Genomic DNA, 1153433 nt, shown 5'->3' with positions numbered 1-1153433 from the left:
TGTATCTTGCAACACTTGATTGTGGCTTCTGCAGATATACCGTATCTGAGAACAGTTCAATCTCCCAGAAGAATGAAGAGTGAATTAAGTCCATGTTGACAATTTGCTAAAACTACGTTGGTATGTCATGCGACATCTTAGTTTCCTTCTGTTGTGCATATTCGTTGTAGATAGAACTAGTGTGAATAAATCTTTAGAGAGCGTGCCACATACTGCACTAAGCCGACCAAACTGAAAGCTCAATCAATTTGCTGTAGCCCCTACATTAGAACCTGTGAACCCAAGACAGAAGTGATTATTTTAAGTTGCTTCTCACCTTACTACATTCCTTCTGAGTTTGTATTTGAGGGGATGTAAACTCTCAACAGTGCAAAAAGTGTGAAACTTAGATGTAGTATTAGACCTAACGCTTTTATATTAAATATATGTGATATATTAAATCTATTGTGGTCTTTCCCAAATTATACCTATTACATCACTTAAAGCCCCTTTTAGACCCTGATGATTTTCATACAGTATTTCAGACCTTGTATTGTCATGTTTACATTACTGCAACTCTTTGCATTCTGGTCTCCCTGCAAATTCATTAAGGGCATTCCAGATTTTTCAAAATGTAGCAGCCCACATATTAACAGATTCAAATATAAGGGATCATATTACTCCAGTTCTTTGCTTCCTCCTTTAGCTTCCTATCCAATGGTGAAATCAGTACAAATTGGCAATAATTGTTCATAAATTATTGTATAACACTTCATTGCCATATATTAGTTTGATTCTGCAGATCTATCCAGCTCAGACCTTGAGATCTACTCACCAGTCTTCTTGAGATGATCTCCCAGCATTCTGTACTTCTCACTGAGATATGAGAGTGGGTGTTCTTGACTGCCAGTCCACTGTTATGGAACTCATTACTAGGGATGTGCAGAGGGACGCCATACGTTGCATTCAAGATACGTATTCGTCGGGTGGCAGATACGTTGTATACATCCGTATGGCGTCCCAATATGGTTATACGTCTAATCCTATTCGTTACCCGGCTAAAATTAAATTTACTACAACCGCCCACCCTTCTGACCACCCCAAGACTTACCAAAACTCCCTGGTGGTCCAGCGGGGGTCCGGGAGCACTCTCACACCCTCAGTACCAGTTCAAAATGGCGTCGATAGCCTTTGACCTGCTATGTCACAGGGGCTATCACCTATGTCACAGGGGCTATCACCTATGTCACAGGGGCCCCTGTGACATGGTAGGGCTATCAGCGCCATTTTGAACTGTTACCGAGGGTGTGAGAGAGCAGGGGTTGGTTCCCTGACCCCCCGCTGGACCACCAGGGAGTTTTGGTAAGTCTTGGGGGGGATCAGGAGGGTGGGGGGGGGGGGTTTGTTTAAATTGGCGGCTGAATAATTCGGCGAAAATTCGTTGTATCCGTGGGAAATCACGATACGTTTCGCTTCCCCACGAATACAACAAATATATTGCCACATCCGTTGCGGATTGCCAATACGTAGGGACCGAATGCACACCCCTACTCATTACTTGTATCTTTGCGAACCATTACAGATAATTAGGTTTTTAAAAAAGTATTAGAAACCTTACTTTGAGATAAGCTTTTTTGCTGGTTAGATTGAATTCATTGTTCCTACCTAGCTTATTGTACTTTCTTACTTTTTCCACCCATTCAGCGACTCACAATCTCTTAAGTAATACAATTCACCCTGATTTTGGGCTTCATCAGAAAAACATATACCTACCTTGTTTTACATCTGATTTTATATGTGTAAAGGCCTCTTGGTTCTAAACCAGTGGTTCACAAACTTGTCTAAACCAGTTCAGTACAGTCTAAACCAGTGGTTCACAAACTTGTCCTGGATGAGCCCCAGCCAGTTGGAATTTCAGGATATCCAAAATGAATATGCATGAGCCAAATTTGCATTCACTGCTTCCGTAGCATGCTAATTTTGTCTCATGCATATTCATTGTGGATATCCTGTAAACCTGACTGGCTAGGGGTTCTCCAGGACAGGTTTGGGAACCACTGGTCTAAACCATTTCATGTTTGGGAGGACACATAATAAGAGTGTGGGTGGTTAATAGAGATGTGAATCGTGTGATCGATCGTCTTAACGATCGATTTTGGCTGGGGGGGGAGGGAATCTGATCGTCGCGGTTTTTTGTTTTTTTTTTAATCGTTTAAATCGTAAATCGGGGGAGGGCGGGAAAACCGGCACACTAAAACAACCCTAAAACCCACCCCAACCCTTTAAAATAAATTCCCCACCCTCCCGAACCCCCCCAAAATGTTTTAAATTACCTGGGGTCCAGTGGGGGGGGGGGGTCCCGGTGTGATCTTCCACTCTCGGGCCACGGCTGCGTTAATAGAAATGGCGCCGGCGCTACCTTTGCCCTGTCATATGACAGGGCAAAGGTAGCACCGGCACCATTTTGGTTCCTGTCCCCCGACGTCACGAGCGCAGGAGATCGCTCCCGGACCCCCGCTGGACCCCCAGGGACTTTTGGCCAGCTTGGGGGGGCCTCCTGACCCCCACAAGACTTGCCAAAAGTCCAGCGGGGGTCCGGGAGTGACCTCCTGCAGTCATTGCCGTATTGCAAAATGGCGCCGGCCATACGGCCATACGGCCATACGGCCGGCGCCATTTTGCAATACGGCAATACGGCCGGCGTCATTTTGCAATACAGCAACGAGTGCAAGAGGTCACTTCCGGACCCCACCTGGACTTTTGGAAAGTCTTGTGGGGGTCAGGAGGCCCCCCAAGCTGGCCAAAAGTCCCTGGGGTTCCAGCTGGGGTTCCAGCGGGGGTCCAGGAGCGATCTCCTGCGCTCATGACGTCGGGGGACAGGACCCAAAATGTCATATGACAGGAACCTGTCATATGACAGGGCAAAGGTAGCGCCATTTCTATTAACGCAGCCGTGTTTGAGATATGGGCCCTTGGAATCTTTATCCGGGACTATCTACCCAAGGGTTACGTATGTTTTATATTTTGATGTATGTTTTCTTATACCCCATCCCAAATCTTGGAAGGTGCAGGCTATAACAATTTTAAGTAAGTAAATAAATAAATAAATACATAAATAAATAAGCAAGCATGAAAGAATATATTCATGCTTTAGCATAAGAACATAAGAAATTGCCATACTGGGTCAGACCAAGGGTCCAACAAGCCCAGCATCCTGTTTCCAACAGTGGCCAATCCAGGTTAGCAAGTACCCAAACACTAAGTAGATCCCATGCTACCTGATGCCAGTAATAGCAGTGGCTGTTGCGCCAGAGGTGGACCCTTGGGCCGAGGTGGGGTTGACACAACCCATAGGGAGGATCCTACGGGTCCCTACCGTCGGCAGGTAGAGTGAGCTGATGGACAGAGGCCGGCTGGCGCTTCACCAATACCAGCCCTTGTTCCCCGCGGGTTGATCCCTTGGGTACCAGGGCCAGCTGGACTTAGGTGGGCTTTCGTATGTTGTCATCGATGGAAGGATCAAGGTCAGCCCAGAGGCAGCAACAGAGGGAGGATACAGTCTGTACTGGACAAGGTAGAGTCCCAGGGACCCAGGCGCCAAAGGAACAAAGTCTGACAGGGGGCGCCCGTGCAAGAGCAGGCCAAAACCTGAATAAGCCATGTCCAGGACAAAGACTAAAGAGGCATCAAGAGGCAAGCTTGAGTCAGGGCTGGCGACAATCTAGAAGCGGTGGCAAACAAAGCTGAAGTCTGAGTGAGGAGATAGGCAAACATAGTCTGGCAATGCAGAGGTCTGGGTCTGGAGAGATGCAATTGAGTAGTCAGGTGATGCAGAGGTCTGGGTCTGGAGAGAGGCAATGGAGTAGTCAAGCGATGCAGCGGTCTGGGACTGGAGAGAGGCAATGGAGTACTCAGGCGATGCAAAGGTCTGGGTCTGGAGAGAGGCAATGGAGTAGTCAGGCGATGCAGAGGTCTGGGTCTGGAGATTGGCAGTGGAGTAGTCAGGCAATGCAGAGGTCTGGGTCTTGGAGAGAGTCAATGGCGTGGTCAGGCAAAGCAGAGTTCCAGACTTGGAGAGAGTCAACGGCCTGGTCAGGCAAAACAGACCAGAGACTCTGACCTCCGCTGAACCTGACGCATCAGAAGAGACACAACAACGCAATGCTGGTCTCTGGGGTAGCCCTCTGGCCACTCGATAGCCCTTTCGTACCTGCCGTATGGGAACGGCAAATGCGTCAGGATGGACAGAGGTCAAAGACAGGTGATAATACTGGAACAAGATGAAAATTCTAAGACATGGTCAGACGAGGACACTTGAAGACATGGTCAGCAAAGATACCTGAAGACATGGTCAGATGAGAACACTTGAAGACAAGGTCAGATGAGGATGCTTGAAGACACGATCAGACAATACTTGAAGACATGGTCGGGCGGAAGACTTGAACCATGGTTGGGCAAAAACATGAGGCAAAAGGCAGGGCTAAGGCAAGGCTCAGGCAGGCTATGGCTCAGCTATGGCTCGGCTATGGCAAGGCTGAGGCAGGGTTGAGGTAAGATGAGGACTCTTGATGAGTGAACAAATGACAGCAAAGTAAAACTCAGGATGGAGTGGAATCTGGCGGGGAAGGCTAACTCACACAGCCAGAGAGGAGACTTCAGTGGCTAGACTGGCCCTCAGGCTATCCACTGATAGCACAATCTGCTGGAGGCTAGGCGAAGCCTGAGCCCAAGACATCAGAGGACAAGGCTTCAAAGAGAGGAGCTGGAAATAGTGAAGGCGGAGCATCTGGAGACTAGACGGCGAGGTCATCTGGAGACATCTGGAGACAAGAACATTGGAGACATCAAAGACAAAGACATCTGAAGGCAGATTCATCTGGGTACTTGCCAGGTTCTTATGGCCTGGATTGGCCACTGTTGAAAACAGGATGCTGGGCTTGATGGACCCTTGGTCTAACCCAGTATGGCATTTTCTTATGTTCTTATGTTCTTATGGGGTATCCAAGACAAGGACATCAGGACCTTGAACCTCCAAGGCACTCAACCAAGAGCAGCGAGGAGGCACTAGAAGCAGGGCCGGTGCAAGGGGATTTGGCGCCCTAGGCGAGCCTTCTTCCTTGCGCCCCCCCCCCCCCCCCCCCCCGGTCTCGGCCCCGACTCCTACCTCATTCTCAATCACGCCCGCTGACTGGGGTTTTCTGGGTCGCGAGCAGATTGGGCACTGCTTGCGGCCCACCAAATCTCCACTCCTCTTTGCCACCACTTGCGGCCCCATATGGCTCGCACCCAGTGGCGCACCAAGGGTCTCCAGCGCCCAGGGGCCAATGCATTTGTGTGCCACAGAAAATCAGTGGCATCTCTAGACAGAAGAATTTGTTTTGGGTGGGGGGGGGGAGCCAAAATGACATTTCTTCATCACACCCACCTCTATAGCATGGATCCTGCTTTAAAATTGGTTATAAAAAAAAGTGTTGTTAAAAAAAGTCCAAAGGGTCCTCTGCATTATTTTAAAAAGCTGGCCAGTTTCACACTTCTAGTAAAACTACTATAAAATTATTTGATAGCCTCATTCAACTAATTCTATATGGATTATGAGAGTGAAGTCTGGAATATATAGGAAGGGACAGAATGTCAATACAAATCCTGCACCTCCAGTTCTGTATCTCTGTGCATCCACTGAAATTCCCCCAAACAATGGAGCTTGGATGTTTCCCTTACAGCTCATCATACTAAAAGATATTTTCAAATTCTGGTGTCACCTCACAGTAACAGCAGCACAAACACCTTCCACTGCCAGACACATTGTGAACTAACATAAAGCACTGCAAAAGAGACACCCAAAATCTATACTGCAATCCCATCATAACATAACAGTAATAACACCAAGGACTCAAACAACAATAACCCTACCTGTGAATAAGCAAGGATAAATATTACACTGGGTCCTAGAATACCAATACACCACCTACTGAGGAAACAAAACAAACCCAATTGCTATAGATCCCTATGCTAGCAGAATCTCTCATCATGGTCACACACACAGAGCAGAGACAGACCTTCACCAAATACAGAATACAAAATAAAGGAGCACAAATTAGAAAAAACTGAAATGGAAACCCCAAGAAGCCAGACTCTGTGTATTAGCAATGGAAAAACAGAACAACCATTCCTCATAAAACAAATAAAATCAAGAAACAAAGCATCAGTTATAATAGTAAAACCATACTAATAAAATATTTTAAAACTACTGATAAATAGAATTTCTATTAATTAAAATCATATACATTTTTTACAATTTCCCAAACACCAATAAAATATTTCAAAACAGTACATATATCAAATAACACACAATAATTAAAACTAATAAGGATTTTAAAAAGCCCCTGCTGTCCATACATGGGAGCTCTTGATTTCCAGTCACCCTGATATTGTCGAGGATTAGGAGGTTATCCTCTCTCTCTCACACATACTCACATGTCCATTCTCTCTCACACATACACTGTCACATACATACACATTCATGCTCTTATACCCAACCATAACCTCTCGCTCTCTCAGACACTGACACACTCTCAGGGTGTAAGACACTCTCTTCCCCCCCCCCCCCCCACTCACACACACTCTTACTCCCCTGGATTTTCTCATACACACTCATGCTCTCACTGGCTCCCTCACATACACACAAACACACACTCCCAGGCAAGCTCCCACTCGTTCTCACACAGACACACACACACAGGCAAGCTCCTAGTCATTCTCACACTGAACCCCAGGCAGGCTCCCATTCATTTTCACACCACTCCCTCTCCATCCCCCAGGCATGCACACATTCATTCTCACACACACAGACCCCCAGGCAGGCACCAATTTATTCTCACACACACACATACACCACAAACAGGCAGGCACATATTCTCACACATACAAACCCCAGGAAGACACCCATACATTCTCATACACAGACACACCCTCAGGCAGGCACCCATGCATTCACACACATACACCGCCAGGCAGACTCCCATTCATACACATGCACACACTAAAGGCAGAGACCCCCCTCTCTTTCTTTTGCCAGCAACCTCAGAGCCTCTCTCATCCCTCTGCTGCCACTGTCACTGCTGCTGTATGGCTATTGCGGAGGTGCTGATTGCTGCTATTGGCACTGAAGCCCATTCTGCTGCCTCCTCTGTGCAGGCCCCATGGGCTTCCAGTTCCTCTATGCTGATCTCGTACATTGTGAGATCCGCATAGAGAAAGTGCTACTCTTGTACATTCCCAAAGATTACATGTTCCAATCAGTAAAAAGTAATTTATTTCTTTTTACATTTGCTGTCTGATCTTAGTTTTCTAATCGGTTGGTCACAGGCTTTTTTTTTCCACCTTCCCTTTCTTATTTTTTTGCCAATTCCTTTTATAACATATTTCTTTTCTCTCCATCTGTCTGCTTCCCTCAAACACACAGTCAGGTTCTCATTCTCACATGCTTTCTCTCTCTCACATACACAGGCATTCTCACATGCTGTCCCTCATACAATTATTTATACACAGTCTCTCTCTTGCACATCCTAACTCTCACTCCCACATGCTGTCTTGCTCAAGCACAGGTTCTCACTGTCACATGTTCTCTCTCATACAATCATTCCTACACACAGGCTCTCACTGTCACATGCTGACTCACACACACACACACAGGCTCTCTCTCACTCCCACATGCTGTCTTGCTCAAGCACAGGCTCTCACTATCACATGCTGTCTCTCACACACACAGAGGCTCTCCCATGCTGTCTCTGCAAACATTCAGGTCTTCACTCACACCCACACACACAGTCTCTCAACTCATCTCATACACGCACACATACACACTGTACAAACCCTCAGTCTCTCTCTCACCTCTGGGCCTCCTCTTCACGGGCCACTGCAGGATGGGCTCTGCAGCGGCCCCGGTCTTCTCGAGCCGCGCTGATCCTCTTCTGCACGCGGCTGATGCTCCTCCTCTTTCCTGCCCGCGCTGCTCCGGCCACATTTTTCTTCCGGGGCCGCGCGGGCAGGAAGGAGGAGAAGTTCCTGCATTGGCTGATGCTCCTCCTCTTTCCTGCCCGCGCGGCCCCGGCAACATTTTTCTTCCGGGGCCGCGCGGGCAGGAAGGAGGAGAAGTTCCTGCATTGGCTGATGCTCCTCCTCTTTCCTGCCCGCGCGGCCCCGGCAACATTTTTCTTCCGGGGCCGCGCGGGTAGGAAGGAGGAGGAGGAGCACCAGCATGTTTAGACGCGACTGTACCACGGTCCTGCCGATCTTCTTGCTGTGTGTATCCGGCACACAGCATAGCAGTAGTTCACCGCTCAGCCGCCATTGGGATGACGTCCACCGGCGGCCATTGGCCATCAGCAACTCGGCGCCCCCTAATGCTCAGCGCCCTAGGCGATCGCCTAGTTCGCCTAGTGCTTCCGCCGGCCCTGACTAGAAGACAGGACATTCGGACACCAGGCCTTCCGGACTTTGGACCTGCAAGGCACTCAATCAAGAGCATCATGAAGGCACCAAAGGACAGAACAACTAGAGGTCTAATAACTAGGACTACTTCAGAGGAAGACATCTGCGAACAGGAGCATCTGAAACAGAGACGTTAGGGGAGATAAGACATCTGGAAGCAAGGAAATCTGTAGACAAAGACATCTGTGGCGAAGACGGGATCTGACAAGAGACTAGGACATGGAACAAAGATGATGACAAAGGATCAGGACCTACAAAGGAAGACAAGAGAATTCCTATAAAGAACAGAATGTCTTGAAGAAGCAAGCGGACTTTGTAGCCCCCTGGACTGAAGAGCTGGAACAACGAGGAGTCCAGGAGCAGGCAGCTCCTTGTGAAGGCAACGAAGGACTGAAGACTGAGCCCTTTTATAGGTCTGAAGAAGAAATACCTCAGGGATCTCAGCAGGAGGAGGCAGGAAGACTGCCCACTGCTGGCCCTTTAAATCTAGAGAAGAGGCGCGGCCCCGAGCCTAAGGAGGCAGGACCAGGGACAGCGGTGTCTATGCCGCAAAAGAAAGAGCAGGAGCGGCACTAGGCCGCAAAACCAGGCCCGGTGTCAGAGGCAGCTTCCTGCCATGTGGAGATAGCGTCGTCAGCCCCGAGGCCGCATGGAGGAAGAAGGACATCGGCGGCTCTTGCGACGAAGGCAGGATGATGGCAGCGGCTCCCAGGCCGCTTTGGAAAGGAGGCTGGTCAGTGTCAGTGGCCTCCAGGCAGCAGGGGAGCATGGCAGCATGACCTGCCATGCAGGGGAATGCCGTGGGCAGTCTCTGGACCGCGAAGGAGCACCATCGGCGGCCTCCTGGCCACAAAGGCTGGAGGGCAGCTGCTCCGGCTGCATAGAGTTGGCATCGGCGGCCTCCAGGCCTCATGAAAGCAGACGGCGGCTCTGGCCACGTGGAAACAGCAGTGACGGGGCAGGCAGGAAGACGTGAGAAGGTGAGAGGCTGCTCACAGGCCAACCGTGAGCAGAATCGCAACATTCTAGTCATTAGTTCAAATTTGATCAAGTTATGATCAGTTTTACCAAGTGGCCCCACCACTGTTACCTCTCTCACCAAATTCTGTGTTTCACTAAGAATTAAGTCTAAACTAGCTCCCTCTTTTGTTGGTTCCTGAACCAATTGCTCCATGAAGCAGTAATTTATTCCATAAAGGATCTTTATGTTTCTAGCATGTCCTGACGTTATGTTTACTCAGTCAATGTTGGGGAAATTAAAATCTCCCATTACTGCACTGCCAAATTGGTTAGCTTCCCTGATTTCTCTTAACATTTTATCGTCTGTCTGACCATTTTGGCCAGGTGGATGGTAGTTTACTCCTATCACTATATTCTTCCCCAACACACATAGTATTTCTACCCATATAGATTCTACTGAACATTTAGTCTCTCTGTATGATCTTTATCTTGTTGGACTCTGTACCCTTCCGGACATATAGTGTCACACCCCCACCAAGTTGATCCTCCCTATCATTGTGATATAATTTGAACCCTGATATAACACTGTCCCATTGGTTATCCTCCATCCACCAGGTCTCTGAAATGCCAATTAAGTCTATCTCATCATTCACTGCTATACACTATAATGCTCCCATCTTACTTCTTAGACTTCTGGCATTGGCATACAGACATTTCAAAGTGCATTTTTTGTTTGTATTAACAACCTGCTTCTCAGTTGATATGGCTAATTTGGAATTCTATAGCTCAGGTGATTCTTTACTTATAGGCACATGGACTATGTTTGCTGTTATTAGAACCTCTCTGTTGGGATTTCCTAGCTCTGCTTTTTCATTAGTATCCTTCAAAGATACATTCCTCTGAACCATGCACTGCTGAGTGACTGTTGGCTTTCCTCCTTGTTCTAGTTTAAAAGCTGCTCTACCTCCTTTTTAAAATTTAGCGCCAATAGCCTGGTTCCATTCTGGTTAAGGTGAAGCCTCTCCTTTGAGAAAAAAGTCTCCCCCTTCCCCAAAAGGTTCCCCAGTTCCTTACAAAACTGAATCCCTCTTCCTTGCACCATCATATCATCCACACATTGAGACTGGAGCTCTGCGTGCCTCTAGGGACCTGCACTTTTAACAGGGAGACTGACACCCTAGAGGTTCTGGATTTCATCTTTCTACCTAAAATCTTAAATTTGGCTTCCAGACCCTCTCCCAAATTTTCCTATGTCATTGGTGCCCACATATACCTCCCCAGCACTGTCTATAATCCTATCTAGGTGACACGTGAGGTCTGCCACCTTCGCACCAGGCAGGCAAGTTACCAGGCGGTCCTCACATCCACCAGCCACCCAGCTATCTACATTTCTAATAATCAAATCAGCAACTATGATGGCTGACCTAACTCTTCCTTCCTGGGCAGAAGCCCTGGGAGACTTGTCCTCAGTGTGAGAGGACGACACTTCACCTGGAGAGCAGGTCCTTGCTACAGGATCAATTCCTGCTACACCAGGGTGATGTTCTCCATCTGGAGACCTTTCTGATCCAAGGCAGCACGGGTGCTGCCAGACTGGATTTGGGACTTGACTACTATGCCCCTGTAGGTCTCATCAATGTACTTCTCTGTCTGGCTCAGCTCCTCCAGATCTGCCACTCTATCCTCCGGAGATTGGACTTGTTCTCAGAGCTAGGAGCTCTTTGTACTGGGTGCACACATACAATCTCTCACCGGTGGGTAAAAAATCATACATGTGACACTCAATGCAAAAGACTAGAAAGACCCCCTCTAGTTGCTGGACTGCTGCCTTGATCTTAATTTTGTTAGAGTTCCTAGTTAAGATTAGGTTGCTAAGCGAATTGGAATCAGAGTACTTTAAATTTATAGGTGTATTCACTAATTAATCTGCTATTGTCCTACAAAGGGATGATTAAACTCTCAATTAGGGCTGGTGCAATAGTCTGATTTAGATACAGCCTGATTGATTTTAATGAGAACGTGCCTCTTGCCTAAAAATCAAGAGCTGAGCTAGGGGTGGATGGGAGTGACAGTAGAATTAACACCCTCTGGCTTGCTTATTATCTCAGACACACACAAACTCTAAAGAATATATCCCATTATTTCACCTCTCTCCAAAAACTTTTTTAAGTCCTAAGATTTCCCAAAGCTATACTTGCTAATCCTCTTCAGCCACCATCAATTTGATCTTCATTGAAAGGTTTGAGATTCACATGCCTAATGGTACACACTTCCAATCTTCTTCTACTGCAAAGGGTGTGGGGCCTCTGGAAGCTAGGGCTGTGGAGTTCAAAGCCTGGATCGCTTGCTGTGACCTCTGGAATCCTTTCCTGGGGGATTCTGGGAACATGTTGGCACCACGACGTAGACTATGTACCCTTTGCCTCAGTTGGTGTTGATGCTACCTGAGGGGGGAACCCCCTGCAGCTCACCAACGTCAGGAGGCAAGGCCGGAGGAAGACGGGGGCCAGCTGGAGCTTCAGCACTACTAGCCCACGTTCCCCATAGGTTGAGTCCTGGGGTACCTAAGACCACAGGTTGGTCTTAGGTGGGCCCCTGTGGAGATGCACCGGAGTATAGTCAGTGTGTTTGAGGGTTTGAGGTAGGCGGCTAGCAGGCGGGGTGATGCCCAGAGCGAGGTTCGATGGCAGGTGGCTGGCAGGAAAGATGAAGACCAGCCTGAGGTCCAAGGGCAGAAGGCTAGCAGGCAAGGTGAAGTCCAGTCCAAGGTCCAGAGGCAGGTGGCTAGCAGACAGGGTGAAGTCCAGTCTGAGGTCCAGTGACAGGCGGAAAGCAGGCAAGGTGAGGGCCAGTCTGAAGGTCAGAAGCCAGAGAGATCCATTCGAGAGGTGAGGGCACGAGGAGCAAGGAACTGGAACAGAAGTACTTCGAGGAAGCAGCGCAGGATCCCGAGAGGAAGCAATGCAGCAGACTTGTTGCCAAGTCGTGTGGGTACAGCCCGGAGGAGACTTAAATAGGCCCGAGTTGATGGCATCATCCTCCGGGGGGTGGGGGGGGCACAGGTTTCCCGCCATTGGCCCTTTAAATCATGGCCGGAGCCACATACACACACACATGTAGGGGAACCCCGGGGGGCCAGAAGCTGGCGACGTTCCATGCGCTGGCTAGGCTGGGGAGGCCCCGGCGTCAGAGTGCGTGAGCGGAGTCAAACAGGGGAGGCAGGCCACTGAAGCCAAGGACCCAGGGACCGGCGGCACGGCAGGGAGGTGTCGCCTAGCAGGAGGAGCTGGCCTAGGGGTTCTGCGGTCAGTGAGTGCAACAGTGCCCCTTCCTCTAGGGCCCCTCCCCGGGGGTTTTGGCTTCCTAGGATGGGAGATATGGAACTGCCTGATCAGGTCCTTATCAAGTATGTTGTCAGTGGGCTCCCAGGAATTCTCTTCTGGGCCAAAGCCTTCCCAGGCTAGCAGGTATTCCCACCTTCGACCTCTTTTCCTTACACCCAGTATGTCGTGTACCTGGTAGGTGGTGTCATTCTATAAGGTTAAAGGTTGAATCTTGGGTAGAGTTCTAGATGGCCATGGCAGCACCAGTGGTTTTAAGAGGGAGGTGTGAAAGGAATTGTGGATCCTTAAGGATGGAGGTAGACGAAGCTGGTAGGTGACAGATCCCAGTCGACAGAGCACTGGGAAGGGTCCAAAATAGCGTGGAGCTAAATGCATGGATGGAAGTTTGAGGCGGATATATCAGGTGCTGAGCCAGACCTTCTCGCCAGGTTTGAACTGTGAAGCCGGTCTCTGGTGGACATCAGTGTTCTTGGCTCTCTGACTGGCCTCCTGGAGGAGAAGTTGTGTGCGCCCCCATAGGAGGTGCAGTTCCCCGGCTGTCAACTGGGCTGCTGAAGAAGGTACCATTAGAGGTATGGGCAGAGGAGGAAGAGGTTGCCTGCCATAGACGAGCTGAAAGGGCGAGGATTTGGTGGTGGAGGAGGAATGAGAGTTCAATGCGAATTCCGGCCAGGGAAGGAGAGACGCCCAGTCATTCTGTCGTATGTTGACATAGCTGAGGGGGAACTGTTTTAGTGTCTCTGCTTGACCATTCGCTACGCTGTCATGAAATCTAGCGTGATGTCGAATTTTTTGCAGAGGGCCCTCAAGTATTTGGCTGTAAATTGGCTCCCACAGTCCGACACCAGGACATCAGGAGGCCATGGAGATGGAAGATGTGCTGGACAAAAAGTTGTACCAACTGCGGAGTGGAGGGAAGACCGAGCAGGGTGACGACGTGCGTCCATGTTTCATATACACTTTACTTAAAGCTTTCAGAGGCAGGATGCTGGACTGTAAGAACCTTTGGTCTAACTCAGTGTATTAGACCTTATGGCTTTGTGTTTACCTGCCAGTGAAGAAGCATGCCTGAGAAACCCCCCAAAACAGTGTAAAGAGCTGGTCCAAGCTGTCTCTACTCTTGATCCACCTTAAGAGAGAACCTTATGGGTATCAGGTAGGGATGTGAATCGTGTCCTCGATCGTCTTAACGATCGATTTCGGCTGGGAGGGGGAGGGAATCGTATTGTTGCCGTTTGGGGGGGTAAAATATCGTGAAAAATCGTTAAAAATTGTTAAAAATTGAAAAATCGAAAAACCGGCACATTAAAACCCCCTAAAACTCACCCCCGACCCTTTAAATTAAATCCCCCACCCTCCCGAACCCCCCCCAAATAACTTAAATAACCTGCGGGTCCAGCGGCGGTCCGGAACGGGCTCCTGCTCCTGAATCTTGTCGTCTTCAGCCGGCGCCATTTTCCAAAATGGCGCCGAAAAATGGCGGCGGCCATAGACGAAAAAGATTGGACGGCAGGAGGTCCTTCCGGACCCCCGCTGGACTTTTGGCAAGTCTCGTGGGGGTCAGGAGGCCCCCCACAAGCTGGCCAAAAGTTCCTGGAGGTCCAGCGGGGGTCAGGGAGCGATTTCCCGCCGCAAATCGTTTTCGTACGGAAAATGGCGCCGGCAGGAGATCGACTGCAGGAGGTCGTTCAGCGAGGCGCCGGAACCCTCGCTGAACGACCTCCTGCAGTCGATCTCCTGCCGGCGCCATTTTCCGTACGAAAACGATTTCGCGGCGGGAAATCGCTCCCTGACCCCCGCTGGACCTCCAGGAACTTTTGGCCAGCTTGTGGGGGGCCTCCTGACCCCCACGAGACTTGCCAAAAGTCCAGCGGGGGTCCGGAAGGACCTCCTGCCGTCCAATCTTTTTCGTCTATGGCCGCCGCCATTTTTCGGCGCCATTTTGGAAAATGGCGCCGGCTGAAGACGACAAGATTCAGGAGCAGGAGCCCGTTCCGGACCGCTGCCGTTCCAGACCGCCGCTGGACCCGCAGGTTATTTAAGTTATTGGGGGGGGGGGGGTTCGGGAGGGGGGGGGATTTAATTTAAAGGGTCGGGGGTGGGTTTTAGGGGGTTTTAGTGTGCCGGCTCACGATTCTAACGATTTATAACGATAAATCGTTAGAATCTGTATTGTATTGTGTTCCATAACGGTTTAAGACGATATTAAAATTATCGGACGATAATTTTAATCGTCCTAAAACGATTCACATCCCTAGTATCAGGTGACTGCCAGAGCAGGATATAACAGTCTATGAGGGGAGCAGGGAGAAGCCTGGGAACTACAGGAGAAGCCAGCTCCTTCCTACAAAATTGTGAGTAAAGAAGGGAAGCAGCCTTGAGAATAGGAATGCTTAAATGTGTTGTGACTATGAACGTTTTCAGGATAATTTTAAAACGAGCGCCCATGCACCCATACACGTGCATATTAGTGTGCGAATTAATATACGCTGCAATTTTAAATCATGAGTGCACTTGTGCATGTATGTTTTAAAGTACACCTCCAGGGTGTAAATATGTGCCTAATCTTAAGAGATTGCTCGAGAAAATGTACTTCAGTATCTTTCCTAGGACTTTGTTGGTTTTTATGCATGTATGTAGGTAGATTTTAACATGCTCAAATGAGGGGCAACCCAATTTTTCCAATTAGTCCACAAGTTTGCCCAGTTAATATTGAGGTCTTCAAGGCCATTCTGGTTCTTCAACCTGCATGCCCCCTAGTTGACCCAGATCCCTCACCCTGTTCTGTAAGTCCTAAAACTCAAGATCTACAGACTTGCTTCTCATCTGGAGCAGCAGTAAAGTTACGTGGATAACAAGTTCATAAGCACTGCGGTCTCCAGTTTCAAAATACAGATTAAATGCGTAACTGTTGGCCCTGTCCCATAATGCCCATGCTCCTCCCATGTCCTGCTACTTTTCCACCCTCTTATTTTTTATGCACACATGGGTATATATGCGCATACTTTGTTGCTTTTTAAAATTCACGTTGCTTGCATGCAGCCCACATACATGCATATGTAGGCATTTTTGCGTGAGCAAGTCTTTTAAAATTGCCCTCAATGAATACTGAGGATTTAAAGCACTGTAAATAAAAGCACCGAAAAAGCCTTGACCACGCAGTGTTTGCCACAATGCTTATAATTATGAATTATTTATTTATTTATTTAACTCTTTTTTTTATACTGACATTCATGGAGCATATCATATCGGTTCACATAGAACAGGGGTATTATAATATTAGAAAGAAGGTTAAATTACATTGAACAGGGGTCATGAGAACTTGGTTAACTGAAAGAAAAGGAAAGGCTTAGAAGGTCGAGTTGAGAAATCAGTAATTAACAATTTAGAATGACGTACTGCATTGCAGATCTAGAAATAATTGATATAGCCAATAATATAAACTTAAACTTAAACATAAACTTAAAATTAAAATTATAACATAAAACATAACATAACTGGCTACTGGCTATAAGGGAGCTAAATTAATTAATAGGGATGAGGATGGGGAAAGGAGAGTAAAAGGGGGAGGGGTAGGTGATAGGGAGGAGTCTTAGGTGAGAATTATATGAAAGGTAGAAGGCGAATGATAGCTAACAAAGGTAGCATATTAAATAGTTTGAATAGTGACTAAATGTTAGCAATATATAGGTGACATGTTTATAATGTACACATTTCTAAAGTGCATATTTATAAAGTACATATTAATGAATTATAATTTAATGTAAAAAATTCTGGTTTTTATTTTAGCATCCTCTATTTCATGATGTGCAAATGTGCAATTGCAAAGTAAGCCAGTACCTCCTGCCAAGTTTGGTTGCATTTACTTGAATAGTATCCAATAGAGATGTGAATCGTTTTCCATATCGTCTTAACGATAGAAATCGTGTGGCAGGGCAAGAAAATCGTGTTAGGCACGATTTTTTAGTTAAAAAATCGTTAAAAATTGTTTTTTCCGATTAGTGCACACTAACTCGAGTTAGTGCGCACTAACGGGAGTTAGTGCGCACTAACTGGGAGTTAGTGCGCACTAACTGAAAATGATACAATTTGACACTTTTCAGGTCAGTTAAGGTCAGTTTAGGAATGAATATGTATTCCTATTGGCTGCCCTCTTATTTATTCATGTTACCAAGCTTCCCACTGACAGTATATGGGGGATGGGAAATGGAAACAGTTGGTAGCTTGACAAAACAAGTAATGTGATCAGTCAATGTGACTAGAACTTGTGCCCTAACCCTGATACCAGGGGTATTGTGATCTTCCTGCACACAGTGCCCTATCCCTATTAATACCAGGAGTGTTGTGATCTTCCTGCACACAGTGCCCTAACCCTGGCACCAGGGGTGTTGTGATCTTCCTGCACACAGTGCCCTATCCCTATTAATACCAGGAGTGTTGTGATCTTCCTGCACACAGTGCCCTATCCCTATTAATACCAGGATTGTTGTGATCTTCCTGCACACAGTGCCCTAACCCTGGCACCAGGGGTGTTGTGATCTTCCTGCACACAGTGCCCTATCCCTATTAATACCAGGAGTGTTGTGATCTTCCTGCACACAGTGCCCTAACCCTGGCACCAGGGGTGTTGTGATCTTCCTGCACACAGTGCCCTATCCCTATTAATACCAGGAGTGTTGTGATCTTCCTGCACACAGTGCCCTAACCCTGGCACCAGGGGTGTTGTGATCTTCCTGCACACAGTGCCCTATCCCTGGCACCAGGGGTGTTGTGATCTTCATGTACACAGTGCCCTATCCCTATTAATACCAGGAGTGTTGTGATCTTCCTGCACACAGTGCCCTATCCCTAATACCAGGGGTGTTGGGATCTTCTTGCACACATCCCGGTATCAGGGATAGGGCACTGCGTGCAGGAAGATCACAACACTCCTGGTATCAGGAATAGGGCACTGTGTGCAGGAAGATCACAACACCCCTGGTATTAGGGATAGGGCACTGCGTGCAGGAAGATCACAACCCTCCTGGTATTAATAGGGATAGGGCACTGCATGCAGGAAGATCACAACACCCCTGGTATCAGGGATAGGGCACTGTGTGCAGGAAGATCACAATACCCCGGAGGAGTGAGGGTCAGGCAGTTCCCCCCTGTCTGTGAAGCCAGCCTCTCACTAGTAATGCAGGGAGGGAGCTGTCTCAGACTTCACCATCCTCCTCCCCCCCTCCCCCACACACCATTCACTAGCTGGGACATGGGGGAAGTCAGGAGTGAGGGTCAGGCAGCTCCCCCCTGTCTGTGAAGCCAGCCTCTCACTAGTAATGCAGGGAGGGAGCTGTCTCAGACTTCACCATCCTCCCCCCTCCCCCTCACCCACACACCATTCACTAGCTGGGACATGGGGGAAGTCAGGAGTGAGGGTCAGGCAGCTCCCCCCTGTCTGTGAAGCCAGCCTCTCACTAGTAATGCAGGGAGGGAGCTGTCTCAGACTTCACCATCCTCCCCCCCCCCCTCACCCACACACCATTCACTAGCTGGGACATGGGGAAGTCAGGAGTGAGGGTCAGGCAGCTCCCCCCTGTCTGTGAAGCCAGCCTCTCACTAGTAATGCAGGGAGGGAGCTGTCTCAGACTTCACCATCCTCCCCCCCCCCCTCACCCACACACCATTCACTAGCTGGGACATGGGGGAAGTCAGGAGTGAGGGTCAGGCAGCTCCCCCCTGTCTGTGAAGCCAGCCTCTCACTAGTAATGCAGGGAGGGAGCTGTCTCAGCCTTCACCATCCTCCCCCCCCCCCCTCACCCACACACCATTCACTAGCTGGGACATGGGGGAAGTCAGGAGTGAGGGTCAGGCAGCTCCCCCCTGTCTGTGAAGCCAGCCTCTCACTAGTAATTCAGGGAGGGAGCTGTCTCAGACTTCACCATCCTCCCCCCCCCCCCCTCACCCACACACCATTCACTAGCTGGGGCATGGGGGAAGTCAGGAGTGAGGGTCAGGCAGCTCCCCCCTGTCTGTGAAGCCAAGCCTCTCACTAGTAATGCAGGGAGGGAGCTGTCTCAGACTTCACCATCCTCCCCCCCCCCCCTCACCCACACACCATTCACTAGCTGGGGCATGGGGGAAGTCAGGAGTGAGGGTCAGGCAGCTCCCCCCTGTCTGTGAAGCCAGCCTCTCACTAGTAATGCAGGGAGGGAGCTGTCTCAGACTTCACCATCCTCCCCCCCCCCTCACCCACACACCATTCACTAGCTGGGACATGGGGGATGTCAGGAGTGAGGGTCAGGCAGCTCCCCCCTGTCTGTGAAGCCAGCCTCTCACTAGTAATGCAGGGAGGGAGCTGTCTCAGACTGGTATCAGGGATAGGGCACTGAGTGCAGGAAGATCACAACACCCCTGGTATCAGGAATAGGGCACAGGTTCTAGTCATATTGACTGATCACATTACTTTTTTTGTCAACTACCAACAGTTTTCATTTCCCATCCCCCCAACCATCACCTCAGTTGGAACCTTGGTAACATCAATAGATAAGAGGGCAGCCAGCCAATAGGAATACATATTCATTCCTAACTGACCTTTACTGACCTGGATAGTGTCAATAATTTGTATCATTTTCTGTTAGTGTTCCTGAGTTTCCATTTCCATTTCCCATCCCCCCAACCATCACCTCAGTGGGAACCTGGTTAACATCAATAGATAAGAGGGCAGCCAGCCAATAGGAACACATATTCATTCCTAACTGACCTTTACTGACCTGGAAAGTGTCAATTTGTATCATTTTCAGTTAGTGCGCACTAACTCGGAGTTAGTGCGCACTAACTCCCGTTAGTGCGCAGTAACACGATTTAACGATTTTTAACGATAAATCGTTAGAATTTCTATTGTATCGTGTTCTATAACGATTTAAGACGATATTAAAATTATCGGACGATAATTTTAATCGTTAAAAAACGATTCACATCCCTAGTATCCAAATACTTTAAGAACAAACAAGCATATATATATGTTTAGTTATGTGGTTTTACAGGACCAGTTTGGGAGAAGTGGTGATGGGATGATCATGTCTATTGAATATAATTACCAAAATCTCAGCAGAGGCCTTTAGGTCTGAAAGTTAACTGGGAAGGTGGAGTACAAGTCTGAAGGTTGGCCTAGAGTGTCTAATTCTCTCCATAATTCCTTTTAACAGCTATCAAAATTAGCAAGGCAGTTGCCCTGGCATCTGGCCTTCCATGTCTCCAAGGATATATTGGACAGTGTTGAGATTAGGGTATGATGAAAGTAAGCAAAGTGACAGGATTAGGCATCATTGTGAAAGTATCTTTGTTTTGGTAAGCTGTGGTCGTAAATTTTAAAAATTACCATGAAAAGTACCTGCACAAATTAGCAGGTGCATATGTGTACGGGTACTTTTCCTGGGGTAATTTTCAAAGTGAAAGTATGTGCATACCTTCACTTTGAAAATAATTGCAAAGTCTGCAGATATAAAGTATCTGCAGACTTTGCATTTATACAGATGGTTTTAAAATGACCCCCTTTGTCGGGAAAATTACATCATGGTCTACATAAGTAGTAGAGAGAGGTGAATTTCTGTTAGGTTACCAACCTGGAATGTTTTTTAACTTGCTTACTTTTCCCATTTGGGAAAAAGTGGAAGATGGAGATCGCCACTAGACCTGACCTGGTACATTTTTTATTTAGAAAATTGCTACTGAGCAGAGCATTATTCAAGTATGAGGTAATAATTTGTTTACTGAATGACTCAGCAAGTTTTTAGAAATCAAAATACAAGGCCATATAGTAGCCTTTATATGTATACTACTTCATTTTTGAAAAATCAAAAAAGGCTAAACTTGGTGTTATTGAGCACCTAAATAAAACATGTATTTTGCTTGTCTAAGACTGTGTGCCTGCTATTTTGTATCAGCAACTAATAAACAAATCTACAAGTGCTAGAGGTACATTATGAGATGCCAAGGAGGATCCTAGTCAGTTCATTTTCCAAATCATTGCATCTAGCCTACAACCAGGAAATACATTTACATTTTGCATGCTCAATAAAGCAAAATCAGCAATCATTAATGAGATTGCTATTATTATTTTGCTTTGCCTATTGACAGAACCGTACAGAAATGACTATGCCAAGCATCTTTAGAAAATTGAAATAAACCCAACTCAATAAAATAATAAGTAGCACTTGGATTGATGTCACTATAATCCTCCGATTAATGTTTGCACTTCCATGTAAGGGACACTAGTTGACAAGGAACAAGGCTGCTGGAAATCTCCATATCAAACAAACTCCAAAGGGAATAGCCAAGTAAACATTGTTAGAATAACCTCTTACCTTTGACAAGCCATTTACGTGCATAAATCCTGATTTTAACCACTTAAACAGTTACATGCAAACTTTTAGACAAGCTGCAGAGAGATATTCCAAGGGGGCAGACTTGGAACGTATGCACATGCTTTTAAATTTTAAAAAGAACACGTGAAAGGTAAACTGCATAGGATGCTCCTTTAGAAGAGGTTGAGCTTTACACAGGTTAATCTGTATGCATACCAGACCAATTATCTGAGCATTTGTAAAGTGAACTTATGCGCTAGTTTGCTTTGAAAATCCTGGTTAATTTCTGGATGTACAAGATACATGCAAACTTTACCATACCTGCACCTGAAAGGGGGCAGCTTTTAAACTGCTGGGGTAATATGCAGGCTTGTGGGTACTTTGTAGCTCCAGCCATGCAAACTAATTTTTAGGTGGAAGATTTGGGCCAGTGGAATTTGCCCCTGATTTATAATATGTGCAAAGACTGCATGGGAAAGTACGGGTGGGGATTTGTGTATGAAAGAGAGGCTGGAAACTAAGCCAGTTATCTTCACACTGGTGATGGGAAAATTAAATGAGATGCTGCTGAAGGAAAGGATAGTGAACTATCTACGATCTGGTGAGTTGCAAGACCCGAGACATCATGGATTCACCAGGGGAAAGTCCTGTCAGACAAATCTGATTTTTTTGATTGGGTGACTAAGAATTGGATTGAGGAAGAGCACTTCATGTGATTTACTTGTATTTCAGCAAAACTTTTGATATGGTCCCTCACAAAAGGCTTGTGAATAAAATGAGAAACTTAAAAGTAACAGCCAAGGTAGTAGCATGGATTAGAAACTAGTTGACCGGAGGAGAGCGGTGACATCACCCGTTAAGATGGCCGACTAAACCCACGGCTCGAGCCTCCCGAACCCACGATCCCTCTTCATCTGTGTCAGTAGCACACAGAGATGCACAAAAAATACATTGCAGCTCCCCGAAAAGTCCAGCATGGAGACGCTGGAAAAAAAATCGGATTTGAACCGGTTTTCATTTGCGTCGGCGGCGGCGATGGCAGCGCTCGGCTCGGCCCCAGAGACAAAATGGCGCCCGGACCGGAGAAAAATGCAGCCGGAGATGCTGCAACAGGAGCGGCTGCTGAGAGTCCTGAAATACCTTCGCGGCAGGACTTCCAACACTGGTTCCAGGAACTAAGAGAGGATATGGCCTGGTTCCAGAGGGAAATTGGTGATATGATAGAAACTGTGCAAGGTGACATTAAGGAACTCAGTGGGAGAGTGGAGGAATTGGAAACGGGCCTGAAGGATCAACAAACAGAGGTCAGTAAAATGAGAGAAGAACAGAAAAAGTTGAAAGAAGCGCAGGAAGATTTAAATTTACAAATGGAAGATATGGAAAACAGATCACGACGTATTAATTTAAGATTCTGTGGTGTGTCCGAATCAGAAGAATACAATGACTGTTTTAAAGTAGTCAGAGACATTTGCAGTCTGTTGCTCTATCCAACAGGCTGTGAGGAAAATCGCAAGGAAGTGGTACTGGAGCGGGTTCATAGAGCCTTGGGGAATCCGCGCAATAACCAGGCAAGGGACATCATAGCCTGCTTCCACAGCTTTATTGTAAAAGAGAGAGTGGCTCAAGCAGCTAGGAAGAGCGGTACTATCATCTGGCAGGGTCATAAAATAGAGGTATTTCAGGATCTTGCCATATCCACCATTAAAAAAAGGAGAGAATTCCGCGATGTCATCCAGGCTCTGCGCTCACACAACATCCGCTACCGGTGGCTGTTTCCTTTTGGCTTGTCTTTCACACTCCATGGGGTCAGCTCGAAGATCTGTCAGGTGTCCAAAGCGGAGGACACCCTGCGAGAGGCCGGACTACTTCTGGAGGGACCTAAGAGACCTGTGCCTATCGATCACCCTGCAGGGACGCATAGAGCGGAGCGGCCTCAATGGAAGAGTGGACAAAGGGAACCAGCATCTATGACGGCATTCGGGAGGGCCAGCTTCAAAATCCCAGGATCCTGCATAAGAAGTCTGCAGGGGACATTCGAAGATCTCACTCTGACCTTAGACTGTGAAGTATATAACATGTCTGGGTCATTATTATGCATAGTGGGTAGTAAGCTCGCTGAACTTTGGCATTCTATATTGATAAACTGGTTGGTGGATGGGGAGGGATCCCTTGTTTATTATAAAGTTGTTGTTTCTACTATGCTTTAAGTCAAGTTGGGGATGGGAGAGGGGGGGGCTCGAGTTGTCTTGCAGGGTGGTGATGTCAATACTCTCCAGGGAGGTAACCACATGGGAGCATGTGGCTTAGGAATGGGAGGGGAGAGGGAGGGGAGGGAGGGTGGGGAAGGAAATTTGCGGAATATGGGAGTGCGTTGGTTGGATTTCATATTGAGAACCTTAGTGGTCCAGATGTATGGATCGGACAACCCTTTGGCTACGGATGGACGGGCCGTCAGGTGGTATTCAGCAAATAGCTGAGTTCTGTCTAGCTCATGGGGACTGTAAAGATTGTCTCTCTTAATGTGAAAGGGCTGCAAACATACCGCAAGTTGCAGGTATTTACATGGGAGATGGTAGGATCTCATGCGGACATAGTTTTTTGTCAGGAAACCCACCTCACTAAATTTTATGAATGGCTACTAGCGTCGAAGGGGTACCCACAAACATTCCATGCGGCAGCCTCTGCTCATCACAAATATTGTGGGGTGGGTACCTTATTCTCTAAACATATGGTAGAGGATGTCCTAACAGTGGTGAGGGATGTGGAAAGCAGATGCATCCTGGTGAAGGTAAAGGTCCATAGTAAAATATACACTTTGTTGAATGTATACGCCCCCAATATGGATCAAGCGGCTTTTTTGAACAAGATCTCCCATATTATAAGTGAATGGGCGGAGGGTCCCTTGATTGTTGGGGGGGATTTCAATCTTACTAGGTATCCATATCTGAATAATACGAGCCCAGGTCATTGTGGCGGCAGGTTACATAGGCAGGCACTCAAGCATCTTATAATGGATAGGGGTTTATCAGATATTTGGTGGTTGCGCAACCCCACAGCCCGTAACTACACATTTTACTCCCATCCACATAAATCATACTCCAGATTAGACTACTTCCTGATAGACAAACAGCTAGTGGGCTCCATTAAGGATGCAGACCTGGGTAATATTACATGGTCCGTCCACGCCCCCATTTGGATAACATTGTATACTGGGGGGACGAAGGAGGGAACTAAATTTTGGCATTTGAACAATAACCTCCTAGATCAGAACTCCTTTGTGACCTATCTGAAAGGGGAAATACAGGCTTATTTAAGTCGCAATGATAACAGGAAGGTGCCAGCTGGGATACTATGGGAGAGCTTAAAGGCTTACATTCGAGGCTTAATAATTGCTCGTGCAGTTAGGTAAAGAAGGACAGAGATAAAGAGCGGGTTGAGCTCTTGGAACAAATCAATCAATTAGAACTCAATCATAAACGCCACCCCGATGAGAGTACATTAGGCTGTCTGAAAGAAGCGAGACAGGCCTTGCAGGATTTAGAGCTCGGTAAAATTGCCTTCCATCTAGAACAGCTAAAACAACAATATTACGAGTTCGGCAACAAAGCCGGTCGCCTTTTGGCAAGATAGTTAAAGGAGAGGGAGGCTCAAACCCAGATCACCAAGATAAGGGACCCTCAGGGACAATTTGTCTACACCCAGTCAGACATAGGGTGCAGATTCACACACTTTTATCGGACACTATATGATTCGGAAACGCAGTGTACCAACCAAGATATTTCATTATATTTAGAGGGAGTGGAGTTGGCAAAACTAACGGATGAGCATCGAGAAAAGCTTAATGTGGATCTAACCAAGGGGGAAATCTTGGGTATTATCAAGGACCTTAAAATAGGGAAATCCCCAGGACTCGATGGATATACAGCCCGGTACTATAAAACATTCAGTGCAGAGTTAGTATCCTCATTAGTGAACATGTATAATTCATTATGCCATGGCAGAGCGATTGCTTCAGTTTCTAACACAGCAGGCATCACTGTGCTAGCGAAACCCGGAAGGGACCACACGCTCTGCGGCTCATATTGGCCGATATCCCTGATCAATATAGACCTTAAGATCTTAGCCAGGGCCCTAGTGGTGCGTCTAGGGAGGGTTGCTCCTCTTTTAGTAGCAGCAGATCAATCTGGGTTTATACCTGGACGTTTGGCTTCAGATAATGTTTGTAGGGTGGTGGAGCTAATGTGGTGGGTGAAGCGTCGGGACATTCCGGTGGTTTTGCTAGCGGTCGATGCCGAAAAGGCATTTGACCATGTGCATTGGCCATATCTATTCCAGGTGTTGGGGACTATGGGATTAGGTGCTTCTTTCATCACTTGGGTGCGGAAACTGTATGATCATCCCCAAGCTAGAATAAAAATTAATGGATCATAATCCGACCCCTTCGAGGTTAAATGTGGTACCTGACAGGGCTGCCCTCTATCTCCACTTTTGTTCGCCCTCTCACTCGAACCATTCGCAGCCAGAGTGCGAAATCTCAATCAGGTTCAGGGAATACGCATTAGGGATCAGGATTACAAGATGACCCTTTTTGCGGATGATTTGCTTTTCACAGTTTCGGACCCGGAATCCTCCTTCTTCTTTATTGGAGGAACTCACTAAATTTGGGCAGTTATCAGGCTTTAAAATCAACGTTGACAAGTCCGAATTACTGAATGTGTCCATGCCCGCAGCGCAGTATGCTCAAGTGGGAGGATCCTCACCCTTCCGCATGGCTAAAAATCATATAAAGTATTTAGGAGTCAAGATTGGAACCAATCTTGATAATTTGTTCCATATGAACTATGACCCACTAATTGCTCAGATACAAGATATGGATAGATGGGACAGAACAGATATTTCATGGTTCGGCAGGATTGCAGTGATTAAAATGAATGTTCTACCCCGCTTTTGTTACTTGTTCCAAACCTTGCCCGCAGAAGTACAAGAGGGTGCTATGCGCGTATGGCAGAGAAAGATTTTCCGATTTATTTGGAAAAGAAAACCTCCCAGGGTGTCTTGACAGGTTCTCTATAAAGATCGGAGTAGGGGTGGCCTTAATATACCAAACCTTTACTGGTACTATTCGGCTATTATACTGGGTGTGATTATCAGCTGGCATGGGAAGGGAGCTGTGAAACCTTGGGTTAATATAGCACAGGCCGTAGCTGGTGAACCACCCCTCGCATACAGGGTATGGAGTAAATCAGGGGGTAAAGCCACTTATAGGCAGCTGACACCCTTCTCGCAGGCAGTATTTAAGGTGTGGCTTAAGTGACGACCCTATTTGGTGGGAGATAAGGGGGTATATCATATGACATCTTTTCTTTATGATCCCGCTTTTCCACCGGGTACAGACGGGGCCTTTATCCGCCGGTGGCAGGAGAAGGGATTGACGCAGATTGGACAGTTCATTTGTAGTGGCCAGTTAATCCCCTATGTGGATCTACAACAGTCCCACGTCCTGAGTCCTATAGACAGGTATACATATTTACAACTTACCCATTACTTTAAAGAGCTAGGGGCGTCATCTGCTCTTCGCACCGAGAAAACACAGTATGAATCCCTTTGTACACAGGGCCTTGGGGTTGAGCTCTCAGAAAATGAGTGGGATATGTGCCATTCACTTACGAGCCGGAGCTCAATTTCAGCTACTATCAAAGAAAATGGCTATAAGTTGCTTTATAGGTGGTATATGTCACCTGAATGCCTGCATAAATTGAATACCAGGGCCAATCCCATGTGTTGGAGGCAGTGCGGGGAGGCAGGCACCTTCTTCCACATGTGGTGGACCTGCCCCAAGGTGGTGGAAACTTTGGACACTATGCTGGGACCATCTGTTTGAGGTATTGGGGGTCCGTGTCTCCCGATCTCCTAAACTATGTTTGTTAAGCATGATTGATGATAGTATAATAGACTCACAGAAACTACTGGTGCTACAATATTTAATAGTGACACGTGAAATTGCATACATGTGGAGGAATATGCATACGCCTAAACTCATGTACATACTTAACCGAGTGGCTAGAGTTCATCGGATGGGGCACCTTACTGCCATCAGACACCAAAGGGTACCGAAGTTCCAGCCGATTTGGAACCCGTATTGTCGCTGGAAAGCTACACATGATGGAGCCACAACCACCACTGGATCCACCACGTAGCAGGGTGCTAGGGGAGAGAAGGGATGGGGAGGGGGGAGGTCGATGGAGAGGTGGGGGGGGGGGGGGGGTGGAGGGGATTTGTTTACAAAGGGGAAAATTGAAAATAAGTGGACAGCAGAGACAAGTTGTAAATTTTTAAGGAAGTTTTATTGTATTACATTGAACTTTTGTACAGGGGTGTGAAATATCACTTTGATGGTTTGTCCCATTGATATACAACCCATGTTTGTACGTTTACAGACAGCTTGTTGATTCCTGGTTGGATGAAAAGGAAAATAAACAATTATTAAAAAAAACAAACAAAAAAAAAAACCTAGTTGACCGATAGGAGACAATGTGTAATGGTAAATGGAAACTACTCTGAAGAGAAAGGATTGGTGTTGGGACAGGTTCTGTTCAATATCTTTGTGAGTGACATTGCAGAAGGGATAGAAGGTAAAGTCTGTCTATTTTTGAATGATAGTAAGATCTGCAATAGACTGGATATGCCTGAAAGAATAGAGAGAATTAAAAGTGATTTAAGAAAGCTTGAAGAGTGGTCAAAGATTTGGCAGCTGGGATTCAATGTCAAGAAATGCAGAGTCATGCATCTGGGATGCAGTAATCCAAAAGAAATGTATGTGATGGGGGGGGGGGGGTGAAATACAGATGTGCATGAACCAGGAGAGGGATCTGTCTGGGGCTCTGAAGATGGTGAAGCAATGTGACAAGGCAATAACAAAAGCCAGAAGAATGCTGGGATGCGTAGAGACAAGAAAAACCAAAGAAAAAGAGATGATAATGCCTTTGTACAGGTGCTTGGTGAAGCTTCACCTGGAGTACTGTGTTCAGTTCTGGAGCCCATATTTCAAAAAGGATAGAAACAGGATGGAGGTGGTCCAGAGAAGGATGACGAAAATGAGGTCTCTATTGGAAGACCTATGAGGAGAGACTGAAGGATCTGAATATGAAAACCCTGGAAGAGGGGAGGTACAGTGGAAATATATATACAGTGATATAGACTTTCAAATACCTAAAAGGTTTTAATGATGTACGGACTTTAAACTTTTTGTTGGCAAGAAAACAATAGAACTAGGGGTCACGAAATTAAACTCCAGGGGGGGAACGAGTCAGAACCAACGTCAGAAAATATTTCTTCATGGAGAGAGTGGTAGAGACATGCAGGGCAAAAAAATTCAGTTTTGTTTTCAGTTCATTTTTGGAAGGTTTTTCCCCCATGAATTTTGGTTCATAGATTGCTTAATTTGTTTCATTTGTGTAAAAGAAAAATCTAAACAATTAAAAAAATCCCCAAAACATCCAAAAAACAAAAACTAGGCCTCACTCCCATCCTCCCGGAAAAATGCCAGGGTCAGGATTCCCCCTGGACCCTGCTTATCCAGTCCGGTGGGGATCTGCTGACTATGACTAGGTTGAAGCCTACTCAAGACGAATGCCTCGGTCTAGGACAGAGCCAGGATTCAGGCCAGATGCCACAGCCTGTCCCGGAGGTTGGGTTCCAATGCCGGGACCTCAATCCAGACTCAGGCCTGATGCCTGACACGACCCAGAGGCTGGGTCCCAATGCAGGGGCCTTGGCCTAGGCCAGGGCCTGGATCCAGGTCTGACACTATGACCCAGCCCAAGGCTGGTTTTCTGATGCCAGGGACTTGGCCTGGACCCAGGACTGACATTGTGACCCACCCCGAAGGATGGTTCTCAATACCTGGGCTTCAGCCTAGGCTGGAACTCGAGCCCAGGCCCGAGTTCCTGGAGACTGTACTGATGCCGGGGCCTCAGTCCAGTCCCAGGCCTGACTCCACAGCCTTGGCCAGGAGACCAGGTCCTGACACAATGCCTCAGAGCCCAGACCTGGGAACGCCTTTTCTCAATCATCTTCTTTCTTTGGTGGTGTCCACTGGGGTCACACCGGAGTTAATTAAAGGCTATAGGGTGGAAATGAGGTAAGCATGCTGGGAGGTAACTTGCAGATATGCAGTTACTAACCTTAGCAAAAGGCATGGAGATTACTACCCTTAACCAACATGCTTTAATGGTTTTATTGTAACTGCAAGATTGTTCCACGTTTAAACGGCAAGGGAAAAAGAGGAATTGGATTCAGACGACAACCGAGGACCCTGACTTCCATAGTCTGGGATTTTGATACGCAGACATAAGGGAAAAAGCACAGGACTGCTTTGATTTTATTTATTTATTTAAAGATTCTTTATATACCGGGGCACGTTAAAAACATCACCTCAGTTCACAATGTAACGTAACATAGCAACAAGCTTTACAATAATTTAATGTAATGCAAACAGAAGAAAACTAAGTCAACTTGAGACAGGTGGTTACATAATTAACTCTTAAGGAGAGTGGATGAAAGAGTTTTTAACTCTTTCATCCACTCTCCTTAAGGAGAGTGGATGAAAGAGTTTTTAACTCTTGGTTTTTAACTTGATGGTCAAGTCCTAATGGAAATGAAGAATGTGTGCATGGGGGTAACTTGCTAGTTTGGCATTTACTACCCTTAACCAAATAAGCCTTGATTCTTTTGATGCAATTCCAACATTATTCTCTGCTTTCTCAGCAGGGGATGGGAAGGAAGGGGAATTGGATTTAGAAAGCAACCAATGGATGGCCGCGGTGGACAAAGGCGTGGAGTGAGCGTCTCGGTCCCAGGCCGATGAGATCTCGCTGAGTCCCGGAGCGCCCGAGACCCCGTCCCCACCTCAGCACGTGGATAGCCACGAAAGGACGCTGGCAACCTCGCGGGGGAACCTCGTAGGGCCTTGCGCCCAGGTAGAGAGAGACCCGGAGGGGACATCATTGCTGGGTATTGGAGCCCGGCCCGACGTTGGCTGAGGAAAGGGACACTGTTGCTGGAGCTGCTAGTGCTGGTGAGTCCTACCAATTAACCTCCTTCCTAGTAAGACCCGAGGTGGTGACTATGGACTCTATTTGGGACGCTTTAGCCGCTATTGAAAATGCTATGATTAACCTTTCTAAAATGTGTGTGGAATCAAACAGATGCACCAAAGAAAATGAAAGGAGAGTTGAGAAGCAAGAGCAGAAAATACAGGAAATTGAAGAAAAAGTTAAAAAGTTAGAAAGTTTTCAATATCATTCTATACAAAGAGAGACAGTGATTGATAAAAAAATAGAAAATATGGAGAACATGATCAGAAGCACTAATATCAGAGTCTTAAATTTTCCTATGATTACTTATATAACACCGATGGAACTGTTTAAAAAATACTTAAATGTTATATTAAAAGTTCCCACAGAGGCAACTCCCTTAATCACTAAAGCATATTACATACCATCAAAAAGGGATGAACAACAGAATCAAGCACAGCAGGCTCAATTGAATATCACAGACATTTTGGAACTTTCACATGAGGATATGGTCTCTGAGAGAGGAACCTTGTTTGTATCTTTCGCTTTTCTTTCTGAGAAGAATAATGTACTGAGGCTATTTTTCCTAAACAGAACTATAGAATTGTATGGCCAAAAAGTTTGGCTTTTCCCTGACATTACGAGGTCTACTCAGGAAAGGAGGAAAAGATTTATACAAATGAGAGAAGAAGTGTTGGCTATTTGTTCTAAGTTTATGCTTCGTTACCCTTGCAAATGCGTAGTCAAGTATATGGACTCCGTATATGCTTTTTTTGAACCTTCACAACTTCGTTTCTTTATTGATTCTCACCAATTATCTGCGACATAGCCAGTAACAGGAGGCACGAAATAGAAGTGTATCGGCATGGGATCGACCACCTTTAATATTTCTTTTTTCATTTTACTTTGATTTTGCTCCTTGAGTTCCTACTCACTCCCCCATATATTTCTTAACTATTTTGATGGTTACTTGTTATATTATGTCTTTGGAATAATTCTCTTATAAGTTTGAATAATATGTAACCACTTTTTCAATCACATGGTGTATTTGTGTATTTGTGTAAAATCCAATAAACAAAAAATTTAAAAAAAAAAGAAAGCAACCAATGAGGTTGCTTATCAGGTCCCTACAGTCTAGGGACCTGATAAGCATGAGGGTAACCTGCACAGAGCAGTAGTTACTACACTTAACAGAAAACATGGAATTACTACCCTTAACCAATGCAACTGAAACATGCAACTGAAACATGCAACTGAAACATCACTCTCTACTTTGACAGGGGAGGTGGAGGGTGGAGGGAAAGAGGAATTTGGATTCAGAGACAATCAACATGAGCCATGGCTTTTTATAGTCTGGGGTATGGGGCGCAGACATTGGAGGAAAAACACAGGATTGCTTCTATGGCCAAGTCTTTAAGCAATGCACATCAAGCAGCACTGTGATAATTGGGGTAACCTGCTCAGCTTTGCAGATACTACCATGAGAAACTTGCTGCACATCCTAGATGGACCATTGTTCCTTTTCTGCCATCATTTCTATGTTTCTATATTTCTAAGAAATCTCATACATAGCTCCCTTCCTCATCCCGGGCCCATCCCTTTTGTCCACAATTATAAGCACATGTTCTGTGAAAGAATATGAAGGCACTTTTTACTCACAAGAATTTACCCAGGTAATTGCTTTGTTACCCAGACATATTCCTTAAAAAGATTTGTTCTTAAAAGGAATAGTTGATTCTTCTGAGGCTACAGACTCTGGATACATGGTGAGTACAGTGGCTTGAATAAAGAGAAAGAAAGATGCTAGTTTTAAGAGAAAAAAAGGATCCATAAATGAAGGGATGAGGAAGGGAGCTATGTATGCGAGGGAGGAGGAATAGCCTAGTGGTTAGAGCACTGGACTATGAACCAGGAGACCAAGGTTCAAGTCCCACTGTCACTCCTTGTGACCTTGGGCAAGTCACTTTACCCTACATTGCCTCAGGTACAAAAAGCTAGATTGTAAGCCCTCTGGGGATAGAGAAATACCTACAGTACCTGAATGTAAACCAGTGTGATATCTCAATTGAGATGAATGTCGGTATATAAAAATAATAAATAAATAAGGTCCATGTCATTGGTGGCTGGTCAATATAGGCCATTAGTGTCCAAACTTAAAGATACTTCAAAAAGGAATTAATTTCTACTATTTTGAAAGTGTTTTCATATTGCTGTTTCTTGCTATTGAGATTTTGCTTTTACTATACTATAAAGGGGTATACATAAGTGAGCTCCAGAATACAAAAGGGAATCCTGGTCCAGGCAGAGACCCATGGAAAAGTGTATATCTAGGCAGGCACAGGAGGACACAGGAAGCCCAGGGAGAGAGAAGGAAGCCTAGAGCAAGAACACACTACTGAACTGCAAGTCATAACATTACTGTTGGGTTGTTGAACTGCAAAGAATAGCAGAGCTGCTTTGTTTATTTTTGTCACTAATAAAGTAGTTGATGCAATGATTTCTACAAGAGTCCAGCCCGAATCTACCCTCTGGTTACTCTGAGACTGCTCATGGTGCTACATATATATTTATTCAATTTATTCATATATATTTATCATATATATTTATCATATATATTATATATATATATATATATATATATATATATATATATATATATATATATATATATATATATATATATATATGTGTGTATGATATATGATATATGATATATCATATCATATATATATGATATATGATATATGATATATGATATATATATGATATATGATATATATATATATATATATATATATATATCATATATATTTATCATATATATTTATCATATCAATTTATTCATATATATTTATCCATTTATTCAATTTCTCCATCCAGCAGCCACTCATCCAGCAGCCACTCATCCAGCATCCAATTCTTCATCCAGCAGCCACTCATCCAGCAGCCACTCATCCAATTCTTCATCCAGCAGACTCTCATCCAGCAGCCACTCATCCAATTCTTCATCTAGCAGACTCTCATCCAGCAGCCATTCATCCCATTCTTCATCCAGCAGCCACTCATCCAGCAGCCACTCATCCAATTCTTCATCCAGCAGACTCTCATCCAGCAGCCACTCATCCAATTCTTCATCCAGCAGCCACTCATCAAATCCCTCCCTTCTATTAAACCAATTCTACTACACTAACAGCTCTCAAACCCATGGGCCTCCCAATTCCAATCCTCCATCACAGGACCTATCCCACAGGAAAACCTTCCTTGATCTCACGCCCACCCACTTACAAATTCCTTATCCCCATCATGATTTCCCCATTTACCCAAACTTTAGGCTTAGCTCTTTTCTCTATGATACTATTCAATGCTCAATCTCTCTCCAAGAAAACACTAATTCTTAATGACATTCTCCTGGACAACAATCCTGACCTCTGCGCTATCACGGAAACATGGCTTAAACAAACGGACACAGCACTAATAAACCAACTTCCAATTCAAAGTTACGATATTTTCTCCATTCCCAGAAAGAAAAAAAGGGGAGGAGGTATCCTCCTAGCAGCCAAAAAAGAGCTAAAAATTACTCAATTCCCAATTAGTTCACCCTCAAAAATCGAAACAGGCCTATTCAAATCAGACCATCTGCAAATTCTTCTAATCTACGCCCCCCCAGGCCTGCTGGAATCCAATGCATCACCCATACTAGAATTAATAGCAACCCACTTAAATCTGGATCGTCCTACCATAATACTGGGTGATTTTAACTTACACGTCGATGACCCCATTCGCTCAACTAATTGCGAAGCTTTCCTAACCGCCATGTCGGCTTTAGGCTTCAAACAAATCATAAACAAACCGACCCATAGAGCAGGCCACACCCTGGACCTTATATTTGTTAACTCAAGCATATCACACTCAACGCCACCCACATGCAAACCAGTCCCCTGGTCAGACCATACTTTAATCTTCTGCCTTTTCGGTGGAACAAACAAGCAAAAAATGTGTCCCACTTCCAGAATTTATATACAGGAAATCCTGCACATCAGATGAATTGCACAATCATCTGGTCCCAGAACTCCCACTCATAGACATCACCTCAGCCAACTCAGCCCTTCACTCTTGGAACAAGATAACAGAAACAGCAGCAAACAAACTCTGTCCACTGGCAACAAAAAAACTCAAACAGAACACTTCCAAAAAACAACCTTGGTTTAACGAAGAACTTCAAAAACGCAAACACTCCCTCCGACAGAAGGAAAGCAAATGGCGGAAGTCACCAACACCGACCTCCCTCTCCGCTTACAAACTCGCACTACACCAATACAAAAACGCCACATTAAAAACTAAAAGGGACTTCTTTGCACAGAAGATCCATCACATTATTTTCGATTCCAAAGCCCTATTTGCCTATGTATCTAACTTAACACAAACCATTACTCCTGACATCCCAGCAAACCTAGCACAAGAAAAAGCTGAGGAATTGGCCCTCTTCTTTAGCAACAAAATCTCCAACCTGATAACACAGCTGAGACTCAACACTTCAGATCCATCAAACCTATACTTCCATCACAACAAAGACACTTCTCTAAAATCCTTCGAACTATTCTCTATATCAGAGATACTCTCTGCATTGAAGAAAATGAAACCCTCATCACACCCATCAGACCACATCCCTTCCAAACTTCTCCTGCTAATATCAGACACCATCTCTACCGCTCTGACAGACATCATTAACTGTTCACTAGCACAAGGAATCTATCCTGACGACCTGAAAATTGCATCCATCAAACCGCTCTTAAAAAAACCTAACTTAAACCCCAATGATCCTACCAATTTCCGTCCTATATCAAATCTCCCGTTCATAGCCAAGGTAATGGAAAAATTGGTTAACTCCAGACTCTCAGACTACCTCGAGGAACATAAAATTCTGTTCCCGACCCAATATGGTTTCAGGAAATCGTTAAGTACAGAATCACTACTAATTTCCCTGACTGACTACCTTATCATGGGCCTGGATAAAAGTCAAGCTTACCTGCTAATCCTCCTGGACCTCTCAGCTGCCTTTGATACGGTTAACCACTCCATCTTACTAATTCAATTAGCAAATATTGGAATAACAGGAACAGCTCTATCGTGGTTCAAATCGTTCTTAGGGAACAGAAAATACAAAGTTAAACTACACAACAAAGAATCTCAGCACTACTCTTCCTCTTCAGGAGTTCCACAGGGCTCCTCCCTCTCACCAACGCTCTTTAATATCTACCTGCTCCCTCTTTGCCAACTTCTAAACAAGTTAAACCTTAAACACTATCTATATGCAGATGACGTCCAGATAGTCATCCCCATCAAAGAATCCTATACTAAAACTCTTGAATTCTGGGAATCTTGTCTTCAAAAAATTGATGGACTCCTCTCCAACCTAAATCTAATACTCAACTCTTCAAAAAGCGAACTCCTCCTAATTTCCACCGAAAACAGTAACACAGACACAAATCCACCACCCAATTTACAAACCCCGCAAGTAAGAAACCTAGGAGCTATCTTCGATAATAAACTAAACCTTAAATCATTCATAAATCAAACTACTAAGGACTGCTTCTATAAACTCCAAGTCTTAAAAAGAATAAGACCACTGTTTCACTTTTAAGACTACAGATCAATTCTTCAATCAATAATATTCGCTAAACTAGATTACTGCAACTCTTTACTATTAGGTCTTCCCTCTTCTCACACTAAACCCCTTCAGATGGTTCAAAACACGGCTGCAAGAATACTAACAAACACTCGGAGAAGAGACCACATATCACCAATTCTCAAAGACTTACATTGGCTGCCAATTCACTACAGAATTATATATAAGTCCATCACCATTATTTACAAAACCATACATCAACACTCTCAGCTCAACCTTCAAATTCCTCTCAAAAAATTTACTTCCAACAGACCAATCAGAGAGTCCTACAAAGAATCCTTACAAGTACCACATTCCAAAACCATGCGACACATAACAACCAGAGACAGGGCTTTTTCCACCGCAGGACCAACACTGTGGAACTCCATCCCACCAGACTTGCGACAGGAACCCTGCCTCCCCACTTTCAGGAAAAGACTCAAAACGTGGCTTTTTATGAAAGCATTTCCTGACCTAAACTGAACCTTAATCAGTCTTTGACCATTCACTCTGACTTTACCTTAATATAGCAATTAACTCCACAGCATTAGGGCAATTCGTTATTACCTCAAATGCATTGATAGGCATATATGTATCATATGTATTTAGTTTAAAACCCCTGCTTCTTTTCTCTGTTCCAAGTTATATTACTCCCTTGTTTTATTGTAACTGCAACCCTTAACTTTCACTTGTATATTGTTTACTATTACTACTACCTTTATAATTTATGTTATTTATTGTTATTTATGACCTCTTGTTACCTCCTCACTTGTTAATTGTAAACCGACATGATGCGATACCCATCGCGAATGCCGGTATAGAAAAAAACTTTAAATAAATAAATATATTGTGCAAAGTCTTCAGCAATTCTTGCTTAGGGCCTGTGATGTGGAGTATAATGTTCAGTTAAAGGATGTGTTAATATGGCATGAAAAGGCACTTTCAGAAATAATAAATATGTTGTCTGCTCCTGTTGAGTTTCTCTGGAGGTCTAGTTATACCTAAATAGCCAGCACATAGCAGGACAGGATATAAAAAGTTTGAACCTCAGGCCACAGCCAGCTTTAGGAGTATGCATCTTGCGTGGTCGCACAGGGTGCCATGCACTAAAAGGCAACAGAGCATCCTCCCAATGCAGCTGTTGTGCTCAGGCTTGTGGACCCTTGGGCCGACGTGAGGATGGAATACCTTGAGGAAGTCCCGTAGGCTCTCACGCCGGGTGGCGAGGTAGAACAAGAGGCGGGACCAGCTGGCCCTTGGCACTGGGGCTGAGGCGAATATCGAGGCGATGAAGCGACGAGGAGAGGCGCTGTGTCTTCACCACTGGTGGTCTGCGGTCCCCCCGGGAGGAGCCCGTAGGAACCCGACCGCTGGGACTTAGGTGGACCTAGGGAGGTCAGAGCAATGGTGCAAAGGCCAACTGGAGCTTCGCCCTGGAAGCCCTCGGTCCCCCCAGGAGGAGCCCGTAGGGACCCGGGCCGCTGGGACTTAGGTGGGCCTTTGGTGACGGAGTCTTGGAGGGGTCCTAGGTCAAGTGCCAGAGGGTCATCGCTCACCAGTCCGAAGTCGTGCACCAGAGAATCGCCGCTTGCCAATCTGAAGTCAGGAACCAGAGAATCACCGCTTGCCAATCTGAAGTCAGGAACCAGAGAATCACCGTAAGCTAATCCAAAGTCAGGAACCAGGAACACCACGACGAAAACAGGAACCAGCGTCCAAGTACAAGGAACTCACCAAGGCAAGAGACTAGACAGCGATGGGACGTTGCCGAGTCAAGGAATGAGCAGAGGAAGCCTCCCTATATACTTCCTCTGCTCTGGATCATTGGAAACAGGTGAGTCTAGTTAAAGGGACCAGGTCCCTTTAAATACAAATGAGTTGATGGTGGCCATCTTGGATCTCATGGCAGCGGCCATCTTGATCTCCCCGGTGGAGGAGAGACACCGCTGAAGGAAGCAGGGCGGCTTCCCCTGCAGCGGACAGCACGGGCCCGAGTCGGAGCCCTCCCCCGGGGCTTTCCTGGCGCTGAGAGTCAGGTAGGGGAACGCGGTCGTGGGGCGCCACGGCCGCGGAGCACAACAGCAGCAGCTAAACCAAAGCAGAGTGCAAATGATTTTCCCTCTAAGCACTTCCAGCATAGCATCTCAATCTGTGCAGCATCCAAAGGCCATGTATAGGACTTCCAGCACCCAGGAGCTCCTCTTATAGGCCCTGCAGTCAGGACTTCCTGGGGCTCTGGCTGATGTCATCACATTCTGTCTAGGTATATAAAGTCCTCTGAAACCAGCCAGCACCTCAGCAACATGTATTCTTGTGCTAGCTGTTGGTGCTACATTACTACTGTTCTTACCTTGCCTTGCCATGTTCCTGCTTTGCCCAGCCTTGCTTCTCTGCCCTGCCTTATTATATTGCCTTAATTAACCTTGCCTTACCCGCCAGTCAGCATTTCCTTGGACTGTTTTTCTCTTGCTGACCCAGACTGTCTCTTGAACCTTGCTTGATCTTCTTCTGCCTCGATCTTTGCCTGGACACTGACCATGCTTGATCTCTGCCTGCCTTAACCTTTGCTTGGACACCTGTTTTGCCTAATCTCTGCTTTCCTTGCATCCTGCCTGAGAAGTCATACTGGCCATTAGAATCTATGAGCCCAACCCAAGGGGGAGGTGGCTGGTCAGACAGAAGACCTTGCCTTGTGATGTGTCAGCTGCCACCTGCTAGGGCCTGATCCGTGTTCGCATGTCTCAGGCTGTGTCAATCTAGCAGCAGCCCTTGGGCTTACAACTCCTGGAGTGTGACAGATTGTTGAGGCCATGAGCTCAGCTGATATGCTTGCACCTCACTTCCCACAAAAATAAACAACTGAAAAAGATATGGCAGTCAAATTATGAATTACAAAATAGCCATATGTTTCAGGAAATAATCGGTTGCCAATTGTAAGACCTCATGTAGTTTAGAGTAGTAATGATCACTTATATATGATTTTTTCATGACAGAATGAATGTCATTGCAAGTGAATTAAATACCCATGATGTTCTCTAATCATTGGTCTAGTATTTTTTCTCTTTTTCTTTTTATAACTTTGCGTTTCTTATTCTTTACGTATTAATATATTTAAGAGATAATAAAGGCACTTATCTTAATTTTTATATGGACACCAGATTATCTTGCAGACGGAACACCCATTTGAGGATGTCTTGCCTTCACCTGGACCTTCACCTAGACAGTGCTCTCCTTTGAACCGCACTGGCTCCCTAGCCTCCCTTCATCCGCTACCCCCTGTTCTACCCTTCCACCTCCCGCCCCTTAGAACGCGTCTATTGTTAGGGTACATATTTGTACACAGCTAATCCAGTTATTACTTGCATTCTGCATGTGTTGTGTTTTTTAGTATTTTAAACTGATTATCTGTCTCCTTCTCCTCTTTTCTCGTTCTTTCCTCCTTTGCCTAGTTGTGTTACTCGCCCTTGCCCACTCCTCCCCTTTTCTAGCCTGCCCCCTCTCCCCTATCCTCGTTCATTGTAATTTCCTTCTTCTAGTTACTTGTAAACCGGTGTGATGTGTCCTAAGAATGCCAGTATATAAAAGTTCATAAATAAGTAAATAAATAAATAAGGCTCATGTTCAAAGAGGAACTTCTTCCTCAGGGGCGCATTGTGGACATATGTTCTGTCTCTTAAATTAAGCTCCAGCTATTCCCTTTCCTCTTTGTGATATGCCAACGATGCGCCCCTGAGGAAGAAGATCCTTTTCGAAACACAAGCCGTGTCAGGCAAAGGCAAGACATCTTCAAACGGGTGTTCCACTGGCATGATAATCTAGTGTCCATATTAAAAGTAAAATTAAGATAAGTGTCTTTATCATTTCTTAAAGATATTAATACATAAAGAATAAGAAAAGCAAAGTTGTAAAAAGAAAAAGAGTAAACGTATTTCGTAAAAAGACCAATGATTAGAAAACATTACGGGTATTTAATTCACTTGCAGTGACATTCATTTTGTTATGAAAAAAATCACATATAAGTGATTATTGGAGAAATTACTTACCTGATAATTTCGTTTTCCTTAGTGTAGACAGATGGACTCAGGACCAATGGGTATAGTGTACTCCTGATAGCAGTTGGAGACAGATCAGATTTCAATCTGACGTCAGTCCTAGTACATATACCCCAGCAGGAAGTGCTGCTATTCAGTATTCTCCTCAAAAAGCAATTGTGGATATATGTGTGACTGAATAACTTGTATAACTTGGATACCTTGATTAACTTTATAACTTGGTTAACTTGATTAACTTGAACTGGTTGAATTGGTTATAGCTGGAGACCGCCAGTGCCCTCAACCAAGAAACATCGACACCTGGTTCGATGGGTGTCCTAATTGGAGGGAAAGCTTGGCTTACCTGTGAATAACTTGCTCTTGGGGATGTCGCCCAAGAATTCCATGAATGACGGCAGTCGTGGTGGGATGCTGAGTCCATCTGTCTACACTAAGGAAAACAAAATTATCAGGTAAGTAATTTCTCCATTTCCTAGCGTGTAGCAGATGGACTCAGGACCAATGGGATGTATAAAAGCTACTCCCAAACCGGGCGGGAGGCTACCCGAGGCCCACTTAATACTGCCCTTGCAAATGCTGTGTCCTCTCGAGCCTGAACATCCAGGCAGTAGAACCTGGAGAAGGTGTGGATGTAGGACCATGTCGCCGCCTGACAGATCTCGGCGGGTGACAGCATCTTGGTTTCCTCCCAGGGCACTTCCTGGGCTCTAGTGGAATGGGCCTTGACTTGCAAAGGTGGCGGCTTGCTTGCTTGCTTCTACGTAGGCTGCCTTGGTAACTTATTTGATCCAGCGGGCTATGTGTTGCGTCTGTCGCTGCTCGATGCCCTCACTCTGCCCTCTCTACCTCTGTGGCGACTCCCTCTGGGTCTGATGGACGTTTGCTGCAGCAGCGTCTCCATGCTGTCTCCCTCCGGCATCCCCAGACCGGCACGAAGCTGCGGATCCGCCATGTTCCTAATGACATAGGGCGCATACATGCGCGCGCTCCCATTGATGTACCAGCAAGGGCGCGAACCTCAGGGGCGTCCCCCGAGATGACATCATCCGCTTTCAATATAAAAGGTCTCAGTATTCGCTAACGATTTGAGTTAGCAAGGATTGATTGCGGGGATTCATCTGGACCCGCTTCTCTCTACGCTACTCTGCCTCCTCGGACTTACCAGGGGTACTGCTCCTCGGGGGTCCACTCTCTTTTCTTTATTTCAGGTTGCAGACAGGAACCGGTACTCGCTCCTCGAGGGCCCATGTTCCTAAACACTCTGAAGATTCTCTACTGTCTAGAAGCTATCGCAGGTACAGACATTTGTGAGTTACTATTTCAGATTGCATATAGGAACCGGTACTCGCTCCTCGAGGGCCCATGTTCCTGAACTCTCTGAAGATTCTCTGCCTGGAAGCTATCGCAGATACAGACATTTGTGAGTTACTATTTCAAATTGCATATAGGAACCGGTACTCGCTCCTCAAGGGCCCATGTTCCTGAACACACTGAAGATTCTCTACTGCCTAGAAGCTATCACAGATACAGACAATTGTGAGTTACCATCGCTCTCTCAGAGCTTTCCCTGGAACCAGGTACTCGCTCCTCGAGGGCCTAACCCTTTCCAGCTATTGAGCTTCCTCAAGACCTTATGTGAGTTATTATCTAAGTACTGGCTATGTATACAGCATACCCTGTCTACTCACTATCTATAGTTTCTCTACAGCTCAGCAACCCTGGGATCGTGGTTCCAGTACCTGAGGGACTTCAGCCCTGCCGGGCATATCAGCTTACTACTGCCACCTCTGGTGGTTCTACTAACCTGTCTAATAAAAGAATTATCTGTGTCTGTCTCCATACCCAAGCCTAGCTGGTGGTCCCTCTCAGGATATTCTCCGGGGGGCGCTGTCATCTGCCATCGGCCCAAGGATCCACCATTCTACATTCTACTACAGCTGAGTGCTCTCTCCAAGCACTCCACTGGAAACAGATTGTTATCTACTCCCTCTACAGGAGCTGAGCATATCAGATGGCTACTCCCTAGCAGATCCATTACAGATTGCTTACTCCGCCCACGGAGCATGACAGTTTGCTAACTCCTCCTTCACAGGAGATGTATTCAACAGATTGCTAACTCCTCCCCTCTGGAGGAGCAGATTCGTAACAGATTGCTAACTCCTCCCCTCTGAAGGAGCGATTTGTAACACTATGGTTGCTTGCGAGGCCACTTCCCCTTGCTTCTTCCCGCTGTGAGGGACGAATAGGTGGTCTGTCTTTCGTACGGATTTCGACCTTTCCAGGTATTGGACTAGGAATCTGCTGATGTTGAGGTGGCGCAGGCGGCGAGATTCTTCTGAATCCTTATGCTCATCTGGCGATCTTAGAGAAATGGTTTGGTTGAGATGGAAGTGAGAAACCACTTTGGGGACCTTGCATAACTGAATGGTTCCCAGAGTGAGTCTGAGGAACAGCTCTCGGCAGGACAGTGCTTGTAGCTCGGAAATACTCCGGGCCAAACAGACTGCCACCAGGAAGGCTGTTTTCAATGTTAATAGCCAGAGGGACAGGCCGCGGAGAGGTCTGAATGAGGCTCCTGCTAAGAAGTCTAGGACCAGGTTGAGGTTCCATAGAGGCACTGGCCACTTTAGGGGTGGTCGGAAGCGGGAGACATCCGGGTGAGAGGCTAGGCTACCGTCCTCACTCTTGGTTCCGTAGCATGACAATGCTGCCACCTGTACCTTGATGGAGTTGAGAGAATGTCCCTTCTGTAGGCCATTCTGTAGGAATTCCAAAATCGTGGGAATTTTGACTGCGTGGGATGATGTCGCAGTCCTCACACCAGGCCTCAAATACTCTCCAAATCCTTATGTATGTTAGGGATGTGGCGAACTTGCGTGTTCGGAGCAGGGTGTCAATTATTACCCCCGAGTATCCACTCTTCCTCAGGGGAGTCCTCTCAATGGCCAGGCCATAAGAGAGAATCGAGCTGGGTCCTATAGAAACATAGAAACATAGAAATGACGGCAGAAGAAGACCAAACGGCCCATCCAGTCTGCCCAGCAAGCTTCACATTTTTTTCTCATACTTATCTGTTTCTCTTAGCTCTTTGGTTCTATTTCCCTTCCACCCCCACCATTAATGTAGAGAGCAGTGATGGAGCTGCAACCAAGTGAAATATCAAGCTTGATTAGTTATGGGTAGTAGGGGAAGTAACCACCGCAATAAGCAAGCTACACCCATGCTTATTTGTTTTACCCAGACTGTGTTATTCAGCCCTTATTGGTTGTTTTTCTTCTCCCCTGCCGTTGAAGCAGGGAGCTATGCTGGATATGCGTGTAGTATCCGTTTTTCTTCTCCCCTGCCGTTGAAGCAGAGAGCTATGCTGGATATGCGTGAAGTATCAGTTTTTCTTCTCCCCTGCCGTTGAAGCAGGATATGATTTGAAAGTGAAGTATCGGGCTTATTTGGTTTGGGGTAGTAACCGCCGTAACAAGCCAGCTACTCCCCGCTTTGTGAGTGCGAATCCTTTTTTCTTCTCCCCTGCTGTTGAAGCAGAGAGCTATGCTGGATATGCGGTGAAGTATCAGTTTTTCTTCTCCCCTGCCGTTGAAGCAGAGAGCTATGCTGGATATGCGTGAAGTATCAGTTTTTCTTCTCCCCTGCCGTTGAAGCAGAGAGCTATGCTGATCCTCGTGGAGGATGGAGGATCGGCCCTTGTTGGAGCAGATTCCTGTTTGGTGGTAGCAGGAGAGGGCTCCCTGTCAGTAGCCTTCTCATGTCTGCGTACCATGGCCTTCGTGGCCAGTCCGGGGCCACTACAAGTACTGGTTCCTTGTGGTATTCTATCTTGTGGATGATTGCGCCCAATAGGGGACCCAGTGGGAAGATGTATAATAGAGTTTCTTGTGGCCAGGTCTGTAACAGGGCATCGATTGCCTGGGACTGAAGTTCCCGTCTGTGACTGAAAAAGCTGGGCACTTGGACGTTGGACCAGTTTGATCTCCTTGTCGGTGTCAGGATGACCTTGTCTTGTTTAGTGTTGAACCGAACTCCCAGGTATTCTAGGGATTGGGAGGGCTGCAAGCAGCTCTTGTTTGTGTTGACCACCCACCCGAGGCTCTCCAGTAGAGTTTTGACTCTGTTGGTTGCCTGGTGACTTTCCTCTGGGGATTTCGCCCTGATCAGTCAATCGTCCAGATAAGGATGTACGAGGATTCCTTCCTTCCTCAGTGTTGCTGCCACTACCACCATGATTTTGGTGAACGTCTGGCATGCTGTAACTAACCCGAAAGGTAGTGCCCAGAACTGGTAGTTGTGGTCCAGGATCGTGAAGTGTAGAAAACGCTGATGCTCTTGATGGACCGGAATGTGCAGGTAGGCTTCCAACAGATCCAGGGATGTAAGGAATTCTCCCAGTTGTATCACCCTTATGACCGAGCATAGGGTTTCCATGCGGAAGCGAGGAATCTTCAGGTGGCGGTTGACCGACTTGAGGTCCAGGATGGGCCGGAATGTCCTTTTTTTCTTGGGAAAAATAAAATAGATGGAATAGTGTCCAGTATTTATTTGTTGTGGGGGCACCAGTGTTATAGCCTCTAAGGCGAGTAATCTGGTCAGTGTAGTTTCCACTGCCATCCTCTTGGAGGGGTCGTGGCAGGGGGATTCCACAAACTTGTCCGGAGGGATGTGATGGAAATCCAGATAATATCCCTCTCGAATGATGGCTAGGACCCACTTGTCTGAAGTTATCTTGACCTATCTTTGGTAGAATAGGGCAAGTCTGGCCCCTATGGCTTCTTCCCTTGGATGGGTCGGCTGATCAGGAGTACACTATACCCATTGGTCCTGAGTCTGTCTGCTACACGCTAGGAAATACTACCTTAAACTATATGAGATCTTACAACTGGCAACCATGTATTTCCTGAGGCATATGGCTACTTTGTAATTCATTGCGCCTCACTTCCTGCACAGTGTGGCAGTGGTGTACTGAGGGTCTCTGGCACCCGAGGGCCAATGCATTTGCGTGCCTCTCCAGCACCCCCCCCAAACCTTCTTGTACTAATTTTTAAGGTCACAGAAAATCAGTGGCGTCTCTAGACAGAAGAATTTGGGGGGGGGGGGGGGGCAAGCAAAAATAACATTTCCTCATCACACCCACCTCCATAGCATGGCCCCCTGCTTTAAAATTGGCTATAAAAAATTCTCAATCAGAAAGTTCCAGTGGTCTTCTCATAACTTTTAAAAAACTGGCTAGTTTCACCCTTCTAGTAAAACTACTATTATAATTATTTGATAGCCTCATTCAACTCATTCTATATGGTTATGAGAGTGAAGTCTGAATGTATACAGGAAAGGACAGAATGTCAATATAAATCCGCATCTCCAGTTCTGTAACACACTGTGCATCCACAGAAATTCCCCCAACAATGAAACTTGGATGTTTCCCTTACAGCTCATCATGCAAAAAAATATTTTCAAATTCTGGTGTCACCTCATAGTAAAAGCAGCACAAACAGTCTTCCAGATACATTGTGAACTAATGCAAAACCCTACAAAAAAGACACTCAAAATCTATACAGCAGTTCTATCATAATTTAACAGTAATAACACCAAGGACTCAAACAAGAACCCTACCTGTGAAAAAGCAGCACTGTAAATATTACACTGGGTCCCAGAATACCAATACAGCACCTACTGGGTAAATGAAACAAACCCAATTGCTATAGATCACTACAGAGACACTACACGCTAGCAGAATCTCTCACCTTGGTTGCACGCATAGACCAGAGACATACCCTCACCAAAAACAGAATACAAGATCACAAATTAGAACCAGCAATATACAGACAAAACTGAAATGGAAATCCAAATAAGACAATAATTAAAACTAATTAGGATTTAAAAATGCCCCTGCTGTTCATACCTGGGAACTCTTGATTTCCAGTCACCCTGAGATTGTCAAGTGGCGAGGGGAGCACACAAACTTTATCCTCTCTCTCACACACACTTGCATGTCCATTCTGTCTCACACATACATTGTCACATACAGACACATACATGCTCTTATACATACCCGCAACCTCTCTCTCCCTCATGCATGCACACACACACACACACACACATAGGCAGGCACCCATTCATTTACACACACATAAAAGACCCCCAGGCAGGATCCCATTCATTCTCACACACTCACGCACAGACCCTCAGGCAGGCTCCTGTTCATTCTCATACATGCACACACAGATCCCATTCATTCTCATACCTCTCCCCCCCTCCAGAACCCAGGCTTGCACACATTCACCCCCCCCCCCCCCCAAGGCAGGCATCCATTCTCACACAGACAGACCCACACCAGGCGGGCACCCATCATTCACACATACACACACCACAGGAAGATTTCTATTCATTCACATGCACACATGGGAGGCAGAACCCCCTCTCTTTCTTTTGCCAGCAGCCTTGAAGCCTCTCTTGTTCCTCTGCTTCCACTGTCACTGCTGCTGTGTGGTTATTGGGGAGAAGTTGATTCCTGCTGCTGGCACTGAAGCCAGTTCTGCTGCCTCCTCTGTGCAGGACCCATGGTATAAAAAATTCACGGGGATAGCAGTTTCTCCATGCTGATCTCATGCATCATGGCCAGCACCAATGTACCCTCTAAGGATTGGGTTGCTGTGAGCAGCATGCACACAAATTTTCTCACATACACACACAGTAACACATTTGCATATTTCACTCTCATACTCTCTCACGCATACATTCTCATTCTCACAAACACACACGCATACATGCTCATTATCTCAAACACACCACACAAACACACACTCACTCTCATGCCTCTCATTCACTCCCCAGACTCTCATGCACATGCACACTCATTCAGTTCCCTCCTCTTCCATACACTCACTCAACTCAATAATTGCAAACCCTTCACTGCCATATACTTTGAGAACACAAATCCTTGCAAAACAAAAAAAGAAGACACTTAGAACCTTGCCATACCGTACCATACTAGTATGACCTCAGGACTCAAACAGCAGTAGACTTATCTATGGAATGGTAGCAATGCAAATATTATACCATGCCCTAGAACGCCTAATACAGAAACAAGCTGTACTGCTATAAAACTGAACAGAAAAACTACATCCCAGCAGAAATACTGCACCTCAGTTACACTCGCAGAATACAGACAGGCCCTTACCTAATACAGAATAAGGAACTTCAAATTAGAAACAGAAACATGCAGGCAAAAATAAAATGGAAAATCCGAAAGAAAAAAATATAAATATGTAATGCACATTGCCAAAGATAACATATGCCAATCACTAAAAATTAAAAAACATTTTTTTTTTACCTTTGCTTTCTCATCTTATTTTTCTAATCAGTTGGTCTCAGGCTTTTTTTCCACATTCTGGGGTAGATTTTCAAATAGCGTACTTTGTTGGCACATCAGGCGCCAACAAAAGTACGCTGGATTTTAGTAGATACGCGCGTAGCCGCGCGTATCTGCTAAAATCCGGGATCGGCGCGCGCAAGGCTATCGATTCCGTATAGCCGGCGCGCGCCGAGCCGCGCAGCCTACCTCCATTCCCTCCGAGGCCGCTCCGAAATCGGAACGGCCTCGGAGGGAACTTTCTTTTGCCCTCCCCTCACCTTCCCCTCCCTTCCCCTACCTAACCCACCCGCCTGGCCCTGTCTAAACCCCCCCTTACCTTTGTCGGGGTATTTACGCCTCCCGGAGGGAGACGAAAATCTCCGTGCGCCAGTGGGCCGCTAGCACGCCGGGACGCGACCTGGGGGCGGGTCCGGAGGGTGCGGCCACGCCCCCGGACCGCCCCAGGCTGTAACCACGCCCCCGGGCCCGCCCCCGAAACGCTACATCCCGCCCCGAAAACGCCGCGCGGATCGGGCCCGCCCCCCCAACACGCCCCTGACACGCCCCCCTCGTGAAACCCCGGGACTTACGCGAGTCCCGGGGTCTGCGCGCGCCGGTAGGCCTATTGAACATAGGCGCACCGGCGCGCAGGGCCCTGCTCGCCTAAATCCGGGCGGATTTAGGTGAGCAGGGCTCTGAAAATCTGCCCCTCTCTTTTTTGGTCACTTCCCAATTCCTTTTTCATAGTCTCTTTTTTTTCTTTCTGTTTCTTCTCTCTCCACTTGTCTTCTTCCTTTACTCCTTCAAATACACAGTCATGCTCTCATTCTCACACACTGGCTGTCTCTCGTACATACACATTAGATATTTCACATACTGTTTCACTCTCTCTCTCACACAGGCTTTCACTCTTACATGCTGTCTCACACACAGGCTCTCACTGTCACACATGCTGTCTCTCTCACACACACAGAATGTGTCACATGCTGACTCTCTGAACATACAGGCTCACACTCTCACACACACACTCTCTCAACTCACTCTCACACACACACAAACATTCTACAGAGCTTCAACATCCCTCTCACCTCTGGGCTTCCTCTTTGCGGGTTGCCATGGGATGGGCTCTGTGGCAGCCCTGATCTTCTTGGGTAGCTGCAAGATGGGATCTGCAGTGGCCATTCTATTGGACCTCCTCTTCTCAGGCCGCTGTGAGGTGGAATCCGCAATGGCCTTGCCACGGACGCTGCTTCTCTTCTGCACGCTGGTCAATGCTCCTCCTTCCTGCCCGCATGGCTCTGGAAAATGTTTTTCTTCCAGGGCTGTGTGGGCAGGAAGGAGATGAAGCACCTGGAGGATGGAAGTATCTCTTTTTCTTTGGACCGTGGTGGGGTAAGGTCTACCACGGTCCTGCCAATCTTCCTGCCATGCACAGCCGTGAGAAAAATTGTCCGCAGCCGCTTATAGAGGGAACAGTGGCCGGCACACAGGATAGGAAGGGTACATTTCTCTGCTCTTCTGCTGATGGGATGAGGTCCACCAGCAGCCACATTGGCTTCCCTATGTCAGCCATCAGCACAACACCTCAGGGGCATTGCCTCCCTCCCCACCACCACCACATACCCTTGGTATGCCACGGCAGTCTGACCTACAGGGTCCAACAGGAACAAGGCCAACTCAAGTATATCACAGGTCTCCTGCAGGACCTTTCCAGCCACTTGGACAACCTACAGATGTCCAGTTTTCCAGTCCTGCCTCCTGCTATGGAGCTGCCCATGCCAGCACCCTGCTCAGCTCCTCCAGGACCTGCTCCTCATCTTTCTAATCTGCTTTGCTACAATGGGGACCCCCCCAGCCTCTCAGGGTTTTCTTAATCAATTCCTCATTCAATTTGTGTTACACAAACCACTAGCTTCACTACAAACCGAGCCAAAGTGACCTTTAATATTTCTCTCTTGTCCAGCCAGGCATTGGCATGGGCGACTCCCATGTGGAAGATGAATGATCTGATTCTTGCTAACCTCGCAGAGTTCCTAGCACAATTAAGATGGGTCTTCAACAAGCCAGACCAATCCTCTCTCAGTCTCTGCTGACTTGCTTCAGTTGTGCCAAGAATAAGATGGTACATAAGAACATAAGAAAATAAGAAATTGCCAAGCTGGGTCAGACCAAGGGTCCATCAAGCCTAGCATCCTGTTTCCAAGAGAGGCCAAACCAGGCCACAAGAACCTGGCAATTACCCAAACACTAAGAAGATCACATGCTACTGATGCAATTAATAGCAGTGGCTATTCCCTAAGTCAACTTGATTAATAGCCGTTAATGGACTTCTCCTCCAAGAACTTATCCAAACCTTTTTTGAACCCAGCTACACTAACTGCACTACCCACATCCTCTGGCAACAATTTCCAGAGCTTCAATGTGCGTTGGTACGGCAATACACGGTTCCAAGGGCAGCTCAAGGCAATCTGCTGCTTGAGGTGAGGGTTGAAATAGTGGTCCCCTCCTTCAAGAAAGCCGGGGTGGGGGGGAGGGGTTGTCCCCATTGGAATCTGGCCCTTTTGGTTATTTGTAATAAGAACATAAGAACATGCCATACTGGGTCAGACCAAAGGTCCATCAAGCCCAGCATCCTGTTTCCAACAGTGGCCAATCCAAGCCATAAGAACCTGGCAAGTACCCAAAAACTAAGTCTATTCCATGTTACCATTACTAATGTCAGTGGCTATTCTCTAAGTGAACTTAATAGCAGGTAATGGACTTCTCCAAGAACTTATCCAATCCTTTTTTAAACACAGCTATACTAACTGCACTGACCACATCCTCTGGTAACAAATTCCAGAGTTTAATTGTGCATTGAGTAAAAAAGAACTTTCTCCAATTAGTTTTAAATGTGCCCCATGCTAACTTCATGGAGTGCCCCCTAGTCTTTCTACTATCCGAAAGAGTAAATAACCTATTCACATCTACCCGTTCTAGACCTCTCATGATTTTAAACACCTCTATCATATCCCCCCTCAGTCGTCTCTTCTCCAAGCTGAAAAGTCCTAACCTCTTTAGTCTTTCCTCGTAGGGAAGTTGTTCCATTCCCCTTATCATTTTGGTAGCCCTTCTCTGTACCTTCTCCATCGCAATTATATCTTTTTTGAGATGCGGTGACCAGAATTGTACACAGTATTCAAGGTGCGGTCTCACCATGGAGCGATACAGAGGCATTATGACATTTTCCGTTTTATTCACCATTCCCTTTCTAATAATTCCCAACATTCTGTTTGCTTTTTTGACTGCCGCAGCACACTGAACCGATGATTTCAATGTGTTATCCACTATGACACCTAGATCTCTTTCTTGGGTTGTAGCTGGGGAACGATGGAGGCAGTGACAGATTTAGGATTTTGCCACCCTAAAGCACTGTTGGTAGTGTCATCCTACCTCCCCACTACCCTCTCCCCAAACAAGGGAAAACAGAACAGAAGGTGTAAGGCACAGTGTTCTTTACTCTGCTCTATCTGTTCCAGGCTCACCTCTTCTTCTCATGTCCCTGAATTGACAAGAGTAGAGAGACTGGATTAGGGAGCAGGGCTTTTCTTTGCTCCCTACTGTGTGTTCTGGCCTCAACCCTCTCCTTCTGTTCGCAGCACAGGATGGCTGGGGGGGGGGCGAGGTGCTGTAATAGGGAACAGAACTGTTTTTCTTTGCTCTTTCCCTTCTAGCCTCTTGTTCTCTGGCCTAGGAGGGGAAAGGCTGCAGCAGGAAGCAGAGGGCTGCTCTCTGCTGAGTGAGATTCAGCAAAGCCGAGAGACAACAAATCTTCAGCTGCCCTATTGTGTCCCCCCAGAATTCTGCCACACTAGGCACAGGCCTAGTGTGCCTATTTGCAAATTCAGACCTGGGGGGTGGAGAAGGGGCATAGAAGGGCAGGATTTAGGAGTTCCAAAAAAGTGACAGATATATTATCACTGACCCTCTTTTCTAGGAACCTGGCAACCCTTCCACACTCCTGGGAACCCTACTTTATTTATATTCCACCTTTCAGCCATTTCAAAGCGAATTGCATTCAGGTACTGTAGATATGTCCCTGTCCCTAGAGAGCTCAAAATCTAAGTTTGTACCTGAGGCAATGGAGGGTGAAGTGACTTGCACAAGATTACAAGTAGCAGCAGTGGGATTTGATCCCTGGCTATCCTGGTTTCCAGCCTGTTACTCCACTACATCCTATCGCCCATCTTTCACCCTTCCCCAGCATCTGCCCTCTGGAGACATGAGAGATCGGTGAATGGTGGGAGTCCGTATGTGTGGCACACTTTTTTAGGACTGAAGCAAGGGTATTAGATATCCTAGATGAACCTTAAAGCCTTTCATTCCCCCTTTCTCTCCCCACACAATTAAAAATTATGCATTCTTTTCCATTTTAAAATGTATCTGCTTCCCCAATGTAAAATGGGAGATTGTATATGGAAAGGGACATTCAAAGTGCAATCTTCTGAAGTAAAAATATAATTTACAATATGTACATTATATTTAGTTACATGCACAGCAGAAAAGACACTTTCAATAATAGTAGTTTAATAGGCTTAATAAACTGCCTTTCTTATAGTAATCAAGGTAGTTTACTGAATCCCATATGGTATTAGGCCTATGGTAAAGTGCACTGGATGTTGACTTGGGCCACAATAAGCCATGAATTAACTGAACTACATTCCAATATAGAAAACCTTCCAAATTCATAACTGCCAGCACTCAAACAGTAACAACTCTACCTCTGAAAAAAGCAGTACTGTAGATATTACACCAGGCCCTAAACACCAATAACCCTCCTATTAGGAAAACAGATTAAACCAGGTTGTTGTAAATCCCTACTCAGAACTACATGCTATCAGAATACCTAACTTCATTCACACATTAGGGATGTGAATCGTTTTTCAACGATTAAAATTATCGTCCGATAATGTTTATATCGTCTTAAATCGTTATAGAACACGATACAATAGAAATTCTAACGATTTATCGTTAAAAATCGTTAAATCGTGTTAGTGCGCACTAACTCGAGTTAGTGCGCACTAACTCCCCGTTAGTGCGCACTAACTCGATTTAGTGCGCACTAACTGAAAATGATACAAATAAACACTTTCCAGGTCACTGAAGGTCAGTTAGGAATGAATATGTGTTCCTATTGGCTGGCTGCCCTCTTATCTATTGATGTTACCAAGGTTACCACTGAGGTGATGGTTGGGGGGATGGGAAATGGAACTGGAAACTAACGAACACCAACAGAAAATGAAACAAAGTGTTCACACTTCCCAGGTCAGTAAAGGTCACTTAGGAATGAATATCTATGTACGTATTCCTATTGGCTGGCTGTGCTCTTATCTATTGATGTTACCAAGGCTAATACTGAGGTAATGGTTGGGGGGATGTGAAATGGAAACAGTTGGAAGCTTGACAAAAAAAGTAATGTAATGATCAGCACTCACGTGACTAGAACTTGTTTGTTTATTATTTTTGTTAGCAGGCACCTGAAATGCTAGTGCATGTTGAATTTGCCAATCACTGTGCATTTTAGAAAGGTGGTCCTGGCTGGAACTGTACACAGTTCAAATATATGTAATTGATTGTTGGTAAGTGTATTTTTTAAGTAGCCACACTGGCACAAGTATGTTTACTTTTCCTCCTACTTAACTCACTAGCTCAGCTTTGTAAGAAGGGCTTCTCTGCTTGTGTGTTGTTTTTGTTTGGTGTGAGGAGAGCAGAAACATCAGATCTTTATTCAATCTACTACAGTCATCTCTTACAGTGCCCTATCCCTATTAATACCAGGAGTGTTGTGATCTTCCTGCACACAGTGCCCTAACCCTGATACCAGTCTGAGACAGCTCCCTCCCTGCATTACTAGTGAGAGGCTGGCTTCACAGACAGGGGGGAGCTGCCTGACCCTCACTCCTGACTTCCCCCATGTCCCAGCTAGTGAATGGTGTGTGGGTGAGGGGGGGGGGGGGAGGATGGTGAAGTCTGAGACAGCTCCCTCCCTGCATTACTAGTGAGAGGCTGGCTTCACAGACAGGGGGGAGCTGCCTGACCCTCACTCCTGACTTCCCCCATGTCCCAGCTAGTGAATGGTGTGTGGGTGAGGGGGGGGGGGGAGGATGGTGAAGTCTGAGACAGCTCCCTCCCTGCATTACTAGTGAGAGGCTGGCTTCACAGACAGGGGGGAGCTGCCTGACCCTCACTCCTGACTTCCCCCAATGTCCCAGCTAGTGAATGGTGTGTGGGTGAGGGGGGGGGGGGGGAGGATGGTGAAGTCTGAGACAGCTCCCTCCCTGCATTACTAGTGAGAGGCTGGCTTCACAGACAGGGGGGAGCTGCCTGACCCTCACTCCTGACTTCCCCATGTCCCAGCTAGTGAATGGTGTGTGGGTGAGGGGGGGGGGGGGGGGGGATGGTGAAGTCTGAGACAGCTCCCTCCCTGCATACTAGTGAGAGGCTGGCTTCACAGACAGGGGGGAGCTGCCTGACCCTCACTCCTCCGGGGGTATTGTGATCTTCCTGCACACAGTGCCCTATCCCTGATACCAGGGGTGTTGTGATCTTCCTGCATGCAGTGCCCTATCCCTATTAATACCAGGAGTGTTGTGATCTTCCTGCATGCAGTGCCCTATCCCTATTAATACCAGGAGTGTTGTGATCTCCTGCATGCAGTGCCCTATCCCTGATACCGGGATGTGTGCAAGAAGATCACAACACCCCCGGTATCAGGAATAGGGCACTGTGTGCAGGAAGATCACAACACCCCCAGTATCAGGAATAGGGCACTGTGTGCAGGAAGATCACAACACCCCTGGTATTAGGGATAGGGCACTGTGTGCAGGAAGATCACAACACTCCTGGTATTAATAGGGATAGGGCACTGTGTGCAGGAAGATCACAATACCCCTGGTATCAGGGTTAGGGCACAAGTTCTAGTCACATTGACTGATCACATTACTTGTTTTGTCAAGCTACCAACTGTTTCCATTTCCCATCCCCCATATACTGTCAGTAGAAACTTGGTAACATGAATAAATAAGAGGGCAGCCAATAGGAATACATATTCATTCCTAAACTGACCTTAACTGACCTGAAAAGTGTCAAATTGTATCATTTTCAGTTAGTGCGCACTAACTCCCAGTTAGTGCGCACTAACTCCCGTTAGTGCGCACTAACTCGAGTTAGTGCGCACTAATCGGAAAAAACGATTTTTAACGATTTTTTAACTAAAAAATCGTGCCTAAGACGATTTTCTTGCCCTGCCACACGATTTCTATCGTTAAGACGATATGGAAAACGATTCACATCCCTATCACACATGCAGAAGAGAGACAGATTCTCACCAAATATAGAATACATACGATAAAGTATAAATAGAAATTTGCACACAAAAACTAAAGTGGAAACCATAACAAGCCAGGCTCTATATACAGTGCAACAATGGAAAAACAGAATCACGAATATTCCTCATAAATAATAGAATCAAGAAATATAAAATACCATATGAAACAAAACCATACTAATACAAAGAATATTTCATATAAAAATTTTTAAAATGTTTACAAACACCAATAAAATATTTCAAATAGCAGGCATATCAAATAAAACCCAATAATTAACGAAATAGGAAAAAAACTATCTTCCTTCTCCATACCTGGGAACTTTTGATTCTAGACACCCTGAGATTGTCATGGATTAGTCAAGGGTGACGGGGGCTGTACAAATATTCTCTTCTCTATTATATGCACACACTCATATTCTCATAAATACACTCTTATATGCTCACTCACAAGCATATGTTCATGCTCACATATATGCTCTTTCACATATGCACTCTTATGCATGTTTCTGTTTCTAATTTGTGGTCTCTTATTTCTATATTAGGTAAAGATCGGTTTCTGTTTTGTCTGTGTGTGTGAGACTGAAATGCAGTATTTCTGCTACTGCTAGTGTGTAGTTTCTCTGTAGTAGTAGTTCAGCTTGTTCTGTTATTCCCATAGGTGATGTATTAATGTTCTAGGGCCTGGTGTAGTATTTGCATTGCTTTTTCATAAGGTTGCTGTTATTTGAATCCTGAGAGTCAGTGCTGTGACTGTATGGCAAGGTTTTAGATGCTTCTTTCTTTGCACAAATAGCAGTGGAGGGTTATTTTTTGCTGAGGTGACACCAGAATTTGACATTTTTTTTTTCATGTTAGTTGTAATGTGAATTGCCCTAGCTCTGCGCTGCACCTGTTCTGATGACTAATTATATTTTATTGTATTTATGAAGATTTCTGGTTTTCTGCAAAGATGGTTCATGAAAGAATACATTAATTTTTGTTTTATTACATGATTGGATCTGATTGTTTTCTATACTTGTGCATTTATAAACTGCAATAAATATAAAATAAATTCTGATTAAGGAATTTTTAATGCTGGTAAGTGCTTGAAATAATTGAGGTAAAATGTTTTAAAGTTTCATACATGACACATAATGGCTGTTGCAAATTACTTAGAAAGCCATTCTAGGGTGCAGTATATGGCATTATTTATCAATAAGAATACAACTAGTAGGTCTCAGACCTGCATGCCTACAGCCCACCCATGTTAACCTTGTGCCCACCCAAAAATAAATTCTGGCTACGCCACTGCCTGATGCTTTATTGTTATTTTATTATTATAATTTGCCAGGGCTCCAGCATGAAGGGAGCCTGAGACTGAGAGCAGCAGTGAGGCAGTGGTGGGAGGTCTCTGCACAGCGCTGCATCCTACTGGCCAAAGCAGGGCAGGTGTGAGGCGAGACAGCGGGAATAATTTCCACTGTCACAGCAATGGGAGGAGAGCACCCAGAGCTATGGGAGCAGACCCATAGAAGGGGCCGCTGCCACTATTGCTGCAGCTACACAGAAAAAAGGTAACAGTAGGAAGAGATGAGAAAAGAATAAGAGATGGGGTGGAAATGGGAGGGGGTGAGAGTAGGAGCAAGAGGTTAAGAGAGAGAAAGAGACTGAGGGCTACAAATGAAAATGGGCATAAGGGACAGAAACGAGAAGGGGTGATGAAGGAGAATGACTGGAGGGAAAAGAGAAGGTGCATGACAATAAAAGATGTGGAAGAATGCAAAGGAGGGACAGTTAAAAGATATGTGATAGACATGAGAAGTGCTGATTGGAAAGAATGGGAAAACTTGTATGGGGAGGAAATGAGAAGGAATGGTTGTGAAGTGAACGGGATGGTTAGGAAAAGAGTCAATGTGGGGATGATTTGGGGGAGGGAAGTTTGAGAGAGCCATAAAGGAGACAGCTTTTGTGGCAAAGGATAGGGAAACCAATAGCTGGAGATAGAGAACTAAAAAGGATCTATAAACAGAGCAGTTAGGGAGGTGAAGGGTTTGGGCAGAGAGAACTGGAGGAGAGAATAAGAAATGAAATCTAGCCACGAATGGATAGAACATAAGAAATAAGATTTGCCATACTGGGTCAGACCAAATGTCCATCAAGCCCAGAATCCTGTATCCAACAGTGGCCAGTCCAGGTCACAAGTATTTATTTATGTGTTTTATATACCATCATCCCATGTGAGAATCAATAGTTCATAACGGTATACAGGTTTGGCATCCATAACTAATGAAAAACTGAGGTAGGCATATGTAAATTTAGAGACAGGGGGTTAAAAGATAGTTTCAATTAGAAAAGACAGCAGGGCAATAGAAGGGCCAAGGGTAGGGGGAATTGGTCAGGGCAGTTCTAGTTATCAGACTTATGACAAATGAGAGTTTATCAGACTCATGGTGAAATGGGGTTTTCTGTCAGAAAGTAGGAATCTGTGATTAGCCAAGTTTTAAAATCACTCTTAAATTTTTTTTAATGCTTGTTATAGCTCGCAGGTTCTCTGGCATGGAGTTCCATAGTGGCAGGATCCCATGGGATAATCAGTGGATTTCCCCAAGTCTGCCTTAATAATGGTTTGTGGACTTTTCCACCACAAACTTCACATTTTAAATCCAGCTACTCTAACATCTTTCACCACATCCTCTGGCAATGAATTCCAGAGCTTAATTATGCACTTCTTGGAATTGAATACCAGCTACCAAATCTTCAATCAATCTTCCATCATTCTTAAATCTCTTTTCATTATCTCTATTTCTTCAGGCATGTTCACTCTATTACAGATATTAGTATCATCCTCAAATAGACAAACTTTAGCTTCTATCCTTCCACAAAGTTGCTCACAAAGATTTTGAACAGAATTGGATCCAAAACCGAACCCTGTGACACTCCACTTAACATGTCTTTTTCTTCAGAAGAAGTTCCATTTACCATTACATTCTGACTCTTATCAGTCAACTAGTTTGTAATCCATGCCACCAACTTGACGCTCACTCCCAAGCTTCTTATTTTATTCATAACCTCCAATGAGGGACCGTATCAAAAGCTTTGCTGAAATCATTGCACTCTTCCTCGTAATCCAGTCACCTAATCAAAAAATCTATCAGATTTGACTGACAGGGTCTTCCCCTGGTGATTCCATGCTGCCTCATGTCCAGCAACCCACTGGATTGTAGATTGTTCACTATCCTTTCTTTCAGCAGAGTCTTCATTAATTTTCCTAGCACCGAGGTAAGGCTAACCATCCTGCAGTTTCTGGCCTCCTCTCTGCTACCACTCATGAAATGGGACCAGCACCACACTTCTCCAATCTCCTGGCACTACTATCGTTTCCAGGGATCTATTGAACAGGTCCTTCAGGGGATCCACCAGCACATCTCTGAGCTCCCTCAGTATCCTGGGGTGAATCTCATTCGACCCCATAGCCTTGTCCACTTTCCCTTTGCCTGGCTCCTCCCATACATTCTGTAAATGGAGTTTCATCTAACTCCATCCCCATCTATGGTCTTGTTAACTAGCAATGGTCCTTCTCCAGGGTCTTGTTTAGTTAATACCGATCTGAAATATTTGTTTAATATTTCTGCCATTTCTTTGTTACTCTCTACACATTGCTTCTTTTCACCTTTCAATTTAACTCTACCACTTCTGACCTTCCTTCCCAGGAGAATTAAGCAATGTTTATTGGAAAACAATAATCCTGCCCACCACAAAAACAGATTCTAAACAGCAGAGATAAAGCAATCTATATTGGGAAAATATAGAATAAAATTACATTAAATTAGATTGTTAGACTTAACCAAAGAAGGAAACCAGGTAAGCAGTGCTAGAACCAGGTGAGCTGAGCTAGAATTTTATGTGTAACTGGACTTTAGTAGTGCTTGGCTTGATTACTCCTCACTGTGCAACTGACTATGCCACACCCAGAAAAAAAACCTAGTATGTAGAGTCCTGTGTTCCTCTTTTAAAAACACACAGGCATTTTTAAAAATGACTATCAAAATATTACCATAACACACTCGAGTAAGAACCTGCAGAAATAATAGTACTATCTATAGGAATCTTTTTTTTCTTTTTTGGTAATATTGTTCAGCCACACACAAGACAGAAGCAAAACAGGAAAATTAAGCAATGTCTATTGGAAAACAATAATCCTGCCCACCACAAGGACAGATTCTAAACAGCAGAGGTAAAGCAAACTATATTGGGAAAATATAGAATAAAGCTATATTAAATTAGATTGTTAGTCTTAGCCAAAGCAGGAAAACAGGTAAGCAGTGCTGGAACCAGATGAGCTGTGATCCCATTTCAAGGTCGTTTATAAATATGTTAAAAAGCAATGGTCCCAGAACAGATTCCCGAGGTACTCCTCTATTCACCTTTCTCCATTGAGAAAACTGAACATTTAGCCCTGCTCTCTTTTTTTCTTTTAAGCAGTTCCAAATCAACAATAGGATATTGCTTCCTATCTCATGACTTTTTAATTTCCTCAGAAGTTTGTTATGATAAACTTTGTCAAATGATTTCTGGAAATCCAGATACACTATATTAACTGGCTCACCTTTACCCATATGTTTATTTATACCTTCAAAAAAATATATTAGATTGGTAAAACAACACTTCCCTTGGCTAAATCCATGTTAGCTTGGTCCCCTTAAACTATGCCTACTTATATTTTCAGTTATTTTGTTCTTTATGATGGTTTCTACCATTTTGCCAGGCACTGACTGTAACGTTTGGCCAGCCGCAGGATGGCCCCCGTGATCAGCCGCATTCACCCCAAGATGCCAGCTCAATTCACAGCTTCCACATCACCATTGCTATGCCACTGCCACTACTGTCCATAAGCACACACACGCACACTTGCATACATTATATTGGCCCCACAGTGGGAAGCTGGAAGTAATGTACTTTGACGATGTCGGCATTCCTAGATTACTTCCACTCACTGAACCCTTCACTCCTTGCCTCAGCAACAGGTCCCCCCTGCCTTGTAGTTCGTGTTACTTTCTATGCCTTGATTCTCATTCCCTTGCTCATTTCCCTGCTTTTGTCTCCCTGTGGTTGGCTTGCTTGTGGTCATGCCTCTGTTGCCCTGCTCCCATAGCCCGCCTTGTCTGTCCAGCCTTTCTTGGTCATGTGTATTCTGTCTCCTTGTTTATCATAGCCTGATTCCTGCCCTTTCCTTGCTACAGACACTGACCATTGCCTTGACTGCTGCCTTCCTTGGACCTTCTTTATGGATACTGACCACTCTCTTACCTGTCGCCTGCCTCTGACCCTTGCTCTGTACCTGGACTATGTTCTGCTCGCTGCCTGTCCCAACCCTTGGCCTGCATCCAGTATCCTCTGATTGCTGTCTGCCCAGACCTTGGCCTGGCTCCGGATCTACTCTTTATCTGAATTGCAGTGAACAGTGCTGGAATAAGTGAAGCTCCAGCCCAGTCCCAGCCCAGGGTACATCCTCCAGCTGGTCGTGTGAGCCTAGACAGTTTCACTCTTACTATGTCCCCGGTGTGAATCTAAATTTGCCCTGCATTTCAATCAGCAAGATTTCAACAGTAGATCATAAGACTCTAATCATAAGACTTAAAGCATGAAGCAAACAGCTCTCTTTTAACACTAATTTAAATTGCTTACATAATATGACACTTGTTTAACTGTTTAACTGGCCTACTTAGAGACCCAAGAACCTCTAAGGACCTAGATTTGTGGACCACTTCTATTTTGATTTCACAGTATACCTTAAGACATTATTGGTTAATAAGACCTGTATGCTTAATGTCCACCCATGTTAATCTTGGGGTCAGTCAAAACACTCAATACTGGCTATGCCACTGTCTTGAAATGGCTTTGAGTAAAAGGGCCCAATTTCTTATATATTTGTGTAAAACTATTATTAACCATGAAGGAATTCCTCCATTCTTCCTATCATAAATATTGCTTCTTAGCTACATATAATTCAAAAAAATAAAGTTCGGTAGGATTAAATTCTTGCTATAATTCAGAGAAAGGCATTTCTGTCTCACTCTCCAAATCACTGTAGCCTGCCATCTTAGATTTCCTTGAATGAGTTCTCTGACCTTTATAATGCCATAACTGAAGTTTTATTTCTCAAATGGACACTTTATTCAGTAGTGCTAATTGGCATTATCTGCACTTGCAGATCAGTAGACAATTCACAGATTTTCTAGCTATTGGCCCAACAGTTAGCAGGAACTGCCACTGTAAATTACATGGTTTAGAAGAGTTCTAGTCTCTTTCTGCAATGCACTTGCTCTTTAATGTTATCCTTCTAGGTTGTCATTGATCTAAAATTCAATTTCTTTTTTTAAATTTCTTTACAGACTCATCCTTCTGTTGCCACTGCTGTAGTTATACTAAACACTGCTGTAGTTATACTAAAACACTTCCAGACTCATTCATTCAATTATCAGACACTACTCACCTTAGCCACCCCTACACCATTCACAATATTACATGCTTTATTTCTCAGACACTTCAAAAAGCCACATCTTACTGCTATCCACCTCACTACCTTTAAAACCTCTTCACAAACATCCCTATTCTGCCCAGTAATCCCACTCAGCCTGCACTTTTCACCAGCCTTATGGTCTCTCCCCCTCTTGCAGGAAATTATTTATAGCCATTCTATACATGTTCTCAGGAGTTTGCTCTGCTCTGTTTAAGATCTTGTAACTCGGGTAGCTCCTTGGATCATGTCTTCTCTCCTTTAATTATCCATGAGAAAATCAATGACTCAGCTTTGTGGACTGATCCCAACTGTTTTGTTCACATTCCAGAGCTAAAGTTTATTTTGGATGTTCTATAGATGAGGAGAGGTTCGCTACCCCATCCCCCTCAACAAGGATATTCTTAAAAAGGGCAATTTATGGGAAGGCTACAATGTAAAAGGGAAAGGCAAGAAAAGAAAAGAATGAATAGGATGAATGGGATAAGCAGCATGGAATCTATCTACCCCTTGGGATCCTGCCAGGTACTTGTGAACTGGCTTGGCCACTGTTGGAAACAGGATACTGGGCTTGATGGACCTTTGGTCTGACCCAGTATGGAAAATCTTATGTTCTTATGGGCAGGTAAAAAAAGATGATGAAAACAAAAGGAAAGGGGAAAAAGAAGACCAAAAAGAATCCAAAGAAAAATTGCATTCGTTTTCGCCGTATTGGCGATCTGCAACGTATACTGCACTATTCATAGTATTCATGGGGAAGCGAAACGTATAGCGATTCCCCACGAAAACACGAATATTCGCCAAATTATACGGCCACCTAAATAAAAATTTAAACCCCCCCCCCCCAGACTTACCAAACTCCCTGGTGGTCCAGCGGGGGGTCCGGCAGCCATCCCATGCACTCACACCCTCGGTGCTGGGTTCACCATGGTGCCAATAGCCTTTGTCACAGGGGCTACCGGTGTCATTGGTCAGCCCCTGTCACATGGCCATCGGCGCCATCTTGTGCTCCTACCATATGACAGGGGCTGACCAATGGCACCGGTAGCCCCTGTGACATAGTATGGGCAAAGGCTATTGGCGCCATTTTGAGGTCCCTGGCATCGGCCGGCCGGAGTGCAGGAGGTCGCTCCGGGGACCCCCGTTGGGGGTTGAGCCTCTGAGCATGAGACAAATACTGCAGATTCTTGTGGTCGGTGTATACAATGATGGATGGGCTCCTCCACCACTGACCGCCACTCCTCGAAAGCTAGTTTTATGGCCAGCAGCTCCTTGTCGCCAATCCCGTAATTCTTCTCGGCGGGCGAAAACTTGCGGGAGAAGTATGAGCAAGGCCAGTCTTGCCGGTTGGGGAGGTTTGGAGCAACACCGCCCCTACCGCGACATCAGAAGCATCCACCTCTTACTATAAATTGGCGTTGAGGATCAGGGTGCCGGAGACAGGTGTCTTGTAGGAAAGCCTCTTTGAGATCCCTGAAGGCCTGAGTAGCAGCGGGAGACCAGTTTCGTGCATCCGCGCCTTCCTTGTGAGGGCCGTCAGAGGGGCTACCAAGCTGGAGTAATGCGGGATAAACTGGCGGTTAGAAATTCGCGAATCCTAAGAACCGCTGAAGCGCTTTCACCCCCGATGGTTGCGGCCAGCCCTTGATGGCGCTCACCTTGTCCGGTTCCATGCGGAAGCCTGTAGAGGAGACAATATATCCGAGGAAGGGCAGAGATTCTTGTTCGAACTGGCACTTCTCTAGTTTAGCGTACAGACGGTTCTCCCTGAGTTTCCGTAGAACTTGCCGCACGTGTTGCCGATGTGTCTCGAGATCCTGGGAATATATCAATACGTCGTCTAGGTATACGATGACGAAAGTGTATAGAAAGTCGCGGAGAACCTCGTTCATCAAATTCTGGAACACGGCTGGGGCGTTACAGAGACCAAACGGCATGACCAGGTACTCGTAATGGCCGTCCCTGGTGTTAAACGCGGTCTTCCACTCGTCCCCCGGGCGTATGCGAACGAGATTGTAATCCCCCCGGAGGTCCAATTTGGTGAACACACGGGCCCCTTGGAGGCGGTCCAGAAGTTCGGGAATCAGTGGCAAACGGGGTAACGGTCCCCGGCGGGTGATCTGATTCAAACCCCGATAATCAATACAGGGACGAAGCAATCCGTCTTTCTTCCCCACGAAAAAAAAACCTGGCCCCGCCGGAGATTTGGAGGGTCTAATGAAACCCCGGTCCAGGTTCTCCTTGATATACGCTGACATAGCCTGGGTTTCGGGGTAAAGACAGGGGGTAGACTCTCCCACGGGGCGGCGTGGATCCTGGCAGCAAGTTTGATTGCGCAATCAAAGGGTTGGTGCTCCGGGAAGCAGTTCCGCCTTTTCCTTGGAGAAGACATCCTGAAAGGCATGGTACTGTGGTGGTACCGTTAACGGGGTGGTGAGGAGCGAGATGGTTTGCAGCGGGCGTGCGGGAAGGCAATGACGGTGGCACGCAGAGCTCCAGGAGGTAATCTGAAGGGTCCTCCAATCGATCACCGGAGAATGTTCCCGAAGCCAGGGTAGACCCAGGATGACTGGGTGGATAGATTTTTCAAGAATAAGAAACGAGATTTCCTCCTGGTGGAGGGCCCCAACCTGGAGCTTCAGGGGACTGGTGCGAGTGGGTATTATACCAGGAAGTGGGTTCCCTTGAATGGAGGAAACCCGCACAGGCGGTTCTTGAGGACGACATCGAGCTGAAGCTGTTGTACCAATTCCTTGAGGACGAAATTCCCTCCGGACCCCGAGTCGAGTAGGGCAAGGGTATCAAAGTCTCCCCCTGGAAGACAGAGTTGTACCGGGGATGGTACATGGGGAGCTGGGCGAATGTTGCCTAGAGTCAACTCCCCGCTGAGCTCTAGGTTCGGGCGTTTCCCGAACTCTCGGTACAGCGAGCCAGGAAGTGGCCCTTGCCCCCGCAGTAAAGACAGAGTCCTTGTGTACGACGGCGCCTCCGTTCCTCGGAAGACAGAGGACCCCGACCCAACTGCATGGGCTCCTCTGTAGGAGAGGCTGAGGCTGCAGGCGGTGAAGATCGAACTCGAGGCGGAGTAATCCTGCGGGTAGTTTGTCCCTGAGTAGGCCGTCGCTCTCGGAATCTGCGTTGAATTCGGCGGTCTACTCGTCCGGCTAGTTCAATGAGCTCTTGTAGGTCATCGGGCAGGTTACGACCTGCGAGCTCGTCCTGGAGATGTGGGGAGAGCCCCTCCAGGAAAATGCCGTGCAGGCTGTCCGCCCCCCACGCCAGTTCCGTGGCCAGAGTCAGGAATTCCATGGCGAACTCTTCTAGTGGCCGGCTCCCTTGCCTCAGCTGGAGTAGTTCGAAGCGGCGGTAGCGGACCGGGAGGGTTCGTCAAAGACTCGGCGAAAGGCTTGGACGAACTGCACCAAGTTGTTGAGCCAGGAATCCTGGCGTTCCCAGAGGGCCGACGCCCACGACAACGGTCTCCCATCCAGGAGAGAGATTATGTATGTCGTCTTGACTCGATCGGACGGGAACTGTGCTGGCAGGAAGATCGAAGCGGATGTAACACTGGTTGAGGAAAACCACGGCATGCCTTCGGATCCCCGGAATACCCTGGAGGGAGCCAGCATCTGTACTGGGGCGGAGACGCCGGCACTAGCCTGGGAAGAGGATGCCCCAGTCCTGGCCGCCGAGGGCCCCCTCCACGCGGTCCACTAGGCGTTGGGACTGTGGACATCAGGGTGCCAAGGCACATCTGTTGCTGCTGTAGTTTTTGGGCAATGTCCGGAATAGCCTTCAGGGCCGGCGAGGTCCGCCGGGTCCATGGCCTTGCAATCTGTTAGCTTCGTGGACCCTTGGGCCGATCGGAACCGGAGAGTGGAGCGCTGTGAAGATTCGCAGCAGCGGTCCCGACCGGGAGGCAGCAGAAGCTGACTCGTGGCTGGCTTGGAGAAGAAGGCACGGAGGGCCCTATGCGACCAAGGGCTCAAGAGAGAAATGAAGAGAAGACTGACCTGGTGGTAGGAGGTCTTCGCCCTGGAAGCCGGTACTCCCCCGAAGGAGCTCGTAAGAGTCCGGCCGCTGGGACTTAGGCGATTCACCCTGGAAGCGGCGTCCCCCCAGGAGGAGCCCGTAGGGACCCGGCTGCTGGGACTTAGGAGGATCCTCGGAGAAGGGGTCGTCGCTCACCAGGCCAGGGTCGAATACCAGAGGATTGCCGTCAGCCAGTCCGGGTCAGAAGCCAGAGAATCACCGTAAGCCAATCTGAGTCAGGAACCAGAGAATCACCGAAAGCCAATCCGAGTCAGGAACCAGAGAATCACCGAAAGCCAATCCGAGTCAGGAACCAGAGAATCAAGAGCGAGCAGGAACGCAGCAACTGAAGCAGGAAGCAGAAGCACCTGGGAACCTCGTTGCAAGGCACTGAGGAGTCCCGGATGCAGGGTTTAAATACCCTGAGGGCGTCTGACGTCATCCAAGGCTGGCCTGCTGGTTTCCTGCTCTGCCCCTTTAAATGAGAGCCCAAGCGTGCGGCGCGTGCCTAGGGGGCGGAGTCAGCCGCGGCAGGACGCCGGCTGCCTCCGTCGGAGCAGAGGCACGGCGGTAGAAAGGGGGGCAGGCCCAGCCGCAAGGTCGTAGAAGCGTCGGGGAGGCGCGGCGAGGGTCCCCGGAGGCCCGAGGAGGACAGGGAGGGCCCGCAGGACAGCGAAGGTAGGCGGCACGGCCGGAGCCGACCCGAGGCCGCAACAAGATAGGAGAGAAGTTGAGGACATATATGGAGTCTTGTGGAAGTCTGCCTCATAGAGGACCTGAATAATTTTCCACAGCATAAGTAAAAATGATTTAACATTTAAGGCAATATTTTTAAATTTGGAGTGCAGGAGAAGAGAGAAGATATTATTAATAATATTTCCTGATCTTCACTGCCCTTCAGATATAAAATTATTTGGCAGCATAGAACCAGAAAGCCTGATCATTGTATTATTTAAAATGAAAATTAACTTTTTTTTTCTAAAAAAAAAGTTATTTCCATATACCATCCTATAATTGCTTTAAAAATTCAGAAGCAAGTGTGCAGTAATGTGAACAAAAAAACTGTGCATTTTTCACTGGAATGTGAAGCATTGCATTTGTCCTGGAAGTGCTGTACAATAATTTCTTGTATGAAAGAATACAAAAAATAAGCGAGACCAAAGCCCTGAAAAATATTTGCTTGAACTATTTACAAGTATAGAATGCATGGAACCATGATGTCAAATAATACCAGCCTCGGTGACAAAGGAACTGTCATTGATTCAACAAAGGCCAAATACAAAAAATGGCACTAAATCAAAGCATCTGGGGTTTTCCAGTTCTGTGGGATTAATGCTTCTTCTCTAACTGCTTATGCAGTGAGTCACTGATCAAATGTCAGCAAACCGCAATCTATTCATTGCTCGCGCTTGTTAATTCCTAATTTGAATACAAGGGCTTTGCCCATAATATTCATATAGTTGCCAAGTAATATTTTGGGATGCCCTCCTTCTTGGCTTTATCTTTTGTGCTTGAATGTCACCAGTGCCATTGCCTTTTCAAGGATGTATTAGCATGTGCATTCAGAAAATGTGATAATCCATCCAATTGTTTGGTAAATATTTCACCAACTGTACTAAAACAGAAACATCAATTGGGGAGTAGGCATACAACTTACAGCTCTTTCTGCATACAAGTAAATAGCTTTCTTCTAGAAGAAAGAAACAATGGGAATAACCTGATGACCTTTATGACAGCAACAAGAAACAGCGCCTACTAAAATGTAATGGTGCTTTGTTGAATCTTAGATTATTATAGGCTTTCTAAACTAGATATGAGCCTGAGGTGATCTTGGATATATGTAATGTACAGTTTATGAGTAAATAGGAAAGACTGGGCAGTGTATAACTTAAAATGACAGCCCTCTTCATAAAGCCACCATTGCCGCCACTATCACCAGATCCATGGAAATACCTGGGAGTCACATAAAAGGAGGAATTTAGGCTTGGGGAAACTGGGTTTGGATGCACTTCTAAGGAAACAAAAGGTTGGTACTGGCCTTTCTGACAGTAACCCACCTCTCATGTCCTACTATCAAGTTAATTTTAACAGTGTTGCTCGTGGAAAAATGCCCACATATTCACGTATGTAGGCCATGCGCAAGCAACACAGATTTTAAAATCTGCAAAATACACACAGATGTACCTGGTCACATGTAAGGAATAAGGGAATGTAAAAGGGCCAAGGAATGGGTTTTCCAGGGTTGAGCCAAGACTTAATGCATGTATCTCCAAATTTTAAAACCTAAAACTGCAGCATGCACAAGCTAGATATCTGTGGAACTTTATTGCGGCTCCTAATGAGGAGCAAGTTTGTAGATGTCGAGTTTTAGGGCTTATAAAACAGGGTGAGGACTAGGCCAACTGTGGTGCATGTAGGATAAAGAACTAGAGAGGTCTGAAAGACCTCACTATTAACTGGACAAACTGGTGGACTAATTGCAAAACTGGGAATGTGCCTCACACAAGCATGTTTTGAAATTCACTGACATACACGCATAAAAGATGGCAAGGTCCTATGTAAGATATGAACGCTAGCTGTGCTTGAGTAAACTCTTAAAATTAGGAGCATTCTTATGTGTGGTTGGTGAATTTTAAAACATATGCATTCATGTGTGCGCACAATTAAAAATGTCAGCATATTCTTGCTCACATTCTGATATGCGCAGGAAGAAAGCTTCATTTCAAAGGCCTTCAGGTGCTGTTACTAGGACCCACAAAATGCTCTCTGTACCAAGAATATGTGTTTAAAATAAATCTTTTACTGTAACACTACAGAATCAAAGCAGATAGTTGTGTGAATCCCAGACTGCTTCTGGAGAACCCAGTGGAAACTCCGACTGAGGAGCCCATGCAGTTGGGCCGAGGGCCACTATCTCCCGAAGAACGCCAAAGACGTTGGAGGGCCGGTTTCTGCTTCTTTTGCGGAAATTTTGGGTACCTCCTGGCTGAGTTCCTGGTGCGGCCATCAAACTCCAGGGCCTTGAGTTCACCGGGGGAGTGACCCTAGGTCTGACTTCACCAATCCCTCCACTGACTTTGCCAGTGATTCTAGTCATATGAGGCCGCGACTTCCTGATGTTGGTGCTAGTAGATTCAGGGGTCGGCGGAAATTTCCTCATGCAGGAGATTGCGGACCAGCTGTCAGTTCCTACTTGGCCTTGTCCAGTCCCGTTTGTACTTTCCTCAATCCATGGGGATCCTCTGCCAGGGAGGATCACACACATGACCGTTCCCCTGGAATGTCACATTGAACCTGGCCATCAAGAAGGAATCTCTTTTTACATCATTCGAAAGGAATTCACCCAGTGGCCCTGGGAATGCCTTGGCAGCAGCAACATAACCAACACTTTAACAGGACATCCTTGTGACTCGACCATTGGGGTCCCTCCTGTCACCAGAAATGCATTCTAGCTACCACAGATACCCCCACCAGCAACAGCTCCGAGGCTCCCGAGGGACTTCCTCCGCAATACGCCCAATACTCTGATGTATTTTCTAAGAAGGCGGCCAATACCTTGCCTCCCCACTGGCAGTCTGACTGCATGATTAACTTGATTCCGGGCTCTACTCCCCCATGTGGGAGAGTGTACCCTCTGTCTGCACCTGAAACTCAAGTTATGGCTGACTATATCCGGGAAAACCTACAGAAGGGCTTCATCCGCTGTTCCAACTCTCCAGCAGGGGTCAGCTTCTTTTTTGTGGGGAAGAAAGTCGGCTCTCTTTGGCCGTGTATTGACTACCAGGGCCTAAATGCCATTACACTCAAGGATCAGTACCCACTGCCTCTGATACCTGAGTTATTCAACCACTTACCGGGGGCCCAGGTCTTCTCTAAGTTGGACCTTCGAGGAGCATATAATCTTGTCAGAATCAAGGAAGGCGACGAATGGAAGATGACTTTCAACACTAGGGACGACCATTATGAATATCTAGTCATGCTGTTTGGCCTCTGTAACGCACCCGCTGTCTTCCAGAGCCTAATGAACAAGATTCTTCATGACCTTCTATACTTTTGCGTAGTCGTACACCTAGACGACATCCTGATCTACTCTAAGAACCTGCAAACACACTGCCAAGATGTCTGCCGAGTGTTGCAACTCCTAAGAGAGAACAACCTGTATGCCAAACTGGAAAAATGCCTTTTTGAGAAGGCTTCTCTGCCCTTTCTGGGATACATAGTGTCCAATCATGGTTTTAGTATGGACCCCACCAAACGTAAGTGTATCCTGAACTGGCCATGAACGATTGGGTTACTTGGCCTCCATCGGTTCTTGGGGTTTGCCAATTACTATCGGAGTTTCATCAGAAATTACTCCTGACTGGCTGCCCCTTTGACCGCCTTGACACGAAAGGGGGCTCCCATGAAGGATTGGCCGGCTGAGGCCAAGGATGCCTTCCAGGCCCTGAAATGTGCCTTCCTACACTGTTCCTGTCTTCACCACCCGGACCCTCGGCTCCCCTTCATTGTAGAAGTGGACACCTCCTCTGAAGGAGTCGGAGCGGTCCTGAGCCAATTTGAGCCAGCTGGGTCCTTGCATCCATGTGCGTTCCTATCTAGAAAATTCACTCTAGCCCAGCGGAACTACAACCATTGGCGACCAAGATCTCCTGGCTGTAAAACTGGCATTTGAAGAATGGCACCAGTGACTGGAGGGTGCTCAGCACATCATAAAGGTCTACACAGACCATAAGAACTTGCAGCATCTGCTGCAAGCTCAACGCCTCAACCCCCGCCAGGCCCGCTGGGCCCTCTTTTTCACACGCTTCAATTTTGAACTACGCTACCGTCCAGCGACCAAAAATCTGCAGGCAGATGCCCTCTCTCATTCATTTTCATCTGAGGAGCAGCCTGAACCGGCGAGACACATAATTGACCCTGCATGGGTTATCATCGCAGTTCCACCAGGGAAGACGGTGGTACCACGCAGACTCCAAGACCAAATTCTGACATGGGGGCATGACTCCCCTTCCGCCGGACACCCGGAGTGGGCAAGGACCTTGGCTCGATTATAGCAGTTCTATTGGTGGCACAGTATGTGCCAAGATGTCAATGCATACTTAGCCTACTGCCCAACTTGCGCCCAGCAAAAGTTGCTTATGGGCAAACCTTGGGGCCTGCTGCAACCTCTTCTACCTCCCAGCGAACCCTGGCCACATCTTTCAACAGACTTCCTTGTGGACCTACTTCCCTCCAGAGGAAATACCATCAATTGGGTCACCGTCGATCGCTTTTCAAAAATGGCCCACTTTGTCACACTGCCTAGCCTTCCTTCGGCTCCCGAACTAAGACAGCTCTTCACGCAGCACATCTTCCAACTCCACGGACTTCTGCAGTACATCACTTCAGATCGTGGTCCTCAATTTACTGCCAAATACTGGCAGAGTCTTTGTAAAAAGTTCCACGTTACCTTGGACTTTACCTCAGCATACCTTGGGGTGATAGTGTCTAATGATCTGAAGTCGGCCCGATCCGCGCGGCGTTTTCGGGGCGGGCCGTAGCGTTTCGGGGGCGGGCCCGGGGGCATGGTTACGGCCCGGGGCGGTCCGGGGGCGTGGCCGCGCCCTCCGGACCTGCCCCAGGTCGCGTCCCGGCACGCTAGCGGCCCGCTGGTGCGCGGGGATTTACGTCTCCCTCCGGGAGGCGTAAATCCCCTGACAAAGGTAAGGGGGGGGGGTTTAGACAGGGCCGGGCGGGGGGGTTAGGTAGGGGAAGGGAGGGGAAGGTGAGGGGAGGGCAAAAGAAAGTTCCCTCCGAGGCCGCTCTGATTTCGGAGCGGCCTCGGAGGGAACGGAGGTAGGCTGTGCGGCTCGGCGCGCGCCGGCTATACGGAATCGATAGCCTTGCGCGCGCCGATCCTGGATTTTAGCGGATACGCGCGGCTACGCTCGTATCTACTAAAATCCAGCGTACTTTGTTGGCGCCTGATGCACCAACAAAAGTACGCCAAATCACGCTATTTGAAAATCTACCCCTTTATGTGTGAAAAAGGGGCCGAAAGTGGGAGTATCTGCTGTCTTGGGAGGGTTCTGCCCAGAGGAGAACTCCTGGGAACCCTCCAACAACATCCTCAACAAGAACTTGATCAGTCAATTCCACAATGACACCTCCCTCCATAGCGATAAAATAACGGGGCTGACTTTTTTCTAAGAACATAAGAAAATGCCATACTGGGTCAGACCAAGGGTCCATCAAGCCCAGCATCCTGTTTCCAACAGTGGCCAATCCAGGCCATAAGAACCTGGCAAGTACCCAAAAACTAAGTCTATTCTATGTTACCATTGCTAATGGCAGTGGCTATTCTCTAAGTGAACTTAATAGCAGGTAATGGACTTATCCTCCAAGAACTTATCCAATCCTTTTTTAAACACCGCTATACTAACTGCACTAACCACATCCTCTGGCAACAAATTCCAGAGTTTAATTGTGCATTGAGTAAAAGAGAACTTTCTCCGATTAGTTTTAAATGTGCCCCATGCTAACTTCATGGAGTGCCCCCTAGTCTTTCTACTATCCGAAAGAGTACATAACCGATTCACATCTACCCTTTCTAGACCTCTCATAATTTTAAACATCTCTATCATATCCCCCCTCAGCCATCTCTTCTCCAAGCTGAAAAGTCCTAACCTCTTTAGTCTTTCCTCATAGGGGAGCTGTTCCATTCCCCTTATCATTTTAGTAGCCCTTCTCTGTACCATCTCCATCGCAATTATATCTTTTTTGAGATTTATTTAATTTTATTTATTTAAAAATATTTTTATACCGTCTTTACAAACGAAATTTGACCAAAACGGTTTACAAAATTAGATTATAAAGAAAAAAAAAACATCAAAAATTAAGTAACTAAAAATAGTATTAAAATAAAATAAAATAAGACCAAAATAACAAATAAAGTAAATTAATAGGAGGAAAAAAATTACAATGTATCTTTATAAACCCTAATCCTTTAAACATAACTAAACTATTTTTTACAAAAACAAGTAAAAAGCCAGAAAAATAAAGGTATGATATCCTAGTGACTATGTTTCGTAAAAACCAAAACCCTAAGGAGTGAGTAGTTAAGCTGTCAATATGAATAGGTGGTATACCTTATTGGGGTTAGGTATTCAAACTATCAAGGTCTCCAAAAGCTATCCTGAATAGGTATGTTTTTACTGCCTTCTTGAATTCTTTATGGCTGGTAATTTGCCTTAAAGTGTTGGGAAGTGAGTTCCACAACAAGGGTCCTGCCACTGAAAAGGCTCTTTCTCTGGTTATATTTAGTCTTGCCAATCTAACTGTAGGAACATCAAGCAGATATTTATTAGCAGATCTAAGATGTCTAACCGGTTTGTATAACCGTAATGAGGTACAGAGCCATGTTGAGTCTGGGTCGTGTATTAAAGAATGAATTAAAGATAGAACTTTGTATTTTACATGAAATTTAATAGGAAGCCAATGTAAATTGGACAAAATGGGAGAAATGTGATGTCTCATAGGCGAACCTGTTAACAATCGGGCCTCAGAATTCTGTATCTGTTGCAACGGTTTTATAGTGGAATCTGGAAGCCCCAAAAATAGGCTATTACAATAGTCTAAACCGGCAAAAATAAGAGAATGAAGGACTGTTTGAAAATCGGTTTTGAAAAGTAAAGGTTTTAATCTTTTTAAGGTATGTAACTTAAAGAAGGAATTCTTTACTAAAAGGGAAACGTGTTGTGTTAAGGATAAATTTGTATCTACTCGTATTCCTAAATTTCGAATGACTTTTTTAACTTCGATTACCTCGTTACCTAATGTAACCGATAGCGGTGGACAATTTGTAGGGTTTCTATCACACTCAAGAAGAGCAATTCTGTTTTTTTAGCATTAAGTTTAAGCCGGCTATGGCTTAACCATTGTTCGATTGTCCTTACATAAAGATTGCACAATGATATAGTCTCGGCCCAAGAAGATTTGTAAGGAACATAGATTTGAATGTCATCCGCATAGATCTTAAATTGAACATCCAATGTAGCTAGAATATGACACAATGGAAGAAGATAGATATTAAACAGAACTGGTGACAGTAAGGACCCTTACGGGACCCCAGTGGTTTGAGTATAGATTTGTGAGGATTTGCCTTTAAAGTTTATTTGACAACGACGATTAACAAGATAGCTACTGAACCAATTTAATAGCGTGGCTTGTATACCGATCGATTGCAATCTGGATAATAGAATCTTGTGATCAAGCGTATCAAACGCTGCTGATATATCCAATAAAATCAAAAGAAAGTCAGTATTAGAATCAAATCCTCTTACATACGTGTCAAAGGAGGAAAGCAGAAGGGTTTCAGTTGAATAGCCTTTCTAAAACCATGTTGATCTGGATGTAATATGTCATGGTCAGATAAATAATCTCTCAGTTGGAAAAGAACAAGTGATTCATAGTTTTTGACAGAGAAGTGAGGGTAGCAATTGGTCTAAAATTTGTAAAATCTAATGATGAGGCGTCCAGAATTGTACATAATATTCAAGGTGCGGTCTCACCATGGAGCAATACAGAGGCATTATGCCATTTTCCGTTTTATTCACCATTCCCTTTCTAATAATTCCCAACATTCTGTTTGCTTTTTTGACTGCCGCAGCACACTAAACCGACGATTTCAATGTGTTATCCACTATGACGCCTAGATCTCTTTCTTGGGTTGTAGCACCTAATGTGGAACCCAACATTGTGTAATTATAGCATGGGTTATTTTTCCCTATATGCATCACCTTGCACTTATCCACATTAAATTTCATCTGCCATTTGGATGCCCAATTTTCCAGTCTCACAAGGTCTTCCTGCAATTTATCACAATCTGCTTGTGATTTAACTACTCTGAACTCTGGACTAGAACGGGTAGATGTGAATCGGTTATTTACTCTTTCGGATAGTAGAAAGACTAGGGGGCACTCCATGAAGTTAGCATGGGGCACATTTAAAACTAATCGGAGAAAGTTCTTTTTTACTCAACGCACAATTAAACTCTGGAATTTGTTGCCAGAGGATGTGGTTAGTGCAGTTAGTATCGCTGTGTTTAAAAAAGGATTGGATAAGTTCTTGGAGGAGAAGTCCATTACCTGCTATTAAGTTCACTTGGAGAATAGCCACTGCCGTTGGCAATGGTAGCATGGAATAGACTTAGTTTTTGGGTACTTGAAGGGTTCTTGTGGCCTGGATTGGCCACTGTTGGAAGCAGGATGCTGGGCTTGATGGACCCTTGGTCTGACCCAGTATGGCATTTTCTTATGTTCTTATGTTCTTAACAATTTTGTGTCATCTGCAAATTTGATTATCTCACTCGTCGTATTTTTTTCCAGATCATTTATAAATATATTGAAAAGTAAGGGTCCCAATACAGATCCCTGAGGCACTCCACTGTCCACTCTCTTCCACTGAGAAAATTGTCCATTTAATCCTACTCTTTGTTTCCTTTCTTTTAGCCAGTTTGCAATCCACGAAAGGACATCGCCACCTATCCCATGACTTTTTACTTTTCATAGAAGCCTCTCATGAGGAAGTTTGTCAAACGCCTTCTGAAAATCCAAGTATACTACATTTACCGGTTCACCTTTACCCACTTGTTTATTAACTCCTTCAAAAAAGTGAAGCAGATTTGTGAGGCAAGACTTGCCCTGAGTAAAGCCATGCTGACTTTGTTCCATTAAACCATGTCTTTCTATATGTTCTGTGATTTTGATGTTTAGAACACTTTCCACTATTTTTCTTGGTACTGAAGTCAGGCTAACCTGTCTATATTTTCCCGGATCACCCCTGGAGCCCTTTTTAAATATTGGGGTTACATTTGCTATCCTCCAGTCTTCAGGTACAATGGATGATTTTAATGATAGGTTACAAATTTTTACTAATAGGTCTGAAATTTCATTTTTTAGTTCCTTCAGCACTCTGGGGTGTATACCATCTGGTCCAGGTGATTTACTACTCTTCAGTTTGTCAATCAGGCCTACCACATCTTCTAGGTTCACCGTGATTTGATTCAGTCCATCTGAATCATTACCCATGAAAACCTTCTACATTACGGGTAGCTCCCCAACATCCTCTTCAGTAAACACCGAAGCAAAGAAATCATTTAATCTTTCCGCGATGGCCTTATCTTCTATAAGTGCCCCTTTAACCCCTCGATCATCTAACGGTCCAACTGACTCCCTCACAGGCTTTCTGCTTCGGATATATTTTAAAAAGTTTTTAATGTGAGTTTTTGCCTCTACAGCCAACTTCTTTTCAAATTCTCTCTTAGCCTGTCTTATCAATGTCTTACATTTAACTTGCCAACGTTTATGCTTTATCCTATTTTCTTCTGTTGGATCCTTCTTCCAATTTTTGAATGAAGATCTTTTGGCTAAGATAGCTTCTTTCACCTCCCCTTTTAACCATGCCGGTAATCGTTTTGCCTTCTTTCCACCTTTCTTAATGTGTGGAATACATCTAGACTGTGCTTCTAGAATGGTATTTTTTTAACAATGACCATGCCTCGTGGACATTTTTTACTTTTGTAGCTGCTCCTTTCAGTTTTTTTCTAAAAAAATTTCTCATTTTATCAAAGTTTCCCTTTTGAAAGTTTAGCACAAAAGTCTTGGATTTGCATACTGTTCCTCTTCTAGTCATTAAATCAAATTTGATCATATTATGATCACTATTGCCAAGCGGCCCCACCACCATTACCTCTCTCACCAAGTCCTGTGCTCCACTGAGAATTAGATCTAAAATGTCTCCCTCCCTTGTCGGTTCCTGAACCAATTGCTCCATAAAGCTATCATTTATTCCATCCAGGAACGTTATCTCTCTAGCGTGTCCCGATGATACATTTACCCAGTCAATATTGGGGTAATTGAAGTCTCCCATTTTTACCGCACTACCAATTTGGTTAGCTTCCCTAATTTCTCTTAGCATTTCACTGTCAGTCTCACCATCTTGACCAGGTGGACGGTAGTATACTCCTATCACTATAGTCTTCCCTGACACACAAGGGATTTCTACCCATAAAGATTCAATTTTGTATTTAGTCTCATGCAGGATGTTTATTCTGTTGGACTCTATGCCATGCCGGACATAAAGCGCCACACCTTCTCCCAGGTGCTCCTCTCTGTCATTGCGATATAATTTGTACCCCGGTATAGCACTGTCCCATTGGTTATCCTCTTTCCACCATGTCTCCGAGATGCCAATTAAGTCTATGTCATCATTCACTGCTATACATTCTAATTCTCCCATCTTACTTCTTAGACTTCTGGCATTAGCATACAAACATTTCAAAGTTTGTTTTTTGTTTGTATTTTCATTCTGCTTTTTAATTGATAGGGATAAGTTAGAATTTTTTAGCTCAGGTGAGTTTTTAGTTACAGGCACTTGGACTATTTTTCTAATTATTGGAACTCACTGTCGGGATGCCCTAATTCTAATGCATCATTAGTAGGGATGTGAATCGTTTTTTGACGATTTAAAATATCGTCCGATATATTTTAAATCGTCAAAAATCGTTAGCGGCGATATTTAATAGGAATTCCCCCGATTTATCCTCAAAAATCGTGAATCAGGGGAAGGGGGAGGGGAAGGGGGAGGGCGGGAAAACCGGCACACTAAAACATCCCTAAAACCCACCCGACCCTTTAAAATAAATCCCCCACCCTCCCGAACCCCCCCAAAATGTCAAATTACCTGGGGTCCAGTGGGGGGACCCCTTTGTGATCTTCCACTCTCGGGCCACGAGTGCGTTGATAGAAAATGGCGCCGGCCATATGGCCATATTCCAAAATGGCGCCGGCTGTACGGCAACACGATTCGAGTGCAGGAGGTCGTTCCCGGACCCCCGCTGGACTTTTGGAAAGTCTAGTGGGGTCAGGAGGCCCCCCCAAGCTGGCCAAAAGTCCCTGGGGGTCCATCGGGGGTCTGGGAGCAATCTTCTACGCTCGTGACGTCGGGGACAGGAACCAAAATGGCGCCGGCGCTACCTTTGCCCTGTCATATGATAGGGCAAAGGTAGCGCCGGCGCCATTTTCTATCAACGCACTCGTGGCCTGAGAGTGGAAGATCACAACGGGACCCCCCCACTGGACCCCAGGTAATTTAAGACATTTGGGGGGGGGGTTCGGGAGGGTGGGGGATTTATTTTAAAGGGTCGGGTGGGTTTTAGGGATGTTTTAGTGTGCCGGTTTTCCCCCCCTCCCCCAATTTACGATTTACACGATATTTATAAAAACAAAACCGCAACGATCCGATTCCCAACCCCCCCCAGCCGAAATCAATTGTTAAGACGATCGATCACACGATTCACATCTCTAATCATTAGTATCCTTTGAAGATACCTCTCTCCGAACCATGCGCTGTTTTATTTGTCTTGGATTGCCTATACATAATCTGTTTTATTTGTCTTGGATTGCCTATACATAATTGCCTATACATAATCTGTTTTGCATGCATTAGCCAATTGTATACATGCAAATCCATGCAAAGCAGCTTATTTCCATAAGGGGAGAAAATATTTGTTTATATCACGTGATATCGTGCAATAGTGCCGTGATTTGTCGATATCACATGCTAAACGGCATTTTACTTTAATGTCATTTACCACACGATATCATCAAATTGCTGTTTAGTGTAAATCTCCCTCAAAGTTAACTGGATAGGTAGCACTGCTTTGATCTGCCCACTTCCTGCTCACAACTTATCCGGCTATCTACTTAGCTGGATAAGTGATTTATCTGGCTATCTACTTATCCAGTTAAGTGGTGGCTGCTTAACATGGACAGATATTTAGCAGCCACCACTTAGCTGGAGAAGTCCATCTTATCAGGCTAAGTAGCATTTCAATCTCAGGCTCCCCAAACCTAACAGGCTAGCTTTTGAATATGACAATTTTGGTCTAAAGTTGGGTGGATAAAGGTGTCCAGATAAGCAGCCACTTAACCAGATATCTTCAAAAGATATCCAGTTAACTGGTGATCCTATATCTAAAAATAAAATAAATCACCATGGGCCCATGGTCCAATTCTCACCCCCCATGTGAAATGTAAAAACCCTCATGCTGGCCCAGATACCCTCCCAAAGCCCTTCAAAACATTCATCATGATGTTGGGTCTCCAGGCTTCTCCCTTTTCAGCCCCAGGGAAAAATTGTCACAAAATAGACAAAAGTTATCAATCTCAACCTTCCCCACCATACTACCCCCAGCTACATTATCATTCATTCTCCACCAACTAATTCCATAGTTTAGTTATATCTTGAGTAAAAAATATTTTTCCTCTTATATTAGAGTTGTGTTCAGGATAAAAATTTGGTTCCAGTTTGTTGATTTATTTTGGGGGTGCCTCAATTTGTTCCATTAGTATAAAACCCCCTACCCCTGTAAGACATCCCACCCACCCAGTACCTTCAAATCTCCCCTTATATGGCCTGAGGATACTTCCAGTGCAGCTTTTAGGAGCTGCATTGAAGGTAAGGTATCAGGGTAACTGTTCAACAAGCCACTCTGGGGGGCTGCCTTGCATCTCTCATGTTGCTTTGGTGTGTTGATGCTTGTTTTTATTTTGTATTTGCTCAACTACCTTCTTTTTATTATTCAGTAAACTTTATTTTTGTTTGGAACCCAACATTTGGAGCGTGGACTGTTAATTTTTTAAGAGTGATCCCTCTTTGGTCCCTAAAGGTTTATCTTATCCCCATCATAGAACCTGTGTCCCTAACCCTGGAATGACTGAAGCAAAGCTCAGCAGGGATCTTGTAAAAGATAGGGGGTTACACACAGAAATATTAGTCATTCCATTTTTAGAGGTCTGAATCTACTCCATTCCTACAGAACAGGTATTGCTCACAGTTCTCATATGCAGATCATTTGGTAATGATTACTGGAAAGAGGAAATCTCACTGGAGGTATAGTATTATCCTCTTAGAGGCCATAGAAGCAGGGCCAACCCAGGAGTGAGGTCAAAGGCTGTAATATTTCATGATACATAGGAGCTAACATTTAGTCTCTTTGACTCTCTTCTTCAGAAATGTTCATGAAATTAAAACTGAGACTATAGGGTATATAACATAGAAACAAGGTAAAGTTGCTAATTAGGGACATTAAGGAACATAATCCTGATAGGACCTTAATATACTAGAGCCTGATTAACTGGATAATGGAGTATCCAGTTTTCATGGGTAATGATTCAGATGGACTGAATCAAATCACGGTGAATCTAGAAGATGTGGTAGGCCTGATTGACAAACTGAAGAGTAGTAAATCACCTGGACCAGATGGTATACACCCCAGAGTTCTGAAAGAACTAAAAAATGAAATTTCAGACCTATTAGTAAAAATTTGTAACTTATCATTAAAATCATCCATTGTACCTGAAGACTGGAGGATAGCAAATGTAACCCCAATATTTAAAAAGGGCTCCAGGGGCGATCCGGGAAACTACAGACCGGTTAGCCTGACTTCAGTGCCAGGAAAAATAGTGGAAAGTGTTCTAAACATCAAAATCACAGAACATATAGAAAGACATGGTTTAATGGAACAAAGTCAGCATGGCTTTACCCAGGGCAAGTCTTGCCTCACAAATCTGCTTCACTTTTTTGAAGGAGTTAATAAACATGTGGATAAAGGTGAACCAGTAGATATAGAATACTTGGATTTTCAGAAGGCGTTTGACAAAGTTCCTCATGAGAGGCTTCTAGGAAAAGTAAAAAGTCATGGGATAGGTGGCGATGTCCTTTCGTGGATTGCAAACTTGCTAAAAGACAGGAAACAGAGAGTAGGATTGAATGGGCAATTTTCTCAGTGGAAGGGAGTGGACAGTGGAGTGCCTCAGGGATCTGTATTGGGACCCTTACTGTTCAATATATTTATAAATGATCTGGAAAGAAATACGACGAGTGAGATAATCAAATTTGCAGATGACACAAAATTGTTCAGAGTAGTTAAATCACAAGCAGATTGTGATAAATTGCAGGAAGACCTTGTGAGACTGGAAAATTGGGCATCCAAATGGCAGATGAAATTTAATGTGGATAAGTGCAAGGTGATGCATATAGGGAAAAATAACCCATGCTATAATTACACAATGTTGGGTTCCATATTAGGTGCTACAACCCAAGAAAGAGATCTAGGTGTCATAGTGGATAACACATTGAAATCGTCGGTGCAGTGTGCTGCGGCAGTCAAAAAAGCAAACAGAATGTTGGGAATTATTAGAAAAGGAATGATGAATAAAACGGAAAATGTCATAATGCCTCTGTATCGCTCCATGGTGAGACCGCACCTTGAATACTGTGTACAATTCTGGTCGCCGCATCTCAAAAAAGATATAATTGCGATGGAGAAGGTACAGAGAAGGGCTACCAAAATGATAAGGGGAATGGAACAACTCCCCTATGAGGAAAGACTAAAGAGGTTAGGACTTTTCAGCTTGGAGAAGAGACGACTGAGGGGTGATATGATAGAGGTGTTTAAAATCATGAGAGGTCTAGAACGGGTAGATGTGAATCGGTTATTTACTCTTTCGGATAGTAGAAAGACTAGGGGGCACTCCATGAAGTTAGCATGGGGCACATTTAAAACTAATCGGAGAAAGTTCTTTTTTACTCAACGCACAATTAAACTCTGGAATTTGTTGCCAGAGAATGTGGTTCGTGCAGTTAGTATAGCTGTGTTTAAAAAAGGATTGGATAAGTTCTTGGAGGAGAAGTCCATTACCTGCTATTAAGTTCACTTAGAGAATAGCCACTGCCATTAGCAATGATAACATGGAATAGACTTAGTTTTTGGGTACTTGCCAGGTTCTTATGGCCTGGATTGGCCACTGTTGGAAACAGGATGCTGGGCTTGATGGACCCTTGGTCTGACCCAGTATGGCAATTTCTTATGTTCTTATGTTCTTATCTGGTTCCAATGTGAAGGGGCTACACATGAGTAGTGTGGAACAAGTTAATTGGGAATGGTTATTCACTCTTTCAGGTAGTATTAGGATCCTGAAGCTTACTGGTCTAGAGTTGAGAAAATAAGGACGGGTCTAGGGTTGAGAAAATAAAGGGTCTTGGGGTGAGAGAATAATCAGATGGATTAAATGGATTAAGTGTCTCTCACCAAGTCTTGCTGAGTATGTTCACATAGTAACCCTGTTGCATAATAATACACCTTCACATGCATAACCCTGTTGCACAAAAATTCAAACAAAAACTAAAACCTGGCTTTTTTTGCAAGCATACACTTAATCCACCCCCCCCCCCCCCCCGCTAACCGCCAACACCTGTACAAGATGTAATTATCTTCACATTTTAAATATAGTTTACCCTTTTTTTTTTAATATATAGTTTACCCCTCTACATATATAATTTACCCTACCCATCTCCTTATCTAGCCAGCCCATAACCTGCAAGCACCCACTTTTCTGCAGTTATCTATGTTCATGATTATTGTATATTGTTTTACCCTTGCTTCCTTCCCTGTCTCTTCCCTCTATAGCCAAAACCGACTGTTTTAATTCTTATGTTTTCTGTAATAGCAAATTCCTTGCTACCATTATGTTTTAATGTAAACCGATGTGATGTATCTTACGAATGTTGGTATAGAAAAACTTTAAATAAATAATACTAAACTAAATCTCAGTTAGATGACTACTACTATATTGGCCGCATGTCTCCAAGGATATAAAGGTGCCCACCCTTAATCTAGGACTAATAATAGTGATTGTGATAGTGCTGAGTCTTCAGGCAAATAGAAAAGCACTGATACAGCTACAGGCCCTGATAATGCTATTCATGGACCCATTGCATCAACCAATAAACCTCAGAAGCTAATGAAAAAATTAATGGATTGTCTAGTACTAGTGGACTCCTGAAGCCAGAAAGGAAATGATTTACTGCTATTTTATGCCAAAAACTCAATTTTTAAATCTCTGGGGTACAAAAAGGGAGTCTGCCATAAAATGGAAGAAAGAGCAAAGTTGCAAAAGGCAATAAATACAAATCTTACAGGGTCATTCATCATTTTGCGCAAAAAGTGTTATGAGAGAGGCTATTCTAGCCAAAAGAACATCTTTCAAAAAATGGAAAATGGATCCAAATGAAGAAAATGGATCCAAATGAAGAAAGCAGGAAACAGCGTAAGCACTGGCAAGTTAGATGCAAGCATTCATAAGGAATGCAAAGACAGATTTTAAAAACAAACTTGTTGAAGAAGCAAAAACTCACAATAACTTTTTTCTGTACATTTAAATTAAAAGGTCTTTAAGGTAGTCAATTGGACCATTAATTGATTAAAGGGTAAAAGGGTATTAAGAGAAGATAAGGCCATAGCAGAGAGATTAAATGAATTTGGTCTTTACTAAGGAAGATGTAAGGCAGATTCCCATGCCAGAAGTGATATTTAAAGATAATAATTCAGAAGAACTGAAACATATCTCAGTAAATCTGGATGATGTTATAAGGCAAATTGGCATATTAAAAAATAGCAAATCACCTGGACCAGATGGTGTACATTCCAGAGTGCTAAAAGAACATAAAAATGAAATTGCAGACCTACTGTTAGAAATCTGTAAACTATCACTAAAATCAGCTACAGCACCTGAAGATTGGAGGGTGGCAACACAACACCAGTTTTGCAAAAGGGTTTCAGGGGTGATCCAGGAAACTACAGACTAGTGAGTCTCATGTCAGTGCAGGGAAAAATGGCTGAAACTATTATAAAGAACACAATTACTGAACATATAAATAAAGTTTAATGGGACAATGGCAAAATATATTTAGCCAAGTGAAGTCTTACCTCACCAATTTGATACATTTTTTTTGAAAGTGTAAATAAATATGGGGCGGATTTTCAGAGCCCTGCTCGCCTAAATCCGCCCAAAACCGGGCGGATTTAGGCGAGCAGGGCGAGCGGGGGCGAGCGGGCCCAGTCGTCGCGGCGTTTCGGGGGCGTCGGCAGCGTTTTGGGGGCGGGTACGGGGCGTGGCTACGGCCCGAGGCGGTCCGGGGGCGTGGCCGCGCCCTCCGTACCCGCCCCCAGGTCGCGGCCCGGCGCGCAAGAGGCCCGCTGGCGCGCGGGGATTTACGCCTCCCTCTGGGAGGCGTAAATCCCCCGACAAAGGTAAGGGAGGGGTTTAGACAGGGCCGGGCGGGTGGGTTAGGTAGGGGAAGGGAGGGGAAGGTGAGGGGAGGGCAAAGGAAAGTTCCCTCCGAGGCCGCTCCGATTTCGGAGCGGCCTTGGAGGGAACGGGGGTAGGCTGCACGGCTCGGCGCGCGCCGGCTATACAAAATCCATAGCCTTGTGCGCGCCGATCCAGGTTTTTAGCAGATACGCGCGGCTCCACGCGTATCTACTAAAATCCAGCGTACTTTTGTTGCGCCTGGTAGCGCAACAAAAGTAGTCTATTCGCGCATCCTTTTAAATCCGCCCCTATGTGGATAAAGGTGAGCCAGTTGATATAGTGTATCTAGATTTTCAGAAGATGTTTGACAAAGTACCTCATGAGAGATTCTTGAAGAAATTAAAAAATTATGGATAGGAGGCAATGTTTTATTGCTGATTAAGAACTGGTTAAAAGACAGAAAACAGAGAATAAGGTTAAATGGTCAATTTTCTCAATGGAAAAAGGTGGAGTTCACCGGGGATCAGTCCTAGAACTACTGCTTTTTAACATATTTATAAATGACCTAGAGATTTGCTGATACAAAATTATTCAAAGTTGTTAAATCATAAGAGGCTGATGACATTTAATGTGCAAAGTGGTGCATATATGGAAAAGCAACCCAAATTATGGCTACACAATGCAAAGTTCCATATTGGGAATCACTACCCAGGAAAATAATCTAGGTGTCATTGTAGATAATATGTTGAAATCCTCTGCTCAGTGTGCAGATGTGGCTAATAAATCAAACAGAATGTTTGAAGGGAGAATAACATAGTACCATAATTCCTCTGTTTTGGTGTATGGTGCAACTACACCTTGATTACTGTGTGCAGTTCTGGTCACAGCATCTATAAAAGATATCCTGCAATTAGGAAGAGAAATTAGAAAAGGGAGACCAAAATGATAAAGGAGATGGAATGATTTCCCTATGAGGAACGGATAAAGAGGTAGGGCTCTTCAGCTTGGAGAAGAGACAAGAGAAGGGAGATATGATAAGAACATAAGAACCATAAGAAAATGCCATACTGGGTCAGACCAAGGGTCCATCAAGCCCAGCATCCTGTTTCCAACAGTGGCCAATCCAGGCCATAAGAACCTGGCAAGTACCCAAAAAACTAAGTCTATTCCATGTAACCATTGCTAATGGCAGTGGCTATTCTCTAAGTGAACTTAATAGCAGGTAATGGACTTCTCCTCCAAGAACTTATCCAATCCTTTTTAAACACAGCTATACTAACTGCACGAACCACATTCTCTGGCAACAAATTCCAGAGTTTAATTGTGCGTTGAGTAAAAAAAGAACTTTTCCTCCGATTAGTTTTAAATGTGCCCCATGCTAACTTCATGGAGTGTCCCCTAGTCTTCTACTATCCGAAAGAGTAAATAACCGATTCACATCTACCCGTTCTAGACCTCTCATGATTTTAAACACCTCTATCATATCCCCCCTCAGTCGTCTCTTCTCCAAGCTGAAAAGTCCCTAACCTCTTTAGTCTTTCCTCATAGGGGAGTTGTTCCATTCCCCTTATCATTTTGGTAGCCCTTCTCTGTACCTTCTCCATCGCAATTATATATCTTTTTTGAGATGCGGCGACCAGAATTGTACACAGTATTCAAGGTGCGGTCCCTCACCATGGAGCGATACAGAGGCATTATGACATTTTCCGTTTTATTCATCATTCCTTTTCTAATAATTCCCAACATTCTGTTGCTTTTTTGACTGCCGCAGCACACTGAACCGACGTTTCAATGTGTTATCCACTATGACACCTAGATCTCTTTCTTGAGGTCTATAAAATGGTCTATAAAATGATGAGTAAAATAGAACATGTAAACATTGAATCAGTGTTTTAGTCCTTTCTAAAATTACAAAGACTAGGGGACCTACAATGAAGTTACTAGGTGAAACATTTAATAGGGATATGCATTCTTTTGAACAAATGTGAAAATCATAATGAATAAGGCCATTTTCAGTTCATACAAATAATGCAAAAACAAATATATACCTTGGATGAAAATACCCAAAATTTGGAAGAATTTTTATATTAGTTCCCAAAATAAAGGGCATCCAGTGGCCCAAGGCACAGGTCAGATGCTTGGGCCAGCAGATGCTGGGTCATATCACCAAGACCTAAGCCTGGGTATAGGCCTTGGTTTGATGCCAGGGTCAGCCCAAATTTGTTCTTGGTCATCAAGGCCCAAGCTTAGGCTATGCCAAGGTTAAGTCTCACACCGAGGCCTGGGCCTGGACGAATGCCTAGGCTTAATGCCAAAGGGCCCAATCCAAGGATGTGTCTCATTGAGAAGGCTCAGACCTAGGCCTGGTCCAATGCTGGGCCTGGCCAAGGCCATGTCCTTTTGCCTAGGCCTGGGCCTGAAGCCATTACCCGGCCAAGGCTTGTTCCCATTGCCAGGGATCAAGCCTAGTTTGGAGGCCCAAGAGCAGGCCTTCTTGTTTCTTCTTCTTTTTTTTTTAATTTGTAATTTTTCAATTTACAAAAACAAAGAAGCAAAGGCAAAAAAGAAAAACAGAACAATTGCAATCATTTAATTAAAGAAACATTAATCAATCTAGATAAATAATAATTTTAGGGGGGGCAGCACATAAGAAATTACTAGAGGAAAAATATCTCTTATTATAAACCAAATGACCTTCAACTTGTTGAACTGCTTCCTTTGCCCTGAAAAAGTTTTTCTAATATTTGGGATCATAAAAGTTAAACATTGTTAGCTAATTAGTGTGGACATTTACAAGGGAATCTTAACTGAAAACTAGCACCAATCAATAACACTCCTTGTCTTCATTTCTGATCCAGCAACTAGAAATGACATTTCCTAGCCAGAAGCACCACAGCAACATTACTGTGGTGCCTTACACCAGTTTCAGACAGTGGCATTTTTCTATATGGCTATGTATTGGTACGGCCGTAAAACAAAATTGCACCATTCACTGGAGAAAAGCACCACAATGTCATATCATTGACTTGTAGCACATCCTCTGACTGGAGAAACATCAGTTTTTAGTTCCTGATTAAGAAAGAAGATGCCTGAAAATTCAGATCCTAGGCCTTCATTGTAAAATGAAACAAATTAACCTATTTTTTTGTTTGTTTTTTAAACTAATAAAACAATTTGAGGCACACTTAAAAATAAATCAACAAACTGGAACCAAATTTTTTATCCTGTACACATAAGAGGAGAAATATTTTTTACTGAACACATAATTAAACTATGTGAATGTGTTGGTGGAGAATGTGGTAAAAGCTGTTAGTGTAGCTGGGTTTTAAAAAAAAGGATTGGACAAATTCCTGGAAGAAAATCCATAAACTATTATTAAGGTGGACTTGGGGAAATCCACTGCCTTATTCTGGGATAAGCAAGCATGGAACTTATCTACCCTTGGGATCCTGCCAGGTAGTTGTGTCCTGGATTGGACATTGTTGGAAACAGAATACTGAGCTTGATGGACCTTTGCCTGAACTCAGAATGGTAATCTTATGCACTTATGTTCTTAAACATATTGATCAACTCATTAAACATAACATGCATTTATTTTATAGCACATTACCTGGTAGTCCTAAATTAGTAATAGAATCATGCACAGAGAAGACAGATCAACTATACACAGTATAGGCACCCACTATTTAATACACTCTAATATCATTTGTAAATATAGACATAAATGGTAAATTTTCGGTCATCTGCTCAGCTATGATATAGCCAACTCTATTGTAGACAGTTAGGTTCAGGCAATTTTCAGCCACAACTAAACTGATTAGTTTGTGACTGAAAATAATCCTAAATTAATTTCATTTATTTTTAATAATATAGCTAGCTATGTCCACTACAGATTATTAAAAATGTACTCTGATAGAGACCCCAGAACCCTATTTCTTAAAGATGCACCCCATAAATCAGTGATCCCATTCCAACCCATCCAATCTCAATCGACAACAAATTAGCCTCCCTAATCTTCTCTCTCTCCCATCCAGTATTAAGCAACATACAGCCCTCCACAGACCAATGATTCCCACTTACTCAACGTCAAAGACTATGCAGACTTGCAATCCCCCTTCCTTTCATTTGATGTTAAACAGCATCCAGATCTTTCCCAGTCCTGCAAACCTTCCGTCACTCCCTTTGAATTCCCCACTCTACAAAAAGAGGTCATAATGCTAAATCAGCAGGAGGATATAGTCTTACTTCCTACCAGCCTGGCCTCCAACAAGGCCTAGGACTGAATGACCACAATAGCAGGATATCACAGACATCATATGGACCTTAATCATTTACAAAGCTGTTAATAATGATGGGGGAAAGTTTTCAGTATTGTGTTGCCACTATAAGTAATCCCAGAGGTATGCTTTGACTTCCTACCCTCATATCCCATGAAGATGGAATAATACTTGGTGTATATGTGTTTGACTCAGCAATGATCATCCTGTTTTATAATTATGGCAGGGTTGATTAGTCTGAAGAAGAATATTCTTTGACCTCATGCTTAATTCAGAAGAATTTACATTGGAGCATACCTTTTTGTCTGGAAGGTTAATAAAAGGAAGAGGGAAAAGAGGAGGCCATTGTGGTTTTCTAAAGAAGGGACTGAAAAGGCAAGGGAAAACAGGTTAGCATTCATAAACTACAAGAGATTACATCTAGAGAAGACAATCAATAAAAATGGAAAAGATAAGAGAAGCTGGAAAGCAGCCAAGAGAACTAAGGCACAAATGAAAGAAAAAATAGCTAATACAGAATAATATGGGACAAGAGTTGTTTTCTTTGTTTGTTTTTTTTAGATATGTTAGTGAAAAAAGGGTAGTAGCAAATTGGGTTTTTCTCTGAGCAAAGAAGGGTATCAGTGGTGTGTCACCAGGGCCACACCTCAGTCCAGTCCCTGTTCAACATTTTATTTATTTATGTATTTATTTATTTTGGACTTTTATATACCGGACATTCATGTGGGAAGATTACATATCATATCGGTTTACAGTGAATCACAAAAAAATTGCAAAGAGCATTACAAAGAACAGGATTACATGGAACTGGGAGCAAGGGATTAACTGGTTATAATATTGGAATCTGTTAAAAGAGTGAGCCCCATTAAGAGTGGGAAGCTCTTAAACATATTCAGTCCAACGAAAAACATAAAACTCTTAACCAATATCCAATCCAATGAAAACATATGAAAGAGATGAAACAATATCCAATCAAGTAGTATCCAGTCCTATGAGAACATATGATAATAAAGGTACAAAGCTGAAGCCTATAAGATAATCAAATAGTACTCTAACAATAACCAAACCAATTAAACATATGAGAAAAAAGAAGTATGATAATAAAAACCTATAAGCTAATCATATAGTGAGAGCAGTTCAATACAATAAAACACTGAGCCTAGTTATACGACATTGCAAAAGGTATATTGGGAAAGGTTTATTTTTTTGCAAATGATACCAAGATCTGTCATAAGGTAGATTGTCCCTGGAAGGTATGAAAATTGAGGAATAGTCTAGAATGTGGCGGCAAAGACTTAATGCTAAAGTTAAAAATGCAGAGTCATGCAAAACCCAAGGGCCTGATTTCAAAAGCATTTACATGCTTAAAACTGGGTTTTAGATGTGTAAATAACACTTTATCTGTGTAAGTGAGCTTTTGAAATTTGCTAAAATAGTTGCCACTGAATATTGAATTGTCAATAGACTTTACCCTCATTAAGTGCAAAGGGAACAGTTCAATATTGGGGGGTGAAATTCTTCTGTGTACAAAACAGAGTGGGATTTAAGGATGATCATATCCAGTGATCTTAAGGTGGCCAAACAGGAAAGGTAGCTGGTGGCAAAAGTCAAAAGGATGTTTGAAAGCGTAGGGAGAATAATAAAGGCTGGAAAATGAAGGCATAGTGCCTTTGTATAATTCCTTGGTGAGACCTCATTTGGAATACTGTGTACAATTCTGAACATTGCACCTTCAAAAGGATGTAGCTATTAAAATTGCCAACAGTCATCAGTATAAAGCATATGAGGACACACATAAAGATCTAAACTTGTATATCCCGGAGGAAAGGACAGATGTGTAAAGACATTTAAATATCTCCAAAGAATTATGCACAGGAACCAGGTCTTTTTCAACAGAAAGAAGGCTCAAGACAAGGGGGGGTGATGGGATGAGGATGAAAGGATGAATCATAGCATAATCTAAGGAAATTTTTCTTTAGAGAAAAAGAAGAGAATGCATGGATCAGCGCCCCTGTGGAGGTTGGTGGAGACAGACAGTATCAGAATTCAAGAAAGCATGGGTCAGGTACACAGGATCTCTAAGGAGAGGAAGGGACCATAAAGTTGAGCAGGAGATATGTCTGGGCAGACAGGATAGGCTATATGGTTTTTATCTGCCATTATGTACTCGTTTCTATGTTTCAGGAGCATAGTAGCATTTGACATTTCTTTGTGTTCAGATGTGTCATTGGGAATTCCATGATTGTTTGCATTTCCCCAGAATATCTAGTATGTCGTAATATATTATGAGATATAGCACATATGACAGATACAAAAAGCCTTATATAAGATAAGTTTTCTTCCTCCATAAGATATAAGTAATTCTAGGCCAGATGCCTACTTGTTCCCTCATTTCAAATCCCCAAACTCCATTTGGATAGTGTGTTTTATATTGTGCAGTTTAGAGATATCGAAACCATGCTAAACTAGGAGAAGTAGACTGGATAATGATGTTTCAGCCATTATAGAAATTTATCCCTGAATGGGATAGGACCCAGATACTGAACTCAAAGCACATAGAAAATAAAATAGAACCCTATCTGCAAACCAGTTCTCCATGGATAGCTTTTACTTCTGAGGTCCAGGGCTCCTTGTAGGGGGAAGCATAGCGTCAAGCCCTTTTGCATTTACCAACATGCTCAGCCCCTTTCCCTCTCTCTGTAAACAACATTGCCAATCGCCAATCTATAGCAGCAATAATCATAAGAACATAAGAACATGCCATACTGGGTCAGACCAAGGGTCCATCAAGCCCAGCATCCTGTTTCCAACAGTGGCCAATCAGGCCATAAGAACTAGGGATGTGAATCGTTTTTGAACAATTAAAATTATCATCCGATAATTTTAAAATCATTCTAAACCGTTAGAGTACACGATACAATACAAATGCCCATGATTTATCGTCAGGAGCATTTATATTGTATCGTTAAATAGGGCACGGGAATTATTTGGGGGAGGGTGGGAAAACCGGCACACCAACACAACCTCTAAACCCCCCCCGACCTTTTAAAACAAATTCCTTACACTCCCCCCCCTCCCGAACCCCCCCAAAATGTTAAATTACCTGGTGCTCCAGTGGGGGGGGGGGGGGGGTCCCCGGTTGCGATCTCCTGCTCTCGGGCCATCGGTGCCATTTTGGCTACCACTGATAAAAGGCCCAAAAAAAAAAAAAACCCCCCACCCCGACCCTTTTCAAATTACCCCTTTGCTTCTCCCACCCTCCCGATCCCCCCAAAAACCTTTTAGATGTACCTGGTGGTCTAGCGGGGGGTCAGGAGCCATCCCTTCAATCGTGCCGGGGCCGGTGCTGGAGGTTTCAAAATGGCGCCGATCGCCTTTGCCCTTACCTTGTCACAGGGTAGCGACCGTCGCTTCCTTGTGACAAGGTAAGGGCAATGGCGATCGACTGCCAGTATGTGCCGATCGCCTTTGCCCTTACCTTGTCACAGGGAGCGACGTCGGGAGGGGTGGGAGAAGCAAAGGGGTAATTTGAAAGGGTCGGGGTGGGGTTTTTTCTCGGGCCATCGGCGCCTTTTTATCAGAGGTAGCCAAAATGGCGCCGATGGCCCGAGAGCGGGAGATCGCGCCAGGGACCCCCCCTCCCCCACTGGACCACCAGGTAATTTAACATTTTTTGGGGGGGGGGGGTCGGTGAGGTTTTGTTTATCTGCTCAGGCCTCACTAAAAATTTAACAATGTGAATTGGAATCGGAATGATTCCAATTCACAATCTCTAACGATCCGATTTTTCCCTCCCACCATTCGAATCTGATCGTTAAGACGATCGGGCACACGATTCACATCTCTAATAAGAACCTGGCAAGTACCCAAAAACTAAGTCTATTCCATGTTACCGTTGCTAGTAATAGCGGTGGTTATTATCTAAGTCAACTTAATTAATAGCAGGTAATAGCCATTTTTAAAGATGGCGCCGGCCATCCAGTGCTCCTACCATGTGACAGGGGCCGGCCAATGGCACGGATACCCTGTCACATGGTAAGGGCAAAGGGCCATCGGCAACCATTTTTATTAGTGGTAGCCGACGGCCCGAGAGCGGGAGATCGCTCCCGGCACCCCCACTGGACCACCAGGTAATTTTAAAATGTTTTTGGGGGAGTCGGGAGGGTGGGGGAGGCTAAGGGGTCAGTTTTAAAGGGTCAGGGTGGGTTTTTTGTTTATCGGATCGGGCGCAGCCGATAAACAAAAAACCAATCGGGCCGGACGATAAAAATTATAAGATTTGAATCAGAACCGGAACCAAACCGATCCGGGTTCCGATTCATATCTCTAGTTCCCAGGGTTTTCTCCTCCTTCCTGGACCACTCATTCTCAGACGTTTACACTTCAGTCTCTGGAATGCCGAGTTCTTTCCAGCAGGAGGAGGTTTACACCTCCAGGGACCCTAGTGCAGTGGTATGCAACACAACTCAGTGCAGAATTCACACACACTTTGGGGTCAATGATACTCACAGGTGGCTATTAGTAGCAGAGGTTAAAGGCACCATTAAATGAAACACGAAGTCCAATGGTAGCATTCAACTGAAAACTCTTTACTGTAATTTAAAAAGGATGATCCAAGGAAGTATGGCAAAAATCATAAATAGCAAAATAAAAATCCTACTCAGGAAAGCAGTGATTTATTTGCCCCTCTCCTTCCTGCAACTGACCCAGTCTTCACAGTCTCCACTGTGCCATAAAGAGCGGGATGATTGTCCTCATAACAATCATAAACGGGGAAACAAAACCCCTGAATTCTCATAAAAACATTCTCCAAACAGACCTTTTCAAATTCAGCAGCTACACCAACTGTTCAATGGCATTGACTTAATACAGTCACCATCCAAAGTCCATAGCAAAGGGAATTGCCTTACTGCAAAAACTGGTCTTAAAAATCCCTTCAAACTTATCCCCAAGAATCCCCACCCTTTGCTGGTTAACTAGGCACAAAGTAAAAATCAGAGTCCAAGCCCTTTAGAAATATGAATTTCCCTGTCCTATTTTTCCTACTGCATAACTTTATGTCCGCTAAGGATGGCGTGTAAGTTTTAAAATAAAAAAAATCAAGGCCAGTCAGCGGGGTTTGAAGGGTCAGGGCTAATAGAGTTAAAGGGAGGCTATCTAGCTAGGGGGGTTAGGAAGTCCTATCCTTTACCGTGGCAAACTGGGAATAAATTGGGGAAATGGGTATTTGTGTCAGCGTGTGTGCCTAGCAAAATCCTCCCACTTAAAAGGTAGAAGCACACATATACGCGCGTACAGCCAATTTTATAACATGCGCGCATATACCCTATCTTAGCCTCTGCTGCACACTGAGCAGAGGATTTCATCATATTATCCATGATGTTATTACAGATACTGCTTGTGGAACCCATACCGCGAGCAGCTTCTCACTTGCCCGACGTCACAGGACATTCTCTCTTTGCAGCCTAGGCCGCCCGGTCCACCGCCGTCCTTTCACCATGCGGCTGAGGGAGCCGCCGTCGGACCTTGCTCCCTGCGTGGCCTGGAGTGCCGCACTGCTGCTACGTTTCCTAGCGGGCCCGCCCTACTACGGGCTCCTGCTTCTTCACAGCTGTGAGCCGCTGCTGACGGCTGCTCCTATGCTACCCCAGATGCCCCAGTAACGGCCGCTGCCACTTTCATGCGACCCAACATCGCTGCTTCCTCCTCTTCATGGCAGGAACGCTACCAACGTGGCCTCCCTGAATGTCATAAGAACATAAGAAATTGCCATGCTGGGTCAGACCAAGGGTCCATCAAGCCCAGCATCCTGTTTCCAAAAGAGGCCAAACCAGGCCACAAGAACCTGGCAATTACCCATACACTATGAAGATCCCATGCTACTGATGCAATTAATAGCATTGGCTATTCCCTAAGTAAAATTGATTAATAGCCATTAATAGACTTCTTCCTCCAAGAATTTATCCAAACCTTTTTTGAACCCAGCTACACTAACTGCACTAACACATCCTCTGGCAACAAATTCCAGAGCTTTATTGTGTGTTGAGTGAAAAAGAATTTTCTCCGATTAGTCTTAAATGTGTTACTTGCTAACTTCATGGAATGTCTCCTAGTCCTTCTATTATTCGAAAGTGTAAATAACCGAGTCACATCTACTCATTCAAGACCTCTCATGATCTTAAAGACCTCTATCATATCCCCCCTCAGCCGTCTCTTCTCCAAGCTGAACAGCCCTAACCTATTCAGCCTTTCCTCATAGGGGAGCTGTTCCATCCCCTTTATCATTTTAGTTGCCCTTCTCTGTACCTTCTCCATCGCAACTATATCTTTTTTGAGATGCGGCGACCAGAATTGTACACAGTATTCAAGGTGCAGTCTCACCATGGAGCGATACAGAGGCATTATGACATTTTCCGTTTTATTAACCATTCCCTTCCTAATAATTCTTAACATTCTGTTTGCTTTTTTGACTGTTGCAGCACACTGAGCCGACGATTTTAAAGTATTATCCACTATGATGCCTAGATCTTTTTCCTGGGTGGTAGCTCCTAATATGGAACCTAACATCGTGTAACTACAGCAAGGGTTATTTTTCCCTATATGCAACACCTTGCACTTGTCCACATTAAATTTCATCTGCCATTTGGATGCCCAATCTTCCAGTCTTGCAAGGTCCTCCTATAATGTATCACAGTCTGCTTGTGATTTAACTACTCTGAATAATTTTGTATCATCCGCAAATTTGATAACCTCACTCGTTGTATTCCTTTCCAGATCATTTATATATATATTGAAAAGCACCGGTCCAAGTACAGATCCCTGAGGCACTCCACTGTTTACCCTTTTCCATTGAGAAAATTGACCATTTAATCCTACTCTCTGTTTCCTGTCTTTTAACCAGTTTGTAATCCACGAAAGGACATCGCCTCCTATCCCATGACTTTTTAGTTTTCGTAGAAGCCTCTCATGAGGGACTTTGTCAAACGCCTTCTGAAAATCCAAATACACTACATCTACCGGTTCACCTTTATCCACATGTTTATTAACTAGGGATGTGGAATCGTGTCCTCGATCGTCTTAACGATCGATTTCGGCTGGGAGGGGGAGGGAATCGTATTGTTGCCGTTTGGGGGGGGTAAAATATCGTGAAAAATCGTTAAAAATCGTTAAAATCGAAAAAATCGAAAAACCGGCACATTAAAACCCCCTAAAACCCACCCCCGACCCTTTAAATTAAATCCCCCACCCTCCCGAACCCCCCCCCAAATAACTTAAATAACCTGCGGGTCCAGCGGCGGTCCGGAACGGCAGCGGTCCGGAACGGGCTCCTGCTCCTGAATCTTGTCGTCTTCAGCCGGCGCCATTTTCCAAAATGGCGCCGAAAAATGGCGGCGGCCATAGACGAAAAAGATTGGACGGCAGGAGGTCCTTCCGGACCCCCGCTGGACTTTTGGCAAGTCTCGTGGGGGTCAGGAGGCCCCCCACAAGCTGGCCAAAAGTTCCTGGAGGTCCAGCGGGGGTCAGGGAGCGATTTCCCGCCGCGAATCGTTTTCGTACGGAAAATGGCGCCGGCAGGAGATCGACTGCAGGAGGTCGTTCAGCGAGGCGCCGGAACCCTCGCTGAACGACCTCCTGCAGTCGATCTCCTGCCGGCGCCATTTTCCGTACGAAAACGATTCGCGGCGGGAAATCGCTCCCTGACCCCCGCTGGACCTCCAGGAACTTTTGGCCAGCTTGTGGGGGGCCTCCTGACCCCCACGAGACTTGCCAAAAGTCCAGCGGGGGTCCGGAAGGACCTCCTGCCGTCCAATCTTTTTCGTCTATGGCCGCCGCCATTTTTCGGCGCCATTTTGGAAAATGGCGCCGGCTGAAGACGACAAGATTCAGGAGCAGGAGCCCGTTCCGGACCGCTGCCGTTCCGGACCGCCGCTGGACCCGCAGGTTATTTAAGTTATTGGGGGGGGGGGGTTCGGGAGGGTGGGGGATTTAATTTAAAGGGTCGGGGTGGGTTTTAGGGGGTTTTAGTGTGCCGGCTCACGATTCTAACGATTTATAACGATAAATCGTTAGAATCTGTATTGTATTGTGTTCCATAACGGTTTAAGACGATATTAAAATTATCGGACGATAATTTTAATCGTCCTAAAACGATTCACATCCCATTATTAACCACTTTAAAAAATGAAAGCAGATTTGTCTCCACCCTCTTGGGCTCCTGTAGGTGCAGGCACACCTCTTCACTTTATTTAAAGGTCCAGCGGCGGGAAAGCCCCACGGCCCCAACCGATGACCTCATCACTCCATGCCTCGTCCAGCCCTATAAAAGAGCTCAGCTTTAACTCCTCAGGGCCTTCAAATCGGGTTTCACGGTTGTCTGTGGCTCTTCTCCGGTCAAGGTCCTCCATGGTCTTCTCTTGTCTAGATGGTTCTTCATCTGATGTTCCTGGTCTTGTTCCTCATTGGAGCTCCTTTGTTGCCTGTTCCTGATGTTCCTTGTTCCTGATGGCCTGGTTTCTCCAGTTCCTGGCTCCAGGTATTCCTCTCTAGCCTCGCCTGCTGGATTCTGCCTCCAGAAGACCATCCTGAGGGTAAATCCGTATTGATCTGGTTCCTGTTCCCGGTCATTGGAGCCCCATTCTTGCTGGATCCTGTTGCTGCGCTGCCCAGATTCTCTTCCGTCCTAACCTTCAGTTCTGTGCTTGTCCTGCGACTAGCCTCTTCAGGTTGTGTAGAGCACGCAGTGGGACAGGGTGGTCCGCAACCAGCCCTAGGGGGGCAGTGTAGGGCACCCTATCTGAATCTTCCAAGTACCCTGAAACCTTGTCTGAGTCTTCCAAGTTCCACGTATGCTTATCTGAGTCTTCCAAGTTCCACGTAACCTCTTCTGAGTCTTCCAAGTTTCTTAGGTCTTTGTCTGAGTCTTCCAAGTATCCTGAAACCTTGTCCAAGTCTTCCAAGTCCCACGTATCCTCGTCTGAGTCTTCCAAGTTCCTGATTTCCATGTTTCATCTTGTTTCTGTCCTCAGCCTCCATCTGGCCTCACTCACTCATCGTTCCCAAGTGGCGGGTCCGGAAGGGCTACTGAGTGGCCTGAGGGCAACTCTTGAGACCAGCATGAAGGTCCAGTGGAGGGCTGAGCCTGCCTTGTTCCAGTTCATGATGCTGATCCAGCCATGTTCCAGCTCCTTGATCCTGATACAGCCTTGTTCCAGCTCCAGCCTATGCCTGAACACTTTCACCTCCCATGGTGTGTGTCTTGGGGCTCCTCCCTGAGCTGCACCATGGCCCAAGGGCTCACAATCACTTTAGAGCAAGCGACCGTATCTCCGCGCTTGCAACAGATGTTGCCTACATCTTTTTCCTGGGTGGTGACTCTTTGCTAAACACTTTCTCCTTCTAGACCCTCCAGCCAGAATGCCACAACATGATTATTTTTATATCCCTGACTTGGAGAATAACTTTGAAATAGCTGCATGCACCCCATATGTTTGTGTATGAGTGCACAAAAATCTACTGTATTTTATAACCTGTGTATACAATGATATACATAGGTTATACAATACATGCAAATGTGCCCTGCAACATGCATGTGCATGTAAAAGAAATGTGTGAATACATATTTCACTTATCTGGATAATTTTCAATCTGTCTGAGTAGTGGCATTTATCTCTCTCTCTGGTTGTATGCAGGAAATACCACAATTCTGGAACTTATCTCAAAGTACAAAAAAGTTATCACAATTTGTGGTAATTTAGCACTTCACATAGGTATTAGCATAAACTGTCATATTTAGTGCATTTTGATAAATCCAGGCCTTAGCTGGATAAGTAGCATTTCAAGGCTTATACAGCTAAGTAGCCACTTTGCAGCTATTTAGCCAGATATATAGGAACTTGTCCAGATAAGTTGCTGCTACTTAACCAGATAAGTCGTAACTTATCTGGTTAAGTAGTAACTTTCAAGATGTAGCTGGATATATCAGAATTTATCTGAATAAGTAGCGCACAACTGCTATACTGGCATATTTTTATGTCTAACTTTAAAAATATATGCATGGAGATTTTACCTGCATAATTTACATGCATTTAGCCTCCGTAAGTTGGGTTTTATGCATGTTAGTTGGGCAATTTTCTAGTTTTACCAATTATTTTCTAGTGAAATTTCCAGTTTTACCAATTATAATACCAGTTTGCCCAGACCATCCATATGTTATCAAGACCCTCCTAGCTCTTCAGCCTCAACTCCCTCCATTTCACTCAGACCCCAACCTAGTTGTATTTCATTTTCAAGATATTTACTGCCACTTACTCCAGTTATAGAGCAGATGTAAATACACATGCGTTAGCGTCAAAATGTACATGCATAAATTGCTTATAAAATAGCAACTTACTTGAGTAAATGTTGGCACTGCCCAGGAATGCCCCAGCCTACCCTTTTTTTACACATGCAAATTTACTCATGTACCCTTACTTACATGTGTATTTTCAGGTTTAGAAAATAGCATATATGTGAGTATATGCTATTTTACTCACCTATTTAGCTGATTTTTAAGCATTGAACTTATGAAAATTGACCTTTCAGTGAATAACTTTTTGCAGAAAATTGTGTTGAGTCCAAAACGTGCATAAATCAAGCCCTTCATGTCTAACTGTTGTAAGTTGGCTGCCAAAAATCATAGGCTAGATGGGAGGGCTACTTTTGAGAACAAGAAATAGTTCAGCCCATCCCCTTCCTGGCAATGTAATACAAAAGAAAAGAAATCTACAAAAAAGTGAACCAGGCAAATTGGAGCTGATCCAAGAAATTTTGATTTTGATTCAAATTCTACTATAGTCAGCTTAAAATCTCAAATAAATACTTCCTATCAGTTAGGTTGTTCAAATCCAAGCCCCAGACCCTAGCTTTAAAAGAAAATACTATTCTTTGTGCTCAACCCTTTTGGATAAGGAGGTACACAATCCCTAGTTTGAACAGGTGCTAGTATGATGATGGGAAGTGGGGGATAGGGGAGAAAATTGAACAAAAGGTGAAAGGGACATTTATGGAATATACTTTGTTTCAATGAATCACTGCAAAATCATCTGGTTGGTATTCTTTCCTCTCTGTCTCTCCAACTCTCATCCTTATGACAAGAAAATCCCTGACCTGCTTCTTTGATCTTGCTGCAGTAGGAATATAATGTTCTGCTCTGTTCTATTTTTAGTACCAGTTATAGCTGACAAGCTTTGAATATGATTTTGAAAGAGATGGAGCGTGTTACTTGAGAGATGTGATGTGAATGATGCATACAGATTTAAACTGAACAACGGAAATTTAGTTTGATTTAGCAATTTTTCAACTAATTGTCAAGTAAAATCAATGCTATTGCATGCTTTGTGTGGAAACACATCAGTATACATTTAAAAAAGATTTAAAAAATGTTTCAGTTCTTCTTGTTGTTTTATAGATAGCAAACATATGTGGATCATTTGCTTGTGACTCTAACTTCCGAAATATGCAATATGGTGGTAACTTTAAAATCTGTGTGATTGCGCCGTTGAATGCACATATTTGTCTGCGCATGTGAAAAGAGGGCATTTTGTATTGTGTGCGCACACTTTGCAAAATGCGTGCATATGGACAAGGTTGATTGTTCGCATTTTGTATCCTTGTACACAAGTACGCGCACAACTGTGCAGACATTCGTGTGTACACTCACACACGCACACTTTCACGAGGGCAAAACTTCCTGTTCTTCCTGGGTCTTCTGCGACACAAGATGCCTCCACCAGTGTGCCAGCCCAATTTTACCACCAGGGACGTCGCCTGCTTGATGTCCCTGTTGGTAGCCAATGAAAAAAGGGTTTTTCCATGCACTGGTGAGAGGCGCAACCTGTGGAGAAATAGGCAGGCCTGAGAGGACCTCCAGGCTGCATTTAATAGAGGAGCCTCCTACCCACGTGGCATAAGCGGTGCATGGGGTGGGCCAGTAGTGGGTAGGGGGTGCATGTGGGGGGGCAGTAGGGGCATATGTGGGGGGCCAGTATGGGCAGAAGATTCATGTAGGGGGGTAGTAGGGGCTGAGGATGGGTAGGGGGTGCATGTGGGGGGCTAGTAGGGGCATGGGATGGGTTGGGGTGCTTGGGGTGGGCATGTAGGGGCAGGGGGTGGGTAGGGGTGTATGTGGGGTGCCAGTATGGGCAGAGGATGCATGTAGGGGGGCAGTAGGAGCAGGGGTTGGGTAGGAGGTACTTGTGGGGGTGTACTAGGGTGCTAGAATTGTCTAAAATATGGCACTTGAGTAAATATAAGCTTGCCTGTATAAGGTAACATATGTTAAAAATATTTTTTTATGTACATATATAACATTATATAGGCAAACATATTTACTCAGGTGGTATATTAGGGCCTGTTGCTTCATACTCCACAAAGATGTCCCCTGTCAGTAAAATGATATGCTCTCACTACCTGCACTGTACAGCTACCTTAGTAGTGACCTAGGGTATTAGGGCCCTTCCTGCAGGCTGCCTGTGCAGGTGCCATCGCATCATGTCTATATACAGTAATGGAGTGCAAAGAACCATGCTACCAACTTCAGATATCAGTTAAGATCCATGATGACATACCATTATGGAAGTCCCTGATAGAGTTATTGGTGCACTCTCATCTTTTTCATCCTATTTCTTCCTGTAGCTTGAGGACCTAAAGAAGAAGGCACAGTGGTTGCGCCTACACAAATGGAGGTGATTGGACCTGCTGCATGCTCAGCAGGCTGGCGCTGGAGGTAGGTTCCTCTCTAGCCATATTCACATGGTCTGTATAGGTCCTGTTTCTATCAGCATACACACATGGCCCTATTGCTCTGCATGACTCTGCCTCTGTTTTCATCTTACCAAAATCCTCATTCATACACACAAATCAAGAATGCTCTCAGGGTCACAGGCAGCGCTGTCATGAGCTATTCATTGAAAGGTGCCCTCTGGACCAGGTGGGATACCTTCTGGTTCTTCAAAAACACTCAAACATTTCATTGCATGCAAATGATATGGACCCTATCCAACACAACTGGTATGTACAGCCTGATGGCCCTAGATGTCTTGCTATTTAGACCACTATCCATCAGTTCAAACCCTGTCACAGAGCCTAACACACAGCCCATTGCACATGCAAGGCAGCATCAAAAAACAGCCAGCTGAAATAGGTATTCTCAATGTCCAAAGATGAGTCTCTTTATTAGGCACCACATATAGGGTGTCATAGCCAAATTCCTATTAGCTTTTCCCTTGCCCTGGACCTTCCCATCTAGAGCAATACTCTCTTGCAGAATAAAAGCCCATGACACACTATTGCTGTTCTCCTCTTCACAGATGACAACACATCACTGGAGGAAATGGAGGAGGAAGAGGAGAAGGAGCAAGTGGAAGAGGAAGTCATCATGGAGGAGGCCGCCAGAGACAACCCAGCTCCAGCCCCAGCTGATGCAGCTGCCCCCTCTGGGGAGGAGCAGGCTGCTCGTCCCCCACCCCAGCCACCAGCAGAAGAGGCACCAGTGGGGGTGGTCCAACCCCTCAGAGGTGCTCCCAGGGCAACTGCTCCCTCCCCCCTCCCCCAAATAGGGCCTTCTTCCCTCTTGGACCAGGGTAGCAGGAATGCTGAGACCCAGTCTGGCCCCCATTTCCCTCGGTTTCTTTCTCAATCAGCTGCTGGCCTGACTGGAGAACCAGGATCAGCATATGGAGCATCCGCTCCAGACGCTGAGCCTGTTTCTCAGGAGCAGTTTGCTCAGGACAAGCAGCTGATGGAGGAACAGATGACAGCAATGGAAGCTTCCATTGCGGGTCTTGCCCAAGACGTCCGGCACCTAGCTGAGGTCCAGCGGCATCACACCATGATTCTGCTGGCCTTGGCTTGGCACATGGACTTTTTTCAGTGAGGCCCCTATATCTGCAGCCTCTGGCTTCCCTATTGCCCCGGCCCCTTTTTCTCTTTTTGTAAATAGTTTTGGTCCCTAGTTTTTCCCATCCCTGTCCTATTTATTTTATTTTATTCTTTCATATTGTAAATAGTTTTTAACAAGTTTTTAAATTCAACTGTCTTCTATTGGCAACTGTGTGTGTGTCCCTCCTTTCTTTGCTAGGCCTTTGTTAATGGTGTTTCACAGGTTGCCAAGGTTTATCTTGCTTGCTCTGAAAAACCCCTCAAGTGTTAACTGTACCTCTGGACTGAGAGTCTCAATTCCTTGGTCTTTTCCAGGAGTCAAGACTCCCAACAGGCTGATGCAATAATCTTGGCACTAATAAAAAGGGCACAAGTTTTCACTGCACGTTTTGTAATGCCAGTATTATTTAGGGTAAACTCCTGATGCAGTAAGCTAATGATATGCTAATGAATCCAGAGTTTATAAATGGTGAGAAATTGAAAACTGCATTTGGCAAAGGGGCAATGACCACTTTTACTAGGGAAGAAGATGGCGACATCCCTGACAGACTAGCTGTGTAAGTGGTGACTGCTGCCTGTTACTCGTCGAAGTCAGTTATTATATGGGTAAATGGGGGCAGTTGGCTGCACTGTGTTAGACTATTTTTCATGTTTCTGTTACTTTTTTGACTCTTTTTAGAATAGCGCTGAAAACTTTACTCCAGCTGTAACCAGGAGTTAACAGTCTCTCTGCATCAAGGAGTAATGCTTAATATCCTCATTGGCATGGGATTTCCCTGCAAGGGCGCTAAGCAATATTGCTGCTTGGAAACAAGTTTTCTGCATGTAAAAATCTTTGCTGCATCGCCATTAACTTTGGCTCACAGAGAATGTGTGTTGAAATGCATGCAGAAAGGTGTGTTTAGCTGAATGTCTTTTGGCATAGGCTTTCAAGTGGGGGTCCTCGCATGTAAAGAAATATAGATCTTACTGACGGTTTTCTAATGTGTCTCGCAATCTCTCTCTCTTATCCCAAGTTGGCAAAGGATCCCCTGGAACACGCAATGGTTGATGTTCTTTTGTCAGGGAAGGAAGATGGGGCATCCAAAGTCTTATTCCCAGGTCTTTTAACCAAATTGTCTTTCCAAAAATATGTCTGAAAAAGAAGATGCTGCAGTGGCTCCTCATCTTTCCTCTGCTTCCTAGGAAGGTTACAGTGAAGCAGGCCTTCCCTCTGCTGATCCAACAGGGAGAGGGTCACCATGCCATATCCACAAGCAATGCCCAGGAGGTCTCACAAACTTCCGACCATGAGAAATCGCAGGAATCCCCAAAAACCTGGGATAGAAACCCAACCAACCAGTGAGAGGACTGGAAGGGCAGATCCCCAACTTTTGCCCAGGGACTGCAGGCAGGTGGTGCAAGTCCCAGGGTAGTGTAGCAGTCTTTGAGTTAACTATTTAAAGAGAAAGAAGGAGGGTAGCTGAGAGGGTTGGGTGTGGTGGTTAGAGAGAGAGGAATTCATACAGCATTAGCTGTAGATGCCTTCATTACACACCAAAGGAGGACAAGAGAAGATCATGCAGTACATTCCCAGGCTACACATCCAATTCCAAGGAGACCGATGAAGACATCAAGCAAACCAGTAACTTTCTGTCCCTCTAAACAGAGAGAAGTGATGTGATGAGGAGACCTGTACCTGAATGTTTAAGGAAGAAGAGAAGAAATTAGATGTGGGTCTTTGTAGCCCCTAAGGAATTGCAACTGTGTAGCTGGGGAGAGGACAGGGAATGAAGACTCTCCTAAATGCACAAACTCATACACAACAAAGATGCCAAAACACTTTTCTGCTTACTAATCCCAGTGATCCTTCACCTCCAGCCTCCTGCAGTGCTCAACCCTCAGTCATTTTAATCTTAGCAGAGCACAATAAGCACTGTAGGGCAAAGGCTAACTGGGAGTTGCTTGAGGTTGCGGATGCAGTGTCACCCAGGTAAGAAGGAAGGTAGATAGAATTTAACTCCCCCTCTCTAGCCTCCCTCCTCCTTTCTGCTCTGGTGATTCTTGTCCTCCATGGCAAGATCTCCCACCCCCTACCACATGATCTCTCTTGGTATTCTCCTTATCCTCATTCTGCTTCCCTCCAAAACCTTCATTCACTACCCCTCTGGGTCAGATGTGTCCATAGGCACCACAGGTTAGTACCAGAAGGCAACTACAAAATGGGACAGACCCAGTGCTCTTTCATCTCTGGGAGTAAGATCCCTCCCCCCCCCCCCCATTATTCTACTTATGTCCACCAATCTTTTCTATATGGCTCTGCTTGCCCTGACCATCCCCTCATTTACTCTCTTGCACCTTCCCCCCTACCTTAGTATGGTCACCAGAGGAAGTGTGGAAGTGTGGGAAGTCAATGAGCTTATGTCTTTTCAGTCTTGGCCATTACACGTCATGGCCTTATCAATTGTCACAACACATAACTCCTCAACTTGGCTCATGTGGCTATCCTGTCTCTAGGTAAGCAGCTCCAACACACTCAGTTCTGCTGTGCCTTCCCTGGGCGGCCAGAACTGATCAGTGTTCTGCTCTGTTTATGCAGGAAAGTAGGAACAGGTTGCCACTCCCATCTCAGCTCCAGTTCTAGGGGAGAGGCAGAACTAGTGTAGACTGCTGGGTCAAGTACACTTCCTTGGGACCCAGAAAGCATCCTTGGGTTGTTTCCCCCAAACTTTCCAATGAAACAAATGTATAGATTTATGTGGCTGAGAGTAGAACTACCCCAGACTCACTGGAGGTAGGGGGATTAGACATAGGAGCCCTGTTAATGAAGGGGGAACAGAGTACATACATTGTAATTAAGGAGTGGGCTTGGGATGTTGGTTCTCCATCAGCACAGCAAAGAGCTGGAGAGAGAGAACCCCATAGTCCTCCACTGTGAGCCTGCAGTGGTCCTTTAGGTACCTGTGCTCATGCAGCATATTCAGAGTGTGAAGAAATTGTTAGGGTACAAATTTAAGATTTGTTTCAAGTCCATGGACTTCAGATTTCACAGAACACACATGCTATATAACACAAACAACTGAATTGAAATAGCTAGCTAACAGGGTCATTTATCAAATTGCTATAAGGTGTTTTCACATCCATTAAGCCCCTTTAATGCCTGCCTGCACAATTTTGCAAAGGGGAGAGAGAAAGAAAGAAAGAAAGAAAGAAAGAAAGAGACTAGCCATAACACCCGCATCCTAGGTAGGTATTTATATCTCTATAGGAGGCCCACCTAATAACTCAAGTGAGGTTTAGGTATTAGTGTAGGGGTTAGGGGCCATTTTGACATTCAAAATGAGACATACGAACAGAACAGTGCTCTCTTGTGAAGATTTGATGACCTTCGGAGTGAGGAAACTCACCCAAAGTTGAGATTTGTGCAATGTTCTCTCAACCTAGCTTGATGTTACCCAGGTAGAGAGATTTAACATATATGTACCTATGATCATTTTGATGATGTTTATGTGATATATTCAGAGTGTCTGCACTCATTTTGTATTAACTCAGAAGTTAGCCAGCTAAATGAATATGTGGGCACTTATCCAGCTAAATTCGAGCTGGGAGTCCCCTATCCCCCAAATGTATCAACAATATATTGAGATTCAGTGGCACCCCTCACCTCTCACCCCAACCCCAAAACCCCAAACCCCCCACCTCCTGACTCCCCTTCCGCACACCCCAAACCTTAAAAAATGGGCCACGTACCTTGCTTTAGTCATTGGGAAAATGGTGCCAACTGAGCCCAGGGCTAGGGGTGCCCGGGCCCCATGTAGAGATTAGGCCCAAGTTTTAAGGTTTGGGGGATGGGAGGGGTGCTTGGAGGTGGAGAGGTGGGGTGAGGGGTGCCACTGGATGCCACTGCATTGTTAATATATTTCAGGGATGGGGAGGGGGAGGTATAGGGGGCTCAATATATCAACAATTGTATGAACCTATTGGAGGGGTGGGAGGAAGTGGGGGGCAGAAACAGCCATTATTTCAATGGAAAGAGGGTGTGGGGACATTGACTTTATTGATAACACAGTTTTGGGGTGGGGGCCTCAGTGTATAAAGACTTTATTAATTTTTTGAAATACTTTTCGATGTTGGAGCCACCTCAGGTGGCAGCCTCAAACTGAACAGGGGTTCAGTCTGATACACTGTCTTTTTCCTCAGCACATTTTTTGTTGGCAGTGGCCATTTAAGGCGATGGTGATCCTTTGAGGTTGGGACTGCCATTGTGCCTAAAGGGCCACTAGCTACCATACAGCTGCAATACTTTTTCGGGGAAGGGACCTCCCCCCACACACACACACACAGTAGTGGGAGCCTCCCTGCAAAAAGATATTGCGGCTTAGTGCCTCTAGGTGTAAGTTAGCCGCTAACTTCGATATTAGCTAGATAAGTGCTGGCTAAGTCTCATTAGGCCGAAGACCTATCCTAAAATTAGCAGGCTATAGTACAGCTGCACTATTGAACATACTTCCAAAGTTAGCCGGAAAAGTTTATCTGACTAATGTTCCTATCCAAATTGTGTCTGAATATGAACCTCAGCAATATCTCCAAAGATTAAATACACAGGAGCCTGTTTTCTTTCAATGGAAAGGAGGATCTAGAATGATGAGCGATAGGATAAGGTTGAAAGGTGGTAAAATCAGAAATAATCTAAGGTGATATTTCCATATGGAGAGAGTAATAGATGAAATGGCATCCCAGTGGAAATGGTGGAGTTGGGGCCAGTGTTGGAGTTCAAGAAATCATGAAACAAGCATAGTTAATCTCTGAGAGAGTGGAAGGGATTGTAAAGTTAAGTGGGAGTTGTGGATGAGTAGACTGGATTAGCGGTATGGTCTTTAACCTCTGTCATATCTATGTTACTATCTAGAAAGGCAAATAAACTGCAACTTCATTTCAGAGAATTTTTAAAAATAATTTTAGATGTTTTAGCTCTATTTTACAATATATCTAAAACAAGAGTTTGGCTACAATGAACTGCTGCTTTAATTGTTAGTAGCAGTAGGCATGTATGGTTGGCAGCTTGTTTGATGGTGTAAGTTACTGTGACTATAGCTGATCATCAGTAACACCTTTGTAAAATCACCCTGGGACTCACAACAGTGGTTGTGGGCAATTATCTTTCTGTAAATGTGCTCAGTTGGGGATTTTGTACTATATAACTTATTAATACATTAGAAAATGGAAAGGTAGTAACTTTCACCAAGATTCAGCAGGATATTATTGCCTACAAAATCTGGCTGCCAAAATAGGAATTTAAAAATTAACCATTTAAACTCATTTTTTTTTATATTTTTAATTTTTATTTACGTAATGCATCTACACATCATATTACAGAAATAATAAAGTAGGAAACGAAGGCCATTGAGGAGATGGTGAGAGAGAGCACTGCAGGAAGGGAAGTGCTGGGTCAGAAAACCTTAATGGAGATTCCAACCCAGATGGAGAAACCTAAGGGGCGGATTTTAAAAGGGTTACGTGCGTAGGGATGGGGGGCGGGTTAGTTAGGGGAAGGGAGGGGAAGGTGGGGGGGGGTGGAAGGAAAGTTCTCTCCGAGGCTGCTCCGATTTCGGAGCTGCCTTGGAGGGAACGGAGGAAGGCTGAGCGGCTCGGTGTATGCAAGTTGCACAGTTGCGCGCGCTTGTTATAAAATCGGGTATAGATTTGTGCGCGCTGGGTTGCACGCACAAATCTACGCCCATGCTTAGTTTTTAAAATCTGGCCCTATATGCTTAAAGTTTTAAAAATACCAGTAGAAGGATTGCAGGTTATATCTAGAGTTTACTACCTACTGGGAAAGAAGGAAAATCTGAGAGTAATCAAGATCAAGGAAAAGATCATGAATTAAATCTGACACATATTAGAACTGTCTATGGAATCTGAAATTCAAAATAGAATGACTTTATTTATATCATGCACATTTATACCCAGATATTTCTCGTATAACCCTGGAAAATGTTTTAACCATGTGACCAGATGTAATTGCAAGAGGGGCCAGTTTCAATCTCAGATATCCCTGTAAATGTATGATAAGACATCAGAACTCTAGATATATTTTTCTTGAGCCTTATCAACTACAAAGGATTTCAGTGCATGATGTTTTTGTGTGTGAGAGAGAGAGAGAGAGAGACTTCCTATAATGCCTATGCCCTAGACATATTTGTATCCCTATGGGAGGGCCACCTAGTAACTCGAGGTGGGGATTAGGTATGAGCGTCGGGGGTTGGGGGCCACTTTCGCATTCCACATGAGATGTACGGAAAGAACAGTGGTCTCTAGTGAAGATTTGCTGGCCGTCGGAGTGAGGAAACTCACTCCAAGAGGAGATTTGGGCAACGTTCTCTCCACCTAGCTTGATGGACACTCTACCTGGGCAACAACAAGCTAGGTGGAGAGAACGTTGCCCAAATCTCTTCTTGGAGTGAGTTTCCTCACTCCGACAGCCAGCAAATCTTCACTAGAGACCACTGTTCTTTCCGTACGTCTCATGTGGAATGCGAAAGTGGCCCCCAACCCCCGACGCTCATACCTAATCCCCACCTCGAGTTACTAGGTGGCCCTCCCATAGGGATACAAATACTTGTCTAGGGCATAAGCATTATAGGAAGTCTCTCTCTCTCTCTCTCTCTCTCTCTCTCTCTCTCTCTCTCTCTCTCTCTCTCTCTCTCTCTCTCTCAAAATTTATCACACACTATATATTTAATTCTTAAAAAAATGCTTATAATAGACCCCCCATGGATTTCTTGGAAATAGTAGATGTGATTGAATATTTCTTGTTTAAATTTTGTAATGTATCTATGAATTGTACAATGTTTAGAGTTGTAAATGTTGAAAATGAATAAATAGTAAATTATAAAAAAAGAAATAATAAAGTAACAATCAAAAACAAAAGCTGTAAATTGTTTTATAATTGTTTTCATGTTCCCGTGAGGTCCTTGAGATCTAGTCAAGGCCCATTGGATGTTCCCTCCACAAGGATAGCACATCTTGAAGAGATGAGAGAGTGTGCAATCTTTTCCGTTGGACCTCTCTTTTTGAACACCTTCCCAAAGGAATTAAGAACCCTCTATGGAAAGAAATTTTTCAAAAAAGCCCTTAAAACACATCTTTTTTAGATGACTTTTTTGAAATCTGACTTGCAGCACAATATAATTTAGTGTTTTAATTGTGAGTTGTTCATGCTAATTATGTTTTACTATGTACTGTTATGTTTGTGCTTTTATGTTATGTTTTATGTTTTGTTTTTATATATTATGAATGTTATGATATACCCCACCCTGAATATAGGAAGTGCAGGTAACAAATGTTTTAAAACAAATAAAAATAAATAGATAAATAATGCTGATAGTGTCCTTGGCAATGGACATTGTCAGATAATTACCCTTAACATATTGTTAGATGCTCTCTTCTTTGGCTACAGACTTTTGTCAGCTTAGACAATTATTTCATGATAATACCTACTGCTCTGGGCATGACTGCTTAACTATAAAACTTATTTTCACTTTCCACTTGCAAAACACAACCTGCATTTTCTTTCCTTTATTTCACAGTTAACTGTGTTATGAAAGTGATGATGTATAGCTTGCCATAACATAACGTTTTCATGGTTTTGTTTTTTCATTTTACTGCTCTCATATAGAAAGGATTTCTCTTTTGCCTTTGGCTCATTACCTGTATTTCAGCAACATTTGAGGGCAGCAGCAAATATTAATCACATGAAATACCATTTTCTAGATAGTGTCTACAATCAGCTACTGGCTACATTAATTGCTCTGAAATATACAGCAGTATATTATGCCATAGGGCGTTCATGACACTTTTAGTGTCTTAGGCTGCTGTTGCCTCTTTTGCTGATTCCTTGCCAGAAAGTTTTATAAAACTTGGATGAAAACCTCCATAGTTTGAATCAAAAATAGGAAGTAATGCTTCCCCTACTGACTTTATTGGAAACACATGAAACAAATTACCTGAATGAAATAAAAGAGCTTCTGATTCAAACTGCACAAAACAAGAAACAGAACAAAAAATTTGAATTTAATTGAAAGATTTTTCTGTGCACACCACCTAAATAAAATACTCAATACAATGAAAACTGGTTGCCTTGCTAATTTAATTCCTATGATATCACCAACTGTTATCTTGTAGATAGAAAGATTAAGGGAGTCATTTTCTATAGCTTTCGCACACGATAGCTAGATCGGGGCGGAGTCGGCACCGGAAGGGGAAGAGTTGGGGCTGCATCGGGGTGGATGCGGTGAAGACATCGCTGACGGCAAAAAGTTAAGGCCCCTTTATCACCGCCAGTAATGCGCCAAATAGCACCACCTTTCAAGATGGCGCTATTGGTTTGCGAAAGCCAGCAGCGATAGCAGCGTGGTGGTGCGATCGCTGCTGGCTTTCGCAGGCCCGCCCCCCAGTACCGCGCGATTCACTAAGGCCTGCGATTTTAGAAAATCCAGGCCTAAGTCTGTCATGACTTTTATTGTTTCAAGTATTTTTGTTGTATTTATGAAAACAGTGCAACAATAAATAGTATATCTGACAAGAATACAATTGAATGTCAACAGGTATCTGACATTTTCAGAAGATTCTAGGGGAGCTAAGAGAGATTCTGGCAGGTCCACTGAAGGACCTGTTCAATATTGTTATGGTTCTGATGGTGGACCCCTTGCCTGAGGTGGATTTGGTGCCACCTGTGGGAGAAACCCCCCACAGGTCTCCACCATCAGAAGGTGAGGCCGAGATGAAGCAGAGACCCTGCAGGAGCTTTACCACTACCAGCCCATGTTCCCCTCAGGTTGAGCTCTTGGGTACCAGCGCCTGCTGGACTTACGTGAGGTCTCTGACTGAAGAGGAGAGGGTGTTGGATGGAAACCAGGAACAGTTCTGGAGATGGCAAGAAGGCAGAAGCATAGAAGAGGACGAGGCCCAGGACAGGCAGCAGAGTATATAGAAGGATTACCAGGCATGAGTCGGGGCAGGCGGTGGTTCGGGTAATTGAGATTCCAGAAGTAGGTTGGGACAGGTGGCAGTCTTCGTAAGTGACATTCTAGGCATAGGTTAAGTTCCAGATAATGTCAGAAGTCAGAAGCTCAGGATATATCCTCCATGGAGGAACAGGATACAGGACCTAGAAAGCAAGAAGCCAAGGCAAAGTTTGTGAGCCAGACCTTGTTTTAAATAGGAAAAGGACAAGTGGAGTCAGCAGGAGGGGCCGCAGCAATTTCCTGCTGCGGTCCCTTTAATTTCAGCAGAGAGATGCACATACGGACCTAGAGAGGCCCAGCAGGGGAAGGGCCCGCGCTGGGAGCGAATAGCATGTCAGAGGAGAGGCCTACCTATGCAGCAGCAGGGGCAGTCAAGAAGAGGAGCCCCAGGAGCGGCTGGCTGCCACAGCCAGTATGCCGGAGCCCGAGGAAGCAGCACCATGGTGGTGAGTGGCGGCTGCCGGTTGCAGGAAGCCGCGGCCGGCGGCCATAACAAATATATTCTTGGAAATGGTAATGTGGTCCCTCATCATAAAAGTGGCAAAAGAGATAAGGTTAGAAATTACAGGTCAATTATCCTTATCTTGATGCTGGGAAAATTAATGGAGACTCTGCTGAAGGAAAGGATAGTGAACCATCTACAATGCATTGGACTGGATCTGAGGCAGCATAGTTTTATCAGAGGAAGATCATATCAAGAGAATCTTATTTTCAGTTCGGTGACAAGAGAATTAGATCAAGAACATGTGCTGAATGTGGTTTGCCTGGATGTCATAGAAATAGAAACATGATGGCAGAAAAAGGCCACATGGCCTATCTAGATTTCCTGTCTCTACAATACTTACCCCTTCCTCAGAGATCCCTTGTGCTTGCCCCATGCTTGCTTAAAATCAGGTACTGACTTGTTTCTACTACCTCTACTAAGAGGCTGTTCTATGCATCTGCTAGGGATGTGCATTCATTTATAAAAGAAAATGCCCAATCCATGATAAATGACTCTAATTTGTTTCATTTGTAGACCCACGAATAAGAATGGGCACTTCCCACAAATGAAACATTACCTACAGAAAGCATTGGCTGCATTCAATTGCATTCTAAAGAATAGACCCTGTCTGAGGTTGGTCAAGTGGGAATTTCCATAGCAACCAGGCTTTGTGCCTATGACTCATGTATGAGTTCAGAGAGCAACCGGGATCTGTTGACAAGGAAACCAGACTGACAACGTAAGGGAATATATCAGAGTGAAGTAATTTACTAAATCAGCAAATCACTGCTCTGTCTGTTCTTCTTATAGTATGTACTAAGGATGTGAATCGTTTTTTGACGATTTAAAATATCATCCGATATATTTTAAATCGTCAAAAATCGTTAGAGGTGATATACAATAGGAATTCCCCTGATTTATCGTCAAAAATCGTAAATCGGGGGAAGGGGGAGGGCGGGAAAACCGGCACACTAAAACAACCCTAAAACCCCACCCTCCCGAACCCCCCCCCCAAAAATGTCTTAAATTACCTGGGGTCCACTGGGGGGGGGGGTCCCGGTATGATCTTCCACTCTCGGGCCACGGGTGCGTTAATAGAAATGGCGCCGGCGCTACCTTTGCCCTGTCATATGACAGGGCAAAGGTAGCGCCAGCGCCATTTTGGTTCCTGTCCCCTGATGTCACGAGCGCAGGAGATCGCTCCCGGACCCCCGCTGGACCCCCAGGGACTTTTGGCCAGCTTGGGGGGGCCTCCTGACCCCCACAAGACTTGCCAAAAGTCCAGCGGGGGTCCGGGAGCGACCTCCTGCACTCGAATCGTATTGCCGTATTGCAAAATGGCGCCAGCCATACGGCATACGGCCGGCGCCATTTTGCAATACGGCAATATGGCCATACGGCCGGCGCCATTTTGCAATACGGCAATACGATTCGAGTGCAGGAGGTCGCTCCCGGACATCTTGCATTTTTCCTTAATATAATTATCTGGTCCCCCAATCAAAGAAATTGATCAAATTGAGAAGATTTACCTCAGGTACAACCATGCTGCCTTGAACCTTGTAATCCATTGGAATCCAAAAACTGTACTATCTTCTGTTTAGTCAGCAATTCCATTAATTTGCTCACCACAGTGGTCAGACTAACCAGTCAGTAGTTCTTAGCCTTCTCCTTACTTCCACTTTTATGAATAGGAACCACATCCACCCTTTTCCAGTCCTCCGGAACTTCTCCTGACTCTAAAGAAGCATTGAAAAAGTCAGCCAGCGGAACTTCCAGGACATCTCTAAGTTTTCTTTGTATCTTGGATATATCTCACCTGGCCCCCATCACCTTATTCAATTTCAGGTTAATTTTAAAACAAGCGTGTGTGCATCCATACACGACTGTATCAGCATGCGAGCAGAGATACGCTTGAATTTTAGTTCAAATCTTTTTATTCATTTTTCAAAAACATTTACAGAGTAGCCCAAGATGGTTCATGGTTTCTGCACCCCATTCTGGGACATTAATAATACAGTATTTGACGTAGACATAGACAATATTAAGAAAACAGGCAATACCTTCGAGTTAAATCCCTCCCTCCTCAACCCTACCCCACTTTCATTTGCTTTCCCTACAGAGTTCAGGAAAGTAAACTATGACAAATCATTTAATATCAAACTACAAATTATATGCAGCAAGAACTTTAAAAAGGCATCCCAAATTTTCAAAAACAATTTCTGCTTTTTAGATACATTTACTCGCTCAATATACTTTTTCATACAGCAAATAGTACATAACACATTCCTAATTTATGTTATTGTAGGTGAATCTGGTGTTAACCAATTTTGTAAAACAACTTTTTTCACTAGCAATAACAATTTCCATGCCTGCCCATAATTTATCATACTTAGCTGGAAAAACAATATTTTGTAGTTTATCAAAAAGGTAAACCAAGGCCTGCAAAGGCATTCACATTTGGGTAACCCTAAAAATATAGGAGCGGATTTTAAAAGAGTTACGCGTGTAACCCTTAAAAAAAACCCCTATTTTGCATAGGCTCGGCGGTGCGCGCAAGCCCCGGGACACGCGTATGTCCCGGGGCTTGCAAAAAGGGGCGGGGCATGGGTGGTCCAGGGGCAGGGCGGGGCATGGCCTAAGCCTCCAGGCACAGCGGCCATTTGCTGCTGTGCCCGGGATCGCGGGCCGGCTGTTGGCTGGCGCACATAAGTTACTTCAACAAAGGTAAGGGGGGTTCTAGGTAGGGCTGGGGGGCAGTTTAGGTAGGGGAAGGGAGGGGAAGGTGTGGGGGGCCGGAGGGAACGGAGGCAGGCTGCGCGGCTTGGCGCACGCAAGTTGCACAATTGTGCACCCCCCTTGTGCATGCCGATCCTGGATTATATAACATGCGCGTGACTGCACACGCATGTTATAAAATCGGGCGTAGATTTGTTCGTGCCGGATTGTGCGAACAAATCTGCGCCCGTGCGCAGGTTTTAAAATCTGCCCCATTTTGTTGGACCTTTGACCAAAAGTGTTTTATATAAGGGCATGACTAAAATTGATGACCTATTGTATATGATTTAAAATATGACAAAAAAAGAAATCTGGGAATAACTCAATATCAAGAAAATAACTAGTTATAATTAGGCTCTTTGCTGCAAGAAATCACTGTAAGTGAGATTGCTCTATTATGGAATTTAACTATTAAAATTTCAAACTTTATTCATTGTAATAATTACTTAGAAAACATTTTTAGAAAAAAATTTTTTATAATAGAGGGAAGACCTCAGTATTGGCAAAAGATCCGTATGTCTCAGAAACTTCTTATGAGCCAGTTGTTTCAATCAATTGTCTTTTTTCATTAAAAATACTTAAAGTTCTTTTCTATTAATTACTGCTAATCTTGAAAGTGTCTGATAATTTCTTCCTTCACACAGCTGTTAATTTTAATGTTTGCAGTTGATATAAACTTTTCATGTGGCAATGTCTTCAATTGTTAGAAGCCTTTACCATGAATGAAGCTTTCACCACAGCAAATTATCTATTATTCAATTTACTTAAGCCCTTCTTTAGTTCCATACAGGAAAACTTCACGCCGTTCCAAACTTCCCTTTCTTTAACATTGGTAATAATTTCACCTGTCTCTACTTTTTTCAATAACACATCCAAAAATGATATTTCCAAAAAATCTCGATGCATCACAAACTGGATCAATACCTGTGATGAGAAAATACAGTTTGTAATGCATCTAGATTTTTTGGAAATATCATTTTTGGATGTGTTATTGAAGAAAGCAGAGACAGGTGAAATTATTACCAGTGGGGTAGATTTTTAAAAACAGCGCGATCGCGTACTTTTGTTTGCGCAGCAGGCGCAAACAAAAGTACGCTGCATTTTATAAGATACGCGCATAGCCGCGCGTATCCTCTAAAATCCTGGATCGGCGCGGGCAAGGCTGCCGATTTTGGGCAGCCGGCGCTCGCCGAGCCGCGCAGCCTGCCTCCGTTCCCTCCGAGGCCGCTCCGAAATCGGAGCGGCCTCGGAGGGCCTCACCTTCCCCTCCCTTCCTCTACCTAACCCACCCCCCCCCCCCCGGCCCTATCTAAACCGCCCCTTACCTTTGTCCATAGATTTACGCCTGCGAGAAGCAGACATAAATCTACGCGCGCCAGCGGACTGCTGACGCGCCGTCTTCCGACCCGGGGGCTGGTCCGGAGGCCTGGACCATGCCCCCGGGCCGGCACCACACCCCCGGTCTGCCTCCGAAACGCCGCGTCCTGCCCCCGAAACGTCGCATCATCGGGTCCCGCCCCCGACACGCCCCCTTCGACAAACCCCGGGACCTACGCGCGTCCCAGGGCTCTGCGCGCACCGGCGGCCTATGGAAAATAGGCACGCCGGCACGCAAGGCCCTGCTCGCGTAAATCCGGGCGGATTTACGCGAGCAGGGCTTTTAAAATCCGCCTGAGTGTGTTTAAGAAACCTACTGACCATAATACAATGTTGGACTTTGAAAGTGCACATCCGTTGCCATTAAAGAACATCCTTGCCACTCTCCATACCTTTGCCTGCAGCCCAGTCTATGGCACAGATGGTTCGCCGTCTCTGGAATCAGGTCAAAGAGAGACTGGGTCAGGCTGCCGAGAAAGCCAAACACTTCACTGATGCTCACAGTCACACTGCACCTCTTTTCCGGCCAGGCCAGAATGTTTGGCTCAGCACGAAACACATTAAGTTACGTCTACCCTCACAACATTTGGCACCCAGGTTCATTGGACCATTTCCAATCATCAGACGCATAGGAGCGGTGACATATCAGCTGCAGCTCCCCATCTCCATGGGAATCCACAACATATCCCATGTCTCCTTATTGAATCCATTGGTCTTGAACTGGCCTTCTCAAAGGTCTCCTGCTCCTTCCCAGCTCACTGCTGAGCCCAAAGACATCCTCAAGGTAAAGGAGGTTCTCGACGTCCGGCGAAAGAGAGGTCATTGGGAATACCTCCTGTCATGGGAGGGCTTCGGTCCGGAAGAGAACTCCTGGGAGCCCTCCCACCACATATATGGCAAAGACCTCCTCACGGAGTTCCACAGGACCCATCCTGACAAGCCCAGGCAGGTAAGGGGGAGGCCTAGAAGGGGGGGTACTGTTGCCGGCCCTACTCAACTTCCACGGAGTTCCACAGGACCCATCCTGACAAGCCCAGGCAGGTAAGGGGGAGGCCTAGAAGGGGGGGTACTGTTGCCGGCCCTGCTCACCTTCCACAATCTTCCGGCCCTGCCCTTCCTTCCACAAGCTCTGGGCTTACTTCCTCTGTGGCTGCAGCCAATTCGCAGCATCTCTGGCTCCCCTGCTCACCGTCTCCGATGCCGGCCTCACAGCGGAGATTTATAGTCGGCAAAAAATTAAGCCGATTCAAAATTCAAGCTGATACTTTTCCATCTATGTGAAATAGAATCATAGTCTCATTTACATTGCCCGATCAACATTAATGCAGTTGTGATTATGATTTCTTACTCCAAAGCTTTATAGAGAAACCATTGAAAACCACCTTGCAAATGGCACTTCATAAGTTGCCAAACAATTAAAGTTGGAATTTTTTAAGGCTCATCAAGCTGCTGAAGAATTACTTCTTTGAATGCTTGATGAACAGGCATTAATAGCTGAGCAGATTGAAAAAAATTACAAAAAAGCAGAAAAAACTGCTTTTCTGTACTTTTTTAAAAGTTAAAGAAAAAAACAATCCACTGCCGGCCGCTTTGAAGACCCGCACCGGGTCTTCCGGTCTGCCGGTTATGAACACCGACGCCGATAAACCAGCCGGTTTTGAAAACTGACGCTGAGTTTATCGGCGTCGGTGTTCATAACCGGCAGACTGCCGGTAACCATGGGGTCGCGTTAGCAAGGAGGTGCTAAGGTCGCACAAGCGACCCTAGCGCCTCCTTTCTAGTGCAAACCCCTAATTTGTTTATTGCATGGCGCCCCTTTTGCGGGCACCATGCACGCATTAAGAAAGCGAGCGCTGAAAAGTCAGTGCCCGCTTTCTGCATTTAATATTGCATCGGCCCCAAAGAAAGGTAGGGCAATGGATTTAGAGAGTGGGGAGGAGAGGGTAAGGGTAAGGGAGGTTAGGTAGGGGGGTAGGGAAGTTCCCTCCCTGTCCGCTCCTTAATTGGAGCAGACTGGGAGGGAACTGGGAAAAGGGACCATCGCGTCACTGCATATAAATTAAAAATTTACCCCCCCCCCCCATGTGAGCGAGTTCCTGGCCGCACGCACATGCGTGTGCGAATGTTAAAATCTGCTGCGCGCCCCTCGTATTTTATAACATGCGCGCCGACGCACACATGTTATAAAATAGCCACGTCCATTTGCGCATGCTGGAAAGTGCGTGCGCATGGACAGACGTGCCTAATTTACCCCATAATTTGTACCCTGGTATCACAGGTCCCATTGGTTATCCTCCTTCCACCAGGTTTCTGAGATGCCAGTTATATCCACCTCTTTATTCAGTGCTACACATCTGGTTTTGTGCAGAACATTTTTCCTGTTTGACTGTAGGCTTTAACATATAGTGCCACCCCTCTGCCAATTGGATCCATCCTATATTTGTGATATAATTTGTACCCTGTATCACAGTGTCCCATTGGTTGCCCTCTTTCCACCAGGTCTTTGAGATGCAATTATATCCACCTCTTCATTCAGTGCTCCCATCCTATTTTTTAGATTTCTAACATTTGTATTCAACATTTCAAAATATGTTTTATCAACCTATTATCAACCTAATTGGAATCTTTCTGCTCTGTCTGCTCTTTACAAAAAGGCACCTGGCCTGGACTACTTTAGCATTTATTGTAACCTCTCTATCAAGCTGCCCTAATTTCCCTGTTTGTTAGTATCCTTCAAAGATACATCATTCCAAACCATGCGCTTCTGAGAGACTACCAGCTGTCCCCCATCATCTAGATAATTAGTTGCTCTATATTCTTTTTAAAGGTTACTGCCAACAGCCTGGTTCCACTCTGGCTAAGATGGAGCCCATCCCATTGGATAAGCTCCCTTTTCCCCAGAATGTTGTCCAGTTTGTAACAAATCTAAAACCCTCTTCCCTGTACTATCATCTTATTCATGCATTCAGACTCTAGAACTCAGCCTGCCTCTGGGTGTCCTGTGCATTTCTGAGAATGTAACCATGGAGGCTATGGATTTCAGTTTCCTGCCCAACAACCTAAATTTAGCATCCAAAACCTCCCTCCTGCATCTGTCTATATCATTGGTACCTACATGTACCACGACTGTTGACTCCTCCCCATCAATTTCTGAAATCCTATCTAAGTGGCATATGAGGTCCGCTACTTTGCACTAGACAGGCAAGATACCAAGTGATCCTCACACCCACCAGCCACCCAACTATATACATTTCTACATATCTAATAAAGACTTGCTTATCAAATAAACCTAAATGCTCATCCTGGTCAGGGATTGTGAACCAGATGATCTCTTCCTTACCTGCCTATGCTTCCTTCCATGCATTTCTCAAAACCCACACATGAGAATTCATTGTATGAACATACTAAGCATCAAACATAACACTACCAGCCACCGAACAAAATAGCACCATTGACAAAATCCAAGAAGAAAAAAAATTATCTTGCAATTACATGGATAAATAGCTGGTGCAAAAGCCCTTACACAGGTCAGATGACATATGTGCGAGCAATATTCTGAATGCACTTTTGAAATATATCTATGAAATGCCACTTTTCTACACACATGGACATAGCCAGTGACCAGAAGTTCACAAGCTCTTTGTATAGTTTGAAAATCTGTTATAGCCAGATTGCATGCAAGTATGTACCATAATCCCTATTGTACCCTTGCACAATCTAATTTTTTGAAAATTGTTTCCTATATGATAATCTGTGATTTTCCTAACTAGCCAACATAGGTCAACAACTTGTTGCCAGAAACCACAAGATGTCACTGTGACAGCATAGAAATCCAACAGGTTATGCATTATCTGGCAGTCAGGGTTCTCTCAAGTCATTTGAAACAGAAGGAAGTGCAGATGTGGCGATTTTGATATGTTTCCATTGACAAATAGAGAGTTTGCATAGACAGAGCAGATTTTGCATTCAGGCAAATATTTACTGAGCAAGATATGGAACATAAAGCAATAGCACAAATCTAGTACTTACAAATGAAAACTCAGGAAAGAGAAGGACAGAGAACTGACCACGAGTTGTGCACCATTCCACTGAATGCAAAAGATACAGGTAATCAGAAGGCATAATGAGACATTACCACACTAAGGGGCCAATGCAATAAGACCCGCGCTGAAATCAGTGCAACATTTTTGTGCGTATTTTTTTAGAACATGTGGCAAAAGCAGGCGCCAGCACGGGAAGCAATAAAGGAATGGAATGCAAATTAGACAAGCACAAATGCGTGTAAGAACAAATATGCGCGCCAATACCCAAATAAAAACTCAAATGCAGAAAACTGCAGGAAAAACCCGCACTAAAATAGGCACAATTAAAAAAATGTTGCAGACTTGTGAGGGTATTTCTAACTTATTGCTGATTACAATGGACCTACGTTATTAGAAAATAAATTGTTTCAGCTCCTACTGGCCCTTTTATTCCAATTCTGGCATTAGTGTGATTGTATATCTATGCAACCTTTTCCTCGCTGGCCACTCAGCATGAATCAGCCCTGCCAGGAGAGAGCAGGAACCAGGACGGATGGACCAGAAATCTCTGGGAGCTATAGACAAGGTCCAATACTGCCCAGAGCCACAGCCTTTCGCTTAACTCCTGCCCTTACCCAGGCACTTAAACATCTGATTAAAAAACCCCACACTAACCGATCTTCCTACTAGTGCAGCTCCCTAAATAGCCTGTGAATAAATAATTACCTCCATTACATGCCATTTGCATGCCCTTGCTCAAAACCTGCTGCAGCTTATTGCGCTTGTATATGTGTGCATGCACTTTTTCTGTGCTAAATGCTTATTACATATGCGCGTACAGTTCGAGTAGTAAACCATGCATAATTACCCATGTAAAATCCCGTGGGGGGTTTTGTGCTGCTTATTACATCGGCCCATAAGTATAGTGCGAAATCACACTCCATTTCTAATTCTCCCCACCGTTTCTCTGCAAATTGTGCCATCAACAGTTTCAAAAGTTATCTGTCCACCTCTGATGTAACACAATTCTTTATTATGAGTTTTCTTAAATCATTAATTGACAGAGACATTAAGAAATGCCCCTTTTTGAGGAGTAGCTATGGTTTGATTGTGGAGGAGGGGAGAGGATATGAATTTTTAGCTAGCAGCAGAAAGCAGTGGGAACAGGATTCCCTATTATGCTTTAGCCTATAGTTTTATTCAGTGCTGGTGCAAGGGTATCCAGCCGCCCTAGGCAGTGACATCATCATGATATCATTCTCTTTCTCTCTCTCTCTCTCCAATTCACAAAGCTCGCATCTCCAGAGCCCAATCTCGCCCACCTTCACACTCCAGCACGCAACTCCTTCGCTTTCAAACATACCGCCCTCACGTTGCGCCACAACGCTCTGCACACTTCTGGTGCCCTAGGCAGCCGCCTAGTCTGCCAAATTCCTCCTGCCGGCCCTAGCTTTATTATGTACATAAATAGGAAGGCATGGATTGGTTAGGTGCAGAAGTGAACCAAATGGATCTTGCAGAAATCCAGATGTTTTGTTGAGATTCACAGCAAAAATCCATTGGATTCTTTATTTTAAATAGATGGACCAATGGAAATCTTTTTGCTATGCTGATATATTTCAGCTAATCTGCCCTTAATTGTGCTACTTCTTGCTCCATTTGAAAAAGATTTGCAGATAAATCAGAGGTCTGTAAATCTTGCTGAAAATCAGTAGCATCCTAAACACTATTTTCCTGAGATTTGCTATCCTTGTAAATAATTAGTATTACTGCAATTATCCAGCATATAACTTTATTTTGCCTATGCTGTAAAAAAGCAGGTCATTCCTATCTTTAAATGTTAATGAGTAAACACAGACTGATTCCTTTGCATGTCATACTGTTGTTATTCAAGCACACTCAAAGTTCAAGTTAGGAAAGTCCCTCGTTGTTTGGTGATCTTCAAAGGCTTGCCCGAGAAGTCATGTGAGCAATGACAGTGCAGCTTGGTGATTAATTCCTGTTAGCTCTGCAATCATCTGGATCACGATCCCTGACCAATGAAAGCACTCCAAGGTTCAGGTAGTTTTTGATGTGTTGAGAAGGAAAATATGCCAGGAATGTTATTTGCGTAACTGTGCCTTTGGTTCATAAAACATGCCTGGGCAGGTTGGAGACCTATGTTACATGGAGGAATCAAAGGAAATCCATAATAAATCTTGTCACAGTTTTCACGCTATTAATGTCTAATATGTGAATGTAATAACATAACTTTATACACATAAATATATCAACTCTTCACTTCTACATTGTTTCTATTTCAGTCACTTCGCTAGATTCATACCTATGAAAGAAAGGAAAAAGGTTTCAACTGGGGTTAGAAAATAGAATAATAGCAGAGCTCACCTTTAGTTAGGGACTGCTGCATATACAACTATTACACATTACAATGATCAGAGGAATGTTAAACAAGTTATGTGAAATTTTCTGTTTATTAACAATACATATTTAATAGGTCAATATTCTAAAGACACTATCAGCATCACACATTTTTATCATATAAACAATTTTTTCACAAATTGACATTTATCTTACCCCATACAGAATCAAATTTTCAGCCCCATAAATATTATCGCACAATACACCATATATGCAATACCCACCATTCATACTTTATTCCACACATACTCATTCACACTTCATACCTAAACATATATATAAAATCCACCTGACAAAGGGACAATAATTCCCTAGAACATAGGGAATTTAAGGAGCCTGGGAGTTTAAGGAGCTTTATTGAGGAGTTGACTTTCTGACTTAAAACCATTTTGATGATTTGTTAAATATCTTGAACTCATTATTTTTGGGTAATTCTGGGAAGTTAATTGACAGTAGTGCCTTCAGTAGAACAATGGAATGTTTTTTAATATGTTCTATTGCTGTCTATTGCTGTCTTCCATGTCCTCCCACTTCTATTTTGATGAATACATATTCCCATTATTTTGGGTCATGTTATTTCTTGGTTTTTCTTGGTTAGGTATGATATTTTTCCCTACCCATCTTTTTGCTGTTTTGTTTCCCATTTTTTTCCTCTCCATCGATCTGCTGGTCTTCAACCCTTCCTTTCTGCTTATCATACCAATAGCAACAGTCTCTTCTTAGTTTCAGCCTCTTTAATGGCTGTTCACATCCCATTAAAAGGAAGAAGATCTTCTCATATCTTAAATGTATTTATTTATTTATTTATTTGTTGAGTTTTATATACCATCATTCGGTGCAGCCATCATAACGGATTACAAGATTCAAATAGAATACAGATAATTAAAACATTGCTGATCATTGCAAAAAAATATCTGAAGTCAGATGTCATCATGCTCCAGGAAACTCATCTGTCTCATTTAGAGTCTTTGAAACTATCTCAAGGATAGATTGGTAATGTGGTTCATGCTTCCACAGTAAAGGAGTTGCTATCTTGTTTCACAGATCTTTGATGCTCAGATTGTGTCTTGAATGGCTGAAGCTGATGGCAGATGGGTCTCTGCCACAGTTCTCATTGATAGTGAGTCATTTTTCTTTTCAACCTTATGCTGCTACTATGGATGACCCAGTAGGGATGTGCAGACCAAAAGATTATGTTCATAAGTCCATAAGTCGAAAGGGGGGGTCATTTGCGGTCAATATGGACATATGGAGAATTCCATAAGTTGAGTCTATGTCCATATGTGCAAATAAAATTTAAACCCCTCACCCTCCTTAATCCCCCCCCACAAGACTTACCAAAACTCCCTGGTGGTCCAGCGGGGTCAGGACGCCATTTCTGAACTCCTTTGCAAGGAGCACGTGACATCGGCGTCACGTCGGAATGACGCGGTGTCACGTGATTCCCGCGGGTTCGCTCTGGGACCCTCGTTCGACCCAAAAGGAACTTTTGGCCAGCTTGGGGGGGCCTCCTGACACCCCCAAGCTGGCCAAAAGTTCCTTTTGGGTCGAATGAGGGTCCCGGAGCGAACCCGCGGGGAATCACGTGACGTTGGCGCCACGTCGGAGTGACACGGCGTCACGTGATTCCCCGTGCATTCGCTCCGGGACCCTCGCTCCACCAAAAGGAACTTTTGGCCAGCTTGGGGGGGCCTCCTGACACCCCCAAGCTGGCCAAAAGTTCCTTTTGGGTCGAACGAGGGTCCCGGAGCAAACGCGCGGGGAATCACGTGACGCCACGTCACTCCGACGTGGCGCCGACGTCACGTTGCTCCTCGCAAAGGAGTTCAGAATGGCGTCCTGACTCCTCGCTGGACCACCAGGGAGTTGTGGTAAGTCTTTGGGGGGGGATTAAGGAAGGTGAGGGGTTTAAATTTTTATTTTGGATCAACAATCGCGATTTCCAACGTATTCAACATAGCTATGTTGAATAAGTTGGAAATCCGATCGTTTTCGCCTCATCACTTTTTTAAGTTAAAAAAAAAAAAGTAGCGTTTTACATTTAAGTTCAAAACGAATGCACACCCCTATGACCCAGCCTTTTTCCATGAAATCTCATCTCATCTTCTAACACAGTATGCTAGCAAATTGATTATTAGTGGAGATTTCAATCAACCTTTGGACTCTTTCTCGGACAAACAATCAAAGTGCAAGATTTCTGTTTCAAAATCCCAAAAAACTATTGCAGAATTGATGGTGACCTATAACTTGGGTGATCCCTGGTGGCTTTTCCATCCTACAGACAAGGAATATGCTTTTTTTTCCTTTCCTCATTGATCTTACTCAAGAATTGATTATTTTCTAGTTTCCATAGAAGTTATTTCTGATGTCATACCAGGCTTCCATTTGTCCAATCTTGGTATCTGATCAGACAGCAATTTTCCTCCAGGTGCCACTATCCTCAGTGTCTCCGGTGAATCAGAAATGGTGATTTAACACTTCCCTGTTAGAAAATCCAGAGATCTTACCCCACTTTCAGCAATTTACTGTGGACTTCTTTATGCACAATGTTGCCTACTCTTTGGGAAGCCTTTAACGCTACAATTTGCAGAGAGCCTGTTATATCCTGCTACCTCCTGACATATCTCCATAAACAACACTGGAGCCTGTGACATCCCAGTGACTAATGACATGTCCCCAGAAACAGTATTGGGGCCTGTCACATCATGCTGCTTCCTGACATGTCTCTATCAACCACACTGGTGTCTGATTCATCTTACTTTTTCATGACAAATTCCCAGTAACAACACTGGTGCCTGTCACATCCTACTGCATACTGTCAAGTCCTTATAAACAACACTGGGGCCTGTCACATCTTGCTGCAACCTGACACAACCCCAACCACAACACTGGGGCCTGTCATATCCTGCTGCCTCACGAGAAATCCTCATTAAAAACACTAGGGCCTGTCATATCCGCTGCATCTTGACAGGTACCTATCAACAACACTGTCAATTTATTTATTTATTTATTTAAAATAGTTTCTATACCGTCGTTAAGCTAAGTACCATCACAACAGTTTACAGTAAGGCACGTAATTAATGTTGATAAATATAATGGAAAATGGAGGTAATCCAATAACTATTATATCACATTTGGATCCATTTAAATCAACTACTTTATTAACCATTTACAATGGACCTATGTGAAACATTAAAACACATACCATACATCCAACTCTTTTGCTACTCACACATACATTCTCATTCTACTCATACATGCTTTACCCCCACATTACCATTCTCACATCCATACTAAACCATACATTATATATTCATAAAAATAAGGCTTTCACATATTCCCATATGAGGTACAATACCTTATAGCTTCCACTTAATGCTGTATGGCCTAATATATTGAATCAATATATTTATACAGACAAATCTTCCCTTATTTTAAATCCAAACCGGCAGATCTTACAAACCAAGACCAGTCTTTCTTTACTGTTACAGTAAAGAAAGACTGGTCTTGGTTTGGATTACCTCCATTGGTCTTGGTTTGGATTACCTTCATTTTTTGTGATATAATTTCCTGAGGTTTGGAGGATATGCACAGTGTTTTTTACCTGATAAATATATGGCATCATGTAATCTAAACAGGTGCCATAAAGGTTCGGTTACATAAAATTATAATAAATACTATTTGGTGAATGTGATAAATCTTGTCCTTTTATACCTGTAACATTTTTAAATACAAGTATAGTTTTATAACTGTATCTTTCCTTTAGCGGTGAGATAAAATAAAAAATACGCACATAGGGGCGGATTTTCAGAGCCCTGCTCGCGTAAATCCGCCCAAAACCGGGCGGATTTACGCGAGCAGGGCCCTGCGCGCCGGGAAGCCTATTTTACATAGGCCTACCGGCGCGCGCAGAGCCCCGGGACTCGCGTAAGTCCCGGGGTTTTCGGAGGGGGGTGTGTCAGGGGGGCGGGCCCGGTCGTCGCGGCATTTCGGGGGCGTGTCGGCAGCGTTTTGGGGGCGGGTACGGGGCGTGGCTACGGCCCGGGGCGGTCCGGGGGCGTGGCCGCGCCCTCCGTACCCGCCCCCAGGTCGCGGCCCGGCGCGCAGGAGGCCCGCTGGCGCGCGGGGATTTACGTCTCCCTCCGGGAGGCGTAAATCCCCCGACAAAGGTAAGGGGGGGTTTAGACAGGGCCGGGCGGGTGGGTTAGGTAGGGGAAGGGAGGGGAAGGTGAGGGGAGGGCAAAGGAAAGTTCCCTCCGAGGCAGCTCCGATTTTGGAGCGGCCTTGGAGGGAACGGGGTAGGCAGCGCGGCTCGGCGCGCGCCGGCTATACAAAATCAATAGCCTTGCGCGCGCCGATCCAGGGATTTTAGTGGATACGCGCGGCTCCACGCGTATCTACTAAAATCAGGCGTACTTTTGCTTGAGTCTGATGCGCAAGCAAAAGTAGGCCTATTCGCGCTTTTTGAAAATCTACCCCATATTGTGTTAAGTGCTGTGTGTGGATGTTCTACTGTCTGCACCCTACTCCTTTCTGTATTCTATTCTATTCTCCATTCTCTTTGTGATAAGCTTGTTTAAAGAGCCAGGTTTTTAAACTTTTTAAAAAAGTTTTGATGTCTCTTTGTAATCTGATCTCTAGAGGCATGGTGTTCCATAGTATAGGACCTGCTAATGATAGTGCCCTTTCTCTCACTTGGGTTAGTCTAGCTGTTTTGATGGAAGGGACAGTTAGGAGTGCTTTGTTGGCTGATCTCAGGTTTCTATGAGGGACATGTACACCTAGTGCTGTGTACACCTAGTGCTGTGTTCAGCCATTCTGCTTTTTTGTTATGTATTAATTTGTGTATAGTGCATAGTGTTTTGTACTATATTCTGTGCTCAATGGGTAACCAGTGTAATTCAGCTAGGGTTTCGGGAATGTGGTCTCTTTTTCTTTTACCCGTCAAACTTCTTGCTGCGGTATTTTGTAGTATTTGTAGTGGTCTTAGCATTGTGTATGGTAATCCTAGTAGTAGGGCATTACAGTAATCAGTGCTAGCAAATATTAAAGCTTGTAACACTGATCGAAAGTTAGTAGTTGTTAGTAATGGTTTTAGTCTCCTGAGAATCATGAGTTTGGCGTTTCCTTCCTTTACCTTTAAAGATATATGTTGTTTCATGCTTAGTTCCATGTCATTATTACTTTGAGGTTCCATGCTTTCTCTGCTAATTCTATTTTCTGGTTGTTTTTGAGCGTAATTGGGTTTTGAATGATCTCTATATTCTTTTGTTCTAAATGTAGGAATTCTGTTTTTTCGATGTTAATAACTAGTTCCATTTGGTTTAGTAGCTGTTTGATAATATCTAGGTACATGTTAGCTAGGTTTAATGTTTTTTCGATTGTGTAGTCAATGGGTAGGATTAATTGAATGTCATCAGCATATATGTAATGTATGATGCCCAGACCTGCCAGAAGGTGACATAAAGGCAGCAGGTATATGTTAAAGAGTGTTGCGGACAAGGCTGATTCTTGTGGTACTCCTGTTTGAAGGTATATTTTTTCTGATATTACGTCTTTGATCTGTACTTGAAAGTATTTGTTGTTTAAATATGATCTGAACTAGTTGATTGTTTTGTTGTGTAATCCTATTTCTTCTAGTCTTTTTAAAATATGTCATGATTTACTGTGTCAAAGGCTGATCACAGGTCTAGCATCACTAGAATGTAATGTTTTCCACTATTGAAACCTCTCATGATATTGTCTGTTAGTGAAAGCAGCTTGTCACATCTGCTGCATTCTAACATGTCCAGAACAACAATACTGGAGCCTGTTACATCCTGCTGCCTCTTGACATGTCCCCAACTATAATACTGGGGTCTATCATGTTCTGTTGCCTCCTGACACATCCCTATTAACAACAACACTGGGGCTTGTCACATCATGCTGCCTCATGATACATCCTCATAAACATCACTGGGACATGACTCAGCTTACTTCTTCCTGATACATCCCCATCAAAAACACTGGGGCCTGTCAAATCCTGCTGTCTCCTGACATGTCCCATCAACAAAACAGAGGTCTATCACATCTTGCTGCCTCCTGAGACATCCAAAACAACACTGAGGCATCACTTCTCCTGCTTCTTCCTATCATGTCCCCCTGAAACAACATTGGGGCCTGACTCATCTTACTTCCTCCTGCCATGTCTGTAACAACACTAGGGTTTCACTCCTTCTGCTTTTTCCTAAGACATCACCTACAATAACAGTGGGGCTTCACTCCTCCTGCTTTCTCCTAACATGTCCCCAGCAAAAACACTGGGCTCTGTCTTAGCTTACTTCCTCCTGACACATCACTATCAACAATATTGGGGCCTGTAACATCTTGCTGCCTCCTGACATGTCCCAATCGACAACATTAGGGCCTGACTCAGCTTACTTCTTCCTGAGATGTCCTCAACAACAGTACTAGGGCCTATAACATCCTTGTACCTCATGACATGTCCCTGTCTCCTGATACATCCCCATGAACAACACTGGGGCTTGACTCAGCTTAAATCCTCCTAACATGTCTCCAACTACAACACTAGGGCTTGTCACATCCTGCTGCCTCCTTACATATCCCAACATCACCACTGGCTCTTCACTCCTCCTTTTTCCACCTAACATGTCCCCAACAACAACACTGGGCCTGACAGCCTGCTTCCTCCTGCCATGTCCTCAACAACAAGGCTGATGCTTCATTCTTCCTGCTTCCTCCTAATACATATCTAAAAACAATACTGAGGCCTGAATGAGTCTGCTTCCTCCTGCCATGTCCCCAACAAAAATTATGTTCCTATGACTGCTATTCCCAGATCACCACCACTAAGGCATAACTCCACTGCTTTCTTCTTCCTACTTTTCCACAAATTCCACCACTGAGACATGACTCCACAGAGTTCCTCTGCCTCCTTTTTACCAAAAACCAGCACTGAGGCATAACTTCATTGAGTTCCTCTACCTCCTTTTCCGTAAACATCACCACTGGGCATGACTCAGAGAAGATCCTCTGCCTCCTTTACTCTAAACTCCACCACTGAGGCCTAACATATCCTGCATATGCCTGTCTTGCTTCAACCATAACCACCATGGCCTGACACTTCCAACTGCAGCATGCTGTGTGCTAACCATAATCACTGTAGCCCAATACATCCAGCTGTAGCATGCCATGTTCTAATCATAACCACTGTGGCCTGGCACTTCCAGCCGTAGTGTATCCCCACTCTAGTGTGCTGGTATAGCATGGGTGAGACCATCAATTTATTTATACTCTTTGGGGCAGATACCCTGACTAGCTCTTGCACCTCCTTTACTCCCCAAGGTGTGGGTTCACAGGACTGTGGGAAGAAAGGAGTCCTTTTAGATCCTGATGTGACAGGGGTGGTTTCTTTACACATTTCCTTGTGGATACAGCGAGTACAGAAATAAATACTCTGGAGCCACTTGGTTGGTGTCCAAAATAAAAGGCTTTACTGTTAAGCCTTGATGGTGATAATCACAAAATTCAAACTACAGCACCACATAAATCATTCTTCAATTCCTTTACAGTCTCTTCCCTCTATCTGTGCAGATTCACTTATATCAGGCAGAGAAACAATCCACTCTCTTGGTTTAAACTGAAGTGGAGCTCCCAGAGGGGCAGGGTCTTTAGGATGGTCAAATCCCCTTCCGAGCTGATAAAAATAGCAAAGTCTATGGCACAGAGAGTAAATCCTCTCTTTCTCTCCCCAGGGTGGTGAAGATCGGAATGGTGTCCTCAGTGATGTTGTTTCCTTTACTCACAGTTAGCAGATCTTCAGAATCTCCTTGATCTTACACAGTCTGTTTAGTACGCTCTCTGGATTCTTGATGTATGGGACCCTCTTTGAAACAAGCAATTCTCTTGCTTCTAGCAGGAAGGAAGGGACAGCCAAAAGCCTTCCTCTTGGATCTTCTAACAAAAGTGTTCTTCCCCAAAAAGAAACAGAAACTTACAGCAGAATCCCCTCCTCACAGCAGGTCACCACCACATCAAGGGTGTATCTTCCCTATCCCGAGGCAGTTCACATGCAAGGTTCCCCAATCCCTATGTGTAAGACAGGCCCAAGTGTCCAGTGAGGTTCCTAAATAAATGTATCAATATTCCCCTAAATTAGACTTGGAAGGAACTCAACCAGATAGGTTGTGTACTGGAAGAGGAAATCCCTCCCAACCCTGGTCAGAACCAACAGCCTGGGTTAGCCTGCCTTTACTTGACTGGGCCTGTAGAACAACAAAAGTTAACTCCTGACACCTCTGCACTCTGTGCTAACCTAAATGGACTGCCTCCCAAGCTGTAGAAAGGGTTCAGTTATATATTGTTTCAAGTGGGCTGGCCATTTCAGACCCCGCAGAAGGAGGGGCTGTATTTGAATGGATCCTACCTTTACTCTAACCTATTCTCTCTCTCTCTCTCTCTCTCTCTCTCTCTACCTACAAAGCGCTCAACCAGGTCCTACTGGTGATGTGATTGGAGAGTCCGTCACACCAGCATGCCATATTCCACCTCCACTATGGTCTAATGTATCCTGTATAAGCAGGGCCAGTGGAAGCATTAGGCAGACTAGGTTGCCACCTAGAGTGCTACAGGTTTGGGGGTGGCAAATGCTTAGCCTTTTCTTCTTCTCACCTGTGCGGACCGAAAGTGGTGGATCCATGCAGGCAGGAAGGAGAGGCAATGCAGTCACAGCCAGAAGCAGAAGGAAGATCAGTTCCTCTCCTGGGTCATCGCAGGAAGAGGCAACATTGACATTTGAGCGCACATGGAGCAGCAACAGTGCTGCCCCCCCCCCCCCTTCCCACCACAGGCACAGGAAGCTGAGTTGTACCAGTCCCCACAGCCTCAAGGAAAATGAAGAATCCTCATCTGTCATGGGGGCTGATAGAGGAAGCTGCTGTTGTGTTTCTGATGGGGAGTGGGGTAGGAAGTGAAAGTGTGTTTTTGCATCTATGTGTGTATGAAAGCATGTCTGTATGGGTCTCTGTCTGACTGTCTGGGAGAGTCTGTGTTTGTGTGTTAGAGCATCTCTGTCTGTGTGTGTCTGGGAGAGTCTGTGTGTGTCTGTTAGAGCAGCATTTCTCAACCGGTGTGTCGCGACACACCAGTGTGTCGCCAAACACCGGCAGATGTGCCACATCTCCCGGTGTCCCACTGCCCCATTGTACTTTCCTTCACCCCTTTTCCAGCCCCCATGGGCCAACTGGAAGCCTCCTTTATTCTTACCCCACTGCCCAATGGGAAGCCTCCTTCATTCTGCCTGCCCCCGCATAGGCCAATGGAAAACCTCTTCCCTTCTACCTGCCAGTGGGAGTAGGAAGAAGGGAGGAAGCCTTTGATTGGCCAGTGAGGCAGGCATCGCATAGCCCGGGGGTGGGGTGGGGTGGGAGGAATGGCAGTGACGAAGCAAGGCCGCCACGGGAGCTCAGCCCCGTGGCAGCGAAAAGGAAAACCCAACTCCTACGAAGCAAGGCTGCCATGGGAGCCAATCCCTGATGTGGTGAAGAGGAAACCTGACCCCAACCAAGCAAGGGAGCCCATCCCCGTGGCGGCAAAGAGGAAACCCGACTCTGACCGAGGCCACCATGGGAGCCCATACCTGTGGCGGTGAAAAAAGAAGGCCCGCCGGAGTAAAGCCGCGGCGGGACTGGAGCCCATCCCTGCAGTGAAGGAAGAAATTTTGGTGAGAGTTTTGTGTGTGGGTGTGAATGAGTGCCTGGGTGAGTTGTGTCTGAGGGTGTGAATGGGTGCCTAAGTGAAAGCTTGTGTCTGTGGGTGTGAATGGATGCATGGGTGAGAGCTTGTGCCTGTGGGTATGAATGGGTGAGAGCTTGTGTGTGTGAGTGCCTGGGTGAGAGCTTGTGTGTGTGGGTGTGAATGGGTGCCAGGGTGAGAGCCGGTGTGAATGGGTGCTTGGGTGAGAGCTTGTGTGTGTGGGTGTGAATGGAAGCATGGGTGAGTTTGTGGGTGTGAATCGGTGCCTGGGTGAGAGCTGGTGTGAATGGGTGCAAGAGCATTTGTGTGTGATTGAGAGCTTGTATATGTGTGTGATTGAGAGAGAGACTGGTCAGGAAGATGACTTGTGTGAGAGAGACCGAGACTGAGCATGGGGTCTAATTGTTTTTTTTTTTAATTTTATTTTTATTCAATTTCAAATACATTTAAGTAAACATCCTTACTTCCAGAAAAACTGAGATTCACATAGAGTATATCTTTTTTCAATTACAGAATCAAAAAGGAAAGATTTAACAATATCATAAATTAAGCATACAATTTTTCCATTATTATTTGTGATAAATTTCTAATTCTATGTGCCCCCACTATAAAGGTAATGAAGAATTGAGGTGAGACTAAGGAAAACAAATGGGAGAACATATAAAATAATTATATAATATAGGCTGCGTGTCCAAGTTTACTTAACTAGGTGTCTTCGGGTTTAGATGTTAATTACAGACTAAGGTATAGTTATATTCCTAGCATTTATAAAGGATTTTAATTGCTCTGGAATGAAAAAGATAAAGGATTCATCCTTCGATCTAATCATGCACTTACATGGGTATCTTAGTTGGAAAATATAACCCAAGGTTGTTACTTGTGGTTTTAACTTTAAAAATTCTCTACGTCTCTCCTGGGTGACTCGAGTAAAGTCAGGATATATCCTGACTTGCTGAGAAAGAAAACTTACTGAGATGTTTTTAAAGTATCTCTGCATAATCAGGCTTAAATCAGCCTCATTAAAGAAAGTTACCAACAAGGTTCCACGTTCGAGAACTTCCTCAATTGAATTTTCAAGAAACTGCTTTAAGTTTTCTAAGGCCTCTGACTGAATTTGATTAGTCCTAGTGTTTATCAATACAGGCAAGAAATTCAATTTATTTACTACAGGAATATTTCTTTCTTCAAATTTCAATACTTCCAACATATATTTTTTTAAAGTCAAAAGAAGATCCTGTCCTAAAACTTTAGGGAAATTAAGCATTCGTAAATTCAGTCTCCTGTTTTAATTCTCAAGTTGTTCTATTCTCCTATTCATATAGTTATAGTCCTTTATTACTTTCAAAACACAGTCAGAGCTCCTAGCCACCAAAACTTCCACTTTCCCAATCTGTTGCTTCATCTCAAGGGGTTGTTTCTCCACCTTTTCTTCCAGTAATTCCACTTTTTCTTTTAGGAATTTTAACTCTGCCCCTTGTTTCTTATGGCATTGGCCTAGGCCAACCATTAAGTCCCACAACGCTTCAAGCATTACCACTTCAGGTTTAGCAGGAATATGAAGAGACTCACCCAATTCCATTTGGGCAGAATCTACTCTCTCCGTTGCTGTCCCAGAGATTTCGGCAGTCTCAGCCGGTGCTCCGTGCTCGCCGTCCGGTGTCGAAGTCAGAAACCCCGTCTCTGCTCTTCCTCCATTCAGCTCCTCCAAGCGCGGCTGTATACCACCAGATCCGGGCAAGTCCTCCCTCTGGCCCCCACCATCCGGAACTGCTCGGCCGACGTCATCTTTCGGCGTCCCGGGCGAGGGAGAGGAGCCAGTCAATCCCGGGGCCTGATGTGGTTGAAGGCACGGAGGACTCAAGATTACCTCCCCAAGTGATTCTCTCGCTCCCTCGAGGGAAATCGCAGCGGGGTTTTCACTTTCCTCTTGACTTGGAAGTGATCGGTAGGCTGTTATCAGTTTCTGGTTTGAGGGCATGGCTGCTTCGGAGGGGTATAAGCGCACCTTGCCCTTTCTTTTAGAAGGCATCTTCAAGAAAAATGTCCCCAGAATGAGAGCATTCCTCCGATCAGACTCACGCAGCGGCCATCTTGCTCACCTCCCAGAAAAACCTTTAGATCTAATTCACAGGGGAGCACAGGACTTGGTGAGAGAGGTAACAGTGGTAGGGCCGCTTGGCAATAGTGATCATATTATGATCAAATTTGAATTAATGACTGGAATGGGGACAGTAAACAAATCCTCGGCTCTCGTGCTAAACTTTCAAAAGGGAAACTTTGATAAAATGAGAAAAATAATTAGAAAAAAACTGAAAGGAGCAGCTACAAAAGTAAAAAGTGTGCAAGAGGCGTGATTATTGTTAAAAAATATCATCATAGAAGCACAGTCCAGATGTATTCCACACATTAAGAAAGGTGGAAAGAAGGCAAAATGATGACTGGCATGGTTAAAAGGGGAGGTGAAAGAAGCTATTTTAGTCAAAAGATCTTCATTCAAAAATTGGAAGAAGGATCCAAAGAAGAAAATAGGATAATGCATAAATGTTTGCAAGTTAAATGTAAGACATTGATAAGACAGGCTAAGAGAGAATTTGAAAAGAAGTTGGCCGAAGAGGCAAAAACTCACATTAAAAACTTTTTTAAATATATGCGAAGCAGAAAGCCTGTGAGGGAGTCAGTTGAACTGTTAGATGATCGAGGGGTTAAAGGGGCACTTAGAGAAGATAAGGCCATTGTGGAAAGATTAAATGGAGAGGTACCCATACTGGAGAAGGTTTTCATGGGTAATGATTCAGATGGACTGAACCAAATCACGGTGAACCTAGAAGATGTGGTAGACCTGATTGACAAACTGAAGAGTAGTAAATCACCTGGACCAGATGGTATACACCTCAGAGTACTGAGGAACTAAAAAATGAAATTTCAGACCTATTAGTAACAATTTGTACCTTTTATTAAAATTATCCTTTGTACCTGAAGACTGGAGGATAGCTAATGTAAACCCAATATTTAAAAAAGGCTCCAAGGGCAATCCGGGAAACTACAGACCAGTTAGCCTGACTTCAGTGCCAGGAAAAATAGTGGAAAGTGTTCTAAACATCAACATCACAGATCATATAGAAAGACATGGTTTAATGGAACAAAGTCAGCATGGCTTTATCCAAGGCAAGTCTTCCTCACAAATCTGCTTCACTTTTTTGAAGGAGTTAATAAACATGTGGATAAAGGTGAACCGGTAGATGTAGTGTACTTGGATTTTCAGAAGGCGTTTGACAAAGTTCCTCATGAGAGGCTTCTAGCAAAAGTAAAACGTCATGGGATAGGGGGTGATGTCCTTTCGTGGATTACAAACTGGCTAAAAGACAGGAAACAGAGAGTAGGATTAAATGGACAATTTTCTCAGTGGAAGGGAGTGGGCAGTGGGGTGTAGAGATGTGCATCCGTTTTCCACGTATTTGTAATCCGCAACTTATTTTTTGCTATCTGTTAAATACGTGGGGAGGCGAAACGCATCGCGACTCCCCACGTATTAAACAGATTTCTGTTTAATTCAGCCTAAATAAAAATTTAACCCCCCCCACCCTCCTGACCCCCCCAAGATTCACCAAAACTCCCTGGTGGTCCAGCGGTGGGGTCCGGGAACTCACTCAGACCCTCGGTGATAGTTTCATCATGGCGCCGATAGCCTTTGTCACAGGGGCTACCGGTGCCATTGGTCAGCCCCTGTCACATGGCCATCGGCGCCATCTTGTGCTCCTACCATTTGACAGGGGCTGACCAATGGCACCGGTAGCCCCTGTGACATAATATGGGCAAAGGCTATCGGCGCCATTTTGAGTCCTGGCATCGGACGGCAGGTCGCTCCGGGAACCCCGTTGTACCCACAGGGACTTTTGGCCAGCTTGGGGGGGCCTCCTGACCCCCACAAGACTTGCCAAAAGTCCAGCGGGGGTCCAGGAGCGACCTCCTTTCACGCCGTCCGTCCGATCCCAATACTCAAAATAGCGCCGATCGCTGCCATTTTGAGACTCAAAATCGCCGTCCCGCCAATACTCAAAATGGCGCCGATCGCCGTCATAGTGAGGGCAAAGGCAATCGGCGCCACTTTGAGACTCAAAATCGACGTCCCGCCAATACTCAAAATGGCGCCGATCGCCGTCATAGTGAGGGCAAAGGCGATCGGCGCCATTTTGAGTATTGGTGGGACAGCGATTTTGAGTCTCAAAATGGCGCCGATCGCCTTTGCCCTCACTATGACGGCGATCGGCGCCATTTTAAATATTGGCGGGACGGTGATTTTGAGTCTCAAAATGGCGGTGATCAGCGCCATTTGAGTATTGGGATCGGACGTATGGCGTGAAAGGAGGTCGCTCCCGGACCCCCGCTGGACTTTTGGCAAGTCTTGTGGGGGTCAGGAGGCCCCCCAAGCTGGCCAAAAGTCCCTGTGGGTCCAACGGGGGTCCCGGAGCGACCTGCCGTCTGACGCCAGGACTCAAAATGGCGCCGATAGCCTTTGCCCATACTATGTCACAGGGGCTACTGGTGCCATTGGTCAGCCCCTGTCACATGGTAGGAGCACAAGATGGCGCCAATGGCCATGTGACAGGGGCTGACCAATGGCACCGGTAGCCCCTGTGACAAAGGCTATCGGCGTTATGATGAAACTAGCACCAAGGGTCTGAGTGAGTTCCCGGACCCCACCGCTGGACCACCAGGGAGTTTTGGTAAGTCTTGGGGGGGTCAGGAGGGTGGGGGATTGTAGTTAATTTAGTAGTACTGTATTTACAGATCGACAACTTATTGAATTCTCCATACTTCCGCATGAAACGGAATTGACCCCCCACGAATACAGATCACGTATGCAACGAAAACCTTTTGCCTGCACATCGCTAGTAGGGTGCCTCAGGGATCTGTATTTGGACCCTTACTTTTCAATATATTTATAAATGATCTGGAAAGAAATACAATGAGTGAGGTAATCAAATTTGCAGATGATACAAAATTGTTCAGAGTAGTTAAATCACTAGAAGATTGTGATAAATTGCAGGAAGACCTTGTGAGACTGGAAAATTGGGCATCAAAATGGCAGATGAAATTTAATGTGGATAAGTGCAAGGTGATGCATATAGGGAAAAATAACCCATGCCATAGTTACACAATGTTAGGTTCCATATTAGATGCTACTGCCCAAGAAAGAGATCTAGGCGTCATAGTGGATAACACATTGAAATCGTCGGTTCAGTGTGCTGCGGCAGTCAAAAAAGCAAACAGAATGTTTGGAATTATTAGAAAGGGAATGGTGAATAAAACGGAAAATGTCATAATGCCTCTGCATTGCTCTATGGTGAGACCGCACCTTGAATACTGTGTACAATTCTGGTCTCCGCATCTCAAAAAAGATATAATTGCGATGGAGAAGGTACAGAGAAGGGTGACCAAAATGATAAGGGGAATGGAACAGCTCCCCTATGAGGAAAGACTAAGGAGGTTAGGCCTTTTCAGCTTGGAGAAGAGACGGCTGAGGGGGGATATGATAGAGGTGTTTAAAATCATGAGAGGTCTAGAACGGGTAGATGTGAATCGGTTATTTACACTTTCGGTAAATAGAAAGACTAGGGGGCACTCCATGAAGTTAGCATGTGGCACATTTAAAACTAATTGGAAAAAAGTTCTTTTTTACTCAACGCACAATTAAACTCTGAAATTTGTTGCCAGATGATGTGGTTAGTGCAGTTAGTATAGCTGTGTTTAAAAAGGGATTGGATAAGTTCTTGGAGGAGAAGTCCATTACCTGCTATTTATTAAGTTGACTTAGATATTAGCCACTGCGTCTGCTATTACTAGCAACGGTAACATGGGATAGACTTAGTTTTTGGGTACTTGCCAGGTTCTTATGGCCTGGATTGGCCACTGTTGGAAACGGGATGCTGGGCTTGATGGACCCTTGGTCTGACCCAGTATGGCATGTTCTTATGTGCACATATGCGCATATATGGGCTGCCTCGAATTTATTTTAAAGTTACTATCTTAAAGTTCATTTACATTTGTAAAACCTATTGGCAATTCAATGGCATATAGTGTAGCAATTTTCAAAAGCCTATTGTGTAAAGTGTATTTGCACATGAAAAACCAGTTTTAAGCATGTAAATGCTTTTGAAAATTACCCCCAGTGTGTGTGCATTTGGGTGCAAAAGTATGATCACCTAACATAGAAACATAGAAATGACGGCAGAAGAAGACCAAACGGCCCATCCAGTCTGCCCAGCAAGCTTACCAATTTTTTTTTTTATTTCTCTCATACTTCTGTTATTCTTGGCTCTTAGTAACCTTTTGGTTCTATTTCCCTTCCACCTGCACCATTAATGTAGAGAGCAGTGTTGGAACTACATCCAAATGAATATCTACTATAGTTAGGGGTAGTAACCGCCGCAACAAGCAAGCCACACCCATGCCTTTGTATACCCACACTATGTAACTCAGTCCTTGTTGGTTATTGTCTGTATACAGATCCACCCATCCATGTTCCCCCCGCTGCTGAAGCAGAAAGCCATGCTGGACGCGTGTTGAAAGTGAAGTATCAGACTTTCTTCCCTGCCTTAGAAGCAGAGAGCTATGTTGGATATGCGTGAAGTATCAGACTTCCTCCCCTGCCGTAGAAGCAGAGAGCTCTGTTGGATATGCATTGAAAGTGAAGTATCAGACTTTCTCCCCTGACATAGAAGCAGAGAGCTATGTTGGATTTGCTTGAAGTATCATAATTCTCCCCTGCCGTTGAAGCAGAGAGCTATGCTGGATGTGTGTTGAAAGTGAAGTATCAGACTTTCTCCCCTGCCGTAGAAGCAGAGAGCTATGTTGGATATGCGTGAAGTATCAGACTTTCTCCCCTGCCATAGAAGCAGAGAGCTATGCTGGATTTGCTTGAAGTATCAGACTTCTTCCCTGCCGTTGAAGCAGAGAGCTATGCTGGATGTGTTGAAAGTGAAGTATCAGACTTCTCCCCTGCTGTTGAAGCAGAGAGCTATGCTGGATGTGTGTTGAAAGTGAAGTATCAGACTTTCTCCCCTGCCGTAGAAGCAGAGAGCTATGTTGGATTTGCTTGAAGTATCAGACTTCTCCCCTGCCGTTGAAGCAGAGAGCTATGCTGGATATGCATTGAAAGTAAAGTATCTGGCTTATTTAGTCTGGGGTAGTAACCACCATAACAAGCAAGCTACTCCCCGCTTTTTTGTGAATGCAAACCCTTTTTTTCCACACTTCCTTTTGCCGTTGAAGCTTAGAGCAATGTTGGAGTCGCATTAACTGTGTGTATGTTTATTGAATAAGGGTATAATCTCCAGGCAGTAGCCGTCATTCCTGTGAGCCACCCACTCTTCATTCATGTCCTCTAGACTTGATGGATCCACAGTGTTTATCCCATGCTCCTTTGAAGTCCTTCACAGTTCTGGTCTTCACTAGGGATGTGAATCGTTTTTTGATGATTTAAAACAATCGTCAGATATATTTTAAATCGTCAAAAATCGTTAGAGCCGCGATACAATAGCAATTCCCCCGATTTATCATCAAAAAATTGTAAATCGGGGGAGGGGGGAGGGCGGGAAAACCGGCACACCAAAACAACCCTAAAACCCACCCCAACCCTTTAAAACAAATCCCCCACCCTCCCGAACCCCCCCAAAATGTTTTAAATTACCTGGGGTCCAGTGGGGGGGTTCCAGCGCGATCTCCCGCTCTCGGGCCATGGCTGCGTTAATAGAAATGACGCCGGTGGCCCTTTGCCCTTACCATATGACAGGGCAAAGGTAGCGCCGGTGCCATTTTGAATATTGGCAATACGGCCCGAGTGCAGGAGGTCGCTCCCGGACCCCCGCTGGACCCCCAGGGACTTTTGGCAAGTCTTGTGGGGGTCAGGAGGCCCCCCCAAGCTGGCCAAAAGTCCCTGGGGGTCCAGCGGGGGTCCGGGAGCGATCTCCTGCACTCGTGACGTCAGGTGACAGGAACCAAAATGGCACCGGCGCTACCTTTGCCCTGTCATATGGTAAGGGCAAAGGGCCACCGGCGGCATTTCTATTAACGCAGCCGTGGCCCGAGAGTGGGAGATCGCGCCGGGACCCCCCCCCCACTGGACCCCAGGTAATTTAAAACATTTTGGGGGGGGTTCCAGAGGGTGGGGGATTTGTTTTAAAGGGTCGGGGTGAGTTTTAGGGTTGTTTTGGTGTGCCGGTTTTCCTGCCCTCCCCCGATTTACGATTTTTTAACAAAAAAAACCATGACGATCAGATTTCCCTCCCCCCCCAGCCAAAATCAATCGTTAAGACGATCGATCACACGATTCACATCCCTAGTCTTCACCACTTCCTCCGGAAGGGCATTCCAGGCATCCACCACCCTCTCCATGAAGAAATACTTCCTGACATTGGTTCTGATTCTTCCTCCTTGGAGCTTCAACCTCTGGTCAAATTGTTTCAATGGTCTCAATATTCAAAGCAATCTACCACAACATTTAGACTTTCCCATTTTATGGCATTTTTCCCTTTTGTTAAAAAAAATATACATACTTGTTTCCTCATTTTGGAGGTGATTTCAAACTTCACAAACTGGAACAGAGACTGCTTGTACTTTTAGCTGTGAGCTTTGCACCAATTCCCAAAGTAAAAGTATGCATTTACTTGTCACTGTTGCAAAGTATGTATGGTCACTTGCAGCCATTTTTTCTGCAGGTAGGATTTCGCTGGAAAGATTTGAACATTCAATCTACACACATATCACCCGGAAATAACCCAGCAAACATGTAGCTGCACTGAGAGAAAACAAGTTTCAGACAACCAATAAATGTGGGAAAAATGATTTTTATCCATGTAAATAGCTTTGAAGATTTCCTTTTCCTCTTCAATGCTGTCATCCTTTTCATGAACTTTTGGGCTGTGCACATTGCATTAGTTTTCAGGTCATTTGTCCTCTATGAAGCAGAGTAGGGAAGTAATGATGCCCCCCCCCCCCCCAGCTGGGGGAAAACAGTGTGATTTCAGCTCAGAAGCAAAGAGAGAATTTGATTTACATAGATTCCAGCATTATGATGAAAAATATTGACAGTTTTCCAGCGGCAGTACATATTTTAACTTATAACACTATGTGGATTCCAGCAAATCCCACCATTGCTACTCATCACTAATATCATATCATCATCATTTCCTTTCAGAGTTTGTGAACCACTAAATCACGCATTTGACACTTCTCTACAGCACAAGTTCACTGCCACTTTAAATTAAAGCTGATATATTATGTACTCTCATTGCTTTACATCATTTTTATTTATTTCACCAAGCCTCTTCTTTTAAAAGCCACAAGAATGACCCATGGGAAATTCAAAATATTGACATTGATTTATAGGCTTTTGTTGGGAAAGGGGCCTTCCTATTTCCAGGAGAAGTTGATTAAGTACTGCCCTACCCATTCCATTGTGCTCTTCTCAAGATAATCAATTAACCCTCCCCTAGGCAAATGCTATTCCTATGAAAAGGACAGGAAAGTCTGTTTTATCTGTGGTAGCTCCTAGCCTTTGGAACAGTCTGCCACATAAGATCATACTATTGAAAGATTATCCAGTCTTCTGGAAAAAAAATAAAAGCTTGGTTACTTTGGCTGTCTTTTTGTTAATTTAGATTTATTATTTGATGATCTTTATATCTTGTGTGGATTTGGTTGCAGACCAATTCAAATGGCTGTCATAAATTTAACATTTTTTTTTGCATGTTACTTGTACATTCATCAAGTTAGCATCTGCTTTTTGTTTATGTCTTTTCCATTCATTGGCAGAATTCATTGCTTCAGGAATCAGCAATTCGTTGCTTCAGGAATCATAGACCATCATTAAACCAAAGGGTATTTCTAGGAGGTCTGGTTGGATTGGGTTTGAAAGTGGCTAGCAAGTCAATGGCTATAGTGGTTGGGTTTTTTTTTCTTCATTTCATTAATTTGCAGTTTCTCAGATAATTCTTGTAGGCTTTAGGGTAATGCGTAGCTGCATTTATTTTTGGAGGGCCAGTTTTATAAATGTAAGGGATAAATAAATAGGTAAATAATGAATTCTTCATTTCTTTATTGGAAAATATATTCCACTACCTCTGAAATGGTTGCTATTTTTAATAGGTTAAGAAGTTTGCTGATGCTGTCACTAGTGACTAGAGACATATTCCTGGTAGGAGATTTGGATCAGGAATATGAAGGGTTTTGACTCTGGTAGTGTAAGGGAAGTACTTAGCGTGAGTCTGACTGCTCTGGCTGAGGATGTATTCAGAAGCTAGGCCTTCATGGATTCAGAATTCTCACTCTAGCATATATCACATGACTGTAACAACTGTGAGAATATAAGAGGTAAACAACAGAAACATAGAATCACAAAAGAAAACTCAGTTGTTTGGGGAAACTGCCCATATTTCTCAAAACACAGTTTCAGATGAACAGACGGAAAGGGAAAGAAGATTTTGCAGTCATGAACAATTGGAAGCAAAAGAGCTGTGCTGCTGTTCTGGGTCTTTGTGACAATAGAAAGGGGAAAGTAAGTATGGCATTGCTTTATTATTATAACTATTGCCTTTGCTCTCTCTGTATGTGTATAATACCTTTGCTACATAGCCGTCTGCTAGACATATAATAAAACACTGCTATTATGAAATCTAAGTGTGCTGATAGGGGCAAAAGCTGGATGGCACAATTGTGAAAAATTGTTACCACCAGGCCCCGAGCCTAGGAGGGTGCTCTAGATCCCCCAGACCACCATGGTGACTTTTTAAGGTAAGAGGATCCGGGATTGGGGGGAAGGGGGGGGGGGGTCAACTAGACCACTGGAGAGTCTTTTGTATGTAGGGAACTGGGGAGCCCACTAGACCACCAGAGAGTCTGTTGTGTTTAAGAGGTGGGATCAGGGGTGGGAGTCCTATACCTGGGGGTATAGTTCAGTGGGATTTGCTTGAGAAAGATGTGATTTTAGTTGAAAGAGAAGGTTATTGGCATGCAATAATACATTATTTTTTCACCTTTCCTCCTTCTGGGCCACCTTGACAGGCAGCAGGAGAGTTGGTTGGTAGAGGTAAACCCAGACTACCAAGGTGAAATTTAACATTTAGGAGAGGGGTTGCTCTAGAGCCACTGTGGGCCTTTTAAGAAAATGGCAGCCCCAAGCAAAAGGAGCCACCATTACACGCATTTATCCCTTTTCCTTACAGTATTTTTTCTTGTGGAATTTTATTGTGAGAAAAAATACCACAGGAAACTATCACAGTATTTACCGTGATAATGCCCCTCCCCCTAAGCAGTGTTTTACTGCAGCCCGTTGTTACGAGCGCGGCCTCCGGCAGCTGTTACGAACTGAGGGTTTGAAGGCCTTCAGCTATTGTTACGAGCGTGGAGGCGCGGTCATTTCTAAAGCAGGTGATGTGAGCCCTTGGTCCACAGCATGACTCAGGGAAGAGCCCCAAGACACACTGTGGGAGGTGAGCAAGTATGAGCATGAATACGAGGAGCAGGACAAGGCTGAAGCGAAGACAAGGACTGAGGTCTGACCCTCTACCGGACCTGCACGCCCCAGGATGACCAACAACACAATGTTGATCAATGAACAGTCCTCCAACCGTTCCAAGCCCTTTCGGACCTGCCGCTGGGTAACGGCAAAAGGCGGCAGGCCGGACAGAGGACGAGGGCAGACGGAGTCCTTAGAACATAGAAGACTTTGGTCGAAGACTCAGGCGAGGACACTAGATGAAGACTCAGGCGAGGACACTGTAGACAAAGACTGAAGTGAGGACACTGTAGACAAAGACTGAAGTGAGGATACTGTAGACATAGGCTCAAGGCATAGGACCAAAGTGCTGGGTCGAGACTGAGATGCAGTGCGCCCTACATAGTCCACCTGCGGGACTGGTCGCGGACCACGCTGGGCTCGAAGCAGACTCTAGGAGAGTTAGTGGAAGCTGGTACTGGAGCATGACGAAGATACTGAAGAGGCCTACACCGGGGCGTGCCCTACACAGTCCACCCGCGGGACTGGTTGCGGACCACTCTGATGCGGAGCAGGTTCGAACAGAGTCTTGACACGGACGGACACGAAATGCAAGAGGATCCGAAGACCGGGACAAGATTCAAGCACAGGATTCAAGATTCTCAAGGATTAAAAACTTAGGACTGAAGCAGAAGCCTTCCGGAGGATTGCACTGCGGAGATGAAGATGGCCTATGTACCGTGAGGCACCCTACACAGCCCGCCCATGGGACTGGTCACAGACCATGACAATGGCACGCCACAAAAGTGGACATCAAGGAACCAGGCCATGGAGGCAGAGGCAAGGGCATCAAGAAGGACAACGGACATCAGGAGGTACAAACGAAGAACATCAGGAACATGAAGACATCTGATGACACGGACGAAGGACATCAGGAACCTGAAGACATCTGGAGGCACGGACGAAGGACATCAGGAACATGAAGACAGCCGGAGACCTGGACGAAGAACATCAGGAACATGAAGACATCTGAAGACACGGACGAAGGACATCAGGAACATGAAGATAACTGAAGACCTGGACGAAGGACATCAGGAACATGAAGACGAAGCCGTCAAAGCAGGAAAAGACCACAGAGGATCTGGACCGGAGAGAAGACACAACCAACAGTGAAAACTGATCCGAAGGCCCTCTTATAGAGCAGAAGCAGGAAGTTGTCATCAAGTGGAGCCCGAGGCATATCCGGCCACGGGCCCTTTAAATGCAGTGAAGAGGCGTGCACTGGCACCTAAGAGGAAGTAGGAAGAAGAGACAGGACCCTGGACAGCGGCGCCCAGCCGCATGGAGGAAACAGCGCAGGGAGGAGCAGGCAGGCTTCAGGACGGCCTCCTGCCGTCCGACGAAGACCCGAGCGATGACGTTGAGGCTCCCTGCAACTGAGGCAGGCCAGCAGCAGCTCCAGGCCGCACAAGGAGCTGGAGGGCATCGGCAGCAGTGGCCCTAGGCTGCATTGGATGTCGGCAGCATGGCAGTTCAGCCCGTGACTGCTGCGAGGCGGGTCCAGCGCTGGCGGCTGCTTGAAGAGGTGAGAGGCCTGCTCGTGGAGGGTAGCTCCATGGGCAGGAATCATAACACCCATTGAGGTCTTTCACAGACAGCAATGGCATAAGAACATAAGAACATGCCATACTGGGTCAGACCAAGGGTCCATCAAGCCCAGCATCCTGTTTCCAACAGTGGCCAATCCAGGCCATAAGAACCTGGCAAGTACCCAAAAACTAAGTCTATCCCATGTTACCGTTGCTAGTAATAGCAGTGGCTATTTTCTAAGTCAACACAATTAATAGCAGGTAATGGACTTCTCCTCAAAGAACTTATCCAATCCTTTTTTAAACACAGCTATACTAACTGCACTAACCACATCCTCTGGCAAAACAAAAACAACATTCATAATAAACTAATAAAAAACAATCCATTAATGACAGATACAATAATTTAAAATAATTTACTCCTCCACTACCTTCCACTACCTTCCCTTCTCACACCCACAACCTGGGTGTTCTTATTGACAACCAACTCACTTTCAAACCCTTTATTAAATCTATCCTAAGAGACTGCTATTTCAAGTTACAAACGATTATAAAACTCAGACCTTTACTACATTTTTCTGATTTTCGCACTGTACTTCAGTCTATTATTTTTTCTAAAATAGACTACTGTAACGCTCTCCTCCTCGGCCTCCCCTCCACATATATTAAACCATTACAACTCCTACAAAAAGCAGCTGCACGTATTCTTTCAAACTCCAAAATAAGAGACCACATTACACCAACGCTTATCGAACTTCATTTGCTACCAATACAATCACGAATACTTTTCAAAGCACTTTCCCTCATCCATAAAAGCCTTATAAATGAAAACCTCCACTGGATCAACCCTCCTCTCCTTCCTCGCACGTCCACAAGACCCACCCGTCCTGCCCTCCAAGGAACACTCTACACGCCCTCAATCAAATCCACCAAACTTACCTCCACTATGAATAGAGCTTTTTCCCTTGCTGGCCCTACCCTATGGAACTCCCTACCTCCAGATTTGCGCACAGAGACCTCCACGCCCAAATTAAAAAAAAAACTAAAAACTTGGTTGTTCCTTCAGGCCTACCCCTCACACTCCTCCCTCTCCACGAAGAATACCTAAAATCTGTGTAATCGAATCAATGAATACTTATAACAGTTTCAGTCTCTCCACTCCTGACCTCTTTTTCTTCAATTTCAGGTACTTCCCCTGATTACCTTTATATTATTGACCTCTCCTTTCCATGTACATTGTATTATTGACTGCTACTTTTTCCTATTTTTACCACTGTTAACAATTTCACCACTACTTTATTCCTCTGCTTTCTACCCTTCCTTCCTCTGATGAATCCCCTTTACTCGCGTACCTCTTTCACAGAATTGTGTTTGTTCTATTTTCTGTAATTTCTCCCTAGATCCTCTCCTCACGAACTTTATGTAACCAACATGTCAGCTCAGACTTTTTCGTTTTATCTCTTTGCAATTGATCCACTATCGTTGCTTTGGAATTATCAAGAGCTTCTGTACCTTGTAGTATAGTCCCTTGTATCTTGTATTATAGTATTTCAGCATGATACCATGTTTTTAATATATATTTATTTCTGTTCCTCGTCTCATATAGTTGTTACTGTTCCATGTAACCTCTTATTTAACATATAGTTGTTTTACTGTTCCTCGTCACATATAGTTGTTAATATTCCATGTAAGGGCTATGCCTAAAAGTTCCTAGTTATATGTAAACCGATACGATGTGCAAACGGCTATTGATATAGAAGAAATTCTAAATAAATAAATAAACAAACAAACAAATAAATAAATAAATAAATAGATGAAATAATTAAACTAAATCAAAATAGTAAAAATAAAATTAAGGCCTATCAATTACAGCAGCTATGGCATGCCATGCTCTAACCATTACTAATGAGGCTTATCTCTTACAGATGTGACATGCCATGTTCCTATCATTGACACTGAGGTCTGTCACTTATAGGTATGACATGCCATGTTCAAACTATGACCAAGGAAGCCTGTCACTTTCAGTAGTTACAGCATTCCATTTTCCAACTATTACCAATTAGGCCTCTCACTTACTGTTGTTATTGGAGTTAGCAGTCTGCTAGGGAGTTAGCAATCTGTAGTTATTTAGGAGAGTTGTTGGTGGATCCTTGGACCAGTGGCAGATGACCACGCCCCAGGGGGAAGATCCCGAGAAGGACCACCGGTCAGGCTCAGAGTTAGGAGACAGAAACACACTAGTTCTTTTATTAGACAGTATACTGAACCACCAGAGGTGGCAGTAGTGAGCTGGAATGCCCGGCTGGGCTGTAGACCCTCAGATACTGGTATAGCAATCCCTGGAGGCTGAGCTGTAGAGAAACTGAAATATAGAGAGTAGGCAGGGTGTGCAGAGTTCATGTACCGAACCTGATGGTAACACTCACACAATGTCTCATAGAAGCCCAGGAGCTGGAATGTATAGGCACTCGAGGAGCGAGTACCTGGTTCCAGGGAAAGCTCTGAGAGAGCAATGGTAACTCACTGATGTAGTTGGCAGTGATGACTTCCAGGCAGAAGAGAATACGGAGCAAGTCTGGGAACGAGGGCCCTCGAGGAGCGAATACCGGTTCCAGACTGTCACCTGAAAAACAAAGGAGAGAGCGAGGCCCCCGAGGAGTGGGTACCCCTGGTAAGTCTGAGGAGGCAGAGTAGCTTAGGTAGTGTAACCCTTGCTAACTCAATCTGTTAGCAAATTCTAAGACCTTACATATCCGTCACGGGTGACGTTATTTCAGGGGGACACCCCTGAGGTTCGCGCCATCGCCGGTACTTCAGTCGGGGCCACGCCGCGCGCGCTCCTAGGCCTCCAGGAAACATGGCGGGTTGCAGCATCTAGCCAGTCCAGGATCGCCGGGGGACTTCGGCAGAAGGACGCCGCGGCAGCCAATCGTCCCGCGGGCGAAGAGGGAGGCGCCAAAGAGGTAAGGAGGGCGGAGAGAGGGCATCGGAAACCGATGGACACAACACCTACTGCTATGGCATGCCATGTTCCAAAACTACCTAATTCCATGTTCCAACCGTTAGCAATGAGGCCTGTCACTTACAGCTGCTACAGCATGCCATGTTGCAACCACTACCAATGAGGCCTGTCACTTACAGCTGCTACGGCATGCCATGTTCCAACCATTACCAATGAATCTCATCTCTTTCAGGTATGACATGCCATATTCCAGCCATTAGCACTGAAGCCTATCACTTACTGATATGGCATGCATGTTCCCACCATTACCAATGAGGCCTGTGTCTTACAGCAGCTATTGCAATGCCATGTTCCAACCATTAACACTGAAGCCTGACAATTACTGCTAGGGCATGCCATGTTCCAATTATTACCAATCAAGTCTTTTCAATTACAGGTACAGGATGCCATGTTCCAACCATTACCAATGAGGCCTGTCTCATCTATGGCATATCATGTTCCAACCATTACCAATGAGTCCTATCACTTACAGCTATGGCAATGCCATGTTCCAACCATTAGCAACGAGGCCTGTCACGTACAGCTATGACATGCCCTGTTCCAACCATTACCAAGGAGGCTTGTCATTTTCAGCAGTTACAGCATTTCATTTTCCAACCATTAACAATTATGCTTCTCACATACAGATATGGCCTGTCACTTACTGCAGGTACAGCATGCCATGTTCCAACCATTACCAAGGAGGCCTGTTACTTTCAGCAGTTGTGGCATTCCATTTTCTAAAAATTAACAATTAGGCCTCCCACTTATAGATATGGCATGCCATGTTCCAACCATTACCATTGTGGCCTGTCACCTACAGCAATGGCATGCCATGCTCCAAATATTATCACTGAGGTCTCTCACTTAAAAGTTCGGCATGCCATGTTCTAACCATTACCAATAAGGCCTGTCAATTATGGCAGCTATGGCATGCCACTTTCCAACTTACAGCTATGGCTGTAAGTTGGAAAGTGGCATGTTCCAACCATTAACACTGAAGCTTGACAATTACTGCTAGGGCATGCCATGTTCCAACCACTACCAATGAGGCCTGTCACTTGCAGATTAGGCATGCCAAGTTCCAACCATTATCAATGAGACTTGTCACTTACAGCTATGTCATGCCATGTTCCAACCATCAATACAGAGGCTGTCACATACAGCTATGACATGCAATGTTCCAACCATTATTACAGAAGCCTGTCAACTATTGCTACGGCATTCCACGTTCCAAACATTAGCAAAGAGGGCTGTCTTTTAAACCTACAGTATGCCATGATCCAACCATTAGCACTCATGCCTGTCACTTAAAGTTAAGACATGTCTTGTTCCAACCATTACCAAGGAGGCCTGTCACTTTCTATCTGGGTAACATCAAGCTAGGCTGAGAGAACATTGCACAAATCTCATCTTTGAATGAGTTTTCCTCACTCCAAGTCCTCACAAGACAGTACTGCTCTGTTTGTACGTCTCACTTTGAATGTCAAAGTGGCCCCTAACCCCCGACACTAATACCTAAACCTCACCTCAGGTTACTAGGTGGGCCTCCCATTGAGATATAAATGACTATCTAGGGTGAGGGCATTATGGCTAGGTGTGCTCTCTCTCTCTCTCTCTCTCTCTCTCTCCCCTCCAGGAGCTTCAAAACTACTACAACAGGCAATTGAGAACACATCACAAAATGACTTAACACAAGCTATAGCACGGCTTAACATTACTGAAAAAGGTGTAGCTAAAATCAGCATTAAAGCCATGTGATAGGGCTTTGCAAAACAGTAAAGCCAATCCTAACTCCTCTTTTTCGGATTTGCATCACACAATACATTATGGTGCTATTGCATGCGATAACAGCGCTTTTCGCATGGGATAAGCCCTTAACACATGCAAAAACTCCTTATAGCATTTTGATAAATGACCCCCTAAGGTTGTACAGATAATAGTAAACATTAGAATATAAATAACAATAACAACTTGTGACCTATCGCCGTGCAATAGGGATAAGGCATCGAACATGTGTATCAAGCAGTATACTACAGACAGAGATGGTGAATCTGCCTGGTTTCACAGGTGGGTTTCACATGTACAAAGGGCTCAGTCCTGATAAGAATTCCCTGTGTATAACAGCAAATATGATCAAGTGCAACATTAATAATTCAGAACACAATGTAAAAATGCCCACTCCTTCTGAGTAGCGAGCCCCATACTATTAATCCCAGGTTAGGGACCTAAAATACGTAAAGGCCTTCCCTCCCTCCCTTCCCCCCCCCCCCTTCCCCTCCCTCCCCCTTGGGTACTCCGGCACTGTTCTGTTTGTTGACTTAGGTTGCGGAGGCAGTATAACTAGACCGCAGTGGGACCATGGACTAGTGAATGAAGAGTCCATACTGTCAAGTGAGGTTGTAGTCCCCTTATCAATCTGGAGGCAGAGGCAAGATTTTAGGTTGTATATAGGATAAAAAAGGGGACCACACCTGTTCAATGTCCACCTTGGTTTGATGCTGATGTTGGTGAAGATAGAGTTCATGGGTACAAAGGTGAAGCATTTGTTTAACCAGTGATCCCAATCTGGGGCCTTGGTGTCCAACTATTTTGTTAAAAGTGCTTTCTTCTCACTATTGCGGCTTTTGCAAGAAAATACCTCATAAACTGTAATTTTGGACCCTGCATCATGTCCCAGACTGAATCCCAAACAGTCATAATCCTGGGTCCAGTGGGATTGCCCTTTGCCATATGCACGTACAAAATATTTGAATTTCTGACCAAAAGGTAAGAATGCAGGGGCAGTCCCAAAACACATGAGAGTAAGATGCCGGGGTCGCCCCACATTTTGCGCATAAAGGAGAAGCACAAAGGTTGGCTCTAAACACTTGGACTGGAGGTATAAACCCCTGCCATAGAAATTTATACTGAGTTTCCCACAGATCCTCATTGGTGGTAATAAAGGAAAGTTGGGAAAAACATTTCAAAAAATCCTCATAAGATATAGTAAATTCACTCTAATTCTTCCATTAATTATATAAGAGTTGCAGCTGGGTGCCAATAGAGTAAGTTCCTATTTCTTTATAAAAGACAGAAATGCTTGGTCTTCTGGCACCTTTGCTAGTAATTAGGCATTGCAAGGTCGCCATGGACTTGACCCTCTGCCAATTGTTACAATATGTCTGCATAAAATGACGTATCTGGAAAAAGGCGTAGAAATACGAATGAGGAATACAGAATTGCTGTTGAAGCTCAGAGAAGCTGTATAGTATGCCAGAGAGTGGGTGTATCAGTTGATGTAAGTGTTTAAGACCCCCGGCGTGCCATCGGCGGAACGGGGCCTCACCGGTACCTGGTGGGAAATATGGGTTGTTAATCAGGTGTAACATAGGTGTGACCCCTTGCGGTTGCTGGCTCCTTTTACAGAGCTGCACCCATGTTTTCCTACACATAATCATCAGGAGGTGACCCCTTAGATGAGGCTGTAAGTCTGACGCCTTCATATGTAACAGGGCGTTCAGTGAGGGTACTCCATACCAAGCTTTTAATAACTGGTGTGGGATATAGTGGGAGGATTCATATATCCAGTCTCTTATAAACCGTAAAATGCAGGTCACATTATATTTCTCCAATTCCGGACAACCCAGACCCCCACTCTGGCTAGGTTGTTGCAACACTGTCAAGGGAATGCGATCCTTCCCCCCACCCCCCCCCCATAAAAACTTTCAGAGAGTTTGAACATCTTGTGTAGATAGCCTAATGGGAAGCATTTGTAGGACTTATAACCATTTAGGCAAAATTACCATCTGGTATAAGTGGACCCGACCCTAGGGGTGTGCATTCGTTCCCTATGAATTGGGAATCCGCAACGTATAGGGCCTTATTCATTGTATTCATGGGGAAGCAAAACATATTGCGATTCCCCATGAATACAACGAATATTCGCCGAATTATTCGGCAGCCTAAAGGAGCAAATGTAAACAAACCACCCACCCTCCTGACCCCCCGAAGACTTATCAAACCTCCCTGGTGGTCCAGCGGGGGGTCCAGGAGCCATCCCCTGCACTCATACCATCAGCTGCCGTTTCAAAATGGAGCCGATAGCCTTTGACCTACTATGTCACAGGGGCTACCAGTGCCATTGGTCAGCCCCTGTCACATGGCCATCGGCACCATCTTGTGCTCCTACCATGTGACAGGGGCTGACCAATGGCACCAGTAGCCACTGTGACATAGTAAGGGCAAAGCCTATCGGCACCATTTTGATTACTGGCGATGGCCCGAGTGCAGGAGATCACTCCAGGACCCCCGCTGGACCACCAGGGACTTTTGGCAAGTCTTGGGGGACCCTCCTGACCCTCGCAAGACTTGCCAAAAGTCCAGCGGGGGTCCGGGAGCAACCTCTTGCACTCCGGCCATCGAATGCCAGTATTCAAAATGGCGCCAATCGCCTTTGCCCTCACTATATCACGGGGGCTGACTGTCGGGGTAGCCGGAACTTCCCCTGCGATGACATAGGGGCTCTGGAACTTTAATAACTGGGAAGCAGAGAAATTATTAAAGACATACAGTTCTAACACAAGTCTCTCTCAAACATGCCTCGAGTTCATGTCCAATCAGGCAGACAGTACTTGTCCATCCAGTTTAGATTGTAAGAACTTCTGGGCATCATCAGGGACCTTAAAGATGTAGGTTTTATCATCCTGCCAGATTTTCAGCGTTGCAGGAAACTGCAGGGTAAATCTTATCTTATTGTCAAATAGCTTGGAGCATATTGGTGAAAATTTTCTGCGCTGCTGCGAGACTTGAGCTGAGTAGTCTTGTGTAATCCTGATCCGGTGACCTATATAGTTTATCTCCAGGTTTTTTCTGTATGCCAACCAGATTATCTGCTTGACCGCTGAGTTTAAGAATTTTGCGATTGCAATTCGTGGGCGCAAATCTGATGGCCGTTTGGTCCCCAATCTGTGCGCCCTTTCAACCTTAAGGTCTCCCCGCAAATCCGCCAGGCCCACAGCCTCTGGGAGCCACTCCTCTAGAAACGCTGCCAGACCTTTATCGTCTACCGCTTCAGGCAGCCCCAGGAACCTTAAGTTTTCTCTCCGCAGATGATTCTCTAGGTCGTCTAATTTTTGCTGGCATTCCTGAAGTGCTACCACTTGAACGCTGACTTTAACACTGTTGTCTGTCAGCCCCTCCTCCACCCCAGCGAGTCTCCCAATAGCTCAATTCTTGGGCCGAGTTCCAATATCGACGATTTTACCTCAACCAGCTGCTGGGTGATCCCAGCCAGTTTAGTATCCTGCGTGCTCTCTATCGTAGCTTGCAGGACTTCCACTGTGAGCGGAGTATTTACCACAGGCCCTGACTATCCCATTCCGGACACCATCTTGGGATCCACGGCCTTCCCCTTTCCCTTTTATTTGTCTCTTTTTCCTCCTCAGGAGGCCATCGGTTGTGGCAATTTATTCATAAAATTGACTATCAACATGAGCTAGTGACGTTCTGACGGTGAGTCCTCCATATTGCCATTAACGAGGGTCAATGAAGGTAGATTGACGTCTGTGGCACCCGGAGCTGAGGGAGAACACGTCTTCCCTAGCACATCACCTCACGTTACCCCCCGTGGCATCTTAAAGGACCAGTCATGATGCCCTAGAGGAGCCTGAACATCTATCTCCATTTACTAAGACAAATCATGTAGGGGTGTCTGCTGCTTCACTAGCCTCTGCAGCATTAGGTAGTTCGACTTCCAGCAGGTATCCACATCTATAATGAAACACTTGTGAGGCATCTCTAATTCCTCCTGTCTTTCACAGAGAAGGTCACCTGCCTTCACACTTCAGTGGAACTGTCCAGCTATTTTTCTACACTTCTCTACTAAGCCATGCAGGTAAGCATGGTCTGGATCCCTGGATCTCAGCCCCAGGGCCACCTTCACTGCTAGGTGCAGGGTGTGAGCGAAGCATCATACACACTGATATCCACCGTCAGATACTGCCTTGACTATATTAGAACCATTGTCGGTGATAAAGAACCCTGCTTTGAGATTTATGGCTCCCTGATCCAGCTGCCAGCCCTCCAGAATTTCTCTAATCACTGCTAAAATATTGGCAGAGTTATGGGAATCATCCACCAGGTGAGTGTGCAGCAAAGCCCACCTGCATTCTGTTGCTCCAATCTCTGTGGAGCTTCTGTCTGCCCCTACCTTGGCCAAGTCCCATCAGTGTGCTATCAGAGAGAGGAAGGAGTGTGAGGTGCTTGTGGATGTCCATATGTCACTTTTGAAATGCACACTGCTCACCTGTGCTTTTACCAGCAGCGCCTGCACACGGCTACAGCAATGTTTGTACAAACTGAGGATGACCTTTATGCCTAAAGTGGTCCTGAGGGCATTTTATAGTTTGGTGCTAGAAGCTGCAGCAAATGCCTGAGACCCACATTCTCATTGACTTGCAAGGGCTGATCATCTAAAGTGATCATCTCACCAATAGTCCTTGTCAACACTTTGGATGCTGCTTACCTCTTTCCCCATGACAGTGCCACCAAACACCACCCCGTTTCTTCCATTGTGGACTGTTTCTTAGATATAGTTGGGGGACTGCTGCTGCCGGTCTGCCATCTGATTGGTAGAAGGAGCTGAAATCTTGAAAGCAGCTTGAGGAACACTCGTCCCCTTTTCAAAGACTAGTGTCCTCTGTCTTGCAGAAGGGGTCCCCTGATTACTACTACTACCATCCTCAAGTGCATATTGAAGGGGATGCTGCTTCTTCAGATGATGCTCCATTGCAGTATTGCTTAAGTGGCCCAGTTGCTTCCCTTGGCTGATATCCTTTGCGCAATAGTTACAACATGCAAAGTGTGGGTCCTCCCTCATTTCAAAATGGCTCCAAATCACAGATTTCTTTCATGATCCCTTGTCTCTTTCTGCACCCTTGAGAGTGGATGATGCTTCTGGCACTGAAGTAAAGGTGGTCACAGATGGATCCTGAGGAATTGCAGCAGAAGATTCACTCATCCTCTGTTCCTGCACTGTCAGTGTGGCCTGTTCTCCCTCACCAACATGACCGCCTGCCTCTATCTCCTCTATCAGTGAAGTAGAAGCTAGCACAGTACTGACTATACCTCCTACTACAGAGTCTTCAGCTAATATCTCTCCCATCTCTGCTTCAGGAAATCCTTTGAAAGGAGATTCATCAAGCTCTGATTCAGAAGACGATGACAAAACTCATCTTATAACCTCTGCTGAACTAAGGGTTTGCGCTAGTGGTTTAGGTTTCATGAGATCTACTTGTACTTATAAAGGCACTAGTGATTGTTCTCTGCTGCTACTAGTACCTTTATTACCTTCCCTTTCCCTCTCCTCTGACATAGCAAGATCTGGCTGAGACACTGATGGAACAACTGGCATATCATCCCCAAATCTTAACTTCTTGTGGCTTGATGTGCCTGTCTCTCCTGCTGATGTTTAGGATTTGAAAAAAATCTCTCTTTATCTTACTTGGGGAACTCACTTTTATCTGTTTAGCAAATCCCCTGCCAACAAGTGCAGACTTCCCTTATCCTTTGCCTGTCATAATGGATTTTTTTAATCTGCTGCAAGTGCTGCACAAAAGATGTTTTCAATTAATCTTTATTTCTGAAAATTTGGTGGATGGATTTGGGACACACTGATGACACTAATGTGACTAACTACTGTGATCCTTCTGAGTGTAAGGTTGAACAAAACACTGAAAGAATATTCTACAATAGAGCAACTATTTTAGTATTTTGCTGTACTGATTACATTGCACACAGATGCACACACACAGAAAAAGCAAAGAATGGTATAATGCTCTCCTATGTTTGTGAGTACTGATAAAACAGCAGTGAACTAGTAAATGCAGTAACAAAATAAATTAATCCACAAAGTGGCTGGCTGTATTTGTGGTGGTAACTGGCACAGATCAACTGCACTTTTTGTGGATGCACTGACTATCTAACAGATATAGGCACAGACACAGAGTTAAAATAGCCTCTCTATCTGGGTTATTTTCTAAGGGGCAGATTTAAAAAAGTACGCGTGCGCGTACTTTTGTTCGCGCACCCGGCACAAACAAGAGTACGCTGGATTTTAAATGATACACGCGGGCAGGCATAACTTTTATAATAAAGGTAGGGGGCGGGTTTAGATAGGGCTGGGGGGTGGGTTAGGTAGGGGAAGGGAGGGTAAGTGGGGGGAGGTGGAAGGAAAGTTCCCTCCGAGACTGTTCCGATTTCTGAGTAGCCTCGGAGGGAATGGGCAGCGCGCGCAAGGTGCACAAATGTTCACCCCCTTGCGCGTACTCACCCCGGATTTTAAAAGATACGCACGACTAGTGAGTATCTATTAAAATCCGGCATACTCTTGTTTGCACCGGGTGCACGAACAAAATCTGCCCCTAAGTGGTACCCTCCGATGACATCAGGCTGACCAGCCCTCTTAAGCCAGGGCCTCTCAGTGCTACCTCACCTCAGCAACAGGTCTCCTGCCTTATCAGTTCATGTTGTCCTTGAGTTCCTGGTTCTTGTGTCCTGCATTCCTGAGTCTTCATCCAGCTTGTCTCTCCAGCTTTGCCTTGTCCAGCCTTGCCTCATCCAGCTTTCTCTCTCCAGCCTTGCCTCATCCTGCCTTGCCTCTTCCAACCTTGTCTCTCCAGCCTTGTATCATCCAATCTTCCTTGTCCAGCCTTCCTTTGTATTGCCCGTAACTTCCAGTGTTCCATGTGTCCTTATCCACCCTTGGTCTGACTCCTGGATCTGACCTCTTTCCTGGACCTGACCATGATTGCCCTTTACCCTTGACCTGATCTCTTGCCTTGCCCTGTCACCATCTCCATTAGTATGCTGCCTGCCCTGACCCCAGCCCAAGGGCTCAACTTGTGGGGGAGATGGCTGGCATAAGTGAAGCTCCAGTCTGTACGACTAGAGGGCACATTTTCTAGCTGCTGATGTAGGCCTGATAGGTTTGTCTATGAGGCTACGCTAACTATGTCGCAGCACAAAGGGTTCACACCAATGCCACCCTTCACAGATTGCTAAAGCCATGAGCTTGCAGGACTCACTTCAGACCTCTGCTATAGCCATCCTAGTGCATCAGCTTTAGCAGCAGCAGGATCAGCTGAATACCTTGACCAGGTATCTCCATGGTATGGCTGTCTGGACTGCTCCAGCTTCTGCTCCAGCACCCATAATATGGCCTTCTAGTCCCATCCTTCACTTGCCTTGACCACCGAGGTACAATGGAGATCCAGTGAAATTAGAGGCTTCCTAAATCAATGTCATATTCAGTTTGACTTACAATCACCTTTGTTGCTCATTGATTGAGTCAAGGTGGCCCTGCCCTGGCAAGGGCCTTGCCTCTCTGGGAAAGAGCTGACCCACTCATGGGAGTCTTCAACTGCTTCTTGCAAGAATTCTGGCAGATCTTTGACAAGCCTGGTTGCAGAACTTGCAAGGCATCTGAACTCCTGTAGATCAGATAAGGTTCTCGGTCTGTGGGGTAGTACGCAGTGCACTTCTGCATCCTGCCATCTGAACTTCAGTGGGGCAGTAACGGACTGACTGCAATCTTCAGGCAAGGGCTCTCAGAGCACATAAAGTATGAGCTGATTGCCAGGGATCTGCTGGAGACATTGGAAGTCCTAATCAGTTTAGTCATTCGGCTAGACCTATGGATCCAAGAATGGATTCGGGAAAGGGACTTCACCCGCCATCCCATCTATCTCGCCCCAAATTTCCAGCAATTAGTGATTTTCCATTTACCTTCTGAACTAAGACCATCACAAGTAGAGGCCATGCAGGTTGACTGCTTTAAACTGTCTGTGGAGGAAAAGCAAAGGGCCCATAATCTAAATCTGTGCTTGGGTTGAGCCATATCTAGGCATTTCAAAACTCACTGCCCGAATAAGCTGAGAAAGTGAAGGACCTAGGCCTGGTGGGAAAGGCCGCCCTAGGTCATCACTGCACTTCTCCACTACTCCTCATACCCATATGTCTCATTCTTGGGAACGTTCTCGTGGATACTCTTACCTTCTTGGATTCCAGCGCTGGCAGCAGCTTCATCCATAAGGCTTTGGTCCATCACTGCTGGATATCGATAGTTATGAGAGCCACCGTACCCCTCGCAATGCACACAGAGATTATGCATGGTGAGAAAATCAGGGGTAGATTTTATAAATCTGCGCCCGCGCATACTTTTGTTCACCACCAGGCGCAAACAAGAGTATGCGGGATTTTAATGGATATGCTCGTAGCCGCGCGTATCCATTAAAATCCGGGGTTGGTGCGCGCAAGGCTGCCCAAAATCAGCAGCCTGTGCGTGCCGAGCTGCGCAGCCTGCCTCCATTCCCTCTGAGGCCGCTCCGAAATTGAAGCGGCCTCGGAGGGAACTTTCCTTCTGCCTCCCCCCACCTTCCCCTCCCTTCCCCTACCTAACCCACCCCCCCAGCCCTATCTAACCCCCCCCCACCTCTTGTACAAGTTACGCCTGCCCGAAGCAGGCGTAACATGCGCGCGCCGGGCCGGCCGCCGTTACGCTATTCCCAGGCCCGGGAGCCGTTTCGGCCCCTGAAACACCCCCGGGCCGGAACCATGCCCACGGCCCCCCCCCCCAAATGACTCGCCGCCGAGTCATGCCCACGGCCCCGCCCCCGACACGCCTCCCCCAGGAAAGCACCGGGACTTGCGCGCATCCCAGGGCTTGCCGCGCCGCCGAGCCTACTCAACATAGGCTCGGCACGCACAGGGGGTACTTCAGCCAGGTTTTCGGGGGGGTATGCGCATATCTTACGTGCGTACCCCTTTGAAAATCTGGCCCTCAGTCTTTATGTGTTACCCAAAATAGTCAATGCAATCATCTTTGGCCTACTGTGATTCATGCTACATCAGCCCCACATTGAGTAGGCCATATTACAGATCGCCAAATGGAGCTCTGGCTTTCATGAGTGATGTCTTGTCAAAATTTCACATCACCACTCAATGTGTGACAGTTACTACCCTTATCAGAAGCATGGGGATTACTACTCTCAACCAATAAGCCTTGATATTTTTTATGCAACTGCAACATCACTCTCTGCTTTGACGGCGAGGGGAAAAAAAGGGGAATTGGATTCAGATGACAACCAACATGAGCCCCGACTGACGGTCTAGGGGTACTGATGCACAGACATAAGGGAAAAAGCATAGGACTGCTTCTTCGGCCAAATACAAAAGCAAAGCAAGTCAAGATTGCCAGAATTTTCTGGAAGGTTCCTCGCCCAATAAAAATATTGCTACCAGTAATTTTCTATGGGTTTGAGAGTTACTTCTTTGTTTTTGATTGCAAATATTTCTACCCTTATCATAAGGATTGGGGGTAACTGCATGGACTACCCTTAAGAGAGACCTGGGAAAACCTACACAGCATGGTAAGGATTACCATGAGAAGCTTGCTGGGCAGAATGGGTGGATCATTTGGTTATTTTCTGCTGTCATTATTATGTTACTATGTTACTATGTAAGAGCAATGGGGCAGTAGGACTCCTGCCTGCTGTTTGCTGAACACATCTGCAAACTCTATGTATCATGGCGGCAGACCCGAAAGCTCTGCGGTAACAGTCCAAGCCAAGGGAATCCCCAGAGGCAAGGTCCTGACGTCTGGGCCTCAGCTTAGGTTGGAGCCCCAGCCCAGGCCCAATGCCACAACCCGAGCTGGAGGCTGGGTCACGATGCTGGGCCACAACCTTGGCCAGAGCCTGAGCCCATACCTAGGCCCAGGCCTTTTACTGTGACCCAACCCGGATGCCAGGTCTCTTCACCACGGCCTCGGCCCAGGGTTAGGCCCAGGCCTGGGAGCTCCTCTTCTTGGATCCTCTTTTTTCTTCAGTGCTTCACAGTCGAATGCCAGCGTCTGCTGGAATCATACTGGAGTCAATTAACTCTGGCGCATTCACCCCAGCGGACGGCACCAATTTGATATACAGCAATGCTATACAATTTTGTACATAAAAATGGTGCTGTCCAGACCCAGCCTCCGGGACAGGCTGTGGCGTCGGGCCTAGGTCCAGGCTTCAGCCTAGGCCGAGGCATCAACCTTAATAGGCCGACACTGTGGCATTCTACCATAGCCTCAACCTACGTAATTCCGAGGCTTTGGCCTTGTCCTAGCTGGTGGATCCCCACTGGACTGGGTAAGTGGGTCTGGGGGTGGGGGGGGGGGGGGGGGGGATCCTGGCCCAACATTTTTCTGGGAGGGTGGGAGTAAGGCCTAGTTTTTGTTTTTTGGCCATTTTTGGGGTTATTGTTTTAATGGTTTTTTGGGGTTTTTTTTACACAAATGAAACAAATTATGCAGTCCATGAACTAAAATTCATGGGAAAAAAAACTACCGAAAATAAAAACACATTTTTCCCCCTGCACATCCCTAGTAAGTACTTAGTAACCTGCTATACCGATCACAAAAATGTAGAACTCCTAGGATAAGCACAGAGGCTGAATCCCCCGCAAGCCTGCTGGTCATTCTTTTTGAATCAGTTTGACTTCCAGTTGTGGTACTGTCCCACGAGAGAAGAACTAATGAGCTGATGCCCTCTCATGCTTCTTTGATACTTTCAGGAGTCTCTATGGCATATCATCAACCCTGCGAAGATTGTCGCATTCACAGTCCCTCCTGGAAAGACCATGGTTCCCCAGAATCTATGTCAAAAGATTCTTCAGTGTGCTCATGACTCCTGCCTAGCGGAGCACCCATGTATCATCCAAACCTTGGAACTAATCTCCTGAAACTACTGGTAGCCCCAGATGAAGACCGACATAAAGAGTTACGTGGCATCCTGTCACATATGCGCCATGAATAAAAGTTTGCAAGCTCAACCTTGGCGTTTGTTATAGCTGCTGCAAACCCCCAATGAACCCTGGACCCACTTGGTCATTGACTTCGTCGCTGACCTTCCCCTCTCTGGTGGCAACACCACCACATGGGTGGTAGTGGATCGATTTCTAAGGTGGTGCATTTCACGCCCCTTCCCATCAGTGCCAGAACTGGCTAAACTCATTTGTCCAGCATATATTCCATCTGCACGGACTCTCTATTCACATTCTCTCAGACTGGTGATACAATTCGGAGACCACGTCTGGAAAGGTTTGTGCAGAAAGTTTGGAATTACAGTGGATTTCACTTCAGTTTACCACCCTCATACAAAATGAGTGAGTAAATCAGAGTCTTAAAGCCTTTCTATGAGCCTATGTGAACCAATGGCAGGATAACTGGGCCTCCCTTTTCCCATGGGCCAAATTCTGCAATAATAGCCGCTTAAACAGTTCCACTACCTCATCACCCTTTTATTTAGTGTTCGGACATCGTCTCTGTACACCAAGATCTGTTCCAATTTCAGTCATTTGCCCGGCAGCTAACCTGATGGGGCATGAACTCCTGGAACGCTGGCAGAAGACACACCCCTTCCTAGAGCAAGCAGCAGAGCGGTTTAAAAATGAAGCAGACAAGAAACGTCGCCCAGCCCCTGAACTTCACCTGGGAAGCCTGATTTGGCTAGGCAGTAAAAACCTGTGGTTGACAATGACCTCACTGAAATTTGCTCTGTGATTTTTGGATCCATTCCCCATTGAACGACACTCGGTCCAGTAGCCTACAAACTCAAATTACCGCCATCTCTGCGCATCTCTGATGTCTTTCACATATCTCTCTTAAAACCTGCAATTCTTTCTTGGCTAGTCTGACCACTTCTCCAGGTCACTGAAGTCTCTACAGAAGAGGACACTCAAATTGAAGTCCAGAAGGTCTTGGATTCCTGAAGGTTCCGAAATCAATTACTGTATCTAATATCATGTAAAAACTATGGAGCTGAGGAGAATTTTTGGGAGCCAGCCTCCAACCTCCAAGCCCCCATCTAGTATACAAGTTCCACCAGAGATTCCCAGAGAAACCCAAGATCAGAAGATGGGGTAGAAGCTTTGGAGGGGGATACTGTTACATTCAGTGGCTCACTTACCCCCACAAGCTGCCTCACTTACCCCAAACGTGGTCGAACCTATCCTACAGTCAGCACAGCTTCCTGCTCTGAACGCCGTCCAGCATAACCTGAGACACCACCAGCTGCCATTCCCGCCATTATCCCTTAGGCGCACTTGTGCACATATGCGCACATTGGGGTAGATTTTAAAACATTACACGCATGCAACGCAGAACGCACACATGGACGCGCAATTTTATAACATGTGTGCGCACCAAGGGGGGTTGGTGCGCACAAGGGAGGGGGACACAGATCTGCAAGTACGAGCAGCAATGCAACGGGGCCTTCCCCAGTTGCCTCCCAGTCTGCTCCAATTAAGGAGCGGACTGGGAGGGAACTTCCCAATCCCCTAGCCTAACCTCCCTTCCCCTTCCCCTATCCTGTCCTCCCCCTATCCCTATCCTAAATACCCCCAAATTTGTTATCCTACCTTTTGCTCCTGCTTCCAAGCAGGAGCAAGTTGCATGCGCGACAAATGCCCGCTGTGCTGGGCACCTCTATCCCCGCCCCACCTTACCCCCGGACCGCCCTGTCCCATGCCCCAGACTGCCCCTTTGGTTAGCCCCAGGACTTACACACATCCCGGGGGTTTACGAGCGTGGCCGGGCCCTTTGAAAATTGGCCCACTGCGCACGTAAATCCCCGGGTTTTACGCGTGTAAGCTTTGAAAATATGGCCGATTATATAGGTCCTGTAGTGGGAAACATTGAGCAGTGCCCTTTGATAACATTAGGCTGACTGGCCTACTTAAGCAAGAACCTTGCAGTGCTATCTCACCTCAGCAACAGGTTTCCTACCTTAGCAGTACGTACTTCCTTTGAGTTCCTGGTTCCTTTGTCCTGCATTCCTGATTCTTCATCCAGTCTGTCTCATCCAACCTTCCTTGTCCAGCCTTATCTTGTATTGCCCGTCTCATCCAATGTCTTCCATGTGTCCTCATCCACCCTTCAGGATCTGACTCTTGGCTGGACCTGACCATAAATGCCCTCCGCCTGGACTTCACCTCTTGCCTGGACCTGACTATGATTGTTTGCCTGATTTGACCTCTTGCTTGGACCTGACCACCCTCATCTGCCACCTGCTCCAACCTTGGCCTGTCTCTGATTCCGTTAGTCTGCTGCCTTCCCTGACCTCGGCATGCCATAGGACTCTTTCTCTAGCCATCAACCAAGGGACCTGCCTGCCATCTGCCAGAACCCAAGGGCTCAACCTGTGGAAATGGCAGCTGGCATAGATGAAACTCCAGTCTGTCCTGCTACAGGGTGTGTTTGCCAGCTGCTGACATAGGCCTTGTAGGTTCACAGCATAATTGGATCACACCCATGGCACCCTTCACATTATGCATGCTCATCTCTTTTAAAATTTACCTTTACATTTTCTGGCTCACCTTAATCTACATGTTTATTCATGCCTTTAAAAAAATATAGCAAATTGGTGAGGGAAGACTTCCCTTAGCTAAATCGATGGTGACTTTGTCCTTTTAAACTATGTCTATCTATGTAGTAATTTTGTTCTTTATTATACTTTAACCATTTTAAACCATCGGTCTGTAGTTTTCCTGTAGGATCACCTCTGGAGCTCTTTTTAACTATCGGGGTTATATTGCCCACCCTCCAATCTTCAGGTACAATAGATGATTTTAATGATAAGTTACAAATTAGGTTAAGGCGGGGCATGCTCGTCTTGTGCCGCCGCAGTTAACAGGAGTGGAGCGATCGGGAAGCGGGAGGGGTATCGCGAGAGGAGGGGGGGGGGTTGAAGAGGGGTTAGTGGAAGCCCGGGAGCGGGGCCCAATGGCAGGGTAGCATTTTGAAATGCTCCCCTGCGATTGGATGCCACCTCACAACCCAGCGTTGAGCCGTTTTTTGCGCCTCAGACGGTCCGGGCAGGCTGAGGAAGCGGCGGCATTTTCGATCTGGCGTTTTTTCCCCGGAGTGGAAGTTCAATTTTATCAGGTTGGGGTTATTTCATTTTACTTTATTCAGATTCCTTTCCCATTTGCTTTTGTCTAGCCTATTTCAGGCTAGCTTTTTTGCAATGAGCAAGCGTTTTAAGGCTCGGGCCCCTCGGAGCAGCTCCCTTCGCCTAGATGAGGGCGCCCCCCCCCCCCCCCCCCCGGGCCTTTTTCCTATGTCTCTGCCACTGGAATCTTTTTGCCCCGCCGAGTCAGCTCGCCCTGGCAGTCTGTTTTGCGCAGCGCCAGTTGCTCTGCACGGGCAGCCACCCCTGCTCCCCAAGCCCATCCCTCTGCCAAGCCAGCGGTTCCCCTTTGCTCTTCCACCCCCCCCCCCCCCTGTGATTTGGGTGGATTCGGGTGAGAGCGGGCCAGAGTCAGCTAACATCGATCCAGCCCCTTCTCCCGCCACCCCTTCCCCAGGGCTTGCCCCCCTACCCCTCCCATCCTTCCTTTCAAAGTGTCCGAGGCTCAACTCCATCACCAGGAGTCCCCTGTGCTATTCCCAGACAGCGTTGGTTTTCCCTTAGCATTGCCTGCGGTCCCACCTCCTGAGGTCAGGGGCCCCCTCCCCCACGATCCAAGTCAGCCCCAGCCAGCCGTGCTCCCGGTTCAGCCCCACATCACAGGGTTAAGGCCCCAGCGCCCAGCCCATCACTGGCATTAGGGGGTTCCCTGCCCCCCCTGTCCTTGCCCCATGCCCCAGCCCCCCAACCGGTCCCTGCCCATGCGCGCGGCAGGGGAGCAGCGTTATCCCGGTCCAGCAGCGCCACCCCTGCCCCCCCCAAGTCAGTGTTTTCGCCGGCAGGCTCCGTGCCTAGGAAGCGATCCAGTGCTTCAGCAAGTGAGCAGCTCCTGCGTTTAGCTAGAAAGGTTCAATGCGCCATCAAGGCAGGCGTCCCAAGGGAGCAGGGGTCTCCTTCAAGTATCCAAAGTTTAGATCCTAAGCTTGCATCAGGCAGATTGGATGCAGGCAGAGTCGCATTTGGGGGCTGGCCAATGCCGAAGGTTCCCACTTTTGATAGGGATTTCCATGAGGCAGAGGTGGGTTTGCCTCAGCGCAGTTGGGGCAATTCGGGAGCTGGGAGCTTGATGGCACCCAGTTCTTGGTCTAGCGGTCACCAGGCTGCAGTAGGAACAAGTGTTAGGGATCGGTCAGGGAATACTCTGTGGAGGCAGTCTTGTTTTTCAGAGACAGCAGAGGAAGAGTTGCCTGAGACGTCTCGGCAGGAAGCATGGAGGGAACAGGAGCATAATCCAGACGGTCGATACAGAGAGGGAAGCTACTCATCATTTGGGGGTCAGCCAGTTCCTGGTCAAGGAGTACGAGCGGATGTGATGGGTGCAGGTGAGCATGATCGCAGTTTGGCTCATGCAAAGCTTAAGAGCAAGAAGCGTAAACGTGTAGTGCATGATACTAGTTCCTCATCCAATTCATCTTCAAGTACCTCTAGTTCTTCCGATCCAGGGCCTGTTTCTAGAGCTATCCTGGAGGGGGGACAGAATCATGAGGCAAGTTTAGGAGCAGTGGCACCCTTATCTGAATTATGGGAGGACGTTCCCAGGAGGATTAGAAAGCATATTTGTAAGAGAAAGTATGTTGATATTTTCTGCCTCCTGGAAGGGAAAAACAGATCCAAAAAAGGTAAAAGGAAGAGTAAAAAGAGGAGCAGAAAAGTTGGGCCTAGGGTTCCAAAAATATACTTAACTGGATGAGAGGTTTTTTAAGGGCTTGCCAGTGTGGTTGGGGCATCAGGATCCGTCTCAGTACGGTGGTCTACTAGCGTATGCCGACAACATTGTCGGGGCGTTTAAGGATTATGAAGGTTGGGCATGGCTCAACTATGATGAAAAATTCCGGGATAAGATGGCGGGTTGCTGACATCTTTCTTGGGGCAGTCATGACATACATTTGTGGCTTACACAAATGACATCCAAAGGGGGGAGGTCTAGCAAAGGTTCTTGTGGCCTGGTTTTGGCCTCTGTTGGAAACAGGATGCTGGGCTTGATGGACCCTTGGTCTGACCCAGCATGGCAATTTCTTATGTTCTTATGACTTGCTGCGGTAGGTAGTGGGGAGTGCGACGAGTGCAGGGGGAGAGAGTGGGGATTTGATTTTCCTTACGTGCCTCCAGGCACATTGGCCAAAACAGGGAGCAGGAACCAAAGCAGCCAGTAGGGGATCGGATGTTTGTTGGCGTTTCAATAAAGTCGCCTACCTCTTCCCGGACTGCAAATTTCCGGCATGTGTGTGAAGTTTGTAGAGCACCCAACAAACAAAATGTTCCCGGAGCGCAGTTAGCGCAGTCCAAAAAGGAGAAAAATGAGGATATTTTAAAGTGAAAAGCTGAGTCACCCATTGTTTTATGGGAGTTATATGTGGGTGGCTTCAGTGTTATCCCCAATAGAGCGGCTGCTATGATAGTTTTAGGTAGGGGATTTAGGGAGGGATTTGTTATACCGTAACAGGGCCCAGGGGAAGGAGGCCAGTGGCAGGAATGCAAATCAGCATCCAGATATGCCGAGGTTTGCTTGAGCTAAATTAGCATCTGAAGTGCAGTGTGGGCAGATTACAGGGCCATTTCAGAGTAGACCATTTGTTAAGATGCATTTATCGCCATTAGCAGTTATCCCTAAAAAGGCGCCGGTAAGTTCAGACTCATCTTCAACTTGTCGTCCCCTATAGGTGTGTCAGTCAATGACTTTATTCCTGACAGTGTGGGTTCAGTGCAGTATGCTTCCTTGATAAGGCAGTGCAGTTAGTTCGGGAGGCGGTAGAGGTGCGCTTATGGCAAAGGCAGATATAGAATCAGCTTTTAGATTGTTGCCTAGTCACCCTTCATGTTTTCATTTGTTAGGTGTTCAATTCAATGGGTACTATTTTGTGGACCGTTGTTTGCCTATGGGCTGTGCGGTTTCGTGTGCCTTCTTTGAGGCATTTAGTTCTTTTCTCCAGTGGGTTGTAGAGCAGAGAACATGGTGTGGCAGCTTGCTCCATTATTTGGACGATTTTCTGTTTGTCGGCCCTAACCTGTCTGGGTCCTGCCAGAACCAATTAGACAGTTTCTTAAAAGTGGCCTTCGAGTTGTGGGTCCCCATAGCACAAGATAAGACGGAAGGGCCAGTGACTCATATTACTTTTTTGGGCATCAAGTTGGACTCTGTTGCCATGATTTCATGTCTCCCAGAGGATAAGGTAGATAAGTTAAGGGGATTGGTCCATTTGGTTCAGAAGTCTAAAAAGGTGACATTGCGCTAGATGCAATCGCTCATCGGATCCCTTAATTTTGCATGCAGGGTGATTCCCATGGGTCGTGCTTTTATTCGCAGTGGGAGTGCGCGCTGGGCATCATTTCATTAGGGTATCTAGGTGGGTGAAGGACGAGTTAGGAGTGTGGGCAGTGTTCTTAGCGTTGTTTAATGGGACATGTATAATGCAGGAGGCCGAAGTGTCGAATCAGGCTTTAGAATTGTTCTCTGATGCGGCGGGTTCTTGCGGCTTTGGTCTATATTTTCAGGGGCAGTTGTGTGCTGAGGCTTGGCCAGCATCATGGGTGAGAAATGGCATTACTAGGAATATAAAAAACTAGGAATATAACATTTTTAGAATTGTTCCCCATTGTGGTAGCACTAGTCATTTGGGGTAGTAGACTGGCCAATAAACGAGTTGTATTTTGGTGTGACAACCTGGGGTTGTGCAGGTGATAAATAGGCAGTCTGCCAAATGCAACAAGGTATCTTTGTTATTGCGTGAATTGATTTTTCGCTGCCTTAGCTAGAATGTAAAGGTGACAGCAAGGCATGTACCTGGGATGAGAAATATAATCGCAGATGCCCTTTCTCGTTTCAAGTGGCAGGTCTTCAGAGAAGCGGCGCCTCAGGCGGAGTTGGAGGGAGTGCCTTTTCCGGAGCATCCGTGGACACTTGGCCTGCGTAGCATGGTCCTTGATTCACCAGTCAATAGCCCCGGCCACTTGGGCATCTTACTCCGGAGGATGTGGGGTCATGTCACATTATTTGTATACATTGGGATGATGGGGTGGCCCAGTAGGAGAGTCCAGTTTGGTGCACTTCATTTTGTGGGCGAAAGAGAATGGTTATTCCTTGGCATCGGTGAGGTCTCAGATAGCGGGCTTCGCATTCTTTAAGAAGATAAGGGGATGGGGTAGTCCATTAGCAAGTTTATGGTGAAAAGATTCTTAGGGGGGTGGGGGCAGGGAAAGGGCGGAGCAGACAGACAAACGTTTACCCATACGCTATGAAGACCTCATTGAGATAGTCGGTCATCTCCCCAAGGTCTGCTAGTCCAACTATGAAGTAATCCTATTTAGCACAGCGTATATAATGGCTTTCTTTGGAGCTTTGCGTGTGCATGAGTTGGTGGCTAGTTCAAAGTTAAATGTGCAGGGCACAGGTATACGGGCTGATCTGCTTTGGGTTTACGAGGAAAAAGTTAAATTTTGTATACACCGTTCCAAAGTTGACCAGATGGGTAAGGGACATATGATAACATTAATTCCAGCTAGGGATGGGGCTGTTTGTCCAGTCAGATGTATTCGGAATTATGTGGCAGTCAGGCCTAGGAGGCAAGATTTGTTCTTAATACATGAAAATGGTGAACCGTTAACGGTCTTTCAGTTTTCTACTGTCTTGAAGAGGGTAGTTCAAGCGCTGGGATGGGATGTCACGCGTTTTACGTCTCACTCGTTTAGAATTGGAGCGGCTACTTCAGCTGCAGAGTTGGGTTTCTCAGATCAAGCAATCCAGGCCATTAGTAGATGGCGATCCAGAGCTTTCACTTCATATGTGAGAAAATAATTGGGGGTTTCAGTTCAAGTGCGTAAGTTTAATTGATTTTCTTGTTTTGCAGAGTCACGGGGGGTTTCCGTTGTTCAAAAATATGCCTGGGTCATGGGCCATTCTTTCGTGCATTGGGCGCATCGTCAGGCAGTAACGAGACCATATGGTGAACATCTTACATTGAAAGACAGAGGATGGAGGGTCCAGTGGATTAGCAAACGAGGAATGAAATGGAGTCAATTGCTATCCTTTTTGCAAGAGCGTATATGTGAAAAGGGTGGTCCGCAGTGTCTACTTATTCACCTTGGGGGAAATGATATAGGGGATTGGTCATGAAGAGAGTTAGTGGCAATAATGAAGAAGGACTTGGGAAAAATTTTAAACAAGATGCCATTTACGAGGGTAGGGTGGTCGGACATTATAGTTCGATACCGCCATAAAAATGATCCTTTATGGAAAAAGGGGGTCCCAAAACTAAATAAGCAAATTGGAAAATGGACGCTGCAGCAAGGAGGCTTTTGGATGAGACACCAGTGGTCCTGGAGGGGTTTGGAAGGTTTTTTCCGTGCAGACCATGTACATCTTTCAGATGTGGGAATTGATTTGTACAACAATGCCTTGCAGGAAGGATTGGAGCAAGTGATTTGTTAATAAGGCCAGCAGTTTGTGGGGGAACATGGCCAATCAAGTTGGACATGTTCAGTGGCAGTAAACCCGAGCCCAATGTAGTTAAATGTTGTTTAATTGCTGTAAAGGGGGATTCGGGGGAGGGTGTGTGTGTGGAATCTCGTGTAGTTTGGGGGATGCTACACGAGAGGGCCTATGAGCAAGAGGGGGGGCCGATGCTCAAGGCCGCGTGCTTACTTTCGCTGGGGCAAGGAGAGGTAAGATGTGACATTGGGCAATGATTAGCACTTCCACTGGGGGCGTGGTGGGGGGCTAGAGGTCTTTGGGGGGGGGGGTGGGGTTATTTGGAATCTTTTGGATCATTGTTAATACTTGAGGGCTCGGGTTGTGACGTATAAATAAACTGCGGCCTTTTTAATAACCCAATTCAAAGTGTTCTGTCAGTTGTGAAAAGGTTGGAGGGGGTTTAGTTATCAGGGCATGTGGTAAGAGCGTCTCCAATATCCATGTTAGTTAAGGCGGGGCATGCTCATCCTGCGCCGCCGCGCATAACAGAAGTGGAGCAATCAGGAAGCGGAAGGGGTATCGCGGGGGGGGGGGGGGGTTTGAAGAGGGGTTAGTGGAAGCCCGGGAGCGGGGCCCAATGGCAGGGTAGCATTTTGAAATGCTCCCCTGCGACTGGATGCCGCCTCACAACCCAGCGTTGAGCCATTTTTTGCGCCTCAGACGGTCCGGGCAGGCTGAGGCAGCGGCAGCATTTTTTATTCCCTCCCTCCCTCCCTTTGGGTGCTGCGAATGTTTATTTAAAGCAGTGTTTAAAGATCTATGTTTAAGTATAAACAGTGTTAATGTGTTGAATTTGAATTTTGTCGCAGATGGAGGCGGTAAACCCGAGCCCAATGTGGTTAAATGTTGTTTAATTGTTGTAAAGGGGGATTTGGGGGGGGGGGGGGTGGAATCTTGTGTAGTTGGGGGGCTGGTACACGAGAGGGCCTATGAGCAAGAGGGGGGCCGATGCTCAAGGCCTCATGCTTACTTTCGCTGGGACGAGGTGAGGTAAGACGAGACATTGGATAATGATTAGCCCTTCCACTGGGGGCGTGGTGGGGGGCTAGAGGTCTTTGGGGGGGTTAGGTTTATTTGGAATCTTTTGGATCATTGTTAGTACTTGAGGGCTTGGGTTGTGATGTATAAATAAACTGCGGCCTTTTTAATAACCCAATTCAAAGTGTTCTGTCATTTGTGAAAAGGTGGGAGTTATCAGGGCATGCGGTAAGAGCGTCTCCAATCTCCATGTTACTGTAATAAATCTGAAATTTCATTTTTTAGTTCTTTCAGAACCCTGAAGTGTGTTCTATCTGGCCCAAATGATTTGCAACTCTTCAGTTTGTCAATCTACTCTACTATATCTACCAGGTTCACTGTGATTTAATTATTTTTTTTTTTATTTCAAATTTTTATATACCGGCATTCGAGACAGCAGTCACATCATGCTGGTTCACATAAAACAGGGGTGCATAGAAAACATAACTATAACAAAGGTGCTGAAAAGGCAGTTACATATAACAAGGTGATAAGAACTTGGATGAGAAGGAAGAGAAAGGATAGGTTATTAAATTACATATGTAAAACAATAGAATGGATAACCAAGGTGTAGTTGGAGATTAGTAGACTATGTTGGCGTCCGGGAAGGCTTGTAAGAATATCCAGATCTTTAGTCTTTTTTTGAAGGTTGAGATGCAAGGTTCTGTTCTGAGATTTGAGGGGATGGAGTTCCATAACGGAGGGATGGCTGTAGAGAAAGCCCGGTCTCTTAGTGTGCAGTGTCTGGTAGATTTGGACGGTGGTACCTGTAGCGATCCCTTGTATGCATCTCTTGTCGGTCTTGATGAGTTGTGTAGTCGGAGGGGGATCTGTAGGTCTATGGGAGCCAGTTGGTGGGTGATTTTGTATGTGGTGAGAATGGCCTTGTATATTATTCTAAAGTGTATAGGTAGCCAATGGAGGCTCTTTAGTATGGGGGTTATGTGGTCCCTTCTCCTGGTATTTGTCAGAATTCGTGCAGCTGCATTTTGCACCATCTGGAGTGGTTTAGTGTATGAAGCGGGAAGGCCGAGTAGGATGGTGTTACAATAGTCTAATTTTGAAAAAATAATTGCTTGTAGAATGGTTCTAAAATCTTGGGCATGGAAAAGAGGTCTAATTCTTTTCAGCACTTGTAGTTTGTAGAAACAGTCTTTGGTGGTTTTGTTAATAGTGGCTTGAAATTCAGGCGATTATCAATTAGGACTCCTAGGTCTCTCACTTGTGAGATTTTTGGCGTGGCTTGTTGTGCAGAGGTGATGGTGTTATTTCTGAGGCGATGAGCAGGAGTTCAGTTTTGCCGGAGTTTAATACCAAATTTAAGCTGGTGAGGAGGAGTTTAATTTTTTGAAGGCATGTATCCCAGTAAGCCAGAGTTTTTGCGAAGGAATCCTTAATGGGTATCAGGACCTGGATATCGTCTGCGTAAAGGTAGTGTTTGAGGTTGAGGTCGGTGAGAAGTTGGCATAATGGTATAAGGTAAATGTTAAATAAAGTAGGAGACAGGGAGGACCCCTGTGGGACTCCTACTGACGACGGATGTTGAGAGGATTCTTTGTTCTGTATCTTGACCTTGTATCCTCTATTGCTGAGAAATGATATGAACCAAGATAGTGCTGTGCCTGAGATGCCTATGGAGGCTAACTGGTTAATGAGTAAGGCATGATTGACGGTGTCAAAGGCTGAAGAAAGGTCCAGTAGGATCAGTAAGAAGGCTTGCCCTTTATCGAGGCCCAGGATGAGGTGATCCGTTAAGGAAATGAGGAGGACTCCGTGGTTAGTGTTTGCGGAAACCGTATTGTGATGGGAATAGGAGGTTGTTTTCTTCAATGTAGTTTGAGAGTCGGGTGTTCACCAGTTTCTCCATAATCTTAGCTATGAAGGGGAGGTTGGCGATAGGTCTGTAGTTGTTTGGGTCATTAGGATCTAGATTAGGTTCAGTTCATCTGAATCATCACCCTTGAAAACCATTTCCGGAACAGGGTATCTGTCCAACATCCTCATTAGTAAACACCGAAGCAAAGAATTAATGTAGTCTTTCCCTAATGCACCTTTAAAACCCCTCGATCATCTTACTGCCTCACAGGCTTCCTGCTTTGGATATATTTTAAAAAGTTTTTATTATGAGTTTTTGCCTCTATGGACGACTTTTTAAATCGTGTTAGGGCCCTAACGCCTGTGATAATGCCATAATGCATGCGATAATAATGCATTGCTAGATGCATATGCAAATTCCAAAATTTAGTCAAGTGGGTGGAATTTATGAAAATGAGGGGTGCTTTATGTTGTGTGTGATAGCGGAATGCATGCTATCCTGGGATTTAACTACACCTTTTTCCTGGTTTTATGCTGTGTGTTAGTACTGAAACTGCATTTGAATACATTTTGTAAGTGCTGTTTTGGGATGAGCAGGGAGGAGGGAGAGGAGGGAGGGGAGGGGAGGAGAGAAAGCCTCTGGGGAGGCATCCATATTAGTCAACTTTTATACCACTGTAAGAGGGGGCATTCTGAACTCGAGATGAGGTTTTGGTGGTGGCTAAGTTTTTGGAAGGCTGTTTTACATTCACAGTCAGAGGTACGAACAGCACTGTTACCATCAGTAAAGATTTATGTGATTTGGAGTGATGAAAGGTTTAAAAAGATGAGATTTGTACAATGTACTCTTGACCTAGCTGATGCACTCTCTACCTAGTGGCTATCAAGCTAGGTTAAGAGTACAATGTACAAAACTCATCTTTGTGTATCTTTCATCACTCCAAATCACATACAATCTTTATTGGTTCCTGTGCTGTTTGTATCTCTGACTGTGCATGTAAATGTGCCCCACAAAACCTAGCCCACCACCAAAACCTCACCCCAACTTACTAGTTGCCTTTCTTACAGTGGTATAAATAGTTACTAGAATATTAGAAAAAAGTCTCTATCTCTCTCTCTTTATATATCTCTCTCTCTTACCAGGGGACTAAAATAGCTATACAATATCAGGAAAATTATCCTAACCACCCCCTTTTTTTTTATCACAGGTGCTATATTTATAGCAAAATGATGAATCTATGCCTAAGTGTGCAGTTTCTGCTGAAAACATTACCCACAGAGAAAACAGGCACAAATCTCTACAATTAATTTCCCAGGGGCAATAATCCAAACAAAACTACCCTTGTGGTTTAGTTTTTAATATTGTGCAAATCCCATGGGGACTAATATATACATATATATTTCCCCCAGGACTAATATATACATATATATTTTGTGCCAGACTATTGTGTACTATAAAATCTTTTCTTCCACCTAGATGGCCATAGTAGGTTCTAATTGAGAGGTATGGATTTCTATGTGCAGCTCCATGGGATTTTGGGGCCCACTATCTCTTGTTCATGCCATAGGTTCATTTGCCTTGTTGATCGTGACACAGAGCCTTACAGTGTCCGTTTTGAAATCTGTTTTCATTCTGCTGTGATTTTGTTTGGATAGGAACTTTGTTTTTTAAATCATTAACCTCAGACCTGAATCAGTAGCAAATTTATATTTTTTTTCCAGCATAGGCTGTTTTTATCAAAGGAAATGTCCTCACAGTCGGGATTTACTGTTTTCATGTTTTATCTGCACAGTACATTCCATTAAGAGGAGAATGTAATGGCAAAGCCCTTAGAACTGCATTCTTTCAGAATGACTGTTCAGAGTATTATCTCAAGAAAAAAAACAGGCTGATAAAATACTTTTTTGAAATATTTATTCATACCACCTTTCAGTTGTTAAATACTTTAGCCTGTAGGAATTTTATGGACATTATTTTTTCATTCCTGCACCGATAAATTGTGGAGAAGAAAAGCAGGGAATCTAAAACAAGCTTCTACTATTTAAAATGATGAGGCCGATATTCAAAAGAAACTTGGTTAAGTCTGACTTAAGCAGCTAAGTAGCAGCTACTGGATATTCAGTGGCTGCCACTTAGCCAGTTAAGCCACTTAACTGGCTAACGGGCCGATACAGTACGCACTGTTAACCCGCCATTGGACTCGCGTTTTCGACGCGCTAGCATTACCCCTTATTCATTAAGGGGCCGAAAACGCGCGTCCAGCCCGCTGAACCTAATAGTACCCGCAACATGCAAATGCATGTTAATTAGGTATTCCCATGCGATTCAGAAAACAAAATGTGCAGCCAAGCCGCTCAATTTTGCCAGCGTCCGGTTTCCGAGCCTATGGCTGTCAGCGGGCTTGAGAACCGACGCAGACAAAATTGAGCGTCGGCTGTCAAACCCGCTGACAGCTGCTGCTCTGGTCCAAAAGGATATGCTAGGGATGTGCTAGTGTCCCTAGTGCCTCCTTTTGCCTGTTTTTACCTCCAGCCTCATTTGAATAGAGAATCGCGCGCACAGGAGAGTGGCTTGTGCTTGCGCCGGGAGATTGGGCGTTCGCCCACTCTCCCGCGGACTTTACTGTATCGGCCCGTAAGTTATTAGCCAGCTAACTCAGGGTTTGGCAATGGGTGTGACAAGGCAGTGCTATTTAGCTGGATAAGTTATCTGGCTAAGTAGTGATATTCAGCCTTAGCCGGTTAAGTTATTCAGCTAAGGCCTGGACCACTAAGCCGCGATATATATTTGTGGGATAGGTACCACTAACCCGATGGAGGTGTTGCTGCGATAGTGGGGCCCTTCCCCCAAAAAAATATCATGGATATATGGCTCATTCTTCAGTCTCACAGCCAAACAACATGAAACAAAAGAACACAGCAAGCGGCCCTTTAATATAAGAATATAGAATATAAGATATGCCATAATGAGTGTTATAATCTGGTATGGTTGTGGACCCTGGATCATAGTGAGAGCTGACTCCACCCACAGGGAGGAGCTCTGTGGGGACTCACTACGATAGGCGTGGCCTCAGCTGAGACGGACACAGATGTGAGGGACTTTATTATACTGGAAACGTGGGTAATACCCACAGTGTGGAGAGAAAACACAGTCTAGAGTAGTAAGGCTGCTCAATTATGATATCCCTGGTAGTGGCCCACAGAGCAGGATATGCCAGGAAACTCCTCTCTCCATGACACCTCTCAGGGTAGATCCGGTAGTGGCCCGCAGCATGGGGTATGCCAAGTATCAACGAGTCGTAGTTCAGAGAGGTGCAGGAGATCAGCAGAGCAAAGTAGATGATGGTACTTACTCCGTAGTGTAGAAAGGTAGCTGAGATGAGCACGGTAGTGGCCCAAGGCATGGGGTAGACCGGCGGTTCCGTCAGCAAGATGGTGGAAGCGAGAATAGCACTCACAAGGCTGAACAGGCAGGATCCCGAACATAGATAATCTGGAATCTCCAGGTATGAAGGCCCTCCGAGGAGCGAATAGCCAAAACGTAACAAGGCCCCCAAAGAGTGGGTACCTAAGGTGTTCTAAGTCCAGAAGTTCAGGAAACAGCTCAAGTAGTGAAGCGAAGCGTCTCCAAAGGGAGTGGAATAAGCAGGAAGGAAGTCCTTGCTAACTCGTAGAAAGCATAGGCTGGATGGGTTAAATACTTCTGGTGGGTGACATCATGCGGAGGGAACACCCCCGAGGTTCCCGCCATGACATGAATAAGAAAGGGCCTGGCGCGCGTGTGCCCTAGGTAATCCCTGATTCAAGATGGCAGACGGGATCGCCCACGCCGTCCCGGGGACGCCAGGGAAGGCGGCATTTGCAGGCTGAGGCTGCCATGGCTCTGAGAATCGCTGGTGCAGGGAAAAGAGAGGTGAGCAGCAAAGGTCGCAGCCATCTGCGACTGACGAGCGCAAGAGGACCTCCCTTCTTAGGGTCCCTCCCAGGGGGTTTCGCTTCCTTGGGTGAGTTAGATGAAATTGTCGAATAAGATCCTTGTCAAGGATGTTATTAGCAAGTTCACAGCTGTTTTCTTCCGGCCCATATCCTTCCCAGGATAATAGGTATTCCCAATGCTTTCCACATTCGCGTACATCCAAGATCTCATCTACTTGGTATGTAATATCCTCTTTAGCAGAAAGAGGCTGTGGATCCAGAGTCTTTTTTGAAAACTCGGAGAGGATGAGTGGCTTCAAGAGAGATATGTGGAAGGAGTTGTGTATCTTCATGGAAGTGGATAATTGCAAGCTGGAAGTCCTCTATCATATTCCCCCTCAGTCGTCTCTTCTCCAAACTGAACATCCCTAATTTCTTTAGCCTCTCCTCATAGGGGATCCATGCCATGACCCTTATCATTTTGGTTGCCCTTCTCTGTACTTTATCCAGTGCAACTATATTGTTTTTGAGATGCAATGAAAAGAATTACACACAGTATTCAAGGTGCGGTGTCACCATGGAGCAATACAGAGTCATTATGACATCTACCGTTTTATTTGCCATTCCCTTCCTAATAATTCCTAACACTCTGTTTGTTTTTTGACCACCACAGCACACTGAGCCGATAATTTCAATGTATTATCCGTTATGATGCCTAGAACTCTTTCCTGGGTGGTAAATCCTAAGATAGAACCTAACATTGTGTAACTACAGCAAGGGTTATTTTTCACTATATGCAACACCTTGCACTTGTCCACATTAAATTTCATCTGCCAGTTGGAAGCCCAATCTTCCAGTCTCACAAGGTCCTCCTGCAATTCATCACAATCTGCTTGAAATTTAACTACTCTGCATAATTTTGTGGTATCTGCAAATTTGATCACCTCACTCAATGTACCCCTTTCCAGGTCATTTATAAATATATTTAAAAAGCACTGGTCCAAGTACAGATCCCTGAGGCACTCCACTGTTTACCTTTTTCCACCGTAAAAACAGACCATTTAATTCTTGTAGAGTATGGAGGCAAGGAACACACTTGAGGCAGCTTTCATCACAGGCAGGAAGAGAAGGGAAGGCTGAGCCCTCACGAGGCTCTTCCTTTTATTGTACATTCATACAAAGGCAGATGATGTGTCATTACATGATTGGCTACTTTCCCATAGCAACAGACGAGTCCCTACACTATTGGCTTTGGCTCAGGGGGTGTGCACGGATCATCTCATTGGCTGCTGAAATCTATACCTCCTGACTTTGTCCTGCCTCTGACTAGGGAACACCCAGCCCTACTTTCAGGCTATCAGGAATAATTATAAGCCAGAGAAATACATGAAGTCAGGTATCCTCTCCTTGGCAGAGACTTAAGCACAAGTGATGCTTTTATTCAGGCAAATGTCAGGGAGAAGGGAAGTTAGTGTTTAAACCCTGATGAAGTGGCTTGCTGGCAAGCGCATATTTCCCACATCTCACCCTTTCTGTTTTTGTTTAGGTAGCTCAATAAAGCTTTAGACCCTTACTGAAATCTGTTATGTCTTGGTATGGGCTGGAAATAGGGGAAGGGGGATTATGGAGAGAAGAAAGCTAATTCGACGTGGTGTGCCAGCTGCCGATGAGCTCCTGAATCTCTATATCACCCAGAGCTGGTGCAGGTGGTGTGCCAACGCTGCAGGGCTCAGGATTCCCTATTAGGCATCTTACAAGACATCTTTGTATTCGGGCTGAGAGCAAGGTTTCAATATGGATATGAGGTTTGGGTATGCACTGAATACAGCATCACAGGCAAATAATTAAGATAATTACAGTAATTATAATAGAAATCACCCCTTTGAGACCAGAAATATCAGGGAGCCAGGACCATAGCCAGTCCCATGGAGAAGTTGGTATTCTGTCTGAAAGTGGTGCATCAGCAACCATGGTTTCTATCTGCTCTATGGTATGTGTGAGGTTTGCTTTATAAACTGATATGTACACACAGCAATGAGATCCAATTAATGCACAAACACCACCCTTTAAGGCTAAAATGGTTTCTAAGGTATAGCTGTTCTGTAATGCTACTTCTCTAATCTGAGAAACTTCTGTTGTGAGTAGTTTTAATGCATGGACTGTCTGATTAAATATGGCAGTCGTCCAGTTAGCTAGGACGTGTAAGTCTCTGTAATTCATAGCTGTCCCCATTGGGGGAAACAGGCTTCTAGCTATCTGAGTTTCTGTATACTTTTCTATGGGATTATTTATCGCCTCCCTTTTGTTACGGAGCCTTGCTTTGGGTAAATTTTTGACTGCATAGTATGAGGGGAGGATGTAGCCTAAAGTGCATCTGTCTCTCCATCTTGGGGAAATGTACATATATGCTCTACACCCACATAACATCCATATGTTTCCTAACAGATAGTGGACATGTCATTGGTTATCATTTGGGCTATATAACTACAAAGGGTAAATCCTTCATACCCTCTATACTTTCTGTACCTGCTTGGGTCTCCCACTGCACATCCTGAAATCTGCCAATTGCATACATATGTGTGGTATAATTATGTAAGTGTTCAGTGATTAATACAAATGTTCGGTTACAATATGGATATTTCCCACCTGAATTCCCTTTCCCATCCCCTGTATCATAGTCCCAACAAAGAGCGGCAGTCTCTTGAATACGGCTACCAATGTGTAGTATGGTATTATAACTGGAGAGTTAATGAAAACACCTCTCTGTAAAGGATAATTAGTCCATACTGTAAGGTTAAATGGTATAGCATGCATCAGTCATTCTCCGCGGGCTTGGGTTGGCATGTGTGCGCAGATCCAACAGTCTGTTCGATTCAACAGGTGTGAAAAGTTCTGTGCATAAGGATGAGGGTACAGAACACAATTGTTAATGAGTTGGCATTCAGACAAGAAAAAGCGGCTAATAAGTTCTCTGGAGTTTTCTCAAGGCCTTGCTGTTCTAAGAGTTGTGCAGATTGGTTGGATAGGGCCTTGATCTGTCCCCAGGTCATGTGGTGCTGCTTTTTGCAAGGAGTCTGGTCTCTGTCCTTCTGAGGGCTGTGGAGGCTCAGGGAGAAGTTTGGGATCGGGTCCTGTAGACCTGGACACCTTTCCATCTCTCCACGGCTTGATACCTGTGGAAGCAAGCAGAGAAACATATCCTCGTTCCCCATTTTAAGGGAACGGGACCGTACCAGACATTAAATATTCTATACAAAACTGATGGCTGTGGGTGACTAACCCTAGTCCCATAATGATTACTCATGGCTGTGTTCTTATGTGAACCTGATATGTTTAGATGATTTAAAGTAAACAATACTTTGTTCAGGGGGAAAATCCAGGGGCAATCCCCCCTTTTCTTTTTGTTTGGTCCAGAGCTCTTAAGCGTATGATTGGCTCTCTCCACAATGGCTTGCCCTGTGGTGTTGTAGGGGATGCCAAATAAGTATTTAATGTTCAATTATTGACGAAATTCATGCAAAGGAATGGCTGCAGTGAATAGAGCCATTTTTCAGAAGACAGGGTAGTCCCATTATCAAGAATGTTTTTATGCAGTGATCAATTTTCATTCAGGAAAATAGCAATAAATGTAAATTAATCATTTAAAGGAAAAGTCATTTGCTGTAAGCTGAATCAAATGACAAGTATGTCAGACACTATATTAAACATATGTTACACAAGACTGACACATATTCATATTCATTCATCCTGCAAATATTCATTCATAGTCTTCTTGGCATCAAGACAGACAACAGATAACACATAATATGAGCTAAAAATCTTATCAAAAAGTTATCAAAAACAAAATTAGATCAAGGATCAAAAATCAAAAGTCAAAAGGTGTTAGAAAAATGTTAAAATAAACTGCAAAGTGTTCACCTTCACATCTCCTCATGGCAGGAAGGCTGTAAATCTGGAAAATATTAAAAACTGGCATACAGCAAAAAATTACTAAGGTAAGGATTAAAGTGAAATTCTTACTTTTTTAACCTTGAAGAAATCAATTCTATTATTCAATTTAATAAAATCAATTTGGATTTGCAAGAAAAGGTTTGGGAGGGATTGCTTTAGATGTAGCAACCTCTGTCAGTAAAAATTTTAAGGTTCAGAATTCTGTATAAATTTTGTGAAAAGAAAATAAAACTGAAGTGTCCTTAATACAGAAGGGCTGTAGGCCTGAAAAACAAAAACTATTTTACAACAGAATTATTAAAACAATAATATAATATAACTTGTAGAATAACATAGCGCCTCCTAGTGGAGACACCATCATTACTTTATAGAATGCAACTATTGTGCCAAGTTGCAATCAATAATACTCTGAGCTTACTTTCAATGTGGAATATCAGAATAGAATTTCTCTATAATTATTAGAATAGGAAATTAAACACGCTGTTTGCTCTGCTCTGTCTGCTGCACGCTAAAGTGACTGTAACTACTATTAATCTGTCTGAGTTATAACATATATAAACTAGAGAGAGAAACTGCAGTACTAAGTCCAGTTTTTTTTCTTTTCAAAAGTTCTCCCTCCCTCCCCCATGAGTGGCAAGCAAGAGTTACAGTAAAGGGGGGGAGGAGCAGTGTTTCTCAAAAGAAAAGAACTGCACCCAAGGAGTTAATCCTTCAGTCAATAGGAACTTAAAGATAGCATTGTTTAACAATTGATAACATCGACCACAGACAATGGCTTGGCAAGGATTTGCTGATTCCTTGCAGACAGATACTATTTTTCTCCTATAGGGAAAATTGCAATAAGAATCTGTGAGCTGGCAATTCAAGCAATTGCTTTAAACTTAAATCTCAGAGAAATGGAGTCATTTTAAATGTGAGCCAAATTAATTTTGCAAGAAGTGAACTTTTCACATGAAATTCACACAGCAATTGTTCAAATTTCAGTACAGTTTTAACATAAGGCTGTGCATACACTTTGTGGGGGAAAATACTCTCAAAGTAGCTGATTTGTTGTAACTGAATTCAAAGACTAATAGAAACCATTTTTTCCAAATCAGTACTGTTTGTTAAGAGAAACCATTTTTTTTTCATAGTGATATTTTCTTTGCTTGTAACGCAGGAGTCTAATTAAATCCTTTTTTTCATATTGATATTTTCTTTGCTTGTAACGCAGGAGTGCAGCTGCCTGGCCCAAGGTCTTATACGCTGATTTCTTTGAAGACCTGGGGGCATAGCCACTGCTCATGGCATTCCGGGCTGCACTCAACTCTATTGCTGCCACACCCAGCTCTTTAATCCCTTTTGTAATAGGAGAGGTTTGAATCCCTTTCAATAATTCCTCTCTTGTGAGATTTCCATGTTCTAGATGAAATCCCATGCTGACCGCGGCACATAAATTGTTACCGGGAGCAGAGGTTTGAGATGGTAATTTACCTGGACAAATTGGTGATGCAGAATTAATGACTGTCTTAGGCAATGGCAAATGAGGGTACAGGGAGTGGTTGGTGGGGGAAGGGGGTTGCAGGCAAGATGGAGGAAGGCTAGTTTTTCTGACCTCAGTGTTCTCAGTTTCCTGGGGCCTTTTCTCTGAGGTGGACGCAGAGGAAGCCACAGGAGCCATGTGAGTGTGTGTCCCCAGATGTTCTATTTCATTTTCTGTCCCCCTTTGTTCATGGTTCTTTTCTGTGATGGGGAAGGCTTGAAGTCCTTCTAATAATTCTTCTCCTGTAAAGTTTTCTTTCTGCGGTTTCTGCTGAAATTCAATGCTAATCGCCCCACCCAGGCCAGGCTGTGGCTCAATTGTTCTCAAGGGTTGCTTTTCTAAAGAAATGGGGAAGGTGTGAATGGGCTTGGGTGTGGGTATGGAGAGCTGATACAAAGAATTTGCTGTCTCTGAGGGAGACTGAGCATAAGATGGGGGAAGGGTATTCTGATTGAGTCTGCCTGCTTCTAAAAGCACATGGTTTGAAACTGCTGTCTTTAAACTTTTTTTTCTATGTGTTCGATGGCCTCTGTACATTTTTGCCAGATTAATCTTTGCTTTATGGGAGCTCTGGGAGCCATATGAAGACAATTGCCGATTGAAATCCATTCCTGGGTATTTACAGTTCCCGCCTCCATTGAATACCAAGGGCAACGGCAAGCTATTTCACTTATTAATTTTTCTAAGTCCCCCAGGCTGATTTGCGCTATTTTTCTTCTGGTGATGAAATAATGATTATTGATGATTTGCTGCAGCTCCCTGGCATGTAGCCTCTGCTGTACAGTCAAATCATTGCCCATGCTCACGAGTGTGGGGAACAAACTTGCTGAGAAATACTTTAAAAATTACTAAGAAGTACTTTTTTTTTTTTTTTAAATTATTACGATTGCAAATCTGTTGAACGGTACGTACCTTAAGCTATGACCAGCCGAAATGAGCATGGAGTTTATCATCACGTCGCGGGGATCACCAGATGTAGAGTATGGAGGCAAGGAACACACTTGAGGCAGCTTTCATCACAGGCAGGAAGAGAAGGGAAGGCTGAGCCCTCACGAGGCTCTTCCTTTTATTGTACATTCATACAAAGGCAGATGATGTGTCATTACATGATTGGCTACTTTCCCATAGCAACAGACGAGTCCCTACACTATTGGCTTTGGCTCAGGGGGTGTGCACGGATCATCTCATTGGCTGCTGAAATCTATACCTCCTGACTTTGTCCTGCCTCTGACTAGGGAACACCCAGCCCTACTTTCAGGCTATCAGGAATAATTATAAGCCAGAGAAATACATGAAGTCAGGTATCCTCTCCTTGGCAGAGACTTAAGCACAAGTGATGCTTTTATTCAGGCAAATGTCAGGGAGAAGGGAAGTTAGTGTTTAAACCCTGATGAAGTGGCTTGCTGGCAAGCGCATATTTCCCACAAATTCTACTCTCTGTTTCCTGTCTTTCAACAAGTTTACAATTCAAAAAATGATATCGCTTCTTATCCCATGACTTTATAGTTTTCTTAGAAGCTTCTCATGTGGCACTTTGTTGAACACCTTCTAAAAAAACAAATACACCACACCTACTGGCTCAAATTTTTCCACATGTTTATTCAGCTCTTCAAAAAAAATGTAGGAGATTTGTGAGTCAAGACTTCCTTTGGGTAAATTCATTCTGGCTGTGCACCATTAAACCATGTCTATCTAAAATCTAAAACAAGAAGCTTAGGAGTGAGTGCTGAGGTGGTGACCTGGATTAAAAACTGGTTGACGGACAGAAAACAATGCGTGATGGTAAATGGAACTTTCTCTGAAGAGAGAGTGGTTTTAAGTGGTGTACTGCAAGGATCGGTGTTGGGACCGGTCCTGTTCAATATCTTTGTGAGCGACATTGCGGACGGGATAGAAGGTAAGGTTTGTCTTTTTGCGGATGACACTAAGATCTGCAACAGTGGACATGCCGGAAGGAGTGGAGAGAATGAGACGGGATTTAAGGAAACTGGAACAGTGGTCGAAGATATGGCAGCTGAGATTCAATGCCAAGAAGTGCAAAGTCATGCATATGGGGAGTGGAAATCTGAATGAACTATATTCGATGGGGGGGGAAAGGCTGATGTGCACGGAGCAGGAGAGAGACCTTGGGGTGATAGTGTCTAATGATATGAAGTCTGCAAAACAATGCGACAAGGTGATAGCAAAAGCCAGAAGAATGCTGGGATGCATAGAGAGAGGAATATCGAGTAAGAAAAGGGAAGTGATTATCCCCTTGTACAGATCCTTGGTGAGGCCACACCTGGAGTACTGTGTTCAGTTCTGGAGACCGTATCTACAAAGAGACAAGGACAAGATGGAAGCGGTACAGAGAAGGGTGACTAGGAAGGTGGAGGGTCTTCATAGGATGACATACGAGGAGAGATTGAAGAATCTAAATATGTACTCCCTGGAGGAAAGGAGGAGCAGGGGTGATATGATTCAGACTTTCAGATACTTGAAAAACTTTAATGATCCAAAGACGACGACAATCCTTTTTACGTCAGAAAAAAATCAGCAGAACCAGAGGTCATGAGCTGAGGCTCCAGAGAGGAAGACTAAGAACCAATGTCAGGAAGTATTTCTTCACGGAAAGGGTGGTGGATGCCTGGAATGCCCTTCCGGAGGAAGTGGTGAAGTCTAAAACTGTGAACAACTTCAAAGGGGCATGGGATAAACACTGTGGATCCATCAAGTCTAGAGGGCGTGAATAAAGTGGAGGCATTCAAACACTGCACGGAGCGGCAGTAGCCACAGCGGCATTCAAACACTGCACGGAGCGGCAGTAGCCACAGAGGCATTCACGGAGCGGGATGCCAGTGGCCAGTAGTTGGTGTTCCACCTTCACGGAGCGGAAGGATGGAGGGCTGCTATTTCCAAAAAAAAAATAAAACAAAACAAAAAATAAAAACAGGGGTGGGTAAGAGTATGGGGCAAGGGGGTGGCCTGCTTGTTACAGCGTTTGCTACCCCTAATTGAGCTGGATGTCACTTGGATGGAGATACAGAGCTGCTCTCTAAATTGGGTGGAGGGGAATTAGGGCTGGAGGGTACTGGAAGCCAACAGGTGGGAGAGAGAAAAAGGGAAAAAAAATGGATAAAGTGCGTAGCTTGCTGGGCAGACTTGATGGGCCGTTTGGTCTTCTTCTGCCTTCATTTCTATGTTTCTATGTTTCTATGTAAAATGTTTTGTGATTTTATTCTTTACTAGCTGTACCCGGCCACGCGTTGCTGTGGCTCAGTCTGCTTAAATGGAAAAGAAAGAAAAGAGAAAGTGCACGTTTCGAATATGGTTAATTTCACAATGCTTGTGGGTATACAATATTTTTGGTTGTTCCATTGTCTGTGCAGATATAGAGATTGTCTGGTTTGCCGACTCTAGAACACGCAATATATAATTGTCCATGTGAGAAGCAATCCGTGTCTAGATGTAAACCGCATAGTTCTAGAAATGAAAAAAGAAAAAACATAAACTATACTCACTAAATGAATGGTATGGTAAACGACACAGCTCAATTCAACGCAATGTCACATGAAATAATTAAATCAAAATGAAAATATATCAAAATCTATATGAAAATTCAATTTAACAATGCAATCGGAAACATTGAAATGGAATCGTAAAATATTTAGTCCAAGCCATTAAGCCTGTTAAAAAGGGCGAGATTTTGTCCCTCTCCTCCTACGTCTTTGCTCTGCTCCGCTCCCTCCCCCCCCCAGCACGACAAAGGGCCAGAGGCGGCAGTGGTGGTAGGAGCTGCAGCGGTGGCCGAGGGGGATCTCACGAGGCGTAATAGTCCTGCCATCCCAACTCCCTCCCCCCTTCCCCGGTGGCGGAGGGACAGGCTCAGACCCCTTTCACTCTATACTTACAGGCCCCAACTCCTTTGCTCTCCCATTCCCCTCTACACTGAACCCCTTCCACTGTAACCTATAAGTGGAGAGCTGGGGGCGGGGGTAGAGAATCTCTCTCTCATACAGCCCCCTACATAGGCTTCTCTCTCTCTCTCTCTCGCACATACACTCTCCCTCTGTCCCTCACACACACATCCAATCCCTTCACACACATACACTCCCTCACGTAGTCTCCCTCTTCTCTGGCACTCACACTCGCCTTCAGGCACATTACCACATTCTCTCTCACACAGTTAAAACGGGCGGATTTTTGTCCCCTCCCCACCTAAGTCTTTGCTCTGCACTCGCAAGAGCTTGCAAAGTTCCCACGCCAGTTTGTCTGGGAGAGAGAGGAAAACACTCCATCCCCCCCTCGCAAAGGGCAGGCGGCAGGCACTGCAACAGATTTGGGACATGTTGCCTAGCTTACTTTGCTCTTTCTGGCAGACCTGTGCCTTTAAGAAATCCGATCGGGGGCTTGAGAGGGAGGAGGGAGCAGGGCTCTGGCTTTCACTTTCGTCACGGTGCTTTGCTGGGAGTGGGGGTGGAGCGATGCCCATGTAAACTCTTCCTGTGGCGCTGAGACCCACGGGCGGGCTGACAGCACTGCCTTCCCCCTCCCCCCCCCCCCCGCAGTTGGGATATTTACTTGGCTTCTCCTTATCTGTGGGACTCAGGGGGCGGGGAGGAGGGAGAGCTGTTCTCTGTTCAGCTCTTTGCGCTTTGGCTGCTGCAGGCTGCAGCTGCTTGTGATCTCTTCACAGCTGCTTTCTACTACTGCATTTGCTCTGCTCCGGCCGTCCCAACTCTCCCTCCCCCCTTGCCCTGGTACGGACTGGCTCGGCGCTCTTCTACCCTTTCCCCTTCCTCCTCCTGTGTGTTCGTCCCTCATCCCTCTCCTCCCCCCTTCCCCCAGGGGAACAGGCTGAGCTGTTTCTCGAGCGGCGACTCATCTGCCCTTTCCTCCTCCCTCTGTGACACCCAGCACGTAGCACAGAGCTCAAATGTCTGCACATGTATGGTAGAACTGCTCTCTACTGCGCATTTGCGGGCCGTGGGTCAGAGCCCATTTATATTGTAGACAGCGTGTTGCTTGTACGTCCAACATATGGTGCTGTTTTTTCCAAAAAAGCATGTTTTTACCTGTCCAGGTGTGACATCTATATAAAAACACACGCGTATTTGAATGCAACGTTGTGTCAAAATTTCAAAGCAATCGGTGAAGAACTTCGGAGATTCAAGATTTTGAGGCAAACAGACATTTACATTTTTATTTATATAGATAATAGTTTCCATCCACGGTTTTCCTGGCACTGAAGTTAGGCTCACTGGTCTATAGTTTCTCAGATAACCCCTGGAACCCTTTTTAAATATCGGGGTTACTTTGGCCACCTTCCAGTCTTCAGGTACAATGAATTATTTTAATGATAGGTTACAAATTAATTGAAATAGGTTGAAATTTTATTTTTTAGTTCTTTCAGAACCCTGGGGTGCATACCATCTGGTCCAAGTGATTTACTACTCTTCAGTTTGCCAATCTAGCCTACCAAATCTTCCTGGTTCACAGTTATTTAGTTCAGTTCATCTGAATCATCATTCTTGAAAACAGTCTCTGGAATGGGTGTCTCTACAATATCCTCCTCAGTAAACACTGAACAAAGAAATTGTTTAATCTTTCTGCCATGGCCTAATCTTCCTAAGTGCCCCTTTAAACCCCTCGATCATCTAACGGTCAACTGACTCTCTCACAAGCTTTCTGCTTCAAATTTATTTTAAAAAGTTTTTATTATGAGTTTTTGCCTCTATGGCCAACTTCTTTTCAGATTATTTCTAAGCCTTTCTTATCAATGTCTTACATTTAACTTGCCAGTGCTTATGCTTTATTTTTTTTTTTCTTCTGATGGATTCTTCTCCCATTTTTTAAATGAAAATCTTTTGGCTAAAATAGCCTCTTTCACCTTACTTTTTAGACATGCCGGCAATTGTTTGACCTTTCTTCCACCTTTCTTAATATATCTGGACTGCACTTCTAAGATGGTATTTTTTAACAATGTCCATACCTGTTGCACGCTCTTAACCTTTTGTAGCTCACCTTTCAGTTTTTAACTATTTTTCTCATTTTATCAAAGTTTCCCCTTTTGAAAGTTTAGTGCTAGAGCCATGGATTTACTTCCTGCCCCATTCTAGTCATTAATTCAAATTTGATCATATTATTTCCTATTGCCTCCCCCCACACGCCCCTTTACCTCTTTCATACAATTTCACCACACCAAATCCTGCACTCCACTGAGAATTAGATCTAAAATTGCTCCCTCTCTTGTTGATTCCTAAACCAATTGCTCCACACAACTGTCATTTATTCCATCCAGGAACTTTATCTATCTAGCATGTCCTGATGTTTCACCTACCCAGTCAATAATGGGGTAATTAAAATTCTCCATTATTACTGCACTACCAATTTGCTTAGCTTCCCTAATTTCTCTTAGCATTTCACTGTCCGTCTCATCATTTTGGCCAGGTGGATTGAATATACTCCTATCACTATACTCTTCCCCAACATACAAGGTTTGATTATGCATTTAGTCTCTTGCAGGATCTTTATCCTGTTGTACTCTATGCCATCCTGACATAAAGTGCCACCCTGCCACCAAGTTGCTCTCTCTATCATTGCAATATAATTTGTACTCTGGTATAGCACTATCCCATTGGTTATCCTCAGGGCCAGTGCTAGCGTTTTTGCTGCCCTGTGTTCAAAAGCACAGTCTTCTGAAGCAATAATAACAGCACGCATATTATATTCACATGCACGCTTATGGTGCAAACCAGAAAACTCTGCAAAAAAAAAGACACTTAGAACTCCTATGGAATTAGACTTTTTGTAATGCGCATATTGAGTGTGAGCTTAGCCCTTGGAAAGCCAGGAATAAGCAGAATTATCATTATAATATAGTTAATCTCACATCCAAAAAGAACAATATTATCTATGAAAGGCAACACCCTCACATATTACACAAACATAGAAACATAGAAATGACGGCAGAAGAAGACCAAACGGCCCATCCAGTCTGCCCAGCAAGCATTAGCACTTTTTTTTTCTCACATAATTATCTGTTTCTCTTGGCTCTTATTAACCTTTTTTTATTCTATTTCCCTTCCACCCATGCCATTAATGTAGATGTTGGAACTGCATCTAAGTGAAATAGCTTAATTTAGTTAGGGATATTAACCACTGCAATAAGCAAGCCACACCCATGCTTATCTGTTTATTCAGACTATGTAATTTAGTCCTTGTTGATTGTTGCCTGAATATAGATCCACCTTTCTTCATTCCCCCCTGCCATTGAAGCAGAGAGCCATGCTGGATATGCATTGAAAGTGAAATGTCAGACTTGTTCCCCTGCCTTGAAGCAGAGGGCTATGCTGGATATGCGTGAATTGTCAAAGTTTCCTCTCCTGCCGTTGAAGCAGAGAGCTATGCTGGATATGTGTGAAGTGTCAAACTTCCTCCCCTGCCATTGAAGCAGAGAGTTATGCTGGATTTGCGTTAAAAGTGAAGTATCAGGTCTTTTTTTGGTTTGGGGTAGTAACCACCGTAACAAGCAAGCTACTCCCCTGCTTTTATGTGGTTGCAAATCCTTTTTTCCACATTTCCTCTTGCCGTTGAAGCATAGAGCTATGTTGGAGTCGCATTATTGAATAAGGATATTCATCTCCAGGTAGTAGCCATCATTCCCTCAAGCCACCCCCATGCCTCTTCTCTTCATTCACATCCTCTAGACTTTATGGATCCACAGTATTTATCCCATGCCCCTTTGAAATCCTTCACAGTTTTGGTCTTCACCACTTCTTCCGGAAGGGCGTTCCAGGTATCCACCACCCTCTGAGTGAAGAAATACTTCCTGACATTGGTTCTGAGTCTTCCTCCCTGGAGTTTTAAATCATGATGCCTGGTTCTGTTGATTTTTCTGCAACGGAAAAGGTTTGTCGTTGTCTTTGGATCGTTGAAATTGCCTAATTCGTAATAAACGAATGCACATCTTTATTGGTTATCCTCTTTCCACCATGTCTCTGAGATGTCAATTAAGTCTAAGTCATCATTCACTGCTGTACCCTCTAATTCTCCCATCTTACTTCTTAGACTTCTGTCATTAGCATACAGACATTTCAAGTGTGCTTTTAATTTGTATTTACATTCTGCTTTTCAGTTGACCAGGATGAATTGGAATTTTTTTAGCTCAGGTGAGCTTTTAATTATAGGCACTTGGATTTTGTTATTAGTGGAACCTCTCTGTGGGGATGCCCTAACTCTAATGCTTCATTAGTATCCTTTGAAGGTATCTCCCTCTGAACCATGCACTGCTGAGTGACTGTTGGTTTTCCCCTTTGTTCTAGTTTAAAAGCTGCTCTTTCTCTTTTTTAAGGGTTAGTGCCAGCAGTTTGGTTCCACCCTAGTTAAGGTGAAGCCCATTCCTTCAGAAAAGACTCCCCCTTTCCCAAAAGGTTCCCCATTTCCTTACAAACTGAATCCCTCTTCCTTACACCATCCTCTCATCCTCACATTGAGACTCTGGATCTCTACCTGCCTCTGGAGCAACAAATCTGTATGTTAGAAAAGTAAAGAAAAGTTCAAGGAAAAAGAAACCAGTTTGTTTCTCAAAGGAGGTGGCAGCAAAAATAAAGGCAAAAAGATCAGTGTTCAGGAAGTATAAAGGACCACAAAAAGAGGAACTTAGGAAACAATGCCTGGTGAAAATGAGAGAGATGAAGAAAAAAATCAGAAAAGCAAAAGGTCAAGCAGAAGAAAGGATTGCCTAAGTGATTAACAGAGGTAACAAAACATTTTTCAGATATATAAGAGAAAGAAGGAAAGACCGAAGTGGTATAGTGAAATTGAAAGGTGACGAGGTGCAATGTGCAGAGACAAACAAGGAAATAGCAGAAATATTAAACAAATACTTCACTTCTGCAGTCACTAAAGACGACCTGGAGAAGGACCTTTGCTGGTTGACAAGACAATAGAAGGGAAAGTGCTAGATACAACTCCTTTTAAAGAAGACTATATGGGAAGAGCTAGGAAAACTGAATGTGGACAAGTCCATGGGGCCAGATGAGGATACTATGAGAAATCAGAGATGTCCTGGCAGGTACACTAAATGACCTGTTCAATAGATCCCTGTAAATTTGAGTGATGCTGTGAGATTGGAGAAGAGTGGTTGTGGTCCCACATCATAAGAATGGTAGCAGAAAGGAGACTGGAAACTATGGGCCAGTTAGCCTCACTTCGGTGGTGGAAAAATTAATGAATACACTGCTGAAAGAAAGGATACTGAACTATTTACAATCTGGTAAGTTGCTGGACCCAAGACAGCATGGATTCACCAGAGGAAGATTCTGTCATACAAATCTGATTGATTTTTTTGATTGGGTGGCCAGAAAATTCGATCAAGGAGTCGCACTTGATGTCTTCTATTTGAATTTCAGCAAAGTGTTTGATACTGTTCCATATAGGAGGCTTGTGAACAAAATGAGAAGCTTCGGAGTGGGTGCCAAGGTGGTAAAGTGGATTACAAACTGGTTGACTGATAGGAGTAGCGTGTAATGGTAAATCTAACCTACTCTGAAGCGAAAGCTGTGTTAAATGGAGTGCCACAGTGATCAATATTGGGACCGGTTCTGTTCAATATCTTTGTAAGCGACATTGCGGAAGGGATAGAAGGTAAAGTTTGCCTATTTGTGGATGTTAGTAAGATCTGCAACAAAGTTGACAAGCCTGAAGGAGTAGAGAGAATGAAAAGTGATTTACGAAGGCTTGAAGAGTGGTTAAAGATTTGGCAGCTGGGATTCAATGGCAAGAAGAGCAGAGTCATGCATCTGGGATGCAGTAATCCAAAAGATTGATATGAGATGGAGGGGAAGGTTTATGTGTACGGACCAAGAGTGGGATCTTGGGATGATAATTTCTGGCAATCTGAAGATGGTGAAGCAATGTGACAAGGTGATAGCTAAAGCCAGAAGAATGCTGGACTGCATAGAGAGAGGAATAAGCAGTAAGAAAATGGAGGTGGTGATGCCCTTGTATAGGCCTTGGTGAGGCCTCACCTAGAGTATTGTGTTCAGTTCTGGAGCCCTTATCTCAAAAGGGATAGAGATAGGATGGAGGCGGTCCAGAGATGACTACCAAAATAGTTGGTGTCAGTATCAGAAAACCAATGAGGAGAGACTGAAAGATATGAATATGTATACCCTGGAAGAGAGGAGGCACAGGGTGATGTGATACAGAGCTTCAGATTTCTAAAAGGTTTTAATGATGTGCAAATGTCAAAACTTTTCCATTGGAAAGAAATCAGTAGAACTAGGGGTCACAACATGGAACTCCAGGGAGAACGACTCAGAACCAGCATCAGAAAATATTTCTTCATGGAGAGGGTAGTAGATGCCTGGAATGCCCTTCTGGAGGAGGTGGTGAAAACCAAACAGTGAAAGAAAGGATGGAAATGAAGAAAAGAGTGGATGGGGTAACTTGATGGTGTGGCGGTTATTACCCTTAACCAATAAGCCTTGATACTGTTGTTGCAACTCTATCCTTGCTTTCTGCTTCAAAGGCAAGGAGAAAAGGGGAATTGGATTTGTTCAGTGTTACGTCTCTTGCTAAGGAGCTAGCAATCTGTTACGTTCTCCTCCTCCAGAGGGGAGGAGTTAGCTATCTTGCTATCTTATCGCTCACCCTGCCAGGAGGGCAGAGTTAGCAAACTGTTCTGCTTTTCTCCTGAAAGGGGGAGGAGTAGCAATCTGTCATGATCTGCTCCTCCAGAGGGAAGGAGCTAGCTATCTGTAGTGCTTACCCCGCCAGGAGAGCGGACTTAGTAATCTGTAGCGAATTGCTGTTAGATGCTCCTGTAAGGGAAGGATGTAGTAATCTGTTAAGGATCAACTCCCCTGGATAGAGGAGTTGGTAGTCTGTTCAATGATACTCTTCTGAGGAGAGGAGCTAACAATAGGTATAATGTACTTTGCTACTGAGATAGCAATCTATCATGCCTCCGCTACTGAGTAGCAATCTGTTATATATATATAGGCTGCTGACAAGTCCCGTAGAAAGAGAAGTTAGATATCTATATAATACCTCCGTAAGCGGTGTTAGTGGTCATTAGTGGTTGGCTCCCACAGAGTGACAGTAGTGTAAAGAATGACCACTTGGAAGAAATGGTGAATCCCTGGGCCGATGGCAGATGACAGCGCCCCCAGGAGGAGATCCTGAGAGGAACCACCAGATAGGCTAGAATATGAAATAAACACAAATAGTTCTTTATTAAGCTGGAAGCTGGCCCACCAGTGGTGGCAGTAGTGAGTCGATGTGTCCGGCAGGGCTGAAGTCCTTCTGATACTGGAATATTATCTCTGGGTTGCTGAGCTGTAGAGAGAGACTAGAAGTAGTGAGTAGACAGGGTATACTGGATATAAGATGGTACATTCACAATAGTAGATGTCTGCAATGGTGTCTATGCCACAGAGAGTCTTCAGTACATTCAGGAACAGGAGCCGTAGGTGAGCACTGGTTCCTATAAACAGTCTGTAAAAAGAACTCACAATAGCTGTATATGAAATGGCTTCTAAAATAGAAGAGAGTCTGTAAAGGATTCTAGGAACATGGGCCCTCATGGAGCGAGTACCGGTTCCTATCTGCAATCTTGCCAATATAACTTTCGATCTCTGTACCTGTGATAACGTCTTGGACGGAAGGGAGTCTTCAGAGCTGTAGGAATGTAGGCCCTCGTGGAGTGAGTACCGATTCCTACCTACAAGAGAACTCACTGTGTTCATGTCTGCGATCGTTTCCAGGCAATGAAGAGTCTTCTGAGTATTCTGGCAATCTGAAATCAAGAAGAGAGAGTGGAGCCCCCGGGGAGCGGGTACTCCTGGTAAGTTTGAAAAGGCCAAGCAGCGGAGAAGGATTCCCCTCGCTGACTTGGATCGTTGTTGCAAGTATCGTGGACTGCCGAAGCAAGTCCTGATGGAGTTCCTTGCTAACTCGTTGGAGGTTAGCAAACAAAGACCTTTTAAAGTGAGAATAAATGAGGTCACTATGGGGGGACGCCCCTGAGGTTCGCACCTTTGCTGGTACAGTCTGGAGCGTGCGCGCGCGCCCTTACATCATCGGGAACATGGCGGATCCGTAGCGTCAAGCCAGCCCGGGGACGCTGGGACCAAGAGGCAGGGAGAAGCCGCGGCTACAGCTGTCCATCAGAGCCAAAGGGAGTCGCTCCCAAGGTAGAGAGGGCGAGAAGAGGCACGAACGCAACATTCAGCAACCAAGGGCCCTGACTTTTACATTCTGGGGAAACAAGTATGGGGGTAACTTGCTGATTTAATAGTTTTGAAAAACCTGATATCTTTTGTATTGTCGAGAGCTGGCTATTGGATTCTGATAGAATAGTTTTGAATCAATTATGTCCAATTGGATACCCTTGTTTTTCCCAACCATGTGTAAAAGGTCGTGGAGGAGGGTTGTTCATTATTTTCAATGAATCGTTGAATTTGAAGTTTCAAAATCTTAGAGGTGCATCATCTCAGGAATTGCTATTGGTTCACTCACTTAATTTTTCTATATGACTTGTATATTGCCCTCCGAGGCTTACATTCAAATTTATCTTTGCTTTTTGAACAGCTGTTGTTAGTCCCTATTAATTTAAATAACATGATATTGCTAGGTGATTTCAATCTACCCTTTAACCATTTGTTAGAAGATAATCAAGTACAGGTTTTCAATGATATCTTAATGTCACTAGGCTGGTATCAGATTATACACTCCTCAACCCATTGATTAGGTAATATTCTTGATCTGATTTATGTGAATGATTGTTCTAACATTCAGATAATAGATTCTCCTACTGTTATGGATGTTCCATGGTCAGATCATTCTCTAATTAGCTTTTCTATGGTTTGTTCTATTGAGAAAATCAATGATTCAAGTAATGACTGTAGTTTTCCTTAAAGATCTTTTATAGATGTAGGAAAACGTAAAGAATTATTAATGTCAATCCCAGATCCATCAGATGCTATCAATCTCAGTAGTTATTTGAATGATTGGTCGTCACATTTAATTGACTCTCTTGATACTATTGCACCTATGAAATACTTTGCATTAGTAAGGAAAAGAACATATCATCCGTGGTTTACTCTGTCTCTCACGGTAACTAGACAATCTTTAAGGAAAAGTGAGCATAAATGGAGAAAACATCACTCCGCTGAAAATGTAGTGTCATATAGATCCCAATTGGTAAAATATCAGACGGAGACCTTGAGAGCTAAAAAATAATTTTACTCAAAAAAGATTAAGGAGTTAGCTAATAGTACCAAAGCATTGTTTCACTTGGTTCATAATTTAACTAAAGATAGGCAGTTAAAAGGTAGTGTTAATAATCAGATATCACTTGACTCCTTTGTCCAATTTTCTTCTATGAAATTAGAAAATTTGTCATTACTTTTCACAAATGTGACACCTTGGTTTTCTGAAGATATTTCATTTTCTGGTTCAATTTGGTCTAATTTTGAGACAGTTTCATTGTTAGACATCGCCAATATTGTTTCTCGTTTAAACAATACTATCTGTCCTTTATTGAATGTCTCTACTATTACCTTTAGAGAGATGTTTGAAGTCATCAAAAGTTTAACCTCTCATATAATGAACTCTTCTCTTGTGACTGGAGCAATGCCTGATTTATTAAAAACTGCGATGGTAAAACCATTGTTAAAAAAATCAAATTTAGATGCTAATAATCCAGCCAATTACAGACCGATTTCTTCTCTTCCGCTTATTGCAAAAATTATTGAAGGTGCTGTTCTCAAACAACTGGCAGAATTTCTTGAAAATAATGAAGTATTAAATCCTCATCAATTCGGTTTTCGACGAGGCTTAAGTACTGAGCTTCTTCTTATATCATTGATCGATTCTATTAAAAATAGATTAGATCAGGGACAACAGTTTCTTTTGGTATCATTAGATATTTCTTCTGCTTTTGATTCTATTGATCATGAGATTTTATTATACCGCCTTCGTGAACACGGTATAACAGTGTAGTTTTTCTTGGTTTAAGAGCTATCTCACTGACTGGAACCAAGTATTTAGGCCGAATCAACAATCATCTGCCCCACAACATTTAAAAACAGGGGTCCCACAAGAGTCGGCTTTGTCGGCCACATTATTCAATGTATATCTTGCCCCTATCACAAAGCTGTGGCCATTATCACGGACAGATATAAACTCTACGCCGACGATATACAGTTCTATATCAAGGTGCAGAAGTCTTGGCAAGAAACTGTAGATCTGCTTCAATTGTATATTAATTAGGATGTGAATCATGTGCCCGATCGTCTTAACGATCCAAATCATCTGGCAGGAGAAAAAAATCGTGTTTGGCACGATTTTTTTATTTAAAAAATTGGTTTTTCCGATTAGTGCGCACTAACCGGGAGTTAGTGCGCACTAACAGAAAATGATACAATTTGACACTTTTCAGGTCAGTTAAGGTCAGTTTAGGAATGAATATGTATTCCTATTGGCTGCCCTCTTATTTATTCATGTTACCAAGGTTCCCACTGACAATATATGGGGGATGGGAAATGGAAACAGTTGGTAGCTTGACAAAAAAAGTAATGTGATCAGTCAATGTGACTAGAACTTGTGCCCTAGCCCTGATACTGGGAGTGTTGTGATCTTCCTGCATGCAGTGCCATATCCCTGATACTGGGAGTGTTGTGATCTTCCTGCACGCAGTGCCCTATCCCTGATACCAGGGGTGTTGTGATCTTCCTGCATGCAGTGCCCTATCCCTAATACCAGGTGTGTTGTGATCTTCCTGTACCCAGTGCCCTATCCCTGATACCGGGAGTGTTGTGATCTTCCTGCACTCAGTGCCATATCCCTGATACCAGGGGTGTTGTGATCTTCCTGCATGCAGTGCCCTATCCCTAATACCAGGGGTGTTGTGATCTTCCTGTACACAGTGCCATATCCCTGAGACTGGGAGTGTTGTGATCTTCCTGCACACAGTGCCCTAACCCTGATCCCGGGGGTGTTGTGATCTTCCTGCACACAGTGCCCTAACCCTGATACCGGGAGTGTTGTGATCTTCCTGCACACAGTGCATACATAGTAAGGGCCGTCGGTTGCCAGTAATCAAAATGGCGCCGATAGCTTTTGCCCTTACTATGTCACAGGGGCTACCGGTGCCATTGGTCAACCCTGTCACACAGAACTCCACCATATACAGTTCTTTGGATTTCTGCATTTGAAATTTTCAAAAAGCCCATTTACACATATAAAACCAGATTTTATGAATATATATAAATGGCTTTGAACATCAGGCCCTATGATTTTAGATATCCTTCAACATGGAACGGCAGTTACTCTCCTTAATAGAAGAAATGGCGTGACCTGCATGGAGAAGCAATTACTACCTTGAGCAACTTGCTGGGCAGATTGGATGGATCATTTGGTCTTTATCTGCTGTCATTACTATGTTACTATGTAATAGTTAGAAGTGAAAAAACTTCCTAGAATTTCAAACAAGAAAAACAGTAATTAGTACCGTGGAACTTTAGACCAATTCTTATATTTTAACCAGGAGCATGTTGCAGGAAAATATCAGCCTGGGGGATTTTTTCAAACCTGGCATACATAGTAAGGGCCGTCGGTTGCCAGTAATCAAAATGGCGCCGATAGCTTTTGCCCTTACTATGTCACAGGGGCTACCGGTGCCATTGGTCAACCCTGTCACATGGTAGGAGCACAAGATAGCGCCTATGGCCATTTGACAGGGGCTGACCAATGGCACCGGTAGCCCCTGTGACATAGTAGGTCAAAGGCTATCGGTGCCATTTTGAAACCGGCAGCCGAGGATGTGAGTGCAGGGGGATGGCTCCCGGACCCCCTGCTGGACCACCAGGGAGTTTTGGTAAGTCTTGGGGGGGTCAGGAGGGTGGAGGGCTGTAGTTAATTTAATTTTAGCGGGGAAACGAATAGGAATTAATGGATAAACGTATCGGGGGGCCCCATTGCCGAATGCAATGTATCTGCCCCCCAACGAATATGAATCCTGAATGCAATGTATGGCGTCCCTCTGCACATTCCTACATCATAGTGTAAAGTTCTTGCTTGCTGCCAGCCCTTCCTCGTTCTGCAGCAGCCTCCTCTCTTTCCACTCCTACTCTGAGACTTGCTGGATCCAAAGCTAACTGCTCCTCTCCCCAACATTGCACAAGTACTTCCTCCTGACTCATTCTCTCCCTTCCTGTGTCTGTAGCTTGCCTCCACTTCTTCGCCATCCTTCCACCACTCCAGTGCATTCCCATTGTCTGTATGATACACATTCTGCTGCTTTTATAGTTCCCTGGGCTTGACTCTGCCTTCCTACTCCAGGGGAAATGGGACCAAAAGTGATCCATACTTTTCCCTGGGCTTATAAAAAGAAAAACTTAAACCCTAGCCAAGACAAGGGAGAACCACTAACCCCACTCCAGATGGGAATCCTACTATCTCTTGTGGAGCCAGTGCATCCAGGGCTGGTGCAAGGGTAATTTATAATAGATTTTACATGAAAAAGAACATCCAAAGTACAGTCTTCTATGGTAAAAATATCACATACAAAATCTATATTATTTACTTGCACTCCGAAATCGGAGCGGCCTGGGAGGAACCAGGAAAGGAAAGGCCGTGGGCATCGGCCGCGCGCACTGGCACGCACATGTTATAAAATCATGCATCCATGTGCACTCGCCAGGTAAATTATATCTGGCCAAGTTACCTATACGGCCACCTTTCAATATTGGGCCCTTAATGATTTAAAAAGTCACATACATTTGTTCTAATAATTTCCAAAGACCAAAAAATATTTTAAAACTGCAGACACATTAAATAACACCCATAATAATTAAATAATTAACAAATCTGCAGCTCTCCATGCTATTAAATAAATAAATAAATACCGACATCTTTTGATTTCCCAGAGATTGCTGTGGATTTGGGTGAAGAGAACCATACAATTTTTATACTCTCTCTCACTCTCTCTCTCATACACATGCAGGCTCTCACACACGCATTCAGGCTCTTTTGCTTTTTCATACATACATGCAGGCTCACGCAAGCAGGCTCTAACTCTCATACACACACGCAGGATCTCTCGACATACACATCCAAAGCCTCTCATGCACACATGCAGGTCCATTTTCTATCTCGCATCCACATACAGCCCTCATACACATGCAGGCACACGCTCTCATTCATACACAGGTATTCTCATGCACATATATAGGCTCTCCTCTTTCATACACACATGCAGACTCTCTCATAAACATGCAGGTGCTCTCTCATACATATGCAGGTGCTCTCTCCCATGCACACATGCAAGCTCTCTTTCTCTCATACTCACACACACACCTCTCTCAGGCACCCTCCTTTCTTCTGGGCCTTGGCCATGCCAGCAATGCTCCATATTTACTGCCAGAAGGGAAGAAGTAGCTCTGCTATCACCAAATGATTCTTTCTGATGACCCTGGGCCGTAGGCCTTATGGTCATGGCCAATTGAGCTCCATTGTGACCCCGTCAAGATCCCCTGTTGCAGCTCTCAGTCACAGCAACCCCTGACTGGGCCCCCCTACCTGCTCCACTGCCTCTCTTCACTGTGACTCAGCACGGCATGCTCCGCTCCTCAGCCGGCCTCTAACGGCCTGCCACAAGGCTGCCAACGCCATCCTCCTCACTTCAGCGGGGCTCTCCCTAGACAGGTGCACGGGAGGCCCCGCCCTTTAAAGGGACAGGATTGGGAAATTCAAGTCCAGCCCCAGAAGATGGCATCATCCAGCAGGGGTATTTAAACCCCACAGCTCCCTCTGAACATTGCCTTTGCAACAGGACTTCTCTGCTTGAGTACTAGCTGCTACAGACGTCCTACATTCCTGCCTTGTTCGAGTTCCAGCTTCCATTCCTGCCTTGTTCCAGTTCCAGCCTCCGTTCCTGCCTTGCTCCAGTTCCTGCCTCATCTGTGCTCCTGCCTCCATTCCTTGCCTTGATCTCCAGGTTTGACCTCAGCTTGTCTTCTCGTCTCTGCTTGTCTGCTGCCCGTCTTCACCCTTGGCCTGTTTCACCATTCTGCTTCTTTGCTGCCTGCCCTGGATCTTCTGCCTGGACTTTGGTTCTGCTCTTCGCTGCCTGCCCAGACCCGGACTGCTAACCTTGTCTTTGTCACGTTCCTCACCAGCACCACCTCCTGGAGACGAGTTCCATTGGGGGCAATCCCTCGGTGGATATCTACCACTCGCTCCGGTTCAAGGGTCCACAACTATAACAGTTTGCAAAGGCCATGGACCTGGTGGACTTGTCTGGCCTCCAGGCTATTCCGGGCCTGGCCCAACAAATGCAGCATCAGCAGCAGTGTCTGGATGTTTTGTCCGCTACGGTGGAATGCCTGGCCAATCGCCTAGAGTCCGCATCTGGGTCCGGGGCTGCTGCCCCCCTCCCGTGGTTCCAGTTGCTCTGCCACCCTTGACTCACATGCCTGCTCCACCTCGGTTTGCTGGGGAGCCAAAGCAGTGCAGAGGATTTCTGAATCACTGCTTCATCAGATTCTCGCTCCAGGCCCAGCAGTTCCCAACAGATCAAATCAAGACGTCATTCATCTTATCCTTACTGGACGGCAAGGCCCTGGCCTGGGCGTCCCCGCTGTGGGAGCGCGGGGATCCCATTCTCAGAGACCTGGCCCATTTCATCCAAACCTTCCGCCATGTATTTGATGAGCCGGGTCATCAGTTCACTGCCGCTTCTGAACTGTTTCAACTCTGCCAAGGTTCACACCCACTGGCCGAGTTTGCTGTAGAATTCCGTACCTTGGCGTTTGAACTGGGTTGGCATGAGGACAGCCTACGCGGTATCTTCCTCGAGGGGTTGTCCACTCGTATCAAGGATGAGCTGGCCGCTCGAGACCTCCCAGACGAACTCGAGGCTGTCATTGATCTGGCTGGTCGGATCGATCGGCGTTTGCAGCAGCGTGCAAAGGAACTGAAGCCAGTTCACCGCACGGTTCCTTTGGCTCCTTCCTTCTCTCGCCCATTGGTCTCCCCAGCAACATCTGGGGCTTCGCTGGAAAACGGGGAGGAGCCCATGCAACTGGGCCATAGTTGCCTGACTGCAGAGGAAAAACAACACCGCAGAACACTTGGACTATGTCTCTACTACGGTGGTAAGTGTCATTTGTTGGCCCAATGCTCTGAACATCCGGGAAACTCCTGGGTCTAGGTGTCACTGGGGAGCTGACCCTAGGCTGCATCAATGCTGCTCCTCAATGTACCATTCCTGTCACGCTCCAGTTCTCTGAGGGGTCGTTCCCGACTCTGGCCTTCAATGATTCTGGGGCTGGAGGAAACTTCATCCTAGCTGAATTGGTACACCAACACCAACTTCCAGTGCTTCGCCACAACCCACCGTTGCTCATCTCATCCATCCAAAGGGAACCACTCCCTGACTGAGTCACCTCCTGCACAGCCCCGGTGACCCTCCATACCGGAGATATCCTTCCTCATCCTGGAAAAAGCTGTCCACCTAATTGTACTGGACCATCCTTGGTTGCAGAAACACTCACCCACCATTGACTGGAGGACTCTCCAAATTTCGGCTTGGGGACCTGAATGTTTTGCAACTTGCCTACATCAGAAGCCGCAATCGCAAGTCCAACTTGCTACTACTAGGGATGTGCAGCCAAAAAAGTTTCGTTGCATTCGTGATACGTATTCATCGGGAATCATTTCCGTTGCATTCGGATGAATGGCGCCCCGATTGATATATGAATTCGTTTTCCGGTTCCCATTAAAGTCAATGGGGGAAGGATTTCCAGCCTATTTTTGGCTGCAGAATTGGGGTTTTATTATCAATTGTGATGAAACTTCTGGGGAGCAATCATCACAACAACAAAAGAGCTCCAAGGTACCTAGACTGTGGCAAAGTGGAACCAAAGTGGCATGAATAGCCTAAAGCACTGTAAAGGTGCAAAGGGGTACCAGAAGTGGCAAGAGTGCAGCGAGAGTGTGAAAAACACACCACAGCTTCAATAGAGAGCACCGATAAAAGATGCATGAACCCTCAAAGGCACCATGACAGGCAAAGCGGCAAAACAAGTGGCATTGACATCCTACAGCACAATGAAGGGGGAACATAGCAAGCAGAAAGACTAGCACCAACACACTGAGGAACCATGATAGTGGCAATAACACCACAAGGAGTTGAGTGAGCCATCTGGTGATTGGCAGCAAGGCAGAGTGGCAGAAAGTTGATAGGGGCAAGACAGGCTGGCAGAGCCGAGGTAGTCAGTTCCCTGTGGTTTGATAAGGGAAAGACAAGGAGGCAAGACAAGACAAGGCTCAGCATGTGGCGGGACTGTCAACTGTGCATACTGTGCACCCGACTCTTCTTGAAACAGGGACCAGGGAGTCTAACACGAGTGCTAGGACCTGAAACATGATGAACTATGCCTGGGTGGAGTGGAGCATCTGCGGGTGCCGATTTTGGTGGTAGTAGCAAATATTCAAACAAGAGCCCCAGGGAGAGTTCCCTTTCCTATGAGCAGGAAAGGGCTCCCTAGAATGGGTTCGCCCCTAGAGTGGGGTGTTTCCATTGGCGTCCAGTGAGCTTCGCTGGTCTTTTAAAATCCGGTGGATGTAGCTGATATACAAATGAGAGTTTTCAAGGCCGAGACAGAGGAGGATGAATGTGAACAGCGATGCAACATGGGTCAGAGGAGGGTAGAAACAGGCAGGCTACACCCGGGGAGAGTTCCCTTTCCTTTGCGCAGAAAGGGCTCCCTAGAATGGGTTCGCCCCTAAAGTGGGGGGTTTCCATTGGGGTCCAGTGGGCTCTCGCTGGTCTTTTAAAATCAGGCTGGCTGCACCCGGGATTCCCAGGGACTGTAATGTGAGAATATCCTTGACAAAAGACAGGTAGGCCGGAAAGCAGTCAGAGTACAGCTTGGCATAAAGAGGCTGATTTCAAAATGGAACAGCGGTTCAACATGGGTCAGAGGGTAGAAACAGGCAGGCTACACCCGGGGAGAGTTTCCTTTCCTACGAGCAGGAAAGGACTCCCTAGAATGGGTTCGCCCCTAAACAGCGGTTCAACATGGGACAGAGGGCAGATACAGGCAGGCTACACACGGGACCCCGAGGGACTGTAGTGTGAGAATATCCTTGACAAAAGACAGGTAGGCCGGAAAGCAGTCAGAGTACTGCTTGGCATAGAAAGAGGCTGATTTCAAAATGGAACAGCGGTTCAACATGGGTCAGAAGGTAGAAGAAACAGGCAGGCTACACCCGGGGAGAGTTTCCTTTCCTACGAGCAGGAAAGGGCTCCCTAGAATGGGTTCACCCCTAAACAGCGGTTAAACATGGGACGGAGGGGAGAAACAGGCAGGCTACACCCGGGGAGAGTTCCCTTTCCTAAGAGCAGGAAAGGACTTCCTTGGAATGGGTTGGCCCCTAGAGTGGAGCAAGAGCCTTCAAAGCGTGGCGATAGGGAGCAGGGTGCCATTTGAACAGCGGTTAAACATGGGTCAACAGGTCCTAAGAGATAGGCTGCAACACCGGGGAGATTTCGCTTTCCTAAGAGCAGGAAAGGACTTCCTTGGAATGGGTTGGCCCCTAGAGTGGAGCATGAGCCTTCAAAGCGTGGCGACAGGGAGCAGGGTGCCTTGTGAACAGCGGTTAAACATGGGTCAACAGGTTCTAAGAGATAGGCTGCAATACCGGGGAGAGTTCCATTTCCTAAAAGCAGGAAAGGACTTCCTTGGAATGGGTTGGCCCCTAGAGTGGAGCATGAGCCTTCAAAGCGTGGCGACAGGGAGCAGGGTGCCATGTGAACAGCAGTTAAACATGGGTCAACAGGTCCTAAGAGATAGGCTGCAACACCGGGGAGAGTTCCCTTTCCTAAGAGCAGGAAAGGGCTTCTTTGGAATGGGTTGGCCCCTAGAGTGGAGCACGAGCCTTCAAAGCATAGTGACAGGGAGCAGGGTGCCATGTGAACAGTGGTTAAACATGGGTCAACAGGTCCTAAGAGATAGGGTGCAACACCGGGGAGACTTCCCTTTCCTAAGAGCAGGAAAGGGCTTCCTTGGAATGGGTTGGCCCCTAGAGTGGAGCACGAGCCTTCAAAGCGTGGCGACAGGGAGCAGGGTGCCATGTGAACAGCGGTTAAACAGGGGTCAACAGGTCGTAAGAGATAGGCTGCAACACCGGGGAGAGTTTCCTTTCCTAAGACCAGGAAAGGGCTTCCTTGGAATGGATTGCCCACTAGAGTGTATAATGGTACAAATTGTTCGGATTTAATCATTTGCAAACAGATCATGACTTCATAAGCAAGATGAAGGAAGTTCTCTTCTCTGCCCTGAAACTAAAGAAAACTCTTTGTTTTATTTAAGGATCCATGCTGTGAAGGATTACTAGTTTTAATTGCCAGAGACTGAGGTTTCCCTTTGCAGCGAGGGTTCAGCCGTTAGGACTGGACATAAGGCCTGGACAAACAAGCACAGCATTCCAGGTCAGAGGTGAAACACTTGTAGGAACATAAGGCCTGGACAGACAGGCAGAGCAATTGAGGTCAAACACTTGTAGGAACATAAGGCCTGGACGGACAGGCAGAGCAATCGAGGTCAAACACTTGTAGGAACATAAGGCCTGGACGAACAGGCAAAGCAGTCGAGGACAGAAGTCAATCCCACCTAGGGACATAAGGCCTGGACTGACAGGCAGAGCAATCAAGGTCAAACACTTGTAGGAACATAAGGCCTGGACGGACAGGCAGAGCAATGAGGCCAAACACTTGTAGGAACATAAGGCCTGGACGGACAGGCAGAGCAATCGAGGTCAATCACTTGTAGGAACATAAGGCCTGGACGGACAGGCAGAGCAATCGAGGTCAAACACTTGTAGGAACATAAGGCCTGGACAGTTGACAGGCACAGCATTTGAGGTCAAGCCCTTGTAGGGACGTACGGCATGGGCAATGGATGGTCAGGCACAGCGTTTGAGGTCAGGTACATGTGCTGCAGTGCTTATATTATCTGGAGCTTAGGAGGCAGTTGGAGCTGCTGAAAGGCTTTGAATTGCTTTTATTCATCTTGCCATTCACAGGGAAAATTTGGAAACCCAAGCAAAGGCAGGTTTACTTTCAAAAACACTAGCATTTCCACCAACTCTGGTGCCAGCCTTGAGCGGTGAGGGCTCATGATATCCCCTGTCATTGAAAAGGCACGTTCACTGGACACACTGGTTGGTGGACATGACAGATATCGCTGAGCCACTTTGGCTAGGTGTGGCCAGACAGTGGACTTGTGTGCCCAATATACCAGCGGATCTGTCTGCATGTTCTCTATCGACTCTGAGAGATACCGTGTCACTGACAGCTGTGCTGGTGTCTCCTTTGCTTGGGCGGGCTGAGAGTCACTTATGCCAGCTGCTTTCTCTCTCGCCCGTTGCACAACTGATGAATCTTTATGGGCAACATGCCTTGGGCATTCTGACGTGGAGGAGGAGGTACTATCTGTCGCTGACACAGTACTGCTCCTGCTTGGGCTAGCAGCACAACTCTCTGAAGTGCCTGCTGTTTCCACCTCTGCTTCAAGCCTAATCTGTCTCTGCCTATGGCGCTCCTGTTCACGGACTTTTGCTAACAGCAGCTCCTTCACAAATGAGAGACAATTGGACTGTAGGGCGAGTTTCCCTTTCACACAGGGATCACAGACTGAGGCGAGCATGTATGTGCGGTCGTCTGTTAAAGGTCTTAATCTGTCTTTCACCTGCTGCTGCAAAATGTCCAGACACTGCAGCACCTCAACTGCCATTCCCTCTTCCCGTTTAAAGGCCTCCAAGTGTTCACCAGGAAATTAACTATAGGGATGATGTCAGCCAAGGTGGCACTTCTGGAACTCAGCTCCTCTTTGACATCTTGAAGGGCTGCAGGAACTTTACCAGCTGACTCATGACTAACCAATCATGATGCCCTAGGGGATTCTGCACACCTATGTCCATTGTACCAGAATGTTCATGAAGGGGTGTCTGCAGCTCCAGTAATCTCTCCAGCATCATAAAGGTGGAATTCCACCGGGTGGCAAGTCTTGAATGAGACGCTTGTGAGGCATATCCAAATCAGTCTGCTTTTTGTCGGAGAACCTGCCCTGCCTTGACACTTCTGTGGAAGTGTGCTGCTATGTTCCTGCACTTCTGTATTAACATATGCAGGTATTCATTCTCTTTGTCATTGGACTCCAAGCCCAAAGCTGACTTCACTACTAGGTGCAGAGTGTGTGCAAAACATCGGATGTTCTTAAAGCGCCTGTCGGTTATTGCCTTAACTACGTTTGCACCATTGTCTGTGACAAAGAACCCTGCCTGCTTTTTCCTGTCTCGCTGGTGTAATTGCCAGCCTTCCAGCATCTGTCTGATGCATGCTAGAATATTGGCTGCGGTATGGGCCTGGTCCGTCAGGTGGGTGTGCAGTAAAGCCCACCTCCACCCTGATATTTCTCAGTAATAGAGCTGCTGGCTGCTCTGCCTCAGACATGTCCCACCAGTGTGCTGTCAGAGAGACATAAGAGTGTGCAGTATTCATGGCGGTCCAGATATCGCAGGTGAAATGCACTCTTCTTTCTGCCTTAGCTAGCAGCGCTTGCATGCGACTGTGACACTGCTTGTACAGGCTGGGGATGACCTTTCTACTAAATGTGGTTCTGGAGGGGATTTGTAATTTGGAAGTACAACCTTCAAAAAACGCTTGAAACCCACATTCTCCACTAACTGCAAGGGCTGGTCATCAAGGGCAATCATTTCCCCAATGGTCCTGGTTACAACTTTGGAGGCTGCCTGCCTCCTACCGTGGGATAGCATTACCGCACTCCACCCCATTTCGTCCATGGTGGGTTGTCGCTTCTGCCACATGTCAGGGGGTTGCTGGCCTGCCACCTGACTGCTAGAAGGGGATGAGGGCATGGGCTGACTCTGCTGCTTTTACCACTGCACACTGGTTGGAAGGGGTCCCCCGACAGGTACTGCCACCATCCCCAGATGGCAGTAATCTTGTTGGGTGTTGCCATTATATGATGGTTCATGCCAAAATTAGATAGATGTCCCATTTGCTTGCCTCTGCTAATATCCCTGGCACAGTAATTACACCAAGCATAATGCCGGTCTTCCGTCACTTTAAAGTAGCTCTAGATCGCAGATGTCTTTCGTGATCCTCCCCTCTCTAAAGCCTTGGGGGTGGATGCTGGCACTGGAGCTGAGGTAGTGGGTGCACCCTGAGAAGCAATGCCAGGGGGGGCCTCAGCCGTGCTGATTGCTCTTCCTCCTCCTCCTTATCACTTTCATTTCTCCCCTGCTGCACATTTGTGGAGGCTAAGACAGGACTAACTGATCCTACCGAAGATTCGTCAGCAATTACTTCTTCCGTTCTGATGAGAATCCACACAAGAAGATTCTTCATCTGAATCAGAAGCAAACAGTGACTGCGCTACCTTGTCAAAGCTAAGTGTTAGTCGAGACTTCAGTCCCCCTGCTGCTTTTGGGTGTCTACATTTTGACTGGCATGACTCTGCCTCCCCTTCCCTCACCTCCATAAATACAGGGCCAGAAACAGTGTTGGTGATGGCGATGCATCATGGTCAGATTTAATTTTTTTCGGCATGGAACTGCCAGCCCCTACAAAGAGTTTAGATTGCGACAGGTGCCCTTTTAGCTGCACTGGTAGTGTTGCACTAGTGTCTTTTGAGGTGCCTCCTCTGCCAGTCCCAATCACTCGACTACATCTCTCTTTCCCTGACATTATGGATTTAATGTCACTGAGTAGTACCGCTACCCACTGTCACGGTGGCTGGCTGTGCACTGATGTGTGTGGTGTGCACACAGACGCTGCTTGCTTGTAAGCACAAAAGAGGCACACTCCCTGGGCACTTGACTGCACAGACCCACTCAATAATAAGGTTCAGTCTGTTAAAAACCCACTGCCCACTATCACGGTGCCTGGCTGTGCACTAATATGTGTGTGGTGTGCACACAGACGCTGCTTGCTTGTAAGCACAAAAGAGGCACACCCTGGGCACTGATGCACAGACCCACTCAATAATAAGTTCAGTCTGTTAAAACTGCCCACTGCCCACTATCACGGTGCCTGGCTGTGCACTAATGTGTGTGGTGTGCACACAGACGCTGCTTGCTTGTAAGCACAAAAGAGGCACACTCCCTGGGCACTGACTGCACAGACCCACTCAATAATAAGTCAGTCTGTTAAAACTGCCCACTGTCCACTATCACGGTGCCTGGCTGTGCACTAATATGTGTGGTGTGCACACAGACGCTGCTTGATTGTAAGCACAAAAGGCACACTCCCTGGGCACCTTGATGCACAGACCCACTCAATAATAAGGTTCAGTCTGTTAAAAATACCCACTGTCCACTATCATGGTGCCTGGCTGTGCACTAATGTGTGTGGTGTGCACACAGACGCTGCTTGCTTGTAAGCACAAAGGCACACTCCCTGGGCACTTGACTGCACAGACCCACTCAATAATAAGTTCAGTCTGTTAAAAACTCCACTGTCCACTACGTGCCTGGCTGTGCACTAATATGTGTGGTGGTGCACACAGACGCTGCTTGCTTGTAAGCACAAAAGAGGCACACTCCCTGGGCACTTGACTGCACAGACCCACTCAATAATAAGGTTCAGTCTGTTAAAACTGCCACTGCCCACTATCATGGTGCCTGGCTGTGACTAATATGTGTGGTGTGCACACAGACGCTGCTTGCTTGTAAGCACAAAAGAGGCACACTCCCTGGGCACCTTGACTGCACAGACCCACTCAATAATAAGGTTCAGTCTGTTAAAACTGCCCACTGCCCACTATCACGGTGCCTGGCTGGACTAATATGTGTGGTGTGCACACAGACGCTGCTTGATTGTAAGCACAAAAGAGGCACACTCCCTGGGCACCTGATGCACAGACCCACTCAATAATAAGTTCAGTCTGTTAAAAATACCCACTGTCCACTATCACGGTGCCTGGCTGTGCACTAAATGTGTGGTGTGCACACAGACACTGCTTGCTTGTAAGCACAAAGAGGCACACTCCCTGGGCACTGATGCACAGACCCACTCAATAATAAGCTCAGTCTGTTAAAACTACCCACTGTCCACTATCACGGTGCCTGGCTGTGCACTAATATGTGTGGTGTGCACACAGACACTGCTTGCTTGTAAGCACAAAAGAGGCACACTCCCTGGGCACTTGACTGCACAGACCCACTCAATAATAAGGTTCAGTCTGTTAAAACTGCCCACTGTCCACTATCACGGTGCCTGGCTGTGCACTAATATGTGTGGTGTGCACACAGACGCTGCTTGCTTGTAAGCACAAAAAGAGGCACACTCCCTGGGGCACCTGACTGCACAGACCCACTCAATAATAAGGTTCAGTCTGTTAAAACTGCCCACTGCCCACTATCATGGTGCCTGGCTGTGGGACTAATATGTGTGGTGTGCAACCAGACGCTGCTTGCTTGTAAGCACAAAAGAGGCACACTCCCTGGGCACTTGACTGCACAGACCCACTCAAGAATAAGGTTCAGTCTGTTAAAAACTGCCCACTGTCCACTATCACGGTGCCTGGCTGTGCACTAATATGTGTGGTGTGCACACAGACGCTGCTTGATTGTAAGCACAAAAGAGGCACACTCCATGGGCACCTGAATGCACAGACCCACTCAATAATAAAGCTCAGTCTGTTAAAAATACCCACTGTCCACTATCATGGTGCTGGCTGTTGCACTAATGTGTGTGGTGTGCACACAGACGCTGCTTGCTTATAAGCACAAAAGAGGCACACACTCCCTGGGCACTTGACTGCACAGACCCACTCAAATAAGGTTCAGTATGTTTAAAACTGCCCACTGTCCACTTATTCACGGTGCCTGGCTGGGCACTAATATGTGTGGTGTGCACAACAGACGCTGCTTGCTTGTAAGCACAAAAGAGGCACACTCCCTGGGCACCTGACTGCATAGACCCACTCAATAATAAGGTTCAGTCTGTTAAAACTGCCCACTGGCCCACTATCATGGTGCTGGCTGTGCCTAATATGGTGTGGTGTGCACACAGACGATGCTTGCTTGTAAGCACAAAAGAGGCACACTCCCTGGGCACCTGAACTGCACAGACCCACTCAATAATAAGGTTCAGTCTGTTAAAACTGCCCACTGCCCACTATCATGGTGCCCTGGCTGTGCACTAATATGTGTGGTGTGTACACAGAGACGCTGCTTGCTTGTAAGCACAAAGGGGCACACTCCCTGGGAACTTGACTGCACAGATCCACCCAATAGTTAGGTTCAGTCTGTTAAACTGCCCAGTAAAGCCCAGTGCACAGAGAGACTAAGTGATTTGAATTAAAAAAATCAGTTTTAAAAAGCTGGAATTTTTGTCACTCCAGAAAAATGGATGAAATTGAAAATAATATATCTCTCCAAGCCAGCCCCAACACCCTAAATGGTGGTCAGTGGTAGCTGACCTAGCACAGCTTCTCTTCTCATTCAGAGATTCACCAAATAAACAGCTTGAAAGAAACAGGACTAAGCTGGCCCTGGCACTGCAGCAAAACAAAAGAATAATTAGCTTTTTCTTTTCTTAACTAGCTTAACTAGCCTATCTCTCAGTACAGCCTTCTCTTACACCCAGCCCATCTCCCCACAGCATCACTGGAAAATAGTGCGTGGCTCCTCGTGCTGATGTTTATATAGTGCTGGCTCATCAGTAATATCGACAGAGAGAGCACTGATTGACATCGCGATTGGCTGCATTCAGTGCATGTCACAAAATTTCAGCACGGATACACTGCATTCTGGGATCCATGCCGACCTGTCCCGACCCTTTCCTGTGAGTCACTGTGACTCACAGGAAAAGGGTCAGACAGGTCGGCATGGATACCACAATGTAGGGTATGGGCGCTGCCATTTTGTGAAAATCATAGGTAGCTAGTAGCTAATGGGGGCGAAGAAAAGCGTGCGCCGTGGGGGCGCACCGAATTACACGGATAATAAGTTAAATACGTATGGAGGTTGTGATGCATTTCACCTCCCACGTATTTAACGGATATGACAAAATACGTTGTGGATCACCAATACGTCGAAAACGAATGCACACCCATAGCTACTATCACCATTCATCTGCCTCCACAGTACGCTGACTTTTCTGATGTAATCTCCAAGGAAGAGGCAGAGACCCTTTCCAGCGCATCGTCCCTTTGATTGCGCCATTGATCTGTTGCCTGATACTGTTCCACCCTGGGACGGATATATTCCGCTGGATCTTACCAGAGACTCAAGCCATGTCCAAGTACATAAAAGAAATCTGGACTGGGGGTTCATTCGTCCTTCATCTTCTCCAGCCGGTTGCAGGGGATTTTTTGTATCCAAGAAGGATGGCTCTTTAAGACCCTGCATAGATTACAGGGGTCTCAACGCTATCACCCGCAAGGATCGCTGTCCTCTCCACCTGATTCCAGAGCTCTTGGACCGCCTCCATGGAGCCAGAGTATTTACCATGCTGGGACCTGCATGGCGCCTACAACCTGGTCCGAAATAAATCCTGGAGACAATGGAAGACCGCGTTTAACATGTGCGATGGTCATTACGAGTATCTCGTGATGCCATTCGGACTGTGCAATGCACCCGCAGTCTTTCAGAATTTAATGAATGAAGTGTTTCGGGAAATGCTTCATAAGGAGTAATTGTCTACCTTGATGACGTCTTAATCTACTCCAAGGACTTAACTACCCATCACTCTGACGTCCGTCGGGTTCTCCAGTGCCTAAGAGAGAACCACTTATTTGCAAACCTGAGAAGTGCCTTTTGGAGCAGCAATCACTACCCTTCTTGGGTTTTATTGTCTCCACCACCAGCTTCCGAATGGACCCGGATAAGCTAGTCAGCATCCGGGAGTGGCCACAACCGGTGAGACACCGCTCATTACAACGCTTTCTTGGCTTCGCCACCTTTTACATGAACTTCATTCCACACTACTCTCATATTGTGGCAGCGATTACGGCTCTCACCAAGAAATGTGCTGACCCTAGACACTGGTCCAGTGAGGCTGTTCAAGCTTTCAAGAAACTCAAGGCAGCATTTCTGCAAGAACACATGTCTCCATCACCCAAATCCTACTCGACCATTCATTGTAGAGGTGGACACCCTCCGATTTCGCAGTAGGGGGCAGTTCTTAGTCAGCACTCTACCCAAGGGACTCTACTTCCCTGTTCCTATTTCTCTCGCAAGTTTTTCTCCGGCGGAGAAAAACAATGGAATTGGCAACAAGGAATTGCTGGTGATAAAGATGGCTTTTGAAGAATGAAGGCAATGGGCTGGAGGGGCCGCAATACCCCATCACGGTCTACACTGACCCACAAAAACTTGGAATATCTCACGCAAGGAACAGCGTCTGAAACCCATACCAAGCCCACTGGTTCCTTGTTCTTCAGCCGTTTTTGATTTTATACTACTCTACTGTCCTGCAACAAAAATTCTCAAGCAGATGCTCTCTCCAGACTGCATGAGTCTGAGGACATGCAAGATCCACCCAGCTACATTCTGGGCCCAGCTAAGGTTCTATTAGCCATCACGGATACTGGGCCGCCAGGGAAGATGGTGGTCCCATTCCGTCTCCACTCCAAAGTGTTATCTTGGGCACAAGGCTCCCTCACCATGGGGCACCCAGGGACGGCACGAACCCTAGAACTGTTATCCCGCTACTACTGGTGGCCTCACATGCTCAGCAGAAGCCGCTACCTGGCTGGCCATGAGGGCTCCTTCAACCCCTACAACCACGAGAACCTTGGACTCCTATATCCACGGATTTTGTGGTAGACCTACCCATTTCTTCAGGGAACCAAGTAATATGGGTCATGGTTGACAGGTTCCCCAAAATGGTGCACTTCATCCCATTGCCCAAGCTGCCATCAGCTCCCGAGCTAGCGCAACTGTTCACTCTACATGTGTTTCGGCTACATGGCCTGCCGCTGCACATAACATCAGACCGGGATCCTCAATTCACAGCTAAATATGGGGGACACCTATGTAAAAATTTCGGAGTACAGTTGGACTTCACCACAGCCTTCCCCTTAGGGGAATGGACAAGGCAGAACTAGTCAACAGGGGCTTAAAAGCGTTCATCTGCTCATTTGTGAGCTGTTGCCAAGACGATTGTGCTACACTTTTGCCATGGGCGGAATTTTCACACAATTCCCACATGAATTCTGCTACCGGGAACTCTCCCTTCCAAATTGTGTATGGCAAGCTTCCAAGGCCTCCACTTCCATTGCCACTCTCTGTAACCTCCCCGGCGGCTCAGCTTACGGCTGAACAGCTACATAACTTATGGGAATCTACCAATTCCAATTTACTACAAGCTGCCAACTCTGCCAAACGGATGGCGGATATAACACCGTCGACCTGCTCTGCTGTTGAACACAGGAGACCGGGTTTATCTTAGTACCCACCACATCCGCCTGAGGATCCCTTCTAAGAGACTCGCTCCCAGGTACTGCTGCGGCTCTTGGTCATGGCAACCCGCTTCTTGTTCCACTGCCTCTCTTCGCCAAGGCTCAGCGCAATGCTCCGCTCCGCAGCCGGCCTCCCATGGCCTGCGCATGGCTGCCAATGCCATCCTCCTCTTTTCAGCGGGGCTCTCCCTAGTAGAGATTGAATCGTGTCCTCGATCGTCTTAACGATCGATTTCGGCTGGGAGGGGGAGGGAATCGTATTGTTGCCGTTTGGGGGGTAAAATATCGTGAAAAATCGTGTGAAAAATCGAAAAAATCGTAAAATCGCAAAACCGGCACATTAAAACCCCCTAAAACCCACCCCGACCCTTTAAATTAAATCTCCCACCCTTCCGAACCCCCCCCAAATGGCGCCGGCCATACGCGTATGGCCGGCGCCATTTTCCGTACGGAAAACGATTCGCGGCGGGAAATCGCTCCCTGACCCCCGCTGGACCTCCAGGAACTTTTGGCCAGCTTGGGGGGGGGCCTCCTGACCCCCACAAGACTTGCCAAAAGTCCAGTGGGGGTCCGGAAGGACCTCCTGCCGTCCAATCGTGTTCGTCTATGGCCGCCGCCATTTTTCGGCGCCATTTTGGAAAATGGCGCCGGCTGAAGACAACAAGATTCAGTAGCAGGAGCCCGTTCCGGACCGCTGCCGTTCCGGACCGCCGCTGGACCCCCAGGTTATTTAAGTCATTTGGGGGGGGTTCGGGAGGGTGGGAGATTTAATTTAAAGGGTCGGGGGTGGGTTTTAGGGGGTTTTAGTGTGCCGGCTCACGATTCTAACGATTTATAACGATAAATCGTTAGAATCTCTATTGTATTGTGTTCCATAACGGTTTAAGACGATATTAAAATTATCGGACGATAATTTTAATCGTCCTAAAACGATTCACATCCCTACTCCCTAGGCACGCATGCATGGGAGGCCCCGCCCTTTAAAGGGAGAGGAGAGGAAAGTCAAGTCCGGCCCTGGAAAATGACATCATCCAGCAAAGGTATTTAAACCCCACAGCTCCCTCTGAACATTGCAACTAGCACTCAAGCACTCTCTGCTTGAGTGCTAGTTGCTACAGACATCCTCCATTCCTGCCTTGTTCCAGTTCCAGCTTCCGTTCCTGCCTTGTTCCAGTTGCAGCCTCCGTTCCTGCCTTGCTCCAGTTCCTGCCTCGTCCCTGCTCCTGCCTCCATTCCTCAGCTTGAACTTGAGGTTTGACCTCGGCTTGTCTTCTTGACTCTGCTGGTCTGCTGCCCGTCTTGACCCTTGGCCTGTTTCACTGTTTCCACTTATTTGCTGCCTGCCCCGGATCTTCTGCCTGGACTCTGGTTCCGCTCTTCACTGCCTGCCCAAACCCGGACTGCTAACCTTGTCTTCGTCACGTTCCTCACCAGCACCACCTCCTGGAGACGAGTTCCATTGGGGGCAATCCCTCGGTGGATATCTACCACTTGCACCGGCTCAAGGGTCCACAACCGTAACACCACCGTCAGGGTCCATCAGATTGGGCTCCGTCACAGCCTCACCAAGACCTCTGACAGGCTGCAACAGGTTGGGCTCCATCGTGGCCCCATCTGAGACCTCCCTCGGCCTGCGATGGATTGGGTTTTGTCATGACCCCTCCAAAGACCTTGTTTCCGCAGCAACCCCTCTCAACAGGAACTGAGATGAAGACCATGTGACCAGTGCGATCGGCCTACCAGGGGATGCCCAATCTCACGATAGGCCAATCCGCCCTGATTTTCACAATTTCTTGTAAAAATATCAGAATGTTTCTGAGGAATATTTCTTTGCACAATATTGGGTCCATATTTAGCTTGTGAGCTATCCATCTGAATGCCAATATTTGGATATTCAGCTAAAATTTAGCTGGATAAGGAGGAGCTTCTGGAGTTAAGTTAGCTGGATAACTTATCTGGCTAACTCAAGTCATGCTCTAGAGCTGGGGTGCTGAAACTGGTCCTTGGGGGGTCCATCAGCCAGTCAGGTTTTTAATCAGATCTCTAATGAATATGCATGAGATTTATTTATATGCACTACCTCCTTTGTATTTGTGAGGCAAGTCTTGCCTCACAAATCACAAATCACAAATCACAAATCTGCTTCACTTTTTTGAAGGAGTTAATAAACATGTGGATAAAGGTGAACCGGTAGATATATTATACTTGGATTTTCAGAAGGCGTTTGACAAAGTTCCACATGAGAGGCTTCTAGGAAAAGTAAAAAGTCATGGGATAGGTGGTGATGTCCTTTCGTGGATTGCAAACTGGCTAAAAGACAGGAAACAGAGAGTAGGATTAAATGGACAATTTTCTCAGTGGAAGGGAGTGGGCAGAAGAGTGCCTCAGGGATCTGTATTGGGACCCTTACTTTTCAATATATTTATAAATGATCTAGAAAGAAATACGGCGAGTGAGATAATCAAATTTGCAGATGACACAAAATTGGTCAGAGTAGTAGGAGAGCAGAGACAAGATTCCAACGAGCAGAGCAGGGATCCGTAGAACAGTAACAACAGGTCCGGAGTACTGGAGCAAGCACCAGCCTAGGAACCAGGGAACTCGTTGCCAAGTCAGCTAGTGGTGGAGAGAGGTAGTCCTTAAATATCCCGGGCCGGTGATGTCATCAGCCAGGGACAAGCCTGAAGTTCCCGCCATTGCCCTTTAAAGGGAAGACAGATGGCACGCTGCACGCCTAGGGAGGACCAAGATCGAACACTGGTCGCGGCATCCCAGCCACCCGTGAAGCACAGGAAGCCAGGAGAAAATGCGGCGGCAGTGACTGGCTGCATGCAGCCACGAGAGCACCGGAGTAAAGGGCCAAGCATGACATGAGGTTGATTGAGCCCGGCCGCGGGTGGATGCGTCCAGGTGAAGTGTAACACAGTGTGGTTGTTTCATATTGAACCGTGAATGTTTTTTGAAACAGGATTGTCCTTACTGCTTTCAACATTTTTTTAACGGCATTTGAAAAACATGGATAAAAATTGTACATTTCTGTTTTCATCTGACATATTATAGAAAGGATCAGGCAGCCCTTTTTTGACTCTTAGTGGGCTCATTGTGGCTTTAAATTGCTCCAGCTTGCTGACACCCATTTTTCTACCATGTATAAGGGTAAACAGTGCCTGTTGATCATTTGGTATTTGCTATCTCTCCTAGTAATTATTATTTGATTGTCCTGAGATAATATTTTTGGATCTCTTTTTGGGGTCTTTTTTTTAATGATATCATTCTCTGAATTAGCATGGATATCAGTTAATATATCAGGTTTTAATCTATCAGCTGTTAAGACAAGAATTTTGATTTTTGAAAGTTATCTGGGGGGAGCAGATACTGTATAGTGTACCAGCTGTTTTCTAGTCTTAAACATATTTTAGCTTCAAAACTAGAGTTTCTGGATGTTTAGATGATGGTTTTACAAAGTCTGCAGAGTAGCTGAAAAATGTAAGCAGGGATTCTTAAACATGGAGTGGAAACACAATAGTACTTCACTGGCAATAGAAAAAATCTGCATGATGCAAAACAGCCTACCTTCAAACATTTTCCTGGACAGGAAAAATAGCATTGTAAAAATGAAGGAGTCTGGAATGGTTGCGAGAGATAGGAGCTGTGCTGTTTTAGTCTCATCTCAGCTAGGTCTCACAGCAACAATTTATTACTACAAGCTTTAATGGTATTCACCTCCATGTGTTTAGCAATACCCACTTAATCACAGAGTTGCACAAGGAGAAGGTCTTCCTAAAGGATAACCTCTTTTATGTTAAACAATCTCAGTATAGAAAAACAGCAGAATTCTCTAAAATAAGTACCATTAAAGGAGTCAATGTTAGAGACCTGAACGGGTTCTATAAATGTGGTACTGAAATATAGAGCAATTTGTCTACAGGTTACCTGTTTAATCTGGCTCAGTTAAGTAATGAAACATCATTACTATTATAACATCTGCTTGCCCAATCATGTTCACTGAGTTGGTAGCTTTAATGCAGTCCTAGTGCAGAGATTCTTAGCTCTAGTCCTTGAGGGCTATAGAGAAATCCAGTTTTCAAGATAAAACATTATGTAAATTAATCTTAATTAGATACTATGGATGCAAACTCACCTGATGAAGTGCTCATGCATATATCCTGGAAACCAATCAGTAGGCAGCCTTGCAGAGAATTAGCCCTTGTTTTAATGAATCAGTTTTCAGAACCGAAATTACTGTCTTTGTTGAGGTTAAAGCTAAGCATTGTTAGCCTAAGCTGAGACATTAAAGCTTGAAGAGTTATAGAACAATTGTACTCTTTCATCAGAAAATGGCTGAGATTAGGGATGTGCATTTGTTTGAAATGAAAATGAAAAAGATGATGAATGAACCCATTTTTGCTGCATTTCAAACAAACCAAATTATTTTTTCCCGAAACAAAACATTTGTGAATTTTTCATTTTGGGAAATAGCATGCCTTATTAGCAAATAGACTAGAGTGTACTATTAACAAAACGGGGCTCTGGTGGATCAGGCCTCAACCTAGTACTCTCACCGGAGCGTAGTCTGTCACTGAGGCCCAAGGCCTAGGCCCAATATCAAGGTCTAGTCAAGACCATGTCCCAAGGGCCCGGCTGAGGCGTTCCCATCACTGAGGCCCAGGCCTAAACCTAGGGATTAGGACCTCACTTTGTCTGCTTCCATCTAATGTCATCTTCAAATGATGTCACCTTCTGTAAGGACACATCTCAGTAACATCACTGTGACATCTTCCTCCTCAGTGGACAGTGCCATATTGATGTACGGCCATTGAAATCTATGGTTGTATATCAAAATGTTGCTTTCCACTCTGGAGAAAGGTGCCACAGTGCTGCTATCTGCTCTGCAGGAAAGTGTATCGTTTTCAGTGGCAATGGGACCCAGCCTTGGACAGGTCCTGGCATTGGGCCTGGCCTGGGCCTAGGCCTCAGTGACAGGACCCAGCCTCGGGCCTAGGCTTAGGACTTGGTTCTGTGCCTGAGCCTAGTCCTATGGCTTGGGACCTTGGCAATGGGGACCCAGTCTCTTCCAGGCCCCAGTGTCAGGGCCTAGTGATAGCATTGAGCCTGGGCCTGGTGACAGCATTGTGCCTGGACCTAGGCCCAGGCCTTGGTGATGGCAGCTGGCATCACGCTTAGGCGCCAGTGATGGGACCTAGGCTTAGATTGGGCCCTGGTACCAGTCCTAGGCCTCAGTTGTGAGACTTGGCCTCAGGGTCAATCCCTAAGTCTGGACCCCAGTCCAAGTCTGTTTTTTTTAATTGAAGTCAATAGGTCCCAAGAATTGCTTCACTCATTGATGAATACATTTTTTTTGTTTATTATGAACCAAATAAAGGTTGATGACCTATGAAATGAATGAAGAAATTGAAATAAATATTTTGCCTCTGCACAACCATAGCTGAAATACATTTTGGAGGGTGGAGGCAGTCAAAAGGAATCTTGCATTTACATAGAAACATAGAAACATAGAAATGACGGCAGAAGAAGACCAAATGGCCCATCCAGTCTGCCCAGCAAGCTTCCCCTCATTTTTTCTCTCATACTTATCTCTTAGCTCTTGGTTCTAATTCCCTTCCCCCCCGCCATTAATGTAGAGAGCGGTGATGGAGCTGCATCCAAGTGAAATATCTAGCTTGATTAGTTAGAGGTAGTAGGGGTAAGTAAACCGCCGCAATAAGCAAGCTACACCCATGCTTATTTGTTTTTACCCAGGTATATGTTATACAGCCCATATTGGTTGTTTATCTTCTCCCCTGCCGGTGAAGAAGGGAGCTATGCTGGATATGCGTGATGGTATCAGTTTTTTTCTTCTCCCCTGCCGTTGAGCAGAGAGCTATGCGGGATATGCATCGCAAGTGAAGTATCAGGCACATTTGGTTGGGGTAATAACCGCCGTACAAGCCAGCTACTCCCCGCTTTGTGAAGTGTGAATCCTTTTTTCTTCTCCCCTTGCGTTGAAGTTTATGCTGGATTTTGCATGACAGTATCAGTTTTTCTTTTCCCCTGCCGTTGAAGCAGAGAGCTATGCTGGAAATTCGTGATGTATCAGTCTTTCTCCTCCCATGCCGTTGAAGCAGAGAGCCATGCTGGATATGCGTCGAGAGTGAAGTATCAGGTACATTTTGGTTTGGGGTAGTAACCGCCGTAACAAGCCAGCTACTCCCCGCTTTGTGAGTGCGAACCCTTTTTTTCTCTCCCCTGCCGTTTAAGCAAGAGCTCTGCTGGATGTGTGAAGTAACAGTTTTTCTTCTCCCCTTGCTGTTGAAGCAGAGAACTATGCTGGATATGCATTGAAAGTGAAGTATAAGAATGGAGTGATCAAGCTAGTTGAAAGGCAGTCAGGAATAGAGGAAGGTGGAGGTAGTAATTTGGATATTTGGTTTGGGGTAGTAACCGCCGTAACAAGCCAGCTACTCCCGTCTTTGTGAGTGCAAATCCTTTTTTTCCACATTTCCTCTTGCTGTTGAAGCTTAGAGTGATGTTGGAGTCACAGTAACCATGTGTATGTTTATTGAATAAGGGTATTGTCTCCAGGCAGTAGCAATCATTCTGGCGAGGTCACCTACTCTTCATTGGCGGCCCTCTTGACTTTATGGATCCACAGTGTTTATCCCACGCCCCTTTGAAGTCCTTCACAGTTCTGGTCTTCACCACTTCCTCCGGAAGGGCATTCCAGGCATCCACCACCCTCTCCGTGAAGAAATACTTCCTGACATTGGTTCTGAATCTTCCTCCCTGGAGCTTCAAATCGTGACCCCTGGTTCTGCGGATTTTTTTCTTATGGTAAAGGTTTGTCGTTGTCTTTGGATCATTAAAACCTTTCAAGTATCTGGAAGTCTGTATCATATCACCTCTGCTCCTCCTTTCCTCCAGGGTGTACATATTTAGATTCTTCAATCTCTCCTCGTACATCATGCGATGAAGATCCTCCACCTTCCTGGTCGCCCTTCTCTGTACCGCTTCCATCTTATTTATTTATTTATTTATTTATTTACTTATTTATGAAACTTGATTTTTCACTTATACCAGTTGTCACAAGGTAGATTACAAAGCTAATTACAATTACAAATGGATCTTAATTTACAAGAATCACATAATTATAATCATAAAAGCAAATTGAAAGGAGTTGAAAGAAGTAGAGTGTTTATAGTTGCTAGGCTTGTGGCAGAATACATCTGATGGTCAGTTGATTTGTTGGTAAGTATTGGGTGGTAGAATGAAATAGGAATAAGTATAGAGGGACCAGTGCAGGCATCAGTAGAAGGAGGGATAAGATGTATTAGATAAAGAAGTTAGAATAAAGCCCTTCGGTAGATGAGTATCTCTTGATAGGATAGAAGTCTTGCAATGAGGAAGTATGTTACAGAGGCGTGTGAGGGCCAGGGTAAATAGCCATGCCTTAACTTTCTTTCTGATGTTAAGGCAGCTTTTTTGAATTCAAACTTTTTATTAAACAAAAATACCCAGCAAAACAAAAGATAACCACAGCATAATGGGGCGGATTTTCAGAGCCCTGCTCGCGTAAATCCGCCCAAAACCGGGCGGATTTACGCGAGCAGGGCCCTGCGCGCCGGAAGCCTATTTTACATAGGCCTCCCGGCACGCGCAGAGCCCGGGACTCGCGTAAGTCCCCGGGGTTCTCGGAGGGGGGCGTGTCGGGGGGCGGGCCCGGTCGTCGCGGCGTTCCGGGGGCGTGTCGGCAGCGTTTTGGGGGCGGGTACGGGGGCGTGGCTACGGCCCGGGGCGTGGCCGCGCCCTCCGTACCCGCCCCCAGGTCGCGGCCCGGCGCGCAGCAGGCCCGCTGGCGCGCGGGGATTTACGTCTCCCTCCGGGAGGCGTAAATCCCCCGACAAAGGTAAGGGGGGGTGTAGACAGGGCCGGGTGGGTGGGTTAGGTAGGGGAAGGGAGGGTAAGGTGAGGGAGGGCAAAGGAAAGTTCCCTCCGAGGCCGCTCCGATTTCGGAGCGGCCTTGGAGGAACGGGGGGAGGCAGCGCGGCTCGGCGCGCGCAGGCTATACAAAATCGATAGCCTTGCGCGCCGATCCAGGATTTTAGGGGCGGATTTAAGAGCCCTGCTCGCGTAAATCCGCCCGGATTTACGCGAGCAGGGCCCTGCGCGCCGGTAAGCCTATTTTACATAGGCCTACCGGCGCGCGCAGACCCCGGGACTCGCGTACGTCCCGGGGTTTTCGGAGGGGGCGTGTCGGGGGCGGGCCCCGGTCGTCGCGGCGTTTCGGGGGCGTGTCGGGAGCGTTTTGGGGGCGGGTACGGAGGCGTGGCTACGGCCCGGGGCGGTCCGGGGGCGTGGCCGCGCCCTCCGTACCCGCCCCCAGGTCGTGGCCCGGCACGCAGGAGGCCCGCTGGCGCGCGGGGATTTACGTCTCCCTCCGGGAGGCGTAAATCCCCCGACAAAGGTAAGGGGGGGGGTTTAGACAGGGCCGGGCGGGTGGGTTAGGTAGGGGAAGGGAGGGGAAGGTGAGGGGAGGGCAAAGGAAAGTTCCCTCCGAGGCCGCTCCGATTTCGGAGCGGCCTCGGAGGAACGGGTTAGGCAGCGCGGCTCGGCGCGCGCCGGCTATACAAAATCAATAGCCTTGCGCGCGCCGATCCAGGGATTTTAGTGGATACGCGCGGCTCCGCGCGTATCTACTAAAATCCAGCGTACTTTTGCTTGAGTCTGATGCGCAAGCAAAAGTAGGCTGATCGCGCTTCTTTTAAAATCTACCCAATGGGAATATATGATCAAAAACAGTCTTCAGGATGAGCAAGATACATAATTATCCACTGGGGCCACACATTTTTACATATTGCATTAAAGAGTCACTATGTTTAGCAGCCATCAACTCATACTTGTGAAAGGATAAAAACTGTATTCTACCCACAAATTATCCAATATAGTATTAATTTTCTAAAACAAAAGAATCAAATGAAGAGCAAGAAAGAGCATAAAATCAAATAACTTAAATTCCCATTTAGAGAGAATACAGATGGCAGCACTAATGATTTCAAAAGTACCTCCTTAAATATCAAAAGCCATGTTCGTATGTAAAATAGCACAGACTTGATTCCAAACCAATGGCCAATAATTAGATAGATTCCCACAATAAAATAATATATGAGCAGAGATAAGTACCCATCTATCTATTTTATAAGACCAACACTGAATATTCCCTTCAGCAAGAAAGGTAGCTTGTTTTTTAGGCAAAGGGATATTGGTAGTTTGTTCCAAAGTTTGGGGCATGACAGCTGAATACCTGGAGTCATGTACAAGTAAGTTTAGTAGCTGCCAAGGAAAGAAAGAAAGAAGGGCCATTTCCGAAGACTGAAAGTTTCTTGTGGGCATGTAGGGAATAGAAGTGTGGAGAAATATTCAAGGGCCAATTTGTTCACACATTTGAAGACTAGGCAGAGAGTTTTGAACTGTATCCTGTATTCGACTGGTAACCAATGCATCTTCTTCAGGTTAGGCCTTATGTAGTCTGTTGCTTCGGCCCTGTTTGACTGATATGCTCTGTATGAGTTGGAGGTATTTGAGGTTGTGTTGTGAAAGGCCAGTAAAGAGAGAATTGCAGTAGTCCACGTGACTGGTAATTAATGCTTGTATAATGGTTGTGAGGTTGTCTTTCTTGAAGAAGTTGCACAGTATGTGAATTTGGTACAGATACATGAAAGAGGTTCTCACCACTTTTGGAATATGGGATTCCATGGTAAGGTTGTGGTCTAGGTGAAACTCTAGTCTCCATTCTGCACCATCAGATTGTAAGGGAGTTCCTGAGAGGGGGGTAGTGATAATAAAGAGTGGTTTTGTCATCTTTGCTAGAAGAATTTAGATTTAGTGGGTTAAGTTTAAGTTTGTGCTTGTTGAGCCATTGTGCTACTGCTGTTAGATGCTGGTTGAGATTAGCAGCTGAAAAGGTTTGGTCTGAGCCTATTTTCATGCAGAGTTTAATGTTATCTGCAAAAAGATGGCTTTTGATGTTGAAGGATTGGATAAGATTACAGATTGGATGAATGTATGCAGTATGTTGACTAGGGTCAGTGATACCACCTAGCCCTGGGCTACTCCACAGATGAGGTCTTTAGTAGAGGAAGATATGTTAGCCCATGAAACAGAGTGAGATCTGTTTTCCAGGAAGGTTTCAAACCATTTTGTTTTCAATGCTAAGGTCCATTAGATTTGTGTCAGGAACTAGTGATAGAATGTGTCTAAGGCAGCAGAAAGATCTAGTCAAACTAGGATGGCTTTGCTGCCTTGGTCAGCATTTAGATGAATATTAGAGATGTGAATTTGTTTGAAACAAATGAGTAAAATGCAACAAATTACATCAATTTTCTTTCATTTCTAGACCCCATAACAAATGGAGAGTGCCCACAAATTTAAGCAAAAATTTTTGTTTCAATTATATTTCCCATTGAAATCTATGCCACATTGAAAAGTGCTGGAGCGAGAATGATAACTATAGTAACTATTAACTAACCATTGCCTGTGTGAGATATCAGCCAGGCCAGAGCCAAGGCAAGAGAAATAGGCAAGTAGACAGGACAGAGGACCAATCGAGCTGGAATTTTGATCAAGTGACACTGATTTTTATCCCAATGAAATATCGTTTGGGCATATGCTAAAAAAGCCCTTACATTCTCTCTGTTATATTTTGCAGGGAAATTTGCCTTTTCAGAAGCTCTCTTAAGAGTCAAAGAAAAGCTTTCAATATGAAGAAGAAGAATTTTGACATTGGAAAAGAGCTTTTTATTATCTTCACTGCTGCATTCACAGGGTTTTCAGTGTGAAAAAGAAACAGAGACAACTGTTCACTTGGGCAGGGCAGTGAACTGGAGATACAGAAGTAGTAATTTTTTTTTTTTATGTCTGTCTGTCTGACTCTACATAGTGCACTGCACTGGTTATCTGCAGGTAGGCTGCAATAAAGAAAAGCACAGCCATGCCAGCCTTGTCAGTTTATTCTCTTTTTGACAGTTTTTATGTATGTTTTTATGTATGTTGTTTTGTGTGTGTGTGTGTGTGTGTGTGTGTGTGTGTGTGCAAAACAAGTCAGCAGTGCACACACAAGCATGGTGTATGTGTGTATGTATGTATGGCGAGACATTTTTGCACTCACTGAGAGGGATAGCCCTAGATAGAAAAAAAACAGCTTTTAACCTCATTAACTAACTTTCTTTTCTTTCTTTTTAACCAGTGTCTTGCTTTATGAAATGCCAAAGTCTCTTGTTCTATATGTTTATCTTATTAGATTGTTTGCTCTGTTGAGCAGAGACTGTCTTTTTTGTGTGCTTGTACAGCATTGCATATGTAGTGCTATGGAAATGTTAAGTAGTAGTAGTAGAAGAGTAAGTGTGTGCCACTAGCAGGCACTAACTCTGCTTGTCAAGTTGGAAGTGCCTGCTAAGTACTGAAATGAACTCAGTCTGTTAACTTGCTTGAGTGTGTGTCACAGAAAAATATTCAGTCAGTATTATAGTGATGCTGGTGAGTGATGCAGTATCAATAAAGCATATTGGACATCAAAACCCACATTAGCATCTTCCAATTCCATCATGCTTCTGTAAGGAAACAGGAGGGATGGGAATGGCAGCAGGCAGAAAAATAGCAGGGATAGAGGATTGAGTGTTCTGCAGAACCAGCCCAGCCTGTCAGAAATGCTAGCAGTAGCAGCAGTGAGAAAAAAAAAGAAGTCCTGCACCTGAATTTTAAAAAGAGACATTTTTAACTGCCGAAAGCCAGGAGTGGAAGCTGGCTCAAGCTTTAAAAAATTAAAATTGGGAGATCATGTGCCACCTTTTGCTTCTCTCCCTCTTGCTTTGGAACAGGAGTGAAAGGTAGGAGAGCCAACTGAGGCTGGCATTAGCAAGACAGGGGCATAGATAGGGACAGCAGAAGTGCAATGCCCAAAACCAGCAGCACAATCTTCCATAATTACTGCTTCTTAGACAATGGAGGCAGTATATTAAAAAATTGATTCTGAGGAAAAATCATGACTGAGATTCCCTGAATGAGAAGATATTGGAGATCTAGTAGCCAAAGAGAATTTGGAAGCTCTAGTCTGTAGCATCTTAGCCTCCAGTGAGGAGCTGGAGAAAGTAGATGATACTGATGATATTGAGAGCAATATCCAAGAAGAGCAGTCTGTACAGTTAGAGAGCATGAGCAATGCCCCTGGCCTTTTTCCTCACAATCTATCCTCAACCTCAATTCCAGTGCCAGTAGCAGCAGTAGCCACCAAAGATGCAGAGAGGCAATCGAGAAAGACATCTGTTATATGCAGGCATTTTAAAGTGAGGAAGGACCCACATTTGCTCAGTATTATCACTGCAATAAGGCCATCAGCTGAGGAAAGGGACTGGGGCATCAGACAAACATTTGTATGACACATCACCTACAGAAACATCAACACTAACTTTAGAATCTGGAGTAGGCAGCAGTAGAGATGTGCATTTGTTTATCACGAATTAGGCAATTTCAACAACATTTCCTAATTTGTAGTGGTTCGGGAGACCTGAACCATGAAACGGATTTTCCCTGAACTTCGGGGAAAATTTGTTTTTCGGGTTAGTGCGGGGGGGGGGGGGGGGGGGGGGGGGGAGGAGCACATTTATTTAAAAAAAAAAAAAACCCACCAAAACCCTTCAAATTTACTGTATTACAATCCCCCAACCATTCCAACTCCTCCCCAAGACTTACTAAAAGCCCTGGTGGTCCAGCGGGGTCCCGCGATGATATCTCCCTCTGGGCCATCGGGCTGTCGGGCCTGCTATGAATCAAAATGGCGCCGATGGCCTTTTGCCCTTACGATGTCACAGGGGCTACCGGTGCCATTGGTCGGCCCCTGTCACATGGTAGGAGCAATGGACGGCCGGCGCCATCTTGTGCTCCTACCATGTGACAGGGGCCGATCAATGGCACCGGTAGCCCCTGTGACATAGTAAGGGCAAAGGCTATCAGCACCATTTTGAATACTGGCAGCCAACGGCCCGAGTGCAGGAGATCGCTCCAGGACCCCTGCTGGACCACCAGGGACTTTTGGCATCTGGCAATGAGGGATGCCCTGGGACTGGGGCCCAAGAACCACCGGATTCCAATCCTGAAGGATATGATAGAGAGGTGCAGAAAAACAGTGGCGCATTTTCATTGTAGCATGAAGGGTAAGCAGTTGCTCTGTGGGAAGCAGGAAGAATTTGGGGTGATTTATGATATTGGCATCCAGTGGAATTCCATCTATCTCATGCTGCAGAGTTTAGTGGAGCAGCAGATACCATTTATGGCCTGTCTCTGGAAATGGAGATAGATATTATTATGCACATTGATTGCAGATGGCTGTGACCACTATTACTTACCTCCTTCTTTGCTTCTCTGTCTCCATGGGGTAGACTGGCAGCGTCCGCTAGCTACCAAAGACCTGCCTGCTGCTCCCAGGCCTCCCGGGTCGGCATGGACGCTGCCGACTGCCATTTTGCCATGATTCCCCCTAGGCACGCGCGTGCACACACAGGCCAGTCTTATCCACGTCATGGCGGGATCCTCGGGGGGTGTCCCCTCCCGATGATGTCATTCCCCGTGGATATTTAAACCTGCTGGCCTGACCTAAGAATGACCTGGCAAAGAAACCCATCCTTGCTAACTCCACCTCGCTTCCTGAGGACCCTGCGTTCCAGTTCCTGATTCCAGTGTGGACGTCTCAGGTACCCGCTCCTCGGGGGCCTCTCTCTCGTCCTGGCTATCCGCTCCTCGGAGGGCCTATCACCTGGAATCCTGCCTGCTCCATTACCTGGAGCCTCCCTGGAACCAACGCTGCTCTCTTGTGAGTACTCCACTCTGTGGACCACTTCTGGTCTACCAAGGGCCTCCTTGGTGTACCCCACGCTGCGGGCCATTACCATCTTATGGAGAACTCCTTCAGAGACACCCACTCTGCGAGCCTGAACCATCCTATCGAGGACCTCACTGGCACACCCCACCTTGTGGACCGCAACCGGCACTACCAACGACCCTCACCGGTGTACCCCGCTCTGTGGGCCAATATCATCTCTACCAAGGGCCTCATCTATGCACTTCGCTTTGCGGACCACTGTCATCTCCACTGAGGATCCCACCAGCGTACTCTGCTCTGCAGGTCAGTACCATCTCTAACAAGGACATTCCTGGTATACTCCACTCTGTGGGCCACTACCATCTCAACAGGAGACCTCTCCAGAGTACATACTCCACGGACCACCATCAACGCTATGGAGGTATTCTTTCTGGGTAAATCTCATTCCACTGACCCTGTGTCTCCGGATCTGTGTGACCTCCTCTCTGTCACCCCTGCTCCACAGGTAGTGCTTCTATCTCTTCAATAAAGACTCTCTACTGCTCTTGTGTCTAACCTCAGCTGAGACCTAGCCTGCCAACAGTGAGGCTCACGGGGCTCCTCCTTGTGGGTGGCACCACTTCTCACTGTGGCCCAGGGTTCACATACCAACTGATCTTTCAGAATCCTAACAGATGTAGCTCACTCTTGGGCTATCATGTTAAGAACATAAGAACATAAGAAATTGCCATGATGGGTCAGACCAAGGGTCCATCAAGCCCAGCATCCTGTCCAACAGAGGCCAAACCAGGCCACAAGAACCTGGCAAGTACCCAAACACCAAGAAGATCCCATGCTACTGATGCCAGTCATACCAGAGGCCATTCCCTAAGTCAACTTGATTAATAGCAGTTAATGGACTTATCCTCCAAGAACTTATCCAAACCTTTTTTAAACCCATTTACACTAACTGCACTAACCACATCCTTTGGCAACAAATTAATTGTGTTTTGAGTGAAAAAGAACTTTCTATGATTAGTTTTAAATGTGCTACTTGCTAACTTCATGAAATGCTCCCTAGTCCTTCTATTGGGTGGCCCATGGAAACGAAGCCTGCCTCCAATGCACTGGTTTTGGAGGTGGGCTACTTTTCCATAGAGCAAAAGTACACAATAAGCAACCAGATGTCCGATATTATGAAAATGTATTGTGTCGAAATGAATAAATGCAAATGAGCCCGACTCCAGCTGAGTTTCGCCCTCTTTCAATAGGGCTGCATCAGGGGCTAAAAACATACAATAAATAACAATAAATAATATGAAAATGAATAAAACTCATAAAAACATATAATAAACAAACATTTAAAATGAACATATAAATGATACACTTAAAATGGTATCATGGATATATGCAGTGTGAACATAAAAACATGAAAGATGTAAAATGTATATATCAGTTAAGAATGTAAAACTTAAGCAGTAAGATTTGCAATCACCAGCTAAAAAATATGGGCCAGATTTTCAAAAGCATTTACTCGAGCAAAACTGGTTTTTGCTCGAGTAAATACACTTTACTCAAGTAAGTGGGCTTTTCAAAATTGCTACAATATATGCCATTGAATTGTCCATAAGATTTACTCAAGTAAGTGCACTTTACTCGAGTAAATAGCTTTTGAAAATTGCTACGATAGTATGTCACATTTACGGGGCGGATTTTCAGAGCCCTGCTCGCGTAAATCCGCCCAAAACCGGGCGGGTTTACGCGAGCAGGGCCCTGCGCGCCGTTAAGCCTATTTTACATAGGCCTACCGGCGCGCGCAGAGCCCCGGGACTCGCGTAAGTCCCGGGGTTTTCGGAGGGGGCGTGTCGGGGGGCGTGTCGGGGGCGGGCCCGAACCGCGCGGCGTTTTCGGGGCATGTCGGGAGCATTCTGGGGGCGGGCCCGGGGGCGTGGCTACGGCCCAGGGCGGCCCGGGGGCGTGGCCGTGCCCTCCGGACCCACCCCCAGGTCGCGTCCCGGCGCGCAGGAGGCCCGCTGGCGCGCGGGGATTTACGTCTCCCTCCGGGAGGCGTAAATCCCCCGACAAAGGTAAGGGGGGGGTTTAGACAGGGCCGGGCAGGTGGGTTAGGTAGGGGAAGGGAGGGGAAGGTGAGGGGAGGGCAAAGGAAAGTTCCCTCCGAGGCCGCTCCGATTTCGGAGCGGCCTTGGAGGGAACGGGGGTAGGCTGCGTGGCTCGGCGCGCGCCGGCTATACAAAATCCATAGCCTTGCGCGCGCCAATCCAGGTTTTTAGCCGATACGCGCGGCTCCGCGCGTATCTACTAAAATCCAGCGTACTTTTGTTTGCGCCTGGAGCGCAAACAAAAGTAGGCTATTCACGCTCCTTTTAAAATCCGCCCCTACATGCGTAACTCCTTTGAAAATTACCCCCTATGTGAACAGGACTTAAAAAGTGAATATTGCCTTTAACACTATATACTGTTAACACGAGTGCCATTGGTTACATAAATAGGTAAAAATGCCATCATTTAAATGAGAACATAGATATAATAAAATGATAAGCTCACCACGTCTGTGAGATGTGTTTAAAAAAAGAAAAAAGAAAAATGAGAGAACAGAGGGAAAGAAGAAAAAAATGCAGTGTGAATAGTGAAATGAGTGAAAAGTTTATGAATGCTTACTATTTGCATGTATAAATATTATATCCTCATCAAAGTGTTGTAAATATGAGTTATGGGCGATGCCTATGAGATTAATATAAAAATATAAGGTCAATTGGAGAAACCAATATGGATATTACATTAAATCTCATCTGTGATTAAACATGCCATAACAGACACAAAACATTTTACATCTTTCATGTTTTTATGTTCACACCGCATATGTTACCATTTTAAGTGTATCATTTTATATGTTCATTTCAAATGTTTGTTTATTATATGTTTTTATGAGTTTTATTCATTTTCATATTATTTATTGTTATTTATTGTATGTTTTTAGCCCCTGATGCAGCCCTATTGAAAGAGGGCGAAACTCGGCTGGAGTCAGGCTCATTTGCATTTATTCGTTTCGACACAATAAATTTTCATAATATCGGACATCTGGTTGCTTATTGTGTACTTTTGCTCTCACGGCTTTATTAAGCAACCTTCCTTGCTGCTTTATCAGTCCCTACTTTTCCATAGGCCACCCTGTATTATCCGAAAGTATAAATAACCAATTCACATCTACTCATTCATGACCTCTCATGATTTTGGATAGTGAAGAGGCAATGATACAAGTCCAGAAACCCTTAAAGAATATCACAGGGGATCTGAGTTCCAGATGTGCCACCCTGGGCAGGTCATCCCCATTAGTAAATCTTCTGGAGGAAAAGTTAGAGTTTTCATGAGCAAGAGAGAATGAAAGCAGAGATGTTACAGTATGTGAACTCCTTAAGCAGCAGATGCAAGAGAGATTGAAACCTCTGATAGAAAATAATTCTTTCATTTTACCAAGGCTTGTAATACATGCATGAAAGGAAGTCTCTCCCTCCAGTCCTAGTGCGTCACTTACATGAAAGAGATCCTGGCAACTAGGGTGTATGAACAGGGGCAAAGGAGGCAGATGTACTGTGAGGATGTAGCAATGAAAAGAGTGGCCACACGCAGATTAGATTGAGCATGAGCTTCACCCTGTCAGCTTCCACTTCCTCCCCACCTCAATACTCCAAAGCCATGTTGCCCCCACAGCACACCCTCTCCTAATGAAAATCATAGATAAAGCAGCTGGCAGCAGAGACCTTCAGTCCACCTCAGCAAAGGAGATGCCAGCAAAAAAATCTGTCACATGCTATTAGAGACCATCGAAAAATTGTTCTTCTTTAAAATTTCCATGTGAGTGGCACAATGACTGAAAGCATTTTGGGGGTCTTGCTGCCATTCTGTCTAGCTGACATGCTCCAGAGTCTATTCCTTGGATGTTTTGATACATCCATGTTTTGATGCATCCACGTTGTTTGCTGCTTGGATCACAGCATAGTTCTCCCACCCTACTTTCTTGCTATACTGGTGTATGTTGTCCCTAAAACAAAAAGTGATAAAAGAAAAAAATACTAGTTTCTCTTCTCATATGACCTCTTTTTTGGTTCTCCACTTTACTGTTTTGTTCTACTCCTCTAGGACCCCAGCCTAGTTCTCACACCTTGTGGTTTTCTTGGTTATACTGAAATGTTTTGTACGAAAGATAAAATATAAAAAATACAAGTTTCTCCATCCACTCCACCTCTATTCTGGTTGCGTGCTTTGCTGTTTAAGTCTGTCACTCTTAATGCCCACTTGCTTTATGCTCTCTTATGGTGCCTTGGAGAATACTTGCCATTATAGGTTCTATTTTGCTACTTTACAGTTCCTTTGGGAATATTCTTGCCTTTGGTTCTCTTTGGCTCTCTCGTTATCTTTGGGCAGTTGAAATCTCATTCTGTTTTCTATACTTGCACTCTACATCTTGGGGGTTTTGATGCCTCTGTGCTGTTTGCAATTCCTTTTACTCAATGCCTTTTGGGTTTTGATGCCTTTGTGCTGTTTGTGATACCCCATACTCTGCACCTGAGTAGTTATGCCTTTGTGCTGTTTGAAATACTCCTTACCTCCAGCATGGCAATTTTGATGCCTTTATACTGTTTGCAATTCCCATGATTCTCCACACCTTGGGAGTTTTGATGCCTCTTTGTGGTTTGTGATAACTCACATTTTATGCCTTGGGGGCTTTGATGCCCCTCTGTCTTTCTGTCTCTCTCTGTATGTTGTTGTCTTGTCTTCTAATCTGCACCTACTATTAACTTCAGAGGCAGATTGCAGTGAACACCAGCCTGAACCTTGTCTGTTATTTTTGTGTCTTGGAATTTGTGTTTGTCCATAGGAGTCAGCACATATAGCAGTGTGTGAGAGACATTTTTGCACACACTGTGAGCGTTGCATTATTGACTCTTGGTCAAGCCCTGGCAATCCAATGCATTGCATACTTGCTAAACTAGTCAAGGATAATTGGGCCATTCATGCAACTGCTGGTACTTCTCTGCCCCTCTTGCTGTTTTGAGATTTAGATGCCATTCTTCCTGCCTCAACCTTCATGTACATATTGAATCCTTGCTGTCATTCTTCTTGCTGCAATATTTTTAACTTACTGTTTGTAATTTTAATTATCAGCACCAGTTTTGCTGCTGCTTCTGCTGCTTCAAGGCTCTCTTGCTACCATAGATTATTCCCCCTTCTGCTTTGGCTGTCTTTGATGTTTCCAAATTCCTTTCCTTTACAATACTTGCCAACTCTTGGTCTTGCTGTGGCAATTCAATGTTTTAGACAGACCTTACCCAGTTATCTTTAATGTCTTCATACCCTCTTGTACTTCTTCAAACTCCTCCCTTTCCTTATGGTTTTTACTGACTATTGGTCTCATATGGTTTTCAGCCTCTGATACCACAGCAAAAGAAAGGGGTAGCACCCCAACCCAGGACTGTGCTCCTCCATTATTCATGCTTCAAAAGAAACGGAGGTATAATTTACTAAAACTACTAGTGGATGAAGAGGATTTAGCACCTCTAATCAGTAGTGTCTTAGCCTCCAGTGAGTAGGCATAGGAAGCAGATGATACTGCAGGGCTGAGATTAGACACGGCAAAGGGGAAGTAAACTCCAAGCCTTTACAGCCAGCTCCTTCCCCTAATAATTCCATATTAAAATACTTGAGTCCTCCTCCAAGGATTTTCACTGGTTTCTTCCTGTCTAGGGCTTTATACCACTTTGTTGGTGTTCTTTATCCTTTATTCAGAGCCTTGGTTGTTCTTGCCACTGTGGGTGACTGCTTTGTGCTTCTCATTGTACTTTGGAGTATTTATGCTCCATTATGGTTCTACTGCTTTGACCCTCTATCACTGCCTTAGGAGTTTTCCTAACACTTTTGGTACTTTCTTCCCCTATCATGGTGCCATGAGTTGTTCATGTCACACCTTGCACCACTTTTCCCCTCTCTTGCTGTCTTGGGAGGTTCAAGCTATTGCTGTTGGTGCCATTTGCAGTTTTGGGGTTTTCTGGCCACTCTTGATACTGCTTTGCTCCTCTTACGTGGTCCATGACCAGCCCCACAGGTGGGCTGTGTAGGGTGCCTCGTGGCACAAGGTCTGCCTTCTCGTCTGCAGCACAAGCCTCCGGAGGGTAATCCTTGCATGAAGCCAAATTTTGTCTTGGTCCTGTGCCTTGAATCCTTGCCTGAAACCAAGTCCGGTCTTGGTCCTGTGTCCTGAACTTTGCCGGCCCTCAGATTTCCTTGTGTCTGCTCCGTCCATGTATTAGATGCTGCTGGAACCTGCACCGCACCAGCGTGGTCCAGGACCAGCCACAAGCAGCTGTGTAGGGCACACCCGGTGCAAGCCTCTACAGTATCTGGGACATGTTCCTCGCACTTGCTTCACTTCTTGTCTGGAGTCTGCCCCGCATCCAGCGTGGTCCATGACCAGTCCCGTGGGTGGGCTGTGTAGGGCGCGCTGCGTCGCAGCCTCAACCTAGTACTTGATCCTGACTCCTTGACTCCTGAACCTTGATCCTGAGTCTTCGTCCAAGTATCCATGTCTTGCCTGGCCTCTGTCCGGCCTGCCGCTTCTTGCCATTACCCAGCGGCAGGTCTGAAAGGGCTTGGAATGGTCAGAGGACCATTCATTGACCACCATTGCGTTGTTGGTCTTTTTGTAGCGTGCAGGTCTGGTGGAGGGTCAGTACCTTCAGTCAGCCTTGTCTTCGTTCTAGCCTTGCTCCTGTCCTGGATAATCCATGCCTTGTCTTCGCTCCAGCCTTGTTCCTGTTCCATCCGTGCTGGTACCAGTTCACCTCCCGTGGTGTGTCTTGGGGCTCCTCCATGAGTCATGCCATGGCTCAAGGGCTCACATTCCTCTCCAGATGGATCGTGCTTACAAGCACCTAACCGGGCCTGAGGGTGCCCTCCACAACACATTCTGTCATTGTACTGCTGCTCATATGCTCACACAGTGAGTGCCCCCGCTCCAGTACTGCCACATCATTATCTAAAAAGTTTCTGCTTGCTGCCAGCTCTTTCCTAGCCTGCAACAGCACTCTCTGTTTCACTTTTCCATTCCCACCGCAACCCTTCTTGTCACCCTCACTCCAGGAGATTCACTGGTTCCACAGCCAGACGACCCTTTCAGGAGGAAAGTTCAACCTAGAGATGCCTCCCCAACACTACACAGGCACTTCCTCTTGGCTCACCCCATCGGTTTTTATGACTGTAGCTTGCCTACTCTTCTCCACACCACCACTACCACCACCATTCCAATGCATTCTCGAGTGCTACAAAGTCTACTGTTTTTAGGGATCCCCAGGCTCTGCACTGTCTGCTTACTCTAAAGGAGGAGAGGGGAGGGGAGACCTGACTAATCTATATTGTTCCTCTAGGGCTTAAAAAGAAAAATGAAGCCCTGGCTGAAACTGGAGAGACCTATAAGACCCAAAGCAACACAGCTCCAAAATCCTGCTTTCCCATGTAGAGCTAGTATAGCCAGGCTGGTACAAGATTATTAGGTGTCATAGATAAAGCTTACAGCCTTGCAACCCCCAGCCCCTCCCTCCTCACACACAAATTAAAATTAGGCATTTACAATATTTTTATATTAAAAAGTCCAATCAAAGTACAGTCTTTTGAGGTAAAAGTATCATTAACAGCATGTATATCATATGTACATACAGTGCTGTGGTACTAAACCAGAAAATAAAAAATAAAGAGATATCTGGATCCCATATTGCATTAATCCTATTGTAAGTTGTAACACATATTTGGTGTGGATTTTGTTCTCAGAATATAGTAAAACTCTAATACCAAAACAGCAATAACAGCCATCATTCAAACAGTGACAACCAGGGGCGGTTCTATAATGAAGCAAGGTGCAGAATTTTGAGGTGGCAAAAAATACCTTTCCCAGAATGCCACTGTGACATCCGCCTCACCCTGCCTGCCTCTACCACGGCTGCTGACCCAGGCCAGCAGCGGCAGAAAAGAGGAGGTCACTGCCGTGGGTCACCGCCCCAGAGGCCAGGCTGGCAGCTTAAGGGAGGAGGGACACCACCACCACTGGAGGCCAGGCCAGCAGCATGTGGAAGAGGGATGTTGCCGCCACCGGAGGCAAGGCTGGCAGCGCGTGGAGGAAGGGTGCCGATGCCGCCGGAGGCCAGGCATCGGCACCCTTCCTCCACGCGCATCCCTCCTCCATTGGCACGTGGAGGAGGGATGCCAATGCTGCTGGAGGCCAGTCTGGCGGCACATGGAGGACGGATGCCGATGCCAGGCTGGCGGCGGCTGAAGGGAGGAGGGGTGAGGGGTGGAGGGCAAGGGGGTGCCATCTCATTCCTCACCTCAGGCAGCAGATTGCCTTGAGCTGCCCCTGGTGACAACCTACTTATGAAAAGGCAATGCTACAATATTACACCAGACCCTAGAACACCAATTTGGAAACCAGAACAAGCTAAGCTACTATAGATTCCTACACAGAAACTACATGCCAGCAGAATACCTCACCTCTGTCATACATGGAAAACACAGATCAACCCTCACCAAATATAGAATAAAGAGACCATAAGGTATAAATAGAAATGTGCAGATAAAAATTGAATTGGAAACTGCAACAAGCTAGATCCTGTCTACAATGCAATATGGAAAAAGAGAAACATTACTATTCCTCATAAAATATCAAACAATGAAATCAAGAAATATGTCAGCAATAGTAAAGCCATACATATAGAAAAGGATACATATTACAAAACAGCTGAATTTCCAATAATTAAATTCATAAAACGTTTACATATTTCCCAAAAACCAATAAAATATTTTAGAACAGCAGACACATCAAATAACACCCAATAATAAAAAATACGAATTACTAAATCCCCTGCCTTCTATACTTTCCATTCATCCTGAGATTGTTCTGGATTAGCAGGGGTAAGGGAGTGCACAAACTTTCTTTTCCCTCACACACATGCTGACACACATACGTGCTCCCGTGCATCTGCTGACACATTCACACACACACACACACACACACACACACGCCCCCTCGCAACCAGTGGCACCTGCACATACCCATATACACTCCCTTGTGCCCACTGACATCTTTACATACACACATGTTTCCCTCTGTCATTGATACCAATACACACACACACACACACACACGTAAACTTGCACCCACTGACACTACACACAAGCTCCCTTGTGCCCACTGACACCTATACACACGCGTGCCCTTGCACAACACCTACACACACACACACTCCCTTGCACCCACTGATACATACACATACAGGCATTTTTGCACCCACTGACACCTAGACACACACACATACACACACACACACACACACACATGCTCCCTTGCTCCCACAGACACCTACACATACAGGCATTCTTGCACCCACTGACTCCTACACATACACAAACCCTTGCACCCACTGACACATGGAGGGAACACTGGATGGCCGGCGCCATCTTTAAAAATGGCGTGGGCCATCCAGTGCTCCAACCATGTGACAGGGGCCGGCCAATAGCATGGATACCCTGTCACATGGTAAGGGCAAAGGCCATCGGCGCCATTTTTATTAGTGGCAGCCGACGACCCGAGAGTGGGAGATCGCTCCCGTTACCCCCACTGGACCACCAGGTACCTGTAAAAAGTTTTTTGGGAGGTCGGGAGGGTGGGGGAAGCTAAGGGATTAGTTTTGAAGGGTCGGGGTAGGTTTTTTGTTTATCGGCTCGGGCGCAGCCGATAAACAAAACCGCGATCGGACCGGACAAAAAAAAAACCCACGATGTGAATCGATTACGGTTCTGATTCACATCTCTAATTTCTGTTGTCTCTCCATCTGCCTGATGCATCAAAAGTAAGCAGTGCATTGCAGACAAATTTGAAGAGAAGCACATACTTGCCAGCTTTCTAACAGTATTTTTGTGTGTGTAAAAGGAATCAGTCAGCAGTGCATACAAATGCACTGTATATGTGTGTGTGTGTGACATAGATATTTTTGTACTATGAGGAAAAGCCCTAGAAAGAAAGAGACTGATAGGGAGATTTATGAAACTAAGATAAGTATATAATGTACATTAAACAGTGTTCATCATGCAATAAATGCTGTATATTGAGCGATATAGCCCTATCATGGTGATATTGTGTGATGTTTGCAATATTGCATGATGTTGGGGCCTGAAACCCACCCCTATTACAATGAGCTGATTTGCATGGCATTTGCGGGCATGAATTTTGCAAATCCATGCAAAGCAACTCATACATAACTAATTCTATATAAATAAAATAACTTGACTGACTTGAAAAGTTTTCAGCTACATTACTTTATCTACACCTTTGCCAGAAATGCTATTTTACCATGGGAGCACCAAGCCACTAAGACAGGTTACAATACTTCCATGGTAGAATTAAAGGGCCATTTGGCTCGACATGACACCCTCTAAAAGTTTAGAAAATGTCACTGGGGGTCTTGGTAGACTTCCCTGCCCATTCTGTAGCCAAGATTCAAGGTGGTCCCCCTGAAAAAGTTTAAAATAGAAATATTCCATCATAGGGTGATGACTCACTCCTGCCCAAACCTCTCCCAAATTAAGAAAACCCTACAAGTCCATTACCTTCCCCCACCCCCAAGAGCTGCCCCTGATCCACTCTTTCCATATACAGTATGAACTGGTAGGACCTCCCACCTCCCCCCCCCCCCCAATTACTTAATGGGCTAGTAAACCTCCACTCAGGACCCACAGACCCCCTAACACCCCTTAACTTTAAAATACTCATTGGTGACCTATAAGAGAGCTCAGGATATGCCAGGTTGGCACCATTTTCCAAAATGGCATTGATTGGCCTTTGCCACTGTCATGTGAAAAATAGCACTTGATAAATCTCCCTATCAATCTATCTTTTAGGAGGGTCCTGAGTGGGGGCCACTAGCCCACCAGGTAAATTTTGCAGGTTTGAGGGCCTGCTGGCCTATACTGTAAATGGAAAGGGAGGTGGGCAGGTAATGGACTGAGGGGGGCATTTAATTGGGGAGGGGTTTGGGCAGGGGGGTGGGTTATCACTGTCTAGTAGATTATTTCTATTTTTAAACTTTTTTGGGAAGGGCTGCCTTAAAAGTTGGCCCTGGAGTAGGTGGGTTGGGGGAGGGGTCTAGTAAGACACAGGAGACATTGTTAAAAGCTTAGGTGGGGCTTGTTGGGGTACATGAACCTTTAATGGGATAGTGGCCCCATGTATTGGGCTATCATCATGCATTTAAAAGCCCCTGTCAAGTTCTTTTGTCTTATTAACTTTTTATATGAGACAAAAGAACACGGTGATACTGTGGTAATATTTTGTTGATGGGCAAATATCATGAAACTGCCCTCCCCCAGCAATATTGGGCCTCTTTTGTGATACAATATCACAGTTTTTGTGTATAATATTTTTTATTGGAGCAACCTGAATACAATCATCAAGACAATGCGGTACATATTGCATATTTCAAGTACAACCCCAATCTGGATTTTCCATTTTCTGAAAATGCTTAATTTGAGGTCCCCCTCCCCACCCCCTCCCCCTCCCCTAGAGAACCATAAAAAATTCATACAACTGAAAAGGGATATCAGATGCTAAACGACCACACAACATATGATTGACAGTGTTCTACTCGGCACAGGCTAGAGCATGTCCCCCGCTCAGAAGAGTCCTTGAAAAGGTCCAAAATACACGCTCCCCCTCACCAACAACTCAGTCTTAGATCAACTCGCAGTCACAAGGCCTCCAAGGGGGCTACTTTACGCACTGTTGGTGAAAGATTCCGATAGTATGGAAGCCATAGTTCACTAAAGTACCGTTTCCGCTTGGCTGTATAGCACTTGTACATGGAGCCATACTCCAGCTGATAAAGCTCCGTCAGCGCTGAGATCCACATGGCCTGGGTGGGAGGTGCCAAATCGAGCCATTTGAGCATAATACACTTTCTAGCAATCAAACAGGCCTTGGAAATAAGCCCTATATTGTCCACATTTAAACTTTGTTCGCCAACATCATTATTCAAAAGGCAAAAAGAAGGCGCCCATTTGACCTCCGTATGAAGAATCGAAGATAAACATCCTCGTATGGAGTCCCAAAAGGTTTGTATACAAGGACAGCTCCACAAGCAATGGTACAATGTCGCCGACAATTCAGGACATTTGAGGCATGCTGCCGAAGGTGCACAACCTATGCGATGTGCTCTGGCAGGAGAACAGATGGTACGATGGAAAATCCTCTGCTGTAACTCTCGGAGACCCACATTGTTCGTTATGGTAAAAATAGCAGCATAGGAGTTCTTAAGCATACAGGGTTGCAAATCCTCACCACAGTCCCGGGACCACTTAACAGATAGGTCGGAATAGATCCGATACGATTGCACAGTGACATAAAAGGAATAGAGACAGGACAAGGATCCCTTCCGCATTTGAAAACATGACATCAAATCATCATACTTAGAATTACTCACCCTTCCCTCTTGGCCCCGGAGCAACACACGAGATCTAGCTCGCAACTGCCCATATAAAAGAAAATGGTCAGGTCGAAAGCCCAGGTGAGTTTGACAGTGAGTAAAGGAATACAGGTGACCTGTGTTCGGATCCAGTAAGGCACCCAGGGGCAAAGTATCAGGGAGTGTAGGTGGGTATTGGGAAATGTTGGCAGAGAGGGAGGCTAATAAGGGGTCCCTCATAGGAAATTGGGGAGAAACCTCTACAGAGAGATTGAGCATTTTGCACATAATTCTCCACACTTTCCGCATTGTTTGAACTAATACAAAGTGTGTGGAGAGCCGGTGGGTGAGAGGAAGTGCGGTATGCAGAAGAAAACCTGGAGCATATGGTGTACACAGCGTGCATATTAAGGAGTAATCAGTATATTCCGAAGACCCAAAAAACCAATCTCCGAGAAAACGAAGATTAGCCGCCAAAGTGTACAAATGAAAATTAGGCAACCCATAGCCCCCCTGTGATACAGGCGCCATCAAAGTAGTTAGAGACAATCTCGGCCTCCTCCCCCTCCACAAGAATCGGCGAAGTTCAGAGTGAAGCAATCGCCGATCCCTCAAGAGAAGCAGAAACGGCAACATTAACAATTTATATAATAATAAAGGTGCAATCACCATTTTAACTACGGCAATTCGCCCTGAATAGAAAGGGGAAGAGGTTGCCACCCCTGCATTTTGTGAGTCATTTTGGCAATAGTGGGGGGTATATTGAGTGCATACCATTTAGCCGGGTTAGCGTGGATGGTAATACCCAGATATTTTATCGTACTCGCTGCCCATTTCACCGGGAAATTATCCCACATGTCCCTGAGACCACCCGACAAATCAAGCGCCTCTGTCTTATCCAGGTTCAATTTAAAGCCCGATATGAGTTGGTAGACTTGAAAAATCGCCACCGCAGCTGGAAGAGCTACACGGGCATTGGATAACAATAGGAGGATATCGTCAGCAAATAAAAGGGTGAGATAAGAAGCCGCCCCCACAGGAATACCAGTAACTTCAGGGGTGAGTTTTAATTTACACACAAGGGGCTCCACTGTTAGAATGAATAAGAGCGGGGACAGGGGGCAGCCTTGTCGAGTGCCACGTTGAAGCCTAAATTCTTCCGATAGTGCCCCATTAACCAAGATGCGGGCTGTGGGGTTGGTATATAATAAGGTAATATAATCATAAATTCTTCCCACGAACCCCAGTTTAGTCAATACCCGTTTCAGAAAGGGCCATGCCACCCTGTCAAATGCCTTTTCGGCATCGCATGTTACCAACAAAGGGTCACAAATCTTAGATACAGAACAAAGCTCCAGGGCAGCAAGTACTTTATGTATGTTGACTGTAGAGCGTCGGCCAGATACAAATCCCACCTGGTCTGGGGAGACCAGGGAGGGCATAATGAATTTTAAACGGATAGCTAAAATTTTTGCAAAAATTTTGATGTCTAAATTGAGGAGGGATATCGGCCTATATGATGAGGGAAGCAACGGATCCCTGCCAGCCTTAGGAAGGACCACAATAGTAGCTGCTCTCATAGACGTAGGCATCTCCTGATTATCTGTCATCCGCTCAAACACTGATTGAAGAAGGGGACTAACCTCCACTTTTAAAGCCTTATAAAAAACTGAAGTCAGACCATCCGGTCCCGGGGCTTTTTGATGAGGAAGCGAGTGTATCGCATCCTGCACCTCCCCCTCCGCAATAGGGCGTTGCAGAGCCTGAAGCTGTGGGGGGGATAGGCTAGGCAAAGGCAGATCTTGCAAAAAACGGAGAATCTTTTCCTCATCTACAGGATCAGCAGCATATAAAGACCTGTAATAGTCTGAAAAAATATGTGCAATATCCCCAGTGTTGGATTTTATCTCCCCTTGCGGGTTTTGAAGGTTAGGAATAAACTTTGAGGCCTCCTGTGCTCTTAAAAGGCGGGCCAAGAGACGGCCAGTCTTATTTCCATATTTGAAAAAATTAAATTGGCGATGGCGTAGTGCATGTGCCGCTCTTAAATGTAATAAGTCATTTAGGGCCACCTGAATTTCCTTAAACTGGGCAGCTATAGTGGGATCCCCCGAAATAGACAAGCGTCTCTTGACACTTCTTAGTTTCTTTTCCAGGCTGACTATCTCATTATTTAGTTTTTTCTTTTTATAACTAGTATAGCTTAAAATATCGCCCCTCAGGACCGCTTTCGCGGTTTCCCATAGCAGAACCGGCTGATCCCAATGCTGGGCATTATTTGCCATAAAAGTCTGCCATTTCTCTTTCAGAAACTGTGGGAATTCCGGATCCTTAGCCAAAGAGGCAGGAAGTCGCCATTGCCCCCCCACTCCCGGGCTACTCACTTGAAGGGACCCCGACACAGGACAATGGTCCGATATCACCAGTGCTTCGATTTCAGATTTGATAAATTTAGGAAAGAGAGATTCCGAAACCAGCAGGTAATCGATCCTAGATTGCGCCGGGTGCGCCTTCGCCACATGGGTAAATTCCCGAACCCCGGGGTGTAACACACGCCATAAATCCATAAGACCTAGGTGGTTGCAAAGAAATACCGGTCCTTTTCTAAGACTACTTTGATGCCCCCCTCTGGCTGGTTGCCTATCCAACTCCAGATCAATGGCAAAATTGAAGTCACCCCCCAAGACCATAGGACAGTCCCCGAGTTTGGCCAGATGAGATAGTAGGGTAGTGTAGAAGGTATGATCATAAACATTTGGGGCATAAATAGAGGCAAGAAGTATAGGGGAGCCCATCAAGCACCCCTTCACCAACACATAACGACCCTGAGGATCCTCTATACAATCCAATTTGGTAAAGGGAACAGACTGATGGATCATAATAGCAACCCCCCGGCTCTTCGAAGACCCCGTGGCATAATAGAGTTGGGAAACCCACTTCTTTTTCAATTTCAGTATTTCTGGAGACAGCATATGAGTCTCTTGTAAAAATGTGATTTTAGCACCTAGTTTGGTTAACCGGGCAAAAACTTTTTCACGCTTTATGGGGGTACCCAATCCCGCCACATTCCATGTAACAACATTTACCGCCATATGAAAAAGCACAAAGGATCACGAGGAGGAGGCAACTCCAAGAGCTCTAGAGGGATCCAAAAGACAACCCTCTGTTCCCCCAGGGGAACAGCACCCAGATGTCCCAACTGTTCCCGTGCGAGTAGAAATTGTACCCAGACCATCAACCATATATGTATCCCAAATGTCCTCAAGAAACATAGATTCTCTATTCTAGTACCCCACCATCCCCCTCCCCCCCCTTGAACACTCAAATAAGCTGGGCCCATCAGGAACCATAGCCAGGTTCCCAACATAACGACCCGCATCACTCACACACCCCACGTTAGTAAACCTGAATAATATCAGGGAAGAGACCACGTAGGTTCTTTCTTGTAATGTGTTCAGCTGCCTCTCCAGCCCTAAGGTACGGAAAAAAGGCAGGTTGTACCCCTACATTAATACACAACGAGCCCACAATAGGCCAGTACACATCAGATTATAACAGAAACATAAGAAACAGAAAGCAGAACTTGTAACAGCAAACTGTAACCAAAAAACCCACTACCGATAGGCAGAATTCAACGGCGAAAACAAAGGAGAATACCAAGGTCCGCTGGGGACCGGCATACAAACTCCCTTCGCTGTCTCGGGATGATTCGAGTCAGTGATCCTGCACGAAACAAAATGCTTGATCTGTCCGTTGTTGACGACGGCATTTGGTCTGTTGTCATGGTTAATGTTGTTTTGGCTGTTTCGTGCATGAGTAGGTAAGGAACCAGGTAATTGTGACTTAGCAATACACTACGACCTCCGTCGCAGCAAACAACTCAGTCCCTTGACTTCATGCAACACAATACACAACGGCGATTCCATTCGTTCCGCAACAGCAATTCTGTACAACTTGATCCCCAACTTAGGACACTGCTGCGTGAGGGCCCGATCCTGTGAGGCCGTTAACAAACTCCCGTGCTTCCGCCGCAGAGTTAAACACTTTGGTTTGTCCCTGGTGCATAATCTTAAGCGTGGCAGGAAACATGAGCGCAAATTTTATCTGTTTATTTACCAGTTCGGAGCAAACAGCATGGAAAGTTTTGCGCTGCAGCGTCACTCGAGAGGAAAAATCTTGAAATACCAAAATCCGGTGCGACTCATAAGAGAACTCACGTACCTTCCGAAAATGTTGAAGCACAAGGGATCGATGCACAAAATGCAAAAAGCGAGCTATTACCACCCTGGGCCGTCGATCCGTTTCGGCCTCCCCTCTCCGGCCCAGATGGTGCGCTCTCTCAAAAAGCCCTCCGGAGGGCGAGGCCAAGGTAGGGACAAGCCCCAGCAGCCATGCCTCCAGGATCCGCAGAAGATCTACCTCCGGTATCGCCTCTGGGAACCCGATAAACCGTAAGTTATTTCTTCGTGACCGGTTCTCCAGATCATCGATTCGGTCCTCGCTCGCTGCTGCTTGTTTAGTCAGCTCCTCTACCCGCTTTTCCAGTGCGGTGATGTCGTCTTCGGCTAGGCCCACGCGACCTTCCAATTTTTCGGCGCGGGCATCAAATTCCGTCAAGGAGGCCCTCACATCAGCAATTTGGTCGGATAGTTGATGTAAACGGACATCCAAAGCGTTGACCACTGCATGCGATATTTTTTCTTCCAAGGTTTCGCCATCTGCAGCGGGGGTCGCCGACACAGCCGCGGCCATTTTGTTACCAGGAGCTAGCATTATAGGTTTGTCCTTACGGAGAGTCCGGGTAGCCATATACCCACTGCAAAGGCAAAGAATGGCATAGCTCAGATCACGCCGCACCTAAGGGTGGGTTTGACAGCCAGTCAGAGAGTCATTAGGGCTGGATGGAGGTGGATAAAGCCAGAGAGGCAGCCGGAGCGTGGAGGAACGCGTCCTACCAGGCCCACCACATCACGTGATCTCATATCACAGTTTTTTAATCTAGGCCTCTGTTTGGCAAGTTGGCAGTGCATACAATGCACTGAAGTGAACTCAATCTGTGAACTTTATTGAGTGTGTGAAAGACACACTCATTCAGTGGTACTAGATGGTACTAGTAGGTGCTATTACAGTATCAATAAAATGTATTGTGATATCAATACTCCCAATAGTTATTTCAAATTCTGATATTCTATCATGCCACTGCAAGGAAAGAGGAGATGCAGGTGCAGGTGCAGAATATTAAGTGTTGCTGCAGAGCCAGCCCAGCCTGTGAGAACTACAAGCAGTATAGGTAGGAACAAGAAAAAAGGCAGTCCATCCCTAAACTTAAAACAGCCGCAGAAAGCCAGATGTGGGAGCCAACTCAAACTATTTAAAATAGAAATTTGAAGACTATATGCCACTGCTGACCATTGGGAGAAGGTGGAAGATCCATCCATGGCTAATTTGAGCAGGGTAGAAGCATAGACAAGGACATCAGAAGTGCAACACCCAAAACCAGCAGCATGTTCCTCCAGGATTACTGTTTCTGATGTAATGGAGGCAGTATTGTCAAAAGCTGATTCTGAGGAAGAACCATGATTAGGATTCTCTGAATCAGAATATATTGAAGAGTTAGTAGCAGAAGAGAATTAGGTTGTTTTACTCAGTATTGTCTTAACTTCTTGTGAGGAGGCAGGAGAGGTAGTTGATACTGACAGTGGACATTGTTAAATAATACCATCTTAGCAGTGTATTCCATGCATTAAGAAAGGTGGGAAGGAAGGCCAAATGATTGCCAGCATGGTTTAAAAGTGAGGTGAAAGAGGCTATTCTAGCCAAAAGATCTTCATTCAAAAACTGGAAGAAGGATCCATCAGAAGAAAATAGGATAAAACATAAGTATTGGCAAGTTAAGTGTAAGACATTGATAAGACAGGCTAAGAGTAAATTTGAAAAGAAGTTGGCCACAGAGGCAAAAACTCATAATAAAAACTTTTTAAAATATATGCAAAGCAGAATACCTGCAAGGGAGTCAGTTGGACCATTAGATGATCAAAGAGTTAGAGGGGCACTTAGGAAAGATAAGGCCATTGCGGAAAGACTAAACAAATTCTTTGCTTCGGTGTTTACTGAAGAGGATGTTGGGAAGATAACTATTTCTATTTACAGTTTTCACGGGTGACGATTCAGATGAACTGAACAAAAGCACTATGAACCTGAAAGATGTAGTAGGCCAGACTGACAAACTGGACCAGGTGCTATACACCCAGAGCTCTGAAAGAACTAAAAAATGAAATTACAGACTTCTTATAATTAATTTGAAACCTATCATTAAATTTATCTGCTGAACCTGTAGACAGGAAGGTGGCCAATGTACTCCCAATATTTGAAAAGGACTCCAGGGGTAATCTAGGAAATTATGGACTGGTGAACCTGACTGCTGGGAAAAATCATGGAAACTGTTATAAAGAATCAAATCACAAAACATTTAGATAGACATGGTTTAATGGGACACAGCCAGCATGGATTCATCCAAGGTAAGTCTTGCTCACAAATCTCCTACATTTTTTTGAAGGGGTAAATAAATATGGACCAAGTGAACCAGTAGATGTGGTATATTTGGATTTTCAGAAGATGTTCGACAAATACTCTCATGAGAGGCTTCTATGAAAGCTAAAAAGTCATGGGCTAGGAGGCTATGTCCTTTTATGGATTGCAGACTGGTTAATAGACAGGAAACAGAGAGTAGGATTAAATGGTCTTTTCACAGTGGAAAAAGATAAATAGTGGAGTGCGTCAGGAATCTGTAGTTGGACTGTTGCTTTTTAATATAAATAATTTGGAAAGGAGTTTGATGAGTGAGGTGATCAAATTTGCTAATGATACATAATTATGCAGAGTAGTTAAATCTCAAGCAAATTTTGATAAATTGCAGGAGGACCTTGTGAGACTGGAAAATTGGGCTTCCAAATGGCAGAGTAAATTTAATGTGGACAAGTGCAAGGTGATGCTCATAGGGAAAAATATCCCTTGCTGTGGTTACATGATGTTAGGTTTCCACTCAGGAAAGAGATCTAAGTGTCATAGTGGATGATACATTGAAATTGTCTGCTCAGTGTGCTGTGGAAGTCAAAAAAGCAATGTTAGAAATTATTAGGAAGGGAATGGCTAATAAAACAGTAGATGTCATAATGCCTCTATATTGCTCCATGGTGAAACCACACCTTGAATACTGTGTGCAATTCTGGTCACTGCATCAAAAAAAGTCCACTGTCAGTATCAGCTGTCAGTTGCACTGGAGAAAGCTTGCCTTCTGGTAAACCACAATCTCACCTCTTTTGCAGAAGATGCATCAAGGTGAATGAAGTTAGAAAAAAGTCCCTGCCTCTGAATTACTTTCAATTTTCCAACAATGTAGAGAATCATAGACAGTTATTTCTTATTCAAAGGAAGGAGTTTTTTTTACCAAGTGTTTAAAAGGATCTTTGAATAGACTCAAGGAATTGTTTGCTATATTACAGCTCTTGATCAATGATCCAGTTAATGATAGTCAGAAATCTAGTTTTAGTCCTCAAGTCTTTATGAGTTATAATGTTTCTAAAGTTGCCAAAGTAGCTGCTGAGCTAAAAGCCCAGGGTGGGACTTTAGCTGGCAGCTTTTCATTAGTAGATCCTTCAGTAGACATAGTTTGCCTTCTCTTGTCTATGTTATCATCTGAGGTCAATTTAGGTGGGGGCGTCCCTGATTGAGGACGTCTTTTGTCAGTTAAAAGAATTCTCATTGCATATTTGATCCATGTTCCTTTCCACTTTTATACATTTTATGAGCCAATTTTGTTGCAAGTGCCGGCCGCGGCAAGCCCACGGCCTGGCCCTCTCACCTTCCATTGTCAAATCCAGCGTCTAGTTCCACATCTCTGGTGGTGGTGGGCCGGTGGCTCCATCCTCGGGCCACCTCCGGTGCTCCAGCTACTGCAATAGACCTTTGTGCTCTGCGACGGGTCTCTCCGCATGGCCTGCGGAGAGGCGTTGCCAGTAAGCGCCGCGCCCCTCCCTAGGCACGCGCACATGCATCACTGCTGCTTATGAAGGTTCCATGGCAGGAACTTGGCCACGACCCCGGATGATGATGTTGCTGAAGCTCCGGTATATAAGGCCAGGCTCAGCTCCTGATAGTCGCCTTTGCAACAGGTCCCCACGCTGGTTGTGTACTTCGTTGCCTTCTGGTGATTCTTCTGAGTTCCTGGTTCCTGATCCCTGCGAGTTCCTGTTCCTGTTCTCCTTCGATCCTGCATTCCTGCATTCCTGATTTCTTGCCTTCCTTCGGATTGACTTCCTGGACACAACCTCTGCTTCATCTGACCATGCCATTGATCTTCTCCTGGACCCAACCTCTGCTTCATCTGACCACGCCATTGATCTCCTGGACCAGACCTCCACTTCCTCTGACCACACCATTGATCTTCTCCTGGACCCGACCTCTGCTTCATCTGACCACACCATTGATCTCCTGAACCTGACCTCTGCTTCATGTGACATGCCATTGATCTTCTCCTGGACCCGACCTCTGCTTCATCTGACCACGCTATTGATCTCCTAGCCCAGATCTCTGCTTTGCTTGACTACGCTACTGATCTTCTCCTAGCCCAGACCTCTGCTTTGTCTGACTACGCTACTGATCTTCTCCTAGCTCAGACTTCAGCCTTGCCTTGCCTTGCCACTGCTCCTTGATTGCCACCGGCCCTGACTACAGCTTGCTCTACGATGCCTCTACAGTCTATGTCCTGGACTTGGCCTACTCAGGCTTTGGCCTGTTCTTGCTCGGGTGCCCCCTGTCTGACTTTGGTTCTATTGTCACCCGGGTCTCCAGGATTCTGCGTCATCCAGTACGGACTTCCAACTTTGTTGATGCTGCCTCTGGGATGACCTCTCTACTTCTCCATCGACAACTAAATATGGAGACCCACCTAAGCCCAGCCGGCCCCAGTACCCAAAGGCTCAACCCACAGGGAACGAGGGCTGGTATTGATGAAGTGCCAGCTGGTCTCCGTCCATCAGCCCACTCCGCTTGCCAACAGTGGGGACTCGTAGGATCCTTCCTACGGGTAGCATCATCCCCACCTCGGCCCAAGGGTCCACCTCCGGCACAACACATTTTTGGGGGGTTTTACTGCTCTTGTTAGTTTATTTCTTTCAGAAGCCAAAGTTCCTTCACTACTAAAAAGAGCAGTTGTCCATCCAGTTTATAAGAAGGGTACTTTGTCTTTGCAGGACCCCACCAGTTTTCAATTGATTACAAACGTAGGCCTGGATTTTCTAAAATCGCAGGCCTTTGAGAATCTCGTGGTACCAGGGGGCGGGGGGCCTGCGAAAGCCAGCAGCGATCGCACCACCGAGGTGTTATTGCTACTGGCTTTCACAAATCAGTAGCACCACCGTGAAAGGTGGTGCTATTGGGCGCGTAACTGGCAGCGATAAGGGTTCTTACCTTTTCGCCGCCAGTGATGTCTCTGCCACGTCTGCCCTGGTGCCGCCCCAACTCCTCCCCTTTTGGTGCTGACGCCGCCCCGACTCCGCCCTGATCTAGGTATCGCACGTGAAAAGGGACTTTTCGCATGCGATGTCAATAGAAAATGACCCCCTTAGTTAGTTTGGGTAAGTTTCATAGGAAAAAAACCCCAATCTGTTTATTAGTTTAATTCGTTTTCATTTGCCATTAAAGTCAATGGGGGAAGTATTTGCAGCCTATTTTTGGCTGCAGAATTGGGGTTTTCTTATCAATTTGAATGAAACTTCTGGGAAGCAATCATCAGAAGGTCAAAAGAGCTCCAAGGTACTTAGATTGTGGCAAAGTGGCATGAATAGCCTAAGGCTCTGTAAAGGGGCAAAGGCGTACCAGGAGTGGCAAGAGTGCTTTAACAGAGGTGCAAAGCAGCAGCGAGAGTGTAAAAAACACACCCCAGCTTCAAAAGAGAGCACCGATAACAATTGCATGAACCCTTGAAGGCAGCACGAGAGGCAAACTGGAAGACAAGTGGTATCAACATCCTACAGCACAATGAAGGGGGAAGATAGCAAGCAGAAAGGGTGTCAGAAAAAAACACAAGGCGCCGATAAAGGGACAAGCAGCAAAGAAAGACTAGCACCAACACACTGAGGAGCCATGATAGTGACAAGAACACCACAAGGAGTAGAGTTGTCTGGTGTATGGTAGCAAGGCAGAGTGGCAGAAAGTTGATAGGGGCAAGACAGGCTGGCAGAGCATAGGTAGTCTAGTCCCTGTAGTTTTGATAGGGGCAACACAGGCTGGCAGAGCGGAGGTAGGCTAGTCCTTGTGGTTTTGATAGGGGCAAGACAGGCTGGCAGAGCTGAGGTAGTCTGGTCCCTGTGGTTTTGATAGAGGCAAGGCAGGCTAGCAGAGCTGAGGTAGGCAGGTCGCTGTGGTATTGATAGGGGCAAGACAGGCTGGCAGAGCTGAGGTAGTCTAGTCCCTGTGGTTTTGATAGCGGCAAGACAGGCTGGCAGAGCGGAGGTAGGCTAGTCCTTGTGGTTTTGATAGTGGCAAGACAGGCTGGCAGAGCATAGGTAGTCTAGTCCCTGTAGTTTTGATAGGGGCAACACAGGCTGGCAGAGCGGAGGTAGGCTAGTCCTTGTGGTTTTGATAGGGGCAAGACAGGCTGGCAGAGCTGAGGTAGTCTGGTCCCTGTGGTTTTGATAGAGGCAAGGCAGGCTAGCAGAGCTGAGGTAGGCAGGTCGCTGTGGTATTGATAGGGGCAAGACAGGCTGGCAGAGCTGAGGTAGTCTAGTCCCTGTGGTTTTGATAGCGGCAAGACAGGCTGGCAGAGCGGAGGAAGTCAGGTTGCTGTGGTTTGATAGGGGAAAGACAAGGAGGCAAGACAAGATGAGGCTCAGCCCACGGATGGTGTTAGGCCGGTAGTAGTGGCCCCCGGCGCGCCGGGACCAGGTCTTCTCAGAGTTGGGTTGTTTGTGAAGGCAGTCGAAAGTGAGTGGTAAACTCCATCTATGGCTAAATACCTGCACTACTTGTTGACTTTTAGCTCAATAAAAAAAAAAGTGCAGAAAAAAAAAGCCTGGCTGCCTGGCAGGCACAGCAGCAAAAAAGAACAAATATCTTTTTCAGCAATAGAAAATGAATTGTACCAAGCTAGCAATAGCAATTGAATAAAGATTTGAGACTCTCTGAGAGAGCTCAAACAGTAAACAACCTTCTCAGACAGAACCCAAGAAGAAAGTGCAAAACTACAGACACACAGTGCAGTGCCTTGCTGCACACTACAACTGAGATTCCTCTATGTGCACAAAAAAAAATTTAAACTACTGGGGATTTGGATTAAAAGAACACTGCTGTACCAATATATGTGAGTGTGGAACACTACACACCCACACAGTGCAGTGCTGTACACTACAACTGAGACTGCTCTGTATGCACAAAAACTGAAACTCCAGATAAAACGCTGGAAGACTCAGCCTGACTAGCTATACTCCTGCTGTACGTCTGCAAGCCCAATTCCTATAGAACTCGCTGAGATGCTGCTGGTTTTTTGAAAATACCAACTGCCACTGCAACTCTCCCACCCACACCACCCAAACCTGCCAGCAACCTACCTCGGTGGGGGGGGGGGGGTAAGATCAGCAGCAAAATGCCACTGCTGGAAGCTTGTCTCAGTGGGAGAGACAGAGAGAGAGTCTGAGTTCAATAAAAAAAATGTGCTATAAGCCTGGCTACCTGGCAGGCACAGTAGCAAAAAAGAACAAATACTCTTTTCAGCAAAAGAAAATTAATTGTAGCAAACTAACAAAATAGCGAGGCACCGGAACCCTCGCTGAACGACCTCCTGCAGTCGATCTCCTGCCGGCGCCATTTTCCGTACGAAAACGATTCGCGGCGGGAAATCGCTCCCTGACCCCCGCTGGACCTCCAGGAACTTTTGGCCAGCTTGTGGGGGGCCTCCTGACCCCCACGAGACTTGCCAAAAGTCCAGCGGGGGTCCGGAAGGACCTCCTGCCGTCCAATCTTTTTCGTCTATGGCCGCCGCCATTTTTCGGCGCCATTTTCCAAAATGGCGCCGGCTGAAGACGACAAGATTCAGGAGCAGGAGCCCGTTCCGGACCGCCGCTGGACCCGCAGGTTATTTAAGTTATTTGGGGGGGGGTTCGGGAGGGTGGGGGATTTAATTTAAAGGGTCGGGGGGGGGTTTTAGGGGGGTTTAATGTGCCGGTTTTTTCGATTTTTCGATTTTTAACGATTTTACGATTTTCACGATATTTTACCCCCCCAAACGGCAACAATACGATTCCCTCCCCCTCCCAGCCGAAATCGATCGTTAAGACGATCGAGGACACGATTCACATCCCTAATTCATACCATCTACCTAAAACCACTCACCTACTCTTTCACACTTATCCCAATCGTATACCTGCCACACACTCTTTCAAACCTTGCATAAAAACAAAGGCAGTGTTCAATAAATACAACAGTAAACAATGTGTAGATATTATCACACAAAATCACCCCTCATGTAAAACAAACACAGTATTCAATGTGTAGCTGTAATTACACAAAATATTATTCCCACTGTTCAAAATCTTTATCCACATAGCTTAAGGATTATAATTCTTATACTATGAATACTGTCCTGTTCATCATCACAGACACTGTCTTGCCTTCTTTATCAATAGGGCTCATGAATTTTTATGAAAAAACTAGGGATGTGGGTTCATTTTGAACAAATTAGGCAATTTCAATGAAATTGCCTAATTTGTCCTTTTCCGGGAAACCCGAAAAATAACATAATTTTTCCGAAAATTCAGAAAAAATCATTTTTCGGGTTAGTGCGCGCTAACTCCCCTAGCGCACACTAACGTTTAAATGTCAGGGTGCACTAACCCAAAATTTTGGGTTCCCCGAAAAAAAAAAAGCCTGAACCACAGGAAAAATGAAATTAACTGCGGCAGGCCGAAACCGAAGCACGAACTGAGAGGTTCGGGCTTCACATATCTCTAGAAAAAACTGTATATACTGTCCTGTTCATTGTCAATAGCACTGTTACCTTCTTTCTCAGCAGGACTCAAGGATTATTCTTATTCTGAACAAACTGTCACATTCTCTGTCCCGTCTGTTGTCACTTGTAATATTCAAATTCCATAATTGCACCGTTCAGGCCTAATTTTCTCTTTTTCTGTGAATGTTTACAAATTGTCATATATATTCATTGTGCACTGCCATTTTAATCTTTGATCTTTCAATCTTTTAATCTTTTGCTGCTCCAATACTCCACCACCGGAGCTAAGCCTCAAAACTCCTGGACAGACCTGTTTCTTCTCACAGCACCTCGATACCAACCTCAATCAAACTTGTTTTGCATTTATGATTTTTTTTTTTTTATTTCTCAAGTTTTCAAATTTACAATCAAGAATAACTTGATTACAATTCTGGCCATTTCATACATAAACAAGGTCTTAAGATAACTTTTATAAGTAAACCTTTCATATACCATCTAAGTCCTCAACAAATGGGAGAATTGAATAGAAATATTATAAAGGCATAACAATTAAAAAAAAAAAAAAATCAGCAGGAAATAACAGACGGCCTAGCTAGGTTAGCCAATTTTCCAAAATTTTTTAGAGCTATTTGTTATCCTACTAAGGGGTTGTTGTCTCCAAATTTTGCTCACTTTGTTTATCTATTACTAGCCGTTAAGCCCGTAAAAACGGGCTACATTTAAAAAAAAAATTTCGGTCCATTTCCTTCCCACTCCCTCCCCCTCATTCTCCCTCCTCCCTCTAGTCTCCCTCCCTCTCCCCTTCCCCCTCCCCCTCTATTCTCCCTCCCTCCCCCCTCTTCCTCCCTCTCCCCCCTCCCCTTCCTTCCTCTCCCCCCTCTCCCCTTCCTTCCCCCTCCTCCCTCTCCCCCCCTCACTCTCTCCTTCCCCCCTCCCCTTCCCCTCACTCTCTCCTCCCCTCACTCTCTCCTCCCTCTCCTCAGTCACTCTCCCTCTCTCAATCCCCTCCCCTTTCAGATCATCCACAACCGGCAGACGGAAGATCTCCGGGGGGGGGGGGGTCCCTCCCGCACGCGCGGCGCCGCTACTGCTCGTCGTCGCTGCCGCCGCTACTGCTCCTCCCACTCCTGCTTCTCACCGCCGCCACTCCTGCTCCTCGCTGCCGCCGCTCCTGCTTCTCACCGTTGCCACTCCTGCGGCCCCAGCGCCATTTTTTTTTTCGCGCACGCTCGGCTCTGACCGACGTGCTCGCCCGCGCATGCGTGGAAGAGCTGCTCTCTACTGCGCATTTGCGGGCCGTCGGTCAGAGCCCATTTATAAGGTAGATAAATTTATTCAAATGCGAGAGTTGGAAGAAACAATACTTAACACTTTGATATACAATACAACATTTGCATGGAAATTTTAGGTTATATAAAGCACCCATTTGTAATAATTTTAGCTTTAATATAAGAAATTCTTTTCTCCTCCTTTGAGTTTCCTTAGTAACATCTGGAAACATTCTTACTGCATTTGACAAAATTTCTCCTTAATGTTCCTGAAAAACAATTTTTGAACCCACTCTATCTGAATTCAGTAAGAAAGAAATTACCATTGTGGCTTGTTGAACCTCTTCTAAACTAGTGGATTCAAGCATTTCAGTAACATTTAATGGCATTATTGATTGATAAGGTTGCTCTTTTTCAGATGTTATTTTCCATGATAGTATATAATAAACTTGAGTTAGGAGGTAAAACTTGTAAAATTTTAAGAAATTCTAAAGCAAATTTATTTCACTTTTCTTTTGCAGATAAATTTGATACTTTGGGAAAATTTACCAATCTTAGGGGGTCATTTATCAAAATGCACTAAGGCGTTTTTTGCATGCGTTAGGGCTTATCGCATGTGAAAACGCCTTTAACGCATGCGATAGCACCATATTGTGAGAGAGAGATAGAGAGAGAGAGAGAGAGACTAGCTGTAATGTCCTCTCCACTTTGACATTCAACGTCAGATGTACGAATAGAACAGTGGTCTCTTGTGAAGATTTGATGACCTACAGAGAGATGAAACTCACCCAAAGATGAGATTTGTGCAATGTTCTCTCCAACTAGCTTGATGTTACCCAGGTAGAGAGTCCATCAAGTGGCCCCTAACCCCCTACACTAACACTTAAACCTCACCTCGAGTGGGCCTCCCCTAGGGATACAAATACCTCGAGTGGGCCTCCCCTAGGGATACAAATACCTATCTAGGGAGAGAACATTATGGCCAGTCTCTCTCTCACTCACACACATTAAAAATGGTCCCCCAGTGGTTGTATGCAGGAAATACAACAGGTCTGGCATGTATCATAAAAATGTTATCACGCTTTGTGCTAACCTAGCTCTTCACATAGGGGCCTGATTTTAAAAAGCATTTACTCGAGTAAAACAGGGTTTTACTCGAGTAAATGCACTTTACTTGAGTAAGTGGGCTTTTGAAAATTGCTATAATATATGCCATTGAATTGTCCATAGGATTTACTTGTGTAAGTGCACTTTACTCCAGTAAATGGCTTTTGAAAATTGCTACAATAGTAGTTACATTTACATGTGTAACTCCTTTTGAAAATTACCCCATAGGTATTAGTGCAAATTGCATTAAACTGTCTATTTGCATAAAACATAACCCTTTTGCTATCACATGCGATACTTATCGCATTTTGATAAATCCAGGCCTTAGATTTCTACTTCTAAGTTGGTTTTCCAAATTTTTCATCCTACTAGTCAAGAACTGATTTTCTTTCATTATTAATTCATTCTGATTTCTTAACTTTTTCAGTTCCTCGAATTTCTCTCAATAACCTGATCTCTCTTTAAATCATCACAAATTATCTTATTAACTTTAAGTTCCATTTTTTCTATATTTTTAACTATAGGTTTTAATTGTAATGAAACATTTTTTATTTAGAACAACTAATGTTTCCCATATAACTTCCAATGAAAATGTATGTGGTCTTACAATTGGTATTATTTCAGATTCTTACCTATTTAACATAGATTCCTGAGTCAACAACATCCCCTCTTTAACATTCCCCTCTGGTACAGTAGACATTCTAGTTTGCTCTGCTCCTGGAACCCCAGTTGTTCCCAGTCCACCTTCTGTGTCGTCACTTTTCCCTAAAGGTGACAAGGTGTCCTCAATAGGTTCAGTTCTTGATGTAGCAGGATTCCCAGGGGGTGCTCTATTATCTGGGGACACCGAGATCTCTAAGTCACAAAGGATTGCAGTGCCTTCCTGCAAGCCTTCAAGCGACATCTCACCCAGTCTTATGGCGCTCTTTCTGATCTGGGCATCCATAGGGCCCAACATCGGACTAGCTAAAGTACCCTCAATAGCAAACCTCTCTCTTGCCCTTTGTTTCCGAGCCGAGAGAGGCATAATTTAATAAAAGTCTAGAAGCAATAAGAAGGTACTTAGCTGAGTTGGTCGTCTTTCTTCATTGTCCCAAATGGAGACTGTGATGTCAAAAGACTTTTCCTGAAATAATCAACTTAATCCTTGCGAATCAATGCGAATCCATGCGAAGACAGGCAAAGCCCGGCAAGCCACGCGCCCCTTAGGCGCGCGCGGCTTTGGCGGAGAGCCGGCATCAGCTGCGAGCTGCAGGCAGCCCAATCTTTTGAGGCCACTTCCAGGGTCCTGCCCTCTGCGTCACAAATTAGTCTCGGTTGGAAATCGCCGTCGGGGCAATGAGGCCCCTCTTACCCCCAGTTCTCTTAGCAAGAAGGTAATTAGGACAGCCCTTACTCCTATCAATCCCAAGAGGAGATTCAGCAGCCTGATTTTATGAGGCCACTTCCAGGTTCCTGCCCTCTGTGTCGCAAATTAGTCTCAGCTGGAAATTGCCATCGGGGCACTGAAGCACCTCTTACCCCCGGTTCTCTTAGCAAGAAGGTAATTAGGACAGCCCTCTCAATCCCAAGAGGAGATTCAGCAGCTCGATCTGATGAGGCCACTTCCGGGGTTCTGCCCTCTGCGTCGCAAATTAGTCTCAGCTGGAAATCGCCGTTGGGGCACTGAGGCACCTCTTACCCTCGGTTCTCTTAGCAAGAAGGTAATTAGGACAGCCCTTACTCCTCTCAATCCCAAGAGGAGTTTCAGCAGCCCGATCTTATGAGGCCACTTCCAGGGTCCTTCCCTCTGCGTCGCAAATTAATCTCAGCTGGAAATCGCTATCGGGGCACTGAGGCCCCTCTTACCCCCGGTTCTCTTAGCAAGAAGGTAATTAGGACAGCCCTTACTCAATCCCTGCATTTATGATCTTCTAATGCATTAAGACTGTGCCCAACAACCCAACGCTACAGTGTTTCGGCAGCCCACAGCTGCCTGCATCAGGGGATCACAGAAGCTGTTCTCCAATTACTGCTGCATTAGCCTGCATCATTCACTACTTCCACTTTGGGCAGCTGACTCATAGTGCATTTCAGGGGGCAATCAAGTCTTCATTCTGCTTTGAACTTCAAGGAGACAGCACAACTACAAATTCTTGGGGAGAGCTAAGGAAAAAGCTTAACTTAGCTAGCTAATCTGGGGGAGGGTCTGTTCAAAATCAATAGCAGATACAGTGTCTAGTGAACAGCCCTGGCCAAGTGTTAACTGTTTAACTCTTCCCACCCTGCCCCTCTACCCACCCACCCATGAATTTGTTTTTCTGATATAGAATGCCAGAATACATAATTGGAACAAGATAATTTGGAAATTTGGTCATTCCTCAGGTATTATCCATCAAATAAATTTACCAAAATGAGGACTATCCATTGTAACTATTGTGGAGCCTTTATTTTGAGGGAAATCATCTGGAAACTTTGGGCTTGCCCCATCTGTTCAGAACTCTCTTCCTGGAAAAAGGAGCTGGCTGAAGATAAAGCTGAATTAGCTGCAATAATGAAAGTTTCACCCACTTTACAGTATTCAGGAATTAATTCCCCATTAACACAGAAAAACCAAAAGTCAAGGAAAAAGGGGGTTACAGTGGGCTCAGGTAGGATAAGACCTGTGACCCACAGACACCCATTCTTCACAACTGTGCAGCCCACATGTCTACCCCCCTACACACACACTCACACACAGGGCATTAAGAACCCAAAAAACAACGGGATTACAGTGGGCTTTGGTAAAGTAAGACCTGTGATGCGGAGACACATGCTCTTTCAAGTGACACAAGTACAAAATGCCTTCTCTGTATTAGAAAGAGTTTGAAGTGGTATCTGAAAAGAAAAAAAGAAACCCAATGCATACAGAAATTCCTTAATACAATCAATAACCAAAGGAAAAACCTCATTGTGCTGGGTGACTCTGTCATACGAGGCACTAATTTGGGAACTATTTTCGAGGGAAACACTACAGTTAAAAGCCTTTCAGGATCATCGGCCAGCAGAAATGCTATTCAGATAGTCAAAGCGATCAAAGAAGAAAGCAAAGACTCTAAAGTTGATATTATCATTCATCTGGAAACCAACGACCTTGCTAGAAACAGCATCCAAGTGGTACTGTTACGCTCGGGCTGTGTTCTGTTGTTGTGAACACCACCCAAAAGGGTGGCTCCAGGTGGAGAGAGACAGGGATGGCTGGAAACAGTGTCTGGGTCCAAGCTGGGTCAGGGCAGGCAGCAGGTAGCAGTGTCAGAGTCCAGGCTGGGTCAGGGCAGGCGGCAGATAACAGTGTCAGAGTCCAGGCTGGGTCAGGGCAGGAGGCAGATAACAGTGTCAGAGTCCAGGCTGGGTCAGGGCAGGAGGCAGATAACAGTGTCAGAGTCCAGGCTGGGTCAGGGCAGGCGGCAGATAACAGTGTCAGAGTCCAGGCTGGGTCAGGGTACCTAGTAGTAAGACAAAGAGCCCGAAGGCCACACACACACGTACGGCAGAGCAGAGAGCCCGAAGGCCACACACACACACACACATGGCAGGGCAGAGGGCCCGTAGGCCACACACGGACACAGGGCAGAGAGCCCGAAGGCCTCACACACACACACGGCAGGGCAGAGAGCCCGTAGGCCACACACGGACACAGGGCAGAGGGCCCGAGGACCGCACACGCAGTAAGCAAGGCAAGGCAGGGCGGAAGGCCCAAAGACCATACACAACACAAGGTAAGGCAAAGCAGGGTAGAAGGCCCAAAGGCACACACAGCGCAAGACAAGGCAAAGCAGGGTAGAAGGCCCGAAGGCACACACAGCGCAAGGCAAGGCAAAGCAAGGTAGAAGGCCCAAAGGCCGTGCAAGGCAAGGCAAGGAAGAAGGCCCGAAGGCCGCGCAAGGCAAGGCTAAGCAAAGCAGGGTCCAAGGACCACATGCACAGCAAGCTAGGAAGGCTAGAGCAGGGAGCCCAGGCGAGCTCGATGCCGAAGCACTGAGGGAACTGTCAGGCAGGGTTATAAAGGGAAGACTAGAACATAGAGTGAACAAGGGAGATGGACTGGGTCTTTCAGGAGAGCCAGCTCTAGAGGGACCCCTGGTGGTGAGGCGGTTGCACAGCAGCCATAGCCGTAACAGGTACAGAGAGATTTCCAGTCTCTAGCGAAACAGATTAGTCACATGGTGACAACCATTGCCTTTTCAGAAGTGTTACCTATTCATGGAATGGGGAAGGAGAGGATAAGCCATATTGATAACTTCAATGTATGGCTCAAATCCTGGTGTAAGGAACAAAGTTTTGGATATACTGGGGGCTAGGGCCGTGTATGGATCAGTAAAAAGCTCTTTGTCAAAGATGGCTTACATCTGTATGTGAAGAACGGCGGGGGCTCTCAAAGAGACCTCATAATGGATGTCAACAATTTAAGCTGACGTAAAAGCTTATAATGGCTCAAGCTTTTCTTTGCTTGTAATCATCGGTCTCTATGAGCATGTGATGCTACTGTAATAGGTAGCTATCTCACGGCACGGTCAGTCTCTATTAGTACTCTGATATAGAGTCTCTTAATATACTTCACTTGCGATTTTCGTGTCCGTAGACAAACCAGTGTTGTTAGAACAAGTGTAATCCGACGCTGTTCCGACACGGCGTGTTTCGGAGGAAACCCTCCTTCCTCAGGGGCTCGGATGTCACTAATGCCGGTTTTTCACATTGCTGCAATAAAGTAAATATAGACAAGACAGTGCCAAGATACCCGCAAGTTTTAGGCTAGCATAAAGATGGAAGAGAACACTTACTTTGTGCAAGGAAAGTTATGCGGCTGTATTATAGCGTCTCAAATGGTTCTGTAAAGCAAAGTGTACAAGTAGATAAAATATCCACTTTATGTTGAAATGAACAAAGAAATACCTTGTCCCCATAGAGTACTAACTTCCAGTGATGCTGAACTAGCATTCATGGAGCCGTGCAAGACGTCTGTCAGCGGCCGGCGCGATGAAAACGCTGGCTTTTAAAGGGGAAAAGGGCGCCAAAACAGTGTCTAAGTCCTGAAATGGGCATATACGTCACTCACGGGCGCCATTTTAGATCTGAACTATCCAAAAAAGGGAAGTGACGCCATCTTACAAATTTCTCAACTTCAAGATGCCCCCATATCTATCCATATATGGGCTTATGCGTCACTCAAGACGCCATCTTGGCTGGAGAGGAATCGGTAATAACAAAAGGTCCCAAGAAGATACAGTTAAATCAAAGTGTACCACTCGATCCTTTCATTTAGACCATGTGGTTCCACAGAATTTAGGCGGTATATCCACTGTTGTTCTTTCAAATTTAAGATTGAAATTCTGTCCCCACCTCGCCATGATTGTACAACCTGCTCTATAATTAACCATTTAAGCTGTTCAAACGTATGTTGATGAGTAACACAGTGTTGCACCATGGGAGCCTTGAGGTCCTGGTTCTTGATCTGACTTTTATGTTCAATGAGACGTATTCTGATTTTACGCTTGGTCCGACCTACATATATTTTGTTGCAAGGGCATATCAGTCCATATATGACAAAATCTGAATTACAATGGACAAGGTGTCGCCGTGTGATTCGCACCTGCGTGCTAATGTCTAACCATTGAGTGCCCGTGATCGCCTGAAAACAAAAACTGCAATTGCCACATTGTATCTTGCCAGGAGGACCTGTGGTTTGATCAAGCTGTTGAGTAGCCCGAACCACATGTTGTTTAATATTAGTGCCCCGGCTGTATGCAAACATCGGCTGGTTGCAAAAGATGGGGTGGGGACTTAGGACATGCCAATTGCGTTGTATGGATTGTCTGATTCGTTGGGTGAGATCGGTGTGTTCCAACACACACACTAATTGTGACGTCTGTGTCTTACTCTTATAGTGTAACAGGGATTCCCGTGGGGAGAATTTGGCTCTTTTGTATGCTCTCTTAATTGTAGTGCTTGGATATCCCCTGTCTCGGAATCTATCACTGAGGATGGCACTTTGTTGTGTGAAATCTTGTTGATCAGAGCATATCCTGCGAATGCGGAAAAACTGTCCTACTGGAAGGCCTTCTTTAAACCTTCTAGGGTGATGACTCTCAAATTTTAGAAGGTTGTTGCGGTCAGTAGGTTTTCTGAAAAGAGTTGTTTGAATGGTACCTGCTTTTTTTGAAATCAGAATATCAAGAAAAGATAGTTGGTCTCTATCAAAAACCATGGTAAATTTAAGGTGTGTGCTGACTGTATTAAGCCATAAGAGAAACTCGGTCAATTGATGTACAGTGTCATTCCAGATGAAGAATATGTCGTCTATATATCTTGACCATTGGGTAATGGATTTGAAAAATGGGGAGGGATATATTACTGTTTCTTCAAATTGAGAAACAAATAGATTGGCAATATCCGGGGCCACAGGGGACCCCATAGCAACCCCATGTATCTGTAAAAAATATTCCTGTTGGTATGCAAAATAATTTTTAAACAGTACAAATTCCAATAAGGACACTAAAAATTCCGTAGGTATACGTTGTGGACGTATGCGATTGTTAAAAATATTCTTACCCAGTTCTAACGCTTCTTCTTGTGGTACGTTGGTGTAAGAAAAGCTTGAGCCATTATAAGCTTTTACGTCAGCTTAAATTGTTGACATCCATTATGAGGTCTCTTTGAGAGCCCCCGCCGTTCTTCTTATATGGGATTCCTCATTCGTTGTTGAAATCATTTGTATCCTGACCAGTGGATTCTTTTATTTGTTGTATTACATCTGTATGTGGCAGGTAAAAGGATCCTAAGAGATAAATTCAAATCCTATGTCATAAAGCATTTAAGATAGATGCCTGGGTTGGCAGAAGGAATTTAGAATGTCATCCCCCAAATACAAATGCAATGGAAAAGGGTGAAGTGGATAACAAAAGTCAGCTAAATAAGTCACAAAAGGAGTCCAAGAAAAGCAGTAACCTGAATGAGAATAGCTGGAAAGCTATGATCACAAATGCTCATAGTTTGGGCAATAAAACCCCAGAGCTGCAAGCCCTAATTTTATTTATTTATTTATTTATTTATTTATTTGAAACTTTTATATACCGACATTTGTGGGAAACATCATACCGGTTTACATTCGAACTAAAAAGGTGGAAAGTACATAAAACAGGAAATGGGGGAGGGGCATAGAACAGCTAGAGGCCGAGAGGTAGCCAGAAACATAACAAAGAGGAGAGAAATGCAAATAACAATGCAAAATAACAAGTAATGTACTGCAATTAACATGAAGGAGTAACAAAAACTTTATACAAGCTTTTATACAGTTCACCAAGGCGGATTAGCAAGAAAATGGGGGTGGTAAGTGACTAGTCTGGGTAAGCCTGCTTAAAGAGCCATGTCTTCAATTTCTTTTTTAATTTGGTGGTACAGGGCTCAAGACGAAGAAAGGAGGGAAGTGAGTTCCATTGAGTGGGACCAGCAATGGAGATGGCACGATCTCTAGTGGAGGAGAGGTGTGCCTTTTTAAGAGAGGGTACAATGAGGGTTCCTTTCTTAGCTCTGGTGGGTCGGTTAGAACAAGTGAGACAGAAGGGTTTGTCGAACCAGTTAGAATTGTGGCAATGGATGGCTTTGTGAATGATGGATAGAGTTTTATAGAGGATACGTGAGGGGATGGGAGCCAATGGAGGTCCTTAAGGATGGGGGTGATATGGGCAGATTTCCGGGCGTTTGTGATGGCCCTCGCTATTGCGTTCTGGAGCATTTGAAGTGGTTTTATTGAGGAGTAGGGAAGTCCTAGCAGGAGGGAGTTGCAATAATCTAGTTTGGAGGAGAGGGTGGCCTGAATGACAGTGTAGAAGTCCTGAGGGTGGAGTAGGGATTTGAGTTTTTTTATGACCTTGAGCTTGTAGAAGCCCTCTTTGAGGGTAGAATTAATATATTTCTTTATGTTCAATTGCTGGTCAAGGAGTACCCCGAGGTCTCTTACCAAAGGATGAGAGGATATAGCACTGTAGGCAGGATCCGAGGTGATTGAAAGTTTAGGGGTTTGGTGTTGGGATATAAGGAGCAGTTCAGTTTTGGCGGGGTTTAAGGCAAGGTGGAGGTTTGTGAGTAAATTGTTGATGGAAGCAAGGCACGTGTCCCAGAGCTTCAGAGCCTCAGATAATGAATCATGGATGGGAATGATGTTTTGGACATCTTCAGCATAAAGGTAGAACTTAAGGCCGAGGTCCGATAGGAGATGACAGAGGGGTGTGAGGTAGATGTTAAATAGGGTGGAGGAGAGGGAGGAACCCTGTGGGACACCATGGGAGAAGGAGTAAAGAGTAGATACTGAATTACCTATTTTAACAGATAACTTTCTGTTGGATAAATAGGATTTGAACCACAGGAGGGCTAAGCCTGAAATGCCTATTTCCGTTAGATGGGTGAGGAGAAAGTCATGATTGATTGTGTCAAATGCAGCAGATATATCCAGTAGGGCCAGAAGGTAGCAATGACCTTGATCCATACTTATGATGAGGTGATCAGAGAGGGTGAGTAAGAGGGTTTCTGTGTTGATGTGCTTGCGAAAACCAAACTGGGATGGATGGAGGATATTGTTGTTTCAAGATAGTCGGTGAGTTGTGAATTAACTATCTTTTCCATAATTTTAGAGATAAAGGGAAGGTTTGAAATGGGTAGGAAGTTCAAAGGGTCATTTGGGTCTAGCGATGGTTTTTTGAGAAGGGGTTTAACCACTGCTTGTTTGAGAGGGTCTGGGACTATGCCAGAAAAGAGCGAGGAATTAATGATATTAGCTAGAGGTTTGACGATAGTGTTGGGTATGGAAAGGAGGGTTTTAGTGGGGATGTTGTCAGTAGTGTGGCTAGCAGGTGTGATTTTTTTAAAGAATTGATTCGATTTCCTTGGTAGAGGTTAGGTCGAGGGAGTCAAGGGTGGCAGTAATTGGGCTAGGGCAAGGGTAGGTGGAGGGTGAGGAGTTTGAGAATCTAAGGAGGATATTAGCGATTTTCTTATGGAAGAACAGAGCTAGTTCTTTACATTTAGCTGAAGCTTCATTGTCCAGGATGGGGGGCAGGGTAGACTTGGTGAGGTCAGCAATGTAAGAAAAGAGGGCCTTAGGGTTGTACATGTACGCATGTATTTTGGACGTATAAAAATCATGTTTAACTTTGAGCTTGGAGAGTCTGTAATGGTGAAGGGCAGATTTGAAGCTAGAAGCATGTTGCGGAGAGGGGTCTTTATGCCATACTCTCTCTCTCTGTCTGAGTTTGTTTTTCAATATTTTTAGTTCAGAGGTGTACCATGGATGGGGGTTTTTAGAGGAAGATTGCAACTCACATCTGGAGATAGGACATAGTTTATTAGTGATATCGAGAGTGAGGTTGCTCCAGGAGGCCAGGGCTGCATCAGGGTTGGAGCAGTCAAGATCGGATAGGGCGATGGATAGAGCTGATGTTAGGTCCTCACTGGCACAGGGTTTTCTGAATATGATAATTGTGCATTGTGTCAGGTTCCGTGTGGTTGGGGCATTTATGGAGAGTAGCGTTTCAATGAGGAAGTGGTCTGACCAGGGGAACGGGATACAAGAGGGTGTATTGGGAGAGTGAATACATGAATTAATGAAGATGAGGTCTAAAGAGTGCCCAGCTTTGTGGGTGGGGGCAGAGATAATCTGATTAAAGCCTATGGCTTGGAGGGAGTTGAGAAAGGTTTTGCAGGGAGGTAAGGGGGGAAGAGTCTACGTGGAGATTGAAGTCTCCTAGAACAATAGCTGGGATTTCAATGTTAATGTTGTTAGAGATAAATTCAATTATAGGGGAGGGATTGAGTTCTAGGGAGCCTGGGGGGGGGGGGGGGGGGCATAGATAAGGCAGATTTGAAGCTCAGGGGATTTGAATAAGCCAATTTCCAGTTTGGGGGCGTGTCAATGTGAACAGGCTTTAGGTTTAGGTGCTTTTTGACTGCCAGGAGGAGGCCACCTCCTCTTTTTTTAGGTCTTGGAATGGAGAAAATCTCATAAGATTGGGTAGGAATTTGATTGAGGAGGACGATGTCAGTATCCTTGAGCCATGTTTCTGTGATGGCACAGATCTCAGGCTTACAGTTGATAAGGAGATCATTGAGGATAGGAGTTTTTTTGGAGAGGGATTGCACATTGAATAGGATTATTGAGAGGGTAGTGAGTCCTAAAAATTGTGTCAAGGGGGTGATGAGGATGGGGAGAAGTGACTTGCGAAGGGGAGGAGATTTGTGGTGGTATGGGATTGGGAGTTTGTTGTGTGGGTGGTGAATGTGGGGGATAGGGTGGGATGCCATTGAAAGACCAGATAGGGATGGAGAAGGGTATGATAGTGGGTTTACCGGGGTGCAGGTCGGCGATATGAGGAGAGGTAGGAGGAGACCAGTTTAAGAGTAATAGCCGTACAGATGAAACAGAGCGGTGCAATACAATACAGATTATAGTGCCAGTAGCCAGTGAAAACAGTGGAAGCACGGCAGCTGAGGTAATTAAGATAGGCTATATTTGTTATAGGCTATAATTGTTATAGGCAGAAGAGGCCGCCGCAAGATTGGATCAAGGTGGTTCACTCTAGTGTTCGAGCAGCTGAGTTGTAGAGGGAAGGGATCCCCTAGAGAAGAGCTGGGTCAGTTATTAGATGGTAAAAACAATGTAATGATGGGACGCGCTAAGGGGCATGCCCCTTTGTTGCGCTCCTTAGGCACGCGATGCAGGTGCACGGTGCCGGAGGCGCACTCAGGCTTCTTGGTGAAAGCGGACTTGGACATTGTTGCTGTCACGGAGATGTGGTTCACGGAATCTCATGATTGGGATATGGCCATACTGGGCTATAACTTGTTAAGGAAGGACAGAGAAGACAGAAAAGGGGGAGGAGTGGCTCTTTATGTCAAAAACAATATCCAAGCATCTGAGCTGCAAGGAAGATGGGGCAAAGAAGAAGCATTATGGGCCATCCTAAAAAAAAGATGATGGGACATCCATTTTTATTGGAGTGGTTTTCAGGCCTCCAAATCAAATGGAAGAACTTGACAGAGATCTGGTTGAAGACATCCAAAAGATGGGAAAGAAGGGAGAAGTGGTGATTGTTGGAGATTTTAATCTGCCAGATGTAGACTGGAGAATCCCTTCTTCAGAATCTAACAGTAGTAGAGAGATAGTGGATGCCCGGCAAGGGGCTTTGTTCAAACAAATGGTAATGGAACCCATGAGGGAGAGAGCTATACTCGATTTAGTGCTCACTAATGGAGAAAATGTCTCTAATGCCTGTGTGGGATCCCACCTCAGCACCAGTAATCATCAAATGATATGGTTTCATATTACAAATAGAATACGGAGAAGTTGCAAGAAGACCTGAGTTTTGCAGTTCAAAAACACAGACTTTGTTGAAATGGGGAAGTACCTGGAGAAAGAACTAGAAGACTGGGAAAAAATGAGAGATGTGGAACAAGAGTGGGCCAAACTAAAAAGAGCAATTACCAAGGCAACTAATCTATGTGTTAGTAAAGTAAAGAAAAGCAAGAGAAAATTGAAACCTATCTGGTTCTCAAAGGAGATAGCTGATAAAAATAAAAGCTAAAAGAACAGCGTTTAAGAAATATAAAGGATCCCAAAGAGAGGATCACAGGAAAGAATATCTGGTGGAACTGAGGGAGATGAAGAAAGTAAATAAGAAAGCAAAAAGTCAAGCGGTAGAAAGGATTGCCAAAGAGGTAAAGCGAGGTGACAAAACATTTTTTTCAGATACATCAAAGAAAGGAGAAAAGTCCAAAGTGGTATAGTGAAATTGAAAGGTGAAAAGGATCAATGTGTGGAGAGAGACGAAGAAATAGTAGAAATATTAAATGAATACTTCAGCTTGGTGTTCACTAAAGAAGACCCTGGAGAAGGACCGTCGCTAGTTAACAAGAAACTGAAGGGGAGTGGAGTAGAAGAAACTCCGTTTGTAGAAGAGAATGTATGGTAAGAGCTAGGAAAACTGAAAGTGGACAAAGCCATAGGGCCTAATGAGGTTTATCCCAGGATACTGAATGAGCTCAGAGATGTGCTGGCGGGTCCGCTGCATGACCTGTTCAATAGATCTCAAGAAACAGGAGTGGTGCCGAGCAATTGGAGAAGAGCGGTGGTGGGCCCGCTTCACAAGAGTGGGAGCAGAGAGGAGGCTGGAAACTACAGGCTGGTTAGCCTCACCTCGGTGGTGGGAAAAGTAATGGAGTCACTGCTGAAAGAAAGAATAGTGAACATCTACAGTCAGAATTGCTGGACCAGAGGCAGCATGGATTCACCAGGGGAAGGTCTTGTCAGACAAATCTGATTGACTTTTTTGATTGGGTGACTAGGGAATTGGATTGAGGAAGAGCGCTCAATGTCATCTACTTGGATTTCAGCAAAGCTTTTGATACGGTCCCGCACAGGAGGCTTGTGAATAAAATGAGAAGCTTAGGAGTGAGTGCCAAGGTGGTAGCCTGGATTGCAAACTGGTTGACGGACAGAAGACAATGTGTGATGGTAAATGAACACTCTGAAGAGAGAACGGTGTTAAGCGCAGTGCCGCAAGGATTGGTGTTGGGACCAGTCCTGTTCAAAATCTTTGTGAGCGACATTGCGTTTGGGATAGAAGGTAAGGTTTGTCTTTTTGCAGATGATACTAAGATCTGCAACAGAGTAGACACGCCGGAAGGAGTGGAGAGAATGAGATGGGATTTAAGGAAGCTGGAAGAGTGGTCGAAATTATTGCAGCTGAGATCCAATGCCAAGAAGTGCAGAGTCATGCATATGGGGTGTGGAAATCCGAAAGAACTGTATTTGATGGGGGTGAAGGGCTGATGTGCACGGAGCAGGAGAGAGACCTTGGGGTGATAGTGTCTAACAATCTGAAGTCGGTGAAACAATGTGATAAGGCGATAGCTAAAGCCAGAAGAATTCTGGGCTGCATAGAGAGAGGAATTTCTAGTAAGAGAAAGGAAGCAATGATCCCCTTGTATAGGGCCTTGGTGAGGCCTCACCTGGAGTACTGTGTTCAGTTCTGGAGACCATATCTCCAGAGTGACAGAGACAGGATGGATGCGGTCCAGAGAACGGCAACCATAAAGGTGGTCTTCATAAAATGACTTATGAGGAGAGACTGAAGAACCTAAATATATATCCTGGTGGAGAGGAGGAGCAGGGGTGATATGATTTGGACTTTCAGATACTTGAAAGATTTTAATGATCCATGGTCAACAACAAACCTTTTCTGTTGGAAAAAAAATCAGTAGAACTAGTGGTCACGATTTGAAACTCCAGGGAGGAAGACTCAGAACCAATGTCAGGAAGTATTTCTTCACGGAGAGTGTGGTGGATGCCTGGAATACCATTCTGGAGGAAGTATTGAAGAGTATCCCATGCCCCTTTGAAATCCTTCACAGTTTTAAACACTGGATCCATAAAGGCTAGAGGATGGGAATGAAGAGTAGAGCCATGGGGATGACTTGCTGGAATGGTGGCTACTACCTGGTGATTACTAGCCTTACTCAATAAGCCTTCACACGGTTAATGCAACTCCAACATTGCTCTCTGCTTCAATGGCAAGGAGAAATGTGGAAAAGAGGATTTGTATTCAGTCAACAAATAAGTGTGGGGGTAGCTTGCTTATTGTGGCGGTTACTACCCTAAACCAATTAAGCCTGATACTTCACTTTGAATGCATATACAGCATTGCTCTCTGCTTCAACGGCAGGGGGAAATGTGGAAAAGAGGATTTACATTCAGACAACATCCAACAAGGCATTGATCTGTGCAGTCGGGGTAAACAAGCATCGGGGTAACTTGCTTAATGTGGTGGTTATTACCCTTAACCATTAAGCCTTACGATTCACCTTTGATGCAATTCCAACATTACTCTCTGCATCAACAGCAGGGGGTGGCAGGAAATTAGAATCAAACAATTACCAACAAGGACCCTGAACTTGGTGGTCGTTAAAACAGATAAGTATGGGAAAATAAGTGTGGGAGCTCTAAATGGGCCGTTTGGTTTTTTTCTGCCGTCATTTCTATGTATCTATGTATGTATAAGAACATAAGAACTTGCCATACCTGGTCAGACCAAGGGTCCATCAAGCCCAGCATCCTGTCTCCAACAGTGGCCAGTCCAGGCCATAAGAAGCTGGCAAGAACCAAAAACTAAATCTATCCCATGTTACTGTTGCTAGTAATAGCAGTGGCTATTTTCTATTTATTGTACATAAATATATAGTATGTCAATCTTGAAGCTGCATTTTCCTCAGTATTTGAATAGTTAAACATGATGTGTGGTTTTAGATATTTTTCTGATTAGTCTTTAGAACAGCTGATAGCATATGGAGAAGAACTGTGGCTGCATTAGCTAAACCAAGCAACTAAGCTGCATAGTAAATTGATCAAGAAGCTTGATATGCATCATGACAAATATACTTTTGTTTCTAAAGTCAGCATGTACAATTTGGTTCCATTTTGCATTTAAATGAATTATTGTTGTAACAGAGTTACAATATGGAATTCTTTCTAAAACAGAAATTAAACATTCATGTGCTGTATATGTAAGGCACAAATTAATTGTGTTCTCTCTTTTCTTTTAAAGCCTTACATCTGATATTTCTTTCCCACCACAGAAGCCAACTTTTGAAAATGATTAGGGGTGCTGAACTCCAGAGAGGAGCATCTAATGTGGCTGATTCGTGTGGCCAAAACAAAAGCTAGAGAAAACGCAAGGTCCCACCAATCATTCCTCTTACCAATCTCAGCTGATCCCCACCAGTCTCCTCCCTGCTGCTCCATTCCCCCTCAACAGCCTATTCATTTCCCCCACCTCACCTGTAATCACCACTCTCTCTCTCAATTCCCTCTTTTTAATCTCATTCTCCTAATTGCCTCTTCCTCCTCTTCCCATCTTTTCTCCCTTCCCTCTTTACTCCCTCTGTACTCTTAATTCTGCTCCTCCTGCATGGGCATGCTTTGGATTCTATATTTGTGGAGGAGGGGTCCAATACCCCTCTTCCTGCTCCATTTCCTACATTTCCTTAGCCTGCTCTTCTCCCCATTTCACTTCACTGATTCCCACCCCTCATCAGCATAATAGCCTTCCCTTCATTGCAGGCTCAGCTCCCCTTTCAATTTGTGATTCCCCCTCCTCTACAAGCTTAGATCACTTCCATGCTCTGCACTGTCTGAGTCCAGACACTTTTTTTTCCCTGAACTGCTCCTGTCTCCCCACCCCTTTCAACATATCTGGCACTCACAGATTCCAGGCCAGAGCCAGTCCCATGCCTACAAAATCCACATAAGACACTTCACCACCTGCATGTGCTGAGCCCTATCAGATCAGTAGTCAGTATTAGGGATGTGAATCGTTTTTTGACGATTTAAAATATCGTCCGATATATTTTAAATCATCAAAAATCGTTAGAGGCGATATACACTAGGAATTTCCCCGATTTATCGTCAAAAATCGTAAATCGGTGGAAGGGGGAGGGGAAGGGGGAGGGCGGGAAAACCGGCACACTAAAACAACCCTAAAACCCACCCCGACCCTTTAAAATAAATCCACCTCCCTCCCGAACCCCCCCAAAATGTCTTAAATTACCTGGGGTCCAGTGGGGGGGTCCCGGTGTGATCTTCCACTCTGAATAGATCTGAATTACCTTTTCAGGGAGATCTAACAAATTTTCTTCAAAACTCTGCTTCGCAAGTAATAGATTGGGGTACTTTATTAGTAACGTTTGCTAATTCCTTGTACCTAAATAGGGCCATCAAAAAATATTTTAGTAAGCAGCCTATTAACCTTTATGACAAAGCTGTTAAGATCTTCCCAGACCTCGCTTTAACCACGCAGAGTTGGAGAAAGGGCTTTTTAGCCCTTTGACAGGAGTAGATTACATTGGGTTTTTCTTTTATCTTACGTTTTCCGTGTAAGTGTCTGGTAAAAAAAACAAGAGAATATCTTTATTTTCTTTGTGCCTGAGCAATTGAAGAATTTTGTGGAACAAAGGAAACTAGTCACTTCATCCCCATCTTCTAGTTAATAAAATTAAAGCTGTGCAGTTTGTTGTATGTTAGGTCTTTTCTTATTTAAAAAAATTAATAGATATATCTCACTTTAATTTACCGCTTCAGTATTATTGCTATATTGTTATACTTGTTACAAAATTACCATTGGTCATATGAATAAGAGTGGAATGACAGTATGAGATATTTTCCTTTTTTGTTTATGTTAACATTAATATTTGGGAAATGTCAAAACCGCAATATTTCCTTATAAACAGTTGTTTGTGTGTAATAATGAAAACCAATAAAGAAATAATAATAAAAAAAAGAGTTGCCACCCTGGAAAAATATCTAGGCATCATAGTGGATAATACATTGAAATCAATGGCTCAGAGTTGTATGGCAGTCAAAAAAGCAAACAGAATTATTAGGAATTATTAGGAAGGGAATGGTGACTAAAATGAAACTATCATAATGCCTCTGTATCCCACCATGGTAAAACTGTACCCTGAGTATTGAGTACAATTCTGGTCACTGCATCTAAAAAAAGATAGAGTTGCCCTGGAAAAGGTACAGTGAAGGGCGACTAAAATGATAAAGGGGATGGAACAGCTCCCCTATGAGGAAAGGCTAAAGAGGTTAGGGCTATTCAACTTGGCGAAGAGACAGCTGAGGGGGGATATGAAATGATCTTTAAAAACATGAGAGGTCTAGAATGGGTAGATTTGATTCAGTTATTTAATCTTTCAGATAATAGAAGGACCAGGGGGCACTCAATGAAGTTAGCAAGTAGCACATTTAAAACAAATTGGAGAATTTTGTTTTCACTCAACGCACAACTAAGCTCTGGAATTTGTTGCCAGAGGATGTGGTTAGTATAGTTAGTGTAACTGAGTTTAAAAAAAGGTTTGGATAAGTTCTTGGAGGAGAAGTTCATTAACTGCTATTAATCAAGTTGACATAGGTATCAGAGATGTGAATCGGAACCGGAATCGGTTCTGGTTTCAGATTCGTGGACCATCGGGAAATTATTTTTCCTGTGGTCCAATCATTGTTTATTTTTTTTATCGGCTGTGCCGAGCCAATAACCCAAAAACACAGCCCAACCCTTTAAAATTAGTTCTTTAGTATCCCCCCACCCTCCGGACCCCTCCAAACCCCCCCCCCCCCAAATTTGTAAGTACCTGGTGGTCCAGTGGGTATCCCGGGAGCGTTCTCCCGCTCTCGGGCCGTCGGCTGCCAGTAAACAAAATGGCACCGATGGCCCTTTGCCCTTAGCATGTGACAGGGTATCCGTACCATTGGACAATGGACAGCCGGCGCATTCTTTAAAAATGGCGCAGGCCATCCAGTGCTCCTACCATATGACAGGGGCTGGCCAATGGCACGGATCCCTGTCACATGCTAAGGGCAAAGGGCCATCGGCGCCATTTTCTTTACTGGCAGCCGACGGCCTGAGAGCGGGAGAACGCTCCCGGGACCCTCACTGGACCACCAGGTACTTAAACATTTTGGGGGTGGTTGGAGGGGTCCTGAGGGTGGGGGGATACTAAAGAACTAATTTTAAAGGGTTGGGCTGTGTTTTTGTGCTACTTTTAAGTGCTCTTTCTCCCCCCCCCCCCCATAACGATAAGAGAACTCACAAAATTAATTTTGGGGTTTCTTATCGCTATCGGGGACCCCCCAATATCTGATGAGATTGAAAATATCGTCCTCTGTTTTCAATCATCAGATAAACGATTCACATCCCTAATAGGTATTAAAAATTGCTATTACTGGCATCAGTAGCATGGGATCTACTGTTTGGGTACTTTCCAGGTACTTGTAGCCTGGATTGGCCACTGTTGGAAACAGGATACTGGGCTTGATGGACACTTGGTCTGACCCAGTATGGCAATTTCTATGTTCTTATGTTCTCCAGGATATAGCCAAGATACTGGACCTCTTGCGCATCTAGCACACTCTTCTTGGGATTAACCATCAGCCCTGATTTATTCACTCACTAATACAACCTGGAGTTGGCTATGATGGGTCTTCCAATTGTGGCTGTAGATCACAATGTCATCTAGGAAGGCGGCTGCATACCCTTGATGTGGGGGGAGCAGGTGTTTGACCAATCATTGAAATGTGGCAGGGGTGACATGAAGGCCAAATAGAAGTACCATGATCTGGAACAGCCCCATGGGTGAAGAGAATGCAATATTTTCTTTCGCTAAGGGCATGAAAGGCACCTGCCAATACCCTTTGGTAAGATCATGGGTAGAGATGAAATGGGATGAATCCAGACACTCAGTGAGTTTATCCAGTTGTTGCATCAGATAAGTGTTGAGTTTTGAGACTTCATTAACCTTTTTGAAGTCAGTACAGAACCTGTCATCTGGCTTCAGCACGAATACGATGGGTGAGGATCAGTCACTGTTGGTCTCCTTTATTACGCTGACTTGCAGCATTTCCTTCACTTCAGCCTCGATGATGCAGTCCCTGGCCTTGGGGATCCAATAAGGTAATTGGCAAACCACTACTCCAGGAAACGTAATAATATCATGTTGTACCAGCTGAATGTGACCAGGCAGGTTTGAGAAGATCTCTTTGTTTTTCTCTACCAACTGCTTCAAGTACTACCTCTAGATACCTGGTGGCATAGTCCAGTATGACGAGGATGCATTTATTTCCTTGAATCATTCTTTTTAGTGGCTCCACAAGATCATCACTCTTTCAAAGGGGGTCTCAATGATAGGCATTGGTATGAGAGGTGCCACTCGTACCCTGGCAGGCTTTGTGAGCTGGCAGGTATGGCAGGACTGACAATTTAACTGGACCTGTTTATGAAGGCCTGGCCAATAGAATTGAGCCGGTATCTTTTCCCAGGTCTTTTCCTCTTCCAGGTGACCCCCCCAGAAGATGACTGTGAGCTAAATGCATGACCTGTTGATGTAGGGTTTGGTAACCAGGAGTTGTTCTATTACCTCCCCTTCCACACTTTCCTTTGTGTATCTGTACAACAGATCTTTTTTCATCTCATAATAGGGAGGGACAGGGTCTGCACTCTGGGCCCCAGGGACTACCTTCCCATCCAGCCATTGTATATGCTTATGAGTGCACTTAAAGGATTCATCCTCCCTCTGATTTCACAATAAGTTCCCTGGATCTCCCTGATCCCACTCCAATGACCTGGTAGGACATTCTTGGCAGGTAGTTGTTCTCCATCCGACTCTGACTCCCTTCCTGGCTGTTTCTAAGTTAGCAGCATAGGTGTATTTGTCCTGTCGGTATTGTCTCCAGGTCTTAGGAGTCTTACATGCTTTATGAAAAAGATCAGGGTCCTCTAATGGAAAGAGCTTGGGAATTCCAACTCCTCAGGGTCATGATTAGATGAACTTGCCGTAAGCTGAGTTAAAATAGACCTGAAATTTGGATAGTCCCATCCAATAATCACAGGGTATGGGAGCCAAGGGAGTACCCCACTTCCACCATTTCTTGACTGGCTGAGGTCTTCAGGTACACCCGGCTGGTGAGGTATGGTCAATGGTCCCCATGAATACATGCCTGGGTCACTACTTTATCATAGTCAATTTAGATTCACATTTTCACACTCCCGGAGTTGACTAGCACATGGGATCACAAACGTAGAAACTTCCTGGCTAGAGATATTTATAAAGTTACAACAGTGTGGAGTGACCGCATTAATGTCCATCATCTCATCTTCCCTGCAGGGACAGTCTCTTGCAAAATGGCCTCTTTTGTCACAATGGAAGCATGGCAGTCTGATGATGGATTGCAGGTGGAATGAACTGCCCAGCTATACCTGCTCTTCTGACAGTGGAGACATCTGAGTCTTAGGACTCCAACAATCCCTATCCAGGTTGAGGAGTTTTTCTCGAGGACATGGTAGTTTGAACATGGTTTGAGCCAGATGATAGTCCTCTGCCAATTCTATGACATTTTCAACTGTGAGATTTCAGTGCCAGCAAACCCACTGCTTCATGAGTGGGTCAAGGCTGTCCTGGAAATGTTGCACAATACCACTCTGGTTTTCCCTTCCAGGCACAGTCACTTCCAGGTGATGTCCTTAAGCTGGTGGAACAAATTCTTAGGGTTATCTTCCACCTGTAGAGTTTCATGTTGAAATCGCTGTTGGTATGCCCTTGGGGTGAGCCCTGCTTGCCTTAGAATCACTGCCTTGACTCCTCCTGGTGACTGTCCCGTCTGGATTAGCTGTTTGATAAGCATCTTGACTTAGTCTGATAAGTAAATTCCCCAGATATGTAGCCCACTTGTCTTCTGGCCCGCCAGTCTTGTGGTGTGCTCAAAGTTTTTCAAAATGCTATCTGGATCTTTGCCCATGTTCATTTTGAGGAGTATTGGTGTCACTGGAGGCAGAAAGGTCACTGCTGTTTATACAGCTTGGGCTATCTGCATTAAGGCTGTATGCTGCTGCATCCCTTGCTCTTGCAATGCCTTCTGTGGGTTAATTTGTATTTGCAGGGCATTTTGCAACTGCTGTTGGCCGGTTGCCAGGATTTGGATTACCTGCTCCATCTTTTTTGATAATTAAGCAGCCTCAATTTTACACACCTCTCCGGGTATTGGATAGCAGGGGGGAACATTTTATAAAATCCCTGCTGGCCTGTCTGGTCCTTACTTATTCCTTGACTCATGACTATTAAGGTGGGTATAGCCCCCTTGGCCTGTTGCACAAGATAGGGAGTAGCTGCGAGGCCCCAGGAAAAGAAGAAAATAAAATCTGCATGGATTTATTTTTTTCTTGCTGTAGCTGTGGGTTCTTGATGTGCTTCCCATTTAACCAAGCGTCTCACTGCTACCAGTATATGTGGTAGCTCGAGTGGTCAGTAGATTAGATATAGTCAGAGGAAATCACAATTAGACTCTGACTGTTCTTCAAAACTTTTTATTTACAGTGGTAGTAAACTCAAACAAAATGGCAGCAAACAACAGCAAAACACTTCAGCTGTTCCCCTGTTAGGCTCAGGTGCTTCATAGTCTTACACAGAGAAAATCTTCACACACAGAAATGTCTTTAACCAATAGGGATGTGCATCTGTTTTCAACGAATGTGCAATCCGCAACTAATAGGTCCCTATTCGTTGCATTTGTGGGTCCGTGAAATGCATGGCGAACCCCCACGAATGCAACATATTATTAGTTTCATTCTTTTGGTTCCTGATGTTTTAGTGGCCGTTTGAAATAGAAGGCTATGTGAGAGTATCCACCAGGGGCAGATTGGCCTATTGGGGGATTGGGCTTCCCCCGGTGGGCCGGACTAGCTGATCACGTGGCCTCCTCTGCTCCTGCTCACATTTTAGGATGCTGGGCCGAAGAAAAGTAGACCGGTGCAGCCAGCCGCTGCCGGAGAAATGAAGACTGCAGCCAGCCGCCGCCGGAGAGCAAGCCGTGGGGCTGAAGAAAAGAAGATGGGCGCTGTCAGCCGCTGCCGGAGAAATGAAGACCGGTGCAGCCAGCCGCCGCCGGAGAGCAGGTTGGTGGGGCCGAAGAAAAGAAGATGGGCACAGCCAGCCGCCGCCAGAGAAATGAAGACCGGTGCAGCCAGCTGCTTCCAGAGAGTAGGCTGGCGGGGCCGAAGAAAAGAAGATCGGCACTGCCAGCCACGCCCGAGACCATGCCGGTGGGGCTGAAGAAAAGAAGATGGGTGCTACCAGCCGCCACCGGAGAAATGAAGACCGGTGCAGCCATCCACCACCGGAGAGCAGGCCGGTGGTACTGAAGAAAAGATGGGTGCTGCTAGCCACCGCCAGAGACGAGCTATTCAGCTGGGGGCCTTTGTGTATATGTATTTGAGATCGGAAGGGTGCTTCTGTATATGTTTATGTGAGAAAGGAATGGTGCCTCTGTGTATGTGTGTATGTGGTGTGTATGTGAGAAAGGAATGGTGCTTCGTGTATGTGAAATAGGGAGGGTGCTTCTGTATGTGTGTGGTGTATATGTGAGTCAGGGAGGGTGCTGTGTGTGTCAATGTGTGTGTGTGTGCGAGAGAGAGATGGAGCATGTTTTTGGCTGGCTTGTGGCTGTGAGAGAGGGCATGTGTGTGATTGAGCCTGTTTGTGAGATAGAACATGTGTGTGATTGAGAGCTTGTGTGTAAGTGAAATAGAGAGAGCTTGTGTGTGATTGAAAGCCTGTGTGTAAGTAAGAGAGAGCGAGAACATTGTGTGATTGAGAGAGACTGGCCAGAGAGGTGACGTGTGTATGTGTGAGAAAGACTGATCAGGGAGATCACTGGTGTGTGTGTATGAGAGAGAAAAAGAGACTGGTTGGGGAGATAATTGGTGTGCAAGAGACAGAAACTGGTCCTGAGGGTGTGACTGGTGTGTGTGTGTGAGAGTCAGAAGAGACTGGTTGTGATCCCTAAGGAAGAGGACCGTGAGGACAGCTTCAGCAGCTACTGCTGCTTCTGGTGTGGCCTGCAAGGGAAAGGAGTAGGAGAACTGCTGGAGAGGGTAAGTAAAGGTGGCTTTTTAAGTTCATTTTTCTTGATTGACTACCATTTTAATTATTGGGTTGTATGTGATGTGTCTGCTGTTTGAAATATTTTATTGGTGTTTGGTAAAGCTTTCAAAATTTGCATGAGTCTTTAATTATTGGATATTCTATTCATCAGCTGTTTTGAAATTATTTTATTAGTATGATTTTACTATTATGATTAATGATTTATATATCTTGATTTTATTGATTGTTTGATGAGGAATGGTAAAATTTTTGTTTTTCCATTTTTGCACTGTATAGAGTCTGGCGTGATGCATTTTACAGTTCAATTTTTGTCTACACATTTCTATTTATACTTTATGTGGCTTTATTCTGTATGTGGTTAAGGTTTGTGTTCTGCATGCAAAGACTAAGATGAAGCATTCTTTTAATATGTGGTTTCTCTGTAGGGATCTGTAGTAGCTTGGCCTGTTCTGTTTTCCTGATAGGAGGTGTATTGATATTTTAGATTCTGGTGCAATATTTGTGGTATGCATGCCACTTTGGTGCCACTTTGCCACAGTCTAAGTACTTTGGAGTTCTTTTCCCCTTCTGATGATTGCTGCCCAGAAGTTTCATCAGAATTGATAAGAAAACCGCAATTCTGCAGCCAAAAATAGGCTGCAAATACTTCCCCATTGACTTTAATGGCAAAACAAATGAAACTAATGAACAAATTGGTTTTCCCCCCTATGAAACTAATAAAACAAATTTGGGTCCCAGCGAAACGGAAACAGAAATGAAACAAATGTTTTCCTTCTGTACATCCCTATTAACCAACCTTTAGATGTAAGTGGTTTTAGCATATGCTGGAACTCCATCATCTCCCCAGGGCCCAATCAACCCTTCCAGGGCCTGAGGTTTTATCCTCTAGGGAAGGGCTCTTCCCTTTACCCAGGATTCCCTGCTGTTCTCTATCTTAAGGGGGACCAGGCGGGAAAGCTGAACTGTCATAGCTCCAGGAAGTATATATGATGAAGCTTTTCCTGAACAGACCAGAGCCCTTGGAAATTGATCCCTGCTACATGGGCTCCCCACTCTAGTTTAGATACATCTGTGATTAGGACAAAATTGAACTAAAGGAATTTGGAAAGGTATACCTCTCGGCATTTGGGATTGAATCCACCTCCTGGGCAAAGTCCCTGAGCAGTTTTGTGTAATGTGGATGATGTCTCAAAGAGCTTTAGTGTCAAATTCACTATGATTGGAGGATCCATCAGGATATTCTTATGTAGAGACGTGCCAAGGAAGTAACATGCTCCAGTGATACCACGAAACCCAACAATCTCAAAATTTATTTATGTATTTATTTAAAAACTTTTCTATACCGGCACTAAGTTAGGTACCATCATAACGGTTTACAATAAGGCACAAATATTAATATTGGAACAGATTATGAATTCTATCATTATACATTTTCCAAGACTTTACGGTAACAAAGTAGTTATAAAAACTCATAATTGGATGTGTTATGTTATGACCCATGCTGATACATGATGACTCTCTTGAACCATCTCCACTTTGGATATAAATGTGATAGCCTTCTGATGTGGGAGGAAGGCTCCCACCTGAGTTATATCTAACAGTGCTCCAATAAATTCCAACTGAGATGACAATTTCAAGAGACTTGGGGTAGCTGATAAACTTTAGCATCTCCAAAACCTGGATGGTTTTGTACATTGATTCTGTTGCATCTTCCTGAGATGTGCTCATGACCAGCCAATCATCCAGGTAGAAAAACACACGTAGCCCTAGTTTGCATAGGTGCACTGCCACTATGGTGAAACATTTTGCGAAGATATGTGGGTCTGATGCTAGGCCAAAGGGAAGCATGCGATACTGGAGATGTCAGTTCCCTACTCAAACTGGATATATTTTCTGTGACCTGGAAATATCTCTTTGTGAATGTAAGCATCCCTCAGACTGAGAGAACATAGCCATTCCTCTTTTTTGAGAAAGGGAATTAAGGTACCCAGGGAAACCATATCAAATGTTTTTCTTTTTATGAATTTGTTCAAGACCCTTAGGTCTAGGATGGAATGGAGACCTCCTGTTTTCTTGGAGTAAAATCCTTGCCCTCTTTCCCCTGGTGGAATGAACTTGACCACATTTGTCTCTAAAAGGATGGAGAGCTCCTTCTGCAGCAGTTCCTGAGATGACCCCCAAGCGAGGTCTGATGGTCAGTTTGGGTTAAATCCAATAGGTTTAACTTGCATCTTTTTCTTATTTTGCTGATGACCCATGTATCAAAATTTACATTGGGCCTGCCTTCTCCCTATTGGTAATCTCTCTGGCTAAGGTACTGGGATCTGGTCTATGTTTTCAGTGATCCAATCAAAACCCTGTCCCAGGTTTTGACTGGGGTACTGGCTGTAACTTAGAGGGTCTCTGATGCCTTGGGAGGGCATGAGGGTCCTATTGATGACAAGACTGAGGGGGTGAAGGAAAACGTCTCCTTGACTGATAGAAGTGTTGCCTCAGCCCTATATTTGGATACTTCCTAAGTGAGGAGATTGGGTCTAGAGAGGCTGTGGAGAGTTATTGAAATGTTGCATAGTGTTCTCTGATCTGGGCCACAGCTTCTTTAACCCTCTATGAAGAGATTTTCTCAAGTGCATGGCATGTCAGTAAGTCTTTCCTGGTTGTCAAATCCAAAATCTGAGGCCTACAGCCAGGTGAATTTTACAGGTGCCAATCGCCACAGCAGAGACTTTCAATGTCATTTCGAAAATATCAAAGATCAATCTGACCATATGTTTATCATACTTTATTCACTTGTTCACTAGTGACTGGAAGCCATCATGTGGTTTTGGAAGAAGCTCCGCTGCTGCTTCCTACATCTGCTTCAGCAAATCCCCCATATATTGGCCCATAAAGAGCTAGTAAGAGGTTTTGCAATCATTGGGGCGGATTTTAAAAGGGCCGCGCGCGCCGGCGCACCTATTTTGCATAGGCCGCCGGCGCGCATAAAGCCCCGGGACGCGTGTAAGTCCCCGGGCTTTCGAAAAGGGGCGGGAGGGGGCGTGTCCGGGGCGTCCCCGAAACAACGCGGCGTTTCGGGGGCATGCCGCGGTGTTTCAGGGGTGGGCCCGGGGGCGTGGCGCTGGCCCTGGGGCATGGTCGAGGCCTCCGAACCAGCCCCCAGGACCAGAGGACGGAGCGGGGCTGCCGGCGATGCGCGCAAAGTTACGCCTGCTTTCAGCAGGCGTAACTTTGCCGACAAAGGTAAGGGGGGGTTTAGATAGGGCCAGGGGGGTGGGTTAGGTAGGGGAAGGAAGGGGAAGGTGGGGGGAGGGCGAAGAAAAGTTCCCTCCGAGGCCGCTCCGAAATCGGAGCGGCCTCGGAGGGAACAGGCAGTGCGCGCTGGGCTCGGCGCATGCGCAGGTTGCACAAATGTGCACCCCCTTGTGCGCACCGACCCCGGATTTTATAAGATACGCGCGGCTACGCGTGTATCTTATAAAATCCAGCGTACTTTTGTTCGCGCCTGCTGCGTGAACAAAAGTACGTGCTCGCGTATCTTTTGAAGATCTACCTCATTGAGCATAGCTCCCTGGAGAACTTCTCTCCCAAGAGTGTCCAAAGTCGTAGTATCCTTCCCTGAGGGCACTGAGATATGAGTTCTGGTCCTTTTCGGCCTCTTAAGAGTGGATTCAACTACCAGAGACTGGTGTGACAACTGCTGTTTTTCAAATTTGTGAGCCTTCTGGACAAGATATATTGTGTCTGTCTTCTTATTAATGGAAACAACAGAGAGGGGATTCTCCTACATTCTCATCCTCATCCTCATTCTTATTCTCATCTTCGCACCTCCTGAAGAATTTTATGGCCTGTACTGCCACAATTTCCTTAGGAAGTTCCATGAACTGGAAGATGTCCAACATCTTGTTCCTGGTTTCAACCTCTTTCTGTAAAGAAAATGGAATGGCTTTAGCTATTCTCTTAATAAACCCAATGAAGGAGCAGTTCTCCAGTGGGGATTTTCTCTTTTCCTATCGAGGAGAAAGTCCCCCCAGGTTTGAGGTGAGACCTGTTGATTCCTCTCCTTCAGAAAACTCTCCATATTTCTTTCCATACACCAAGAAATACTCTGAGTCTGAGCTCAACTGGTATGCTAGGGTGAGGAACCAAATTGCCTGGTCAGCATATAAGACCTCAGAGTGGGGAGCACTTGTCTGTTTGGGCTGAGATCTCAAGAAGTTCTGGCATATTAGGGAAGCTTCCTCTCTGATGGGCTGTAAATCACCAGGAGAGCAGCTGATATAGCATTGATTCCCCTCCATGAATCTACATTAGTACCAATATTGATACAGAGTAGGGATGTGAATCGTTTTAGGACGATTAAAATTATCGTCCGATAATTTTAATATCGTCTTAAACCGTTATGGAACACAATACAATACAGATTCTAACGATTTATCGTTATAAATCGTTAGAATCATGAGCCGGCACACTAAAACCCCCTAAAACCCACCCCCGACCCTTTAAATTAAATCCCCCACCCTCCCGAACCCCCCCCCCCAAATAACTTAAATAACCTGCGGGTCCAGCGGCGGTCCGGAACGGCAGCGGTCCGGAACGGGCTCCTGCTCCTGAATCTTGTCGTCTTCAGCCGGCGCCATTTTCCAAAATGGCGCCGAAAAATGGCGGCGGCCATAGACGAAAAAGATTGGACGGCAGGAGGTCCTTCCGGACCCCCGCTGGACTTTTGGCAAGTCTCGTGGGGGTCAGGAGGCCCCCCACAAGCTGGCCAAAAGTTCCTGGAGGTCCAGCGGGGGTCAGGGGGCGATTTCCCGCCGCGAATCGTTTTCGTACGGAAAATGGCGCCGGCCATACGCGTATGGCCGGCGCCATTTTCCGGCGCCGGCAGGAGATCGACTGCAGGAGGTCGTTCAGCGAGGCGCCGGAACCCCCGCTGAACGACCTCCTGCAGTCGATCTCCTGCCGGCGCCATTTTCCGTATTAATGAAAACCAATGCCAATGCATTTTTGTTTTAACTCAAAGCTTGGCATCAGAGCTCTTCCATCCTTGTAGCACAAAACTGGTTGAACTCTAGGCCTTCTTTGGATGGGAGGAAAGTCTTTCTCCTGGGCCCTTTCTGGTGCTCAATGTTGAAGGGGCTTGATGATCTCTCAGTGCCAGTGACCACCAGGATAATATGCAACTCCCGGGTGCATCAATGATGGTTCCAATGGGCTGGATTTAGGCTGCCTAAAATGCTTTTCTATGAGGTCAAATCATTACCTAAACCCCCTAGGGGCCATAGTTGTGCAGAGACAACATCATATGTTGTGACACAGTTGTCATGAGAATTCTTGATAGACATGACCTTGGCACACAGGAAGCACTATTTAAAGCCACTAATCAACTTATCAATCTTAAATAATGGCACAGGCCTTCCATTGCTCCTACCATGTGACAGTGGCTGGCCAATCGCACCGATAGCCCCTGTCACATGGTAAGGGCAAAGGGCCATCGACGCCATTTTGATTAGTGGCAGTCGATGGCCCGAGAGGGGGAGATCGCTCCCGGGACCCCCGCTGGACCACCAGGGACTTTAGGCAAGTTTTGGGGGGGTTGGGAGAGTGGGGGATTGTAATTAATTAAATCTGAAGGGTTGGGGTAGGTTTGATTTTTTGGTTTTTTTATGTGCCCTTTCTCCCCCCCTGAAAATGATAAGAAAACCACACGAAATTTTGTGGGTTTGCCTATCATTTCGGGGACCCCCAAACCACGACAAAATAGGAAATATCGTCTATATTTCCTCTTTCAGCGCAAACGAATGTACATCCCTACTAAGCAATCCCAATAATTAGTAAAATTCATATAGTAAAAAGTCTTACATCAGAAATTACAATTAAACTATTAATGACTGCTCAAGTTTTAGGGGCACACTTCTACTGACTGTATTCATTAGGATTTTTTGGTGGCCTTAATTTTTGAAGATGTGGTCAATAAAAACGGTTTACTGCATCTCAGGCTGTGACAAGGGATAGGTTCTGCCTTTGGGAGGCATCGTGCCCAGCAGCAATTTAATGGGACAGTTGAACTTATGTAACAGAGGCAAAATGTCTGCTTTCTGTTTTGAGAATACATCACTAAATTCCGCGTACTGCGGAGGCAGACCAGGAAGTGTAGTGGACTTCAAAACAGGGATCACAGGAGACACCAGTTGGAGACAGGTAGCTTGGCATTTCGGACCCCACCATACCAGCTGCAGGGATTGCCAGTCAAACTGGGGTTCATGAGTCTGGAGCCAGGGCAACCCCAGAATTACCAGATGCGTTGAGCGTTTCAACACATAGAAGGATGTTTCTTCTTTATGGAGTGTGCCCACTGACATGTGAATAGGCACAGTCTGATGGGTAATGAGACCGGGAAGATGTTCTCCTTGAATGGAAGCGATACGGAGACTCACCTCTAATAGTTGAAGAGGTATTCCCAAGATTTTGACAATATCGTCCATAATGAAACTGCCACTCTCACCAGTATCAATACGGGCAGTGGTGGCGAATGTGTGGGTCTTAATACCCAGAGATACTGGAAGCAGGAGTTGAGGGCCAGAAACAGTTGCACCCAAGCTCGGGACCCCTGCCAGGCTCAGGCATTGCAGTTTCCTGGATGAACCGGGCAGCACTGCAGACTCCAGAAGTGCCACAGTAAAGGCAAAGCCCTTCTTTTCTATGGTGGAGATGTTCAGTGGGAGACAGCCATCCCCGATTCACCTCCATGGGTTCCACCGTGGAGGAAGGTAGTGGTGTGATGTTCCTTGCAGGGGTGCATGGTAGGGATGTGCAGACAAAAAGTTTTCGTTGATAAGTTGATAAGTTGAAGTTGAGGGTCGATTTCGTTCAATATGGACATATGGAGAATTCCATAAGTTGAGGGTCTGTCCATACGTTCACTGGTTCCCTAAATAAAAATTTAAACCCCTCACCCTCCTTAATCCCCCCCAAGACTTACCAAAACTCCCTGGTGGTCCAGCGTGGAGTTAGGAAGCCATCCCTGCACTCGTCTGCGATTTCCTCATGGCGCCGATAGCCTGTGTCACAGGGTCTGCCATGCCATTGGTCAGCCCCTGTCACATGGTCACCGGCGCCATCTTGTACTCCTACCACGTGACAGGTAGGTCATGTGGCAGGAGGTCGCTCCCGGACCCCTGTTGGACCCAAACGGAACTTTTGGCCAGCTTGGGGGGCCTCCTGACCCCCCCAAGCTGGCCAAAAGCTCCGGTTGGGTCCAACGGGGGTCCAGGAGCGGAGGCCCGGAGGAGCACGTGACGTCCGCGTCACTCCGACGTGACGCCGACGTCACGTGCTCCTCGCAAAGGAATACAGGGATGGCTTCCTGACTCCCCGCTGGACCACCAGGGAGTTTTGGTAAGTCTTGGGGCGGTCAGGAGGGTGGGGGGTTTAAGTGTTTATTTAGGTTCAACGTATTCAACATAGCTGTGTTGAATACGTTGGAACTCGCGATGCGTTTCTCCTCAAACCTTTTTTTTCTCTTTTAAAAATATAAGTTGCGTTTTACATATGCGTTCAAAACGAATGCACACCCCTAGTGCATGGTACACTTGCAGGCCGTACTGGAGAAGGGTGTGGAGCCTTTACTTCTAGGTGCCTTTGCCGGAGGCAATGATCGATCCTTCCGGCAAGTGAGATCTGGTCCTCGAGAGACGTGGGAGTCTCACGGACAGAAAGATCATCTTTTAGAGCAGACGAGAGTCCATCTAGGAAGATGGCTTGTAGGCAATTCTCTTGCCACTCAAGTTCTGTGGCTAAGGTTCGGAACTCCCCTGTGTATTCGGAGAGGGTCCTTGATCCTTGACGGAGATGGAGTAGATTGTGACCGACAATAGCCATCCAAGCAGGATCTCCAAAGGTCTGCTTGAAGAGAGTAATGAAGTCAGACATCTTGGAGAGGATGGGATCAGAACGTATCAATAAGGGAGAGGCCCATGCCAGGGCCTTCCCTTCCAACCAGGACAGGATGAAGGTGACCTTCACGATCTTCTTCAAAACAAGGAAGGCTGGAGAGCGAATTGCATAAAGCACTGATTAAGAAAGCCACGACAGGAGCGTGGATCTCCATTGTATCTAGGGGGTGCAGGGAGTGACAGATTTGCTCTAGGAAGCATAGTGGCCAGGAGGCCCACAGGGCTGGCCATAGCATTCTCTTGTAGCTGAGAGAGTAGCTCCTCCACTGAAGAAGCCAGCGTCTCCAAAGTTTGATGATGTTGCATTACGGTAGCAGCCAGTCCTGGTAGGGCCCTGGAGGCAGGAGACTCCGCAGAGTCCATGGCCTTGGCAACCTGTTGCGCTCGGGGGTGGACCTCTGTCCTGTGGCAGTACAGGGACTGGCCACAGAGGGTGGAGCACGGAAGGAGACAGAGGCAGTGTAGATCTTCAACACTGGAAGCGGCCCATAGGGATCTGGGCTGCTGGGACTTAAGTGGTCCTCGCTGGGTCTCCTGGGAGAGTCAGAGTCTGGTGTGCCCACAGACACTGGGAGAGCGCTATCGGGTTCGAAGCTGGAAACAGGTTGGAGGAGAGTGAACCAGAATAGAGTTGGTGAGGACAAGGCTAGGGACAGAGCCAGAATCAAGCAAGGTCAGGCGAGCAGGGTCAAAGTCCAAGAATCAGTCCAAGGAGTGGTCAACGAAGCAAGGGTCAAGATCCAGAGGTCAGGCAAGGTTGAAGAGCAGGCTTAGGTCTATGGCAGGAGGCAAGCAGGCAGGCGGGTCAGGAACAAGCTGAGGTCTTTGGCAGGCAGCAGGCAGGAGCAAGCTGAGGTCTTTTGCAGGTGGCAGGTAGGCAGGCAGGTCAGGAACAAGCTGAGATCTTTGGCAGGTGGAAGGTGGCAGGTGGAAGGCAGGCAGGCAGGCAGGTCAGGAACAAGCTGAGGTCTTTGGTAGGCGGCAGGCAGGCAGGTCAGGAGCAAGCTGGGGTCTTTACCAGAAAGTCAGTCCGAGGTAAGACCAGGGAGACAAACAATGAACACAGGAACAAGCAGGGCTAGGAAGCAGGTACAAGCAGGAACGGAACTGGAACAGAAGGATCCTGGAACGAGACTAGGAACAAGCAAGCAGGAACACGAACAAGGACAATCTCAGGAACAAACTGACCCGATTGCCAAAGCAAGGAAGTGAGACCAGGAGATTCCTTATAATATGAGTTCAATCAGGGTGTGCCGCGGAACTAGGCCCCGCCATGGAACCTACATCAGGGTGGCTGGTCCGCGCACGTGTAGGGGCGTGGCTAGCTGCTGAGACGCCGAGGCCTGGCATGAGGCTCGGGGCGCGACTGAAGACCCGGCGACCGCCGCCGTGGGATGCCGGGGCCTAGCTGGACTTGCAAGGGTCACGACGGAGACAGGACCGGGACCCACTGTGTGACCCCGAAGGTGAGCAGTCCCGTTATGATGGATTTATAATGATGAATTCGAATGACGGTATATAAAACTCAATAAATAAATAAATAATGCCCTCTTTTTCTGCCTTGACTCTGTCCTGGCTACTACCTCACATAGGAATTTCATGGTTGCTATACTTACTAGTCTCACTGCAGCACTTTTCAATGGGCTATAGACTTGAATGGGAAACATAAACAAATGAAGCTAAAAGTTTTTTAAATTCATGGACACCCTCTGCTCATTTCAGATGTCCACATATAAAACAAACATGGTCTAATTTGTTGCATTTTACCCATTTATTTCAAACCAATGCATATTCCTAATGACAAGGAATGCTTGTGAAATAAGCAGAGTGATGATACTGGGATAATTCGAAATTCTTCCAGGACATATTTGCCAGAGAAGAAATCAACTCCCATTAGAAACATAGGTAGGAACCTTTCATTATCAGTTTTTATTTATTTTTCCTAGGAATTTCAAAGAATAAAAAGGAAATCAGTGGAAAATGACTTTTCTACTGATTTTTTTCCTGTGCATTATATCAGACTCATTTTTCTATTGTTTTGTTATAACATTGAAATTATTAAGTAGAATAAAATAAAAACTGGAAACAAAATTCCCTAAATATAGGATATACCATGATGGGTAAATAAGATTCTATCAAGCCCAGCAGCCTGTCTCTGATGGTGGCTAATTTGAGTTGCAGGTATCCAGTAGATCCCAACAAGTATTTTTCCTGTTGTGCACTTCCATAAGAACATAAGAAAATGCCATACTGGGTCAGACCAAGGGTCCATCAAGCCCAGCATCCTGTTTCCAACAGTGGCCAATCCAGGCCATAAGAACCTGGCAAGTACCCAAAAACTAAGTCTATTCCATGTAACCATTGCTAATGGCAGTGGCTATTCTCTAAGTGAACTTAATAGCAGGTAATGGACTTCTCCTCCAAGAACTTATCCAATCCTTTTTTAAACACAGCTATACTAACTGCACTGACCACGGATGACCACATCCTCTGGTAACAAATTCCAGAGTTTAATTGTGCGTTGAGTAAAAAAGAACATTCTCCGATTAGTTTTAAATGTGCCCCATGCTAACTTCATGAAGTGCCCCCTAGTCTTTCTACTATCCGAAAGAGTAAATAACCTATTCACATCTACCCGTTCTAGACCTCTCATAATTTTAAACACCTCTATCATATCCCCCCTCAGTCGTCTCTTCTCCAAGCTGAAAAGTCCTAACCTCTTTAGTCTTTCCTCGTAGGGAAGTTGTTCCATTCCCCTTATCATTTTGGTAGCCCTTCTCTGTACCTTCTCCATCGCAATTATATCTTTTTTGAGATGCGGCGACCAGAATTGTACACAGTATTCAAGGTGCGGTCTCACCATGGAGCGATACAGAGGCATTATGACATTTTCCGTTTTATTCACCATTCCCTTTCTAATAATTCCCAACATTCTGTTTGCTTTTTTGACTGCCGCAGCACACTGAACCGACGATTTCAATGTGTTATCCACTATGACACCTAGATCTCTTTCTTGGGTTGTAGCACCTAGTATGGAACCCAACATTGTGTAATTATAGCATGGGTTATTTTTCCCTATATTCATCATCTTGCACTTATCCACATGAAATTTCATCTGCCGTTTGGATTCCCAATTTTCCAGTCTCACAAGGTCTTCCTGCAATTTATCACAATCTGCTAGTGATTTAACTACTCTGAACAATTTTGTGTCATCTGCAAATTTGATTATCTCACTCACCATATTTCTTTCCAGATCATTTATAAATATATTGAAAAGTAAGTGTCCCAATACAGATCCCTGAGGCACTCCACTGTCCACTCCCTTCCACTGAGAAAATTGTCCATTTAATCCTACTCTCTGTTTCCTGTCTTTTAGCCAGTTTGCAATCCATGAAAGGACATCGCCACCTATCCCATGACTTTTTACTATTCTTGAAGCCTTTCATGAGGAACTTTGTCAAATGCCTTCTGAAAATCCAAGTATACTATATCTACCGGTTCACCTTTATCCACATGTTTATTAACTCCTTCAAAAAAGTGAAGCAGATTTGTGAGGCAAGATTTGCCTTGGGTAAAGCCATGCTGACTTTGTTCCATTAAACCATGTCTTTCTATATGTTCTGTGATTTTGATGTTTAGAACACTTTCCACTATTTTTCCTGGCACTGAAGTCAGGCTAACCGGTCTGTAGTTTCCCGGATCACCCCTGGAGCCCTTTTTAAATATTGGGGTTACATTTGCTATCCTCCAGTCTTCAGGTACAATGGATGATTTTAATGATAAGTTACAAATTTTTACTAATAGGTCTGAAATTTCATTTTTTAGTTCCTTCAGAACTCTGGGGTGTATACCATCCGGTCCGGGTGATTTACTACTCTTCAGTTTGTCAATCAGGCCTACCAAATCTTCTAGGTTCACCGTGATTTGATTCAGTCCATCTGAATCATTACCCATGAAAACCTTCTCCATTACGGGTACCTCCCCAACATCCTCTTCAGTAAACACCGAAGCAAAGAAATCATTTCATCTTTCCGCGATGGCCTTAGCTTCTCTAAATGCCCCTTTAACCCCTCAATCATCTAACGGTCCAACTGACTCCCTCACAGGCTTTCTGCTTCGGATATATTTAAAAAAGTTTTTACTGTGAGTTTTTGCCTCTACAGCCAACTTCTTGTCAAATTCTCTCTTAGCCTGTCTTAACAATGTCTTACATTTAACTTGCCAATGTTTATGCTTTACCCTATTTTCTTCTGTTGGATCCTTCTTCCAATTTTTTGAATGAAAATCTTTGGCTAAAATAGCTTCTTTCACCTCCCCTTTTAACCATGCCGGTAATCGTTTTGCCTTCTTTCCACCTTTCTTAATGTGTGGAATACATCTGGACTGTGCTTCTAGAATGGTATTTTTTAACAATGACCACGCCTCTTGGACATTGTTTACTTTTGTAGCTGCTCCTTTCAGTTTTTTTCTAACAATTTTTCTCATTTTATCAAAGTTTTCCTTTTGAAAGTTTAGCACAAGAGCTGTGGATTTGCACACTGTTCCTCTTTCAGTCATTAAATCAAATTTGATCATATTATGATCACTATTGCCAAGCGGCCCCACCACCTTTACCTCTCTCACCAAGTCCTGTGCTCCACTGAGAATTAGATCTAAAATTGCTCCCTCTCTCGTCGGTTCCTGAACCAATTGCTCCATAAAGCTATCATTTATTCCATCCAGGAACGTTATCTCTCTAGTGTGACTCGATGATACATTTACCCAGTCAATATTGGGGTAATTGAAGTTTCCCATTATTACCGCACTACCAATTTGGTTAGCTTCCCTAATTTCTCTTAGCATTTCACTGTCCATCTCACCATCTTGACCAGGTGGATGGTAGTATACCCCTATCACTATAGTCTTCCCTGACACACAAGGGATTTCTACCCATAAAGATTCAATTTTGTATTTAGTCTCATGCAGGATGTTTATCCTGTTGGACTCTATGCCATCCCGGACATAAAGCGCCACACCTCCTCCCGAGTGCTCCTCTCTGTCATTGCGATATAATTTGTACCCCAGTATAGCACTGTCCCATTGGTTATCCTCTTTCCATCTCTTATCCATCTCTGAGATGCCAATTAAGTCTATGTCATCATTCACTGCTATACATTCTAATTCTCCCATCTTACTTCTTAGACTTCTGGCATTAGCATACAAACATTTCAAAGTTTGTTTTTTGTTTGTATTTTCATTCTGCTTTTTAATTGATAGGGATAAGTTAGAATTTTTTAGCTCAGGTGAGTTTTTAGTTACAGGCACTTGGACTGCTTTTCTAATTATTGGAACCTCACTGTCGGGATGCCCTAATTCTAATGCATCATTAGTATCCTTTAAGGATACCTCTCTCCGAACCATGCGCTGCTGAGCGATTATCGGCTTTCCCCTTTGTTCTAGTTTAAAAGCTGCTCTATCTCCTTTTTAAAGTTTAGCGCCAGCAGTCTGGTTCCACCCTGGTTAAGGTGGAGCCCATCCCTTCGGAAGAGACTCCCCCTTCCCCAAAAGGTTCCCCAGTTCCTAAGAAAACTGAATCCCTCTTCCTTGCACCATCGTCTCATCCACGCATTGAGCCTCCGGAGCTCTGCCTGCCTCTGGTGACCTGCGCGTGGAACAGGGAGCATTTCAGAGAATGCTACCCTGGAGGTTCTGGATTTAAGCTTTCTACCTAAGAGCCTAAATTTGGATTCCAGAACCTCCCTCCCACATTTTCCTATGTCTTTGGTGCCCACATGTACCACGACAGCCGGCTCCTCCCCAGCACTGTCTAAAATCCTATCTAGGTGACGCGTGATGTCCGCCACCTTCGCACCAGGTAGGCATGTTACCAGGCGATCCTCACGCCCACCAGCCACCCAGCTATCTACATTCCTAATAATTGAATCACCAACTATGACGGCCGACCTAACCCTTCCCTCCTGGGCAGTAGGCCTTGGGGAGATATCCTCAGTGCGAAAGGACAATGCATCACATGGAGAGCGGATCCTTGCTACAAGATCCTTTCCTGCTGCACCTGGTTGGTGCTCTCCCATCACGAGACCTTCTTCCTCCAAGGCAGCACCAGGGCTGCCAGGGATAGCAATAGTTTTCCCAAGTCTACTTGGTTAATAATTGTTTATGGACTTTTCCTCCAGAAATTTGTGTAAACCAATTTTAAACTCTATTATGCTAGCAACCTTGACTACATCCTCCAGCAATAGATTCCATAGCTTGACTGTGAACAAAATGAAATAATACTTTCTATGATTTGTTTTAAATCTGCTGTTAGTTTCATGGTGTGTCCTCTTGTTTTAGTATGATTTGAAAGGGTAAATAATTATCCCCTATTTACCTAGGCCACCTCACTAATAATTTATATAAACTTTTATCATATCCCCTCTTAGGGGGTCATTCTCTAACGCTATCTCACGCGAAAAGGTGGCGGACCTCACACGTCACCAGGGGCCAATACTGCGGACACATCTCTGGCGGCAAAAGGTAAGATTTATGGTGTAGTTATTTGGTGCAAAAGCCAGCAGCGATCGCACTGCGGAGGTGCGATCGCTGCCAGCAATCGCAGGACTGCCCTCCCGCCACCCATTACCACCTGCAAACTTAGAGAATCCAGGCCTTAGTTGTCTCTTCCAAACTGAAGAGCCCTAACCTGTTCAGCTTGTGTTCATAAGGTAGCTGTTCCATCCCCTTAATTATTGTATTGCCCTTCTCTGTACCTTTATAGTTCCATTATGTCTTTTTTCAGATGGAATGCCAGAACTGCACACAATACTCAAGGTGCTGTCATAGCTTAGATCTACACAAGGGCAATATAATATTCCCTATTTTATTCTCCATTCCTTTCTAAATAATTCCCAACATTTCTATTTGCTTTTTTGACTGCTGTGACACACCAAGCTGTGGATGTCAAATTATTGTTCATAAGGACATTAAGGTCCTTTTCTTGGGTGTTGATTCCTAATACAGCAATATGTACCTTTAGGTGGAATTATTTTTCCTTCTGTGCACCACTTTTCACTTTTCCGCCTTAAATTTCATCTCCCATGGTCTTTCTGCATTTCTTCACAATCCGCTTCTGTTTTTAACAACTTTGAATATAGAAACATGGAAATGATGGCACAGGGGTGTGTATCAAGATGGCACCCTAAGCAGACGCACAAATTGTGGTTCCTGCTTGCTTTCTCTAATTTCTCTTAAGTGTGACTTTTTTCCTAACTCTGAATATGGGGAAAAGGAAAGGTGTTGTAAGGTCTTTCCCAAGTGCAGGAGCTCCCCGGCAGACCACTATAGAAACATATAGAAATGACGGCAGAAGAAGACCAAACGGCCCATCCAGTCTGCCCAGCAAGCTTCACACATTTTTTCCTCTCATACTGAGTTTTTGCTTGCTGGATACCAACTTGGCTCAATCTGGGGCTTCCTGCCTGTCGGCTGCCAAGACTTCTCTCAGCCCGGTTGAGCAGTCCACACCTAGGCCCCCTGGAGATCCCGCCCATGCAATGGCTGAGATGACAGGGCTGCAATGAAGTCCTGACGCTGCCCTAATGGCATTGAGCGGTAGCTGCAGTACAGCTGTTTGCGACAAGACACAGCAGGAAGCTGCAGGGATGGTCAACTCTCTTCAGGAGCCTGGGAGGTTGAACAAAGACAATGTTGGTGTGTGGGTGCCAGGTGTGATCTCTTTGGCGTTTGGCACCATCGGAGCCGATTCACAGGAGGTCCAATCTGCTATTAACCTACTCCAGATCAGATCTGCAGTTATTAACCCAAGGCCTGGATTTTCTAAGTTCGCAGAACTTAGAAAATCCAGCAGTAGCGGGGGGCGGGCCTGCGAAAGCCGGCAGCGATTGCACCACCGCGGTGCTATCGCTGCCGGCTTTTGCAAACCAATAGCTCCACTGTGAAAGGTGGTGCTATTGGCCTCATTACTGATGGCGATAAGGCTCCTTACCTTTTCACCGTCAGCGATGTCTTCGTGGCATCCACCCCAGTGCCGCCCCGACTCCTCCCCTTCCGGTGCGGACCCCGCCCAGAACCTGCCCCGATCTAGGTATCACACGCAAAAAGTCCCTTTTCGTGTGCGCTACCTTTGGAAAATGAACCCCCAAATTTGGTGATTCTTGATAGCTTATGGGGTGTTATGTCCTCTATCAAACAGTCTGTATCATCATTGGTATCTGTCACATTGGACATTCATTCAAAAATTGTGAATCAAGATCATCACTTGCAGCAGTGTGAACTTAGGATATCCAATCTTGAAGATTTTGCTCTAAAGCTAAAGTCATACAAGCTAAGCAAATTTATAATTCCTTGTCAGTATCTCGTAGAATTGAGAATTTGGAAAATGTCTCAAAAGTTTTAAATCTGCGGATAGTAAACTTTCCTCAGATACCACTGTTTTCTCCTTTGGAAATACTTTATATGAAAGATATTCTGCAAATTCCAGAATCTGCTTTTCCTCCAATTCAGAAGATTTTTTATTTACCTCTGTCTAAGAAGACCTCAGACAGAGATCACCAGGATAGAGTTCAACAAGACACTTTGCCTACTATATCTGATTTTCTTGAAAATTCTAATGCTCAATCCTATTCTTGGGTTCCTTTATTAGTATCATTTGTGTTTTTGCAAGGCAGAATAATATTCTTCATTTGTTTTTTTTCTATCGGGATGTTTTGTTTAAGGGAGAGAAAGTCTGGATTTTTCCAGATTTAGCTAAATCTACATTGGAAAGAAGGAGGAAGATTCTTTCTCTGCGACCTGAAGTTATTTCTTTGGGGGCTTCCTGTATTATTAGGCATCCATGTAATATTGAATTCAGTGAGTTATATTTTTTTTACCCCAAACAGCTGAAAGATTTCATCGATGCCCAACTTAATATGCCTCCTTCTTCCTCTTAATAGTTGGTCTATTTAGAGAAAGTAGTTCTGCTTAGGACATCTGTCAGTATTTTGTTATGTTTTCATAATGCATGGTCTGGTGCTATGCCCATATTCTAAATCTCCCCGGTATATGGTGATACACATTGAGGATATTGTATTTCTGGCTTATTAATCTTTTATTTTTTGTAATTACACAATATCTTTATTTTCTTTATTGAATATATTTATATTTGAATTACATTTAAATTTCAATAAAAATAAAGTAAAAAAAAAAAAGAAATGACAGCAGAAAAGAACCTAATGGTCCATCCAGTCTGCCCAGTAAGCTCATAATAGCATCTGCCATGTCGGGCAGGTTTCCCCCATGCTTAACAGATTCCCAGTTTGTAAAAGTTAATACTAATTTGCTGTCATTTGTAAATTTCATCACCTTACTCCTTGATCCCTTTTCCAGATCATTAATGAATATGTTAAACAGCTTAGATTCCAGTACAGATCCCTGGGGCACTCCAGTACTGATCTTTCTCCCTTTGGAAACTTGATATTTAGTCCTATTTTCTTTTTCCTGTCTTTGAACTAGTTACTAGAGATGTGCATTTATTTGTTCTTTTCAAAACAAAATGATAGAAAAAAATAATAATATTTTGTGTTTTTAAATCTATCATTTTAGAGCGCACTATTTCTGAATAGTGTGCACTCTTTCCAAAATGTAAAAACACCAAAACAACTGGGAAAATAATAAAAATGAAAATTGACCCCTGAATGACATGGCATTCCACAAAACAACATTTTTTGGCCTGCACACCTCTACTAGTTCCCAATTCATTATAGGAAATTGCCTTATATCCCATGACTTTTCAATTTCTTATGGAGTCTCTCTCATGAGAGACTTTGTCAAATGCCTTCTGAAAATCCAAATCAACTAACTCACCTTTATGCACATGTTTATTAACTTATTCCAAAAAAATATAATCAATTGGTAAGGCAAGACTTCCCTTCGTTGAAACAGTGTTGACTCTTCTCCTATTAAGCCATGTCTATCTATATGGCAGGCAATTTCATTTTTAAGAATAGCTTCTACCATTTTGCCTGGCACCATCACCACTAGTCTATAGTTGTTCAGGTCACCCCAGACCCATTTTGAAAATCAGCCTTAGTTGGACACCCTCCAGTCTTCAGGAACAGTGGTACTCCACATGACTCCTATTTTGAGGAGTGAGATGGTAGGAGTCCATGGTGAGTACATTTTTTTCTTGGCAAGGACACATTATCCACCTCATCCCTGTGCAACCTTTACACTCTCCTCTCCACTGCCCTGCTGCTGCTTCCTGGGCCCTGATTAGTGCTGAAGACTCCTTCTATCCCCTTTCCTAGTCAGGGAAGAAGATGGGATAGAAGGTGATGGCCTTTTGTGGATTGCAAATTGGTTAAAAGACAGGAAACAGAGAGTAGGATTAAATGGTCAGTTTTCACAGTGGAAAAAGGTAAACAGTGGAGTACCTCAGGGATCTTCCTGGACCTGTTCTTTTTATATATTTTATAAATGATCTGGAAAGGGGTACAACAAGTGAGGTGATCAAATTTGCGAATGACACAAAATTATGCAGAGTACTTAAATCGCAAGCTGATTGTGATAAATTGCAGGAGGATCTTGTGAGACTGGAAAATTGGGCTTCCAAATGGCAGATGAAATTTAACGTGGACAAGTGCAAAGTGATGCATATAGGGAAAAATAACCCTTGCTGTAGTTATACAATGTTAGGTTGTATCTTAGGAGTTACCACCCAGGAAAGAGATCTAGGCATCATAGTGGATAATACATTGAAATCGTCGGCTCAGTGTGCTGTAGGGATATGCAATCATTTTCAACGAATGGGCAATCCGCAACACAAAAGTCCCTGTTCGTTTGATTTGTGGGTTCACGAAATACATGACGATCCCCCCTGAATAAAACATATCATATTAGTTTAATTCTTTTGGTTCACAGTGATTTCATAGCAGCCATTTGAAATAGGAGAAGTCCATGTGGGAGTATCCATAGCAGCAACAAGCCCTTTCCTGTGAGTCAGAAGTGACCTCACAGCCCTGTCATAGAGTGGGTCAGACAGATTGGCAAGGAGACCAGAATCCCAATGTATCAGAACTAAGCATTTTTCTAATGCAGCCAATCACCGCTCTTACTCAGTGCTCTGTGATGCTGTTCCTGTTGACGCAGTACTATTTATAGTCATGTCATGTGCCGGCCACGCACTTTCTTTTAGGGTTTTGCCTGAAAAGGTCGTTGCTTTTGAGCTCTCTCCGAGTGTCTCAAATCTGTATTCAATTGCTAGCTACTTTGATAGAATTTTCCATTGAAAAATATATTTGTTCGTTTTTGCTGCTGTGACAGCCAGTCTTTTTTTGACTGCATTTTTTTTTTATTGAACTCAGACTGTCTCTCTGTCTCTCCCACTGAGACAAGCTGCCAGCAGTGGCATTTTGCTGCTGATCTAGGTAGGTTGCAGGCACAGTCAGGGTTTGGGTGATGTGGGTGGGAGATAGTGTGAGTTGGTATTTTCAAACAAGTAGCAGCATCACTAGGAATTGTACTTGCTCAGGCTTCCAGTCTTTTCTCTGCAGTTTCATTTTTTGTGCACATACAGCAGTCTCAGTTGTAGTGTTACAGCAAGGCACTGCACTGTGTGTCTGTGTAGTTTTCGGTACAGCAGTGTTCTTTTAATCCAAATCCCCAGTAGGCATCTGGAGATTAAATTTATTTTTTGTGCACATGCAGCAGTCTCAGTTGTAGTGTTACAGCAAGGCACTACACTGTGTGTCTGTGTAGTTTTCCAGACTCATATATATTGGTACAGTGGTGTGTTATGGTTTTGAGGTTTTGGAGTGGATTCTTGGGTACTACGGTGATGGCCACTCCCACAGGGAGGAGCCCCATGAGGAACCACAGTACTAGGCTAGATTCTATACATGCAGACATTGAGAATTCGTATTTATTATACAGCTTGGTGGTACTGCCCAGGGGTGGCAGCAGTGAGGTAACCTAGTAGAATTAGTCCAGGGGACCTCAGAAGAGGAGAACAGTCCCATGTTCATGTAGATGGTAGTTAGTGCAGGGTAGTAGAGGAAGTCCCGGATGCAGACTCCCAGCACTGAAGCTGAAGATGAGACAGACTAGCAATGTTAGTTACTCACTGAAGTAGATAGCTGTATTGATGAAAATCCTGGCAGGCAGAAGTGGTTGAACTATAGTCACCAAGGTAGGGAGAGCAGGCCCTCGAGGAGAGAGTACCCGATATCCCAGATAGGTACCTGAAAGAAAGCATAAGGGCCCCCGAAGAGCGGGTACCCAGGTTAGTGATGAATTACCCCGAAGGGCAGAGAGAGCTTCCAGTGGCAGCAAGGAAGTGGCAGAGTAGCTTAGACCAGAGGCATTCCAATCCATTCACGATCCTTTCACGATCCTTGCTAACTCAGATTGTTAGCAAACAAAGGGCAGGCTAAATACCCGGATGGCGTGAAGTCACTCAGAGGGGACGCTCCCGAGGTTCCTGCCATGATGTGGATAAAGACATGGGTGGTGTGCTCGTGCATACACTAGGAGGCTCTCAGGAGAAACATGGCGAACACCATAGACGTTGCCGTTCCGGGGACGCCAGAGAGATCGCCATGAGGTCACGGCAGCACTCATCTTCCCAAGGCTTGAGGAGAGAGAAGGAAGAAAGGTGAGGCACAGAGGTCGAAGCCGTCTGAGACTGACGGATGCAACAGTTCCCCCCTTCAAAGGGCCCTCTCCAGACCCCCTACCTGGTCTTGATTTTGAGGATGTGATCAATGAAATTGACAAAGCATCTCTTTGTCCATGATATTTGTTACGGCTGTGGCTGCTGTGCAACCGCCTCACCACCAGGGGTCCCTCTAGAGCTGGCTTTCCTGACAGGCCCAGTCCATCTCCTCTGTCCACTCTATGCTCTGGGTGTGCCCTTATAACCCTGCCTGACAGTTGCCTCGGTGCTTCGGCATCGAGCTCACCTGGGCTCCCTGCTCTAGCCTGCCTTGCGTGGCCTTCGGGCCTTCTACCTTGTCTTGCCCGGCCTTCGGGCCTTTCCTTTCCTTGCCTTGCGTGGCCTTCGGGCCTTTCCTTTCCTTGCCTTGCGTGGCCTTCGGGCCTTTCCTTGCCTTGCCTTGCGTGGCCTTCGGGCCTTCCTTGCCTTGCCTTGCGCGGCCTTTGGGCCTTCTGTCTTGCCTTGCCTTGCGTGGCCTTCGGGCCTTCTGTCTTGCCTTGCCTTGCGTGGCCTTCGGGCCTTCTGTCTTACCTTGCCTTGCGTGGCCTTCGGGCCTTCTGTCTTGCCTTGCCTTGCGTGGCCTTCGGGCCTTCTGTCTTGCCTTGCCCTTGCGCGGCCTTTGGGCCTTCTGTCTTGCCTTGCGCGGCCTCCGGGCCTTCTGTCTTGCCTTGCCTTGCGCGGCCTCCGGGCCTTCTGTCTTGCCTTGTCTAGCCTTGTCTTGGTGGCCTTCGGGCCTTCGGTCTTGCCTTGCCTTGCCTTGCGCGGCCTTCGGGCCTTCTACCTTGTCTTGTCTTGCCTTGCCCTGCGCGGCCTTCGGGCCTTCTACCTTGTGCTGTGTATGGTCTTTGGACCTTCTGCCCTGCCCTGCCTTGCTTACTGTGCATGCGGTCCTACGGGCCCTCTGCTCTATTGTCTGTGTGTGTTTGGCCTACGGGCTCTCTGCCCTGCTTACTGTGTGCGGCCTACGGGCCTTCTGTGTGTGTGTGGCCCTACGGGCCTACTGACCTGCCTTGCCCCGCTTACTGTGTGTGGCCTACGGGCCTTCTGTGTGTGTGTGTGGGCCCACGGGCCTACTGACCTGCCTTGCCCCGCTTACGGTGTGTGGCCTACGGGCCTTCTGTGTGTGTGTGTGGCCTACGGGCCTACTGACCTGCCTTGCCCCGCTTACGGTGTGTGGCCTACGGGCCTTCTGTGTGTGTGTGTGGCCTACGGGCCTTCTGACCTGCCTTGCTCTGCCGCCTGCCCTGACCCAGCCTAGACCCAGACACTGCTTCTTGCTGTCTGCCCTGACCCCAGCCACGGTTTCCAGCCATCCCTGTCTCTCTCCACCTGGAGCCACCCCTTTGGGTGGTGTTCACTACCCCTGAACTCAGCCCAAGCGTAACAGTATGCCGAAGCCATAAATTTCCAGGGGAAGAGATAGCTCTGTGTGCTAAACCGGTGAGTCAACCTTTTTTTTCCCTATTACAAGATGCCTCCTTCAAAGTTTTATACCTGCAATTCCTGTCAGACCTTGAATTACCTAAGCTATCAGAACTGCCTAGCCTGTCAACTTGCTGGTCAGGAACACTGGTTGTGCAGTAACTGCAATAAGAGAAATGTCTCTGTTTATCAAGAGTGTTTAAACTGTTCTACTCCACAGCCAGGATGGTGGAAATGTTCATGTCTTCCGTGCCTTTTGCCTCCAGGCGAACCCTGCCCCCGCTGCAAAGCTAACGGGCCATCTGTTTCTCCCAAAAGCTCAGCTAGTTCTACTACCGGGCGTTCAGCTTCTGGCCCAGTTAGCAACATTATTTCATGTAGCAGTTTGTGGATTAAGCATTCTAGCACTTCATCTCTGGACACTTTTGAAAAAACTTGCTACCAGGAAACAAGTATTAATTCTGAAAATCTTAGAACTCACCGGGTTAAGAAGCCTTCTATAACTTCCACGCTAGAGCCTCAGAAACGAAAGCTGAGAGAAGTAATTAACTCTAGCAGAGCTCTGCTTCCCACAGCTGCACTTAAGACACTAACGAGCACCTTCCCTAGACGTCCTAGAACTGCCTGTGCCCTCTCTAAGCAGCTCCTCCAGAAACAAAAGCAGGAGCTTCTGGCTCAAAGTATCAAGCCCACGGCAGTACAATCTTTGTCCTCCCTGCGCCTTAATTCTAACCTTGTTGCTCTGCCTTCCAAGCGTGCTGCATTACCCCATGAGAGGCCTGAACCTGTTCCATCACCCCGCGAGGGGTCTGAATCTGTTTCATCACCCCGAGAGGGTCCCAAGTCTGTTTCATCACCCCGAGAGGGGCCTGAACCTGTTTCATCACCCCGAGAGGGGCCTGAACCTGTTTCATCACCCCAAGAGGGGTCCAACTCTGCTGCATCACCCTGCGAGGGGTCCAAGCCTGTCTCATCACCCCGCGAGGGGTCCAAGCCTGTTTCATCACCCCGAGAGGGGCCTGAACCTGTTTCATCGCCCCAAGAAGGATCCAAGCCTGCTGCCTCACCCCAAGAGGGGTCCAACTCTGCTGCATCACCCTGCGAGGGGTCCAAGCCTGTCTCATCACCCCGCGAGGGGTCCAAGCCTGTTTCATCACCCCGAGAGGGGCCTGAACCTGTTTCATCGCCCCAAGAGGGATCCAAGCCTGCTGTCTCACCCCAAGAGGGGGCCAAGCCTGCTTCATCGCCCCGAGAGGGGTCCGAACCTGCTACAACGCCCGGAGAGGTGTTCGAGCCTGCTTCATCGCCTCGAGTGGAGTCCGAGCCCGCTGCTTCACCCCCGGAGGGGCTCGAATCGGTCCTGCTGCTGGCCCCGGAAGGATCTGAACCGGCCCTACTGACAGACTGTGTCTCTCAGCCGTCTGAAAACTGCTGAACGATTTTGCTGCTGCCCCCTGGAGGGGTCTGAACCGGTCCTGCTTCCGCCCCCGGAGGGGCTCGAACCGGCCTTGCTGCCGTCCTCGGAGGGGTCCGAACCGGTCCTGCTGCCGCCCCTGGAGGGGTCTGCACCGGTCCTGCTTCCGCCCACCGGAGGGGCTCGAACCGGCCTTGCTGCCGTCCTCGGAGGAGTCCGAACCGGTTTTGCTGCTGCCCCCTGGAGGGGTCTGAACCGGTCCTGCTTCCGCCCCCGGAGGGGCTCAAACCGGCCTTGCTGCCGTCCTCGGAGGAGTCCGAACCGGTCCTGCTGTCGTTCCCGGAGGGGTCCGAACCGGTCTTACTGACAGACTTTTTGATTCAGCCATCTGAGCCTACTGAACCGGTCCTGCTGCCGTCCCCGGAGGGGTCCGAACCGGTCCTACTGACAGACTTTCTGACTCAGCCATCCGAGCCTACTGAACCGGCCCTGTTGCAGTCCCCGGAGGGGTCCAAACCGGCCCTGTTGCAGTCCCCGGAGGGGTCCGAACCGGTCCTGCCAACAGACTTTGTTATTCAACCATCTGAGCCTGCTGTACCGATCCAGCTGCCGACTCGGGAGAAGTCTGTGCCGGCCCTGATGCCGACCCTGGAAGGGTCCGGACCGTCCCTGCTGTCGTCACAGGAGGGGTTAGCACCTGCCTTGTCGTCTCAAGAGGGGTTATGGACTATTTCACTGCCCCAGGTGGGGTTTGTGTTCCCCTTGTCACCCCAGAAGGGGTTATGGACTGTTTTGTTGCCTCAGGAAGGAATGGAACCTGCCACCTTGCCCCAGAAGAGGTCTAACTCTGCCGCCTTGTCCCAGGAGGGGTTATGGACTGCCTTGCTGCCTCAGAAAGGAGTTGAACCTGCCGCATCGCCCCCGGAGGGGTCTGACTTTATTATTGAGTACTCCCTGCAAAAATGGGACCCTGGAGGATGGGGAGGCCTTGAGGGGGGGGTACTGTTACGGCTGTGGCTGCTGTGCAACCGCCTCACCACCAGGGGTCCCTCTAGAGCTGGCTTTCCTGACAGGCCCAGTCCATCTCCTCTGTCCACTCTATGCTCTGGGTGTGCCCTTATAACCCTGCCTGACAGTTGCCTCGGGTGCTTCGGCATCGAGCTCACCTGGGCTCCCTGCTCTAGCCTGCCTTGCGTGGCCTTCGGGCCTTCTACCTTGTCTTGCCCGGCCTTCGGGCCTTTCCTTTCCTTGCGTGGCCTTCGGGCCTTTCCTTTCCTTGCCTTGCGTGGCCTTCGGGCCTTTCCTTGCCTTGCCTTGCGTGGCCTTCGGGCCTTTCCTTGCCTTGCCTTGCCTTGCCTTGCGCGGCCTTTGGGCCTTCTGTCTTGCCTTGCCTTGCGTGGCCTTCGGGCCTTCTGTCTTGCCTTGCCTTGCGTGGCCTTCGGGCCTTCTGTCTTACCTTGCCTTGCGTGGCCTTCGGGCCTTCTGTCTTGCCTTGCCTTGCGTGGCCTTCGGGCCTTCTGTCTTGCCTTGCCTTGCGCGGCCTTTGGGCCTTCTGTCTTGCCTTGCCTTGCGCGGCCTTTGGGCCTTCTGTCTTGCCTTGCCTTGCGCGGCCTTTGGGCCTTCTGTCTTGCCTTGCCTTGCGCGGCCCCCGGGCCTTCTGTCTTGCCTTGCCTTGCGCGGCCTCCGGGCCTTCTGTCTTGCCTTGTCTAGCCTTGTCTTGGTGGCCTTCGGGCCTTCGGTCTTGCCTTGCCTTGCCTTGCGCGGCCTTCGGGCCTTCTACCTTGTCTTGTCTTGCCTTGCCCTGCGCGGCCTTCGGGCCTTCTACCTTGTGCTGTGTATGGTCTTTGGACCTTCTGCCCTGCCCTGCCTTGCTTACTGTGCATGCGGTCCTACGGGCCCTCTGCTCTATTGTCTGTGTGTGTTTGGCCTACGGGCTCTCTGCCCTGCTTACTGTGTGCGGCCTACGGGCCTTCTGTGTGTGTGTGGCCTACGGGCCTACTGACCTGCCTTGCCCCGCTTACTGTGTGTGGCCTACGGGCCTTCTGTGTGTGTGTGTGGCCCACGGGCCTACTGACCTGCCTTGCCCCGCTTACGGTGTGTGGCCTACGGGCCTTCTGTGTGTGTGTGTGGCCTACGGGCCTACTGACCTGCCTTGCCCCGCTTACGGTGTGTGGCCTACGGGCCTTCTGTGTGTGTGTGTGGCCTACGGGCCTTCTGACCTGCCTTGCTCTGCCGCCTGCCCTGACCCAGCCTAGACCCAGACACTGCTTCTTGCTGTCTGCCCTGACCCAGCCACGGTTTCCAGCCATCCCTGTCTCTCTCCACCTGGAGCCACCCCTTTGGGTGGTGTTCACTACCCCTGAACTCAGCCCAAGCGTAACAATATTAGCCAAAGGTTCCCATGAGTTTTCTTCTGGTCCGTATCCCTCCCATGACAGGAGGTATTCTCAAACTCTGTCTCTCTTTCTTACATCAAGGATGGCATCAACCTTGTACTCGATGTCTTCTTCTGCATCAACAGGAGTAGGTTCAGGTGTCTTGGTGGAAAGCTCGCTAAGAACTAGCGATTTCAGCAGCGAAACATGGAATGCATTATGAATCTTCATAGCTGGAGGAAGTTTCAGACTATAGGTGAGTGAGCCTAATCGTCGGAGAATAGGAAAGGGTACGACAAAGTTTGGAGCAAATCGAGCAGATGGAAGCTTGAGTCTTAGATGTTTGGTAGTCAGCCAGACTTTATCACTAGGCTGGAATTCAGGAGCCTTACTACGGTGAGCATCATAGCCTTTCTTAGCTCTTTGTCCTGCTTTTTGGAGCATCTCTTTAGTCTTACTCTAGAGTGTTGTATATCTTTGGCAGTAGATTGAGCTGCCAGGGATGACACAGAAAGTGGAAGTGGTAAAGGTGGTAAGGGTTGTCATCCATAGACCACTTCAAAAGGTATAGATCCAGTAGATGATGCTGGATGCGAATTGATGGCGAATTCAGCCCAGGGCAACAGTTCAGCCCAGTCATTCTGTCATGAACCAACATAGGCGTGGAGGAACTGTTTGAGAGTTCTATTAATTCTCTCAGTTTGGCCATTCGACTGAGGATGGTACGCAGAGGTGAAATCAAGTCTGATGTTGAATTTCTTTCACAAGGCTTTCCAGAAATTTGCTGTAAATTGAGCTCCTCTGTCAGAAACAATATGTTTAGGCATGCCGTGTAGGCGAAAGATGTGACTGTTGAATAGTTTAGCAAGTTCCATGGCTGAAGGCAAGCCAGGGAGAGCCACGAAGTGAGCCATCTTCGAAAATTGATCCACTGTAAACCAGATGGTATTGTTACCTCCAGAAAGTGGCAAGTCCAGCACAAAATCTGTTGCAATGTGGGTCCAGGGCTCATCTGGTACTGGCAAGGGTTGAAGCAGGCCCCAAGGACGTTTGGGCGGAGGTTTCTGTCTGGCACAATTGGAGCAGGAAGCTACGTACGCAAGAGTGCCTTCCTTCATGGTGGGCCACCAATAGTACTTTTGTAGCTTAGCCAGTGTTCGCCATTGACCAGGGTGTCCAGCCAGTTTTGAATCGTGAGCCCATGCTAGCAATTTCTTTCTTAGATTGCAGGGTACAATGGTCTTGCCCAGAGGTACTGGATGTGTAGCTGTCAGAATAACTCTCTTCGGGTTGAGGATATGCTGGGGTTCATCAGGTACGTCTTCAGAGAGAAAAGAGTGAGATAATGCATCTGCTCTGACATTCTTATCACCAGGGCGATATTTCAGCGCAAAGTCAAATCTGTTGAAGAACAGGGACCAGCTTGCCTGTCTATGGTTAAGGTGTTGAAGTACTTGAGATTTTTGTGATCAGTGTAAAAAGTGATTTGATGTTGTGCACCTTCAAGCCAGGGGTGCCATTCTTCAAATGTCATTTTTATTGCCAGCAATTCTTTAATCCCCAATGCCGTAGTTCTTCTCTGCTGGCGAAAAGCATCAGGAAAAGAATGAGCAGGGGTGCAAGATCTTAGAGTCACTGGTCTGGCTTAGCACGTCTCCTACACCTATGTCAGAGGCATCGACTTCCACAATGAAGGGTCATGTAGGGTCCAGATGGCGGAGACATGGTTTGCTTGAGAAGGCGTCTTTTAACTTCTGAAATGCTGTCACAGCTTCCGTAGACCAAGTGGCAATGTTGGCTCCCTTCTTAGTCATTGCTGTTAATGGAACAGTCAATGAAGAGTAATCTTTGATGAAGGTCCTGTAGTAGTTGGTAAATCCCAAAAATCATCTTAGAGCTTTTAGACCAGTGAGTTGTGTCCATTTTTAAATACTCTCAAGCTTCTGAGCATCCATCTGGAAACCTTTGTTTGAGACAATGTACCCTAAGAAGGGCACAGATTCCTTGTGGAATTCACATTTAGTCAACTTGCCATAAAAGCAGTTTTCTCGAAGTCTCTGCAGAACACTTTTGACATCTTCCTGATGGGATTGCAGGTCCTAGGATAATATCAAGATGTCTTCTAAGTAGACAATGACACATTGGTAGAGTAGATCATGCAGAATATCGTTCATCATGTTTTGGAAGACAGCCGGGGTGTTGCACAAGCCGAAGGGTATCACCAGGTATTCAAAGTGCCCATCCCGGGTATTAAAAGCCATCTTCCATTCATCGCCAGAGCGGATGCGAACTAAGTTATACGCTCCTTTGAGGTCAAGCTTGGAGAATATCTTGGCTCCCTGTAACCTGTCGAATAGCTCCGATATGAGTGGTAAGGGATAGCAATCTTTTACAGTGATCTCATTCAGACCTCTGAAATCAATGCATGGATGTAATGTTCCGTCCTTCTTCCCCATGAAGAAGAAGCCTGCGCTGGCAGGAGACTTGGAATGTCTTATGAAGCCTTTCTGGAGATTCTCCTGGATGCACTCTGACATCACTTTATTCTCTACAACAGAGAGAGGGTAAACCCTTCCTTTGGGTGGTTCCATATTAGGCTTCAAATTGATGGCGCAGTCTTAGGATCTGTGTGGAGGTAATACATCAGCGGCTTCTTTTGAAAACACATCTTGGAAAGATGCATATTGAGGCAGCAACCCAGGCAACAATGGGGTAGTTGGAATGCATTGTATTGGAGAGACTTCCGTCAAGCATTTGCCATAGCAATCTGGACCCCAACGTGAAAGCTCCAAAGTGGCCCAGTTGAATTGTGGCATATATTTCTGCAGCCATGGTAGCCCAAGTACCAAAGGGTGCATGGCCTTCTCTAGCACAAAGAAGGAAATAGTCTCTGTATAAAGAGCACCAGTATGTAAGCTCACTGGTTCTATAAGCAGGGTTACTTCACCCGGTAAGGGCTCTCCATGAATAGAGGACAAAAGTAGAGGAGACGTCATGGTAGTGGTGGGGATCCGCAAATATTCCACTAGATGTTTCAAAATGAAATTTCCCCCTGCCCCAGAATCCACTAAGGCAAGGGTCTGGTATTCTAGAGGTCTGCAGATTAAAGATACTGGAAGAGAGAGTGGAGGAGAGGGTGCAGTTAGACCTAAGAAGAGTCCTCCCACAGGACTTAGGTCTCGGAGTCATCTCTCTTTAGAAGTCAAATGACTACGGCCCAATTGCATTGGTTCTTCTTTGCCCGCAACAGGACCTGGAGGTATAGGCCTGGGTACAGACTTGACTCCAGTCTCTCCCTGAGTTGGTCTTCTGGGGTTCTTGACCTCTTGAACCTTGTCATGAAGTCGGCGATCAATCCTTGTTGTCGACTTCATCAGTTCTGCTAAGATTCAAGGCATCTCTCGAGCCGCCAGCTCATCTTTCAACTGGGAGTTCAGTCCTTTGAAGAAGTGGGTATTCAGGCATCTAGGGTCCCAATGTAATTCAGAAGCCAACGTCTTGAATTCAATGGCGAAGTCTGGTAAAGGTTTATTCCCTTGTTTTAGATGAACCAAGGTTGATCCTGCTGTCGAGTACTGGGCAGGGTCATCGAATACTGATTTGAACAGTTCAAGAAACCCGGCAAGATCATTCAGGATAGGGTCTTGTGCTCCCACAGCGGTGAGGCCCAAGTCAGCGCTCTTCTGTCCAGATATGAAAGGATATAGGTGGTCTTGGCATACGCTGTAGGAAAATGGTTAGATTGCAGAGAAAAGTGCATGCAACACTGATTGATAAATCCTCTACATTTCCAAACTTCACCCGAGAAGCGTGTTGGAGCAGATAGAGGCACTGTAGTCTGGACCGTTACTTCTGGCTAGAGATGTGAATCGTGTCCTCGATCGTCTTAACGATCGATTTCGGCTGGGAGGGGGAGGGAATCGTATTGTTGCCGTTTGGGTGTGTAAACTATCGTGAAAAATCGTTAAAATTGTGAGCCGGCACACTAAACCCCCCTAAAACCCACCCCGACCCTTTAAATTAAATCCCCCACCCTCCCGAACCCCCCCCCCCAAATGCTTTAAATTACCTGGGGATCCGGCGGTGGTCCAGAACGGCGGCGGTCCGGAACGGCCCCCTCAATAGAATCGTGTTGTCTTCAGCCGGCGCCATTTTTCAAAATGGCCGCCGCAAAATGGCGGCGGCCATAGACAAAAATGATTCGACGGAGGAGGTCGTTCCGGACCCCCGCTGGACTTTTGGCAAGTCTTGTGGGGGTCAGAAGGCCCCCCCCAAGCTGGCCAAAAGTTTCCTGGGAGTCCAGCGGGGTTCCGGGAGCGATTTCTTGCCGCGAATCGTTTTCGTACGGAAAATGGCGCCGGCAGGAGATCGAGTGCAGGAGGTTGTTCAGCGGCGGTCCGGAACCCCCGCTGAATGACCTCCTGCAGTCGATCTCCTGCCGGCGCCATTTTCCGTACGAAAACGATTCGCGGCAAGAAATCGCTCCCGGAACCCCGCTGGACTCCCAGGAAACTTTTGGCCAGCTTGGGGGGGCCTCCTGACCCCCACAAGACTTGCCAAAAGTCCAGCGGGGGTCCGGAACGACCTCCTCCGTCAAATCGTTTTTGTCTATGGCCGCCGCCATTTTGCGGTGGCCATTTTGAAAAATGGCGCCGGCTGAAGACAACACGATTCTATTGAGGGGGCCGTTCCGGACCGCTGCCGTTCTGGACCACCGCCGGATCCCCAGGTAATTTAAAGCATTGGGGGGGGGGGTTCGGGAGGGTGGGGGATTTAATTTAAAGGGTCGGGGGTGGGTTTTAGGGGGTTTTAGTGTGCCGGTTTTCCTGCCCTCCCCCTTCCCCCGATTTACGATTTTTTAACGATAAATCGGGGGAATTGGTATTGTATCGTGGCCCTAACAATTTTTTGACGATTTAAAATATATCGGACGATATTTTAAATCGTCAAAAAACGATTCACATCCCTACTTCTGGCGGTGTAACTTCTTTACCTGCGGTAGTCGGTGTATTCATCTGTGCGTGTAACAGGTTAAGTGCAACAGTCAAGTTGTCTAACAAATTCTGGTGTCTGGAGATTCACTGAGCCAGGCTCGGAATGGCCTGCAAAGCGGTGAGCTGAGCCGAATCCATGGAGTTAGCAATCTGTTATGGTTTTGAGGTGTTGGAGTGCATTCTTGGGTACTACGGTGATGGCCACTCCCACAGGGAGGAGCCCCATGAGGAACCACAGTACTAGGCTAGACTCTATACATGCAGACATAGAGAATTTATATTTATTATACAGCTTGGTGGTACTGTCCAGGGGTGGCAGCAGTGAGGTAACCTAGTAGAATTAGTCCAGGGGTCCTCAGGAGAGGAGATCAGTCCCACGTTTGTGCAGATGGTAGGCAGCGCAGGGTAGTAGAGGAAGTCCCGGATGCAGACTCCCAGCGCTGAAGCTGAAGATGAGACAGACTGACAATGTTAGTTACTCACTGAAGTAGATAGCTGTATTGATGAAACTCCTGGCAGGCAGAAGTAGTTGAACTGTAGGCACCAAGGTAGGGAGAGTAGGCCCTCGAGGAGCGAGTACCCAATATCCAAGATAGGTACCTGAAAGGAAGCATAAGGGCCCCCGAGGAGGGGGTACCCAGGTTAGTGATGAATTATCCGGAAGGGCACAGAGAGCTTCCAGCGGCAGCAAGGAAGCGGCAGAGTAGCTTAGACCAGAGGCATTCCAATCCATTCACGATCCTTTCATGATCCTTGCTAACTCAGATTGTTAGCAAACGAAGGGCAGGCTAAATACCCGGATGGCGTTATGTCATCCGGAGGGGACACCCCCCGAGGTTCCCGCCATGATGTAGATAAAGACGTGGGTGGCGTGCGCACACGCACCCTAGGAAGCTCTTAGGAGAAACATGGCAAACACCATAGCCGTTGCCGTTCCGGGGATGCTGGAGAGAGTGGCATGAGGAGAGAGAAGGAAGAAAGGTGAGGTACAGAGGTCGAAGCCGTCTGAGACTGACGGACGCAACAGGGTGTTCTTTTAATCCAAATCCCCAGTAGGCATCTGGAGTTTAAATGTCTTTTTGTACACATACAGCAGTCTCAGTTGCAGTGTTACAGCAAGACACTGCACTGTATGTCTGTGTAGTTTTCCAGACTCACATATATTGGTACAGCGGTGTTCTTTTAATCCAAATCCCTAGTAGGCCTCTGGAGTTAACATTTTTTTGTGCACATACAGCAGTCTCAGTTGCAGTGTTACAGCAAGGCATTGCACTGTGTGTCTGTGTGTAGTTTGCAGACGCACATATATTGGTACAGAGTTGTTCATTCACCAATAATTAAATAATTCTTTTAATTGAAATCCCTAGTAGGCAGTGGCATTAAATCCATGATGTCAGGGAAAGGTAGACGAGTGATTGGGACTGGCAGAGGAGACACTTCAAAAAGCAGTGCCAGTCCCCCATTAAAGTTAAAAAGGGAGCTGTTCCAATATAAAATCTCTGGAGGGGCAGGCAGTTCCATCCGGAAAAAACTGAAATTTAAAGATGATGCACCGCCACCACCTGTTTCTGACCCTGTTGTTTTGGAGGTGAGTGAAGAGGAGGCTGAGTCATGCAAGACAAAAGGGTGAGACCCAAAAGCAGCAGTGCGACAGCAGACTCTACTTAGCACTGACAATATAGCACAGACACTGTATGCTTCTGATTCTGATGAAGAATCATCTTGTGTGGGATTTTCATAATCAGAAATGGAAGAAGTAATAGCTGAAGAAGGTTTAGGATGATTAGTTAGTTCTGTCTTAGCCTCCACTTCAGTGCTGCAGGGGAGAGATGAAAATGATGATGAGGAGGAGGAAGAGCAGTCAGCACAGGCACAGAGTGTGACTGATGCCCCTGGCATTACTTCTCAGGGTGCACCCACTATTTCAACTCCAGTGCCAGCATCTACCCTGAAGGCTATAGAGAAGGGATCATGAAAGAAATCTATGATCTAGAGCCACTTTAAAGTGATGGAGGACCCGGATTTTGCTCAGTGTAATTACTGTGCCAGGGCTATTAGCAGAGGCAAGCAAATGGGACATCTAACTAATTTTAGCAAAACCCAACAGTACTGCCGCCTGGGGATGGTGGCAGTACCAGTCAGGGGACCCCTTTTTCCAGGCAGCTTAAAGTAGTTGAAAAGGAGCAGAGTCATCCCACGCCCTCAGCCCCTTCTAGCGGTCAGGTGGCAGGCCAGCAGCCCCCTGCCATGTGTCAGAAGCGACAACCCACCATGTAGGAAATGGGGTGGTGTTCGGTAATGCTATCCCGGGGAAAGAGGCAGGCAGCCTCAAAAGGTGTAACCAGGAACATCGGGGAAATGATTGCCCTTGATGAACAGCCCTTGCCGGTAGTGGAGAATGTGGGTTTCAAGCATTTGCTGAAGGTCTTAGTTCCAAATTACAAAGTCCCCTCCAAAACCACATTTAGCAGAAAGGTCATCCCTAGCCTGTACAACCAGTGTTGCAGTCGCATCCAAGCGCAGCTAGTTAAGCAGAGGGGAGTGTGCATTTCACCTGCGATATCTGAACCGCCATGAATGCTGCACACTCTTTCCTCTCCCCGACAGCACACTGGTGGGACCTGGCTGAGGCAGGGTCAGGCAGCAGCTCTATTAGTGAACAATATCAGGGTGGAGGTGGGCTTTACTGCACACCCACCTGACGGACAAGGCTGATACCTCAGCCAATACTCTGGCATGCATCAAACAGATGCCGGTGGGCTGGCAGCTATAACAGCGAGACAGGAATCTTCAGTCAGGGTTCTTTGTCACAGACAATGGTGCAAACATGGTAAAGGCAATATGTGATGGGTGCTTTCAGAACATCCGATGTTTTGCACACACTCTGTACCTGGTAGTGAAGTCAGCTCTGGGGCTGGAGTCCAATCACCAAGAGAATGAATACCTGCATATGTTAATACACAAGTGCAGGAACATAGCAGTGCACTTCCACAGACGTGTGAAGGCGGGACAGTTTCTCCGACAAAAGCAGACTGATTTGGAGATGCTTCACAAGCGTCTCATTCAAGACATTGGCACCCGGTGGAATTCCACCTATATGATGCTGCAGAGGTTAGTGGAGCAGCAGACATCCCTTCATGAACTTTCTGTGGCAATGGACATAGGTGTGCAGCGTCCTCTAGGGCATCATGATTGGTTAGTCATGCATCAGCTGGTAAAAATCCTGCAGCCCTTCAAGGATGCCATGGAGGAGCTGAGTTCCAGAAGTGCCACCTTGGCTGACATCATCCCTATAGTTAATTTTCTGGAGGAAACGTTGGAGGGCTTTAAACAGGAAGAGGGAATGACAGCAGAAGTGCTGCATTCTCTGGACTTTTTCCAGAAGCAGATGCAAGAGAGATTAAGAACTTTAACAAAAGACCACACATACATGCTCGCCACAGTCTGTGATCCCTGTGTGAAAGGGAAACTTGCCCTACAGTCCAATTGTCTCACATTTGTGAAGGACCTACTGTTAGTAAAAGTCCATGAACAGGAGAGCCATAGCCTGAGACAGATTAGCCATGAAGCAGAGGAGGAAACTGCGAGCAATTCAAGAGTCCAAGCCCAAGCAGGAGCAGCACTCTGTCAGTGACAGCTAGTATTTCCTCCTCCACTTCAGTACACCAAAGCCATGTTGCTCCTAAAAAAAGCATCTGTTCTGGAACGGAATAGAGAGAAAGCAGCTGGCAAGAAGGACTCTCAGCCCACCCAAACAAAGGCGATACCAGCACAAATGTCAGTGACACGGTATCTCACATAGAGGACATGCACAGATCCACTGGCTTATTGGGCACAAAAGTCCACTGTCTGGCCACACCTATCCAAAGTGGCTCAGCGATATCTGTTATGTCCAGCAACCAGTGTGCCCAGTGAATGTGTATTTTCAATGACAGGGGATATCATGAGCCCTCACCGCTCAAGGCTGGCACTAGAGTTGATGGAAATGCCAGTGTTTTTGAAAATAAATATGCCTTTGCTTGGGTTTCCAAATTTTCCCTGTGAATGGCAAGATGCATAAAAGCAATTTAAAGCCTTGCAGCAGCTCCAATTGCCTCATATGCTCCAGATAATATCAGCACATGTACCTGACCTCAACTGCTGTGCCTGTCTGTCCACTGTCCAGCCCTTATATCACTACAAGGGTCTGACCTTAAACGCTGTGCTTGCCTGTCCAGCCCTTACATCACTACAAGGTCCTGACCTCAAATGCTGTGCCTGCTCATTCAGACCTTACGTCACTACAAGGGCCTGAACTCAAATGCTGTGCCTGTCTGACCAGCCCTTATGTCACTAAAAGGTCCTGACTTCAAATGCTGTGCCTGCTCATTCAGACCTTACGTCACCACAAGGGCCTGACCCCAAACGCTGTGCCTGTCTGTCTAGCCCTTACATCACTACAAGGGCCTGACCTCAAATGCTGAGCCTGTCTGTGCAGCCCTAAACATCACTACAAGGGCCTGACCTCAAACACTGTGCCTGTCTGTCCAGCCCTTATATCACTACAAGGGTCTGACCTTAAATGCTGTGCCTGCCTGTTCAGTCCTTATGTCACTACAAGGGCCTGACCTAAACGCTGTGCCTGCCCGTCCAGCCCATACATCACTACAAGGGCCTGACCTTAAACGCTGTACCTGCCTGTCCAGCCCTTACATCACTACAAGGTCCTGACCTCAAATGCTGTGCCTGCTCATTCAGACCTTACGTCACTACAAGGGCCTGACCCCAAACGCTGTGCCTGTCTGTCTAGCCCTTACATCACTACAAAGGCCTGACCTCAAATGCTGAGCCTGTCTGTGCAGCCCTAAACATCACTACAAGTGCCTGTCCTGAAACGCTGTGCCTGCCCATCCAGCCCTTATGTCACTACAAGGGCCTGACCTCAAACACCGTGTCTGTCTGTCCACTGTCCAGCCCTTATGTCACTACAAGGGCCTGACCTCAAATGTTGTGCTTGTCTGCCCAGCCCTTAAGTCACTACAAGGGCCTGACCTCAAACACTGTGCCTGTCTAAGTTTAGTTCTAGTATTTCTAATTTCAGTTTCATGTATTTGTGCATCGCTTCTTTACAGAATATTCTTTTTCCTGTTTTGCAATATTTGGAATGTAAGAACATAAAAAGCTGACTTAAGATGTTTGTTTGGAGCTTGCATATTTCATATGCTCAATAGTTTTCATGACCTTCATGATATGGGCCATTTTCCCTAAATCTTTCTTAGATGCCAACATTAATGTTTCTAGTACTATAGAAAACTGGTGGTAGTTGCACTCTAGTTCATCCTCTGTTTTCCCATAATTTACAGAGGCACTGTGTAGGGTAAAAAGTCAACATAGGTTGATATTGTAGATTTGGACTTGAGTAGCAGTTTTCTTATTTCTAGAGCTCTTCAAGTTCCTTTGTTATCAGCTGAAGTGCATAAGCAGTTAATAGCTTCTGGATATTCACTAGATGCCAATGGACCCACCACACTTTTGGGGCCAACCCATTTCAGGGAGCCCTTTCCTGTGCAAGGGAAAGGGAACTGTCACCGGGTGTAGTCAGCCTATCTCTTAGTGCCCGCTGACCCATGTTGAACCAGAACTGCTGTTCACATGGAAACCTCCTCCACATCGACTCGCCACACTTTGAAGGCTCGTGCTGCATTCTAGGGGCCAACCCATTCTAGGGAGCCCATTCTTGCGCAAAGGTAAGGGAACTCTTCCTGGGTGTAGCCAGCCTATCTCTTAGTACCCGTTGACCCATGTTGAACCAGAACTGCTGTTCACTTGGAAATCTGCATGTCACCACTCTTTGAAGGCTCGTGCTCTACTCTAGGGGCCAACCCATTCTAGGGAGCCCTTTCCTGTGTAAAGGAAAAGGAACTCTCTGCGGGTGTAGCCAGCCTATCTCCTAGTACCCGTTGACCCATGCTGAACCAGATCTGCTGTTCACACGGAAACCTCCTCCACGTTGACTTGCCACACTTGCCAAGGCTCTTTCCCCACTCTCAGGGCAAAGCCATTTCAGGGAGCCCTTTCCTGCGCAAAGGAAAGGGAACTCTCCCTGGGTGTAGCCAGCCTATCTCTTAGTGCCCGCCGACCCATGTTGAACCAGAACCACTGTTCACATGGAAACCTCCTCTACATCGACTTGCCACACTTTGAAGGCTCGTGCTCCACTCTAGGGGCCAACCCATTTTAGGGAGCCTTTCCTGCGCATAGGAAAGGGAACTCTCCCCAGGTATAACCTATCTCTTAACACCCGCTGACCCATGTTGAACCGCTGTTCACATGGAAACCTCCTCCACCTCAGCCTTTGTATAATCTGCTACGTCCACCGGATTTTAAAAGACCAGCGAGAGCTCACTAGATGCCAACAGAACCACCACACTCTAGGGGTGAACCCATTCTCGGGAGACCTTTCCTGCACAAAGGAATGGGAACTCTCCCCAGGGCCAGCCTGTCTTGCCCCTAACAGAACCACATAGACCTGACTACCCTAGCTCTGCCAGCTTGTCTTGTCCCTATCAAAACCACAGGGACCAGATTACCTCCACTCTGCCAGCCTGTCTTGCCCCTATCAATTTTCTGCCACTCTGCCTTGCTGCAATACACCAGATGACTCACTCCTTGTGGTGTTCTTGCCACTATCATGGTTCCTCAGTGTGTTGGTGCTAGTCCCTTTATCAGCACCTTGTGGTTTTTTCTGACATTCTATCTGCTTGCTATGTCCTCCCTTCATTATGCTGGAGGATGATGATGCCACTTGTCTTGCCACTTTGGCTGTTGTGCTGCCTTTGAGGGTTCATGCATCTGTTATCGGTGCTCTCTTTTGAAGCTGTAGTGTGTTTTTGACACTCTTGCTGCTGCTTTGCATGTCTGTTAAAGCACCCTTTGCCCCTTTATAGTGCCTTAGGCTATTCATGCCATTTTGGTGCCACTTTTCCACAGTTTAAGTACCTTGGAGCTCTTTTCTCATTCTGATGATTGCTCCCCAGAAGTTTCATCAGAATTGATAAGAAAACCATAGTTCTTCAGCCAAAAATAAGCTGCAAATACTTCCCCCGTTGACTTTAATGAGAAAACGAAAAACAAATGAAACTATTAAACAAATTGGGTCCCCCCCCCCCCCCCCCTTGAAACTAATGAAACAAATTTTGGTCCTGGCGAAACGAAAAATGACACGAAACAAATTTTTCCTTCTGCCCATCCCTAGTGTGCTGTGGCAATCAAAAAAGCAAAAAGAATGTTAGGAATCATTAAGAAGGGAATGGAAATTAAAATGGAGGATGTCATAATGCCTCTGTATTGCTCCATGGTGAGACCACACCTTGAATACTGTGTGCAGGACCAGTCACCGCATATCAAAAAAGATATAGCTGCACTGGAGAAAGTGCAGAGAAGGGCGACCAAAATGATAAGAGGCATGGAATGGCTGTCCAATGAGGAAATGCTAAAGAAGTTAGGGCTTTTCACTTTAAAGAAGAGACAGCTGAGGGGGGATATGATAGAAGTCTACAAAATCATGAAAGGACTTGAACAAATAAATGGAAATCAGTTATTTCTCAGGGGGCACTCCATGAAGTTAGCAAGTAGCTCATTTAAAATAAATCAAAGAAAATTCTTTTTCACTCAGTGCATAATTAAGCTCTGGAACTCATTGCCAGAGGATGTGGTTACAGCAGTTAGTGTAAATGGGCTTAAAAAGGTTTGGATAAGTTCCTAGAGGCTAAATCCATAAACTATAATGATGGTAATTAATAAGCAATAGTAGCTTATGATCTATCTAATATTTGGGTACTTGCCAGGTACCTGAGATGGATTGGCCACTGTTGGAAACAGGATTCTGGACTTGATGGTCTCACCCAGTATGGCATATCTTTTGTTATATTCTTCTGCTTCCTGCTTCTTCCTGGACAGTGCCACCTCCAGCTTTTGGCTTCCAGATGAATGAATTTTCAAAATCCTATATATGACTATGGTAGCCATAGGTTTCTCGTAAGGCTTCATTGCAATTTATACTCATCTCAGCAGTGCAAATTCTAGATTCATATTAGGGAGAGAGTTGCATGTAGACCTAGGTTCAAATATACTGTCTACCATTCAGTGTATGATCTTAAGCAAATTATTTAACTCCCCTGTGCTCAAGTTCAGACTGCAGTGTCATTTTGTTGTAATGGTTTTGTAATGATGTAGATCATCATGTACAGCACTTGAGCACAATCATGATGCTACATAAGGGCTAAATATAGATGTTATTTACTGGAGTACTAATACCTTTTTTTAATTTATTAGTAGCGTTTAGCTGAATTTTGAACGTCAAAGAACAGGTAAAGCGTGAGAGATCCTATCATACCTTTTTTGTTTTAAAGTTATTGTTTGGAACTGAAATTTTTTTATTTGTAGGGCAGTTCCAATAAAGGGACAGCTTCAATATGAAAACAATCTCTAATTATTTTATTTAAGCAGGTTAACCATTTTTTATCTGACATTAGTGAATAAAGATGTACAGGAATTTGCTTCATGTGACATGCCTTGTAAACCTTTGTGTCACCAATTGTAACAGAATTTGTTCTCTAGAAATATTGTGAGATTATATTATGGCCAATGATACACAAATTTCACAATTAAAAGAGAGGGTGAATTGGACTTTTAAGACTAACTAGTACCATGACTTGAGGCCTCTTTCAGCAACATTGTCTTGCATTTTAATGAGAAATATATCTTATTTCCCAGAATAATACACCAAACGCATTTTCCTGGGAGATTCATCTGTCTTTATTAAACGCTCCACAGAGAATTCATACATGTTTACCAGCTAGTATCAACATACATACAGAAGGATACCCATACAAACACAAGCTTCGGTCCTTGATTGTCTCTCTAAACTGTCTACTCAGGGGCACAGGAAGCACACTTACTACTCCAGTCTCTTGCCTCCTCTATGAGGTCCTCTCAGAAATATTACAAGCTTTGCCTAAATAATGGAGTCCAGCTTAGTACAGATATATATATATCCCTGCCTGTGTAACTTACAGGGATCAACAAATTTTTATTCTATATTTCCTGGAAACTTATGGGAGTATAATATAAAAAAAAAAATCTTTGTAAACTGGGTTGAAGAAATATCTTCACATTTCAGGGAGCTCATTCCAACATGGCACACATTTTCAATGCTCAGTTTGCATAAATTATGTTTTTAATTCTTGGATTCTATAAACTTAAGTAGTACCTAATTAAAGGTTGCCATCACAATGTCTTCCTTAAACATAGCATGTGATCAGGCTTTGAAAAAAAAAAAGATGCTGAAAATTCCAGTACAGCAAACATGTAGTATATTATTCTTTACTTTTTGCAGGATATCTTACATGTACATCTAGTTTTCTTATCTAATCTGATGTTGTAAACAAAATAAGAGAAAATTAGAATGTTTCTATTCCTAAAATAAATTAACTTTCCAAATTGGTTTCTAAAAGGCAGAGAAAAATCTCTGTCTTTCTTAACATAAATTCATCTCCCAGGAATTTATGGATAAAAATCCAACAACACTGATTTTGTTGATCATAATCCTAAATCTAACCCTATAAAAGGAAGATTCATTCAATGGTGTGGTTTTCACTCCTGCAAACTGAATGTGGCCATGCAGAAATACTATATGCTGCAGTCTGAAAATCCTTTCCAATGAGATCACTGTTCAAGGAAATTAATATTGATAATTTCCAAAATTATTTCTGAATGCATTTCCTAGCAAATAATTGTACTAAATAATATTAATAATTGTATTAAAGTGCCAGAATGCCCCCTTTTCTTTTCTATTTGTGAATAAGAGTTACCATAAAGTAACACTTTCATCATCATTTTGTGGTACAATTCTCTGTAATTACAGGAAATGAAAATTAAAAGAGTTGATTTTCTTAATGAACAGGTCCACGTTTGCATTTGAATTTTTATTTTATTTTTATTTTATTTTTTTTTTTTTTGGGGGGGGAGAGTTTCACTATGACATGCTGACAGATTTTGTACATTCCTCTGTTTTTAATTTTATTTATGATCCTGAAAGAATATCATTTTTTCTTGTTGGCAAACAACATTTCAAGCTTACTTGCATTAATTCTACCACCTGCTAATGTGTTATTTTTATACATTTTTCTGTTTGAAAAAGGACAGAGAATTCTCAAGACTGCTAATTATAGTGTATATTTTATTCATATTTTTTGGTAAACTTGTTTTGTCAATGGGTAGCCACAATCTGAGAACTGCAGTTACTTAAATAATGAGTGCAAGGAATTTCTGTACTCCATAATAGAATATAATTAATTAAGGATGTTTGTCTTTTGAAATATTAGCAAACCATTACTATTTATTAGAACTGGCTGCAAAGAGATTGACCTTTTGTCAGAAAAATCTGCCAATGTTGAACTGCAATTACTATCTGAATAATTTTAACATCTTGAACTATGCTCATCAGTTTCCCATAGCCAGCAGCATTTTTCTGCTTTTTATCAGAATGTAAAAGCCTGTAGAAAAGTTAAATAAAACACTCAAAACACCAACTAGTCTTGAATGAAACAAATCAGAGATGAGGAGAAACATGAATGTGGGAATTTATCAATCAAAAGAGAGGCAACAGTCTTTTGCTAATGGAGATCAAAACCTTAGTAGGTAGGTAAGTATGTGTGTGGGCAGAGCCTATATATTTAGACAACCAGATGGTAATAAAAGTGTTCCGAGCTGGTACCATGTTCTATATTCTACTAATGAAAACAGAACCTTGAAAAATGTAAGGTTTCAAAGGCTGACATTTTGTTTGCGGCACATTATCTGAGCCGTATAGGGTAGTGTTACATCTTATCTAAATTATATGTTTCTGAAGTGGAAAAACAGCCTGAAATAATTACTTATTGCTTAATATTTGGGATAATAAAATCTTTAGTTTGTCAGTACCTTGTGACTTTCAACTGTGCATTTGATGAACAATTTCAATTTATAGATACATTCTTTCTTCTGAACAATAAATTATTCTTTTTAAAAAACAAAAAGGGATAAAAAGGATACAATTTTTTTAAAGAAAAGGTAAAACTTTTTTTTAGTATTTATCCTAAAATAATATGAAAAATCTTTCCATTGATTGGATACCTAATTATAAATAATAAAAGATAATATATTATTTACAGTGTTATACAATAAGTTGAGAGAGTAATATTGACGTATAACTCATAAAAGACAGTAAGTGGATAAGAAAGACATCCAGGAAATGTACAATATGTATTTACAAAATAATCTCACAAACTTGCAAACCTTGGGCTCATGATGTATGGCCTTTTCAGTGTCTGCATATCTCTGCAGCTTTTTTCATACATATTTTCATGTTGAAAGCCAATATAGTCAATGTGGCAAAAGCAAGCCTTGCTTGTGTTCACCAGTCTGAGATCTGCCCTTTTTTTTAAAACTAAAATCAGCATCTCTATTCAGAGCAATCATTGGTAATCCAGATCCAGTGCCAAGGTAGTCCACAAAAGGAGCATAACATTGTCATCATGGTTAGACAGAAAGACAAGAACAGAAAGTGTACAGTTTCATTCAGCAAAGCTATTCAGAGTCAGTTTAATAGAACTACCTCACTGGACCAAACACAACCAGGTGAGGGGGAGGGTAGCACAATCAAAATGCAACTTAGGGACCTGATTTACTAAGGCTTTTTCCCCCATTCTGTGTCCATGGGAAATATGCTTTGTAAATAAAGCCCTTGATTGCACATTTTCTATTGCAAATACCTGAAAAGAATCAATCCTCCAATGCTATATTTACCATAAGCATACTGTTACAAGAAGGTGCAAAACCAAGACCAGTTAACATAATTAAGATAACATGCAAGAAGTAGAATATTAGTGAATGATACTGTGAATAAAATTAGTGTGAATGCTAGAGACACAGAGAGTCATGGGAAAGTTGAGGTTACAAGTCTCCAGAAACCAGCTGGGTCAGTGCCAGCAGGTTGGTAGTGGCTGGGTTCTGTCCAGCAAGGTGATAAGGAAAAAGCAAAGGGGAGATTAAAAAAGCAGCACCTAAAACCACCATAAACCATGGAGTAGCTGGGCTGGTGTCAGCAGGCTACAACAACCCAGAAATCAATCACATCAGGTCGGCAGCTGGTAATAATCCAACAAGGCAAAGAGGACCTAGGAGGCTGGATGTTCAAATGGACAACGGCCTCACAAGTTTTGTAGGTTTAGAGGCTGATATTCAGAGTTATTTAGCTGGATCACTAGGGACTTAACTGGCTAAGTAACAGTGACTCAATATTCAGTCCCGTTCAGCAGCCTCCATTAGCTGGATGAATACTTATTTGAATAAGTAGTTAACCAGTTAGGTGGTGGGTGGGATGTGGACATAACGGGGAAGAGTTACTTATCCGGCTAACTTAAGGCTTGATTCACTAAAGATTTTCTCTCATTCTGTGTCTATGGGAAAAGACCTTGACGAATCAAGCCTTTAGCCAGATAAAACTTGCTCAATAGCAGGTCTAAAATTAGCCAGATAAAACTTGTCCAGCTAACTTTAAACTTATCTGGATATAATCAATGACTTAGCCATGGATAAGTTTTATCCGGCTAACTTACATATCTGGATATCTTTCAATATCGACCTCTTAGATTATGAAGCTTGGTAGTAAGACATTTGGGGGTGGTTGATAGGAATTAGATTAAATATGGGATATTATATGCTCACCTATCCAGAATGGAAGAGAACCACTAAGTAAGACAGACAGATGTTGATAAGGAGTGATATCCAACAAGCTGGCAGCTGGGATATCCTTAGTATTGTGGACAGGAATAATAGACTGGGTGGGTCAACTGATCTTATTCTGTCATCATTAGTTACTATATAATCAATTTATTTTTTATTTTTTGAAAGGGAAGGATAGGAAATGTAGGTTCACATACAAACATGGTCATAAATCCATAGCTAGGCTATGCTCCCTGAATTTATCCATCAATTAATTTAATTTGCATAAGAAAGATATCGTGTGTACACCATTGTCCTCTCTCTTTTTTGCCTACTCTGTGCCCCAACCAATAACTTTTTTTTTAAATATATCTCTTGAGAAAAGAGAAACAGACATTGGTAACTTCTCATTCTTAGTACTAAATAGACTTACTTGACAAACACTTCAGAGACTTTGCTGAGTAGCCACAGCAGAATATTTTTCTAAAGTGATTGTATTCCAGAAACAGATTTAACCAAGTCTCATTTTCTTAAAAATAAAAGAAGGAAGAAAAGGCAGAAAGAAAACATGAAAAAATGGATTTTGTTTTGCTTTTCATGCGAGAAGATAAAGATGCCTAAAGAAATCATGACGCTGTTTTGACTCAACTACAATCCAAAGAAAAATAGGAGAGGGTGTACTATAAAAGTACCCTGGACATTTGATGACTGGAAGAAACTGTGAACAAAAAGGGATGATTTCTGCTTGTAAAGGTGCAATATTTCCAACGTTGAAACAACACTATCAAAACCACTGACAATCACAGATTCTCTTTTTAGCACTGGTCACATGCACATTCCTAACAAATACTCATGCACATTGAGGGCCTAATGCAGACGTGCTTGTATACATATAGGGGCTTATCAAATAAATATTTTTTAATCAAAATAGGTTACACAACTGCTACCTTAGCAATTCTACAGCTGTGTTTTTCTATAAAAATTACAATATTTTTAAACTGTCCTTTAAAAAGATTCCATGTTACAAGAACTTTCTCTGTACACAGGAAATTATTAACTGTGCACACCACAGAGCAGTCCCATTTTGCTTTTTATTTTTTTGTTTTTTTAAATGTAACCATGCCTTTTTTGAAATGAAGAAAACATCACACAGTCAAAAATAAACAAAAATATACTAGAGGTCAAAAATGATTGCACCTTTATTATTTGTTGTCTTTGTTGCTGCCTACGTCTCTTGCCTATTTGGTTACAAAGACCTTCTACATAGTGTTTTCTGTAGTTAATGGCAATGACTGAAATCTGGCACTGTACTTTTGTGCCTCCAGCCATCTGGAACCTATTTTCAGTGGATAACACGGGTATGAACAGGTTTAGTCAACTGACAGGGGCAAGAGGTCTCCCTGGGTATCAAGATTTTATCCTGGGTGGGTGCTGGGACAAGCTCATAATTTTATCAGTTGCATTACAAAATGGAACTCTCAGAAGGAGACAAATAATATCTGAGAGTGGGCACCTGCCACTTCCTCATTCATCCCAACAGATAATTAAAGCATTAGACTTCTGAATAATATCCCCCCTCCCCAAAATAAAAATGAGAGCTCATAATAGGAGAAAGCTGAATTCTGAATAATAACTTTATCACAGTATTACTTTTATTCCTAATATTTATTTAACATTACTTAATGCAGTTTTGTTAACCTGCTGTTATTAATAGTAGCATGCTGTCGAATCTACTATTATTTTCAAGTGCCCAGTAAAGCAAACCTTTGGCTGACAGAGAGCAGGCAAACCTCAGTTCATATACGAAAAGCAAATAAAAACCTCCTACAGAAGAAAATGGTATTTGCTATGGGAACTGCATTATAGGGCGGCTGGGACAGAAAGAGGTTACCACTACAAGCAAACAGAGGGACTGCTGCAATTCTTGGAAATCATACATCCAGTCAACACCATTAACGTGATGCACAAGAAGCCAGAAAACTGAAGACTGGAGGTTCTGCAAATATATTGTGGGACAGCAATCACTGGAACTGTACAAAACTTGCTCTCAACATAATGTAACATAAAGGCACCATTGATATCTTTCTCATCTTGAAATACTGTAAAAAATTGCTACATATGGCACATAACACATTTGTACATACATATATTTAATTTATAAAAGGTTTTTTTTTTCAGTTATCTACTTGCTGCACTGCTAAAATAAAATAAATTGTTTAATTTAAGGTGGAATACTTCATTATATAAAATAAAGTTTTACAGACTATGTGTTTGTTTATGTTTTATACAGCAATAGGGTCTTGATTAGCTATTACACTGGACAGCCTTGCTTGCAATTCTTCCTGTGTGGAGAACCGGCTAGTTGGGTTAGTCCTGTTGTCAGATAGTCGGTATGCAGTGGCTGACTCCAGGCTGGTAGCCAGGGGGTTCTGTATGCTCAGGAAAGGTGTATCCTCACCTATTCTTTCATCTTCTGTTTCACTCTCAGAGCTACTGCTCTCAGAGCTTGTGTCAGTGTCCATTTCCAATCTATTGGAAATATGACCATTGGGCTTTGTTCTTTTTGCCCTCCGGCTGCTGACTAGTTTCTTTGCGGGCTCCTGTGAAGGCTCATATTCTTGTGTTGTCTCATACTCCTCATCCTCCACTATCCTCAGAGGGCTGGGTGGAAGGCTGCTGCTGTCATGCCCAGGGTTGTGGTGGTAGGAGTTATACTGCTGGTTATGGAAGTCATATCTCTTGTCTCGTAATCGAGGAGGTGTTACCAGAAGCAGAGGCCGCTCCTCTTCGATGAAGGGGCTGACAGCCATAGAAGGAACTGAAACTGTCAAACTTGATACTGGGGGAGACATTTCTGAAGGTGGGGACTTCGGCGAATACAGAGACTGGAAATCCACTGGCGACATACGAGCTGGCGTGGTCATAGCTGAGACATACCTGAGCAAGCATATGAAAAGAGACCTATAAATACAGAGAATGAATACAACTATTTTCATAAAACATCATATGTAAGTGGTATGCTAAGGAAAACAGTTTCTTATCACCAATCAAAAGGCCAAATGTTCTAAAGAGTTTTTTTTCCCATTTTGAGGGTAAATTTCAAAGCTATTTCCACAGCTTTGAAAAATGGAGCTTTTTAAAAACTATCCTCCTTGCATTTGGGCAAAGTTATGTGCATTGTGCATTACATGCACTGAGCAGAGACTCTCTCAAGGACAGAAGGAGTTTGCACTTACATACATACTTTTTGGAAGTTCTTGGAAAAACTACCCAGAGTAATTAGCAGGTATAAATGTATGCAGGCAGTTTTCCTGGGATTATTTTCTAAGGGTAAGTATGTGTGTACTTTCCCTTTGAAAATATGTGCAAAATTCACACGTAAAAAGTGCCCTCCAGTTTTATATGAATACATACAGTTATAAAATTATTCCCCTGTGTCTATGGGGAAAATATGCAGTACAACTGGCCCCCTAGAGCTAATTGGTAGAGCTTAGGATGGATCAAGGTTGTATTCTTTGCTCTGCTCAACCCTCAGTGGGAAAATCTCCTGCCAGGGTCTAGGGAGCGTGCAGCAGAACACAGGAAGCAGGTAGTCCTTCCAAACGAGGTAGGAAAAGGGTGATCAGGCGGGATATCTCTAAACAGAAATTTGAGGAGGTGTTGGGGGGGGGGGGGGGGTGGAAGCCAAAATGACATTTATACACATCACACCTCTCTACCCCTGCCATTAAATTGGCTATAAAAGATACAATAAAAAAAAACCCCAAGGTCCTTCTGAGCAATCTGAAAACAGCCTGGCCAATTTCAATCTTCCAGTAAAATAATTATTAAAATTATTTAAAAGCCACAATCAACCAATTCTTCTAAATGGATATGAGAGTGAAGAAGGGATATAAGAAGGGACAATCTCAATATACATCCTGCACCTCCAATTCTGTAACACAATCTGCATGCACAGAAAATCCCACAATGATGGACCTAGGCCATTGACCCTAACAACTCACCATACAAAAAGAAACTTAGAACCTATATAGCAAACCTGTCATACTGCAACAGTATTAACTCCAAGGACTCAAACTGTAACAATCCTATCTATGAAGAGGCAGCACTAGAAATATTGCAGCAGGCCCTATAATACCAATATACCTATGAGGAAATCAGAATAATTCAGACTGTTCTAGATCCCTACACAGAAACTACATGCTAGAACAGGGGTGGGCAAATCCGGTCCTCGAGGGCCACAAACCAGTCGGGTTTTCAGGATATCCTTAATGAATATGCATGAGAGAGACCTGCATACACACTGCCTCAGTTGTATGCAAATCTATTTCATGTATATATATATATATATATATGTATATATATATATATATATATACATATATATATATATATATGTATGTATATATATATATATATACATACACACACACATTCATATTCAGTGGAACTTTGTCCCTCACATTCACATACACACATGGGCACATTATCTCTCTCTCACACATACATACAGGCTCTCTCTCTCTCTCACACACACACACACACACAATGCACACAGGCAGGCTCCCTCTCGCTCTCTCTTATACACACACACACACACAAATGCATATAGGTAGGCTCCCTCTGACAGACACAGAGGCAGACAGACAGGATCCCTCTCACATACACACACACACACATGTATGCAGGCTCTCTCTCACTCACATACACACACAAACACACACACTCAGGCAGATTTCCTCTCAAAAAGGAATGCAGGTAGGCTCCCTCTCTCATGCATGCAGGCACACAGGCAGGCTCCCTTTCTCTAACACAGAGGCTGGGCCAACAGAATGGGATTTGTCAGCAGCTCCACCTGGCTATTCCCTCTTTCTTTAGCTACCGATGACATGGGATCTATTGGCAGCTCCACTGGGACCTCTCCATTTTCTGCCACTGTTCCTCTTTATTTGTCAGCCCCAGAAATATATTCAAAACTCATGGGACTGGCACATCCTCTATGCTGATCTCATTCATCTCAAGATTAGTTTACTGGATATGTCAACCCCATGAGTTTTGAATACACCCACAGGCTAGTAAATGAGGAGGAGCAGCAAAATGGCTCTCTTTCTGCCACATGTTGGATCTGGGTCTGGGTGGTATGCAGGCTGAGATGTGGCATGTGCGACATCATGAGGAAGTAGTACAGCTGCCCAGGCCCGCATCTTAGAGAGAACAGTGTTAGCACTAAGGTGCCCCTCCATTTTTGGGGGTGGAACCTCCACCCTTTGCTACCTTGTAGCAACACCTATGGCAATCAGTTATATGCCCTCCTATCCTCATGGGTAACCCCTATCACTTACCCTGGTAGTACTTAGAAAATGATCTTGTAGCAAGCACCTGCACTCCAGGTGAGGCATTATCCTCTCACACCAAGGATGTATCTCCCAGGGCTACTGCCCAGGAGGGAAGGATTATGTTGGCTGTCATACTTGGTGATTCAATTATTAGGAATGTAGATACCTGGGTGGTCAGTGGGCGTGAGGATTGCCTGGTAACATGCCTACCTGGTGCGAAGGTGGTGGACCTCATGCATCACCTAGATAGGATTTTAAATAGTGCTAGGGAGCAGCCAGCTGTCATGGTACATATAGGCACCAATGACACAGGAAAATGTGGGAGGGAGGTTCTGGAAGTCAAATTTAGGCTCTTATGTAGAAAGTGGAAATCCAGAACCTCCAGGGTAGCATTTTCTGAAATGTTCCCTGTTCCATGTGCAGGTCCCCAGAGGCAGACGAGCTCTGGAGTCTCAATGCATGGATGAGACGATGGTACAAGGAAGAGCGATTCAGTTTTCTAAGGAACTGGGAAATATTTTGAGGAAGAGGAAGCATTTTCCAAAGGGATGGGCTCCACCTTAACTAGGGTGGAACCAGGCTGCTCTCACTAACCTTTAAAAAGGAGGAAGAACAGCTTTTAAATTAGAACAAAGGAGAAAGTCAACAGTCACTCAGCAGCTCATGGTTCGGAGGTATCTTCAAGAATACTAATGAAGCATTAGTGTTATAGCATCCCAACAGGGAGGTTCCAATAATAAGAAAAGTAATCCATGTGCCTATAAGTAAAGAATCACCTGAGCTAAAAGATTCCAAATTATCCATGTCAACTGAAAATAGAATGTTAATACAAACAAAAAATTCACTTTGAAATGTTTGATTGCTAATGCCAAAAGTCTAAGAAGTAAGATGGGAGAGTTAGAGTATATAGCAATGAATGCTGACATAGACTTAATTGGCATCTCAGAGTCATGATGGAAGGAGGATAACCAATGGGACAGTGCTATACCAGGGTACAAATTATATCGCAGTTATACAGTGGAGCAACTTGGTGGCAGGGTCTGGTATGGCATAGAGTCCAATAGGATAAAGATCGTGCAAGACACTAAGGGGTAGATTTTAAAACATGCGCATATGTGTCCATGTGTGTGTGGTTCCCGGTGTGTGCACATGGATGCGCTGATTTTATAACAAGTGCATGTTGCTGTGCAAATGTTATAAAATGTGATACTCGCGCGCACATGTGTGTCCGATTTTATATCGGCGCGCTCATGTATGGACGGTCATGACTCGCGTACGCAAGGGGGGCGATTTTCTAAAAAATCGTGCGATGATGCAATCGGACCATTCCCTTTTCCTGCCATCTACCATTCCTCCCTTTTCCCCTCTCCTCTCCGACACATAACTCCCCCCAACTAACCTATTTTTTTGTTTGGTTTTGAACTTACTTTCTCTCCTGAGTGAGTAATGTCTACTGTCCCTGCCGGCCTCCACCATGACCTCGCCCCGCCCAGACCCCGCCAGATAGGAGTATATTACTGTCCACCTGGCCAGAATGATGAGATGGCCAATGAAATGGCAAGATAAATTAGGGAAGTTAACCAAATTGGTAATGCATTATTAATGGCAGATTTCAATTACCTCAATATTGACTGGGTTAATGTAATATCAGGACATGCTAGAGAGAGTTAGTTCCTTGATGGAATAAATGACAGTTTTTATGGAGCAATTGGTTCAGGAACCGATGAGAGAGGAAGCAATTTTAGATCTAATTCTCAGTGAAGAACAGGATTTGGTGAGATAGGTAACAATGGTGGTACCGCGGCTTACCAATAGTGATCATAACATGATCAAATTTGAATTAATGACTGGAAGGGGGACAGTAAGTAAATCCACAACTCTAGCACTAAATTTTCAAAAGGGAATTTTCAAAAACATGGAAAAGGAGAAAAATAGTTAACAAAAAAAGCTTAAAGCAGCTAGAAAGGTTAGAGTGTGCAACAGGTGTGGACATTGTTAAAAAATACCATGTTAGAAGTGCAGTCCAGATGTATTCCATGTATTAAGAAAGGTGGAATGAAGGCCAAATGATTGCTGGCATGGTTAAAAATGAGCTGAAAGAGGCTACTTTAGCCAAAAGATCTTCATTCACAAATTGGAAGAAGGATCCATCAGAAGAAAATAAGATAAAGCATAAGCATTAGCAAGTTAAATGTAAGACATTGATAAGACAAGCTAAGAAAGAATTTGAAAAGAAGTTGGCCGTAGAGGCAAAAACTCATGCATTTAAAAAATATATATATCTGAAGCAGAAAGCCTGTTAGGGAGTCAGTTGGACCATTAGATGGTCGAGGGGTTAAAGAGGTACTTAGGGAAGATAAGGCCATTCCAGTAAGACTATACAAATTCTTTGCTTCGGTATTTACTAATGAAGATCTTGGGGAGATACCTGTTCCAGAGATGGTTTTCAAGGGTGATGATTCAGATGAACTGAACCAAATCACAGTGAACCTGGAAGAAACAGTAGGCCAGATTGATAAACAAGAGTAATAAGTCACCTGGACCAGATGGCATACACCCCAGGGCTGTGAAAGAACTAAAAAATGATATTTCAGACCTATTACAATTAATTTGTAATCTATCATTAAAATCATCCTTTGTACCTGAAGACTAGCAGGTAGCCAATATAACCCCATATTTAAAAAGGGCTCCAGGATTAATCCAGAAAACTATAAACCGGTGAGCCTGACTTCAGTGCTGAGAAAAATTGTGGAAACTATTATAAAGAAGAAAATCATAGAACATTTAGATAGGCATGGTTTAATGGGACACAACCAGCATGGATTTACCCAAGGGCAGTCTTGCCTCACAAATCTCCTACATTTTTTTGAAGGGGCGAATAAACATGTGAACAAAGGTGAACCGATAGATATGGTGTATTTGGATTTTTAGAAGGTGTTCGACAAAGTGCCTCAAGAGAGACTTCTAAGAAAACTAAAAAGTCATGGGATAGGAGGGGATGCCCTTTGGTGGCTTGCAAACTAGTTAAAAGACAGGATTAAATGATTTGTTTTCACAGTTGAAAAAGGTAAACAGTGAAGTGCCTCAGGGATCTGTACTTGGACTGGTGTTTTTTTACTATATTTATAAATGATCTGGAAAAGGATATGATGAGTGAGGTGATTAAATTTTTGCATGACACAAAATTATGCAGAGTAATTATATCTCAAGGAGATTGTGATAAACTGCAGGAGGACCTTGTGAGACTGGAAGATTGGACGTCCAAATGGCAGATGAAATTTAATGTGGACAAGTACAAGGTGATATATACAGTGAAAAATATCCTTTGCTATAGTTACACAATGTTAGGTTCCATATTAGGAGTTATCAACCAGGAAAGAGATCTGGGCATCATAGTGAATAATACATTGAAATCATCAGCTCAGTGTGTTGTGGTGGTCACAAAAGCAAACAGAATGTTAGGAATTATTAGAAAGGGAATGGCGAACAAAACAGTGGATGTCATAATGCCTCTGTACCGCATCTCAAAAAAGATATGGTTGCACTAAAGAAGGTACAGAGAAGGACAACCAAAATGATAAAGGCATGGAACGGCTCCCCTATGAGGAAAGGCTTAAGAGGTTAGCGATATTCAGTTTGGAGAAGAGACGGCTGAGGATACAAAATCATGAAAGGACTTGAACAGATAAATATAAACCAAGTATTTACTCTCTCAGACAATAGAAGGACTGGGAGCACACCATGAAGTTAGAAAGTAGCTCATTTAAAACAAATCATAGAAAATTATTTTTCACTCAATGCATAATTAAGCTTTGAAATTTATTACCTGAGGATTCTTAGTGGAATGCAAGATTTGGTGAAAGAAGTAATGGTGGTGGGGCCACTTGGCAACAGTGATCATAACATGATCAAATTTAAACTAATAACTGGAAGGGGGACAATAAGTAAATCTGCAGCTCTAACACTAAATTTTAAAAAGGGAAACTTTGATAAAATGAGGAAAATAGTTAGAAAAAAACTGAAAGGTGCAGCTGCAAAGGTTAAAAGTGTTCAACAGGCTTGGACATTGTTTAAAAATACAATCCTAGAGGCGCAGTCCATATGTATTCCGCGCATTAAGAAAGGTGAAAGGAAGGCAAAATGATTACCGGCATGGTTAAAAGGTGAGGTGAAAGAGGCTATTTTAGCCAAAAAAACATCCTTCAAAAACTGGAAGAAGGATCCATCTGAAGAAAATAGGATAAAACATAAGCATTGTCAAGGTAAGTGTAAAACATTGATAAGACAGGCGAAGAGTGAATTTGAAATGAAGTTGGCAATAGAGGCAAAAACTCATAATAAAAACTTTTTTAAATATATCCAAAGCAAGAAACCTGTGAGGGAGTCGGTTGGACCATTAGATGACAGAGGGTTTAAAGGGGCTCTTAGGGAAGATAAGGCCATTGCAGAAAGACTAAATGAATTCTTTGCCTCCGTGTTTACTAATGAGGATGTTGGGGAGATACCAGTTCCAGAGATGGTTTTCAGGGGTGATGACTCAGATGAACTGAATGAAATCACTGTGAACCTGGAAGATGTAGTAGGCCAGATTGACAAACTAAAGAGTAGCAAATCACCTGGACCGGATGGTATGCATCCTAGGGTTCTGAAGGAACTAAAAAATGAAATTTCTGATCTATTAGTTAAAAATTGTAACCTAATATAAAAATTATCCATTGTACCTGAAGACTGTAGGGTAGCCAATGTAACCCCAATATTTAAAAAAGGATCCAGGGGCGATCCGGGTAACTATAGACCAGTGAGCCTGACTTCAATGCCGGGAAAAATAGTGGAAACTATTCTCAAGATCAAAATTGTAGAGCATATAGAAAGACATAATTTAATGGGACCCAGTCAACATGGATTTACCCAAGGGAAGTCTTGCCTAACAAATCTTCATTTTTTTGAAGGGGTTAATAAACATGAGGATAAAGGTGAACCGGTAGATGTAGTGTATTTGGATTTTCAGAAGGCGTTTGACAAAGTCCCTCGAGAGGCTTCTACGAAAACTAAAAAGTCATGGGATAGGAGGCGATGTCCTTTCGTGGATTACAAACTGGTTAAAAGACAGGAAACAGAGAGTAGGATTAAATGGTCAATTTTCTCAGTGGAAAAAGGTAAACAGTGGAGTGCCTCAGGGATCTGTACTTGGACTGGTGCTTTTCAATATATATATAAATGATCTGGAAAGGAATACGATGAGTGAGGTTATCAAATTTGTGGATGATACAAAATTATTCAGAGTAGTTAAATCACAAGCGGATTGTGATACATTACAGGAGGACCTTGCAAGACTGGAAGATTGGGCATCCAAATGGCAGATGAAATTTAATGTGGACAAGTGCAAGGTGTTGCATATAGGGAAAAATAACCCTTGCTGTAGTTACACGATGTTAGGTTCCATATTAGGAGCTACCACCCAGGAAAAAGATCTAGGCATCATAGTGGATAATACTTTAAAATCGTCAGTGTGCTGCAGCAGTCAAAAAAGCAATAGAATGTTAGGAATTATTAGGAAGGGAATGGTTAATAAAACGGAAAATGTCATAATGCCTCTGTATCACTCCATGGTGAGACCGCACCTTGAATACTGTGTACAATTCTGGTCGCCGCATCTCAAAAAAGATATAGTTGCGATGGAGAAGGTACAGAGAAGGGCAACCAAAATGATAAAGGAGATGGAACAGCTCTCCTATGAGGAAAGGCTGAAGAGGTTAGGGCTGTTCAGCTTGGAGAAGAGACGGCTGAGGGGGGATATGATAGAGGTCTTTACGATCATGAGATCATAAAGACCTCTATCATATCCCCCCTCAGCCGTTATTGTAAATAACCGAGTAGATGTGACTCGGTTATTTACACTTTCGAATAATAGAAGGACAAGGGGGCATTCCATGAAGTTAGCAAGTAACACATTTAAGACTAATCGGAGAAAATTCTTTTTCACTCAATGCACAATAAAACTCTGGAATTTGTTGCCAGAGGAGGTGGTTAGTGCAGTTAGTGTAGCTGGGTTCAAAAAAGGTTTGGATAAGTTCTTGGAGGAGAAGTCCATTAATGGCTATTAATCAATTATACTTAGGGAATAGCCACTGCTATTAATTGCATCAGTAGCATGGGTTCTTCTTAGTGTTTGGGTAATTGCCAGGTTCTTGTGGCCTGGTTTTGGCCTCTGTTGGAAACAGGATGCTGGGCTTGATGGACCCTTGGTCTGACCCAGCATGGCAATTTCTTATGTTAGGATGTGGTTATGGTAGTTAGTGTAACTGGGTTTAAAAAAAGGTTTGGCTAAATTCCTAGAGGAGAAGTCCATAAACTGCTAATAATCAATAAGGAATAGTAACTTGGGATCTAATTTAATGTTTGAGTACTTGCCAGGTACTTGTGACTTGGATTGGCCAATGTTGGACACAGGATGCTGGGCTTGATGGACCCTTGGTCTGACCCAGCATGGCAATTTCTTATGTTCTTATGAATAAACAACTATGTACAGCAGCATTTACTCACATATATGGCCACATGTAAATTTACAATAGTATCTTATAACCCACACATATCATATACGCACGTATTATAAAATACATGTATATTTACCAAGGAGCATACTCGTGTATGTGTACTTATGTGCAAATACATGCCTTGCATTGAACGAGAGTATTTCAATGCATTGAACGTGCATATTTTGGACTTACTTGTGTAAAACTTGATTTATGTGCATATGTCAGTACATTTTAAAACATGCACATTATTGAAATTACCAATTTACCAATTACTCCAGCAGTTCATCCAGTTTACACCCCTAGACTGCCCCTTTTTTATGCACATATGTGTGTGAAATATAAAGTATGCACAAACTTCGACTTTTATAAAAAAGCAATTATGTGAATACAGGCTACTTAGCACGTATATGTTAATTTTTATGCATGTAACCCTTGGTAAATTACTTATGTGTGTATAGTTTCATGAAAAATTAGTGCAGATAGCAGGTGTGTGTGTATGTATGGTCGATTTAATAGGATAAATTTCAAATTAGACTTATGGGCATAAGACCATTTTGAAACTGGTGTAACTTATAGGCATATTTGCCAGCTAACTTATTTGTGTTGTGACAAAATTACCCCCCTAGTTTGAATGATAGGATGAACGGTATAGGCCAATCCAATTAGGGTAGGGTAGGGACTGCTTGGTTAAAATTATTATTTTGGCAATAGATTTTTCCACCAATCTTTCTTACAGTATTTTAGCCTAGAACCTTTGCAGTTTTCCATTTGTGCTAAAAGAACCTGGGAAATACAAATTTCCAAAATGGCCTCATACCAATGAGTGGGTATTTTGGGAGTGAAAGAAAACAGGCTGACAACTAGCCTCTTCCACCATGTGGTCAAATATTTTTGACAATTTTTAAAAACTATATTGATATATGACTACCATCACATTATAAATCCCATTCAGGGCAATATTAGGCCATAATGTAGTTTGGCTACTTAGATGGATAAACTTAGGTTAGCTTGCATATTCAGCTGCGCCGCTAAATATACACAGCTGACCTAAAGTTAACCAAGTAAGTTAATCCATCTAACTTTAGGATAGCCCTATGGCCTGACCAGACTAACCTGACTAACTGAATATCCAAGTTATTTAAGAGGATAACTAATTATCTGGCTAAGGGATGACCACTCAGCAGGCCGATTATGCAGCTGTCACCAGGTAGCCGAGTAAATCCTAACTTATCCAGCTAAGTGGGGCTGAATATTGCCCTCATTCATATTACAGGAAATGTTGATTGTTATTTTTCAAAACCAGCATTTTAATTGTGTACTAAATACAATTTTATCAGATGGGTTAATTTACAAAAGACATACTCTCCATATATATACAAGGTATTTTAGTTCTCTCTTATTGAGATGCTGTTCATATTCTGTTTTGAGAGATATTTTCATATTCCACAATATTGGATAAATAAGCTTACCTTTCACTGTGAGGTGAATCTCTGTAGGAATCAGGAGTATCTCTTGCATGCCTGAGGAAACTGTTGCATTCTCGAGGACCACCCATTCCATTAAGGCGTCCTCTGGGCCCAGCTGGGCTGGTATGTCTGCTGTTCTCTACAGATGAAGTCACTAGGACTGAGTGGCTTTCTGAGATAATGCTTTCAGTCTGACCATTGCTCCAGCTAGAAAATAGCAGTTGAAAAGAGTCAGTTATCTTTTATTAAAACAAAGCAAACAAATTTGGCACAGTGAAATGACAGGGTGCAGATGTCATTTGTGAAGAGTCAACAATAGAGTTACTTACACCTCTTGAAGCGCAATAACTCTATTATAATATTATCATGGTTTCTCCTGCCATGCTGCCTCACCGTGCTCTGCTTCTAGTTGCAATGACTTCTTTCTGACAGCAGAAGCCTCCAGAGAGAGCTCTGCTCCTAGCTATCTGAGCCATCTCCTCACTGGCCAGCTGACTCAGCAGTTCCTGAATTACTTAATCCAGCTTTACCAGTACATTAATGTCTCTTCATGGAGTCACCCTTGGCTGTCTGGCCTGGCTGTTCTACCTTGCTCCATGCCTTGTGGCCTCCAGGCCTTCTGTTACCTTATACCTTGCTCTGTGGCCTATTCAGGCCTTTCCTTGCCTTGTGGTCTCTGGGCCTCCTCTCACCTTGTGGCCTATCCAGGCCACTCCTTGCCTACTGCCCTTCAGATCTTATGCCTAGTGGCATACGGGCCTTCTGCCCTGTCCAGTCTAGACCCTAGCTTCTATTGCCTGCCTTGCCATTGCCTTTTCTTGCACCAGTCTACATCCAGTCACAGTCCCCACTAGGTATCCTACCCAGCATGTGTCTGTATCCAGTCCCAGTTCCTACTTAGTATCCTGTCCAGTCTGCCCAGGCAGCCCAGTCTTATCCAGCCTGTTCCAGTATCCAGTCCTCAGCTTCTTGCCTGTTCCAGTACCCAGACCTGTATTTCCAGTCTGTCTCTGACCACAAAGTCCAGCCTGTGCCTGACTTCAGTTCCAGGTTGTGCGTGCCCTGCCTTGCCCAGCCTGTCCAGTCTTGTCCAGCTTCATCCAGCTATTCCAAGCTTCTTCAAATCTGTCTAGCCTCAATCAGCCTCCCAGATTTACATCATGTTGTTCAGCTGCCGAAGCCAAGCCCTACCAGCCCCCAGATTCCAAGGGCTTAACCTGTGGGGGAGGGGCTAGCTAGGCAAAAGATAAATCCCAGTCCAGCCCAGTGGTCCTGTACAGCTCCTGAGGTGGTGTTCTCCAATCCCACCCAGAAAACTATCTATCTATCTATCTATCTATCTATCTATCTATCTATCTATATATATATGTATCAAGCTCCTTGTCTTTCCCCCCAAGCCCAGTTCCCCTCTTCTTCCTTTCTCTATTTCTCCCCTCAGCTCGCAACCTTGGAGTCATCTTTGTTTCCTTTCTCTCCTTCTCTACACATATCCAAAACCCTTCTAAAATGTGCTGTTACTTTTTCTATAACATCATCAAAATTTGTCCCTTCCTTTCTGAACACATCACCAGAGCCCTTATCCACTCTCTCATCACCTCCCACTTAGACTATTGCAACCTGCTCTTCACAGGCCTCCCAGTGATCCATCTCTTACCACTATAATTCACTCAAAATTCAGCTTCATGACGCCTGTCACTACACCCATATAACCTCTCTTCTCAAGTCACTACATTGCCTCCCTATCCGTTCCTGCATAAGACTCAAGCTCCACTTGCTCACCTACAAGAGCCTTCACTCTGCACCTCCTCACTACCTCTCCTCATCTTTTTCTACACTCCTCCTTGTGCACTCCTCTCATCAGGGAAGGAGTCATTCTGATCTACGCTCTTCTCTTCTACCACCAATTCCCCTCCGTGCTTTCCACCCGGCTGCACCTTATGCTAAGAATAGACATCCTGAGCTGGTGCAGTATGCTCCCTCTCTTGCCTTATTTAAAACCTTTCTAAAAACCCATCTTTTTGAGGCTGCTTTTAAATCTTAACCCCTGATTATCCCCCTTACAATTTCATTAACTTTTAACCATTTTCTTAATAAATGAATTTCCCAAAGTCACTTATGCCTTTATGTTTGTCTCGATAGGATTGTAAGCTTTACTGAGCATGGACTGTCTCTTATATATTTTTGTACAGTGCTGCATATGTTGAGTGGCGCTATTGAAGTAAGTAGTAGTAGTAGTAGCAGGACTGGGTGAATGTTCAAAAACCCACTCAGCAGGTAGGATAACTTTGTAATTTTCTTGAGCCAATTTCTGAGCCAAACCTAAGCATCTACGGGGGGCCCACAATAACGCCATAACGCATGCAATAAATAACGCATCGCAAGATGTGTATGCAAATTTGAAAAATTTAGTTAAATGGGAGGAATTTGGGCAGAGTAAATGAAAATGAGGGGTGCCTAATCCGTGTGATAACGTAATGCATGCTATCATGTGATTTAACACTGGAAATAACTACACCTTTTTTCCTACGTTATGCCTGCAATAGCTGTGCATTACAGCTGCAGCAGGATTTATCGCAAATCCCGTTTTAGGCATGGAGAGGGGAGAGAAGTGGAGGGGATAGAGAGAAAGAGCCTTTGGGGAGGCACACATATTAATCAACTTTTTATACCACTGTAAGAGGGGGCATTCTGAACTCAGGGTGAGGTTTTGGTAGTAGCCTAGGTTTTCGGGGTAGTTTTACATGCACAGTCAGAGGGACAAACAGCACAGTTACCATCAGTGAAGATTTTATGTGATTTGGAGTGATGAAAGGTATAAAAAGATGAGATTTGTACAATGTACTCTCTGACTGTGCATGTAAAACTGCCCCTCAAACACCACCAAAACCTCACCCTGAGTTACTTGTTGATCCAGAGGGTGGTTACTAAAATGGTATAAATAGTGGAATAAATAGTTTACTTATATTTATTTATTTATTTATCTATTTATCTAATTAATTAATTAATTAAAGATTTTATATATCGACAACCGTTTGCACATCATATCGGTTTACATATAACTTGGAACTATGATAGCATGAGTATCATTTAGGCATGGCCTTTACAAAGAACAAGGAAAACATGAAAACAGTTAAAGAATAAACGAGGGTGCAGCTTAACTGGGAAAGGGGGAATAATACTTATAAACAGAGAGACTATATACAAGATTTGGGTACATGTTCATTGTAAACAAAGAGCTTTGGGGGGGGAGGAAAGGGGGGAAGATTGCATAAACTAAGGTGATACTAATTAATTGAGAGAAATTTACATAAGGTACAAAATATAAACAACAAATATCCAAAAATTCGGAGAAATTGGAAAGTCGGGAGAGACTTCGGCAGCTCTTCGGTGTTATCCATCATTATGCAGCGAGTTATTTAGCAATTAGTCACAGAGGGAGTAGATATAAACGGGTAGGCTTGTAGGAAAAGCCAGGTTTTAAGATTTTTTTTTGAATTTGGGTGTAGAGGTTTCAGTGCGTAGGTCTGGGGGCATGGAATTCCACGAGAGAAAAAAAAATATAAGGGCCTTAAAGAGTCTCTTTCTCTCTCTCTCTCTTTCAGCCTGAAATTGTGTGCAGGCACTATAATTGCAAATTTTATAGCAAAATGATAAATCTAGGTCTAGGTTTGAAGCTGAAATTTACATAACACTAGTCACACAAAATTTATCAGGTTGGATTTTGGCTTGCTATTTGTGAAACTAGAATTTTCCAGCTAAATTTAACTGGTTAGCACTGCAAACACAGGCAACAAGCTAAATCTAAAACCTGCCCTAGAAACGCGTCTGAGTTTGCCCTGTTTTTGCCAAGCAAAATTTGTTCGTTTTGTGAATGTAGCAGGACAAATTTAGTCAGTCAGCTGGTTAGCTGATTAATTCTTTTGAAAATGCATTCCCCATATTTTAACAACTGAAAGGAAGAAGGAAATAAAGTGATAGAAATATAGAATCATGACAGCAGAAAAAGACCATTATGGCCTTTCTAATCTGCCAATCCACACCATCTATTCAGCTTTATAATCTCTACCATTCCCTCAGAGATTCTTGGTGCTTATCATATGCTTTCTTCAATTCATATATTGTCCTCATCTCCACCACCTCCATAGGAGGTTTTTCCATGTATCTATCACCCTTTTTGTAAAGATTAATATTTCCTTAAATTACCCTCTTTCACCCTCTTCCAATGACCCCTCATTCCAAAGTCTCCTTTCTTTTGAAAAAGGGCTAACGTGTGCATGAAAACTTTGGAGGAATTTACATGTCGCTAATATCTCCCTTATCTTACCTTTCCAATTAGGTATGAGCGTCGGGGGTTGGGGGCCACTTTCGCATTCCACATGAGACGTACGGAAAGAACAGTGGTCTCTAGTGAAGATTTGCTGGCCGTCGGAGTGAGGAAACTCACTCCAAGAGGAGATTTGGGCAACGTTCTCTCCACCTAGCTTGATGGACACTCTACCTGGGCAACAACACCTAGCTTGATGGACACTCTGCCCAGGTAGAGTGTCCATCAAGCTAGGTGGAGAGAACGTTGCTCAAATCTCCTCTTGGAGTGAGTTTCCTCACTCCGACGGCCAGCAAATCTTCACTAGAGACCACTGTTCTTTCCGTACGTCTCATGTGGAATGTGAAAGTGGCCCCCAACCCCCGACGCTCATACCTAATTCCCACCTCGAGTTACTAGGTGGCCCTCCCATAGGAATACAAATACTTGTCTAGGGCATAGGCATTATAGGAAGGCTCGCTCTCTCTCTCTCTCCCTCCCTCCCTCCCCCCGGGGCCTGCAACAGGCTGTCCGGACATATCGTGGACCGCAATAACCCTTTACTGGCCCGTAACGCAAATCAAAGGGTTGTAGTTATTAGGGATGTGAATCGTGTCCTCGATCGTCTTAACGATCGATTTCGGCTGGGAGGGGGAGGGAATCGTATTGTTGCCATTTGGGGGGGTAAAATATCGTGAAAAATCGTGAAAAATCGAAAAATCGCAAAACCGGCACATTAAACCCCCTAAAACCCCCCCCCCGACCCTTTAAATTAAATCCCCCCACCCTCCCGAACCCCCCCCAAATGACTTAAATAACCTGCGGGTCCAGCGGCGGTCCGGAACGGCAGCGGTCCGGAACGGGCTCCTGCTCCTGAATCTTGTTGTCTTCAGCCGGCGCCATTTTCCAAAATGGCGCCGAAAAATGGCGGCGGCCATAGACGACACGATTGGACGGCAGGAGGGTCCTTCCGGACCCCCGCTGGACTTTTGGCAAGTCTCGTGGGGGTCAGGAGGCCCCCCACAAGCTGGCCAAAAGTTCCTGGAGGTCCAGCGGGGGTCAGGGAGTGATTTCCCGCCGCGAATCGTTTTTGTACGGAAAATGGCGCCGGCAGGAGATCGACTGCAGGAGGTCGTTCAAGCGAGGGTTTCCGGCGCCTCGCTGAACAACCTCCTGCAGTCGATCTCCTGCCGGCGCCATTTTCCGTACGGAAAACGATTCGCGGCGGGAAATTGCTCCCTGACCCCCGCTGGACCTCCAGGAACTTTTGGCCAGCTTGTGGGGGGCCTCCTGACCCCCACGAGACTTGCCAAAAGTCCAGCGGGGGTCCGGAAGGACCTCCTGCCGTCCAATCGTGTTCGTCTATGGCCGCCGCCATTTTTCGGCACCATTTTGGAAAATGGCGCCGGCTGAAGACAACAAGATTCAGGAGCAGGAGCCCGTTCCGGACCGCTGCCGTTCCGGACCGCCGCTGGACCCGCAGGTTATTTAAGTCATTTGGGGGGGGTTCGGGACGGTGGGGGATTTAATTTAAAGTGTCGGGGGTGGGTTTTAGGGGGTTTTAGTGTGCCGGCTCACGATTCTAACGATTTTATAACGATAAATCGTTAGAATCTCTATTGTATTGTGTTCCATAACGGTTTAAGACGATATTAAAATTATCGGACGATAATTTTAATCGTCCTAAAACGATTCACATCCCTAGTAGTTATTAGCTGCGATAGCAGCCGCACACAATAAACTGGTTCCCGCTTTACATATGCTCTGCCCCAACTCCGCCCTCTGAATACCAAATTACTAATTTGCATATCGTGTTAACGGCTGTTAGCGCGATTTGCGAATTTATCACACGTGGTAAACTGCTTGGAAAATGAGGCCCTAAGTTTGTACCTGAGGCAATGGAGGGTAAAGTGACTTGCCCAAGGTCACAAGGAGTGACAGCAGGACTTGAACCCTGGTCTCCTGGTTCACAGTCCACTGCTCTAACTACTAGGCTATTTCTCCTCCCTATATACAGTTGATATTGCTTCAGTATAGGTTTTCATTGACAATTCAATAGGTAACAAGCAGCTATGAAAGCATCAAAATGTAAATTTTCCAATCTATTTCCCCAGATAAAATGCATGGAAATGAGCTTTTAGAAAATTCCCTGGCCTCTGTGCAAGTAAAAGTGCATATGTAGGACCTCTACATACATACTTTGACCCACAGCAGGGAGAGCTGGTCCCCGTGCTGGGTTTGGGGAGGAGTGGGCACTTATGAATATACTTTTGAATTTTCAAATGTACGAGTATAATTTTTCACAGAAACACAAACTGCACAAATTAGCAGGTGTAAATGTGTGCAAGTATTTTTTCAGAGATATTTTTGAAAGGGAAAGAATGTGTGCACTTTCACTTTGAAAATTAATATCAGGCCCGCAAATAAAAAAGTATTTGCAAAGTTTGCACCAATATGAGCAACTGCTAAATTAATTCCCCCCCCTCCCCCAAAATACTTATTTTCTAAGCAATATAGTAAGAAGATCTGGTTTTCCAAATGTAAGTTACATGCAGGAAGAAAGTTTCTTTCATTCTCATACCTGTGGCTTGGCGTCTGCGTAACAGTTGTAGAGTGATGAGTTGTTGAAGTATAGTGACTTGTGGAGAATGACGTCTCTGTTTCTCTTTCAATGACATGCTCACTGGATATTATATTTTTAGACACATACTGCTGGATGAACACAGACAGACACACTTCACATTCTGAGAAATATATGTATTTGTTCATGCATACACAGGTTTCTGAGAAAAGTTCAAATTTGCATGACTCACAAGCCAGGGAAACCCAACTAGTCTCATTTGTCTTGGTGGAGGTATCGGGGAACTGGTGATTCCAAATATGCATGCAAGTATTTTCAGAAGCAGAAAATGTGCATATTTTATAAAATACCTGCTTCCGTGTTTACATAAGAACAAAAGAAGTACCATGCTGGTTTAGACCAAAGGTCCATTGAGCCCAGCATCCAATAATGGCCAACCCCTAAACGTAGATTCAATTTCTTACCGCTGACTCCCAATGACAAGTGGTGCGTATCTCTGAGTCACCTAGTTAATAACTATTTATGGACTTTTCTTCAATTAATTTTTCCAAATGCTTTTCAAACCCAGCTGTGCTAGCTATCTTGACTATATCTGCTGACAACAAATTCCTAGGCTTGTATGTTGAGTGGAAAAATACCTTTTCCAATTTGTTTTAAATCTGCTACCTCTAAGTTAAAAGGAGTGTCTCCTAGTCCTAGTGTTACTTGAAAGGATAAATAACCATTTCCTATTTACCTGTTCTACTCCACTCATGATTTTGTAGTCCTCAATCAGATCCCCTTCTTCAAGCTAAACAGCCTTAACCCGATTAGCCTTTCTTCATCAGGGAGCAGTTCCAACCTCTTAATCATTTTTGTTGCCCTTCTCTGTACCTCCTCTTACACTACCACATCCTTTTTGAGATGGGAGTGACCAGAATTGCACACAATACTCGAGGTATGGCTGAATCATTGATATATATATATATAAAGGCATTATGATGGTCTCTGTTTTATTCTCCATTCCTTTTCAAATAACTCCTAGCATTTTCTTTGCTTTTTTTGCCTGCTGCCACACGCTGAGTTGAGGATTTCAATATACTGTTGACAATGATTACCCCTAATGCATCAAGAATCTAAAATTGGGATTATTTTTTTCTTTCTGCATCTTGTTGCACTTGTCCATATTAGATTTCATCTGCCATTTAGATTCCCAGTTCTCCAGTTTTGCAAGGTCTTTCTGTAGTTCCTCACAATCTGCCAGTGTTTAATTCTGAGTTACTATTTGCACATTGTTATAGTTATATTATCTTTATATTAACTGTCTGTACAAGCTAGTAGAGCTCTGAGCTCTACTGAGCTTGTGCAGGAGTTTCCACGTGGACATTGCCTCAGATTCTCCTCAGTCTGTTTTTGCTGGAGCTTCTCATGATCAGATTTCTTGATTTCTCCATTATATTCTCTTTAGTGGAAAAAAAAGAGAAGACTTTTCCTTGCCATCTTAGCAACTAGAGATGTGAATCGGAACCGGAATCGGTTCGGATTCTGGTTCCGATTCACATGTGGGTTTTTTTTCATTGGGCCCGATCGCGGTTTTGTTTATCGGCTGCCCCCGAGCCGATAAACAAAAAACCCACCCCAACCCTTTAAAACGAATCCCATTGCTTCCCCCACCCTCCTGATCCCCTCAAAAACATTTTAAAGTTACCTGGTGGTCCAGTGGGGGTCCCAGGAGCGATCTCCCGCTCTTGGGCCATCGGCTGCCACTAATAAAAATGGCACCGATGGCCTTTGCCCTTACCATGTGAAAGGGTATCCGTGCCATTAGCCGGCCCCTGTTACATGGAGGGAGCACTGGATGGCCGGCGCGATCTATAAATGGCGCGGGCCATCCAGTGCTGCTACCATGTGACAGGGGCTGGCCAATGGCACGGATACCCTGTCACATGGTAAGGGCAAAGGGCCATCGGCGCCATTTTGATTAGTGGCAGCCAACGGCCCGGGAGAGGGAGATCACTCCCGGGATCCCCACTGGACCACCAGGTACCTGTAAAATGTTTTTGGGGGGGTCGGGAGGGTGGGGGAAGCAAAGGGATTAGTTTTAAAGGGTCGGGGTGGATTTAGGGGTTATTTTTGTGTGCCATTTTTCCCGCCCTCCTCCAAAACGATAAGAGAACCCGCACGATCAATATCGTGGGGTTTTCCTATCGTGTCGGGGGAGCCCCCGATTTCTGACGATTTTGAAAATATCAGCGATATTTTCAATCATCCGAAGCCCAATTCACATCCCTATTAGCAACCCCAAACATCACTTTTCAGTGCTACTAAAAAAAAAGAATAAACTCTCAGAATGCCAAAAAAATTAGATAGTGGCTTCAAGGCCTGTTGCTGAGGCTGACTCATGTTGAAAACAGATGGACATGACTTGTGCTACCAATGCCTTGGTCTGGACCATGATCAGCCAAATTTTGCTGCCCTGCTCCTGGAGATCCAGGGCAGCAAAAATAACCTCATTAAGGGCCAGAAGCAAGAGAAGGTCTGCCTCAAGGAGTCTCAGTTCTTCTGCAACATCAGAAAGCAATGGGTCCAGAGCCGAATCCTCAGGTAGGGATGACCCTGACTGGGTAGCTCGGTATGCATCAAATCTGTAGTGACCACCGTTGCTGGACCTGAAAATGGCACCAGCAAAACCAAGGCACTGAAACTCCTTGATGCGTTTGATGCAATAGGCTCCTGTAGTGTCTAAAAAACTAAAATCATCAATTCTGCACTGAGAGAGATTAGCAGATGCACCGATGACATCAAGGCATTCGAAGTAGGATGCACCAAAAGCTCAAAAACAAACAGATGCTACACTGATGCAGATTTGCTCGACACATGAGGCATTGGCGAACTCCTCAATGTACAAAGCATTGACGCACTCATCGATGTATGAAGCACTGACATGCCCAAAGTGCCCTGCATCTAGATTTCCCAATGAGGGATCAAATCCTTCTCAGATGTCACCAGACTCCTCTTCTAAAATGTCCAAGGAAGATGAATACAAACTGCCAGTACTATCAACTCAATCAAGAGAGAGATAAACACATGAGATCTTGAGAACAGCACTGCCAAGACAGCTATATGCAGCTTATGATTCCCTGACAGAAACTCAACTTCATATGCCTCCTCCAATTACCACAGCCCTACCACTGATACCTCAACTCTAGTTTGGAGTGCTCACACTAGACAATTCAGGACACAGAGTCTCTGGTCAGTCCAGGAAACACAGTTTCAAATCAATCTGCTAGAACTCAGAGTGATGCATTGTGCCCTTCAAGCATTCCATCATATCCTGAAGGGGAAAAATATAATGATTCAAATGGACAATCAAATAGCCATGCTCTACATGAGCAAACAAGAGGGAACTGGGTCCTGGACTCTTTGCCAGGAAGCCTTATACATATGGTACTAGGTAATTCAATAAAGAAGTGATTCTCCAGGCATCTTATTTGCCAGGAATTCAGGATACAATCTTAGAAAGACTCAGCAGAATATTCTGGCCACAGGAATGGTTGTTAAACTTCCAGAGGAAGTGGTGAAGACCAAAACTGTGAAGGATTTCAAAGGGTCGTGGGATAAACACTGTGGATTAGGGATGTGCAGCCAGAAAGTATTCGTTGGATTCAGGATACGTATTCGTCGTGGCCCAGATACGTTGCATTCGTTCAGTGGCACCCCCGATACGTTGATACGTGCATTCATTTTCCAGTTCCCATTAAAATCAATGGGGGAAGTATTTGCAGCATATTTTTGGCTGCAGAATTGGGGGTTTTATTATCAATTTTGATGAAACCTTTTGGGGAGCAATCATCAGAACAACAAAACAGCTCCAAGGTACTTTAGACTGTGGCAAAGTGGGCACCAAAGTGGCATTAAATAGCTAAGGTACTTTAAAGGGGCAAAGGGGGGGTACCAGGAGTGGCAAGAAGAGTGCTTTAATATAGGCATAAAGCAGTAGTGAGAGTGTCAAAAACACACCACAGCTTCAAAAGAGAGCACCGATAACAGATGAATGAACCCTTGAAGGCAGCACGACAGGCAAAGCGGCAAGACAAGTGGCATCGACATCCTACAGCACAATGAAGGAGGAACATAGTAAGCAGAAATACAGGCACCAACACACTGAGCAACCATGATAGTGGCCAGAACATTACAAGAAGTTGAGTGAGTCATCTGGCAGCAAGGCACAGAGGCAGAGGGTAGATACAGGCTGGCTACACTCAGGGAGAGTTCCCTTTCCTTTGAGCCGGGAAGGGCTCCCCGGAATGGGCTGGCCTCTAGAGTGCAGCACGAGCCTTCAAAGCATGGTGACCTAGAGCAGGGTCTCACTGTGAGAATGGTCTCACTGTGTTGTGTTTGCCACAGTCTAAGTACCTTGGAGATCTTTTCTTGTTCTGAACATGGGTCAACAGGTGGAAAGAGATAGGCTGCAACAACGGGGAGAGTTCACGTTCCTTTGAGCAGGAAAGGCTCCCTGGAATGGATTGGCCCTTAGAGTGTATAATGGTAAAAATTGTTAGTATTTAAGCATTTGCAAACAGATCATGACTTCATAAGCAAGACAGAGGAAGTTCTCTTCTCTGCCCTGAAACTAAAGAAAACTGTTCGTTTTATTTAAGGATCCATGCCATGAATGATTACTAGTTTGAATTGCCAGAGACTGACGTTTCCCTTTGCAATGAGGGTTCAGCCATTAGGACTGGACATAAGGCCTGGACGGACAGGCACAGCAGACTAGGACAGAGATGAATCCCACCTAGGGACATAAGCCCTGGACGGACAGACACAGCAGTCGAGGACAGAGGTGAATCCCACCTAGGGACATAAGCCCTGGACGGACAGGCACAGCAGTTGAGGACAGAGGTCAAGCCCACATAGGGACATAAGGCCTGGACGGACAGGCACAGCATTCAAGAACAGAGGTCAATCCCACGTAGGGACATAAGGTCTGGACGGACAGGCACAGCAGTCGAGGACAGAGGTCAAGCCCACATAGGGACATAAGGCCTGGACGGACAGGCACAGCAATACAGGACAGAGTCAATCCCACCTAGGGATATAAGGACTGGACAGACAGGCTCAGCATTCAAGAACAGAGGTCAATCCCACGTAGGGACATAAGGTCTGGACGGACAGGCACAGCAGTCGAGGACAGAGGTCAAGCCCACATAGGGACATAAGGCCTGGACGGACAGGCACAGCAATACAGGACAGAGTCAATCCCACCTAGGGACATAAGGACTGGACAGACAGGCACAGCATTCGAGAACAGAGGTCAATCCCACGTAGGGACATAAGGTCTGGATGGACAGGCACAGCAGTCGAGGACAGAGGTCAAGCCCACATAGGGACATAAGGCCTGGACAGACAGGCACAGCAGTCGAAGACAGAAGTGAATCCCACTTAGGGACATAAGGCCTGGACGAACAGACACAGCATCAAGGACAGAGGTCAAGCCCACATACGGACATAAGGCCTGGACAGACAGGAACAGCAATTTTTTTTTTAATTTATTTATATACCGCTTTTCACACTTTTCTAGCACTTCATAGTGAATTTCACTCAGGTACTGTAGGTATTTCCCTATCCCCAGAGGGCTTACAATCTAAGTCAAACCCTTGTAGGGACATAAGGCCTAGACAGACAGGCACAGCATTTGAGGACAGAAGTGAATCCCACCTAAGGACATAAGGCCTGGACGAACAGGCACAGCAGTCAAGGACAGAGGTGAATCCCACCTAGGGACATAAAGCCTGGACGAACAGGCACAGCAGTTGAGGACAGAGGTGAATCCCACCTAGAGACATAAGGCATGGACAAACAGGCACAGCAGTCGAGGACAGAGGTCAAGCCCACGTAGGGACATAAGGCCTAGACGGACAGACACAGAAGTCAAGAACAGAGATGAATCCCACCTAGGGACATAAGGCCTGGACAAACAGGCACAGCAGTCGAGGGCAGAGGTCAAACCCTTATAGGGACATAAGGCCTGGATGAACAGACACAGCAATAGAGGACAGAGTCAATCCCACCTAGGGACATAAGGCCTGGATGGACAGGCACAGCAATACAGGACAGAGTCAATCCCACCTAGGGACATAAGGCCTGGATGGACAGGCACAGCAGTCGAGGACAGAGGTCAAGCCCACGTAGGGACATAAGGCCTGGATGGACAGACACAGCAGTCGAGAACAAAGGTGAATCCCACCTAGGGACATAAGGCCTGGACAAACAGGCACAGCAGTCGAGGACAGAGGTCAAACCCTTGTAGGGACATAAGGTCTGGATGAAGAGGCAAAGCAATCGAGGTCAAACCCTTGTAAGGATATAAGGCCTGGATGAACAGGCAAAGTATTCGAGGACAGAGGTCAAGCCCACATAGGGACATAAGGCCTGGATGGACAGGCACAGCAGTCGAAGACAGAAGTGAATCCCACCTAGGGACATAAGGCCTGGACGAACAGGAACAGCAGTCGAGGACAGAGGTCAAGCCCTCGTAGGGACATACGGCCTGGACGAACAGGCACAGCAGTCGAGGACAGAGGTCAAGCCCACATAGGGACATAAGGCCTGGATTGACAGGCACAGCAGTCGAAGACAGAAGTGAATCCCACCTAGGGACATAAGGCCTGGACGAACAGGAACAGCAGTCGAGGACAGAGGTCAAGCCCTTGTAGGGACATAAGGCCTGGACAGACAGGCACAGAAATCAAGGACAGAGTCAATCTGACCTAGGGACATAAGGCCTGGATGGACAGGCACAGTAGTTAAGGACAGAGGTGAAACCCTTGTAGGGACATAAGGCCTGGACAGTGGATGGACAGGCACAGCATTTCAGATCAGGTCCTTGTAGGGATGTACGTACTGGTCAGTGGATGGTCAGGCACAGCGTTTCAGGTCAGTACATGTGCTGCAGTGCTTATATTATCTGGAGCATAGGAGGCAGTTGGAGCTGCTGCAAGGCTTTCAAATGCTTTTATTCATCTTGCCATTCACAAGGAAAATTTGGGAACCCAAGCAAAGGCAGGTTTACTTTCAAAAACTAGCATTTCCATCAACTCTGGTGCCAGCCTTGAGCGGTGAGGGCTCATGATATCACCTGTCATTGAAAAGACACATTCACTGGGCACACTGGTTGGTGGACATGACAGATATTGCTGAGCCACTTTAGCTAGGTGTGGCCAGACAGTGGACTTGTGTGCCCAATATGCCAGCGGATCTGTCTGCATTTTCTCTATCGGCTCTGAGAGATACCGTGTCACTGACAGCTGTGCTGGTGTCTCCTTTGCTTGGGCGGGCTCAGAGTCACTCATGCCAGCTGCTATCTCTCTCGCCCGTTGCACAACTGATGAATCTTTATGGGCAACATACCTTGGGCGTTCTGACGTGGAGGAGGAGGTACTATCTGTCACTGACACAGGGCTGCTCCTGCTTGGGCAAGCAGCACAACTCTGACATGCCTGCTGTTTCCACCTCTGCTTCAAGCCTAATCTGGTTCCGCCTATGGCGCTCCTGTTCACGGACTTTTGGTAACAGCAGGTCCTTCAACAATAAGAGACAATCGTACTGTAGGGCGAGTTTCCCTTTCATGCGGGGAACACAGACTGTGGTGAGTATGTATGTGTTCTGTTCTGTTAAAGGCCTTAATCTCTCTTCCACCTGCTGCTGCAAAATGTCCAGACAATGCAGCACCTCAATTACTTCTTCCTGTTTAAAGGCCTCCAAATGTTCATCCAGAAAATTAACTATAGAGATGATGTCAGCCAAGGTGGCACTTCTGGAACTTAGCTCCTCCGTGACATCCTTGAAGGGCTGCAGGATTTTTACCAGCTGACTCATGACTAACCAATCATGATGCCCTAGGGACTAACCAATCATGATGCCCTAGGGGATTCTGCACACCTATGTCCATTGTACCAGAAAGTTCATGAAGGGGTGTCTGCAGCTCCACTAACTTCTCCAGCATCATAAAGGTAGAATTCCACTGGGTCTCCAAATCAGTCTGCTTTTGTCGGAGAACCTGCCCCGCCTTCAAACTTCTGTGGAAGTGCGCAGCTATGTTCCTGCACTTCTGTATTAACCTATGCAGGTATTCATTCTCTTTGTCAATGGAATCCAATCTCAGAGCTGACTTCACTACCAGGTGCAGAGTGTGTGCAAAACATCGGATGTTCTTAAAGTGCCCGTCGTTTATTGCCTTAACCATGTTTGCACCATTGTCTGTGACAAAGAACCCTGCCTGAGGATTCCTGTCTCGCTGGTGTAGTTGCCAGCCCTCCAGCATCTGTCTGATGCATGCTAGAATATTGGCTGCGGTATGGGCCTTGTCCGTCAGGTGGGTGTGCAGTAAAGCCCACCTCCACCCTGATACTTGTTCAGTAATAGAGCTGCTGCTTTCCCCTGCCTCAGCCAGGTCCCACCAGTGTGCTGTCAGGGAGAGGTAAGAGTGTGCAGCATTCATGGTGGTCCAGATATCACAGGTGAAATGCACTCTCCCCTCTGCCTTAGCTAGCAGCGCTTGCATGCGACTGCGACACTGCTTGTACAGGCTGGGGATTACCTTTCTGCTAAATGTGGTTCTGGAGGGGACTTTGTAATTTGGAACTACGACCTTCAGAAAACACTTGAAACCCACATTCTCCACTAACTGCAAGGGCTAGTCATCAAGAGCAATCATTTCCCCAATGCTCCTGGTTACAACTTTTGAGGCTGCCTGCCTCCTACCCCGGGATAGCGTTACCGCACTCCACCCCATTTCCTCCATGGTGGGTTGTCGCTTCTGCCACATGTCAGGGGGTTGCTGGCCTGCCACCTGACTGCTAGAAAGGGATGAGGGTGTGGGCTGACTCTGCTGCTTTTGAACCACTTTATGCTGCTTGGAAGGGGTCCCCTGACTGCTACTGTCACCATCCCCAGATGGCAGTACTCTTGTTGGGTGTTGCCTCTTCATATGATGCGTCATGCCAAAATTAGATAGATGTCCCATTTGCTTGCCTCTGCTAATATCCCTGCCACAGTAATTACACCAAGCAAAACGGGGGTCATCCGTCACTTTAAAGTGGCTCCAGATCGCAGATGTCTTTCGTGATCCTCCCTTCTCTAAAGTCTTGGGGGTGGAAGCTGGCACTGGAGCTGAAGTAGTGGGTGCACCCTGAGAAGCAATGCCAGGGGCCTCAGTCACCCTCTGTGCCTGCGCTGACTGCTCTTCCTCCTCCTCCTCATCAGCTTCATCTCTCCCCTGTTGCACTGAAGTGGAGGCTAAGACAGGACTAACTGATGCTCCTAAAGCTTCGTCAGCTATTACTTCTTCTGTTTCTGATGAGAATCCCACACAAGATGATTCTTCATCTGAATCAGAAGCAAACAGTGACTGTGCTACATTGTCAACACTAAGTGTTAGTCAAGACTTCTGTCCCCCTGCTGCTTTTGGGTGTCAACATTTTATCTGGCATGACTCAGTCTCACCTTCCCTCACCTCCAAAACTACAGGGTCATAAACAGGTGGTGGCAATGGCGATGCATTATGGTCAGATTTCATTTTTTTTCTGGATGGAACTGCCTACCCTCCAAAGAGTTTAGATTGTGACAGGTCCCTTTTTAACTTTAATGGGGGAGTGGCACTAGTGCCTTTTGAAGTGCCTCCTCTGCCAGTCCCAATCACTCGACTACATCTAGCTTTCCCTGACATTATGGATTTAATGTCACTGCCTAGTGCCTACTGGCTGCCCACTGTTACAGTGCCTTGCTATGCACTAATGTAATGTGTGTGGTGCACACACACACACAGCTTGCGTGTGAGCACAAAAGAGGAAAACTGGGGATTTCACTGCACAGACTGTCCCAATAATAAAGTTCAGTCTGTTAAACTGTCCTCTGCCCACTTTCATAGTGCCTTGCTATGCACTAATGTAATGTGTGTGGTGTGCACACACACGCAGCTTGCATGTGAGCACAAAAGAGGCAGACTGGGGATTTCATTGCACAGCTGTCCCAATAAAAAGTTACAGTCTGCTAAATTGCCAGCCCCCTGAAGCCCAGTGCATAAGAAGAGACATGAGTTGAATTATACAAACTCAGTTTAAAAAAAGCTGGAATTGGGATTTGGCACAAGCAGGAACATCGATGAATAATAATTTTGCAATGGAAATTCTAGCAAACTAGCTAAAAATGGAAATATATCTCTCCCAGCCACAACAACACCCAAGCTTGCAAGCTTAGCCCAGAGGGTGAAATTAAACAAAATGGCACTGCTAGCAGCTTCTCTCCCTGGCACATAGAGATCGTCTCAGATCACCTAAATAAACTGCTGAAAAAACAAACAGGGCTATTTTGCACTGCAGCAAAATAAAGACATAGCTTTTCCTCTTAAGTAACTAGCCTAGCTAACAATTGGATAGAGATTTCTGAACTCAGACTAGCTCAGAGTGCAGCCACCTTTTGCAGAGACCTCCCCAGACCACCCCTGCAAAGAAAGTGCACGGCACGCCTCTTGCTTAAGTATATATAGTGCTGGGTCATCAGGAAAATCTTCACCGAGCACTGAATGACAGCGTGATTGGCTGCATTCAGTGCATTTCACAAACTGTTATTGCTGATATGCTGCATTCCGGTATCTGTGCCAACCTGTCCGACCCACTCTGACAGGGCTGTGAGGTCACTGATGACTCACAGGAAAGGGCTGGTTTTTGGCTCTGGATACACCCAAATTGCGTCCTCCGATTGCAAATGGGGGCGAAGAAAAGTGCGCGCGCATGCCGTGCGCCGTGCAATGGATGAAACGGATGATATGTTATATTCGTGGGGAGTCGCGATACGTTTCGCTTCCCCGCGAATATAACGAATAGGGACATATACGTTGCGGATTGCCAATACGTGAAAAATGAATGCAACCCCTTACTGTGGATCCATAAAGTCTAGAAGAATGTGAATGAAAAGAGGGTGGCTTGCGGGAAAGACTCTAATTCCTGGAAATAATACCCTTATTCATAGCTATACACACGGTTAATGTGACTACGACCAGTGCTCTATGCTTCAACGGCAAGAGGAAATGTGTATAAAAGGATTTGCATTCACAAAAAAGCGGGGAGTAGTTGCTTGTTACAGCGGTTACTACCCAAACCAAACAAGCCTGATACTTCACTTTCAATGCTTATCCAGTATAATCTCTCTGCTTCAACGGCAGGGGTGAATGAAAGAAAAGATGATTTTATATCAGACAACCACCAACAAGGACTGAATTACAGTCTGGGTAACAAATAAGCATGGCGTATTTTGCTTGTCATGACAGTTACTACCCCGAATCAATTAAGCCTGATACTTCACTTTCAACACATATCCAGAGTAGCTCACTGCTTCAACGGCAGGGAGAATGAAGAAAGGTGGATTTATATTCAGATAACAACCAACAAGGACTAAATTGCACAGGCTGGGTAAACAAATAAGTGTGGGAGTAGCTTGCTTATTGCGGCGGTTACTACCCCTAAACAATTAAGCTAGATACTTCACTTAGAAGCAGTTCCTGCACTGCTCTCTATATTAATGGCGAGGGTGGAAGGGAAATAGAACCAAAAGGTTACTAAATGCCAAGAGCAACAGATAAGTATGAGAGGGGAGAAAAAAAAAGTGTGTAAGCTTGCTGGGCAGACTGGATGGGCCATTTGGTCTTCTTCTGCCGTCATTTCTATGTTTCTATGTTTCTATGAAATGTTGCCAACTGACTCTTTGAACTATGGGATCGCCCTTGGATCGTCCGCTTCATGACAGAGCAGAATCGGAAATGAAATCAGTTTTGTTCCTTCCAACCCAGTCTCCTCTGCAAAGCTTTTGTAATCCCTTTGAACACAGGCCTCATGTACGCTTTTCCTCCTACTCATATCCCAAACAGTACAGAAAGTGATGAGATGTTGCTCAACCTGGTATGCCGCTCACCACATAGATCCCTTTAATTGACAGCCAAGGCACTTATTATTTTATCTTCATTCATTAGCACAGTCTGGATTTGTGGTTGCTTCAGTGCGAGTACATCTAAGTGCTATTGCAGCATATCACTCCACAGAGAATGAAAAACAAATTTCCACTCATCCATTAATTGTGAAATTCATGAAGGGCCTCCTACATCTTCACTCACCAACTAAAGGAGCGCTGGTGCCCTGAGATATGAATATAGTTCTAATTCACCTGATGCAACCTCCATTTGAACCCCCAGACTCAGCTCCACTGAAATAGCTTAACTGGAAAGTTCTCTTCTTAGTGACAATCACTTCAATTTGGTGAATAAGCAAATTTTTTTCACGATAAGGTGGTGCTTCAGAACCCCATCCCAAGTTCTTACGAAAAGTAGTTTCTGTGTTTCATTTAAACCAATTGATAATACTTTCTACATTCGTTCCAAAAACCTCACTCCCACAAGGGAGAAAGTAATCTTCATACACTGGACTGAAAAAGAGCCCTAGTGTATTAAAAGCAATGTATGCAACCCAATAAGAAAGCATCAAAGCTTTTCATTTCATACGATCCCAAAAGACTTGGAACAAGAGTGAGAAACAGAACACTTTCTAATTGGATTACAAAATGTATTCAGCATTGCTATGCAGTCAGAGCTCACCAGGTTTGAACAACAGCTTCATCTGTTGCAAACCGTAAAGAGGTTCTGATTGAAGACACTGCAAAGCAGCTACCTGGTCATCGGTGCATGCTTTCATCTCTCATTACTGCCTGGATTCTCTGGCTTCCACAGCCATTGTGGTGGGAAAAGCTGTGCTGCACTAACTCATGCAGAAGTAGTCCACTACCCATGGTGGAGTCCAGGTGGCTTGATACCAATATTCTGCTGCAACTCTTAGCTTGGGACTCCCCACAGTTTATGGCTAATTCAGCCCTGCTTACTGACGGAAAAAGCAAGCATGCTTTCCATAAACAGTGTTTTCCATAGACAGTAGGATGAACTAGCCCTGCCTTCCTCCCTGGACAGCATACAATTCTATAAGCTTTGCTAACTGAATGAGGAAACACCTGTATGGGAACTTCCACATATGCTCAGTAGTGCTCAAAGTTCTATTAGCTTGGAGAGATAGTTCTATTTGGTGTCACCGGGTGACGTCACTGAATGGCTAATTCATCCTGCTATCTAGGGAAAACACCATTTACAGTAAGCAAACTTGCTATATGTTTTCCTGCATTACAAATTTACATGTGCAGTGAAACATATGTGCCTACTTTTCAGGACAGAAATATGCTGTATTTTATAAACAGTGCAGCTCTGCCACACTGTTTACAAAATAACTAGCAAAAATCTCCATGGGCCCATTTATACTGTGTGCCTCATGTGTACTGTTTGAAAGTTGGCTCCCTTTGCCACAGTACACCATTTGCATGGTTAAGTGGATGCACAGAGCTTTATGCTAGTATTTTATAAACTGTGTGGCAGGAGCTGCAATATATTTCTGTCCCAAAAGTATGCAAGCATGTTGTAGTATGAGCATGTATTTGTAACTCAGGAATACATATACTTTCTCTTCCCATTTAAAAAATACAAATGTATATTTTAGGCATGAAATAATTATAACATTGCACATGTAATAACCCAAAATTAAACATGGAGGCAGCTATTTTATAAAGCATGCATGTACACTGTTCTGAAAATACTTAACATGGAATCACCAGTTCACTAATATATCTACCAGTTCACCCAGACATTTACCAGTTTATTTAGACCCTCCAGCAAATCACCCTGGACCCCTACCAGTTCACCCACCAAAACACTGCAGACAAATACTAATACAATTTCAATTGTGTGAGTCAATTAGCACGTGTAAACATTTTCAAACAAGTTTGATAATAAATGTGCATATACGTCTTACAAATAGCAACTTGTGCACATACTTCTAAATGCTACTTACATACACATATACTATTTTTAAGTATGCATTTTCATATAGCTCTCTGAAAATTCACTCAAATAGGTATCCATATACCCATGTTCATATATTTCTGTAATATTTGTAGAATATATTGTTATTACATAGAAAATTCAGTTTGGAATTAATATACATTAAGAACATAAGAACATAAAATGTCATACTGGGTCAGACCAAAGGTCCATCAAGCCCAGTATCCTGTTTCCAACAGTCGCCAATTCAAGTCAGAAGTACCTGGAAGGATCCCAAGGGGTAGATAGATTTCAAACTGCTTATCCTAAGAATAAGCAGTGGATATCTGCAACTCCACCTTAATGATGATTTATGGATTTTTCCTCCAGGGACTTTTTCAAACCTTTTTTAAATGCAGCTACATTAATAGCTTTCACCACATCCTCTGACAACAAATTCCAGAGTTTAATTATGCATTGAGTAAAAAAATATTTTCTTTTATTAGTTTTAAATGTATTACCTAGCAATTTCATTGTGTGTCCCCTAGTCTTTGTACTTTTTCAAAGAGTAAACAACTGATTAATGTTTACTCGTTCCATTCCACTCATTATTTTATAAACCTCTATCATATTTCCCCTTAGTCATCTCTTCTCCAAACTGAGGAGTCCTTACCTCTTCAGCTTTTCCTCATAGGGGAATCGTTCCATCACCTTTATCATTTTGGTCGCCTTTCTCTGTACCTTTTCTAATTCTATATCTTTTTTGAAATATGGTGACCAGAATTGCACACAATACTCAAGATGCGGTCGCACCATGTAGCAAAACAGAAGCATTATTATATTCTCTATTTTATTCTTCATTCCTTCCCTAATAATCCCTAGTATTATATTTGCTTTCTTGGCTGCTACTGCACACTAAGCAGAAGATTTCAATGTATTATCAACAATGACACCTAGATCCTTTTCCGGAATGGTGACTCCTAATGTGGAACCTTGTATTGTGTAGCTACAATTTGGGTTAGTCTTCCCTAAGTGCATCATTTTGCACTTGGTCACATTAAATTTCATTTGCCATTTGCATGCACGATCTCCCGTTTTGGAAGGTCCTCTTGAAATTTCTCACAATCCTCTTGTGATTTAACAACTTTGAATAATTTTGTATCATCAACAAATTTGATCACCTTACTTTCTATTCTCATTTCCAGTCATTTATAAATATAGTAAAAAGCAGTGGTCCCAGAACAGATCCCTGGGGCACTCCACTAGTCACCTTTCTCCTTTGGGAAATTCATGACATGGTCTATGCATTTGCTTTAACTAATATGTTAAATAAAACATAAAATATTACATTTAGAAACATAGACATATGATGGCAGAAAAAGATCATTGAGGCCTATCTAGACTGCCTATCCACATCAGCTTTGCATTCCTACCACTCCCACAGAGATCCTCTGTATTTATCCAATGCTTTCTTGAATTCAGATATCATCCTTGTAATTTTCTATCACCTCCATAGGAATACTGTTCCATGCATTCACCACCATTTCTGTAAATAAATACTTTCTTAGAATAATCCTGGGTCTACTCCTCATCCCCATGACCCCTCATTCTGGAAAGGAATATGACGAGTGAGGTTATCAAATTTGCAGATAATACAAAATTATTCAGAGTAGTTAAATCACAAGCGGAGGACCTTGCAAGACTGGAAGATTGGGCATCCAAATGGCAGATGAAATTTAAGAACATAAGAACATAAGAAAATGCCATACTGGGTCAGACCAAGGGTCCATCAAGCCCAGCATCCTGTTTCCAACAGTGGCCAATCCAGGCCATAAGAACCTGGCAATTACCCAAAAACTAAGTCTGTTCCATGTTACCATTGCTAATGGCAGTGGCTATTCTCTAAGTGAACTTAATAGCAGGTAATGGACTTCTCCTCCAAGAACTTATCCAATCCTTTTTTAAACACAGCTATACTGACTGCACTAACCACATCCTCTGGCAACAAATTCCAGAGTTTAATTGTGCGTTGAGTAAAAAAGAACTTTCTCCGATTAGTTTTAAATGTGCCCCATGCTAACTTCATGGAGTGCCCCCTAGTCTTTCTACTATCCGAAAGAGTAAATAACCGATTCACATTTACCCGTTCTAGACCTCTCATGATTTTAAACACCTCTATCATATCCCCCCTCAGTCGTCTCTTTCTCCAAGCTGAAAAGTCCTAACCTCTTTAGTCTTTCCTCATAGGGGAGCTGTTTCCATTCCCCTTATCATTTGGTAGCCCTTCTCTGTACCTTCTCCATCGCAATTATATCTTTTTGAGATGTGGTGACCAGAATTGTACACAGTATTCAAGGTGCGGTCTCATCATGGAGCGATACAGAGGCATTATGACATTTTCCGTTTTATTCACCATTCCCTTTCTAATAATTCCCAACATTCTGTTTGCTTTTTTGACTGCCGCAGCCACTGTACCGACGATTTCAACGTGTTATCCAATATGACACCTAGATCTCTTTCTTGGGTTGTAGCACCTAATATGGAACCCAACATTGTGTAATTATAGCATGGGTTATTTTCCCCTATATGCATCACTTTGCACTTATCCAGATTAAATTTCATCTGCCATTTGGATGCCCAATTTTCCAGTCTCACAAGGTCTTCCTGCAATTTATCACAATCTGCTTGTGATTTAACTACTCTGAATAATTTTGTGTCATCTGCAAATTTGATTATCTCACTCATCGTATTTCTTTCCAGATCATTTATAAATATATTGAAAAGTAAGGGTGCCAATACAGATCCCTGAGGCACTCCACTGTCCACTCCCTTCCACTCAGAAAATTGCCCATTTAATCCTACTCTCTGTTTCCTCTCTTTTAGCCAGTTTGCAATCCACGAAAGGACATCGCCACCTATCCCATGACTTTTTACTTTTCCTAGAAGCCTCTCATGAGGAACTTTGTCAAACGCCTTCTGAAAATCCAATGTGGACAAGTGCAAGGTGTTGCATATAGGGAAAAATAACCCTTGCTGCAGTTACACGATGTTAGGTCCATATTAGGAGCTACCACCCAGGAAAAAGATCTAGGCATCATAGTGGATAGTACTTTAAAATCGTCAGGTCAGTGTGCTGCAGCAGTCAAAAAAGCACAGAATGTTAGGAATTATTAGTAAGGGAATGGTTAATAAAAAGGAAAATGTCATAATGCCTCCTATATTGTTCCATGGTGAGACCGCACCTTGAATACTGTGTACAATTCTGGTCGCCGCATCTCAAAATAATATAGTTGCGATGGAGAAGGTACAGAGAAGGGCAACCAAAATGATAAAGGGGATGGAACAGCTCCCCTATGAGGAAAGGCTGAAGAGGTTAGGCTGTTCAGCTTAGAGAAGAGACGGCTGAGGGGGGATATGATAGAGGTCTTTAAGATCATGAGAGGTCTTGAACGAGTAGATGTGAATCGGTTATTTACACTTTAGAATAATAGAAGGACTAGGGGGCATTCTATGAAGTTACAAGTAGCACATTTAAGACTAATCGGAGAAAATTCTTTTTCATTCAACGCACAATAAAGCTCTGGAATTTGTTGCCAGAGGATGTGGTTAATGCAGTTAGTGTTGCTGGGTTCAAAAAAGGTTTGGATAAGTTCTTGGAGGAGAAGCCAATTAACGGCTATTAATCAAGTTTACTTAGGGAATAGCCACTGCTATTAATTGCATCAGTAGCATGGGATTTTCTTAGTGTTTGGGTAATTGCCAGGTTCTTGTCGCCTGGTTTGGCCTCTGTTGGAAACAGGATGCTGGGCTTGATGGACCCTTGGTCTGTCCCAGCATGGCAATTTCTTATGTTCTTACCCTTTCTATTGAAAGTGGCTCACCTCTTCTGTATGGAAATCTTGTCAGTATTTAAATGTCTCTAACATATCTCCCCTATCTTGCCTTTCCACAACAGTATAAATGTTTATATCTTTAAGTCTGGTCCATATGCTTTAGAGTGAAGACCACTGACCATTTTAGTAGCCACCCTCTGGATCAACTCCAACTGGTTTATGTTCTTTTGAAGATTTGGTCTCCAGAATTGTACATAGTAATCCAAATGAGATCTCACCAGAGACCTATACAAGGTCCCTGCGGACCATTCCTCTCCCTATGCAGCCAAGGATCTTTCTGGTTTTTGCAGTCACATTATCCAAATTCTAAACTCAAGTTTCTAGTAATAATAATATATTCTACAGATACTACATAAATATATGAACACGGGTATATGGATGGGCATGTTTGGCCACCTTAAGATCATCAGATACAATCACCCCAGATCCCACTCTTCTTTTGGACTTAGAATAATTTCACCCCCAATACTGTACCTCTCCCTTGGGTTTTTGCATCCTAAATGCATAATTCTGCATTTTTTAGCATTATGGGCCTTATTTTCCAGACGGATTGCACGCGATACCAAGATGGGGGCAGAGTCGGCCCCGGAAGAGGAGGAGTCGGGGCGTCACTGGGGCCGACTCCACGAAGACGCTGCGGACGACAAAAAGGTAAGGCCCTTTTCGTGTCCTAGTTCGCGCCCAATAGCTACACCTTCTATGGTGGCGCTATTGGGTGCGAAACCGGCAGCGATCGCACCGCAGCGGTGCGATCGCTGCCGGCTAGCGCAGGACCGCCCCCCGTTTCGGCCCCCCACCCCTCATTACCTAAAGTATCGCAGGCCTGCGATACTTTAGAAAATGAGGCCCTATATCTTAGCTCCAGATCCTAGACCATTCATTGAGCTTTGCTAGATCTCTTCCCATGTTTTTTATACCTTCCTAGCTATGTACCCTGCTGCAGATTTTGGTATCAGTAGCTAGAAGTCAAAGCTTTTCCAATAATTCTACCACAAAATCGCTCATGAAAATGTTGTTACATATTTAATTATTCTCTGATCAGATCAGTAGACTTTGGTCACTCATTACTGCACCATACACAGATTCCTTTTAACTAAATATCTGTATACAAACATACAACTATATCTCTTTCTGTATATTATACAAAAACCTTTGTCATGACGATTCAGTGTATGGTAGAGCCATGAGTTGTGGATCTGCATTATAATATATAGATTATTATTGTCAATTGATATGTTTCATTATGATCATGAGTAAGAGAGGTGTGTCTACGTTTGCTTATCCAAATACATTTCTATTACACAGTACAAGTCTTAGTATTACATTTCTCTGGTGCACGGGAACCCCAGTGTAATATGTTTTCTTTTTATTCTCATATCTAAACTGGATAGTAAAACCTACATTCACCAGCTGAACATTTTCTGGAGGCGGATTTGGATGGTGTGGCCCATTAGCCATGTTCACCATGTTGTTCCGTTCAGAGCGAAGACTCTGCCTAAGACGATCATGTAACTTTTTTCGCTGTTTCCTGCAGGTGAAAAATGAAAAACAAAAATTCAACAGTCAAACAAGAATCACATACCCTAAATAAATTAAGTCATTGTTTGATCACATTAATCTTTCTTCTGTTATTGTTTGAGAGACTGTAGAGTGATTTGAAATCATAGGGTTATTGTATATAATAATAATCACACTAAAGGTTGGCATTGGTGTCATGTGATCAGAGATTTAGACCCATCTGCCTCAACAAATAGACTTGCAGTCCCCACATGAATACTGAGTAATCAGTGGTTCTCTTCTGCACAACGGAAACAATCACTTTTCAAGGAGGAAAGCTGTAATGAAATACATTGTGTGCTCTCTGCTCTTAGCACAGAAAGATGCAACTTGGCTCACTTCTTGAGTCTTCTTAGCCTAGACCAGGGATTCTCAACCTTGTCCTTGGGCCACACCTGGTTTTCAGGATATCCTCAGTGAATATGCATGAGACAGATTTGTGAACAATGGAAGTAGAGCAAGCAAATCTATCTCATGCATATTCATTGTGGATATCCTGAAAACCTGCCCGGCTAGGTGTGTCCTGAGGATTGGATTGAGAACCCTTAGTCTAGACCATACTAAGTTCTAAAAATGATCTGCTATAACCTGATGTCAGAGCAAAGCATAGCTGATTTGCCTTAATGCAGATTTATGCATTGGCAATTGTATACAAGATGTTTTCTTGGCTTATGGTTGTGTATACAAAATGTATTAATATGTAGTTTGTAACAGCAAATATGTCTTGAATGCAATATAAGCCAGTTAAAATCAGTGAACTATGAAGTAAAACAAGTTTATGTAACTTAAAAGCAAGTTTATGTAACTTAAAAGTAAGTTTATGTAACGTAAAAGCATATATAAAAGGTAACCACATGCATGTAAAAAGTCATACTTAATATAATAAGGAAGAAAGAAAATTCTGAAAAATAGAGAAGTATTTATTCTCATCACTGTAGTGTATGTGTTAAAGCACTTTTCTTAAAATACAATAATTTGCACATTAGGTCCACACTTTTTTCTACATTGCATTAATGAGTCTTTGGAGAAAACAGTTTTGAATTAAAGATTCAGTGGCAGATATCATCACCTTAATCAGCACTCTTGTTTGTCAAACCACCCACATATTGCCTCCTCTTTCATTGCTTTTTTTTTTTTTTAAGTAATATCCTCGGTTACCCAAAATTATTTTTCAAGTGTCAAAAAGTTTTTCAAAGTCTTTCAGTAAGTACTAAGTGTTGTTGATCCTGCCCGTGGCAGGCGCGGGCGTCCCCCTACCTCCTTGAACACAGCAGGCTGCCGCGATGCCATGCTGGCTCCTGCTCTGCGCAGGCAGGCTTAGCCCCGATGTTCTCAAATCTTTGCAGTTGGAGCCGCTGCTGGGTGTCCCTTGAACTACAGGGAAGCCGTCTTCTCCACCAATTGCCTGACTCTTTCGTTTTTGCGGCAGGGAGCCACTTCTTCATCGGCCTCCCATGGGGCAGGGACACTCCAACATGTCTGCTGCTTCCGGACTTCGGTCATAGTGTATGTGCGTACCTCTCTTCAACATTTAAAGGTGTCAGCGGCTGGGAAAAGCCCCGCGGCCCTCATCGATGACATCATCAACCTGTTCCGCTTCAGCCCTATAAAAGGGCCTTGCTGCTGTTCCTCAGTGCCTTTGGATTCGGGTTTTGCACAGAGTCTGTCATCTTCCTTCTGATCCAGGAGTTCCGTGGTCTTCCCGTGCCCTGATGAATCTTCATTCCATGTTCTTCGTGTTCCTGAACTTCGTCTCCTTGGTCTTCCTGATCTCGTTCCTTGTCGGAGCTCCTTTGTCGCCTGTCTTTTGTTCCTGATGTCCTGATGTCTCAAGTCCTGAGGTGCCATGTTCCATGTTCCTGATGTCCGATGTTCCTGTCTTGACTTCCTCCGTCTCATCTTCAGCTCTTCATCCAGTTCCCAGGTCCCTTGTCTGTCCACCTCTCTTGGCGTGCCAAGTCGTGGTCCGTTACCAGCCCCTGGGAGGCTGTGTAGGGTGCTTCGTGGTACAAGGCCTTCTTCTCATCTGCAGTGCAAGCCTCCGGGAGACTTCTGTTTTTAATGCCTTTCTTCTGAGTATCCTGAGTCTTGAATCTTGTCCTGATCTACAGAGTTCCCTTGTATCTGCTCCCGTCCATGCCTAAGATGCTGCCAGAACCTGCTCCGCTCCAGCGTGGTCTGTGACCAGCCACAGGCGGCTGTGTAGGGCGCACCCCGGGACAGGTCTCTACTGAATCTTCGTCATGTTCCAGTCTCAAGTTCCATGTCTTCGCCTGGAGTCTGCTTCACGTTCAGCATGATACGCGACCAGCCATGGGCGGCTGTGTAGGTCATGCTGTGATGCAGTTCTCACCCAGTACTTTCGCCTGACTCTTGAATCCTTGCCTGAAACTTCCGAGCAACTTGAATCCTTGTCCGAGTCTTCAGAGTATCCTGAGTACTTGTCTGAGTATCCCAAGTCTTCAGAGTATCCCGAGTCCTTGTCTGAGTATTCAAGTCTTCGTCCGAGTCTCCTGAGTATCCAAGTCTACGTCTGAACCCTCTGAGTATTCTGAGTTTTCGTTTGAGTCTTCATGTTCCTGCCCTCAGCCTCCATCTGGCCTCACACACTCGTCATTCCCAAGCAGCGGGTCCGGAAGGGCTATCGAGTGGCTGGAGGGCTACTCTCGAGATCAGCATTGCGCTGCCGGGTCTCATTGGTGCATGTAGGTCCAGCAGAGGGCTGAGCCTGCCTTGTTCCTGTTCTGGATAATTCTCACCTTGTCTTCAGTCCAGCCTTGCGCCTGCTCCTCCCATGCTCGTACCTGCTCATCTCTCACGGTGTGTCTTGGGGCTCCTCTCTGAGCTGCACCGTGATCCAAGGGCTCATATTCCACCTTAGATGGGACTGCACCTCCGAGCTCCTAACAGGGCCTGAGGGCGTGCTCCACAACACTAAGGGGCAGATAACCACCGAAAAGCTGCCCCAAGCTTCCCCTGTGCACGCCGAGCCTATCTTGCATAGGCTCGGCGGCACGCATAAGCCCCGGGATGCGCGTATGTCCCAGGGCTTGTAAAAAGGGGCGGGGTGTGGGCAGTCTGGAGTGGTCCAGGGGTGGGGAGGGGGTGTGGCCTGAGCCTCCAGGCACAGTGGCCATTTGCCGCTGTCCTGGGATCGCGGGCCAGCCAGCGGCCAGCGCGCACATAAGCTATGCCTGCCGGGAGGTAGGCGTAACTTCTTCATTAAAGTTATGGGGGAGTTTTTAGATAGGGCTAGGGGGCGGGTTAGGTAGGGGAAGAGAGGGGAAGGTGTGGGGGGCAGAGGGGGCGGAGCCAGGCTGTGCGGCTCAGTGCACGCAAGTTGCACAATTGTGCACCCCCTTGTGTGCACCAACCCTGGATTTTATAACATGCGCGCGGCTGCGCACACATGTTATAAAATCGGGCGTAGATTTGTTTGCACTGGGTTTGCACGAACAAAATCTGTACCCGCGTGCAGGTTTTAAAATCTGCCCCTAAGCATATACATGTCTTGTATCAATGGCTTGTATTAAATATCTAAGGAGTTTATTAAGTAAATCCATTGTACTCATACCTGAAATTATCAACTGCATTTTAGAAGGATTAACAAGGGTAATTATTTTGAGATTTCTAGACTTTAAAATACACTCTGTATTATTGGGGCAGTTTTCATACTGACCAGGGAGCCTACAGGGCCACATAAACATTCTTCTTACAGGCCTGCAGACCTTTTTCAAAGAGAAATCGCAAGCCCTATACTTCAATCTTTTTTCTAACTTTCCCAGCTCTATGTACCCATATATCTTTTAAAGATATCCAGATAAGTAGCAAGTTATCGGACCACATAAGGCTGAATAACTTTAGACCTGCTCAGAAGCAGTTCTAAAGTTATCCAGCTAACAGGGTCATTCATCAAAATGCATTATGGCATTAACGCATGCATTAACGTATTAACACCATAACGAATGCAATAATAGCACTATCGAACGGTGCAAATGCACATTTTGGGAAGGGGCGGGATTAGGGAAGAGTTGGGGCGGGATTTATGAAATTGAGGGGCAATATCACACTGTGCGATAGCATAATTCATGCTATCACATGATTTTGACACCAGAAATAACTACACCTTTTTTTCCTGGGGTTAAGCTGTGCAATATGACCAAACCGACCATAACGCAATTTATGATAAATTTTTGAATTGCATTTCTGGGCTGGGGGGGGGGGGGGGGGGTTGAGAGAGAGAGAGAGAGAGAGAGTCTGGGGTGGCCTTCATAGTATGCAACTATTTATATCTCTATATTAGCTAATAGCTCGAGGTGAGTTATCCGTCTAAATGGCTTTTGAATATCTACCCCAATTATTTCTAAAAAAAAAAAAAAGTTTGTTCTAACTGCCAACTGAATTGAGATTTCCTGTTTTTATTCTGTTTTGTTATTTCCAAGGAGCTGTTAGTTGTTAAAGATGCTAAAATCTTCCAGGTTGTGCACTGCCATGTGGAGGAGTTGGGTTTCATTCCTGTAGCTCGTCAGGATAGCAGAGGTAGGTGCTGCCGTAAAGGCAGAGTCCACAGTGCTTGGGAGATTTAATCCACTTATTACATGACACTGACACTATTGGGTGGGATTCATGATGCTCATGTACCAAGATCTGACATGAGCTGCAGTCTCTGTTCCCAACTAAGGACTGTTTCTGCAATGCCTGAGGTACAGAGGAATAGGGGTGAGGGAATACAATTGGGGGGAAGTTCCAGGTAACTGTGAATGAAGACTCATGATACCATACCCCTACCCGGGACAGGGCCTAATTGAACAGGAAGCCAAAAAAACAAAACAAAACATTTTTAAAAGGTTTTACTACTTAATTCTTACCACCACTCTGAATCTTAGTAAAACAGGATGTACAGAAACTAAAAGACTGGAAACATTGGATCTTTCAGGCTGATGTACTAAGCAGCAAGGTTTTCACAAAAGAAGGCTTTGTGGGGAAAAACAGCGCAAACACCCAGAAATAAGAAAAAATGTAAACACTTTAAGATATTTATCACGCAAAGCTCTCTTTTGTAAAAAAAACAAATCACAAAAGTGGGCTTCATAATAATAACCTTTTGTGATAGCAAAGTTGCTTACCTGTAAAAGGTATTCTCTGAGGACAGCAGGATGTCAGTTCTCGCACATGAGTGACATCATTAAATGGAGCCTGGTTTGTAAATTTGATTTATAACTTTCTAGAAACTTTGAGCATGCCCTACTGTCATACTGCCCTGCATCTATGTGAGGTCCCATCAGTCTAATAATTCAGCTTAAACTCCAAGGCGATGTGGGCAAGTTTTGTGAGGACTGACATCCTGCTGTCCTCGGAGAACAGCTGTTACAGGTAAGCAATTCTGCTTTCTCTGAGGACTATCAGGATGGCAGTCCTACCACATGGGGAATTCCTAGCTAAAGACTGTCCTGAATGAAAAAGGGAAAAACCCGAAAGAGTTTCAATGGACAAAAACCACTTTTGATGGCAATAAGTTATTTTTGTATTTATTTTTATCTGTATACAGGGACTGCTACTAAAATAATGGACCTTAAGGGGGATGGGTATTGGGTTCTACGCCTCAAAGAGACCCCTCAGCACAGACTGGCCAAACTTACTTTCACATTGGGAGTCCTTGTCCAAGCAATTGTGCGATGCGAATGTGTGGAGAGAATTCCATGTTGCAGGCTTGCAAATTTCCTCTGTAGAGGCTGATCTTAAGTGGGCTACCAACGCTACCAATGCTCTAACACTGTTAACTTGACCCACCAGATATAAGTCTGCCTGGGCATAATAAAGAAACAGGCAATTAGAAAAGGTGTGTTTGGCAATGGCAATTCCAGATTTTTGCTGTTAAAAGAAACAAAAATCTGGGTGGACTTTCCAAGGGTTTAGGTCTGCTCCAGATAGAAGGCCAAGGCTCTCTTGCAGTCAAACTGTGTAGCGCTTGTGCACCTTTTGGCATGTGGCATGGCAAGAAAATTGGAAGGACAATTGATTGGTTAGGGTGGGAGAAACTTAGGAGAAATATGCACAGAACACCCTGTTGTGAAAAAAATCTTAGTATAGGTGGATAAGTTACAAGGACCTAAAAACTCACTGACTTTGTGGGTGAAATAGCCATCAAAAGTAGGACCTTCCATAGAAACACAGAAACATGACGGTCAGAAAAAAAGCCATATGGCCCATCCAGTCTGTCAATCCATCCAATTATTTAGCATCACTTCCTTAGAGATCCTCTGTATTTATCCCATGCTTCTCAAAGAATTCAGATACTGTTTTTGTCTGAACCATCTCCACTGGGAGGCTGTTCCACACTCTTTGTAAAGAAATATTTCCTAAGATTACTCCTGAGTCTATCCCCTTTTAACCTCATCTCATGCACTTCATTCTAGAGCCTCCTTTCCATTTAAAAAGGCTCACTTTCTGTGCATGCAAACCTTTGAGACATTTGAATGTTTTCATCATATCTCCCCTATCTCACCTTTTCTCTAAGGTATGCATGTTTAGATCTTTAAGTCTATCCCCATATGTTTTAGAACGAAGAACACTGACCATTTTAGTAACCACATTCTGGACTGACTCCATCCTGCTTATATTCTTTTGAAGGTGCGGTCTCCAGAATTGTACACAGTATTCCAAGTGAGGTCTCAACAGGGACCTATACAGGGGCGATATCATTTACCTTTCTCTGCTGAACATTCCTCTCCCTATGCAGCCAAGATTCTTTCTGGCTTTTACCATCAATTTATCCACTTGTTTCCCACCTTAAGATCATCAGATACAATTACTCCCAGATCTCGCTCTTCTTTTTGTGCATAGAAGACTTTCACTTCCAATACTGTACCTTTCATTTGGGTTTTTGCATTCTAAATGCATTACTCTACATTTTATTAGCATTAAATCTTAGCTGCCAGACCTTAGACCATTCCTCAAGCTTTGCTAGATCCCTCCTCATGTTTTCCATTCTTTCCTAGCTGTCCAACCTGTTACAGGTTTTAGTATCATCGGCAAAAAGACAAAGCTTTCCCTGACAGCCCTTCCATTCTATTGCTCACAAAGTACTTCAGCCCACAAGAGTTTATATGCTCAAAGGGAGCTTTCATCAGCTGGGTCAATATCACATTGAAGTTCCCATGACACAGCGGAGGTTTGATGGGAGGCTTCACTTGAAGCAAACCCTGCATAAAATGGACAAATAAAAACTGTACAGAGATGGATTTACCTTCTATGTTGTGATGGTAAATGCCAATGACAGTAAAGTGAACCCTAATTGAGTTGGTATTGAGATCTGACTCAGAGAGATGTAGAATGTAAACAAGCAGTTTTTGTGTTGAGTAGGAGAAAAGATCTAGGGCCTTCACCTTACTCCAAAAAGCAAACCTCCTCTATTTAAACCCATAGACTTTCTAGTAGAGTCCTTCCTGGATGCCAGTAGAGACATATATGCTGGAAGATCCAGGGGTTGCAAAGCTACCCTTTCAACATCCAGGCTGTGAAGGCCAAGAACCCAATGTCAGGATGGTGCAACAGCCCCTGATGTTGAGTGATAAGGATTGGGGAATCCCCTTTCTTGATTGGGATCTTGACAGGCATCTCCCTGAAGAGTGGAAAGTAAATATGTCTCAGCAAAAAGGAGCCATGAGAATAATAGTCCCTATGTCTCTTCTGAGTTTTAGCAAGCTCTTTGACATCAGACGAGTTGGAGAACATGTATTTCAGGGCAAAGGTATCCAAGACTAGCCTGCCTTGAGTCCATTTTCTGGAGCAGAAGAGTGCAAACAAATCCACCACAGGTGTGCCCCACTCACAAAATATATGGTTTGCAACCTCTTGTCCAGGGACTAGTCATATGATTTGAGAATTAGGGATGTGAATCGTTTTTCAACGATTAAAATTATCGTCCGATAATATTTATATCGTCTTAAATCGTTATAGAACACGATACAATAGAAATTCTAACGATTTATCGTTAAAAATCGTTAAATCGTGTTAGTGCGCACTAACTCGAGTTAGTGCGCACTAACTCCCCGTTAGTGCGCACTAACTCGATTTAGTGCGCACTAACTGAAAATGATACAAATAAACACTTTCCAGGTCACTGAAGGTCAGTTAGGAATGAATATGTGTTCCTATTGGCTGGCTGCCCTCTTATCTATTGATATTACCAAGGTTACCACTGAGGTGATGGTTGGGGGGATGGGAAATGGAACTGGAAACTAACGAACACCAACAGAAAATGAAACAAAGTGTTCACACTTCCCAGGTCAGTAAAGGTCACTTAGGAATGAATATGTATGTATGTATTCCTATTGGCTGGCTGTGCTCTTATCTATTGATGTTACCAATATGGTTGGGGGGATGTGAAATGGAAACAGTTGGAAGCTTGACAAAAAAAGTAATGTAATGATCAGCACTCACGTGACTAGAACTTGTTTGTTTATTATTTTTGTTAGCAGGCACCTGAAATGCTAGTGCATGTTGAATTTGCCAATCACTGTGCATTTTAGAAAGGTGGTCCTGGCTGGAACTGTACACAGTTCAAATATATGTAATTGATTGTTGGTAAGTGTATTTTTTAAGTAGCCACACTGGCACCAGTATGTTTACTTTTCCTCCTACTTAACTCACTAGCTCAGCTTTGTAAGAAGGGCTTCTCTGCTTGTGTGTTGTTTTTGTTTGGTGTGAGGAGAGCAGAAACATCAGATCTTTATTCAATCTACTACAGTCATCTCTTACAGTGCCCTATCCCTATTAATACCAGGAGTGTTGTGATCTTCCTGCACACAGTGCCCTAACCCTGATACCAGTCTGAGACAGCTCCCTCCCTGCATTACTAGTGAGAGGCTGGCTTCACAGACAGGGGGGAGCTGCCTGACCCTCACTCCTGACTTCCCCCCATGTCCCAGCTAGTGAATGGTGTGTGGGTGAGGGGGGGGGGGGGGGTGGTGAAGTCTGAGACAGCTCCCTCCCTGCATTACTAGTGAGAGGCTGGCTTCACAGACAGGGGGGAGCTGCCTGACCCTCACTCCTGACTTCCCCCATGTCCCAGCTAGTGAATGGTGTGTGGGTGAGGGGGGGGGAGGATGGTGAAGTCTGAGACAGCTCCCTCCCTGCATTACTAGTGAGAGGCTGGCTTCGCAGACAGGGGGGAGCTGCCTGACCCTCACTCCTGACTTCCCCCATGTCCCAGCTAGTGAATGGTGTGTGGGTAAGGGGGGGGGGGGAGGATGGTGAAGTCTGAGACAGCTCCCTCCCTGCATTACTAGTGAGAGGCTGGCTTCACAGACAGGGGGGAGCTGCCTGACCCTCACTCCTCCGGGGTATTGTGATCTTCCTGCACACAGTGCCCTATCCCTGATACCAGGGGTGTTGTGATCTTCCTGCATGCAGTGCCCTATCCCTATTAATACCAGGAGTGTTGTGATCTTCCTGCATGCAGTGCCCTATCCCTATTAATACCAGGAGTGTTGTGATCTTCCTGCATGCAGTGCCCTATCCCTGATATCGGGATGTGTGCAAGAAGATCACAACACCCCCGGTATCAGGAATAGGGCACTGTGTGCAGGAAGATCACAACACCCCCAGTATCAGGAATAGGGCACTGTGTGCAGGAAGATCACAACACCCCTGGTATTAGGGATAGGGCACTGTGTGCAGGAAGATCACAACACTCCTGGTATTAATAGGGATAGGGCACTGTGTGCAGGAAGATCACAATACCCCTGGTATCAGGGTTAGGGCACAAGTTCTAGTCACATTGACTGATCACATTACTTGTTTTGTCAAGCTACCAACTGTTTCCATTTCCCATCCCCCATATACTGTCAGTAGGAAACTTGGTAACATGAATAAATAAGAGGGCAGCCAATAGGAATACATATTCATTCCTAAACTGACCTTAACTGACCTGAAAAGTGTCAAATTGTATCATTTTCAGTTAGTGCGCACTAACTCCCAGTTAGTGCGCACTAATCGGAAAAAAACGATTTTTAACGATTTTTTAACTAAAAAATCGTGCCTAAGACGATTTTCTTGCCCTGCCACACAATTTCTATCGTTAAGACGATATGGAAAACGATTCACATCCCTATTGAGAATCCAACACAATCTGTCTGTCAGGACATTCTCTGGCCCTGAGAACCATTCCCTGAGAAATGGCTCAGGCTCATATATGGACAGTTTCTTGTTTTATAAGGTATGATCCTGTTCCTCCCAAATTGTTGATTTAGAACATTGCTGATTGATTGTCGGTTTAGATATGTATTACATTGTTGATCAACCAATCTCTAAAAACCCTAGGAGTGTATCAAACATAACTCCAGGAAGTTTATCTATGAAACATTTCCTGAGATTATCAAAAGCCCTGGGTGCAGAATGCCTCTACATGGGCTCCCCAGCTCAGGTTGGATGTATCCATGGATAAGACAATTTGAACTGATGAAATTTGACCTTTTGCCAAATTCTAATGGTTCAGTCACCAGAATAGTGGTTCTTCAGAGGCTGGGTCTGAAAGATCTTGCATGGCCTAAGTCCACTGCACTCTGAGGGTCCACTGGCTCATCTCATGTAAATATATGCCAAGAGAATAAGATGGACCATTGATATCATGAGGTCAAACAATCTCAACACATCCCATGTTGATGCTGCTGACTCATTATTATCCTCTCCACCATGGATATCAATATTATAATCCTGTCCTGTGGGAGGAAGGCTCTTGCCTGAGTCAAATTTAGCAGGGCTCCTATAAATTCCACATGAGATGATGGGCTCAAGTGGGATTTCAGAGAGTTGACGACGAACCATAGTAAATCAAACATCCAGCTGGTTTGCTTATTGATTCTATACCACCACCTTGAGACATGCTTTTGACTAGCAAATCATCAGATAAGGAAACAAATACAATCCAAATCTGCATAGAAGCACTATCATCACAATGCCAGACATTTTGTGAATACGTGTGGTGAGGATGCTAGGCCTAAGGGCAGTAAATGATACTGGAGATGGTGTTCCCCTACTACTGACCTAATTTCTGTGACCTGCAAATATCTCTAGGTAAATATAAGTATCCTTTAGATCCAGGGAGTATAGCCAATCTTTTTTGAAGAAAGGAATCAAGAGGGAAACCGTTTTTAGACATTTGGTCTGAGATCTGAAGTCAATAGTTAGATGAGTCTGTGAATGCCAATACCCATTGCAGAGATTCTAAAATCCATCTTAAAAACATCAAAAGTTGAAGAGATCACATTTTCCACATTTTATATCCTTGTCCACCAATAATTCTAGGTTTTCTTATTGCATTTGAGGAAGCAGCATAGCTAGATCCCTCCCTTACTTTGAAGTGTCTCTCATGTACTGGCTCATAAAGATTTACTAGGACACTATGCAGGCATTATCTCCCTGAAACACTTTTCCTCCAAGAGAGTCCAAGGTATGAAATCCTTCCCCAGAGGCTCTGAGGAATGGGTTCAAGATCTCTTAGCCTTCTTGAAAGTGAATTTGACTACCATAAACTGGCATAGAAGCTGCTGCTTCTCAAATCCTGGAGCCTTTTGGAAATGATATAATTACACACACTTTCTTATTCACTGGAGTCACAGAGCGGGGGTTCTTCCTTATCTAAATGTCCTGAAGGATTTCATGGATGAGGACTGCCACTATGTCCTTGGGGGTCCCAGATTCATCCTTCTATGCCAGTGTAAATGAAATGACATCCAGCACACTCTTTCTTGTTGAGGAGAGGGGTCAGAGGGGAGACTCATTGACTCCTCTTGATCCGAGAAGTCCTTGGATCCATAGCTGCAATACCAGGAATACTCCATCTGTGCCTCACTGATAGACTGAGGGGGCATGGACTCAGATCTTACCTAGCTAGCACTCAAGGTCTCAGAAAGGGGTGCACTTGGCTGGGTCAGCCTAGAACCCAATGAACTCCTGTGCTTTGGAGAAGTTTCTACAGCTAAAGGGCTGGACATAATTATTAGTTCTCAATGCCAATTCCTCTCCAGGAAGTGGCATCTAAATTGAGGCATCAGGTAGCAGCATGGATTCCAGTATTGGCTGGACATTCATCTACATGGACACTGACTTTCTCAATGCTGATGAATTAATGCACTGCATCTTTTGGTAGCTCCTCAAAACTTGTTGGTGCTAAAATGGCTTGAGAGATAGGAGGAAAGGCCATGTTTTCCTGAGATATCAGAGGTGTATCAGTGGCTGACAATTAGGCTTTTGCAGACTGGTGTGCAGTACTGTATAGACGATATGCTTTCCTAACTGTGAAGAGTCTTCAGGTGAGTCAAGGCAGGTGTCAGAATGTACCTGGTCCCAGCATCATGCATCAACAGCGACTGATGCTTTTTGGTTCTCATCTAATGTATTTCACCAGTGCTCCTCAATCTTGGAACTGCACTCTTTGGTGGGGAGGGGGAAATAGATGATGGCTTGTCCCTTTGGTCTTGTTTGGTGCTCAATGTCAAGTGGGATCAATGACTTTTGATGTTGATGCACCACCAGTGGTTGATACAGCTCCTGGGACCCTCAATGTTGATGCCTCCAATACTGATGCTGATGGACTAGGCTTAAAAAACCCAAAGTGCTTTTCTTTAAGCTCATGTTGGAATTGACACTCTCTTGAAGATCAGCCCCTAAGCAGAGGACATATTTATCACAGGGGTCTGTGAAAGGCATGATCCTCTCTCACAGGGAACACTTATTGAAGCTGCTGGCCTTCTCTTTAGGAGCATCAGGTGGAAAAATAAAGCAGTGAAATTAAATGACTTGATGCTGAATCAAAAAACATGGCCAGTGCTGACTTAAAGCACCAGTGGTGGTGCACCATGCAGCAACCAAAAAGTAAAGGAAAAAAAAAAAGGGTAACTGAAGAGATTAATAAAAGCCTGCAGAGACCCACAAGATGAATCCAGCACACTTAGGAAGCATACATTCTTTTTCTTAGCAGCAGGACAATCAAGAACAGTGCTCTATGAAAATGATTAGATTGAAGCAGGCCCCTGCATAGATGTGTGGCAGTATTACATACTGTATATACCCAGTAGGATATGATTAAAATCTCTATAAACTTTCAAATCAAATTTCCATCTGACAATGTCACCAATGTGTGAAGAGTGCCATGTTGCTGGTCCTTGGAAGAAAGTCCACTACACATGAAAGTTTATTTAAAGCCCACATTAATGAGCAACTGTGACATGTAAAGTAGTTTATTAATGTGTAGATTTGTGAAAATGTGCATGAAAATAGGTTTCGCAGATCCATTTTCTCAAAAAAGTTAACTATGCCACAATAAGGTATAGTTATCTTTGCGGCCAGGCTAAGGAGCAGTGGTTAAAGGAGCCATGTGGCACATCTGAAGTCCACGAACTTATTTCTAAAAATCGCTGTTGATTCATATGGATCTCATACCCTAGACTCCCAACTCCCTTGTGCCTTGTAAATGTACATTATTAAGCCCTACCCCTTCAAGCTCCACCCTCTTGTCCCCCAAAATAAGTGAAAGCATCAATTTAAGGCCCCCATCCTCACTTCTTGGCACCTCATAGATAGGATGGTCTTTTGCTTGCTTCAGCCCTGCCAGCACCATCTTGGAAAATGGCACCAGCTGACCTGTTGGGGGCAAAGGAGTGCACCGGGGCATGAAGGGGCATGGCTTAAAAAAAGATACCTTTTTTTATAGTTATGGCCCACGAGTGAGTCAGAGGTTGTGGTCTGGGGTGCGGAGGGAGTGTCCAGATGGACCACCAGGGATTTTTGGCAACATATGGGGAGGGGCTTTAGACAGACCACATGACCCCCTTTAGCACCTTGGCAACCCTCAGGATATCGGGAAGTCCAAGGTTCCTGGCCATGGCAATGCACAAAATATTTCATGTGAGGGTTTACTATGGATGCAAATGAATTTAGAGTTCAAAAGCATCCTTAGCAAACTTTTGTAAAAACGGGCCTCTAATCAACGGAAAATATCACAAGTTAGAGCATCAGCTCCTAAATCTGTTATGACCAAAGCATTACCAAAAGCACTAACAATTGTTATGCTCTGGTTTGGGTATGTATACCTTTATTAAATAATATTATTTCACTAGCACCAATAGGAAAAAAGGTGCTTGAAAACACTATGTGGCATTATATTTTTATTGGGCATAAAATAAGTAGGAACTCTGTGTGCCTCATTTACTAACTTTTTTCCTCATAGACACATAAAGGGAAAAATGGCTCAGTAAATCAGACCCTTTTTATCTCACTGCAGCCTCTACATTGAGTAAGTGTGATTTGCCAATGAAATTGGAATGACTGTTCCTTATTATTTGGGCCTTTCAGTAATCATGAAGATATATATTGAAAACAAGAAAAAGCAGTTTACTTGGTTTTGCAGTAGGCCACAACACACATGATGCCAACTACAAGGAGAGCAATGCAGATGCCAGTTATGGTCAAAACCCTTTTCTGGTATAATTCTTCAGCTTCTAGAAATGGGAAAAAGAGAAATAGATTATAAAATGGAGGCACAGCATAAAGAAAAGCATCTCAAGTTACATAAATCATGCTACATATTACAAAAACAAAATCACAGTACAAACAGGATAACTAAACATATCTAGAAGTTATTTCCAGCTAATCATGCTGAATTCAATATTTTATCTCAATATTAACAAAATAGTGCTATGTAGAAAACTAATGGCAAGAAACATTCACTATTGATAGCTATAAACATGATTAACAAGGATTCTATCAAAATGTTTATGTTATTGAAACACAAATTCAAGAACTATAATAATTAGGAAAAATACTCATTCTTTTTTGTAGTTCATGCAAAGACAGCTGGAATAAAGATCAAATGTCAGTCCAAAGGGACTTATCTAAATCTCTGTGCCTGCCCACCCTGCACTGTGTATATAATATATAGTAGGGGTGTGCATTCGGATTGACCGCATTAGTAAAACGCAACTCATATTTTTTTTTTACTTAAAAAATTGATTCGACATAAACGATCGGATTTCCCACATATCGAACATAGATATGTTCGATATGTGGGAAATCGCGATTGTTGAGCCAAAATAAAAATATAAACCCCCTCACCCTCCTTAATCCCCCCCCCCCCGACTTACCACAACTCCCTGGTGATGGAGCGAGGAGTGAGGACGCCATTTCTGCAATCCTTGGCGAGAAGCATGTGACGTCGGCAGCACGTCGAGTGACGCCGGCGTCACGTGATTCCCGGCTCGTTCGCGCCGGACGGCTCGTTCGGCCCAAAAAGAACTTTTGGCCCCCCCAAGCTGGCCAAAAGTTCTTTTTGGGCCGAACGAGCCGTCCGGCGCGAACGAGCCGGGAATCACGTGACGCCGCGTCACTCGACGTGCCACCGACGTCACATGCTTCTCGCCAAGGATTGCAGAAATGACGTCCTCACTCCTCGCTCGATCACCAGGGAGTTGTGGTAAGTCTGGGGGGGGGATTAAGGAGGGTGAGGGGGTTTAATTTTTTTTTTGCACATATGTACATATACCCAACTCATTGGATTTTTTTTATGTCCATATTGGCCGCAAGTGGGACCCCCTTTCGGACATAAAAAATATGAACATAAAATTTTGCTCTGCACATCCCTAATATATAGGACTTGGTTAACTAAGCTTGTTTCCCCATATCCATAGACACAGAATGGGGGAATTGTTCCAGTAAATCAGGCCCACCATGGAAATAAGTATTACATGACTTTAGTTCTCTCTGCTCATGGTTGAGGGGAACGGCTAGCTCTTAAGAGAAATGGATCAAGAAGGAAATATGAAAATCTTCCACTCCAGAAGTGACAGCATATAGTAAGCCATACCACACTGACTGTCATTCAATGAACTTCTGCACCTAACTGTAGTAGCGGGAATAATGCAACCTGATAAATGTGGCCCAGTTTTTCAGTCCCTAATAAGACCTGATGATACTATTGGCCTGTAGTATATATGCCAAAACAGAACACAATCCATACTGTTTACCACCCTACATGAAATAACAGTCAGATGCAATGTGTTTTTTTCCCATTTTATGTTGATAGGAAAAATACTTAGCACAACTGCCTATAAGAATAGTAAATTGGAAGAGCCAACAAGAGAAGTTGACAGCATGGACCCTGTTTCTGTTTGGACACAGGTTTTACAGGTAGACTTGTCTCTAGCAACTTTATTGGAATTTGAGAGCTAGACCAGAAGCAAACGATTAGTTATAGCAGGTGGGTAATAAGAATAAATGCTTCCAATATCAGAACTGAGAGGATTTTTCTATTAAAAATAATGAGGCTTATAATATGAATAGCAGGATTATATCAATTGAAGCTGGCAGGGCTAGATGTCACTGTTAACTCCTAAAGGATCTTAACTCCTATTTTCATGTTATATGCCACTTGCTAAAATGTACTTTATGAAACAGCTACAGACACAACATTCGAAAAGATTTGGGCAGGGGTTTTCTAGGGATTGTGGGTTTTCTGTATATTGTGGTCCCAAGGATGATTCTTGCTCTTATAGAAATAGTGGCATTTTACTCAAAAAGTAAAAACATTTATTTATGCTTTTTTTAAATTCCCTGAGATTTTGCAGCTTTTGTTGGAATCTAAACACAGGATATCCTGAAAATCCAACCGACTTAGGGCAGGATTCATCATTCCTCGCGGAAGAATGAATCCTGCAAAAAAAAGAGGGTGGGGGGTGCGATTTCGCTGGCCGTGGTGCCGCCGGCTGCAGCCTTTCGCAGCAAATAGCAACACCGTAAAAGGTGTCGCTATTCGCCATGCTACTGCTGGTGATAATGTTCCTCACATTATTGCCGGCAACGGTGCTGCGACCGACTCCTCCCCCTCCCCGGCCCAACTCCTTCCCTCCCCAACTCCTCCCCTCCAGCTAATTTAAATCCTATCGCACGTGAAAAGGCCCTTTTCACGTGCGATAAAGCTTTAGTAAATAACCCCCTTAGTGTGCTCTGAGGTCTGGGTTGAGAACCCATAATGTCATCAAATGATGATATTATGACATTGCTTATTGTCTACAATATAAACAATTTTTTTTTTTTTAACTTTTAGGTTGTTCTGTTTTCAGTTACCATATATGAACCAAAGACAAGAGCTCATATGGTAATTGAAGCCAATTGTTCAAAACATTTATTGCAGTCTTCTTTATCAAAACGTCCAACTGGCCAATCTGGCCAATTTGGATTTTTTCATTGAATAAAGACCAAAATGCATCTAAGCACACAACTAGATTAACTTTGTACCTTAGGGTTTCATAAAAAATAATGAGGTCAATATTAAAAAGCCATTTAGATGGATAGCTCACAAGGTATCAATCTCAATGGAAAATGTGGCATATTCAGCCGCTTATTTGTCTAAATTATAGCCGGATAAATATTTATCTGGCTATAATTTAGATGGATAAAAAAGGGGCATGTTGGGGACGTTCCAGGGAGGGGCTGAGATATCCGGCTAACCTAGCCAAATATCAGGTATATCTGGCTAGGATAGCCATATAACTTTAGAATTGCTTCTGAGCAGGTCTAAAGTTATCTGGCCTTATGTGGCTGAATTATGGATATCTTCAAAGATATCCAGTTAATTAGAGATCTGTAAAAGGAAAAAAAATATATATATGTAAAAGGGCCTGTGGCTTGTTTCTTTTGATCCCATGCTGAAAGTATAAATGAGGCCTGGTTGGCCACCATCTGCCCATCCCCCCAAACCCAATAAAGAATATTTAAATGGCTGGGCCCGCCAACCCCGTTAGCTACTGGAAAGTGCATAAACTCATCCAGAGAAAGTTTTGCCTGCTCTATCAAAGGTGTAATTTATGTAGGCAAACTTTTGTGCATATTTTTCAAAATCAAAAAGCATGCATACGAGTCCCAATTCCACCATCCGGAATTCCTCTCCCTAGTGCATGTTCAAGTACGCACCAAATCAGGATATGCACGTACGTTTACATGCACTGAGTTCCACTCACTTATGCACAAAGAAATATAGCTTTATGTGCAGAAATGGCTTTGAAACTTCAGGCCTGTGAATACTACTGATAACTTCTCCCCTCAGAAAAGAGCAATGAGAATACATCCTACATGTAACACTGTGGGGTTGATTTTCAAAGGGGTACGTGAGTAAGATACGTGCGTACCCCCCGAAAACCTACCCCAAACCCCCCCTGCGCGTGCCGAGCCTATTTTGCATAGGCTCAGCGGTGCACGCAAGCCCCGGAATGCGTGTAAGTCCCTGGGCTTGCAAAAAGGGGTGGTCGGGGGTGTGGCCAGGGGGCACGGTTAGGGATCGGGGGCGTGTCCGGGGGCATCGCTGAGGTAGATTTTAAAAACATACGCGCAAGGGGGTGCACAAGGGGGTGCACAAGGGGGTGCACATTTGTGCAACTTGCACGCGCCAAGCCCTGCACGCACTGCCCGTTCCCTCCGAGGCCGCTCCGATTTTTCTACCCCCCCCCCCCGCACCTTCCCTTCCCTTCCCCTAGCTAACCCACTCCCCCGGGCCATATCTAGATCCCCCCCCCTACCTTTATCGGAGAAGTTACTACTGCCTCCGGGCAGTAGTAACTTACGCGCGCCGGCGCGGCAGGCCCCGACACAGGCCGCTGTGTCGGGGCACTCGGCCACACCCCCGGACTGCCCACACGCCCCTGGACACGCCCCCGATCCCTAACCGCGCCCCCTGGCCACGCACACAACCGCCCCTTTTTGCAAGCCCCGGGACATATGCGCGTCCCGGGGCTTGCGCGCGCTGCCGAGCCTATGCAAAATAGGCTCGGGGCTTGCGCGTGCTGCCGAGCCTATGCAAAATAGGCTCGGCGCGCGCAGGGGGGTTTGGGGAAGGTTTTCGGGGGTACACGCGTATCTTATGTGCGTACCCCTTTGAAAATCTACCCCTGTGTATTGTATTCATGCCATATACTTCATAATGTATACAAAGATTATACTGTTTTTTTTCCAATTTTTATAAAGTATCATTGGCAAGAAACACAGCCTTGAAGTTCCATTATGCACATTCTCCGTAGTGGCAGTGATTAACAGCTCCTAGCAGTCTCATAGTCCTTCACAGTCTAAAACTGAAGGACTTCAAAGGGGCGTGGGATAAACACTGTGGGTCCATCAAGTCTAGAGGACGTGAATAAAGAGGAGGCAGCAAAACACTGCACGGAGCGGCAGTAGCCACAGAGGCATTCACGGAGCGGGATGCCAGTCGCGAGTGGTTGGTGTTCCACCTTCACGGAGCAGAAGGATGGAGGGCTGCCATCTCAAAAAAACCAAAAAAAAAACAGGGGTGGGTAAGAGTATGGGGCAAGGGTGTGGCCTGCTTGTTGCAGCGGTTGCTACCCCTAATTGAGCTGGATGTTCACTTGGATGCAGATCCGGCGCTGCTCTCTACATTGGTGGTGGGGTGGAGGGGATTTAGGGCTGGAGGGTACTGGAAGCCAATAGTAACAGGTGGGTGAGAGAAAAAGATTTAAAAAATTAAATAAATAAATAAATAAATAAATAAATAAATAAATAAATAAATAAATAAAGTGCGTAGCTTGCTGGGCAGACTGGATGGGCCGTTCGGTCTTCTTCTGCCATCATTTCTATGTTTCTATGTACTGAATGAATTCTCTGCTATTTATTGTGCAGGTCCCCTTGAACCAGAAGAGGCCAACATAGGGGGTCATTTTCAAAATTATTTGGATAGGTGCAAAGTCCATGGGTGCTCTTCCCTGTGGACTTTGCACTGATTCTCAAAAGGGAATATTACCAAGAGAAAAATTATCCACAGAGGTTTGCACCTGTTTTTTCTACTGATACTCTTCCCATCAAAAATACAAAACTATGCTCATTGTTACCTCCCCCGAACCAACCCTGCCTCTTACCCCACCTACTTTTCTCATGGGTACTGGTAAGCAGTTTGTTTATCCCCATGTATACTTTTATCCATGTATATGATAGGAAATTTTCAGATAGCTTATTTAACCTAGTACATTTTTTTAATTGCCAATGAATAATATTTTCAAATAATAAAGCATGTTTTAATTACAGCAAAAAATGGCTTGGAAGCAACAATAATTATTCTTGCATGACAGTTTTCAAATGGAACATATGTGTGCATGTTCCTTTTGACTATTAAATATAAGATCCACAGGCTCATAGGTGGAAAGTTTGAATATTGCCCCCAAAATGCATATATACTTTTATGTATGCTTGTATTATACAGAGTATCTTCTCAGTTCTGATAGCATTTAGCATTTAAGTGCCTAGTTTATACTAAAAATTGTCACAAATCCCAGTATTCTGATGGTAGAACCATCATTTGTGACATTCATTTTCTGTTCTCAGTCTCAGCATCCCTCTTTATCCCTTTCTTCCGTAAACCATTTACTGTACTCTTTTCTGATCACAGTATAGCACTCACCCATCGCTTTTCCTGACCGGAAACATCATCTACTTGAGTCAGAGCTTTTTAATTCCAGCTGTTGCTATGGCTTTTTCTTAATGTTTCATCTAAGTTTCCTCCTCTCTAACTTCACTCATGCACAATTCACAATAACATGGGAAGGAGAAATGTGCAGAGTTGTGTGGAGATAGAGGAAACAGAGATGGCCACATGTTGAAGAGATGCATGGGCAATGCTAAGGAAATTGTGAAGGAAGCTCATATTCAAGCAGAAGATTATTCAGTACATAGAAAGCAACAAGTTTCATTTCTGAGGAAGAAAGGGATCAGAAAAACAGTATAGCAAATGGGAAGGCAGGGAGGGGAGAATCTAAGAGATAGGTAGAGAGGGAAAAGAATAGCATATTATGGGTTTTCAAAATAACACACTATTAAGGTTGTGGTGAAATACTGGAAAATAAATATTTCTTCATTGTGTGATGTCTTATATAGAGTTTCCAAAAAAGAACTGTTTCTTTATAATCCCCTGTAATCTATGTGGTGTGCTATTGTGAAGTACACAGATTTATATTCCTACCATTAATGAGATTTATCAATGACACCTTAAATCAGCAGTCTTTACAGGAAAAAGCTCAGATTAAATCTTGTTGAACTTGAAAACTTCAGCTTGGCTTGTAAATCTTATTAATGAAATAAGGTAGAGATACCCAGTGCAATTAAACAAAAAATAAAATATAGTTACCAAAACAAGCAATAATATTAATTAGTGGTGCACTTTATCTTAGAAATTCTGTCTAGTTATATACACATAACCAAATGCAACAACAGGTACAGCCAAAGGGCAGTCTTGCTGAAAATCTTCCTGAACTCAGGCTCAAAATATTTTATCTGCCTACAGAAATCATTAGTGCAAGTTATATATGGCTTTGGGTAATGCACATATTCCAGTGTGTCACCCTTGGCAAAAAATGATTCGATCTACTTTGAAAATTGCCTAAGAAAACAATCTACACAAATCTGTCCCTTCTTTTTTCTAGCTAAATACATGTGGATACTTTTGAAAATGTAAAAGTAGGCGCATATGTGCAAGCCCATCCCCAGCCCTGTCCTTGGGAATGCGGCTTTAACCAGCACATAGGGTGGCCGCATTTTCAAAGACCCCATGGAAAAGACTCTAAAATTTTCCTCATGAAAATCTTCAACATAATTGGAAAAACAATTTTTGTGTACACCTAAAAAGGAATATTAGTAAAGGACAGCTACAGGCAGGGTCATTTTCAAAGGCATTTCTGCAGGTGAAATGATGCTTGTAGAAATAGTCCTTTACAAAATTGCTCCCCCCATATGTAGGTAAAGTAGGCATGTATGTCATGTTTGCATGGAAATATACCCCGACTGAGCTGAGTGGAGGAAATCCTTCTCCACACAAATTAGCAGGTGTGATTTTGTGAGGGAAGTTTACATATGTCTATAAGTTTGCTTTGAAAACTGGTATAAGCTGCTATGCATGTATTTGCCAACAAATTTATGCAGGCTGTCACAATATTACCGCCTAAGCCTAGCTAAACCATCAATACTATCTACATGTGTTAAAATGTCAAGTTGCCTAGTCTTTCCTCTCTTCCTTCCACTGCCAGTCTTATTCCTGATTCTCCTTAATTTGGCCCGCACTATATGCTTTCTATGTGTATATTTCTTTGAAATAGTAGGTGTGGTCAAGTCCTGGTTTATAAAAATCTCCTTGTGGCCACTACAGTCATTTGTGCCTTGCTCATAACACTGATGTTCCAGGGCGATGCCAGCACAGACTCTTGCCACAATACAGCACCACTCATTTGGTTAGATCCATACTTTGTCCATAATGTCAGGAATGGTTAGTGGAACTTTCAAAAACATTGGGGGAGGGGGTGGGAGAAGGGTATAATTTCATTTTGGGGTGTTTCATTTTGTTTTGTTTGTTTTCAAAACAACTAAAATTTTAAAAAAAAATCCCTCCCCCCAAGCATAGTGGAAGCGCACTCCAGTGCCTTTTTGGCATAAAGCATTGATGGGGCAAAAACAACTAGGGATTGCTCTTACCCTATGAAGCCCTACAGATGGGGCAAGAAGTGGGGAGTATCTCAGTGGTGGGAGCATGGGGAGAAGATCCGGAGAGCTCCAGATTGTAAAGTTAGGGCACGGATCAGTCAGCTTTATTTTTGTTTGGTTTTGTGGCAGGAGTGAGGGGTAATCTTTTTAAAAACAAAATGCAACCAAAATTTCATTAAAAAAAAACAAAAAAAAACAAGAATATGAAATAAGTAACTATTTCTTCCCAATGAAAGCACAACCCAAGTAAAAACAGAAAACATGATACTATTTATTCCAATTGCAAAAGAATTACTATTAAAAGTGATAATAAGTTGCTTAAAAATATTGATACGACCAAAATAGAATTCCCTTCTTTGTTTCAATGAAAAGAAAGAAAAAACCCACAGTCTATAAAAATTGTAAAAAGTGTATATATATTTTGTAAATGTATTAATATGCTTTTCTACAACATGTTCACATAATCATAGTGAGTCGGGAGCATACCATGATGGGAAAAGAGTTTTTCAGAATCCGTGGTGAACTGGTCCATACCTTATTGCTAAATCTATTCTCTCTTAAACTGTCTCCAATGAGACATAATTAAATCCACTGGCAGAGCAGTCATTGGACATCGTGCCCCAGACAAGGGTTACCTTGGTTGCCCTTCTTCTTTCTCAGGCTTAAAGGAACAGACATGAAGATTTACTCAAAAGGGGACAATGGTGCCCTCTCTAGCTTGGCACCTGGGGGCAGTCGTCATTCTTGCTCACCCTTTGAGATAGCCCTTTCCACTGCGGTGTATGGGGCTGTGAACATTATTTGGATGTAAGGTATTAATTTTCTAAATTCAAATAAGTCCTGCAGCAGCTGCTGTGTTTGAATTTAATAGGAATTAGAGGCTAATTTTGCACTCTACATTTATAGTGCCAATTTGTTTTTTGGCTCTCCCTTCTCCTTTTGGGCTTTCAGTTCAACTGGATTAGCATTCTGTCAGAGCCATACTACTGTGAGCCTTCACATGCAGCTATCTGGGTTCCTACTCTCCCCTATTTGTAACCCCATCCCAAATGTCCAGTCATTTCGCTGTGACTCCCTTTTGGAACTTGGCAAAAGTGCACTCTTAGCTCATGGGTGTCACTATTGTGCAATAGCTCAGATTCCCTTATCCACAACTCCTTTTTTATTAAGATTCATCCTAACTGTAAATCATCCAGTTACAAAAGATTGCAAATAAGCTGTGTAATTTTGTAACATTGCAAGCAATGTATACAGCAAATCCCTCATGTAAGTGTGATATCAATTTTGAAAGAGAATGTACATTTTTAAAATTATCCCATCAAAAGCACCCAAGCAAGATACACTTTCAATCTGGAGCTTATAAATTTCCTGTGCAAACTTATGTACATATTTTATAAAACCAACAAGTATGAGTGTAATGGAAAACTCAGCTTCACTCCAGGAATGCCTGGGCACAGTCTAAGTAAACTTACTTGTAAACATGACCTAAGGGGCAGATTTTCAAAGCCCTACGCGTGTAAATCCAGGAGGATTTATGCGCGTATGGGGGTTACGCGCGCCGGGCCTATTTTCAAAAAGCTTGGCGGCATGCGTAAAGCCCCAGGAAGCGTGTAAGTCCCGGGGCTTGAAAAAATGGGCAGTCCGGGGATGGCGTGGGTGGGGCGGTCAGGGGACGGGGTGTGGCGTGGCCAGAGGCCTCTCCATGGCCGCAGTCTGGCAGTCTGGCCGGCAGTCTGGCAGGTGTAACTTGTGAAATAAAGGTACGGGGTTTGGTTTTTTTTCGGGCTGGGGCGCGGGACAGGTAGGAGAAGGGAGGGGAAGGTGGGGGGGGGGAATGGGGAAAGCCAGCTGGTCTCCCTGAGGGCTTGGCGCGCGCAAGGTGCACTAGTGTGCACCCTCTTGTGTGCGCCGACCCCTGATTTTATAATATGCGCATGGCTGCGCACGCATGTTATAAGATTGGGCGTATATTTTGCGCACCGGGTAGCGCGCACAAATGTAGGCCGCACGCTTACCTTTTAAAATCTGCCCTTATGCATGTAAGTTTACCCACATCAGGCAGGAAATTTTATAAAACCTCCATTTCTGTACATAGAAAGGTATTATTTATTCATGGAAATGCAGTGGGAAAAAGCCTTTAAATCTTGATCATACAATTATTATTTTTATCAGGTTTATTTATTTCTATGACAAAGTGCACCTTATCAGAAAAGTTAAGAGTTGCTACAAGCCAAACTCATAATCATCAAAACATAATTAACAGGTCAATGAGCATTTTCAAACAAAATTAATAACATTTTATTATTAACAGAGGGAAAGAAGAAGTCAGTTTGAGGAAATAGAGCACTGCACTAATTAAACCAAACAAACAAAATCTGAGAATTGAAAGTCAAAGGAAAACAAAACAAAGACAACGGAGAGAGACAGAAAGAGCAAGAGAGGAGAAAAAGAAGGGTGAAGTACAGGAAAAGAGGTTAAGAGTTGAGGAGTCAACTGTAGGCCTGGCACAGCATGCTTGATACTGGAAAAAACAGAGTGAAGAAATGCTTGAAAAAAAGGTTGAAGCAGAGTTTGAAGGGATTTCCCATACAGCATAACTCCTATCCTAATTCATTAGAGAATTTCTAGAACAGATTTAGCAGGAAGTTGGTAACTGCTGTGTTACTAAATGTTCAAGACACTTCACAGGGATAGTTGTGTTAACCAGCTATTTCACTCAAGCAGAAGCAAAGTCAAAACATTGACATTGTGAGTTTTCATTTTTGTGTATTTATGATTAAAATATTTTTGAATATATAATGTTTGTTTGCTTGTTTTACACAACTACTATATGTACTATGTTTCATTGTGTATTTGTGATGCAGGCTAGGGTATTTGTCCTGAAAAAAAACATACACTGGCATCTACTATTAATGGAAGATGGTGGACAGACCGAAAGCAGGGATGATGAAGAGCAGATGGAAGGAAATGGAATCTCTGCTTTTGGTCACTTGCAGCATACATACTTGAGATAATGTTCGTTGTGCATGTAAACGTGTGGAAAAACTAGGCATGATTGCAGGAAAGCATGATCCAGTTGATTTAAGAATATAATGTTTTTTACCCCATAATCATTATGGATATATGACAGACTCAGATTAGATTAAGCCTTCTTTCTAATTTCTATAATGAATGTAGTACTGTGAATCTATGTATAAAACAGCACTGCACTCCATATCATCATAACTTTGATCTTCCTTTATCTCAGACTTGCCTAGTTTTCATATGAAAATATACATTTATAGAGATTACTTTACACTACTTTTAGGCCCTGCTCCAAATATGTGAGGTTCTCTGATGTATATATTTATTTGTACAGAAGACTGAGCAATTGATGTACATTCAAGTGTATGATGTACATGTAAATTAAACAAGGAAGATCAGTTGTAATTTTTCAGAATCTATTAACATTTGTATTTAATTATACTAAATTAGCACAGGTAGAAAATCTATAGAAACCTGTTGAGCTACTCATTTCAAATTACATTTTGGTGTAGCAATTACAACACTTTAAGGGAGCTCATTTTGTCTTTCAGAATAGGGAGCCAGCAGGATCTTGCTTCGTGCCCATGTTTTATTCTTATTGAAATTCTATGTATTATGCAAAGCAAGTTATGGTAATTTTACTTCAGTGTTAACTAAAAAGAGCCAGTTACTGTTAAAAGAATCAGTTCAAAGCTTGCAAGAAACGCCTATAAATGCAGGCCTCCTGTACAGAACATTCAATATTAGAGCAGAGGAACTATTAGATTGCTCGATAAATCAACTTGCAGGTTTTTGGAACTAATCCTTTCTCTTTTGATTTTTCTTGAGTCTATTTTGTTTGTCCCATTTATGGAATTTTTCTTAGATATGATACCTTTTATTGGACTAACAAAAATGTTTTTAAAATACATGATTTTTCCCTCTGAGTCTCTTCATATTTTACGCTTTTTAAAAATGCAAATTGTATACTTTTCATTATAGTCACGTTACCTATATATATAAATATTTGTTTTATTGCTTTTTCTGAGCATATTAATCATATGATCATGCTATATTTATATTTTCCATGTATCAACAGTGGTTTTGATTTATTTAACTTCTTAAGAGGAGCTTCCAAAAATCTGAAATAACTAAAAGATCATCAGGAGTGAAACAAAAATAAAAAAAAGTAGTTTTAATGATTTTATTTGTTGTGACTGTTGATTACAAAGCTAGTTATGCTATGATAATATATTCCTTTCTTTAATGTTACCATGTCTTTTGCAGTAAAATCAATATGACAAAATAACAGAAAATTGCATTTTAATGTTAAAAAAAAATAACACCAATAAAAATCTATATATCCTCTCTAACAAGTAGACACAGATGGGCAGATTTTAAAAGGCCTGCACGCGCCGGCGCGCCTATTTTGCATAGGCCGCCGGCGCGCGTAAAGCCCCAGGACGCGCGTAAGTCCCGGAGCTTTGGAAAAGGGGCGGGGAGGGGGCGGGGAGGGGGCGGGGAGGGGGCGTGCTGCAGCGTTTCGGGGGCGGGCCCAGGGCGTGGTCAAGGCCTCCGGACCAGCCCCCGAGACCAGAACACGGAGCGGGGCTGCTGGCCGGCACGCGCAAAGTTAGGGGGGGTTTAGATAGGGCCGGGGGGTGGGTTAGATAGGGGAAGGGAGGGGAAGGTGGGGGGAAATCGGAGCGGCCTTGGCGGGAACAGGCAGCGCGCGCTGGGCTCGGCGCGCGCAGGTTGCACAAATGTGCACCCCTTGTGCGCGCTGACCCCAGATTTTATAAGATACGCGCGGCTACGTGCGTATCTTATAAAATCCAGCGTACTTTTGTTCGCGCCTGGTACGTGAACAAAAGTACGCAATTGCGTATTTTTTAAAGATCTACCCCAGAATGTGAAAAAACCTTAGGCCCTATGACTAAGTTTAGTTTATGGTTAACTTCAACTCACAAAATATTGTAAAGACTAACACATTGGGCTAGATTTTAAAAGCCCTGCACGCGTAAATCCTCCCGGATTTACGTGCGCAGGGCACTTGCGCGCCGGCGTGCCTATTTTGCATAGGCTGCCGGCGCGCGCAAAGCCTCGGGACGTGCATAAGTCCCGGGGCTTCGTGAAAGGGCCGGGAGGGGGTGTGTCCGGGGGCGTATCCGGGGTCAGGGGGCGGTCCGGGGGCAAGGCAACGGTTCGGGGGCCGGCCGGGAGGGCAGTCCCGAGTCCCCCAGCACTGCGGCCTGTGCTGGGGGATGCGAGGTGGCGCGCATAGGTTATGCCTGCTTGAAGCAGGCATAACTTGCCCAACAAAGGTAGGGGGGGAAGGTGGGGGGATGCGGAAGGAAAGTTCTCTCTGAGGCCGCTCCGATTTCGGAGCGGCCTCGGAGGGAACGGAGGCAGGCTGCACGGCTCGATGCGCGCAGGCTGCCGATTTTGCACAGCCTTGCGCGCGCCGACCCCGGATTTTATAAGATACACGTGGCTACGTGCGTATCTTATAAAATACGGCGTACTTTTGTTCGCTCCGGTTGCGCGAACAAAAGTACGTGCACGCGTACTTTTTAAAGATCTACCTCAGCGTTCATATGCCTATAAACTATGTGAGATCTATAAACTAATAATAAAATGCTATGGAAAAAACATTTTTCCATGCTTACGGGAGAAACATTTTTCTAAATCAGTGCGATGCCTAATAGCAGTTGTTAATTTATATCTGTATTATGCTCATGTACCGTAAGATTACTAAAGGGTCTATGGACATTCATAATATAAAGATTGATTTTCTGTTCTTGGCAGTTTTAGTGAAAATGTTTTAAAAGGAGGACAGCAGAGTTTCTGACCTGTAGCAACAGTTCACCTGTTACATGTATCATGTGGCTGTGCATGACAACAAATAGAACAAACTTTCCAGAGCTTTCAGCTAAAGCCTAAAAGTGTTTATTATGCATGGGACTTCACCTGCTACTGTGGCTGCACCACTTCTATCACTTCCTGTTTTAGACAAGCCTGTGGAATGAAGGAGGGTTTGAGTAACTGGTGAACTGCTGCCTTCAGAGAACACGTGGCATGGGTAACCCATTTTGTATTCTCTAAACACAAACAGGTTCACCAAAGAAGAGTGATTTCCTAGTTAAGGGTTGTCTTCAATGGAAAAAAATGGCAAAACATGATGTTAATCTCCAATGGATGGAAACATGTTTTTATGGGGGGGGGGGGGGATACCTTTTCTCTATTGTGTTATTTTATTTAGATTTGTTTTTAAAACAAAGACAACATGGAAGGCAATCCAAAATCATCAAAATAGACCCTACTAGAGAGAGAGTTGGGTTCTTTCCTTTGAAAAGGACATGGAGTCCAAAATTGCTATCCCAATGGGAGGTTTTGTCCAGGCAATAATGAAATATGACTTTGAGAATTGAATTTGATGTCACACCCTTGCAAATCTCTATAAGGGAGGTAGAACAGAATGGCAACTGATGCCATGGCCCTAAATGGTGGGCGTTAACATTACTCTTAAAGTCAATCTTTTCTGAGCATAAGAAAAGGTGATGCGGTCAACTACCCCACTGGAAATGGTTTATTTTGATACCTCATTGCTAAGCCAATTAAGACATAAGAAACAAAAAGTTTAGTTGACTATTTAAGGATTTTAGTCCACTCAATATAGAAGCTGACAGCTCTTTTGCTACCCAAAGCCTATAGGAGAGTTGTTTCACCTTTATGATGGATGGGCCCTGCCACCAACTCCTTTGAGATATCAAGATATTTCAGAAGACAAAATAAAGGTGCTCTGAATGTTTCTGTAACCTCTAAATTGAAAGGTATGGCCTAAAACAGGAACAGTCCTCTGGTGAAGAATATACTTTCTCCTGTCATGAGACAGCTCCAAAGGAGATCTGTAATCCCCCTTCAGGGCAACTATTCAGAGTCTCAGGACTCCTCAGACTCCAAATCCTTTATATACTGAGGAGCTAAGGAGTACTGAGAAAGTGCCGACCTGGAAATCAATGGGCCTGTTTTTGGACAGGATCTTCCTAGGACTGGTCTGGGAGAGAAACCTGCCCAGGCTCCTGGGCATGTGTCACTCCCTCAAATCTCATTTCAGCCAACTTAGAAAAATGCTTGGGGAGCTGTCAATATCAGCACCAGAATATTTAGTATCAAAGCAGAAACATCTACTAGAGCACTGCTTGACATATCCATTGGGCTCAAGAGAAATTCAATGCTGATTATACATTAAGTATTAGTGAAATTCTCCTTTCCAGCACTAAGTTAAACAAAGTAGATGGTAATGATGGGATAGACTTCATAGGAGACTATACATCTGGAATGTTCTTGTAGAAGGATAACTCAAAGGCTTCACGTTGGCCCGGGAGACTAGTGTAGAATGGTCTTTCTGCAGGAGGCTGAGTTAACTGTCAAGCATGCTTGCATCAGAATGAGTGGAACTTCCATCATGTCCAGGATCTCAGAGTCATGCATCTAGGATCTGACAGGGAGATTCCTCAAGACTTGGAACTTGTTGCCTTTTGTTCACAGTGCAAGTCTTTTTAGCTCTTGCTTATACTTGAGTAGGAAGATCAGTCCTTGACTCAACTCTTGGGCCCTATGCTTGGAGCAAGTTGCCACAAGGGCTGTGGAGTTCTTTAGTGAGGCCTTGCCACAAGTGCAATTGTGATCAACTTATCAGGCCATGGGTCAAGGCTTTGAGGTCAACCTCTTGGACACAGGCTTAACTTTGCCAGTAAAATAGCCTCTGAACCTGTCCTGATACCTAGGAAACTTTCTGAAACAGATTTCACAACTATCTGTGTCAAGGTTCCTCTCATACTCAAAGCAGATGTAGCACAATAAAAGTGAATTTTAAAAGCCCAGTACACACATCCAATTAAGGGATGTGCACACAAATCGGGCTTACACATGCCCACCCAATTTTCAAAACTCGGAGATGCAATATACATCTCAGGCTGCATTGCAAATCTCATTGTGTTTCAAAAGGGGTGGGGCTTGGGTGTGATCTGGGCAGAACATGGAAATTCCAGAGCAGGGCCAAGAGATGTGCACGTATCTACCTATTACCCTGGGTGTGCGGGCCAGGTCCACTGCCATGTACATTTACTTCTGCTATGGAAGAGGTGTGTAAGTCAGAAAAAAAAACAGCTGTTTCGGAGGGTTTTAAAGGTTCTAGAGCAGTGGTTCCTCAACCCTGTCCTGGGGACCCCACCAGCCAGTCGGGTTTTCAAGAGATCCACAATGAATATGCATGGAGAGAACATTTGCATGCACTGCCTCCATAACATGCAAATTTTCTCTCATGATATTCACTGTGGGTATCCTGAAAACCCGACTGGCTGGTGGGGTCCCCAGGACAGGGTTGAGAACCACTGTTCTAGAGTAACTGAGGGCAGTGCAGGCTATTAAACCAGGGGGGTTTGGAAGACTTAGATCATAACTGGAGACGGTTGTGAAAAAATGGTGAAATGGCAATGGCATGGATGTGCGACCCTTTTAAAATTCCCTGATTTTATGCAGTAGAAGCAGCATTTTACATGCCTGGGTGCAAATTGGTTGTGAAGAATAGGACATTCCAAATCAAACTGGATAATCATACTTCTGACACCTTCCCAATCGATACAGGTGTCCCCCAAGGTTCAGCACTCTCGGCCACACTATTCAAAATCTATTTGCTGCCTATATGTGCATTACTAGCAAATCTAGGAATCAACTTCTTCCTAAATGCAGAGATGACAAACAATTCTACATCCCTTTTGAAAAAACATTTGAAAAAATGGTGTCGTCTCTGTCAACACATGTGAAGGCCACACAGCAAAATCTATTTCAACTGAAATTAACTCTAAACCCCCAAAAAACAGAAATTGTATGTTTAAGGAGAGATAAACGATGATCAAACTGCCAACCCTAGACCTAGGAACTATTAACATTACTCCCTCAGAACAAGTATGAGACCTAGGAATTCAGATCAATGAGAACTTCAATATGAAAAAGCATATAAACAAATTAATCAAAACAGGATACTCCAAGCTGAGAATAATTACATCAGCTGAAATCACTGCTAAGAATACAGGACTTCCGCATCGTCCTACAAACACTTATATTCTCAAACTTGGACTACTGCAATTCCCTATTACTAGGCCTTCCCTTGTCTACTAAAACCACTACAGCTACTTCAAAATGCCTCTGCGAGACTCTTACTAGGGACAAGGAAATTTGAACACATCACCCCCTCGCTGATAGCACTGCACTGGTTTCCTGTACAAGCCAGAATTCACTATAAAGTTTTAACTCTAATTTTCAACATCATCAACATTATTAACCCATGTTTATCAGGAGTGACACTTCAACATTACACACCACAGTGAGCCCTAAGATCACAGGACAAATGACTTCTTATGGTGCCTTCCACTAGGAACACATACCTAATGCAAATAAGAAAACAAATGTTTTCCATAGCGGGACCCAAATTGTGGAACTCTCTTCCAGAGTCATTACATCAGATAAAAGAAAGAAAGAGTTTCAAGAAAGAACTGAAAACATAGCTCTTTAGAAATGCATATGATTTAATGTAAAATACCAGTATGCTGATAATTTCAATGTCAGTACCAGAGATAATGGTAATGGAGTGAGCAATAAGTGATGAACGATTTAAAGTGTATTGTTAGCAGATTTAGAATTTGTATTTACTATTGTGTTGACCTAAAAATACATGAATATGATCTAGATTATATATTTGCTACTGTGATGTCTTAGAATATGTATGAATATGAACTAGAATATGTATGTTATAGTGCTAATCTAGAATGTGAATGTTGACACACAGTATATGATTGTTGACCAAGAACATGAATGCTGATAATATAAACCATTGTGATAATCTTCTGGAACGACGGTATATAAAACACTGAAACAAACAAACAAATAAATAAATAAATTAGAGATCTTGGCCTTTACCAGAAAGCTCTGGAAAGTTTGTTCTGCTCAGCACTATGAATGGTCATGTAAACCATATGTGTGACTTGTAAGTCTGCTGGTCTTCTGATAAAATCACAATTGTGTTTGCAATCCCAAGTATTTAATTACTGTTATATTATATTTTATTATTTTTCCTATTTGAAATATTATTGGTTGTTTTTGTTATAAATTTATTCATTTGATGGTGATTTTACTGTTTTGCACTACTTTACTGATTCTTGTTTTTATATAGGGAGCCCCAGATCGACAAGGTTATAATAACGTGGCTGAGCCACCACTCCAATCCTGTCAAGCTCGCGACCTTGTCACCTTTTCTCTTCCCATTGGGTTAATGAGGCTGGTGGGAAGACATTTGTGGTGTTTGGGTGGATTACCTAATCAATCAGGTCTCTTCATGGGACTGTCCTCACATTGGCAGGCTCTGAGGACTTCAGTCACCCACTGGAGCAGCTTGATGTTGGGCGTTTTCATTACCATTCCTACTCTCCTATCCATTTGTAAAATGAAATATGTGGTAGGGGAAGGATGGGTTGTTTTGCTTGTTGCAGCTAAGGGGATTCATGGAATTCTAGACCTCCAGGTATCATTCTATCTCATATTATGTCAGAGTTGGCTCCATGGGAATCAAGACTATTAGCAATACCATCATGAAGTGTTGAGGCTTTCTGGAGCTTAGCACTGCTCACTCAGCAGCAGCCTTAGGTACCTGTACAGCCTAGTGTTATTGCAGGTTGTGAATACAGCTGGAAGTAATCCACAAGGTACAATTACCTCATCACAACCAGATCATCACCAACTGTTCAGGTAACCTAGTTTGGCAGTAGACCACACCTTGAATACTGTGTTCAATTCTGGTCGCCGCATCAAAAAAAAGATATAGTTGCGATGGAGAAGGTACAGAGAAGGGCAACCAAAATGATAAAGGAGATGGAACAGCTCCCCTATGAGGAAAGGCTGAAGAGGTTAGGGCTGTTCAGCTTAGAGAAGAGACGGCTGAGGGGGGATATGATAGAGGTCTTTAAGATCATGAGAGGTCTTGAATGAGTAGATGTGACTCGGTTATTTACACTTTCGAATAATAGAAGGACTAGGGGGCATTCCATTAAGTTAGCAAGTAGCACATTTAAGACTAATCGGAGAAAATTCTTTTTCACTCAACGCATGATAATGCTCTGGAATTTGTTGCCAGAGGATGTGGTTAGTGCAGTTAGTGTAGCTGGGTTCAAAAAAGGTTTGGATAAGTTCTTGGAAGAGAAGTCCATTAACAGCTATTAATCAAGTTTACTTAGGGAATAGCCACTGCTATTAATTGTATCAGTAGCATGGGATCTTCTTAGTATTTGGATAATTGCCAGGTCCTTGTGGCCTGGTTTGGCCTCTGTTGGAAACAGGATGCTGGGCTTGATGGACCCTTGGTCTGACCCAGCATGGCAATTTCTTATGTTCTTATGAGCTTTAGCTTTGGGCTTGTAGTCCTATGTGTATGTCCCGGGGCTCGAAAAAAGGGGCGGGGTATGGGCGGTCCAGGGTGGGACAGGGGCATGGCCAGAGGTCTTCAAAGGCCCGCTAGGCTGGGGGATCACACGCCGGCACTTGGCTGGCACGCGCAACTACCCAGAGGCAGGCATATCTTAAATAAAGGTAGGGGGGGGGATTTAGGTAGGGCTGGGGGGCGGGTTGGATAGGGGAAGGGAGGGGAAGGTTGGGGGGCGAAAGAAAAGCTCCCAAAATCGGAGCGGCCTTGGAGGGAATGGGGAAAGCCATCGGGGCTCCACGCGGCTGCACATGCATGTTATAAAATCGGCAGAGATTTGTGCGTGCCAGGTTGGAAAACCTGGCCCTGTATGCATTTCATACTAACCTTTAACTTGTTGTAATACTGTATGCTGTTAATAAAGCTGTAGCCCTATTTTGCCAGTATTTCTTAAGATCTACTGACCTTCTCTATGGTACATGGAAATGAAAACATATGGAAAATGTAAGTAGTTGATAGTCTTATGTAATTGATAAGATTCATACAGACTCTATGATTGGGTATGGAAGTCAGTCTGCCCTGGAACAAGACTTCTTCATACTACAGTGTGAATCCAACCTCTTTCCTAATGCCACTTAATTCAAAGCTCTCACTACCACTGACACAAAGAACAATTTTAAGGAGTTTTGAAACTTAGGGGTACATTTTAATACCTACGCTCAGGTGTCCATGTGCGCACACTACCCGGCGCCCACACATGGATGCCCGATTTTATAATATGCTCGCACTGGTGTGCGCATGTTATAAAATTGGGGGTCGGCCACGCAAAGGGGTGCACACTAGTGCATCTTGCACGCACCAATGCCCACAGCCTTCCCCCGATCCCTCCCAGGCCGCTCCAATTTTGGAGCAGCCTCGGAGGGAACTTCCTAACTCCATAACCTAACCTCCCTTCCCCCTTCCCCTAACCCTTCCGCCCCCTAGCCCTATCCTAACCCCCTCCCCTTCCTTTGTTCTGGGCAGGCACAAGTTGCACGCGCCAGCAGCCTGCTGGCACACGATCCTCCAACATAGCGGCAAATGGCCGCTGTGTTGGAGGCCTCTGGCCCTGCCCTGCCCCACTCCCTCCCTGACTTAGACATGTCCCGGGGCTTTACGTACGTCGCTGGGCCTTTATAAAATAGGCCCAGTGCACATAACCCTCCCTATGCGTGTAAATCCTATGGATTTACGTGCGTAGGGCTTTGAAAATATGTCCCTTAATATTTATACAGAAAACCCTTTGTAGATTATTTAACCTCCATTTATTCTGCAACATTCAATCACATATAATTTATTTAGCATTACCACTGACTACTCAGGGTGGGCAAGTACACATAATAATAATAATAATAATAATAATAATAATAACAGGTGGGAGAGAAAAAAAAGGGGAAAAAAATGGATAAAGTGCGCAGCTTGCTGGGCAGACTAGATAGGCCATTTGGTCTTCTTCTGCCGTCATTTCTATGTTTCTATGTTAATAATAATAATAAAACAAGCCTTCTTCTGTATTATATATAGAATAGATTGTGATTTTACTAAGCAAGAAAGCCCGTGGAAATGTTACACAAAACAAAGTATCAAAAGATAATGCAAGTTTTGTCTTTCTAGAACATGCTGAACACTTTATTGCCATTTATGTTGCAAAAGTTAAAAGAATATAAGTTTCTATCTAACTTTGGATATGTTGATTTTAAAATTATGATGGCTATTATGGTAGATACATTTTACAGGCTTATTTCATAATTCAGCATTAGATGAAGAAATGTAACTTGGTAAAATAATATTGCAATAGTGTAAATGTGTGATATGCCCTGATGGTTATGCAAAGCAGCTGGGAGATATATGAAAAAATGTCTGCTACGTTCATTTACTATCCCAGTAAGTTCATCATAGATAGAAAGAAGACAAAGAATGCTGTTATAGCTGTATGATCCCTTCTAAAGCATAAGGAAATTGGTTAGGAATTGAAGGAAAAAAAGGTTTTAAGCTTTTAGGCTTTAAAATCTGCAGGCTAAAAGGAATGATTGGTCCATACCCATAAATCCAATCCCAAGATGCTCTGCCAATGCAGAAAGTTGACAAAAAAAGAAAGAAAAAGGGAAAAAGTTTAAGAAAAGAGCAATACACTGTACTCAAAAACAAATTACACATGAATATGGCTAGTCTGTGTTTGCACACGGAAACAGGACATGTGGCATACAGTTAAAGGAGCAGTGCTCAAATAAGCTTCAATCGGCTCAAATGGAAATGTTGACTAGATTTGTCTTTATGCTTTGAAAGCCAAGGTACAAACTTTTAACCCTTAAAGAAATGGCTGAGATTTAAGGCATTTAACCCCAGAATGCCACATATAATGGTTTACTTTAATAGTTCATATTAGTTTCCCAGATAGCTCTACACAAGCTACAATACAGCATTTTTATTACTTTAACTGTAATATTTTAATTTATTTTACTTTCCCATTTTTAAAGTGTAAACACATTTCTATTAGGGTGCAAATTTATTATATGCCACGTGCAAATGGACTAATAATCTGGATATACTTAGTCCAAGGCACATTTTTTCATGCTACAAATAAAAACGTTAAAAACAGAAGACATTTGGGCCAACTCTTGGGATATTCATAATTTCTTTTGTATATCTTTGAGTTTCACATCCTAGAGGCTAATGTGACTAATTAATCAATGACCCCAGCAGAGGATTTTATTGTTAGACAAATATCCTTGACCTGTTATTTGTCCTCCGTCAATTTCAAGGTCATTCAAAAAGCCCCAAAACAATTACTCTGACATTGGAGTTCTCTATTGAGAAGACTACTGCTTTTAGAGAATAGAATTACAAAACACACTAAAAAAAGAAACCCATGTCTTTTGTTTGTTTTTCTTTATCTTTTAACTGCCACATCTGCTGTGAAGTTCCAGTGGCTGATTGATACAAACATTCCATTTTCTAGTATAAAATATTTCTAATACACTTTTAAAATATTAACATACTTTTATTTCTACAAGCTAAATCTCTCTCACATAATATACAAATTAAAAGCTAACATTTTATTTTTAGAACTCATAACTAATGAAACATGAGTCCCGTTATACAACTGAAATAGAAAAGGTACTGAATTTTATTAATCAGGCTTACAGCAGAATTTTATTCTAGTGGGACTTGCATGTCTCTTCCTCATGAGCAAAATTTAATATAGATTGGTTTTCACTTGCTGAATGTTAACTTTGAAGCCTGGTTTGGGGGCAGGGAGGAGAGAGAACATAATTTTCTAAAGTAGGTACTCTGTTACAGGTATGTTAAAGGGGCTAGTAAAGTTAAGTATTGTATACATCTCCAATTAGTAATACTTTAAGGGTTAACCCAAATGAAATCCATTCAGATTTATTTTTTCCAAAAGAGCCATTTTACATGAACACTGCTAATGAGAGATATTAGTTGCATAGAAAGCTTGGTTAAGTCTTCAATAAGATTAGCGACATGCCCATGCATATGTATTACTAAATTTGTGCTATTTTATATGTAGGATTGCTAGTCTAAGATATGAATTCATTTCACTGGATATCATTCATATCAGGCAACTTCCATTTCAAATAATTTTGTGGGAAATTGGTTCTTGCAATGGCTTATATATTCTGGTCACAAGACCTAACTGGTAAACATGCTGAATAAACATGCATTGTTTGTTCTAGGCCTAGGCTAATTTATCTTTACTATTCATAGTTACATGTTTTCTTTTGTTATGATTAAAGGAAGCAACGTACACCCAACACTTTTTATTCAATCCAATGCTGGCTGTCATTTAATCCAATGTTAGCTCCTGTTTGTTATCTTTCATATGTTTTCCTCTAAAATTCTTTGAAATGCTGTTTTATCAGTGAGAGTGCTGCCAATGAAACAGTTTTCCTTATTACTTAGCAATTTCATTTTAGACAGCATAACAAAACAAATTGCTTTAAACTAGGAAGAAATGTGCGTTATGGGCCTATTCCTGATCGGGATATTGGACTCTGCAAGATGATGTCATCTGTACAATCCATGAATCCTCTCTGATTGGTTAGTTTGGGATTTATGTGCACACAATATACCTTAGGCAGTCCAATATTTCTGTCTGAATCAGACATGATACAGGCTTATATAGTGGGTGGTTTCTAGTGAATAAATGGATTCATAAAATTTGATTTGGGCCCATTATAAACCAGTTTATAATAAAAAATGATAAATTAAAATATTAACTTATGCTGTTTATTTCAAGAATTTAAATCAGACTCTAGGTTATAAGGGGAGTTTTTTTTTCTAAATGTTATAAGCAATATATGCATTTCTAGAAATAAACTACTACAAACTGTGAAGTTCAAAACTCACAGTATGTTACAAATAACTAAGAAGTTAGCCCCCTGTAATTTTTGTAGTGACTTGTAATAGATACTCTTCTTGGAGATATTCAGAGGTAAGTCAGAATGTAACATATCATTGCTCATGTAATTATAATGTGTCTATCATTTTTACTATTTCTAATACTACCTCTTATTATACGGAAAGAGTTATTTTAATACAGAACTCTTATGACATATAGGAAACCAGTGTTTATATATATTTGTAGGCTAAGTACACTTTCAATATATTATATTCTTTTTATTTCTCCTAAGTTCCCATCCACTACAGATATGCATGTAAGATTATATGTAATCAAATTTATGTTTGAAATACTTAATCTTTTGTAATCATTACTTCTGTTCCTTCTCTGTATAATGCATTATTGCATTTCCAATTATACTGCCACAATATTAATGATAGTAAATTTAATGCATATATGTTCTTTATACTATCTGAACTATTTAAATTTGTAAGTATATATTACAATGTATAGGAAATTACAAAATATGCAGTACATTATCAACTACACTATCCTAGCACTAGGACATGTATTTCTCTATATTATTGATACTTCTAGACAACAGAAAACTCCTGTTTTGTTTAATACTATTGACACTTCTTGGTTAATACAACTTTTCCTGTTGCATAAACTACTAGGTTTTTCCTTCCTAGATATGAATGCATCATACTAGATGCTATCCAAATTAAACATGCTAGTTTGTTGAAAATTATCACTTTCTATAAAACACATTTATCATTTTAAAATAATCAGTTTATGTTGGCTAAGCAATACAAATAATCTTTTGAGAAAAGCAAGTTTGTTTACCATAAATAGTAGACTGCAGGATGAAATAGCCATGACATGTATGTGACGTTATCTGGTGGCTTCAAACAGACCTCTCTTTCTTAGCTAGTAGAGCTTTTGCTCTGCTATATGTGTGTGTGGGAATTCTCACTTGGATGTTGCTTCATGTGCTCCTTCAGTCAGTTTTAGAGCTAAGTCTAGTTAGGTATTAACTCTCCAAGGAGGTGGGCAGGAATTTAGCATGGCTGTCTATGGAGATCACCATTAATGGCAAGCAACCTTGCTTTCTCTGTTGACAAGCAGGGCTGAATTAGCCATAGCATGTGAGGAGTCCCAAGGTGAAGGCTGCAGTAAAACATTTACTGAATAAGCAACTTGGACCCCATCATGGAGAGTGGATTACTGCAAAACTGCTTGTGCGAATTTACTGTCACTCTTTGAGAGATTGTCCAGACAATAATGGGAAACTGCTTTGCAAATTTCTTCAAGTAGAATGGCTCATAGATGAGCCACTGATGCAGCCATGGCTCTAACTTGATGAATCTTGATGGTGTCTGTAATTTGTAGGCTTGGTAGCATGTGTGGGATGCAGTCTCTAACCAGCTGAACAATGTATATTTGACTACTGCTGTGTCCAGGCTGTTGGGATCATAAGAGATGAATAGTTGAGAAGTTTGACAATGAGGCTGAGTTCTTCTCTTATAGTAAGCTGAGGAATTTTTAAAGCCTAAGATATAAAGGGATTTCTTGCCTTCATGTGTGTGTGGCCTCAAGAAGAATGTAGGTAACATGATAGATTTATTAATATGAAAAGTTGATACTACCATTGGTAGAAACTTTGGGCAAATGTGGAGCAGTATCCTATTGTTGCAAATTTGTGTAAAAGGCTTGCTGACTCTTCTGACTAATGTACTCTTCTGGCTGATGTTCCTGCTACCAGGAATCATATTTTCCAAGTTAGAAACTTAAGAGAAGCCAACACCAATGATTCATTTGGTGGCTTCATCAATTGTTCCAGAATCACATTTAGATCCAAGGAAACAGCTGGTTTTATGACTGGAGGCTTAGTATGCCAATAAGCCTGTCATGAATTTGAATATTAACAGATGAGTTGAGATAGGTTTACCTTCAATTTGAGCATGGTAAGCCACTATCGCACTGAGATGTACTCTGACTGATGAGATGTTGAGACCGAAACAGACAAAATGAGCAAATAGATCAGTAGCACTTTGGGTTCACAATCACATACAAATGGATTCAAGATATTGTGTTGACACAGTAAGAAGACCCTTTTCCATTTAAAACTGTAGGCTGTTCTAGTTGATGGTTTTCTGGCAGATAGTAAGATGTCCTCATCTTCCTTGGGTAATGAAAATTTGGTGTTTATTGAGCACTCAACATCCAAGCTGTCAAGGCCAGATGAAATAGAGGATTCTTCTTGAGTTAATAAAGATGGGTCTGATCTGAAAGGGATCAGAGGATTGTTAGACAGCTGTACCAGATATGCAAACCAAATGTATCTGGGCCATTCTGGAGCTATAAGGATCAGACAGACTAGGTCTTTGAGCATCTTTTACACCACTCTGCCTATCAGCAGTAGTGGTGGAAAGCATAAATGAAATCTGCATTCCAGCTGAGCAAATAAACATCCTTAGTGGGTCTGGACTTGTTGTGAAGAATGGAGCAAAAACATTCATGTTTTCTGTTTTGCTCTGAAGTAGTTTGATGGCTGAAAATTCCCACTGATTGAACAATCTATTGGGTAGTGATTGCTGTAGAAACCATCCGTGAGGCCAAAACCTCTGCTGAGGCAATCTGCCAACATGTTCCAAATCCCTGGAAAATACATTGCTTGCCATATGGCTTGATGTCTGCATGCCCTTTCTCATATCTTTATTACTTCTTGGCATAAGGTCCATTAACCTATGTCCCTTGTTTGTTCACATAGTACATGGCTACAGTTTGAATGAGAATGCTTTTTCCTTGAAGGAAGCAAGTGGAAGTTGTTAGAGCATATCTGATTACTCTCAGTTCTAGGAGGTTTACTTGAAATTGCCTTTCTATGAATGATCATGTTCCTTGAGTTCGAAAGGGCCCCATTGGACCCTCCAACCTTTTGTGGAGATATCCATTGCTTATGTAACTTGGCAAGGAAGTAGACAGAGGGGGTGCTCCCTCCTGAACAATATAGGGCTGTTTTTGTCAGCACAGATCCCATTTCATTTCTTGTGAAATTCTCATTTCAGTTGTCAGGGACCAGTTGTCAGCTGGTCCTATTGGGAGTGGAGATCCCACCGCAAGAGTCATATGTGAAGGCAGGTTAGTGAAACTATGTGAATCACAGCTACCATGTGACCCAGAGCAACCCTCAACTCTCTGGTTGTCAACTGATCTGTGCTCAACAGTCTGTATGCAAGGGACCTGAGAGTATTTGGGTGGTCTGATGGGCTTTCAGTTGAAATGTGCTACTGTTAGACTGGTATGAAAAATAGCAACTGTTTCTAATGCTGAAGTTTCTATCAACCTATTTTGAATTTGCCCATGCTTGCTAAGGTGTTAGAGAAAAGTGTTCTGTTGCAATTAGAAGAGTACATGTTTGATTATGATGTTCTGGATAGTAACCAATTTGGTTTCAGAAAGGTTCACAATACAGAATTATTGTTACTTTCTCTGTCAGACACAATATAGTACATCTTATACCAAAGCAGAAATGGAGAATTAGTGCAGTTAGATATTTCAGCTGCCTTTGATAGTGTGGTTCATAGCATTCTTATTTCTCATTTGAATATCATTGGGATTTCTGAAACTGTTTTGAAGTGGTTTGAATTATTCTTGCAGGACAGAAAACAGTGCATTCAATTAGGTGAACAATTATCTTCCTGTAGGACTTTGCTCTCTGGAGTACCCCAGGGCTCGGTGCTGCCTTTGGTCCTGTTCAACCTTTATTTAGCCCCATTGTTGTTCATTCTTAAGGATCTCAATGTATCATATTTTATATATATGCAGATGATATTAAGCTGTTTATTCCCCATGATTAAGGATTAACTGAATTATTTCTCAGAAATTGTATAGCTAAACTTAAGTTATAGTTGACTTTAAATGAATTATCTTTAAATGTCTCAAAGACTAAACTTCTTTGGATTGGAAAACTCTGTTCTGGTGTTTATCCTTTCAAAGTTTTTGCTGAGAATCTTTTTATGCCTGTTCTATCGGAGGGACGTAGCACAGGAGTTATGTTTGATTCTGAATTGATATTTAAGCTGCATATATGTAAGTGGGCAAGGGTGTTTTTATACAAACAAACATATGCTCAGATGTATCCTACCAATGCAAGTGTTCAGATCAATTCTACAATATTTAGTATTGGGTCACCTGGATTATTGTAGTAATCATTGTGTCAGTTTACCTGACAAACTATTACATGTCTTACAACTTCTGCTACATTCTGATGCTCGCTTGTTGATGGCTCTGCCCAAATGAGAACATGTTTCTCCAACTTTCCAATAATTACATTGGCTTCCTATTAAGTGGCTATCTAAATTTAAGCTCCTAGTATTAATCAATAAATTGCTTTACGCTGAATATTCATGTAGTGTGAGGAAAAATATAGAATGTGGCAAGTTCCCTCTTGAGGTCTTCTGCTTATAGATATGAAAGAACCAATGTTGGTTTTTAAGTTTTGTTTATGGTGAGTGTCTGATTATTCTGGGATTTTTATGGCTGATTTATGGTATTTTGTTTATTTATGATTGTCATTTTGTACTCCGGACTGGACAGAGTATTTTCTTTGGAAGTTGTGATTATAACATTTTTAATAAAAGAAAGAAAGAAAGAAAGAAAAACTTTCTCGTTTAAAGAATGTATCCATGCTCCAATGAATTTGATGTTCTGGAAGGGAATTAAAGTAGACTTCTCAAAATTCACCAGGAACCTAAGCAATTGTAGCAGTTATTCTGAATTTTGCAGAACACACCTTCCTTGGAGTTCACTGTCACAAGCTAGTCTTCCAGGTTAGGGTAGACTTAGATCCCTGAAACTACAGATGCTCTGCTCTACATCCAGGCACTTGGTGAAGACTATTGATGCTGATGAAAAGCCAAAGGGAAGCATTCTGTACTGATAGTGGGATAAATTCACCATAAAGCGCAGGTAATGCCAGTGGGAGGGATGGATGGGATTATGAGTGTAAGCATTCTTTAGATCCAGACTGCACATCCATTCCCCCTTCTGAATGAAGAGGATTACATGGAGTGAATTCATTCTGAAATGTTTTTGGAGTACATGTTTTCTCAGGCTTCTTAAATCCAGGATAGGCCTCAGTCCTTCAGATTTCTTGGGGATAAGGAAGTAGCAGGAGTAGAACTCCTGGCCATGATGATGGGGGAGGATCTGGTTCTATCACCTGTTGCTTGAGGAGTGACTCCACCACCAGGTGGTGTTGTATCAAATGAGACAGATTTGGATTGAAAACTAAGCAATGAGGAAACATGGGAAGCCGGGAGTAATGCAAGCATCATTCAGACTCCAAAATCTTGAGAACCCAGTGAACTTTTGTGATTTTGTGCCACTCCTCCATATTCTGTTGGAGTCTGTCACTTATGGGTGACGATGGTTGCTGGGTATGAAACGTGGTCAAAAACCTGGTCCAGGCTTTGGCTGGACTTCTTGCATTGTATATGGTTGATGGTGTTCACATGGGCAGAAGTTGTTGTTGTTGCCGAAGCAGAGGCAGCATCCAATTTCAATGAAATTGTTGGAAGGGACATCTCTGGAAATAAAATCTTTTAAAACTGTAGTAAGGATGCCTTGCAGAAGACTGTTGTTCCTGTCCCACCGAACCACCACATACTGTTCCTTTATTTGAGCAACCATTTGTCTAAACATTTCTCTGAAAAGGTGATCACCCAGGCATGGGATATCTGCCACTTGTCATGGTCATCATTCCTTAGGTTACTGGCTAATAATCAAGCCATATAGCATGCTCCAATAGACCCTGTCAAAGTGTGTGCCATGATATCAAATGTTTCATAGATGGATCAAATAAGAAGGTGTATATACTCTTCTGCATCTAAAAGTGGCTGAGGGTATACAGCTCCACCTTCACCAGGTGGAAGAAAAGGTTTCACTTTTTGTATACACACATATATATTTTACATGAGCCATGTAAAATTCATGCATTAAGCTTAGAGCTTTGGAAAATCTTTTAACCAAAATTATCTAGTAGCCTGGGATACTTCCCTGGTGGTGTATTCAAGAATATGTCATGATTTGAACCACCAGCCTTTGAGGAGTTGGACTAGAGCTCTAGGACGAGAGCTATTGAAGCCAAGGGGAATTAGGAAAGCATGGTACTGTTAAATTCCAGGAGTTGTGGGCATTGGCTAATAGGTAAACCCACCTTTTCCTTGAAGAGCTGGGTCTACAAACAGGGCTGCATTTTGGACTGTGTTCAGGCTGAATTGGGTCTCTTCTCTTGCTTCCCTAGTAAGGGAAATCATTCTTGGAAGTCTTTGGTTGTCTTGTCTTGCCATCTGTAAGCCAGTGGATATATGCTGTATTCTGTTTTCTCATTAAACCTTATTTTAAGTGCAGTTCCTATGCTGTATTTGCCTACACCTTAACAGATTGTGCCAGCCCCCTGAGTGACCCAACAGCCTCAGCTGTTTTTTTTTTTCTTTTTTGACATCCCTGACTGGGCAGCATTAAGTAGATAGAGGCAGAAAGGGAAGAAAGTTTATTTGGTAAGAGCTAAGTAGAGCTAGGTATTTTTTCTTCTTCTTTTTACTTATTGTCTGTGCAGGCAGCAATATGCTGCTGGAGAGTGGACCACACCCTTAACCAGCTGGATTGGGAAAGTTTTATTGGGGTGTATCAAGAAAAAGACTTTAAAACTGTTCAGAAGCAGCCAGATTTAAAGGTTTCTCCTTTATCTGGTCCTTCACGATTCTGGCAATGTCTATGCTGGAAGCTCACCAACAACAAATCCAGTATCTAGTACAGAAAGTGCAAACTATCCAGGTCCAATCTGAGGAATTTATAAAATCATAGCAGCAGAAGTGCAGGAGCTAGAGAAAGTGCATACTCAATGGAGGTAATTTTTAAAGGAGTTGGGTGTATAAATGTAACATACTGTCATAGCAATTTTCAAAAGCCATTTACTCAAGTAAAGTGCACTTATGTGAGTAAATGCTATGGACAATTCATGAGAAAATGCACTGTGGGAATCCTGGGATAGTCTGTAGGAGACTGGGGGTGGAAATAGTGTCAGGGAATGGTGTCAATTGAGGTTTGAACTCCAGGCCTTTGAAGTAGTAGGCTGGAGCTCTAGGGAGAAAGCTATCAAATCCATGGAGAATTGGAGAAGCATAGTACTGTTAACTTCCAGTGGTTCTGAGCTGGGTTATAATCAGCCAGACACCCATTGGCTAATAGGTAGACCCACTCTTTCCTCCCAGCTGTTCAAAGGCTCAAACCAGCTGAGAGTTACTTGCTGGCACAATGTTTTCAAGCATGGAGAGCTGAGTCTCCAAACAGAACTGCATTTTGAACTGTACTCAGGCTCTTCTCCTGTTTCCCCAGTAAGGGAAGAAAAATTCTTGGAGCTCTTTGGTAGTCTTGCCTTGAAGTCTGTGAGCCATGGGATTTGATTTGATTTTATGTATGTACCTATTTATTTAAAATATTTATTAACCTCAACTATCGACACATTTACAGATATATGGGGTGGGGTATAGGCTGTATTCTGTTTTCTCATTAAATCTTATTTCATACACAGGTCCTGTGTTGTATTTGCCTAGACACTAACAGTATATCCATGTATATCCATGTTTTCTTTTGCTCTTTTAAGAGCTGATTCCATCACAAATGAATAGTGGGGGGATTGTACCATTCCCAACAACAAGGGCACACAAAATAGGATTTTCCCACATTTTGGCTTGCAATTCTTGACGGATAACATGAATTTGGATTGTTGCTGGCTCCACCAATGTTTCCAGAATTTGAAGGAGGCCAAAGACATTTGCACGAGGATTGTTTTTCCTATGCACATTAACTCTGAGTGCTTTTCCCAGCTTGTCCAGAATTCGAGGGTAAGAAAGGTCCTCTAGTGGAAACTAGTGTTTTGGTGGTTCTGGAATGCAGTCAGAAAGGATCCCTGATGATTTCTCTTCAGGACCTAAAGGACTGGGAACACTGATTCAGGTCCACAAATGAAGAAGATGACTGAGGAAAGGTCCTCAGTTGTCTTAGAAGGTTATACTCTGGCTGGACATCCTCTGACTAGTTGGACTCTGCTACAAGCAAATGGCATCGACTAGAACCTCCTTGTGGGGGTTCTAATGGAATATCTACATGAACTGAGGATATTGGGACTCCTATTCATGAAAGTAAATTTGATATTTGGAAAGAAGAAACTACAAAATATCCTCTTTATCCTTACCCACCACAGAGGTAAACAAATCTTTCAACTGCTATCTGGTCAAAAGGCTGAGATACCCTTTCTCTGAGCATGGATGGTGAAACATCCTCTTCTGATACCAGAATGTTATCTTGCACATCTTCTGGGTTCTACAAAATTTGAATTTGAGGTCAATTGGATGTGAGCGGTACCAGAGAACAAATGGGATTTGGAGTCTCTAGGTGTAAGGGCCTTGGTAACTGGTGGGGCTAGGGGTGATATATCCCCTTCTGCCCATGTCAAAATTCTGTATAGGTTTGCATACAGCTGCACTGGAAGCACTGTAGTACAATGCATTGACAATGGTGCAACTTGCCATGATGGTAAAGGTGCCAGTGTCTTGTGCTGCAAGGGTGCCATGAATTTATGCAACAATGGTGTCATGAACATTTGCTTTGAAGGTGCCAGGGCCTTGTGTATCGATGGCATCGATGGTACCGAAGCATTGTGTATTGATGGTGCCCATGCACCCTACATTGACAGTGCTGTGTACTATGCATCAATTGCTCTGATGCACCTGAGACTTGACTGCTCTTGTGGCTCTGTAGATTGATGCCCCAAGGATTTGGTCTCTTCCACTGATGGGGGAGATAATTTTGAGGAGCTCCTGCTCAACTGAATTCCTGGGGAGGCAGATGAGGCTGTACTTCAGGAGGAGGACCAACTGCAGCTTCTGAGAGATTTATGTTGTCCTCCATTTTCCAGGCCTTTGATCTTTGGGTATACAGGAACATCCATCTACAATGGGAACAGTTGGTCTGGTTGTGGCCCAGTCCCAGGCAGCAGTACCAGAGTTCATGTCCATTGGTAATAGACATATTTCTACCATAAATATAATCCTTTAACCCACTCACTGTAGATTTCTTCTTATCGGACGTGAAAGGTTTCTTTTGGGTAGCACTAAAAAGTGCTGTTTAGGGGCAACTTTGAAGAAAAAAATTAATAAGATTTTCACAGAAAAACAGCGGGAGACTCTGTACCGCTGCTTGGAAAAAAAAGACTGAGGGGACTCATGAGGCAACACCCAAGTGGGAATTCCTGCACATGCTCAGTAGAGCAAAAGCTCTACTGGCTAAGACAGAGTACCACTGAATGATGACACCCACATGTCAATGGCTAATTTAGCCTTGCTGGTCAATGGAGAAAATTCATTATAGTTTTACAACAGGGATTTACTTTCTTATATTTTATATGACTTCACTTGAACTATTTTACACACATTTAAGCACAGAGCATAATGTCGTTTCATTTATTTTTGCTTTTACAAAAACAAATCCTGAATAAAAGGAAACAATTTCATCTGCTAAAAAAATTGTCTTGTGCACTATATATCCCTTTTAAATTTAAGAAGTATTTCTATAGCCTATCCATTTTAATGTAGAAACTCTGATTAAGAAAACCAAAGGTCTCTATTTTTATTATCATAGTTCAACTCTGCAAATCACCTAGATTTCATATACATAGTACTGTAAATATTCATGTGTTTATAGCTAAGAAAACTGAAAACGTTGCTCCCTTAATCATTGTGGCCTCAATTCTGAAAAATTCCCGAGCTGTGCAAATAACTAAACATCTGAAAATGTTTGGAAATACAGCACCTTTTTTTAAAGCAAAACATTTTGGACCAGTTTAGGGGATATTGAGATTTATTCCTATATGTAATATTTTGCAAAAGTCAGAATTTCACAGAATTGGGCCATTATGACTAAACATGTTAAAGTTGGACAGGTACTTGGGACAATGCACTAAGAATGCACTGTGGGAAAATACATAGACATGCATCCTAATATTTAGCAGATTTTTATGTAAAATTGCCTCTTGTTAAATACTTTGATACTATATTTCTGAGGCCACATTTTACAATCAACTAAATGTGGTCTAAAATATTTGCCAGCCCCAGTGAATGATCCACCAAGAAATTACATACTAATTTGCATGAAACATTCAGTGTTAACAGCAGTCTGGCAAACCAGAGACAGACATCAACAGAATATATACAATAATAAATACACAGAGTATATCTATGAATTTGTATTCTGTCCCATCAGTTAAGGATGGGTTTTGATCTAAAGTCTAAATCTATTTATATAACATTGCCATTTAAAATAATTGTAGCTTCACAGATAATATCTAAGGCTGTAAGCTTGTTTCTTTTGCTAGGGAAGTGATTATTTTTATCAGCATCCATTAATTAGCATACTTTTTGACATATTTATTATATATTTGATGAGGTTAATTATTTTTATTAAGACATTTGTAATTTTTGTTGTTGTACCCTATGATTTTATTTCTACTTTTAATAGTAGTTAGTTGTCTCTGGAACTCAAAAGCATGTCATTGTTTCAGGCAGTTTTCCAAGTTTAATGAAATGTTTACTTTCAAATGCCCCCATTTTTAAATTGCACTAAATATTATAAAAGAGAGGCAGGTTAGTTATTAGAATACTTATATAGGTATGATCTTTTGAGAGTTTCACTCTGCTTTCCATGATTTTACATAATCCTAATGACTATATCTTGTCTTTTTCTCACAATCAGCTGTTATAAAAGTAGCCTTAATAATGTTACAGTAAAAATTCTTCCTAGTGTTTTCAAAGCTATTTAAGGAAATGGTACAGAGGTTCAATTGTTTACATTTGCCTTGATTTATTTGACCTATTATACTTGACAACTACAAACAAAATGCATCATGCATCACCATTCCATTTCCTTTTTCATCTTTCTAAGATTGAGGTGAAATTTATTTTTCTTATTAAGATTTTGGGAGTTATTTACTAAGAGGTACATATTCAGTTGCTGTGTGGCTCTGCTAGTTAGCCGGATAAACTTATCCGGCTAACTAATGCCATATATTCAGCGGTGCAGCAACGTTGCTGAATATTCCCAGGTATCCTATATTTAGCCAGATAAGTTTATCCATCTAACTTTCAGACAGTTTGATGGAACGACCAGAGTTAGCTGGAGAATTTTTCTGGCTTACTCAGCTCCCTCCCAGAATGCCTCTGGCCTGCTCCTCCCTAAATAGTTATCCAGCTAGAACTGAGCCAGTTAAGTAACCACATTTTCATTTAGCCATATAACTTCTTAGTTATCTGGCTAAATGCGTTTGAATATGGACCTCCACATTTTTTCCCCATAGACATAGAATGAGGAAAAGGCCTTAGTAACTCAATCCCTAACATGCAAACCCTATGCTGTTCCTGCTGAAAAGGCTAAAGAAGTTATTGCCTTCTCTCTCTGAATTTCAAATTCACTACTCTCTATGTGTTTTGCTGTTAAGAAATGTTGAAATGGTTTAGTTCTCATTTAATACAGATGGCACAATGTTTGCATCATAATGCCACTGCTTTGTCTCAGCATCAATATTTATCTGACTATATATCAACACCTTACATGCCCTATACACTCCAATGGCAATGACAGTCAATATTATTGTTATTATTCTCATGCTATAGGCAGAGACAAACAGTATTAGGACCTATTAAAGAAAACATCTAGGTGAATTCTGAGGAAAGATGCAGCAACAAGAAAGCAGCACTAACTGAGCATGCTCCTATTCAGGCAGAGACAGAAAGGAAGTGGACGTACTGTAGAAGCTGGCCATTACGTAGTTTTGGCAGCGATCACCAGTAAACTCATTTGGGCACCTGAGAGGAAAGACAAAAAAATAGTAGAGAAAACAGAGAAAAGAGAAGAGTTGAGTATATGCCCAGAAAGAAGGTCCTTTCAGTGTAAACTTACTGAGCTTGGTGAGTTCACCTCCAAGGACGGCAACCCATCTGTACATGCCAACATGGCCTGTGGTATTGAAGCCACATAAATTTATTATTTTGACCAAATAGAACTCAGTTTTGAGGCAAGAGGATGCACAGTTTCCAATTCTCCTTGTTTCTTGTTAATATCTATTTGATGTAGGCAGTAGAGAAAATATCTCCCTATGTCATCTATCAAGCTTTGTATTCCTTTAGCATGAAGTTCATCCAGTTGCTGATATAGATTTGCTCTGGTCTAGATCAAATGACAAAATATATAATAGCTTAAAACATTATTAGGGGTTAAATTTGAATACAGAATACTCTTTAGACAGATGGAACAAGTCTTAAAATAATTAATTGTAATCTTTAATGAATGCTGCACAAGGCCATTAATAAGGCACAACAAAGAATAGTTGCAGTCTGAATTGTGAAGACACCAAGTCACATAGCATTTTGGTTGCTGTAGTTGGGGGAAGAGAAAGCAAAGATCAGATTATTTTGACATACTTCCTGTGCTTACGAATCTCAAGGGAACAGTGTCAGTACATCTTGCTCCAGTGAATCCGTGTTGACACCTAAAGGGCAAAAATGTGATGAGCAACAGAGCACAAAACTGATGAATATCAAGACTGGCATTTGTTCTATCAGCAACCAAGAGGATTCCTCCAAATGACCTCGAGGGAAAAAACAAGTGAAAAATACCCTTTGGGTACATATGAAAGGTGTGACAAATAAAAGCCACACCTACTAGGTTTTTTAAAAATTTGGGTTGAAATAAAAAAAGAAAAAAATCACTTTTGAATATATCAAATGTTATCTGCTAAAAAGACAAGTCATCTTATTGCAAACAGACATTTACTGTACTGGGTACATGTGCTTCACTTCACAAAAGAATATTCTTCACAAAAGCCTATTTATGTGCATGAAGTCCATTTACACATATAAAACATTTTGAAAATTCAGTGAAATTTCAAAGGAGTTACGTACGTAAAATAGCAATTTTCAAAAGCCCATTTATACATATAAAAATCAAAATCTATGCACATAAATCCTTTTGAAAATCCCTCCAGTGCGTTTTGGCTCTATTTCAGCAATTATATACAATACTAAAAAAGAAAAAAATATATTATCAACTTCATTGTTTAATGTTTCCTCATTCTTGGCTCATAGATATTTGTTAAACAATACAGGAACAATCCACCAAGTATTATTGAATATAGTGGGATCTGTTTTGACAAGATATTTCACTATGCCTAAAAGAAAACCAATCTTTGCAAATTGGCTGGTATAGTTATTGAGCAGTGTCATTAGAAGCCAACTACTTAAAAAAGAAACAGGAAATTTGGTCTCTGCAGTACTATATATACTATATACTATATATATATACTATATATATGCAAAATGCTATGCTCTTCCAAGCAAGCAAAATCTTTGAGGCTGAGGGAGTGGGTCCACTGCTATTTAGATCACAGCTATTGGGACATATGGAATATCAAATATGAGTAGATAAACTCTGTCTTGTGAAATAATGCATAATATCTCATGTGTGCACAAACATAGTATTTATGTACTATATTGGCTATTGGCATTTTCAGTTTGTAAACAGGTATCACAAAGAGAACCACTGTATTAATATTATTCTGAAAAGAACAACAGTATTTTTTTTTTAGTTTGTACTGCTGATAACTAAACAGCAAAGCACATTAGTCATTTTATTCCAAACTTTGGCCAGGCTTCATCATTCTGTGCGGAATGATGAAGCCTGCACTACAGGGGGGCGAAGCAGGGGGCAGTTGGGAGATAGCCTACAGCTGGCCACACCACAGCGGTGTGGTTTCACCAGCCACTCTGTGGCTGACTGCAGGCTATCACGGGCATAGCGCTACCATAAAAGGTGGTGCTATTTTCCGTGCTACTACCGGGGATAATGCTTGAAACATTATCGCCGGCAGCGGTGCCGCTGCCGATTTCCATAATTCTCTCCCTAACTCCACCCTGACTCCTCCCCTCCCCCTAATTTAAATCTTACTGCCGTGATAACGCCCTATCATGGCTTGGAAAATAACCCCCTTTGTTATTCTTTGCCTTTTTATGATACATGAGGATAGAGGCAAATTCTTCAATCACAAGAGTGTTAAACTGTAAAGCCAAGTAATGTCCAGCAATATCTCAGTACTTGCATTAAATTAGTTAGACCCCCAAAGCAGAAGACAATGCCGGCATTGAACTATAATATTGCATAGCTGTTTGTATTGTGAGGTACAGAACCATAGGATAAGTATTGTTCAGCTCATTTGGTAATGCAAAGATATGCCATACAGAAGTTCTTATACTGCTCTATTGTAATTAAAAGAAAAATGAAGAGAAGACAGAAGTTAGACCAGAATCAAGACTCTCATTTAATCATATCCTATATTAATATATAACACACATAATGTAGCCCATTTTCAATTGTTTCAACTTGAACAAGGTATCTTGGGATGTGTATTATGAATAATGAGCAATAGCTCTATTCCAGACACCTATTGAACCAATGCAATGACAGAGCTTTGAATGTCCATTTTTATAATCCAACATTTCAACTTTTACCCATGTGAATTAAGCAAGCCTACAATGAAAAATACTGCTGTGAAAACAGCTAATTCAGTGATATGATCACAATTCACAGATCTCACAACCACTCACATCACACTTTTAGTGAATTTAAAACAAATAATAGGCACATTTAAAAATTCTAAAGTTATTAGTGTAGTAGAAAAAGCAGTCTTAAGTTCAGAGGAAACACCTGTAAAGATATCTATCCTGGTGTGCAGTGTTTGGAGACGTTAAACCTTGTTGGAGAATTAATTAACTATACTCCATTAGTAAAGGCATTTTCTACAAGCTGAATATTTCTGAACTGTCACAGAAGATAAAACCTGGATAGAGTAAATATCTTTTGTCAAGTCTGAGTACCTTTACATGGTGACCTTGTTGTATAACATCTAGACCAAATCTCAGCAAAGATAAAAGGAGCAAAATTTATACTGGTCCCACATTGTTCAGGATAAAAACTTGCCCATCATTAGCCTTAGCACTAGGGCTAATGATCGTAGTAACAATAATGCAAAATCTTTAGATCAAGACAACCCTGGTGCAACTATAGGCTAAGGTGACCCTGTTCATAGACTCACTGCAGCAGAAGTCAGAATGCAGAAATGAATTACAAAATTAAGAGATTTACCTAACGTTTGGAGACCCCTGAAGATAAAAAGAAGATAATGTGCTGCTATTTTTATGCCCAAACCCCTGTATTTAAATCTGGAAAGTATGCAAAGAGTTTCTGCCTAAACTGGAAGAGGAGAGAAATATTATCAGAAGAAAAAAAACAATAAAAGCAATTTATGCAAATTTAAGAACTCTGGATAAATCAAAGAAAAGAAGTACCTAACTGATGACATTTTAAAATAATTAAGTGATGATGGAGAAAGTGATATAGCTAAAGAAAGGAGATCCAGAGAGAAGAAACAGAAGAGATGCACTGGAACAACTGACACAACTGATGACACAGGGGGGGGGGGGGGTACAACACAGTTGGATAAATGTAATGTAAGACAAGTCAGGAAGCAGAGTGAAGAGGAATAGCAGGACAGTGACCAGGAGATGAAGAAGCTGGCAGTTGAGCTCTTGATTTATGTAGAGATGGATATATTTGCTGGGGTCCAGGAGAAGGAAAGACTACATATGTTAAATCTGAAACCCAAAATAAAAGGAACAATAAATAAGCTCAAGAAAGCTATAACCTGTACAGAGGGACTATTGATACACAGAAATAAATTGGATACAATATTGTGCAGCAAAAATCATTATTGAGAGAGTTTTACCAACAAAGACTCAAGGCCAAAAGAAAAGGAGAAAGGTATCAACCCCTGCTTGGAAACAATGTGTAGAACAAAAAATGAAATCACTGCATGCAGAGATGCCACTTATAGATGAGTTATGAAGATGGATAATTTGTCAACCCTAACATCAAGACCCAGTGAGGAATATTAAAGGAAGATTGTCTCTTACCACTTGTTTTTTTTTGGCACTTAGGGGTGACAAGGCAGTAGCAGAAAGATTAATATGGAAACTTTGTGCACATGCTGGCTCACGCCCAGAAATGCGGACATTTTATAACATTCACGCATATATGCGCATATGATATTAAATCGACTGTACATACCTCATGCGTGTAATTTTATATGGACATGTGCAAGTGTGCACAAATGCTGGCTCTACCACGTAAATGGGATTTTATTTGATATGCACGCCAAAGCAATTACATTTCCCCAGTATGTTTCCAGTTCACCCAGGTAAAGGATAGGACATCCTAACCCCCCAAGTTAATATGCCTTAACACTTAAAATATGCCTAAACACTTAAAAGCCCGCTAATTAGCATGGTTTTGTTTGTTTCATTACTTACATGTCATCCATAGCAGAAATAGTTATGTGGTAGGGGACGCCAGTGTGCTTGTAAATACTTATGCACACATTTCATGTTACATAACCCTGACTGACTATGTCTCACTCGTGCCCTGCTCAGACCGCGCCCACTCTTTTTTTGCCTTTCCCATTTATGTGCATACCGGGACTATGCATCCTACTCAGGTACTTCTTAAAATACACACGGCGTGAGCCATGATACTCTCATATCTCCCGGCTTTGGCAAGTTTAGGGCTTTTAAAATTGCTTTCAAATGAATTCTTTGCTTTGGTCTTCACTGAGGAAGATCTAATAGAGATATCCATGCCAGAAATTATATTCTAAAGTGACAATTCAGAGGAACTGAAACAAAGCTCAGTGTAAGAATGTAATAGGGCAAACTGACAAAACTAAAGAGTAGCACATCACCTGGACCAGATGGTATACATCCTAGAGTGCTGAAAGAAATGAAAAATAAAATTGCAAACCTGCTATTGGTAATTTGTAAACTATCATTAACATCATCTATGGTACCTAAAGACTGGTGGATTGCCAATGTAACACCAATTTTTAAAAAGGGATCAAAAAATGATCCATGAAACAACAGAGCATTTACAGGCAAAATGGTAAAAATTATCATAAGGAACAAAATTACTGAACATATAAATAGGCATAGTTTAATGTGACTAAGCTAACATGAATTTAGTCAAGGGAAGTCTTGCCTCATCAATCTGCTATATTTTTTGAGGGCGTAAATAAACATGTGGATAAAGGTAAACCAGTTGATATACTGAGTCTGGATTTCCAGAAAGCATCTGACAAAGTCCCAAATGAGAGACTTCTTAGGAAAATAAAAAGTCATGGGATAGGGGACAGTGTCTTACTGTGGATTGGAAACTGGTTAAAAGGAAAAAAACAGGAAGTAGGGCTAAATAAATTTTCTCAGTGGAGAAAGGTAAAATTCCCCAGGGATCTGTTTTGGGACCACTGCTTTTTAATATACTTATAAATGATCTGGCAATGGGAACAACGAGTGCGGCGATCAAATTTTCCGATGACACAAAATTATTCAAAGTTGATATATCACAAGAGGATTGTAAGAAATTGCAAGAGAAACTTGAAAAAAACTGGGATACTGGGCATGCAAATAGCAAATGAAATTTAATGTGGACAAGGGCAAAGTGATGCACTTAGGGATGAGTAACCCAAAATGCAAAATGAGTAACCTAAAATGCAAAGCTCCATATTAGGAGTCACTACTCAGGAAAAGGATCTAGGTGTCAACATTGAAAATATGTTGAAATCTTCTGCTCAGTGTGCAGCAGTAGCCAAGAAGCAAACAGAATGCTAGAGATTATTAGGAAAGGAATGGAGAATAAAACAGATAATATCATAATGCCTCTGTATCGCTCCATGGTGTGATCTCATCTTGAATATTGTGTGCAGTTCTGGCTACCACATTTCAAAAAAGATATAATAGAATTAGAAAATGTACTGAGAAGGGCGACAAAGATGATAAAGGGGATGGAACGATTCCCATATGAAGAAAGCCTAAAGAGGTTAGAACTCTTCAGCTTGGAGAAAAGATGGCTGAGGGGAGGTATTATAGAGGTCTATAAAATTAGTGGAGTGGAATGAGTAAATGTGAATCAGTTTACTGTTTCAAAAAGTAAAAAGATTAAAAGACACACAATGAAGTTACTAAGTTGTACATTTACTAAGTTGTACATTTAAAACTAATAAGAGAAAATATTTTTTTTTACTAAATGCATAATTAAATTTTAGAATTCATTGCAAGAGAATGTGGTGAAAGCTGTTAGTATAGCTATGTTAAGAAAAGGTTTGAGCACATTTCTGGAGGAAAGATCCATAAGCCATTATTAAGGTGGAGTTGCAGAAACCCACTGCTTATCCCTGGGATAAGCAGCATTGAATCTATCTACCCTTTGGGATCTTGCCAGGTACCTGTGGATTGGCCATTGTTGTAAACAATGATGGACCTTTCATCTGCTCAATATGTTAAATCTTATGTTCTTATAAATAAGAAGGCATGGAAAGAATGAAAATTCATCTAAGAAAGCTTGAGAAGTGGTCAAAGGTTTGGCAGTTGGGATTCAATACCAAGAAGTGCAGAGTCATATATCTGGGGTTCAGGAATCAAAAAGAAATATATGTAATGTGGGGGGGGGGGGGGGGGGGGGGGTGAGAGAGTAATGTGCACGGACCGGGAAGGAGAACTCGGGGTGACAATGTCAGATGATGTGAAAGCACTAAATCAATGTGAGAAGGTGGTTGCTAAGGTCAGAAGAATGCTGGGCTACATCGAAAGAAGCATAACCACCAGGAAAAAGGAGGTGATACTGCCCTTGTCCAAGTCATTGGTGAGGCCTCATCTGGAGTACTGTGTTCATTTCTGGAGACCGAATTTTAAAAAGAAAGAGAAAGGATCAAAGCAGTCTAAAGAACAGCAATCTAAATCACGTGTGGTCTGCATCAAAAGCCATATGAGATGAGACTGAGGAATCTAAATATGTATACCTTGGTGGAGAGAGAGAGAGGACAGGGGGGATATGATACAGAAATTTAAATACTTGAAGGGTATTAATGATGCATGTGAATCGAGCATTTTCCAGTAGAAGGAAAGCTGTATATCTAGTGGTCATAATATGAAATATTTCTTCATGGAAAGGGTGGTGGATGCATGGAATGTCCTCCAGCTAGAAGTAGTAACACAAGAACTGTAATGGAATTCAAAAGAGTGGGGATAAACACAGAGGATCCCTAGTGGCTAAAAGATGGAAATGAAGATAAGGGATAACCCGCACTGGAGTGGCAGTTACTACTTTTAAAGAATAAAAATAAATACATTAAAATTAAATAAACTTGCTGGGCAGACTGGATGGACCACTTGGGTCTTTTTCTGCCATCGTTTACTATTTTGCTATGTTACTATACTCATAAACAACTTCGGCTATGGATTCTGCTCTAATCCACAAATAACATTGCACTTACTATAAGGTGAATTTTAAAAGGCCAATGCATGCATTAATTAGGGGATGAACAAATATGTTGGGCCATCGCGCACCAAGTGTTTTTAAAAGCCAGCTGGATACACATGTACTTGCCACTGACCCCACAAGTGAAACTTTTAAAAAAGGGATGGAGTGCGGGCGTGGTCTGGGTGGGGCATGGGCATACTGGAATTATAACCTAAAATCTGCGCATAAATATTTACTCACAGTGGTGTGCACTGTGGAGGAAGAAACAGAAATTGTCCCAATTGTAAGAAGATGCATGGGTCAGTTAAAAAGAGATTCTAGCCACATACCTATATTGGTTGCCTATACCAATTATATCCTATGATCCTCAGAAAGAGGCTCTCTTTGGCACATTGCAGGTATTAAGAAGAGCATGTTAATCTTGGGCAACCTGAGGACATAATGCTGGGGAAAGTTTGGTATGCCCTGAAAGCTATTACTAGCAATGGTAACAGGAATAGACTTAGGGCCTCATTTTCCAAGCTGCTCGCATGTGAAAAGTCCCTTATCACGTGCGATACCAGGATGGGGGCGGAGTCGGGGTGGAGTCGACCCCGGAAGAGGAGGAGTCGAGGCGTCACCGGTGCCGACTCTGCGCCGACGCCGCGGACAGCGAAAAGGTAGGTGCCTTTTCGCTGCCTATTTTGCTCCCAATAGCTACACCTCCTATGGTGACGCTATTGGGAGCGAAACCGGCAGCGATCGCACCGCGACGGTGCGATCGCTGCCGGCTAGCGCAGGCCCACCCCTCGTTTCGGTCCCCCGCCTCTCATCTTCTAAAGTATCGCAGGCCTGCGATACTTTAGAAAATGAGGCCCTTAGTTTTTTGGGTACTTGCCAGGTTCTTATGGCCTGGATTGGCCACTGTTGGAAACAGAATGCTGGGCTTAATGGATCCTTGGTGTGACCCAGTATGGCAATTTCTTATGTTCTTAATAGCTCAGTCAATAAGTGAGGTAAAAAACCAAATTAAGGAGAACAATAACCTGATTGGAACTTTTAATTTGAAAATACAAGATCAAGAGGAACGTTTACAAATAATGGAGTCCATGCAACAAAATCTTGTAAAATCAGAAATGGCAACGGAAAAAATAATTGAGAAAATTGATAATAACCTAAGGATGATGAATCTGCGAGTGATAAATTTTCCTGTGGTCAGGTTGATTTCATCTGCTGAATTATTTAACACATACATGAAGGAAATACTGAAGATACCAGAGACAGTGTTACCTGTATGCACTAGAGCATGCTACCTTCCCCAGCCGGGTCGAGAGGTTGAAGGAGAGAACATACCCTCTATGAACAATATCCGAAATATTAGAATTATCAATAGGAACAGAAATAAAGGAAAGAAAAGCTATGTTAATAACGTTTGCGTTTATATCAGATCGAAACTATGTTTTGAAAATGTTTTTGAGAAATAGACAAGCTCTATTTTATGGGGCGAAGCTGTCGATATATCCTGACATAATTAAAATAATGCAGCAACGCAGGAAAGAATTTCTTGCCATGAAAGAAAGGGTTATTAGTATGGGAGCTCGATACGTCTTAAAATTTCCCTGCAAATGCTGCGTTAGATATCAGGGAAATAATTATGTGTTTTTCGATCCGATGCAATTGAAAGATTTCCTGTTGGGTCATCCCCATGAAGTTCCCGCAATGGTATCGACTTAAAAGATATAGTGTAGCTCCCCTATCTTAATTTAGTATATGGAAAAATTGTTTGTTATTTGCTCTATTCTCTCTTGCCCCTGTAATTCCTATATTTAGGTGCATAGTATGGAGATATTTTTTTCTTGGGCAGTGATGTCATATATATATATATATATATATATATATATATATATATATGAGTTTTTCTTTTTTTTTTCTCTCTTTGCATATGTACTGAATTTCATTTGAAATATTTCATGTAAAAATTTGTGAAATTTGAAAAAAAAAAAAAAAAAGAAGAGCATTAGCAGTAAAATTGAGAGATTGTGATCCTTCCCAACATTCCCAGGCTTATGAGTGAGGTTCATTCCTATCAAGGAATGTGCAAAACAAATCAATTTGGAAATACAGCCACCAAGAGATAAAATGTCTTGCTTACATTATTTATTTTTATAATATAGCTAAAGTATAATAGATTGATATTGGTTACTGCATAGCAAGAGTATTAGTACAGCCAACTGTTTGGTAAGAGTAAGTTAACATTATTATATTCACAGAGGTTGATATCGAAACTGGCCTACTCATTCTCCCTTTTTGCCTCCTCCCTTAACCCTATCACTTTTTCTCCATTTGGATTAGTGACCCACCATTGTATAGTCCCTTTCCTCACTGGTGAGAAACACTGACTTAAAAAAAAAAAAAAAAAGAAACCCCAGAATATTTCTTGCATGGGTTCTGTAACAGTTTTTAAATTGAAATTGTGGTATTTTTAAAACAACTTTAATTTAAAAATATAGTCAGGTGTAGTGTAGGAATAATGGTGGCAGGTGTTTCCTGCTGAAAATGTGGATTAACAACTTTTGATTCCACTATAAGCGCTCAACCCTTGGAGCAGAACTTAACAGGAAGGAAATGCTTTCCCTTTAAGTATTATTGTAAAAATAATGTGAGACTGACTGGGATGGAACATATAGGGAGGGTAAATTTCAAAATTGTGCATAATTCAGCAAATAATGCATAATTAGGTATGCATAAAGTTATGTCTCTGTTTTATAAACTGTGGAGCAGGAGCTGCTCAGTTTCTAAAATACTGCATATCTCTGACCAGTTAAAAACATGTGCATGTTTCAGTATATGCACATTTATTTTATGCATGACCTCAAGCTATTTAACCCATAGATGCTATTAGCACATAGAAGCTACAGTTTTATGGATTAGTGTATATGCTAAAAGTATTATTGAGGCTATTTTTTAATGTGTATGCTAAAAAATATGGTGCATTGCACTGTAAGTGATGTTTTAGTTTGTAATTTAAATGTTTTAGCACATGTATGCTAAAAATGTTTTAGCATGAATCTTAGTGCATGTGCCTCATAACATGATCATGAAATAATATGGTACCCAATAAGTCACTAGTGCTTGCGCTGAAAGAGCCATGCACAATTGTTTTCTTTTTTTAGTTCTCTAATTTCATGTTGGTTCTATTTGATTCTGTGACATTCTAATGCTCTGTAGTATCATAGGACTACAGTCATAGAGGACAGCTTTCAAAGAACTATGAGCATCCCAATTTACGCATGTATATGGGTGCCCAGATATCTACTATAGTATTTTATAAGCTGTGCATAACAGGTCCGTTTATAAATTTAGTGTATGTCCACCATGTGCAAATATGAGCAATGCATTGACGACATCTTTTTTTACCTATTTTATAAACATACGTGTATATATTATGCAGGAAAAAATATAACTTGTTTGCATACGCATAAGTATGTATAATTTTAAATATATACACATACTTAAAATCACCATTTTGCTGATACCTCTACCAGTTCACTCATTCCATCTCCAGTTCATTGAGATCCTCCTAGTACTTCACCCTGAACACCCCCCAATTTGCCCAGACCTCCCACCCAACAATTCCAGAAAAAAGACAAGTCTGATATCAATTATACTAATTAGCAGATGTAAAATTGTACAAATAAGTTGTCTAATATATTTATGCATATCTCTTATAAAACAGCAATTTATACACATACCTCTTGGCTCTGCCTAGAAAGACCCTAGACTGCCCCTTTTTTGTACAGGTAAATATACTTGCCAAACTGAAAATACGTGTGCACTTTTAATGTTTATAAAATCACATGGATGCGAGTAGAAGCTACTTACACTCCTATATGCTATTTTTTTGCATGCAACTCCTTTGAAAAATGATCTTCTAAGTATCAGAGGTTGATGATCAGTACTTTAACTTCTTAAGTATTAGAGCGAAACTACCCTTGTGCTGGATCTTCATCTAATCTACATCCACTGACTGTTTTACTCTTCATCTGAACTGTATCCAGCTACAAAATTTAGACAGAAAATGCCAATAGCCATCAGTACTTTATGAGGATGCTGTTTCACTACTGTTCTACACCAAAATTGTTCTGCTAGCACTGAAAGAGTCTATGGATTCTGTTAAATCACATTAATGAAATGTGCCTGAACAGGGATAAAAGCAATATTTGTGGGCCTGGAGCTCAATGTAGACCCAGGCCCGGTCAGCACCATTTTCAAAATGCGCTGACCAGACCTTGCCCCCTCTTGTGTCATTTTGGAAATGGTGCTGACTGGGCTCAGAGATACTGGGTGCCCTGGAAGATTGCTTTTCTCCCTGTTTTGAGATAATGAGATTTGGGGGAGGTGGAAGAGTGCTACTAGACCACCACCATTATTTTGTAACTTTTGGGGGTGGAGACTTTCAGGAGGGCCGCATCAGCCTATTTCTATATTGGAAAAGGGATCAGGGGAAGACTATATGGGAGGGGGGTTTCGAGCATTAAGGAACTGGGTGGAAAGGGAGAGCATCATCATGCAGATACTGATTTTTTTTTTTTGTGGCAGCCTCGGAGTGAGTGGGGGGGGGAGGGTCAGTAAGACTCCCGGTGATTTTTAGCTTCTTTCTAAGGAGTGTCATGTTGGGTCGCAGGGCCCTTTAAATCTACCACGGGAGGACTGAGACTTGCATTAGGGTCTCAGTGCTCCCACGATAGATTAAATAATTTATTAAAAGAGTATAGATAAAATAACGTGGCTGACAAAATTCTAACTCAGCCGCATTATTTTATTTACATAGGATTAGGTATGGATGAGCTGCTTTGTATGGATGTACAAACTTTAAGCAGGCAAATGTCATGCAAAACAGCTCATTGTAATAGGGGCAGTAATCTGGGCAAAAATAGGTGTGATTTCGGTAATATTGCGCAATATCACTGTGATAGGGCTATATCGCGTAATATACATAGTTTATCGCATGACATAATGTTGTTTAACACATGCTTTAACCCTCCTGCAGTTTGATAAATCTCTCTCATAGCCAGACAAATGCACTGAAAATGGACATCATTAATGATCAGGTCCAGGTCCTTGGCTCAAAGGGTCATTTGGCAGGGAGGGAGGGAGAAAGCTGCTACACTTGCAGTTTTATTTCCTTCACCCCTACAGCATGGAAATATATAGTACAGTGACAGGCAATGCATATAATGTTAAACTGGTGAGATTCTTCCTTCTACATGGAAGGATGTTACCTTTTTTAAAAAAATGATCAAAGAGGTCTCCTGGAACCTAGGTGATGTCCTGTGCCACAAATTACCAAGTTTAAAAAAGAGATGGAAAATAATTTCCAAATGCAAAAACATAACCATTCACAACATGATGCAGACTAAAATGAATGAAAATCTCTTACTTGCACAGGTATTTTGAGCTGCTTGTAATACCATTGAGTATGTAGCATTCCCCTCCATTGACACAGTAGTTTTTCTCACTCTCTGTACATCGTATGAGGTGTCCTGTCCCGATTGGAGGCGGACTAACTGCTGCAAAAAAGAAATAAAAGGATACAGGTGACTTTTCAAAGGAATTACATATGTAAATATAACATACTACTATAGCCATTTTCCAAAGCCATTTACGTGCGCAAAGTGCTCTTATGTGACTAAATCCTACAGACAATTCACAACTCAATGGCATAAATTGTAGCAATTTTTAAAAGCCCACTTACATGGGTAAAATGCATTTGCTTATGTAAAACCCAGTTTTACATGTGCAAATGTTTTTGAAAATCAGGCCCAAAGTGTATAATGAGTGCATTTGGGATTTTAATGTTATTTCCTTTCATATTTCAATACGCATAAGACTTTTAAACTGGAGTTTAGTAGAGCAAGAGTTGAACTGAGCTCCCATGTCAGATCGGGGAGAAACAGATTTAAAAAAAAAAAAAAACTTCATGAGAAATATGATTTCTCACTTTTTTCAAATTCAGAGATAACATTTAGTGCTACACAGTGCTGTTATACATAGTTTGGATACTTTTCAGGCCACTTGCAAAGGTGGGTACGTTTAAATGGGGGTTTTGCATACATTTTCAAAGTACAAGTATACCTTCACTTTGAAAATTGTCTCGGTTAAAAGCACCAGCACAGATTGGCGCCTGCTTTTTGTGTCAGTGCTTTTTCTGTAGAAAACAGTGTGTGTAGTTTTGAAAATGTAAAACCGTATGCTGTTGCCTCCCTCAGTCAAACTATGCTCCCAAATCTGCCTATTTCTTGCCTGGATAAATGTACATGCATTGTTGATCCCCGCATGTAGCTTTTCTTGAGGAAAGACTCCCTTTTTTAATTATTTACAATCTTTTAAAATTAGCAAATAAAATAGTAATTTTGCATTAAGCATTGCAGAAAGATGTTGTATTTAACTTTGTCCAAACACCACACGAGCTAGTACTGCACTTTAAACAGTTAATGTGAATAACAAGAAGTGCAGACCAAATTTTGTAGATCCAAAAGTTCATTTAATATGTAGTCATACGTCAACTCCACTGTTCTGTTAAATGTATTATTCCGATACAAAGTAGGGGTCCCCCAACACGGACCCCGTGTTTCGCCCACTGGCTGCATTGGGAGGGACAACTCCGTGAAATCAAGTGTTCTGTAACAATAGATATAAATACATTCAAACACGGATCAACAACAACAAAGGGTAAACACCGACATACAGATAGGGGTAGATTTTTTAAAAAAGTGCGATCGCGTACTTTTGTTGGCGCACCAGGCGCCAACAAAAGTACGCTGGATTTTATAAGATACGCGCGTAGCCGTGCGTATCTTATAAAATCCTGGATCAGCGCGCGCAAGGCTGCCGATTTTGACCTCGGAGGGAACTTTCTTTCGCCCTCCCCTCACCTTCCCCTCACCTTCCCCTCCCTTCCCCTACCTAACCCACCCCCCCGGCCCTATCTAAACCCCCCCTACCTTTATCCATGGATTTATGCCTCCCGGAGGGACGTAAATCCACGCGCGCCAACGGGCTTGCTGGCGTGCCGAGACCCGACCCGGGGGCGGTTCCGGGGGGCGCGGCCACGCCCACGGAACGCCCCGGGCCGAAACCACGCCCCGGGCCCGCCCCTGAAACGCCGCATCCCGCCCTCAAAACACCATGTCGATCGGCCCCGCCCCCGACACGCCCCCTAAAAAAATCCCGGTGCGCGCAGAGCCCCGGGACGCGCGGTGCGCGCATCCCGGGGCTCTGCGCGCACCGACGGCCTATGCAAAATAGGCGCGCCGGCGCGTGAGGGCCCTGCTCGCGTAAATCCGGGCGGATTTACGCGAGCAGGTCTTTTAAAATCCACCCGACAGCTTGTATAATTGTCTCGCGGAAAAGTCAAACAATCAAAGACTGAATAGAATATACCTTCTCAATATGTGGAAACAAAGTTACAGGGAGTGCACTAAAGTTACAGTGCAACCAAATTTTAAACACCACGAACATTTTGGCGTGGATAAGGACAACCAATCACAGCATGAGAATGGGTAGCCAATCAGAGCAAGGCAGGTAAGTACATAGAACAGGAGAGACTCTCAGGTGAAGAGACTCCACTCGAGGTCACAATTAAGACCATTTGGAGCTACCGTGTCCAAAAGATAGATCCACCTTTGTTCCCTTCTAATCAAAATGTCAGAAAAATTTCCTCCCCGCACAGGAGGACAAACCACATCCACAACAAAAAACTTTAGATCTGTTACTGCATATTGTACCCAATGCTCTACTAGCAGTGCATTCTCCCGTAGGTTATTAATATTCGACCTATGTTCAATTATACGCGTTTTGATCATTCTCAGTGTCTTACCCACGTATAATTTATTGCATGGGCAACTGATAATGTAAACCACCCCAGCAGAATTGCAGTCAGAAGAACTCCGTAGAGTAAAGGTTCTTTGTGTGGTTGGATGAGTAAAGTTGGAAATAGCCATTGTTAGAGAACACACTGAGCAGTGGCCACACGGTCTGTGGCCACCTCCATCAACAGGCGCTTCAGAGTTATGTACAGTGGGAACCAGCATGTCTTTTAAATTTCTGCCCCTACTTTTGCAAAAGTACTGATAGGAACACTCTTTTGAATTTCGATAGTTGTCACCCCCGCTTTCTTAAGCAGAATATCCCTACAGGTCAGTTCCTTAGGTTGCGCCGTCTATGTTCTATGAAGGAGGAGTATGACTCCCAAGCTAAGCAGATAATGGCTCAGTTTGCCGTGAGAGGGTACCCCCGTAGAATTTTGAAACAGGCATATAAGCGGGCTTTGTTTGTAAATAGAGATCTTTTGTTCCTACCCAAAAATCAGTGTGAAGATGACTCGGTGAATTGTATTCTCCCTTTCTCTGTTAAAAGTAAGGTTATTTCCAACATGATTCGCAAACATTGGGTGGCGTTGTCCCTGAATCGTCTTTTTAACTCTTCCCTTCAGTTCACGTATCATAGGGGTAGACATTTAAAAGACATGCTGGTTCACACTGTACATAACTCTGAAGCGCCTGTTGATGGAGGTGGCCACAGACCGTGTGGCCACCACTCAGTGTGTTCTCTAACAATGGCTATTTCCAACTTTACTCATCCAACCACACAAAGAACCTTTACGGAGTTCTTCTGACTGCAATTCTGCTGGGGTGGTTTACATTATCAGTTGCCCATGCAATAAATTATATGTGGGTAAGACACTGAGAATGATCAAAATGCGTATCATCGAATATAGGTCGAATATTAATAACCTACGGGAGAACGCACCGCTAGTAGAACATTGGGTACAATATTCTCAAGCAGTAACAGATCTAAAGTTTTTTGTTGTGGATGTGGTTTGTCCTCCGGTGGGGGGAGGAAATTTTTCTGACATTTTGATTAGAAGGGAACAAAGGTGGATCTATCTTTTGGACACGGTAGCTCCAAATGGTCTTAATTGCGACCTAAAATGGAGTCTCTTCACCTGAGAGTATCCCCTGTTCTCTGTACTTACCTGCCTTGCTCTGATTGGCTACCCAGTCTCATGCTGTGATTGGTTGTCCTTATCCACATCAAAATGTTCAAGGCGTTTAAATTTTGGTTGCACTGTAACTTTAGTGCACTCCCTATAACTTTGTTTCCAAATATTGAGAAGGTATGTTCTATTCAGTCTTTGATTGTTTGACTTTTCCGCGAGACAATTATACAAGCTATCTGTATGTCGGTGTTTACCCTTTGTTGTTGTTGATCCGTGGTTGAATGTATTTATATCTATTGTTACAGAACACTTGATTTCACGGTGTTGTCCCTCCCGATGCAGCCATAGGGAGAAACACGGGGTCCGTGTTGGGGGACCTCTACTTTGTATCAGAATAATACATTTAACAGAAAAGTGGAGTTGCTGTATGACTACATATTAAATTAACTTTTGGATCTACAAAATTTGGTCTGCACTTCTCGTTATTCATAGTATTTAACTTTGTACCATGTAGAGGTTATGTCAGCTTCTGTTCCCTTAGAGATTCATTAAAACATATTGACCAAGGGGCTTAAACCTTTGCACACAAATTGTAATATGCAAATTAAGTAACAGGTAGATCAAAATCACAGCTACAGTATTGCTTCTAAAGCATTTAATGTATTTAGTTTGCAAATTACTTTGTAATGCATAGAACTATGTACACTATGTTCAATGTGCTATAGAAGATCAATTGTTTAAAGCCATTTACCCGGGTAAATTCGGTGACTGAAAATCACCCAGTATGGCATTTGCAAAAGTTTGGACACAAGTCCAATTGATTCAATAATATCTTTTTTTTTAAGTTGTTAAAGCCTAAAACATTCATTGATTCATTAAGCCTTCTGTTAATCAGGTGAAGACAATTCCACATTAAACAATCACTCTGATTGTTGTTCTATTTTCAACAATAGGCTCCTCTAAGCAGCTGTCTGAACATTTGAAAATGAAGATAATTCACTCTTACAAAGCAGGGAATGGCTATAAAAAAATTCTCTAAATTCTTCCACCTAACAATTTTAACTGTCAGAAGAGTTAAGACATGGAAGTTACATGGAACTGTTAAAGTCAGGGTAAGATCTAGAATACCAAGAAAAATCTCTGCTAGAACTGCCTGAAAACTGATCAGATCTCCAAAAAGCCTACTGAAAAGTTTAGCTGCCACACAAGTAGCTGTCCACAGGTCTACAGTACAGTGTTTCTTGCACAACATTGACATGCATGAGAGGGTTGACAGAAGAAAACATTTTCTATGACCTCATCACAAAAGTCATCATCTAAACTCTAAAGTATACAAACAAAAACTTTGATAAGGCAGTTAGTGTAACTGAGTTTAAAAAAGTTTGGATAAGTTCCTAGAGGAAAAATCCATAAACTACTATTACTTAATAAGCAAACGTAGCTTGAGATCTATTTAATGTTTGGGTACTTGCCAGGTTCTTATGGCCTGGATTGGCCAGTACTGTTGGAAATAGGATGCTGGGCTTGATGGACCCTTAGTCTGAGCCAGTATGGCATGTTCTTATGTTAATGTGGTTTGGACTGTTCAACCACAAACACATAAAGTACATTTGGAGATAAAAGGGAGAAGGCATTTGAAGAAAATAATATCTTGCCAATCGTTAAGCATGGGGGTTGATCTAATGGTTTTGGATTGTGTGGCAGCCAGCCAGTGGCACAGGAAATATTGTATGGTTGTGTAACCCCCTTTTTGGGAGTGGTTATTCCCTTAAGGGGTAATTTTCAAAAGGAGTTAAGCGCATAAATGTAACTACTATTGTAGCAATTTTCAAAAGCTATTTATTTGACTAAAGTGCACTTATACGAGCAAATCCTATGGACAATTCAATGGCAGATATTGTAGTAATTTTCAAAAGCCCAGTTACTCAAGTAAAGTGCATTTGCATGTGTAAAACACAGTTTTACTCAAGTAAATGCTTTTTAAAATCAGGCCCTTAAGGCACACTCTTCATGGCTACTCCGGCTAGTACTCCTCCCAGATCCTGAGCTCTCTATCGTAGAAGTGAATTCTTTCTATGGGGAGAGCCTCTTATCTATGGCTCAGAGAGTGGTGTATGATCCTGTGTGGATTATAGCTGCGGCAACTCTGGGAGGGAGCCTCTGTGAACAAACAGGCAGGACCAGGCACTGGATGTTAAATAACAGTTTTACTGATTAGTTAAAGGCAACTAAAAGTCCATTTGTAAATGAGCGTGCAGTTTCAGATGTTTCCTTTTATAGTTAGGTGCTTCATTCTGGGTAGGTGTCCATTTCTTCAGAAAACTGGTAGAGCTTCCCATGGTGGTGGTAACTATCTACTAAAAGCTCTCCCAGTGGCTTAACTAGGATTCCTGTCATGGGTCCCCTCTTAGCATAGCAAAAACCTTCCTACCTTGATCCTCATATTCTCACCGATCACCCAGCCCCGCACCCTGGTCACATGGATGGAGATCTGGATGGGGTCTACAGGTCCTTTTAGATGTTCTGAAAAGGATGACACCTTGGGTTGAAAAGTCTGAGGTTCAGAAGCCTGCTAGTCCAGCCTGGCTCCCAGTGAAGAGAAGTGGCTCAAAACCCTCCTCACAAAACAAAAGAGAAAATACTTTTCCTAATCAAAAAAATCTTCCAAGACTGATGTTTTACTGCTTGCCACAATCATGAAGTGAATAGGCTCACTGGTCTTCAGCCCCTGTTCCAGCCAAGGATGACCTTTACCAGAGGTGCAGAGTTTAAATATAGTCCCTTCCAAAAATAAGATTATTCTACCTTCCATCATCTCACACAGCCAAGTCTGTCACAGGTGCTTGCTTCATTCAGGGAGTGAATGGGCTCACTGGTCTTCAGTCCTGGAGTGGAAGTCCCACAGAAGTTCCATTAGAAAGAGCTCCTTCCTGTAACTAAACTCCTAGAGAATTTCTGGCAGGATGTACACAGAGAAGTTCCCCCTCCAAATCCAAAAACCTGATGAGGCAGGGTGGCTTTACCAGGGAGGGAAAAATAAATATCTTTACTACTTGATGTCTGCACTGAAAATGAAACTAATCACAACTAAATCTACAAAATAACTGGTTATAAAGCAAAGAGCAACCAATCCTGGCTCTCCTGGGTGGGAGGAGGGTGAGAGGGGATGGATGGCTCACAAGGTGTTAAATCTACAGGAATGAAACTAAGGACTTTAGTGGCAGACAGAGGGTCCTGCCACAGGTGGAAGAAAGAATGGATTCAACTCAGTACTAAAATTTCCTAGAAGATGTCTCACAGTCAATGAAGAAACTGAAGCTGAAAAGAAGTTAGATATTTCAGGAAGACAATAATCCAAAACATGAAGTTTTTATATGAAAGAAAGATGAAGATTTTGGAATGGCCTTCACAGTTCCCAGTCTTCAATATTATTGAAAATCTGGTATAGGACCTACCATTTCCTGCAAAGGCTGCCCAGATTGGCAACATCTGTGTCAGCTTCCTGGATCTGCAACAGTGACTGGGACGCTGCCCTGATGTCAGGAGGAAGTGCTAAGGATTCCCTCAAAAAGAGGTGCCCAGCGGCATGCTGATGGTGCGTGTTGCCAAAGCCACGTGCCAAAGGGGTGCGTCCCTTTGTTCCGATTTGGCTCCTTTTTGACTGCCTTCCTTTGAGTCTTACTTTTCTCAAATTATTTTCCTTAAACTAATATGAGTAAGAGAGGAGGCCGTGTTCGATCTGACCCGTTTTTTCAAATCTTCAACAGTGGGCTATTTCTCAGATGATGACAGGAATTCCAGGGCCATCAAGATTTAGCTCACATTCCCTCATTGCTGGCTGAACATATGAAGCACTGCTGGGCCAGCTAAAGAAAGACACCTCCATGAGTCCTAAGCATCATCCTCCTCCCTCTGCACCGGTATTTTCAGAGGCCCCCTTGTTGTCTGGAAGCCCTGTGAGACATACTTTGACTGAAATATCTTCTCATTTTCTTGTCGATACAATTCTCCAGAGGCCAACTAATATCCTTCTTGAAGATGTTTGGTGTGCCATAGTCCTTTTGGAAAAGGCAGTAGATAAATGATGGATGATTTTTATTCCTTTATGACTTCCTTAAAGGGGCCAAGATTCTGCCTAACATCTATCGGAGAACATGAAAAAAGATTAACAACTTTGGAAGCTCATGATCTACTTATACAAGAGTTTAAAATGACTTCTATTTAAGACAGTTCTAGTGTGTCTTCAACTGTCTGAAAACAGATGGAGATCTTTGAATCTCCGCCTGTTACATTTTCCTTATATGCCCTTGATTTCTGCACATTAGTGAGCTTATTGTCAAATATTTCAAAGATGTGTTATGTATTTCTGAATAACATATGCCCTCTTTGTTTGAAGTTTACTATGTTTTTCCCAAGAGGATTTGTGGAGTTAGATCCTGAGGAAACTTCTATGACATAAGATGTGAAGTACATAAAATAAATTAACAATAACAGATTTCATATATTAGTCAGTTTGTTGAGCTTTTTCAAACTCTCGTTAAATTTGTTCCTCATGTATCCAACAGTATCTCTTGTCCTTCTTGTTATTATAGATCTTTACATTCTGATGTTTTTAAGTTAGGTTGTATGCATGTATGAATAGCCATGTTTTTAGCTACATTTAAATCTCTTTTTGTCTGGTATCAAATGTAGCATCTCAGGAAATTCCAAAGTTTTGGATCTGCTATGGAAAATATACGATCTCTTACATGCTAACACCGGTTAGCCTCACTTCGGTGGTGGGAAAAGTAATGGAGTCACTGCTGAAAGAGAGAATAGTGAACTATCTACAGTCCGGGGAATTGATGGACCAGAGGCAACATGGATTCACCAGGGGAAGATCCTGTCAGACAAATCTGATTAACTTTTTTGACTGGGTAACCAAGGAATTGGATCGAGGAAGAGCGCTTGATATCATATACTTGGATTTCAGCAAAGCTTTTGATACGGTTCCGCACAGGAGACTGGTGAATAAAACGAGAAGCTTAGGAGTGAGGGCCGAGGTGGTGACCTGGATTGCAAATTGGCTGACGGACAGGTGATGGTAAATGGAACCTTCTCTGAAAGAGCGGTTTTAAGTGGTGTACCGCAAGGATCGGTGTTGGGACTGGTCCTGTTCAATATCTTTGTGAGCGACATTGCGGACGGGATAGAAGGTAAGGTTTGTCTTTTTGCGGATGACACGAAGATCAGCAACAGAGTGGACACGCCGGAAGGAGTGGAGAGAATGAGACGGGATCTAAGGAAACTGGAAGAGTGGTCGAAGATATGGCAGCTCAGATTCAATGCCAAGAAGTGCAAAGTCATGCATATGGGGAGTGGAAACCCGAATGAACTGTATTCAATGGGGGGGGAAAAGCTGATGTGCACGGAGCAGGAGAGGGACCTTGGGGTGATAGTGTCTAATGATATGAAGTCTGCGAAACAATGCGACAAGGCGATAGCAAAAGCCAGAAGAATGCTGGGCTGCATAGAGAGAGGAATATCGAGTAAGAAAAGGGAAGTGATTATTCCCTTGTACAGGTCCTTGGTGAGGCCTCACCTGGAGTACTGTGTTCAGTTCTGGAGACCGTATCTACAAAAAGACAAAGACAAGATGGAAGCGGTACAGAGAAGGGCGACCAGGAAGGTGGAGGATCTTCATCGCATGACGTACGAGGAGAGATTGAAGAATCTAAATATGTACACCCTGGAGGAAAGGAGGAGCAGAGGTGATATGATACAGACTTTCAGATACTTGAAAGGTTTTAATGATCCAAAGACAACGACAAACCTGTTCCGTAGGAAAAAAATCAGCAGAACCAGGGGTCACGATTTGAAGCTCCAGGGAGGAAGATTCAGAACCAATGTCAGGAAGTATTTCTTCACGGAGAGGGTGGTGGACGCCTGGAATGCCCTTCCGGAGGATGTGGTGAAGACCAGAACTGTGAAGGACTTCAAAGGGGCGTGGGATAAACACTGTGGATCCATAAAGTCAAGAGGCCGCCAATGAAGAGTGGGTGACTCACCAGAATGACAGCTACTGCCTGGAGACAATACCCTTATTCAATAAACATATACATGCTTACTGTGACTCCAACATCGCTCTAAGCTTCAACAGCAAGAGGAAATGTGGAAAAATGGATTTACACTCACAAAGAGGGGAGTAGCTGGCTTGTTACGGCGGTTACTACCCCAAACCAAATAAGCCTGATACTTCACCTTCGATGCATATACAGCATGGTTCTCTGCTTCAACGACAGGGGAGAAGAAAAAAGGGTTCGCACTCACAAAGCGGGGAGTAGCTGGCTTGTTACGGCGGTTACTACCCCAAACCAAATGTGTCTGATACTTCACTTTCGATGCATATCCAGCATGGCTCTCTGCTTCAACGGCATGGGAGAAGACTGATACATCACGCATTTCCAGCATAGCTCCCTGCTTCAACAGCAGGGGAGAAGAAAAACAACCAATAAGGACTGTATAACATAGTCTGGGTAAAACAAATAAGCATGGGTGTAGCTTGCTTATTGCGGCGGTTACTACCCCTACTACCCCTAACTAATCAAGCTAGATATTTCAATGGTGGGGGTGGAAGGTAAATAGAACCAAGAGCTAAGAGAAACAGATAAGTATGAGAGAAAAAATGTGTGAAGCTTGCTGGGCAGACTGGATGGGCCGTTTGGTCTTCTTCTGCCGTCATTTCTATGTTTCTATGTTTCTAAGCCTGATACTTCACTTTCAATACCAGTGGCGTAGCCAGAAATGAATTTTTGGCTGGGCCCAAGGTTAACATGGGTGGGCACTAAACAAAGTCTGCATTATGGAACATATAACAACTCTATCTATGAAAAGGCAACACTACAAATATTAAATCAGGTCCTAAACACTAATACACCTCCTATTAGGAAAACAGAACAAGCCAAGCTGCTATAGCAGTTGAAAAGCGCCTCACCATCAGGCGCCAGCGAGCGGGGAGGCCACCCTCCATCCTGGGCCCCTGCAAGAAGTGAACACCATCTTAAATAATAAAAAAGAAACGGAACTATCATCAGGAGGTGAGGGGAAATGGGTGACTGCGCTGTGTGACCATGCCCCTCCCCTGACGTCACTGTGAGCTCCGGCGGCAGTTGAAAAGCGCCTTACCATCAGGCGCCAGCGAGCGGGGAGGCCACCCTCCATCCTGGGCCCCCGCAAGAAGTGAACACCATCTTAAATAATAAAAAAGAAACGGAACTATCATCAGGAGGTGAGGGGAAATGGGTGACTGCGCTGGGTGACCATGCCCCTCCCCCGACGTCACTGTGAGCTCCGGCGGCAGTTGAATAGCGCCTCACCATCAGGCGCCAGCGAGCGGGGAGGCCACCCTCCATCCTGGGCCCCCGCAAGAAGTGAACACCATCTTAAATAATAAAAAAGAAACGGAACTATCATCAGGAGGTGAGGGGAAATGGGTGACTGCGCTGTGTGACCATGCCCCTCCCCCGACGTCAACTCTTTGTGCTTCATTTACTATTTTTTCTTTTACGTTTTCTGTTAAGTAACCTTTTTTCAAGTTCCTACCTTATGCATTTGTTAACAATTTTATTATAAATGTTCTCTGTATTTGACCATGGAAATATTTTTTCCTGCTTTTTCTGTTTTATGTAAACCGGTATGATTTGCATTTTAATGTAAGAATGTCGGTATATAAAAATTATAAATAAATAAATAAATAAATAAATATAGAGCCCCACACAGAAATAACTGTAAAACTATATTAATAAATGTTTCAAAACAGCTGATGAACAGAATAACATCCAACAAAACTCATAAAAATTATTAAAAATTGTCCAAATATCAATAAAATATTTCAAAACAGCAGACACATCACATAATACTCGATAATTAAAATGGCAGTCAATCAAGAAAAATAAAAACTTAAAATGCCACCTTTACTTACCCTCTCCAGCAACTCTCATACTCCTTTCCCTTGAAAGCACATACCCGGAGCAGCAGCGGCTGCTGAAGCTCTGTCCTTACAGCCCACAAGTCACACACACAGGGCCGGTGCAAGAGTATTTGGCACCCTAGGCGAACCTTCAGAAATGCAACCCCTCCCCAGGATTACGTATTGGCAGCAGCTCCGGCACAGCGCCCCCTCCTTTGGTATTGGATTTGTCGCAGGACCTCTTGTACTGGTGGGAGTTTGCAACCTCCCAAAATTGTGGCGCCCTAGGCCACCGCCTAGTTTGCCTAATGGAAGCACTGGCCCTGCGTGCATGCGCACACACACACATACCAATTAAACCCTACGATCAGTCTCTGTCTCTCACACACCCCAGTCACCTCCCTGCCCAGTCTCTGTCTCTCACACACACCCCAGTCACCTCCCTGCTCAGACTCTGTCTCTCACACACACCCCAGTCACCTCCCTGCCCAGTCTCTGTCTCTCACACACACCCCAGTCACCTCCCTGCTCAGACTCTGTCTCTCACACACACCCCAGTCACTTCCCTGCTCAGACTCTGGCTCTCACACACACCCCAGTCACCTCCTTGTCCAGTCTCTGTCTCTCACACACACCCCAGTCACCCCCCTGCCCAGTCTCTGTCTCTCACACCCCCCCAGTCACCTCCCTGCTCAGACTCTGTCTCTCACACACACCCCAGTCACCTCCCTGCCCAGTCTCTGTCTCACACACCCCCCAGTCACCTCCCTGCCCAGTCTCTCACACACACACCCCAGTCACCTCCCTGCCCAGTCTTTGTCTCTCACACACCTCCCAGTCACCTCCCTGCTCAGACTCTGTCTCTCACACACACCCGTCACCTCCCTGCCCAGTCTGTCTCTCACACACCCCAGTCACCTCCCTGCCCAGTCTCTGTCTCTCACACACACCCCAGTCACCTCCCTGCCCAGTCTTTGTCTCTCACACACCCCCGTCACCTCCCTGCCCAGTCTCTGTCTCTCACACACCCCCTAGTCACCTCCCTGCTCAGACTGTCTCTCACACACACCCCAGTCACCTCCCTGCCCAGTCTCTGTCTCTCACACCCACCCAGTCACCTCTCTGCCCAGTCTCTGTCTCTCACACACACTTTGCTTAGAGCCCCAATGCTGTGTTCCCCTTTCATTTTGCAGTGGCAGATTTCCTACTGCTGCCACTGACTTCTCAGCCGCACTGATGCAGCAAACATTTATTTTAGAAAAATATGCCACAGCACTCAAACCTTTCTTCTGACTGTCAGGATATCCCTAGGCTCCCGCGGCCCATCTGCCTGCTTTTACGGCCGCTGGGAGCTCCAATTGCCCTATCTGAAATCAGCAAGGCTGAGTACCACTTTTACTTTAAATGCGGTTTTGCTGTGCTCACTGTGGGAAGGAGGAAACTCAACGGAGCAACCGGCCTCTGCATGCTCGCTTTGGGGACTCCCTACTCTATCGCGGTTCCTGGCGCGGCTGGCCTCTTTTCTTTGTGGCTCTCCGTATTTCCGCACTTGCAGCCCGTGGCTTGAACACTGCCTCTCCTCCCAGCCCGATGCCCCCCTTCTTCCTGCCCCACCGGCCAATCAGAGGCTTTCTCCTCCCATTGGCAGGGAGGAGGCTTCCGATTGGCCCGCAGGGGCAAGAAGAACTGAGGAGGCTTCCAATTGGCCCGGGGGCAGGAAGAAGAAAGGTGGTTTCCCATTGGCCCGCGGGGGGCAAGAAGAACTGAGGAGGCTTCCAATTGGCCCGGGGGCAGGAAGAAGGGAGGAGGTTTCCCATTGGCCCACGGGGGCAAGAAGAACTGAGGAGGCTTCCAATTGGCCCGGGGGCAGGAAGGAGGAGGTTTCCCATTGGCCCGCGGGGGCAAGAAGAACTGAGGAGACTTCCAATTGGCCCAGGGGCAGCAAGAAGGGAGGAGGTTTCCCATTGGCCCGTGGGGGCAGGAAGAAGGTAAAGGGAAGTATTACTGAGGCTGTGGGACACCGGGAGCCACAACACACCAGCTGGTTTTATTAATTTTTTTTCTCCCTTGGGTGCCTGCTGATGCTGCCTGCTTTTTATTGGCTGCAGTGTCTTGCAAACAAATTTGGGTGGGCCTGAATGGAAAGTGGGTGGCCCACCCGTAGCTACGCCACTGTTCAATACATATCCAGAGAAGCTCCCTGCTTCAATGGCAGGGGGAAATGAAGAAAAGTGGATTTACATTCAGATAACAACCAACCTAACTAATTAAGCTATTTCACTTAGATGCAGTTCCTACACTGCTCTCTACATTAATGATGGGGGTGGAAGGGAAATAGAATAAAAAAGGTTACTAAGAGCCAAGAGAAACAGATAAGTATGTGAGAGAAAAAAAAAGTGTGAAAGCTTGCTGGGCAGACTGGATGGGCCTTTTGGTCTTCTTCTGCCGTCATTTCTATGTTTCTATGTTTCTATGTTTCTATGCTTCAGGTGTGTGCTCCTTATTGTGGGGACAATCAGCAATTCTTTATTTTGAAATCTTAGTGCTCACTGCTGTGTGTATGGTTGTAATGACATGCCTATCATACAATGATATTCGAGTGAAGGATTTTGACTATTAACATTAATACTTTAAAATAGATTTGGGATTGTACTGGTAGCCAGTGCAGTGAGCTCAGTGAGGGTATAATGTGATCGAATTTCCTAGTTCCTAACAAAAGTCTTGCAGCAGCATTTTGTAGTACTTGTAATGGTTTAAGAGATATGCGGGAAGACTGAGCATTAAGGAGTTACAGTAGTCTAGGTTTGAGAAAATTAGAGTTTGCAATACAGTTCAGAAGTCTTCGAGAGTTAATAAAGGTTTCAACCAATGTAATATATGCAGCTTGGCATAACCTGTCTTGATTAATTTATTGATATGCTTTTTCATAGTAAGGATCTCATCTAGCTGGATATCTAAATCCTAAACTTGGTTTGAGGGAGTAATTTGAAAATTACCCAGGTCTAGAGTCAGTGGTTTAACTATTGAAGAGTTTCTACTTAACCAAATGATTTTAGCCTTTTTAGGGTTTAATATTAGTTTAAGTTTCGATAGTTTCTGCTGTATTGCTTTCATATAAGTTGAAAGTGTTGATGCTTGTCTTCAAATGTTTTAGAGAATGGAATGTAAAACTGTATGTCTTCAGCATACATGAAGAATGTAGTTCCTAAATCCACCAGTAGTTTGCACAGTGGAAGCATATAGATATTGGAAAGAGTTGCAGAGAGCCCGGGAGAGGGCTCTGATTCGGGCCGTCACTCCTGCGCCGCCTCCGGTGCTGCTCGCTGCAGGGGGAGCCATCCTGATCCCCCCTTGCAGCGTCCAGCAGCATCTCTCCTCCACGGGGGGAAATCCAAGATGGCCGTCGCCATCCTTAGGCACGAGGCCACACCTCCTCTACAGATTTAAAGGGACCTAATCCCTTTAACTGGCTTCACCTGTTCCTGATCAGCCTAGGCAGGTGAAGTATAAAGAGAAGCTTCCTCTGCTCCTTCACTGACTTGGAAACGTCCTCTAGCACTGTCTAGTCTGCTTGCTTCGGTGAGTTCCTTGAGCTTTGGATCCTGTTCCTGTTTCATCATGGTGTTCCCGGTTCCTGACTTCGGATTGGCTTTCGGTGATTCTCTGGCGTACGACTTCGGATTGGCAAGTGGTGATTCTCTGGTGTGTGACTTCGGACTGGCAAGTGGTGATCCTTCGGTGTGTCACCTCGGACTGGTGAGTGACGACCCTCTGGCACTCGACCTAGAACTCCTTCTAGACTACCATCTCCAAGGGCCCGCCTAAATCCCAGCGGCCCGGGTCCCTATGGGCTCCTCCTGGGGGGACCGTGGGCTTCCAGGGCGAAGCTCCAGTCAGCCCTTGCACCGACACCCTGACCTCTCAAAAGTCCACCTAAGTCCCAGCGGTCTGGGTCCCTACAGGCTCCTCCTGGGGGGACCACAGACTTCCAGTGGTGAAGACACAGCTCCTCTTCTCGTCTCTTCATCCGCCTCCGCAGTCGCCTCAGTCTCCAGTGCCAAGGGTCAGCTGGTCTCGTCATCTGCTCTGCCTCGCCACCCGATGAGAGAACCTATGGATCCTCTGAAAGGTATAACATCCTCTCGTTGGCCAAGGGTCCACAAGCCTGAGCATAACATTGGGAAATGGGCATTTCCGCAATTGTTTCTCTAATTTTCTAAGGTTCTGTTTAGTGCATCTTAAATCATTATTGTACCAGGGCTTCTTTTGTTTAGAGGTATTCTTTTCTTTATTAATGGTTTTCAACTGGACCAGACAGGTTTTCAGTTATGTCATTGACCAGCTGATCCCAGGAATCAAATGCTGAGCAGGTATTTGATTGATGTAGTTCAAGGGGCTTATTTTCTAATGATTCTGCAAGTACCTCCATGTCTATCTTTTTCCTGAAGGTAAAAGTATGATTATTATCTATGCTTTGATGGGTTCAATTGAGGAAGGTTATTTCTGCCTTTATTAATTGGTGATCAGACCAGGGCAGTCTGTTGTGAGAGGTTTTGATTAAACAGTTACTGGTGTTGGCAAATATTAGGTTTGGAATATGTCCCGCTTTATGAATAGCTTTAGTAACAAATTGGGACCATCCCAAAGCTTCCATTATCTCTAGAAACATTTCACAAGCTGCGGTTCTCAGTGTTTTATCTACATGGAGGTTAAAGTTTCCTACAATTAAGGTAGAATCTGGTGATGGAAACACCTTAGCGAATACTTCAATCAGTGATGAGCAGTCCTTTTGTACTAAACCTGGAGAACAATAGACCAATCATATGTTTAGTTGTGGAGATTTTAGAATTGCCACTTCGTAGGGAGGATAAATCTCTACTTTGTAAGGTACTAGCTTAAGTTCCTTTTTTACAAATTATTAATAAACCCCCACCTTTTCGTTTGGTCTAGGAAAATGAAATGCCTCATAGTTAGGGTGGGACATTTGGTTTAAGAGTACATTATCTTTGCCAGTCAGCCAGGTTTCAGAGATGCAAAATATAGGGGGGTGTAAGTCTTCTAGCAGGTCATTAATCAAATGAATTTATTTGGATAGAGACTGAACATTTAATAATAAAATCTAAGGAGTGAATTTTCAAAGGAGTTACACCCGTAAAAGCATATATCATAGCAATTTTCAAATCCTGAAAACCCTTTTGAAAATTCAGCCCTATGGAATAAATTTTCAAAGGAGTTGCGCGCATAAAAGTAGCAATCTTCAAAAGCATATTTATTTATTTATTTATTTAACTATTCTCTATACCGTTATTCCAATAAACATCATAGTGGTTTACATAAAAACTGAGGAAAATACAATGAACAGGGAGAGGGAAGACTGGGTTTACATATTTACACATGTAAACCCAGTTTTATCCATGGAAATCCTTTTGAAAATTACCGTCTTATTCTTTTTGAACTATAATTTAGAAGGCACAGAGGATACCTAATCCACTTTCCCAGGATAACAATTATAACATTTTGTGTGACCATCTAGACATAGGGAGAGTAATTTTCAAAGGGATCTCTGCAGGTTAAGTTTTATCCACAGAAATGACCCTTTAGATAATATTGCAAACAAATACATGTGAAATTACATAATATACTCTGTATCTGTGTCCTTTTATGTGCATAAGGGAGAGATATTCCAGGGGTAGATTCTGAGCAGGGCTAGAACTTATGCACATAGGGCAGGATTTTCAAAGCCCTACACGTGTAAATCCATAGGATTTACGTGCGTAGGGGGGTTACATGTGCCAGGCCTATTTTATAAAGGCCCGACAACATATGTAAAGCCCCGGGATGTGTCTAAGTCCCAGGGCAGGGTGGGGCCAGAGGCCTCCGGTACAGCGGCCATTTGCTGCTATGTTGGAGGATCGCTTGCTGGCAGGCTGCTGGCAGGCGCAAGAGGTAGTATAAAGGATGGGGGGAGAGTTAGAATAGGGCTAGGGGGTGGGAAGGTTAGGGGAAGGGGTAGGAAGGATAGAATAGGGGGAAGGGAACAGGGGAAGGCCGTGGGTGTCGGCGCGCGCAAGATGCACTAGTGTGCACCCCTTGCATGTGCTGACCCCCAGTTTTATAACGTGCGCACCTGCGTGCGCATGTTATAAAATTGGGCGTCCATGTGCACATGCCGGATAGCGCACACACATGTACGCCCGCGCACTTCTTTTAAAAGCTACCCCATACTGTTTAATTTTAATAAACATGCATGTAAATGGTTTCAACAAAACTGTGTGCAGCAAATAGCAATGAGTGTTTGTGTTTATGCAGTTTTGTTGGAACAAATTTAAAGTAGATTTATACACGCAAGTTCTCTTTCAAAATTGGTGTAACTCATGCACATATATGCTGGCTACTTATGAATAATATTACAAAATAATCACCTACAGGGACAATATTCAAAGGATTTACGGGTGTATTTTAAAAGCCCTACATGTGCCAAAGTCGGGAGTTACACATATTTATTTATTTAAATTATTTTCTATACCGTCGCTAAGTTATATACCATCGCAACGGTTTACATGCAGGCACATATTTAATGTAGGTAAAAGTGTACTATAGTACATTCTAACAGGTGCCGTCAAAGGTTCGGTTACAATATATCATTAGACAAAATAATTTTTAGAGAAGTGGGTCATGACCGAGTGGACTGAAAGTACTTTTACGGGTAAATTTATCATACATAGTGTTATCAATATGCTAGTTGTGATGTGGGGTTCATAGACTACTCTACTGTATCGTCCTAAGTACTGTGTGTCGGTGCTTATCTGCTTATTCCTGAATAGTTTCTATTCTCCCGTCTCCTTGTAAAATGCCTGTTTAAAAAGCCATGTTTTTAAACTTTTCTTAAATGCTTTGAGATCACTTTGTAATCTGATCTCTGGAGGCATTGTGTTCCAAATTGTGGGTCCTGCTAATGAAAAGGCCCTTTCCCTCACTTGGGTTAGTCTTGCTGTTTTAACTGAAGGGATGGTTAGGAGTGCTTTATTTGCTGATCGAAGATTTCTGTGTGGGACGTGTACCCGTAATGCTGTGTTTAGCCAGTCTGATTTCTCATCATGAATTAGTTTATGGATGGTACATATGTATCAGCCCAGCGGGTGCCGCATGGATTTTAAGAAGCATCCGGTACTTGAGTAAAATTTATTTTCATAGAAGGGGTGTGGTCTGGTCTGGTCTGGTCTCGTAGGGCATGGGTGGGGCATGGGATTTTCAGGAAAGATGAATAAAACCAGCACATATTTATTTCATTTCATAAAATGTATTAATCACTTCACACTGGCAGCTAAGGTGCTGTACAATAAAACATTCATAAAAGGTACATTGATACAAAACATACTTAACTAAAATAAACAGGTTATATACAAAAATATGTACTATGCTCTGTAGACATGCTACTGATTCTGACATTGAATTATAGATTGAGTTGAAGTAAATTCAATCAGTCAAAATTTACCTAAAAGCCTGCTGCATAAGAAAATCCTTAAATGCTGTTCTAAATGATTTACAACAAAGATTCAGGCTTAGGTCAATAGGAAGAGAGGTCTACAATGAAGGTGCTGTTACAGAAAACACAACTCTTTTGTAGATGACAGGTGAACAGTTCTAATAGAAAGTACGTCAAGCATCCCCTGCTGGGATGAATGCAGTTGATGAGACAGATGGTATACTTTCAACAGTGTATTAGCCCAAGGACATGTATCTGAGTTTAACAGTTTAATCTTCATCCTACCAACATATTTTAGATCATAATCTTACCAACTGGGGTCCAAATGGACCACATGCAGTTTTGTTGATTGACCTTGAAAATCATTGTCATTGAACATGCCTTATTATTTATTTCAATATGGAAAACACAAAAAGAAAGTTGTGACCAATTTTTCTTAATATTATTAACATGACTTGAGAGAAATCTGTTCATTTCTTATTCACAAATTGTAAACAAAATGAATAAAATTGGCTTAGACATGAAATTTTGCATTGCATTTTGAAGACAAAATACAATAAAAAAAAATAGTGTTGTTCAGTGTTTGTGAATGTTTCTAAACTCCCTGCTATGAATCTATGTAGGTTTAGATGCATTCATCACAACAGTTTTTTTGTGTACTGTGGTCACAACAGATAGGTTTTCTGCAAGAACTGCATATTTAATGAACTTTCTTATCAACCTCAATCATTGAAAATGCAAAGAATCAGAAGTTATACACTTTTAAATGTGCTTAACTGAAAGTCGCAAAATCTGGGGTCTTTTTGGACACTTAAATAATAAATAGCTGCAGTAGGAAGAATAAAGTAGAATAGTTTAGAATATGATTTGAATCAGACTTACCGTAGGCTAAGTGACAAATTCCTAAAATAGCGGCTGAAAATAATTTCTGGTGTTTATATAGCGGAAGCACATTAGAGTGTGGGGTCCAATTGGACCCCAGTTGGTAGGATGAAGGTTAAATATGGTCATGCCCACTTTGTAGGCATTTCACTGCTCAACTGGAAGCCATTTCAAACTTACAAGTAGAGGAGTTATATGTTGATGACACATTTTACCTGATATCAAATGGTCAGCTGCATTTACCAACAATTGTAAAGGATGTAAAGTGGTACATGGTAAGCCTAGGTAAAGACTTTACAATATCAACATAACTTTACTTCTGCTATGGATGGCGTGTAAGTCATGAAACAAAAAAAAACTAAGTTAGACAGTGGGGTTTTAAGGATCAGGACTAACAGGATAAAAGGGAGACAAGTTAGCTAGGAGGTTTAGGAAGTCCTCTCCTTTACTGGGATGAAGAGGGGAAACAGGTCATTTCATCAGTGCACGTATCTACTAAAATTTCCCCCGCTTATATGATTGAGGCATTTGGACAGAGAGGACAGGAAAGGGGGAGGGGTAGCACTTTATGTCAGAAGCAATATCCAAGCAATTGAAATGCAGGGGTCATGGGGTAGAGAAGAAGCATTATGGGCTAGCCTAAAAAAAGATGAGGCATCCATTTACATCGGTGTGTTCTATAGGCCAATTCAGACAGAAGAGCTGGACAGAGATCTGATCAGAGACATTGAAAGATGGGAAAGAAGGGAAAAGTGTTGCTTGGAGATTTTAATCTGATGGATGTAGACTGGATTATCCCTTCTGCAGAAACTACGAGAAGCAGAGAGATTCTGGATGCCCTCCAAGGGGCTATGCTCAAACAAATGGTACTGGATTCCTTGAGGGACGGTGTAATCCTGGACCTAGTGCTCACAAATGGGGATAATGTCTATAATAGCCAGAAAGATGCCCACCTGAGTACAAGTGATCATCAGATGGTATGGTTTGATATTGCGAATAAGTTACAAAGAAGTCACACAAAGACCTGAGTTTTGAATTTCAAATATATGGACTTTTAAAAAATGAGGATGTACCTGGAGGAAGAACTAGAAGTCTGGGAGAAAATGGGCGAGGTGTAACTGTTGCGCTCCCGGTCGCGGCTTCTGTGACCAGTCTCTTACCTCCGCTGCCAGTCCCGATGGGCAGATGCCCTCCTCAGCGCCATTCCAGGCTTGCACAGGCCTTTCCCCGCTGCGGCGTCTCCAAGAGGGAGATGCCGCCGAGCTCTCTGGGTTGGCCCCGCCCACAGCAACAAACCATTGTGTTAGAAAAACAAAAGTTCAAGAAAAAAGAAACAAATTTGGTTCTCAAAGGAGGTGATTGCAAAAATAAAGGAAAAAGACCGGTGTTCAAGTAGTATAAGGGTTCCCAAAAGAAGGAACACAGGGATCAATACCTAGTGAAATGAGGGAGACATAGAAAGAAATCAGAAAAGCAAAAGTTCAAGTGGGAGAAAGGATTGCCCATGAGATAAGGAGAGGTGACAAAACATTTTTCAGATATATAAGAGAAAGAATGAAAGCATAAAGTGGTATAGTGAAAATGAAAGGTGATGAGGAGCAATGTGCCAAGACAGACAAGGAAATTGCAGAAATATTAAACAAATTCTTCAGTTCTCTGTTCACAAAAGAATACCCTGGAGAAGAACCATTGCAGGTTGACAAGTCTGTAGAAGGGAATGGGCTAAATATAACTCCTTTTACAGAAGAGTATGTATGGGAAGAGCTAGGAAAACTGAATGTGGACAAGTCCATGGGGCCAGATGAGGTACATCCCAGGATAAATGATAACTCAGAGATGTCCTGACGGGTCCGCTAAATGACCTGTTCAGTAGATCCCTGGAAACAGGAGTGGTGCCATGAGATTGGAGAAGAGTGGTGGTGGTCCTGCTTCATAAGAGTGGTAGCAGAGAAGAGGCTGGATACTACAGGCCAGTTAGCCTCACTTCAGTGGTGGGAAAATTAATGGAGATGCTGCTAAAAAAAGATTATTGAACTCTCTACACTCCGGTAAGTTGCTGGACCCGAGGCAGCATGGATTCACCAGGGAAAGGGCCTGTCAGACAAATCTGATTGATTTTTTTTGATTGGGTGAATAAAGAATTGGATTGAGGAAGAGCGCTTGATGTCAGCTATTTGGATTTCAGCAAAGCTTTTGATACTGTTCCACATAGGAGGCTTGTGAACAAAATGAGAAGTTTCGGAGTGAGTGCCAAGGTGATGGAATGGATTACAAACTGGTTGACTAATAGGAGTAAGCGTTTAATGGTAAATGGAACCTACTCAGAAGAGAGAGCCGTTTTTAAGTGGAGTGCCACAGGGATTGGTATTGGGACAGGTGCTGTTCAATATCCTTGTGAGCAATGTTGTAGAAGGGATAGAAGATAAAGTTTGTCTATTTGCAAATTATACCAAGATCTGCAACAGGGTGGACATGCCAGAAGGAGTAGAGAGAATGAAGATTGATTTATGAAGGTTTGAAGAGTGGTCAAAGATTTGGCAGATGGGATCCAATGCCAAGAAGTGCAGATAATCCAAAAGAGCAGTATGAGATGGGGGGAAAGGCTAATGTACATGGACCAAGAGCAGGATCTTGGGAAGATAGTTTCAGGTGATCTGAAGATGGCAGAATGTGACAAGGCGATAACTAAACCAGAAGAATGCTGGGCTGCATTGAGAGAGGAATAACCAGTAAGAAAATGGAGGTGGTAATGCCCTTCTACAGGTCCTTGGTGAGGCCTCACCTGGAGTATTGTGTTCAGTTTTGAAGCCCTTATCTCAAAGGGGTTAGAGATAGGATGGGAAGTGGTCCAGAGAAGGGCTATCAAAATGGTATGGGGTCAGTATCAGAAAACCTATAAGGAGAGACTGAAGGATATGAATACATATAACCTCAATAACCTATATCAAACAGTATGCAAATGTAAGCCATAAATAAGAACAAAATATTTAAATTATTTAATTAATGAGTTAATCCTTTTATTTACCATTTCTGCAATACAAATATCATTCAATAATAATACAATACAATGTCAATAACAAAATACAAATATAACCTACTCGCCAAAGCCATTCACTCTCCACACCTCCCATCAAAAACACACATCTCACATATTTTTAATAATTCAATACCCCATAAAGACAATCCAAAAATGATGAATCCAAAAGAGGAAAAAAATCATGATTACTTAACTTATATTTTATGTACATAGTGATAAACACATCAACGAAGAAGTCCCCGGGTTCAATATTGCTAAATGCCAAAGGTAGTATCTTAAAGAAATGTTCCACTGGTTGGATTTCAAATGTTGTCCAATCTATAAAGTTTGCAGAGATTATGGACTCCCAAACAAGACTCTAAAATGGTATCCAAATGCCAAACAGGCACACACCCTTTCACTGTACAGAAAACTCTCGGTGCCGGCTCAAAATCACCATGTCAGCCGGTAAACATGTGGACAAAGGTGAACCGGTAGATGTGGTGTATTTGGATTTTCAGAAGGTGTTCAACAAAGTCCCGCATGAAAGGCTTCTAAGGAGGACTGCAAGTTGGTTAAAAGATAGGAAATAGAGAGTAGGATTAAATGGTCAGTTTTCACAGTAGAAAAAGGTAAACAGTGGAGTGCCTCAGGAATCTGTACTTGGACCAGTGCTTTTTAATATATTTATAAATGTTCAGGAAAGGGGTACAATGAGTATGGTGATCAAATATGAGGATGACACAAAATTATGCAGAGTAGTTAAATCTCAAGTGGATTGTGATGAATTTCAGGAGGATCTTGCGAGACTGGAAGATTGGGCTTCCAATGGCTAAAGAAATTAGGGCTGTTCAGTTTGGAAAAGAGACAACTGAGAGGGGATATGATAGAAGTCTACAAAATCATGAAAGGACTTGAACAAGTTAATGCAAATCTGTTATTTACTCTCTCAGATAATAGAAGGACTAGGGGGCACTCCATGAAGTTAGCAAGTAGTTCATTTAAAATAAATCGAAGAAAATTCTTTGTCACTCAGCGCATAGTTAAAGCTCTGGAATTCATTGCCAGAGGATGTGGTTACAGCAGTTAGTATAACTGGGTTTAAAAAAGGTTTGGATAAGTTCTTAGAGGATAAATCCATTAACTGCTATGATGGTAATTAATAAGCAATAGTAGCTTGTGATCTGTCTAATGTTTGGGTACTTGCCAGCACTTGTGATGGACTGGCCACTGTTGGAAACAGGATACTGGGGTTGATGGACCTTTGGTCTGACCCAGTATGGCATATCTTATGAGGATGCCTCAGAACCAACGTCAGAAAATATTTCTTCACAGAGAGGGTTGTGGATGCCTGGAATGCCCTTCCAGAGGAGGTAGTGAAAACCAAAACAGCGAAAGTATTCAAAAGGGCATGGAATAAATACTGTGGATCCCTAAGGGTTAAAGGATGGTAATGAAGAAAAGAGTGCATGGAGTAACTTGATTGTGCGGCAGTTATTACCCTTAACCAATAAGCTTTGATACTGTTAATGCAAATCCATCATTGCTCTCTGCTTCAATGGCAGGGGGAAAAGGGGAATTGGATTCGTTCAGCAATCGAGGGCCCCGACTTTTATGGTCTGGGGAAAGAAGTATGGGGGTAACCTGATGATACGGCGGTTACTACCCTTAACAAATAAGACTGCTACTTTGATGCAACTCAAACATTGCTCTGTGCTTCAACAGCAAGGCATAACAGGGAATTGGATTCAACAGCAATCAATGAAGGCTAGTGTGGAAAACAGATAAGTACGGGTGGGAAACATATAAGCATGGGGTAACCTACATGGCACAGTACAAACTACCATAAGGGGGCAGACTGGATGGACCATTTGGTCCTTTTTTGCTGTCATTTCTATGTTTCTATGTATTTGTATGCACATGCGCATGTCAATGTAAAATTGTGTGCACATGTACGCGGGTATAGCAGATTTTATAACAGGCATACATATATGCGTGTATGTTATAAAATTGCCACGTCCATGTGTGCGAGCTGGCAAAACCCTCACATGTGCTTCCATGTGCAGGTCTTAAAATTCACCTTTTAATGTCGATAAATGTACACTTACCAGAGTAAAAACATGCTTTGAAAAATTATCCTGATGCGTATACTGATAAAAGTAACTGCACTATGTCATGGTACATTTACTTTTTCACTCAGGAAAAAAAAGGGCAGTTAATGTGTGAAGAACAAGCAGACTTGCAATAAACTGCATTTATTTTTCCCTCAGACAGAAGACTAAGAAAACAAACACAAAATAATAAATAAATAAAATATAAAGCAGCAATGGAGCTTCTTCATCTTGACCTTAGAATTTAGGTTAAGAAAATGCTACTTTAGCCCAGAGGTATAACAAAATTGTACAGTGTACACTTGAAGCATTCTAAAATCATTTAAGAATAAGATGGATTTTCTCTACAAAACAGTGAAGTTGCTGTTGCTGTAGGGAACTGTCTTTTATGAATTTCCTTGTTTGTCTGTCAGATCTTTATGGGGAAAGGGAAGGAAGCCTACTTTCCTGAGCTCTCTCCTGTGAAATGTGGACTCATGAATGACTTTGTAATCTATGACGTGTACTGTGTGAATTCACTTGGGACATTATCATCACTGTTGGTGCCAGCTTTTGACCCTAACTTATCTGCCAGTTTAGGCAGCCTATTACCTGAAATAATGTTTGAGTATTGTGAAGTCTGGCTACACCCGAGTCCTGGGATGGAATTGTGCTCGCTGGATCCTTGGATACTAGCTTTATGAGTGTGTCTGTTAGGAGTGGCTTCTGGAGGAACTATGGTTGTGCAACTTGAGCCAGAGTCGGAAGGTGTCTGTAGAGGGATCCCAACCCGGAATGTAGTGTAAGAGACTGCAGTAGTTGTGTCTAACTTGGTTGTGACTATAAATTCAGATACCTTTCCAATTTCTGCTCTGGAAAACTTTTCTTCTGGTAGAACTGGCATTTTAGGAGCAAGGGAAACAGCACCCTAAAGATATAAATATGGTTACCTTACGGTTGATGATTACTCATTCAGAGAAAACAGTCTTGGTTGGATTGAAAGCTGCTGGGAAGAATATTTCTGACATAAAAATGGAAATTTCGGCCTACATTAAAAATGTTTAGGACACTGTAAAGCGGGTTTATAAAAATTAAGCTTTCAAGTTACCTGTGTGCTTTTGTGGAAGGACAATATGATATTATGGCATAGCAATGAGAATTTAGAAAATAGAGTGAAAAACAAGAATTTAAGATTAACTAATTTTTCTAAGCTGAACACTGTTTCCCCTGAGATCTGTTCTATTGATATCTACTAGAATCACTTAAAATATTCCTGATCAGTGAAGTAGAGAAGGAAAGAGTAATCAGGGAGGGGATTCTAGCTTCCCATTATCCCAACTAAGGCTAGTCAAGGTAGAATTTCAAATGGACATTGGACAAAGAGTTTATTCTTAATCATATTTCCAATAGAAAGATACATGTTTTCTATCTCTTGGGATGAAAGTATTTTCAGATGTAGCCTGAACCACATAGGTCTGTAGAGAAAGATTCCTATCTATAAGAGATGAAATATTGAGGATGGGAACTATGTTTTCACTTCTCTTTCCTACTAAATCTCATATTATTTATAGGAATGTTAGCTTTTTTTGATCCAGGACAACTTTAGAATTTTATTAAGACCCATAAGGTGGATCTATGCTTAGAGGAAGAAAATGCAGCTATGGAAAACCTTAAAAAATACTGTGTATCTTGGCTTGAACTGTATTCTCAAATTGCTAGAAGATGGATTAAATCAGGATTTTGTAGCATATAAAGAATTTATTCTGACAGGATATAAAAGATGTGAACATAAGAACATAAGAAAATGCCATACTGGGTCAGACCAAGGGTCCATCAAGCCCAGCATCCTGTTTCCAACAGTGGCCAATCCAGGCCATAAGAACCTGGCAAGTACCCAAAAACTAAGTCCATTCCATGTAACCATTGCTAATGGCAGTGGCTATTCTCTAAGTGAACTTAATAGCAGGTAATGGACTTCTCCTCCAAGAACTTATCCAATCCTTTTTTAAACACAGCTATACTAACTGCACTAACCACATTCGCTGGCAACAAATTCCAGAGTTTAATTGTGCGTTGAGTAAAAAAGAACTTTCTCCGATTAGTTTTAAATGTGCCCCATGCTAACTTCATGGAGTGCCCCCTAGTCTTTCTACTATCCGAAAGAGTAAATAACCGATTCACATCTACCCGTTCTAGACCTCTCATGATTTTAAACACCTCTATCATATCCCCCCTCAGTCGTCTCTTCTCCAAGCTGAAAAGTCCTAACCTCTTTAGTCTTTCCTCATAGGGGAGCTGTTCCATTCCCCTTATCATTTTGGTAGCCCTTCTCTGAACCTTTTCCATCGCAATTATATCTTTTTTGAGATGCGGCGACCAGAATTGTACACAGTATTCAAGATGTGGTCTCACCATGGAGCGATACAGAGGCATTATGACATTTTCCGTTTTATTCACCATTCCTTTTCTAATAATTCCCAACATTCTGTTTGCTTTTTTGACTGCTGCAGCACACTGCACCGACGATTTCAGTGTGTTATCCACTATTTATTTATTTATTTATTTATTTAAAGTTTCTTTTATACCGATGACCGTTTACACATCGCATCGGTTTACAGTTAAAAAGGAACAAATGGGCAGAACCCTTACATATAACATTGAAAAAACAGGTTAACTTTTGGGCAGGGCCCTTACATGTAACTGAGAACAAGGTGGTTAAAAGTGGGATAGGGTATAGAGCTGACTATGCCGCGAGCGTCCGTGATATCAATAAATAGATACAGCAAAATCAGCAAAATCACAACTATTTACAAAAGCTAATTACATAAGTAGCCGAGTCAAAGTACAAAATCGATGGGCATGAGACGTATTCCGAGAAATAGATTCCTAGTCATGTAGCAAATTCTTAGCTACTCAATTTTTAGTTAAACAGTGGGGGTTTATGTAATGGCAGGTGATGTGTGGTAAGCTTGATGGGCATGAGACGTATTCCGAGAAATAGATTCCTAGTCATGTAGCAAATTCTTAGTTACTCAATTTTTAGTTAAACAGTGGGGGTTTATGTAATGGCAGGTGATGTGTGGTAAGCTTGCTGGAAGAGCCATGTTTTCAGTTTTTTCTTGAAAGTGGGTGTGTATGTTTCCAGGCGTATATCGGGAGGCAGGGAGTTCCATATGGAGGGGCCAGCGAGAGAGAAAGCTCTGCTTATGGTAGATGATAATTTGAAAGATTTGATGGGTTGGGCACGTAGGGTTCCTTGGAGGGCTGTACGTGTGGGTCTATTCGAGGTACGGGGGAGGAGTGGGGGGTTAATCCAATTGAGGTTAGAGTTCAACAGACTTTTGTGGATGATGGAAAGGGCTTTATAGAGAATTCGGGAGTGTATAGGGAGCCAATGAAGTTCGATAAGTGTGGGGGTGATGTGATCTCTTTTTTTTGAATTTGATAGTATCCTAGCGGCAGCGTTTTGTAGTAGTTGTAAGGGTTTGGTATAGGTGGCGGGAATGCCTAGAAAGAGTGCATTACTATGACACCTAGATCTCTTTCTTGGGTTGTAGCACCTAATATGGAACCCAACATTGTGTAATTATAGCATGGGTTATTTTTCCCTATATGCATCACCTTGCACTTATCCACATTAAATTTCATCTGCCATGTGGATGCCCAATTTTCCAGTCTCACAAGGTCTTCCTGCAATTTATCACAATCTGCTTGTGATTTAACTACTCTGAACAATTTTGTGTCATCTGCAAATTTGATTATCTCACTCGTCGTATTTCTTTCCAAATCATTTATAAATATATTGAACAGTAAGGGTCCCAATACAGATCCCTGAGGCACTCCACTGTCCACTCCCTTCCACTGAGAAAATTGCCCATTTAATCCTACTCTCTGTTTCCTGTCTTTTAGCCAGTTTGCAATCCACGAAAGGACATCGCCACCTATCCCATGACTTTTTACTTTTCCTAGAAGCCTCTCATGAGGAACTTTGTCAAACGCCTTCTGAAAATCCAAGTATACTATATCTACCGGTTCACCCTTATCCACATGTTTATTAACTCCTTCAAAAAAGTGAAGCAGATTTGTGAGGCAAGACTTGCCCTGGGTAAAGCCATGCTGACTTTGTTCCATTAAACCATGTCTTTCTATATGTTCTGTGATTTTGATGTTTAGAACACTTTCCATTATTTTTCCTGGCACTGAAGTCAGGCTAACCGGTCTGTAGTTTCCCGGATCGCCCCTGGAGCCCTTTTTAAATATTGGGGTTACATTTGCTATCCTCCAGTCTTCAGGTACAATGGATGATTTTAATGATAAGTTGCAAATTTTTACTAATAGGTCTGAAATTTCATTTTTTAGTTCCTTCAGAACTCTGGGGTGTATACCATCCGGTCCATGTGGTTCTGATTTACTATAATTTTCAGAGTTTAATGTGTGCCTTGCTCTGCAATTGATTTGTGGAGGAAAGATAATGAAAGAGCATGCTAGTTTATCTGTTTAGAAAAGAAGGTATTGTTGTTTTGAGACATTATTTGTATTAGTAACAATAAGAGTTTATAAAATACATTATGCAAGGAGAAAACCTGTGGTTTAGAAAATCTCTTTTTTTGCTTGATAAGACCCATCTCTGTTTAAGAGCCAGTGTGTGGTGAGATATTTCAAAATTAAATTTTGTCAGCAGTAATACTGGATAGACCATATAGAAAAAGATTTCTGCTGTCATATTTCTATGTTTTTAATAATTAATTAAAATACTTCCAAGTCAATGTTTTTACATAGTTTAACTTTCTCCTGTACAATTTTCATTCCACCAGGAGCGGTCATGTTGGGAAAAATGTCAAAGATTATACATCAAGATCTGATTTGTTTATGTAATGTATGATGCCAATTTTTATTTGATAACCAATATTGTACTCAACAGAGTTCAGTATGGAATATAATTTCTACCTGTCTTGTTAACAAAGCTGCACCAGAGATGCAGGGAATTGCAAATAAGCTTTTTAAACACATTTAAAAGTATCTTAAAGGTTATATTTTAATGTATTTATTTAGAGACATATAACCTGCTTATCCAGCAATTTCAAAGCGAGTAAATACATAACATTACTACTTTGTAACATGTACTGCTCAAATATGATAAAATAATCATAGGTCATAGATTTATTTTAAGATATCTTACATAAAGCATGATTCTAACAAATAATGCTGACACCCAAAAATGTTTACGTTGTATCAGACTGTAACTTAAATATAAACCCAGGAATATCCACAATAAAGGGCATTTACGAGTCTTAGAACCTGATTTACACATTCTGAGGTGAATTTTAAAAGCCCGACACACACACATTGATTAGGGGATGTGTGAAGATGTTGGGCTCGTGTGCGTTGAGTGGATTTTAAAAGCCAGCAAGATATATGTGTATCTCCTGCAGCATGATCATCTCGAAATTTTTCAAAAAGAGGCTGGATGTGGGCACGGTCTGGGCGGTGCATGGGTGTTTTGGGGTATGAACCTAAGATTTGCACATAAATACTGATGCAATCCAATGCATGCTGAGGTTCCCTGCTGTTTAACTTTATTTCTGTTATGGATGACATGTAAGTTAAAAAATAAAGAAAACTATGCAGATCTGTGGAGTTTTAAGGGTCGGGCTAACAGGAGTCAGTGAAGGCTATTAAGGATTTGGAGGACCTATCTTTTAACTGAGTGAACAGGGGATGAACTGGTAAAACTGGGAATAGTGGCAGCACATGCACTTTTAAAATCCCCCAATTTACACGGTAGAAGCAGGATTTACGCACACATGCGCATGTCTACTTAACATTTGGTACACATGTGCATGCAGCCAAGCTATTTTATAACACACACACATATATGTGTGCATATATTATAAAATGGTCATGTTCCTGGGCGTAGTCCGATGTATGCACGAAAATGTGTGCATGCACATGTCTTTGAAATTTACCGCCTGAGTGTCTGTGGGAAAAAAGCTTATTAAATCAGTCCCTTAATCAGTAAAGATCGTCTCTGATCTCTGCTGTCCAATAGTTTGCTTCATTGCAGTTATTTGCTATTCTCTCAAGAAATATCTGCCCAGTGTATTATCTCACAATTAAATATATCCTATATTTCTTGCAAATAAAATGGAAAAGCTTTAAAAGGCAGTGAAATACTGGTACTGGACTATTAGAATATAAGACAAGTCATGCTGGGTCAGACCAATGATCCAACAAGCCCAGCATCCTCTCTCCTAAAGGTGCCAATCTGGATATAGCAGAGTTGCTTGCCTGTAATAGGTGTTCTCCAAGGACAGCAGGATGTTAATCTTCACACTTGGGTGACATCATCAGATGGAGCCCCGATGCAGAAAACTTGTGTCAGTTTCTAGAACTTTGACTAGGCATACTGAGCAAGTTACCTCCATGCTTATTTGCTTTCTCAGACTGAGCAATGTTGGAGTTGCATCAAAAGTATCAGGCTTATTGGTTAAGGGTAGTTTATTTTCCCAGACATGTCCTTGTTGGCTGCTGTCTGAATCTAATTCCCCTTTTCCTCTTTTGCCCCTGCCATTGAAGCAGAGAGCAATGATGAAGTTGTATCAACAGTATGAAGGCTTATTGGTTAAAGGTAGTAAACGCCACACCAGCAAGTTACCCCATGCACTCTTTTCTTCATTCTCAACCTCTAGCATTTAGGGATCCACAGTATTTATGTCATGTCCCTTTGAAATATTTTACTGTTTTTATCTTCACTACCTTCTCTGGAAGGGCATTTCAGGCATCCACCACCCTCTCCATGAAGACATATTTCCTGACATTGATTCTGAGCTGCCCTCCCTGGAGTTTCATTTTGTGACCCCTAGTTCTTCTGATTTCTTTCTAATGGAAAAGGTTTGTCATTGATTGTGCATCATTACAACATTTCAGGTATCTGAAGGTCTGTATCATATCTCCCCTACACCTCCTCTCCTCCAGGGTATACATATTTAGGTCCTTCAACCTCTCCTCATAAGTCATTTGATGGAGACCACCCACCATTTTGGTCACCCTTCTCTGGACCGACGACATCCTGTCTCTGTCACTTTTGAGATATGGTCTCCAGAACTGAACACAGTACTCCAGGTGAGGCCTCACCAATGACCTGTACAAGGGGATTATTACCTCCTTTTTCTAACTGGTTATTCCTTTCTCAATGCAGCCCAGCATTCTTCTGGCTTTAGCTATCGCCTTGTCACATTGTTTTGCCATCTTAGGATCGCTAGACACTATCACCCTAAGGTCACTCTCTTGTTCCGTGCACAACAGCCCTTCACCCCCCATCTCATACAACTCCTTTGGATTACCACACCCCAGATGCATGAATCTGCATTTCTTGGTATTGAATCCCAGTTGCCATATTTTTGACCACTGTTCAAGCTTCCTTATATCAAGTCTCTCTCTACTCCTTCCGGCTTGTCCCCTCTGTTTCAGATCTTAGTATCATCCACTTAGACAAAATTTACCTTCTATCCCTTCCACAATGCCGCTCACAAAGATATTGAACAGAACCCGTCCCAAGACCAATCCCTGTGGCACTCCACTTAACACTGTTTTCTCTTCAGAGTAGGTTCCATTTATCATCACACGCTGTCTTTCATCCATCAACCAGTTTGTGATCATGTCACCACCTTGGTGCTCACTCCTATGCTTCTCATTTTATTCATGTGTCTTGTATGTGGGACCATATCAAAAGTTTTACTAAAATCCAAGTAAATCACATTGAGCGCTCTTCCCTGATCCAATTCTCTAGTCATCCAATCAAAAAAAATCAATCAGATTAGTCTGACAGGACCTTCCCCTGTTGAATCCATGTTGCCTCAGATCAAGCAACCCACTGGATTATAGATAGTTCACTATCCTTTCCTTCAGCAGAGTCTCCACTAATTTTCCCAGCACTGAGGTTGAGGCTAACCAGCCTGTAGTTTCCAGCCTCTTCTCTGCTCCCAGTCTTGTGAAGTAGGACCAACACTGCTCTTCAATCACTCGGTACCACTCCCGTTTCCAGGGATCTATTGAACAGGTCATGCAGTGAACCTACCAGCACATCTCTGCGCTTCCTCAGTATCCTGGGATGGACCTCATTAGGCCTCATGGACTTGTCCACTTTCAGTTTTCCTAGCTCTTCCCATACATCTTCTTCTGTAAATGGATTTCAACTACTCCACCCTCATCCACAGTCTTGTTAACTAGCAATGGCCCTTCTCCAGGGTCTTCTTTAGTGATCACCGAACTGAAGTATTTGTTTAATATTTCTGCCATTTCTTCGTCTCTCTCCATTGATCCTTGTCACCTTTCAATTTCACTATACCTCTTTAAACCTGTCTCCTTTCTCTGATGTATCATGGCATAGCCGGCTATATTCAGCCCTTATCCGGCTAAATTCTAGCCAGATAATTAGTTACCTGGCTAGAATTTAACCAGATTAAAAAAGGGGCATTTTAAGGGCGTTCCGGAGAGGGGCTGAGAAATCCTACTAACCTAGCCAAATATCAGATATATCCGGCTAGGTTGGCCGGATAACTTTAGACCTGCTTCAGAGCAGGTCTAAAGTTATGCGGCCATTTGTGGCTGGATTACACGCTACTTAGCCACTTACATTTAAAAGATATGCAGCTAAGTAGCGTTGTCCTCACTTAAAATTTAGTATTGGAATCTCCTTCCTCCTCTATATAAATCTTACTCTTCTAACCCACCCCCACCCTACCCCCGCAAGCGCAGATACATCATCTTTTAAAACATTAAAGTTGTGCCGGCATTAAACCCATCCTGATTATTACATAAATATACGATCAAACCGCCTCCCACCCCCTTTCCCCCCAGCACAAGGATGAATTGGCTACCTGCCCCCTACACCCCATCCCCCAGAGTCCCCCATCTCCCCATAACCTTTTTTATGTGAGGGATGCCTCTTATAGAGGCAGTGCTGGAAGCATAAACATTAGCTTAAGCTTCCAGTGCTGCCTCAATCAGAACAGGGCTGGAGGTGCCGGGAGTGGGACAGAAGTTCCCTCGCTCCCGGCTCGCATAAAAAAAGGTTATGGGGGAGATGGGGTCCGGGGGATAGGGAATTGGGGGGGAGGGGGGCTGGTGGTTCAATTCATCCTTATGCTGGGGGGAAGAGGGGGAGGGGGCCAGATCATATATTTATGTAATAATCGGGATGGTTTAATGCCAGTGCACCTTTAATGTTATAGCAGAGGTGTATGTGTGTATAGGGGGAGTGGGGGAGGTTAGAAGAGTAAAAGTTAATTGGAGGAGGAAGCGGATTCTGATTCTAAATGTTATGTGAGGACAACATTACTTAGCCATGTATCTTTTAAAGATACATGGCTAAGTTGAGTGTTATCCATCCACACATGGCCGAATAACTTGAAAACATAAGCAGCTACATTCATGTTTTGTTTTTAAGTTATTTGGCTATGTGTAGCCAGATAACATTAAGCAAGTATATTCAACAGGACATTTATCCCGCTGAATATACAGGACAAGTTATCCAGCTAACTTTATCTGGATAACTTGCCCACTAACTGCCCTATTGATTATTGGCCTCATGCCTTTTATATAATACAAGCCGTTAAGCCCGTTAAAACGGGCTACATCCCTCTGTCTCTCACCTCCCCCTCATTCTCTCTCCCCTCACTCTTCACCACCCCCTCCCCACCCTCCCTCTCCTCTCACTCAGTCCCTCCCTCCCACTCAGTCTCACTCACTCCCTCCCCCCTCTCTCCCTCCCTCTCACTCACTGTCCCACTCCCTCCCTCTCTCTCCCCCCTCCCTCTCTCTCCCTCAGTCCCACTCCCTCCCTCAGTCCCACTCACTCCCTCAGTCCCACTCACTCCCTCTCACTCAGTTCCCCCTCCCTCTCATTCAGTCCCACTCCCTCCCCCTCACTCAATCCCTCCCACTCAGTCCCTCCCACTCAGTCCCTCCCTCTCACTCAGTCCCTCCCCCCAGTCCCTCCCCCTCACTCAATCCCTCCCTCCCACTCAGCCCCTCCCTCCCCCCAGTCCCTCCCCCCAGTCCCTCCCCCTCACTCAATCCCTCCCTCCCACTCAGTCCCTCCCTCTCACTCAGTCACTCCCTCCCCCCTCTCTCCCTCTCACTCACTCAGTCCCACTCACTCTCCCTCAGTCCCACTCCCTCCCCTCTCTCTCCCAGTCCCACTCCCTCCCTCAGTCCCACTCCCTCCCCCCCAGTCCCTCCCCCTCGCTCAATCCCTCCCTCCCTCTCACTCTCTCTCTCCGTCCCTCCCTCCCACTCAGTCCGTCCCTCCCTCTCTCTCTCTTCTCCCTCCCTCGGTACTGGCCGCTACCGCCGCCCGCTACCGCCGCCGCCGTCCGCTACCGCCGCCGCTGCCGCTCGCTACCGCCGCCGCCGCCACCGCTCGCTACCACTGGACGCTGCCATTTTTTTTCTTAGCGTCAGACCGACGTGCTCGCCCGCACATGCGCGGTAGAGCTGGTCTCTACTGCGCATTTGCGGCACGTCGGTCAAGCTTCGTTTATAGGTATTGATGGAGTGCACGAGTAGAGACTACTTATGCTCATATATGCAAATGTATACAATCATAAATGTGAATTTTCAAAGAGTTGCACATGTAAAAATCAGCAAATGCATGCGCAAAACGCATATGTTCGCCTAAATTAGATTTTATAATCCGCAAATATATATGCGCAAGTAACAGTACCTTTGCTCTTATAAAAAAGGGGTGGATCAGGGATGTTACAGGGCGAGACCAACATTTACGCATATAAATTGCTATTTTATAACCTATGAAAGTGACGCAAGGAGGTCTGCTACTTGTGTATATTTACTTCTGCTGTTTATCTGGCGTGAGAATAAAAGTCCTCGTGGCCAAATACTGACTGAGGGAGCTGAGTAAACTGGAGGGAGTTCAGGGTGAAGAAGAACCAGGAGGGTCTTGGTGCCTAGAGATACATTGGGCAAACTGGCAGACTAATTGCTAAAACTGGTAGTTTCCTTCACATGCATATGTTTCAAAATGTGATGACTTATATGCATAAATGCCCACAAGTGCTATGGAATACACATGACTGAAATCCCCACGTGTAAATCATTAAAATTATGAGCACAAATACTTGCATATAGGAGATCTGTATCACTTATTAGGTTTTGTTTTGACTTCTCCAGGTAAGTGGTGGCTTTGCTGCCACTTAGATAAATCTCAAAAACTGCTACGTCTGACTAAGTAATATAGTTGGATAAGTGTTAAAATGCTACTTATTTTTCTATGTTGAAAAAAAAATGCCGTGTATCCTTTAGATATGCGAGCATGTTGTTAGGTTGATTTAAGCCTATTTTATAAAGTATGCCAGCATTTGCGTGTAGGATATAAAATACATGCGCATGAGCACACGCCCTTGTGTACATGCGTATATGGGTGTGCACGTGCATGTTTTAAAGTTATCCTCATAATGTTTAGAAAATTATCCTTTAACATTCTGGAAAAATTCCCCAAAGCTGAGTGCAGACATCATCAGAAAAACATATGTTTTCCTTAACAAAATATTTTCATACTGGAGCTAAAAGAAAGTCAAAAACAAATTACTGATATGCTCAGTTTGAAACTGATTTTGACATTTTTCAGCTCCAACACGAAAATATTTTGTTAAGAAAAACATGCTTTTCTGATAATGTCTTAATCAGCTTTGGGGAATTCTTCTGGACTGTTAATTTGTAAAGAAAACAAACAGGTAAATTTGCAATAAGGCACCTCAGAGGCAAAATATACATCCACTTTTCAGCTATAATTAAATATTTTGTTGGTTTTAGGAAAAGTTTTAAAGTTTTTACTGGCCGTTTTGAAATAATCATTTTTATTAGTATGGTTCACTCTTATGAGTGATATTTTATCTTTCTTGATTTTGTTTTATAAACATTGCTGATGTTTCTGTTTTTCCATATAGATGCTGGCTTGTGGTTTCCAGTTTAGTTTTGTTCTACCAGTTTCTATTTATACTTCTTGGTCTCTTTAATTTGTATTTGGTGAGGGTCTATCTGTGTTCTGCATTTGTGATTGAGGTGACATATAGAGGTATCACAAAGTTTAATTGTAGGGATTTTTAGCAGCTTGGCTTGTTCTGTTTTCCTAATAAGCGACGTATTGTCATTTTTGAGTTTGGTGTATTATTTGCAGTGTTGCCATTTCAAAGGTAGTTTTGTTATTGTTTGAGTGCTTACAGTTTGTGCTGTTTTGGTATGAGAGTTTTACTATATTGTATTTCTGCTTACTCATGGCTTTCTGAGGGCCAAGCCTACACCCAACACACTTTACAATAGGCCTAGTACCATATAGATTCCAAGTGTCCTTTTTTGCATGTTTTTCTGGTTTTGCATCACAGCATGTAAATATAAAGGGGAATTTTAAAAGCTCTACGTGCGCCAAAGCCAGGAGATACACAAGTCTCTTGGACCCCCACGCTCCATGTGAATTCTAAGAAGCATCGAGTATGTCCATAAATCCGGTACATGCACAAATCAAAAAGTTAAAAAAAGGGCGGGGTGTGGGTGAGCATAGGGGGACATAGGTATTACAGGAAGGTCACTTGAAATGTGCACGTCTTTACATGCACAAGCGTGTGCTGGGGTCCCCTACCACGTAATTTTACTTTTGCTATGGATGGCATATAAGTGCTAAAATTAAAAAATCAGGGCTAGTCAGTGGGGTTTCAAGGGTCAGGGCTAATAGGATAAAAGGAAGACTATCTAGCTAGGTGGGTTAGGAAGTTCTATCCTTTACCAGGGCGAATTGGGAACAAACTGAGGAAATGGGTATTTGCATTGCTGCGTGTGCATTGCGAAATACCCCCACTTACACTCTGGAAGCGGCATTTGCACGCATATGTGTGCATCCATATAAAACTGTGTGCATATGTGTGCATATACTGCCAATTTTATAACATACATGCATATACAAGCATATGGTATAAAATGGCTACATCTACTTGAATGAGCTGGCATACGCACATTCATGTACGCCCGCGCAGCTGTTTAAAAGTTACCATCATAATATACATGCTGTATCTGATGATTTTCATCTCAGAAGAGTGTACTTTGAATGCCCTTTTTCATATCAAATCTACTGTTTTGGGTGGGGGAAATGGTTAAGAAATTTTAAAAGAAATGCATAATTTTTTATTGTGTGTGGGGAAAGCCAGAGAGGGGAAATGGAGAAAGGTTGTAAGGTTCACCCAGGTCATCTAATACACTTATACCGGCCTTAAGAGTGTGCCATACACAAACTTCCAGTATTCACTCATCTCCCACATCCCCAGGTTGCAGGGTTTCTGGGAGTGTGGCAGGGTTTATCTGCCACTCCTCTGGGAATCCTGAAACCTGCCCCCTCTTCCCCAGTACTTTTAGGGAGGGGGCAGCATCTCATTCCTCGCCTCAAGCAGCAGATTGCCTTGAGCCACCCCTGCTCTTCAGAGGCAAAAATTGATCTTTTTAAAGGCATGCTTCCATCATTTGGAAACCTTATCATTTCAAAAATATGCAGTACAAGATGGTAGTTGAAAACTGAATTCCTGCTCTCTCAGACAAATGTATTGTTTGGCAGTTGTATTGCCAACATATCTTCCAAGTCTATAGTGCTTTTCTGATTAAGGGGGTCATTTATCAAAATGCAATAAGGTGTTTTCGCATGCGTTAAGGGCTTATTGCATGCGATGGGCCCTTAACGCATGCGATTTGGGCAAGGTTCTCTCAACCTAGCTTGATGTTACCCAGGTAGAGAGTCCCTCAAGCTAGGTAGAGAGAACCTTGCCCAAATCTCATCTTGGAGTGAGTTTCCTCACTCCGAAGGCCATCAAATCTTCACAAGAGACCACTGTTCTGTTTGTAGGAGTCACGTAGAATGTCAAAGTGGCCCCTAACCCCCTACACTCTTACCTAAACCCCACCTCGAGTTACTAGGTGGGCCTACCATAGGGATACAAATACCTACCTATGGGCCATGACATTATGGCCAGGCACACACTCACTCTCTCTCCCTCTCCCTCTCCCTCCCCCCCCCCCCCCCCCCTCATGTGTCTAGGACCATTAACCAATGGTCCCCTGATGGTTGAATGAAGGAAATACAACAGGTCTGGCACTTATCACAGAATCTGAAAATGGTATCACATTTTGCACTAACTTAGCTCTTCGCACAGGTAATTAGCGCAAATTGCTCTAAATGCTATATTAGCATAAAACACGCTCCTTTTGCTATCACATGAGGTACTCACCGCATTTTGATAAATCCAGGCTAAGTTTGTTTCAGCAGCCACTACTAACCATCCTCTCCTCCCAGAACTTCACTACCTAGAGTGATATTAATCTAAATGATTGCACAGTATATTCACTTGTTTCCTTTCTGGATAAGACTGAATAATTTTATTGGATATTAAATCAAATTACTGATTTTGGATTGGAATAAACTCTAAGTACGGACTAAGTAATTCACAAAATACATTAGAATAAACACAAGCTGCAGGGATGGTTGATGCACTCTTTCTTTCTGAATATATGTATGCATGTGCATAGCTATAGATTTTTTTTCTTTCACTTGGAGGAAAGTAAGAGAAAATCCTTAATAGATCTTGAAAACTAGAGAGAAAAGATCTCACTATGATTACCATGCATTCCTTAACCAATTCAACTAAAGTCTTACTTTCCCAGTGCTATGATCCCCTTGTGTGAAATGCTTGTATGTGTGGATAATATATAATGTATATTTTCTGTTATTACTGAGAGAAATATTAGAAATGCCATATAAGAATTATAAAATAATTTTAAAAACAAGACAAAAGAAACTATACAGCACAAAGATAAAATGTAAAATGAGGCTTCTTTGGAATATATAAGATTGCATATAAACATATATGAGGTGAAAAACTCCCAAGTGCCTGGTTTTACAGGTGACCAAAATTTCATGCCTAGTGCCTGCCTGGCTGCCTTGAGGATAATCCATTTGCCATATGTTTCTCCAGGCTGCCAGAGGAAAAGATGTTAGAACAGCCCTTGATGAGCTGTGCTCAGGATCAAGTTATATTGGCGCAACATGGAGCTTTGGCAAGGAAAATATGCAGCTGTAGCTCATTGCTATGCTGGGAGCAGGGGCGGCTCAAGGCAATCTGCTGCCTGAGATGAAGGATGAGATGGTGCTCCCTCCCCACCCCCACCCCCTCCCCCTCCCATTCCCTGCCCCTCCCCACCCATTCCCCTTTCCCTCCCACTCCCTGCCCCCTCCCCCCTCTGCCCCCCATAGGCTTCCTCTGGCACCCACACGAAAGCACCCTCACACATGCTCTCTCTCACACCGCCCCAAGCACCCTCACACATCCTCTCTCACCCCTCCTCCAGGCTCGCAGTCTCTCTCAAACACACACACACACACACACACACACATGCAAGCTGCCTCTTTCTCACATGGGGCCTCATCCCGTTCTTCAGCTGCCGCCAGCCTGAGCTCCAGCGGTGGGCCCCAGCTGTTCTCCAATCTTCGGCTGCTGCTGACCTGAGCTGAGGCAGCCGCATCAGGGGCAGTCAGGGTGAGGCAGATGCCACAGTGGTGCTCTGAGAAGGGCATTTTTTGCTGCCTCAGAATTCTGCTGTCTGAAGCGGCCAACTCACCCTGCCTCGTTATAGAACTGTCCCTGGCTGGGAGGTTAAGACAGCAGCATGGTAAATGGGACCACTGAAAAATTGTGCCAGTGCTGCAGCTGCAAGATCTGCTATGCCACTAGAAGACTGATGACACCAGTGAAGCCATAGCACTTGCTTGGCCATTGGGAGACTGATGACACTAAGAAGACTATCATGTTCACCAGGAGGCTGAGATGCCAGTGCCATCATAGGATCTGCTGCGTTAATAAGAGGCTGATGAAGCTGCCGAAGCCATGCAACCCTCAAGGTTGCTCAAAGACTGATGATACCAATCATTCATGGAACCCACCAATCTACTGGGAGGTTAACACACTGGTGCTGGTCCTACCAAGAGGATTAGATCCAGAGGCAGAGTTCCAAACTACACTAATGGTAGACATGGGAGAAAACTGCAGTGATGTGAAGCTGGAGATAGAAGAGACTGGAGAAGGAAGGAAGAAATGAGAGGGAGATAATATATATAATGCACTTAAGAGGAAGTAGTGTCTGTCTGCAGTAGAGAACTAGTAGGCTCATTTATATACTTCTCCCACCAGCCCAAGCAGAGGACACTGTGAACCATCTAAGCTCAGCTACCACAGCCCAGACACCTTCTAGTAGCATTAAACAGAAAGGCTCATTTGAATACTTCTCCCAACAGTCTAGAGAACACTGTAAGCCTTCTAGGTTTGTTTTCACAATCTCTGCATGCTTTTTCTTTGTATAGGATCATCTGCATATTTTTCCCAGCCACCCAAGCAGAATACACCATCAGCAGTCTAAGTTTCCATATCCCCCTAACAGCAGAGGATCAGAAGGTGTATGCCAAAATACTAATTCTAATATATTTCCAGCAACAACTTTATTTGGTACAACAGGGAATTAGTTCAAAACAAAAATCAATAAGCTGTGTAACTGGGTAGTTATAAGTAGACTAAATGTACTTTCTGAAAGATCCCTGATAGACAAATATAAAATAAATCAGTAGATTAAAAGAACTTTACATGTATATATATATATATATATATATATATATATATATATATATATTGTGCTTAGGAGTAAGTGGTGTCTGTTTGTCTGCATTTGATAATTGGAAGACTCATTTGCATGTTTCTCCCAGCAGGCTCAGCAAAAGACTCCAGAGGACACTGTGGGGTAAATATTCAGCTGCTGAGCAACTTAACCAGGTTATTCAGCAGCGCAGCCGTGCCACTGAATATATTCGGCTAACTTCAGATCTCCCTGTGGTGCGTCTAGAGTTAGCCAGTTAACTTAACCGACTATCTCTGCTTTTCCCCAGAACGCCTACCTTCCACCCCATTAACATCCCAACTTACCCGACTAAATTCTAGCCAGATAATTCGTTATCTGGCTAGAATTTTGCTGGATAAGCCTTTTAAATATGCAGCTAAGCCATTTAGATGGATAACTTTCCCATTATCCATCTAAATGGATTTGAATATCTACCCTGTGAGCTTCCACAGTTTCTACTCTTTCTGTTAGTAGAGAACTGGAAGACTCTTTGCATACTTCTCTCAGAGGACAATGCAAGTCATCTAGACTTAGCTTCCACAGCGCCTGCACTCATTCCAGTAGTGGAAAACTAGAATGCTTATTTGCATAATTATTCCAGTAGAGAACACTGCAAAACATCTATTTTTCAACTTTTAAAGCCCCTGTATATTTTCTAGCAGTAGAGAACCTGAAAGCTTAACTGCATAGTAGGGATGTGAATCAGGCTTCGGACGATTGAAAATATCGTCGATATTTTCAAAATCGTCAGAAAGCGGGGGCTCCCCGAAACGATAGGAAAACCCCACGATATTGATTGTGGGGGTTCTCTTATCGTTTTGGGGGATGGCAGGAAAAACGGCACACAAAAATAACCCCTAAACCCACCCCGACCCTTTAAAACTAATCCCTTTGCTTCCCCCACCCTCCCGACCCCCCAAAAAACATTTTACAGGTACCTGGTGGTCCAGTGGGGGTCCCGGGAGCGATCTCCTGCTCCCGGGCCGTAGGCTGCCACTAATCAAAATGGCGCCGATGGCCCTTTGCCCTTACCATGTGACAGGATATCCGTGCCATTGGCTGGTCCCTGTCACATGGTAGGAGCACTGGATGGCCAGTGCAATTTTTAAAGATGGCGCTGGCCATCCAGTGCTCCTTCCATGTGACAGGGGCCGGCCAATGGCACGGATACCCTGTCACATGGTAAGGGTAAAGGCCATCGGCGCCATTTTTATTAGTGGCAGCCAACGGCCCGGGAGCGGGAGATCACTCCCGGACCCCCACTGGACCACCAGGTACCTGTAAAATGTTTTTGGGGGGTCGTGAGGGTGGGGGAAGCAAAGGGATTAGTTTTAAAGGGTCAGGGTGGGTTTTTTGTTTATCGGCTCGGGCGCAGCCGATAAACAAAACCGCGATCGGGCCCGATGAAAAAAACCCCACATGTGAATCGGAACCGGAATCCGAACCGATTCCGGTTCCGATTCACATCTCTACTGCATAGTTCTTTTCAGCAGAAGACCTCACAAACCATTTAGGCTCAGTCTTTACAGCCTCTGCACTCTTTCCAGAAATAGAAAACTATAAGGCTCATTTGATTGTTTCTCTTAGCAGCTATAACAGAGGATATTATGAGCCATCTAGGTTTTCACTTTCATAGTACCTATATGCTTTCTAGCAATAAAGGACCTGAAGACGTATTGGCATTTTTCTCCTGCAGCCTAGCAGAGAACTCTAGAAAATACTGGGCCTCATTTTCTAAAGTATCGCAGGCCTGCGATACTTTAGAAAATTGCGCTAATGGGGGGCGGGGGGTCGAAGCGGGGAGGGGGGCAGTCCTGTGCTAGCCAGCAGCGATCGCACCGCCACAGTGCGATCGCTGCTGGTTTCACACCCAATAGCGCCACCATAGAAGGTGTAGCTATTGGGCGTGAAGTAGGACGCGAAAAGGCCCTTACCTTTTCGCCGTCTTCGCGGAGTTGGCCCCGGTGACGCCCCGACTCCTCCTCTTCCGGGGCCGACTCCGCCCCGATTTAGGTAACGCAGGTGTGCGCTACCTTCGCAAGCTATTGCAGGCTTGCGCTGTTAGCACAAGCCTGCGATAGCCTTGGAAAATAAGGCCCATTGTGAGCCATCTAGGCTCAACTTCTACAGTTCCTTGCTTGCTTTCCTGTAATAGCAAACTGGATGGTTCCTTTGCATACTTCTCCCAGCAACCCCAGCAGTAGACTCCAGATAACATTGCAAGCTGTCTATGCTCAGCTTCTACAGCCCTTGCACTAATTCTAGTTGTAAAAACCTAGAAGGCTCCTACTTTTCCCAGCAGCCCGAGCAGAGGACACCATGCTTCTACTTCCCCCTATCATTTAGCAGCAGATGATGAGAAGGCATGTGCCAAAACTCTGCTTAGAATTTTCAAAACAGATTTATTTATTTGCTACAATAACAGAGAATTAGTTCAAAACAAGAGTTAATAATGTGTGATATCGGATAATTATATGCAAATTAAATGTAGTCTGAAAGACTTTTATAAAGCAATAGATTAAAAGTACTTTAGATTGGTTTGCACATCCCTACTCCCTTAGAAATTTTAAATCACTAATAACTGAACAAAATTAAGATGCAGCAATTGTTCTTCTGCGAGAGGGGCTTACTAGTTTTTTGCACTGTGGGCCACATATTATCTTAAATTAGTGAGAGGTTGTATGTGTGCGCTTGGTGCAAAGAGATCCAAGCACTCAAAGAATGAGTCCAATTTCTGGAGGCTTAGAGTGACTGGGGCATGGGCTGTTGGGGGCAAGCTTTGCTGAGGCTGCAGGGAGGTGAGGACAGGTTGTGCAGGGGCTTGATGAAAGAGGGCAAGCTGTGCTGAGGCTGGAAGGGGGTGGGCAATAAATAGGAGCGCTTGTGAAATTTCCAAGGGTGGCTGTGCTATTGCTGTGTGTGTCTGGGGTGAAGGAGGGGGGGGGGGGTGCGCAGACTGTGCTGCCCCTGAGGCTGTCGGGGGCAGGGGGAGGTCAGGCTGTGGTAGGGTTTAGTAGACTGTACTGGTGCTCCTCGCAGTAGGACAGGCTATGCTAGAGTTTGGGGGGGGGGGTGTGCAATTTATAGGGGTCTCTGGGGATTTTCCACTGCGGTCAGTTAGTTCCATAAATTATGGGGCTCCTTTAGCACAGATCATATCAGCTTGTGTACATTTTTAACAAACTCATTTCAAGCGGAATCCTCTCCTCCCATACATGGAGGACATTTTTCATTTGTATCAAATGGAATTTATAAATTCCCTGTGCCCTTTCATGGTTTACTAATAGGCTAAAGTTAATAAACCAGAAATGCAAGTCTTTGTAAACTGGATATCTCACATACTTCATTCTGAGCACATTCTTTTTTCCCTGCTTAACTGAATGAATGTAGCACAAGTCAGAAATATCCTATCTCTAGCACAAACATTTAAGCGATAATGAAATACAATGCACTTCCAAAAGCACTGTTCATAGCGTAAGAGGATTTTGTAAACCATATTCCAATCATAAAGTTTGTGCTATATGGGCCGGATATTAAAAGGGTTACCCGCATAAGGTACATGCGTAACCCTTTTAAAACGCCCCTGCGCGTGCCGAGCCTATTTTGCATAGGCTCGGCGGCGCGCCTTTTTTATAGGCTCGGCGGCAGGCGCAAGCCCCGGGGTTTGCAAAAAGGGGCGGTCGGGGGCCAGGCCAGGGGGCGTGGTGTCGGCTCGGGGGCATGTTCAGAGGCGTGTGGGCGGTCCAGGGGCGTGGTGAGTGCCCCGACACAGAGGCCTGGGTCGGGGCCTGCGGCGCCAGCAGACAGCTGGTGCGCGTAAGTTACTACTGCCCAGAGGCAGTAGTAACTTTTCAAATAAAGGTGTGTGTGCGGGGGTCTAGATAGGGCTGGGGGGGTGGGTAGGTAGGGGAAGGGAGGGGAAGATGCGGGGGGGGGGAGGGGTGAGGGTGGAAGGAAAGTTCCCTCCGAGGCCGCTCCGATTTCACATATCCTGATTCTATCACGTAAGTCAGAGTATTTTATAATGGGCCTGCATCCACACCATTGCCATTTTATTTATTTACGCGCACATCTCCCTTGGTCACACCACAAAATGCAAATTCTCCGCCCAGACCACATCTAGATCACGCCCCTTTTTGAAATCAAGTGAGATGTATGTGCGGCAGGAGATAAGCGCCCCTGGGGGTGGCTTTTAAAATTCACTGGACGCGCATATGCGTGTATCCCAATTTTAGTGCACGCAGGGGGGTAGACTTTTAAAAACAGCGCGATCGCGTACTTTTGTTTGCACAGCAGGCGCAAACAAAAGTACACTGGATTTTATAAGATACGCGCATAGCCGCGCGTATCCTCTAAAATCCTGGATCGGCGCGCGCAAGGCTGCCAATTTTAGGCATCCGGCGCACGCCGAGCCGCGCAGCCTGCCTCCGTTCCCTCCCCTCACCTTCCCCTCCCTTCCTCTACCTAACCCACCCCTCCGGCCCTATCTAAACCCCCCCTTACCTTTGTCCGTAGATTTACGCCTGCGAGAAGCAGACGTAAATCTACGCGCGCCAGCGGACTGCTGGCGCGCCGTCCTCCGACCCAGGGGCTGGTCCGGAGGCCTGGACCATGCCCCCGGGCCGGCGCCACGTCCCCGGTCCCGCCCCCGAAACGCAGCATCATCGGGTCCTGCCCCCCCCGACACGCCCCCGACATGCCCCCTTCCAAAAACCCCGGGACCTGCGCGCGCCGGCGGCCTATGGAAAATAGGCGCGCTGGCACGCAAGGCCCTGCTCGCGTAAATCCGGGCGGATTTACGCGAGCAGGGCTTTTAAAATCCGCCCGAGGGCTTTTAAAATTCACCTTTATATGTTCCTGGAATTTGATATATATATAATATAGATATATATAGATATAGATGCATACACCGACATACACACATATACATTCGCTTTACAATCAGGGGACCTTTCTTAAACAGCTTTCTTATAAATCAGAATTTTATTTTATTCATGCTTCATTCAAGCATAATCTGACAATAAAAAACTCCAATGTTTACTGGTTTTGTACTGTGAACATATATCTTCTAAAAATGCAAAGTCCCCACTGTTGTATTTACATAAAACCTGGTGGTCTCCTAACTTTCAAGCCGATACAGTTCGCAGGATAGCGGGCGAGCGCCCGTTCTCCCGGCACGCGCACAGGCCAGTGTCCGAGCACGCGATTCAGTAAACTAAAATATTTAAATTAGGGCCAGCGGTAAAAAGAGGCACTAGGGATACTAGTGTGTCCCTAGCGCCTCTTTTTGGCCAGGAGCGGCGGCTCAATTTTGCCGGCATCGGTTCTCGAGCCCACTGTCACCCACGGGTTCAGAAACCGGCAAAATTGAGCGTCCGGTTTTCAACCTGCGAGCCGATTTCAAATTTTATTTTATTTTTTTAACTTTCTGGACCTCTGACTTAATATCGCCATGATATCAAGTTGGAAGGTGCACAGAAAAGCAGTTTTTACTGCTTTTCTGTGCCCGGAGAAATTAACGCCTACCTTTGGGTAGGCGCTAATTTCTGAAAGTAAAATGTGCGGCTTGGCTGCACATTTTGCTTTCTGAATTGCACGGGAATACCTAATAGGGCCATCAACATGCATTTGCATGTTGTGTGTGCTATTAGATTTGGGGGGGGGGGGGGGGGGGGGGGGGTTGGACGCGCGTTTTCGACACGCAATTACCCCTTACTGAATAAGGGGTAAAGCTAGCATGTTGAAAATGCGCGTCCAATCGCGGGTTAACAGTGCGCTCCACTGGAGTGCACTGTACTGTATCAGCCTGTTTATAAATTAACAGCTGTCCCTGTGCTAGGTCTACAAAATCTGCATAGTATTAAAGCAGTAAAGCCCATGCTGTACTATTACAATGTCTGCAGACATCATACTACCAAAGGGCACAATCCATCCTCATGGAATGGCAGGTGTGGTGCTAGTAAAGAAGAAATAAAGCTCCAGCCTTAGTGCTGAAAATAATCCTAATTCTGCTGCGAAGCAAAGTTCAAGTAAAGCAGAATCAGTACCTGAAGTGCAATTAAAAAACTCTAACTATTTCTAGAAAAGCAAAGATGATTTAGTTGGGATGTGCATTTGTTTCAAAGAAATGAGATGGATGCTAAAAATGCAACGTCACTTTGGAACCTGTCTCGAGTGGCTGGCACTGCAAAATTTAAAGAGACCCAGACAGGGCAGGAGCCAGTGGGCATCATTCCTGACTTTTAGGAACACTGGACCTTCACAGATGTGAGTGGGGTCAAGATGGTCTCCAGCAAGTTTTGGAAGGAAGGCATGTCAGAAGGCCACAAGATATTTTGCCATAGGAAGGAAAAGGAGCAGAGGGGCTTGTGGAGGCCTCATTTGGGCCCAACCTAGGCCCCAAGGCTTCTGTTGGAGTAGAACGGGGGTTGAAGGGCCTCAAGAAGCCCCCCTTTGATTTTGTATTTTTGGTTTTGGTTTTTAGCTTTAATGGGGGGATATTTTGGTTTGCAAAATGAACACAAGAAAAAATATTAAACAAACAACTTAACAAAAAAGTTAAAGAAAACCCCAAAATGGAAAAAATAACCAAACTTAAAATCTTAGGCTTGTACATCCCTAATTTGAAGGGACAATAATTAATAAATACTGTATTGTGATAGAATATTATCTCAAGAAATGCCAGCATCACATTTGCAGAGGATAATGGAAAAGATGATCTGTGATTATTTAATAAGTCGAATAATTATTATAGAGTCTGGTACTCCCAAACCTGTGAATTCTGTTGCCTAGAAACAAACATTTAAAAAAGGGGTGAATTTTAAAAATATTATGCATTTAAAAATTAGCATAGATGCACATAAGTAGCCTTTAATCGTATATTCTGTAATGTAAAAAACTCAAAAATGCGTGTTTTCACTTTTGCACACGTATATATACATGTGTAATAAAGCAGCAATATAGGGGCATTCCAGAGCGGGGCCAACATCTATGTGAGTAAATTGCCATTTTAAAAGGCACGCATGTAGATTTGCCAACTTACTCGCTGACAGTGAATTTTTAAAGGAATTACACATGTAAATTTGAAATACTATCATACCAATTTTCAAAAGCCATTTACCTGCATAAGTACATGGGTAAAACCTATGGACCAATGGTTTATATTGCAGCAATTTTCAAAAGTCCACTTACCATGGTAAAGTGATTTACACAGGTAAAACACAGTTTTAAGATTGTAAATGTCTTTGAAAATCAGGACCATAATTTTACATGTGCTAATTATCTGGTGTAAGTGATATCAAACGTGTTTATAGTACAGACTGACTCAATGGGAGTTCTGGGTGAACTGGGGGAGTTCAGGCTGAAGAACCAGGCTGATTGGACTGATGGACTAATCAATAAAACTGTAAATTTCCGTGCCACACGCATTTGTTATAATACACTGATTTGCACAAGTAAGTCCTACTTTATATTCACATGTAATATATACGCTTATATATTTTTAAAATAGGTAGGAAAAGTACTCACATTCAATGCATTGAAATATATTCTTTCAATGCACTGCATATATTCACGCCTAAGGCTATATACACTAGGGGTGTGCATTCGTTTTGAACTTAAATGAAAAACGCAACTTATTTTTTTTTTTAACTTAAAAAAATGATGAGGCGTAAACGATCGGATTTCCAACTTATTCAACATAGCTATGTTGAATACGTTGGAAATCGCGATTGTTGATCTAAATAAAAATTTAAACCCCTCACCCTCCTTAATCCCCCCCCCCCCCAAGACTTACCAAAACTCCCCAAGCTGGCCAAAAGTTCCGTGAGGGTCCCGGGAGCGGACCCGAGGGGAATCACGTGACGTCCGCGTCACTCCGTCGTGACGCCGACGTCACGTGGTCCATCGCGGTTCCGCTCCCGGAACCCTCTTTGGGCCCAAAAGGAACTTTTGGCCAGCTTGGGGGGGTCAGGAGGCCCCCCCAAGCTGGCCAAAAGTTCAGTTTGTTCAAAACGAGGGCTCCGGGAGCGAAATCCTCGATGGACCACGTGACGTCGGCGTCACGACGGAGTGATGCGGACGTCACGTGATTCCCCTCGGGTCCGCTCCCGGACCCCTCGTTGGGCCCAAAAGGAACTTTTGGCCAGCTTGGGGGGGCCTCCTGACCCCCCCAAGCTGGCCAAAAGTTCAGTTTGTTCAAAACGAGGGCTCCGGGAGCGAAATCCCGGTGGACCACGTGACGGCCGCGTCATCGACGTGACGCGGCCGTCACGTGCTCCTCGCAAAACCACTGGGAGGAATGGCTTCCTGACTCCCCGCTGGACCACCAGGGAATTTTGGTAAGTTTTGGGGGGGATTAAGGAGGGTGAGGGGTTTAAATTTTTATTTAAATTTTTATTTGCACATATGGACATAGACTCAACTTATGGAATTCTCCATATGTCCATATTGACCGCAAATGAGCCCCCCATTCGACTTATGGACTTATGAACATAAACTTTCGGGCTGCACATCCCTAATATACACTAGAGATGTGAATCGGAACCGGTATCGGTTCAGATTCCAGTTCCGATTCACATCGTGAAATTTTTATCTTGCAGTCCGATTGGGTTTTTTTTTTTTATCGGCTGCGCCCGAGCCGATAACCAAAAAATACAGCCGACTCTTTAAAATGAGTTTGTTAGTATCCCCCCACCCTCCGGACCTCCCCAAAAATTTTTTTAAATACCTGGTGGTCCAGCGGGGGTCCCAGGAGCATTCTCCCGCGCTTGGGCCGTCGGCTGCAAGTAAACAAAATGGCGCCGATGGCCCTTAGCATGTGACAGGGTATCCGTGCCATTGGCCGGTCCCTGTCACATGGTAGGAGCAATGGACGGCCGGCGCTATCTTTAAAAATGGCGGGGAAGATTGACCTTCAAGACCCAGGTAGTGCAGTGAACTCCTATTCTCCTGCTTATTGTTGACTCCTTTCTGTGATGCTGCTGCAGAGAACAGGCAGGACACAGTTTGGGATGTTGAAATAAAATTTACTTTGATTTTCCTTCAGAATAAATAAAGTCCATTCAATTATCCATAACTTTTCCAAGTACATCTGTGTCAGACTAGTTTCTTTTTCTGAATTTCTTTCCCCTCTCTATCTCTGTGTATGTGTCCTCAGTACATGATCCTGGGCTAGAGCTTAGCCCTCAGGGAGTGAGAGAATAATATATCCCTGATAGACAGGGAAATTCCTATGTGTGAGGAGGATCCCCTTAGTCTCACAATCATACCGGAGGTCTATTGCTGGAAGAAAAGCAGGCTACTACAGGCCAGCAATATGTGAGGAGGGATGGTACAAAGCTGAGACAAGAAGCAGGCCAGGACCGGAGCAAGATCAGAAGTCAGGAATGCAGGAACATAATCAGGTAATAGATTAGCAAACTGATGGTGCTTCAGGTGGGCAGACACCAAGTGAGCTGTTGGACCAGCAAAGGTGTGGCAAGTTGGGCTTCCCAATATACAGCTATTAGGGTCATACTTTATGCTGATCCAATAGAGAGCCTCCAGAGGCGGGTCTTACCTACTATTACTTTGCCTGATATTTACCAGAGAATTCTTGCTACTTCACAGTGCCTGTAACTCTTGTCTTCATCACCTGGGGCTGTGGATTTGAATCTCACTACCTCTAACACATACACGCATATATAGTGCCGTGTGCAGTTGTTTGAAAGTTATCCTCCCTGTGACATTGGTATTCTCTTTCTGTGCTAACATTCATATATAATGTACCTCCACTAACAAATTACAAACTGATAGCATTGCCTGCGATGCATAATGGGACGAAGTTTCTTAAAACCTAAAGTGATGACTGCTCTTTTCCCCATTTTACTGATAGAGATATATATAATTTTTTTGACACTGAAAAATCATCAAAATACCTAGAAAGCTAAATAAAACAAAGGGTAAGAAGTTTTATTTTTATTATCTGTCAGTTTGAGACCAGCTTATAGCAGATACTTGTAATTTACATTGTAACACAGTACCAAAATTCTGTTATCAACTTCTCTCTTACTATTACATCTCATAAGCCATAACAGCATTTGTTACTGTAAGTTGTGGCACTGTAAATACACAGCTACATTAGCAAACAAAAGTCAGTCTCCATGCACTTTCATCAACCCCATTATCTCCAACTTCCCCACTTGGTCACACTGAATTCTCCTCCTCTAACAATGACTTCTGCAGCTGCAGATTAAGCAGAGCCCTATCACAGGATTTCCTCTGCAAACTGCATAGCAAAAGTATTTGGACTCTGGATAGCCTTATCAAGCAAACTTATGTCTTCCTTGGCAGTGGCAGACTGGCAGGTATGGCACATTTTCCTGTAAAAATCATTCAAATGCTAGAATTCTATAATTGTAGATTCTCAGACTAAAGTTATCCATCTTCTCCCAATGCAGGGAGGGTAACTTTCAAAACTGCTCACGTGCTATGATTTATGCATATATATAGATAGATTCACACAAATTTTGTACAGGTTATAAAGTGTGGACGAATGTCAGCATATGTAAAAACCGCGAGCCGTTCAAGTTTGGACTTATTGGGAAAAGTAGTAGCACTTATCCGGATAAGTCTGAAAAGTGTTACTTATTTATCTAATTAGCAATTTTTGGACTTATCCAGGTATTGATAGCTGGATAAGTCTTAAAAAAGCGCTACTTATCCAGATAAGTTCAAATCTGTCATCGAAGTAGCAGCAAATGTGCTACTTCGCCGGATAAGTCAGAATTTATCCTGTGTGTGCAGATGATATAATCAAATTATAAAGGGGTACGCACTACGCAGCAGGGCTGGATTTAAGATGATAGTATATACTCACATACATGCTATTTTATGTGTTCAAGTGCTAATTTTTAAGCATGTAACATTTGAAAATTCAACTTCAAATATCTAGGGCAGTCCAAAAGTAATAGATGGAGGTGGCAACAGTTTTATGAAATTTCACTATAATGTGCACAATTCAGAGCTGTAGATTTTCAAATGGATCTGTCTGCTTTCCAGTTTCTAAAGGGAATTTCTGTTCATCATGCAGGTTGCTGTTTTTCTGATAACATTTAACACTGTAGGTCACACAGGAAACTTCATTTTTTAACTCAGGAGAACAGAATACAATCTTGGGTTTGCTAATGAGAAAAAAATACATTTTACATAATTGAAAAAGATTTGTATAAGCCATTTTTTTCTACACTCCCTCTCCCCTCCTCCTACAGTGTTACAGCATTGCTTTTGTATGAAATTGGCAATCTTTATACAACTATAGTAAAACATTAAGAGGCCAATTCAATGCCATTTGGCTGGCTACATTTGGAATTAATCGAACAAATGTTAGAATTTGTAAATCCTCCAGTGCTGACTGGCTCCTAGTTATCTGGTTAACTTATTATCTAGCTAACTCAGGGGTGGGATAGGAGTGTTCTAGGGTAGAGTCAGCTGTAAGGCTATGTTAGCTAGATAAATGTTGATTTTCAGCGTTATCCAGTTAACATAGTTAAATAATTTTAGGATAGCCAAAGTGCTGTCCAGGGTGGGATAGGAGTGTTCTAGGGTAGAGTCAGCTGTAAGGCTATGTTAGCTAGATAAATGTTGATTTTCAGCGTTATCCAGTTAACATAGTTAAATAATTTTAGGATAGCCAAAGTGCTGTCCTAAAGTTACCCAAAAAAAGGATCTGACTAGCATTAAGATAGCTGGGGATATCTGCAGTGTGCCCATAAGAACATAAGAAATTGCCATGCTGGTTCAGACCAAGGGTCCATCAAGCCCAGCATCCTGTTTCCAACACCATGGAGCGATACAGAGGCATTATGACATTTTCCATTTTATTAACCATTCCCTTCCTAATAATTCCTAACATTCTGTTTGCTTTTTTGACTGCCTGCAGCATACTGAGCCGACGGTTTCAAAGTATTATCCACTATGATGCCTGCAAAGTTAGTCAGAAAAGGTTATTGGACTAACTTTGCTAGCCAGATAGTGGTTGAAAATGGACCCCATAAGATCAAATAAGCCTTTAATTGTAAAAAGATATGTACATGTATAAGGAAGTCCAAATTGGCCACAGTGATCTCAAAAGGCCTGGTGTGCCAGAAGTACAAGGTCTGTGGTCTCATCAGACTTTGCCTGTTAATATAGTTAGCATAAGTAGGAGAGTTTACAAAGATGTGATAATCCCCTATGGAAGGTGTCATTGGTCTAATAAAACTCCTGCACCTATGTGATGCCAGAGAAGATTGAGACTGGAGTCTAGTGAAGTCTGAGTTTGAAAAATCCAGTGTGCCAGCCACAGTCTGAGGGTGCCAACTCCCCACAGAGTGGTACTAATGGAGTCTTTCCTTTCACATGGAAAGTTACCCAGAGTGGGACCTTCTCACAACCGAGGAGTCTGGACAATGTCTGTCCAGTGAAGGGACTGAGACCCAAAGGAGGAGTACCCAGTACTTTCAGGAAGGAAAATAGGTCCTAGGGTTTAACAGGAAGAACCCCAAGGGATCTGAAAAGAAGAGGTTATCAGAAAGCAGATGGGTTAGAAAGTCCTCATCTGTCTTAGGAGAAGTTTGGAGAAGTGATTTTATCCCCCTGGGAGTTTTGATTAACGAAAAAAAAAAAAAAAAGGTGCCCATCTGAGAAAGGAGTCCTAAGTAGTTCATGGTTGCAGAGAAAGAAAAGTTGAGGAGAAAGCTGCATTCACAGCAGGTACCTAGAAGGGCTAAAGGGAGGAGAGTTTCTCTTTGGTAGAACAGATCTGTTTTGGGAGGGTAGATGTTATTGTTGCTGAAAGTGAGTGTGTTGGTCTTGTGTTGCTGTTTGGTATACTAACCATTAGTGTATCATTATTTTAAACTTTATTTTTATGTCTTCTGTCTAGTGGCAAGAAGACAATGTTTTTGAACAAAAGTTTGGAGCCAAAATGGTGTTTTGTGTGCTTAGACTGGATTGATGAGCAGCAGAGCCCCAATGAGGAGAAACCCTAAAAGCTTTGACCCCACCCCCCTACTGGAACCCTGGGAGGTCATGGGGCTTGTGCTAGGCCATGAGCCATTAAGTTCATACCAGATTGGGTCATACATATCAGCCAGAGGTAAGATATAGAAAAGGCCACTCTCTAAGTGCAACAATACATGTCAGGGCAGGCTGTTTTACAACATTAAACCTAGAAACATAGAAATAGGACTGCAGAAAAAGACCATATGACCTATGTTTTGGGAAGTGCTCTGGCGTGGTTTCAATCTTATTTGTCTGATCAACTTCAACATGTAGCCTTTAACCATAATTGCTCTGCATGGGTCCCACTAACAACCAATGACCCAAAGGGCTCTGCATTGTCTGCAACACTTTTTAATAAATACATGACTCCTAATCGCAGACTTCTTGCTGGGTTTACTGTGGGATGCCAGTTGTATGTGGATCACATACACTTTTTTTTTTTTAGCTCTGCAGAGGTATCCTGGGATGATACAGTTCAGATGATATTGTGCTGTGTCTCCCATTAGACAGTGGCATTAATTTCAATAAGTTGGCCCTTAATTTAGAAAAAAACTGAGGTGTTTATTCGACACGCACGTATCTCCCGGCTTTGGCGCGTTTAGGGCTTTTAAAATCGACCTTTAAGTGCCCACAGCCGGAAGAGAAAAGTGGGCATCATCATCTTCGACTCAGTGTGCAGCGGAGGTCAAAAAAAGCAAGCAGGAATTATTAGGAAAGAAATGGAGAATACATTGGAGAATCTCACAATTCCTCTGTTTTGCTCTATGGTGAAGCTGTACCTAGAGAACTGTGTGTAGTTCTGGTTGCCACATCTCAAAAAAGATATAGCTGAGCTCAGGGGCAGCTCAAGGTAATATGCTGCCTGAGGCGAGGAATGAGATGGTGCTCCCCCCCTCCCCTCCTCCCCACGCCCTAGGACATGGCATAGGGGAAATCACTGGAGTCTGGCCCTTTTGGTGATTGGAAATGCTGCAGTAAGGAGAAAGCAGGGTCAGAGTTCTCCGAAGAATAGTAGATAGATTATCAGTGATAATACTTCTAGGAAACTAGCAACCCTGCCACACTCCCTGGAACACACTACCACTTGCCTCCTACCTTTCTCCAGCATTTTCCCCCTGAAGAAATGGGAAATAGGTGAATGGTGGGGTCTGTGTGGCGCACTCTCTCCAGGTCGGTACAGGGTATTAGGTGTCCTAGGCAAACTTTATCCCTTGCTCCCTCTCCTTCTCAGCCTTCACCTCACACAATTAAAATGTATGCATTTAAAATAACAGATTTTACATGGAAAAGTACATTTATAGTCTTCTGAGGTAAAAGTATCACAACCACCTTTACATTATTTTTGCATTCACTATTATGGTGCAAACTAGAAAACCCTGCTTAAAGACACCTGGAACTCATATTGTATTAGACCTATTGTAAAGCATGTTTGATGTGGGCTTGGCCACATTCCAATCTTCAGGTACAATAGTTGGTTTTAATGATAGGTTACAAATTACTAGTAATAGATCTGTGCCTTGGTGCACGTTGGATCGTGCAAGTATTCACATCTCAGGTTCAAGCCCTGAAACGCCCATACCTTGCCCAGACCACACCCACACCCCACCCCCTTTGTGAAACCTTTCGAGATGTGCACACTGCAGAGATACACGTGCATCTCGGTGGCTTTTAAAATCCGTTTGGCGTGGGCAAGCCCAACATATTTGTGCATTCTCTAATTAATGTGCGCATCTGGCTTTTAAAATTCATCTTTAAATGTTCCTTTAACTACATGATCATCTAACAATCCAAATGACTCCTTCACAGGCTTCCTGCTGCGGACATATTTTTAAAAGGTTTTATTATGTTTTCACTTCTATGGCCAACTTCTTTTCAAATTCTGTTTATGCCTACCTTATCAATGTTTTACATGTAACTTGCCAGCACTTATGCTGATTCCTATTTTCTTCAGTTGGATCCTTTTTCCAATTTTTGAAAGAAGTTCTTTTGGCTAAAATAGCCTCTTTCACCTCATCTTTTAACCATACTGGCTGTTGTCTGGCCTTCCTTCAGCCTTTTCTTTTCTTTTTTTGAATAATGTTTTATTTCAGAGACAACAAATATAAGCAATACACAACAGTAAGTATATAGCAATAAGGACGAAAGTTCCAACATTCTAAATACATCTGCTCTCAGTTTCCAAGGTGGTATTTTTAAACAATGTCCATATCTCATGTGAACTCTAACTTTGTAGCTGCATCTTTTAGTTTTTTTCCTAACTATTCTCCTCATTTTATCAGTCTCTCCTTTGAAATTTAAAGTATGCACATATCCTGCCAGCTTTTAAAATCATCTCGTCGTTTTGGCATGCATCAGGTTTTTAAAATCACCTTTTAAAATTAACCATTTTTAAAAATGTTTTATTTCTTTCCTGATTTTTACATAACTCCAAATTAGTGTTTGAAAGCTTCTTCAGATGTTCTGGAAATTAGGTGGAATATAAATTGCTCTAATAATAAATAAATACCTTCCTTTTTCCATTAATATAAAACTAAATAAACTGGGTTCTATGCTGACTCCATATCAGAACTGCATGTACATTACACTAATGTGCAGTATATTTACAGTTTTAAATAACGGATGGAACAAAATCTTTATTAAAGCTATAGTTAAGAAAAATCTTCCAAGGTCAGCCAAGTATTGCGTAACTCAGGGAAAGCAGAAATAATCTTGACTTTGCCTTCCTTCAGGATATTTTTTGCTTTCTCATCAGAATGTGCTTGAAACTAGACACCTAGATCAATCCTGTGCACCCTAAACCTGGGCCAGAAATAGAATGTGAAACTCAATGACAAGATCATGATAATGCTACACTGACATGGACAATAGTTTGCAGGATTCTATTTCAAGTGATCTTGTTATTCCATTCCTTAATATTTTATTGCCGCCTCCCCAGTAAGACTTCACAGTTTCAAAAGGAGTAATATGCTCCCTATACTAATTAACAATGTTTACTTTTAAATTATTTTTTAAATTCTCCACGTCAGCTCCCCTGAATACTGGGAGTTTGCTCTGTTCAGAATAGTATCACAAATTACCTACTCACCATATCACACTGCTTAATATTGGCTATTACATTATAAGTAACATCTCACATACAACTCAGTGTCTGAGGTAGTAAGATCAACTTTTCAACATGCTAGTCTAACTAACCAAACAGAGCATCAATGGCAGTAGTACTCTGTTCCTGTGACACTCAGTATAAGTGGCCATTTTATTCTCCAGTGCTAGATATATACGTCAAGTTATGAAACTACAATATCTGAAAGGTAACCACAAAAAAAAAAATGAGCTGTCCTGAACCAGCACAGTCAATGAATAGGTTAGAAGTGAGTTTGGGTTGATGTAAAAAGACAGAATGGTAGTTATTTATTGGGCACTGGATAAGACCTCTTTAATAAGAACTGTCACAAAGTACTCTGCCTGCTGCCTCTGGGTATAGCTGCAAATTAATTGTGTGTAAGGCATTGTAGCAAGTCTACAAATGCCCCTAGTTTGTGGTAGTGTATCTGAGCCTGAGGGTATAGTAGAAGAGAGGCCTGCATGGATAGCATCTTACTTTGGGAAAGCAGTTCCTATTAGGGATGTGAATCATTTTTCAACGATTAAAATTATTGTCCGATAATGTTTATATCGTCTTAAATCGTTATAGAACACGATACAATAGAAATTCTAACGATTTATCGTTAAAAATCGTTAAATCGTGTTAGTGCGCACTAACTCGATTTAGTGCGCACTAACTGAAAATGATACAAATAAACACTTTCCAGGTCACTGAAGGTCAGTTAGGAATGAATATGTGTTCCTATTGGCTGGCTGCCCTCTTATCTATTGATGTTACCAAGGTTACCACTGAGGTGATGGTTGGGGGGATGGGAAATGGAACTGGAAACTAACGAACACCAACAGAAAATGAAACAAAGTGTTCACACTTCCCAGGTCAGTAAAGGTCACTTAGGAATGAATATGTATGTATGTATTCCTATTGGCTGGCTGTGCTCTTATCTATTGATGTTACCAAGGCTAACACTGAGGTAATGGTTGGAGGGATGTGAAATGGAAACAGTTGGAAGCTTGACAAAAAAAGTAATGTAATGATCAGCACTCACGTGACTAGAACTTGTTTGTTTATTATTTTTGTTAGCAGGCACCTGAAATGCTAGTGCATGTTGAATTTGCCAATCACTGTGCATTTTAGAAAGGTGGTCCTGGCTGGAACTGTACACAGTTCAAATATATGTAATTGATTGTTGGTAAGTGTATTTTTTAAGTAGCCACACTGGCACCAGTATGTTTACTTTTCCTCCTACTTAACTCACTAGCTCAGCTTTGTAAGAAGGGCTTCTCTGCTTGTGTGTTGTTTTTGTTTGGTGTGAGGAGAGCAGAAACATCAGATCTTTATTCAATCTACTACAGTCATCTCTTACAGTGCCCTATCCCTATTAATACCAGGAGTGTTGTGATCTTCCTGCACACAGTGCCCTAACCCTGATACCAGTCTGAGACAGCTCCCTCCCTGCATTACTAGTGAGAGGCTGGCTTCACAGACAGGGGGGAGCTGCCTGACCCTCACTCCTGACTTCCCCCATGTCCCAGCTAGTGAATGGTGTGTGGGTGAGGGGGGGGGGGAGGAGGATGGTGAAGTCTGAGACAGCTCCCTCCCTGCATTACTAGTGAGAGGCTGGCTTCACAGACAGGGGGGAGCTGCCTGACCCTCACTCCTGACTTCCCCCATGTCCCAGCTAGTGAATGGTGTGTGGGTGAGGGGGGGGGGGGGATGGTGAAGTCTGAGACAGCTCCCTCCCTGCATTACTAGTGAGAGGCTGGCTTCACAGACAGGGGGGAGCTGCCTGACCCTCACTCCTGACTTCCCCCATGTCCCAGCTAGTGAATGGTGTGTGGGTGAGGGGGGGGGGGGAGGGAGGAGGATGGTGAAGTCTGAGACAGCTCCCTCCCTGCATTACTAGTGAGAGGCTGGCTTCACAGACAGGGGGGAGCTGCCTGACCCTCACTCAAGCAGAGAAGCCCTTCTTACAAAGCTGAGCTAGTGAGTTAAGTAGGAGGAAAAGTAAACATACTTGTGCCAGTGTGGTTACTTAAAAAATACACTTACCAACAATCAATTACATATATTTGAACTGTGTACAGTTCCAGCCAGGACCACCTTTCTAAAATGCACAGTGATTGGCAAATTCAACATGCACTAGCATTTCAGGTGCCTGCTAACAAAAATAATAAACAAAGAAGTTCTAGTCACGTGAGTGCTGATCATCACATGTCAAGCTTCCAACTGTTTCCATTTCACATCCCCCCAACCATTACCTCAGTGGTAACCTTGGTAACATCAATAGATAAGAGCACAGCCAGCCAATAGGAATACATATTCATTCCTAAGTGACCTTTACTGACCTGGGAAGTGTGAACACTTTGTTTCATTTTCTGTTGGTGTTCATGAGTTTCCAGTTCCATTTCCCATCCCCCCAACCATCACCTCAGTGGAAACCTTGGTAACATCAATAGATAAGAGGGCTGCCAGCCAATAGGAACACATATTCATTCCTAACTGACCTTCAGTGACCTGGAAAGTGTCTATTTGTATCATTTTGAGTTAGTGCGCACTAACTCGAGTTAGTGCGCACTAACGGGGAGTTAGTGCGCACTAATCGGAAAAAACGATTTTTAACGATTTTTCAATGAAATAATCGTGCCAAACACGATTTTCTTCTCCTGCCACATGATTTCTATCGTTAAGACGATATGGAAAACGATTCACATCCCTAGTTCCTATTCCATGAAAAAAAAGGATCTCTTACACAGAAGCTGTGCTTCTGGGCACACTGCTTTGCAGTCAAGGCATTGTCATGTCAGACTACCCGGTAAGTAGCTGCCATGGAATCAAGCTGCACAATTTTACAGTTCAAATAGTGACACATTGAGCCATCAGGAAAGCACACCAGTGATGAACTTGGTCTGCCTTGGAAAACCACAAGGTGTGAATTGGATGCAGCTATGTTGAAAGGGATACTCCTAACTTGGAGGCTTACAGGGTTCTGGCTACTATTACTAGGGGTGTGCATTCGTTTTGAACTTAAATGTAAAACGCAACTTATTTTTGTTTTTTAACTTAAAAAAGTGATGAGGCGAAAACGATCGTATTTCCAACTTATTCAACATAGCTATGTTGAATACGTTGGAAATCCCGATTGTTGATCCTAAATAAAAATTTAAACCCCTCACCCTCCTTAATCCCCCCCCCCAAGACTTACCAAAACTCCCTGGTGGTCCAGCAGGGAGTCAGGACGCCATTTCTGAACTCCTTTCGGGTGCAACGAGGGTCCCGGAGCGAACGCGCGGGGAATCACGTGACGCCGCGTCACTCTGACGTGACGCCGACGTCACGTGCTCCTCGCAAAGGAGTTCAGAAATGGCGTCCTGACTCCCCGCTGGACCACCAGGGAGTTTTGGTAAGTCTTGGGGGGGGATTAAGGAGGGTGAGGGGTTTAAATTTTTATTTGCACGTATGGACATAGACTCAACTTATGGAATTCTCCATATGTCCATATTGACCGAAATTGACCCCCCCCTTTCGACTTATGGACTTATGAACATAAACTTTTGGTCTGCACATCCCTAACTATTACTACTATGATGGGCCAGCAGACCTGAAGATTTTAGACTGCCTAGTAGGGATGTGAATTGGGCTTCGGATGATTGAAAATATCTTCGATATTTTCAAAATCGTCAGAAATCGGGGGCTCTCCCAAAACGATAGGAAAACCCCACGATATTGATCGTGGGGCTTCCCTTATCGTTTTGGGGGAGGGCGGGAAAAATGGCACACAAAAATAACCCCTAAACCCACCCCGACCCTTTAAAAGTAACCCCTTAGGTTTCCCCCACCCTCCCGACCCCCCCAAAACCTTTTTACAGGTACCTGGAGGTCCAGTGGGGGTCCCGGGAGCGATCTCCCGCTCCGGGCCGTCCTCCAGCTACCAGGCCGTCCTCCGGCTACCAGGCCGTCCTTTGCCCTTACCTTGTGACAGGGTATCCGTGCCATTGGCCGGATCCTGTCACATGGTAGGAGCACTGGATGGCCGGCGCCATCTTGTGCTCCTACCATGTGACAGGGGCTGACCAATGGCACCGGTAGCCCCTGTGACATAGTAAGGGCAAGGCTATCGGCGCCATTTTGGCTCCTAGCACCCGACGGCACGAGTGCAGGAGATCGCTCCCGGACCCCCGCTGGACTCCCAGGGACTTTTGGCCAGCTTGGGGGGCCTCCTGACCCCCACAAGACTTGCCAAAAGTCCAGCGGTGGTCTGGGAGTGACCTCCTGCACTCAGGCCGTATTGCCAGTATTTAAAATGGCGCCGGCGCTAGCCTTTGCCCTCATATGTCACATAGTGAGGGCAAAGGTAGCACCGGCGCCATTTTGAATAATGGCAAATTGGCCCGAGTGCAGGAGGTCGCTCCCGGACCCCTGCTGGACTTTTGGCAAGTCTTGTGGGGGTCAGGAGGCCCCCCAAGCTGGGCAAAAGTCCCTGGGAGTCCAGCGGGGGTCCGGGAGCGATCTCCTGCACTCGTGCCGTCGGGTGCTAGGAGCCAAAATGGTGCCGATAGCCTTGCCCTTACTATGTCACAGGGGCTACCGGTGCCATTGGTCAGCCCCTGTCACATGGTAGGAGCACAAGATGACGCCGGCCATCCAGTGCTCCTACCATGTGACAGGATCCGGCCAATGGCACGGATACCCTGTCACAAGGTAAGGGCAAAGGACGGCCCGGTAGCCGGAGGACGGCCCGGAGCGGGAGATCGCTCCCGGGACCCCCACTGGACCACCAGGTACCTGTAAAAAGTTTTGGGGGGGTCAGGAGGGTGGGGGAAGCTTAGGGGTTACTTTTAAAGGGTCGGGGTGGGTTTTTTGTTTATCGGCTGGGCAACCGATAAACAAAACGCGAACGGGCCCGATGGGAAAAAAACCCACATGTGAATCTGAACCGGAATCCGAACCGATTCAGGTTCCGAATCACATCTCTACTGCCTAGCTTACCAAGAGCAGCGAGTTTTACCTTGATAGATGCTTGGCTTGGGTGCAAAATGGTTATTTGTAAATAAAACTGTGGCCTTTTAAAATCACTCAAGACTTGCTAACTGAATCAGGGACAGGGGTCCTGGAAGATAGCGGACATGCCTGCTCATGTTATGTAATAGAGCAAGGAATGGAAAACTAAAGACAAAGAGTGATTTTGTGGTGAGGTGAAAAAAAGTTTCACAAACAAGGCAGGTTCAGCAAATGATTTGAGGCTAGAGTATAAATTGCTTGGGGACTAAAGTGAGTATAGTGTAATAATGTGAACAGTTTACTAAAGTCCTACCAGGTGAATTTTCAAATGCTGCAAGCTTAAAAATTAGCACATAAAATAGCACATACACGAATACATGCTATTTTCAAAACTGTAACTTACATGCATACATCAGAGTCCGTGACAAACTGCACATGTGAGAAAGGGTCATGTCAGTGGAGTAGTTCCAGGGCAGGCCCAACATTTATGCAAATAAGTTGCTATTCTAAAACCTGGCAAAGTGACGTGCATATGTCTTTTACATGTGTATATTCACTTCTGCTCAATATTTGGTATGATTGCAAACCATTAAAGTGAAAAAATGACTGGGTAGGGGTTCTGGGTGAAATAGGGGAACTTCAGGATAAAGAGCCAAGAGGGTCTTCACGTGCTGCAGATGGACTGGGTGAACTGGTAGACTAATTGGTAAACCTGGTTATTTCATTGCTGCACACATGTTAGAAAATCCCCTGACTTACGCATGTAAAAGCCAAATTTTGGGGCAAGGGGAGGGGGGGCGGGTTGAAAAGCATCTAATTAATGGGAGTAAAATCTACTCACATATCCTTTTAAAACTGGAAGTACAAATACGTGGGCATATGATTTGCATACACTTATCTAGCTACTTAGATGGACAAATTTGAACTTATTTGGATAAGTAGCAGCACTTATTTGGCTATATTCCGATTTATCTGGCTAAGTAGCAACAGGCCTCTATGGTCAGATAAGTCTAAAAAGTGCTACTTGTCCCTCTGAGTAGTGATTTTTGGCTTATCCAGCTACATGCCACTGCTTATTCAGATAAATCAGCATTTATCCAGATAAGTCCAAACTTGCATAGCTTGTGGTTTTTACATATATGAGCATTTGTGCACTCATATGTACTCGTATTTTACAACCTGTGCATAGCTTTTCCTGGCTTGTTACAAAATACAGTAGTACCTTTGCATGCGCCCATATACACGTGTAAATACGAACAGTTTAGAAAGCTATCCTCTATGGGAGCAATTTTTAAAGTACTCCTTCTGGCTCACAGGCCCACACCACAAAAGAGTTTCCCTTTACAGCTCTGAAAATAACTTCAACAATTTGTTGTCAATGTAAATGTCTTTGTATTTGTAGTTTATGTAGCTGTCAGTTCCATTCCTAATAGCCAGGCCGACCCAATTTGTGATAATTACAGCTGCAGGATTAGAACAGCAAGCAACAGGAAATGTTTCAGTTACAATTCCTGCAGAAGCTCCATCAGAAGACATTGTCAGGTGTGTATCTGTCTGTTTTCATGTTCAGTCTTGTCAAGATAAGATGTCCTCTGAATGTCTTCAGTATCCTAAAAATGTTTAATGGTAACTGCCATTGGTGACTGACTGAAATGAATCTCATTTCTAATTTTCATGTCCTTAACAAGTTACAGTCCCTGACACGCATTCCCACATTAATACTGTATAGGATGGCACTCCTCTGTGATATTTAATAAAAAGTAATTCTGGTTTTCCAAATATCTCTATTCCTGGACTCTTAATTACATCAAAACAATCAGAAAGGGGGCCAGATAATAGAGGAGAGAGAGAAGAATGTGCACAAAGGTAGGTGAGATACTGAATGGAGTAAAGAGAGACTGGAACAAAGGGAGGAAGAAAAGGAAACTGAAAGGAAAGGAGGAGAGAAAACAAAATAAGTAAGAGAAAGAGAAAAGCAAAGGGGGGGGAGGAGAAAACTGAAACGCAGAAAGACAGGAAGAACAAAAGAATTCGCCAAGTACACACTGACAAAAATATTTTTTTAAAGTTCAAAGATTTTTGATAAATGCATTTCTATCTTTGGCACTTCAGGCACTGCAAATATGCCAAGCAATCTTGAAACACTGCTGCAGAATTTTCTAATCCTTGCCATGGCATCTAAAGCTGAGCTGCAATAGAAAACAGGGGACTTTGAATGAGATAATCTTATACTACCACTCCACTTAAACAAAGAAAATGTTTTAAAATATCTAAGGTCAATAACTCCCACTCATAGATATCCTTTTACAGCATGACATTCCTGCTGTTGAGCGTAGCTGGTAGAAAAATCAGAGTAAAACTCATTGCATGGACATGAGTATCTGTGTCCTTAAATTTGTAAAAACTACTGGCAGATTAGTCATCCTAAATGACACTGGTACAGGGTTTGCTAGGCTGTCATTCTTCCTGTGAAATTCACAAATAAAATGAAACCAGATTGGAGTTTCATATCACATCTGCTTGACTTTTCTTCTTCCCACCTTTTTTTCCCAAAATAAAAATAGATGCTAACATTTCTCCTGAGGCTGACTGAGAGCAAAATCAAGAGGAACAGTATGAAATCCACAGCTTCAGTGTAAGTGGCTCGTTTCTTACAGCTTCATGAGCTACTCCCATCACCCAGCCATCATTTGATAAGGCCTGTTTGCTGCACTCTGATTCAAGAAAGATAATTATCTCAATTGGCAAACAACAGCAATGATTAAATTGTTTACTAATAGCAAAATGGCTATTGAGTATGCCTGCTTCAAAGTGGGACAATGTAGGACATATAAATAGAGCAAAGGTGATTTGCTAAATGGTTAGCAGGACAGGTTTTGAGATATCTATCCCATTCTCTCCAATTCTGCCTTTGCCAAATATTATGATAGCATTAGAAAAACACCATAGCATACTTAACTGTAGCTCCTCAAAATGAGTGCAAAACAAAATGAATAAAATGCTCAAACTATTAAATAAAAAGAAACACAAGTCCTGATACATTGTATCTAGCTGTAATGAGCTCAAACAGCATAGCCCAAAATATTGAATAACCTTGAAGAATAAAATAAAATACTGTTTTTTTCTTTTTTTACTTAGCATCTTTTGTTTCATTCAGAAACTAAGCAGTCAGTGCCAGACAAAATAGTAAAAAAAATAAATCAATAAATAGTAATTAAGCAGAGTGTTTAATGTCCTTGAGCAGGCTTTAAAAGGAAATAAAGAGTTACAAATTATTAAAGGAAAAAAAGGGGGCTTGAAGTGCACAACTGGAAACTTGAAGTAATATGTTATCCATCATTATTAAAAAATGCTAGAAAAATTATGACCTGATATTAGGGAAAAATAATCCTATTATCGAATACCGAACATATGTGGCCATTCTATAACTTGTGCACATACATGACCACACATTATAAAAACGCCTGGAAGCGCGAACATATGCACACAATTTTAAGTGTGCGTGCACCCAGACACGTAAAAACTGGATTTCTACCGCGCAAGTCAGGTTATTTTTAAACCAGTGCACATCCATGCCATAACCAGTTTCACAAGTTCGTCCAGTGTTGAGCTAGGTCCTCCAAACCTCCATCGGCCATCCAGTGCTCCTACCATGTGACAGGGGCTGGCCAGTGGCACGGATACCCTGTCACATGGTAAGGGCAAAGGGCCATTGGCGCTATTTTTATTAGCGCAGCCGATGGCCCGAGACCGGGAGATCGCTCCCAGGACTTCCGCTAGATCATCAGGTATTTGTAAAAAGTTTTGGGGGTGTTTGGGAGGGTGGGGGAAGCTAAGGGGTCAGTTTTAAAGGGTCAGGGTGGGTTTTTTGTTTATCGGCTCGGGTGCAGCCGATAAACAAAAATGCAATCGGGCCTCACTAAAAAAAAATTAACGATCTGAATCGGAATTGGAACTGATTCCGGTTCCGATTCACATCTCTAGTTTATACTGATATGATATACAGCCCTCTAACACAGGCAAAAGAAATGGATAGAACAAATTAGCTGGAGGATAGACACAAAATTGCTATGAAAGTGAATTGCTATAAGGTGCTATCGTTAGGTAATTTTAATTTGTTGGATGCTGATTGGGGCTTCCTGGCTGTGGTGTCATTTAGAAGCAGGGAGCCCTGGATTTTCTGTAGGAAGGACTCTTCTGTCAACTGGTGATGGGAGGGGGCAATTTTGGACCCGGTGCTTTTAAATGGGGAAAGTGTTTCTGATGCCATAGTTGACGATCGTGTGGAACCCAGTAATCTCTGAATGGCGCGGCTCATTATTAGAAACCAGTCAGTGATGCCAAAGTTGACGATCGTGTGGAACCCAGTAATCTCTGAATGGCGCGGCTCATTATTAGAAACCAGTCAGTGATGCCATAGTTGACGATCGTGGGGAACCCAGTAATCTCTGAATGGCGCGGCTCATTATTAGAAACCAGTCAGTGATGCCATAGTTGACGATCGTGTGGAACCCAGTAATCTCTGAATGGCGCGGCTCATTATTAGAAACCAGTCAGTGATGCCATAGTTGACGATCGTGTGGAACCCAGTAATCTCTGAATGGCGCGGCTCATTATTAGAAACCAGTCAGTGATGCCATAGTTGACGATCGTGTGGAACCCAGTAATCTCTGAATGGCGCGGCTCATTATTAGAAACCAGTCAGTGATGCCATAGTTGACGATCGTGTGGAACCCAGTAATCTCCGAATGGCGCGGCTCATTATTAGAAACCAGTCAGTGAAGGTTAATTCAAAGGGGAAGGTTCTAGACCTTAGGGAAAACTAATTTTGTTAAAATGGAGGAGTACCTCAAGGTGTTGTTTAGAAGGATGGTAAAATCTACAGAGCAGTGGGCAAAGTTAAAAGGAGATACTTTTAGGGCATAAAGAGGAAGACGGGCAACTATACCTGGAAAAACTAAAAGAAGATAAGAGAGTAGTAAGGAAAGTGAAGATGCAAATGGAAGGAAAATAGCAAATACAATAAAATGGGGGGGGGGGGGAGACTTTTTTAGATATGTAAGTGATAGGAGGAAGTACAAAGGTGTCATTGTGAGATTGAGAGGTAAAGGTGAGAAACACATAGAGCCCGATATTCAGAGAAAATTTAGTTTGATAAGTCACTTAACTTGGCCCACAGGACCGTATTAAACTTAACCAGATAAACTTATTCAGCAGCGCTACCACACCACTGAATATCCTGGCTAACTTGCTGAGTTGCACAGTGGCTCAGTAAGGACCCTGTGGAAGCTGCTGAGGAAAGAGTGGAATTGTTTAACAAATATTTTTGTTTGGTGTTCACTGAGGAATGGCCATGAGTAGAAGAACCACAGAAGACAGACATAAATAGGATTGGAAGCAAGGTAAACCTCAAATGATTGTGAGCGGCTAGCTAAACTAAACTAAGTAGCTTTGCTGCTTCTTAGCCAGATAATTCACAGCTTATCCAAATAAGTGAAATATGTATTTGCATGTTTTTACATGCACGTGCATGCTGCAGGGTACCTGTATGTGAATTTTATAACCTGTGTATATCAAGTTAGAAAATACAAATACTTTTGCACATCTATATACACGCATATATGGGGGTGCACACAGCGGTTTGAAAATTATCCTCCCTGTTTCTATGTAATGGATCCCATTGATTTTTCAATCATCATATGAGCTCACTGCCAATTTGTAGGTAGGACACCACAGATAAGATAAATGAATTTAAATAAGAACCCAAATTACAATTCTCTAGCTCTCTCCTATGACAAAATCCTGCAGTGCTTTACTGATTCAATCCACAGGCAAAATCTTTGAAGATCAGCTTCTGCAGGTTTTCACTTGCCAAGACCCTTCAGGCACTCTTTCCTCCTCTTTTGCAACCTAGAGACAATTCAACATTGCGCCTTCCCCTCCATTGCTTTTTCAGCCTGTACAGTTGCTGTCTCTGTACATTATGCTTGCTGGACTGGCAGGGAGGAATTAATATCATCTAAAGCAGTGGTTCTCAACCTTTTTTCTGTCGGGACACACCTGACAGATGGTTCTCACATGCGTGACACACTGACCCATGATCGTCACAGGGCTAGATGAAAATGTACAGTTTGCATCCACGGGAACCCCCCTGATCCACAATAATGGATGTAAAGCAGAATTATGACATTCCCCGTTCAACTCACTCTACAAAAAAGATATTCTGGTTCTGGTGTCATCTCAGTAACAGCAACTCAAACTCCTTCTACTTTCAGGCTCAATAGCCCTACTTATGAAAAGACAGCAGTTTACCACCAATGCATGTCCTCTTGAGAAAACGCAACAAATAAGACTGATAAACACTTACATGCTAGTAAAATATCTCTGTAACAGACACAGAACCGACCTAACATACTCCCAGGATCTGTAGTAATGCACATAAACTAATCCACACACAGTTACACCTGTATTATGGAATACACTCAAACAGGAGCAACCCTATCTATGAAAAGGCAACACTACAAATATTAAATCAGGCCCTAAAAACCAATACACCTCTTATTAGGAAAACAGAACTAGCAAGCAGCTATAGATCCCCACACGAAATAATTGTAAAACTATACTAATAAGCAGAATAATGTTTCACAACAACTATGAACAGAATAACATCCAACAATTAAAAACTCATAAAAACTATTAAAAATTCTCCAAACACCAATAAAATATTTCAAAAAAAGCAGACACATCAGATAATATTAAATAATTAAAATAGCAGTCAATCAAGAAAAATAAACTTAAAAAGCCACCTTTACTTACCCCCTCCAGCAGCTTTCCTACTCCTCTTCCATGCAGGGCTGTAGCACACACCAGAAGCAGCAGTAGTGGCTAAGCTCTATACTCATGGTCCTCTTCCTTAGGGCCCATGTCTCTCACACACACACACCCCATACCAGTCATGCCCCCATGACCAGTTTCTGTCTCTCACACACCAATCATCTCCCAATCTTGACAAACACACCAGTCACCTTCCTGAACAGTTTCTCTCATGCCATACACACACACACAGGCTTCCCACTCCGTGTTCCACTTACATATATGGGCTTCTCACTCTCATAATCACTTTCTCTTTCTCACATACACTCACCAGTCTCTCACTCCCATGCTTGTTCTCTCCACATGCACAGGCTTCTCATTCCCATAATCACTTTCTTTCTCTCCCACATACACACACACCAGTCATCTGATCTCTCTCATGCATACACACACAGGCTTCCCACTCCCATGTTCTCTTTCAGATATACAGGCTTCTCACTCCCATGCTGTATCTCACACACTCCAGCTTTCTCACTCCCTTGCTCACTCTTCACATGTACAGGCTTTCTTATTCCATAATCACTTTTCTTTCTCTCTCTCACATACACGCAAACACACACCAGTCACCTGATCTCTCTCATGCATATACACATACACTAGGCTTCCCACTCTCATGTTCTCTTTCAGATATACAGGCTTCTCACTCCCATGCTGTCTCACACACACACAGGTTTCTCACTCCCATGCCCACTCTTCACCTGCACAGGCTTCTCATTCCCATAATCACTTTCTCTCTCTCTCTCTCACACACACCCGTCACCCTGATCTCTCTCATGCATACACACACACACAGGCTTCCCACTTCATGTTCTGTCTTACATACACAGGCTTATCCCTCCCATGCTGTGTCTCACACACACCCAGGTTTTCACTCCCATGCTCACTCTCTTCACATGCACAGGCTTCTCATTCCCATAATCACTTTCTCTGTTACACACCACACACCCAGTCTCTCTCTCATTTCCATGCTCGCTCTCCACGTGCACAGGCTTCTCATCCCTGAATCACATTCTCTCTCTCGCATTCACATACATACCAGTCACACCGTCACCTTACAACAGTCTCTCTCATATACATGCACACACACAGGCTTCCCACTCCATGCTCTCTCTCACATAATCAGGCTTCTCACTCCCATGCTTTCTTTCACATAACATCCCTACAACACCAGGCTTCTTACTCCCATGCTTCTCACATACCCAGATTTCTCACTTCCATGCTTTTTCTCTCTCTCTCTCTCTCACACACACACATCCCTGACTGTCTCACACTCTCACATACACATCAGTCATCTCCTTGAGCAGTCACTTTCATTGTCTCTCACATATACACATACATCAGCTCTCTGACCAGTTTCTCTCAATCACACACATACTCTCGATCAAATACATTCTCTCACTTACACACAGGCTCTCAATCACACACATTCTCTCACTTACACACAGGCTGGCTGGCTGCTTCTCTCCTTTCTGTCACTCACTTCCTCTCCCCCCCCCCCAGCACAAACGGTAGCTGCTCCTCCAGCCCCCGCAGGCCAAGAAGGAAGAATTCCATCGATCGCGGGCTCATGCTGCTCTCTCCTTTCCCTTCCGCTTTCTCCCCAGAGCAGGAAGATCAGCTGCCTCTCCTGCTGCCACCGGCCTCCTGCTATCTTCGGGCGTCCGAACTTCCTGTCGGGGGGGGGGTAGCGGAAGCGCAGCGCACAACGTCCGCTTCCTCCCTCCCCCCCCCCGTAGGAAGATCGGCCCGACGCCCGAAGATAGCAGGAGGCCGGTGGCAGCAGGAGAGGCAGCTGATCTTCCTGCTTTGGGGGAGAAAGCGGAAGCTGTGCGCGACGCTTCCGCTCCCCCACCCCAAGCAGGAAGATCGACGGACCATACGGCCCGACGCCCGAAGATAGCAGGAGAACGGGTGGCAGCAGGAGAGGCAGCTGATCTTCCTGCATTGGGGGGAGGAAGCGGAAGCTGCACGCGGCGCTTCCGCTCCCCCCCCCCGAACAGGAAGACCGGTTGGCCATACGGCCGCAGCAGCGCTTCCCCATGTGTGCCGTGATGGCGCGCGAGGCGTGGGTTCTCTTGCGGCACGGCCTTTCTTCTTCCCGCGCACCACTTCCTGTTCCGGGTCCGGGGGGGGGGGGAATGCAGGCGCGGGAAGAAGAAAAGGCCAGCCGCGGATGCCACAGCTTTTTTTTTTTTTTGCACCGCTGCCGTTCCCGCTGGGCTTGAACGTGCTGATAGCCCGGCGGCAACGGCAGCAGGGAAGAACGAGCAGCGGGAGGGACCGGGAGCCACGCGACACACCTGCCGGTGCTTGGCGACACACTAGTGTGTCGCGACGCACCGGTTGAGAACCGCTGATCTAAAGGACAGTGTTTCTTAACAATGGCTCCTTAGACTGCAAAAATGTTACTGCAGACCTAAATTGGTCCAAGGACCAGTGGTTGAAAAACACTGCTATAAAGATCCTCATATGTCTCTAACTGGCACACACCAAAACTGCACACAAATTGGGGTGCATGGAATTAAGGTAAAGTCATCTCTCAAGCATATGATAATTTGCAATGAGTGTCTGTTTAATTGTGACTGCTATATTGTTTTTATCATGTATTTTATTTTGTAAACTGCATCAGACAAATCTGTAGATTGCAGTATATACAATTTTTAAAATAAATAAGTTATATTTACCCCAAGGTTAACCTGAAACCTGTCTTTCTTGTGAACCTTGTTATTATGAAGTGCGTACTAGATGTATATATAGGGAGACTAATTTTAAAACATTTGCTAGTGTGCCCATATACTCAGCTATATGAGCATGTGCATGCATGCACACATATTTTATTTCATGCCTGCAAATCTGCAACACTATATAAATATACATAAATCTACCTAACAGTTTGCGTATCAAAACATATCGGCATGTATTTTAAACATAGCCACATACATTTTTGACTTAAATGACTAAGGGCCTCATTTTCTAAAGTATTGCAGGCCTGCGATACTTTAGGGAATGAGAGGCAGGGGGCCGAAACGGGGGGAGGGCCTGCGCTAGCTGGCAGCGATCGCACCGTCGCGGTGCGATCGCTGCCGGTTTCGCACCCAATAGCGTCACCATAGAAGGTGTAGCTATTGGGTGCGAACTCGGACGTGAAAAGGCCTTACCTTTTTGTCGTCTGAAGCATCTTCACGAAGTCGGCCCGGTGACGCCCGACTCCTCCAGTTCCGGGGCCGACTCCGCCCCCATTTTGGTATTGCACGTGATAAGGGACATTTCACGTGCGAAACGTCCCTTATCGCGTGCGATCCGGGTGGAAAATGAGGCCCTAAGTGACAACAAATATCCAGCTAAGTAGTGCTGTGGCAACTTATCTGGCTAAGTCGAACTGTTTAAGGCTCATCTGGCTGCATAAGATAGCAGGATAAGTAAAAGAAAATTGCTACATAGGTGGATAAGTAAGATAGACAGATAACTTATACACGTTTTAAGAATTATCACACCACATAGCCAGATAAGTCAGAAATTATCCGAATAAGTGGCAGAAATCTGCTTTGTGCACGTTTGTGCTCCCAATTCTAATCATTTACACAAGGAAATTCAACTTGCATATTTTCCTTAGCACTTGCTGGCTTTCATATGTGCAAATTATCAATTTTATAATATGCACACTTGAATATTACCAGTTAAACCAATAAGTCCACCAGTTTTGCCCAGTCTATCTCTAGATCATCAAGACCCCCATAGTTAATCAGCCTTCATTTCCCTCAGCTTATCCAGACTCCTCACTCAGACAGTATTTAGCTATACGAATTAATTTCTGACTTATACCTGAAATGAACAGGTGAAAATATGTGCAGGTAACAGCCATACGTGCGTTGCATTTGCAGGTTATAAAATAGCACCCGATACATGTAATTGCTGGCCCTGCCCCAGAATTTCCCTGGCCCGACCCTTTTTCATACAAGCAAATTTCTTCACGCACTATTACTTGCGCATATATGTTTGAAGTTTATAAATAGCAGTTATGCGAATATGTGCCGTTTTTATGTGTATGTGCTCATTTTTATGCATGCAACTCTTTCAAAATTCATCTTTCGATGAGGTATATGGGTTATGTTCGACAAGGCCTCCATAAGAACTGTAATTATTTCTTTCACATAGAAAATCCATCTATCTCCTGAATATTACTTAAAGAAAGAAAAGTCCTCTTGTGGCAGATTTATGCATTACAACTCTATATTTACCTACATAGGATGACTGAAATAGGTGCTATCGCATGCTTATCCTGAGTTTAGCACACATCCAGCTGATCTAAGACAGCTTGAGAGTGTCTTTTTAATTATGAATTCTTTAGTGGCAGTCTAATTTTAAAAATATTTTATATTATTATAAATATTCCAGTGGGACTGTCTTAATTGCTGGTCTCATGTCACTAATATTTTTTAAAATTGCCAATTCTAGTTAAAAAAAAGAATCCTCGCCTATTGAAAGATTTTTTTTCTACATTCATGCCAATAAACTATCTGAATTATTTGTGCAGAGACTTTTTAGGAGCAGGTATGTGAAAAGGGACTGTGACATAAAGAAGCATAAAAGAGAACGATATAAACTGTGTTAACATAGTCCAGCAAATACACTAAAAATGAAGCAATGAGGAAACTGCTTGTGGTACTATGCTTAGCAGTAAAGCATATTCGACTTTCAGACCTCATCTAAAAAAGGACAACAATCCATTTAAAGAAGTACTTTAGATAATGAGATGTCAAGAAACTGTCCCCTACATATTCATTTTGCTTTGAAAATGACAAGCTATAAGAAGCTGTAGGCATGAGAACTGAGCAGAAAACATAAAGAAATCCTTAGATTACTCAGATTTTACCCCCTTTCACCCTTATGCATGACCCCTCATTCTAGAACCTCCTTTCTGATCAACAGACCTGTCCCTGGGCATTTAATCCTTGGAGATATTTAAATGTCTTCTGTTTATCTCCCTTTTCCCTCCTTTGCTCCAGGTATAAACATTAAGGGGCGGATTTTAAAAAAGCGCGCGAATAGCCTACTTTTGTTTGCGCTCCAGGCGCAAACAAAAGTACGCTGGATTTTAGTAGATACGCGCGGAGCCGCGCGTATCTGCTAAAATCCTGGATCGGCGCGCGCAAGGCTATCAATTACGTATAGCCTGCGTGCGCCGAGCCGCGCAGCCTACCCCCGTTCCCTCCAAGGCCGCTCCGAAATCGGAGCGGCCTCGGAGGGAACTTTCCTTTGTCCTCCCCCTCACCTTCCCCTCCCTTCCCCTACCTAACCCACCCGCCCGGCCCTGTCTAAACCCCCCCCTTACCTTTGTCGGGGGATTTACGCCTCCCGGAGGGAGGCGTAAATCCCCACGCGCCAGCGGGCCTCCCGTGCGCGCCGGCCCGCGACCTGGGGGCGGGTATGGAGGGCGCGGCCACGCCCCCGGACCGCCCGGGGCCGTAGCCACGCCCCCATACCCGCCCAAAACGCTGCCGACACGCCCCCGAAACGCCGCGACGACCAGGCCCGCCCCCGACACACCCACGGACACGCCCCCCTCGGAGAAACCCCGGGACTTACGCAAGTCCCGGGGCTCTGCGCGCGCCGGGAGGCCTATGTAAAATAGGTTTCCCGGCGCGCAGGGCCCTGCTCGCGTAAAATCCGCCCGGTTTTGGGCGGATTTACGCGAGCAGGGCTCTGAAAAATCCGCCCCACAGAGTGGTGATCAGGGGTCTTCGCAAGACTTTGCAACTACTCACATAAGTTTGAAAATTGCCCTTCTATTTGTGGGCATCATCTATGTTTCTAAAGTTTTAAAAACAAATCCTCTCCGCCTCGTGTTTCTGGAATTCTTTAGCATGAAACCCGTTTGTTTTGAAAGCATTGCTAAGTATGGTTCTTGTTTTATTCATATTCTTTCTAGGACTTGCAGATCATCAGCACAGATGAAAATCAAGTCTTTGTGGCCGTCCAAGAATTGGTACCAGATGGATACTTACAACCTGTACCAGTCTGACCCGCAGGGCGTTGTACTACTCCATAGTACTGGAGAATGTCAGGAGTGCAAAGCAGCCAGAGGAAAATGTCCTCATAGATATTTTGGAGTACTGTAATATTCATAATGCTTTCTGGGGAGGGGGCGGAGAGAGGGCAGGGGGTGGGGGCAGGGTCAGGGGGTATTTTGTGTGAATTTATCTCTTCTAAACAACTGCAAGCATGAATTCCAAGAAATTTGCTTGTTTTCTTAGTGGTCATTTTTCATTTCTCTTTAGATGTGTGTATGTATATATATAGAGAGAGAGAGAGAGATGAGAGAGATGTAAGTGTGTGGGTCTTTCTGTAGTTCTCTCAGCCTCTCTTCATTCTATATACTAATACCCAGCATTTTTCTTTCTGGAAATGTACACATAGGGGCGGATTTTCAGAGCCCTGCTCGCGTAAATCCGCCCAAAACCGGGCGGATTTACGCGAGCAGGGCCCTGCGCGCCGGTAAGCCTATTTTACATAGGCCTACCGGAAGCGCGCAGACCCCGGACTCGCGTACTCCCGGGGTTTTCGGAGGGGGGGCGGTGTCGGGGGCGGGGCCCGTCGTCGCGGCGTTTCGGGGGCGTGTCGGCAGCGTTTGGGGGCGGGTACGGGGCGTGGCTATGGTCCCGGGGCGTGGCCGCGCCCTCCATACCCGCCCCCAGGTCGCGGCCCGGCGCGCAGCAGGCCCGCTGGCGCGCGGGGATTTACGTCTCCCTCCGGGAGGCGTAAATCCCCCGACAAAGGTAAGGGGGGGGTGTAGACAGGGCCGGGTGGGTGGGTTAGGTAGGGGAAGGGAGGGTAAGGTGAGGGGAGGGCAAAGGAAAGTTCCCTCCGAGGCCGCTCCGATTTCGGAGCGGCCTTGGAGGGAACGGGGGGAGGCAGTGCGGCTCGGCGCGCGCAGGCTATACAAAATCGATAGCCTTGCGCGCGCCGATCCAGGATTTTAGTGGATACGCGCGGGCTCCGCGCGTATCTACTAAAATCCAGCGTACTTTGCTTGAGTCTGATGCGCAAGCAAAAGTAGGCTGATCGCGCTTCTTTTAAAATCTACCCCATAGGGTTGGTAGGCAGGAAATGCGCAGTAAGTCAGACTTGCATAGTTGTGGCAACAGATTCAGCAGCAAGAATGACTGAGGCCTGGGCAGCCGCCACCACCAGGGCTACAGCAAAGGCAGATCTCGTCCGGAGCTCTGGCAGTCAGCAGCAGCTGTAGGGGCTTGATGCTTCTCTGGCACAGACTCCAGGGCAGAGCTGCAACATTGGACATATTACCCATGGTGGTGGCAGCAAGAATGCCAGAAATCATGCAGCCTACATGTGCCTCCTTTGTACAGACCACCAAGTCAAAAACGGCAAGTGCCAGGGGCTAGGAGGAGGAAGAGGACTGTGAAAGGAATGGGCTGGGGAAGAGAGCTTGATGGGAGATCAAAAGATCAGTAGGAAAGGGCTGTGGGGAGAAAGGAAGAGGACGGAAAGAAGAATGGAAGAGAAAGTGGTTTGTATTGGCTGGGAAAGAAGAGAGATTGATGGGGAAAGCTTGAGGGGAGCGGAGCGAGTGATTCACATGGACTGGAGGGAAGACAGAGGTTGTTGGAGACAAGGTGGGGAAAGAGAGAGAGTGACAGGAATGGACTGGGGGATAGAGAAAGTAATAGATACAGGCTGGGGCAGTAGGGAAAATGATGGAGAGAGGCTGTGGGAGGGGAGAGAGAGTGATCAGGATGATCTGCAGAACTTGGAGACTGAAAAGGGATCTGAGCATCCAAAAAAGTTGGAAACTCTAGCATAAGATTGAGTTGGCTGGTGTGCCTGGGGCTGAGAAAGGGGAGGAGAGTCAGAGGGGAAGGCGGTGAGAAAGGAGATTGTAAACATTTTACATTTCACTGCTTCCTGCTATAAGAGGTTCTCCTGCCCAAATAGCCAGGATCATTGACTGATGCCAACGTGCCCCAGATGGGGGCCAGCAACAGAGAACAACTGTGGGGAAGGGCTGGAGAAGTAGAGAGGGACACCAGCGGGGAGAGAAGAGAACGAAAGAACCTGCACTGAGCAGCAAAGATACTCCTTTCACCACAAATGGTTTTGCGGGCTTCAGCTAGGATGCCATCTTATATTCTTAACACAGTAGTACAAGTTTAATCTACTTAGGGCAGGGGTGGGCAAGTCCGGTCCTCGAGGGCTGCAAACCAGTCGGGTTTTCAGGATACCCCTAATGAATATGCATGAAATAGATTTGCATACAACTGAGGCAGTGTGTATGCAGGTCTCTCATGCATATTCATTAGGGATATCCTGAAAACCCGACTGGTTTGCAGCCCTCGAGGACCGGAATTGCCCACCCCTGCCCTTAGGGGCTAATTTGGTAAGGCAGAATATCAAATGCCTACACATAAAATAATATGTAATATATACAATTCCTGTAAATAGTTTCTGTGGCCTTTCAGGGCTCTGCCTTCTGTGAAAACACGCGCCGTCCCTCATAGAGGCCTTACTGATAACTATTGTTTCACGAGCCCCCCCCCCCCCTCCTGCCCTACACAAACTCACCTCCTCCATTCAGCCCTTTATTTAATTTCATAAAGGATGGTGAAGGAGAGGGAAAGTGGTGGTCATGCTAGATTGTTCTCTAAGCTGTGTTTTTAGTACTCTGACCCCCATCACCTTGGGCCTCATCTGGTCTCCGGGGTTTGGATTACTTGAAAGTAATCCAATACCTGTCATGCCTTGTTTTCTAATATATATATAACCACGATCTCGTTGTATTATTACTAAAATAAACTTCCTTCCTTTTCCATGCAAAAAAAAAAAAAAGTTTAACCTGTGCAATCAAAATAAACATTTTTGAAAGCCTACAGCGTCGCTGGGTCATTCCTGTCAAAGAATGGACAAAACAGGGACCACGCAGTTTGATGTAAGCTGTCGAAAAAATACTGCAGATTTTATGAAGGTATTTGACAGTAGAGATCTTATCGAAAAGATGTCCTCATACGATAGTAAACTTAATATTCTGAGGCTGCATAAATGAATAAAGATAATTCATCATGTCAGGCAGTGCGACCTGGCACTGAGGCAACACTTTGGGGCGGATTTTCAGAGCCCTGCTCGCGTAAATCCGCCCAAAACCGGGCGGATTTACGCGAGCAGGGCCCTGCGCGCCGGTGAGCCTATTTTACATTGGCTCACCGGCGCGCGCAGAACCCCGGGACTCGCGTAAGTCCCGGGGTTTTCGGAGTGGGCGTGTCGGGGGCGGGGCCGGAGCGCGCGGCGTTGCGGGGGGCGTGTCGGCAGCGTTTTTGGGGGCGGGTACGGGGGCGTGGCTACGGCCCGGGGGCGTGGCCGCACCCTCCGTACCCGCCCCCAGGTACGGAGGGAGGGAGGCGTAAATCTACCCCATTAAGGGGTAGATTTTCAGACGAGCGCGAATAGCGCGAATAGCCTACTTTTGTTTGCGCTCCAGGCGCAAACAAAAGTACGCTGGATTTTAGTAGATACGCGCGTATCGGCTAAAATCCTGGATCGGCGCGCGCAAGGCTATCGATTTCGTATAGCCTGCGCGCGCCGAGCCGCGCAGCCTACCCCCGTTCCCTCCTAGGCCGCTCCGAAATCGGAGCGGCCTAGAAGGGAACTTTCCTTTGCCCTCCCCTCACCTTCCCCTCCCTTCCCCTACCTAACCCACCCACCCGGCCCTGTCTAAACCCCCATCCTACCTTTGTCGGGGGATTTACGCCTCCCGGAGGGAGGCGTAAATCCCCGCGCGCGAGCGGGACTCCTGCGCGCCGGGCCGCGACCTGGGGGCGGGTACGGAGGGCGCGGCCACGCCCCCGGACCGCCCCGGGCCGTAGCCACGCCCCCATACCCGCCCCCCAAAACGCTGCCGACACGCCCCCGCAACGCCGCACGCTCCGGCCCCGCCCCCCGGCACGCCCTCCCGACACGCCCACTCCGAACACCCCGGGACTTACGCGAGTCCCGGGGTTCTGCGCGCGCCGGTGCGCCTATGTAAAATAGGCTCACCGGCGCGCAGGGCCCTGCTCGCGTAAATCCGCCCGGTTTTGGGCGGATTTACGCGAGCAGGGCTCTGAAAATCCGCCCCTAAAAGTACACGAAGATTTTCGGTTTCATGCGTACATTTACCTGCACAAAAAAAGGGATGGACTAGGAGAATTCTGGGATGGGACCATGAGGAACGAGTGTAACTTGCTATTTTATAAGAGATTTACATGAATACATTAAGGCAATTTATTCATGCAATTTTACACCTGCTAAATATCTAGAGCAATTGATACTCTATTTTCCACTATTTTCCACTATTCAGACTTGTATGCAGATTCCACTCAACTAATAAATCCCATATTTTTTATTGCCTGGTTTTCCTGAATAGATATTTCCCATGGTCTTCTTTCTAATCTCATATTGAGTGAATGGACTTCTTTATTGTTTAAATTTAGTAAATAAATGAGAAATCTCTCATGATTGCAAAAGAAGACTGGAGACCTCATTTGTTGACATGCATACTTTGGCCATGACCAGTATCGCCAGTTCATTCACAAGTTTTCACAGTCTTCAACTAGGTCCTCCAAACCCCCCTGGTTCTTTAGCCTGCACCACCACAGTTAACCCAGACCCCGTAATTCAGCTGTTTTATTTTTATTTTTTAACTCACACTTCCTCCATAGCAGAAGTAAAGTTAAGCTGGACACGCACAAAGGTGCGTTAAGTAGTTGTGTGCACTTCTTTTGGCCCTGCCTCAGAACGCCCACGCCTTTGTTCTCTGATGCGAGATATGTGCACACTGACACATGCGTGTGCATCCCCCCCCCCCCCCCCCCCCCCCCCCCCCCCCCCACACACACACACACACTTTATAAAATTAGGTGGACATCTACATGTCCTACATGCGTGCACATCTCTCGATTTTGGTGTGCCCCCGGTTTTTTAAAATTCACTTCAAAGTGTGCAGTTGCCCGCTGCATCCGCATAAGGCCAGAAAACTGCTGCGAGTTAATTAACTTCACATGCTAATTTATTTTTAAAATAAAGTCTGTGGTGAATGTGAGGATATTTTTTGTTGACAAAAAAAGAAACCGAAATTTTTCACTTATGTCATCTTTTGCTGGAGTCAAAGATTTAACATCCAGGCATTCTTTTCAAAGCCTATTCACATCTCTTTTAATTATCTAATACTACCTGCTAATTGCAAGAGTACTATTTTTATTTAATTTCACACTCAGGCTGCTGACCAGTCTGTAATACATGTAAATGAAGAACAATCTTCTTCAGTAAGAGCATTTAAAGCAATAATGCATGTAAGAGCATGGTTTCATATTTTCCCTTTTATTATTCAAATTGTCTCAGTATGTGCAGTCTTATATATTACCCAGTTTGTTCAACCAGTTTTCCCTTATCCTCTGTAACTACTTTTAATAATTAAATTATCAGCAGTCATTGCATAAAGGACATGCCAGTAAATGCTAGAAACATGACTTTCACAGCTCTATAGCATTAAGGAAAAATAAAAGCTTGCATACTCGTACACTGACCTTGAAATCAAGGGAAGCTTCTGCACTATTATTGATTCCCTCGCCAGATCAGTGCTGTAGGCTGGGATTCAGCTTATACTGCACCTTTGGGACTTAGATCCAATTGGACTCATCAGCTACGAGGGAAAGAGCCCTCAGATAAGCACTTACCACTCTCCCCAAAGACAGTCAAGGTCAGGAGTCCGGAAGCAACAACAGTACAGTAATCAATTGTGTGTATGAATGTGAAGGAACATAGCTTGACATTCTTATCACAAGGTCAAATGGAATGAGGCTAGCTCCATTCATTCCTTTTAGTCTGCTCCCAGTAGATGATTCAGCTTTAGATTTTTCATCTAAGTGTAACCCCCTGTTTGTTTAGTAGACTGAATAAAGAGGCCACACAATTCTCACGGATAGCTCGTCAAAGTGTCGAACCTCTAATTCTTTCTGCCATCTCCCAATAGTAGTTGTTGGGATGCCGGTGTTGCACTGGAAGGGAGGAGGTATAAATCTCCGAGGCCCTTAGTGCAGTCGAGGGGGCGGGGGATTCCAAAACAAGGCTGATCACTCTCAAACACTTTTCAATCAGTACAGAGGGAACTCACATAGGAAAACAGTCTCATTGAGTTATATCACTTGGAGAAACACAGCCAGCAGTCCAATGGTGGTGTTCAACAAAAACATGTTTACTTTAACTTAAAAAAACAAATCCATGCCAAAATGGAAAAAATCATTAACATAAAAAGCAAAATAACAACTCCAAGGGCTGCAGTTTCTTTGTCCATAGTGCTTCTCCTCTGATCTGAACCAATGACCAATTGCCCTCCTCTTCAAGGGGAGGAAAATTCTCCTCTCTCACAATCATAAACAAGTATTAAAAATGGAAAAACCGAGGATCACGTGATGTGGTGAGCGAGGTCGGACGTGTCTGATCCTGCTCCGGACGACTCATCCTACTCCCGACCTCTAAAGCCTGCTCAAATTTGCAAGAATACCGCACAAAACCGGCTCCAGATTTTCATATGTCCATCACCTCCTTTATGGCAAAATCGCCGTCGAACATGGCACCAAAATTGGCGAAAAGGGATAAAGAAAAGCCAAAGGAGACAGATCCCAAAATGGCACCGGGACCAGCAGACGCGGTAAGCGGTGAAAATACTCAGGCAAATACTTTATCCCCTGCTACTGCGACGACAATTAAGGATGCGGTGATCACAGCACTGGAGGGCAAACTTAGTGGGATATCTGACCAAATCGCTGAACTGCATGACACGTTCCAAGAATATGCCCCACGCTTGACTCAAGTTGAAGAACGGACAGCCTCACTGGAAGACGTGGTCTTGGAGCTGCAAGGGAAGGTGTCCATCCTGGAAAATAAGCTCCAGGCACAAACGGAGAAATCGGACGACCTCGAGAACCGGGCCAGGAGATCGAATATCCGTTTTCTAGGCATACCGGAGACCTTGGATGATAACTTACTGCGCCCCACGTTGCTAAAATGGCTGCCAGAGGCTTTAGGTCTGCCGGACCTAAACGGGCTCCTGGAAATTGAGAGGGTACACCGTATAGGGGCATGCGGACCAGGCCTCAAATGCCCACAAGTAGTTATAGCTAAAATCTTAAATTTTCATCATAAGGAGCTCCTGATGCAGGCAGCCGGAAATGTGAGGGCCTGAAGTTTCAGGGAGTCTCTGTTCACCTGGCGCCAGATTACTCTGCAAAAGTGACTGCTCTGCGGTGGGCATATGCACCTATCTGTGGTACCCTCATTGAAAAACATATTCGATTTGCAATGCAATTCCCAGCAAAACTGTGCATTAATCATGATGGCAAGTGGAAAATCTACGACAGTGTGGCTGAGGCAGCTCAGTTCCTAGACTTTTTATATAAGTGACTTATTCTGGATGCTTGAATGTTTGGGTATTCTTACTCTTTCACATTTTCTGTTCCGGAAGGGAGGGAGTAGGCTCTGAGGCGGAAGAGCACACATGTATAATCTCTAATCCAGTACAATGAATCTGGATAAACTTGAGGGTAGTAAAAGGGGCAAAGAGGGTCAGATGGGGGGGGGGGGGTATTATTGGATGTGTGGGATATTTCTTTTTGTATATTTGCTATTTTTCTGTCATGAGTGTGCAGGACACGGGACGCCAGTAGTGGTCTTGAGGGTCTGGTTAGGCTGGGAGCCAGCCCTCTGTTATTTCTCTCTTTCAAACAACCATTCTCTTTTAGTACAGTGGAATTATGGGGAGTAAATGCAGGATAATTTCATGGAACATAGATGGGTTGGGTACCCCTGTTAAGAGGAAAAAAGTTTTTCAACATTTGCAATGCTTGCAAGTCAGCATAGCCTGCCTGCAGGAAACTCACCTCTCTGAGTTGGAAAGCAAAAAATTATGTAGAGAGTGGGCTTCCACATGCTACTTTTCTGCGGCCAGAGGGAAGAAGGGTGGGGGTAGCAATTTTTGATTCACAAAACACTCCCTTTACACTGCAACAGGAATTCAGTGATCCCGACGGTAGATTCATTTTGGTAACGGGAACTCTAGTGGGAAAAGAGGTGACCATTAGGGGTGTGCATTCGTTTTTGCCGTATTGGCGATCCGCAACGTATATTGCACTATTCGTAGTATTCGTGGGGAAGCGAAACGTATCGTGATTTCCCCACGAATACACAAATCTTCGCCAAATTATACGGCCACCTAAATAAAAATTTAAACAAACCCCCCACCCTCCTGAACCCCCCCAAGACTTACCAAAACTCCCTTGTGGTCCAGCGGGGGGTCCGGGAGCCATCCCCTGCCCTCACACCCTCGGTGCTGGTTTCATCATGGTGCCAATAGCCTTTGTCACGGGGCTACCAGTGCCATTGGTAAGCTCCTGTCACATGGCCATCGGCACCATCTTGTGCTCCTACCATGTGACAGGGGCTGACCAATGGCACCGGTAGCCCCTGTGACATAGTATGGGCAATGGCTATCGGTGCCATTTTGAGTACTGGCATCGGACAACCGGAGTGCAGGAGGTTGCTCCGGGACCCCGTTGGACCCCCAGGGACTTTTGGCCAGCTTGGGGGGGCCTCCTGACCCCCACAAGACTTGCCAAAAGTCCAGCGGGGGTCCGGGAGCGACCTCCTGCACGCCGTCCGTCCGATGCCAGTACTCAAAATGGCATCGATCGCCTTTGCCCTCATTATGTCACAGGTACCGACGGTCGGCCCCTGTGACATAGTGAGGGCAAAAGCGATCGGCGCCATTTTGAATACTGGCAGCACTCTGAAGGTCATCAATTCTTCACAAGAGAGCACTGTTCTGTTCGTATGGCTCACTCTGAATGTCAAAGTGGCCCCTAACCCCTACACTAATACCTAAACCTCATATAGAGGTATAAATATCTACCTAGTATGAGGGCATTATGGCTACTCTCTCTCTCCCCAGTGGTTGTAGGTAGGAATTTAACCATAAAACATGCCCTTTTCCTATTGCATGTGATATTTAGTGCATTCTGATAAATCCAGGCTTTAGTGTGCATGAGTTTTGGGGCTTATATGTTCAGTTACAAACATATATAATACAGCCAGTTATTGTGTAAGCATTATTTCACAATTCCTTTGACCTGCTTTCTACTATCCCAATCTTTAACACACATCTATTTTGTGTGTATATATATATAAAATGCACTTAGCTCTCTGAAAATGGTGTCTGTATATTGGAAACTGTACTGCTGCAGCTCTGGCCATAAAGGGACTCTAAGTGACCAGAGACATATCAGGGCCGATAAAATGGAGGCAAAGTACCTTCCTAGGCCTTGAGGCTGGAGGCCACAGAGAGGCTTAGGAATGCCAGGTCATAAATGAGTAGGAGGATCAGAATGGTATAAGTGCTTAGATTGGGCTAAGTGAAAGAATAGAGTGCTGGGGGTTAAGTAGGGACACGGTGTGTCAGCTAGCTATATAGAACATTGGTTTTCTGATTATGGTAAAGAATGCCTTGAAAAAAGAACACTAAACTCATAATGCTTGGATCTGCAATGGGATACAAATCAGGTTATTAGTCATCGAAAGTACCACGATGCTAACACCTTGTCCCTCTATAGTTATTATAAATAAGCACTAAAATCTGTAATTGTGCTTTGTCTGGAAAAAGACTGGTAACAAAGATTTTTCAGAATGTGAGGATATTGTTTTTACCTACAGCAATTTGGATATGTACATTCCTATACACAGCACACCAGGTTGTAGACAAAAATTGAGATAGGGTCTCTCAGAACTGTTTGTCATTTCTTCTTCTTCAATAAATGTTGAAATGTTTAATTTAACTGGAGCTCCTGTGTGGCCTGTTTATTTATGGCAGCTTGGGGAGGGATTCTTGTGATAGTGTCTGAATACTTCCCACCTGTTGATGCTAATGGAATTGTCAGAATAGATACATCAGACTTACATGATTTCAAATCACCTCATTTATAAAGGAATGCATGGGACATTAAGTTATATATACAAAGTAGCCCTTCTGATTACCAGACCATATTTTATGAGCTGTTTCCAAGAGGATGTTTCATCTGGCAAGAAGACTTTCAAAAGTGAGGGCAGACAGAATGTAGATCCACAGGAGCCAATTGTTGAAAATGATTGGGGGTGCTGAACTGAACACAAATTACAGTGCCCCCAGCCAAAAAAATAAAAACAGGATACAGCAAAGAGCAGAACAGGAATATTCTCAATTACCCTTGAAAACTGATATGCAGTGGTTAATACAAACCAAAATATTCTTTGAAATGTCTGTATACAAATGCTAGAAGTCTTAAAAAATAAGATTGGAGAGTTAGAATGCATAGCATTGAATGAAGAGTTAGATATAATTGGCATCTCAGGGACCTAGTGGAAGGAAGGTAACCAGTGGGACACTGTGATACCAGGGTACAAATTATATCACAATGACAGGATGGATCAAATCGGTGGGGGCTGGTGCTATATGTTAAAGAGAGCATTGAGTCAAACATGATAAAATTCTGCAGGAAATAAAATGCACTGTAGAATCTTTATGGATAGAAATTTCATGTGAGAATAGGAATAGAATAACATTGGAGGTGAATACCATCCATCTGGCCAGAATAAACAGACAGAAGATGAAATGCTAAAAGAAATTATGGAATCTAACAAAATTATCAATAATGGGAGATTTTAATTACCTCAATACTGACTGAGAAAATATCACATCAGGACATGCTAAGGAGGTAAAGTTTCTAGATGAAATTCAGTAAATGACTGCTTCATGGAGCAGCTGCCAGCTGGTACAAGAATTGACAATAGGGGGTACTATTTTAGACCTAATTCTTATTGAAACTCATGATCATAACTAGGGATGTACAAGAGAAAATAATTTCTAGTTGTTTTGTTTATGGGAGGTTCTTCACAGCATAATTTCAACATTGTGCCGTATAAAATTGTTTGATTATTAATTTAAACACATATTTGTGTTCATGTGATAGGGGTCATGTGCTACGTATATGGTAATTGCTATGTGGCACATATGGCATAGCACTTTTGTATGAATCATATGATTCAACCACATATAAGACAATATTTATGGATTTTGGAAGATAGATCTAGTTTTAAATAGTCATTGGTATGTGTGTGAGATATGTATGCATTGATAAGTTATGGTTTTGCCTACTGTTATATCTAATCTGGCAAAGATTTTTCAAATGTATGTATTTAACTATATTGTCAAATATTTTGCCATTTATTCAATACATAGCTAGCTGGTTAATATAATTTTAGGACTGTAAACATTTTTTAAAAATGTTATAATTTTTCTATTATTCTAAATAAAGTTTTGATGTAAATAAGAGTATGTCTTTCAGTTGGTACATGAGTTCTGGTTTACCTTAGGGAATATTAACAGAGCACTTTCAGAAACGTTTGTCCAGTATTTTGACTATATATATATATATATATATATATATATATATATATATATATATATATATATATATATATGTAAGGATGTGCTAAAAGGGGTGTCCCTTACTAACTGCATGAATGTCTTCACACAAGAGCATGATGTAGTGAAGAGAGTGCAGTGGTTATCAGACACTCCCCAATGGCAGGAGAAAGAACAGCTCTATAAAACTTAGGTGCTCATTTTAGCATCCTGTTTTCTATCTCCTATCCAGTGGCTTTCCTAAAGTATTTGGCACCCAGGATGGATACTTCTTTGCCACCCCTCTCCAATATATAATTTTAAATTTCCTAAACACCAATAAAATATTTCAAAACAGCAGACACATCAAATAACATCCAACTAATAAGAATTTAAAAAATCTCCTGCTCTCCATATCTGTTACCTTGAGATTGTCATGAACTGGGGGTATACGCACACACACAGAGACACAAACAAAATATACTCCCTCTGCCTCACACACACACACATACATGCTTGTTGAGAGACAGAGGGAGCTTGAGTGTTTGTGTGTAAGACAGACACACACGTTTCCTCTGTCTTTTTCTCTCTCTCTCTCTCTCACACACACACACACACACGCTTCCTCTGTATCTCTCACACACAATTTCTGTCTCACACACACAGATACAGAACATATGCTTCCTCTCTCTCACCCCAACCCTTGCAGGCACACAGGCACCCTCCAATACACACTCAAAGCCATCCTCTCACACATATGCACCCATAGGCACCTTCTCATAAATATACATAGGCACATCACTCTTTTATACACTCTTTTATACACTCACACTCTCATACACAAACACCCTCTGATGTACACACCCACACAAACACCCTCCTACACACACACACAGGCACCCCTCTCCTACACACACACAGGCACCCTCTCATTCAACACACAGGCATTGTATCATACACACATACACATACATACACCCTCTTATACACTGGTACTTACTCTCACAGGGCCAGTCTCTCGCTCTTTCACACACATTTTAGAGCTCTTCTTCGGCCGCTGGCTGCACAGCAGGGCCTCTTCTTATGCTGCCAGCTCTGGGAACCACTGGCGGCACTGCAGGGCCTCATTTTCAACTACTGCTGACCTTTTCTTCCACAGGACCTCGCTTTTGCTGGCAGGGAGTAGGAACCCCACCAGCACATCACTTCTCTGTGCCGCCCCGGGACCTTCCTACTGGCAGTAATGGCACCCCTCCCCCTGTTGTCACCCGGGGCAGACCACCCCCCTCGCCCCCCCCCCCTTAGTACGCCACTGCTCCTTTCCTAGGAAGGTGGCCGAGACTCAAAGTTTGAGATCCTTGGCCTTCAGGATTTCAGACATTTTCTTGGGTTCAGGAGGATTTTAAGAATGAGAGGACCAGAAGTGATTAGTTGTGATTGGGGAGTTAGTCTCATACTCTTTTTACTACACTGAAAAATTGCTTTGTCTGTTTTAAGAAGTGGATTTTCAGGCTGGAGACAGGGGAAGGACTACCAGGCTTATATATCAGCTACATAGTTGCTGCTTTACAGTCAGCAGAAGCTCATCTCTAATTGTTTGGGAGAAGTGTCCAGTTCTATACGCTGGCAGACAGAGATCTGCACGCTATTGAGCAGCTATCGATACTGGGAAAATCACAGGCCTGGGAGAATCTCTAAGGAGTAAGGAATACATTGTATGGGAGTCTGGAGGAGAGGATTCCCTAGGGTATCATATTTCTGTGGTTGTGCAGCTATTGTGTTTGGATTATGATTTCTCTATGGATAGCACTAGACCAAAGTGTATTTGATGCTAATTATTCATTTGCATCAAATATTGCAGTCAACTGGTTTCAGTTGGAACAATCTTAGCCTTGTGTGGTTGTGTTTTTGGTTTTTTGTTTTTTGTACTGGGAAGTACCAGAAAATATCTCTCATTAGTAAAGGCCTAGACATACTTTTCTACCCCTCACCTCTCATCAGAAAAGGACTCTAGGAGTATGAGGTTCTAACTGACCGATCAACTCCCCTGAGTCAGATGTAGAAGCAGACTGGGAATTACATCTATCTATCTATGTAGATAGATACATAGATCTATATATAGAGAGATAGAATAAAAGAAGCAAGATTCAGAAGACAAATGTATGCAAATGTAATGTACTTTGTGCCAGCAAGAAAAAAATGCTTTCATAAATAAAGCTGAATACAACACAGATTGTGCATGAATGCTAGATGAGTTAAAAATAAATAAGAAAAAAGCATAAACTTTTCTGAATGGATTTTATATTTTTCACATCCTGGAATCAATATTATTATTATTATTATTTTATTATACGACTGCATCTGCAGCAGAAATACAGTACCCAGCATGACATACCATATATAGATGCCTCTGTATTCATTAGAAAAAAACCACAGATTATTCATTTGCAACTACATTAATCACTAAGCAAAGCAAACTGCATAACTAATCAGAATCTGGGTCTTTACAACTGCTCTAATTTAATAATTCAATTTTTGTATCATCATGGACAAGTAGGGACACTCAATCACTGTCACCTATTGCACAGAAAGAAAAGAAATGGTTTCATTTGTAATGATCACTTAATTAAAGGCAGAACTGTGTTTGCACAATACAGCTGAAGCTCCATTTGTGCTAACACTCTAACATGGAAAGAGCTCACTGCTGCCCTCTATAAAATAGTGTCATCGGTAGTGGTATACAGGCCAACAAATGTTTTGTGTCATGTCGTGTCATTTGGGGGTTGATTTTCATTTTCGTTTAGGTTTGCTCTTTTTGTGTATTTGTTTACATTTTGGAAAGAGTGAGCACTCTTTCCAAATAGTGTGCACTAAAATGATAGAAGAAAATACAAAACTTTGTGGGGTTTTTTTTTACTATCGTTTTGTTTTGAAAATTACATTATCTGTGTCATTTTAAACAAATTAACATCATTATTCACAAATGAGGGAAAAAAATGCATCTGCATCTGAAAATTTAATCAGGACTGACAATGAAACCAAAACACTAATAGGATTTGGATTTAGCACCTTTTAGACATGAAATACCCTATTGAAAAGAAGCTTCCAGGTCAGTTCAGTATTAGAGGTAAATTTTCAAAGACTTGGGCCTGATAGTAAATCTATGGGAAAAAAGTAAGCTTTTTTTTCCCATAGACACAGAATGGAGAGAAAGTCCCAGGAAATTAGACCCGAAGTCACCTGTTACATGGGAAAAAGATACAATTTATGCTTTCTGCTAATTTTCTTTCCTTGAGTCCTGATGGAGGAATTTGTTCCTCCTACCAGCAGATGGAGGCAGAGTACAAGACGCTTTACCCTGACATCTCTCCCTATATAGGCTGGTACAGCAAGGAAGGAGTCAGTAGTTTCTTGCCAAGCTGGTGCATACATTCTTTGAGGTTTTTCAGATTTCCTGTTTTTTCCTCTCTCTTTTTTTTTTAATTCAAAACAGAAAACAAAGAAATGATTTGGATACTAGCACAAAAAACCAAGGGACCCCTCCTAGTCAAGCATTTTCTGTTCTTCTTTCCCCTAGCTACATTTCTCCTCTGGTGCTGATTCACTCTTCCCTTCCCTTCTTTTGTTTTTGAAATCCAAATGAAAGAAGTCTTCTAAATAATTGAAAATACTCCTGTGGTAAGCATTGTTTCTATTTTTTCTCATCTGGTCCTTCCAGGCCCTACTACTGCTATACATTTCCACTCCTCTCTCTCCTCGGGACTGGTTTGTCAGGAGTCAAGGAAAGAAAATTAGCAGGTAAGCATTAATTGAACCTTCCTCTTTGTCCTGCCAGACTAGTCTTGACAGTGGGATGTAGCCGATCTGTACTTATCCTATGTGAGAGATACCCAGAGCTGCTTCCAGGACTCCTGTGGTGAATTTTGTTTCTTCTTTTTCTTGAAGGTGTAACCCATAATATTCCATGAATGTATGCACTGAAGCCCATGAGACTGCTTTACAAATGTTGATTGGAACTACTGCGTATATTCAGCCCAGGTCAATGCTTGTGCCCTTGTACAGTGAGCTCTCAACTTTTGTGGAACTGTTTTACCATTTATTATGTAGGCTGTCACTATGGCCTCCTTAATCCATCTTACAATGGATGCTTTGAAAGCTGCTTCTCCTTTCTGACTTTTTGCGAACAGAATAAATAGCTGATTTGATTTTCTAAAGTCATTGGTAACCTTTAAATATCTCAGAACATCTAGAAACTCAACTCTTTTCTTTTCGTGGCGAGATTTCACTTTCCTAAAACCTGGCAATGAAATTGTTTGGTTGAGATGGCATTCCAAAATGACCTTAGGGAGCAATGAAGGGAATAGCCTGATAATTAATTTTTCCTTTGAAAAAGACAGATATGGAGCCCTACATGAGACGGTTGGCAATTCTGAAATTTGCTGAGCAAATTACTACCAAAAAGTCTATCTTCAGCATATGCAACCCATCCCCATACAAGACTTTGGATACATTAAGGTAGATTTTAAGATCCGTGCATGGGTGTCCATGTGCATCGGGTTGCCGGCACATGCACATGGACATGCCGATTTTATAACATGCACGCGTCAATGCGCGCATGTTATAAAATACGCTACCCACATGCACATAAGCGCATGATTTTATATCAGCACGTGCATGTGTGTGCAAATGCCATCTCGCGCGCGTGAGGGGATTTCAGTAGTTGCGCATGGCGACGTGATAGGCCCTTTTCCCCGTTTCCTCCCAGTCCGCTCAAGTAAAGGAGGGGATTTCCTAAACCCCCTATTTAACCTGCCTCCCTTTTACCCTATCCTCCCCTACCTCTAAAACCCCGTTGACTACCCTAACATTTTTTATTTTTTATTTTTATTTAATACTTACCCGTGGTCCTTAGCAGCAGCAGGTCACACGTGTCCGTCGTTCCCGGCGTGCGCTTCAGTGGGACTGTGCCTTAATGGCGCTATCCCGACCCGCCCATGCCCTGGCCCAGCCACGCATATCTCCCCTTTTCGCCGCACATAGGCCTTTGAAAATCGATTGGTGTTCTAGGCAAACCTTTGGTCATGTACTCCCCACCCCCAACGTACCTATCTGTGGCAGCTCCAGCACAGTCCTACCAGCAGAAATGGCTCCAGCACAGTGCTCCCTTTGGTGATGTTGGCTCTATCATAACACCCCTTTGGGGCTTGTGCTGGTGGAATTTTGCTGCACTCAAAATTTTTGTTTCTCTAAGCAACCACCTAGTTTGCCTACTGGAAGCACCGGCCCTGTCCTCCACACCCAAGTAGTGTGAGCAGCCAGCAGCAGCCTTAGAGCAGAGCTCCTCAGAAGTGAGACCAACAGCTGCACTTTGATTGTCTCGCACACAGATCCCAGTTTGGAAAAGACTGCAATACAGGAAAGGGGAGGCACAAAGAGGATGAGAGGATAAAGACAGGGACCTGTGCTACTGTTATCAGGAAAGGAAATTGGGCAGAGCAGATGAGCCTTGTGGTCCTTCCGTGTCATCATATTTTATGTTTCAACAGATATAAAAATTACTCATTATAAAATCTCATCACATGTTGATTCGGTAGGTTCAGATGTATAGTGGCTATCAAAAGGATACACCCCCGTGAACATTTGCCATGTTTTGTTGTTTCAGGCATCATAATTTGCATTTATTTAAATGAGGAGTAGTTTTCCATTCATCAACACACCACACCTTCCAGGGCCAAAACTGTTTCAGGGACAAAGCATATACAGTACTTATCCAGAAAACAAAACTGAAATCCAGCAATTGGATGTCTCCAGCCCACTCAGCTGTGAGTGATATGGGACAGGTCTCCACCAATTTTACACACCTAGGTTTGTCAATATTAGATCATTCTTCTTTACAAAATTATTCAAACTCTGGCATTTTCCTTGGGGAGTGCTATACTATACTTCAAATCATGCCACAGGTTTTTGATTGGATTAAGGTAGGGGTTCTGACTGGGTCACTCCAGGGCATTTAGCGTTTTCTTCCTTAGGCACTCCAGTGTAGATTTGGCTGTGTGCTTTGGGTCATTATTACACTAAAAAGTGAACTTTTCATCCCAGTTTCAGCTTTTTTGTAGATGGTAAGGACTTTTCTGTACTTTTCTCCATTCACTGTTCTTTCCCTACTATTAATCCAGCTCCTGCATGTGAGAAACATCTTCATAATATGATGATGCTGCCACCACCAAGCTTCACAGTAGGGGTGGTGCTCGCTGGGTGATGTGCTTTGTTTGATTTGTGCCAAATGTAACACTTTGCATTCAAGCTAAAAAGTTCTATTTTAGTTTTGTCAGATCACAAAAACCTTTTACTACATAGCTACAATTTCCCCTATATGTTCCTTTGCATAGTTCAACATGGGATTCAAAGTATCTGAATCTGATATTTTCTATTGTAAATGTAACATGCTTTCAACTCTCTTGTTTGAAAAGTGTGCCATAAATAAAAGATGACATGACTTGACTTAGCGCCATACACCTTCCTCTCCTTAATAATCATTTTGCCCGATCTTGGAGGGATATTCAAGGACATATACCAATCACCTGATCTGTGCCTTTACACAACTTTGTCCCGGAGTTCTTTTGACAGATCCTTGGTGCTCATGCTTTGAAATGCACTACCCAGCAGGCAGAACCAACAGGCACTGCTGGTGAAGTAGTACAATTTAACACAGATGGGGGTGAATTCACTTGATATGTGCTTTTGAAGCTGACTGGTTACAGCAGAGCTTTAAGTATTTATCATTGTTATAGAAGTATAGGGACAGTACCTTTCAAACCAGCACGTGGGCGCACATTTGCACACATACGTCGGCCCAAGCCCAGGGACGCCTCCATTTTATAACATATGTGCACATATGTGCGTGTGTTATAAAACAGCCTGGCCATGCACACATCTGTTCCTAATTTCAAGTGGGCGTGCAATCTGTGTGTAAACCTCACTCCTAGGGCCTGATTTTAAAAAGCATTTACATGGATAAAGCTGTGTTTTACTCAAGTAAATGCACTTTACTCAAGTGGGCTTTTGAAGATTGCTACAATATATGCCATTGAATTTCCATAGGCTTTACCCATATAAGTGGACTTTACGTGCATACATGTTTTTTGAAAATTGCTACGATAGCTTGTTACATTTATGCACGTAACTCCTTTGAAAATTCACCAGCTACCACTTAGAATGGGGGATTTTAAAAGGGGTGCATGCCGATGGTCTTCCCAGTTTCACCAGTTCACCCAGTTAAAGATAGGTCCTGCAAACCCCCCTAGTTTAATAGCCTTCACTCTCCCCATTTAGCCCCACCCCTTAAAACCTGGGAGATCTGCCTATTTTTCTTTTATTTTTTAACTTACATGTCATCCATAGCAGAAGTAAAGGAACACGTATTTATGTGCACATCCCTGGTTCACTCCCTGAAATGCCCCCGCCACACCCAGACCACTCCCATCCCCCCTTTTTGAAACCTTTGGAGATGTGAGTTCTGCAGGAGAGACATGCATATCTGGATGGATTTTACAATCTGCTCGGCATGTAGAAGCCCGAATTATTCACGCATCCCCTAATTAATGCATGCGCCAGGCTTTTAAAATTCATCTCAGACTATGTAAACACTTATCCAACTAAGATATTCCATGTTTTTATTCCTACTTCATTTTCTACAGAATCCTGGAATACATTTTTCACTTGGCAGTTGTGGGGTAGGATGAATGGATATATGGAACAAACAGTGGTTTAATGCACTTTACTTCCAGACTATAGCGCAACAAAAAGTGAAAATCTTAGAAGAAGGGTACGGACTTTGTGTGCATTGTATTTTCAAGTGATAGTCATGTGATATTCTAATAAATGGGAAAACAATTATCACACCACTACATACTATTGTTATGTGCAATCCGAAACAGGACAAGATATAGTTTAAAAATTGATTATGGGTTATTCTATTATGCATACTGTATACATTCCCTTCTTATAGGTCTATTTTCAATTGTTTTACTGCAGCAAAATATGTAAGTTATAACAAATATATTGAATACACCCCCAGCTTAAATCTTTGGGAGATACTTTTGTGTATGAATAGGGAAGAAAATGAAAACATGGAAAGTACGACACCACAGTCCTGTCTCAAAACATATATATCCTAGCCCAGGGGATGGAAGTGAGGAGGTAAAAAAAGAATGGATCACCAGTTTCAAATTTCATGCTCTGACACAATTTAATGCTGCTGATCATTTGTAATTGTCCACTTCATTTGGGATAATTATGTGATGGGATGTCCAAATTAGGTCCACATCGAATGAGTGTGTTCTAAAACCAACTTAAAAGTTGAATTTTTAAAATTTTCTGTGTGTAAAGCTTAGCATAAATGTGCAAAAGTAGTTGCTACTCGCGCAGTCTGTATTTTTAAAAGTCACAAATATGCGTGTATTTTTACTTTTTTTGTGCACATATTCATGTGTAAAAAAAGTTACAAACAAATGTTGCTATTTTAAATGACATATGCATTCATTTTCCAACTTGCTGGCATATCTTTACACCTACTCATTATCTGACATAATTATTGTGTAGTACTGACAGGGTGGGAGGTCTGAGTGAATTGTTGAGGCTGAAGACATGGAGAAGGACTGGGTGAATTGGTGACTAATTGTTAGACTGGTTAAATTCCTCAAAACGCGCATGTTTTAAAATTGGCCAATTTATGCATGTACATTGGGACTAACTTGAGAAAGTCCTAGTTTACTTTCACATGTAAAATATATAGGTGTATATTTTTAAAATAGAAGGATAAAGCATGTGTGTTCAATGCATTGCATGTATTTGTGCATTGGCTTACATATGTAATGTGAGAAACATACCTGTAGTTTATAATATGCACGTATGTGATATGGTCATGTTATAAAACACTATGGTAAAACTATGTGTAGCCACGTACATGCGTATATGCCGCAGCATGCAGTTCTTTGAAAGTTGTCTTCTATATGGCAAGCTCTAAAGTTGTCTCTTTCAGAAAATTTGAGAAACACATTTTTATATGTGCAATACCAATGAACCCCACCAATAGATGGCAAAATAACTGTTAACTGAATGTGCTGTGTATGGGTCAATGGGAATATCCTGGATAAAGTAACTAATATTATGGTTCCTTTAAAAGCAAAGATGATCCTCTGTGAGGAGTGTTCAAGAGGGTATATAATCTTCTTCAAGGTTTGGTGGAGAGGGGAGATTGAAGAGACTCTAGCATGGTTTAGAAGTCTAGAGGTGCTGGTGTGGTGCTGGTGTGGCCCAAGGGCCCCTCCTTTTAGGAGTGGGACCTGCATGCACCATCTGCCTGAAGGGGAGATGCCTGAAGCTGAAGAGAGATTCTTCTCATGAAGGATTACCTTGGGAACCCGGTCTGGGTTTTCCCATGGGAGAAGGGACCAGGAGGACTTTGCCCCTTCCAGAAGGGAAGTATATAAAAGAGCAGAGGAACAAACTTCTAAGAAGGAGTTTATCAGGATGCCGGGGATATCCCTGAGCATTGCCTGGAAACTGAGGTACTTGACCTGGGGATAGCAGTACTCTTATTGGCTAACATTCTGAGTTTTGGTCTCATTCTGCGAGCAGATGTGGTTGTTTTTGGAGAAGTTTGAAGTATCCTACTGATGGGGGGTGGGATGTTGTTTTTACTGTGTTTGTGGGATCTGACAGAAATGTAGGCAACATATTTCTAGTTGACTTGGAAAGAGGAAAGATTGGAACATCCTCTGCAGCTGGTATAATTTGTGGATAACTGTGTAAATGATTGTTTGAAGCTGTATTTTGACTGTGAAGCCTGTGAATTCAGATTAATTCAGTCATATTTTCCTAGCCTCTTTAACTTTGTAAATAGGTCCCAGAAATAAAAATTTAAAGGTAAATTTTAAGGGTTGCGCGTGTAAAAAGGAGCACATGCATGCACAAACAGTGCATATTTGTGCAACTGCTATTTTCTAAACCTCAGTCATACAAGCACAAGTAATGGTGCATGAATAAATTTGCTAAGGAACGTTCCAGGTACTATTTAAAAAACTTTGAATGCTACTCACATACAGCTGTTAACTGTGCATATTTACTCCTGCTAATTATCAATAATAAAAAGGTGAGCTAATTATCAGGTGTAAGTCAGAATATAATTCTTTATTAGGGATGTGCAGCAGGGACGGATTCGTCCCATTCGGTATTCGTATTCTTGGGGAGCCAAATCCGTTGCATCCGTTCTCAGGGGACCCCGATCCGTTCATTAGTTACGTATATATTCGTTTCCCAAAAAACCCCCCATCCCAACCCTTTAAATTTAATTAACTACAACCCCCTACCCTCCTGACCCCCCAAGACTTGCCAAAAGTCCCTGGTGGTCCAGCGGGGGTCCTGGAGCGATCTCCTGCACTCGGGCCCTTGGCTACCAGTATTCAAAATAGTGCCGGTAGCCTTTGCCCTTACTATGTCACAGGGGCTACTAGTGCCATTGGTCGGCCCCTGTCACATGGTAGGAGCACAAGATGGCGCCGGCCATCCATTGCTCCTAATTTCCTTCATATGCACATGTTATAAAATTTGATCATTTCTATGCATAAAAGCCAACAAGTGCTAAGGAAAATACGCAAGTTACATGATTAAAATTACAGCACAAATATGCACACATAGCAGATGTCCACCACTTATCTGAATAAGTCTTAAAAAGTGCTACATAGCTGAATAGGGCCATTCATCAAAATGTGTTACAGTGTTAACATCCATGATAATGAGTTAATGCATGCGTTAATGCCATAACACATGTGATAGTTATGGTATCGCATGGCGCAAATGGAATGTTTTCATAGGGGTAGGATGGGGGGGGGGGGGGAATTAAGGAAAATGAGGTGCATCATCACAGTGGGCAATAGTGTAATGCATGCTATTGCAAGCTTTTAATCCCGGAAATAACTACACATTTTTTCCTGGGTTTAAGCTGTACAATATGCCCAAAATGGCCATAATGCAATTTGCGCTAAAGATTGCAAATTTAATTTTGGGCATTGAGGGGTTTGGGGAGAGGAGAGTGGAATGGAGTGAGGAGTGAGAGAGAAAGAGAGAAGAAGAGCCTCTGGGGTGGCACACATACTAGTCACCTATTTATTACTGCTATAGGAGGGCCAGCTAATAACTCGCGGTGAGGTTTTGGTGATAGTGTAGGGTTTTGGGGCCAGTTTTACATGCAGAGTGAGACAAAATGAACAGCACAAGTAGACACTCAGTTAAGATTTAACATCATTTGGAGTGAGGAAAGGCACACAAAGATGAGCATTTCTACAATGTTCTCTCACCCTAGCTTGATAGATTCTCTACAAGGGTTCTATCAAGCGAGGGCGAGAGAAACATTGAAGAAATCTCATCTTTGTGTGCCTTTCCTCACTCCAAATGATTGTCAAATCTTCACTGAGGTCTACTGTACTGTTTGTACATCTCACGCTGGATATAAAACTGGCCCCCAAACCCTTCACCACCCCCAAAACCTTCACCTCGAGTTACTAGCTGGCCCTCCTATAAATAGGAATAATCAACTAGTTATTAGTGTGTGGGCACCAATGGAATTACCTACTTCTAGGAGTTGCTATCTCAAACAAATTGATAATTTGAAGTTTATGGAATTTTTACATCATTTGAATATGCATATAATTTCAAAAAAAAAATTTTTTGTAAAAATTTTTTAATGAAAGGAAGTAGACCTCAGCACCGGCTCAATCATTCTGTTAACAAACAGTGATTAAATGATTGCAAAGCCGAGTTGGTACAATCACAGGTCTACTACCTCAATTTTATTCTAAATTCATTGAAAATGTGTATTTTTCTAAAATTTGTAAATTCTACATTTATTGAAAATAAATTTTCTTTAAAATTTGTAACTTTAAGACTCTTAATTTCTAATATTATGACTCCATCAAAGCCTAATAATAGTTTTCCAGATAAACGTTTTTATAAATCAATGCAGTAATTGAGATGAATTTTTTTTGTTTTTAACTTAAATGTAAAGCCTTCCGGCTTCCATTCTTCTGCTCAAAATTAGCTGCAGTGATGTTCTCCAAATGAGCAACTTTTAATTTCCAATGTTGTGAATCAATGCAGTAGTGGAAATGTATTTTTAGCTTGTATTTAGAGCCTGCCGGCTTCTATTCTTCCGCTCAAAACCAACTGCAGTGATGTTCAATAGTGCCACCCAACAGAATACAGACAGTAACCTGTTCAAAAGGGGCAATATAGCCTCTCGTATCCCGACTTGCACGTTCCAACAGTTTCTAATGATTTAAACCAAATGTCTTATTGGCTGATAAAAACTTATCTTCAAAATTTTTAGCCGATGGTATTCTCGGCCGTGAGCCGCTCCAACTTCTCGAATTGAAGCTGCTATAACCGCTTCCAATTTCTTTGCGGAAGCCGCCAGATCTAAATTTATAAGTAAAATACTCACTTATATTGGACAAGAGCGTCTCAATAGTCGGGTCTGTCATGAAATATTTAACATGACGCCCTCTATTAAGTAACAAACTTTCTTCAAATTGACCAATCATTGAACACCCCTTCACCTCTCTGCGTACTGACGTCACTCAAAACAACTAACTTTATCGATCACTGTATGTGACACTGATTCCAATTCAATTGTTTCTTTCTCAACATAACACCGTCTTATCTGATCCGAAAGATTCAACATAATGAAATGGATTAATATCATATAGTGATCAAAGTATTCCATTCTATATTGCTATTTAAACCTGTAGGTTCTTCCGATTTTAATTTGTAAATCCATTGCTGTTCTTTTTTGTACAAAATCTTTTCACGGTTCCCACCTCTACTGTCTACTGAAACATGATCAATTGCGAACCATCGTAAATCCTGAAGTTGATGTTTGGCTGATATACAATGAGCGACTATTGGTGCTGTTTCTTTTTTATTTCTAATACAGCTTTTATGTTCTCCTATACGTAGCCGCAATGAGCGTGCAATTTGTCCGACATAGATCTTGTCGCAAGGACATTTAATTATATATACAACATGCGTGGTCTGACAATTGGTGAATGTTCGTAATTTGTATGTAATGTTGGTGGCTGTGCATTTAAACATCTTTAGTTCCAATGTCTGATTGCATATTTTGCAATGGCCACACTTATAATGTCCATGCAATGATGATCCATCAATGGTTGTGTTCTTATTACTTTGAATTGAAGGTAGAGTGGAAGGACTCAAAATTTCTTTAAAATTTTTACTCCTGGAAAAAGCCATCCTGAAATCTAGTTCTTCCATCCCTGGTATCATTTGGATCAAATGCCAATGTTGACGCATGCTCCTGATGATTTTCCGCGACATCGGAGAATATTTTGAGACACATGTAATTGTTTGTGTACTGTCTTGTTTGATACTCGGATTCAACAGTGCTTCTCTATCATAATATAAAGCACGTTTAAATGCAGTATTAACACACTTTTTTGGATAACCCCGTTGTTTGAAAGCCACATCCACTAATTGACACTTTTCGCCAATTGGTATTAAAAGATGTTCAAGCCTTGGAAGATAGAAATGACAAATTTAGTTGTAATTTGAGTAAAGAAGAACGTAACACTCTCTTCTCTTTATCCAAAAGGCGTGATGTAATAATCAGAGAGGCCGATAAAGGAGGGTCTATTGTCCTGATGAATAGAACTGATTATATTGCAGAAATTAATAGACAAATTCAGGATGATACCAGTTACCTTAAATTGTCATCTAACCCCACTAAACAACTGCAGAAACAAATATCATTGATTACGAATAAAGCGAAAGCAATGGGCTATTTGACCAACAAAGAATTTACATTTTTGAATCCAAAGGAACCGAGAATTCCCACCATTTATGTCTTACCGAAGGTGCATAAGACTTTGATTAAACCTCCGGGGAGGCCGATTATTTCGGCTAATGATTCTCTGTTAGAACCTTTATCAGTTTTTACAGATCATTTTCTTAGAGAATTTGTGCCATTATCTCCATCGTACATTAGAGATACTACACATTTTTTACAGATGTTGGAACCCTTTTTGGAACATGTGCAGGACAAATTGTTAGTGACACTTGACATCAAATCACTTTATACTTCAATCCCTCAAGATGCTGCATTACAGACTATCAAATTCTTCTTGAACAAAAGACAACGTCCACATCGGATTCCAACTGAATTTATTATGCAATTGGCAACCTTAGCTTTGAAGAAAAATTATTTTGTTTTTCAGAATCAATTTTTCCAGCAGACATCTGGAACAGCAATGGGAGCCACTATGGCCCCATCACTAGCACATTTATTCATGACAGAGTTCGAAACAACATGGGTGGAAAATTCTCCATTTTTTTCAAAAATTGTGTTATATAAATGATTCATCGATGATATATTCATCATTTGGAATGGTAATGAACAAGAGTTGTTGCTCTTTGAGAAGTGGATTAATTCATGTGATGAAAATATACAATTTATGATGGCATACAGTAATAAAGAAATTTCATTTTGGATGTTTAAATTGGAGAAGAATTGTCTTCAGGAGAGTTATCACAACCGTTTTTAAGAAACCTATGGATCGTAACACGATGTTACATTACAACAGTGCACATCCTGTCCCTTTAAAGAATAGCCTGCCCTTTTCGCAGTTTTTTACGGTACAAAAGGAATTGTTCCAATAATCAATTATTCAAAACACAATCTAATACTTTAACAGAAGCTTTCAAACAACGGGGTTATCCAAAAAAGTGTGTTAATACTGCATTTTAAACGTGCTTTATATTATGATAGAGAAGCACTGTTGAATCCGAGTATCAAACAAGACAGTACACAACAATTACATGTGTCTCAAAATATTCTCCGATGTCGCGGAAAATCATCAGGAGCATGCGTCAACATTGGCATTTGATCCAAATGATACCAGGGATGGAAGAACTAGATTTCAGGATGGCTTTTTCCAGGAGTAAAAATTTTAAAGAAATTTTGAGTCCTTCCACTCTACCTTCAATTCAAAGTAATAAGAACACAACCATTGATGGATCATCATTGCATGGACATTATAAGTATGGCCATTGCAAAATATGCAATCAGACATTGGAACTAAAGATGTTTAAATGCACAGCCACCAACATTACATACAAATTACGAACATTCACCAATTGTCAGACCACGCATGTTGTATATATAATTAAATGTCCTTGCGACAAGATCTATGTCGGACAAACTGCACGCTCATTGCGGCTACGTATAGGAGAACATAAAAAGCTGTATTAGAATAAAAAAGAAACAGCACCAATAGTCGCTCATTGTATATCAGCCAAACATCAACTTCAGGATTTACGATGGTTCGCAATTGATCATGTTTCAGTAGACAGTAGAGGTGGGAACCGTGAAAAGATTTTGTACAAAAAAGAACAGCAATGGATTTACAAATTAAAATCGGAAGAACCTACAGGTTTAAATAGCAATATAGAATGGAATACTTTGATCACTATATGATATTAATCCATTTCATTATGTTGAATCTTTCGGATCAGATAAGACGGTGTTATTTGAGAAAGAAACAATTGAATTGGAATCAGTGTCACATACAGTGATCGATAAAGTTAGTTTGTTTTGAGTGACGTCAGTACGCAGAGAGGTGAAGGGGTGTTCAATGATTGGTCAATTTGAAGAAAGTTTGTTACTTAAATAGAGGCGTCATGTTTAAATATTTCATGACAGACCCGACTATTGAGACGCTCTTGTCCAATATAAGTGAGTATTTTACTTATAAATTTAGATCTGGCGGCTTCCGCAAAGAAATTGGAAGCGGTTATAGCAGCTTCAATTCGAGAAGTTGGAGCGGCTCACGGCCGAGAATACCATCGGCTAAAAATTTTGAAGATAAGTTTTTATCAGCCAATAAGACATTTGGTTTAAATCATTAGAAACTGTTGGAACGTGCAAGTCGGGATACGAGAGGCTATATTGCCCCTTTTGAACAGGTTACTGTCTGTATTCTGTTGGGTGGCACTATTGAACATCCACTGCAGTTGGTTTTGAGCGGAAGAATAGAAGCCGGCAGGCTCTCTAAATACAAGCTAAAAATACATTTCCACTACTGCATTGATTCACAACATTGGAAATTAAAAGTTGCTCATTTGGAGACATCACTGCAGCTAATTTGAGCAGAAGAATGGAAGCCGGAAGGCTTTACATTTAAGTTAAAAACAAAAAAATTCATCTCAATTACTGCATTGATTTATAAAAACGTTTATCTGGAAAACTATTATTAGGCTTTGATGGAGTCATAATATTAGAAATTAAGAGTCTTAAAGTTACAAATTTTAAAGAAAATTTATTTTCAATAAATGTAGAATTTACAAATTTTAGGAAAAATACACATTTTCAATGAATTTAGAATAAAATTGAGGTAGTAGACCTGTGATTGTACCAACTCGGCTTTGCAATCATTTAATCACTGTTTGTTAACAGAATGATTGAGCCGGTGCTGAGGTCTACTTCCTTTCATTAAAAAATTTTTACAAAAAATTTTTTTTTGAAATTATATGCATATTCAAATGATGTAAAATTCCATAAACCTTCAAATTATCAATTTGTTTGAGATAGCAACTCCTAGAAGTAGGTAATTCCATTGGTGCCCACACCACTAATAACTAGTTGATTATTCCTGTTTTTCATATTATCCTAGTATTATTCCCTCAATTTTTGTTTGAGCCTCCTATAAATAGTTCACTTCTATAAAGACCTTATAAAGAGTGTCTCTCTCTCTCTCTCTCTCTCCCACCCTCTCTCCCATACAAGCACATGTTCAAAAGTTATCCTCTTAAAGGTGAATTTTAAAAGCTCAGCATGCACTGAAATTAGGGGATGTGTGAAGAAGTCAGGCTAATGCACACCAACCTTATTTTAAACAGTGCCCATTTATGCATGTAAATGCTGTGCCAGACACATCGAAAAAGGGGCAGGGCCTGAGTGAGTTCTGGGCAAGGCCCAGGCATTTTGGGACTGGCCATGAGATGCACGTATAAATACTTATGTCCCCTGGCACATGCTGAGGTCACCTGCCGCATAACTTTACTTCTGCTATGGATGACGTGTAAGTCAAAAAATAAAAAATGGAGACATTTCTGAGGGGTCTGGGGTAACTGGAGAGAGTGTAGACTATTAAAATGGTGGTGGGGGGGGATTGGAGGAGCTAGCTCTTAACTGGGGTACTGGTGGATGAGCAAACTGGGAATGGCATTGGCGTCCACCCCTTTTAAAATCCCCAGACTTAAGGGTTAGAAGTGGGATTTGCATGCCCATGCATGTGCTCACTTAAAATTTGGCACATATGTGCATGCGGCCAGGCTATTTTATAACATGTACATATACACACACAAGTTATAAAATAGCTGCTTCCCTAGGCGTGGGTCAACTCTCGTGTGCAAATGTGCACCAGTTTGAAAGTTACTGTCCCTATGTTTTGAAGTATACACATTAGTGTGCATTTTACTTGGGATATACAGTGACTTCAAGCAACCCTTATAGAGACATAGACAGAAGGGCAGGTTTTACAGAGGGGAGACCTCAGGAGTTTGTTTTCCTGTCCCAGCACAAGAAGATTATACATCGCATTGCCTCTAGCCTGGATCCACTATACAATCTGCTTGACCCACTATGCTAAAACTGAAAGACTGGCACTCACTCAGCTCTTACAAGTGTTAGAGCCTCTCAACATTTTACATGCCCCATCTGGAGGTTACATTTGGAATACTGAAGTTTGCACACTTCAGTCTGGGACCTCCTAACGCATCTGACTTGTACAGTATTGCTGCAGTATGAACATAAAGTAAGATGATTATTCATTAAAATATTATGCTTAAGGGCACCATATTCTCATATTCTGAATGACTCACTCGTCCACATAGAAGTGTCAATAGTTCATTTTATACATTTTATAAATAAATAAAATAAAGCCAAACTATGAAACATAGCCATTGAGTTCATATCTCAGCTTGTGCAACAGCACTGACTCAAACAGATATATAATCTATTTCCTTCACACATTTACTCCAATCTATTTTGCTCAATAAAATAAATTGAAATTGAAATGAAAAGCAATGATACAAAGGTGACATATACTTATTCTACAGGCAAGGTTATAAATAGTATCCAAGAGGAATCTCAGTCCTACCTAAAATCAATTTCTTAATAACAAAGTACCGCAATAACAATTAACGAATTTGCCTACAATTCATTCACCAAGATGGACAACCTGCTTCTACCGGTTTCCTTGCTGTGTCATCCCTCACCCTCAAAATCTACTTGTTATCCACTGAGTCTTATACAGTGGGGATGTTTGTTGCAGCAGAGCCAGCCAAATAAGCAGATTTTGGTACTGCTGCCCAAACTTGATTTTTGCTAAGAGGCTGAATGAAACTTACTCATGATCCATTAGGCAGCTGGCAAGAATCCAAGCTGCTAGTAAATAGCTTCACATAACAGATCTTCAGGATCAATGCCAACAGCCAGCTGTGCAATGCAGAATTCTGTTACACATTGTGTTATGCAGTGCTGTCTCAATCTGCCCAAATCTTTCGTAGCCAGTGCCGGCATTTGGATAGAGCGCACATGGCGGTCGTACAGGGTGCTGCCAGCATCGCCTGTTAACTCCGAAGAAAATGAAGAGCTGGCAGGGAGCTGTTTTTGCTCAGGGCATCATTTGCTCTATAGCCAGTCCTATCCGGAGCAAGCATGGGTTCTGCAGGAAAGGGCAAGAGGTGTCTAGGGAAAGCTGCATGCAGCATTTGGATTTCATTGTTTGATGGCTGAAATTTTTCTATGTTGGAAAATTAGGGGGACATTTTCAAACAAACTGAGTAGATACAAACTGCATGGGCTCTTTTAATGCTCGTATTTTCTGCAGCCTTTGACCTGATTTATTAAAGCTTTACTCCCATTCTATTTCTATAGGAAAAATGCTTAGCAAATGAGGCCCTTTGAAAGAGAAAGTACCAGTATCATTTCTCTTTGAAAATTAACAATTGCAAAGCGTGTGCACTAAAACTGTCCACGTATTTTGAAGCTGCTGTTTTGCAGGCAGCAGAGGTTGACAAGATAATGCTCATAAAGGCAAACTTTAAAAGCCCTGTACACACCAAAAGCGGGGAGAATATGCGCATAAGTCAGGCCAGTGCATGCTGAGTGGATTTTAAGGGCCGCCCACGGACGCATTTATCTCCCACCGCGTGCACATGGAAAAATTTTGCAAAAAGAGGTGGGAAGTGGGCATGGTCTGGGTGGGCATGGGTATGTTGGCAGAAGGCCCAAATATGTGTAAATACGTGCATGCACAGGCGCGCACCAGGGTCCCCTGCTGCATAACTTTACTACTGCTATGGACGGCATGTAAATAATAAAACAACAAAATCTATGCATGTCAGCAGGGTTTTAAGGGTTGGGGGCTAACAGGGGAAAAATGAGGCTATTAAATTGGGGGGCTTGCAAGTCCTATCCCTAAACTAGGTGAACTGGGAATGAACTGGGAAAACGGCAAATAACATCGGCGCACGTCTCTTATAAAATTCTCCCACTTACATGGTAGACATGGCATTTGTGAGCACGTGTTCATTCACTTAAAATTGCACACACATGTATGCACATCCAGGCAATTTTAAAATGTGTGCATATAGTTGTGCAGGTTATAAAATGGACACAACTCTGTTTGCGAGCCGGCAAATGTGCGCACATGTGTGCCCGCACACCTGTTTAAAAGTTGCCATCATAGAATTAATATTCATGGACCGTTTCCTCTCCTGGCCTAAACGTGCTCACAGGAACACTTCCTTTTTTCTGTGGCTAAAGGTACAAACTCTGTGGAAAACACATGTACGCTTAGTCATGTTTAAGAAGGGTAGTTTCCGGTCAGACCATTTTACTGGATAAATATTTATCTGGGGAAATGCCTTTAAAATTTTCTTCTAATATGCTTTATAGAGAACTGGATGAACAGGTTTATTTATTTAGAAAGAAATTGATACATATTCACATGCCTGAACTTCTAAACCAGGCATCATCTTCTGAATATCTGGAAGAAGAATATTTTAAAGAAATAGTTCGATATATCCATAAAGAACATAAGAAGTTGCTGTATTGGGTCAGACAAAGGTTCCACCAAGCTCAACAACGAGTCTCCAGCAGTGGCTAAGCCAGGTCACAAATACCTGGCAGAACTGACAGGAGCAGAACTGTGAATACTTCTGCTGTTGCCCCTGGATCTGGACTGAGAACAAGTATTTCACAGAGGCCACCAAGATTTGAACCAGTGATCTACAGGTAAAAAGGCTCTATAAAGCTGTGGCCACTGGCCGCTGCCCTGACACATCCAGGCCTCTGACAAACCTGGGAGTTGCTCCAAGTAAAACAGTAGAGATCTCTCCTATTGTTCAGCAAATGGTTAGCAGTTTGTACTTTAGATAATCAGAGAGCAGGCCACAGTATACTATAATGCTCAACACAAGGATATGTGCTATGTGATGATGTCAAGATATCTATTTTGCTTGGCTTGTTTAAAACAGCATTTTTTATAGCAGTCAATGCAATTGTGTGGACCAATTATAAAATACTGATTGGCGTTTATTTTAAAAACAAATAAGATAAATTAATAACATGGTATTTAACATTGATCACCTACCACATTTTGAACTTACGCACTAATACAAACACAGAATCATCATGAAAGCCATTAGCCATCTAACACAAATGAGTTCAAATCAAATAGTTTTCTCTACATTTAATTAAAAAAATTATGTATTTCATGTCTAAATTCCAAAGTCAAGAAAATGAAAATTCTATGAACTCTACAATTTCCTGCAATAAAACTGGATTATCTTCAAGCTGAAAATCTAGTCTGCTCAAGAAACAGACATTTGAAAATGAACCACTGAAGCTAAAGATCTTATCGCACTGGGAAATATTTAAAAATCTTATAATTTAGTTAAACATATATTACTAAAACCTCTCCAAATAGCATGTTCACATCTTCCAGTACTACTGGAGGGCTGCTTGTACAGATGTTCTTAGTCATATCAAACCCTTGTCAAGATACTATCTTGTTTTCCCTGGAATCAAAATGCTTTCTTGGGAGACATCTGTGAAACAGGGCACATGTTATGTTTTAAGCTTAGGGTTTGATGACCCCACAAAGATGACTATAGCTCAAATTATAAATACAATCTAAGTAATAAGGACTGTGGTGTTCACAGATATTTATCAGACTGATGAACAGTTAACCACACAGAAATGCTTTCAGGATGCATAGATTTCTATGGTAGCTGAAACAGGACAATCTGCTTACATTTTGTCAGTCAGGTTTTTAACCAATGTTTCAAATACACTTCAGATATAACAAAATTATATCATCTTACAAAGTACAATGTAGTTTCTTTAGAATGCAGTTGAAGTTTTTATTATGACTGTTTTGAATGTGCCCCATTTTGTACCGTGGATAAGGCAGGTAACAAATACTTTTAAATAAATAAATTATGGGCTCTATGCATTAAGCATTATTCCCATAGACACCAAGGGGCCTATCCAATAAAAAAACTAGTGCTACAAAGGTTTAATGTGCTATGTAATAAATTTTACCAAGGGCAGCTAAAGATTGTCCACCATAGAATGGCTTTGATACTAATGTGGCAAATTTAACTCCATAAAATTACCCATGCAATCATGCCTGAATCGAAAGGCCTGGTTAGCAGGGGGAATTTTTTCCAGCCTAGCACTTCCTGTGACAAATATAAATGGGCCGGCGTGCCCCAATGCTCCCACCTCACTCTCCCTACCTCCCAGAGTTACTAGAAAGGTTTCAATGGCCCAATAGCTCCCCCTTCCTCCCTTTTTGCACGAAAGTCCCACCCCTATGCCTACCACTTCCAGAAGTGACCAAAGTGAGATAGAACAAGAGAAAGAAAATGTCCCTCCTGCCCCGCTCCTGGCATCTTAAAAAATGGCACTTGCTAAACTCTTGCCATACTTTGCACCACAGTGCGCATAAAGACAGTAACTTTCAAATGGGCATGTGGGCGTACATATATGCGTGTGTGAAAGTGCAAGCCCAGAGACACGGCAATATTATAACATCCGCAAACATACATGCATATGTTATAAAATAGCTTGGGCGTGTGTTTGTGTGCGCCAAATTTTGCAAGTGGTTGTACATAGCCTCGCAAAGTCAGATTTGAGCTGCACAAGTGAGGGAAATTTATGACAGGCACACCATGACCAGTTTCACAAGTTCGTCCACCAATTCCCCCAGTCTACAGCTAGGTCCTCCAAACCCTCATTGTTGTTTAGTCTGTACTCCCCCCGGTTACCCAAGACCCCTTAAACCGCTCAGGGATGCCTGTATTTTTTTTTAACTTACACCTCCTCCACAGCAGAAGTAATGTTACATGGCACTGGACATGGGTGCACACACAGACGTGTAAGTACTTGCGCACACATCTCTTGGCCCAATGCCCACTCATACCACACCCCTTTTTTTTTCCAATGCGAGATTTACACTCATCGGAACATACACGCTCATCCCCCCACTTTATAATATCAAGTGGACATGCCCATGTGCTAGATGCGTACCCATCTCTAGTTTTTGACATGCAGCTCTCTTTTAAAATTCACCTCTTTGGAGGTAATTTTCAAAAGAAAATGTAAATGCAACATACTGTCATACCAATTTTCAAAAGCCCATTTATTCATGTTAGGTGCACTTAAGATGGGTGAAACCTATTGACAATTCAATAGTATTTATTAGAGACATTCGTTTTCAGTTTTTATTTTATTCTGCTTGGGAATCTCAATGTTATAACAAAAGATGTCAGTAAAAAAATGACTGATAAAACAGAGAAGAAAAATCAGTGGAAAAGTTACTTTTGTATTTATTTATTTTATTTTTTGTTCTAACATTGAAATTCTCAGGCAAAATAAAATAAAAATTGAAAACAAAGTTCCCTACATATATTTTAGGATCTTTAGAATTGTCAATAGGTTTTACCCATGATAAATGAACATAAAGGTGACTTTTCAAAAGTTGTGCACATAAAAATTTGCACTTGCGTGTATACAATAGCATTCATGCAAGTATATGTTATTTTTAAACCCGCAACATACAAGTGTAAATCAGGGTATGGGAGTAAATTTGTGCATGTAAACAAGGCACAGGCCAGGGGTGCTCCGAGCAGGGTCAACATTTGCGCGAGTATATTGTTATTTTATAATCTGCCAAAGAGACACGCGCAAATCTTTTTTCTTGCGTAAATTTACACAGCGCAAAAATGCCTTCTTTGCATGCTTGTGCAAATATAAAAAAATGATTAACTCTGCTAAGAAATCCTTTTACGCAAATAAAATTCAGTCTGTTAATGGTAACCCTGCTGTTCTCTTCAACATCATCAAATCCTTAACAAATCCGAAACTAAATACCTTTGGCAATATCGATAACACGTTTTGTAACAAGATTGCACACAGAAAGTTAAATTCCTGTAAATTACACTAGTAAAATTTCTATCAGCATAAATAAAGTTAGACGTAAACTGCGAGTATTCGAGATATGTGCTACTTATCTGGATAAATTCAGATTTGAATATTGATCCCTGGGTTATTACACTTGCATTTTTTGTAAATGGTTAGAGAAAGTGTGCATGTTCCTGCATTACAAATGTACACGTTTACTGAAACAAACCTACATACGTTTGGGGCAGAAATAAGTGGCATTTTATAAACCGAAAGTTACCGTCCCTGAGAAGACTCTTAGAGGATAACTTTCAGACAGCTGCGCGTATGCCTGCATATCAGCTGAAAGTGTATTTAGATGTGTGTGCCCTGCCCTGCAGTGCCCTGGCCCGCCCTTTTTTTCACGTCTAAATTTACCCACAGACTCTTACATGAGTATTTTGAGGTTTCTAAAATAGCATATATGCAAATACAGGCTATTTTACATGCATATAAGCTGCTTTTTGCTCTCATAACTTTTGAAAATTCTCCTTTTTGGGTACGCACATTTCCATATACACTTTCAGTCGATTGGCTTGTAAATAATATTTTAACACTATAGTACAATAAAAATGAAATCCATTGTGGTTTGGTTGCACTGAAGTATACTTCCACCCAGTAAAGCTGCGTGGCTTCCTGCCTGCCAGAAAAAGTTAATTTTAGCAGTAATAAGCTCAAGGCATGATGAGAGAGAGGCTAAAATGGTTGTAATCCCTACTGGCTTCATTTCTATACAGATGAGATTTTCCTTCCAGCCCTTTTGGTCACCCTTAAATATATTGCATGATTTTGCCATCAGAAGAATACAGAAATGGAAGAGAGGATTCAAATTCAGCAGGAGAGAGAAATTATTTAGTGGTTAAAGCATGGGATTTGCAATCATGAGCAAAGATTTTTGGTAGTAATTCTAGCATTTCCAGTGCCTTTGAGAGTGTATTTGATACTCACTTGTATTCAACCATACACTGAAAGTTTGTAAAGTGAACAAAAAGTTATTTGTCAAAGGATCAAAAAGCGATGTCACTAAAAAGCTTGGCTGCCCCATGCCAGTTATCTCCAAGGTAACTATTCTGACACCAACTGCTTAAAAACCAATGAGTCAGAAGGATCATGATGCCCTGCTTTCACGCTCTGTATCTCTCCATTCTGCTCAACCAGCCTTTGAGGTTTCTAGCCACCCTTTCAGATTCTCTTATTTGTATATCCCTGTATGCTTTGGAGAAAATGTTGTAACTGCATTAGGGTAAAGTCTACTAGAGATGTGAATCGGAACCGGAATCTGATCGGTTCTGCTTCCGATCAAATCTTAAAATTTTTATCGTCCGGCCCGATTGGGTTTTTGTTTATCGGCTGCGCTCGATCCGAGCATGCAGTTTTCCCATACTAGTCTTATGCATGTATGAAATAACGTGGTCAGCGCGGGAAAAGCACATGCATAAACCGGCATCCGCCAGTACAGCTGCCTCGTGATCAGAGACAGAAAACTAAGGAGTTAGACATTGCTCTACCCACCTTCAGTCCCACTCCCGGACTATTAACTTCTTCCCTGTTTTAAAAAAAGGGAAGTCTTTCACCTGAAGAATCACTCGCGGGTCACCACATTAATGTGGGTTTCAGCGCAGGTTTCTGCGTGATTTATTACATAGAGTCTTGATCGAGCTTATTTCACATTTTACTTTTACGTGGATTTTCTGTGCGTATCTCATTTGCATACCCGTCCTTTATTACATCCCACAGAGGCGCCTGCTTTTGCCGCATGTGCTAAAAAATATGGGGTAGATTTTAAAAGCTTGCACGTGTGCATCCATGTGCGAGCGCTACCCGGCGCGCACACATGGACAACTGATGCGTGCATGTTATAAAATCAGGGGTCGGTGTGTGCAAGGGGAGTGCACACGTGCACACTTGTGCGGCCTTCCTCAGTTCCCTCCCAGTCCACTCCAATTTCGGAGTGGACTGGGAGGGAACTTCACAACCCCCCTACACTAACCTCCCTTCCCCTTCCCTTAACTTACCTGTCCCCTAGCCCTAACCTAGCCCCCCCAAAAAATCTTTATTTTACCTTTTGCGCCTGCCTCAGGGCAGGTGAGGTTGCACATGCCGACACATTGCTGGCATGCGATCCCCCCGCACAGCGGCCATGCCCCACCCCGCCCCCTCACTGCCCCGCCCCTTTCCCGAAGCCCTGGGACTTACACGTGTCCCGGGGCTTTACGCACGTGGCTGGGCCTTTGAAAATAGGCCCGTGCACGTAAGTTCAACTACACACGTAAATCCCCGGGATTTACACGCGTAGGTCTTTTAAAATGTACCCATAAACACGTAAACAAGTAGCAATGATTTCACTGTGGGTCTTATTACATAGTGCATAAGTATCTGGATAGTCTTCACTATAAACAGCAGAATTTGTCAATCTGATTATACTATTTATATCAGATTACTATCATACAAATTATTTCCTTACTGAACATGGATCTACTACATAGCAGGTACATTCCACATATAAAACATCAATGAGAGGGCTTTTCTGTGGAGTTTACACTCTCACTCATCACTGCTTTCCCACATTTAGCTAATAACAAGTCTAGGGACAATGATTGGTAATTGATCCTTTATAATATATGCAAATTGGGATTAGCCCTTGCTGTCCATTTAATTGTTAAGGTCAGTTTTACCCTAGATAAGTAAATCCTAGCATTGATTCTTCCTCTGTCAAATGAAGTCAATTTGAACATTCATTCCTGAGGTAAATACAATAAATTCTGCTGCATGGCATAGGACTGGCTGCTCATGATGGGGGTCAGCCACTCAGGGGTTGATTGTTTTCCTATATTAATTCTTCATGCTGTTTATGGCAGAGTATTTTAAAACTGAACAAATAATAGTGAAGGGCATCTTGTTGGAGCCTGAGAAAAAGTCATATTCTTATGGCTGTACATTCAGTTATCTTGTTAACTTTAAAATAGCTGGCTATACTCTATAGTGCAGCTACACTATTGAATATTCCTCCAAAGTCAGCTGGATAAGTTTATTCGGCTAACTTTGGTATAACAATAATAAGCAATATGTGAAATAAATTAGACTTGCTTTGATTTCCCTGGCACTTTTATGCAAGCAGCATACCAAAACTATTTCTGGATATCTGTTTTTGGTGTCTATTCTGTGTTACATATTTTAAAGAGGTGAAGAGTCAGCGGTTTTACTATTCAATTACAGTTGGGTGGACTGAGGAACAAGGAAATAACTGAATTGCCTAAGGTCTCAAAGAGAATCAATAAGAGAACAGGATTTTAGCTCAGAAATCTACTGTATAAACCAGGGGTGGGCAGTTCCGGTCCTCGAGGGCCACAAACCAGTCTGGTTTTCAGGATATCCCTAATGAATATGCATGAGAGAGATTTGCATGCACTCTGCCTCAGTTGTATGCAAATCTATGTCATGCATATTCATTAGGATATCCTAAAACCTCGACAGGTTTGTGGCACTCGAGGACTGGAATTGTCCACCCCTTGTATAAACTGTCCTATCTGCTCCCTCTACTGCAATATTACAGATACTACTTGATTTTGCTTCCATACCTCTAAGCATCCTCTGAGCTTGCTCTATTCCAAGACAGATTATAGCTCCACTATCTCCAATGGTGAGCTCCTCCCCTCCTTTTTTTGTAGAAATATTTTTTTGTGTTATGCCTAAATCTGTCCTTTTCAGCTTCATATCCATGGTCTTTGCTCTCAGGAAATTAAGTCTGAAAGCGTATCAAAGGTGTCAATTCTCCTCCCTGTGAGTGGTTTGCCCTTTAATGGATTGGCAATTATAGCCTCAAAAGGTCATTCTGCCAGAATTGTGAATCATAAGTCTCTATCCAGACCCTGCCCCCATTTGTCTGGAGTGTTAGATATTAGAGATGTGAATTGGAACCGGAATCGGTTCAGATTCCGGTCCCGATTCACATGTGTTTTTTTTTTCATCGGGCCCGATCGCGGTTTTGTTTATCGGCTGCGCCCGAGCCGATAAACAAAAAACCCACCCTGACCCTTTAAAACTAATACCTTATCCTCTCCCACCCTCCCAACCCCCCAAAAATCTTTTTACAGGTACTTGGTGGTCCAGTGGGGGTCCCTGGAGCGATCTCCCGCTCCCGGGTCGTTGGCTGCCACTAATCAAAATGGTGCCGATGGCCCTTTGCCCTTACCATGTGACAGGGTATCCGTGCCATTGGCCGGACCCTGTCACATGGTAGGAGCACTGGATGGCCCGTGCCATCTTGTGCTCCTACCATGTGACAGGGGCTGACCAATGGCACCGGTAGCTCCTGCAACATAGTAAGGGCAAAGGCTATCGGCGCCATTTTGATTACTGGCAGCCGATGGCCCGAGTGCAGGAGATTGCTCCCGGACCCCCGCTGGACCACCAGGGGCTTTTGGCAAGTCTTGGGGGACCCTCCTGACCCCTACAAGACTTCCCAAAAGTCCAGCGGGGGTCCGGGAGCAACCTCCTGCATTTGGACCGTCGGCTGCCAGTATTCAAAATGGCGCCGATAGCCTTTGCCCTTACTATGTTGCAGGAGCTACCGGTGCCATTGGTCAGCCCCTGTCACATGGTAGGAGCACAAGATGGCGCCGGAGCTACCTTTGCCCTCACTATGTCATTCGGGCGACCGGATGCAACAGGAGGTCAAAGAAGGGGGCTTCAGCTGGAGTGGGCCCCTCATAAAGTGACCTACTAAAAGCTGCAACAGCTCAATGGTACACACTCATAGCACTGAGATGGACACTGACTGAGCTGGTTTGAAGCCCAGATTCGGAAAGCTGCCACAAGTAATCCAGCAGTTGGGGAAAGGGGGCATGTTGATGGATCTAAGCCATGCCCTGCACTCCAGAGAATCTTCTCCACTTCAAACTGCCGGACTTCCTGGTGGAAGGTTTCCTGGAAGCCACCAACACCTGGGAGACACTGTCCGAGAGGGCCAAGGGCTGAAGGACTAAGCGCTCAACATCCAAGCCATTAGGGCCAATGCCTGGAGGTTCGAATGGCGCAGGGTGCCCTGATTCTGCGAGATGAGATTGGGCGCCGTCCCCAGCTGGATGAGGGCCCTGACTAACAGGTCCTCCATGAGAAGGAACCAGACCTGTTGAGGCCAAAAGGGTGCCTGTTGAAGCCTTAGCAGCATTTTCAAGAGGAGTGGGATAGGAGGTACATATATAGCAGACCCTCCCCCAGAGGAGGGAAAAGGCATCGTAGGCTAGATGTCCGCCACCCTCCGAATGATAGGGAGCAGAACCTGCTCACCTTGTGATTGTGCGGGGAGAAGAAGAGGTCTACATCTGGTGTACCCCACCGGAGAAACAGTTCGGCCTCTACCTCCAGGTTGAAGGACCACTCGTGTGGCTGGAAGGAGCGACTCAGCCGGTCCACCAGCACGTTCAGAGTCCCAGGCAGGTAAGTCGCTCGCAGTGACATCCCCTGTGACAGGGCCCAAGTCCACACCTGCACTGCCTCGTGACAGAGGAGGAACGAGCCCTTGCCTCCCTGTTTGTTGATATACCACATCGCACCTCATGCTTGCCAGTCTCCAAGCCCAGCAGAACGATGGCTGAGAGCACCTCCTGTTGCTGCTGAAGTAGACCCTCTGTGAGGTCCTGCATTTGTTTCCAGAGGCTCTGGTTGTACTGAGTCATGTGTAACTAGCAGAAGGCAATACGGGCGACCAGCATAGTGCCCTGGAAGACCTTCCTGCCTAAGGCATCTAGCTCGCAAATTTCACATACTGGGGGGAGGGGAGGGGAGCAAAAGCATGGGTACAGGAGCACCCGGCTTTCTTCAACGTGAACTCCACAACCACCAACTGGTGGGGGAGGTGCCGCTTCTTGAACCCCACTGCTTGCTGACCAAATAGGTGGCATCTGCCTTCCTATTGACAGGGGAGACAGAGATCAGATGATCCCATATCTAAAGGAGGAGGTCCTTGATGATATTGTGGATGGGAACCGCCATGATCTCCTTAGGAGCGTCAATCATCTGGAGTATTTCCAGCATCTTGTGTCACGCATCCTCCTCCGTGAGCAATTGGAAGGTGATAGCCTTGGCCATGGCCCTGACAAACCCTGTGAAGGACAGATCCTCAGGGGGCTACTGACACCTTTCCTTGGGGGGAGAGGGCTCTGAGAGGGGATCAATCTAGCAGTCAGAGGAAGACTCCATGGAATCATCCCCCCAAGGGTCGCAAGGCCCTTCCTCTTCACTAGGGCCAATGCGACAGGACCAAGGCCCATGAGGGATATCAGTCCTGGGCTCCGACAGGAGTACTTAAGGGCACCATAGAAATCGATGGCTCCCCTGGCATCGAGGGGGCTTGAGGGACCCGGTAAGGGCATGAGGAACAGAGGCCTCAGGAGCACCGGCCATATCTTCCTCCTCGGAGGACCCGATGATTGGGATCTCTCCGGTGGAAGGCATTGGTGGCTGTTGGGGGATCAAAGGCTCCCTCAGGTACTGGATGTGTCAGTAGGGCACCTAAAAGGATGTCCAGACGCTCCAGAAGGGGTGCTAGGATTGACAGCGGAGGCTCAGGCACTGGCATGGGGGCTGGTGTCATGGGCGGCTCGACAATCTGAAGTGCCCTGAGCACCGCTGTCTGAACCCTGCAGTCCAGCTCATTCTGAAAGTCCTGTGAGGCCAGGACTGAGGGAGGGGGATGAGGCATCACCGGCTCTTCCTTGGGTCTATGAGCTGGCACAGTGCCCAGCACCAACATTGGTGGGGAATGCCTGGGACTCCCAGGGGCATCAGAGGATGGGGCCTTTGATGGTCGGGGTCACTTCAGTAGTGATATGGCCTCCACCAGTACCATGCCAGAACCTGAACCGTGTGCTGACAGTGACCAGTGGCAATGCTTGCATGGTGCTTGGCCCTGTCTTTTCCTGGTGCTGAGGAGGCAGCCCCATGTCTGGGATACCGGTGAGATCATGGAGGATCTGTAACTGTCCCCACGATCCTTAGAAGAGATGGAGAGAGGAACAGTGAGAGGGAGCATATCAAGGGGCTCTCTGCGACCTCTCGATGTAGAGGAGTGGATGGAGCAAACTTGAATGAACCGAAAAGTTTTTCCATCTTATCAAGACATGCTCGATGGCCTTTGAGGGTCATCTGGTCAGACAGACGACACCCATGGATGTTGTGCGAGGCCCCCAGGCAGAGGATGCAAACCTCATGTGGATTCATGATGGATATGGTCTGCAGGCACTGGGGGCACCGTCAAAAACCGGATGATACCATAAAAGCCACCCAGCATGGCGTCGATGGATGATCGGTGGTCACTGCGGGATGAAGAGTCAGGAATTGACCACAAAAGAGGAAATAAAACCTAATTTAACCTACGATGTCAAGGAGGCACCGTCAGTGAAGGGGGACCAGACGATGAAAATCCAGGAAAAACACGATACTTTTGAGAAAAGAAAAAGAATGGAGCTGCACAAATTGTGAGGCAACTACGAGGCAACTGCAGAAAAGAGAGACTGAAGGGGGACCTTGTGTGGACGCGCGGATAGTGGCATACTGGGCATGCTCAGTGTGCTTGTCAAAGCTTCTAGAAACTTTGACAAAGGTTTTCCTTGCCGGGCTCCACTGGATGATGTCACCCACATGTGAGGACTACTATCCTGCTTGTTCTAGGAGAAAATGGAGAAAGTTTAGGAAGGAGTGAGAAGAGGGGAGGACAGAGCCTATAGAGGAAAAGAGAGGGGATGAAGGGGAAAAAAACCTAAGGGACAGGGATGGGGGAAAACTGAGGAGGTGTGATAAGGGGGGGGGGGGAAATATCTAGAGGGAGGGAGGGAAGGGGATGAAAAGAGAAAAAAGAGCCAGATAGTGAGGGGAAGGGGAAAAACGAGCTGAGGGTAGTGAGATTGCGGGTCATCTGGCAGACTGGTAGCCTAAGCAGAGAAGAGGCTGTGGGCTGCCAGCAGACCCCATCTCACCAATAGCCAAAGTGGAGTGGAGGCCACCTTGTTATCCTGACCCAATGGAGGCCAAAGTAAAGAGGTGGGCCCAAGGCTGCCAGGGAAGCAAGTAAAAGAAAAGCAGGTAAAGCCCCTGTGTGTGACAGAGCATGTGTGTGTATGTATGTTTGAGAGGGAGCATGTACGTGTGTGTGTATGAGAAAGCAAGTGCATATGTGTGTGTGTGTGAGAGAGACAAAAGGAAAATATGACAGAGGTAGTATGAAATGTGTGGAAATATATGAGTGAGAAAGATCATCTGTCTGTGTGTGAGAGGGAGCATGTGTATATGTGTGTGTGTCTGTGTGTGTCTGTGTGTGTCTGTGTGCAGATGCATGTGGGAGAGAGGAACTGTGTGTGCATTTGAGAGAGGAAGCATGAGTGTGTGAGTATGAGTATAAGTGAGAGAAAAAAAGTGTGGGTGCATATATGAGAAAGCAAGAGGAGAAAGTTTGTGTGCCCTCCCCCCCCCCCCCCCCCCCCTCCACACACACACAAATTCATAACATTCTCAAGGTGACTGGAAACCAAAATTTCCCCAGGTAAAAAGAGCGGGATACTTTATTTTTATCCTTATTAGTTTTAATTATTGGGTGTTATTTGATAACTGCACCTTTTCAAATATTTTACTGATTTTGGGGAAATTTAAAAAACAATTTACATGAGTTTTGAATTATGGGATGTTTATTCTTCAGCTGTCTTGAAATATTTATTTTCATTATTAAATTGGTTTTGCTATTATGACTGATGTTTTATATTTCTTGATTTTATTATTTTATGATGAATGGTAATGTTTCTATTGTTGCATTGTATACAGAGTATACCTTGTTGCAGTTTCCAGTTCAGTTTTTGTCTGCAAATTTTTTCTTTATACTTTATAGTCACTGTTTATTCTTTCATGGACTTTTTATTTAGTGATGGATTGCCTGTGTTCTGCATGTGTGACTGAGGTGAGGTATTCTGCTAGCAGGTAGCTTATATGTAGGGAATTTAAGAACATAAGAACATGCCATACTGGGTCAGACCAAGGGTCCATCAAGCCCAGCATCCTGTATCCAACAGTGGTCAATCCAGGCCATAAGAACCTGGCAAGTACCCAAAAATGAAGTCTATTCCATGTTACTGTTACTAGTAATAGCAGTGGCTATTTTCTAAGTCAACTTAATTAATAGCAGGTAATGGACTTCTCCTTGAAGAACTTATCCAATTCTTTTTTAAACACAGCTACACTAACTGCACTAACCACATCCTCTGGCAACAAATTCCAGAGCTTAATTGTGCGGAGTGAAAAAGAACTTTCTCCGATTAGTTTTAAATGTGCCAATTGCTAACTTCATGAAGTGCCCCCTAGTCTTTCTATTATCCAAAAGAGTAAATAACTGATTCACATCTACCTGTTCTAGACCTCTTTCCTCATAGGGGAGCTGTTCCATTCCCCTTATCATTTTGGTCACCCATCTCTGTACCTATTCTATCGCAACTATTTATTTATTTATTTATTTTTAACTTTTATATACCGACATTCTTGCATTAAATGCAAATCATGCCGGTTTACAGTGAAACAGAAAAAGCAGGAAAAAATTCCTTAGTCGAATACAATGAAACAGCTTAGTTAACAAAGGAAACATAAATATAAATTTTTACATATACACAAAGGTTTGCACGAAGGGGTGCACAAAAGAGAGAGCCCCTTTGAGCCTGGTGTTGAGGCTGTCTTAACTGTCCAATGTTAGTGACATCATGGGGGGGCGGGTCTAATGATCGCAGCACTTACATCGCTGCTTCTTTCCAGTTCCAGGTGAAGATCAAGCTGTTTCCTTCACTTCCCCTCCCATGACTGTGGGGTGAGAAGCGCTGCAGGGTGCCCCTTGATGTTATCTGGCTTCCCACACGCGACGCCTGGTGTTGAGGCTGTCTTAACTGTATCTTTTTTGAGATGTGGCGACCAGAATTGTACACAGTATTCAAGGTGCGGTCTCACCATGGAGCGATACAGAGGCATTATGACATTTTCCGTTTTATTCATCATTCCCTTTCTAATAATTCCCAACATTCTGTTTGCTTTTTTGACTGCCGCAGCACACTGAACCGACAATTTCAATGTGTTTTCCACTATGACGCCTAGATCTCTTTCTTGGGTTGTAGCACCTAATATGGAACCCAACATTGTGTAATTATAGCATGGGTTATTTTTCCCTATATGCATCACCAGCACTTATCCACATTAAATGTCATCTGCCATTTCGATGCCCAATTTTCCAGTCTCACAAGGTCTTCCTGCAATTTATCACAATCTGCTTGTGATTTAACTACTCTGCACAATTTTGAATCATCTGCAAATTTGATTACCTCACTCGTCGTATTTCTTCCCAGATCATTTATAAATATACAAGCCGTTAAGCCCGTTAAAACGGGCTACATCCCTCTGTCTCTCACCTCCCCCTCTTTCTCTCTCCCCTCACTCTTCACCACCCCCTCCCTCACCCACTCCTCCCCACCCTCCCTCTCCTATCACTCAGTCCCTCCCTCCCACTCAGTCTCACTCACTCCCTCCCCCCCTCTCTCCCTCCCCTCTCACTCACTCAGTCCCACTCACTCTCACTCAGTCCCCACTCCCTCCGTCCCTCTCCCTCAGTCCCACTCCCTCCCTCAGTCCCCCCCCCCCTTCACTCAATCCCTCCCCTCCCACTCAGTCACTCACCATCCCCCCCTCCCTCTCACTCACTCAGTCCCACTCACTCTCCCTCAGTCCCACTCCCTCCCTCTATCTCCCAGTCCCACTCCCTCCCTCAGTCCCCCCTCTCCCTCTCACTCCAGTCCCTCCCCCTAACTCAATCCCTCCCCCTCACTCAATCCCTCCCTCTCACTCAGTCACTCCCTCCCACTCTCTCTCTCCGTCCCTCCCTCCCACTCAGTCCGTCCCTCCCTCTCTCTTCTCCCTCCCTCGCTACCGCCCGCTACCGCCGTCGCCCACCGCCGCCGCTCGCTACCGCCGTCGCCACCGCCGCCGCTCGCTACCGCCGTCGCCGCTACCGCCGTCGCCGCCCGCTGCCGGTACCGCCGCTGCTGCCACTGGACGTCGCCATTTTTTTTTCTTTCTGAAGCTGCCTCAGAGCGACGTGCTCGCCCGCACATGCGCGGTAGAGCTGGTCTCTACTGCGCATTTGCGGGCCGTCGGTCACAGGCCATTTATAAGGTAGATTGAAAAGTAAGGGTCCCAATACAGATCCCTGAGGCACTCCACTGCCCATTCTCTTCCACTGAGAAAATTATCCATTTAATCCTATGTTTCCTGTCTTTTAGCCAGTTTGTAATCCATGAAAGGACATCACCACCTATCCCATGACTTGTTACTTTTCCTAGAAGCCTCTCATGAGGAACTTTGTCAAATGCATTCTGAAAATCCAAGTACACTACATCTACCGGTTCACCTTTTATCCACATGTTTATTTGTGAGGCAAGACTTGCCTTGGGTAAAGCCATGCTGACTTTGTTCCATTAAACCATGTCTTTCTATATGTTCTGTGATTTTGATATTTAGAACACTTTCCACTATTTTTCCTGGCACTGAAGTCAGGCTAACCGGTCTGTAGTTTCCCAAATCGCCCCTGGAGCCCTTTTTAAATATTGGGGTTAAATTAGCTATCCTCCAATCTTCAGGTACAATGGATGATTTTAATGATAAGTTACACATTTTTACTAATAGGTCTGAGATTTCATTTTTTAGTTCTTCAGAACTCTGGGGTGTATACCATCTGGTCCAGGTGATTTACTATTCTTCAGTTTGTCAATCAGGCTGTTAGATCCTTCTTCCAATTGTTGAATGAAGATCTTTTTGGCTAAAATAGCTTCTTTCCCCTCCCCTTTTAACCATGCTGGTAATCGTTTTGCCTTCTTCCCACCTTTCTTAATGTGTGGAATACATTTGGACTGTGCTTCTAGGATGATTATTTTTTAACAATGACCACGCCTCTTGCACAATTTTAACCTTTGTAGCTGCTCCTTTCAGTTTTTTTCTATTTTTCTAATTTTATCAAAGTTTCCCTTTTGAAAGTTTAGCACGAGAGCCATGGATTTGCTTACTGTCCCCCTTCCAGTCATTAATTCAAATTTGATCATATTATGATCACTATTGCCAAGCGGTCCCACCACCGTTACCTTTCTCACCAATTCCTGTGCTCCACTGAGAATTAGATCTAAATTTGCTCCTTCTCTTGTGGGTTCCTGGACCAATTGCTCCATAAAAATGTCATTTATTCCATCCAGGAACTTTATATCTCTAGCATTTACCAATGATACATTTACCCAGTCAAGATTGGGGTAATTGAAATCTCCCATTATTACCACACTATCAATTTGATTAGCTTTCCTAATTTCTCTGTCCGTCTCACCATCTTGACCAGGTGGACGGTCAGGGTAGTATACTCCTATCACTATAGCTTTCCCTGACACACAAGGGATTTCTACCCATAAAGATTCAATTGTGCATTTAGTCTCATGCAGGATGTTTATCCTGTTGGACTCTATGCCATTTGTTGCCAGAGGATGTGGTTAGTGCATTTAGTGAAGCTGGGTTCAAAAAAGGTTTGGATAAGTTCTTGGAGGAGAAGTCCATTAACTGCTATTAATCAAGTTTACTTAGGGAATAGCTACTGCTATTAATTGCATCATTAGCATGGGATCTTCTTGGTGTTTGGGTACTTGCCAGGTTCTTGTGACCTGGTTTGGCCTCTGTTGGAAACAGGATGCTGGGCTTGATGGACCCTTGGTCTGACCCAGAATGGCAATTTCTTATGTTCTTATGATGAACAGCAGCCTGGCTTGTTGTGAGGGTGGGTTATTAAATTTTGCCTATGACATCTAATACCCTTGCAGTAATCATGGGTTTCAGAGGAGAGGGGAATGGACCCAGATAGGGAGGAATGTCAGATTTTAAAGTCTAGATTACTGGAGAGAGATGAATGAACTGGGGGATATGGAGCGGGGGGGAGGGGCAGCACAGTAATTGTTTACACAGGGCAGCAAAAAAGCTAGCACCAACCCTCGGTACCAGTCTTCAGGTATCTGCAACTACAGGGTACTTTTTTCTTCAGGGAAAGAAGAAGGCAACTATGGAAACAAACTGAAATTTTTTGAATGTAACAAAGCCTTAAGCATGGATTTTCAAAGGCCCGCACACATAAAAACCGGGGTTTACACCCGTGGCTGGGCTTTATGCACACCGCGCGCATTTTAAAATGGGCCCGGCCATGCATGTAAACCCTGGTATGCGCACAAGTGCCAGGCCTCTCTAAAGGGGTGGGCCTGAGGCAGGGTCTGGGTGGGGAGAGGCAGGGCAGGGGGCAGGCCTGGACAGCACCATTCTATGTTGTCCTGAGAAAGTGCATGCCAGCAGTCGGCCGGCACGCAGGGGGCAGGCCGACTGTTTCATTACTTCTTGCTCCAGAGGAGCAAGAAGTAATGAAACAAAAAAAGTAAGTAGATAGGAAGGGGTTAGGGGTCAGGGAGGAGAGGGGAAGAGGGAGGAAGGTTAGGTAAGGGATAGGAAATTTCCCTCCCAGTCCGCGCACATGTTATAAAATCAGCGTGCACCGGGAACCATGCACACATGGACAGCCAAGTGCTGTTTTTAAAATCGACCCCTATATTTCTAGAATGTATCAGACACTGTTGGATGAAAGATATACAGATGAAAGATACAAAACTCTCTGGGTAAGGGACTTAGGGAGAGATCTGGATGAAGAGTAGTGGGATAATATAATCTGAGGCTATGCCAGGGTAACTCACTGTACGACGACTAGGGGAATTCTTATAAAATACTGTATCGCTGGTACCATTCTCCTCTCAGATTACATAGGATGGGACTGCGTGACACAAACAGATACTGGAGAAGTTGTGGAAAGGTGGGTTCCATGTTTTATACGTGGTGGACACGCTTCCTGATCAAGTGCATTGGAAGAAAGTGATATCTTGGATTCATGCAATTACAGAGGTGTTACTTATTCAAGATACAGAGACAATTTTATTGGGTCATTTCCGAGGATCACTTCCTCTCATAGGGGTGGAATACTCTTGGTGAATCACTTATGAAATTTAGCTCAGCTTTGGAGATTGCCGCTGACTCCATCCTTTACAATGTGGATCCAAACAGTTTGGAAAGTTTTCCTATGGAACGTATGTTTATGTGAGAGACAATTGCCAAAATGTTTTGAAGATCTGGGATCCTTTCTTGAAATCTGTTGGTAAAAATTAGGGAGGGAGGCAATGAACTCCAAAAGCTGAGATCTGGGTGTTCATCGCTTAGTCACTACAGATAGGGGCAAGGAAAATGTACATGCCATTGTTCATTTTTTAGATTCACTGAGGTTGATGAGAGGAACATTCAAGTTCATGACAGCCATAGTTATCTTATTGTTTAATTTTTCACTTTGATTCTGTTATATAAGAATTGTTCAGTTTTCAAGTTGCTTCATTTCATTCTTGCTCTAAATGAAAATTGTAATACTCCCTTTTTGGAATTTGTGTGCTTATGTATTAAATTGTATTGATGTGGTCTTCAATAAATAAAGATTGTTAAAATAAAAAAAAATGCATTTAGTGTAAGACACTCACACAGGATGGTATATTTTTGCCAAACTACAGTTTTTAAATTAAAAAGTGCATTACTTGAATCAGGTAGCTAAAAGATATATTACAATAAAATAAGCCACATCTAGTGAGTTATTTTTTTCCACCTGATTGATGACAGAATTGCTATGTCTACATTTTCTTGTTTTATTGTTTAACTGATTATCTACTCGGGTGAAACCTTTTCCTTTCCATTAATATGTGAGCCGACAGATTTCTTCTCCATCCCTGCCCCCATCAATTTGGGACATGAGTTAATGAATTAACTCCAAGGGATGCTGCCATGTTTTCACATTAAGTATTCATTGCACGCTTGCTTCTAAGTGGTGAGTCAGCAGCAGAGCAGACATTATAAATCTATGGATATTAAAAACGACAGCAGTTCACCAACCTAGTGCATTATATCAAGGGACAAATGTAACAAAGTAAGCCAGTTTTGGGTGGGTGGAAGCTTACTCCTTCAGTCAGCCAAAGCAAAAGAGCACACAAGAAGTAAAATAATGGTTATTAAAATTTTAACAAGGAAGTGAGTGGGATGAAAGAAAGAGGGACAAGTCTAGGATGATTTATTTTACAAGTAAACTATTTTTTTCTATTTTCTTCCTAGAAGAAATAATCTTTTTTATAAAATGGGAGTAAACCTTGTTTCGATAATAAAGTCTTGGATAATATTTGAGAAAGTGCTAATATTACAATTTAGATATAGTTAAAAATGCTAATTACCATATTAACATGTTCTATTCTTTAACCCTCATTGGATTTGATAAAGTAAAACAGCACAGCATGTTTCAGCTAGGACTAGGTCACCTAATTGTTCGTATGAGCCGAAGGAAAAGAAATATGTGACAAAATCACTCCCTAAAAATACAATGGGGTGGATTTTAAAAGCCCTGTGCGCGTAAATCCGGCTGGATTTACGCGCGCAGGGCCCTCGCGCGCCGGTGCGCCTATTTTGCATAGGCCGCCGGGGCGCACAGAGTCCCAAGTCGCGCGTAAGTCCCGGGGCTTTTTAGAAGGGGCGTGTTGGGGGCGTTGCGGAATGACGCGGCATTTCGGGGGTGTGTCGTGGCATTTCGGGGGCGGGCCCAGAGGCGTGGCGCCGGCCCGGGGGCGTGGTTGAGGCCTCTGGACCAGCCCCCGGGTCGGGTGATGGCGCGCCAGCAGTCCGCTGGTGCGCGCAGATTTACGTCTGCTTTCAGCAGGCGTAAATCTGCCAACAAAGGTAAGGGGGGGTTTAGATAGGGCTGGGGGGTGGGTTAGGTAGGGGAAGGGAGGAAAAGGTGGGGGGAGGGTTAAGGAAAGGTCCCTCCGAGGCCGCTCCGAAATCGGAGCGGCCTCGGAGGGAACAGGCAGCTTGCGCTGGGCTCGGCGCGTGCAGGTTGCACAAATGTGCACCCCCTTGCACGCGCCGACCCCAGATTTTATAAGATACGCGCGTATCTTATAAAATCCAGCGTACTTTTGTTCGCGCCTGGTGCGCGAACAAAAGTACGCGCGCGCGTATGTTTTTAAGATCTATCCCAATGTGAGCTGCATGGCTGCATCTGGGATCACTGCTGCCCTGGCACTGAGAGCTTTCAGTGGTGAATATGAATGACACGTGTGGGAGAGAACAACCCTTTTGTTGAGCAATTCATGGGTATAGCAGAGGGTGTTAATGGCCTATCTTTGGTTACTCTACTTCCTACATGTCTTGAATTCCTTTTTTTCAAAGGTTCTTAATATTTTTTATCCATCCTGAGTATCTCCAAAATAGACCCCTTTATGACAGTAGCTATTTGTAGAGATGTGAATCGTTTTCCATATCGTCTTAACGATAGAAATCGTGTGGCAGGGCAAGAAAATCGTGTTAGGCACGATTTTTTAGTTAAAAAATCGTTAAAAATCGTTTTTTCCGATTAGTGCGCACTAACTCCCGTTAGTGCGTACTAACTGGGAGTTAGTGCGCACTAACTGAAAATGATACAATTTGACACTTTTCAGGTCAGTTAAGGTCAGTTTAGGAATGAATATGTATTCCTATTGGCTGCCCTCTTATTTATTCATGTTACCAAGCTTCCCACTGACAGTATATGGGGGATGGGAAATGGAAACAGTTGGTAGCTTGACAAAACAAGTAATGTGATCAGTTAATGTGACTAGAACTTGTGCCCTAACCCTGATACCAGGGGTATTGTGATCTTCCTGCACACAGTGCCCTAACCCTGGCACCAGGGGTGTTGTGATCTTCCTGCACACAGTGCCCTATCCCTATCAATACCAGGAGTGTTGTGATCTTCCTGCACACAGTGCCCTAACCCTGGCACCAGGGGTGTTGTGATCTTCCTGCACACAGTGCCCTATCCCTATTAATACCAGGAGTGTTGTGATCTTCCTGCACACAGTGCCCTAACCCTGGCACCAGGGGTGTTGTGATCTTCCTGCACACAGTGCCCTATCCCTATTAATACCAGAAGTGTTGTGATCTTCCTGCACACAGTGCCCTAACCCTGGCACCAGGGGTGTTGTGATCTTCCTGCACACAGTGCCCTATTCCTGATACCGGGGGTGTTGGGATCTTCTTGCACACATCCCGGTATCAGGGATAGGGCACTGCGTGCAGGAAGATCACAACACTCCTGGTATCAGGAATAGGGCACTGTGTGCAGGAAGATCACAACACCCCTGGTATTAGGGATAGGGCACTGCGTGCAGGAAGATCACAACACCCCTGGTTTCAGGGATAGGGCACTGTGTGCAGGAAGATCACAATACCCCGGAGGAGTGAGGGTCAGGCAGCTCCCCCCTGTCTGTGAAGCCAGCCTCTCACTAGTAATGCAGGGAGGGAGCTGTCTCAGACTTCACCATCCTCCCCCCCCCCCCTCACCCACACACCATTCACTAGCTGGGACATGGGGGAAGTCAGGAGTGAGGGTCAGGCAGCTCCCCCCTGTCTGTGAAGCCAGCCTCTCACTAGTAATGCAGCGAGGGAGCTGTCTCAGACTTCACCATCCTCCCCCCCCCCCTCACCCACACACCATTCACTAGCTGGGACATGGGGGAAGTCAGGAGTGAGGGTCAGGCAGCTCCCCCCTGTCTGTGAAGCCAGCCTCTCACTAGTAATGCAGGGAGGGAGCTGTCTCAGACTTCACCATCCTCTCCCCCCCCCCCCTCACCCACACACCATTCACTAGCTGGGACATGGGGAAAGTCAGGAGTGAGGGTCAGGCAGCTCCCCCCTGTCTGTGAAGCCAGCCTCTCACTAGTAATGCAGGGAGGGAGCTGTCTCAGACTTCACCATCCTCCCCCCCCCCCCCTCACCCACACACCATTCACTAGCTGGGACATGGGGGAAGTCAGGAGTGAGGGTCAGGCAGCTCCCCCCTGTCTGTGAAGCCAGCCTCTCACTAGTAATGCAGGGAGGGAGCTGTCTCAGACTTCACCATCCTCCCCCCCCCCTCACCCACACACCATTCACTAGCTGGGAAATGGGGGAAGTCAGGAGTGAGGGTCAGGCAGCTCCCCTCTGTCTGTGAAGCCAGCCTCTCACTAGTAATGCAGGGAGGGAGCTGTCTCAGACTTCACCATCCTCCCCCCCCCCTCACCCACACACCATTCACTAGCTGGGACATGGGGGAAGTCAGGAGTGAGGGTCAGGCAGCTCCCCCCTGTCTGTGAAGCCAGCCTCTCACTAGTAATGCAGGGAGGAAGCTGTCTCAGACTTCACCATCCTCCCCCCCCTCACCCACACACCATTCACTAGCTGGGACATGGGGGAAGTCAGGAGTGAGGGTCAGGCAGCTCCCCCCTGTCTGTGAAGCCAGCCTCTCACTAGTAATGCAGGGAGGGAGCTGTCTCAGACTTCACCATCCTCTCCCCCCCCCCCCTCACCCACACACCATTCACTAGCTGGGACATGGGGAAAGTCAGGAGTGAGGGTCAGGCAGCTCCCCCCTGTCTGTGAAGCCAGCCTCTCACTAGTAATGCAGGGAGGGAGCTGTCTCAGACTTCACCATCCTCCCCCCCCCTCACCCACACACCATTCACTAGCTGGGACATGGGGGAAGTCAGGAGTGAGGGTCAGGCAGCTCCCCCCTGTCTGTGAAGCCAGCCTCTCACTAGTAATGCAGGGAGGGAGCTGTCTCAGACTGGTATCAGGGATAGGGCACTGAGTGCAGGAAGATCACAACACCCCTGGTATCAGGAATAGGGCAGAGGTTCTAGTCATATTGACTGATCACATTACTTTTTTTGTCAACTACCAACAGTTTTCATTTCCCATCCCCCCAACCATCACTTCAGTTGGAACCTTGGTAACATCAATAGATAAGAGGGCAGCCAGCCAATAGGAATACATATTCATTCCTAACTGACCTTTACTGACCTGGATAGTGTCAATAATTTGTATCATTTTCTGTTAGTGTTCCTGAGTTTCCATTTCCATTTCCCATCCCCCCAACCATCACCTCAGTGGGAACCTGGTTAACATCAATAAATAAGAGGGCAGCCAGCCAATAGGAACACATATTCATTCCTAACTGACCTTTACTGACCTGGAAAGTGTCAATTTGTATCATTTTCAGTTAGTGCGCACTAACTCGAGTTAGTGCGCACTAACACGATTTAACGATTTTTAACGATAAATCGTTAGAATTTCTATTGTATCGTGTTCTATAACGATTTAAGACGATATTACAATTATCGGACGATAATTTTAATCGTTAAAAAACGATTCACATCCCTAGCTATTTGGTTCACAAAATGAACTCCTTCCCACCCAAAAATCAATAGATAATAGCAAGAAACAACTAAGGAAAAAACTCCAACCAAGATACATACTGGTTTCCATTGAATAAAATTACACATTGCCTGCTCTATTCTGCAGCAATCTTTCTCTCTCTTCAGGATCATAGAAATGTTTTTAATGTACCTGGCAAGCCCTGCATTTTGACCCCTGCAGATTTATTTTAACAGGGCAAAACTGCCATGTGCTTGGTGGAAACAAAAAATTAATCTGATAGTTCAGAGATATGTTTGGCTCTTCTAGAGAGCGGTGATGTTTGATTTACTCTTTTCTTCATCATGTAGCACTTTTGACTCAGACTTTCATTGGTCAAGCTATCACGCACTTCAGATGACTCTGGTGCCTTAAAACTGTTGATTATGCACTATGGGCCAGATTTTATAACATGCGCGTGGGTGTAGATTTGTTTGCGCAACCCGGCACAAACAAATCTACGCCCTATTTTATAACATGTGCATGCTGGGTAGCGGGGATGGTGTGAGTGAGGTGTGAGTGTGGTTGTCTGGCCATGGGTTGGGGAGGGTGGGGCTCAGGTTGGGGACAGCAAACTCAAGGATAAAATGTGATGGGAAGGAAATGCACCAGCTGTTTTCTAGTTGGCTATTACTGCCTTGGATTGCTATTATAATGTTATGTTGCTGTTTTCTGCTGTTATGGGCCTGCTTCTGTTCTGTATGAGCTATGGACGGCCTGGTTGTGTTTTCTTGCCAATAAAAATTATTTTGAAAAAAAACCCCCAAATCATTTTATTATATATATTTTTAAAATAAAATTTGCATAGAAGTCTTTTTAGTCAGTTTGTAACTTCTTTCTGACGCTTGATAATAAGTTTTATATTCCCAACTAAGGCAGATTAGTGATATTATAGTTTCATTGTACTTAATGGATTGTCAATACAAAAAGTGAAACACAAACAAATTCAAAACCAAATTTGGTCTGCAGCAAAAGGCATGTAAGTACTAAATTTATTGCAAGGTGTCAGCAAGTCTGTTGGTGTGTCCTGCAAATCCAAGCATAGACCCGGTCAGTTCAATCATTTAGCTTGAAAAACAAAACACATACATTTTTTTCCAGATTTTTAGATATATATTAAGAAAAGGGGGGTGGATAACAATCCCAGATCAAAATGTTCTAAATCAAAATTTTTAGAAAAGCCTAACACAGCCGGTGTTTTGCAACCAGTGCTTCCTCAGTGGCTAAACCATGGATAATTGAAAGTACAAATTGGACAGTTGTCTGTAAAATAATGCAAGCAAATGATTAACATTTATTCATAACTATGTATGCTAAAAAATCTATTTATCTGTGGCCAAAATATAGCATTCTTCATTTGGACCATTAGTCTCAATTGTTCAAAATGGAGAACTGAAGGAAAAAGACATCTTTTTTAAATATCAAACAAACATCATCAATGATGTAACTATGACCGCAAACCAGCTGCAAAGATAAGGCAGATGACGACATCAGATCTTGACCTAAAAGGACACTTAGATCAAGTTCAGAGTTGAGATCCCCAGATGCCACAATCATAAATTTGTAAATCCAAAATTGTTCTAAGCGCAACAGACTAAGGTTTAGATTACCCCATGCCAATTAGCAACAAGCCAGTCAATCATACAAAGCGCAGGTCAGTAAAGGCAAGATTCATCTCATCACAGTGAGTCACTAAACGAGCAATAGGATGATGATATATCTGGACTGATGCTCCTTCATTCTTGTCTTCACCATCCACATGGTCTTACAACATATACCTTTTCACATGGGCATTCAATGAGGTAGATTTCCACTGCCGATATACTTGAGGTGGCATGTCTGAGGGTAATGATATAATTTGCTGAAAGGACAATCAACTCTGAACTTGATATAAGTGTCTTTTTAGGTTAAGATCTAATGTATCACACTATTCACGTCATTATCTACCTTTTCTTTGCAGGTGGTTTGTGGATATAGTTACATCAATGATAACGTTTGTCTGACATTTAAGAGATTTTTTTTTCTTTCAGTTCTCCATTTTGAACAATTCAGACTCAAGGTCTGAATGAAAATTGCTAAATTTTGGCCACAGGTAAGTAGATTTTTTAACATACATGTTTATGAATAAATATTAATCATTTGCTTGCATTATTTTGCAGATAACAGTCCGGTTTGTGCTTTCAAGTATCCCTGGTTTAGCACCTGAGGAAGCATCAGTTGCAAAACACTGGCCATGTTCGGCTTTTCTAAAAACATTGATCTAAACAATTTTGATCTAGGACTGTTGTCCACCCCTCTTTTTTTAATATGCATCTAAAAATCTGAAAAAAAAATGTGTGTGTTTTGTTTTTCAAGTTGAATGATCGAACTGGCCATACTTGGATTTGCAGGACACACCAAAAGGCTTGCAGGCACCTTGTAACAAATATAGTACTTAAATTGTTTCGCTTGGGCTGAGTTCAGGGGTAGTGAACACCACCCAAAAGGGTGGCTCCAGGTGGAGAGAGACAGGGATGGCTGGAAACCGTGTCTGGGTCCCGGCTGGGTCAGGGCAGACAGCAAGTAGCAGTGTCTGGGTCTAGGCTGGGTCAGGGCAGGCGGCAGTTAGCAGGGTCTGGGTCCAGGCTGGGTCAGGGCAGGAGGCAGATAGCAGTGTCTAGGTTCAGGCTGGGTCAGGGCAGGCGGCAGATAGCAGTGTCTAGGTTCAGGCTGGATCAGGGCAGGCGGCAGATAGCAGTGTCTAGGTTCAGGCTGGGTCAGGGCAGGAGGCAGAGCAAGGCAGGTCAGAAGGCCCGTAGGCCACACACACACACAGAAGGCCCGTAGGCCAGACACCGTAAGCGGGGCAAGGCAGGTCAGAAGGCCCGTAGGCCATACACACACAGAAGGCCCGTAGGCCACACACCGTAAGCGGGGCAAGGCAGGTCAGAAGGCCCGTAGGCCACACACACACAGAAGGCCCGTAGGCCACATACCGTAAGCGGGGCAAGGCAGGTCAGAAGGCCCGTAGGCCATACCCACACAGAAGGCCCGTAGGCCACACACAGTAAGTAGGGCAGAGAGCCCGTAGGCCAAACACACACAGACAGTAGAGCAGAGGGCCCGTAGGACCGCACGCACAGTAAGCAAGGCAGGGCAGGGCAGAAGGTCCGAAGACCATACACAGCACAAGGTAGAAGGCCCGAAGGCCGCGCAAGGCAAGGCAAGACAAGACAAGACAAGACAAGGTAGAAGGCCCGAAGGCCGCGCAAGGCAAGGCAAGGCAAGACAGAAGGCCCGAAGGCCACGCAAGGCAAGGCAAGACAAGGTAGAAGGCCCGAAGGCCACGCAAGGCAAGGCAAGACAAGGTAGAAGGCCCGAAGGCCGCGCAAGGCAAGGCAAGACAGAAGGCCCGAAGGCCACGCAAGGCAAGGCAAGGTAGAAGGCCCGAAGGCCACGCAAGGCAAGGCAAGACAGAAGGCCCGAAGGCCACGCAAGGCAAGGCAAGACAAGACAAGGTAGAAGGCCCGAAGGCCGCGCAAGGCAAGGCAAGACAGAAGGCCCGAAGGCCACGCAAGGCAAGGCAAGGCAAGACAAGGTAGAAGGCCCGAAGGCCACGCAAGGCAAGGCAAGGCAAGGCAAGACAAGGTGGAAGGCCCGAAGGCCACGCCAGGCAAGGCAAGGCAAGACAAGGTAGAAGGCCCGAAGGCCACGCAATGCAAGGCAAGGCAAGACAGAAGGTAGAAGGCCCGAAGGCCGCGCAAGGCAAGGCAAGGCAAGGCAAGACAGAAGGCCCGAAGGCAACGCAAGGCAAGGCAAGGCAAGGCAAGACAGAAGGCCCGAAGGCCGCGCAAGGCAAGGCAAGGCAAGGCAAGACAGAAGGCCCGAAGGCCACGCAAGGCAGGGCAATACAGAAGGCCCGAAGGCCACGCAAGGCAAGGCAAGGCAAGATCAAAGGACCACACGCACAGCAAGCAAGGAAGGCTAGAGCAGGGAGCCCAGGCGAGCTCGATGCCGAAGCCCTGAGAGAACTGTCAGGCAGGGTTATAAGGGAAAGCCCAGAACATAGAGAGGAGAAGGGAGATAGACTGGGCCTGTCAGGAGAGCCAGCTCTAGAGGGACCCCTGGTGGTGAGGCGGTTGCACAGCAGCCATAGCCGTAACAGTACCCCCCCTCAAGGCCTCCCCCTCCTCCTGGATCCCACTTTTGCAGGAGGTACTCAATAATAACGTGAGACCACTCCGGGGGCGATGCGGCAGGTTCAACTCCCTCCCGAGGCAGCAAGGCAGTCCATAACCCTTCCTGGAGTAATAAGGCGGATGCAACCCCAACCTGGGGCAGCAACATAGTCCATAACCCCTCCTGGGACAAAGCGGCAGAGTTAGACCCCTCCTGGGGTAGCAGAGGCGGTGCAGATTTCCATAACCCCTCCTGGGGTGACAAGGGGAACATAAACCCCACCTGGGGCAGAGAAATAGTCCGTAATCCCTCCTGGGACGACAGCAGGACTGGTCCGGACCCCTCCAGGATCGGCATCAGGGCCGGCACAGACTCCTCCAGGGTCGGCGACCGTAGGACCAGTACGGGCCCCTCCCGAGTCGGCAGCTGGATCGGTACAGCAGGCTCAGATGGTTGAGTAACAAAGTCTGTTGGCAGGCCCGGTTCGGACCCCTCCGGGGACTGCAGCAGGGCCGGTTCGGACCCCTCCGGGGACTGCAGCAGGGCCGGTTCGGACCCCTCCGGGGACGGCAGCAGGGCCGGTTTGGACCCCTCCGGGGATGGCAGCAGGACCAGTTCAGCAAGCTCGGATGGCTGAGTCAGAAAGTCTGTCAGTAGGACCGGTTCGGACCCCTCCGGGGACGGCAGCAGGACCGGTTCAGTAGACTCAGATGGCTGAGTCAGAAAGTCTGTCAGTAGGACCGGTTCGGACCCCTCCGGGGACGGCAGCAGGGCCGGTTCGAGCCCCTCTGGGAGTGGCAGCAGGACCGGTTCGAGCCCCTCCGGGGGCGGCAGCAGGACTGGTTCAGTAGACTCAGATGGCTGAGTCAGAAAGTCTGTCAGTAGGACCGGTTCGGACCCCTCCGGGAACGACAGCAGGACCAGTTCGGACTCCTCTGAGGATGTCAGCAAGGCCGGTTCGAGCCCCTCCGGCTCGAACCGGGGGCGGCAGCAGGACCGGTTCGGACCCCTCCAGGGGCAGCAGCAAAACCGGTTCGGACCCCTCCAGGGGCGGCAGCAAGGCCGGTTCGGCAGTGTCAGACGGCTGAGAAACACAGTCTGTCAGTAGGACCAGTTCAGACTCCTCCAGGGGCGGCAGCAAGACCGGTTCGGACCCCTCCGGGAGCGGCAGCAAGACCGGTTCGGCAGTTTCAGACGGCTGAGAGACACAGTCTGTCAGTAGGACCGGTTCAGATCCTTCCGGGGCCAGCAGCAGGACCGGTTCGAGCCCCTCCGGGGGTGAAGCAGCGGGCTCGGACTCCACTCGAGGCAATGCAGCGGGCTCGGAACCCTCTCGGGATGATGCAACAGGTTCAGGCCCCTCTCGGGGTGATGCAGCAGGCTTGGGCCCCTCTTGGGGTGATGCAACAGGTCGGACCCCTCTCGGGGTGATGCAACAGGTTCAGGCCCCTCTCGGGGTGATGAAACAGGCTTGGGCCCCTCTCGGGGTGATGTAACAGGTTCAGGCCCCTCTCGGGGTGATGAAACAGGCTTGGACCCCTCTCGGGGTGATGCCACAGGTTCAGACCCCTCGCGGGGTGATGCCACAGACTTGGATCCCTTGCGGGGAGATGCAGCAGAGTTGGACCCCTCTTGGAGTGGTGCAGCAGGCTCAGGCCCCTCTTGGGGTAATGCAGCAGTCTTGGAACCCGCTCGGGATGATGCAACAGGTTCAGGCCCCTCATGGGGTAATGCAGCATGCTTGGATGGCAGAGCAACAAGGTTAGAATTAAGGCGCAGGGAGGACAAAGATTGTACTGCCGTGGGCTTGATGCCTTGAGTCAGAAGCTCCTGCTTTTGTTTCTGGAGGAGCTGCTTAGAGAGGGCACAGGCAGTTCTAGGACGTCTAGGGAAGGTGCTCGTTAGTGTCTTAACTGCAGCTGTGGGAAGCAGAGCTCTGCTAGAGTTAATTACTTCTCTCAGCTTTCGTTTCTGAGGCTCTAGCGTGGAAGTTATAGAAGGCTTCTTAAGCCGGTGAGTTCTAAGATTTTCAGAATTAATACTTGTTTCCTGGTAGCAAGTTTTTTCCAAAGTGTCCAGAGATGAAGTGCTAGAATGCTTAATCCATAAACTGTTACATGAAATAATGTTGCTAACTGAGCCAGAAGCTGAACGCCCGGTAGTAGAACTAGCTGAGCTTTTGGGAGAAACAGATGGCCCGTTAGCTTTGCAGCGGGGGCAGGGTTCGCCTGGAGGCAAAAGGCACGGAAGACATGAACATTTCCACCATCCTGGCTGTGGAGTAGAACAGTTTAAACACTCTTGATAGACAGAGACATTTCTCTTATTGCAGGTACTGCACGACCAGTGTTCCTGACCAGCAAGTTGACAGGCTAGACAGTTCTGATAGCTTAGATAATTCAAGGTCTGACAGGAATTGCAGGTATAAAACTTTGAAGGAGGCATCTTGTAATAGGGAAAAAAAGTTGACTCACCGGATTAGCACACAGACCTATCTCTTCCCCTGGAAATTTGATGGCTTCGGCATACTGTTACGCTTGGGCTGAGTTCAGGGGTAGTGAACACCACCCAAAAGGGTGGCTCCAGGTGGAGAGAGACAGGGATGGCTGGAAACCGTGTCTGGGTCCCGGCTGGGTCAGGGCAGACAGCAAGTAGCAGTGTCTGGGTCTAGGCTGGGTCAGGGCAGGCGGCAGATAGCAGTGTCTAGGTTCAGGCTGGATCAGGGTAGGCGGCAGATAGCAGTGTCTAGGTTCAGGCTGGGTCAGGGCAGGAGGCAGAGCAAGGCAGGTCAGAAGGCCCGTAGGCCACACACACACACAGAAGGCCCGTAGGCCAGACACCGTAAGCGGGGCAAGGCAGGTCAGAAGGCCCGTAGGCCATATACACACACAGAAGGCCCGTAGGCCACACACCGTAAGCGGGGCAAGGCAGGTCAGAAGGCCCGTAGGCCACACACACACAGAAGGCCCATAGGCCACACACCATAAGCGGGGCAAGGCAGGTCAGAAGGCCCGTAGGCCACACCCACACAGAAGGCCCGTAGGCCACACACAGTAAGCAGGGCAGAGAGCCCGTAGGCCAAACACACACAGACAGTAGAGCAGAGGGCCCGTAGGACCGCACGCACAGTAAGCAAGGCAGGGCAGGGCAGAAGGTCCGAAGACCATACACAGCACAAGGTAGAAGGCCCGAAGGCCGCGCAAGGCAAGGCAAGACAAGACAAGACAAGGTAGAAGGCCCGAAGGCCGCGCAAGGCAAGGCAAGGCAAGACAGAAGGCCCGAAGGCCACGCAAGGCAAGGCAAGACAAGGTAGAAGGCCCGAAGGCCGCACAAGGCAAGGCAAGGCAAGACAGAAGGCCTGAAGGCCACGCAAGGCAGGGCGAGGCAAGACAAGGTAGAAGGCCCGAAGGCCATGCAAGGCAAGGCAAGGCAAGGCAAGACAAGGTGGAAGCCCCGAAGGCCACGCCAGGCAAGGCAAGGCAAGGCAAGACAGAAGGCCCGAAGGCCACGCAAGGCAAGGCAAGGCAAGGCAAGACAGAAGGCCCGAAGGCCGCGCAAGGCAAGGCAAGGCAAGGCAAGACAGAAGGCCCGAAGGCCACGCAAGGCAGGGCAATACAGAAGGCCCGAAAGCCACGCAAGGCAAGGCAAGATCAAAGGACCACACGCACAGCAAGCAAGGAAGGCTAGAGCAGGGAGCCCAGGCGAGCTCGATGCCAAAGCCCTGAGAGAACTGTCAGGCAGGGTTATAAGGGAAAGCCCAGAACATAGAGAGGAGAAGGGAGATAGACTGGGCCTGTCAGGAGAGCCAGCTCTAGAGGGACCCCTGGTGGTGAGGCGGTTGCACAGCAGCTATAGCCGTAACATAAATGCCTTATGCTACTGATCAAATTTGTTTTTGAATTTGTTTGTGTTTCCCTTTTTGAATCGATAATTACTGATTCTGGGTTACAGTTGGCTCTTTTTATGGTTTTGACATAATGGATTGTGCCATATTGCCGAAATCTGCCTTTCCCATATAGTAATGACTCAATAGATCATTGTCTATGTATAACAAGTCTTTACAAGAGTGATAGTTGAGGATTAGAAACAAAACGTACAAATAAATTAGAAACCCTCATTTTTTTTCTTTCCTTTCTTCTCACTGAAGCATTCATCTAACTGCTGATGAGCTTCATTGTTTTCCAAATTAAAAAATAAAAACTGGCAAAGATAACAGAGTATGAATAAACTACAGAATAGCAGCTACTGCTTCCCAATGACAACTGTCCATGAAATATTCCCACTGCACCATAGTCTACTTATCACCATAATCTATCAATATTCATTAAAAAAATATGAGCAAAGAATAGTTACACACCAGAAACAGGATATTACACACAGCTCATGATATGTTGCAAGATTATTTCATTCATGACTAAGCTGTTTTTGAGTAAGTGGGTCTTACTGTATGCTCTCCAACACATCCCCTCATACCTATTATTCTTTACTTCAACACAAATGTAAATCAGTCTGGTAAATATATAGACAATAACTTTTAAAGAGGCATGTGGGTGTTTGTCAACCTGCGCCAAGAGGTGCTTCCATTTTATAACATACGCACGTTTATGCGAGTATGTTATAAAATAGCTTGGATGCAGATATGTGTGCGCACAATTTTAAATGGACGCGTGCATGTGCATGTAAATGTCATTTCTACCACGCAAGAGGGGGAATTTTAAAAGGGACGTGCACTGACACCATGCGCCATTTTCCCAGTTTGTTCTCAGTTTACCCAGTTTAGGGATAGGCCTTTTAAATCCCCCTAATTTAATAGCCACTCTTCCCCCATTAGCCCAGACCTTTAAAACCCCGCTGCCTAGTCTATATTTTTTTGTTTAACCATTCATAGCAGAAGTAAATTTATGTGGCAGGGGATCCCAGTGCATGTAAGAATGCATAAGTATTTACATGCACATCTCTTGGCCAGGCCCCGACATGCCCATGCCGCACCAAGATCACACACACACTCTGCCCTTTTTTTAGAAATTGTACTTGTGCATGCAGTGGGAGATACATGCATCTTTTAAATCCACTTAGCCATGAGGGCCCAATTAATGCGTATGTATCCCGGTTTTGACGTGCGCAGGACTTTTAAATTCACTTGAAAGTCTACTTGTTACAGATTATAAATGTTGAACAAAACAGAGGTACTGCTGCTTTAACTCTTTGCTAACCTAAAGTAGGAAATAATAACTCCGGACTAGAATGCTGTTCATCATACCACATAGTCTTGTTTTCAAGTTATGTACAAAATTGTTCAGGAAGCACTCATTGCATGAATTGCCATGGCATAGATATTGATTTTTAGGTTGGGACAATTCTCGAGAGAACGTCAAATTCCATACACCATGTTACTTTATGGACATTTGCGCAATGAACTATATCTCTCTGTGCACCACTCTGTTGTCTATAGAGTAAAACCATTTTCCCTTCTTTTCTCAATTTTTGGAAATCTTTTATACAATCCAAGTATTAAAAATGTACTGTCTGCCTATTTATACCAGAGATGACCGCATGTATGATCTCAAGACATTAAAGTGAATAACTAAACAAAAAAACAGCCAAGACCTTATTTGTAGGGAAGATATGAAATAAGTGCAAATTCTGCATTAAGATTTAAATAATCAAATGGATAATTTCCACATTTGCTTATCCACAGACAAGACCTATTTATAACTCTGCTATAACAATAGCTGCCATCTCTTCATCACAACAATATTGTATTTCAGAGTAGCTTTCCAATTAATGTTTGTCACTACTGTTGCATGCAATTGCAAACATTCCTTCTTTGTAGTTTTCAATTCGACCCCCTGCCCACCCCTCATATCATCCACTGAAGCCTCAGGGTTTCATAGTTATGGAAGGAGTACAAGAAAATGTCTTAAAAACATACATATAGAAATACACTGCTGATGATTTGAGGCTCTGCTTAGTTTCTTCTGCTTTAGGGCAGACAGACAATTTCCGTTGCATCTGCTTCCTGGATGCTAAATGGAAGATGATTTTGCAGCCTACAGATTCTAAAAAATTGTGAAAGATTTCCAGTTGCCTCTGTTGATATCAAGGTTAATTTATTTTTCACTGATAAATTTGTGGTTACTCAAGCCACCAAGTTAAATAAAAATATGAATACAGAATGTTCTTGATTAATGTTTATTTTAATTATAGCTATATATTCTATGTATTACTATTGCCAGAAAAGACTCTATAAGGAGCTTTAGTGAGGAAAGGGCAGGATAAATTTATGAATGCCCGGGCTCAAATATCATTAAAAAAAATAAAAACATCTAAATAAATAAATAAATATGGGAATAGTGAACTTCATATTTCTTCAATTTTCAAAACTATATAAACTAATTCCGTGGGTATTTTTTCCTACAGACTTTGCACCAATTCACAATGGGAAAGTATGATGGTAACTTTCAAAAGGGTACATGGGCACACACTGATGCATGTGCTTCGGCGTGCACCCAGGGACATGGTGATTTTATAACATACACACATTTAAATGTATATGTTATAAAATAGCCTTGGCACAAGTATGTATGCTCCTAATTTTGCAAGTAGGTGCACCCAATGCATAAATCGGGTTTCAGCCACATACATCATGGAATTTTATAACCGTTGCATGTCCATGCCAAGACAGAGTTTCATCAGTTTGTCCACCAGTTCACCCAGTGTATAGCCAGGTCCTCCAAACTCCCCGGTTTAATAGTCTGCACTCCCCACAAACCCTGTAAACCCAGCAGGCACGTCAGTATTTGCGCACACATATCTTGACCCTGCCCTGGAATGCCCATAACCTACCCACACCACACCCCTTTTTTATTCTGTGTGAGATGTGCATGCAGTGGGATATACACGCACATATAAGCAGCTTTTAAAAGGCATGGGAATATGTAAGCCCAAATGCACGTGCATCTCCCAATTTTGGAGCACGATGAGCTTTTAAAATTCACCTTTTTGTGTGTAATTTCCCTGTGAAAACTACAAAGGAAAAAATAACTGCACAGATTTGCACCTCCTTTTTCTGCACATATTTTTTCCCCGAAAATCAATGTGCATAGTTTTGAAAATCCCAAACTTCATACATTGTTGTCTCCCCACCTCTAAAAGTAGGCATGTTGATGACCAAGCATATCATTACCCACACACAGGGTGGGTATTTTTCACTGCCCTTTTACCTGGGTAAACAGCCATTTATATGGATAAATGGTTTTTGAAAATTGCCCTCTATATGCTTACTTTTCACTGGCACATTTCATAGTACAGTGGATTGCAGCAATCTTACCTACACAGCTATCATTTGTTGTCAAAAATAAGGCATCCAAGAAACTTTCAACATAAAGACATAGCAAAGCATTAATCGAGATCTGCTCCAGTATTTTAGGGATATGTTCATTGCAAAATCTGGAACAGTTCTATATTAAGCAAAACGTTTAGCATATGTCTTCTTCAGCTCCAGATGTTGAAACCTATAACTTCAATAATATTTTACCACCATTTCCAAAACATGCAATATCATGGATGCCACGCAACACTCCACATAAACAATAAGCTTCACATTAAAAGTATTATTCAATTGCTCTCTTAGAGGTAGATCTTAAAAACATATGCTTATGTGAACAAAAGTACATCGGATTTTATAAGATACGCGCGTAGCCACGCGTATCTTATAAAATCCGGGGTCGGCGTGCGCAAGGCTGCACAAAATCGGCAGCCTGCGCACGCCGAGCCACGCAGCCTGCCTCCGGAACGGAGGCAGGCTGCGCGTCCCCCCACCTTCCCCTCCCTTCCCCTATCTACTCCACCCCCCAGCCCTACCTAAATTCCCCCCCCCCTACCTATATAAACTAATTCCGTGGGTATTTTTTCCTACAGACTTTGCACCAATTCACAATGGGAAAGTATGATGGTAACTTTCAAAAGGGTACATGGGCACACACTGATGCATGTGCTTCGGCGTGCACCCAGGGACATGGTGATTTTATAACATACACACATTTAAATGTATATGTTATAAAATAGCCTTGGCACAAGTATGTATGCTTGAAGCAGGCGTAACTTGCGCGCGCCACCTCGGCATCCCCTGGCACAGGTCGCAGTGCCGGGGGACTCGGGACCACCCTCCCAGCCCACCCCCGAACCGTCGCCACGCCCCTGGACCCACCCCGGACCGCCCCCTGGAACGCCCCCACCCCTTTTATGAAGCCCCGGAACTTACGCACGTCCTGGGGCTTTGCGCGCACCGGCGGCTTATGCAAAATAGGCGTGCCGATGCGCAAGTACCCTGCGCGCGTAAATCCGGGAGGATTTACGCATGCAGGGCTAGCGCAGGGCTTTTAAAATCTAGCCCTTAGTTAAATAATCTTCCAAGCCTTCGAGTAAGTATTATTATTTTACAGATTGTTCTGAATTTGCCTATGTGCTTTGCCAAGCAGCTGAATAACTAGCTAATTTAATTTCTATCAACAATTTGCCACTCTACTTTCACATTTATATTTTGGGGAACATTTTTACAATCATTTATGGCCCTAGAATCCTGTTTTCTGCACATAAAGGGACACTCTAAATTGAATCAGGTCTCATGCACCTAAAAGTGAACACGTATCCCAGTTTCATGCATATGTGCACTGAGGAGAAGTGTTCCAGGGGTTGGAATAGAGTCGGGTCAGCACTTACGTGCACTCTTTTTGATTTTAACAAAGATTATAACTGTCTATTAGAGAAATAATAAAGGCTATGAAACATTATGGGACAAATGTTCAAAAGCACCCAAATGACCAACTCCAAAGTTAGCCAGGTATATCCTTCAGGATAAAAATATCACCCTAAAAAGCAGTTAGATTTAGCTGCCTAGATTCACTAGCTGGTAAAAAAAATATCTGGACAGAAAAATGGTGCCCACTGAGGCATCATGGAGCGGGCATCTACCTATCTATTTACTTATTTATTTACTTATTTATTTGAACTATTTATATTCTGCTGATCCACTAATCTCAGTGGAATACAACCAACATACATAACAATCAATATAAAACTAAAACAACATAAACAGCAGTATGAACATCATGAAACAAAATATTTAAAATTAATAAATACAAAAGCATAGTAATAAATACAAAAATAAAAACAAAAGTAATTGCCTAACATACAACAAACACAAAACCTTTAAATAGAGCTGTAAACAAACTTAGGGGGTCATTTATCAAAGTGCTATATGGCATTTTGAGAGAGAGAGAGAGAGAGAGTGAGTGAGAGAGAGAGAGAGAGAGAGAGAGAGAGAGAGAGAGCGCACCTAGCTATAAGGAGCTCATACTATGTAGATATTTATACCTCTATATGAGGCCCACCAAGTTACTCGAGGTGAGGTTTAGGTAGGAGTGTAGGGGTTAGGGGCCAGTTTGTGCTAATAACTATGTAAAGCTCTAAGATAGTGCACTATGCGATAAACAGTCTATAAGAACATAAGAACTTGCCATTCTGGGTCAGACCAAGGGTCCATCAAGCACAGCATCCTGTTTCCAACAGAGGCCAAACCAGGCCACAAGAACCTGGCAATTACCCAAACTCTAAGAAGATCCCATGCTACTGATGCATTTAATAGCAGTGGCTATTCCCTAAGTAAACTTGATTAATAGCCGTTAATGGACTTCTTCTCCAAGAACTTATCCAAACCTTGAACCCAGCTACACTAACAGCACTAACCACATCCTCTGGCAACAAATTCCAGAGCTTTATTGTGCGTTGAGTGAAAAAGAATTTTCTCCGATTAGTCTTAAATGTGTTACTTGCTAACTTCATGGAATGCCCCCTAGTCGTTCTATTATATGAAAGTGTAAATAACCAATTCACATCTACTCGTTCAAGACCTCTCATGATTTTAAAGACCTCTATCATATCCCCCCTCAGCTGTCTCTTCTTCAAGCTGAACAGCCCTAACCTCTTCAGTCTTTCCTCATAGGGGAGCTGTTCCATCCCCTTTATCATTTTGGTTGCCCTTCTCAGTACCTTATCCATCGCAACTATATCTTTTTTGAGATGCGGCGACCAGAATTGTACACAGTCTCACCATGGAGCGATATAGAGGCATTATGACATTTTCTGTTCTATTAACCATTCCCTTCCTAATAATTCCTAACATTCTGTTTGCTTTTTTGACTGCTGCAGCACACTGAGCAGACAATTTTAAAGTATTATCCACCATAAAACATGCCCCTTTTCTTATCGCATGTGATATTTAGTGCATTTTGATAAATCCAGGCCTTAGTTAGGAGATGCCAAGGAAATAAAAAGTTTTAAGGAGTTTCCTGAACCAAAGTAGATTATTCCCAGCTTTGATCTCTTCTGGAAGGCTATTCCAAAGAGCTGGGGCAGCTACACTGAAAATTCGCTTCCAGAAAACTACTAATTGAGCTTGGATAAGAGGAGGAATTTCTAGAAGATGCTGTGAAGAAGAACGAAGACAGTGAGAGGGACAAAATCTATATACAGAAGAAACAATGTTAGGGGATGCAAGGCCATGAAAAGCCTTAAACACCAAATGGTCAATTTTCTAAAGCTTGTGCGCAGCAAAACCTGGAGATATGCTCGTGACTTGGACCCGCACGTGCTGCGCAGATTTTAAAAGGCCTGTGGCCGCGCATGTATCTCCTGGTACATGCATAAAAAAGTTTTCAGGAAAAGGGGTGGGGCACAGTCTGGACAGGAAGTGGGCAGGTCATGGGCGTGCCGGGCCTGCACCATGAAGTCAGCGTGTAAGTGGTTAACTACACAAGCATGCGTCGGAGTCCCCTACCGTGTAACTTTACTTCTGCTATAGACGGCACGAAAGTAGTGTAACAAAAAAAGGAGGCTAGTCAGTGGGGTTTTAAGACTCTTGGCTAATAGGGTAAAAGGGAGGCAAGTTAGCTAGGGGGTTTAGGAAGTTCTCTCCTTTACTGGGGTGAACTGGGAGTGAACTGGAAAACTACCTATTGTGTCACTGCAAAATTCCCCCCACTTATGTGCTCAAGACTGCATTTGTGTGGATAGCCAATTTTATAACATGCATGCATAAATACGCGCATGTTATAAAATCAGCATGGCCATATGTGTGCACTGGCAAATGCGCACACATGTGCGCATGCGTGCGGGTCTTAAAGTTTACTTCCAAGGTAAGAACTTTGAACTGCAGCCGCCAAATGACTGGGAGCCAATGGAGATTAGCCAAAATTCAGAGAATTGTCATGCAACAAAGAACCTGAAATGAGCAGCAGAATTCTGAATGAGTTGAAGGGCCTGCAAATGAGAATTAGGCAGGCCCAAAAATAGACCATTACAATAAACCAGGGAGAATAAGATGAAAGATTACATAACAGTATTAAAGTCAGAATAACATAGAAAATGCTTAAGAACATAAGAACATAAGAAAATGCCATACTGGGTCAGACCAAGGGTCCATCAAGCCCAGCATCCTGTTTCCAACAGTGGCCAATCCAGGCCATAAGAACCTGGCAAGTACCCAAAACTAAGTCTATTCCATGTAACCATTGCTCATGGCAGTGGCTATTCTCTAAGTGAACTTAATAGCAGGTAATGGACTTCTCCTCCAAGAACTTATCCAATCCTTTTTTAAACACAGCTATACTAACTGCACGAACCACATTCTCTGGCAACAAATTCCAGAGTTTAATTGTGCGTTGAGTAAAAAAGAACTTTCTCCGATTAGTTTTAAATGTGCCCCATGCTAACTTCATGGAGTGTCCCCTAGTCTTTCTACTATCCGAAAGAGTAAATAACCGATTCACATCTATCCGTTCTAGACCTCTCATGATTTTAAACACCTCTATCATATCCCCTCTCAGTCGTCTCTTCTCCAAGCTGAAAAGTCCTAACCTCTTTAGTCTTTCCTCATAGGGGAGTTGTTCCATTCCCCTTATCATTTTGGTAGCCCTTCTCTGTACCTTCTCCATCGCAATTATATCTTTTTTGAGATGCGGCGACCAGAATTGTACACAGTATTCAAGGTGCGGTCTCACCATGGAGCGATACAGAGGCATTATGACATTTTCTGTTTTATTCATCATTCCTTTTCTAATAATTCCCAACATTCTGTTTGCTTTTTTGACTGCCACAGCACACTGAACCGACAATTTCAATGTGTTATCCACTATGACACCTAGAGCTCTTTCTTGGGTTGTAGCACCTAATATGGAACCCAACATCGTGTAATTATAGCATGGGTTATTTTTCCCTATATGCATCACCTTGCACTTATCCACATTAAATTTCATCTGCCATTTGGATGCCCAATTTTCCAGTCTCACATGCAATTTATCACAATCTGCTTGTGATTTAACTACTCTGAACAATTTTATGTCATCTGCAAATTTGATTATCTCACTCGTCGTATTTCTTTCCAGATCATTTATAAATATATTGAACAGTAAGGGTCCCAATACAGATCCCTGAGGCACTCCACTGTCCACTCCCTTCCACTGAGAAAATTGCCCATTTAATCCTTCAACTTGAAATATGACGATTGGATCAAAGCATTAATGTGTTGGTGCACAGACTAAGAGGAATCAATAGGACCCCCAGATCACAAGCTTTAAGCTGAAATGTTATAAAAACCTGTCAAATGAGAATTGTGTAGAGGCATTGTCAAGTGCAACTTTAAATAGAAGAAAAATTTCAGTATTTCTGACATTAAGAGCAAGCATATTATCAGACAACCAATCCTTAAACTTGGTCAAACAAACCGAAAACTTAATTAGTGCAAGATCAAAAGCAGAAGAAACAGGAAAAAAACCTGAATATCATCTGCAAATAATTTAAAAAAACATCATAAACATGAAGAACAGAAAAGAACAATATAGATATTAAAGAAAATAGATGATAATGAAGAGCGCCTATTGATAAAGATTGTGAGGAAGAGAAGGCCTCTCCAATTGTAACACGAAAAGTGAGTGAAGAGAAGAGAATCAAGAATAAAATGTAGACGCTATGCCCACTGCTCCCAAATACCCAAGCAATAGTTTATGATAGTGTCAAAGGCTGATGATATATCTAGTAGAATAAGAAAATATTTGACAATAGAAACAAAGCTCAGGTGAATAGTATCAAAACTTGCTAAAAATGATTCCATACTGTGAAAGGCTTGAAAATCCAAACTGCACACTATTAAAAAGTTATTGACATCCAAATATTCTTGCAACTGACTGAGGACTATTTTTTTCATAAACCTTGGACAGAAGAGCTATAAAAGAGATAGAACAATGATAAGTAAATCTAAGGGGGGGGGGTGTCTAAATTAGCTCTCTAAGTAAAAGGTGGACCATATCCATTTTCAATGAAGATTGCATCAAGCTCTCGGCAAATGAAGCATTAACCAGATTAGTAATAAAAAGATCCACATCAGCACACAGGACTTTAATCAAAGCATAGTAACACAAATTAAATACACAAAAATTATCTTTCATTTGACTTAATATGGAGATTACTTCAGAACATATCATGTAGTAGAATTGAACCCTTTCCACAAATGAAAAGCAGGATATGATATGTCGGCCAGTAGACTAAGCAGGGGAAAAGACATGACAGCCTAAGCTGTTTTCTTCAAAAACGATAGTGTAAAGGACTCACAAAGTGTCTATGAAGCAACTAAAGGATTTTGAGTAGGAGGTAACAACACTGAATGAACAGCCCTAAATCGTTCACAAGGATGTGAGGACGCAGAAGTGATCTGAGTGGAAAACCAAGAGCATTTAATCTAGTAGTCTATAGCATCTTTAAGGCTGCTAGCTTGAAATGATAGATGACAAGATTATCAGTGGATTTATTCCTATGCCATTGGCATTCAGCCGCTTGAAAACCATGCTTCAAAGCCCCAAGGGAAGAAACAGACCAAGGGGCAGTTCTGTGGTCCAAACAAGTAGCAGCTTCATTGAGTCGTCTGAATGTAGAGAATTCTGCCAGATGTCCAGTAAACTGTTAATATCATGTGCTGGAGAATAAAGCAGTCCAGGAAGACAGTGAACAGTGCTGAACACACAACCGATCAGTGTCAGTGGGAGGCCTTCTAAAAATTCTTTGAGAGTCAACAAAGATGCAGTAGGAATCAGCAGATAACCAATTACTGCAAACAGTAACAAAATCCAGGGTGTGCCTGTACTTGTGAGTATGAGAGTGAATCATCGGAGTCCAACCAAGAGACTGCAAAAATGATAAAAATTTCCTGCATATAGATGAAGGTGGGCTAATGTCAACCTGAAGGCTGCATTTATGTAAAATTATAACATTCCTAACATCTGCTTTAGCCAACAAAAGGCTATCAATAAAGACAGAAAGATTAGATGATAAACAACCAAATAAACCAAACAGAGACCCCAGTTAGCCAACCAGTGCTGATTTTCAGTGCTAGCCAGCTGAAAGGCCAATGTACTATGCTGCGAAAATAATTTTCACATGGAAAATTGTGAAAAACACCAAAATGTAGAGATTCTGTGCTAACATTTGCAAGAAAACCCATTTTACCCAAAACTTCACCAAAACTGTGCCAACCTGACCTTGCCCCAGTCATGTGACTGGGGCAAGGTCCGAAAATTGGACCCAGGCCATGTGGGGGAGATCTGATTCAACTGAACCGGGTGTAAGGGTGCGTCCCACCCCTACTGCAGCACAGCTGTCTTAAATTTAAGGTTCAGGGGTTGCGGGTGAGGTGAGAGTGCCAGAGGGGTCGTCGATGGGGGGTCCTGAATTCTAATTTATTTATTTTTTTGCTCTTGGGGGTGGAGGTGTGAGGGGCTTGGACATTATTATTGATGAGGGGAGTGGAGAGTGGGTATGGGAAGAGGGGACAAAAGTGCAATACTTTATCTTTGGTTTTGCTGGGGGGCCCTAGCCACGCACTTGTACAGACTTTTTTTTTTTTTATTTGCTCTCGGGGCCACACAGGAGCCCTTTAAGGTGATGGCGGTCCTGTGAGGTTAAGGCTGCTATCATCTTAAAGGGCCACTGTGTGTGCTTTTTTGGCCTGCGGTCTTTGGCCACAATACAAAAGAACGTACCAGAGAGCCGCAATATTTTTCGGGGGAGGGGCACCACTATCACGGTGACACCCCCTGCAATAGTGGGAACCCTCCTGCGATAAAACAATGTAACTTAGTGAATGTAAGCCTAATTTTGGTATCAGCTGATGTTCTAAGCAAGTTTTGCTTTTAATTTCATCATCTCTTCCTCCTCCCATCATTTTTTCTGCTTCAGACAGTGTAATTATTGCAGATTATCTGTTTCATGTTCCTCCTGGAATAGTGATACTAATTAATTGAGCTAAGGACAGGCAGCCCAATTTGCTCTCTTTTATTATTCTGCTAATTACTCTAAAGAAAGTGAAGACATTGATCATAACGATGGGCTTTGTATTTCAGAGTTTATGGTGACAATGGACACTAGCCTTCATTCAAAAAATGATTTTATGTGATGTTTGAGCTGACCACTTGACAGGATCTTTTATATATTGTTCATATATTTTCTTATCTTTGACTAAAACATGGAGTGAGAACAACGAAGACATTTTTGTCTATAGACCATATTTATCAGACTAGAAAATGCACCAAGTTTTTGACATGAACATTTTTGGAAAATATTTTCCTACAGCATGTGCTGCCAACGTCAGGGAGCTGCTATGGTTTGGAAGAGAGACAGACACTGCAGTCTACTCCAAATATAAATTAAAAGATTACCTTTCAGATCAAGCCCAGATCAGAATAGCCTTGATTAATTAATGTGTTTAGTTTGGACCTGAACTTCAATCCCAGCAGAGTCTTACATAATCATCTCAAATACAGATATATATATATATATATATTTATTTATTTTTTAACATGAAATGGGTTAGGGTAGGCTACTCTGTCTAAGTGTGGAAAGAAGGGATAAAGTAATAGACCTCCCAATTAGTATGGGGTCAGTTTGCAGGAAAATTAACTGAGTGATTTAACCTGGTTATCTTTAGCTGGATCTTAAGCCAAAAGTAACCAGTTAGTTTTTGCTCTGACTATCTGGGTAAATCGGAAAATCATTGCATGGTCAAGTTTGAGTCCCTTAGCTCTGAAAATCTGTACTCACCAGTTAAATCAAAAACCTGCCCCAGAGAATACTGTTGAAGCAAGAGGGTAGGTGATCTAAGAACGCCGTGTGGGCAAATAGTGGATTAGACACCAAATATTGTCCAAAATTCTTTATTTGAATGGAGACACAAGATTCATACTATCGCCCACCCCTTTTTTAATCAGCTAAATTTGTGCACCATGTAATTTTAAGATGCACAAATTTAGACAGGGACCAATGCAATAAGGTGAGCTCAGCCTAGCACGCGGGTTTACACTCGTGTTTTGGATGCACTAGACTAGCGCAGGATATAGTAAGGATATTAATGCATCCAAAACGTGCGTACTAACAAACATGAACCCGGTAGCACCCATCAGATGTTAATTGCACGCAGACGAGAACATTAGCTATTACCCTCGAAGCAGTAAAGTGCTGAGTACCCAACGAACACTTTTTATTGTGGCAAATTTAACCCCAGCCTCGGATGTGAAGTCAACTTGCAGTCAAGGGCTCATGAGAAACATTAAAAAATAGATTATCTGTGCTGTTATAAGTGGCTCCTCCACCTTAGTATCATTGTGACACTTTAATTTACTACTTTTGGTGGAAAAAAATAATTGTACATTTTCACTTCATTAAAAAATAAGCACTTTTCTTATTGCCACATAATTTGGACGTCCATAGCATGGGGCGCATAATATTTTGCTGAGGTTCCTGACGTGAATTATAGCAAGAAAAGAAGTGGGATCAAAACAGACACTCGTATTGAGCGCCCGTTGCAATTCGGCACCCAATGCAATAAACTACTGAGCACTACAGATGCTCAATTCTCCATTAGTGTGCCCTTTTTAACACCGTCTCTCATTTAAATATTGCATTGGGCATCCAGGGGATGTGGCTGCGTGCACATTAGGAAAACAGTTGCTCAATTAGAGTACCTGTTTTCAGTACACGCCTTATTACATCGGCTTCTCAGAGGGTCAAATGTTTAACCAGATTTATCCTGCTAACTTTCAAAGTTAACAGGATAAATCTTTTGATCATTGCCCTCTATGCTGATAACCCTAAAGCTGCAATGCAACAAGCAGAAACTGGAGTAGTAGACCTAACATAGTGAATGATGGCAGATAAAGACCAAAAAGGTCCATCCAGTCTGCAAGTTTTGTTTTGTTTTTTAAATTAGGGTAGTAGCAGCTCCTGCTCTGTGCATGCTACCCTCAAGTCATTTAGCTACTCGTACAAACATTCTCTGGCAGGTAATCCACAAGTAAACACAGCACCAACAGCAACTCTAGTCTTCCTCCATGGGACGTGGGGTGCTTTCCTTCCTTAGCTAGACCTGGCTCGTCACCAGTGTCTCTCTGTGGCCTCATAAGACCAGGCAGACTGGCAGTTCTCTTCAGCTCTGTCAGACCCCTGGGCATTTTAGCATCTCTATGCATAAATCTCTTTGTCCTCTGGCACTGGATGAGGAACACCTCTATGCTTGAAGTGTGCACCTGCTCCTTCAGCTGCCAGTAACATCACCCTCCCAATGGAGCATCAAGGAGTCGCTGACTCGCTACTGCTGCCACAGAGGTGAAAGAAGGCAAAGGAGAGGAACAGTGGAAAAGACTATTGGGGCATAAGACAGAAGGCAATTTTAGATAATTTTTTTAAAGTGAGTTTTAGAGTCTGATAAATAAAGTAGCTAGAAGAACTGTATCTGTATGCTGAATTTCTATCAAGGTCTAAAAACATTGACACGCCCTCTCCCGTCTTGGCTCAGCCACCCTAAACATAAGCACACAAGAATTTAACTAGTGGCAAAATATTTATGTATTAAAAGTATTTATTGTCCACTTATACCAGAACAATTGTGCTAAGTGGATTATATTTTAAAACACCGATATTTAAATAAAAAATAAAATACAATGATAAAAACAAAACTATCACCACCAACAACAATATATAACACAACACGTATCAGGTCATTATAGCAAAACCATCTTTCTGTCAAACTAAATACTGTCAAAAGCTTCTTGGAACAAGACCTGCAGCTTTTATTATCACAACAAACATTATTACAACAGTTCAAATGTTAATACAAATTACATATATTGAACAATAGTCAACTCATAAAGCCCATCAAAGGCCCCTAGATCAGCCACAATCCCTCTTATGATCTTCATTATCTTGATGGCTACTATCTGAAGTATGTCACCTTGGGCTACTAGCCCTAAGTGGTGCCTATTGCCAAACTCAGCCATCCAATTAGTCAGTGATGATCTGGTCATAATAAAGTAACTGTAACCAGGGCCGGAGGAACCACTAGGAGAGCTAGGCCTGTGCCTAGGGTGCCGCGGTAGGTGGCAGAATTTTGAAAGGGCAAAAAGTGCCCTTTCAAAATTCTGCCAGCCCCCGCCTCACCATGCCACCCTCCTGACACCCCCCTTGTGGTCCAGTGGAGGGCCCGGGAGTGATCTGCTGCTCCCGGGGCCTTGACTGCCACTAACCAAAATGGCGCCGGTGGCCTTTAGCCCGTACCATGTGACAGGGGCCAACCAATGGCACCGGTAGCCCCTGTCACGTGGTAGGGGCTAAAGGCCACCGGCGCCATTTTGCTTAATGGCAGCCAAGGCCCCGGGAGCGGAAGATTGCTCCCGTGCCCCCACCTGGACCACCAGGCATTTTGTAAGTTTTCTTTTGGGGGAGAGGAGTCAGGGCTGCGACTGGGGGCGGGGCTGGGGCGGCACGACAGGGGGGTGGCACAAAGCTGAAGGTGCCTAGGGCTCCCAATCCCCTTGCACTGGACCTTACTGTAACTATACCCTGTGGATTACCTCCAGCCATACTCTATATATAGGTATGCAAGCCCCTGCCACCCGCTGGAATACTTCACCCCTGTGTGCATAAATGCACAGTCACAGGGACAGTAACTTTAAAGCAAGAATATATGCACGTATGTGGGTGTGAGCCCACATACACATAAATGTTATATTATCCATGCAAAGGCACATACATTTGAACCCTGGTTTCTCTGGTTCACAGGCCACTGGAGTACTTGTCCACTCCTCTGGTATTCAAAAAGTGCAAACTGTACTATCAGAGAAAAAAAATCACTGTCACTGCTGTTAGCTTTTAACTGGCACTGCCCTTTGCTCTGCTCCAGTGAAAAGATAAAATATAGCAGCACCTCTCTCTCTCACACTAACATTGGGTACGATGCAATATAAATCGCAGAAAATGGGCGCTGAAAAGTCAGCGCCCGCTTTCCTAACATGCACATAGCGCCCGCAAGGGGGGCGTCATGCAATATCCAAATTAGGGGGTCGCGCTAGCAAGGAGGCGCTAGGGTTGCTTATGTGAACTGGCTGTCTGCAAAGGTTTTTTGGGGGTTTTTTTTTACTTAAAAAAAGTACAGAAAAGCAGTTTTTTCTTTTACCTGTTCTTCTTTTACCTGCGCTCAGCTATATATGTACATCTGAGACGCACATTTACTTTTTGCATGCAGAGTGAATAATAGGCTCATTCACATACATTTGCATGTGATGAGTGCTATTACATTCACTCCGCGTCAAACGTGGGTTAAATAGGCGCTAATCCCCTTATTGCATTAGGGGGTGGATCAGCGCCTATTTAACCCACGTCGGAGTGCGGGTTATACAGTGCATTCGGCTGAGTGCACTGTATTGCATTGCATCGGCCCCAATGAGAGCAGTGCACTGTGACTGCAGCAGTAAAGATGACAAAAAACATTCTTTGTGAATGCCAAAACTCCTCTCTCTCTCCCCTTCGTTTAAGAACCGTTTTTTTTTACTCTGAGAGCTTCTGAAAAGATGTCATTATCGTTTAATCCAGCTACCAGCTACAGGTTAGTTAAATAAAATATGCTTCCTTTATACTTGCCTACTTCTCCTGCCTTGGCTCCAGCCTGGCTGCTACCTCATATAGGCATTGGTTGGTTGCTATAGTTACCAGTCTTACAGCGGCATTTTTCGAATGGCCATGGAATTGAATAGAAAACGTAAATGAATGAGAAAAAAATTTTTGTTTAAATTCATGGACATACTCCATTTGTTTTGGAGGACAACGAATGAAATGAAAATGTTCTCATTCATTGCATTTCCCAGTCATTTCAAACAAATACACATCCTTAATCTATACTAGTTTTGGGAATATAACTTTAAAAAATGTAGCAGAGAACTCTGAAAGTCCTGGTTTCTTTTCCAGAATATAAAATGTTTGTCAGGCAATGCCAATAAAACCGCAAACTTGGTAATACTGTATATAATTCTATCACCAATATACATATATAGGCTGATTCACTAAAGTGCGCTACTGCATTAACATATGAATAGGTTCCATTAGAAATAATGGAAGCTCCAGTAACTAATGTGCATTTTTACACATAGGGATGGTAAACTTTGAAACAGCAGCGTGAATGTAAATGTATGCACCGTATGCTGGCTTGTATTATAAATATAATATATGCATGTATATGCACACATGGTATAAAATAGGCTGTACACACGTACATGAACATGCAGGTTTACATGGATGCATACACCCCACTGACTAGCCTGTTTTTATTTTTGTTTTAGGACTTATACACCATCCATAGCAGAAGTAAAGTTACATGGTAGAGGACCTTGGCACGCGCTTGTGCATGTAAGCATTTATGTGCTGGTTTCATTCATAATTCCTAGAACACCCATGCCCCACCCAGACCATGCCCATTCCCCGCCCTTTTCCGGAAAATAATTTTGTGCACATACCGGGAGATACATGTATACGTGGGTGCCTTTTAAAAGCCACCCAGCACGCATTGATCCAACTTCTGCATGTATCTTCTGGCTTTGGCACACACTGAGCTTTTAAAATTCATCCCTAATATGGTACTGCACTTTAGTGAATCAACCTCAAAATGTTTTAATGCTGTATCTATGTATTTATTTTTGTTTACTCTATTGCCTCTACGTTCTGAGTCTGGTGTGTTGGAGGGAGGGGTATTGGCCAGGAAAGCTGTTGTATTCATTCCATGACTTACTCCCAATAATCTATTTTTACCTTGAAAAATGAATTTTGTAGCTATGACTCACTTATGCTTAAAATTTAAATTTGAATAATCAACAATAATAGAAGCAAAAACCCTCTCCAAATTACACTACAATGGTTACAAGGATGATGTCCTATAATTTGATCCACGTCAATATCGCAATGTATTGTTTCATCCGAAAAGTCAGAATGTACGATGAGATCCCTGAGGTTTTTGCCCCGTTTAAAAGCAAACCTGGGAGTTTCATGGAGCACTGAATGTAAACTCACAACATGCCAATACTTCTTAATGATGTTCTGTACTTTATGGATTTGAGAAGAGAACGGGAGTACACAGGTGATACGGGTCGAATCTTGCTGCTTGTTTCCAGGAAGAAAAAGTTTAGATTTAGATCTTATACGAACTGTCAATCCAAAGGTGTAATCTATGGTTTATGGTGTCCGTGTCCCCTTCTCTACATTGGGAAAACTAGCCGCAGTTTAAAAGTACGAATGATAGAACATAGGAGTGCTATTGTACGTCAGCGCATTGAGGCGCCTGTAGTGCAACATTGTCTACAGTTGAATCATTCTTTTGAAGCACTGCAATTCGCGGCTATTGAGAAATTAGACCCAAGTAATAGAGGTGGAGATTTTGACAATTTCTTGTTAAGGAGAGAACAGAAATGGATACATTACTTCGACACGGTGGCCCCTAGGGGCCTCAACCGTGAGATTGATTGGTCCGTGTTTTAGTGCTTTGTATGATGGGAATTGTAGTCATTCTCAAAACTTTTTAGTTTTGTTTCCGGTTCCGCTTGGTTTATAATGACCACAGATTCATTTGATTAGTCCATAAACGCCGAGGCGCCATTTTTGAATGTGCAGGAAGAGGCAGTTTTTCTGTTCGGGTGAGTGTTATGCATTTTGATCAGTGCGATTGTTTAAATATGACAATGCTTTTCTTCGTTGTTTGTGAGTTTGTAATTACCCATACATTTTTATCTTTCGTTTAAGGGTTGAAGAACATTTGCTTGATATTTAGATCTTCGTTTTTGATCTCCTGAAGAAGATTGCTTGTGCAATCGAAACATGTCGAGACAGTTCTAAAGGACAGCTTTAAATGTGATGACGGTGTTTCACACTGTATGAGCCCTGTGGGCCGTGTTAAATTAAGCTAAGTATATGTCTCTTCGACTTCTGCATATTAGATAGTGGGAGAAAGTGGGAATTTTAGCATTTGGGGTAGTTTGTAATGTGGGAAACATAGTTGATCTTTAGATTTTCTAGTGGTGTATTATCACAGTGTTTGAGATTTCTAATTTAAAATATTACTAAAGTAAAATTTTTTTCATAAAAAATTTTGTTATAACTTTACAGCAGGATGACAATAAATGATTATGACTAACTAACTGCTTCACTGACCGATTGCGGCTTGCGGCCCATTGAGTGGCGAGAGGCTGCAAAGAGAGATCTTGAGGCAATCATTGATGATATTCTCATCTGCTGTTATATAAATTATTTATATTTATTACTTTTGTTTTATAAGGTACATATTGGATTTATATCCTTTTTCCTCTTCTTTTCATTTTTGAAAATAAAATTTAAATTTTACAGGATTATTTGGATAGCTCATCATAAACCTCTGAGTACAGACAAAGCGGTCAAGTAAATCTTACCACTACCCTAAAAACTTTATTCTGGGTTTCTCCTAAAGTATACCATAAAAATGTGAATTCTCTCTAGCTAAATAGAAGCTGATATCTTCAGTAAATGTGAAACAAACTGTAAGAACACACAAGCTAGTATTGTCCAACAATGCACACTCTGAAATCCCATTACTTTTTTTTGAATGACATGTCTGTGTAGATACAATAACAACATACTAGTGGTACAAATCTATCCTGAAATTTTATAGCCAGGTTCTACTTGTACAATAGAATTAATAGATTATTTGGCTGAAATTCAGCCGTGGAACAGCTAGTTAAGGCCTAGATTTATCAATCTGTGGTAAATATCACATGCGATAGGAAAAGGGGTGGTAATAGCCTATTTATCGCAATGTGCGTTATCTTAGTGCTTCGCATAGGTATTACCACAAAGTAGGATAACTTTTCGCACTTTGCGGTAATACCTACATACCGTAATTGCATTTCCTACCTGCAAAGTGCTCATTTCACCACTGGGGGGGGGGGGGGAGTGAGAGAGAGAGGGAGGCCCTTCCCCAGCCTAAAAATGCCCAAAACGGAATTTGTGAACAAATTGCATTATGGGCATATTGCACAGCTTGACACAATTGAAAAAGGAGTAGTTATTTTCAGCATTAAAACTGTGCGATATCGTGCAGTTACGGAAATCCCACCCCAACTCCTCCCCAATCCCTCCCCTTTTAAAAATGTGCATCGCACCATGCGTTATAGTGCTTATCACATGCATTCATGCATTTTTCGCAAGCGAAAACGTCATAATGCATGTGAAAATGCCTTACCGCAATTTTATAATGACCCTGTAAGTTAGCCAGATATAGTTATCCAGCTAACTTAACAGGGATATTCAGTGACACGGCGCATTGCTGCATATACATGGCTATCTTAAACTTAGCTGGATAGTATATCTGGCCAACATTAGGACAGCCCTATGGTGTGACCAGAATTAGCCTCATTGCTTAAGTGGCTAACTCTGAAACATTATGCGGCCAACTGTGGCCTACCCTAAAATGACTCCCGCCCACCCCGGACCACCCCAACTTATGCGGCTAAATTCTAGCCATATAAGTCATTATATGGTTACAATTTAGCCACATATGTCTTTGAATATAGCTGGCTAGACATTTAGATGAATAACTTTTCAGTTATCTGTCTAAATGGCTTTTGAATATCAACCTCTAGGATTTTATCTATAAAGATTTGTAATCATGATGGCTAGTTAAGGGCATGTAATGATTTAAAGTAACGTTTCAATGAATACTGTACAGAACATTTTTAAAAACCCTATAAAGTCAATATTTAGTGAGCTGGTGAAAGGCAAAGATATCCAAGTAAATTTATGTCCCGAATATTCAATGGGACGTATACATACATATCTCTCGCTAAATATACTCAATTAAAATTGTGCACATAGCTTTATATAGGTAAAGTTAAGACTGTGATATTTCCAACCAGATTTGTACACATAATGTTACCTGGATAGCACTGAATATGCATCATTCACACCAGTTAAAGTTAAGCCCCACACCCTTTATGCTTTTTTCTGTGCAGGTATATTTTGTGCACCCAAAAAAACTGTGACCACAAAATGTATGTGTTCAGCGGAGGTATAATTTTAAACCTTGACTTTTGTGCACATAACTCCAAAATTACACACACGAAAGCTTTTGAATACTAATCTCTATATATTACAAATCAGAAATTGTATCAATCATAGTACTGCGTATTTCTGTGTGGTAATGGCACAGCTTTCAAAAATGTATGGTTAAAAAGCAATAAGCTGCATAGTGAGATAACATTTACTACATTAATTGTACAATGGGTGTTTACTAAAAGTTATTTTTTTCACATTAGTTAGGGGCCAAGAAAGAAGTTTCAGTTCAGGTTCAGAGTCTAGTCCAGCTAAGTAGAATTTTGAGATTTGAATTCCAATTTAAATCTCTTTTGAAATTCAAATTTAGAATTACCTGTTGTTGTAGGATTGTTGGACATTTCAGTGTCTTTCAGGTTACCAACTACAAAAAAACCACAAGTTACTTATTAGTTCCTGCATCTTCATTTGGCTACTGTTCTTGAAAATTGTCAGCAGGAGGCTAATTAATGGATTGTAAAAATATTTATTACATTTTCTATAACTCAACTTTATACACATTCTGAAATCCACAAGCCACATTTCCACTATAAAAAAAACCTTTAGAGCTTTCCCAGTTATTTCTCCACACTTTACAAAGTTTGCAGGGGTTGAGAAAGGGCTACTTTTGCTCTCTAAGCTCAATTCTTTCTTCTCTGGTCTCCAAGGGCAGGTCTAAGCAAAGATGGAAAACTCATTATAATGATTTTCTTTGGCTTTTACTCTTGCTGCTTTCTATCACAAATAATTGTATTGCCTCCTCAATCATGTGTGCATTAATGACCAAATTAAAAAAAAAACAACCCCGTGCGTAAAAAACGGGGGTTGCACGTGTGTCCAGGCCTTGTGCGGGCTACGCACATTTAAAAGAGGCCCAGCCGCGCGCATAACTCCCTCTGTGAAGGAGTTGTCCCGGGGTGGGGAGGTGCAGGCCTTGAAGTAAATTGCGAAATACAAGCTAAAAAATAATTTAAAAAAGGGTTTTAGTGGGTGGGGAGGAGAGGGGAAGGGGAGGGGAGGTTAGGGAAGGGAAGGGGTAGGAAAGTTCCCTCCCAGTCCGCTCTTTAATTGGAGCGAACTGGGAGGGAACTGGGGAAGGCCCCGATGTGTCACCATGCGAAAGTAGCCAAATTCGACCCCCCCCCCCCTCCCTTGCATGCGCTGCCCCTGATTTTGTAACATGTGCACACGTGCGCAAGGGGGTGCACAATTGTGCACCTTGCGCGTGCCGAGCCACACTGCCTTCCCTTCCCCCTAGCCTGACCTTCCCACCCCTTCCCCTAACCTTTCTCCCCCAACCCCCTCCTTGACCTTCATTGTACCTTTTACGTCTGCCTCTGGGCAGGCTCCAGTTGTGCGCACCGGCCAACTGCAAGCGCGCGATCCCCAGCACAGTGGCAAATATGGCCACTGTGCTGGGAGCCCGACCATGCCCCCACCCCCAGACCGCCCACACCCCGCCCCTTTTGTAAAGCCCCAGGACTTACACGTGTCCCGGGGCTTTGCGCGCGTCACCGGGTCTTTTTAAAATAGGCCCAGTGCGCGTAAGGCTGGTTACGCTCGTAAATCCTCCGAATTTACGCACGTAATATTTTTTAAGTCTGGCCCTGTATGTTTACTAACTCAAGGTTCCATCTACTCTAAACTTAACCCAAATTATTGAATGTGTAAAGGTTACTACATATCCTGGAGAATCTAGCTGAAGGATTCATTAGGGGGAGCCAGTTTTGCCACATAGTTAAAAAAGAACAAGTGCACTTTGCTGAAAAAAAACAAGTTCAAAACACATGGGATTTGAACTACTTTTATTAGAAAGTATTTATACATAGAAAACACTTAAAAAAATACTTTTCTGAGTGTAATGTAGGAAAAAATTGTCATACGTCTCACAGTTAACTAAAAAAAGGACTGACAATCGATGACAAAAGCCAGTACTTCGTCATTTCAAATTTCACATTTTGAATACTATCCAGACTCGCTAGAGGCAGTCAATCAGAGGTGACAGAAACCGCAGGGCGCAAGCAGTGGAGTAGTCAGAATTGTGTTTTTGGAGGGGCCCAAGGTTAACATGGGTGAGCATTGTCAGCATTGTCATAATACATATTTTCATTGAATCGCTCCAGAGTTCCCAATATTTCTTCCACAGTGAATATTAAAAGCAACACTTTCATGTAAGGATGTTCATGTATGTCTCTTTCTGCTCTTTTTTTTAGGTTTTGCTGTGCAATTTTTCTACTCATGTGGATGAGCCTAATAGAAAAATATCACAAGAAGATTCGCTATACAGAACTTCCCAAAACAAATGATTACACCTCAGTGAGTTAATGGTTTGGCAAAAAGTGTTCTATAAAGCAAATTTTGAACACGGTTTATCACACATTAAAAATTCATAAGTGGCTTCGCATGATTTTGCATCACAGCAGCTAGGCTATAAATCTAAAATTGTGCATGCATAGAAATATGCGGAAAATTTTTACGATTTGAAAGCTTAAAATAATCTTGCTAAGTTGGTGCTAAAATGGAACACAGCACACAGTATTAAACATTTGGATTCTCATGCCAAAAGGTCAGACTTTGCAAAATTTATCTTGCAATAGTAAGTGACTCACAGATAGACTCCTTCGCTTCCTAGGAAGAGGTATTGCAAAATCTTTGTTTTCAAATTTAACATTTTGAATACTATCCAGACTCGCTAGAGGCAGTCAATCAGAGGTGACAGAAACCGCAGGGCACAAGCAGTGGAGTAGTCAGAATTGGGTTTTTGGAGGGGCCCAAGGTTAACATGGGTGAGCAGTAGCCATAGAGGTCCGAACCCTACTAGTTGTACTCTTATCAATAAATAATGCCTTAGAGATAGATTTTAAGAGCCGCATGAGGGCGCACATGGACGTGGAAATTTTAAAACATATGAGTATATATGTGCATTTTAAAATCAGCTATTCATGCATACATATGCACACAATTTCATACTGACACGGGCATGTGCACGTAAATGCTGCCTTGCTCGCGTAAGTGGAAGGATTTTACTAGATACACGCGCCAATGCTAGAGCCCATTTTCCCAGTTCATTCCCAGTTTGCCCAGTTAACCAACTGGCCAACCTAACCCCCTGTTACTTTGCTTACCTTTTACCCTGTTAGGCCAGATCCCCTAAACCTCACTAACAGTGACATTCATCAAATCGCATTACAATCTTATCGTGGGCCATAATGCCATAATGCATGAGATTAATAATGCATCACAAGATGTATATGCAAATTCTAAAAATGTAGTCAAAAGTGAGGAGTTTAGACAGAGTTTATGAAAATGAGGGGTGTTTAACATTGCGTGTGATAGCAGCTAGGTAGAGAGTGCATCAAACTAGGTCGAGAATGCAATGTACAAATCTCATCTTTGTGTACCTTTCCTCATTCCAAATCACATTAAATCTTCACTGATGTGTACTGTGCTGTTCATACCTCTGATTGTGCATGTAAAACTGCCTCCCCCCCAAACCCTAGACCACCACCAAAACCTCACCTCAAGTTACTAGTTGACCTTCCTACTGTGGTATAAATAATTTACTTATATAAGAGCCTTATAAACAGTCTCTCTGTCTCTCTCTACATGGAAATGCCTGTCTGGGCACTCCTCAGCTTACGATGAGAAATATTGCAGGCGTGATAAATTTAATGTGCATTGTGGTATCTCAAAGATTTCCCTAACCATGCCCCCTTTTTTTTTTTTTTATCACGGGCGTTATTCATGCAAAATTTATAGCTAAATGATTAATCTAGGTTTTGGTAGTCTATATCCTTTTAATTTATTACTTATACGCCATTCATAGCAGAAGTAAAGTTACACAGTAGGGCACCCCAGGTATGTACAGAAATCATGCTTCAGCCCTGGCCCGCCCATGCCCCACCAATACCATGCCCCTGCCTCGCCCTTTTTTCAAAAAACATTTTTGTGCACGTAACACAAGAAGCACGTGTTGTTGCAGGCCTTTTAAAATCTGTGTGGCGCGTGTGTGTCCAAGACACGTGCATATCTCCCGGTTTTGGTGTGCACAAGCCTTTTAAAATTGACCAGTTAACGTGTACCTGACAATGGATGTCTAAATAGCCTGCAACATCTGTCATGCATCATGAGTAAAGCTTTAAAATATTTCAAACACTTACCCACTAAACCATTTATGCACTTATGGAAACCAGTTATATTTAAAGGTGTCTCAAGAAACAGTACCCCACAACTTAATTTAAAGGTGACCAGACACAAGTGTATTATAAAGACAATAATTTCAATACACATGATGATATTCTACAAAGTATAGGTAAAACGCCACCTGGTGTTATGACAAAAGAATTATTATAATTTAGCATATATCCTTCAACTTCAAATAGAATAGCAGTACTTTTTTCTTTAAATTCTAATACTAATAAAAAAAATAAATATTTCAAAACAGCTGACAAACAGAACATCCAATAATTTAAAACTGATACAATATTTTTAAATTTTCCCAAGCACCAATATAATATTTTAAAACAGCACACACCAAATAACACCCAATAATTAAAACTAATAAGGATTCATAAATTCTCCTGCTCTCCATACCTGGGTACACTCTCAGGCTCATATACATGCACATGCATTCTCTTTCAGGCTCACATATATGTTCATTCACACACTCATATGATCTCTCCCATGCTCACTGCTGTATAACACTTACTTCTCCTAGTCCCCAGCAGTCTTGATCAGCAGCCCCCCTCCCCTCCCTTCCCAGTCCACGTCCTGCTTTCCAGCTCCCTCCCCTTTCAGCCAGTCTCTTCAGTGTAATAATGCAAAAACAGAAACATCATTCCTTATAAATAAAATAAAAAAATATTAACAATCATAAGAGTAAATCATAACAATAAAAATATTTCAAAACAAATGAATAAAATACCTAATAAATAAAAATGAGGTTAAAAAATTACTTTAAACATTTCCCAAAAATTATTTAAATATTTCAAAACAGCAGGCATGTCAAGTAACACCTAATAATTAAAACTAATAAGGATAAAAAATTCCCCCCACTACATACCCGAGAACCTTTGATTTCCAGTATCCCTGAGATTGTCAAAGATTAGTGGAAGGCTCACAAAAACTTTCCCTGCTCTCTCACATACATACATACATATATATATATACTGTATATATGTGACACAAGAATATCACTCTGCTACACTTTCTTCTTCTCCATCCCTCTTCCTTCCCCTCCCACTCACTCATTTCTCAGTCACTCATCCCCCCTTCCCCTTCCCTCTCAGTCACTCAACAACCTTCCCCCACTCTCACCTCCTTTCCCTCCTACTCACTATCTTCCTTCTCTAGTTCTCAGTCAGTCAAACCCCCTTCCCTCACTGTCACCCCTATCCTCCTATTGCCTTCCCCCTTCCCACTCAGGCCACTCAATCCTCCTTCCCTTCCCTCTCACTCCCTCCCTCCCCCCTCTTCCCTCTCAGTCACTCACCCCCTTCATTCTCCCTCCCACTCCCTCCCCTTCCCTCTCAGTGAATCACCCCCCCCCCCCTTTCCTATCCCTCATTCTTATCCCCTCCCCTTCTTTCTCAGTCACAATGCTATTTGACTCACCTCTTCTGCAAGGTGGTCCTCCTTCCTACCGGTGAGGTGTAAGAAGCCTGCTAGAAGGACACCATTGGGCATCAAGTGCTGCTGTGCTGGGGGCTTCAAATCGCTGGCTGGGGGTTGGGAACCCCATCAGCGTGTCACAATCCAGCACCATGCAAGGCCTCTAATCGTTGGTTGGGGTTGGGACCCCCCGCCAGCACATCACAACCCAGTGCTACCACACAGAGACTCTGATTGCTGGTGGGGGATGGAAACCCTGACAGCGTTGCACAATACAGCATCTACTATTTGTGGCTGGGAAAAAAAAGTTGAGGCTTTGTCTGCATGCCACTTTTCAACTCAAAACCTTATTGGCCTGCCCCTTAATCCATCCCTGCTTGACTCCCAGTTAGGTGGCCCTGAGCCACACCCACCCATAGCTACACCACTAGGCACGTTCCACCTATCAAGCCCCCCAAAGAATGCGAGTAAGAAAAAAAAAAGGCCAAAAATAAGCTACCTGCAAGTTCCAAAAAAAAAAAAAGTGATTCCCAAAAAAATAAGCCCAAAATTGTGGTAAATAAGTGAGGTTGGCAGCACTGGGGGGAGCTGACATAGAGTGAAGTCCTGGGGTAAACCTTGAGAGGAGAGGGGAAATCAGAAAAGTAGAAGAACTACAATTCCCAAAAGACTTATGAACTCTAGAGGGGAAGGTTCCTAGAGCGGGTTATATTAACTTTCTAAAACATCTATTATAAAACAATAGCGGGCGGATTTTAAAAGTCCTGCTCGCGTAAATCTGCCCGGATTTACGTGAGCAGGGCCTTGCGCGCCGGCGCGCCTATTTTCCATAGGCCGCCGGCGCGCGCAGAGCCCCGGGATGCGCGTAGGTCCCGGGGTTTTTCGAAAGGGGCGTGTCGGGGGCGGGACCGGATGACGCGGCATTTCAGGGGCGGGACCGAGGGCGTGGTTTCGGCCTGGGGTGTTTCGGGGGCGTGGCCGCACCCTCCGGAACCGCCCCCGGGTCGTGTCTCGGCGCGCCAGCAACCTGCTGGCGCGCGTGGATTTACATCTCCCTCCGGGAGGCGTAAATCCATGGATAAAGGTAGGTGGGGTTTAGATAGTGCCGGGGGGGTGGGTTAGGTAGGGGAAGGGAGGGGAAGGTGAGGGGAGGGCGAAAGAAAGTTCCCTCCGAGGCCGCTCCGATTTCGGACTGGCCTCAGAGGGAACGGAGACAGGCTGCGCGGCTCGGCGTGCGCCGGCTGCCCAAAATCAGCAGCCTTGCGCGCGCCGATCCAGGATTTTAGAAGATACGCGCGGCTACGCGCGTATCTTATAAAATCCAGCATACTTTTGTTTGCGCCTGGTGCGCAAACAAAAGTACGCGAACGCGCTTTTTAAAAAAATCTACCCCTAGATGTTTTAGAAAGTTAATATAACCCATTTCAGCTAAACTACATCTGAAAAGAGAGGAGAGGCAACCTTGGTGTTTAAGTAAGCCAACATTGCTTACATACAGGTCGATACTGTAACGTGCGGTTGAAGATTTCCCGTCTGTAACGTGCTGGGAGCGCACAATTCGGATGCGTAAGGCGACCCAGCGATACAATCTCCAGTTTCACGTGTCCTTAGCGCTTCTTAAAACAGACGCATAACCCTTTCCGCACGCAGCATGTATATGATATGTAAATGAACGAATTAGCTGTATAATGAAGGAATTAGCTATTACCCTCCGATACTGTGACGAGCGCTCAGATTATCTCCTTTGTAACCCGCTATTTTGCCGCGTCCTTAACCTGTTAGTTTACCGCCTACCCTCTACTTGGTGTTAGTGTGGTGTTAGAAAATTAAAACGGGAATAAAGTGTAAAAATTGGGGGCGATTTCGGCGCTCAAGGCCCCGTCCGGTCTCCGGTGTAGCCCCAGTCCTGTCCCCTCCTCCTGAAGCAAAAAAAAAAAAAAAAAAACCCGAAAAAGTAGCAAGGCTCGGGCCTGCTACGGTAGTCCCTTCTCCCTTCTCCTCTCCTCCCATGCATTCATCCAGGCAGAGGGAACCGGAGGCCGCTTTCGCCGCCGGCTCCCTCTGCCTGGATGAATGCAAGGCCTCTGCCGGCAGTGAATGAATGCCCGTGCGATTTCGGCGCTCAAGGCATGAGCGCCGAAATCGCACGGGCATTGTTTCTGTTTATCCCAGTCTAATCGGTTGCCCATTCAGGAGCCAAAGCTACTTTCATTATGACTAGGGTTCAGTGGTCTTTTTCTGATTTAAAAAAAAAAAAAAGGCTGGAGATCAACTTATTTGTTAGAAAGAGGTTTTCCTATAAAGGAATTTGATGCATGAATGAATGCCCGTGCGATTTCGGCGCTCAAGGCATGAGCGCCGAAATCGCACGGGCATTCATTCACTGCCGGCGGGGGCCGTGCATTCATCCAGGCAGAGGGAGCCGGAGGCCGCTTTCGCCGCCGGCTCCCTCTGCCTGGATGAATGCACGGCCTCCGCCGGCAGTGAATGAATGCCCGTGCGATTTCGGCGTTCAAGGCGTGACGTCACGTCATGTGACTGCCTTGAGCGCCGAAATCGCACGGGCATTCATTCACTGCCGGCGGGGGCCATGCATTCATCCAGGCAGAGGGAGCCGGAGGCCGCTTTCGCCGCCGCCTCCCTCTGCCTGGATGAATGCACGCCCACCCGGCCACCTTGAGTGCCGAAATCGGGAGGAGAGGAGAAGGGAGAAGGGACTATCATAGCAGGCCCGAGCCTTGCTACTTTTTCGTTTTTTGGTTTTTTTTGCCTCGGGAGGAGGAGACAGACTGGGGCTGCACCAGAGACCGGACGGGGCCAGGGCAGGTGAGCGGGGGCTGGGGGAAAGTTTGCCGAGCATCGGGGAACATAACTGTCCACTTCCTGGTACCTGTCATTTCAAATGTCATTTGAAATGACAGATACCAGCGCGGCCGTGAAGCGTTAGGCCCGCGAACCCAGGATACTGTATAGGCGCTCTATACAGTAAAATGGGTTGCGTGGGCCTAACGCTTGCCTAAGGCTTCGCAGCCGCGGCATGCATTTGCATGCAATTAGAAGAGAGTATCGAGCGCTAGGTGAAGAGAACTGTGCGTGCGGGGAACGAGGGTGCGCCTGGCAATGCCGCACTCTTTCTACCGCGGCCTTAGAGTATCGACCTGTTACTTGGCAGCTATTACAATTTACGAATGAAGATTGCAAGAGAATGCATTGATGCTGCTTGGGTATATATAGTAGGGTGCACTATTTTTTCAGATAGTCTAGATTGTTTATTAATATCTTTGCATTCTGGTAAACAACTAGAGTTACATTAGAAGGGCATTAACTTATGAGTACCCTGATACCAATATACCCTAAGGAGTAGCCTCTGAAGGACAATCATCTTTTTTTTCCACCCTACTACATATTCCTTCCTGTGTGATAGTGACACGGCAAACTATATTACTAATTCAAATCTGATTGGGACATTTAATGTAAATATTGAAAATCATGAGGAAAGAATAACAAAAGTTGAGACTTTACAACAAAACTTTGTAAAGTCAGATACTGCACTAGAGAAAAGAATGGAAAGAGTGGAAAATACCTTAAGAATATTAAACCTAAGGATAATAAACTTTCAGGTTATTAAAAGAATTTCACCTGTAGAATTATTCAAAACGTACATGAAGCAGATCTTGAAAATCCCTGAATAGGCGCTATCTGTTTGTACTAAGGTATACTACCTACCCCAAGCGGGAGGTGAGGGTGATGAAGAGAGGCAGACCTTATCTATGGACATTTCAGAATTACTTGAGTTATCTTTAGACTCAGAAGTTAAAGAAGGAAATTATTGCTTGTAAAAATTGCATTTCTGTCAGACTGCAACAATGTATTGAAAATGTTCCTTAGAAATAGGTTAGCCTCCTTTTATGGAGCCCATGTTTGGGTATATCCGGATGTAGTGAAAATAACATAACAGCGCAGAAAATCATTTCTTGTTATGCGAGAAAGGGTTCTTGGTTTAGGAGCCCATACGTTTTGAAATACCCCAGCAAATGTTGTGTTAGGTATTGAATAACAACTACGTATATTTTGAGCCACAGCAGCTCAGGTTCTTCCTGATTGGTCACTCTCATAGTACTCCCAGAGAGGGATCGACATAAATGTAGTAAGGTTGCTCTCCCACTGGATACTTTTGTATAGAGGAAATAGAATATTCGTTCATTTATCTTATGCCCCCTCCTTATATTTAGGTATATATACTTAATGCTATATGTTTAAAAGTTAGATGGGAATATGTATATTGAGAACCTATTATTTAGGTATATGTACCGTGTTCTAATTGGATGTATTATATATAATTATGTGAAATTTGAAAAAAAAAGAAAAAAAAAAGAAATAAATTATTAATGAAGACCTAGAATAAGCTTGCCCCAGTGTGCTGCTCCTAAGAGACCGTTTTTTTCTTTGGGAGCTATATAGATTGATTTTTAAACAAAGTATTTATGGTTCTGTTTCATGTGAAACCTATGCACAAATAATACAGATCATAAGACTACCGCAACAAAGTCACAGAAGCAGGTCCAGCGTGACCAGGTGGTCACCTAGGGCGGCGTCAGCATGTACGCCATTTTCAAAATGTGAAAAGAAAGAGGAGGGGGAGGTTGAGAGAGAGAGAGAACACTATAAGAGGGTGACCATAACTAAATATCTACCACTGTCAGCAGGCACATTCAACTCAGTGGGATGAGGGGGTGGTGTTACATTGCTCTACTTAGGGCGCTATAGACCCTTGCACTGGCCTTGCACAGAATCATTAATTTCGCAAATATAAATTTAAAACTTGAATAAATTATACAGAAATTTATTCACAAAAGTTTCTCTATGTCTGGCATGAGCTCTCAGATTTGTGGGGTGACTATCAGTTATTTTGATATACTGGAGCCAAAAAAGAGCTCAAGCTACTTTACTTTATGGCAATCACCAATTATGACCTAGAGTCTATACCTAATATCTGAGTCTATATCATAGATCATAGATCATAAAATCAGAATCAGGTTAGCGTCCTTCCACTGCCAAGGTTTGAAGAAATCTCTTAGGTAAGTCCTTAAATTATCAATTTTATTACCTTGCAAGTAGCTGAATTTCCAAAGGGAATGAGGGAACGAGGGTCAGCAGAGGTGAACAAGCTTGTCTCCGTTCCTGGCCAGCCTCGCCTCCCGATGGTGGGGACCTGTAGGGCCCAACTCTTCAGGTAGCAACAACCTCACCTCAGGCCAAGGGTCCACAATTCCTTACAGAACTAGAGCAGGAAACCAGGAAGCACAGGCAGGACTGGGTCAGGAGCCAAGAACCAGAGCAGGAAACCAGGAAGCACAGGCAGGACTGGATCAGGAGCCAAGAACTAGAGCAGGAAACCAGGAAGCATAGGCAGAACTAGATCAGGAGCCAAAAACCCAGAGCACAGGACCACAGCCAGGCAACAAGCTATAGAGGGAATTCAGTGTGGGCTGCTAACCGAAAAAGGTGTGGCATGGATTTCCTTGTATAAAACTGTCTATTAGGATCATACCCAATGCTGGTTCAATAGGGAGCCCCCGGAAGGCCGGTCTCCCTAACATTGCTTCATTTGATATTTACCAGAGGGTATTCATTACTTCAGAATCTGTCTCAGCTCTGTTGCCAAATCCCCTGCTCCTAAACTCTTGAAGCTGTGATTTTGAATGTCACTGATGCAGTAATAATGGTATTTGAATCTTGGTTCTCAGTCTGTTGCTTTAACCACTAGGCTACTTTTCTGCTAAGGGAGAAGATATTAGGGATGTGAATCGGGCTTTGGATGATTGAAAATATTGTCAATATTTTCAAAATCATCAGAAATTGGGGGCTCCCCCGAAACGATAGGAAAACCCCACGATATTGATCGTGGGGGTTTTCTTATCATTTTGGGGGAGGGCGGGAAAAACGGCAGACAAAAATAACCCTTAAACCCACCCTGACCCTTTAAAACTAATCCGTTTGCTTCCCCCACCCTCCCGACCCCACAAAAAACATTTTACAGGTACCTGGTGGTCCAGTGGGGATCCCGGGAGCGATCTCCCGCTCTCGGGCCGTCGGCTGCCTCTAATCAAAATGACGCCGATGGCCCTTTGCCCTTACCATGTGACAGGGTATCCGTGCCATTAGTCAGCCCCTGTCACATAGTAGGAGCACTGGATGGCCCGCGCCATTTTTAAAGATGGCGTCAGCCATCCAGTGCTCCCTCCATGTGACAGGGGCTGGCCAATGGCACGGATACCCCGTCACATGGTAAGGGCAAAGGCCATCGCACCATTTTGATTAGTGGCAGCCGACGGCCCGAGAGCGGGAGATCGCTCCTGGGACCCCCACTGGACCACCAGGTACCTGTAAAATGTTTTTTTGGGGGGTTGGGAGGGTGGGGGAAGCAAAGGGATTCGTTTTAAGGGGTCGGGGTGGGTTTTTTGTTTATCGGCTCGGGCGCAGCCGATAAACAAAACCGTGATCGGGCCCGATGAAAAAAACCCCACATGTGAATCGGAACCGGAATCCGAACCGATTCCGGTTCCGATTCACATCTCTAGAAGATATCCCTAGGTGATTACTTAGATAATATTATAATCATATGTAACCCCTTAGTGGATTAAGACCCAAATAATGGACCTAGAGGTACAAAGAAATTAAATAGATCCTAGTTGCATCAGTTCTCCACAAATAGCTTTTCACTTCTGAGCTCCAGGTGTCCCCGTAGAGGGGAGCATAGCTTCAAGGACCTTTTGCATTAACGAAAGTATACAACTCTTTTCCAGGCCCTCTAAACAGCACTGATAATCTCTAAAATCTATAGTAGCAATGATTACACTGAGAGGGAATGTGTTTTCCAAATCCTTTACTAACAGTTGAAAAATTGAATGAAGATTCTTTACAGCACTTTTGGCTCAATTTTAAAAGGGCAACGTGCGTAAATTACGGGAGCGAGTTACATGTGTGGCTGGGCCCAAAGAAAAAGCGGGCCGAGGGCATGGTCTGGGCAGGGATGGGTGGAGCGGGGCTGGGACAACGCTATTCAACGCTGTCCCAGGGAAGTGCACACTGGCAGCTGGCTGGCACACGGAGATTACTTCTATTCCAGAGTAGCAGTAAGTACCAAAATAAAAAATTTGGGACACTTAGGTTAGGTTTAGGGGGAGGGGAGGACAGGGGAAGAGGGAGGAAGGTTAAGTAGGGGGGTAGGGAAGTTCCCACCCAGTCCGCTCCTTACGCGCGCATATTATAAAATCCGGGGTCGGCGCGCACAAGGGGGTGCACACTTGTGCACCTTGCGCACGCCGAGACCTAGGGGAGCCCCGATGGTTTTCCCTGAAATTGGAGCAGCCTCGGAGGGAACTTTCCTTCCGCCCCCCCCCCCACCTTCCCCTTCCTTCCCCTACCTAACTTGCCGTGCAGCCCTACCTAACCCCCCCATACCTTTGTTCTTCAAGTTGTGCCTGCCCAAGCCGGATTTACGCGCGCAGTGCTTTTAAAATCTGCCCCTAAGTTTCTAAGTGTCTGAATGTGCCGGTTTTAACATTTATACGGATAACTTTAAGTGGCTTTTGAATATCGACCTCCCAATGTTTATTTACAATTCAGAAGTACTATGAGAAATCACTTTATCACTGTAGGTAAAAGTGAAAGTAGATTGGATGAGTTTACTAAGCCCTCTTGCACAATGTTGCTTCTTTTTCAGCATTATTTAGTTATTTATTTAGTTAGTTATTTATTTATTTGAGTTTTATATACCGTCATTCAGTAAAGCCATCATAACGGTTTACAAAATTTAAATTGTAACTCTTTTAACAATTGTGCAAAAGTATAACAATGTGCATATTAAACAGAGGTTAAACATTTCAAGTCCAGAAAGTATTATTAAGTGGGAAGAGGTTTGTTTGTGCTGGTTGGAGAGAAGTTATTTTGAGGTTTTTGGATGAAAGTTTGATTGGGAGTTAGGATGTTCAGAAGTATGAAGGTCACTGTAGAATTTGCGGAACAGCAATGTTTTTAAGTCTTTTTTTAATGTTTCCATGCTGGCTTAACCCTAACAAATGAAACTACTTTCACAGGCTGACAGCAGTTTATTATATTTTTTTTCTCTCGACAAAGAAAGCTTTTAACAATCCCCTTTTTATTGATTGCTATGAGTGACATTGCCAGGTAGACAAGGGCTGGAAGGGAAGCATCCTCTGAAGTGAAGTCCTTTAGCGATATGTATTGGTTTTAATCAGGGGTCATGTAACCACAGTACATGTGTTTATCACTCCTTGCTCTATTCTGCATGGCTGTGCAGAGATGCTACTAAGTCAAAGTACTGGCATTCCTGAAAGATTCACTTATTAAAGGTTTGTGGGGGGAGGGAAGCGGGAATTTCTCCTGTTTTCAAAGGGAGTTTTGTAAAATTATTTCAAATAGGCAGACGTGACAGGCCGGGGGGGGGGGGGGGGGGGGACTGTAGGAAAATATCAGACCGGGGGATATTTTTCGAAACCAGTCCATTCCGTACCTGACTCCCTCGTGCACTTTTCCTGCAGTACATGTGTCAACAGCTCTCAAAAACACACCAAGTCAACCTTGGAACCTGGCAGAATTGAGCCAAAATATCTAAAAAAAAACCCCTTCATCTTTCCTAAATAACTAAGGAGTTGAACGCATTCTAGACTATGGATGAGCAGAGCTGCAACCCCCATGCCATCCATGCAAATCGGTTGAAACCCCCCGCCCCAAGTCTGCTTCTATCTCTTATATCCTGGATTCCTGGTGTGGCTGACCAATCAGCTTTTGATTCAAAGTTGCAAATAATGAGACAACCACACTGCCAGTCAGACACATGCACATTTTCAGTCACACAAACAGATTTTTAAATTGCAGAAACTTTATTGTCACATAAACACTGACACACACAAAGACACACACTCTCTCAGACTTTCTCACATGCACACTCTCTCAAACACAAAGACACACCCTCACACTAAGAGAGTATGTATGTGTGTATTGCAGAGAGAAAGACATCCACATACTCACTTTCACTCAGACACAAACAAAAAGTGTGTCTAGATGTGTATCTCTCTCTCTGACACGGACACACACACACACACACACACACACTCTCTCTCACTCTCTCTCACACATGCTACTGTTGTGCTGCTGCTTATGTGCTCACACAGTGAGTGCCCCCAGCCTAGCACTGCCACATCATGGTGTAAAGTTCTTGCTTGTTGCCAGCTCTTCCCCATTCTGTGGCAGTCCCCTCTTTTTTCCACAGCCAGATTCTTCTGTCAGATATCAGTGCTGTCATCTCAGTCAGAACTCTCTCCAACATTGCCAGGCACTTCCTCTTGTCTGACCCCCTTCTTTCCTGTGCTTTAAGCTTGCCTCCAGTTCAGTCCCATTGACTGCAAGCTACACAGTCTGCTGCTTTTATGGTTCCCTAGGCTCTGCTTTACCTACCTACTCCAGGGGAGGGGGGGACCAGAAGTGACCCACACTGTTCCCTGGGATTATAAAAAGAGAAAATTAAGTTCTGGCTAAGACTGGAGAGAGCTACTAACCCAAAGCAACACAGCTCCAGATGGAATCCTGATTTCTGTTGTGCAGCCATGGCAAGTTCAAGGGTATTAGGGTGACATAGATGTTACAGCCTTGCACATACTCCTAGCCCTAACCTCCCCACAAATAATTAAACATTATGGGGTAGAGTTTAAAAGCTCTGAACGCGTAAATCCTGTTGGATTTACGCGCGCAGGGCACTCGCGTGCTGGCGCGCCTATTTTGCATAAGCCGCTGGTGCGCGCAAAGCCCCAGGACGCACGTAAGTCCCAAGGCTTGCTAAAATGGGCAGTCCAGGGGCATGTCTGCAGGCCAGGGGCGTGTCCGGAGGGGCGTGTCTGGGGTCCCGGGTGGTCCGGGGGCGTGGCCGAGTGCCTCGACACAGCGGCCTGAGTCGGGGCCTGGCCAGCTGGCGCATGCAAGTTACGCCTGCCAGCAACAGGCGTAACTACATCAAACAAGGTAGGGGGGATTTAGGTAGGGGCCGTGGGGGGGGGGGGGGTTTAGAAAGGGGAAGGGAGGGAAAGGTGGGGGGGACAAAAAAAAAGTTCCCTCTGAGGCCGCTCTGATTTCTGAGCGGCCTCAGATGGAACAGAGGCAGACTGCCGATCTTGCGCATCCTTGTGTGCGCCGACCCCGGATTTTAAAAGATACGCGTGGCTTCGCGCATATCTTTTAAAATCTGGCGTACTTTTGTTCGTGCCGGTTGTGCGAACAAAAGTACACACTCGCTGTTTTTTAAAATGTACCCCTATGCATTTATAGTAACAGATTTTACATGAAAAAAAAAAACCATTCAGTCTTCTAAGGTTAAAATATCACTTACAGCTTATATATTATTTACATGCACTGCTGTAGTACCAATCACAAATCTCTGCAAAAAAGACACCTGCAGCCATAAGGTATTAGGACTATTGTAAAGTGTGTCGGCCCTCAGAAAGCTTTGAGTAAACTGAATTACAATATAGTAAATCTCCCATATGAAAACTGCGCTAACTGCCAGCACTCAAACAGTAACAACCCTACCTATGAATAAGCAATACTGCAAATATTATACCAGGCCTTAAAATGTCAATACACATGCTATTAGGAAAGCTGAACAAGACACATTGTTTTATTGATATTTTATTGATGTTTGGAAAATTTATATAGCTAATGTTATATGTTTTTAATCATTGGATGTTCTAGTCATCAGCTGCTTTGAAATATTTTTTCTTTTTATGAGTATAGTTTTACTATTATGATATGGTTTATATTTCTTGATTTTATTGTTTGATGTTTAATGAGAAATAGTGATGTTTTCGTTTTATTTCAGTATTTGTCTTCAAGTTACTCATGCAGAACACAGACAAACCCACACCAAAATACAGAATAAAGAGACAAAGTAAAAATAAAAATATGCAGACAAAAACTGAAATGGAAATAATAACAAGCCAGACTCCATATGTAGTGCAACAATGGGAAAACAAAAACATCACCATGTCTCATTAAACATCAAACAATAAAATCAAGAAATATAAACCATCATAATAGTAAAACTATACTCATAACAAGAATAAATATTTCAAAGCAGCTGATGACTAGAATATTCAATGATTAAAAACACATAACATTTTCTTTATAAATTTTCTAAACATCAATAAAATATTTCAAAACATCAGACATATCAAATAACACCCAATAATTAAAATTAAAGCAAAAAAAAAAAAATCTCCTGCTCTCCATGCTTGGGTATGCACAAACTTTCTCCTCTCTTATATATATACACATTATAACACACATGTTCATTCTCACACAAACTCCCTTATATTCTCTCTCAAATACCTGCTAACTGGTTTGCTTTTGCTCACACATATACTCACTGGTTCACACTCACACACATGCTTACTTGCTCACACATGCTCATTTATTTGCTCGTTCTCTCTCGCTCACACATGCTCACTCGGTCTGCTCACATAGAAACACAGAAACATAGAAATGATGGCAGAAGAAGACCAAATGGCCCATCCAGTCTGCCCAGCAAGTTTTGCACTTTTTTTTTCTCATTCTTATCTGTTACACTTGGCTCTTAGTAACCTTTTGATTCTATTTCCCTTCCACCCCCACCATTAATGTAGAGAGCAGTGTTGGAACTGCCTCTAAGTGAAATATCTAGCTTAATTAGTTAGGGGTAGTAACCGCCGCAATAAGCAAGCTATACCCATGCGTATTTGTTTACCCAGACTGAATAATTCAGACCTTGTTGGTTGTTGTCTGTATATAGATCTACTTTTCTTCATTCCCCCTGCCGTTGAAGCAGAGACTTATGCTGAATATGCATTGAAAGTGAAGTATCTGACTTTCTCCCCTCTGTTGAAGCACAGAGCTATGCTAGATATGTGTGAAGTATCAGTCTTTCTCCCCTGCCATAGAAGCAGAGAGTTATGCTGGATATGCATTGAAAGTGAACTATGAGACTTTCTCCCCTGCCGTGGAAGCAGAGAGCTATGCTGGATATGCGTGATGTATCAGTCTTTCTCCCCTGCCGTTGAAGCAGAGAGCTATGCTGGATAATCATTTAAAGTGAAGTACCAGGCTTATTTGGTTTGGGGTAGTAACCGCCGTAACAAGCAAGCTACTCCCCGCTTTTTTTGTGAATGCAAATCTTTTTTCACGTTTCCTCTTGCCGTTGAAGCTTAGAGCAATGTTGGAGACGCATTAACCGTGTGTATGTTTATTGAATAAGGGTATTATCTCCAGGCAGTAGCGTCATTCCCATGAGCCACCCACTCTTCATTCACGTCCTCTAGACTTTATGGATCCACAGTGTTTATCCCACGCCCCTTTGAAGTCCTTCACAGATCTGGTCTTCACCACTTCTTCCAGAAGGGCATTCCAGGCATCCACCACCCTCTCCGTGAAGAAATACTTCCTGACATTGGTTCTGAGTCCTCCTCCCTGGAGCTTCAAATCGTGACCTCTGGTTCCGCTGATTTTTTTCCGACGGAAAAGGTTTGTCATTGTCTTTGGAACATTAAAACCTTTCAAGTATCTGAAAGTCTGTATCATGTTACCTCTTCTCCTCCTTTCCTCCAGGGTGTACATATTTAGATTCTTCAATCTCTCCTTATAAGTCATTCGATGAAGACCATTCACCCTTTTGGTTGCCCTTCTCTGGACCGCCTCCATCTTGTCTCTGTCTCTTCGGAGATACGGTCTCCAGAACTGAACACAGTACTCCAGGTGAGGCCTCACCAAGGACCTGTATAAGGGGATTATCACTTCCCTTTTCTTACTCGATATTCCTCTCTCTATGCAGCCCAGCATTCTGCTGGCTTTAGCTATCGCCTTGTCACATTGTTTCACCGACTTCAGATCATTAGACACTATCACCCCAAGGTCTCTCTCCTGCTCCGTGCACATCAGCCTTTCTCCCCCCATCGAATACAGTTCATTCAGATTTCCACTCCCCATACATGATTTCCACTCACACACATGCTCTGGAAACGACAGCAAGGTTGACTGCATTATGCAGTACAACAATGGAAAAACAGAAACATCATTCCTCACAAAACATTAAGCAATAAAATCATGAGATATAAAACATGATTTATAACCATAAAATCATACTAATAAAAACAATAAATATGTCAAACAACCGGGAAGCTGAGGAAAGAAAGTACTGATTGGAATGCCCGGCCCACCAGGGGATGCCCAATCTGCCCCTGCTAACAGACTCTGAAAGCAATGAAACAGGAGACAAGAAGTGTTGAATATTTTAGAGAATGTTAAACGATACAAGTGTTATAAGAACCAGGGAACAATGGCAGGGAATGGGGGAGGGGACCACTGTCACTGGATAAAATACAAGATCATCCTCACATTTACCAGTAAACTGTTTTAATGCTTACTCCAAAAATGATTCCCTGTACAGGTTTCACATTCATTTCTTTCATGTAACAGATTCCATTTTTTATAGATTTTTCAAAGGGCACACATACAAATAAATAAATGTGCATATTACAGCTGTCTCTGCAAATTTTATATCCTGCTGTGAATGAATATACAGGAGAAAGTCCCAAAAACCTTAAAGGACTGGGTCCAGAGATCTGGCCCATTCCACCTTAAGCCTAATGCAGCAGGGAATCCTGGTCCAGGCAGAGGTCCCTGGGAAGGTGTATAACTAGCCAGGCCTAGGAGGGAACAGGAGAGCCAGGAGGAGGAGAGAGAGAATACTGCTGAACTGTAAGTTGTAATACTACATTTGTGCTGTTGAACTGTGAAGAATAGCAGAGCTGCTTTTGTTTGTTTTCTTTACACTAATAAAGAAGTTTATCCAAGATTTCTGCTAGAGTCCAGCCTTAATCTGTCCTCTGGCTACCCTAAGGTCTCTCACGATGCCATACCTGCTTCCATAGGTTTTATTCATAGTTAATCTAATCAGTGGTTCACAGATTTGTGCAAATGTCCTGCACTTTCCCAAAAGATCAATCTGTGATCATTTCCATGAACTCAGATACCCATATGCCTTAAATTTTGATCATTAAAGGAAACTTTCATACATTTCAGAGAACTGTCCAATCAGTAGAAATAGCAAGGACATTATGACACAAATATGTATACTGTTATTATAGATTTCAATCTACTAGTAAATGAAATGAATGATCTGAAACAGAATGTGCTTCAATGTACCACTACTTTCTTCAGATGTTTTATTATTATTTCATTTTCATTTGTTCTGCAATGCAGGTTCTTGTCTGAAGAGTTACCATGCTGGATTGCATCAATCTAAATATGTATGGTACACAACATAGCAACTCTAATACATCCCTGACAAAAGCAACCTCTCCAAGATCTCAGTAGCATTTAGCAAACAGCCCAAAAGGTTAACACAATTCCAGTCACTATTTTTCCACAATGAAACCCATTAGCAGTTGCTTCCCTGAAAGAAGTGCTTGCTGACAGCTTGGAGTATAATTCATCTTAACCACACAACTCTGGTACACTGTCAGATTTTAGGCAGACAGAACAAGATTCAGCCATTCGAGGATTGCTTTTAACCCAGCTAGCACATAAAAAAAAACAAACCCCTTAAAAATGGCAATTTACTATTGCAACAAACTGCAACTTTTAGCTTTCCTTATGTTCTAGTTAGGTTAAAAGTGCTTAAGAACATGTCCACCTTCCTGCTCTTCATTGTCCTTGAACAAAGGCTAAAAGGAGCACAGTTGTGTTTTGACCTCATTTAGACAATAAAAAAAATGTCCCTGGGCTAAAGTTCCTGCACTGATACCATAACATGGATTGGCTGGCCTTTCTGCTCCCCTCATCCTTCCACCTGGCTCCCCCTTAACTCTATCCCATGGGGGCTGGGAGATGGGGCATAAAATGTTACAAGAGGCAGGGGCAGATGAAGATCCACAACACTGCCTTTTTTTTCGTGTGGAATAGAAAGAAACCTTGTTAGCAGTGATCCTACATGACAGGAAGATTTCCTACTCTGATGCATATGAAGAGCGTAGTCAGGCAATGACAGACATCCCGTGAATAGGTGAAAAGGTTGAGGGAGGGGGAGTAGATTGGTTTTGGCAGCCAGGGCCCAGGCATCCAAAACAGCTGACACCGGGTACAGAGACTGTGTCCCAGGGACAGTTATTCCTATGACTGGGGAGTAGGGGTGTAATACATTCGTTTTTAAACAAAATGAAAAAATGTGACAAAACATGTTTTGTTTAAAAACAAAATGATCACCAGAAAAAATTTTTTTTCTTTTTTGAAAAATGAAAAAAACCTGACAGATGCAAAATCCCCCCTCCCCCCCCCCCCTATTTTTCCCTGCCTCCTCTTTACCTTTGCACTCCCTCATCGAGAATACGATTACCTCTTTTTGGGGGTTTTCTGAAGTAGAAAGAGGTAGAAGTGATCTCCGGTCGTTCCTGCCCTGCTGGCAGCTGGTTCAAAAGTAGCGTTGGCTGAGTGGCTTGTCATCAGGCTGGTGCCATTTGGATTTAAGGTCCCATGGGATCATATCCCACAAAGCTACCACCCTGGATGGCGCTTTATTTTAGTGACCTGCAAGATTTGCATGAGGAAACACAGGTCCTTGGATTCTCCAGATTACTGCAGAATAATAATCCCAGTCCAAGCTACATCAACCCTTAATTGCGTCAGGGATGTCACACGACAAGACACCCCCTGACACAGTAAGGGGTTGATGGAGTATGAACTGTAGTAAATTAAGCTAAGTACTTTTGCGATTTCCAACAGTATGATGACTGATTATTATTGACTTTTGCGATTTCCAACAGTATGGTGACTGAATATTATTGACTCTGGTATATTTTTAAGAGCATATAAAAATTATTTCCCAAGAATCGGACCTTTGATGATAATTTATTGCCTAAGGTGCTGAGAGATTTCCAGTGGCAGTGTTTATTAATGACTTTTAACATATTTATTGTTTTTTAAGGGATACATTGCACATTGGTTTATTTTTTACTTTAATAATATCATCATGGGCTACAGATACCTGCTTGAAGAAACATGATACACAGGTTAGCAAACATGCGTAGACACCATACTGAGGGGCACATAAGGACTATAATCCTTGGTTAGGGATGAATTATAATGAGAAATTCAGGGATGAAATGGAGAATAGGCTTATGCCCTAAAGAAAGCAAGATATAGAGCTTTTGCTTAGGAGGGAGCAAAACAAGCACAGTCTTTTTGACCCATGGATGATGCTGTAAGCACAAGTAGCACTGTATGTCATCAGGCAATTTCAATAATATCTGCTGGCACTTTAGCTGTTCCTTATGCTTCTTCCACAACTGTAAATTCATTCACATTTGCTCAGTGCAGGCAGTCAATCACTCTGCTTTTAAGAGCATTCAGAAGGCAAAAACACAAGATTTTGGCCCGGGTGAAATGACCTAATATTATGGAGGAGAGCCCTTTTACCAGTGCAGATCGAAAGCACGGCCTGCTGGTTAGCAAGCTACCCCCAAAACAGTGAGATTTCCAAAATATAGGAGGGTTTCACTAAGAAGTTCAGGATCTCATATCAGGAACTTGCTCAGTTCCCACTGTCCAAAAATTCTACCTCAGCACTCTAGCTTTCTGGGGTGCAATAGCAGAAGCCAGAGGTGGAAATAAAGCTAGCCCAGATCACAGGATCTGTGCCAATATTTTTTTCTTGTTGTTATTGTTAGTACTGCAGCTACTAGGAAGAGAGTGATGACATCACAGCTGCCAAATTAATCATTTCCAAGACAGAGATTTTAGACCAGTCCTGGATTTCTGACAGCACAGTTCTGATGCATTACTGGACTTGCAACATTGATTACAATAGTTAAAATCAGGGACTACAAATACCACACTACTCTGGAATGTAAATTCAAAACCACTGGATGTTTGGCAGCTCTGTGATACTTTCTTGAGCATAATGTTTGAGGTAGGTGTCTGGTTCACCTTCCCATTCCCCAACCCAGCACTGAATTTACATATTTTGTTTAACCTGCAAATGGCTCAAATGGACTGCAGTTGCCTAACATGTTAAAAGATTACCAACTAGCTTCATATTTTCAGGACAAGCTGATTCAGTTCTGGTTTTACTTCCATGTATGCATGGAAATGTGGGTCTGATTTCCAATGAAAGCAGAAAAAATACACCCACACATTCAGTGGGATAAACAGAAAACTGGCTCTGCCTTCCTGAAAAAAAATGCACCAAATGCACCAAAATGAAAAATTACCTTTTTTGCCAAATGTATCTCATAGATTTTAATTATAGATATCTTGAAAACCAGACCTAGTTGATTCTCAAGGACTGACCGGGTCATTAATCAAAATAAGTTATGGTGTTAATACACGTGTTAATGCCTTAACGCGAGTGAAAAGAATTGCAACGTATGGCGCAAATGAAAATTTTTGGGAGGGGTGGGATCAGGGAGGAGTTGGGGTGGGATTTAGTTAAATGGGCAATATCGCACAGTTTTAACACCAGAAATAACTACCTTTTTCCTGACATTAGGTTGTGCAATATGCCCATAAAATAATTCATGATACATTTTTTAGAATTGTGTTTTGGAGGGGAGAGAGAGAGAGAACCTCTAATGAGGGCCTCCCTGTGTGTACATATTTATATCTCTATAGGAGGGCCATCTAATAGTTTGAGGTGCAGTGTTGGTGGTGGTTTAGGGTTTAGGGGCCAGTTTTGCATGTAGAATGAGTCTTAATAGGGTCCCATCAAGCTAGGGTGAGAGAACATAGTACAAATTTCATTTTTGTAAGACTTTCCTCACTCCAAATGACGTCAAATCTTCACCAAGATGTACTGTGCTGTTCGTATGTTATCACTCTACATGCAAAACTACCACCAACACCTCACCTTGACCTATTAGATGGCCCTCCTATAGAGATATAAATACTTAACTACTATGCAGACCTTTTAATCTTTCACTCTCTTTCTCTCTCAAAATAGGGATTTTATCACAGGGTGTGCTAAGTTTACCACACCACATGATCCCCTTTTTGATGAATCTAGGGGTGAGTGTGGTAACTACAGCACTCTCCTATAGATTGCCACTATAGCTATCAGAACTTCAGAAGCATCATCTCAGGTTTCCGCAGCAGCTCTACTCTCCAAGCCTGCACATGAATGTGAGACAGAGAGTAAACTACACTGTTCATAACTTCTAGCTCCTCTTTGATCCAAAACCAGCCAGGGATGTAAAACAGATTGCTGTTGGAGATCATGATTATATAAAAAAGTCATAAAGAACATAAGGATAGAACAAGCCATAACTAGTCTTTTATTTACAGCATTCACTACCCATTCTTCACAGGATGGCATTTTATTTTAAATATCCTTTATGTCTCAGCTTGAACAGTCCTGCATTGAAATGGCTAATTATAGCTAATCAGTAGTTATAATTCTTGGTTCAATTAAAGCACACTCTGTTCTAAACATAGGTTTCTCAGGCAGCACCAAGAAAAGGCAATATTTAGACAACAGTTGTCTCTGTCTTCCTGCATTACTCATTGAAAATAAATTGGATTCCCCTTATATCTTTATAGGGGAAAATTCATCCTAGCATATCTAGGGTAGTAATGATAACATAAAATACCTGAAACCCTGATGTGGCGAGAACTGCACTTTTACTACTACTACTACTATTACTACTACTTAATATTTCTATAGCACTACATGACATACACAGAGCTGTACAAACATACAAAAAGACAGTCCCTTCTCTATAGAGCTTACAATCTAATAAAACATACAGGACAAGAGACTTGGTTAAAAGAAAAGAAAGTTAGTCAAGACTAAAAGCAGACAATCAGGCATAAGATTTAAAAGTGGTTTAAAAAAGGTGGGTCTTCAGATGGGATTTAAATATGGCAGGAGAGGGAGCATGACACACCAGTTCAGTTTAAAGAGCTATATCTGTTTTTATTTCATGAGTTATAAACAACTATCACTCCCTGATGGTGGACTTCATAAGCTGGCAACTTACAGGCCGATGGAATATCTGGGCACGGAAAATGGGCATTCATGAGTGAGTGCCCGCTCTCCTAATGCAAACCAGTGCACCTCACTGGGTCACCTGATGTAATATTTAAATGGGCTGATGCAGTAAAAAGGAGGCACTAGGGGAAATTACGCACCCCTAGTGCCTCCTCGGCAGTGGGCACCCAGAAGAGGTGGCTATCAGCGGGTTAGGGAAAACGGGCACTCAATTTTGCAGCATTCATTTTCCTAGCTGAGCACAGCTATGGGTTAAGAAAATGGACACTCGTTAACTGAGCGTCCCTTTTCGTAACCTAACTTCCGGCACAATTTTTTTTATTTTGTTTGTTTTTGTTTCTTTTTTAAGGTTTTTCCTTTTTTGGTTCCTCTGACTTAATATCGCTCCGACAAATAATTCAGAGGAACTACAGAAAAACAGTATTTTCTGCTTTTCTGTAAACTTTTTGGGCTTCTCAAGAATTAACCCCTGCTCTGGGGCAGGCAATGATTTTTAAAGGTAAACATGTGCTCGTCAGGTGCACAATTTTTGTTTTGCATTCGGGGGGAATAGCTAATAGTCTCATCAATATGAATTTACATGTGATGAGCGCTATTAGCTATGCGCTCTGGGCCAGATTTTAAAAGCCCTGCGCGCGTAAATCCGGCCAGATTTACGCGTGCAGGGCACTCGCGCGCCGGCGCACCTATTTTGCATAGGCTGCCGGCACGCGCGTAAGTCCCGGGGCTTCATAAAAGGGGCGGGGAGGGGGCGTGTCCCGGGGTGTGTCTGGGATCAGGGGGCGGTTCAGGGCGGGACCGGGGGCATGGCGCCGGCCCGGCGGCATGATCGAGGCCTCCGGACCAGCCCCCGGGTCGGGTGATGGCGCGCCAGCAGCCCGCTAGCACGCGCAGATTTACGCCTGCTTTCAGCAGGCGTAAATCTGCCAACAAAAGTAGGGGGGGGTTTAGATAGGGCCGGGGGGGGGGGGTGGGTTAGGTAGGGGAAGGGAGGGGAAGGTGTGGTGGGGTGGAAAGAAAGTTCCCTCCGAGGCCGCTCCGATTTTGGAGCGGCCTCGGAGGGAACAGGCAGCGCGCCGGCTCGGCGCGCACAAGTTGCACAAATGTGCACCCCCCTTGCGCGCGCCGACCCCGGATTTTTATAAGATACGCGCGGCTACGCGTGTATCTTATAAAATCCAGCATACTTTTGTTCGCGCCTGGTGCGTGAACAAAAATACGCGCTCGCGCAAATGTATAAAATCTACCCCTTTATTGGATGCGCGTTTTGGATACACTAACCCCTGTTTTGCATTGGGGGTTATAGACGCGCATCCAAAACACGCATCCAATTACATGTTGAGCCTTGTGCTGCAGCCAGTGCATGGAATTGCATCGGGCTATGAGTATTTCAAAGCAAGTGAAACAAAATAAATGTATGCACTACATAGCCCCCCCCCCCACCATGTGATATATTCCTTGTATTCCCTATAAACTTTTCATTTAAGCCAGCCCGATCCAATCCTAAAGCACTTTGAGAGTGATTTGTATGATCTAACAGCAGCAGAAGAATATACCAGACATGATTTAAGTAAAATTGAGAAATGGTCAGCAGTTGAACTTTAATATTAAAAAAATGCAAATGTGCATTTTTAGAGTAATTTTCAGCAGCCCATAGAGGGCTAACGTCTGTGGGTACAAAGACCCTGCAGACATTAGCCAGAATTTTCCAAATGGATTTATGTGCTTTGAAAATTCCTGGGTTGTGCCAGTATGTGTGCCAACATCCATGCAGAAAGTTAGGCCTGCTACAGAGTAGGTGTAACGTTCTGTGTGTACATTTATGCACAAACTTGTGAAAATGTAAAGTATGCACATAAATGCTTTCCCCACCCTAACTCTGCCGGCACCCCCTTCTACACCAGAATGCCTCCGGCAGGTGTGGGAAAACGTACATGTGAAATGGTGTATGGAATGGACTTTGCCTTGCACTCTACCACAGTTCATTTTCAGAAGGTGATTTATGCACCTAAACTGGGGTTTAGGTGCATAAAAAGTTTTGAAAATTATCCTCTTTGAGGGAAGTTTTTAAAGATTTTTAGAAAGGCATAAAAAGCCCCTATTGAAAATCGCCACCCCCCGCCCAGTGCAGATCATACTACCCACATGGTTACGTTCACTCCTCGCACACAAGTTTTGTCTCCTGATCTCCTTCTGTCCCTTTATGCCTGCACTGCACCTAGCACAAGTACATTTACCCATGGGAGGAGAGGGTGCGGACAATTTTCATTAGGGATTTTTATCTTGTGTAGAAAGCTTTGAAAATTGCCCTCAACATGCATATCTTAGCTGCAGACCATTCCTCATTTGTTCTCCCTCAGGCATGTCTGCTCAGAATGAAAGCCCCTTAAGTACTTTCTGTGGATACATTTTCACCTGCTTCAAAGCGGGTGCACATCTATGCATGCACATTGCAATCACTTTCCACTGGGATTTTCAAAGAGAAACCTGTGTGGATATTCCCTTTGGAAATAAGCTTGCAGTCCTGTGGATACAATGTATGCATGGTTTCGTTTATAAAGAACCCTCATGAAGAGCAATTTTCAAAGCTTTTCCCAGAGGTAAACCGCTGTTTATATGTCAGAAAAGCCTCCTGAAAATTGCACAACCCCCTCCTCAAGTGAAAGCACCCTTGCTGTTCACAGCTTGGTAGTAAGAATTAGAAGAGGGACCAGGGTGTTGGCTTAAGTATTGGTCCTGTAAGGAGTAAAGTTGAAAATGGCAAGGCCTGAAATGGGCTCCACTGAAAGAGATGGAGGAGGTCAGTGCTGTAACAGATTTTGAGCATTTTCGAGAAAGACAGGTTGGGCGTACTTTTCAGAAAACTGGCCTGAAAACGCGCCTAAGTGACACCAATTTTCACACGTAAATCAAAACAACTCTACACGAGTTACACCTGCTTTTTGATGCAAACAGAATTTCCTTGAAAACTTAGGCACATACTGCCAGATTTTATAAAGTATGCACTTAAACCCAAACCTCTCCCCAACTCTAGCCCCAAGAACCCCACCATTTAATCCTAGTAAACTTGTGCGTGAATATGACATCCTCACATCAGTTTACCTACATACTGGGCAGGCAAGTTAATAAAGGGTCATTTCTGTGCCTGTGCATAAATCACTGCTTCAAGTGCAGAGGACACTTTGAAAATGACCCTCTTAGAGAGTAGTGGTAGGAAACAGGTTGAAATGTCAGATAAAATGCATGGAGAATGGGGGTTTGTGTTGGGATGCATATGAGAATTTATAGGCGCATCTTACTCAAAGAAAATAAATCTTACTGGGCAGAATGAATGGGCCACTTTGATCTTTATCTGCTGTCATTTACTATGTTCCTATGCAACTATGAACTTGTGGTTGGACGGGAGAGTGAAGGGGTACTGGGATGAACTAAAACAAGGGATCAGCTACCCAGAAGGGTAGAGTACGATAGAGGAACGTGACAAAAGCTGTCTTGTCTTGCACATGTAGTGATATTCTACAGGTGGTCACATGTTGTGGTTGGCAGCTGCCCAGTAATAACGGAGCAGGCTGGATGAATTGATTGGGCCTTTTTCTGCCATCATCAATAATGTTACTGTTACTATGTTAAATAGTCAAAGAAGTCCTATTACTTCCATAATGTATTGGACAGAAGTTTAAAGAAAATAGAAAAAAAAACCCAAGTGGTCAAAAGTCTTACTCAAAAAAATTAGAAAAGATTAAATATATTACACTGTGGAATACATATAAAAAGTATTTTATACCCTCATTCCATCTTTATGGCCATCATTAATAGATGGCTCTTGAGCCAGCTACCAGGTTTTGCATTACAGGAAACTAAAAATTAGTCACTGCAAAATGCAGCAGAGGAAATGTGTAATTGGCAATGATCATTTAATAAATGCATATACAGAATGAATCAATTGTCAATGCTGCTTTAAATCTGCATGATAATCTCAAATTAAAGTTTAATTGTATAACAGCTATCAAAATTGCCATAATAATTAATAGAAAAGGGTTGATGACTGCCTCGTAACAGTCTTTAAAAAATAAAATTCTGAAATTTCAGGCAGCAACATCATTACAACACAGACTAAAGGTCAACAGCGTCTAGTATATTACACTAATATGCCACACTCTGCACCCTTCAAGTGGTTGAAACAACTTTTGAGAAAGAAATGCTCTCTTTATGATTTGAGGTGTGAGCTCCAGTTCATTTATTCCTGCTTGGCCATTTGTATGCTGCACTTACATGTGGTTCGCAGAACTCTGCTCTTAGCTCAGAACTGCAAGGAATCTGAGAACTGATGAATAAAGGGAAAGATGTGTCTGGTTGCCTACAACCATAATGGCTGAAAAATTCCACAGATGAAAAAAATATTTATTTAGAAGTAAGTTTTTGTCCAGAGAGTACCATGTTCCTCACTTGGACAAAAGGAATGAAATCTTTGTAAGTAATGGACTAAAAAGAAAGATGTTACCGTACATGAAATTTCTAGATCACATCTTCTAATGTCTTATGAAAAAAGAACCTTTGCAATCACAAAAGTTAATTCATATCCTTCAACAATTTTTTTTAAATTTTTGCCCAATGAAGCCATTATCACCTACAAACTTTTAATATACTCTTATTTTTATTTTTATTACTGTGTTTAAATATTTATTTTATTTGTATGTTCAGCATAATATTCTATGTATATTTTTATGCCACCTAAACCAATTGATTTGTTATGAGCACTCTCTAAGAATTTTAAATAAATAAATACAAAGATTCCAAGATTTTTGTAGGACACTAGTACAGCTACTAGAAGCCTGCATTGCATACTATACTGACAATCAAACTTCAGACACCGCCAAAAAATACCGAATTACATAAATTCTACTTCCTCAGAAGATAGAAGAAAGGTGATAAAGATTGCAGCTTATAGAAATTTTATTTTTAACAACTTTTTCAAACCTCTCTGTGGCTCCCACTGTCAAACACATCTGGATGAAAGCTGGAAGAGGAGTCTTCTCCAAAACTCCACCAATTTTATCCTGATCCAGCTCAATCAGACCAGGCCTGGAAACTGGCACTATCAGCCTTCATTCTCAACTACACAGAGGGACGGTAACTTTCAAACTGATGTGAGTGCGTAAATGTGTGCATGTTTGCCAGCGCATGCACATGAGCGTGCCAATTTTATAACACGCGTGCATTTATGCATGTGTGTTATAAAATCGGCTACCCGCATGCACATGCGAGCACAATTTTATCTCGATGCGTGCATGTGCGCGCAAATCCCGTCTCGAGCGTGTAAGGGGTAATTTTAGTAGGTATGCGCAGTGATGCAATAGTCCTATTTCTCAGTTCCCTCCCTGTTCACCTCAGTAAAGGAACAGACCATAAACCCCCTACCTAACTTGCCTCCCTTTTACCCAACTAGCATCGACCCCCTAAAACCCCGCTGACTATCCTTTTTTTTTTTTTTAAACTTTTTAAACGCTGTCCATAGCAGAAGCAAGTTATGCAGTTGTGGGATCCCTGCGCACACTAGTGTGCCTAACCCACATCATGAGTGCAGCCGCAGACCACCCATGCCCTGCCCACATTCTGCCCAGACCTCACCCCCCCTCCCATCCCTTTTTCGCCAAATCTTTTTTATCCAAGTACCAGGAGATGCATGCGAGGCTGAGGGCAGGGCCAGCATGCCCATTAGGTGAACTTCGGCGGTCACCTAGGGCGCCAAGCTGTAGGGGGCACCAAAGAGCAGCCACGTGGTGCAGCAAGTGGGGCCTATCCCGCTCACTGCAAACAGAAATAGAAACCGTGTGCTTCTCAGGGCTTACGGCCCTGAGAAGCACACATTGTCACGCCCCCCCCCCCCCACCTGTTTCGTCGCCGACTGTTTCTATTTCTCTTTGCTGCGAGTGGGATAGGCCCCACTTGCAGCACAATGTGACAGCTCTTTGGCGTTCCCTATGGCTCAGTGGCCTGAGACGCACACAATTGGTGCCAACACAGGTGGGGGGGGGGCACGACCAGGGGGGGGGGCGGCAGCGCAAGGGTCGCCTAGGGCACCCAATACCCTTGCACCAGCCCTGGCTGCGGGCCTCTTAAAATCCACGTGGCCCATGAACATCCCAGTCACATGCGTATCTACCAGATTTGCTGCGCGTAGGGTTTTTAAAATTCACCCTTAATTGTTTTCTACTGATTTCTATCCCTTCCTATACTTACTTTTGTCCAGCCATTGCAGCAATAGTCCTTGAATGGGGGCCATGCAACAGATAAGGTTGCCACCGACTCCAGATTTTCAGGACAGGTTAATCCAGTCATGGTTTTACCGCATTGCTTGCTGGGACTTATTCTGATTTACTTATTGCATTCCCTCAGAAAATCAAGACTACCTGTGTGCCAGGGAGTAAAACCAGGACTGCATCAACCTGTCCTGAAAATCTGGAGCCAGTTGGCAACCCTAGCACCAGGGCGTCTTCTGGAATTCTGCAATCATGATCCTTAAATCTAGGTATTTGGTTCCACCCTTGAGCAAGGACCATGCCTTCCTCAGCTATGAGCGCCGTCTCCATAGCATCCTCCGCCCCAGCCCAGGGCTACAAAAATGTTGGCAAAGTGGTTGATATGAAATGTTGGATATCTTAGTGAAAATGCAGGCAACCACATGGCTGGATTTGTCTAGCAGGCCAAGACTGTAGAATCTATTAGCAGTTGAGTCCATCTGGCAAGCAACAACTACTGTAATAACCAGAAGTCCCAGCATAAATGCAGGCATTCACATAGCCAGATCAGTTTGCAGGTTACACAAGGGGCCTAAGATTTGTGACTGAGGGTCGCTATTTATATCAGGATAGAATCATATTAATGGCTGGGTTGTCTGACAGGGTATAGGAGGCTGGATATTAGGGCAACAACTACACTAGTACTAATGGCTATGTAGGCTATTATTGAGCTTTGTGGTTAAACATGGAATATTATATGCTCATCTACCTAAGATTCAGGCTGATGCAATATCGTTGCTTTAGGCAGCTTGTCTGTCTCCATGCATAAATGTTATGTTGAATTATTATTGTATCACCCTTTTGTTTTATCTTTTATTCTAATCATCATGCCTGCCTGCTTCATTGAACTCTATTACTGCTTCCACTCCCTTTGCTTGTCTTCTGAATCCCTCTCTCTCTACCAATTTTGATGCTGATGGAGCATGCTACATTAACCTGTTATGATGTAACACACTCTGATCTCTCCCATTGGAAGAGCACAATGATGATGATGGTGATGATACTTATTGAGCCCAACATAGTAGCAGTGTTGGTATGGCTTGAAAACTGAACTGGGACCCTTCTGTATGGTGGCACTCTGCCCATCAATTCTATCCTGAAGCCAGCAGGCAGCATCCCTCGAAGCATCCACTGTTGGAGCCTGCCACACTACTTCTAAGATATGCTCAAGCACCAATGGTTGCTAACAAATAGAATATTTGTGGAATTAATTCTAGTTTTGTGATTATTTTACTGTTCATACGTTAGACTAAACAAATCTCCTACCATAGAAGCTACAAGAGAGTTTTAGAAACAGCAATCATTCTGAAAAATAAATATTCATTGAATTGGCTCACTGTATCCCCCTTTCTCTCAAGGAAAATACAATATTCACTTAAAGAGAGAAAATATAGAAAAGTATGACAGCTATGGATCAGAAATGACTTTCTAATTTGTTCCCTCCCTGATGCAATATCATACAGCCTGCATGATATCTTTTACCTTCACATCCTCATAACTAATGTTCTTCCCTGCTTATCCTAGGCTTATTTAAATGTTGTTACTGTTATTGCCTTCATCATCTTTACTGGGAGACTACTCCATACACCCACCATCTATAAGTTCTTCCAGCCCCTAACCTCTTTTAGTCTAATATTATGACCTCTTGTGTTAAACCTTTCTTTCTCACTGAAAAGGCTTACTTCTTGTGCATTATTTATGCCTCTGAGGAATTTGAATGTCATATCATATTTCTCTTCTGCTTCTCCTCTTGTAGTTTAAGTATGTCTAGGATTTCTAATTTTAGGTGTTTGTCACCTAAAATTAGAAATAAATGTGTTTATTTTCTAGCTAATTAGTTCTTTGATGGTACATAAAACCAGTGTTTATCAGAGTTTTCATGGTGCCTGGGTACCTTTCTTCATTGAATCAAATACATACAGGTGAATTTTAAAAGCCCTGTGCACGCCAAAACTGGGAGATATGCTATGCTCACAAAACTCCTCTCAAAAAAGGGGTGAGGTGTGGGCGTTCCTGGATTTCTCAATGAAACCAACGCATAAAGACTTACGCGCCAAGCATACACCAGGGTCCCCTACTTCGTAACTTTACTTCTGCTATGGATGGCGTGTAAGTCCTAAAACGAAAAGAAGTAAAGAGGTGAATGGAGTTTTAAGGATCGGAGTTAACAGGATAAAAGGGAGGCTATTTAACTAGGGTTTTAGGAATTCCCTATCCCTTACCTGGGCGAACTGGGAACGAACTGGGAAAATGTCCAATTGCACTGGCATGCATCCCTTATAAAATTACTCCACTTACGCACTAGAGGTGGCATTTGTGTGCACATGCACGCATCCATTATAAACTTGTGTGCACATGTACGTGCATTCAGCCTATTTTATACCTGCACACATATACATGTGAATGTTATACAATAAGAACATATGAAATTGCCATACTGGGTCATCAAGCCCAGCATCCTGTCTCCAACAGTGGCCAATCCAGGCGAAAAGTACCTGGCAAGTACCCAAAAACTAAGTATATCCCATGATACTGATGCTAGTAATAGAAGTGACTATTTTCTAAGTCAACTTGATTAATAGCAGGTAATGGACTTCTCCTCCAAGAACGTGTCTAAACCTTTTTTAAACCCAGCTACACTAACTGCACTAACCACATTCCTTGGCAACAAATTCCAGAGTTTAATTGTGCGTTGAGTGAAAAGAATTTTCTCCGATTAGCTTTAAATGTGCTCCATGCTAACTTTATGGAGTGCCCCCTAGTCCTTCTATTATCCAAAAGAGTAAATAACTGATTCACATTTACCCGATCTAGACCTCTCATGATTTTAAAGAACTCTATCATATCCCCCTTCAGCCGTCTCTTTTCTAAGCTGAACAGCCCTAACCTCTTTATTCATAGGGGAGCAGTTCCATCCCCTTTATCATTTTGTTCATCCTTCTCTGTACCTTCTACCTCGCACGTCCTTTTGTGCGAGCCTACATACGCGCATACATGTGCGCCCATATGTTGCAATTAAAATTTACCTTATATATTTCTATAACACAAATGTACTGCCATAGCAAAACAATACTTACATGCACATAGCCCACAACTTAGCACACTGTCTCCGCACCAATCTTTGTGCAGCTAAGGAGCCATCAGCCAGGAAACAGCATAAAAGCAGAACGAAGGATTCAAGTCAGGCAAGGGGATAAATGAGAGAATACTAGGCAGTGGTGTTTTCCAATGTTTATCCAATAAACATCAATTTATTTATTTATTTATTTTTGCTTCAGGGGTGTTGTAACTGTGTTTATCAGTTAAAAACCTAAAACCAGAAGCCCTAAATAAATGATAGATACCTGTATTTAGAATAGCCTCCTTGTAGATGTGATGGAGACACACTTTAATAAGAATTTGATAACCTTGGGGAATATTTTATTTACCTGTTTTCTGTTCAGTACATTTGATCATGCCTTTTAGATTTTCTATGCAAGCAATTTTTACACTAAAAGGGAATCGTCTTCTTTTTTATCTTTTTTTTATTGGTGGCTTTGAAAAATAGATTGCATGCACTAACATATTGATTGCCTCTTTAATCTTGAAATATTGCTTTTCTTAGCACACTACTGAATGCATCTATAGCAATATATCACCAAAATTACATGGTTGAAGGATCTACAAATTGAGAATATTGTTATTGATAAGCTGCAGGAATCTATTAATAACTGCACTGCAGCTCTCTTGTAAGCAAAGGAATGGTCTTTCCCTAGGTTCAGTTTGATGGAGATTCATCTAGAAATAATTATAGTCCTAATAGTATCCAGAAAATGCTTTAGCATGCAGTTTTAGAGACCAGTCTCAGCTTGACCATCTTTTGGGAGTTTCAGAGGATCAGAGTTAGAGAGGAAATAAACTTTTCCATGTATATTCTTTTTCCTTTAGCAGAAGAAATTGACAGTAATACTATTGACCTTTTGAATACCATCTCGTCAGAGCTCTGCACTGGCGCCAAAACAATAGCTCATGCTATCAATAAATTCATGGGATTAACAACATATTGCCTGTAGAGATTCTACATAATTGCCTCATCTGGGTAATATTTTTATGACCCCATGGCACTCTACGCAGTCTTTGGCTTGCCAGAGGACAGATTCAGTTTGGACTCTGGCTATCCTTTTGCAATTTTTTAATAATTACAATAAAAAATTAACAAAAACAGAAGCTTGCTGTGCTGGAAACAGAAAATCAGCAGTTTACACACATGAAAATCAGCAGTTTACACACATAAGTCATTTAGCAAAGTTCCTACTTTCTCCTGGTCTCGTCTGGGACCTCTCTTAACCTTCTCTCCAAGGAAAATCCCTGCAACCAGGTTCACTTGTGGGCTGTCTTAAGGTGGACCAGACTAAAATTTTGGTTCTGGGCTTTTAAAGAGTTTCTAACATGTACTCCTTTACATACCCTCCCCCTCAGCTCAACCTTGTGAGGTCGAGCGTCTGCCTCTACCAGGGCTAACTCCCAAGAAAGTAAATCACCATTCCTATTTTTCCTTTCTCACACTGAACAGGGCCATTTCTTTTCCTAGCAGAGTAGCATCAGTATGGGGCCCATTAGGTCAGAGTGTAACTTCCCTTCTCACATCTGTTCATGTCTCCAGTCAAACTCAAGGGACCAACCTTTGGGTGATCCTTCCTCAGCCTTTTTAGGGAATCAATTAAGGGTTCCCAGGACACTCATGGTTCCCTCTTACATGTCACCATGCAATGTTGAAATAGTACAGTCCCTGGCAGTCTTCAGACACTGGGACCTCTCAGATTTTCTATGCCGGTGCTGCCTCTATGGTGTGAACGTCTTTGACTCTGTGTGGTATATGTTCCCAATGTTCCATAGAGAGGTTTCCAGAGGTGATGACCCCAGGCAGTATGGTCTGGCCTGGCTGGCCATATGTTGGCCCCACAGAGTCTCAAACTGTGGATAACTGCATCCCAGAACAATGGGGTATGGAAGCTCAGGAAGTATTCCCACTTCTATATAGACTTGCCTACCAAGGTAGTCAATAGGATCTGACTGGTTGGGTACTGTTGCTGGTTACCATGTATACAGGTGATTGTCACCTTCTTCCTGTAATTGATATAGATCCCCTGGGCTATCTCCTTACTAAAGAGTTTTTCCACAGTCTAGTCTACTAGAGCATGGGTAAGGACCTCATCCAGTTCAACTGGGATCACAAAGTTCCTACGTTCCGAATAAAGAATATCAGTGAAGTTACAAGTGTGGCGCTTTGCTCAATTGAACTCTCACTCTAGATTCTCAAGCCAAGGACAATCCTCAACAGCATTGTCTTTCACTGCATAATAGGAGCATGCCTGCAGAGACCTGATCTTTAACTGATCTTTAACTTCAACACTTCCTATAAAGGGTTCTTCATTTTTTCTTTATCATGGGGCAAACGTCCTCCTCATATCCATTCTCTGTACAAAGAGAGCAAAAAGAGAAAATACTTACCCACTTCCAACTTTTCCCTACCGACCCGGTGGTCATCCCCCTTCTGGAAGTTTCCTTTGCCAGTATGAACCTTAAAATTTAGTGCTGGCTAGATCACAAGGTTGACCTCCATAGGTTTGCTCCCTGCATAGTGACAAGTCTTTGGCCAAATGACCTTTCTTCCCACAGTTAAAATAAACTGGTGGACCTGGAGTCCGTGACCAGAGTACAGAACCAGAGCTATTCTGCTTTGAGGATCCTTGTTGGGATCTTGTACTCTCACTCTGTGTGGGTTGCACATTTAACTTCTGTATTAGTTCTGGCATCAACTGGCTTGATGGAAGGTATCCACCATTTCCAATGCTTTTTCCAGGGTAAGCCTTGGCTGTCAACCCACCTAATTCTGTAAGGCCTAGTCCAGCCTATCCAGTAGCTGTGCCAGAAGAAACTGGTTGGCTACTTTGTGGCTTGTTTTCACCTCTGGCTGTAGCAACTTCCATCCAGCATCCTTTAGGTGATGAAAAAGACTCTGTGGGCTTTCCCTAGGTTCTAGGGTGCCATATTGGAACTGGTGACAGTATCTTTCCATAGTGTAACCCACCCTGTGCAGGATGGCAGTTTTAACTTCCAAATAGCTGGCTGTCCTGCTTGTGTTGGCAGCCTGAAAAGCTGCTTGCTTTCTGCTTGTAAGCAGATTCACCATACAGGTGATCCAGGGAGCTTCTGGCCAGTCGCCATGCTGTTGGTCCTATCAAAGTTCCTTAAGAAAACATCTGGGTCTTCACCTGACTTCATTTTAAACAACATTGGAGGCACTGGGGTTGTGTGGGTTGTGGTGGCCTGTATTGCTTGAGCTAACTGGTTAAACTGTTCATGTAGGTCTTGAGCCACTCTCTGGAGCTGCTGTTGCCCTTCAGCAAGAGTCTGCACTAATTGCTACATGTAAGTTAATAAGCCTTGGTACTACAGAGACTTTGTTGCAATTCCTTACTTTATTAAAAAGAAAACAAAATCCTAACCTGTCTGCCTTTAACTGAAATTGTTTTTCCTGCCTATCCAGGTGGGGCTACCCCTCTTGGCCTGCTGAATTTTTCCCCATTGCTGCAGCTGCAGAAAACAACTCTTTTTTCCTGCATGCTTCCCTGGCTTCTGCTGTTGCTTAGGCTAGGATTCCTTAGCACAAGTTCCTTCCCTGTGCAAGGCTCAGAGCAGTCAGGAAAAGAAACATGTTCTCTCCTTTCTTCTCTTTTCTGGTGTGGGTCTCTGCGTGTTTAGTCACTTAGTGCAGATACCTTCATTTTGACACCAAATGTGACACCGTGAACAATTTTTGGCTTCCCAGAGGACAGATTCAGTCTGGACTCTGGCTATCCTTTTGCACTTTTTTTTATTAATTACAATAAAAATTAGCATAACACAAGTCTACTTACTTCAACAATGCTGGAAACAGAAAATTTTATGTATTTATTTATTTTAAATTTTTGTATAGCAAGTCTAGAGACTAATCAAAGCGGTGTATACACAGATATATAAGATATACATGAATCATGATTAAAATAAATAAATAAACAAATAAGTAAATAATTGGCTGCTTGCACACATTTGTCATTTAGCAAAGTTCCTATTTTCTCCTGGTCTCATCTGGGGCTTCCTATCCTCTCTGGGACCTGCCTTCTTAACCTTTTTCCAGGGAATATGCCTTGCAACAAGAATTAACTTGTGGGCTGTCTTAAAGTGGACCAGACTAAATGCCTGGTCCTGGACTTTCAAGGAGGATTAATATGCACTCCTTTACAGTCCCATTATTTGTATTCAAAGAGAAGACCAATTTTAAAGGCTAAAAGTTGATAAATATTAAATTTCAGACAAAGCCATTTAAATCCAAACATTCCACTTTGCACTTTTCATCTGACATATACGATAATATAGAACATTTCAAAATATCTAGCAGATTCACAATTACATCCAATTCTAAATATAAACCAAGTTATCAAATACAATTTTGTATCTTCTCTGCAATAGCACAAAAGATTAAAAAAACAGAGAAGTCTAGAAGAATATAGAACATTTTTTTATTAGACGTATCAAGATATTGCATATTTAGAGCCCAGCTTTCAAACTTTACACCCATAAGTGGACACTCGGAGTTGCACAGGAGTTGCACAGTTGCACAGTTTGTAGTTCAGCTCTGAAAGTATGTGTTTATTTTTCGGTATGCATGAATATTTCCAATGCAATTAAAGTACTTATTTTACCTATTTTATAAACATATATATGTATAATATAGGAATGAAAAAAAGATAACATAAATGCATAATAACCCCGAGGTACATATTGTATAAAGTATGCACATTTAAGAAGTGAATTTTAAAGCCTTACGTGCATCAAAATCAGGAGATACGCGCACCCACCGAATTTAAAAGATGCCCAGATGCACATGTTTCTCCCACTGCGCACACATTTCAAACGTTTTCAAAAAGGGGCAGAAAGTAAAAACATAACAGCCCAAGGGTTCATCAAGCCCAGTAACCTGTCTCCAACAGTGGCCAATCCAAGTCACAAGTGTTGCACCTGGTTGCAGACGGCTGTGACCTTTGCTGCTCACCTCTTTTTGCCCTGCAGTTCCAAGTCTAGGGAGGATGGCCACGTTGGCTTCTGCACGCCGTCCTCCATGGTGTTCTTGGGACAGCGCTGGCACTCCGGGCAGCCATCTTACTTTTGGGGTGACCTAGGGCATGCACACGCACCTGCCCCCATCTTAACCATGGCATGGTGGGAACCTCGGGGGCATCCCCACCGCATGACGTCACTGCATACGTATATATAATCTCATCAGGCCAGCATACCATCGAGTTAGCAAGGATTCCTGTCCAGCTCAATTCCACCATTCTGGGACTTCGCTTTGCTGTCCTGTCTGAGTGATCTAGGTACCCGCTCCTCGGGGGCCTTGCCGCACTCAGGGCTATCCACTCCTCGGAGAGCCATCTCTACTTGCTCACTTCTCTAACCGAGTCTCTTCCTATTTCCACAGACGACCCTTCAGTGCTCCTGTACCTCGTGTCTCCACGGTGCCTACCACTACAGCTGGCTACTCTGTTCAGAGTGAGTACTGAATCTGCTCTACAACTTCCTCCTTCTTCTCTGTGTGGATTCTTGGCTTACCCCGCTCTGCGGACCACTACCAGATTCACACTGTCTTAGGCAAACGTCTACCACCAGCCTCCGGCCTACGCCGCTCTGCGGACCACTACCAGAGACAGCCTGCACAAGTCTCTATGAGAGAAGGTATTTCCCGGGTTACCTCATGCTGTGGACCACTACTGGGACAACCTACACAAGCTTCATCTAGAGGAAGTATTCCCTGGCTTACCCCGAGCTGCGGGCCACTACTGGAGAGACCAGCTTACAGGTCATCTACTCTGGACTGAGTCTATTAACCCGCTCCTTGGGTTATCTTGCTGTATAGTAAACTACTGCCTCTGGTGTCCATCACTGCTGAGACCCCACCTGTCGTGGTGAGTCCCCACAGGGCTCCTCCCTGTGGGTGGAGTCAGATCTTGCCACTGCCCAAGGGCCCACTAACTAGTTCTAAACACACAGAATGTAACAACAAGTACCTGGGAAATACCCAAACATGAAATAAATCTCATGCTACTAATTCTGGCAACAATCAAAGGCTATTTCCTATTGATTAATAGCAGTTTATGGACTTCTCCTCCATGAACTTATCCAATTCTTTTTTAAAACCTGACTATACTAGCTGCCTTAACCACATCCTCTGGCAATAAATTCCAGAGCTTAATTGTGCGTTGAGTGAAAAATAATTTTCTCCGATTTGTGCTATCTGCTAACTTCATGGAGTGCCCCAAGTCCTTGTATTATCTGAAAGGGTAAATAACCATTTCACATTTACGCTATCAAGTCCTTTTATGATTTTGTAGACCTCTATTATATCCCCTCTCTCTCAGCCGTCTCTTCTCCAAGCTGAACAGCATGTGGGCATGGTCTGAGAGGGACATGGGCATTTTGGGGTTTGACCAAGAAATGTGCATGTAAATACTTATGCATCTGGGTGCATGCCCAGATCCCTGCCATATAAGTTTACTTCTGCTAGGGACAAGGTGTAAGTTAAAAAATAAAAAGAAACAGCCATTTCTCAGGGTTTTAAAGGGTCTGGGGTAACTGGGGGAGAGCACTGACCATTAAACTAGGGGTCTTTGGAGGATTAAGCTGTTAACTGAGCAAACCGGTGGCTGAACTAGTGAAACTGGCAATGGCGTGGATACTCGCTCCTTTTAAAATTCCCCATGTGGTAGAAGCGGGATTTACTCTCACAGGCACCCATCCACTTAAAACTGGGAGCACATATATGTGTGATTAGGCTATTTTATAACATGTTCGCATGCTCTCATGCAAGTTAGAAAATGGCCATGTATATGGGTGAGTGCTGACACATTTATGCCAAAGAGCCCCTAAACGCCAGTTTGAATATTACCATCCCTGTGCGTATATGCTAATTTTCCACTACTAACCCCTTTGAAAATGTTCTCATGATTAATCATAAAACTCTAACAAAGATATACACTATAATGGTAACTATAATGCCTGGGCACACATGTACGCGTGTATGGCGGCTCACATCCAGAGACATGGCCATTTTATAACATGCACACGTGTATGCACACATGGTATAAAATAGACTGAAAGTGCATACATGTGCACATGTGCATGCATATGCCGCCTCTACCACGTAAGTGGGAGGACTACTTTAATAGAAACTTGCACTGACACAACTTCCAGTTAAACCACTTCGTTCCCAGTTTGCCCAGGTAAGGGAAAGAGCTTCCTAACCCCCCTTTTTAAATAGCCTTCCTTTTTCCCTCTTAACCTTGACCCTTCAAACTCTGCTGACCTGGCTATATTTTTTATTTTAGGACTTACATCCCATCCATAGCAGAAGTAAAGTTACATGGTAGGGGCCTCCGGCACACTTTCTCATTAAAAATCAATCAAGGTCTTATCTAAATCATACTATTGTACTAGCCCTTATTGAAAGTTTAATCATCCCCTTGTAGGATACTAGCTGATAAATTAGTAAATTCACCTGTAAATTTAAAGTACTCTCATTCCAACTCCCTTAGTCTCCTAAACTTAACTAGGAACTCAATAAAACTAAGATGAAGGCAGCAGTCCAGCATCAAGAGGGGGGCTTTCCAGTCTTTTGCATTGAGTGTCACATGTATGATTTTTTACCCTCTGGTGAGAGATTGTATGTGTCCACTCGGTGCAAAGAGCTCCTGGCTCTCAGGGAACGAGTCTGATCTCTGGAGGTTAGAGTAGCAGACTTGGAGGAGCTGAGGCAGACAGAGAGGTACATTGATGAGACCTTCAGGGACATAGTAGCCAAGTCCCAAATCCAGTCTGTCAGCCCCAGTGCTGCCTTGGATCAGAAAGATCTCCCAGTAGGAGAACATCACCCTGGTGTAGCAGGAAGTGATTCTGTAGCAAGGACCTGTTCTCCGGGTGATGTACTGTCCTCTCGCACTGAGGACAAGTCTCCCAGGGCTCCCTTCCCAGGGAGGGAAGGGTTAGGCCAGCCATCATAGTTGGTGATTCGATTATTAGAAATGTAGATAGCAGGGTGGCTGGTGGATGTGAGGACCGCCTTGTAACTTGCCTGCCTGGTGCGAAGGTGGCAGACCTCATGCATCACCTAGATAGGATTATAGACAGTGCTGGGGAGGAGCCGGCTGTCATGGTACATGTGGGCACCAACGACATAGGAAAATGTGGGCAAGAGGTTCTGGAAGCCAAATTTAAGATTTTAGGTAGGAAGCTGAAATCCAGAAATTCTCTGAAATGCTTCCTGTTCCACGTGCAGGTCCCCAGAGGCAGGCAGAGCTCCAGAGTTTCAATGCATGGATGAGACGATGGTGCAGGGAAGAGGGATTCAGCTTTGTAAGGAACTGGGGAAACTTTTAGGGAAAGGGGAAACTTTTACGAAAGGATGGGCTCCACCTTAACCAAAGTGGAACCAAGCTGCTGGCACTAACTTTCAAAAAGGAGATAGAGCAGCTTTTAAACTAGAACAAGGGGGAAAACCCTCATTCACTCAGCAGTGCATGGTTCGGAGAAATGTATCCTCGAAGGATATTAATGAAACAGGAGAGTTACTAATGAAACAGGAGTTACTAATGAAACAGGAGAGTTAGGGCATCCCAACAGAGAGGTTCTATTAAAAGCAAACATAGTCCATGTGTCTATATGTAAAAAATCACAGAAGCTAATGATTTCCACATTATCCCTAACAACTGAAAAGCAGGTTGTTAAAACAAACAAAAAACACACTTTGAAATGTCTGTATGCCAATGCCAGAAGTCTAAGAAGTAAGATGGGAGAGTTAGAATGTATAGCAGCAAATGATGAGATTGACATAATTGGCATCACAGAGACTTGGTGGAAGGAGGATAACCAATGAAACAGTGCTATATCAGGGTACAAATTATATCGCAATGATAGGGAGGATCAACTTGGTGGGGGTGTGGCACTTTATGTCAGGGAGGGTATAGAGTCCAACAGGATAAAGATCATACAAGAGACTAAATGCTCAGTAGAATCTATATGGTTATGTGGTAACTCAGCCCAAGGTAAAAGGGATGCCCAGTCATCATGTCTTTGATTCATATAGCATCATAAGAAGGTCTTAAAAGACTGGTTGGTGCGTTCAGTTAATCCGTTGGACTGAGGATGATAGGCTGATGAAAATTCTAACTTAATCTGAAATTTCTTGCACAAGCTTCTCCAAAATTTTGGCTTAAATTACACCCCTCTGTCTGACACAATACTAGAAGGTAAACCATGAATACGGAAAATGTGTCGTACGAAGAGTTGGGCCAATTCTGGGGCAGAGGGTAGTCCAGGAAGTAGGATAAAATGGATCATTCTAGAAAATCGATCAATAAACCACCCAAATTACCGTATTCCCCTCAGATGGAGGAAGATCGGTTATAAAGTCCGTGGTGATCTTTGACCAGGGTTTCTTTGGAATTGTAAGAGGCTGCAATAGTCCAGCCGGGCATTGTCGCAGAATCTTTTGGGCAGCGCATGTAGAACAGGAGTCCACGTAACTCTTCACATCAGATCTCCTTCATGGCCACCAATAAGAACAGGAGGCAAGGTTTCCAGTTCTACTAATGCCAGGATGTCCCGCGTACTGGGAGTCGTGAGCCCATTGAAGAACTTTTTGTCTAAGTCGCTTAGGTATTAACGTTTTCTCCACCGGAACCGTAAAAGTGGCTGCCAGCATTATCTTAGCTGGATCAATTATATGGCGACATGGTTCCAGAGTATCCTCTGGAATGAAACTTTGAGACAATGCATCTGCTCTGACATTCTTCTTTGCGGCCCGAAAATGTATCTTGAAGTCAAACCGACTGAAAAACAATGCCCAACGAGCTTGTCTGGGATTTAAACATTGAGCCTGTGATAGGTAGGTGAGATTCTTGTGATCTGTGTAGATATTGACAGTATATTTGGCCCCCTCTAGAAGATGTCTCCATTCCTCCAGTGCTACCTTGATTGCCAATAATTTCTTTTCTCCTATGGCATATTCCTAAGCGTCGGGCCTGTGAGGTGATTGATAAATTAACACCTTCATTTCTTACAATCGGTGGAACTAATAGTTTATTACTACACTAAATTACTATAATTTCTGTTTTTGATAGAAGGGCTGAAGTAAGTTTTGCAACAGAAGAAAAAAAAAAAGGTAAGGGGGAAAGGGTGGGGGAGGTAGGGGAAGGGAAGGGAAGGTGGGGTGGGGGGGGTAGGGAACGGGGGAAGGCAGTGCGGCTCAGCGCACGCAAGGTGCACAATTGTGCACCCCCTTGCGCATGCCGAACCACAATTTTATAACAAGCGCGCATGTTATAAAATCATATGTCCATGTGTGCATGCTGGGTAACGAGCGCACATGGATGCGCTCGCACAGGTTTTAAAATCTACCCCTTAGTGAAAGCTTATTGTGCATAAGCCATTGCTTAATAGTGACCAGGCATAGCTAAATCATCGTGGTGGTATGAAGTGGCCATTGGAATGTAGACTTGTATGTCTTCTGCATAGATTTGATATCCCTCGCAGAGGAAGGCCAACAGCTGGCAGATGGGCACCAGATAGATATTAAATCTATCTAAATGCCAGAGTTCTAACGGGTAAAAGAAAATCTGATCACATTACACCCGTTCTCAACCAATTACAGTGGCTCCCAATTGAAAAAAGAATAGAATCCAAAGTTCTCTCAATACTCCACAGAGCAATCTATAAAGCCGACTACACTGCCTTTGATGACATCATTCACATACATTGCTCTCAACGGACAACAAGAACAACTAGTAAACTTCAACTAGTGATTCACTCACTTCCACATGCCAAACTATCCTCTATAGATGTGAATCGTGTGAGTGATCGTCTTAACGATCGATTTTGGCTGGGGGGGGAGGGAATCTGATCGTCGCGGTTTTGTTTTTTTAAAAATCGTTTAAATCGTAAATCGGGGGAGGGCGGGAAAACCGGCACACTAAAACAACCCTAAAACCCACCCTGACCCTTTAAAATAAATCCCCCACCCTCCCGAACCCCCCCAAAATGTTTTAAATTACCTGGGGTCCAGTGGGGGGGTCCCGGTGTGATCTTCCACTCTCGGGCCACGGCTGCGTTAATAGAAATGGCGCCGGCGCTACCTTTGCCCTATTATATGACAGGGCAAAGGTAGCGCCGGTGCCATTTTGGTTCCTGTCCCCCGACGTCACGAGCGCAGGAGATCGCTCCCGGACCCCCGCTGGACCCCCAGGGACTTTTGGCCAGCTTGGGGGGGCCTCCTGACCCCCACAAGACTTGCCAAAAGTCCAGCGGGGGTCCGGGAGCGACCTCCTGCACTCGGGTCGTATTGCCGTATTGCAAAATGGCGTCGGCCGTATGGCCGTATTGCCGTATTGCAAAATGGCCGTATGGCCGTATGGCCGGCGCCATTTTGCAATACGGCAATACGACCCGAGTGCAGGAGGTCGCTCCCGGACCCCCGCTGGACTTTTGGCAAATCTTGTGGGGGTCAGGAGGCCCCCCCAAGCTGGCCAAAAGACCCTGGGGGTCCAGCGGGGGTCCGGGAGCGATCTCCTGCGCTCGTGACGTCGGGGGACAGGAACCAAAATGGCACCGGCGCTACCTTTGCCCTGTCATATGACAGGGCAAAGGTAGCGCCGGCACCATTTCTATTAACGCAGCCGTGGCCCGAGAGTGGAAGATCACACTGGGACCCCCCCACTGGACCCCAGGTAATTTAAAACATTTTGGGGGGGGTTCGGGAGGGTGGGGGATTTATTTTAAAGGGTCAGGGTGGGTTTTAGGGTTGTTTTAGTGTGCCGGTTTTCCCGCCCTCCCCCTTCCCCTCCCCCTCCCCGATTTACGATTTTTGACGATAAATTGGGGGAATTCCTATTGTATCGTGCCTCTAACGATTTTTGATGATTTAAAATATATCGGACAATTTTTTAAATCGTCAAAAAACTATTCACATCCCTACTATCCTCCACCAGAAACAGAGCCTTCTCCATCATTGGCCCAAAGTTATGGAATTCATTACCTCATTTCCTTACCGCTCAGGAAAACTTAAAATCCTTCAAAAAAGACCTAAAGTCCTGGCTACTCAGCCAAACTCTTAAGGACAGCACTCAATGACTTTAAATTATAATCCCATAGCCTGCTAACATTCACTATCCCCCTTGGACAATCTCTCCTGATTCAAGCTACAGATGCCTCCTTTTATGATGAACTCAGATATCTCTGTTTATCTATTCAGTGTACCTACCCTGTGTATATCTTGTTCTGTTCTTACTTCTATTTTATGTCATTTCTCATTATTGTTAAATTTAAATTTCAAAAATCTTTCAATGTAACAAGTTGTTTTGAATGTAAACCAGAGTGAAGGCAACTCTGCTATACCTCGGTATATAAAAAAATGCTAAATAAAATTAAAAAAAAATAATAGTGCTGATAACACTGAGCTTGTTGCTATCAGCCAGGTAAGACTGGAACTACTTCTAGACAATGCCGGCCATGCCTATTTCTCTCAGCCAATATAAAATAATTTTATGGCTGACAGTGTCGAAGGCTAAGGATATGTCTAGCATAATCAAGGCATAGCCTGGATATGATTCCATCCCCTTCCAAATGGATTCACATAGGGAAAGTAATAAAATTTCTGAGCTTAAAGAATGTCAAAAACCAAACTGAAATTGGTTGAGGTTCTCATGAGCCTCAACAAATTCAGCCATTTGCTTAAGTACCGTGGATTCAATGATTTTTGTGACAAACCCAGAGAATGAGATTGGTCTATAATAGCCATCTCAGCTGGGCCATGGTTAGGCTTCTTTAGCAGTAGTCGCAGAGAAGCCCATATCAGATAATCTGAAAGAAAGCCCTCAGTCAGTGGAAAGCTAGAAATGGGGCAATAGAATGTCTAAAGAGCACTCATATATACCCTACAAAAGAAGAATATGATAAAACTATTCTGAGGTATAAATAATTCCCAACGGATAATGAAAAGGAAATTTTAGAACAAGATGAGGTTAAAGGAAAGAGTGGTAGATAAATGCAAGAACCTCTCAGTGGAGGTGATGGTGGCCAAAAATGTAAACACATTCAAGAAAGCACAGGACAGGCACAGAGGATGCTTGTATGCAAAGAACTGAGGGGAAAGCCTGAGATCAGGTAGGCTCTAAAGTATTGCATCAATAATGGGCAGAGTAAATGGTCTCATGGTCCTTATCTGCCACCATTTCTATGTTTGTGTGTCATTTAATACAGTCTGGCACATAATCCAGAAGATGGGGCAATAATGATAATGTACTATGCTATATATAAGGGGTTAGCTTACCCCAGTCACCACTTATTTTTCCCTTGTTTAAACGTAAGGGGAACTTTGGTACTTTTCAGATTAACTCTAAGACAGTAACTTTAAAACCAGCGTGTGGGCTCAGACTTGCACGTGTGCGTCGACCCGCACCCAGGGACACGGCTATTTTATAACTTGCGCACGTATATGCATGCATGTTATAAAGTGTCCTGGCTACGCACAGATGTGTGCCAAATTTTAAGTGGGCACACGTATGGGTGCACAAATCCTGCTTCTAGAGATAAATCGTGGGACTTTAAAAGGGTTGCGCACCCACACGTTCCCAGTTTACCAGTTTGTCCACCAGTTCGCCTGGTTGACAGATAGGTCCCCCTGGTTTGATAGCCTACAATCCCCCAGTTTTCCCAGACCCTTTAAATCCCTTAAAAATGGCTTTATCCCATTATTTTTTAACTTATACATCATCCATAGCAGAAGTAAAGTTAAATGGCAGGAGACTTTGGTGCCTGCATAAATATTTACGTGCACAACTCCTGGCCAGGCCTACACCTTGCCCCTTTTTGGAAACTGGAGATGTGTGTGCCGCGGCATTTACACAATCTGGATGCTTCTTAAAATACGGTCAGTGCGCGCGAGCCCAACTTCTTCGCACATCCCCCAATTGAAGGGTGTGCTGGGCTTTTAAGATTCACCTTTAACATTTTCCTTTACCCAGGGTTTAGGAATTGGTCATTTTATTGGGAGAAAACCTTTAACCACCAATTTTCTACCCACCCAAAGGACTAGAGAATTTTTCTGTTACAAGGAAGGGACACTGACTCAGTGGTAGGAGAAGGACAAGATACTTGGATTTTTGTTTTACTGGGTCTAGATAGTTTGAAGTTTTTTACAATTTGTACTTTGATCAACTTTTTCCTGCATTACAGTAAATATTTTTGTTGAGCACCACTCCAAGGGTACTGTCCAGTCTGGTTCCTTCCAGTCTGCTGAAACATCTGTCAAGACATCTGAGAGTGACTGCAGAGAATGTGAGAGACTGTTGAAGGTTCCCCATCCCTATGTGTCCAGATCCCCGGAGGCTTGATCTACTCCCTGCCGGAAGAACCCTGACATCCCAGTGGCCAAGAGATTGTATAGATGAAGGTAAGAATCAGAGGTCTGGGAAGAATATTGTGTGCTCCTGCATTCCAAATCCACAAACAGGGGTTATATATATTATATCTGAGTGAAATGGTTGCAGATGTGAGATTAAAAATATACATGTCACTGACAGGTTGCTATATGGGCAAACAATGCAAATAATAAAGTATACTGTATTAATAGAATATTATCGACACAATCAATATTTTTTGGCTATAAAAATAATATTAGAAATAAAATTAATATATTTCTACAAAAAAGGCCCATTCATATATTCATTTCCAAAACAAGATACTCTATAGCCTGATTTACATCTTGATTTATTGCATGAGGTCATAAAAAGCAAACAAAAAACATCTTACAACACTTTTGTCACAGATAGACTTCCAACCAAAACATAGTAACTGAATTGAGGGGTAGATGAAAAATGTACAGATAAACTGTGGTTTGCCATCAAATTTATCATGTATCTACCAGAACTTAAATCAATGTTTCCCAACCCTCTCCTGGAGACACACTAAACAGTCAGGTTTTCAGGATATCCACAATGAATATGAATTAGATGATTTTCATACATTGGACACTTAGTTTATGTAAATCTATTTCATGCATATTCATTGTGGAAATCCTGAAAACCTGAGTGGATAGACTTATTTATTTATTTATTTATTTATTTATTTATTTTATAACTTTTCTATACCGAAGTTCAAATAACAGAGTTAATTATCACTCCGGTTTACATTGCAGCCATAGAAAAACAGTGACAAAGTTGTCTTACATAGAACAGGGACTTGCCTCCAGGAGAGGGTTAGGAAACACTATCTTACTCACAAACATCATTTGTTGGTTGCATAGACCAATTTGAGTGGAGGAGTAGCCTAGTGGTTAGAGCAGTGGGCTATGAACCATGAGACCAGCATTCAAATCCCACTACCCCTCCTTATGATCTTGGGCAAGTCACTTTACCCTCCATTGTCGCAAGGACAAACTTAGGGGGTTATTTTCTAAGCACTTATCGCATGCATTAGAGCCTAATACATATAAAAAAGCCCATATCGCATGCGAAAAAGGTCTTTTTGCAGTGGTAACATTAAAATTAGGGGGAGGGGAGGAGTCAGGGTGGAGTTAGGGAGGAGTTGGTGGCGGCACCACTGCCGGCGATAATGTTTCGAACCTTATCGCCGGCAGTAGCGCAGGGAATAGCAACACTTTTTACGGTGGCACTATGCCTGCGATAGCCTGCAGCCGACCGCACCATGGCAGGCAAAATTGTACCACGGTGGTGTGATCGGCTGTGGGCTATCGCCCGCCCGCCCCTTCACCTCCCCCGCCCCCTTTAGCTCAGGCTTCATCATTCCGCACTGAATGAGGAATCCTGGCCTTAGATTGTAAGCCCTCTGAAGACGGGGAAATACCTACAGTACCTGAATGTAATCTGCTTTGAAGTGCTGAAAAAAGCAGAATATAAAAATCTAAAATAAATTTGTGAAATCAAAGTAATTTTTCCTTTGAAAATGTAATACAAATCCCTGTGCTGAAGTTTCAACCTGCATATTTTCTCTCTTACAGATAATTTCAAAAGTCAAGAAATGAAGATGGAGTCCTAAAATGTAACAATTTTGCTTTTAAACTGAGACCACACAATTAAAATTGTATGAAAATCCTTTAAAATCTTTGTCTGTGAGCAATCCTCACAGTACTGTACTGCATGTCCTTCACAAAAATATCTTCCCCATAGGAGACTTTTTACTACCTTCTGTTTTGAGTTTTCCAAAACACAGTTTGAGTGGCCTAAGCCAAGGTACTGCTTGCTACAGAGCACTATTGCATGTTACTTCCTCTGAAGCAGATGCCTCACTGCATCAATATTGATTCAGAATTAGGTTTCTACAACAAATCTATTGCATTGCCATTAGCAAGAGTACAAATTAGCCAACAAGCACAAAAACAAAAGAACTGTATCATTCATATCTTTCCAGCTGCACACTGAAATGTGGTTTTGCTCTATTCTGGCCCTAATACAAGCCGTATGCTATATTCTCTTCTAACCTTTTTTCTTTACTCCCTGATGATTTTTCACACAAGCATTCTATTATAAAAGGCCCACACTACTTAGACAAATAACCCATTAATGTAGATGCATAGCTCGAGGTACTAAGCGTTCAATTACTCTTCTTCACTTTCATTTATTTTATTTATTTAAAAAGAAAAGGTAGTCCGGATATATCCGATGTGCAGGGTGGATAATTAAGTCTAGGTTTCAAGTTTTGTGTCAGATGAGATTGTTTGAAGCCAGAAGAAAATATGGTAGCATATCATTAACTCTACTCATGGCACGCCAAGAACTAAACACAAATTTAAGGTTTCCAGACACAGCTCCTTGGTTAGGCACACTAGACATTGGGAATATTTTAAAACAAAAAAAACTTGTTGCAGAGTTAAAAGGCCATACATCCTGGTTTTACTCCTCCTTTGTCTGTGGGAAAGATGCTTAACACACCTGACCCACAATAACCAATCACTACCCAGAGCATGAAATTCCTGAATTCATGTAAAACCCATCTTTTTCTGTGGCCATAGTGAGTCATGGCTTGATCCTATTGTTTCTCAAGTATGCTGCAATCTCTTTCTAAACCTCACAAAGAGACTGAGTCACTAAAGGCCACTATCACTTAGTGTGCAGGCTCAATAGCGAACTAACCACTAACAATTTAGCACTATCTGGAATGAGAGAGCTGTGCCAGCAGGAAGGTAGTCCAATCCTTCTTGATTATAGACATTTCAGAAGGGTGTGAGGGGGTGAAGGTATTAGCATAGTCCCCTGGAGAGGCCTTTTTTGTGTTGTGAGGGTAAGAGGGGAGGTTTTGAGTTCTATAGGAGGTTTCTGCTGTTTCAGGGGAAAGTGGGTAGGAGGGATTCCCTGATCTAACCAGCCAGTTTGGGCCTGTTAGTATGGCAAATTTTGATATGCACAGCATGCACGTGCTAAAAGACCCATTTTTCCTTTAATGTATTTCCAATGGGCATAGCATTACATTAGTGACTGGATGTATATTGTGTTATAGTGTGCATGCTAAAAAAAATGTGTGGATTTTAGTGACTCAGCCCCATCTTTGTGTTTTTTCAAGGGTTCTTTAATCTAGGTGTATATAATCCCTCTTCTAACTTCATGAGGCCTTATTTCCCAAAAGACTCTTTAATCTGCCCCAGTTTCTCAGATCATGTTCCTCAGATGTGTCTTTCCTTTCACCAATGTAATTCTATACATAGGACAAAGTACCTAAACAGAAGTGATACCCCACAAAAATCTTAAATTCTAGTTAAAAGTGACATAGTTCAATGTCAATCAGAGTACCCTTATTAAGTGCTAATAATATGCAATTCCTCAGCATTCTAATCACACACATATGCATCTACAAAACAACAAGAAGTCCCACCCAAAGCCAAAGAAGCCTACTTCCCAAGACACATGTGTGGATCAAAAAAAAACTTCATCACTGCCAGAGTCCTCATGTCCCATCTGACATGGCCTGAACATTTAGTAAAGATACCAAATAAAAGAGTTAGTAAGCTAAAAAGAAAATATATATTATGGTGTGTCTTACTAACAATGAACATCTATTTTAGCCAATACATATGTTCTAATTGCCATCTGACATCTGACAAAGCATAGAATTTCCTAAAAGAACTTAGTATACGGCATTGCTCTGACAGCAGTATCCTTACATAAATTGCATCATTTTCATAGACACATTTTCCGACATAAGCTTCAGTGGTAAAGACATGAAGTGAAACTGGCTCATCACAATCCATACTAGGTGATTGGGGAAACTATGAAATGACTATTGCAGTAGACTACGGTAGACTATGAGCAGGCAACTCCAGCCCTGGAATGCCATAGAGAGGTCTCATTTTCAGGTATACACAATGAATATGCATAAGATATATTTGCATGCACTGCCTCTCTTGTATGCAGATATCATACATATTCATTGTGGATATCCTGAAAACCAGACTGGTTTGTGGCTGTCGAGGGCCAGAGTTCTGGCACTTCATGGAGCAGACTCTTGAAAAATGAAAACTCTTCTTTTAAAAAGATTAAGGGCCTGATTCAGTACGGCTTTTCTCCCATTCTGTATCTATGAGAACAAAACAGTAGTAACTCAGGCTCTAACATTCTCTTTTACTAAAACAACAAACCATGGCACTGCAGTTGATTCTGAGAATTGTTCCTGTACCAGAGTATCAGGAGCTTTCCATAATCAGTTTAAAGTTCTAATTTGTCATGATTTAGCAGCAAAAAGGAAAGTGAAAGCAGCTTGGGACTCTGCATGGAAGTGCAGAAAGAAAAGAGATTGTATTAAACACACGTGTTTACCATGCAATACACGTACATACATATAGATTAATTCATACAGGATATATGCAGGCATGGGCAGATCTTTTCTCCAGCAAAATAGACAGTAAATGTTTATAACTCTTGTAATAATAAATGAACCTTGCTCAATATTGTCCAGTTTCAAATTCTGCAGTGGAGAAGGCAATCATTCATCACTGTGAAAAGAAGAATCCCTGATATCATAATTTCAACTCCCTTCCACTAATTAAATTTAAGTAATAGTAACAGAAGATGCAGTTGAGCTGAGTCTCAAAGAAGAACACACAATTACTTGAATTACATTCCTCCCACTTTCCCTCTCCTAGTCACCAGGAAAAAAATCAATTAGCCCTTAACAGACCTTGACCTTGAAGGATGTCTCACAAAACAGAATACACTGAAAATGCTGAGGAAATCAAAAGGGAAGGATCCTGAGATCCACTGAATGGTTCAGAAATGGTATATCACTTAACTAAACGCATATTGCGATGACTTCTTAGTGCTCATCTGGCCAAAACCATCTGTAGCAAAAGTTTATAATTGGTCTGATACAGGATATTATCCCATAATGTTCCATTTCCACACTGCGGTAACAGATAGCCACAATATTTTCAATCTGAACTCTATATTCTTATTAAATTATATACAACCACCAAGAGAGAAAGTAATGCTAGACCTGGCATCAAAATTCAGAGCTCGTTTGTTCAGTTGATCATTTGTGGTTTCTTGCCTAATTGCTTTGTTGTCTTGTGTTGATTGTACATTGTGAGCAGAATGCCTGACTTTTCTTCTGTTTGCCAAAAATGCAGGGCCATGGAAAAGCTTCCATGCTTTCCCTAAATAGATTACCTACCTAAAACTGGGAGAAGGAAGTTAATGAGCTGCAAACATTATAAACCAATATAGCCAGTCTTGTCCCTATATTCATTTCATGTTTTTTTCTCTTGTCTTTTTAAAGACTTTAACATAAAAAGTACAATAAGAGAGAATCATGCTTTTATTTTCTTTTTGGAAAATGAATTATTTTCTAGAACAAGCATAAATATGCCCAAGAGACTTGAAAGCCAAAAACCTAAAGAAATATAGGATGCTCCTAAATAAGGTGCTGCAATCTCACACTATTTTGCCTCTCTGACATTGGTCATTGTCCTTCAGCAGTCAGGCCCACACCCTCAATTCCAAAGAGATTCAGACGCTGCCATTGGTTGCTTATACTGCTCCATTTATGCCATGCTGGCAAGTAATAAATCTGTGCCATCCTATGCAACTAAAACTAAACCATTTCTGACTCACTGTCTTTTACATTATTCAAAGAAATTGGCACAATTATTGAACATACAATAATTGCAGAACAGCAAGGACAACAATTATTATTTTTCTTACTGTTCTTCAATTATTGTATGCTGAAAAAGTATGCTGTTATCAGCAGTGAGACTAGTTGGAAAACAGGATGCACAGAAAAATATATACATATCTATATATATGTAAATCTATACATGTATATGCATCCTGTTTATCAAATAGTCTTATTGTTGATAATGGCTTGCTTCAGAAACATTATTTTCATTGGTTCCATTCTGGTTGGTAAAAGAAAAAATCTGATCTACTGGGGTGAACTTTCTCTCCTCATCATCCTTCCTTCTTTCCCATCCCTCACCAATATCCTGGATTTGCTTTCCATAGACAAAGCATCTCAGCTGGAATTTACTTCTCTGTCATTTTAGATGGTGGAGGAGGGGGCAGGTTAAGCTGCAGAGACGTCTGTCATACCTTTAATGGTACCTGTGGGAATGAGTGATGGTAAAAGCAGTGTCTGCGAATGGGACTTCCTACTCCCCACACTAATTAAGCAAGGAAAATGAAAATAATTCTATATTTCTGTCTTCATCATAAGTGTCAGAACGAGCTGAAGGCCTTGATGACATATGCATTTCACCCCTAACAATAACTTACATAGATAAACCAAGCTCTTTTGCACATCTTTTGCAGTGCAAAACACTTGTCTATTTATCAGCCTTTGTTTTAAATAGCATGTACACAAAGCTTTCCACACACATGTACCTTAATGCAATGTAGACTACCTGCAAGCACTTCCTAACTCACTGACACCTCTGAAAGAGAAAAAGAAATCTTTTTACAGATTCTGCACGTTCCCATTTTTTTTTTTACCAACTAACCAATATTTTTTCAACTACAGACAGGAAGAAACAGGCATGTCTTATTCTAAATGAGCCCCTTTATTATAACTGTAGTGCTACAGCAGAATTTAACTACTGGAGATCCACTGATGAAAATATGCACTAAAGTGCCTGCTCAGAGCCCACATGTTGTTTCTGTATTTAGAAGTGCAAACACATTTCACAGGTTGTTAACCTGTCTGCATACAGGCAGCAGAAAGTGGCATGTGTCAGATAATGTATTCCTATAAGAGGGATATCTACATTAGCTAGCATGGAATCTGCTTAAATCCTTCACCATCACAGGTATTGCTAAACCTCATTTATGAAGCTGCACTTTCATGCAGATCAATTCCATGCCCTGACTGAAAGTGGGATAAGGGGAGATAACTTGCACTAGCACAACATTCAACACTTGAATTTTGAACAGAAATTGCAGGGATTCAGAAATTCTTCATAAAGCAAGAAGAGCAGTTTAAACAAAAGCTATGCCATTTGCTTGGGTTTGGTAGCAATGATTTTTACTAGGTATAAACTAAACTTACAGGAATACACAACTAGGAACTGATGATTATGATGGAAGGGCATTAGGGCAGGGAGAGTGGGAGAGAAAGGGGATCAGCATAAGATTAATGTAGAAAAGGGTAATTCTACATACAGTAAAATATATATAACATTTTGGGAGAGTGAAACCACCGAGGAAGACACATTGCTACTGTTAACAGTCATACCTTCAATTTTATTCTTTAAGAATGAAAATCCTATATTTATTGCCTTTTTAAATCCTTCATCCACGAAAGAGCTCAAGGCAGTGAGTAGATGGCTGCATCCATGCGTAAGGAGAAAGAAGTAAGGCCTGTCACTGACTCCTCCCTAAATCCCCAAACATAGTCCGGGAATGCTTTTTTCCTCAATATAGTGATCTACAAAACACTAATCTAGTAACATTATTAGTCTTACCATACTAGGGTACATTTTTAACTCTCTTGGTTTAGTTCCAAGAAACATGCAATAAGTACAGAAGAGAAGAGACAAATTGATTAACATATATCAAGAAAAATAAAAACTGTCTTTTCACTTACAGAGTTTTGTAGCAGTCTGGAGGTTAGTCTCAGTAGACTGTTGTTGAGATGCTGTCGTGGACTCACTCACCTCAGCCTCCAAGGTGGGTGAAGGTAATGAAGGGGTTGCCGAGGGCAGCAAGGTTAAGGCAAGAATACGATTATATGGAGATGGCTGTACATAAGATTCCAAAGGTGTCAGCGAATGGTTAGCTTGCATTGTAATTTGGAACTTGGCTTCAGTGCTAGATGATGGAAAATGAGAAGCATGCACCGCAGAAGGGATCCAAGTAGATGGGGTAGATGAATCCGTATAAATGATGAGGCCTGGGCCCCTCCGTCCAGGGACAAGGTGAGTAGGGGAGTCGTATTCAAATATTTTGTCCACAAATACCCACTTGAGGCCAGCAATGCAGAGGCAAAGGCTGACTAGGCAAGCCACGATGGGAACAATACAGATCTTTTCAGAATTAAGGCAGCTCCTCAGCTTCTCTGCTTCCAGGCATACACAGCAGGTACCAGCAAGGCCTGCCATTCCCTGATCTCTTCTGTCTTCAGATTCGGCAGCTGGCATACTTTCTTCAGCTGGGAGTCCATCGGGTGAAGGACCTATGCTTAGGTGGGCGGAGGGGCCGAGAAAACTCTCAGCAGTTCCCTCGGACATCTTGGATGCAGGAATTTCAAGCAGTTCACTTCCGAAAGGCCTTAGCCCTAACACTGCCCACTTCCATGACAACAAACATCACAAAATGATGCTGCATCTTACAGTGCAAATCAATAAGTAGTCCAAGTCAAGACTAGCATCAAAAGTGGAAAGGATAATAAAAAGAAATACTTAAAAAAAAAAAACTTTTGTTAAATAAGAAATAAAGTGTCTAGTGATAATTTGGCTCCTGTTTCTTGACCCTCATATATATAGAGATAAATGTTTCTTTTCTCCAAATGCTTCTCAAATCACCCAAACTCATCCAGAGAGAGAGAGAGGGAGTACAATAAATGTCAAATCAACCAATGGTTGCTTGATTAAGTGAACCAGTAGCCTAAAGTGAAAGACTGGTTTCTCACCTGACACATCTGAGGCTGGGATCTGCTTAGATGAAGAAAACAATTGTCATGCGGTAACAGCAACAGCAGCGACAAGAACACCACCGGCAAGAGAAGCAGCAGCAGGAGCAGTGACAGCAGCACCAGCATCCTGTTGTGTTAAAGCAACGGCTGAAAGAGGCTGAATCATTACAGAGCAGCAGGTGCCTGCTCTCCTCTGAGCATCCCTGCAAGCAGTATCATTACCCAGAGATATCCGAGAGGACGAAGAGCGCTAGAACGGCAGTAACTCCCTTTTCTCTCACCATCCCCCCTCCTGTATCATTTTCGAGCACTCCACTTTCTTTCCTTCATCCTCCTTTCCTCTCCCTCTCTCTCATCCATACACAAGCTCTCTCACTTTCTCCACCCTCTGTAGGGTTGGTCTGAGTGAAATCGGCATACCCAGCAACACAGAACTGCCAGTGACTTCCTACTTTATCCAATTAGAAAGAATAAAAGCCATCAAATCAAAAGGAGGCAGGCAGGCAGCAGTTATAGCCATTCGCTCCCTCTTTCCTCCTCTGTGGGCTTGGAAGAAGGCAGCAATCGATTGCAGCAGTCCAACAAGACCAGGACAGGGAGGAGGTGTAGGTAGTAGCCTTATGGGCTAGACCTGAGGCTTAGAAAGTCTGATATCTGATACCTCCCAAGAGAAAAGGGCTTTTTAACTGCAGTTTCTTCCTCTCTGCTGCCTAGAGATGGCAATCCTATTAGCTTAATAAGTTTAATTCTTCAGGGGAGAGGGGGAATGTTCTGCCAGATTTTGGACTAACAAAATAAAACCTTTAGAAAACTTACAATTGTCAGCAACTGAGGAAGGCAGAATTTAATTTATTTAAAATGCAGATTAAAAAATAATTTAAACAAATGTCATGTGATAACTGGGTTTTTTAAATTACAAAGTTGCCATTTTCAAAGACAATTTTTAGACAGAATTATCTAAAATTATATAGGCACATAATGGGACAAGTTTAAAAATTACATGCATCTATACAGAATCAAAGGGAATAGATATCATATGATTCTTCCATCTCTGTATATTCTGTGCCTATCTAAGACTTACTATAAATAATACATGTGCCCTAACCAATCAACCCCACTGGAGCTCTATCTGCGTGGAGTACTTCTGCTAAACTCCACTTCATCATGGGTAGAATTTCTTTTCAGGAATGTGACAGTATCACAGTGTATATGATGCTTTGAGAGGAGAATTTTCAAATGATTTCACCCATCTCTTCAAATCAGTTGCCAGGGTAAAATGGGAGTGGGGGGCTGAAAAGTGTGGGTAAAAGTACCCATGCCAAAATGGGGATGGGTTCAGGGGTGGAGGTGAGGGTGGATCCAGGCAATAACACACAGGGATTTCCTTTTCAAATCCCTGCACATGGTTTAAGATGCAGACGTTGTCCCTGCTGCAAAGCAGGTGCGATGTCAGTAGGTAATAATGGACCCACAGTATGATCAGCCCCTGCCTTTTGAAAGGAGTTTCCCTTTGAAAAAGTGCTTGCAGGCCCGTGCAAGATTTCAAAATGCCCTCCTAAATGCAATCTATTACTAGACAATAATATCATCCTTTCCAGTTGCTTTCTGACCAGCTCCATTCCCATCTCACCCCACTCCCCAGTAAATGTCATAATGGGGAGTTCTATTAATCTGGGCTAGGTTAATAACTCCTGATGATCTTCTATTTCAAGCTATTAGTGTAGCATGAAAGGAGTTTATACCAACAGATATATTTTTGTGCATCCCCTCTCCTGCTCTCAGTTGTTAGAGCCATGCAATCAACTGAAGGTTGTCACTTCCAGGCACCAGATCAAATGTATGTAGATTTGAAACAAAGCTTTTGATCCATTCAGAGAAAAATTACAGAATACATACCCTAAAAAAGGAAACAGAAAGTATGGGCAGCATTGGGGGTAGGACGGCAGCACAGTGGGACCATCCTTACTTCTTGCCCTTATTCAGAGCTCTTAAGAAGTACTTTGCAAGAATTGCCTCTTCTGTGGTTCTTCCCCATCTGGGCCAGCAGAAAGCAGAGTTGCTTACCTGTAACAGGCGTTCTCACAGGACCGCAGGATGTTAGTCCTCACATATGGGTGACATCATCAGGATGGAGCCCAATCACGGAACACTTTTGTCAAAGTTTCTAGAACTTTGACTGGCACCTACTGGGCATGCCCAGTATGGCACTAACCCTGCAGCCAGCAGGGGTCCTCCTTCAGTCTCGTGTATAGCAAAAAGTACTTGCGAAAAAGCGAACCCAACTCCGCGGGGTGGCGGGCGGGTTTCGTGAGGACTAACATCCTGCTGTCCTGTGAGAACACCTGTTACAGGTAAGCAACTTTGCTTTCTCACAGGACAAGCAGGATGGTAGTCCTTACATATGGGTGAGTAGCGAGCTGAGGATGCCCGAGCAAAGCACCAAATGCACTCAAAGACGTGCAAAAAGCACAACAACAGGGGTGGATTTGGGAGGAGGGCATCCTGAAAACCCAGAACGGGTCGCTGGTAGGACATTGGGTATTAAGCTGAGAATAGGTTGTGCAGAACAGACTGGCCAAAAACGGAATCTTGCTGGCCAGCCTTATCTAAGTAATAATGGGCTGCAAAGGTATGGAGAGAAATCCAGGTCGCAGCCTTACAAATATCAACAAGTGGCACCGACTGAAGTTGAGCCACAGAGGTTGCAATGGCCCTAACAGAGTGTGCTTTCACACGGTGTTGTAACGGAATGCCTGCTTGCTGGTAGCAAAAGGAGATACAGTCCACCAACCAGGACGAAAGGGTCTGTTTTTCCACTGGATTTCCCAATTTCATGTTATCAAAAGAAACAAATAATTGAGTGGACTTTCTGTGGGTTGACGTGCGCTCCAGATAAAAGTCTAGGGCACGTTTGCAGTCCAGGGAATGTAGAGCCTTTTCTTCTGGGTTTGAATGGGGCCTTGGGAAGAAAGTAGGTAAGATGATGGATCCATTAAAATGAAATTCCGACACTACCTTATGTTAAAACATAGGGTGCGTATGGAGGACCACTCTGTCATGTAGAATTTTAGTGTAAGGCGGGTAGATAACTAATGCCTGTAACTCACTAACTCAACGAGTGGATGTTATAGCGAGAAGAAAAATTACTTTCCAGGTGAGATAGCGAAGCTCACAGGAGTGGAGAGGCTCAAACGGAGGTTTCATGAGCCGCCCTAAGACCACGTTAAGGTCCCAAGTGGGAGCCGGAGGGCACAATGGAGGTTTCAGGTGGAGCAACCCTCTCATGAAGCATGTGACTAAGGGCTGTGTCAAAATAGAGACATCTATTCTGTTGTGGAAGGCGGCTACTGCACTGACATGCACTCTTATAGAGGAAGTTTTTAGACCTGATTCTGACAGATGCAGGGATTGTCCAGAAACATCTCAGCGGAACAAGTGAAGGGGTCTATGGTCATGGACGTGCACCAGACCGTAAACCTTTTCCACTTAAAACGATAAGAGTGTCTCGTGGAAGGCTTTCGTGAAGCTACTAGGACTCGGGATACGGACTCCGAAAGGTTAAGGGGTTGAAGTATTAACCTTTCAACATCCAGGCCGTCAGCAACAAAGTCTGGAAGTTGGGGTGGCGCAGGCACCTGTTGCTCTGAGTTATCAGAAGCAGATCCTTCCCTAGAGGGATGCGCCGGTGAACTGATAGATCCTTGAGAATTGAGAACCAGACTTGGCGTGGCCAGTGAGGGGCTATCAGAATCATTAAGCCCTTGTCCCTTCGTAACTTCACAAGAGTCTTTGATATGAGTGGAAGTGGGGGGTATGCATAGAGGAGACCGCTGGACCACGAGAGGGCGAAAGCATCTCTCGGCTGTGAGTGGCAGCTGCGAGTGAGCGAGCAGAAGTTCCCTACTTTGCGGTTGTGGAAGGACGCAAAGAGGTCTATGTGTGGATACCCCCAATGTTGGAAGATTGTGTCTGCTACTGCAGGGTTGAGAGACCATTCATGCGGATGGAAGGTCCGGCTGAACCTGTCTGCCAGAACATTGTCCACGCCCGCCAAGTAGGTTGCTCTGAGGTACATTGAGTGGGAAAGAGCCCACTCCCATATCTGTGCAGCTTCTTGACACAGAAGGTAGGAGCCCATTCCCCTTTGTTTGTTGATGTACCACATTGCTACCTGGTTGTCGGTTTGAATCAGGATGGTCTTGTTTGAAAGGCAATCCTGAAAGACTCTGAGGGCATATCTGATCGCTCGAAGCTCCAAGAAATTTACCTGATGTTTGGATTCCTCTGGAGACCAGGGACCCTGAGTCTGTAGGTCGTTGACATGAGCACCCCAACCTAGATTGGAGGCGTCTGACGTTAGGACAATTTGAGGCTCTGGAACCTGAAAGGGAAGGCCTTGAAAGAGCTTGGGGAGCTGCATCCACTAGGCCAGCGATAGGTGGAGCTGCTTGGTAATGTGGACAATACTGGACATTGGCTGGTAAGCCTGAGTCCGCTGGGATTTTAGAGTCCACTGCATGACTCTCATGGCGAGGCATGTCATTGGAGTGACATGCACAGCGGACACCATGTGACCCAGAAAAATGAGAAAAGGATGAGCTGTTGAATAACACCGATTCTGGAGGCATTGTGCGAGGGATATGAGAGTACAAGCTCGGTCCTGAGGGAGGAATGCTCTTGCCTGCATGGTGTCCAGGTCGGTTCCTATGTAGGATAGGATTTGAGATGGAACTAGGCTGGGCTTGGGGTAGTTGATCAGGAACCCGAGAAACAGCAATGTATGGATAGTGAGACATAAGGAGGCTGATGCATCCATCTGAGTCGGAGCCCTTATCAGCCAATCGTCGAGATAAGGGTAGACATGGACACCCTGACATCTCAGGTAGGCACTTGGTGAAGACTCGAGGAGTGGATGATAGACCAAATGGCAGTACCTGGTACTGAAAATGCCGGAGGCCGACCAGGAAACGAAGGAATTTGTGGTGGGACAGAGTGATTGAGATGTGTGTATACTTGTCCTGAAGATCTAGACAGCAAAGCCAATCTCCTCTTTGTAGAAGAGGCAGTAGAGAACCCAAGGTCACCATCCTGAACTTCTCCCTCTGTAGATATTTGTTTAAGGCAGGCAGGTCCAGTATTGGATGAATGCCACCTGACTTTTTTGAGATGAGGAAATACCTACAATAGAACCTCTGACCTTGCTGTGAGAGGGGCACTGGTTCTATGGCCTGGGATTTCAGGAGGGTTGATACCTCCTCTTCCAGAAGAGAGGAGTGGTCGGATGAACCCCACATCGGCCAAGGTGGGGAGTCTGCTGGTACCGATAGGAAGTTGAGGTGGTAGCCTTGGGTCAGTACAGCAAGTACCCACTGGTCTGAAGTGATTGTGTGCCATATGTTGATGTAATGGCACAGTCGACCGTCGACTGGTACGGACGGTGGAGGAGGTTGGCTTATGCTCTCCAGCGAGGAGTCAAAATCCAGCAGCTGGGCCTGGTTGAGGGGCTGGCTGGGTCTTTTGAGGTCGGGCTTGCCTGGGCTGACCCTTCTGGTAGGGTCTGGAAGGACCCTTCTGGTAAGGTCTGGAAGGACGACCTCAAGCCACAGAGATAATATCTCTGTGGCTTGAAAGACGGTCGCTTAGAGTCCCTTCAGAATGTCCTCTTAGAAGTAGACGGGAAATCAGAGGGAACTGTTTCCTGGATTTTGTCCCCGAAGAGATTATCTCCGGTGCAGGGTAGGTCTGCTAACCGGTCCTGTACCTCTAGTCGTAGGTCTGAGGACTTCAGCCAGGCCCACCTTCTTGCACTAATCCCCGCTGCAGACGCTCTGGAGGCAGTGTCAAAAATAACATAGGCAGTGCGGACCTCGTGCTTGCCAGCATCTAGGCCTTTTTGAGCCAGATCATTGAGTGGATCCTGGAATTGTTCTGGTAAAGATTCAGAGAAATCTTGGATCTTCCTGAACAGGTCCCTGTTATACTAGGTCATGTATAACTGGTAGGAAGCAATGTGAGAAATGAGCATTGAGCCATGGAAGACATGCCTACCAAAAGCATCCAGGGACCTCTGTTCTTTCCCTGGAGGTATGGAGGAATGAGGTTTAGAATGCAGTGCCTTCTTCTGGGCTGACTCCACAACCACAGAATGGTAATCCAGCTGTGTTCTTTGAAAGCCAGGAGCTGCATGGACAAGGTAGGTGGCATCTGTCTTCCGGTTGACAGGTGGTACCGAGCCTGGGTGCTCCCAATTCCTTTTCAGCAGGTCAATAAGGATTTCATGAATATGAATAGACATGATTTCCTTTGGGACATCAAGAAACTGGAGTTCTTCCAGCATCTTGTGCCTCGAGTCCTCTTCTGTCTGAAGCTGAAATGGAATCATTTCAGACATTTTCTTTATGAAATTAATAAAGGAGAGATCCTCTGGAGGAGAACGTCATCTTTCCTCAGGGGGAGAGGGCTCTGAAGGCAAACCATTAGAATTCTGGGAAGAGTCATCGGTCCAAGGATCGTAAGTTTGATCCCCAGATCCCATAGGATCACCAGAGGGAAGAAATGGCATTAGTCCTGAAGGATCAGGTCTAGGCATCGATGGTACTAGAAGAGGCATTGATGGCATCAATGGTGGCACCAACGGCATCGATGGTGGCACCAATGGAGGATGATGCGGTATCGATGGCAGTAAAGGCACCAATGGAACCGGTGACATGAACAGGTGAGTCGGTGGAAAGATTCCAGGCGGTGGTATGGGTATCTGTGTTTCTTCATCTTCCGATGACAAAGGTATCGGTGTAGAAGGCAGTGGACATACCGGTACTCTCGGTTCCACCGGTGGAAGAGCACTGATCAGCATATCCAGTCTGCCTAGAAGCAGTGCAAGCACCGTGGGCATCGGGTCGGTGACTGGGGCTGGCATCAATGTTGGTGCCAATGGAAGTTGGAAGCCCTGAAGTGCCTTACTGATGGCCTCTTGGATCATCTGATCCAATTCCTCATGGAAGCCTGGGGCGTGGAACCCCAGCACCGGAGTAGGAGGCAGCACTGGTGTAGCCAGAGGGTCCACTGGTGAAACTGGAGTTGCGGCTCCCTGCACTGATGAAGGTGGGAAATGCCTCAGTGACCCAGTTGCAGAGGAGGATGGGGGCCTTCTCTGGACAGGATTTCTTTGTCGGTGTCTCTGTCGACGCCGATGCCTAGGGCTTGCCTAAATCAGCAGACTGAGCCTTCCGATGCCGGTGTCGACACTTTTCATGATGTTCTCCTCGATCCTTCTCCTGAGGCGATGAGGAAGAAGTCGACACCTTTGGAGTAGTCCATGCCAGTCGGGCAGCACCAGTGTCCCGCTGCTGGTGAGAGGTTGATGGCACCGGCTCAGACGCAGTCGAAACAGTCGATGGAGTCGGGGGTTTTGAATGAAAAAGAAACTCCATCTTCTCTAAGTGGGCTTTACGGCCCTTCGGCGTCATTTGGGCACATTTGGTACAAGTTAGGATGTCATGGTCGGACTCCAAGCACAATACACAAATTCTAAGTGGGTCTGTGATGGACATTGTCTGAGGACAATTGGGGCACTGACGAAAACCCGACACCATAGCTTCGACAAAAATTTAGCCATGGTGCGGTCAATGGCCAGTAGGCCCCCAAAGGGAAAACTCAACGGGAATCGACTGCAAACGAGGGTAAAGCCTTACCTTTTGACCACGGAGTACGGATATTGATAGGGGAATCCCTATGGAGTAGAATTTTTTTGAAAATTTTGAAAGAACTTCCGTGAGGAAAATTCCTGTCAGGAATCTCTAGAGAGCTCCTTAACCCACGTGGCTACTGCTGTGCGGGAAAAAAAAAGACTGAAGGGGGACCCCCTGCTGGATGCAGGGTTAGTGCCATGCTAGGCATGGCCAGTAGGTACCAGTCAGAGTTCTAGAAACTTTGACAAAAGTGTTCCATGATTGGGCTCCATCCTGATGATGTCACCCATATGTGAGGACTACCATCCTGCTTGTCCTGTGAGAAAGATCACTCTAGGTGGCAGTGGGAGGACAGGAAATATACCTATGATGCAACTATTAACTTGAAGCTTCTAACCTTTGTTTTATTTATTTGTTTACATTTGATTTCTCGCTCTTGCAATGAAGCCCAGAGCACAATGCATTTCGCAAACAGTAATGCCTGTTGGTCATGACTACTCAAGATTTTGAAAAAAATAAAATCTCTACTGTATCAATCAAGTTTCTTTATGAGTGGTTTTAAGTAATAAACCAAAACACCATTAATGAAGAAGATAAAGTGAGGTTTTTAAGAAAAACAAATAAATAAGAATTATCATATTTTGCTTATTTTGTATTATCTGCACTGGCTTCCAGGGGAGACCAGAACAAAGTTCAGTTTTGACTGATTTTTAAGTGTTTATACCAGGGTCATTCTAAATACTTAGTAGATCTGTTGACTCGCTATGAGCCTATCAGAGCATTCCACTCTTCCCAACACTTCATGCTGTCGGTGCTTTACTTGTCAGATGCCAAATTATTTGTTACCTAATATATGTCCTTTGTGGTTTTGATCCACTACTCTGGAACTTAACTCCATCTGAGCTAATGATAGAAACATTATTTATGATTCAGAAAACAAATAAAGGCCTGGTTTTTCAACTAGGCTTCTCCTGAATTTTAAATAGTAGATGGTGGTTATGACCAATATATGCCCTGTCAAGGAGATTGAGGAAAGAGTAATAATCAGGGAATGTTTTAATTTAATGTTTTATGATGATGATTTCATTGACAATGTTTATTGAACTTGTTTTATGCATAGTCATGCATATCTTGCCTTGATGTTCTTGGACAGAAGGGGGGGGGGGTGAGTAATAAAATGTTAAGAAATAAATACAAATAATCTACATATTGGCCCAATGAGTGAATTAAAAAGACTATAACAAATTAATGAACTTTTTAAACCGACATAAATCTTTTAAGAAATTTTGGAAAGTGTATCCAATCAGTAAATTTTGCTATATAAATTTCTCTGTTCAATCACATTATAAGCACCATTCATGATTTCATGAACCTCTACCATATTCTCTCTCAAACATCTGTTTTCGAAACTAAAGTCTTAGAGGATAATTTTCAAACAACTGTGCAGCAGCATATGGCTACACACAGATTTATGATAACATTTTATAACCCTCTCATATCAGATATGCATGTATTATAAAATACACCTATCTTTATCCCACAACATATTCGTGAATGTATACTTTTGTGCAAATACATTCAATGCATTTAAAAGTGAGCATTTCAATGCATTGAGCGCATGTAGTTTTCCTACCTATTTAAAAAATATATGCATGTATATTTTATGTGCAAAAATAAAGTAGGACTTTATGTCTACCAAGTTCCAGTAACCCTGTTCTATGTAACTTTATCTTTATTTCTTACCTCTCCTCTCATCTCTATCAGTAGCATCCTTGCTACAATTAATGTTTAAAGTTTTATTAATACTCCTGTTTGATGTGAACCAATATGATATGAAATGTGTCATGAATGTCGGTACAGAAAAGAATCAATGAAATAAATAAATAAATAAATAAATAAATAAATAAATGTGCCTAAGATGGTATATTTTAATTCATGCACACATAATTGAAATTGCCATTTTTACCAATTACTCCACCAATTCACCTAGTACTTCTCCAGTGCATCGAGACCCTCAGGATTCTTCAGCCTGAACTCTCCACATTTCACCAAGACTTCCCACCCAGCCAATAATGCACAAGAAAAATGTTTAAAATCACTTACCCAAGATAATAAGCAAATGTAAAATTACTCAAGTAACTTGGAAAATCTAGGCATGTGTCTTTTAAAATGGCTACTTATACGTGTAAATGCTGGCCCGGATCCAGAATGCCCCTAGACTGCCCCCTTTTTAAGCATGTACATGTCAATGAAAATTCACCCTTAATCTGTTAAGCCTTTCTTGATTCCAACACCTTTATCATTTGTGTTCTCCTTCCCTGTATCTTTTTCTAGCTCTGCTATACCATTTATGAGATGGGGCAAACAGCACACAATATTCATTATGATGTTTTCAGTTTTATTCTCTATTCCCTTCCAAACAATTCCTAACATTCCTTTTATGACTGCTGCTACATGCTGAGCTGAGGATTTAACTTTATTGTTCACAATAACTCCAAAGTCCTTTTCCTGATTGGCAGCTGCTAACATGGAATTCAGCATAGTGCCTATATAGTTAGGGTTATTATTTTCTCTAACTGCATGCATGGAAATCTAGTATTCTCACTAGATTCTGTGACTGGCAGAAGTATCAGCCATGGGGCTAACTGAAATCAAGCGATTTTATTAGAATTTCAGTCTGTTACAAATAAATGGCTCACCTGTTACAGTTGGCTAAATGGATAGAAAAAATCAATGCAAAAATGTACCCTTTAAAAAAACAGATAACCTTCCAATGAGTAACCTGTTCATCCGATATAGTCCTTTCAACCTTTGCCAACAAAAGGGATACTTAATGATGGAAGAAATAGGAGACTACAGAATGAATGCCATGTTACTGTGTTATTGTAAGGTTATGATCTTGAGATTGAAAATCTATTACAAGGTGGTTCCCACACCTTTCCACATTATTCTTTCACACAACTTAAAAACATTCAATAACTCAGCTTCAGAATGACATCACCTGGCAGAAATCCTTCACCCTCTACCCCACCACACACATACATGTACATACAGTGAAACCAGAAGGAAGAATGCAGTCTTTCCGTGTGAACTAAGTTTTCACAATAAAATAACTTCCAGCTCTGCAATAGCTTCATGAGCCTCACATGCAAACCACACACCAATTCTAGTACCTAGTCATAAGGAAACACCTCAAAGTTTGGATTTGATTAGTATCATCATGAATCAGGCTGTTTATTTAATGAGACTGTCTGGTTCAGCCTGTCTGTGAATAAACCAATTAATCTTAACAGTGCTGAAAACACACACCTAGATAAATTTCATTGTTGTTTGCATATAAACAGCATAATAGTGCAAATGTACTGCCCAATTCCCATAACTACAAAAGCCACAGAAAACTGCAATATAAATTACATATCACAGACACTGCTGAAGGCCTAAACACATCTATCCTAAAATATTTTTTAACAAGACCTAATAAACAAGTAAATCACTAATTTTGGTTATTGTTGTTTCTCCTGTCTTCTTTCTTTCCATTTCTGAGTGTTGAGGGTTAGGTGATCATGGCCTCACTATTGTGTCTGTGACTTATTTTGGCAGAGTTCTGCAGAAGTTTGTAGCCTTTAACATTTACTTTCCTAGGGGTCTCCCATCCAAGTGTAACCCTAATTAGCTGCTGGAATGTAACAAGCAGAGAGGATAGCTTTCAAATGTAGCAGCATATGTGCATGTAGATGGCTGTGAGCAAATATACGCAATTATTTTATAATCCGCATGTATGACGTGTGCATTTTATAAAATATGTGTATCTCTACCCTGCAACATACATGCATATGTATGCCTACGTGCAAATACATGCAATGCACTGAAACCACATATATCGATGCAATGAATGTGCATACTTTTCCTATTTATTTTAAAAATATATGCGCATATATTATACTTGCAAATGGAAAGTAGGATTTTCTCATAAGTCCTGATTTATACACATAAGTTGGCCAAATTTAAAACATGCATACATAAATTAAATTAACCAGTTTGCCAATTAGTCCATCAGTTCACCCAGTCCTTATTCAGGGCATTGAGACCTTCCTGGTTCTTCAGCCAGAACTCTCCCAGTTCACCCTGACCTCCCACCCAATCAGTACTACACAATAAACACAATAAACTATTCTCAAGATCAAAATCGTAGAGCATATAGAAAGGCATGGTTTAATGGAACACAGTCAACATGGATTTACCCAAGGGAAATCTTGCCTAACAAATCTGCTTCATTTTTTTGAAGGGGTTAATAAACATGTGGATAAAAGTGAACCGGTAGATGAAGTGTATTTGGATTTTCAAAAGGCGTTTGACAAAGTCCCTCATGAGAGGCTTCTAAGAAAACTAAAAAGCCATGGGATAGGAGGCGATGTCCTTTCGTGGATTAGAAACTGGTTAACAGACAGGAAACAGAGAGTAGGATTAAATGGTCAACGTTCTCAGTGGAAAAGGGTAAACAGTGGAGTGCCTCAGGGATCTGTACTTGGACCGGTGCTTTTCAATATATATATATAAATGATCTGCAAAGGAATACGACGAATGAGGTTATCAAATTTGCGGATGATACAAAATTATTCAGAGTAGTTAAATCACAAGCGGACTGTGATACATTACAGGAGGACCTTGCAAGACTGGAAGATTGGGCATCCAAATGGCAGATGAAATTTAATGTGGACAAGTGCAATGTGTTGCATATAGGGAAAAATAACCCTTGCTGTAGTTACACGATGTTAGGTTCCATGTTAGGAGGTACCACCCAGGAAAAAGATCTAGACATCATAGTGGATAATACTTTAAAATTGTTGGCTCAGTGTGCTGCAGCAGTCAAAAAACCAAACAGAATTTTAGGAATTATTAGGAAGGGAATGGTTAATAAAACGGAAAATGTCATAATGCCTCTATATCGCTCCATGGTGAGACTGCACCTTGAATAATGTGTACAATTCTGGTCGCCGCATCTCAAAAAAGATATTGTTGCGATGGAGAAGGTACAGAGAAGGGCAACCAAAATGATAAAGGGGATGGAACAGCTCCCCTATGAGGAAAGGCTGAAGAGGTTAGGGCTGTTCAGCTTGGCGAAGAGATGGCTGAGGGGGGATATGATAGAGGTCTTTAAGATCATGAGAGGTCTTAAACGAGTAGATGTGACTCAGTTATTTACACTTTCGAATAATAGAAGGAATAGGGGGCATTCCATGAAGTTAGCAAGTAGCACATTTAAGACTAATCGGAGAAAATTCTTTTTCACTCAACGCACAATAAAGCTCTGGAATTTGTTGCCAGAGGATGTGGTTAGTGCAGTTAGTGTAGCTGGGTTCAAAAAAGGTTTGGATAAGTTCTTGGAGGAGAAGTCCATTACCGACTATTAATCAAGTTTACTTAGGGAATAGCAATTGCTATTAATTGCATCAGTAGCATTGGATCTTCTTAGTGTTTGGGTAATTGCCAGGTTCTTGTGGCCTGGTTTGGCCTCTGTTGGAAACGGGATGCTGGGCTTGATGGACCCTTGGTCTGACCCAGAATGGCAATTTCTTATGTTCTTATGTTCTTATAATAACCAGATGCAAGTAGGTAACCAAATGTAAGCATGTAAGTGTCTTTAAAAATAGCAACTTACAAGCATGTTGACCCCGCTCTAGAATACTCCTAGACCACCCCTTTTTTACATGCATAAAAGGGAAAATACACATTATTATTATTATTATTATTTATCGGTTTTTATATACCGATGTTCCATATAGAATATCAGATTGGTTTATATTGTAGCTGTGTTCAAACAGTTTAGGTCTTCTTGTTGCAGATTATAACTTCATCAAGTTCTTATTTAACATTGCGTTTGTAAGTGTGTTCAAGACGTAGAGGTCTTCTTGTTTTGCCTTATAACATCAGTAAAATTCTATTAAACATTGTAATTAGCTCTTATTTCACATCATAATTAGTTCTTATTTAGCATTGTTATTTCTTATTTAGTATTGTAACTTTAAACTTACTTATTTCTTACAATGAAAACAGTCAAGATATTACATTTTGTGGGGTGTTTTATTGTATGGTAGCATGAAAGTTGAGTTGTAGCTGTATGATGTCCTCAGAATGGTTATTTTACACATGTATTTTCAACTTTTATAAAATACAGAATATACAAGTAGAGGCTACCTATGTGCATATATGCTAATTTTTATGCATGTAAAGTTTTGAAAATTCACTCCTTAGGCTTTCCTGGGCCAGTGTTGCCCAGGAGCAATTTTGGTAGGTTAGAATATCTTGCTAATTGTTTAGCAGCAATAAAAGGCATGTTCATAATTATGGCATAAAAGGGTTTTAATATTTAAACCCCCAACACCCAACATTTAAACCCCCAACACTCCAGACAGGGAAAGCTTGAGCTTCTTAGAGTTTGGAAGCTAAGCAAGGTCAGACCTAACTAGTACCTGGATTGGGGACCAACTGGGTGCTGTAGGCTACAGAAGACACTAGCAAGCCGCTACAGTATTAAGCAATAAAAAAGATCACAGGCACTGTAATAGGGCTATGACCATCAAACACTTCACACTTAGAAGTGGATTGAAAAAAGGTAAGAAAAACACATAGAGGTCCACATTCAAATGGATTGTCCAATAGCACTGAGAACATAGTTGGACAAACCATGTGTTTTTCTTTATTTATGAATTGGATTTATATTCTGCCTATTTGAATACAAGATTCATTCAAAGCCAGTTACAATGTATTAAAAATTTAACTAACAAGCAAGTCATTACAGTTTCAAATTACTAAGATATAAACAGTTTTGAGTAGCAGCAATCTCACACTAAAATTTGTCCAATTTAAGGTGTGCTTCCTGGCCAAAATCTTAATAGATCAACAATCACAACTAAGCTCTAACAGCTTGAAAAATTCCATAGCAAAACTCTGCATTGTAGCATGTTTTAGGAAATTTGAGGTGAAAAGCTACTGGAGATTCCCATTGTGAATTTAGTTGCTTTGTTTTGTATGTTAATAACACTGGCAGCCAATGTAGCTTGTATAGAACAGAGGTGATGTGATCATGTAGTTTGCATCATTCTGTCAGACATAAAGAAGAGTTTTGTATTTTTTGGAGTTTGTGGAGGGCCTTATCTGTTAAACCCTTGTACAGTGCATTGCTCCGGTTGTGTGGTTACTGTGGTATAAACCACTGTGTAGATTTGACTTCTTAATGAATGGGTGCAATCTTCGTAAGTTACATAATTGAAAATGGCAGTGTTTTACTGTTGCTTGGATTTGTGGCAACATGGTGAGTTCTGAGTCCACAGCTTTTTACCTGGGTTTTTAGAAAGAATTTATAGGTTCTGAATGGAATTTCAGGTCATGAACTTGATTGTCCTTGATCTATATCCATAGTATCTCCATTTTCTTAGGATTTAAATAGAGATTATTGTTTTTCATCGAGCTTCAACACATGTGCTTAGTATTTTTATAGCTGTTGATGGGTTCAGATCCATTGGTAGTACAAGCTAAACATCATCTTTGTAGATGTAAGCCTTTAAATCAAAGGTTCAAATCAGCTATCCAGTGGTTTCAGGTATAGTTTATTTGAAAAGGTTTTTTTTTTATATTAGAGCTCATAACATCGCAGTGGTTTACAGGTATATATTAAAGAGTACTGGCAAAAATATAGAGCCTTGAGGGACCCTGAGATCCAGTTTGGTGATGTATTGCCTGTCTGACAAGGAGTTGAACCAGGTTAGGTCCTTGCCACTACCATCTCTGCTAGTCATGATATCATGATATTGTGATATAATTGTATCAAAGGCTGCAGAGAAATCCAGTAACAGTAGAACTGCCATCTGGTGTCTGTCACAGTATTTCAGAAGATCATCCAACAAGTACTCTTTTTGTTCCATGGCGTTTTTTGTATTTGGATTGATATCGGTCCAGTCATTTTTTTTCTCTTACCCATTCATTTAGCTACATTATTACTGATTGTTCTAAAAGTTTCCCTAGGAAAGGGATATTCAATATTGGGCAGTAGTTGAATTTCCTGCCACTTTCCTGCAGATTTATCTGGGTAAGTTTTTAGCTGGATAAAATGTACTTGGATAAATCAGAGGCATCCCAGGGGTGTGCCAGATTGGGATTAATTTAGCCCGATATTGCCAATATTCAGCTTTACCCAGGTAAGTCTGGTTATGCCAGACAGCAATCCTAAAGTTATCCAGATAGCTTTGTCCAGATAATGTGGACTTTATCTGGCTAAATTCAGCAGAATGCATAACCGGCTGCATTCTGCTGAATAGGTGAGTAAAGTTATACAGGTAACTATCTGAATAAGCTTCTCCCTCGTCAGCTCTCTGAATTTAGACCTCATCATGTTTAAAAATAATCTTTCTTTTTAAAACAACTCTGTCTACTCCCTACTTCTGTTTTCAATCCAATATGCCAAGGGCCTTTAAAGTGCTAGTATGATTATAGTGCTTGTATGAAGCATTCCTATGCTCTCTTCTTTTTTTTTTGGTATGCTGTACATGGGAAAACCATTGTCTGGCATGGATGAAAGCACTTCATGGCAAGGCAATGGAAACCAGATACTTCTTAATGTAGCAAAAAGAGTTATAATACTGAAGCTTCGATTCTGAGAAATTCAGAAGTCCCAAAATATGATGCACTTGGGCAAATCTCCAGGGAACTGAGCTGAATATCATCTGAATCAGCTTGAATATCCTATTTCTGCAGCATGAAAAATATTGTCACAGGCCAAACACTTGAAGATAGAAGCCATTTGACCATTTACAGGGCTAGAAATGTAATTCAGATTGATATTATAAATGATATGCTACAGAGAACAGAAGAGTGCATGAATGCAGAACAACATAACCAATATGATGAATTTTATATAGCATCAGTCACACAGATATCAAAGTGATTAAAAGTATACATATATAGGTGAATTTTCAAAGGAGTGCACGTTTAAATGTAACATACTATTGTAGCAATTTTCAAAAGCCCATTTACCTGAATAAAGTGCACTTGTGCACAAAACCTATTGTCAATTCAACAGCATATATTATAGCAGTTTTCAAAATCTCACTTACAAGGGCAAAGAGCATTTATACATGTAAATCCAAGTTTTAAGCGTGTAAATCCTTTTGAAAATGTTGTGCACAAGATGAACATTGGGCAATCAAATGTATATAATAGCTTGTTGATGCTTTGAATTCATAAAGGTTTCTCCTTTTTCATATCTATAGTCATAACCATAGGTGAATAATGCTTTAAATGCTCAGTATCTTTACTAGTAATTAACATTGTTAGATTGAAGGAATAAACTAATTGCACCATGTTTCTCCTCTTCTAAATACCATACCTGCTTCATTTTTCTTTAGTACTAAAGACTAAAACTGCAGATCAGATGAGAGCACACAGCATGAAGAGATGATTCTCACTTACTTACTCTGCTTCAGAAGTTTATATATATTGCCTGTAATCTTGGCAAGTCATGATATCAAGAAGAAGCAAAATATGGGCATTTTTCCTAATAGCAGGGATATCACTCTATTAAATTAAAAAGAAAAGCAATTACAGGGTCAAAATATTGGTTCATCTGCTGAGTCTATCATGTAATATAGTCCCCACAAAATCCTCAGGCTTATATGACAGAAACACAATGCTGAGTCATACTAAAGAAACCTATGAACCAAATTAGGCAGCGAAGGTTTTTTATGACTAATGAGCTATTCAGTCACTCATTCAGCTGTGACTGCTACATTGAATGAGCTGCAGGATAAGGAATTTTCATAGAATATGAAAACACTGATATAATAAAATGGTCACATGCTCTGTAAAAGGAAACCAATTCAGTCACTGACTGCTTCACTCTGGCCCACTACCAAGTTATGAGCTGTATGACCAGATCTGCTAAATGTGACCCCCAGGAGAAACCCTACATATTTCTGTCCTACGTTCTTCAAAACAGGACTTATTAAGAAGCCTAGTAATGCTCTAAATAAATTAGTATGAATGAACCAGTTAGTATCTCTTAAGTTTTACATATATATATTTATTTTTACATACAGACATTCAATCTGACATATTACATCAGTTTACATTCACATATTTCCCTATCCCCAGAGGGCTTACAATCTAAGTTCATACTTGAGGCAATAGAGGGTAAAGTGACTTGCCCATGGTCACAAGGAGTGACAGCAGGACTTGAACCATGGTCTCCTGGTTCATAGCCCTCTGCTCTAACCACGAGGCTACTCCTGCACTCACGTATGCTCTGTGTATGTGTGTATGTATATATATATATATATATATATATATATGTGAGAAATATATATATATATTTACTACGTATGTGATAAATAGTAAATATATATATATATTTACTATTTCTCACATACACAGTTAATGTGGTGCTCAAGGTCAAATGTCTTCTTGTCACTCTATTAGCTTTACGATATGCCCTATTCAGTCTCTGCTAAATGATAAATAGTATTTTGAGATAAAGTTATAATCCTATCATTTCACCCATCCTATAAAATAGAGAGCTTAAAAGCAGCTATACTGTATGTTCTGGTGCCTAAAAATAAGGATCTAAATATACAATATTCTATGCATCTCTGACTTAACAAGCACTAAAGATATCCCAGCTCTCCCATTAGGGTTAGACATTATCTCATGAATAAAACATTAAGCAAGGCTCTAATCAGTAATAATTATTACTCACAGCTGTTTCCGCACCTTCCATCCCCCAACCTCTTTCCCTCCAATAAAAAGAAACGAATAAAAAATAGTCTGTGAATTCATGTAGTTACAGGAAGTTAAATGTATTATTTATAGGGCTGCAGAGGCTGAATACTTTGGCCATGCTGCTTACTGTAGCAATGATCTATCCAGACAATGAGAACAGGAAGCTTGCCAGTGCATTAGGAGATGAGAGATTTGAACCTTACCAAATAGCCCAGCAAAGCAAAAAATCATCATTTAAAAAAAAAAAAATAAAAAATAGCTGTAGGTATGGAGGCTAATCTGACTTCACTTCAAGCACAGTGAGGTGCACTTGGAAGCTAAAACACTAAAAATAATTGCAGTTATTGTTAATCCCTTTCCATAATCTTAATAGTATGTTTTAATTTGAGCTATTTATTTATTTATTTTCAAATCTCTTTTTTATGCCATTTTCTCTCCTCAAGTTCATAGAAGAAGAAGAGACAAACATGCACTGCAGGTTACACTATTGAATTTAGTGATCACACTGCATCAAAATATAATCAATAATACAATCCAGAATAAGCCAAAGAAAGAAATGTTGAAGGAAAATTGTTTTAAAACACTGATCCCATTATCTGATTGATGTATATTATAATAACAAAATATAAGCACAAGTTAATCAGATCAGAGTCTAAAGGCTGTCGATTTTAAAAGGTGTGCGCGAGTGTCCATGTGCACGTGGTTCCTGGTACACACATATGGATGCACTGATTTTATAACATTCATGTGCCGGCGTGTGCGTGTTATAAGATCTGATGGCCGCGCGCACATGTGCGTCTGTTTTTAAAAGCCACATGCGCATGTGCGGGCGGCCTGCAACTCACGTACACAGGGGGGAAATTTTTCAAAGCAACGTGCGGCGATGCAATCAATCCTCTCCTAGTTCCCTCCCAGTGACCTTATCTACACCTAACTCTATCCTTCCTTTCTCTTCCCCTCTTCTCCCCGCCCCCTAAACCTACCCTAACTATCCCTACATTTTTTATTTTAAACTTAATGCTTCTCTGGAGCAGATGTAATCTGCGTTCGCCGGCTTGCTGCCGACGTGCACTTTTCGGGACAGCGGCTAATGGTGCTGTCCTGGCCTGTCCCCGCCCCTTCCCACCCAGACCATGCCCCCCAGGCTGCCCCTTTTCCCTCAGCCGGCACTTCTGCACATAACGTGGTTTACTTGTGTGGCTGGGCCCATTGTAAAATGCACGCGGCGCACGCAAGTCCCACCCATGTGTGTAAATCCCAAAATTCACGTGCATAGCCCTTTGAAAATTTACTTGTAAGAGTGACTAATTCCTGGATAAGTTGTTTTATGTTTTAAAACTTTAGGAGCCTCAAAGTATCATTGTTTAGAGCAGGGGTGGGCAATTTCAGTCCTCGAGGGCCACAAACCTGTCGAGGTTTTTGGATATCCTAATGAATATGCATGACATAGATTTGCATACAACTGAGGCAGAGTGCATGCAAATCTCTCTCATGCATATTCATTAGGGATATCCTGAAAACCAGACTGGGTTGTGGCCCTCGAGGACCGGAAGTGCCCACCCCTGGTTTAGAGCAAATAATAAAACTAAGCAATTTTACCTTAAATGAATCAGTTCAATTACACACACACACACACACACACACACACACAAACACACATGCGCACACAAATGTATTCACTTGAGCAGGTATTTTTTTCTCAAAGATTTTTTAGCAAACATATCTGTGAAGTTCATATCTACAAGATAACTCTGACTTTCATTTTCTCCTCTAGAAAATATCTGATCCAATTTTTTGATTGGAATTTTTTGTAAATTCCTACAGAGTTGAGAAACTGAACTGTGAAATGAAGAATGTTGGAGCTGTCTTGGACAAGCAAATCTATCATGGAAATGTATCATATCTATCAAAATTTCTAGCCTTCTCTTGCACCCATTTCTTACTCTAATAGCTGCAACCTGTTAACGATAGCGCATTAGTCATAGAGTAGTGCTTTGTGGCAGCTTTGAGACCCAACAGCAATCTGTTCTTTTCCTGTTGCTCATGTGTAATGGAGATCAAGGCAGGAAGAGATGTAGCAACCCATCTAAAGGTGACTCCATCTGCCCCAAGCGGTCATCAATTAAAGGCAACCTCATTAGCAATACTTTGTCCTTTGACAGATCTTTCCTAGAGGGACCCTTCAGCACCAACATGAGGAACAGCGCCCAGCTGAAAGGGCTAGATCCTCTAACAATTAGTGGGAATAATCAGGAAAGAAAAGGCTATTCATTTGCTAATGTTACATCCACTTCCACAAAATAATACAAATATTAATTTTTAAGAAAATATATGTAGCCATCATCAGGACTTCCAACAGCAACTAGCATTTACAACTATTAAAATGCAAGTGAAAAGAATGAAAATGCTGATGTTTTAATATATTGCAATCTGTGGATTTCCATTTGTGTTAAGTACCATTGAACTCCTGAACCCTTCTCTGATCTGCAGTTAAAAAAATACAAAGACCTTAGGCAAAATGAGTATCCATTAACAGCAAGATTCTTTGTGGCGCTAATTGAATAGCTTGGCAATGATGATCATAGGGGAAAATGATCGCAGCTGAATATGTTTATGCAATGCATGTGTTTGTTGTCTGTTCAGTAAAGCTGTTTTGCCATGCTAATGTAAAGATATGATAACAAACTGCTTGCAGACCTCTATCATAATCTATTTTCAAATGCCAAACATGAATTGAGTTCAAATAGGTATTAAACACCGTTCATAGAACAAGATGTGCTAAGTAATATGTTAAAGTTGTTTCTATATATTAGCTACAATTTCATTACAGAATAAAAATAAAGCAAACTGTATAATCTGACCATGTGGTCTGTTATTTCACAGAGATGTGAATCAGAACCGGAACCGATTCCGATTCAAATCTTATAATTTTTATCGTCCGGCCCGACTGGTTTGTTGTTTATCGGCTGTGCATGATCCGATAAACAAAAAACCCACCCTGACCCTTTAAAACTGACCCCTTAGCCTCCCCCACCCTCCTGACCCCCCGAAAAACGTTTTAAAATTACCTGGTGGTCCAGGGAGGGTGCGGGGAGCGATCTCCCGCTCTCGGGCCGTCGGCTGCGCTAATAAAAATGGCGCCGATGGCCCTTTGCCCTTACCATGTGACAGGGTATCCGTGCCATTGGCCGGCCCCTGTCACATGGTAGGAGCACTGGATGGCTGGCGCCATCTTTAAAAATAGTGCGGGCCATGGCCGGCACCATCGCTCCCGGCGCCCCCACTGGACCACCAGGTAATTTTAAAATGTTTTTTTGGGGGGTCGGGAGGGTGGGGGAGGCTAAGGGGTCAGTTTTAAAGGGTCGGCCCGAGAGTGGGCAATCAGTCCCGGGGTTTCCACTGGACCACCAGGTGATTTTAAAACGTTTTTGTGGGGGGGGGGGGGGGGGGGGGGTTGGGAGGGTGGGGGAGGGTAAGGGATTAGTTTTAAAGAGTCGGGGTGAGTTTAGGGGTTGTTTTAGTGTGCCAGTTTTCCCGTCCCCCCCCCCCCCAATAACTCCCGTTAGTGGACACAAACCCGATTAACAATTTTTCACGATAAATCAGGGGAATTTCTATTGTATCGCACTCTTTAACGATTTTTGACGATTTAAAAAATATCGGACGATATTTTAAATCAAAAAACGATTCACATCCCATATTTCATCCAATCCCCAATTTAATTGTACTCTGTTCTTAGAATCTTTGAAAGCTAGTGAAGATATATCACCTGCCAACCTCTTTGCTGATTTTCCTTCCAACATCTATAACAGGACTAGTATAGCTATCTTTGTTTTGCCATGTATGTAAGGAATATTCCATGAAGGTTTTTCTAACCATACAGGTGGACAATGCCCATGCCCATGCTAGTAAAGACACATGAACCGTCATGCATATCTGTCTGCAAGTTAAAAAATGTCCATGTATCTGGGCGCATGCTCATGCACACGTGCCAGTGTGTGTCTGCGTGCCAGTTTGAAAGTTACTGTCCCTGTATTTACTAATTTTTATCCATATGTTTACAGAAAATCCATTGATTTAAAAAGAAATCAGATTTTATTTTTATCTTTAGTGATTTCTGTAAAACTGTTAGAGCTCGCTGTACAGTTGATGGAAAAATGATGCAATCCTAAATTAAAATGTCTGTTTCAAGTACTTTGAAAAGCAAATAAATACCTCCAAATCTACAAAAAAGGAATTATTTGGCTTCTAAAGAGTGCCTTCTTTAAAAATTGTAATTGTATTACTTTTACTAACAACAACAAGGAAATACTCTGACTTGTCAATATGGATTTTTTTGTTTTAAATGTAAAATGTAAATGAACGCCTAATGATCTTAGTAGAAAGAAACAGTATATCTTTTTTATTAAGCTGCACTAATTTCTGGAATTTGCACAGACAATAAAAATGGATTTTGTCTAAACATCATGGAAATCTGGTTAGAGTTGTGTGCTCTCCACTGGTGAGGATTTTTCTTGCCCCTTTAGATGTTTGAAATAGAGTTACTGCTAAAGCATACCTTTCACAGAGCCCAGAAACACACAGTGCAGAATTCTACACTTCATGCTACAGGAGGCAGCTGTTGCACTAAGTAAGAAGAAGGGAGGCCTTGTAGGGGAGAATTTGAATCATTCTAATCAGCTCTACCTACTTACAAAAAAATAATTGCTGAGTCCATGCAGCTCTGAGTATATAGTAACTGATCAATCAGACAAGTAAATGGACTTAGGAACCCCATTTTTCCCTCTTGTCCTCTTCCTTTATTAATGTTTCTACTTTATTCCCATTGCTGTGGGAGTCTCAGTTTAGTGGACACTTGGGCCGACCTGCTGGAGACTAGGAAGAGATGGACAATGTCTCTGATGAACAGCGGGCCAGGAGGCAGATGTTCAGGCGGGACGTAGATGCTCTTAACCCTGGAAGCTGGTGCTCCCCCGGGAGAAGCCCGGAGGAGCCCAACCGCTGGGACTTAGGTGGCTTCACCCTTGGAAGCCGAAGCCCCCCCCCCCCCCTGGGAGGAGCCCGTAGGGGCCCGGCCGGCGGGTTGTGGATCAGTACAGGTAACTGGAACCAGACTAGGACAGTAATGATACTGTAACTGGGTACGAGTTCTGGAACCAGGCTGGAACTGTAGCAGGACTCGGGTACTGGAACCAGGCAGGAACTGTAGCAAGCAGGCAGGAACCAAGCAGGTACTATAGCAAGCAGGCAGGAACTGAGCAGGTACTGAAGCAGGAACGGAGCGACGTAGCCAAGCGGGTCACTCTGGGGCGCAACGCAACAGGAAACCAGGATGCTAACCCGTTGCAAGGCAAGGGCTGGATGGCTGCGGCCGGCTTATCAAGGCCGCGGCGTCTGATGTCAGGATTTGAGCGGAGTCTGTACTGGTGGGAAATGGGCTACAAAGCCGCCCAAGTGGCGCGCGCACACGCGCGCCTAGGAACAGGGCATCCACCGGAACCTTCCCAGCGGCGCTGCCCCAGCGGGGGTGCCGCCAAACAGGCCGCAGGCCAGGTCTCTGGAGGTGGGAGCAGGTCTGGGAATCAAGAGGTAAGGGCCTGGCCGCGGTGCTCGCGGCCAGGACCACAACACCCATACCTAAAATCTTTAGAGGCCTTCATGGATCTATCATCTGAACTGCCTTAAGATATGGTAATAACAATTTCCCCTCACTGTTAAGATAATTGGATCAATACTAATGTTGTTCTTCTAAAACAGGATGCAAATTCATTATTTTCAGTTTCTTTTAATATAATCTCAGGTTTGCTTTCTTGCTTTGCAAAGTTATAACCTAAATAGAACAAAGATAATTTGACTTGGTGGGTCACCTCTATGCAGAGGGCATCCAATGGCTTGGTCCTGTGGGTTAAGGCATACATGTTGAAGTTAATTTGCTAAACAGCTGTTTAAATAAGATTATCAAGTGGTTACTGTACTAGCAAACTTATGTTGAATAGAGAGAAAGCCCAGGTCTTGAGATTAGATAGTGTGAATTTGCCAGCTTCTATTCTTACTTCTATGGTATAGGGTGAAATTATCCTCCTTCTAAGTTAGAGTCCTATATTTCAGAAGTAGCCTGCCACAGTTTTTTGAAGCTTCAAGTTGTAAAAGCAATTCCGTCCTTTTCTTGAGCCACAAGCTTTCAAGTCTGTGGTGCATTACCTGGCAACGTCAATTGCTGACTCCTGTAATGTTCAGTATGTTGGTCTGCCTATCAGACTTATCAATAAACTAAAGATGATTCAGAACATCACTGCTAAGGTGAGTCTAGGAGAGAATGCATTGTTCCACACCTTCGAAAGAATATAAACAGGATGGAGTCGGTCCAGAGGGTGGCTACTAAAATGGTCAGTGGTCTTCATTCTAAAGCATACGTGAATAGACTTAAAGATCTAAACAAGTATACCCTAGAAGAAAGGCAAGATAGGCGAGATAGGGTAGATATGAAATAGACATTTAAATATCTCAGAGATTTCCATGCACAAGAGGCAAACCTCTTTCAATGGAAAGGAGGCTCTAGAATGAGGGGTCATGGGATGAGAGTGAAAGGGAGTAGACTCTGGAAATATTTCTTTACAGAGAGGGTGGTAGATGCATAGGACAGCCTACTAGTGGAAGTGGTAAAGACAAAAAACAGTATCCGAATTCAAGAAAGCATGGGATAAATACAGGGGGATCCCTAAGGAAGTGATGGGAATTATAAAACTAAATTAACTGGGTGGATGCACAGACTAGTTGCGCCATATGGTCTTTTTCTGCTGTCATGTTTCTATGTTTCATAGTCTACATTGGCTTCCTGGAGTAACCAGACTAAATTTAAGATTCTAGCTCTGACCTTTTGCATTTAATTGGGTAATGATCCATCATGCCTAGATGTGATTAAGGCCTGAGCAAATTTTGAAATCAAGCCAGGGGGCCCTTCTCTCTGTCTCATTGGTGCAAGAGCTGCATGGAGATTGCAACATGGCTTTCTCTGCAGCAAACCCTTGCTGTGGAACAATCTTCTGATAGATGTCGGGCAAGAGGTGAATTATCTCAGATTTTGGAAGAGGTTTAGATCTTGGATTTTTCCACTGGATTAGCTGGTAGCAATGATACTCGGATAACATTGTTTCTGGCTTTTGGGGAATAGAAGGAAGATGGGTTATAGCAATTTGGTTTGAGAGCCATGAGCTTGACAGATAGCTCAGAATGATTTTGTTTTTAGAAAAGATAAGCGCCATCATGTCATTGTGAACTTTGCAAGTTTGTCTTAGTGGTGTTATGTTATATTGGTGATGCTTATTGTCTATTATGTTCCTATTTTGTTGAGTGTGTAGTGTGTGTATTTGTATTTATGTGATTTTGAATTTGTATTGTGCAACCTTTGTGATTTTATACACTACTGTGGGTGATGAATTTTAACCAGGGAAGCAGTATTTATGCTCCTGCAAATAAATAAATAAATAAATATTTCCGTTTTCAATGAACAAGGCCACTAAGGGTTTTCATTGTGGCTCATTTTCCATTTCTCCTATTTAATGTTACCAATAAAGCCAACATTAGCATAGTAACATAGTAATTGATAGCATATAAAGACCCAAACAGTCCATGCAGTGTGCCCAGCAAGTTGTTTAGGGTAGTAAATGTCACTCCGTGCAGGTTACCCCCATGCACAAATGTTATACTTATAATAATGCAAGTTACACACAAGGGGGTTCAGTGACCTCATGCAGAAGCTGTCACTGTGAACATTTGTAGAGCTCTACTCTCCAAAAACCTTGCAATACACTTCTGCAAACCATCCTAAAGGAATTTCATTAGATATACCACTGGATATTAGCTTTATAAATCAGTTTCTAGTTCATTCTGTCATCTCATAAAGTGAACGGATTTTAAAACACACACATATGGATATTCAAGAAATTACTTATTTAAGCTCATTAATGGATTAAATCAGAGGAGTTACCTATTGAAAATTGCCCTAAAAACATCATTCAAATATGCAAAAAATCCTAACTCAAATATATTTTGATGCTGTCAGCATGTCTTCAGGCAACTTTTTTCACTCTCTATTTCTCTCTCTATAGCTTTCCTGACAATTGTGTTGCAGATGTAACTGCTTTTACTATAAAATCATATAAGCTTATTTTAGGTCACATGTGACTGCAATGCGGAGCAAAAATATGTCCTCAGCAATACCTTTTGTTTCTAGCTTAATAATTTAAGAGCCTACTTTGGTTTGAAAGTCAATAAAATATCTTAACCTCACATGTACACGGAACACTGACTCTTTACATATGACATAACTGAAAAAAAATTATTTTTCTAGGCAATGATAACCTCCTGTTGCTTCTGAAATATCTCTTGTTATATTTGTCTTTGAAAGGGAACTCATTCTCAGGCCACAGAACCAAAATGCAATGAGATCCTCCATCTCTAGGGGCAGGCTGGGCCTGAGCACACAGTGAAGGTAGGGCATTTAGGCCTGTTTAAAGAGGGAAGTTGTCTGCCACTAATGTTGTAGCCCTTACTAGCAAATGAATAGTGCTAAAGGTGTGCGTTGGAGAAGGAGGCACCTCTCCAGTCTCAAGCCGGTAAAGGTTCCCTCTGCCACTGGGTCAAGCCATCTGGGGAAGGGGGCATAACAGAAACTGCCAAGGGGGAATATGTGGAAAGAAGAGACAAAAACAGGATTCAGAATGCCCTATCTTAAAAATAGACATCTAGCCCAAATATGTTATTATTATTAATAATAATAAGAGGAAGAAATGAAAGAAAAGTGTGCAATCATTCAGTGTGTTTTATCACTGCACTTATCAGTCTTGTGACCTATGATTTCTCTTTATCTTATTTGCTCCTTACAAATCTAGAGTCTCTTCTCTTACAGTCATTGAGCCCTGGACAATTTGCCTCTATGATTGTTGGTAAACCAAGATCCCAACCATACCTCAAGTCAGTGTGACTTCATATATCTATTTACAGCTATCAAAAATCACATTCACAGAAGTGTAAGTTAACAGAGATCTAAAGTAGTATTATACTTTTTCTCCAGCTGAAATTTCTTCTTATCCATGCATGACTCTTTTCATTTTGATGATAACAATAAAGTTGCATCTTCAACACACAGTTCCAGACAGGAACAACCCAGTGCACAACTCATGATGCCAAGAGTTTGCTTTAAATGTCTAAAAACTATTGCAGAGAACTGAGTTGTCAGTCCTATCCCCAACAAACTGTCATTAGCTACAGTACATACAGGAAGGAAAAAGGGGTTCGGGGGTATAGCTTAATTTTTATTTCTACCAGGCAAGAAAGCAGGCTGGAGGATTCAACACTCTATAGTCAGTTTGGAAATGTCTTTACACATTTTTAAATAGTTTCTTTCCTTAGAGCTTTGACTAGGAAAAGAACTGGTTCATGCTTTACAAAATAATACTGGTGAGTTCCATTGTTAAATATATGACTGATCAGGAGGATTTTATGAGTGAGATAGTCAAATGAATAAGGCATGCAAAGCATATTAAACTAAATTTTTCTGAAAATGAATAAATATTTCTACATATGTAATCTGTTATAATGTTTCAAATACACTAAAATTCAATTACAGCAAGATTCATAGTATTGTACAGACCCTTAGGTCTCCACTATCCAGGTGGTCTCCAGCTTAAACTCTAAGCAAGTTTGCAGTAGTTTACAGACAATTCCCACAGGAACCTCCACTGAGACTTGGCTGGATTGGTCAGCACCAGGATAAGTGTGGCATTCTTTCAGTTACAGCTCTACTGGTCGGAGAGTTTTCTCACACTAGACTGTCGACCTGGAGCTAAGAGAAGACACTTTGCCCTAGAAAGTCACCCACCAGGTCTGGAAGCAATTGTTTTGGAAGAGTAGAAGAGGAGTTTTGGAGAAGAGCTGTTGTTTTTTCCTGTGAGTTTGTTTGTGGAAGCCTGCTCCCGCCTGAGGTCAGGATAAGGTGCAGCTGAGGAAGGACTTTTTTAAAGAGAGTTTTGTTTCTGTTGTTTTAGAAGGAATTTTTACCCCCAGTTCCTGCCCACTGAGAAGGAGCAGAGATTTTGGATTTCTGAATACTTTTGGGGCTTCTTATTACCAGGAGTCCAGATTTCACCATCAGAAAAAGAGGAGATCCCAGCCCCCACTAGGAACCCACTCTCTAACCCAGTGTTTCCCAACCCTCTCCTGGAGGCACACCTAACCAGTCAGGTTTTCAGAATATCCATAATGAATATGCATGAGAGAGATTTGCATACATTGGAGACCCAGGGTATGCAAATCAATCTCATGCATATTTATTGCGGCAATCCTGAAAACCTGACCGGCTAGGTGTGCCTCCAGGAGAGGGTTGGGAAACACTGCTCTAACCCATAGGAGTGCTGGTTCTTTACCTAGTACCTGCCATGCTAAAGGACACTGACTCAGCTTACAGAGTTGAGAAAGAAACACCATTGGATTGTTTGTTATTATGTGAAGATAACCTGGAGAATTTTTGTTGCAAATTTGACAACAAACAGAAGTTTGTGTGTTTTTGTTTTAAATAGTCAGAAAGGCAGGCAATAAACAGAAGTTTGCATGTTTTTGTTTTAAATAGGTTGTCAGAAATAGAGATGTGAATCGTGTGCCAGACCGTCTTAACGATCAGATTCGGCTGGGGGGGGGGGGGGAAATCTGATCGTTAAGATATGTGAATTGGAATAGTTTCCAATTCCAATTCACATCGCTAATTTGTTTTTTTTAGGGAGGCCCGCGCCGCTAAAAAAAAAACCAACCACCCGACCCTTTAAATCGACCCCACCCTCCCGACCCCCCCAAAACCTTTTAAAATTACCTGGTGGTCCAGGGGGGCCTCGGGGGGCCTCGGGGAGAGATCCAGGGGGGCCTCGGGGAGAGGAGAGATCCAGGGGGGCCTCGGGGAGAGATTTCCCGTTCACAGGCATCAGCTGTTCTAAAACAAATGGCGCCGATGCCCCTTTGCCCTTACCATGTGACAGGGTATCCGTGCCATTGGCCGGCCCCTGTCACATGGTAGGAGCACTGGATGGCCGGCACCATCTTTACTCATCAGCCCCTATTATAGAGTATAGTATAATAGGGGCTGATGAGTAAAGATGGCCGGCGCCATCTTTAAAGATGGCGCCGGCCATCCAGTGCTCCTACCATGTGACAGGGGCCGGCCAATGGCACGGATACCCTGTCACATGGTAAGGGCAAAGGGGCATCGGCACCATTTTTTTTTTAGAACAGCTGATGCCTGGGAATGGGAAATCTCTCCCCAAGACCCCCCTGGATCTCTCCTCTCCCCGAGGCCCTCCTGGATCTCCAGGTAATTTTAAAAGGTTTTGGGGGGGTCAGGAGGGTGGGGTCGATTTAAAGGGTCGGGTGGGGGTTTTTTTTAGCGGCGCGGGCCTCCCTAAAAAAAAAAGGATCGGGAGGGTGGGGTAGTCAATTTAAAGGGAGGGTGGGTTTTTTTTTTTTTATCGGGCCATCGGCACCATTTTAATTAGTGGCAACCAAAATGGCGCCGATGGCCCGAGAGCGGGAGATCGCGCTGGGACCCCCCCCCCCTCACTGGACCACCCGGTAATTTAACATTTTGGGGGGTTTCAGGAGGGTGGGGGAGGGTAAGGAATTGGTTTTAAAGGGTTGGGGTGGGTTTAGGGGTTGTTTTGGTGTGCCGGTTTTCCCGCCCTCCCCCAAATAATTCCCGTGCCCTATTTAACGATACAATACAAATGCCCCTGATGATAAATCGGGGGCATTTGTATTGTATCGTGCACTCTAATGATTTAGGACGATTTTAAAATTATCTGACGATAATTTTAATAGTTCAAAAACGATTCACATCCCTAGTCAGAAAGTCAGGCAACAAACAGAAGTTTGTGTGTTTTGTTTTAAATAGTCAGAAAGTCAGGCAACAAACAGAAGTTTGTGTGTTTGTGTGGGAGGGAGGTTCTGGAAGCCATTTTTAGGCTCTTAGGTAGAAAGCTGAAATCCAGAATCTCCAGGGTAGCATTCTCTGAAATGCTCCCTGTTCCACACGCAGATCCCCAGAGGCAGACAGAGCTCCAGATTCTCAGTGCTTGGATGAGATGATGGTGAAAGGAAGAGGGATTCAGTTTTGTAAGGTACTGGGGAACTGTTTGGGGAAGGGGGAGTCTTTTCCGAAGGTTGGGCTCCACCTTAACCAGGGTGGAACCAGGCTGCTGGCACTAACCTTTAAAAAGGAGATAGAACAGCTTTTAAAGTAGAACAAAGGGGAAAGCCGAGTCACACAGCAGCACATGGTTCAGAGGGAAGTATCTTCAAAGAATACTAATGAAGCATTAGAGTTAGGGTATCCCAACAGAGATGTTCCAATAATAACAAAAGTAGTTCAAATGCCTATAATTAAAAACTCACCTGAGCTAAAAGATTCCAATTTATCCCTGTCAACTGAAAAGCAGAATGTAAATCCAAACAAAAAAACACACTTTGAAATGTTTGTATGCTAATGCCAGAAGTCTATGAAATATGATGGGAGAATTAGAGTGTATATCAGTGAATGATGACATAGACTTAATTAGTATCTCAAAGACATGGTGGAAAGAAGATAATCAATGGGATAGTGCTATACCGGGGTACAAATTATATCGCAATGACAGAGAGGAGCATCTTGGTGGCAGGGTGGCGCTTTATGTCTGGGATAGCATAGAGTCCAACAGGATAAAGATCCTGCATGAGACTAAATGCACAATCAAATCTTTATGGGTAGAAATCCCTTGTGTGTTAGGGAAGAGAATAGTGATAGGAGTATACTACCGTCCACCTGGCCAAAATGGTGAGATGGACAGTGAAAAGTTAAGAGAAATTAGAGAAGCTAACCAAATTGGTAGTGTGGTAATAATGGGAAATTTCAATAAGCAATATTGACCAGGTAAGTGAAACATCAGCGCATGCTAGAGAGATAAAGCACCTGGATGGAATAAAATACAATTTTATGAAGCAATTGGTTCAGGAACCAATAAGATAGGGAGCAATTTCCGATCTAATTCTTAGTGAAACACAGGATTTGGTGAGAAAGGTAACTGTGTGGGGCCACTTGGCAATAGTGATCATAATGCGGCAGATTTTCAAAGGGTTACGTGCGTAAGATACGTGAGTAACCCCCAAAAAGCTGCCCCTTCCACCCCCTGTGCATGCTGAGCCTATCTTGCATGGGCTCAGCGGCGCGCACAAGCCCCGGGATGCACATAAGTCCCGGGGCTTTCCTGGGGGGGGGCGTGTCAGGGGGCATGTCGCGGCAAGCGCATCATCGGGGGCATTCTGGGGGCGTTCCAGGGGCATGGCCATGGCCTACAGACCAGCCCCTGGACAGGAACATGTCATGCCGGCTGGCTGCCGGCGTGCGCAAGTTACGCCTCCATTGGGCAGGCGTAACTTGTAAAATAAAAGTGGGGGGAATTAGTTAGAGCTGGGGGGTGGGTTAGATAGGGGAAGGGAGGGGAAGGTGGGGGGGCCGAAAGGAAAGTTCCCTCCAAGGCCGCTCCGATTTTGGAGTGGCCTTGGAGGGAAAGGAGGATGGCTGAGCGGCTCGGCGCACGCAGGCTGCCGATTTTGCGCTGCCTTGTGCGCGCCGACCCTGTATTTTATAACATGCATGTGGCAGCGCGCATGTTATAAAATCGGGAGTAGATTTGTTCGTGCCGGGTTGCGTGAACAAATCTACTCCCGTGCGCACCTTTTAAAATCTACCCCAATATGATCAAATTTGAATTAATGACTGGAAGGGGATTCAGTAAGTAAATCCATGGCTCTAGCACTAAACTTTCAAAAGAGAAACTTTGATAAAATGAGAAAAATAGAAAAAAACTGAAAGGTGTAGCTACAAAGGTATAAATTGTGCAACAGGCATGGACATTGTTACAAAATACCATCCTAGAAGCACAGATCAGATGTATTCTGTGCATTAAGAAAGTTGGAAGGAAGGCAAAACAATTACAGTCATGGTTAAAAGGTGAGGTGAAAGAGGCTATTTTAGCCAAAAGATTTTCATTCAAAAATTGGAAGAAGGATCCATCAGAAGAAAATAGGATAAAGCATAAGCATTGGCAAGTTAAATTAAGACATTGATAAGACAGGCTAAGAAAGAATTTGAAAATAAGTTGGCCTTAGAGCAAAAAATCACAATAAAATCTTTTTTAAAATATATCAGAAGCAGAAAGCCTGTGCGATAGTCGGTTGGACCATTGGTTGATCCAGGGGTTAAAGGGCACTTAGAAGATAAGGCCATCATGGAAAGATTAATTGATTTCTTTGCTTCGGTATTTACTGAAGAGGATGTTGGACACCCAGACAAGATTTTCATGGGTGATGATTCAGATTAACTGAACCAAATGATGGTGGACCTGGAAGATGTGGTAGGTCTGATTGACAAACTGAAGAGTAGTAAATCATGTGGACCGGATGATATACACCCTAGAGTTTTGAAAGAACTAAAACATGAAATTTCAGATCTATTTCAATTAATTTGTAATCTATCATTAAAATCATCCGATATACCTGAAGATTGGAAGATGGCCAATGTAACCCCTATATTTAAAAAGGGATCCAGAGGTGATCCAGGAAACTATAGACCAGTGAGCCTGACTTCAGTGCCAGGAAAAACTGTGGAAATTGTTATAAAGAATAAAATCACAAAACATTTAGAAAGACCTTATTTGATTGGACACAGCCAACATGGATCTACCTAAGAGAAGTCTTGCCTCACAAATCTCCTACATTTTTTTGAATGGGTGAATAAACATGCAGACAAAGGTGAACCAGTAGATGTGGTGTATTAGGATTTTTAGAAGGCATTCGACAAAGTCTTGCATGAGTTGCTTCTAAGAAAATTTAAAAGTCAATGGATAGGAGGCGATGTCCTTTTGTGGACTGCAAGTTGGTTAAAAGACAGGAAACAGAGAGTAGGATTAAATGGTCAGTTTTCACAGTGGAAAAAGATAAACAGTGGATTGCTTCAGGGATCTGTACTTGGACCAGTACATTTTAATATATTTATAAATTTGAGGATGACACAAAATTATGCAGAGTAGTTAAATCTCAAGCAGATTGTGATAAATTGCAGAAGGACCTTGCGAGACTGGAAGACTGGGCTTCCAAATGTCAGATGAAATTTAATGTGGATAAGTGCAAAGTGATGCATATAGGGAAAAATAACCCTTGCTGTAGTACACAATGTCCATCTTAGGAGTTACCACCCAGGAAAGAGATCTAGGTGTCATAGTGGATAATACATTGAAATCGTTGGCTCAGTGTGCTGTGGCAATCAAAAAAGCAAACAGAATGTTAGGACTTATTAGGAAGGGAATGGCAAATAAAATGGAGAATGTCATAATGCCTCTGTATCGCTGCATGGTGAGACCACAACTTGAATACTGAGTGGAATTCTGGTCACCGCATCTTAAAAATGCTACACCCACCGGCCACATCAACCCGCAGCTGGCACAACTCACCCCATGCTTTGCTTTGTTCCTCGCTCCTGGTGTTCTCACAGCCACAGCTAGCCACTGCCGCCGTGCCCGCCGGGGCTCCGGGACTGCACATGGCAGCTAGGATGCCACCGACCGGCACTCCGACTCAGGCTCTCCCTAGGCACGTGCGCGCACCGCCAGCCCTCCTTTTAAAGGGCCAATTGCGGGAACTTCTGGGTCATCCCCAGTTGATGACATCAGACTCCATTTAAGGATGGCCTTTCTCCCCCACTAACTGACCTGGCAATGAGTTCCCTGGTTCCTGCTTCGGTGGTTCTGCCTTAGCATTCCTGACCTGCTGTTCCTGCTCTACGGGTTCCTGCTCAGCATCCCGCTCATCGGAATCCTGCTACTGCACTCCTGCTCCACGGAGCCTGCCTTGCGCTTCTACTCCACGGGATCCTGCTACTGCGCTCCTGCTCCAAGGGACCTGCCTCAAGTGCTTCTACGTCACGGGATCCTGCTACTGCGCTCCTGCTCCACGGGACCTGCCTCAAGTGCTTCTACATCACGGGATCCTGCTACTGTGCTCCTGCTCCACGGGACCTGCCTCAGCACTTCTACATCACGGGATCCTGCTACTGCACTCCTGCTCCATGGGACCAGCCTCCAGCGCTTCTACATCACGGGATCCTGCTACTGCACTCCTGCTCCATGGGACCAGCCTCCAGCGCTTCTATATCACGGGATCCTGCTACTGCGCCCCTGCTCCACAGGGCCTGCCTCAGCGCTTCTACTCCATGAGGTCTTGCTACAGCGCTCCTTCTCCACGGAGACTCCCTCAACGCTCTACTCTACATGATCCTGCTTCTGCGCTCCTGCCCCACGGGGTCTGCCTCAGCGCGTCTGCATCACGAGTTCCTGCTACAGTGCTCCTGCGTCACGGAGAGTACTTCAGCACTCTAGCCCCCCGGGGACGGCTGCAGTGCCCCTGTTCCACAGTGCATGTTTCACTCTCTCCTCGAAGGCACCCCGACCTCTGACTGGACTTGACCTACACTTCTTGCCGCCTGCCCTTGACCTCAGACCGGACCTGACCTCCCTGCTTCTCCCTGTCTTCATCTGGCCGCCTCTCTGGGACCAGCCATGCAGAGGCCTACCTAAGACCAGCCGGCCCCGGCACCCAAGGGCTCAACCTGCGGGGAACGTAGGCTGGTATTTGCGAAGTTCCTGTTAGCCTCTGCTTCCCGGCCAGCCTTGCCTCCTAATGGTGGGGACCTATGGGGCTCAACCCCCACAGTTAGCGTCAACCCCATCTTGGGTCAAGGGTACACAATTCCGAACAAGAAAGGATATAACTGCACTAGAGAAAATGCAGAGAAGGGCGACCAATATAATAAGGGGCATAGAACAGCTGCCCTATCAGGAAAGGCTAAAGAATTTAGGGCTGCTCAGTTTGGGGATATGATAGAAGCCTACAAATCAGATATTTACTCTCTCAGATAATAGAAGGACCAGGAAGCACTCCATGAAGTTAGCAAGTAGCTCATTTAAAACAAATTGAAGAAAATTATTTTTCACTCCGCACATAATTAAGCTCTGGAATTCATTGCCAGAGAATGTGGTTACAGCAGTTATTGTAACTGGGTTTAAAAAAGGTTTGGATAAGTTCCTAGAGGAAAAATCCATAAACTGTTATTACAGTAATTAATAAGCAATAGTAGCTCGTGATTTATCTAATATTTAGGTACTTGCCAGGTACTTGTGACTTGGATTGGCCACTATTGGAAATAGGATATGGGACTTGATGGTCCCTTGGTCTGAACCAACATGGCATATCTTATGTTCCTATGTTCTTATGTTATTATGACTTTAAATATTTTTGGTTGCAGTAATTTTTTGTTATACTCGCCACCAGAATGTTTAGCATCTTTCGCCAGAGTCAGAGGAATCAGATTAGTAAAGTACGAATGAGAGTGCAACCAGAGTGAGAGACTGGGTTTTGGTCCCCACCCCTGTGAACCTCAGAGTTTTATCTTCCTCCCCATTGGAAAGAAATTCGGCACCCCAGGGCCAAGTGAACTGTGTTGGAGTGAGAAGAGGAAGATCTGGTAGAAAAAATGGCAATGGGGGCAACAGTGTTTCCCGGTATTCTGGGAGGACTCCAAACGGGGTTACAGTATCACAACTGCTCTGTCACATGGTTTATGACATCTTCAAAGCAATTTCATCATTAGCATGGGACAGATTCTTCCTTTCTGAGACCAGGATATGCTGTTACAATTTAATTATTACTGTTCAAATTATAGTGGTAAGAACCTGGGCCAAGTTCATAGGAGCTGCACCTAAAGTGGTACTGTACTCCCAGCATCTCCTTTCTCCTACTGTCACCCCCATCCCACCCACCTTCCTTCCTATGCCATTGTTGCAATGTTGCCATGGCAAGAAAATTCATACCAAGCTAGACGCTGGGGTGGCACATGCTTGGCTGTGTTGGAGGTCCCAGAGGTCACATGGCTATGCTGAGTTCAGCCACATAGGACAGACGATCACCCTTGCTAGGAACATTGTGAAAAACTGGGGAACAGCTAGTTTTACTGCAGACAGTCAGATGCTCTTAGAGTTCTTTATTGAGGTCCAGCTATAAGTTAAATATTTGAGAGAACTTTTTTATTAATAAACCTGTGGTCTAAATTTATCCAAATACAGTGTCACATGATTTTATTTTTAGGTTGCGAGGTTAGAAAGGGAGAAAGGGTGTGCTGGGTTTGTCATGCATATAGGGAAAAATAACCCATGCTATAATTACACAATGTTGGGTTCCATATTAGGTGCTACAACCCAAGAAAGAGATCTAGGTGTCATAGTGGATAACACATTGAAAACATCGGTTCAGTGTGCTGCGGCAGTCAAAAAAGCAAACAGAATGTTGGGAATTATTAGAAAGGGAATGGTGAATAAAACAGAAAATGTCATAATGCCTCTGTATCGCTCCATGGTGAGACCGCACCTTGAATACTGTGTACAATTCTGGTCGCCGCATCTCAAAAAAGATATAAATGCGATGGAGAAGGTACAGAGAAGGGCGACCAAAATGATAAGGGGAATGGAACAGCTCCCCTATGAGGAAAGGCTAAAGAGGTTAGGACTTTTCAGCTTGGAGAAGAGAGGACTGAGGGGGGATATGATAGAGATGTTTAAAATCATGAGAGGTCTAGGACAGGTAGATGTGAATCGGTTATTTACTCTTTCGGATAGTAGAAAGACTAGGGGTCACTCCATGAAGTTAGCATGGGGCACATTGAAAACTAATCGAAGAAAGTTCTTTTTTACTCAACGCACAATTAAACTCTGGAATTTGTTGCCAGAGGATGTGGTTAGTGCAGTTAGTATAGCTGTGTTTAAAAAAGGATTGGATAAGTTCTTGGAGGAGAAGTCCATTACCTGCTATTAAGTTCACTTAGAGAATAGCCACTGCCATTAGCAATGGTAACATGGAATAGACTTAGGGCTTGATTTTAAAAAGCATTTACTCACTTAAAACTGGATTTTACACGAGTAAATGCACTTTACTCGTGTAAGTGGGTTTTTGAAAATTGCTACAATATATGCCATGAATTGTCCATAGGATTTGCTCACGTAAGTGTCCTTTACTCAAGTAAATGGCTTTTGAAAATTGCTACAATAGCAGTTACATTTATACGTGTAAATCCTTATGAAAATTACCCCCTTAGTTTTTGGGTACTTGCCAGGTTCTTATGGCCTGGATTGGCCACTGTTGGAAACAGGATGCTGGGCTTGATGGACCCTTGGTCTGATCCAGTATGGCATTTTCTTATATTCTTATGCTCTTATGCCTGCCAATGTTATAGGATCTTAAAACCACATAAGAGAATGTGTAGTTAAATACATATTTTTAGAAACCAGTATGAGTAGTAAAACTGGAAAGACTTCTTGGACTGAGGATTTTAAAAAGTTGCTGTTAAAATGAATATAAACAAAAAGTTAACTTTCATTTCTCAAAGTAGCTGAAGTCTGAACATCATATATTGAACGATACACTCACTAAATAAATTATCATGATGGACCTGCTGTCTATTCAAGCTTCTCTGCATATGGAAAATTAATATCAAAAGTGCTCAAATTTAAGAAGTGAGGATGTTATGGAGGGAAATAGGACGTATCCAGTGTTATTTACCATTTTATTTGAATCAAAATGCTTTCCCCTTGAAGGTCATGCTCCATCTTACCATCTACCTACACAGCAATAACATGGAGGCAATATTTTATTAGGAAACAGTGTCTGTCAGCAAAAAAAAGAAATGCTAAGCATTTATAGATTCATGTGTGTACATATTCATGGCATAAGAACATAAGTAAATGCCATACTGGGTCAGACCAAGGGTCTGACCCAGTATGGCATTTTTTCCAACAGTGGCAAAACAAGATGAAGAAAAATAGGAAAGGGGAGGGAAAGTCTAGTTAGAATAAATCCAGGGTCAATATTCCCATTATAACATATTCACATTTACCATCTACACCATAATTATAACAGGTTTGCAGTTTTTTTTATTTTTTAAGTAAATATGTCAAAAGCAGGATATATTCAAACATCATACATTATAAGTGAATGAAAATTAATTCTTTTTCTTGAAATCATTAGAGGCTAGATTCCCTTACGGCAACACTGCCAGCAAATCATTTTCATCTAATTCAGTTGTCTGTTAAACAACATGATCATGATTCTCCCTTTTACCCCAAATTTGCATTAAAAACATAAGAACATAAGAAATTGCCATGCTGAATCAGACCAAGGGTCCCTCAAGCCCAGCATCCTGTCTCCAACAGTGGCCAATCTATGCCATAAGAACCTGGCAAGTACACAAAAATTAAGTCTATCCCAAGCTACTGATACTAGTAATAGCAGTGGCTATTTTCTAAATCAACTTAATTAATAGCCGTTAATGGACTTCTCCTCCAAGAACTTATCCAATCTTTTTTTAAACCCAGCTACACTAACTGCACTAGCCACATCCCCTGGCAACAATTGTGCGTTGAGTGAAAAAGAACTTTCTCCGATTAGTTTTAAATGTGCCACATGCTAACTTCATGGAGTGCCTTCTAGTCCTTCTATTATCCAAAAGAGGAAATAACTGATTCACATTTACCCATTCTAGACTTCTCATGATTTTAAACACCTCTATCTTATCCCCCTTCAGCTGTCTCTTCTCCAGGCTGAACAGCCCTAACCTCTTCAGCCTTTCCTCATAGGGGAGCTGTTCCATCCCCTTTATCATTTTGGTCACCCTTCTCTGTACCTTCTCCATCACAACTATATCTTTTTTGAGATGCAGTGACCAAAATTCCATACAGTATTCAAGGTGCGGTCTCACCATGGAGTTATACAGAGGCATTATGACATTTTCCGTTTTATTCACATTCTGTTTGCTTTTTTGACTGCCACAGCACACTGAACCGACAATTTCAAAGTGTTATCTACTATGATGCCTCGATCTCTTTCTTGGGTGGTAGCTCCTAATATGGAACTTAACATTGTGTAACTATAGCATGGGTTATTTTTCCTTATATGCAACAACTTGCACTTATCCACATTAAATTTCATCTGCCATTTTGATGCCCAATTTTCCAGTTTCACAAGGTCTTCCTGAAATTTATCATAATCCACTTGTGATTTAAGTACTCTGAATAATTTTGTATCATCTGCAAATTTGATTACCTCACTCGTCGTATTCCTTTCCAGATCATTTATAAATATATTAAAAAGTACGGGTCCCAATACAGATCCCTGAGGCACTCCATTGCCCACTCCCTTCCACTGAGAAAATTGTCCATTTAATCCTACTCTCTGTTTCCTGTCTTTTAGCCAGTTTGTAATCCACGAAAGGACATTGCCTCCTATCCCATGACTTTTTACTTTTCCTAGAAGACTCTCATGAGGAACTTTGTCAACACCTTCTGAAAATCCAAATACACTACATTTACCGGTTCACCTTCAGAACCCCTTCAAAAAAGTCAAGCAGATTTGTGAGGCAAGACTTGCCTTGCATAAAGCCATGCTGACTTTGTTCCATTAAACTGTCTTTCTATATGTTCTGTGATTTTGATATTTAGAACACTTTCCACTATTTTTCCTGGCACTGAAGACAGGCTAACTGGTCTGTAGTTTCCTGGATCGCTCCTGGAGCCCTTTTTAAATATTGGGGTTACATTAGCTACCCTCCAGTTTTCAGGTACAACGGATGATTTTAATGAAAGGTTACAAAATTTTACTACTAGATCTGAAATTTCATTTTTGAGTTCCTTCAGAACCCTGGGGTGTATACCATCCGGTCCAGGTGATTTACTACTCTTCAGTTTGTCAATCAGGTCTACCACATCTTCTAGGTTCACCGTGATTTGGTTCAGACCATCTGAATTATTACCCATGAAAACCTTCTCTGGAACGGGTATCTCCCCAACATCCTCCTCAGTAAACACCGAAGCAAAGAAATTGTTTAATCTTTCTGCAATGGCCTTATCTTCTCTAAGTGCCTGTTTAACACCTCGGTCATCTAATGGTCCAACTGACTCTCTCACAGGCTTTCTGCTTTGGATATATTTTAAAAAGTTTTTACTGTGAGTTTTTGCCTCTACGGCCAACTTCTTTTCAAATTTCATTCCATTGCTGAGGAGATATTAATGCTTAAAGCCACTCCCACCATTATATAGCTAAGTAAAATGGGAAAGCTGCTATAATAAGCCTTATCAAAACCCCATGTAGACATCACATAGATATAAGAAAGGTATTTTGAATTATCTGAGAATGAAAGCAGGAGTTTCAAAAATGTAACTATGCCCTCAGTTCTGTCTAATGGGGTAGCAATGACCTTTTCATGATGGGTTTCCATTTGCTTAAAGAAACTTGTGACAAATTGAACAGGTATAGAAAGATGCAATTCATTCAGCATTCAAGCTGGTCATCTGTGTACCCTTTTAAACATTATTTTAATGTTCCATATTCATAATCATAGTTTGAATTCTGAATCTTGGTTATTAATTGTATGGTACTGAATTAATTTTATATCGCTTTGATTTTATGGAAAGAAGGTATATCAAGTCTGAAATAAACAAAAGTAAACTGAATAATATTTACTCAGATAATTAAAATATAAATATTACTCTTAAGATGTCCCCTGAACTTGCTTTTCCTCTGTGATGCAGGACTTTTATCTGAGTTCTCTTTCTGTGTTCTGCTATCTTGGACTGCAATGACATGTGATTGCAGTAAAGTTTTATCATTTGCCAGACTGTCTTCTGTAATGCTTGCAACCTCTCAAGGTCAAAATGCAAATGAGTCTGTAGCTTGGCAGAGCTCTGGCTATTCAACATTATTAGTACAAAGGCAACCTTACAGAGAATAAATTACTTTTTTGTCTTGAAATTAAAGGTCAAAAAGCTGACCGTGTAATTCCAGACCACTAGGGATAGGACTGACATTTTTTTTTACAACTCTCATCCTAAAAAACTGAAAGATTGGTAGTCGATTTTAAGACTGACAATCCAGAGCTAAAAAATCCAACATGTTTTGGAATTTAGGATAAATTAATACTAAAAGTACAGAACTAGTCATTCTTGTTCTTGATGACCTGGATTTACGAGGTCAGCTTAAATGCAAAAAAGTGGTGAACAAAAGCCAGCTCACACCACTGTAATATAATACCTGCATTACTGATTGTTGCCTACTGGTCAGTGAACATGCCTGATGCACGCTTATTATTTCTTGTCAAGCTGGTAGTGTATATTGCTTCAGTCTAACTAAAAAAGTATTAGTACTTCAAAGATATAATGGACAAAAAACAGTTGACAATCAACCTGTATGCCTTATGCATTATTTTGTAAATTATTTTAAGTATTTCTCTGCAAGTCATGTGAACTCTTGAGGAAGCTATGTTTGAAAAAGTGTCACAAATAACCTCACATGGGGGCTTGAGCCTACCACGGGTTTTTACTCTGATTGTAGTGCAGTTTTTTCAGCACTAATCTGACTCTGGCATGTAATATGGGTGTTAATGCTGAAAAAACTTGCACTAAGAAATTTGTGATATGCTTAGCACGGGTCATGCAAATCATATGTAAAAGAAGTTATTAGCTATTATAGGGCAATATAGACTTCTGCTTTAGCAGGGAGACATTTTAATGCATGTTTTATGTAGGAAATTTAATGCCAGGGTCAGAGCAGGAATAAATCTTAAGTCACATTTCTGGTGACTATAAGACTGGCTATCCAAATAGCTGCAGCAATCTGTGGAGTGTGTGGCTAATAATATTTTAAAATAAATAAATGACTTTTTAGTCTATTATGTTGCTGGGTATAAGTGCTTCTCTGTGTCCAGCAATTGATTATGTACTTTCTTTTTTGATTATTTGGTACATTTTGCAAATGAGCCAATTTGAGTGGCAGAAGCAAAGAGGAGAGAGAAAGAAGACACTTTAAAGCCGAAGAAGAAAGAAAGGTCCAAGAGGAACAGGCTGTCTGCTCGCAGAAGGGCATGCAGTAGCAGATATTTCACCTGAGGACAGCACTGCTGGGGTTACCGGAGACAGATGTGCTGGGGATGTATAGACTAAGGGGCGGATTTTAAAAGGCGCGCGAATAGCCTACTTTTGTTTGCGCTCCAGGCGCAAACAAAAGTACGCTGGATTTTAGTAGATACGCGCGGAGCCGCGCGTATCTGCTAAAAACCTGGATCGGCGTGCGCAAGGCTATGGATTTTGCATAGCCGGCGCGCGCCGAGCCGCGCAGCCTACCCCCATTCCCTCCAAGGCCGCGCCGAAATCGGAGCGGCCTCGGAGGGAACTTTCCTTTGCCCTCCCCTCACCTTCCCCTCCCTTCCCCTACCTAACCCACCCGCCCGGCCCTGTCTAAACCCCCCCTTACCTTTGTCGGGGGATTTACGCCTCCCGGAGGGAGGCGTAAATCCCCGCGCGCCAGCGGGCCTCCTGCGCGCCGGGCCGCGACCTGGGGGCGGGTACGGAGGGCGCGGCCACGCCCCCGGACCGCCCCGGGCCGTAGCCACGCCCCCGTACCTGCCCCCCAAACGCTGCCGACACGCCCCCGAAACGCCGCGACGACCGGGCCCGCCCCCCAATACGCCCCCGACACGCCCCCCTCGGAGAACCCCGGGACTTACGCGAGTCCCGGGGCTCTGCGCTCGCCGGGAGGCCTATGTAAAATAGGCTTCCCGGCGCGCAGGGCCCTGCTCGCGTAAATCCGCCTGGTTTTGGGCGGATTTACGTGAGCAGGGCTCTGAAAATCCGCCCCTAAGTTCCTGGGCAATTCTTTCTCTCCATAACAAAATCAAAGACAATATTGATCCTCTAACTGATCATGCACAAGCCAATCCAGGCTCAAGAACTTATGAATAAGCCATACTGGATTAAACCAAGTATCCATCAAGCCCAGCATCCTGTTTCCAGCAGTGGCCAATCCAGGAAAGTACCCAAATATTAAATAAATCCCATGCTACCAATGCTGGTACTAAGCAGTGGATATTCCCAGGGATGGTAACTTTCAAATGGGTGCAAGGGCGCACATGTATAAGTGTGCATTGGCGTGTGCTCAGAGACACAGCAATTTTATAACAAAGGCGAACAATAGTCAACTTGATTAATAGCAGTTTATGGAGTTCTCCATTTACTTGTCCAAACCTTTTTTAAATCCAGCTACACTAGCTTCCTTTACCACATCCTCTGGCAATGTATTCCAGAACTTAATTTTGTGTTGTATAAAAAATAATTTTCTCCAATCTGTTTTAAATGTGCAACTTACTAACTTCATGAAGTACCTCCTAGTCCTATTATCTGAAATAGTAAAAAACCGATTCATATTTACTAAGTCTAGACCTCTCATGATTTTATAGACCTCTATCATATCCCCCCTCAGCTGTCTCTTCTCCTAGATGAGCATCCCTAACCTCTTCAGTCTTTCCTCATAGGGGAGCCGTTCCATACCCTTTATCATTTTGGTCATCCTTTTCTGTACCTTTTCTAGTGCAACTATATCTTTTGAGATGTGGTGACCAAAAATGAACACAGTACTCAAGGTGCAGTCTCACCATGGAGAGATAAAAAGGTATTATTACATTTTTCATTTTATTCACATTTGTTTCCTAATAATTCCTACCTTCTGTTTGCTTTTTTGACTGCTGCAGCACACACTGAGCTAATGATTTCAATGTTTTGTTTACTATGATGACTAGAACTTGCCTCCTAATATGAAACCTAACATCGTTTAACTACAGCGTGAGTTATTTTTCCCCATGTGCATCACTTTGCACTTGTCCACATTAAATTTCATTTATTTATTTTAAAATATTATTAGCCATACACTCCACAGATTGCTGCAGCTATTTGGATGGCCAGTCTTATAGTCTTGCAAGGTGCTCCTGCAATTTATCACATTTTGCTTGTGATTTAACAACTCTGATGTTAGGTTCCATATTAGGAGTTACCACCCAGGCAAAAGTGCAGCTGAACCCTTCAGTTTTTTCTATTTTTCTCATTTTCTCAGTCTCCCTTTTGAAAGTTTAGTGCTAGACCTGTAGATTTACTTACTGTCTCCCTTCCTTTCATTACATCAAATTTGATCATGTTATGATCACTGTTGCTAAGTGACCCCCACACCATTACTTCTCGCACCAAATCCTGCATTCTGCTAAGAAATAGATCCAAAATGGCTCCCTTTCTCATTGGTTCTTGAACCAATTACTCCATGAAGCAGTAATTTATTCCATTCAGGAACCTTATCTCTCTAGCAGGTCCGGATGTTACATTTACCCAGTCAATACTGGGGTAATTAAAATTTCCCATTATTACTACACTGCCAAATTTGTCAACTTGCCTAATTTCTCTTAGCATTTCATTGCCCTTTTGATAATTTTGACTAGATAGATGGTAGAATACCCCTATCGCCATACTCTTCCCCAACACACCTGGAATTTCTACCCAAAAAGAGTTTACTGTGCATCTATTTATTTATTTATTTATGTATGTATTTATTTAATACTTTTATATACCAACATTCGTATGATACATCACATCGGTTTACAGTTAAACTAAGGAAGGAAGAGAGAGAAATTACATCATAACAGATTGAGAAACTGTATTTTAACAATAGCAACAAGTAGCGACTCTATATATTTAGAAGCGAAAAGAAGTTAGGAACTAGAGATGTGAATCGTGTCCTCGATCGTCTTAACGATCGATTTCGGCTGGGAGGGGGAGGGAATCGTATTGTTGCCGTTTGGGGGGGTAAAATATCGTGAAAAATCGTGAAAAATCGTAAAAAATCGAAAAAACGTAAAATCGCAAAACCGGCACATTAAAACCCCCTAAAACCCACCCCTGACCCTTTAAAGTAAATCCCCCACCCTCCCGAACCCCCCCCCCCCAAATGACTTAAATAACCTGCGGGTCCAGCGGCGGTCCGGAACGGCAGCGGTCCGGAACGGGCTCCTGCTACTGAATCTTGTTGGCTTCGGCCGGCGCCATTTTCCAAAATGGCGCCGAAAAATGGCGGCAGCCATAGACGAACACGATTGGACGGCAGGAGGTCCTTCCGGACCCCCGCTGGACTTTTGGCAAGTCTTGTGGGGGTCAGGAGGCCCCCCCCAAGCTGGCCAAAAGTTCCTGGAGGTCCAGCGGGGGTCAGGGAGCGATTTCCCGCCGCGAATCGTTTTTGTACGGAAAATGGCGCCGGCAGGAGATCGACTGCAGGAGGTCGTTCAGCGAGGCGCCGGAACCCTCGCTGAACGACCTCCTGCAGTCGATCTCCTGCCGGCGCCATTTTCCGTACGAAAACGATTCGCGGCGGGAAATCGCTCCCTGACCCCCGCTGGACCTCCAGGAACTTTTGGCCAGCTTGGGGGGGGCCTCCTGACCCCCACAAGACTTGCCAAAAGTCCAGCGGGGGTCCGGAAGGACCTCCTGCCGTCCAATCGTGTTCGTCTATGGCCGCCGCCATTTTTCGGCGCCATTTTGGAAAATGGCGCCAGCCGAAGACAACAAGATTCAGTAGCAGGAGCCCGTTCCGGACCGCTGCCGTTCCGGACCGCCGCTGGACCCGCAGGTTATTTAAGTCATTTGGGGGGGGGGTTCGGGAGGGTGGGGATTTAATTTAAAGGGTCGGGGGTGGGTTTTAGGGGGTTTTAGTGTGCCGGCTCACGATTCTAACGATTTATAACGATAAATTGTTAGAATCTCTATTGTATTGTGTTCCATAACGGTTTAAGACGATATTAAAATTATCGGACGATAATTTTAATCGTCCTAAAACGATTCACATCCCTATTAGGAACGTAATTGACCAGCAGGGGATTTCAAGAACTTTATCTTGTTGGACTCTATGCCATCCAGAACATAAAGTGCCACCCCCCACCTCAAGTTGATCTACCCTATCACTGCAATATAATTTTCACTCTGGTATAGCACTGTCCGATTTGTTATCCTCCTTGATCAAACTTCTCGCTACCTTGCCACTGGCTTATTTCAGAATACAGTGGTTGTGGTGGCTGGCATGGGCCAGTCATTGTGTTCAAGTCATTTCGGCCAGGTACTGAGGGCTTTGATGAAACATGTCAAGATGTACAACAGGTACCCAAGTGGCTTACAGAGTGGCAGGCGATGAAGCATGTTTTTTATCAATATAACTGGCATGCCAAATTTAATGGGTGCAATTTTCTCTCTCCTCCTCGCATAGGAGAGAAATGGCATTCTGTAGCAGGAAGCATTTTCACTGAATGTGCAAGTTCTGTGTAATGCACACATGTGGATCCTCACTGTTGTCTTCAAACTCTCTGGAAGCAGCTAGGACTCTATACCTGTGCAAGCAGCACTGGCTCAAAATTTCACCGATGGGAAACACAGCGAAGGCTTATTGCTCGGTAAGTTTGAAACGGAGGTCAAAGCAAATCAAAAGCTAAAATATCAAAATGTAAGCTCCCTAGGGTGGATACTGAAAACAGAATAGTATACATTTTCTGGTGCATGGTGCCAAAATATGCTATACAAATGTTAGTTGTCTGGGGTGGGTAAATGTAGCTGATATGCTCACCTGTGGCTGATGGAGACAGTACAGCAAGAGAGAATGAGCTCTATCTCAGGATCATAACAGATTATTTTGGAGATGTTTCAACACATGAGGGAGGAATGAGTTGAAAGGGGCAGGGAGTGTTGTATGGAAGAGATAGTGTTCCATTTGTCTCTTATCGGATTGGTGAAAACCCCAAAGAAGATGAATGCCAGGAGATATACACACTGTGGCCATCTGCTTGTTTTTTAATTAATATGTTCAAATTTTAAAAGTGTTTTTAATATGCTGATGGTCCATCCACCTGCTAAAAAAGAAAGGAAAGAAAAACAAAAGTGAGAAATGCAACTTGGGGGAATGAGATTCACCATTCAGCGCCTAGTAGTGAACAGAAATGTTGGATAGCAAATACTTACGGGAAGAGAAGAGACCAGTGTAAGTAACATGAAGAGTGATGGCTCAAATGAGGTATCCATGGGGCTTACACAGAACCATACCATTGTAAAATAGAGCCATCATGCAGTCCCAAGAAGACAATGCAGTGGGGAAACCCTTAATGGCAATTGTGCAGATCACACTATGGTTGACATCCAATTGTATCCAGACACCTGTACATCGGCATCCTTGACACCAGCACAGTCACTCCAGTTTACCACTGGCAGTTCACAGCTAAGATCCGGAAGTTGCTTTGTGTTAGTGTTCTTAGGGGAATTGGATCCTGAGGCTGTCATTTGTGGTCCATCATGGGTTGGGTTGGGATCAGAGACTGTCAATGGTGGTCCGGGTTGGCAATTGACTGCAGATGTTTTGCTGTTCCCATGGGAGGTGGTTCGTGAGGCAGTGCTCCCTGCTGGTCAGATATAGTAATTGGTGGTCTGGCGTGGGCTGGGTGGAGCTCAGATGCAGTCACTGATGGTCCAGCATGGAAACTGACAGCGGTTGTAGCACTTTTTCCATGGTAGGTGGTTTGTGTCCCCTGTTGGGGTGGAATAGTCATTAGTAGTCCAGCGTGGGATAAGTAGGGTTCAGAGACTATCACTGGTGGTCCTGCATGGCAGATGACTGCAGGATAATCATTGGTGGTCCAACATGAGCCTAAAAACAAAAGTGGACAATATAAAAGGATCCAGTTTCAACTTTGGCATCAGCTGCATATCGGGAGGGGGGGGGGAAGGGGAATGTTCATGCCCAAGAAACCTGATGGAAAGCTATGTTCCAGCAACCAAATGCAGAAGAGAACTGAGAAAAAGTTATCAGTGGTCCAGCATGGCAGTTGAATGCAAGATAGTCATTGATGGTCCGATGTGAGGCTGGGATGGGTACAAATGGAGTCACTGGTATTCCAGCATAGGGTCGCATCCAGATTAAATCAGGAACAGTGCAGCATGATGGGAACTTGCCTTGTGGAAATGGTCACTGTACATGGCTCCCATCTCTGGCAATGCATGGGGGGACTCCTGCATGCCATGTTTTAAAGTTTAACTATGAGCTTGACTTCTGGGGAACATGAGCCCGATAATATGGGTAAAGATCCTGTTCATATCCCATATAGACAAGTCAAGCCCTCATAGGGCTTGACTTGTCTATATGGGATATGAACATATATCATATGAAGCTCTAACTTGATCCGCCAAAACATGAACATATATCATATGAAGCTCTAACTTGATCCGCCAAAACATTGACTGCAGCAGTGCTCTTTCATGCAGATACTCTGGACTCTCTCCATATCTGACACATTTCCTTCCTCATGTGTTCTATCTCAGTATGGATAGCCATCCATCTCACCATCCCACTGGTCTTGACGAGTTCCTACCTATCAATCAGTTCTGCTCCAAGCTGCTCTGCCATCACATTAATGCCAGACAGTAGTGTTCCTGTTGATTGGACAATTTCATGATCTGGAGACCCACATCAATCACAGTGGCACCTGTAGAAACACCGTCCATGCTGGTGCCAGGTGTTGGTGGTACATCCTGGATATCTGTCATGGATGAGTCTGGACATATGAAGTGGAGATCAACTGTCTGACTGTCTTCTTGTGTATCAGGTGCTGGTGCTGGTGTGACACTTGGCAGCTGCATACTGATGGTGGGTTGCTCTGCTGTTCCCATCTGAGGTGGATCCAGAGGTGCTGGCTGGTTTTCTTCAGCCTTGACCCTCTGTGATCATCGGTTGATGATCACTGGGGAAAATAGCAAAAGACATATCAGAGCCAATTACCATTACATCTTTCTGATCCTCTCAGCCAGTCGTACTCACCTGCTCCTTCTGCAGCATCTGTACCAGTGCTGCCAGTATGAGTAACAGGAAAAGTGTCCTGCTGAAGAGTCTCCCGGACCAGATCCTCCACTAGCATCAGTTGCATTTCGCATGGTGAGCTTCTTAATGAGGCCCACAGCACTTGGACCTCTCAATGAGTGCCTTTTTGGCCTTGACAACTGCCCTAGTGTTCTGCTATTGATGCTTCAGCTGATCCACTGTCCTTGTTGTCACTTTCAGAATGCTGACATTCTTGGTGGTGCTCTGCCAGATCTTCTTCTTGTTCTTCTAGGATGCCTTCTAACTGAAGCATGCTGTGCTTCTTGCAGACCCAACCGCACCAGAAGATCCTTCTCTTCCTCCTTGAAGTGCACATTGTGTTGATGCCACTTCTCCAGTTGCTGGCTACTGGTTGCTGCCTGCTCATCACTCACAGATGATGACTGGTATGGGTGCCTATATCCCTGAGCTACTCCTATTTCCTGCTCCCATCTCCCCCTCACCCTTTCCCCTCCACCTATCTTCTTTTCTTCTCCCCTCTTACTGATATCTTTACTTCATTCATGCCACACTTCTCCTGCCCTATCTCCTCTCCCTAGCTACATTCCACACAGAGCTGGTGCAAGGGCAGTAGGCGCCATGGGCATCTTCTGCCTTGTGCCTGCCCCCCCCCCCCCCCAGGTCGCCCTGCCCCCGCTGGTCTTGGCCCCAACTCCTATCTCATTCACACCACCGACTGTGTGCTTCTCAGGGCCATGAGCAGAGCATGCTGCTCGCGGCTTGATGAATCTTTCAACCAGTTTATTATGAAAAATCATTGTTAAAATTGTATGCCAGTTTTGGCACAGGTTTTTATTATTTTTCTCAATATAATGGGATCTGACTGGTAAAAATGTGTAAAAATATTCAATGAAACTGAAAAACAGCAAAATCTAAGGTAGCAACCATACTGGTCTTGAAGAAAACTGAATTATTTACAGATTATAATTACATTTTATTGTACCAATGAAAGAATAATCCAAAAATGAGCTTTTATGACCACACAGGTTTCTTCTTCAGATATTTCATGCGATATATTAATTGATGCTAATCTATTTGCCAGTTGCAACTGGCAAATAGATTAGCATCAATTAATATACATTTAATTGGTAGAAGTTTTAGAATTATCATACAATGATATATTGCATGAAATATCTGAAGAAGAAACCTGTTTGGTCATAAAAGCTCATTTTTTGATTATTCTTTCATTGGTACAATAAAATGTAATCATAATCTGTAAATAATTCAGTTTTCTTCAAGACCAGTATGGTTGCTACCTTAGATTTTGCTGTTTTTCAGTTTCATTGAATATTTTTACACATTTTTATCAGTCAGATCCCATTATATTGAGAAAAATAATAAAAACCTGGTTTTTAGAAACCCATGTGCTACCTAAACTTTCACTTATTCTCATGTTGAGCCAACCAAAGGAATCATACCCTACAAAAATGCTTACCGCAACTTTGTTTTTCACAACAAAGTTTAATTGCAATTTTGTTGCTGAAACAAACAGAAAATGGCAAAGCAATCTATTTTCTGGCATCTGAAAACTTTTCTTCATATAAAGTGCCACAGAACTGACAGAATTAACTAATTTTTTTGCATTTTGCATGGAAATCTCCCAAGTAAAACTAATAGCAAACATGTTTGCAAATTTATGATTGTTGAAGAATGTTTGCAATACAAATTGCAAAATAAAAATGTTACTTTATACACTTTCGGGCGGATTTTAAATGCCCTGCTCGCGTAAATCCGCCCGGATTTACACGAGCAGGGCCCTCGCACGCCGGCGCGCCTATTTTGCATAGGCCGCCGGCGCGCGCAGAGCCCCGGGACCCGCGCAAGTCAAGGGGTTTTTAAGGGGCGTGTCGGGGCGTGTCAGGGGCGGGGCTGAATGATGCAGCGTTTCGGGGGCGGGATGCGGCGTTTCGGGGGTGGGACCGGGGGCGTGGGGCCAGCCCGGGGGCGTGGTCGAGGCCTCCGGACCAGCCCCCGGGTCAGATGACAGCGCGCCAGCAGTCCGCTGGTGCGCGTAGATTTATGTCTGCTTCTAGCAGGCGTAAATCGAGAGACAAAGGTAAGGGGGGGGGGGTTTAGATAGGGCCGGGGGGGTGGGTTAGGTAGGGGAAGGGAGGGGAAGGTGAGGGGAGGGCAAAAGAAAGTTCCCTCCGAGGCCGCTCCGATTTTAGAGCAGCCTTGGAGGGAATGGAGGCAGGCTGCGCGGCTCGGCGCATGCAGGCTGCCCAAAATTGGCAGCCTTGCGCGCTCCAATCCAGGATTTTATAAGATACGCGCGGCTATGCGCGTATCTTATAAAATCCAGCGTACTTTTGTTTGCGCCTGCTGCGCGAATAAAAGTACGCGATCGCGCTCTTTTTTAAAATCTACCCCTTTAAGCATAGGTGCATTGAGTATGACTGTATGATGTAATTTGTGAGATTATAATCAAGATGGCCAAATAAGATCTGGTGAACATAAGGCAATTTGTGACATGTTTGCCTTTTGCCAAGAGAATTTCTAAGAAGAATTTATTTTTCTTTTTGTTTTATACCCAGCAGTTTCTTTAAGCTTCCTTGGGCATTTGGCTCAATGGAAACTGGCTTCTTCTGGTCTATGGCACATGAGGTCCATAATCAGTCACTTTCTGGATATCAATTCAATTTTGCAGCTGCACTATAGAATATAGCTGGCTATCTTAAGGTGCTCAAGTATTCATTTAGCTGGCTAAATGCCTCTGTATATGGACCTCCATAAGTCTTCATTCACAATTATCTGAGGATTGTCCCCAATTTATAACCCTTCTCTCTAACTGCCAGAGAACATTTTACAGATGACTTAAAAGTTACATTTATAAGGAATAGAAGGTTAGTATTTCTGCTTCCTACACAAAGAGGTAGATCTTCAAAACATACGCGCGCGCGTACTTTTGTTCGCGCCACCGTCGCGAACAAAAGTACACCAGATTTTATAAGATACGTGCGTAGCCATGCATATCTTATAAAATCCGGGGTTGGTGCGTGCAAGGCTGCGCAAAATCGGCAGCCTGTGCGCGCCGAGCCGCACAGCCTGCCTCCGTTCCCTCCGCATCCCCCCACCTTCCCCTCCCTTCCCCTCCCTTCCCCTATCTACCCCACCCCCCAGCCCTACCTAAATCCCCCCCCACCTTTGTTGGGCAAGTTACGCCTGCTTGAAGCAGGCGTAACTTTTGCGCGCGCCGCCCCGGCGTCCCCCGGCACAGGCCGCAGTGCCGGGGGACTCGGAACCGCCCTCCCGGCCCGCCCCTGAATCATCGCCATGCTCCCGGACCTGCCCCAGACCGCCCCCTGCCCCCAGACATGCCCCCAGACACGCCCCTCCCGCCCCTTTTACGAAGCCCCAGGACTTACGCGCATCCCGGGGCTTTGTGCGCGCCGGCGGCCTATGTAAAATAGGCGCGCCGGCGCACAGGGGTTTAAAAGTCCCAGGGCTCTCTTTACTCTCCCAGGCCTCTAACTCTCTCTTGCACTAAACTTCAGCCTTGAGGGTCACACTCACTCTGCTCATTACTCAGAGCTCACTTGAATAAATGCACAGAGTCCAAGGCTAGTGTTCAAATAATGAAAAGGTTTACTTAAGCTTGAAAAAATATCCAATGATTCCTAAAATCATGAATAAAATAGGAAAATATAAACCAAGAAAATATTGGTTTCTCTGTCCATAGTGTCTCTTTCTCTCAGCTGTGTCCTGGTTCAAAATGCCTTCTCCAATAAGAGTAGGCATATTCTCCTCCAACTCTAATATAAACCAGGAATGGTGGAAAAACTTTCCTAGCTTCAAAAATAGAAAGAATCTCCAAATTACTTCTCAGACTTTTGAAAAACTTCAATCTCTCAAAAATTCCACTATGCCACCTTGCTGTTAATTGGGCGCAAGATGCAAAAACAGGGATACAGCCCTTCCTTCCAGAGGGTCCTCCCGCTCAGTCAGGGGCTAATCCAAAATGTCAAAAATCATCTCAATCTTCAAAAACTATTAGTCTACAAAACTTCTCGACTAGGCCTTGAGGACCTCCTCAAAGTCTTCTCCTACAAAGATCTCAACTCTCTCAAAGTCTCCTTCCTTCTTCTAACTTTGGGCCCCCAACCCTCTGATTACTGCACGTGCTCAGTGGCAAAATATACCACTGAGACCCATCCCAAAAAGAGGATGGCCCAAAAGCTGGGGAGGTGCAGGATATGCAAAAAGCCTTTCTGAAAAATCCCAAGATGACCACATGGAAAATATTTGTGCAGGTTCTAATCCCTGCTACAGTTGTAAAGTACAGAAGGGTATAGCTTTACTTTTAAAATCAATATTTGGGGCAGCGTGATCACTCACTGGCAGGCACTGCCATATGTGAGTCCTGGGGGTGTAAGAAAGGGAGTCCCAGCCACCCTAAGCTAGCAGTATGTGCGGCCCCTAATCGAGACTGTTGCTCCAATAGCTGAGCTATATGGGAGGACTGGGGTAGAAAAAAAAATCTTGTGAAGGCTCATGCCACCATGGGCCCAAAAGGGGCCAGTTCCAATTGTGCTGGAACCACAAAGTAGCAAGAAGAAATTATTCTTTCTACATGTATCTGTTTAATGGTCAAATATCCTGGTTAGATAGATAGCTTTCGATGAGATAACCAGCTAACTGCAAACTAACAAAATGGTTAGCTTCTAGACCTCAGCGCTTAATATATGGCTTATAGTGTAGGCCATGCATCATTTTGATGGCTCTCCTATGAATTGACTCAACCTTATTAATATCCTTTTACAGATGTAGTTTCCATGTTTGGAGATAGTACACCCAAGAGATCTGTTTACTGCTAATATTATTTCCCTCTTCCTACTAGTGATACTTCTCTTTATATATCCAAGTGTACTATAAGCTTTCCCAAATGCTTTGTCATGATAACTGGCTACCTTGAAGTCATCAGAAATGATGACCCATAATTATTTTCCGGTTTAGTGATTGCTAGTCCTTCTCCTCTGAAATGGAAATTGTCCCTTGGATTTCTGTACCCTAAATGCATGATTCTGCATTCTTTTTGGATTAAAGAATAGTTGTCATAATCTTCTACTCATTTTTTAAAGTATACTTTCCTATCCCCTCTGTTACACATTTGCATATTGGGCATAATTTTTTTCTAGCCCTTCTGCTGACTTCTATTACACCCACCTGGTCTCTTTCTACTCTTTCATCAGAGTGGACTCCTTTAACCATCACCATCCTCTGAGTCCTTTTACTTAAACAACTTCTCAATCAGTTTTTCAATATTTTTCCAACTCACAAACTGCTTGCTGGCCAGTGCTCTGTGTAAAGAATGTGATGAGCAGGGGCTTTTCACTTTTCTTTGCCCAAGGACCTTCACAAATTTCAAACCATCAGCTCTGAGCAGGGACTACCACCAAGCTCCCAGGCCTTACATTTGACTATCTTTGAAAGGTTAGAGCAAAATAAGTTGTGGATCTTTTTTCTCAGGTAAGAAAAATGTTTAACTTCTACTCTTTAAACTGGCAATTAATTCCCTTGTCTATATTTCATCTGAACACTGTTCACATTTTTATTGCTTCCAACAACAACTGAAAATATGCTTACACTCTTTCATATTCCCATTCAGCTACACTATATTCTCTCAGTGTTAAAAGAAAAAGGAAGATACATTTTAGCTCTTCACTTTCAGAAACTCTGATATCAAATGCCCCAGCAGGGAAGAATTAAATCCATGCCAAGTAGACTCCACCCCACCCCGGGATATAAATGAATTATTGTAAATTGCTAGATATTTCTGATACAATGCATCTGTTCATTGCTGAAGCAATCACCACATTAAATAATTTCATTCCTCACACTTGAAAAATATGCATAGCTAAAGCTAATGTTAATACCAAATGTTCTCTGCCAGCAGTATGCAAGCATTATAAAGCCTCCCATTTAGTTCTTTCTGAGACAGTGTCAGCTCCTTCCTACTTTAACGTAACTCAAAACTACAGCAAATGTTTTGGCCCTTTGATATCTTTTGGCAGCACAGCATACATTAAATATGCTAGATTGATTATCTGTAAGGAAAATGTTAACGTATAAAAATAAATTGTTTGTAACTTGTTAATGCAACCCAGGGTTTTAGGGCTGACCCAACACAATACCATTTTGTTTTGTTTTTTTGTGAAGTAGGGATAGACAGGATGGGTAACTTGTTTGGATAAAACTCATAATTTTACTCAAATTCGGGAAAGAAGGATTTATTAGAGAATAACTTAAATTCAGATTATTCAATATGCATTATGCAACCTATTCTCACTTGATAGAGGGTCCCTTGTTAAAGAGGTTGAAAGACAACCAGGAGTCAACTGAATCCAACTTTCTAATTGCCTAATAGCTAACTTCTGTGATAATTCAAAAGAGGTTTCCAAAGAACCAGACACTGTACATCTGCAGCCAGTTCTGCAATAAAGTAAAAAAACTGAATTCCTCCTTGATCCCAAATGTAGCACTCAGCTTTAGTCCTTGGATCAATATGTTTCCCTACTGAGGATAACTTTCAAACAACTCAGTGCAGTCTCATATACACGCATAAATGGCTGCACGGAGATCTACAATAGTATTCTAGAACCTGTGCATATCAGATATGTTTGTATTATAAAATATGCATGTGTATCCCCCAACATATGTGTGTATGTGTGCTTATACATGAATATATATACTGCATTGCAAGCAAGTATTTCAGTACATTGAACTTGCATACTTTCCCTTCCAATTTAAAAAATATACACACATATATTTTAAGTGCAAATAAAAAGTAGGACTTAAGTACTTAAGTACATACTGGGTCAGACCAAAGGTCCATCAAGCAGAGTATCTGTTTCCAACAGTAGCCAATCCAGGTCACAAGTACCTGGCAGGATCTGAAGGGGTAGATACTGATAGATTCCATGTTGCTTCTTTCAGGGATAATTTGCATGCAGAACTCGGAATATTTTAACACATGTGTGTCTAATTGAAATTGCCAGTTTTCTGATTCCTCTACCTGTTGGCCCAGTCTTTCTCCAGGTCATCAAGACCCTCCTGGTTCTTCAGCCTGAACTCCCCCCAGTTCACCCAAACCTCTCACCCAGTCAGTATTATACAATAAAAAGTTTCATATCAATTACACAAAATAATTTGGTGTAAAATGTTGCAAGTACCTTGCCAAATGTATGCGCATAAGCGTCAGATAAAATAGCAATTAAAGCACATAACTGTTGGCCCCATCCCAGAATGACCTAGGCTGCCCTTTTATTTCATGCATATATGTGTAAATGAAACCTAAACTGAACTTAATTTTGATGTTTATAAAATAATGATTATGGGGTAATCTTAAAAACATGCGCGCGCTACCCGGTGCGCACACATGGACATGCAATTTTATAATATGCGCGCACCGGTGCACATGTTATAAAATCGGTGGGCACAAGGGGGTGCATATTTGTACGCCCGCGGCCTTCTACAGTTCCCTCCCAGTCCGCTGCAATTTAGGAACGGCCTAGGAGGGAACTTCTCCTCTGTCTGTACTAACCTTCCTAACCCTTTCCCTAACCTTCCTGCCTCCTAGCCCTATCCTAGCCCCCCCCAAATCCTTGTCTTACCATTTGCTCCTGCCTCGGGGCAGGAATAAGTTGCACTCGCCGGCACCTTGCCGGCATGCGATCCACCAGCACAGCGGCAAATGGCCACTGTGCCGGGCGCCTCTAGCCATGCCCTGCCCCCGCCCCTTTCCTGAGGCCCCAGGACTTACACGCGTCCCGGGGATTTACGGGCGTGGCCGGGCCTTTGAAAATTGGCCTGGCGCGTGTAAGCCCGGCCACGCGCGTAAATCCCCAGGATTTACGAGCATATGGTTTTGAAAATTTACCCCTATATGAGTACAGGCTACTTATACACATATATGCTAATTTTTATGTAATAACTTTTTGAAAATTCACCCCACTGTGCCTTGACATCATCATAGCCATTATCCTCAGCTTTATAATCCAATTCCATTCCCTTTTGATGCAACTCAGATTTAATCCAAATAAGCCTCTACATATTCTGTAGCATAAGCAAGTGAAAAGCATATTAAGGAAGGACATTTTTAAAACTGGAAGTGTGACTTCTTTAAAAAGTGAAACCCTTTTTTCCCCCAAAATTTGCAAAAAGAAAAGACATCAGGTATAACAACACACAAGAAGAAAAGGAAGTCTGGGAGCAAGAAGAAACAAGACAGTGACTATTTTGAATAATCTAGGTAGCCTTGATACTTGAATATGCAGTACTTTCATCTTCTTCGGTATTTTCACATTATTAGTACTGCAAATGAAAGCTTTGCATTAGCAGATCAATTAAGGGAAACAGTTGATCAGATGACCAAGTAAGGAAAACAAAGATAGTAACTTTGAAACAGCCACGCAGGCGCACATGTACACACGTATGCCAGCTCACGCCAAAAGACACGGCTATATTATAATATGCGCACATATACTCCTGGGGGAATTCTGCACAAAAAAATTAACAATTCTGCGCACAAAAACTTAAAATTCTGCAAACTTTATATTGGTTAAAATAACACAATTTACATGACAGTTTAAGTAATTACATTTTAAATTAATACAGAAAAAAGATATTACTTAGAGATGCAGAATTTTAAATATTTTGAGCAGAATTTCCCTAGAATTCACTGTAAGAGTGTCCCTTCTACTCGCTCTCCCTACTCCCCTGGCCACTTTGCCCTCTCAGGTCCCAGCTCTTCCCTCTGCCAGTGTCTCTCCCCTCCACCTCTAGGCTCAACCCACTTCCACTATCGCCAGTCCCAGAGTTTGACCCCATTCACAGTTCTGCCCCTCACACAGGCTCCCTCTGCCCCTCTCTCTCTCACACATACATGCTCCCTCTCTCTAGTGCACATACATTACCCCTCATACATGCCCCCTCACTCTCTCTCACACACACATCCCCTCATACAGGGTACCTCTCTCTTGCATACACACCCACACAAGCTCCCTTTCTCTCTCACACATACACCCTCACACAGGCTACCTATGTAGCTCTCTCATGCACCCCGTCATTCAGGCTCTGTCTCACACATACACAATCCCTTCACACAGGCTGGCACCCTCACATACACACGATCCCTTTTCCATACACACCAGGCTCCCAATCTCTCACACACATACACTCTCCTTCACAATCTCCTCATATAGGCTCCCTCTCTCTCTCTGGCACCCACAAACAAGCATCCCCCCTCACCTCCCATGCTCTCTCTCACTCCCTCCTGCTTTCTCTCACACCCTCCCCTCCCCTCTCCCTGCTGTCTCACCCTCCCCTCCCCCACACCCCTCCCCCTGCTCTCTCACCCTCCCCTCTCTCACATCCCTCTCCCTCTCCTATCACACATACACATTCACTCTCACCGGGACCTTCATCTTCGCCACGAGCGGAGCACACTCCGTTCACGGCACGCCGGGGCCTTCATCTTTGCGCGCTCTGTTCGCGGCATGCTAGGATCTCCTCTACCATTTTCTGCACAGAATTGCCAAATTCTGCGAAGAAAATGGCAATTCTGCGCAGGGCAGGAATTCTGTGCTCCGCAGTAGTGCAGAATTCCCCCAGGACTAATATGCGTGCATGGTATAAAATAAGCTGTACGCGCATACATGTGCACACAAATTTATATGGATGCGCACATGTGTATGCAAAGGCTGCCTCTACCACGCAAGTGGAGGGATTTTAGCAGCCATACGTGCCAACGTAATTACCAGTTTCCCCAGTTTGTTCCCAGTTAGCCTGGGTAAAGAATAGGACTTCCTAACACGCCCCCCCATCCCAATAACTAGCCTATCTTTTACCCTGTTAGCCCCAACCCTTTAAAACCCCACTAATCTTTTTAGGTTTTTTTGTTTCATGACTTACTTGCCAACCATAGCAGAAGTAAAGTTACTTGGTTCAGAATGCTCATGACCTGCCCAGACCACACCCATGCTCCTTCCCTTTTTTGCATATCTCCTGGCTTTGGCACACTTAGGGCTTTTAAAATTCACCTTAAATGCCTTTACATCCATTCTAGAACCTAATGTGAACTTATTAAGCATCTTCAGCTTAAGAAGCCTTTTCCAAGTGGGCTTCTGCATCTACACAGGAGCTCCAAATTGAATGTAGAAGACTTGTTTTCTTAAACTACTACAATACATATTTCTAATAACAAAAAGTCAGATATTTCAATGTGCAATAGGTGAACAATCCTTTTCAGATACAGAAACACAGGTTCTCACTAATTTGCTGAGCACTGTTCTATGATCTAAATGCAAAATTTGTTGGAAGCAGCAAAGACTATTTATGATGCTAACAAATTTTTGTATTTAATTTCACTCAATGAGAGCAAAGCTCCTTTTCAGATTGCTATTTTTATTTCTGTTCTCTCATGTTGGGTATATGCTTTTCCAGTTTCTATTGCTTGTTGCTTGTGTATCTGCGAATGATTGAGATTATCTTGTTTCACCTTGATATCTCTCTTCAATAGGATTGCCCGGCTCTGCTCTTTATATGACTGGGTGAAGTAGGTCTTATTTTATCCCACTGTGTACAGGGACATAAAGTTCTGACTTCCCCACTGAGTTCCCTAAGAAACCAGAACTACATCACCATACATGCAAGGGAATAAAACCAGGACTGAATTAGTCTGTCCTGAAATAAAATGGAGCCAGTGACAATCCATGCATGTCATTCTTTGCAGCAAAACAAAACAAAAAAACCCCAACTACTTTATACCAGGGTTTCCCCAAACCAGTTCTGGTAACTCCACAACGAATATGCATGAGATACATGTGCATTCACTGGAGAGTCAATATATACATATGCATCTCATGCATATTCATTTTGGGGTCACCAGGACAGGTCTGGGAAATCCTGCTCTACATGCTCTGTCAATGAGTTCCAGGAGGAGGGCTGACCCGGTCCTGGTTTTACTTCACCGCATCTATGAACATGTGGTCCTGTCTTTCTTAGAGAAATTGGAACTGCAGGGACAATGGGATAAAACCTGAACTAGCTCTTCCCATTGGAAACCATACTCTGCTGCAGATCTCTTCCATTCAATCCAGCAAGCACGACAAACAACCTGAAAAACTGTTAAGCTAGAATGGTACTAATTTTATTTTGGGCTCAATTTAATAAGCATTGAGATAGCCAAAGGTGCTGAAGATTTTTGCTTGCTCATAAAATTAGTAGCTTGCATTCCTCGATAATTGACCTTCTTGAAGATGCACTTGCACACACCTCCAGCCCTATGCATCCATTTACAGCTGTAATATAGCTGCTCCTACAACCTGGGTATATTATTTGAGATAATGGCTACATTATATCATCTTATATAGACATCAGATTGTACATGTCTGTGTTATTTTTATAATTATGTATGTTTTACTGTACCCCACCCTGAACCTTTTAGGAGGGGCGGGTAATAAATACCTTGAAATAAACCAAAATAAATAAAATGTTTTCTTTTAACACAAATGTGAAAATATTTTCCTTTCCCATCTTAAGCACTCAATAATACACAAGTATGTCTATCACTGGACCTGGTGGATTTTCTGAATTACTTCCTACTCAGCACTGTCAGAAAGAAAAGAGTTGTAAGTGTCAGGGACTCTTTTCAGACTGCTGCAGTCCTGAGAGCAGAAGAAAAATGACTTCCTTTCCTTAACTACTCAGATGAATGTAAGGACGACCTCTGTGGCTCTTGCTAATGATAGCAGGAAGGGTTCCAATTACTGGCATTTGTTCGATTTATTTCCTCAAGTCCTGAGGGAAACTTCTTATCAGTAAGAAATATGATAAAATATTTAATATTTTCTAATAATTAAATTGAAACATGTTCCCACTAATAGGAAAACAGCCTTCAAAATTATTGATGAATGGTGATACACATGGCTGCAGGTAATGCATTCACAGTTGTTAAAAAGTATTTTAAAAAGTCCAAATAACGATGGGTATGGAGCGTGATTCATTTTTTAAAGCACCACAAATCCCTTAAAGCTTATCTTCCAGACACTTTCATTAGCCATATTGTTTTTCTAAACTTTTTTTTTTTTTTTTTGTATTACATCAAATGTACTTGAAAGCCTCAGCTTCCTGATTCAAGAATTTTTTTGTTTTCTATACTTCACTGATTTCACCTTCCAGTTGACATATGGCATTTATGGCACCAAAAACAACATAATCATGAAACACAAGATTTTAACAGCACGCTTTGATGCTCCCTACAATTAATACAACCAGCAGGGGCATAGCCAGAGTCCATCTTGACTGTGTACTGGGAATTCATTTTAGATAATTCTCCTGGATGTTACAAGCTGAAAAGATACCAAGGGAGGAGCCTCTGTGCTTGTGCATGCGGTGCAAGCCAGCACCTTTCCCCAGAGACAGTCTGTTATAGTTCAATCCATGGCTCATAATGCTTCCTCACTTTCATGGGGAGGCTGAGTCCAATGCTAATTATTATTATTATTTTAAAATTACAGTTCATTGTGTGGCTGGCCCCATAGCATCCTGTTAATGCCACTCTGCTGGAGGCTTGGGCTCAATATTCACACGCAGCTCCTGTTCTCGCACACTGCAGTGTGCTCAGACACCCACCACAGGAACTGAGAGTCAGTCATTGCTCAAGAGCACCATTTACAGGCTGGTTCATGAGCACACCTGTGATGAGGTCCATGTCTTTTCACATGAGGACAGTCGCTGCAAAGGCCAGGCTGAACGGGAAGAGGGAGAAGACATATTTTAAAACAGTGACAAATTCCTGGGTACTCTTCATAAAAAGCCTTTGGCACCATAACCCGAGTTGGGACTGGTTATGCTTGAACTAGAAGACAAAAGGAGCAGGAGGACTCTGCTGAATGCAAAATTTAGTTTTAGCTCTGTGCATTTTAAAATATGGAGTCCTGCTTTCTCTGTCACTTAATAAAGCTGCTCTGCAGGTGCCAGGATAGAACTAAAAAATATAAAAAGTAAAATAAACCTCTCTAAAACAGGATCCTGCTGTTTCATAACCACCAAGTTCCAGAGATTATCAAAAGGATGAGAGTCTAGTTCATTTCTGGCAAATGAAAAAGAAAAAGAAAAAGGAGAAACTTAGTAGAGACAAGGACTGAAAAGTAATTTTCAGGGAAAACAGACTTTTACTGACAAGAATTGTCAAGCCAAAAGTATGATGCTGCCTCGGTAAAAAGTATATATATTTCATGAATGCAGAAAATTTAGCACAGGATACTTGCTATTCATGAAAAAAAAGAGGTCACACTTGTAGGGAGTGCTAGACCGATGTAAAAAATGATACATAAATCCAATTATCTTCATTGCCTGTAGTAATTTAAAGAAAATCTGTACTCATACAGAGGGTTATTTCTAAAGGGACTTCTGCAGGTAAAGAAATGCCTTACACACAAAAATGGCTCCTTGGAAAATTGTGCCAACACGTGTTAAATCATGCATATATATGCGGCATGCTGGGTGAGAGGCATTCAAAGGGATGGAAGCAGAGTTGGGTGCATACTTTTGGATTTTAAAAACCGCACATAAATTTTCTCGGCTAAATTATGTATGCAAAATAGCAAGTGTAATTGTTTGCATAGCTTTTTCAGGATAATTTTCAAAGTAAACTTATACACATAAGACCACTTTGAAAATTGGTCTAACTTATGCATATATTTTCCAGCTAACCCTTGCTCAATGTTATAAAAGTTACCCCAAGTGAAATAGGGTTGCCAACTAGCTAGTATTTTGCTGACCTAGTTGATTCTCTTGAAGGTAAGCTGGTAACCAGCAGATACAGAAAACCAGCTAATAGAAGTGCTTCTTTTCTGTCGATCAATGGCCTCCTGGCCAACAAAAAACTCCCCTAAACCACCTCACCTTTGCAGGCCTTTTTTCAGCTGTCTGCTGATCCTGAGGCTGGATTGTGGTGGCAGCAGCAGCATCAGCACCTCAGTGTTAAGGCCAGGCCAGAGACTGAGTCAGCCTATGCTCTGCTCTGTACCCTGCTGCCTCCTGGCTACCATAACTAACTTTCTCGAAACAGTGTACTGCATGAAGCTTTTTTACAAACCATATTACTCACTGAGCATAGCAATAAGCTGCTCTGCATGCATTTGCATGTGATGAAGCTCATTACCATGCCTGATTTTTGGGCAAGGAAATAGTACACTTTGCAATCATAAATTTTGCATGTTATTTCCAAATAGCACGTGATAACGCATGCTTACCACATGCAAATGCATGATAGCAGCTTAGTAAATAGGCACCTAAGCAAGTAGTATACTGTCACTTAAAGAATAGAAACTCAATCCCTGGAAAATTTTATTCAGACTGCCTGTCTCATAGTAGAAGGTTCTCCATTTAGTTCTGTTCCTGTTCACAGAGGGGCGGATTTTAAAAGCCCTGCGCGCGTAAATCCTTCCGGACACGCGTAAGTCCCGGGGCTTTCGAAAAGGGGCGGGAGGGGGCGTGTCCGGGGGCGTTTCGGGGATGGGCCCGGGGGCGTGGTGCCGGCCCGGGGGCGTGGTCGAGGCTTCCGGACCAGCCCCCGCGTCTTTTCGGGGGCGTGCCGCGGCAATTCGGGGATGGGCCCGGGGGCGTGGTGCCGGCCCGGGGGCGTGGTCGATGCTTACGGACCAGCCCCCGGGACCGGAACACGAGCGGGGCTGCCGGCCGGCACGCGCAAAGTTACGCCTGCTTTCAGCAGGCGTAACTTTGCCGACAAAGGTGGGGGTGGTGGGTTAGGTAGGGGAAGGGAGGGGAAGGTGGGGGAGGGTGAAGGAAAGTTCCCTCCTAGGCCGCTCCGAAATCGGAGCGGCCTCGGAGGGAACAGGCAGCGCCGCTGGGCTCGGCGCGCACAGGTTGCACAAATGTGCACCCCCTTGCACGCGCCGACCCCGGATTTTATAAGATACACGCGGCTACGTGCGTATCTTATAAAATCCAGCGTACTTTTGTTCGCGCCTGGTGCGCGAACAAAAGTACGCGATCGCGTATTTTTTAAAGATCTACCCCAATGACAGTAACTTTCAAACCGCTGCGCAGGCACACATCTGCGCACATGCGTCAGCCTGCACCCAGGGACACGGCTATTTTATAACTTGTGTGCATGTATGTGCGCATGTTATAAAAAAGCCTGGCTGCGCACACGTGTGCCAAATTTTAAGAGGACATGTGCATGGGCAAGCAAATGCCACATCTACCGTGTAAATCACAGAATTTTAAAAAAGGCATGCGTCAACACCTTATACAGTTTTACTAGTTTTTTCCCAGTTCACCAACTCCAGCCCCTGGTTTGATAGCCTTCACTCTCCCCAGTTAGCCCCCAACCCTTAAAAGGCTGCAGATCTGCCTACTTTTCTTTATTTTTTAACTTACATGTCATCCATAGCAGAAGTACAGAAGTGGCGCACACCAGATCGTGTAAGTATTTAGGCACATATCTTAGGTTCACATCCCGAAATGCCATGCTCTGCTCACACCATGCCCAGACCCTGCCTCAATGTGCGCATTGTGAAGATAGGCACATATCTGGCCAGCTTTTAAAATCCACGGCGCACAAGTCCAACTTGTTCATGTATCCCCTAATATGCGCGCCGGGCTTTTTAAATTCACCTTATATTGTTTAGCTGTAGTCCAAGTCACTATAATAACTTCTATTTGCATTGACCAACCTGAAATCCCTTCCTCATTCTGATACTGAGTCCAGATGCTGACAGCACTTAAAAGAAAACAAATCTACCTTTAGTACAGACCATTTGCCTAATATAAAAATAACAAAAGGCTTGATTCACTAAGGGTTTTCTCCCATTCTCTGTCTAAGTGAAAATACCTTGATGAAAAGGCCCTTATTTTAAAAACTATTACATTATCCAGGCACAGGAGCGATCCATGCCACAATCAAACCCTACCACTTATGTATATATAATGTTCATAATATGGTTTGGAATGGGGTTCCTCTACCCATCAACCAGGAACCAAACTACTTCGCTTTCTGAAAAAAAGCCAAGGCTTGGCTATTCAACCATGCCTTTCCCCAGCCAGCTCATCTGCATACTTTACCCAGCAGCTCCAGGAGAGGACACCAGAGGTCACAGTGAGTTATCCAGGTTTCAGATTCCACAGCCCCAGCTTCCAGAGACCCCCACACTCCTTGCAGCAGAAGAGGACCAAAATGCACACGCACCCGAAAACCCCTTACTAAAACTTTACTACAGATTCGGTACAGAAGAAATTTATTTCAAAACAAGAGTCAATAAGGTGGGTAACTAGGTAGTTGTAAGTAGATTAAATGTAGTGTATTGAAGGTCACTGACAGTCAAATATAAAATAAATCAATAGACTAAAAGTACTATAGATTAGTTTTATATCCCAACTCTCTTAGAAATTTTAAACTCGATAACAAATCAACAAAATTAAGATGCAGATAATAGTCCAGCAGCGAGAGGGTCACTATTTAGCCTTTTGCACTGAGTGTCACATGTATGATGATCTAACAGCTGGCAAGAGCTTGTATGTGTGCACTAGATGCAAAGAGCTCCTAGTCCTCAGAGAACGAATCCAATCTCTGGAAGCTGGAGTCTAGAGGAGCTAAAAGAAACATACAGAGGAGAGCTTTAGGGACATGTTAGAGTAGTCCCATCTCCAATCTAGCAGCCCCTGTGCTGCTTTGAAGGAGAAAGGTCACCTGGAAGGACAGCTTCACCTTGGTGAGGCAAGAAAAAGTCCTGTAACTAGGGCCAGCCCTAAATGTGATGAAGTACCATCTTACACCGAGGATTTGCCTCAGGAGCACAAGCCCAGGAGGGAAAGGTTGGATTGACATTGTAGTTGGAGATTCAATTATTTAAAAAGTAGATAGCTGGGTGGCTGGTGGATGTGAGGATCACTTGGAAACTTGCCTGGCTGGTACAAAGTGGCAGACCTCACATATCACATAGTATTTTAGATATTGTCAGGGAGGAGCCGGCTGTCTTGGTACATGTGGGTACCAAAATGACATAGGAAAGTGTAGGAGGGAAGTTCTGGAAGCCAAATTTAGGCTTTTAGCTAGAAAGTTGAAATTGAGAACCTCCAGGGTAGCATTCTAAGAAATGTTTCCCATTCCACGTGCAGGACCCCAGAGGCAGGCAGAACTCCAGTCTGAATGCATGGATAAGACCATGGTACAGGGAAGAGGACTTTAGTTTGTTAGGAACTGGGCATAGTTTTGGGGAAGGGTGGGTCTTTTCTGAAAGGATGGATTCCACCTTAACCAGAGTGGAACCAGGCTGCTGGCACTAACTTTTAAAAAGTAGATGGCATAGCTTTAAAATTAGATGACAGGGGAAAGTCAACAGTCGCTCTGGTGCATACTTTGGAATGATGTATCTTTGAAGGATACTAACAGAATAGAGAATTAGGGCATCCCAGTCGAGAGGTTGCAATAAATGTCAAAGTGGACCAGGCATCTTTAAATAAAGTACAGAAAGATTCCAAATCAGCCCAGTCAATTGATAAGCAGGTTGTTAATACAAACAAAAAAAATAATTTAAATTGTCTGTATACAAATACTAGAAGTCTAAAAAATAAGATGGGAGAGTTAGAGTGTATAGCACTGGATGAAGAGATAGATATAACTGTCATCACAGAGACCTTGTGAAGGAGGATAACCAATGGGACACTGTGATACCAGGGTACAAATTATATAAAAATGATAGGATGGATCAAATTGGTGGAGGGGTGGCACTACATACTAACACCTAGATACATCAAATTGCTATAATTTCGCATGGATAATGCCCACAATAAGAAAAAGGGGTGTGTTTATGATAATTTTAGAATTACCATATCACGTGCTTTGCATAGGTAGTGTAGGATCTAGGCATTATCGTTGATAATATGATGAAATCTTCTGCTGAGCAGCAGCAGCCAAGAAGGCAACTAGAATGCTAGGAATTATTAGGAAAGGAATGGAAAATAAAATAGAGAATATCATAATGCCTGTGTATCGTTCCATGGTACAAATTCATTTTGAATATTGTATACAGTTCTGGTCACCACATCTCAAAAAAGATATAGGAGAATTAGAAAAGGTACAGAGAAGGGTGACCAAAATGATAACGAGGATGAAACAATTCCCTATGAGGAAAGGCTAAAGATTTTAGGACTCCAGCTTGGAGAAGAGGCAGCTGAGGAGAGATAAGATAAAGGTCTATAAAATAATGAGTGGTGTGGAAAAAGTAAACATGAATCAATTGTTTAACTTTCAAAAAGTGTAAAGATTAGGGGACACACAATGAGTTTACTAAGTTATTCATTTAAAACTAATAAGAGAAAATATTTTTTTATCCAACACATAATTAAATTTTGGAATTCATTGCCAGAGGATGTGGTGAAAGATGTTAGCATAGCTGCATTTAAAAAAGACTGAACAAGTTCCTGCAGGAAAAGTCCATAAACCATTATTAAGGTGCAGTTGCAGAAATCCACTACTTATCCCTGGGATATGCCGCATGGAATCTATCTATCTTTTGGGATCCTGCCAGGTATTTGTGAGCTGGATTGGCTTCTGCTGGAAACCTTTGGTGTAACTCAGTATAGCAATCTAATGTTATGTCAATTTCCCATACTTGGTCCTTATGCCATACAATGGCACTCAGTGTTAAATATATTTATTCATAAGAACATAAGAACTTGCCATGTTGGGTCAGACCAAGGGTCCATCAAGCCCAGCATCCTGTTTCCAACAGAGGCCAAACCAGGCCACAAGAACCTGGCAATTACCCAAAAACATTAAGAAGATCCCATGCCACTGATGCAATTAATAGCAGTGACTATTCCCTAAGTAAATTTGATTAATAGCCGTTAATGGACTTCTCCTCCAAGAACTTATCCAAACCTTTTTTGAACCCAGCTGCACTAAATGCACTAACCACATCCTCTGGCAACAAATTCCAGAGCTTTATTGTGCGTTGAGTGAAAAATAATTTTCTCCGATTAGTCTTAAATGTGCTACTTGCTAACTTCATGGAATGCCCTCTAGTCCTTCTATTATACGAAAGTGTAAATAACCGATTCACATCTACCCGTTCAACTCCTCTCATGATCTTAAAGACCTCTATCATATCCCCCCTCAGCCGTCTCTTCCCTCTTCAGCCTTTCCTCATAGGGGAGCTGTTCCATCCCCTTTATCATTTTGGTTGCCCTTCTCTGTACCTTCTCCATCACAACTTTATCTTTTTTGAGATGCGGCAACCAGAATTGTACACAGTATTCCAGGTGCGGTCTCACCATGGAGCGATATAGAGGCATTATGACTTTTCTGTTTTATTAACCATTCCCTTCCCTTCCTAATAATTCCTAACATTCTGTTTACTTTTTTTACTGCTGCAGCACACTGAGCCGACAATTTTAAAGTATTACCCACTATGATGCCTATATCTTTTGGCAAATAAATAAATAGCAAAACTCTGAAAGGTATCCTTACAATCAGAAAGTTAATCACTTTTCACCCTCTAAGGTAGCTGTGCCCTTTAGTTCAAGAACCTTAGGAGTCAAAGCCCTGGACAAAACCACCCCCCATTTTAATCCTGTGGGAGATGGTAGTGGATGCATTGAATGCCCTCCCGGAATTTGTGGTGAAGATAAGAACGGCGAAGGAATTCAAAAGGACACGAGATAAACACTGCAGACCACTACAGGTTAGAGGATGGAAATAAGAAAATGGTGTAACCTATATTAACTTTACTTGTAACACTTCTGCATGGGGCTAAACTGCACAGAGCAGCAGTTACCACCCAAACAAATTGCTCGGCAGACTGGATGGACTTTTGGTCTTTATCTGCCGTCATTTACTATGTTACTATGCCGTCCTTCTGAAAGCTGAACTCTCATGCTAGCCTGCAATACAGCAAACCAACATATATCTTATGATGTTGCTTTTCGAATATAGATTGTCATTAGAGCAGGTCGATTCTTCCTATCTGGCAGGCAGATATCTGGTGGTACAATTCTATTATGATTTCTGAAATTAAAATAATAATTTGAAATCATCTAAGGAGGTAATGTTGCTAGAAACATTTTTCTTTTGTGGCGGGTGGTAGGAGAGAAGGAATCACTAGAGCTTTTTTCTTATTCTATGTGAAAAAAGATTAGTGAATCATGCTTAATATTGTTTGCCTAACAACCTGTCATAAATCTTACTCCTGCCTGTGAGAGAGATGCCCTGGATAAAGAAACATTTAAAGAAAAATTCTTCTGAAAGGTAACCAGGCAACTAGGCAACTGGACAAAACCTAAAACAGCCAAACTTTTTGCAGTGGTATAGTAACTGGTAAATCAAATGCTGTGTAGAGATAAAATGTAATGCTCACAGCCCCCAGTTTTTTTTAATTGTTTAGGTATCAAGAAACATAAAACTGCAATTAAGTTCTCAGTGTGAAAATACAGTCTGAGAGTTCATTTATCCACCAGTATCCTCTGGCTATGTAATTGACTACAGTAGTCAGTGCCAAGTCCAACACTATGCATGAACTGAGTCAGCAATTAACCGGGACCCTACAGCAGGGGTTGGGGGCAGCGGGCCACACTGTAAAAATAATCACACCTACCATAACAATATTAACAATTATTTAACTGGTGTAATGTAAGAAAAAGGGCATTGCATTAAAATTCACAACAGAGCCTGTCAGCAATATAATAATGGTATACAAAGTTATTGTGTTTTTATGTTATTTATTATTATTATGTTAATGGGTTGGTTTATGTCTATATACATGCAATATATCAAATCCAATAAAAGAACAGCCTGTTTTTTACAGAAATATATGCCAGCTAAACCGACTTCTTGAGAAAACCGACATGAATGGAATAATCTGTGTGAATATTTCTATCCAGTGCTCTTGGTGGGGATGACTGGCACTCTTCTATGGCCATGCAATACTTAGTGGAAAACTTGATTGCAACGTTACATTAGCCTGACTATATTCAGTTAAATTATGCATCACATCTGTGCTTTAGGGTTGATTTTATTTTAATCAGTAAGTCATCCTTCCTGACTGAAACTTCTATTTCATTCTGTTTCAAAAGCGCATTTCAGATTCTTTGGGCCCCCTTTTCTTGCTTGATGCCTATGACAAATACCTTTGTGGCATGCACCAAACAAAATGGTCCATCATGAGCACATGGAGCCCAGTCAGTCCAGAAACAACACAGATGCTAACATACTTTTCACACCCCAATATGTCGACATAGAGGGGGGTCTTTGTTGAATAAATTCATTTATAAGTAGCATCCCAGGGTGTTTATATGAACACTTACAAAAACATCCTTGGCAACAAACAAGATCACAGTAAAGAACTTAACAGAGGGGCGGATTTTAAGAGCCCTGCGCGCCGGTGCGCCTATGTTCAATAGGCCTACCGGCGCGCGCAGAGCCCCGGGACTCGCGTAAGTCCCGGGGTTTTCCGAGGGGGGCGTGCCGGGGGCGGGGCCGAGCGGTGCGCCATTTTCGGGGCGGGACACGGCATTTCAGGGGCGGGCCCGGGGGCGTGGCCCGGGGGCGTGGCCACGCCCTCCGGAACCGCCCCCGGGTTGCGGAGGGATTTACGGCTCCCAGAGGGAGAAGTAAATCCCCCAACAAAGGTAGGGGGGGGTTTAGACAGGGCCGGGGGGGTGGGTTAGGTAGAGGAAGGGAGGGGAAGGTGAGGGGAGGGCGTTAGCGAATTCCCTCCGAGGCCGCTCCGATTTCGGAGCGGCCTTGGAGGGAACGGAGGTAGGCTGCGCGACTCGGCACGCGCCGGCTACACAAAATCGGTAGCCTTGCGAGGGCCGATCCAGGATTTTAGCGGCTACGCGCGTATCTACTAAAATCCCGCGTACTTTTGTTTGCGCCTGATGCGCCTACAAAAGTACGCGAGGGCGCCCTTTTTGTAAATCTACCCCAGAGTGTCTTATATTCCCGAAACTATTATTGAATGTTGTAAAACTGGCATTTGCAGGTCTTTTTTTAATAATATAAAACTTAATGCTTAGTAGATCTTCAATCTGTGAAAACTGCAAAACTGCAGGGCATAAAGATTAGAAAAGAAAGCACCAAAAAAAATAAAAGTCACCCTGACCTTCACTGAAATTGCCAGCAGATACTTCACAACAGAATAAGTAAAAGAAATTAATAGGATCACAACCCCCTCCGCCTGTACACAATGTACATCAGCACTAGGTTCCAGAAAAAAAAAAGACAAATTCATCCTAAACAGATATTCTGAGAACTGCAAGAACAGATTTTATTTTTTTTATTATTTTAAGGATGATCTTGCTATTTTGTGCCCATGATGGGATAAATCATTTTATGACCGGGATTCCTATGTTTCAATGTTGGCTTGTTAAAAAAAAAAACAACTCTTAATTAATTAAAAGTACAGACTGCATTAACTTACCAGGCAGACTTCCAAAATGTTCCTGGTTTCTAAACAAATCTGCATGGAAAGCAAAGAGCTTCCTCATTAGCACCCACATATTGCTCACAAAATTCTGGAACTTTTCAGCAGTCTGTACTATATCACCATAATTCACTATTTGGATTATTTTGCCCTAGGCTGTTTTACAAGGCAAAAAAAAAAAAAAAAAGAAAATGGCTGTTTGAAGAGTTGTTTATGTATATTAGTTACAACTAGGTGCAAATACAATAACAGTGCTCTGAAAAAGAAAGCTAAAGGCAGTCTGCAGTGTGGTTTGCTTTTGTTTACATGTAACAGCTCAGCCATTGGCAGTAATACAGACAAGCCATGGAAGATAATATGGGCATCCAGGACATCACTCGCTCACATCCGCCCCTTTTCACACATTAAATAAATGCTACAGACGACATGTTTTGGGTAAACTGGGCCGCAGCTTTAATAAACCTGGAGGTCCGAGCCATTGCATAAACATTACAACTTTAACAATAACACCAACCAATCGTCCGCCACTCCTCGAGCAAGACGATCTTCGCCAGCCACACGGCTCGATCCTCGGCCCTCACCGGATTCAGACCCCCACCACCTGCCAGCAAAGAGTCAACCCGGTGGGCCCCCGCCGCCGACTAGCAAGGAGCCAGGCCAGGGGACTCCCGCCGCCAGCCAGCAAGGAATCCGCAACTGACAACTACCCCAGTTGTCCTCCATTCTTACATTGCCACATAATTCCATCTTATTAGTTCCTTATACAAAGCTGTATCGGCTCGGGCCATCTGCCAGCTGCGACAAAACAACAATTACAAGCCAAAAGAGAAAGGGCGGGTGGGAGGGGAAAGAACAACCGGCCAGCTCTCAGGGCAGTCGCGGCGAAGTGAAAGACTGACGCCGCGCTGCCCCGAGACTCCGCCTACCCCCAGCCCCCTTCGTGCTCACCTGCCAATCGCTGCAGGCCAGCACAGCATCTGTTCCCTAGCCCCAACCTAGCTCGTGCCTGTAAGGCGACACACTTCTCACTCCTTGTACTTCCCCCCCCCTTCTGACCTTAACCTGACCTAACTGATCCTACCCAAAGGCTCTCAACCCCAGAACCCGGGACTGTTCCCCAAGCGAGCCTAGGCCCACATTATCCTGGCCAGCCGGTCACAGGGACCAGCTGACCTTCCAGTCTCAATGCAGCCACCCTGCAAATGTTTATCCTGTGATACTGCTACTTAAACATTTTTTAAAAAAGGGAAATAACCTTGAAACCTGCTCACAAATGTCATAGGAATGCCGGTTTCTGACAACTGTAATCAACAGTATGACAAAATAGACAGTTTTGCAAGCATGCCCACAAAAGTGCACTGACAATATTTAATTGGCAAGGCGGCTTCATATATTTCTTCCACCTAAAATCCTAAGAATAATTTGGTTAACATCTGAAAATCAATCATTATTTACTTGAGATACAGTCCAGTATAGTTATTTTTTGTATAATTTATGTGATCTACAGAACCTATGTGACAGATTTAAGTTTTGGGCCAAAATAGCGCAAAGCAAAGCATGCAAATGGCCTGCAGGATTTTGACATGGAACATCTTTCACCCTAAGGATTTAGTTTCTTTCATCATTTGGAAAGAAAAAAAAATCCATTAACATGGGCATGCAGCACTTCCTCGGAGCCCCTCCCATACTCCCTCCTTCCAATAACACACAACACATACAAAGACTGGATTTGAAAAGGCCGCAGTTTATGTTTAACAATTGATGTCATCAATCTGAGCCCAACCTACATCTGAACAATACGTATGCCCATAACGCCCCACTAAGGCCATGGGGCAGTCTACCATCACATCCCAGCAGTACACTATCAACAGCCTCAATTGAGGCTTCTGACGCTTCTCCAGAGGTCAACTGTCATATGCCAAGCCCTCCACGAAGTGCAGTCAATGAGTTCATCATCCTGACATTGCCATGTGCAGCAACACTCAACACTCAAGCTATACTCGAAGCATTAATCACCAAGTGCGCAAGACATAAAAATCTAAGCTTAGGTTTCTTACCACTGTGAAAAACTCAACAATTAACAATTCACGTAATAGAACAGAACTGAAAAAGGGGGAGGGAGGAAAGGAGAGAGAGTGATGCTCACGATCAGAAGGAAGTGGGGGCTCAACAAGGCAGTTTTTAATGATGAGGTGGATCCCACCCACTCCTACCCCCAACTGGCATTCCCTACAGGTCCCGACCAGCCAGAGGTCACTCTTCTCCATGTCCCCCACTTCCTGGCTCTCTGGAACTTTAACTACCTTGCTTCTAACAAATAAAATTATGCAGTCAAAAACTTCAACAAAAGCATTGTATTTTATCCCCAAAAGTGTTATGTTTTAGAACTAGAAAAAAGCTCCAAAAAGCTATTTGTAATAATTTTGCTGGCATGATTTATTCCATTTAATTTTTTCCCTTTCAGAAATTGCAGGAGATAAATTCCTCAGATAAAAATTTAAAAACTATAGAATTAAACTGACTTGAAGGTCTTTTGCACATTTTATTTTGCAGATATTTAACTGTTCCTAGACATGTTTACTCCACAAAAGCAAACTAACTTGAAGATGCATCAAGTTGTGGTAGTACTCTAACACATTAAACAGCATATATCGCACGAGACACACTATATAATCACATGATAGAGCATTGCACAATATTCGTGATATTATGCATATCTACACCTTTCTATCCTCCCCTATTACAATGACCTTCTTTGTATGTGAGTTGCATGCTTGAATAATTCAATTGCATGCAAAGAAGGTCATTTATAGACCATCTTTTCGGTCATACTGACCGAAAAGATGGTCAGCCGTGATAAATGCCTACACCTATTTAAAAAATGATAAATCTGAGGTAGAAGGCCCAGCACCCTAATTCAGGTTCTGAGACTCCCATCTCACATTTAAAATGCAGATTGAAAAAAAATGCCACGGCTCGATAAAAGGTTAAACGGGGGTCAGTGCTAAACCCCCCCCCCCCCATTTCAACCTGAGGCCACCACTTGAGGCAGCCCCAAATCCCCCAAACTAAAAAAATGTAGAAAATGTAGCTGCATGGCAACTACCCTGGCTCCCCACCCCCCATATAGGGTTACCAACTGTCATGATTTTTTCTGGACTGTACAGAATTTCGAGATAATATATGAAAAAAGAGGAAGGGCTAGAACATTTGCAAATGTCCTGATTTTATCCCTCCAGGCACAGGTTAGCATTTAAGCTTTTCTTGCTTTTATACAATACACTGTGTACATTGGAGCTATGTTATATTCTTATTTGGTATGCATAAGAATATAAGAACATAAAAACAGAAGAAACTGCCATACTGGGTAGGACCATGGGTCCATCAAGCCCAGCATCCTGTTTCCAACAGAGGCCAATCCAGGCCATAAGAACTGGCAAGTACCCAAAAACTAAGTAGATGCCCTGCTACTGATGCCTGTAATAGCAGTGACTATCCCCTAATACCCAAATTTTAAAAGCCCAGCGCATGTAAAAATCGGGGATATGCACGTGGCTGGGCCTTGCACGCGCCGAGCACATTTAAAAAATGGCCCAGCCACGCATGAATCTCCAAATATGCGCAGAAGTGCCAGGCTTGATCAAAGGGGCTGGCTTGGGGGGGGGGGGGATATCTGGGTGAGGATGGGCATGGCAGGGCGGGACAGAGGCTGGCCAGGACAGCAGCCATTAGGCCCTGTCCCAGGGAAGTGCATGCCAGCATTTGGCCGGCATGTGAAACTTACTTCATCTATTCAGATGAAGTAAGTTTCGAAAAAACAAAAAAAAAAGGTAGGGAAAAGGGTTTTAGGGGTCTGGGAGAAGAGGGGAAAAGGGAGGCAGAGTAGCAAGGGGTTCCTCCTAGTCCGCTCCTTAATTGGAGAGGACTGGGAGGGAACTGGTAAAGGCCTACTCACATCGCTGGGTGTATTTTTTTTTTTAATTCCCCCCTTGTGCGCATTAGATGACAACTGCCCGCACATGCACGCGTCCATATTAAAATCTGCCGCACATGCACGCGCAGGAATAGTATTTATAACTTGTGCACACATGCACATAATGCACCATCCCATAATGCCCATTTTTACATGCAAATTTTAGACTTTTATAAAATATGGAGTATGTGAGTAGAGGCTGTTTACTCACATATGTGCTAATTTTAACAGGCATAACTTTAGGAAAATTCACCTCTGAGGCTCCAAAGGGGTAGACTCAGGAGTATCATCAGAAAATATTTCACAGGAATGGTGGTGGTTACTAGGGATGTGAATCGTTTTTTGACGATTTAAAATATCGTCCGATATATTTTAAATCATCAAAAAATTGTTAGGGCCACGATACAATACCAATTCCCCCGATTTATCGTTAAAAAATCGTAAATCGGGGGAAGGGGGAGGGCAGGAAAACCGGCACACTAAAACCCCCTAAAACCCACCCCGACCCTTTAAATTAAATCCCCCACCCTCCCGAACCCCCCCCCCCCATGCTTTAAATTACCTGGGGATCCGGCGGTGGTCCAGAACAGTGGCGGTCCGGAACGGCCCCCTCAATAGAATCGTGTTGTCTTCAGCCGGCGCCATTTTTCAAAATGGCCGCCGCAAAATGGCGGCGGCCATAGACAAAAATGATTCGACGGAGGAGGTCGTTCAGGACCCCCGCTGGACTTTTGGCAAGTCTTGTGGGGGTCAGGAGGCCCCCCCAAGCTGGCCAAAAGTTTCCTGGGAGTCCAGCGGGGTTCCGGGAGCGATTTCTTGCCGCGAATCGTTTTCGTACGGAAAATGGCGCCGGCAGGAGATCGACTGCAGGAGGTCGTTCAGCGGGGGTTCCAGACCGCCGCTGAACGACCTCCTGCACTCGATCTCCTGCCGGCGCCATTTTCCGTACGAAAACGATTCGCGGCAAGAAATCGCTCCCGGAACCCCGCTGGACTCCCAGGAAACTTTTGGCCAGCTTGGGGGGGCCTCCTGACCCCCACAAGACTTGCCAAAAGTCCAGCGGGGGTCCGGAACGACCTCCTCCGTCGAATCATTTTTGTCTATGGCCGCCGCCATTTTGCGGCGGCCATTTTGAAAAATGGCGCCGGCTGAAGACAACACGATTCTATTGAGGGGGCCGTTCCGGACCGCCGCCATTCTGGACCACCGCCGGATCCCCAGGTAATTTAAAGCATTTGGGGGGGGGGGGGGTTCGGGAGGGTGGGGGATTTAATTTAAAGGGTCGGGGTGGGTTTTAGGGGGGTTTAGTGTGCCGGCTCACGATTTTAACGATTTTTCACAATAGTTTACACACCCAAACGGCAACAATACGATTCCCTCCCCCTCCCAGCCGAAATCGATCGTTAAGACGATCGAGGACACGATTCACATCTCTAGTGGTTACAGGGAACAACCTCCCAGATGCAAAAACAATAAGAAAGCAGGGAACAAGTACAGAGAATCTTAATGGCAATGAAGTGAGGAGAAAGTCAGAGATCAACTGGGGTCTATGGTACTATAGCAGGAAGTAAACTGGGCAGACTAGATGGGTTCTTATCTGCTATTCTTTATTTTTTTAACTGGTATTTAAATTATCACACCAAATCAATTAATACCAGGCATGGATGCGCGTGCGCACTTTATAAGATCTACCCCTTAGTGTGTAAAGTTACTGAACAATCCTCCTAATTTTGCCATTCCTGTCATTATTAGCCTAGCTAAATCACAGCACAGCAGTATATGCAGATATGTTTCTTTATTATGCTGCCATCTGGGGTCATTTTGTGTTATTGCATAGTTTAGATTCTTTGCATGTTATAGAATTCATTTTTCTGATTGGTAATTGTTTGAATGTTTCTGAACACCTTATTGGATCTTTCTTGTTTTGCTTTGTCTCTCTATCTGTGTTCTCTCCCCTACCTTCATTGGTTTCTTGCTCCAAGGAATGCCTGGGACTGTTCATTTCCTACTGTTAGAATAAGCTCTTGGAAAGCTGACAGCTCTTCCTGAGTCATCTTCTACAGACTCCTTAAAGCATCGCTTTTTCACCTATTTATTCATTTTCTGCTACTATTCACTAGTATCTATAGTTTCTATCACAGTTGCAGTTGTCTTTCCTCTCAGTATTGGACATCCAGAAACTCAAAGGCTGAACTGGACTCTGCTATCTAAGGCCTGGATTCTCTAAGGTCACAGAACTTAGAGAATCCTGCGGTAACGGGGGGTGGGGGGGGGCGGGCCTGCGAATGCCGGCAGCCATCGCACCACTGCGGTGTGCTGACTGCCGGATTTCGCACCAAATAACTACACCATAAAAGGTGAGTTATTCGGCGTGAAACTGGCAGCGATAAGGGTCCTTACCTTTCGCCGCCAGCATTGTCTTTGCAGAGTTGGCCCCGGTGCCGCCCTGACTCCTCCTCTTCTGGGGCCAACTCCGCCCCCATTTAGTGATCGCACTTTTTGCGTGCAATCGCTTTTGAAAATGACCCCCTAAGTGGCTGTCCTTGATGCCTTGACATCCATAGTGAGTTTGAACTGTTCAACTTTACAATATATGTTATTTGGTATTCAAGAACTGAGTTCTCTGCTCCTTGGAAAGGAAAAAGTTTTAACTGACTGCAGAGGCACTCAAGCTAAAAGTCTGAGAGCTGACCATTTTCAAAACTCTATACTAGCATCATATTGCTACATGTAAAATTATATATATATATATATATATATATAAAGAGTGAAAGAGATATGAATAAAACAAGAACACTTTTTGTGCTAAAAGTGGTGTTGAATATAAAACTAAAAAATAACATAACAGACAAAAAGGTTGCAAAACTTCCATTTGATTAAGTTCCTGTTTCATGTTTCATATCAAAAATTGAATTGAAAGGACAGAAACTGGTTTAAACATTTCCACTGAAAAGCAAAAATAAAATCCATTTTCTTACTGGGCTTGATGGTAACGTTGAACCTGATGCTGTCATTCCCAAGTTTGTTGAACACCATGCATTTGTATTCCCCACCATCCATCCATGATGCTTTGTTAATATGAAGCTCTGAAGATTTCCTATGGAATCAAGAACAACATATAATGTGCATCTTCCTAAAAACAAACATAAAAATATCTTCATTTATATCTGGCGAACCTAATAGATCTGAAAGATGCCAAACCATAAACCAAAGTTATTAATTTATCCACAGCACTGGCAATGACAGTACAACTTCCCTACATTGTGCTGCTAAAAACTGTCAAGCATGCAAGAATTTACAATTAATTCTAATTCCATGCCTGTACAATCCAATCCTTCCTATTGAGGCTGCCAACAATGAGATCAATTCGTGGTATGTGGCACTATGTCAATTTACTGTACCATCAATTCATCCTGGTAATCTCTCTCATCTAACCTTTTTTCCTTCTATAATTAAAGGAAAAGTTACTATTTTATTATAGCATGAGCCACAATATGGTCTTTGGTAGGTAGTAGGGGTGAAAAATGATGTCGGCACCTGTGACCAGTGTATTATGAGAGTTAAGAATGACAAGCTCATCTAAAAAAAGGCCAAATACAAAGCAACATAGGAAATAAGGTTCAGAAAGTTGAACATTCAGTCTTCCACTCTCTATTTCCCAGCACAAATATTCAGCTAGATAGAAATAATAGCAGAGAAGAAACTAGAATAACAATTGCAATGCAATTTAGAAATGTATTTATATCATTCAAGATGAAGCTTTCAAAGCTACATTGACCAGCAAAGGAATAGGCAAGGGCCTGCACATAAAGAAACCTAAGGAAAAACTAAATCTCTGTACAGAGAGGGAGAGAAGAGTGGATCAAGGTACCATGGTCACTTTTCTGGTTCTTATTTTTGTTGCTTTGGACCAAAAAAAAGTGTCAGGCTATTTATTTCTTTATTTAAAATATATGGGACACACCATATCACTGGAGGTGCTCAGGGCATGGAAGAACAAAATTTAAGATAACCCATCCGGTAATGAAATAGTAATTTAAAAATCACATGTCAAGAACCAAATCTAACAAACAAGCTAAATACCAATATCTCATATAATTCCACTCTACTCCTCAGATAGTCCTGCGGGTTTTCTGAAGTCAGTATAAAAGCTTTCTGAGAATTATACTAACTCTAGATTTAACATGTCTCTTTATCAAATCTGCTTCAAGAAAGTCACAAGAGAAGAGATTTTGTGGACAATTTTCCAGTCTGCTGTTGCTACTAGTGGGAGGAGAAATAGTAATTGGCACACATGCAGGTATTGAATGTCTGTGGGTTGTTTTATGGAGTGCAGATGAAGTAGGAATGGCATCAGAACTGCATATTTTGCAGATGAAAATGGATAGGTGCTGTGGACAGCTCCCTACCCTGCCCTGCCCTGTCCCCTTCCCATATGGGTCTTCACAGCAATGCTACAAAACCCTTTTCATTTCTTGTAATACTCCTATATCTTCTGTCTCTTCACTCTCCCTGCCTTGTCTCAGTCAGTTCTAACTCTTCTGGGGTTAAGGCAACTATTCCATACAAAATGCTAATTTCTCAGGCTGCTGAAGAGCAGTTGGGTAAGAAGGCTTCCACCCAGACCAGCATTCCTAAATTTTGAAGAGTCTAAGAGGAGAGAGGATGAATAATTAACTGCCAAAAATAAACAAAGGCTATGATGGCCTCAAACCATTACATGTCTAGCCCAAGGGAAGATGTGCTTCCCTTTCAAGTTAGCCTCCTTAAAGGACTGACAGAATCTGTACCTTTAAGGGGATGACAGATGGGACAAGACTTTTCCAGCTAGGGTTGGGAGCCTGAGCCAAAAGTGAGGGGTACAGGCACCTGTGGCTATGTCTCTGGGATGAAGAGCTGTGATATACTGTGTTTGGTGTACAGTGAATGAAAAGATTATTGGATAAAATTGACAAAATTGTTCTTTAATTTTGTTCCAATAAAGTAACAAGGAAGAACAACAGGAACAATTTTGTGGAGGATTATTTTGTAAAGTGTGAGTGCAAGCAATAAATGGTAAAATACAGTAGATTGTCTGGAGCTGTTTAAGTCCACATCAGATCATGCTGCCAATTGTTGACTTCCTGTCAATTTATTATGTACATGAGACAAGGGCATGTCAGGCTGAAAAAAAAAATTAAAATATATATACTGACCCATCTGTGGCTATACACAGTGAGATAATTATTGAACTGCTGTGTGGCTTGGCTCATGAGCCAGATAAACCTAACTGGCTAAACTAGTCTGTATATTGAGTAGCACAGCTGTGCCACTGAAAATACCCATCTATCCTAAAGTTAGCAGGATATGTTTATCTGGCTAACTTTAGGACAATTCTATGGGCTGACCGAAGTTAGCCATCACTCCACCTGCCACTCATCCGTTTGTTCCATTTTGGTTTTGTTTTACTGTATTGTATGCTATCTTTAGTTGTTTATTGCTGTTTGATTGTATTTTATGTGTGTATTTTCTGTTACCCAGATTTGTGGATCAGCACACTAGAAATTTTATAGATAAATAAAGCCTTATTTGGATAAGTACTTATTTGGCTAAGCGGTGCCACTGATCCAAGGCAGATATTCAGCCACCGCCACTTAGCCGGATAAGTCCATACTTATCTGGTTAAGTCACGTTGAATATCGCCCTCATCATGTTCAAACAGTAAGAGCAATAATAATTAAACTGACAGGATGTATCCATGTACAACTACAATACCTCAAGGCTTGTCCTAGTTGACTTAAGCTGTCTGCAATAAAAACAGGAGTTGATTCAATTGAAAGATGTATTGTCTATGATTCAAAAAACCTCCCCTACTGTACAGCATCTACAATATCTGCCTCCACTCCCACAGAGGATTCGGAAACTCAGGAATTAATTAATTACAGTGGGCTCTGGGATGGTATGACCTCTGACACAGAGACATCCACTCTCCTAAATGATATCCATACAAAATGCCTTTTCTGCATTGGACAATGATGATGCCTCAGAAATGGAAACTAAAGTGGTATCTGAATAGACAGACACTCATCGCATACAGAAACCCCCAAATACTTTAAATCATCATAGTAGAAAGCCCCTTCTGCTGAGATACAATGTCAGCAGAGTCCCACAGAAATAGCAAAATACAACCAAACATCCCAACAGAAAGCTCCTTATGAGGGAAGATTCAATCATTAAAGGCACTAACCTGAGGACTCATTTTGAAAGACTAATAATACTTAAATGTCTTCCAGGATCCTCTCCTGGCAGAAGTGTGAACCAGATTGTCAGTACCATTAAGGAAAAAAGTAAAGACTATATAATCAGTGTAATCATTCATCTGAGGACCAGTGATCTTGCTAGAAACAACATCCAAGCATTACAGAGAGATTTTCAGACTCTGGGGAAACAGCATGTATAACACTTCACCGACTATGGTAGCCACGCTATGGCTGATGCCCTCCTTATCTCCTTCAGGCTTGGGCCTCCCACCATGCCATCTCATCACTGCTGCACCACCGACCAAACTGCACATGCACTTCCACCTCTTTTAAGGCATCCAGTGGGAAATCCAACCTCGGCGTACCCTGATGATGTTTATGGAATGGGATATTTTAAGGCACGCCTTGCACTATGCCGATACCTCAGCAACAAGTCTTCTGCACTGGTCGCCTGGTTCTCATGGCTCTTGTATTCTTGCCTGCCTTGTCATGGTCTTTGTGTCTGTCTGCCTTGCCATGGTCCTTGTGTCTCCTACCTGCCTCCTGGTATTCCTTGGTTCCCTACCTAGTCTTCCTGTTCCTGCCATCCACTCCATAAACACCTTTCTTGGACTGCCTCCTTGTTGCTGACCCACGCTGCCATTGGACGTTGCCTTCCTTGATCGCTACCTGCTATGTGTTGTGGGAGCACTGGGAAGCGGTCCTATTTCCTGGGAGATGAAGTGTACCCTTCGGCCATGATGCGACCGGAGAGGAGCTCCATGGGAGCACCGTGGCAGGTGAAACCTACCCCAGCACGGGCCAGCAGGCTGGAGATAAGGAGCCCTAGCCTCTGCCGAACCTGACGCATCAGAGAGACCCAGCAATGCAATGTTGGTCTCTGAAGTAGCCCTTTGGCCACTCGATAGCCCTTTCGGACCTGAGTGGAGAAAGAACACAATTGGTCCACTCTTAAACATAGAAGAAGAAAAGGTGCCAGGACTAGCAGCAAGCTGAGAAAAAAAAAAACTGGAAAGCGATGTGCACAAATGGTTGTAGTCTCAGCTGCAAAGTTCCATATTTATTTATTTTTGTATTTATGTATAGAATTTTAATACTGCAAATTACACTAAAGTGTTCTAAGTGGCATACAGCTTTGCATAAACAACATCAGTTAAATGCCTAGATTCCAGAGGGGTGGAACCCCTGTTGGTTGTGCAAGAGGTTGGACAATGCCAGGACTTAAGGCAACTTCTCAAGAAGAGGATTCAATACTACAGTCCAAAAGAGATAATTCGCCAGTATGCTGTACATGTGTATCCCATTGGTCCTCTGATAGTTCCTGGTGCAGGAAAAGAACTAAAAGTCTTTCCTTTTTTTTCCACATTGGCTATAAGAGGCACCCTCCTTTGGCTCTCGGCTTCAGCTGCTCATTTATATGTTGAGCCGGATCCAGCTGATGATGTCACGATGGGCGGGGAAGGGGGCTTGCAGGCCCTTATGGTGGAGGCAGACTTGGATATTATTGCTGTTTTAGAGACATGGTTCTTTGAATCTCATGAATAGAATATGGCCATCTCAGGCTATAGCTTGTTGAGAAGGACAAAGAGGACTGAAAAGGGGAAAGCAGAGTTGCTTACCTGTAACAAGTGCTCTCCTAGGACAGCAGGATGTTAGTCCTCACAGATGGGTGACATCATCAGATGGAGCCCAGCACGGAAAACTTTTGTCAAAGTTTCTAGAGACTTTGACTGGCACACTGAGCATACCCAGAATGCCACTATCTGCGTGGCCATGCGGGGTCCCTGTTCAGTCTTGTATCTTAGCAAAAAGATGAGCGAAAAATAAAATAACAAACCAATATCAAACCCAGCTCCGTGGGGTGGCTGGCGGGTTTCCTGAGGACTAACATCCTGCTGTTCTAGGAGAACACCTGTTACAGGTAAGCAACTCTGCTTTCTCCTAGGGCAAGCAGGATGGTAGTCCTCACAGATGGGTGAATACCAAGCTGCATGCTGCCCCTGGCAATAACAGGACCAACAGCACTAAACCCCATGCCAACAGGCACAACAACAGAAGAGCTGTGGGATGTAATAGGAGGCAGAAAGAACCAGATACTGGGCCCTAGGTGGGGAGAGTTGGGTTCTTATGCCTGGAACAGATTACAAAGGACAGACTGGCCAAAGGTACTATCTTGTCGACCGTCCTTGTCCAAACAGTAATGGGCAGCGATCATATGCAGGGAGTTCCACGTCGCAGTCTTGCAGATCTTAGTGATGGGGACCGCACAAAAGTGTGCCAGTGACGCTGCCATGGCTCTGACTGAGTGCACCTTGATGTGGCTTCTAAGCGGAAGGCCTGCCTGCTCATAGCAGAAGGATATATAGTCCACCAAACAGTTAGACAGGGTCTGCTTGCCCACCGCAACACCCAGTCTGTTTTTGTCAAAGGAGACAAAAGGTTGCGTGGACTGCCTGTGGGCTGCAGTGCGCTAAAGATAAAAGGCAAGGGCATGCTTGCAGTCCAGGCTGTGTGGAGCACGTTCACCCTGGTGGGAATGGAGCTTCGGAAAGAAGGTAGGCAAAATGATGGACCGATTGAGATGGAAATCAGTCACCACCTTAGGCAGGAACTTAGGGTGTGTGCGTAGGACCACCCAGTCATGAAAGAACTTCGTATAGGGTGGATATGTCACTAACGCCTGAAGCTCACTGACCCTGTGAGCGGAGGTGACCGCAACCAGGAAAATGACTTTCCGGGTGAGATGTTTAAGCTTTAGGAATGCATAGGCTCGAAAGGAGACTGCATGAGCAGCGCTAGCATCACGATGAGGTCCCAGGACACAACAGTAAGATGCAGAGGGGATTTAGTTGAAACAGGCCCCTCATGAAGTGGCCCACCAAGGGTTGCACAGAAATTGGTGCACCATTTATCCCCCAGTGATATGCACTGATCGCACTCAGGTGGCTCGGATAGAGGTCTGTAGCCCAGACTCCGAGAAGGACAAGTAGTCCAATAGTCGTGGCGTGGGACACGAGAAAGGGTCTAGGCCTTTCATCTCATACCAGACGGCGAACTTCCTCCACTTCAATAGGTAAGACTTCCTGGTGGAAGGCTTTTGGGAAGCCACCAGTACCTGCGACACATTATCAGAGAGGTTGAGGGACTGTAAGACTACCCTTTCAACATCCATGCAGTGAGGGCTAGCGACCGTTCATGTGGCACAATCTGCCCTCATCCTGCGTGATCAGGTCGGTGAAGGTGCCCAGACATATAGGCTCCTGTATCGACAGGTCTCACAGGATCGGGAACCAAACCTGCCGTGGCCAATTTGGGATGACCAGGATCATGGTGCCTCTGTCCTGCTGGAGCTTCATGAGCATTTTCCCCACCAGCGGGAGGGGAGGATACACATACAGGAGGCCCTTGCCCCAAAACTGGGTGAAGGCATCCAAGGCTGGTTCCCCGTCCTCCCTGTACAGGGAGCAGTAGTGGGGCACTTTAAAATTCCAGGGGGAAGCAAAGAGATCCACATCTGGATTGCCCCACAGGTGGAGAGTCTGTCCGCAACTGTCAGGTAGAGCGACCACTTGTGGGGGTGGAAAGCCTGACTCAGGTGGTCCACCATTACATTGTCTGTCCCTGCAAGGTAAACTGCTCGTAAAAGCATGCCCATCGACAGGGCCCAGGCCCAAATCTGCACTGTCTCCTAGCAAAGCAGGAAGTAGCCCATCCTTCCCTGCTTGTTTATGTACCACATTGCAACTTGGTTGTGGATCAAGACCACTTTGTGGGCCACTTTGTGGGCCAAGCAATTCTGAAATGCTGAGAGGGCATACCGGATTGCTCACAGCTCCAGGAAGTTTATTTGACATCATGCTTCCTGTTCTGACCATAAGCCCTGCATGTGGAGACTGTCCACATATGCTCCCTAGTCCATAGTGGAGGCATTGGTGACCAATGCCACTTGGGGAGATGCTGTTTGGAAGGGAAGACCTCTTTTCAAGTTGGTCAGCTTCTCCCACCTGGAGAGAGAGGCCCAGAGTAGTGAGGTAACTTGTACCAGTGCTGAGAGGGCCTGGGTGGCTTGGAGCCACTGAGAGCAGTGTCCATTGTGCAACAGGCATGGCTAGTCGGGCAAGTGGGATGACATGTACGGAGGTTGCCATGTGTCCCAGGAAGCGGAGTATCACCGTGGCAGAGACTTTCCAACTCTGATGGACAGAGTATGCTAGTGATGCCAGGGCCTGGGCATGGTACCGGGGAAGAAACTCTAGCAAGGGTCATATCCAGCAGAACTCCGATAAATGGCAGCTGCTGGGATGGGCTGGGCTGAGATGAGATTTGGGGGAGATTGATTATGAACGCCAGTGACTAGAGCACCTTGGCTATGAGGCAAAGGGAGCATAGAGCACCCTCCTGCGTGGTGCTCCTGATGTTGAATGGTAGCACTTGGTATTGGAAGTGCTTGTGCCCTACGAGGAAGCCCTACGAGGAAGCGGAGACACTTCATGTGAGGTGGGAATATGGCTATATGGGTATAAGCATCCTTCAGATTGAGAGAGCAGAGCAAATCTCCTTCGCAAAGGAGAGGGATCAGGGTGCCCAAGGAGACTATCTTGAAGTGTTCTCAGTGCAAGAACCTGTTTAAGGCTCTGAGATTGAGAATGGGCTGCCCGTTTTCTTTGGTATCAGAAAATACCTTGGGTAGAACCCCCGACCCTACTGAGAGCGGGGCAAGGGTTCGACCACTCCGGCCTTCAACAAGGCTGAGATTTCAGACTCGTGGGCTGCCTGATGTCCCTAGGGGTCCCACGTTAAAAGTGGCAGGAATTCTGCCTGGACTGTTTTGAAGTTCAGGCAGTAACTGTATTTCACAATGGCCAGAACCCACCGGTCTGTGGTGATGGGGGCCCAGTGGTCTGCAAACAGACACAGTCGGCCCCTAGTTCTAATGCTTGATGCCCTGGAATGTGTAGCCGGAGGATAGTACCTTCTCTGGAGGTAGAAGGGCTTGTGAGGTCCTGGTCGTGGAGGCCTGTGCCCAGAAGACTGTGGCTTGGAGGCGCTGGTGAAAACTGCTGCAAGGTTTTGTGGTGGTCCTTGAGCTGATCTACTGTGTCCTTGACCTTGTCACTGAATAGATTCATTCTGGTACAGGGCACATCCACCAACTTCTCCTGGACCTCTGGGAGAAGGTCAGAGGCTCGAAGCCAGGCTATGCCATGGGCTAGTGCCCACGGCCAACACCCTGGCCGATGTCTCAAACAAGTCATAGGTTGTCCTCACCTCATGCTTTCCGGCTTCCAGGCCTTTCTGAACCACTGCCTCTAGTTCCTCCTGTTGATGCTGAGGGAAGTTCTCAGCCAACTCTTGAAACTGTTTCCATAGGTTCTTGTTGTACTGGGATATATACAACTGGTAGGAGGCAATATGGGCAATGAGCATTGCTCCTTGAAAAACTCTCCTACCCGGAGCATCCAGGGCTCTGTGTTCTCAGCCCGGAGTGTCGGATGAATGGCTGCGGGATCTCTTTGCCTTTTTAAGGGCAGACTCAACAACCACAGACTGGTGGGGGAGCTTTTGGAAGCCCAGGGCATGTTGGACCAGATAGAGGGCATCTGTCTTCCAGGAAACTGGAGGGACAGATCCCAGATGCTCCCAGATCCTGTAGAGTTCTAAAAGAATCTCATGGATTGGGATAGCCACCACCTCCTTCGGTACATCCACAAACTGGAGAACTCCAGCGTTTTGAGGCAGGCATCCTCCTCAGTGAGGAGTTGGAAAGGGCTGGCCTCTGCCATCGCACTAACAAAGCCTGCAAAGGAGAGGTCTTCTGGGGGAGAGTGACATCTCTCCTCTGGTGGAGAAGGCTCAGAGGGCAAATTGCCAGAGTCCTCGGAAGAGGTCTCAGATGAATCATCTGGCCAGGGATCGTATGGTGCATCCTCCTCACCTACATCCTCAAAAGGATGGTTAGGGAGACCAACATCCATTCCCCTTGGTAGTGGCATCGAGGATTGTCTGAGCAAACTCATTGCTGGAGGCCTCAGGGGCATCAATGGCGCTGGAGGCACAGAGGGCACCGAGGGAACCAGCAACCCTGGCACTCCCGATGGCCCAGAAATGAGCTTGGGAAGTAGAGGCACCTTTGCTGGCCTCGGGCGCAGTTGCGCTTCTTCCTCCTCGGAGGATCTGAGGACTGGAATCACTCCGAGGGTGAGCTCGGTGGCCAATGAGGAATTGAGGGGGTCCTGGTGATCAGCTGTGTTGGTAGGATGCCCAACAGGATGTCAAGACACTCCAGCAGGGGTGCTAGTAGCGCAGGCACTTGTTTTGGCGCCAGTACAGGGGCCGATGCCGGGGGTTGTTCAACACTCCGGAGGGTACAGAGTACCACGTGTTGCACCCTGCTGTCCAATTCCTCTTGAAAATCCAGCGATGAAAGCGTGGATGACGGAGGAGGAGGCAGACGAGGTGTCACCGGAGCCTCCATGGGATGCCGAGGAGGCTCGGTGCTCAGCACCGAAATTGGTAGGGAATGCCTGGGACTCCCAGGCCTGGAAGAAGATGGGGCCTCTTCTCCATGGGGTCACTTCTGGGGAGGCTTAGCATGGGCAAGTGCTCCCCCGGCATTGGCACCGGTGCCATGCGATCACGACTGCCAGTGCCGATGATGGTGTTTCCCTTTGTGCTTGGCCCAGTCCTTCTCCAGTGCCCAGGAAGGCAACGATCCGGATGCCTTGGAACAGTCAGACAATGGAGACGGCTGATCCCCCGAGCCTTTTTCCTCGAGGGGGGATTGGGTGGGATGTGGAAAGTGACACCGAGTCAGAGGGGTCCCCGCGACCCTTAGGTGTCAAGGTCCCCGATGTCTGAGTCGATGAAACCGACTTTTTGGCACAAAAATGCTGCTCCATTTTGTCCAGTTAGGAACAATGGCCCTTAGGAGTGATGTGAGCACAGTCGGGGCACCCGCGGACATCGTGGGAAGCTTCCAGACAAAGGATGCAGACCTCGTGCGGATCTGTGATGGACATGATCTGTGGGCTCTGGGGGCATTTCCGAAAACTAGTCGATGCCATAAAAAGAAGCCAGCGAGCAGTTAATGGTTGGTGGCCACTGGGAGATGACACGCTCGGGAATTGACCACAAAGAACGGGAGAAAAAACGAACCTACTAAGATGCTCAGGGAAACGACAGCAGGAGGGACTCCATGCGGAGGAGAATGGAAGAAAAATTACGATAAAAGTGTATTTGGAAAAAATTTTAGAGAGAGCTCCTAGACCGCGATGGCAACTGCTTTGCGGGAAAAATGAGACTGAAGAGGGAGCCCACATGGCCGCATAGATAGTGGCATGCTGGGCATGCTCAGTGTGCCAGTCAAAGTTTCTAGAAACTTTGTCAAAAGTTTTCCATGCTGGGCTCCATATGATGATGTCACCTATCTGTGAGGACTACCATCCTGCTTGTTCTAGGAAAAGGAGTAACTCCTTATATCAAAAACAATATCCTAGTAACTGAAATACATGTGGTGTGGGGAAAGGAGAAAGCACTGTGCGCTCTCTATAAAAAAAGATGTCACAGTGTCTTGCAGATAGGACAAATACTGTTGTCATGAAAAGGCCTAAACAGAAATTTCATGACTAAATGCTTCTTTAAAAGTTTGACCACATTCAATTGTCCTAATCTGGGTGACTGATTGATGACAGTAAGTGGTGGTAAATGGAACCTGCTCTGACGTGAAAAGATTAATAAGTGGAGTACCTCAAGAATCAGTTCTGGAGCTGGTTCTGTTCAATATCTTTGTGAGAACCATAGCAGAATAATTTGTCTTTTTGTGGATGACACTAAGATATGCAACAGAGTGGATATGCCTGAAGGAGTAGAGAGAATAAAAAATGATCTAAGTATTTTTTTTATTTTATTTTAAGTTTTTCTATACCGGCATTCGCAATGGGTATCGCATCATGTCGGTTTACAATTAACAAGTGGAAAGGTAACAAGAGGTCATAAATAACAATAAATAACAAATTAAAAAGGTAGTAGTAATAGTAACAATATACAAGTGAAAGTTAAGGGTTGCAGTTACAATAAAACAAGGTAGTAATATAACTTGGAACAGAGAAAAGAAGCAGGGGTTTTTAACTAGATACATATGATACATATATGCCTATCAATGCATTTGAGGTAATAACGAATTGCCCTAATGCTGTGGAGTTAGTGATTAGTCAAAGACTAATCACTAACTCCACAGTTTACGTCAGGAAATGCTTTCATAAAAAGCCATGTTTTGAGTCTTTTCCTGAAAGTGGGGAGGCAGGGTTCCTGTCGCAAATCTGGTGGGATGGAGTTCCACAGTGATGGTCCTGCGGTGGAGAAAGCCCTGTCTCTGGCTGTTATGTGTCGCATGGTTTTGGAATGTGGAATTTGTAAGGATTCTTTGTAGGACTCTCTGATTGGTCTATTGGAAGTTAATTTTTTGAGAGGAATTTGAAGGTTGAGCTGAGAGTGTTGATGTATGGTTTTGTAAATAATGGTTATGGACTTATAAATAATTCTGTAGTGAATTGGCAGCCAATGTAAGTCTTTGAGAATTGGTGATATGTGACCTCTTCTCCGGGTGTTTGTTAATATTCTTGCAGCCGTATTTTGAGCCATCTGAAGGGGGTTTAGTGTGAGAAGAGGGAAGACCTAATAGTAAAGAGTTGCAGTAATCTAGTTTTGCGAATATTATTGATTGAAGAATTGATCTGTAGTCTTGAAAGTGAAACAGAGGTCTTATTCTTTTTAAGACTTGGAGTTTATAGAAACAGTCCTTAGTAGTTTGATTTATGAATGATTTAAGGTTAAGCTTATTATCAAAGATAGCTCCTAGGTTTCTTACTTGTGGGGTTTGTAAATTCGGTGGTGGATTTGTGTTTGTATTACTGTTTTCAGTGGAAATTAGGAGGAGTTCGCTTTTTGAAGAGTTTAGTATTAGATTTAGGTTGGAGAGGAGTCCGTCAATTTTTTGAAGACAAGATTCCCAGAATTCAAGAGTTTTAGTATAGGATTCTTTGATGGGGATGACTATCTGGACGTCATCTGCATATAGATAGTGTTTAAGGTTTAACTTGTTTAGAAGTTGGCAAAGAGGGAGAAGGTAGATATTAAAGAGCGTTGGTGAGAGGGAGGAGCCCTGTGGAACTCCTGAAGAGGAAGCGTAGTGCTGAGATTCTTTGTTGTGTAGTTTAACTTTGTATTTTCTGTTCCCTAAGTACGATTTGAACCACGATAGAGCTGTTCCTGTTATTCCAATATTTGCTAATTGAATTAGTAAGATGGAGTGGTTAACCGTATCAAAGGCAGCTGAGAGGTCCAGGAGGATTAGCAAGTAAGCTTGACCTTTGTCCAGGCCCATGATAAGGTAGTCAGTCAGGGAGATTAGTAGTGATTCTGTACTTAAAGATTTCCTGAAACCATATTGGGTTGGGAACAGAATTTTATGTTCTTCGAGGTAGTCTGATAGTCTGGAGTTAACCAATTTTTCCATTACCTTGGCTATGAACGCGAGATTTGATATAGGACGGAAATTGGTGGGATCATTGGGGTTTAAGTTAGGTTTTTTTAAGAGCGGTTTGATGGATGCAATTTTCAGGTCGTCAGGATAGATTCCTTGTGCTAGTGAACAGTTAATGATGTCTGTCAGAGCGGTAGAGATGGTGTCTGGTATTAGCAGGAGAAGTCTGGATGGGATGTAGTCTGATGGGTGTGATGAGGGTTTCATTTTCTTCAATGCAGAGAGTATCTCTGATATAGAGAATAGTTCGAAGGATTGTAGAGAAGTGTCTTTGTTGTGATGGAAGTATAGGTTTGATGGATCTGAAGTATTGGGTCTCAGCTGTGTTATCAGGTTGGAGATTTTGTTGCTAAAGTAGAGGGCCAGTTCCTCAGCTTTTTCTTGTGCTAGGTTTGCCGGGATGTTAGGAGTAATGGTTTGTGTTAAGTTAGAAACATAGGCAAATAGGGCTTTGGAATCGAAAATAATGTGGTGGATCTAGTATAGAGAACATAAAGGATCTCTACTAAAAGGAATGTTCCATTGAGTATGGGAGGAACAGTTAGTTTCAGAGTTGGGTTAGCTCTCCCATGTGAGGGTTGTAAATGTGTTCAGTTCTGGAGACCATATCTCAAAAGGGATAGAGACAGGATGGAAGCATTCCAGCAAAAGGTGACTACAATGCTGTGGGGGAGGCACCAAGCTCTGGAATTTGTTGCCAGAGGATGTGGTTAGTGCAGTTAGTGTTGCTGGATTTAAAAAAGGTTTGGATAAGTTCTTGGAGGAGAAGTCCATTAACTTCTATTAAGTTGACTTAGAGAATAGCTAAGGCTATTACTGGCATCAGTAGCATAGATCTACTTAGTGTTTGCCAGGTACTTGTAGCCTGGATTAGCCAATGTTGGAAACTGGATGCTGGGCTTGCTAGCCCCTTGGTCTGACCCAGTATGGCAATTTCTTATGTTCTTAAATATTTCTTCATGAAAAGAGTGGTGAATGCATGGAATGCCCTGTTCAAAGAGGTAGTAAAGACAAGAATGATTAATGAATTCAAAAGGGCAAGGGAGAAACACAGATGATCCCTAATGGTTGAAGGACAGAAATGAAAAGGGATAATCAGTGTTAATTGAGGTAACTGCAGAGAGTGGAAGTTACTACCCTAAAATAAAAAAAAAATTGCTGGACACACTGGAAGACTGGATGGTCTATTGGATCTTTATCTGCCATCATTTATTATGTTATTATAGGCAACTGCTTCCAGTGCCATATTTTCATTGGCACCAGAGCACGGCCACTATGCTGATGATTTGGGCCTGTAGCTGCATCCCTGTCCTCCATAAAGCTCCACAGCAGCAGCAACTTCAGCATGAGGCATGCAAGCCCTCGTGCACTCAAAGACCCTTGGACCCCTGTCCCTTGCACAGGTTTCCATGGTAATAAGGAAGTCCTATTATGGGAGAGGGCAAAGTAGCTCAGGACGTCTGAGCATACAAGGGCTTGCAGGACCCACACTGAATCTGCTGAAGTTGATGCTGCTATGCGGCAGGCACTTGCTGTAGGCACTCCAAGGTGAAGGGGAGGGGTTACTAGGAGAAGGGAGGATCTGACACACACATACACACATATAAGAACATAAGAACATAAGAAAATGCCATACTGGGTCAGACCAAAGGTCCATCAAGCCCAGCATCCTGTTTCCAACAGTGGCCAATCCAGGCCATAAGAACCTGGCAAGTACCCAAAAACTAAGTCCATGTAACCATTGCTAATGGCAGTGGCTATTCTCTAAGTGAACTTAATAGCAGGTAATGGACTTCTCCTCCAAGAACTTATCCAATCCTTTTTTAAACACAGCTATACTAACTGCACGAACCACATTCTCTGGCAACAAATTCCAGAGTTTAATTGTGCGTGGAGTAAAAAAGAACTTTCCCCGATTAGTTTTAAATGTGCCCCATGCTAACTTCATGGAGTGTCCCCTAGTCCTTCTACTATCCGAAAGAGTAAATAACCGATTCACATCAACATTCATACTCTCTGTGTCTCACACACACAAGCACATACATACTCATGCTCTCTATTTTTCATACACACTCATGCACATGAGTGTTCATGCTGTCTTTCACACATATGCACACTTATGCTTTCAGTCTCTCACACAAACATAGAAACATAGAAACGACGGCAGAAGAAGACCAAACGGCCCATCCAGTCTGCCCAGCAAGCTTTCACACTTTTTTTTTCTCATACTTATCTGTTACTCTTGGCCCCCATCAGCAACCCCATGGTTCCAGTTTCCCTTCATCCCCCGCCATCGATGTAGAGAGCAGCGCTGGAGCTGCATCCAAGCGAAGCATCCAGCTCAATTGGTCAGGGGTAGCAACTGCTGCAAAAAAAGCAAGTTACTCCCACGCTTATTTGTTTACCCAGTCTGTTCCATTCAATCCTTGTTGTTGTCTGTTCTTTATTTCTCCTGCCGTTGAAGCAGTGCGTTGCGCTGGATATGTATTCCCAGTGAAGTATCAGGTTTAATTGATTCAGGGTAGTAACTGCTCTAACAAGCAAGCTACTCCCATAATTATTTGTTTGCCCAGACTATGTAATTCATTCCTTGTTGGTTGTTGCCTGAATATAAATCCTCTTTTCCTCTTTCCCCCCTGCCATTGAAGCAGAGAGCTATGTTGGATATGCACTGAAAGTGAAGTATCAGACTTATTTGGTTTGGGGTAGTAACCGCCGCAACAAGCAAGCTACTCCCTGTTTTTTTTTTGTGAATGCAAATCCTTTTTTTTCCACATTTCCTCTTGCCATTAAAGCATAGAGCAATGCTGGAGTTGCATTGACAGTGAGTATGTTTATTGAATAAGGGTATTAATCTCCAGGTAGTAGCTGTAATTCCCGCAAACTACCCCCATGCCTCTTCTCTTCATTCACATCCTTTAGACTTTATGGATCCACAGTATTTATCCCACGCCCCTTTGAAGTCTTTCACAGTTTTGGTCTTCACCACTTCCTCTGAAAGGGTGTTCCAGGCATCCATCACTCTCTCCGTGAAGAAATACTTCCTGACATTGGTTCTGAGTCTTCCTCCCTGGAGTTTCAAATTGTGACCCCTGGTTCGGCTGATTTTTTTCCAATGGAAAAGGTTTGTCATTGTCTTTAGATTATTAAAACCTTTCAAGTATCTGAAAGTCTGTATCATATCACCTCTGCTCCTCCTTTCCTCCAGGGTGTACATATTTAGATTCTTCAATCTCTCCTCGTAAGTCATTGGATGAAGACCCTCCACCTTTTTGGTCACCCTTCTCTGGACCACTTCCATCCTGTCTCTGTCCCTTCGGAGATACGGTCTCCAGAACTGAGCACAGTACTCTAGGTGAGGCCTCCCAAGGATCTGTACAAGGAGATAATCACTTCCCTTTTCTTTCTCGATATTCCTCCCTCTATGCAGCCCAGCATCCTTCTGGCTTTAGCTATTGCCTTGTCACATTGTTTTGCCGACTTCAGATCGTTAGACACTATCACCCCAAGGTCTCTCTCCTGCTCCGTGCACACCAGCCCTTCCCCCCCGCCCCCTATCGAATACTGTTCTTTCGGATTTCCACACCCCATATGCATGACTCTGCACTTCTTGGCATTGAATCTCAGCTGCCATATCTTCGACCACTCTTCCAGCTTCCTTAAATCCTATCTCATTCTCTCCACTCCTTCTGGCGTGTACACTCTGTTGCAGATCTTAGTGTTATCTGCAAAAAGACAAACCTTACCTTCTATCCCGTCCGCAATGTCGCTCACAAAGATATTGAACAGGACCGGTCCCAACATTGATCCTTGTGGCACATATACATTCATGTTCTCTGTCTCACACACACACACATACAAATAAATATATATATCTATCTATATATATCTATATATATATACACACATATGCCAACTCTGTCTCTCTCACAGATACACATGCTCCTTCACATGCTCTCTCTCTCTCTCTCTCGCTCTCTCTCTGGAAAACAGAGGCAACAACAGCCTCCTCTGTGGGCCCATGCAGCACCTTTCTTTTGCATACGCATGCACACACACACACACACACACCATATGCTCGCTATCTCTCTCATACACATGCTCACACACACATGCTCTGTTTCCTCTCTCTCTCACACACACCCCACACACACAGACACAGACACACACACATGCTCTATCTCCCTCACACACACACACACGCAGACACACACACATGCTTTCTATCTTTCTCACACCTGCTCTGCCTCTCTCTCTCACTCACACACATACACAAATACACCCCCCACACACACACACACACACACACACACACATCCTCTCTCTCACTCTCTATTTCCCCAGAATGTGCAGGGTGCAGGCAGGAGAAGCCTTCTTTCAACAGTCCATCAGCCTCACTGATACAAGAGCCTCTTCCTTCATTCACCTTGGTCCAGCAGACAAAGCAGTCTCCTCCTTTCCCCACGTGGGATGGCCAACACAATTGCAGCCTCCTTGGGCCATGTGGGTACTGCCAACACAGCTGCCCTGCAGCCTTCTCTCCTGGCACAGGCCATGCTGACACAACTGCACTACAGCTTCCTCCTTTCCCAGAATAAGCTTGGTGACACAGCTGCAACCTCCTCCTTTCCCTGTGTGGATCTTGCAATCTCCTCCATAACGGGAGACTTAGGGCACTGACATTTGGACTCAGAGCATGGGCCCCATGTACCTGATTCTAATAATGCCCCTGGAAGACCCAGAACAAAACCTTAACGCATATCAACTGATAATGGTATAATGGTGGAGAAGGATCTACCAGAGGTTACACTATAAAGGTGATGAGAGAGAAGAAAAGAACCAAGATAAAATGGAATCCTGAAATCCAAGTGAGGATAGAATATCAAGGATCATCGATGGAGAAGGCAGCAAATAGGTCAAGGAGCACGAAATAATAAGTAAAAGCCCTGGCTTAATCAAAAAGAGGCCACTGAAGATTTTTGCAAGGGCTGTATCCATGCAATGTAGAGGGCAGAAGTCAGATGGAAGAAATTCAAGGCAGCAGATCTGAATGGCATGTTGGATGGTGCTTGGCAGGGCAGGTAGGGTCTAGTGAAGGGGTTTTATCACAATATATTTGTAAGCAGTGGGAACAGCTGCAGCGACATGAGAGATCGAGAATGTTACTGTAGGGAAGAAAGAACTCGGTAGAGCTTGGTAGAAATGGGAATAAATAGAGATTGTCAAAGAAGATAATATGGTCCATTTCCTGCTCAGTGATTTCAGAAAAGAAGAAAGAGTGGCAGAGTTTAAAGGAAGGGAAGAACAATGAAGTGAGGGAAGTAAAGCAGGTTTGCTGCAGAACTGAAAAGTAATCTTGTGAACCTTATCATGGAAAAGTTTAGCCATAGTCTGGGCAAAAATAATCTTAGGAATTATTTGGAGAGAAATGGAGAATAAAACAGAGAGTGTCATGATGCCTTTGAAACACTCCTTGACTATTGTGCACAGTTCTGGTCACCCCCATCTGAAAAAAGACATAGCAGAACAAGAAAAAGTGCAGAAAAGGACAACAAATATTCTAAAGGGGATGCATAGTCTCCCTTATGAAGGGAGGTGCTAAAGCTAAACAGGTTAGTGCTTTTCAGCTTTCAAAAGAGACATTCAAAATAAGAGGTTTTTAAAATTATGAGTGGCAAGGAACAGGTAGATAGGGAACAATTACTTACCCTTTCAAATAATACAAAAATAAGAGGACACGCCATGAAACTAGCAACCAACTGATTTAAAACACATCATAGGAAGTATTTTTTTACTCAGTGCACAATCAAGGTGCGGAATTTGTTGCAGAGGATGTAAATGCAGATGTAACAATGGCTTTGCACCATTATCAAGCATTCCCCCTTTTTCATCTGCAGGGTATTTTGCATTTTTTTATCCTCCCCAGTCTATTGGCCAAATATGTACCACATTCTCTTGCAGTACTCAGGAAGAGAGTTTTGGGCCAAAGAGAAGCTGTTGGGGTTTTTTTTTTTTAGGGGAAAAGGACACCGATTCAGATTAAAAAATGGACAAGGAATCAGTGATTATTTTGTTTTTCTTGATGATTTTTGAAGCCCTGCATGAATATTCTTCTTTAATTCAAAAGAATGTTAAAAACATGGTTTTTGTCCCAATTTTCTAACAGCTTGTTGTAATAGATGGATAGGAGACTTATGGGTGGGGTATGGGTCCTGTTTTCTTTTATTATTATTTGTTTTAAATTATTTTTAGTTGCATTTTGTTTGTTTCATTATGTGATGCATGTTATATTGTGATATGTATTACTGCTGTACATCACTTTGGCAATTTTCTTTTAATCAGTGAAGCGATTCATAAGTACTATTAAATAAATAAAGAAAGTTGCTATAAACTCTTATTTTGAATACCATTCCCAGTCTGCTCCCTGATGTTTTCTTATCTTTTCTTAGAACATCTGCCTGAAGAGAGTTCCTCCTTAAGTGATTAGCTTGAGGAGCATTGAGAGTGAGGAGTGACAGACTGTATGAGATACCTACCACCGGCACAGTGGGCCCAAGAGGTTTTGATCCTCCTCCCCACTGGTGGAACCCCTGGTACCCGGGGTCAAAATTCAGGATGTGTGAGAGAAGGAGAGGACCAGGATGGTGAGAAGGGCCCTGGGCATTGCTGTAACCTCTGAGATTTGGAAAAGTTCCTGGAGGAAGCACCCATAAACAATTATTAGACTCGGGAAAGTCATTGCTTATCCCTAGGAGTAATAGGAAATAGATCCCTGAACTGTGGCCACCAGCCACTGTCAAGAGACAGAATGCTAGGCATGATGGCTCTTGGTCTGACCCAGCATGGCATATCATGTTCCTATGTTCTTGAATGAAGAAGGGGGTTGGAAGGGGAGGTAGTTTGAGGAAGGAGGTAAGTGTGTTGAAGAGACACTGGGGTTCAGAGGAAAATCTGTTTGTCAGATGAATGCAGTGTGTTTGCTTAGCAAATCAAATAGTAGCCTGGAAGCAGGTAAAAAGTACAAGTCAGTATGGGAACTGGATTTTAGCCAGAGATGCTCTGCAGAGTGGGTGTAGGAATGTAGAAAGGAAATTCTGGTGGTAAGCCAAGGTTGGGGTTTGATATACCACACAGTATGTGGGCGAGGTTGGGCAAGTGTCCAAAGCAGAGGAGAGTACAGTGTTGTTAAAAAAAACCCAAAAACTACTCATCTATGACAAGCTTACATTCAGTGCCCCATATCACAGTGCTTCTATAAGTAGCCACACACTGTAGTGTAGCATCCAGGTAAGTGGGCAAATAATAGAGAAATGTTTATAAAGCAGGAAAACAATGCTGAGACTCAGCTGGTGGGCCTCTTGTGCCAGTGAATTGTTTTATTTCATCTGTAGCCTCACTTCCAGGTACAACTTTAAGCTGTGGGGCACACTCAATGCCAGGGTTTAGTCCTAACTCTGTCCTGTAAGGGTGTGAATCCTCCAGCAAGAGGAAGGATTACCTTTAGAGCCCAAGTCATTTTAATGATATAGCACCAAGGAGACACATGACACAAAGTATTGGTGTTCCAAAAATACAAATCTTTACTAAAAGTGTTCATGTCAGAAAATGGAAATTGGAACAATCTTTCAGTATTGAAAATCCTAAAGCAGGTACTGAGATATCGTAAAAGGGTTAATACTGTTTGCTGATACACCTTCCTGGGATCTCCTCACTCCTTTTCCTGGGGTTTAAGGCTCCTTTGGACAGATGCAGGGCTCTCTGACTCCCTAGGACAATTTCTGGTATTGTGATTCTCCAAAGCTTGAATCTTCTGCTCAACTTTCTCCTTTTTTTCTTCTGGATCACTGAATCAAAGCACCAGTTGGGCTCATCTTTTCTCCTCTCTCTCTTCTTTCTACACTGCTGGTTACCTATAGACATTCATTTCTTGCTCCTCCTGTGAAGATCTGTTTTCACACTCAGAACTCAAATCTGGTTCCTCATAGAAAGACAAACCTGGCAGGATGGGAGATTTTCTCCCTCAGAGCAGGATACTCTCAGTCTCCATGTCACAGCTGATCCCGTGGGAACCATACTGAAGTATCAGAAGCACCACCGCCACCACAGGGACTTTTCTGAATGGCTCTCTATACCCACTGGAGGCACTGGGGCAGAAAGCATGTTTCCTTCTTCCCCAAACTCCCAACTTCCACAGAGAGATGAGAGACTGGACAGCTTTCTCAATCAGCACCAAACCTTCTAACCAGAATATTTTTGGACTTCATTGACCAACACCCTGGACTGCACCATTGTGGCCATTCCAAGAGGGAAGTGCCATAGCAGTCCACTTAGTACCCTGACAACCACAGTATGCTCTCCTCTGGGAGGAGACAGACTTTAGTAAAGGGACCACAGGCTCCTTTACATATCCATCAAAGAAAAGTGAAAGTCACACAGAGGAGAAATGGTGAAAGTGGAAAATCTCTCTCACTCAATCTCTCTCTCTCAGCAGGAGTTATCAATTTTCTTCCCACTTACATATTCAAGTAATTCCAAAAGCCATCAAGATGTTTGACATTGAAAGACAGTGTGTGGGCTAGTGGCTAGAATAATTGATGGGGAACTAGGAGACCTGGGTTCATATGCTACAACCACCCCTAATACTCATTGTAACCTTAGGCAAATCACTATTACACTGTGCCTGATATAACCACTAAAACTTTAAGCTCTGAAGCAGGAACTCATCATACCGCTATGTAATTTGTTGTAAAGCATGTCAAAATAATATTTCAAAAGAAATAAAAAATATCCAGCACTGTTTGGGCACATACTGTAAACTATTCTAAGGCTGCTAATGTGCTAACATTTAAACACATATAGGCTCTCAAAGTGCCCACACAAAGATACCACTGAAGTTCTATTTACTGGGGATGTAGGGAGGTAGTGGAAGCTACTACTACTATTACTTAACACTTCTATTGTGCTACTCGACGCATGCAGAGCTGTACAAAAACATGTAAGAGACAGTCCTTTCTCAACAGAGCTTACAATCAAAACAAGCATACAAGGTAAAAGAGACTTTGGGAATTTAATTTATTGAGAAGATAGTTAAAAAATAATGAGGATATAGGCAGGATAATCAGAGGTTAAGATTTAAAAGCAGCATCAAAAAGACAAGGTTTAAATAAGGGAAGAGAGGGAGCATGATGTACCAGCTCAGGATGTCTATTCCAAGCCTATGGTGCAGCCAGGTGGAACGTCCGGAATCAGGAATTGGCGGGTAGAGGAGAAGGGCAAAGATGGGAGTAACTTGCATGATGAGCAGAGTGCACAAGGAGGGATATAGAGAGAGATAAGAGAGGAGAGATAGTGAGTAGTTACAGAATGAAAGCTCTTGTAGGTGAGTAGGTTGCAAAATTGCAACCTAGGTCCTAGTTGCTGCCATTAGAAGTCAGCTATTGATGACCCACTCTAAGGGAAGCAGTAGGGGAAGGGGACCCCCTTTGCCTATTAGGCTAGTGTAGTCTTTTGGACCTAAAGTACATTCAATTATTAATATGTGTTAAATGGCTATATTAAATCATTACTATTAATGCCAAAAAAAACATAATGCACAAAAAAAAATTTATGAGCTGCAACAAATGCACATACATACAAAACAGCTCATTAAATATTTAAATTGTTTATTGCAAAGTGCATTAAGGCATGCAATTTGGGAAAATCCTAAAAATTAAACTATAAAAGGTTAACAACTTTAACGTTTGCCTAGAGCATCAGCAGGCTAATGTGCCTGCTAATGTCCTGGATAAGTACTTATCTGGCTAAGTAGCGGCAAACCCAGATACCTGGATAAGTACTGACTTATCTGGCTAAGCAACAGCAGCTCGCAACTGATAGCTGGATAGATCGGTACTTAATCGGATAAATGGCTGGGGCTGCCGCCACTTAACTGGATAAGTCAATACTTATCCACAAAGTGTATTGGCCAATATTTTTAATTTCTTTTCTGTTTTTTTAACCTATTTTAAATGCCAGCACAGTAGTGCTGGAAACTTAATTCCATCTCTGACCTGGAATTACATTTCCAATGCACTGCTCTGCGTTCTTTATGGGGGGGGGTGATTTTTTGAGTTTCATTTGCATGAGATTTCCATATGAGGGCACTAAGTATTACTCTCATTTTAGAACACATCAGCAGTAAAGTTTATTCACTCACAAAAAGTGTGCTGAATTGCAGGCAATGCAATGTGTTGACCAGGAACACACCTTTCTGCGTAGGGCCTTTAGTGTTTTCACTTCCCCATCTTCCAAAAGAATCTGTTACAGGGTAGCAGAGGGCTGTTCTCTGCTGAATGAACTTTAGAAGAGCTGGAAGGTGGCAAATCTTAGCCCCTAAATATTTGCTGCCCTAGGCACAAACAGAATGGATGCCTATTGTCAAATTCTGGGCTGAATACATGCAAAGCAGCTTATGCATAGGCAATCCTATGGTAATAAAATAACGCGGCTGGCTTTGAGGGAGGTACAGTTATTTTCCAGAGGGAGCACTGGGCTGCTAACACAGGTCCCCAATAGTCCTGTGGGAAAATTAAAGGGCCAAGGTGCCCAAAACATCCCTACCTCTCAAACAAGCAAAAAATGATCCTGGAGGTCATTGGAGACCCTAACTCGCCCTGCCCCTGCCGCCTTATGAGGTTACTCTGGCCCCCAAAATAAATAAAAAGTAATGAGGCTAATTGCACAGCGACGGCCCATTCCTTTCCCCACCTCCTGCCCTTAAACCAAAAAATTGGCCCCTTAGACACAAGATTTCCACCCCTTATTAAGGCCTATCCCTTCCCCCCATTTCAAAGAAAGTTAACTTCCTGGGGTCTTGTGGTCCCCCACAAACCCTATCTCCCACCCCAAACCCCACAAAATAACCCTGGTGGTCTGGGGGGGGGGGGGGCACATGGCCTAGATACAATCTATGGACCTTGCTGCCTTCATGTGACAGAGGCAAAATCAGGTCAACACCATTTTGAAAAATGGCATTGACTGGCCCGGAACTAGTAGAACCCCACTGGCTATCAAAATTTCATTTTAGAGGTGGGTGGGAATAGGTGATTTGGGCCTGCCTGCCCCCCAGACCACCAAGGTCATCTTTTGGGGGTGGGGAGTTGGGTTTTCAGGGGAACCACTAGACCACTTTTTTTGGAGGAGGGGAAGGGATGGGCCTTATGGGGGAGGAATCTTGTGGCTATGGGGTACTTTTTTTGGTTTAAAGGGAGGGATGGGGAATGGAGTGGGCCTTCACTGTGGCCAGATGCACCATAGAAGGAGGCCGGGGGGCTAGGTGGGGGTCTCCAATGTTCTTCAAGGGGGTGATTTTTTGGGCCTTGGATCTTTTAAGCATTGGCCGCAGAACCCACGAGGGAGGAAGTGGTACTCGACTTAGCACTCACCAATGGAGATAATGTCTCTAATGTCCGGGTGGGTGCCCATTTCAGCACCAGTGATCATCAAACAGTATGGTTTGATATCGCAAATAGGACTTCAAACATATGGACTGTTGAAATGGGGAAGTACCTGGAGGTAGAACTAGAAGACTTGGAGAAAACGAGAAATGTGGAACAACAGCGGCCCAAACTAAATGGAGAAATTACAAAAGCAACTAATCTATATGTTAGAAAAATAAACAAAAGCAAGAGAAACAAGAAACCTATCTGGTTCTCAAAGGAAGTGGCTGATAAAATAAAAGCAAAAAGAACAGCGTTCAAGAAATATAAAAGATCCCAAAAAGAGGAACATAAGGAAGAATATCTGGTGAAACTGAGGGAGATGAAGAAAGTAATCAAGAAAGCAAAAAGTCAGGCAGAATAAAGGAATGCCAAAGAGGTAGAGAGGTGACAAAACATTTTTCAGATACATCAGTGAAAGGAGAAAGGTCCGAAGTAGTATAATGAATTTGAAAGGAGAAAAAGATCAATGTGTGGAGAGAGATGAAAAAAAAGCAGAAATATTAAACAAATACTTCAGTTCGGTATTCACTAAAGAAGACCCTGGAGAAGGACTGTTGCTAGTTAACAAGGCATTGGACGGGGGTGGAATAGATGAAACTGTTTACAGAAGAGGATGTATGGGAAGAGCTAGGAAAACTGAAAGTGGACAAAGCCATGGGGCCTGATAAGGTTCATCCCAGAATACTGAGGGAGTTCAGAGATGTGTTGGCAGGTCTGCTGCATGACCTGTTCAGAAGATCCCTGGAAACAGAAATGGTGCCGAGTGATAGGAGAAGAGCGTTGGTGGTCCTGCTTCACAAGAGTGGGAGCAGAGAGGAGGCTGTAAACTACAGGCTGGTTAGCCTCACCTCGATGATGGGAAACGTAATGGAGACTCTGCTGAAGGAAAGGATAGTGAACTATCTACAGTCCAGAGGATTTCTGGACCCGAGGCAGCATTGATTCACCGGGGGAAGGTCCTGTCAGACAAATCGGATTGGTTTTTTGATTCAGTGACTAAAGAACTGGATCAAGGAAGAGTGCTTGATGCAATCTATTTGGATTTCAGCAAAGCTTTTGATACAGTCCCGCAGAGGTGGCTTGTGAATAAAATGAGAAGCTTAGGAATGAGCACCAAAGTGGTAGAGTGAATTACAAATTAGTTGATGGATAGAAGACATCATGTGATGGTAAATGGAACCTAGTCTGAAGAGAGAACAGTGTTAGGTGGAATGCCGCAAGGATTGGTGTTGGGACAAGTCCTGTTCAACATCTTTGTGAGTGACATTGCGGAAGGGAGAGAAGGTAAAATTTGTCTTTTTGCAGATGATACTAAGATCTGCAACAGAGTGGACATGCCAAAAGGAGTAAAGAGAATGAGACGTGATTTAAGGAAGCTTGAATGGTGGTCGAAGATATGGCAGCTGGGATTCAATGCCAAGTAGTGCAGAGATATGCATCTGGGGTGTGTAATCCAAAAGAGCTGTATGTTATGGGGGTGAAGAGCTGTTGTGCACGGAGCAAGAGAGGGACCTTGGGGTGATAGTGTCTAGCGATCTGAAGACGGTGAAGCAATGTGACAAGGTGATAGTTAAAGCCAGAAGAATGCTGGTCTGCAAAGAGAGAGAGGAATAACCAGTAAGAAAAAGAAGGTGATAATCCCCTTGTACAGGTCCTTGGTGAGGCCTCACCTGGAGTGTTCAGTTCTGGAGACCATATCTCAAAAAGGACAGAGACAGGATGGAGGCGGTCCAGAGAAGAGCAACAAAAATTGGTAGAGGGTCTCCATCAAATGACTTACGAGGAGAGGTTGAAGGACCTAAATATGTACACTCTGGAGAAGAGAAGGTGCAGGGGAGATATGGTATAGACATTCAGATACCTGAAAGGTTTTAATGATGTACAATTGACAAACCTTTTCCATTGGACAGAAAACAGTAGAACTAGGGGTCAAGTAATGAAATTCCAGGGAGGATGACTCAGAACCAACTTCAGGAAATATTTCTTCATGGAGGGTGGTGGATGCCTGGAATGCCCTTCCAGAGGCGGTGGGAAGACAAAAAACGGTGAAAGATTTCAAAGGGGCATGGGATAAACACTAAGGGGCAGATTTTAAATGCTCTGTGTGTGTAAATCCGGCCGGATTTACGCGCGCAGGGCCCTCGCGCGCCGGCACGCCTATTTTGCATAGGCCGCCGGTGCGCGCAGAGCCCCGGGATGCGTAAGTCCCGGGGCTTCGTAAAAGGGGCGGGGAGGGGGGGAGGGGGCGGGGAGGGGCGGGGAGGGGGCGTTCCTGAAATGACACAGCGTTTCGGGGGCGTGCCGCAGCGTTTCGGGGGCGGGCCCGGGGGCGTGGCGCTGGCCCGGGGGGCATGGTCGAGGCCTCCGGACCAGCCCCCGGGTCGGGTGATGGCATGCCAGCAGCCCACTGGCGAGCGCAGATTTACGTCTGCTTTTAGCAGGCGTAAATCTGCCAACAAAGGTAAGGGGGGGTTAGATAGGGGCGGGGGGGGGGAGGGCGAAGGAAAGTTCCCTCCGAGGCCGTTCCTAAATTGGAGCGGCCTCGGAGGGAACAGGCAGCGCGCGCTGGGCTCGGCGCGCGCAGATTGAACAAATGTGCACCCCCTTGCGCGTGCCGACCCCGTATTTTATAAGATGCGCGCGGCTACACGCGTATCTTATAAAATCCAGCGTACTTTTGTTCGCGCCTGGTGCGCGAACAAAAGTACGCGATCGCGCAATTTTTTAAAATCTACCCCTAAGGATCCCTAAAGGCTAGAGGACAGAAATGAGGAAAAAAGTGCATGGGGGTAACTTGCTGGTGTAGAAGTTACTACCCTTAACCCACATGCCTTCATACTGTTGATGCAATTCATTATTGCTCTCTGCTTTTACAGCAGGGGGAAAAGAGGAAAAGGGGAATTAGTTTCGGACAGCAACCAACAAGAACATGAATTTTACAGTCTGGGAAAACAAATAAGCATGGGGGTAACTTGCTGATGCATCTGTTACTACTCTTAACCAATAAGCCTTATATTTGTGATGTAACTCCAACATTACTCTCTGCTTCAACGGCAGGAGATAACAGGGAATTGGACTCAGACAGCAACGAACAAGGGCCCTGACTTTAACGGTTTGGGAAACTAAGAATGGGGGTAAAATGTACGGCACCACAGTTGCCATCCCCTTGTGATACCATTATGAGGGAGACCTGTATGGATGGTTGGTGCTACCATAAGCTTGCTGGTTAGAATGGATGGACCATTTGGTCCTTTTCTGCCATCATTTCTATGTTTCTATGTATTGCTCAGGAATGCCCCCATACCACTGTGCACATTTTTTTTTGCACCTTTGTGATGTTATTAAAATATCATGCCGCAGTACTGCCATGATAGTTTCTTGGGAAGGGGCCAATTATCACAGGGACATCCACCCCCAGAGAGAAATTTTACCCCTCCCACAACAAAGTATTGCGGCATAGTAAATCTCCCTATTAGACTGTGAACCCTCTTGGGACAGGGAAATAACCTACAGTACTTGAATGTGATCCACTTTGAAATGTGGCTGAAAGGTGGAATATAAAATTGAATAAATAATATAAAATGCATTACTGCACATTTACCAGCTACATTAAAACTGCTTTCGTTGTGGTACTCACTAAAGGTTTTACACATTTTTAAAAGGCTTTAATATATGGGCCCTTTTATTAGCCTCCAGTTTTGCACCATTCTTGAGACACACACACCTCCCATATCTCCATAAATGTAACCTATTGACACTCTTGGCCGATAATCAGCCAAGAACCTGAACCTTCTGCATTTTTTTCCTTTTCAGTGACTCTGCACTCCTTTTGCACTTCTGCTATTTATGCTTGGTTGTATTTTAAATGTAAAATGCATTCCTACATTTAAAACATTTTAGAATGCCAAACCTTTTGAACTTTTTATCTTTCCATGCATAGATTTTAATATGAATAGAGATTTACTCTCGTCACTGTTTTGAGAAAACTGTGATTATTCATAGCTGCCGGACACCGTTCTATACAAACCTAATGCTCCACTACTGAAATGCAGAAGGCCCATCTCTTAACTGTCTGGATTAATGCAGCCAGTGAGATTATACTACTGTGCATACTAATGGCCCTGCCTTACTGTGTCAGCTGTATAAATAACAGCCTCTTTAAGTAGCAGCATAATCTTTTAAATATGCATTAATTCCAGGCCAGCTCACTGAATAGTGATTGCATCAGTGCTTTCATTTTTTAGTCTGTCGTTTCCACAGTACTATTAATCTCATTTCTTTCCTGCAGTGTTTCCTTGCAAAACTTCTATCATAGATGTATGCAGTATTTTGTATACTTTCTGACACCTAGTTTTAGGGTCACCTGGATAAGCTGAGCAAATCTTGATTTTACCCTACTGTATCTCAGTTTTCTTAGAGACATTGAAATTACCAGTCCATAGATGCAATGGGGCATAACTAGCACTAGCTCTGACTGTCTGGATAACATGGAATCAGTAACCCTATAAATTAGACCATAATAACATAAGAAGTGCCTTGATGGGTCAGACCAATGTCCATCAAGCCCAGCATCTGACAGTGGCCGGTTGGGGTCATAAGGAACTGGCTGATGCCAAATAATTGATCTAATTCACTCCCATGGATAAACAATGGCTTTCCCAAGACTACCTGGCAAATAACTGATTATGGGCTTTTCCTTCAGGAATTTGTCCAATCCTCTTTTGCACCCTTTTGCATTAATTGCCTTGACTACGTCCTCTAGCAACAGATTATATAGCTTGATTGTGCGCTGAGAGAAAAAATACTTCCTATGATTTGTTTTAAATCTGCAGGTTGTTAGTTTCATGAAGTGTCCTTTAGTCCTAGTGTTTGAAAGGGTAACTAACCATTTCCTATTTACCCACTCCATCCCACTCATGATTTTATAAATCTGAATCATATTATCTCTTCTCCAAGCTAAAGATCCTTAATCTGTATAGACTTTCTCCATAAAGGAGCTGTTTCTCTTTATCTTTTTTTGCCCTTCTCTGTACCTTTTCTATGTCTCCTATGTCTTTTTGAGATGGGGGAACCATATCTACACAAAAGATACAATTACACCATGGACTGATATAGAGGCATTATGATATTCTCAGCTTTATTCTCTACTCCTTTCCAAATAATTGCTAACATTGTATTTGCCACACTCTGAGCTGAAAATTTTAAGGTGTTGCTACAAGGACTCTAAGTTCCTTTTCCTGGGTGGTGACTACTAACATGGAACCCAGCATCATGGTCTCACAAGATCCTTCTGGAGTTCTTCACAATCTACTGCTCTTTTAACAACTCAAAACAACTTTGTATCATCTGTTGCTGTTTCTTTCTCCAGAACATTTATATATGAATATGATAAGTAGCACAGGCCCCAATACAGAGTCCCCTGGGGCACTCAGCTAAAAACCTATCTCCATTTGGAAAACTGACCATTTAGTCTTACCTTCTGTTTCCTGTCTTTTATTCATTTACCAATCCACAACAGGACAATGCTTCCAATTCCATGACCTCCAAATTTCCTGAAGAGTCTCTCATGAGGGACTTTGTCAAATGCCTTCGTAATATCTCAACTAGTTCATCTTTATCCACATGTTTATTTTACACCTTCAAAAAAAAGTCTAGTAAGTTGGTAAGAGAAAAGACTTCCCTTTGCTTAAATCATGTTAACTCTCCTCTTTTAAACCATATCTATCTATATGGTCAGTAATTTTGTATTTAAGAATACCTTCTACCTGGCACTGACATCAGGCTCACTGGTCTATCGTTTGTTGGATCATCCCTGGATCACTTTTAAATAGTTTGTGTCATGGAGGAGTAAGATGGAAGCATGAGTGTGGACATGTCTGGCTGCTGAGCACTCCCTTGTTTCCTCTGAGTTTCCTTCTTTGAGATGTCATCTAAGCATAAGGGAAAGGTGAGGGTTTTCCCTTCTGAGCTTTCTCATCTTTTTGGCCAGTGGCCCATTACAGCAATTACAGAGCAAGAGGTTGTTGTCCCCACTGTGAACAGTGGGTGAAGGAGTGCCGCTTCACTAGGGGAGGAAGTTTCCCTCAATCCCCTTGGACCAGCATCATTTGCCAGCTGAGAGATACTTTCTATCTGCGAAGCCTGTGGATGACATCATGGAAGAAGCTGCGATGGAGGGGGCCTGCGGGGTTTCGGTGTCACTTCAGTGGCTCTTTCCATTGCTTATGAAAGTTGAAGGGAGTGATGACTATGACCTGCAGTCGCCTTCTTCTGTGTTAGCTGATAGAAGCAATTTGGAGACAGATTTGGGATCTTCTCTGTTGCGGTTAAGCATTCCCTTCCTTTGGTGAATCCTCTTCGACATCAGCTAAGCCTGCAGTGGTGACTCTATACTCTATTTGGGAACTTATGGCTGGTTTTAGTAGGTTCATTACTGCAATGCTAAGATTGATTTCCTGTTAGCTAAATTTGATCCTATGGTGAAGAAGCATGAGGATAAAATTTTGCAAGTTAATAGGAAGATTCATTCGGTGGAAGGATATCCAGAATTGTAATGCTACTACGGTGAATGATCAGAATGCCCTGTCCAGGAACACTGAGCTATTAGAAAAAAGTATAGACATCTGAACTTTCTTATGTAAAATTTTCCCAAAGTGATGGATGAAATGCCCTATAGTACTTTAAAGGAATACTTCCTGGAAGTATTGTAAATTGGACCTGACCAAATTCTTTCTATTAATAAGTTGTATTTTTTACGTGTGTTAGCTCAATCAAACTGCCTAGCCCTCCACAGAATAACATGACAAATATTTTGGAGAGTTCTGGTCCAGATGTTATATAGCAATATACCTTATTAGTATATTTTGTTATTGAGTAAGACTGTAGTAAAATAATGAGGTTATATAATGAGGAATCTGTTCTATGGTCAAGTTGTAAGGATTTTTCCTGATATAGCTAAAATAACACAGGAAAGAAGGAAAAGTTTTCTTGCTTTAAGGCAGGAAGATATTGTCTTGGGTATTTATTTTAATCTGCGTTATCCTTGTAAATATGTTATAAAATACAATAACGATTGTTATATTTTTTTATTCCTGAGCAATTGAAGTCTTTTCAGGACTCCAAAAAAATCAGTGATATCTTCTTTATGTTGCATTTGACAGACCATGGGTCACCCCCGAGAACTGCTGCTCTTAACTCCAGTGCTGAGCCTCCAACAGGGACCCCGACACCAGACAGAACCTCTCCAACAAAGACACTGTAGACCACCCCATCTGTGCGGACCTGATGCGATGCCTTGCAGGATGCCACTGGCCACCAAACATGGCCACCCTTAGGCACGCGCACTCTCGATCCATTCACATTTATAGGGCACATGGTGGGAAATCCCTAGCTGCGTCCTCAGATGACGTCAGGAATCCTGGCCTTTAAAAGGCCAAATCACACTGCAGTCCTCGCCTCAGCAACAGGTCCCCTACCATTGTGTAGTGCAAGTTACTTCAGTGTTTTTCCTCAGTTCTCGGTCTTCTCTGTGTCGTCAGTTCTGATCTTCATCCTGGCCTTCAGTCCTCATGGTTTTTGTCTTGTTCTTCAGCCCTTGTGGTGAGTCTTCAGTTCTGTCATCCTTCTGTGTGCCTTGCCTCCTGTGGTGCTCCTCGTTTTCCTACCCTGCCCATCCATCTCACATTTTCCTGGGGCAGAACTTCAGCTTGAAGCTTGGCTTGTTTCCTGGACTCTCTTGCCACTGACCACTGCCTGACACCTGGACCTTCTCTTAACTGCTGCCTGCCACTGATCACCACCTGATCTTCAGACCTTTCATGATTGCCTCCTGCCCTAACCCTGACTTGCTTTCAATCTTGCCTCCTTCCATTGCTTCATCTACAGATCTTTAGGATTTCAACAGAGGCCTCCGCCTAAGAGCTGCCGGCCCCGGCACCCAGGAGCTCAACCTAACGGGAAGATGGGCTGGTATAGACAAAGCTCCAGTTGGGTCTATGCCTCATCTGACTCCACCAGCCAACGATGGGAACCTGCAGGGCTCCTCCCTGCAGGTTGTGCCAACTCCACCTTGGTCCAAGGGTCCATGCCTTCAGCACTTTATCTCCCAGTTAGGCTTAGATTAATCCATCATGATGATGTAATTTTTCCATGCTATGCTGTTTCTTTTACATGCTTTCATTAGGTCTCCTTGAATTTCTGCTCCTCCTAACAAGCTGTATGGGATAGTTATGGGAATCTGTATTAATGTTTATGTTTCATGTACACTATTTCTCATATTGATTCCCAAATGTTTCTATGTACAAGGTGTTTTTACTTTGTATATTGTTTAAAATTAATTAAATTAAAAAAAAATTGGTGTCATATTGGCCAACCTCCAGTCTTCAGATATTATAGCTGTTTTAAATGATATATTGCAGATCACCAGAAACAGGTCTGCAATTTCAAGTGTGAGTTCCTTCAGAACTCTGGAGTGAATACTATATGGTCCCGGTGTTTTGTTATTCTTTGAGTCTGTCAATCTGATTTATTACATCCTTCACATTAATTTCATTTAATCAGTCAGAGTCATTACCATCAAAATATGTTTCTGGTGTGGGTGTGACACCAACACCCTCCTCAGCAAAGACAGAGGCAAAAATTAATTTAGTTTTTCTGCTGTTTCCTTGTCCTTCCTGAGCACCCCTTACTCACTACCTTTAATATGTAAGTTCATATGTCTCTATACTGACAAAGGCAACAATGTATATTGGTTCAGAAAAGAGTATTTGGACAACTGTCTAAATCTACCACACTTTGTAGTTTGCATATTTGATGTATTGTAACACTAAGCAGAGCAAACTGTCACATTAGGCACATATGATAAGCTGCTTCTATCCACTAATTATTGTATTATATAGAAGATACAGGGCTGGATGCAAAGCAGCCATTAATAGCATGGTCTCATGCCCTGGCCCTGTCTTCTGCTCCCCCCAACTTGAATTTTGTGTAAACTGTATTCCAGCAGATAATATTACTACTGAAGCTTAGGAGCCCCACAGGGATTGCCTGAGGAAGAGAAATTGCAGCTAGAGGTGGAAAGGCGGACACTGATTGGTTATGGCAGCATACATGGTAAACGTCTTCATGGCCATTTTCAGATTAAGGGTCAGATCCTGGTGAAAATATATCCATATCTCGCATGATGTGCCTGTATGCACTCTTCTGCTGCCACGACATTGGCCTGACATTAATTTCAATAGCAGTTCAACATCATGGTCACGGGTCACAGCAATGAGCGATGATGGAGACAAGATCTACCACTGCAACATGGCCAACAGATGGAGATAGGAAATGCTATGAAAACTATGCACTGCATAAACACACCATGAGAACAATCAGGTAGAGGACAGAAGCTCACACCATTCAGGTGTGGACAACAATCAGGTAGAGGACAGAACCATTCACTGGGAAAACTGTCTCTTCGAAATTAAACATCTCCTGGCTAACCTAAACCTAGTTTTAAACTCCTCTAAAACAGAACTGCTTCTCATCTCCCCAGATAATAATGCCATCTCTAATCCTCCAACTATCCCAACTACTACACAGGTGAGAGATCTAGGAGTATTAATTGATAACCGGATGAACCTTAAAGCTTACATCAACAGAACCACCAAGGACTGTTTCCACAAACTCCAAGTTCTGAAAAGAATTAGACCACTCTTCCACACTCAGGACTTCAGAACCATTCTACAAGCTATCATTTTTTCTAAGATCGATTACTGTAACTCTATCCTTCTGGGCCTACCTTCCTCCTATACTAGACCCCTCCAGATGTTACAAAACGCTGCGGCAAGATTACTGACAAACTCCAGGAGGAGGGACCATATATCTCCAATCCTAAAAGATCTCCACTGGTTGCCTGTTCACTTTAGAATCCTCTACAAATCTCTTTCCATAATATACAAAACCATCCATCAACACACCCCACTCGACTTACAAGTCCCATTCCAAATTTATAACTCCTCCAGACCAACAAGAGACACACTCAGAGGATCTCTTCAAGTGCCCCCAGCCAAAACTACCAAACACATTACCTTGAGAGATCGGGCCTTTTCAACAGCCGGCCCCCTTCTATGGAACTCCATCCCACCGGACCTTAGACAGGAGCCCAGCCTCCCAACCTTCAGGAAGAGACTTAAGACCTGGCTGTTTAAAAAAGCTTTCCCGGACACCGATTAATTCTATTCAGCCAGATTCTACCACTTCCACATGTAAAAATGTTATTACTAATGTAAATACCTATACCTAATGTTATTCTCTTTCTTTTCTTCTCTCCTCCCAGTTCTATTACCTTGTTATTTGTAACTGCTTCCTTCTACACAAATAGGTTATTGAATTGTTTACTGTACACCCCTGTTATATGTAAACCGGCATGATGTGTTTGCAACATGAATGCCGGTATATAAACATTTTAAATAAATAAAAATAAAATAAATTGCAGCAGCAATGAGAATGGTGGCCCACTATCATGCAGGATCAGGATCTGACAGTAAGACCTAAGGACAGTTTGGATGAGATGGCCTTTGAGCATCTGGTGAGATCTTTTCAGTGAGGGTCCACAGTATAGAAATGTTGGTGGTGGGGATCTTGGAGGGATGCAATCCACAGAAGAGGACTGAGCTATATGAGGATATGCAGATGTTTATCCGGAGTAGAGGAGAGACATTTTTGGAGTACCATGAGGCCTTTTGACACTGGAGTTGGAATTTCTAACCATCAAATTCAACATAGCTCCACTGACCCTGACCAGTGACAGCAACAATCATGGAAATTGTTTAAAGAATAAAATCACAGAACATATAGATATACATGGTTTAATGGGACACAGTAGGCATGGATTTACTCAAGGGAAGTATTTCCTCACAAATATGCTACATTTTTTTGAAGGGGTTATAAACATGTGGATAAAGGTGAGCTGGTAATGTAGTATATTTGGAGTTTCTGAAGATATCTGACAAAGTACCTTATGAGAGGCTTCTAATAAAATTAAAAAGTCATGGGAAAGGAGGCAATGAATTTTTATGGATTTCAAACTGGTTATAAGACAGGAAAAAGAGAGTAGGATTAAATGTTCAGTTTTCTCACTGGAGAGAGGCAAACAGTGGAGTGCGCCAGGGATCTCTTTTTAAACCGGTGGTTTTCAATATATATATATATATATATATATATATATATATATATATATATATATATATATATATATAAAATGATCTGGAAAGGAGCACAATGAATGAAGTGATCAAATTTGCAGATGACGCAAAATTATTCATAGCAGTTAAATCACAAGTGGATACTGATAAATTGCAGGAGGACCTTATGAGACTGGAAGATTGGGTATCCAAATGGCAGATGAAATTTAATGTGGACAAGTGCAAGGTGATGCATATAGGGAAAAATAACCAGTGTTATAGTTACACAATGTTAGGTTTCATGTTAGGAGTTACCACTCAGAAAAAAGAGCTAAGCTTCACAGCAGACAATAAATTGACATAGTCAGCTCAGTGTGCTACAGCGATCAAAAAAGCAAACAGAATGTTAGGAATTGTTAGGAAGGGAATGGTGACTAAAACAGAGAATGTCATAATGCTTCTATATCACTCCATAGTGCTTGAGTACTGTGTTCACTTCTGGTCACCACATATCAAAAATTATATAGATTCACTGGAGAAGGAACAGAGAAGGGCGATCAAAATGATAAAGGGGATGGAATGGCTCCCCTTTGAGGAAAGGCTAAAGAGGTTTGGGGCTGTTCAGTCTGGAGAAAAGAAGGCTGAGGGGGATATGATGGAGGTCTACAAAATCATGAGAGGACTAGAATGGGTAAATATGAATTGGTTGTTTACTCTTTCAGATAATAGAAGAATTAGGGGGCACTCCATGAAGTTAGCAATTAGCACATTTAAAACAAATTAAGCTCTGAAATTTGTTGCCAAAGGATGTGGTTAATGTAGTTAGTTTAGATGGGTTTAAGAAAGGTTTGGACAAGTTCCTGGAGCAGAAGTCTATAAACTGCAATTAGTCAAGCTGACTCAGGGAATAACCATGGCTTAAGAACACAAGAATATAAGAAATTGCCATACTGGGTCAGACCAAGGGTCCATCAAGCCCAGCATCCTGTTTCCAACAGAGGCCAAACCAGGTCACAAGAACCTGGCAATTACCCAAACACTAAGAAGATCGCATGCTACTGATGCAATTAATAAAAGTGGCTATTCCCTAAGTAAACTTGATTAATAGCAGTTAATGGACTTCTCCAAGAACGTATCCAAATCTCTTTTGAACTCAGCTACACTAACTGCACTAACCACATCCTCTGGCAACAAATTCCAGAACTTAATTGTGCGTTGAGTGAAAAATAATTTTCTCCAATTAGTCTTAAATGTGCTACTTGCTAACTTCATGGAATGCCCCCTAGTCCTTCTATTATTTGAAAGGGTAAATAACCGAGTCATATCAACTCCTTCAAGACCTCTCATGATTTTAAAGACCTCTATCATATCCCCCCTCAGCTGTCTCTTCTCCAAGCTGAACAGCCCTAACCTCTTCAGTCTTTCCTCATAGGGGAGCTGTTCCATCCCCTTTATCATTTTGGTTGCTCTTCTCTGTACCTTCTCCATTGCAACTATATCTTTTTTGAGATGCGGTGACCAGAACTGTACACAGTATTCAAAGTGCGGTCTCACCATGGAGCGATACAGAGGCATTATGACATTTTCTGTTTTATTAACCATTCCCTTCCTAATAAGTCCTAACATTCTGTTTGCTTTTTTGACTGCTGCAGCACACTGAGCCAATGATTTTAAAGTATTATCCACTATGATGCCTAGATCTTTTTCCTGGGTGGTAGCTCCTAATATGGAACCTAACATTGTGTAACTACAGCAAGTAGTACAGTAGTAGACCAGATTGACAAACTAAAGAGTAGCAAATCACCTGGCCTACTACATCTTTGTAAGACATATTAATTTCATTATTTATTGCCTGTTAGAATGTAAACCGGAGTGATAAGTAACTCTGTTACCTCAACCTCGGTATAAAAAAGTTATAAATAAATAAATAAATAAATCTTCCAGGTTCACAGTGATTTTGTTCGGCATTAGTAGCATGGGAATATTATTTAGTGTGTTTGTGCTTTTAATAATCAGTAAGGTAGGGAATAACTAAAGTTAGACTGTATTTTTAGTCAGTCTGTAAGGCAGCTAATAAGCAGAAGTTAGAGTGCTTATATATTAAAAAAAAAAATAAATAAAGGTAGCCAGAAGCTAGAAATAAGCTAGGAGCAGTGTATACCTAAATAAAAAGGTTGAAAAGTTCAGCACTCACCTTGGAAAGGTGTTAAGGTAGTGTGATTTGGTTTGATTAGGTACCAACATTTGTTAATCAAGAGAGCAATGAGTCATTCGGGCTGACTAACTGAAGTTAAACTGTTTGTATTTCCCAACCCTTCCACCCCACACTCACCCATTCCTAGCTCATGCTTTAATTTATAGGCAAGTGCCACTTTCACACAAAAAAACCAAAAAAACAAAAAAAACCTTATTGAGAATTTGATCATTCCCCTGTAGGACACTACCAGACATATAGTGAATTCACTAATACATTTAAAGGACGTTAATTAGACATTTTCCTACTCCCATAACAACCTAAAACTTAACTAGGAACTGAACAAATGTGAGATGAAGGCAGCAGTCCAGCAGCAAGAGGGGGCTTCCCAGTCTTTTGCATCGAGTGTAACATGTATGATTTTTTACCCGCCGGTGAGAAATTGAACACATCTAAGCAATGCAAAGAGCTCCTGTCTCTCAGAGAACGAGTCCAATCTCTGGAGACTAGAGTGGCAGACCTGGAGGAGCTGAGGCAAACAGAGAGGTATATAGATGAGACCTTCAGGAACATAGTAGCCAAGTCCCAACTTCAGACTGGCAGCCCTGGTGATGCCTTGGAGGAAGAAGTTCTCATGATCGAAGAGCATCAACCTGGTACAGCAGGAAAGGATCCTGTAGCAAGGACCTGCTCTCCAGGTGGTGCATTGTCCTTTCCCACCAAGGATGTGTCTCCAAGGCCTACTGCCCAGGAGGGAAGGGTTAGATCGCCCATCATAGTTGGTGATTCGATTATTAGGAATGTAGACAGTTGGATGGCTGGTGGGTGTGAAGATCGCCTGGTAACATGCCTATCTGGTGCAAAGGTGGCAGACCTCATGCGTCACCTAGATAGGATTTTAGACAGTGCTGGAGAGAATCCGGCTGTCATGGTACATGTGGGCATCAACGACATAGGAAAATGTGGGAGGGAGGTTCTGGAAGCCAAAATTTGGCTCTCAGGTAGAAAGCTTAAATGCAGAACCTCCAGGGTAGCAATCTCTGAAATGCTCCCTGTTCCATGCGCAGGTCCCCAGAGGCAGGCAGAGCTCCAGAGTCTCAATGCGTGGATGAGACGATGGTGCAAGGAAGAGGGATTCACTTTTGTAAGGAACTGGGGAACCTTTTGGAGAAGGGAGAGTCTCTTCCGAAGGGATGGACTCCACCTTAACCAGGGTGGAATTAGAATGCTGGTGCTAACCTTTAAAAAGGAGATAGAGCATCTTTGAAACTAGAACAAAGGAGAAAGCCGACAGTCACTCAGCAGCGCATGGTTCGGAGGGAGGTATCTTCAAAGGATACTAATGATGCATTAGAAATATGGCATCCTGACAGTGAGGTTCCAATAATAAGAAAAGTAGTCCAAGTGCCTGTAACTAAAAACTCACCTGAGCTAAAAAATTCTAACTTATCCCTATCAATTAAAAAGCAGAATGAAAATACAAACAAAAAACAAACTTTGAAATGTTTGTATGCTAATGCCAGAAGTCTAAGAAGTAAGATGGGAGAATTAGATTGTATAACAGTGAATGATGACATAGACTTAATTGGCATCTCAGAGACATGGTATAAGGAGGATAACAAATGGGACAGTGCTATACCAGGGCACAAATTATATCACAATGACAGAGAGGAGCACCCGGGAGGCGGTGTGGCACTTTATGTCCGGGATGGCATAGGCTCCAACAGGATAAGCATCCTGCATGAGACTAAATGCACAATCAAATCTTTATGGGTAGAAATCCCTTCTTTATTGGGGAAGACTATAGTGATAGAAGTATACTACCGTCCACCTGGCCAAGATGGTGAGATGGACAGTGAAATGCTAAGAGAAATTAGGAAAGCTAACCAAATTGGTAGTGCGGTAATAATGGGAGATTTCAATTACCCCAATATAGACTGGGTAAATGTATCATCGGGTCATGCTAGAGAGATAACGTTCCTGGATGGAATAAATGATAGCTTTATGGAGCAATTGGTTCAAGGGAAGTATTTCCTCACAAATATGCTACATTTTTTTGAAGGGGTTATAAACATGTGGATAAAGGTGAGCTGGTAATGTAGTATATTTGGAGTTTCTGAAGATATCTGACAAAGTACCTTATGAGAGGCTTCTAATAAAATTAAAAAGTCATGGGAAAGGAGGCAATGAATTTTTATGGATTTCAAACTGGTTATAAGACAGGAAAAAGAGAGTAGGATTAAATGTTCAGTTTTCTCACTGGAGAGAGGCAAACAGTGGAGTGCGCCAGGGATCTCTTTTTAAACCGGTGGTTTTCAATATATATATATATATATATATATATATATATATATATATATATATATATATATATATATATATATATATATATAAAATGATCTGGAAAGGAGCACAATGAATGAAGTGATCAAATTTGCAGATGACAGGACAGGGAGCAATTTTAGATCTAATTCTCAGTGGAGCACAGGATTTAGTGAGAGAGGTAACGGTGGTGGGGTTGCTTGGCAATAGTGATCAAAATATGATCAAATTTGAATTAATGACTGGAAGGGGGACAGTAAGCAAATCCATGGCTCTCGTGCTAAACTTTCAAAAGGGAAACTTTGATAAAATGAGAAAAATAGAAAAAACTGAAAGGAGAAACTACAAAAGTAAAAAGTGTGGAAGAGGCGTGGTCATTGTTAAAAAATACCATCCTAGAAGCACAATCCAGATGTATTCCACACATAAAGAAAGGTGGAAAGAAGGCAAAACGATCACTAGCATGGTTAAAAGGGGAGGTGAAAGAAGATATTTTAGCCAAAAGATCTTCATTCAAAAATTGGAAGAAGGATCCAACAGAAGAAAATAGGATAAGGCATAAACGTTGGCAAGTTAAATGTAAGACATAGATAAAACAGGCTAAGAGAGAATTTGAGAAGAAGTTGGCCATAGAGGCAAAAACTCACAGTATAAACTTTTTTAAGTATATCCGAAGCAGAAAGCCTGTGAGGGAGTCGGTTGGATCGTTAGATGATCAGGAGGTTAAAGGGCAACTAGAGAAAATAAGGCCATTGCGGAAAGATTAAATTATTTTTTTGCTTCAGGGTTTACTGAAGAGGATGTTGGGGAGATACCCGTATCAGAGAAGGTTTTCATGGGTAATGATTCAGATGGACTGAACCAAATCACAGTGAACCTAGAAGATGTGGTAGGCCTGATTGACAAACTGAAAAGTAGTAAATCACCTGGAATGGATGGTATACACCCCAGGGTTCCAAAGGACTAAAAAATGAAATTTCAGATCTATTAGTAAAAATTTGTAACCTATCATTAAAATCATCCATTGTACCTGAAGACTGGAGGGTGGCTAATATAACCCCAATATTTCAAAAGGGCTCGAGAGGTGATCCGGGAAACTACAGACCAGTTAGCTTGACTTCAGTGCCAGGAAAAATAGTGGAAAGTTTTCTAAATATCAAAATCACAGAACATATAGAAAGTCATTGTTTAATGGAACAAAGTCAGCATGGCTTTACCCAAACAAGTCTTGCCTCACAAATCTGCTTTACTTTTTTGAAGGAGTTAATAAACATGTAGATAAAGGTGAACCGGTAGATGTAGTATATTTGGATTTTCAGAAGGTGTTTGATAAAGTGTCTCATGAGAGGCTTCTAGGAAAAGAAAAAAGTCATGGGATAGGTGGCGATGACCTTTCATGGATTACAAACTGGCTAAAAGACAGGAAACGGAGAGTAGCATTAAATGGACAATTTTCTCAGTGGAAGGGAGTGGGCAGTGGAATGCCTCAGAGATCTGTATTGGGACCCGTACTTTTCAATATATTTATAAATGATCTGGAAAGAAATATAACAAGTGAGGTAATCAAATTTGCAGATGATGCAAAATTGTTCAGAGTAGTTAAATCACAAGCAGATTGTGATAAATTGCAGGAAGACCATATGAGACTGGAAAATTGGGCATCCAAATGGCAGATGAAATTGAATGTGCATAAGTGCAAGGTGATGCATATAGGGAAAAATAACCCATGCTATAGTTACACAATGTTAGGTTCCATATTAGGAGCTACCACCCAAGATCTAGGCGTCATAGTGGATAACACATTGAAATCATCGGTTCAGTGAGCTGCGACAGTCAAAAAAGCAAACAGAATGTTAGGAATTATTAGGAAGGGAATGGTTAATAGATCAGAAATAATGCCTCTTTAGCGCTCCATGATGAGACCGCACCTTGAATACTGAGTACAATTCTGGTCACCGCATCTCAAAAAAAGATATAGTTGTGATGGAGAAGGTACAGAGAAGAGCGACCAAAATGATAAAGGGAATGAAACAGCTCCCCTATGAGGAAAGACTAAAGAGATTAGGACTTTTCAGCTTGGAGAAGAGACGGCTGAGGGGGGATATGATAGAGATGTTTAAAATCATGAGAGGTCTAGAACGGGTTAATGTGTATCAGTTATTTACTCTTTTGTATAATAGAAAGACTAGGGGGTACTCCATGAAGTTAGCATGTGGCACTTTTAAAACGAATTGGAGAAAGTTCTTTTTCACTCAACGCACAATTAAACTCTGGAATTTGTTGCCAGAGGATGTGGTTAGTGCAGTTAGTGTAGCTGTGCTTAAAAAAGGATTGGATAAGTTCTTGGAGGAGAAGTAAATTAGCTGCTGTTAATTAAGTTGACTTAGAAAATAGCCACTGCTATTAATAGCAACAGTAGCGTGGAATAGACTTAGTTTTTGGGTACTTGCCAAGTTCTTATGACCTGGATTGGCCACTGTTGGAAACAGGATCCTGGGCTTGATGGACCCTTGGTCTGATCCAGTATAGCATGTTCATATGTTCTTATGTTCTTAACACATCATGGGCATTGAACATATAACCTGCATCCACAGGAACCCCCCTCCATAAACAATGAATGCAGAGCAGAACTAGGATATTTGAAATATAACTCGCTATATAAAAAAGATATTCTGATTCTGGTGCTATCTCAGTAGCAGAATCACAAACTCCCTTAGGTGCATTGTAAAATACAAAACCTGGGGAAAAATAACACTCAGCACCTATGTAGCAAACCTTCCATACCACTGCAACATTAATTCCAAGAACTCAAACAGCAATAGCCTTCCTATATAAAGGCAGCAGTGTAGCATCAATGCATGTCCTATTGAGAATGAGAAAATGCAACAAAAAAAGATTGATACAAATCCCTACCTACTAGTAAAATACCTCAACTCAGTCACCCATACAGATCTGACCTTCACCAAATACAGCATAAAAGACCACAAATTACAAATGTGGAGACAAAATCTGGAATGGAAAACTCCAGAAAGGCACTCTGCATGCAGTGCAAAACTGGAGAGCTAGAAACAGAAATACATTTCCTCCTGCACTAAGCAAAGTAATGCACAATCCCAAAACTGGCTCTTGCACCTCATCACTCCCCTTCCATGTCACCATCATCCTTCAGTTTTCCCAATTACTCCCTTTCAATCATCCCCTCACACTCATATCCCTGCCCAGTATTCATGACCCCCCACATCCTCTTCCCTGTGCTCCCTCTCTTCCCTGCTTGACTATCCCTCCCTGCCCAGCTACCCCGACCCCCTGCTTCCTATCCCTTCCTGCTCAGCAGCCCCCACCCTCCCTCTCTGTTCCACCTTCATCTTCCCTGCATCACCAACCTCCTTTCCTGTAATCTCCAACAGGGTGAAGAGGTCAGCAGCAGCATCACTCCCAGACTCAGCAGGGGAAGATAAAGTTTGCTTCCCATCAGGCCCAGAACAGCAGGAGCTGGCAATGTATCGTTCTGATCCGGGTGAAGGAGAAAACAGTCTCCCACTGGGCCAGAAAGAAGAGAAGGAAGTGAGAGTAACAGGCCCAATGTAAGAGAAGCCAACCAACTTTCACCCGGGCTGATAAGGAGGCAGCCATCTGCTGGCCCTGCGACACAGATCCCAGGACCTTGCGACACACCAGTGTGTCCAGACACACCTATTGAGAACCACTGGCTTAGAGGATAGCTATAGTGACTCTTGTAGTTCTTCTGAACCTGATTCCACTTTGGAAATCACCCAAGCCAAACAGACAAACAGCACAGGTAAGGAAATGAGGAGGGGCTTCCCAGAGTTGACGATCCTTCATACAACTGTTAGAGGTAGTTGCAAATTTGCAAAATCATTCCAGAGAAAGATTAGGAAGCAAAAATATCTCAATAATTTCAAGCTTCTAGAAGGGACCATAAAGAAGACAGATAAGGTACCCAGCAAGGACAGGAAGATCTCCAAATATATTGTTAACTGGATTAGGGCATTTCTTTCTATGATGAGTGGTAGAGCAAAATGATCCATCACAATAAGCTGCTATGATTATGTACACTGATATTATTTTACAAATGTAAATGAACTATGAAGGTTGTGCCTGGCTCAACATGACTAGCATTTCCAGGGTAAAATGGAAGAAAGCAGGCACCTATGACACCTGAATGTAACTTGCCTTAAGCTAACAATTAAAAGACAGAAGCTAAATCCAATGTCGTGAAGTATGCAGGCTCACGCCTAGCTAAAATTAATAACAAAGAAAGTGCACGGTGGAAATACATTAAATCAACTTTTCTGAAATGCCAGCACAGTCACAGCACATGTACAAGACAATGCGGTGTTGCAGAATGTGTGCCGGTATTTTAGCAGCTCATCCTGCAATATCCAGAATTGCAAGTTTATGCACGCTTGTGCTGTTTGGGGTAGATTTTCAAAAACGGCGCGTTGGCGTACTTTTGTTGGCGCTTCAGGCGCAAACTAAAGTACGCGGGATTTTAGTAGATACGCGCGTAGCCGCGCGTATCCGCTAAAATCCTGGATCGGCGCGCGCAAGACTACCGATTTCGTGTAGCCGGCGCGCGCCGAGCCGCACAGCCTACCTCCGTTCCCTCCAAGGCCGCTCCGAAATCGGAGCGGCCTCGGAGGGAATTCGCTAACGCCCTCCCCTCACCTTCCCCTCCCTTCCTCTACCTAACCCACCCCCCCGGCCCTGTCGAAACCCCCCCCCTACCTTTGTTGGGGGATTTACGCCTCCCAGAGGGAGAAGTAAATCCCCGCGTGACAGTGGGCCGCTGGCGCGCCTAGACGCAACCCGGGGGCGGTTCCGGAGGGCGCGGCCACGCCCCCAGACTGCCCCGGGCCGAAACCACACCCCCAGGCCCGCCCCTGAAACGCTGCGTCCCGCCCCGAAAACGGCGCACCGCTCGGCCCCGCCCCCGACACGCCCCCCTCGGAAAACCCCGGGACTTACGCGAGTCCCGGGGCTCTTAAAATCCGCCCCTTTGTGCAGTCACCCAGTAAACCAATGCCTCAAGAAATTTTCAAAAAAGCTCCATCCCAGCCCAAATAACGAAATGGTTGCAAATGAAGCAGTAGAGCAAATGGTTCTCTGATATTTAAAATACCCTAAGAAGTGAGCCACCATGACCTTGATGGCAGAGTTTTAGGATTCCTTATGCAGATCTCTTTCAATTTGGATTCATAAGGAATGCTACTTCAGTGGTGCGACTGCTTGGAGTAGTAAAGGAAAAGCTTGAAGCAAAAAACAGAATAGGTTGAATGGCAGGTTCCTTTCAGAAGCTCCCATTCAAGCAATAATACTATCACTATGGGCAAAAAAATACATTTGCCATATCACCTTTTTGGAATTATTACCTATTGCTGGGGCCTTAGTCATTTGGGGTCTGCACTCAAAGAACAAGATGATTTTCTGGTTTGGCAAAAAAATTATGGTGGAGGTTTTTCTTTGCAGTTTGAAGACTGCCTATTTGAGTAAGCATGTGTGCTTTGTTTTTTTCCTCTGTTTAGAGCTCTGTTTGATTTGATAATATCTAGAAAGGTTAACATAAGAATTGGGATGGGTAATTTTATGAAGATAAAACGAGCTTAAAAAAACCAATCTATGTCATTTATTTGATGATTGTTGAGATTGAAAATGTTATCAAGTTAGATGGATGTAACTGGTATTAAGTCAGCTGAATATTTTAATTTTTAAATTATTGATTGATTATGATTAATGTTAGGATGAAATTATTTTGTGTATTTATTTAATTTCTAATGTATTAGATTTCTTATACCTGCTCTTTTTCTGTTGTTGTATTGTTGTTATTTGTTTTTATTTTCTAATCTGCCTAGAACGACTGGCTTTGATACAGGCAGAATATAAAATAAATAATTAAATAATTAAATAATAACAGAAAAAATGGTGGTTAATTATATTGTGCTTGCGAAAGGGGTGGGATTATTTAATGGAACAATGTCATCTCACCCATCAGCAGTGGCCTTTTTTAATTGAAAGTTTGGGGTTGGGGAGATCCTTCCAGAAGTTGCCAGCATGGCAATTTCTTATGTTCTTATGTTCTTATGATGAGGAAGACTCTAGAATGTTGGGCCAGAAAATGAGGTCCCAGTCAGGGCAGAAAGCATCCCTTAACACCCAGGCTGCTGGATATATGGCAAGTTATGTCTGAAATTGGGGACCCTGTATTTGAAACCTGTTTTTTCTGAGTCACTATCATCTTCTTTGGTGTTTTTTTGATAAGCAGGTTCATAACTGCTTCAAGAAAGGGTAGAGAGAACAATGATTTGTTATTCCTCAATATCAGATTCAAGATGGCCTGATGTAAATGCATACACTCACATCAAAGGGTGACCAGCTTGGAAAAGGAGAACTGTTGATCTTATGCTCTCTGTAGGTGCTCTAGTCACATGCTAAGTACAAATCACAAGAGTGTACCTGGCAGAATGGTTGAGATGGTGCTGGTAAACTGCTGGGTTGAGCTATATCACTACGGGGCAGTCTAGCTTACATGGTGGGACGCCAAATTGTGGTGATACAACAGTAGCCTGGCTGCTTCCTATAGTAGGCAATTCCAATGCAGAGCTCAGATGGCCTAGCAGTCCTGTTGTAGGAGGTTAAACTGATGATGTGATGATGTGAATGATTGGTGAGAGTTTTATGGCTCAGGTATAATTAATATGTAATAAATATTATATTGTTTTTTACATTTTCTGTTCCTGTATTTGTGATGATATTTTGCTGTTGAAACCCATTTTAGAAGTTTACTGGAACTGCAAGATATAAAATTGCTAAATTTAATTAAGCTGAAGCCTTTGCATTAACACAGTTCATACAAAAACATCAAACAATATACCAAAAACATAAGAACATAAGACTTGCCAATTGGGTCGGACAAAGATCCATCAAGCCCACTATCCTTTCTAACAGTGGTCAATCCAGATAACAAGTAAAGCGCAGATCCCAAAGAATGGATCCAGTCCTTTTTATTCATAACCAGAAATAAGCTGTGATTTTGCCAAGTCCATAAGGCTAATAATGGTTTATGGACTTTTCCTTCAGGAACTTGACCAAATCATTTTTGAACCCAGCCACACTAACTGCTTTCACCACATCCTCTAGCAACAAATTCCATAGTTTAATTGTGCACTGAGTGAAAAAATACTTTCTCTGATTTGTTTTAAATGTGCTACTGTAATGCCATGGGAGCAGTCTTCGGCTTTAGAAGAATGCTGAGAGAACAAGCAGGCTGAACTGCAGCCTTGCTCTAGAGCAGACCTGAGCAAGGGGTGGCCCGCGGGCTGAATCCGGCCCGCCTACGGTCTGAATCCGGCCCGCCCACTGCTGAGAGCAGACGGGGAATGAGGCACTGCTGCCTTCCCTTGCAGAGGGAAGGCAGCAGTTCATTCTCCGCTCCCTCGCTCCCCGATTGGCCGGCCAATCGGGGAGCGAGGGAGCGGAGAATGAACTGGTTTTTGTTTTTTTTTACAGCGTCCGGGGGGGGAGGAGAGAGTGACTCGAGCGAAGGCATGCTGTCCGATTGGCCGGTGCTGGGCGAGCCTTGCCCAGCACCGGCCAATCGGGCAGCGTGCCTTCGCTCGAGTTTCTTTCCTACATATGTCACGGAGTTTTTTGCCGGTCCGCGGCGCGCGCTCCCGGTCTCTCCCGCTGCCGTTGCCGCTGGGCTGTCAGCACGTTCAAGCCCAGTGGAAACGGCAGCGGTGTTGGAAGAAGCTGTGGCACCCGCGGCTGGGCCTTTTCTTCTTCCCGCGCCTGCCCCCCCCCTCCCGTGACCCGAAACAGGAAGTGATACACGGAGCGGTGCGCGGGAAGGAGAAAGAGCCGTGCCGCGTCGGCTGCAGCATCGGCCCCCGAGCAATTGAACCAGCCGGCAATCGAGAAGAGTCAGCAGCATGAGCCTCCCGCGGCCGAAGGGATTCTTCTTTCTTGGCCTGCGGGGGCTCATGCTGCTGACTCCTTTCTCGATTGCCGGCTGGTTCAATTTCTCGGGGCCCGAAGCTGCAGCCGACGCGGCACGGCTCTTTCTCCTTCCCGTGCACCGCTCCGTGTATCACTTCCTGTTTCGGGTCACGGGAGGGGGAGGGGGAGGGGGGAGGGGGGGGCAGGCGCGGGAAGAAGAAAAGGCCAGCCACGGGTGCCACAACTTCTTCCAACACCGCTGCCGTTCCCACTGGGCTTGCTGACAGCCCAGCGGCAACGGCAGCGGGAGAGACCGGGAGCGCGCGCCGCGGACCGGCAAAAAACTCCGTGACATATGTAGGGGGAAGAGGAACTGAGTAAGAGAGAGTGAGAAGCAGCCGGCCAGCCTGTGTGTGATTGAGTGGTCAGAGAGCTGATGTGTGTGTGTATGTGAGAGACAATGAAAGTGATTGCTCAGGGAGATGACTGATGTTTATGTGAGAGTATGAGGCATTAGTCAGGGAGGTGACTGATGTGTGTGTGTGTGTGAGAGAAAAAGCATGGAAGTGAGAAGTCTGGGTATGTGGGAAAGCATGAGCATAAGAAGCCTGGAGTTGTGGGAGTGAGAAACCTGGGTGAGTGTGCATGCATGAGAGAGAGAGACTGCTTGGTAAGGTGACTGTGTGTGTGAGAGAAAAAGACTGGTGTGTGTGAATGTGAGAGAATGTGATTCAGGGAATGAGAAGCCTGTGCACGTGGAGAGTGAGCATGGAAGAGAGAGACTGGTGTGTGTGTAACAGAGAGAAAGTGATTATGGGAATGAGAAGCCTGTGCATGTGAAGAGAGTGAGCATGAGAGTGAGAAACCTGGGTGTGTGTGAGACACAGCATGGGAGGGAGAAGCCTGTATATCTGAAAGAGAACTTGGGAGTGGGAAGCCTGTGTGTGTGTGTATGCATGAGTGAGATCAGGTGACTGGTGTGTGTGTGTGTGTGAGAGAGAGAGAGAAAAAGTGATTATGGGAATGAGAAGCCTGTGCATGTGAAGAGTGAGCATGGGAGTGAGAAACCCGGGTGTGTGTGAGACACATCATGGGAGGGAGAAGCCGGTATATCTGAAAGAAAACATGGGAGTGAGAGACTGGTGTGTGTGTGTGTGAGAGAGAGAAAGAAAGTGATTTTGGGAATGAGAAGCCTGTGCATGTGGAGAGAACAAGCATGGGAGTGAGAGACTGGTGAGTGAGTGTGTGTGTGTGTGAGAGAGAGAGACAGAGAACGTGATTATGAGAGTGAGAAGACCATATATGCAAGTAGAACACGGGAGTGGGAAGTGTGTGTGTGTGTGTGTGTGTGTGTGTGTGTGTGTATGGCATGAGAGAAACTGTTCAGGAAGGTGACTGGTGTGTGTGTGCCAAAGACTGTTTGGGAGATGATTGGTGTGTGAGAGACAGAAACTGGTCATGGGGGCATGACTGGTATGGTGTGTGTGTGAGAGACATGGGCACTAAGGAAGAGGACCATAAGTATAGAGCTTAGCTTCTACTGCTGCTTCTGGTGTGTGCCATGGCCTGCAGGGAAGGGGAGTAGGAGAGCTGCTGGAGGGGGTAAGTAAAGGTGGCTTTAAGTTTATTTTTCTTGACTGCCATTTTAATTGTGTGATGTCTGCTTTTTTGAAATATTTTATTGGTGTTTGGAGAATGTTTAATAGTTTTTATGGGTTTTTAATTGTTGGATGTTATTCTGTTCATAGCTGTTTAGAAACATTTATTCTGCTTATTAGTATAGTTTTACAATTATTTCTGTTTGGGGATCTATAGCTGTTTGTTAGTTCTGTTTTCCTAATAAGAGGTGTATTGGTGTTTAGGGTCTGATGTAATATTTGTAGTGTTGCCTTTTCATAGATAGGGTTGCTCCTGTTTGAGTGTATTCCATAATACAGGTGTAACTGTGTGCAGATTAGTTTATGTGCATTACTACAGATCCTGGGAGTATGTTAGGTCGGTTCTGTGTCTGTTACCGAGATGAGATATTTTGCTAGCATGTAAGCGTTTGTATCGGTCTTATCTGTTGTGTTTTCTCAGAGGACATACATTGGTGGTAAACTGCTGTCTTTTCATAAGTAGGGCTATTGAGAACTGAGTTAATTATATTAGTCCGGCCCTCTAAAACCATCCCAATTTCTCATGCGGCCCCATGGGAAAATTAATTGCCCACCCCTGCTCTAGAGAATACTTTATTTACAGTAAAACAACAAAACAGCAGAAGCAACCTGATTATCTCAGGGCTTAATAAGAACTTAAATAGTCACAGTCTCTGCATAGTTTCTCTCTTCTCCTCTTCCTCCCCAGGGCCTGCCTATTCCCTCCTGTGCCTGCCCTCTGCAAGGCAATGCCCTGCTGGATGAGGCTCTCCTAGTTCATGGCCTTAAATTGGATCCGGCTAAATGCCTGGTCCTGATCTTTTAAGGGGGGGTCCTGATATACACTTCTATACATACCCTTCCCTTCAGGTTGACTTTCCCAGGTTGAGTACCTGTCCCTGCTAAGGCTACCTTCCAGGGGAGGGACAAGTCCTCCTGAGTCTCTTTGACTACTTGAATCATCATATCTTTCATCAAAATAGAGAAGGAAAAAGGGTTATGGCTCAGGGGCTGGATTTTTGTCTACCTTATGTTCCCGGGCAAACTTACTTCGCCAATTACCCTCAATACCCTCTTACAACCCTACTAAGAAACTAGCAAGAACCTAGTAAGAACTTTGGTACCTTCATTAATCTTCTCCCATTCCCCCCACCCCATTTCCCTCCTCCCTTACTCTCTCTTCTTCAGCCCTTCTCCCTTATCATCTTAATCCATTTAACCCCTACAATTACTGCTTGAGACCTATTTGCCTTCCTCCTGCCCTACTCCCTTCTTAATCTATATATATCAAAGGTTTATCGGTTGACAGTTTCTTGCCTAAGTTCATTTAGCTTAATTACACCTAAGTTTTAATCTTGGTGTTTCTACCAGTTTCCTCCCACATCCAAGTTATGTTTCTCCCTGTTCAATGTAACTTTATCTTCTTTTCTTCATATTTTTAATTATCCTATCCGAGGTCCATGTAAACTGATGTGATATGTTTATATGAATGTCGGTATAAAAAAGTTCTTAAATAAATTAAATAAATAAATAAATAAATGACCTATCTTCTCCTTGGGTACTCTCCTCTACCCCAGGGCCTCTAATTGCTGGAAACCAATGCACTTTTTTCCCCCAGTGTTACCATCATGGTTTGAGCATTTTAGATTTCCTGACAAAAAGTCTGGCTCTTCCAATGGGACAGCTTTAGGGAAAGATGCCTCACTGTGGTCTGAGTTGGTCAGATTAGTCATAAGCTGACCCTAGAGAGTCTCAAACTCTGGATAATCACATCCTAGAATAATGTGATATAGGAGTCTGGGAAGTACTCCTACTTCTGTGCTGACCGTTTGGGTACTATCCTGGTACTATGTCTACATGTGAGGGTTACCATCTTCTCATAATCGTACTAACGTCTCATGACTAGCTGCCTCTGGATGAGAGTCTTTACGCTTCCTGAATCTACCAGGGACTGTGTGGGGAGCCATCTAGTTCTATCAGAACCACAAAAGTGGAGAACCCTGAGCAGGAGCTTACCACAAAGTTGCAAAAATGTGAGGTCATCCCATTAACATCTATAGGTTCACCTCTTCTCCCTAGGACAGTCACGGCAAAGTAATTTCTCTCTCCACAGCTGAAACAGGGCAGCAGAACTGGGCCCTATGACCAGCACCTCGCTTTGGGACTGTGGCATCCTGGTCCCAGTAGTGGCAGTTTCTCAGGCACCTGGAGTGCTTTGGTATCAACTGTGCTTGATGGAAGGTATCAGCCACTTCTAAGCCTGTCTCTAGGGTGATCTTCGGGTACTGGCAAACCCATTGTTGCATAGGCTGCTCCAGTAAAATCAGTTTGGCTACTTCAATACCTGTCTTCCCTTCAGGCTGTAGCCATTTCCAGCCTACACCTTTTAGCCAATAAAAAAGACTTTGTGGACTCTCCCCGGGTTGAAGAGCTTCCCACTGAAACTGTTGTGGTGAGTGGGGTGTATCCATCTCTCTTAGCTCTGCATAGCTGGCCCTTCCATCAAAGTTTACAGCTTGGAAAGCAGCCTGGCTGTGCCTGTCAGTAAATTCCCTAGATACGTGGTCCACGTGAACTCTATTCTTTCTGCTAGTGGGACAATTTGTTCAAAACTGACTAAGAAGCAGTCTAGATTCTCGCCCAGATTCATTTTAAATACTGCAAGAGACAGTGGGGTAGGCCATGCTGTAGTAACTTGCATAGCTTGTGCTAATTGGGCAAACTGCTCTTCTAGTGCTTGCTGCTGGTTCTGTACAACTGCTTGCAACTGCTGTTGTCCCTCTGTGAGCACCTGGAGTAAATGCTCCATGCTGATAAATAATAATTTCTTTATAGCCTAAACCCTTCTACCTTTAAAGGAGAAGATTTGCTTTATCGAACTCATGGAGGGAAGAGAATAATTTTCTCTTTCATATTAGCCTGCTGTCCTCAACTTCTATGCTGCCCGTACAATCAGACCCCAGACAGAAAAAAAATTATTTTTTTTCTTTTGGTGTGTGTCTCCGGTCTGTGGTGGCGCTTAGACCAGAAATCCCACTGCTGCCACTATATGTAATGCTGTGCGAGCAGTCTTCAACTTTAGAGGAATGCTGAAGGACAGAGCAGTCTAGACTCCAGCCTTTCTCCACAGAATACTTTATTTACAGTGAAAGAACAAAAACAACAAAGACTTCAGTGGCTTAATCAGGATTTACAACAGTTACTCCCTGTTCCCTCCAGGTCATGCACTTATTCCTCTCCTCAGGGCAACACCCTGCCAGCTGAGGTTCCCCTGGTTCATGGCCTTAAGGTAGACCAGGCTAAATGCCTGGTCCTGATCTTTTAAGGGGGTCCTGATATATACTGTTTTACAGTTACCTATTAGCTTAATAGAGTTGAACCTAGTCCTAGTACTATTTGAAAGGTTAAATCACCATTCCCTATGTACCTGTTCCACCCCACTCAACATTTTATAGACCTCTATCATATCCCTTCTCAGTCATCTCTTCTCCAGGCTGAAGAACCCTAACTTGTTTAGCCTTTCCTAATCAAAGGGATGGAATAGCTCTCCTAAAAGGATTGGCCACTGTTGAAGGCAAGAGGCTGGACTTAGTAACATGTTAATGGTCCACCCACTCTACCAAGTAAGGTGTTTAGGATTTGACCCAGTATGGCATTTTTTATGTTTTATGTTGTTGGTGTATTGTTTGAAGTTTTGGTATGTCATGAGGGTGGTGAGTGGGGAACATGGGTAAGATAGGGCTTGAGTAGTCATGGCTGCCTGTTATTCTCTTTTCTTTTTCTGATAAAACTAAAACATTATTCAGGCAGTCAACATATAAAAATATACATGTAATTACCAATGCAAGTTTTATGAACCGTACTATAATGATAAAAGAGAATAATAAAATAGGCTTGAAGAGACCTGTAAGAATGCAAGAGAAAAGATGAATGATTTTAGAAATGTTCATAGTACGGGTTATAAATTTTGGAAATAAATAAATAGATCTAGGGAGGACATGCTTGAACCTGTGCAATAGTTCAAATTTTGGTTTTCTAGCATTTTACCCATCTGCTTCCTAGCAGTATGGATCTGTACAAGTCCAGGAATGGAGTTTAAGGCCAATTGAAAGCCGCTTACCTTTCACGTGACAGTGCAATACATCGCTCACTGGCTCTGTTCAGATCCAACCAGTGGCTTTCTTCAAAAAACTCAACATGAAGCCTTTCACTGTCAGGTCTAAAGCAGTTTATGCCAATAAATTACTATTTAGTTCTAGACTGAATTTATCATTTTTTCATCTTTATTTTAAAAGTTGCAGGTTTATAAATGAAGCAAATGTTTAATTACAACCTGTAAGGCAGATATGAAGGATGTGGTTTCAAAAATACAAAAGCTTAGCCTAGTTCCATTATTTATCACCTTTGATCATTCATAGCACTCAGTTATCGCCCTGTTTATGTGATGATATTATGAGCAATTTTATTTCCTTGTTGCAGTTCTTTTTCCCCTTCCTCCCACTCTGTCCATTTCCAGCATGCATCAGTTTTGACTAGGGATGTGCAGACAAAAAGTTTTCGTTGATAAGTTGATAAGTTGAAGTTGAGGGTCGATTTCGTTCAATATGGACATATGGAGAATTCCATAAGTTGAGGGTCTGTCCATACGTTCACCGGTTCCCTAAATAAAAATTTAAACCCCTCACCCTCCTTAATCCCCCCCCAAGACTTACCAAAACTCCCTGGTGGTCCAGCAGGGAGTTAGGAAGCCATCCCTGCACTCATCTGCGATTTCCTCATGGCGCCGATAGCCTGTGTCACAGGGGCTGCCGTGCCATTGGTCAGCCCCTGTCACATGGTCACTGGCGCCATCTTGTACTCCTACCACGTGACAGGTAGGTCATGTGGCAGGAGGTCGCTCCGGAACCCCCGTTGGACCCAACCGGAACTTTTGGCCAGCTTGGGGGGGCCTCCTGACCCCCCCCCCAAGCTGGCCAAAAGTTCCGGTTGGGTCCAGCGGGGGTCAGGGAGCGGAGGCGCGGAGGAGCACGTGACGTCGGCGTCACTCGACGTGACGCCGACTTCACGTGCTCCTCGCAAAGGAATACAGGGATGGCTTCCTGACTCCCCGCTGGACCACCAGGGAGTTTTGGTAAGTCTTGGGGGGGTCAGGAGGGTGGGAGGTTTAAGTGTTTATTTAGGTTCAACGTATTCAACATAGCTATGTTGAATACGTTGGAACTCGCGATGCGTTTCTCCTCAAACCTTTTTTTTCTCTTTTAAAAATATAAGTTGCGTTTTACATATGCGTTCAAAACGAATGCACACCCCTAGTTTTGACTTACTTTGTTTTCTTCCGTATCTTTACGTTGTCAGGTTTATTCTTTCCGTTGATTTCTTTTTCATCTTTGTACCATTTGAATTTTAGGGAGGGCTGTTCAGAACTGGCTTCACATTTCAGCACAAGCTTCTTCCCCACAAACACCTCCTGGTCTTTAATCTCCTTCAGTCTTGGGGGTGCAGCTAAAAGGAAAGAGAAATTTGGTTATGATTAGACAGTTTTGGGACAAAACATATCCATCTTTTTCATGTACGTCGGGGCAGTACTAAAAGCGCAAATACTCCAGTCGAGTCACAGTAACAGCTGAGCTACAGTAAGAACACACAAACCTATACTGTGCTGGATGAAAAAACAATACATTTTATATTGATACGTTAAACTAGTGAAACCTTTCTTCCCCACTACCAGCTTTATGTGCGAGATATAGAACACATATATTCTATGTGGTTAGTTATAATTTCCCCCTTCTCAGCACGTGTCCAGTGACTCCCATAGCAGTTCATGGCTCGTGAAGCGTTCTTGGATACTGTTTATAGAAAGGCAATCTACAACATCCATAATTTCTCTCTGGAGCCTGGTATTTGCTGCCCTAACCTTGCTGCAAGAGAGGCTTGGCTATATTTCAGAATTTGGAAAAAAGTTATCTGTTGCAGAGTAGTCTGTACACTGGGGGGCGGATTTTAAGAGCCCTGCTCGCCTAAATCCGCCTAAATCTGGGCGGATTTGGTGAGCAGGGCCCTGCGCGCCGGTGCGCCTATTTTACATAGGCCTACCGGCGCGCGCAGAGCCCCTGGATTCGCGTAAGTCCCGGGGTTTTCAGAGGGGAGCATGTCGGGGGCATGTCAGAGGGCGGGCCCGATCCACGGGGTGTGTCGGGAGCATTTCGGGGGCGGGCCCAGGGGCGTGGTTACAGCCCGGGGCAGACCGGGGGCGTGGCCGCGCCCTCCGGACCTGCCCACAGGTCGCGTCCCGGCGCGCTAGCGGCCCGCTGGCGCGCGGGGATTTACGTCTCCCTCCGGGAGGCGTAAATCCCCCGACAAAGGTAAGGGGGGGTTTAGACAGGGCCGGGCGGGTGGGTTAGGTAGGGGAAGGGAGGGGAAGGTGAGGGGAGGGCAAAAGAAAGTTCCCTCCGAGGCCGCTCCGATTTCGGAGCGGCCTCGGAGGGAACGGAGGTAGGCTGCGCGGCTCGGCGCGCGCCGGCTATACAGAATCGATAGCCTTGCATGCGCCGATCCCGGATTTTAGCGGCTACGCGCGTATCTACTAAAATCCAGCGTACTTTTGTTGGCGCCTGATGTGCCAACAAAAGTACGCCAAATCGCGCTATTTAAAAATCTACCCCTGAGGCAGGAGGTGGAATTTCAGCAGGGTTTTCTTTGAGGCTTGAAGCACTTCAAATCACAGGGGGTCATTATTAAAACCATTTATATGCATAACACAGGTTTATATAAAGTGCTCGTTATAAAATTGTATAGAGATTGGCTTTGGGGAGATCCTGCCAAATTTAATGATAAGGAAGACCCTAGCAGGATGGGCCAGGAAATTCAGTCCTAGTCAGGGCAGAAAGCATCCTGTAATGCACAGGCTCCTGTTAGAATATGGCATGTTACAACTGAAATCGGGGGGGGGGCTCAGTATTTGAAACCTGTTTGTTCCTATTAGTTTTCACTATAACTTTCTGTGCTGGCTTTCTGATTAGCAGACTCATTCCTGCCTCAAGTGATAGTAGAGAGAATAGTGGTTTGTTGAATTCCAAATGTCCTGCTGAACATGTAATGCACAGCTGCCCGATTTCATGCATACTTTTATGCACACAAAACAAATAAGCATTCCATGGGTGGAGCTGGGATTTATGCATATACCTTTGATTTTCAGAATGGTAATTTTACAATAGCCTGAATTTTCAAAGCATACTTATGCACATAAAGTCCTTTCTGAAAATTTGTGGGCTCCCGCGGTATGCGCATACTTACATGAGCAGAAAGTTCTGTATTAATATTTATGCCCATGTTTTTGAAAATGTTTCCAAGTCCCAGCTCCAGCCCCTGGAATGCTTCTTGATAGTATAGATAAAAGAATGCATTAAATATGTGACTTAATGCCACCCTTTCCTTCCCTCTTCTTCCTCCTCCCTCCCTCTGTTCTTCAGCCCATTCCTCTTATCCCTCTCTCCTCACTGCTACCCGCTATCCTTTAGGGCCCCCGCTTATGCCCTATTCAATTCTCAGGTTCATAGTGATACCCTTTTTGACGCCTTATTTCATGTAACGCCTATCACCACTATTTTGCGGTTCTATTTATATTAGATATTTGTCGACTTGCTACCTATTACCACTGTTTGCTGTTCTGTTATTTATATTTCTTTTTATATTGTTATTTATATTTGTTATTTATATTTGCTGTTCTATTTATACTTGTTATCTATAATGTTATTTGACGACTTGTTTTAATGTACCGCCATAACCGCGATTGTTCTGTTTCAATGGAAACCGATATGATTTGATATTTTTTTCAAGAATGTCGGTATATAAAAACTCTAAATAAATAAATTAATTAAATGGGGTTTTGCATGTACTTTGATAATGCACAACTCCCTAAATGATTTTCAAAGCTCCACTTACATGCATAAAACATGATTTTATGCACGTAAGTTGCTTTGAAAATTGAGCCCATAAAGTATGCACATAAACTAACTGGCACCAGTTATATCCCGCAAAGAGAAAGAGTTTTATGCAAGTTAATATGGGTGTGATTTTAGGAATAATTTTCAAAGCACACTTATGCATGTAAGTTGGTTTTGAAAACTGGTGCAACTTATGCATGTAGCCGCCACGATGTTGCACAATTACCCTCAAAATGCATTATCTACAAATGCCATTTTACATAGAAACATGATGGCAGAAAAAATATTATTTGGCCCATTTAGTCTGCCCATCCATCCATTTTATCTAGCCTTACAATTCCCCTCACTCCTTCAGAGATTCCCTGTATTTATCCCATGCTTTCTTGAATTCAGAGACCATTTTTGTCTCCATCACCTCCACTGGGAGGCCATTCCATGCATCCACTACCCTCATTGTAAAGAAACATTTCCTAAGATTACTCCTGAGTCTACCCCTTTCACCATCTTCCTGTGACCCCTCGTTCTAAAGCCTCCTTTCCATTGAAAAAGTCTCACCTCCTGTGCATGGAAATTTTTCAGAGATATTTGACTATCTCTATATCTCCCCTATCTCACTTTTTCTCTAGGGTATACATGTTTAGATCTTTAAGTCTATCCCTATAAGCTTTAGAATAAAGACCCCTGATCATTTTAGTAGCCACCAATTCCATCCTGTTTATATCCTTTCGAAAGTGCGGTCTACAGAATGGTACACAGTATTCCAAGTGAGGTCTCACCAAGGACCTAAACAGGGGCAATATCACCTTCCTTTTTCTGCTGACCATTCCTCTCCCTATGCACTCAATTATTTTTCTGGCTTTTTCCATCTTTATCCATGTTTGCCCACCTTATGATCATTAGATACAAATTCCTCCAGATCCCACTCTTCTTTCATTTTTATAATTTCACCTCCAATACTGTACCTCTCCCTTGGGATTTTGCATCCTAAATGCATTAATCTGCATTTTGTTTGCATTAAATCTTAGCTGCCAGTCTCCAGATCACTCCTTGAGCTTTCCTAGATCACTCATCATGTTTTCTACACATGTCTGGCTGCCTACCCTTTTGCAGATTTTAGTATCATTGGCAAAAAGACAAACCATTCTTGACAATCCTTCAGCTATGTTGCTCACAAAAATGTTAAAAAGAACTGATCCCAGGACTGATTCCTGTAATGGCCCCCTCCTCAGATAACACACTCCATTTACCACTACCCTTTGTCTCCTCCTACTGAGTCAGTTTCTAACCCAGTCAGTCACTCCAGGATCCATACCAAGGGCGCTCAATTTATTTATTAGACTCCTATGCGGAACTATGCCAAAGGCCTTACTGTAATCCAAGTACACTACGTCTAGCCCCCTCCCTCGATCCAAATTTCTGGTCCCTCATTCAAAGAAACTGATCAGATTTATCTGACAAGATTTACCTGTAGTAAAACCATGCTGTCTCAGATCATGCAATCCACTGGATTCCAGAAACTGCACTATCCTCTGTTTTAGCAGCGATTCCATTAATTTTCTCACAACAGAGGTTAGGCTAGCCGGCCTGTACTTCCCAGCCTCCTCCTTACTTCTACTTTTATGAATAGGAACCACATACAGTCCTCTCCAGTCCTCTAGAACCACTCCCGAGGCTAACAAAGCCTTGAAAAGGTCAACCAGCAGAGCTGCCAGGAGTTCTCTAAGTTCCCTCAAATGTATCCCATCTGGACCCATCGCTGTATTTACTTTAAGTTTAGTTAGCTCCTTATGAACACACTGTACTAGAAATAGTTTTACCTCACTTCCAGTCTTATTTGTATTCATTTTATATCGTCCTGCTCAAGGCCCATCCACAGTGAACATCATTCAGAAATATTCGTTAAGCAATTTTGCTTTTTGGTCATCAGCCTCTAAATATTCCTCCCCTTCATGTCTGAGTCTCACAATGGCACTAACAAATCTAAAAAAAAGTTCTTGTCCCCCCATTTTACCATATTTGTTATTTTTTCTTCCATTTGAATTTTTTCATTCCTGACTACTTTCCCCAGCTTCTCTTAGCTTTTCCAAATATTGTTAGCCTGCCTTCCACTTTCTGTGAACTCTTTAAGGTAATGAATGCTAAGCATTTCTCCCTTACCTTTTTTCAGCTACTTCTTTAGAAAACCACAGTGGCCTCTATTTTCTCTTTCCTAACAAACAGGTTAGTTGCCCTCATAATATCTCCTTTTAATTTTGTCCACTGCTCTTCTACTTCCCCTAGATTTTCTCAACCAACTAACAACTCCTCGAAGTACTCCTCCATTTTAAGAAACATAGTTTTCCTGAAGCCTAGGTTGCTTGCCTTTGAATGAACCATCATCTCTTGAGCTCTAATACAGAACTGCACCATCTGGTGATCACTGGATCTCAGATGATCAGAGACACTATCTCTGTTGGTAAGCACCAACTCCATTATCACACCTTCCCATGTGGGTTCCAATACCATTTAACAGAACAATTATCCTTGCAGATAATCCAAGATTTTCCTCCTTCTAGAAGACACTGCAGCTGGGATGTTCTAATAAACATCCAGCAGATTGAAATCCCCAACAATAGCACCGCCCCTTTCATAGCAATTTTATTCATTACTTTCTCAAGATTTAAACCTCATACATTTCTTTTCTTTGTTTTTAGGATTAACACCACAATTGTTTTTAAAAGTTAAAAGAAGAAAGCATGCATTATTATCAAGACCCATTCAATTTTGCTTTTTTCAATTACTTTTATAATATTTCATTTAAATTTAGCAGTATGTATTTTGTTCTCAAATGTATCTGTATTTATTTTGCTCTCAGAGTTGTGCCTGTAAAAAACTAGATGAATAACCAAAATCAAAACCAGAGCCTGAAAAAAAATATCTGTGGCTACAGTGAATAGAAGCTGAACTGACTCTAGTGGACAAACTTGCATACCCAAGAGGTGTGTAAAACATACTGCAAAGACTTAAAAGAAAAATGCTTTCCTATTTGCAAGATCAGCAGAGTTGTCTTGTCAATGCATTCACAGCTACAGCAACTCAAGAGGTCTTTGTTCTGTTATCAAGGCAGTGGTTCAAAAGAATTTTCAAATCAGAGATGCTGCTGAACAAAGAAAGTTTCCCCAATCACTTCAACAAACAGCCATACCCTGTGTGATCCCCTTCACCCCATCCTGCAAATGGTCTTCACATAGATTGTACCTCATACTGTCACAACTGAAAAGGAATTGGAATCCCTCAGTCTGTGAGAGGCCTGAGTGTCCACTCAGAGGCCTCAGTGTCCACTTGGAAAGAAGTACACTCATGCACACACAAATCAGAGATAGCCAAGATAGAAAAGGGAAAGAAACATTTTTTTTTAAATATTAAGCCAGATGCAGCGTCTTTCCTAAATTCAAAGTATTGCTGAATTTTAAATTAATTTTAAAGTCTTAAAACATATTCTGTGTTTTAAACAACAGTAAAACCCTGTCTGTTGTACTCTCTTTTCAATGGACAAAGAGAATGGGTTTGAAGAGTGCAAGGTAGCATATAGTAACAGCAAAAAAAAAAAAAAGACTACATTTCTACATTTTCTCTGATATATGCAATTAACAAAGGCAATTGGGACTGATGACACCTCTCCAGTGACACCCTCCACCCCCACCCAGCTCCCAATAAATCTCACAGAGAGAAGAACACAGAAGTAACAAAAGGCTGCAGCTTATTAAAATCCATTTAAGCTACATGTTAAAACAATCTGAGCCCAACATGATTTCCCAAATGGCCATGACCTTGTCCCCCCATCCTTGCTGGCAGTCCAAGACTATACCCCCAAGGCCCAGCGATATCATCCTTCTGCCCTCAGGGGCTCCCAACACTAAACCGGCAACTCTACCACCCGCCAGGTTCTCTCTGCTACATCCCAGCACGAGTACCCTCTCTACCGGGTCAGTGTCCTCACTCTCCCCATGATTCAAGTGCATCGGCATACCGGCCCAGCTGCACTTCTTCCTCATTCATACTCCTTGCATCACTCCAACATTAACATTTCAAATACATACCATAACCAGGGCTTGGCACAACACCAACAAGAACCATAACAAATAATGCAAGGGAGGGAAGGAGGGAGGGAGATCCTGCCAGCAAAAACTGAGCAGGGCACTTTCCTGCTCTCAGCTTAAAATCTAAGCCCATCACAGTCCCCTGCAATCTGTCCCCATGGGAGGGTGGGGGGTGAGGGACCTACCAGATTCCAAATGAAAACTTAAAAAAATAAACCTCACGAGGAGAGCTCAGCATAGGGGTAAGCAAAGGCAGGTAGAGGAGGGGACCCAGCCATTAAATCAGCTAACCCACCCCATCCCACCCCACCGACTGTTGGTAAGGGCGGAAAACAGTAAGAGGGGTGGGGGTGGGAGGAGGTGCCAAGCCCCCAACCATGTTACAACAAAGGGACAGGACTTTGCTCGCCCAGCCTAACATTTCTATTGCAGCCCTTACAAATTTTAGAAACTCTAGCCATCACATTTATTTAACAGAAAAGAGACAATTGCAGCAGTACCAATAAAATAAGTGAGAGAAGAATGTGGTACTAGGCAAGGACATTAAGGAGCCCCTAAGTGACTGAACAATAGAGAAAAATAACAAATGCCAGCAACTGCTACCTATAAATCTGAACTACAGAACTCCGTTATTTTACATTGACATGAGATGCAAATGATCAAGGTGCCAACTATCTGGTAGCATTTACGAGCTTCACTGCATTCTGCAGTTTTCCAGTCTGCCACTCACCCAAAATATACTGGCACAAAATCTGAATGAATGATAAATGAACCAAAATCACCTAATTTCTTGCAATGATCTGTGCATGTTAATTTGCTGATTACTGTGTCATGCTCTCTTGCCACATAAAATATTGTTACATATTGTTCAAGTCAGGAAATAAACTTTATTACACATCCTCTGCAAAGATACAACGATAGCGTACAACATAAGATATGTTATCTTGGTTTTGACAATGCAAAGCTTTCTCATATCAACACCCCATGCTTGATTGCGCACAATATTGTTAATCTGCTCTGAGCCTCAACACGTTGAACAGGAAATCTGCAAAATATTATCATGTCGCAGCAAGCTTTCCAGCAAGATGCCCTAAAAGTTCCAACAGGTCTAAATGCAGGGAAGAATTAGGCATGCCTGCTACTGTACTTGCTTAACTGGCCATGTGGAAATTCATGATTGGCAGTGATGAGGTTAGTTAGTTAGTGCAGGGCTCAGGAATAACTTCAATCTGGCCTGGAGGCTGAAAACTGTTCTTTGCTATACACCCCGAGCGTGACAGCAGAGCACAGGGTGCATTTCCATCCCAAACATACAGATTGAGTCCACACACGCAATGGATTGCAGTCAGGCTCTGGCTTGCATATTACATGCTCAGTTTCTGTGGGCTGACAAAACAGTTTTGTTCCAGCAAGCAAAGGCAATGTGAAAGACACATGAGAGTGTGATTTTAGGAGCTGCAGACTCTAAAGGGCAACTCTGAGAACTTCTTCACATATTAACTGCAATAGGTGTTTATCAATTAAGATGGAGACTGCTGAAATTAGCATCTGCCTCCTAATCCCCTGAGAATCAAAGCCCTTCTCCCTTTGACTCTCCAACAGTATCCAATTACTCAAGACCTGTGCAGCATACATTACAGTCTGTTACCTGATTTGTCTCCAATTTTCAGAAAGGGCAACCAAAAGTTATTAGTTTGTTCATGAGTGATCAAAGATCTTAGCAAGTATTAAAAGAAATCATTACACAAATGCCAATATTTCAATATCATATTGAGACTCTCTTTTTTATATTCATCAACATTTATATAAGACTTGCAAGTAAGAAAACACAAAGTAGAAACAGAAAAATATCAAATAAATTAATTACAAAAAATCATATTACTAGGTTGTGTCAAGTCCACATAATCATGAAAAAGGTAAGATATATTGCCTAAATAAGCCATGTAATATATGTATCATTGATCCAAATCCCATATATACATATTCTATACGAAAATGTAACAGTTATACAATTTTATCTTTCAAGAAATTTTCCAAATGAGAAGGGTCAATAAAAGTACAATTATTCCCTTGAAAGCTAATTATGCATTTGTATGGGAATAAAAAAAAAAAAAAGATGCAGTCAAAGCAAGTACCTGAGCTTTCTTTTTCTTCCTCCTAAATTGTGTATCATATGATATGTCAGGAAATATTATCACTCTCTGACAGTAAAATGAAATAATTTAAATTTGAAATATAGCCACAAAAGCTAGTTTTTATTTCTCTCAGAGAAAAAGGAAACAAGCATGTTTTCCCTGATCATAATTGCATTTTGTCAAAACTCCAAAAGTTGAAATAACCAGACTAACCATAGTGAGGACAGTATCTTTCCTCTATATTTTTATTACATACGCTCAACGGGATGTAATATAGCTTACATATCTCAACAGTATCTTCTACCCTCAAAGATACAACAGTCTGGTCTTGGGGAAAGCTCAAAATATGCAAGTTCATGATCCTAACCTAATTCTCTAAAGCTTCTGTTTTAGAATGTAGAACCAAACCATCCTTAATGTGGGCCCAAACTGGCTCCTTGCAAGAGAGAAACTTGGGAGCATATCTGATCTTTCATGTCTCCAATTCTTTTAGCATGTTCTGTAAATTTGGAAGCTGCTGCTTTAGTAAAGGAACATAACAGAGAAATGGTGTTATATTCAATAGTGCAAGTGCACTATTGAATATAGCCTTCTAACTTTAGGTCAGCTCTGGCCCGACCAGGCTAGGTCATCCGGATAACTCCGAATATCAGAACTAACCCCTAGATTCATCAAAATGCTGAGAATAAAAGAGAGTGAACGATAAAGAGAGACATACTATAAAGCCTTCATAGTAGTCAAGTATTTATATGCCTATAGGAGGGCCAGCTAATAGCTTAAGGTAAGGTGTTGGTGGTGGTTTAGTGGCCAGGTTAACATGCAGACTAAGATGTACAAACAGCACAGTACACCTCGGTGAAAATTTGATGTCATTTAGCCAGCTTATGAGTTAGCTGGCTAAATGCTTTTGAATATGGACCTCAAGTAGACTAGGTGGAATCAATGGTTCTTATCTGCTGATAGCTTCCATATTTCTATATATTAGGAGGCCAATATTTAAATGTGACTTATCTGGATAAGTACTACTTATCCAGCTAAGTGGCACTGCTGAATATCCAACTATGGTCAGTGGATGCCACTTAGCTGGACAAGTGACTTATCTGGCTATCTATTTAGTTGGATAACTCAGGAGCAGGGAATGGGCAGATCAGAGAGCAGTCGAATGGGCTGGATAAGTTAACTGACAAACTTGATATTTAGAGTTAGCCAGTTAAATTATCCAGCCAACTCTGGTTGGACCATAGGGTAGCCAGTTTAACTTATCTGGCTAACTTTAAGATTGTCAGGTATATTCAGCAGCATGGCTGCACAGCTGAATATATAGCGCTAGTTAGCTGAATAAGTTTATATGGCTAACTAAAACAGCTGCGTGGTGGCCGAATATGGACCTCTTTAAGACCTAGTGGAAACACAGGCACTCTCATATCCGGGTCTGTCTGACAGGTTATGTAGGAGATCAGATTTGGACAATGATCATGCTAGTATTATTGGCTATTTAGATTACAGAATTTTGTGATTAGACATGAGAAAAGTGAGCTGTAGGAGGGTTACTGTATATTTATGTTTTTATGTACCCAATATAGTGAAGAATTAAGTAGGAAGACAAAAAGACTGTCCTGGATAATAAGAGGTATCTTGTAGGTAGTAACACTAGCTGATAGCTGGGATGTATCCTTATCAATCAGTGAAGGCAGAATAACTGAGCAGACTGGTCTTTTCCTGCCATCATCTACTGTTATGGGTTTTGATCTTTGCTCTGGTCTTCTTAAAATGAGTTCAGGAGAAGGAAGGATCAAGGGTTGTATCAAGATATACTGTCTTTGTTCCACACCAACTGATACTCTATGTTGAAAATGAAATGTACTGCTGGTTTATGTACAAATGTTAAAGCAGATAATATACAAAGACTTCAGAAACAGGGGATTGAAAAGAAATATAAATATATGCAGAACCACAGCATGGTAATTCAATCAGTTTAAACACTTGTATTTAATCTAATTAGTATCCACTTGCATCATTCAAGCTTGCTTTATGTTTGAGATTTGAAATTATTTCATTTTAGCAACAAATCTCTTAGAGACCAAGTTGTATGTTTTAATTTATACTAAATTTCAATACTGAGGGAAAAGAATAATTATCTTTTTGGCTGCCTACAATCTGCATTTTTTACGTACTTTCTTCATAAGTTTTCTGAAGAAACAGGATTCAGTAAAAATACATAGGTTTCAGTGTCTTAAGTTGTATGATAATGTCTGTAAAACAAGATGCCATTATTTTAACATATTTCTCAGATATTTATTTAATATAACAATAAATTCCAATGAACTCAATGGAAAAACTGGAAAAAAAAAAAAACAACCCCAAATGAAAATAATTTATTATTCCTCACACCTTGGTCATGGCATTCCAGCTAGCTACAGAGTATTTCTACGCTAAAGATTCAATTTAAAGGACAAACATTCAACAGTGAAAAATGTTTGCTTAGATACACAGAGATAAAAAAGTAGGAATAAGAAGGCAATGCAGCATATTAGTGCACCAACTTTTCCCTCTTGGTGACCTTGGCTTGAGTCCCCCAAAGAAATTATGTTGATGGGCCCAGTCCTGACTCCCATGAACACTTTAACATATTTAGCCAATGTTTGGTAATCTCTCTAAAAGGCAGCATAACTGAATTGTATGAGTAGTAATGCAGAACCATAGGCAGAGTTGTGTTCTGAAGCTTGCACAACATTTTTCTGTACTATGCCTTTCACTAGCTGGGACCACTAATGTCTCACCCCTCCACCTTCACCCCCATCACTGCCACAAGTGCTTGAAGCTTAGAATATTTTCAAGGTTTATATGGTTGTGTATATGGCATTCTAAGAATTAGTAGCATCAATGGTGCATGAAAAGAATTAGCCAAGAATCACTGGGTAGCTATATGGGGGGGGGGGGGTGTTTCTAGAGAGTCATATTCTCAGAAATGCTCCATGTTCCAAGTGCAGGACTTCAGGCAGGCTGAGCTCCAGAGTCTTAATGGATAGATGAGATGATGGTGCAGGGAAGAGGGTTTCAGATTTGTTAGGAACATACTGGGGGAAAGGAAGCCTATTCCAATGGGCTGGTCTCTGATTTAGCCACAGTGAACAAAGCAGTTGGCACTATAACCTTTAAAAAAGAGCTAGAGCAGATTTTAAACTAGGTGATGGATGGAAAAGCCAAATGTCTCTCAGCAGTGCATGGTTTGGAGAGAGGTATCTTCAAAGGATAGTTACAAAACAGGGACATTAAGGCATCCCAATAGAGATTGCCTTTAAATCCCAATAGAGGTGCTTTAAATAAGCAACAGACAGAGCAGAAAGATTCCAAATTACCACTGTCAACTGATAAGTAGGTAATTAATAGAAAAAAAAAAACAAAACAAGCACAGTCCAGATGTATTCCACACATTAAGAAAGGTGGAAAGAAGGCAAAATGATTATCGGCATGGTTAAAAGGGGAGGTGAAATAAGCTATCCTTCAACAATTGGAAGAAGGATCCAACAGAAGAAAATAGGATAATGCATAAACATTGGCAAGTTAAATGTAAGACATTGATAAGACAAGCTAAGAGAGAATTTGAAAAGAAGTTGGCCGTAGAGGCAAAAACTCACAGTAAAACCTTTTTAAAATATATCCGAAGCAGAAAGCCTGTGAGGGAGTCAGTTGGACCGTTAGATGATCGAAGGGTTAAAGGGGCACTTAGAGAAGATAAGGCCATCGCGGAAAGATTAAATTATTTCTTTGCTTCGGTGTTTACTGAAGAGGATATTGGGGAGGTACCCGTAGTGGAGAAGGTTTTCATGGGCAATGATTCAGATGGACTGAATCAAATCACAGTGAACTTAGAAGATATGGCAGACCTGATTGACAAACTGAAGAGTAGTAAATCACCTGGACCGGATGGTATACACCCCAGAGTTCTGAAGGAACCAAAAAATGAAATTTCAGACCTATTAGTAAAAATTTGTAAACTATCATTAAAATCATCCATTGTACCTGAAGACTGGAGGATAGCTAATGTAACCCCAATATTTAAAAAGGGCCCCAGGGGCGATCCGGGAAACTACAGACCAGTTAGCCTGACTTCAGTGCCAGGAAAAATAGTGGAAAATGTTCTAAACATCAAAATCACAGAACATATAGAAAGACATGGTTTAATGGAACAAAGTCAGCATGGCTTTACCCAAAGCAAGTCTTGCCTCACAAATCTGCTTCACTTTTTTGAAGGAGTTAATAAACATGTGGATAAAGGTGAACCAGTAGATGTAGTATACTTGGATTTTCAGAAGGCGTTTGACAAAGTTCCTCATGAGAGGCTTCTAGGAAAAGTAAAAAGTCATGGGATTGGTGGCAATGTCCTTTCGTGGATTGCAAACTGGCTAAAAGACAGGAAACAAGAGAGTAGGATTAAATGGACAATTTTGTCAGTGGAAGGGAGTGGGCAGTGGAGTGCCTCAGGGATCTGTATTGGGACCCTTACTTTTCAATATATTTATAAATAATCTGGAAAGAAATAGGACGAGTGAGATAATCAAATTTGCAGATGATACAAAATTGTTCAGAGTAGTTAAATCACAAGCAGATTGTGATAAATTGCAGGAAGACCTTGTGAGACTGGAAAATTGGGCATCAAAATGGTAGATGAAATTTAATGTGGATAAGTGCAAGGTGATGCATATAGGGAAAAATAACCCATGCTATAGTTACACAATGTTAGGTTCCATATTAGGTGCTACAACCCAAGAAAGAGATCTAGGCGTCATAGTGGATAACACATTGAAATCGTCGGTTCAGTGTGCTTTGGCAGTCAAAAAAGGAAACAATGTTGGGAAATATTAGAAAGGGAATGGTGAATAAAACGGAAAATGTCATAATGCCTCTGTATCGCTCCATGGTGAGACCGCACCTTGAATACTGTCTACAATTCTGGTCGCCACATCTCAAAAAAGATAATTGCGATGGAGAAGGTACAGAGAAGGGCTACCAAAATGATAAGGGGAATGGAACAGCTCCCCTATGAGGAAAGACTAAAGAGGTTAGGACTTTTCAGCTTGGAGAAGAGACGGCTGAGGGGGGATATGATAGAGATGTTTAAAATCATGAGAGGTCTAGAATGGGTAGATGTGAATCTGTTATTTACTCTTTCAGATAATAGAAAGACTAGGGGGCACTCCATGAAGTCAGCATGTAGCACATTTAAAACTAATTGGAGAAAGTTCTTTTTTATTCAACGCACAATTAAACTCTGGAATTTGTTGCCAGAGGATGTGGTTAGTGCAGTTAGTAGTATAGGTGTGTTTAAAAAAGGATTGGATAAGTTCTTGGATGAGAAGTCCATTACCTCTGTTAATTAAGTTGACTTAGAAAATAGCCACTGCTATTACTAGCAATGGTAACATGGAATAGACTTAGTTTTTGGGTATTTTTCAGGTTCTTATGGCCTGGATTGGCCACTGTTGGAAACAGGATGCTGGGCTTGATGGACCCTTGGTCTGACCCAGTATGGCATGTTCTTATGTTCTTAAATACTACAAGTCTAAAATATAAGATGGAAGAGTTAGAATGTATAGCACTAAATGAAGAAGTAGATATAATTGGTGGAAGGAGGATACTGGGACACTGTGATAGTAGAGTACAAATTATATTGCAATGATACAGTACGATGGATCAAATGGTAAAGGATTGCAACTATATGTTAAAGGGGTATAGAGTCAAACAGGATAAAAGTTATGCAGCAAACAAAATGCTGCAGAATCTTTATGGACAGAAATTCCATGTGAGAAAAGAAATAGAATAGCAGTGGGGGTGTACTATCATCCACCTGGCTAGAATGAACAGATAGATGATCAAATGCTAACAGAAATTAGGGAAGCTAACACAAATAACAGCATATTAATAATGGCTGATTTCAATTACCCCAGTATTGACTGGGTAAATGTCACATCAGGACATGTTAAGAAGGTAAAGCTTCTAGATGAACTAAAAGACTGCTTCATGGAGCAGCTGGTACAAAACTGACAAGAGGGGAGCTATTTTAGACCTTAGTGGCATGCATGATTTGGTGCAAGTGATAACAGTGTTGGGGCCACTTGACATTAGTGATCATAACATGATCAATATTGACTTGATTATTGGAGGGAGGACATTAAAAACTATACATAGCATAATCACTCTGACAATCACAACAATAATCGTAAAAAATTAAACTGGTAAAATCGATGATTGGGACAATTATCGGCCAATATCCAAATTGTCTTTCATTGCTAATATCCTAGAAAAAGCAGTATTATCACAATTAGAGAACCACCTAGAAGACAATAATATACTATACCCAAGCCAATTTGGTTTCAGAAAAAAATCACTCAACAGAAACCCTACTCATTTCACTATCAGACACTGTACTTCAGGGATTTGACAAAAATGAATCCTATACACTGGTGCTAATTGATCTAACAGCAGCTTTTGACACAGTTGACCATACCCTACTGTGCCATCAGCCGAGAAAAATCGGAATTGAAGGAAGTGTTAACAAATGTTTCCCCTTCCTTCCTAGAAGATAGAACATTCCAAGTCAAAATGGGAAATCCAATTTCTGACACCTTCACAAATTGAAGGTGTCAGAAATTCACATAGATACAGGTGTCCTGCAGGGTTCAGCACGCTCAGTTACGCTATTCAAAATTATTTGCTACTCTTATGTACATTGCTAGCAAATCTTGGACTCAACTTCTTCCTTTATGCAGGCGGCATACAATTCTATATTCCTCTCGACAAAACATTGGAAAAAACTGTGTCAACCCTGTCAACAACAAAAACTTTCTCAACTGAAACTAATGCTTAACCCCTGCAAAAAAACGAAATTGAGTGACTACGAAGAGAAACAATAATCAAACAGCCAAAAATAGACCTGGGTTATTAGAGACCTAGGAATGCAGATCGATGAGAACTTCACAATGAAAAAACATAAACAAATTATTGAAAACAGGATACGCCAAGCTAACAATATTACAACAGCTGAAACCACTACTAACAACTTAGGACTTCTGCACTGTATTATAAACACTAATATTCTCAAACTTAGATACTGCAACTCCCTTTTATTTTATTTATTTATTTTTATATACTGGTGTTCGATTTTACATATCACATCGGTTTACATTTAAACAAAATTTGCAGGAACTCATGCGTTACCTTTTACTAGGACTTCCTGCAGGATTACTAAAACCACTACAAGTACTACAAAATGCTTCTGCTAGACTCTTACTAGGGACAAGGACATTTGATCCCATCACCCCTTCGCTGATAGCACTGCACTGGCTTTCGATACAATCCAGAATTCATTACAAAGTATTAACTCTAATGTTTAATAGCATCAACATTAATCCAAGCGTATTAGGAGTGACACTTCAACCATACACACCACAACGAGCACTAAGATCACAAAATAAAGGACTGCTAAAGCTACCCACAACATGGAACACACAACTAACACAAATAAGAGACCAAATGTTTTCCATATGAGGCACTAAATTGTGGAACTTACTTCCAGAGTCACTACGTATGATAACAGAAAGAAAGAGTTTAAAACATGGATCTTTAAAAATGATTATGATTTAACATAAAATACCAATAAGCTGATAACTTCACTGTCAGGATCAGAGATTTTCCTAATAGAATGAGCAGTAAGTATAAAGCTATATAAAGTGTAATGTAAGAAAAATTAGAACTTGTACACAATGTTATGTTGACCTAGAAAACAAAGAAATTAATATGACCTACAATCCCTTTACTGATGTATTGTTGACCTATAATATGAATGTTAACCCATACTGTGAAAATTGAACGAGGATATGATAATTGATTTGTAAACCACTGTGATCTTCTTTTGGAACGACAACATATAAAACACCAAAACAAATAAAATAAATAAGGAAATCTCTGCAAAAGCATTTAACTTTAAAAAAAGAGATACATTATTAAAAGAGAAAAATGATTAGAAAAAAATGAAAGGAGCAAATGCAAAGGTTACGAGTTTACCTTAGGCATGGACGTTATTTAAAAATACCATCTTGGAAACCCCATGCTTTAAAAAAGGTGGAAGGAAGGGCAAACAGCTGCCAGCATGGTTAAAAGGTGAGGTGAGAGAGGATATTCTAGCCAATAGTACATCTTTTAAAAAATGCAAAAAGAATGGATCAGAATTAAAAAACAGGAAACACAATAATCACTGGCAAATTAGATGCAAAGTATTGCTAAAGAAATCAAAGGCAGAATTTGAAAACAAACTTGCCGTGGAATCAAAAACTCATAATAAAAACATTTTCAGGTACATTCAAGGCAAAAAGCCTGCGAGAGAGTCAATTGGACCTTTAGATGATTGAGAGGTAAGAGGGGCACTAAGGGTGGACACGGCCATAGCAGAGAGATTAAATGAAATCTTTGCTTTGTCCTTTACTGAAGAAGACCTAAGGCAAATACTCATGCCATAAATGATATCTGAAGGTGATGATTCAGAGAAACTGAAACAAATCTCAGTGAATCTTGAAGATGTAAATGGGCAAATTGATAAACTAAAGAATAAAAAATCATCTGATCCAAATGGTATACCTCCCAGAATGCTGAAAGAACTGAAAAATGACATTACAGGCCTACTATAAACTATAACGAAAATCAGCTCAGGTTAGAGACTGGAGGGTGGCCAACTTAACACCAGTTTCTTATAAAAGGTTCCAGGGCTTATCCAGAAACATGCAGTCTGGTGAGTCTGACATCAGTGCTGGGAAAAATTATTGAAACTAGTATAAAGATCACAATTACTGAACATATAGTCATAATTTAAAAGTGAATTTTAAATGAGATATTCGCACAAAGAGGATCACATACACATGTATGTGGCCCGTGTTCATGTACTATGTATTTTATAAGGGGTTCACATATGCATCTATGTGTGTGCACAAGCAAACTAGCAGGTGTAAAAAAGGGCCTGTCCAGGGGCGTTCCTAGGTGGGGCCAACATTAATGCCTATAAGTTGCTATTTTAGAACCAGTCAAAGGGACGCATATAATTCTGTTTCTTATGTATATTTACACCTGCTAATTATCGGGCATAAGTGAGAATAAAAGTGTGAGGGATGTGGATAAAAAGGGGGCAGTTCAGGCTGAAGAATTAAGAAAGTATCAATGACCAAGAAATGGACTGGGCAAACTGGTGGCCAAATTGGTAAAACTGGTAATTTCCTTTACATGCATGTTTTAAAATGCACAGACTTGCACATGTAAAAGCCAACAAGTGCTAAGGAAAAAATGCTGTCAATTCTCCACACATAAATGTTAAAAATTAGACACACAAATACCTTACCTCTCAATCATCTAAAATACCTTACAAATACCTTACCTCTCAATCATCTAAAGCAGATGCACACCACTTAGCTAGATAACTCTTAAAAAGTGCTAAATAAGATAACCAGGAAAGTCTTCAAACGTTAGTTATCCAGCTATCTTACTTATCCAGCTAAGTAGCACTTCTGGCTATCTTATTTAGCTGGATAAGTCTTAAACAGGGCTTCTTTGCCAGATAAGTAGTGTTTTTCTTTTAGACCTATCTAAGTGACAACTTTGCAGTCACTTAGACGGATAAGTCAAAACGTATCCAGCTTTATTGAACCTACATATCACATATCTTTTAGATACATGAGTATTGTACTGTAGATTTTTATATATTTTGCATCGTGAACACATATGTGTGTATCTAGATTTTCAGAGAGATTCCTGAGGGAATTACAAAGTAATGGGTTAAAAGACAATGTACTATTGTGGATTGAGAACTGATTAAAAGATAGAAAACAAGTGGAGTTAAATGGTCATTTTTCTCAATAGAGAAATGTGAATATGGAGTGCCCCAAAGATCTGTATTGGGACCTCTGCTTTTTAACATATTTATAAATGATCTTGAGATGAGGGAAAAATGAGTGAGGTGATAAAATTTGCTGATTTTACAAAATTTTTCAAAGTTGCTAAATCCCAAGAGGATTGTGAGAAATTGCAGGAGGACCTTGTGAGACTAGGAATCAAAATGGCAGAAGTTATTTAATGTGGACAAGTTAACAGTGATGCACATATGGAAGAGCAACCCAAATAATAACTACACAGTGCAATGTTCCATATTGGGAGTCACCAGCCAGGAAAAGGATATAGGCATCATCGTAGATAATATGTTGATATCTGTTCCGTCTGCAGTGGTGGCCAAAAAAAGAAATGAATGCTAGAAATTATTAAGAAAGGAATGGGCAATTAAACAGAGAATATCACAAGGCATCTGTATTGCTTCATGGTGAGACTACACTTTGGGGCAGATTTTAAAAGGGTTACGCACATAAGTTATGCGCGTAACCCTTTCAAAACCTATTTTGCATAGGCTCGGCGGCGCGAGCAAGCCCCAGGACGCGCGTAAGTCCCGGGGCTTTCCTGGGGGGGCGTGCCAGGGGTTTGTCGGGGGCATGTCGCAGCGGCGCGTCATTTGGGGGCATTCCGGAGGCGTAGCTGTGGGCATGGTTCCGGCCTGGGGGTGTTTCGGGGGCGTGGCCGAGGCCTTCGAAATCGCTCCCGGGCCGGGGAATCGCATCGTGGCGGCCGGCCAGGGCAGGCGTAACTTTTGTGATAAAGGTAGGGGGGGTGTAGATAGGGCTGGGGGGGTGGGTTAGGTAGGGGAAGGGAGGGGAAGGTGAGGGGAGGCCGAAGAAAAGTTCCCTCTGGTTTCGGAGCGGCCTCGGAGGGAACGGGCAGCGCACGCAGGGCTCGGCGCGCGCAAGGTGCACAAATGTGCACCCCTGCGTGCACCGACCCCGGATTTTATAAGATACGTGCGGCTACGCGCGTATCTTATAAAATCCAACGTACTTTTGTTTGCGTTTGGTGCGCGAACAAAAGTACGTGCAGGCGTAGTTTTATAAAATCTACCCCTTTGAGTTTTGTGTGCAGTTGTGGTCAAAGACACAGAAGAATTAGAAAAGGTATGGAGAACAGCAATTAAAATGATAAAAGGGATGGAATGATTCCCCCATGAGGAAAGGCTAAAGAGGTTAGGGCTCTTCAGGTTGGAGAAGAGATGGCTGGGGTAATAATAGAAGTCTATAAAATAAAGAGTGGAGTGGAATGGGTAAACATTAATCAATTGTTTATGTTTTCAAATGTTCAAAAATTAAGGGATACATAATAAATTTATTAGGTAATACATTTAAGACAAATAGGAAACATGTTTTTTTACTCAATGTGTAATTAAACTCTGGAATTCATTGGCAGATGATGTGGTAAAAGATGTTAGTGTAGCTGGGTTTAAAACATGTTTGGACAAGTTCCTGGAAGAAAAGTCCATAAACCATTATTAAGCTGGATTGGGGAAATCTACTGCTTATCTCTGGGATACACAGCATGGAATTTACCAACCTTTTGGGATCCTGCCAGTTACTTGTGACTTGTATTGCCCACTGTTGGAAACAGAATACTGGGTTTGATGGACCTTTGGTCTGACTTAGTATGGAAAATTTTATGTTTTTATGTTCTTATTAAACTATGGAATTTGTTGCCAAGAAATGTGGTCAAGGATAATGGTATAACTGAGTTTATAAAAGCTTTGGACAAGTTTCTGGAGGATAGGTTCATTAACAATTATTAGCTAGTTAGATACAGGGATTGCCACCTCTTACCTCTGGGGAAAGAGTAATAGGGAATGGATCTCCTTATGAGCACCTGGTGGATTCTGTCAGATGACCTAGATTGGCCACTCTCAGACACATTTGCTAATTCATTCATGTTGAAGATGTTTCATAGCAAAAAAGTTTATTTTTGGAACATCACAAGCATGTGGAAATTGTTCATGGTAAACTAAATTCTAGTGCCTTAGACCCTGAAGGAAATATCATGGGTGCTACTAGGGCCCCCAAAATAGCATGCCGACATAGTGGCCAATTTTGAAAAGACGTTTGATTACAATTCTCCTCTTTACAGTTTTCTTGTTACATGGCTCTGATACATCGATAATGTCTTCTTGATATGGTCTGGTACTGATATTCAGTTCTATATGTTTCTAGACTTGTTAAATTCTTTTGATACCATCCTCCGTTTTCAAGCACACATTTCATTTTTAGATTTATCCATTACAATTAACTTCCATCTTTCAAAAATGTTACTTCATTTTACCAGCTATCATCCGAGAACTCGTCGTGAGAACATATCAGTGGGACAATTTTTCCATCTGAGACTACTGTGCTCTTCAAGAGACGATTTTTTTGATTCAAGCTTGATCCATGATGGCACGCTTTGAATCACGAGGCTATCCACACAGGGGCAGATTTTAAAAAACTACACTCGCACGTACTTTTGTTTCGCGACGGTGCAAACAAGAGTACGCCGGATTTTAATAGATATGGCTCGTATCTTTTAAAATCTGGGGTCGGCGCGTGCAAGGCTGCGCAAAATTGGCAGCCTGCGCGCGCCGAGCCGTGCAGCCTGCCTTCGTTCTCTCCACCCCCTCCAGCCCTATCTAACCCCCCCCTCCACCTTTGTTTGAAAAGTTACGCCTGCCCAGGTGGGCTGCTGGCGCGCCATCACCCGACCCGGGGGCTGATCCGGAGGCCTCAGCCATGCTCCTGGAACGCCCCTGGGCTGGCACCACGCCCCCGGAATGCTCCCGAATGTCGAGCCGCTCCCGACACGCCCCCCCCCTAGCAAAGCCCCGGGACTTATGCGAGTCCCGGGGCTTGCGCGCGCCGCTGAGCCTATTCAACATAGGCTTGGCGCGCACAAGGGGAGATTGGGGCAGGTTTTCGGGGGGTACGCGCATATCTTACGCATGTACCCCTTTGAAAATCTGCCCCATAGACTTTTGAAACATGCTTTGAAGCGTGTTCTATACAGTCATCGTGAATTTCTTCTTTTACCACAGAACCATCCTACTTCATCTGAACTCACGTGTCCTTCCTTTTTCTCCTAGCACAGGTCGTGTGTGCATAATTATCCAACAATTTTGGCATATTCTCTCCCCACACCCTTTGTTCCAGGAACTTCCACGCTTTGCATTCACCCGTGCTCGTAACAGAGATATTTTGGTTTCTTCTGATCTCAATCCCACATATCATGCCATTTCTCCCCCGTTCGGTCATACCCCGTGTGGTTCATGTTCCGCCTGCCCACTGTCACATAACATACAGAACTTCATTCACCCTGTTTCCAAACGATCTTATCCGATCCACCATTCCTCCACTTGTAACACTACTAGGGTTGTGTATATCATCACATGTCCATGTTCACTATTATATGTAGGAAAGACTACGCAAGCTTTGAAAACTCGTATTTTTTAACACATGAGCTGCATACAGAATTCCCGGGAGGAAGCTCCTCTGGTTCCACAATGGCTAGAATTCCATCATCGACCAGATCAATTTCAATTTTTTGTGATTGAGGTCCCCACCCCACGTGCATATGGAGGCAATTTCTACACGTGGTTTTTAAGACGGGAACAATGGTGGATCTTCACACTTAACACATCTTATTCCGCTGGATTAAATCGGGAGATTCAATGGTCTGCTTTTTTCTGATTGGTTTTAGTTCTTTTCAGATTGGCTTTAGTTTTGAATTTTTTCATTGACAATCCCTGTTTCTTTGACACTGATGTTTTCTTGTGTGAGGCATAACTTCTTCTAGCTCCATTTTTCTCTCTATTTCCTTTTCCTTCCTTTATTCTTTCCTCCTTCCCTTGGGATTTCTCTCCCTCTTTTTCTGCCCTTCTGTTCTCTTCCTTCCCCCTTCCCCTTTTCTCTTCCCTTCTCTTCCCCTTCCCCCCCCCCCCCCCCTTTTCCCTTCTCCCTTCTCCCTCCTCCCTCTTATCTCACGATCTCCTATCATTTATAGATTTTTCTTGTCCCCTTGTAGTCTCGAACATGATTGGCTTGGCTTCCCCAGGATAAAAAATACCGGGGGACTAGATTTAACTATAAAAAAATTCTTCTTCCAAAACATTTTTTTCTCCAATTTTTGTCTGATTTCTCTGGTCTTTTCCGGCCCACATTTAGCTTTAATTCTCCACAATTTATTATAGGTGTTTTTCTCCTTTGATTTTTTAATGTTATTTTTCATTCCCTTTAACTCCCTCACATCTTCTCGCGTGATTTTGCATTCCCCTCCCCTTTAAAATGTCGGTGTGCCGGTGCAGCCGCAGCCCTGTGGAGCCACCATTGTACTGTTCTCACCCGGTCAGAATGTCTCTTCCTTAGTTATGTATCCTACAGAAGATTTGTTGTTACCTTCCTGCAGATGTTTGAGTTTTCTGCTTTTATTCAGGATATCTTCGCTAGCATCCCTTGCACCTCGGGTCTAGTTTGAAAAATAGCTTTCAGGAGATGCTGCTGAAGTCCCTTTAAACAGTTGTAAGGTATTAGTCTCCTTTACCCAAGTCTATAGTTGCCATTGTTCATCCAATTAAGATCTTTAGCACTAATTTGGTATTTTCATGCATTTTCTTTTTCTTTTTTAGCTCATCTGAATTCCCTCCGCAGGGTTCTTTAACATATTCATCACACCTAGATCACAGGCCTTACCGGTATTGTTCCTTGTTCTCTGTTATAGGTGTTGTCATTCATTTTAATCTGGGGTTTACTTAGGTTTCCCTTCCTTTTTTTCTTTTTCTCCCCCTCCCTTCTGATTTATACCTGTAATACCCTAATTTATAACACTTTCCCGTCCCCGTGACTTGCTGTTGACCATATGAAGATTTTAATTTATTTCTCTGAATAACTGGCATTGTATCAATTACACTTATGTCTGTGATTACATTTATATTATTTACAATTATGTTTGTCATACAATTTTTTTTTTTTTGCATAGTAATGTTTATTTAGGTGTTTGACCAAATATGTAACAACAGTCATATTGAATTACAATAGAGGGTAACACACAACAGTATACACATGCATCAAAGAAACATACAAAATTTGAATGCATATATCTGCCATTCCTGCAGCTATCAACATGACAGTAACGTATCTACTTAGGAACATAACACCCCATTTCTTAAGGAGGGGTAGGCCCCGCCTCCTCAACTATGATCTCCCCCCTCCCTCCCCCCCCTTCCCACCCACCCAGGCGACATAATGTCCAAATAGTTAGGGTATGCACATAGGAACACAGAGAACCAAGAGTCAAATATGAGAGTTGAAATATGAGAGTTCAAATATGAGAGTTCAAAGCCAGGTGTGACATAAGATGACAAATGCAGAAGGGTGTCGGGCGTGACTTGCAAAAATATACGCCAGTGGGAACCAGGACTGTGCCCATCCGACTCCCGAGTTAGAAGAAAATAAACCCCGTAGATCTCAGTAAGGACACACTCGAGAGTCAGAGTCCATTAACAATCCAGAAGTCAATGACATGCGGGGCATCACAGCCAAAGTGCCCACGGTTGGAGAGCAAGAGAACTGCCAGTAACAAGAAGCCCTCACGCAGTCGATGAAGGATGAGGCAGAGAGAACTGTTTTGGGACCAATTGTCGTTGAAGCGTTTCCGGTAACAGGGTGAGGTAAGGATCCCAAATCTCTTTGAATAAGGACAGACGTTTAGAGGCAAGTGTGTAGGCCAACAAATGCTCCAGATGTACTAGATGGTGGAGTTTCTGGGTCCATACGGCGAATAAATCCGGAAAGGAGACCGTCCATGAGGATAGTATTGCCGACTTAGCCATCAAAGCTAATTTGTCAAGCAGCAAGCGTTGTGGCACAGACAACCAGTCAACATGAGAGTCATAAAGTCCGAGTAGCCAAATTTCAGGTACTAACAGTATATCTGAGTTCCAAAGGACCAGAACCTTTGAACATAAGGGCAAAACCAGAAGCAGTGCAATAAATCCGGTGTGAGGTGCGAGCAGCATAGACAGCCAGCGTGTGGTACAAGTCCCATCCAAGTCATCAAGGTAGAACGGAGATTCTGGTCCAGAACGGATTCCGGGAAGCCGAGCAACCACAGGTTAGACCTCCTTGAACGATTCTCCAAATCATCAGTTTTATCTTTTTGTTCCGCCAATTCTTTCTCCAGTACATGGACGCGATTTGTGAGGGCAAGTACATCATCTTCCAAAACTCCCATGCGGCCTTCAACCTGGTCGAGCCTGGGAGCAAATTCTGATAAAGCGGATTGCATCGACGTCAACTGCTCAGAAAGCCCGGTAAATTTGCTTTCCAACGCCTGCAATATCGCCTCTTGTAGCTCCAGTGTGGTGGGATGCGCCGGCTGCGCACTGGGGCTTCGTTCCCCGCTACTCGCGTTCCCCGTGTCCACCGCCATCTTGGCTCCAAGGCCTCCCGGCTTTTCCTTCTCTTTTCTTGTTGTTTTCGGCGGCATAGTCACTGGCGACTTATGCATATAATTGGTAATCGACATAAGCTACCAGTTTATTTATTATTTATTATTTATTTTATTTACAGTTCTTATATACCGCACAATGGGTAGGGAACTATCCGTCTAGGCGGTTTACATATTAATACATACACAAATAATATTATACTAACAATACGTTGACAAATAGATCATAAACATATGCAATCATATTAAACCAGTTGGAGCAAGAAGTCCGGCAGAAATGGTACAGGAGGACGGATGGAATGGGATTAGAGGGGTCCTATCCCCGGAGCGGTGCCAGATGCGTCCGGCCCCGTTCACCACATCACGTGGTCTCTCTGTCATACAATTTTTATGTCGTCTCATCTATATGTATTATGAATGTTTTATGACTATATTTTCTTGTGTTGGTGTCCTTGTTGTTTTTATGGTTCCTCATTACAGCATTGTTTGATCTTTTTTTTTTCATTTGTTATTAGTTTTACCTCTGGGCTTCTGTCCTGACCGATGCAGCCCATGTGGTGAAACAAGGTCCGTGTCGGGGGACCAAAAAAATATTTCTACACGCAACTGTGAGTAAATGATGGATATGTTGATTTAATCTCTCTTTAAGTTTCAATTATTGAGTCATATAAGAAAAGGTTCCATAAACTTGACCTATACCACCATCTGCTCTAGGGATGTAGAATCTCTTCATATGCTGGTTCTTATAGAGTACCTGATGGCTTTTTTGTTCTTACACTCAATTCTACAAGATATTTATGGGGCCAGTTTATAAGTCCAAAATTGTATGAGTGCAGGAATTGCAAGCTGATTAATAGCTTGTATCTTACTCCGTTCTGTTAAGGCACTTTTCAATATCAGCTTCAGTTTCCTATGGTTCTCTAAGTATTCTATGTCCAGTTATTCCACCTTACTCTACTTCTAGATATTTATGTAAACCTTTCTGTTCTAGTTTCTTTATATTGCAATCTTCAGTCAAGGATATGTTTTTGTTTTTGCTTAATTTTCCTCGAAGGAAGATCACTTTAGCACATTTGTCCAGGCCAAATTCATCCTGATGTCTTCTGAGAAACTTCACTAATCTGAGTTGTTCTGCTAAACTTACTTCTTCAGTATGCCATGTTTATTATCCTTTTTCCATCTTATCATTCAGTATGCCATGTTCATTATACAGTTATCCCCGTCTTTACAGTATCCTTCGTATACTATATTTTTCATTGTTAGTCCTGTATTTTATTCTTTGTGTATACCAGCATACATTATGTCCTATTATCCCATTATCTTATAGACCTTATGTATTAACTTCCCTGTATTTTACTAGCTATAATCCATGCACCCTTGTACATTGATTGTTCGGTTTCTTGACCCCTTGTATATCAGTATACATTATCCCTTGACTTTCATGCTCAGGATACCTTGTATATAACAGTTACTCCTTTGTTTATATGATATTATCACTTGACTCCATGTACATAGTGTTTTTGTTCCACTTTTGCCCCTCGTTCATCACCTTTATATTTTGTAATTCATTAAGTTCTCTGTAAACCGATATGATGTACCCACGAATACCGGTATAAAAAAGCCTTTAAATAAATAAAAATAAATAAATAAATAAATATCCTTTTCCCCATTAGAAATCCTCACCAGGGTTGAGAAGGATGAATTAAGACACAGCACTGGTACACAGTGAGCCCCCTCGCTGTCAGACAGTCCCAGTAGGGGGGTTACACATATTGTTGAATAAATAAAAGCAAGAAATCTAAGGTGAAGAGTATACTATTTTCAAACCAGACTTTGCAATTGGAATACCAATAGATTTGACATTGAACAAAAGAGCACAGTCACTCAGATAGATTGCAGATGGTCATTAGAGAAAACCTATTGTATCATGATGAAATAAACATAACCCAGATAATGCAGCAGTGACATAAGTATGGATCACTCCACCTACTCTCCTGCTCCTTTGACAGTATGAAGGTGACATGGTGCAGAATACTGAATGACAATATAAAGTGCTTGCCAGAAATTTTTAAGTGGCTATTCAACACTTGTGCCAAATTACACCTGTCAGTACCACAGCTGTACCTGACTCCATTGACATCTCATTCACACATGCATTCTCCAAAGTCCCATTTATGTTCCACATTGATGTACACAATTAATGTTAATGTCAAAATATTTAAATATAAGCATTATTTAAACAAGTGTTTTACTAAAAAGAATTTAGAGTCATGAGAGATTCCTTGCTGCTTTACTTTTTCAGCTTGTGTAGGGCCTTTCCTTGATGTTCAGACATGATATTCACCTGAGGGTGTTATTTTAAATTGGAAGATCTGAAATGCCTGAGTTCATTTCTGAGTTATGACAAATTGTATGTTTGTCTTTTTCCTATGCATTCTAACCATATTTATTTTACAGTGGATTTAATTATTAGTGTTTGATAACATTTATTCTTTTTATCTATCAGAGGAAGACAATTCTAGAATGCATGTCAGCAGACAGGATTCCAGATCAACCAATAGTTTTGATTGAGGGGGCTAGCAGAAAATCACTCATGCATCTTCTTGTGTGCCAACACACAATCCATTTGGAAAGACTTGTAGTTTTGTAAAACTTGAATATACACACAAAAAAAATCAATTACCTCTCTCATCTTATTCATCTTATTAATTTCCTATATTCTTAAAAAAAAAGCCCCATTTCTAATCTTCCTCTCTTTTTAAACTACCAAGGAAACCTCCAACTTCTTGCTACCCCTATTCTTCCTCCTTTCAAAACCCTCTGGGATATGCATCGATTCTCTCACTTTTCTAATTCCAGAGTTTAGCTCTATCACTAGTTTACAAATTGTTTGCTTTTCTTTTCCTCCACAGCTCCCCATTTGATTGAATTGACAAACTGTGCAAAGGGATTTGGATAAAGCATTTCGGACAACTAAATACTATTCATACAACTCAAAAACAAAAGGTACCATCCCTGATCTATTTTATGAGGATTTGAAACTTGAGATAATCATACTTCTTTCTCCTATTTTGCACACTGCTGCAATTTTCAAGAGAAGTCATCAGTTTTAGATCAATGTCATGCCAATCTGTACACCAGTGACCAGGGGATGTTCTTATCTCTAAATCAGCCAATAAGTAGAATTCTCAATTCTGAGGCTTGCTATTGGATTACATTTTTTGCACATATCTCACCTCATGCAAAGAGGAAAAATGCCAAAATGATAAGATAATTTTAGAAAACTGATGTATTCACTATCGGGCAGATTTTAAATGCCCGGCATGCATAAATTCTGGCCTTTACGCACATGGCTGGGACATATGCGCGCCGGGCCAATTTTCCAAGAGGTCCAGCCACGCGCGTAAAGGCCGGTACGTGCTCAAGTGCCGGCCCCCTTGGAAGGGGCGGGCCGAGACAGTGCCATTGTTCGCTGTTCCGGAGCCTCGCACACTGGCCAGCTGCTGGCGCATGCAACTTACTTCAGCTCAGGAGCTGAAGTAAGTTGCTGAAAAAGGTAAAAAAAAAACAAAACAAAACATGGATTTAGGGAGTGGGGAAGAGAGGGGAAGGGTAGGGAAGGTGAGGTAGGGGGGTCGGAAAGGCCATGATGCGTCGCTGCGTGGATATTGCATAATTGCCCTCCTTGCGCATGCCGTACACACATGCGCGTACAGATTATAAAATACAGCACGGATGTGCGTGCGGCCCCCGGATTTTATAACATGCACGCGTGCGTCCATGTGTGCACACACATGGACGTGCGCACGCTTCTTTAAAAACCTACTCCTATTTTAATAAGAACAGTGAACTGACTTTTTTTCTTTCTTTTAAAAAAGTTGTAAAGAATTAGCAGTAGGAGGACACTTTACCAACCAAAGCATCCAGACAAAAGTTGCTATAGATAAACATTTGTATAAAATATTCACAGCTATTTGAAAAACTGTAAAGCTTTTAAGCATTTTGCATCATTGATCTACTAATGGAGAACAATTTCAGTGCTATAGATTTTGGTTCCTAGCTAACTGGAATCACAATCTTTTCTCCTCTGTTTCTTTAAAGTGCCCCAAGATGTGGTGATTTCATGAAAACTTGCAATAGAGTTTGTAAAAATCTAAAGAAGTCTCATGAAAAGTATAGAAAATTCTGAAAAAAAAACCCCAAAGCAAAACAAAACCCAAATCAGTGGATTATTATTAATATATGTGTCATTCTATAGATATGCAAAAAATGTAGACTTTTTATTTTGCAGAAAATTTACAAGATGCTAGTTCTGATATATTTTTTATTTTGGTGCAAAATGTTCACATGGTAGAGAATACTGCCACCTGATAGAACTCTAAATTTCTGTAAAAAAACCTATACAACCTGTGTGTTAAAAGTTAAAATGAGTAATTTTATTACCTGCCATAACTGCTGTAAATAAGCTATTATATATACTTGTTTTTTAAATGTTAATTAAGTTATCTTTTATAACCTGCCATAATTGCTGTAAATAAGCCACCATATTTATCCTCCACATAATCTATACATTCTTCATTAACCGCTGTAATTTTTGCGACAATGCTTAACCCTTGTTAATTAGTCTCTCATGTAAATACTGCTACGTTCCTCTACCTTCTCAGCTGCTATCTTTCTTCCTTTACCTTCTCCCCCTCTCTCCCCCCCCTCCTTTTTCGTTCCTGCTCCATCCCCCATCCCCTGTTTTTTGTAATTTCCTCCTTTCTCAAGTTTATTGTAAACCGGCGTGATGTGCTCGCACGAACACCGGTATATTAAAAGCTGTTAAATAAATAAATAAATAAATAAAATCTTCTCCCCTTTTGGAAACTATTCATTCCATGTGGTATACAAGCAGCCTGATCATGATCTGGAACTACATCTTCCCTCTTCACTCCCTTTAAGCAGGAAAATATCCACACAACTTAATTAATTTGCCTGAATTACTTTAATTAAAACAGTAGTGTACAGGAATGGACTAAGATTTCTTACTTTCTATCATTATGGGTACTGAGTAATATAACACAGTGCCATATTAGATGAGGGCAAAAACAGACCCACTGGTCCATACAACCTAACCAGTTATCCCTATCCATACCGTCCAAGATAAATCTCAGCTGCCAATCATACAGCATAACCACCTGTATAATAATATCACCCCTTATCCAAGATGGTTTTTGTCATCTTCTTCCATTGTACTTCACCCTCCTGGGCAGCTGAGCATGCAAGATCCCCTTTATAGTTTACAACCAGTACCCCTCCCCTCCCATTTCCAACCACAAGATCCTACAGTAAGAGAAATAGCCACCAACACCAATGAGGCTGTTACCTGAATATACAGCCTTTTCGGTCCTTGTGGCCTTTCCACCACCACTAATCCACAGCACTAATCCAGTCAACAGGAAGAATGAGTAGCCCTCACACACACCCACCCACCAGAAGCACCTGGCATTCCACTAGGACTTCTAGTTTTAACTGTAGCCGAAGACTGCCAGACAGACTCATAATTATTTCTATCATTTCAGCCTGCCAGATAGCGCTAACTATGTCAATGCCTGCACTTCCACTAAGACATTTAATTCTGGTTATTACTGTACTTTCAGAAGCACAATTAGCATTTGTAAAGGACAGGAGAGAAGGCTATGCTTGATAGGAAGAGAATGATGCAAATAGGAAGGCTAAATTTACAAAAAGTGTGCAAGCAAATATAAGTGGGAGAATGGGCTCACACACATGCATATGCATTTTTTAATCAGCATGCGTATTCGTGTGCAGGTTATAAAATGTGCATATCTTTTCATAAAAACATATGTGCGGATGTTTACATTGCACAGGTACAAGCATGTGTTGCTTGAAATCATACATGCATGCATTTGCACTAAACTATTACTATTGTAAGTTTTTTCCACAGCTGCAAACTTCTGGTTCTTCTGGGATGGGCTCATTCCAACATGGCTCCCCTGCATGGCAGCCCAATTTTACCACCAGGGATGTCTATAGACTGGGTAGGGGTGGTTTGGGGCACAATTGGGGGAGGGGTGTTGCAGGCAATAGGGATATAACCCTATGATGGGGTACATAAAATGATTGGGAGGGGGGGGGAGGGAATTCCCTCTTGCTTAAGGGCCATCCCTTCCATCTTTTGTGTGGGTTCTTCAAAGTAGATCATGCAGCTGGTGAAGTCAACCTGATGGGGACAGCAGGCTTTCACCACAATCCTCCTTTGCGATTCAATGTATGGACAGGGAATACGTCCCTTCACTCCCCTCCATAATCTTTGACTACATCCATATAATCAGGCTGGTGTAATAATGAGCACTGACACATTGTATCAATTTAAAAAAAACAAACTTTATTTTCTGTTATATCCAGCCAGCCAAGAACTATCTGCATTGATGAAAAAGTATTCACATTACAGACCAAGTAAGAAAAATCATGGACTTCCATACAGTGAATAATTACAATTACTGCTGATCTCAAGTGTTTACCATGTTAACCTCTTCCTTCAGCCCTGTGGGAGGGCTGTTGTTTTCCAGCATATACATATACCAAAATTTGCATTTACTGGGCACAAAAATGCATTAGCTCAAAGTCCCATGACAATAAAATATACCATCACTTTTACCAGAGCACTGTTCACACCCCACAACAGTCCTAGAGCCATTTATACAAAACTCCCTAATACCATCCTTCCAGGCTGGTTTTCCCCAGACATAGCACCAGTAAAGACTTCTCGAAACAATACCTCAGTACAATTTCCACTCTCTTGAAGACAGTTCCTTCCTTCTCGGAGCATGCCATCCTGCTCTGCACCTTTTGGGGTAAATTCTCAGGAGGAGGACACCATTTTACACTCTGGCCACTGGCCGCTTTACCACTATGATAAACTCCTCTGGGGGAAGATGACACTTCTCCTTTCCATCTCTGTCAAGTTCTCAAGTCCCCAAACATAAGGAATATTACAGGGCAGCTCCTCACTGGGATAACTCACCCTACTCCTGCACTTTTCCTTTTGATGGATGGTATTGGGGTGGGAAAAACCCCACTCCTTGCCACTCTGGTGCTTCTTGGCCTCCGGTCCAACCCTGAATGTGAACGGACATCTCCTCCAACTCTTCTTGGCCTCAGACCTTTCCCTTTTAGGAGGAGAGCCCTTGCAGGATCCCAATCCTCTTGGAGGGTCCCCAGGCCTCACAGCCCATAGGGCAGATACTCCAGTGTGGTCAAATGCCTGGAGATTCCTACTTCCCATCTTATATGAGAGAAGGTAGAGGAGGAAAGAACAAAAACCTGCCAAATCCTTACTCTTTTTTTTTTTTTTTAATTTTATTTTTATTCAATTTCAACTACATTTAAGTAATACAATCTTACTTCCAGAAAAAAAACTGGGATACACATAGCATATATCCTTTAACAAATGCTAATACATAACAGGAAATCAAATAATATCAAGAATAACATACATGTCTTTTCATTATCCCATATATATATCTTAATCTATGTGTCCCCACTATAAAGGTAATGATTGAGGTGAGACAAAGGAATACCACTGGGAGTAATTATATAATATCAATACGGGCGACCGTATGACATAGTGAGGGCAAAGGTAGTGCCGGCGCCATTTTGAAGATTTGCAATACGGCCCGCATGCAGGAGGTCGCTCCCGGACCCCAGCTGGACTTTTGGCAAGTCTTGTGGGGGTCAGGAGGCCCCCCCCCCAAGCTGGCCAAAAGTCCCTGGGGGTCCAGCGGGGGTCCGGGGCGATCTCCAGCAGGCGTGACGTCAGGAGCCAGGAAACAAAATGGCGTTGGCGCTACCTTTGCCCTGTCACATGATAAGGGCAAAGGGCCACTGGCGCCATTTCTCAACGCAGCCGTGGCCAGAGAGAGAGAGGGAGATCGCGTCGGGAGCCCCCAATGGACCCCAGGTAATTTAAAACATTTTGAGGGGGTTCAGGAGGGTGGGGGATTTCTTTTTAAGGTTCGGGGTGGGTTTTAGGGTTTTTTTGGTGTGCCGGTTTTCCCGCCCTCCCCCGATTTACAATTTTTAATGATTTTTTAAAACAAAAAAACCCGACGATAAGATTTCCCTCCCCCCCAGCCAAAATCGATCGTTAAGACGATCGATCACATGATTCACACCTCTACTCTTTTTTTGCCCTCCGCACTCCACCTTTACCAGAATCCGTGCAGGACCGGAAAGGAAGTTGGGGCCTTGCCACCTCTGGTTATTGATTTGTTATGGCTGTGATGAGAATAAAACAGAGGTGGGAGGTAGAGAAATAGCAGCAGAGCTTGTTCTTGCCTGCTGCCTTGGACTCCATCCTAGAGCCTATCAACTACTCAGCACATATGGGAAAGATGCAGTTTGTGTAAGATAAGGAAAGGTGATTCTGAGAACCAGGAGATCCTGGTTGCTCTTGGGAGACGAGGAGAAAGGGCTGTAGACCCAGTGCCTCCAGGTCAAATCCAGAGAGTTCCCAGGTATGGGTATAGTCCTTTTAGGACACCATCCTGCAAACACTCAATCACCCCCACACTGACATGCATGAAGGTATCCATGTAAATCTGTTAATTATTCTCATTCCTCCACTCAAGGAACCTTACAGCTGCCTGTGTGTACCTTATATTTAAGAGGGTGTACAATGCATATCTACTTCCACTGAATGAACTTCCTATAGGGGACACAACACTGCAGAGAGATTTGTCAACATTAACCTCTTGGCTCAGAGCTTCCCAAACAATGGGCTGGAGTCACTAAAGCTTCACTGGAAGGGTGGAAAGAGGGAGAACCTCAGCTTCCGATGTTAGAAGTCATAAAACAGTAGCAAGATTAGTATTAGAAATTAGCAGGTGTTTTGTGAACAAGTACACACTCACAGGCCCTTGCATGGATTTCAGTGTTACCAGGAAGCCCTTCATGGAGAGGGATAGGGGTCAATGCAGAGTCTGTGAACTTGCAGACTGTTGCTGTTTTCAAGTACTAATCCTGCAGGCACTTGCAGATCACTGTCAGGCTTATGACCACCCATGAAGGGAGAGGGAGGTTCAGTGTGCTAGGGCTGCTGGAGGTCACCATGTTTACTCTCTCCTCACCTACTACATATCCTCCTAATGCTATATAAATGGGTGAAAAACTGCCTGCCATCCCTTCTCAACAGATGTTATGCATCTTCGTCCTGGGGCTACAGGAGAAGCTTGCAGCTGTCCATGGAAAGGAGCTTTTTTTGTAGAAGGGGTGATTTGAATGAAGGGATCATAGGCTGGAGAGGTTGAGGATTATATCAGCAGTGGAGGGTGTGAGAAGGGATATGAAAGTAAGACTGCATAGGTGACAGGACCTAGGGGCTTGATTGGGAACAAATGGGGGATGTGAAAGAAGGGTTGGAGGGGAGGGAAAAGGTAACAGTATAGAGGTGTTGGTTGGAGCTTTGTCAGACCCAGGTATGCTCATTCTTACCTCCCAGTATAGCCCACTATATCTCAGTAACTACCCTCCCCCCCCAGTATGGGCTGGTCTGCTACTCTCTAGTCTGCTGCAACATTTACCCACCCACCCAGAGAAGCCAGCCTGCTAAACACCAAGTGGCGAAACAACATGAAAGTTTGAAGCTGTGTATGTAAATGAGCAGTAGTAAATATAATTGCGTATTTTTTATGACATTCATGCATAAGACACTTTTAAAATAGCTCATTACACAGGTACATGCAAACCATGCCTCAACACACCCTACTGTTCACACATACTTTTACTCATCATATATATGTGAATGTGACCCCTTTATAAAATGCGGATTGCACACAGATGCATCATATACATGCATAAATGCACATTTTTGCAGGTGTGAAAATTCCCAATACCAAGCAATCTCAAACAGGGTTATTTTTCTGCCAATTAGTAGCAGCACCTTTTTACCCTTGTAACAGTCCCTGGGAAGTGACAGTAGGTGAGGAGCTGGATTAAAAAGCAGAGCAGGTTTCTCTGCTTTGATTTGTCCAATCCAGCATTGGACACCCCTTCTGTCCTCTGCCATTAGCTGGGGGGGAGAAAATAGAGCAGAAAGCAAGAGACCTCTTCTCTGCTGAATGAAATCCAGGTTACTGGTCAATGAACCAAGGGCTCAAGCCATTTCAGGTGGAATATAAACACCTAATAAATAAATAATAAATTTCATATTCTCCCATTTAGCTCATTATTTACAGAAGTCTCTTACAGGTAGCCCCTTCTTCAGTAAGGCACAAACTGACCAGATCATCTGTATTCAGCAGGCATTTGATATGTGATTTAATTTTAGTGCAGCTGTGGCTAAGAATATCTACAGTACTACAGGGAGATCATTGACATAAATGTTAAGATGTTCCTACCTTAAACTGTCTGCGGGCTGTTTATCTTTACCTTACAGTTCACAGGAATGACAAAGTGGACCAGCAATCTGACAACTTGCTTAATGTTCTGCAATCTTTTGCTGCGGCACTGGCAATGTGCATGACAATAGTGCAGAAAGGGCCATGCCGTGGGTGTGATATGTGGAAGTGTTACATTAACTTGCCACATTAGTATGCCCAGCTCCATGCTTCTGTTTAGTGCTGACATGAGTGACTGAAATGAGTGTCTTTGGAAAATGAAAAGCACACATTCTGCTTGAAACAGGTCCAGTACTTAACAAAAAAGATTTACACTGGCCTCTCCTTTTTCTCCCCACCCTCTCCTTTCCCAGGAGAAATCCTCCTATTGATTAGAAAGTGAGAATTGCATGCTAAAAATTTGATATCCCTATTGAGTTCCCTAAGAAAGACAAGACTACAAGTCCATGCAAGCAGTGGGGACAAAACCAGGACTGGAGCCAGTTGGCAACCCTGCTCCTGAAAAGTATTATAGGTATTTTTAAATACATCAAACAGATTTTTACTTACACAACTGAGAATAAATTCAATTTATTTTATAGATAACTTTTTTATTTTTTTTTAACCAGGGCACTATTCCAGGAAAAGATAATTTAATTGATTCGTGAGCTGAGCTTAACAAAGACAAAAAAAAAAATTCTTAGAAGCTAAGTATCTATTTTCTTTTTTGTTTTCTAAACTGTTCGATAAGAAACCTTTTACGCTCAGAGGGCAGTTCAGACTTTTCTGGTAACAGTTATAATAGACCTAGTAGCTTGCTGAGGCAGGAAGCTATGCATTCTGATTGGCTGCTGCAGGGTATTAGTGAGCAACATCTTCTGCTGACAATCCACATACCATAGGAATGCTTTATTCCTGGGTGTGCATGACACTCAGCTGGGGAAAGGAAATCTGGTTTGTTTTGCTGTAAACTGGATTATTTAAAACTTTTGCTTACTTTGCTTCTTTAATAATTGTTTTCCCCCTAAATGGACTAATAGGGGGGAGGGGGGAAATAATATGGGCCTTTTTAAGCGAGCAACTCTTTTAAAATTCACCCCAATATGTGCAGGTTATAAAATATGAGTACATATGCGTGCAAATATGCTCAAGTATGTATAAATTAAGAGCTGCTCATGTTTGGACTTATCTGGATCAATTCCAGTTTATCCATCTAACTAGTGCTTGTAGATTTGGAGCTCTATCTGACTTAGCTAGATATATTGCAGTTTAAGACTTGTCTGGATATCTTACTTAGTACCTTATTCACAAGGAGGTAGATTTTAAAAGCCTTATATGTGTATAAGTGAGCTGCATGAATTGTAAATATTGAGAGAGAGCGAAAACCTTTCTTTATAAGGCTCACTCAGCCTGACCTCCATATATGGACCATTGTAAGAGGGGCACTTAGATTTGAGGTGAGTTTTCAGGAGGTGGATTGGGTTTTCGAGGGTGGTGTTCAGAAACATTCAGAGGTATTTCTTGTAAAACTGACATCATTAAATTTTAGACCTTATAAGTGATGAGAAGGAGTTGATTTGTACAATGCAGCTAGTAGAGATTGCAGTGTACAAATCAACTCCTCTTGTTAGAATTTTTATCACTTACAAGGTCTAAAATTCTTCATTGATGTCAAATTTACAAGGAATGCCTCTGAATGTTTCTGGATCACCACCCCGCAAACCTCAACCCACCTCAAGAAAACTCACCCCAAATCAAAGTGCCCCCCTTACATTGGTCCATATATTGAGTGTCAGGCTGAGCACTATAAAGGGCCCAACTTGAAGTAACTTGCACGAGCCAGCAACTGGCCAGCACGCGAGGCTCCGGGACAGCTAGGAATGGCACCATCACAGCCCACTCCCAACCTGCCCCCTAGACCACCCATCCCCACCCCCCAGCCTGCCCATTTGTCAGGGCCCAACACTTATGCGTATATGGCCACTTACACACCGTGGCTGGGCCCTTTTTAAAATGCACGCAGTGCGCACAGGGCCCAGCCATGCCCATACATAGCCATTTCTATGTGCATGGCCAATTTTAAATCCATCTGTTTATGAACAAGTATTTCCTCAAGGCCAACACTAAAACAGTTCATAGATCCATATTCAGCACATTGGGGAGTTTTGGCCAAAGTTAATTGTATAACTTTACCCAAATAACTTAGAGCTTAAGCATCTATATTTTGAATATAGTCAGTTAAGTCAAAATAAAATAAATGGAAGGCAAATAGTGCTGTTTCCCCAGCCCTTTAGCCCCCCCCCCAAATAATTTACATAAATGTGATCCCCCCTCAAAACCCCCTATCCTCCAAAATTAATTTTTTAAAAGTTTCATGCAGTAGAGGCCTATGGTCTCCCACCCAACATATTTAAATTGGCTTTGGGCTCTCTCATACCAACACCCCATCCCACCCTCCTTTCCCAACTGGAATCTTCACAACCAGCCTCCCAACTCCACCCATCCATTCCTGAAACCTTCCGAAACCTACAAGGCCAGTTAGTGCAGTAGAGTCGTACTGCTCCGGCCTCATCCCATGTTGCTCTGCCAAGGGTGCACCAGAACCTCATTTCCTACCAACCTAATTTGGAGGGCCTAATTTAAAATTAGCCCACAGGACCGATGACACCCCAGAATCCTCCTCCATCTGCCCACCTGTGGAATGAATGTAGAAGCCAAGAGCACCCCTCCCATTTGCCAGAGGTCTCTCATGCCTCAAAAATTCCCTAGCCAAGCTGGGAGGGCCTAGGATTATAATCCTCCTGGTTTGGCGCCTAGCACTGCTCTGACAGTCAACTAGGATTACCATAAACCCATGCCTCTTGATTTGGCTAGGGAATTTTTTAGATTTGGGAAGCTTCTGGTGGGTGAAATGGGGGAGTCAGGGCCATCTAGCGCTGATTTTCAGTGCTAACTAGCTACATTAGAGTGTCTACGGTCTGAATGGCCTGGTTCTAGGGGACTATGTTTTAACTGCTTAGAATTATGCTGATTCTAGCCACCTAAGTTAGATGCTGTCTTTTTTCAAAAATCGGCCTGTAAGCGTTGTATTCCATAAACGGAGAATGGAAGAACAGACATACATTACCTAATGAAAAATGAAAAAATGCTGATGAACAGAGACTTAATGAGGTCCATATTCAAAAGCCATTTAGATGGATAAGTAATAATTATCCATCTAAATGGTTTACTCATCTGTATTCAGCATTTATCTGGCTAAATTCTAGGCAGCTAAAAAGTTAGGTGGCTAGAATTTAGCTGGATAAGTTAGTGGCGGTCCAAGGGCGTAACTGGAAGGAGTTAGCCAGATGACTTAGCTGGCTATTCTGGCCAAGTCAACGAACTGTCCTAAAGATAACCAACTATATTCAATAGTGTGACTGCACTGTTGAATATTCCTCTAAAGTTTGCCAGCTATAGAGGCAGTAATATGCCACTTTGCAAAATAATAACCATGATACCAAGACTACAGATAAAATGGCTCTGGATCCTGTTCTTCAAGCAGATGCTATATGGGCATGGAAAATGAGAGCCAAGCATATATATATATATATATATATATATATATATATATATATAAACTCATATGAGGGAAGGGGGGGGGGTTTAAACTGTATGGGGATTTTTATGTATGATGGGTTTTTATTGGAAGGGGCAGTATTGATATGTTGATATGTAGTTCTAGATTTTTTTTATTGTTTGATAAGTTTATTATGCTGTGAATTACCATAGATTCTTGTGGAGGAAGGCAGTATACAAAAATGCAATATAATGTGATTTAATGGTCTCCAACTTCAGTCTTTGTTAAATACCATCAAGTGGTTCTTTATAAACCAAATTATTTATATATACATATACATGTGGCTTTTTTTCAGGGGGCATTTGCACTAAAATTAGTGTGCACTCTTTTGATTTAGTGTGCACTAAAAATTAATGAAATGAAAAAACCTCCGAAAACAGGAATTATTGATGAATGACACAAGGGAAAAGGAAATTTTTTTGGCTGCACATCCCTACTAAATGCCATCACCTTTTTCCTCCTCCTGCTTGATTTGCCATGTGATCCCTCAAGAAAAAACATACATCCTGCATGTATGTACGGGCATCTTTTTTTCCCTGAAAGAAAGCACTGTATTTTCTGTCTATCGTCATTGTGAATATGCTGAGAAACAAAATAGGATGTTGGGGAAGACTGAAAATAAACAAATAGGTAAAATGAGAAAAAAAAGTTGTTTTAAAATGGATAAAAGCATAGAGACACCGCAGAAGATGGCATATATGGTCTGGATGTCCAATCTAGTCTGCCCAAGTAGTTTGCTTTACAATGCCATAGACCATGATTGATCTCTGGCTTCACTTTCACTTTTTTGCAGGCAAGTATCCTCTGTTTATTCCATGCCTTCTTCTTGTTGCCTTTGCTTAAATCACTTCTAAAGGAAGACTGTTCAATGTATCCAATCCCTTTTCCGTGAAGAAATATTTTCTAATGTTCTTGAATGTACCCAATTATTAATGCTTCATATCATTATCTCTTGTTCTAGAGCGTTGTTTCCACTGAAAAGTGTTTGCTTCTTGCGAGCAATAATTTTATCTGGAAAGTGATTAATAAATGCTAACAAATAAATAAATACATTATTTATATCTTTTTGAAGTATATAGACATCTCTATCATATCTGTTCTCCTCATACTTAGAAGTCTATATTCAATAAGCTGGTGAGCAGGTAATTTATCCAAATTTTATCCAGATATCCAGCTACTTATCCAGATATTTTTTCTCCTGAATATCTGGGTAAAGTTATTCGAACAAAGTTATCTGGATACCTTTAGGCCTGTTGTTTGTGCTGACTGACTTGTCCACTCAAATTAAAGTGGATAGCATTGCCATGGCTCCAACCACATTCCTTTTTTGTCTGGGTAACTTTGTATGGACAAAGTTACCCAGACAAAGGGCCTCATTTTCCAAGCCGCTCGCACGCGATAAGGGACCTTTCGCACGCAAAAAGTCCCTTATCGCGTGCGATACCAGGATGGGGGCGGAGTCGACCCCAGAAGAAGAGGAGTCAGGGCGTCACCGGGGCCGACTCTGCGCCGACACCGCGGACAGCAAAAAGGTAGGTGCCTTTTCGCTGCCTATTTCATTCCCAATAGCTACACCTCCTATGGTGGCGCAATTGGGTGTTAGACCGGCAGCGATCGCACCGCGACAGTGCGATTGCTGCCGGCTAGCACAGGCCCGCCCCACGTTTCAGCCCCTCATCTTCTAAAGTATCGCAGGCCTCCTGCGATACTTTAGAAAATGAGGTCCCAAGTGATTAGACTTTAAAAGGGTGAAATGTATGTGACCAATGGCCAATTTTCCCCACATCAATCTTTTGAATATAGACCTCTGTGGTCCTTATGTCTCCTCTCATAGGATGTTTCGTGCAGACTCTGCACCATTTTAGTAGTTCTCTAGACTGCTTGTACTGTATAGGGATGTGAATCGTGTCCTCGATCGTCTTAACGATCGATTTCGGCTGGGAGGGGGAGGGAATCGTATTGTTGCCGTTTGGGGGGGTAAAATATCGTGAAAAATCGTTAAAAATCGTTAAAAATCGAAAAATCGAAAAACCGGCACATTAAAACCCCCTAAAACCCACCCCCGACCCTTTAAATTAAATCCCCCACCCAAATAACTTAAATAACCTGCGGGTCCAGCAGCGGTCCGGAACGGCAGCGGTCCGGAACGGGCTCCTGCTCCTGAATCTTGTCGTCTTCAGCCGGCGCCATTTTCCAAAATGGCGCCGAAAAATGGCGGCGGCCATAGACGAAAAAGATTGGACGGCAGGAGGTCCTTCCGGACCCCCGCTGGACTTTTGGCAAGTCTCGTGGGGGTCAGGAGGCCCCCCACAAGCTGGCCAAAAGTTCCTGGAGGTCCAGCGGGGGTCAGGGAGCGATTTCCCGCCGCGAATCGTTTTCGTACGGAAAATGGCGCCGGCAGGAGATCGACTGCAGGAGGTCATTCAGCGAGGCGCCGGAACCCTCGCTGAACGACCTCCTGCAGTCGATCTCCTGCCGGCGCCATTTTCCGTACGAAAACGATTCGCGGCGGGAAATCGCTCCCTGACCCCCGCTGGACCTCCAGGAACTTTTGGCCAGCTTGTGGGGGGCCTCCTGACCCCCACGAGACTTGCCAAAAGTCCAGCGGGGGTCCGGAAGGACCCCCGCTGGACTTTTGGCAAGTCCAATCTTTTTCGTCTATGGCCGTCTATGGCCGTCCAATCTTTTTCGTCTATGGCCGCCGCCATTTTTCGGCGCCATTTTGGAAAATGGCGCCGGCTGAAGACGACAAGATTCAGGAGCAGGAGCCCGTTCCGGACCGCTGCCGTTCCAGACCGCCGCTGGACCCGCAGGTTATTTAAGTTATTGGGGGGGGGGGGTGGGGGATTTAATTTAAAGGGTCGGGGGTGGGTTTTAGGGGGTTTTAGTGTGCCGGCTCACGATTCTAACGATTTATAACGATAAATCGTTAGAATCTGTATTGTATTGTGTTCCATAACGGTTTAAGACGATATTAAAATTATCGGACGATAATTTTAATCGTCCTAAAACAATTCACATCCCTAGTACTGTATATCAATTTGAAGCTACATCCTTCAGAACTGAATATGATACACCAGATGGGGCTCTCACTAATAATGTCTACAAGAGTATTATCACCACCTATTGACTATGCCTTTCCTTATGTACCCTAGCATTTTTCTTGCCACAGTTTTTTTATTTTGAAATCATGAGAAGATTACCCCTTGGTTTCTCTCCTGCTTGGTACATAGCAATACCTTAGTCCCCATCAAGCACCGTTATCTTGCATTTCTGCACCCACAATGCATGAGAGTGAAGTTTTTTGCATTGAAAATTAACTGCCAAGCTTTTGACCACTCCTCAAGCTTTCTTAGCTGATTTCTCAATATTTCAGTCTCATATATAATGCATATTTACCATCAAAGTCATCTCATATTTTAGCTCAAAATACCGGTTAAATATAGTGTCACTACACATTTATACATAGGCTGCAAAAAACAAAAAAAAAACTTACAACTAAATTATAAAAGCATAATACTTAACAGGTATTAGTGTTCCTGCTCAGTGTCTTGCTAAAGAAAGAATGCCTCGGTGGATTAGGGACTAAGTAGACTTCTGTAGTTTCAAAAAACTCATTGCAATCAACTACTTTCACATTCCCCTTACTTACAAACAATAGTATAAAAATACTAAACTCTTATGTAAAATTATAACTATGTAGTAGTGATACAGATAATAATATCCATCCATCAATATTTCAAAGAATACAGCTCCAGCAGTGGGTGTTTGTAGATATGTTGTTCCCTTCTTTAGTTCACTGAGGTATGTAGAGCATTGTTCACCTTGAGGAAGGGTGTTGCTTGCTTTCCTTCGCAACTGGCTTATGTTAGCCACAGGCAAGAAAAAAAGGTCAGCTAAAATTACTAATGAATAGCTATGTTCTTTGGCATAATTACTTTGGTTTGCAAAGAGATTTAATAGTAAACATATAATCATACTAGCTGAACCAGGACTCAGTACTAAAATGTATTTCCAGGTAAGCATCACAGTTAAACACTTTAAAACTGTTACATTTTGGGGGCATGAACCATGCTAAATAATTATGATCCATATGCTAGACATATTAGGAAATGACAGAAGGGGGTCTGGTGACTGGGCAATTAAGTGACTGGGCAATTAAGCTCTTTGTATATCAAGCAGTTCAGAAAGGATTGTACCTTATCTGGTAGTCTCAGCTCCATCTGAAGTTGAGTCTGGGCAAAGGACAAAAATGAATATGCCAGCATTGTAAAACCCTTCTGTAAAATCTGAACTAGGTAACCAACAATGAAGCCATGTGCATTCAAATCCTGTCACCTTCTTCTGGCTGCTTGACTGATATATGTGCAATCCTAAATGGCATAAGAAAATATGAACATAAGAATTGTCATGCTGGATCAGAGCAAGATTAACCGAGGTATGTCTCTGACAGTGGCCAATCCAGATCACACGTACCTGGTAAATCCTATAAAGTAAATCTAATTCTTGGTTTTCACTGCCAGGGATAGCAATAGCTTTCTTTAGTTTATCTGGCTAATAATGTGCTATGGACTTTTCCTCCAGGAACTTGTCCAAGCCTTTTGTAAACCCCACTGCCATGATCATGTCTTCCCCATAGCTTGATAGTGCATTAAGTGAAAAAGTACTTTCTATGATCTGTTTTGAATCTGCTGGTTGATAGTTTCATGAAATGACAATGTCTCCTTGTTTTAGTATTAATTGAAGGGGTAAATAACCATCCTTTATTTACCCCTTCCACCCCATTCATGATTCTATCAGTCCCCTCTCAGCCATCTTTTTTCCAAGTGGAAGAGCCCTAGCCTGCATAGCCTCTCATCATAGGAGAGATGTTTCATGCCCTTTATCATTTCCCTTTATCATAGGGAAATTATTTTTCCCTATGTGCATCATTTTGCACTTTTCCACATTAAATTTAATCTGCCATTCAATTGCCCAGACTCACAAGATACGGCTGCAATTCCTCGCAATCTGTTGCTGTTTTAACAACTTTGAATAATTTTGTGTCATCTGCAAATTTGATCACCTCACTTGTCATTCCCTTTTCCAGATCATTTATGAATATCTTAAGCGCTACAGCACAAATCCCAATACCGATCTCTATGGTACTCCACTAACAACCTTTTTCCATTTGGAAAACTGATCATTTAGTCCTACCCTCTGTTTCCAGCCTTTTAACCAGTATGCAATCCACAACAGAACATTGTCTCCTACCCCTTGACTTTGTAATTTCCTGAAGAGTCTCTTATGGAAGACTTTGTTAAATGCCTTCTGAAAATCTAAATTTATGATATCAACCTGCTCACTCTATCTTCATGTTTATTTACACCTTCAAAAAATTCTAAATGATTGGTAAGACAAGATTTTCCCTTGCTAAAACCATGTCGCCTCTTCTACAGTAAGCTATATCTATATGGCTAGTGATTTTGTTTTAAAGAATGGCTTCCATCATTTTGCCCAGCATCAACATCAGGCTAATTTGTCTATAGTTTCCTGAATCATCCTGGGAACCATTTTTAAAAATCAGCATCACATTGTCCAACTTTCAGTCTTCAGAAATCATGGCTGTTTTAAATGTTAGGTTACAGATTAATAGTAATAGGTTAGTGATTTCATGATTTAGTTCTTTTAGAACTCTGGGGTGGATGCCATCCGGTTCCGGTGATTTGTTACTTTTTAATTTATAAATCTGATTTATTACATCTTCCATCGTAACAAATATTTGTTTTAGTTCCTCAGAATCTCTACATGAAAGAATGTTTCAGGTATGGCTATGTTCCCAACATCCTCCTCCATAAAGACTGAAGAAAAGAATTCAGTCAGTTTTTCTGCTATTTCCTTGTCCTCCTTGAGCAGCCCTTTTGCCCCTCAGTCATCTGGCAGCCCAGCAGACTCTTTCACAGACTTTTTGCTTCAAATGTACTTGAAAAAGTTTTTATTATTAGTTTTTGCCTCACTGCCAAACTTTTTATCAAAGCCTATCTAGGCCTGTCTATCTACTGTTTTACATCTAACTTGCCAGTGCTTATGCTCTTGCCTATTTTCTTCATTTGGGTCTGTTTTAACTGTCTCATTTGCCATTAAACCACATTGGCTTTTGTTTGGTTTTCATTGAACCCTATTTAATGAGAGGAATATATTTTATTTGGGCTTCCAAAATAGAATTTTTAAACAATGTCCATGCCTCATGTAAACTTATAACCCTTGCAACCTTTCCTTTTAGTTTTTTTTTCTAATTTCCTCATTCTATTAAAGTTATATGTTACAGTAGTAGTTTTACTTAATGTCCTCCCTTCAGTGATTATGTCAAATTTGAATGCATTATGATTACTATTGCTTGGCGGATCTACCACAATAACTGCTTTCAGAAGTTCCACTAGACTCAAGAGAGTACAGAATGTCATTCCTTTCTGGGATGAAGGCAAGGAACATTTTCTTTATTGATGATCTGCCTATGTGCTTGGTTGTAGACTAAACAGCAGCTCAGAAAGTAGAATGCCATGATGAGGATATCATCCCAAGTATGGCAATTCAAATAGTCTCTGCATCTTGATGATTACCAAGACTTTGTAGAACACTTTGGAGGCCAAAGGCAGACTAAAGGTCAGTGCTCTCTACTGGAAAAGATGGTTGAAGAGACAGGGGAGGTAGATAGAAAAGCAAAGGTTCAAACAGAAGAGAGCATTTCTGAAATCAATAAAAGAAGGATGATAAAGGGTGAAAGTACAATGTATGAAGAGGAAGACCTTCAAAAGACAGAAATTTTAAATGTTTCTTTGATTAGTATAGAAGAAGAAGAAAAAGATGGCAGATTTAAGAAGGGAAATGGCATTGATAAATATGAAATTATTACAATCCACATTATAGAGGAGGAAGCATGAAGTACTTATACAATTGAGAGTACAGAAGGCCACTGAAAGAGCTCAAGAATGTACTGATTGCATATCTTGCAACTTTGTTCAACTTGTCCTTGAAGTTGTGGGAGGATCTGAGTGAGTGGAACACCTTGAAACAAGTAGATTACAGTCCACCAGATGACATGGTTTCACAAAGGGAAGATCCTGTCAGACAAACCTGATTGCATTTTTTTATGAGGTGACAATAGTGGTGGATCAGGAATGCGCAGTACATGTTGCCTATCTGGACTTCAAAAAGGCTTTTGATACTGTTCTATATAGCAGAGTGATAAGAAAGTTGAATGATGTAAGAATAGGATAGGAAGTTGTAAATTGGGTAAAGAAATTGTTGTCTGGCAGGATGTAGAGTGATGTTCAATCAAGTTCACTCTAATAAAGGTAACATGACTAATAGGGTACCCCAGGGCTCGATACTAAGACTGGTTCTTTTCAGTAGAAGCATTTAACTAAGACTGCCTCTGTTCTTATGAAACCTGTTTAATTTACCAGGGTCCTTTGTAATTACCCTTACGTTTCTGAGTAGGTCCATTTATTTCTAAGAAGATCATCAATAACTCGATGGAAGAAAAGCCGCCTGCCACCTTTTCACTGTGCAGAACAGAGGTTCCAAAGAACTACCTGGGTGAGACTCCAGTGCCTCCTTACTAAAGGACACAGCAAACTTCTTACTTAGGGAGCTCATGGCAAAATCCTTGAAAAACTGGAAAGTATCTGCAGGCTTTAAGCCTGAATTATCAAATCAGACTTATTCACATAAGTCCACTTTGAAAATTCGTGAGTTGTGTCGGTACATGCATAGACATGCGTAGGATGTTATGCCTGATGAGGAGTAGGTGCACGTGTAAACATATATGGACATACTTTCAAAAATCAAAAGCTTTCCCACCCCAATGCCACTCTATGGAACATCTACAGCAAATGCAAGGAACAGTCACAGTACATGAGCAATTCAGTTATGCATGCACTTTTTCCCACACAACCCGCCAGATAATTTTCAAAATCTGATTTACACCCAGAACCATAGTTTATATGTATAAATCCTTTTGAAAATTAACCCCACAATGCCAGGTTCTATCCAGGCCTCACAGTTGCCTTTTTAGTGATTTACCTTTTTCTTCCCCGTCACAAAATAAAGTAGAATGAATCAGGTTCAGGCATTTGGTGCAAGGTATTTGCACACTATCTCCTTTTCTGACTTTTCTGTTTGCCATCATTCTGACATCATCTCAGAGCTAAGATATCTACAATAGGCTTACATGCATGGAAGAAAGTCAAAGATAGTCCAAGCCTTGAGGCAGGTGCAACCTGGGCAGTCCTGAGACCATGCTTATGCCCCAGGTGACTCAAGACTAGAATAATTATTCTTTTGGTATAGGCTTTTTGGAAAAAGAGGAAAAGAAGAAATTTCGCTAGTCTGACTGAGTAATCACTAGAGTCCCGGCACCAACTGCTGGGCTCTGCAAGCTTGAACTGGGTAGTGAACGTTCTAAGAACAGACTCTACTCCCCGAACGTAACTTCTCAAGCTTCCCAGTAAGAATATTAAAAAAAACATAGGATGCATATTTGTAGGTAGGCACTGTCACTTGATGTTTTGCAGGCATATTGAAAATCTACAAAAAAACCACTGCTGGGGCCATATCCATATGAGTCCACAAACAAATTGGTGTAATATAAGTAAAATAGCAGCAGTATAAACAGAGGGCCAGCTTAGTGGTTGTGACAGTTTTGCCTACTCAATTCCTGGGATCAGGTCTATTACGTGGCAGACCCACAGCCCGGCCCCCTCACCTCTCTCTGTTGAATCCAGTGCTTGGTTCCTCATCCCTGGCGGCGGTGGGCCGCTGGCTCCATCCTCGGGCCGCCCCCAGTGCCTCAGCTTCAGCTACAGACTCCTGTGCTCCACGTCGGGCCTCTCTGCATGGCCCGCGGAGAGACACCACCGTCCTGCGCCCCTCCCTAGGCGCGCATGCATCACTAACTCTTAAAAAGGGCCCGCAGCGGGAACTTGGCTGTGGCCCCAGATGATGACGTCGCTGAAGCTCTGGTACTTAAGGCCGGGCTCGGCTTCCGATGATCGCCTTTGCAACATAAGAACATAAGAAAATGCCATACTGGGTCAGACCAAGGGTCCATCAAGCCCAGCATCCTGTTTCCAACAGTGGCCAATCCAGGCCATAAGAACCTGGCAAGTACCCAAAAACTAAGTCTATTCCATGTAACCATTGCTAATGGCAGTGGCTATTCTCTAAGTGAACTTAATAGCAGGTAATGGACTTCTCCTCCAAGAACTTATCCAATCCTTTTTTAAACACAGCTATACTAACTGCACTAACCACATCCTCTGGCAACAAATTCCAGAGTTTAATTGTGCGTTGAGTAAAAAAGAACTTTCTCCGATTAGTTTTAAATGTGCCCCATGCTAACTTCATGGAGTGCCCCCTAGTCTTTCTACAGATCCCCACGCTGGTCGTGTACTCGTGCCTCCTGGTGGTTCTCCTGAGTTCCTGGTTCCTGATCCTCGCAAGTTCCTGTTCTTGTTCTCCTTCGTTCCTGCGTTCCTAATTCCTAACCCTTCTTTGGATTGCCTTCTCGGACATGACCTCTGCATTGCCTGACTATGCCGTTGACTCTTTCTAAGCCTGGACCTCTGCATTGCCTGAATATGCTACTGACTCTCTCCAAGCCCTGACCTCTGCATCGCCTGACTACGCTATTGACTCTCTCCAAGCCCTGACCTCTGCATTGCCTGACTACGCTATTGATTCTCTCCTAGCCCAGACCTTAGCCTTGCCTTGCCACCGCTCCTTGATTTCCACCGACCCTGACTCAGTCTACGTCCTGGACTTGGCCTATTCAGGCTTCGGCCTGTTCTTGCTCGAGTGCTCCCTGTCTGACTTTTGTTCTATTGGTGCCCGGGTCTCCGGGACTCTGCCTTGTCCAGTACAGACTTCTCTATCCTACTGTTGCTGCCTCTGGGCTGACCTCTCTGCCTTTCCATCGACGACGACATATGGAGGCCCACCTAAGCCCAGCCGGCCCCGGTACCCAAAGGCTCAACCCGCGGGGAACGAGGGCTGGTATTGGTGAAGGGCCAGCCAGCTTCCGTCCTTCAGCCCACTCCACCTGCCGATGGTGGGGACCCGTAGGATCCCTCCTATGGGTAGCATCAACCCCACCTCGGCCCAAGGGTCCACCTCCGGCGCAACAGGTCTCCCATCTTTTGAGTGGATGAGGCTGGATGTACTGCAGAGATAACATTCACCACCACTGGGGGAGGGAATCCCAGTCATTGTGCAACATAGACACTAAGTGGCCAGTTTTAGAATCCATGATTGCAGGTTTCCAGAAGAAGCTTTGGTACTTGACCCCAGCTGAGGATTGTCACTGCAATGATTAGGCTGTGTGGGAAAGAATATAAATAAGGGGAAAATCCCTGGACAGTCATTAATGAAGGACCATGGCACCAACAGATGCCAATTTAAATTGAGTTGGAAACCCAAAGTTCTGAGGCAAAAACCAAACTTATAAGTAGGAGAGAGGAGAAGGGAAGTCAGTTGATTCTTCAGTCCTGGGAACTCTACTGCAACCTATGCTGCCAGAACTGTGCTGCTGTAGTCCTGCCCAGTGGTACACCAGATTTAGGTGGAACATCATCAGGAGGAGGAGGTGGGTATTAGACAAGAAATAATGTCACACTCTTCTCATCTTTTATCTGCTGGTCATTTTCACTGCTCAAGAGCCAGTACCCTACCCATTAATTTTGACTGTTGAGGAGAATAACAGAATCTGTCCTTGCCAGTCCTAAATGTTACCACTATTTTCAAGTAAGTTCTCTTATCTTATCATGCTTTGTTCTCACCTCCATTCCACTAATGGTCACAACTTCTGACAAGAGTGAATTTTAGTTAATGTGCTGCCTCTCTAAGAGCAAACCATCTGCATGGAATGTGTTGAAAACACCAGATAATGGGGTCTATGTGTGCTATATAATCTGTTCTTGCTGCATATAATTTAAGGGGAGGTATTACATTTATTTATTTATAAAATTTATATTTTGCTAATCCACAAATCTCAACAGAGTGCGAGCATATATACCTTATAAATAAATGTCAATACACAAGACAAAAAATATATGCTAACAAGAGCATAACAAACAAGGATAGAATCAATTAAATAAAAGAAACTGGGGTAGATTTTCAAAAAGCGCGCCTTCGCGTACTTTTGTTGGCGCATCAGGTGCAAACAAAAGTACGCTGGATTTTAGTAGATACGCGCGTAGCCGCTAAAATCCTGGATCGGCGCGCGCAAAGCTGCCGATTTCGTGTAGCTGGCGTGCGCCGAGCCGCGCAGCCTGCCGCCGTTCCCTCCGAGGCCGCTCCGAAATCGGAGCGGCCTCGTAGGGAACTCACTTTCGCCCTCCCCTCACCTTCCCCTCCTTTCCTCTATCTAACCCACCCTCCCGGCCCTATCTAGACCCCCCCCACCTTTGTCGGGGGATTTACGCCTCCCGGAGGGAGAAGTAAATCCCCGCGCGCCAGCGGGCCGCTAGCGCGCCGAGACGCGACCTGGGGGCGGTTCCGGAGGGCGCAGCCACGCCCCCGGACAGCCCCGGTCCGAAACCACGGCCCCGGGCCCGCCCCCGAAATGCTGCATCTGGCCCCCAGAACGCCATGCCAATCCGACACCCCCCCTCGAAAAACCCCGGGACTTACGCGAGTCCCGGGGCTCTGCGCGCGCCGGTAGGCCTATGGAACATAGGCGCACCGGCGCGCAAGGCCCTGCTCGCGTAAATCCGGGCGGATTTACACGAGCAGGGCTTTTAAAATCCGCCCCAGTGGGTCTACCACAATAGTGCCAGCTTACTCCAGCTTTCTGATAGTCATTCTGATTCACAGCAGAAACTTGCATTTATGCATTGACATTTGTGTTGGCAGTCCTTGTTTCCAAACAAGTTAGATCAATCAGATTTGGTTGATCTTCAAATGACTGAGAAGCCCAATTCTTGATATACCAATACATATTCTGTGGCATCGAGGGTATACTGTTTTTTATGGGAATGGAATCCAGAGCACTTCTCCTTTCTCTGCTACCCCTATTTGACCTTTGGTGTCAGGTGGTGTCAATCTGGGTGGTTAACAGCTTTCTTATCCCCTTGTTATTAATGTCAATGCCATTGTATTGACGTTAACAACAACCTTGAGCATATCTTAATGCCATTTCCTTTGGCTGCCTTTTAAGGACTGGCTAACCGAGAATTGGTTAAAAAAGAATCTAACAAGGGAGTCAGTTTTCAAATGTCTGGATACAATAGCCCATCCATCAGAGTTGATTTCTCATGAGTGAAACTTCAGTGATGATGGATACAGCTTCAGGGAGTGCTCCTACTGGTCCAGTGATCCTCCCATTTAATCCACAGGATTTCATACAAATACTGCTGATGGAAGCACTCAAGGCTCTTAATGTGGTATCAGCAGACAGTCTGGGTTTCACTGCAATAAAGAAGGGTATTTAGCACAACAGCCTTATAAACCAGCTTCCAAAAGTCTTTGTTTTCAAAGACGCATTGTTGCAACTTGAAGAAGATGGAAATGATGCAACTGATCCAGCTCTGAACTTCTTTACTGGTGCTAGTTCACTGGGAAAACTGACTTGCAAGGTACAAGAAGTACTCCATCTATATCAAAGCTTCCCTTTCTATGTAGATGGTGCAAGAGATATTAGCTAGACTGAGGGCTGGACAGTGATAAAGGGCCTTCATTTAGGAAAAATGTAAGACCAGCTAAGTCACATTTACAGAGTGTTGAAGAGATCTAAAACTAATCAAGGCAGAGGTGGTTTTTGTTACTCTTTTTTAATTTTATTTAGATTTGAATTGTATTTATTTAATATTATAGGTACATGTATTGCTTTATTGATTGCATAACACTTTGATTGGTCTTATGACCGTAAGGCAGTATATAAATAATTTCAAATTAACTAATTAATTAATAAAACTTGCAGATCCCTTGAAGAATGAGCCACCATGCAGCAGTTGTCCACAAACTGAAAGTCAGGATGCTTTGAAGATGAGTTTTGTCTTTGCCCCAGTAAGGTAGATGGTGAACACGGTAGGGGCAACCACACAACTTGATTTTTACCCGGGTTCAGATGCAAAAAGCATCAATCTCAGATCTTTCACTCAGGATGGTAGTGGTCATATCATCATGTAGGATTCTCAGCATGGAGACAACTTCATCAGGCAACCAAGGCACTGGAAGACAATCCACCCAGCTTTACTATTTAAGAACTCAAATGCCTTGGTCAAATCACTGAAGGTGAGGGCCAATTCCTGATTTTTTTCTTGAATCCACTTAGCAACAAAGACCATATCCAGAGTGCCTAGGGATGCTTGGAAGCCACACTGGTTTTCTCAGAGAATTTCCTCAGCAACAGGATGAAAGCAGTTCAGGATGATGTAGGCCAAGATTATACCCATGTTGGACAGGAAAGAAATTCCCACAGTCTGATGTGTCCCCTTCTCATTGATTGTCATGAAGATTATGTTCCTAAGATCACATGTGATGTCCTCTTCTTCCCAGCAGTATTTATTACTCAGCTGTGCTAGCACAATGTTGGTTGTTTTTTGATAATTCAGTGTGTACCAGATCTCTTGCTTTTGTTCTGATTTTTCTAAAATTTCAGAAAATCCCACCACTTTAGTTTATTAATCTGATAATTTGATGAATATGGGAAAGGCAGTGTGATTAATAAAACTAATCGTTTGATACATAGTGTTATAGAGTGTCACATTCTACCCCTGTAAGTAGTTTGCCCTTCACTTGCATGGCAGGAATGGCCTCATCTGATCTGAGTACCCTCAGTATGTGTCAGAGATCTCAACCAGACCTTGCCCCTACAGTGATGTCAGTGCAATGTCAATAAATTAAGGTAGTATAGCCCCATTGGGAGGGGTTGTGAGGATGTATAAAAATACTGCACTCATGTAATGCAACGGGCAGAAGGATCGAAGATCTGGAGTTCTGCAGGGTATCCATCTCCACACGAGTGGCAGCATTGCGCCTATCCCTCTGCACAGAAGGATCTGGGAGATAAAAAGAAGTGTACCTGCTCATTGAAGGTGTTGGGACCTGAGGAGAGGTTGGCCAGGCCATGCTAAAAGGAAGGAGTCCAGGAGGGAGAGATCCTGGGATTCCAGAATGAGAAGAAGTGTTGTCATGGAGACAATCTGAGTCTGAGGAGCCCAAGGAAGAGGGGACATTTTCAGAGTCAGAGGGAAGAGTGTACTGAGGAGGCCTAAGGAGGAAACAGCTTACCCTGGGAAAGTCCATAGAGGTGCTGTCTGATCTAATAGAATCAGCCAAAGACTCAACTAAGAGGCGGAAGTAAGAGAAAAAGAACTGAGAAGATCTGTTACTCAAAAGATACTGGAAGATCCTAGGGATGAACATTCCTCTCCCTATGCACCCAAGCAGGTTTCTGACTTTTGCTGTCACCTTATCCACCTGTTTGGCCACCTTAAGATAATAAGATAAAATAAAGTTGACTATGCTAAATGAAAGCAAATATAATCCATTATTTATAAAAAATAATAATAGCTACTTCCACCATTCTCAATATGAGATAATTGGGTTAGTATCTATGATCAATATGTACATATGTATGATCCTTGAACACTGTGAGCAGTTCTGGTTGCCCAATCTAAAAAAAGACCAAAATAATGAAAGGGACAGAATGGCTCCTCTATGAGGTGAGGCTAAACAGGTTAGCACTCCTCAGCCTGGAGAACAGATAGCTGAGAGGAGATATGACAGAGGTCTATAAACCTATGAGTGTAATGAGTAAGCAGGGAACAATAATTTACTTTTTCAAATAATATTAGTAGTGGATGCTCCATGAAGTCAATAGGTAGCACAATTAAGACAAATCAAAGAAATTATTTTCTCACTTAATTACCAGAGGACATGGTGAAAGTTGTTAGCATTACAAAAAGGGTTTGTACAAGTTAATGAAGGAAAAGTCCATAAACATTATTGACCATATAGACTTGAGAAAGCCACTGCTTATTCCTGGTTATGAGCAAGAAGGATTTGATCTATTTTTTTGGGATCCTGACAGGTATTTGTGAACTTGATTGGCCACTGTTGGACACAGGATGCTGGGCTTTATGACCTTTGGTCTAACCCAGTATGGCATTTCTTATATTCTTATCCCTGTCAGAAAGGGAAAAAAGTGATCCAACAACATTTAAATATTGGAAATGCTTGTACTAAAAGGATATCATGGTGTCAGGAGTGTGTAATCCACCTTCAAAAGTTTATAACAATAGGAACAGGGACTAAGGTTACAAACTCTTGGAGGGGGTTTACACACGCCTGACAACATGATGTCCTTTCAATATAAACTTTTGCAGTATTCAAGTGTTGTTAAACTGCTCTTTTTTTCTCCTGCTTATGTCTGTGGTGTTTGCTCCCTTTTATGAACTCTCCTGTCAAATCCCAGGGAAGCAAAATATTAGCCGGTCTGTGCAATGGATATAAACTATGCTGATGATATCCAGTTTTTCATTTGCGTGCACCCCTCATGGCCTGCAACAGTAAATCTAGTAAATCTGTGTGTAACCTCCATCAAGTGATGGCTATTTTTCAATAAACTGTTGCTAAATTTATCAAAAACTCAATGTCTGTTGATTCATCGACACTTGTCAAAAATCCATCATGATTCCATCACGATAAACAATATCTCTTTTTCACTAACACTTGTTTATGCAACTTGGGTGTCTTATTTGACCCTTCTTTTATCTTTTCATCCTTTTATCAAAAACAGAATTAGTGCAGGTTTTTTCAAACTTTGCATGCTTTGTGGCCTTAAACACTTGCTAGAGAAAGCAGACTTTCGAACAGTGGTACAGGCATCCATCCTACCTTTGGTAGATCATTGAAACTCCACTCTTTTTGTCTTACTGCTGCAATGCTTAGATACCTCCAATTGCTGTTAAATGTCACTGCACAACTTATCACTGGCACTAAGAAGCATGAACACATCACTCCAGTGCTCTCCAAATTACACTGACCGCTGATTGCGGAACGCATTCTTTATTTATGTATGTATGTATTTATTTATTTATTTATTTATTTATTTAAAGTCTTTTCTATACCGTCGCTAAGATATATACCATCGCAACGGTTTACATGTAGGCCCATAAGTAATGTTGGAGTAAGCATACTATAGTACATTCTAACAGATGCCATTAAGTTTTGGTTACATTAAATCATCAAAATACGCATAAATGTTTAGTGATGTAGGTTCTGGCCAGGTGTACTTTACAGGTAAAAAAATCTCATTTCCTGTGTTTTATTATTACGTTCGTTGTATGCTAAATTTGATAAAATATTGTAATGCACATTTTTGAGAATAGTGCTATGTGCCGGTGCTCTTCTGTTTATTCCAGTATATTTTCTATTCTCTGGTCTCTTTATAAAAGGCATTAAGTATAAGATTGTAACTATCACATTTAACCTTGTCTCTTCCGATGCTTCATGATGGAGCAATGCTCTTTAACGGCTTTACTGTCCCTCCCGTCAGTTTTGATCTGCTCAGCAAGGCCTTTTAGACGTACCCTCACCATTGCCCGCCAGACTTAGTGTTACCAGAGACTGTGCTTTCTCTGTGGCCACCCCAGTCATCTAGAACTCTTCCTGAAGCTCTACGTTTGGCAGACAGCACTAAGACCTTTAAGACTCTGCTAAAAACATGGCCATTCAGACAGGCATTCTATAAAGTCCGCAGAAGTTTCCTGTTTGTGTGTTTTCTATTGCTGCTGTGAATTCTGATTCCGGTTTGTCTCGTTTTGAAATGTTATGATTGTTTTTATGTACAGTGCCCAGGATATGAGCGATTAACAAATTCAAATAAAAGATAAAGGTAAAAATAACAGAAGATAGCATCAACTGAAGAGTGAACTCAGGGAAGAAAACTTTTAAAATTAGGGACATAGTTAGAAACAACAAGGTATCTACCTTTTATTCCACCAGAAAAAGACTAAAACCATAAATAAAATAAAGCAGGGGCAAAAAGGAAAAGAGACCCAGGAACAAGAGCAAAAGAGGAAACAGAACCATAAATCAGACACGTTCTTAATAATATTAATCTAGCTAGACATAGGGTTTTAAAAGCATGGCGTGCTGCACATCTATTTCCTGCTGAACTGATGAGAAATGGCCTCTGAACTACTGCATGATAGAAATGGTGAGATGTACTGCTTAGAGAGGTTTTCAGACACAAATCCGCCATGAAATGAAAGAGAATCCCAGAGACGCTTTAGTGTGCAGTTTCTCAAGCAAGCTGTAAAACAAATACAGGAAGAGAGAAACTCTACACCTGCTAAGCTACAGATTACTGCGGCTCTGTTCATTGATCCAGGGAAATTTTCCATGTCTACTGAAGTGAGATCCTTAAAGTGTTCTAACAGAATTAAACTTCAAAAAGGTTATTCCAACCAAAGAAGTTAATATGTGAATGAAAAAAATGTAATTTGGTTGATAAGGCTTTAGTTAGTGAAGCAGCTCTGTGATCACACAGCAGTGTTACCCAAATGTTTTGCCATCCAGCTGTTCATACATTTCATTGCAGTGTGTCCCAAGGGGTAGATCCTTAAGATCTCTGGCATGTAAAGAAACCACAAATTGAAAGTGATTTTAAAAAAGAGGAAAAATAATTGCATATCTTTTTTTATACTCCTTCCCTCGCTGAAGAATTCTCTGATGTAACACCTATGCGTAAGAACTCAAAGGTCAAGGAGCATGTCCAAGACAGCACCTCAGCCTGCTGCAGATGTGGGTGTCATGTGGGTAATGTGTACCTCTTGAAGCATGAGACAGCACTGCATTGCTGTAACTTCTACTATAAACAGCCAAGGAAGGGCAAGAGGTGATATTTTTTTGTCTTGCTCCACCCGAGAAAATAAAAAGAATTGTGCAATGATTGTTTAATCTATTATGCTATACTATATAGCAAATCTTTAAAAGCATTAGACATACAAAGTCAGCAAAGGCAGCTCAATCGATTAACCATTAAGATAAAGAGAAACATCATTACTTGCTTCACTTGGTTTTGCTTCTGAAAGGGCAGTATAGCGGTAGTTAAGGTTCTCACTTAAAGTCTGCAGAAACCAAAATAGGTAGGATCCCCATCACCTGTTCACTTTACGCAGAGTGATCCATTGTGCAAATGGTCAAGATAGGGAAGGGGGAAGGGAAGAAGGAAAAAAGAGTAGTTGCTTTTTAGGGCATCCCGACAGTGAGGTTCCAATAATTAGAAAAGTAGTCCAAGTGCCTGTAACTAAAAACTCACCTGAGCTAAAAAATTCTAACTTATCCCTATCAATTAAAAAGCAGAATAAAAATACAAACAAAAAACAAACTTTGAAATGTTTGTATGCTAATGCCAGAAGTCTAAGAAGTAAGATGGGAGAATTAGAATGTATAGCAGTAAATGATGACATAGACTTAATTGGCATCTCAGAGACATGGTGGAAAGAGGATAACCAATGGGACAGTGCTATACCGGGGTACAAATTATATCGCAATGACAGAGAGGAGCAGTCGGGAGGAGGTGTGGCGCTTTATGTCCGGGATGGCATAGAGTCCAACAGGATAAACATCCTGCATGAGACTAAATACAAAATTGAATCTTTACAGGTAGAAATCCCTTGTGTATCAGGGAAGACTACAGTGATAGGGGTATACTACCGTCCACCTGGTCAAGATGGTGAGATGGACAGTGAAATGCTAAGAGAAATTAGGGAACCTAACCAAATTGGTAGTGCAGTAATAATGGGAGACTTCAATTACCCCAATATAGACTGGGTAAATGTATCATCGGGTCACGCTAGAGAGATAACGTTCCTGGATGGAATAAATGATAGCTTTATGGAGCAATTGGTTCAGGAACCGACGAGAGAGGGAGCAATTTTAGATCTAATTCTCAGTGGAGCACAGGACTTGGTGAGAGAGGTAATGGTGGTGGGGCCGCTTGGCAATAGTGATCATAATATGATCAAATTTGATTTAATGACTGGAAAAGGAACAGTGTGCAAATCCAAGGCTCTCGTGCTAAACTTTCAAAAGGGAAACTTTGATAAAATGAGAAAAATTGTTAGAAAAAAAACTGAAAGGAGCAGCTACAAAAGTAAAAAATGTCCAAGAAGCGTGGTCATTGTTAAAAAATACCATTCTAGAAGCACAGTCCAGATGTATTCCACACATTAAGAAAGATGGAAAGAAGGCAAAATGATTACCGGCATGGTTAAAAGGGGAGGTGAAAGAAGCTATTTTAGCCAAAAGATCTTCATTCAAAAATTGGAAGAAGGATCCAACAGAAGAAAATAGGATAAAGCATAAACATTGGCAAGTTAAATGTAAGACATTGATAAGACAGGCTAAGAGAGAATTTGAAAAGAAGTTGGCTGTAGAGGCAAAAACTCACAGTAAAAACTTTTTTAAATATATCCGAAGCAGAAAGCCTGTGAGGGAGTCAGTTGGACCGTTAGATGATCGAGGGGTTAAAGGGGCACTTAGAGAAGATAAGGCCATCGCGGAAAGATTAAATGATTTCTTTGCTTCGGTCTTTACTGAAGAGGATGTTGGGGAGGTACCCGTAATGGAGAAGTTTTTCATGGGTAATGATTCAGATGGACTGAATCAAATCACGGTGAACCTAGAAGATGTGGTAGGCCTGATTGACAAACTGAAGAGTAGTAAATCACCTGGACCGGATAGTATACACCCCAGAGTTCTGAAGGAACTAAAAAATGAAATTTCAGACCTATTAGTAAAAATTTGTAACTTATCATTAAAATCATCCATTGTACCTGAAGACTGGAGGATAGCAAATGTAACCCCAATATTTAAAAAGGGCTCCAGGGGCGATCCGGGAAACTACAGACCGGTTAGCCTGACTTCAGTGCCAGGAAAAATAGTGGAAAGTGTTCTAAACATCAAAATCACAGAACATATAGAAAGACATGGTTTAATGGAACAAAGTCAGCATGGCTTTACCCAGGGCAAGTCTTGCCTCACAAATCTGCTTCACTTTTTTGAAGGAGTTAATAAACATGTGGATAAAGGTGAACCGGTAGATATAGTATACTTGGATTTCAGAAGGCGTTTGACAAAGTTCCTCATGAGAGGCTTCTAGGAAAAGTAAAAAGTCATGGGATAGGTGGCGATGTCCTTTCGTGGATTGCAAACTGGCTAAAAGACAGGAAACAGAGAGTAGGATTAAATGGGCAATTTTCTCAGTGGAAGGGAGTGGACAGTGGAGTGCCTCAGGGATCTGTACTGGGACCCTTACTGTTCAATATATTTATAAATGATCTGGAAAGAAATACGACGAGTGAGATAATCAAATTTGCAGATGACACAAAATTGTTCAGAGTAGTTAAATCACAAGCAGATTGTGATAAATTGCAGGAAGACCTTGTGAGACTGGAAAATTGGGCATCCAAATGGCAGATGAATTTTAATGTGGATAAGTGCAAGGTGATGCATATAGGGAAAAATAACCCATGCTATAATTACACGATGTTGGGTTCCATATTAGGTGCTACAACCCAAGAAAGAGATCTAGGTGTCATAGTGGATAACACATTGAAATCGTCGGTTCAGTGTGCTGCGGCAGTCAAAAAAGCAAACAGAATGTTGGGAATTATTAGAAAAGGAATGATGAATAAAACGGAAAATGTCATAATGCCTCTGTATCGCTCCATGGTGAGACCGCACCTTGAATACTGTGTACAATTCTGGTCGCCGCATCTCAAAAAAGATATAATTGCGATGGAGAAGGTACAGAGAAGGGCTACCAAAATGATAAGGGGAATGGAACAACTCCCCTATGAGGAAAGACTAAAGAGGTTAGGACTTTTCAGCTTGGAGAAGAGACGACTGAGGGGGGATATGATAGAGGTGTTTAAAATCATGAGAGGTCTTGAACGGGTAGATGTGAATCGGTTATTTACTCTTTCGGATAGTAGAAAGACTAGGGGACACTCCATGAAGTTAGCATGGGGCACATTTAAAACTAATCGGAGAAAGTTCTTTTTTACTCAACGCACAATTAAACTCTGGAATTTGTTGCCAGAGAATGTGGTTCGTGCAGTTAGTATAGCTGTGTTTAAAAAAGGATTGGATAAGTTCTTGGAGGAGAAGTCCATTACCTGCTATTAAGTTCACTTAGAGAATAGCCACTGCCATTAGCAATGGTTACATGGAATAGACTTAGTTTTTGGGTACTTGCCAGGTTCTTATGGCCTGGATTGGCCACTGTTGGAAACAGGATGCTGGGCTTGATGGACCCTTGGTCTGACCCAGTATGGCATTTTCTTATGTTCTTATGTTCTTAACTGTGAAAATTAATATCAGCATGCAATAGGGATGTGAATCGTTTTTTGACGATTTAAAATATTGTCCGATATATTTTAAATCGTCAAAAATCGTTAGGGCCACGATACAATACCAATTCCCCCGATTTATCGTCAAAAAATTGTAAATCGGGGAAGGGGGAGGGCAGGAAAACCGGCACACTAAAACACCCTAAAACCCCCCCCCGACCCTTTAAATTAAATCCCCCACCCTCCCGAACCCCCCCCCCCCCAAATGCCTTAAATTACCTGGGGGTCCAGCGGCGGTCCGGAGCTAAATTCGGGGAAGGGGGAGGGCAGGAAAACCGGTCGTTCAGCCGGACCCCGGCTGAACGACCTCCTGCAGTCGATCTCCTGCCGGCGCCATTTCCGTACGGAAAACGATTCGCGGCAGGAAATCGCTCCCGGACCCCCGCTGGACCCCCAGGGACTTTTGGCCAGCTTGGGGGGGCCTCCTGACCCCCACAAGACTTGCCAAAAGTCCAGCGGGGGTCCAGAACGACCTCCTGCAGTCGAATCGTGTTGGTCTATGGCCGCCGCCATTTTGCAAAATGGTGGCGCAGAATGGCGCCGGCTGAAGACAACACGATTCAATTGCAGGAGACCGTTCCGGACCGCCGCTGGACCCCCAGGTAATTTAAGGCATTTGGGGGGGGGGTTCGGGAGGGTGGGGGATTTAATTTAAAGGGTCGGGGTGGGTTTTAGTGTGCCGGTTTTCCTGCCCTCCCCCTTCCCCCGATTTAGCTATGGACCGCCGCTGGACCCCCAGGTAATTTAAGGCATTTGGGGGGGGTTCGGGAGGGTGGGGGATTTAATTTAAAGGGTCGGGGGTGGGTTTTAGGGGGGTTTAGTGTGCTGGTTCACGATTTTAACGATTTTCACGATACTCTAAACACCCAAACGGCGACGATACGATTCCCTCCCCCTCCCAGCCGAAATCGATCGTTAAGACGATCGAGGACACGATTCACATCTCTAGCATGCAATGCTGTTGTTAATTGCAATGCTGATATGGTTCTTTCTGTTCTCCAAAAACACCAACCATGATCATTGGGTTCTACTGCATACAACTGTCAGCCAATAGGAAATCTCTAACAATATGTACTTCCAATGTCATTTTGAGGTATTTCAGTTGGGTCTCAAAAAGCATTTTACGCTTTTCAAAGTACTTTTAAGTCACTAGAAATAAAGCTATAAAAAGTATAGAATACTAAATTCCAGTTTAAAGCAAAAGAAAGCAAACTATGAGGTCATTTTCCAAGGAGTTACCGCGGGAGATAATTCCGCAAATCGCGCTAACAGCCATTAACGAGATTTGCGAATGTTTAATTTTGTATTCAGGGGGCGGAGTTGGGGCGGAGCATATGTTAAGTAGGAAAGAGTTATTGTGTGCCGCGAAACAGCCGCAGTGTTAACATGGCTCCTAAGGCGGCCAATAGCTACACCTCTTTCATTTGCGGTACGTAGAGAGAGAGAGAGAGGGAGAGTGAGGAAACTCACTCCAAGATGAGATTTGGACAATGTCTCTCCACCTAGCTTGTTGTTGCCCAGGTAGAGTGTCCATCAAGCTAGGTGGAGAGAACATTGCCCAAATCTCACCTTGGGAGTGAGTTTCCTCACTCCGAAGGCCATCAAATCTTCACAAGAGACCACTGTTCTGTTCGTACGTCTCATGTTGAATGTGAAAGTGGCCCCCAACCCCCTACACTCATACCTAATCCCCACCTCGAGTTACTAGGTGGGCCTCCCATAGAAGGTGTAGTTATTGGGCGCGATGCCGACTAGCGCAGGACCGCCCCCCCCCCCCCCCCCCCCTGTTTCGGCCCCCTGCCCCTCATTACCACATGTTTCTAAAGTACCGCAGGCCTGCGATACTTTAGAAAATGAGGCCCTATGTAACATTTTCTTAAACAGCTACAGTATCCTGAGAAAGCACTATAAAAAAAACATTTATATTCACTTCAACTTAATTTTTACCACTTTCCATTTTATTAACATATTGGGGTAGATTTTAAACACTTGCGCGATCGCATACTTTTGTTCGCACTCCAGGCGCGAACAAAAGTACACTGGATTTTATAAGATACGTGCGTAGCCACGTGTATCTTATAAAATCTGGGGTCGGCGTGCGCAAGGGGGTGCACATTTGTGCAACCTGCACGCGCCGAGCCCAGCGCGCGCTGCCTGTTCCCTCCAAGGCCGCTCCGATTTCGGAGCGGCCTCGGAGGGAACTTTCCTTCGCCCTCCCCCCACCTTCCCCTACCTAACCCAGCCCCCCGGCCCTATCTAAACCCCCCCCCCCTACCTTTGTTGGCAAAGTTACGCCTGCTGAAAGCAGGCGTAACTTTGCGCGCGCCGGCCAGCAGCCCCGCTCCGTGTTCCGGTCCCGGGGGCTGGTCCGGAGGCCACGGCCACGCCCCCGGAACACCCCCGTGCCGAAACCACGCCCGCGTCGCCGCCCCCGAAACGCCGCGTCACGCGCGTCGTCACCCCAAAACGCCGCATCGCTCCGGCCACGCCCACGACACGCCCCTGACATGCCCCTTTTAGAAAGCCCCGAGACTTACGCGCGTCCAGGGGCTTTACGCGCGCCAGCGGCCTATGCAAAATAGGCGTGCCGGCGCACGAGGGCCCTGCACGCGTAAATCCGCCCAGATTTACGCGCGCAGGGCATTTAAAATCCGCCCCATTATTGGTAATGCCATGACAGGAGCTTTTGCCTTAAAGGAAAACTCTCTCTTCCTACTCTTAGTTCACTCCTGATGTTGCATCACACTGTGGCATTGCAGTTATTTCCACAGCAGCAGGTAAGGATATCACAAGCTGAAAATTATGAAGATTATGACAGTAAATAGTAGACAGCGACCATGTAAAACCAATAGAGTCTATGTTCATGCAAATTCACTTTGTGGAATGTAATGAGAAAAAATAAAATACACAAAATAGATAAATAGGAACCAAACTGTCCCAATATTAGTAACTGTTTATCTCACAAAGGCATCAACAGCTCGCAATCAGTGCTCAGGGAACAGGTTGAAATTGATTGAAACTATGGGCCTAATTTACTAAATCTTTTCTCCTATTATTTATCTATGTGAAAAATGTTTAGTAAATACGTCCTTATATAGGGGTAGATTTTATAACATACGCGTGGGAGTACATGTGCGCGCGCTACCCGGCGCGTGCACAAGGACACCTGATTTTATAACTTGCGCATGCAGGCGCATGCAAGTTATAAAATCAGGGTCAGGGCACGCAAGTGGGTGCACAATTGTGTACCTTGCGCTCGCCGAGCTGAGCTGCCTTCCTCCGTTCCCTTGTCCATAACCTAACCTTCCCACCCCTTCCCCTAACCTTTCCCCCCAGCCCTACTCTAACCCCTCACCTAACCTTTGTCTTACCTTTTGCACCTGCCTCCTGGCAGGCGCAAGTTGCGAGCACCGGCCAACTGCCGGCACGCGATCCCCAGCACAGCGGCAAATATGGCGCATCCCGGGGCTTTACATGCATTGCCGGGCCTTTTTAAAATACGCCCGGCGCGCGTAGGCCTTTGAAAATCTGCCCCATAAGATATAAGAACATGCCATACTGGGTCAGACCAAGGGTCCATCAAGCCCAGCATCCTGTCTCCAACAGTGGCTAATCCAGGCCATAAGAACCTGGCAAGTACCCAAAAACTAAGTCTATCCCATGCTACTGATGCTAGTAATAGCAGTGGCTATTTTCTAAGTCAACTTGATAAATAGCAGGTAATGGACTTTTCCTCCAAGAACTTATCCAAATCTTTTTTAAACCCAGCTACACTAACTGCACTAACCACATCACCTGGTAACACATTCCAGAGTTTAATTGTGCGTTGACTGAAAAATAACTTTCTCCGATTAGTTTTAAATGCGCTACATGCTAACTTCATGGAGTGCCCCCTAGGCCTTCTATTATCCAAAAGAGTAAATAACCTATTCACATTTACCCGTTCTAGACCTTTCATGATTTTAAAGACCTCTATCATATCCCCCCTCAGCCGTCTCTTCTCCAAGCTGAACAGTCCTAACCTCTTTAGCCTTTCCTCATAGGGGAGCTGTTCCATCCCCTTTATTATTTTGGTTACCCTTCTCTGTCCAGGAAAATTAAGAAAAAAAAAATTCGAAGTAATACAACTTTGTTTGGGGTACATAGATATTAAAGACCGAATTTTCAATGGCCTGCACAGGTAAAATCCAGGGGATATGTGCATGGCCAGACCGTGCTCACACCGAGTCCATTTTAGAAACAGCCCGGCCTCGCGCGTATCTCCCGGTACCTGCAGAAGTGCCGGGCCAGTGAGAAGGGGCGGGGTGGGAGATGGGGCAAGGGCCGACCGGGACAGCGGCCCGGTTCTTAATTGGAGCAGACTGGAAGGGAACAGGGGGAGGCCTACTCACATTGCTGCACATTGGTTTTTAAAATTCCCCCCCCCCCCGACGTGTGTGGGAGTCCCAACCCGTCCGCAAATGTGTGCGCGGGAACCGAATTTTATAACATGCACATGGCGACATGCGCGTGTTATAAAATTGCTGTGTCCAGGTGCACGTGCCAGGATCTGCACGCACATGGACACCTGTTTGCTTGGTTTAAAACCGAGCCCTAAGAGTTTTGTGTATTGTAAATAGCATAAAGTGTACACCTCTTGTCAAACTTGTTTTGACAAGTGGCTCAGCCAATCAGTATTCCCTTCCAGGTTAAGCCTCCATGCACTGACCCTCCTCTCAGGCAATCAATATTCACTTCTAGTCCAAACCTACTCCATTTCCCTGCCCCTTTGTTGACATCTGCCATAGCCACACACACACCACATCTCTTTTGTCCCTTTTTGATGACACCACCGGAAACACCCTCTTCTGTCTCTTTTTGATGATGTAGACCAGAACTGGAAATACATTTTTCAAGATGGCGGCATGTGCCTGGAGACAAGAAATAGTGTACATCCAAAATGGCAGCTGTTGTTATCGGGACCTAGAAATGACTTCATGGCTGTGCATGGAGGGGTTTATATTTTACAAAACAAAAGAGCAACACCTCCCAAAACCAACCCAAAAATATTTGAGATGCAGGGACCCAATAGGCCAAAAAATATAAATATATAAAAAGGTTTTATTATATCACTATCAATAAAGGAAAGGATGGTATCAGAGTATGAGGTTTACAAATTTTAATCCCGCAATGGGCTTCAAACAGTATCAGTGTATTAAACACTTTAAATTCAAATCATATACCATCACTCTTCCAGTTACTTAAGTCAAAAAAATTTGTATTCAAAAAATACAAATTCACTTATCAGAGAAATCACTTAATAAAAATTTTGCAATATACCAATCCCTTATGGCATCCGAGGGAAACTTAACTTATTTAATTCAATTGTTTCTCTAAAAATATACAGTCTACCGACTCGGTATTTGACAACATAATCACACCAGTTTAACTTAAGATAAATTATTACTAAGATAGTTTTACCTATCCAAAAAATGTTCTAATACTGTACTTAGCTGAACAACTGCATCAGCTTGTTTGGGTGGAAAAAAACACCAATTCAAATCCACCGACTCAATTCACCAATTCAACATGGTCATGTTTTGGCATATACAAATGCCTTCTTTAGGAGTTCATTAAAGTATTATCTACAATTAAAACAAACATGGTGGGTGGGGGGTATGTTTCCCTTTCAATAAGAAGCAGTAATGGCTTGGTTTGAGTGTATTTGTTATTTGGAGCTAAGTGTCCCTTTAAATAGTGATATGTGTGTGTGATTTTACTTTATTGTATTTTACGTTTTTTTTTTATTTCAGCATTTTTTAAAATTTTAGATAATAATTTAATTGCAAGTTTTTGAAGTGATTTCTCTGATAAGTGATCTTGTAATTTTTGAATAAAATTTTTTTTGACTTGAATAATTGGAAGATTGACGGTATATGATTTGAATTTAAGGTGTTTTATACACTGATACTGTTTGAAGCTCATTGCGGGCAAGAGACAGTAGATTAAAATTTGTACTCCTCATTCTCTGATACCGTCCTTTCTTTATTAATAGTGATATAATACAACTTTTTTATATATTTATATTTTTTTACTATTGGGTCACTGCATCTCAAATATTTTTTGGTTTGTTCATTATATTTTTTGGGAATCCTGCAGGTTTTTTTATTTTGTTTTTTTTGAAGCAGAGAGAAAAATCATTCTAGATTTTTTTTTCTACAAACAGGTAGACAGAAAGCTGTCGTTTTCATAATCATTCCAGACATCAAAAAGGGACAATAAGGGGTGTGGTTTGGGTGGGACTAAGATAGATGTCAACAAAGGAGAGGAGAAAGGGATGAGGCTTGGACTGGAAGTGAATGTTGATTGGCTAAGAGGAAGATCAGTAGGAGGGGCTTAACCTAGAAGAGAACAATGACTAGCTGAGCCACCTGTAAATCACCTGTCAAAACTATACTACTACTGTACTAGCCAGAATAACTAAAATGACTGTCAGATAATCCCCAGCTTCACTACTTAAGGATGGTAACTTTAAAATGAGCAGGCCGGGGCTCATACACATACATATGGTTGTGCGAGTGCACATATGCTGGAATTTTAAATTGTGTGTGCAGATGCACACATATCATTTAAAATACACCTAGCGTATGTATGTGTGCCCCTAATTTTGTGGTTACTTGAACAAAGGTATTTTGCATATCTTCTTTGTTGGCTTTAACGCATGTAGGTAAGCAGATTTTAAAACATGCTCATAAGAAGGACATTCCCAGTTTTACCAGTTTGCTCAGTCAGTTTCAGGTTCATCCAGACCCTCTGGTTCTTCAGCCTGCACTTTCCCCCGTTGACCTAGACCCCTCACCCAGTCATTTTAGGCCCAAACCGAGATTTGATTTATGCAGACTTATACCTCATCAAGAGCAGAAGTAAACATGCATGGCTAACAGCCAAATTTAAAATATGGATTTACATGCATGTATTTTGGCCCTGCCCCAGAATACCCCTGACATGCCCCAACCCTGCACCTTTTTTTTTTACTCACACACGTGTTGCACACATGCAGCCCATATACATGCATATATGGGCCTTCTAATGCAAGCAACACTTTTAAAATTCACCCCTTAGGATTCAATTTTTTGATCATTTGTTATCGTAATTGGCACACGATGAATCAATTGTATGAAATGTGATACTTTTGTACACCTTATATTTCAATTATGTTTTTATGTCAACAATAAAACGTTCTATTCAATGCTAAAAGTAGTGAAGTTGGGGAGTAGCTGACAGTTATTTTAGTTATTCTAGCCAGAACAGTAGTAGTATAAACTGTACATTTCTTGATGAGGGATCTCACAGACATCAATTGGAGCTCTCACAGAGACTGGAGCCCACATTTTTATCATTACTAACCTCTCTCTTTTCAGTGCACAATTTAAGAAAAATACATGTTTGCAACAAACTTCCGCATCTTAAGCTGTTCAAGAACCATGTACATCTTGTTTTCATAAACATGGTACTTGAGTTACATGATCTTTTCTTCACACCCAATTGAAAAAAAGAAAAGGTTAAAGAAACCCATTTATTTAGGAGATTAGCACTGCCTCTTCCTCCTGCAGACACTGCTGTCATAATTAAACCTAATTCCTTCTGTCCATTTCCTGTCGGCAGTAGCTCCAACAGCTGTGTCTGTTCATAGGGTATGCTGGGCATCTGTATAGCCCACATGCCTGATGCTAATCTGTATTCTGCTTGCATTAGTGCTCTGAACAGTGCACTCACAGAGGCTGGATGTCCTGGCAGGTAGAGAAGACTAGGATGGATTGAGCAAGCTCAGCTTGTTCATTGGTGGCCTTGTGCTGTCAGATATTTTCTGTCTCCCAGATTTAATGTATATACTTTTTATCTGGCTTAAGAGAGCACTTAAGCAGATTTCCAACCTGACTCAAATTCAATGTTCTTTTTGCTATTGTCTGATATGGATGTGTGCAGGCTGCTTGTAAAACAATGAACACCCCCATTTTGTAACCTTTTTGAAGTAGAAACTATAATAATTTTTATGTCCAGCTTTCATTTTAGTTACTTTAATATTAATATGCAATCATGATCTTAAATCATGTCCTTCTACAACAAAATTACTCAGAATGTTAGGCAGGAAATTGACAGACTCTCTCTTTTTACAGATTTTGCTTTTAGAATGATCTCATGTTTTGTTGTGAAGCTTTGGCTTCCCACATGGAACAGGGCACTAAGGGGGAAGAGGAAGAAGAAATAAAGGGGCACAGAACAGATACAAGCACAGCAAGTTTACAAGAAGGAAAAGCCATATAAACATACATTACATTTACACATAACACTCCTTTTAAAATTGCCTCATATATCTGTACCTGAGGCAACGGAGGGTGAAGTGACATGCTAGAGGTCACAAGGATCTGAAGCAAGCCTTGAAAGTACAGCATATTTGAAGCAACAGGCCAGAGGAATCTTCGCAGCCTCTCTGAGTCTGTATATGCATTTAATGTTGGACTTCTACTGTGCAGATTCACTGTATTTTTTCAGCGGGGGTTAATTTAATTCTCATGTGGCTTGCTTTCAAGGCACCTGCATCTATACAAGAGATGGTGCCCAAGCAATCAGCTGACATTAGAGCTGCGGGTCCAAAACTGAAATACTGTAAAAGGGAAATGGTGAATGAATACTGAAAATACTAGCAGCAGTCAGTACGGGAATCAGTGCCACTACCACAGCTATTCCAGTGAAGTCATGAAAGAGACTCTGTATCCCAGCTCCTGACAACACAGTAATTTCATAAGCCCACTTTTCTTCTTTCAGACAGTAGGCTAAAAATCACTGTAAATCACAGTTTTCCATGAACTACCAAGAATGAATATATTCAAAATGGTCAGACAGATGATGGTCAGACAGATGATGAAATACTTAGAGAAATCAGGGAAGCCAAACAATTTGGTAGTGCAATAATAATGGGAGATTTCAATTACCAATAAGTCCAGCGTGCAAGAAGCAATAGCAAAGTCCATCAATAACTTTATAACAGATTTTTATTAGAACCAAGATATCAACTGTTATTCATGGCAACTCCATATACCTTCAAAGATGCAAGTGCAAGAGTCCCCCGACACGGTCCGTGTTTCGCGGTCGCTGCATCGGGAGGGACCCACAGAAATAATTTCATCTACAACATATAAAGAGTAATAAACGATGAACCGAGGAAATGTGGCCATTACAAGTTAATACAGGGTATAAAAAGGCATACCTTATGTGTTCATCCTGGAGCGCATCGGCTCGTACAATAGGTGACTAATTTAAAGAAGCAATTTGGCGCCAAAGACAGGAGATATCGCGATAGTATCAGGAACAATCGCGATAGAATCAGAAATCAATATCTTGATCATTTGGAAAGGGACAGATATTCAATTCTTGATGTTTTTTGACTGGTTAAATTCCCTTAACCCACACATTCAATTTAACTGCTGTATTCACCCCCATAAAATTGCATTTCTTGACATTGTCATTTCTGTAGAAGAGGATCAATATACGACCACCCTATTTAGAAAGGAAACTGATAGGAACACGTTACTAGCATATTCTAGCTGTCACCCTAAACCTCTGAAGGATAACATCCCCACGGGACAATTTTTAAGATTAAAGCGTTTGTGCTCATCCCGTACTGATTTTTTGGCACAATCGAAGCTGATGTCTCAGCGGTTTGTGGATAGAGGATATCCTCTCCGCGTGGTGAAAAAGGCTTTTAAAAGAGCCTTGTACACCAATCGTGACTGGTTGTTCCTCCCCCCTGCGGCTGATGAGAATCAATGCTTCAATTGTATTTTACCTTTTTCTACTGCTAGCAAAGATATTGCAGCAATGATTCGTAGACATTGGAATAATCTGTCCCTATCCTCGCTTTTTCATGGATCGCTGCGGTTTACTTTTCGGCGAGGGACTAATCTCCGGGACCAGCTAGTACATGCCAGTTTCAACAGACCCACAATGGAGAATAGGGAGGGCCAACATGGCCCGTGTGGCCACTGCACTATGTGCAGCCACACTTCTTTGTCAGACTCTTTTATCCATCCTAACACGGGGATTCGGTTTAAGCTACGGAATAGTTCGAATTGTACTACTCGGGGTGTGGTATATGCTATACAGTGCCCCTGCCCTTTATTATATGTGGGTAAGACCTCGAGGATGGTCAAAACCCGTATAATAGAACATTGTTCGAACATTCGTCTTCTTAGGATGGACGAACCCCTTGTCACGCACTGGACTCAACATCATCACTGTATTGCTGATTTAAGATTTTCAGTTCTGGAGGTTGTGACACCCCCGTTTCGGGGAGGGGACTATTCTGAAATCCTAGGAAGACGGGAACAAAAATGGATTTTCAAACTGTCTTCTGTCCACCCAACAGGTCTCAATAAAGATATTGAGTGGTTTTTATTTAGCTGAATTGTTCACAGTGGGGGCGTGGTTTTCATGTTGATTTCTGATTCTATCGCGATTGTTCCTGATACTATCGCGATATCTCCTGTCTTTGGCGCCAAATTGCTTCTTTAAATTAGTCACCTATTGTACGAGCCGATGCGCTCCAGGATGAACACATAAGGTATGCCTTTTTATACCCTGTATTAACTTGTAATGGCCACATTTCCTCGGTTCATCGTTTATTACTCTTTATATGTTGTAGATGAAATTATTTCTGTGGGTCCCTCCCGATGCAGCGACCGCGAAACACGGACCGTGTCGGGGGACTCTTGCACTTGCATCTTTGAAGGTATATGGAGTTGCCATGAATAACAGTTGATATCTTGGTTCTAATAAAAATCTGTTATAAAGTTATTGATGGACTTTGCTATTGCTTCTTGCACGCTGGACTTATTGATTTGATTGTTGTGCAAGCTACCCCTGCTTCATGTTTCTGTTTGGTAGATTTCAATTACCCCAATATTGACTGGGTAAATGTAACATCAGGACTTGCTAGAGACAAAGTTCCTGGTTGTAATAAATGACTGCTTCATGGAGCAATTGGTTCAGGAACCAACAAGAGAGGGAGCTATTTTAGATTTAATTCTTAGTGGAACACAGGATTTGGTGAGAGAGGTAACGGTGGTGGGGCCACTTGGCAACAGTGATCATAACATGATCAAATTTAAACTAATAACTGGAAGGGGGACAGTAAGTAAATCTGCAGCTCTAACACTAAATTTTCAAAAGGGAAACCTTGAAAAAATGAGGAAAATAGAAAAAAACTGAAAGTTGCAGCTGCAAAGGTTAAAAGTGTTTAAAAATACAATCTTAGAGGCGCAGTCCATATGTATTCCACACATTAAGAAAGGTGGAAGGAAGGCAAAATGATTACCGTCATGGTTAAAAGGTGAGGAGAAAGAGGATATTTTAGCCAAAAAAACATCCTTCAAAAATTGGAAGAAGGATCCATCTGAAGAAAATAGGATAAAACATAAGCATTGTCAAGTTAAGTGTAAAACATTGATAAGACAGGCGAAGAGAGAATTTGAATTGAAGTTGGCCATAGAGGCAAAAACTCATAGTAAAAACTTTTTAAAATATATCCGAAGCAAGAAACCTGTGAGGGAGTCGGTTGGACCATTAGATGACAGAGGGGTAAAAGGGGCTCTTAGGGAAGATAAGGCCATTGCAGAAAGACTAAATTAATTCTTTGCTTCCATGTTTCCTAATGAGGATGCTGGGTAGATACCAGTTCTGGAGATGGTTTTCAGGGGTGATGAGTCAGACAAACTGAACGAAATCACTGTGAACCTGGAAGATGTAGTAGGCCAGATTGACAAACTAAAGAGTAGCAAATCACCTGTACCGGATGGTATGCATCCTAGGGTACTGAAGGAACTAAAAAATGAAATTTCTGATCTATCTGTAATCTATCATTAAAATCATCCATTGTACCTGAAGACTGGAGGGTAGCCAATGTAACCCCAATGTTTAAAAAAGGCTCCAGGGGCGATCCGGGTAACTATAGACCAGTGAGTCTGACTTCAGTGCCGGGAAAAATAGTGGAAACTATTCTCAAGATCAAAATCGTTGAGCATAGAAAGACATGGTTTAATGGAACACAGTCAACATGGATTTACCCAAGGGAAGTTTTGCCTAACAAATCTGCTTCATTTTTCTGAAGGGGTTACATGTGGATAAAGGAGAACCAGTAGATATAGTGTATTTGGATTTTCAGAAGGCATTTGACAAAGTCCCTCATGAGAGGCTTCTAAGAAAACTAAAAAGTCATGGGATAGGAGGCGATGTCCTTTCGTGGATTACAAACTGGTTAAAAGACAGGAAACAGAGAGTAGGATTAAATGGTCAATTTTTTTCAGTGGAAAAGGGTAAACCGTGGAGTGCCTCAGGGATCTGTACTTGGACCGGTGCTTTTCAATATATATATATATATATATATATATATAAATGATCTGGAAAGGAATACAATGAGTGAGGTTATCACATTTGCGGATGATACAAAATTTTTCAGAGTCGTTAAATCACAAGCAGATTGTGATACATTACAGGAAGACCTTGCAAGACTGGAAGATTGGGCATCCAAATGGCAGATGAAATTTAATGTGGACAATTGCAAGGTGTTGCATATAGGGAAAAATAACCCTTGCTATAGTTACACAATGTTAGGTTCCATATTAGGAGCTACCACCCAGGAAAAAGATCTAGGCATTATAGTGGATAATACTTTAAAATAGTCAGATCAGGGTGCTGCAGCAGTCAAAAAAGCAAACAAAATGTTAGGAATTATTAGGAAGGAGATGGTTAATAAGACGGAAAATGTCATAATGCCTCTATATTGCTCCATGGTGAGACCGCACCTGGAATATTGTGTACAATTCTGGTTGCCAGATCTCAAAAAAGATATAGTTGCGATGGAGAAGGTACGAAGAAGGGCAACCAAAATGATAAAGGGGATGGAACAGCTCCCCTATGAGGAAAGGCTGAAGAGGTTAGGGCTGTTCAGCTTGGAGAAGAGACGGCTGAGGGGGGATATGATAGAGGTCTTTAAGATCATGAGAGGTCTTGAACGAGTAGATGTGAATTGGTTATTTACACTTTCGAATAATAGAAGGACTAAGGGACATTCCATGAACTTAGAAAGTAGCACATTTAAGACTAATTGGAGAAAATTCTTTTTCACTCAACGCAAAATAAAGCTCTGGAATTTGTTGCCAGAGGATGTGGTTAGTGCAGTTAGTGTAGCTGGGTTCAAAAAAGGTTTGGATAAGTTCTTGGAGGAGAAGTCCATTAACGGCTATTAATCAAATTTACTTAGGGAATAGTCACTGCTATTAATTGCATCAGTGGCATGGGATCTTCTTAGTGTTTGGTGTAATTGCCAGGTTCTTGTGGCCTGGTTTGGCCTCTGTTGGAAACAGGATGCTGGGCTTGATGGACCCTTGGTCTGACCCATCATGGCAATTTCTTATGTTCTTATATTGCATACAGTGTCTTTGTTCAACATGTAAGGATATCACTAATGTGCTCCTTACTCTATCCATCAGAGTCTTCTCACAGACACTGAATTTGTGATGGCACAGAGAGCAAGAGCAAGTAGCTTTCCCTGGCACTCCCCAGTGGGAGATGCTAGGCTACCTGGATGTGCTTACATTTACTATTTTGCTAGGTCTTTCAGAAAATATGTATTTAGCAAAACTATGAGCCACTTTGGCTTGTGTTCTGTCCCTTCAGTATTCCAACCTGTGAGGGTGGCTAAGTCTCAACATTGAAGCCCTCAGGTCCTCTAGGAGTTCTACGCTTTCAGTCTTCTGTCCTGAAAGAGCAGCTGGTGGACCCAAGCGTGGAGTTCCCAGGCCCCAGGGCATGGAGATTTTCTTGGAATCCAAGTAGAACTTTCAAAGTGGAAAGGACCAAGAGATGATCCAAAGTTAGTCCTATACTCCTCAAAATCTTTGGGGGGATTACCTAAGTATTCTGAAGAATGGATTTATGGTAGGAGTCAACTTGAGTTCTGCCAGACTGAAATTTGCAGAGCTGATGTTAAAAGAATCTACGAGAGATGTATCTGATTCTAATTGAGATACAAAATTCACTTGACGAAACCTACAAAACAACAGCAAACCATCTCACATCAACCAAGCAGCTATTAAACAAAATGAAACTGGTAATAAACATCGAGAAGATGTAAATTATAACCCTGGATAGAAAAAGCAGGCCATCAGCTCCACCACCCCTCAAATTACAAAATCACCTAGACACAATCTCCCCCATCACACATGCACTCAACCTTGGAGTCATCATCGACAGTGAACTATCCCTTAAAAATCACATAGCAAAAAAATAAGAGAAGGATACCACAAACTACGCATGTATCTTATAAAATCCCGCGTACTTTTGTTCACGCCTGGTGCGCGAACAAAAGTACGCGCGCTGGTAGATTTGTAAAATCTACCCCAGCATGTTTATAAAATTGTTAACTTAATGGAACCATGTAAACCGTTGTGATGGCAATACCAAACGACGGTATATAAAACTCTGCAAATAAATAAATAAATCTGAAGTTGAATTATTATTATTTATTTATTTATAGATTTTTCTATACCGGGGTACGTAAATAACATCACCTCGGTTTACATTCAAACAGTAATTCAGCATTGCGCTTTACAATATAACAAGGAAACTAAACGAAAAACAATACAGTATATAACTTTATATTAATAGAATATCAGCAATATATGAGAGATTGTGGCAGTTAGGAAGAGTAGTTGAGGATTCAGATCATTGATAGTAGGCTTTTTTAAATAGCCAGGTTTTAAGGTTTTTTTTTAATTTTTTGTAACAGAGTTCCTGGCGTAATTCAGAGGGCATGGTGTTCCATATTGTTGATCCAGCAATGATGAAAGATCGATCTTTTGTGCTAGAGAGTTTAGTCAGATTGGGTGCTGGGATATTTAGTTTGGCTAAATTCTGGAATCTCGTTGGGCGGGAAGATGTTTTGAATTGTAGTTCATCTGTAAACCAGAGCATTTCTCTGTTTTGAATGGCTTTGTGTATCAGCGACATAGATTTATAAATTATCCTGTAAGCCACAGGAAGCCAGTGCAAAGACTGAAGAGCTGGAGTGATGTGATCATGGCGGCTTGTGTCTGTGATAATGCGGGCAGCTGCATTTTGCAGCATTTGCAAAGGTTGAATGGTGGCTTTGGGTAGACCCAGTAACAGAGCATTGCAGTAATCAATCTTTGATAAAATAGTTGCTTGTAAAACTGTGCGGAAATCATATTGGTATAATAGAGATTTAATCCGTTTAAGCGTAAATAGCTTAAAGAAACCATTTTTTACCGTATCCGCGATGAATTTTTTAAATGTGAGATTGCTGTCAATGATGATACCAAGGCTGCGTACTTGTTGTGAAATAGTGGAGTTGTTTTGAGCAATATCAGAGTTGATCAGTATTGTATTTTTTGGAGGTGAAATTATGATAAGTTCAGTTTTATTGGTATTTATAGCCAATTGGTTGTCTGTGAGGATAGTTTTAATTTCTAATAAAGCTACCTTCCAGGTATTCAGTGCATTTGTGATTGTGCTGGTTATAGGTATGAGTATTTGAACATCATCTGCGTAGATGAAGTGTTGAAGACCCAATTTAGAGAGTAGCCGGCATAGCGGTGTAAGGTAAACATTGAACAATGTGGAGGAGAGAGAAGATCCTTGGGGGACTCCTTGAGAGAGGTTTCTTGGCTTGGATTCACTTCGTCCACATCTAACGCTGTATGTTCTATTACTCAGGAATGACTGAAACCATAGTAAAGCCGATCCCGAGATACCTATTTCAGAAAGACGGGTAATAAGAGTGTTGTGGTTTACTGTGTCGAAAGCCGCTGATATATCAAGAAGGGCGATGAGGTATGATTTGCCAGCATCTAAAGCTTTTAGTAGCACCTCAGAAAGAGATATCAAAAGTGTTTCCGTGCTGTGGTACTTTCTGAACCCATATTGAGATGGAAAGAGTATTTGATGATCATCTAAATAATCAGATAGTTGTTTGTTGATGACTCTTTCCATAATCTTTGAGAGGAAGGGAAGGTTTGATACTGGACGAAAGTTTGCTGGATCAGATGAATCTAGGTTAGATTTTTTTATCATTGGAGTAATGATAGCATGTTTAAGTATAGAAGGAACTATGCCTGTGGTGATGGATTTGTTAAGAATCTTTGCAATAGGTTTTGCTATTGTAGAATGTATTGTGAGAAGAGTCTTAGTAGGTAATATGTCGGTGGGGTGGAAAGCTGGTTTCATTTTCTTTAGAATTGACAACTTCAATACCAGTAGTAATCTCAAGATTAGATAGCTTTGTTTCAAATTTATCTTGAGTGGCTGATGTAGCTTGGTTGGTGTGTAAAGGAGCAGGAAATGAATTAAATTGCGTTAAAATAGAATGTATTTTGTTATAAAAGAATGTAGCTATTTCCTCACATTTTGAATCATCATTGTTGTTTAGATTGTTGTGAGTTGGAGCAGTAACAAGGCTTTTGACATATTGGAAAAGTGCTTGAGGGTTGAATTGATATTGATGAATTCTGGAAGCATAAAAATCTTTTTTTGTTTTGTCGGTGGCTTGGCGATATTTGTGTAGTAATGATTTGAATTTTAATAAAGTCGTGGAATTTTGGTTTCTGCGCCATTCTTTTTCTGTCTTACGTAGCTCCGTTTTCATAGCTTTAAGTTCGGGAGTATACCAAGGTTTTTTCCTTATTATTTTTTCGGAATTGATTTCCTTGGATTGAATAGGACAGAGTTTCTCTGCTATGTTACTAGTAATTTTAAACCAAGAAGAGGTAGCTGTTTCAGCGTCTGTGAGATCTAAATTTTTGAGATCTTCTGATATCACATTATTAATTTCATCTGTTTGACCTTGTTTTCGGAAGTAGATGGTTTTTTTGCTGTGAACATTAGATGGTAATTGTTTTATTGTACAGCAGGTGTCTATCCGAAAGTGGTCCGACCAAGGAATGGGAGTGCAGAGGGGAGGTTTTGTATCAATATGGGAGTTAGTAAACATGACATCAAGGGTATGACCAGCTTTATGAGTCGGGTTAGTCACAGCTTGTTGAAAGCCTAGAGCATTAAGAGAGGTCAGTAAAGTTTCACAGGCTGGGGTTAGAGGGATGCGATCAAAGTGTAGGTTCAAATCCCCCAGAATAATTGTTGGGAGGTGAATATCAAGGTTTTTGATAATAAATTCAGTTAGTAGAGATGGGTTATTCTCAAGTATGCTGGGGGGGGAGTAGATCAGGCAGAATTGAAGATCCTTAGATTTGAAAAGGCCAGTCTCCATTTTGGAGGAAGGGGAAGTAGTTTGAACTGTAAGGTTAAATTTCTTTTTGGCAGCCAGGAGAATACCTCCACCTTTCTTTTTGATCCTTGGAATGGAGAAAACATTGTAAGTGTCAGTGGGAAGTTGATTTATTATGGCTGTGTCAGTGTCTTTTAGCCATGATTCAGTGATCGCACATATATCTGGCTTTTCATCTGTGAGGATATCGTTTAGTAGGGTGATCTTTTTTAGAAGAGATTGTGTATTTAATAGAAGGATGGAGAAAGTTATTAGACCTAACATTTGAGTGATAGGTGCTACCATAATAGGTGTTAATGTTGATTAGTAGGAACTTCCAGTTTATTGCCCGGAAGGAGTCTGTTTCCTGCTTGAAGTTAGGGGAAGTACTTATGGAGGGTCCTGTTTAACAGTAACTACTGCCAGTGAGTGCAGATTTACCAATAACTGTACCTGTTATTTACTGGAACTGTATTTCTGTATTAAAGTGCACTATTCCAAAGTGCACATGCTGTGAATTTTCATCTGAAATCAAGTTAACCAGTAAAAGGATTTATTTTTGAAAAACAGCTCAGTGTATGTAGTTCTTTAATTTTACTGAAAGACAGCAGAGATCTCCAAACAATCTAATGGCCTTGAAAGATTCTACTTTTGCCTCTGTCAGGAAAAGAACCTGGGAGCCTGGGTCAGGACTCCCCAGTGAGCCCCTGCAGCTGGTGAAACATGAGTTATACATGTATTGTGCCATAAAAAATAATAGTGCTTACCCAGAGGACCTCCCCTCCTATCCAGTCCACTCATCACAAATCATTGACAAAATGTGTTTTCAGATTATCATATGTACAGAAAGGAATATTATTTTTAAGATTTCATCTATTGTATGCACATTGCTTGCATTCACACATAACATGGATAGCTTGTAAACCTAGGACCAGTTCTTGAGGTGTGTGAGCGTGCAAGGGCCAGGACATGTCATGAGGCCAACCCCGAACACTAAATATACATTGTTGTTTATGCCTGAGCCCTGGGAAACCAAGTTCAGGCTCAATGTATTTAACGTGCAGTGGTGGAAATGTGTCCGCAGGTGCTAGTGGTATGATCTTCCCCTTCACAGAATCAAAATGTCTCCAAAACCTGAAATGAGTAACCTTGCAACAAAAGATCTGGCTGAAACCCTAACTTGACCCCCCTTCCCGACGGATGCACCATGAGTGAAGCTGATCATAAGCCACCACTGCTGCAGCTCTCCAATGGCTCCCCAAAGGCCACTACTCACCACCTGCTGTTTCCATGGGGTCACCTTTTTCCCTCTCGGGGAGCAGCGCTCCCACCTGCTCATGTCCTGGAAGCAACGGAGGATAAGGGTATGTTTTTCTGCTGCAGAGCTCTGTTGGGTGGATGCTGGACCTCCTTTCTAATAAAAAGGCGCCTCATCACATTTGATTCATTCCTAGATTTGCATGAACCACTTCTAAAACACCAGATCCAACTAAAACTGTGAAGCAGTGGAAGTCTGGTGTGACATTAACTGCTGCAGCTGGAATTAGCTCTCTTAATATTGTATTAGAATTTAGACAGGCAAGAGAATGATTACTCTAAAACTGCAAATTGTTTATTTGATAGGGACAGCTTTAAAGCCATTACCCAATTTTTGTATGTGAAGGCACTGTGCAGTTCTACATTTTCTAATAAAGGCAGTGAAATTTGAAAAACCAATAGATTGTGTATGTTTTTGGGGGATGGGGAGGGTCTCAACATGAGAGTAGAAGTGGAAGCAAGAAAAGGAAATTCAAAAGCATGGAGCAATTTTCTTTGGGGTGAATGTTGGGGGTGAAAACATTTCTTGACCTTGCACACAGGGTGCTGTTTTCTCTTTGGCCCTGGAAGGTTGAAGGACAAAGTTGCCAACCTAACATCACATATCAGGAGTACATGAAAAATAGAAGTTGGAAAACCAAGATGATCAGTATGCTCCTGTGGAACATGCTGAAGCCACTTGATAATTATTTGATTGCATATGGAGTCAGAGTGACTTGCCAGGTGCAAATACATAGGCACACAACTCCCCTTACATTCAGTCAGGCCACCACCTTGTGATTTAGGTTCCAAATCCCTTATTAAGCCATTTCCAAAGCTGTCACCCCCTTGAACACTCACACAAAAACAGACAGAGAGCACCGAGAAATCTCAAATCCCCACACTCCCACGAAGCTACAGCTAAAGCTCAACAGCTGTGCACAGTTGGCACTGCTGTGAAAGGAAAATCATGGGGACGTTTAAGCAGTGTGCTCTGTGGCTATCACCATCAATCATATCCAGGGAATCTCCATGTTCTAGCAGAAACATCAGATATTCCAAAAAGCAGTGACCTTTGTTGCTCCTTACAAGAAATTGAGAGGTACTGGTAGGAAAAAAAAAAGACCTGTCTGCATAACTCCTTCAATTAGAATCATCAAAAGTCACATACACTTCAGACTGATGGGGTTTGTATTCGATCTCAATGTCTCTCTCCCCCCCCCCCCCCCCCAAAAAAAAATAAAATAAAATAAAATAAAATAAAGGCAGCTTCTGATCCACAACTGGCTAAGTACATTCTGAAACTACTTTTTAACATTTTCTAGTATTTTAGGGAGGCTGCATAAACATTTTAAATGAATTCTTAAGGGAACATTTCAATTTCACTAACTGGAAATGTTGGCAAAGTTGAAACTTGCCTTAAGGGTACTGTATAAAATGCACAGAACTAAATATTCTCAAAAGTAAAAATATTCTTCTAAATAAAAAGTTATTTTCTCCTTAACAGTTCAAGCTTGGCACATTTCAGTTCCCTCTTCAACAGCAGCTCCCACAAACCCTGCTACTCTTACAGAGATTCCATGATAGGTGTTTGGATATGGTTTTTCCTTCCTCTACACCTGAGCTGCCAGTTCAGTCAGAACCTGCCTGAATCTTGCTCACTGCCATTTATGACAGGGGTTGTACAAAACTGAGGCACTGTGGGCCTTCATTCAGAACTGCCAGGGTTTTTTCCTCTTCAGCCTCACACTGCTCCATCTACAAGCCAGTCATCCCAAAAATAGAACTCAGTAAGGGGAGGGCTCCCTTTGGCACCCTGAATCTCACTGCTGTGATCATCAATAGGTTTAATCAACAACCAAGTACATGGCCAAACTTGGGAACTCTACAGGTTTCATCCAGCGACTCCAATATTTTGTACTGTTTGCCAGGTCTCCAGAGAAATACTGAAATCTCCTGGTGCTGGCTGAATCATTGAGAAGCAGGAGAAGGAACATCCACCCATGCTAAATAGAGGGCATCAGTTCACATAGGTAAAAAGAAAGAACATTGGCCTATGCAGGCCAGAAGGAGAAGATGACATCAGCCTGGGCAGGTCAGAAGAAGGAGGTAGCAGTGGTGGTGACAGTGGCAGCTGAACAGTTAAGTTGTTAGAGGCTGGAGGCAGCCCTGGATTTGTCAATAGGCACTCATTATGAAGACAGTACATGTAAATCTATCTCATGCATATTCATTAGGGATTCCTGAAAACTTGACTGTTTTGAGGCCCTTGAAGACCAAAGTTGTCCGCCCCTGCAGTAGATCACCTTACACACAGAATGTTTGGGACCAAGACCATTCCAGATAATGGATTTTTCTGGATAACAGAAGTTACTCCCATAGTCCTCACCCCTATTTGACCCTCCCAAATATCCAACAGCATAACCCAGCACACACCTGCTCATCCTGCCACTAGCACCTCTCCTTCCCATGTAATTGACACTCAGATCAGCTATTTAATCTCATGGTGCTCCACAGATTAATCAAGGGGGATGGGGGAGTCCAAAGAAAAATACCCCCAGTGATTTGCACTTTCTTTTTCTGTAGATACATTTTTTGGCCACAATGCGCATAGCATTGGAAATGCAAAAATACGCATGTTGTTGCCTCCTCCAGCCTAGCCCCTTCCCTGGAACATCTCCTTGACAATGCAAGAAAAAATCCGTGCATTGTGGAATGCGTGTACTCTTTACTCATGTATAGGGTGTTCAATTATTTTTTTCATTCTACCTGAGTATAATCATAAGAACATAAGAAAATGCCATACTGGGTCAGACCAAGGGTCCATCAAGCCCACCATCCTGTTTCCAACAGTGGCCAATCCAGGCCATAAGAACCTGGCAAGTAACCAAAAACTAAGTCTATTCCATGTAACCATTGCTAATGGCAGTGGCTATTCTCTAAGTGAACTTAATAGCAGGTAATGGACTTCTCCTCCAAGAACTTATCCAATCCTTTTTTAAACACAGCTATATTAACTGCACTAACCACATCCTCCGGCAACAAATTCCAGAGTCTAATCACCATTTACACAGGTAAATGTTTTTTGAAAGTTTCTCTTCCTATGAAAATGAAAACTCCTCATCAGGAGATGCCATCTCCAGTCACAGAAAAGTATCTCTAGATGTATGGGATGTCTACCTTCTGTCTCTATTTATCGCTGTAACCCTCCCTTTGTCGAGGGTGACTAGTGATTGCAGGGGAGGTAATAGCCTGCCTGCAGCCTGGGGAAGGGTCCCACTAGGGAATAGCAGAATGCTATGGGGCTGAAGTGGAGTCTCGCAGAAAAACAACTGTCCACACCCAGAGCTTGTATTCCAAACAGGAAAAAGAATACAATTTCCAAAAATGAAAAGGTAGTCCTAAGGTAAATGTTCAGAAAAAAGTGGAAAAATGCAGTATTGATAGTCCACCATTCCCAGTACTCTCACAATTCTTCTGTCACATCACAAAATTCCACAATGGTTCCTCACAAGTCTCTCCAGTTCTCTTCATTTCAATCCACACTCCTCCCTCACAATCTCTTACTGAAGCCCCAGACTTCCTTCAGATCCCCAGAGAGGAAATTTGTAAGCAAAACTCAGACTTTTCTTTCAAGTGCCTCTCAAACTGTGACTTCCCCAAGCAGAAGAGATGCCCCCCTTGACTGAGGGTTCCTTATCCTCCTATTTGGTTCCTGCCATACCAGAGTAGCCTCCCTTTGCCCACTCCAGCAGAATTCTTCAGGCTGTCTCCCTTGTGCACTTTTTATAATCCAATCCCAACCCATCCCTTTTTGAGGGAAGGGACCTCCTATCCATCACTACTTTACTCCCACCTCCTAAACTTCCACTGAACCTCCCTCTATTGGAAACTCCACCTTTCTAGTGAACCTAGACAAGGGTTACACCTCCTATGGCAAAAAGTATGGTGATCAACAGTTGATAGGGATTATGATGGCTAGGCCTAAGATACAGAATTGTATTCTGAAAATAGCTTCCTTGTTCAGTTATTGAGATATTTATGGATAAGGATTACTGCTTTGCAAAGTGTGCAGTTGAGTTGAAAGGGAGGGAGGGATAAGACTGTTGTTGTTTTTTTTTAGTGGGAGATAGCTCAGTGAGAGAAAAATAGAAAATGTTTATAGGGTATGGTATGTAAAAGTTAACTTTATATACTATGCTGTTTGTTATTAAAAAGATTTAAATATAAAGGCCCTATTTTAAAAAGATTTCCTCTTATTCATCTGTGCCAAGGGCAAAACACTTTTGAAACGAGAACTCTCAGTAGCATAATTAACCAATAATATGTTAATGGTGAGGACAAATACATCCAGACTTTTCTAAACATCAGTAATCTACTTGATAATATATTGTACCACTCACATGAACCATCAAATGAGGTGAAATGTTTCTAGTTCACATGACCAAAGTTTAAATCAAGAGAGTGCCTATTACCAACCTCCCAGGCCTCTGCAGCTGAGAGGAAGCACTTTGACATGCCAGAGTCACTAATATGCACTGGCATGAAACAGGGACAGTAGTACACTGGCAGGCAAATCTTTAGTGGAGCCACTGTGGAATATGTACATTATTTCAAGGCTTGATTCCCATATTTTTCGATATACAAGTATGGCACGCCTTCAGTTATTTTTTCAACTGTGCAAATGATAGATCTGACCTCAACCTTGTTTCATGTAAGAAAACAAACAGCAGACAGAATTCTTCCATAGTCAATATTTGCTTGAAGTTTAGTAAGTTTTCTTGCTAATTGTGAAAGTCTTTGCAAGTCTTTGTATCCTCACAGTGTTTGCTTTAAAATTCAACCACTGATATCAGCACATGCATTTCATTCTTATTTGCATTCCAAAGACTATTGGACCATTTCCTGTTGCTCTAATGGTCAAAGGTGATTAGAAAAGGAAATAAACTATCTGCTACCAGAAACAATAAATACATTAATAAAAACCTAGGAATGATGACAAAATATTAAACCATCTAAAACATAACTAGAACTGACAATATCCCTGTATACGTTATTAGTAATAGAATTTCTTCTTCAAAAGAACACATCATCCATGGAATGACACTGCACAGCAGCAAAGTACAAAGAGCAAAGAAGGTGAATCTTCTTTACTGCTGTGTATTCAGTTTCACAATGTTAATTTACAAAATAGGGAAATAAAAAAAAAAAAAAAGAGAGAAAACAACCCTGGAAGCATTCCTGTAATATTGCTGAGTTGTCTGATATTTTATTTCCTTTTGCAAATCTCATCAATGGAAGCAGCAAGAGGTCCATATTCAAAAGCATTTAGCCGGCTTACTCAGAAGTAAGCCGGCTAAATGAATATTTAGTCACTTAGGGCCTCATTTTCTAAAGTATCGCAGGCCTGCGATACTTTAGAAAATCGCGCTAACGGGGGGGGCGGGGCAGAAGCGGGGGGGCTGTCCGGCAGCGATCGCACCGCCGCGGTGCGATCGCTGCCGGCATCGCGCCCAATAACTACACCATAGAAGGTGTAGTTATTGGGCGCGAAATAGAGAGCGAAAAGGGCCTTACCTTTTCGCTTGGCGCGCTGTCCTCGCGAAGTCGACCCCGGTGACGCCCCCGACTCCTCCTCTTCCGGGGCCGACTCCGCCCTGATTTCAGTAGCGCAGACCTGCGCTACTTTCGCTAGCTATCGCAGGCTTGCGCTAACAGCGCAAGCCTGCGATAGCTTTGGAAAATGAGGCCCTTATTTGGCTAATTTTTAGCCAGCTTATAAGATAGCTGGCTAGATTTTAGCCCTCAAAGAGGGTCATTTATCAAATCATGTTAGGCCCTAATACCTGTGATAATGCGGTTTGGGGAAAGAGCGTGAGAGACTGAGAGCACTTCTATGGAGGTTCACTTATATCTGAACTTTTTATACCACTGTAAGAGAGGGGATGTGGAGAGAGTGCCTCCATAGAGGCTCACAAAAAAGTTAGCTGTTTGTGGGGTGAGCTGGGTTTTAGGGGGCAATTTTACATGCACAATCATACGTACGAACAGCACACTTACTATCAGTGAAGATTTAATGTAATTTGGAATGATGAAAGGTGAAAGAATAGTAGTTTTGTAGCATGTTCTACCTAGCTTGATGCACTCTCTCTACCTAGCTGCATGGAACAAATCTACTATAGTTAGCTGGCTAACTTGAAAGATAATAGGAACATAAGAACATAAGATATGCCATACTGGGTCAGACCAAGAGTCCATCAAGCCCAGTATCCTGTTTCCAACAGTGGCCAATCCAAGTCACAAGTACCTGGCAATTACCCAAACATTAGATAAATCACAAGTTACTATTTCTTAATTAATTACCATCATAGCAGTTTATGGATTTATCCTCTAGGAACTTATCCAAACCTTTTTTAAACCCAGTTACACTAACTGCTGTAACCGCATCCTCTGGCAATGAATTCCAGAGCTTAACTATGCACTTAGTGAAAAAGAATTTTCTTCAATTTGTTTTAAATGAGCTACTTGCTAACTTCATGGAGTGCCCCCGGTCCTTCTATTATCTGAGAGAGTAAATAACCTTGTAATAACTTGTTCAAGTCCTTTCATGATTTTGTAGACTTCTATCATATCCTCCCTCAGTCGTCTCTTCTCCAAACTGAACAGCCCTAACTTCTTTAGCTTTTCCTCATAGGGCTGCCGTTCTTTGCCCCTTATATTTTGATCGCCCTTCTCTGCACTTTCTCCAGTGCAGCTATATGCTTTTTGAGATGCAATGACCAGAAATGCACACAGTATTCAAGGTATGGTCTCACCTTGGAGCGATACAGAGGCATTATGAGATCCTCCATTTTATTTTCCTTTCCCTTTTTAATAATTCCTACAATTTCAATGTATTATCCACTATGACACCTAGATCTCTTTCCTGGGTGGTAACTCCTAAGATAGAACCTAACATTGTGTAACTACAGCAAGGGTTATTTTTCCTTATATGCATCACTTTGCACTTGTTCACATTAAATTTAATCTGCCATTTGGAAGTCCAATCATCCAATCTTGCAAGGTCCTCCTGTAATTCATTGCAGTCTGCTTGAGATTTAACTACTCTGCATAATTTTGTGTTATCTGCAAATTTGATCACCTCACTCATTGTACCCCTTTCCAGATCATTTATAAATATATTAAAAAGTACCAGTCCAAGTACAGATCCCTGAGGCACTCCACTGTTTACCTTTTTCCACTGTGAAAACTGACGATTTAATTCTACTCACTGTTTTCTGTCTTTTAATCAACTTGAAATTCTCAAAAGGACATCACCTCCTATCCAATGACTTTTTAGTTTTCTTAGAAGCCTCTCATGCTATATTCAATGCTGTGACTGCACTATTGAATATACCTCCAAAGTAAGCCAGACAAGTTTATCTGGCTAACTTTGCTATCCAGACTGTGTCTGAACATGGATCTCCAAAGGACTAGGCAACACTGTATTGGTATAGGGCAGTGTTTCCCAAGCAGTATGCCATGGCACAGTGGTGTGCCTTCAGATCTGATCAGATATGCCATGGAAAAGTCACCACTGTCTGATGCTCAGATCCAAGCCAGTGCCTTGCAGCAAGAGACACTAGCTGTAGCTCTTAAACTTGTGTCATCATACATACCACTTCTTCCTAGTTACATGAGCCTGGGAAAGTGGTAATTAACAGGCATCTTGCAGGGCATGGGTAGCTGGGTCCTACATTGAACAGCACACACATTGCACACAGCATCTCCTCATCTTCCCCATTTTTGAGTTCTTCCAGCCTCTGCCTTATCCCCAGGCTTATTGAGACAGGGAAAGTATGCACTGAGCACTGGATGTGAGTGTTTGGAGCAGCATCAAGATCCATCAAAGTCCAGTGAAGGAGCTTTGGTAGCCACATGCAATAGCCATTGTAACTAACTGAGCCAGCTGTCTGTACACACTATCTCCCTTTCCCTGCACTTGCACATAGAAAGAGCATTTGTGCTTCGCCTATTCTTTCTCTTTTAAAATTTGGAAGAGAGACTGGTGGGGCTTTCAGTTCTTCCCTAACTCTTTTTTTTGGACTTATGAGTCCATGTCCGCACTGCTGCTCTGCAGAGGATGGTGTGACAATAACATTTTTTTTTTAATGTAGATGTCTCATAAGTGCAAAAACATTGGTATGGGGATACAGAACTGTCCATCTCCACTCCCAAGTTTCAGTTTGGACCAGTTTCACATCCCCACCACCAGCCCCATTCAATCCATCCAGTTGAAACACCAAAGACAGTAGTATTCCACTATCCAAACACATCTTCAAAAAAGTTAATTAGCAGAATTTTGCAGCATACTTCATTAAAGCGATGGTAGCAGAAGAGCTAACAAAGAAATCTACAGCTTGTCAAAGTGGTACAACATACAGCCAGAAAATGCATCCCATGAGGCTGTAGAACAAACTACATACAAGTACTTATGTCCAATCAGTGGTCGCTAAATATGACAACTACAATAAAATGTACAAAATCAGTCTTTTTTCAGATGATACTACCACATCAGGAGAAAAGCTTGCTGCTAGATTGCAGAAGAACAATGTAAATCATTGCAGTTACTGATCAAAAACACAAATATGGCCAACAATAGTAAGAAAACTTGGTGCACAATGAAGAAACTAAGCTACGATCTATAGACGTCAGAATGATACTACAGCGTAACAGCTAACCAGGTAAAACTAGGGATGTGCAGCCTCAACATTTTCAGTTTGATATTTTTTTTCATTTCAGGGTTTGTTTGTTTTTTTTCATTTGTATTTCGTTCATGTAAAGCTTATTTGTCTGCAGATGGCCACCAAGGATCCCATCCTATGGCAGCTGAAGAAGAGATCCGGCAGTGGCTGAAGACAAGGCCATATGTGTATATGTGTGAGAAGGCATGTGTGTGTGAGACACTGTGAGCCTGTATGTGTGTGTGTGTGAGAGAGTGGGTGCCTGTGTGTATGTGAGGAAGCCCATTATGGAAAGCATGGGAGAGCGAGAGCCTGTGTTTGTGTGTGTGTGTGTGAGAGAGAGAACGAGAGCCTGTGAGGGAAAACATATGAGAGTTACAATTTGCGTATATGAGACAGAGACAGCATGTGAGAGTGGAAGCCTTGGTATGAGAGAACATGTGAGACCAAGAGCGTGTGTGTATGAGAGTCTGTGAGAAAGTGTATGCGAGAGCCTGTATGCTTATGTGTGTGTGTGCGCATATGTATGTATGTGAGAGTGAATGTATGTGTGTGTGTGTGAGGGAGCCTGAGAGAGAAAGCATGTGACAGCCGTGTTTGTGTGTGTGTGTGTGTGTGTGTGCGCGCGCGCATATGTATGTATGTATGTGCATATGTGTGTATTTGTGAGGAAGGAAGAGAATAAGATAGAAGGACAAAGAAGAAGATAGAAGGAGAGAGAAGAAACTGAAAGAAAATAGACCCTGAAAAAGGAACTAGAAAAAGACCAACAAGGGGAGAAGTGGAAAAAAGAGACCAGGATCAACTGGTTAGAAAAATTTAAAAAATCAAAGAAACATAAAAAAACATATTTTGAGTTTTATTGATTGGAATATGCCTTCTTTGGGAATGTACATTTCTTATATTTTTGTATTTTGCTCTTTCTTTAGAGTTCCAATGTTCAGAGTCTGTTTTCTCAGGCCTTCTATTTTGGTTTTCTCTGCATGTTTCTATTTCTAATTTGTAGTCCCTTATTCTATATTAGGTAACGGTTAATCTGAGTTCTGCATGTATGACTGAGGTGCAGTATTTCTGCTAGTGTGTATTTACTCTATAGGGATTTGTAGCAGTCTGGTTTGTTCCTTTACCCAGTAGGTAGTGTATTAGTGTTTTGGGATTAGTGTAATATTTACATTGCTACATTTTCATAGGCAAGGTGCTGTTTGAGTCCTAAGAGATAGGAATTACTGACAGTACCTGAATGTAAACCGGTGTGATATCTCGATTGAGATCGAATGTCGGTATATAAAAATAATAAATAAAATGGTACAGCAAGATCCTAGGTGTCTTTTTTTTTTTTTTGCAGGGATTTATGTTACTTAACAAAATGTTTAGCAGTGGAGGGATTTTGTTTTGCTGCGATGACACCACAATTTGATTATATATATTTTTTTTTTTGCATGCTGGGTTGTATTGTGAGCTCTCCTAGTTCTGCCATGTACCTGTTCTTAAGATTATTGCTATTTTATCGTAGTTATGATGTGTTTTTAATGATGACCTTCAAGGGGGACCCCCCCCCAGCTCATCATTAATGACAATAATGTGGCCCCAGCACAAAAAGGTTTGCTCACCCCTGGACCAGATAGTCTGTATGGTCTTTTTCTGCCATCATATTTGCATGTTTGGTCCAATAACTGGGCTAATTTGCAAATTTTAATTATTCAGAACCAGACCAATCTGTGGCCCTCGCAGACGTTAGTTCACAGTACAATCAACAAAATTTACTTGAATTTTTTTTTAAATAAATGCAACTATCACATATTAATGAATGGAAGAAATATTTATTCTCTTTAATTGTAATATTTACTGAAGTCATATGTGCTGTAAAACTTGCTCTCATTTCACATTCAGTCACCTAGCTACAACAAAGGGTCGTATTAATACCTCAGGGCAGAATTGTACATTTTCCTATCTACTACAATATTTTTCTCAGAAACAGATAGGAGGAATTATTTTTCCTCTGAATGCTCTGGATTAAGCTTATTAGCCACAACTCCTGTTTTGGTCAGACATGTCCTCTAGATAGTGTAATGTGAGTCTCTACTGCATGCCCAGGGGGTACTCCACTGGTGTTAGGATGTTAACCAGCAACACTGTTCAACTTATTTGTGAATTTACTTAGCATAGTAGATCACTGATGTCATTAGGGAGCCTGCTGTCAGCTTCTGTCAACTCGTAGTACCAATTTTGTCAGTTTTTCCACCACCTGTACTTTTGTGCTTCATATATGTCCCTACTGAATAGAGGGAATTCTACAGTTTGGACATGCCAGAGAAAACTGTTTTGTTGCAGTTCATTTAGGGGTGAGGATCAGAGCTCATTTATGAACTCTCAGTGAAAAGGAAATCATGGTAACAATATTAAATGTATTATCTACAATATTAGCGACTGGTCTTTGGTGCCTTTTCTTGACAGGAACAGAAAAAGAGATGAATCCTGGAAATGGTTTTCCTGCAAATGCAAAGTGGATATAGACATTTTAAAAATTTGCTAGAATTCCCTTGACTCTTGGGAATTACACAACATAAAAACTTATGATATTTGAAACTTTCCAAACTGAGAAAAAGTATGTTCACTAATTTGATAACTTTAAATAATCAACAATTACAAAAAAATATTTAATTACAAAACCAGGACAAAATCTGCCCAGTCAATGTAAGTTAGCAACAGTTGTCAACTAGCACATCTTTTCCTCTGTCTACACAGTTTCTCCTGTCATTGCCAGAACACACAGTCCTGGGGTTAGAAAGGAAGTACGGTTTATTGAGTCAGGCAAGAGCCAGATCCTGCACAACAGTTCTGAATAAGAGTATATGACCAGGGAAAGCTGCTGATCTCTAGTGAAAGGATGATGACTATTGTAAAATGATGCTGATACTGTACCCTGCTGGCCAAGACCATACTACAGCTAACAGTGACTAAAGGGACATGCACATTTTTTCTGCTTTTGTTTGTAAGATACTTAAGAAAATATAAAAGGTGAATTTAGCAGATCCTTTATAGCTTTAAACGGGGGGGGGGGGGGGGGGGATGACTAAGAGGAGAGGAGGGGTGCAGTGCAGAACAACATAAATGTAGTACAACAAAGTAAAATAGATGGATTTCAACAATCTATTTTAAAAAAGTGCAATGTTGCAGTGCACTGTGTCAGCTCTTAATGCTACTGCATTCATAAATAGTATAGGGTATGTTAATATCATAAACTTTACTGCTAAGAAAGGTAGACGCTCTCCTACACTGTCACTCAGACTGGACCAACAGGCTAATTCAGTATCTCTTTTATAGTGATAACATGCAGCATCAAGTATTATACTCACAGTGGCAAAAAGAAAAAGAAATAATAAAACACATGAGCAGGTGTTTGAACCAGGAAATTATAAGGCATATTCACATCGTTACTAAAATGATGCTGACTGACAGTAACAGCCGGATACAGCATGAATAATACTGGCAGAATCTGGAGAGAACTGAGCTTAATGCAACTGAAGAAGGTGTACTTTGGAACTGTGGACTGTAAAATAAAGAAAAGGAGATAAAGGAATTGTCAGCAAATAACAAGTGAATGGACTAAGCATTACATTAGCTCTCATCTCATTACCATAAAGTGGAGGAGTAGCCTAGTGGCTAGAGAAGCAGGTTGCAAACTAGGGAACCAGGATTCAATACCTACTGCTGCTCCTTGTGACCTTGTCACTTTGCCCTCTATTGCCTCAAGCGCAAACTTAGGGCCTCATGTGTCTATAGGGATAAATGTTTAGCACATTGGGCTCTTAGACTGTAAGCCCTCTGTGGCAGGGAAATAGCTACTACCGTACTTGTAGTGCAACTTGCCTTGAGCTCAATAGGGGATACTGGAAACTTGATTGGCTCACATTGGCTCTTCCTAAAACATTACATATACACAGCTGAGTGACACTACCAAGGGGATGTGGAAATAATGGGGGTCCCTGCACCTCATGAAATGGAACACTATTGTTATATGGCTTTTGAGCATAGTGGATACTCTTTAGGGTCAGCAGGCTGTGTCTATGGAAGGAGAAACAAAACAAGCAGCAAGAAAATTTAGCACATCTTCAGTCTGAGAGCAGTTCAGAATTATATTTTGGACACTTACACTACAAAAATACATATAATGAGAGTTCCATTTAAGGACTAATAAATCTTGAAGCCATGCCATCTTAGAATCAGAAACTAGTACACTGACAAAACACTTTACCCATCTGCTAAGAACAAATACAGACCAGAAGCAGTCAATTTTGATATTTTCAGCTAAAAAAGATAAAAGGAAGTGACTTTAAAAATCACTCATTTTCTTTTGGATACTTGAATATCATCCCCTCACCTCCACTACCTATTAATTTTCCTACAGAATGTGGTAAGCATGAGAGATCTCTACCATATGCTTGCATTACTCTCTTTATTACTACAGTTTAATATTGCATTGAGCTGTCATTTTATTTTAGTTACTGCCCCCACAGTTTAAATTATCATAAATATGACCAGCAAATATATTTTTAAATATACATTACAGAAAGGTATTTAATTCTGTCCATGTTGAGGGTAACGTATGTGGCAGTTATGTGCATAAATTACATCAATTTTCAAAGAAAGTTTATATCCCTAAGTTTACTTTGAAAATTATGTGAAAGTTTGTGCAGAATCTCACCTGCACAAAGTTACACCTACTGTTTCCAATGTGTAACTTGTGCATGTGAATTAAATGCATGCTTTTGAAATCAAATGTATGCCTTCAACTCTGCCCCCTCCCAAATGCCTCTTTTTTGTACATAAAAGTATGCATGAAATCAGACTGCACACATAAACCTGGAACTGTTTTATAACGTCATTTGCATGCATAAGCCTGTGTTTTATGCACATGAATGGCTCTGAAAATTCACCTCTTTACAATTAGGGTGCCTTCTATGCCTAATTCACTTATTTTACATAACAGAAATATCATTAATTATACACTTAGTAAGTAGAGAATGCATATACAATGGAGGTGTTTACAATGATGCTAGCTGTGTTTAAGTTAATTTTAGAATAGCCAATCAATGGATGTACCTAATACCAAAGGATTATTTCTCTATTTAGTTTAACAATTCAGTGGATTCCCCCCCCCCCCCCCAATACATATATAAATAGCTAGAATTTACAGTCACCATCAAACAATCACTTTTTTGGTTATAATGTGTTATTCCATCTGTCTCGGATATATGTAGACCTGGAAAAGATATTGCATTTTCAATTTAATGCTATTATTAATTAAAAAAAAAAAAAAAAACTTCCCTTATGGCAAAATTTGGTTCTATGAGCAAATAAATAAACCGACAGTAATCTTCACAGACGCATAAACTGAAAAACTCAACCAAGCAGGACGGTGTCTTTATGCAAGATGTGATTCCTGGTACTGAAACATCAGCTGACTTCATTGAATTTGAGGAATTCAAAGTATCGGATTGAAATTCTGTTATAAAACAATGGTGTCAAATAAGCACTCATTCATAGAAGCTTATTTTCTCTTTGCTCACTAGAGGGCAGATTGGTAATACGGTTACACCTCAAGAAATTGTAAGGAAGGGACAGCACCCAGAAGATCCCAATCTACACTCCAGTGCTGCAACAGATCAGATTCCTTAACATCGGCACCCCCGGCCGGCACTAGCAATCCCTATGTCTCTTTTCTTACATAAAAACGTGTCCTAGGCAGCATAGTTCCTTATAATCGTTTTCTAGGACCCTGTTGCTGCTGCCAGCACCTGGGAACTGCCCTCAAGTGAGGATTTATAGCCAAAGTACTGGCCATCCAGATTCTCAACGCGCTGCAGTCGTTTAAAAACTTTCTTCTTAGTGTAATTTTAAAGAAAATGAACCACAAGACGAGGGCCCAGATAATTCTTGCTTGCAATGTGAAAGCACAGCGCCGAAGTGGCGGTAAACCCCCCGCGTGCCGCGCTGCCGGTGCCTGTTGCTTGCGCAGCGTGCGGCGATGGAGCGGGAGCTCCCGTGGCTCTTACCTGGGGCGGGCTCTGCACCAGCCTCCGGAGCGGGCCGCTTTCCAGCCCCCGTTTTCTGCTTTCCTTTCCCTTTTTTCCCTTTCCCGTCTTTTTTCTTCTCGGACATCTTGCGTTTTTTCTCCGCCCTACCTTCCCCTTGCTTTATTCCGGACTCTTTAAAATATAAAACACAATGAAAAGTCTTGTGATCCGGGGCAAATGCTTTTCTGGTGCTCTCCTTATTTCTTGGCTAAATCTTAAGAAGCAATTTTTGTTGTTTTGCCCACTGACTCCGGAAGAGACTGGACCCTTGCAGCCTGCAACTCACATCCACTCACAGGCAAAAGGTGAGTGGGGAGCTCCTTTCTTCTGTCAGTTCCAAAAGGCAGAGTTCATCCCAAGAGGGCTCAAAAACGTGAATAAAATTAATACAATTTAAAAAAAAAGACTAATGGTAAGAAAAAGTCTGCAACAAGTCAGCTGCCAAAACTTTCCTTAAGTTTAGTTGCCAGTTTGTCCTCTTCCAGAAAAGCAAAAAAAAAAAAAAAAAATTGGAAAAAAAATAAAGTTCTGTCCTGTGCTCACTAGGTAAAGCAGCAGCAGAGAAAAATAAAGTGACAGCTTTTCTTGCCCTTTACTGTTTGCTCATATATACTTGCACAAGTTAGTTAGCTTTTTACAAAACTTCTCTTCTTTGCCCTTTTGATCGCTGACTCTTGGAAAGTTTGCTGCCAGTGCTGAGGGCTTTGCTCAGACTGAAGAACACTTTCTTCCATTCCCTCAGAGTTTTTAAAACTCTTTCCCTTCTAACCCTTCCCCTTTCTCCCCCCATCCCTCCTGTTTCAAATGTATCATGCACGCCGGGGTGGGGCAAGCACTGCCTCTATCCCAGCCCCAGTGACAGCAGCAGCGGCGCGCTCGGCAGACACAAAAGGAGTGGCAGCGCTACAGCAAGTGCAGGTGACGTTCCTCCAGAGGTCGCTAAACTTTCCTTTCACTGAGGGGAAATCAAATGCCGTGAAAAGACTCGAGCAGGCAGGCGTGTGCTTTGACACCAAAAGAAAAGAGGTTTTGTTGTTGTTGTTTTTTTTTTACATTTCTCCTTGCCCCCACCCCCTATCCTTCCACACACAAAAGAAATCGGAGTTGTTCAAACGTTTGCAGTGTATTAACACAAAATTTCCCTGACACCCTTCTCCTCATGAGAGGTGACTGATCTCCAAACTGTGCCTGTGACACCCAGACAGGCCTTGTTTGCTAAGCATTTTGTTCTATGTGCACATAATGGAGGAGAGTGGGGGTGGGGTAAGGCCAAGAATTTAAGTTTTGAAGAAATATGTATATATAATGATTGGTTGTTTGTCAGAAACTAAACTTCTCATGGATAATTTGTCACCTCAAGGTTTTGATGGTGGTGGTGGTGGTGGGGGTGCGTTGTTTAACTCTGGAATTCCAGTTTCTTTTTTACTCTGTGCCTGGGTGGGCCCCTAACTTCCTGTGTACTGTTCATTTTCATATAAGATTTAAAAAGTGCAACAAAAAAGTCAGGTTTTGTGTACAAATTTATTTAGGGTTTAGGTAACCTTACAGAGTGAGAAGAACTACTCAACTACTTAAAATTAAAGTTTAATCCTTTACTATATATATCTTTACCATTGCCAATTTAATATCTTTCACTTTTAATTTGGGATATTGTGCTATGCTAAGAGTTGAAAACAGAACAGCTGCCAATTTTTGTTCAGTCTGCTTTCTTTCATTCTCCAGCTCTCAAATATGTCCCTGATTTTCAGGGACATCCTTGGGATTTTTTTTAAATTTAGTGTTCCCATTAACCTTGCTCTATCTAGTATAAAGACTTAACAATTTAAAGACTATTTTTCAAAGGCTTTCTTTCTATGCTTTTGTAAAAAAATAAAAAATAAAACTTAAAGGATATAGGGATCCAAATGTTTCATTTGTTATGGTTCTGGGTCTGGTGAGGCACTAAGAATGGGAAAACACAGACTTTCAGGATGCTGTATTAAAACGTTTACTCACGAAGGCCTTGGGTGATGGTCAACTCCTGGCTGAGCTACTCTGCCTGGCAGTATTCTGACACATGACCCCCAGGGTGGGGTCACCAGCAATGAAAAATATTTTTTCACAAAAGAAAAATGTCCCAACCCTAACCCCACACTTGGACAAGCAGAAGCGGCTGTACCCCAGAACCAGCAAAACCAGGGACCAAGCAGCAACAACGTTTTCTCTTTCTCTGAGGAGCGAAGAAAAAAAAAGAAAAAACTACCAAACAATAATTCAATCTGTGCCAAGGTGCAGTTACTCTCAGGGACAAGAAAACTCACAGTTCACATGATAATAAAGTTCACCTTCTGGTGTGGAATGGGAAAATAAGTCAATGGTCCGAGGTATATTTATCAAGCAAGCATCACCTAGATATGATTTTAGACAGTGCTGGGGAGGAGCCGGCTGTCGTGGTACATGTGGGCACCAACGACATAGGAAAATGTGGGAGGGAGGTTCTGGAAGCCAAATTGAGGCTCTTAGGTAGAAAACTTAAATCCAGAACCTCCAGGGTAGCATTCTCTGAAATGCTCCCTTTTCCATGTGCAGGTCACCAGAGGCAGGCAGAGCACCGTAGTCTCAATGCGTGGATGAGACGATGGTGCAAGGAAGAGGGATTCAGTTTTGTTAGGAACTGGGGAACCTTTTGGGGAAGGGGGAGTCTCTTCCAAAGGGATGGGCTCCACCTTAACCAGGGTGGAACCAGACTGCTGGCGCTAACCTTTAAAAAGGAGATAGAGCAGCTTTTAAACTAGAACAAAGGGGAAAGACGACAGTCACTCAGCAGTGCATGGTTCGGAGAGAGGTATCCTCAAAGGATTCTAATAATGCATTAGAATTAGGTTATCCCGACAGTGAGGTTCCAATAATAAGAAAAGTAGTCCAAGTGCCGGTAACTAAAAACTCACCTGAGCTAAAAAATTTTAACTTATCCCTATCAATTAAAAAGCAGAATGAAAATACAAACAAAAAACAAACTTTGAAATGTTTGTATGCTAATGCCAGAAGTCTAAGAAGTAAGATGGGAAAATTAGAATGTATAGCAGTGAATGATGACATAGACTTAATTGGCATCTCAGAGACATGGCGGAAGGAGGACAACCAATGGGACAGTGCTATACCGGGGTAAAAATTATATCGCAATGACAGAGAGGAGCACCTGGGAGGTGTGGTGGCGCTTTATGTCCGGGATGGCATAGAGTTCAACAGGATAAACATCCTGCATGAGACTAAATACAAAATTGAATCTTTATGGGTAGAAATCCCTTGTGTGTCGGGGAAGACTATAGTGATAGTATACTACTGTCCACCTGGTCAAGATGGTGAGACTGACAGTGAAATGCTAAGAGAAATTAGGGAAGCTAACCAAATTGGTAGTGCGGAAATAATGGGAGACTTCAATTACCCCAATATTGACTGGGCAAATGTATTATTGGGGCATGCTAGAGAGATAAAGTTCCTGGATGGAATAAATTGGTTCAGGAATCGATGAAGGAGGGAGCAATTTTAGATCTAATTCTCAGTGGAGAACAGGATTTGGTGAGAGAGAGGTAACGGTGGTGGGGCCGCTTGATTTAATGAATGGAAGGGGGACAGTAAGCAAATCCACGGCTCTCGTGCTAAACTTTCAAAAGGGAAACTTTGATAAAATGAGAAAAATAGAAAAAACTGAAAGGAGCAGCTACAAAAGTAAAAAGTGTGCAAGAGGCGTGGTCATTGTTAAAAAAATACCATCCTAGAAGCACAATCCAGATGTATTCCTCACATTAAGAAAGGTGGAAAATAGGATAATGCATAAACGTGGCAAGTTAAATATAAGACATTGATAAGACAGGTTAAGAGAGAATTTGAAAAGAAGTTGCCCGTAGAGACAAAAAGTCACAGTAAAAACATTTTTAAATATATCCGAAGCAGAAAGCCTGTGAGGGAGTCAGTTGGACCGTTAGGTGATCGAGGGGTTAAAGGAGCACTTAGAGAAGATAAAGCCATCACGGAAAGATTAAATGATTTCTTTTCTTCGGTGTTTACTGAAGAGGATGTTGGGGAGGTACCCGTACTGGAGAAGGTTTTCATGGGTAATGATTCAGATGGACAGAATCAAATCACGGTGAACCTAGAAGATGTGGTAGACCTGATTGACAAACTGAAGAGTAGTAAATCACCTGGACTGGATGGTATACACCCCAGAGTTCTGAAGGAACTAAAAAATGAAATTTCAGACCTGTTAGTAAAAATTTGTAACCTGTCATTAAAATCATCCATTGTACCTGAAGACTGGAGGATAGCTAATGAAACCCCCATATTTAAAAAGGGCTCCAGGGGTGATCCAGGAAACTACAGACCGGTTAGCCTGACTTCAGTGCCAGGAAAAATAGTGGAAAGTGTTCTAAACATCAAAATCACAGAACATATAGAAAGACATGGTTTAATGGAACAAAGTCAGCATGGCTTTACCCAAGGCAAGTCTTGCCTCACAGATCTGCTTCACATTTTTGAAGGAGTTAATAAACATGTGGATAAAGGTGAACCTGTAGATGTAGTGTACTTGGATTTTCAGAAGGCATTTGACAAAGTTCCTCATGAGAGGCTTCTAGGAAAAATAAAAAGTCATGGGATAGGTGGTGATGTCCTTTCGCGGATTACAAACTGGCTAAAAGACAGGAAACACAACAGAGAGTAGGATTAAATGGACAATTTTCTCAGGGGAAGGGTGTGGGCAGTGGAGTGCCTCAGGGATCTGTATTGGGACCCTTTCTTTTCAATATATTTATAAATGATCTGGAAAGAAATACGACAAGTGAGGTAATCAAATTTGCAGATGATACAAAATTGTTCAGAGTAGTTAAATCACAAGCAGATTGTGATAAATTGCAGGAAGACCTTGTGAGGCTGGAAAATTTGGCATCAAAATGGCAGATGAAATTTAATGTGGACAATTGCAAGGTGATGCATATAGGGAACAATAACCCATGCTATAGTTAGTGCTACTACCCAAGAAAGAGATCTAGGCGTCATAGTGGATAACACATTGAAATCGTCGGTTCAGTGTGCTGCGGCAGTCAAAAAATCAAACAGAATGTTGGGAATTATTAGAAAGGGAATGGTGAATAAAAAGGAAAATGTCATAATGCCTCTGTATTGCTCCATGCTGAGACCACACCTTGAATACTGTGTACAATTCTGGTCGCCGCATCTCAAAAAAGATATAATTGTGATGGAGAAGGTACAGAGAAGGGCGACCAAAATGATAAAGGGAATGGAACAGCTCCCCTATGAGGAAAGACTAAAGAGGTTAGGACTTTTCAGCTTGGAGAATAGACAGCTGAGGGGGGATATGATAGAGGTGTTTAAAATAATGAGAGGTTTAGAACGGGTAGATGTGAATTGGTTTTTTACTCTTTCGGATAATAGAAAGACTAGGGGGCACTCCATGAAGTTAGCATGTGGCACATTTAAAACTAATCGGAGAAAGTTCTTTTTCACTCAATGCACAATTAAGCTCTGGAATTTGTTGCCAGTTCGGGCAGCTAATGTGTCTTGGTTTAAACTAGTTCGGGCAGCTAATGTATCTGGGTTTAAACTAGTTTTGGATACGTTTTTGAAGTAGACGTCCATTCACTACTATTAATCAAGTTGACTTAGGGAATAGCCACTGCTATTTTTTACATCAGTAGCATGGGACTTAGTGTTTGGGTACTTGCCGGGTACTTGAGCCTGAATTGGCTACTGTTGGAAACCGGATGCTGGGCTTGATGGACCCTTGGTCTGACCCAGTATGGCAATTTCTTATGTCCTTATGTTCATGAGCCATTTCAACAGAGCATAGTCAGTTATCAGGCAGATGCACCTACCTAGGGAATAATATTTTAGTGTTTACATGGATCACTTGATAGCCAAACATTCCTTTTTGATTGCTGATGTCTGCTTATGCTTGAGTAATTTTCTGCTAAGCTACAGTCTGGAGTGCTTTGTGCCTTGGCGCTTTTGATAGTAAACTGCCTCAAGCCCTACTCCAGAGATGTCTATAGAATGAACTCTTGGGAGAAGACTACTCCTTTTAATAGGAAGTCCCAATAGAGGGCAGCCTTTAAAGCTAAACAGGTTTTCTCAGCTTCTGCTCTCCACTGTTACTGATTTGTAGTCCTCTTCTTTGAAAGTTTCAAAAGGGAGGTTGCTAATCTGCCAGATATGGATTGGAAAATCCCTTCTTCAGAATCTACAAGAAGCAGAGAGCTAATGGATGCCTTTCAAGAGGCTCTGCTCAAACAAATGGTAATGGAATCCATGAGAGAGGGTGTGATACTCAACCTAGTGCTCACTAATGGGGATAATGTCTCTAATGTCCAGAAAGGTGCCCACCTAATCACCAGTGATCATCAGACGGTATGGTTTGATATTGTGAACAGGATACAGAGAAGTCACACAAAGACCTGAGGTTTGAATTTCAGAAATACGGACTTTCACAAAATGGAGATAAACCTGGAAGAAGAACTTATCTTCTATCTGTCTATCTATCCATTCATTCATTCATTTTTTATATATATTTACTTTCATATTTATTTACTATTTAAAATCACTTATATCCTGCACCACTTCTGTGCGACCTGGAGGCCGCCGTCATTGCCAAATTCGCAGCAAGGCCACCGCCAAAGCTTCTCCCTGTGCAGCCTGGAAACTGCTGCAGCACCGTCCTTTCCGTGGCCAGGAGGCCGCCACCGTCATCTTCTTCCGTGGCCAGGAGGCTGCCCCGGAGCTCCTCTTCATGCGGCCTGGGAGCCGCCATCTTCTTCTTTCTTCGCGGTAGGGAGCCACCGACATCAGGGCCTTCCTCCACAGCATGGACACCGTTGTCCAAGGTCCTGCCTCCTCCTAGGCGTGCAGCCGCGCCTCTCTGCTCCATTTAAAGGGCCAGCGGTGGCAGTCCTGCAGGGCTCCTCCTGCTGACGTTCCCGAGGCGTTTCCTCTTCAGCCCTATAAAGAGGGCCTTCCTTTAGTCCGTCTTCGCCTTCACAAGGAGCTGCCTGCTCCTGGATTCTCCGCTGTTCCAGCTCTTCATCCAGGAGCCTCCAACATCCCTCCTCGCTTCTTCAAGGCACTCTGTTTCTTCATTGGAATCCCCTTGCTTCCTTCGTGGTTCCTGATCCTTTCGTCTTCAACCTCGTTCCATGTCCTGGTCTCTCGAAGGATCCTGTGTCTTCGTCTGTCTTGTTTTCCAGATGTTCCTGTCTTCTGATGTCCTGTCTTCGGATGTTCCTAGTCCTGATGTCCCCGGTCCAGAAGTACCTGATGTTCCATGCTTCATGTTCCAGACATTCCTGATGTCCTCATCTCCAGAGGTCCCTGATGTCCAGATGCCTTAGATGTCCAGATGCACTGATGTCCTGGTGTCTAGAGGTACCAGTGTCCAGTCATATCCATTGTCCTATGTTCTGAGTCCCAATCCTGATGTCCTATGTTCCAGTCCTAATCCTGATGTAACCGCTAGTTCCTAGCCCCGGGTTCAGCTTTGCCTCGCCCCGGACCTCGCCTCCAGCCGATCTTCCTAGGAGTAAATCCGTATCGATCCGGTGCACGTTTCCAGTGACTGAAGTCCTCTTCTGGTTGGATCCTTCCTCGAGCACTGCCCAGATTCCTCCTTCATCCTGAGCCTCAGTCCTGCGCATGTCCCTTTTTCCACATGGTCTGTGACCAGCCTCTTCAGGTTGTGTAGGGCGCACAGTGGAACAGGGTGGTCCGTGACCAGCCCACGTCGGCTGTGTAGGGTGCCCTGAGGGGCAGTGCCAGTCTAAGTCTCCGAGTATCCTGAGTCCTTATCCTAGTCTTGTCCAAGTTCCAAGAGTCCTCGTCTCATCCGAGTTCCAAGTTCTGAGTTCCAAGTCTTCGTCTGAGTATCCGGAGTCCTCGCCTGACTTTCCTGAGTCCACATCTGATCTCTATCCACGTCTGAGCATCCTGCATCCAAGTTCCAAGCATCCTCGTCTCATCCGAGTTCCAAGTGCCCTTGTCTCGTCCGAGTTCCAAGTTCTAAGAGTCCTCGTTTCGTCTGAGTTCCAAGTAACTCATCTTGTTCAAGTCTTCAAGCCTTGTCCAAGTCTCTGAGTTCCTGTCTTGTTCCAAGTTCCAGTACCATTGCCTGTCCTCAACCTCTGTCCATCCTGTCCATCTGCTGTTCCCAAGCGGCAGGTCCGAAAGGGCTATTGAGTGGCCGGAGGGCTACCCCAGAGACCAGCATTGCGTTTCTGGGTCTCTTCCGGTGCTTACAGGTTCGGCAGAGGTCATTGCTCCGGTGGTCAGCCTGTCCGCCCATGCCTGGACACGTCTTGCCTGCCTCGGCGCGTCTACAGAGCACTCTACAGTTGCGCCGTGGTCCAAGGGCACACCAATCTCCCCGGAATCGGGACCGCTCCCTAGCGCTCCCTCAACACAAACAACCTTAACTCCGCACTTGGGCAAGCAGAACTGTGAACCCAGGGTCCAAGTAGTAACAAAGCTGGGGAGTGAAACAGTGATGTGCACGGACCAAGTAAGAGACCTTGGGGTAATAGTATCTAGCGATCTGAAGACGGCGAAGTAATGTGACAAGGTTATAGCTAAAGCCAGAATAATTCTGGGCTGCGTACAGAGAGGAATAATCTGCGGGAAAAAAGAGATGCTAATGCCCTTGTACAGGTTCTTGGTGAGGCCTCACCTCGAGTACTGTGTTTAGTTCTGGACACCGTATCTCAAAAAGGATGAGGCAGTTCAGATAAGGATGACCAAAATGGTGTAGAGTCTATATCAGAATACCTATGAGGAGAGGCTGAAGTATCTAAATATGTATATCCTGGAAGAGAGGAGGTGCAGGGGAGATGTGATACAGATCTTCAGATACCTGAAAGGTTTTAATGTGCACAAACTTTGAACCTTTTCCATCGGAAGCAGTAGAACTAGGGGTCACGAAATGAAACTCCAGGGGGCACAACTCAGAACCAAATTCAGGAAATACTTCTTCACAGAGAGGGTGATGGATGCTTGGAATGCTCTTTTGGAGGAGGTGGTGAAGAAGAAAGCAGTCAAATCAAAGGGGCATGGGATAAACACTGTGGATCCCTAAAGGCTTGGGGACAGAAATGAAGAAAAGAGTGCACAGGGGTAACCTGCACAGAGCAGCAGTTATTACCCTTAATAGAAGGCATGGGGATTACTAGCCTTGATGCTTTTGATGCAACTGCAACATCACTCTTCGCTTCGGGGGGGTTGTAAATATTACTATCCTTATCATAAGGCTTGGGGGTAACTGCACAGAGCAGCAATTAATACCCTTAAGAGGAACATGGGGGTATCCTGCATGGAGCAGAAGATGCTATCATAAAAAGCTTGCTGGGCAGATGAATGGACCATCTGGTCCTTTTATGCTGACATTACTATGTTTCTATGTTAAAATGTGGAATAAAATGCCTATAGGACCCCACAATTCCCCAAAAGGGTCTTAGTTGTTTCTTAGTCCAAGAGCAAACATAATCCTGAATGCTAGTACCTGTCAAGAAGGAGACAAACAGTACCACACTCACCTATTTGACCCAAGTATTACACCTCCATCTGGGCTATCCTGCATTTCTTAGCATTCACTATTAAGTCTGTAGTCCACAATGACTTCAGTACGGCCTCTACCGGGGTTAGGTTACAGTCCCAGTCTGGGGAATGGATGACTACATCATCTAGGTACTCTGCAATGTATTCCCAATGCAGTCTTAACACTATATCAACCAATATTTGAAAGCAGACAGCAGTGCAAGTAAACTGGTACAAACCCTTGCAAGTAAACTGGTACAAACCCTTGAAGTGGCAAAAGTGGTCTTTTCTTTAGATGCTTCTTCTAAGGATATATGCCAGTATCCCATGGTAAGTTTAAGGGTAATGAAATACTGGGCACCCCTTAGCTGTTCTGTAAGTTCATCTACGTATTGGGATACTACTTTCAGTTTCCTAAAATCTATGCAGGATTAGAGTGTGCCACTAACGGGATCTAGCATAACAGAGCTACACCAAGGGTTGCTGGACTCCTCTATGACACTTAATTGAAGCATTTATTCTATTTGCATATAGACTTCTTGTTGCTTCGTCTTGGGCAACCTATATAAGCTCAAACTATTTTTCCAGGTTGTGTTATTATATTGTGGGTGACTAGTTGTGTCTTCCTGGGGAAAGAGAAAACACATCCTGTGCCTGGCTTAACACTCACAACATTTGCTGTCTCTGCTGTAGTGTTAGCTCCTCAACTATAGAGATGCCTAGACTTGGTTGCATCTCTGTAACTTGGGACCTCATTTTCCTCTTGGGGTGGCTCTAAGGTGGCTAAGGCTTGGCATTCTACCCATGGCTTTAGCAAGTTGTCATGATATACTTGGCATTGCCCACCCCCTGTTTTGAACTTCATAGTCTAAGGGAATCAGATGTGTAGTTACTTTACCTAGACTCTTCCACTTTGCTAGGAAGCAGTTTGGAGATGTGGGAACTAGGATTATCACCTTGTCCCCTAAATGGAATTCTCACTTGTGTGACTTGTTGTTGTTTATCCTGGGCCTTTCTTAAGGTCTCCCTGGCTACTCTAGTGGCTTCCTTTATGTTACTCTGCAGAACACTTAGATAGGACAGTACATCTTGGATTTGTGACCTTCCTGTTGTACTCACTAGTATGGCTTTGAAACTTGCTCCCCCACCCCATGTACAAGAACCCATGAGAAGATATCTCATATCACTCAAGGCTAGGGCTTCCCAAATTCATCCTGGGGACCTCACAACCAATCAGCTTTTCAGGACATTCACAATGAATATGCATAAGATACATTTGCATACATTGGAGACTTTCTATATGCAAATGTATGTATCGTATTTATTTTATTTATTTCACAAACTTATAGTCCGCAATTCGCAGAGCATTAATGCGGATTACAACCAAGATATACAGTAAAACATGCAGTACAATAAAATGCACAAACAGTCAAATAAAACAGAATTTAACAAACGTTAATTAACAGCTTCAGAGAACAAATAGGTTTTCAATGCCTTTCGAAACAGCATTTAATCAGTAATGATATGAAGTTTGTTTGGTATTTTATTCCACAATTCAGGGCCCAGGACAAAAAAACTTTAGAATGAGTACCAGTTAACCTAACAGATGTATGAGATGGTACTTTTCACAAGTGCTGAGAAACAGAATATAGTGGGCGAACAGGTATATAAGGGATTATATAGTTCTTTAAACAAAAGGAATCAGCATACAGAGATTTATGTACCAAAGACAGTATCTTGAACTTCACGTTCTGCTTTATTGGAAGCCTTTGTAATTTTACTAAATAAGGAGAAAAACTATCACCATATTTTAAGGAAAAAAACTGTCAGACTGCATCATTCTGGGCAAGCTGTAAAATATGCATAAGGAATTTAGGTAATCCTCCATACAATGAATTACAGTAATCCAATTGAGCACAAACTATGGATTGAATGACAAATATAAATTCAGGCAAAGAAAGGCATTGCTTCAATGGACGATATAATCGCTGTTTAAAAAATGTGACCCAAAATGCATTTTTCACTTGTGCCATCAAAGTTAATTTGCACCCCTAAGTTTCTAGCCTCTGCACATAATTGTAACATATTCATTGCAGATATCCTGAAAACACAACTGACTGTGATGTCTCCAAGACAATTTTGGGAGCTCTGTTCAAAGGATATATACTTAATTCATTTCCTCTCTAGCATTAATACTTGAAACGTATGTTTACCAAAAGTCCTATATACTGTAACAGTTTGACTAAATTTGGAGGGTCTTATTCTATCCATTTTTTTAAAATTAGCCAGTCACATTGACTAATTAGAAGTCATGTGAGATGAGGAACTGCCTCAGCAGAATTTTCCATCCACATGAATGGTCTTTAAATCGGGACGTTGCATCCAGACTTTTCCAATGCTGGGGCAATCCAATAATCAACCTGTTTGCCACAAAGAACAACCATCAAACGCAGAAATTTTGCTCCATCTACCAGAGCAAACTTAGTCATGCTCCGGATGCTATTCTCATCCCATGGACGGGGGGCTTACTCTATGCTTACCCTCCCATTCCACTAATATCAAGAACAATTCAGTAATTCAAAAATGCATCTGAGACACAGCGGATATGATCCTCATAGCTCCATCATGGCCAAGGCAACTATGGTTTGCGTATCTCATGCGACTATCCATTCGCCCACCAATTCCACTGGAAAACCATCCACGTCTGTTAACACAGGAGGGAGGGTCCCTCCTTCATCCAATGCGTCGTTCCCTTCACCTAATGGCATGGAGGTTGAATGGCAAGTATTAAACCACCTGGGACTTCCATATCAACTAGAGGACATTCTCATTGCATCCATAAAACCTTCAACCAGGTGCAACTATGTCCATTATAAATTATTATATATGGCGTTGACGGCCCTTTGCCCTTACTATGTCACAGGGGCTGCCGCCACCATTGGTTGACCCCAGTGACATAGTGAGGGCAAAGGGCCATTGGCGCCATTTTGACTACTGACAGCCGACAGCCCAAGTCCAGGAGATTGCTCCCAGACCGCTCCTGGACCCCCGCTGGACCACCAGGGACTTTTGGCAGGTCTTGGGGGGGTCAGGAGGGTGGGGGGTTTTGTTAGATTTTTACTTTTTTATTAAAGATTTGTCTGCGAGCCCTGGGCCCCCGCTGGACCACCAGGGACTTTTGGCAGGTCTTTGGGGGGTCAGGAGGGTGGGAAGTTGTAGTAAATTAATTTGGCAGATCTTGGGGGGGTATCAGGAGAGTAGGGGGTTGTAGTAAATTAATTTGGCAGGTCTTGGGGGGGTCAGGAGGGTGGGGGGTTGTAGTTAGTATGGCTCTCACGGAATTACATTTTAAAATGTGTGGCGTTCATGGATCTCTCAGCCAAAAAGGTTCCCGACCCCTGCTATAAGTGATGAAAAGAAGTTGATTTGTACAATGCAGCTAGCCATAGGCACCACTGAATATCCGGTTAAGTTAGCCGGATATGGGTATCCAGCTAACATATTCAGCCACTTTGCGGCTGAATATTTACCCCAATGTCTGATGATCAGCTGGGCTCCAACAAGATCCTCTGCAGGTATTAGAGTCATTATCACCATTTTTAAGAGTACTCTCCCCTCCCTCTTAATACCATTTGTTTGAGGAGTGCTCCTAGAAAGGACTCTGGGGTCTCTCTCTACTTCTAAATGCTCTGCAGATGAGATCAGTCCTCACCCAGCAGATTGAAATCTCCCAACGTAATACCTTCTCCTTCATTGCAGTCTTATGTACAGTATGTCTCTGATAAAATCTCCATCCAACTCTTCTGCCTGTGTTAAAAGTCTGTAAATTACTCCAGTATAGATGTAAGTGCTAACTCCTCTTTCTAAAACCAACGCCAGTGCTTTCTCTTTACACATTACCCCTTTTATTTCAGTAGCTTTAACATTATATTGTACATAAATTACTAATAATCCTTGCCTTTAATTTTACTAACCCTGTCCTTCTTGAAGCAATCATAGCCCGATATGATTATCCCCATACATTTATGCTCATAGCCTAGATATCACTTCTTCTCTTGTTTTGACACGGCAGCTCTTCTTTTCTGCTCCCTTTGTCCTCCCTGTTGTGTAACATTAACACTGTGAAGTACTGACTTTTGCACATTCCTCCTCTCACATCATTATTTTTTTTTACCAAGGGGACAGCCCAATCCATGCAGTTTCTATTCACCACCTCCCTCATCTAGTTTAAACTCCTGTCAATTTATGATCTGAACCTTTCACTTATGATATTGTTTCCCTCTGAAACAGATGCAGGCCATCGCTATAGTACAGTTTTTTTTTAATCCCTCTATTTAGCGCCCCAGCCTCAGATATAACTATACCCCGTATCATTAATCCAGCTCTTCAGTCCTGCGTTGAAGATTCTGATGTTATTGCAAATTCTGTGAAAGCAGGTCTGTGAGATACAGGTCTTATCCTGTCATAATCCATCTACTATTCTACTCCTTGCCCTTCGGATCTTTTGGGAGAGCGGAGATGGATTTGTATCAGCACAGAAATCAATTCTCCTGGCATCCTGGATGCGCCTATTATAGAAATACAGTGCTGATATGGAAGTAGACACTGATTCTTAGTGCTCATGTTCAAAATGATAGCATATATAAACATTGATTCCAGTACTTTCCAGGGGTTAGGGCACAGGGAGAGCAGAGGCATGATTTAAAGAGGGGAGGATGGGAAGGGAAAAAGGCAAGGCTATAAGAAAGCAGAGGTATGCAAGGAGGTTGGAAATGATAAGCACAAGGGGGAAATAAAAACAGAGAAATGTGACCACAGAAAATGACCTATCTAGTCTGCCCATCCACCTAACTAACTGAGAGGCTGATATAATAAAGTGCACCCAGCCTAGCGCATAGGTTTACCTCAGTTGGTCATGCGTTTCGGATGTACTAGAATAACACCTGATGCAATAAGGGGATTAGTGTGTCCAAAACGCAAACCCAGACAAACGTAGCTAATAGTGATCATCACATGTAAATTCCATGTAGATGATGCTATTAGCTATTACCCCTTGATGTAGTAAATCCCCCGGGCAACCAAGGCATACCTTTTTAACCTTGCAAATTTAAATCCACCCCTGGAGCTGGAATTAAGTCATTCGCAAGTCATGGGCATATGAAAAAAATCAAAAATACTGTTATTTGTGGTTCCTCCACAGAGAAGGAACCACAGAGAACAGTAGATCTACTAAAAAAAACTACTAAATTTCTGGACACACAATATACATTCTCTAGGCCGATTTCACCCCTTGCTATGCCACGTGTATATCGTGCATCCAGAAAAGTTTCTTTTTTATAATGGACACATTTCTTTAATTCTTTAGTTGACAGTGTTCTCTGTGGTTCATATTGAGCGCCCATAGCAATAAGCGTACAGCTCCATCTCATGGGCACTAGGGACGCACAATTTCTCCCTAGCGCATCCCTTGTAATGCACCAGGTCATTTAAACATTTCATCAGGCACACAGGAGAGGTGGCTATGGGCGAGTTAAAAAAAATTGACGCCTTGTTTGGATGCATCGGCCTGTGGGTCATTGATCAAATTGCGTTAGGGCGGCGGGCCTTATGGTGCGATAATAGGCTCTAATGTCATGTGCATTATATCGCATATATCATGCGATATACATATTTTGAATGTTTCCACCCTCCTAAATGCATTAATCTGCATATTTTAGCATTAAATCTTAGCTGCCAGACCTTAGACCATGCCTCAGGCTTTGCTAGATCCCTTCTCATGTTTTCCACTCCTTCCTGGCTGTCCACCATTTACAGATTTTGATATCACTGGCACAAAAGGGGTGGGGGAAGAAAATATGAGGAAGGAATTGTAGACAAGGAATAGTATAGGAAGGATGCAGACCAGAGAAGTGAGGATTTATTTTGTTGTTGGCCGTCTTTTTGCTAAAATAAAGTGTAAGGTCTGAGTCCTTGTGAGGAGGATGATCCTTTCTTTGCTTTTTGGCTGAGCTAGAGATGTGTAACAAAGGGACGGGGGTTATTGTCCTGCTACTTGATCCCACTCGGGACATGGAACAGTTTGGATGATAACTAAACCAGGAGCATTAAACTTCCTGTAAAATAAATAAATAAACAGAAATAACAGTGATTACAAGTAAAAGGAGAAGGGTAATAGAATGCAAGAAATACATTTTGCTGAGTTGCCAACTCTTCCTGTTTGTCCAAAGCTACAACTATTTTTCCGCTTACTCCCTTCTGAAAAGTTCCCTTGTCTGAGTGAGGTGAGTAGTACTAAATATAGGGATATCACATTGGGAGCACTGTCCCTCCTTCCTCGCTTCCCCCCTTATTCTTCCTGGGCCAAACATAGGTGCTCCCCCAAAAAAATACAGTGTTTAATATTAATAAATTGATTAATAGTTTCATAATCCAGAATTTTAGAATATGATGACTTGTAACTTTGGTGACCCCAACATCCCATGACAAAATTTTTGAATTTAGCACTGGAGGAGAGTGCAAAAGACCTTATGTACTCTGGCCATTTCAAATAATTTAGCATTTCTAAACACCTTTTCTATTTTTGATGTTATTTTCTTTACAGCTTATGCCTTAAAGGATAACATCTCAACCACTACGCACTAACAAAGTAGGAAATGTTAATTCAATATACCTCTCTGTTGGCCAAGCCATTAATATGTGAATTCAAAACCTAGAAATGACCGAATGCTTCTCTCCATCAGCTGTCACCTGTCAGCCCTAATTTGTATTGTGCCTTTATAGCCATAGGGCCGGATTTTCAGAGAATTTACGCTCGTAGGGGGGGTTACGTGCGCCGGGCCTATTTTAAAAAGGCCCGGCGCCAAGCGTAAAGCCACGGAATGCGTGTAAGTCCCGGGGCTTGCAAAAAGGGGCGGTCCTGTGGCAGGGCGTGGGCAGTCCGCGGGTGGGGCCAGAGGCCTCCGACACAGTGGCCATTACCGCTGTGTCGGAGGATCGCATGCCGGCAGACTGCCCGGAGGCAGGCGCAAAAGGTAAGATAAAAGTCGTGGGCGGGGGGTTAGAGTAGGGCTGGGGGGGAAAAGGTCAGGGGAAGGGGTGGGAAGGTCAGGCTAGGGGGGGAGGGAACGGGGGAAGGCAGCGCGGCTTGCGCACGCCGCCCCCCTATTTTATAACATGCGGGCTCTTTCCTCCCAGTTATTAGACTCAACATTAACTATGGAATATGTTTATCATTACTTTATTTGTTAATTGTTCTTAATTGGTTCTTAATTTATTCTTAATTGATATTTTTTATGTACACCTGAATTCTTATTGACTGTAAAGCTTGTTGCTGATTTATTGTTTATTGTAAACCGAGGTGATGTTATTAACGTGCCGCGGTATATAAAAAAAATCACGAAATAAATAAATAAATAAATGTCACATTACATATAAATAGTGCTGCCATCCTGAACTCTACGCCCTGATGTTTCCAGCTCTCATCTCAAAGCTTTCTGCTGGACAAGAAGGCCAGACTGCATGTGTAGGCTAGAATCATGTATCGTAACAACATGTAGTTAGGTTGACAACACTGGAGCTGTGTAGTAAGAAACTCTTTTAGCTGCCTTTCATTTTTTCAGTGATTGTGAAGTAGTCCCATCATGTGCCAACACAATTCAATATATACATGATCCCACTGGGAAAAATCATCAGAGATTATCAGATCACTTACTATTTATATGCTAACAACATTCAACTACTGGTCCCCTTAGCCCATACCCCAACAAAGTTATCATTAACCTGTAAATGACCTCTGATTGGCTACACCAAAATAAATTGAGACTAAAGGGTGAAGTTTAAAAGACTGACATGCACATTAATTAGGGGATGTGCGACTATGTCAGGCTCAAACATGCCAAGCAGATTTTAAAAGCCACCCAGATGCGTGCGTAATTGCCGCTGCACACACAACTCAGAGCTTCTCAAAAAAAGGGACTGGACGGGGGCATGATCTAGACAGGGCACGGGTAGTATACGAGTGCTTCAGGACTCTAATCAGAAACTTTGTGGAAATACTGACACGATCTAATGCTTGTCAGGGTCTCTTACTACGTAACATTACTACTGCTCTGGATATCGTGTAAGTAAAAATAAAATAACCAGCATATACGCGTGTATGTTATAAAATAGCTCTGTTCCTGGATGCGGGTTGATGAATATGCGCACATGTGCACCTGAGTGCTGCTTTGAAAGTTACCGTCCCTGTCTACAAAAGACAGAAGTACTGTGGACAGGGAAAAAAGACCCTGGCAAATGGAACTTCGAGGTGATCCTCAAAGGCACAGCTCTTCCTTTCAGCTGTCATATAAAAAGGTGAATTTTAAAGCTGGGCATGCACCAAAATTAGGAGATGGGCGTGCATCTGGCATTTTCTAAGGTGCCCAGATAGGCACACAAGTGCTGATGTGCAGCATCTTGTATCAGCCATAAAAGGGACGTAGTGTGGGTGGGGCATGGGAATTCTGGGGCAGAGCCTAAAAATGTGCGCGCCAGTACCTATACGCTTGGTTGCACACTCAGGTTCAGTGTTATGTAACTTTACTTCTGCTATGGATGCCATGTAAGTTAAAAAAGAGAGAAAACTAGGCAGATCTGCGGGACTTTAAGTGTCAAGGCTGTCTAGGGGGAGTGAAGGCTATGAAATCGGGGGTTTCATAGCCTTCACCCCTTTTTTAGAACTTTTCATTTATGCACGCAGCAGCAAGTAAGTCTGTTATCAAACCGGCTTTTAAAATCTGCTTGGAGCATGCCGGCCTGACATATTTGCAGATCCTCTAATCTCAGTGCATGTCGGGCTTTTTAAATTCATCCTAATGTGTGTATTTTGGACTTTTCTAAAATATGGAATATGCAAGTAGAGGCAACGTGTATATGCTAATTTTTAAATGTGAAAGTTTTGAAAATTCACCTCTGTGTGTGTACTTCTGAATTCCACCCCAGAACACATCCCACTGCCTTTTTTTCCCTGTTATCATTTACGCGTAACACCACAAATATGTATTTAAAGGTGAATTTTGAAAATCAAGCGCACACCAAAATCGACAGCTGGGCACACATTTAGCACCTGCGCATGTCCATCTGATTTTATAAGCTGCCCACATGTACGCACATTTCCTGATGTGCGAATATCTCGCATTGGAGAAATAGGGGCGGATTGTGGGTGTGCTCTGGGTGTTCCAGGATGGAACCAAAATAAGTCCCTTTGCATGTGGACCTGCGCCCAGGTATATTTGAGCATAAAGTTATTTCTGTTATGGAGGAGATGTAAGTCTCAAACTATTTCCAGGCATCTCTGAACTGTTTGAGAGGTCTGGTGTTACTGCAGGCTAAAGAATCAGGGGAGGTTGGAGGATCTAGCTGTAGACTGTGCAAACTGGTGGACAAACTGGTAAACTGGTCATAATGTGAATGCGCGCCTGTTATAAAATTCCCTCACTTGCACAGCTCAAAGCCGACATTACGTGGCTGTGTGCGCACACTTGTACAATTAGGATCATACATATGTGAGCCAGAACTATTTTATAACATGCAAGAATATGTGCATGCAGGTTATAAAATTGCCACGTATCTAACTGTGTGCCTATATACACATATATATGTATGCCTGAGCACCCATTTCAAAGTTATCATCCCTGTCACAATGTTAACAAAAAACATATATGCCTACATACACTACTTACACACACACCCATAGATAGATAGATAGATATAGATATGTCAATGTTACATGTGTAACTATTGAAAATTACCCCAGTAGGCAAAAGTCTAAAGACTACATGTACTTTTTACCTGAAAAGTTTGCACAAATTTTCCAAGTTGAAGTGCACATATTCAAAAGTATATTCATAAGTGTAAACCCCTTCGAAGATAACTTTAAAATGAGCATGTGCATGCCCACTTATGCGCATATGTGGACGCAAGGCCACATACACAGAAGTCTTATATCAGCCACACAAGTACCCACACATCAAAAAAGCAAACAGAATGTTAGGAATTATTAGGAAGGGAATGGTTAATAAAATGGAAAATGTCACAATGCCTCTATATTGCTCCATGGTGAGACCGCACCTTGAATTCTGTGTACAATTCTTGTCGCCGCATCTTAAAAAAGATATAGTTGCGATGGAGAAGGTACAGAGAAGGGCAACCAAAATGATAAAGGGGATGGAACAGCTCCCCTATGAGGAAAGGCTGAAGAGATTAGGGCTGTTCAGCTTGGAGAAGAGAGGGTTGAGGGGAGATATGATAGAGGTCTTTAAGATCATGAGAGGTCTTGAATGAGTAGATGTGAATCGGTTATTTATACTTTCGGATAATAGAAGGACTAGGGGGCATTCCATGAAGTTAGCATGTGGCACATTTAAGACTAAGCGGAGAAAGTTCTTTTTCACGCAATGCACAATAAAGCTCTGGAATTTGTTGCCAGAGGATGTGGTTATTGCAGTTAGTATAGATGGGTTTAAAAAAGGTTTGGATAAGTTCTTGGAGGAGAAGTCCATTAACTGCTATTAATCAAGTTTAGTTAGGGAATAGCCACTGCTATTAATTGCATCAGTAGCATGGGATCTTATTTATTTATTTATTTATTTATTTAAATTAATTTATATACCGGAGGTTCCTGTATAATATACATATCACCCCGGTTCACAAAGAACAGTAACTATCGCTACAAATAGCGGTTTACATAGAACAGAATAAAAGAAGTTTTACATTGAACAAAAACAAAGTAATAAGTTTTACATTGAAGTCAGCATGTGTAAATTTCTGATTAACAAAGGAAGAAAAAAATAGATCTGAATAACTCGTTGTGGGCTTGAAAAGACTTTTCTTCGTGTTCTTGGCTCTAGGGGAAAGCTTGTTTGAAAAGCCAAGTCTTAAGTTTCCCTTTAAATGTAGAGTGGCATGGTTCTAAACGAAGGTCTGGAGGGAGCGAGTTCCAAAGTGAAGGGCCCGCTGTGGATAATGCACGTTTCCTCAGAACGGATTTTGCAGGTTGTGTGATTAGTCTGTTCTGATAGGCGCTTCTGGTTGGTTTCACAGATGTGTGTAATTGAATTTGGAATGTTAGGTTGAGAGGTGCGATGTTGTGTAAGGCCTTATGTATCATCATTAAAGACTTGAACTGGATCCTGTATTTAATTGGAAGCCAGTGGAGATGGTGGAGAATTGGGGTGATATGATCTCTCTTTTTGGCATTTGATAGAATTCTTGCAGAGGCGTTCAGGACCATCTGAAGTGGTTTGATGGTGCATGCTGGAAGGCCTAGGAGGAGAGAGTTACAATAATCCAGCTTTGGGAGTATGATGGCTTGTAAAACCATGCGGAAGTCTCTGTATAGGAGGAGAGGTTTGAGTTTCTTTAATGTTTGAAGTTTAAAGAAACATTCTTTTGTTGTGTTGTTGACGAATTTGTTGAGACTGAGTCTGTTGTCTATGATGACTCCCAGATCTCTAACTTGTTGTGTGGTGGAGAGCCCTGTGGTGACCGGATGTTGATTAGTGTTAGAATGTGAGGAAGGGGTATAGTTTTCCGGAGTTATAATGAGGATTTCAGTTTTGTTTTTATTTAGAACCAAGTTGAGGCTGGTGAGTAGATTGTTGATAGCTGACAGACATTTATTCCAGAATGATATGGCTTTGTATATGGAATCTTCTATAGGGATGAGGATTTGAATATCATCCGCGTATAGGTAATGTCTTAGCTTAAGGTTAGTGAGAAGTTGACAAAGTGGGAGTAGATAAATATTGAAAAGAGTCGGGGAGAGGGATGATCCTTGTGGTACCCCCCTTTTGGATTCGATGGTGTGGGACTCTTTGTTATTTATCTTGACCTTGTATGTTCTGTTCTCCAAAAATGATTTGAACCAGTTAAAAACTACTCCTGTAATGCCAATGTCTATTAGGCGTTGCAGGAGGCATGAGTGGTTAACGGTATCAAACGCTGATGAAAGATCAAGGAGAGCGAGGAGGCAAGGTTGGCCCTTTTCTAGGTTGAAAATGATAGTGTCTGATAATGATGTTAATAATGATTCGGTATTCATAGACTTACGAAAGCCAAATTGGTTTGAGGTGAGGATGTTGTTTTCGTCAAGATATTCTGTAAGTTGTTTGTTTACAACTTTCTCCATAACTCTGGCAATCAACGGGAGGTTTGCTATGGGTCTAAAGTTTGCTGGGTCTGAGGTGGGTAAGTTAGGTTTTTTGAGGAGCGGCTTGAGCATGGCTAACTTGAGTTGGTTCGGGACATGTCCTTGAGAGAAGGAGCAGTTAATAATGTCTGCTAAAGGTTTGGCTATGGTGTTGGAGATCAGACACAGTTTGTTGTATGGAATATGGTCTGATGGATGAGAGGATGGTTTTATCTTCTTGAGAATATTCTCTATTTCTAGAGTGGATGTGAGCTCAAAAGTGTTGAGTAGTGTTAGTGAAGTGTTAGGTTGTTTGACATTTGGGTGTGATGGTTGTTGATCTGTTGGGAGTGGTGGTTGAGCGGTTGAATGAGGTGTTTGTTGAGCGGGTGATTGCGAAGATTGGGGGGTGAGGTTGATTACGTGTTTTGGATGTGTAGATGGTCCCTTGAGGGGAGCTAGAAGTGAAGTGATTTTGTTGTCGAAAAAGTCTGCTAGTTCGTTCGCTTTAGTGAGTGCTTGATCGTCTGGAATGGTCGGTGCCGGGGGTTTTGTGAGGGTTGATACATAGGAGAAAAGAGCTCTTGAATCAAAGATGAGGTGGTGGATTTTTTTGGAGAAGAATATTCTCTTTGTTGTGTTGATGTTGTTTCTGTATGAGTTAAGGCATGATTTGTAGATGAGGAGGGTGGTTGTAGATGGGTTTTTTCGCCAATTTTGTTCCTTGCATCTCAACTCGTGTTTATGATTTTTTAGCTCTGGTGTGAACCAGGGTCTCCTGTTGTCTTTGTTTGGATTGATAGATTTAGTTGTCATGGGGCAAATTTGATCTGCAACCTTTTTAGTGATGTTGGTCCATGATGAAGTTGCTGAGTTTACGTCGGATAGGTCTAGGTGCTCAAGTTCCTTGGCTAGGTGTTCACCGAGTTGGTCTCCTGAGCACTGTTTCCTAAGCGATATAGTTATAGGTTGTGTGGATTGTGGTGGAAGTTCTTTTATTTTTAAAACCGATGATATAATTCGATGGTCTGACCAAGGTATTGGAGTGCAAGTTGGAGTGGTGTGGGTTGTGATACCTTCATTTATAAAGATAAGGTCCAGCGTATGGCCTGCTTTGTGGGTTGGTTCAGTCACTATTTGTCTGAAACCCATATTGTTGAGAGAGGAGAGAAAAGTTTTACAGTTGGTAGAATGAGGTTGGATATCTACATGTAGATTAAAATCTCCCATGAGGATGGTAGGTTTCTAGGTTTCGTGGAATTTAGGTGTTTTGCTGTAAGTTCTATGATGGAAGATGGGTCAGCTTCCAGTATTCCGGGGGGAGCATAGATTAGGCCGATAGTCAGATGTTTTGAGTTGAATAGGGCAAATTCAATCTTTGATATGTTATTGGAAGTCTGCAAAGTCAGACCCAGCGTTTTTTTGGCTGCGAGGAGAAGTCCACCTCCTCTTTTTTTAGGTCTGGGAATAGAGAGAACATCATAATCCTGTATGGGTAACTGATTTATTAGTGCAGTGTCGGTGGGTTTTAACCAGGTTTCTGTGATCTTCTTAGTGTTTGGGTAATTGCCAGGTTCTTGTGGCCTGGTTTGGCCTCTGTTGGAAACAGGATGCTGGGCTTGATGGACCCTTGGTCTGACCCAGGATGGCAATTTCATATGTTCTTATAAAATAAACATAGGGCCTGATATATAAAAAAAAAAAAATTACATGCTTAAAGGAAAATTTTAAAGTTGGGTGTGTGCAAAAATCAGAAATGTGTGTACATGTAGGACATGTGCATGTCTGTCCTATCTTAGAAGCCACCTACATGTGAGCACTTCTCCCGATACACAAATATCTCACTTTGAATGAAAAAGGTGTGTAGTGGGGGCATGGAATGGGCAAAGCATGGACGTTCAGGGGTGGGGCTAAGCGATGTGCAGACAAGTAACTACAGGCCTAGCATGCACCCAGGTCCAGTGCCATGTAAGTTTACTTCTGTTATGGAGGAGGTGTAAGTTAAAAAAGAAATACAGGTATCCCTGAAGGATTTAAGGGGTCTGGGTAACTGGGGGGAGTGCAGGATAAAGAACCAGGGGGGTTTGGAGGCCCTAACTCTAGTGTGGGTGAAATGGTTGACAAACTGGTGAAACTCATCTTGGCGTGGACTTGTGCCTGTTATAAAATTCCCACACTTATGCGGCTCGAAACTGAATTTACAAGTTTGTGCGCGGCTACTTGCAAAAATAGGAGCACACATACGCATGCCTAGGATATTTTATAATGTGCTATAGAATGACTGAGTCTCTGGGCTCTCACCAATGCACATGAGTACATGTGTGCCTGCACGCCCATTTGAAAGATACACATGTAAATACACTATACCCATGTATGTGGCCTTCTAAAAATTGCTATAATATATGCCATTGAATTGTCCATAGGATATTCATATATAAGTGCACTTTACTACATAAAATGCTTTAAAAAATGCTACAATAGTGTGTTTCATTTACATGTGTAACTCCTTTTAAAATTATCTTCCTAGCGGATGTATAGGTGCTCCTAATTTTAAGTATTTACATGAGCATCTGCTAATCGTGCATTTTTCTTAGGATTTGTCAGCTTTTACACACGCAAATGGGGTAATTTTATAACATGCATGCCTAAAGGAACTGACCAGTTTAACCAGTTTGCCCAGTTTATCTCTAGGTCATCAAGATCCCCTGGTTCTTTAGCCTACCCTCCCCCACTTTACCCAGAGCCCCCACATAGTCTGTATTTGGCTAGAAATTGTTATATTCAGACTTAACACCTGATAAATTGCAAAAGTAAATATCTGCAAGGAAGAGCCATACACACGCTGCATTCGCAGGATATAAAATTGCAACTTTCACATGTATATGTTAACATTGTCCTGGAACACTCCTGACTTCCCCAAACCCACCTCTTTTTTACACAATCCTAGATATTCAAGCACTGGTACTTGTACATATGTGCAAGGTTTATAAAATCGTCCTGGCATGAATAAGCGCTATATGACAGTAACTTTTGAACAGCCGTGCGGACGTACATGTATGTGCATATACCGGCTCGCGCAAATGGTCGCAGCCGTTTTATAATATATGCGCGTATATGCGCACGTGATATAAAATCAGCTGCATGCATGTACATGTGCGCACAATTTTATAAGGATGTGCATATGTGCGTGCGAATGCCAGCTCTACCGCATTAGTGGGGAGGATTCTAAAAACAACACACTGACACAATAGCCCTTTTTCACAGTTAATTCAAGTTCACAGGGTTAATGGATTGGACTTCCTAAGCCCCCCCCCCTCCTCCTCATATGCAGCCTCACTTTTACCCTTTTAACTCCCACTCTTAAAACCCCGCTGACTCGCCTAGTTTTTTTTATTTTAATATTTTACCATCCATAGCAGAAGTAAAGTTACGTGGTAGGGGATCCTGGCTTGCGCTTGTGCGCACAAATACTAATGCGCACATTTCAAGGCAAATTCCCGGAATGCCCATGTCCCGCCCATGCTCCCCCCAGACCACACCTATGCTCTACTCCTTTATAAAGTTTTTGATTTGTGCACGTATTGGAAAATTCGTGTGTACTTGTCCACTTTTTAAAATCCATGTGGCACTCGCTGGCCCAAGTCATGCACATATCTCCTGGCTTTGGCGCACCTAGGGCTTTTAAAATCAGTGTTTATGTTTGTATATCTCTGACTTTTTGTGCGCACAGCGCTTTTAAAATCTACTTTAAAGAAAAGCTGTATGCATGTACTTTTACCCACATATCAGGAAGACAATTTTTTTAAATAGCCCATTTCCTTAGGAGAAGCACAGTTTAACCCACAGAACTGTCTTTGAAAATATCTTCGGTGTGTTACACACTATGGGACATAAGCTGATTGTAATTGTACATATTTTCAATTGTATATAGTTCATTTATTTCTTTTCTCAATCTTTACTGCCTCTCCGATCCCCTCCCTCTCCCACTCCCCCCCTTCTTCTTTTCCCCCCTCCCCCCTGTCTTACTGTATTATTGTTTTATTGTTTCATTGTTTTTTGTAATTTTCCTCCTTTAAGTTCACTGTAAACCGGCATGATGTGCTTCACGAATGTCGGTAAATAAAAGTTAATAAATAAATAAATAAAATAAATAAATACCAAGTGTTTTGTGCCAGACGGCTTCAGGTTAATTAATGACAATATCCTATCATTTTCAATGGGAAAAAGCACAGGGCAAAACTGGAGTCTTTGTGACTGTCTTTGTGACTATGTTTATATATTTTTCATGTACTCTCTCGCTAACATTCAAAGAGGTCCAATATAATTGTATCAAGGGTTGTGCTTGAAGTTTTCAAGGATTTATGTAGGATATTGTTAATTTTTTTGAAGATACAGCTACTGGCAGGTGTTTTAACAAAATCTAGGACAGGCTGAAAATGCTAGCTAATGCAATACCAAGCAAGAGTCTTGAAAGGGACATGTTGAATTACACCTACAAGTGCTGCTCTGGAAATTATTATTCAGAGATTCCAGGGAACACTAATGCAAAAGAACAGATTCTTAATTATAACTGTAGTATGTCATATAAAGAAACATGGTGGAAAAAATGCCTTGCGTTTGGTGAGCTGAAGGTGTCTTGTGCCATATTCTGTGCTCTGACTGGCAAGTGGCTGCTGTGTTGCTTCTATCCCAGAAGAGGTCACTGCCCAGCAAGCAGGGAGCCTAATGGTCTGCGAGAGCATTCATATAGCTAGAAATATATTTATTTTTCAGTTTAAGATTTTATATATATGTTACGACAATAGAATTCTTCCTCAAAACAAAAAGTGGATCTGATTACTTAAAAGTAGATTTGCCAAAAGAAAACATATTTAAAGGGAAAAAAGTAAATGACAATATCCCTAAAGAAAAGATTATGATATGTTGCATTAGCTGACTAACGGTCATGGAATCTATCAAAATACATCCCTATTGCATGCTCTGAACTTCTTAAAGATACAGGGCCAGATTTAAGAACTGGATAAAAGCTGAGCAAAAGAGCACCAAAACAGCCTGCTAGACAGTTTTCTGCTTTCACAGTTTTGAAATAGTGCATTCTTTGCCCAAGGATTTTCTTGTAATTTCTAGAAGTGAATATAATCCTTGGGGGGAAAACTGCAAAGAAAATGAGATTTATTGAGGTACCTTTGAGCCAATCAACTAGCTTCAGCATTACATTGTAAACTGTAGTATTGATATATCAGCAACACATAAGAAGAAGAAGATTGGTGACGATAAAGTCACACTGGCTTCATTTTCATTGCATTCTCCAAATAAGAATAATTATTTGGATTTTTATACTGTCTTTTATATATACACAAACCACAGTGTACTTTGTATATATAAAAGACAATTTAGCCATCCAGAAATATACATGCTGCCATGCCTGGAGAGGATGGCTAGGTAGTACATTTCTGACACCTGGACTTAAGAAAGCCTAGAAAGGAAAGAAAAGTGTAAGGAACTTTGCATGCGTGAACCCCTTTTGCCGTGATGCAACCTCATAGGTAGAGCCCTGAGACCCTCGCCAATGGTGGGTGAGGAAGTCTTGGCACAGGCCAAACTATGACTGAGTCCAAAAGTCTATGCAAAGACCAGGCTTGTAGCTGAAGACAGGCAAGGACAAGACTGATGGCTTGAGACAAGACTGATGACTTGAGGCAAGGCTGATGGCTTGAAACAAGGCTGAGGACTGAAGTGGAGCTGAAGACTGCAGCGGAGCTACACGCAAAGACTGAAGCAAAGCTGAAGTCTGAGAAAAGGGAACCAGGCAGAAGCTGAAGGCTGGAGCAGAAGGCAGGAACCAAGCTGGAGGACGTGAGCAAGACAGAAGACTGTAACCAAGAGGAGCAGGAACCAGGAGCCCTTCTTGTTGAGGCAACGAATCCAAGCCCAGGCAGGTTAAGTAGTCTTGAGACATCCCCACTGGGGCAGATACCCGACTGTCCCACCAACATGCGCTGAATCGTGTGTACCGAATCAAATGTACACCCTAAGAATCTCTTTACCGGGTCCTAGTATCTCACACATCAGAATTTCCAATGGCACCTCCCTGCTGCACAGTGAACAACTGCCACTGAGGAGTCGGGGAAGGCAGCTGGATTCTAACAGCGCCCCCTCCTCAAGCCTCTTTGCTTTGGCTTCTGAGGAGACAAAGGTACTGTTTTACCAACTGGAGACTCGCGGGTCCATGCCCAGAATCCAGAGATTCTTTGGTTTTGAGACTGTACTGAAAAATCATTCAAAGCAGAAGACTTAACTGAAGAAGAGGCTGAAAGCTTGGACAAGGACCGAGATTGGTCTTGATTGATGGACAAAGGTTCTTTGGCAGGAGGACAACACAGTTCAGAATTCACATAGGAACAGGATACACATTGAAGTGGCAAAACTGGCACTTCAGACGAGGTGGTTCAAAGTGAACAGGCTGGAGACAAAGATGAAATGATACAATGCTCTTGGCAGGATGGACCCCATTGGTCAATCTATAAGGAATTCCAGTAATAGATAGTTGATGAAGACTCAGCCAGGGTAGTCTGTGTATAAGAGGGCTAGATGCTTTAGATAGTACATAGAACTGAATGTTCTCTTGATGAGACTCAATCTCCATCATTATGGGTGAGGAAGTTGTCATCACATGACAAGGCAGGGGTTCTCAATAGACGGACAAAATGACAGAGGGGTGATTAAGCTGGTAATAGGCAACCACACTGATGTAGCAGTGATTCTTGAATAAAGTTGCTCCCAGCTCCAGAATCTACTAAAGCTTCGGTCTGAACTGAGTATTTTTCATAAGTAAGACACACCAGAACTGTTAGTAGCGGAGAGGAAGCAAGATGGTGCAAGGCTGTCTTCCTGATTAGACTTCTCTTTATAGAATTTTCCAGTCTCAGGGGGCACTGAAGGACAAAATTATCTTGTGCGGCACAGTAGAGAGAAAGATTTTGTGATCCTTGCCTTTGTTTCTCATAAAGCAAAATTTGGATATTACCTAAATGCATAAGTTCTTTGAAGGCAGCCATCTTCAATGGTTCCAGGATGGATTGCGAAAGATTTGGACATCTGGAAACCATGAGCAAGGTCCACTGAGACTTCTTCTTTTCATGAACCTGTTCCTGGAATCTCAGGTCAGTATGAATAGACAAGGCAAAGTGTGCTTCAAGGGATGGTGGAAGGCCCTGGGCTGTAAGTTCACCTTTTAATCCCTGCCAAAAAATGGCAGTTTGTCTATCTTCGCCCTAACCACATTTGGAAGCTGAGGTACAGAATTCTACTGCATATTCGCCAACAGAATGATTGCCCTGAAGAATACAAAGGAGTTCTGTGGCAGCGGACGTGACTTGCCCAGATTGATCAAACATCAGACTAAATTGCTGAATAAAATTGTCCAAATTCCTGAGAAGCAAATTATCTTGTTCCCAAAAGGGAAAGGCCTGGGTAAGAGCTGCACCATCCAACAAGGAGAGTATATACGTGATCTTGACACGGTCAGTGAAAAAATGAGCCAGCTGTAATTCAAATTGCGTCTTGTACACATTAAGGAATCCTCTGCATGCTTTAGGATCACTCCCATACCTTGGATGTGGCGGTTGTTGAATCACGGACTCAGCAGTCCAGATAGGTGCTGGTACAGGGTTTGCCAGAACTGGAACTAAGACTAAAGCTGGACATTGAACTTATATTATGTCTAAATACTGTGTCAAGGTCCATAATGAGTTTTTACTTGATTAGAGTTGCTGCTGGGCCGGTTGCCAATCAGTTCTGTTTTTTGCTGCTGCATGTGGGTGATCAAGGCAGGGATGGCTTATTGCAGGGACGCCTTCACCGAGCTCATGGCCTAAGCAAACTATAAGGAACTAAATATACGTGAGCCCCTTTTGCCATGATGGACTTAGTCCAAAAGTCTATACAAAGAGCATGCTTGCTGCTAAAGACAGGCAAGGACAAGACTGATGGCTTGAGGCAAGGCTTATGGCTTGAGACAAGGCTGAGGACTAAAATGAAACTGAAGCAAAGGCTGAGAAGACAGAACCAGGCAGAAGCTGAAGACAGGAACCAAGCTGGAGGGCTTGAGCAAGATAGAAGACTGGAACCAGAAGGAGCAGGAACCAGGAGCCCTTCTTGCTGAGGCAATGAATCCAAGTACAGGTAGGCTAAGTAGTCTTGAGCATGTGAAACCATCATCATCGGGTGAGTTCCTGACACACCCGCCAACATGCACTGAATTGTGCACACCAATGTGTGTGCACGCCCTAAGCATCTCTTCGCCAGGTCCTAGTATCACACACGTTAGCATTCAGTGGCGGCTCCCTGCCACACAGTGAATATCCGCTGCTGAGGTGTCTGGGAAGGCAGCTGGATTCTAGCAAAGAGAAGAAGGAACAATGCTGTTATTATTCCTTAATTATCGATTGTTAAACTCAGATGAAGAGAAATTGACTTGACCAGGTTCGCAGAGATTAATTGGTAATCCTGAACATCTATTGAATGTCAAAATTTAATTCTCTTACTAGTGAGACCATATCTCCTCTGCAATGTTGGTAATGTCTGCCATTTAGATTAATGCTGCACTATTTTATATTCTATGCAATATTACCTAGATTACTAGTTAAAATAATACTATTTATACATGGATTTACAGAGATCATTTTATGCTATCTATATTCTAAAAATCAATACAGGGAGCAGAGATGAAGTCAGCAATTGAAAGAGAAAGTCTTCATTAACTTATTAGATCATCAAATACCTGGGACTTGTTTATAACCAGATTGTCAAACCATTACATTTTTTGTTCTATTCTAGTCCAGGTTCAGCTGCAACTGAAATTGTACCAGTTCAGAGATTAGTTCAACACACACATGAACCATCAAATTCACTTCTGGTTCATGTAAGAGAATTAGATATATGCAAACGTAAGGATGTCCTACTATGTTTGTCAAAACAACAACCACCATACAATTGATAAATATTCAGTGGACCGTCATACTAACCATTACCGGTTTACAACCTTCTTTGCTTTTTCAATAATCATCGGTCTAAATTCAGTTCCAATATATTTTTTATTTTGGTATTGCAAATAAAATCCTTAAAATGTACTTATCTTATTCATTCATTCATTTTTTTATTCCTGTAATTATTTGCTCAATAATCCACCATTTCAATTCGGAAAATGTCTGAGAGTATTCAGCGGAATATCGACTTTAAAGGATCTTCAAATGTTCATCCAATGATTGATGTGACTTGATCCAAATTTAGAATTCACCATGGAATTTTATAATGATTACATACCATTTGTGGATATTTTAATCTATAAGAATGGCAAAAGAACAGAAACTACTATTTACAGAAAGCCAATGGACTGCAGTAGATTTTTACAATTTGACAGTTTTCACCTGAGCAATTTAAGGGAGAATCTACCAGTCCAGCAATTTCTGCAATTGTGTAGTCTATGTTCAGAAAAGTAGAATTTTGTACACCGAGGGCCAGATTTTAAAACGTATGTGTGGGCATTAGAGACGTGAATCGTGTGCCCGATCGTCTTAACGATCGGGTTCGGCTGGAGGGAGAAAAAAATCTGATCGCTGGAGATGGGAATCGGAATTGGTTCCGATTCACATCGTTAATTTTTTTTTAGTGAGGCCCGACCCTTTAAAATTGACCCCTTACCTTCCCCCACCCCCCGAACCCCCCCTCAAACTTTTTACGAGTACCTGGTGGTCCAGTGGGGGCGCAGGGACCGATCTCCTGCTCTCGGGCCATCGGTGCCATTTTGACTGCCACTCAAAAATGGCGCCGATGGCCCGATTAAAAAAAACCCCACCCGACCCTTTAAAGATGACCCCTTAACTTCTCCCACCCTCCTGATCCCCCCAAAACATTTTTAAATTACCTGGTGCTCTAGTGGTGGTCCCGGGAGCGATCTCCTGTTCTCGGGCCGTCAGCTGCCACTCATAAAGATGGCGCCGATGGCCCTTTGCCCTTACCATGTGACAGGGTATCCGAGCCATTGGCCGGCCCCTGTCACATGGTAGGAGCACTGGATGGCCGGCACCATCTTTAAAGTTTAGTGGACACTAACGGGAGTAACGATTTTTCACGATAAATCATGAAAATTTCTATTGTATCGCACACTGTACCGATTTTTGACGATTTAAAATATATAGGACAATTTTTTTAAATCGTCAAAAAATGATTCACATCCCTAGTGGGCATAGACCGCTGTGTTGGAGCACTCGACCCCGCCCCTGGCTCCGCTGTGCCGGAGCACTCGACCCCGCCCCCAGCCACACATTTCAAGAGACCTTCTCGGAATGCCCATGTCCCGCCCATACTCCACCCAGACCATGCTCAAGCCCCACCCCTTTGTAAACTTTTTGATTTGTGTACATACTGGGAGACACATGAGTACTCGTGGGCTTCTTAAAATCTGCACAGCAAGCGTATAGGGCATTTAAAGTTCATCTGTAATAGTTTATAATGTAAAAGTAAGAACTAAACAATTCTCCTGATGTAGATTTGAACTTGAAACACAGCCCGTGTCAGGATTATGGACTATGGAATTACAAGGATGAATGAATGAGTAAGATAAGTAAATTTAAAGGATTTATTTGCAATAACAAAATAAAAAAAAAATTGGAACTGAAGTTGGATCGATTATTACTGAAAAAGCAAAGAAGGTTGTATAACCAATATGATGGTCCACTAATGTTTTATCAATTGTTGAACAGTAATTTGGCAGTTGTTGTTTAGAGAAATAGATATAACACACATTATAATAATCATTTTTAAAATGGGATGGAGCAGCTGGTGCCAGCCATAAGTACTATGAAACATGCATGAATCCGAACCATCCTGCTTCTTTTTTTTTTTTTGTTATTAAAGGTTTTTATTGAAACAACAACAAAATAAAACCTACAGACCAGACCAAATAAGCAGTAAATGAAGTATACATAATAAACTGCATAAATCTGCAGACAAAGCCGGGAACAACTGTAGGTGAAACATCATAGAGTATCAAAACCAGGTTGTTTACGTTTAATGAATATGTCACCCCACCCCCCACCCCCCCTAGCTTTACAATGACAAAGGAAAATTAGAAAAGCATAGCGTACATGGTATCACACAGTAGAGGATATATGAACCTATGGGGTTACTCCCAAAATAAGTATGGAAGGAACCATCCTGCTTCTTACCTATTGGAGCTATGGATCGCTTTGTGTATGGGAAGAGATGGCTTCTATTCCCTCCGTGTGGTCATTGGAGTCTGCGGTGGTGGCAGAGGGTTTACTGTCCACTCAGGCAGAGGTGTTATGAATCCGGATAGGATTGTGGACCCTTTGCCTGAGGCAGGGGTAGCGCAACCTGAGAGAGAGAACTCCCGCAGGTCTCCACCGGGAAGTAAGACCAGAGAGACACAGGGGCCAACTGGAGCTTCGCCACTACCAACCAACGTTCCCTGTGGTTTGAGCCCTTGGGTGCCGGGACCATCTGGACTTAGGTGGGCTCCTAGGATGACGGTAGACGAGAAGATAAGTGTCAGGAGGTGAAGCAAAATCCAGAGTGGGGCAGAAGGAGAAGAGCAGAGAATACCACCTTCCAAATCCAAACAAAGTTAATGGAGAGAAGGCCGAAGAATCCGATTCGAGGTCAGGGCTGCCGGAGGAAGACAAAACGAGAGCCGATCCGAAATCAGGAAGCCAGGAGATCCGTCCAAAGGGAGGAGACCGGGAAGAAGAACAGGCAGGCAGGATCCGGAGCTGGAAGGCTGGAGCACTAATGGAAAGCTGGGTCAGGAGCAAGGAACGCTGGATAAGGAACAAAGCATGCTGGATCAGGAGATCTGAAGCATGAACGCTGGGAGGAGAGACCTGGTAACCAGGTCGCCTGCTGATGGTCTTGGGCAGGTTTAAATACCTGCTGCGCTCTGATGTCATCTGGGGAGGCTGGTGGTAATTTCCTGCTGTGGGCCCTTTAAGAGTCCCTAGGGGGCGCGCGCGCGCCTAGGAGGAATCCAGGGACTGACGGAGTTGATGGCATCCTGCGGCAGTTTGGCCTGAAGTGGCCTCAATGGCGTGGAAGGCCTGCTGCCCACGTCAGAGGGACCTGGGAGGCATGGGCCACGCTAGAAGAGAGCTGGCGTGTGAGGCAGCTGGCAAGGACAGCCGGGATGGACCACAGCCGCGACCGGTGAGCCTAACAGTACCCCCCCCTTCTAAGCACCCCTTCCGGGGGTTTGGGCTTGTTGGGATGAGAGGCATGAAATTGCTGCAAGAGACTTTTATCCAAGATGTTAGTGGTGGGTTCCCAGGAATTTTCTTCCGGTCCAAAATCCTCCCAGGGGAGGAGATACTCCCATCTCCAACCTCTCTTTCTTATGTTTAGCACATCCCGAACCTGGTATGTTGCGTTGTCCGCTGACGCTACTGGCTGTGGTTCAGGTGGTTTCTTAATTGGCCAAGATAGCACCAATAGCTTTAGGAGCGAGATGTGGAAAGAGTTATGAATTTTCAAGGATGATGGTATCCGGAGCTGGTAGGTCACCGGGCCCAGCTGATGGAGCACCAGAAAGGGGCCGATGTAGCTTGGAGCTAGGTGCATGGATGGAAGCTTCAAGTGAATGAACAGCATGCTGAACCAGATTTTGTCGCCAGGCCAGAGTTGAGGAGCAGGTCTCCGATGGGCGTCTGCGTTCCGCTTGGCTAAGCGACCAGCCTCTTGTAACAAGTGCTGCATGCGTTCCCAGAGACGATGCAACTCCTGCGCTGTTAACTGTGCTGTTGGTGAGGGAACTGTCAGCGGCAACGGTAGTGGCGGAAGCAGTTTCCTTCCATAGACTATTTGGAAGGGTGAAGATTTAGTGCTGGCTGAGACGTGGGAGTTGAGAGCGAACTCAGCCCAAGGTAGCAATGCAGCCCAATCACTCTGTTGGAGGTTAACATAAGTATGGAGGAATTGTTTCAAAGTATGTTCTCTCCGATTGGCCATTTATTTGCGGATGGTAGGTGGTAGTGAAATCCAGTGAGATATCAAACTTTTTGCAGAGTGCTCTCCAAAACTTGGCTGTGAATTGAATACCGCGGTCGGAGACTAGATGCTTGGGGAGGCCATGGAGGTGGAAGATGTTTTGGACAAAATGTTGCGTAAGTTGTGGAGCGGACGGCAGGCCTGGAAGTGGAAAGAAGTGTGCCATTTTGGAGAAACAGTCTATCACTATCCAAATGGTGGTTCTGCCCTCAGAGGGTGGCAGGTCCACAATAAAATCTGTGGAGATATGCATCCAGGGTTCTTTGGGAGCCAGTAGTGGCTGCAGTAAGACCGGGCGGTGTCTTCTGTTGGGCGCATACGTGACAGGCATCCACGTAATCCTGAATGTCCCTTCTCATGGTGGGCCACCAGTAGAACCGCTGGATGGAGGCTAAGGTGTGGGCTGACCCAGGATGTCCCGCGGTACGAGCATCATGGGCCCATTGGAGAACTTTCTCGCGAAGTCTGTGAGACACAACAGTCTTCCCAAGCGGTACTGTAATGGTGGTGATGAGCTGGACCCGAGCGGGATCGATGATATGGCCCTCAGAGGGTGGCAGGTCCACAATAAAATCTGTGAAGATATACATCCAGGGTTCTTTGGGAACCAGTAGTGGCTGCAGTAAGACCGGGCGGTGTCATCTGTTGGGCGCATACGTGACAGGCATCCACATAATCCTGAATGTCCCTTCTCATGGTGGGCCACCAGTAGAACCGCTGGATGGAGGCTAAGGTGTGGGCTGACCCAGGATGTCCCGCGGTACGAGCATCATGGGCCCATCGGAGAACTTTCTCGCGAAGTCTGTGAGGCACAACGGTCTTCCCAAGTGGTACTGTAATGGTGGTGATGAGCTGGACCCAAGCAGGATCGATGATATGGCTCGGCGGCTTGGAGTTGTCGTCCGGAATAAATGAGCGGGAGAGGGCATCCGCCTTGATGATTTTGGTCGCAGGTCAGTACCGCAAAATAAAATTGAAGCGGGTGAAGAAGAGGGCCCATCGGGCCTGCTGGGGATTCAGGAGTTGGGCTTGGTGCAGGCACTCCACATTTTTGTGGTCGGAGTATACTGTGATGCGGTGTTGAGCTCCCTCCAGCCAGGGATGCCACTCCTCGAAGGCGAGTTTTATGCTAACTCCTTGTCCCCAATGCCATAATTTCTCTCCACGGGAAGGAATCATCTGGAAAAGAAGGAGTAAGGATGCAGGGTCCCGGTAGAAGAGTGTTGACTTAAAACAGTCCCTACTCCCTCGGAAGAGGCGCCCACCTTCATGATGAAGGGCTTTTGGGGATCTGGGTGCCGGAGACAGTGCTCACTGATGAACGCAGCTTTTAGGCAATGGAAAGCTGTCTGGGCCATGGGCGGCCATTGCCTGGGGTTTGCCCCTTTACGTGTCAGGGTGGAGTAGTTGTGTATGAAACACCAATAGTAATTGGCAAAGCTAAGGAATCTTTGTAGGACCTTGAGACCGACTGGCTTGGGCCACTTCTGAATATTGGAGAGTTTTTCTGGGTACATTTGGAATCCGTGTTTAGAGACGATGTAGCCCAAGAAGGGCAGGCTCTCACTTTCGAAAGAGCACTTCTCCAACTTGGCAAATAACTGGGGGTCCCGGAGTCGTTGATGGACCCGAAGAACATCCCGACAATGAATTTGAAGATCACGAGAGAAGATCAAGATGTTGTTGAGATAGATGACCACGCAGTCGTAGAGCAGGTCCCGAAACACCTCGCTCATCATGTTCTGAAAGACGGCTGGTGCATTACAGAATCTAAAAGGCATGACTAAGTACTTGTAATGGCCGTCCCTGGTGTTAAAGGCCGTCTTCCAGTCTTCACCCTTCTTGATACGGATCAAATTATACTCCCCTCAGAGATCCAATTTGGAGAAGATACAGGCTCCTTGAAGGCGGTCAAAAAGCTCTGCGATGAGGGGCAGAGGGTAACGGTCCTTTTAGGTGATAGCATTTAGGCCATGGTAATTGATGCATGGCCATAGCATCCCATCTTTCTTAGCCAAAAAGAAGAACCCCGCCCCTGTGGGGGACATAGAAGGCCGGGAAAAGCCTTTGGACAAGTTCTCCCTCATGTACTCAGACATGGCTTTGGTCTCGGTCAAGAATAAGGGGTAGACCTGACCCCAGGGTGGTTCTGCACTGGGCAGTAAATTTATGGCACAGAGTATTGGCGATGTGGCAGCAAGGTATCCACGCCCTCTTTGGAGAAAACATCTGCGTAAGATGCATATTGGGGCGGAAGCCCCGGAGGAAGGAGCGTGGTGGCTAGGCAGGATTGCTGGGGTGAGGACGTCAGGCAGGATTCATGGCAGGAAGGACCCCAGCAAGAGCGTTCTAATGACAGCCAGTCAAATTGGGGAGAGGGCCATTGGAGCCAAGGGAGGCCCAAGACTATAGGATGGATGGCCTTCTCTATAATGTGAAAGGTCAGAACTTCCTCATGAAGAATGCCCGTAAGAAGTCTGACTGGCCTGGCAGTATGGGTGAATCAGCCTGGTAGGGGCTCCCCTCAGATGGAGGATAGTATAAGAGGGAACCGGAGAAGTACAGGTAGGTATCCGGAGGTGCTCCACCAGGTGTTCATGATAAAGTTGTCCCTGGCGCCGGAGTCTACCAGGGCCAATGTGTGGAAGTCTTGGTCAGGCATCCAGATAGTCACAGGCAGCGTGAGTGGGGGAGTTGGAAGAGTCAGGCCTAGGGGCAATTCCCCAGTGTGACCTAAGCACGGGAGTTTACCGGACACACAGGACACTGAGCCAGGGCATGTCCAGCCTCTCCACAATAGAGGCAGAGGCCTGAGTAGTGGTGTCGAAGATGTTCCTCAGGTGACAACTTGCCTCGACCTAACTGCATGGGTTCTTCCAGAGGTGGTTTTGATGAAGGCGGACTCGGCCCGGGAGACGGTGACTACAAGGAATGCTGGGGTGTAGAGAAAGACCTTTTGGCTGAATGTAGCTCTCGGGACCGCTCCTGAAGTCAGTGGTCGATGCGACCGGTCAAGTCAATGAGGGCAGCTCTCTGGCCGCCAGCTCATCTTTCAGGTGGGCCGCGAGACCATCCAAGAATATGGAGCGTAGACAATCCTCACCCCAATGGAGCTCCGTGGCCAAGGTCTGGAATTCGGTGATGTAATCGACCAATGGGCGAGAGCCCTGATGAAGATACAGAAGAGAAGAGCCTGAGGTAGCCTGTCGTGCTGGGTCATCAAAAAGGTGCGGAAGAGGACCAGGAAGCGGACAGGTCCCTTAATATCAGATCCGCATGCTCCCACAGGGGGGAGGCCCAGGCCAGGGCCTTACCATCCAGGAGGGAGAGGATGTAGGTAGTCTTGGTGAGTTTGTCAGGGACAATGGTGCACTGCAGGCAAAAGTGAATATTGCACTAAGAAGCCATGACAAAGTGTTGGATCCCAAGAAAAGAACGGCGGAGCCAGAAGTGGAATAACCGGGCGGGAAGCTGGTAGAAGAACAGAGAATCCCGGCGCCGAGGCAGGCGAACGGGCCGTGGGAACCGAGGAATCCAGGCGCGTGCTGAGCCGTTCCACAGCCGAGGCCAGACTCTTCAACATCTGCTGCTCGAGTATCTTTTGAGCCAGGCCTGGAAAGGCCTGTAGAGCGGAGACCTCTGCAGGGTCCATGATCTTGGCTATCTGTTATGAATCTGGATAGGATTGTGGACCCTTGGCCCGAGGCAGAGTTAGCGCAATCTGAGAGGGAGAACCCCTGCAGGTCTCCACCATCGGGAGGCGAGGCCAGAGAGACACAGGGGCCAGCTGGAGCTTCGCCACTACCAACCCATGTTCCCTGCGGGTTGACCCATTGGGTGCCGGGGCCGGCTGGACTTAGGTGGGCCCCTGGGATGATGGTAGATGAGAAGGTAAGCATTAGGAGGTGAAGCAGAATCCAGAGTGGGGCAGAAGGAGAAGAGCAGAGAATACCACCTTCCAAATCCAAACAAAATTAACGGAGAAAAGGCCGAAGAATCTGTTCCGAGGTCAGGGCTGCCAGAGGAAGACAAAACGAGAGCCGGTCCAAGATCAGGAAGCCAGGAGATCCGTCTGAAGGGAAGAGACTGGGAAGAGGAACAGGCAGTCAGGATCTGGAGGTGGAAGGCTGGAGCACGAATGGAAAGCTAGGTCAGGAGCAAGGAACACTGGATGAGGAACAAGGCACGCTGGATCAGGAGACCTGAAGCAGGAACACTGAGAGGAGAGTCCTGGTAGCCAGGTTGCCTGCTGAAGGTCTTGGGCAGGTTTAAATACCTGCTGAGCTCTGACGTCATCTGGGGAGGCCAGTGGTAATTTCCCACAGCGGGCCCTTTAAGAGTCTCTAGGGGGCGCATGCGCGTGCCTAGGAGGAAGCCAGGGATGGGTGGAGTCAATGGCATCCTGCAGCAGGGAGGTCTGAAGTGGCCCTGGCTGCGTGGAAAGCCTGCTGCCCGCGTTGGAGGGACCCAGGAGGCACGGGCCGCGCTGGAAGAGAGCCGGCGTGTGAGGCAGCTGGCAAGGACGGACCACAGCCGTGAACGGTGAACCTAACAAGAGGAGATATCTTTGAACGAAGAGGAAAAGATGAGGCCTGATGATCCAGCAGTGCAGCTGTAGGGGGATCGCCTGTCATTCAGAGATGATATCAGTGCGAGTTCAGTGCAGGCAGAATTTCCAAAGGAGCAGTGTTTGACGCCCTATGTGTTCTGGGGATCTTACCAGCTGGAGACTTGAGGAGTGCAGTTCCTACTGATCTTTCTATTTTGGGTCAACAAACTACTGAAAATACTTAAGAACATAAAAACATAAGAAATTGCCATGCTGGGTCAGACCAAGGGTCCATCAAGCCCTGCATCCTGTTTCCAACAGAGGCCAAAACCAGGCCACAAGAACCTGGCAATTACCCAAACACTAAGAAGATCCCATGCTACTGATGCAATCAATAGCAGTGGCTAATCCCTAAGTAAAATTGATTAATAGCCATTAATGGACTTCTCCTCCAAGAACTTATCCAAACCTTTTTTGAACCCAGCTACATTAACTGCACTAATCAAATCCTCTGGCAACAAATTCCAGAGCTTTATTGTGCGTTGAGTGAAAAAGAATTTTCTCCAATTAGTCTTAAATGTGCTACTTGCTAACTTCATGGAATGTCCCCTAGTCCTTCTATTATTCGAAAGTGAAAATAACCGAGTCACATCTACTCGTTCAAGACCTCTCATGATCTTAAAGACCTCTATCATATCCCCCCTCAGCCGTCTCTTCTCCAAGCTGAACAGCCCTAACCTCTTCAGCCTTTCCTCATAGGGAAGCTGTTCCATCCCCTTTATCATTTTGGTTGCCCTTCTCTGTACCTTCTCCATCGCAACTATATCTTTTTTGAGATGCGGTGACCAGAATTGTACACAGTATTCAAGCCGTGGTCTCACCATGGAGCGATATAGCGGCATTATGACATTTTCCGTTCTATTATCCATTCCCTTCCTAATAATTCCTAACATTCTATTTGCTTTTTTGACTGCTGCAGCACACTGAGCCGACTATTTTAAAGTATTATCCACTATGATGCCTAGATCTTTTTCCTGGGTGGTAGCTCCTAATATGGATCCCAACATTGTGTAACTACAGCAATGGTTATTTTTCCATATATGCAACACCTTGCACTTGTCCACATTAAATTTCATCTGCCATTTGGATGCCCAATCTTCAAGTCTTGCAAGGTCCTCCTGTAATGTATCACAGTCTGCTTGTGATTTAACTACTCTGAATAATTTTGTATCATCCGCAAATTTGATAACCTCAGTAGTCGTATTCCTTTCCAGATCATTTATATATATATTGAAAAGCACCGGCCCAAGTACAGATCCCTGAGGCACTCCACTGTTTACCCTTTTCCACTGAGAAAATTGACCATTTAATCCTACTCTCTGTTTCCTGTCTTTTAACCAGCTTGTAATCCACGAAAGGACATCACCTCCTATCCCATGACTTTTTAGTTTTCGTAGAAGCCTCTCATGAGGGACTTTGTAAAACGCCTTCTGAAAATCCAAATACACTACATCTACTGGTTCACCTTTATCCACATGTTTATTAACCCCTTCAAAATGAAGCAGATTTGTTAGGCAAGACTTCCCTTGGGTAAATCCATGTTGACTATGTTCCATTAAATCATGTCTTTCTATATTGTGATGGCTCACCGTCCGTGAGGCCTCGAGCGCCGCTCCTCTGTCTCCAGTCCTGAGTCGCCACCAGTTGCCCCGGTCCCTGGAGTTCACTGTGTTCACGTAACTCCCTGAGTCCGTGCCTCTGCTGGCCCTGGTTTTGCTGGGCTTCTGAGTTCCCTTCAGGCAGGGTTGGGGGTAAGCAGTTCCCCCAATCCCCAAAGACAACACAGAGAGAGGAATAGTTCCTTCAAAGCAGTTTAATAAGTAACAACTGGCTGCATTACATGGGGTTTGTCCCCTCCCCTTCCAGCCCTCTGGTTCCCTTACAAGCAGTGCTAGTTCAGAGCCATCATTTACCTCCTCTGCTTAGCACTATTACCCGCCCCCAACACCACAGGCCCTTTTAGAGTAAAGATCATACTTCCCCCTCCACCTGGATTACTCCGTATCCATGCATGAACTGGAGGACTCCTCTAACCCTGAACCTACCTCCATCTCCTCCTCCTCTGACTCCGAAGAGCTGGCTTTTTGTGGCCTGTTCCACCAAGGGGGCACGCCCTCTTCCTCCACCTCCATGGACTCATCGGTGTCTGCCTCATTAACCTCTATGCCTGCCACCTGTTCGCCTTCAGGCTTTCCTTCCCTGTCTGGTGGTGTTTCAGGGAAGCTGGGATTCGTAGTTCTTCTCTTCCCCTGCACCCCCTGCTGTCTGGCTCTGGTACTCTTGTTGCACTTATGGTAGCTTGTCAGTTCCTGCCTGCGGCCGGGCTGCGCTACATCACAATATGCTCTACGATTTTGATCTTGAGAATAGTTTCCACTATTTTTCCCGGCACTGAAATCAGGCTCACTGGTCTATAGTTACCCGGATCGCCCCTGGAGCCTTTTTTAAATATTGGGGTTACATTGGCCACCCTCCAGTCTTCAGGTACAATGAATGATTTTAATGATAGGTTACAAATTTTAACTAATAGATCAGAAATTTCATTTTTTAGTTCCTTCAGAACCCTAGGATGCATACCATCCGGTCCAGGTGATTTGCAACTCTTTAGTTTGTCAATCTGGCCTACTACATCTTCCAGGTTCACAGTGATCTCGTTCAGTTCGTCTGACTCATTACCCCTGAAACCCATCTCCGGAACTGGTATCTCCCCAACATCCTCATTAGTAAACATGGAGGCAAATAATTCATTTAGTCTTTCTGCAATGGCCTTATCTCCCTAAGAGCCCATTTAACCCCTCTGTCATCTAATGGTCCAACCGACTCCCTCACAGGTTTCTTGCTTTGGATATATTTTAAAAAGTTTTTATTATGAGTTTTTGCCTCTATGGCCAATTTCATTTCAAATTCTCTCTTCGCCTGTCTTATCAATGTTTTACACTTACCTTGACAATGCTTATGTTTTATCCTATTTTCTTCAGATGGATCCTTCTTCCAATTTTTGAAGGATGTTTTTTTTGGCTAAAATAGCCTCTTTCACCTCACCTTTTAACCATGACTGTAATCGTTTTGCCTTCCTTCCACCTTTCTTAATGCGTGGAATACATATGGACTGTGCCTCTAGGATTGTATTTTTAAACAGTCCATGCCTGTTGAACACTTTTAACCTACTTCCTTGAGTCCAGCACAGTAGATGTTCTCTTTGCAGAAACCCAATGTTTTCACATTGGAGGCTGTCTGACATGCGATTGAGAGTTTAGATAAGACCTTATCTGGACAGATTATGCAGTTCTCTACTCAATATCATTTTATGTAGATAATGTTTCTGGCTTAGAGACTATGATGACTGTACTTGTAGATTAACTGCTGCACAGTTAACTGTAGATGAAATTCAACGGGAAAATAATTTGTTAATGAAGGATAATCTGGTTTTACATAATAGGTTGGTAAACTATGAGAACACACTGAAATAGAAGAATCTTCATTTGGTTAATTTTTCTAGGTCGGAGAATAACTCTGCCATAGAAATGTTTAACAATATCTGACATTTTGAAAATTCCTCCAGATTCTGTGCCATCTTTACTTTTACCTGTGAGAGAAGTTAAATGTGAACATAAGTCTGATTTATCTACTATTTCATCTGATAGCTTTGACCTCACTGCTTTTTTGACGAGTTCTGGAAGGGTTTTTATTATTCTGGCCATTTTGGTGGTGAATTTTGAACATGAAGCAGATCGTGATTTGATATTAAAGTCTGTTTTAAAGCATAAGAATGACTTATTTGAGAAGATGAAAATTAGGATTTTCCTTGATGTCACCAAGGTCACACAGAAGAAGAGATGGCGACTCCTTTTGCTATGTCCCAGAGCAATTCAGATTGGTGCTTCATTCCTGTTGAAATTTCCTTGCAAGTGTTTGATTAATTATAAGAATGTGAAGTATGTTTTCTTTGAGCCTGCACAATTGTCTTTTTTCTTATGTGATAAGAACACTGTTAGATCTGGTGCAGCATCCACCCCTGGACAATGACATTTGCTATGCTGCTTTGCTCCTTTGGTTTTCCCTTCTTTTGTGCATTAAGAAGTCCTGACTAGAGCTTGGTAGCCTTTTCCTTTATACCACTTGCTTGCTATATTTTTCTCTGCCTGTGACCTCTATGCCCCCTTTTTGTGGAGGGCTTTAGTAATGGAAGGTGTTTTGTTATGGTAATGGATACATTGTATTATATATATCTGTACAATTGTATTCTTTTTCTACTTTGCCATTACATTTTATACAAGATATATTTCTTGGTGTTATTATAAAATTGCATAAATAAAAAGTTTTAAAAAATGTAAATCATTCCATTGGTTTTAAGTACCCACTTTGATTGATTCTAGTCCTGAGGCCAGTAGGAGAACCATTTCATTTTTATTTTTTTTATTTTTTTTTGTGGGGTTGGGGGGGGGGGGGGAGGAGCTGGCAGCAGGTGTGTAGGTCTGTTCTGGTTCAAGTTTAACAAAGACTTCCAAATAAAGATTCAAGTTCTGTTACGATCAGGAAAAATATTCATTTTTTGGGTCAAGCTATAGTTAGGTTTGACTCCTGGTTTATAACTTTAATAATCCATCTCTTTTTTTAAATTCAAATAGGAAGGAATTTTAGAAGATAAAATGTAAATTGTGCTTGGATTTCTTAAACAAGGAATGGTGAAGCTGGACTTATTTTTTATGACGCAGGATCGCTGTGTTTATCATGATGATTATCTGTCTTTAAGACACATGTACTTCAATATGTTTGTTTAGTAGGGAGTGGTTTATTATACCAGAATCAAAACTAGTCTTTGGTGTTAGCTTTAAGGCCAGATTTAAAGATTGGGCAAAACAGCAAAAAGCCTGCAAGTCAGTTTGCTTGCATAATTTTGAAATAACACATTTCTTTGATTTTTTGACATCCAGGATGGGAAAAAAATTACGCAGGAAATAGTGTACAAACAAAAACTTCTGCAAAACATCCAGCTGGACTTTTGTCTGATCTTTAAATTTAACCCTGAAGGGCAAAAAAATCTCACCATGCTTTTTACAAAAATGTTTTCTTTTGCTTTTTTGTTTTTGGGAGGGGAGGTGAAAGTTGCAAAAATTTCACTTCCCTAAGGGCCGTATTTTAAGATGTCCGCACAACCTGGCAAGCACAAATGTATGCCCGATTTTATAACATGCACGCGGGGGGGGGGGGGGGGGCGAAGGGAGGCGGCGGGCCTGTGAAAGCTCGCAGTCTTCGCACCACAGTGGTGTGATTTCGGCGGCTGCAGTGTGCCGGCTTTCGCACCGTATAGCACCACCGTGAAAGGTGGTGCTATGCGGCATGCTACTGCCGACGATAACGTTAGTAACAATATCGCCAACAGCGAAGCTACCACCAGCTCCGCCCCCTCCCTGCCCCGACTCTGCCCCTCCCCTCCCCGACTCTGCCCCCAATCTAATTTGCATGCTATCGCACATGAAAAGGGCCTTTTCTCATGCGATAGAGGCTTATCGCATGTGATACGGCCATATCGCGTGTGATAAGCCTTTGGAAAATAACCCCCTAAGCTTGCCCATTCAGCTTCCTTTCAATTTGAGGGTGGTACCCTGACTTTTTTTTTCTCCCAAGACATTAATGGCATTGCCTTCATAAAAATCAAGATTAGCCAATCACAGCTAGGACAATTCACCTTCTTGTGAGAAAAATTCTGTCTTCCCATCCCATCAGCAATTCAACAAGGAAAAATATAGAAGGTAGTTATTGAGCATTACAAGTGTGATAGTAATTACAGTTATAAACCAGCAGATATGTAAGGTTTCTGGTCACTGGTCATTTCTTAAATGTAATGTCCATATGCTAATGCAAGCCATAGCAGAAATAAAGTTAGTAGTAGGAGATCCCTGCGCCTGCTTGTGCGAGTAAAGCTAATGCAATGGAAGATCTAATTTCAGTTATTCCTCTGTCTGTGGAAACACACTGTCAGCCAAAGAGGTATGCACAGTTCTGAGGGCCATATCATAATAGTCTTATGGCACTTCAGAAAACCTCACTATGGCCAGGATTCCTCATTCTGCGTGGAATGATGAAGCCTGCGCTAAAGGGGGCGGACGGATGATAACTCGCAGCTGATCGCGCCATGGTGGTGCGATTTCACCTGCTACGGTGCGGCCAGCTGCAGGCTATCGTGGGCATAGCGCTGCCGTAAAAGGTGGTGCTATTCCCCACGCTACTGCCACCAATAATGGCCTTTTCGCGTGCGTATGTGGGCATGAGCACACATGCACTGGCATTTGATATCGTCCGTACAAGTGCGCACATATTATATAAAATACGCCTAGCATGTGTATGTGTGCTCCTAATTTTAAGCAGTTACAGAAGGAAACATTATTTGCGTATTTTCCTTGTGCAATGTACAAATCTCATCTTTGTGTACCTTTCCTCATTCCAAATCACATCAAATCTTCACTGATGTGTACTGTGCTGTTCATTCCTCTGATTGTGCATGTAAAACTGCCCCCCCAAGCCCTAGACCACCACTGAAACCTCACCTCGAGTTACTACTTCACCCTCCTATAGTGGTATAAATAGTTGACTAAGATCAAATGTCGGTATATAAAAAATAATAAATAAATAAAATAAATAAATGTGTGCCATCCTAGAGACTCTCTCTCTTCCCTCTCCCACCCAAAACAGAATTTACAATAAATGTCACAGATGCTGTTTCAGTCATACCACACAGCATAACACCAGGAAAAAAAGTGTAGTTATTTCCAGTGGTAAAACATGTATTACACTATCACACACAACATTAAGCACCCCTCATTTTCATAAACCCCTCCCTTTTGACTAAATTTTAAAAATTTGCATACACATCTCACGACGCATTTTTTTACCACTGGATTTATGGCGTTACCAAGGGCATTAGGGCCCTAATACCCGCATTAGAGCCTTAATGCATTTTGTTATAATGTTATAATGTTAGGGCCTAATTCATCAAGCATTTCCCAACAGACACAGAATGGGAGAAATGCCTTAGTAAATCAGGCCTCTAGACAGTAATGTATCGGCGTGCAAGCGAAAATACAGTGTAATTTTAATTGTGCACTCACTTGCGTGCGTATGTTGTAAAATATACCAACCGTGCACAAGCACGCTCCTAATTATAAAAGGTTATTCGAGACAGCTAGCGCGCGTGTATCTTTCATAGACTTTGTCGGATTTTACACACATGTCAGCGGATTTTAAAACATGTTCACGATACACACATTTCCAGTTTTACAATTAGTCCACCACTTTGTCCAGTTAATATTGAGGTCTTTCAGACCCCTCTGGTTCTTCATCCTGCACACCACCCAGTGGAGCCAAACCCCTCACCCTGTTCCTAGAATTCGAGATCTACAGACTTGCTCCTCATCAGGAACAGCAATAAAGTTACGTGCATATCTTGTGTATGTACGTTGCGGTTTTCGGTTTTAAAATACAAAGGTACATGCACAAGCCTTGGTCCTACCCCAGAATGCCCATGCCTACCCCTTTTTGCACCCTCACACATGCACAATTAAAATCCATGTTGCTTGGGCATTTATGTGCGAGCAGCACTTTTAAAATTCACCCGTTAGATTATAAATCCTTTGAAAATAGGGAAATACCTACAGTACATGGTTGAAATCCATTTTGAAGTGCTGAAAAGTGGAAAATACATTTTAAAAGATATTGGGAAACAATGCCCACTATTCCGAATAATGCGTACTAATTTTAAAACCTTAAAAAAACACAAAAGAAAATTGGGGAAAACCTAAACAATATGGGGCGGATTTTAAGAGCCCTGCTCGCGTAAATCCGCCCGGATTTACACGAGCAGGGCCTTGCGCGCCGGTGCACCTATGTTCCATAGGCCTACCGGCGCGCGCAGAGCCCCGGGACTCGCGTAAGTCCCGGGGTTTTTCGAGGGGGGGCGTGTCGGGGGTGTGTCGGATCGGCGCGGCGTTTTGGGGGCGGGACGCAGTGTTTCGGGGGCGGGCCCGGGGGCGTGGTTTCGGCTCAGGGCGGTCCGGGGGTGTGGCCGCGCCCTCCGGAACCGCTCCCAGGTTGCGTCTCGGCGCGCTAGCGGCCCACTGGCGCACGGGGATTTACTTCTCCCTCCGGGAGGCGTAAATCCCCCAACAAAGGTAGGGGGAGGGGTCTAGATAGGGCCGGGGGGTGGGTTAGATAGAGGAAGGGAGGGGAAGGTGAGGGGAGAGCGAAAGCGAGTTCCCTCCGAGGCCGCTCCGATTTCGGAGCGGCCTTGGAGGGAACGGCGGCAGGCTGTGCGGCTCGGCCCGCGCCGGCTACACGAAATCGGCAGCCTTGCACGCGCCGATTCAGGATTTTAGCAGCTACGCGCGTATCTACTAAAATCCAGCGTACTTTTGTTTGCGCCTGATGCGCCAACAAAAGTACGCGAAGGCGCGCTTTTTTAAAATCTACCCCTATGGAAATTTGCACACAAATAACACAAAATGATGACATGAAATGTTTTGGCCTGCACACTCCTAAATAATATGGGATTTGTTTCTTAAAATGATTAGCTGAAGAGAAGCAAGGATGGTGTACTATTTAAAATAACTGGCTGCAGAGCTAGAAACAATTTCAGCTGTGTGTGATGATAGCTTAGAAGAGAAAGCCTATTTTATGCTGTGATATAATATCAAGTTTATTGCCAGTTATCAAGTCTTTTTTTCTACATAGTTAAATGTAACTTCTTATTATATACAATAGTGCATTACTGTAAACATGCTATTAATTTTAGCAGTGCTCATGTCATCCAGCAGTAAAAATGATATGTGATGTCTTTATACCACGTTAATCTAGTCAGTCTTTGTTGATCAAAGAATTTATATAAAGAAAATATCAGAGGAAAGGAACCTCAAAAAAACACCATTTTGAAAGAATTATTCCTTGCCCTTTTTTTAACCTAGCTCAGATTCCAGTTCAGACAGAACCTGCATCCAATCCCATTCACTGATATTTATGTCAGGGATTTGAAACTGAGGCATCATGAGCACAAGTGCTGTTTCCCTGATTAAGGCTTTGTCTCCTCCCCCTATTGTCCAGCTATTGCAGTACAGCTAACCTTTGAACCTGCTATACATTCATCTTGTATATTGTGCAGTGACTTGCATTGATCCATCCCAGGGACTGTGAATACCATCTCTTCTATAACATCCTCAGTCCCTTCTCATCCACAGAGCAGAAGTGTAGATATACAACTAAAACCACAGAGGGGAAGAGTATCCTAAACAGTGAGATAAACACTCACAGTCCACATCACTAAATGCAAGACCAAGTTTAAAGAACCCAGAGTCATCTTAGGAACTTGGATCCTGCTATTGGTCACACAAACATATCTCCTGTCTTGGTTTTTCTCCCAGTATTATATAGCCAGTTTTTGCAAGCATCTTACACCCCAAAAGTGTGTGGAAACCTTCTGAAATTAGAGGATGGAAGTAATTTGGTTTTCATCTTTATAAAATTATTAAAGAATTAAGCTATTACTGGCTGTGTATATTGTATTTACGTTTTTAAGGCTAGTAATTGTTTGTAAGTGTTAAGAATTGTGGGGCCTATGCAATCCAGTGCGCTCAGCCGAACGTACTGTTTAACTCGCAGTTGGATGCAGGTTGTGTATGCACATCCACAGCTCCTTATGCTATAAAGGGGTTAGTGCCTCCACAATGTGTGTTCAACGCGCTGGGAAAATAATAGCGCTCATCACATGCAAATGCTCTCTTTCCTCAATGAGCTCACTGTCCTGGACTGAGGGCTATACAGGAGATACTGGACCTTAATGATCTCACAGACAAGAAGGTCCACCTCTCTTGGTAGGAAGTTAGGTTTCCTCACTACTGCTCCACTCCATCTAGTCATGGTGCAAGTAGGACGATATGCACTAGGAGCCAGCCCTTTATACCCACATACACGCATATATTGCATATATTTGCACATGTACAGGGCGGGATATATGCAAGTAAATATTAAACATGTATAGTATTAAAATAGATTGGAAATATATGTGTGTGTTTGCTATTACTTGTGTATATATTTACATATTTTGCACGTATCCTTTCTGATGCTGTGGTATACTTATATTACTTCTACTTGTCAGTACTGAGTTGATCTATACCAATCTTTCTGAAGCTTCTCCTAGGTGCACATTTACCCAGTCAGATTTTTAGAAAATTCTTAATAATTATACATGAGTTAGATTTGCATATAATAGGTCTCAATTTATGCAAATCAATCTCATCCATATTCATTGGGTCAATCCTGAAAACCTCACTGGGTATGTGTGCCTCCAGGAGAGGCTTGAGAAACAATGGTCTATACATGGCATAACTACTGGACCATCTCCACTGGGATTTTAGGATCTAGTCCGGTTTTTCTCCCTATAATTTGCAATGTGCGTATGACCTGGACCAGACTTGCCATTCTTGGAGAAGGTGAACTACAAACAGGTAATTTTTCTGGCTGAATTCAATTGCTGAGACTTATTTTGAAGGGGATATTTTTTATTAACTGCTTTTTGTTCTTTTTATTTTTTGAAAAAGGATTTTTTTTGCATTGCTTTTTTGTTTCTTGGGCATTTTTTCTACTTAGCTTTAGAAAGAAAGGGGCGGATTTTCAGAGCCCTGCTCGCGTAAATCCGCCCAAAACCGGGCGGATTTACGCGAGCAGGGCCCTGCGCGCCGGTGAGCCTATTTTACATAGGCTCACCGGCGCGCGCAGAACCCCGGGACTCGCGTAAGTCCCGGGGTTTTCGGAGTGGGCGTGTCGGGAGGCGTGTCGGGGGGCGGGGCCGGAGCGCGCGGCGTTGCGGGGACGTGTCGGCAGCGTTTTGGGGGCGGGTACGGGGGCGTGGCTACGGCCCGGGCCGGTCCGGGGGCGTGGCCGCGCCCTCCGTACCCGCCCCAGGTCGCGGCCCGGCGCGCAGGAGTCCCGCTCGCGCGCGGGGATTTACGCCTCCCTCCGGGAGGCGTAAATCCCCCGACACAGGTAGGATGGGGGTTTAGACAGGGCCGGGCGGGTGGGTTAGGTAGGGGAAGGGAGGGGAAGGTGAGGGGAGGGCAAAGGAAAGTTCCCTTCTAGGCCGCTCCGATTTCGGAGCGGCCTAGGAGGGAACGGGGGTAGGCAGTGCGGCTTGGCGCGCGCAGGCTATACGAAATCGATAGCCTTGCGCGCGCCGATCCAGGATTTTAGCCGATAAGCGCGACTACGCGCGTATCTACTAAAATCCAGCGTACTTTTGTTTGCGCCTGGAGCGCAAACAAAAGTAGGCTGTTCGCGCTCGTCTGAAAATCTACCCCAAAGAGTAGAAGGGAAAGGGTTTCTTGCTCTAGTGCTTTTTTTTTCTGCTTTTGGATTTAGTAATTCAAAGAGAAAGTTTGTTCTCTGAAGCCTGAGAATTGAAAGAAGCTTGTTACCTGTGTTAATTGTATCAGAGCCTGAGTACTGTATATAGGTCAGCACAACTAAAAAAAAAAAATAAGGTGGCTAAACAGGTGGATAAAGCGATGGCAAAATTCAGAAAGATGATTGGCTGCATAAGGAGAGGAATGGTTAACAGAAAAAGGGAGGAGGTATTGCCCCATACAGGTTCCTGGTGAGACCTAATTTGGAATATTGTGTACAGTTCTGGAGACTGCACCTTCAAAAGGATATACACAGGATGGAGTATGTCCAGAGGGTGGCTACTAAAATGGTTGGTGGTCTTCGTTCTAGCTATACCTAAAGATCTAAACATATGTACCTTAGAGGAAAAGGCAAGATAGGGGAGATATGATAGAGACATTCAAATATCTCAAAGGTTTCCATGCACAGGAGGTGAGCTTTTTTCAATGGAAAGGAGGTTCTAGAGCAAAGGGTCATGAGATGAGGGTGAAAGGGGCTAGACAATAGACATAGGAGTAATCTTAGGAAATATTTCTTTACAGAGAGGGTAATGGATGCATGGAGCAGTCTCCCACTGTCTACCATCTCTGGGATGGTAACCTTCATACTAGTGTGCAAGCATATATTGGCGCATGTGCGCCAGCGAATGCCCAGGGACATGGCCATTTTATAATATGCACATGTATTAAAATAGCCTGGATGCGTGCATCTAGGTGTGCAACTCTTGCTTCTACGGCGGAAGTTAGGAAATTTTTAAAGGGGCGTGTGTCTATACCATTGCCAATTTCACCATTCATCCACCAGTTCACCCATTTAACAGCTAGGTCCTCCAAACTGTCCTGATTAAATAACTAACACTCTTTCCAGTTACCCACGATCCTTAAAATGCCTCAAGTATGGCTACTTTTTTATTTTTTTCAATTTACACCTCGTCCCTAGCAGAAATAAACCTTTGCAGCAGGGGATCTGGGTATGGGCCCCAGCATGTAAGTATTTACATGCACATCTCTTGGCCATGCCCAGAAACCCTCATGTCCTGCCCAGACTATTTTCCACCCCTTTTTGAAAACTTTTGACCTACGACTAGAACCATGGACACAGAAATTAAAAAAAAAACCTTAAAACCTGGCTATTCAAACAGGCCTTTCCATAACTCCCCCACCTACAGCAAACCCCATGCCACACCTTTATAAATACCTACAATTCCACTGTATAAAGTTTTTTTTTTATTGACTCTTGTTCCTATCACTCTCCTTTTTCCTTCTTGCTTACAGCCTAACCTCTATATATATTGAAACTGTAACTTTCTAGTTGTATTTATTGGTGACTTTCTATAGTATTTATTGGCTGTATTTATGTTGAATCTGTAACTCTCTATTGAAATTATTGGATGTAACTTTTTTTTTCCTTACTCTTTTTCATCGTATTTCTATATGTTTTCTGTAAACCGATGTGATGTGCAAATGAACTTCGGTATATAAAAGCCTTAAATAAATAAAAAAATAAAATACATTTTGAGATATGTGCAGCATCAGATATGCACACATCTGGGCAACATTAAAAATTTGATTGGCATGCGCAAACTTGATTTGTGCACATATCTCCCAGTTAATTGGGCAGATGGGTAGACTAAATGGCCCATATGGTCATTTTCTCCCATCATGTTTTTATGATTCTATTTTTCTATGATACCACGGAGCCTGCTGCTATTCTGTTGTGTCTGTCGGTTGCAGACGGCTGCGACCTCTGATACTCACCTCTTTTTTCCCTGCACCGGCAACTCTTGGAAGATTGGCACCAGGGACACACAAGATTGGCACATTGGACACCAGGGAAGGCGGCGAATGCTGCCTTCCCTGGTGTCCCTGGGATGGCGTGGATGATCCTGTCGGCCATCTTGAATCAGAGGTTACCTAGGGCACGCACACACCAGGCCCTCTCTTAAACATGTCATGGCGGGAACCTCGGGGGTGTCCCCTCTGCATGACATCACCCACCAGTATATTTAAGCTATTCAGACTTTGCTTCCTACGAGTTAGCAAGGACTTCATTCCTGCTGAATTCCACTCCTCTTGGAGACACTTCACTATTTGCTACTCTGAACTTGTTCCTGCACTCTGGGCCTTGAACGCCTTAGGTACCCGCTCCTCGGAGGCCTTGCCGCATTCTGGCTATCCGCTCCTTGGAGGGCCTTCCTGCCTGGAGAAGTCATCTACTCTGATCGGGACCCAGCCTTATTCAGCCTTGTGAGTATGCTACTTGTTTGCCATCATCTTGCTGACAGAACATCCGGTGTACCCCGTGCCTCGGGCCACTACCGTGCTCTCCTCAGCATACCTGCTTCTACACTTCGGAGTGAGTAACCTCATCTATTCTGCTCCTGCACTTCGCTACTTTCACCTGTGTTGATTCTCGGCATACCCATACTGTGGGCCACTACCGGATCTACCCCTGAGAAGTGTACCTGGGAGGAAGAGTTCCCTGTCATACCCTGCTCTGCGGGCCTCTACCGGGAATATCATCACTGAGCCACATTACTACTCTGGACTGTGTCTTTCTGCCCACTCGGTGGGTACTTCACCTATGTTCCAGTCTAATAAAGTTTCATTCTAACTGTGTCTGTTTCAGCTTAGACCACGCCTATCGTGGTGAGTCCCCACAGGGCTCCTCCCTGTGGGTGGAGTCAGCTCTCACTACGATCCAGGGTTCACAACCACACCAGATTATAACACATTCTATCTCCAAAAGTTATATCTTGGATGTTAGGATAGCATGGAATGTGTGGATTAGTATATCATCATCAGAGATCTGGATGATTAATATTTTAGGCTTACCTTGTTCTCTTTGAACCAGTGTTTCTTTCCATCTGGAAATGGATCATATTTTTGGCTATATGTCTCTCATAGTCATTTAAACATGTACTATGTCTTACAATATATTAAGCCTAGATTTTCCTTTGAGACTCTGTCATTTCTTCTTCCCTACAAACATTTTGTCCTGTTAAATCAGTATGAATAGGAAATATCTAATGACAATTACACTTCAGATCCAGCTCCAGTTGATAGCCAAGCTGAAGCTATGATGATTACTGAATTCAGTTTAGTGTTATAGTCCATACCATTTATCTGTGGTGGAAGTAGGTGAGGGGGTCATTTAAACACCAAGGAGCAACTGATTTCTTTCAGCCGGGAGTTTTGGTCTAAAAGTCCTCCAAAAGTATATCATCCTGGATGTCTTGTAGAACACAAGGCTAAGTAGTTTTCAAGAAGGTAGATGTCCATTGGTCTTTGAGAGATCTAAGTGTGGTTAAGTCCTTGAAGAGATTGGTAGCTTGGAGCCTTCACAAAATTAGCAAGGCCCTACCAGTAAGGATAGCCAAGATGAGCATGGAAAAGGATGGGCTTGGTGCTATACAGATATCAGACATCTGTATTAAGGCTGGTAGGCATTCAATCTCCAGTATATAAAAGATAGCATTTCTTTTCTATGACATATGAAGGCTTTGGGACATCGAGGTAATTAAGACCTTTCAGCTGCAGCTTGATTTAGGTATATGCTGCTTGCTTTGGGTGAATGCAGCTCCTACCACTGCATCTATATCATACCTCTTCTCTATTGTAAAGTGTACCAATTCAGAAAGGGCCACCTCATATGTGATCCTTCTCTCCCTATGCAGTAAATTTATTTAAGGCTATACATAACATAATGTTAACTTTTTACACTATACCCCTGCTCGTGGCTTGGTTGCACTCACATGTCACGGGGAAATAAGTGGTATATGTAGATTTATACCTCTGATTTCTGGTCTCCCTAACTGCTTTAGAGGGTGCAAGGTTAACACACTTAAACCAAATAAAAATTCTGCTGTAAGGGTATATAATAGGATAGTGGTAAATGGAGTTTTCTCTGAGGAGGGGGTTGTTACTAGTATTCTCCTAGGACAATCAGGATGGTAGTCCTCACATGTGGGTGACATCATCGGATGGAGCCCTATCATGGAACACTTTTGTCAAAGTTTCATCTGCATACTGCTCCAAGCATCTCCCGGGAGAGGAGTCCAGATGTCACCGTGAGCGATCCAGGGATTGAATTCCACAGCCCCAGCTTACAGAGGCCCCACACCCTTTGCAGTAGAAGAGGACCGAAAGGCTCATCTGCATACTGCTTCCAGCATCCCCTGGGAGAGGAGTCCAGAGGTCACCGGGATCCAGGGATTGAATTCCTCAGCCCCAGCTTTCAGAGGCCCCGCACCCTTTGCAGTAGAAGAGGACCGGAAGTGTGCGCCTAACGGCGCGCAAATCTCAGACCCTTCAATAATTTGAGTGCAGATCAATTTAATGGTGGTTAAAAAGGATTGGTAAGTATAGTTTTGGGAAATCTTTGTACTTATAAAAATTTGGAGAAAGGTGATATTGTTGCATTCGTGCCTGTTCTTGCCCTCGCTCCACCCTCTCTATCTCTGAGGCGACTCCCTTCGGGTCTGATAGACAGTTGCTGCCGCGGGTCTGATGGACAGTTGCTGCCGCGGCCTTTTCTTCCCGGAGTTCCCGGACCGGCCTGATGCTGCGTATCCGTCATGTTCCTGATTACGTAGGGCGCGTGTGTGCTCCGAATTTTGTACCAGCAAGGGCGCGAACCTCGGGGGCGTTCCCCCGTAGTGACGTCATCTGCTTCCAACATAAAAGGTCTTTGATTACACTTACGAAGCGAGTTAGCAAGGGATTGATTGTGGGGATCATCTCGACCCACTTCATTCTCCACTGCTCTGCCTCCTTGAACTTACCAGGGGTACCCGCTCCTCGGGGGCCCCGCTCTCTCCTCTTGTTTTCAGATTGCTAATATGGGATCCGGTACTCGCTCCTCAAGGGCCTACATCCCTGAACGCTCAGAAGACTCCCTATTGCCTGGAAGCGATCGCAGATATGAACATTGTGAGTTTCTATTTCAGTTTGCATATAGGAACCGGTACTCGCTCCTCGAGGGCCCATGTTCCTAGAACTCTGAAGATTCTCTTCTGTCTAAGACACTATCGCAGGTATGGAGATCGTGAGTTATTACAGATTGCAGATAGGAACTGGTACTCGCTTCTCGAGGGCCAATGTTCCTAAAACCCTCCAAAGACTTCTTCTATTTCAGAAGTTATTTCATATTCAGATATTAAACCATTACAGAGATAGATATCTGTGAGTCACCATCACTCTGTCAGAGCTGTCCCTGGAACCAGGTACTCACTCCTCGAGGGCCTAACTCTCTCCAGATACTGAGCCTTCTTATTAATCTATGTGAGTGTATCATTTACTTCTGATTATGTATCCAGCATACCCTGTCTACTCACTATCTGTGAGTCTCTCTCTACAGATCAGCAAAACCCGGAGATAGCAGTTCCAGGATCTGAAGGACTTCAGCCCTGCTGGGCACATCAGCTCACTACGGCCACCTCTGGTGGTTCTACTACCTGTCTAATAAAGAACTGTCTGTGTCTGTCCCATACTCCAGCCTAGTCGGTGGTCCCTCTCATGATGTCCTCCTGGGGGCGCTGTCATTTGCCATCAGCCCAAGGATTCACCATTCTACATTAGAGTGCTCATCTCTCACTCTTCAAGAGCTGAGTACAACATACTGCTACCTTGCAGTCTACTCTCAACTGTTGCTGCCTCTCCCCTCTGGGGAGCAACTCCATAACAGCTCCTACAACAGAATGCTACTCTGCAGTCCTAACCTATAACAGATTGCTAACCCTAGCGGAGTCACTAACAGATTGCTAGCTCCTCTCCTCTGGGGGAGCAAAGCTCAACAGGATTGCTAGCTCCTTCCCTTGGGAGGAGCGTACCCTAACAGACTGCCAACTCCTAGCAGAAACTAACAGATTGCTAAGCCCGCATACGGAGTCTAACAGATTGCTAACTCTGCCCTCCTGGCGGTGTGATTGACAACAGATTGCTAACTCCTCCCTTCTTGAAGAGTAAAGTGTAACAGATTGCTAGCTCTGCCCTCCTGGCGGGGTGATCGCTAACAGATATAGTGGGATATATTCTTTAGAGTTTGTGTGTGTCTGAGGTAATAAGCAAGCCAGTGATAGTTAATTCTAGTGTCTGTCTTTCCCACCCACTCAACCCTTGATTTTTTAGGCAAGGGACACTTTCTCATTAAAAATCAATCAAGCTGGGGGCCCTGTGAGAGAGAGAGAAGGAGTAAAAACGAGCCGTCCTGGTTGCGAGTACTGTGCTTGAGAAAGAGAGCCAGCTGAGCCCCCTCCAGAGAGAGGAGAGGTGAGGCTAATTGCATCCAGCTGAGCTGGTCTTGCTGACATCATCTACCAGGGGCCGGGTCCTTAAAACCTGAGGAGTGTCGGCGACTAGCAGGGCCCTGTGAGAGAGAGAGAGAAGGAGTAAAAACGAACCATCCTGGTTGCGAGTACTGTGCTTGAGAAAGAGAGCCAGCTGAGCCCCCTCCATAGAGAGGAGAGAACGGAGGTGAGGCTAATTACATCCAGCTGATCCAGTCTCGCTGACGTTATCTACCAGGGACCGGGTCCTTAAAACCTGAGGAGCGTCGGCGTGCAGTACCACCGGCATGCTGCCTAAGCCGCATGCGCCGAAGGAGTGTGCGCGGCTTAGACCGGCTTTCACCGCAAATGACTGCGACTGACTGAGAAGCAGAGGAAGGAAATCTCTCCCTATCTTTTTGTCCGTTATTCATGGGCCGGAAAAGGAAAGCACATTTTGTTACTTCTTCTCCATCTATTGTGGGAACTGGACCTATGGATGCCCACATAAATCAGCAAGGAACGCCGTGTATGGACTCTACACAAGGTATTTCGGATGCCTCATTAAGTCCAGGCAATGGACCGGTCCCTTCACAACCACCAGGAAAAACGAGGGAAGTTGAAACCTCTACAGGAAATGTGAGTGCACAAGAAATGCAATATCCATTGACTGTAGTAGATACAACTCCCTGCCCTGTTTTACAACTTCCAGAGGCAGATGATGGTGATGTGATAATTACCATAGACTGATCTCAGATTACTTCTGTTGATTCAGCTAAGGTGACTCTGGGGATTTGTGGAAGGTATTGATGAAGTTAGATTCTAACTTAGCACAAGTTAATACCTCTTTATCCTCGTTAGTGAATGTTAATAGGTTGTCTATATAGGAACAAGGAAAAAGGTTGAATGAAGCAGAGTCAACATTAAAAACAGTAGCAGTGAAAATTCAGAATTTTCAAGAGAGAGAGAGTGTGAATATCATAGATTGTAATTCATTACATGCTGAAATAGAAAATGTGGAAAATTTATTGAGAATTAAGAATTTAAGATTTGTCAATTTTCCGATTACTAGATTGCTTTCACCAACTGAAATGTTTGTAAAATTTTTAAAAGAAAATCTAGCATTTGAAGACAAGGATATTCCACTTATATAAAAAATGTATTACTTTCCAGTTTGCCCAAATAACATCAAGGGGCATCTGGAGGAGAAAAGTCCAGGAATATCAACCTTTTTAGAAGAGTCAATTGACATTATAAGTAAAAGGGCAACATTATTTGTTTCCTTCTCTTTGGAGAAGGAGAAGGATAATGTATTGGGTAAATTCTTTAAGAATAAGTATATGCAATTCTGTGGCCAAAAAGTTTATGTATTTCCAGATGTGTCTAGACCTACGCAAATTCGTAGGAGACAGTTTCTGGAGTTAAAGAACAAAACCCTGGAAATTGGTGTCACGTTTTATCTGAAATTTCCTGCTAAGTGCTTTATTAATTACCAGGGTAAAAAGTTTTCCTTTAATGAGCCATCTCACCTGGAGAATTTCTTAAAGGATAAAACTAGTCTAAGGGTGAATCAAAACTCATCAGTAGTAATGGCCAAAGAGAATCAATTAGAAATTGCTCCTTCTCAGGATTAAGATTATTTTGGTAAATGTTTTTTTAAAAAGGACTCCCCACATTGTAAGTTCATGTGAGAGAAATATGTTTAATATGAGATAGATATTTTACTGCATTATGTATTTAGGTGTATGGTCTTCATTGAATGCCTTATGAGGAGAGATTGAAGAATCTAAATATGTATACCCTGGAGAAAAGGAGGAGTAGGGGTGATATGATACAGACCTTCAGATACTTGAAAGGTTTTAATGATCCAAAGTCAACAACAAACCTTTTCCATTACAAAAAAATCAGCAGAACCAGAGGTCATGATTTAAAACTCCAGGGAGGAAGACTCAGAACCAATGTCAGGAAGTATTTCTTCACGGAGAGGATGGTGGATGCCTGGAATGCCCTTCCAAGGAAGTGGTGAAGACTAAAACTGTGAAGGATTTCAAAGGGGCGTGGGATAAACACTGTGGATCCATAAAGTCTCGAGGATGTGAATATGTAAATGAAGAGAAGAGGCATGGGGGTGGCTTGCGGGAATGATGGCTACTTCCTGGTGATTAATACCCTTATTCGATAAAAATACACACGGTTAATACGACTCCAGCATTGTTCTATGCTTCAATGGCAAGAGGAAATGTGGGACAAAGGATTTGCATTCACAAATAAGTGTGGGAGTAGCTTGCTTGTTGCGGCGGTTACTATCCCTAACCAATTAAACCTGATACTTCACTTTCAATATATATACAGCGCAGCTCACTGCTTCAACGGCAGGGGGGAATGAAGATAGAGGATTTACATTCAGACAACTACCAACTAGGATTGAATTGCATAGTCTGGGAAAACAAATAAGCGTGGGAGTAGCTTGCTTGTTGCAGCGGTTACTACCCCGAACCAATAGTTCACTTTGAATACATATACAGCGCAGCTCACTGCTTCAACAGCAGGGGGGATTGAAGAAAAGAGGATTTATATTAAGACAACCAACAAGGACTAAATTGCACAGGCTGGGTACACAAATAAGCGTGGGAGTAGCTTGCTTATTGCGGCAGTTACTACCTCTAACCAATTAGGCTTGATACTTCACTTTTATGCAGCTCCAACACTACTCTCTACATCAATGGCAGGGGTGGAAGGAAAATTAGAACCAAAAACTTACCAATAAGGGCCCTGACCTCAGCAGTCAGAGTAACAGATAAGTATGAGAAAAATAACTGTGAAAGCTTGCTGGGCAGACTGGATGGGCCATATGGTCTTCTTCTGCTGTCACTTCTATGTTTCTGTGTATTACTCATGTGATTACCTAATTATGTGTTCAAACATATTTGTGTTATGTTTAATTTTGAATACAGAAAGAATTATACAAAAAAAAAATCAATCAAACTCATATCTAAATCATACTATTGTACCAGCCCTTTTTGAATGTTTAATCATCCCCTTGTAGGACACTAGCTGATTAATTGGTAAATTCACTTGTAAATATAAAGTACTCTAATTCCAATTCCCTTAGTATCCTAAACTTAACTAGTAGATAAATTGGTAAATACAACTGTAAATTTAAAGTACTCTAATTCCAACTCCCTTAGTATCCTAAATTTAACTAGGAACTCAATAAAATTAAGATGAAGGCAGCAGTCCAGCAGCAAGAGGGGGGCTTTCCAGTCTTTTGCATTGAGTGTCACATGTATGATTTTTTACCCGCTGGTGAGAGATTGTATGTGTGCACTCAGTGCAAAGAGCTCCTGGCTCTCAGGGAATGAGTTCAATCTCTGGAGGCTAGAGTAGCAGACTTGGAGGAGCTGAGGCAGACAGAGAGGTACATTGATGAGACCTTCAGGGACATAGTGGCCAAGTCCTAAATCCAGTCTGGCAGCCCCAGTTTTGCCTTGGATCAGAAACGTCTCCCAGTAGGAGACATCATCCTGGTGTAGCAGGAAGTGATCCTGTAGCAAGGACCTGCTCTCGATGTGATGTATTGTCCTCTCGCACTGAGGACAAGTATCCCAGGGCTACTGCCCAGGAGGGAAGGGTTAGGCCGGCCATCATATTTGGTGATTCAATTATTAGAAATGTAGGTAGCAGGGTGGCTGGTGGACGTGAGGATCGTCTGGTAACTTGCCTGCCTGGTGCGAAGGTGGCTGACCTCACGCATCACCTAGATAGGATTATAGACTGTGCTGGGGAGGAGCCAGCTGTTGTGGTACATGTGGACATCAATGACATGGGAAAATGTGGGAAAGAGGTTCTGGAAGCCAAATGTAGGATTTTAGGTCAAAAGCTGAACTTCCAGGGTGACATTCTCTGAAAAGCTTCCTGTTCCATGTGCAGGTCCCCAGAGGCAGGCAGAGCTCCGAGTTTCAATGCATGGATGAGACGATGGTGCAGGGAAGAGGGATTCCATTTTGTAAGGAACTGGGGAAAATTTTGGGGAAGGGGGAGACTTTTCCGAAAGGATGGGCTCCACCTTAGCTAGAGTGGAACCAAGCTGCTGGCACTAACTTTTAATAAGGAAACAGAGCAGCTTTTAAACTAGAACAAGGGGGAAAGCCGACAGTCACTCAGCAGTGCATGGTTTGGAGAAATGTATCCTTGAAGGATACTAATGAAATAGGAGAGTTAGGGCATCCCAACAGAGAGGTTCCAATAAAAGCAAACGTAGTCCATGTGCCTATATGTAAAAAATCACCTGAGCTAAAGATTTCCAAATTATCTCTAAGAACTGAAAAGCAGGTTGTTAATACAAAGAAAAAACACACTTTGAAATGTCTGTATGCCAATGCTAGAAGTCTAAGAAGTAAGATGGGAGAGTTAGAGTGTATAGCAGTAAATGATGAGATTGACATAATTGGCATCACAGAGACCTGGTAGAAGGAGGATAACCAATGGGGCAGAGCTATATCAGGGTACAAATTATATCACAATGATAGGGAGGATCATGTCAGGGAGGGTATCAGGGTACAAATTATATCACAATGATAGGGAGGATCATGTCAGGGAGGGTATAGAGTCCAACAGGATAAAGATCATACAAGAGACTAAATGCTCAGTAGAATCTATATGGGTAGAAATCCCATGTGTGTTGAGCATGAGTATAGTTATAGGAGTATATTACCATCCACCTGGACAAAATGGTCAGACAGATGATGAAATGCTAAGACAAATCAGGGAAGCTAACCAATTTGGCAGTACAATAATAATGGGAGATTTTAATTACTCCAATATTGACTGGGTACATATAACATCAGGACTTGCTAGAGACATAAAGTTCATGGATGTAATAAATGACGGCTTCATAGAGCAATTGGTTCAGGAACCAACAAGAGAGGGAGCTATTTTAGATGTAATTCTTAGTGGAACACAGGATTTGGTGACAGAGGTAACGGTGGTGGGGCCACTTGGCAATAGTGATCATAACATGATCAAATTTAAACAACTAGAAGGGGGATAATAAGTAAATTTACAGCTCTAACACTAAATTTTCAAAAAGGAAACTTTGATAAAATGAGGAAAATAGCTTGAAAAAAACTGAAAGGTGCAGCAGCAAAGGTTAATAGTGTTGAACAAGCATGGACAATCCTAGACGCACAGTCCAGGTGTATTCCACACATTAAGAAAGGTGGAAGGAAGGCAAAATGATTACCAGCATGGTTAAAAGGTGAGGTGAAAGAGGCTATTTTAGCCAAAAAATCATCCTTCAAAAATTGGAAAAAGGATCCATCTGAAGAAAATAGGATAAAGCATGAGCATTGTCAAGTTAAGTGTAAAACATTGATAAGAAAGGCGAAGAGAGAATTTGAACTGAAGTTGGACTTAGAGGCAAAAACTCATAATAAAAACTTCTTAAAATATATCCGAAGCAAGAAACCTGTGAGGTCGTCAGTTGGAACGTTAGATTACGGAGGGGTTAAAGGGGCTCTTAGGGAAGATAAGGCCATTGCAGAAAGACTAAATGAATTCTTTGCTTCTGTGTTTACTAATGAGGATTTTGGGGAGATACCAGTTCCGGAGATGGTTTTCAAGGGTGATGAGTCAGATGAACTGAACCAAATCACTGTGAACCTGGAAGATGTAGTAGGCCAGATTGAAAAACTAAGAGTAGCAAATCACCTGGACTGGATGGTATGCATTCTAGGGTACTGAAGGAACTAAAAAATGAAATTTCTGATCTATTACTTAAAATTGTAACCTGTCATTAAAATCACCTGAAGACTGGAGAGTTGCCAATGTAACCCCAATATTTATAAAGGGCTCCAGGAGCGATGCTGGAAACTATAGACTAGTGAGCCTGCCTTCGTAGAGCATATAGAAAGACATGGTTTAATGGAACACAGTCAACATGCATTTACTCATGGGAAGTCTTACCTAACAATTCTGCTTCATTTTGAAGGGGTTAATAAACATGTGGATAAAGGTGAACCAGTAGATGTAGTGTATTTGGATTTTCAGAAGGCGTTTGACAAAGTCCCTCATGAGAGGCTTCTAAGAAAACTAAAAAGTCATGGGATGAGAGGCGTTGTCCTTTTGCGGATTACAAACTGGCTAAAAGACAGGAAACAGAGAGTAGGATTAAATGGACAATTTTCTCAGTGGAAGAGAGTGGGCAGTGGAGTGCTTCAGGGATCTGTATTGAGACCCGTATTTTTCAATATATTTATAAATGATCTGGAAAGAAATACGACAAGTGAGATAATCAAATTTGCAGATGATACAAAATTGTTCAGAGTAGTTAAATCACAAGCAGATTGTGATAAATTGCAAGAAGACCTTCTGAGACTGGAAAATTGGGCATCCAAATGGCAGATGAAATTTAATGTGGATAAGTGCAAGGTGATGCATATAGGGAAAAATAATCCATGCTATAGTTTCAAAATGTTAGGTTCCATATTAGGAACTACCATCCAAGAAAGAGATCTAGGCGTCATAGTGGATAACACATTGAAATCGCCGGTTCAGTATGCTGCGGCAGTCAAAAAAGCAAACAGTATGTTGGGAATTATTAGAAAGGGAATGGTGAATAAAACAGAAAATGTCATAATGCCTCTGTATCGCTCAATGGCGAGACCGCACCTTGAATACTGTGTACAGTTCTGGTTGCTGCATCTCAAAAAAGATATAGTTGCGATGGAGAAGGTACAGAGAAGGGCGATCAAAATGATAAAGAGAATGGAACAGCTCCCTTATGAGGAAAGACTAAAGAGGTTAGGACTTTTCAGCTTGGAGAAGAGAGATGGCTGAGGTGGGATATGATAGAGGTGTTTAAAATAATGAGAGGTCTAGAATGGGTTAATGTGAATCAGTTATTTACTCGTTTGGATAATAGAAAGACTAGGGGGCACTCCATGAAGTTAGCATGTGGCATATTTAAAACTAATCGGAGAAAATTCTTTTCCACTCAACGCACAATTAAACTCTAGAATTTGTTGCCAGAGGATGTGGTTAGTGTAGTTAGTGTAGCTGTGTTTAAAAAAGGATTGGATAAGTTCTTGGAGAAGTCCATTACCTACCATTAATTAAGTTGACTTAGAAAATAGCCACTGCTATTTCTAGCAACAGTAGTATGGAATAGACTTAATTTTTGGATACTTGCCAGGTACTTCTGGCCTGGATTGGCCTCTGTTGGAAACAGGATGCTGGCCTTGATGGACTCTTTGTCTGACCCAGTGTAGGCATGTTCGTATATTCTTATCTTTGGATGCCTTTGGATGAAGAGTGTTCCAGGGATCTATGCTAATGGCACATATAGCAGCCTACCAGCTATACATGACTCAAGAAATCTTTGGAAGAAAGTCCAAGAATTCTCTGAGACCCTACCGGAGGAATATCAAGAAGGGCTCAATGCAATCTTCCAAAAAGGACTCTATGCTGGAAAGCATGAAGTTAGGGCAGCATACGACATATTTGAAACTGCCTCAAGAGTATCAGCAGCAGGCATAAGCGCCAGACGCTTGGCATGGCTCAAGTCTTCTGACCTGTGCCAGGAAGTCCAAGAAAGGTTGGCAGACCTCCCATGAACAGGGGACAATTTGTTTGGCGACAAAATTCAAGAAACAGTGGCCCAACTAAAAAATCACCATGACATCTTGCGTCAGCTGTCCACTCTCCCCTCGGATTTCCCATCTACCACCAAGAGGTCTTTTTGATGGGATCCTAGGAGGCTATCCTATAAGCCACATAGGTATTACCCACCTCCATCCTGTACTCGACAACCTAGACCCTCTGAAAGAGGTCAGCCTCGACAATACAGGGCCCCAAAAGCCCAACCAGCCCTGCAGACTGGTCCAGCATTGGGGTTTTGACTCCTTTCTAGAGGGCAGAAATCAACCCCCGCCTACCACAACAATTCCTGTGGGAAGCTGCTTGTGCCATTTTGCCAGCATATGGCACACAGTTACAACAGATCAATGGGTCCTTTCTGTGGTCGCCCACGTTTACCATCTGAACTTGCTCACGCTACCACCGAACACTTCCCCATGTCCAGCTTGGGGTCTGATCAACCACTCTCCACTTCGACTGCAGTGGGGTCAAGGGTTCTAGTCTCGGTATTTTCTAATTCCAAAAAAATCAGGCGGCATTTGTCCTATTTTGGACCTATGCGCCCTAAACAATCATCTCCACAAAGAAAAGTTCAGAATAGTAACCTTGGGCATCATACTCCCTCTCCTGCAAAGGGGAGATTGGCTCTGCTCTCTAGATCTTCAGGAGGCTTATGCCCACATTGCCATATACCCTCCTCATCGAAAATACCTCAGGTTTTTGTAGGCCACAATCATTTCCAATACCGAGTGCTGCCATTCGGCCTAGCATCAGCACCCCATGTATTTACGAAATGTCTGGCAGTAGTGGCAGCTCACTTGCGACAATGCAACATCCACGTCTATCCGTATCTAGACGAATGGGTCCTCAGAGGTCCATCCCAAGAGGTAATACTCCACTCCCTCCATTTCACCATCAGCCTACTGCAATCCTTGGGGTTTCTAATAAACTATCCCAAGTCACATCTAACTCCATCCCGCACCCTCTCATTCATCGGAGCAGATCTAAAACACTGCCAAAGCGTTTCTTCCAAAGGACCGAGCACGCACATTATCAACCTTGGCCAAAGCAGTGCAGACTCACCGAACCACTACAGCTCGTCATCTACTAACCTTACTAGGTCATATGGCGTCCACAGTTCATGTAACCCCAATGGCTCGACTAGCCATGAGAGTAACACAATGGACTTTAAAATCCCACTGGTCCCAATTAAATCAACACATGTCCCACATTGTCCATGTGATCAGCCAACTTCGTCTCTCACTTGCTTGGTGGATACAGGAGTCCAATCTTCAGATAGAACTACCCTTCCAACCTCCGCAACCTCAAATTACTCTGACAACAGATGCATCCAACCTGGGTTGCGGGGCCCATGTCAACAACCTCCAAACCCAGGGAACCTGGCCCACACAGGAAGCAAAGCACCAGATAAATTTTCTGGAGCTCCGGGCAATTCGATATGCCCTCTTTGCTTTTTGGGATTGCCTCTCCAACAAGGTAATCCTAATCCAAACAGACAACCAGGTAGCAATGTGGTACCTCAACAAGCAAGGAGGCACAGGCTCTTACCTGCTATGGCAGGAGGCAGCGCAGATCTGGGCCTGGGCTCTCTCCCATTCCATGCTACTGAGAGCAACCTACCTGGCAGGCGAGGGCAATGTGATGGTGGACAACCTCAGCCGGACCTTTCATCCCCATGAATGGTCCCTAGATCCACTGTAGCAAACCAAATATTTCATCAGTGGGGCTGCCCACACATAGACCTCTTTGTGTCAATTCCCAACGCAAAGTGGACAATTTCTGCTCTTTACACCGCAGCCATGACACACCTTCATGATGCCTTCACCCACTCATGGACAAAGGGTCTTCTATAAGCCTACCTCCACTTCCACTCATCAGCAACACTCTCGTGAAGTTATGGCAGGCCGGGGGCCCAATCATCCTCATAGCTCATAGCATCAGGCTTCGTTTCCCATCCTATACGACCTCTCAGTCCAGCAACCAATTCGCCTGGGCACAGATCCAACTCTGATAACACAGAACAATGGGCTGTTGCGTCATCTGAACCTTCACTCCCTGACTCTGACAGCTTGGATGTTGAAAGGTTAATACTACAATCTCTTAATTTCTCTGACAGTGTGTCCCAGGTCCTCGTGGCTTCACGAAAGCCTTCTACTAGGAGATCTTATTGTTCCAAATGGAAAAGATTCTCCTTGTGGTGCACCACATAAGAAATAGATCCCTTTTCCTGCCCCACAACAAGGTTCCTGGACTTTCTGTGGCACCTTTCCGAGTCTGGTTTGCAGACTTCCTCCATCCGAGTGCATGTCAGCGCCATAGCCGCTTACCATAAAGGTGTAGGAGATGCCCCAATCTCGGCGCAACCCCTGGTAGGGCACTTTATGAGAGGCCTGCTCCAGCTCAAACCTTCATTGTGTCCTCCAGTTCCAGCATGGGACCTCAATGTTGTGCTAGCACAGCTCAGGCAACCTCCGTTCGAACCCCTGCACTCCTGCGAGCTTCGACATCTCACTTGGAAAGTGATCTTTCTAGTTGCTATAACATCAGCTCGCAGAGTCAGTGAGCTACAGGCACTGGTAACATACCCACCGTACACCACATTTCTTAACCATCGTGTGGTACTCTGTACTCACCCTAAATTCTTGCCAAAGGTAGTTTCTGATTTCCACTTAAATCAGTCCATAATACTTCCTACTGTTTTTCCAAGGCCTCACTCACAACCAGGTGAGCGGGCTCTGCATTCTTTGGACTGTAAATGTGCGCTCACCTTTTATCTTGACCGCACTGCAGTCCATAGGAAGTCCACCCAACTGTTTGTCTCCTTTGATAAAACCAAATTGGGTGTTCTGGTGGGCAAGCAGACCCTGTCCACCTGGCTGGTGGACTGCATTTCCTTCTGCTACCGACAAGCTGGCCTTTCGCTACAGGGACGCATAAAAGTGCATTTAGTAAGAGCCATGGCAACGTCAGTAGCGCACCTCCATTCTGTACCTCTTGCTGACATCTGCAGAGCTGCTACATGGAGCTCTCTCCATACATTTGCAGCTCATTGTCTCGACAAGGCTGGCCGGCAAAATTCCATCTTTGGCCAGTCGGTCCTGCGTAATTTATTTCCAGTTTAATAACCCAACTTCCTGCCTACAACCCACTGAGAAATTCAGGCTGCCCTCATACCTTCAACAGTTTCCTAGTTTCTCTGTAATTAATTGAATGTTCCCTAAGTTGAATTGTAGTGAAGTTATTAATTTTCTTGTATCACATGTTCCCTGTATCGCTCCCAGGCGACTGTTCAGTTTCCATGTAAACCGGTGTGATGTGTATTCTATACAGGAACATCGGTATATAAAAGTTAATAAATAAATAAATAAATAAATAAATACCCAAAACCACCCCAGTTGTTGTGCCTGTTGCACGTCGTTGGGTGTTTTTGGTTCATTCTATTCAGGCATCCTGTAGCTCGCTATTCACCCACATGTGAGGACTACCATCCTGCTTGTCCTGGGAGAAAGCAGAGTTGCTTACAGGACAGCAGGATGTTAGTCCTCACGAAACCCACCCGCCACCCCGCTTACATTTTATTATTTTATTTTTCGCTCATACTTTTTGCTACAAACAAGACTGAAGGGGGACCCCTGCTGGATGCAGGGTTGGTGGCATGCTGGGCATGATCAGTGTGCCAGTCAAAGTTCTAGAAACTTTGACAAAAGTGTTCCGTGATAGGGCTCCATCCGATGATGTCACCCACATGTGAGGACTAACATCCTGCTGTTCTGGGAGAACACCTGTTACAGGTAAGCAACTCTGCTGTGTGGCTCAGGGATCGGTCCTTGGACCGGTTCTTTTCTATATTTTTGTGAGCGATATAATGGATTGTCGGGAAAAGTTTGTCTTTTTTCCAGTGAAACCAAAATCTGTAACAGGGTGGATAACCAGGAAGGAGTGAAAAATATGAGGAGGGATCTAGCGAAGCTTGGGGAATGGTGTAAGGTCTGACAGCTGTTGCATGTCCCGGCCGCGTTGGTGCCGCGACCGGGCCTGCTCACCTCGCGCTTCCCTCCACAAGCTCCAGACACTTTTCCCTCGCCTCGGCTGCCAGCTCTCGGCGTCCTCTGCGCCTCCCCTGCTCACTGCCATCCTTGCAGGCCTCACAGCAGATCTCCCTTCAGGGCTCCGCATCCTCTGTGTCCTTGGCCCTGCCCCAGGTGCACACGTGGCCCACGTTCCACCCTGTAAAGGGCCCAGGGTGGTAACTTCGGCCCGGACACCGCCCGATGACGTCACCTAGTCTCTGCATTTAAGGCGAGGCTCTGTCCTCAGAACCTCGCCTTGGCAAACGGGTCATCTCTTAGGAGAAGCTAGTTGCCATCCTGTGTTCTTCTTCCTTGCCTGTTCCAATGTTCCAGTGCTCCTGCGTTCCAGTATTCCTGTGTCTTCCAGTGCTCCTGTGTTCCCGTAGTCCTTCTGTTCCTGTTCCTGTCCCGCTTCCCAGGTTGTACCTACTCGGACTGACCTCGGCTAGCCTGACATCTGGACTGACTCCCGGTATTGACCTCTGCTTGCCTCTGACCATGTTTGGACTGCTGCCTGGAACTGACCACTGCTTGCCTCTGACTACGATTGGATCGCCGCCTGGAACTGACCTTTGCTTGCTACTGGCCATGCTCAGACTGATATCTGGAACTGACTCTTGCTTTGGCTGACTACCCTCGGACGTATACCCTGGCTTTGACTCTTGTGCTCCATAAGGAAACTCTCTTCGCTGCCCCAGTGACCACCAGGCCAGCCTATTCAGACGCTACCCGCGGCCTTCTTCCAACTAGACCTATAGGCACTGCCTATTTTGACCGGAGGATCTCCAGTTCCTGTCTTAACCCATTGGTCTCTGGTTCCCTCCGTTCTGGTCTAGTCCAGTTGATCTCCACAAGCCACGCACCTTTGCTCGTAGTGGGCACACCTCTCCGCTACCTCTCCGGGAGACCCTCGGAGGCCCACCTAAGCCCAGGCAGTCCGGGAATCCAAGGGCTCAACCCAAGGAGCCCCTGGACTGTTATTGGTGACGCTCCAGCTAGCCTTGTTCTCCTTTTGTGCTCCGCCTCCTGGTGGCAGGCGCCCCCTGGGAACCATCAGAGGGCCGTACCAATCCTGCGCCAGGCCAAGGGTCCACCTCCAGTGCAACAACAGCTAAGATTTAATGCAAAAAAATCAGAGTATTAGGATGCAAAAACCCAAGAGAAAGGTACAGCATTGGAGGTATAATTCTTCTAAACACAAAGGAAGATCAGAATCTAGGGGTAATTGTGGCCAAACAGGTAGATAAAATGACAGTAAAAACCAGAAAGATGCTTGGCTAATTAGGGAGAAGAATGTTCAGCAGAAAAAGGGAGGTGATATTGGTCCTTTAAAGGTCGTTGATGAGACTGCACTTTGAATACTTTGTACAATTCTGGAAATCATATCTTAAAAAAGATATAAACAGGATGGAGTAGGTCCAAAGGTAGGCTACTAAAATGGTCACTGGTCTTTGTTCTAAAGCATATGGGATAAACCTTTAAGTCTAAATGCCTATCTCCTAGGATACTTTGCATACCCTAGAGGAAAGGCGAAATAGGGGAGATAGAGAAAATCAAATATCTCAAAGGTTTCCATGTACAGGAGGTGAGCCTTTTTCAGTGGAAAGGAAGCTTTAGAACTAGAACTAGAGGTCATGAGATGAGGTTGAAAGGGGGTAGACTCAGAAGTAATCTTAGGAAATATTTCTTTACAGAGAGGGTGGTGGATGTGTGGAACAGCCTCCCAGTAGAAGTGGTGGAGACAAAACAGTATCTGAATTCAAGAAAGCATGGGATAAATACAGAGGATATCTAAGGAAGTGATAAGAATTATAATGCTAAATTAATTGGATAGATGGGCCATACAGTCTTTTTCTGCCATCATGTTTCAATGTTTCTAGGGAGTTAAGAATTAGTGGACAAACCTGCGTGGAAAGCGACATGCAGGGCTATGTATGGGACAGTTATGGCTATAGGATGTCCTTAAAGGGACTTTACTGTTGTAGAAAATAAACTATAGGATACAAAACAATAATGGAGACAAACACCCAAAATGAAAATAACAATTAAAAATGTTATGAAAATATGACTTTTTAAAAAATTATATAAAACTTTGTACAAATAAAAAAATGGATAAAGGTGGCTCAAATTAGGAATCAAACTATATACATAACCAAAAAAAGGCTCTGGGACCTAGAGACATCAGTTTGTGATGGCCTAGAAGTGGAAGTGGCCTTATGCCAATGAGCTCAAGAGCTGTTGCAAAACTCTCTTGTGTATCAGCAAGTTACCCCACCATTACGACCAGATTGCTGAAGTCATTTTGGACTTCTCTCAACTCCTCCACTATCATCTGCATAACCTAACCAAAAGCCTTCTGAAACATCAGCTTTTGGCCTGGAACTGGTGCTCCAGCCACTGAGCTAGTCTTAGGAGCTACTGGCAGGTCAGCAGATGATGACAGGAGGGGTCAAGGGGGTCTTGGCCTCTCTTAATAGATGGCCAGGCTGATCCCTGCATCCTAGATCCCAGGACAGAAGGGGAAGGATGCCCTACAAGGAAGGGAGAGGGATGGTGGCTGAAGCTGGCCTTGGGCCTCCAATGGGGGAGGGGGGGGGGTTGCCTGGGTCCCCTCTACTTGATGGTGGAGGGAATGTCAATGACTCTGGCTTCTTCTCCCCAGCGGTAGCCTTGGATGCAGGAGCATTAGGACGAGACAGGCCCTTATTATCATCAACCTCTTCCTCCTTTTTCTCCTCTGATGACAATGTGGTGTTATCTGTGAAGAGAACATATAGGGATGTTGTGGGTTTTGAATTGCTGATCCTGGAGCTCTATAGAGAGAGCTGTTTTACCCATGAGGAACTAGGGAAGCTGTAGTGTTGTTACTTTCCCAGGTATTGTAGGCTGGTCTATGCCCAGCCAGGATCCCACCCTAACTGTTTAGCCAAATAACTAGTTATTTGGCTAAGTGGTGGCCTTTCAGTGGGACCAGATATTCAGTCACTCTGTTTAGCTGGATAAGTCTGAACTTATCTGGATAAGCAGCGTTGAATATTGCCCTCAATAAGTTTATGATACACCGTAGCTGCTACTGGACTTCCAGCCTCGTATATACCTATGTTTTCTACTGATGTCTGGAGTGAATAGCATGGCTCTTTGCACTTCCTTAATGTACTTAGAAATGGTGTGCTGCCACCAGGCCAGAAATTACCCAGAACAAGGATACTCCATGGACTGCCATGGTACCCCTTTTCAGAGAGACAGCAAGCTGAGCAGTTTGGCCAGTAGGTATATCCCTTTCTGGTAATTGCTAATTAAAAAGGGATAATTCTGATACATCAGAGAGCACACAGCTTTGGGGAGAAACAGGAATCATATGACAGGGCCAAATCTCTCCCTTCTGAAAGGACATTGGTTTATTCTGCTTTTGGGGGCCAACATCAAATCTATTAAATGGCCAAGAGGACGTTCTGTCTCATAATTGCTGTATTGTATACTTTACTATACTTGTAACTATTCGCTTGTATTATATTACACTGGCAACACCTTGTAATGTTTGGCCAGTTGCAAGAAGGCCCTGTGACCAGACATAATTTACCCCCAACTGCCGCAAATGCTGCCCGCTCCTGCCTAGCAGCTCAGACTTTGCCATCATTTTGTCGTCGCTGGATTCTCTTGGCGTACACATACAGCACACACCAACAGTTAAAGGCTGCATGGTAGGGAAAGGACCCAACCACTGGGAGATGACATCAGCGCTGGCTGGGGATTTAAACCCCAGCCGCACATCCAGATGCTAGCTCAGCAACAGGTCCTCCTGTGTGTTAGCAGTGCATGTTGCTGTGATCCTCATCCTGCTGTGTTCCTGTGCCCAGCCTTGTCTTGTTCCACCTAGCATGCATTGCCTCTTCCTCGTCTCATCTAGCCTGCCCTGCCTCATCAAGTCCACCTTTCCTGTTCCAGTCTACCATACCTCATCCAGCCCATTCTGCCCTGCCTGCCCCAGTTTGCCCTAACTTGCCTTCTAAGATTTGAACATTGCTTCAGAATGGGATTACTCTCTTGCTTGCTGCCTGCCCCAACCCTCATCCTGTACCCAGTGATTTCCTGATTTCTGCCTGATCTGACCTCAGCTTGGCCTCAGACTTTCTCATCTTCTTTGCCCAGTGGGACCATTGCCTGCCAGCCCCTGAAATCCAAAGGTTCAACTTGCGGGGAACGGCGTTGTTTTAGGTGAAGCTCCAGCCTTGATCCATCCCAGGGTGCATTCGCCAGCTGTGGCATGGACCTAACAGGTTCTCCCACTAGTCTGGACAAATCATGCCACAGCATAAGGGTCCACTGCCCTTACATACATGTACATTGATCATGCTATTAATGGAATGTACATCTGTTACCATATCCAGAAACAATTACTCTTACCCTACCTGTAGGCCACATTGGGTTCCCCCTAGTGACCCTTCATGCCCATCCTAAGCAGCCCCCACCTCCATCTCCGCACCACTATAGCACCTCTAGTAATCACCAATACCCACCCTAAGCAGCCCCCCACTTCCATCCCCACACTCCTATAGCCCCCTTAGGGACCTCTCATGCACACCCTAAGTATCCTTCACCTTTATTACCCACAATCTACTTACCTCATGTGGGTATGGTGCTCCATGGTTGAAAGCTCTTTGAGGGCCTTTCCAGGCCTGCTTCATATTTTGAAATTCCTCCTTATCCCTGGGATGTGAAACAGTTACCTCTCATGAGCCACTGCCAGGGTCACCAGTTGGTGACACCCCTGGTGGTGACTTTGGGCTGGCACACTGGTGGTGGCATTGGGGAATGAGTCCAACCCGGAAGAAGTAGAAGATGCACATCGCAGAAACATGAACATGTATGATACTCACACACATTTATGCATGAACACAAAACTACATGTAAATGTGTGCATAACATTCACGCACAAAATATATGTTATAATTAAGCATATTTTATATATATCGTGTGCTTGATAGAAAATTCATGCGCATGTACGCACAAGCCCATATGTGTACGAATGTGGGCTCATGCGCAATTAACGTTATCCTTCCTATGTTTTGCGAGCTAGTGTCCTATGTGAAAACACGTTTCTCACAAAGAAGTTTGTCATAGTCTAAGAAGCTACAGTGGTCAGTTGCAGGTCATACATATTGTTGAATGAAAAGGACAGTCTATTTTAGGGAAAGGGAATATTATCCCAGACCCCTCCTAAATCTCACCTCATCTACTCAAAGAATGTAGCCACACTGGTTCTGTAAATAATTATTTATGATGTTAATTTACTACTGTTTTTCTCTCTTCTCCCAGTTCTATTACCCTTCTTCATTGTAACTGCAATTCCTCTGCACTAGTTCGTTTTATTGTATTCTGCACACCTTTTTCAAATGTAAACCGGCATGATGTGATCTTATCATGAATGCCAGTATATAAAAAACCTAAATAAATAAATAAACCTAGAGCATGATAATTGCCTATTTAGTTTAGAAATTTCAACAGCCTTTGCTTTTTCTCTTTCACTATTTTGTCTAAATTTTTATGAGTTTTAAAGCAACTGTAGCCTGTCTGAAGCAAAATAAAATCTGCAACAAATTTAAGAAAAACAAGCCTCTATAAAATAATTAAAAAAAAAGGATTTGCTAAGAAAAAATGCTTTAGAAATAATGATACCTATGGGTCCTCTTCTCTACTTTAGTAAGATTTGCTCTCCTACTCATTTTAATTTTGCCATTTTATGGAGTACAATTCAGATTAATAATTCAAGTATTTTGGCTGCCACTTACTGAGGCTTTCCGATTTTAATCATTGCTATATCTTTCATATTTCTTATATGTTTTTGCATTTCTAAACATATCTTACTGCAAGGGCAGATTTCATGAAAAACTTACATTTATTGAAGGTACCTGAGATTAAAAGAAAGCAGTTTGCATCCAACAGTTTACAAAATACCTATGTAGAAAGGTAAGGACATCATTTTATTTCAAATAAGATACCAATAACATTTCCCAAACACCTTGAACACTGCCAAGTTCATTGAAGGTTGAAGGTTCCACAGCAGGACCAATGTTAATGAAAGCAAACACAATAGCATCAAATGCCAATCAAAATACAAGATACTAAATTGTCAAAATACTACAAGCACAAAAGAAATATACAAGATACTTGAATTTTACAGTGAAAAGTGTATATGTTAGGGTAGGTAGATGGGCAAAAGAGAATGTGGAGATACAATGCCATCTAAACATGATGTTTGAGGTAGAATTAAGTCTGCTGAAAGAAAAGAAAATGTGCACTGTAAAAAGGGTAAGGTAGGTGAGGAATCATACTAAGCCCAAAGGGCTGACACTAATTCTACAGAAACTGGTAGAATATATCGCTAAGGAAAAAAACAATCCATTTTTTGGGAATAGTGGCATTATTTCTAAAATTTAGTATGAAACTTATAGCAAACTTAATTGTCTTTTGAGTTCATAAGCAGAGAGAGAGAGTTGCATACGTTTACCCAAAGAAGAAGCTAAGGGGGGAATTTTAAAAGCACAGTGTGCTGAAATAAGGGGATGCGCGCATAAGTCGGGCTTACACGCACCCACTCAGCCTTGCGTGCGCCGATCCCGGATTTTAACAGATACGTGTGGCTACGCGCGTATCTGTTAAAATCCCGCGTACTCTTGTTTGCGCCTGGTGTGCGAACAAAAGTACGCGTGTACCTAATTTTGTAAAATCTACCCCAATGTGTTCCGAACCTATCAAAGCACTCCTTACCTAACATTTTCATAATAAAAAAGGGTTGTATAATGTGCGTAATTACCAGAAACACCTATAATTTTCCTAGTCTACTCACCAAAAAGTTATAAAATGTGCCTAGCCTACCAGAAACAACAATTTCATACTGTACTCACCATTCAAGTTGACATCTTTGGCTTGCAGGAAGGGAAGAGGGGGAGGATTCTCCCCTCCCCACCCCCTCAGAGCACATCTCTGGCTCCCAAACACTCATTTTCCCCTCCCAGCATACTCATTCCTCCTCTCCTGATACCTTGCTCTAGCCAGCTGAGTGCTACACTGTCTTTCTGCTGCTGCACAGAAGCTTCCTTGGTACCAGTGATGCTGTTGCTTGCTGCAATGCCGTGCCAGGTCTGCCTATGTGCTTCTGTGAACATTTGCAGCTCTGGGTGCACCTGAGATGGACAGGCCTCATCGGCAGCAGCAGCAGCCAATCACTGCAACAGCAGAGTAGAAGTCCCACCCACCAAGACCAAAAAAACGCGATTGACAGGAAAAAATGCCCAATTAGAAGCAACTCACGCATGAGCAGCTACATATGGCCTTGGCCAGCATTCAGATTGTAACTCAAGACTTTGGTTGTAACTCAGAACTAAAATTTTGGTTGTAACACAAGTTGTTTGTATGTCAAGCTGGTTGTAACTCGAGAGTCCCCTGTACTTTATAACAGACTTACACATGTAGATTTGGCAATGTTATCGCATATATTTACACAACCTCATTATTTGGTGGAAATGATATTAAACGTGTTTATTGGGAGTTCATGATAAAGAACCAATAGGGTCTCAATGACCTGGAGATGGGTTGAGTGAACTGGTGGAGGAATCAGAAAACAGGTTAATTTGTACTTATACATGTAAAGAGGGACTTAATTGGGTAATTCCTATTTAAATTTTGCAGATAAAATCTCCATGCATGTAATTTCACAATAGAAAATAAAAATATACATATTTATTGTATTATTTATTACACATACAGCAGTTCAGTTGCACTTAGCCGTATAAGTCTCAAATAGTGCTATTTATCCAGCTAATTAAAAAAGCCAAATAAGTCTTAAATACAGCTACTAATCCAGATAAGTATCTCTATTTGAGACTTATCTGGCTATCTTTCTTGGCTAATTTTCAAGGGGGTTCCATGCATAAAAATAGCATATATATATACACATGTAAGTAGCATGTATGCATGTATAAGCTTGTAAATGTTGAAAGTATACATGTATTTTTGTTTTCACTTGTACATTTTACTAAGAAAAAAAAAAGGCGGTCTAGGGGATTTCCAGAGCAGGGTTCAGAAGTATGCATGGTAGTTGCTATTTTGTAAGAGATATATGTGTATACATTTCCAAACTTATTTGTACATTTTTACACCTGCTAATTGACTCACAAAAGTAAAATCATTCTGTTGTTTGCAGTTTTTGAATGGGAAATCTTGGTGAACTGATGTGGGTTTGGGGTGAAGTTGTTATGAGCATGACCTCCGTCGGTTGAAGCGAAGACATGAGGAGGTTGAAGCGAAGACATGACACCGAGGCTGAAGCGAAGACATGACACCAAGGCTGATGGGACGGCATCAGAGACACTATGACTGATGCGAAGACATTTCACCAAGGTAGAAGTGAAGACATGACACCAAGGCTGATGCGCTCCGAGGCACAGAGGTGCGGTCGTCTCTAAACAGGGTTGTGAGCCCTTGGGCCACGGCATGACCCAGGGAGGAGCCCCAAGCCAATCCGTGGGAGGTGAGCTGGTGCAAGCATGGGTACATGGCAAGACATGGCATACGCAAGGACTAGGATACAAGGTCTGACCCTTAACTGGACCTGCACACCCCGGACAATCAACAACGCAATGTTGATTGATGAACAGTCCTCCGACCGTTCCAAGCCCTTTTGGACCTGCCACTGGGTACGGCAATGGACGGCAGGCCGGAACGAGGATGAGGGCAGACGGAGTCCTTGAAACACAGAAGAAATGACACCAAGGCTGATGCGAAGACCTCACAGACGAGAGGCTGATGCGAAGACATCACAGATGAGAGACTGATGCGAAGACATGACACCAAGGTTGAAGCGAAGACATGACACCGAGGCTGAAGCGAAGACATGACACCAAGACTGATGGGACGGCATCAGAGACACTATGACTGATGCGAAGACATGACACCAAGGTAGAAGTGAAGACATAACACCAAGGCTGATGCGACGGCATCAGAGACACTATGACTGATGCAAAGACATGACACCAAGGTAGAAGTGAAGACATGACACCAAGGCTGATGTGATGGCATCAGAGACAAGATGAGGAACTTGATGAAGTCCTGACAAGACGAGAAGCTGGGAAGGTAGACATTGGCACTGTCTCTCAGGGCGCCCTACTCAGCCCAACTTCACGGGTGGACCCAATGGGCTGGTTGCGGACCACCCTGTCCCACTGTGCGCCCTACACAGCCCGAGGAGCCTGGTCACGGACCACGCCGAGAGCGGAACAAGCGCAGGGAAGAATCCAGCCAAGGAAGAACTTCGACGACGGAGCCAGATGTCATCCGAAGCACCACAAAGGCTGGCAGGACAATATGGCTCAGGAGCACAGGACACCAGTCCACTGCCGGCATCTCCCATGATGAAGCTGCGTCACCCGGAGATCCATGGCCGGCAGAACAGAAGGCTCTGGAGCAAGAACAAACACCAAGGAGGGCCAGAACACCAGGAAGCGAGACATCAGGAGATGAGACACCAGAACATCTGGACGGGGACCTCAGGCAATGAAGACATGGCATGACGAGATGACAAGACGAGACGAGGAGCTCCACGAAGAAGACAGAAGACCTGACGGAGCTCTGGCAGGCAGGAGTCTCCAGGACTGAAGACACTCCGATGCAAGGCAAAGAACAATGGCAAGACAAGCCCTTTTATAGGGCTGCAACAGGAAATAGTCACTAGGTGGGGCCCAGAGCATATCCGGCCGTGGGCCCTTTAAATATTGCAGAGAGGCATGGCCGCATGCCTAGAGGGAGGAAGCAGCGGTCCTGCACCGACGTCAGCGCGTAGGGAGCAGAGCTGGGCCAGGATGCAGGCCCCGATGACGGCAGCGGCTCCAGCAGCTGCAGGAGGCCCCAGGGGCGGCTCCAGCCACCAATCCAGGCCAGGGTTTGCGGCCTCCGGCCGCAAAGATGTACAAGACATCGGTGGCGGCTCCGTGCTGCGAAGATGGCGCTGAAAGTCCGTGGCACCAGCCTCGGTGAAGAGGAGCAGGAAGGGCGGCCTCCGGGCCGCAAACGGGAAGGAGATTCCTTGGCTCCGGCCGCATAGGAAGGCCCGACATCGGCGGCTTCTGGCCGTGTCGGGGAGAAGCAGAAGTGAGGTGAGGAGCCTGCTCGCGGGGATTAGCTCCGCGGGCAGGGTTCATAACAGAAGTGCTGGAAGATCTAGATGAATTGGAGAAGGAGGTGTCAGGGAACTGGTAATTCTAAGTATGCATGCAAGTATTTTCAAAACAGCAAATGTGCATACTATATAAACTACCTGCTTCCGCATTTAATTCTTGATGTTTATTCATGCAGTGTCACGATTTTACTCTTAAATATACACATGCATTGTATAAAATGGATAGAAAAAGTATGTGATTTCTTGCTTTGGAAATATTTGTACATACTTTTGGGACAGAAATGTGTAGTATTTTATAAACTGTGCAATCCCCGCCACACAGTTTACAAAATACTAGCATTAATGTCCATGCATCCACTTGCGTGCGCAAATGCTGTACCGGTACTGGTGGATAGGTTTGAAAGATGGACTCTAAGAAATGGGTGAATATTATTGACAAAAGTAAAAAAATAAAAAAGGAAGACCAAAGACTCTCTATGATGTTTATCTTGTGAACAGTGTTTTTGGGATTTGCAAATTGAACTGGCTCCATGCTTAAAAAATAAAAATCTTTGAACTGCAAATAATTTATGAGATTCTCTTGTCTTTGGAACTAGAAATTACGTAGCACATCTCCCTGCCTTTGCTAAAATAATGCTTTACCCACACAAATGGGCTTGTAGAAAATAACTCTTCATGTGCACAGGTAATCTTCATGTGCACAGAAAATAACTGTGCACATGAAAATAATAACTGTGCACATGAAAATAAACCTGTGCACAGAAAATAACTCTTCATGTGCACAGGTAATCTTCATGTGCACAGGTAATCTACCACTTCCACATGTAAAAATGTTATTACTAATGTAAATACCTATACCTAATGTTATTCTCTCCCTTTCCTTCTCTCCTCCCAGTTCTTTTACCTTGTTATTTGTAACTGCTTCCTTCTACACAAATAGGTTATTGAATTGTTCACTGTACACCCCTGTTATATGTAAACCGGCATGATGTGTTTGCAACATGAATGCCGGTATATAAAAATTTTAAATAAATAAAATAAATAAATAAATCTTAAACACATAGTCCCACTACATGCAGATCTTTACCTGTGGTGAGAAGATGTGTTCCTTGACATGGGGTTAGGTTTTCCTGGAGCAATTTTCAAAGGGACAATAGGTGTATATTTTCACTTTGAAAAGTGATGCAAAAGTTGCAGGTAATTGACATTGCAGCAATGAGAGTAATTTAAAAAATTACCCCATTGTGTATATGTCTATCAAGTAGCAGCAGTGATACCTAATATACCATATCTCAACCTGAATAAATATCAGATTACACACAATTATGGGTTTACTTTGTGAAAGATGTAAATCTACCTATGATGTCATTATTAAAGTTTAATGAAATCTTATCTATTTTCTCATTTAAATCAATAGGTAGTGACTTGAGTTTTATTGACTTTCTAAAATCCCAGATTCCAATTAAGTGCAGAATCTAAAGTGAGTGGCTTTTAGGTTTATCTTTTTATATCTTTATTTATTACTTATATTTATCATCCATCCATCTAAATAGGTTTGGGTAAACCACAGGTAATAACATAAAACAATAAAATCTCATTAAACTGGATATTCACATTTGTATATGCACACACACATACATATGCAACAATGAACAAAATCTGACAACATTTGATCTGTCACAGATTTAATATACTCATTCTGGTGAAGTCCATGAACATTTCAAGATGTGGGACTAGAAAGCACAAATGTTTATTATATTTGAACACCTGGAGGCTAACTTTCAAACAACCTCATGCATGCAGTTGTTTGAAAAGTTGTTTGATCTATTAGGAGTTGTTTGATCTATCAGGAGCCATTGGAAGATGGTGCCAGAGGTGCTTTCATGTGTCTAGCACCCAGGAGTGCTATTGGAAACTAATCGTGACACCTCAAATGCATCCACTGAGGCTGTTTTTGTGCCCTTCCAGGCCATTGCATGGATTGCAAGGCCCACAGGTGCTGATTCTTTCTGTGCATTCATGTCACTGTTGGCTTGATGGAGAACTGCAGCATGGGTGCACAACAGAGGCATGCTAAGGGGGGAGTGAGGGGGTGGTCCACCCTGGGTGGCCACAGGGGGAGGGGTGCCATTGCCGCCAGCAGGAAGGTCTTGCAGTGGCATGGAACAGTGACAACCCCGCCAGCAAAAGCAAGGAGCTGCAGTGGCAGAGGTCAGTGGTGTTGCTGGTATTTCCTGGAGCTGGCGTGGTGACAAAGAACAGGCCCAGTGTTACCACCAGCGCTCCGGGAGCTGTCAGAAGAACAGACCCAGCGTTGCTGCTGGCACTCCAGAAGCCGGCAGCAGAAGAAAAGGACCTGCAGTGTTGCCGGCGGCCAAAGAAGGGAGAGACTGGCCCTGTGAGAGCAAGTGCCAGTGTATGAGGGTGTGTGTGTGTCTGTGTGTATGAGGATGTATTTGTGTGCATGGAGGTATGTGTGTGTGTATGAGGGTGCTTGGGTGTGTGTGTGTGTGTGTGTGTGTGTATGAGGGTGTGGATGAGTGTGGGTGTATATGAGGGGGTGTGTAAGTGTGTGTGTATGAGGGTGTGTGTGAGTGTGTGTATGAGTGTGTGTGTATGAGGGTGTTTGGTTGGGTGTGTGTGTGTATGAGAGAGTGTGTATGAATGTGTGTATGAGAGGATACCTGTGTATGTATGTGTATCTATGGGTGCGTATGTGTGAGAGGCTGCCTGGGGATGAGAAGAGGAAGCGTGTGTGTGCATGTGGGTGAGATAGGAATCCTGTGTGAGAGATAAAGAGGAAGTGTGTATGTGTGTGAGAGACAAAGGGAGCACATTTTGTTTGTGTCTCTGTGTGTGTGCGTACCCCCAGTTCACGAGAATCTCAAGGTGACAGGTATGGAGAGTGGGGGATTTTTAAAATCCTTATTAGTTTTAATTACTGGGTGTTATTTGATGTCTGCTATTTTGAAATATTTTATCGCTGTTTAGGAAATTTTTAAAAATTTGTACAGGAGCTTCTAATCTATATAAATAAAAATGTTAAATAGTTTGGACAAAATCGCTAATCTCAGAAACCACTGAACCGATTGCTTTCAAATTTGGACACAACCTTCATTTCGCATACAGGAAGGTTCTTCTGTACTTACATTACAGATATGTCACACCTGTGACAGGTAAAATAGGTTTAAAAAGTTTTCAAGAAAACAGCGACATCTGCTGGACGTAAGCGCCATCTGTTACACCTTACACTAACACATGCTACACTAATCATTTCGCCAGTCCAGGTCCACGTTTCACTTCCGTTTTAACACATTTGCGCACTTTTTTCGCTGGAAGATAACTATTTCCTTTACAGATAAAATACACCCACCACCCTCCTCACACCCCCCACACACATGCCAAATTGATTTACTTCCCACAGCCTCCCAACACACACAAAACCACCCTCCTCACACCCCCCAAACACATGCCAAATTTATTTACTTCCCAGGCCCTCACAACACACACAAAACCTGACAGAAGTCCGGGAGGCTCCAGTGGGGGGCCAGGACCGGTCCGGGACACATCTCCTGCACTACGGCCGTCGGCTGCAGGAATCAACATGGCGCCGATGGCCCTTTCCCTTACTATGCCACTCGGGGACACCAATGGCGGCAGTAGCCCATGTGACATAGTAAGGGCGAGGGCCCCTCGGTGCCATTTTCAGGACTGGCAGCCGACGGACCTTTGCCCTTACTATGTCAGAGGACCTACCGCTGACATTGCTCCTCTCCACTGACATAGTAAGGGCAAAGGGCCGTCGGAACACGTTTCAGTGCTCGCAGCCGACGGACCAACGCCAATACTTCGCTCCTGGACCGCGCCTGAACGCCCGCTCCACCGACTGACATTTTTATCAGGTCTCAGGGGGTCTGGAGGGTGGGGGGTGGTAATGAATTTATTGCGAACATCTTGCGGAGGGGTCACGAGGGGGGGGCAGGTTTCATTCATTCAGCAACTCTTGGGGGGGGCAGGGGGGTGGGCTACTGTTTTTCGCAGGGCTGGGGGAGGGGGGGCAGGAGAGTGTGGGGTGGTTAGTTTAAGAGAACTTTTCTCATAGGTTTGTTTTTTGGGGGAAGGGGGAGGTTCACACACAAATACATACACTAAACTTGCACGATCTCGGGAACACACCAAAATAGCCCTCCCCAGACCACAAAACAAATTTGGAAGTGCAAATTTGGTTAGGCACTCCCCTATTTGGCTACATAACGCGCACAGATGCTCAGGGACAGACCACATGTAGCACCAACAATTTTAATTTCCCAGGTCTTGGGAGGGGCCAGGAGGGTGGGGGGTTATTATTTGATTTAAAGGGTTGGGATTGGGGGGGGGGGGGTTGGAGTGGGGGGTTCCCACGGAAATAGAAAGACAAAGGTTTTCTGATATGAAGGGTAGGCAGTAGGCGGGGGGAGGTGACAGTGAGGGGAGGGAGAATGAGGGGGGAGGTGAGTGTCAGGGGAGGGAGAATGAGGGGAGAGGTGAGTGTGAGGGGAGAGAGTTGGAGTGGGGACAGGGGAGGGAAGGGGGGGTGAGTGACCAAGGGGGAGGAGGATGAGTGACTGAGGTAAATGAGCAAGGGGAAGGGGGAGGGAGGGTAAAGAACCTGACTCTGCCACTGCAACGCGTGGCCGGGTACCGCTAGTTATTGAATATTATTCTCTTCATCAGCTGTTTTGAAATGTATATATTTTAGTATGGTTTTAGTATTCTGATTGATTTATATTTCTTGATTGTATTGTTTTGAGGAATAGTGATTTTCTGCTTTTCCATTGTTGCACCTCATACGGAATCTGGCTTGTGGTTTCCAGTTCAGTTTTTGTCTGCATGTGTGCATGTGAAAGAGAGACAGTGAGATAGAGGGAGCGTGTGTATGTGTGTGTGTGTGTGTGTGTGTGTGTGCACGTGTGTGTGTGTGTGTGTTTGTTAGCGTATGAAAGAGACACAGAGGAAGTGTGTGTGTGTGTGTATGAGAGAGAGAGAGATGGAGTAACCATGTCTGTGTGAGAGACACAGAGGAAGTGAGTGTGTGTGAAAGAGGTACAGAGAAAGTGTGCGTGTGTCTCTCACATACATACATGCTCCCTCTGTCTCTCACCAAGCATGTATGTGTGTGTATGAGAGAGAGGGAGCATATTGTTTCTATATGTGTGTGTGTGTGTGTGTGTGTGTGTGCATGCGTGCCCCCAGTCTACAACAATCTTAGGATGACATATAGAGAGTGGGAAATTTTTAAAATTTGTATTAATTTTAATTATTGGGTGTTACTTGATGTATCTGCTGTTTTGAAATATTTTATCGATGTTTAGGACATTTTAAAATTATATATTGGGGGGAGTGAGTGCCAAAGAAGTATCCGCCACAGGTGCCAAATACTCTAGGTAAGCCTCTAGTGCACAGCACTGCTGTTACAGCACAGATTCAGCAAAGGAACACAACTGTTACTGGGTGCCTGCTGGCATGTATGCATGTGTTCTTCTGGTACTAGCAGACATCCCATACTGGTGTGCTGGAGTTGCCAGTGCTCTGGCCAAGAATATGATCCTATTCACTCTATTGTAGGGTGGCTACCAGGTACCTGTCCCATTTCATGAGGGGACAGGATCCTTACAGGCTTCCTCCCCTCATTGGCTTATGCTCTGGCTCCCCTTTAGGGGGAACCTCCTGGATGCATTCCCTCTCCGGTGCATGGCGCCAACTGAGGTGATGATACAGCTCTTAATTCACATGAATCAGTGCAGCAATCTGGGCCAGCTGGTATTTCCTGCACTTGGTTGTCATGTTGACCCTAGTGTCTGCCTAGGTGGCCACCAGCAACTGTTCCAGTCACCATGAGGACCTCATAGGTCAACAATTGTGCCCCACTCTCATCCTGAGAGTGGAAGGGTTTCCAGAATTGAACTCAGCTAGTTGAACAGTGTGCTCTCCCCCCGCTCTGGGGATGAGAGGTCTGACTTTTGGTTTTGAGAGGTGCCTTCAGTAGATTCCCTCTTGGTGCCTTGTTTTCTGCTCAGAGAATGGGTTGTTTTTCATATCCCATCCTCCAGGTTGGCTTAGCCTCAGAGTGGCAGCCACCCTCTGTTTACATGCAGGATCAAAAAACTGCCCATCAGGAACTCTAGCTTCCCAGTTCCACTACTGCACAGCGAGGATACCTTCTGGTGGGCATCTACCCCGATCAGGAATCCTCATAGCGTCATGGATTCCCTCTCCTGGAAATTTTCTCCCCTGTTGCAGGTGAGGATTCTTCACGCATGGGCAGAGTGCCTCTTTGGATACCTGCTGAGTACAAAGTGCATAGTTTCACTTCATGCTGCCCCACTCATTGGTGTCGAGTTTGGTGGCACTCTACCTCTGCAGGGAGGTTTCTCTTCCCTCTGTTTCTTCACTGACATGTTTGCCTTCTGACAGCTTGCCCTGTCGAGGGTGACTTGGATCAGGGATGGAAGATCTTGCAAAAGTGGTTCCCCACCCATATTGCAGACACTTATGGGCTCTTTTCTACTCTTTCAGAGGTGACCCTGTCAGTAGGTGCATTTGTTAGCAGACCCGGCAGTCCCTGTCCATATGAACATTTCTGCTAGTGTGGCATGACATTATCAGGTGGAACAATGGATTATCTTGAGCCATAGGTTTAATACCTAAGCTAGGTTGGTAATCAGTCTGCTCTGCAGATCAGATTGTTCCTTCTCTGATACCCTCAGGTTTCCCAGATTGGTCAAGTCCTCTTCCATAGGTGCTGCCGCTTGCAGCATTTCTGTTTTTGTTCTAAGCAGAGAGGTTTATGGACTTCTTCCTCAGGTTATTCTCAATCTACTGAATTCTAGGACTCTCTGTATCTTTACTGAGGGGAGATGGGCCCTGTGAACTGTACCTCAATGACAACTCTCTGATGGGATTGGCAGGGGGTTTGGGTGGTTGGGAAGTCTCCTATCTGTATTTTCTACAGTCTAGAGGATGTCTCCTTTGTCCAGCAGCCCAGGAGTCTGCCTCCTAGTGTTGTTTACCTCTTCTGACTTTCAGTCAGACAGTCCAGGAGGAAGTCATCGCATATACCTCAATTAAAGGGTATAAAATCCTTTTCCTGCTTTAGCCAGTTCACTGGCTGAGGTGCTTCCCTGGCTTCCCGAGATGGTGAAGTACATTATTCAGCTGAGTTTCAGCAGCAGCTCTCTGAAGATTATTAAACTAGGGGGATTTGGAGGATCTACCCTTTAATTGGGCGAAATGGGGACGAACTGCTTTAACTGGCAATGGTATCGGCGCCCACCACATTTAAAATCTCCTGATTTATGTGGTAAAAATGGGATTTGCACATGTGCGTGGCCAGATTATTTTATAAAATGCGTGCATATGTGTGCAGATGTTATAAAATAGCTGCGTCCCTGGTTGTGGGCCAATGGTTGCAGGCAAATGTGTACCTGCATGCTGGTGTGAAAGTTATCAACCCTATGTTTTGAAAATTCACCTTTCAGAATCTTTGAGAAGGCATGTGGCAGCTATGTTAACATGAGGAAATTGACAAAGCGCAGGTAAAAGACTGATATGCACATAGAAGGAATAAGAAACCCTCACTGAGAACCTGTTTTTTAAAATAATTTTAATACTGGAATGTAGAAACAATGAGAAAAGATAATATGTTACAGTATTTGAATCATTCAGTAAGTACACAAGCTCAAGAAAATCTTTTTCAAGAAAGTTAAGAGTCAAATCTTACTTGAAGATAGAGAGCTAGAAGTTCATACAATCAGTTCTGCATTAACCATATTATTAACTGGCATATCCCTCGTACAAATATTTCTTAACATCTAACAAAGGCAACATTTATGCTGTTATGTGAAAAATGGTAAAAATGATCACTTCCTTATTTTTTTAATGGCTAGTTATTTTGGGAACCTAAAGCATACAAGTTTCAGCTTTATAATTATACAACAAATATTAATACTAGTAGAATATACTGCAGATCCTTAGTTTTGTTGTGCCGGAGGTGGGCCCTTGGGCCGAGGTGAGGTTGACGCAACCCATAGGAAGGATCTTACGGGTCCCCACCATCGGCATGCAGAGTGGCCTGAAGGACGGAGGCCGGCTGGCGCTTCACCAATACCAGCCCTTGTATCCCAAGAGTTGAGCCTTTGGGTGCCGGGGCAGGCTGGACTTAGGTGGGTCTCCATATGTTGTCATCGATGGAAGGATCAAGATCAGCCCAGAGGCAGCAACAGAGAAGAGGGGAAGTCTGTACTGGATGAGGCGGAGTCCCGGAGACCCAGGCGCCAATAGAACGAAAGTAAGAAGGGGGCGCCTAAGCAAGAACAGGCCGAAACCTGAACAAGCCAATTCCAGGACGTAGACTGAAGAGGCATCGTAGGGCGCGCTGGAGTCAGGGCCGGCAGCAATCTGGAAGCAGTGGCAAGCAAGGCTGAGGTCTGGACGAGGAGAGAGTTAAGAGCGTAGTCAAGAAATGCAGAGGTCAGGGTCTGGAGAGAGACAACGAAGTAGTCAGGCAATGCAGAGGTTTGGGTCTAGAGAGAGGCAACGGAGTAGTCAGGCAATGCAGAGGTCTGGATCTAGAGAGAGGCAATGGAATAGACAGACAATGCAGAGGTCTGGGTCTGGAGAGAGGCAACGGAGTAGTCTGGCAATGCAGAGCTCTGGGTCTGGAGAGAGTCAACGGCGTGGTCAGGCAAAGCAGAGGTCCGGGCTTGGAGAGAGTCAACGGCGTGGTCAGGCAAAGCAGAGGTCCGGGCTTGAAGAGAGTCAACAACGTGGTCAGGCAAAGCAGAAGTCAAGATCCAAGTAGGCAATCCAAGGATAGGCTGAGGATCAGGAAAACAGGAATGAGGAAACTGGAAACAGGAGTGAATGAGGATTTGGAACCAGGAACAAAGGAGAACCACCAGAAGGCAACGAGTACACGACCAGCATGGAGACCTGTTGCAAAAGCAAACCTAGGGAGTGGAGCCTGGGCTAAATTCTGGAGCTCCGCTGACATCATCATCCGGGGCTGTGGCTCGGTTCCCGTCGTGGGCCCTACTTAAGATACAGTGATGCGCGCGCGCCTAGGGAGGGGTGCAGTGCTGAGTAGCGGCATCTCTCCGCGGGCCACGCGGAGAGGCCTGACACGGAGCACAAGGATCAGTAGTTGATCCGGAGGCACCAGGGGCGGCCCGAGGATGGAGCCCGTGGCCTACTGCCGCCAGGGATGAGGGACCAGGCACTGGATTCACTTGAGAGAGGTGAGGAGCCAGCATGCGTAACTATTTCTAGAGAATGTGGGTATTTCTGATTTGGGGAATGTAATCATTTAATACTAAGTGACTAATAGAGATCTTGTTTAACCAAAACAATCACAGGATTCTTTTTACCTGAAATATGGTATAGGAAATTAAAGTTTTAAAAAATTAAAACTATACATCAGACTTTGGGCCTCATTTACTAAGCATTTTTCCCATAGACACAGAATGGGAGAAAAAAGCCTTAGCAAATCAGCCGTATGTTTCTTCTTGTGGTAAGGAATGAATTGGTCAGACATTAAAGAATGGAAGAGTTGCTTGGACTTAATGATGATTAAGAAGGCAGAGTTTTATTTGTTTGTGGAAAATAGAAAAAATGAAAAGAATTTGCAGACAAGTTTTAGCAAAGTGATATCCTGAATCAGCCTCTCTAGTCTCTATGTGGTCTAAGTGCCTAGTTAATGATTCAAGTTTCTTAAGCATTTGCAAAAGTCCCCTTAACTCTACTGTTCAGATCAGTATGTGCTACCTGACGTGCTGAGACATAGCAGGAGAGCAATAATACTTGCACTGTGTTACTGTGTGATCTGTCTGTGTGCTGCTTTAATAAGTATCCATCCATCTGAATTTCCCTTTTACATATACACGAATACAGCACATTTGCTATGATTAGAAATGGGCCAAAGCATTTGATTAATAAGAATCACCTTTGAAGCACAATGTATGAATCATTGGGTGGAACTACAAGAGCCTGCATGAATTATGACTGCTCAGTTGGAAAGCTCATGAATGATACATTTTGACTCCTGAATGACATCTCACCCCACCTTATGTTTTTAAATATCTACTTCAAACAAGTCCAAAAAGTTTACCATTAAGTATTTTAACTGCACACAACCTCTCAAAAATGGTCTAATGATTAAAAAAAACCCCTACAATTCGCATATCATAATACATAATTTTTTTTTAAACAGGGACTGGGATGACAGAAATCCAAATAAATCAGGTGATCCAGAGATTATGGCATATGGATCATAAATTTTATTTTGGACAATCTCTAGCTATAATGAAATCTAGACTTTGCTGTAACCCCTCGTTGGGGTACATAAAATAAAGAAGGAGTTTTTCTATTGATCAATGGCCATCCCTTCCAAATTTGTTTGGTGGGTTCTCAGATTTGGTCAAGCAGATGGTAAAGTGGATACCAAATAACCTCTTTGTGACTGGATAAGGAGGATTTCCTTTAACTCTCCTCCATGAATTACGATCCCATGCTTCACCCTAGTGCTGGCTAAATAAGTGTAGCAGGCAACTATGTTTCAAACTTCCAACACTTAACTTTATTTCTGGATGAACCAGCCAGAAACTATTTACATGGATATGAAGCAGTTACTTATTGAATACACCAGAATTTCATGGGCTTCCACAGGCAGAATCACATAAATCAGAAATGACTTCTGGAACATACAATACCTTTTCCCTGGACCGACCATAAGAGTTAGTCTGAACTCTCAGACTCCTTTTCAGTTGTACCTCAATCCTAAAACCGATTTAAGAAATTGGGTTCACTTGTTAGCATACCCATATCAAAATTCACATTCAAAAGGGCCATAATAAATATATTTTCATTTCAAGTATATTGAATGTAAGAATTTGCAAATTTGTAAAATGTTGAAAATTATAAATTAAAAAAAAAAAAAAAAAAAAAAAAAAAAAGGGCTATAATAGACCTCCTGTTTACATGATTTACTCACACTCCACTGGTCTTTAACCTTCTACCTGGATTCCACACCACTGTCCTCCCAGTGCGGGTTCCCTGGAATAATGCACTTAAAGGAGAACTCTAGGGTACCTCGTCTCAGACGCAGCCTTGCTCTCACATTCCCAGCCCACTTCACCAAAGGGAGGAATGAGCGCTTCTTTTCACCTCCTGGTTAGTTACTTGGCAGGATGAAGAAACCTCTCTTTTTTCATGGCCTCAGGCCTCTCCTCTTAAGGGGAAGAACCCCTGCAATGTCTCACTCCCATTGGGAGGATCCCTGGGCACACCAGCCCACAGGCTGGCTAATCCAATTGGGCATATGTCTGGAGGTCCCTATTAGCCACCCTACTTCTGGAAGGATGGGACAGAAAAGGACAAAATCCGCCAAAACCTTCCACCTTTATACCTCCCGCTACACACTAGTCGCCCAGTCTAAGAATCTTAACTGTTTAAAGGAACACATATTTGATTTCCCCATCACCACATTATCACATAATATACAATGCTCACACCTCTAAAAATGCCATCTAGTGATCATTTAGCATTACTACAACAAAACTCTATTAACATTTTCCCACACAGGTCGACATGATATTAGCAGGATCTCCCCCCACACAAGCATCTTGTGAAATGAAACCCCAAAAGAAGGTCAATTTGGGGGAGGGGTGTCCCTTCATTGCTATTAGTACTCACAAAGGTATTACAGTCACATCCACTTGCATTCACTTCAAATATCTAGCTCTTGAAGCTAAATGTAATATATTCTAGGGATGTGAATCGTTTTAGGATGATTAAAATTATCGTCCGATAATTTTAATATCGTCTTAAACCATTATGGAACACAATACAATAGAGATTCTAACGATTTATCGTTATAAATCGTTAGAATCGTGAGCCGGCACACTAAAACCCCCTAAAACCCACCCCCGACCCTTTAAATTAAATCCCCCACCCTCCCGAACCCCCCACAAATGAGTTAAATAACCTGCGGGTCCAGCGGCAGTCCGGAACGGCAGCGGTCCGGAACGGGCTCCTGCTCCTGAATCTTGTTGTCTTCAGCCGGCGCCATTTTCCAAAATGGCGCCGAAAAATGGCGGCGGCCATAGACGAACACGATTGGACGGCAGGAGGTCCTTCCGGACCCCCGCTGGACTTTTGGCAAGTCTCGTGGGGGTCAGGAGGCCCCCCACAAGCTGGCCAAAAGTTCCTGGAGGTCCAGCGGGGGTCAGGGAGCGATTTCCCGCCGCGAATCGTTTTCGTACGGAAAATGGCGCCGGCAGGAGATCGACTGCAGGAGGTTGTTCAGTGAGGCGCCGGAACCCTCGCTGAACGACCTCCTGCAGTCGATCTCCTGCCGGCGCCATTTTCCGTACGAAAACGATTCGCGGCGGGAAATCGCTCCCTGACCCCCGCTGGACCTCCAGGAACTTTTGGCCAGCTTGTGGGGGGCCTCCTGACCCCCACGAGACTTGCCAAAAGTCCAGCGGGGGTCCGGAAGGACCTCCTGCCGTCCAATCGTGTTCGTCTATGGCCGCCGCCATTTTTCGGCGCCATTTTGGAAAATGGCGCCGGCTGAAGACAACAAGATTCAGGAGCAGGAGCCCGTTCCGGACCGCTGCCGTTCCGGACCGCCGCTGGACCCGCAGGTTATTTAACTCATTTGGGGGGGTTTCGGGAGGGTGGGGGATTTAATTTAAAGGGTCGGGGGTGGGTTTTAGGGGGTTTTAATGTGCCGGTTTTGCGATTTTTAGATTTTTCACGATTTTTCACGATATTTTACCCCCCCCAAACGGCAACAATACGATTCCCTCCCCCTCCCAGCCGAAATCGATCGTTAAGACGATCGAGGACACGATTCACATCCCTAATATATTCTAATTTCTCCTTCTATATTTTCATGCCATTCATTTTATTTGACAGTATTTTGGTGATTTCTGCATCTTAATTGCATATGAAGAGTCTACTAATCCATGGATGAGTTGTCATAAAAGCTTTCAATCAATGGAATCATTCACACCAGCATTGGAAGTAATGATAATTGCTTCCATTGTTACTCCTAAATCTGACCCTAGTTCCAGTTTTGGTCTGTTGTCCATGGACTGAATATTAAAATAGTGCTGTAACATAACTTGGATACAAATAAACCCATGAAACAAAGCTACTTTCGATACAGTATTTGCAAAGTGTCCCAGGGGCACACATATGAATAAAGCAAGGAAAAGGACTTCTGATGAGCTCTTAGAGGTAGAAATCAGAAACAGTAGTCTTTAATACAAAAATACAAACAGAGATAGAAGAAAACAGTTATATATTAAATCATGAAAATGTGTTTTTTTAAATTTAAAACATTAGAAAGAAAATCTAAAATAAAATAATAGGTCCTTGGGATATTAATTTTGAATATTCCTGGTTGCCATGTGCCAACAATAAAACAATGAGAAATAATTTCTTGAATATTAATAGAATTTAAAATTGGATTTCCTTTTTATTTGTTGTGCTGGAGGTGGACCCTTGGCCTGGTGCAGGATTGGTACAGCCCTCTGGTCGGACCCAGAGAGCACCTGCCACCAGGATGTGGAGCACACAAGGAGACAGAGGCTAGCTGGAGCTTCGCCCATAACAGTCCGGGGTTTCCGCAGGTTGAGCCCTTGGGTACCCAGACCGCCTGGACTTAGGTGGGCCTCAAAAGGTCTCCCGAAGAGGTAGCAGAGAGGTGTGCCCACCACGAGCAAGGGTGCACGGCTGATGTAGGGAGAGTGGACCAGACCCGAACTGGAGGCTCCGGAGACCTCAGGGAGGTAACAATTCAGGAAGGTCCTCCAGGCTAGACAGGCAGAGCCTGTAGGTCTGGTCAGATGAAGGCCGTGGTCAGAGTCCAAACCGGTTGGTCTGGTGGTTGCTGAAGGCAGAAAGAGAGTGTCCGAGTGAAGCGCAAGGGTCAAAGTCAGGGTATCCATCCAGAAATGGTCAGCCAAACAAGGATCAGTTCCAAGGTCAGTCCGAGCGTAGTCAAGGCAAGCGAGTGTCAGTTCCAGGCAGCGGTCAACATAGTCAGGCAGGCAGAGGTCAGTTCCAGGCAGCTATCAAACATGGTCAGTGTTAGCAGGGTCGGCCGCGGCAGGCTGTGACCGAGACCAGGTGTCATGGCCGCCGGCCGCGGCCGACCGCGACTGAGGCCAAGCCGACGGACGCAACCAAAATAGCTTACCCGGATCCGGGTATGGTCGAGGGCGCCCGCGGGGCAGGCAGCCCTTTCCTCTCTCTCTCTCCTGGCCACTGCCATGGCTGAGATCGGCAGCATGGCTCTGCGGCGGTCTGGCTCCTCCCCCTCTGCTCCTTAGAGCCGCACGTGCAGCTGAGAGAGATTCTTAAAGGAGCCATGACAGGAAGTGTCATGGCTGCCCCTGAAGCTCCTCCCCTGGCTTCCTGCACTTAAGGCAAGGGCTGAGCATTCAGTCCTTGCCTTGGTATTGAGGTTCCTGCCTGAGTGTGTTCCTGGCTCCTGGTTCTTCGTTCTTCGTCCCGCTCTTCTTCCCTGCTCCGTGGATTGATTCTTGGCTTCTGACCTCTGGACTGGTGGACGTGTCTTCTCCTGGTTTGACTCTGGTACGGCGTTGGACCCTTCTCCTGGCTTGACCTCGGCACGGCTCTGGACCCTTCTCCTGCTTTGAACCTGGACTGGACTCGGACCCCACTGGTATATTGATTCTCGGACCGTTTTTGGACTCTTCTTCGACTCCATCGTCAGACTGTTTCGACCTGCTGGAGGCACCAGCCATCTGGAACCCCAGACCTGCAGGAGGCGCCTGCATCCAGACCTTCTACAGTCTTCAGAGGAGTCGCCTAAGTCCCAGCGGCCGGGCCCCTACGGGCTTCTCCTGGGGGGGGTTGCGTGCTTCCAGGGTGAAGTCTTCTAGCAAGTCTCTTCAGTCCAAGCGGCCTCACCCTTCGACTGTAGTCATTATTTTATTTTTAGTTCTTTGTAATTGTTTCACATTTGAAGCTCTGTCAATGTTCAGTGTAATTGCTTTCATTTACTGAAGCACTGTTTCTGTTCAATGTAAACCGAACTGATTTGTAAACCCTTACAAGAATTTCGGTATATAAAACTGTTAAATAAATAAAATAAATCTACCTCGAGACAGGGTCCACTTTCATAACAGAATACCAAGGCCATGGACACGGCAGAGGCCTCGGCTCGGCAAGCCATTCCCGGACTGGCCCAGAAGGTCATGGATCAACAACGTATTCTGGAATCCATGGCTTCATCTCTAGAATGACTTAACGCACGCCTGGACTCCATGGCAGCTGCTCAGGCTGCCTCTGCCGCTGTGCCAGGGTTGACGTCAAACACTGCCCGAACTACAATTCCGCTACCCATACCTCCACGCTATGCAGGGGATCCTCATTTGTGTCAAGGATTCATCGATCAGTGCAGCATGCATTTTCAACTTCAAGCCTCTTCGTTTCCAGACGATCTCACGAAAACTACCTACATTCTGTTGCTCTTGGAGGAAAAGGCCCTGGCATGGGCTTCTCCCTATTGGCGACGATCAGATCCTATCCTGCAAGATTTTCAAAAATTCTTGGAACTTTTCCTCGTGGTTTTCCATGATCCTGGGAAGCAGGTGGTAGCCGGTTCTAAACCTTTGCAACTTCGACAAGGAAATCGAACCCTCGCAGACTACACCATCGAGTTCAGAACACTGGCTTCGGAACTTCACTGGGAGGAGAACTGTTTGCGTTCCATATACCTGGAGGGTCTATCGTCGAAAATCAAGGACGAGATGGCAGCTCGTGAACTACCAAGGTTCTTAGACTCTATCATAGACTTAGTAACCTGGATAGACCGTCGCCTGCAAGAAAGAGCTCGTGAGGGAGCTAACTCCAGAAGAACCAACTCTTGGAACTCTCCTCGTCCAGTACCGACTGTTTCACAAACTACATCTGCTTCCGGAGGAAATACAGAAGAACCTATGCAACTGGGGCGTGGTCCTCTTTCTCCTGAGGAACGACAAAGATGCCGTCGTGCAGGCCTCTGCATGTACTGTGGAGGAACGGGTCACCTCATAGCCCATTGCCCGATCCGTCCGGGAAACTTCAAAGCCTAGGCTCCGGCGGGGGAGTAACCCTAGGCATTACCTCTCCAGCTCCCCCACTCACTCTTCGGATCTCTTTGGCACTGAAGGATCTCCAGTTCTCCACCATGGCCTTAGTAGACTCCGATGCAGGCGGGAGTTTCATCCTTCAAGATATCGTGGAGAAACTCCATATTCCTCTTCAACTTTGCCCCACGCCATTGATCATATCCTCTATTCATGGAGATCCTCTACCAGGAAGGATAACCCATCAGACTGTTCCTCTGGGGTGTCACATCGCCCCCAAACATTATGAACAAATTTCATTTTATGTCATTCAGAAAGCCATACATCCCGTGGTATTGGGTATTCCCTGGTTACAACGTCATAACCCTCAGTTTGATTGGACTACCCTGAAACTTATGCAATGGGGATCTGCTTGTCAAGAGACTTGTCTACGAGGATCCATACCAACCGACAGCTACATCTGCATCGCATGGCTTGAGGGCCTGCCTGCACCGTATAGTCAATTTGCAGATGTTTTTTCTAAAAAAGCTACAGATATCTTGCCTCCGCATCGAGAGTTTGACTGTGCCATTAACTTAGTTCCAGGAGCCTCGCCTCCCCGAGGGAAGGTCTATGCATTATCCGCTTCAGAGACTCAGGTGATGACCAGCTATATTCAGGAAAATCTACAAAAGGGGTTCATTCGATGCTCTACATCACTGGTTTCTTCTTTGTAGGGAAAAAGGATGGAACTCTGAGGCCATGTATTGATTTCCGCGGACTCAATGCTATCACCATCAAAGATCGCTACCCATTGCCTCTGATCGCTGAACTTTTTGATCGTTTACAGGGGGCTCAGATATTTTCCAAATTAGACCTCCGAGGGGCCTACAATCTAATCAGAATTCGTGAAGGTGATGAATGGAAAACTGCTTTTAATACTAGAGATGAACATTACGAATACCTGGTTATGCCATTTGGATTAACTAATGCCCCTGCAGTATTCCAACACTTTGTTAATGAAATATTCCGAGACCTACTTTACATCTGCGTTGTGGTCTATTTGGACGACATTCTTATTTTCTCGTCCAATTTGCAAGCACACAGACAACACATCTTTCAGGTGTTACAGCAGCTAAGAGAGAACAGACTGTATGCTAAGCTTGAAAAATGTATCTTTGAAAAAGAGTCCTTACCCTTCCTGGGTTACATTATATCTAAACAAGGATTTCAAATGGATCCCGCCAAGCTGAAATGCATTAAAGAATGGCCTCAGCCTAATGGACTGCGTGCACTTCAGCGTTTTCTGGGTTTTGCGGATTATTACCGCAGTTTTATCCAGAATTTTTCTAAATTAGCCGCCCCTCTGACTGCACTGACCCGCAAAGGAGCCAACATCAAGGCATGGCCTGTGGAGGCCGAGGAAGCATTTCAAGCACTTAAAGACTCCTTTCTTCGACAACCATGTCTTCGGCATCCTGACCCCAAGCGCCCATTTGTCGTCGAAGTTGATGCATCGGCTGAAGGAGTTGGAGCTGTCCTGAGTCAGATGACTACATCAGGTGCAAAACATCTTTGTTCATATTTCTCCAAAAAATTCTCAGCGGCAGAACGTAATTACTCCATTGGAGATAAGGAGCTTCTTGCTATCAAGATGGCACTAGAAGAATGGTGACAGTGATTGGAGGGAGCTCAACATCGCATAACCATCTTTACTGATCACAAATATTTAACATATCTGCAACAAGCTCAATGGTTAAACCCGCGTCAAGCCCGTTGGGCCCTCTTTTTCACTCGCTTCGACTTTGAATTACGGTATCGCCCTGCCGACAAGAACGTTAAGGCTGACGCCTTATCCCGATCATTCTCCACAGAGGATATTGAGGATTCTGAACAACACATCATTGATCTGGCTCGTATCATCCTGTCCGCTACTTTCACGGTACCACCTGGGAAGATGGTGGTGCCTAAGCGGCTTCACAATAAAGTCTTGGCTTGGGGCCATGATTCCAGATTGGCAGGACACCCCAGACAACTACGAACACAGGCGCTCTTACAGCAGTATTATTGGTGGCCAGAGATGCATATATACGAGCCTATGTTGATTCATGTCCAGTCTGCGCACAACATAAAGTCCTCACTGGAAAACCTTGGGGCCTGTTACAACCCTTACCCATTCCCACTAGACCATGGACACACATTTCCACAGATTTTATAGTGGAACTACCTCCATCTGATGGCAACACGGTGATATGGGTAGTGGTAGATCATTTTTCTAAAATGTCCATTTTATTCCACTCCCCTCCATCCCATCTGCTCCACAACTGGCTCAATTGTTCATGCTGCACATCTTTCGCCTACATGGACTGCCTCAACATATCACCTCGGACCGGGGCCCGCAGTTCACGGCTCGATATTGGCTCAACCTCTGCAAGAAATACCAGATTTCATTGGATTTTACTATGGCATTCCACCCTCAGGCTAATGGTCAGGCAGAGCGCACTAATCGTACGCTAAAACAATTTCTACGTTTTTATGTCAACTCTCGACAAAACGACTGGGCATCACTTCTTTCCTGGGCAGAGTTTTCACATAATTCGCATGCTGGGACCTCTACAGGGGCATCCCCCTTTCAGATTGTCTTCGGTCGTCAACCCCATCCGCGTTTGCCTGTACCCCTACCTGTTCCATCTCCAGCAGCTCAGTTAACAGCTACACAACTGAAACAACTTTGGGTTCATACTCAAAGGATGCTACAGAAAGCAGCCCGCTCTGCTAAGAAATTCGCTGATCCACATCGACACCAGGCTCCTCAGTTTCATCCCGGGGAGAAGGTGTGGCTCAGCACACGGCATATCCGTCTGAGAGTTCCTTCCCTGAGACTGGCTCCTCGTTACATTGGACCTTTCCCGGTACTGCGACAATTAGGTCCAGTAACCTACCAACTATGGTTACCTGCTACATTATGAATTCACAATTCCTTCCATGTGTCTCTTCTAAAACCATTGATCCTCAGATGGCCTAGTCGGAAGCCACCCGAGCCTGTGCACCATTAAGCAATGGATGAGACTATTTATCAAGTACATGAGGTGTTGGATGTTCGGAGACGGGGCACCATTTGGGAATATCTCCTAGCCTGGGAGGGATTTGGCCCGGAGGAGAACACTTGGGAACCGGCAAAGAACATATTGGACAAATCTTTGCTCAAAGACTTTCATTCAAAACACCCTGGTAAACCCAAACCTTCTAGGGGGAGGCCTAAAGGAGGGGGTACTGTTAGCAGTGTCAGCCGCGGCAGGCCGCGACCGAGACCGGGTGTCATGGCCGCCGGCCACAGCCGACCGCGACTGAGGCCAGGCCGACGGACGCAACCAAAATAGCTTACCCGGATCTGGGTATGGTCAAGGGCACCCGCGGGGCAGGCAGCTCTTTCCTCTCTCTCTCTCCCGGCCACTGCCATGGCTGAGATCGGCAGCAAGGCTCCGCGGCAGTCTGGTTCCTCCCCCTCTGCTCCTTAGAGCCACGTGCGTGGCTGAGAGAGATTCTTAAAGGAGCCATGACAGGAAGTGTCATGGCTCCCCCTGAAGCTCCTCCCCTGGCTTCCTGCACTTAAGGCAAGGACTGAGCATTCAGTCCTTGCCTTGGTATTGAGGTTCCTGCCTGAGTGTGTTCCTGGCTCCTGGTTCTTCGTTCTTCGTCCCGCCCTTCTCCTCTGCTCCGTGGATTGATTCTTAGCTTCTGACCTTTGGACTGGTGGACGTGTCTTCTCCTGGCTTGACTCTGGTACGGCGTTGGACCCTTCTCCTGGCTTGACCCCGGTACGGCATTGGACCCTTCTCCTGCTTTGACCCTGGACTGGACTCGGACCCCACTGGTATATTGATTCTCGGACCGTTTTTGGACTCTTCTTCGACTCCATCGTCAGACTGTTTCGACCTGCTGGAGGCACCAGCCATCTGGAACCCACGACCTGCAGGAGGCGCCTGCATCCAGACCTTCTACAGTCTTCAGAGGAGTTGCCTAAGTCCCAGCAGCCGGACCCCTATGGGCTCCTCCTGGGGGGGTTGCGTACTTCCAGGGTGAAGTCTCTTCAGTCCAAGCGGCCTCGCCCTTCGACGGTAGTCATCTACCTTGAGACAGGGTCCACTTTCATAACAGTCAGAAGGCAGACAGAGGTCTGGTCCAGGCAACGGTCAGTCGTAGTCAGGCAAGCAGAGGTCAGTACCGAGAATCAGTCCGAAGGGTACTACCAGGGAAGGTGGAGCAGGAACAAGACAGACGCTGGAGACACTGAGGACCACAGGAACACAGGAACGCTGGAACAAGGAGATGCTGGAAGAAGGAAACGCTGGAACACAGGATCAGGCAATCTAGAACACCACGGTGTCAACCCGATTGCCAAGGCGAGGTCCTGGGGACAGGGCCTCGCTATTTATAGGGCTACTAAGTGATGTCATCATACTGCGTCCAAATCAGTTTTCCCACACTTGGCCCTTTAAAGCTCAGAAGGCCGCGGTGAGCGTCGGGCACGCCGGGAGCTGGCAGCAGCGGCAAGACCGGAGCTAGTGGAGGGCAGCGCAAGGTGAGCAGGCCCGGTCGCGGCACCCATGCAGTCAGGACGTGCAACATTATTGATCCAAAGCTTAGACCTATCGCAAGTTTATTACATTTAGATTTTCGATTCCATTGAAAATTATGATGTTTTCCTTTAACAGTTTTCAAATAGAGATCAACAGGTTCATTGTTTCAACTTTTATATTCCCAAAAGGCTCATTTAAATTAATTAATTAATTCGGGAACCAAAGTGATGAGAGGACCAGAGTTAACTGTAAGGAATAATGCCCATGCAGGTGATGGAATGTTTACATCTTGGCCTCGTTTTGGCTATGATCAAACATGAGGTCTAGTTATGAGCTGACATTCCTTTTGACTGAGGTTGGGAACTTATAAATATGGCAGTGTTAATATCCTGCTGCCTGACCCCACTGGAAATATGAAACTGTTTGGAGGAAGGGAGGTTAAAGGTAAAATAATTGTGTTTGAGCCCATATTTATACTCTGAAGGCTTGCACGGACATGTGCATGAATTTTATATGATGCGCACACAAGAGCGTGCATGATATAAAATACTTGTAACTTTTATCTGCATGTTGCGCATGTATGTTTTTGTACATGTGCATGTTGTTTCTCATTTGCATGCAGAGTTGCATGTTAATCGTAGACATATATGCTTCTATGACATGAACTTCCAGTTCTTCTAGGGTGGGCTCATTCTGCGATGATACCATCAGCAAGGCAGCCCAAATTCATTAATAGGGACGGGTCGTCCACCTAGTGTCCATGGTGATGGAACATGAGATGCTGGTGGATGCTTTTCCCCATCCAGGGTGTGTGTAGGAACCTTCATGAGAACAAGCAGACTAGTCTCTAATGTTATAGCTAAACCTATTGCTAATATTATAAATCTGTCATTAAATGAAGGAATATTCCCAAATTTCCAGTGGGGTCAGGCAGCAGGATATTAACACTGCCATATTTATAAGTGTACCGTTATTAAACCTACTCTTAAAAAATCTAACCTTGATCAATTTACTATTACTAATTATAGACCTATTTCTAACCTCCCTTTCTTAGCCAAAATACTTGAAAAATTTGTCAATCAACAACTTCAGGAGCATTTAGAAAAAAACAAAATTATTTTCCCAGCCCAACATGGTTTTAGAAAATCACTCAGCACAGAAACTCTTTTAATTTCATTTTCTGATTTAGTGATAAAAGGCTTAGACAATGTCCAAAAATGTCTCCTAATTTCCTTGACATCTCAGCAGCCTTTGACATTGTAAATCATTCCATTCTCTTAAAAAGACTAAAAGAAATTGGCTTATGTGATACCACCATTATGTGGTTCACTTCTTACCTAAACAACAGATCTTACATTGTCAAATTTAATTACAATGAATCTAAACAACCACCTCTTCCACATGGTATTCCTCAAGGATCCTCTTTATCATCAACACTTTTCAACATCTGCCTAATCCCATTATGTAAACTCCTAGCAGATCTTAAATTAACATATTATATTTATGCTGATGATGTTCAGATTCTTTTACCAATAAATTCTAATCTTACTAATTCATTAAATCTTTGTAACTCCTATCTCAACACAAATAAACAATTACTATCACAATTATCCCTTAATCTTAATCACAATAAAACTGAGATACTTTACATTTGCAATAAATACTCACCTGTCTTTAACTTCCATCTTAACAATAATCTATCCAACAAAAATAACTTATTTAATATAAGGGACCTTGGAATCACATTGGATTCGGAATTCTGTTTTAAACAACATATTAACAATATCATTAAAGAGGGATTTTACAAACTTCAAATCTTAAAAAGGATTAAACCTCTACTTCACCATCATGATTTTCGTTTAGCATTGCAAGCCCTACTTTTATCCAAATTAAACTACTGTAACACAATTCTCCTGGGATTACCTGCATCTACCATTACCCTGCTTCAACTGTTACAAAATGCAGCAGCACGTCTACTTAGTAACCTCAAAAAATCGGATCATATCACTCCACTACTCAAGGATCTTCATTGGTTACCTGTCTTTTACTAGACTCTTTCATTGATACATAAATCTTTATATAACAACAAATCTAAATGGATGGATTCATCACTCCATTTTCAAACACCAAGAAATTCTTTATGCTCCACAAATACCGGTCTACTTATAATTCCAGCTCCAAAAATATCCCGTCTTATTTCAACTAGACAACGTGCATTCTCAATCGCTGGCCCGATATTATGGAATTCCCTTCCAATCGAATTAAGACTGGAATCTTCTTCTAAAACATTTAAGAAAGAATTGAAAACATTACTTTTCCTAAAAGCTTTTTCAATATGATAATAACAATATTCTCCTAATCTCAATTATTTATTTTCCTCCATTTTCTATCCTTTTATTTTGCAATTACTTTGTATATTATTTTCTTTTAACTTTACAAATTTTATTTCTCTTTCATTCTTATTATATGTGAACCGATATGATGACTGATGTTGAATATCGGTATACAAAAAAGTAATAAATAAATAAATAAATAAATACATTTAACCAAAAGTCATCATAGCCACGTGGGATAAATAGATAACGTGTAATAGTGCTGGAGGCAGGTTTGGGTGTGCATGGGGTCGCTAGAGGGCTATAGAGTATGGAGATGGGAGCAGATTAGGGAGGCCCCAATGTGGCAAACAGGTAGGGCAAGAATAAAAATCAGCAGAACCAGAGGTCACGAGCTGAGGTTCCAAGGAGGAAGACTAAGAACCAATGTCAGGAAGTATTTCTTCACGGAGAGAGTGGTGGGTGCCTGGAATGCCTTCCGGAGGAAGTGGTGAAGTCCAAAACTGTAAAGCACTTCAAAGGGGCGTGGGATAAACATTGTGGATCCATCAGGTCCAGAGGACACGTATAAAAGAGCAGGTAGCAAAACACTGCACGGAGCGGCAGTAGCCACAGAGGCATTCATGGAGCGGGATGCCAGTGGCCAGTGGTAGGTGTCCACCTTCACGGAGCGGAAGGATGAAGGGCAGCCATCTCCCAATTAAAAAAAAAACAAAAAAAGAAAAAAACAGGGATGGGTTCATGGGCTATAGGTATTACCAATTATTAGGCTTTTCAATATTTGATGATAGTTAATGTGACTTTCAAGGCATACTTCACTTTCAATGCATATCCAGCATAGCTCCCTGCTTCAACGACAGGGGAGAAGAAAAACTAATACTTCACACATATCCAGCATTGCCCTCTGCTTCATGGCAGAGAGCTATGCTGCCGCTTACCCAACTAATCAAACTTAATATTTCACTCGGATGCAGCTCCATCACTGCTCTCTACATTGATAGTGGGGGTGAAAGGGAATTAGAACATAAGGTTACTAAGAGCCAAGAGAAACAGATAAGTATGAGAAAAAATAAGTGTGAAGCTTGCTGGGCAGACTGGATGGACCGATTGGTCTTCTTCTGCCGTCATTTCTATGTTTCTATGTTTCTATGTTAATAAATAAGTAGGTATCGGTACAGTAACGGATATACGTTCCATTATTAGCTCAATCAATGTATTTGTTGCCAATGTAATATAATGCAGGAGTGAAATTTTAGGCAAGAATAACAATGGAGGACTTAAACCAATTGGCACAAGTATAGTATAGGTGCAATTATGAGCTAGAACTTCCTCTGGGAATGGCACCAAGCCAGCAGGCGCTAATGAAGGGGAGGGCTACCCACCAGTGCTGAACACCTTGTAATATCCAAGGTAAAAAAAAAAGACAAAAAAATTGAAAAAACTACCTTTGAAGCTGAGAGGAGAATGTCGTGGGGAAAGCCATGATTGAGAGACGCACCCCCTCCCCCGACATCATCACAAACGGAACTGGACCGTTGAAAGGCAGCAAGTCAGCAGGCGCCGCACGCCGTGCATTGTGCGCTGAAGGGGCGCGACAAAGGGGCACTCCCCTTTGTGCACCCCTTCGTGAAACCCTTACTGTTAACCTTTCCCATGTTTTTATCTCCCTTGTTAACAATTTCCATGTTTATTATTGTTCAATGCATTGACAAAGGAAACGCTTGATTTCCTGCATTTTTTGTTGGAATGTAAACCAATGTGATGTGCAAAATCGAACACCGGTATATAAAAATAAATAAATAAATAAATAAATAATAGTTTTAATGGTGGCTCCAATGACAGAGTAAACCAATATCCTTCTTTCAGAAGGGAGAGATTTGGCCCTCTCCTATGGTTCCTGTTGTTCCCTAAAGCTGTGTGTTCTCTGGAAAAGGATAAGAGGCAATGTCATTTTGTGGATTGTAAACTGGCTAAAAGATCAGAAACAGAGAGTAGGATTAAATAATTGTCTCAGTGGAGAAAGGTAAATAGTGGAGTGCCTCAGGGATCTTTACTTGGACCAGTGCTTTTTAATATATTTATAAATGATCTGGAAAGGGGAACAAAGAGTGCGAAGAGTGAGGTGCAGATGATACAAAATTATTTAGAGTTGTTAAATCACAAGTGGATTGTGATAAATTGCAGGAGGACCTTGCAAAACTGGAAGGCTGGGCATCCAAATGGTAGCTGAAATTTAATGTGGACAAGTACAAAATGATGCACATAGGAAAAAGTAGCCCATATTGTAGTTACATAATGTTAGGTCCCATATTAGGAGTTACTACAGGAAAAAGATCTGGACATCATACTAGACAATACATTGAAATCATCAGCTCAGAGTGCTGCAGCAGTCAAAATGCAAATATAATGTTAGGAATTATTAGGAAAGGAATGGTGAGTAAAATGGAGAATGTCATAATGCCTCTGTATCACTCCAATGTGAGGCTGTACCTTGAGTATTGTGTATAATTCTGGTTGCTGCATCTCAAAAAAGATATAGTTGCACTGGGAAAGGTTCAGAGAAGGATGACCAAAATTATAAAGTGGATGGAATGGCTCCCCTATGAGGAAAAGCTAAAGAGGTTATGGCTGTTCAACTTGGAGAAAAGATGGCTGAGTGGGGATATGATAAAAGACAGGAGAGGACTAAAATGGATAAATGTGAACTGGTTATTTACTCTTTCACTCCATGAATTATAAAGTAGCACATTTATAACAAATTGGAGCAAATTCTTTTTCATTCAATGCACATTAAATTATGGTATTCATTGCCAGAGGATGTGGTTAAGGCAGTTAGCATAGCTGAATTTATAAAAGGTTTGGACATATTCCTGGAGAAGTCCATGAACTGCTATTAATCAAATTGACTTAGGAAATAGCTGCTGCTTATTGCTGGCTTTAGTAGCATGGGATTAATTTACTGCTTGGCCCCTCCCGATACTCTTGCAGCTAATGCTACCTTTGGGAAGCAGCAACCAGGCAGATCCCCTTCACCACCATCAGGAAGGGATCAAGCAGCGGCAGTCCAACCCCTCCCCACCATGGAAGGGCCTGGGCCAGTGGCACCTGCCATTCCTCTCCCCATCTGCTAGAGCCTTCACCCCTTTGTGCTTCAGGATCTAGGGATGTTGGGACTCAGGCTTGCCAGTCTTTGTTAGCTGAGGGAGGCCCAGACACCCTCTACCCCTTCCACCATCATATGCTGCCTTGTCAGTGGCTCCTAAGCCTGGCTCAGTGTTTAGAGACCTGGAATGCATTCTGTACAGTTTGTGATGCAGCTGGAGGTGTTAGATATGGGCCTAGGGAACTGTTCCTGTAGGCAGAGAGACAGATCTAGTGACTGTGAAGAGAACAAACCACACTGCATGTAGACTGAAAGTATGTACACTTACATTCTGCAGGGGGATAAGCACATGATTAATATGGACCAGGACCCAGTGGCCAAACACAGGCAAGACATCCTCTCAAGTCTCTCATCTTCCTCACTGAAGTAGACAGTGAGGAAGATGAGAGACCTGCAGAGGACCATCTAGCCTCTGAGCAGGGACAGCTCACCATGATAGAGGAAGAGGAAGAAGAGGAGGAGAAGGCAGCTGAGACCCAGGCAACTGCTACACAATCATGCATGCCAGATCTCCAGCAGCTTGCAGGTGGCCATGAGGAGCATTCATCTCTCCTCAAGATAAGGAAGTGCTGGCCTTGCTGGTGGAGAGACACAATACAATTGAATGACAGAATGCTGGAAGAGATGGCAGGACTCATGACTGAAATACAGGGCCTGTGGCTGGAGAAGCAGGGTGGAAGAAGCTAGGGGGCATCTGTGATACAATTGAGGCCCAGACTGCACCAGTTCCATACTATATTATGGCTCCCTGGATGCAGCTTCCATCAGCATTTGCAGTATCACCAGGTTGGATGGTGCCTCCTTAGGCCAGAGTTCTATTTGCCTCCTTGGCTGCCCCACCTATGCCTCCGCCTCCATTCATCATGATGCCAACTCCTGTAATGCCACAACCACCATTACCTTTGCCCATGCAACCAGAAGAATCTTCTCCCAGGTGGGAGCCCATCTTCTCAGCTGACTCAGAGCCATGCAGGCCCCCTCCAGCAGCTCACATTGATGTGCCACTGCCCCCAGGTCCCATGAACTCCAAGGTCAGCATCAAATGTGACAGCACACTGCTGTGGAGGAATACCAGAATTGGAAAATCAAAAGCAACACAGCTTTCCCCACCTCTAAAAAGAGGGCAGCCAAGGAATCATCAATTTCTTTTAATACATTATTCAGCACATTGAGTACACCATGTAGACAAATACACATTCATCTTCTTAAATGACTTTGTATCAGAGTGTTCCTTTCCTTCATAGACTACCATTGACTCTGGCAATGTATCTCCTGCATTTCCTCTTGACTCAGCTCTTCATATTCCTTCTCCTCTTCCTCTAGATGAACTTCTAGCTCCTCTGGAGGAGGCAGACCTCTATTTCTGGCCAGGATATTTAGCAAGCAGCAGGCTAGAAATATTTCACAGACCCTAGGAAGATCATAGAGAAGGCCTCCCCCAGATCTGGCCAGGCAGTAGAAAAGTGTTTTGAGTAGGTTGAAGGATTTCTCAATGACTGCCCTGGTCTGCATGAGCCCTGTTGTAGCAAACATCTGCAGCTGTCTGTAGGTTAGCCAGCAGGATCATGAGCCAGGTTTTGAGTGGATATCCTCTATGACCTGTAGAGGAGAAGAGCAGTGGGGTAGTTTACAGAGCAGGGTTAGGCCAGACCTCCTGAGCCAAAGCTGTCAGTCTACCTAGAAATGAGACAGACAATAAGAAGAGGTGTATGATGGTAGTGAGAAGTGCATTCCTACCTAGAAGCCAGTTCCATGTGATGGGGCCTTCCTGGAGCGGACATGAATTCCTGACTGTGAGATGATGTAGGCATCATGAATGGACCTTGGAAATCTGGGCATAACATCCAGGATGATGCCCTCAGCATCGCAGACCACCTGAATATTGAGGGAGTGGAAACACTTGTCAGTAGCCTCATCTTCACTTGTTACCCTTATAAGTTTGTGAATGCAATTGATAGTCCCAAGACAGAGGGGAAGCATGCTGACAGAAATAAGTCATGATTTCTTCTTGTTGCTGTCTGTGCCGAGGGAAGGATATATAGTGGTGTGTTTTCTGAATAAATGCAGCCAAGAACTACTTGTTCTCACAGGACAAGCAGGATGGTAGTCCTCACAGGTGACATCACAGGATGGAGCCCAAACACGGAACACTTTTGTCAAAGTTTCCAGAACTTTGGCTGGCCCCTACTGGGCATGCCCAGCATGGCACTAACCCTGCATCCAGCAGGGGTCCCCCTTCAGTCTTCTTTTTTCCACGCAGCAGTAGCCAAGCGGTTAAGGAGCTCTGCAGAGATTCCTGACAGCAATTTTCCTCACGGAATTACAAAAATTTAATTTACCCCACAGGGGTCCCTCCTTCAACTTTTTCAAGCTGCGGTACTCCGGTAAGTTTTTTACCCATTTTCCGTCGATTACTGTCGAGTTTGGCCCTCGCGGCCTACTGGCCATCGATTGTACTGCGGCTCAATTATTTCATGGCCATGGTGTCGGGGTTCCACCGGTGCCCAGACTGTAATCGCACCATCACAGACCTCCACAAAGTCTGTACTGTGTCTCGGATATGAGCACGATGTCCTAAACTGCACCAAATGTGCCCTAAAAATACCAAAAGGTCACAAGGCTAGAATGGAGAAAATGGAACTTCTCTTCTGTGCTCAAACCCCGATGCTATCCATCGCATCGACGTAGTCAGAACCGGAACCGTCAACTTCACACCAGTATTGACCTCCGGCCAGTGACCGTCCGGCATCGACGACTTCTTGGCCTTTAACACCCTCTACTCCCCCTCAGGACCATGGGGATCGTAGAGATAAATATCGCCACCGGCATCGAAAGTCTCGGGCCACCGAGGGAGTGAAATTATCGACCTCGCCATCGTCCGAGCCACCATCGAAGAAACCCTGTCCAGAAAAGGCAACGACCTTTTCGGCGACCGGGTCACCGAGGCAACCCTCACCCAACAGGGTATCGGGAGCCGCGACTCCACCTTTAATGGTGGTCCCTCCAGCTATGCCTCTGCCTCCTTCTTCTGTTCCGGAGCCGGGGCTGCTTGCTCCAGGTCTCTGAGAAGAACTGGACTGGATGGTTCAGGAGGCCATCGACAAGGCAATGCATTGACTCCAAGTTCCTCCGGCACCGACACCGGTACCGAACGAGGAACCAACCACCGACCCGATTCCAGCAACATTGGCACCGCTGCTCTCGAGGATGGAAGTGCTCATGGCCGCTTTTCCACTGATGAACCCTGGGTCACTGATGGCTCCGGTGCCCTCCCCGCTTACTTTGTCATTGGGAGGAGAAACACCGTTCCACATCCCTCCATCGGGAGTTCTGCTGATGCCTCAGCCATCGATGCTGATACGTCCATCGGTGCCACCGATCCATCCATCGGTGCCCTCAGTGCCTACACCGGTGCCTTCAATGCCTTCATCCGTGCCTCCAGTTATTCCTTCGAGTCCTTCGGAGCCTAGACCAGGACCTTCAGGGATCCCACCGCCCCGTCCTCCTCTAGTCCCTAGAGGAGCAAGTGCTGATCCCTATGATACCTGGACTGATGATTCTTCACCAGACACCAATGATTTGCCTTCACCACCTTCACCTACTGAAAGCAGAAAGTGTTCTCCTCCAGTGGACCTTTCCTTTATAAATTTTATGAAGGAGATGTCTGAATTGGTTCCCTTCCAATTACAGATGGAACAGGACGATAGGCATCAAATGATGGAGTTGCTACAATTCCTGGATGCTCCCACGGAAATAATCTCCATCCCTATCCACCAGGTTCTTCTGGATCTCCTCAAAAAGAACTGGGAGCATCCTGGCTCTGTTGTTCCAGTCAACAGGAAAGCTGACACCACCTATCTTGTACAGTCAGCTCCAGGTTTTCACAAACTTCAATTGGATCACCAATCTGTGGTTGTAGAATCTGCCCGGAAAAGAGCAAGGAGATCAAAACCTCACACTTCCTTTCCCCCAGGCAAGGAATAGAAATTTCTAAATGCCGTTGGTCGCCGTGTCTTCCAGGGATCAATGCTCATCTCCAGAATTGCCTCTTATCAGCTCTATAAGACCCAATATAATAGGGGCTTATTTAAGCAGATACAAGACTTGACAGACTCCCTGCCTAAGCAATTTCAAGATCAACTCCACACCCTTGTAAGCAAGGATTTTGAGGCAGGCAAGCATGAGATCAGATCATCTTATGATATCTTTGACAATGCTACCAGGGTATCTGCAGCTGCTGGCTCAAGTCTTCCAACCTTTGCCCTGAAGTACAAGACAGATTATCCGACCTGCCTTGTGTAGGAGATAATCTGTTTGGCGAGCAGATTCAATGAACGGTGGCGGAACTCAAGGACCATCATGAGATCCTAAGACAGCTCTCTCTGATGCCCTCTGAGTACTCTTCAAAATAGCCCTTCCGAAAGGACTCCAGGAAGTCATTCTTCTGCACGAAGAAATCCTACCCGCCACCGGCTAGAACCCGTTCTACAAGACCATTTCAAAAAACCCAGTCTCGTCAGACACAAAAACAAAAACCGCAAGCACCTCTTCAACCAGGTCCTGCTTTTGATTCCTGCATAGAAATCAGCAGCCAGCTTCCATTACCCCACATACCAGTGGGAGGTCGATTGTACCACTTCCACAACAGGTGGCACTCATACACCTCAGACCAGTGGGTCCTGGTGATAATTTCTCACTGTTGTCATCTGAACTTTCTCTCTGTTCCACCGGACTCCCGCCCTCTACCGACGTGGAGAACATCCAATCACTCCATCCTTCTGGAACAGGAGGTCTCCCTCCTCCTTCAGTCCAAGGCAATAAAACCAGTACCTTGCTCTCAGCACGGCCTAGGATTCTATTCCTGGTACTTTCTAATCCCCAAAATATTGGGGGGTGTTCTTCTGGACCTACGTACCCTCAACAAATAACTCCAGCAAGAGAAGTTCAAAATGGTAACCTTGGGCTCTCTTCTTCCTCTTCTACAAAGAGGAGACTGGCTCTGCTCTCTAGACCTCCAGGACGCATACACTCATATCGCAATAATTCCATCCCATCGCAAATACCTGAGGTTTCTAGTAGGCCCTAAGCACTATCAGTACCAAGTGCTACCATTTGGCTTCGCCTCTGCACCACGAGTCTTCACAAAATGCCTCGTCGTGGTTGCAGCCTTCCTCAGGACTCAAGGTGTTCACGTCTACCCCTATCTAGACGATTGGTTAATCAGGGCTCCCACTCAGCAAGCTGCTCTGTCGTCCCTACGTCTTACCTTACACACTCTAATTACGCTTGGATTTCTCGTCAACTATGACAAATCCTACTTAGTCCCATCTCAAACCTTATCGTTCATTGGGGCAGACTTGGACACCTTGCAGGCAAAGGCTTTTCTGCCTCGACAGCGAGCTCTCAATCTCGTGTCTCTTGCCCACCAGCTGCAGTCTCAGCACTTCACAACTGCACCCCACTTTCTCATCCTCCTGGGACACATGGCGTCCTCAGTTCAGGTCACACCAATGGCCCGCTTGGCCATGAGAGTCATGCAGTGGATTCTAAGGTCACAATGGACTCAATCCATTCAGCCCCTGTTGACCATTGTCCACGTAACTGACTCACTCTGTCAGTCTCTCGCCTGGTGGAGAAATCAGGTCAATCTCCTCCAAGGCTTGCCCTTCCAGGTTCCAGACCCTTCCAACCTCGTCTGTGGAGCCCACGTGGTTGATCTGCAGACACAAGGATCTTGGTCTCCAGAGGAAGCCAAACACCAAATAAATTTCCTGGAGCTTCGAGCAATCAGATATGCTGTCAGGGTATTTCAGGATCGCCTCTCCAATTGAGTCATACTGATCCAGACGGACAACCAGGTGGCCATGTGGTACATCAACAAACAGGGAGGGACGGGCTCCTACCTTCTGTGTCAAGAAGCTGCACAGATCTGGGCGGAGGCCCTCTCCCACTCGATGTACCTCAGGGTCACCTACTTGCCGGGAGTGGACATTGTGTTGGCAGACAAGCTGAGTCACACCTTTCAACCGCACGAGTGGTCTCTCAACCCCTCAGTAGCGAAATCGATCTTCCAACAATGGGGTCATCCTCAAATAGATCTCTTTGCGTCACCTCAAAAATCGCAAAGTAGACAACTTCTGCTCTCTCACTCGCAGCCAACACTTTCAAGCACGAGACGCGTTCTCCCTCTCATGGGCAACCGGTCTCCTATATGCATTCCCTCCACTTCCACTTCTTTCGAAGACTCTCATGAAGTTACGACAGGACAAGGTAACCATGATCCTGATAGTACCTGACTGGCCGCGCCAAGGGTAGTTTCCAATACTTCAGGATCTCTCCATTCGCAGGCACATTCCCATGGGAAAAGACCCGCTTCTAATCACTCAAAACGGCGGGTGCCTACGCCACCCCAATCTTCAAGCCTTGTCCCTGATGGCATGGATGTTGAAAGGTTAATCCTTCAGCCACTTAACCTTTCTGAATCAGTTTCCCATGTCCTGATTGCTTCACACAAGCCTTCCACGAGAAAATTGTATTCTTACAAGTGGACCAGGTTTACATCATGGTGCTCTTCTCTGTCCCTTGACCCCTTTACCTGTCCAATCACAAAGTTTCTGGACTATATCTGGCACTTGTCAGAGTCAGGTCTAAAAACTTCCTCCATCAGGATGCATGTCAGTGCGGTAGCCACCTTCCATAAAGGTGTCGGGGATGTTCCCATATCAGTACAACCCCTTGTAAAACGTTTTTTTGAAGGGCTTGCTTCACTTCAAGCCTCCTCTGTGTCCTCCAGCCCCTTCTTGGGACCTCGACCTAGTTTTGGGTTGGCTCATGAAACCACCATTCTAGCCTATTCAATCCTGTGACCTTCGATATCTCACATGGAAAGTGATTTTCCTTTTGGCAATCACTTCCGCTTGCAGAGTTAGTGAATTACAGGCTCTAGTTACCTATCCGCCTTACACTAAACTTCTGCAGGACTGGGCAGTACTCCGCACTCACCCTAAATTCTTGCCTAAGGTAGTTTCGGAGTTTCATCTCAATCAATCCATTATACTACCTACCTTTTTTCCCAGGCCCCATTCCAATCCAGGAGAGCAGGCTCTGCATATCCTTGACTGCAAACGGGCTCTAGCGTTCTACCTAGACCGTACAGCTGCCCACAGGAAAAGCACTCAATTGTTTGTCTCTTTCCATCCTATCAAATTGGGGCAGCCTGTGGGTAAACAGACCCTCTCCTCCTGGTTGGCAGACTGCATATCCTTTTGCTATCAGCAAGCGGGCATTCCACTTCAAGACTGTGTTAAAGCACTCTGTGAGGGCCATGGCAACTTCAGTAGCACACCTACGCTCGGTGCTGCTTCCTGACATTTGCAGGATTGCCACCTGGAGTTCTCTCCATACCTTTACAGCCCATTATTGCTTAGACAAAGTCGGAAGACAAGATTCCATCTTCAGCCAGTCTGTCTTGCGCAACCTGTTTGCAACATGACGTACCAACACCCTTCCGCCTGCCTGGTGGGGTTCAGGATGCCCTCGGCCAAATTCATCCCAGGCCTAGTGTCTTGCACGCCTGAATACATTTGGTGCATACTCAGACATCCTCAGCTCGGTACTCACCCATATGTGAGGACTACCATCCTGCTTGTCCTGTGAGAAAGCAAATGTTGCTTACCTGTAACAGGTGTTCTCACAGGACAGCAGGATGTTAGTCCTCACGAAACCCGCCCACTGCCCCGCGGTGTTGGGTTCGTTACGTTTTCTTATTTTATTTTCGGCACTACCTGTAGCTTTTTAACAAGACTGAAGGGGGACCCCTGCTGGCTGCAGGGTTAGTGCCATGCTGGGCATGCCCAGTAGGGGCCAGTCAAAGTTCTGGAAACTTTGACAAACGTGTTCCGTGATTGGGCTCCATCCTGTGATGTCACCCATATGTGAGGACTAACATCCTGCTGTCCTGTGAGAACACCTGTAACAGGAAAGCAACATTTGCTATACACATGGAGGTGGCAGAATGCCTTAAACCAGCCGTCACCCCTAGAGATGTCAGGAAGATGCCAGTGACCAAAATTGTTAGTGCGGCGTTGATGTGTACTGGCAAGGCATGCCCCCTCAGGCGGTAGACTGTAGGTTCCACTTTTAATAGATGGCTTAGGTAGAGTATGGTTACCTTGTTAAGCATGAACCAGATCCAAATCATCCTCCTATGTTCTCTTAGTTGTTGTGGCATAAGGCAATTAAAGTCATTTTAGAAGTATTATCTGCGACTCCCATCCCCCAGTAGGTCCACCACCCGTATACCCCAGTATGTTCCAATTAACTCCCAATCTGTTCCAGTAACCCCTAGTATGAATCAGTATGTCCCAGTTACCATGGTCTAGTGTATCCCAGGTACCTTAACTCCCCCCTCCCCATTTCACCCTGTGTCCCAGTGGCCCCCCTATGTAACCCAGGTGCATCCTGAGCAGAAGTAAGTTATAAGACAAAAAAAATTTTGATTAGATAGGTGAGAATTAGGGGTTGGGACGGAGAGGGGAAAAGGGAGGAAGGATAGGTAGGGCGTTAGGGAACTGGAGAAAGGCGCACGTGTGTCGCCGCGTGTTTTTTTTAATAAAACCCTGTTTGCGTGCGCGAGTCGCAATCAGCCCTAGTACATATACCCCTGCAGGAAGTGCAGCTCTTCAGTATTCTTTTCAAAAAGCAATTGTGGATATATGTGTGACTGACTAATTTGATTAACTTGGTTAACTTTGATTAACTTGAATAACTTGGTTAACGTGATTAACTTGAACTGGTTGATGTGGTTATCGCTGGAGACCGCCAGTGCACTCAACCGAGAAACGCCGACACCCGGTAGGTACGGGTGTCTTAATTAGAGGGAAGCTTGGCTTACCCCTGTTCGTCTTGCTCTCGGGGATTGTCATCCGAGGTTTCCGTGTTTGTCGGCAGCTGTGGGCGGGATGCTGAGTCCATCTGTCTACACTAAGGAAAACAAAATTATCAGGTAAGTAATTTCTCCATTTCCTAGCGTGTAGCAGATGGACTCAGGACCAATGGGATGTACAGAAGCTACTCCGAACTGGGTGGGAGGCTGCCCGTGGCCCACTTAGTACTGCCCTTGTGAATGCAGTGTCCCCCTGAGCCTGGACATCCAGGTGGTAGAACCTGGAGAAGGTGTGAATGGAGGACAATGTTGTCGCCCGACAGATCTCAGCAGGTGACAGCATCTTGGTTTCCGCCCATGACACTGCCTGGGCTTTAGTGGAATGGGCCTTGACTTGTAGAGGTGGAGGCTTGCCTGCCTCTACGTAGACCGCCTTGATAACTTCTTTGATCCAGCTGGCTATGGTTGCCCGTGAGGCTGCTTCCCCTTGTTTCTTCCCGCTGTGAAGGACAAATAGGTAGTCCTTCTTTCGTACGGATTCTGACCTTTCCAGGTATCTGACTAGGAGTCTGCCGACGTTAAGATGGCGAAGGCGGCGAGATTCTTCAGAGTCTTTATGCTCGTCTGGTGATGGCAGCGAGATGGTTTGGTTTAGATGGAAGTGAGAAACCACTTTTGGGAGGAAGGAGGGGACCGTGCATAGCTGTATGGATCCCGTGTGAACCTGAGGAACGGTTCTTGACAGGACAGTGCTTGAACCTCAGAGATGCGATGGGCCGAACAGACTGCCACTAGGAGTGCAGTCTTCAAAGTTAGTAGTCGGAGGGACAGACCACGGGTGGGTCTGAAGGAGGCTCCTGCTAGGAAGTCTAGGACTAGATTGAAATTCCATAAAGGTACTGGCCACTTCAGGGGTGGTTGAATCTGTTTGACCCCTTTAAGGAAGCGGGAGACGTCTGGGTGAGAGGCTAGGCTGCCGCCCTCCACCTTGGCTCTGTAGCAGGCCAACGCGGCAACCTGCAGCTTTATGGAGTTGAGAGACAACCCCTTCTGTAAGCCGTTCTGCAGGAATTCCAGAATCATGGGAATTTTGGCTGTCCACGGGAGGATGTCGTAGTCTTCACACCAGGCTTTGAATATTCTCCATATTCGTATGTAGGTTAGAGATGTGGAAAACGTGCGTGCTTGGAGCAGAGTGTCAATCACCACCCCCAAGTATCCGCTCTTCTTCAGGTGTGTCCTCTCAATGGCCAGACTGTAAGAGAGAATCGAATTGGGTCTTCGTAGAGGATCAAGCCTTGTTGGAGCAGATCCCGGTGTGGAGGTAGAGGTGGAGGGCTCCCTGTCAGTAGTCTTCACATGTCTGCGTACTACGGCCTTCTTGGCCAGTCCAGGGCCACTAGAAGCACTGGTCCCCTGTGGTGTTCTATCTTGCAGATGATCCCGCCCAGTAACGGCCATGGAGGGAAGGCATATAACAGGATTTCCTGTGGCCAGACCTGGACGAGTGCATCGATCCCTTGGGATTATGGTTGCCGTCTGTGACTGAAGAAGTTGGGAACTTGGGGGTTGGACCGGGTTGCCAAGAGGTCCATGGCTGGTGTTCCCCAGCAGTTTACAATCAACTGGAAGGCTGTGGCCAACAGCCTCCATTCCCCTGGGTCTAGACTTTCTCTGCTGAGGTAATCCGCAATGACATTGTCTTTTCCCGCAATGTGGGCGCCTGAGATCTCTTGTAGGTTTGATTCCACCCACGCCATTAGGGGGTCTATTTCCAGGGTCACCTGTTGGCTTCTGGTTCCTCCCTGGCAGTTGATGTAGGCAACTATTGTGGCGTTGTCCGACATGACTCTGATTCGCCCCGGAGTCTGTGACTGAAGCATAGGCAGGCTAGCCTGACTGCCCGTGCTTCCAGTCAGTTGATGTTCCATCGCAACTCTTCCTTGTCCCATTGCCCCTGTGCAGTCAGTTCCTGGCAGTGGGCTCCCCACTCTCATAGGCTCGCATCCGTGGTAAGCAGGATCCAGGGTGGTGGGGATAGTCTTACTCCCTTGCTCAGATGGTCTTCTTGTAGCCACCATTGTAGCTGGGTTCGAACTTCCTCCAGGAGCTGGAGGCGAACGGAGAAGTTCTTGGACATCGGATTCCATTGTGACAGAATGGAACGCTGTAGGGGGTCGCATGTGAGCTCTTGCCCATGAAACCACTTCCAGTGTGGATGTTATGAGACCGAGGACTTGGAGGTAGTCCCACACCTTGGGGCGAAGACTGCTTAACAGGTTTCGCAATTGATTCATCAGTTTTGTTCTTCTTGTAGGAATCAGAATGACCTTGTCTTGTCTGGTGTTGAACCAGACTCCCAGGCATTCCAGAGATTGGGAGGGCTGCAGACAGCTCTTGTTTGTGTTGACCACCCACCCGAGGTTCTCCAGTAGAGTTTTGACTCTGGTAGTCCCCTGATGACTTTCCTCTGGGGATTTTGCCCTGATCAGCCAATCATCCAGATATGGGTGTATGAGGATTCCTTCTTTCCTCAGTGTCACCGCCACTACAACCATGATTTTGGTGATCGTTCGGGGTGCTGTGGCTAGCCCGAAGGGTAGTGCCCGGAACTGGTAGTGGTGGTCCAGGATCGCAAAGCGTAAAAACGCTGATGCTCGTGATGGACCGGGATGTGCAGGTAGGCCTCTAACAGATCCAGGGATGTGAAAAATTCTCCCAGCTGTATCGCCCTTATGACCGAGCGTAGGGTTTCCATGCAGAAGCGAGGTACCCTCAGGTGGTGGTTGACGGACTTGAGCTCCAGGATGGGCTGGAACGTACCCTCTTTCTTGGGAACAATAAAATAGATGGAATAGTGCCCAGTATTTTATTGATGCGTGGGCACTGGCGTTATGGCCTTTAAGTCGAGCAATTTGGTCAGTGTGGTTTCCACTGCCATCCTCTTGGAAGGGTCGTGGCAGGGAGATTTTACAAATTTGTCCAGAGGAATGTTGTGGAAGTCCAGATAATATCCCTCTCGAATGATGGTTAAGACCCATCTGTCCGAAATTATCTCGACCCAACTTTGGTAGAATAGGACCAGTCTTCCCCCTATGGCTTCTTCCTGTGGATAGGTTGGCTGATCTTTATTGCGGGGTGCGGCTGGGGCCTGGACCTGCGCCGGCTCCACTTTTGCTGTGTTTGTTCCGAAAGGACTGACTCCTGCCTGTGGGGCGAGATGCTTGTTATATACTTTTGTACGGTTTGAAATGCTGTGATCCCCTGCCCTTAGATATTCGGGGGGAGGGGCGCTGGCTTCTCTTGTTCTTGTCCTCCGGTAGCTGCAGTACTGGGGATTCACCCCATGTGTCAGCTTACTACTCCAGTTCTCTTCCAAACAGGAGGGTTCCCTTAAAAGCATTCTCGTGAGTCTCATCTTGGATGTCGCGTCGGCTGATCAGCTTCGGAGCCAGAGTTGCCTTCTGGCTGCCACAATGGACAAAACACCCCTGGCTGCGGTGCGCACAGGTCAGAGGTCACATCCGTGAGGAATGATACTGCTGATTCTAGTGCTTTGATGGGTGTGGTGGCGTTCCTGGTCTTTGATAAGCAGGTGCGTGTCACCATGGAACAGCAGGCCGCGATCTGTAGTGACATAGCTGATACGTCGAATGAATATTTGAGGATGGATTCCAGACATCTGTCCTGGGCATCCTTGAGTGCCGCTCCTCCCTCGACTGGGATGGTAATGCTCTTTGAGACCGCGCAGACCATGGCATCCACTTTGGGGAATGCGAGGAGGTCTTTGGCAGCGGGGTCTAGAGGCTATAGGGCTGCCAGGGTCCGACCACCCTTGAATGTGGCCTCTGGAGCCTCCCATTCCAGGTCAACCAGCTGTTGAATGGCTTGCAGCAAAGGGAAATGGCGAGAGGCCTGACAGAGTCCCTCAAGGAGGATGTTCGTCTTCGGTTCCTATGTGGCACTTGTGCCTGGGATAGCGAGCTCCTTCAAGCTGTGAGCCTCGAGGTCTGATAGTTCGTCTTTAGCGAAGAACCGCCTCATGGGTTGATAAGATTCCATTCCTGGAGGGATTTCCCCTTCCTCCAGGGAGTCTTGATCCTCGTCCAAAGTGTCCGTGTCCCCAGTGTCGGGGCTTTGAAGCAGGAGGGGAACTTCTCTGGGTTTAGAGGGTCCCAGGATGTTAGGGTCCTCTGGGGGAGGCTGTGGTTGTGTCTTCGGGGGTGCCGGTTGCATGTGGACAAAGGTATGTAGGCCTCTGAAGAATTCTACCCAGGAGAAAGATGCTGGGTCTAAATGGAGAGGCGCTGCATCCCCGGGGAGCCCCGTTTGAGGGAGGCTTCCGCTGGGGAAGCCAGATCCGGTGTACAGTCGGTGGATCCGGATCCCAGTGCCGGCTGGAGAGGTCCTTGGCCTGGTTCACCCAGAGCCTCCTTGCACTGTAGACACAGGGCCGTGGCCTCTTCGTGCTGCGCAGCTCTGATGTGGCATGCTGGACAGAGGCCCTGAGCCTTGAGCTTCTTGTCCGCTGGTGCCATGGTTTGTGCACGTAGGATTGCAGAAAACTCCGGGTTGGGCGTTCAAGTGTATGCTGGGAGGCTTAGTTATGCGCTCTGGGTGTGCCAAATGTGTGCGTGTAGGTCGGATGCACGCTCAACAAGATGCATGCACCACTGTGCACATGGGGTTTACTTATGTGCCTGGCACAGTTGAGCGTGTGGCTGTGCGCCTGGCGCCCTTGTGCACGTCGCTGTGTGCACACAAGTGATTTTGTGAGCATGGCTCGCCTCTGTGCATACAAATCAAATCGGCGGACAGGGCGGCGATCAAGTGAAAATGGCGACCATGTGAGCAATATGGTGACCACCTCGTAGGGTCTCCAGGTGGGAGGATCCTCGTGTCGAACCAGGGTCTAGCCCAGATAGGGCTGATCAACCAAGTAGCACTGACGCCAGCTGGCGATCTGTGCGGCTATTCGAGCCTCAGAGACCGGAGACTTTTAGGAAGTTTTCTACCTTACCTTGTCTCAGCATTTCCCGGTCTCATTACAGGCGGTCTCCGGCTGCGGGGGGAGAGGGAAAAGTACCTTCACCATCGCGCTCAAAGTTGCACCCGCTGCCTCTCAGCCACACCCATTGCCGTGGGCTAAGTCCACACCGGGAACATGCTGCCGGACTGAAGACTACCTCTGAGGGCTCGCGGAAATCACCTCAGGAATTCTCAACTGGGGGAGGGACCCGTAGATATCACTGCAGGAGACCGGGACTCATCTGTAGAGGTAAGATTTCTTCTTTGTTTTGGATTTCTTTGATTAGAATACTCTAACGCTGTGCAAGAGTGGATAGAGTCCCGAACTGCTATGGAGACGGAGAAATACTATAGAGCAGAGCTTCCTGCAGGGGTATATGTACTAGGGCTGACGTCAGATTGAAATCTGACTCCGTCTCCAGCTGCTATCAGGAGCACACTATACCCATTGGTCCTTAGTCCACCTGCTACATGCTAGGAAATCTAAATTATTTTTGCATTCACTCACTTGTATTGTGCATCACAATATAAAATATATATGGCAGAACTTGTCATAATTTACTGGTCCTTCTGGGGAATGTTGTAAGAAGAGGTCAAGCTATGTAAATGTATAATGTATGTGTATATATATACTGTATATACAGTATATATATATATATATATATATATATATATATAGATATATATATAGATATAGATATAATAAAGAGACATGTCAAATTGGTATCTCACATATCCAGCTTCGTCAGTGCCTTTTTTTTTTAGCTTTCAGAATGTTCACAAATATTTTCATTTGATTGGAATGATATTTTTAAGATATATACATGTACATATATTAATTCAAAGCTTGGCAAAATTATTGTTAATTTCTAATTTGCATGTAATTCATTATGATAATCTTTATATGAGGAGGGCAATTTTTAAGTGTTTTTACTCAGGTAAATACATTTTATCCATGTAAAAATGCATTTAAAAAAAATTGCCCACCATCAGTGTGAGTTCAAGTTTTATCAGCAGAGATTAAAGAACAGGGTGCAAAGACCTATAGGTGTTTGTGAAGGGAATTATTCTTTCACAGTGTACTGTCTCCCTCTATTTCCTTGCCGATCAAGATATCATGTCCAATACTCAGAATGCAAGCTATTTCTTGTGGAGCTTATTTCTATATTAACTTTTTGTTTTCTTTGTTATAAAGTGGGATGTCTGCATTTTGAAATAAATTCAAGTGTGTGTATATACTAAGTGTGAGACTTTGAATGACACATAGAAAAAATGAATACATAAATGTCACTGTCTTATAGCTCCAACTACATTTCACCTGTTTCATAAAATGTTTAGAACAAGGCCGCCCATGTCAAAAGCTGAATATTTGTGAAAGAATTTGTGAACAAATGCCATTTTCAATAAACAAATAGTGAGGCAACACATGAAAATTTCAATTAGCCCTAGGATGTCTGTCCCCATGGAACAGCCGCTGTCACTACACTTTTGATGTATGATGTTCATTTATCAAAAGACCAGAGTGAAAAGATACTGAAGACTCCCAGCATCCTTTGATATTTATATCTGGTTATACAGCTACTGCACAAGTGCTGGATTAAAATACTAGGAACAAATATTAAAATAGCAAGATGGTAAATGTGCTATATTGAAGGCACAGTAAGTGTGTCAGGGTCATGTTGTGATGGAAAGCACATTATTAAGCAGAAAGGATGTTTAGATTTGGAAGATATCAAAGCTACTGTAGGTATTGTCAACATAAAAAAAGAGAGAGAGATTCAGGAGCTGATTATGTACTAACCTTGTAAGTGTTACCATTGGGTGAATGTTTACACTTATCTGGTGGTGGAAGGGAAGATCATATCAAAAGAATCCCCTTTGTTAAGAGTCCTCATAATAACAAATAGCCAAGATTATGGTGCCTGCCCCAGAAGTTGATGGAAGCTGTAAGCTTTTCTTAATGACAGTCTGCTTCTTACAGATTTTTCCCCCAATAACTATAAACAAATGTAAAAGAAACATGGAAATGTAAAATGAAAATTACCAGAAATATTAATATATTTTATTTTCCTACTTTGTAGGCAAATGCAAGGGGCCTGAATCTTTAATAAAAAATAATAATAAATATTCTTAATAATATAATTAATTTGGAATTTGGAAGGTTAATATTAAAAAAAATAAACAGAAACTATTCTATATTCCGTTAATTCTTTATTAATAACCCCCCCATTCTCCCCTTCAAAAGATTCAAGGCAGATTGGAAGAGGAACACATAAGGACTCCCCCACTTTTGATTTCTCTGATGCCTATAATATCCTTAGAGATGCTGGGAAAGGAGTCAGGAGAGCGAAGAAGCAAATGCAAGAAGAAATAGCAAATATGGTATAATGGAGGGACACGACTTTTCTTTGATATGTTATTGAATGGAGAAGGTGCAAAAGTGGCATTGTGAGACTCAGAGGTGAAGGGGGGGAATATGTAGAGGCTGATGAGAAAAAAACGAATGGATCAGACCAAGGTCCATTAAGCACAGCATCCTGTCTAGCATCATGTCTCTGACAGTGGCCAGTCTGGGTCACAAGTGCCTGTCAGATCTCGAATAGTTGGTCTATTTCTTGTATCTCACTACCAGGGAAAAGCACTGGCTCTTCGAAATCTACCTGGCTAATAACTGTTTATGGAACTTGTCCAATCCATTTTTTAATCCCACTACTAAGCAATTTTTCATAAGAGGCCCTTTTTCTTATACATGCTATTTGATAAGCATTAAAAGTACATGTGTATTTTTAGTTTTGCACACACATTTATTGGCATAAACGAGGGGCAGTGTAGGGGTGTTCTGGGGCATAGGTATGTGTGGAAGTTGACATTTTCGAAGAGATATTGACTTTTAAATTATCTAACTTATTTGTGCAGTTACACCTGCTAATTGACTAACACAATTTGGGACTTGTCTGTTGTCTGTAATTTTTGGGTGGAAGGTGTTGAGAGTACTGTTGCGTGTGTAACAGTGGACCCTTGGGCCGACCTGATGGGGGAAGACGTAGATGGATAAGAGTCTCCGTGAAGAATCCTCAGGCCGGTAGGCGGACGTTAGCTGAGTGCGAAGGAAGGTCTTCACCCTGGAAGCCCGAATCCCCCCGGGAGGAGCCCTTGAGGATCCGAGCCGCTGGGACTTAGGAGACTGAAGAAGACTTCGCCCTGGAAGCCCGAGGTTCCCCCGGGAGGATCCCGTAGGAACTGGGTCGCTGGGACTTAGGCGAACAGCAGAACGAGGGGACAGTCCGAAGTCGAGGCAGGCAGCAGGACAGAAGCATCGGAGACAGGCAGAAGTCAATACCGGAGTAGCGAGACTGGAACTGGAGACAAGGAACTGAACCAGAAACCAGGACAGAAGATGGAGATTCAAACCAGAAACTGGAACTGAAGACACGGAGCCGATCCAGGAACCAGAGCTGAGGACAAGGATCCCAACCAGGAACTGGAACTGAAGACACGGAGCCGAACCAGGAACCAGAGCTGCAGACAAGGATTCAAACCAGTGAACGGACGGAGCCCGGAGCACAGTGCAACACGGAAGGCAGGCAACCCTGTTGAAACGCACTGGTTACAGGCAGATACCGGCTTTAAATATCTGCCGGCGTCTGTCGTCATGGAAGGGGCGGCCCGCGATCCGGCAGGAAACGGCCTTTAAATTGCTCCCCATCGCACGCGTGCCTAGGAGTGGAGACGACAACGCGCAGGCCGAGCCGGCCGCGGTGAGTATCGCCCAGGACCAGGACCCAGAAGTGGCGAACCACCCCGAGGACCCCGAACCTGCCAGCCTGGGAAGCAAGGTAAGGTCCCGGTTGCTAACGCTGCGACCGGGACCGCAACAGGATGGTCTGAGTGAACTGGTGACGGTTCAGGATGAAGTGCTAGAGGATCTAGGTGAACTGGAGACAGACTGGGTGTACTGGTGGAGGTATTGACAAACATTTGATTTCAATTATGCGCGCAGACTTTAAAATATACTGTACATGCCTCCTTGTATAAATCAGGATTTTACACATACATGTATTCATTTTATTGCACATTAAATATATGTATGTATGTTTATAAAATAGGTAGAGAATCTTAGGGGCAGATTTTAAAAGCTACTCGCGCGGCCTACATTTGTGTGAGCTACCCGGCGCGCACAAATGTACGCCTGATTTTATAATATGCATGCACAGCTGCGTACATGTTATAAAATCAGAGGTACACACTAGTGCAATTGAGTGCGCCAGAGCCCTCGGGCAGACTAGCTGGCTTTCCTTGTCCCCCCCCCCCCCCACTTCCCCTCCCTTCCCCTATCTGTCCCGCCCCCCAGCCCGAAAAAAAAACCCTGTACCTTTATTTCAGAAGTTACGCCTGCCACTTGCGCGCACCGGCCCAGCGGCCATGGAGAGGCCTCTGGCCACGCCCAAGCCCCGCCCCTGGACCGCCCTGCCCATTTTTTCAAGCCCCAGGACTTACACGCGTCCCAGGGCTTTACGCGCACTGCCGGGCCTTTTGAAAATAGGCCCAGGGTGCATAACCCCCCTATGCGCGTAAATCCTTGAAAATCTGCCCCTTAGTCTTTTCATTGCTTCGCAAATATTCACAAATACTGAAACATGCATACTTTCAGAACAGAACTATACTGTAATTTATACACTGTGCACTGTAGTTTATAATGTTATAACTGGATTATATTAATTACTGAAAAAATTCACAAAAAACATTGAGTTGTAAATTTGACCAAAAACAACAAAAAAACAACTCAGAAAAACTTTTTTAGAACGATCCTTGTATAAAGTGAAACACAGTTCCTCAAATAATTGTACCTCAACAGCCTGTGATGCTGGGGGAAAGCCTTTCATCATTGGTAACTGTGCTATGAATGTTAAATATTTTTTTACATTTTTCAAAATGCTGCAATTAAAAATAGTCTAAAAATTATGAATATTGAAGAGACTTAGCTTTGGTAACTTTCAGGCGAGAAATCAAGACTGGTCACCTGATGCTGCCAAGCATTTTGAGAATATTCACTGACAACTCTGTGCCTCAGGGGAACTTGCCACCATCATTGTAAGTGGGTTATAAGCATTTTAAATAAATTAAATAAATAAACCCACTTGTCACAGATTTGCCTATTATATAGTCTCTCAGTGCCAAGGTTCAGCCTGTTAAGCAGTCTTCCCTCCACCAGGGGTCCTAAGTGAGCCTCACCTATAGCCTTGCCAAGTACTTCCTTGCTGGCCACACTACACCCAAGATCCACCCCTATTTAACCCTGCCTTGTCAGTACCTTTTCATGGAGTCATCTTTGGCTGTCTGACCTGGCCACTCTTACTTTTTTACTTTTTTCCATGCCTTGTGGTCTCTGTGCCTGCTGTCACTTTGAACTTTGTCTTGTGGCCTACTCAGGCCTTTCTTTGCCTTGTGGCCTCTGGGCCTGCTCTTTCCTTGTACATTGTCTTGCGGCCTACTCAGGCCTTTTATTGCCTACCCTGTTTCCCCGAAAATAAGACTGTCTTATATTAATTTTTGCTACCAAAGATGCACTAGGCCTTATTTTCAGGGGATGTCTAATACCGTTGAGCTGCTGGCTGCCCCCGCGTCAGCCATGCCTCACCAGTGTGCTGTCAGAGAGAGGTAAGAGTGTGCAGCATTCATGGTAGTCAGCTTGGGCTGACTCTGCTGCTTTTGAACCTCTGCACACTGCTTGGAAGGGGTACTGCCACCATCCCCAGATGTCAGTAATCTTGATGCCACTGTCACTGCTGCCACTTGGCTATTGGGGAGGCGCCGATTGCTGCTACTGACACTGAAGCCCATCCTGCTGCCTCCTCTGTGCAGGCCCCGTGGGCTTCCACTTTCTCCATGCTGATCTCGTACATTGAGATCTGCATAGAGAGTGCTATTCTTGCACATTCCCAAAGATTACATGTGCCAATCACTAAAAAGTAATTTATTTTTTTTTTACCTTTGCTGGCTGATGTTAGTTTTCTAATCGGTTGGTCACAGGCTTTTTTTTTTCCACCTTCCCTTTCTTATTTTTTTGCCAATTCCTTTAATATTGTCCTTTTTTCTTCCGTATTTCTTTTCTCTCCGTCTTCTTCCCTCAAACACAGTCAGGTTCTCATTCTCACATGCATTTCTCTCTCTCTCTCACACACACAGGCTCTCACTGTCACATGCTGTCTCTCAAACAATCATTCATACACACAGTCTCTCACTGGCACATGCTGTCTGACGCTCACACACACAGGCTCTCTCTCACTCCCACATGCTGTTTTGCTCAAGCATAGGCTCTCACCGTCACACGCTGTCTCTCACACACACACAGAGGCTCTCACATGCTGCCTCTGCAAACATTCAGATTCTCACTCCCACACACAATCTCCCAACTCATCTCATACACACACACACACACCCTCTACAGACCCTCAGCCTCTCTCTCACCTCTGGGCCTCCTCTTCGCGGGTCGCCGCAGGATGGACTCTGCAGCGGCCCTGAACTTCTCGGGCCTCTTCCTCGCTACCGGGCCTCTTCCTCTTCTTGGGCCGCTGCGACTTGGGATTCGCAGCAGCCCGCGGCGGTTCCTCTTCTGCACGCGCTGATGCTCTTTCTCCTTCCTGCCCATGCGGCTCCGGCAATGTTTACTTCCGGGCCGCACAGGCAGGAAGGAGGAAGAGCATCAGCGCGTTTGAACGCGATCTTTTTCTTCGGGCAAGGAGGCTCAGCGGCCGCATGAGCCTCCTTGCGCCCGGGCGCATCGGCTCCCCTCCGGATACCACTGCAGGCCTCCTCTTCGCGGGTCGCTGCAGGATGGGCTCTGCAGCGGCCCTGAACTTCTCGGGCCTCTTCCTCGCTACCGGGCCTCTTCCTCTTCTTGGGCCGCTGCGACTTGGGATTCGCAGCAGCCCGCGGCGGTTCCTCTTCTGCACGCGCTGATGCTCTTTCTCCTTCCTGCCCATGCGGCTCCGGCAACGTTTACTTCCGGGGCCGCACAGGCAGGAAGGAGAATTTGAACGTGATCTTTTTCTTCGGGCAAGGAGGCTCAGCGGCCGCATGAGCCTCCTTGCGCCCGGGCGCATCGGCTCCCCTCCGGATTCCACTGCTCGCGTCTGCCCCTAATACTTTGGAAACTTTATTTAAAAAAAAAAAAAAAAAAATGACGTCACAGGATTGACCGGCCCACCGGGGGAAGCCCGATCCCCCGATAGGTCAATCCGCCCCTGTTTACAAGGGATGTCTTACTTTCGGGGGAGGTCTTATATTTAAGAATTCGGCTAAATCCCTACTAGGTCTTATTTTTGGGGGATGTCTTATTTTCGGGGAAACACGGTAGCGGCCTATGGGCTATCTGCTTTGCTGCTTTGGGCTTCAGTGTTCTATGTTTTCCTTGTCAAGGCCTTATCTGGGCTGGTCCTGTCCTTGTCTGCCTTGTCTAGTCCTGCCCTTTCTAGTCTTTGTTGTGCCCTGCTCAGTCCAGTTTCTTGTATTCATTCCCTGCCTTGTCTTGCCCCAGTCTGTGTCTGTATCCAGCCCCAGTTCTTGCTCAGTATCCTGCTTAGCTTGTATCTGTATCCCGCCCCAGCCCTGGCTCAGTATCTCACTGCCCACTTGTTCCAATATCCAGTCCTCAGCTTCCAGCCTGTGCCTGCCCTGCCTTGACTAGCTTGTCTAGCCTTATGCAGTCTATCCAGCCTGCCCAGCCTCAAACAGCCTGCCTTGCCTTGCCTTGCAATCATGATGTTCAGTCATCGAAGCCAAGCCTTACTGGCACCCAGAAACCAAGGGTTCAACCTGCGGGGGAGGGGTTTGGCTAGGCAGAAGACAAGGCCACGCCCAGCCCTGCGATCCAGCACTACTACTGAGAGGGTGTCCCCTGATCCCAGCCTGAACCCACATGACACTGCTGCACGTCTTATAAAATAATCACTTATGCACATAAATGCAGTACTGTGTCTAGGTTTGAAAGTTATCTTCCTTGTTAGTTCTCTTGACCACATTCTCTGGCAACAGATTCCATAGCTTGATTTTGTACTGAGTGAAAAAATACTTCCTATAATTTGTTTTAAATCTTCCAGTTGCTAGTTTCATGGAATGTCTCTAGTCCTAGTGTTGCTTGAAAGTGTAAGTAATCATTCCCTCATTACTTTCCACCCTACTTATGATTTTCTAAATCTCAATAATATCTAGGGATGTGAATCGTTTTTCTGATGATTGAAAATATCGTACAATATTTTCAAAGTCGTCAGAAATCGGGGGCTCCCCGAAACCGATAGGAAAACCCCATGAAATTGTTTGGCACACAAAAACAACCCCTAAACCCACCCTGACCCTTTAAAACAGCTTACTTAGCTTCCCCCACCCTCCTGACCCCCCCCCAAATGGTTTTAAAATTACCTGGTGGTCCAGTGGGGGTCCCGGGAGCGATCACCCACTCTCGGGCCGTCGGCCAATGGCACGAATACCCTGTCACATGGTAAGGGCAAAGGGCCATCGGTGCCATTTTTATTAGTGGCAGCCAACAGCCCGAGAGCGGGAGATCGCTCCTGGGACACCCACTGGACCACCAGGTAATTTTAAAACGTTTTTTTTTTGGGGGGGGGGGGTGGAAGCTAAGGGAGCTGTTTTAAAGGGTCGGGCTGGGTTTTTTGTTTATCGGCTCGGGCACAGCCGATAAAAAAAAACCCGATCGGGCCGCATGAAAAAAATTCACGATGTGAATCAGAACCGGAATCGGAACCGTTTCCGGTTCCGATTCACATCTCTAATAATATCCTCTCAGTCATCTCTTTGAAAGCTAAAGAGCCCTAATCTGTTTAGTTTTTCCTCCATAAGGTTACTTTTCCATCCCCTTTAACATTTTTGTCATCATGTCTTATACTTTTTCTATAACTGCTAAGGAGCCAACCCCCTAACCCTAGATAAGAGGGGGAGGCCTCAATCGTGGAGATGATTCACTTCCGGGACTGGGGAGGGGGAGTGGAGGCTCCTGGGAAGGCAGATGGGGCACAATTTAAACCTGGACCAGCTCACCCACCAGCCTCTTCTTTCAGCATTTTTTGGTGAGTGACTTGCTTCCTCTGCTTTCCCTGCCTCAGCTCCCCTCTTTTGAAGCCTACCTCATTGGTGGAGGCCTTTGGCCTTTTGTTGCCTCTAAACTTTGATCTTGGAGCGAGGGAGCTTAGTGTATCCTCTGCTGCGCTTTGCTTTCATTGGGGTGTAGATGCCTGGCTGGAGCAGGTTTGGCGTTGGGGCTTCTGATAGGATGCACCTGGGAACTTTTGATTTCCTGTCACCCTGAGATTTTCACATGGGGGGAGGGGGCAGTAGAAGCATGAGCACAAACTGTCTCTCTTAGACTAGCACACTCACATATTCACTCTCTCACATGCTCATTCTCACACATTCACTTACTTTCTCCCATACACACACACTTCTCTCCTCTATCATACACATACATGCACTCACACACACATACACTCACACCTCTCCCTTTTCCATGCACATTCACTCCTCCCTTTTTCACACACACTTATTTCTCTCTTTCACACACATACATGTATTTACTTCTCTCCCTTTTCCACACACATATGCACACTCAATCCCTTTTCCACAAACATCCATAGATACACATACACACACACATGCACACTCATTCACTTCTCGCCCTCTTCCATACACACATGCACTCTCAATCTCTCTTCTCACCTCAATCCTCATTTCCCCATGCTGCAGGCCAAGTACTCCAATTCCTCCTCCTTCTGCAGTTTTGGGCACGATCTGCCCTTGTTTCAATTTCAATACACAGCTCGACGCTGCGGCTTGCTGCTCTTCCTGCGTCTGCAGTTCTTGTTCCCCGTGGGGGAGGGGCTACGTTTTGCTCATTGGCTCCTGTTGCATGGCCCCCTTCTGCAGCATGACTCCTGATGCTCCTCCTCCTTTGGGCCCACACTGCTTCAGCTGTTTTATCTTCTGGCCTTCTGCAGGAGGGGTTCCAGAGTTTTCGGGTGTTGGCCCAGAGACCCGGCAATTCGTTTAGATTTCTGGAGTCTCCGGGCCAAATCTGTAGTTTCCAGGTATGAGTATTCCATTTCCCTGGCCTCTCTTCAGGCTAGGCGTTCAGGGGGTTTGCTGATGGTAGTGGCTATTCAGGCGCATGGCCTTCATGTTTATATTGAGAAAGGAAAAGAGGAAGGGAAGTTTACCCATGCCACAGAGGGGCAGATTTGGGCTGTCGCTGTCTGGTGGCTTTTCAGCAGATGGGTTGACCTAATACTGCATGTAACTTTGCATAGTCTGGTGTTCTCGCGGCGGGGGGACTTACATGGTTGGCGCATCTCTTGCTCGATGGAGAGCCTGCGCTGAGGTCCCGGGTTGTGCCTATATGGGAGCAATGCTGCTTCCCCCTTCCTCTGATGGCTGATGCATGCCGGCTCAACCCAGCCCCAAACCCTGTGCAATTCTTGTCCTGCCCCAGTCCGGCATTAAGGGTTGGAGCTGAGGCTGCTACTGTGGTGGGTTGTTTCCTGCAGGGCAACACTGGCTTGTTTTTGATGGGTGGCATCGCCAATCTAGGGAACGGCTCTCCTTCTGTCTGCAGCTGGCCTGCTTCCTTTCGGGAGGGGAAGCCAATGGTCCCATGATATGGTGGGGTATTCTGAGGTGCAGTGGCGAATGATCTTGCCAGTGATGGTTGGTGGGTGCCCACTCTTATTCTCCTCCTTATTCCGGGTTGTTGGCCCTGCCCAGGTGGGTCCCAAGGGAGGACTTCCTTTCCTTGCTCTGCTTACAGACCACGGGCCCCCATCCTGGACTGATTGTGAGGACGTGCGGGTGCTTTTCTGATGCATTTAAAATAATTAAATAAATTAAAGTTGTTTGGGGATCTGCAATAAAAAGAGGGGGAAGGGATACTCTTATCTGTTGTCTAGGGCAGTGGTTCTCAACCAGTGTGTCGCCAAGCTCCGGCAGGTGTGTCGCGGCTCCCGGTGTTCCACTGCCCCGCTTATGCTTCCCTTCTCCCTAGGGGCGGGGCCGAAGAATGAAGAGATGCTGCGCGCCAACGCCAGCGCGGCCGAAGAATGAAGAGACGCTGCGCGCCAACGCCAGCGGGGCCGAAGAACGAAAAGACCTGAGCGCCGACGTCAGCGGGGCGAAGAACGAAGAGACGCTGCGCGCCGACGCCAGCGGGGCCGAAGAAGGAAGAGACGCTGCGCGCCACCGGCAGCTGAAGAGCAGAGAGACCTGTGCGTCACCAGTGGCGGGGCCGAAGAACAAAGAGATGCTGCGCGCCGCTGCCGGTGGCTGAAGAGCGGAGAGACCATGCACACTGCGGGAGGCGGCTGGAGAGACGTTGCGTACCGCGGGAGGTCAGGCCAGAGGTGGCTGAGAAGTGGAGGCCAAACAATGAGAAGAGGCTCCATGTGAGCTTGTGTGCTTGTGGTAGAATGGGTGCCTGTGTGCATGAGTGAGAGCTTGTGTGTGTGTGTGGTAGAATGGGTGCCTGGGTGCGTGAGTGAGAGCTTGTGTGTGTGTGTGGTAGAATGGGTGCCTGGGTGCATGAGTGACAGCTTGTGTGCCTGTTGTAGAATGGGTGCATGAGTGAGAGCTTGTGTGTGTGTGGTAGAATGGGTGCCTGGGTGCATGAGTAAGAGCTTGTGTGTGTGTGGTAGAATGGGTGCCTGGGTGCGTGAGTGAGAGCTTGTGTGTGTGTGTGGTAGAATGGGTGCCTGGGTGCATGAGTGAGAGCTTGTGTGCCTGTTGTAGAATGGGTGCATGAGTGGGAGCTTTGTGTGTGTGTGTTAGAATGCATGCCTGGGTGCGTGAGTGGCAGCTTTGTGTGTGTGTGTTAGAATGCATGCCTGATTGCATGAGTGAGAGCTTGTGTGCCTGTGGTAGAATGGGTGCATGGGTGGTGAGTGGCAGCTTTGTGTGTGTGTGTGTGTGTTGGAATGCATGCCTGGGTGCGTGAGTGGCAGCTTTGTGTGTGTGTTAGAATGCATGCCTGGTTGCATGAGTGGCAGTGTGTATGTGGTAGAATGGGTGCTTGGGTGCATGAGTGAGAGCTTGTGTGTGTGGTACAATGGGTGCATAAGTGGCAGTGTGTGTGGTTGTAAGTGACAGTATGTGTGAGCTTGTATGTAAGTGACAGCATGTGTGTGATTGAGAGAGACTGGTCAGGGAGGTGACTGGTGTGTGTGTGTGTGTGAGAGACAGAGACTGGTCAGGGAGGTTGCTGGTGTGTGTGTGAGGAAGAGATACTAGTTAGGGAAGTTACTGGTCTGTGTGAGACAGAGACTGGTTGTGACTGGTTGTGGGCCCTAAGGAAGAGGACTGTGAGGACAGAGCTTTAGCAGCCACTGCTGCTTCTGGTGAGTGCTATTGGTCTGCAAGGGAAAGGAGTAGGAGAGTTGCTAGAGAGGGTAAGTAAAGGTGGCTTTTTAAGTTTATTTTTCTTGATTGATTGCCATTTTAATTATTGGGTGTTATGTGATGTGTCTGCTGTTTTGAAATATTTTGATATTTAGACAATTTTTAATAATTTTTATGAGTTTTTAATTGTTGGATGTTATTCTGTTCATCAGCTGTTTTGTAACATTTATTAGTATAGTTTTACAATTATTTCTAAGTGGGTATCTATAGCAGCTTGGCTTGCTCTGTTTTCCCAATAGGAGGTGTATTAGTGTTTAGGGCCTGGTTAATTACTGTCTTTTCATAAGGAGGGGTATTGTGTTTGCCAGTAAAGAGAGTTTGCTTTGCTTTTACTGAGATGTCATCAGATCCAGAATATCTTTTTTTTGTATGGTGAGCCGTACGGGTAATGCCCTAGTTCTGCTCTGCACCCATTTTTGGGGGTCGACGTGGTTCCTGAGGATGCAGAATGTATATTTACATTTTGTCCCGTGATGGTCACATGTTCAGTGTGTCACGCATGTGAGAACCATCTGTCAGGTGTGTCCCGGCCGAAAAAAGGTTGAGAACCACTGGTCTAGGGGACTGGAGCCGCTGGCAGCTGCTTCGCTGGTGATTTGTGTGCTGGCTAGGTGCCAGCTTTCATGTTCAGGTAACCTTGTAGGCGCCTTTTTCTTTTCTTGCAGTAGTTCAGTGGTGAGCCTTTGAGGCAGGAGTTGGGAGATGGGGGGTGCTGGTTCCTCCATGCATATGGCAGGTTTTGGAGAGCAACCTTCTTAGGAGTTGAATGGCCCCTCCCCACCTCTGTCTTTTGGAATGCAACATGTGAACTTGGCACAGCCTACGAGAGCATTGGGGCTCTGATATATATATATATATATATATATATATATATATATATATATATATATATATATATATCAGAGTAATGTATATATATATATATATAATTCACCCCAATACTGTATCTTTTTCTTGGGTTTTGGAGCATGCATATATATATATATATATATAAAATGCATATATTGGGGTGAAATATTTCTAGGCATGAAGTAAAAGTGGTATTTTGGGGTGCTTGAATCTGTCACGTTATCCACCTGGTCAGACTACTTAAGCCAGAAAGATGCTGGGGCATAGGGAGATCAATTTTTAGAGGAAAACAGATTATAATTCCCCTGTATTAAGTCCCTGGAAAACCTTATTTGGAATAAAATTTAACCATATGAGAGTCTACCATCTTCCAACTGAAAAAAAAGCTAGTTGCAGTCAGTTCAGAGGATGGGTACAAAATGGTTGGTGGTCTTCGTTTTAAAGTATGTGGTCTGCTGCTGGCAACCTCGGTATATGGAGTGCTTGCTAGGAAGTTTTTCTTTACTCCTATGGACAGCTTCTTTAAAATTCTCTCTTAGCCATCTTAATTACTTCTGCATGCCACCTACCAGTTTTGAGATTCTTGCCTATATGGCATCATTTGGGTCTGCTTTCTATTTGGAGTAGCCCCAAATTAGCTTCAACTTCCTTCTTAACCTCATCATTAGTACATACTAGCAACTGTGCTTTTATTCACTTTTTGCTTTAACACATTGGACTTCAGTTTGTACTTTAGTGCCATGCATTCTAAATTTCAGACTCCTGGCTTTGCATGCAGATATTTTAAAATAGGTTTATTTACATTTTAATTTTATATGCACTCACCACCTGTACATTAATAGTTGAGGTAGGCAGTTTTGGAATCAATTTCATTTGTTTTTTGTGTATTTAAATTAGTAATCATTTATCTCCATTGAGAAGCTATTTCATGTATCCAGGTCTCAATCCACAAATGGCCACTTAATGGCTTGCAGTGATGGTAGCTTCTGATTACATTGGGCAAAGAAACATGTTATTGTAGTGGATGTTCAAAATGTTCTGCATTCTGGCTAACATGGCTATACTCTCTGTTGCATCTGCATCTTCTGCATTTTGCCTAATTAATGTTTTAAGTTGCCATCCCTTAATAGGCTCCAGGAGAATAGCTGGGGCACAAGTGAAGTGAGTATAAGAATGGAATGTTGCCAATCAGTGGGATACTGCCAGGCAAGTACCAAGATATCATAGGTACATTTTGCCAATGCTGATTAGAACCCCTACCTCTAGCTGTCATGCTTGCGCTTTCAATGCTAGTTCTAATTGTTACAGGGTTATTGTAAGATCAGATCAAGGGACAAGTAGTAACCTGGATCTATGTACAAGACAACAGCCCCAAACCAAGTGGACCACGATCCATGACCAAGAATAACACCTTTTACTGAGGAACCTCCTACTTAGTTATCCTCACACACCTATCACCATTCCAGGCATAGTTTATAGGCAGACAGTCATACTCCCTGCTAGGATAACCTCTGAGATCACCTGCTGTCAGGTTATCCAACACCATTGGTTTGAAGACCGATCAGAAAGTAGGATTAAATGGTCAATGTTCTCAGTGGAAAAGGGTAAAAGTGGAGTGCCTCAGGGGTCTGTACTTGGACCTGTGCTTTTCAATATATTTATAAATCATCTGGAAAGGAATACGACGAATGAGGTTATCAAATTTGCAGATGATACAAAATTATTCAGAGTAGTTAAATCACAAGCGGATTGTGATAAATTGCAGGAGGACCTTGTAAGACTGGAAGATTGGGCATTCAAACAGCAGATGAAATTTAATGTGGACAAGTGCAATGTGTTGTATATAGGGAAAAATAACCCATTTAGTAGTTACACGATGTTAGGTTCTATATTAGGAGCTACTACCCAAGAAAAAGATCTAGGCATTATAGTGAATATTACATTGAAATGTCAACTCAGTGTGCTGCAGCAGTCAAAAAAAGCAAACAGAATGTTAGGAATTATTAGGAAGGGAATAGTGAATAAAACGGAAAATGTCATAATGCCTCTGTATCGCTCTATGGTGAGACCGCACCTTGAGTACTGTGTACAGTTCTGGTCACCGCATCTCAAAAAAGATATAGTTGCACTGGAGAAGGTACAGAGAAGGGCAACCAAAATGATAAAGGGGATGGAACAGCTCCCCTATGAGGAAAGGCTAAAGAGGTTAGGGCTGTTCAGCTTGGAGAAAAGACGGCTGAGGGGGGATATGATAGAGATGTTTAAAATCATGAGAGGTCTAGAACGGGTAGATGTGAATTGGTTATTTACACTTTCGGATAATAGAAGGACTAGGGGGCACTCCATGAAGATAGGAAGTAGCACATTTAAGTCTAATCAGAGAAAATTCTTTTTCACTCAACGCACAATTAAACTCTGGAATTTGTTGCCAGAGGATGTGGTTAGTGCAGTTAGTGTAGCTGGGTTTAAAAAAGGTTTGGATAATTTTTTGGAGAAGTCCATTCACTGCTATTAATCAAGTTTACTTAGGGAATGGCCTCTGCTATTACTGGCATCAGTAACTTAGGATCTTCTTGGTGTTTGGGTACTTGCCAGGTTCTTGTAGCCTGGTTTGGCCTCTGTTGGAAATAGAATGCTGGGCTTGATGGACCTTTGGTCTGACCCAGCATGGCAATTTCTTATGTTCTTATTAAGCATGTCCATATTCCCGAAATCTTCTCACATCTTTTATTGTGTGTTGCAGCTCTTACAATCTGTCCTTTCCATGACTTGGTCTCTCTGTCCATTTCATAGATGCAATTTATTTTCCAGGAGCTATGGCTTCAACTACTTATTGATTGTCTCTAGCTCCAATTGAGGCAGTGGCATCATAGGTTGAGTGGCAGTGGTACTAATTTATGGTGTCTTGCCTTCAGATACGCAGTCTTGCAGGTGAATCCGAATACAGTGAGAACTCTCTTGGCAGGAAGGCTAGCTTTAGAAGAACTTGGGAAAGCAATACAATAAGTCACAGTTGCCTGGCAGGATCCCAAGGGGTAGATACTAGATTCCAAGCTACTTATCCAAAGAATAAGCAGTGGATATCTGCAACTCCACCTTGATAATGGTTTATGGACTTTGCCTCCAGTAACTTGTCCAAACTGTTTTTAAATGCAGCTAAACTAATAGCTTTCACCACATCCCCTGGAAATGAATTCCAGAGTTTAATTATTCATTAAGTAAAAACATATTTTCTGTTATTAGTTCTAAATGTTTTACCTAATAACTTCATTATGTGTCCCCTAATCTTTGCACTTTTCAAAAGAATAAACAACTACATAAGAACATAACATGCCATACTGGGTAAGACAAAGGGCTCATCAAGCCGAGCATCCTGTTTCCAACAGAGGCCAATCCAAGTCACAAGTACCTGGCAAGTACCAAAACATTAAATAGATCTCAAGCTACTATTGCTTATTAATTAATAGCAGTTTATGGATTTTTCCTCTAGGAACTTAACCAAACCTTTTTTAAACCCAGTTATACTAACTGCTATAACCACATCCCCTTGCAATGAATTCCAGAGCTTAACTATGTGCTGAGTGAAAAAGAATTTTTTTTTATTTGTTTTAAATGAGCTACTTGCTAACTTCATGGAGTGCCCCTAGTCCTTCTATTATCTGAGAGAGTAAATAATCGATTTACATTAACCTGTTCAAGTCCTTTAATGATTTTGTATAACTGTATCATATTCCCCCCCTCAGTCATCTCTTCGCCAAACTGAATACCCTAACTTCTTTAGCCTTTCCTCATAGGGGAGCCGTTCCATGCCCCTTACCATTTTGGTCATTTTTCTCTGCACTTTCTCCAGTGCAACTATATTTTTTTTTAGATGTGGTGACCAGAATTGCACACAGTGGGGCGGATTTTAAAACGAGCGCGAATAGCCTACTTTTGTTTGCGCTCCAGGCGCAAACAAAAGTACGCTGGATTTTAGTAGATACGCGCGGAGCCGCGCGTATCCGCTAAAATCCTGGATCGGCGCGCGCAAGGCTATCGATTTCGTATAGCCGGCGCGCGCCGAGCCGCGCAGCCTACCCCCGTTCCCTCCGAGGCCGCTCCGAAATCGGAGCGGCCTCGGAGGGAACTTTCCTTTGCCCTCCCCTCACCTTCCCCTCCCTTCCCCTCCCTAACCCACCCACCCGGCCCTGTCTAAAACCCCCCCTTACCTTTGTCGGGGGATTTACGCCTCCCGGAGGGAGGCGTAAATCCCCGCGCGCGAGCGGGCCTCCTGCGCGCCGGGCCGCGACCTGGGGGCGGGTACGGAGGGTGCGGCCACGCCCCCGGACCGCCCCGGGCCATAGCCACGCCCCCGTACCCGCCCCCAAAACGCTGCCGACACGCCCCCGAAACGCCGCGATGACCGGGCCCACCCCCCGACGCGCCCCCGACATGCCCCCCTCGGAGAACCCCGGGACTTACGCGAGTCCCGGGGCTCTGCGCGCGCCGGGAGGCCTATGTAAAATAGGCTTCCCGGCGCGCAGGGCCCTGCTCGCGTAAATCCGCCCGGTTTTGGGCGGATTTACGCGAGCAGGGCTCTGAAAATCCGCCCCAGTATTCAAGGTGCAGTCTCACCATGTAACAAAACAGAGGCATTATGACATCCACCATTTTATTTGCCATTCCCTTCCTAATAATTCTTAACATTCTGTTTGCTTTTTTGACCACCACAGCACACTGAGCTGACAGTTTCAATGAATTAACCACTATGATGCCTAGATCTCTTTCCTGGGTGGTAACTCCTAACAATGTATAGGTTATTTTTCTCTAATACATCACCTTGCACTTGTCCACATTAAATTTCATCAGCCATTTGGAAGCCCAATCTTCCAGTTTCACAAGGTCATCCAGCAATATATTACAATCCATTTAAGATTTAACTACTCTGCATAATTTTGTGTCATTTGCAATTTTGATCACCTCACTCATTGTACCCCTCTCCAGATCATTTATAAATTTATTAATAAGCATCGGTGAAAGTACAGATCCCTGAGGCAATCCACTGTTTACATTTTTCCACTGTGAAAACAGATGATTTAATCCTACTCTCTGTTTCCTGTCTTTAAACCAGTTTCTAGTCCACAAAAGGACATTGCCTCCTTTCCCATAACTTTTTAGTTTTCTTAAAAGCCTCTCATGAGTAACTTTGTCGAACGCCTTCTGAAAATCCAAATATACCACATCTACAGGTTCACCTTTGTCCACATGTTTATTCACCATTTCAAAAAAATATAGATTTATGAGGTAAAACTTCCATGCTGGCTGTGTCCCATTATACTATGTATATGTAAATGTTTTGTGATTTTATTCTTTATAACAGTTTCCATGATTTTTCCCTGTGCTGAAGTCAGGTTTACTGGTCTATAGTTTCCTGGATCACCCCTGGAGCCCTTTTTAAAAATTGGGGTACATTGGCTATCTTCCAATCTTCAGGTACAATGGATGATTTTCATGATAGGTTACAAATTAATAGAAAAAAGGTCTGAAATTTCATTTTTTAATTCTTTCAAAACCCTGGGGTGTATAACATCTGGTCCAGGTGATTTACAACTCTTCAGTTTGTCAATCTGGCCTACCACATCTTCCAGGTACACCGTGATTTGGTTCAGTTCATCTGAGTCGTCACCCTTGAAAACTGTCTCCAGAATAGGTATCTCGCCAACATCCTCTTCAGTAAACTCCGAAGCAAAGAATTTGTTTAGTCTTTCCGTAATGCCCTTATCTTCCGTGATGCCCTTATCTTCCCTAAGTGCCCCTTTAACCCCTCAATCATCTAATGGTCCAACTGATTCCCTCATAGGCTTTCTGCTTCGGATATATTTTTTAAAGTTTTTATTATTAGTTTTTGCCTCTATGGCCAACTTCTTTTCAAATTCTCTCTTAGCTTGTCTTATCAATATCTTACATTTAACTTGCCAATGCTTATGCTTTATCCTATTTTCTTCTGATGAATCCTTCTTCCAATTTTTAAATGAAGACCTTTTGGCTAAAATAGACTCTTTCACCTCACATTTTAGCCATGCCTGTAATTGTTTGACCTTCCTTCCACTTTTCGTAATGCGCTTCTAAGATGGTATTTTTTTAACAATGTCCACACCTGTTGCATATTCTTAACCTCATGCCCACAAGCCACCCATCTGTCTACATTCCTAATAATTGAATCACTGATTAATATTTACTCATTCCATTCATTATTTTATAAACCTCTATCATATCTCCTCTAACCTATCTCTTCTCTGAGCTGAAGAGTCCTAACCCTTTCTTTGTAGGGGAATCATTCTATCCCCTTTATGATATCAGTTGCCCTTCTCTGTACCTTTTGTAAATCTGCTATATCTTTTTTAAGATGTGATGACCAGAACTGCACACAATATTCAAGATGAAGTCATATCATGAAATGATAAAGAGGCATTATGATATTCTCTGTTTCATCCTCCATTCCTTTCCTAATAATCCCTAGCTTTCTAGTTGCTTTTTTTGGCTGCTGCTTCCCACTAAGCAGAAGATTTCAACGTATTATCAATGACACTTAGATCCTTTTCCTGAATTGTGATGCCTAATGTCAACCTTGCATTGTATAGCTATAATCTGGGTTACTCTTCCCTAATGGCCTGATTTTAAACTGCTACATTCACAAATCGAACTGGACCTCACTTTTCTTACACTTCCTTGGATGTGTGTATATTGAATTTTTGGAGTGCAATTTCTTTTGCTCCAATTTTTTGTATTCTGATTTTAAAAGGGCCATGCATGTAAAAAACGGGGGTTATGCACATGACCGGGACTTGCTCACACAGCGCACATTTTAGAATAGGTCTTGCCATATGTGTAACCCCCGTTATGCGCTGAAGTGTCGGGTCCTCCAAAAGGGGCGGGCTGGGGGTATGGTCTGGGAGGAGAGGGGCGGGGATGGGCTGGGACAGCGCCATTAGCTGCTGTACTGGGGAAGTGTGCACTGGCATCCAGCCAGCATGTGGAGATTATTTCTGCTCCAAAGGAGCAGTACATATTAAAATTAAAAAATTAGGAATAGGTAGGATTAGGTTACGGTTCAGGGAGGAGAGGGGATGAGGTAGGAAGGGTAGAGTTAGGGATAGGAAATTTCCATGCCAGTCCGCTTCTTAATTGAAGCGGACTGGGAGGGAACTGGAGGAGGCCCGATTGCATTGCTGCACGTATCTTGCAAAAATCTCCCTGCGTGTGCGTGCGAGTCACGGGCCGCATAAACATGCGTGTGCAGATTTTAAAATCCTCACGCACATGTGCACTTGGCCATCGGATTTTACAACATGCGCATGCCGGCACACACATATTATAAAATCAGCGCATCCATGTGTGCGAGCCAGGGAGCACATGGACGCACGCATGCGGGTCTTAAAATCGACCCATTAGTGCATCACTTTGCACTTGTGCACATTGAATTTCATTTGCCATTTGCATACCCAGTCTCCCAATTTTACAAGGTCCTCTTGCAATTTTTCACAATCCTCTTGTGAGTTTACAACATTGAATAATTTAGTATAATTGTCAAATTTGATCACCTCACTTGTTTCCATTTTCAGGTCATTTATAAATATATAAAAAAAACAGTTGGCCCAGAACAGATCCCTGGTGCACTCCACTATTCACCTTTCTCCATTGGGAAAATTTACCATTTAGCCCTACTCTCTGTTTTCTTTCTTTTAAACAGTTGGCAGTCCACACTAGAACACAGTTCCCCCTATCCCATGACATTTTAATTTCTTAAGAAGTCTCATGAGGGACTTTTTCAAATGCTTTCTAGAAATCCAGATACATTGTACCAACTGGCTCACCTTTATCCACGTGTTTATTTATGTTCTCAAAAAATATAGCAATGTGGAGAGGCAAGACTTCCCTTGGCTAATGTTGCGACGGCCGGTCGCGGGACTCGCAACCGGCCCGTCTTACCTTCCCTCCCGCACCTTCCCGGAACTGGACCTGCTTCGGGGCAGGACAGGAGAGGTGTTTCGGAGGGCCTCCAGGTATGTTCAGCCGGCCCTCCCGCTGCAGACCATTTCTTCGCGGCAGAGACACCTCCACCGATCCTCCCGGGGCAAGTCCTTAGGCACACACCCCTGCCCTCCTCTTAAAGGGCCCGTGGCGTGACAGGACTGCCGACTCCCCTTTATGACATCAGCTCTGGATCAGTATATAAGACGGCTCCTTGCACTCAGGAGTTGCCTTAGCAACTTCTCCTCTCCTCCATGGATGAGTTGCTCTTCGGCTCCGTTGTTCACCATTCCAAGCTGACCTTCACTGGTTCCTTGACCTGCCTGTTCCTGACTACGTTGATCGCTGCCTGCCTCTGACCTTTTGCCTGTTTCTACGACCACATCTCCTCGCTGCTTTGAACCAACCTCTGCTTTGGCTGACTACCCATGGACTGACTACTGGTATTTGACTCCTGCTTTGGCTGACTATCCACAGACTGATCTTTGACACTGACCCTTGCATTGTTTGACCACGGTACCTTGACTCTGGCCTGATTCTTGCCATTCATTCCGAGACCCTCTTTTGGCCTTCTCTGGCACCCTGGACTCATAGCCTGAACATCAACCATGCACCCTTGTTCGTGGTGGGCACACCCCTGAACTATCTATCAAGGATATCCTGCAAGGCCCACCTAAGACCAGGCGGCCCGGGTAACCAAGGGCTCAACCCAAGGGAACCCCGGGTTGCTAGTGGCGAAGCTCCAGCTAGCCTCTGTCTCTTCCTGTGCTCCGCCTCCTGGTGGCAGGCACTCTCTGAGTCTGACCAGGGAGCCTACCAATCCTGCACTAGGCCAAAGGTCCACCTCCCGGCGTAACAGGTTGCTAAGGCCATGGACTTGGCGGAGTCCACCCCACTGCAGGCCATTCCTGGTTTAGCGTCCAACATACTAGAGCAGCAGCGATGCCTCGAGACTCTGGAACAGGTAGTAACGGATATGAACCGTCTTGCTACCTGACAAGACTTCTTCCATCGGCTTAACATTCCACTACCTACATCAGCGGATTCCGTACCCCCGGTTTCCGGCCCTGTACGGCTGGTCATTTCTTTGCCAGTGTTGTGTTCGTGCCTCTTCTCGCCCCTCGCTCCACCCTCTCTACCTGGGATGCGACTCCCTTCGGCTCTAACGGACAGATGCAGCCGTGGATTCTCTCCGCCACTTGGTCCCGTTCCCTCGGGCTGGCCTGACACTCCGGATCCGCCATGTTCCCGATGACGTAAGGGCGCGCGTGCGCACTCCAGACTTTGTACCAGCAACGGCGCGAACCTCGGGGGCATCCCCCCGTAATAACATCATACATTTGTACTTTAAAAGGTCTTTGTTTGCTAACCTCTAATGAGTTAGCAAGGAACTCCAACAGGACTTGCTTCGGCAGTCCACGATACTTGCAACAACGATCTGAGTCAGTGAGGGGAATCCTTCTCCACTGCTCGGCCTTTTCAAACTTACCAGGAGTACCTGCTCCACGGGTGCTCCGCTCTCTCTTCTTGATTTCAGATTGCCAGAACACTTGGAAGACTCCTCATTGCCTGGAAGCGATCACAGACATGAACACAGTGAGTTCTATTACATAGGAATCGGTACTCGCTCCACGAGGGCCTACATTCCTATTGCTCTGAAGACTCCCTTCCATCCAAGACGTTATCGCAGGTACAGACTCGATCTAGAGTTACATTGGCAAGATTACAGATAGGAACCGGTACTCGCTCCACGAGGGCCCATGTTCCTAGAATCTATTACAGACTCTCTTCTACTCTAGAAGCCATTTCATGTACAGCAATTGTGAGTTCATATTACAGACTGTTTGTGGGAACCAGTGCTCGCCTACAGCTCCTGTTCCTGAATGTACTGAAGACTCTGTGGCATAGAGACCATTGCAGACATCTACTATTGTGAGTGTACCATCTTGTAACAGGTATACCTTGTCTACTCACTACTTCTAGTCTCTCTCTACAGCTCAGCGACCTAGAGATTATATTCCAGTAGGGATGTGAATCGGGCTTCGGACGATTGAAAATATCGTCGATATTTTCAAAATCGTCAGAAATCGGGGGCTCCCCCAAAACGATAGGAAAACCCCACGATATTGATCGTGGGGGTTCCCTTATCGTTTTGGGGGAGGGCGGGAAAAAAGGCACACAAAAATAACCCCTAAACCCACCCCGACCCTTTAAAAGTAACCCCTTAGCTTCCCCCACCCTCCTGACCCCCCCAAAACCTTTTTACAGGTACCTGGTGGTCCAGTGGGGGTCCCGGGAGCGATCTCCCACGATCTCCCGCTCCGGGCCGTCCTCCGGCTCCCGGGCCGTCGGCTGCCACTAATCAAAATGGCGCCGATGGCCCTTTGCCCTTAACATGTGATAGGGTATCCGTGCCATTGGCTGGATCCTGTCACATGGTAGGAGCACTGGATAGCCGGCGCCATCTTGTGCTCCTACCATGTGACAGGAGCTGACCAATGGCACCAGTAGCCCCTGTGACATAGTAAGGGCAAAGGCTATCGGTGCTATTTTGATTACTGGCAGCCGATGGCCCAAGTGCAGGAGATCGCTCCCAGTCCCCCGCTGGACCACCAGGGGCTTTTGGCAAGTCTTGGGGGACCCTCCTGACCCCCACAAGACTTGCCAAAAGTCCAGCGGGGGTCCGGGAGCGACCTCCTGCACTCGGACCGTCGGCTGCCAGTATTCAAAATGGCGCCGATAGCCTTTGCCCTTACTAGGTCACAGGGGCTACCGGTGCCATTGGTCAGCCCCTGTCACATGGTAGGAGCACAAGATGGCGCGGGCCATCCAGTGCTCCTACCATGTGACAGGATCCGGCCAATGGCACGGATACCCTGTCACATGGTAAGGGCAAAGGGCCATCTGCGCCATTTTGATTAGTGGCAGCCGACAGCCCGGGAGCGGGAGGACGGCTCGGAGTGGGAGATCATGGGAGATCACTCCCGGGACCCCCACTCGACCACCAGGTTCCTGTAAAAGGTTTTTGGGGGGGTTGGGAGGGTGGGGGAAGCCAAGGGTTTACTTTTAAAGAGTCGGGGTGGGTTTTTTGTTTATTGGCTGGGGCACAGCCGATAAACAAAATGCGATCGGGCCCGATGGAAAAAACCCCATATGTGAATCGGAACTGGAATCAGAATCGATTCCGGTTCCGATTCACATCTCTATATTCCAGTATTAGAAGGGCTTCAGCCTTGCCGAACACAGTGTCTCACTACTGCCACCCCTGGTGGTCCAGCTTCCAGTCTAATAAAGAACTATTGTGTTTAACTCATATTCTAGCCTGGCCAGTGGTTCCTCTCAGGATCTTCTCCTGGGGGTGCTGTCATCTGCCATCGGCCCAGGGATTCACTATTTCCTCCAAGTGGTCATTCCTTAACTATTGTCACCCTGTGGGAGCCAACCTCTACAGACCACTAACTCCGCTCACGGAAGTATTATATAGACAGCTACTCCTCTTACTTGAGACTTGCCAGCATATATATATATATATATATATATATATATGCTGGCAAGCATCTAACACTGCTGTTAGATGCTCCTATAAGGAAAGGAGGTAGCAATCTCATACCAATCTGTTAAGGAGTAGCAATATGTTATGGATCAACTCTTCAAGGAAGAGGAGTTGGCAATCTTGTATAATGATACTCTTCTGAGAGGAGCTAAAAATAGGTATATTGTACTTCGCTACTGAGATAGCAATCTATCGCAATCTATCGCAATCTATCGCAATCTGTATATATATATATATATATATATATATATATATATATACAGATTGCGATAGATTGCTATCTCAGTAGCGAAGTACAATATACCTATTTTTAGCTCCTCTCAGAAGAGTATCATTATACAAGATTGCCAACTCCTCTTCCTTGGAGAGTTGATCCATAACATATTGCTACTCCTTAACAGATTGGTATGAGATTGCTACCTCCTTTCCTTATAGGAGCATCTAACAGCAGTGTGCTAACAGATCTACAGATAGCTAACTCCTCCCCTCTGGAGTTAGCTACTCCTTCCCCTTTCAGGAGAATAGCAGAACAGCTTGCTAACTCCGCCCTCCTGGCGGGGTGAGCAACAGCAGATTGCTAACTCCTCCCCTCTGGAGGAGGAAAGCGTAACAGACTGTTAACTCCTTCCCTCAGGAGAAGGAGAGCGTAACAGACAGCCCTGCCTCGCTATTCGTAAAACCCTAAACAATGTCGGGGCTTTCTCAACCAATGCCAAATGCATTTCACTTTGCAGCCGGCACTTTTTCCTGATGACCACATCAGGACGATATTTATCCTATCCATATTAGTTGTCAAGGCCCTGGCATGGGCTGTGTGAGCGCACCGATCCCTTATTGTCAAAGCTTCCACAATTTGTGCTCGCCTTCAAGCAAGTTTTCGAGGAACCAGCACAACTTCCTACCATGGGCGCTGACCTTCTCCACTTGTGTCAAGGCTCCCGGCCCCTGAATGATTACGCTATAGAGTTTCAAACCCTGGCGTCAGAACTAAACTGGCAGGGGGCCAATTTGCACGACATTTTCTTGGAAGGACTCGCGCCTCGAATAAAGGACGAGCTAACAGCCCGAGAGCTGCCTATCTCCCTGGAAGGGCTTATTGACCTCACTGGGAAGATTGATCACCGGCTTCAAGAGCAAACTTAGGAGAGGGGTTCCTCCCAGTGGAGCCATGCCAAGGAACAACTCAGCGGATGAGACCAATTTAACCTTGGAGGAACTAATGCAACTGGACTACGGCCGTCTCACAGCAGCTGAGAGATCTCATCGCCTTTAGGATGGCCTGTGTCTATTGTGGGAACTCCACACACTTCTTGTCTGAGTGCCCCGAGAGGAAGGAGCAAAGTTCACCTCAGAAAACATTCACAAAGGTAACGTTCTGCCTTACTACACTGACAAAACCCTTGCTCCATCTACCTGCCTCCTTGGAACTTCCCACTACCAACTTTTCCACTCAAGTACTAGTGGACTCCGGTGCTAGTGCAAACTTTATCCATCAGGATCTCGTTGATCGGTACGTGATCTCTACATGTCTGCTGACTTCTCCAATAACACTCACCTCAGTTCATGGGGATATCCTTCTGGGTTTGGTGACTCAGGTCACGACTCCTCTTACTATGAAGATTGGACCAGATCACACGGAGCATATCTCTTTCCACATCCTACCTTCCGCAGAAAGCCCCGTAATTCTGGGCTTGCCTTGGCTGCAGAGACATCAACCATATTTTGACTGGATCACCAGTAGTCCGGTTCTTTGGGGACCGCAATGTTCGGAGTTTTGTTTGAAGTCTGTGGTACCATCCCAGACCTTAACCGTGGCTACTGTTCTTCCAAATCCGCTCCTTATCGGAAAAAAGTCACAGGAGACTCAAACCCAACCCTCCTCCCTTCAAAGGAATGTCTTGGGCACCGTTTCCAACCATTTGAGGGAACAACTAACTCAAAAGACGTCCTAGATTGAGACGCTCGAAAGGGGACACAAGCAGACCATAAAAGGCTTTGTGTCTCTCCTTGCTTATAAGGAAGAGGAGAACCTGAGTCTGCATACTCGGTTACATTTGGAAGGACTGAAGAGATGCGTCTCCAAACTCCTTCAGTACTGCCAGGAACTCCAGTCGCTCCTCATGACTACTCTGGGACCCTTACTTTTCAATATATTTATAAATGATCTGGAAAGAAATACGAAGAGTGAGATAATCAAATTTGCAGATGATACAAAACTGTTCAGAGTAGTTAAATCACAAGCAGATTGTGATAAATTGCAGGAAGACCTTGTGAGACTGGAAAATTGGGCATCAAAATGGCAGATGAAATTTAATGTGGACAAGTGCAAGGTGATGCATATAGGGAAAAATAACCCATGCTATAGTTACACAATGTTAGGTTCCATATTAGGTGCTACAACCCAAGAAAGAGATCTAGGCGTCATAGTGGATAACACATTGAAATAGTCTGTTCAGTGTGCTACAGCAGTCAAAAAAGCAAACAGAATGTTGGGAATTATTAGAAAGGGAATGGTGAATAAAACGGAAAATGTCATAATGCCTCTGTATCGCTCCATGGAGCGATACAGAGGCATTATGACTTGAATACTGTGTACAATTCTGGTCGCCGCATCTCAAAAAAGATATAATTGCGATGGAGAAGGTACAGAGAAGGGCTACCAAAATGATAAGGGGAATGGAACAGCTCCCCTATGCGGAAAGACTAAAGAGGTTAGGACTTTTCAGCTTGGAGAAGAGACGGCTGAGGGGGGATATGATAGAGGTGTTTAAAATCATGAGAGGTCTAGAATGGGTAGATGTGACTCTGTTATTTACTCTTTCGGATAATAGAAAGACTAGGGGGCACTCCATGAAGTTAGCATGTGGCACATTTAAAACTAAATGGAGAAAGTTCTTTTTTACTCAATGTACAATTAAACTCTGGAACTTGTTGCCAGAGGATGTGGTTAGTGCAGTTAGTATAGCTGTGTTTAAAAAAGGATTGGATAAGTTCTTGGAGGAGAAGTCTATTACCTGCTATTAATTAAGTTGACTTAGAAAATAGCCACTGCTATTACTAGCAACGGTAACATGGAATAGACATAGTTTTTGGGTACTTGCCAGGTTCCTATGGCCTGGATTGGCCACTGTTGGAAACAGGATGCTGGGCTTGATGGACCCTTGGTCTGACCCAGTATGGCATGTTCTTATGTTCATACTCCAGTCAGGATCATATACAAGAACTCCAACTTGACGTGCATCCAGTCTTCTCAAACTCCCCTGAGAAGGCCCTTGAGGAGGGGGGTACTGTTGCAATGGCCGGTCGCGGGACTCACGACCGGCCCATCTTAACTTGCCTCCCATGCCTTCCCGGAAATGGCCCTGCTTCAGGGCAGGACGGGGGAGGCATTTCGGAGGGTCTCCAGGTGCGTCTGGCCGGCCCTCCCACTGCAGACCGTTTCTTTGTGGCAGACGCCGCCGTCGATCATCCCGGGGCAAGTCCTTAGGCTTGTGCGCACCTGCCCTCCTCTTAAAGGGCCCACGGCGCGACAGGACTGCCGGTTCCCCTTCATGATGTCAGCTCCGGATCAGTATATAAGGCGGCTCCTGGCACTCAGGAGTCGCCATAGCAACTTCTCCTCTCCGTGGATGAGTTGTTCTTCGGCTCGGTTGTTCACCGTTCCCAGCTGACCTTCGCTGGTTCCTTGATCTGCCTGTTCCTGACTATGTTGATCGCTGCCTGCCTCTGACCTTTTGCCTGTTTCTACGGCCACGTCTACTCGCTGTCTGGAACCGACCTCTGCTTTGGCTGACTACACATGGACAGACTACTGGTATTTGACTCCTGCTTTGGTTGACTATCCACAGACTGATCTCTGGCACTGACCCTTGCATTGTTTGACCATGGTACCTTGACTCTGGCCTGATTCTTGCCATTCATTCCGAGACCCTCTTTTGGCCTTCTCTGGCACCCCGGACTCATAGCCTGAACATCGACCCTGCACCATTGATCGTGGTGGGCACACCCCTGAACTATCTATCAAGGAGATCCTCCAAGGCCCACCTAAGACTAGGTGGCCCGAGTAACCAAGGGCTTAACCCAAGGGAACCCCGGGTTGGTAGTGGCGAAGCTCCAGCTAGCCTCTGTCTTCTCCTGTGCTCCGCCTCCTGGTGGCAGGCGCTCTCTGGGTCCGACCAGGGAGCCTACCAAACCTGCACTAGGCCAAGGGTCCACCTCCCAGTGCAACAGCTAAATCCATGTTGGTTTTGTCCCATTAAACTAAGTGTATCTGTATGTTCAGCAATTTTGTTCTTTATGGTAGTTTCTACCATTTTTCTTTCACAGATGTCAAATTCACTGGTCTATAGTCTATTTGATCCTTTTTAAAAAATGTTTGTTACATTGGCAAGCCTCCAGTCTTCAAGTACCATAGACAACGTTAATGATAGTTTATACTCCTGGGGGAATTCTGCGCAAAAAAATTTAAAATTCTGCAAACTTTATATTGGTCAAAATAACACAATTTACATGACAATCTTTAAGTAATTACATTTGAAATTAATACAGAAAAAAGTTATTACTTAGAGGTGCAGAATGGTGTAAGAGTGTCCCTTCCACTCGTTCTCCCTACTTCCCTGGCCACTTTGCCCTCTCAGGCCCCAACTCCTCCACCTGCCAGTATCTCTCCCCTCCACCTCTAGGCTCAACCCCTTCCACTCTATTGCCAGTCCCAGAGTTTGACTCCATTCTCAGTACTGCCCCTCACACGGGCTCCCTCTGTCCCTCCCTCTCTCACATATATGCTCCCTCTCTCTAGTACATATACACACACCCTTATACAGGCTCCCTCACTCTCTCCTACACACATATCCCCTCATACAGGATCCCTCTATCTTGCATACACACCCACACAAGCTCCCTTTCCTTCTTACACATACAGCCTCACACAGGCTACCTATGTCTCTCTCTCATCCACCTCTTCACACAGGATCTGTTGCACACATACACAATCCCTTCACACAGGCTAGCACCCTCACATACACATGATCCCTTTTTCATTCACACGAGCTCCCAGTCTCTCTCACACATATACGCACTCCTTCACAATCTCCTCATATAGGCTCCCTCTCTCTGGCACCCACACTCAAGCACTCCCCCCTCCTGTTCTCTCACCTCCCATGCTCTCTTTCACACCCTCCTGTTCACCCGCTGCTCTCTCTCTCACCCTCTCCCTGCTCTCTCACCCTCCCCCACACCCCTCTCCTCTCTCACACTCCTCCCCCCTCTCTAACTCCCCTCTACCTGCTCACTCACCATCCCCTTTCTCATACCCTCTCCCCTCCCCCCCTCCCCCCTCCCCCCACACCCCCAACCCTATCCTCTCTCACACCCCTCCCCTCCCCTCTCATATCCCTCTCCCTATCCTGTCACACACACACATTCACTCTCACTGGGGCCTTCATCTTCGCCACGAGTGGAGCGCACTCCGTTCGCGGCACACAGGGGCCTTCATCTTCGCCACTAACGGTGCGCTGGGGCCTTCATCTTCATGCACTCTGTTCACAGCATGCTGGGGTTTCCTCTGCCATTTTCTGTGCAGAATTTGGCAGTTCTGCACAGGAGGGGAATTCTATGAAAATTCTGCGCTCTGCAGTAGCGCATAATTACCCCAGGACTAAATAGCAGGTTTATAATTTCATTTCTCAATTTTTTTCAGTACTCTGGGATGTATACCAACCTGTCCAGATGATTTGCTATTCTTTAGTCTGTCAATTTGCTCTAGTATGTCTTTGAGATTCACTGAGATTTGTTTAATTTCCTCTGAATCATCACTTTTCAATATCATTTCTGGTTTTCCTCAGTGAATTCTGAAGCAAAGAAATAATTTAGTCTCTCTGCTATGGCTTTGTCATTCCTAAGTACCCCTTTTACCTCTTGATCATCTAATGGTCCATCTGACTCCCTTACAGGCTTTTTACCTCGAATGTACCTGAAAAAGCATTTATTATGAGTTTTTGCTTCCATGGCAAGCTTCTTTTCAAATTCTCTCTTTGCCTTCCTTATCAATGCTTTGCATTTAACTTGCAAGTGCTTATGTTGTTTCCTGTTTTCTTCATCTGGATCCCTTTTCCATTTGTTGAAAGATATTCTTTTAGCTATTATAGCCTCTCTCCACCTTTCAACCATGCTGGTAGTCATTTAGATTTCCTCCATCTTTTCTAATGCATGGAAAAAATCTGGTCTGAGCTTTCAAGATGGTAATTTTAAACAATGTCCATGCCTAATTGAAACTCTTAACCTTTGTAGTTGTTCATTTATGTTTTTTCCTAACCATTTTCCTAATTTAAAAGAGCTGTCTCTTTTAAATTAGGAAATTCTCTTTAATGTGGAATTCACTCCCAGTGCAGTTAAGGTGCTGTGGGTGTGGACCCTTGGACCAAGGAGGAGTTGGTGCAATCTGCAGGGAGGAGTCCTGCAGGTCCCCACCATTGGCTGGTGGAGCTGGCTGTGGCAGCTGGAGCTTCAACTACATCTGCCCTTGTTCCCCTTAGTTTGAGCCCTCAGGTGCCAGGGCCAGCAGGTTTTAGGAGCAGATCTCTTTTGATAAGGGGGAAATCCATGGAGATGGGTGAGTCACAGGCTAGGGTCTAGGGCAGGTTGGGTACAGACATAGTCGGAGACAAACATTGGTCAAGGTAGGCAGTGTTCAGGCATGGTCAAGAAGTGGTCCATGGCAGACAGAGTTCAAATGTAGTCGAGTGTCATGCAGGCCAAATTCAAAACCAAAGATCCATCCAAGGGAAGATGGGTGAGTCACAGGCTAGGGTCCAGGGCAGGTTGGGTACAGACATAGTCGGAGACAAACAATGGTCAAGATAGGCAGTGTTCAGGCATGGTCAAGAAGTGGTCCATGGCAGACAGAGTTCAAATGTAGTCGAGTGTCATGCAGGCCAAATTCAAAACCAAAGATCCATCAAGGGAAGTAGGCAGGAGGTGAGGAACAACATAGGTAGGCATGAAAAGGCACAGCATAGGTAGGCAGGAAAAGACACAGAAAAACTAATGACTGACCTCAGGATAAAGACGAAGAACTGAAGACAGACCACAGGACAAAGACAAAGAACTCAGAAGGGAAGACCATGGATGCAGCAACAGCAACCGTGAATGCAGGAACAAAAACCAGGAATGCAGGAGGAACAAAGACCAGGAACACAGGAACGAAGACCAGAAACATGTTGGGGCAACTTTCTCTACCTAAGGTTGTCGACCTATCACCGATGCCTGGATCATAGGGAGAGGATCCCTTTTATGGGTGAAGTCATTGATGTCATTGTGGGCACCACGGACATTTCCCGCTGTGGGTTCTTTAAGTTCATGGAGGGCATGCATGCACCTAGGAGCAGTGTCAGAGAGTGGCTTTGGGCTCCTTTGAGTGCAGCGCTCTGCCACTTCATGGTCTGAGGGGTTTGAAGTAGCATTGGTGCTGGAGGTAAGAGTGGTGGTCTGTGGGCCTGACCTGCGAACTGCCAAATGCAACATAAGGAAAGAATAGGATATTAAAAAGTTTAGAAAAGGCCCAAAAGCCATACTGTTTCAGGATGCTTTTAATTGATTTTTATATTTGATCTATATATTGCATCTTGAGTTTTTAATTGGTATCTTCCCTGAACAATATTTTTTTATAGGGGCAGGATATACATTTTATAAATAAATTAAATATTCCCATTTAGTATGACTGGCATATGTTCTGCTAAATCAGGCTTGTTGTTTGCTTTGTCTGGCATTTTTTAAATTTTGTGATTCTGATTGTCCTGATCATTCTAGTGGTCTTGGCCATGGCAATCCTGATGCTTATTGCATCTTTTTATCAGTGCAGCTTGAAGCTTTAGAAAGAAAAATTCATAAGATTAGATTTAACTGAAGGGAAATTAAAGACTTCTTCCAGCCTTGTTTTGAATTTGTATAAAGAAGTTAAAAGCTTACTGCATGATTCACTGATGCTTGTCTCCCATTCTTTGTCTATGGAAAAAGCTAAGATGGTAACTTCTGAACTGACACATGGGCGCACATGTGCACGAGCGTTCGTCGGCCTGTGCCCAGGGACGCGGCCATTCTAAAACTTACTCGCGTACATGTTCACGTGTTACAAAATAGTCCGACCGCTCACCCATGTGTGCGAATTTTAAGTGGGTGCGTGCCTACACATGCAACTGTTACTTCTAAAACGTAAGTGGGGGGATTTTAAAAGGGACACGCGTCAAAGCTATCACCAATTTTGCCAGTTTGTTCCCAGTTCGCCTCCCTTTCCCCTGTTAATCCCGACCCTTCAAACCATGCCAATCTGTCTGTCTTTATTTTATAACTTGCACGTCATCCATAGCAGAAGTAGTTATGCGGCAGGGGACCTTGGTGTGTGCCTATGCATGTAAGTATTTACATGCAGATTTCAATGTGAAATCCAAGAATGCTCATGCCCCGCGCAGACTACGACCTTTTTTGGAACTTTTCATTTGTGTGCATAGTGACAAGTACACGTGTACTCGGGTGGCTGTTAAAATCCGCTCAATGTGCTCTGGCCCAACTTGAGCATGTATTTACTGGTTTTGGCACACGCCGGGCTTTTAAAATTCAGCTTTCAGTGAATCAAGAACTTAAAATTAGAAATTATTCCTATTAGTACTCAAACTATAATGAGGTTGTGATTACCAGCTTAATTAAAGGTAGCATGACTTTATGGAGACAGAATAAACAATATTAGGGGTCGATTTTAAAAGAAGTACGTCAGAGTGTGCATGTTATAAAATACAATTCCCACACACATATGCATGTGGGTTGGGACTTGCGCCTGCGGGGAGGGAATTTTATAAACCAACACCTGGCAATGCGAGTAGGCCTTCCACAGTTCCCTCCCAGTCTGCTCCAATTAAGAAGCAGACAGTTGTCGAAACTCGGCCGATGTCGGGCAGGCGGCCCTGACCCCTTAGCAGTGGTAGAAGCTCACCAAGCATCAACGGAAACTGATAAGTACATAGAAATAGTAGCGAAAACGCCTAGGATCGAGTTGATCGCCGGGGAGAGGATACCTCACATATAAGATACAAAGCACATTAAGATAAAAAATAAAAACAAAAAAAGTATAAAACATACAGAATAAAGAATTTGAAGAATAAAGACAGCAGCTATTTAATGTGACAGTCACAGAGTGGTTGCCCCACAAATAGCTGCCGCACATCACCAGCCATCAGGGAGTTCCCTTGATGGCTGGTTGCTAGCCAATTAAGAAGCAGACAGGGAGATAACTTCCCTATACCCCTTCCTACCTACCCTAGAATTTTTTGTTTTTTAACTTACCCGCTCCTCCGAGCTGGTGTAAGTTACATGCACTGGTCAGCTGCCAGTGTGCACTCTCCTTGGAAGTGCACACTTCCCAGGAAAGTGCACACTGTCACAAATGGCCAGTGTCCTGACCGGCTCCCCCTCCCCATCCCTCCCCGCCTGGACCCCACCCCCAGGTCCACCCCTTTTCGATGGCCCGGCACTTCTACGTGTATTGGGGGTTATGCGCATAGCCGGGCCCTTTTGAAAATTTGCTTGGCGCGTGCAGGGCCCAGCCACACATGTAATCCCTGGATTTTATATGCGCAGACCATCGAAAATTTGGGCTTTAATGAACAAAATACATAGCAAGAATATTAGGATTATTGGGTTATCTGAAAATGCTGAAAATACATTTTCTGGTACTTCTGATGGAAACATTACTGGTTTATTAAGTCAGATGTAGGAACACAAATTTGGCCATCTTGTAAAAGTCAAATCTGAATTTTTATTGAAAGATCTAAATTCTAATTTAGCATAGTACTATAATAGATGATAGCAGATAAGGTCTAATCAGCTCACCTATTCTCTAGGGATGTGCAGAGCAAAATTTTATGTTCATATTTTTTATGTCCGAAAGGGGGTCCCACTTGCGGCCAATATGGACATAAAAAAAATCCAATGAGTTGGGTATATGTACATATGTGCAAAAAAAAAATTTAAACCCCCTCACCCTCCTTAATCCCCCCCCCAGACTTACCACAACTCCCTGGTGATCGAGCGAGGAGTGAGGACGTCATTTCTGCAATCCTTGGCGAGAAGCATGTGACGTCGGTGGCACGTCGAGTGACGCGGCGTCACGTGATTCCCGGCTCGTTCGCGCCGGACGGCTCGTTCAGCCCAAAAAGAACTTTTGGCCAGCTTGGGGGGGCCTCCTGACCCCCCCAAGCTGGCCAAAAGTTCTTTTTGGGCCGAACGAGCCGTCCGGCGCGAACGAGCCGGGAATCACGTGACGCCGACGTCACGTGATTCCCGGCAAGTTCGCGCCGGACGGCTCGTTCAGCCCAAAAAGAACTTTTGGCCAGCTTGGGGGGGCCTCCTGACCCCCCCAAGCTGGCCAAAAGTTCTTTTTGGGCCGAACGAGCCGTCCGGCGCGAACTTGCCGGGAATCACGTGACGTCGCGTCTGAGTGACGCGGCGCCACGTGATTCCCGGCGAGTTCGCGCCGGACGGCTCGTTCGGCCCAAAAAGAACTTTTGGCCAGCTTGGGGGGGTCAGGAGGCCCCCCCAAGCTGGCCAAAAGTTCTTTTTGGGCCGAACGAGCCGTCCGGCGCGAACGAGCCGGGAATCACGTGACGCCGGCGTCACTCGACGTGCCGCCGACGTCACATGCTTCTCGCCAAGGATTGCAGAAATGGCGTCCTCACTCCTCGCTCCATCACCAGGGAGTTGTGGTAAGTCGGGGGGGGGATTAAGGAGGGTGAGGGGGTTTATATTTTTATTTTGGCTCAACAATCGCGATTTCCCACATATCGAACATATCTATGTTCGATATGTGGGAAATCCTATCGTTTATGTCGAATCAATTTTTTAAGTAAAAAGAAAATATGAGTTGCGTTTTACTAATGCGGTCAATCCGAATGCACACCCCTACTATTCTCAGTTTCTATCTTATTGAATGATATTGAGCATATAGGGGCATACCTGGGAACTTTTGACTTCCAGTCACCCTGAGATTACCGTGGATAGCGGAGGGGGGGGGGGGGGAGGGCAACTGCATAGTGGGACCAGATGTTCACAAATTTGCTCTCATAAGCAAATTTAAATAAAATAATTCAAATAAAATAAATTCAAATAAAATAAATTTGCTCTCATATTTTTTCTAAACTCGATTACTGCAACTCAATCCTACTTGGCCTCCCCTCCAACAGCATCAGACCCCTACAGATGGTACAAAATGCCGCTGCCAGAATCCTAACTAACACGAATAGAAGAGACCATATCACCCCCATCTTGAGCAGTCTCCACTGGCTTCCCATCAAACAGAGAATCCTATATAAAACCTTAACCATTATTCATAAAGCAATCCATGATGTCGCACCTATATCACTACTAACTCCTCTTCGTCCACATTTATCCTCCAGACCCATCAGAAATGCCTACAAAGGCACCTTAGTCGCAGCCCCAGTTAAATCAACACTAAGAAAAAGAGCACTCTCATCTGCGGGACCACATCAATGGAATGCTCTCCCACCAGACCTACGCCTCGAACCCAGTCTACCAGAGTTCAAAAAAGATTAAAAACCTGGCTCTTCAGTCAGGCTTTCCAATCACCAGAGTGTAACTAAGCACTTCCTCCTGACTTTCAGATCCTTTCATTACAGCGTATCACTAACATCACAGACTCTTAATTTTACACCTTCTTAATCGCAATTTGATCTTAACATAGACAAATCATATAATATATAATTGTATTCTTGTATAATGTTTGGTAGCCCGGTTGTCGCTACTATAGTTCTTTGTAAAAAAAAAGTTGAACACACGTTCTGTTTAATGTTAAATGTTAATTTATTATGGTCACTTCTCAATGTTCCTTGTAATAAGCCCAGGCTGGACTGTCCCAACCAGGGCAACTTATTGTTTAATGTAAACCGGATTGATTTGTATTGTATACAGGAATTCCGGTATACAAAAATTAAAAATAAATAAATAAATAAATAAATAAATAAATAAGCACTCTTACATGTTCACACTTACTTTCACTGCTCATTCTCTCACATTCTCACATGTCCATTTACACCTTTACTTCTGCCATTCTCCCACCAACACCACTCACTCATGTCTCTCCCTCTTCCATACACACATGCCAACTCACTTTCAAACCCATGCTCACTTGCACTCAGCTCTCTCCTACTCACCTACATACGCTCTCAGATCTCTTCTTCCTACACAAATACACATTCACTCTCACAGATGTGCTCATTCATTCTCTCTCCCCCCCTTTCAAAACACACTAGCAACAGCAGTCTCTAACTTGGGCTCCTGGAGCAGTAGCAGCCTCCTCCTTCTCCTACTGTGCTGTGGAAGTGGACACTGCCTGTTTCTTATTCCTCGTTTGATACACAGGCAGGAAATCGCAATGTCAATTGGCCAAGGCAAACAGGATGGGGCGGGCAAGTGGCTGGATATAGGAAACAGGCTGTGCAGGAGCAGGTGGTGTCACGAGGAAGCGAAGTTAAGAGTTAAAAAGGTCCGGAGATGGTAGAAATCACTGTCAAGTTCTTCTTTTTTCAGCTGCACAAGACGTTTTTCAGCTGCACAAGACGTTCCTTTCTTTTTTCCGGGTCCAAGCAGATTATTTTTGTTGCAGCACCCGGAGATTTCTGGTATTGGCCTGGAAACCCGGCAATTCTTTTAGAATTCCGGAGTCTCCGGGCCAAATCTGGAGAGTTCCCAGATATGTATAGGGGTCAATATTCAAATCCCCACCCGACCCTACCCCTTCCAGTCTTCCAGTACCATAAAAATTGTACAATTTCAGTCCTGATCATGGTAGCAGCCTATTGAAACTCAGACTGGTGCTTCTAGTGTAGCTCTGCTAGCTACAAGACAGCCTATGCTCATTTTTTAAATACTTGGAGGGGTTTGGGGAGTGGCAGATTCTCAAGCTAACATACACTTTCTTTTCATTATTGAGTGTGGCGGAGGGGGAACAAACATTTGAGCTGCCAGGCCTGCACACCAACTTTATTTGTATCAGCCCTTTGCTACTTAACCAGCTATATTCTTTTGAATATAGCCAATCAAGCTAAAGTTACCCATCCACATGGAGCCATATAACATTACACCTAACCGGCAATATTCAAAAGATATCTAGTTAAGATTAAAGTTATCCGGCTAATGTAGGTTATTCAGCGGGACATTTATTCCACTGAATATCTGGGACAAGTTAACCAGCTAACTGTCGCCAGATAACTTGTCTGCTTGCTGGCTTACTGAACATTACATCCAACGTGTATAAAGATCATAATGTGGGCACCATTTATCTTGGCCCAGCACAACGCTGCTTACTTCCTATCTATCCCTGAACCCTTTCCCAAAGTTTTTTTTTGCACTAAAACTCATTTTACAGGTTAGCACTGAAAAACCCATGCTAAAACTGGTGTAAAAACCCATGGTAGGTTCAGAATAGCTTATTACATCGGCCCCTAAGACAGCTTACAACAAGAATGAACAGGGAGTCTCTTTAGCCGCAGCTTTATTTATAATCCAAGAACACAATTACAGCTTATCCATTACAATACAATTCCATCAAATAGGTAGTCATCCTAGATTGTCACTTGCAGCCAGCATGCCTGCCCAGCAGTCACTGACCTGTCTGACAGACCCGGAGCGCATAGCGTGCCAGACCAACCTGGCTATGCCTGCCCATGATTGCTTTAAATACTTTGTGCTTGCAGTCTTCCAGAGCAATCCAGCTGCTTTTCCGCTTGCAAGTACTGTGCTAATAGCTTTCCAGAGTTACCCAACCATAGGGCTTGATTCATCAAGGCACTTTCCCATAGATACAGAATAGGAGAAATGCTTTAGTGAATCAGGCCCTTGTGTTCTCAACTGAATCAGCTTGAACAATATACTCTTCTTTTCTGGCCTAATTCTGGGAGGCATTACAGTATAGATAGGTCCCTCTACATTTGTTCATCCTGCTGCCATCATGCTGAGCCTGTGATCTGTTGCATCTCCCCCACTAAGCTGCAACAGACCAACCTAACTAACCCAACTAAATTAGGGACCTGGTAAAAGGACAATTTCTTTGGCCTGCAGTGGAAAAGAGGACACCGCCAAGGAAGCAGCTCCTCTTCATGCCACTGCAAGGCCACTTCACACCCACCCAATGGGTCATCCATCCCTGTCTCAGGCCTTCCCTATCCTAGCTAAGGGCCATGTTGAGACATTTATATGGTCATGTTATGGCCTCATGGCAGAGCCCAGTGAAGCATCTATATCAGCAACTGTTATTTAGGAAACTGAGAAGGTAACTGAACATAATGTCCAGCTGGCAAAGTTAGCCCATGCCCTTGATTATACACAACTATCATAAAATTGAGTAGGGTAGAGTCTTCTGCCTGCTGCCCCCCTCTCTCCTGATGGACCCTTGTCTGACCCAGTATGGCAATTTCTTATGTTCATAAGGGTTTTTCTGCCAACAGAGCAAAAAGACTATGTCACTTTGTGTTATAACTGCAGCATTTATTTATTTAGCAGATTTTCTAGACCGTCGTTCAGTTAAAACTTTCACAACGGTTTACAATTTAAGAAAATAAATACATCTTTGAATATAAAATTGTTAAAGGTATACATAGTAATACAATAAAACAAATCTTTCAAGACAAGTAGATAAAATCAATAAAAATAGATAAGAACAGCATAAAAGAATAAGATTAGTAAAAGATCACTCAGCTATGCTGTAAGCTGTTTTAAACAACCAGGTTTTCAGATTCCATTTAAAAATTTTAAAATCCGACTGCATTCTTAGCTCAGGAGGCATTTCATTCCAATATTTTGGGCCAGCTAATGAAATTGCTCTATCTCACACTGATGTTTGTCTGGCTGTATTAACAGATGGTAGAGTCAGCAGACCCTTGTTTGCTGATCTCAGGTTTCTTTGTGGCATGTGTAGCTGTATTGCAGCTTTCAACCAGTCATTTTGGTCACCAAAAATTACTTTATGTAAGGTGCATAATGTTTTAAAAAGAATGCGTGATTCAATTGGTAACCCGTGCAGAGCTATTAAGACTGGTGTTAAATGCTCATTTTTCTTTTTTCCCATCAGTATTCTAGCAGTGGTGTTTTGTAAAAGTTGTAATGGCCTGACTGTTGACGCTGGAAGGCCTAGGAACAAGGTGTTGAAGTAATCAGTACTAGCAAAAATTAATGACTGCATAATTGTTTTAAAATCATTTTGTTTTAAAAGTGGTTTTAATCGCCTTAATGTCAGTAGTTTAAAATATCCATCCTTAATTTTCTTTGATATGTGCTTTTTAAAACTTAAATCCGGTTCAATAATTATACCTAGATCACGTACTTTGTCCGATGGCATGATTTTGAAGTTATCATTTAATACTAATGGAGGTAGTTTGTCAGATGAGTGTTTTCTTTCTAAAAGTAGCATTTCTGTTTTATTTATGTTTAACAATTATACATCATATACCCATATTTCCTTATTAAATCAACTAAATTCTTTATTGCAACATTAATTAAAAAACAGCCGCGGTGTTTTTGATGGTAGAAGGAGAGTGCAGTGGAGAAAAGCTGGAGGAGTCTAATGTATGAGCTCTTTGAACTAATGAAGTAAATGTCTTGCAGTAGCAAAATAAGAGATTACAGTGGAGAAAAGAGGAAGGAGTTCAATGCATAAGCTCTTTGAATTAAAAAAAATGCCGTGCATGAATAGAATAAGAGGTTACAGATTAGCTGGGTGATCATTGAAAAAGTGAAGATGAATGAATAAAAAGATCCATTCTGGCAGCTGTAAGGAAGGATTGGCAACAACGGTTTTATGAATAAGGTGATTGGCGAGACAGAATTGTCGAAAGTTCTCCATGTGATGACGTTCTGAAGAATGATTATAAGGTTAATCCCCTGAAGAAACCGAAGGGTGAAACAGGAGCTTCCTGTCGGGACAATAAACGAAAGAGGGAGAACAACTGAAAGAATATTAAGTGAAGGGGACAAATAATTGAAATAGGGAGAACAATGAAAGCATATTGGGAGAATATTATGTAAAGAACAAGTTGAAAACTGTATTGAAATAATTTAATATTGAGAAAAACTTTGTGATAAATAAGCCAACACAAACAATTGAGTGGAATTGAATATATGTAATTGGGTGGGAATGTTAAAATTGTATTAAAATAACTATTTAATACACATTAGATATATGAGGTTAATGGGAAGTTTTAGTATGTATTTATTATGTATTGTTTAGAGGAATGAGGATGAGTGGTAATTTAGGACATGTAATGTATGTTTTTTAATGAACGTTGCAATAAAGAATTTAGTTGATTTAATAAGGAAATACGGGTATATGATGTATAATTGTATGATATAGGGTACCTGTAGTGAACCCATTGTTTGGAAATATATATCTGGTTATTTATGTTTAAAACAAGTTTCATCTGTCTTAAAAGTTGACTAATTATTGTTAGGTACATTGTGATTAATTTATATGTTTTTTCAATTGAATCTTTCTCCAATCATTGAATTTTTTTGTAGCATCAATAAACCCCAAGATACCTGCTATGATACTAGGAGACTTCAATTTGCTCATGAACGTCCAACCTCTCACAAAAACATGTCATACTCTACTTGATGTGCTAACCGCGCTTGGATTACCTACTAATAACAAACCCATCGCATAAAGGCGGTCATTCACTGGACCTAATTTTTTCCAATATAAAAAACGTAATTGACTTTTCAATACAATACACTCCAGTCCCTTTGTCAGACCATTTTTATTGCACACAAATAACTACTAGAACCGAGCCAGTCCACAAACAATTGCAACCAATAACCTTTACATATCGACCACCTTTTAGAACTGAGGAACTACAAAATGAGTTGGAAAAAAGAATTAAACCACTAGATATATCAAACACCTCTGATGCTATTACTTCCTGGACTAAATTGATAGTATCCATAGCAGATGATATAAATCCCAAAAAGACAAAAACCATAAAAAGATCAGGAAAACAAATAAATGATAAATGATGCAAAAAAATTCTTAGAAGGAAAAAGCATGGAGAAAAAATAAAACTGATGTTACCTTAAGTAGGTATCAGTCATTCCTCGCTTATTATAAAAAACTGATAATGTAAAGAGAGTACTACAGCAAAAAGATAGAGACATTTTCTCATAATCCAAAATCATTGTTTGATATCGTTAAAAAGCTTACCGATAACTCACCTAATGTAAAAACAATCTTGCCAGAAGATAAATGTAATGATATAGCCCACTTTTTTGAGGATAAGATACTAAAACTAGTCGCAAGCAAGAAATACATATGCAAACTAGAGAAGTAATCAAATGGACCAATTTTGAAGAGACTTCCTCCGTTGAGATTGAAAACTTAATTAGGCAACTGAACCTGTCATGAGCAACAGTACGCAGGCTTCTAGTGATCCTAGGCCACATGGCAGCAGCTATTCATGTTGTTTCCCACACTCAATTCCATATGCTTCGGTTACAGTGGGGACTGAAGAATCAGTGGTCATAAATCGTACAACCTCTGTCAATCAGGATATCTCTCACAGCCTCCATGAGGATGGACATAGAGGTGGCTCACAACAAACATTTTAACCAAAGGGACCTCTATGTGACCGTGTCAACCCAGGATTGGGGTGCTCATGTCCTTCAGTACAAAATGCAATGTTAGTGATCCCCAAAGGAAACTCCCTACCAGATCAATGTTTTGTAACTCAGAGCCATATGCAATGCCCTCATCATATTCAATCATGTATTACAGAGCAAATCTGTTATGGTACACATGGACAATCAGGTGGCCATGTTCTACATAAACAAGCAGGGAGGGTCCGGTGCATGGATACTCTGCAGAGAAGCGGTTAAAATATGACAATGGGCAGTCAATTGCTCTATCTCCCTCCAAGCAACATACTTGCTGAGCATATTGAACATACAAGCGGACAGACTCAGCAGAGTGTTTCACATGTATGAGTGGTCCATCGACCAAAAACTAGCCAATGACATCTTCCACTGTTGGGGCCTGTCATGGATACAGCTGTTTGCAAAGAACAAAACAGGAAACTGGACAGGTTTTGTTCTCTTCTACCCAATCCCCATAGAAAGTCACAAGGCACATTCCTTCAGTCGTTGTCATGGGTCTGCTCTATGCTATTCCTCTCATTGTCTGGACAGTACAGAAATACATTCAGGATGGAACGGAAATGATACTCATAGCTCTGGCATAGCTGAGACAACCAAGGTATTCATATCTCATACAATTATCAATCCAGCCTCCTAGAGCTCTGGGGAATTATCCAAATCTCTTAACTCAAGACAGGGGATCGCTTCCCCATCCACTTCATTCATCGCTACATCTCACTACGTTGATATTGAATGTGAAATCTTGACACATCTAGATTTGTTGCCACCAATACAGGACATTCTTATCTTCGCAAGAAAACCATTGACTCTTTGCAATTACTCCTTCAAGTGGAAATGCTATTCCAGCTGGTGTATCTCTCATTTTATTGACCCTTTCACTTGTTCATCAGAACAATTCCTCAACTAGTTTTATCATTTTTCCCGAACTGGATTAAAATCTTTGTTGGTTACAGTTCATTTGAGTACTATTGCAACCTATCATTGTCAGGATAAGAGGATATCCATCTCCATGCACCCTCTCATTTCACGTTTCATGAAAGGCCTGCTTTATTTACACCCTCCACCACAGAAACTACCAATTCCTTGGGATATTGACATTGTTTTGGCAACTCCAATGGAAACCTTGTTTGAGCTGTTGGAGTCAACATGAAAGTATTATTCCTGGTAGCAGTCACTTCCACAAGAAGAGTTAGTGAACTTCAAGCCTTAGTTAATTTCTCTCCTTACCTACAATTCTTCCATGACAAGATAGTACTTTGAACACACTCAAAATTTCTTCAAAAAGTAGTGTCTGCTTTTCACTTCAATGAAGCTATCACGTTGCCAACTTTCTTCCCAAAACCACAACAGAACAAAAGAGACAGGCAGTTGCACACCTTGGATTGAAAATAAGCATTAGCTTATTATAAACAGAGAACCACTGGCAGCTATTTGTCTCCTACAACTCTGGGAGTAGCTGCGTCAAAGAGAATATTATCCAACTGGATCACAAACTGTATTCAATATTGCTACCACTCTGTTTCTTTGCCTCTGTCCATCTCAGTTAAGGCACATCAAGTGTGTGCTACTGCCTCATCAATAGCACACTTTCAAACTGTTCCGATTGCAGACATCTGCAAAGCAGCAATGTAGTCATCAATTTACATATTCACCAACCATTACTGTCTTGATCAATTGTCAGCCTTGGCTAGTTCTCTAGGTGGTGCAGTTTTAAATTATGCAGGAATAAAGTAGTGACTATCCACTTAGGTGGATAGGTTGGAAAAAAAATGGAAGGGGCGAAGTACTCCGCAGCAACCCTTTACTTGGGAGTCCCCAAGACAGCATGGCTAATTCAGCTTGCTTATCAATGGAAAAAAGCAAGTTTGCTTACTGTAAACAGTGTTTTCCATAGATAGCAGGATGAATTAGCCATACATACCCACCCTTCTCCCTGGATAGCACTTACCTAACATCAGACACTAGCTAACCAAATTGGTAGTGCAGTAATAATGGGAGACTTCAATTACCCCAATATAGACTGGGTAAATGTATCATCGGGTCACGCTAGAGAGATAACGTTCCTGGATGGAATAAATGATAGCTTTATGGAGCAATTGGTTCAGGAACCGACGAGAGAGGGAGCAATTTTAGATCTAATTCTCAGTGGAGCACAGGACTTGGTGAGAGAGGTAATGGTGGTGGGGCCGCTTGGCAATAGTGATCATAATATGATCAAATTTGATTTAATGACTGGAAAAGGAACAGTGTGCAAATCCAAGGCTCTCGTGCTAAACTTTCAAAAGGGAAACTTTGATAAAATGAGAAAAATTGTTAGAAAAAAACTGAAAGGAGCAGCTACAAAAGTAAAAAATGTCCAAGAGGCGTGGTCATTGTTAAAAAATACCATTCTAGAAGCACAGTCCAGATGTATTCCACACATTAAGAAAGGTGGAAAGAAGGCAAAACGATTACTGGCATGGTTAAAAGGGGAGGTGAAAGAAGCTATTTTAGCCAAAAGATCTTCATTCAAAAATTGGAAGAAGGATCCAACAGAAGAAAATAGGATAAAGCATAAACATTGGCAAGTTAAATGTAAGACATTGACAAGACAGGCTAAGAGAGAATTTGAAAAGAAGTTGGCTGTAGAGGCAAAAACTCACAGTAAAAACTTTTTTTAATATATCCGAAGCAGAAAGCCTGTGAGGGAGTCAGTTGGACCGTTAGATGATCGAGGGGTTAAAGGGGCACTTAGAGAAGATAAGGCCATCGCGGAAAGATTAATTGATTTCTTTGCTTCTATGTTTACTGAAGAGGATGTTGGGGAGGTACCCGAAATGGAGAAAGTTTTCATGGGTAATGATTCAGATGGACTGAATCAAATCACGGTGAACCTAGAAGATGTGGTAGGCCTGATTGACAAACTGAAGAGTAGTAAATCACCTGGACCGGATAGTATACACCCCAGAGTTCTGAAGGAACTAAAAAATGAAATTTCAGACCTATTAGTAAAAATTTGTAACTTATCATTAAAATCATCCATTGTACCTGAAGACTGGAGGATAGCAAATGTAACCCCAATATTTAAAAAGGGCTCCAGGGGCGATCCGGGAAACTACAGACCGGTTAGCCTGACTTCAGTGCCAGGAAAAATAGTGGAAAGTGTTCTAAACATCAAAATCACAGAACATATAGAAAGACATGGTTTAATGGAACAAAGTCAGCATGGCTTTACCCAGGGCAAGTCTTGCCTCACAAATCTGCTTCACTTTTTTGAAGGAGTTAATAAACATGTGGATAAAGGTGAACCGGTAGATATAGTATACTTGGATTTTCAGAAGGCGTTTGACAAAGTTCCTCATGAGAGGCTTCTAGGAAAAGTAAAAAGTCATGGGATAGGTGGCGATGTCCTTTCGTGGATTGCAAACTGGCTAAAAGACAGGAAACAGAGAGTAGGATTAAATGGGCAATTTTCTCAGTGGAAGGGAGTGGACAGTGGAGTGCCTCAGGGATCTGTATTGGGACCCTTACTGTTCAATATTTTTATAAATGATCTGGAAAGAAATACGACGAGTGAGATAATCAAATTTGCAGATGACACAAAATTGTTCAGAGTAGTTAAATCACAAGCAGATTGTGATAAATTGCAGGAAGACCTTGTGAGACTGGAAAATTGGGCATCCAAATGGCAGATGAAATTTAATGTGGATAAGTGCAAGGTGATGCATATAGGGAAAAATAACCCATGCTATAATTACACAATGTTGGGTTCCATATTAGGTGCTACAACCCAAGAAAGAGATCTAGGTGTCATAGTGGATAACACATTGAAATCGTCGGTACAGTGTGCTGCGGCAGTGAAAAAAGCAAACAGAATGTTGGGAATTATTAGAAAAGGAATGATGAATAAAACGGAAAATGTCATAATGCCTCTGTATCGCTCCATAGTGAGACCGCACCTTGAATACTGTGTACAATTCTTGTCGCCGCATCTCAAAAAAGATATAATTGCGATGGAGAAGGTACAGAGAAGGGCTACCAAAATGATAAAGGGAATGGAACAACTCCCCTATGAGGAAAGACTAAAGAGGTTAGGACTTTTCAGCTTGGAGAAGAGACGACTGAGGGGGGATATGATAGAGGTGTTTAAAATCATGAGAGGTCTAGAACGGGTAGATGTGAATCGGTTATTTACTCTTTCGGATAGTAGAAAGACTAGGGGGCACTCCATGAAGTTAGCATGGGGCACATTTAAAACTAATCGGAGAAAGTTCTTTTTTACTCAACGCACAATTAAACTCTGGAATTTGTTGCCAGAGAATGTGGTTCGTGCAGTTAGTATAGCTGTGTTTAAAAAAGGATTGGATAAGTTCTTGGAGGAGAAGTCCATTACCTGCTATTAAGTTCACTTAGGGGCGGATTTTAAAAAGCATTTACATGCGTAAATCTGGGTTTTACGCATGTAAATGCACTTTACTCGAGTAAGTGGGCTTTTGAAAATTGCTACAATATATGCCATTGAATCGTCCATAGGATTTATTCGCAAAAGTGCACTTTATGTAAGTAAATGGCTTTTGAAAATTGCTACAATAGTAGTTACATTTATGTGCGTAACTCCTTTGAAAATTACCCCCTTAGAGAATAGCCACTGCCATTAGCAATGGTTACATGGAATAGACTTAGTTTTTGGGTACTTGCCAGGTTCTTGTGGCCTGGATTGGCCACTGTTGGAAACAGGATGCTGGGCTTGATGGACCCTTGGTCTGACCCAGTATGGCATTTTCTTATGTTCTTATGTTCTTATATGCTTAATTACGAACTGAGGAGACCTTGCAACAAGCAATCGCATGGGAATTGACACGCATGCACAGAGCAGCAAAGCTCTGTGAACTTAGAGAGAAGGCTCCATATAGTGCACAGTCGGATGATGTCATCCAAGACAGCATGGCTTATTCATCCTATTTTCGGAAACCAATGTTTACGGTAAGCAAACTTACTTATTCCTTAAGTAAGGAAATCTGTTCTGCTCCCAATTTGCTGCAATTCAAGCAGCGAATGAAAACCTGACTCTTTAAATAGGCTTTCAGACGGTAAGATTGAGAATTTCTGAGACGAAAAAGGAAGAGATGATGATTTGAATGCAAAATGGGAGCTGTGGGTTGTGTCATTTAATTGAGATTTTATATATTGCTTAGGAGGTTTGAAAATATATAATTTTGACTAATAGAGGATATACAGTGATTTTGTATTGGGATATTTATTATGGTTATGGCTTAATTTAATTGATATTTGTGTTTATATGTTTATTTAATTATTCATTAATTACTATTTTCCTAAAGTTTTCTAATACTTTTTAATTATTTTGACTGGCATATTGATTTCATTTGACTTTTTAATTTTACTTTATATGATATACTGATTTTGTTTGAAATGGGTACCATACTTTGAATGTCAGAAAAGTAAGTGTGCAAAAGATTTGGATTTGGATAATATGACCACTCATTCATATGGCTTACAAATCATGCAGAATAGAGGCATTTGCAGCTAATGTAAGAATGGACCAATGACCTCTAGTTAGCACAAACAAACGCAATATGCCACAGAGTAGCATACATCTTGAAATGTCAGTTCACCAATCCCACACATTTAAGAGAATACTACTATAAAATTGTTTAAAAAATTACAGAATATTTCTGTAAATGAATATTTATTGCTTTCTACATACTCAGAGATTGAATAGCATGATCTATTTTTAAAATATCAGTCTGTTTTTTAATATGTATTTTAACTAGCTGAAGTATCCATTCTGCACCAAGGTTGTTGTTTTTACAATTGCTGTGTTTGGGGAAGGGTAATAGTATTATTATTAATTTTGTTCTTTTTTATATTTTCATTGCTCTCCCTTTCACACCCATATTTGTGTGTGCAGTGGCATTTATGTGCATATCCGGGTGGCTTTTAAAATCTGGGCACACGCTGGCCTGACATAGTCACGGATACCCTAATTGTTGCGCATGTTGCGCTTTTAAAATTCACCTTTTAGTCAATGCAAGATCTTTGTCCTGTTGGACTTTATGCCATCCTGAGCATAAATCGCCACACCACCTTCAAGTTGATCTACCCTATCATTTCGGTTATTATACCTTTCACAAATCAAATAGGAAGTTAAAGGACAGGCATTCAAGTAGTCCAAAGTATGAGATGTGATGCATGCAATAAGTTGTAGGTGTTCACAAAAAGTAACCAATACGTTATTAAATAATGATTATAGGTTTTATTCAAGAGCTTCAAAATTGCATAATTTAAAGACAGTTCACAAAGTGGTAAGTCCCCTGACATGGACCCGTGTTTCACCCAGTGGTTGAGTTGTTGGGGAATGAAGGGAAGACAGCTCAAACTATAACATATAAACAAAAGATAAAATAAATACAAAACCTGGAAACAAAATCATCTAGGGGACACTAAAACAATGGGAAAAGAATGCTGAGCAGTGACACATACCTTTGCTGAAACATTCTAGTAACTTGAAAGAAGCTCTTATCGATACTGAAAACAAAGGGGATTTAATCCAAATCCAGAAAAGCGCACCATAGTAGATGCCGAATCAAAACCTTGGAAAGGATGTGACCAATTCGGAACAGACAAATCTGTGAATGAGCAATCCAAGGCTAAGGGAGGGTAGCCAATTATAAGCAGGGATTGTGAAACCAATCATAAATATAGAAAAGAACAAAGGTGAAACCATAGAAAAATAGAGCACTCTATGTTCTGTTTCACACTGTTAGGGGATAGGGAGTTGAGTTTGGGAATCCAGCATTGTTCTCTACGTATAAAGGATTTAGAGAAATTGCCTCCTCTTAAGTGGGAGGATAATCATGTCAATTGTGAAAAATTTCAAGTCAGCAAGAGAATGGGAAGCATCAGCCCATTGTGATACTTATGGAGCTTCAGACTGAGCAGTGTGCAGGCAGAAGAGATGTTCAAGAATGAGAGTCTTCAGGGAAGATAAAGGACACGATTCACATCTCATACTTTAAACTACTTGGATATGTGTTCTTTAAATCCCTATTCGATTTGCCTGTGCTGTTTCTGGAGTATTTAATGGACACTGCAGCAGCAGATGACACTTTCAGCAATTCTGAAGATGCATTCTGTGTGCTTCTCACTGAATCACCTTTATTTACTGATTCAACCTCTGGGGTTTTGAGTGCCCCCTGTTCCAAAAATGTCATCCTGCAAAAGCAAGCGACTGGTGCAGAGCTCTATGTGGCCATCTTAATCCAGTACTGCCATGTCAGCCGGATGCCCTGAGGTCTTCGGATTCTAAAAGAACCACAACTTCATACTGATAATAAAGACTTTATCAGCCGGTGAAATCAAATTTTGAATAAACGTTCATTTGATCTTATGGTTCTTATTATAGAAATGACTAAACATTTTGCCATCACCCTCTGTGACAATATCGTGGTACAACTTGACAACTTAAAATTGCTTAAGGAACATAAGGGAATCAAGGAAAGACTAAATTAATTCTTTGCTTCAGTGTTTACTGAGGAGGATGTTGGGGAGATACCCATTTCGGAGTGTTTTCAAGAGTGATGATTCAGATGAACTGACCCAAATCACAGTGAACCTGGAAGATGTAGTAGGCCAGATTGACAAAATGAAAAGTAGGAAATCACCTGGGCAGGATGGTATACTTCCCAGGGTTCTGATGAAAAATGAAATTTCAGACCTATAACAAGTAGGGCATTAAGATCATTCGTTGCACCTGAAGACTGGAAGGTGGCCAATGTAACCCTGATTTATAAAAATGGTTCCAGAGGTGATCTGGGAACTATAAACTGGTGAGCCTGACTTCAGTGCCAGGAAAAATCATGGAAACTATTATAAAGAATAAAATCACAGAACATATAGATATACATGATTTAATAAAACACAGCCAGTATGGCTTTACCCAAGGGAAGTCTTGCCTCACAAATTTGCTACATTTTTTTGAAGTAGTGAATAAGCATGTGGATAAAGGTGAACAGTAGATGTGGTATACTTGGATTTTCAGAAGGCATTTGACAAAGTCCCTCATGACAGGCTGCTAAGAAAATAAAAATGTCATATGATAGGAGGAGATGATAATGGGCATGGAACGGCTCCATTATGAGGAAAGTCTAAAGAAATTAGGGCTGTCCAGCTTGGAGAAGAGATGGCTGAGGGGTGATATGATAGAGGTCTACAAAATCATGAAAGGACTTGAATGGGTAAATGTGAAATGGACATTTACTCTTTTGGATAATACAAGAATTAGGGGGTACTCCTTAAAGTTAGCAAGTAGCACATTTAAAACAAATCAGAGAAAAATATTTTTCTCTCAATGTACAATGAAGCTCTGGAAGTCATTGTTCCAGGATGTGGTTAAAGCATCTAGTGTAATTGTGCACTCAGAACTCCATTCTCCCCAGTTTCCCTGGGACCTGAGACACTATCCATACAGTCACTCTTTAGCATGTCCTTCCTCTTTATCTATCACAGTGTTCTCATACTCCTTCAATGAGAAAGCACACCCCTTACAACATTCGTCAGCTTGCATTTTGACTAGAGTAGTTTATGTGATAACTTGTCCCTGTCCCTTATTGTACACCAGGAAAACAACACCTCCCCTGAAGTCTTGCATTTTTGAACATCTCTCCTGACTGTGCACTGCTCATGCTGAAGCTCCCCTAGTATCACACTGGGCTGATGCATCCCATTCCCTTGCTGACTTGAAATTGTTCGCAATTGAGATGATTACCCCCCACATGAGAGGAGGTTTTTTCTCAGAATCCATTATATGTAGAGAACAATGCTAGATTCACAAATTCCACATCCTATCCCCGGCCTAATGGTTTGAACCAGGACATCAAGTAGTCTATTGTTCTATAATTTCACCTTTGTTCTCCTTTGCTATATTTATGATTGGTTTCACAACCCCTGCATGTGATTGGCTACCCTCCCTTAGCCTTGGATTGGCTCATTCACAGGCTTGTCTATACAGTTTTGCAACCCCCATTCCTTATTGGTCACCTCGTTCCCCAGAGTTTGATTAGCCATCTCCTTTGGCACGCTTTTCTGGATTTGGATTAAATCCCCTTTGTTTTCAGTATCGATAAGAGCTTCTTTCAAGTTACTTGAATGTTACACCAAAGGTATGTGTCACTGCTCAACATTCTTTTCCCCTTGTTTTAGTATCCCTTAAATGATTCTGTTTCCATGTTTTGTATTTATTTTATCTTTTGCTTATATGTTATAGTTTGAGCTGTCTTCCCCTTCATTCCCCACCAACTCAACCACTGGGCGAAACACGGATCCGTGTCGGGGAACTTATCGCTCTGTGAACTGTCTTTAAATTACGCTATTTTGAAGCTCTTGAATAAAGCCTATATCATTAACAACTTACTGGTTGCGTTTTGTGGATGCCTACAATGTATCACACACATCACATCTCATACTTTGGGTTATTATATCTTTAACATTCATAACCCACTTAGAAAATTTATAAAATCTAAGTCTCAAAAAATATTCATGCAATCTAAATCAAACAGAGGAATATTCCAAGTTTAAATTTAATCTACACATCTACATTCTGATTGTTCTGTTTTTATATAATACTTTCCTGACTATGCACTCCCAAGTTGGAACTGTCCAAAAATGTTTTCACTTTTGCTGAAAAATGGTGAAAAGTCTTCTTGTGCATATTAGTGGATCATATAATTTAAAACATTCTTTTATATACTGGTAATCCTTCTTGATGCATTCTCAGCCCATGCTTCTTTTTTTTATTAAACAATGAAATATTATACAAGCAGTGAACGTTACTGCTTTTGCTTTATAGTGTAGAAATTCTCCTATTTAAGTCTAGGGTAAAAAAAAGTTCACAAACATATGCATTTTGCAAAATGAGCAGCATGTGCTTATCCGCAGTGGTAATGCATCTCACAAACTACTTGCAATTCTTATATTGCCCACTACTAAGTTCTAGTCCAGGGGTGAGGAAACCCTGCTTTCTACTATTTGGAATATGTGTTGGTTATTGTTTTTTTTAAGTGTGTGTGTGTGTGCATTTATGTTGATATTCTTTTTTAATTTTAATTTTAGAAAACAGTTGTGACTTGGCAGTGTGCTCACAAACAATATCTGTTACTGTATTGAGTGTCATGAGCCCTGAAGCAAATCACTTTGTTGTATGAAGAAATGTTTTGCTCATTGTGCCAATGTTATGAATTCTGGTAAAATGTTTTCTGCAACTTTTTTCAAAGCAGCCTAATGTTATTGGCATATCTGGAAGGTCAGAATTGTTAGTTCATGAAACCATACCACCACTGATGACTAGTAGGAATAGCAGAATAGAAAGATGGGAGGGAAATGGAGAAGAGACCAAAGGGAAAAATCAATTGTGTCAATTCTATAACTAAACTCAAATACAGATGAAATACAATTATAACAGTAATGACCATGAGTCATATGGGAAAGGAGAAATAAGACAGAGGAGATCAGTAGAAAGGTTACTTTATAAAGACAGTAGTATAATACAAATATGTAATAAAAAAAATATCAGGATGGAGGAAGTTATAATAATAAGTGACATAGGTAATATATCAGAGGCTATAGAATATGTGAATATAGAAAGGTAATAGAAGAAAGACAAACTATAGCCAACAGCATGCATAAGTATTGAATATAAGAAAGATAAATAACATAACATAACACACACTAAATCATAGGGTCTTGTACCTTGCCCTCTCAGGCAAATGGTGCAGCAGGGTATAGTCCCCACAAGGTGTTCGCAATTGCATAAGGTTTGTGGAAGTCACTGGCTATGAGGATGAAAACTGCACAGGGGATAGATATTAGGGATGTGAATCATTTTCCATATCGTCTTAACGATAGAAATCGTGTGGCAGGGCAAGAAAATCGTCTTAGGCATGATTTTTTAGTTAAAAAATCGTTAAAAATCGTTTTTTCCGATTAGTGCGCACTAACTCGAGTTAGTGCGCACTAACGGGAGTTAGTGCGCACTAACTGGGAGTTAGTGCGCACTAACTGAAAATGATACAATTTGACACTTTTCAGGTCAGTTAAGGTCAGTTTAGGAATGAATATGTATTCCTATTGGCTGCCCTCTTATTTATTCATGTTACCAAGTTTCCTACTGACAGTATATGGGGGATGGGAAATGGAAACAGTTGGTAGCTTGACAAAACAAGTAATGTGATCAGTCAATGTGACTAGAACTTGTGCCCTAACCCTGATACCAGGGGTATTGTGATCTTCCTGCACACAGTGCCCTATCCCTATTAATACCAGGAGTGTTGTGATCTTCCTGCACACAGTGCCCTATCCCTAATACCAGGGGTGTTGTGATCTTCCTGCACACAGTGCCCTATTCCTGATACTGGGGGTGTTGTGATCTTCCTGCACACAGTGCCCTATTCCTGATACCGGGGGTGTTGTGATCTTCTTGCACACATCCCGGTATCAGGGATAGGGCACTGCATGCAGGAAGATCACAACACTCCTGGTATTAATAGGGATAGGGCACTGCATGCAGGAAGATCACAACACTCCTGGTATAAATAGGGATAGGGCACTGCATGCAGGAAGATCACAACACCCCTGGTATCAGGGATAGGGCACTGTGTGCAGGAAGATCACAATACCCCGGAGGAGTGAGGGTCAGGCAGCTCCCCCCTGTCTGTGAAGCCAGCCTCTCACTAGTAATGCAGGGAGGGAGCTGTCTCAGACTTCACCATCCTCCCCCCCCCTTACCCACACACTATTCACTAGCTGGGACATGGGGGAAGTCAGGAGTGAGGGTCAGGCAGCTCCCCCCTGTCTGTGAAGCCAGCCTCTCACTAGTAATGCAGGGAGGGAGCTGTCTCAGACTTCACCATCCACCCCCCCCCCCTCACCCACACACCATTCACTAGCTGGGACATGGGGGAAGTCAGGAGTGAGGGACAGGCAGCTCCCCCCTGTCTGTGAAGCCAGCCTCTCACTAGTAATGCAGGGAGGGAGCTGTCTCAGACTTCACCATCCTCCCCCCCCCCCCTCACCCACACACCATTCACTAGCTGGGACATGGGGGAAGTCAGGAGTGAGGGTCAGGCAGCTCCCCCCTGTCTGTGAAGCCAGCCTCTCACTAGTAATGCAGGGAGGGAGCTGTCTAAGACTTCACCATCCACCCCCCCCCCCTCACCCACACACCATTCACTAGCTGGGACATGGGGGAAGTCAGGAGTGAGGGACAGGCAGCTCCCCCCTGTCTGTGAAGCCAGCCTCTCACTAGTAATGCAGGGAGGGAGCTGTCTCAGACTTCACCATCCTCCCCTCCCCCCTCACCCACACACCATTCACTAGCTGGGACATGGGGGAAGTCAGGAGTGAGGGTCAGGCAGCTCCCCCCTGTCTGTGAAGCCAGCCTCTCACTAGTAATGCAGGGAGGGAGCTGTCTCAGACTTCACCATCCTCCCCTCCCCCCTCCCCCCTCACCCACCCACCATTCACTAGCTGGGACATGGGGGAAGTCAGGAGTGAGGGTCAGGCAGCTCCCCCCTGTCTGTGAAGCCAGCCTCTCACTAGTAATGCAGGGAGGGAGCTGTCTCAGACTTTACCATCCTCCCCCCCCCCCCTCACCCACACACCATTCACTAGCTGGGACATGGGGGAAGTCAGGAGTGAGGGTCAGGCAGCTCCCCCCTGTCTGTGAAGCTAGCCTCTCACTAGTAATGCAGGGAGGGAGCTGTCTCAGACTTCACCATCCTCCCCCCCCCCCCCTCACCCACACACCATTCACTAGCTGGGACATGGGGGAAGTCAGGAGTGAGGGTCAGGCAGCTCCCCCCTGTCTGTGAAGCCAGCCTCTCACTAGTAATGCAGGGAGGGAGCTGTCTCAGACTGGTATCAGGGTTAGGGCACTGTGTGCAGGAAGATCACAACACTCCTGGTATTAATAGGGATAGGGCACTGTAAGAGATGACTGTAGTAGATTGAATAAAGATCTGATGTTTCTGCTCTCCTCACACCAAACAAAAACAACACACAAGCAGAGAAGCCCTTCTTACAAAGCTGAGCTAGTGAGTTAAGTAGGAGGAAAAGTAAACATACTGGTGCCAGTGTGGCTACTTAAAAAATACACTTACCAACAATCAATTACATATATTTGAACTGTGTACAGTTCCAGCCAGGACCACCTTTCTAAAATGCACAGTGATTGGCAAATTCAACATGCACTAGCATTTCAGGTGCCTGCTAACAAAAATAATAAACAAACAAGTTCTAGTCACGTGAGTGCTGATCATTACATTACTTTTTTTGTCAAGCTTCCAACTGTTTCCATTTCACATCCCCCCAACCATATTGGTAACATCAATAGATAAGAGCACAGCCAGCCAATAGGAATACATACATACATATTCATTCCTAAGTGACCTTTACTGACCTGGGAAGTGTGAACACTTTGTTTCATTTTCTGTTGGTGTTCGTTAGTTTCCAGTTCCATTTCCCATCCCCCCAACCATCACCTCAGTGGTAACCTTGGTAACATCAATAGATAAGAGGGCAGCCAGCCAATAGGAACACATATTCATTCCTAACTGACCTTCAGTGACCTGGAAAGTGTTTATTTGTATCATTTTCAGTTAGTGCGCACTAAATCGAGTTAGTGCGCACTAACGAGGAGTTAGTGCGCACTAACTCGAGTTAGTGCGCACTAACACGATTTAACGATTTTTAACGATAAATCGTTAGAATTTCTATTGTATCGTGTTCTATAACGATTTAAGACGATATAAACATTATCGGACGATAATTTTAATCGTTGAAAAACGATTCACATCCCTATGCTTTTAGCTGTCTTCAATCTGTTAAGATTGGGGACAGGGCTTTATATTGTGTGGTCACAGACATGAGCAGCTCAGATTTATGTGTTTCAAGAAGTTTGAAGCTATAAATCATGAGGACAATGTTCAGAAGCCATTTAGACAGATAATTGTAAAGGCAAAGCGGTGATATTTGAAGCCGTATGCGGATAAATTCTAGCAACATTAGTTTTATGGCTAGAATTTAACTGTATAATTTGGGGACAATCCAGGGATGGGTGGGAGGCGTTTTGGGACAGGCCAGAGATAGCCGCATAAGTTATGCAAATAACTCCTATCCTAAAGTTAGCCTTATATACTTATCCAGCTAACTTTAAGATAGCTGGGTATATTTGGCGACATGGCCGCACTTCTGAATATCACTAAGTTAGCCGGAAATGTCTGAATATTGACCTCAGAATAAATATAGTCCTCATGTTATGATAAAATCCTCAAGACCCCTATGCCAGAGCCCTAGTGGTAGAACTAGGGTTTAACTGGACAGGAACTGGTCATTTTAGGGGAAGATTCATAGCTGGAGAGAAAAAAATCCAGATAGTGGGTGTGGAGATTACCTAAGCGTGAGGAATAGCAGGTGCAGCCACTATATGCCAGGTAAAAGGAATTTAGCTCCCAGGCTTGGCCGTCTGCCACTGTGGAAAGAAAAATGGAACTCCTCTGAGTCAAATGCTCTTGTTGGGAAATCCAGAAAGCAACCACTTTGAATAGTATGAGGAGAGGAAGTGAATTAAAATTCCCAGGAGGCGAAACAAAGGGGCAGGTATCCCAGGAGCTGCAATCAGTAACTTGCTATAATTTACCCAAAACCTTGCTTAAGTGTTAGGTGGAAACTGAATAAGTGTCAGGGAAAAGGTGCTTCAGCCAGCATTGAATCTGAGACAGCTTAGTTCAGGAACCACAGAATCACTTGGACTAAACAGGCTCAGATGATTGAGAGCCTGGTATGTGGTTCTGCCTCTGAGGATATAGATTGAATCCTCAGGGGACTCAAAAGGCATGCTGGGTGCCTAGCATTAGGAATGCATTGAAGCCAAGAGAGAGTGTATGATCCTGAAAGCAAACGGTGAGTTCTGCTACTTATGTTCTTCATGTCAAATACTGTTTGAATATCAATGCTGTTCTGTGACAAGTCCTGTGGTGTAAGGTATGTATTTGTCAAAGAGAAAGATTACTGTGTGAATTGACTTGGACTGGGAAATAGACTGGAAATGAACTTGCCCCAAACTGTAAGTTTTAAAAAAATAAGTCCTATTATTATAAGCTTGCAATTAATAAGTAAGGTGCTGTGTTACAGTTTGTGACATAATAAACCATCAATGAAAGCATTATTGAGTGGATTATACCACATTAAATATCGTGGCATGCTGTCTTCCACAAGCCATTTACTGTGTGCTCATTAACGACAACAATTTAACATGTGCATTGGACCAGGTGTTAACTTTTTCACAACTGCATTATTTCAAAGGATCAACTGTCAGCAAGCAGTGGCTGAAAGATAAAGGTCATGTATAAATAATGACACTGTAAAAGTTTACCAAAATGCTCTCTGAGACATAAAACATGTTCCTACTCTTCGGAAAACAAAGACACCAACACACACATTTTTGGGGACATCCTTTACAAATCCACATTTAGTCTTACCACAGAAATAATTTCTCAGTCAAAATAGTGACAGCATTTTTCAGATATATCAGAGAAAGGAGAAAGTCTGAAGTGTTATGGAGAAATTGAAAGGTGACAAAGAACAATGTGTGGAGAGAAATGAAGAAATGGCCAAAATATTTTAAAAAATACTTTAGTTCGGTATTCACTAAAGAAGACCCTGGAGAAAGACCATTACTAGTTAAGTCTGTGGATGAAGGAGGTGTAAACAAAACTCCGTTTACAGAAGATGATGTATGGGAAAAGCTAGGAAAACCGAAAGTGGACAAGGCCATGGGGCCAGATGAGGTACATCCCAGGATACCGAGGGAGATCAGAGATGTGCTGGTAAGTTCGCTGAAGGACCTGTTCATTAGATCCATGGAAACGGGAGTGGTGCCATGAGATTGGAGAAGAGCGGTGGTAGTCCCGCTTCAGAAGAGTGGGAGGAGAGAGCAGGCTGGTTAGCCTCACTTCGGTGGTGGGAAAATTAATGGAGACTCTGCTAAAGAAACAGATAGTGAACTATCTAGAATCCAGTTGTTATGGTTAAGTGGTGTTTGGGTGGATTCTCGGGTACTGTGGCAGATGAGCACGCCCACGGGGAGGAGCCCTGTGAGGTTCCACAGTACTGGGCTAGACGCAGGATGCACAAACACAGTGTTAGTTCTTTTATTGTACAGCTTGAAGTGTACCACCAGAGGTGGCAGTAGTGAGGTAGTCTGGATGTAGCAGTCTCAGGACCCTCGGCAGAGGAGCCCCTTCTCACCCCGTTGGTATAGGGGAATTCCAGTGTAGGTTTCCCAGCAAGGCAGTACTGTGGATGAGATAGACTGAGAGTTAGATTACTCACTAGATGGTTGCTGTAGGTATGCGATTCCACTAGGTTGAAGAAGATGGTACAGGCACCGCGGCAGGGCGAGAAGGACCTCGAGGAGCGAGTACCTGATCCCTGTAAGGCTCATGAAATATAGCAGAGGGCCCCCGAGGAGCGGGTACCCAGGTTAGCAATTACCCCGAAGGGCAGAGAGAGAGCTTCCAGCTGCAGTAAAGAAGCGACAGAGTAGCTTAGACCGGCCGAGACCAAGCCGTTGCTAACTCAACGAGCTAGCAAATTAGTACAGGCTATATAACTGGATGGCGTGACATCAGTAGAGGGAAACGCCCCCGAGGTTCGCGCCAATGCTGGAATAAAGACATGGGTGGCATGCGCGCACCCTAGTAGGCCCTTGGGAGGAGCATGGCGGGAGGCAGCACCATAGCCATTCTGGGGATGCCGGAGAGGTCAGCTTGTAGACGCGGCGGTAGCCATTTTCCCAAGGTAAGTGGGAGGAGCTGTGAACAAGGTGAGGCAAATGGGGCAAATGTTCCGTCCTTCTTCCCCACAAAGAAGAAGCCTGCACCAGCAGAAGACTTAAAGGGTCTTATGAAGCCTTTTTGAAGGTTTTCCTGAATATATTTGGACATGGCTTTATTCTCTGTCACGGAGAGAGGGTATACCCATCCCTTGGGTGGTTCAGTGTTAGGCTTCAGATTAATAGCGCAGTCATAGGATCTGTGAGGCGGTAGTACATCTGCAGCTTCTTTAGAAAAAACATCTTGAAACGATGCATATTGAGGTGGCAACCCCAGCAACACTAGGGTAGTTGGCATGCAGGGTATAGAAGCAACCTCCATCAGGCATTTACCATGGCAGTCTGGACCCCATCGTGAAAGCTCCAGTGTAGCCCAATTGAATTGAGGCATATGCTGCTGCAGCCATGGTAGCCCCAGTACTAAGGGGGGAATGGCCTTCTCTAAAACAAAGAAGGAGATAGTTTCAGAATGGAGAGCACTGGTCCGCAGACATACTGGTTCGGTGAGCTGGGTTACTTTGCCCGGCAAGGGCTCTCCATGAATTGAAGATAGGAGCAGCGGAGGCTTCATAGTGGTAGTGGGAATCCGCAAGTGCTCCACTAATCATTGAAGAATGAAATTGCCTCCTGCCCCTGAGTCCACTAGGGCAAGAGTCTGATACTCTAAGGGTCCGCAGATCAAGGATACAGGAAGAGAGAGTGTAGGAGAGGGAGCAGTAAGACCTAAGAAGAGTCCTCCCGTAGGACTTAGGTCTGCCAGTTTCCCGGACATATAGTGCATGTTTGAACAGCATGGCCAGCTTATCCACAATACACGCACAGCCCCAATTTCTTCCGTGTTCTTCTCTCTTTAGCTGTCAGATGGCTTTGGCCTAATTGCATTGGTTCTTCTTCGCCAGCAACTGGACCCGGGGGAACAGACCTGGGTGTGGACTTAACTCGAGTTTCACCCTGAAAGGGTCTTCTGGGAGTTGCCAACTTCACTAGTTCAGCCAAGGTCTCAGGCATTTCACGAGCAGTGAGCTCATCCTTCAGATGAGAGTTCAGTCCTTCAAAGAAGAGGGTTCTCAGGCATTTAGGGTCCCAATGTAATTCAGACGCCAATGTCTTGAATTCGATAGCGAAGTCAGCTAAAGGTTTATTACCTTGCTTCAGGTGAACCAAAGAAGATCCTGCAGTTGTATACCGGGCAGGGTCATCAAAAACTGATTTGAACAGCTCAAGGAATCCTTCAATGTCATGTAGAATAGGATCCTCGCGCTCCCACAGCAAAGAGACTCAAGTCAACGCTCTTCCATCCAGATAAGACAAGATATAGGTGGTCTTGGCATAAGCTGTGGGGAGATGGCTAGGTTGTAGGGCAAAGTGCATGCAACACTGATTAATAAAACCTCTGCATCTCCAAACTTCCCCCAAGAAGCGAGAAGGAGCAGATACAGGTACAATAGTCTTGACCGTCACTTCTGGCGGTGTAGCTTCTTTACCTGTGGTGGTGGGTAGATTCATCTGTGTGTGCAGCAAGTTGAACGCAGTATTCAAACTCTCCAGCGCACTCTGCTGTTCAGAGATTTGTTGGGCCAGGCCTAGAATGGCCTGCAATGCGGTGAGCTGAGCCAAATCCATGGAGTTAGCAAACTGTTATGGTTAAGCGGTGTTTGGGTGGATTCTCGGGTACTGTGGCAGATGAGCACGCCCACGGGGAGGAGCCCCATGAGGTGCCACAGTACTGGGCTAGACACAGGACGCAAAAACACAGTGTTAGTTCTTTTATTGTACAGCCTGAAGTATACCACCAGAGGTGGCAGTAGTGAGGTAGTCTGGATGTAGCAGTCTCAGTACCCTCGGCAGAGGGGACCCTTCTCACGCCGTTGGTATAGGGGAATTCCGGTGTAGGTTTCCCAGCAAGGCAGTACTGTGGATGAGATAGACTGAGAGTTAGATTACTCACTAGATGGTTGCTAGGTATGCGATTCCACTAGGTTGAAGAAGATGGTACAGGCACCGAGACAGGGAGACCAGGCCCTTGAGGAGTGAGTACCTGATCCCTGTAAGGCACATGAAATAAAGCAGAGGGCCCCCGAGGAGCAGGTACCCAGGTTAGCAATTACCCCGAAGGGCAGAGAGAGAGCTTCCAGCTGCAGCAAAGAAGTGACAGAGTAGCTTAGACCGGCCGAGACCAATCCGTTGCTAACTCAACGAGCTAGCAAATTAGTACAGGCTATATAACTGGATGGCGTGACGTCAGTAGAGGGGAACGCCCCCGAGGTTCGCGCCAATGCTGGAATAAAGACATGGGTGGCATGCACGCACCCTAGTAGGCCCTTGGGAGGAGCATGGCGGGAGGCAGCACCATAGCCATTCTGGGGATGCCGGAGAGGTCAGCTTGTAGACGTGGCGGTAGCCATTTTCCCAAGATAAGTGGGAGGAGCCGTGAACAAGGTAGTCAAATGGAGCGAAGCCGTCTAGCACCGACGGACGCAACGCTAGTGAGTTGCTCTACCTAAGATTTCACTAGGGGAAGATCCTTTCAGAAAAATCTGATTGATATTTTTGATTGGGTGACTAGCGAGTTGGATTGGGGAAGAGCACTCAATGTGATTTACATAGATTTTAGTAAAGCTTTTGATATGGTCCTACATAGATGACTAAAGAGCAAAATGAGAAGCTTGGGAGGGGTGCCAAGGTAGTAGCGTGGATTGCAAACTGGTTGACTGACAGGAGGCAGCGTGTAATGGTAAATGGAACATACTCTGAAGAAAGAATGGTGATAAGTGTAGTGCCACAGGGATAGGTTTTGGGACCGATTCTGTTTAATATCTTTGTGAGCGACCTGGCAGAAGGGATAGAAGGTAAAGTTTGTCTATTTGTGGATGATACTAAGATCTGCAACAGAGTGGAAGGAGTAGAGAGAATAAAAAGTGATTTAAAAAAACTTGAAGAATGGTCGAAGTTTTGGCAGCTGGGGATTCAATGCCAAAATGGCAGAGTCATGCATCTGAGGTATGGCAATCCAAAAGAGCTTTTTGTGATGTGTGGTGAAAGACTAATGTGCACGGACTGGGAGAGGGACCTTGGTGTGAGAGTGTCTGATGATCTGAAGATGGCAAAGCAATGTGACAAGGCGATAGCTAAATCCTGAAGAATGCTGGGCTGCATAGGAGAGGAATAACCAGTAAGAAAAATGAGGTGATAATACCCTTATACAGGTCCTTGGTAAGGTCTCACCTGGAGTACTGTGTTCAGTTATGAAGCCCTTATCTCAAAAGGGATAGAGACAGGATGGAGCAGTCCAGAAAAGGGCTACCAAAATGGTGGGTCATTATCAGCCTATGGGGAGAGAATGAAGGATATGAATACGTACACCCTGGAAGAGAGAAGGCACAGGAGTGGTATTATTCAGACCTTTAGATACCTGAAAGGTTTTAACGATTTACAAATGTCAAACCTTTTTCATTGGAAAGAAATCAGTAGAACTAGGGGTCACGAAATGAAACTCCAGGGAGGACGTGTCAGAACCAATGTCAGAAAATATTTCTTCATGGAGAGGGTGGTGGATGCCTGGAATACCCTTCTGGAGGAGGTGGTGAAAACCAAAACAGTGAAGGAATTCAAAACTGCATGGGATAAATATTGTGGATCCCTAAAGGCTAAAGGATGGAAATGAAGAACCAATAAGCCTTGACATTGTTGATGCAACTTCATCATTGCTATCTGCTTCAATAGCAGGGGTGAAAAGGGGAATTGGATTCATACAGCGAACAACGAGGGCCCTGACTTTTTTGGTCTGGGGAAACAAGTATGGAAGTAACTTGCTGATGCGGCAGTTACTATCCTTAACCAATATGCCTTGTTACTGTTGATGCAATTCAAACATTCTTTCTTATTAAACAGAAAGGCATGACGGGGAATTGGATTCAAACAGCAACCAATGAGGGCCCTGACTTTTAATGAGGGCTCTGACTTTTAATGAGGGCCCTGACTTTTATGGTGTTGAAAACTGATAAGCATGGGGTAACCTACAAGGTGCAGTAGATATTATCATAAGCTTACTGGGCAGACTGGATGTACCATTTGGTCCTTTTCTGCCGTCATTTCTATGCTTCTATGTTTCTATGTAACTGGTGTTCAAATATTGTGTTACAGCTCACACTGCAGAAGCCACAGTGTATTAAAGGCCATTCACATAATTAATGGCATTTTTGTCATGATCATTGCTATATTTGCTGTTGTTGGTTTGCCAAGATAATTTTGTATGTGCCCTGAGGCTGGAGCCAGAACAGTAGTTTTTTTGGGAAGCTACACCTGTGTCTAGTTTCTGATGTAGAATTCCTCCCTCAGGATAATAATTTATGCAGGTGGTATTTATCCCATGGCAAGTGAGCAAGTGAGTTTAAGTGATACTCTCCCCTCCCCCCCCCCCTCTTCCCACAATATCTAATATTAGCCTACACAGAGTACCACCAGGGATACAGGTAGCCGTAGTCCTAACACAAAAGAGTGCTGTTTGAAAGGGCTCAAATAACAGGAGTTAGAGATGGAGGAGAAATGGCTGCTGCAACAGGAGGCATTAAGGGAGATGAAGAGTCTAGAACAGGGGAGAGATGAGGCAGAGAGAATGACAGAGATGTGAATGTGACCGAGGAGACACATCAACACACATTTGAGCACTTGATAAATTTGCATGTGTTTACACAGCCCAAATGTATTTATGAGGAAAAGGTTAACAGAGGATATTGGCCATTGTTAGTGCAGACAAATACCATAGTAGGCATTCTAAGGCTTGAGGCCACAAAACTTCTCCGAGCTTAGCAGTTCTTGTGGTTTGAGCGCACATCTCTTTTCCTTAGCTTAGAGGTTTTGGCAGACTGTGCCATTAAGCCACTGCAGGGCCTACACTATAGGGCAGTGTTTCCCAACCCTCTCCTGGAGGCACACCTAACCAGTCAGGTTTTCAGAATATCCATAATGAATATGCATGAGAGAGATTTGCATACATTGGAGACCCAGGGTATGCAAATCAATCTCATGCATATTTATTGCGGCAATCCTGAAAACCTGACCGGCTAGGTGTGCCTCCAGGAGAGGGTTGGGAAACACTGCTATAGGGTACTTATAGAGGGTGGAACAGTAAGATAATGATGCCATTCTGAGCCAGGATGGCCAGATTCCTGCCTGAGTCGCCCCTTCCCATCATCCCTTCTCTCACCAAACATGTCCTTTCATGCCATCGTTTCAAGACTTTTGCTAACATAGGAGACAGAGGGAAAGTAGTCTGGCTTGTCCTCTCCTGATACTCTCTGTTCTGCTTTAACCTCCTCTCTTGGGGTCTCACTTCTTCCATGTGACAAGCATTCCTATGTAAAGTCTTACTTAGATCCAGCTTTGAAGTGAGGAGAAGAAGTTAGGAGGGAAAGAAAACTTAGCATACTCAGTTTATCATGTTCACATTATTTAGCTTTCTCATTATGTAACATTCTTAGAGTATTTAACATTTACATTTTCTGGTTAGCACATATGATAATAACTTGGACATGCTAGCAAGAAAATGATTTACTCTGTGCATGCTAAATTGTATTGCACCACATAAATGGTGTTTTAAAGTGTATGTTAAATTTTTACTACCTGACAAGCTAAATATTTTTTAGCATAAGTTTTACCTCATAGATCTTAATATGCAGTTAAGCATACCACAAAGTATAATGCTGCGGTAGCCATATTGCAGCTGGCCCACACTCACCCTCGGAACACCTCTATGCTGCCTTCTCTGCTTCTGGGGTCCTGGTATCCCTTAGGTGTAAACGCACACACCCAAACCCCTGAAGAAGGCTCCATGGAGGGAAACTTCCTGTGGTGCTGACGGATGACATAATAATAACCCAGCTATTTAAACTCCAGCTGATCTGTAAGCTGATATATCAGCAACAGGTCCTTCTGCATCCAGCTGGTATTCATGCAATTTTTGTTCCTGCCCTGCCCTCATTCCTGCCTTTGCTTTGTTCTAGTTCTCTTGCCTTGCTCCTTGTCATGTTCCAGTTCCTTCTGTGTTCCTCTGCCTCAGTCTTGTCTTCCCTCTTGTCCCTGTCCTCCCTGCCTGATCCTGTCCACCCTTCTTCCTTGTCTTCTTTTGACTGACCTCCCATTGTCAACTTAGACCGCTTTCCTAGATACCGACACTGCTTGACCGACTGGCCGCCTGCCTTGATCCTCTGCCTGGATACCAATGTTGCTTGACTGCCTTCTGCCTTCTACCTTGGAAAACTCACTTAACTATGACATTCATCTACTGGCTTCAGAACACAAAGGCTTAACCCATGGAGGAAGAGGCTGGTTTAGGTGAAGCCTCTTTCGCAGTCCTAGCCAATAGCTTGTCTGCCTGCTGCTAGCATGGGCCCAGCCCGTGCCTCGTGTTCCGGGTAGAATCAGCTCTGCCACAGCCCAAGGACTCACATTCTGTGACACAAAGTTAATCAATCTAATGCATACTGAGATGTATAAAGAGAAGTTCCTGGATTGTTTACCAAACCTTTTGAAATGCATTATAGGGCTCATTCTTTGAATTGGGCATACCTTCACCACAGACATGTCTGAATTACAGCTTTGTAAAAAGGATACTAGTTTCAAAGAATCTTGAAGAAAACTGCTATTGCTAATAAAGGGCCGATGTAATAAGCCGCACTAACCTTACCAAGGGTTTTAATTCCCTTTTTAGTGGTATATCATAGGGGTTTTAGCACTGTAAAAACCCATGCTATAAAACCCACGGCAAGGTTGGTATATCTCATGCCAGTTGCAAGGTAATAAGCCTTACTAGCTTGCAATGAAAGTAGGCACACTAAAGGTGAAGCAACCTAGCGCCATTCCTTTTACCACAAGAAATTTAACTCCTGGACAAAGGCAGCAGTCACACCTTGCAGAAAAGAGGAGAGCACTCCAGTGGAATGTAGCATGGCTGGCCGAGCCAGCAAGTCCTTCCTCTCTCTCTCTTTCTCTCTCTTTCTCTCCCTTCCTCACCACCCAAAAATTAAGAAACATCTCCCTCTCACCTTAAAGGGGTCTGGGGGCCAGGGTCCTGGGTCCCTCCCCCTCCTTCCCAGAGTTGCTGAACTAACTCGTATCTCTGGGACACCCCATCTCCCACCCCTCCTCACCTGGGCAATGCTTAGCTGGAAAAGACTTTACCTCTTCTGGCTGGCAGTTCCCTTTCTGGTAGCTAATTGGTCCCTCCATTGATACATGACAGTTAAAGGCCAATTCCCTGACTTCTGAAAGGAGATTTGTCCTTTCACTAACAACTGACAGTGGAGGGACCAATCAGAAGACAGTGAAGGAGTGAATATTTTAATATTAAGTGTCGAGCCATTATTTATCTATTTATTTTTATAATCACTTTTCTAAACCGCCCCTCAGAAGGACTATAGGGTGGTACACAGCACCCTGGGAAATTCACCTTCGAGGAATAAAGGCCAATGCAAATTTGGCGGTGGGGGGGAACAAGAAAATCCTGAGAAGTAGCAGTAGGTTGTAACACAGCCCTTGGTGTTCAATAATAATATCCAGGACATACTAAGCATACTGTACCCAGTGCTAGACAGTCAGTGCCATACAATAATACATATTATTATTATCATTGCATAAGTTCCATATTAGATCAGTTCCATGGTATGCTATAACAGAAACATATATGTAAAAAAAAACCCAAAACAACCATCTCGCCATTCTTGAGAGAGAGGTAACAGGAATGGGGAGGACTTAAAATATGGCAATCAATAACTAAAAAATTGTATTTTTTTACATTAGCTTCTATCCCCTAGAAAATTGCTCTTGCGATGCCACATCCTCAGCCTATATCACACGGGGTTTTATACTGCTGAGCAAACTCACTGCCTGGAATTCTTTATTATAAAAGGTACATCATTCTTTATTATAGAGGGTACATTGCATGTGGTTAACTTTATAACCTAAGGTCCTACTTTGGATTGTTATTAACAATTTTGTAAGGAAAAGATTAGGGATGTGAATCGTTTTAGGACGATTAAAATTATCGTCCGATAATTTTAATATCGTCTTAAACCGTTATGGAACACAATACAATACAGATTCTAACGATTTATCGTTATAAATCGTTAGAATCGTGAGCCGGCACACTAAAACCCCCTAAAACCCACCCCCGACCCTTTAAATTAAATCCCCCACCCTCCCGAACCCCCCCCAAATAACTTAAATAACCTGCGGGTCCAGCGGCGGTCCGGAACGGCAGCGGTCCGGAACGGGCTCCTGCTCCTGCATCTTGTCGTCTTCGGCCGGCGCCATTTTCCAAAATGGAGCCGAAAAATGGCGGCGGCCATAGACGAAAAAGATTGGACGGCAGGAGGTCCTTCCGGACCCCCGCTGGACTTTTGGCAAGTCTCGTGGGGGTCAGGAGGCCCCCCACAAGCTGGCCAAAAGTTCCTGGAGGTCCAGCGGGGGTCAGGGAGCGATTTCCTGCCGCGAATCGTTTTCGTACGGAAAATGGCGCCGGCAGGAGATCGACTGCAGGAGGTCGTTCAGCGAGGGTTCCGGCGCCTCGCTGAACGACCTCCTGCAGTCGATCTCCTGCCGGCGCCATTTTCCGTACGAAAACGATTCGCGGCGGGAAATCGCTCCCTGACCCCCGCTGGACCTCCAGGAACTTTTGGCCAGCTTGTGGGGGGCCTCCTGACCCCACGAGACTTGCCAAAAGTCCAGCGGGGGTCTGGAAGGACCTCCTGCCGTCCAATCTTTTTCGTCTATGGCCGCCGCCATTTTTCGGCGCCATTTTGGAAAATGGCGCCGGCCGAAGACGACAAGATGCAGGAGCAGGAGCCCGTTCCGGACCGCTGCCGTTCCGGACCGCCGCTGGACCCGCAGGTTATTTAAGTTATTTGTGGGGGGGTTTGGGAGGGTGGGGGATTTAATTTAAAGGGTCGGGGGTGGGTTTTAGGGGGTTTTAATGTGCCGGTTTTTCGATTTTTCGATTTTTTAACGATTTTTCACGATTTTTCACGATATTTTACCCCCCCAAACGGCAACAATACGATTCCCTCCCCCTCCCAGCCGAAATCGATCGTTAAGACGATCGAGGACACGATTCACATCCCTAGAAAAGATACCTGTTATCTGAAAAAGGTTTCCTTCCCTCTCTCTTTCTTCCATGCTCTCTAGAGTTTTCCTCCTTCTTTCAGAAGAGGTTTTATGATGAAACTAAAGGCATTTCCAGTCTTGTTCAGTACCTGTTCTAGCACTATGACAGCTGTTTGCATTATAAATGTTTTTCACCTGGGCTTGAAGAAACCTGAAAGATTTTTGTTTTACAATAAAGGGAAACTGCTTCTTTAAATGGCATGAAACTCAGATTATAATAGTTTCCGACTGACACTTAGAAACATGCAGTCTTGGGAAACTATAAAGGTCAAAAACTTGTTTTTTAAAGAATTGAGGGGGTGGGGGAGGGGGGAAGCCCCTGTTTAGATCTGAATCCAAACAATGACTCGCTCCTTGGACTTTAGGAAGTGACTGCTCAGTAGATTTATTTTCCATTTTCCCTGTATTGCTATCTGGCTGCGGTCATCACCACTGTTGCCATCTGCAGAATGGCGTGCTGTGTGCAGATGGTGATACTTTACATCTTTGTGTGATGACCTTGTATGTGGGAGTAGGGACAGGATGAGAATACTGATTCTGACTAAGCACATGTTTTCTAGGGGAGTCAGAGGAACATTGAAACATGAGGGTTATGGCTATAGTTTAGTCATAGCTAAAGATTTATATTTATTGTATTAATAATCATCTTTATTTATTTGGCTTTTCATACAGACCATTGTAGCACACAGAAGTAGACATTCCCATTTGGCAATGATGTATTCAGCAAAATTCTTATCTTAAAGAGCAGAATGCCAATCTTAGAAAAAAAGGAGGAAAAAAGAGTGAGGTAATCTTGAATTTATCATAATAAATACATTTATGCAAGGTTTGTAGTTTATGCACACATTTATGCATACCATCCATGTGCATGCTTCCATGATACACAACTTCTGGTTCTTCAGTGGTATATTTATTTCCACAATGCTGGCATTTGCAAGACAGCCAAACTTCACTGCCAGGGATGTTGCCCGCCTGGCATTCCTGGTGATGGAGCATGAGTGGGACCTCTTCCCTAGTTGTGGGGCACTCTGCACCATGCAATGCAATAAGTAGACCTGGTGCATGGTGCACATTATTTAACTGCGGAGCTTCATACCTATGTGGGGTAAGTAGTATGTGGATAGTGGCGCTGGAGTCAGGTAAGGATATGTATGGGGGTTCATTGGGTGTTTCTAGGGGTATGGGGCAGGGTTAGGTAAGCATGTGCATAGGGGAGTCACAGGGAGGGGCTCTAGGGATGTAGGGTGGGGTCAGGTAGGGATGTGTATGGGGAGGTCACTAGGGGGGACTCACTGTGGCATTCAACGAGGGAAAGGGTCAGTAGGTATGTTGGATACAGTAACATATGCACATTCTATTAATAGAATGATGTATGCACGTGTTGCCAATGTAATATAAGGCAACAATAAAATAGTTGGCAAGGATGACAAAGGAAGACCTAAACCGATATTCATAAGTATAATAGAAGTGCAATTATGAGCTAGATCTTCCTATGGGACATGTCTTATATTTAATGGTGGCCGTAATAACAGAAGAAACCTATGGGCTCCTTTCAGCAGGGAGAGATCTTGCCTTTTTGTACAGTTCCTGTTATTCCCCAAAGCTATGTGCAGTATAGAAATGGATACTCCTACTGGCTGGTCTGCCCAGCTTGCTCCCTCATAAAATGGGGTACCATGGCAGTTCATGACATATTCCTTTTCAGCGGTACTTTCAGGCCTGGTGGCAGCACTCTACATCTAGGTACATTAAGTGAGAGCAAAGAGCCATGCTACTCAATTCAAACATCAGTAGAATCCATTGATACATACCAGAATAGAGATCACATTAACAGCTACAGTATTCACTCAACTTTGCTTCTGTTTCCCTCTATAGATTGAGAACATGAAGAAGAAAGCACAGGAGATGTGCTGGAAGTGACGGAGGTGGCTGGAACAGCTGAGAGCCAGGTGGGATGGGGGCTGAAGGTAAGTTCATGATATGGCCATCGGAGATTTTCACAAGGTCTGTCTATGTCCTGCTTCCATTAGCAGCCTCATTACAGGCCAGACTCTCAGAATGAACCTGTCTTTGCCTTGAACAAACAAACCCTCATGCAAACATACTTTTACCTTGGCAATTATTTGGGTCACAGGCAACACTATCATGAAACGTTACTTGGAAGGCACTCTAGGAATAGCTGGAAACTCTTCAGGGTCTTCATACCCACCAAAAGTAAATGGCCCGTATCCTATGCAACTATGTGATGCCTCATGGCCCTAGATGCCTTGCTATGTAGATCACAACCCAATGCTTCTAACCCTGACCCTGAGCCCATATCACAAGTGAGGCATGATCAAGTAAAACATGGCTGAAATTAATCTTCTGTATATCAAGGGATCATTCTATGGCCTTGCCACCAAATATATAATTTGGAAGCTAGGAGCCCTTCCCTTTGATTACAAGTCTCCCAGAAAAGGAATGCTTTCTAAATGTCTCTTTGATCATGCACATCACACTGTGCAGCATGTGAGCACTCAACATGACGTACAGTTGCTGTTCTCTTCACAAGTGACAAATCTCTGTCACCATTGGAGCAGGCAGAAAAGCAGAGGAGGAAGAAGACAGGTATGAGGTCATGGCCCCCTCAGCCAGACCAGCCCCAGATGATGCCACCTTGGTGAGGAGTAGGATGTTTCTCCCACACCCCTTCCACCACCAGGGTACCCAGCAGTGGCAATGCAGTCCTCCATCCTCAATCGGTGGGCCCCAGACCCAAAAAGCCAGAGATCCCTTTTTTCCCATCCTGGTAGGGCCTCCTCCCCATTCTTTCCAGGGATGAAGGGAAGCTGGGACTCAGTCTGGCCAGCTCTTGCTGGCCAACAGAGGCCGGGATCCCTCTCTTCTTTTCCCACCAACATCTGTTGCTCTGCCAAGGGATCCTGAGCCAGACTCATTCCCTGGAGCACCTGCCATTGCCACAGAAATCATGCCTTTGCCACAGAAATCATGCCTTTACCACAGAAGTCATCCCTTTACCAGAGAGGACATCCTGCACCCATCATTATATGAACTGTTGCTACTTTTTGCCTGATTTTCTCTTTGTGTTTGTTTTGCTCTAGATGTGTTTCCCTTGCTTAGATGAGAATGTATTACCCCTTTGCTCAAAGATTGCAATCAGTATTATCCTTTATTAGATGCACTTAATTATGGTTACCTTTTGCTCAACCCGCAGTAGCTGCTGGAATTAGGAATGGCTACTAGAGGATTGCAATCAGTAGTGCATGTAGTGAAAGCTTTGCAACAAACTGTTGACTTACTATTGTTTTTATGTATAACTGACATGGCTTAGATTATATGCTTGCAGCACAGGATGGCTTATGCACTATTTTAAACAGTTCAGAGTATTTTGAGGGAAGATTAACAGTGCAGATGGAACACTCTCTTTTCCTGGTTCTCTAGGCCTTGATAGTTTTTGTTTTTTTTTTATGCTTCTGTGTCTCATGCCTTTGCTCATGCCTGTAACTCTGACCAAGGATGCCTTTCATTATCTCTCAGAAAACCATTGTGTAAACCCAATATGCAGAGCCATGTGCTCCTAATCCAGAATCTCCTATGCAAACCCGGTGGTAAAAATAGTATGCTAAGGCAAAGACGGGTAAGATCTAGTGAGCCCACCACTAGGATGGGCAGCGCTGGGCAACCTAAGAGTCACAAGCTTCTCACCGTGGCAGTCCAGTCATTGCCATGAGGCTTCCACCATACCTACCAGACTACTAAGTCTGCAGCACCTGGCCTCTCTACTTCCATGGGCTTTTTTTGTTTATATAAATTGTTTGCACCCTAATTTGCCTCACCTCTGTCCCATTTTATTTTTACACATTATAGTTTTTAAAACATTTTATATTTATAATCATTTTTGTAAAAGTTTTAAATGTTTTGTTAAACATTACGTATATATCTCAATTATTTTCTACATCCTATGGTTGAATTGGCTGTACCAGATTTGAGTGCAGCCAACCCACAAGCAGCCGTTATCTGTATAATATTTCTATTATTTTAGGTATCCTCTTAAATAAAATCTAAGCCTAGGAAGATTAGGAGCACACATGAAGTAGCCCTTTCTAGAATCCTTACACTTGAAAACAGTAGTGTGATATAGATGTTCTAGCTAGGAGCTGCATTAATGTGAAGCAGGCTTATGCTTAAAATTCTATAAAGTTACCTCCATGTCCCATAGACATGGAGGTAACTTTATAGAATTATAAATTATAAATTACTTTATAGAAAAGTAATTCAATATTTCAAAGACTATAGAGATGGCATGCCTACCAGCCTTAAAATTGGTATCTAATTTATGGCCAGCACCCAGCCTACTCTTCCCCATGTACACAATATTTCTCCTTATAGATACGGCTATGATTTTTTTTCAGCAGTCTCCCAGCTCCCATATACTGATCCCTTCCAAGATTTACCCACAAACACCTTTCAAAGTAATTCTGTCTGCCTAAAGACTGCGCTCCTTTTGTTGTATAGGACTTCCGGGATCCAGTGCTTTTAGAGAACCCGAGGACCAAAGTCCCCAGTTGAAAGCAATCATTCAGACCTTGGTGATTAAATTAGCTTGCCTTTCACCCACTTCCACCATAAGTAATTGGTATGGACTAAAACAATGAACACATTTAAGGCAATTATCAGAGCTGGTCTAGCACTGATTTCACAGCTCAAAGGGTTTGAAGGCTAGAAGAAATGACTGAGTATCTAAAAATAAAACTGGTTTGGATATATTGGAAGACCCAGGACACAGTTAAAAGACAATGAGATACATACAGCCAAATATAAGGTCCATTTCCAAATGGTGTGAAATACTGGTACATAGGGAATAAAAGCAAGCCTCTGATTATGATGTATAAATGGATGCAATCCATGCATTAGATCTCTGATGAAGTATTAATGGACACATTCCATTCTATCGTAACATTTAAGTAGACCTTGTGGAGATGAAATAGCAGCCGGCTCCATGGCATCTTGGACAGTAAAGTCCAGTTCAGATACTACCCACATTAAGAACTCTAGGGAGAAATAGTGGACCAGATCCTAAAGTCCTAGAGCAGATGGATCCCGCTGTTATTCCAAAATACAGCTTTCTACAAATGTCAATAAAATATACATGCATAAGATACATGTATTTACACTAGTAATAAACATGCATATATTTGCTATTTTAATTTTGTACATGGGTAATTTTTCTTCATGTATAACCACCCCATATATGTGTAAATATATACAATTTTTGCGTGTATGCTGATATAAAAGAGTTGGCATCCACAGCATGTCTTCCTACTTGCACCATGTCCGAGAGGAGTGGAACATTCATCAGAAAGCCCAACTTCACAGCCAGAGAGTTGGGCCTTCTAGTCCATCAGGTAATGAAGGTCCAACATCTGTATAGCTTCAAGTCCAAGAGAATGGGGTTCTACAGAAAGGAGATCATGTGGGAAAAGATATGCTACAAGGTGAATGCGATATTTTACAACAGCTGCAATATCAATGAACTGAGTCACAAGTAGCAGGACCTCAGATTAAACAAGCCAAGATTATAACTGAGGGGTCTGACAGCCATGTTAGCTTCACTAAAGCTGAATGGAGCACCATTTTGGAAGCTGCTGTGGGAGAGATTGCTGATTGAACACCAGCAAGGTGAACATTGTATATAGGAAAATCTGAAATACGGTGTGTATGAAATAATTAATAATATGTATTGTACCATTTTCCGATATACCCGGTCATTGTCCTTTGAAGGTCATGTGCACTTTAGAACCCAGTAAAGGCCAGCAAGCATGCTAGGCCTCCTAACGACCCAGGTTTTCTGGATAGGATGAAAAACAGAGTATTGCCCTTGTAAAGAATGATATTTTTCCTGCTTTTTAATTAAACTCTTCCAATAAACAATTTGCATACCTATGGTATGGAAGGAACTTTATTCATAGATATTGTGGAAATGAATGTCTAGCAAAGTACTTTTTTCTGTTTCATGTTGCCTCAGTACCTGTATGCACACAGAACCTACTAGAACCCACTTTCCTGTCACCTTCAGTCCCACCATACTGTACAGGTCTTTGGGACAAGTACCACTTCCATCCTATGGCTACATTCCAGTACTGAATCTTCCAGTTCTCTACACCTAGAGGCAGAAAGCAACCCTTTTCAAGTGCCATAGTATTTACTAAGTCTTCTCTATGGCTTTGCATGCAGATGCATAACAAGTGATTCCAAGGTATATATCAGTATGATAGGAATGTTTTTATACAGTTTGTGGTGTATCAGGAGGTGCTCCATGAGTTATTATGCAGCTGCTTGTTAGTTAGAAAAGAAGGTCAACTGAAAAATATCCACATAGCATGACCATTTAAAGTATTTACAAATTTCAATAGGGCAGGGGATCAATGTGGTGAACATGCTGATGGGCCTGGACTAAGTGGGCACCAAAGAGCAGGGCAGCGCACAAGGTTGCTGATTGATTGCTTGGAGGAGGACATGGAGGCAGCAGTGGGTAAAACCAAAGAAAATATTGTAAGAGCAACTAACATTTTTGTTAGGAACATAAACAAATGTAAGAGGAAAAAGAGGCTAATATGATTTTCTAAAGAAGTATTCAGGGTTGCCCAACTCCAGTCCTCAAGAACCGCAAACAGGCCAGGTTTTCAGGATATCCACAATGAATATGGATGAGATAGGTTTGCATGCACTGCCTCTACTGTATGCATATTCATTCTGAATATCATGAAAACCTGATTTGTTTGTGGCTCTGAAGGACTAGATTTGGCCACCCCTGAAGTAGCTGAAAAGGTAAAGAAAAAACGGTAAGTATTCACAAGGAATCATTCAAAGAGGAAGACAGACAATTATACCTGGTAAAGTTAAGAGGAGATGGGAAAGTAGTCAGGGCAGCAAAGATGCAAATATTTAGAATTTTTTATATACCGACATTCTTGATACAAATATCAAATCAGATCGGTTTCCATTATAACAGAACAGTCGCGGTTAAGGCGTTACATTAAACAAGGTGTCAGAACAATAGAACGTAAATATTAAATAGTCGTAAATGAATCGAACAGCGTTAATATACGTAACAAAATAAATAGACGTAACAAAATGAATAAAATAAAACTGAATGATACATGTAACAGCGAACAATGTTAATGGGCGTATCATGAACTAATGCATCTACTAGGGTGTCTTTCATAACATATGGACTGTCCAAATCAGGCGTTATCGGGCCCTAAGGGAAGTGAGAGTGATCATGGGTCTTGTAGTGAGCTGTTATGCAGAGCCATGTTTTTAGGTGTTTCTTAAAAGTTTGATGACATGTTTCTTGGCGAAGCTCCAGAGGCTTCGCCAAGAAGAAAAAAATAGCTAGTACACAGCAGGAGACGAGACATTTTTCAGATATGTTAATGATAAGTTGAAATGCAAAAGTGGCATTGTCTGACTCAGAGATGAAGGGGAAGAATATATAGAGGCTGACAAGGAAAAAAAATGAAATTGCATAACAAATATTGAGGAGTAACCAGAGGTAGGACCATAGAACACAGACCCATACATGATCGGAAGTGAGGTAACCTCAAATTTCATAAGACTGTAGGTATGAGGAGCTAGCTAAACTAAAAGTAGATAAAGAAATGGGACAAGATAGACTACATCTAGCCAGCTAGCAAGATAGACTACATCTGTCAGCTAGCAATTCCGCTAGCTGACATTTTCAATGCTTCTTTAGAATCGTGAGTAGTTCTAGAGTACTGGAGACAGTTGTATGTGTTTCTTCTTGTTGTGGGCTATAAATAAACCTTTAAATATATAGTAACATAGTAATGATGGCAGAAAAAGACCAAAATGATCCATCTAGTCTGCCCAGCAAGCTTCCCAAGGCAGTCACTGTTGCTCCATTCAGGTTACTCCCATGTTTCTCTTAAGGATAGTAACTGCTGCTCCGTGCCGGTTAAGCTTTTTTATTTATTCCCATCCTCTAGCCTTTAGGGATCCACAGTGTTTATCCCATGCCCCTTTGAAATCCTTCACAGTTTTAGTCTTCACCACTTCCTCTGTAAGGGCATTCCAGGCATCCACCACCCTCTCAGTGAAGAAATATTTCCTGACATTGATTCTTCCTCCCTGGAGTTTCAAATCATGACCCCCTACTTCTACTAAATTGTTTCCAATGGAAAAGGTTTGTTGATGATCATGGATCATTAAAACCTTTCAAGTATCTGAACGTCTATCATATCACCCCTGTTCCTCCTCTCCTCCAGGGTATACATATTCAGGTTCTTCAATCTCTCCTCATAAGTCATTCGATAGAGACCACCCACCATTTTGGTCGCCCTTCTCTGGACCGCCTCCATCCTGTCTCTGTTTCCTTTGAGATACGGTCTCTAGAACTGAACACAGTACTCCAGGTGAGGCCTCACCAAGGACCTGTACAAGGGAATTATCACTTCCCTTTTGTTAATAGATATTCCTCTCTCTATGCAGCCTAGCATTCTTCTGGCTTTGACTATTGCTGTGTCACACTGCTTCGTAGACTTCAGGTCTTTAGACACTATCATCCCAAGGTCTCTCTCCTGCTCCATGCACATCAGCCCTTCACCTCCCAACGCATATAATTCTTTTGAATTACCACACCCCAGATGCATGACTCTGCATTTCTTGGCATTGAATCCCAGCTGCCATATCTTCGACCACTCTTCCAGCTTCCTTTAATCCCATCTCATTCTCTGTACTCCTTCCGGCGTGTCCACTCTGTTGCAGATCTTAGTATCATCTGCAAATAGACAAACTTTTCCTTCTATCCCTTCCGCAGTGTCGCTCATGAAGATGTTGAACAGAACCGGTCCCAACACCGATCCCTGTGGCACTCCACTTAACACCATTCTCTCTTCAGAATAGGTTCCATTTACCATCACCCTTTGTCTTCTATCCGTCAACCAGTTTGTAATCCATGCTAACACCTTGGAGCTGACGCCCAAGCTTCTCATTTTGTTAATGAGTCTTCTGTGTGGGACCATATCTAAAGCTTTACTAAAATCCTAGTAAATTACATGGAGCACTCTTCCCTGATCCAGTTCTCTAGTCACCAAATCAAAGAAATCAATTAGATTCATCTGACAGGACCTTCCCTTGGTGAATCCATGCTGCTTCTGGTTGAGCAACCCACCGGATTGTAGATAGTTCACTATCCTTTCCTTCAGCAGAGTCTCTATTAATTTTCCCACCACCGAGGTGATGCTAACTTGCCTGTAGTTTCCAGCCTGGCAGCTTAAAGATAGATCTTTATTTAAAATATGGGAAATCACAAGAGAGTGCAGGATTGCCCACAAGGCAATTCTTAAGTAGTCTCAGAGAAGGTTGTTCATACAAGAAATTAAAATTTATTATCATCTGTAATTTATATACCAATGAGATGGTTTGCATAACATTTTCCTAATTGGTTGCCATTATAATTTTATCTCATATATGCTAATGAGAGTGAATTCTTGTAAGTCATGTGATTTATTATAAATTGAGCCCAGAAGGCAGGAACAAAGCTTAAGGTTGACCCTTGACATTCTTTTTGACTTTTGGCATACATTGTGGCATTTCAGCATATTCAGGCATTTCAGCAAACTTGGATAGTTTTTATAAGTTTCTAGAATCTAATGGATTACAAGATCTGAAGCTGCATGGTTTTATCAGAGATAGGTCTTGTCAGACAAATATGATCAATTGCTTGGACTGGGTGACCAGAGAGTTGGATCAGAGGAGAATGCAAGATATAGTGTAGTTAGATTTCAGTAAGGCCTTTGACACAGTTCCTCATTGGCAATTTATAAATAAACTGTAGCTCTGAAGGATGTGGTAATTCAATACTAACTCTGAAGGGGATGGTACTATTTCATGCTCTTCTCAGACTTCTGAAAATACCCTTGGGCACTGATGATGATTAAAGGTGTAAACTGCAGCAGACACTTCATTAAAACCTATTCATAGAGCAAAACCATTTTGCAGAAGAAGCACACTTCATGTGGATTTTCTCACACACCTTTCACTTTGGTCCCAGCCAGGAAGGTGGGACCTCCACCTCCTCCTCTATCCCAGTAAACAGACCTGAATGAGAAATCTGCCCAGCACAGTTCATGCAACTTTCTCGCAAGTGAACAGCCTTGGCAGGTTTGGACAGGCAGTGTGCAGAGGTGGTGTTCAAGTTCAGTTATGTTCTTTTTTAGTGAGCACACGCACGCACACACAGACATACACCAAAGAGGCAGTTTCAGTATGTGGGCGTCAAATGAAACTTAGAGTGTACTGTGGATTATAAATTTTCATTTTGTTAGGTTTCACTTTAACCACAGCTTACAAACAATTTGAATAATTGTCACGAGCCAAAGCTCCATTGTGTTCTTTCCTTGCTACTCTCAGATTCACTGATATAAACATTTATAATAATTATTTTTGTCATTATTAAAAAATAGTAATATTGCAGTACTGCATGTATTCTGATGATTCTCTATGTACTGTATATCCATTTCCAAGCGTGTTCCTGTTTCCTGAGCTGGAGAACCCTGACCTGCAATGATTTAACAGGAATTCTTTTAAATTTGTTTTTATTACCTTTTTCTGTAATACATTATATAAAGAGTACAGAATGAAAACTGGCATGCCATTGTTCACCAGATTATCTCTGCCAGATGATTTTACAGGTGCAAACTTTTTTCTGTTCAGTATACAGAACCCTTGTTTATCATTGATTGGACTCTGAATATGCACATATGAATCAGTTCACCTATTTTGAAGCCAGAAAGGAGGCTAAGGGGAATAGTTGTTTGCTAGGCTGGAATAAAAATAACTGCTATTGAAAGCTGGAGCAAAGGTTTCCCCAGGAGTTTGAATAGGGGCAAATAGGGTGAAAATGGGCATATACTAAATCATTTCAGGCCCATCCAATTCTGAGCTGCAGATGCATAAATAAGCCTCAATAACCCTTTTCTTTCAAACAAAGTTGATGTATGTTCCCTACAAAAAAATGAAGGAGTTGCATTCAGAATGTTTGGACCACAGTGTTAGCACAATCTAGGGATAAGAATCTAAAAGTGCTTGCCTACACTTCTATTATCACACTGTATAATTTGCATAATCTCTGAAAAACTTACTTATCGTGGCACCATAGGAATCAATAGAGCAGAGCTTTTTGAACCTGTCCTGATAATCCCACAACCAGTTGGGTTTTCAGGGCACGCACAATGAATATTCATGAGATAAATTTGCATATAGTTAGTTCAGTATATGCAGATTTATCTCATGCATAGTTATTATGAATATCCTGAAAACCCAACTTGCTCTGGGATCACCAGAGAGAAAACTCCAGCACTCAAACACACATAGGAAAAACACGTCATATATTAATATCTTATCAAGCTTCGGGTGCTAAGGAACTGTGGACATACAAAGCTAGCATGTCTCCAACAGTTTAAACCCCTTTTCCAATCTACACAGTATTTAATGTGCATCCTTCACTCACAGCGGTCCTCTCCATGAAGGCACATCATTCACAGGACACCAGGCATACACTTTTCCCTTACACCCACTAGAATTAATTTTCAAAAGCAATTACACATGTAAAAGGGCTTTTTGAAAATAATGCATAAAAGTATGCATAAAAGTACATATGGAAGTGATTGTGTGTATGCTTTTATGCACACTGGAAGGAGGCATTCTCAGGGACAAAGTTGGGGTAGGGAACCCAGTCACATGCATGTGTTTGATTTTCAAAAATATGCACATAAATGTACCTGATCACATTTACACCTGCTTCCAAGCAGGTGTAAATGTGTGCATGTAGGCTATGCAGGGGATGCATGTACCCACTAATTTTCAAAGCTGAATTACATGCCTAAGCCTGCTTTGAAAATTTGGGCTGAAGTCTGTGTTTATTTCCTATATTTGGGCTTCAGCACTACGTCGGCTCACTAGGCAGTCCTTAACCCCTGCATTACTGTCATGGCCTCACAACAGTGCAGTCTCCTTTTACAATGGCTGGCAAGGATAGGGGCACTGGCCACTGGAGCTTCATCTGTCTTACGTAAGGGTTCCATCAGTGAATCATCAATCCTATATTCCGGCAGTCATGTCATAATCAAGGGCATTCTGCCTTCATATTACATTCGGCCCTGGAAGCACACGTTCTACAACATAGCCAAAGAATACATTGACTAGTATAGTACATTCTAGATTAAGATTCCCAGGACATATTCTGCTTTCACTATTCTGAGCAGGAGTGCATGTTAGTACTCATGGATGAAACTAAGCCATATGCAATCAAATAGACATATCTGGAGGCCAAAGAGCAATTATTGCCAATTGTATGTTTTGACCTTGTCTAAATTCTCCTATTTAGATTTACCAAGGAGCATGATCTGGAAAGGGGAACAATGAAGTAACCAAATTTGCAGATTATATAAAAGTATTCTGAGTTGTTAAATCTGAAGCAGATTTTGAAAAAAATTGCAGGAGGACTTTGCAAGACTGGAAGACTGGGCATTTAAATGGCAGAAGCAATTTTAATGTAGACAAGTACAAAGAGATGCCCATGGGGGAAAATTGTTGTGTTCAGTGGCTCACAGACTCCTCCCACAAGCCACTGCTCTTACCTTTGCCTCAGGGCTTCACCAGAGGTGTCCCAACTCTGGCTTCCTCCCCCAGCAAGGCAGGCTGCACTGTGGCATGACTACATGCTCCTCCATCTGCGGAAGGATGCTGCCGACTCTGGCCCCAACTCCTCTAACACGCACACGCAACATCCGCGCTGAACTTAAAAGGCCAGCGGTGGGAAACCGAGAGAGGTGCCTGCCAATGATGTCAGGATTCATGCACTATTTAAACGTGCTTTGGATGGCTCTCCAATGCCTCGGCAATAGGTTGACTCCTCCTGGAGAACTTTGCCTCCACATTCCTGGTTACTGCTTCCTGGTTTCCACTGTGTATCGTTCCTGTACTCCTGTGTCCTATTCCTGGTTCCTTGGCTATCTGACTGTCTCCTGTCTTTGTAGTCAGTCTTTCCTTCATCTGTCTTCAATGTCTCGTCTTGCTCCTATGGTCCCTTGTCCTCCTCTCTCCTCTTCGTTCCTCATGTCTTTGGATTGGATTTCTGGCTTTGACTGCATACTGGACTTCTGGAATTGACTTGGATTAGATTTCTTGCTTGACCTCGGATTGGACCTCGATGCTGTTGACCTCCACCTCCACTTGCCCCTGACCACTGGCTGCTTCCACTCCTGACTGAACTCCACCTGCCCAGACCTCTGCTTGAACCATGACACTGTGAGCATGCTGCCTGCCTCTGACCACATCCTGAACCTGACCCTGTTGACTGCTGCCTGTCCTGACCGCTACTTCCTCTGACTCCGTTTCCTGTTTTGTGCTGGCCTGCAATGACTTTATCTTGACGGATCTTCACCTCCACAGAGGCCTGCACCTAAGACCAGCCAGCCTCAGCACCCAAGGGCTCAACATAAGGGGAACATGGGATGGATTTGGCGAAGCTCCAGTTGGGCCTCTGCTACTGCAAACTCTGCTTGCCAACAGTGGGGACCTGCAGAGCTTCTCCCTGTGGGTTGCACCAACTCCCTCTCAGACTAAGGGTCCACATCCACAACAAATATAACCCACACTGTAGCCTCACAATGTTAGTGTCCATATTAGGAGTTACTACTCAGGAAAAGGACCTGGGCATCATAGTGGACAATACTGTGAAATCCTCGGTTCAGTGTGTGACAGTGGTCAAAAAGTAAACAAAGTGTTAGGAATTATTAGGAAAGTAATTGAGAGTAAAATGTCCATGAGAGGCTGTTTGCAGTGGGATATTAGTGGGCAACCCTATTGTATCATATGTGGGTTTATACAAAGATTTAATTCCTCTTTTCCAAGGCTAATAATCACCCTCCTCCCTATCATTCCCAACCTGGGAGTATGGCTCACTCTCAGCATTGTCTCCTTGTTGGGGGTGTCAAGGGCTACCCAGGGGTCTTCTTCTTCACTGGGAGCCTGATCATATTTATTCTTTATCTCAGCTGAGGGCTTGGGTGCCCCCATTGCTGGAGATACAGCGGGGTTCATCAGGGTGACCTGCAGGGGTTTGTGAAATAGGTAGCTGAGAAGTTACAAAGGGAGGTGTTGGAATAGGTTAAAAGGGGGGTTAGCTGGATTCTCTCTGGCCTCGGAGTGCCTTTGGCAGCTTAGCGTCTGGTGCTTGGGTAAAGAGCTACACCAACTCAATTGGATCAAAATTCTTGCTCCTTGGAAAGGCAACGGAATATTCCACCTCTGACTAAGTGTCCTCACTATCTGATGGGTCTGTTGAATGGCCTGATGCAACCCCTATATTTGTAGGTGGGTTACCACTTCTGCCTCATTGTAGTCTCTGTGACTGGGGCTCTGCCTCAGTCTCAAGTGAAGGTGACCACACCATCTACCCTATAGGGAACAGATGATTTTGGGATAAGGTTTGCTCAGGGCCTTGTCTACTTTCTGGCCTCATTTTGTAAACTGGCAGTGACAGCCTGTTGACAATGATATAGGCTCCTTGGTACCATCTGTTAGATATCATATGCTTTCCACGTATACCAAGGGCTTTCTCCAGTACCCAATCTCCTGGTCTCAACTTTTAACTTTTTGCACAGACATCATATCTGACTTTGTTGCTGGCATTTCTGTTTCTCACAGCTTCAGCAGCAGCCTGGTAATTCTGAGTCAATTTGTCATGGACCCTGCCCGCGGGTCCCCCCGCGAGCAGGCACTGCTCACCTCGTTTTCTCCTGCCTGCCCGATGTGGCATGGATGCCGCCGGAGTCGGGCCTTCAGTGCGGCTGGAGCCGCGGACTCAAGTTCTTCCTGCGGCCTGGAGGCCGCCCTTCCTGTTCCGTTTCACCGCGGCCGGAGCTGTGGACTTTCCTGTCCATCTTCACAGCTGGAGCCACCACCGACATCTTCAACATCCTCTGGGGCTGGAGGCCGCATCCCTGGGCTCGATTGGCAGCTGGAGCCACCCCCGGGCTTCCTGCAGCGGCTGGAGCCGCTGCCTTCATCGGGGCCTGCGTTCAAACCCAGCCCTGCTGCCTCTGACGCCGATGTCTGTGCAGGGAGCTGTCCGCAGTCCTGCACAAGTTCCTGCTTCTTCCTAGGTGCGAGGCCGCACCTCTCTCTAGGATTTAAAGGGCCAGACACAGGAAGTGTGCTGGCTCCACCTATGGATGGACTTCCTGCTTGAGCCCTATATAAGGGCTGCTCCGTCACTTCAGTCTTGGCCTTGCATCGGAGTTACTTCACACTGGAGGCTCCTGCCTGCCAGAGCTCCATCAGGTCTTCTTCGTGGAGCTCCTCTTCGTTTCGTTTCTTCATGTCATGTCAAGTCTTTGTGCCTGAGGTCCTCATCCAGGTGTCCTGGTGTTTTGTCGCCTGGTGTTTCGCCTCCTGGTGTCCTGCCCTTCTTGGTGTTCGCTTCAGCACTCCTGAGCCTTCTGGTACCTGTCAGGCCGTGCTCCCTCGGATGATGTCTTTCCCGAGCGTAGAGTGCCTATAGGTAGAATTTGTTCCTGTGCTCCTGAGCTGTCATGTCCTGCCCGCCTTTGTGGTGCTTCGGGCGACATCTGGCTCCATCGTCGGAGTCCCACTTCGACTGGATTCTTCCCTGCGCTTGTCTCGTTGTCAGCGTGGTCCGTGACCATCCTCCTCAGGCTGTGTAGGGCGCCCAGTGGGACAGGGTGGTCCACGACCAGCCCACTGGGTCCACCCGTGAAGGTGGGCTAAGTAGTGCGCCCTGAGAGACAGTGGCAATGTTCACCCTCCCAGCTTCTCGTCTCGTCTGGAATTCGTCAAATTCCTCGTCTCGTCCTGGATGCCATTGCATCAGTCTTGGTGTCATATCTTCGCTTCAACATCTTGTTCCTGATGTCGTCGCATCGACCATTGGTCCGTAATGTCTTCACATCAGCCTTGGTGTCATGTCCTCAACTACCTTGGTGTCATGTCTTGTTCCAGCCCTCATCTCTGATGCCATCTGCATCAGCCTTGGTGTCATGTCTTCATCTGCGATGCCGTAGCATCGACCTTTGTGTCATGTCTTCATGTCAAGGCCCGTCTGCCCTCATCCTCAGGCCAGGCCTGCTGCTCCATGCCGATCTAAGCGGCAGGTCCGAAAGGGCTCGGAATGGTCGGAGGACCATTCACATTCCAACATTATCATGTTGTTGCCTTTGGGAGCTTGCAGGCCTGGCAGGGGGTAAGACCGTCAGCCATGCTGGAACACGCTGTCAACCCTCGGTTCAGTCCTGGATCCATCTGGGGTCGGGCTGAGGCCCAAGGCCACACGAAATTACCACCTTTTCTCAACACAATTGTTCTTTCTTTAAATGACTTCCTGCAGCATTAACATCGGGGGTCACCCCAAAGTATACATCTACCAGCAGCCAAGCCTCTCTGCCAAACATGAGGTAGTAGGTAGGTGAATAGCCGGTGGCATCATTCTTTGTACAGTTGTATGTGTGGACCAGCCTGCTCACATGCTGACTCCAATTCTGCTTCTATTTGGGGTTTAAAGTTCCCATCATGTTTATCAAAGTTCTATTGAATCTCTCAGGCTCTGGATCACCTTAAGGATGATAGGGAGTGGTGTGTGATTTCTTGATACTGCAGATCTGAAGCATCTCTTTAAACAAGTGACTATTAAAATCTCATCCTTGATCACAGTGGATATGATTAGGAAACCTATAATGGATGAAGTAATTCTCCCATAATACCCTGGCCTCTGTAGTTGCACATTGGTCTTTTGTGGGGAATGCCTAAGCATATTGGATGAAGTGATCAGTAATTACTAATATGTTGCTAATGTTGAGGTGATCATTTTCCAGATTAAGTCTAACTGGCCTTTGCTGGTGATATTAGTTAATGGTGCAACTCTAGCAGGTAGAGTTTTCTGCATAACACACTTCCCACAAATCTTACCATAGTATTCCACACCAGTCAACAGCCTAGGCCAGTAGAATCAGGCTCTTACCAGTTCAATGGTGCAATCGATCCCCAAGAGTCCCATGTCATTATATCAGCTCCTCAGGATACATTTGTGGAACTCTTGAAGCAACAACAAATGTTTTCTTGGTATTGGTATCAGAGCCCTGTATGATTCAGTACAACAAGTCAATGTTCATCACCAACAGGTCCTACTCTCAGAGTAGCAGGGGTACATATGGGTGTTGAGAAATTACAGAATTAGCAGGCCTGTGGTACTTTCCAGCTTGCCAAACAGCTGACAGGCCAGGTCACACCTCTGAGTCTGCTGCAGATCAGACTTCTGTAAATAGGGAAACCGTCCCCTTTTAAGCTAGCAACTTTAGTGTAGGTCACCAGTAGGGTCAAAACCAAAGCTTCTATCTCATTGGTGGGGTGACACAAAGCTTTGATGCCATCCTCTGGCACTGTTTCCATGTGTCTATACCTTCCTTACTGTAGGACTGTCATAACAAAACATCAACATCAATGTTGGTTTTCCTAGGGTGATACTTCAGACTGAAGTCATACTTGGCTAAAGCTGCCAGCCAATGGTGTTCCATTTCATTGAGCTTGGTGGTGGTGAGAATATAGGTCAAGGAGTTATTGTCTTTGCACACTTGTGAACGTGGCACTGTAGAGGTAGTCATGAAACTTGTCCACTATGGATCACTTTAAAGCTAAAGTGGGTACTTCTTCTTAGGATCAGTCAATTTTTGACTGGCAAAAGCCACAGGACACAGATCAGGAATGTGTCCAAGCCCTCCAGGCTAGCATCAGTGTGAAAAACATAGGTAAGTAGCTGTCTGTGAATGCCAACTCAGGAGTATGTGCCAAACAATGGGTGATTTTTCTGAAATCTGCCTCTCATTCAGGAGTTTATAGGGTGCCAAAAGGTTCAGAGGGCTTGAAATACTTTACTCCTGGGATGGGGGGGGGGGGGTCTTTGTGCCCCCTTTCCTCTCTGATGGATAGCCCTTTATGATATCTGTCAATGGTTGCACTATCACAGAGAAGTTCTGAATAAACCTCCTATTGTAGCCTCAAAATCCTAGAAATGAACTCATAGTTTTCAGGTCACATAGCCACTGCTGCAATCTTGACTGGATCAGTAGCGATGCCTTTCTCAAACACAATAAGTCCTACATATTTCACCTGGCACAGGCAGAACTGACACTTGTCCAGGAACAGTTTGAGTCCCTGAGCTTCCAGCCAGTCCAAAGTCTTTATCAGCCTGGCCTCATGTTCTTTTAACATCTTTCCAAAAATGATGAGGTCATCGAGGTACATCAGCACTTCCAGGAGGTTCAAATCCCCCACAGTCTGTTCCATGAGCCCTTGGGAAATACTAGGAGCTCCTGTGATCCTCTGGGGCATCCATTCTAATGGGTAGAACCCAGCAGGCAGATGAAGGCTGTTTTTTACTTGTCATTTTCTTTCATATGTATCTGGAAAAACCCATGGCTCAGGCTCTGCACAGAGAACGACAGTCAGGCAATTTAGTATATTATCTAGTTTTGGCAGGGTATACTGTAGGGATGTGCAGAGCAAAAGTTTAAGTTCATATGTCCAAAGGGGGTCCCATTTGCGGTCAATATGGACATAAACAGAATTCAATGAGTTGAGTATATGTCCATATGTGCAAATAAAAATGTAAACCCCTCACCCTCCTTAATCCCCCCCCCCCCCCCCAAGACTTACCACAACTCCCTGGTGGTCCAGCGGGGTCAGGACGCCATTTCTGACCAACTTTGCAAGGAGCATGTGACGTCGGCGTCATGTCGGAGTGACGCGGTGTCACGTGATTCCCCGCGGGTTCGCGCCGGAACGCTCGTTCGGCCCAAAAGGAACTTTTGGCCAGCTTGGGGGGGGCCTACTGACACCCCCAAGCTGGCCAAAAGTTCCTTTTGGGCCGAACGAGGGTGCCGGAGGGAACTCGCGGGGAATCACGTGACACCGAGTCACTGCGACGTGGCGCCGACGTCACGTGATTCCCCGCGGGGTCGCTTCCGGGATCCTCGTTCGGCCCAAAAGGAACTTTTGGCCAGCTTGGGGGTGTCAGGAGGCCCCCCCAAGCTGGCCAAAAGTTCCTTTTGGGCCGAACGAGGGTGCCGGAGGGAACTCGCGGGGAATCACGTGACGCCGCGTCACTCCGACGTGGCGCCGACGTCACGTGCTCCTCGGAAAGGCTTTCAGAAATGGCGTCCTCACTCCTCGCTGGATCACCAGGGAGTTGTGGTAAGTCTTTGGGGGGGGATTAAGGAAGGTGAGGGGTTTAAATTTTTATTTTGGATCAACAATCGCGATTTCCAACTTATTCAACATAGCTATGTTGAATAAGTTGGAAATCCGATCGTTTATGTCTTATCACTTTTTTAAGTTAAAAAAAAAAAAGTAGCGTTTTACATTTATGTTCAATACAAATGCACACCCCTAGTATACTGGTCTGGAATAGTTCTCTGTTCAATGTCCTGTAATCTATGCACATCTGAACTGCCCATTCTTCTTCCTAGCCACTACCATGGTGGAGGCATAGCGCCTCCTAGACTTCTTGATAATTCCTGCAGCCAACAGGTTTTGTAGGCATTTTCTGAAATCCTCTATGTCTCCTGGAACATGTTGTCAGGACCTCTCATGGAAAAGACATGAATCATGAAAGGATATAGGATGCTCTACCCCCTCAGCCAGTCCCATATCCCATTCATGGGTTGAAAACACTTTTTCTCACTTTGTTGTATCAAACTGTCTTTCCATTCAAAGGAAATGGGGGGAGTTTTCAAAGTTGAATAACGAGGGGGGTCAATTGTCATAGAAGAGCACCTCTTGGGGCAGAATCCTACTATAACAGTGTCCATTGAATACACTCAAGCTATCTCTGAGCCTCTGACCAAGGGAAGATCCTTCTTGGATTTGTTTCATACCCAGACCTGCAACTGCTTACTACTCAGAGCTTGGGCAGGTAGAATGCCTTGTTGAACTAGCAGTCCCCCAGCCAAAACAATTACTTTCTGGAAATCCAGATATACTATAACAACTGGCTGATCTTTTTCCACGTTTATTTATACCTTCAAAAAAATGCAGTGAACTGGTGAGTCAAGTCTTCCCTTGGCTAAATCTATGTTGGTTTTTTCCCTCAAACTATGCCTATTTACATATTCAGTAATTTTTTTCTTTATGATAGTTTCTACCATTTTGCCTGGCACAGATGTCACTGGTCTGTAGTTTCCTGGATCACCACAAATCCCTTTTTAAAAATTGGTATTGGCAGCTCTCCAGTCTTCACGTACCATAGACCATTTTAATGATAACTTACAAATTACCAAAAGCAGGACCACAGTTTCATTTTTCAATCATTTCAGAACTCTGGGATGTATACCATTTGTTCAGGTGATTTGCTATTCCTGTTTTGACACTTTGCCCTATTACATCTTCTAGGTTCACTGTGATGTGTTCAGCTTTGAATATCATTTCTGGCATGGGTCTCTCTCCCCAAATTTTTAAAGCACATTGCCATGAAAAAACTTTTATATTTTAAGGAGGAAACAATTTCAGATGCCAAATTCAAGTGAACTCAGGCAGGCTCTAAGCTTTAAGTACAAGTAGTATACCAACCTTACAGATAAGTCCTCAGTCAGTATGATGGGACTCCATCAGCTCCCTGGGGCTCGTCTACCCTGTCTAGACCCTCAGGGGCAGATCTTTAAACCTGCGCACGGGCGTAGATTTGTTCGCGCAACCCGGCGCGAACAAATCTATGCCTGATTTTATAACATGCGCGCAGTGATCCTCTGTTCCCTCCCGGCCCCCCCAGCTTCCCCTCCCTTCCCCTATCTAACCCACCCCCCAGCCCTAACTAATTCCCCCCCCCACCACCACCTTTATTTTACAAGTTATGCCTGCCCAAGGCAGGCATAACTTGCGTGCTGCCGGCGCGCCATGTTCCAGTCCGGGGGCTGGTCCGGAGGCCGCAGTCATGCCCCTGAAACACCCCTGGGCCGGAACCATGCCCACAACCCTGCCCCCGGAATGCCCTCTGATGATGTTCCGGCCGTGACATGCCCCCGACACGCCCCCTAGGAATGCCCCGGGACTTACATGCGTTATGGGGCTTGCGCGCGCCGCCGAGCCTATGCAAGATAGGCTCGGCACGAGCAGGGGGTGGAAGGGGCAGCTTTTCGGGGGTTACACGCATATCTTACGCACGTAGCCCTTTGAAAATCTGCCCCGTAGTAATAAGTATTTGTAAGAGTGACTGTGAGAAAGAGATATGAATAGTTTGGGAGGGGAACTCAGTGGGGAGATGTGTAAATAAGCCATTGAGATGTTAATTTAGTTGGTACTGACAGTCAATGTCACTTTTCAACATACAAGTTTTGTGAAGTGCTATGGCCATTGTGGTTCTCTCTTTTTAAAAGCAGCCAAAAATTAACCCAAATGGAACTTGTTCCCTTACTTTGCAATAGAATCAAAGAAACTTATGTGGCATGGGCTGAATCACATGGCTTTCCATAGGAAGAAAATTTTTTTTAAATAGATGATAAGGGAAGCTATATGAGCAAAACAGATGCCATCTGGCCTTACACCTGCTTGAAACTAGAGTTAATAAATTTAGTGCAGAGGGGAGATAAAGAAAAGCTTTGTATTCATATTGGTGAATAATTCTTTGGGAATGAGATAATAGATCAGGAATGACCAACTCGGTCCTCAAGAGCCATAAACAGGCCAAGTTTTCAGGGTATCCACAATGAATATACGGAAGATAGATTTGTATGCAATGGAGGCAGTACATGCAGACCTATCTCATGCTTATTCATTTTGGATATCCTGAAAACGGAGCCTGTTGGTGGCTCTTGAGGACTGGATTTGGCCACCCCTAGATTAGACGAAACAGAGCCTGATTAATAGAAATTATAGGCAGCCTTCACCTTGTGCTTTTTCTAAATATCTTTATTTTGACCCTCATGAATAACTTGGAGTATTTGAAAACACACCAGTAGTTGGCTTTTATTCATGTAGTGGAGGCAAAAACTACTGTGGGGTGAATGAATACTATAATTAGATTACAGACATATAAATTTGTATTATTAGACTTCCCGCAGCAACATTTACTTGAAGCCATCCAGGTGAATATAAATATAAACTGGGCCAGATATATATCAAGCATGAAGCCTCTGCACATTAGCCTGCTTTTCATTAAAAAAAACCCAAAACAAAACAAAATGCTATAGTACAGAAAGGCAAAACTCAGGATCCTATTGCAGAGTGTGGTTATAACAGCACTGAAGAACAAATTATTACTCCTGTTTGTGGCACTATTCTGCCTATTGACATATATGAACAAAGGGTTGCATTAATGGGTATCAGTGCAATTATTTCAAATAAAGAAGCAGCCTCTCACAGAAAAGATTTGGTCCATCATTTCCATAAGGATTTGATAAACTACATGGCTGATACATTTTATGCCAACAATGCACCGATGTGTTGGTCCCCCTTTCTGTTGCAAAGTTGGTTTGTGGATCATTATGCACCTTTTTCAATGAAATTCTTTAGTAAGTCCTCTTTTCAATCTAATAATCTGATCAACACATTCTTGCCTTGTTTTTACGGAGTCCAGCATAGCTTGAAACAGTTTGCTGCAACTGGATTGCGTTATTTGATCCTGAGAACAGGATAGAATTGCAATTTACTGATAACTGAAGAACACTGATCCTTCGAAGAGGTTTGCTCTTAATTTATATTAGGGATGTGAATCGTTTTTTGACGATTTAAAAAAATCGTCAGATATTTTTTAAATCATCAAAAATCGTTAGAGTCATGATACAATAGAAATTCCCCGGATTTATCGTGAAAAATCGTAAATCGGGGGAGGGGGAAGGGAGGGGGGAGGGCGGGAAAACCGGCACACCAAAACAACCCCTAAACCCACCTCGACCCTTTAAAACAAATCCCCCACCCTCCTGAACCCCCCAAAATGTTTTAAATTACCTGGTGGTCCAGTGGGGGGGGGGGTGTCCCGGTGCAATCTCCCACTCTCGGGCCATCGGCGCCATTTTGGCTGCCACTAATATAAATGGCACCGATGGCCCGATAAAAAAAAAAACCCACCCAACCCTTTAAAATGACCCCCTTAGCCTCCCCCCCCCCCCAAAAAAAAAACCTTTTAAAATTACCTGGTGGTCCAGCGGGAGCGCGGGGAGCGATCTCCCGCTCTCAGGCCATCGGCTGCATTAATAAAAATGGCGCCGATGGCCCTTTGCCCTTACCATGTGACAGGGCAAAGGAAGCGCCGGCGCCATTTTGAATATTGGCAATACGGCCTGAGTGCAGGAGATCGCTCCCGGACCCCTGCTGGACCCCCAGGGACTTTTGGCCAGCTTGGGGGGCCTCCTGACCCCCACAAGACTTGCCAAAAGTCCAGCGGGGGTCCGGGAGCGACCTCCTGCACTCGGGCCGTATTGCCAGTATTCAAAATGGCGCCGGCGCTACCTTTGCCCTCACTATGTCATAGGGGCAGTCGGCTGACGGTCGGCCCCTGTGACAGTGAGGGCAAAAGTAGCGCCGGCGCCATTTTCAATACTGGCAATACGGCCCGAGTGCAGGAGGTCGCTCCCAGACCCCCGCTGGACTTTTGGCAAGTCTTGTGGGGGTCAGGAGGCCCCCCAAGCTGGCCAAAAGTCCCTGGGGGGGGGGTCCTGGAGCGATCTCCTGCACTCAGGCCTTATTGCCAATATTCAAAATGGCGCAGGCGCTACCTTTGCCCTGTCACATGGTAAGGGCAAAGGGCCATTGGCGCCATTTTTATTAACACAGTCGATGGCCTGAGAGGGGGAGATCGCTCCCCGCGCTCCCGCTGGACCACCAGGTAATTTTAAAACCTTTTTGGGGGATTCAGGAGGGTGGGGGAGGGTTTTTTGATTATCGGATCGGTCGCAGCCGATAATCAGAACTCAAATCGGGCTGGGCGATAACAATTTTAAGATTTGGATCGGAACCGATCAGATTCCGGTTCCGATTCACATCTCTAATTTATATAATACCTGACACATAAGCCACATCCACAGCATTTTCATCAACCATGATTTCTTAGAGTTTTCTGTGACTACAATAGCAACTGTTCAAAATATGCAGTTACCCTATCATAAATTAATCTTTTAGGTAGTAATATTCAAACCTCGTGACTAGCTTGCAGGTACATTGTATCCCTGGACCTACAAGCTCATTTTCATAATTAACTCACAAATCTAAGGAGATATGCACACTGTGGGGTACAAAGTACCCACCTACTTTGGATCAGCATTGAAACATAAAATAGACTCAATGTGCATGCTGGAAAGTATCGTCCCTTTTTCATGCAGAAAAAAAGTAATGGCATTGGAGAACCAAGATGGCTGCTGCACCGTGAGCACAGGAACTCCTTAGTTCCGAGGTTTTCCTTACAGCTTTCTTTCTTAACTGAATTTCTTCACATTTGGTCATGCCGCATTCGAAAAGGAAAGCTAAGATTTGAGAGGTTCTTACCTCAACACCAGATGCTTCTTGGCGACAACCACAAATTGAGGAGGAATTCCATTCTACGCAGCAGATGCCGGAGAGCGGGGCCGCTGGCATCGGAGACGGAGAGCGGCCGTCCGACGCCCTGGCCGAGGAGGTGTCACTCAGTCCCGGAGCACCACTAATTCCATCCATGCCCTATAAGCCTCTGAATGAAGAGGGAATGGAACAGCGGGAAACAGCGCCGTGGCCCTTACCTTCTCCTTGCCTTGATGTCTCCCAGAGAAGAGAAGGGAAATCCCATCGACTTTGGAGAGCCCGTCAAGCCAGGGCTCCAGGGACAACAATGGCATGGCACGGCAAAAAGAAGTAGGCATGGATGGCCTAGTGCAGCAAGGAGGTAAGGAGCCTGAGTTTCAAGTGGTGTTACCTCCGATGAAAATGCCGGAGAAAATAACTCTTCCTGAAATTTGGAAAGTCTTGACTAAGATAAGTGCTGCGATTAATGATTTAACAACAGCTGTTAAACGAAATATGGAGGGAACTCAAATTTTGGAAAATAAAGTTCAAACTGTTGAAAAATCCTTAAGTAAAATGGAAACTGAAATTAAGGGCATAAAAGATGTACAAGTAAATCTTATAAAATCAGAAAGTATGATGACGAAGAAGATGGATCTTTTAGAAAGTGAGATGAGAAGAAACAACCTCAGATTTTTGAACTTTCCAAAGACTAGGTGGGCGAACCCAAAAGATCTATTGAAAAGCTAATTGGTTAACATCCTGGATTTTTCTGAAACAAATATTCCAGAGATTTCTAAGATATATTACCTGCCTGGAAAAGAAATAAATTTACAGCAAGAGGAACAAGATAATATTGCCTTTGACAATCTTTCTGATTTCTTGGAAAAGTCTTTTGAAGCCAAAATTGAATTAAGAGCTACTTTGTTGGTGACTTTTATGCATGCTATGGATAGAGATAATATATTAAGAAAGTCCTTTAGGAAACATATACAGCTCTTTTATGGTGACCAAATAAGAGTTTTTCTGGATATAACTAAAAGAATACAGGAGAAAAGAAAAGTATTTCTATCAATGAAGAATGAGGTGCTTCATAGAGGCGCCAAATATTATTTAAGATTTCCTTGTAGGTGTATTTTAATACATCAAAATGACAGATATATTTTTTCTGATCCAGACCAGCTATGTGTATACTTAGACTCACACTCCTAATAATGCTGCAAAAGGTACTGGTCAATATAGTTATCTGTTGCGCACACGGTGTTACAGTCTTATTAGTTTATTGATGGATATTTATTTTTCCCTATGATTCCGCTTAGTAATTGGTGGTTCTCCCAATTATTCCTATAATATTTTATGTAAATCTGTTCTGAAAAAGATGTTACTTTAATTATATTTCAATTATTTTCTGTTAACATTGTTTTTAATGTATTTGAAATTGAAACTTCAATAAAAACAAAATTTAAAAAAAAAGTATGGGCACTGTTTTACAGTGGGGAGAACAAAGGGACAAAGGGCTTTTTAAATGGGTAATCCAACATGCTCACATATGTAAAACATTTTGAAAATTGCCCCCAGGTTAGTACACAAAGTAATATCATGCTCCATAACACACAGGTTTCTCTAGTCTCCTTCAGTGTCTCACAGTGCCAAGCTATGCTCTTCAGCGAGTTTCTGTCTTGCACATAGAGTGTCAGAAAGCTTCACTGCATCTCCCTGCACAGTGCCTGCATTTGCTACAGTCCATAGTCTTTCTCAAAAGCATCCCAGCTGCAGTCTTTACATGCCACTCTTCCTCTCTGAGAAGAGTCATGGAGTATCCAATGTACTCTTCAGGCAGAAATAAAACAATATCATTTTCTAACTACATCAAAATATACTCATGTGGAGAGGCAACAATTCTCCTATGAAAAGATTCACATTTAAAGAAGATGAAGTTATCATTGTTCCACCACTACTACCCTCCTAAAGGTTTGCTTGCTCCACTGCATGTCAATGGAAAATTAAGCTACCTCCTTTTCTTCTTCACCAAATCTCTCTCCCAAAGTTTCAAATGTCAGCATGCATGTACTGGTTGTGCTGATGTGAGTACAACACAAAACCCTTTTAAAACTAACCAAGTCTCCACACAGAAAAACCGTCCATTTATAAAGAAACATTAGTCAAAATGACGATTTTTTAATCTCAGACACAGAAAGCAGTGTTCAATTATTATGCTATTATAAAAAGTGTGGGACTTTATTTAGATAAAAAATCTGAAATGCATTATTCTTATGTTCAAACATCATGAAATAGTGCTGCATTCTCAGCCTACAGTGCAAACCAACATTCCATGATCAGATTTTATGTTGTCTGTAAACTTCCATCAGTAACACTTAATAGTTTGAAAGTTGCAAGTTGTTCTTCCACTACTATTTTATGATGCCCCTTAGCCCTCCTTAACACAATGTAGGAAAAAAACTTTACAAAAAATATAGATTTTGTGATAAACTAAATATGCCCAATTAAGTCTAATCTCTGTGAAACTGGGGGAACGGAGTCTTCTCAAGTATAAATGTACCTGTTTTTAAGTAAATGAATCACTGTTAGAATAACATGGAGATATGTACACTAATTTACTGGCAATAGGCGCTAATATGTGTTCTCTTGAACACCTACTCTCTAGTTCATAAACAGAAAAACAAAATTGTAACAAGAGATTCAAATATTTTCCATTCTCTCAGAGCTTCCTGGTTTCAAGTAATTTTGAAAGGGCAGTTAGGCCAGAGTGTCAGGCCACCTGATGCTAATGAGCGTGCCAGACAAGCTCTGGCAGCTTGACACTGGAAGGGGCGGATGTTTAATTTTGAATACTCCCTCGCGGTGCGATCACATTGGCAGGTGCTGCAGGGAGTATCGGGACTTGGAGGATTATTTAAAGGGGCGGGATTACCATGGGGCTGTCTCCTTCCTTGGGTTCCTGGCTGAGCAGCGAGCATGTGGTAATTTTTTCTATAATGGCAGGTGAGGACCCGGTCATAGAGGTCGCAGTCAGCGACCATGAATCAGATGGGGAACGCCCATCATTTCCGATTGAAATGGGCGGGGGAGCTCGAGGGCTGGGCAGGGAGGAGGAGGAGTTTGGTGCCTTACTCCCAAATATGTTGGGCCCAATATCGACGGGGAGCGTCCGGGTACAGCCTAGGTGGAATGTATCTGTCACTCCGCCATGTGCTAGGTGCAGGGGCTGTGCCGACCTGGGGAGGGAGGGGCAGAAGCCGGGGGAGGAACATTGTGGCAGCTCAATTGGAGGTTGGTCCCGTGGGCCCTCCCAATGCAACAAGTGTCCCGAACGCACCTAGCAAAGGAGGGACAGGGACTGCCATGTCCTGGTGCTGGTGTGCGGGGAGGGTTGGATCCTCAGTCCCTGCAGGGTCTCGGTCCACCCAGACCGGGGGGGAGGCATTCACAGCGTGCGAGATCTGCAGCCAGTCAGTCTTTCCCTGCCAGCATCAGGCCAGCCTGGGGACTCCGGGAAGAAATGGTGAGGAGAAGCCGCGGCAGCAACTGTCCATCAGACCTGAAGGGAGTTGTCTCAGAGGCAGAGAAGGTGGAGCGAGGGCAAGAACAGGCATGAATGCAACAATACAATATGCAGGGTGTTCCTGAAAACCTGCTAACTCTGGAGAGGCGCACGACTCTCTAGATTGTGAGAATTCCAGCAGCACGCTTTCTCCCATATTTGTAAGATACAAAAAGGATGTAGGTAGGCCCTGGAAATGACCTGATCCCAAACACACAGACTCACTGCCAATTGAATGTTTAACTGGATCGGTTTTCTACATTCTTGGTTATCAATGCGTCTTCACATTTTATGAACGCTTCCTAAGTCATTTTCTTCGATTCACTGCCATCACTTCCCAGTAGTGCATTACTTTGCCTCTTACAGGTTAGCTTTACTGGCTCCACCTTTTAAATAAGGGCTGCACAAGAATGAAATGTTTCCGAAAAACACAAAAGCTAGGTCTGCACACTTCAGTGCACAGTTAAAGAGTGTTCAAGTCATCAATCTTACTGGATATTGTGGAAGTTAACAGACGGTTTATCCAGCTGGGTCAATCAATTATTCACTAAAAATAGCCAATGATGATAAAAAGGGGTCCGTGCTCTTTTCGATCTGACATTAAAACTGTAGATGTAACCAATCAATTTACAAACACACAGGGTTATTTTTAGAAGAATTACACAAACCTTTATGTGTATTGTAATCATTTTGACTATTTAATCATTTTTATGTGGATTTTGAGTTCTACAAGTATTTAATATTTTCCAAAATTTCACCACACAAATTGAAAGGAAAATCTCCAGAGGATAATGAATGGTTCCGTATGTATTCTAAATTTAATATAAGAACATAAGAAGTTGCCATACTGGGTCAGACTAAGGGTCCATCAAGCCCACCATCCTGTTTCCAACAGTGGCCAATCCAGGTTACAAGTACCAGACAAGCACCCAAACATTAAACAGATCCCATGCTGATAAAGCCAGTAATAATGAGTGGCTATATTCCCTAAGTTACCTTGACTAATAGCAGTTTATGAACTTCTCCTTCAGGAACTCATCCAAACCTTTTTTAAACCCAACTGCACTAACTGCCTTAACTACATCTTCTGGCAATGAATTCCAGAGCTTAATTGTGCATTGAGTGAAAAATAATTTTCTCCAATTTGTTTTACATGTGCTACTTGCTAACTTCATGGAGTGCCCCCTAGTCCTTGTATTTTCCAAAAGATAATACATTTACCCATTCAAGTCCTTTCTTGATCTTTTAGACCTCTATCATATCCCCCCTCAGCCGTCTCATCTCCAGGCTGAGCAGCCCTAACCTCTTTAGCCTTTCCTCACAGGGAAGCCATTCCACCCCCTTTATCATTTTGGTCGCCCTTCTCTGTACCTGCTCCTGGATGACTAAATCTTTTTTGAAATGCAGTGACCAGAATTGCAAGCATTATTCAAGGTTCAGACTCGCAATTCCCTTCCTAATAATTCCAAATATTCTATTTGCTTTTTTGACCACCGCACCACACTGAGCCATAGATTTCAAAGTAATGTCCACTATGATGCCCAAATCTTTTTCCTAAGAGATAACTCCTAACATGAATCCTAACATCTTGTAACTATAGCATGGGTTATTTTTCCCTATATGCATCACCTTGAACTTGTTCACATTAAATGTCACCTGCCATTTGGATACCCACAGGTCAATCCAGTAAGGGCAGGTAGGAAGAGCTGCGTTAGTGCCGGGCGCACCCGGGTTGCCGCACGCACAGTCCGGCTCACCTACCGCTCGATCCTGTACTCTAATCTCATGCAAATGTAAGCAGCGTCCAAGAAGCGTTAGGCGAAGCGTTAGGCCCGCGCAACCCATTTTACTGTATAGGCGCTTAATACAGCGCCTATACAGTATCCTGGTGCGCTGGTACCTGTCATTTCAAATGACATTTGAAATGACAGGCACCAGGAAGTGGATCCCAACTTTAACCCTAAACCCTAAACCCTAAAACCTAAAAACCTAAAATCCCCTCCTCCCGAAGCGGCTCGACATGTGCCAACTTACCTTTTGTTGTTTTTCAGCCCTTCCAGTCTTTCACTGTTCTCCTGCAATTTATCACAATCTGCTTGTGATTTAACTACTCTTAATAATTTTGTATCATCTGCAAATTTGATCACCTCATTTATCGTACCTCTTTGTTTTAATGTTTTGTTGTACCACTAGTTAATATGTTGAAAAAGAAGATGCAGCCTTTAATATTAACCTTCCTAAAACCCACTGCTCAAAAAGAGCATGGCCTATGCAGAGGTGGTCAAATCAAGAGCCATATACAGGTCTGGCTTTCAGGCTATCTACAATGAATATGCATATTTGCATATAATGGAGGCAGTGTATGCAAATCTACAGTATCTCTTGCATATTTATTATGGATATCCTGAAAACCAGGCCTGTTTGTGGCTCTTGAAGACTGGATTGGCTGCTTCTGGTCTAGTGTAAAGATCTTATGCTGTATAGAATAGAGATGAGCCAAATAGTCCTGTCTGCATATGAGTCATGATGACAATAACCCAGAGAACTATGGAACAAATTGCAAAATTTCGAATATATGCAGAGTGTTTATGAGCCAATGAACCCTTCTACAGGTGAATTGTCAGATCATAGTTAGGATTTTCTACCAGAAAACATGATTTTAAGACTTATCTCTAGGATCAAGTAAAATATTCATGTTTTCTTGTTTTTGATCATCAGAAATGTTATTATGTCATGAGATAGCCTAAGAAGAATCCCAAGCCCATCCCATCACATCCCAAAGAACGAGGAGGCTGGCTAGGCCACGGTGGAGCCCATGCCACCACAGCCCGAGATGAAGAGGAGGCTGGCAGGCCGCAGTGGAGCCCATCCCATCAAGACCCAAAGAGGAGGTTGCCGGAGCTATGGTGGGGTGGGCTACACCGCGGCCTGAAGAGAAAAGGAGGACCTGAGTGTCTGTGTGTGTGCAAGAGAGAGAGCTTATGCACATGTATGTGTGTGTGTGTAGGAAGAACCTGAATATGTGTATGTATTCGTGTGTGAGAGCCTATGTGTATGTATGTGTGTGTGAGATTGTATATGTATGTTTGTTAGAGCTTGTGTGCATGTGTATATATGTGTGTGTGTGTGTGAGAGAGAGAGAAAGAGCTGTGCATGTAAATGTATCTGTGTGTGAGAGCCTGTGTACATGTGTATATATGTGTGTGATAGTTTGTATATGTATATGTGTAAGAGCTTGTGTATGATATTGTTTGTATGAGAGAGAGCCTGTGTGCATGGGTATGTGTGTGTGTGTGTGTGTGTGTGTGAGAACCTGTGTCTATGAGAGCCTTTGCATATGTATGTATGTATGTTTGTGTGAAAGCCGTGTACATGTGTATTTATGTATTTGTGTGTGAGAGCATGTGTATGAGTAAGAGAGAGCCTGTTGATGTGTGTGTGTGACTGAGGGAGCCTATGTGTCACATATGAGTTCTCACAGGCATGCACGTGCACATACAACACACATACAATGTGTGTGGTGAGGGAGAGAGAGAGGGAGTGTGTATGAGAGCAATGGCATGTATATGAGCGAGGGAGTAATTGAGAGAATGAATATGTTGGACAGTGTGTGTGTGTGAGAGAAAGAGAGAGAGAAGATAAAATTTGTGCAGCCCTCCTCCTCCAGTCCACAGCAATCTCAGGGTGACTAGAGATCAAAAGATTCCAGGTATGGAGAACAGGAGATTTTTGAATCCTTACTAGTTTTAATGATTGTTATTTAATGTTTGTGCTCTTTTGCAATATTTTATTGGTGTTTGGGAAATTGAACAAATTTATGGGAATTTTAAAAATTATTGGATGTTCACTGGCAGTTTTGACATATTTATTCTTTTTATTAGTATTGTTTTAATATTATCAATGATGTTTTATATCTTTTGATTTATTGCTAGAGTCCAGCATGAGGAGATTAGGAGGAAAATATTGACTGCTTCAGCTTTGGGGGTATAACAGTGCTGTGGAGTATGCTGAGGACTAGAATGAATGGTGAAGGAAGAAAGGGGATGACTGACTTAGAGTTTCTAAAGACTGCTGTTAGGATATTTAAATATCAATGGAGAGCGGGATCCTGGAAGAGAATGTGGAAGCACATTTTTTTAAATTTTAAAGAATGCAAAGCTGGATTGCGAAAAACAAGCTAAAATCACAAAAATATTATGTGTATGTATTGCCATTGATTCTGCCGTGATTCTCATCCTATATTTCTAAATGTGTAATTATATTTTAAGCTTTTTAGACTGTTCAATTTAATTTAAAGTACATTTCCTGGCATTTTCACAGTCACATGACCAGTGACGAATGAGTATAAATATATAACATTGGAAAATTTGGTTGAGTGTGCCTCGAGGATCAAGCAAACTTGAAATTGTGCCCTGATATAAAAAAGGTTGAGAAGCTTTGCCTTATTCCACTATTTCCACTTCCTTCCATCTGTATATTTCCACTCTTCTTCTGCCTCCACCATTATTATTATTATCTTGATTTGATGTATGCAGTGCTGTACAAAGATTTATAATGGACAGTACCTACTGCTTGGAGCTTACATGCTAATCAAGATGGACAGACAAGACACGTGACAGAAACATAAAAAAGATTTAAAGCCAACCCTGTCATTTACATGCTGTGGAGGCAGAATCCTAGCCGATAACAAATAAAACAGTTGCTTCAGATTCACTTAGAGTTGGCTCTGGGAGTAGTGCATGATTACATTCTATGCCTGGGGTCCCTGCTTCTTACCCTACAGCTTTTCTTTTCAAATAGGAAGTCCAAGTGGGGGCAGGAGGCGGTGGGGTTGCCATGTGAAATATTGGACACATGTAGGCTCACAGGTCCCGCGTTTGCAGGCCCATACAAAGAGATGCATTCAGACGAACGCACAGTTTTACCAGCAGTAAAACACACATTTTGTGAGTGTGAATCTTTCTGCCAGTGTATCAAATGTTCACAGACAGGCCGATACTGTAAAGTGCGCTCAGCAGAGCGCATTGTTTAACCCCCGGTTGGATGCGCGTTTTGGACATGCGTCCACAACTCCTTATAAAATAAGGGGTTTAGCTCATCCATACCGCGCGTCCAAACACCCCCAAAACCAATAGCGCTCATCAGATGCAAATGCATGTTGATGAGGCGATTACTAATTCACCCCAGATACAGAAAAAAAAATGTGGGCCGAATCCACACATTTTCACTTAGAAATTAGTGCCTGCTCATGGGCAAGTATTAATTTCCAAGCAGCCTGACAAAGTGTACAGAAAAGCAGAAAATACTGCTTTTCTGTATATCCTCTGACTATATCCTAGTGATATTAAGTTGGAGGAACCAAAAAGATTAAATTTTTTTTTTTTTAAATGTGCTGGCAGGTCAGGTTAGGAAAACGGACGCTCAGTTTTATGAGCATCCATTTTTCTAACCCGAGACTGTCAGCGGGTTCGGAAAACAGACGCTCGTAAATTGAGCATCCATTTTCTGAACTTGCTGACAGCCACTTCTCCTGGGTTTCTGGTGCTAAGGAGGAATTAGGGATGCTCTATTGTCCCTAGCATCTCCTTTTTAGCGTGACTCCTCATTTACATACAGTATTGTGTGCCCGTTTTCCTGCACATCTTAAAGTATCGGCCTGAAAATGAGGGTTCTAAAATGGGAGTACTGTTTAGTACCCTAACAAGGAAATCTCATGTTAATGAGGTATTAAGGAGTACTTCTCTATGCAAAGAAGTGCGCTGGCCAAACACAGTCTTTCTTAGCACTGGAAACATAACTCCTGGGTCAGAGATGGAGTTAAGTTTCTAGCACTACTGCACTGCAACTAAAACCCTGCATTGACCTGGGGTGCCTCCCCCACTTCCTGAGTTAAAAATGTGTGTTTGGACCAGCGATTCTTAACCGGTGTGTCGCCAAGCACCGGCTGGTGTGTCATGTGCTCCCGGTCTCTCCCACTGCTCTTTCTTCCCTGCTGCCATTGCCGCCGGGCTATCAGAACGTTCAAGCCCAGTGGGAATGGCAGCAATGGTAGAAGAAGCAGTGGCACCTACGGCTGGCCTTTTCTTCTTCCCCGCGCCCCCCCGTGACCCGGAACAGGAAGTGATACGCGGTGCGCGGGAAGGAGAAAGACCGTGCCGCGTGATAAAGTAGCAGCGGCGGCTGCAGCATCGGCCCCTGAGCAATTGAAGCAGCTGGTAATCGAGAAAGGAAACAGCAGCAGGAGCCTCCCGCGGCCGATGGGATTCTTCTTTCTTGGCCTGCGGGGGCTGGAGGAGGAGGCTGCTGCAGCTACCATTTGGGGGGGGGGGGGGGGGGGGGGGGGGAGGAGGAAGTGAATGAGAGAAAGAGAGAGAAGCAGCCAGCCAGCTTGTGTGTAAGTGAGAGAATGTATTTGATTGAGAGCATGTGTGTGATTGAGAGAAACTGGTCAGAGAGCTGATGTGTGTGTATATGTGAGAGACAATGAAAGTGACTGCTCAAGGAGATGACTGATGTGTATGTGAGAGTGTGAGACAGTCAGGGATGTGACTGATGTGTGTGTGTGTGTGAGTGTGAGAGAAAAAGCATGGAAGTGAGAAATCTGGGTATGTAAGAAAGCATGGGAGTAAGAAGCCTGGTGTTGTGGGGGTGTGTGTGAAAAAGCATGGGAGTGAGAAGCCTGATTATGTGAGAGAGAGCATGGGAGTGGGAAGCCTGTGTGTGTGTGTGTGCATGTATGAGAGAGAGACTGGTTGGTAAGGTGACTGTGTGTGTGAGAGAAAGAGACTGGTGTGTGTGAATGTGAGAGAAATAATGTGATCCAGGGAATGAGAAGCCTGTGCAGTGGAGAGCGAGCATGGAAATGAGAGAGAGACTGGGGTGTGTGTGTGTATGTGTGTGAAACAGAGAGAAAGTGATTATGGGAATGAGAAGCCTGTGCATGTGAAGAGAGTGAGCATGGGAGTGAGAAACCTGGGTGTGTGTGAGACACAGCATGGGAGGGAGAAGCCTGTATATGTAAGACAGAACATGGAAATGGGAAGCCTGTGTGTGTGTATGCATGAGAGAGATCAGGTGACTGGTGTGTGTTTGTGAGAGAAATAAAGTGATTATGGGAATGAGAAGCCTGTGCATGTGGAGAGAACAAGCATGGGAGTGAGAGACTGGTGAGTGTGTGTGTGTGTGTGTGTGTGTGTGTGTGTGTGTGTGAGACAGAGAAAGTGATTATGAGAGTGAGAAGCCCGTATATGTAAGTAGAACACAGGAGAGGGAAGCCTGTGTGTGTATGGCATGAGAGAAACTGTTCAGGAAGGTGACTGGTGTGTGTGTCAAAGACTGTTTGGGAGATGGTGTGTGAGAGACAGAAACTGGTCATGGGGGCATGACTGGTATGGTGTGTGTGTGTGAGAGACATGGGACTAAGGAAGAGGACCATGAGTATAGAGCTTAGCCTCTACTGCTGCTTCTGCTGTGTGCTATGGCCTGCATGGAAGAGGAGTAGGAGAGCTGCTGGATGGGGTAAGTAAAGGTGGCTTTTTAAGTTTATTTTTCTTGATTGGCTGCCATTTTAATTATTTAATATTATGTGATGTGTCTGCTTTTTTTTTAAATATTTTATTGGTGTTTGGAGAATTCTTAATAGTGTTTAGGAGTTTTTAATTGTTGGATGTTATTCTGTTCATAGCTGTTTTGAAACATTTATTCTGCTTATTAGTATAGTTTTACAATTATTTCTGTGTGGGGATCTATAGCTGCTTGCTAGTTCTGTTTTCCTAATAAGAGGTGTATTGGTTTTTAGGGCCTGATTTAATATTTGTAGTGTTGCCTTTTCATAGATAGGGTTGCTCCTGTTTGAGTGTATTTCATAATACAGGTGTAACTGTGTGCGGATTAGTTTATGTGCATTACTACAGATCCTGGGAGTATGTTAGGTCGGTTCTGTGTCTGTTACCGAGATGAGATATTTTACTAGCATGTAAGCGTTTTATCAGTCTTATTTGTTGTGTTTTCTCAAGAGGACATGCATTGGTGGTAAACTGCTGTCTTTTCATAAGTAGGGCTATTGAGCCTGGAAGTAGAAGGAGTTTGAGTTGCTGTTACTGCGATGACACCAGAACCAGAATATCTTTTTTGTAGGGTGAGTTGTATGGGGAATGTCATAATTTTGCTTTACATCCATTATTGTGGGTCAGGGGGGTTCCCGTGGATGTAAACTGTACTTTTACAACTAGCCCCGTGACGATCATGGGTCAGTGTGTCACGCATGTGGAGAACCATCTGTCAGGTGTGTCCCGATAGAAAAAAGGTTGAGAACCACTGGTTTAGACTATGCAAAAAGTACATTTTACCCTCAATACAGTTTTTTAAACTCCCTATGCATTTGCATAGCATTAGCTTATTGCATCAGGAGTTTAAAAAAAATTTAATCTGAGCATTAAAATTGTGTGCTGAAAACCAATGTACAGTTTCTTAATGCTCAGATTATTACATCAGCCTCTTGGGGAGCTTGCATCTTCTTCTATATCTAGGATTCCTTTTCTCTTCCTGTGCAACTCCCATTTATAAAAAATAAGATAAGCAATGAAGGGGTGAAAGATAAGAAAGAGAGGGTGGAAGCCTGGTAGGTAGAGTGGGAGTGAGATAGTAGGGGGGTGGAGGGGTGGAGGTGTGGGTGGGAAGTAGGCAGGCTAGGGTGGCTAAAATGGAGATGTAAGAATGCAGAGCTGGAAGATTTGGGTTATTTTAACCAAGTTGGCAGCTGTACTAGCATACTGGGAACTCTCTGGGTTTTACTCAGAGACCACAAGATTTCAATGAAATTTCGAGGTCTCTGGAAACTCCTGGGAAATCTCTGCTGCTGGTCCCTCTCCTTCTGTACTCTGCACACTGCCTGGGGGACCGATGCAAAAAATTCGTGCTGAAAGCAGGCGCTGTGTATTCAGTGCCCGCTTTCATAACGTGCCCCCAGGCACCTCTCCTGGGGGCGCGATGCAATATTTAAATTAGGGCTCGCATTGTCGAGGAGGCTCTAGGGGCCATTGCACGCCCTTAGTGCCTCATTGACAGCGCAAGCCAGAAAGAGCTCCAGCACACATGCAAGAGATAGGAAAATGGACGCTGATTCAGCATCCATTCTCCCAACCTGTCTACCGGCACCAGAAGAAGTGTATAAAATCAAAATTAAAGTGTCGGGCACTTAATAATAATTTATTCACTCCTTCACTTATTGCGGATTGGTCCCTTTACTGTCACATGTCAGTGAAAGGACTAATCTCCTTTCAGAAGGCTGTCCTGAAAGGGGATTGGTCCTTTCACTGACAAATGGGCCGGTGGCAGATGACCATGCCCCCGGGAGGATACCCCGAGAGGGACCACCGGCTAGGCTTGAGTATGGAGACAGAACACATTAGTTCTTTTATTAAACAGGTTTTTGAAACCACCAGAGGTGGCAGTAGAGAGCTGATATGCCCAGCAGGGCTGTAGTCTCTCAGGTACTGGAACAATGATCCCAGGATGGCTGAGCTGTTGAGAAACTGTAGAAAGTGAATAGGCAGAGCTCATGAACAGAACTAGATGACAAAAACTCACGTAAGGTCTCAAGGAAGCTCAGGTGCTGGAAAGGTTTAGGCCCTCAAAGAGCGAGTACCTGGTTCCAGGGAAAGCTCTGAGAGAGCAATGGTAACTCACAATTGTTTGTAGCAGCGATAGCTTCCAAGCAGTAGAGAATCTTCAGAGTGTCCAGGAACATAGGCCCTCGACGAGTGAGTACCGGTTCCTATCTGTAATCTGAAAATAAAGAGAGAGTGAGGCCCCCGAGGAGTGGGTACTTCTAGTAAGTCCGAGGAGATAGAGTAGCTTGGATAGCCAAAGCGAGTCCTTAGCAAATCCTTGCTAACTCAGAGGGTCATTTATCAAAATGCAATTTCACATGCATTAAGGGCTTATGACATGCAAAAGCCCTGTTAATGCATGGGTAAGGTTTCATTGCCTTTTGTGATGTCTCCTGTAAGGCCTATTTCAGGTGAATTGAAGGGCCCAACTAGTAACTCGAGGTGGGGTTTAGGTATGAGTGTAGGGGGTTAGGGGCCACTTTGACATTCTACGTGACACCTACGAACAGAACAGTGGTCTCTTGTGAAGATTTGCTGGCCTTCGGAGTGAGGAAACTCACTCCAAGATGAGATGTGGGCAAGGTTCTCTCAACCTAGCTTGATGGACTCTCTACCTGGGTAACATCAAGCTAGGTGGAGAGAACATTGCCCACATCTCATCTTGGAGTGAGTTTCCTCACTCCGAAAGCTCATCAAGTCTTCACAAGAGACCACTGTTCTGTTCGTATGTGTCACATAGAATTTCAAAGTGGCCCCTAACCCCCTACACTCATACCTAAACCCCATCTCAAGTTACTAGGTGGGCCTACCATAGGGATACAAATACCTACCTATGGGGATGGCATTATGGCCAGGCACACACTCTCTCTCTCTCTCTCCCTCCCCCCCCCCAGTGTTCATATGCAGGAAATACAACAGGTCTGACACCTATCACAAATTCAGATAATGTGCACTAACTTAGCTCAGCACAAATTGCAATAAACTGAATTTTTGCATAAACCACACCCCTTTTGCTATCGCATGCGGTACTTACCGCATTTTGATAAATCCAGGCCTCAGATTGTTAGCAAAATAGAGACCTTTAAATATTGGAAGCGGATAATGTCATCTCAGGGGGACGCCCCTGAGGTTCGCGCTCTTGCTGGTACTTCAGTCAGAGCGCACACGCGCATGCGCCCTAAGTCTTCAGGCAACATGGCGGATCTGCAATGTTGAGCCGGTCCGGGGACACCGGAGGGAGACGGCATGGAGATGCCATGGCAGCCAGCTGTCCATCAGACCCGGAGGAAGTCGCCACAGAGGTAAAGAGGGCAGAGTGAGGACATCGAGCAGCGACGGTCGCAACATGATGTTAGTTTGGGAGCTTAATTTTTGGCTATATTTCCCTTGTAAATGTGTAATTAAATATCAAGGGGTTAAATATGTTTTTTTTTATCCCTCCCAGCTAAATGTTTTTCTTAATGATAAAATTAGAAAGGATGCCGCAACCTCTATATCCAGCACATAATTTTTTGTATCAGCGCACTTATATTTGTAGACTCTTGCCCTTAGTATAGTTCGGCCTTTTTTTTTTTTTTAATGATTTTTTTTATATTTCTTCCCATAATTACCATTTGAATTCCTCCAATTTATGGTCTGACAGTGTACCATAGGGATCTTATATTTCCTATTAAGTTAGTTTCCTTATTTTGTTTTATTGGATCTCTTATGTACCATTTCTTGTCAAGTTGTATTAACTTGTTAACAGATTTAAAATGATAAATAAAGTGTGAAAAAAAACCCCTCTTAGGCTCCTAAATTCAGCTGAAAATAGAATTCCTAATTTAGGACCTAACTTTTGTACCTAAATTTAGGAGCTCAGTTTTTTTGGAATATCAACTCCTTTGTGTTTGTAGATGGCTCTGAAGAGGAAAGATTTGCACTCAGATCATCAGCCATTGCAGTGACAAATAGACAAGTGGGTTTTTCAAGCCATGCCTGTAGGCAATAGAGACACTATTGTTGAGCAATATACAGTACTAGTATTTTGAAAAGATTGTTGTATAAACCTTCTCCAGCATAGTTGATGCAGATCTGTATGTGATTTATACAGATTCAGCATTTATTTTCACCGTTTGATAAATGTTAGCATGATTTTTGAAACAGCTATAATTATCTGTAGTTTGAACAATTTAAATTTTCCCTTTTATCAAGGCATACATAAGTACTGCTCAAATGGTTGACTCCCCTAAGAAACTGGATGGCCATGATCACCAACTTCTGTAACACAAGGCATATAGAAAGCAAGAAATTTCTACATTTTGTTGTCAGTGCAGTAATTCCAGGCATCAGATAGTTAATTGAATGACTGCATAGTGGAGTACACTGCATGAACTGTTCGAGCACTCACTACAAAAATCAGCTGTCATATAATGCAGAACTTTCATACTTGTGCTTTATAAAGGTCTAAAAATGAGGATACCAGTAAAGTATTAAAGCAAGATGTCTCAATCCATATTGGCTATTACTCCTCTCTGGCTGTCTTTTCTCATAACTAAAACACAGCAATTCTGATTCTCAGAGCAGTGCACCTAGCTACGCTGTATTTAATGTTGATGTTGAGTCAATCCACAGCCAAAGGAAGCAGAGAAACATAATGGGGTGTGTGTGTTGGGGGGGGGGGGGGTAAGTATAACTTGGTAATAAACCATAGAAAGGAGCCTGTATCTGGGTGCTGGCTTAAGTGCTGATCTAATAAAGAGCACAGCTGAAGATGGCAAGGTTTGAAATGGCCTACTAGCAAAGATTCTGGATGCCATCACTATGGCAGACTTTGGATATGTTTATGACAGATATAGAGGGCAGTGATAGAAAAAGAGTTGAGGTCAGGTAAAAGGCATGGTAGATAGAATTCATGGTTTGTGTATAGGAATTTATATGTGCATCTACCTAAAGTGGATGAATCTCAACTGAGCAAACTAGATAGACCATATTGGGTTTTATCTGCTGTCATGATGTTACTATGTAATGCTAAAATCAATGTTGCCAATTGAGTTGCACATCACCATGAAAACATCTGTACCTGGCCAGTTTATTATTAAAATGGAAAGTTTAAAATCTCTACAAATCTGAATAGAATCAATCTGGCATGAATCAATATTTTGAATCTTTCTCTAGCCAACTTACTGCATTGTTTTCCTGTTTATTTTTCTTATTCATGGAAAGAAGAGTAAATGACTACCAGCATGGTTGAAAGGTAAGTTGAGAGAAGCTATAATATCTAAAAGAACATCTTTCAAAAAATGAAAAAGGGATCTGAATGAAGAAAACAGGAAATAGTATAAGCACTGAAGTCAGATGAAAGCATTGAAAAGGAAAGCAAAGAGAGAATTTGAAAAGAAGCTTGCTATGGAAGCAAAAACTCATAATAAAAACTTTTTCAGGTACATTTAAGATAAAAAGCCTGTGAGGGAGTCATTTGGACCATTAGATGATCAAGGGGTAAAAGGAGCACTTAGGGATGACAAAGCCACAGCAGGGAGGCTAAATGAATTCTTTGTTTCAGTATTCACTGAGAAAGATGTAAGAGATATATCCATATTAACAAACAAAAGAACCCACAACAGTCTTGTCACCGTAAACAATTCAACAAAAAAAAGACTGAAATCTATAATATCAGTTTGTGCACACCTGGTATAAGTGCTGAAAAAAGCTTTATAAAGTTTTGTGAAACCGCATCAGCAAGCCTGACGACGGCCGTGCAAACACTTGCCGTCCGGACCTCTCGTCATTTGCGGTGTTGGTAATCCATGCAAGATGTTTGTTATCCAAAAATTTTTTATATCTAAACGTTATCTGTTCCCCTATAAACAGTTCATGAGCCCGACAGCGGCCGGTGTTTCGCGATCGGTATCGCTTCTTCAGGAGTCAATTGCAATATCATAGAACAGATGCTGTGTGGAGATAATAATGAAATTATAGCATGGAAAAAATGAAATCTTAAGAAGTACTTAACTGAGGTGTCACAGCTCGCAAACCTTTATCCCGGACGATTCCGTCTCTCCTATCAGTAAATTTCAGCGGGACAGAGTAACACTGAAAAGACCCACCCTTTAAAAAGCCCGCGATTTTAAGCACGTGATGACGTCAAGGCGTCATTAAAGAATCGTTGCCGTAGCAACACAAACAACTGTGAGATAGAGCTATGAACAGAAGACTGACGTGATGGCGTTATTGAGAATTGATGCGGCAAAATCAAAGATGTTACATTGAAACAGAGAAAGTTTCAAAATTGGATCGCTGTTATTTATTTATAAGAAAACTTGATACTCTAATGCTGAATTCAGGCCGTGAGGCTCCACTGTATTTAAACGGTGTATCCAGCATTGTTCAGCGCGTAGAAGCTGCATATTGAAATCTCCTCCACGCCAGCTAGGGGTCAATTGCTCCAATACTACAGATTTTAATTCATCAAAATTATGATGATGTTGAAGACAGTGGGATGTTAATGGGGCAGTCAATTTACCAGTGGTGACGTCATGCGTAAGGAATGTCCCCGAGGTTCCACCATGACGTGTACCAAAGATGGCCCACACGTGCGCGCGTGCGCTAGGTGACTCCAGGAACAAGATGGCGGTTGGCATCGCCCACGCCATCCTGTGGATGCCACTCTTCCAAGAATTGACGAAGTAGCAAGAAAAGAGGTGAGCATGAGAGGTCGCAGCCGTCTGCCACCAACGGGCGCAACAAGTTTATCTGGCTCTGCAGAAAGCATCTGACAAAGTCCCTCATGAGAGACTTCTTAGGAACTTAGAAAGTCATAAGATAGATGGCAATATCTTATTGGGCATTGCCAACTGGTTAAAAGATAGAAAACAGAGAGTAGAGCTAAATGGTAAATTTTCCCAATGGAAAAAGCTGAATAGTGGAGTGCCCCAGGGATCTGTTCTATGGCCAATGCTTCTTATTATATTTATAAATGAACTGGAAATGGGAACAACAAATGAGGTAATCAAATTTGCCAATGATACAAAATTATTCAAAGTTATCAAATCACAAGAGGATTGTAAGAAATTGCAAGAGGATATTGCAAAACTGGGAGACTGGTCATTCAAATGGCAAATGAAATTTAATGTAGAGAAGTGCAAATGATGCACTTAGGTAAAAGAAACCCAAATTTGGGTAGATTTTAAAAAATTGCTCGTTCGCGTACTTTTGTTTGTGCACCAGGCGCAAACAAAAGTATGCTGGATTTTATAAGATATGCGTGTAGCCACGCGTATCTTATAAAATCCAGGATCGGCGCGCGCAAGGCTGCGCAGCCTGCCTCCGTTCCCTCCAAGGCCACTCTGAAATCGGAGCGGCCTCGGAGGGAACTTACTTTCACCCTCCCCTCACCTTCCCCTCCCTTCCCCTACCTAACCCACCCCCCCGGCCCTATCTAAACCCCCCCCCCCCTACTTTTATCCATGGATTTACGCCTGCCGGAGGCAGACGTAAATCCGCGCACGCCAGCGGGATGCTGGTGCGCCGAGACCCGACCCGGGGGCTGTTCCGGAGGGCGCGGCCATGCCCCCGAAATGCCCCTGGGCCACGCCCCCAGGCCACGCCCCCAAACGTGGCGTCGCTCGGTGACGCCCCCGACACGCCCCTTTTCAGAAACCCCGGGACTTGCAAAATAGGCGCGCCAGCGCGGGAGGGCCCTGCTCGCATAAATCCGGCCAGATTTACGCAAGCAGGGGGTTTAAAATCCGCCCCATTATATCTACAAAATGCTAGGTTCCACATTAGGAGTCACCATTCAGGAAAAGGATCTAGGTGCCATTGTTGAAAATACATTGAAATCTTCTGCTTAGTATGCAGCAGCAGACAAGAAAGCAAATAGAATGCTAGGGATTATTAGGATAGGAATGAAGAATAAAACAGAGAATATCTTAATGGCTCTGTATAGCTTCATGGTGCGACCTCATTTTAAGTACTGTGTTCACTTCTGGTCGCCACATGTCAAGAAAGATATAGCAGAATTAGAAAAGATACAGAGAAGGGTGACCAAGATGATAAAGGGGATGGAACAATTCCCCTATGAAGAAAGGCTGAAGAGATTAGGACTCTTCAGCTTGGAGAAGAGATGGCTGAGCGGAGATATGATAGAGGTCTATAAAATAATGAGTGGAATGGAATGAGTAAACGATAATCAGTTGATTACTCTTTTGAAAGTACAAAGACCGAGGGGACACAATGAAGTTACTGGGTAATACATTTAAAACTAATAAGAGAAAATATTTTTTTACTCAACATATAATTAAGCTCTGGAATTTGTTGCCAGAGGATGGGTGAAAGCTGTTAGTATAGCTGCGTTTAAAAAAGGTTTGGACAAGTTCCTGGAGGAAATGTCCATTAACAATTATTAAGGGAGAGTTTCAGAAATCCACTGCTTATTCTTGGGCTAAGAAGCTTGGAATTTATCTAACCCTTGGGATCCTGCCAGGTATTTGTGACTTGGCTTGGCCACTGTTGGAAACAGGATACTGGGCTTGATGGACCCTTGGTCTGACCCAGCATGGCAATTTCTTATGTTCTTATGTTCCTATTGCTCACATTGCCACTCCGAAGATAACTGGTTGCATTGACTGCACCACATCCAAACTGTGAGTTGCATTAAAGTAACATGGCTAGAAAGAAGCTGTTGCATCGGGTCGCAGATGGCTGCAACCTCTCTGCCTTACCTCTTTTCTTCCCTTTTCCTCCTCCTTGGGCAAGATGGCTGCCTCCAGTGCCGAGTGCCTCAGTATCTCCAGTCTAGCATGGGTGTTCCAGTCCGTCATGCTCACTCCCGTGGCCTCCTAGGGCGTACGCGTGCACCTCTCCTACGCTCAAATACACGTCATGGCGAGAACCTCAGGGGTGTCCCCACCGCTTGACGTCAATACCTCCGGGTATTTAAAGCCTCCACTTCGCTACCACCACTGAGTTAGCAAGAACTTTAGTTAAGCTACTCTGACCGCTCTAAGCTGCACGCTTAGACGCCATTCTACACTCCAAGGGCCTCGCTCCTTCAGAAGCTCAAGACACCCGCTCCTCGGGGGTCTCTCGTTTCCATGTCCCTTCGGGGCCTTACTAACTGAGACAACTGCTCCTCGAGGGTCTCTTTCTCTTATTCTTACAGGATATCCGGACTATCAGGTACTCGCTCCTCGAGGGCCTACTTTCTATGTATCCTGTACCACAGACCTTCGGTCCCACCATCTCACTATCAGGAAGATGCCTACACTCCTGTGAGTACCTTTACAATCCAGTGCTCCAACTCCACCCACCAGGCTCAGCTTGCCCACACCGTGGGTCTCCACCTCTCTGAAACATCTGAGTGGGAATCTACATCAAACATATTGGCACCTCACAGACCTCAGAGCCTTACCTTCCTGCTTCATACCATCTATCTACAGCAGTACAATAAAGCCTTCCATTCATTCAGTGTTTGCTATCTGAGTAACCTATCGCTGTGGTTCCCCACGGGGCCCCTTCCCGTGGGCAGAGTCATCTCCACAGCGACCAAGGGTCCACAATGCCACAAACACAACACTCTCAAGACAAGTTTTCTGTATCACACAGGATTCCCAAGACAGAAGTATTTGCATTTTCTATATGCTTGTTTGATACATTTCCTTCTGTTCATCATAGTATCATGTTAATGTATTTGTTTGGAAAAGAAAGCAAATAACAGTATAAATGGCCGCCGTGTTGGAGGCCTCTGGCCCCCCCCACCCCGCCCATGGACCACCCTGCCACGCCCCTGCCACGTCCCTTTAGTAAAGCCCCGGGACTTACACGCATCCTGGGGCTTTACACTCATCGCTGGGCCTTTTTAAAATAGGCCTGGCGCGCATAATCCCCCCCCTACATGTGTAAATCCTCTGGATTTACGTGCGTAGGGCTTTTAAAATCCAGCCCTTAGTGTATACAACCAACACTACTAGCTCATATTTTATATAATTAGAGAATGAAAATCAATGAAACACACAAAATGTCTAATATACATATGACTATTTAAATTTGATTAAAGGGCCATCATAAAACAGGCCAATGGATAGCACTCTTAAAATCAGTGGCTGCAAGATTTTAATCATAGGTCTTTTTTTAAGAGAATAACATTTTGATATTGCACATAAAAATATTTTTACCTAGTTGACTTTATTTATAGTCCAGGAACTTGTAAAACTGTCCCAACATGAAGCTGTGTTTTGAAATCCTCTGACAGCAATACTGGAAGCCAAGATGATGGTAAGTCTGTATCTCCTCCCAGTTTAGCCTGAGGTTGTTTTTTTTTTTTTTTGGGGGGGGGGGGAGGGAGGGGCGGTCATGAAGGTGGAAGGTATCAGAGTTATTTGGCTTTATGTTTTTATATTGGGAGACAGGAAGGGTGTAAGGGAGGAGGATCCTATAGGGAGGGCTGTTGGTCTCATACGACATCTATAACTTGTTGCTGGGCGGGAGTGGGGATCTGACTGACTAAATGTAGGACTGCAATTGCAGCATCTAGATTTGGTCAACCAAGTTGGGTGGCTAGCACTAAAAATCTGTGTTACCTGCCTAACTTCCATTCCTTGGCCTAACTCAACTCTGGGCCTACCCAGAATTTGATCACCTATCTTTAACCTAGTGAAATTTAGGTGGGTTAAAGTTAGCCAGTTAGCATGCAATATTTTGAAAAGCTTTGAGTTAGCTTGCTAAGTCCTTACTTAGCTAAATAATTTTCTTTGAAAATTTCATTCTATATATCTGGTTCTAACCAATTTATTTATTTATAATGATTTATATTCATATATCAAATATAGGATTTTTAAGTGGATTACAATAACATTAAACATAAAAATTCAAAAACATTAACGACAAAACACTCAAAATACACAACTTTAAAGATAAATCACCAGACAAATTAAAAACCACCATCAACTGTGGCCTTTCCCAGTCAAATCACCTAAGCTACAGCAATAGCCGGTCTCAAATCAAACCAGAGAGAGGCACTAATCTTCTACCCTCCCCATAGCCTTAGAAAAATAGAAGGCTTTCACCTTCTTTCTGAAGTTCAGGTAATTAACCTCCTTTCTGATACCATCTGGAACAGTTTTCCATAGCAGTGGCCCTTCCATTGAGAAAGCCCAATTCTGAGTATGGGTCAGGTGCTTTCCTTAAATGAGGGAATAGGCATAAATGGCTTTCCCAAATAACTCCAGGAATGATTAGGTGAGTACATCTTCAAACTCTCTTCAATCCTCTCCTTTCACAGCTCTATAGATCAAGGTTACCACCTTGAATCTAATCCTCCATACAACAGAATAACCAATGAAAGCTCTTTAAATGTAGAATAATACGATCTTGCAAACTACAACCTGTGATCAACTGGGCAGCCTCATTCCGAATCAACTGGAGCACATGCAATAGGCCTTCTGGTAAACCTATGTGAACCAAATTGTAATCAGTATTACAAAGCACAAGGGATTGCAGCACAGTTTCCATCCAATAACCTAAAATTCACTAAATTGTAAATATCCTTATATCTTTATTTATCTAATCCTATCATAATACACTTCAAAGATTTTGAATACCTGAGGAATTCCCATTCTAAGGACTTGCTGATGATAGAGCAGCTTCCCCAACCCAAAAGCTCATCTTATTTTTTTTTTAGGACAGAAAATCATGACACCAATGCTATTAACTTCCATCATGCATTGATGAACTCAGTCTGCTGCCAACAGGCAATGGATAAATGAGCTGTTCTCTCAGTTTAATCTCTTATGCTCCAAGAATTGCAGCATACATTGTGCCTTGCCTTTCAACTCCTCACCATCAATCAAAGCAGTGGAAGAGGTCACTACCTTTGAGCACTGTTGCCTCATTCTTTTATTTTCAATAAAGGTCAGGTCTAAAGTAAGAAGAACACAAAGATACAGTCCTGGTGTCCACGGCAGTAGCACATACACATGGCTTGGTTATATTCAGTGCTATCTAGAGATGTGAATCGTTTTCCATATCGTCTTAACGAAAGAAATCGTGTGGCAGGGCAAGAAAATCGTGTTAGGCACGATTTTTTAGTTAAAAAATCGTTAAAAATCATTTTTTCCGATTAGTGCGCACTAACTCGAGTTAGTGCGCACTAACTGGGAGTTAGTGCGCACTAACTGAAAATGATACAATTTGACACTTTTCAGGTCAGTTAAGGTCAGTTTAGGAATCAATATGTATTCCTATTGGCTGCCCTCTTATTTATTCATGTTACCAAGCTTCCCACTGACAGTATATGGGGGATGGGAAATGGAAACAGTTGGTAGCTTGACAAAACAAGTAATGTGATCAGTCAATGTGACTAGAACTTGTGCCCTAACCCTGATACCAGGGGTATTGTGATCTTCCTGCACACAGTGCCCTATCCCTATTAATACCAGGAGTGTTGTGATCTTCCTGCACACAGTGCCCTAACCCTGGCACCAGGGGTGTTGTGATCTTCCTGCACACAGTGCCCTATCCCTATTAATACCAGGAGTGTTGTGATCTTCCTACACACAGTGCCCTAACCCTAGCACCAGGGGTGTTGTGATCTTCCTGCACACAGTGCCCTATCCCTATTAATACCAGGAGTGTTGTGATCTTCCTGCACACAGTGCCCTAACCCTGGCACCAGGGGTGTTGTGATCTTACTGCACACAGTGCCCTATCCCTATTAATACCAGGGGTGTTGTGATCTTCCTGCACACAGTGCCCTATCCCTATTAATACCAGGGGTGTTGTGATCTTCCTGCACACAGTGACCTATCCCTATTAATACCAGGAGTGTTGTGATCTTCCTGCACACAGTGCCCTAACCCTGGCACCAGGGTTGTTGTGATCTTCCTGCACACAGTGCCCTATCCCTATTAATACCAGGAGTGTTGTGATCTTCCTGCACACAGTGCCCTAACCCTGGCACCAGGGTTGTTGTGATCTTCCTGCACACAGTGCCCTATCCCTATTAATACCAGGAGTGTTGTGATCTTCCTGCACACAGTGCCCTAACCCTGGCACCAGGGGTGTTGTGATCTTCCTGCACACAGTGCCCTATACCTATTAATACCAGGAGTGTTGTGATCTTCCTGCACACAGTGCCCTAACCCTGGCACCAGGGGTGTTGTGATCTTCCTGCACACAGTGCCCTATCCCTATTAATACCAGGAGTGTTGTGATCTTCCTGCACACAGTGCCCTAACCCTGGCACCAGGGGTGTTGTGATCTTCCTGCACACAGTGCCCTATCCCTATTAATACCAGGAGTGTTGTGATCTTCCTGCACACAGTGCCCTAACCCTGGCACCAGGGTTGTTGTGATCTTCCTGCACACAGTGCCCTATCCCTATTAATACCAGGAGTGTTGTGATCTTCCTGCACACAGTGCCCTATCCCTATTAATACCAGGAGTGTTGTGATCTTCCTGCACACAGTGCCCTAACCCTGGCACCAGGGGTGTTGTGATCTTCCTGCACACAGTGCCCTATCCCTATTAATACCAGGAGTGTTGTGATCTTCCTGCACACAGTGCCCTAACCCTGGCACCAGGGGTGTTGTGATCTTCCTGCACACAGTGCCCTATCCCTATTAATACCAGGAGTGTTGTGATCTTCCTGCACACAGTGCCCTATCCCTATTAATAACAGGAGTGTTGTGATCTTCCTGCACACAGTGCCCTATCCCTAATACCAGGGGTGTTGTGATCTTCCTGCACACAGTGCCCTATTCCTGATACCGGGGGTGTTGGGATCTTCTTGCACACATCCCGGTATCAGGGATAGGGCACTGCATGCAGGAAGATCACAACACTCCTGGTATCAGGAATAGGGCACTGTGTGCAGGAAGATCACAACACCCCTGGTATTAGAGATAGGGCACTGCGTGCAGGAAGATCACATCACTCCTGGTATTAATAGGGATAGGGCACTGCATGCAGGAAGATCACAACATCCCTGGTATCAGGGATAGGGCACTGTGTGCAGGAAGATCACAATACCCCGGAGGAGTGAGGGTCAGGCAGCTCCCCCCTGTCTGTGAAGCCAGCCTCTCACTAGTAATGCAGGGAGGGAGCTGTCTCAGACTTCACCATCCTCCCCCCCCCCCCTCACCCACACACCATTCACTAGCTGGGACATGGGGGAAGTCAGGAGTGAGGGTCAGGCAGCTCCCCCCTGTCTGTGAAGCCAGCCTCTCACTAGTAATGCAGGGAGGGAGCTGTCTCAGACTTCACCATCCTCCCCCCCCCCTCACCCACACACCATTCACTAGCTGGGACATGGGGGAAGTCAGGAGTGAGGGTCAGGCAGCTCCCCCCTGTCTGTGAAGCCAGCCTCTCACTAGTAATGCAGGGAGGGAGCTGAATCAGACTTCACCATCCTCCCCCCCCCCCTCACCCACACACCATTCACTAGCTGGGACATGGGGGAAGTCAGGAGTGAGGGTCAGGCAGCTCCCCCCTGTCTGTGAAGCCAGCCTCTCACTAGTAATGCAGGGAGGGAGCTGTCTCAGACTTCACCATCCTCCCCCCCCCCCCTCACCCACACACCATTCACTAGCTGGGACATGGGGGAAGTCAGGAGTGAGGGTCAGGCAGCTCCCCCCTGTCTGTGAAGCCAGCCTCTCACTAGTAATGCAGGGAGGGAGCTGTCTCAGACTTCACCATCCTCCCCCCCCCCCTCACCCACACACCATTCACTAGCTGGGACATGGGGGAAGTCAGGAGTGAGGGTCAGGCAGCTCCCCCCTGTCTGTGAAGCCAGCCTCTCACTAGTAATGCAGGGAGGGAGCTGTCTCAGACTTCACCATCCTCCCCCCCCCCTCCTCACCCACACACCATTCACTAGCTGGGACATGGGGGAAGTCAGGAGTGAGGGTCAGGCAGCTCCCCCCTGTCTGTGAAGCCAGCCTCTCACTAGTAATGCAGGGAGGGAGCTGTCTCAGACTTCACCATCCTCCCCCCCCCCTCACCCACACACCATTCACTAGCTGGGACATGGGGGAAGTCAGGAGTGAGGGTCAGGCAGCTCCCCCCTGTCTGTGAAGCCAGCCTCTCACTAGTAATGCAGGGAGGGAGCTGTCTCAGACTTCACCATCCTCCCCCCCCCCCTCCTCACCCACACACCATTCACTAGCTGGGACATGGGGGAAGTCAGGAGTGAGGGTCAGGCAGCTCCCCCCTGTCTGTGAAGCCAGCCTCTCACTAGTAATGCAGGGAGGGAGCTGTCTCAGACTGGTATCAGGGATAGGGCACTGAGTGCAGGAAGATCACAACACCCCTGGTATCAGGAATAGGGCACAGGTTCTAGTCATATTGACTGATCACATTACTTTTTTTGTCAACTACCAACAGTTTTCATTTCCCATCCCCCCAACCATCACCTCAGTTGGAACCTTGGTAACATCAATAGATAAGAGGGCAGCCAGCCAATAGGAATACATATTCATTCCTAACTTACCTTTACTGACCTGGATAGTGTCAATAATTTGTATCATTTTCTGTTAGTGTTCCTGAGTTTCCATTTCCATTTCCCATCCCCCCAACCATCACCTCAGTGGGAACCTGGTTAACATCAATAGATAAGAGGGCAGCCAGCCAATAGGAACACATATTCATTCCTAACTGACCTTTACTGACCTGGAAAGTGTCAATTTGTATCATTTTCAGTTAGTGCGCACTAACTCGAGTTAGTGCGCACTAACTCGGAGTTAGTGTGCACTAACTCCCATTAGTGCGCAGTGCGCACTAACACGATTTAACGATTTTTAACGATAAATCGTTAGAATTTCTATTGTATCGTGTTCTATAACGATTTAAGACGATATTAAAATTATCGGACGATAATTTTAATCGTTAAAAAACGATTCACATCCCTAGTGCTATCACATATTGTGTCAAAGATTAACCTCCCTTATTTTATCCCAAGGATTTTCCCTATGTTTATGCTCTCTCTCCTTTATAACCAATCATTATAGTGACAGTCTTTTGGCCAGACAGTGAGTCACTTTGGAATTTAGTATGCATGCATCCCAAACCTGACTGGTAGTTGTTGTAGTTGTGTAATAGCTGGAAATCCCTCCTGAAGCCTGTAAGTGCTGCTAGCAGGCCTGGGAAACAAATCTATGTCCCCTGGAAGGCAGCACAGATGTAAGTTCTATGCCCTAATGCAGAAATGAAATTCAATATATACATCAAAGTGAACAATAAAAAGTGGAAAATAATAGTGAAATAAGAGGAAAAAAGTGCATACTATTGAAGAACAGCTAGAAACAGTACACATAGAGATCTGAAAATTAAATAAAAATGAGAAGGGTCTAAAAATACAAAAACAAAAAAATTGATATGCATGATATGCAAGGTTATTAATCTAATTCACTAGAAGATGAATTTTCAAAGAATTACATGCATACATAGCACATATACGGGTAAATAGCATATACTTGTGTATATGATATTTTATAAACCCTAAAATTCACAAGTAAGTAAGGGTCCGAGAGTAAATTTGCATGTGCAAAAAAAGAGGCAGGCCAGGGGCATTCCAGGGCAGAGCTAACATTTACGCAAGTAAGTTTCCATTATAAAATTTGCGCATGTATATTTGGCAGCTTTGTCATATATCTTTACACCTGCTTTATATGTGTGGTAAGTAATCGTAAATGTCTTAAAAGTGCAATACTGACTGGTTGGAGGGTCTGGGTGAAATGGGAAGAGTTTAGACTGAAGAGCCTGAAGGGTCTCGATGGCCTGAAGATGAACTGGGCAAACTGGTAGACTAATTGGTAAACCTGGTTCTTTCATTGGGCGTGCATGTTAAGGCATGCAAATTACACAGGTAAAATATCCATGTGTATATTTTTAAGTTAGACATAAAAATATGCGACTATAGTAGTTGTGTGCTACTTATTCGTATAAATTCAAAGTTATCTGGCTAAATCTTGAAAGTGACACTTATCCAGACAAGTTCTGACTTATCCTGCTAAGCCACTACTTAAATGCTACCTATCTGGCTAAGTCAGATAGCTGGATGAGTCTAAAAAGCACTAGTTACCCATCTATTTGACTTAGCCGGATAAATCAGAACTTTTCTGGATAAGTGCCGCTACTTAGCTGGATAAGTTGGAATTTAAACGAATAAGTATTTGCACATTTTTGCATACAAATGCTTGTTGCAGGGTTCATTTATATGCATTTTGTAATTTGTGTATATCATATATGCACAGGTTATAAAATACAAGAGTAGATTTGATGAGTTTTGAGATCCAGAATGCAGGGATGGCCAACTCTGGACCTCAAGAGCAACAAACAGGACTGTTTTTCAGGATATCCATAGTGAATATGTACGTGTAAGAGGACTCCATATTTTGCCCCTTACTTGAAGGTTGCACTTTAGTGGGATAGTAATCAAGGCCTGTACTGTAGTTAGGGTTCTGCATAGCAAAGCAAATCCTATAAGTTCAGTTTTTTCTCAGCTTGGAAAAGGCTAGAGGTACAGATAAAATCAGTTACCAATGATTTGCAGAAGACTAGCATCAGGATCAGCTCCACTGGAAGCTCTAACTGGAAGCACAAGATTTTGCTGCAGCACTTGACCTTTTTTTGGGAATACCTAATTGAAAGTTCAGTAGATCAGATGGATTGATATTGCAATATCTATAGCAGATAGAAACAAGTAAGTAGATGGCAAATGAAAAATAACACGATTATTGGCATTTTAACTAAAGCTTTTATAGTATTTTGTGTTTCTGATAAAAGTTTATAAGAAAACCCCAAAGTTTAAAGATGGTGGTGTATGATCTAGTTTTGGGGCTGCTAGTAAGCTAGGTTTTCAGAGTATCCACATTGAAAATTCAGCAGCTAGTTTTGCCTAGTTATTTTATTTTATTTTGTTTACATACTTTTTATACCATGCAAATCCAAATTGACCATTTGGTGTGCAAGCTAGGTTTATTTTTATAGCTTAATTACCCAGAAACCAGACATGGTTTTGGCCCATGAAGATCAAGATTGAGCTTTCCTAGTTTAGAATATACCCTAACAGCTGTCATTCAATAAACAATGACTCTGCAGAGCGACATGGCAACTTCATTTCACTTAGCACACCCAGCACTGCAGGAAATCTGGTGTACCTGGATATGGACTATATCCAAGTGGCATACCACAGCTACCATGCTGAAAAGAAGCATGTTTTGATTCCTTGGTGGAATGCCAAGACTGACCCTGTTAAAAGGGTTGAGGTCGATGGTAAAAGAAATGTCTTTTTATGAAAATCAGTTCTGTACTGTGTAGTAGGAGGACTGCTAGATAGCTTCCTGCAAGTGAGGTTTAGGTGCCACAATCATTTCACCACCACAAATCCCTTGAAAAGTAGTTTTTTCCTCATCTTGAATTTAACCATCATCACTATCATTATGCTTGAGAATCACTGTTGAAGCAAAACATCCAAAGGTATTACACAATGTGCATGGCAGTATTACATACTCAGTGAGGTGCAATACATTTCTCAACAATGGGCTTTATCAGCTCCACTCCATTTAGTAAAAACAGGCTTTGTTTGGCATAAAATTACTTAACAAGGGGCTCCCATGAGCTCACATTAGCCCTCTCCAATTCCTCGCTACACAAACTCCATATTTATTCTTAACTATGCTTCTCAAATTATATCTCAAGCTTGCCAATCTGGTAGTTCTTGGGATTAAAATTTGACATATTTGCCTGTAACACAATCAAAAACACACTAAATTCAAAATCAAAGTTCCAGTTTCTACATGTTGAGGAGCACTGCAGCATGTGCGCATCTACTGTAAAAATTCTTATTGGAATGCTAGATGCAATTTTCTTTTGAAAAGCAAAGCATCTCAGCAACAGGTCATGAATGAGTTCCAAATACTGTTCATAGCATTGGGCAATCAGCTTTCCATTGAAACCAATGGAATGTGTGGGTAGTGCTTGATTAGACCAGTGAAAGTCTGCTGGAGTGCACGGAAACCTTGTACATTGTAAGTTTCCCACCAACTATATTGTTCAATATTAATTGCTTGCCATGTGAATCATAGATTGCATAACATATTCTAGGAAGATGACAAGGTGTACAGTATAAGTGTTGTAACTATACCCTTAACTAAAGATATTGTTCCTTATCATTTTTCCCTTTCTACTTTCCAGCTTTTTAGAGAACTGCTACACATCAAAACTCCAAACGCAATAGGAACAGAATCAGAGAAAAATGTGCAGGGCTCTGAAGATTTGTCCAGTACAGTATACTATTTTATCATCTATGATCACTTTTATGAACTAAATAAAAGTGCCTCCTTAAATTCCATTGTAAGCTTTTCTGTGATGGATATACATATATATGTTTAATTTAAAAGTTAACATGACAAGCTGTTCAATATTTTCTGACATGTAGCTTTATTTTGCATTGTGTTCTTAGAAGCAATAGTGACTTCTATTGCATCATACCATGGAAATGTGCATTAACTACATTACCCAATGTTGTGACTAGATTGTTTTTCTAATAGGTATCATCCCTTTGTATTGCAGATTTTGTATCTCAGGAAAGTGAGAAATAGCATCTTGCACAAATGCATTATGCAACCTTCTGTGGTAGCCTATGAGATCAAGTGCTCAGATGCTAAAGTCATTTAAATTCTTAACTGGCATTACTTTTAATATTGCTGCATTCATCTAACTGGAGCACAAAATATTAGGGATATGCATTTGATTGAAACAAATTTGAAAACAGCAATGAATCAAAATGTTTTTGGTTTGTTTCAAATAAACAAATTTGGCACCCAAAAAGCAAAAAATTTAGTTTATTTGTTTTTGGCAAAGTGCAGCAAATATTTATTTATTTAGAAATTCTTATATACTGCATCTTCCATAGTTTTGGGGTGGTTTACAATGAAACATACATAATGAATAGAATTAAATACATATAATACAATATAAAATAGTGGACACTGAGCCTAACTTTTAAAACTATGCAGTACGGCATTTGCTTATGTAAGTGAATGCGTGGAGATTAATGCTTTTATTTTATAAACTGTGTGGCGGGAGCTGCAAAGTTTATAAAATACCAAATACTTATGCTCCAAATGCATACACATTTGTTTCAATACACACACATATTCCCAATGCAAGAAAAGACAAACTTTTCTACCTATTTTATAAACACTTGCAAGTGTATTCTAGTTGCATACAAAAATATAATGTACGCATAACAACCCCGAGGCAGGCATATTATAAAGTATGTACATACTTGAAATCACCAGTTTGGTGATACTTTCAACAATTAACCCAGTCCATCTCCAGTTCACCTAGACCCTTTAGCACTTCCCTCTGAACCACAACCAGTTTACCCAGACCTCCCACCCCAAAACTGCAGCCAACAGACAAGTCCGATTTTACTTGCTCCGATTAGCAGGTGTAAAATTATATGAATAAGTTTGGTAATGTATATGTGTACATCGCTTACAAAATAGCAACTACTGCACGTACTTCTGAACCTTGCCTAAGAACGACCCAGCCCGCCCTTTTTTTTCTGCCAGTAAAATGTATACTCAGAAAGGAAAATGTCCACATACTCTTAACATTTATAAAATAGCATATCCATGAGTACAAGCTACTTATATATGTATATACTACTTTTACACACAAATTTGAAAATGTAATCCAATATTTGCAAATAATGCACACTATTTGGAATACTTTGCTTAAAATGAATGAAAATGAAAAAACAAAAAAAATTTAAAAGATCTGAAAATGATAAATGAAACCCCCCTCTACAACTAAAAAGCAAAAACAGAAATGAAATTTTTAACTATGCACATCCTTATAAAACTTTAACACAACAGAGAACTATAAAAGATGGGTCATTACCCTGTGTGAATTCCAGTGCACCTAAAACACTCTTAGATCAATTACTGCAACTTCATTGACATTGTCCCAATCTCCCCCCTCTCCCCATCCCCCTAATCTGTACAGCATGTTCGTAAAGGATAAAAATGGATAAAAAGTTGAATCAGCTTGTTGTCCCTTCTGGTACTTTTATTCCTTTATAACTCTAAGTGAAATATGTTTTCTTTATTGTTTTCTTACTTGTGATTGCACACAGCCTATTATTGTTGCTGCTATTAAGCGCATCATAAGAGCACAAGAAATGCCATACCAAGTCAGAGCTAAGATCCATTGAGCCCAGCATCCTGTCTCACCCCAAGGAGTAGATCCATTTCTTGATGCTCACTCCCAGGGCTTAGCAGTGGCTTTCCCATTACAGTATACCTGGCTAATAATAGTTTATATACTTTTCCTTGAGGAATTTGTCCAAAATCCTTTTACACTCAGCCTTGACCCATGTCCTCCAGCAACAAATTCCACAGCTTAATTGTGTGCTGAGTGAAAAAAATATTTCTCCAATTTGTTTGAAATCTGTTAGTTCCATGGAACATCCCCTAATCGTATTATCTTACAGAGTTAAAATAACCTTTCTCGATTTACTTTTTCTGACTCATAATTACTTTGATCTGACTCATGATTTTATAAACCTCTATCATATCCCTTCTAGTCGCTCCTTCTCTAAGCTGAAGAGCTCTAACTTGTTTAACCTGTGTTCCTAAGGGAGCCTTTCCATATTCCTTAGCAGTTTTGTTGCCCTTCTTTGTATTTTTTCTAGTTCCACTTTATCTTTTGTGAGATGGGGCAACTAGGACTGCACGCAATACTCAAGATGTAGTCATACCATGGACTGATACAGAGGTATTATCATATTCTCCATTTTATTTTACATTCTTTCCAAATCAATCCTAACATTCTTTTTGCATTTTTGACCGGCCCTGCACACTGAGCTAAGGATTTCAATGTATTGTCCACAACCAGCAATGCTCGAGGACAGATGTCATAGGAGATAATTTACTCATGTGAGCCTGTTACTTACTGATGACAATCTAAACGATATTGTTCCATGGTGAGACCACACCTGGAATACTGTGTACAATTCTGGTCACCGCATCTCAAAAAAAGATATAGTTGCGATGGAGAAGGTACAGAGAAGGGCAACCAAAATGATAAAGGGGATGGAACAGTTCCCCTTTGAGGAAAGGCTGAAGAGGTTAGGGTTGTTCAGCTTGGAGAAGAGATGGCTGAGGGGGGATATGATAGAGGTCTTTAAGATCATGAGAGGTCTTGAACGAGTAGATGTGAATCGGTTATTTACACTTTCGAATAATAGGACTAGGGGGCATTTCATGAAGTTAGCAAGTAGCACATTTAAGACTAATCGGAGAAAATTCTTTTTCACTCAACGCACAATAAAGCTCTGGAATTTGTTGCCAGAGGATGTAGTTAGTGCATTTGGATAAGTTCTTGGAGGAGAAGTCCGTTAACGGCTATTCATCAAATTTACTTAGGGAATAGCCACTGCTATTAATTGCATCGGTGGCATGGGATCTTCTTAGTGTTTGGGTAATTGCCAGGTTCTTGTGGCCTGGTTTGGCCTCTGTTGGAAACAGGATGCTGGGCTTGATGGACCCTTGGTCTGACCCAGCATGGCAATTTCTTATGTTCTTAAATTGAGAATGCTCAAGAGGGTTCAGCTAATCTCCAGGTAATCCACTGGGCATGTTAGTATATTTATTTATTTATTTATTTATTTATTTATTTAGGTTTTTTATATACCGGCATTCATGATACAATCACATCATGCTGGTTTACTTATGAACAGGGGTGCATAATAACTTCGAACTTTAACTAAAGTGCAGAGAAAAACAGTTACAAATAACAAGGCAGATTGAACTGGGCAAAGAGAGAAATGAAAGGAAAGAATAACATCAGTAAGGATGATTATACATCCCTGGAACTAGGATGACTGAGCAAGATATGTTGAAATGAAGAGAGATTAAGTAGGATCCGGGAATGCTTGCTTAAACTGCCAGGTCTTAAGTCTTTTCCTGAAGGTTGGGAGGCAGGGCTCCTGTCTCAGATCGGAGGGGATGGAGTTCCATAAATGGGGACCGGTTGTTGAGAGGGCTCAATCCCTTAAAGTGATGTGTCTGGTGGTTTTGATGGACGGGACCTGGAGTGATCCTTTGTATGCGTCTCTTGTCGGTCTTGAGGAGTTATGTAATCGGAGGGGGATTTGTAGGTGAATTGGAGCATGTTGGTGGATGATTTTGTATATAATGGAAATGGACTTGTAGATGATTCTGAAATGTATTGGCAGCCAATGGAGATTTTTTAGGATTGGAGTGATGTGGTCTCTCCTCCTGGTGTTTGTTAGAATTTGTGCTGTCGCATTTTGTACCATCTGAAGCGGTTTGGTGTAAGAGGAAGGGAGACCTAGAAAGATTGAATTACAATAATCTAACTTTGAGAAGATAATTGCTTGAAGAATTGTTCTGAAATCTTGAGTGTGGAAGAGGGGTCTTATCCTTTTCAGCACTTGGAGTTTGTGGAAACAGTCTTTGGTAGTTCTGTTGATGGTAGCTTTCAAGTTCATGCGATTGTCAATAATCATTCCTAAGTCTCTCACTTGTGTGGTTGGTGGAATGGTATGCTGAGTAGTGGGGATGCAGCTGTTCTCAGGAAATATGAGTAGGAGTTCAGTCTTGGAGGAGTTTAAAACTAGGTTTAGACTGCATAGGAGGTGTTTGATTTCTTGTAAGCAGTTTTCCCAGTGATCCAGTGCTTTCGAATAGGTATCTTTAATGGGGATCAAGATCTGAATATCATCCGTGTAGAGGAAATGTTTTAGATTAAGGTTGGTGAGAAGCTGACAAAGCGGCAGAAGGTATATATTAAAGAGTGTTGGAGACAAGGAGGAACCCTGAGGGACTCCTACTGGTGAGTCATAGCGTGATGATTCTTTGTTCTGGACCTTAACCTTGTAGCCTCTATTGCTGAGAAAAGTTTTAAACCAAGTGAGTGCGGTGCCCGTGATGCCTATGGAAGCCAACAGGTTTAGAAGGATGGAATGGTTGACCGTATCGAAAGCAGCCGAGAGGTCCAGAAGGATCACTAAGAAGGATTGACCTTTGTCGAGACCCATGATGAGGTAGTCAGTTAGGGAAATGAGTAGGGATTCTGTGCTCAATGCTTTGCCCTGGCGAGTAACTTTACTACTGCTTTGGATGGCGTGTAAGTCATAAAACAAAAAGAAAACTAGGCTAGTCAGTAGGGTTTTAAGGGTTGGGGTTAACAGGGTGAAAGGGAAGCTAATAACCTAGGGGGGACTGGAAGACCTACCCTTAACTGGGCGAACTGGGAACGGACTGGGAAAGCTAGTAATGGCGGCGGCACACGCCCCTTATAAAATTCCCCCACTTACGTGGTTGAGATGTTGAGAAGGGAAAAGGTTGAGATGTTGAGAAGGGAAAAGGAATTTGTTGTCTTCAATGTAATCTGAAATTTGAGTATTCATTAATTTCTCAATAATCTTGGCTATGAAGGGAAGGTTGGTGATCGGGCGGAAATTGTTGGGGTCTTTAGGGTCCAAATTTGGTTTCTTGAGGAGAGGTTTGAGGGAGGCCAATTTGAGGTCATCTGGGTAGGATCCTTGGGAAAGAGAGCAGTTTATGATGTCCACCAGTGATTTGGAAAATGAAGTCAGGAATTGTTAAGAGATGTTTGGTGGGAATATGATCCGCAGGATGCGAGGAAGGTTTCATTCTCCTTAGAACGATTTGTATCTCCAAGGTGGAAATGGGTTCGAATGCTTCAAAGCAAATGTTTTTGGAGGAGGGATGATGTGGAGTCGAGGGGGATGAAGTGCTGGAGGGCAGCTGATTCAGAAGGTTGAGGATTTTGGTTTGGAAATGGTGAGTGAGTTCATCTGCTTTAGATTGTGCCAAGTTACAGGGAATCTCCAGGGGGTTGATTTGTGTGAGATTCGATACATAGGCAAATAGGGCTTTAGCGTCGAAGACCAGGTCATGGATCTTGGATGCGTAGAAGTCCCTTTTGGTTCTCATAGTGGAGGTCATGTATTGATGTAGGGTGGATTTGTAGGAGGCCAATGTGCTGGCACACGGGGCTTTACGCCATTTGCTCTCTTTCTGTCTTAAACTTTGTTTAAGTTTCCTTAGTTATTTGGTGAACCATGGTTGTCTTTTGGAAGGGTTAGAGTGTGATTTCTTTGTTACTAATGGACATAGCTTGTGGCGATGGATTCTGTGATGTTCCAGGAATGGAGAGCTGTGTTCGGATCGGTGAGGTCTATGAGATGAAGTTGAGATGCTAAATGAAAACTAAGGTCTTCAGAGGAACATGATCTTCCGTAGGGGAAGGAGGGTGAGGGTGTGTGTGGGGTGATTGTTTCTTTCAGTGAGAATGGGGTTGAAATAAGTGTGTGGTCGGACCATGGGACCTTTTTACAACTAAGGTGCGAAGCTGGCTTGATGCCAGGATTGACGAAGATAAGATCCAGCGTGTGACCGGCTCTGTGCGTGGGTTTGTTAACTATCTGGTTGAAACCCAAGGCTGAGAGGGCAGTGAGAAAGGCTTCACAGCTGGGAGAAAGTGTGGGGTTGTCCACGTGCAGGTTAAAATCACCTAAAATTATTGCTGGGCTGTCCAAGTTGATGAGAGTTGTGGTTATTTCAACAAGAGGGGAGGTGTCAGTTTCCAGGATGCCCGGAGGGGCGTAGACAAGGATTTGAAGTTGGGTAGAGGTGAAGAAGCCAATTTCAAGTTTGGAATCTGAATTGAATGGGTGTAGAGAGAGTCTGAGGTCTTTTTTGGCTGCTAGAAGAATTCCTCCTCCCTTTTTTTTATTCTGTCGGGGTATGGAGAAGATGTCATAGATATGCGTTGGTAATTGATTTATTATTGCTGTATCTGAGGGCTGAAGCCATGTTTCTGTGACTGCGCATATATCAGGCTTAGCGTCGCTGAGATAATCGCTGAAGATTAGAGATTTCTTGGATAGAGATTCCGCGTTGAATAGTGTTAAAGAGAATAGGGTGAGGCCTAGGAGTTGGGTGATCGGTGCGATCATGATTGGTGTGAGTGATTTTAAATTGCGGTGTTGAGCTTGCCTGGTTGATTTTTCTTTGGAGGATAGGCAGTGTTGAAGGATCAGTATATATACTTTTTTTGTATATATTGGGATATATACTTTTTTGCAGGACAAAAAAAGTATATATCCCAATAACCTTTATATTCATACTTTCACCTCAGACTTAGTTCCCTCATAAGAAAAAAGGACTGTAGATACTATCATGAACTGGGATAAGTGACTTGGAGAAACACACTTTGTTGGTTGCAATGATCTGTGGTTATTGTGGTATTAATTGGATTTTCACCAGTTAACAAAGAACTCCCATATAATTGAACATTAATAAGTTTATATCAGCTTAAGCTAGGTATTGAATAGAATTCAATTAGTGCTCGCTAAATAGCATGTCGGATGAGCATATTTAACTTGAGTTTGATAATCCCTCATTGGATATGACATTCCTTCATTTGCATACATGAATATTTTTGCATGTTCATGCTAACATCTTTTTGGACCCTTTTAACATGCATAGTATGGCCTTCCTACAGAGCTCGCTATTTTGATGTACACATGAGAGCTTTAATGTATATGCTAAAGTTTATTCCATAGGTCCCATTGTGTGGTATCATTTCTTCTAGTATTGTGTGCGCGATGATATATATGTGCAGAAATGAATGTGGACTTGTAAAATAGAGTTATGCATATGTTGAAATTTAATGTTTAAGTAGGGTTAGGGTATACATAGCATAATATTGATATGTAGTGGTACAATGTGCGATTGTGATGGAGTCCTGTGCATTCATGGAATAATGATAGGTGGGTATAATGAATGTGTGATTTGCCATGCATAAGGCTAAATGATACTTTTGAGGCAATCTATATGTAAGGGGTTCTGTTGATCAGCAAAAAAGACCCTAATGATATACATTCAAAAGTGACCCTAGAAGTGACTGAATCTCTCTTCACTGCCCAGGTCCACAGTCTGGGCTTCATATTAGAAACATCATGAAATCTCTAATCAATGTGATGGCATAATCAACCTCATTCCACCTCCTCCAACTCCTCCCTCTTTTCGATACCCTAGCCTTTACCACAATTATTCAAGCATGCATCATCTCCCGCTTGCATTCCTATAACTTGCTCTATATTTGAATCCCAAAGAAACTAAACCAATGCATGCAACTCATAAAAATTGCAGCAGCTCAGATGATACAAAACATGAGCAAATTCTTCGGGATCACTTCAATCATAAAATCCCTACATTGGCTCTCCATTCTCTTCTGCACCAACTTCAAGACACTGGTCCTGGCTTACAAGGAATTCAAAGGCTGGGTCCCTCATTATCTAAACAGATGCCTCACCCCATAGCCATTGTCTATGTTCCTGGGAAAATCTTTCCTCATTTTCCCTTCCCCCATGGAAATTCACCTGACTAGCACCAGGAAAAAAATGTTTCAGGATCAGTCCCAACCTTCTGGGACCCTCTATCTCCTAACATTCAGTTAGCTCCTGACTCCAAGCATTCCGAAAATTACTATACACGTGGCTTTTTCAAACAGCCTCTGGGCCTGAAGATTGAACTAAGCTGCTCGAACAACTGACATTCTGAATTCTGAACACCTGCATAGGCATCGAATGGCTAGCCACCTAAATTAGTCTGGCCCATGAATCTCTCAGCAACCCACATGATTGAGCCCAGTTTATTACCATCACAGTCAAGTTGTCAGTACATATATTACTACCATACATCTTTGTAATTTGTTGGATGCTTCATGAGTCCATATTTCTAGGCATAAAGAGTTAACCTGAATTACCTATTTCTACTTATTATTTTACTGTTCTCCCTCATTAATAGGATTATTGGTATTAATTATCTACTACTACTACATCACTATGGTCACTTTATAATCCAATCCTGTTGTAACTTGTAAATCAAACTAGATCCATGCCTTGTAGCTGCTCATTCTGTAATCCTAACTTATTGTTGTAAACCAAACATATTGTAAAAAGCCTTGATCTCCAGTTGGAAAGGCAGGATATAAATAAATAATGATGATGAGTGATAGCATATGTTCAGTAGATGAATGTTGGGATCTGCTGCAGACATTTGCTATAAGAATATTTGTTGTAAAACAACACCTGGTTCATGACAGCCTGTTTCAGTATCAGAGAGAGAGAGAGAGAGAGAGAGAGAGAGAGAGAGAGAGAGAGAGAGAGAGAGAGAGAGAGAGAGAGAGAGAACCTTGCTATAATGTCTACTCCCTAGACAGGTATTTGTATCCCTATGAGAGGCCCACCTAGTAACTCGAGGTGGGGATTAGGTAAGAGTGTAGGGGGTTGGGGCCACTTTCACATTCAACGTGAGACGTACGAACAGAACAGTGGTCTCTTGTGCAGATTTGAAGGCCTTCGGAGTGAGGAAACTCACTCCAAGATGAGATTTGGACAATGTTCTCTCCACCTAGCTTGTTGTTGCCCAGGTAGAGTGTCCATCAAGCTAGGTGGAGAGAACATTGCCTAAATCTCATCTTGGAGTGAGTTTCCTCACTCCGAAGGCCTTCAAATCTTCACAAGAGACCACTGTTCTGTTCGTACGTCTCACGTTGAATGTGTAAGTGGCCCCAACCCCCTACACTCTTACCTAATCCCCACCTCGAGTTACTAGGTGGGCCTCTCATAGGGATACAAATACCTGTCTAGGGAGTAGACATTATAGCAAGGTTCTCTCTCTCTCTCTCTCTCTCTCTCTCTCTCTCACTCACTCACTCACTCACTCCCCCCCCCCCCCCCACTGGATACTGAAACAGGCTGTCTGGAAACACCATGATAAACCTTTACCAGCCTCTAGTGCACAAGGTATTGCAAATGAAAGGGTTGTAGCTATTGGCTGCATTAGGAGCCACAATAACTTTACATATGCTCCACCCCCTGAATACAAATCACATTAACAGCTGTTAGCACAATTTGCAGTAACTCCTTGGAAAATGACCCCCTTTGGGAGGTAGCAACTCACCCAACAGGATGACTTTGTCATGCTCCCCAGTTAATGGCAAAAAGGATAAGCAGTGCTGAAGAAGTTTCACATTTTTCTCTCATGGCATGTGATAGAGTAGAAAGGAGCAGCCTGTTTCAGCTAGATTTGCTGATTTTGCTGTGACAGGAAAGGAAAATGACCATGAAAAAAATCTGTCTGATAGGCTATCATAGGAGATACTTTCCAGCCCCAGACAAGAGGAAATATATTTGGGTCTGTGAATTCCTGGAAGTACATAATAGAAAATGTGTGTGAGTGAATTAACCCTTTGTGTGCCCATTTGTAGGTGGAGTGGAGAGCATAGGGTCAGTAACTTTCAAACCGGCACGCGGGTGCAATTTGGCGCGTGTATGCCGGGGTGCACTCAGATACGCAGCCATTTTATAACTTGTGCACATGTTATAAAATAACCTTGGCATGTGCATGTGTGTGCACAATTTTAAGTGTGCATGTGCCCAGGTGCATAAATCAGGTTTCTACTGTGTACGTCAGGGTGGCTTAAAACTGGCGCACGTCCACATCATGACTAGTTTCACCAGTTCGCCCAATGCTGAGCTAGGTCCTCCAAACCCCCCCTGGTTTAATAGCCTACACTCCCCTCAGTTACCCCAGACTCTTTAAACCCCTCCAAAATGGCTATTTTTGTTTCTTTTTTACAGTTATACCTCCTCCATATAAGAAGTAAGATTACATGGCAGAGGACCTGGGTGCATGCTGGGGAGCATATGTTTTTAGTTGCACATCTCTTGGCCATATCCTGAAATGCCCACAACCTACTCAGATTAAGCAGCACCTTTTTGAAATTGAGAGATATGCTAACAGCAGGCGATATAAGCGCATCTGGGTGGCTTTTAAAATTTGGTCAGATCGCACAAGCCTGACTTGTGTACACATCCCCTAATTGATGTGTGTGTCAGGCTTTTCAAATCTACTTCTAATTGAGCATCTATAGTGTCACCATCTCTGGTGCACTCAAACATTGCTTCTTAAACTATGTTGTATTTCCTGACACCTCATTCATTCCTTTTTATGACAGTCACTATTCATAAGAACACAAATAGCTAAGATATTCCCTCTCCAGAGTCCCAAAACAGCAAGGATGAATCAAGGCCAAAGTTATAAACCACCTTATATCTTTGTTCTCTGATAAGTTATTCTGAACCACAGGTACAGTACTTCAGCATGCCATTCTTATTGAGAACTGGTTCTCTGTGGGTTCCTCAGTAAAGACAAATTTCCATTACAAACAATAGAAACTTTGTTTTTCACCCTGAAGGGATCTGTGAAATCCTGCACTAAAACAACATTGACCAACAAGCAAAGATATTTACTTAATGATACCAACATTAGCAGCAATAAAAACCCAGTGAAAATGCTCACTCTTTCATAACTAGATAAATTTACTTCATATGGTGTGATCAAAATAGAATATAAAATTGCCTTTCCATATTGTTAATTTATTTTGCATGATTATCTTACATGTTCATTGACCTATTTTCTTTTTCTGTTCATACATGTTTTATTCTGTATACTTGTGTATGGATAAACTAATAAGTAAAAAGAAGAAAGCTATGCAGTATAGTTATATAGACAGGTATCTACTGTGCTGTTTTTCGAAGATGAGTTGCCACTTGTATAAAACTTCCATGACTGGGACTCAATGAATGCCATCATTTTATGATATTCTCATGGAGTTCCAATGAAAAAATGAATCCTACGAATTCCCACTATTGTTTAGTCAAGAGGGTCCACCATGTCCGAATGTATCTTCTTTTTAGTCTGGAGGTGAGAAAAGAAAGTGCTACACTTTTAACAATCATATTTCTATTCTATAAAAGGAATTCACTTTCAGCCTTTGTATCACAGAGTAGGGTGAAATCAATAAGCACTAAGAGCCCCAATCAATTATAACAAATAGAGCCTAATACAAATCAAATCCAGAATTCAGTAGTTTCTGATGTGTGGTATGTTCTCATTTTTCCTAAATATTTCTTAATCGAGAAAAAATAAATTATTGGTAGGTCTTGCTGCTCATATTTTTCAAATAGCATTTTCATTGCAGAAGCTGAAAGGGTAGGCTCATTTATTTCCTGGAATAAATATCATAATATTGGGATAAAGATGCTAAATAATATCTGTGAAAAAAATATCCTAAGCTTTCTGAGATTCAAAGTACTTCTTACTACAGTTAGGTTTTGCCATATGGCTTTGCCCACCAACTCAGGAACATTTAAAGTACTTTTGCTGCATATAAACAGTTTAAGGTCGTCATGATAAACATCCAGGATTATAGCTAAACTTGCATTAGCCACACTCCTGTTGATTATTAGTGACAATGCAGAAATGTTTACAAATTCAGCAGATTAGTTTACATAGGCACCCCCAATGTATTTACCTCTTGTAGAATGATTAATTGCTGGTTTATGTTACGAAGCAGAAATAAGGCATACAGTTTTTCCCATTAATGCAACAACTCGAGTAAGCCAACAGGTTTGACAAATCCTGTGAGTAAAGGTTTAGTTTTATGCACATTGGGGGCCTCATTTACTAAGGCATTTCTCTCATTCTGTGTCTATGGGAAAAATGCTTAGTAAATGACCCCCTTGGTTAGAAAAAAAAGACAGTCCTTAAGCCATATCCTACATTTTAGAATATGAACTTTATCTTTCTATTTCTGCTTACTAAACAGGAAGCTTTCTCTCCCATAGGAAGATGATAAAAGATTGCTTTATTACAAATAGAAATGGTAAATTTCAGACCGGCACACGGGCGCACACTGTTATGTGTGCGCTGGCGTGCCCAGGGATGAGGCAATTTTAGAACTTATGTGCATATGTGCGCACATGCTATAAAATAGCCTGGGATGTGCGTACATGTGAGCCTAATTTTAAATAGATGTGCGTCGAGGCATACTAATCCCGCTTCAACTGTGTAAGTTGGGAGATTTTAAAAGGGGTCCATGCCTACGCCATTGCCAGTTTCACCAGTTCAACCACCAGATTGCCCAGTTAAGAGCTAAGTCTTCCAAACCCCCCCCCCCCCTGTTACCCCAGACCCTTACAATCCTTCAAGCATGGCTAATTTTTATTTTTTTAAACTTACACCTCGTCTCTAGCAGAAGTAAACTTAAGTGATACTAGATCTGGGAGGCTGCCCAGGTGCACAATATGTATGCACAGATCTTCTAGCTCCTGAGATTTTGAGGTAATATTGACAAGGATTCCGAGGTCCTTTTTCTGGGTTGTAACGCCTAACACAAAATTCAGTATCGTGTATCTGTAGTTGGGATTATTTTACCCTACATGCATTACTTTGCACTTGTCCACATTAAATTGCATCTGCCATTCAGAAGCCCAGTCTCTTAATCTCAAAAGGGCCTTTTGCAGGTCTTCACAATCCACTGTCGTTTTAATGACTAAAAACTATTTTGTGTCATCTGCAAATTTGGTCACCTCACTCATTGTTCCTTGCCCCAGACCATTTATGAATATGCTAAATAGCACAGGCCCCAAAACATACCCCTGGGGCACTCCATTAACGACCTTTCTCCATTTTTGAAAACTAACCATTTATACCTACTCTCTGCTTCCTGTCTTTTATTCAGTTACCAATTCACAACAGGACACTGCCTCTGTAAACCACTGGAGTAGTTTACAGGCCTCCAAATCAAATGGAAGAGCTTGACAAAGCTCTAGTTGAAGACATACAAAAGATGGGAAAGAAGGGAAAAGTGGTGATTGTTGGAGATTTTAATCTGCCGGATGTAGACTGGAGAATCCTTTCTGCAGAATCTAACAGTAGTAGAAAGATAGTGGATGCCCTGCAAGGGGCTCTGTTCAAACAAATGGTTTTGGAACCCATGAGGGAGGGAGCTATACTTGACTTAGTTCTCACTAATGGAGATAACGTCTCTAATGTCCAGGTGGATGCCCACCTCAGCACCAGTGATCATCATACAGTATGGTTTCACATCACAAATAGGATATGGAGAAGAAGCACGAAGACTCGAGTTTTGCAGTTCAAGAACACGGACTTTGATGAAATGGGGAAGTACCTGGAGGAAGAACTAGAAGGGTGAGAGAACGGGAGAGATGTGGAACAACAGTGGACCAAACTAAAAGGAGCAATTACCAAGGTAACTAATCTATATGTTAGAAAAGTAAAGAAAAGCAAGAGAAAAATGAGACCTATCTGGTTCTCAAAGGAGGTGGCTGACAAAATAAAAGCTAAAAGAATAGTGTTCAAGAAATATAAAGAATCCCAAAGAGAAGAACACAAGGAAGAATATCTAGTGGAACTGAGGGAGACGAAGAAAACAATCAAGAAAATGAAAATTCAAGCGGAAGAAAGGATTGCCAAAGAGGTTAAGCAAGGTGAGAAAACATTTTTCAGATCAGTGAAAAGAGAAAAGTCCAAAGTGGTATACTGAAATTGAAAGGTAAAAAGGATCAATGGGTGGAGACAGATGAAGAAATGGCAGAATTATTAAACGAATACTTCAGTTCGGTATTCACTAAAGAAGACCCCGGAGAAGGACCGACACTAGACAACAAGAAACGAGGGAAGTGGAATGGATGAAACTCCGTTTATGGAAGAGAATGTATGGGAAGAGCAAGGAAAACTGAAGGTGGACAAAGCCATGGGGCCTGATGAGGTTCATCCCAGGATACTGAGGGAGCTCAGAGATGTGCTGGTGGCTCCGCTGTGTGATCTGTTCAATAGCTCCCTCGAAACAGGAGTGGTGCCGAGTGATTGGAGAAGAGTGACGGTGGTTCCACTTCACAAGAGCGGGAGCAGACAAGAGGCTGGAAACTACAGGTCAGTTAGCCTCACCTTGGTGGTGGGAAAGATATTGGAGTCACTGCTGAAGAAAAGAATTGTGAACTATCTACAAGCAGCAGAATTGATGGACCAGAGGCAGCATGGTTTCACCAAGGGAAGGTCCTGTCAGACAAATCTGATCAACTTTTTTGATTGGGTGACTAAGGAATTGAATCAAGGAAGAGTGCTCAATGTCATTTACTTGGATTTTAGCAAAGCTTTTGATACGGTCCCATACAGGAGGCTGGTGAATAAAATGAGAAGCTTAGGAGTGTGTGCCAAGGTGATGGCCTGGATTTCAAACTGGTTGATGGACAGAAGACAATGTGTGACGGTAAATGGAACTTACTCTGAAGAGAGAGCAGTGTTAAGTGGAGTGCCGCAAGGATCGGTGTTGGGATCAGTCCTGTTCAATATCTTTGTGAGCAACATTGCGGATGGGATAGAAGGTAAGGTTTGTCTTTTTGCCAATGACACTAAGATCTGCAACAGAGTGGACATGCCGGAAGGAGTGGAGAGAATGAGACGAGATTTAAGGAAGCTGGAAGAGTGGTCGAAGATATGGCAGCTGAGATTCAATGCCAAGAAGTGCAGAGTCATGCATATAGGGTGTGGAAATCCGAAAGAACAGTATTCGATGGGGGGGGGGGGGGGGGGGGCTGGTATGCACGGAGCAGGAGAAAGACCTTGGGGTGATAGTGTCTAACGATCTGAAGTCTGCGAAACAATGTGACAAGGCGATAGCTAAAGCCAGAAGGATGCTGGGCTGCATAGAGAGAGGAATATCAAGAAAGAAAAGGGAAGTGATTATCCCCTTGTACAGGTCTTTGGTGAGGCCTCACCTAGAGTACTTTGCTCAGTTCTGGAGACCGTATCACCGAAGGGACAGAGACAGGATGGAAGCGGTCCAGAGAAGGGTGACCAAAAAGGTGGAGGGTCTTCATCGAATGACTTACGAGGAGAGATTGAAGAATCTAAATACGTACACCCTGGAGGAAAGGAGGAGCAGAGGTGATATAATACAGACTTTCAGATACTTGAAAGGTTTTAATGATCTAAAGACAATGACAAACCTCTTCCATTGGAAAAAAATCAGCAGAACCAGGGGTCATGATTTAAAACTCCAGGGAGGAAGACTCAGAACCAATGTCAGGAAGTATTTCTTCACGGAGAGGGTGGTGGATGCCTGGAAAGCCCTTCCGGAAGAAGCGGTGAAGACCAAAACTGTGAAGGACTTCAAAGGGGTGTGGGATAAATACTGTGGATCCATAAAGTCTAAAGGATGTGAATGAAGAGAAGAGGCATGGAGGTGGTTTGCGGGAATTATGGCTACTACCTGGAGATTAATACCCTTATTCAATAAACATACTCACTGTCAATACAACTCCAGCATTGCTCTATGCTTCAATGGCAAGAGGAAACATGGAAAAAAAGGATTTGCATTCACAAAAAAACCAGGGAGTAGCTTGATTGTTCCGGTGGTTACTACCCCAAACCAAATAAGTCTGATACTTCAATGCATATCCAGCATAGCTCTCTGCTTCAACGGCAGGGGGGAAGATGAAAAGAGGATTTATATTCAGGCAACAACCAACAAGGAATGAATTACATAATCTGGGCAAACAATTATTGGAGTAGCTTGCTTGTTACGGCGGTTACTACCGTGAATCAATTAAGCCTGATACTTCACTGGGAATACATATCCAGTGCAACACATTGCTTCAACTGCAGGGGGAATAAAGAAAAGAGGAATTATATTCAGACAACAACAACTAACAAGGACTGAATGGCACAGGCTGTGTAAACAAATAAGCGTGGGAGTAACTTGCTTATTGCAGCAGTTCCTACCCCTGACCAATTGAGCTGGATGCTTCACTTGGATGCAGCTCCAGCTCTACATCGATGGCGGGAGTGGAGGGAGATTGGAACTAGGGGGGTTGCTGATGGGGGCCAAGAGTAACAGATAAGTATGAGAAAAAAAAGTGTGAAAGCTTGCTGGGCAGACTGGATGGGCTGTATGGTCTTCTTCTGCCGTCATTTCTATGTTTCTATATATATTCACATGACCACCTAATTTCCTTAAGAATCTCTCATGAGGGACTTTGTCAAATGGCTTCTGAAAATCCAAATACACTATCTCAACCAGTTCATCTTTTACCACATGTTTATTTATAGTATACCCTCAAAAAAAACTCAAGTACATTGGTAAGGGAAGACTTTTCTTTGCTAAAATTACTTTTCATAATGAAGTCAATAAGATAGTGATATGAACATTTCATAATTGCTAAAAAAAAGTATTCCAGAGTTTTTTGGCATGCAAATGTACAACCATACAAGATATGAACTGACTGCACCAGCGACAGGCAGCAAAGTGATGTCTCTTTGCACTATCCTTCAGGCAACCGGTTCCATATTTAAAGATCCAGGTGCCATGACAGGACAAGAGGGCTTCATTCCAGCCCTTAGCTTTCTTTTACTCAGATCACCATAGAGGGGGGAAAGGTGGGGTCAAGAAAGGAGGTCCTTAGATCTAGGGCCTGGAGAAGATCAATTTTAAAGGCAGAAGTGGGGGTTGGAGAGACCAGGGGGAACTGTTCTGCTAAATGACAATCAGCAACAAAACATAGGTGTGATATCTGTGGATCATTATTGTTTCCAGAATTATGGTGAAAATCAGACCAAAATGTACTCAGATTATTCAGTGCCAAGCAAAACAAGAGGTATCAGGGAGAAGAATCTTCCTTACTGGAAAATTCCTTGCTGGATCCTGTTGTTAGGAATAATATATTGTCCATCTTCATAATTCAAATGGAGTGTAGTCTGCCACATTTTCATGGGTAGCCCCTGGTTCAGGTGTTATAGGCCTAAGTGGTGAAGGGAACACACTCAGTCCCAGGGCTAAGTCCCAGTTCACAGTCACCAGTCCTTTCAATCCTGTGACAGATTCTCTGAAGGGGGGGGGGGGCGGGGGGCGAGGAGGCAGCTGAACCTTCAGGGCCCAAAGTATAGAAGGAATACATCTCTTCCTCTCACTCTTTCTCATGGGTGTACTCACAATTTGATGATTTTTTCATGATGTCTTTACACCAATTCTAAGAACTCAAATGGGATGCTCCAAAATAATAATTTAGCAAATCTTAAATCATAGGAATTCTATTAATCTTCCAAATAAATACAAGTGTTATAGCAGTCTCAGTTCTGTTTCTCCATGTGAGTATGGCTGAAGGTGGCAGGCAATAGGAAAACCCTGCTTTCCAAGTGGTGCAAGCCAGGCGCCTAGTGGGGATACTGGGGTCTTCTGTTTTCCTCTAATGTTTTCAGTGGCCTGCATGTTAGAAAGTCCCACAGGCTGCAAAAACTGTGCTCTTCGGCTTCTTCTACTGCTCCCACCAAAAAAGAACAAAAGTCCTTTCCAGAGCACCACAGCTATTTTTCCTGATCTTCTCCAGGTAAGGGGGAAAATCCTCCCAAAGCCAGACACAGAGATTCGCCACCAAAACAAAAAAAAAAAAAAAAGTTTCACTCCATTTCCAGACTGGTTGGGTACTAGCTAGGGATGTTTCTCTTCCCCTTTTCCTGGGTATCATGCTGTGGGTCTAATTTTGGGGACTGGGGAAACTCCAAACACTACACTCCAGTTTGTTTTAAATGTACTTGTATTATCTAAACGAGTAAATAACCAATCCAAATTTACCCATTCTAGTCCTCTCAAGATTTTATAGACCTCTATCATATCCCCCCTCAGCCATCTCTTCTCCAAGCTGAACAGCCCTATCTTCTTTAGCCTTTCCTCATAGGGGAGCTGTTCCATCCCCATCATCATTTTGGTCATCCTTCCCTTACCTTTCCCATTGCAACAACATTTTCTGAGATGTAGTGGCCAGAATTGTACATAGTAATCAAGTTGTGGTCTCATTATGAAGAGATATAAAAGTATTATGATATTTTCTATTTTATTCACCATTCCTTTCCTAATAATTCCTAGCATTTTGTTTGCTTTATTGACCACTGCCATAAACTGAGCCAAGGATGTCAATGTATTGTCCACTAAGACACCCAGATCTTTTTCCTGTGTGGTAGCTCCCAATAAGATCTTTTTCCTGTGTGGTAGCTCCTAATAAGACAGAATTCCTTATCATTTCTCCGGATGAAAACCAAATTTTTCTCAACTCCCCTAGCGCTTCTCAATTCGCTAAAACAGCTATCAATCACTCACCTTCTGTGAGAGATCTAGGGGTTCGACTAGACAACCAATTCAACTTCAAATCATTTGTCCAGAACACCACCAAAGAATGCTTCTTTAAATTACAAGTACTCAAAAAACTAAAACCGCTCCTACATTTTAGAGACTTCCGTCTGGTGTTCCAATCCATTATCCTTTCTAAATTAGACTACTGCAATTCTCTACTGCTAGGTCTTCCTGCAATATCTATCAAACCACTGCAAATGGTCCAGAATGCCGTCGCCAGGATACTCACCAACTCTAACAAAAGAGACCATGTCACTCCCATCCTACAGTCACTCCACTGGCTACCCGTCAAATTCAGGATCTCCTTCAAAGTTCTAATGATGATCCACAAAGACATCCACAAGATCGCCCCTCTCAAGCTCTGCAATCAATTCCGTCCACACACCGCAAACAGACCAGTCAGGAGAGCGTACAAAGGCTCCCTGTATGCCCCCCCTGCCAAAACATCTCTAAGAAAGAGAGCTTTATCAACAGCAGGGCCTACTCTATGGAATACTCTTCCACCTGATTTACAGCAAGAACCCAGTCACCAAACCTTCAAGAAAGATCTAAAAACATGGCTCTTCATGCAAGCTTTCCCGGAAACTCAAGCTCACTCTGACGCTGTTCAAAGGACATGGTCCAAGGCTCGAGGATAAATTCAGGCCTCTCTCGACACAGTCTCAACACAGTGCTCGAGGCCTCTTCGGGGTGACTTTCTCCTCAACCACAGCCGACCAATCTTACCCAAAAATGTTTTGTTCCTTTACGCTCGACCCATCCTTTCCCTCCCCCCTCCTTCTTTTCCCTCTCTTCCTCCCTTTCCTCATCTGAATTCTAAACATCAAGTACTTTAAATGAATTTGTTGCAGTGATGCTCTATAGTTATCCCATGTTCATTGGAGTTCCTCCTCCAATTTGTTCCTAATGTTCTTATACTCTACAATTTTAATGCCTCAATGTAATTGTTTTAATGGTTTTGTTTTTTAATCGTTTTAATTGTTTTTCAACTGTTTTAATGTTTAATGTTCAATGAAATCGCGCCCCACAACAGTTCTGTTATACTGTAAACCAGTATGATCTGAATAGTTTTCAGGAATGTCGGTATATAAGAATACTAAATAAATAAATAAATAAATGTGGTACCTAACATTGTATAACTACAACATGGTTACTTTTTCCTATGTGCATCACCTTACACTTGTCCACATTAAATTTAACAGTTCATGTGATGCAGTGAACATGGGGAAAGTGTCTTGAGACGGTGTTCCGGGTGCCAGCCCTCCTTTTAACCTATTATTCAGGCCCTACCTCCTTTTCTAATACCTGATTTACTTGTGGATTCTTGGGAATATATATACAATTTTATGGTGCCACACCTGCTGCCAATGATGACATGACTTGGGAAATTGAAAGAAAAAGAAAAGGGTAAGCTGATGGCTGATGGCGCAGAGGAAGAAGACAAAGAGCCTTAAAAAACCTGATAACTGAGCTTACTGCAGTGGTTCTCTCAGCTTTAGAGTGCCCTTTTAATAAAATCAATGAGTCTTTGCAGAGTTGAAATCTTCCCTTCGGGATGTGGACAAATGAGTTGCTTTAGTGGAGACCAGAATTTCTGTCTTGGAAGACGGCAGTGTGGCCATTGTGACACAGTTACAGGAGGAATGTAAACGGGTGGCTCAGCAGGCCAAAAAATTGATGACCTCGAGAATCGCTCAAGGAGAAACAATCTGCAATTCTTGAGCTTACCAGAGTATATCCCAGACTCAGAACTGGCTATGATGTTGGAGAAATGGTTTTCACAAGCAGTAGCAGCTGAAGGACTGGAGGGGAAAACTAGTGTGGAATGCGCGCACCGCATAGGGCCAAAGCAGCTGCACTAGATCACACTGAGGATTGTTATTGCTCGGTTCCTGAACTATGCCCATAACTTCCACATTTTACAAGCTTACCAGAGAGATCTCAGGTACCAAAATGGCAAAGTGCTACTCTTCCAGGATTTTTCAGCGGAGGGTGGTAGCAATGTTGTAAGGCTTTTTTCACCAGCCTGCTCAGAGTTGGTTCGCAAGAATGTCCGGTTTTCCTTATTTTTCCAGCACAACTGAGAGTCTGGTTAAATGGCAAAGTTTTGCACGCAGAATCCCTGGCTGAGGCAGAAAAGATCCTGGAGAACATTCAGGAGTCTTCCGTGGTTGATGTTTGACTGAGTCGGTTCTTTCCTTCGATTCATTGGTGACCAATGCATGACTATGGGATTTGAGAACCAGTTTGCAGGCTAGAGAGATGGCGCAATCAATAGCAACTTTCATGATTACTAATGTTTGTTTTACATGATTTTACAGTATATAAAGGTGTTTATGGCTATTTTCCGCAATGGTTTACCTTTTACAAAACCAGCATGATGGGGGAGGGATGGCACCTGAACTGGTGCTCTGGTGATCTCAGAGCTCTTACAAGAGCTATAGAAAATTCTGTGGGAAATATTATAGGGTAAAGAGAGGGGGATTAGGGGCATTTGGAGGAGGGGGAGGTTGGGGAGGGAATTAATGGGAGGTAACTTGTCTCTTTTGTTCTAGTCATGTGATGTGAATGTATGAGGCCTCTACATTTCAGTATATCTGGGCTACAAATTTGGAGAAATCTCCTGCTTGGAGTGGGACAGGTGGGTTTCCCAAGAATGTCTATGATAGTTTTGATGATTTCTTTATTCTCTGGGTTGTAACTTGTTTCTTACATGGAATGTGGCAGAATTAGGGATACCAATAAAGAGAAAACGTGTTAACCCATATTCAGAGACTAGGGGGTGACATTACAAGTTTACAAGAAACACATTTGTCAGGCTCTGAACATCGTAAGTTGTGATGTAGATGGATGGGTCAAATTTTCTATGTGACAAGCACCTCCAAAAATTGTGGGGTAGCAAAATTGATTTAAAAATCTGTGGATTCTGACATGCCAAAAGAGATAAAAGATCTAAACATTGGGTTCTTTAATAGGAAAAATAATTGTTTTAGCCTCTTTTTAAGCATCTAATTCCTATGATCACACTTTTTTCTCAAAAGTATTTACTAGCATAGTAGAGTTGGGGGACCATCCTGATTTTTTGGGAGGGGATTTGAATTGTAGCTCCTATGCCATATAGATCCCCGATTAGTTATAAACCCTTAATCACTGAGGAGAAGGGTGTTCCCTTTTTAAGTAAGCATCTGCACATGGCAGATGTGTGGATACTTTTGAATCCCTCAACAAGAGATTACACACATCATACCAGGGCACATGATACACTTACCCGAATAAACTATATTTTAATGTCTACAGGACTGTTTTCACAAGTGAGTAAGGCTGCAATAGAAAATTTACTGATCTCAGATCATTCACCCTTGTCTTGTTTAGTGAATTGGACCCAAAGAGAGAATCATTTGAAATTGTGGCGCATGCTCCCAGAATTGTCCCAAGACGAAGCGTTTTTAGATTTCCTTAAAAAAAAATAGGATTTGTTTGCATCAACAAATGCCCAACATGATGATACTTCTGTTCTATATTGGGAAATTACAAAGGTGGTGATGCAAGAAGAAATAATTAGGTGAAAGCGAAGAAAAAAAGATAAATGATAAAATACTTCAACTAGATTCCCAGTTGAAACAATGTAAAGCGCTATGATTGCTCAATATACTGATTTAGCTAAATACAAATTGTGTCATTTGCAAAAAGTGATGAATGACCTGTTGCATCAAAAGGCTTATAAATTGTTGCAATACATTAAGTACAAACTCTGTTGTTATGGGAACAAGTCAGGTAAAATGCTAGTGAATTTAATATGACAACAACATTCTTCAAAATGTATTAGTGCTATGAGAGATGCCAGGGGTAATATTGTTTATAGGGCCAATGTGATTTCCCAGATTTTTGTGAACTTTTATCAAAATTTTTATACCACAGACAGAGTCTGTGAATGTAGATCACATAACTGAGTTTTTTAAAGGTTTACGACTTCCAAAGATGGACGAGATCTGGAAAGGTAAAATGCCACTCTCACAAATTTTGAAGTTTTAAATGCTATCAAATCTCTACCCTGTCATAGATACCCTGGGCCTGATGGGTTAGATGCCTACTTTTATAAGTCTCTGGGGGAAATGAGAGTGAATCCTTTAAAAAGGATGTTTGATACCATGAGTGAGGATGGATGTATGCCCAGCACATTGAGAGAAGCAGCTACTGTGGTCATTCCTAAAGTAGGTAAAGATTCTTTATCCTCTGCTTCTTGTCAACCTTTCTCTTTGTTGAATCTGGATATCAAAATTTTTGCAACAATTTTGGCCAGTTTACTGAAATTTATTTCACCCAAATTAATAAGTAAAGATCAAGAGGGCTTTGTTTATGGGTGCAGATCTTCAGTGAATATTACAAAGTATATGCCACACTGGGAAACTCTGTGACCCCTTACTAGTAAGCTGTGATTCTGAAAAGGCTTTTGATAGAGTAGCGTGGCCCTATTTATTTGAGAGTCTCAAAGCTTTTGGCTTCTCAGGTCGAAGTTTAGATTATGTAAAACCACTATATACCAATCCCTGCACTCAGATAAGTATTAATGGAGCGCTAACAGATCAGTTTAATCTATATAGGGGTACAAGACAGGGATGTCCTCTGTCCCCTTGTTGTTTATCTTATTGGTAGAGCCTTTTATCTGCAAACTTAAGACTTCTCCTTTAGTTACAGGAATTATGATACAGAAGGAGATGATTACATCTTTATTGTTTGCAGATGAAATCCTACTACTGCTCCCTAATGCAAGGAAGTCTCTACTGGCAGTCTTTTCCTTGTTCTCCCGATATGGAAATATATTGGGATTTAAATTAAACCTGGATAACATGGAAGGACTTGATATCAGGGGTCATCTTAGGAGAGGTTGGATAGATTTTTCGATTAAATGAGCCCCTGAACAGATTAAATAAGGATACAAATTCCCAGACAGCCTGAGCGGTGGTATTCTTTAAACTATGGACCTAGGATTAAGAAAATGCAGTCTAATTTTGAAAGATGGATGTTACTCCTGCTTTCTGTACAGGATAGAATTGCATTGGTTAAATTGATGTTGGCCCCTCTACTTCTATACCTAATTCAAATGTTACCCATGCCACTTTTAATTAAAGATATTCATTTGGTCAATTGTTTATATGGGAAATTCTTCTGGAAAAGCAGAGGTGAGCCATGAATGGGCTTGGGTGAGCTGTAGCCCACCCACTTTAAACTCAGCCCCCCCCCCCAACACAGCATCAATCCAGCAGCCTGAGAAACTGCGAGAGGCCGCTGGTGGACTCTGTCCCACTGGCGCCCGAATAGAAGGCAGCTCGTGAGGCCACCGGTGGCTTCCATCTCACTGGTGGCCAGAAAGAGAATGAGGCCTGGGAGGTTGCTGGTGGACTCCATCCCATCAGCGGCCAAAAAGAGAAACCCACCTTAGAGAGCGCGTTTGCCTGCTCCTCTTCGTGTGCCGGCACTACTGAATACGAAAACACTTGCGGCCATAGTGTGCTCTATGCTGATCTCACGATATATGAGATCAGCATAGAGGAGGTGCTAGCCATAAGAATTTTGAATAGCACAGGTGCTGGCACATGAGGAGGAGCAGCAGCAGCAGCAGCAGAATGGTCTCCCCCTTCTGCACCTCATGGAGAGACTGCCTGGGGTTTGTGTTTTCAAGTGAATGTGAGCCTGCCCCACTGTGTTTTTGTGTAAATGGGAGACTGCCTAGAGTATGTGTGTATGTGAGTGAGTGTGAATAGGAGCCTTCCTGGGGGGTATTGGTGTGAATGGGATCCTGCTTGGGGCAGGGGGTATTGGTGTGGATGGCAGTCTGCTTGGGACAGGGGTTGGGGGGGGGTATTGGTGTAAATGGGAGCCTGCCTGGGGCAGGGCATGTTAGTGTGGATGGGAGCAGAGGGTGTTGGTGTGAATGTGAGCCTGCCTGGGGTGGGGGCTATTGGTGTGAATAGGAGCCTGCCTGGAGCGGGAGGTGTTGATGTGAATGGGAGCCTGCCTGGGGTGGAGGGTGCTGTGTGAATGGTGGTGGTGGGTGGGGATGGTGTGAATGGGATCCTGCCTGGGGAAAGGGGTGCTGGTGTGAATGGGAGTCTGCCTGGAGGAGGAGGTGTTGGTGTGAATGGGAGCCTGCCTGGGGACGGTGTGTTGGTGTGACTAGAAACCTGCCTGGGGGAGGGGGATATTGGTGTGAAGGGGAGCCTGCCATGGGGAGGGAGTGTGAATGGGAGCCTGCCAGGGAGTGTGTGTATGTGAGAGAACATGTGGGAATGGAGAAGCTGTGTGTATGTGTGAGGGAGCGTATTTGCATGGAAGTGGTAGCCTGTGTGTGGTGTGTGAGTGGACACCTGCTTGTGACAGTGAGAGCCTGGGTGTGTGTGTGTGAGTATGATCCTGCATGTTAGAGCCTGTGCATTTGTGTAGGTGTGTGACCCTGTGTGAGAGAGAATGTGAGTGCTTGTGTATGTTTGTTAGGGGGAATGGGAGCCTACATGTGAGAGCACAGCCTGTGTGAGTGTGTGGAAATGGGAACCTGCGAGTGAGAGAGCCTGCATGTGAAAAAGAACATGTGAGAGTGAGAGCCTGTATGTGTGAGAGCATGTGAGACTGAGCCTGTATGTGACAGAGCATGGAGAGTGGGAGCCTGAATGTGAAAGAGCATATGAGAGTGGGAACCTGCATGTGTGAGAGAAAATATGAGCGGGAGACTCAGTGGGAGCCTGCAGGCCTGGCACAACCGGGTGTGCACATCATGCATTTTCATGGGGTGGCACATCTTGGAGGTCCGCGACAGCAGGAGAGGCCATGAGGCTGCCGGTGGAGCACACCTCACCGGTGGCAGTGGTGGCAGCAGGAGAGGTCATGGGGCTGCCAGCTGAGCTCAACCCACTGGCGCCAAAAATGAAAAAAGGCTGCGACAGTTTCTGCTTTTAGCTGAGCATTTACACACAGCTTTCTGGCTCTTGTCGCTCCCCCACACTTTGCAGAAAGGCCGGCAGTGGGGCTGAAGAAAGAGTAGCCCACGAATCATGGTGAAGCTTATCCCAACACGGCCCGAAGTGAAGAGGAGGGAGAGGGCCGTGGTGCAGCCCATCTCACCAGGACCTGGATAAAGGAAGCTGCATTTGTGTATGTCAGAACCTGTGTGCATGTGTCTGTGTGAGAGCCGGAGTGTATGTTTGTGTCAGAGCTTGTGTGCATGTGAATGTATGTATGTCTGTGTCAGAGCTTGAGTGTGTGTCTGTATCAGCACTTGTGTTCATGTATGTGTGTGTTTGAGTGCTTGTGTGTGTCTATATGAGAGCTTGAGTGTATATGTGTCACAGCATATGTTCATGTGTATGTATCTGTGTCTATGTGAGAGCTTTGTGTGTGTCAGAGCTTGCATGCATGTGTATGTTTTTGTGTCTGTGTGAGAGCTCGAGTGTATGTCTGGGCTCTTGTAAGAACATAAGAACATAAGAAAATGCCATGCTGGGTCAAACCAAGGGTCCATCAAGCCCAGCATCCTGTTTCCACAGAGGCCAAACCAGGCCACAAGAACCTGACAAGTACCCAAATACTGATGCAATTAATAGCAGTGGTGATTCCATAAGGGGCAGATTTTAAAATCCCTATGCGTGTAAATCCAGCTGGATTTACACGCGTAGGAGGGTTATACGCGCCAAGCCTATTTTGCGTAGGCCCGGCGACGCGCGCAAGCCCCGGGACACGCGTATGTCCCGGGTCTTGAACAAAGGGGCGGGACGTGGGTGGTCCGGGGCAGGGGCATGGCCAGAGGCCTCCATAGGGCCTCTAGGCCAGGGGATCGCGAGCCGCCACTCGGCTGACGAGGGCAACCTACGCCTGCCCAGAGGCAGGCGCAACTTGCAAAACAAAGGTATGGGGGAGTTTAGGTAGGGCTGGCGGGCGAGTTAGGTTAGGGAAGGGAGGGGAAGGTGGGGGGGGGGAGCTGAAGGAAAGTACCCTCCGAGGCCGCTCCCATTTCGGAGCGGTCTCAGAGGGAACAGGGAAAGCCATCGGGGCTCCCCTAGGGCTCGGCACGCGCATGGTATACAAGTGTGCACCCCCTTGCACGCGCCGACCCCGGATTTTATAACATGCTCGTGGCTGTGTGCGCATGTTACAAAATCGGGCGTAGATTTGTGCGCGCTGGGTTGTGCCCTAAGTCAGATTGATTAATAGCAGTTAATGGACTTCTGCTCCAAGAACTTATCCAAACCTTTTTTAAACACAGCTACACTAACTGCACTAACCACATCCTCTGGCAACAAATTCCAGAGTTTAATTGTGCGTTGAGTGAAAAAGATTTTTCTCTGATTAGTCCTAAATGTGCTACTTGCTAACTTAATGAAATGCCCCCTAGTCCTTCTATTATCTGAAAGTGTAAATAACCAATTCACATCTACCCGTTCAAAAACTCTCCTAATCTTAAAGACCTCTATCATATCCCCCCTCAGCCATTTCTTCTCCAGCCCTAACCTCTTCAGCCTTTCCTCTTAGGGGAGCTGTTTCATCTCCTTTATCATTTTGGTTGCCCTTCTCTATACCTTCTCCATCACACCTAAATATTTTTTGAGATGTGGCGACCAGAATTGTACACAGTATTCAAGGTGCAGTCTCACCATGGAGCTATACAGAGGCATTATGACATTTTCCATTTTATTAACCATTCCCTTCCTAATAATTCCTAACATTCTGTTTGCTTTTTTGACTGCTGCAGCACCCTGAGCCGAATATTTCAAAGTATTATCCACTAGGGATGTGAATCGTTTTTGAACGATTAAAATTATCATCAGATAATTTTAAAATCGTCCAAAATCGTTAGCGTGCACGGTACAATACAAATGCCCCCGATTTATTGTCAGGGGCGTTTGTATTGTATCGTTAAATAGGGTGTGAGAAAACCGGCACACCAAAAAAACCCTAAAACCCACCCCAAACCTTTAAAACAAATCCCCCACCCTCCCGACCCCCCCAAAATGTTTTAAATTACCTGGGGTCTAGTGGGGGGGGGGGGGCCCGACGCGATCTCCCTCTCTCTCTGGCCGTGGCTGCATTGAGAAATGGCGCCGGTGGCCCTTTGCCACCGGCGCCATTTTGCTACCTTTGCCCTCACTATGTCATACGGGCGACCGTCGCCCGTATGACATAGTGAGGGCAAAGGTAGCGCTGGCGCCATTTTGAAGATTGGCAATACGGCCCGCGTGCAGGAGGTCGCTCCCAGACCCCCACTGGACTTTTGGCAAGTCTTGTGGGGGTCAGGAGGCCCCCCCCAAGCTGGCCAAAAGTCCTGGGGGTCCAGCGGGGGTCCGGGGGCGATCTCCTGCACGCGTGATGTCGGGAGCCAGGAACCAAAATGGCGCTGGCGCTACCTTTTCCCTGTCACATGATAAGGGCAAAGGGCCACCAGTGCCATTTCTCAACGCAGCCGTGGCCAGAGAGAGAGGGAGATCGCGTTGGGACCCCCCCACTGGACCCTAGGTAATTTAAAACATTTTGGGGGGGTTCAGGAGGGTGGGGGATTTGTTTTAAAGGTTCGGGGTGGGTTTTAGGGTTTTTTTGGTGTGCCGGTTTTCCTGCACTCCCCCGATTTACGATTTTTAACGATTTAAAAAAAAAAAAAAAAAAAAAAACCACGTGATAAGATTTCCCTCCCCCCCAGCCAAAATCGATCGTTAAGACAATTGATCACACGATTCACACCTCTATTATCCACTATGATGCCTAGATCTTTTTCCTGGGTGGTAGCTCCTAATATGGAACCTAACATCATGCAACTACAGCAAGGGTTATTTTTCTCTTTATGCAACACCTTGCAATTGTCCACATTAAATTTCATCTGCCATTTGGATGCCCATTCTTCCAGTCTTACAAGGTTTTCCTGTTATGTATCACAATCTGCTTGTGATTAACTACTCTGAATAATTTTGAATCATCCACATATTTGATAACCTCATTCGTATTCCTTTCCAGATCATTTATAAATATATTGAAAAACACCGGTCCAAGTACAGATCCCTGAGGCACTCCACTGTTTACTCTTTTCCACTGAGAAAATTGACCATTTAATCCTATTCTCTTTTCCTATCTTTTAATCAGTTTGTAATCCACGAAAGGACATCGCCTCCTATCCCATAACTTTTTTGCTTTCTTAGAAGCCTCTCATGAGGGACTTTGTCAAACACCTTCTGAAAATCCAAATACACCACATCTACTGGTTCACCTTTATCCATATGTTTATTAACCCCTTTAAAAAAATGAAGCTGATTTGTTAGGCAAGACTTACCTTGGGTAAATCCCTGTTGAATGTGTTCCATTAAACCATGTCTTTCTATGCTCTATGATTTTGATCTTTAGAATATTTTCCACTATTTTTCCCGGCTCTGAAGACAGGCTCACTGGTCTATAGTTTCCTGGATTGCCCCTGGAGCCCTTTTTTATTTTGGGGTTACATTGGCCCCTCCTTCAGTCTTCAGGTACAATTGATGATTTTAATGATATGTTACAAATTTTAACTAATAGATCAGAAATGTCATATTTGAGTTCCTTCAGTACTCTAGGATGCATACCATCCAGTCCAGGTGATTTCCTACTGTTTAGTTTGTCAATCTGGCCTACTACATCTTCCAGGTTCACAGTGGTTTGGTTCAGTTCGTCTGACTCATCACCATTGAAAACCATCTCCGGAACTGGCATCTCCCCAACATCCTCATTAATAAACACAGAAGCAAAGAATTTATTTAGACTTTTGGCAATGGCCTTTTCTTCCCTAAGAGCCCCTTTAACCCCTCAGTCATCTAATGGTCCAACCAACTCCCTCACAGGTTTCTTGCTTCGGATATAATTAAAAAAATTTTATTATGAGTTTTTGCCTCTATGGCCAACTTCATTTCAAATTCTCTCTTAGCCTATTATATCAATGTTTTATACTTAACTTGACAATGCTTATGCTTTTCCCTATTTTTCTTCAGATGGATCCTTCTTCCAGTTTTTGAAAGATTTTTTTTGGTTAAAATAGCCTCTTTCACCTCACCTTTTAACTATGCCAGTAATCGTTTTGCCTTTCTTCCACCTTTCTTAATGAGTGGAATACATCTGGACTGTGCTTCTAAGATTGTATTTTTTAAACAATGTCCATGCCAGTTGTACAATTTTAACCTTTGCAGCTGCACTTTTCAGTTTTTTTCTAACTATTTTCCTCATTTTATAAAAGTTTCCCTTTTGAAAATTTACTGTTAGAGCTGTAGATTTACATATTGTACTCCTTTCAGTCATTAGTTCAAATTTGATCATTATATGATCACGCATGCCAAGTGGCCCCACCACCATTACCTCTCTCACCAAATCCTGCATTCCACTAAGAATTAAATCTAAAATAACTCCCTCTCTTGTTGGTTCCTGAACCAATTGCTCCATGAAGCAGTCGTTTATTCCATCCAGGAAATTTATGTCTCTAACATGTCCTGATATTGCATTTGCCCAGTCAATATTTGGATAATTGAAATCTTCCATTATTATTACACAGCCAAATTGGTTAGCTTCCCTGATTTCTCTTAGCATTTCATCATCTGTCTGACCATTTTGGCCAGGTGGACGGTAGTATACTCATATCACTATACTCTTACCCAACACACATGGGATTTCTACCCATATAGATTCTACTGAGCATTTAGTCTCTTGTATGATCTTTATCCTGTTGGACTCTATACCCTCGTGGACATAAAGTGCCACACCCCCTCCCTATCATTGCATTATAATTTGTATCCTGATATAGCACTGTCCCATTAGTTATTCTCCTTCCACCAGTTCTCTGAGATGCCAATTATGTCTGTCTCATCATTTACTGCTATATACTCTAACTCTCCCATCTTACTTCTTAGACTTCTGGCATTGGTATATAGACATTTCAAAGTGTATTTTTTGTATTAACAGCCTACTTTAGCTCAGGTGATTCTTTACTTATAGGCACATGGACTATTTTTCTTATTATTGGAACCTCTCTGTTGGGATACCCTAACTCTAATGCTTCATTAGTATCCTTTGAAGATACCTCCCTCTGAACCTTGCTGAGCGACTGTTGGCTTTCCCCTTTGTTCAGGTTTAAAAGCTGCTCTATCTTTTTTTTTTAATTCTTTATTTATATGATTTTTAACATGATTTACAGTAATATTTAATTTTTAACAAGCAGGAAATAATTTTTTCCATCTCAATAACAAAGTATACACTGAACACATATTTATCCCATTACTAAATTTTCCATCATTGCCATCATGTCATTAAGTTAAGCAGAAATTTGGGAGATCCAATAATATAAAATGAACATTTATCTATTCGGTAATCAAATAGGAAAATAAGAAGGTTACAGCACCCTTATTACTTGCTCGAACAAATTAGGCAATATTCCCCTCATTCTTATGGCCATCCAAAAATACCCTTAAATGATCTGGTTCAAAGAACACATAGCGATTGTTATTCCAATTTACAACACATTTACAGGGGTATCTTATAGTTATTCTGGCACCCAGAACCCTTGCCTCTTGGCACATCCCCAGCATTTTTTCCTTCTATTTTGAGTCTCTTTAGTAATACCTGGATACAGACATATCTTTTGGTCATGATATGTCTTCTCTCTGTTACGAAGAATTAATTTCAAAATCATATCTCTTTGTGAGGGAAATACAAAGGGGATCAAGACTGTTCCACGAGCTTCAATTTCTTCTGTAGATGATTCAAGAAACGCAGTCAGGTTGTTGCCAATACTCTGAGGTGGGTTGGCCATTACAGTTTTAGACACAAAATAGATATTTGCAATAGGGGGAATTGCTTCTGATGAAATTTATAAGACCTCCAGTAAATATTTGTTGAATTGATCTCTCAAAGGAGTTAATCTAACTTCAAGAAAGTTTAAAATTCTTAAGTTCAAGTATCTTTGAGAGTTTTCCAAATTCTCCATTTTATGGAAGTCTCCAGATCAGATTTCACTAATTTCAGTTGTACTTCTTGAATTGAAGCAATTTTTGAACCCATATCATTAATCTTAGATTCATGCTGCACTACTGCAGATTCTACCTTTTTTATATTTTCCTGGTTAGTTGTTAAGGTTGTAGTTAAAGATACAATAGCTTTCTCTAACATTACTATGGCTCTCCATACCATCTCCAGTGTTATTTATTGCATATTTTGTGTCTAAAACTGTAATGGCCAACCCACCTCAGAGTATTGGCAACAACCTGACTGCGTTTCTTGAACCACGACTGTCTCATTGACAGATTAACCGACATCGGCATCAAAAACACAGCCTTAAACTGGTTTAAATCCTTCCTCCAGAACAGATATTACAGAGTCAAGATCAACAGCAAAGAATCTTTTCCATTCAGTTCCACCCTTGGAGTCCCTCAAGGCTCATCGTTATCACCAACATTATTTAACATCTATCTACTCCCGCTTTGTAAACTCCTCTCCGAGCTCAAATTAACACATTACGTGTATGCAGACGATGTCCAAATCCTCCTACCGATAATAGATTCTCTGGACAGTACTTTAAGTTGTTGGAACACCTATCTATGCTCCATTAATAACCTTTCAAATCTTAACCTGATTCTCAACACAAACAAGACCGAATTCCTCTTAATCACACAAGATGGTAACTTTTCTCTAAACAACCTACCCCCTACAACGCTCCCAACCATCTCTCCCAAAGTCAAAAACCTAGGGGTAGTCATGTACACTCAATTGAGCTTCACAGGCTTCATTAACAACACAATAAAGGAGTGCTACTTCAAACTTCAAGTATTAAAAAGACTAAGACCCCTCCTTCATTTTCAAGATTTCAGGTCTGTCTTACAAGCGATCATTTTTTCAAAAATCGATTACTGCAATGCTCTTCTTCAAGGCCTTCCAGACAACTCCATTAAACCTCTCCAGTTGCTTCAGAATGCAACTGCAAGGATACTCACAAAGTCTAACAAAAGGGACCACATAACACCGATCCTTAAGAAGCTCCATTGGCTCCCAGTCAAATTCAGAATCCTCTACAAGCTTTTAGTAATCACCCACAAAGCCATTCTTAACATCTCTCCGCTGGACCTATCGACCCCCCTGCAACTTCATACTTCCACCCGTCCTCTGAGATTAGCGCAAAGAGGGACTCTTAGAACACCTACATTCAAAACCTCCTTTAGTAAAAGAGCCTTTTCCACCGCAGGCCCCAAACAGTGGAACCTGCTCCCACCGGACCTTAGGCTGGAACAATGCCCAATTACATTCAAGAAGAGACTTAAGACGCTACTATTCAGACAAGCCTTCCCATAACACTCGTCCTTGCCTCTTTCTCCACGGACCTTCTCTTCCTAAGCTCAGATGCCTAAGCACTTTTTCTTCCGCTGCCTAAGCTATTTAATATATGTATATTAGTTTCATTAAATCTATGGTAACCCTCCGCTACCCTCCCCCCCCACCTTCCAACCCCCCTTCCAACCCCCTTCCAATCCCTCATTCCTACCCCCTCCCTTGGAATACCTTGTTACCCCAAAAAGCCAACTCTTATCAGTTCTTACCAGTTTTGACACGTTACTCCCCATGCTTAAGCTGTATCCAAGTTTTTCTCTCCCTCTGTTCTATGTAAGACAACTTTGTCACTGTTTTTTATGGTTGCAATGTAAACCGGAGTGATAATTAACTCTGTTATTTGAACTTCGGTATAGAAAAGTTATAAATAAATAAATAAATAAATATTTAACGGCTTTGGAATAAGGGTTGTATTTACCTTGCCTCCTCGACAAAGCTCTGAAACCCTTGCAGTTACATTTATCGAGTCCTCTTCCCCCGTCTGACTGTGAAATATAGCACTCGGTTCTTGATCAATCTGTCTCTCCGAAGAGAAGTTTCCTTCTTGTTGTTTCATTATCTCAGCTGTGCTATCCGCGATTACACATGCTGCTAGCAAACCTCCTTTTGCCTCCGTTGTTTCTTCTGCTTCCAAAGTTGGGAGGAGTCTACCCGGATCTCGGCTGCTGCTTTGGGTTGGGGGGGAGGGTGTTTCAGGCGCTCCGGGGCTCAAAGATGTATGCATGTCCTGGAAAAAAACAAAGTCGCTCCAACGGACCTTACTCCCAGCGTTGATGCTGTTATCAGAGCAAAAACGTCTTCTATCGTAGGTTGGAGAGGAGTCATTCGAACCGGCATGGAGGGCTGTGGTCAGATCTGTTCTTTCCTCTTAGTATGAGGCATGAAAGACAAGGTATGATAGCAAATTCTAGGAGGGTGATTTTGCTGTGACCTCTCCTTAGGATGCCATATTGGATCTATCTTCTTTTTAAAGGTTAGGGCTAGCAGCCTGGTTCCACCCTGGTTAAGGTGGAGCCCAACCTTTCAGAAAAGACTCACCCTTCCCAAATGTTTCCCCAGTTCCTTACAAAACTGAATCCCTCTTCCTTGCACCATCGCCTCATCCACACATTGAGACTCTGGAGCTCTGCCTGCCTCTCGGGACCTGTGGTAGAAGGGGGTAACAGTGATGGAGCCATTTGATAATAATCACCATAATGTAATTAAATTTGTCACTGAAGGGAGAATAGGAAATACAATTATTGTAGTAACATTTAACTTTAAAAAGGCAGAGTGATACAAAGAGGAAAGTGGTTAGAAACTAAAAGAAGCAGTTGCAAAGGTAAAAGTTCTGCATGAGATATGAAAATTAGAGATGTGAATCATTTTCCATATCGTCTTAACGATAGAAATCGTGTGGCAGGGCAAGAAAATCGTGTTAGGCACGATTTTTTAGTTAAAAAATCGTTAAAAATCGTTTTTTCCGATTAGTGCGCACTAACTGGGAGTTAGTGTGCACTAACTGAAAATGATACAATTTGACACTTTTCAGGTCAGTTAAGGTCAGTTTAGGAATGAATATGTATTCCTATTGGCTGCCCTCTTATTTATTCATGTTACCAAGCTTCCCACTGACAGTATATGGGGGATGGGAAATGGAAACAGTTGGTAGCTTGACAAAACAAGTAATGTGATCAGTCAATGTGACTAGAACTTGTGCCCTAACCTGATACCAGGGGTATTGTGATCTTCCTGCACACAGTGCCCTATCCCTATTAATACCAGGAGTGTTGTGATCTTCCTGCACACAGTGCCCTAACCCTGGCACTATGGGTGTTGTGATCTTCCTGCACACAGTGCCCTATCCCTATTAATACCAGGATTGTTGTGATCTTCCTGCACACAGTGCCCTAACCCTGGCACCAGGGGTGTTGTGATCTTCCTGCACACAGTGCCCTATCCCTATTAATACCAGGAGTGTTGTGATCTTCCTGCACACAGTGCCCTAACCCTGGCACCAGGGGTGTTGTGATCTTCCTGCACACAGTGCCCTATCCCTATTAATACCAGGAGTGTTGTGATCTTCCTGCACACAGTGCCCTAACCCTGACACCAGGGGTGTTGTGATCTTCCTGCACACAGTGCCCTATCCCTGGCACCAGGGGTGTTGTGATCTTCATGTACACAGTGCCCTATCCCTATTAATACCAGGAGTGTTGTGATCTTCCTGCACACAGTGCCCTATCCCTAATACCAGGGGTTTTGTGATCTTCCTGCACACAGTGCCCTATTCCTGATACCGGGGGTGTTGGGATCTTCTTGCACACATCCCGGTATCAGGGATAGGGCACTGCATGCAGGAAGATCACAACACTCCTGGTATCAGGAATAGGGCACTGCGTGCAGGAAGATCACAACACTCCTGGTATTAATAGGGATAGGGCACTGCATGCAGGAAGATCACAACACCCCTGGTATCAGGGATAGGGCACTGTGTGCAGGAAGATCACAATACCCCGGAGGAGTGAGGGTCAGGCAGCTCCCCCCTGTCTGTGAAGCCAGCCTCTCACTAGTAATGCAGGGAGGGAGCTGTCTCAGACTTCACCATCCTCCCCCCCCCCCCCTCACCCACACACCATTCACTAGCTGGGACATGGGGGAAGTCAGGAGTGAGGGTCAGGCAGCTCCCCCCTGTCTGTGAAGCCAGCCTCTCACTAGTAATGCAGGGAGGGAGCTGTCTCAGACTTCACCATCCCCCCCCCCCCTCACCCACACACCATTCACTAGCTGGGACATGGGGGAAGTCAGGAGTGAGGGTCAGGCAGCTCCCCCCTGTCTGTGAAGCCAGCCTCTCACTAGTAATGCAGGGAGGGAGCTGTCTCAGACTTCACCATCCTCCCCCCCCCCCCCCTCACCCACACACCATTCACTAGCTGGGACATGGGGGAAGTCAGGAGTGAGGGTCAGGCAGCTCCCCCCTGTCTGTGAAGCCAGCCTCTCACTAGTAATGCAGGGAGGGAGCTGTCTCAGACTTCACCATCCTCCCCCCCCCCCCCTCACCCACACACCATTCACTAGCTGGGACATGGGGGAAGTCAGGAGTGAGGGTCAGGCAGCTCCCCCCTGTCTGTGAAGCCAGCCTCTCACTAGTAATGCAGGGAGGGAGCTGTCTCAGACTTCACCATCCTCCCCCCCCCCTCCTCACCCACACACCACACACTAGCTGGGACATGGGGGAAGTCAGGAGTGAGGGTCAGGCAGCTCCCCCCTGTCTGTGAAGCCAGCCTCTCACTAGTAATGCAGGGAGGGAGCTGTCTCAGACTTCACCATCCTCCCCCCCCTCACCCACACACCTTTCACTAGCTGGGACATGGGGGAAGTCAGGAGTGAGGGTCAGGCAGCTCCCCCCTGTCTGTGAAGCCAGCCTCTCACTAGTAATGCAGGGAGGGAGCTGTCTCAGACTTCACCATCCTCCCCCCCCCTCACCCACACACCTTTCACTAGCTGGGACATGGGGGAAGTCAGGAGTGAGGGTCAGGCAGCTCCCCCCTGTCTGTGAAGCCAGCCTCTCACTAGTAATGCAGGGAGGGAGCTGTCTCAGACTTCACCATCCTCCCCCCCCCCCCCCCCCCCCTCACCCACACACCATTCACTAGCTGGGACATGGGGGAAGTCAGGAGTGAGGGTCAGGCAGCTCCCCCCTGTCTGTGAAGCCAGCCTCTCACTAGTAATGCAGGGAAGGAGCTGTCTCAGACTTCACCATCCTCCCCCCCCCCCTCACCCACACACCATTCACTAGCTCGGACATGGGGGAAGTCAGGAGTGAGGGTCAGGCAGCTCCCCCCTGTCTGTGAAGCCAGCCTCTCGCTAGTAATGCAGGGAGGGAGCTGTCTCAGACTGGTATCAGGGATAGGGCACTGAGTGCAGGAAGATCACAACACCCCTGGTATCAGGAATAGGGCACAGGTTCTAGTCATATTGACTGATCACATTACTTTTTTTGTCAACTACCAACAGTTTTCATTTCCCATCCCCCCAACCATCACCTCAGTTGGAACCTTGGTAACATCAATAGATAAGAGGGCAGCCAGCCAATAGGAATACATATTCATTCCTAACTGACCTTTACTGACCTGGATAGTGTCAATAATTTGTATCATTTTCTGTTAGTGTTCCTGAGTTTCCATTTCCATTTCCCATCCCCCCAACCATCACCTCAGTGGGAACCTGGTTAACATCAATAGATAAGAGGGCAGCCAGCCAATAGGAACACATATTCATTCCTAACTGACCTTTACTGACCTGGAAAGTGTCAATTTGTATCATTTTCAGTTAGTGCGCACTAACTCCCGTTAGTGCGCACTAACACGATTTAACGATTTTTAACGATAAATCGTTAGAATTTCTATTGTATCGTGTTCTATAACGATTTAAGACGATATTAAAATTATCGGACGATAATTTTAATCGTTAAAAAACGATTCACATCCCTAATGAAAATGATTTAAAAACATCTTGGAAACTCAAAATGTATTCCACAATTTTAAACAGTGGAAATCAGGCCCTAATTGGGGGGGAGGGGGGGGATTAGGACACTGGCAAATTAGATGTAAAACAAGAGAGACAAAACTAATAATAAAAACTTTCCAAATCCATCAAAGAGAAGAAGCTTGTGAGGGTGTCAACTGGACTATTAGATGATCCAGGGATAAAAGAGATGCTCAGAGAGGGTAAAGCTAAGTGAATTATTTGTTTCAGCCTTCAATGAAGAGGATGTTGGGAGATACCCACACTGTAAGGAATGATTTAAAGAAACAAGCAAATCACTGTGAATCTATAACAATAACACATGGCAAACTAAATAGTAACAAATCACCAGGACATGATGGTGTTCACCCCAGAATTCTGAAGAAAGATAAATAGCAACTTGCAGACCTGTTATTGGTAATCTATAGCCTATCATTCAAATCTGTCACTGTAGCTGTAACTGGTTAAAGGACAGGAAACATAGAGTGGGGTCATTTGGTATATCCCATGAATCTGTATTAGAACCATTTTTGTTTTACCAATTCATTAATGATCTGAAAAAGGAAACAAAGAATGAGGTGATCAAATTTGCAGATGACACAAAGCTATTCAAAGTAGTTAAAACATGAATAGGTTGTGAGGGATTGCAGAAAATTCTTGTGAGCCTGTAAAACAGATCATCTCAATGGCAGATTAAATTTAATCTGGACAAGTGAATACAAAGTAATTCCCTAGGGGGAAATAATCCTGACTATATATATATGTTGTGGGTTTGGGATGTAGTAAGAGTGTCATGAGCACCCCCTTCTGGAGTGGCACAGGAGGACAAGGCTGCAGCTAGTGTGGATGATCTGGTGAGGCTGGAACAGGATGGAGAATGGAGAATTCCTTCTGCCGAATCTACCAGAAGTAGAGAAATAATGGATGCCCTGCAAGGAGCTCTGTTCAAAGAAATGGTAATGGAACCCACAAGGGAGGGTGTTATACTTGACTTAGTGCTCACTAACATGGATAATGTCTGTAATGTCTGGCTGGGTGCCCACCTCAGCACTAGTGAGCAAACGGTATGTTTGATATCGCAAATAGGATACAGAGAAGTCACACAAAGACCCGAGTTTTGAATTTCAAACATATGGACTTTGTTGAAATGGGGAAGTATCTAGAAGTAGAACTAGAAGACTGAGAAAATGAGAGAGGTGAACAACAGTAGCCCAAACTAAAAGGAGCAATTACAAAGGCAACAAATCTATATGTTAGAAAATTAAACAAAAGCAACAGAAATAAGAAACCTATCTGGTTCTCAAAGGAGGTGGCTGAAAAAAATAAAAGCGAAAAGAACAGCATTCAATAAATATAAAGGATCCCAAAAAGAGGAACACAAGGAAGAATATCTGATGAAACTGAGGGAGACAGAGAAAGTAATCAAGAAAGCAAACAGTCAGGCAGAAGAAAGGATTGCCAAAGAGGTAAAGTGAGGTGACAAAACATTTTTCAGATACATCAGAGAAAGGAGAAAGGTCCAAAGTGGTATAGTGAAATTGAAAGGTGAAAAGGATCAATGTGTGGAAAGAGATGAAGAGCTTGGAGAAGAGACGGCTGAGGGGGGAGATGATAGAGGTTTTTAAGATCAAGAGAGGTCTTCAACGAGTAGATGTGAATTGGTTATTTACACTTTCGGATATTAGAAGGACTAGGGGGCATTCCATGAAGTTAGCAAGTAGCACATTTAAGACTAATTGGCGAAAATTATTTTTCACTCCATGCACAATTAAGCTCTGGAATTTGTTGCCAGAGGATGTGGTTAGTGCAGTTAGTGTTGCGATCCGCTCTTACTTTTGCGGCCCGGGCTGCCATTGTCCGGCTTGGCAGGAGCTGCACCGGGATTCTCACATGCGGCAGGAGCCGCCATCAAAGCCACTGTCCCATGGCAGGAGCCGCCATCTTCCCAGCTCAGACCTCCGCTGTCCAGACCTCTCTCGCAGCCTGGAGCCACCCCTGGATCCTCCAAAGTGACAGGAACCGCTGCGAGTCAGCCTTCCTCTTCGCGGCCCGGAGGCCACAGTCCTTAGTCTCTCTTGCGGTGTGGTGCCTCTCCCGGAGGCCTCTTCAGTGGGAAGGAGCTGCATCCCATGTTGGGGCCTGCCTGCGGCCTTCTCCTGCTCCAGCGTCTTCAGTGTCAGCAGGGCCGCTGTCCAGGGTCCTGCTGCTTCCTTCCTGCTTCCTTAGGCATGGTGCCATGCCTCCTTCTGCCTTTTAAAGGTACAGGCAGGTGTGGTCCTCGTCTGACTCCTCCCCGGGCGTAGTCCTCTTCTGCCTACAAAAAGCTCTTCAGGTCAGTCATGCCTTGTGTTCGCAAGGAGCAATTTCTCTGCAGAACTTCCTGTCTTCCGCTCCAGCTTGGCATCTGCTTGGGATCCCATTCCACGTTCCTGGTATCTTCTCTTGATATTCCATTCCAGTCTTGATGTTCCGTTCCAGCCTTGATGTTCCATTCCAGCCTTGATGTCCATGTTCCAGTTTGATGTCTTGTCTGGCTCTGCTGTCCCGTCCCTGTGTGGTCCGCAACCAGCCCGGCGGTGTTATGTAGGGCATGCAGTTGCCAAGTGGTCCGCAACCATCCCGGCTGGGGTGTGTAGGGCGCTTGGTGGGATCCCAGTAGTCGTCGCCGAGGAACCTCCATGTGTCTGATCTTCTCAGCAGTGCAAGTCTCCGAGACCTTGTTTTAAACCCGAACCTGAACGTGAATCTGAACCTGATTCTGAATCTGTATCTGAACCTGAATCTGAACCTGAACCACTACCAGAACCCTGCACCCATTCTTGGTTCAGAGCTCTTTGCACTTGCCCCTCTCCACGAATGAACTCTTGTACAAGCCTGTCCGTAGTGTGGTCTGTGCCTGGCCTTAACTGGCTGTGGAGGGCGCGCTCGGCGCACGTCCCTGAGAGTCTTCAGATCTTCAGTGTCAAGTCTTCCTCTCATCTGATCTTCAGTGTCAAGTCCTCGTCTCATCGGATCTTCAATTACAAATCATCATCTCATCTCCTGAGTCCTTCCCAGACTTGGACTTGTTTCACCGCAGGGGCACACACCACTTGTACCGCACTGAGGAGCGCCCCCTAGTGCTCCCGTCCAGAGCATTGCAACAGCTAGTGTAACTGGGTTCAAAAAAGGTTTGGATATGTTCTTGGAGGAGAAGACCATTAACTGCTATTAATGAAGTTTACTTAGGGAATAGCCACTGCTATTAATTGCATCAGTAGCATGGGATCTTCTTGGTGTTTACTTGCCATGTTCTTGTGGCCTGGTTTGGCCTCTGTTGGAAACAGGATGCTGGGCTTGATGGACACTTGGTCTGGTCCAGCATGGCAATTTCTTATGTTTTTATTTGTTCTTAAGTGCAGATTTTGCTAGAGCTCAGGGGCAATGTGAAGCAAGAATGGTGCTCTGTTGCGAGGTGCTTGCTGGAATGGAGCTCTGGAGTGAAGTGCAAACTGGAATGGAGCTCAAACTCTGGAACTGAGTACAGGTAAGAATGGAAATGGAACACAGGAAGAGAGTGAAGGTAAGCGTGAGCTGGATGCAGATAAACTTGGAACTGGAACACTGATGCTTAGTGCTGATAAGTGTGGAACTAGAACACAGGAGCAGTGTGCAGGTAAGAGTGGCAGTGAATGCAGGTAGGAGTGTACTGGAACAACTGGAACAGACTGGAGCTGGGAGCAGATAAGTGTGGACTAGAACACAGGATTAGGGTACAGGTAAGAGTGGTACTGAATGCAGGTAGGAGTGCACTGGAACAGGGACTGGGGCAAGACAGGCTAGGACAAAACAGAACAAGGACTACACAGAACATGGAACATAGAATTCTCGAAGGCAGCATAGGGAAAGAAAGCTCCAAGGGACAAGGCAGAGAGAGGCCTAGAAGCAGGGAGAGACCTAGGAATCTCAGGGCTAGCTTGGAGGATAGGAAACAGGGAGGCCTGGAAACAGAAGAGGCCTGGGAATCTCAGACAGGCATGACAGGAAAGAAGGCTGAGGCCACAGGACAGGCAAATGAACCAGGAAACAGAAAACTGAAGGCCAAAGAACACGGCTCAAGAAATCAAGAGTCAGAAGGCCTAAAGGCCATGAGGAAATACAGAGACTGGCCTGGAAAGGCCACAAGGCATAGGTAGCTAGAGCAAGGAGCCCAAGGGAGCTTGATGCTGAAGCTTTGAAGCTTGGGGAATCAGGATTAAGTAGGGAAGGAGTCTGGGTGTGATGCAGGCAGAAGAGGGGGCTTGTGATTATTATATTGAAATCCTCAGCTCAGTGTACAACATCAGCCAAAAAAGCAAGTGGAATGTTAGGAATTATTTGGAAAAGAATATGGAATAAAAGTGAGAACATCATTTTACCTCTGTATAAATCTATGGTGCACCCATACCTTATCCATAAAACTAATTGGTGGCATATTGAAAACAAATGTATGAAAGTATTCTTTAATATACAATTACACACTGAAATATGTTGCTGAAAGATGAAATCAAAGTTAATAGTATAGCAAGGCTTAAAAACGGGTTTGGACAAGTTTATGGAGGACAAATACATTAATAATTATTAGACAGGTAGACTTTGAGAATTACTATCACTTTATTTAGGGAGTAAACAACAAGAAATGGACTTCTCTGTTAAGATCTGCTGGATACTTCCTAGTAACCTAGACTAAACTGACTACTGTAGAAGACAGTATGGGGTACATTTTAAAAAACAGCGCGCGCGCATACTTTTGTTCATGCACCAGGCGCGAACAAAAGTACGCCGGATTTTATAAGATACGCACATAGCCACGCGTATCTTATAAAATCTGGGGTCGGCGCGCGCAAGGGGGTGCACATTTGTGCAACTTGCACACGCCGAGCCCTGCGCGCACTGCCCGTTCCCTCCGAGGCCGCTCCAAAATCGGAGCGGCCTCGGAGGGAACTTTCCTTCTACCCCCCGCACCTTCCCCTCCCTTCCCCTACCTAACCCACCCCCCCCCCCGGCCCTATCTAAACCCCCCCCTACCTTTATCGCACAACTTACGCCTGCTCAAAGCAAGCGTAACTCGCGCGTGCTGATGGCCCGCTGCCGCACCATCACCCGACTCGGGGGCTGGTCCGGAGGCCTCGGTCACGCCCCCCGGAACGCCCCCAGGCCGGCACCATGCCCCCCGGAATGCGGAACGCCCCCCGGAACGCCCCCTGGAATGCCCAGAACGTCACACCGCCCCCCACACGCCCCCCTAGCAAAGCCCCGACCCAGTTCAAACTATATTTTAGAGTTTCTTTGTATGACAAATGGGTTTCTTGGAGAAAATCAATATCTGGATGCACACATTTTAAATAAGAACTTTTTATATTTTATATAATGATTGAGACCATTCACATTTAAAGAATAGAATTTAAAATCAGTAGCCATTAACCAGTAAAGAGAGAAAACAAACCTCATGACCAGTAATTGCCATTTACCATTAATATATCATAGAGAATACCACAAAAGAGAAGAAACAACTAAAATAAGGAAACTGAAAATGCACAGCAACAAACAATCTGCAACAAAATTCTATTGCTTGGGGTCAAAGAAGGGTTCTGTGAGACAAGACTCTAGCCATGTGACAGGGGCTGACCAATGGCACCGGTAGCCCCTGTGACATAGTATGGGCAAAGGCTATCGGCGCCATTTTGAGTCCTGGCGTTGGACGGCAGGTCGCTCCGGGACCCCCGTTGGACCCACAGGGACTTTTGGCCAGCTTGGGGGGGCCTCCTGACCCCCACAAGACTTGCCAAAAGTCCAGCGGGGGTCCGGGAGCGACCTCCTTGCACGCTGGCCGTCCGATCCCAATACTCAAAATGGCGCCGATCGCTTTTGCCCTCACTATGACGGCGATCGGCGCCATTTTGAGACTCAAAATCGCCGTCCTGCCAATACTCAAAATGGCGCCGATCGCTGTCATAGTGAGGGCAAAGGCGATCGGCGCCAATTTGAGTATTGGGATCGGACGGCCAGCATGCAAGGAGGTCGCTCCCGGACCCCCGCTGGACTTTTGGCAAGTCTTGTGGGGGTCAGGAGGCCCCCCCAAGCTGGCCAAAAGTCCC

At 43.7% G+C, this 1153433-nt stretch overlaps 1 protein-coding gene and 2 long non-coding RNA genes across 9 annotated transcripts; 2 read left to right on the top strand and 1 right to left on the bottom strand.

The window, feature by feature from the left end:
* Window positions 1-317600: 317600 nt before the first annotated feature.
* NRG1 (neuregulin 1) lies at window positions 317601-867639 on the bottom strand. 7 transcript variants are annotated; one of them, XM_029601714.1, is made up of 12 exons: window positions 866877-867639; window positions 772873-773050; window positions 717990-718108; window positions 582381-582428; window positions 423267-423396; window positions 410237-410295; window positions 396047-396070; window positions 374362-374464; window positions 359808-359934; window positions 340626-340756; window positions 333745-333948; window positions 317601-323340 (listed from the first exon to the last, which is right to left on the bottom strand). In XM_029601714.1, exons 1-12 carry the CDS (start codon window positions 866980-866982, stop codon window positions 322686-322688), a joined length of 1884 nt encoding a protein of 627 aa, XP_029457574.1. In that variant the 5' UTR covers window positions 866983-867639; the 3' UTR covers window positions 317601-322685. The 7 variants fall into 7 exon arrangements, with proteins under 7 accessions (XP_029457574.1, XP_029457588.1, XP_029457577.1 ...); XM_029601728.1 differs by lacking the exon at window positions 866877-867639 and adding an exon at window positions 852078-852170; XM_029601717.1 differs by lacking the exons at window positions 396047-396070; window positions 410237-410295 and adding an exon at window positions 410911-410978.
* Window positions 584285-632518, top strand: LOC115091539. Its single transcript, XR_003856762.1, has 3 exons — window positions 584285-584359; window positions 630341-630557; window positions 632124-632518. It is a non-coding gene; the product is annotated as an uncharacterized LOC115091539 (long non-coding RNA).
* A 187655-nt stretch (window positions 867640-1055294) lies between the features above and the next one.
* Window positions 1055295-1109644, top strand: LOC115080902. The gene is made up of 3 exons (XR_003853700.1): window positions 1055295-1055395; window positions 1056484-1056575; window positions 1109515-1109644. It is a non-coding gene; the product is annotated as an uncharacterized LOC115080902 (long non-coding RNA).
* Window positions 1109645-1153433: the final 43789 nt, after the last annotated feature.

The sequence above is a fragment of the Rhinatrema bivittatum genome, chromosome 1, assembly GCF_901001135.1.
Source record: "Rhinatrema bivittatum chromosome 1, aRhiBiv1.1, whole genome shotgun sequence".
NCBI classification, from domain to species: domain Eukaryota; kingdom Metazoa; phylum Chordata; class Amphibia; order Gymnophiona; family Rhinatrematidae; genus Rhinatrema; species Rhinatrema bivittatum.
Note: the sequence above shows the minus strand (reverse complement) of the source record. Positions and strands in the feature narration are given on the sequence as shown.

What these genes read in the sequence shown, in the direction of transcription:
- NRG1 (XM_029601704.1), bottom strand. Translation starts at nt 638,834, where the DNA reads ATGTCCGAGGGAACTGCTGAGAGTTTTCTCGGCCCCTCCGCCCACCTA. An exon ending in CGTAATGGCCAGCTTCTACA is followed by an intron (nt 396,071 to 410,236) that starts GTACGTCCACTT and finishes CTGCATTGGCAG; the next exon opens with AGCATCTTGGGATTGGATTT. An exon ending in GTGGCCTACTGCAAAACCAA is followed by an intron (nt 359,935 to 374,361) that starts GTAAACTGCTTT and finishes TTTCACCTGCAG; the next exon opens with GAAACAGCGAAAAAAGTTAC.